This window comes from Crinia signifera, chromosome 1, assembly GCF_055691185.1.
Source record: "Crinia signifera chromosome 1, ASM5569118v1, whole genome shotgun sequence".
Taxonomy (NCBI): Eukaryota; Metazoa; Chordata; class Amphibia; order Anura; family Myobatrachidae; genus Crinia; species Crinia signifera.
In genome coordinates, this window is record NC_139217.1 from 43,469,653 (window position 1) to 44,439,652 (window position 970,000).

The 970,000-nt window shown below is 46.7% G+C and overlaps 3 protein-coding genes, 4 long non-coding RNA genes and 1 gene segment (V, D, J or C); 6 read left to right on the forward strand and 2 right to left on the reverse strand.

The window, feature by feature from the left end:
- Positions 1-171,763: 171,763 nt before the first annotated feature.
- Positions 171,764-172,468, forward strand: LOC146025764 (uncharacterized). The gene is made up of 3 exons (XR_014454288.1): positions 171,764-171,804; positions 171,930-172,007; positions 172,401-172,468. It is a non-coding gene; the product is annotated as an uncharacterized LOC146025764 (long non-coding RNA).
- Positions 172,469-179,298: 6,830 nt separating this feature from the next.
- On the forward strand, positions 179,299-181,169 carry LOC146025766 (uncharacterized). Of its 2 annotated transcripts, XR_014454289.1 has the most exons (4): positions 179,299-179,339; positions 179,465-179,542; positions 179,936-180,022; positions 181,092-181,159. It is a non-coding gene; the product is annotated as an uncharacterized LOC146025766 (long non-coding RNA). The 2 variants fall into 2 exon arrangements; XR_014454290.1 differs by lacking the exons at positions 179,299-179,339; positions 179,465-179,542; positions 179,936-180,022 and adding exons at positions 180,420-180,495; positions 180,621-180,698 and having other exon boundaries at positions 181,092-181,169.
- Positions 181,170-182,157: 988 nt separating this feature from the next.
- LOC146025776 (uncharacterized) lies at positions 182,158-183,373 on the forward strand. Its single transcript, XR_014454293.1, has 3 exons — positions 182,158-182,242; positions 182,624-182,701; positions 183,293-183,373. It is a non-coding gene; the product is annotated as an uncharacterized LOC146025776 (long non-coding RNA).
- Positions 183,374-255,678: 72,305 nt separating this feature from the next.
- Positions 255,679-762,319, forward strand: LOC146005641 (Ig kappa chain V region Mem5-like). The segment is given in 3 exon segments: positions 255,679-255,970; positions 757,203-757,238; positions 761,783-762,319. Coding segments are annotated over 3 exon segments (642 nt in total).
- On the forward strand, positions 602,009-603,296 carry LOC146025788 (uncharacterized). The gene is made up of 2 exons (XR_014454297.1): positions 602,009-602,144; positions 603,119-603,296. It is a non-coding gene; the product is annotated as an uncharacterized LOC146025788 (long non-coding RNA).
- Positions 762,320-799,100: 36,781 nt separating the features above from the next.
- RPIA (ribose 5-phosphate isomerase A) lies at positions 799,101-836,848 on the reverse strand. 2 transcript variants are annotated; one of them, XM_083145167.1, is made up of 10 exons: positions 836,742-836,848; positions 832,119-832,230; positions 828,919-828,979; positions 826,647-826,702; positions 824,047-824,106; positions 820,671-820,735; positions 819,548-819,616; positions 811,899-812,040; positions 810,293-810,392; positions 799,101-799,225 (listed from the first exon to the last, which is right to left on the reverse strand). In XM_083145167.1, the coding sequence occupies exons 2-10, from the start codon at positions 832,209-832,211 to the stop codon at positions 799,155-799,157; spliced, it is 717 nt and encodes a 238-aa protein (XP_083001293.1). In that variant the 5' UTR covers positions 832,212-832,230; positions 836,742-836,848; the 3' UTR covers positions 799,101-799,154. The 2 variants fall into 2 exon arrangements, with proteins under 2 accessions (XP_083001293.1, XP_083001266.1); XM_083145140.1 differs by lacking the exon at positions 799,101-799,225 and adding an exon at positions 802,303-804,180.
- Positions 836,849-872,467: 35,619 nt separating this feature from the next.
- EIF2AK3 (eukaryotic translation initiation factor 2 alpha kinase 3) lies at positions 872,468-911,868 on the forward strand. 2 transcript variants are annotated; one of them, XM_083145218.1, is made up of 18 exons: positions 872,468-872,853; positions 880,271-880,400; positions 885,599-885,793; positions 888,401-888,531; positions 889,431-889,665; positions 889,829-889,991; positions 892,979-893,119; positions 895,461-895,583; positions 895,862-895,960; positions 898,091-898,314; positions 899,313-899,422; positions 900,002-900,124; positions 900,256-900,405; positions 901,257-902,037; positions 906,092-906,259; positions 906,375-906,476; positions 909,306-909,368; positions 910,136-911,868. In XM_083145218.1, the coding sequence occupies exons 1-18, from the start codon at positions 872,579-872,581 to the stop codon at positions 910,310-910,312; spliced, it is 3,390 nt and encodes a 1,129-aa protein (XP_083001344.1). In that variant the 5' UTR covers positions 872,468-872,578; the 3' UTR covers positions 910,313-911,868. The 2 variants fall into 2 exon arrangements, with proteins under 2 accessions (XP_083001344.1, XP_083001373.1); XM_083145247.1 differs by lacking the exon at positions 895,862-895,960 and having other exon boundaries at positions 872,469-872,853.
- Positions 911,869-937,930: 26,062 nt separating this feature from the next.
- The window catches only part of LOC146005899 (histamine H2 receptor-like), a 112,893-nt gene continuing 80,823 nt past the window's right edge, over positions 937,931-970,000 (reverse strand). For both annotated transcript variants that reach the window (XM_083145274.1, XM_083145281.1), the window contains exons 3-4: positions 967,313-967,489; positions 937,931-940,647 (exon numbers count right to left, since the gene is read on the reverse strand). In XM_083145274.1, coding sequence (XP_083001400.1) covers positions 939,942-940,647; positions 967,313-967,489 — 883 coding nt within the window. In that variant the 3' untranslated portion in view covers positions 937,931-939,941. The remainder of the gene's footprint in view (positions 940,648-967,312; positions 967,490-970,000) is intronic.

The window sequence follows — 970,000 nt, forward strand, 5'->3', positions numbered from 1 at the left end:
AGATGCTATGATGGGCCAGTGGCGCCTTAGGCTGTTCTGGATCCTGTGTGAGGTATGGTCATATGTATTAAAAAAAGATCATCCAATCCTTCTACTGTTTATCAGGGTTCTCGTGGTGCCATCATCAATGTTACTTTTCCTTATGTTGGTCCTTGCCTTGTGGAGGCAGCGATCTATTGTATCAATGTCATATCCTCGTTGTTGGAATTTTAAGGACATTGCCTTAAGTTGTATCTCCATTTTCATCGGGTCCGTGTTGTTACGTATGAGCCTCATAAATTGGGAGACCGGGAGGTTTTCCTTAAGGGTGGGTGGGTGTTGGCTGGAGTTTAATAGCAATGTGTTGCGATCAGTCTTAATGTGGAATAGGCATGTTTGTAATTTCCCATCAGCAATGTTGATGTTTATGTAAAAAAAAATTGATGGACACAGCATCAACTTGGTAAGTGAACCTCACTGGGTGCCCCATTTGGTTGAGATGATTTACCATTGATTCGAATTCCATCCCGGATTAATTCCAGAGCACAAAGACCTCGTCAATATAACAATTATATAGCAAGAGATGATGTTGATATGCAGGGTAAATGTGCGTTGTCTCGTAGTCTGTCATATATAGGCACGCATAGGACGGGGCCAAGTTTGACCCCATTGTGGTACCAATTTATTTTTAATCCTACTTTCATTTCTTGATTGTACTTCTATGTACACCTATATTTTTTCATGATTTATTGAGTAAATTGTACACTTTAACATGGCAAATCTTTATCTCAGTCTTATTCTTCAACTTCTTACACTCCAAACCTTATCAATGCACCCATTGATGATTGTGATGGCTGGATCGGTGAATTGGCCCGGCGGTGTAGGGAAAAATTTAGCCCATTGCACCTGTTCCCAGTGGTGCATTACAGTGGTGCGGGTAGCATGCGTCTCGTCATGACATCATGTGGCCAGGCCAGTGGACCTGCTCCCACACTCAGGGGCTGCCCCACTTTTTGGTAGAGATGCCCGGTGCATGTGATTTACAGATCTCCAGACCTCAGAGACTGCTGCAGGCAGGATCGGTGAGGGTAGCGGCAGTGGCAGGGAGCTGTGAATTTTTAATTAATTATGGCACGGTAAGCAATGCCCACCCCGCTCTCCACGCACTCAGCGCCTGTAATTACACACCCTAGAAACTGTACCATTGAAAGTATAAAAATGAAGGTGTGGCCACGTCCCTTTCTGATTTTGTACCGATTTCTGACCCTCAGATGTTGGAGGGTATGTCATAGGTGCTAAATCTCAGGAGTGGATGTGGAATTCATCAACACATACAAGTTATCAACTAAGGAGCATTGTGCTCCAAACAACAACACCACACCTGATTTCATTGCCGTCATTGAGTATTAATGCAAACACATTCTAACATTATGGTGGAATCTTTAACAAATTATAATCTTAGGTCTTTGGCACAGCATACTGTAAGATGATATTTTTCAGCAATTTTGGAAATAATAAAACCCCAAGGTTTTCCCGGGCAAAGCCGGGCGGGTCAGCTATATATATATATATATATGTGCTGAGGGAAATTACCCGTGGGTCAACATTTTTCCCCAGTTTCACTGGGCCCAAAGCCACGCCTGCATTTCAGACTTCAGGGATAAGATCAGCCATTACAGTCAGCTATCTTGTGGATTTTTTTATCACCACGCACCTTGACAAAGGGGGACCACCCCCGAAACATTGGTTGCTTTTGTTGCCACTTAATACAGCACATTTTATTGAAGACCCCGGAGTGCCAGCCTTTTCTTTTTGATCATATATATATATATATATATATATATATATATATATATATATATATATATATATATATATATATATATATATATATATATATATATAAAACAATAAAATTATAGGTGCGCTGACACTTTTTCTGTCCTTATAGAAACACTTTAAAAGTGATCCTTATCCACACTCAGTCAGATGGGTTAACTTGTTTAGGGCAGCAGCTCCCCTCTGGTGAACCCGATTCCCACGGGAACTTCAGAACATTTCCACCTAAAACAAATAGAGGGGGCGCTTCATAGTGTAATACAGTTTATTTAAAACAGGTGGACAATGCTAACAGCAAATCTCCTATTATGAAGGTAGAACCCGTACCGAGGTGTTCCTCCGGTGTGGGCTGGCTACCACAAGATATATATCAAATAACCACTGACACAAACTGCAGGCACTTGTAGCTCACTCACGGGACCTCTCACTGCTCCAGGAGCACAATGTCAATTCCGGAACCCGGCGCCTCAGCGTCTTTGAGCAAGAGCAGCCACACAGCTCGATCTCCAGTGGCACACAGTGCGTCACACAGGCCACGGCCCTACGCGTTTCGTCATAGGACTTCGTCATTGGGGAATTATAATTAATTGTATTATTATTATTATAGATTATTTATTATTATTTATTGTCTGACATTTCTTTTTTCATATTAGGTGATGTGGGTTACCCCAACATGTCTTGGCTCTTGACCGAATTGTCTAATCACCTAGGTGAAGCCCAAGAACTGTACCAAGAGACAAATATTACATCAAGGAGAGTAATTGATCATGCTATTGGTGTACTTAAAAGCCGGTTTAAAAGTTTCGATTTCTACGGTGGTGCTTTTTTAAACTTTTTTTTGGTGCTTTTTTGTACTCTCCAGCAAAGGTTTGCAGCATATTTAATGCATGTTGTATCCTATACAATGGAAGTTATTCTGATTGAGTCGGTCCCCCATGCAATGTTTTGTGGATGCTGGGTGCAAGCATTTGCACATAGCAGTGCAGGAGGGGGAGGTTCCCATGAAAATGCTGGGTGTTCCCATGGTAATTTGGTAATGACTATGGTTTGGGGGGGCGGGCAGCTGATATCAGCAGATGTCAGCTGCCCGCCTGCTTCCCGCACAGGTAGCTCATAGATGTGAGACGCCAGAGAGGTGTCATACATCTCCAAGTGCTGAAAAATCATTCAATGTTCAGCGACAATCAAATGGTTTCCTCCCCGCATGCAAGCTGCAAATTAATGTTGGGGAACTCACCGTGCAGGGGGGCAGGCGGCCATGTGGACGACTCACAAGGCTGCGAAGTCCACGAGTTTACCAGAATAAGGTCCAATATTTGTGTTACAAACCGTTTGCTGGTGAGACTTCGGCACAGTGCTTTATGAGCCAGGAACCATTCTTCTGCTCCACCTGTTGGTATGGGTAAAGGAGATGATGAAGCGAGAAGGTAGCTAATCCAGGCGCTATTTTCGTTCTTTGAGTATAAATATAAAGTTTGTGTTTCTAATTTGTTTACATCATCATTTAAAAAATCTATATATTTATTTTTTTATTTTTCCAGAGTTCCGCCATGTTGACAAGTTTCCACCTGTTGGGTGTGTTTACCCCTAAGAAGCCTGATCTGTTTAACGCTATGAAATGTACATTTCAAGGGGAGTCTTGATGTACATATACATCAAGACTGCCCCCTCTAACTGGGCGGCCTACTTCTGATGTGTCCTAACCCTCCACTGTCATGTTGTAAAGAGGCCTTCAGGTAAGATGGTGAACCCCTACCTGTGTAATGTATGTGACTTCAACCATGCTAATGTTTGTGTTACCTGTCCCACTTCTTTTTTTTTTTGTAAATCTTTTTCCGGCCTATCATGTGTGGAAAATATCACTAACAGTCCACCTTTACCTGGACGGCCTACTTCTGAGGGTGACCTCCCCCACTAAAATGTACCAAATACATCCATCTGCTAGATCTACAGTACCTCCATAAATTAGAACCCCTCTGAAGTTGAAATTTTTGCTAACACCACTACCTCTACCTGGATGGCCTACTTCAGAGGAGGAACTTCCCCACTGCAATGTTACTAATAATAAGTGTATCAACTGAAAAACACTTCTACAGTGAACATTGGTTCTAAAACCCTACCCCCTCTACCTGGCCGGCCTGCCTTGAAAACAAGAATGCCCCACATTCTTTAAATAACTTACAATTATATTTAACTTAACTATTAAAGTAATACAGACAATCTCATTGAAAAATGTTATAAAAAGTAACAAAGTTTAATTTTTATTGTTTTAAAAATGAAAATATTGTTAATATTATTTAAATTAAATTAAATTCTTGCTCTTCTGGATAATTCCTTGTTCTGTTGTGTAAATCTGAATTATACTGCTTTCAGATCGCAAATGCAGGGTTGCACCAGGACTTTAAAAAGGATTAGTCCCTGCATGTGTGACCCTGCATGTGAGGTCTGTTCAGATCACCTCTGCAACCAAGCAATATTGCAGGTTCACTGATGTCATGTGGGGGCGTGGTGGAGCATCAAAGCATCATTAGGGGTGGGGGAGGAGGCAGCGCTTAGAGCTGGCACTGCTCCAAGCACTGCCTCTTCCATAGTGTGAATGGGAAATGGTTTTTATTCAGTTTAGATTGCCGTGTTGCTACCGGTTAGCTGTAACTGGTAAGCCTTTTCACGTTGCACTAATTACCAGGTCGAACCGGCAAGAAACCGGCTTGTACCCGATAATTAGGTACAATGTGAAAGGGGTATTACCTTGTTGTTTTGAATCTGAAACAAATAAAAAAAAATTAGTAAAGGACAGTAATGATGTCATTGTTTCATATCCAATGAACACTTGTGGAACCAAAAAGTCTTGCAATGGCGATTGCTGGGCTGTGTGGTTGCCCAAGAGAGGGTGACCCAAGTTGGTAAAGTATTACAAGGGCATAACTTCAGGCACCTGTGTGGTTGCATAAGAAAAGGTGGATCGAGGTTTGTAAAAGTGTGTGTAGCGTGAAACATGTAAATACTAACCATTATAAGCACTTCTGATACAACGCTGTCCATGATTCTTTAACGACCATTCCTATGAAAAATCCAAAAATGACACATGATTGGTCAGGTTACAAACCACATTTATAAACGCCCAAGCATGTATACCTATATGATCGGGTAGTACCCGATCATGGCAAAGGGTTGGGAAGGGTATAAATAACAATTAAAAACAATGTAAAGAGAATAACCAGACAAAAACATTAACAAATGAAAAATTACAACCGGGCGCTGTCATGTGTGTTGGCTGTCCTTATTCTTCCTCTGGCTGCGGAGATGGTGTCCTTGGCATCTGCTGTCTTCTCCTTAGGGGCCTTGGTGCTCTGGCTGCATCGGTAGTGGAGGCATCTGATAGGTGGGGTACATCCCTGTATACGATTGGTACTGCTGTGACTGACCGTACCAGGGTCCTGGTGCAGCAATGACAGTTAGCGCCTGTAAGGCTGATGGAGGCGGATGCGGTGGTTGGGTTTGGGCATTTTGTCGACCTGTCCCTTGGAGTTTTTTACAGATCAACTGCAGAGCACTTGCTATGAGACATGAGCTAGCAACAAACTGTTGCTGGCTCTCTGAAATGTTCTGGAAGTTTTGAGACTGACATGCCAAAATATCCACTAGCCTGTTCATGGATGTCGCCATAATATTGAGTACTTCCAGAATTACCATTTTGTCTTGGCTTTTTCATCTTCAATGCTTTTTGCATTTCTACCAGAGTGTTGGCCATCTTCTCCAATGTCTTGTCCATGGCATGCAATCTGGTGTTGACAACATCATAGAAGGAGTCCTGGCGCTGTTGAATCTGAGCTGCTAGGTTGACCACCCTTTGAATTATTCAGGGTTCCCGTCCTTCCTGGACTTGTCACAACAATTGCACTTATGCAGCTGGAAAAAAGTAAGAAAGTTTGCACATGTGTGGCGGAGGAGCAATGGGTGATTAGTGCAGCAATGCAATAGCTGCAAAGGGATGGAACCTTCTGACCACAGGCAACAACCAGCCGAGGATCAGTGGGTGATTGCTGCAGCACTGAGTTGGTCTGTGAGTGTGCTGTGCTGTGTATCTGTTTTTAGCAGTTTAATATCTAATAAGACCACTATCTGGCTATATCGTGTTGTTTACCACCAGCCGAGGAGCAGCCTTCTGCAGGCAGTGGCAGAAACGCTCCTGTCACTTAGGCCATCTTCCAACGGCATCTGGTTGTGTGATGCAGGATGAGAGTGGCAGCGACAGACTCCTGGAATAATGCAGGGTGAGAGCGGAAGCGACGGACAACCATAATAATGCATGGTGAGAGCGGCATCGTCAGACTCTTGGAATAATACAAGGTGAGAGCAGCAGCGACAGACTCCTGGAATAATGCAGGGTGAGAGTGGCAGCGACTGACTCCCGGAATAATATAGGGAATACCATCTGCATTACATGTTTCAGTTATCTGTGATTAAGGTACAGTGCCCACATTGATGACACTGCAGAATGGCTTCCTGGAGACACCTGTAACACCCTATCTGACCACAGGCGGCGACCAGCCGAGGAGCAGTGGGCGATTGGTGCAGCAATCAATTACTCTCATTAGTGGAATGCAAACAGTTGTTCCTCGCAGGCACAGGTTTGGGAGAAAATGCATATATTTAATGCATGTTGTATCCTATACAATGGAAGTTATTCTGATCGAGTCGGTCTCCCATGCGATGTTTTGCGGATGCTGGGTGCGAGCATTCGCACATAGCAGTGCAGGAGGGGGAGGTTCCCATGAAAATGCTGGGTGTTCCCATGGTAATTTGGTAATGACTATGGTTTGGGGGGGGGGGGGGCGGGCAGCTGATATCAGCAGATGTCAGCTGCCCGCCTGCTTCCCGCACAGGTAGCTCATAGATGTGAGACGCCAGAGAGGTGTCATACATCTCCAAGTGCTGAAAAATCATTCAATGTTCAGCGACAATCAAATGGTTTCCTCCCCGCATGCAAGCTGCAAATTAATGTTGGGGAACTCACTGTGCAGGGGGGCAGGCGGCCATGTGGACGACTCACAAGGCTGCGAAGTCCATGAGTTTACCAGAATAAGGTCCAATATTTGTGTTACAAACCGTTTGCTGGTGAGACTTCGGCACAGTGCTTTTTGAGCCAGGAACCATTCTTCTGCTCAACCTGTTGATATGGATGAAGGAGATGATGAAGCGAGAAGGTAGCTAATCCAGGCGCTATTTTTGTTCTGTGAGTATAAATATAAAGTTTGTGTTTCTAATTTGTTTACATCATCATTTAAAAAAAATATATATTTATTTTTTATTTTTCCAGAGTTCCGCCATGTTGACAAGTTTCCACCTGTTGGGTGTGTTTACCTCTAAGAAGCCTGATCTGTTTAACGCTATGAAATGTACATTTCAAAGGGAGTCTTGATGTACATATACATCAAGACTGCCCCCTCTAACTGGGCGGCCTACTTCTGATGTGTCCTAACCCTCCACTGTCATGTTGTAAAGAGGCCTTCAGGTAAGATGGTGAACCCCTACCTGTGTAATGTATGTGACTCCAACCATGCTAATGTTTGTGTTACCTGTCCCACTTCTTTTTTTTTTCCGGCCTATCATGTGTGGAAAATATCACTAACAGTCCACCTTTATCTGGACGGCCTACTTCTGAAGGTGACCTCCCCCACTAAAATGTACCAAATACATCCATCTGCTGCATCTACAGTACCTCCATAAACTAGAACCCCTCTGAAGTTGAAATTTTTGCTAACACCACTACCTCTACCTGGATGGCCTACTTCAGAGGAGGAACTTCCCCACTGCAATGTTACTAATAATAAGTGTATCAACTGAAAAACACTTCTAAAGTGAACATTGGTTCTAAGACCCTACCCCCTCTACCTGGCCGGCCTGCCTTGAAAACAAGAATGCCCCACATTCTTTAAATAACTTACAATTATATTTAACTTAACTATTAAAGTAATACAGACAATCTCATTGAAAAATGTTATAAAAAGTAACAAAGTTTAATTTTTATTGTTTTAAAAATGAAAATATTGTTAATATTATTTAAATTAAATTAAATTCTTGCTCTTCTGGATAATTCCTTGTTCTGTTGTGTAAATCTGAATTATACTGCTTTCAGATCGCAAATGCAGGGTTGCACCAGGACTTTTAAAAAAGGTTTAGTCCCTGCATGTGTGACCCTGCATGTGAGGTCTGTTCAGATCACCTCTGCAACCCGGCAATATTGCAGGTTCACTGATGTCATGTGGGGGCGTGGTGGAGCATCAAAGCATCATTAGGGGTGGGGGAGGAGGCAGCGCTTAAAGCTGGCACTGCTCCAAGCACTGCCTCTTCCATAGTGTGAATGGGAAACGGGAAATGGTTTTTATTCAGTTTAGATTGCCGTGTTGCTACCGGTTAGCTGTAACCGGTAAGCCTTTTCACATTGCACTAATTACCAGGTCGAACTGGCAAGAAACCGGCTTGTACCCGATAATTAGGTACAATGTGAAAGGGGTATTACCTTGTTGTTTTGAATCTGAAACAAATAAAAAAAATATATATATATTAAAGGACAGTAATGATGTCATTGTTTCATATCCAATGAACACTTGTGGAACCAAAAAGTCTTGCAATGGCGATTGCTGGGCTGTGTGGTTGCCCAAGAGAGGGTGACCCAAGTTGGTAAAGTATTACAAGGGCATAACTTCAGGCATCTGTGTGGTTGCATAAGAAAAGGTGGATCGAGGTTTGTAAAAGTGTGTGTAGCGTGAAACATGTAAATACTAACCATTATAAGCACTTCTGATACAACGCTGTCCATGATTCTTTAACGACCATTCCTATGAAAAATCCAAAAATGACACATGATTGGTCAGGTTACAAACCACATTTATAAACGCCCATGCATGTATACCTATATGATCGGGTAGTACCCGATCATGGCAAAGGGTTGGGAAGGGTATAAATAATAATTAAAAACAATGTAAAGAGAATAACCAGAAAAAAAAATTAACAAATGAAAAATTACAAACCGGGCGCTGTCATGTGTGTTGGCTGTCCTTATCTTCCTCTGGCTGCGGTGATGGTGTCCTTGGCATCTGCTGTCTTCTCCTTAGGGGCCTTAGTGCTCTGGCTGCATCGGTAGTGGAGGCATCTGATAGGTGGGGTACATCCCTGTATACGCTTGGTACTGCTGTGACTGACCGTACCAGGGTCCTGGTGCAGCAATGACAGTTAGCGCCTGTAAGGCTGGTGGAGGCGGATGCGGTGGTTGGGTTTGGGCATTTTGTCGACCTGTCCCTTGGAGTTTTTTACAGATCAACTGGAGAGCACTTGCTATGAGACATGAGCTAGCAACAATCTGTTGCTGGCTCTCTGACATGTTCTGGAAGTTTTAAAACTGACATGCCAAAATATCCACTAGCCTGTTCATGGATGTCGCCATAATGTTGAGTACTTCCAGAATTACCATTTTGTCTTGGCTTTTTCATCTTCAATGCAGGCTTTTTGCATTTCTACCAGAGTGTTGGCCATCTTCTCCAATGTCTTGTCCATGGCATGCAATCTGGTGTTGACAACATCATAGAAGGAGTCCTGGCGCTGTTGAATCTGAGCTGCTAGGTTGACCACCCTTTGAATTCTTCAGGGTTCCCGTCCTTCCTGGACTTGTCTCAACAATTGCACTTATGCAGCTGGAAAAAAGTAAGAAAATTAGCAAGTTTGCACATGTGTGGCGGAGGAGCAATGGGTGATTAGTGCAGCAATGCAATAGCTGCAAAGGGATGGAACCTTCTGACCACAGGAAACAACCAGCCGAGGATCAGTGGGTGATTGCTGCAGCACTGAGTTGGTCTGTGAGTGTGCTGTGCTGTGTATCTGTTTTTAGCAGTTTAATATCTAATAAGACCACTATCTGGCTATATCGTGTTGTTTACCACCAGCCGAGGAGCAGCCTTCTGCAGGCAGTGGCAGAAACGCTCCTGTCACTTAGGCCATCTTCCAACGGCATCTGGTTGTGTGATGCAGGGTGAGAGCGGCAGCGACAGACTCCTGGAATAATGCAGGGTGAGAGCGGAAGCGACGGACTCCCATAATAATGCATGGTGAGAGCGGCATCGACAGACTCTTGGAATAATACAAGGTGAGAGCAGCAGCGACAGACTCCCGGAATAATGCAGGGTGAGAGCGGCAGCGACGGACTCCCGGAATAATATAGGGAATACCATCTGCATTACATGTTTCAGTTATTTGTGATTAAGGTACAGTGCCCACATTAATGACACTGCAGAATGGCTTCCTGGAGACACCTGTAACACCCTATCTGACCACAGGCGGCGACCAGCCAAGGAGCAGTGGGCGATTGGTGCAGCAATCAATTACTCTCATTAGTGGAATGCAAACAGTTGTTCCTCGCAGGCACAGGTTTGGGAGAAAATGAAGGAGGAGCTGGGGCTGTGTCACAATCCCCTTCAGATAACAATCTCCTGACCATCAGGTCGTTGCACCTTTGTAGACTTGTGTCCGCCGGAAACAGAGACACAACATACGCTTTAAACCGAGGATCGAGCACGTTGGCCAGAATGTATTCCTTTGACTTTAACAGACTGACCACCCTCGTATCCTGGCAAAGCGTATGGAGGGCTTCATTCACAAGAGCGACATGCTTTGCGGAATTGCAATGCTTTAACTCCTCCTTAACTTGCTCCAGCTGCTTCTGCAACAGCCTGATCAGGGGAATCACCTGACTAATGCTGGCAGTGTCAGAACTGACTTCACGTGTGGCTAGTTCAAATGGCTGGAGAACCTTGCAGAACACGGAAATCAGCCTCCACTGCGCTTGAGTCAGGTGCAGCCCCGCTCCTTCCATTGTCGTAGGTGGCCGTGTAGGCTTGAATGGCCTTTTAGCTGCTTCTCCAGCATGGTGATGGCAGGGCAGGTTGAGGAGATTTTGCTGCAGCTCCAGCCTTTGGCAGGCAGTGTCAGAATGCCGAAAGTGTCTGCAAATTTTGTGGGCCACCGCAAGCATCTCCTGCACGCTCCTGTCACTTCTGATGAAATGCTACACCACCAAATTTTTTGTGTGGGCAAAACATGGCACGTGCTGGAAATTGCCCATATTTAATGCCCCCACAATGTTTCTGGCATTATCTGACACCACAAATTCCCAGGAGAGTCTAAGGGGGGTAAGCAACTGGGAGATAATTTCTGTCAGTTTCTCTAAGAGTTTGACAGCATTGTGCCTCTTCCTGAAACCAGTGATACACAGTGTAGCCTGTCTTGGAAGGAACTGGCGTGCAGGAGATGCTGCTGCTGCAGACGGCGATGCATCTACCCAGTGGGCTGTCACAGTCATATAGTCCTTAGTTTGCCCTGATCCACTTGTCCACATGTCCATAGTTAAGTGGACAGTGAGTACAGCCGCATTTTTCACAGCACTGAGGACACTTTTTCTGACGTCCCTGTACATTGTCGGTATCACCTTCCTAGTGAAGTGGAATCTAGACAGGATTTGGTACCGGGGACACAATACCTCCATCAACCATCTAAATCCCATTACACTGATGATGGACACCGGACGCATGTCTAACACCAACATAGCTGTCAAGGCCGCAGTTATCGACTTTGCCATAGGATGACATATTTCATCCTCATGGCAAATGACTGTTGGATGGTCAATTGCTTAGTGAAAGACGTAGTGGTCTTTCGACTTCCCCTCTGGGATGATGACCGACTCCCCGCAGAAGCAACAGTAGCAGCGGCAGTAGTAGGCGTAGCGCTGCAGTATCCTCTGGAGGAATATCGGATAGAAGAGGAGTCAGTCATGCTGGTGACATGGCCTGCAGGACTCCCCCCAATCTGGATCAAGGAGGACATTGATGAGGAGGGAGTTGGTGGTGTGCTTTTAAGGCACTTGGCTGCAACAGGAGGACCAAGGGATTTAGGTGTCCCTGGACTGCTAGCCACAGTTCCCGAACTAAACACTGAAGGGTCTTCAGGTGATGTATAAGGGTGGATAGCCCTAGGTTGGCAAGATCCTTACCCCTGCTTATTGGAGCTTTGCATAAGCTACATATGGCAATACATTTGTTGTCCAGATTCGGATAAAAAAAAAATCCAGACCGTAGAGGGTGGTTTATTGGTCCTCTGCCCAGGCATGACGATGGGCTTTTTCATCCCATGGACAACAACTGTTGGTGCCTCATTTAAGCAGACCACCTCAGCATCCTCATGTTGACTTCCTCCTCAGGGCCAGCTACATCAATATCCTCCTTTTGGTCTACAACATTGACACCTTCATTATCTAAATCAGGAACTGCACTGAGGGTGATCCTTCCAGCATATGCAGAGGGAGTGCTAAAAATGGTGGAAGCATCCACCTCTTCCCGTACAGCGATGGGAAGGTCAGGCATCGCAACCACCAACATCCTTGGACTCTCCTTGGGGGTTTGTGATAACATGTCTTCTTTAGTAGGCAGAGATGTTTGCTGTGTTTTTGATGATAGCTGAAATCTCTTCAAATTTCTAAAGGGGGGAGTAGGAGGGCTTGCATCGTCATGTGTAGTTGAACCACCAGTCATGACTACAGGCCAGGGCTTTAACTGTTCCTTGCCACTCCGTGTCATAAATGGCACATTGCAAATTTTACGTTTCTCTTCCAATAATTTTAATTAATTTTTTTGGGTCCTCCTTTTGATCAACTTTGGCTTTTTGGATTTTACGTGCCCCGTACTTTGACACTAGATATCGGCCTTGGCAGACGACATTGATGGCATATCATCTTGTATGTCATCATTACTACTTGCAGTTGCAGCAGATTCTGAAGTAGGAGGAAGCGGAACTTAATCTGTCCCTAATTGATTCTCCGTATTTTGCATCTCCATTATTTTTGTGGAGTTATGCAATATAATATTACACCACATGACAGCACCACTGGATTGCAATTTCTCTTTCTTTGTTCTATATTTTAAAGAGTTTGACTAGCCCTTCTTGCAGCAGCTCATATTGAGTAAACAGCCCTGATTAAGCGCTCTATACAGTTTACTGTAAATCCACCTCTTCAGTCTGGAGTTTTTTTTTTCCAAAGCCATACAACAAATATATTTTACAATATGTAGCTTATGTAAAGCTACAATAGGCAGGGGTAAAGATCTTGCCCACCTAAGTACATCCTCCATGACACTGTACATCACCTGAAGACCCTTCATAATTCTGTGTTTAGTTCAGGAATTGTAAATAGGACCGTCAGCAGTCCATGGACACCTAAATCCCTTGGTCCTCCTATTGTATCCAAGATCCTGAAATGCACACCAGCAACTCATTCCTCATGAAGTTCCTCCTCAATCTTGATCAGTGGGAGTCCTGCAGGCTATCTCACCAGCATGACTGACTCCACTTCCATCCGGGATGCCTCCAGAGGATCCTGCATCGATACACCTACTACTGCCACTGCTGCTGTTGCGAGTCGGTCTTCATCCCACAGTGGAAGTCGTAAGACCACTACGTCTTTCACTAAGCAAATGACCATCCAACAGTTGTTTCCCATGAGGACAATGTACGACAGCAGTCACTCTATGGCAAACTAGATAACTGCGGCCTTGACAGCTATGTTGGTGTTAGATGTGTGTCTGGTGTCCACCATCAGTGGAGTGGGATTTAGACAGTTGATGGAGGTATTGTGTCCACGTTACCATATCCCATCTAGATTCCACTTCACTAGGCAGGCAATACCCGGGATGTACAGAGACATACGAATAGTGTCCTCCGTGCCCTGAAATTGCGACCATTCCCACTGTCCACTTAACCACGGACATGTGGATCAGGGCAAATTAAGGACTATATGACTGTGACAGCCCACTGAGTAGATGCATCGTCTTCTGCAGCAGCAGCATTTCCGAAACGCCAGCTCCTTCCAAGGCAGGCTATGCTGTGTATCAACAGTTTCAGTGAGAGCCACAATGCCGGCAAACTCTTAGAGAAACTGAGGGAAATGATCACGCAGTGGCTTACCCCCTTAGATTCTCCAGGGAATTTGTGGTGTCGGATAACGTTAGTAACATTGTGCGGGCATTACACATGGGCAATTTCCATCATTTGCCATGTTTTGACCACACAATAAATTTGGTGGTGCAGCATTTGCTCAGAAGCGACAGGAGCATGCAAGAGATGCTTGTGATGGCCCAGAAAATTGCCTGACACTTTCGCCATTCTGCCACTGCCTGCCAAAGGTTGGAGCGGCATCAAAAAATCCTCAACCTGCACTGCCATTACCTCAAACAAGAGGATGTGACACGCTGGAACTCCACACTCTATATGCTGCAGAGGATGGAGAAGCAGCAAAAGGCCATTCAAGCCTACACAGCCACCTTTGACATAGGCAGAGGAGCGGGGCTGCACCTGACTCAAGCACAGTGGAGGCTGATTTCGGTGTTATGCAAGGTTCTCCAGCCGTTTAAACTTGCCACATGTGAAGTCAGTTCCAACACTGCCAGCTTGAGTCAGGTGATTCCCCTGATCAGGTTGTTCCAGAAGCAGCTGAAGAAAGTGGAGGAGGAGCTAAAATGTGATTACACCAAGCATGTAGCTCTTGTGGATGAAGCACTACATACGCTCTCCAGGATACAAGGGTGGTCAGTCTGTTATAGTCAGAGAAATACATTCTGGCCACTGTGCTCGATCCTCAAATTAAAGATTATCCTGTGTCTCTGTTTCCAGCGGACACTAGTCTACAAAGGTGCATAGACCTGCTGGTCAGGAGATTTTCATCTGAAGTGGACCATGACATGGCCACAGCTCCTCCTTAATTTTCTCCCACGCCTGTGGCTACGAGGAAACAGCTGAACTTTCCACATAGCCAGTGGCAGGTGCTCAATTAGTTTAGTAATACCATTCAGGTGCATGGGAGGAAGGGTAATACTGAGTTATACCCCTTTCAGACATACTACCTGGGATTTTAGACCCATTTCAAACCCGAGTTTTTAAAAATCCCGGGTCCATTGCAGGTGCGCAGGACCTGGGATTTTTGAGGACTAAAATCCCGGGTAGAGCCTTTCAGACATACCCTAGTCCTGGGATTGTGCGCGTGCATGTGAAAATTCCCAGGATTTTGCAGTATGTCTGAAAGGGGTATAAGTAACAATACATGGTTTCTCCCAGCTCACTGATTGGCATTAGTAACCAGTCTAGAACACTACATGATAATAGAATTCAGAGATATTGGTTACATATATTTGCGCCAATTTATGTGTAAACCCCCAAGCTGTCGTCAAGGCTTCTCTGTATATTGGGGGTCCCTAGCGCTATATCTAGGCGCAGAGTGCGGCACCCCAAAAACTAGCACAAGCCAAAATGCCCAGAGCAGCACACCAGTGAAAATACTATAGTGTTAATAAGGATTAGTGATAAGAACCGAAGCTATATATAGATAGTGAGAGAGGGAGAAAAAAAAATGAAATGTAATTAAAATATTAAAGAAAGGGTACTCTTTACCTAGCACGGCGCCCACGATTTTGATCGTGGGCATCGCAGGTAAAAAAATCGCGGGCATCGCGGGCATTGAATGCACTAAAAATCGGGTGCGACGCGACCGACGCGATGCCCGCGATTTCCCATAGGGAACAATGTTAAATGTCTCAATTGACCCGATTTTCATGTTCAATGCCTCAATTGACCCGATTTTTCCATAGGAAACAATGTTAAATGGCCCACAGAGGCCAAATAGCCACCCTGAAGTGTGAAATGGCCCCCACAATTGTTAACGCCACCCCACGATCAACGTCAACCCGAAGCGTGGCGAGCGCAGCGGTACGCGTCCTACGACCTTTTCATACCCCCACTATCCACGTCGGCGTGGAGTTGAGAATAGAATAGTGTGGCGAGCGCAGCGAGCCACCGAGCCCGAAGCGTGGCGAGCGCAGCGAGCCCCGCGTGGGGACGCGGATACCTTCACAGGTAAACGCGTCCCTTCGCGGGCTTCACAGGTATCCGCGTCCCCTCGCGGAGCTCGCTGCGCTCGCCTCGCTGCGCTCGCCACACTATTTTATTCTCAACTCCACGCCGACGTGGATAGTGGGGGTATGAAAAGGTCGTAGGACGCGTACCGCCGCCCCTCGCGGGCTCGCTGTGCTCGCCACGCTTCGGGTTCACGTTGATCGTGGGGTGGCGTTAACAATTGTGGGGGCCATTTCACACTTCAGGGTGCCTATTTGGCCTCTGTGGGCCATTTAACATTGTTTCCTATGGAAAAATCTGGTCAATTGAGGCATTGAACAAGAAAATCGGGTCAATTGAGACATTTAACATTGTTCCCTATGGGAAATCGCGGGCATCGCATCGGTCGCGTCGCACCCGATTTTTTAGTGCATTCAATGCCCGCGATGGCCGCGATGGGCGCCGTGATAAGTAAAGAGTACCAAAGAAAGTGTTAGTGAGAAAAAAAATAGTGCAGAGTGTTAATAGAATGTAAAGGTGTGCCACACTAGAGCCACAAAGCCAAACCAGTCCAGGGGCACCGCACCCCACTGTGCTTGTTTTTGGGGTGCTGCATCCTGCACCTACATATAGCGCTAGGCAGGGGCGTAAGGAGGGTGGAGACGGAGGAGCACAAGCTCTGTGTGCCATCACATCAGGATCCGTGCAGCCCGCACCCCCATTCCCCAGTCCCTGCTCTGCCCAGCGTCTTGGGGGCGCAGAGTGGTGATGCAACCTCACTGCACGTGATCTGTGAAAGCCAGAAGTAGCCTGTGGCTGCTCTTACTACAGTATGTTGCCGCTCTGCTCCAGAGTCCCTCCTGCACAGGCAGCCGAGTGTCAGCAGTACAGACAAGGCTAGGGTTGCCACCTCTTCCGGATTTCCGGTATTCTCCCGGATCTGGTGGCAACCCACAAGGAGGCTTTTTCAGTTTCCCGGATTCCGGGATTCTCCCGGAATTCGGGTGTTTAAAAAAGCCTCCTACTGCCCGTGCCTTTGTGCTGCCGCCGCGTACAGACGGTTTCTGCGGGGAAGCAGTGCGGTCGGAGTGTGAGGGGCTCCTTTACCATTGATGGTCAGCAGGGCATACGATTGACTAGTGCCACTGCTACAGGTGGCTCTGCTCCTACATTTCTGAGCTAAGCCGCCCGCCAGTCTGCATGCCTGCAGGGCTAGCGCTGGATCGGGAACCCGGGAACAGATGCGGTGCGTGCTGCTGGTGGGGCTGTATATTAACGTCCCATCTGCCCCTAAGGAAAATGGCCGCTGGTCAAGGAGGAGGGCTGCTGCAGCAGCTCCTCCTCCCAAGGTCCTTAGCGGAATCGTTCTGACTCCAGGCGATACCACCCTCTTTCTTCCAAAGTCCCACTGGTACTGACTCACTGACTGAGAGAGACATAAACAAAGTTTGGGGGTGGACCGAGGCCCAGCCCAGCACTAGCTCTGTATAACCAGTAGTAAGTAGCACATGCATACCTGTACAACATATTTGTAACACATACAGTACATCAGTGCATACTGTACATGCATGGTTGTATATATATATATATATATATATATATATATATATATATATATATATATATATATATATATAGCAAGAGAATAAAGCAGTGTCACTCCAGGGGTCTTTTCAATGAATTTTAGTAGAGCATATCAAAGCATAGAAACGATGTGACAGGTTACACGAAAAACATCAACGTTTCGATGCCCGCAGCATCGTTGTCAAGACGACATGCAGCCTGTCGATATACATACAGTGCTCCACTGAGCATAAATCCTTTAAATAGCCACTTACCCCGCCATGCGAGACATCCCAGCAGCCGGGTGCCGCACGCGTCCCAGCGTCAGAGACGGGACAGGGCGCATGCTGCTGACGTCAGACCACTACCGCTGCTAGGCAACGCAGCTGTGTTGAATGCCGTCCCCGGCCGCTGTGATGTCGAGCCTGCAACAGGGAGACAAGAACGAGCTTCATATTACCACATATCAATGCTTGCAAAAAAATGACTTATAATAAAGCTGAAGCTGTTTGTCTACAATGATTAAGCACCATATTATGCCAAGGGTTTTCACTTTTAAATGCTTCCTTCATACACATATGCAGACTTCCATATGCAGTGATCAAGGGATGATAATGGGGGACCACCATACTAGAAATAAAAAATAAAGATAAAAATAAAAATAAAAGATAAAAAAGCTGTGTGAAAAGAAAAAAATAAGAAAAAAATAAGAAAAAAATAAAAATAACAAATAAATATAAAATTATAATATTGTGTGTGTGTATATATATATATATATATATATATATATATATATTAGTGCTGGGCACGTTAACGCGTTAATATCGCGTTAACGAGCCGGCACATTAACTGTGATTAAAATATTTAACGCAGTTAACGCGGGGAGGGGGGTGCGCGGGTGCACGGGGGGGGGGGGCGATGTGGCAGCAGGGAACAGGAAAACGGGGCTGGCGGGCACGGGAAACGAATGGTCGATGGGGCTGCACCGCAGGGGTGCAGAGCGCCCCTCCAAATATGGCCACCGCTGTGTAGTAGAGAGACGCTAGAGGTGCTCCTTTACCTCTAGCGTCTGTCAGGGAAGTTCAGAGTGCACACACAGCGCTACCCAGAAGTGCGGATTCCGGGAGCGCTGTGGACCTGCAACCCCTGGCATGGAGCAAGTTAACCCCACTGGCATGGAGCAAGAAAACACCCCCTGGCAACGAGCAAGAAACCCCTTACCTGGCAACGAGCAAGAAACCCCCCTGGCAACGAGCAAGTAAACCTCCCTGGCAACAAGCAAGTAACCCTCCCCTGGCAACAAGCAGGGAACCCACTTTGGCAACATGCATGCAATCCCCCTTAGCAACACGCATGTAATCCCACCTGGCAACGAGCACGGAACCTCTGGCAACAAGATTTTAGGTAAGCAGCGCGTATGTGCCTATCAGTGCTATTAATCGCAGTTAATCGCAAAAATTTAATGCGATTAATCGCGATTAAAATTTTAATCGTTGCCCACCACTAATATATATATATATATATATATATATATATATATATATATATATATATATATATATATAGTGTGTGCATATATATATATATATATATATATATATATATATATATATATATATATATAGTTTGGATATCTGGTCCAGACTAAAGGACCTGCCAATGATTACAGACGTGTTTACTGTCGCTGCATTGGATGCTGTCACCACAGAAAATATGGCAGAGGATTACTTTGCTGACAGCATCCAAGTAGACATGTCAGATAGTCCATACCTGTACTGGCAGGGGAAAAAAAGGAAGTTTGGAAGCCCCTGTCCAAACTGGCTCTATTTTACCTGAGTTGTTCCCACTCCAGTGTGTACTCCGAAAGAGATTGATTTTAGTGCAGCGGGGAACCTGGTCAGTGAGCAGTCATAAAAATGAATTATCAATTCTTCAATGAAGACCAGCAATTGACTCCAGAAACTACAGAGGGTCCCGTGATTGGGCACAAAAGTGGGGACGAATTAATAATCTGTGAGGATGAGGAAGTACACACTGAAGGGGGCGAGGAATCAGAGAAGGAGGAGGACGATGAATAGCTTTTTTTGGTGTAGGGGCCCAAACAAACCAATAATTTCAGCCACAGTAGTTTGGTAGTCCCTGTAGCTGAAATAATTGGTTTGTTAAAGTGTGCATGTCCTATTTACGCAAAATAGGGTTTGTGGGAGACAATTCCATCTTGCGCCTCTTTTTTGGCACTAAGGGCCTTATTCTAGTTCACTCTTTCTGACAAAATCCTTCTTAGATGGACAAAACCATGTGCACTGCAGGGGGGCAGATGTAAAATGTGCAGAGAGAATTAGATTTGGGTGAGTTATTTTATTTCTGTGCAGGGAAAATACTGCTTGCTTTATATTTACACTGCAATATAGATCTCACTTTGAAGTAAAACCCCACCCAAATCTAATTCTCTCTGCACAAGTAACATCTGCCCCACCTGCAGTGCACATGGTTTTGTCCATCTAAGAAGGATTTTGTCAGAAAGAGTGAACTAGAATAAGGCCCTAAGTGCTCTTTGGGGCCTAGTTTTTCAAACTGCCATCCTGTCTGCCGCTGCAGTGCCACTCCAAGATGAGCCACGTTATTGTGCCGCACACTTGTGTGGCTTAGCATAATTATCCATCTACCTCGGTGCAACCTTTTGACCTAAAAACAATATTTTGAGGTGTGAGGTGTTCAGAATAGACTGCGATTTTTACAGTTTTTATGCCTTTAAAAAAAAAATCATCCAAAAACCCAAAACGTTGAGGCAGACGTTATTCTAGAAAGTAAGAGACACTTTTGAACCAGTGACGTGCGGTGAGATCAGTGGTTGGTGAGGCACTGGCAGCAGCATGACTTGGTGCAGGGGAGTGGCGGGTCCTACAAACATCAATGGTGCCATAGCAGCTGAATCCCCTGCACCTGTGGTAGTAATGCCACTGCACTCAACCTCCACAGTGGTACCCTTATACGCAGTACATAACAGTAATACACCTTATACACAGAATGCCTCACACTAGTAATGTCCTTATACACATATTGCCAAACAATAAAGCCCTTACACATATGGCACACCTTATTAATGCATTTTTTCACATTATGTCACACTTTATTAATCCCCTAATACAAATAATTCCCCCATACACAAACTGTTTGCTACACATTATTAATGCTCTTTCTCACATAATGCACCTTACAGATATGCCCCACATTATTTATGCCCTTATACACATAATGGGCGGGATGTATTAATATACATCGCCACCCTTCGCTTGACAGCCGCCGCGATGCTGCCGCATATGTACTAACATATGTGGCTAGCATCGGGTTGCGGTGACGGAGACCCCGCGATACCTGTGATGTGGTCTGCGGGGGTCTCCGTCACATCCCGGCGGCTGCCAGTGTCCCCCTGCGTCTCCTCCTCCCCCCTGCAGCCAGATGTCCTGCCGGCTGTGACACCTGCTGGGGGAGGAGGAGATCAAAGGTGGATGGGAGGGGGGGGGGGCACGCGGACGGCGGGCGGTGATAAAAGCCCACAGGCTTCTGGCAAAAACGGGGCGGACGGGTATTGGTACATAGGAAAATGCGGTAAAACCCCCGTTTTACCGCATTTTCCCTTTAGTACATCCCGCCCAATGCCTGTTAAACCTAATGTATGCCCCACATTTTTAATAGCCTGTACACAAAATTGCCCTGTACACATATGCCCCACATTATTATTACCCTTATACACATGACACATAATGCCCCATACACATATGCCCCACATTATTAATGCCCTTATGCACATGACACATAATGCCCCATACACATATGCCCCACATTATTAATGCCCTTATGCACATGACACATAATGCCCCATACACATATGCCCCACATTATTAATGCCCTTATGCACATGACACATAATGCACTGCCTCCCCTGCCTCCCCTGACTGCACGTCCCTGTTTTGAACCTTATTGAGTGACATTAGCTTTACTAATTATAACCAATTTCCCCTTCTATAAGGGTTAAATAAAAAAAAAAAAAGTTTTAATACTTTATGCACATATATGCAGGGTTGCCTACCCTTCCAAGATGAGAGGGAGAGTCCTGGAAATCAGGCCCCCTTCCCAGCCCACTGGAAAGAGGGGCAAGCCTCCTGGATTGGGGAGGTCTCCTGCAACCCTCCTTAGCAGGGTGGGGGTGGGGATCCGTGGAAGCAGATGGCGCAAATCACATAATTGAAGGGCCCCCCACTGTGCAATGCCTAAAATACCTCCATTGCACAGCAAGGGGATTGGCCATGCCCCCACACATGATGATCCACTGGCCACCCCTTCCGTGGCCCATCAGCAGCCCTGCCCCCTGCCTTTGAAAAAGTCATCTGTGGATGACGAAACGCATCAGGCCTACACACCCTATTGGACCCTTGTGAATTAAAAAAATTTGTATCCCACTTGGACCAGCTCTCCAATCCAACTGTAATACTGGACTTTGAAAAGGGAAACCACCACCTGCTGAACATTTGGAGCCCTCCATTCCGTGAGACGTGATCCATCTTTCCTCATGACGGGAGATACTAACATCAGGCTTCCAGTCAGGTATATGGACACCCGCTATCAATTAACATCTGATACCTCCTAACTGAGAGAGCAGTACTAGGAACAAGTGAGACTTCATACATCCACAATCCCACACTTTGGTCCATCTATATAGGGGTGATTATTGCCCAATATATACTATATATACAGATGTATCGGGATTCATCTTTGCAGGTGATGGCGATGGCGTCGCCATCGCCATCACCTGCATCCCCGCCATCTGTATGCCGACGGTGCTGCCCTCGGTCGCCCGGTGCCCACACCGGGCGGCCGCACCCCCCAGCAGCCTCCTCGGGTCCCCCCCAGCACTATCGAGCGGGCGGCGGACAGTATTGCGTCTGCCTCACCACCCCGCCGCCCGGATACTGAGACGCGCGTGCGTGGGGGACGCACGCGCGTCTCAGTCAGATGGAGCGCCGAGTTGCTGGCGGATCTGTACCATATATTAGTATGTTTTTTATTGTGTATATTATATACGGTCTTATATAAAAATTGAGTTTTTATGGCATTTAAGTGCTAATGATATATTAAAATTGTTTATTTGTAATACCCAATTGGTCAGAAACACTAATTTTTTGAAAATTGACAGCGCTCCCCCATCCATTTTTATTTTTCTCTACTTTTAGTATATATAGGGGTCTAACCACCCCCTAGGTGTGAGCAGCTCGGCAAACATACACTCACCTCACCAAGCGCCTTCTATATCCCCTGCCATCTAGGTGGCAGAGTATATATCTCCCCTTTTTTTCTGCCCCCTGCCTCACTGATCTGGCTGCCTGCTCCCAGAGAGGGCAGCCAGAAAGTAGGAAACTATGCATATATGTCAGTCTCACTGATTACACCCATCAGTGATTGCAAGCAAACCCATTAGCAAGCTGCTCACCATCGGATGATCCTATCACTGTGCACAGTCTGAGCATAGCCAGGACTTACTCGGCAGGTGCGATAGAAGCCGTCAGATCAGGGCCGGAACTGGCATCACAAAACTTCCCTTTATACACCTCAAATGCGTTTTCCATGATCGTCACAGAAAACTGCCGTTATCCCCCCAAATGCCAGCTTTATGTTTGAGTTAGGCCAGCGATTAATGATGAGCAAGATTTTATAACAGAACAGTCTATTAATAATTGCCCTCTCTGTGAATTTGGGGGGGGGGGACACAACAAATGACTGCCTTGCCCCTGGCGCCTGAGGCTGAGCGGACCCTGCGCCCACATACCGTTGTGCAGCGGGGTCCCGGGATGGGCAGCGGGGTCCGGGGACAGGCAGCGGGGGTTCCGGTCCAGGCAGCAGGGGGACAGGCAGCGGGGTCCAGGGACGGGCAGCGCCGCGGTGGCTTTATTCCATGTAGTGAGCTACGCTACTTGCCTGGCGGCAGGAAGCGCTGCTGATTTTGACTTGCCGGACGCTGATTGGCTGAGAGAATTCAGCCAATCAGCGTCCGGAAAGTCTTTTCAAAATCTGCTTCCCGCCGGGCAAATAGCGTAGCTTGCTTTCAGCTGCCACTACGCCCGTCACCCGGATGCCCGCTACCCACTCTCGGACTTCCACTGCCTGTCCCAGGTCCCCCGCTGCCCGTCCCCGGACCCCCCGCTGCCCGGCTCGCCCCCCACATGCAGCGCCCGGTGCGTATGACCCCCCCATAGTTACGGCCCTGTCATGTGTACTTCTATCCTACTGCAAATATCTCATAAGATGCACAAAGCTAATCACAGAATGGCTGCAGACTTCAGTGCTTATTATTAGTAAGGGGGACTGTGAGCTGACTCCTGTGTATCAAACTCCAAACCCCACAGCTCCATGCAAGTTACATTTAGTACATTGCAGGCATATGGACTGATTATTTCACTGCCACCATTATTAATACATATGCCCTTTCTTATTTTGTACTAGATGATTTCATATTTCTGTGTAATGTACAACATCTGGGGCGAAATATAATACGGTGCGATATTTGGACATGTGCGATTTTCTTTGGTCAAAAATGTCCGAAATCGCACATTTACCACAAATTTTATATATAGTAGCGTGCAATTTGCAGTAAAAATCACACCTTCAAAAATCAAAATCGCATCCAGATATTTTCTCATAGAAAACATTAAAATCACAACTGTAGTAGGGTGTGATTCCTAAAATAGCACTATAAACATTACCAAAAAATTGGAAAGGGTTGGAATTGTTTAGTCAACCATAACTCGGTCGACAAGCATTGGGTCGACACCACTAGGTCGACATGTGACAAGGTCGACATGGGTCTAGGTCGACGTGACATTAGGTCGGCACTAGCGTTAGGTTGACATGGGCTAGGTCGACATGGTTTTTTTTACAGTTTTTTTACCCGAATGTCGACACAGTCAACATGGACACAGTTTGAAGTGCACCACATCCCCTCGCATCCATCGCTTAGCTCACAATGCTTCGGGCACGGTGCCTCGCTACCCTCAGCACACTATTTTATTCTCCCACCACGCCCTAGTGGATGGTAGGGCATGAAATACATGTCGACTCAAAAAACAGTGAAAAACCCGTCAACCTTTTGACTGTCGACCTAGCCCATGTCGACCTAACGCTAGTGTCGACCTAACGTCATGTCGACCTAGATCTAGGTCAACCTAGATCTATGTCGACCTTGACCCATGTCGACCTTAACCCATGTCGACCTTGCTGCATGTCAACCTAGTGGTGTCGACCCAATCTTGTCGACCTAGTTACAGGAGACCTAATGACCGTATCCCATAGGAAATATAATCTTTTTTTTACACATTTTTTATTTGTATTTATTTAACAAATGTGAGTGACGCCAGCATTTTTTTTGTGGATATTTTGCATATCTCTCAAAGAGATGTTGGCACTTACAGGGTTAAATTCGGGGGGGCACCATCACTTCCCACCTATTTTGTAAACCTAGACTTTACAGAGTAGCTTAATGAGCCTGACCTGCTTATGCTCAGTGCATACCTCCCAACTTTGGCACTTCAGTAGGCGGGACAGTGCTGCTGCGCGCCTGAGGCGCGCCAAAATTTTGGGGGGAGTGGCCTAATTTGGGGGCGTGGCATATACTTGCGGCTCTTTCGCGAGGCCACGCCCCCATTTTGCAGCTATGGGGGCATGACCCAGAGGCTCTGTGAGCCTCTAGCCATGCCCCCTGGCTGCGGGAATAGACGCTGTGCGCATGCGCACAGCGTTTATTCCCCGCTGCTTAGCAGCTGACAGGGGGGGACTCCCAACAGCCCGGGACTGTTGTAAAATCGGGACTGTTGGGAGGTATGTCAGTGTAAGGGGACCCTATGCCATTTTTCTTACATTTTAAAATAGGCAGCACACTCCTGTTACTAAAAATTGCACATTCCCTTTACTACGTTTCTGAGTTTTTGCACCCTATTATATGTGCGATTTTCGGCTGAAAATGGCACATGTGACATGTGCGATATGGTGCGATTCTTGAGTTGTCTAATAAATTGCAATCTATTACATCTCGCACCTGATGTTCCCTCCCTGACATTGCTGTAATTTAGCTTAGATCTTGTGACTGCAGATCCTCAGAACAGATCCCTAGGACTTATCCTTCTGTACACTGAGCATGGAAAGGGAACTCTGCATAATGGGAATATGCTTCTGTCATCTAATAACATTCTGCAGATCGTCAGATCAGATCAGTGTGAGATGTCTGGGACTAATCCTTCTGTACGCTGAGCATGGAAAGGGAACACTGTATATACTGTATGCTTCTATCATCCCCTAATAATAACATTCTGCAGATCACTAGATCAGAGTGAAATGTCTGGGACTAATCCTTCTGTACGCTGAGCATGGAAAGGGAACACTGTACATTGGGAATATGCTATTGTCATCCCCTAATAATAACATTCTGCAGATCCCTAGATCAGATCAGTGTGAGATATCTGGGACTAATCCTTCTGTACGCTGAGCATGGAAAGGGAACACTGTATATACTGTATGCTTCTGTTATCCCCTAATAATAACATTCTGCAGATCCCTAGATCAGATCAGTGTGAGATGTGTGGGACTAATCCTTCTGTACGCTGAGCATGAAAAGGGAACACTGTATATACTGTATGCTTCTGTCATCTCCTAATAATAACATTCTGCAGATCCCTAGATCAGATCAGTGTGAGATGTCTGGGACTAATCCTTCTGTACGCTGAGCATGGAAAGGGAACACTGTATATACTGTATGCTTCTGTAATTCCCTAATAATAACATTCTGCAGATCCCTAGAACAGATCAGAGTGAGATGTCTGGGACTAATCTTTCTGTACGCTGAGCATGGAAAGGGAACACTGTATATACTGTATGCTTCTGTCATCTCCTAATAATAACATTCTGCAGATCCCTAGAACAGATCAGAGTGAGATGTCTGGGACTAATCCTTCTGTACGCTGAGCATGGAAATGGAACACTGTATATACTGTATGCTTCTGTCATCCCCTAATAATAACATTCTGCAGATCCCTAGATCAGATCAGTGTGAGATGTCTGGGACTAATCCTTCTGTACGCTGAGCATGGAAAGGGAACACTGTATACACTGTATACTTCTATCATCCCCTAATAATAACATTCTGCAGATCACTAGAACAGATCAGTGTGAGATGTCTGGGACTAATCCTTCTGTACGCTGAGCATGGAAAGGGAACACTGTATATACTGTATGCTTCTGTCATCCCCTAATAATAACATTCTGCAGATCACTAGAACAGATCAGTGTGAGATGTGTGTGACTAATCCTTCTGTACGCTGAGCATGGAAAGGGAACACTGTATATACTGTATGCTTCTATCATCCCCTAATAATAACATTCTGCAGATCCCTAGAACAGATCAGTGTAAGATGTGTGTGACTAATCCTTCTGTACGCTGAGCATGGAAAGGGAACACTGTATACACTGTATGCTTCTGTCATCTCCTAATAATAACATTCTGCAGATCCCTAGAACAGATCAGTGTAAGATGTGTGTGACTAATCCTTTTGTACGCTGAGCATGGAAAGGGAACACTGTATACACTGTATGCTTCTGTCATATCCTAATAATAACATTCTGCAGATCCCTAGAACAGATCAGTGTGAGATGTCTGGGACTAATCCTTCTGTACGCTGAGCATGGAAAGGGAACACTGTATACACTGTATGCTTCTATCATTCCCTAATAATAACATTCTGCAGATCCCTAGAACAGATCAGAGTGAGATGTCTGGGACTAATCCTTCTGTACGCTGAGCATGGAAATGGAACACTGTATATACTGTATGCTTCTGTCATCCCCTAATAATAACATTCTGCAGATCCCTAGATCAGATCAGTGTGAGATGTCTGGGACTAATCCTTCTGTACGCTGAGCATGGAAAGGGAACACTGTATATACTGTATGCTTCTGTCATCCCCTAATAATAACATTCTGCAGATCACTAGAACAGATCAGTGTGAGATGTCTGGGACTAATCCTTCTGTACGCTGAGCATGGAAATGGAACACTGTATACACTGTATGCTTCTATCATCCCCTAATAATAACATTCTGCAGATCCCTAGATCAGATCAGTGTGAGATGTCTGGGACTAATCCTTCTGTACGCTGAGCATGGAAAGGGAACACTGTATATACTGTATGCTTCTATCATCCCCTAATAATAACATTCTGCAGATCACTAGAACAGATCAGTGTGAGATGTCTGGGACTAATCCTTCTGTACGCTGAGCATGGAAAGGGAACACTGTATACACTGTATGCTTCTATCATCCCCTAATAATAACATTCTGCAGATCACTAGAACAGATCAGTGTGAGATGTCTGGGACTAATCCTTCTGTACGCTGAGCATGGAAAGGGAACACTGTATATACTGTATGCTTCTGTCATCCCCTAATAATAACATTCTGCAGATCCCTAGATCAGATCAGTGTAAGATGTGTGTGACTAATCCTTCTGTACGCTGAGCATGGAAAGGGAACACTGTATATACTGTATGCTTCTATCATCCCCTAATAATAACATTCTGCAGATCACTAGAACAGATCAGTGTGAGATGTCTGGGACTAATCCTTCTGTACGCTGAGCATGGAAAGGGAACACTGTATATACTGTATGCTTCTGTCATCCCCTAATAATAACATTCTGCAGATCACTAGAACAGATCAGTGTGAGATGTGTGTGACTAATCCTTCTGTACGCTGAGCATGGAAAGGGAACACTGTATATACTGTATGCTTCTATCATCCCCTAATAATAACATTCTGCAGATCCCTAGAACAGATCAGTGTAAGATGTGTGTGACTAATCCTTCTGTACGCTGAGCATGGAAAGGGAACACTGTATACACTGTATGCTTCTGTCATCTCCTAATAATAACATTCTGCAGATCCCTAGAACAGATCAGTGTAAGATGTGTGTGACTAATCCTTCTGTACGCTGAGCATGGAAAGGGAACACTGTATACACTGTATGCTTCTGTCATCTCCTAATAATAACATTCTGCAGATCCCTAGAACAGATCAGTGTGAGATGTCTGGGACTAATCCTTCTGTACGCTGAGCATGGAAAGGGAACACTGTATACACTGTATGCTTCTATCATTTCCTAATAATAACATTCTGCAGATCCCTAGAACAGATCAGAGTGAGATGTCTGGGACTAATCCTTCTGTACGCTGAGCATGGAAATGGAACACTGTATATACTGTATGCTTCTGTCATCCCCTAATAATAACATTCTGCAGATCACTAGAACAGATCAGTGTGAGATGTCTGGGACTAATCCTTCTGTACGCTGAGCATGGAAATGGAACACTGTATATACTGTATGCTTCTATCATCCCCTAATAATAACATTCTGCAGATCCCTAGATCAGATCAGTGTGAGATGTCTGGGACTAATCCTTCTGTACGCTGAGCATGGAAAGGGAACACTGTATATACTGTATGCTTCTGTCATCCCCTAATAATAACATTCTGCAGATCACTAGAACAGATCAGTGTGAGATGTCTGGGACTGATCTTTCTGTACGCTGCGCATGGAAAGGGAACACTGTATATACTGTATGCTTCTATCATCCCCTAATAATAACATTCTGCAGATCCCAGTCCTACAGAAAACATGATGGACCCAATACATTATATGGATGTATGTAATCAGCGAGTTGCCTGAGATCACCTGTAAGGGTTATGTAGCATCTACTGTACTTACATTATACAGATGACATTAAAGACAATGTTCCCTCCACACCTCCCTGGATACGTCCCTGAAGTCTGTGTGAATATCCTGTCACTGCTGATACCTTCAGGGTGACTGCGAGGTGCAGAGTTCTTTGTGTCAGAGCTGCAGGGTGTCACACATAGGACCAGCAACAGAAACAGTGTAAGTAAGAGATCAGATACAGTGTAACAGATCCTCCGGGGCATTCTAAGGAGTTCTCTTTTCCCAGCCTGATCACTGACAGGCTCAGCTGCACCAATGTGTAATAGAACATTCAGTGAGCAGGTAAAAGAGGAGATACTGGGAGCCTTATATTCCTTCTAAACCATTCTCTTACCACAGGCCAATAAAAATAGAGGAATGTTAATAGAATGATGTATTTTTAAAGTCTATAAGAAAAGAAAAGAAAAAAGACAAATGCAAGACATGGGATCACTATACATAGAACTTGGCTTCTCAAAGAACAAAGATAATAATAATAATTTTATTTATATAGCGCTCTTGCTCCAATAGGTCTCACAGTGCTTAACAGATCGAATAAATGTAATACATTACAGAAACAATGAAGTATAGAAAAGCTTTTCATAAACAATATTTAAAGGACTGAACTGAAGTAAATGCTTGAGTAAACAGGAAAGTCTTAAGTCTGTTTTTGAAGCATTTCAGAGTGGGGGCCTCTCGCACTGTGCATGCAAGTGAGTTTCGTAAAGTTGGAGCTGAATGGCTAAAAGCTCAACCCCAAGATGAATTACGGGAGATCCTATGTACTGCTAAAAGTCCTTCATCTACAGATCGCAGTAATTGGGTGGGACAGTATGGAATCAAAGCTGCTTCAGGTACCTTGGGCAGGGCCGTAACTAGGGGGGCTGGGGGGTCACGCGCACCGGGTGCTGGAGGGGGGGGCGCTGTTAGGTCCGGGGACAGCCAGCGGAGGTCCCGTGACAGGCAGCGGGGTTCCGGGTAGCCGCTGTAGCGGCAGCTTGACTCCGAGTCCGTCCGTCTCTACTCTCTCCTACTAGCGCGGCGGCGGGAAGCGCTGGTGATGACTTTGAAAAGACTTGCCGGATGCTGATTGGATCACCAGCGCTTCCCGCCGCCACGCTAGACGGACGGAGTCAAGCTGCCGCTACAGCGGCTACCCGGAACCCCGCTGCCTGTCACCGGACCCCCGCTGGCTGCACACAGGAGACAGGAGGTACATACCTTCCAACATTTAATACATCAAAATCGGTACAAATTGGGGGGAGAGGGCGTGGTCAGGTGTACAGGGTGTGTGGCTATTGTACAGTTGGAGGCTTTTCTGGTGCGGCATACTGTATGAGTATGATCCATTTTCACATTAGTGTGAACAGGAGACTGTGGTGTATATTATACACACTAAGTGCCCCCCACCGGCTGTTACTGTCAGTAGCTTGGGTCACTGAGAAACCGCAATAGCCGACGCAGAAACTCTCGGTGAGCAGCCTATCAGCGATAGCACTGAGGTTCTGCGACAGCTCAGTCCAGTCCTAGATTTGGCATCCCGACCTGCTCCCTATCAGGGCCCCCAAGCCTGGTCACACGCCGCTGGTACCTTATGGCTCGCTCCCGGGCCTCCGCGTACTGACACTGACAGTATGCATAGATATCTGTCCCATGCATCCAGCAGCCAATCACTGCGCACCCCCCCCCCCTAAGCACCTCCATTGGCCGAGGCTGCCCTCCGCTCCCACCCTCTCCCCAGCCGAGCCCCTCTGTTACCGTCGCCGACCGTATGCAATCCTCCAGTCCCTGTGTGTGCCGTCACAAATATGCATGTCCCTTGCTGGGAGGCTGCTGATGGGAGACCTGTACTGCGGCTAAAAACCGGTACAACCGGTGCATGGGCTTTTTGCTGGTACAGACCTATAAAAAACGGTACTGTACCGGCTAAATCGGTATAGTTGGAGGCTATGGAGGTATGTATGTTGTCAGCGGGGAGGGGGGGGTCTCCGACGCCAGGGCCAAGGCGGTCATTTGGTCGTCCCCCCCCCCCGTCAGGGGAGGAGGGGGGGTGCACCAAATGACTGCCTTGGCCCGGGCGCTGGGGGGAAACCCAAGTTTCGGCCCTGCCTTGGGCTTTGGTCATGTAGGGCTTTGAAACTCAGTAAGTTGATCTTGAAAATTATTTGCCATTTTATGGGGCAGCCATTGAAGGAAGTAGAGAATGGGAGTTATGTGGCTAGAACAGGACTGGTTGGTTAACAGCCTGGCAGCTGTGTTTTGTACCAGCTGTAATCGGTGCAGTTCTTTTGCTGGGTGACCAAGGTAAAGGGCATGACATAGTTACATAGTTACATAGTAGGTAAGGCTGAATAAAGACTTGCGTCCATCTAGTTCAACCTACGTTTTAATAGCTTATCCCTTGTAAAAGACAGAATATGGTTCTTATTAGTACCCCTGGATATTTTTATCCAATAAATGCTTGTCCAACCTTATTATGAACGTGTTTATTGTATCTGCCGACACCACCACTCCAGGAAGAGAGTTCCAAAGTTTGACTGCTCTGACCGTAAAGAATTTTTTTTGAGGGAACGAAATTTTCTTTCCTCTAATCTAAATTCGTGCCCTCGCGTCCTAGATTCCTTTCTTGCAGTAAAAAGGGTGCTTGAGAGTTCCTTATATTTGCCCCTGATATATTTGTACATGTTGAGCATGTCCCCCCTTAAACATCTCTTCTCTAGTGTAAATAGTCCCAGCTATAGGCATTGGCATTGCAGTAATCCAAACAAGATAATACAAATGCATGTATGGCTTTTGGCAGATCTTCGGAGGGATTAAGTGTTTGATTCTAGCTATGTTCCTCAGATGAAAGAATGAGGATTTGATTGTGGATGATAATTGATGCTTATGTGTCAATCCAGTTCTGCACATGATCAGAGATTTGAAATTCTGTACCCCAAGTGTCAGTCCAGTTGGGTGGCTGTGCTGCAGTCTTGTCCTTTGATGCTGAGGTCCTATCATAAGGACCTCTGTTTTATCAGGATTTAGTGTCAGCCAACTGGCACTCATCCACTCCTGGAGCTCAACGAGGCAGCCATTTAGGGTTGCTATTAGGTTTTCGGTGCCTGGAGAACAGTGCCCACAGGTTTTCAGTGCCCAAAGGACAAGTACAGTTGCAAGCAGTTGTGTATCATCTGCAGAGCAGTGGTAGACAAGGCCATGGCACCTAATTATTTCACCCAGTGGCAGCATGTACACTGCAAAAAGCATGGGGGATAATATAGAACCTTGTGGGACACCGCATGGCAATGTCATGGATGAAGATAAGTATACTCCCGATGACACTCTCTGTAACCTGGGAGCAAGAAATTATTTGAACCAGCTTAGTACTGTGCCATCCAGTCCACAGAAATTTTTCAGGTGCTCAATCAGAAGCCCATGGACCACAGTATGAAATGCTGCAGAGAGATTCAGAAGAATTAATATTGAACAATCATCTCTGTCTCTAGCCATCAGACAGTCAATTAGCACATACAGTATGTGGCACCCGGCAGCGGGTACCACTGGGGGAGACAGTGAGGATTGACACACCAGCGGAGAGGGGGTTAAGTCCTCTCACAATGCGCTGGACTGTGCCGGTCAGAGGTAGCGGGGGCGGAGGAGAGGCCAGAAGCTGCAGGGGTCAGAGGTCCCGCAAGCATGTAGAGCAGGGAGGAAGGAGCCGATGTGAAGGCAGGAAGAGGGGGACATCAGCGGCTGAAGAAACGGCCTGCGTCCTGTCAGAGTGGGCGACGTGGGAGCAGCAGCATGCTGTGCAGAGGGGGCAGAAGCCGCCGGGCGTTGGAAGGAGATGGCAGCAGCAGCCGCAGTGTCTGGAGAGGCCAGCGCGTCTCTCTTCTCCTGAAGTGACTTGCGGGTCCCCCTCCACTTGCGTGGTGGTGTGACAGCGGGAGCATCAAGGCAGCACAAGTCCCGGCGGCATATGACAGAGGCTGCAGCAGCCCAACCAATTTACCAGACCCACAGAGGAACGGCTCTCCTGCCCAGTTGCACCAAAACGTGAGTCCGGCCCTAGTGGCCATATATGAAGAGGGGGCAGCCATTTTATGACAAGTCCCCGGGAGCTAGTGGGGCTCTGTAAGGATCGGGCCAAGTGAAGAGGGGGCAAACATAGCTAAGTCCTGAGGGTTGTAAGAGGGTACTGACACCCCCCTCCATTGTCACCAGCCGAGGACCAGCGTTCACCAGCCATAGTGCCAATCCAGTTAGAACCTCCTGGCCCTTATAGTCTAACGTCGCCAACGGGTCAAAGACAGATCAGGCCCAATGCCAAAATTGTCACTCAGGCTACTTATCTGAAGGAAGGCCAGATACCAATGGTGACCCTCAGGCTATTTATCCGTAGGAAGGCCTACTACAGTAAATGCGAGACCCTTACTATTGATCCATAGGAAGGTCGGGTCGTTTCATTAGTGACACGTGCCCTGGGGGTCATATATAAATTCCTGTGCACAGGCCGAGTACTAGATTCGGGTCCAGGACAGTAAAGTGTATTGCTAATGCTGTTTGAAGGTAAAGTGTATTGCTAATGCTGTTTGAAAGTAAAGTGTATTGCTAATGCTGTTTGAAAGTAAAGTGTATTGCTAATACCGTTTAAAAGTAAAGTGCACGGTTATTACCGTTTTGAAGAAGATCGTAAAATTGACATTGCGGTAACAGCACAGTCACCGGTATCAAGCTATTACCATTGTTTGGAAGGTTGTGTGAAATAAATCTAAACCCGTTGAATTTAACCCGCTTCGCTAAATCTGTGTCTAACTATTGTCTTCCCATACCCTGGAATGAACGAACCCAATCGTCCCGAGAGTTCCACACATACACCAGGGCTGTTTTAGTGCTATGTCTTCTCTTGAATCCTGATTGGAATGGATCATACATATCATAAGTTACCAGGTTGGTTACCAGTCGATTTTCAACTACTTTTTCAATGACTTTTCCTAGAAAAATTCCTGTCTGCAAAGAGCATTGAACAATCTTTGCAAAGACAGGGCCAATTATATCCATATGCCGTATTAGAAGCTTGGTTTGAGACGTTGTATATGCATTGGGGCTATAATATCAATTGCAGCCATTATATTCCTATTATACAGTTATTACAGACTAGGGAACAGGGAGCTTCACAAGCTCCCAGTAATGCAGAGAGATCCAGATTTGCTGCAAGAGCCTGTGGAGTCATACCCCTCCTTGGACAATACCTGGTCAGCTCCATTGGCAAATATATATTTTGAGGGGTTGCAATTGAGAACCAAACGGAGTGATGGTCTGATTACATGACTGGGTTTATTTTTAGGTCAGTGCAGCGGCGTAGCTACGGTGGAGCCGGAGGAGCACAAGGCGCAGAGATATCACATGGTGCCAGAGCCAAGCACTCTGCCCTGCTCGCCCGCTTGTCCGCTCCCCCAGCTCACCCCGCCGGCGCCGCAGTATTGTTGGTCTCTAACTGCCTGCAGTGGCCACTCCAAAGATGGCCACCGCCTTGCAGGAGACAGAAAATAGAGGTGAACATGACCTCTAGTGTCTGTCAGAGGAGCTCAGCGCGTCCAGAGCCATCGCTGCTCAGCTGGAGCACTGATTAAAGTGTCTGTATCAATAGTTCCCTCGCACTATTTTAAGCATGGCAGCGCTGTGGCACAGAGACAGATCCCCTGGCACCCTGCAACTCCCCCACAGATTGGTGAGTACCCAAGGATCGCTGTACCAACCAACCCCTCTTATGTGTGTGTGACCCCCCCTTCCTTTTTATGTGACCTTCTGTACACTATCTGTTTGTGTTTGTGTGTGACCCTCTCTAGCCCAACTCATCCCTGGTGTTTGACCCCCCTGTACCCCCTTCCTCTGTGACCCCATCTACCCCAACTTTACTAGTGTCTGATCACCTCTTACCCCCCTCCTCTATGTGTGTGACTCTGCTCAACCCCCTATCCATGTGTGTGTGAGACACCGTTCCCATATCCTCGCCCCTCTACCCCCCTTATCCCTAGGGTATGACCCCTGTACCCCCACCCCAATGTCTGCGGCATTACAGTGTTTGGTATAATGTGTAATGAGCATTACGGTTTGTTATGTGTTCATGTGTGGCCTTACGTGTAATTGGCATTACGGCATGTGGCTTTATGTATAATGGGTATTACAAAGTTTTCAGAAATGTACAATGGGCATTACAGTGTGTGGTATAATGTTAGGCCGTGCCCCCTTTTCGCTGCGCAAGAGCCCCACCTACTACAAATCAGGGGGGGGGGCGCAAAACATGCCCTTGCTCCGGGCACCGTGGGACTTGGTTACACCACTGGGTCAGTGACTTGTAATCCAACTTGAAAGACAAGATCTAGCGTGTGATCACTTTTATGTGTGGCAGAAAGAAGGATTTGTGTGAAGCCCATGCTTCACAGAAGCATGTCCATTGTGCACAGAAGGTCTTGGCCAAGGTGTGAGAGCTCGTCATCAAACCATGCATTGAAATCCCAGAGGATGAGCTATCTTTGGTCCTCCAGAACTAGACCAGCAACAGTGTCTGCAAGTTCTTGTAGAAACAAGTTTCCATCTCCAGGGGGGGCGATTATTGAGGCGTAGTCTGAAACCTAATCCTGTCAAAATCTGGGCAGAGTGCTTTCCCTAGGGTGGAGCCTAAATTTGAGTGTTTTTTTTTTAAGCAGAAAGCCACCTTGCCTCTGTCACACGCAGCCGCGACGATGCGCGGTGGGCATATTACTCACCCGTTCATGCCCGCCGTTGGCTAGCGTGTAGTGGTCTCCGGGTCAGCGGCAGCAGGCAGCGGCAGTCTGGTGGGCAGCAGGCAGTGTGGGATGCCGGCAGGTGTAGCAGTGTGTGCTGTAGTGGTGCCGGAAGGCCGGCGCCGCCATCTTGGTTATGGGCAAATAGCAGATTGGCCCAGGTCTGCGGTTTCCACCCATACTGACGTGACAGCCAATGACAGCCGCCCTCTATGGATATAGGGGATCTGCCTAGGGCTGTTCAGTGTCAGTACAAAGAGTCTCCAGAGGCGTTCACAGCTCCCAGCTGACTCCGGCTCTCTGACTCACCTCTCCTGACTTTTTTGCCTTGCTTCCTGTGCTCTGTGGCTGGTCTAGGCTACTGCTTAACCCCATCGCTGCCAGTCCTGTCCGCAGTCTGGTCTCTGCCCTGGGCCTTATTCTGATCGGAGCGGCCAAACGTGCGTACGTTCGCTATTAACGTACGCTAGCCGTACGCGGCCGTTAGGGTTAAGTCCACCCACAAATCAGCCGCTTACGTACGGGCAGAAATACCGTGGAAGGGGAGTGGCGTACAAATGAGCGTACGGCAACGTACGCGGACGGCCCAGCCCTTGCACTCCGACAACTGGCGTACAACTGAGCGTACGGCGCCGTTTACGGACGTCTTTCGTCCGTCTTCCCACCGACTTCTTGCGGAGATCTGAGCGTACGCCAGCTTGCACGGACGGGTCCCTATTGTTTTCAATGGAAAACTCAGCTTATGTCACCGCTCGTGAGAGTGAGCGTACGTCCGTGCACGCTGGCATACCCTTCACATATATGGACCTGCAAATCTTGCCACTCAACTACTAATCTGACAATTGATTAATTAATCTATTTGTTATTCAATTATTGTTTTCTATTAACTCAATTGTCTACCTTAATAAAGACCTAATAAAACTACATTTGAACCCTCATTACATGTATATTTGTTATGTTCTAATGTGGCATTTTAATCACTATCTATGTGTCCCCATATTGCTGTTACTTTTACATCAAGTTATGTTGGTGTTTCTGTATATGTACTAAATTATGTCCATAATTACTTTGTCCACAATGTGTAACATGTATACCTACCCTGATGTTATGTGTGATGTTTTAATCTAACAACATTAAACATGCATGCATTTTCACTATGTGTTATTTTACTCAAAAACACACACATTCACACATCAATCATTACCCCTCACCTCAAATTACAAGTATAACGTACAGTACACATCTGTATGTACCTACCCTTACAAGCCCTCTAACATATTTATTAGTAAAAACACAGGCAATTTCGAACTGTACATAAACGTTTATTTTGGGCAAAAATAATAAGGGGGGGGGGGGGGATAAAAAAAAATTAAATGAGGTCGTCCAGTTGGGCAAAAAGAATAAATAAATATAGCAGGGTCAGGAATATTTCCCTCCGGATCCGTGCCACCTCCTCCTGCTGCTGTTCAGTGTCTGTAGTGAAGGGATAAAAAAATAAAAATTAATATATAACATACACAAAAGTTTGTTGTATTTGTACACTAGCTGACCCGCCCGGCGTTGCCCGGGAAAACCTTGGGGTTTCTTTATTTCCAAAATTGCTGAAAAATGTCATCTTATAGTATGCTGTGACAAAGACCTAAGATTGTAATTTGTTATAGATTCCACCATAATGTTAGAATGTGTTTGCATTGATACTCAATGATGGCAATGAAATCAGGTGTGGTGTTGTTGTTTGAAACACAATGCTCCTGAGTTGAAAACTTGTATGTGTTGAGGAATTCCACATCCACTCCTGAGATTTAGCACCTACTGTATGACATATCCTCCAACATCTGAGGGTCAGAAATCGGTACAAAATCAGAAAGGGACATGTCCACATCTCAATTTCTATACTTTCATTGGTACAGTTTCTAGGGTGTGTAATTACAGGCGTGGAGTGCTTGGGGTCCAGGGTGGGCGTTACTTACCGTGCCATAATTAATTAAAAATTCACTGCTCCCTGCCACTCCCCTCACCGAACCTGCCTGCAGCAGTCTCTGAGGTCTGGGGATCTGTAAAGCACATGCACCGAGCATCTCTACCAAACAGTGGGGCAGCCCCTGAGTGTGGGAGCAGGTCCGCGGGCCTGGCCACATGATGTCATGACGCGACGCACACTATCCGCACCACTGTAATGCACCACTGGGAATGGGTGCAATGGGCCAAATTCTTCCCTACACCCGCTGGGCCAATCCACTGATCCAGCCATCACAATCATCAATGGATGCATTGATAAGGTTTGGAGTTTAAGAAGTTGAAGAATAAGACTGAGAAAAAGAATTGCCATGTTACAAAGTGTACAATTTACTCAATAAATCGTGAAAAAAATAGAAGTACAAACAAGAAATGAAAGTAGGATTAAAAAATAATTTAATCTATAGGTGGGGGTATGGATATTGTGGGCATAATTGGTGTTTGTTACACCTACAGGGGGCCCTCAATTGATGGGATTTTCACTACAGTGTCACGGTCACAGTGTCACCATAGGGGGATTCCCAATTGGGGTCCAGGTGGTCTTTTAGGGACCCTTTACAATCCTGTAGGTCTCTTCTCCTTGAGCTTACAGTCTCCCTTAATGATATTCAATCACTGAGGGAGACCGTAGGCTCCAGGAGAAGAGACCAACACGCTTGTAAAGGGGTCCCTAAAAGACCACCTGAACCCCAATTGAAAATCCCCCTACGGTGACACTGTAGTGAGAATTTCTCATCAACTGGGGACCCCCTGTAGGTGTACCAAACACCAATTATGCCCACAATATCCATACCCCATCCACCTATAGATTGTTTTGCAACCCACCACCATTCAAACAATTATCAGTTTGAATGAGAATTTATTTTTTAATCCTACTTTCATTTCTTGATTGTACTGTACTTCTATGTACGCATATTTTTTTCACGATGTATTGAGTAAATTGTACACTATAACGTGACAAATCTTCATCTCAGTCTTATTCTTCAACTTCTTACACTCATAACATTCAAACAAATGCATGCAGCGCTCATGCCTATCGACCAAACATTATCTATGAACCAAAAGAGTCTGGGAAACCCTTAAGGCAGAGCAGTGCCTGATATCCAACTGACTAACAGGGTGAGTGCAGTGTACCCACTTTGTATTGATCAATGGGTGCATTGGCCAGGACAAAGATTTCTCAGTGCAACTGGCCGGGGAGCGCAGTGACAGGCTCGAGGACTGGAGAGACGGATATGGGGAACAAAGTAGAAACGGTACATTAGGTACAGTTTTTATTTGCCGGTACAGAGGGTTAAATAAACGGCAAATTATTTTTTCTATGTTTTTGTGTGTTTGTGTGTGTTGTACTGTTTTTGTGTGTGTGTTGTAGTGTATGTGGTTGTGTGTGTTGTAGTGTATGTATCTGTCCAATGTGTAAGTGTGTGAAGTGTGCTACGTATATACAGTATGTGTGTGTGTTGTGTCTTTGTGTATCTGTGCAATGTTTAAGTGTGTGTTTTGTGTGTGTCGTACTGTTTTTTGGGTGTGTGTGGTGAATGTGGGTTTGTGTTGTGCTGTTAGAGGTATGTTATGTGTGTGTTGTGTGTATTTGCCCTATGTGTAAGTGCGTAAGGTGTGCTATGTATAAATCTGTGTGTGTGTGTAGTGTGCTGTGTGTATCTGTGCAATGTTTAAGTGTGTGTTTTGTGTATTGTACTGTTTTTGGGTGTGTGTTGTAGTGAATGTGGGTGTGTGTTGTACTGTGAGTGTTGTGTTGTGTGTATCTGCCGAATGTGTAAGTTTGTGATGTGTGCTACGTATATATGTGTGTGTAGTGTGCTTTGCGTATCTTGGCAATGTTTAAGTGTGTGTGTTCTGTGTGTTTGTTGTACTGTTTTTGGGTGTGTGTTGTAGTGTGTATGGATTTGTATTGTACTGCATGTGGTGTGTATTGTGTGTGTGTATCTGTCCAATGTGTAAGTGTGTGAGGTGCTCTACGTATAAATGTGTGTGTTGTGTGCTATGTGTGCGTATGTGGTGTTGTGTGTGTGTGCGTGTGTGCAATGTGTATGTGTATGTGTGTGTGTGTGTGTGTTGTGTGGTCTATGTATATCCTCAATTCTTTCCTAATTGTTTAAAGCCTTCACCATAATGTTAGAATGTGTCATTCATACTCAATGACAGCAATGAAATCAGGTGTGGAGTTGTTTCTTCGCAAACGGTTTCCCAGATCATCAAGCTTTTCCCCAGAACATCAATGAAGGAAAATTACAACTTGGTTTTTTTTAAATTTCTAAGTGAAATTTCCCAAAAATGGCTTCGAGGTGCACACCACCGGGTCCAGAGGTATCTTGTTGCTGAATTTGGTGTCTCTGAGTGCCACGGTGTGTCCGCAATGCGACGGACACGCACACACACACGCACGCACACACACACGCACGCACACAGACTCTTCAACTTATTATATAGATAATAAAAAGTTCAGAGTTATGTGTGAAGGCCACATACATTTGTAAACTACATTGAAGATGGGTCTGCTGTAAACACAGTACTAAAAAATAATATGTTAACACACACATACTGTACATAGTAAATAACATTAATTCAATTACTCCTTCATCAATGAATGTATGCTGTATCCCAATTGGTACTTTGGTTTTGGGGGACTGTCCTCTAACCTCACAATTAGCCTGTGCTATTTAAGGGTTATGACATTGTTGTGGCTTAAGCACTCCTTAGTATTTTAAATTTAGGACATTGCTGTACAAATTATAGGCCTACAGCTATGTTTGTAAAGCATGCATCCGCATGGCCTCACACACTATTACCAAAACAATCTCTACATTTAAGTTGCACCAGTGGCAGATTAAGCCTTTGGGGGGCCCGGGGTACTTTAGAGCGGGGGGCCCCCTTGCACTTGTCATTACTGGCCGCACACTGCATGGGCGAATATTATACTGTCAAAACACAGAGTAAAGGCAGAATAAACTTGGTCAATGGTTACCTGCAGGGGATATATATATATATATATATATATATATATATATATATATACACACACCACATGAAAAGCCTGTGTTTGTCCCTCTGCCCCTTACTCTGGAGGAGACCTCACAGTCCTAGTGCTGCCTCTGATTAAAAACCCTCCTATGACTAAGCTGCTGCTGCTGCTGTTCTCCATGGACCTGAGAAGCATGTAATGAGCTCCACCAATCAGAGCTCAGCACAAACTTCTCAGCCTCTGTCCTCTGGTGCAAAGTGTCATGGGACTTAGTCAACTCCCAGAAATGCACTGCACACTTGTGCAATCAGTGTGCCTTGGCTCCCGATGCTCAGCACCATAAATCATTGTCACATTGGCAGATAGGTGAAGCTGCAGCACTACCCCACCCATGCACAAAACATTTAGCTAAAAAAAAAAAACATAACTTAAACATTTTATTTTAAAAAAATACATGACAACCACAGGGGGCCCCTAGCTAGAGGGGGGCCCAGGGGCACTGACCCCTTGCGCCTCCATTATAATCCGGCCCTGTGTTGCACATCATGCTGGGAACTGGAGTTACCCAACACCTGGAGCCACATAACTACCACACCACTAATGTCGGATATCTCATTGGATGTACTGTTATGTCAATTATTCAAGGGGTGAGGCATGGCCACACTCAAAAAAACCACCAAGGGGAGCCTTGTTCCTGGAGAAGGACAGGACACACCTCATGGTCGGCCTGCAGTGATATGTTGCAACTAATGTTGATGTTGGATACACATATGTGGTTGTTGTGATTGTTTATGTGTAGAAATGTGTAGGTCAACATTAGACACATTATTTACTTACGGCTACTTGAGCCATCCTGGTCGCCGCTGGTTGGCTGTGCAGTGGTTGGGGGGGTCAGGAGCAAGGGGGATGGTCCTGGAGTTTGGACCGAGGTAGTGGGTGTGAGTGGGGAGTGGAGAGGTTTGGGGGTGGGTGGTGGAGAGGTGTAGGGGGGTTGGAAATGGGGTGGGGAGGGGGGGGTGGGGGTTGGGGAGGGGGGGTTGTGGAGGGGGTGGGGGTTGTGGAGGTGGTGGGGGTTGTGGAGGGGGAAGGGGATGGGGAAATTGTGTGGGTCCAAGCTGCACCCAGTGTCTCCAGTGTTGGGGAGGGGGAGGGGGTGTGGGTTGGGGAGGGGGTTGTGGAGGGGGTGGGGGTTGTGGAGGGGGTGGGGGTTGTGGAGGGGGTGGGGGTTGTGGAGGGGGAAGGGGATGGGGAAATTGTGTGGGTCCAAGCTGCACCCAGTGTCTCCTCTTCTTCCTCCTCCTCTTCTTCCTCCTCCTCTTCTTCCTCCTCCTCCTCTTCCTCCTCCTCTTTCTTCTCCTCCTCCTCTTCCTCCTCCTCCTCTTCCTCCTCCTCCTCTTCCTCTTCCTCCTCTTCCTCCTCCTCCTCTTCCGGCTGCTCCTGGGCTGCCTGGTCCCGGCGTGCCTGCTCCCGGGCTTCTCTGGCGGCTCTTGCCCGTGCTGAAATGTTCATGTTGATGGCATAGAAATCGAAGATTGGGTTTCATAAAAAAGGGGGAAAGAAAAATTCACATTAGTCATGCTCATAACCTTCAAAATTATCATTGCTGTGATATTTCAGACATTTATCATGCAAACTAATTGATATCCTACACCCAAAAACTGAGCAACTACTTAAACCCCCCCCTATACACCCCCTATACACCCATATACACCCCATATACCCCCCATATACACCCCATATACCCCCCATATACACCCCATATACCCCCCATATACACCCCATATACCCCCCATATACACCCCATATACACCCCATATACCCCCCATATACACCCATATACACCCCCATATACCCCCATATACACCCCATATACCCCCCATATACACCCATATACACCCCCATATACCCCCATATACACCCCATATACCCCCCATATACACCCCATATACACCCCCATATACACCCCCATACTCAGGAACATATTTATAAAAAGTACACAAAACATTGCTAAAAAACGCTGACATACTAGTAATCAAAACTTACAATATGGCGGCGAAGGCTGCTGAGTAACACTGGCTGCCGCCTGCGCAGGTCTGACCAGCGCCGCTCAACCTGCCCCAGGCTTCTGCGGACGCCGGTCGTCGAGAAGATCAGGCGGCGGGCAGCAGTATACGCCCGCCGCTTGTCCGCATTACTGACATATGGGCCCCTGGGCCCCAGGTGACGGTCCATAACTTCGACCAGGGCCAAAAGCTCAGAGGTGGAAAAGGGCCTAGCTCGAGGACAAGTCATAGTGGCAATGGCGCAGTTATTAATTGCAGGTACATATATCACTTTTGGTGCTTGCTGATTGGTCGAAAAAATTGTTTGTTTGGTATTAACTTTATTAATCCCTCTTACATTAACAAACTGGATGCGAATAGAAACTTACGCGGACCGTTCCGATATACACACACCACAACCAACAGCATGCATTCAATGAAGAGAGAAGTACTGTATTTACAGTGTGCGGAAAATAATACACGCAACCCTCTACTTATAACTACGCTGCTTAAAGGGGGCACGATACACCGATATGCATGGAGAGGAGTACTGTATTTACAGTGTGCGGAAAATAATACACGCAACCCTCTAGTCATAACTACGCTGCTTAAAGGGCCACAATGCGACATGTTGCTGTATGACAATTTCATACACATTACATATGTAATGAAAGCATTGTAACGTGATGTTTTGAAATGTGACTCACAAGGCATACACGAACTCCAACAGATACCAGCTGACAACACTCATCATTGGAATGACAGGTGCACACATTTCACGATGTAGCCCACAATGCTCCACAACCTGTGTATGTGCATATACAGGTGATTGATCAGGTGCGTTGAGACCTGCGTAATTTAAGCGGGAATTATCGGCGGGAAATATCGGCGTAAATTTGCATCTACATTGCGGGAAAAAATATACGCCCCCTTGTTCATGGCGGGAGATTAACATATAAATATTCAGTCAGATGCAGCCCACAATTGCTGCAAACATGTCTGACTCAGACGATTCCGCAGCTGAGGACGCTCTGCAGAGAGCTACAGCACAATCCCTGCTTGATGCACTGAACAAGAGGGAACAGGAGCGGAGAAGGAGGGCCCAAGAGAGGAGTAGCCTGCAAGATCAAGCGGGCCCCTCAGTAACAGTCCCTGGTGAACCTCCACCAGCTCCACAAGGGCCAAGCAACCAGCCAGAACAAGAGGTTGCATCTCTCCAAACAGGTGTGACCCAGCAGGTGCATGGTGAGAGAACTGGGGCCACCAGAAAACGAGCTGCAACATCTAGGGTGAGGACTGAGCAGGATACCACCACCAGAAAGAGAAACCCTGCATTTGTAGAGGCCGAAATGCGAATTCTAGTGCCCAGGGCACGCGAATGGATTGAATTGGCAACCAGGAAGCCGGGTGCCAGTCCCTTTGGGAGAAGATCACAGAGGAAGTGAACCAGGTGTCACCAGTGGTCAGAAATTGGGACGCGGTGAAGAAAAGGTTAGTGTGTTTGTCAGGGCAATTTTTCAGCAGTCTCCAGCAGGAACTGAGGCCCTTATTCTAGTTCACTCTTTCTGGCCAAATATTTCTTAGATGGACAAAACCATGTGCACTGCAGGTGAGGCAGGTGTTACTTGTGCAGAGATAATCAGATTTGGGTGGGGTTTTACACCTGCCTCACCTGCAGTGCACATGGTTTTGTCCATCAAAGAAATATTTGGCCAGAAAGAGTGAACTAGAATAAGGGCCTCAGTTCCTGCTGGAGACTGCTGAAAAATTGCCCTGGTCTTTGTCCCCCTGATGTCATATGTGTGTACATATGTTACATGTATGTTTTGAGACTAATAGAAAGGTGTGTTTGTAGATAGTGCTACACTTCAATGTCACATGTGAACACAACCATGTCTAATAACCCACATTGATATATGAAACATGCACCATTGGTGTGATGTGAGGTTATGGGCACAGTTCTGCTCATGTGAAGTATGTGATGGGACAAGAGAAAGTGTGTTTTTGAAAGAGTTGTTGTAACATGTTCCATATGATGCTACTGAAACAAGAATGAGCAAACTGTGCACATGTAGCTGGTGAGAAACTACACATCCCAGTATGCCATTCCATAGTTAAATTACTCCATAATAACCACATTGTCAAGCTATGGTGGAATGTGTAGTTTCACACCAGGTGGAGGTGCCTAATTTGGCCATGGATGATGTCATTTCTGCATAGTGATGTATGTATGTGCATTTAGTGGCCTAATGAATGAGATGAGACACTGAAATGCCTCCTAATTTAGACATGAATGTGTGTGTGGGACACATATGGCAAAAAAACATAAGAGCACCCACACTAGGAAATGTCACGTAGCTAGGGGTACCACATAGTCCCTTTAATTCCGGACACATATTAATTACACAGGTTCTGTGGCTGGCTGACTTCAAGACTCCACTTCACCTAATTTTAAACTGCCACAGAACCTGTGTAATTAACATGTGTCCGGAATTGAAGGGACTAGGTGGTAACCCTACACGTAGCACAGTGGTGCACATATCTCATGGTGATATTTGTATTTTTAAACTTGTAGGTGGACTGACTTCAAAAGTACACTGAAGAGGAAGATGACTGACCGGTACAACCACAGCATGTCCACCGGGAGCGGTCCTATGCCTGACCATTTGGAGTATACCCCCCTGGAGCAGGACTCCGTGGACGTGATTGATGTGGGGGAGATCAGGGGGATCTCCAATATGGACAGTGAGCTCCCGGCGGAGGTCTTTGATGCTCCTTTTGATGGTAAGTCACAGTAATGCATTGTATTTAGAAAGATATTTTTTATTGCGTATGTGATGGTGACATTGTTTTCAATTCTTATCCTAGCAGAAGCAGAAAGCCAGGATGTACCGGCAGCATCTTCCTCTGCAGAGCCACAGGTGGAGCAAGTGGTCCAGCCTCCACCAAGACGTCGCCCCCAGCCCCAGCCACAGGAGACATGGGATGAGAGCCTGTTGGTGATGCTGGAGAGGATCGAGCAGCAAGGGGTGGATGCTGCGATCCGTCAGCAGCAGGTGGCGGATTTTCTGGCGGAGTGGAAGGCCACAAACAACCTGCAGGTTGAGGCCTTGAACCGCATTAATGAAACTCTGGCGGCTGGCATAGTAAGCATTGGCCAACACCTCAGCCGCCAGAATGAACTTCTTGCGGAGCAGCTGTCCACCGCCAGGTCCCTAAGGGACAATCCCCCATCTGCTGCCCCACCCCAAGCTGCTCCCCAACCTTCCACCTCGGCTGACCCTCCTGTGTCGACTAGGGGAAGACGCCGAAAGCCAGCTGAGCCAAAGGCCCCTGTCCCCAAGGCCCCATCTAAAAGGGGCAAAAAAGGGCCCAAATGAGACCTGGTTCACTTCCTCTGTGGTTGGAGCCCAAAGGTTTAAATTGCACTGGACATCCGCTTCCTGAGTTGGCCATCGATCCATTTGCGTGCCATGGGCATGAAAGTTCGTATTTTGACCTCTACAAATGCAGGATATTTTTTTTTGGTGGTGTGTATCTTGCTTAGTATTCACCCTGGTTGTTGCAGTACGTAATCTGGTGTCCCCATTTCTTTCACCATTGCATTTGCAGGGTAACACATGTATGGAGATATGCAACCTCTTGTTCTGGCTGTTTTATTATTTGTGTGTCTATTTTATTTGTTTATTTGATTTCTCACATTAAAGTGTCAAGCTGTGATGCTGAACAGCAAATAAATTTATTTTACAAATTAAATCTAAATTGTGGTATGTGTCATTTCTTGTGTGAAACAAATACTAGATTTATGTGTACTTACTGACCAGGGTATTTTTGAACATTTGTTGAAGTGTGGTCGAAGTTTCCCATGTGTAACCCTCTCCATGGCCATTCCCATGTTCCTATCCAACTTTTCCCTGCTAATTAGTTTGTGTCAGCACATGTGCAGAGCAACTTAATAGGTGAGAAAGCAGTTTGTGTGCAGGTGAGGTAGCTCCTACAGTAGTAGGTAAAAGCAGGTCCAGAACAATGCTTTCCTCATGGAGTGGGTGAGGCAGACAAACAAGGGTGAAAAGGTACATTTGTGTAGGAATGCATATGTGTCCTCCCTAAAAAAAGATGTGTGAATGGGCCAAACATGATAAATTAGCTTGTGAACAAACATGCATAACTTTTTAAATATATATGATTTTACAGTGTCATAAGCAGATGTAGGAATCCTTTGTTAGAGAGATGAGAGTGCAATAATGTGATTAGTAGCATCTTACATCCAGAGTGTAGTCAAATCCAAATCATAGCAGATGAGATAGTGGTACAGGTCATTATTTTGGGTACTATACAAAGATTGTGTGGAAAATAGTGGTCATGGGCTTCAAACATTGCTGAAACATCCTTTGTAGGTGTTAGATGTGGTTTATGTTATTCTATCCTAAATACAAAACCTATGTTAGTATTAGAGTGAACACAATGACACATGTCGACTTGTGTAGATTGAGTGTGCTACTGCGTAAAGTCTATGAAAGCACGTAGTGAATGTGTCTAACTGTTTAGCAAATACCTAGCGTATAAAAAGATTCTTACCTTAAATTAAACAAACCTTTAAATGTGGAGAAGTATAGAAACATAAGCTTCCAATGTGTTTGCGTGCTGTGTGTGTGGCTTGCAGGCAGTGAAATCATGGTTTGGACTTAATAGACTGCAGCATTGCTTATTACATTCAGGTGTATGTGTTTGAGTAGTAATCAGCGTTAATTAGCCAACTCAGCCGCACGCTGGCATGCGGTATCTGTAGGGGTGGTTTGAGATGGCGGCTGGTAGCCGCCTGTTTTGTGTCCGAAATGAACGGTGCCTTAGTCGATCGTGCGGTAGTAGCACCGCTCATTTTTGGTGCACACCCCCGTGTACGCCCATATTTACGCCCATTTTCCCTCATTATTTCGGCTGCTCCCATCAGCACGCCCCTATGCCGCCCCATTACCCGTACACTCGCGTACAGGTTTTTTCGCACGTTGAGACCCCGGCCGTAAGCGTTGTGGAGTGTTCGCGCCGGCGCATTAGCGTATCTGCACATGCGCAGATCATGAAAAACCCCGGGACGTACGCGTACGGCCCGGCCGCTCCAACCAGAATAAGGCCCTCTATCCCTGAGCTTCCTGGTCTAGCTCTTCAAGTCTCCTGCTCCAAAGCGATTCTTCATTCATCATTCATCTTCTTCCAGTCTTCAAGGATCCTTCATTTACCATCAAGTACATTCTCTTTCCGGATCCTTTTATTCTTCAAGAACCCAGCCTATCGTCCTCAGTATGGCAAATATAATTTGTGATAGACCCAATAGCGCTATCCCAGTGCGGACACCACAATGATATGGTCAGATAATACTTCCCTTCCTTTAATATAGGGCTTCTTTGTTCTTCTCGGACTGTGGTTACTTGGGTTGGTATAGTTTTTCTCCCGGTGAGATCATATAAGAAAAAGACAGGAACAAACGTTGTCTTATATACTTATTACCTCCTTTTCAATATTATGTAGTGAGGCTTAAGTGGATGCATACCTCACTTACATAATTATAGGCAGAATCACACATATAAAGGTATCTTTCTTAAAGGTGGGTAGCGTACCCGTACTCACGGTGTGGTGGTGTATTCAACTCGTATAAAGGTATCTTTTCCAGCCTTGATTTCCAAAAGGTTTTATTGATAAAAAACAATGTATAAAATAAGGTGCAGGAGAGTGGCAGGTAACTGAGGTGGCTGATCAAATAACAAAACAGTACCCCGATCCGGACGAGATACAGCTGTTCCAAAAATCAGGCACTCTGCAATTCCTACCTTTAATCCTCACCTACAGGGTATAAAAATCAATAACAGGCTCTCAGACCAACATGTTTCGGGACGATATGTCCCTTTTTCAAGGTGAGAGCTTGTGTTTGTGCTTGCTGTATAAATACCCTATCCTAATATGACTTCCGGTTTCGGAAGGTCCTACTTCCGGTGGGCTGCGTCTTGGATAATTCAGGGATTGTACATATAATACACAATACATTAATGTCATATGGTTTTATAGTTAACAAGATGCTTTTAGGGATTAATAGAGGGTTTAGTAATGTAGATAGCGCGTCCGTATGATCTCTATCTTTCTCCCGGAAGTGCGGCTGCGATATAACCGGAAGTCTTCTTACGTGTGGAACGCATCGCTTGCGTTCCATATCTCCTTCACTGTGTCCGGAAGTGAGGCTATTGCATCATCCGGAAGTCTTCACGCGTATGGAGCGCATCGCTTGCGTTCCATATCCCGGATGTGATGCCTCTCAGCGTGTAGTCTGATTATCTTCTGTGCGTCGTATTGAACGGCAGCTGAAGTTGTCATGGGAACCATGATGTCTCCTTCAAGAGTCGTAACACATCGCCTGTATCATTCAAATAGGCTGAATTCTTAATTACCAGAGGCTGTAACAATGTGTCTACAATTTCAGATAGATTGGATGTCATGGAATTGGTGCCCGTGATGATTGGTCTTCCCGGTGGTTTTGAGGAGTTCTTATGAACTTTAGGAAGTGCATAACAAGTGCTGAATCTAAAACAACTTCTATATGCATTAATGGGACGGAAGTAAAGATACAAGAATTCATTACCTGCCAAACCTCAAACGTAATATATGCCATAGAGTGCTCATGTGGCCTCTATTACATAGGACGCACGACAAGAGCTTTGAAAATTCGCATAGGAGAGCATCTAAGGAATATTAGACGGGGCCTTCAAGTTCACCACCTTTCTAATCACTTCAAAGAAACTCACTCATGTTCTACGAAACATATAAAACGATTTATAGGAATCAAAAAAATAGTAGTCACATGGAAAGATCGCAATGTAGAGACCAATCTGGCAAAATCTGAGATGAAATTGATCCACACATTAAAAACTCTACATCCAGGTGGACTGAACCAAGATTTCGAGCTAAAGTGGTTCCTATGAAATCTCCCCGTACCACCAAAACACTCATCCCCATTCTTATATGTGTATAATGCAATTAATTGTATATCAGGCACCAGTCACTTTCAAATGTCCAATTTTTATCATACAATTTTTATTATAAATTTTATTTTTTATATTTTTTATTTATTATTCTATTTTCTATAACAAAAATCATTTTTATCGTTTTTTTCACTAAGGAATAAAATGAAAATGAAAATGGAGAAATTTCCTAATCAACCATAACCTTTTAAAAACCAAAGACATGTCCCTATTAACAAACTGAGAACATCCATCATACCTGTTTAATAACAGGATGGATGGACATAAACATTACGGTTCCCATGACAACTTCAGCTGCCGTTCAATACGACGCACAGAAGATAATCAGACTACACGCTGAGAGGCATCACATCCGGGATATGGAATGCAAGCGATGCGCTCCATACGCGTGAAGACTTCCGGATGATGCAATAGCCTCACTTCTGGACACAGTGAAGGAGATATGGAATGCAAGCGATGCGTTCCACACGTAAGAAGACTTCCGGTTATATCGCAGCCGCACTTCCGGGAGAAAGATAGAGATCATACGGACGCGCTATCTACATTACTAAACCCTCTATTAATCCCTAAAAGCATCTTGTTAACTATGAAACCATATGACATTAATGTATTGTGTATTATATGTACAATCCCTGAATTATCCAAGACGCAGCCCACCGGAAGTAGGACCTTCCGAAACCGGAAGTCATATTAGGATAGGGTATTTATACAGCAAGCACAAACACAAGCTCTCACCTTGAAAAAGGGACAAATTGTCCCGAAACATGTTGGTCTGAGAGCCTGTTATTGATTTTTATACCCTGTAGGTGAGGATTAAAGGTAGGAATTGCAGAGTGCCTGATTTTTGGAACAGCTGTATCTCGTCCGGATCGGGGTACTGTTTTGTTATTTGATCAGCCACCTCAGTTACCTGCCACTCTCCTGCACCTTATTTTATACATTGTTTTTTATCAATAAAACCTTTTGGAAATCAAGGCTGGAAAAGATACCTTTATACGAGTTGAATACACCACCACACCGTGAGTACGGGTACGCTACCCACCTTTAATAAAGATACCTTTATATGTGTGATTCTGCCTATAATTATGTAAGTGAGGTATGCATCCACTTAAGCCTCACTACATAATATTGAAAAGGAGGTAATAAGTATATAAGACAATGTTTGTTCCTGTCTTTTTCTTATATGATCTCACCGGGAGAAAAACTATACCAACCCAAGTAACCACAGTCCGAGAAGAACAAAGAAGCCCTATATTAAAGGAAGGGAAGTATTATCTGACCATATCATTGTGGTGTCCGCACTGGGATAGCGCTATTGGGTCTATCACAAATTATATTTGTCACATACAGTCTTTTCAGGTCCTAAAGGTTTGACCTATTGATATACCCCAGCTGCCATCCCCTAAGAGCGCCTGAGATAGAGCCCAAATCCTCTTTTATCATCCTCAGTGCTTTTGAACTGTCATTATTTAAATGAACTTTCTTCTTCCAAAGTGCCATGCTGGCTCAAGTATTATTTACCACTAACTGTCACTTAAAGAAAGTATTCAAGTGTGTATTGTTTTCCATTTATGAATTCTATTATTAAACCTGCACGATTTAATCCTTCCTCCTCTGGTCCGCCTCCAGTTGCTACACACCACACGACTTCATCCAGCCCTTCAGTTGTGACAGTTTGTACTGACCCGATGGAGTCGGGTGAAGAGCAGGCTTCCATGGCGGACGTATTTCAAGGCATCGTGGCTCGTCTTGAACAAGTGGAGACTACCCAACGCCAAGTGGCTCAATTTCTTCAGGCCTTGTCCCCGCCTCAGGCGGCTCCCTCAGTTTCTGTGGCTACAGCACCAAAGGTTCCAGTCCCTGTTCCTACACCAGGACCCGTAGTTCCTCATCACATGCAATTACCAACCCCGAGCAAGTATGATGGTTCGCCAAAGGGATGCCGTGGGTTCCTGAACCAATGCGATGTTCATTTCACCTTGCAGTCGTCTCACTTCCCAACCTCCAAGGCAAAGGTGGCATATATTGTGTCTCTCCTGGCAGGGCCAGCTCTGGACTGGGTGTCCCCTCTCTGGGAACGCTCTGACCCCCTGCTCAATGACTATGAAGCTTTCATTACCTCTTTCCGTCGCATCTTCGACGAACCTGGCAGAGTGTCTTCCGCAGCCACTGAGATCTTGAGGATTCGCCAGGGTAGCCGATCAGTGGGACAATATGTTGTGCAGTTCCAGACCCTGGCCTCAGAATTAAAATGGAACGAAGAGGCTCTTGTCTCCGCCTTCTGGAATGGGCTGGCGGGTCGTATCAAGGACGAATTAGCTACTCGTGACTCTCCTGCTACTTTGGTCGAGCTCATCTCTTTGTGCAATAAAGTAGATCTACGGATGCAGGAGCGCCAACTAGAGAGAAATCGCTCCGATCGCCTCCGCCCTCGTTTCACCACCAATGCTGTTTCTGTTCCTAGACCAGGCCCTTCCACATCTACACCACCAGATGAACCCATGCAGATCAACCGCTCTCGGCTCTCCTTGGAAGAAAAATCCCGTAGACGACGAGAGAATCTTTGCATGTACTCCGGTTCTTCCGCCCATTTGCTGTCCTCCTGTAAATTGCGTCTGGGAAACGACCGCTCCTAACCTCCCCGAGGGAGGCCCGGTTAGAAGTCCTGCTTTCATCTCCCTCCTCAACTGTTTCCACCATTCCCGTTACCCTTGTGTGCCCTCAGGGGAAAATCAAGATCCAGGCCCTATTGGATTCTGGAGCGGCAGGAAACTTTCTTTCATCTTCTTTCGTCTTTCAACATTCCTTGGCAGTACAAACTTTGGCCCATCCCTTGGTTCTCACAGCAGTTGATGGGAGTCGCATCTGTAGTGGGCAAATCACCCTTCAAACCAATCCAGTGACAGTGCTTGTGGGTGCTTTACATCAAGAGGCTCTAGAGTTTTGGTCCTTCCTCAGTCGTCACACCAGATGGTCCTGGACCTACCATGGCTCGCTAAACACAATCCTCATATTGATTGGACCAGTATGGAGATCAAAGCCTGGGGTACGAACTGTCTAACCACTTGCATGCCTCATATCATTACACTCCATCAAACTAATCCTCAAGAAGAAGGAGGTTCCAGTCTTCCGTCTTCACCAGCTTCACCCTTGTCTATACCCACACCATATCATTCTTTTTCTGACGTCTTCAGCAAGGGAGGTGCCGATACCCTGCCTCCTCATCGACCTTGGGACTGTCCGATTGAGTTGATGCCTGGGAAATTTCCACCTCTGGGCTGCATCTACCCCTTGTCTCTACCTGAGACCAAGGCTATGTCTGACTACATTTGTGAGAACTTGAATAAAGGGTTCATTCGTCCATCAACTTCGCCAGCCGGAGCGGGGTTTTTCTTCGTAAAAAAAAAAGATGGAACTCTCCGGCCATGTATCAACTATAGGGGCCTGAACGATATCACTATTAAGAACCGCTATCCATTACCCCACATCACCGAACTATTCGATAAGATCAGAGGGGCTTCTATTTTTACTAAACTGGACCTGAGAGGGGCGTACAACTTGATCCGAATCCGTTCCGGAGACGAGTGGAAGACGGCTTTCAACACCCGAGACGGCCACTACGAATACCTGGTGATGCCATTTGGCCTTTGCAATGCCCCGGCCGTCTTCCAACAATTTGTAAACGACATATTTCGGGATTTACTGTATCATGCCATCGTGGTGTATCTCGATGATATCCTCATTTTCTCCTCTAACCTCCATCTCCATCGTCAAACAGTATCTGAAGCCTTCGCCAAAATCAATTGTTCTGCAAGCTACACAAGTGCGTCTTCAAGGCCACTTCCATTCCATTCCTTGGTCACATCCTCTCCAGCACTGGGATAGAGATGGACCCAGAAAAAGTAAGAGCCATCCTAGACTGGACAGCGCCCACCACGCTCAAAGGCATCCAGAGGTTCTTGGGCTTCTCAAATTATTATCGTTGCTTCATCCGGAACTTCTCTACCCTTGCTGCACCCCTTACTGCTCTAACCCGTAAGGGAGCAGACCCAAGTCAGTGGTCATCCGAGGCCTCTCTAGCTTTCCAACAACTAAAGAATGCTTTTGTCTCCGCTCCAATCCTTCTTCAGCCAAACCTCGACAAACCCTTCATTCTCGAGGTGGACGCATCCTCAGAGGGAGTAGGGGCAATCTTGTCACAGAGAGGGGAGGACCAGGAACTTCACCCATGTGCCTTCTTCTCCAAGAAGTTTCTTTCAGCGGAGAAGAATTACCCCATTGGGGAGCAGGAGTTACTGGCGGTCAAGTCAGCGTTGGAGGAGTGGCGGTACCTCCTGGAGGGGGCACGACATAAGATCACTGTGTACTCTGACCATCAGAATCTCTCAATCCTCAAGTACGCCCAATGTCTTACTGCTCGTCAAGCCCGCTGGGCCATGTTCTTCGAACGTTTTGATTTTCAAATCAGATTCAGACCCGGGACGATGAATGCCAAGGCCGATGCTCTTTCACGCTCTTTTGAGACTCCGGCAGACCTTGAGACTCCTCCTCGACCAATCCTCGATCCCCTGGTCTTTGCTCAAGTAATGGTCCAGTCTTCACCCCCACCTGGCAAGACCTTCGTTCCCCTCAATCTCCGCAAGAGAGTGCTGTCCTGGGCACACACTTCCCGTTTCGCAGGACATACTGGTGCACAGAAGACCCTAATGTTCTTGTTACTTTCATACTGGTGGCCCACCATTCGTCGTGATGTAACCAGCTTTGTCGCCTCCTGTGTAAAGTGCGCCCAGCATAAGTCTTCCAGAACATCTCCCGCCTGTCCTCTTCTGCCTCTAGCCATACCAACGGAACCATGGTCCCACTTGTCTATGGACTTTATTTGCGAACTTCCTTCCTCCAAAGGGCATACAGTAATCTGGGTGGTAGTTGACCGGTTCTCAAAAATGGTGCACTTCTTTCCATTGAAAGGCCTCCCATCCGCTCCAGTTTTGGCTCAGCTCTTCATTTCCACAATCTTCAAACTCCATGTGTTGCCCAAAGAGATTATTTCTGACCGTGGAGTGCAGTTCGTTGCAAAGTTTTGGAGGGCTCTCTGTTCCGCTGTACAAGTCAAGCTCAAGTTCTCCACTGCTTTCCACCCACAAACCAACGGGCAGATGGAACGTGTCAACCAGGACTTGGAAGCCTTCATTCATTTATTCATCTCTTCTTCTCAAGATGACTGGGTGGACCTTCTGCCTTGGGCGGAATTTGCACACAATAACTCCTATCATTCATCCTCCGGCACCACTCCCTTTTTTACTATTTTTGGCAAACAACCCCGATCTCCAGAGTTCTCAGACTTATCTCCGTCCGATGTCCCTGCAGCTGCTTCTTCCTTACAACGGTTTGCAAAAATCTGGTCAGACGTTCATACCGCTCTCCTCAAAGCATCCGCTCGATACAAAAGGATGGTGGACAGGAAAAGAAGAGCGGCTCCTAAATTAAAGGTTGGGGATCGAGTGTGGCTGTCTACCCGCCATATACGCCTTCGGTTACCGTCTATGAAGCTGGCTCCCCGGTTCATCGGGCCGTTCCCAATTACTCAAGTTATTAACCCGGTTGCCTACAGACTACAACTTCCTTCTTCCTGAAGATCTCAAATTCTTTCCATGTGTCTCTTCTAAAACCCTTGAGATTGAAATTATATCAGAAGAGGGTTCCCAAACCACCCAAAATTGGCTCAGAGAGAGAGACAGAGTTCGAGGTGAGGCGCATCATCGACTCACATTGTCGTAATACCCATCTTCAGTATCTGGTAGAGTGGCTTGGATTCGGTCCTGAAGAGAATTCCTGTGTTGATGCTGCAGATCTCCGACTGGTGAGACAATTCATCCAAAGGAACCCACACAAGGTGCGTAGGTGCCCTTGGGTCACCCAGAAAGGGGGGGTACTGTCACACGCAGCCGCGGCGGTGCGCAGCGGGCATATTACTCACCCGTTCGCGCCCGCCGTCGGCTAGCGTGTAGTGGTCTCTGGGTCAGCGGCAGCAGGCAGCGGCAGTCTGGTGGGCAGCAGGCAGCGTGGGATGCCGGCAGGTGTAGCAGTGTGTGCTGTAGTGGCGCTGGGAGGCCGGCGCCGCCATCTTGGTTAAGGGCAAATAGCAGATTGGCCCAGGTCTGAGGTTTCCGCCCATACTGATCTAACAGCCAATGGCAGCCGCCCTCTAGGGATATAGGGGATCTGCCTAGGGCTGTTCAGTGTCAGTACAAAGAGTCTCCAGAGGCGTTCACAGCTCCCAGCTGACTCCGGCTCTCTGACTCACCTCTCCTGACTTTGGTGCCTTGCTTCCTGTGCTCTGTGGCTGGTCTAGGTTACTGCTTAACCCCATTGCTGCCAGTCCTGTCCACAGTCTGGTCTCTGCCTGTATCCCTGAGCTTCCTGGTCTAGCTCTTCAAGTCTCCTGCTCCAAAGCGATTCTTCATTCTTTATTCATCATTCATCTTCTTCCAGTCTTTAAGGATCCTTCATTTACCATCAAGTACATTCTCTTTCCGGATCCTTTTATTCTTCAAGAACCCAGCCTATCGTCCTCAGTGCTTTTGAACTGTCATTATTTAAATGAACTTTCTTCTTCCAAAGTGCCGTGCTGGCTCAAGTATTATTTACCACTAACTGCCACTTAAAGAAAGTATTCAAGTGTGTATTGTTTTCCATTTATGAATTCTATTATTAAACCTGCACGATTTAATCCTTCCTCCTCTGGTCCGCCTCCGGTTGCTACACACCACACGACTTCATCCAGCCCTTCAGTTGTGACAGCCTCCCCTGTGTTCCAGTCTTGGGTTGTGTATGACAGAAAAGTTTGTTGGGACTGCCACTTCCAAGATAGGCCCTGCATTTTCGTCTAGCCAAGTCACTATAATACAGGCTAGATCTGAAGCTTCAATAAGGTCAGCAATTGCTCCAGTCTTGTTTCTTATAGATTTGACATTACAAAGGACAGATCTAATTGGGCATACCAGAGGGTCTGCAGTTTTCTTTATGTTAAGCACAGGGGCTCTAGGTATGGGAGTCACAAAGTGAGGATTGACAGTTCTGTCCTTCCAAGTGCAGGACCATCTGTTGGGTACCACTTCTATTTGTTTTCTCTTTGGAACTACGGGTGCACAGGTGCGTAAGGGACCTTGGTGATTACAAGAAGAAAAACATTTCCGGCCTGCTCGCTTCCCACAACTGCGTCTGTGTTCTTTTTTTTTTAAATGCCAAGGTCTTGGAGAAAAGAAGCCTGTGCTGGAGTAATAGGAACTGCAGCACATTGTGGGCGGAGTGAAACAATGAAGCTGGAGGTATACTTATACATTGGTTCATCAGTGATGGGCTTACAATAAGTATGGAATCAGGGGCTGGCTGGCAACTTTTAGCCTGGGGGGCAAGTCCAGAGCACTGGCCCATAAGTAACAGCGCATCGTTAAATGGAGGTTTTTAGTTTAAAAAATATGGATTTTCTGTGATCCACTCTGTTTAAACCCCACGCTGCGGCATTGAATACATGCCATAGTTGCAACTCCAAGATGGAACAAGCTGTAAACAGCGCCCTAGACATTGGCCATCATAGTTAAAAGAAATACCACAACCTTACTTATTGCAAGCACAGGAGTAGTACAGTAGACCACAATATATAGGAAACACTTTCCACAACAAATGAAGAGGCCACCATATATTACAAGTTTATAGAGTCCTGGGCTGTACTGGACATTTCTCACTGCTCAATAAAGGTGGTTCCAAAATCACATCTCTCATACCGCTTTCAGACCGCACTCCGAACACGGCTTATTGCCGTGTTCGCGGGGCCTAAACACAGGTCACGGTGCGGTCTGAAAAGGCCACCACGGGTCGAGCAACACGGGTGTTCAACCCTGGTAATGACCAGGGTTGAACACGGCTATGACCCGTGTCAAGTGCAGTGTGAACGGGTGCCTGGGTCGAGCGACCCGCGTCCCGTTCACAGTATGGAGGAGGCAGCACTGTCAGCTCCAAGTACTGCCTCCTCCCGAGCCCCCGATGACGCGCCGCCGCCCAGCACCGCCCCATGTGACGTCACCGACTCGGCAATATGCCGTGTCGGAACTTTCAGACCACATTGCCGTGTTGCTCTGGGGATGGGACCCGTGTCCTAATCCCGTGTGCAACACGGCATTTGCGGTCTGAAAGTAGTATCACTCAGAGACACACACACCTCTCACTCACATGCACGCACACACACACACCTCTCACTCACATGCATGCACACACACACACACCTCTTTCACATGCATGCACACACACCTCACACACACCTCTCACTCACATGCATGCACACACACACACCTCTCACTCACATGCATGCACACACCTCTCACTCACATGCATGCACACACCTCACACACACACACCTCTCACTCAGACACACACACACCTCTCACTCAGTGACACACACACACACACCTCTCACTCAGAGACACACACACCTCTCACTCACATGCATGCACACACACACACCTCACTCACATGCATGCGCACACACACACACACACACCTCTCACATGCATGCACACACACCTCACACACACACCTCTCACTCAGAGACACACACCCACCTCTCACTCAGATGCACACACCTGTTTTATTAAACACACACTCCTATTTCAACTAAATAAACAAAACTTCCCCTAAGAAAACAAACACACACACTGTAACATGAACCAGATGGCTGTCAGTGCCCCTACCTGGCTATATTCCCCACACGGTGCAGGAGAGCACTCCAGCAAGCCAGCTAATGCAGCATTGGAGCCCGAAGGAGCTGTGCGCAGCAGCTCCCCCTAGTGTCAGTCGGCTGCCAGCTCATTCTCTATGTGAGAAAAGAAGGCGTCACCTGCACTGAGGCTATGTCCTCAGAGCAGGGGGCTGGCGGCCATGTTTGTGTAGCCGCGGCTAGGAGGATGAATAAAGGAAGAGGAGGACAATGCACGGATCACCAGGCTGGCGGCCCGCATTAGTAACTGGTAAAGCGGCCCGGGGGGCACATGGCACCCTGCCCCCCGGCCCAGCCCGCCCCTGTATGGAATGCATTTCATGATGAAATAGGGAGAGAAAGCAGTTATGAGGCGAAATGTAATAGGGTGCGATTTTTTAGACAAAAAAAAATCGCACCAAATCGCACCTTTAAAAATCGCATTTTTGCCGCAAATTCGCATATGTAATGAGATGCGAATTTGTGGCAAAAAAGTGCGATATGGTGCGATTTCGGGCGATTTTTAAGTCCTGAAAATGTGCGATTTTCAGTCATGAAAATCGGCACATTTTCAGTACAGTGCGCTGTGTTGAAAAAATAAAAAAAGAAAAAAACGGCGTGCGGTCCCCCTCCTAAGCATAACCAGCCCCGGGCTCAAAAGGCGGTGCAGGTATCATAAAATCTGAGGGACAAACAAATAGGGGTTCCCTTGATTTAATGAAACCAGCACCAGGCTCAAGGTCCAGTGCTGGTTCCCAAAATACGGGGGACAAAATGACTAGGGTTCCCCCGTATTTTAAGAACCAGCACCAGACCCAACCAGCCAGCAGGGTAATGCCACAGCCGGGGGACACTTATTATATAAGGTCCCGCAGCCAAAGCATTATCCCCGTGGCTGGTCAGCATGGGCAGGGGTCCTGGGGAAGTGGGGACCCCCCCAATGAAGGGGTCCCCCCCTCCAGGATTTCCTTCCTTAGGTACCCCTTTTGGACTACTTCGGATCCTGGACCCCGGAGACACCAGCCCTGGAGCCCAGGACCCCGGACCAGCCCCGGAACCAGGACCAAGGCCCCGGAACCGGACTCTTCTGCCCTGGAGCCCCGGACCAGCCCCGGAACCAGGACCAAGGCCCCGGAACCGGACTCTTCTGCCCTGGAGCCCCGGACCCCGGACCCAGGATCCAGAGACCGACCTACGGGTTCAAGGTAGGTAAGTATCAGTATGTGTGTGTTATGTACAGTATGTATTAAACTTTTATTTTTCAGGGTGTCAGTGTGTTTTATTTAACTATTTTTGTACTGTAGAACTACAAGTGCCAGCGGGCCCTTTAATGCCCCGCATGCTGGGACTTGTGGTTCTCCAAGTCCCAGCATGCGGGGTAGGCTTGCTGGAACTCATAGTTCTACAGTAGAAGACAATAGTTTTTATTCTTTTTTTTACACTTTGCATCAGCCCGATGCCCACCGCCCAGGGGCATCGGGGACAGCCCCGGACTTTCAGCATGGGCTGGTAAGTACTGGAGGGGGGGACCCCTTCATTGGGGGGGTCCCCACTTCCCCAGGACCCCTGCCCATGCTGACCAGCCACGGGGATAATGCTTTGGCCGCGGGACCTTATATAATAAGTGTCCCCCGGCTGTGGCATTACCCTGCTGGCTGGTTGGGTCTGGTACTGGTTCTTAAAATACGGGGGACCCCTAGTCATTTTGTCCCCAGTATTTTGGGAACCAGCGCTGGACCTTGAGCCTGGTGCTGGTTTCATTAAATCAAGGGAACCCCTATTTGTTTGATACCAGCAATGGCTTTTTGAGCCCGGGGCTGATTATGCTTAGAAGGGGGACCGCACGCCGTTTTTTTTCTTTTTTTTTTTTTTTTTACTATTTTTTTACAACAGAACCATGCACAGATCTCAATGATCTGTGCATGTTTCTGATAAAATCGCCAGGCAGAACCTGGTCTATTTTCTTTGCGATTTTTAGTAACCTTTACTAAAAATCGCAACCCATTAAATATGCGAGTTCTATCCTTTTTAATGGGAAAACATCTGGATGCGATTTTTAGTCTAACTAAAAATCGCACCTTTAAAAAATGCGATTTTTGCCGCAAACCGCCCCTATAAAATATGCGATTTTCGGGAAATGCCCGAAAACTGCATATTTTGCTGAAAAAATCGCAAAAAAAGCCTCCCATTTAGAGATGTGTGGGCTCGGATTCCTCAGATCCGAGCCAGCACGGACGTCAGCAATCCGGGCCCAGATACGAGCAGCGCTCGACGCTTCCAGCCTTACTCGAATCCGGGCGCACGGGCAAAACGTCATCGCCCGGCGTCGGATTCTCGCGAGATCACGGAACCCTTAAATTCCGCAACATTGCGCCGCCATCTTCACTCCAATCTCGGAGTAGGGTAGGGAAGGGTGTGCTGCTGCTGTGTGTGGTCTCTGCTGGGGCCTGTGCTGCTGTGTACTGTGTCTCTGCTCAGTGATCAAGACATCACCATTGCAAGGATGACTGGTGCTGTGTTCTGTCTCTCCTTTGTGCTGGGGTCTGCCTCTGCTGAGTCTGCTCCTGTATAGTCAGTCACAGTGTGATAGTCCACTGGTGCTGCTAGTGCCACTGCCTGCCCTGCACTGCCTAGTGTCTGCTGCAGTCTGCTCTCTGCTGTTGCCACTGGCTAGTGCCTACCAGTACCTATTGCAGTATATAATTCCAGTGTGCTGTTGCCCCTGGCTATCAGTACCTATCACAGTATATAATTCCAGTTTGCTGTTGCCACTGGCAGTGGCTACCAGTATTTTATTTATTGCAGTATATAATTCTAGTCTGCTGTTGCCACTGGCTACCAGTATTTATCGCAGTATATAATTCCAGTCTGCTGTTGCCGCTGGCTACCAGTATTATTTATCACAGTATATAAATCCAGTCTGCTGTTTCCACTGGCTACCAGTATTTATCGCAGTATATAATTCCAGTCTGCTGTTGCCGCTGGCTACCAGTATTATTTATCACAGTATATAAAAATCCAGTCTGCTGTTTCCACTGGCTACCAGTATTTATCGCAGTATATAATTCCAGTCTGTTGCCACTGGCTACCAGTATTTTATTGCAGTATATAATTCCAATCTGCTGTTTCCACTGGCTACCAGTACTATCAGTCCAGGGGTGCCCACATGTGTGCTATATCCATCCAGGGGTGCCCACATGTGTGCTGTATTTGTCCAGGGGTGCCCCCATGTGTCCTGTATCAGTCCTAGGGTGCCCGCATGTGTGCCGTATAATTCCAGGGGTGCCCCATGTGTCCCATATCAGACCAGGGGAGCTGCCCTTTTTTTTAATGAAAATAAAATTAAGGTGTTTTTTTTGTTTTTTTTTTTTACTGCAAGGGCTGTTAAATGCACTGTAGTCCAGAGGTGAGCCAAGAGTGCTGTATAATTCATGGGGTGTTGCTAAGTAAGGTGTGCTGCTCTTTTTTATAATTAAAAGAATACACATTTTTATTTTTACTGCAGGAATTTGTCTGCCATATAATTCCATGCCTGCCGCCATGTGTGCCGTAACAGTCCAGGGGTGCCGCCATCTGTGCCGTATAATTCCATGTGTGCTGTATCAGGTCAGGGGTGCCACCATCTGTGCTGTATAATTCCTGGGGTAAGCCAAGTCTGCCGTATAATTCATGGGGTGCTGCCAAGTGTGCTGTATTAGTCCAGGGGTGATGCTAAGCGTGCCATATCAGTCCAGGGGTGATGCTAGGTGTGCCGTATCAGACTAGGGGAGATGCTAAGTGTGCCATATCAGTCCAGGGGTGATGCTAAATGTGCCGTATCAGTCCAGGAGTGATGCTACCTGTGCCATATCAGTCCAGGGGTGATGCTAGGTGTGCCGTATCAGACTAGGGGGGATGCTAAGTGTGCCATATCAGTCCAGGGGAGATGCTAAATGTGCCGTATCAGTCCAGGGGTGATGCTACCTGTGCCATATCAGTCCAGGGGTAATTCTAGGTGTGCAGTATCAGCCTAGAGGGTATGCTAAGTGTGCCATATCAGTCTAGTGTTTGTGCCGCACACTTGTGTGGCTTATCATAGTTATCCAGCTACCTCGGTGCAACCTTTTGCCCTAAAAACAATATTGTAAGGTGTGAGCTGTTCAGAATAGACTGTAAATGAGTGGAAATGAATGTTATTGAGGTTAATATAGCGTAGGAGCAAAACAAATAAAAAATTCTGCGATTTTAGCAGTTTTTATGCTTTTTTAACAAAAAAATCAGAACCCAAAACCCAAGAAATCCAAACACAAAACACTTAGGAGGTGTTTTGGCAAAACCCATTAGAACCCAAAACCTCAAGGTAATCAGAACCCAAAACCCAAAACCCGAAAAGTGGCCGGTGCACATCTCTACTCCCATTACATTTCGCCCCATGGTGTTTTTTCTAATTCAGTGTGTGATCCAGAGATTATTATGGGTTCTTGAACAGAGCCTAAATTGTCTCAGTCATTGATATAACCTATAGCTACTCTTTAATCCCATGGATATATTAAACTCTGCTGCTGAATTAGTCAGTTTTTCCAGGACAAAGCAGGCTTGTCAAAAATTGTTACAGTCAAATTCCTAATTCTGTAGGTGTGAAAATCTCAGTGAGAGGCCTTAGAGGTAGACTCCTTGTGCTGATAGAGATAACATGTACAGTATCCTGGCTGGGGGATGGTTGGGGGTCTGCTAATTGAAATGAACAGTGATCCTTAAGCAATTAAGTAATTGAGCTTATTAATGCAAAAAATGATGGAGTTATCTGTTGCTCAAAGCATAGAGGTGAATGAAGTCTAAGGAAGGTCCTGGATGGGACTAAATATATATTGTAGTTCACAGTACCTTATTTGGGGTACCCAATGCAGAGTACAGGAGATGCCAAACAGGTGTGGTATAGCATACCAACAGTCGGGATTACAACAGTCATTAGCCCAATATCAGAATCCCGACTGGCCGGACTCAGACAGCAGGGGGAGTGCAAAGAAGCCCCTTGCAGGATCGCTGCACTCAACACGCTGCGGTCACAGTGGCTTGCTGCGCTCGCCACCTATTCTATTCTCCCTTATGGGGGTTGTGGACCCCCACAAGGGAGAATAGCCGATGTCCATCGGGATCCCGAGTGTCTGGGTTTTAACAATCAGGATTCCGACGTCAGTGTAATGACTGTCGGAATACCGACTGTGTGTCAGTCATCCGGCATCCATACCAAACTGGAGGAGTTCTCAGTGGAGAGATGCAGAGGTTTCAATCCAGTGTTTATCTTAAGGTCCCCGTGCACTATGCGATTTGGGCCCGATTTCACCCAATTCGGATGGATCGGGCAGTGAAATTGGGCCAAATCGCATGTCTAGACACCTCGTCCGATCCAATGCGCGGTCCTGTGCGCATCGGATTGGAGTTGGGAGGTCGGACCGGCTGCACATAAGATTTGTTAAATCTTATGTGCAGCCTCTGGGAGGGGGACACTGCAAGGTGGGTGGGGGAAGTTGGGAGGCAGGCAGGGGCAGCGGGCAGGGGATGCTGTGTGGCAGGCTGGGGACACAGAGGCGGTGGACGCCGGTGAGAAGTACAGAGAGCCGGACAGGAGGAGCAGCAAGAAAAAAAATGCACTACAAATGGGTAGCCAGTGATTGGCTGATTGGCTCTGAGAGCGTTCAGCGAATCACTGGCTGCCCATTAATTTGTATGGGCTTTTTTTCTTGCAGCACTGTGACTAACAGCTTCCACTCCCCCTGCCTATCTCAGCTGCCACCCCCCCCCCCCTGCTCCCCGGGAGTTGCATAGGATAAATTGAAACTCAAATGCCACACATGTGTCCACCCCCCCGAGGAGCTGCCAGGGGAAATCAGGTCCAATTTGTCCTTTGGACAAGTCATACTAATGTATGAGGGCCTTTACTGTAGGAATGCAATCTGTTGATTTTGATGAGATGTCCACAGAGAGAAGTACAAGTTGGAGGTAAGTTCTTGGATATTCATGACTAGCTGACCGGCTCCGTCGTTGCCCAGGAAAACCTTGGGGTTTCTTTATTTCCAAAATTGCTGAAAAATGTCATCTTACAGTATGCTGTGCCAAAGACCTAAGATTGTAATTTGTTATCGATTCCAACATAATGTTAGAATGTGTTTGCATTGATACTCAATGACGGCAATGAAATCAGGTGTGGTGTTGTTGTTTGAAACACAACGCTCCTGAGTTGATAACTTGTATGTGTTGATGAATTCCACATCCACTCCTGATATTTAGCACCTACTGTATGACATATCCTCCAACATCTGAGGGTCAGAAATCGGTACAAAATCAGAAAGGGACGTGGCCACACCTCCATTTCTATATTTTCAATGGTACAGTTTCTCGGGTGTGTAATTACAGGCGCTGAGTGCGTGGGGACCGGGGTGGGCGTTACTTACCGTGCCATAATTAATTAAAAATTCACTGCTCCCTGCCACTGCCACTCTCCTCACCGATCCTGCCTGCAGCAGTCTCTGAGGTCTGGGGATCTGTAAAGCACATGCACCGGTCATCTCTACCAAATAGAGGGGCAGCCCCTGAGTGTGGGAGCAGGTCCATGGGCCTGGCCACATGATGTCATGACGCGACGCACGCTACCCGCACCACTGTAATGCCCCACTGGGAATGGGTGCAATGGGCCAAATTCTTCCCTACACCCGCCGGGCCAATCCACTGATCCAGCCATCACAATCATCAATGGGTGCATTGATAAGGTTTGAGTGTAAAAAGTTGAAGAATAAGACTGAGAAAAAGAATTACCATGTTACAAAGTGTACAATTTACTCAATGAATCATGAAAAAAATGTATGTGTACATAGAAGTACAATCAAGAAATGAAAGTAGGATTAAAAAATAAGTTCTGATTCAAACTGATAATTGTTTGGATGGGGTGGGTTGTTAAACAAATCTATAGGTGGGGGGGTATGGATATTGTGGGCATAATTGGTGTTTGTTACACCTACAGGGGGCCCTCAATTGATGGGATTTTCACTACAGTGTCACGGTCACAGTGTCACCATAGGGGGATTCCCAATTGGGGTCCAGGTGGTCTTTTAGGGACCCTTTACAATCCTGTAGGTCTCTTCTCCTTGAGCTTATGGTCTCCCTTAATGATAGTCAATCACTGAGGGAGACCGTAGGCTCCAGGAGAAGAGACCAACGGGATTGTAAAGGGGTCCCTAAAAGACCACCTGAACCCCAATTGGAAATCCCCCTACGGTGACACTGTAGTGAAAATTTCTCATCAACTGGGGACCCTCTGTAGGTGTACCAAACACTAATTATGCCCACAATATCCATACCCCCTCCACCTATAGATTTGTTTCGCAACTCACCCCCATCTAAACAATTATCAGTTTGAATCAGAATTTATTTTTTAATCCTACTTTCATTTCTTGATTGTACTTCTATGTACACATATTTTTTTCACAATTTATTGAGTAAATTGTACACTATAACGTGACAAATCTTCATCTCAGTCTTATTCTTCAACTTTTTACACTCATAACATTCAAACAAATGCATGCAGCGCTCATGTCCATCGACCAAACATTATCTATGAACCAAAAGAGTCTGGGAAACCCTTAAGGCAGAGCAGCGCCTAACATCCAACTGACTAACAGGGTGAGTGCAGTGTACCCACTTTGTATTGATCAATGGGTGCATTGGCCAGGACAAAGATTTCTCAGTGCAACCGGCCGTGGAGCGCAGTGACAGGCTGGGGGACTGGAGAGACGGATATGGGGGACAAAGTAGAAACAGTACATTAGGTACAGTTTTTATTTGCCGGTACAGACTGTTAAATAAACGGCAGATTATTTGTTCTGTGTGTTTGTGTGTGTTGTACTGTTTTTGTGTGTGTGTTGTAGTGTATGTGGTTGTGTGTGTTGTATTGTACCTAATGACCTAATGTATTGTGCGTAAGTGTGTGAGGTGTGCTATGTATATACAGTATGTGTGTGTTGAGTCTCTGTGTCTTGGTGTATCTGTGCAATGTTTAAGTGTGTGTTTTGTGTGTGTTGTACTGTTTTTTTGGGTGTGTGTGGTGAATGTGGGTGTGTTGTGCTGTTAGAGGTATGATATGTGTGTGTGTGTATCTGCCCTATGTGTAAGTGCGTAAGGTGTGCTATGTATAAATCTGTGTGTGTGAAGTGTGCTGTGTGTGTTCTGTGTATTGTACTGTTTTTGGGTGTGTGTTGTAGTGAATGTGGGTGTGTGTTGTACTGTGAGTGGTGTGTTATGTGTGTGTGTGTTTTGTGTATCTACCGAATGTGTAAGTTTGTGAGGTGTGCTACGTCTATATGTGTGTGTGATGTTCTGTGCGTATCCTGGCAATGTTTAAGTGTGTGTGTTCTGTGTGTTTGTTGTACTGTTTTTGGGTGTGTGTTGTAGTGTGTATGGATTTGTATTGTACTGCATGTGGTGTGTTGTGTGTGTGTGTATCTGTTCAATGTGTAAGTGTGTGAGGTGCTCTACGTATAAATGTGTGTGTTGTGTACTATGTGTGCGAATGTGGTGTACTGTGTGTGTGTGCGTGCGTGTACAATGTGTACGTGTGTGTGTGTGTGTGTGTGTGTGATATGTAGTCTATGTATATCCTCAATTATTCCTAATTGTTTAAAGCCTTCACCATAATGTTAGAATGTGTCATTCATACTCAATGACAGCAATGAAATCAGGTGTGAAGTTGTTTCTTCGTCCACGGTTTCCCAGATCGTCGATTTTTCCCCCAGAACATCAATGAAGGAAAATTAAAACTTGGTATTTTTAAATTTCTAAGTGAAATTTCCCAAAAACGGCTTCGAGGTGCACACCACCGGGTCCAGAGGTATCTTGTTGCTGAATTTGGTGTCTCTGAGTGCCACGGTGTGTCCGCAATGCGACGGACACGCACACACACACACGCACACAGACTCTTCAACTTATTATATAGACTAGCTGACCCGCCCGGCGTTGCCCGGGAAAACCTTGGGGTTTCTTTATTTCCAAAATTGCTGAAAAATGTCATCTTATAGTATGCTGTGACAAAGACCTAAGATTGTAATTTGTTATAGATTCCACCATAATGTTAGAATGTGTTTGCATTGATACTCAATGATGGCAATGAAATCAGGTGTGGTGTTGTTGTTTGAAACACAATGCTCCTGAGTTGAAAACTTGTATGTGTTGAGGAATTCCACATCCACTCCTGAGATTTAGCACCTACTGTATGACATATCCTCCAACATCTGAGGGTCAGAAATCGGTACAAAATCAGAAAGGGACATGTCCACATCTCAATTTCTATACTTTCATTGGTACAGTTTCTAGGGTGTGTAATTACAGGCGTGGAGTGCTTGGGGTCCAGGGTGGGCGTTACTTACCGTGCCATAATTAATTAAAAATTCACTGCTCCCTGCCACTCCCCTCACCGAACCTGCCTGCAGCAGTCTCTGAGGTCTGGGGATCTGTAAAGCACATGCACCGAGCATCTCTACCAAACAGTGGGGCAGCCCCTGAGTGTGGGAGCAGGTCCGCGGGCCTGGCCACATGATGTCATGACGCGACGCACACTATCCGCACCACTGTAATGCACCACTGGGAATGGGTGCAATGGGCCAAATTCTTCCCTACACCCGCTGGGCCAATCCACTGATCCAGCCATCACAATCATCAATGGATGCATTGATAAGGTTTGGAGTTTAAGAAGTTGAAGAATAAGACTGAGAAAAAGAATTGCCATGTTACAAAGTGTACAATTTACTCAATAAATCGTGAAAAAAATAGAAGTACAATCAAGAAATGAAAGTAGGATTAAAAAATAATTTAATCTATAGGTGGGGGTATGGATATTGTGGGCATAATTGGTGTTTGTTACACCTACAGGGGGCCCTCAATTGATGGGATTTTCACTACAGTGTCATGGTCACAGTGTCACCATAGGGGGATTCCCAATTGGGGTCCAGGTGGTCTTTTAGGGACCCTTTACAATCCTGTAGGTCTCTTCTCCTTGAGCTTACAGTCTCCCTTAATGATATTCAATCACTGAGGGAGACCGTAGGCTCCAGGAGAAGAGACCAACACGCTTGTAAAGGGGTCCCTAAAAGACCACCTGAACCCCAATTGAAAATCCCCCTACGGTGACACTGTAGTGAGAATTTCTCATCAACTGGGGACCCCCTGTAGGTGTACCAAACACCAATTATGCCCACAATATCCATACCCCATCCACCTATAGATTGTTTTGCAACCCACCACCATTCAAACAATTATCAGTTTGAATGAGAATTTATTTTTTAATCCTACTTTCATTTCTTGATTGTACTGTACTTCTATGTACGCATATTTTTTTCACGATGTATTGAGTAAATTGTACACTATAACGTGACAAATCTTCATCTCAGTCTTATTCTTCAACTTCTTACACTCATAACATTCAAACAAATGCATGCAGCGCTCATGCCTATCGACCAAACATTATCTATGAACCAAAAGAGTCTGGGAAACCCTTAAGGCAGAGCAGTGCCTGATATCCAACTGACTAACAGGGTGAGTGCAGTGTACCCACTTTGTATTGATCAATGGGTGCATTGGCCAGGACAAAGATTTCTCAGTGCAACTGGCCGGGGAGCGCAGTGACAGGCTCGAGGACTGGAGAGACGGATATGGGGAACAAAGTAGAAACGGTACATTAGGTACAGTTTTTATTTGCCGGTACAGAGGGTTAAATAAACGGCAAATTATTTTTTCTATGTTTTTGTGTGTTTGTGTGTGTTGTACTGTTTTTGTGTGTGTGTTGTAGTGTATGTGGTTGTGTGTGTTGTAGTGTATGTATCTGTCCAATGTGTTAGTGTGTGAAGTGTGCTACGTATATACAGTATGTGTGTGTGTTGTGTCTTTGTGTATCTGTGCAATGTTTAAGTGTGTGTTTTGTGTGTGTCGTACTGTTTTTTGGGTGTGTGTGGTGAATGTGGGTTTGTGTTGTGCTGTTAGAGGTATGTTATGTGTGTGTTGTGTGTATTTGCCCTATGTGTAAGTGCGTAAGGTGTGCTATGTATAAATCTGTGTGTGTGTAGTGTGCTGTGTGTATCTGTGCAATGTTTAAGTGTGTGTTTTGTGTATTGTACTGTTTTTGGGTGTGTGTTGTAGTGAATGTGGGTGTGTGTTGTACTGTGAGTGTTGTGTTGTGTGTATCTGCCGAATGTGTAAGTTTGTGATGTGTGCTACGTATATATGTGTGTGTAGTGTGCTTTGCGTATCTTGGCAATGTTTAAGTGTGTGTGTTCTGTGTGTTTGTTGTACTGTTTTTGGGTGTGTGTTGTAGTGTGTATGGATTTGTATTGTACTGCATGTGGTGTGTATTGTGTGTGTGTATCTGTCCAATGTGTAAGTGTGTGAGGTGCTCTACGTATAAATGTGTGTGTTGTGTGCTATGTGTGCGTATGTGGTGTTGTGTGTGTGTGCGTGTGTGCAATGTGTATGTGTATGTGTGTGTGTGTGTGTGTTGTGTGGTCTATGTATATCCTCAATTCTTTCCTAATTGTTTAAAGCCTTCACCATAATGTTAGAATGTGTCATTCATACTCAATGACAGCAATGAAATCAGGTGTGGAGTTGTTTCTTCGCAAACGGTTTCCCAGATCATCAAGCTTTTCCCCAGAACATCAATGAAGGAAAATTACAACTTGGTTTTTTTTAAATTTCTAAGTGAAATTTCCCAAAAATGGCTTCGAGGTGCACACCACCGGGTCCAGAGGTATCTTGTTGCTGAATTTGGTGTCTCTGAGTGCCACGGTGTGTCCGCAATGCGACGGACACGCACACACACACGCACGCACACACACACGCACGCACACAGACTCTTCAACTTATTATATAGATGATTTAGAGGTTGGTTATGTTGAATTTAAGCTGAGTTAAGTTCAGTAGTTCAGTAGCATGCTAAAGGTGAGGCAGCCATTTTGGGTGCCAGACAGATACCCTGATGGTGGCAAGGTTTAGCAGTGTCTTATGTACGGTATATTTTGGATATGTTTTTTAAGACGTATTCAATATGATTTTGAGAAAGATTTAATGTGGGGAACAAAGGGCAATTCAGAGTCAAGGGTGACACCTAGGCAGTGAGCCTGTGCGTAGGTTTAACACCTTAGAAGTATGAAACCTGGGAGCACCTCATAACTGCCCACACACACACCATCTTTGTAACATGATGGAATATGGGCCCTTATATTAAGGCTGAAGCTAAGGCAATTCTTAGGTTACAGCAATGCAGCTCTCAGGTTAGAGCAATGGCAGATATTACCCCCCCCCCCAGCCTATGGCCCCAACACTAAAAGGGTACGAATCAAAGTGAAAAACTTGATTTAACTTACAAATGTCATTGCATGGTAAGCTCACTGCCATAGTTCACTAGTGCCCAGATTTCCCGACCTTCAAACTGTACCAGAACATGGAACAGGGTGGACTTTGTTTTTTATATAATTCAATCAGCCATGCTGATCAGTGACCGAGCTGTTTTCCCCACACTGCAATCCATCAGCTCTTCCATTCAAAGCACATAGTGGGAGGTGGGACATTTAGCTTAACCACTGGAACCCTGTGTTCTGGGGTTTGTTACTGGCACAAATCCTGCCCTTGTTTAATTTAATTTGCTCAATTTACTACAGGTCAGGCACCACACAATTACCACTGCTAACTCCTCAAAAGTCTGGGGATCAGCCGAAAGGACCTACTTCTGTACTGTGCAGTCTAACACCCACATAGCCTGGTTGTGTGCGACTATTTTCACAATTTGCAGTGCATCATTTTTATCCGGATGCAACCAGGCCCTAGAGTCACATCCCTTCAGGTTACTTACCTGGTCTGGAGACATTGGGGGCTTCGGGCAGTGGTAGCAGGGTCTCGGGCTGGCATCATTGCAAAGACCCCGGGCAGCAGTGATAGCCAAGCAGGCAGGCAACCTGCAGCCCTGTGGTATCGTACAGCAGCAGAAGAGATGTGCAATGTGTTGGTGAGCACAGGGGCATGCGCGCTTCCTAGGGGCGTGCCTGCCAAAGGAAAGGCTTTCTTAAAGGGCCAGTGTGCGAGTAATTTAAATTGATCCCTCCAAATATAAGTAACTTCATGGCATGTATTCCCTGCCAAAGTAAAGGTTCTCACACCTGCTCCGGCATCCTAGTGTTTTCTGTTACCCCTGATTATTTGAGACTGATCCCATATTTGACTTCTCTCCTGCCTTATCTCTGTGTACTGCATAAAGTGATCTACTGTGTATGACCCAGCCTGAACTTGAACCTGTCTCCATTTACTCCTTTGATACTTGCATTGACCATTAGATTTTGACCTGGCGTGATCCCACGACTACGAGTATTCCAGAGCCCATTCTGTTACTGTCAGAGTTTACAAGCTCCTTGAGGGGGAAACTGAAGAGGGGACCACGACCAGCATGTCAGTGTTAAGGATGCCAAAGGTGGTATACAGTAGGTGCCTCTGTTGCACTTACCCAGGAATCCTTAAAGCCTCCTGCAAGCTAAGGCTTTCCATATAGCAGCCACTTTTTCCCGGCACAAAAATGCAGTATAACCAGCTCAGAGGTTAGGGCAGGCATGGTAATATAGGGACCAATATCCAATCAGAACAGGTGGAAAGGACAAGCCCCCTAAATGAGGAAGTGCAGGTGAGCAGCCTGACACAAAAGGCAGAGTGCTAATTACCTCATTTTGTGACAGGTGAACTGCACACAAAACAAATTCATGAGTCAGGATGCATTTACACAGACCCACCAGTGGCAGCTTGGAACATTCAGTTACAGCAAAGCCCAAATCCCACTCGGAGGAGTAACTGGCGAAAACCGCCAACATGGTAAGGTTTCACACCCATGTGCCAGGCTTCGGCAACCCCTGGTCTGGTAGACTAATATGAGTCTGAATTTCTGACAGAATACTCTGGCCCAAGAATGGGCAGGATCAAGCCCAGATCATGCGTTGTTTTCATACCCTGATTGATGTAGCTCCACCGGCAGCAGTGACACCAGTCCATCAGGCAGCAGCTCCGCTCCATATCCCAAACCATTCAAAATTTGATGGAAATCCCGAGGAGTGTTGCGGGTTCCTGAAACAATGTTTGATACAGTTCAAAATACAGACAGCAAACTTCACAACAGAAGGGTAGAAGGTGGCCTATATTATCTCCCTTCTGACTGGATGTCTCCTCTCCGGACGAAGAATGATCCCTTGGTGAATCATTGTGATAACTTCCTGAGCACCTTCAGGAAGGTTTTTGATGAACCCGGTGGAGTCTCCTTGTCATGCTTCAGTGATCCTTCAGTTAAAACAGGGGATGCAGAAAATGGTGCAGTACACAGTACAGTTCAGAACCTTGGCATTTGAGGTCAGATGGAATTATGAGGCTCTGATAGCAGCCTTCACTCAAGAGCTCTCAGAGCATATCAAGCATGAGCTGGTGTCTCAGGATCCTTGGATAGTTTGATCTCCCATGTTCACCTGAGTTGACCTGCCTCATAGGGAGCGGTTACAAGAGCTCCCCATTTCACAGCTCCAGATCATTTCCTGGAAGAGCCTATGCTAATTGGTAAGTCTAGATTCCCTGCTGAAGAGGGAGAAAGGAGATTTAAGAATTGCTTATGTCTCTACTGTGGAAAATCCATAAATCTTCTTTACTCCTGTCCTAAGCATCTGGGATAGGGAAAGTTTTACTGATTGAGGAGTGGTCAGTTTAGGTGTATCACTACACATCACAAACAGAGTCTCTGCAGTGGCATTCACCATTGAAGTACAGTTACTAGATCAGCAGCCACCAGTCATTCTCAGGGCCTTGTTGGAATCTGGGAGCTTATGGCAATTTGATTATGGCAGAAGTCATACTATTTTGGGGAATCCAGTGTGAAAATCTCTCAACTCTATTGCATGTCATTGGTTTGGTTGAAAACAGGTTGCCTTTAACCATTATACAGTTTTGTACAGCTGATGTTCCCATTTGGGTAGGCACACTTTTTTTTGCCTTGGCTACGGCTGACTGCACCATCAATGGACTGATATAAGCCAAAAATTCTCTCCTGGGGCTCACACTGCCATGGCAGGTGTCCATCAGAGATTAAACTACCTACCCATGTTGTCCCTATGGCTAATTTATCCTCTAGTGTAATTGTGCCAGCACCCTACAGTACTATGCCTTCACTGGTATGTTCAGTAAAAAGGAAGCATAGAAATGTCCTGCCCATAGGGACTGAGACTGTGCTATTGATTTAGTACCATGGAAAATACCTCCTCATGAAAGCGTATTTCCTTTATCCTTAAATGAGTCTCCAGCTATTTCCAATTACAGTATATCAAGGATAATTTGGAATGGGGATACATCAGATAATCTAAATCTCCAGCTGGTGTCTGTTTCTCTTTAAAAAGGCTGGAGGACTTAGGTCATGTGTAGACTACCAGGCTTCGAATGCCATTACTATTAATGATAGGTTCCTACTTCCTATAATCTCTAAGGGCCTTATTCTGATCGGTGCGGATATTCCCGCATGCGGACGGACCGCCGATGTTGATCGTCTGCGCATGTGCAGAGGTCACTCTGCGCATGTGCAGGCGAATTCGCCGCACGGATTCTTTATACGCCGCACAGGGGGCGTAGAGGGGCGTGAGGGGCTACTTAGCCTCATTACCCTATGCATACGCCCCGCGTTTCATGGGCGTTCCCATGCAAACGCGGGGCGTATGCATGGTAATGAGGCCGTGACGCGTGGGTACGGGGCGGGCATCTGACATCGCCGGATGTCAGCTGCCCGCCCCCATACATGATTTCACACGGACAAGTGTCCGTGTGGTCTTGTGTTGCGGGACCTGGTGGAGCGTGCGGCCCTGCATTCGATGTTCGGCGACCATCGAATGCAGGGGCTGCTCCCAAGACGGAGGAGGCGTATCCCCGTCCTATTTCATGCGGATCGCCACATATCCGCGTACGGACGGCAGGTGGCGATCCGTATGGAAGGCGGGGATTCGCCTGCACGGTTGCGCACCGATCAGAATAAGGCCCTGAGTTATTTGATGGGATCAAAGAGGCACATATACTTACTAAGCTGGATCTGCTTGTTTAATACTCGAGACAGGCATTTTGAGAATTTTGTTATGTCCTTTGGCCTGAGTAATGCACCTGCTGTGTTCCAGAGATACTGTATATGAATCATTTTTTGTGCTTTATTAAACAAATTCATAGTAGTCTATTTGCATGACCTTTTGGTCTTCTCCAAAGACATCAAGACCCACCCAGTGCTGTCTCGTCTTCTCATTTGCGTATGGACCAAGAAAAGCTTTCTGCCATAACCAACTGTCCGCAGCCAATGGGTCTCTAGTCTATTCAGAGGTTCTTGGGGACCTGCAACTTGTAATTATTACATATTACTCTTGGGTTGTAGCTCCTATAAACTAAACTTACTCAGAAAGGGGAAGATACTAAGAACTGACCACCAGAAGCGAAACAAGTCTTTTCTCAGTTAAAACAACTTTTTGTTTCTGCTCCCATTCTCAGACATCCTGATCCTGCTGTTCTTTCTTGAAGTGGCTTCTTCTGTCAGGCATGCGTCCCAGCTGTTGTCTAGCAACAGGCAGACCAGGAAGGATTAGGGCTGCTGCAGCTGCACTCAGCTGTAATCAGTTGCTCATTAGCTGCCTGGCCTTTTCAGTCTCTGGCTGCCACTCCCAAAATTGCTGGTGATAGTTCCAGTTTCTGTGAACCTGTCAGTTCTGGTGTCCCTGCATGTCTGAGGACCTTGCCTTGTGCTCCAGTTTGTACCAGCTACCCTTCAGCCTAGATCCTGTGAAGCTACTATTCAGGCCGGTTCTAACCTTTCTCTCTGGTTTAGCATTATTGCACCTTTGTTTGCAAATACTCTCCAGCTTTAGCTATTATAACATGTTATGCATTGCTGTACCTGTCTTTGCAAACAATCTATTGCCTATGTTATTTTTAACACCGTATGCATTGTTGCATCTGTTCTTACAAACAGTATATATTATTAGTTGCTTATAACATCATATGCATTGTTGTTTATGTAATTTCATTGCTTATAACATCATATGCAATGTTGCTTCTGTTTAGTTGCTTACAACATCATAAGCATTGTTGCTTCTGCCATTACAAACAGTATTCTATTTGGTTGCTTATTATAGATTTTGCATTGTTGCACTCTGCCTTGTGATTACTTTACTAACACACCTGGTGCACCATGGCACCACTGCCCAGCCTCTAATAGTCACTTTGTCTTTGTGTAAGACCTGGGGTCATCTGAGTACGGGGTGGACCTAATTCACCCTGGAAAGGAGGCTGCTAAAGGGGAAGTTTTTGGGTGCAGGAGACTAGAGGATTGATGGGCAGGGTGGAAATGGCATTGTCAGAGGCTGTTCAGTCATTTCAGCCCTGTGTACTGGTGTGACAGCTTCTTTAGTTGGAGTCAGGGCAGTCCTCTCTCAAAGTGATGCATCTGAAAAGTGGTATTCTTGCAGATTATTTTTGAAGAAATTCCAGCCACCTGAACAAAACTATGCAGCTATCATGGTCCGCAGTAGAGCACCAGTGTACTCACCTGTTTGCCGTCTTTGATCACTGCACTGTATCGGCGTGTGGCTGAAGTACTCAGTTGGGTAGGTATAGATGCTGAGGCTCTGTGGGTCCGGACTGTCCATCACCAGCTCCAGGTATGGGTGCCACCATCTTACTTCTGACAAGGGGCGCTGACATCCTCCTCTCTTCTGACCTCTGCTGGAGGCCAGAGGTCAGTCATTCTGGAGGGATATAGGTCTGCTCACTGCAGTTCCTGATGCTGCTAGAGCTGCATGCTGTTATCCCCAGACCCTATCTCTTTAGGATTTGCCATGCTTCCAGTCGCTGGATCTGTGTTTTCGTGGTACCATCTTTGGAAATCCTATGACATCAAGAGGGCTATCTTCAGTTTCGTTACTACACCAAGTGGACTATCTTCAGTTTTGTTATTATGCCAAGAGGGCAATCTTCAGTTTTGTTATTATGCCAAGTGGGCTATTTTCAGTTTTGTTATTACTTCAAGTGGGCTATCTTCAGTTGCAGGATTGGCACACATAGTCTATTAGACTTTCTCCTGGTAAAACAGCCAGTAAGCAGTATCTTCACCATTAACCTACGGTGCCTGCTACTTCCACAACCACCAATATACTTCCTTTGGAGGGCCGTGACCTGTCGTGCGGATGCCATGAAGTCTAAACCTCCTTGCAGGGGTCCCTGGTGAAAGTTATCAATCGCTTAGACTCCGTGCCTTCGTTTGGAAGTTAAGCTAACCTTTATGGTTCTGTCTATGCAAAGGCAGTACATCTGACCAGCTAAATACACATCAGCCATTTTACCTGTGTCAGAACAACCGCCTGGAGCAGTTCCACAACCTCAGTCCATGACAGTTTATTCCAGCCACATGGAGTTCGCTCCAGATGCTGACTGGTTCAGAGATGTTACAGAGAATTGTTTCCAGACTCAAAGACTTGAAGTGTCTCAAAGACAATTAGCACTTGCATCTTTTATTACCTAGCAATTTGATGGAACCCTGAAACTGTGCCATGGGTTTCTCAACCAGTGCGATCTTAATTTTTCCCTACTAGCTAATAGATTTTCTGTCAGATACAGTAAGTTCAGAATGGCGTATAAAGGGCCTTATTCTGGTCTGTGCGTCCTAAACCCCGCCTTTCGTACGGATCGCTCACTCCGTCCGAATGCGGTAAGAAGCAGTCCGAACGGACCGCAAGTGTAATTCTCATGAATACACCTCCTCCATCTCAGGGAACCTCCCCCATCATTCGATGGTCTTAGACCATCGAATGCAGGACCGAGTGGTCCGGCAGCTCCCGCAACCTCAGACCACATGGGCATTTCTCCGTGCAAAAGCAGGGATCTGGGTGGGCAGCTGATCCGGCAATGTCATATGTCCGCCCCCTACACGTGTGTCACGACCACATTACCATACGTACGCCCAGCGTTTTCATGGGAACACCCATGAAACGCGGTGTGTAAACATATGGTAATGAGCCCAAACAGCCCTTTATGCCCCTCTCCACCCCCTGTTCGTAGTGTACACATTTCATGCTGAATTTGGATGTGCGTCCCGTTCGCACATGCGCAGAGACGCCTCTGCACATGCGCAGACACAAAACATCGGTGGACCAACCGCACTCGGACATTACCGCACCAACCAGAATAAAGGCCATAGTCTCACTTCTATCTGGTCCTTTTTTCGATTGGGTATCGCCCCTTTGGAAAATAAATGATCCCCTTTTGTCCAGTTACGACAATTTCATAACTCAGGTCAAGAGAAAATTTGACAAACCCGAGCACTCATCCTCTGCAGCACAAGAGATTATGCAAATCAAACAATGGAACCGTTCAGTAGCACAATACGTGGTTCATTTTCAGACATTCACTTTGGAAGTTTGTGGGAATGAGGAGGCATTACTCACTGCCTTCTGGAGTGGCCTGTCTGATAAACTAAAGGATGGAGAAAAGAAACCTAAAGGATGATCTGGTCACTCGCAATCTTCCTTCTAAATTGGACAAATTGATTACTTTATGTAACAAAGTTGACTTAAAACACAGAGAAAGGTAATTAGAAAGGGCAAACAGTGACCAGCCCCGAAGCTTTGTTCCATCAGTCCCCGGGTTCTGTCTCCACCAGAAGCAGAGGAGCCCATGCAAATAAACCAGGCGAAACTCACTTCGCAAGAGCAACAATGTCACTATCAAGAGAAGCTTTGTATGTACTATGGAGAGCCGGGTCCTCAAGTTGCTCAATGCCCTTTATTGTCTGGGAAATGGTCGGTCCTAGTAGGAGCTGAGTTGGTAAGAATAGGACAGTTTCCTCATCTCCCACAGTGTCTGACTCAGTGATTCAAGTACAGTTTCTGGTTACAGGCAGGGCCGGTGTAAGGCTTCTCAGCACCCTAGGCAAAACTTCAGCCTACTGCGCAGGCACCCAAAAAATGGGTGGTCTACCCAGCAACAAGTGGGCAAGTCCCCTGGAGGTCCCCTTTGCCATCCACAATAGAATACAAGAATACTTCCGGGGTTCCCTTCATTAGTATGACGCACTTCCTGTCCTTGGAGCGCACGCGGTTTCCGGCTATCGGACCGCACTCCTCCCGGAACGCAAGTTCTTCCGGTCTTTTTGTTTGGACTCATATTGTGTGTTTACAGGCTGTGGAACGCAGGCGGCTTCCGGTCATCGGACCGCACTGCTTCCGATAGCTGGAGTCACCTGTATATCAATAATGTATATAATGGAGTCACCTGTATATCAATAATGTAGACAACATTCTGAGATACCATGGAGATACCATGGATACCGTGCGCAGACGCTGCTATCAGGTTTTGGACCATTTTAAATCTCTCGTTACAGTTTGTGAGTTCTGGTTAGTCAAAAAATGAAATTTTCTATAACCCATATAAAGGATTGGCTTTTTTAATATTATTGAATTTTTTTTTTTTATATAAAAAAAATTAAAAAAAATCAATATTGCAGCTAATGGGCAGGTATCCTGGTCTCTCTCCAACATTTATAATTGGATTTTATTGCTGGAATAGTTATATTTTATACAAATCAACAGAGAAAATATATATAGATGATACAAATATATAAATATATAATAGGGATTTCTTTATCAATTATAAGTTTCCATGCCATTTATGACCATTGATGATATTATGTCACAATTCTATAATCTGTTAGTGTATCATAAGCATTAACATACATTTAGATTACCACCAATTTAACTTCTATATATATGATTTGATAACTATTTTTATATACAATAATTATGTGTAAAATTACAGCGGTTAAGCTTAATCTAAATATATTCTACAGGAATAGAGGCAGTTTAGAATAATATTTTAGTTACTGGACTAAGATGTGTACCGTATTTCATAGTCTAAAAAGTTTTCATAGTGATATTCACAGTATTATTGTACATTTACACGATGTTATTTAATTCTACTGCTTCGTTCAGACCCTCTGGGTATATTGAGTTCATTTTGAACATCCACAGGGCCTCCTGTTTGCATAGTTTCAGATATCTATCACCCCCTTGTTTTGTGTGAGGAATGTGTTCAAGACCAGTTATGTTAATTTCTTTAGGGTTACCATTATGGTGAAGTGAGAAGTGTCGAGAGACACTGTGGGTTTGTAATCGATTTATTATGTTTCTTCGATGTTCTAGGAACCTCTGCTTTAAGGGTCTTGTCGTTCACCCTACATATTTTAAGTTGCAGCTGCATGAAAGTAAATATACAACGTAGGGGATGTCACAGTTTATAAAGCTTCTTATTTTGTATGGAGTTTCGTTTTGTTCGGCTTTAATTATGGTCACTCTATTATTTATGTATTCACAAGTAATGCATCTACTTTTCCCACATTTATAGCATCCTGTTGTTTTCATATCATCTAACCAGTTATTTTCCTTCTTTTCCCCAGATTTTTCAGTTTTCAGGCAACTCGGTGCCAGAAGATTTTTCAAAGATTTGTTTTTCTTGAATATAAATTTTGGTTCGGGAGGAATAACAGTATTTAATATAGTGTCCTGTTTCAAGATACCATAGTTCTTATTAATAATTGTTTTAATTTCAGTAGAATAATCATTGTATGTAGAAATAAAGGATATATATCTTCTCTAATTGTGTTGTGTTTTTTCTGAGGTTCCTTCAGAAGTAGGTCTCTATCTCAGTTTTTGGATATCTCACATGCTTCAGTTACTAATGAGGATGGATATCCTCTATCGAAAAATGCAGTTTTCATAAAAAATGTTGAAGAGAGACCAGGATACCTGCCCATTAGTTGCAATATTGATTTTTTATTTTTATTTGTATTTTATATATATATATATATATATATATATATATATATATATATATATATATATATATATAAAATTCAATAATATTTAAAGAGCCAATCCTTTATATGGGTTATAGAAAATTTCAAACTTTATTATATATAACTTCTCTGACTAACCAGAACTCACAAACTGTAACGAGAGATTTAAAATGGTCCAAAACAAGATAGCAGCTTCTGCGCACGGTATCTATGGTAACTCAGAATGTTGTCTATATTATTGATAGATACAGGTGACTCCAGCTATCGGAAGCAGTGCAGTCCGATGACCGGAAGCCGCCTGCATTCCACAGCCTGTAAACACACAATATGAGTCCAATCAAAAAGACTGGAAGAACTTGAGTTCCGCGAGGAGTGCGGTCCGATAGCTGGAAACCGCATGCGCTCCAAGGACAGGAAGTGCGTCATACTAATGACGCAAACCCCGGAAGTAAAGCGGAAGTACTGCTCTTTCCGGACTTACCAGTTTTTAAGGAAATCTATTCATTTACACTGCCCGTTTCTAATAAATATTTGGAGAAATAATTTAAGGTCGGTCTTCTGTTTCTAATTTTATATTCGAATATGTGTTTTGTTCAATTTATATGCTAAACAATGGGATTATCGGCACAGCTGATTACCATCACTTATCAGATATGAGTATATATACCCCAAGCAATGAGACAACAACATCACCTTGAAAAAGCTGATGTAATTCAGCGAAACGCGTTGGGGTTGAGCTCCTAATTACCCTTCACTCGTCACTCATACTTGGCACGATTCCTGGCAACCTCCTTTCTAAGGAAAAAACCTCCAAAAAAGGCTACCATTCACGGACAATTGAAAAAGTTTCCCTTGGATTCAAATACACCCAAGGACACCGCCTACAATCTCGGTAAATCCTACAAGGTCCTGGCATTCCTACAGCTGCGATTTACTACCAGTGCACACCCGCAACATAGAGAGGACAATTGGACATATTTGGACATATTTGGAAACCCGGTCATTCATCTGTGGTGAGATATTATCAACCATACAAACTATGCCCAAAATACAGCCCTTATAAGAGGACTTCCAGCCAGCCAAGCCATAATAGCAAGAGTGAGGGTATTTTATAAGTCAACATTTATGCTAAATTGCCTATGATTTTAGCTGTTCATTTTAATGTTTTTTAATAAATGTGTTACATTTTCCGATTTAATCCATTGTAATTAGAGTTTATATACAAGCGCTGCTTCTCTGTTTGTTTTTTCTTGTTGTACCCAATTCTAGTGGTCCACTATAACCACTAATAAGCAGCTGCTACTAGGAAATTGAGAAGCGACCTATATCACGCGCCTAGTTCACCACAAAATTGGTAACACCTCTCTCCGCTTCCACACATAGCTCAACTGGGCTGCAGATATGAGTTGCTTCTCCAATTTTAACGATCGTCAGAACAGAAGTCAGACCTATTTCTCCAAATGGGAAAAACCCATAAATAATGGAATAGATCCAGAAAATAATTTGAGAGAGGACTTTCTGAAATTAGAAAAACTGATGAAAACCGAACTCAAACACTGGCTAGACAGTGCTAATCTACAAAAATATATTAATAAACAAATGATTCCAAGAGGGTTGAGGATCTTTAAACCCTTAACCTTCCAAGAAAACTCAGAATTCCAAAAGAGATGGGAGAAGCTTTTAGATAAATGCTCTCTCTCTCTCTCTCTCTCTCTCTCTCTCTCTCTCTCTCTCATGGAATGGGTGATAGAGTATAGAAAAAATAGAGTCACAAAAAATAGAAAAATAAATAGATATCATCAAAAATAAACTAGATCCCATGAGTACTATAAAGGAATTCAAAGAAAGAGACAAGGATCTGACAGAGAAAATAATGAATTTTGAAAAATTTGTAATAGACAACAAAGGGAAAAAGTTCCAATGAGATCTCTCTGACTACCAACAAGGGCATGTGAGGACATATAAAAATATCAATAGGGGGGAGCACAACCTAGACATATACAGCAGCCCAGCTGCCTCACCTGCCCCTTCCGAACGGAGGTTGAGTGTGCTGCGGAGCCGGGGGAAGGAGACATCCGACCCTGCAGGTTGCGGCCCTCTCCTCACTGAAAGCCGCGGCCTCAATTAGACACCGGAGCCCGGAAGCTGAGCTCCACAGCCGCATCGCGCCGGAATTCGGCACCCGGAGGCGGCATTTCAGGCAGCCCTTCAAGCGGGAGGTAAGCGGTGAGAGCCCCTACCCCTCCTGGTGTTTCTGCCCTGCTCCCCTGGCTGTAATCGGGAGAAGGGAGCCAGGCATCTATATTCAATCCCAGATGCGGCGGCCATTTTGGATTCGGCAGCAGTGCGTATACACTGATCTCCCTGCTTGCACCCGCTGCGGAGGGGGAGAGTGCACCCCACACCTGCCCCCCAGCCTGTCTGTCCCACAGATATCTCCACAACCTGCCACATACCAGAATAAGGGCAGACAAGGGAGGGACGACTGGTCCCCTTCTCGCGGATTGCGACACGTGGCACTGCCTGTAGCCGCATCCGCCATCTTGCGGCCTTCATCTGAACGAAGAGGAGAGGCTCTCCGCTCAGTGTTCCCCAGCTCCCTCCCACACGAACAGCAAGCCACCCGGAGCCGCCGCACATCAATCACCACCCGCCGAGTCAGAGTTCCGACGAGCGGCGAGCCCCGCCGTCGCTTAACCCGCACCCCGCCGACGGACAGACACAGTCCTACACCGCTCCCAAGAACCAGGAACCAAATTGGCCCAGTCGGGATCTTCTACCTGACTCCTCGAGAGTATACTTACTGTCTAGCCTAAATCTGCTATACCCCTGACTCCAGCATAGCTATGCAACATGAGTGAAGCGGGGGAGACTGGGAGGGTGCAATCATACAAAGAGATGCGCACTAACATGTAGTGAACACCCACCGAGAGCTACCACTACCGACCCCTGCTACCCAAGGGACACCTGACCCCCGCTTCCTTCCTCCCAATTTACTATCCTTACTAAGATATCACTGAGACCTGAAAACCCTGAAGCAGTAATATGTCACAGAAAAGCCGTAAAGGCTCAAACAGCGCAAAACCAAACATCTTAAAAGCCTGGGAAAAATCTGCTGCTCTTTCAAAGCAATCGCCCAGACCTGAACCAACATCCGATACAGAAAAGTCCCCACCATCCGAGATGGCCCTCACTCCAAAAGACATTGTGGAGATTGTCACTAAGACAATCCAAGCAGAAATGAGAACAGTCCTCGCTGAATTCAGAACGGACATTGCAAATCTTGGTACCCGCACCGACACCCTTGAACAAAAACTTGATGAGGTATGCACCTACCAAACTGTTGTGAAACAGGAGATCTCCGAGATCAAATCTGAATTTGAATCCTTCAAAGACCACCTGGAGGATCTCGAAAACAGGAATAGAAGAAATAATATTCGGATCCGCAACATTCCTGAAACAATCTCCAACGAGGACCTACACCCTTATCTGGAGGCTCTTTTCCTACACCTGGTTCCAGGTATCCCCAAGTCTGAGCTCTTACTAGATCGCGCTCACCGAGCCCTGAGAGCAAAACCCCAACCTTCTCAACCACCCAGAGACATAATCCTGAGATTCCACTACTACACCACTAAAGAGAGAATAATGACGGCAGTGCGTGGAACACCCTCGATCACTTATGCAGAATCCCAACTGCTAATTTTTCAAGATCTGTCCCCTGTCACCCTGAAGAAAAGAAGAGACCTGATTAACGTCACTAAGGCCCTCAGGAACCACTCAATCAGATACAGATGGGGATTCCCATTCCAACTGATAGTCACGAAAGACGGAAATACCTATTCAATCAAGACTCCCCAACAAGGCTTTGAACTGCTGCACAAATTTGGTATCATTGAAAACATGCCAAACTCCACTCATCCTCCAGCTCCACCAGACCGTCTCACCGCTCAAGCCCCCTCCCCAGAGTGGACGAAGAAATGACCACCTTCACTATATCATACCCACCTTCTCCTACGAGCACTGCCTTAAGCCACTCCCACTATACGATAAGTATCACATGCTATCTTTAAAACAAGCTGTACTATGTATGTTTTTTGAATCTAAAATAATTCTATACTGTACTGTTTCAGCACCAATATGCTTAGTTTATAGTTAGTTTAATAAGTTTGGATATATGCTTTCATACTTTGCCGCTACAAGCACCTCGTTCAGGAGAAGATGCTTCAATAATGGACACTAACCACAGACTTTCCAATAGTCTTAATTTTTCTGTTAGTTATAATGTTTTAATGATGCCTATACAAGCTCTGTAAGACCTTATGGACTGGTATCCACTCTCTCACTTTTCCTTCAATGACCCATTCGCACCCCATTTATCCTTCCATCCCTTGGGTGTCCCACCCCCCCCCCTAACTGCTCTCCCTTCTTAGCTCCACATGAAATACATCTATCTCATTCTTCATTTCACAACCAAGAATAGCACCCCCCCATTCAGTCTCCTGACTGTTCTCCCCGATGCAACTTATACAATCCCAACTCCTATCCACCCGACGCCATGCCCCCCCTCACGGACACAGCCTAGTTGGCATTGTCCCTCTAAACCCTGAGTCTTCCCCAACCCTTGAGGGAGCTCGACCTCCCCGCTTTCCCATTTCCTCTCTCCTTCACTCCCACTTCCCCTCCATCTTCCTTTCACTGGGACGGGGGGGGAGACCGGCACCCTCTCTAACAACTACAGTAGCTCTACTCAATTCGATCCACCATGAATCTTAAAATCATCTCCCTTAATGTCAACGGCCTCAACTCACCCACGAAGAGGGCCATGGCCATACAATTTCTAAATAGACGTAACCCAGACATTGTAATGTTGCAGGAAACCCATTTAAAACCGCCACATCCATCAATTTCTTCCAGAAAATACCCCCATACATTCTACTCTTCAATGTCCGCTAAACGTAGAGGTACTGCTATCCTCATCCACCGAGATCTCCCATTTGACATTGAAAAGGTCATATCAGACGATAAAGGTAGATTCATAATCTTAGCGGGTAAACTCAACCAATCACCTATTCTTCTTGCTTCTGTCTATGCCCCCAACACGCAACAGAACTCCCTCTATTCCATCTTTTTCTCCAAGCTAGCGCAATTCTCTCCATGCCTCACAATTATTGGAGGAGATTTTAACGCCACCCTACAGCCCTCCATAGATAGAACCCACTCTAACCGAACATTTCCCAACCACGCCAAACTTTCTAAACGCCTCCTCACTCACCTAATAAGACACAACCTCTACGACACCTGGAGAGTCCTTTATCCTTCAGCGACTGGCTTCACCCATTTTCCCCCCCACACAATCTGCATACCCGAATCGATTACATATTTGCAGACACTACGTCCGCTCAAAATTTGATAGACGCACAAACGATCCCAATTACCTGGTCAGACCACCTGGCCATAGAACTAAACATCCGGGCCTCGCTACAACCCCCTGCAAGACACTGGCGTATTAATGACTCCCTTCTTCTAAAACCGGATATCCTGCTAGACCTCACCTCGTTCATCTCAGAATTTTACTCCCTAAACAACACCCCTGACATCTCCCCGTCCATTCTATGGGAGGCCCACAAAGCCACAATTAGAGGCAAATTAATCAGTTTATCTAGTGCACAAAATATAGCCAAGCGTAAAAAAATTCAAGAGCTGGAGGCTTCTCTCACTTCTCTCACACAAGAACATCAGCAGCACCCGAATCAACAAACATACTTGAGAATCATTACACTTAAAGGCCAATTAAACCAACTCCTTTCATCTAGGGCAGCCCAAGCCTTACTATGGGCAAAGCAGAGATTTTATGAAAAATCTAATAAAGCTGACTCACTATTAGCTAACCAACTTAGGTCCAAACGAACAAAAAACAGAATTATGTCCTTAAAATGTATGGATGGATCCATTACCTATAACTCCGATACAATGGCGGCCCAATTCCGCTCTTTCTACGAGAAGCTATACAATATGGACCCCCCTGACTCCTCTACGTCCTCCAGCCGAGAGGATTTGGACGAGTACTTGACCTCATGCCAGCTCCCCAAACTCACCACATCTCAGGCAGAGTCATTGAACACTCCCATCACCACTGACGAGATCCTTGAAGCTATCAAATCTCTTCGTCGCTCGGCCGCTCCCGGCCCCGACGGTTTCACTAACCTTTATTACAAAAAACTGGCCCTTCCTCTCGCCCCTATGCTTACTGCCTTATTTAACTCCCTACTGCAGGGACATCCGATCGATGCAGCCACCACCAGGGCTAACATAATAGTTATCCCCAAACCCGATAAAGACCCGACAGACATGGGCAACTATCGCCCTATATCCTTACTAAATGCAGATCTAAAACTATATGCTAAAGTTTTAGCTAACCGCTTGGCCCCACTGCTACCTGCACTGGTCCATCCAGACCAGGTAGGTTTCATCCCCAACCGTCAAGCCTCAGATAACACCAGACGTCTAATTGATCTTATTCACGTCGCTAAAGAAAAAACAACGGGGGCCCTGGTGGTGGCTCTCGATGCGGAAAAGGCCTTCGATAGGGTGGCTTGGCCTTTCATCCGTGGCACCCTGTCTCACATGGGTTTCGGAGGTCCATTTCTAGAGGGCATACTGGCCCTCTACAACAACCCCTCGGCCTCTGTTCTAGTAAATGGACTTAAATCAGCTCAATTTAACATCAAAAATGGCACACGCCAAGGGTGTCCACTCTCACCCCTCCTATTTGCGCTAATCATGGAACCACTCGCCTCCCGGATCCGCAACAACCCAAACATCCACGGTATAAAAATAGGTCCTGCACATCACAAGATAGCTCTCTATGCCGACAATGTCATCCTAACTCTGACCAACCCTCTGACCTCGCTGCCCTCCATTTTTCTCGAAACCAAAGCATATAACAGTTTCTCCAATTACAAATTAAATACTTCTAAATCAGAAGCCTTAGCTATTAATATCGCTCCATCCGACCTTTCCACCATCCAAGCAAAATTCCCTCTCCATTGGCAGCCTGATAAAATCAAATATCTTGGGATTTATCTGTCCAGCTCATACAAGGACCTCTACTCGATTAACTTCCCAAGATTATTTACTTCTATTAGATCAGATATGTCTGCCTGGAAATCGCAATTTATCTCATGGACTGGTCGGATGGCGGCGATTAAAATGATGATTCTACCCCGTTTACTCTATCTCTGGCAAACCCTCCCCGTGCATATCCCAGTCAAGATACTTAAACACCTCCAAAGAGACATCAGCGCTTTCGTTTGGGCGGGGAAAAAACCTAGAGTTAAACTGCGCCTCCTACAGAAACCATGCGGGACAGGTGGCCTCGGCCTCCCAGATATCCTTAAATACTATAGGGCGGTGCACATGGCCTCCTCAATTCTATGGCACGCTCCCCCCTCTCATAGAGTTTGGACACATATTGAAACCTCCTTCATCGCCCATTTCTCACTATCCTCCCTTCTATGGATACCTCCTACCTCCCGCCCCACCCCTATCAGCCTTATGCTTTCTACTCACCACACACTAAGGGTCTGGGATCTTTCCACCAAACTCTACAAATTACGCTCTCATCACCCATCGTTAACCCCACTTTGGAATAACCCGGCCTTCCCCCCAGGGATGTCTATTAATGCGTACAAATACTGGACGAAACATAACATCCTTTTCCCCGCGGATATAGCCCCTACACTGCTCTTTCCGGATTTTGAATCCCTCCGGTCTAAATTTTCGTTCCCACATTCTATTTTTTATCAATATTTACAGCTACGCCACTTTTATAATTCTCTCCCCCGGGCACAGTCATCCTTGAAAAAAACGCCCCTCGAAACCCTGTGCAGACAAACTCAAAACACAAAAAAACTCATTTCAACTATCTATCAAATACTAGTATCTGTCAACCAACCCCAGAAAGAAAAACACGAGTCTGACTGGGAAGCCGACCTGGGAGAAGAGCTAAACCTAAACACGTGGTCCAATATCAGAATGGCGATCGCAAAATGTTCTATTTCAACTCGTATTAAAGAAAACGCTTATAAGATCTACTATCGGTGGTATATGGTGCCTACCAAATTACACTCTATATATCCTGCCTCCTCTTCCCAATGCTGGAGATCATGTGGCCAAGAAGGCTCTTTCATTCATATTTGGTGGAGTTGCCCAATCATTCAACCCTTCTGGGTAGAGACCCATGAACTAATTAATTTGATTCTGAATATACAAATGCCCTCCTCTCCCTCATTCTCCCTTTTACTAAGACCAATCCCACGCTCCCAACCTGCAACTCAAAAATTGATTAACCACATTCTTAATACAACCAAATGTTTGATAGCTAAAAATTGGAAAAGCCCTACACCCCCGTCCAAAACCGCCTTAATTAATGCCATTTGGTCCACTTACAAAGTGGAGAAGATCTCCGCATTTCTACACGACTCTATGCCCACTTTTATCAAAACCTGGTCTCCATGGACAACCCACTTCCAAACTGAGGCTCCGTTGACATTTGTGTAATATTCTGATTTATCTTCCCTAGATGCTTTGCTTGAGTCTGCCGGCCCCTCCCCCCCCTCCCCTCCCCCCCTCCCCTCTTCCTCTCCGCCGAGATTTGATCGCTTTCTGTCCCTTCTTGCTCACAGCCCCCCCTCACTACTTCTATTTCTACCCCACCTTTTTCCCTCCTCCTGCTTCCTCTCCCATCTCACTCTCCATCTTGGCTTATTCCCTTTCCCCTCCCTCTCCTGTATATCCTTTTGGTTTTCAGTCACGACGAGGTCTATGTCGCTTATTAGAGAATTGTATTCCCTCAGACCTCTGTCAAATAACAAACCGCACGCAGAATCATTCAATCAACATGTCTATTTTAATGGTTTGTACTGTCTTTTTGGATTTTTGAAAATGTACCTTGAAAAACTTAATAAAAATTTTTCTCAAAAAAAAAAAAAAAATATCAATAGGGGACAAAGAGGGAGACTTTACTCTAAAAGAGACTATATAAAGAATCAGGAAACAGAGATAAATGGCGATCGCCCCTTTAGAACATATAGAAATAGGAATACCAGCTATAGAGGAAGATCTAGAGCAGGCATGTCCAAAGTCAGGCCTGGGGGCCAATTGCGGCCCGTGCTATCATTTCAAGTGGCTCACAGCCTCCAGCTGTAAGCAGGCAGAGCATCAGATATGGGAAGCACAGCACAGGACACTAAAGGTGGGGCCCCGGCGAGCACGCCTTTACCTTGCTGTCTGCTGCAGTGAGGAGGTGCCGGCCAGCACAGTCAGATGTGTTTGGCGTCCTACCCCTGCTGCTGCAATCATATATCACCCTACTCCACAATCACAGTGACAGCAGAGGGGGGCAGCAAGGGGGAAGCTTTCTCCCATAACATGAAGAGCGGAGGAGGACAGCAGCGGGAGCCCAAGCATCTCCTGTCCTTACAATGCCTGCTTTGCCTCTCCTTACTCTAGCTCACACAAGGGGCTGGGAAATATACAGAGAAGGAAGGGGGCAGAGTGGGGGACATACAGTGAAGGAGGGTCAGGCTGGGGGACATACAGTGAATGGAGGCAGTGATGGCCATTCAGAGAAGGGGGGGGGCAGGCTGCGGGACATACAGTGAATGGGGGCAGAGTGGGGTACATAGTGAGTTTGGGTCATACAGTGAATGGGAGTCATACAGTGAAGGAGGGTCAGGCTTGGGAACATACAATGAATGGAGGCACTGATGGACATTAAGAGAACGGGGGACAGGCTGGGGGACAGAGTGATTGAGTGCAGAATGGGGAACATACAGTGAATGGGGGACATACAGTGAAGGAGGGGCAGGCTGGGGGACATACAGTGAATGGGGGCAGGCTGGGGGAAATACAGTAAAGGGGCAGGCTGAGGGACATAGAGTGAATGTGGGCAGAGTGGGGGACCATTCTGATGTGATTAATGATTCAAAGAATGTCAGGCCGAATGGTCGGCCCCCACACATTTACACTTCACCAAATCTGGCCCTCGTCGCAAAAAGTTTGGACACCCCTGATCTAAAGGATATTCTAATACGGATAGATATCAAGATCACAAAAATTATAACAGAATGCCCTCCCCAGCAAGGGACCAAACACTAGGAGCCCAACCCAAAGATAGGACTACAATTAAAACCTCTGAAAACCATACAGAGGTTTTTTTAGAACCTCGCATAAGAACTCAAAAGTCCCCAACACAACAATCAGAGTGGCAACTAGGGACCAAAAGAAGAAGAAACATCAGCTCAGAGGAAAGAGAGAGGGAAAAAAGGAGAGACAAAAGGAACTAAAATTGGAGAAAGGTAAACATTCAAAAAAGTATATTTTTTAACCTCTCTTCATGAAAATTAAGCGAAAGCGAAATAAGTGTTCTGAATAGAGGTTTAAAGTTCTCTCCATCGTCTAAACCCAACATATATGATCTATTTGTGGAAGTAAATCGATTTATACTGACTTTATGTAGGAAAAAATACTTTGCAAAACAGACACTTATAAAAAGAAACGATGAATCAACCCCTATTCTGTTAGACATAGGTGATCAACCAGCCATAGATATCCTGGAAACACTCTGGGAAGAAATTCAAGTAATTTATAATCTGGAAAAAAGAAGAGGGAGATTTAAAGAAAAATCAGAATTCTTCCCCATTAAGTCCAAAGGCTCCAGTATCAAATCCTTCTACAAGGTAACCTTAGAGGACCTAAAAAAACTATGCAAAGACATTAAACCCCCACAAGATTCAACCGTAATGTTAGATAAGGACAAAAATAAAAGCAAAAACAATAATAACAAAAAAAGAAATAATATAAAAAAATGGGAAATGAGAGCACTTAATAAACTATCTAAGGATCATAATATAATAATAAGAGAAGCCGACAAGGGGGGGTCTCATTATTCAGGATCGTAGAGACTATATACAGGAAGCAAAAAGACAATTAAAAGACACAAATTTTTACAGTACACTCACGAAGGATCCCACTACACTCTACATGAGAGATTTAAAACTACTATTAGATGAAGCACTTACATTAGGCACACTCACTAAAGAAGAATTCAAATTCCTTTTCCCTTCACATCCCACAGTTCCTGTATACTATCACCTCCCCAAAATACATTAATCACTCACATCACCTCCTGGTCGTCCCATTTTATCCGGTATTGGGTCCCTCACTTCCAACCTTTCCCTTTACGTTGACACCTTCTTACAAACCCTAGTTTCTTTATTAAAATCTCACATAAAAGACACAACACACTTTTTACGTTTAATCAGCCAGATTAACTGGCGACCATCTTACTCGTTCATCACACTTGATGTCCAAAGTCTTTATTCTAACATACCACATCAATTAGGGACACAGGTAATAGAAGAGAAGCTAAAATCAGATAATGATTTATCAGAAATACAACAAAATTTCCTTGAAAAAGCTATACAGTTTATATTAACTCACAATTATTTTATGTTTCTGGACCAATATTATTTGCAAACGCTATGGGGACCAGATTCGCGCCCAGTTACGCGAACCTCTACATGGGGGAGGTCGAAGACCACCTCGTGTGGGGGGACGGGGACATGAGGTGTGAATCTGGTCCTCTACGGTCGGTACATAGACAACCTTTTTATAATTTGGGAGGGAGACTCATCATCCGTAAATGATTTTGTTTCACATCTCAATAATAATAATTTTAATTTAAAATTCACACATCACCATCTCTCTACTACAATTATTTTTTGGGATATCACACTGGAAATTCAGGACAATAAAATAACAACCGGAAATTGTACCAAAGAAACCAGTACAAACAATTATCTAAATTTTTCAAGTTCCCATTACCGCCCATGGGTAAAAAATGTTCCAAAGGGGCAGTTCCTCAGATTAAGGAGGAACTGTTTAGATTAACACTCTTTTGACAATCAGGTGGATTTAATGAAAACTGCATTTATTGATAGAGGATATCCATCCTCATTAGTAACTGAAGCATGTGAGATATCCAAAAACAGAGATAGAGACCAACTTCTAAAGGAACCACAGAAAAAAACACGACACAATTAGAGAAGAAAATATATCCTTTATTTCTACATACAATTATTATTCTACTGAAATTAAAACAATTATTAATAAGAACTATGGTATCTTGAAACAGGACACTGTATTAAATACTTTTATTCCTCCCGAACCAAAATTTATATTCAAGAAAAACAAATCTTTGAAAAATTTGCTGGCATGGAGTTGCCTGAAAACTGAAAAATCTGGGGAAAAGAAGGAAAATAACTGGTTAGATGATATGAAAATAACAGGATGCTATAAATGTGGGAAAAGTAGATGCATTACTTGTGAATACATAAATAATAAAGTGACCATAATTAAAACCAAACAAAACGAAACTCCATACAAAATAAGAATCTTTATAAACTGTGACTTCCCCTACGTTGTATATTTACTTTCATGTAGCTGCAACTTAAAATATGTAGGGTGAACGACAAGACCCTTAAAGCAGAAGTTCCTAGAACATCGAAGAAACATAATAAATCGATTACAAACCCACAGTGTCTCTCGACACTTCTCACTTCACCATAATGGTAACCCTAAAGAAATTAACATAACTGGTCTTGAACACATTCCTCACACAAAACAAGGGGGTGATAGATATCTTAAACTATGCAAACAGGAGACCCTGTGGATGTTCAAAATGAACTCAATATACCCAGAGGTTCTGAACGAAGCAGTAGAATTAAATAACATTGTGTAAATGTACAATAATACTGTGAATATCACTATGAAAACCTTTTAGACTATGAAATACACATCTTAGTCCAGTTTACTGAAATATTATTCTAAACTGCCTCTATTCCTGTAGAATATATTTAGATTAAGCTTAACCGCGGTAATTTTACACATAATTATTGTATATAAAAATAGTTATCAAATCATACAGTATATATAGAAGTTAAATTGGTGGTAATCTAAATGTATGTTAATGCTTATGATACACTAACAGATTATAGAATTGTGACATAATATCATCAATGGTCATAAATGGCATGGAAACTGTTATATTGATATAGAAATCCCTATTATATATTTATATATTTGTATCATCTATATATATTTTTTATCTCATGATTTGTATAAAATATAACTTTTCCAGCAATAAAATCAAATTATAAATGTTGAAGAGAGACCAGGATACCTGCCCATTAGCTGCAATATTGATTTTTTATTTTTATTTTTAATATATATATTTTTTTTTATTTATACAAAAAAAAAATTCAATAATAGTAAAAAAGCCAATCCTTTATATGGGTTATAGAAAATGTCATATATGTCTTTATAAAATATAACTTCTCTGACTAACCAGAACTCACAAACTGTAACGAGAGATTTAAAATGGTCCAAAACAAGATAGCAGCTTCTGCGCACGGTTTCCATGGTAACTCAGAATGTTGTCTATATTATTGATAGATACAGGTGACTCCAGCTATCGGAAGCAGTGCAGTCCGATGACTGGAAGCCGCCTGCGTTCCACAGCCTGTGAACCCACAATATGAGTCCAATCAAAAAGACCGGAAGAACTTAAGTTCTGGGAGGAGTGCGGTCCGATAGCCGGAAACCGCGTGCGCTCCAATGACAGGAAGTGCGTCATACTAATGACGCGAACCCCGGAAGTAAAGTGGAAGTACCGCTCTTTCCGGACTTACCAGTTTTTAAGGAAATCTATCCATTTACAATGCCCGTTTCTAATAAATGAGACAACAACATCACCTTGAAAAAGCTGATGTAATTCAGCGAAACGCGTCGGTGTTGAGCTCCTAATTACCCTCCACTCGTCACTCATACTTGGCACGATTCCTGGCAACCTTCTTTCTAAGGAAAAAACCTCCAAAAAAAGGCTACCATTCACGGGCAATTGAAAAAGCTTCCCTTGGATCCAAATACACCCAAGGACACCACCTACAATCTCTGGAAATCCTACATGGTCCTGGCATTCCTCCAGTGGCGATTTACCACCAGTGCACACCCGCAACATAGAGAGCACAATTGGACATATTTGGAAACCCAGTCATCTGTGGTGAGATATTATCAACCATACAAACTATGCCCAAAATACAGCCCTTATAAGAGGACTTCCAGCCAGCCAAGCCATAATAGCAAGAGTGAGGGTATTTTATTTTAAGTCAACATTTATGCTAAATTGCCTATGATATTTGTTCATTTTAATGTTTTTTAATAAATGTGTTACATTTTCTGATTTAATCCATTGTAATTAGTGTTTATATACAAGCGCTGCTTCTCTGTTTGTTTTTTCTTGTTGTACCCAATTCTAGTGGTCCGCTATAACCACTAATAAGCAGCAGCTACTAGGAAATTGAGAAGCGACCTATATCACGCGCCTAGTTCACCACAATATTGGTAACACCTCTCTCAGATCATGGAATTGACAAGGTTGTCAACAATCCAAGTATTTTAAATGTGACAGGTTGCATTTTGTTGCAAAACAGGCCATTCAGAGACTCCCTGCATTTGTTATAATCCCTGGTGTCTTCCTCTGTCAAAGTAACATACAGTTCGTTAACCTTGGGGCCAGCACTGATAAGAAGCATGCTTTTCTTTTAGCCCACAGTAGTTATCCCCATAGCTTCAATAACGTGATCAAACTGGGCAAGCCATTTTCTCCATAATTCTGCTGCATTGGGGGCATCTACTGTATATGCAGAAACTGAGGGATTAATGCTAGAATGTCAGCCATGATTACTAAGAATAATGTATACAGTAGTAGCTGAATATAAGTAATAAAAATGTAGTCATCATCGCCAATTGTCGTATCTTGACATACGCATACAGTACCTCCAAACAATTCAGTTTTTTGCGGGACCGTCCCAATTTTTTGGGATGGTCCCACATACTGCCTGGGGCCGCCAGTGTCCTGTGCCGGGGGGGGGGGGGGGCAGTTGGGAGTCCCCACAGCCTGAATGAAGTAGATGCTGTGTGCTTGTGCACAGCCTCTATTAAGCGACACAGAGGGTGAAAATGGGGGTGTGGTCCTGTGACACCCTCATTTGCATAGACCATACCTCCATTTGCATAGGCTATTCCCCCTTTTCAGCCGCGCACGAGTGTCCCTCTTCAGTGGAGGGAGATGTTGGGAGGTATGCATACCTTTCATTATTTCAATAAGTCTTGTAATTTGAAGAAGGTCCTGGCATCGAGCATGAAGCCCATAGAAATTTACATGTAGGTAAGCGGCTCTTATGTAGCATAATATGTAATAGCCATTATGGTGTATGGTATATTATGTAATGGGCATCAAGGTTTATGGCATAATGTGTAATGGGCATTACGGTGTGTGGCAAAACATGTAATGGGCATTACATTGTGTGATGTAACATGTAATGGACATTATGTTGTGTGATGTAACATATAATGGGCATTTTGGTGTGCAAAATCAAGAATAAAACTGAAGCAAAGTTATAAAAAAAAAACATGAAAAGGTGGGTCAAGGGGCGGGCTGGGGGGCAGATGTATGGGTGGGTTGGGGGGGGGCAGGTCAAGGGCGTGTCACTGCCCAGGAATCTCTCAATACAATGGTGGTAACCCTAACCCACAGTGGACATCACACTGACATCCTGTCTCTAGCACGCACCGGTCCCTGTCACACTGACACCACAGAGGACATCACACTGACATCCTGTCTCTAGCACACACCAGTCACTGTCACACTGACACCACAGAGGACATCACACTGACATCCTATCTCTAGCACACACCAGTCACTGTCACACTGACACCACAGAGGACATAACACTGAGATCCTGTCTCTAGCACACACTGGTCACTGTCACACTGACACCACAGAGGACATCACACTGATAGCCTGTCTCTAGCACACACCGGTCACTGTCACACAGACACCACAGAGGGCATCACACTGACATCCTGTCTCTAGCACACACTGGTCACTGTCACACTGATACCACAGAGGACATCACACTGACATCCTGTCTCTATTACACACTGGTCACTGTCACACTGACACCACAGAGGACATCACACTGACATCCTGTCTCTAGTACACACTGGTCACTGTCACACTGACACCACAGAGGGCATCACACTGACATCCTGTCTCTAGCACACATCAGTCACTGTCACACTGACACCACAGAGGACATCACACTGACATCCTGGCTCTAGCACACACCAGTCACTCTCACACTGACACCACAGAGGGCATCACACTGACATCCTGTCTCTAGCACACACTGGTCACTGTCACACTGATACCACAGAGGACATCACACTGACATCCTGTCTCTAGTAAACACTGGTCACTGTCACACTGACAGCACAGAGGGCATCACACTGACATCCTGTCTCTAGCACACATCAGTCACTGTCACACTGACACCACAGAGGACATCACACTGACATCCTGTCTCTAGCACACACCGGTCACTGTCACACTGACACCACAGAGGACATCACACTGACATCCTGTCTCTAGCACACACTGGTCACTGTCACACTGATACCACAGAGGACATCACATAGACATCCTGTCTCTAGCACACACCGGTCACTGTCACACTGACACCACAGAGGACATCACACTGATAACCTGTCTCTAGCACACACCGGTCACTGTCACACTGACACCACAGAGGACATCACACTGATATCCTGTCTCTAGCACACACCGGTCATTGTCACACTGACACCACAGAGGGCATCACACTGACATCCTGTCTCTAGCACACACCGGTCACTGTTACACTGACACCACAGAGGACATCACACTGACATCCTGTCTCTAGCACACACCGGTCATTGTCACACTGACACCACAGAGGGCATCACACTGACATCCTGTCTCTAGCACACACTGGTCACTGTCACACTGATACCACAGAGGACAACACACTGATATCCTGTCTCTAGCACACACCGGTCATTGTCACACTGACACCACAGAGGGCATCACACTGACATCCTGTCTCTAGCACACATCTGTCACACTGACACCACAGAGGACATCACACTGACATCCTGTCTCTAGCACACACTGGTCACTGTCACACTGACACCACAGAGGACATCACACTGACATCCTGTCTCTAGTACACACTGGTCACTGTCACACTGACACCACAGAGGGCATCACACTGACATCCTTTTTCTAGCACACACTGGTCACTGTCACACTGATACCACAGAGGACATCACACAGACATCCTGCCTCTAGCACACACCAATCACTGTCACACTGACACCACAGAGGACATCACACTGATAGCCTGTCTCTAGCACACACCGGTCACTGTCACACTGACACCACAGGGGACATCACACTGATATCCTGTCTCTAGCACACACCAGTCATTGTCACACTGACACCACAGAGGAAATCACACTGACATCCTGTCTCTAGCACACATCAATAACAAATATGAGAGAACAACAACCGGCGCTGATTATAAATGGTGACTCGTGAAGAGGTTTCCTCTTTAGTTTCCACAAATCCTACTGGGATCCCAGTGAATATCACTATTGGACCACACTGACCTGAGTGTGGGTCCCTATGTACACATAGCGTTTTCTTTGTCCAAATATCTTTATTCACCAATCCACATGTCACAAATGATTCCACGAACTGACCTGGGAAATGGTCCCTATATTCACATAAAGGTATCTTTGGACAAAGTATGTTCTCCAAAATCACTCCAGAATCAACCAGCAACGCACATCATAGGCATAAGGAGACAAACTGACCTGTGTTTAGGTCCCTATATTCACGTAGCGTGTTCTTTAGTCACTCACTCCTTTTCAATGGACCAAAGTATACGCGGTCACCGGATTTTCTCCAAGACAAATTTTAATTTCCAAATGGATAAAAAACATACAATAAAATGTAGTAAAACAGTGGGAGCTTTGCACAGGCAGAGACCAATAACACTGTATTATTCCTCCTCACCCGGAATGAGTTGGAACAATCTGTGATGCCCTGATGGTAGGGTAGATATCAGCCTTTCCTGTGTCCAGCGTCCCTGTACACCAACGCGTTTCTGACGTCACCGTCCTTCCCCAGGGTGTACTAGACACATGTCCCTTTGGGATATATATACCCAAGGGGATTGATTCAAGAGGAGGGATCAACCCTCCCCTCACCGTGGTCATACAAAAAACCCGGAAGCACCAACATTCACATAGCATATTACTATTAAGCTAAATACACATAAAATCAATATATAAACCTATCTCCATAATAACACAACAACTGGTTATATAATGTGTGCCCATATTGGGCTTTTCGCTAATTAGTGCAGGATATCTATAGCACATAGCGTTCCTGGTATTAGAATTAACCAATTTACAAATCCCGCTCCCCATTGTCCAATACATGAGTCCGTACGCGTCATTTCACCCCTTTGACACGCATAGTACCCAGTTCATACAGCTGAAAAGTCTGTTCGCGTCACTTCCCCTCTGTGACACGCATAGCCGCTGGTTCACACGTAGACGGATCAATTCTAACTTGGACTCACGACTTCCGTTAGCGTATATCCGCTCTGACTTCTCCACATAGTATCGGAGCTATGTCCGGTGTCTGGACCGCGTGCAGCTGGAACGCAAGCGACTTGGGAGCGTACTTCCTGCTTTGGTAATAGGCGGAAGTTGGATTTTGTATGGAACCCGGTATTTGACACGCATACCGGAGTGTATGGTGGCCCGCACATCCCCTCTCTCAGAGATTCATTTTTTCACATAAAACATTAAGAGAAAAAAGAAAAATTAATCATAAAGATTATACACCATTACCATATTACCATATATATTAGGATATTTCTATTAAAAAACTCACATATATTAATAACAATAGGGGACAATTACACATATAATACATATATTGTTAAAATGGAATTACCATATAAAAATACAAAATTCATATAGGGGGATAGATATAAAAAAATACAAAATTCATATAAGGGTACAGAGTTCATATAATGATAAAAACAGGCGACCCATTGATGTATAAAGTACAGAAGAATAGAGCCAGCCACCAAAGGATTCATTGTAAGCTTTGATGGTATTAAAAGCTCAGGGAGTTTTTAAGAACAGTAGGTGGGGCTTCAATACACTTTATAGGAACCATTTGAGTTCGAAGTCTGCATTGAGTCCTCGTGGGACCAAGGTCCTCAATGCATGTATCGTCCTCATCTCAGTCCTGGCCAAAGTGGTGTCCCGATCTCCATTCCTCCATTGTGTAGGAACGGTCTTTATGCCACAAAAGGAGACCAAATGTTTAGGGTCTTGGCCGTGCATTGTTTTAAAATGCATCGATACATTATGTGTCTCTAGACCCAACTTAATGTTTCTAGCATGCTCCGCAAGTCTCACCTTAAGCATGCGGGTAGTCTTACCCACATACTGGAAACCACAAGTACACTCCAGTAAGTAAATACAGTATTTGGAACTACAGGTTATAAAATCCCTGATTTCATATTTTTTGCCAGTTCGATTGGATTTATAATGCGTTATTTTTGTAGTTTCACTTTTACATAATTTACACAGACTGCAGGAGCCGCATCTGTAAAAGCCCTTAGATTTTATGTTCCCTTTGGTTTTTGGGACGTCAATAGCACTCCGTACCACTGCATCCTTAATATTATTGGCTTTTCTAAATATAAACCTAGGTTTGGCCTCTATTTGTTCTTTTAAAAGTGGATCTTTGGTCAGCAATCCCCAATGCCTTTTAATAATGGCCTCAATCTGTTTATGGTCACTATTAAATTGCGTTACAAAAGGAATGTCATGTGTAGAATCCGTGGTAGGTATCCCCCCACTGCATATCATGGTCATTCGGTCTTTATTTCTGCTTTGTATCCTGGCTTTCTCCACCACTTTTTTGTCATATCCTTTTGTATGCAATTTTTTCTCTAGGATATCAGCTTGTTCCTCATATGTTTTTATCTCCGAACAATTACGCCTAATGCGTTGGAACTGGCTACTGGGGATACTTTTAAGCCAGTTGTAGTGATGATTACTGGTAGATTCAATATATGAATTGCAATCTGTTTTTTTAATGTAATTACTCGTTTTGATGGTATTATCTTCAATATACACAGTAAGATCCAGGAAATTAACTGAGACCTGGCTAATGTCAAAGGTGAGTATAATGCCCAATTCATTGGCATTGAGATGATCACAAAAAAGTTTAAGGGACTCCTCATCGCCGTCCCAGATGAATACCACATCATCAATATAACGCCGCCATGTCACCAGGTTTGCCCCGAAGCTATGCCCACTCCATACATGGTTGGTTTCCCACCATGCCATGAAGAGATTGGCATAGCTCGGGGCCACCCTGGTGCCCATGGCGGTGCCCCTAATTTGCATGTAAAAAGTATCACTGAACCAAAAATAGTTGTTCTTGAGTATAATCTCAAGACCTTCTAGAACAAAATTAACAAGATCTTCTGACATCTCCTCTTTTTCCATATGGTATTTGGTGGCCCATATACCCAATTCGTGCTGTATAATAGTATACAGGGAGGTCACATCTGCTGTGACCAACCTGTATGTGGGTTTCCATATTATACCCATTAATAACTTAATGACCGATATAGTGTCCTTTAAGTAGGACGCAGTTTTATGTACCACTGGCTGAAGGATGGAATCCAGATAATGGGAGAGATTGGATAATGCCGACCCGGTGCCAGCCACTATAGGTCGGCCCGGTGGTTTCTCCTGATTTTTGTGGATTTTAGGGAGTACATACATGACCGGTATGGAGGGGTATTTGATCCGTATGTACTCCCTAACCTCCTCCGTTAGAATACCTTTCGACAGGTATAGTTCAAGAAGGACATCAAGTTTTTTTAGGATGCTACTGGTGGGGTTACCTCTCATCTTCTTATAGGTTAGACTATCTGCCAATTGCCGCATTATTTCGGCATTATAGTCGTCCTTATTAAGGACGACTATGCTGCCGCCCTTATCTGACGGCTTTATCATTATACTTTCATTTTCCCTTAAATCCTTTATAGCCTGTCTCTCTTCTTTACTGAGATTGTTATTTCTAAGGGGTTTAAGGGTGATATTTTCTAAGTCATCCTTGACCAACTTCTCAAACATCTCTACATAACAGCCTTTCGGATAAAAGGTAGATTTGCGTTTAAAGACACTAATTGGTCCTATCAAATCATTAGCATCATCCTTCTCCCCCGGGGTCTCCTTTTCTTTAAAGAACCTTTTAAGGGTAAGGCGTCTGATAAATTTTTGTAGGTCTATATAGACTTCGAAATCATTAAGTCTACTAGAGGGAGCAAATTTTAGACTCCGTTCTAAGACGCTGGTTTCTTGTTTTGTGAGGGTATGATCACTAAGGTTGTATATTTTGGTCTTACTTGTGATGTCATCTAAATCCTTCTTAATGTCCTCCTTCCCCGTTATATTCTTGAGTTCCTTTAGTTTTAATCTAGACCTCAACTTTCTCTTTTTATTTTTGTTCGCACTGTTACCCCCTCTTTTACCCCTAATGGTCTTTTTGCTGGATTTTACGGTCTTTGTTTTAGACCTCGACGCCTCTCCAAAAAAGGCGGAGGTGAGGACTCTTTTTCTTTTAATTGGGAGTATCTATTAGGATTATTTCTCCAAGTCCTATGTTGATCCTCTCCCTTCCACTGTTTATATCTAGGTTCATGTCTCTCTCTTGGGTAGGAATTTCCCATCCCTCTCTGTGGCATCTCATTTTTATAGTCATCACCCCTGGAGTGTAAGCGTCTCCTGGGGTTTCTGACAATGTACCCCTGTTCATCCTTCTCCTTGTCGTTAGAATAATCATTGGTGAACCCTTACTCTAAACAAAAGGAATATAAAGAGATAGAAGAAGATATAGCAGTAAAAATTGAAAAAAATGAGAGAGAGTTGAAGATAAAGAAACGTAGGAAATATTGGAGGGATAAAGAGGATTATAGTGCGGGACAGGAACACCTCATAACTAAAAAAGAAAAAACCTATGCAGAAAGAAATACATCCTATAACACTAAAAGCTATACCCATAAAGAGAAATCTATCATTACCTTGAGGAAAAATAACGATCACTTGGGAGATAGAAAACAAAGGAGGTTGTATTCTAACGACAAGGAGAAGGATGAACAGGGGTACATTGTCAGAAACCCCAGGAGACGCTTACACTCCAGGGGTGATGACTATAAAAATGAGATGCCACAGAGAGGGATGGGAAATTCCTACCCAAGAGAGAGACATGAACCTAGATATAAACAGTGGAAGGGAGAGGATCAACATAGGACTTGGAGAAATAATCCTAATAGATACTCCCAATTAAAAGAAAAAGAGTCCTCACCTCCGCCTTTTTTGGAGAGGCGTCGAGGTCTAAAACAAAGACCGTAAAATCCAGCAAAAAGACCATTAGGGGTAAAAGAGGGGGTAACAGTGCGAACAAAAATAAAAAGAGAAAGTTGAGGTCTAGATTAAAACTAGAGGAACTCAAGAATATAACGGGGAAGGAGGACATTAAGAAGGATTTAGATGACATCACAAGTAAGACCAAAATATACAACCTTAGTGATCATACCCTCACAAAACAAGAAACCAGCGTCTTAGAACGGAGTCTAAAATTTGCTCCCTCTAGTAGACTTAATGATTTCGAAGTCTATATAGACCTACAAAAATTTATCAGACGCCTTACCCTTAAAAGGTTCTTTAAAGAAAAGGAGACCCCGGGGGAGAAGGATGATGCTAATGATTTGATAGGACCAATTAGTGTCTTTAAACGCAAATCTACCTTTTATCCGAAACATAAGAAAGGCTGTTATGTAGAGATGTTTGAGAAGTTGGTCAAGGATGACTTAGAAAATATCACCCTTAAACCCCTTAGAAATAACAATCTCAGTAAAGAAGAGAGACAGGCTATAAAGGATTTAAGGGAAAATGAAAGTATAGTGATAAAGCCGTCAGATAAGGGCGGCAGCATAGTCGTCCTTAATAAGGACGACTATAATGCCGAAATAATGCGGCAATTGGCAGATAGTCTAACCTATAAGAAGATGAGAGGTAACCCCACCAGTAGCATCCTTAAAAAACTTGATGTCCTTCTTGAACTATACCTGTCGAAAGGTATTCTAACGGAGGAGGTTAGGGAGTACATACGGATCAAATACCCCTCCATACCGGTCATGTATGTACTCCCTAAAATCCACAAAAATCAGGAGAAACCACCGGGCCGACCTATAGTGGCTGGCACCGGGTCGGCATTATCCAATCTCTCCCATTATCTGGATTCCATCCTTCAGCCAGTGGTACATAAAACTGCGTCCTACTTAAAGGACACTATATCGGTCATTAAGTTATTAATGGGTATAATATGGAAACCCACATACAGGTTGGTCACAGCAGATGTGACCTCCCTGTATACTATTATACAGCACGAATCGGGTATACGGGCCACCAAATACCATATGGAAAAAGAGGAGATGTCAGAAGATCTTGTTAATTTTGTTCTAGAAGGTCTTGAGATTATACTCAAGAACAACTATTTTTGGTTCAGTGATACTTTTTACATGCAAATTAGGGGCACCGCCATGGGCACCAGGGTGGCCCCGAGCTATGCCAATCTCTTCATGGCATGGTGGGAAACCAACCATGTATGGAGTGGGCATAGCTTCGGGGCAAACCTGGTGACATGGCGGCGTTATATTGATGATGTGGTATTCATCTGGGACGGCGATGAGGAGTCCCTTAAACTTTTTTGTGATCATCTCAATGCCAATGAATTGGGCATTATACTCACCTTTGACATTAGCCAGGTCTCAGTTAATTTCCTGGATCTTACTGTGTATATTGAAGATAATACCATCAAAACGAGTAATTACATTAAAAAAACAGATTGCAATTCATATATTGAATCTACCAGTAATCATCACTACAACTGGCTTAAAAGTATCCCCAGTAGCCAGTTTCAACGCATTAGGCGTAATTGTTCGGAGATAAAAACATATGAGGAACAAGCTGATATCCTAGAGAAAAAATTGCATACAAAAGGATATGACAAAAAAGTGGTGGAGAAAGCCAGGATACAAAGCAGAAATAAAGACCGAATGACCATGATATGCAGTGGGGGGATACCTACCACGGATTCTACACATGACATTCCTTTTGTAACGCAATTTAATAGTGACCATAAACAGATTGAGGCCATTATTAAAAGGCATTGGGGATTGCTGACCAAAGATCCACTTTTAAAAGAACAAATAGAGGCCAAACCTAGGTTTATATTTAGAAAAGCCAATAATATTAAGGATGCAGTGGTACGGAGTGCTATTGACGTCCCAAAAACCAAAGGGAACATAAAATCTAAGGGCTTTTACAGATGCGGCTCCTGCAGTCTGTGTAAATTATGTAAAAGTGAAACTACAAAAATAACGCATTATAAATCCAATCGAACTGGCAAAAAATATGAAATCAGGGATTTTATAACCTGTAGTTCCAAATACTGTATTTACTTACTGGAGTGTACTTGTGGTTTCCAGTATGTGGGTAAGACTACCCGCATGCTTAAGGTGAGACTTGCGGAGCATGCTAGAAACATTAAGTTGGGTCTAGAGACACATAATGTATCGATGCATTTTAAAACAATGCACGGCCAAGACCCTAAACATTTGGTCTCCTTTTGTGGCATAAAGACCGTTCCTACACAATGGAGGAATGGAGATCGGGACACCACTTTGGCCAGGACTGAGATGAGGACGATACATGCATTGAGGACCTTGGTCCCACGAGGACTCAATGCAGACTTCGAACTCAAATGGTTCCTATAAAGTGTATTGAAGCCCCACCTACTGCTCTTAAAAACTCCCTGAGCTTTTAATACCATCAAAGCTTACAATGAATCCTTTGGTGGCTGGCTCTATTCTTCTGTACTTTATACATCAATGGGTCGCCTGTTTTTATCATTATATGAACTCTGTACCCTTATATGAATTTTGTATTTTTTTATATCTATCCCCCTATATGAATTTTGTATTTTTATATGGTAATTCCATTTTAACAATATATGTATTATATGTGTAATTGTCCCCTATTGTTATTAATATATGTGAGTTTTTTAATAGAAATATCCTAATATATATGGTAATATGGTAATGGTGTATAATCTTTATGATTAATTTTTCTTTTTTCTCTTAATGTTTTATGTGAAAAAATGAATCTCTGAGAGAGGGGATGTGCGGGCCACCATACACTCCGGTATGCGTGTCAAATACCGGGTTCCATACAAAATCCAACTTCCGCCTATTACCAAAGCAGGAAGTACGCTCCCAAGCCGCTTGCGTTCCAGCTGCATGCAGTCCAGACACCGGACATAGCTCCGATACTATGTGGAGAAGTCAGAGCGGATATACGCTAACGGAAGTCGTGAGTCCAAGTTAGAATTGATCCGTCTACGTGTGAACCAGCGGCTATGCGTGTCACAGAGGGGAAGTGACGCGAACGGACTTTTCAGCTGTATGAACTGGGTACTATGCGTGTCAAAGGGGTGAAATGACGCGTACGGACTCATGTATTGGACAATGGGGAGCGGGATTTGTAAATTGGTTAATTCTAATACCAGGAACGCTATGTGCTATAGATATCCTGCACTAATTAGCGAAAAGCCCAATATGGGCACACATTATATAACCAGTTGTTGTGTTATTATGGAGATAGGTTTATATATTGATTTTATGTGTATTTAGCTTAATAGTAATATGCTATGTGAATGTTGGTGCTTCCGGGTTTTTTGTATGACCACAGTGTGGGGAGGGTTGATCCCTCCTCTTGAATCAATCCCCTTGGGTATATATATCCCAAAGGGACATGTGTCTAGTACACCCTGAGGAAGGACGGTGACGTCAGAAACGCGTTGGTGTACAGGGACGCTGGACACAGGAAAGGCTGATATCTACCCTACCATCAGGGCATCACAGATTGTTCCAACTCATTCCGGGTGAGGAGGAATAATACAGTGTTATTGGTCTCTGCCTGTGCAAAGCTCCCACTGTTTTACTACATTTTATTGTATGTTTTTTATCCATTTGGAAATTAAAATTTGTCTTGGAGAAAATCCGGTGACCACGTATACTTTGGTCCATTGAAAAGGAGTGAGTGACTAAAGAACACGCTACGTGAATATAGGGACCTAAACACAGGTCAGTTTGTCTCCTTATGCCTATGATGTGCGTTGCTGGTTGATTCTGGAGTGATTTTGGAGAACATACTTTGTCCAAAGATACCTTTATGTGAATATAGGGACCATTTCCCAGGTCAGTTCGTGGAATCATTTGTGACATGTGGATTGGTGAATAAAGATATTTGGACAAAGAAAACGCTATGTGTACATAGGGACCCACACTCAGGTCAGTGTGGTCCAATAGTGATATTCACTGGGATCCCAGTAGGATTTGTGGAAACTAAAGAGGAAACCTCTTCACGAGTCACCATTTATAATCAGCGCCGGTTGTTGTTCTCTCATATTTGTTATTGCGTATCTTAAGGAGTGGTGCTCCTGGAACAAATAACCAGGCTGCGATTATTGAGAGCGCTGTGTAGCTGAAAAAGATTTCGTTCATATTGCTCTAGCACACACCGGTCACTGTTACACTGACACCACAGATGACATCACACTGACATCCCGTCTCTAGCACACACCGGTCACTGTTACACTGACACCACAGATGACATCACACTGACATCCCGTCTCTAGTACACACTGGTCACTGTCACACAGACCACACAGAGGACATCACACTGACATCCTGTCTCTAGCACACACCGGTCACTGTTACACTGACACCACAGATGACATCACACTGACATCCCGTCTCTAGCACACACCGGTCACGGTCACACTGACACCACAGAGGACATCACACTGACATCCTGTCTCTAGCACACACCGCCACTGTCACACTGACACCACAGAGGACATCACTCTGACATCCTGTCTCTAGCACACACCGGTCACTGTAATTCCGTGTACCTGATGGCTGCCGAGACCCGGCGAGTTGCCAACATCGCCTAGGAGGGAGCAAAGCATAAAGACGGTGTGCGAGGGGGGGGGGGGGTTATTCTGCATTGAGCAGCATGGAACAGCTGTCGATCTGGCAGCTTGCCTGCCAAGTCTATTTCTACTTTTGATCCCGATGCAGCGGTGCCACGCATCTGGATTGAATCTGCAACAAATGCAGCTGACATTGTTCAATTCAGTGTCATTTTCGAATTAATTTGGACTACAGTATATATTTCAAATCGAATTGAAAATGACACTGAATCAAACTGTGTGCACATAGCATAACACTGACACCACAGAATTTCCATCTTATTTCCATACACAGTCTCTGGGGGATTTCCTGTCACATCTCACCTGTCACTCACCTGTCACTCTCATTGTACAGGAGACATCTTATAGCTTCTGTCTGACAGCCCAGATACAGCTAGATGGTGTCTCCCAGTTACCTGCTGGCTGTGATACTCATTTATATTCAGGGTGAGAGATTGGGGGCATTACATGGTGCTGTGTAGGGGAATCTATACATGTAACATAAGTAATCAGAGCAGGATGTATATGACTATATACAGACATGTATCAGTAATGACTGTGTCTCCTCTAATCCTCAGGGTCCTGTGGGGAGATTGTGATGACTCAGACCCCAGGTTATATCTCTGTGTCACCAGGAGGAGCAGCCACCATCTCATGTACAGCCAGTACTGGTATAAGCAATGCAATAGCCTGGTACCAGCAGAAATCAGGACAACCTCCAAATCTTCTTATCTCCGGTGCCTTCTACCAATATACCGGAGTCCCAGACAGGTTCAGTGGATCTGGATCTGGTTCTGCATACAAGGATTACACACTGACAATTAGTGGAGTGACAGCAGAGGATGAGGGAGAGTATGTCTGTATGCAGGCTGCTCAGCTCCCATTCACACAGTGATACAGAGCTGTACAAAAACCTCCTTCCTCTTTATACGAAACTGTATGGACTTTAATTAGAGCGCTCCAGGGAGGCAGCTGTACGGTCTACCCTTAAAGACTCATGAAGATACTATGTAAAAAAGATAAAGTAGCTTTACCAAAATGATTGCTTCCCTTGTGTCTACCAGGACAAATAAATGATAGTGTAGAAAGGTAGAGTAGAGGGGGTGATAAACATAAATACTCCCTTTTTTAAGTTTTTTCTTCTTATAACCAGATATAGATGGGGAAACACTCTTCTTTGGCGATGATAGTATTGCCCTCGGGATGTTATTTTGCATATAGGAAAAAATCAAAGGGGAGAACAATGTGTATATCTGTGGTTGCTGTACTTGATAGCTGGGTACGTTTACAAACAAAACATACATAACTCACATAAATATACAAAGATAAATCATATAATGCTTTTTTTGTGGTATAAATGTGGGTAGCGTACCCGTACTCACAATGTTAGATGCTGTTTTAATCCTATAATGGTTTCTTTATCCGTCATAGAATGGTCCAATATAATAAAAAATGTATGTTTATTGTAAAAAAAAGAGCAATAAAAAATGTATATGGGTAGAGGCATGCCTCCCAACTGTCCCGCTTACCGCAGTAACATCCCGGTATTTGTGGATGTTCCCGCATCCCACCCGGGACTGCCATTATCCGCATTGGGGGGGCAGTTGGGAGTCCCTCCCAGCCTGAAGAAAGTAGAAAACACAGCACAGCGTCTATTCAGCAGCGCAGATCGGCACGGCCTTAGGACGCTTCATCTGTGAGGCCACGCCCCCTTTCCATAGGCCAAACCCCCTTTTGTGTGCCTGTCCCTACCCAGCACAAATGACAAAGCAGAAGTGATGCTTCGGGGGACACTCGTGTTCTGGGAAAAATGTCCCACACATCTATTCTGCGTTCCATTAGAGTCCTTTTCTGATAGACATTTCCGAATCTGGTCCATGGAATACGCCGTGGAGCGCATGTCCATTTTGAAAGTCCATTTTGTAACTTCATAATAATAAAGTCCATAAAATACAAAACAAAAACGATAGAAGAAGGTATTAATACTTAAAAATACTTAAAAGGATAAAACATGGGTATATATATATATTTGGTATCAATGGAACAAATACATATATATAAATGGTCCTGAAAAGAGGCCTAAAATATTGTCTCACAAGTAAATTAGACAACTTTGACTTTTATACAGACCTTCAAAAATAGATAAGAAAGTTGACAGTTAAAAAAATATTTTTTTAGAAAAGAAGGAGAAGAGCCACCAGTACCCTCACATTCCGAATTTCACCCCAAATCTAAATTCTATCCATCATATACAGTATGAAGGGGTATTTTGTTGATTGTTTCAAAATGGTACTTGAGGAAGTGGAGGATGCCCTAAAAAAAAAAAAAAAAAAAAACTGCAACCTCACTAAATGTGAATAGTTTGCTTTAAAATCTCTAAAAAAAATTAAAAGAGGTTATCATAAAAAACAGCAGATAAAGGTGGAGGGGTGCTCCTTATGGATTTAGAGGATTATGTTGTTGAAATTGATAAACAGTTAAAAGAAGGGGACACATATTTAAAGTTAAAAACAAACCCTTTGAAGAAGATCACCAAAGTTTGGATATCTTAACATCTAAAGCATTGCAAAGCAATGTTATTTCAAAATCAGATTTTGATGTTATCAATATACAGTATCCACAAACACCTACCATATATGTCCTCCCTAATGTCCATAAGGACCCCTCCAACCCCTAAGAAGGCCTATAATCTCTGGAACAAATAGTATCACATCAAACTTGTCTGCAATAATTGATTCTTATCTCCTACCTTTAGTAAAAAAAAGACAAATGCCTATCTCAGGGATTCCACTAATATTTTACAATTGTTAGATTCAATTGTTTGGAAGGATGAATTCACTATGGTAAGTGCTGACGTGTCGACGCTCTACACTATTATCCATGAGGATAAAGGAGTGGAGGCAGTTATGCACTTTTTAAATGAAACAGATTATTCAGATGATTTAAAGGAGTTTTTAGTTGAAGGTATAAGATTTATTTTACGGAACAATTATTTCTATTTTACCGGTCATTATTGTTTACAACGTATTGCAACCACCATGGGCTCCAGGTTTGCCCCCAGCTATGCCAACCTCTTCATGTAATACTGGATATTACAAACCGTATGGCATGGAGGAGAGCTGGGGGTAGGTCTGGTGCTCTGGAGACGTTCTTTGATGACATCATTTTTATTTGGGAGGGAAACTCTGAGGACCTCTATTTATTTTGTAACTCTCTCAATGTCAATGACAGAAACATTAAGCTCACCTTCTCAAAGAGTAAAGATGAACTCTTCTTTTTGGATCTTTGTCTATACATTAAGGAAGGCAACCTTAATAGGAAAGTCTATAGGAAAAAAAACAGACTCCAATAGCTTCATAGACATGACAAGTCAGCATCATCCTGACAAAATGAATGTACATGTCTTGGAAAAGGGTTGTTCCAAAAGAACCTTAGAAGAAGCCAAGATAAAGGTTGGTGCCACCACTAGAGCGGAACTCTTGTATAAAGAAAAAAACAATAGAAAAAAATGATGATTTAGAGTGTAGAACGTTGTGAAATTCTGGATGTAGGCGCTCTCTATACAGACATAATTGAAGGTAGGGAAAAAATATATGACTTCCCTTATCTGGTCGGGAGCGAAGTTTTCTTCAAGATACTTTTTTCTTTTTTTCTCTTTCTTTCTTCTTCTGTTTAGGCTGGAGTCTCTCTTCTCCTTGGAGGTTTCCCCGAATACATAGAAGAAAATGTATGCAATAGGTTATATTCTATTATTCTTGAAAAAATGAAGATTTTTCAAGTTCCTGAGGTATAATGATCGGGCGTACCCAACTCACTTTTAGGACAGGATAGATGCACATATAAAGGTATCTTTTCTGCTGGATAACGCACCAGTACTCACGATGTTAATAGCTGTGTGAAACATAAAAAGGTATCTTTCTTGTCTTTTTCTTTTTTCTAACAAAAATATTTATTTCAAATACACAGCAAACAATTTCAATAAAAGATCCAGAATAAAAAAGTCCAAAAGGTAAAATATGCTGTTTAAACCACAATTAGGTTTACCGGTGGTGATAATGTGAGGTCAACAACTTAAACCTGTGTTCCGGATCCCGGAAAAAGAGGACCAACGCATATACACTCACCTGATCTAAACCGTAGTCCTTTAGCTCATGCACATTCAGTTTGAGTCGACATGTTTCAAGACAGAAGTCTCTTCATCAGGGCTCAACTGACTTTGTGCAATGAATGGGGTTTTATATCCATTCCCCCTCCCACTTCCGGTTTCCCAAAACCGGAAGTATGGTCGTCCTCTGGTGGGGAAATACATGTAAAATACGAATGGTCTAGAAATAATCACAGTGTTATATATATGTCCGCTCAAGTGACCATCCATGGGGCGTTATAGTGCGGCTATGTCCCGCTGTATCTATAGAGCGGAGTTCGGCCGCGTGTGCCGCGGCTAACCAGTACTTCCGGTCGCGTGTTCCACGGCGGGTGACGCGGCTTCCGGTCACTTCCAGTGACGTGTTCGGCGGCAAAGTAGCACCGCATGTTTCACAGCTTCCAGACTTCCGGTCGGATCTATCGGTCCGCGTGATTAAGGTCCCCTTAGCAACTGGTGCCCGGAAGATGGTTCCTTCTTTAATCAACTTGTATCGGAATCTTGGTTGTAATCGCTGTCATTCATGTTTACTATGAAAAATATAAATATTCAAGCATGATTCTTTAGTGGGATATAAATATAAAAATGCATATATATATATATATATATATATATATATATAAAAAATGAATAAAATTTTTTTTGTATATATAAAATATGGAGAAAAATATGGAAATACATTTGATGAAATTTTAAAAAAGGGGGATCTTCTCTATAAAATGGATTCTGTAAGGTAGATTCTTATATAAAAAGGGATAGTAATATGGAGTATTTTATATCTATCTAAAACCATCATTGGCAGCATGGTTGGAGAAAGGGAAACATAGTAAAAAATCTAAAACATCCAAAAAAGTTTATAAGAACCATTTAAGTTCGAAGTCATGGTTTAAACCTAGAGGGGTGAGAGTTTTAAATTTGTAGATAAGTTTCATCTCGTTCTTTGCCAATCGTTTTTCCACATTACGATCTTTCCAATTGGCCATAACTTTTTGTATTCCCAACACCCTCTTGATGGAATTGATAGAGCAGTTGTGTTTATCTTTAAAATGGTTAGCCAGATGGTGTGTAGTAAGTCCTTTTTTTATGTTCCTTAGATGTTCGGAAATTCTTGTTTTAAGTGGGCGGGTGGTCCTTCCCACGTAGAACAAGCCACAACTGCATTCTATCACATATATGACATTGGAAGTGTCACATGTAATAAAATCTTTGATTTTAAATACAGTGTTGTTAATGGTGACTTCGGAGATTTTTTAGGTTTCCGACTTTACGTTCCTACATCCAATGCATGTTCCACATCTATGGAATCCCTTGGTACAGATCAAGGATCTTTTGTTTTCAGGTAGATTGCTTCTGACTAATGAATTTTTCAAGTTTGCTGACTTCCTATATATAAACTTGGGACGTTCAGGTAGGACATTCTTCAGTACCGGGTCACATTGCAATAAATGCCAATGTTTCTTTAAAGATTTCTCCAGATCTTTATGGCATTGATCAAATTGCGTAAAAAAGGCAAACTGTAACTTCTCCAAGTTGTTGTCTGGAGGTTTGTTAATGTTTTTCTTCTGAAAGAATGTTTTCCTTTCTCTTTGGTTTACCTCTTCTATTACTTTGTCGATGTCCGACTCCTTGTAACCTTTTTCAAGAAATTCATGTTTTAATTTTAGGTTTTGTATGAGTAAAACCTCAGGGTCACTACAATTCCTTTTGAGGCGAATGATTTGGCTTTTAGGTACGCCTTTTAACCATGGAAAATAATGTTGACTGTCAATGGGAATGAAGCCGCGTCACCCGCCGTGGAACACGCGACCGGAAGTACTGGTTAGCCGCGGCACACGCGGCCGAACTCCGCTCTATAGATACAGCGGGACATAGCCGCACTATAACGCCCCATGGATGGTCACTTGAGCGGACATATATATAACACTGTGATTATTTCTAGACCATTCGTATTTTACATGTATTTCCCCACCAGAGGACGACCATACTTCCGGTTTTGGGAAACCGGAAGTGGGAGGGGGAATGGATATAAAACCCCATTCATTGCACACAGTCAGTTGAGCCCTGATGAAGAGACTTCTGTCTTGAAACATGTCGACTCAAACTGAATGTGCATGAGCTGAAGGACTACGGTTTAGATCAGGTGAGTGTATATGCGTTGGTCCTCTTTTTCCGGGATCCGGAACACAGGTTTAAGTTGTTGACCTCACATTATCACCACCTGTAAACCTAATTGTGGTTCAAACAGCATATTTTACCTTTTGGACTTTTTTATTCTGGATCTTTTATTGAAATTGTTTGCTGTGTATTTGAAATAAATATTCAGAAAAAAGAAAAGACAAGAAAGATACCTTTTTATGTTTCACACAGCTATTAACATCGTGAGTACTGGTGCGTTATCCAGCAGAAAAGATACCTTTATATGTGCATCTATCCTGTCGTAATAGTGAGTTGGGTACGCCCGATCATTATACCTCAGGAACTTGAAAAATCTTCATTTTTTCAAGAATAATAGAATATAACCTATTGCATACATTTTCTTCTATGTATTCTGGGAAACCTCCAAGGAGAAGAGAGACTCCAGCCTAAACAGAAGAAGAAAGAAAGAGAAAAAAAGAAAAAAGTATCTTGAAGAAAACTTCGCTCCCGACCAGATAAGGGAAGTCATATATTTTTTCCCTACCTTCATTTATGTCTGTATAGAGAGCGCCTACATCCAGAATTTCACAATGTTCTAGACCATATACTTATATTGGGAGTCAATAGGGTAAGACTCCAGGAAATTCTGAAGGGCGAACTTGAAACCGTCTAGCGCCACGCTAACCTCCATATCTATTCCTGTTTTGAATGATTTAGAGTGGTCTTTTATTAGCCATTTCCATTACCAACAAAAGGAAATTGAGAATATTTTCTACAAAAATTGGAAGATCCTTAGAAAGGACCCTATCTTAGGACCTCATTTGCCTGCAAAACCTGGGTTTATTTACAGGAGATACACTATTATTAAAGGCACTTTAGTGAAGAGTGCCTGTGGTCTCCCTAAAAGGAATAGTATCCGCAGTCAAGGTTTCCACCATTGTGGACTACAGTATGCCTTATGTGCAGGTCCACCAAAGGTTCTAGTAAAATTAAGGAATTTGTAGTGAAGGGTTGTAAATACCCCATAAAAGAATTCTTGACGTGTAACTCAAAAAATGTTATATATGCTCTTGAGTGCACGTGTGGTCTGATCTATATAGAGAAAACCACTAGGTGTTTCAAAATTAGAATTGCCGAACACATATACTGTATAACAGAAGCAAGAATCTTGAAGGACATACAGTACCTGCTCATTTTTAGAAAGTTCACCATTCTAACCTGTGTCACATCAAATTCTTTTGGGGTATTCAACAAATTAACTCCAATTGGAGATGTAGCAATGTTGATATCCGGTTAGCAAAGATGTAAAGGTTGTGGTATACCTGCGCACCAAGTGTTACTGTTGTGGACTAGCTGCAAAACACTAGAAGGTCTGACTGTGCCTTCCTGTTAAATGGTACATAGAAAAAGGATTTTTTTGTGTTGAGCTTGGTCCCTATGCGTATTCAAATGGATCACAAAGTTATAGTTGGGTAATTTTACTTGGTGATAACGTATATATACAGTGCAAAGTAAGACATCATGATGCCAAACAGATATACATTATGAAAAGAATGCAAAAAATAATAAAAAACAAAGAATAAAACAATCCAGAGTGATACAGTAGCGAGTGCTAGTGTATGTTCATAAACAGTACCAGAATCTCCAAATTTGATCGACGGGCTTGTAGCCAGTCCTGTCAAACCTGGGAGATCAGTCTCCTGGTTAAGCTGGATTGTGGGGGTATGCTCGTCCTCCTTAATTCAGGGGGATGAGGTTTGTCCAGAGTAAGTGTCTTTATCTGATTGCGGCGTCCCGCAGATCAGATGGTGGATGGTTGATTGCAATTTATTCGGGTACCCCTTTTAGACGTCAATATGGGTGTCTCGAGTTTTCGGGAGGGGGATGGGAGGTGCAGTATAGGGGTGCCAGTACGTTGGGAATGTCCAGTATGGTGCGGCACACTGTATTGTATCACACGTGTGCAGCACCGCACCATACTGGACATTCCCAACGTACTGGCACCCCTATACTGCACCTCCCATCCCCCTCCCGAAAACTCGAGACACCCATATTGACGTCTAAAAGGGGTACCCGAATAAATTGCAATCAACCATCCACCATCTGATCTGCGGGACGCCGCAATCAGATAAAGACACTTACTCTGGACAAACCTCATCCCCCTGAATTAAGGAGGACGAGCATACCCCCACAATCCAGCTTAACCAGGAGACTGATCTCCCAGGTTTGACAGGACTGGCTACAAGCCCGTCGATCAAATTTGGAGATTCTGGTACTGTTTATGAACATACACTAGCACTCGCTACTGTATCACTCTGGATTGTTTTATTCTTTGTTTTTTATTATTTTTTGCATTCTTTTCATAATGTATATCTGTTTGGCATCATGATGTCTTACTTTGCACTGTATATATACGTTATCACCAAGTAAAATTACCCAACTATAACTTTGTGATCCATTTAAATACGCATAGGGACCAAGCTCAACACAAAAAAATCCTTTTTCTATCCGGTTAGCAAAGGCAGAAATGTCTTGGATATACAAATTAAAACCATTGGTACCTGATGGACTCAGTGGTGAATTTGAAATCAACTGGTATAGGTATAACCTATTACTAAATGTGGTTTCTGTATTCATCAGCATCTTTCTTTATGTTTTTTTCTTCTATCTATATGTATTTGTTACATTGATACCAAATATATATATATATATATATATATATATATATATATATATATATATATATATATATATATATATATATATTGTCACGACCCTAGTCTGGTATCTGGTGAAATGTATTCACTTAAGTTATCCAAATAAAAAACAAAAATTGCTTTTTGAAATATCCCCACCGCTGGCCACCAGTTTGTCACGACCCAAGTCGGCGATTCCCCAGATACGACAATCTGAGAATCGCGGCCACGTGACACTTCTACTGAGTATCCCAAGCGTGTGCGTATTTAACCACGATTCCGCTTGCCACCAATCAAAGTAAGCTTTTTGGACTTAGTCCGCGACAGCTTTGATTCTGCCAACACACCAAATTATGAGTTACAGGGTAGCGCTCTGGCGAATTCGTCAGAGGCTTGGGCTGGAAAACAGCAGATACCAGAACTAATTATGATTTTTAATTAAGTGAAAACACTACAAGGCTTACAGTATATTACAGAAACATAAGTTACAAGATATATGATTAATAGGTAAGTCAAACGTAAAAACAATTTCAAAATAAAACAAAATGGGAATAAAGAAACAAACCACTTCAAGGACACACAGCATGAAGCGGGGTTTGGAGTGAAAATCTCTCTGGATATTGGATCATTTCAGAGACAGGTATCGGACCCATCCCATTCCCAAGAAAATGAACAACATGTCTTGTGAGACACACACTTTTAAGATTTGCAAAACACACACAATCACAGCCCCCACCTCAGGAATCTCCCTGTCCTTAGGATATACCCAGGGGCTGGCTAATTGACTTCCCTTTTGAAGATGAGCAATTTAGCCATTCAATCACCCCCCTGGGGCCTCTTAATTCTTATCTCAAATAAGGTGTCATTCTAGAGTTATATGGGAATTGCTTTCCTGACATCTCTCTGGTCTGGGAAGACCTTTGCCAGAGACCCTGGACTTCAGTACAAGTTTTATAGATGCAGGGGGGAAGGAGATAACCTCTGCTTTCCTGTTGAGTTTTCAAACAGATGGAATAACCTTTTTACCCACAATTTCTTCATAAAAATACAGGATGAGTAGATAGCACACCATATCAGAAACCGTATTGTAAACAGAGCATGGACTTCAAAGGAAAGAGATCCCATCTGCCTTCCTGCTTCACCCCCCAGTCCTCCCAACCATCCAGGGCAAAGGCAGGTCACTTTCTCCATTACGTTTACAATTAGGGCAGAATGGCGTGGTACAATTACGCTCCTTCTGGCGTAAAAATGGCGGTCGCTCATGACAAGATGGCATCCATTCATGACACCTCCCCCTTTAAAGATCAGCATGGGAGCAGTGGCCAAACCAGCCACAGTATCCCATGCTGAGCCCTGACACTTGTCAGTGCCCTGCCCGACAGACTGCTTGCAGTTTCCAAGTTAGGACCAGCGCTATGGGCGGGGTCTCCGAACTACCGGATTCTTGCTCCTCTTCCAGGAGACAGCAAGCTGCGGGCAAACAGGTGTCCCTGCCCAAGCCATCTGTGGGCACACAGTGGAAGCTGTGTCCGCTTGTGCCATCCTTGCTGGCAAGGACACAGCCCACCCCAGCTGTGCGTTGGACTCCAGGGCATAGATTGTCACCTGCCGCCGGCAGTTCCGTTTTCCATCCTGGGGTCAGAACCAACCTCTTCTGCCACACCCCACACGGGCATTCCCCTGAGGTGTAGGCATTCCAGAGCCTCTGCTTGGCTTGGACAGCCTTAAGAGGACTGTGGGACAATGCTATCAGGTGTTGTAAAGTACCTTTACACGACATGAGGTTAACAACAATAAATATGATACCAATCATATTGGCTAGTGCCTTTCCTGTGTTTACCTTAGCACTACATACCATGGGACAGGTAATCCTGTCACCTTCCAAGAATCTTTTGTCCTGCTCTCTTGCCTGAGCTGATTGACCCCCCCTCCCTTTCACTGGGGGGAAGGTACACTCCCTCAAAGCCTTTGTGTATGTGAAATGTGAAGGGGGGCAGGTTTCTGCAGGGGGGAAAACCAACAGGTCATTGTCCCCTGTGTTGGAAACATCCAATTCCAGCCTTTCAGAGGTTAATGGAGCTGAGTTTATCTGTGCTCCGTGGGCCCTCAGACCCTTCTGGTTACACACAGCAGCTTCACGACCTGCCACTGGCTCTATTACTGAAGCAACCCTCTCACTATACCCATGTGTATCTTTCACACTTCCCAGGTACGGGGCAGCCGCAGTGGGAGGTGGCTCACCTGGCATTTGCAGGCTTGCAGCCTCCATGGCTGTGGTTTGGTCACAGAATCTCTCCGTGTTTGGAGGGGACCCCTGCTGGGTTCCTGTGTTTGTCAGTATCTCCTTGGGGAACCATACCCGGGAGAATATGGGGACAAGGACATCGGCCACTTTGTCGGCCCTAATGGATAAAAGGGCTACAGCTTCTGGGTAACGGGTGACGTAATTTACCCCTATTGAAATGTACTCTGTTCTGGAGCTACTGGGCACTGCAAGGGGCCCTACAATATCTACAGCCACCCGCTCAAAGGGTTCTGATACCACAGGGAAGAAAATGAGGGGGGCCTTGCCCACATCCCCAGGCTTCCCCACTATCTGAAAGATATGGCAGGTCCGACAGTACCGGTCCACCTCTTTTATCATACCCGGCCAGTGGAACTTAGGCAGGCGAGCCCTGGTCTTTTTAACCGTAAGGTGTCCAAAGAGGGGAATTTCATGAGCTACCTTAAGCAGACCCTCCCTATACCTTTGGGGTATGACCAGCTGATGTTCCGTAACTTGCCCTGGTGGGGTGTTGTGGACTCCATACTCTCTATACAAACCACCATTCTCCAAGTACAGCCTGGGAGTACCCTGGGAGCCATCTTACTCCTCAGCTGCTGCTGCAGCCCTGAGACTCGCCAGAGAGGGATCCGTTATCAATTCGGCTTTGAAGGATTCACTTTCTATTGAGCCCTCCGGGTGTGCAGGGGCCTCCTGCTGGGTGTCTGTGTCCTGAGAAGAAGAAGGGGGGTCTGTGGGGGAAGCTGCAGTAAGGGACACTCTCTCCCTATCTGACAGTTCTGCAGTGCACACAGGACCCACCGGGTCACTGGTTATACCTGGTACCACATTTCCCACAGTAGCACAAGACCTCACAGTATCAACAGTAACATCAATATCATAACCTGGGGAGACATCCTGCAATACCTGCAAATTAGCCTGTGCATCTTCCACAATACATGGGGCCCATCCTGCTGGCTTACAATTGCACCATGGCAAAACCACTATATCTGGATCCCATTGTCTCTGAGCAGGAATGGGGTTATCTGAGCATGTTGTCACCATTAACTTATTGGCAGGTACATGCGCTGCCTGCAACCAACTCAGATCTGTCCCATTTGTGCAGTTAGCATCCCCTGGCCCCATGTCACAAAACGACATCACTGGAAGAACAGGGTTAACTTCTAGCGCAGCAACCTTAATGACATCACCAGCAGCACTCCTACCATTGGTGAGTGAGGGTGTCTCATTCCCAACTAGATTAGGGCATTCGTTTAACCCCACAAACTGGCAAGGATTACCCACTATACCTGTCTCTAACTCACCCTCCCCTACCTCTACAGAAGGTACGGCACTATCACAGACCATCCCAGGAGTTTCACAAGAAATCACAACATTGCAATGTTCAGCATGGTTACATACTACCTGAGATGCATCATATGGTTCAGAAGGGTTAGCAACAGTGGGGACAACACTGACAGATATGTGTGGAGTGAATAAAAGTCCCACATCAGTAGTCCCACACACATTTGTGTGCATACAGTGAGAAAGTCCCATTCCTCTTTCCGACATTGTCTCTTCCCTGCATACTTTCACTATGCAGTCAGCCTCTTCCGGCAACAAATCTGGAGCAACGGATGGGAACATGCTGCTCACATCTTCCAGCAGTTTAAACTGGGCCTTGTGATGTGAGGTCTCCTGAGCAGGTTCCATGACGACTGTAGTAGGCAGAGTTACCTTGTCCTGGTAGGGCATTCCTGGTGAGAGCAAGCTGCTGACATCCTCAGCTTCTGCTTCTCCCAGCAGTTTAAACTGGGACTTTGCTTCCAGAGCTGGTAACAGCAGCTGTTCTAGGCGATGCCACTCCGCATCTACCCGGCGGCACTGATCTCTCCAAAATGGGGTATCCAGCTTTCTCCAAGCATCGGCCTCCTGCTGCGCGAATTGGTAACATTCTCCCAGCTCTCTCAGCAGCACCCCAGGAGATGCAGATGGACCCCAGACACGAAATGCTGCACGATACTGGCTGAAGGCATTGCACTCATCGTCCCTTGCCTTGGTGAGCTGCGTGATCATCTCCCCACGAGTATGGTTGTGGCAGGAGATACCTTGCAGCTGGCATTCTTCCGTTAGTTCCTCTGTGCTCATTAGGGTAAACACATCATCATCCTCCACTGGGTCAATATACCCACTGGACTCCTCCGGTACCGTAGGGGATTGGTACTCCGCAGCCTCCGTGACTGCCATGCAACCCACAGTCTCCCTGGTACTAGCAGAAATGCCAGTCTCCTGAGTAAAGTCCAGGTCCAGCTGGTTATCCACAACCAAGCCGGCATTTACTTTGCTCTCCCTGTGTGTTTCAAAGACAGGGAAATCATTGTGATGCAGTCCATTGAAATTTGCATCCACTGACACAGGCTGCCAGCTGAGCTTAGCTAGTTCCAGCTGAAGCTTGCGATCTGCTGCTTCCTTTGCAGCAGTGGACTCCCTTTTATTAAACTGCATTATCAGTTTCAGCACCACGGCATTATCTGGCTCTTTCACATACTTCAGAGCCTCTTGCATATACAGATCCAAGGCAGAGCAGTAATTGGAGGCATCCAATCCACGGTGTGTGGGGCCTGCAATCTTCATTGTCCGCTTCTCCTCTTCCTCTGTTCTGGAACCAGAATGATTCCCAACCTCAGACCTGGAATCCGCTTGATTCCCCCCAGCTACCTGCTGGTCCGCATCTCTGAGGACATGGATCATCTGTTCCCTGGTCTGCCCCTTGGCAGGCTCCACTTGGTTGATACGAGAGACCACATCACGATCCAACTTCACACTATTAATTTCCGCAGAAAGTAAAAGTTCAGTACGAAGTCCACCTCTTGCTACCTCAGTAGCCCTGGCTGGTGAACTCTCACGCACAAGTCCTCCATCGTGATGCTCTGTATCTTCTTCCATAGAGTCACAGGTCAATCTCCACTTAATCTGTGCCTCCTTATAAGTAGCTGCCATTCTGCTGCAGTTACTTCTCCAAAATAATAAAACAGGGATGGGGAACAGAAAATGCTTTTACAGTGACTTACTCTACTACATAAGCCTTGAGTTTTGGTATCTGGTGAAATGTATTCACTTAAGTTATCCAAATAAAAAACAAAAATTGCTTTTTGAAATATCCCCACCGCTGGCCACCAGTTTGTCACGACCCAAGTCGGCGATTCCCCAGATACGACAATCTGAGAATCACGGCCACGTGACACTTCTACTGAGTATCCCAAGCGTGTGCTTATTTCACCACGATTCCGCTTGCCACCAATCAAAGTAAGCTTTTTGGACTTAGTCCGTGACAGCTTTGATTCTGCCGACACACCAAATTATGAGTTACAGGGTAGCGCTCTGGCGAATTCGTCAGAGGCTTGGGCTAGAAAACAGCAGATACCAGAACTAATTATGATTTTTAATTAAGTGAAAACACTACAAGGCTTACAGTATATTACAGAAACATAAGTTACAAGATATATGATTAATAGGTAAGTCAAACGTAAAAACAATTTCAAAGTAAAACAAAATGGGAATAAAGAAACAAACCACTTCAAGGACACACAGCATGAAGCGGGGTTTGGAGTGGAAATCTCTCTGGATATTGGATCATTTCAGAGACAGGTATCGGACCCATCCCATTCCCAAGAAAATGAACAACATGTCTTGTGAGACACACACTTTTAAGATTTGCAAAACACACACAATCACAGCCCCCACCTCAGGAATCTCCCTGTCCTTAGGATATACCCAGGGGCTGGCTAATTGACTTCCCTTTTGAAGATGAGCAATTTAGCCATTCAATCACCCCCCTGGGGCCTCTTAATTCTTATCTCAAATAAGGTGTCATTCTAGAGTTATATGGGAATTGCTTTCCTGACATCTCTCTGGTCTGGGAAGACCTTTGCCAGAGACCCTGGACTTCAGTACAAGTTTTATAGATGCAGGGGGGAAGGAGATAACCTCTGCTTTCCTGTTGAGTTTTCAAACAGATGGAATAACCTTTTTACCCACAATTTCTTCATAAAAATACAGGATGAGTAGATAGCACACCATATCAGAAACCGTATTGTAAACAGAGCATGGAACTTCAAAGGAAAGAGATCCCATCTGCCTTCCTGCTACACCCCCCAGTCCTCCCAACCATCCAGGGCAAAGGCAGGTCACTTTCTCCATTACGTTTACAATTAGGGCAGAATGGCGTGGTACAATTACGCTCCTTCTGGCGTAAAAATGGCGGTGGCTCATGACAAGATGGCATCCATTCATGACATATATACTTATGTTTTTTCCTTTAAAGTATTAACCCCTTCCTGACAGAGCCAGTTTTTGCGTTCCTGACAGAGCCCTTTTTTTCAAATCTGACATGTCTCACTTAAGTGGGGATAACTTTTTTTTGCTTTTACTTATCCCAGTGATTTTGAGATTGTTTTTTCGTGACACATTGTACTTCAAATTAGTGGTAAATTTGGGTCGATACAGTCTGTGTTTTTTTGTGAAAAATACCAAAATATCGTGAAAAAATTGAAAATTTAGCGATTTGCAAAATGTTAAATTTTCTGCTTGTGAGACAAATAATCTTACCACTCAAAATAGTGAATAACTAACATAGACCATATGTCTACTTTATGTTGACATCATTATTTCAACTTCCTTTTAATTTTTTGGGACACTAGGAGGCTTACAATATGAATAGCAAATTCTCAAATTTTCAAGAAAATTTCAAACACTGATTTTTTTAGGGACCAGTTCAGTTCTGATGTGACTTTGAGGGACTTGTATGTGAGACACCCCCATAAATGATGCCATTTCAAAAACTGCACCCCTCACAGTATTCAAAACAGCATTTTGGAAGTTTGTTAACCCTTTAGGTGTTTCACAGGAATTAAAACAAAGTGTAGGTGAAATTTCAAAATTTCTTTTTTTTTTGCAGATTTGCAATTTTAATACATTTTTCTAAGGAACACAGTACATTTTACTAGAGAAATGTGACTAAAAATTGATTCCCCCAATTCTTTTGTTTTCATAAATATCCTATATGTGGCCCTAGTGTGCATGGTGACCAAACCACAGGCTTCATAATAGAAGGAGCACCTACTTGATTTTGGAGCCTCCTTTTTATGAGATTATTTTTTAGGCACCATGTAGGTTTCTAGGCACCATAAGATGCTAAAAGTTAGGAACCCCCCCCACAAGTGACCCCATTTTGCAAACTACACCCCTCAGGGAATTCATCTAGGGGTATAGTGTACATTTCAAACCCCCAGGGGTTTCACCAATTGTGGTACAACTGGGCAGTGAAAATGAAAAATTATTTTTTTTACACAAAAATACAGTTCTGGCTCCAAATTTGTCATTTTCAGAAGGTATGAAGGAGACAAAGCACCCCAAAATCTGTGCCCCAATTTCTCCCGAGTACGGCAATGCCTCACATGTGACCAAAAAATACCAGTTGGGTGCATGGCAGGACTCAGAAGGGAAGGAGTGATTTTTGGATTTTGCAGCTCAGATTCTGGTGGAATTTTGGTGGGTGCTATGTCGCATTAGCAAGACCCCCAAAGCACCAATACAGTGGAACCCCCCCACAAGTGACCCCATTTTGCAAACTACACCCCTCAGGGAATTCATCTAGGGGTATAGTGTACATTTCAAACCCCCAGGGGTTTCACCAATTTTGATACAAGTGGGCAGTGAAAATGAAAAATTACATTTTTTTACACAAAAATGCAGTTCTGGCTCAAAATTTTTCATTTTCAGAAGGTATGAAGGAGAAAAAGCACCCCAAAATCTGTGCCCCAATTTCTCCCGAGTACGGCAATGCCTCACATGTGACCAAAAAATACCAGTTGGGTGCATGGCAGGACTCAGAAGGGAAGGAGTGATTTTTGGATTTTGCAGCACAGATTCTGGTGGAATGAATGGTGGGTGCTATGTTGCACCAATACAGTGGAACCCCCCCACAAGTCACCCCATTTTGCAAAGTACACCCCTCAGGGAATTCATCTAGGGGTATAGTGTACATTTCAAACCCCCAGGGGTTTCACCAATTTTGATACAAGTGGGCAGTGAAAATGAAAAATTACATTTTTTTACACAAAAATGCAGTTCTGGCTCAAAATTTTTCATTTTCAGAAGGTATGAAGGAGAAAAAGCACCCCAAAATATGTGCCCCAATTTCTCCCGAGTACGGAAATGCCTCACATGTGACCAAAAAATACCAGTTGGGTGCATGGCAGGACTCAGAACGGAAGGAGTGATTTTTGGATTTTGCGGCTCAGATTCTGGTGGAATTTTGGTGGGTGCTATGTCGCATTAGCAAGACCCCCCAAGCACCAATACAGTGGAACCCCCCCACAAGTCACCCCATTTTGAAAACTACACCCCTCAGGGAATTCATCTAGGGGTATAGTGTACATTTCAAACCCCCAGGGGTTTCACCAATTTTGATACAAGTGGGCAGTGAAAATGAAAAATTACATTTTTTACACAAAAATGCAGTTCTGGCTCGAAATTTTTCATTTTCAGAAGGTATGAAGGAGAAAAAGCACCCCAAAATCTGTGCCCCAATTTCTCCCGAGTACGGCAATGCCTCACATGTGACCAAAAAATACCAGTTGGGTGCATGGCAGGACTCAGAACGGAAGGAGTGATTTTTGGATTTTGCAGCTCAGATTCTGGTGGAATTTTGGTGGGTGCTATGTCGCATTAGCAAGACCCCCCAAGCACCAATACAGTGGAACCCCCCCACAAGTCACCCCATTTTGAAAACTACACCCCTCAGGGAATTCATCTAGGGGTATAGTGTACATTTCAAACCCCCAGGGGTTTCACCAATTTTGATACAAGTGGGCAGTGAAAATGAAAAATTACATTTTTTTACACAAAAATGCAGTTCTGGCTCAAAATTTTTCATTTTCAGAAGGTATGAAGGAGAAAAAGCACCCCAAAATCTGTGCCCCAATTTCTCCCGAGTACGGCAATGCCTCACATGTGACCAAAAAATACCAGTTGGGTGCATGGCAGGACTCAGAAGGGAAGGAGTGATTTTTGGATTTTGCAGCACAGATTCTGGTGGAATGAATGGTGGGTGCTATGTTGCACCAATACAGTGGAACCCCCCCACAAGTCACCCCATTTTGCAAAGTACACCCCTCAGGGAATTCATCTAGGGGTATAGTGTACATTTCAAACCCCCAGGGGTTTCACCAATTTTGATACAAGTGGGCAGTGAAAATGAAAAATTACATTTTTTTACACAAAAATGCAGTTCTGGCTCAAAATTTTTCATTTTCAGAAGGTATGAAGGAGAAAAAGCACCCCAAAATATGTGCCCCAATTTCTCCCGAGTACGGAAATGCCTCACATGTGACCAAAAAATACCAGTTGGGTGCATGGCAGGACTCAGAACGGAAGGAGTGATTTTTGGATTTTGCGGCTCAGATTCTGGTGGAATTTTGGTGGGTGCTATGTCGCATTAGCAAGACCCCCCAAGCACCAATACAGTGGAACCCCCCCACAAGTCACCCCATTTTGAAAACTACACCCCTCAGGGAATTCATCTAGGGGTATAGTGTACATTTCAAACCCCCAGGGGTTTCACCAATTTTGATACAAGTGGGCAGTGAAAATGAAAAATTACATTTTTTACACAAAAATGCAGTTCTGGCTCGAAATTTTTCATTTTCAGAAGGTATGAAGGAGAAAAAGCACCCCAAAATCTGTGCCCCAATTTCTCCCGAGTACGGCAATGCCTCACATGTGACCAAAAAATACCAGTTGGGTGCATGGCAGGACTCAGAACGGAAGGAGTGATTTTTGGATTTTGCAGCTCAGATTCTGGTGGAATTTTGGTGGGTGCTATGTCGCATTAGCAAGACCCCCCAAGCACCAATACAGTGGAACCCCCCCACAAGTCACCCCATTTTGAAAACTACACCCCTCAGGGAATTCATCTAGGGGTATAGTGTACATTTCAAACCCCCAGGGGTTTCACCAATTTTGATACAAGTGGGCAGTGAAAATGAAAAATTACATTTTTTTACACAAAAATGCAGTTCTGGCTCAAAATTTTTCATTTTCAGAAGGTATGAAGGAGAAAAAGCACCCCAAAATCTGTGCCCCAATTTCTCCCGAGTACGGCAATGCCTCACATGTGACCAAAAAATACCATTTGGGTGCATGGCAGGACTCAGAAGGGAAGGAGTGATTTTTGGATTTTGCAGCTCAGATTCTGGTGGAATTTTGGTGGGTGCTATGTCGCATTAGCAAGACCCCCCAAGCACCAATACAGTGGAACCCCCCCACAAGTGACCCCATTTTGCAAACTACACCCCTCAGGGAATTCATCTAGGGGTATAGTGTACATTTCAAACCCCCAGGGGTTTCACCAATTTTGATACAAGTGGGCAGTGAACATGAAAAATTACATTTTTTACACAAAAATGCAGTTCTGGCTCAAAATTTTTCATTTTCAGAAGGTATGAAGGAGAAAAAGCACCCCAAAATCTGTGCCCCAATTTCTCCCGAGTACGGCAATGCCTCACATGTGACCAAAAAATACCAGTTGGGTGCATGGCAGGACTCAAAAGGGAAGGAGTGATTTTTGGATTTTGCAGCTCAGATTCTGGTGGAATTTTGGTGGGTGCTATGTCGCATTAGCAAGACCCCCCAAGCACCAATACAGTGGAACCCCCCACAAGTGACCCCATTTTGCAAACTACACCCCTCAGGGAATTCATCTAGGGGTATAGTGTACATTTAAAACCCCCAGGGGTTTCACCAATTTTGATACAAGTGGGCAGTGAAAATGAAAAATTACATTTTTTACACAAAAATGCAGTTCTGGCTCAAAATTTTTTCATTTTCAGAAGGTATGAAGGAGAAAAAGCACCCCAAAATCTGTGCCCCAATTTCTCCCGAGTACGGCAATGCCTCACATGTGACCAAAAAATACCAGTTGGGTGCATGGCAGGACTCAGAAGGGAAGGAGTGATTTTTGGATTTTGCAGCACAGATTCTGGTGGAATGAATGGTGGGTGCTATGTTGCACCAATACAGTGGAACCCCCCCACAAGTCACCCCATTTTGCAAACTACACCCCTCAGGGAATTCATCTAGGGGTATAGTGTACATTTCAAACCCCCAGGGGTTTCACCAATTTTGATACAAGTGGGCAGTGAAAATGAAAAATTACATTTTTTTACACAAAAATGCAGTTCTGGCTCAAAATTTTTCATTTTCAGAAGGAATGAAGGAGACAAAGCACCCCAAAATCTGTGCCCCAATTTCTCCCGAGTACGGCAATGCCTCATGTGTGACCAAAAAGTGGCAGGACTCAGAAGGGAAGGAGTGATATTTGGATTTTGCAGCACAAATTCTGGTGGAATGATGGTGGGTGCTATGTCGCATTAGCAAGACCCCCAAAGCACCAATACAGTGGAACCCCCCCACAAGTGACCCCATTTTGCAAACTACACCCCTCAGGGAATTCATCTAGGGGTATAGTGTACATTTCAAACCCCCAGGGGTTTCACCAATTTTGATAAAACTGGGCAGTGAACATGAAAAATTACATTTTTTTACACAAAAATGCAGTTCTGGCTCAAAATTTTTCATTTTCACAAGGAATGAAGGAGACAAAGCACCCCAAAATCTGTGCCCCAATTTCTCCCGAGTACGGCAATGCCTCACATGTGACCAAAAAATACCAGTTGGGTGCATGGCAGGACTCAGAAGGGAAGGAGTGATTTTTGGATTTTGCGGCTCAGATTCTGGTGGAATGAATGGTGGGTGCTATGTGGCATTAGCAAGACCCCCGAAGCACGGTGAAATTATGAACCTAATATTCCATAGATGTGTGGTATATTTTAAAACACTCCTTTATACATAGGCCGGGTTTGTCGGGGCAAGTGTCACACTGGAAAATAGTTTGCTTTCTTATTCCCTTTTTATAGCAAACTTTGCACCTTTTTTGTGTCCTGCCCTTTTTTCCAGTGGAGGGGATTTCATCAGGAAAATGCTGCCCTGGTACAATACGGGGGCCAGTACTAGAAGTACTGGGGCCCTCTGCCTGCTGGTTCCCAAATATTAGGCCCTTTATGACTTCCTCTTGAAAGTGCATAAATGTCCCCCTCTGGCCGGTAGAACGGAATAGCACGTAAGCGTTATACAGTGCCATCTGGATGATATACACGGCCACCTTCTTGTACCAGATTTTTGTTTTCCGCAGGGCACTGTACGGCTTCAGTACCTGATCTGAAAGATCCACTCCGCCCATGTACCTATTGTAATCCAGGATACAATTAGGTTTTGAGGTGTGGGTACTGGTACCTCGTACAGGGACGGAGGTGGTACTGTCTCCGTGAATTGTTGTCAGTATAAGGACATCCCTCTTGTCCTTATATTTGACCAACAACATATTTTCGTTGCATATTCCCCTGCTTTCACCCCTTCTCATTACTTGGGCAATGTGCGTTTTTGGGAGGCCTCTTTGGTTCTTGCGCACAGTACCGCAAGCTGCTGTACCTCTTGAACCAAGGGCCTTAAACAGGGGGATGCTAGTGTAAAAGTTATCCACATAGAGGTGATAACCTTTATCCAGGAAGGGGTGCACTAAATCCCAGACAATTTTCCCACTAACACCTACGAGGGAGGGGGGGCATTCTGGCGGTTCAATTCTTGAATCCTTCCCTTCATAAACCCTAAACCTGTGGGTGTACCCTGAGGTGCTTTCACACAGTTTATACATTTTTATGCCATACCTTGCCCTCTTACTGGGAAGGTACTGGCGGAATTTAACCCTTCCTTTAAAATGTATAAGGGACTCGTCGATACAAATAAATTTGTCAGGGATGTACACCTCTTCAAATTTGGCACTGAAATGATCAATGACCGGCCTGACTTTGAATAGCCGGTCAAAGGTGGGATCATCTCTGGGTGGGCACTGTGCATTATCGGTGTAATGTATAAATTTAAGAATTGTCTCAAATCGAGTCCGGGTCATGGCCATACGGTAAAATGGAGTACTGTACAGAACATCTGTACTCCAATATTGCCTAATTTCTGGCTTTTTTACTATGCCCATATGAAACACCAGACCCCAAAACGTCATCATCTCTACTGCATCTACAGGGGTCCACCTAGCAAATGATGACGTGGGGTTTTGAGCAATAAACTGCTGGGCATATAAATTAGTTTGGTCCACCATTAAATTTACAAAATCATCAGAGAAAAATAATTTGAAAAAGTCAATTTCTCTGAGACCTGTGGAATCAAATTGGATTCCTGGCATGGCCAAAAACTCAGGAACCTGGGGCTCAAAATTGTCTGGTGGTGGGGTCCATACGAGATCAATTGTTGGGGGGGGGTCTCAGCTGCTCTACGGGGGCGTCTTTGAGGGGGTCCCTCATCATCAGAGGAGGAAGAGGAGCTTAAGGCGAATCCTTCAAATTCCCCGCTTGCATCACTGGCTGTGTCAGAGTCAGAAGCAAGCAGGGCATATGCCTCCTCCGCTGAATACATTCTTCTGGATGACTGTGATGACATTTGGGAGGACATTTGGGAGGACATTTGGGATGCCATTTTTATTTTTGTGTTACTGGTAGTGAAATGTTTCAACACGTGTATAGTGTAGGGGGGGGGTACAAACTTTATTTCAACCCGGGGGATATGTAGTGTGTATGTAGTGCAGAAAAAAAAAAAATACTTTATACCAATAAAAAAAAAAAAAAATGAAGGGGTTAAAAATAAAAAATTGAAGGGGTTAAAAAAAAAAAAAAAAAAGGTCCTGCGCCAAAAATTGAGCACAGATGTTGGTCAGTAACGTCTGTCACTGAACAGCGCTCAAAGGCAACAGGAATTTGATCAAAAAAAAAAAAAAAATAGATCAACCCTGTGCCGAAAAAGCTGATCAGTGATGTACGTCACTGATCAGCGCACAGTGGCCACAGGACACCCACAAAATCACAGTGTGTGTAAAAAAAAAATTAAAAAAAGACCCCACAGCACTCACAAAAAAAAAAAAAGGTGATCAGTGATGCGACACTGATTACCAGTGAGGTGCAGCAGGTGCACAACCTTTGGTGCAACTGACAGGTATATATATATAAAAAAAAAAACCTCTGCACCCCCAAAAAAGTTGCTGATCACCTCAGATATAGTGATCAGCACAAAAGGCGGGGGCAGCAGACACAAAATTTAGCACTCTCTGTCACTCTCTATCACTCTCTGTCACTATCTCTCACTATCTATCACTCTAGGACACTAAAAAACCTGCACCCCCAAAAAGGGGGGGTAGCAGACACAAAATATACACTCTCTATCACTCTCTGTCACTATCTCTCTCTATCTCTCTCTATCTCTCACTATCTATCACTATCTATCACTATCTATCACTCTATGACACTACAGCAGCAGCACTGACAGGTATATCTATATATAAAAAAAAACCTGCGCCCCCAAAAAGTTGCTGATCAGTTAATTTATACTGATCAGCACAAAAGGAGGGGGCAGCAGTCAGTTATATAAAAAATATATAGCACAATCTGTCACTATCTCTCTCTATCTCTCTCTCTCTATCTCTCTCTATCTCTCTATAACTATCACACTGCAGCAGCACAAAATATAGCACTCTGTCACTAGGCCTCTCTATCTATCTCTCTCTCTCTATCTCTCTATCTCTCTCTCTCTATCTATAACTATATCACACTGCAGCAGCACAAAATATAGCACTCTCTGACACTATCTCTCTCTCTATCTCTCTCTATCTCTCTCTATCTCTCTATCTCTCTCTATCTATCTCTCTATCTAGCTATTACACTGCAGCAGCACAATTTCACAGCACAGGAAGGCACAAGTAGCAACAGGATCCAGGAAGCATCCAGCACACTACTAGGCACAGATCAAGCAGTGATCAAGCAGCGATGAAGCAGTGATCAGGTAAGTATGGAGCAAGGTTCTGGTCAGTATATGGCGGCAGGTGGCACGGTGACCGCACTGCACGCTATTCCAGACCGGAATGGCGTCTGCAGTGCAGTCACCGTTAGTTTAAACCCCCCTCCATGGCTGTGATTGGTCCGTCGGTCCGACGAACCAATCACGGCCTTTGGGGGCGGGCGGGGTGAGGTGGGGTGACACCAGTGTCACCCTTACACCCCGCGGTGATTGGTGCTGTACTTTACAGCACCAATCACCTCCGATCCCGTGTCACCGGCGAACGTTATTCGCCGGTGACACAGGAAAACGCTGTAATTGGCTGTTCACACTGAACAGCCAATCACAGCGATCGCCGACGGGGGGGCGGCATCGCAGCCCCCCCTGGGCATGCACGGACATGTCTGCTGTCAGGGACAGCAGACATGTTGAAACTGTCACCGCGTCTATAGACGCGGTGACAGTTTAAATCCATGACGTACATTTACGCCATGTGTCGGGAAGTGCTTCCCGACCATGACGTAAATGTACGTCAAATGTCGGGAAGGGGTTAATACCTTCTTCTATCTTTTTTGTTTTGTATCTTATGGACTTTATGATTATGAAATTACGGAGCTCTAATTCTAAATGGATTTTCAAAATGGACGTGCGCTCCACAGAGCATTCCACGGACGGGATGCGGAAATGTCTATCAGAAAAGGACTCTAATGGAACGCAGAATAGATGTGTGGGACATCTTTCCCAGAACACAGAGTGTCCTCCGAAGTGTCACTTCCACTTTGTCATTTCCAAAGCTGCGAACACCGAGAGTAACAACTGCTTTGATTTTATCAATTATGTACGGGGTTAAAAAGGGCCCCGCTCAGCATCAGCGGCTATGCTTCTGATGAAGGGCTTCATTGCCCGAAAGCGCGCTCAAGCTTTGCCACTGCCGTTGCACCGGACCCCTCCTGGAGTAAGTCGCGCACAAGGTCTCACATTCAGGAAGTAGCCAGATGGAACGCACAGCGGCGAGCGTGCGTTCCACAGTAAACATCAGCATTATTAGCCCATTGGGGACACTTATATTGGGACCTTGCACACTAGGCATCATCAGGTATTAGAGATCACTCAGCCCATATATTACAAAAGTATATGTGAAGTCTAAAATACCGTATTCTTTATAATTAGAAACCGGAAGTCAGTCTGGTTACAGTTCCCTATATAAAGGCTCCACAGTTCACTAGGCAGTTATCGTCAGCCAGTGAAGGAGCTTGGAATTTTGCTACACTGTGGTGATTGCATACCTATGGAGTTTATGTTGTTACTTTGTATAGAAACTCTATGTGACAAAATTACACTTTGTATTACACTGTATAACTTCTCCCATTTAAAATCTATATTGAAAATCTGTATTGCCTTGTACAAATACCTCTCTTTTAAAACTTGCATTGGAATATTAAAGGTACAAGTCATAGCTTAAAACTAATTGACCTATATGTGTCATTAGAGGTTAACATAAGATAAAGATGATTATTGTTTTAAATGAAAAGTTTATGAAAAATATATATATATATATATGTACAAATTTGATAATATTTGAAGGCACTGTAGATGCCACTTAATGAGATCGATACTTATTAGTAAAGAGCACTTATATTACCCTCCTTATAAACAGAATTGTGATGATGGGGATCCCCACGATTATTATACCTGTAAATCCATCCTTTTAGGTGACTATTTGAGAGGCGATACTCTCTTCTGGATCTCTCTATTTCTTTCGTGATCTGTAAAGTATATCCGTAGCAATACGGTAGGTGTAGAATATTTCAATACCATCTCCCAACATATTGACCTCCCACCCCCACAATTTATTTGGATGCTAATATGGTGATAACACTTTATAGGCTCGGTGAGCCCTGTATTTGAGGATCGCATCCTTACGGGAATTTCTAATATACCAGGCCGGTGTGGCCTTCTCCTTTTCTTTCACCATATTGGTAGGTAAATCCTCCTTTTGCATATGATTGGTTGGAATTTAATTATAATTTGATTTACAATTTTAAGGTGATTAAATATTTTTAGGCATGGTGAACCCTATATCCTAGGATCTCATCCTAACCGTTCAAATATACCTAGCTAGACGGGTTTTCCCCAATAAATCATCACCCTAGCGGTATGTAATGAGACATCTGTTACGCTTAATAATTGTGAACGCCATTGTATTTGGATCAGAAGATCATTGTTTATTTCATGTTTCCAGACCCTATGAGCTCAATTGTCTAGGATCTGCCCCTCACTGGAGTTATCCAACACACTGAGCCAAATTGGCGTCCCCTAGATTGATCATTTTAGGGGTATGTAATTTTCACATAAAGACTCCTAATTGAATGAATTACATTTGTATTTTGGTCATAATATAGCCGTTAATTAACACTTTCAGGTTCTGTGAGCCCTACTCTCAAGGACCTCATCCCCACAGAAAAAGCTCTAAAAATACCCAATATACTAAGCCAGCCTGGCTTCCTCCAAATTTTCACCTTACTGGTATGTAGTCTGGACATGTGCCAGTCTTTATATCATCTTCCTTGCTCTTCCACTCACGTTTATGCTTCATTATTGTAATCATTGAATTTTTAATACCTTTTAGATTTTACCATTGTCCTGAATGAATTATTAGTTGCTGAACAAGCCTATCTATTAAAAAATTATTTTGGTATGTATACTATACAAATGTATATGCTTGTTGTATTGCAATGGACACAATGTACTGTAATACTGAAAGTACGCCCCTTGTATTCTTTCTGTACCACTTTTAGTCATGCCCCTGAAGAAGTCGTTCTGACGAAAAGCGTTGGGTTTCAATAAAGAACTTTTATCTTGAACGGATTCCACGTATTATTCGGGAAAGGGACAAAGAACTGTCAATATAAATGTGATTGTTGCTTTATTCAGTAAATTATTACAAGAGTGACTAGGTGGTACTTAGTCAAGCGCTCTCCAAAAAATTCTTTTTCTTGTACTTGTTGCCAGACTCTCACTAACAGGGGAGCCTTATCGGAGTAGCAGCTAATATTAAAACTCTTTAGCGCAAGACAAGGTCCATATTGTTTTTTGTGTTTTTATATATATATATATATATATATATATATATATATATATATATATACTTATGTTTTTACACCGAGAGTAACAACTGCTTTGAATTTATCAATTATGTACGGGGTTAAAAAGGGCCCCGCTCAGCATCAGCGGCTATGCTTCTGATGAAGGGCTTCATTGCCCGAAAGCGCGCTCAAGCTTTGCCACTGCCGTTGCACCGGACCCCTCCTGGACGTGGGAACCGACTGCCAAGATCTGTCACTTCTACTGCTGGTGCAGACACCGGGCTATTTGGCATCCATATCCTATTGTGGAGGACTTCACCCACCGGATTGAGGGTTACATGCCTTTTATTCATGCTATCATGTGAGTTTGTCCTATAAATGTTTTGCTCACTTTAAACAAACAGTGTTGCACTAGATCCAGGGTTCTCAAGTCCCCAGGTCTAAGCGAAAACTTTACAAAGCTTCAAGAAAAGACCATTTGTTACATGCTTGTGAAAACTACTCCCATGTAAGGGCATTGTGGAAAATAAATCAATTCTCTGTGCAATAACAATATTTGCGCTATGGTCTTTTCTTTTTCGGTACTTGTGTATTTTGGCGGCGCCCCCGATGTCCATCGCGCGATGTGTACATCGCGTCGCATCGCATGCCATGCACCCGATGGCATGCGATGCGACGCGATTTTTACCCTCTATGCGATGAAAGATTGTATAAGCACCCTAAAGGGTGCTTTTAAGCACCCTAATGGGTGCTTACAATGTTAAATGCACCCCCACGCCACCCCCCCACTATAAACGTGAACCCGAAGCGTGGCGAGCGCAGTGAGCCCGCGATGGGCGGCGGTACGCGTCCTCTGACCTTTTCATACCCCCACTATCCACGTCGGCATGGAGTTGAGAATAGAAAGTGTGGCGAGCGAAGCGAGCCACCGAGCCCGAAGCATGGCGAGCGGACGCGGATACCTTCACAGGTATCCGCGTCCCCTCGCGGGCTTCACAGGTGTCCGCGTCCGCTCGCCACGCTTCGGGCTCGGTGGCTCGCTGCGCTCGCCACACTTTCTATTCTCAACTCCACGCCAACGTGGATAGTGGGGGTATGAAAAGGTCGGAGAACGCGTACCGCCGCCACTCGCGGGCTTGCTGCGCTCGCCACGCTTCGGGTTCACGTTTATAGTGGGGGGGGTGGAGTGGGGGTGCATTTAACATTGTAAGCACCCATTAGGGTGCTTATACAATGATTAATCGCATCGCATCGCATTGTATGCCATTGTACAAAATCGCGCGATATCGCGTCGCATCGCATACCATCGTATGCCTTATGGTATGCGATGCGATGGGCGCCGCCAAAATACACAAGTACCTGTTTTTCCAAGGTCCATCTTATAGGGATTTTTCACATCTACTGTTAAGTAGTGCGTGTAAGTGTATTTGCATTTAGGTGAAATATCGCCATGGGTGCACAGTCTGTTTTTTCAGTTGCTGTCTATTTCAGGCATGTCCAAACTGTGGCCCTCCAGCTGTTGTGAAACTACACATCCCAGCATGCTTTGCCACAGTTGCCTCCTGGTTACCGCCGCTTCCACCCTCCTGTCTCCTCCTGCCACTGCTGCCACCAAGGAGCAGCAGCCCTGAGAAAGACCACAGGTGACTGTGAGCACTCAGCCCCCCCGCCAGTACTGGGCACAAGTCTGCATCAGACCGTCTTTACAGTAGCTGCCTGCAGCCCAACCACTGTCCCTCCCGGCACCATATACAAAGTTACAAACCACCAATGGTGAGTCCCACTGGGCCCTGGCATCCACTGTGAAGCCTGGGTCTACAGTTGTTCAGAGTTAAACGTATATACACTGTACATGTATATATAGTGATCACGCTATGATGTAGGCAGGGCAGGGTGCAGCTGTACAGAAATATACAAATAGGATTTTCCAAACTGTATGAGGCGCAAAAAACTGTCCAGATGTTATCCTAACAGTCAAATTTCCATCCAATCTTCCTGACCGTTATACAATGGGTCTCGGAGCGAATCAGAAAAAAGAAGAGAAAAGACCACCAATTAGATGTAAACTAAATCAGAAGACTTTTACTAATGAAGTCAAGAAAGTTGAAGAGCACAAGTGGGCGTACCCAACTCACAGTATGGATAGCACTGTATGTGCACGTAGCGGGTACTTGTTCCGTTATTTGCGAATCTCCTATATTCTCCCTCTCGGCTCTCAGTGTTGTATGCACCATAAAAGAAATTTAAACAAAAATGTGTGACTCTGAATAAATCAATACTGTGTATATTATCGTGACAGGAGAAGAGCTTTGTAGGCGCACGTCACTCACTTATAACAGGAGGGAGGCACACATACAGTATGTTACTGTCTACATCCTTGCTGGCGGGTCGCCAGAACGTACGCGCTGGCGACCCGCCAGCAGCCTTGCCAGCGAGGAGATTGAGACGCACGTGCGTCTCACGCGCACGCGCGTCTCAGTCTCCGTCGCTAGCGCGACGGAAACCCTGTCCGTCTCCGCCTCAGGGAGACGGACAGGGTTAGGGGGGGTTAGGGGGGGTGCGGGCAGGCGGCGGGGACCCCGGGTTACTGCCGGCAAGCCGGCGGGGACCCGGGGGAACGGATCGAAGCGCCGTCGGAAGGGGACGCGCACGCCGCTCGTGCGCGCGCGTCCCCTTCTTACCATCGCCATGGCGCTGGCGGGGGATGGCGGCTGGCGACGCCAGCACCATCCCCTGCAAAGATGGGACCTGACCCATCTGTATAAAGGTTTCTTTTCCAGTATTAGTGCATCAGGTATATGCACAAGTGAAGTGAGGAATAGTAGGCGTACCCTACTCACGGTAAAAGTAGGATGGTCTAAGCCCGTAGCAGGTTCTTTGCCTTTCTGTTCAGAAAAAATTTTGTGACTTGTTCCACTAGTTGTGAGTCTTCTATATTTCCCCTCTTTGCTCCCGGTTTTTCGTGTACCGTAGAGACAAAATTAAACAACAGTGTGTGACTCCAAATAAATCAATACTGTGTATGTGTTTTATAACGGGAAATAGGCTTTGTAGGCGCACCTCACTCACTTATGACAAGAGGGAGGCACACATATAAAGGTTTCTTTCTCGATATAGTTGCATCAGGTGTGTGCACAAGTGAATTTAAGAATGGTAGGCGTACCCTACTCACGGTTTAAGGTAAGATGGTATAGGCCCGTAGCAGGTTCTTTGCCTTCCTCTTTCAGAAATTCGTGACAATTATAATTATCTCCGTCCCATGCGTGTGGGTATTAAAAAGACAAAAAAAGGTGCAATGTGTAGTCTTGTCATTAAATTTCTATGTCTCAATAGATAATTTATAAGATTGTGAAATATTTCTAATACCAATGATTATGGTGAAATACTGTGTATATCCGTACCAGAACTCACACAAAAAGGTGTTCTCAGATCGTGCATAAAGGTATCTTTTGGTGCTCTTAATTTGTGAGTAGATATCCTCCACCAGATCACAAAGAAGTTTCTATACCCCATGTGAATGGAACATTTTGAATGTAGATCGTATCGGCATACCCCGACTTACGATTAGATAGATGTTTGTACTCCCGTAGCGTTTTCTTTATGCCCTGGGTTGTTGGTATTGTACTGGAATATTCTCATCCAGACATATACACGAAACGTGGAGGGCAAAAAAGAAAAAATACTGTTTCAGAGTTTGTACCCAAGGAGCAGGAATTCTCCCTTTTGGCAGTCTAATGCCCCAACAAATGCTCAATGTTTCCTCCGTAAAAAAACTTTTATTTTCCACTTAAAAATCCTTCATCCCCACAATGATAGGATGTTACAAATCCCAACAAATAAGACCCACAGTGGTCATACATAAAATAAGGTTCAAGATAAAATGTCCAGAAAAATATACAAAAAAATAAAAAAACTAAAAAAAAAACTTTTTAAAAAAGATTTTTTTTCAAGTTTTATACATACATCCAATGTCGGATAGGATAGATGTGATGGCTGCTCACTCTCCACACAGGCTGCCGACGCGTTTCGGTGTAAGACACCTTTATCAAGACATGCTGGTGGAGGGTGAGAGGCCATGCTTTTATACCCTGAGCAGCCAATCATCTCTGGGCAGGAAGTGATGCAATAATCACTTAAATACCTTAACATCTGTTTAAAACATTCATTAGGTGTTATAACATAATTAGTAATAATTCCAAAATACACCTCTTATACATAGAACAAAGTTTTGAACATTAAATAACACGCTGGCTATTGCATTCCGGACGGTCGCCATGACAACCGGACGTATACTTCCGGTCAGGGGATCTGTGCCTGGCGGACCATCGCCTTGTATAGGGAATCCGTGCCTGCTAAATATATATTTGCAGGGTATTCGGGAAGGCGCGTCTTATGCTGTGCTTTGATCGTCTTATAAGCCTGTAGGTTTTCTAAAGGTATGCATAGCGGGGAATCCTCTATCCGGAAGACAACATCCTGTCTGGCCGTACGCCTCTTCCGGTTGCTGGACCGCAACTACGGAAGCCTGGCGGGGTCATGCACGGAACTGTGTCTTCCGGCTTCCAGCTCAGTGAGCCGCAAAAATGCGGAAGTGCTGTAGTGCTTGTCCCGTTGCCATGGCAGCGCGTCCCTACGGAATACAAAAAAGCAAGTTATACACTGTGCACATAATCAGACAATTGGCACCGCATGTCCCTGTTTTTAAAGGGCAACAATCTACAAATATATCTCTTAAAGGGGTCTATATATATTTTCCCAAACAGTCCGATTTTTTATATGTGGGTGTTCCCACCTGGGGCATATGGCAACGCAGCTTAAAGCGATGCTATGCCTATGTTCCCTGGGATCTATCACGAAAAGTGGTATCACCACATTATCCAGTCAGGCAGGTTACACGTTTATATATAGTGCACATATAGTCAACAAATCATTTATAACATATATCCCCGATTCTTTTGGTGAATGGGGGTGCTACGGGAATGTTTCCCTTAAAGGGATCTATTATTCCCCAAAAATTCAAAATGTGGCACAAAGCTAAGCCAGGGGAGCCCCTCTTATGCAGTAACCCGAAGTGGACCCGATATTTACAGGAACCACTTTAATTCGAAGTCACTGTTGAGGCCTCCCGGAATAAGTGTGCCACAATTGAATATGAGATTCATCTCTAGTTTGGCTAAAGGAGTGATCTCATCTTTTTGTCTAATGTTTCCTCTAGCGATCTTAAGGCCACAGAAAGATACAATATCACTTGTTGAACATTTATGTACACTCTTAAAATGAGAAGACAGGGAGTGCGTCTCCATACCATTTTTCACAGGGCAGGGTGCAGCTGTGCAGGGGCAGCATGTGCACTTTGAGGGGGCTCAGCCGACTGGGGGTTGTGACGGTATGGCTCAGCGGGCATGTTTTAGCAGGAAACTGCTAATGGGGCAGGGCGCATTTTACCCTTCAAACATCGATGCCCTGCTAAGGCCAGAGTAAACAATATACACACACACATATCTATATATATATATATATATATAGATATGTGTGTGTGTGTATTGTTCACACTTTCCTTAGCATGGCATCAATGGGGGGGTGTTGGCCTGACAGTTTGCCTAGGGTGCCGAGATACCTTTCACTGGACCTGCATACTGCAAACCCAGGGTATCGCACCCATCACCACTGACATCACCGTTAACCCCAGTGTGCAGTTTGGCGGGATGCCGCCAGAGGACACTCTTAAAAGATCAAAGAGACACAGCAGAAATTGCTTACTGGACATAAACCCCACCCCAATACTGCAGCAATGTGTAATGGGCATAAGGATTGTGTCATAGGGGGTATGCAATCTGCTGCCACTATTTCCGACATGGGAAATAGCGATAACGGCCGTGGATTGTCGTTATCTGGGCCGCAGATCGACAATCCACGGCTGTTTTCGTGGCCACGCCCCCTTTGCGCCCATCGGCAGGCGGGACATTGAATCCCGACTGTCGTTATGCGGTCAATCTGACCGCAAATGGGCCTGGATCACAGCTGTCGGCGGGTATCGACAACCGTGATCCCACATTGATTACCCCGCATAATTTGTAATGGGCAGCGCTGGGTTTCACTGAAAGAATCACAACTGTCAAATTTAACAATTTATTATATAAACACATACATGCATAAAATGATATAAAATAAAACAATAAAACATATAGCTAAAAAGGTCAAGGTTGCAACCAATTATTCCTGCATAATAGAGGGAAAAGGAGAATTTCTTCACAATATATCTGGTCTCCGAAAAGGCCTTTAGGGTCTCCAATTGTTTAGTGGTGGAGATAGTTTATCACATAAATTTGGAATATGAATGATTATCACAATGGACTTGGGATGTAGATGGTAAAAGAGTTCCGGAATATTACCCAGCTTGGTGAGTCAGTTACCCTGGTAAATCAATGAGCAGTCCGTCTGAAATGGTCCACAGTAGGTGAATAGCATTTTGCTTGGCAAAAGGTGGAGACAGCAGGGTCCTGTGCTATAGATGAAATGCTGGTCCGGAGCTCAGATGAAGAGCAGTGTGTTCAAGGTTTTTTGGTAGTCTGCGCACTGTCCTCTCTTGTGCAGTGTGTGTTGGTAGGTCTCACTAGGCCAGAATTTATAACCTATTTGATTGGGTAGGTAGTAGCAGGTGAGCAGGAAGTGACCTCATCGTATATCAGAAAGCACAAATAAGTCACCCATATGTTTTAATACTCAGAATTTTGACGCAACTAGAAATAATTGACTCGGACACAAATAACTGGACTCGTAGACAATAAATAAAGACTCAGACAACTGTATAAATTGAAAAATTAAGGTCACAGCCAAAATGTATTCAATAGCATTGCTGGAATGAATTAAATTAATCAAAAGTGGCCAAGAAGCATGGCCCCTCGCTAATAGCCAATGCGTAACTAAACAAATGGGCGTGGCCATAACCACGCCCTGCGTGACCTTACCGAGTAGCTCCATTTTCCCTAAATTGGCAGAGCACTGGTCCCTTCCTAAGATGGTGACCTGGTCCTCGTCTAAGGTAGTGACCGGCTCGCAGCTCTCAAAGGGGAAATGCTAGTCAATTTCTGTCACGCTAATCTCTTTCCAACCGAGGAGCCATGCTCTCCGCCAAAACAAGGCCGCCAAAGCAGGCCGAAGTCCGCCACTTATACCCTCACCCCTCTTTTCCCAGCGCCTCCAACAAGGCTGTGACAAACAGCTTCATACCCTCCTTGTTTAAATGAACTCCATCCGCTCTATAGAGCTCCACTGCCTCATACTTAATCTCTGGGTGCTTGATTACCACACCTCCAATGCTCCACACAAACTTGGACACTGCTGCTTCTTCCTGACCCTATCCAAAGCAGCACCTCCTTGTGTCCCTCTCCATACCCTCCTCGGAATCACCTCCGACCAACATAACTTTACCTCAGACCATCTTTCTTTTATCCATTGGAGAACATTCTTCACCGCCATAATTAACTCAATGCCCTTGCATGACCCTAAGTCATTGCAACCGGCGTGAATAATCAACGCGTCTGGAGCACCCCACTTTGCTTCTGAGGCCATCAACAAATCCCATTGCCTAAACCAGGAAATACCCCTAATTCCGATCCATCTAACCCTACGAGCCTCTGCTGACCTAACCTCATGCTTTCCTGCCCAATAGACATAAGAGTGTCTCACAATCCACACCCTACCCACCACATCAGCCGGACCTATAACAGAATTATATAAAACACATTAGAAACTTATTTTTAAAATTCTATGCAATAGCAACTAGCCAGGGTAAGGTGAACTCAGTTGTTTAGGCTACCCAGATGGATGTGAACAACACAAAACCTCAGATTTTAAGAGGAAAAAAGTGAAACGCCATCCAATCCCCCTTGATAAAAGGCAGGCGGCTTATGGCCCTGGGTTACATAGAAACATAGAAACATAGAATTTGACGGCAGATAAGAACCACTTGGCCCATCTAGTCTGCCCCTTTTGTAAACATGTTACCTCAAACCATATTTGATCCTTATTTTTTTGTAAGGATATCAATATGCCTATCCCAAGCATGTTTAAATTGTACTACTGTATTTGCCTCTACCACCTCTGATGGGAGGCTATTCCACTTATCTACTACTCTTTCTGTGAAGTAATTCTTCCTCAAATTTCCCCTGAATCTTCCTCCTTCTAGTTTCAGTGCATGTCCTCGTGTTCTGCTGCTCCTCTTCCTGTGAAGAATGTCTCCCACCTGTACCTTGTTAAAACCCTTGATATATTTGAAAGTTTCTATCATGTCCCCCCTTTCCCTTCTCTGCTCTAAAGTATACATATTAAGATCTTTTAGTCTTTCCTGGTACGTTTTGTGATGTAGGCCATGCACCATTTTAGTTGCCCTTCTTTGTACAGTCTCTAATGTATTTATATCCTTCTGGAGATATGGCCTCCAGAACTGAACACAATACTCTAGATAAGGTCGTACCAATGACCTATACAGTGGCATTATTACTTCTTTCTTTCTACTGCTGATACCTCTCCCTATGCAACCAAGCATCTGACTTGCCTTCTTCATTGCTTTGTTACATTGCCTACCTGCCTTTAAGTCCCCTGAAATAGTGACACCTAGATCCCTCTCTTCCTCAGTAGTTTCCATTATAGTGCCATTTATACTATATTTAGTCTTTGGATTTTTGCAACCCAAGTGCATGATTTTGCATTTTTTTGCATTAAACTGTAGTTGCCATGCTCTTGACCATTCCTCTAATCTACCTAGATCATCAATCATTTGTTTTACCCCTCCTGGTGTGTCTACAGATCCCTGGGGTACTCCACTTGTAACCTTTCCCTCCTTTGACTGTAGTCCGTTTACTACAACTCTCTGTTTTCTGTCCTGCAACCATGCTCTTATCCATTCAACTATCTTAGAATCCAATCCCAAGCTTTCAAGTTTATTTAACAGTCTGCGATGTGGGACAGTGTCAAAAGCCTGACTAAAGTCTAGATAAGCTACATCTACAGCCCCACCTTGATCTATTACTTTAGTCACCCAGTCAAAAAAGTCAATAAGATTTGTTTGACATGATCTTCCCCCAGTAAACCCATGCTGTTTTGGATCCTGTAAATTGCTGGTTTTGAGATATTCTACAACTCTTTCTTTTAAGAGTGTTTCCATCAATTTCCCTACTACTGATGTAAGGCTCACTGGTCGATAGTTGCTTACCTCTTCTTTGCTTCCACTTTTGTGCAGTGGGACTACATTCGCTGTTTTCCAGTCCTCTGGGATTACTCCAGTAGCTAGTGACTTGTTGAATATTTCTGTTATTGGTTTTACCAGCTCCCCTTTGAGCTCTTTTAGTATCCTTGGATGTATCCCATCTGGCCCCATTGATTTATCCACTTTCAGTTTTGAGAGTTCTGTGAGGACTTTCTCCTCACAGAACTTTAGGTTACCTAAAAAACAAACTCGCCAGGAGCGCGCTCCCTATAATCTATCCCCCCTTAGGTACGACTTATAAGCAGAAGATTTCCAATGCCCTAAACGCTTTATTGACTCTTCTGACCCTCCCGATGCTGCAGCGCAAGTAGCCGCTCCTATCCTGAAGGAATGGGTGCCGTACTCCTGCTCTGGAAGACCTAACGCCACTAGGCATATATTGAACACGCTGGAGAACTGAAATTTAGTTAGGGGGATTTGTCCCTATGTATTAACCACTGAGCCCCCCCCCCCCCCCTGCGGCCTAATTGCCGCAAATTTATTTGCTATTTCAACAGGGCAAATCTCCTTATTCCCCACCGCCTTTATGGATATCCAATGCCCCCTACCCAACTGATCCGTCTTTGACCTCTGTATCCTTATTAAAATAATGTCCTTCTTTATCAAAAAATTCTCCGTCAATACCCCGGTTGTCAAGCACATCTTATTCTTTGCTACCAACTCCCCCACCCTGAATGCCCCAAAAAACGCTAATACAAATGCCAAACTGAAAAGTATCGCCTCAAACTCATCCACTGCCACGCCCAATACCGCTGTAACTAGCTCCTGAAGCAAACCCAAGTCAATGGGCCTTCTCAGATCCCCCTCCCCATTTTGCTCTTTGGCCCATCCTTTCAACGCTTTTGATAGCAGAAATGACTTGGTTGGGTCCCTAAGACCCTTCAATTTTGAAAAATAAGCAATCCCGGCCAAAACCCCTGACATCGCAGCCCTAGACCTACCCTCCTGGTGGCATGCCCAAACAAACTCCAAAATGCCCTCTTCTTGACACTTACCCTCACCCAACCTTGCTGAAAAAAACCGACCACTCGTTCCAAGCCGCTGAATAAGTCCTAAGCGTACTTGGAGCCAACGCCTTCAGAGCTAAGCCTTCAATGCCGGCTCAATGATCTGCCACAAATTAATAGGACATATCAACCCAACGGGATCCGCCTCTGGGGCTAACCTCCTAAACCTATCCCACTGAAACCTGAACAAAGCATCTGCTATCTCATTATCCACCCCTGGAACATGCTTTGCCGAAAAAGAAATATTCCCTTGCAGACAATGAAGAACTAGATGCCTAAGCAGCCGCATGGACCTAGGGCAATCTGACCTCTGGTTGTTAATTGAATGGACCACCCCCAAGTTATCACACCAAAAAACAATATTGCTATCTGCAATCTGGGGCCCCCAAAGTTCTACCGCAACTATTATCGGGAACAATTCCAACAGTAACATGCTACTTGTGAACCCCCTCAATCTCCATGACTCTGGCCAAGCCTCCGCACACCATGGCCCTTTAAAATAAGCCCCGAAACCAATAGCCCCCGATGCATCAGTAAATAACTGCAATTCCGCATTCTTTACTGACTTCTGCCAGATTCTAACCCCATTGAAATCCCGTATGAAACAAAGCCAGATTTTTAAATCCTCCTTTAATTCTTGTGAAACCCTCACCAAATGATGAGGCTTCTTAACCCCCGCTGTTGCCCTTTCTAATCTGCGGCAAAAAACCCTGCCCATTGGAATAACCCTACAAGCAAAATTTAATAAACCTAGTAAGGACTGCAACTGCTTCAATGTAACTTTTTTAGCAGCTAAAAATGCTTCCAACTGCTCCTCCAAACGTTTTACTTTCTCCTCCGGAAGCCTGCAAATACCAATTCTGTATCCACCTCAATCCCCAAATATGATAATCTATTAACAGGGCCTTCTGTTTTCTCCTCAGCAATGGGAACGCATAATACCCTAAATAACGCCCTGACTGAGAAAAGCAAATCACCACACACCCCACTATCTGCCGGACCTATTAACAAAAAATCATCAAGATAGTGTGTTACCCCTTGCTGCCTACAACCCGCCTTAATGCACCATTGTAAAAAACTACTAAAACATTAAAAAAATGAACAGGAAACCAAACAACCCATCGGCAAACATTTGTCAACATAAAATCCATCCCCCAACTTAAATCCCATACAGATGGAGCAGGGCTTGTTATTGCTGGCGGAGCGCCAGGACCGTGTCCCTGGCGATCCGCCAGCAATCTGGCGCTCTGGCTGAATGAGACGCTCGTGCGTCTCCCACGCACGAGCGTCTCAATAGCCGGGCGGCGAGGCGGCGCGGCGGGTGCAGTCCTGCCCGTCTCCAGCTTCAGGGAGACGGGCAGGGCTGCGGGGGGCTGCGGGGGGGCGGTGTGGACCGGCGGGGACCCGGGGAAGCCGGCGGGGACCCGGGCAAAAGCTCCGTCGGAACGGGACGCGCGTGCACCTCGTGCACGCGCGTCCCCTTCCGACATACAGATGGCGCGGGGCGGGGGATGGCGGGTGGCGAGTCCTCCGCCATCCCCAGCAAAGACAAGCCCTGCGCTATCTGTATATTTGAATGATTCCGGATGCAACGGTAAAATTCTGAACGCTGACTCGATATCTACTTTGGCCATCAGCGCCCCTTTACCATAACCCTGCACTAAAACCAACGCCTGTTCAAACAATTCGTAGCTAACACTACAAAATTTCTGATCTAGCGCATCATTCACAGACCCCCCTTCTGGATATGACAAATGCTGTATCAGCCTGTATTTCCCAGGCTCCCTCTTAGGCACCACCCCCAGCGGAGAAATGCATAGGTCCGCAATTGGGGGCTCCTTAAAAGGCCCTATCATCCTACCCAAACTCACCTCACTCTCAACCTTTTTCTTTACCACCTCTGGGAAATCTCTAGCTGACCTTAAGTTCCTGCCCGCCGATGCAATCACCCTATCAACTATTGGTAGACGAAAGCCCACTGAAAACCCTTCCAACAAAAAGGCAGCCTCCTCCCTAAGAGGATAGAGCCTCAACCATCTTTTTAACTCATCAATCTTAACTGGGGACTCCGCCTTGCCTAATGCTGGGCCTAGCCTCCCCCCTCCCAACTGTTTGGCCCCCTGACCTTGCACACTCCTTTGTGGTGTGGCTTCCACTGCAGAGAATGCACACATGCCTATATTTGCACCCCGCCCCTCTTGCACACTGCCCATTGTTAAAGGCGTAGCACCTTCCTCTCCCAGACCCACTATACCCTGATCTACCAAGAAATGTCTGCTTACGAACTAAGCCCGCCTCACTTACACCCCTTGCCTGCTGGGTAACTTCTAACCAGACTTCCACGTCTTTGAACCCAAAACTGTAAACCATTTGACCATCCTGCTTTTTTCTGAAAAGTTCATCGTACTGCCTCCATGCGTTTAACCTCCCTGACAAGTACATACTATGTATCAAATGAAAGTACTTGAACATGTTCATATGTTCTGACGGCCTTGTTTCTATATAACAGGCCGCAAACACATAAGCCCCCGCCAGCCAATTAGAATATGACCGCCTAGCCTCCTCAGCTGCAGGGCCCTTTGCCTTCGCAGCGTCCAATGCAGTTTTTGCCTCATGTGTTATGGCAGACATATCCACAAATCGGCCCTTTTTTATCTTATCCCTGATCTTAGATCTTAAACCCCTCAATATTGCCGTATTAGAGCAATGCACAGCATCACCTGACGCATCCGGCCCAACCTTAGCTGCACTGCTGGCTACACTCTTTGAACTTCCTGCTCCCTTCTTTTTTCCCCTAATTTTCTGCGCAAAGTATCTCATGAGCTTACACGGCCTACCATCCATGCTGGATGAATCTGAGGAACTGTCTGAATAAGTCCCTTCTGCTTCCCGCTGCGCCGCTTACGGTATCTCACCTGCTCCAGCCGATGATGGCCCCGCCTGCTCCTCTGTTCGCACGACATGTCCCTCGCTGCGCAGTGCGCCCACCGTGACTTGACTCGATGATTCTAAGACATCAGACACGCTCCCTGGCCCAGCGCTCGTTGAAACTGCCTGCAAAGGAATGCTTACAGAAGCTGTGTTTATAACATTCTCTGCCACCACATTCGTCACTATGGTCTCCTCCACAGTGCCTGCCCCCCTTGAAAGGTCGCTGCCCTGTGCCACTTGCTGCCCTACCCCCTGGGTGCTAGGGGGCCTAGCGACCGGAGGTGGTGGGGGGGGGGGAAACTGCAAAATGTTTTGCTGCCCGGGATTAGATACCCGCTGGGGTATCCCCATGCTATAAAACCCTGTGGCTGGTTGCACGTAACCCGGGTTGAAAGCCCACAATTGGTGACCCTGGCCCACTCTCCCCCATAACTGGCCCGCGGTCTGGTACATGGGCTGCTGCGGGTTAACCCACTGCGGCCATGCAGCCAAATTTCCTTGTACACCCTGCTGACTGACTCCCGTGTTAAAATATGGTGACCAGCTGCCAAAATGGGCTGACTGAACCACAGCAGAACTATCAGTAACCCCTCTCAACTGCTGCAGAGCTGTGGGCGTAGCCACAAGGACCGGCCTAGACATAAACACTGGAGTGGATGGCGGGGGTGCAAACATGGCCAATGGTGATGCCCTTACCCTGACTACTGGAGTAAAAGCCCCCCTAACTGACTGGGGGGATTGCCAATCATCCACCCTGACCTCTGCCTGATCTCTCACAGGAGACAGGCTTCCTAAATGTGCATACTGGAGCGAATCCCCAGCCCCTGAGGCTGTGGGATTGCTCCCTGAAATTTGATCACCTGGATCCAAAATGGCCCCCGGAGATAATGAGGGGGTCTAGCAGCCATTTCAGAGCCCCCAGTCCCCGATATTAAATCCCCCGGGGCAGGGCTACCTCTCACACTTTGAGCTCCACTGCCCTGCGTCCCCCTAGACAACCAGGCCTGTTCCTATTATCGCGGCCGCCATGACACCTGTGTTCTGCACAGCAGGACGGGCAGCCACCCGCCCTGCTGAACTATTGCACCCACCCGCCCTTCCTCTGGCTCCCGCTGCCTTATCCGCGGGAGTAGGGACATTGCGCGACCCCCCATGGCTGCCGCAGCTGCGAGCCGCGCTCCCCGCCTGGACTCAGCCAGCCTCTGGGGCGGGGGAGCGCTGCAGCGCGGACGGGACATATACCTTACCTACAGAAAATTTCTACCCACTAAAGCTGCGGCTAAAACACCTGACAGACACAACTTTTATTTTACCCACTAAAGATTTAAAGAATGCAGATGTAAAAGATATAGACAATAGAGGGATAGAATAAGAAGGGAAAGGATAGGAAGAAACTACACAGAATGGTAGAAGAATAATAAGGAAAAGCACTTAGCCTAGTCAGACACTGAAGGACAGCAGTCTCCAGGGAATCCAAAAAATGGCAAGAGGAATACTTTACCTCAGCCAGCCCTTATATTAACTCCTAACTCCTCCCCCTCACTCTGCTCTCACTGGCTAGCTGAGCTAACTGCACCCAATGAACACCCCTGACTGAAACACCAATTAAAGAGAAGCTAACAATTTCTTCCTACAAAACAGGGTGCTTATCTCCTCTCAAGCTTAAGTAAGCTTTCGCTTCTATTAAAAATAACAATCAAAATAAGAATCAAATATATATATAATCATTGTATAATAATATAGGAGGCAATCCCACTTATGTATATCTAAAATATTCTTTTATACACATAGAACACAATGAAATAACATTGAGAGTATATATGTCATGTGATCCTATAAGGTCACATGATTCAGAAGTCAATTGGGCAAACAACATAAAAAGTAATTTAAACGTTTTATAAATATTTGTAAAGCACATTGTTCAGATGAAGAAGCTAGCGCTAATGTCACCATGAAAAAACAATATGTGTGTGAGTTCCGGATGGCTCGTAACATTCATAGAACCCCTTACAGCGCTATTGATGTATAAACCCGGAAGTGCGTCATTTGCACTTCCGTGGTTGGCATAATATAAAACCTGGATGGCGGAAGTCAGATGTAAAAATTGTGCCTGCCATATTGAGATTGGCCAGTGTTTATATGTAAAATGCTGCTGCCATATATAGAAGTAATGATTTAGCGTCCGCCATTTTGTAATTGGCAGACGTATTACCCAGCAATCTAAGGTTCATAGGGTTGGATTTAAAAATCTTGTGAGTGGCACTGTGAGCCTGTACCTTGTAACTACATATAAAGATACACATATATAAAGATAAAATCTCTTAACTGAATTTCACCTGTGAAGGTTAGTTATTAATAAAGAAAATATATCTCCCAAATACTTAAAGTTCATAGGGTTGAACTTAAGCAGCACCCGCCATGTGTGGCAATGTGAACCTATGGTTAGGGTTACCACCTCATCCCTTTAATTCTGGACACATATTAATTACACAGGTTCTGTGGCTGATTAAAAAAAAAAAAACAGTTGAAATGGAGTCTGGATGGCTATTTAAAAACAACAGTTGAAATGGAGTCTTGAAGTCAGCCAGCCACAGAACCTGTGTAATTAATATGTGTCCGGAATTAAAGGGATGAGGTGGTAACCCTACCTATGGTCTGTATCTGTACATATAGATATATATGTGAGGATACAATCTCTTAATAGAGTTATAGTTTATGGGAGTAATTTATTATGGTGATCATGTATCACTGATACTTTTTAAGTAAATAATATATGTTCCCCCCAAAAAATGATGAAAATAAAAATGAAAATATAGTAAAAATTAAAAAGAAAGATAAAAAATGTAAAATGAACAATAAAAAAATAATATATAATTATAGACATACTATCTTAATAATTGGTGTATCAGATATAGAATAAAGTTGTTGTCTGGTTTTGAAGAGTAATAATATAATGTTAACTATGACTGATTAGGGTGAGATACAAGTATATTTATATATGTCACATTACTACCTGGGTTTAAGAAGGGGGAAAAAGAAGGGGGAGAGAGGGATAGGTATTGTACATACGTTATTGTGTCACTGAGACCTAGATGTAGTTGAATGAAAAGAATTTGGCATCTTAATACAAGTGGGTATCAAAAATGCAGAGAAATACCTAAACCAAAGAATCAATAAAAACTAAAAAAACTTGATTTTTGTACATTAATTTATGTTATTGATCTCCATCAATTCATTTAGTACTATGGGTACAAGAGTGTCTAGTTTGAAAATCCAATAAACTTCCTGGTGACATAGTTGTTGGAATCTGTCCCCTCCCCTTTCTGTTAGTTGTATATGTTTTAAACCTATGATTTGTAGAATGGAGGGATTGCCATCATGGAACCTATCAAAATGCATGGGTACACTGTGGGTTTGAACTCTGTTGGTAACATTGCGGCGATGTTCCATAAATCTCCTTTTTAGGTGTCTTATTGTTCTTCCTACATATTTGAGGTTGCAGCCGCATGTAAGTAGGTAGATCATATAAGAAGTATCGCAGTTGGCAAATGTGGAGATTTTAATTGTTTTTTCAATTGATCGTAAATTAATATCCATGGTGCGTCTAGGGGTGTGTATGCACATTGTACACCGTGTCTTGCCACACCGGTAGAAGCCAGCGGGTCTGTTCGGAAGCCAAGTGATGTCCTTGTTGTCCGATGTGTCCTTGTTGTTCGATGGTGTTTTTCATTGACTGGGGGCCAGAATGGATTTCAATGACTTGTTTTTCCTATGAACAATGGAGGGAGGACCTAAAGGAAGTAGGGGTGAAAGAATCTTATCTTGTTTTAAGATTTCAAAGTTATTTTGAATTATTTGTTTTATTTGAAAGTGAGCCTGGTTATATTTGCAGACAAAGTAAATTCTCTGTCTTGAGAGCTGGTCTAAAAGGGTAACTAAAATGGTGCATGGCCTACATCACAAAACATACCAGGAAAGACTAAAAGATCTTATTATGTATTATTTCTAGCAGAGAAGGGAAAGGGGGGACATGATAGAAACTTTCAAATATATCAAGGGTTTTAACAAGGTGCAGGTGGGAGACATTCTTCACAGGAAGAGGAGCAGCAGAACACGAGGACATGCACTGACACTAGAGGGAGGAAGATTCAGGGGAAATGTTAGAAAAAATTACTTCACAGAAAGTGTAGTGGATAAGTGGAATAGCCTCCCATCAGAGGTGGTAGAGGCAAATACAGTAGTACAATTTAAACATGCTTGGGATAGGCATATTGATATCCTTACAAAAAATAAGGATCAAATATGGTTTGAGGTAACATGTTTAAAAAAGGGGCAGACTAGATGGGCCAAGTGGTTCTTATCTGCCGTCAAATTCTATGTTTCTATGTCTTTTTCTCTTTGGTCGGATTTTCCAAGAGAGTCTGTCTATCCATGGAGCAAACTTCTGAAAATGCTTTCTCGAGGATATGTTTTTATTGTTTTATTTTATATCATATTATGCATGTATGTGTTTATATAATAAATTGTTCAATTTTACAGTTGTGATTCTTTCAGTGAAACCCAGCGCTGCTCAAAACCTTTTCTTGTCCATTTTGCTTTTTCAGAGGGTACCCACAATTCCCTCCAGAGCAGCAACTAAAGACAGCGCTCTTAGATGCGTACCCCACATTTGTTAAGAATAGTCTGTAATGGGCATTACGGTGTGTGTGTCATAATGTATAATGGGCCTCACGGTGTGTGTTATACTGTGTAATGAGCATTACAGTGTGTATCATAGTCTGTAATGAGCATTACGGTGTGTGTCATAATATGTAATGGGCAATACAGTGTGCGGCAATGTGTAGTGTTCCATAATGTGTAATAGGCATAACGGTGTGTTCCATAATGTGTAATGGGCATAACGGTGGGTTCCATAATGTGTAATGGGCATAACAGTGGGTTCCATAATGTGTTATGGGCATAACGGTGTGTTCCATAATGTGTAATGGGCAAAATGGTGTGTTCCCTAATGTGTAATGAGCAAAATGGTGTGTTCCATAATGTGTAATGCCTTTTTTTGTGTAATGCCACACCTCCTTTCCATGTGACCACACCCCTTTGTGCTGCGCGGTTTTGCCATGCAAGTGTCCCACCTGATGCAAGTGGGCGTGTGTGCTTAAAATGCCAGGGGTGATTTCTGGTCCCAGTCCGGCTCTGCCACAGCTGGTGGGTTAGGTGCAAGCCTCCCCAGAGCTGAGCAGACAGATGGAAGGCATATCCAGCGCGCATTCTAAACCAAGCAGAGTCTAAAGTGAAAATTTTATTTGATGCCCACAATCCAGATAAATTACATATTAGAGACTAGGTGATTCATCGCGCCCTACGGGCGCTCTTCACACCGTCGTAAGGGGCTGCGCCCCCTTAATTTGTGAACGTTTGTATATGAGAAATATGGTTAGAATTGTATGAAAGATGCCCTGTATTGCAACTTAGGTGTCCACGAATCGCGGGAGGGGGGGTCGCGGAGGGTGCCGCGAATTGCAGGAGGGGGGGTCGCGGCGGGTGCCGCGAATTGCAGGAGGGGGGGGGGGTTGTGGGGGGGTGGATGCTGCGAATCGCAGGAGTGGAGGGATTGCAGAGAATCACGGGAGGGGGGTCGCGGGGTGGGTTGCCGCAAATCGCAGGAGGGGGGTTACGGGGGCGGGGGTTGCGGCGAATCATGGTAGGGGGGGTCGCGGGGGATGTGCCGTGAATCACGGGAGGGGGGGTCACGGGGTGGGGTGCCGAGAATCGCGGGGGGGTGTGTGTGTGCCGTGAGTCGCGGGAGTGGGGGTTGCGGGGGGTTGTGACGCGAATCGCCACAAGAAAAAATCAACACAGAAAGGTCAACACATGTAAATGTTGACATAAGTGTGGCACTTCATTGGTGTCCATGTCGACACGAGAATGAATATGAAAACATTCAAAAAATGAAAAAAAAAACTTCAAAAAGTCATGTCAACCTTTTTCATTGTCGACCATAGCCATGTCAGTGTTTTCCATGTGCAATTTAATTCTGGAGCTGCCGCGAATCACGGGGGGTGCCGCGAATTGCGAGAGGGGGGGGTCGCGGGGTTGGGTGGCGCGAATCGCGGGAGGGCGGGGTTCACAGGGGTTCCGGTGGGGGGTTGCCGCGAATTGCGGGAGGTGGGGGGTCACAATGACTTGTTTTTCCTATGAACAATGGAGGGAGGACCTAAAGGAAGTAGGGGTGAAAGAATCTTATCTTGTTTTAAGATTTCAAAGTTATTTTGAATTATTTGTTTTATTTGAAAGTGAGCCTGGTTATATTTGCAGACAAAGTAAATTCTCTGTCTTGAGAGCTGGTCTAAAAGGGTAACTAAAATGGTGCATGGCCTACATCACAAAACATACCAGGAAAGACTAAAAGATCTTATTATGTATTATTTCTAGCAGAGAAGGGAAAGGGGGGACATGATAGAAACTTTCAAATATATCAAGGGTTTTAACAAGGTGCAGGTGGGAGACATTCTTCACATGAAGAGGAGCAGCAGAACACGAGGACATGCACTGACACTAGAGGGAGGAAGATTCAGGGGAAATGTTAGAAAAAATTACTTCACAGAAAGTGTAGTGGATAAGTGGAATAGCCTCCCATCAGAGGTGGTAGAGGCAAATACAGTAGTACAATTTAAACATGCTTGGGCTAGGCATATTGATATCCTTACAAAAAATAAGGATCAAATATGGTTTGAGGTAACATGTTTAAAAAAGGGGCAGACTAGATGGGCCAAGTGGTTCTTATCTGCCGTCAAATTCTATGTTTCTATGTCTTTTTCTTTTTTGGTCGGATTTTCCAAGAGAGTCTGTCTATCCATGGGGCAAACTTCTGAAAATGCTTTCTCGAGGATATGTTTTTATTGTTTTATTTTATATCATATTATGCATGTATGTGTTTATATAATAAATTGTTCAATTTTACAGTTGTGATTCTTTCAGTGAAACCCAGCGCTGCTCAAAACCTTTTCTTGTCCATTTTGCTTTTTCAGAGGGTTCCCACAATTCCCTCCAGAGCAGCAACTAAAGACAGCGCTCTTAGATGCGTACCCCACATTTGTTAAGAATAGTCTGTAATGGGCATTACGGTGTGTGTGTCATAATGTATAATGGGCCTCACGGTGTGTGTTATACTGTGTAATGAGCATTACAGTGTGTATCATAGTCTGTAATGAGCATTACGGTGTGTGTCATAATATGTAATGGGCAATACAGTGTGCGGCAATGTGTAGTGTTCCATAATGTGTAATAGGCATAACGGTGTGTTCTATAATGTGTAATGGGCATAACGGTGGGTTCCATAATGTGTAATGGGCATAACGGTGGGTTCCATAATGTGTTATGGGCATAACGGTGTGTTCCATAATGTGTAATGGGCAAAATGGTGTGTTCCATAATGTGTAATGTTCATAATGGTGTGTTCCATAATGTGTAATGGGCATAACGGTGTGTTCCATAATGTGTAATGGGCATAATGGTGTGTTCCATAATGTACAGTATAATGGGCATAACGGTGTGTTCCAAAATGTGTAATGAGCAGAATGGTGTGTTCCATATTGTGTAATGGGCATAACGATGGGTTCCATAATGTGTAATGGGCATAACGGTGTGTTCCATAATGTGTAATGAGCATAACGGTGTGTTCCATAATGTGTAATGAGCATAACGGTGTGTTCCATAATGTGTAATGCCTTTTTTTGTGTAATGCCACACCTCCTTTCCATGTGACCACACCCCTTTGTGCTGCGCGGTTTTGCCATGCAAGTGTCCCACCTGACGCAAGTGGGCCTGTGTGCTTAAATTGCCAGGGGTGATTTCTGGTCCTAGTCCGGCTCTGCCACAGCTGGTGGGTTAGGTGCAAGCCTCCCCAGAGCTGAGCAGACAGATGGAAGGCATATCCAGCGCGCATTCTAAACCAAGCAGAGTCTAAAGTGAAAATTTTATTTGATGCCCACAATCCAGATAAATTACATATATGATGTGCCTAAATGAAAAGGAGATTACAGTTGTATGTGAAGAATATTTTAATGAAATAATATTTAATTACAGTTCATGTGTAAATTTCAACTAGGAAGGGAGTGGATGACTTCAGTGTAGAAAGTCTGGGGATTATTATTATTATAGATTTATTTATAAGGCGCCACAAGTGTTTCGCAGCGCCGTACAAAGGAACAATACAGGGAGACAAAACTTGGCATAACATTGAATAAATAACAAAAATAGAGTACAAATAAAGAGCGCCACAGTTCAATACACATTACAGCTTAACCCCTTCCCGACATTTGACGTACATGTACGTCATGGTCGGGAAGTACTTCCCGACATTTGACGTACATGTACGTCATGGCTTCTAACTGTCACTGCGTCTATAGACGCGGTGACAGTTAAGAGATGTCTGCTGTCCCTGACAGCAGACATCCCCCCTCGCCGCCCAGGGGGGGCAGGGGTGCCCCCCCCGGTCGGCGATCGCTGTGATTGGCTGTTCAAATCTGAACAGCCAATCACAGCGTTTCCTGTGTTACCGGCGGCTAAGCCGCTCGGTAACACAGAAAACGGTGGTGATCGGTGCAGCACCGATCACCACCGAGCGGCAGCACCCCCCTCCCACCCACCCGGCACTCACCCGGCAGCTCCGGGGCAGCAGGCTCACCCGGCTCCCCCAGCAGCAACAGCCTCAGCGCACGCAGCGCTTCCCCCCTCCCACCCCCCCCCCCGCAAGCTGCAGCAGCAGCAGTAAATAATAAAATGGGTTGTAATGAAATATATATATATATAAATATATATATATATATATATATATATATATGTGTGTATGTGTATATATATATATACACATATATGTATGTGTATATATGTATATATATATACACACATATATATGTATATATATATATATATACACATATATATATGTGTATATATATATATGTGTATATATATGTGTATATATATATGTATATATATATATATATATGTATGTATATGTATATATATATATATATATATATATATATATATATATATATGCTTCCAGACAGATATTCCCGACATATGACGTATATATACGTCATGGTCGGGAGGTACTTCCCGACCGAAGACGTATATATACGTCATGGTTTTATAAACTGTCACCGCGTCTATAGACGCGGTGACAGTTTGGAGATGTCTGCTGTCCCTGACAGCAGACATCCCCCCTCGCGGCGATCGCTGCGATTGGCTGTTCAAATGTGAACAGCCAATTGCAGCGTTTTCTGTGTTACCGGCGGCTAAGCCGCTCGGTAACACAGTGATCGGTGGTGACCGGTGCTGTTAAGTACAGCACCGATCACCACCGATCGCCAGCCCCCCCCCCCCCTCCCACCCGGCAGCCCCCCTCCCTCCCACCCACCCGGCTGCCGCAGCGCCAGCACCCCTCCCAACCCCCCACCAGCCGCAGCGCCAGCCCCCCTCCCAAAGCTGGTGACCAAAATGGGGTCACATGTGGGGGGGTTCCACTGTATTGGTGCTTCGGGGGTCTTGCTAATGCGACATAGCACCCACCATTCATTCCACCACCAAAAATCACTCCTTCCCTTCTGAGTCCTGCCATGCACCCAAATGGTATTTTTGGGTCACATATGAGGCATTGCCGTACTGGGGAGAAATTGGGGCACAGATTTTGGGGTGCTTTGTCTCCTTCATTCCTTGCCAAAAAAAAAAAATTTGAGCCAGAACTGCATTTTTGTGTAAAAAATTACATTTTTTTACACAAAAATGCAGATCTGGCTCAAAATTTTTCATTTTCACAAGGAATGAAGGAGACAAAGCACCCCAAAATCTGTGCCCCAATTTCTCCCGAGTATGGCAATGCCTCACATGTGACCAAAAAATACCAGTTGGGTGCATGGCAGGACTCAGAAGGGAAGGAGTGATTTTTGGATTTTGCAGCACAGATTCTGGTTGAATGACCCCTGAAGCACCCATACAGTGGAACCCCCCCACAAGTGACCCCATTTTGCAAACTACACCCTTCAGGGAATTCATCAGGGGGTATAGTGTACATTTCAAACCCCCAGGGGTTTCACCAATTTTGATACAACTGAGCTGTGAAAATGAAAAATTAAATTTTTTCATTTTCACAGCCCAGTTGTATCAAAATTGGTGAAACCCCTGGGGGTTTGAAATGTACACTATACCCCTAAATGAATTCCCTGAAGGGTGTAGTTTGCAAAATGGGGTGACTTGTGGGGGAGGTTCCTAACTTTTAGCACTTATGGTGCCTAGAACCCTACATGGTGCCTAAAAAAAAATCTCATAAAAAGGAGGCTCCAAAATCAAGTAGGTGCTCCTTCTATTATGAAGCCTGTGGTTTGGTCAACGTGCACACTAGGGCCACATATAGGATATTTATGAAAACAAAAGAATTGGGGAAATCAATTTTTAGTCACATTTCTCTAGTAAAATCTACTGTGTTCGTTAGAAAAATGTATTAAAATTGAAACTCTGCAAAAAAAAAGAAATTTTGAAATTTCACCTACACTTTGTTTTAATTCCTGTGAAACACCTAAAGGGTTAACAAACTTCCAAAATGCTGTTTTGAATACTGTGAGGGGTGCAGTTTTTGAAATGGCATCATTTATGGGGGTGTCTCACATACAAGTCCCTCAAAGTCACATCAGAACTGAACTGGTCCCTAAAAAAATCAGTGTTTGAAATTTTCTTGAAAATTTGAGAATTTGCTATTCATATTTGAAGCCTCCTAGTGTCCAAAAAAATGAAAAGGAGGTTGAAATAATGATTGCAACATAAAGTAGACATATGGTCTTTGTTAGTTATTAACTATTTTGAGTGGTATGTTTATTTGTCTCACAAGCAGAAAATGTGACATTTTGCAAATTGCTAAATTTTCCATTTTTTCACGACATTTTGGTATTTTTCACAAAAAAACACAGACTGTATCGACCCAAATTTACCACTAACTTGAAGTACAATGTGTCACGAGAAAACAATCTCAAAATCACTGGGATAAGTAAAAGCAAAAAAAGTTATCCCCACTTAAGTGAAACATGTCAGATTTGAAAAAAATGGCTCTGTCAGGAACGCAAAAACTGGCTCTGTCAGGAAGGGGTTAAATGTAAGTAGTGAGGACTCAATCAACATACAACTAGAGGCTTGAGGCCAATGATGGAGATGAGTATGCGGACAAATATGGTCACTGAGTTGGGATGCTGACGGATCCAGTTTTCCATTGTGTCCTGCACATCCTTGTCACAGGTGAACAACCATCTTTCAGCAAACACATTAACCCACTGTGATTAGATACAGTACATCACTGCAGCAAAGTCTTCTTTTCATTTGGGCACACCTTATATATCAATGTAAGCATATTGATATGTGGCGCAAGACATGCTGCTAGTCACTTACATCGCACCTCTGACTTTTACCCTTTTTAACTAGATTGCGTTCCTTTTCCTGTATTTTGCTTCTTCATTCAATAACAGTGGACTATGGGTCTGATTCAGACCTGTTTGCAGCCTCGCAAACAGGTAAATGCCACCCGCTTGACGACGGAACGCCAACGCCGTGTGAATCCCCGCAATTGCATGGGAGGGGATGTGTGCGCTTAAACATCCCCTTAAATGCGGCTGCATGGGTTAAAAATCATTCAGTTGTCACCAACCATCAAATAAAATTTTCCCATTTGCAGATAAAAATGACTCTAGACTGACTCTTATCTTGGGGTGGGCTCTGATTCGTGCTCTGACGTCATGTGATTCCATCTGCCCGCCCTGAGCAGGCCTCGACACACCTGCGTTTGCAAGGGAACACCCAGCATTTATGAGAATGCCCATAAAATTCTGGGCGTTCCTCTGCACCAGCACCTTGTCCGCCCCCTGCCCTCCCCTGACAGTGCAAACGCCTCAGTGCGTGTGATACTCGCCGTAGGCATTTGCACAGGGGGTTTGAACATAAATGGGAGTGCACAGATCTACAACATGGAAAATGGGGCCGAATTCAGACCCATCCGAATGAGTCTGAATCCAGCAATATATACATTGGATCACTATCTTACTGACCCCTCTATACCCACCACTACATCACTGAGCCCTCTATATGCTACACCACATTACTGACCCCTCTATACCCACCACTACATCACTGACCCCTCTACATGCTACACTACATCACTGACCCCTCTACATGCTACACCACATTACTGACCCCTCTATACCCACCACTACATCACTGACCCCTCTACATGCTACACTACATTACTGACCCCTCTATACCCACCACTACATCACTGAGCCCTCTATATGCTACACTACATTACTGACCCCTTTATACCCTACACTACATCACTGACCCCTATACATGCTACACTACATCACTGACCCCTCTATACCCTACACTACATCTCTGAGCCCTCTACATGCTACACTACATCACTGACCCCTCTACATGCTACACCACATTACTGACCCCTATACATGCTACACCACATTACTGACCCCTATACATGCTACACTACATCACTGACCCCTCTATATGCTACACCACATTACTGACCCCTCTATACCCACCACTACATCACTGACCCCTCTCAGGGCCGTCTTAACAGCAGTATGGGCCCCTGGGCAAAGCAATGCACTGGGGCCCTTACCCATTCTCCCCTCCTAGGGGTGGGGGTGCTATCAGCAGCAGGTTTATATGCAGGGGAGGGTTGGATAATGGAGTGGGCTTAATATTGGTAATTTTCCGGTGGAAGGGCAGCTTGTTTGACTGCAGTCATTATCTGGAAATAGATTTCTTAGCCTTCAATAGTATAAAAATCTAGAGTCCCAACTTTCAGGAGGTGCTGGGGACTTGGGGATCAGAGATCAGGAGCCAGAGCAATCCATTGACACAAATATAAAACTGTACACCAGACGTTTGCAGCTGGAGCAGGGACCGGCTGCTGATATCTCTGGTTCTGGGTATGATAGAGACAAGCTTCTAGTTTTGACAGAAAGGGCCTTATTCTAGTTCACTCTTTCTGACAAAATCTTTCTTAGATGGACAAAACCATTTGCACTGCAGGTGGGGCAGATGTAAAATGTGCAGAGAGAATTAGATTTGGGTAGGGATTTACGTCAAAATGAGATCTATATTGCAGTGTAAAAATAAAGCAGTCAGTATTTACCCTGCACAGAAACAAAATAACTCACCCAAATCTAATTCTCTCTGCACATGTTACATCTGCCCCCCTGCAGTGCACATGATTTTGTCCATTTAAGAAGGTTTTTTTTAAGAAAGAGTGAACTAGAATAAGGCCCTAAGTCAGAGAGAACCTTAGAAATATGACTGGGAAGTGCAATTAACAGATCGGATGTGGACTGCTGCTTTGAAGTTGGATATCTCCAGTTCCCCAGGGCCGATTTTCAAAATTCTGGTATCCCTGGAAAAATGGGATCCTCAGCTATCAATATAGGGCCCTTATACACCTGGGGCCCCTGGGCAAGTGCCCATTAAGCCCATACGAAAAGACGGCCCTGACCCCTCTACATGCTACACTACATCACTGGCCCCTCTACATGCTACACCACATTACTGACCCCTCTATACCCACCACTACATCACTGAGCCCTCTATATGCTACACTACACAGCTGTCGATCTGGCAGCTTGCCTGCCAAGTCTATTTCTACTTTCAATCCCGATGCAGCGGTGCCGCGCATCGGGATTGAATCTGCATCGAATGCAGCTGACAATGTTCAATTCAGTTTAATTTTCGAATCAATTTGGACTATATATTTCAAATCGAATTGAAAATGACACTGAATCGAACTGTGTGTACATAGCATAACACTGACACCACAGAATTTCCATCTTATTTCCATACACAGTCTCTGGGGGATACCCTGTCACATCTCACCTGTCACTCTCTATACAGATGGCGCGGGTCTTATTATTGCCGCCTATGGCGATGTTTCCGACACACGCCATGGCGCATACATGTAGCGAATCGCCGTGGCGCTTCACGACGAGTGCAATATCACAGACCAACCACCAGATGTCACTTTTAAAAACCTCATTTGCGCATGCGTAAGATTTGTGCTTCAGCGCGTGCATGATGCGCAGGAATTACATGCACTTTATTATACGATGAGCACCTCTCTAATGCCGCTGGCACGAGCGTGATCCAGTCTCTTCAGCCGAGAGTGCATCATGCTGATGCGGACAGAGCGGACAGAGAGGAACTGCAATTTATTTGACTGCTGTGAACGGGAAGAATAAAAATGAGTGAAGAAAAAAAAAAAAAACTAAAAAAATGAAACAGTGACTGAGTTTACCATTTGACGTACATGTACGTCATGGCCGGGAGGTACTTCCCGACACATGACGTACATGTACGTCATGGCTTCTAACTGTCACTGCGTCTATAGACGCAGTGACAGTTAGGAGATGTAGCCGCACAGACGCTAATGCGTAACAGCAAACACCGTACTGTAGTTCTAAAGGTTGTACGACACGGACGCTATGCGTCTCAGTATACAGTACAGTATTGTTCTAAAGGCGGCCACAATATTGGAAACTTGGTCACAATATGGTTTTGCAGCATTACATTCACAGTATTGTGCGGTAAGTTACTGATGGGTAGATTTACAGTATGAAGCGGTGATAAGGGAGGAGAAGTGGAAAATGCCGTCCAATCAGCTCCTGACTGTTAAGCTACAGGCTGGGTGTAAATACTGTAGAATCAGTCATGGTAGTATAGTAGTCATTACACTGTACAGTTCTTGGCTGTAGTGTAGTGGTTATCTGCATGGTGTTTCACGCCGGAGACCCGTGTTCGATTACGGCGTTAAACCTTTAATATTATAGTATCAAATTTTACAGTTTTAACTAAGATATAATTATTGACAATATACTGTGTGATTAAAATATAATTATTTATATTTACAGTATAGTATTACATTTTACAGTATATTGTATAAGTAATGTATTACAGTATATAAAAACTACTGATAAACTACTGATAAACTACTGTACCCACTACTCAGCGGCGGGCGCACAGAATGGGACGCTGTTCCGCACAGGACGCACGGCGCATAGGACGCACGGCGCATAGGACGCACGGCGCATAGGACGCACGGCGCACACGCTATTGCAGTATACTGTAGGCGCCATTATCAGTATCACTAGTACTGTACCTGGACCTGTTCAGTATGTCGGACACTGGCAGAGTCAGGAGGGCAAGGCCCTTTGGCAGAGGGGAGCTCCTCACCCTGGTGGCTTGGCGGGACAGGCTCCTGGTCTCTAATCGGGAGATTGTGGAGGCCTACCAGGGGGCCCGTCAAGCCATCAGGGTGAGGTTCCATAGAGACAGGCCAGTTAGGAGCCTCCAGAGGAGATGGTCCGACCTGGTCCGTCGGGACCCTCAACTGCTGGACTCCCTCAGGCAAAGTAAGTACTGTACATACCTGTACAATGTTGAGTGCTATTGTATACAGTATTTTTTACTTGTTGCCATGGGGGATTTTACAGTATACTGTACCTGTATTTTTTTTTAATGTGCTGATTGCTGTACAACTGTTCAGGTAGATTTTACAGAACTTGCTATTAGAATTAGAATTTAGAATTAGGGGGTGTGTCATTCTCCACCTGAAGGGTGTGTCTACAGTACTTCCATACAGTACACTACTGTACTGTACATGGAGATACTGTATTGTGTGTGTGGGGGGCGCTGACCTGGACAGAGAGGTTTTTTTGGACCGGGTCTGAGAGCGCCAGAGTCAGCTGTTCAGCAGTGGTATTGATACAGATTTGGGGGGAGCAGTATTAGACAGGTCCTTCTGAGCATTGTTCCGCTCTCCAACTCCAGGGCCTGGACCCCACTTCTTACATTCCCATTCCTGCAGCCACCAGACCTGGTTTCCAGCCCATGGTTGGGGTGATGTCAACATGTTAACCCCCGGAATCCATGGCAGATCATGTACTGTACAGTAAATTCTTTGCAATGAGCATGTTAATCCCTTCCAGAGTGTGCAACACCTGGAAGACCAGGTTCATCCCATGGCAACGAGCATGTTAACCCCCTAATATGCAATGAGCATTATAGTGTGTGTAGTAATGGGTAATGGACATTATGGAATGTGGTAAAATACTGTACATACTGTACTGTAATACAGTAGGTACAGTATTTTGGTGTACAGTATGGCATAATGTGTAGGACTAATGAGAGAGAGATGGAGATTGCTGCTACAGTACTGTGCAGTATTTCAGGGAGTCTCCTGCTGAAGAGGGAAGGCAACTACTGTATGCTGTACAGTACATGCTTGTTGCCATGGGTGATTTCCTACAGCATTGGTTTTCATGACATACTGTACAGTACTGTACAGTAAATTGTGGGCCCTTACAAACTTTTGATATGGGGCCTACAAATACTGTATCTGCAGTAATTACAGTATGCCTTACGCACTGTATTTCTTATTTTTCCAGGTATCAGCAGGATGACGCTGCAGGAGAGACATCACCGCCACTGTAAGTACAGTACAGTATACTGTATACAGTACAGAGCGGAACATTGCATATTGACTTTCAAACATGTGGGATACTGTACAGGACCACAGCATTTCATCCCTCCTGGAATGGGTCATTTTGGCAGGTACTGTACTGTACTGTTATGTACTGCACAGTACAGTATGTACTGTAGTGTTGATACAGTACCTTAACACATTGTACTTTATAGTACAGTATGTTCGTGTTAGAGAATATACAGTACTGTACAGCACAGTAGTTTTTTTGTGTGCTTTTCCGCAGTCCCAGTGGATGTCGCAGACGTGCCCCGTCGCAGGCGTGCCCCCCCTTCTCGCCGTCAACAGCGGCCAGCCGCCGTCGAGGAGTCTCCGAGCGTGGTTGGTAAGTACTGTTCTGTACAGTATAAACTTTCTATATGCATACTGTACCTGTGTTGTGTAACCAGTTGTACTGTACTTCCCTTTACCAAACCAATACAGTATGTACTGTAACTCTAATAACCTTAATAACCTTAACCCATGTGCACTGCAGGTGAGGCAGGTGTTACTGTACTTGCGCAGAGAGAATTACAGTATGTACTGTACAGTAGATTTGGGTGTGTCATTTTGCACTGCCTCGCCTGCTGTGCACATGGGTTTGTCCATCTACTGTGGGGAGGATTTTGTCAGAGAGTGAAGCAGAGTAAGGGCATCAGTTCCTGCTGGAGCCTGTTCAAAAATACCCCTGCTTGCACGATACAGCCTCTTTATTTTGTCCTTTTTTTTTTTTACATTTGCAGCTCCAGAAAGCCTCCCTGTCGCCACCGAAGAGGAGAGGGCCACCTCTGCCCCCACCCAGCTGGAGGAGGAGTCTCTGAGCGCGGTTGGTAAGTATTGTACAGTATAACACCAGGGCTCTCACCATCTGTACCGGAAAGTATTTTTGAACAGGCTCCAGCATGTACTGAGGCCCTTGTTCTTCTTCACTCTCTGACAAAATCCTTCTTGGATGGACAAACCCATGTGCACTGCAGGTGAGGCAGGTGTTACTGTACTTGCGCAGAGAGAATTACAGTATGTACTGTACAGTAGATTTGGGTGTGTCATTTTGCACTGCCTCGCCTGCTGTGCACATGGGTTTGTCCATCTACTGTGGGGAGGATTTTGTCAGAGAGTGAAGCAGAGTAAGGGCATCAGTTCCTGCTGGAGCCTGTTCAAAAATACCCCTGCTTGCACGATACAGCCTCTTTATTTTGTCCTTTTTTTTTTTACATTTGCAGCTCCAGAAAGCCTCCCTGTCGCCACCGAAGAGGAGAGGGCCACCTCTGCCCCCACCCAGCTGGAGGAGGAGTCTCTGAGCGCGGTTGGTAAGTATTGTGCACAGGGCCGGCGCCACCACTAGGCAAGGTTAGGCATTTGCCTAGGGCGCCGGCCACTGGAGGGCGGTAGTGAGCTGGCCTGGCCAGGCCAGGCCAGCAGCAGCAGCAGCAGGAGGAAGCTGCTACGCAGCGTCGTCGACGCTACCGCAGAGGAGAGAGCCGGAGGAGGAACAAGAAGGCAGCGGCTGGACAGGACTAGTCTCCACACAGGCTGAGGGCACAGCGGAGCTTGTTGTAAGTATAACGGTCGGACTACCCCCGTCCCCCCCGCCCGTGTACATGGCTGCCGCAGGCCTGTCGCCGCCAGCGCTGACAGACAGTAGTCAGTCAGTCGCTGACGCTGTCGCCCGGACGGTCATCAGGCCGCTGCCCCCACTGGCAACTTAGCCGCAGCTCCTGTCCACCCCACCCGGTGCCGTGCCCGTGCTGCGCCGTGACCGACACACAGGCTCAGCAGGCCTGCAAATCTCCGGCGGGTGGAGGAGCCGCCGCCCGCCCCCTCCTACCCACCCAGCTACTCAGTCACAGTCTCATCTGCCACCCACTGCCAGTCATCTGGATGGTGGCGTGGTGGCAGTCAATCATTATTTTACAAGGTGCGCAGCGCTTCATATATCTATGAGGGGGGGGGGGAGGGGGGTCATCTATAGGATGGTGCGTGGCAGTAATTTTTTTTTTTAACAAGGTGTCGCTTCCTCCCTCTATAGGGGGGGGGGTCATCTCCTATTATAGGAGATGACCCCCCCCCCATAGAGGGAGGAAGCAACACCTTGTAAAAAAAAAAATTACTGTCACCATCCTATAGGAGTCCTATAGGATGGTGGCACTCAGTAATTTTTTTTACAAGGTGATATGATGTAAAAAAAGGTGGCAAACAACAAATGAATGGCTGCACCTTAACCCCACAAACCTCCACCCTGCACTTGGAGCACATTTCATTGCATGGATGTGATCCATATTATCACCTAGCTAACTGGTGCTGCACTAATCCCAGCCTCACCAGAAGCCTGGTCTCCCTATCCACTGTACATTACAGAGCTGGCACCAGCAATCCCTCATGCTGCATTTGCCTACCCAGCTGCTGCTGCAGCAAACCTTTAGGATTGTGTTTGTTTGGTTACGGGGAGCTGCAGGGCGGTGAGGAGCAGTGGGGGCGGGCGGCGGCAGCTCTCAAATGAGTGGCCATCGGGGGTGCTGGTGAAGAAGCATGCCGGTAGTAAAATAGTGGGGAGGGCTATCACTGTATGCAGCGGGCGGGTAGCGGTGATCAGTGTCCGCAGCACCGCGGCGGGCAGCAGCGGCATTTACAAGTTTAAAAAAAAAGTGTCAAATGACTCTCTGGCTCTTGATTGGCTGAGATAGAGCGCTCTCTATTGGCTGCGGAAGGAGGCCGCTGATTGGCTGAGAGTGCTCTATCTCAGCCAATCAATAGCCAGGCAATCATTTGACACTTTATTTTAAAGTTGTAATTGACGCTGCTGCCCACCCGCTGCGGACACTGATCACCGCTGCCCGCCCGCTGCACACAGTGACAGCACGCTGATGATCCCTGCCGCGGCTGCACTGCTTCACAGGTACTTGGGGTGCCCCCTTCACTCTCAGAGAGCTCTCAGCCAATTACTGACTGTCCATACATTTCCTCAGCCTAGCCATCACCTTCCCCACCGCAGCCTAATGTTAACTTCATCTTGCCACATATTTTTTGCTTCTACTGTGCGGCGTAATGTGATTTTTGTCTCCTACTGTGTGCCATAATGTGATTTTTGGGCCCTACTGTGCGACTTAATGTGATTTTTGTCTCCTACTGTGAGCCATAATGTGATTTTTGGCCCCTACTGTGTGATGTAATGTGATTTTTGGCCCTTACTGTGTGATGTAATGTGATTTTTGGACCCTACTGTGTGATGTAATGTGATGTTTGGCCCCTACTGTGCGGCTTAATGTGATGTTTGGTTCATACTGTGTGGCTTAATGTGATATTTAGCCCCTACTTTGCGTCGTAATGTGATTTTTGTCTCCTGTGGGACTTAATGTGATTTTTAGCTCCTACTCTCCGGACACAGACAGCCTGTTCGGTAACATGTGCATGTGCAGCACCAGCACTGCGCATTCAGGGACTGGCTATATAATGCAGTGGCACGCAGTCACTCAGCCAGTGCTGCTTTCGGGTGGCATGGATGAGTGATGCAGCTGCTTTCCTCCTCACATGCTGCTCAACTCCATGCTGAAGTTGAGCTGCGACAAGTCTATTTACCTGCAGTGTGACATGTAGTGTAAGGGGCATTACAATATGCAACGTATATGTGGCGTAATGTCTAAGAGGCATTATGGGGGTGGGGGCGCCTGTAACTAATTTGGCTAATTCGTGTATGTATAATAATGTATTAAGAAGCATAGAGTAACCTTGAAAGGCTGAAACTGCCAAAACGCATTGGTTCAAACACCAAATAACACACACACTTTAACCCGGCTTCCTACTAACAGCACAAGAAGCAAGTCCCCGCTGGAGAAAAAAGAGTCTTGGTCAGACGTTACAGCTGGAAGCAGAGTGACCGGCAAAATCAGCGTAGACCCGCTCTACAGTACCCGGCAAGTGAGAGACGCTGCAAAGAGTGGTCAGCACAGGAAGGCGAGCTCCAGACCGGACGTCAGACCGCAGTGAGGGACTACAAAACGTGAGTGTTAACCAGACAGCCTACAAACACTATATATTTTTTATATATATATAGGGGGGGGGGGGGGCGGTATCCTGTAGGTTTGCCTAGGGCGCCTAGATGCCTTGCACCGGCCCTGATTGTGCAGTATAACACCAGGGCTCTCACCATCTGTACCGGAAAGTATTTTTGAACAGGCTCCAGCATGTACTGAGGCCCTTGTTCTTCTTCACTCTCTGACAAAATCCTTCTTGGATGGACAAACCCATGTGCACTGCAGGTGAGGCAGGTGTTACTGTACTTGCGCAGAGAGAATTACAGTATGTACTGTACAGTAGATTTGGGTGTGTCATTTTGCACTGCCTCGCCTGCTGTGCACATGGGTTTGTCCATCTACTGTGGGGAGGATTTTGTCAGAGAGTGAAGCAGAGTAAGGGCATCAGTTCCTGCTGGAGCCTGTTCAAAAATACCCCTGCTTGCACGATACAGCCTCTTTATTTTGTCCTTCTTTTTTTTTTTTACATTTGCAGCTCCAGAAAGCCTCCCTGCCGCCACCGAAGAGGAGAGGGCCACCTCTGCCCCCACCCAGCTGGAGGAGGAGTCTCTGAGCGCGGTTGGTAAGTATTGTACAGTATAACACCAGGGCTCTCACCATCTGTACCGGAAAGTATTTTTGAACAGGCTCCAGCATGTACTGAGGCCCTTGTTCTTCTTCACTCTCTGACAAAATCCTTCTTGGATGGACAAACCCATGTGCACTGCAGGTGAGGCAGGTGTTACTGTACTTGCGCAGAGAGAATTACAGTATGTACTGTACAGTAGATTTGGGTGTGTCATTTTGCACTGCCTCGCCTGCTGTGCACATGGGTTTGTCCATCTACTGTGGGGAGGATTTTGTCAGAGAGTGAAGCAGAGTAAGGGCATCAGTTCCTGCTGGAGCCTGTTCAAAAATACCCCTGCTTGCACGATACAGCCTCTTTATTTTGTCCTTCTTTTTTTTTTTTACATTTGCAGCTCCAGAAAGCCTCCCTGCCGCCACCGAAGAGGAGAGGGACACCTCTGCTCCCACCCAGCTGGGGGAGGAGTCTCTGAGCGCGGTTGGTAAGTATTGTACAGTATAACACCAGGGCTCTCACCATCTGTACCGGAAAGTATTTTTGAACAGGCTCCAGCATGTACTGTACTGAGGCCCTTGTTCTTCTTCACTCTCTGACAAAATCCTTCTTGGATGGACAAACCCATGTGCACTGCAGGTGAGGCAGGTGTTACTGTACTTGCGCAGAGAGAATTACAGTATGTACTGTACAGTAGATTTGGGTGTGTCATTTTGCACTGCCTCGCCTGCTGTGCACATGGGTTTGTCCATCTACTGTGGGGAGGATTTTGTCAGAGAGTGAAGCAGAGTAAGGGCATCAGTTCCTGCTGGAGCCTGTTCAAAAATACCCCTGCTTGCACGATACAGCCTCTTTATTTTGTCCTTCTTTTTTTTTTTTACATTTGCAGCTCCAGAAAGCCTCCCTGCCGCCACCGAAGAGGAGAGGGCCACCTCTGCTCCCACCCAGCTGGAGGAGGAGTCTCTGAGCGCGGTTGGTAAGTATTGTACAGTATAACACCAGGGCTCTCACCATCTGTACCGGAAAGTATTTTTGAACAGGCTCCAGCATGTACTGAGGCCCTTGTTCTTCTTCACTCTCTGACAAAATCCTTCTTGGATGGACAAACCCATGGGCACTGCAGGTGAGGCAGGTGTTACTGTACTTGCGCAGAGAGAATTACAGTATGTACTGTACAGTAGATTTGGGTGTGTCATTTTGCACTGCCTCGCCTGCTGTGCACATGGGTTTGTCCATCTACTGTGGGGAGGATTTTGTCAGAGAGTGAAGCAGAGTAAGGGCATCAGTTCCTGCTGGAGCCTGTTCAAAAATACCCCTGCTTGCACGATACAGCCTCTTTATTTTGTCCTTCTTTTTTTTTTTTACATTTGCAGCTCCAGAAAGCCTCCCTGCCGCCACCGAAGAGGAGAGGGCCACCTCTGCTCCCACCCAGCTGGAGGAGGAGTCTCTGAGCGCGGTTGGTAAGTATTGTACAGTATAACACCAGGGCTCTCACCATCTGTACCGGAAAGTATTTTTGAACAGGCTCCAGCATGTACTGAGGCCCTTGTTCTTCTTCACTCTCTGACAAAATCCTTCTTGGATGGACAAACCCATGTGCACTGCAGGTGAGGCAGGTGTTACTGTACTTGCGCAGAGAGAATTACAGTATGTACTGTACAGTAGATTTGGGTGTGTCATTTTGCACTGCCTCGCCTGCTGTGCACATGGGTTTGTCCATCTACTGTGGGGAGGATTTTGTCAGAGAGTGAAGCAGAGTAAGGGCATCAGTTCCTGCTGGAGCCTGTTCAAAAATACCCCTGCTTGCACGATACAGCCTCTTTATTTTGTCCTTTTTTTTTTTACATTTGCAGCTCCAGAAAGCCTCCCTGCCGCCACCGAAGAGGAGAGGGCCACCTCTGCCCCCACCCAGCTGGAGGAGGAGTCTCTGAGCGCGGTTGGTAAGTATTGTGCAGTATAACACCAGGGCTCTCACCATCTGTACCGGAAAGTATTTTTGAACAGGCTCCAGCATGTACTGTACTGAGGCCCTTGTTCTTCTTCACTCTCTGACAAAATCCTTCTTGGATGGACAAACCCATGTGCACTGCAGGTGAGGCAGGTGTTACTGTACTTGCGCAGAGAGAACTACAGTATGTACTGTACAGTAGATTTGGGTGTGTCATTTTGCACTGCCTCGCCTGCTGTGCACATGGGTTTGTCCATCTACTGTGGGGAGGATTTTGTCAGAGAGTGAAGCAGAGTAAGGGCATCAGTTCCTGCTGGAGCCTGTTCAAAAATACCCCTGCTTGCACGATACAGCCTCTTTATTTTGTCCTTTTTTTTTTTACATTTGCAGCTCCAGAAAGCCTCCCCGCTGAAATGCAGCAGCAGGAGGGTGACCCCGAAGGGGGCAGCCAGAGCTCTGGCAGCGGTAATCATTCTTACTGTATTGTTACAGTTACTATTATCTGGCAGTACAGTATACTGTACTGTGCTACTGTACATTACTTTACTGTATTAATGTTATTTTTTTTTTTACACTTTTTTTCTACACAGGACGTCTGGTCATAGACACGGACGTGGGGGAGGAGGAGGAAGAGCAGGCGGAGGAGGGGCAGGTCCCCAGCACAAATGGTAAGTATTGTACAGTATAACACCAGGGCTCTCACCATCTGTACCGGAAAGTATTTTTGAACAGGCTCCAGCATGTACTGAGGCCCTTGTTCTTCTTCACTCTCTGACAAAATCCTTCTTGGATGGACAAACCCATGTGCACTGCAGGTGAGGCAGGTGTTACTGTACTTGCGCAGAGAGAATTACAGTATGTACTGTACAGTAGATTTGGGTGTGTCATTTTGCACTGCCTCGCCTGCTGTGCACATGGGTTTGTCCATCTACTGTGGGGAGGATTTTGTCAGAGAGTGAAGCAGAGTAAGGGCATCAGTTCCTGCTGGAGCCTGTTCAAAAATACCCCTGCTTGCACGATACAGCCTCTTTATTTTGTCCTTTTTTTTTTTACATTTGCAGCTCCAGAAAGCCTCCCTGCCGCCACCCAGGAGGAGAGGGCCACCTCTGCCCCCACCCAGCTGGAGGAGGAGTCTCTGAGCGCGGTTGGTAAGTATTGTGCAGTATAACACCAGGGCTCTCACCATCTGTACCGGAAAGTATTTTTGAACAGGCTCCAGCATGTACTGTACTGAGGCCCTTGTTCTTCTTCACTCTCTGACAAAATCCTTCTTGGATGGACAAACCCATGTGCACTGCAGGTGAGGCAGGTGTTACTGTACTTGCGCAGAGAGAACTACAGTATGTACTGTACAGTAGATTTGGGTGTGTCATTTTGCACTGCCTCGCCTGCTGTGCACATGGGTTTGTCCATCTACTGTGGGGAGGATTTTGTCAGAGAGTGAAGCAGGGTAAGGGCATCAGTTCCTGCTGGAGCCTGTTCAAAAATACCCCTGCTGGCACGATACAGCCTCTTTATTTTGTCCTTTTTTTTTTTACATTTGCAGCTCCAGAAAGCCTCCCCGCCGAAATGCAGCAGGAGGAGGGTGACCCCGAAGGGGGCAGCCAGAGCTCTGGCAGCGGTAATCCTTCTTACTGTATTGTTACAGTTACTATTATCTGGCAGTACAGTATACTGTACTGTGCTACTGTACATTACTTTACTGTATTAATGTTATTTTTTTTTTTACACTTTTTTTCTACACAGGACGTCTGGTCATAGACACGGACGTGGGGGAGGAGGAGGAAGAGCAGGCGGAGGAGGGGCAGGTCCCCAGCACAAATGGTAAGTATTGTACAGTATAACACCAGGGCTCTCACCATCTGTACCGGAAAGTATTTTTGAACAGGCTCCAGCATGTACTGAGGCCCTTGTTCTTCTTCACTCTCTGACAAAATCCTTCTTGGATGGACAAACCCATGTGCACTGCAGGTGAGGCAGGTGTTACTGTACTTGCGCAGAGAGAATTACAGTATGTACTGTACAGTAGATTTGGGTGTGTCATTTTGCACTGCCTCGCCTGCTGTGCACATGGGTTTGTCCATCTACTGTGGGGAGGATTTTGTCAGAGAGTGAAGCAGAGTAAGGGCATCAGTTCCTGCTGGAGCCTGTTCAAAAATACCCCTGCTTGCACGATACAGCCTCTTTATTTTGTCCTTTTTTTTTTTACATTTGCAGCTCCAGAAAGCCTCCCTGTCGCCACCGAAGAGGAGAGGGCCACCTCTGCCCCCACCCAGCTGGAGGAGGAGTCTCTGAGCGCGGTTGGTAAGTATTGTGCACAGGGCCGGCGCCACCACTAGGCAAGGTTAGGCATTTGCCTAGGGCGCCGGCCACTGGAGGGCGGTAGTGAGCTGGCCTGGCCAGGCCAGGCCAGCAGCAGCAGCAGCAGGAGGAAGCTGCTACGCAGCGTCGTCGACGCTACCGCAGAGGAGAGAGCCGGAGGAGGAACAAGAAGGCAGCGGCTGGACAGGACTAGTCTCCACACAGGCTGAGGGCACAGCGGAGCTTGTTGTAAGTATAACGGTCGGACTACCCCCGTCCCCCCCGCCCGTGTACATGGCTGCCGCAGGCCTGTCGCCGCCAGCGCTGACAGACAGTAGTCAGTCAGTCGCTGACGCTGTCGCCCGGACGGTCATCAGGCCGCTGCCCCCACTGGCAACTTAGCCGCAGCTCCTGTCCACCCCACCCGGTGCCGTGCCCGTGCTGCGCCGTGACCGACACACAGGCTCAGCAGGCCTGCAAATCTCCGGCGGGTGGAGGAGCCGCCGCCCGCCCCCTCCTACCCACCCAGCTACTCAGTCACAGTCTCATCTGCCACCCACTGCCAGTCATCTGGATGGTGGCGTGGTGGCAGTCAATCATTATTTTACAAGGTGCGCAGCGCTTCATATATCTATGAGGGGGGGGGGGGGAGGGGGGTCATCTATAGGATGGTGCGTGGCAGTAATTTTTTTTTTTAACAAGGTGTCGCTTCCTCCCTCTATAGGGGGGGGGGGGTCATCTCCTATTATAGGAGATGACCCCCCCCCCCATAGAGGGAGGAAGCAACACCTTGTAAAAAAAAAAATTACTGTCACCATCCTATAGGAGTCCTATAGGATGGTGGCACTCAGTAATTTTTTTTACAAGGTGATATGATGTAAAAAAAGGTGGCAAACAACAAATGAATGGCTGCACCTTAACCCCACAAACCTCCACCCTGCACTTGGAGCACATTTCATTGCATGGATGTGATCCATATTATCACCTAGCTAACTGGTGCTGCACTAATCCCAGCCTCACCAGAAGCCTGGTCTCCCTATCCACTGTACATTACAGAGCTGGCACCAGCAATCCCTCATGCTGCATTTGCCTACCCAGCTGCTGCTGCAGCAAACCTTTAGGATTGTGTTTGTTTGGTTACGGGGAGCTGCAGGGCGGTGAGGAGCAGTGGGGGCGGGCGGCGGCAGCTCTCAAATGAGTGGCCATCGGGGGTGCTGGTGAAGAAGCATGCCGGTAGTAAAATAGTGGGGAGGGCTATCACTGTATGCAGCGGGCGGGTAGCGGTGATCAGTGTCCGCAGCACCGCGGCGGGCAGCAGCGGCATTTACAAGTTTAAAAAAAAAGTGTCAAATGACTCTCTGGCTCTTGATTGGCTGAGATAGAGCGCTCTCTATTGGCTGCGGAAGGAGGCCGCTGATTGGCTGAGAGTGCTCTATCTCAGCCAATCAATAGCCAGGCAATCATTTGACACTTTATTTTAAAGTTGTAATTGACGCTGCTGCCCACCCGCTGCGGACACTGATCACCGCTGCCCGCCCGCTGCACACAGTGACAGCACGCTGATGATCCCTGCCGCGGCTGCACTGCTTCACAGGTACTTGGGGTGCCCCCTTCACTCTCAGAGAGCTCTCAGCCAATTACTGACTGTCCATACATTTCCTCAGCCTAGCCATCACCTTCCCCACCGCAGCCTAATGTTAACTTCATCTTGCCACATATTTTTTGCTTCTACTGTGCGGCGTAATGTGATTTTTGTCTCCTACTGTGTGCCATAATGTGATTTTTGGGCCCTACTGTGCGACTTAATGTGATTTTTGTCTCCTACTGTGAGCCATAATGTGATTTTTGGCCCCTACTGTGTGATGTAATGTGATTTTTGGCCCTTACTGTGTGATGTAATGTGATTTTTGGACCCTACTGTGTGATGTAATGTGATGTTTGGCCCCTACTGTGCGGCTTAATGTGATGTTTGGTTCATACTGTGTGGCTTAATGTGATATTTAGCCCCTACTTTGCGTCGTAATGTGATTTTTGTCTCCTGTGGGACTTAATGTGATTTTTAGCTCCTACTCTCCGGACACAGACAGCCTGTTCGGTAACATGTGCATGTGCAGCACCAGCACTGCGCATTCAGGGACTGGCTATATAATGCAGTGGCACGCAGTCACTCAGCCAGTGCTGCTTTCGGGTGGCATGGATGAGTGATGCAGCTGCTTTCCTCCTCACATGCTGCTCAACTCCATGCTGAAGTTGAGCTGCGACAAGTCTATTTACCTGCAGTGTGACATGTAGTGTAAGGGGCATTACAATATGCAACGTATATGTGGCGTAATGTCTAAGAGGCATTATGGGGGTGGGGGCGCCTGTAACTAATTTGGCTAATTCGTGTATGTATAATAATGTATTAAGAAGCATAGAGTAACCTTGAAAGGCTGAAACTGCCAAAACGCATTGGTTCAAACACCAAATAACACACACACTTTAACCCGGCTTCCTACTAACAGCACAAGAAGCAAGTCCCCGCTGGAGAAAAAAGAGTCTTGGTCAGACGTTACAGCTGGAAGCAGAGTGACCGGCAAAATCAGCGTAGACCCGCTCTACAGTACCCGGCAAGTGAGAGACGCTGCAAAGAGTGGTCAGCACAGGAAGGCGAGCTCCAGACCGGACGTCAGACCGCAGTGAGGGACTACAAAACGTGAGTGTTAACCAGACAGCCTACAAACACTATATATTTTTTATATATATATAGGGGGGGGGGGGCGGTATCCTGTAGGTTTGCCTAGGGCGCCTAGATGCCTTGCACCGGCCCTGATTGTGCAGTATAACACCAGGGCTCTCACCATCTGTACCGGAAAGTATTTTTGAACAGGCTCCAGCATGTACTGAGGCCCTTGTTCTTCTTCACTCTCTGACAAAATCCTTCTTGGATGGACAAACCCATGTGCACTGCAGGTGAGGCAGGTGTTACTGTACTTGCGCAGAGAGAATTACAGTATGTACTGTACAGTAGATTTGGGTGTGTCATTTTGCACTGCCTCGCCTGCTGTGCACATGGGTTTGTCCATCTACTGTGGGGAGGATTTTGTCAGAGAGTGAAGCAGAGTAAGGGCATCAGTTCCTGCTGGAGCCTGTTCAAAAATACCCCTGCTTGCACGATACAGCCTCTTTATTTTGTCCTTCTTTTTTTTTTTTACATTTGCAGCTCCAGAAAGCCTCCCTGCCGCCACCGAAGAGGAGAGGGCCACCTCTGCCCCCACCCAGCTGGAGGAGGAGTCTCTGAGCGCGGTTGGTAAGTATTGTACAGTATAACACCAGGGCTCTCACCATCTGTACCGGAAAGTATTTTTGAACAGGCTCCAGCATGTACTGAGGCCCTTGTTCTTCTTCACTCTCTGACAAAATCCTTCTTGGATGGACAAACCCATGTGCACTGCAGGTGAGGCAGGTGTTACTGTACTTGCGCAGAGAGAATTACAGTATGTACTGTACAGTAGATTTGGGTGTGTCATTTTGCACTGCCTCGCCTGCTGTGCACATGGGTTTGTCCATCTACTGTGGGGAGGATTTTGTCAGAGAGTGAAGCAGAGTAAGGGCATCAGTTCCTGCTGGAGCCTGTTCAAAAATACCCCTGCTTGCACGATACAGCCTCTTTATTTTGTCCTTCTTTTTTTTTTTTACATTTGCAGCTCCAGAAAGCCTCCCTGCCGCCACCGAAGAGGAGAGGGACACCTCTGCTCCCACCCAGCTGGGGGAGGAGTCTCTGAGCGCGGTTGGTAAGTATTGTACAGTATAACACCAGGGCTCTCACCATCTGTACCGGAAAGTATTTTTGAACAGGCTCCAGCATGTACTGTACTGAGGCCCTTGTTCTTCTTCACTCTCTGACAAAATCCTTCTTGGATGGACAAACCCATGTGCACTGCAGGTGAGGCAGGTGTTACTGTACTTGCGCAGAGAGAATTACAGTATGTACTGTACAGTAGATTTGGGTGTGTCATTTTGCACTGCCTCGCCTGCTGTGCACATGGGTTTGTCCATCTACTGTGGGGAGGATTTTGTCAGAGAGTGAAGCAGAGTAAGGGCATCAGTTCCTGCTGGAGCCTGTTCAAAAATACCCCTGCTTGCACGATACAGCCTCTTTATTTTGTCCTTCTTTTTTTTTTTTACATTTGCAGCTCCAGAAAGCCTCCCTGCCGCCACCGAAGAGGAGAGGGCCACCTCTGCTCCCACCCAGCTGGAGGAGGAGTCTCTGAGCGCGGTTGGTAAGTATTGTACAGTATAACACCAGGGCTCTCACCATCTGTACCGGAAAGTATTTTTGAACAGGCTCCAGCATGTACTGAGGCCCTTGTTCTTCTTCACTCTCTGACAAAATCCTTCTTGGATGGACAAACCCATGGGCACTGCAGGTGAGGCAGGTGTTACTGTACTTGCGCAGAGAGAATTACAGTATGTACTGTACAGTAGATTTGGGTGTGTCATTTTGCACTGCCTCGCCTGCTGTGCACATGGGTTTGTCCATCTACTGTGGGGAGGATTTTGTCAGAGAGTGAAGCAGAGTAAGGGCATCAGTTCCTGCTGGAGCCTGTTCAAAAATACCCCTGCTTGCACGATACAGCCTCTTTATTTTGTCCTTCTTTTTTTTTTTTACATTTGCAGCTCCAGAAAGCCTCCCTGCCGCCACCGAAGAGGAGAGGGCCACCTCTGCTCCCACCCAGCTGGAGGAGGAGTCTCTGAGCGCGGTTGGTAAGTATTGTACAGTATAACACCAGGGCTCTCACCATCTGTACCGGAAAGTATTTTTGAACAGGCTCCAGCATGTACTGAGGCCCTTGTTCTTCTTCACTCTCTGACAAAATCCTTCTTGGATGGACAAACCCATGTGCACTGCAGGTGAGGCAGGTGTTACTGTACTTGCGCAGAGAGAATTACAGTATGTACTGTACAGTAGATTTGGGTGTGTCATTTTGCACTGCCTCGCCTGCTGTGCACATGGGTTTGTCCATCTACTGTGGGGAGGATTTTGTCAGAGAGTGAAGCAGAGTAAGGGCATCAGTTCCTGCTGGAGCCTGTTCAAAAATACCCCTGCTTGCACGATACAGCCTCTTTATTTTGTCCTTTTTTTTTTTACATTTGCAGCTCCAGAAAGCCTCCCTGCCGCCACCGAAGAGGAGAGGGCCACCTCTGCCCCCACCCAGCTGGAGGAGGAGTCTCTGAGCGCGGTTGGTAAGTATTGTGCAGTATAACACCAGGGCTCTCACCATCTGTACCGGAAAGTATTTTTGAACAGGCTCCAGCATGTACTGTACTGAGGCCCTTGTTCTTCTTCACTCTCTGACAAAATCCTTCTTGGATGGACAAACCCATGTGCACTGCAGGTGAGGCAGGTGTTACTGTACTTGCGCAGAGAGAACTACAGTATGTACTGTACAGTAGATTTGGGTGTGTCATTTTGCACTGCCTCGCCTGCTGTGCACATGGGTTTGTCCATCTACTGTGGGGAGGATTTTGTCAGAGAGTGAAGCAGAGTAAGGGCATCAGTTCCTGCTGGAGCCTGTTCAAAAATACCCCTGCTTGCACGATACAGCCTCTTTATTTTGTCCTTTTTTTTTTTACATTTGCAGCTCCAGAAAGCCTCCCCGCTGAAATGCAGCAGCAGGAGGGTGACCCCGAAGGGGGCAGCCAGAGCTCTGGCAGCGGTAATCATTCTTACTGTATTGTTACAGTTACTATTATCTGGCAGTACAGTATACTGTACTGTGCTACTGTACATTACTTTACTGTATTAATGTTATTTTTTTTTTTACACTTTTTTTCTACACAGGACGTCTGGTCATAGACACGGACGTGGGGGAGGAGGAGGAAGAGCAGGCGGAGGAGGGGCAGGTCCCCAGCACAAATGGTAAGTATTGTACAGTATAACACCAGGGCTCTCACCATCTGTACCGGAAAGTATTTTTGAACAGGCTCCAGCATGTACTGAGGCCCTTGTTCTTCTTCACTCTCTGACAAAATCCTTCTTGGATGGACAAACCCATGTGCACTGCAGGTGAGGCAGGTGTTACTGTACTTGCGCAGAGAGAATTACAGTATGTACTGTACAGTAGATTTGGGTGTGTCATTTTGCACTGCCTCGCCTGCTGTGCACATGGGTTTGTCCATCTACTGTGGGGAGGATTTTGTCAGAGAGTGAAGCAGAGTAAGGGCATCAGTTCCTGCTGGAGCCTGTTCAAAAATACCCCTGCTTGCACGATACAGCCTCTTTATTTTGTCCTTTTTTTTTTTACATTTGCAGCTCCAGAAAGCCTCCCTGCCGCCACCCAGGAGGAGAGGGCCACCTCTGCCCCCACCCAGCTGGAGGAGGAGTCTCTGAGCGCGGTTGGTAAGTATTGTGCAGTATAACACCAGGGCTCTCACCATCTGTACCGGAAAGTATTTTTGAACAGGCTCCAGCATGTACTGTACTGAGGCCCTTGTTCTTCTTCACTCTCTGACAAAATCCTTCTTGGATGGACAAACCCATGTGCACTGCAGGTGAGGCAGGTGTTACTGTACTTGCGCAGAGAGAACTACAGTATGTACTGTACAGTAGATTTGGGTGTGTCATTTTGCACTGCCTCGCCTGCTGTGCACATGGGTTTGTCCATCTACTGTGGGGAGGATTTTGTCAGAGAGTGAAGCAGGGTAAGGGCATCAGTTCCTGCTGGAGCCTGTTCAAAAATACCCCTGCTGGCACGATACAGCCTCTTTATTTTGTCCTTTTTTTTTTTACATTTGCAGCTCCAGAAAGCCTCCCCGCCGAAATGCAGCAGGAGGAGGGTGACCCCGAAGGGGGCAGCCAGAGCTCTGGCAGCGGTAATCCTTCTTACTGTATTGTTACAGTTACTATTATCTGGCAGTACAGTATACTGTACTGTGCTACTGTACATTACTTTACTGTATTAATGTTATTTTTTTTTTTACACTTTTTTTCTACACAGGACGTCTGGTCATAGACACGGACGTGGGGGAGGAGGAGGAAGAGCAGGCGGAGGAGGGGCAGGTCCCCAGCACAAATGGTAAGTATTGTACAGTATAACACCAGGGCTCTCACCATCTGTACCGGAAAGTATTTTTGAACAGGCTCCAGCATGTACTGAGGCCCTTGTTCTTCTTCACTCTCTGACAAAATCCTTCTTGGATGGACAAACCCATGTGCAGTGCAGGTGAGGCAGGTGTTACTGTACTTGCGCAGAGAGAATTACAGTATGTACTGTACAGTAGATTTGGGTGTGTCATTTTGCACTGCCTCGCCTGCTGTGCACATGGGTTTGTCCATCTACTGTGGGGAGGATTTTGTCAGAGAGTGAAGCAGAGTAAGGGCATCAGTTCCTGCTGGAGCCTGTTCAAAAATACCCCTGCTTGCACGATACAGCCTCTTTATTTTGTCCTTTTTTTTTTTACATTTGCAGCTCCAGAAAGCCTCCCTGCCGCCACCCAGGAGGAGAGGGCCACCTCTGCCCCCACCCAGCTGGAGGAGTCGCAGCAGAGCCAAGACAGCTCTGATAGTGGTAATCATTGTTATGGTCACTATTTTCTACTATTATTTAACTGTATACTGTATGACGATACTTGATACGTACTCCATCTTTTACACACAGGACGCCTGGTAATTGATACCAGTGAGGAGGAGGAGGAGCAGGAGTTGCCCAGTGCAGATGGTAAGTACAGTATTGTACTGTACAACAGCACACCGCATGTACCGGATATTACAGTAATTGTGGGCCCAACATGTGTACTTAATCACATCTGTGGGCCCACCATGTGAACCCTCTAATACTGTACAGTACTGTACATACTGTACAGCAGGGGTGGCCAAACCTTTCCTCAAGATCTACAGTACCAACAGTTCATGTTTTTCAGGCAACCCGTGGATCTGTATAGTAGGAATGAATGCAGCAGGTTTGAAAATGTGACAGTTACTGTACTGTAGTAATGACTGCAGCTGTGCTCCAGCTTGGTGATATGGAAAACCTGGACCGTTGGTAGATCTTGAGGACCGGTTTGTCCGCCCCTGCTGTACAGTACAGTACTTGTGGTGCCCACATGTGTGCCATATACTGCACAGTACTGTACAGTAACTGTGGGTCCACCTTGTGTAACGGAAAATACTGTATAGTACAGTACAGTATCTGTGGGACCGACATGTGTACTGTGTAACACCTGCTTCACTCTCTGGCAAAATCCTTCTTACTGTAGATGGACAAACCCATGTGCTCATCAGGGGCCAGATTCTATAAGCTTCAAAAGAGATAAGTTTCACAGTGATAAACAGCCAGCCAATCAGCTCCTGCCTGTTATTTTTCAAACACAGTCTGTGACATGGCAGGTAGGAGCTGATTGGCTGGTGCACATGGGTTTGTCCATCTACTGTAGGAAGCAGAATAAGGGCATCAGTTCCTGCTGGAGCCTGTTGAAAAACACCCCTGCTTGAGATTATACTGTACAGTGTCTTTATTTCGTCTTTTTTGTACATTTGCAGCATCTGAAAGCTTCCCCCCCCACCTCGAGGAGAGGGCCACCCTCGCCGCCACCCTGCCGGAGCCTAGTCCAAGCGCGGTCGGTAAGTACAGTATTGTAGGTACTGTACAGTACTGGTGTAATGCTGTATCTGCACGTCCGATATTATTGTAGGATTGTACTGTATGCCTTAATTTAAGGCATACAGTACAATCCGATTCAATGTGATTATCGCATCGCATCACATGCGCCCAAATTGTATGCGATGCGATTTTCCATACGATTCAACATACAGTAGAATTGTATGGGAAAAAGGGTCCATGTCATTGTGTGTACCTTATACGGTACCTACTGTACTGTATCTGGGGTCCAACCATGTGGCACATCTGGATGCCTCAGCCAAAATAGATTTTGGTGACCATAACACTGTACAGTAAATTACAATATGTTGCAAACTAACCTCTTTTTCTGTTCTTTTCTGCAGTCCCACCCATCCACATGACCCTCCGCCCCCGCCCCCGCAGACCAACCGAACCATCCCACCCCAGGCCAGTGGCAGCTGGTAAGTACTGTACAGTACTGTACATTACTCTGATTTCATCTGGGACAGAGACAGCATGGAGTCACTGAAAAAGGGGCTACTGTACATGGATTATACTGTCCATACGACTTCCCCTCTCCTCCCAGCATGGCGACTAGGGTGGCCAATCCCGGGGCATTTTTTCAATCCCATGATTCGGGATTGAAAAATGCCAGATCCCGGGATTCCCGGGATCCCGGGATTGGCTCCCCATTAAAAAAAAAAAAAAACTCCCCGGCCGCACCGCATATCTACTGTACTTACTTTTTCAAACACAGTCTGTGACATGGCAGGTAGGAGCTGATTGGCTGGCTGTTTATCACTGTGAAACTTATCACTTTTAAAGCTTATAGAATTGGGCCCCTGGTGAGGCAGTGTTACTATACAGTACTTGTGCAGTTAGATTTGGGTGTGTCATTTTGCACTGCCTCCCCTGCAGTGCACATGGGTTTGTCCATCTACTGTAGGAAGCAGAATAAGGGCATCAGTTCCTGCTGGAGCCTGTTGAAAAACACCCCTGCTTGAGATTATACTGTACAGTGTCTTTATTTCGTCTTTTTTGTACATTTGCAGCATCTGAAAGCTTCCCCCCCCACCTCGAGGAGAGGGCCACCCTCGCCGCCACCCTGCCGGAGCCTAGTCCAAGCGCGGTCGGTAAGTACAGTATTGTAGTTACTGTACAGTACTGGTGTAATGCTGTATCTGCACGCCCGATATTATTGTAGGATTGTACTGTATGCCTTAATTTAAGGCATACAGTACAATCCGATTCAATGTGATTATCGCATCGCATCACATGCGCCCAAATTGTATGCGATGCGATTTTCCATACGATTCAACATACAGTAGAATTGTATGGGAAAAAGGGTCCATGTCATTGTGTGTACCTTATACGGTACCTACTGTACTGTATCTGGGGTCCAACCATGTGGCACATCTGGATGCCTCAGCCAAAATAGATTTTGGTGACCATAACACTGTACAGTAAATTACAATATGTTGCAAACTAACCTCTTTTTCTGTTCTTTCCTGCAGTCCCACCCATCCACATGACCCTCCCCCCCCGCCCCCGCAGACCAACCGAACCATCCCACCCCAGGCCAGTGGCAGCTGGTAAGTACTGTACAGTACTGTACATTACTCTGATTTCATCTGGGACAGAGACAGCATGGAGTCACTGAAAAAGGGGCTACTGTACATGGATTATACTGTCCATACGACTTCCCCTCTCCTCCCAGCATGGCGACTAGGGTGGCCAATCCCGGGGCATTTTTTCAATCCCATGATTCGGGATTGAAAAATGCCAGATCCCGGGATTCCCGGGATCCCGGGATTGGCTCCCCATTAAAAAAAAAAAAAAAACTCCCCGGCCGCCCCGCATATCTACTGTACTTACTGTACTGTACATTGCGGTGCGGCCGGGGAGCCTGTCGGGGGGGGCGGGCGGGCTGTGGCGGTGAGCGGTGGGCGTCGGGAGGGATGTCCGGCGTCCTGCGGGGGGCGGGGGCGGCGTCCTTGGCTCTGCGCAGCGTGACCTCTGCAAACAAACCTACAGTTTTTCACTGTACTGTACTTTGCATTTTCACAGACAACCGTGAGAGGCTGCGGCTTCTCTGGCCACTTTTCCATCGGATGATTCGGTTTGTCTGCAGAGCTGTGGCAAACAGCCATCCTCTCCCCGAGGACCCAGTATCCAGAGGTAAATCATATTGCACTGTACTGTAGGTACAGTAGTAACTGGAATGCTGATTTTTGTGACCTCTAGATTTTTGTGACCTTAAATTTAGGCAGACACGATAATCTCGTCGATCACATCACATCCGACCAAATCGCATGTGATGCAACCAACGCGATCGTCCCTATTTTTCCATAGGATGCAATGTTAAAATGGACTGAGTCCATTTTAACATACAGTACGTAGAATTTTATCGGAAAAAAGGGACCTGTTCATTTCCCTACTATCGAACTACGCACGGAGTTGGATATACTGTACTGTAAACCTGGCCAAGCCCGAAGCGTGGCGCCCCACGATAGAGCGTGGAATACTGTACTTTTTAACGAATCCGCGTGTGCTCGCCACGCTTCGGGTTTACAGTACAGTATATCCAACTCCATGTGTACTGTAATTGGATAGTAGGGAAATGAAAAGGTCCCTTTTTCCCCTATGTTTCTATACTGTACTGTAGTTACAGTACAGTACTGTACTGTATGTTTCTTAAAGTACAGTAGTTTTTTGCTTACTGTATCGTACAGTAATACTACAGTATCCTTTTTATTCCCCAACAGAAAACTTCCATCGCACCATGGCCAACGTAGAAGCCATCATGCACCAGCTCGTGGACCATGCTTTTACGGTGACCTTCCAACGGCTGTAATTTTTTATTTTTAATTTATGCTGTACATAAAAGGGTTTACTGTATGTTCACTACTGTAGTATTGTCTCTTTATTGACAGCACATGTGCGACAAGGGATATACTGTACAGTACAGTAGTCCAATCAGTGGGGAAAAGGTTACAAGGTGAGGAAGACACAAATTTTTTTTTTGGGAATTTTTTATTTTTTTGGGTTGGAGGGATGGAGGGGGTTACCATTACTTTGGAACACTGACACACACAGAGGTACTGTACAGTAAGCCTGCTGAAGGAAAATATTGGATGCAGTGGGGAAAAAGGTAACCACGACACAGAACAAGAAAAACCATGTTAACAAAACACACAACTTTTTTTTTGCTTTTTGGAATTTTGTATTTTTTGGGGTTTTTTTCCCTTTTTTGGAGGGATGGAGGGGGTTACCATTACTTTGGAACACTGACACACACCGAGGTAAGCCTGCTGAAGGAAAATATTGGATGCAGTGGGGAAAAAGGTAACCACGACACAGAACAAGAAAAACCATGTTAACAAAACACACAACTTTTTTTTTGCTTTTTGGAATTTTGTATTTTTTGGGTTTTTTTTCCCTTTTTTGGAGGGATGGAGGGGGTTACCATTACTTTGGAACACTGACACACACCGAGGTAAGCCTGCTGAAGGAAAATATTGGATGCAGTGGGGAAAAAGGTAACCACGACACAGAACAAGAAAAACCATGTTAACAAAACACACAACTTTTTTTTTGCTTTTTGGAATTTTGTATTTTTTGGTTTTTTTTTCCCTTTTTTGGAGGGATGGAGGGGGTTACCATTACTTTGGAACACTGACACACACCGAGGTACTATACAGTAAGCCTGCTGAAGGAAAATATCGGACGCAGTGGGGAAAAAGGTAACCACGACACAGAACGATGAAAACCATGATAACAAAACACACAACTTTTTTTTTTTTTTTTTTGCTTTTTGGAATTTTGTATTTTTTGGGGGTTTTTTTTCCCTTTTTTTTGGAGGGATGGAGGGGGTTACCATTACTTTGGAACACTGACACACACAGAGGTACTGTACAGTAAGCCTGCTGAAGGAAAATATTGGATGCAGTGGGGAAAAAGGTAACCACGACACAGAACAAGAAAAACCATGTTAACAAAACACACAACTTTTTTTTTGCTTTTTGGAATTTTGTATTTTTTGGGGTTTTTTTCCCTTTTTTGGAGGGATGGAGGGGGTTACCATTACTTTGGAACACTGACACACACCGAGGTAAGCCTGCTGAAGGAAAATATTGGATGCAGTGGGGAAAAAGGTAACCACGACACAGAACAAGAAAAACCATGTTAACAAAACACACAACTTTTTTTTTTGCTTTTTGGAATTTTGTATTTTTTGGGTTTTTTTTCCCTTTTTTGGAGGGATGGAGGGGGTTACCATTACTTTGGAACACTGACACACACCGAGGTAAGCCTGCTGAAGGAAAATATTGGATGCAGTGGGGAAAAAGGTAACCACGACACAGAACAAGAAAAACCATGTTAACAAAACACACAACTTTTTTTTTGCTTTTTGGAATTTTGTATTTTTTGGTTTTTTTTTCCCTTTTTTGGAGGGATGGAGGGGGTTACCATTACTTTGGAACACTGACACACACCGAGGTACTATACAGTAAGCCTGCTGAAGGAAAATATCGGACGCAGTGGGGAAAAAGGTAACCACGACACAGAACGATGAAAACCATGATAACAAAACACACAACTTTTTTTTTTTTTTTTTTGCTTTTTGGAATTTTGTATTTTTTGGGGGTTTTTTTTCCTTTTTTTTGGAGGGATGGAGGGGGTTACCATTACTTTGGAACACTGACACACACAGAGGTACTGTACAGTAAGCCTGCTGAAGGAAAATATTGGATGCAGTGGGGAAAAAGGTAACCACGACACAGAACAAGAAAAACCATGTTAACAAAACACACAACTTTTTTTTTGCTTTTTGGAATTTTGTATTTTTTGTTTTTTTTTTCCCTTTTTTGGAGGGATGGAGGGGGTTACCATTACTTTGGAACACTGACACACACCGAGGTAAGCCTGCTGAAGGAAAATATTGGATGCAGTGGGGAAAAAGGTAACCACGACACAGAACAAGAAAAACCATGTTAACAAAACACACAACTTTTTTTTTTTTTTTTTGGAATTTTGTACAGGTATTTTTTTTTTATTTTTTTATTATTATTATTAATTTTTGTTTTGGGTAATTTTTTTTTTTAGATTTACTGTCTTTGGGGTGGGGTGTAGGAACAGCAGCACACACACTCGGAAAACCGACCGGTGAAGAGAAACACTTTGCAACTTTTTTATTATTATTATTATTATTATTATTATTATTATTATTATTTTTTTAATGATATCATGTTTTGTTGTTATTCCTGTATACAGTAGTAATGTATATTTGTACTGTACAGTATGTTTTGTTTTACTGTAGGTTTACTTTTGAAGGAACTGAGACAAACTCACGGAAAATTCAGTATTCGGTTAAAAGTACAGTACAGTAACACCACTGCTTCATCACCGAGTTGTGCACAAGGGAGGGCAAACTGTTGGCAACGGTGGTAACGGTTGCCTTACACTATCGAGGCGTCTCCATGCTGTTCTCCTCTTCATTCGTAGTAGTCCGTTGATGGTATTGATGATGGAAGTTCTATGGTGCTTCTGAAGTACAATCCGTTTGCCACATCTTCTCATGATGTCTTTTCTTACATTTTTTGGCAGTGCAGATTTCCCATTCTTCCCATTGTAATTCACATGGTTTGCCCATGACAAATAAAGGTCATGTGGCACATGTTCTTGAAAAATAAATTGTGCATATCTGTTCAGTTGTTCATGTGCCTTTCCATAAAGCAGGTCGTCCGTTGCATCTGTGATGTCGCACAGTGGAATATTGGGCAGAACAGGTCCACAGTCTGTCTCGTTGTCTGGCTCTGCAGGGGTGCTGCACTGAGTGGGTGCTCGAGGAAGCTGCAGAGTCACTTCACCAAAGTCCAGCACTTGGTGTGCTGTAGAAGGCAGTTCTACGTGTCTATTCACGACTATTGTGGTGTCCACTTCACTGGGTGCATTCACTTCGCCGCCAAAATCCACTTCACAGAGTGCACCCAGTTCGCTGAATGTAGACACTTTGCCCGGGCCATCCAATCCACCGAGTGCACCCAGTTCGCCAAATGAATTCACTTCACCCGGTTCATCCAATTCGCAGAGTGCATCTATTCTGCCAGGTCCATCTTCAATTCGACACATCTGCACAGCTACTTCATGGGTTTGTGGTGTTGCTTTTTTCACTGTGTTAACGATGATGTCTTCCATTGCGCAGATGATCCGGTCATTCACTGATGTTGTGATGGTGTGAGTCGCTGATTCGATGAGGGTATTGACTGATGTCATGATGGTATTACTTACCGATTTGATGAGGTCTTCTTTCACTGATTCAATGAGGACCTCCTTCATTGATTCAACGGTGTTCTTCAATGTATCTTTTAATACAGCATTTTCGATCTCCAGCCGATGTACCTTTTCTTGAAGCTCCTGTGCACCATGGTCGTCTTGCAGGTTGTCCATCAATTCTTTTGTTCCTGAAAGATTTCCAAAATCCAGCTTTCTTCTTGGTGAAGAATGTCCTTGTTGACCTGGGGTCGAAACAAAATCCAAAACAACAAACTCCTCATTTGGATCAATACTTACTGCCTGTACCAGTGTTTGATCAATGCTGACCACTGGTACAGGTACATCTTTAGCCAACACAGTCTCCTTGTATGAAGGACCAGCTTCAATATCTGTAATAGAGAAAGGGACTTTGTTATCGTTACCTACAATCTGCTCTAAAACACCATTCTTTGCCTTGGCATTTTTCCTTGGCTTTACTGTGACTGGAATGTTCTCTTTTTTGGCAGTAGTCTTCTTTGCCTTTTTGGGTGCATACTGTGGAACCAATGCAGCCAAGGCCAATTGTCTCTTGTTGGAACGTGCACTGCGTTTTCCATAGAATGTTGCACTTGATACATTCATTGTTGTTTGTCTACAAAAAAATAATTACACATGAAATTGTGTTCCACTATCCAGTAAAGCAGTTTTACAGTAGCACAATAATGTCCAGTAGATTACAGTACAGTACATGACTGTACAGTACTGTATGTACTGTACTGTCATGGCCGTAACTACTGTACCATACAGTAGGTGCAAGGGGTGCAGTCTCATTAGCTCGAGCGTCTCATTAGCTCGAGCGTCTCATTAGCTCGAGCGTCTCATTAGCTCGAGCGTCCCAGGCTCGGGGGAGGAGGGGTCGGTGTGCTATACGGGCAGGCGTCGGTCGCTCGATATACCGCCAAACGCCTAGGGGCCTCGTGGAAGCGGGGGGGAGGGAACACTGGGAGAGGTTTGGGAAAGGTTGGAAGCACAGAGAAAGGACGGGGAAACCAGGGCCGTGCGACGGGGAGCGGGCATACAGTAGCCCCGGGGAGGAGGGGCAGCGTCGCTCGAGAGCGCTCGAGGCAGTTTCGCTCGGAGGCAGGGTTACACAAAATGGCCGCCAAAATGGCCGCCAAATGTCTACGGGCCTCGTGGAAGCGGGGGGAGGGAACACTGGGAGAGGTTGGAAGCACGGCTGCACGGAGAAAAGACGGGGAAAGCAGGGCCGAGCGACGGGGAGCGGATACCGTCATTGCTGCTCGAGCGTCTCATTAGCTCGAGCGTCTCATTAGCTCGAGCGTCTCATTAGCTCGAGCGTCCCAGGCTCGGGGGAGGAGGGGTCGGTGTGCTATACGGGCAGGCGTCGGTCGCTCGATATACCGCCAAACGCCTAGGGGCCTCGTGGAAGCGGGGGGGAGGGAACACTGGGAGAGGTTTGGGAAAGGTTGGAAGCACAGAGAAAGGACGGGGAAACCAGGGCCGTGCGACGGGGAGCGGGCATACAGTAGCCCCGGGGAGGAGGGGCAGCGTCGCTCGAGAGCGCTCGAGGCAGTTTCGCTCGGAGGCAGGGTTACACAAAATGGCCGCCAAAATGGCCGCCAAATGTCTACGGGCCTCGTGGAAGCGGGGGGAGGGAACACTGGGAGAGGTTGGAAGCACGGCTGCACGGAGAAAAGACGGGGAAAGCAGGGCCGAGCGACGGGGAGCGGATACCGTCATTGCTGCTCGAGCGTCTCATTAGCTCGAGCGTCTCATTAGCTCGAGCATCTCATTAGCTCGAGCGTCCCAGGCTCGGGGGAGGAGGGGTCGGTGTGCTATACGGGCAGGCGTTGGTCGCTCGATATACCGCCAAACGCCTAGGGGCCTCGTGGAAGCGGGGGGGAGGGAACACTGGGAGAGGTTTGGGAAAGGTTGGAAGCACAGAGAAAGGACGGGGAAACCAGGGCCGTGCGACGGGGAGCGGGCATACAGTAGCCCCGGGGAGGAGGGGCAGCGTCGCTCGAGAGCGCTCGAGGCAGTTTCGCTCGGAGGCAGGGTTACACAAAATGGCCGCCAAAATGGCCGCCAAATGTCTACGGGCCTCGTGGAAGCGGGGGGAGGGAACACTGGGAGAGGTTGGAAGCACGGCTGCACGGAGAAAAGACGGGGAAAGCAGGGCCGAGCGACGGGGAGCGGATACCGTCATTGCTGCTCGAGCGTCTCATTAGCTCGAGCGTCTCATTAGCTCGAGCGTCTCATTAGCTCGAGCGTCCCAGGCTCGGGGGAGGAGGGGTCGGTGTGCTATACGGGCAGGCGTCGGTCGCTCGATATACCGCCAAACGCCTAGGGGCCTCGTGGAAGCGGGGGGGAGGGAACACTGGGAGAGGTTTGGGAAAGGTTGGAAGCACAGAGAAAGGACGGGGAAACCAGGGCCGTGCGACGGGGAGCGGGCATACAGTAGCCCCGGGGAGGAGGGGCAGCGTCGCTCGAGAGCGCTCGAGGCAGTTTCGCTCGGAGGCAGGGTTACACAAAATGGCCGCCAAAATGGCCGCCAAATGTCTACGGGCCTCGTGGAAGCGGGGGGAGGGAACACTGGGAGAGGTTGGAAGCACGGCTGCACGGAGAAAAGACGGGGAAAGCAGGGCCGAGCGACGGGGAGCGGATACCGTCATTGCTGCTCGAGCGTCTCATTAGCTCGAGCGTCTCATTAGCTCGAGCGTCTCATTAGCTCGAGCGTCCCAGGCTCGGGGGAGGAGGGGTCGGTGTGCTATACGGGCAGGCGTCGGTCGCTCGATATACCGCCAAACGCCTAGGGGCCTCGTGGAAGCGGGGGGGAGGGAACACTGGGAGAGGTTTGGGAAAGGTTGGAAGCACAGAGAAAGGACGGGGAAACCAGGGCCGTGCGACGGGGAGCGGGCATACAGTAGCCCCGGGGAGGAGGGGCAGCGTCGCTCGAGAGCGCTCGAGGCAGTTTCGCTCGGAGGCAGGGTTACACAAAATGGCCGCCAAAATGGCCGCCAAAATGTCTACGGGCCTCGTGGAAGCGGGGGGAGGGAACACTGGGAGAGGTTGGAAGCACGGCTGCACGGAGAAAAGACGGGGAAAGCAGGACCGAGCAACGGGGAGCGGATACCGTCGTTGCTGCTCGAGCGTCTCATTAGCTCGAGCGTGTCATTAGCTCGAGCGTCCCAGGCTACGTGGAGGAGGGGTCGGTGTGCTATACGGGCAAGCGTCGGTCGCTCGATATACCGCCAAACGCCTAGGGGCCTCGTGGAAGCGGGGGGGAGGGAACACTGGGAGAGGTTTGGGAAAGGTTGGAAGCACAGAGAAAGGACGGGGAAACCAGGGCCGTGCGACGGGGAGCGGGCATACAGTAGCCCCGGGGAGGAGGGGCAGCGTCGCTCGAGAGCGCTCGAGGCAGTTTCGCTCGGAGGCAGGGTTACACAAAATGGCCGCCAAAATGGCCGCCAAAATGTCTACGGGCCTCGTGGAAGCGGGGGGAGGGAACACTGGGAGAGGTTGGAAGCACGGCTGCACGGAGAAAAGACGGGGAAAGCAGGACCGAGCAACGGGGAGCGGATACCGTCGTTGCTGCTCGAGCGTCTCATTAGCTCGAGCGTGTCATTAGCTTGAGCGTCCCAGGCTACGGGGAGGAGGGGTCGGTGTGCTATACGGGCAAGCGTCGGTCGCTCGATATACCGCCAAACGCCTAGGGGCCTCGTGGAAGCGGGGGGGAGGGAACACTGGGAGAGGTTTGGGAAAGGTTGGAAGCACAGAGAAAGGACGGGGAAACCAGGGCCGTGCGACGGGGAGCGGGCATACAGTAGCCCCGGGGAGGAGGGGCAGCGTCGCTCGAGAGCGCTCGAGGCAGTTTCGCTCGGAGGCAGGGTTACACAAAATGGCCGCCAAATGTCTAGGAGCCTCGTGGAAGCGGGGGGGAGGGAACACTGGGAGAGGTTGGAAGCACGGCTGCACGGAGAAAAGACGGGGAAAGCAGTGCCGAGCGACGGGGAGCGGATACCGTCGTTGCTGCTCGAGCGTCTCATTAGCTCGAGCGTGTCATTAGCTCGAGCGTCCCAGGCTCCGGGGAGGAGGGGTCGGTGTGCTATACGGGCAAGCGTCGGTCGCTCGATATACCGCCAAACGCCTAGGGGCCTCGTGGAAGCGGGGGGGAGGGAACACTGGGAGAGGTTTGGGAAAGGTTGGAAGCACAGAGAAAGGACGGGGAAACCAGGGCCGTGCGACGGGGAGCGGGCATACAGTAGCCCCGGGGAGGAGGGGCAGCGTCGCTCGAGAGCGCTCGAGGCAGTTTCGCTCGGAGGCAGGGTTACACAAAATGGCCGCCAAATGTCTAGGAGCCTCGTGGAAGCGGGGGGAGGGAACACTGGGAGAGGTTGGAAGCACGGCTGCACGGAGAAAAGACGGGGAAAGCAGTGCCGAGCGACGGGGAGCGGATACCGTCGTTGCTGCTCGAGCGTCTTATTAGCTCGAGCGTCCCAGGCTCCGGGGAGGAGGGGTCGGTGTGCTATACGGGCAAGCGTCGGTCGCTCGATATACCGCCAAACGCCTAGGGGCCTCGTGGAAGCGGGGGGGGGAGGGAACACTGGGTGCAATGAGCGTTTACATACAGATAGAAAAAGATTTACCGTTCAGGAACTTTTGCTAGTAGCACTTGAAACCAGCCGAGTTCCGTGAGGCCAGCAAAGATTTCAAATGCAAGCAGAAGTACAGGAACGGTATTCGGAAGTACAGGAACGGTATCAGGAAACTTCAAGAAGTCTTGAGAGGAGAGGAGCCGAACAGCAAGTCTGCTTACGAAGAAACAGGTTTGCCGAGTGGTAGCTGGAGTGCCTGGGGACGCCCTTTTTATGTGAAACAAACAAAAGGTTCTTCCCGCCCAAGATCCAGACCCTGAGATTGGTCTCTGCAGATATGTTTGGGGCGTGAACAATTTCCATAATCCAATCACAGGACCTGCTTTGGGCGTGGAAAAAACCTTTTGTTTGTTTCACATAAAAAGGGCGTCCCCAGGCACTCCAGCTACCACTCGGCAAACCTGTTTCCTCGTAAGCAGACTTGCTGTTCGGCTCCTCTCCTCTCAAGACTTCTTGAAGTTTCCTGATACCGTTCCTGTACTTCTGCTTGCATTTGAAATCTTTGCTGGCCTCACGGAACTCGGCTGGTTTCAAGTGCTACTAGCAAAAGTTCCTGAACGGTAAATCTTTTTCTATCAGTATGTAAACGCTCATTGCACCCAGTGTTCCCTCCCCCCCCGCTTCCACGAGGCCCCTAGGCGTTTGGCAGTATATCGAGCGACCGACGCTTGCCCGTATAGCACACCGACCCCTCCTCCCCGGAGCCTGGGACGCTCGAGCTAATGAGACGCTCGAGCTAATGAGACGCTCGAGCAGCAACGACGGTATCCGCTCCCCGTCGCTCGGCCCTGCTTTCCCCGTCTTTTCTCCGTGCAGCCATGCTTCCAACCTCTCCCAGTGTTCCCTCCCCCCCGCTTCCACGAGGCTCCTAGACATTTGGCGGCCATTTTGTGTAACCCTGCCTCCGAGCGAAACTGCCTCGAGCGCTCTCGAGCGACGCTGCCCCTCCTCCCCGGGGCTACTGTATGCCCGCTCCCCGTCGCACGGCCCTGGTTTCCCCGTCCTTTCTCTGTGCTTCCAACCTTTCCCAAACCTCTCCCAGTGTTCCCTCCCCCCGCATCCACGAGGCCCCTAGGCGTTTGGCGGTATATCGAGCGACCGACGCTTGCCCGTATAGCACACCGACCCCTCCTCCCCGGAGCCTGGGACGCTCGAGCTAATGACACGCTCGAGCTAATGAGACGCTCGAGCAGCAACGACGGTATCCGCTCCCCGTCGCTCGGCCCTGCTTTCCCCGTCTTTTCTCCGTGCAGCCATGCTTCCAACCTCTCCCAGTGTTCCCTCCCCCCCGCTTCCACGAGGCCCCTAGACATTTGGCGGCCATTTTGTGTAACCCTGCCTCCGAGCGAAACTGCCTCGAGCGCTCTCGAGCGACGCTGCCCCTCCTCCCCGGGGCTACTGTATGCCTCCCCGGGGCTACTGTATGCCCGCTCCCCGTCGCACGGCCCTGGTTTCCCCGTCCTTTCTCTGTGCTTCCAACCTTTCCCAAACCTCTCCCAGTGTTCCCTCCCCCCCGCTTCCACGAGGCTCCTAGACATTTGGCGGCCATTTTGTGTAACCCTGCCTCCGAGCGAAACTGCCTCGAGCGCTCTCGAGCGACGCTGCCCCTCCTCCCCGGGGCTACTGTATGCCCGCTCCCCGTCGCACGGCCCTGGTTTCCCCAGCCTTTCTCTGTGCTTCCAACCTTTCCCAAACCTCTCCCAGTGTTCCCTCCCCCCCGCTTCCACGAGGCCCCTAGGCGTTTGGCGGTATATCGAGCGACCGACGCTTGCCCGTATAGCACACCGACCCCTCCTCCCCGGAGCCTGGGACGCTCGAGCTAATGACACGCTCGAGCTAATGAGACGCTCAAGCAGCAACGACGGTATCCGCTCCCCGTCGCTCGGCCCTGCTTTCCCCGTCTTTTCTCCGTGCAGCCATGCTTCCAACCTCTCCCAGTGTTCCCTCCCCCCCGCTTCCACGAGGCCCCTAGACATTTGGCAGCCATTTTGTGTAACCCTGCCTCCGAGCGAAACTGCCTCGAGTGCTCTCGAGCGACGCTGCCCCTCCTCCCCGGGGCTACTGTATGCCCGCTCCCCGTCGCACGGCCCTGGTTTCCCCGTCCTTTCTCTGTGCTTCCAACCTTTCCCAAACCTCTCCCAGTGTTCCCTCCCCCCGCTTCCACGAGGCCCCTAGGCGTTTGGCGGTATATCGAGCGACCGACGCTTGCCCGTATAGCACACCGACCCCTCCTCCCCGGAGCCTGGGACGCTCGAGCTAATGACACGCTCGAGCTAATGAGACGCTCGAGCAGCAACGACGGTATCCGCTCCCCGTCGCTCGGCCCTGCTTTCCCCGTCTTTTCTCCATGCAGCCATGCTTCCAACCTCTCCCAGTGTTCCCTCCCCCCCGCTTCCACGAGGCCCCTAGACATTTGGCGGCCATTTTGTGTAACCCTGCCTCCGAGCGAAACTGCCTCGAGCGCTCTCGAGCGACGCTGCCCCTCCTCCCCGGGGCTACTGTATGCCCGCTCCCCGTCGCACGGCCCTGGTTTCCCCGTCCTTTCTCTGTGCTTCCAACCTTTCCCAAACCTCTCCCAGTGTTCCCTCCCCCCCGCTTCCACGAGGCCCCTAGGCGTTTGGCGGTATATCGAGCGACCGACGCTTGCCCGTATAGCACACCGACCCCTCCTCCCCGGAGCCTGGGACGCTCGAGCTAATGACACGCTCGAGCTAATGAGACGCTCGAGCAGCAACGACGGTATCCGCTCCCCGTCGCTCGGCCCTGCTTTCCCCGTCTTTTCTCCGTGCAGCCATGCTTCCAACCTCTCCCAGTGTTCCCTCCCCCCCGCTTCCACGAGGCTCCTAGACATTTGGCGGCCATTTTGTGTAACCCTGCCTCCGAGCGAAACTGCCTCGAGCGCTCTCGAGCGACGCTGCCCCTCCTCCCCGGGGCTACTGTATGCCCGCTCCCCGTCGCACGGCCCTGGTTTCCCCGTCCTTTCTCTGTGCTTCCAACCTTTCCCAAACCTCTCCCAGTGTTCCCTCCCCCCCGCTTCCACGAGGCCCCTAGGCGTTTGGCGGTATATCGAGCGACCGACGCTTGCCCGTATAGCACACCGACCCCTCCTCCCCGGAGCCTGGGACGCTCGAGCTAATGACACGCTCGAGCTAATGAGACGCTTGAGCAGCAACGACGGTATCCGCTCCCCGTCGCTCGGCCCTGCTTTCCCCGTCTTTTCTCCGTGCAGCCATGCTTCCAACCTCTCCCAGTGTTCCCTCCCCCCCGCTTCCACGAGGCTCCTAGACATTTGGCGGCCATTTTGTGTAACCCTGCCTCCGAGCGAAACTGCCTCGAGCGCTCTCGAGCGACGCTGCCCCTCCTCCCCGGGGCTACTGTATGCCCGCTCCCCGTCGCACGGCCCTGGTTTCCCCGTCCTTTCTCTGTGCTTCCAACCTTTCCCAAACCTCTCCCAGTGTTCCCTTCCCCCCGCTTCCACGAGGCCCCTAGGCGTTTGGCGGTATATCGAGCGACCGACGCTTGCCCGTATAGCACACCGACCCCTCCTGCCCGGAGCCTGGGACGCTCGAGCTAATGACACGCTCGAGCTAATGAGACGCTCGAGCAGCAACGACGGTATCCGCTCCCCGTCGCTCGGCCCTGCTTTCCCCGTCTTTTCTCCGTGCAACCGTGCTTCCAACCTCTCCCAGTGTTCCCTCCCCCCGCTTCCACGAGGCCAGTAGACATTTGGCGGCCATTTTGGCGGCCATTTTGTGTAACCCTGCCTCCGAGCGAAACTGCCTCGAGCGCTCTCGAGCGACGCTGCCCCTCCTCCCCGGGGCTACTGTATGCCCGCTCCCTGTCGCACGGCCCTGGTTTCCCCGTCCTTTCTCTGTGCTTCCAACCTTTCCCAAACCTCTCCCAGTGTTCCCTCCCCCCCGCTTCCACGAGGCCCCTAGGCGTTTGGCGGTATATCGAGCGACCGACGCTTGCCCGTATAGCACACCGACCCCTCCTCCCCGGAGCCTGGGACGCTCGAGCTAATGACACGCTCGAGCTAATGAGACGCTCGAGCAGCAACGACGGTATCCGCTCCCCGTCGCTCGGCCCTGCTTTCCCCCTCTTTTCTCCGTGCAGCCATGCTTCCAACCTCTCCCAGTGTTCCCTCCCCCCCGCTTCCACGAGGCTCCTAGACATTTGGCGGCCATTTTGTGTAACCCTGCCTCCGAGCGAAACTGCCTCGAGCGCTCTCGAGCGACGCTGCCCCTCCTCCCCGGGGCTACTGTATGCCCGCTCCCCGTCGCACGGCCCTGGTTTCCCCGTCCTTTCTCTGTGCTTCCAACCTTTCCCAAACCTCTCCCAGTGTTCCCTCCCCCCCGCTTCCACGAGGCCCCTAGGCGTTTGGCGGTATATCGAGCGACCGACGCTTGCCCGTATAGCACACCGACCCCTCCTCCCCGGAGCCTGGGACGCTCGAGCTAATGACACGCTCGAGCTAATGAGACGCTCGAGCAGCAACGACGGTATCCGCTCCCCGTCGCTCGGCCCTGCTTTCCCCGTCTTTTCTCCGTGCAGCCATGCTTCCAACCTCTCCCAGTGTTCCCTCCCCCCCGCTTCCACGAGGCTCCTAGACATTTGGCGGCCATTTTGTGTAACCCTGCCTCCGAGCGAAACTGCCTCGAGCGCTCTCGAGCGACGCTGCCCCTCCTCCCCGGGGCTACTGTATGCCCGCTCCCCGTCGCACGGCCCTGGTTTCCCCGTCCTTTCTCTGTGCTTCCAACCTTTCCAAAACCTCTCCCAGTGTTCCCTCCCCCCGCTTCCACGAGGCCCCTAGGCGTTTGGCGGTATATCGAGCGACCGACGCTTGCCCGTATAGCACACCGACCCCTCCTCCCCGGAGCCTGGGACGCTCGAGCTAATGACACGCTCGAGCTAATGAGACGCTCGAGCAGCAACGACGGTATCCGCTCCCCGTCGCTCGGCCCTGCTTTCCCCGTCTTTTCTCCGTGCAGCCATGCTTCCAACCTCTCCCAGTGTTCCCTCCCCCCCGCTTCCACGAGGCCCCTAGACATTTGGCGGCCATTTTGTGTAACCCTGCCTCCGAGCGAAACTGCCTCGAGCGCTCTCGAGCGACGCTGCCCCTCCTCCCCGGGGCTACTGTATGCCCGCTCCCCGTCGCACGGCCCTGGTTTCCCCGTCCTTTCTCTGTGCTTCCAACCTTTCCCAAACCTCTCCCAGTGTTCCCTCCCCCCCGCTTCCACGAGGCCCCTAGGCGTTTGGCGGTATATCGAGCGACCGACGCTTGCCCGTATAGCACACCGACCCCTCCTCCCCGGAGCCTGGGACGCTCGAGCTAATGACACGCTCGAGCTAATGAGACGCTCGAGCAGCAACGACGGTATCCGCTCCCCGTCGCTCGGCCCTGCTTTCCCCGTCTTTTCTCCGTGCAGCCATGCTTCCAACCTCTCCCAGTGTTCCCTCCCCCCCGCTTCCACGAGGCTCCTAGACATTTGGCGGCCATTTTGTGTAACCCTGCCTCCGAGCGAAACTGCCTCGAGCGCTCTCGAGCGACGCTGCCCCTCCTCCCCGGGGCTACTGTATGCCCGCTCCCCGTCGCACGGCCCTGGTTTCCCCGTCCTTTCTCTGTGCTTCCAACCTTTCCCAAACCTCTCCCAGTGTTCCCTCCCCCCCGCTTCCACGAGGCCCCTAGGCGTTTGGCGGTATATCGAGCGACCGACGCTTGCCCGTATAGCACACCGACCCCTCCTCCCCGGAGCCTGGGACGCTCGAGCTAATGACACGCTCGAGCTAATGAGACGCTCGAGCAGCAACGACGGTATCCGCTCCCCGTCGCTCGGCCCTGCTTTCCCCGTCTTTTCTCCGTGCAGCCATGCTTCCAACCTCTCCCAGTGTTCCCTCCCCCCCCGCTTCCACGAGGCTCCTAGACATTTGGCGGCCATTTTGTGTAACCCTGCCTCCGAGCGAAACTGCCTCGAGCGCTCTCGAGCGACGCTGCCCCTCCTCCCCGGGGCTACTGTATGCCCGCTCCCCGTCGCACGGCCCTGGTTTCCCCGTCCTTTCTCTGTGCTTCCAACCTTTCCCAAACCTCTCCCAGTGTTCCCTCCCCCCCGCTTCCACGAGGCCCCTAGGCCGTTTGGCGGTATATCGAGCGACCGACGCTTGCCCGTATAGCACACCGACCCCTCCTCCCCGGAGCCTGGGACGCTCGAGCTAATGACACGCTCGAGCTAATGAGACGCTCGAGCAGCAACGACGGTATCCGCTCCCCGTCGCTCGGCCCTGCTTTCCCCGTCTTTTCTCCATGCAGCCGTGCTTCCAACCTCTCCCAGTGTTCCCTCCCCCCGCTTCCACGAGGCCCGTAGACATTTGGCGGCCATTTTGGCGGCCATTTTGTGTAACCCTGCCTCCGAGCGAAACTGCCTCGAGCGCTCTCGAGCGACGCTGCCCCTCCTCCCCGGGGCTACTGTATGCCCGCTCCCCGTCGCACGGCCCTGGTTTCCCCGTCCTTTCTCTGTGCTTCCAACCTTTCCCAAACCTCTCCCAGTGTTCCCTCCCCCCCGCTTCCACGAGGCCCCTAGGCGTTTGGCGGTATATAGAGCGACCGACGCTTGCCCGTATAGCACACCGACCCCTCCTCCCCGGAGCCTGGGACGCTCGAGCTAATGACACGCTCGAGCTAATGAGACGCTCCAGCAGCAACGACGGTATCCGCTCCCCGTCGCTCGGCCCTGCTTTCCCCGTCTTTTCTCCGTGCAGCCATGCTTCCAACCTCTCCCAGTGTTCCCTCCCCCCCCGCTTCCACGAGGCCCCTAGACATTTGGCGGCCATTTTGTGTAACCCTGCCTCCGAGCGAAACTGCCTCGAGCGCTCTCGAGCGACACTGCCCCTCCTCCCCGGGGCTACTGTATGCCCACTCCCCGTCGCACGGCCCTGGTTTCCCCGTCCTTTCTCTGTGCTTCCAACCTTTCCCAAACCTCTCCCAGTGTTCCCTCCCCCCCGCTTCCACGAGGCCCCTAGGCGTTTGGCGGTATATCGAGCGACCGACGCTTGCCCGTATAGCACACCGACCCCTCCTCCCCGGAGCCTGGGACGCTCGAGCTAATGACACGCTCGAGCTAATGAGACGCTCGAGCAGCAACGACGGTATCCGCTCCCCGTCGCTCGGCCCTGCTTTCCCCGTCTTTTCTCCGTGCAGCCGTGCTTCCAACCTCTCCCAGTGTTCCCTCCCCCCACTTCCACGAGGCCCGTAGACATTTGGCGGCCATTTTGTGTAACCCTGCCTCCGAGCGAAACTGCCTCGAGCGCTCTCGAGCGACGCTGCCCCTCCTCCCCGGGGCTACTGTATGCCCGCTCCCCGTCGCACGGCCCTGGTTTCCCCGTCCTTACTCTGTGCTTCCAACCTTTCCCAAACCTCTCCCAGTGTTCCCTCCCCCCCGCTTCCACGAGGCCCCTAGGCGTTTGGCGGTATATCGAGCGACCGACGCTTGCCCGTATAGCACACCGACCCCTCCTCCACGGAGCCTGGGACGCTTGAGCTAATGACACGCTCGAGCTAATGAGACGCTCGAGCAGCAACGACGGTATCCGCTCCCCGTCGCTCGGCCCTGCTTTCCCCGTCTTTTCTCCGTGCAGCCATGCTTCCAACTTCTCCCAGTGTTCCCTCCCCCCCGCTTCCACGAGGCTCCTAGACATTTGGCGGCCATTTTGTGTAACCCTGCCTCCGAGCGAAACTGCCTCGAGCGCTCTCGAGCGACACTGCCCCTCCTCCCCGGGGCTACTGTATGCCCACTCCCCGTCGCACGGCCCTGGTTTCCCCGTCCTTTCTCTGTGCTTCCAACCTTTCCCAAACCTCTCCCAGTGTTCCCTCCCCCCCGCTTCCACGAGGCCCCTAGGCGTTTGGCGGTATATCGAGCGACCGACGCTTGCCCGTATAGCACACCGACCCCTCCTCCCCGGAGCCTGGGACGCTCGAGCTAATGACACGCTCGAGCTAATGAGACGCTCGAGCAGCAACGACGGTATCCGCTCCCCGTCGCTCGGCCCTGCTTTCCCCGTCTTTTCTCCGTGCAGCCATGCTTCCAACCTCTCCCAGTGTTCCCTCCCCCCCGCTTCCACGAGGCCCGTAGACATTTGGCGGCCATTTTGGCGGCCATTTTGTGTAACCCTGCCTCCGAGCGAAACTGCCTCGAGCGCTCTCGAGCGACGCTGCCCCTCCTCCCCGGGGCTACTGTATGCCCGCTCCCCGTCGCTCGGCCCTGGTTTCCCCGTCCTTTCTCTGTGCTTCCAACCTTTCCCAAACCTCTCCCAGTGTTCCCTCCCCCCCCCCTTCCACGAGGCCCCTAGGCGTTTGGCGGTATATCGAGCGACCGACGCTTGCCCGTATAGCACACCGACCCCTCCTCCACGGAGCCTGGGACGCTCGAGCTAATGAGACGCTCGAGCTAGCGAGAAGTTGACGCATTAGCAACTGAGTGCTGTACAGTACATCATTGTCAATTATTACCACCAACGTTGTTTTTTTTTTGGGGGGGGGGGGGAGGGGGGGGGTAAAGGTACTGTAACATTTTTAAAAAAAAATGTTTAAAGTACTATAGTAATTTGTATTGCGAAAAAGTCCATGTACTGTATTTCTAAATGTACTGTCTTCTCTTCATACAGGGAAGTCTCTAGTACAGCTGTCCAAAATGCCAGTTAAGATCAACAAGGCGATGAGCAAAATAATTGCGAACATGAAAAAAGAAAATAAAACTACCAAAGAGATCCAGGCTTGGCTGAGGGAAAGTGGGATTGTAGTCACTTTACAAACAGTGCGCTATCATGCTTTCGAGAGAACAACGGCCAGAAAGGAAATATTTGCTCCAAAGTGCTCTTGGTAAGATCAGTGTTGTGTAGTAAATTACCTGTAATGTACTGTACTGTATTGTTTGTTAAACTGGTACTGTATAAACTACTGTACTGTACAGTATGTCCAGTAGTATTAACCTTTGCTGTACTACAGTAATATAGAACATGAAACGTTTCAGTCATTGCCTTGTACTGTACTTGTACTGTACTGTACTGTACATTAACTCTTATTTACTGTGTGCACTGTAGGAGAGCTGAAAAAATTGTGGAGAAATTAACTCGTGAGAATGATGAAATCTCTGCTCGACAAATTAAAAACATCTTCAAAACAGAGTATGATTTTGACATATCACTCACCAGCATTCGAAAAATGTGTCGGAAAATGGGATGGAAATATTGTGCTACAAGGTACAGTAAGAGTTTTGTATAGAGCAGTAATGCGCACCATTTCACATTAACCCCTTGAGTGGTGGGTTTTGCTGGGACAGTACAAACCTACAGTACCAGGGCAGCGGCGGCAGAGCTTGATGCTACTGTTCCTCATAGTGACAATGGCGTCATGATGAGGGATTTTCGTGGCAGCTCTGGAGGACTCGGCCTGAGCACTCGCCAGCCCCCACAAGCCGCACCAACCATACCCGGCAGTGGGGGAGGGGTGGGGGAATTGACTGGAGGTGCTGCACCAGTGGTGCACACAAGGACACCACTGGCGTACACCTACTGTATAGTGGCATGCCTTGAGATTTTCCGGGACAGCCCACTGCACCAGCACAGCTGAATCCGGAAAATCTCCAGGCATTCAGTACAGTACCACTCAAGTGGTTAATACCTACATTATTTGCATACAGTACTGCACGGTTGTTTAATGATGTCTATAATACAGTACTGTATTAAATTACCTGTATATTTTTGTGCTGTTGACAGGATAACTCCCATGGTTAGAGATGTCAACAAAGAGAAGAGAGTGGAACAGGCACGTCGTTGGATTGAGAGCGGTGAAACTTTTCAGGATGTCCTTTTCACCGATGAATCCTCAATTGCACTCGAGAGGTTCTCGCGAATGTCATTCCGTAAGAAGGACCATATCTCATTGAAGCCACGGCCAAAGCATCCACTGAAAGTCCACGTATGGGGAGCCATATCACGATTGGGAGCTGGCCCATTGTTAATGTTCGAAGGTACAGTATAGTACAGTACTACTGTGTACAGTATACAGTACCATGCGTTGTCTGTGTTTGTAAGAAATAATGTACTATACTGTACACTACAATAATTAAAATTGAATGCGGTGGTTATTAATAAACAATACTGCTTTTTTCTCTAGGGATCATGGATAAACAATTCTTTCAAGAAAGAATAGTAGAGGGATGTATGGTGCCATATGTGCGGAAACGTTTCCCATCGCATCATAGACTATTCCAGGACAATGATCCTAAACACTCTGCCTCTGCAAAATTCATGGAAGAGAAAGGCATCAATTGGGAACGCACACCACCAGAGTGAGTATTGCTTTAATATTGTACTGTACTTTTATGGTTTTATCAAGATTGTATGCTTTTCTGTTCTAAAAGAAACATTATTGAAATACCTTTATTGTATCATACTGTTTACTTTAGATCCCCGGACATGAATCCAATTGAATTGGTATGGGCTCAAATGAAGTATTACATCAGGAACACTGCGAAGCCAACAACAAAACAGCAGCTGTTGGATGGGATCCGTAAATTTTGGCAAGAAGTGCTGACACCGGACATTTGTAATAATTGCATAAATCATCTATATAAAGTATTGCCTGTTATAGTCAAAATAAATGGACAACCCAGTGGTACTGTATGTAGTACTGTATTAAAATAGTATAGAAGTACTTAATCAGTCTGTTTTCTGTGTGTTTCTCTATGAACCCCCACCCCAAAATACTGTATAATAAAAATAAAAGTTGTGTGTGTGATGTTACAGTACTGTACAGCAGTGTTGCAAGTAAGGGGGTACGGTGTGGTACAGAGTACTGTACCTGTAAGAAATACAGTATGTTGCAGGTACGCAGTACCACTTACTCCCTGACCCACTGTCAATTCTATTTTTAATTTAAGTCTAAATATAATGCATCCGCAGCCCGCCCACTCAGCGTTATGATTGGCGTAGCTACCGCTACTGCTGATTTAGCCTGTCACACTGACAGGCATCTGCAGTGGCGATAGCATGAAGAGCAGGCTCCACAATTGTAAGCACAATCTGCCCAGCTCTCCGCCAAGCAAGAGCCAACCGACGCCCAGTCATTTCCTGCTTCTCATTCCCTGTCTCCTGATGCCACGCCACTATTGTCATTTAGGGCCTTATTCGCATTCACTCTTTCTGTCACAATTCTTCTTAGATGGACAAAACTGCAGGTAGGGCAGATGTACAGTATAATGAGCAGAGAGAATTAGATTTGGGTGAGTTACAGTATTTTGTTTCTGTGCAGGAAAAATACTGACTGCTTTATTGTTACACTGCAATATAGAGCTTACTGTACTGTACTTTGAAGTACAGTACAGTAAAAACCCCACCCAAATCTAATTCTCTCTGCAATAGTAAAATCTACCCCACCTGCAGTGCACATGGTTTTGTCCATCTAAGAAGAATTTTGTCAGAAAGAGTGAATGCGAATAAGGCCCTTAGTCACTCTTCTAGCTTTGTGTGACCACGAACACTCATGACACATGGCCACACCCATACAGTATTTGGTAGAGCCCATGAGTACTGTACCACCAAGAAAAAAATTCTACCTGCACCACTGCTGTACAGTACCTTTTGTTTATTATTTTGTCCTGTAATGCACCTTGCTACTGAACTGTACCTTGTCCCCTCTGATTGTACTGTATGCCATATTATCCATCTGTTGTCAATAAAAGTATTTTACTGTACATGTGGATAACAAGTAGAAAAATGTTGATTCGGTGCGATGTACTGTACTGTAGACAGTCTGTTTTACTGTATTTGTGTGTCTTGCTGAACCCCCACCCCAAACAAATAAAAAAAAAAAAAATCTGTGTGTGATTTTTTTTTTTCTATTCTGTACTGTACTGTACCTTGCTACCTTTTCCCCACTGATTGTACTGTATGCCATATCATCCATCTGCTGTCAATAAAAGTGTTTACTACAGTATTCAGTATTTGCAGTAGCATACAATAAGTTACTGTACAGTATCGTCTCACGCTGGAAAAAAGACAAGGATACATTGGAGTAACAATAAAATATTTATAAATACAGTATGAAAAAAAAATAAACAACGCCAGAATAACAATTAAATTAAACGAACTAAAAATTGGAAAATGAAATCAATGAACTGGTGCATCAGCACCCGCGCCGCCTCAAGCGCCCTGAGCCGCTGAGCCCTCTGTTGTTGTTCTGTGGTGGGGAAGTAAAATGTTAACGTTACTATAGTGTACTGTACGGTAAGTACTGTACTGTACAGTATTATTATTCTACAAAAGCAATCCCAACCACTGACATACTGTACTGTAACTGTACCTCTATAATTGGGGCCGGTACCCGGGCCAGGCCCCTGCGAGTCTGATCCTGGCCTGTGCTGGCTTATCCACAGTTGGTGTCTTGGGCCCCCATGGACGATTGGCACTGTAGTGGGAGAAAAAGTGAGCATTACAATACAGCATGTACAGAACCTGTTCCACTTAGTGGCCCTTCTTCACTTCAACGGTGGTGGTCGTACTGTACTGTATGCCATCAAATAAAGCATGCCATGCCAAAAGAAGAAGCTGGTGGGTGGGACAGGCTTTTCTATTGGAATTACTGTTCAGGACTGTGTCAGAGGCGGAACTCAGTTCCCTCTACCATTGGAAACCAGTTGCCCATCACTTTTACACCTCTGGTTACAGTGCAGTACTACAGTAATTCTTACCACTTTCATCGTCCTCCTCCTCATCTTCCTCCAGCTCCATGGCCTCCACCTCAATGATGTCTGAGTGGAGAAAGGAAAATACAGTAGTACAGGAAAAAAAACATCATTTGCCTACTTACAGGTACTGTACTGTACATGTACTGTACAGTACAACTCCATAGAAGAAGGTCCTAATGGTGTAGATTGAAATGTCTACACACCATCTCCAAGCGGGCACCACCCACCTACAGTAGTGTACTGTACAAACAGGCAAGGCCCAAAGTCTGCGTGACACCCAGCGCAGAGCCCCCCCAAAGTGAAGTCCTACACCAAAGGCATTGTCAGTTCCTCCAGAACCACCTGCACTTCCACCCACTTCAACAGCCAACCCCCACCTCCGCATCCCACAAAGCACCCCCTCCACCGGACCACTGTACTCACTGCCTGGCTCCTGGTCCTCCTGCTGCTCCACCTCCTCCTCCTCCTGGGTGTCGAGGGGAACCGCCTCTTCTTCCCGGGTGTGGCCTAGTGATGCTGCATTAAAAAAAAAAAAAAAAAAAAACATTGTAAACGTACTGTACTGTACAGTAAATTCCCTTCTACTTTTAGAACTCCATAGAACGGTTGTGTCAAAGTCATGGCCCTCCAATTGTTGTGGAAGTACTGTACACATCCCACCCAGCATGCCATGCCACAGTTTTAACAATCCATCATACTGTACTGTATACAAAAAGTGGCATGCTGGGATGTGTACATATGTACTGTACAACCAGCAAAGGCCCAAAGGCTGCGTGACACTCAATGCAGTGCACCCCAAAGTGAATGCCTTCGCTAAACGGCATCTTCAGTTCCTCCAGAACCACCTGCACTTCCAACCACTTCAACAGCCAACCCCCACCTCCGCATCCCACAAAGCACCCCCTCCACCGGACCACTGTACTCACTGCCTGGCTCCTGGTCCTCCTGCTGCTCCACCTCCTCCTCCTCTTCCTCCTGGGTGTCGAGGGGAACCGCCTCTTCTTCCCGGGTGTGGCCTAGTGATGCTGCATTAAAAAAAAAAAAAAAAAAAAAAAAATTGTAAACGTACTGTACTGTACAGTAAATTCCCTTCTACTTTTAGAACTCCATAGAACGGTTGTGTCAAAGTCATGGCCCTCCAATTGTTGTGGAAGTACTGTACACATCCCACCCAGCATGCCATGCCACAGTTTTAACAATCCATCATACTGTACTGTATACAAAAAGTGGCATGCTGGGATGTGTACATACAGTATGTACTGTACAACCAGCAAAGGCCCAAAGGCTGCGTGACACTCAATGCAGTGCACCCCAAAGTGAATGCCTTCGCTGAACGGCATCTTCAGTTCCTCCAGAACCACCTGCACTTCCACCCACTTCAACAGCCAACCCCCACCTCCGCATCCCACAAAGCACCCCCTCCACCGGACCACTGTACTCACTGCCTGGCTCCTGGTCCTCCTGCTGCTCCACCTCCTCCTCCTCTTCCTCCTGGGTGTCGAGGGGAACCGCCTCTTCTTCCCGGGTGTGGCCTAGTGATGCTGCATTAAAAAAAAAAAAAAAAAACATTGTAAACGTACTGTACTGTACAGTAAATTCCCTTCTACTTTTAGAACTCCATAGAACGGTTGTGTCAAAGTCATGGCCCTCCAATTGTTGTGGAAGTACTGTACACATCCCACCCAGCATGCCATGCCACAGTTTTAACAATCCATCATACTGTACTGTATACAAAAAGTGGCATGCTGGGATGTGTACATACAGTATGTACTGTACAACCAGCAAAGGCCCAAAGGCTGCGTGACACTCAATGCAGTGCACCCCAAAGTGAATGCCTTCGCTGAACGGCATCTTCAGTTCCTCCAGAACCACCTGCACTTCCAACCACTTCAACAGCCAACCCCCACCTCCGCATCCCACAAAGCACCCCCTCCACCGGACCACTGTACTCACTGCCTGGCTCCTGGTCCTCCTGCTGCTCCACCTCCTCCTCCTCTTCCTCCTGGGTGTCGAGGGGAACCGCCTCTTCTTCCCGGGTGTGGCCTAGTGATGCTGCATTAAAAAAAAAAAAAAACATTGTAAACGTACTGTACTGTACAGTAAATTCCCTTCTACTTTTAGAACTCCATAGAACGGTTGTGTCAAAGTCATGGCCCTCCAATTGTTGTGGAAGTACTGTACACATCCCACCCAGCATGCCATGCCACAGTTTTAACAATCCATCATACTGTACTGTATACAAAAAGTGGCATGCTGGGATGTGTACATACAGTATGTACTGTACAACCAGCAAAGGCCCAAAGGCTGCGTGACACTCAATGCAGTGCACCCCAAAGTGAATGCCTTCGCTGAACGGCATCTTCAGTTCCTCCAGAACCACCTGCACTTCCAACCACTTCAACAGCCAACCCCCACCTCCGCATCCCACAAAGCACCCCCTCCACCGGACCACTGTACTCACTGCCTGGCTCCTGGTCCTCCTGCTGCTCCACCTCCTCCTCCTCTTCCTTCCTACAGTACACCGCATTGTTGATCCCTATTCACACACTGGGGTTATGTCGAATTGCTCTTTTGGGGTTTTTTTGGCCCGAAATGTCAACAGTGTCGACATGGACACTGTTGACATAGTGAATCGGACCCTCGCATCGCTCGCTTCGCTCGCGATGCTTAGGGCACGGTGGCTCGCTTCGCTCGCCACAGCTTTAATAACCTCCTCCACGCCCTAGTGGATGGTACTGTAGGGCATGAACCACCGCCTGTCGGCACATGTCGGCACCAAAAAAACCCCAAAAGAGCAATTCGACATAACCCCAGTCGACATTATGACAGTCGACATTTTTGAAATGTCGACATTAACCCATGTCGACATTTTTACACATTTGACATTGTGGTGTCGACATTTTGACATTCGACATTATGTCATTCGACATTATGACCGCATCCCGTACTGTACCACTGTACTCACTGCCTGGCTCCTGCTCCTCCTCCTCTGTCTCCTCAGTGCCAAGGGGGTGGCTCCGCCTCTCCTCCCTCCGACGTTGGCGGGACAGGTCTGTATATTAAAAAAAAACATTGTGACAAATATTGTAACCCCGGGTACAGTGTTATTGCAGTATACAGTGCAGTATGATACTGTACACATGGAGGGCCGCACTGGTCATACTGTACATGGCACCCCAAATACTGTATTATTATAGGATACACATGGCGGAACCACACTGGTATTACAGTGCGTGGGACAGTGGAGGATTAAAGTAGGGGCGGACGCCCCGGGCTCCCACACATCAGGGGGCCCCCACATACCCTCCTGCTGTACTGATTTAGCCAGTACAGTACCGTTTTTCATGATCTGTACCAGCTACAGTAAATAAATGCGGAATAAATCCGCGAGCGGGGGGGGGGGGGGCATGAAAGTGCGCCGTTGATATGGTCTGCTGCCCAGGGCCCACACAGACCATATCGACGGTGCTCTCTAGAGCCGCCAACCCCCCCTCCCTGTACCCCCCTCGGTACAGACCATGAAAAACTGTACTGTGCCCCTACTGTATTTACAGTAGGTGTGTCCCTATTTGTGTAAAAACTAATTTTAAATTTCATGTCATACTGTAATTATCAAGTCCCACATTATTCGTTGCAGCTTTGCGCTACAGTACAGTATCTCCAGTTACCAGGGGGATACACGTACTGTAGAAACGTGGGACCAGTCTCCTACAAAATACTGTACAGTACTGTGCTTACAGCGCCTGATGGCCTGAAGTCTCTCAGGATCCCTCCTGACCAGGTCACTCCAGCGCCGCTCTAAGGAGCGGATAGACCGCTGACGGCCAGTGTCCCTAAGGATAGCCCTGCGAGCCTTTCTGTAGGCCTTCATTTTCTCCTTGTTGCTGGAGAGAGTCCTGTCTCTCCAGCGCACAAGGTGCCTCAGCTCCCGGGTGCTGTACGGGCCCTCTCTGCGCTCCGCCATTGTACTGTACAATGCAGTGGTGCACAGCATACAGTACAATAAAGCACAGGTGACGCAAAATTTCGGCGCGGGGGTCCTAGACACATGACTTTCATCATGCGCCCAAAACTTTATTTAAAAGAGTTTGGAGATACTAAATCGCTAGGACATACTGTACTGTATAGTTTTATTAAATATCATTCTACAAAATACTGTACACACTGTATTCCAATAGAAAAAACCCTGAGGATGGCCCGCCAGCTCTGGAAGCACGTCTGGCACGGCCCGCCCCTTCGTGGATTCTTTGCTCTGCAGGAGATGTTGAAGTGTAATGACCTGTATTAGCCGACCCCCTCCACCCCTGGGGGGAGGGGAGGAGGCGCTTGACTTCATTACTCCTTGCAAGAGACAATACAGTATTGCAGCGTGTGAAACAGGGCTTTCTTAAACCAGTCACCCCCGGCAAACCTCGCACTGGACGCTTCAACTCATACTGTAACTCTTGGTCCTCGCGGAGGTTCAGTCGCATTAGCGGCTAAATCTCCCGAGTGTACTATCTAGATTCGGCCGCAGATGCGCCTGAACCTCCGTGAAGTCTGGTCTGTCAGGACTCGGCTTGTGAATCCTTCAGTACACATTTAGTGGTCTACGCTAGTTTTATTGATTACTGTGCATTTAAATAAATAAATAAATAAATAAATGAATGAATGAATGAATACATAAATAAACATCAAAATTATCTTACAACCCCCTCCCCTCCGTAATCGAACTCGGGCCTCCTGCTTGGATTGCCGCGCAGCTAACCACTAGACTACTGCACGGTCATGTAACCCGTGGCAGGAGGAGGAGGAGCAGCAGTTGTGATGGCAAAACCAGTACCCCTGCAGCCTCTGAGACGCCCCCCTGGCGAGAACCCCGAGGACGGCACGGCCCGCCCCTTCGTGGATTCTTTGCTCTGCAGGAGATGTTGAAGTGTAATGACCTGTATTAGCCGACCCCCTCCACCCCTGGGGGGAGGGGAGGAGGCGCTTGACTTCATTACTCCTTGCAAGAGACAATACAGTATTGCAGCGTGTGAAACAGGGCTTTCTTAAACCAGTCACCCCCGGCAAACCTCGCACTGGACGCTTCAACTCATACTGTAACTCTTGGTCCTCGCGGAGGTTCAGTCGCATTAGCGGCTAAATCTCCCGAGTGTACTATCTAGATTCGGCCGCAGATGCGCCTGAACCTCCGTGAAGTCTGGTCTGTCAGGACTCGGCTTGTGAATCCTTCAGTACACATTTAGTGGTCTACGCTAGTTTTATTGATTACTGTGCATTTAAATAAATAAATAAATAAATGAATGAATGAATGAATACATAAATAAACATCAAAATTATCTTACAACCCCCTCCCCTCCGTAATCGAACTCGGGCCTCCTGCTTGGATTGCCGCGCAGCTAACCACTAGACTACTGCACGGTCATGTAACCCGTGGCAGGAGGAGGAGGAGGAGCAGCAGTTGTGATGGCAAAACCAGTACCCCTGCAGCCTCTGAGACGCCCCCCTGGCGAGAACCCCGAGGACGGCACGGCCCGCCCCTTCGTGGATTCTTTGCTCTGCAGGAGATGTTGAAGTGTAATGACCTGTATTAGCCGACCCCCTCCACCCCTGGGGGGAGGGGAGGAGGCGCTTGACTTCATTACTCCTTGCAAGAGACAATACAGTATTGCAGCGTGTGAAACAGGGCTTTCTTAAACCAGTCACCCCCGGCAAACCTCGCACTGGACGCTTCAACTCATACTGTAACTCTTGGTCCTCGCGGAGGTTCAGTCGCATTAGCGGCTAAATCTCCCGAGTGTACTATCTAGATTCGGCCGCAGATGCGCCTGAACCTCCGTGAAGTCTGGTCTGTCAGGACTCGGCTTGTGAATCCTTCAGTACACATTTAGTGGTCTACGCTAGTTTTATTGATTACTGTGCATTTAAATAAATAAATAAATAAATAAATGAATGAATGAATGAATACATAAATAAACATCAAAATTATCTTACAACCCCCTCCCCTCCGTAATCGAACTCGGGCCTCCTGCTTGGATTGCCGCGCAGCTAACCACTAGACTACTGCACGGTCATGTAACCCGTGGCAGGAGGAGGAGGAGCAGCAGTTGTGATGGCAAAACCAGTACCCCTGCAGCCTCTGAGACGCCCCCCTGGCGAGAACCCCGAGGACGGCACGGCCCGCCCCTTCGTGGATTCTTTGCTCTGCAGGAGATGTTGAAGTGTAATGACCTGTATTAGCCGACCCCCTCCACCCCTGGGGGGAGGGGAGGAGGCGCTTGACTTCATTACTCCTTGCAAGAGACAATACAGTATTGCAGCGTGTGAAACAGGGCTTTCTTAAACCAGTCACCCCCGGCAAACCTCGCACTGGACGCTTCAACTCATACTGTAACTCTTGGTCCTCGCGGAGGTTCAGTCGCATTAGCGGCTAAATCTCCCGAGTGTACTATCTAGATTCGGCCGCAGATGCGCCTGAACCTCCGTGAAGTCTGGTCTGTCAGGACTCGGCTTGTGAATCCTTCAGTACACATTTAGTGGTCTACGCTAGTTTTATTGATTACTGTGCATTTAAATAAATAAATAAATAAATGAATGAATGAATGAATACATAAATAAACATCAAAATTATCTTACAACCCCCTCCCCTCCGTAATCGAACTCGGGCCTCCTGCTTGGATTGCCGCGCAGCTAACCACTAGACTACTGCACGGTCATGTAACCCGTGGCAGGAGGAGGAGGAGCAGCAGTTGTGATGGCAAAACCAGTACCCCTGCAGCCTCTGAGACGCCCCCCTGGCGAGAACCCCGAGGACGGCACGGCCCGCCCCTTCGTGGATTCTTTGCTCTGCAGGAGATGTTGAAGTGTAATGACCTGTATTAGCCGACCCCCTCCACCCCTGGGGGGAGGGGAGGAGGCGCTTGACTTCATTACTCCTTGCAAGAGACAATACAGTATTGCAGCGTGTGAAACAGGGCTTTCTTAAACCAGTCACCCCCGGCAAACCTCGCACTGGACGCTTCAACTCATACTGTAACTCTTGGTCCTCGCGGAGGTTCAGTCGCATTAGCGGCTAAATCTCCCGAGTGTACTATCTAGATTCGGCCGCAGATGCGCCTGAACCTCCGTGAAGTCTGGTCTGTCAATAAATAAATAAATGAATGAATGAATGAATAAATAAATAAACATCAAAATTATCTTACAACCCCCTCCCCTCCGTAATCGAACTCGGGCCTCCTGCTTGGATTGCCGCGCAGCTAACCACTAGACTACTGTACGGTCATGTAACCCGTGGCAGGATGTGATGGCAAAACCAGTACCCCTGCAGCCTCTGAGACGCCCCCCTGGCGAGAACCCCGAGGACGGCCCGCCAGCGTCTGATACCTGTAGTTCTTTCATGGATTGTCTGAGTTTGTCCTTTCATAGATTAGTGCTGTCATGTACTGTAGTACTGTACTTTATTTTAGTGCAAGTCGATACCGTCCAACTCTGGAAAGGCAGGAGGCACTTTGACTTCAGCGCCTCCTCCATTTGCTCACTTGTACTGTACTGTACGTTCACTAGTGTCTCATTTTAATTTACTTTACTGTACTGTACTGTACTTTATCATTTCCCACGAGCACCTCATCGCGCATGAGCGTCTAATCGCGCACGAGCTTCTCATACAGTATAGTAAGCGCGCTCCATACGGCGAATGGAGGAATCACTCCGACTGTATCTTGATGGAGCATTAGCCACCCAGTGGTGGCAGATTGTATTACATGGCGAGCAACCATGTCGCTTGGCGGACGCCAGCGCCATAAAAATATCGATGCGCCAGAACCTCCGCCATGGCGTCCAGGCGGCAATAATAAGGCCGGCGCTATCTGTATATATCTCATTGTACAGGAGACGTCTTATAGCTTCTGTCTGACAGCCCAGATACAGCAAGATGGTGTCTCCCAGTTACTTGCTGGCTGTGATACTCATTTATATTCAGGGTGAGAGATTGGGGGCATTACATGGTGCTGTGTAGGGGAATCTATACATGTAACATAAGTAATCAGAGCAGGATGTATATGACTATATACAGACATGTATCAGTAATCACTGTGTCTCTTCTAATCCTCAGGGTCCTGTGGGCAGATTGTGATGACTCAGACCCCAGGTTATATCTCTGTGTCATCAGGAGGAGCAGCCACCATCTCATGTACAGCCAGTGCTGGTATAAGCCAGTACTTAGGCTGGTACCAACAGAAACCAGGACAACCTCCAAAGCTTATTATCTCTGATGCAATAAATCGACCCACAGGAGTCCCAACCCGGTTCAGTGGATCTGGATCTGGAACTACATTCACACTGACAATTAGTGCAGTGACAGCAGAGGATGAGGCAGTGTGGTAAACCGGAATGACCAAGCCAGAAACCCCTTTACCTTGCACTCTGTGATTCTTTTCTTCGTCTCTTCTCGTTGGACACGGGGCAAGAACCAGACCAAAGAAACGGTGCAACGGAATTTATTTAAGATGAAATACTTGAGGTCGGGTAGCAGGCAGGGCTACCTAAGGGGTAGACAACATTGAAAGGGGTGCACCGTAATACAATAAAGCACAGTTACATACATATATATATACCGTCTGAATCTATAACCGACTATAACCACTGTTGGGCCTAAGTAATTCTAATATCGATACAATCAATCCCGGTTATCACTTTGTAACAACATAAGGTAATTAGCAATCACACTAATACTTTACTTTAAACCATTCTATGCTACTGGGTACCCAGTTCCTATGACCACCTACTGTCTCCAAGACAGACCTGTGCACAGGATTTGGCAAAGGGGATACGTGGAGGGCCTCGATCCCGCTACTGCGCAGTACTTTATAATGTAAAAGAACAGTCCTCCTTAGTCGAGTATGGACAACACTGACGGTAACAAGGTCCTGAATCAAGGAATTGCCGAAATCTCCTTTGGGGAGCTGACAGGGGAAGTTCCTACTTTAACCCACGAGGTGGCGCTGTAGGATCGCTGTTTGCAAAAGTTAGGCTGTGTCCACTTCCAGGAGTTTTATCTCCCTCGCAGCGCAGGTGCAGTGGGTTTGCCGGCTGTGAATACAGCTACTAGACTTCAGTGACCCACGCTGCGTAGTCTGAGGGTCAGTGGCATGACGCAGGGGCTCCTCAGGGCTTACAAATAAAGGTGTTCCTGCAAGAGGGCAACCGAGGAGGGTATCTGTGTGACAGTGGCCTCTGCTGTGTATGGGGCCACGTGGTGGTCAAGGCTGCTGTGCAGCACTTACATTTGTTTCTGATGCGGCGCCTGCCGTCCGGGTCCCCTGCTGGGCTCACGTGGCGACCTGTCAATCACCACTCTCCACGCGGCTGGGTCCGGGCGCTGCTGAGCTCTGCTGGGCACTTGGTGGATCTGGCGGGGGGACTGCGGCGCTGCTGTAACCGCGTCACTCCTCTCGGCGGCACCCTCCACCCGCGCCGGGTCCTCTTCTTCAGACTGTCAATCACCGCCGGGTGTATCGGCAGTAGCCGGGTCTCTGTAGCTGGCTGTCAGGTGCTTGGGGGTGAGTGCGCGCCTCTGCTGCTGGATGCCGGGTCTCTGACACTGGACGCCGGGCTGCTGCTGCACTCTCTCTCTCCCTATCGAGCCGCTCGCGTCCCGGCTCCTGGGTGTCAATCACCGGCCGACTCTCCTCACGTGCTGCGGCAGTTAGATCGCGGCTGTGGACGCTCTGCCCGCGGCTGCTGAAGGTAGGCACCCGGTGCTTCTTAAGGCGCCACTATCTCACACGGAGGCTGGCGCTACTTCAGCTCTCCTCCTCCTCACTTTCGCGCCCCTCAGCCTCCAATCAGGGGAAGGGGCACCCCTTTGTCTCACGTTGGTTACTGCTGCAGGGCGGTTGCCTAGCAACCCCCTGTGGTTAAGTGCAATTAGGGCTACACCGGCCACAAAAGTGACTTCGGGGTATAGAAAAGGGAGACCCCCAAATCTGGGGTGTCACATGTCCCCTTACTCGAAGGATGCCTGTCCCCGGGCATCAATGGGGTTCAAAGTTCTGAATAAAGTCCCGAACATAAACGTAAGGTCCTGAATGTCCTTTCAGAAATGGATCATATGCAGCATCACATATTTACACATCCTAATACTGTACTCAGATTTACATACATACAAGTTGAGAAGAATTTACATTCTATCGAGGAATGGTAACACCCCTTTCGTGTATCGCTCAGATCTTCGAACTTTCGGAGCAGTCATTTCGGCTGCACCTTAGATCACAGCATGCGGTCTGCAATGAGCACGTGGTGTCCCTTTTCCACTCTTTCTGGACCTGTTGATGGCCTGTTGTATCATGCACACGAATTCTTCTCCTGTAATTGTCGTGTACTCCTGGTCTGTACCAGTTTTCTCTTCCATGGGGCGGGTTTCGGCCTTTTCAGCTGTGTTGGTGATTTCCGTATTGACCTTTGGTTTGGGCGGTGGCACAGTTGCCTTTGGGCTTTCAGGTTTCAATGGCTCTATTTTCTTTGCCATGGTCATGTGGGCCACCACTTCGAGGCATCTCTTCCGTTCGGCAGTACTGGTACTTGTCTGCTGTAGAGCTGCGGTCTGGTCACCCGTATCTACCATTCTTGAGGGGTACCTGTGTTCGGTTCCTGACCTCACTTCTTTCAACTGGGCTTTGGCCTTCTCCGCTTCTTTTGGGGTCTCCACAGGGAAATTAGGTTGAGGCGGTGGCCTAATGGGTTCTGGTGATCGTGGCATCTGGTCAGGCCGGGGGTGATTACAGATGGGCCGGTCAATCTCGCCACAAACATTCTGCGACCTTCTCCTCTTCAGGTGGTGCTGACCATATGGCTGGTGCATGAAGCGTCGATGTTGACTGTGGCTTGTTGCATATCTGCTGCCTCTTACTGCAGCACCACCGGGGCCTGTGACGTTAATTGCCTTGACGCCTCTCCTTCCATTGGTCACTTCGAATTCGACCCATTCTCCTTTTTCTAGGCTTCGGAAGTATTTGTTCCTAGGGGTCTTCTGGATACCGGTGTAGTGCACGTATACGGTCTTCCTGTTATCTGCCCTTATGAAGCCATAGCCACGTGCCACACTGAACCACGATACCTGGCCGGTCACTCTTCTTGCTCTGACTCGTCGATCCTCCGTGTCACGTGGTCTTTTCGCCGTGGTCTGACTTTGCATGAGCTCTGGCGGACTGATCGATGGATCTTGTATGGAGCGGGGACACCAGTTTTGTTTCTGCGGACCTAGTAGTGGGTCTTTTCCCGAGGATCGGTCCTCAACCTCGGGGACTCCTCGTTTAAAGTATTCTGATGACAATTTCTTTCGATATGTCCGCTCTGCTGACATCTTCGGCATATCGGCCTACCCTCTTCATCGAACCAATCGATTGGGCCTCTTCCCGATTCTCTGGGCGTGCTCCACCGCGGTCGGCTTCCTCTCTCCCTTTGCGGGCGCCACTCACTTTGTCTGGCTTCGTTCTGCTCCAGCCTTTGTCCCATTCTGGCGACGTTTAGAGCCAATTCCGTGAGCTTGCTGTTAATGGCGGACAATGGGTCTGTTGGCGATTGTGCCTCTTGGAGTATCATTCCTCTCCTTGCACCAGAGCCCTGGTGTCTGGCTTCACAGTGACTCTCCGTCTCCTCTTCTTCCGCCGTAGCTCCTTCCTCCGGCTCTTCATTCTGGACTTTTTCCAACACCTGTAGTGCTGATTCCTTAAGTTCCTCAAATGTGCAGCCTTGTTCTTGCCGCTTTATCATTCGGAGCTGGGCGTGGGTGGTTTCTTCTCTTACCCCTTCTACGAAGAGGTCTATCAGCATTTCATCTGCTAGTGGTACTTCTCTTGGGTCTGCGGCTTGTACTGCCTTCATGGCCTCATGTAATGCCAGTGCGAAATCACGCAGTGATTCTCCCTGCTTCTGCTTCCTGGCGTATAACCTGCTCTTCAGCATTGGCACGGTTTTGGCATCAAAGATCTTCGCCAGTTTTTTCAGTATCTTGTCCGCTGTCTCCTTGTCGCCTTCTGACCATGATTTGACTTCTCTCAGGGCGGACCCTCTCAGTTGCGCCAGCAATATTTCTTTGCTTTGTTCTTCGTTCAGTTGGTATAGGGTGAACGTCGAATTCATGCGGTCCTTGAATGCCTTAAAAGTGCTTGTGCCTTTCGTCCGCGTATCTCCCGAGAATGTGAGTAGCCACGTGGCTCCGAAGTAGTAGGGCATCGTGATCTGTGCCGCCGCTGTCTTCGGCGGTTCTCTGTCCTCTGGTAATAGCGGAAGACGTCTGCGGGGGGACGGTGGTGGAGTGCTGGTTTCTGACATGTTTCCGATCCTGTTCGCGGACGCCAAGATTAGATGTGGTAAACCGGAATGACCAAGCCAGAAACCCCTTTACCTTGCACTCTGTGATTCTTTTCTTCGTCTCTTCTCGTTGGACACGGGGCAAGAACCAGACCAAAGAAACGGTGCAACGGAATTTATTTAAGATGAAATACTTGAGGTCGGGTAGCAGGCAGGGCTACCTAAGGCGTAGACAACATTGAAAGGGGTGCACCGTAATACAATAAAGCACAGTTACATACATATATATATACCGTCTGAATCTATAACCGACTATAACCACTGTTGGGCCTAAGTAATTCTAATATCGATACAATCAATCCCGGTTATCACTTTGTAACAACATAAGGTAATTAGCAATCACACTAATACTTTACTTTAAACCATTCTATGCTACTGGGTACCCAGTTCCTATGACCACCTACTGTCTCCAAGACAGACCTGTGCACAGGATTTGGCAAAGGGGATACGTGGAGGGCCTCGATCCCGCTACTGCGCAGTACTTTATAATGTAAAAGAACAGTCCTCCTTAGTCGAGTATGGACAACACTGACGGTAACAAGGTCCTGAATCAAGGAATTGCCGAAATCTCCTTTGGCGAGCTGACAGGGGAAGTTCCTACTTTAACCCACGAGGTGGCGCTGTAGGATCGCTGTTTGCAAAAGTTAGGCTGTGTCCACTTCCAGGAGTTTTATCTCCCTCGCAGCGCAGGGGCAGTGGGTTTGCCGGCTGTGAATACAGCTACTAGACTTCAGTGACCCACGCTGCGTAGTCTGAGGGTCAGTGGCATGACGCAGGGGCTCCTCAGGGCTTACAAATAAAGGTGTTCCTGCAAGAGGGCAACCGAGGAGGGTATCTGTGTGACAGTGGCCTCTGCTGTGTATGGGGCCACGTGGTGGTCAAGGCTGCTGTGCAGCACTTACATTTGTTTCTGATGCGGCGCCTGCCGTCCGGGTCCCCTGCTGGGCTCACGTGGCGACCTGTCAATCACCACTCTCCACGCGGCTGGGTCCGGGCGCTGCTGAGCTCTGCTGGGCACTTGGTGGATCTGGCGGGGGGACTGCGGCGCTGCTGTAACCGCGTCACTCCTCTCGGCGGCACCCTCCACCCGCGCCGGGTCCTCTTCTTCAGACTGTCAATCACCGCCGGGTGTATCGGCAGTAGCCGGGTCTCTGTAGCTGGCTGTCAGGTGCTTGGGGGTGAGTGCGCGCCTCTGCTGCTGGATGCCGGGTCTCTGACACTGGACGCCGGGCTGCTGCTGCACTCTCTCTCTCCCTATCGAGCCGCTCGCGTCCCGGCTCCTGGGTGTCAATCACCGGCCGACTCTCCTCACGTGCTGCGGCAGTTAGATCGCGGCTGTGGACGCTCTGCCCGCGGCTGCTGAAGGTAGGCACCCGGTGCTTCTTAAGGCGCCACTATCTCACACGGAGGCTGGCGCTACTTCAGCTCTCCTCCTCCTCACTTTCGCGCCCCTCAGCCTCCAATCAGGGGAAGGGGCACCCCTTTGTCTCACGTTGGTTACTGCTGCAGGGCGGTTGCCTAGCAACCCCCTGTGGTTAAGTGCAATTAGGGCTACACCGGCCACAAAAGTGACTTCGGGGTATAGAAAAGGGAGACCCCCAAATCTGGGGTGTCACAGCAGACTATCACTGTCAGCAGCGTCAGAGTTTCCCTCTCACACAGTGATACAGAGCCGTACAATAACCTCCTTCCTCTTTCTGTAAGAGATTTGTCTCAGACATCAAGATGAATCTGTCTCCTACTGACAATCTAATGCCACTATATCTATTGGTGTTTGATGTGAGACACTTTTACCTCACACCTTTTTATAGGGACCCAAATGTTGAGCAGTTAATGGAGAAATAAGGTTATTGGAGGGAGCAATGATAAGTAATAGAGGGTTTAGGTAAGATACAGCTATCTGAGGGAGACATGGTAAGTTGAATAGGGAAATTAAGTTTGTCTGAGGGAGCAACGGTCAGGGATGTGCTGAATATGGAAGATATAGGAAACTACACATGGGGCGACACTGCTGAGCGTTCTGAGCAATGTACAGTAGATTGCTCAGCACAGAGCGCTGCACAGGAATGTGACAGCGCTGTGTGCTGAGCGATATATACTAGATTTATCCAGCATGCTGGATATTAATTCGCCGGGTGATAGTGATGCCCGGGGCTGCACATCGCTATGTCCCACTACACACAGAGCGACGTAGGGGCATTTTCTAAGCAATCTAGTGAGATCGCTTACTAATGGTCCCGTGTACCCATTAGAATGTCAGAGGGAGCGACGGTCAGGGAGGAGTTGAATAAGGAAGATAAGGTTGTCTGAGGGAGCGACGATCAGAGATGAGGTGAATAAGGAAGATAAGGTTGTCGGAGGGAGCGATGGTCAGAGATGAGGTAAACAGGGAAGATAAGGTTGTTGGAGGGAGGGGTAGTCAGGGATGAGATAAATAGGGAAGATAAGGTTGTTGGAGGGAGGGATGTCAGGGATGAGATAAATAGGGAAGATAAGGTTGTTGGAGGGAGGGATGGTCAGGGATGAGATAAATAAGGAAGATAAGGTTGTCGGAGGGAGCGATGGTCAGGGATGAGATAAATAGGGAAGATAAGGTTGTTGGAGGGAGGGGTAGTCAGAGATGAGATAAATAAGGAAGATAAGGTTGTTGGAGGGAGGGATGGTCAGGGATGAGATAAATAAGGAAGATAAGGTTGTCGGAGGGAGCGATGGTCAGGGATGAGATAAATAGGGAAGATAAGGTTGTTGGAGGGAGCGATGGTCAGGGATGAGATAAATAGGGAAGATAAGGTTGTTGGAGGGAGGGATGGTCAGGGATGAGATAAATAGGGAAGATAAGGTTGTTGGAGGGAGGGATGGTCAGGGATGAGATAAATAGGGAAGATAAGGTTGTTGGAGGGAGGGATGGTCAGGGATGAGATAAATAGGGAAGATAAGGTTGTTGGAGGGAGGGATGGTCAGGGATGAGATAAATAGGGAAGATAAGGTTGTTGGAGGGAGGGATGGTCAGAGATGAGATAAATAGGGAAGATAAGGTTGTTGGAGGGAGGAATGGTCAGGGATGAGATAAATAGGGAAGATAAGGTTGTTGGAGGGAGGGATGGTCAGGGATGAGGTTAATTTGAAAGATAATGTCAAAGGGAGCAACTGTTAGGAATAAGATGAGATGAATAGGGAAGAAAAGGTTATTGGAGGGAGCAATGGTCAGGGATGAGGTGAATAAAAAATGTAATGTTGTCCGATAGAGTGATCGTCAGGAATGAGGTGAATATGGAAGATAAAGTTGTCAGAAGGATCGGTGGTCAAGAATGGGGTGAGGAGTGAAGATAAAGTTGTCAGAGGAAGTGATGGTCCGGGATATAGGGATGAGTGGATAGTGTTGGAGGCAGCCATGATGGCAAGCAGATCTCCTACTGTGGGATTACATACCCCTACTGTGCACTTTCAGACAGACAGCTCCCTATTCCCTCTAATCAGCATGTCTACTTCTCATCCTCATAACAAGGTTAGCTCGATTGGCCTATCTGTCTTCCCCCCCCACCCCCACCACTATAATTCACACAATAGTTCGACAGGGTCTTAAGGTTAACGGTCAAAAGGCCGACATCAGAAATGTCGACATGAAAAAGACATGCATTTTCTTTTCATGCCCTACCATCAACTAGGGCATGGAGGGAGAACAAAATAGTGTGCCGAGCGTAGCGAGGTACCGTGCCCGAAGCATGGCGTGTGCAGTGAGGGGATGCGGTACACTTAGACAGTGTCCATGTCGACCTATGTCAACATAGACACCTTAAAAACAATAAAAAAGCATGTCAACCTTTTGTCTGTCGACCTTTTGACAATGTCGACCTGTTTCATGTCAACCTTTTAACCATGTCGACATTTAGACCATGTCGACCTTTAGACACTGTCGACCTTTTGACCCTGTCGACCTTGTGACTGTCGACCATTAGTGGTCAACCATATGACTGTCTATCATGAGTCAGTCTATGTTTTATACCATAACCGCTTAGTCACCCGCGGGGACACATAATATACAGTAGGTCAGCATGTCGCCCAATCGGTGGCCGCTGCGCTGCTAAACCAGAGTCCCGCCACAGCTCTGAGTGTGCGCACAGTGCTCAGTGCTCCCATCATGTCAATTCCCTCACCACGCTCCCTCACAGGACTCCACGCTCCCTCACTGTTTCATCGGGGCTGAACACGCAGGCAGGTGCTGCTGCTGGCCTGCTGCCAATGACTAGCGGCCAGCAGCAGCCCTAACGCCCTTAAGGTGCCCACACACTAGAAAGATCTGCGATCGTAAGATGTGCGCATAAATTAGCCTTAAAATCTTTTTTCCATCCTGGACAAAAGATTTCAGGCAAGCGCACATCTTTACTAAAGATTTTTCTTAAGATCCCGTGTGCGTTCCTATGGATCTTTTGTTAAATCTTATGATCTTTTGTGCAGCACGTAAGATCAGAAGATTCAGCTAAAGATCCACGGGAGCGCGCATCGGCCCCAAATCAGCCGATTTTCGACCGATTATCAGTAAACATCAGACGATATATCTGCTGATTTATCAGAAAATTTGCCAATCGGCCCAAAAATCATTCTAGTGTGTGGGCACCTTAACAGACATTGTGGAGCCTGACACAACAGGAGAGTGACAGCTGAAGGAGGGGGAAAGAAGAGGCCAGATACCTGAACCCACCAAATAGGAAACTGGGCAACTCCCCCTGATGGTGCTAGTACCGTGGGAATTTGCAAGGTCTTAAAAATCATTTGCACAGGCCAGCTCCTCATGTTAGTCACTGTCCTGGGCTAAGAGGTAATACTCTGCCTAGGTATCTTGTGGAATGCATCATCTGCCCTGGGTACGCTCCTGTATGGAGCATTTGCTATCACTGCTGTGTGGATAAGCAATAGTTTTGATCTGTGGAATTGGTTTGGAACTGTGACACTACAAGGACTGCCTGTTTGGACTGCTACCTGGATATCGTTTCTATGCTACATTTGCCTCTTGTTCCTGTTTTTATATATTTGTGTGTGCTGTGGAAAATAAACTGTTATTTTGGTTTCGTCTGCTCGGTGTCTGAGTGATTGAGGAACCCGGTATCCTCACATTTGGCGGCAGCGACAGTGGGATCATTCAGACACCAACCATTGAGCACAGAAAGTGTGAAGTCACAATGGAAAACAGGATCAGGCCATATGTAAGGAAATGGAAACTGCAGTAAGGTGCGCCCAGCAAGTGAGCAGATGTTAGTCCTGTGAAAAATTTAAATGTTTCCAAAGCAAGAAAATCAATGCCTCAAGACCCCTAGAGCAGTGGAGCTTGGGGATGGAGGTACTTCAGTGTATCGGCAGGCTGGGATGCCAGATCTGTTATTTATTGTCAGAAAGATGCAGAACATCTGGGAGTACTGGAAAGAAGCTTAGCAGATGATCAGCAGGTGGAGAGTATCCAGCATACAGAACCAATTGAGTTACCAGATGCATCCCTGCACTGTAAAGGTGAGGCCACCTCGTGGAATCTGCTGGGGGAGCTATAGTGACCCAAATGCTACAAAGAGACCAATATTCTGAGGCTGAAGGGCAAGTCCAGAATAAATTGATGTCCCAGATAGAGCCAAAGGAAAGGTCCAGAATAGGGCTACTGCAATCCAGGCAGACAACAGAGGGGTCCGCCACAGAATTATCTGTTACCACGAGAGAAGGGTCATTGTCAGGGGGGGCCCTAACTGCCCTTGAAGAAATTAGTATGGAGGATTTGATAGCAGAATGTCAGCTGCGAGGTATACCCGTCCAATCCTGCACAAAAGCATTTACCGATTATCGGACATGGATCCTCAATTTTGGTGCATGGCTGAGTGTGTGGGAACAACTGGAGTGTCTGGAGGAGTGCTTCATGGTGGCAGAGGAAGACGCAATTGATCACGGGCTGCTGGATACCCCAGCATGGCGCGACCAGTGTCGCAGGGTGGCTGATGAAAGGCACCGCCTGCAACAGCTTCTCCCACAGCCTAGAGAAGAAGCTGCTCAGTGTTCTATACTGGGGAAGGCTAGCCCCAAAGTGAAGGAAGTGGGGCCCATTAGCCAGGCACCCCAGGAGGAGCTGCAATACAGCTTCCCTTTTGCTGAGGTGGAAGATGAAGAACTATTAACCTGCTGCCAGGGGATTTATGAGGACTGTTTCCAAGAGGAGATCATCATGGTTAGAGGAGTATTCGCCAATATCCAGGCCACAAGCATACCAGTCATAGATGACATCTTGTTCCAGGCTGCCCAGCATACTCGGCTGGGGAAGGAGGTTATCCAGGAGGAGCTGCAATACAGCTTCCCTTTTGCTGAGGTGGCAGATGAACTATTATCCTGCTGCCAGGGGATCTATGAGGATTGCGTGCAAGAGGAGATCACCATGGTTGGAGGAGTATTACAATACCAATTACAGGCCACAAGCATATCAGTCAGAGATGATGTCTTACTCCAGGCTGCCCAGATTATTTGGCTGGGGAAGAAGGTTATCCAGGAGGAGGAGGAGTGTGCAGAAGGAGCTGCAGGTGAGATACTGACTTTTGAGGGGGGAGTGCTGGCACAGGAACAGCCTGTGCTGATGACTCCCCTGCAGCCACCAGCTGAATTGTTCCTGATGGAGGGTCCCTCCTCAGCCCTGAGCAATGAGACCACATGCTGTACTGAAATTTCCATTCCCCTAATCTGGTTTTGAGGGAGGAAGGACTGGACAGAGTGGCAGAAGTGCCAGGGCCGTTGCCCCAACATTGGCCTGCCATTTGGCAGCTGTTCCTTGTGCAAGAGTGGGAGGTGGAAAGTACTCCCTGCCGCATCTATACCAGGTTGAACTAGATGGACGCAAGTCTTTTTTCAGACTTACCTACTATGTAACTATGTAACTATGCATTGTGCCAGAGGCAAAGGTATTATAACACCCAATAGATGTGCCCGGTGTAAAAGTTTACAATGTTGTAGAGTGGAGATACCCAACATCTGATGTAGGGAGATTGCTAAATTCCCTGTTAGTTAAAATAGATCACATATTGTAATATTGCCCTTGCTGGTTCTCTAAACCAGCCACCTTTTACGAGATGGGTTTGGTATGATGTCACACTGTGGGACTCAGGTGGTACATCCATACCCAAGATTCGCTGCTCTGCATCCCACGGCTCCAGGTTGTTAATGGTTCCTGAACACCTGGGTACAGGGACTAAAAGGTAGGGGAAGGAATGTTGGGATATCAGACTTAGAGTAAAACTGTAATTATGGTATTTTATTATGTGTAGTGATTAATATACTTTTTAGTCCATCTGTACCCTATGTCCATCTTGTGTATGTCTCTATTTCCCATGTGTGTGTGTGTGTGTATTCCCAGGACTCCAACTATAGTATTAGATTGTAGATCATATGCTGTTACCCTTATATGGTCACACAGGAAGTATCCAGGGGGAAAGAATATCAGCTCACCAAAAGGTGCAATCTTCACAGGGGATGATCCAATTACCCTTTATTATTCCTTCTATTTACGGGGGTAGGGGGGGCGGTGGGTGCATTTGGTTTGCTTGCCTAGGGTGCCTACAATTCTTGCACCGGCCCTGGCTGCGGGTGAAAAGAGGGCCCAGCTGGGTAAGAAGAGGGGTGGAGGTGCTGCTGTTTGAGAAAGTGGGGTGCTGCCAGGTAAGAAAAAGGGGTGCTGCCAGGTGATAAGCGAGGGGGGATGGACGAGTTGGGTGATCTTAAGGGTGAAAAGTGTAGGGAAAGGATCACAGGGTGATGAGAAGGGGGCGGGTGTGTGCCACAGGCGAGAAGCCGGGGGGTGGTCGCCGGATGAGGTGGGCGCCACTGGGAGAGAGTGGGGGTGATGGTGCCATGAGGAGGGGGAGTTGTGAGATGGGGGAGCGGTGTGTGGCACGGGTGAGAACGGGGATCCACCAAGTGAGAAGCAGAGGGGTAGGGGTGAAATAAAATGTGAAATAAAAATTTCATGAAATAAAATGTAAAATAAAAATTTGAAAGTTTGAAATAAAATGTGAAAGAAAATGTTAAATATAAATTTGAAATGTGAAATAAAAATTTTAAAATGTGAAATAAAATGTGAAATAAAAATTTCATGAAATAAAATGTGAAATAAAATGTGAAATAAAAATTTGAAAATGTGAAATAAAATGTGAAACAAAAAATTCATGAAATAAAATGTGAAATAAAAAGTCATTAAATAAAATGTGAAATAAAATGTGAAATAAACATTTCATGAAATAAAATATGAAATAAAAAGTGAAATAAAAATTAGAAAATGTGAAATAAAATGTGAAATAAACTGTGAAATAAAATATAAAAAAAATGTAAAATAAAAATTTCATGAAATAAAATTTCCATGAAATAAAATGTGAAATAAAATGAGAAATAAAAATGTCATGAAATAAAATGTGAAATAAAAATTTCATGAAATAAATTGTGAAATAAAATGTGAAATAAAAATCGAAAATGTGAAATAAAAATGTCATGAAATAAAAATTTGAAAATGTGAAATAAAATGTGAAATAAAAATGTCATGAAAAAAAAATTTAATTGGTACTTGTTTCCTAGCACGGCCACAATCGCGGACATCGTGTGCCTTAACTTTAAGGCACACGATGCCCGCGATGCCCGCGATTTCCTTTGAAAAAAGCACAACTCGGGTACATTGCGTCGGTCGTGTGCCTTAAGAAGGAACACGACGCGACCGACGTGATGCCCATGATTTCCCCATAGGCTTCAATGTTAAAATATTTTAACATTGAAGCCTATGCGCGCCCGACGCGATGCCCCCGATTTCTCCATAGGCTTCAATGTTAAAATATTTAACATTGAAGCGTATGCGATGGACCCGATTTGTCCATAGGCTTCAATGTTAAATTATTTTAACATTGAAACTAGTGATGAGCGGGTCCGGATCTCCGAGATCCGGATCCGCACGGACGTCCTGAATCCGAATCCGGATCCAGGACGTCCGCGGACTCCCGCGCAGGCCCGGAGCCGAAATCGCGAGATCCGGATTACATAAAAGCCGGGACCCGCCGCCGCCATCTTCATTCTGTGGGGCGACGCAGAGCAGGCAGCAGTGCTGCCAGAGAGGGGGGTTTTATTTATTGCTCCGTGAGGGGGGTTTGCTGGAGCGTTGTGTGTGTCACTGTGCTGCTTGCTGCTAAAGAGCTGCAAGTACAGAGGGGGTTTAATCATTTTTATTGTGCTGCTGGAGAGTGATTTTTTTTTCTATATTGCTGTAGCCTGCTCATCTGTAATTTGTGTCACTGCTGCTGCTACAGAATACTACAGACAGAGGGGGGTTTATTGTACTGCCGCAGAGGGGGTTTTCTTTCTATATTGCTATAGCCTGCTCATCTCTAATTGTGTCACTGCTGCTGCTAGCCTGCTACAGAATACTACAGACAGAGGGGGGTTTAATAATTTTTATTGTGCTGCCAGAGAGGGTTTTTGTGCTGCCTGGCTACCTGTTATATGGTTGTAAACACCTACCAGGCAGTCACCTCTGTTGTTGCCAGTGCCACTACCTTGTACCTACCTCTCAGAGTATATAAAAAAAAATAAAAAAAAAATTAAAAATATATAAAAATATAAAAAAAAATAATTAAGTTGTTGTTGTTGCTGACACCACTGGCTGCCGTTAGATATCGCAGACTCAGTAATTAAATTTTTAACTGTGGTTTGCTGACGCCACTTGTTGTGTTACCTACCAGTGTATCCACTTTTGTATCTTGCTGCTGTTGTCACTGGCTAGTGACAACAACCAGCTGATATCTGGGTATCCAGTTTGCTGCCACCGCTGCCGTTACATATATCGCAGTAAATAACTCCGGTTTGCTGACGCCACTTGTTGTGTTACCTACCAGTGTATCCACAAAATAAATATTGTATCTTGCTGCTGTTGTCACTGGCTAGTGACAACCAGCTGATATCTGGGTATCCAGTTTGCTGCCACCGCTGCCGTTACATATATCGCAGTAAATAACTCCGGTTTGCTGACGCCACTTGTTGTGTTACCTACCAGTGTAACTATCCACAAAATAAATATTGTATCTTGCTGCTGTTGTCACTGGCTAGTGACAACCAGCTGATATCTGGGTATCCAGTTTGCTGCCACCGCTGCCGTTACATATATCGCAGTAAATAACTCCGGTTTGCTGACGCCACTTGTTGTGTTACCTACCAGTGTAACTATCCACAAAATAAATATTGTATCTTGCTGCTGTTGTCACTGGCTAGTGACAACCAGCTGATATCTGGGTATCCAGTTTGCTGCCACTGCTGCCGTTACATATATCGCAGTAAATAACTCCGGTTTGCTGACGCCACTTGTTGTGTTACCTACCAGTGTAACTATCCACAAAATAAATATTGTATCTTGCTGCTGTTGTCACTGGCTAGTGACAACAACCAGCTGATATCTGGGTATCCAGTTTGCTGCCACTGCTGCTGTTACATATATCGCAGTAAATAACTGCGGTTTGCTGACGCCACTTGTTGTGTTACCTACCAGTGTAACTATCCACAAAATAAATATTGTATCTTGCTGCTGTTGTCACTGGCTAGTGACAACCAGCTGATATCTGGGTATCCAGTTTGCTGCCACCGCTGCCGTTACATATATCGCAGTAAATAACTCCGGTTTGCTGAAGCCACCTGTTGTGTTACCTACCAGTGTAACTATCCACAAAATAAATATTGTATCTTGCTGCTGTTGTCACTGGCTAGTGACAACAACCAGCTGATATCTGGGTATCCAGTTTGCTGCCACTGCTGCCGTTACATATATCGCAGTAAATAACTCCGGTTTGCTGACGCCACTTGTTGTGTTACCTACCAGTGTAACTATCCACAAAATAAATATTGTATCTTGCTGCTGTTGTCACTGGCTAGTGACAACAACCAGCTGATATCTGGGTATCCAGTTTGCTGCCACTGCTGCCGTTACATATATCGCAGTAAATAACTCCGGTTTGCTGACGCCACTTGTTGTGTTACCTACCAGTGTAACTATCCACAAAATAAATATTGTATCTTGCTGCTGTTGTCACTGGCTAGTGACAACAACCAGCTGATATCTGGGTATCCAGTTTGCTGCCACTGCTGCCGTTACATATATCGCAGTAAATAACTCCGGTTTGCTGACGCCACTTGTTGTGTTACCTACCAGTGTAACTATCCACAAAATAAATATTGTATCTTGCTGCTGTTGTCACTGGCTAGTGACAACCAGCTGATATCTGGGTATCCAGTTTGCTGCCACCGCTGCCGTTACATATATCGCAGTAAATAACTCCGGTTTGCTGACGCCACTTGTTGTGTTACCTACCAGTGTAACTATCCACAAAATAAATATTGTATCTTGCTGCTGTTGTCACTGGCTAGTGACAACAACCAGCTGATATCTGGGTATCCAGTTTGCTGCCACTGCTGCCGTTACATATATCGCAGTAAATAACTCCGGTTTGCTGACGCCACTTGTTGTGTTACCTACCAGTGTAACTATCCACAAAATAAATATTGTATCTTGCTGCTGTTGTCACTGGCTAGTGACAACAACCAGCTGATATCTGGGTATCCAGTTTGCTGCCACTGCTGCCGTTACATATATCGCAGTAAATAACTCCGGTTTGCTGACGCCACTTGTTGTGTTACCTACCAGTGTAACTATCCACAAAATAAATATTGTATCTTGCTGCTGTTGTCACTGGCTAGTGACAACCAGCTGATATCTGGGTATCCAGTTTGCTGCCACTGCTGCCGTTACATATATCGCAGTAAATAACTCCGGTTTGCTGACGCCACTTGTTGTGTTACCTACCAGTGTAACTATCCACAAAATAAATATTGTATCTTGCTGCTGTTGTCACTGGCTAGTGACAACCAGCTGATATCTGGGTATCCAGTTTGCTGCCACTGCTGCCGTTACATATATCGCAGTAAATAACTCCGGTTTGCTGACGCCACTTGTTGTGTTACCTACCAGTGTAACTATCCACAAAATAAATATTGTATCTTGCTGCTGTTGTCACTGGCTAGTGACAACAACCAGCTGATATCTGGGTATCCAGTTTGCTGCCACTGCTGCCGTTACATATATCGCAGTAAATAACTCCGGTTTGCTGACGCCACTTGTTGTGTTACCTACCAGTGTAACTATCCACAAAATAAATATTGTATCTTGCTGCTGTTGTCACTGGCTAGTGACAACCAGCTGATATCTGGGTATCCAGTTTGCTGCCACCGCTGCCGTTACATATATCGCAGTAAATAACTCCGGTTTGCTGACGCCACTTGTTGTGTTACCTACCAGTGTAACTATCCACAAAATAAATATTGTATCTTGCTGCTGTTGTCACTGGCTAGTGACAACCAGCTGATATCTGGGTATCCAGTTTGCTGCCACTGCTGCCGTTACATATATCGCAGTAAATAACTCCGGTTTGCTGACGCCACTTGTTGTGTTACCTACCAGTGTAACTATCCACAAAATAAATATTGTATCTTGCTACTGTTGTCACTGGCTAGTGACAACCAGCTGATATCTGGGTATCCAGTTTGCTGCCACTGCTGCCGTTACATATATCGCAGTAAATAACTCCGGTTTGCTGACGCCACTTGTTGTGTTACCTACCAGTGTAACTATCCACAAAATAAATATTGTATCTTGCTGCTGTTGTCACTGGCTAGTGACAACAACCAGCTGATATCTGGGTATCCAGTTTGCTGCCACTGCTGCCGTTACATATATCGCAGTAAATAACTCCGGTTTGCTGACGCCACTTGTTGTGTTACCTACCAGTGTAACTATCCACAAAATAAATATTGTATCTTGCTGCTGTTGTCACTGGCTAGTGACAACCAGCTGATATCTGGGTATCCAGTTTGCTGCCACCGCTGCCGTTACATATATCGCAGTAAATAACTCCGGTTTGCTGACGCCACCTGTTGTGTTACCTACCAGTGTAACTATCCACAAAATAAATATTGTATCTTGCTGCTGTTGTCACTGGCTAGTGACAACAACCAGCTGATATCTGGGTATCCAGTTTGCTGCCACCGCTGCCGTTACATATATCGCAGTAAATAACTCTGGTTTGCTGACGCCACTTGTTGTGTTACTGATATATATCCACTTTTGTATCTTGCTGCTGTTGTCACTGGATAGTGACAACAACCAGCTGATATCTCGGTATCCAGTTTGCTGACACCGCTGCCTACCGTTAGATATCCAAAATATGGAGGATAAAAAAAAAGGAAAAGATGAGGAGCCACTTCGTCGTGCTTCTGAAGCTGATGCCACTAGTCATCATGACATAGGCGATGAAATGCCATCGACGTCGTCTGCCAAGGCCGATGCCCAGTGTCAAAGTAGAGGGCATGTAAAATCCAAAAAGCCAAAGTTGAGTAAAAGGCCCTTAAAAAGAAAAAGCAAATCATTGGAGGAGAAACTTAAAGTTGCCAGTGTGCCATTTACAACGCGGAGTGGCAAGGAACGGCTACGGCCATGGCCTATGTTCATGACTAGTGGCTCAGCTTCACAAGATGATCAAAGTCCTCCTCCTCCTCCTCCTCCTCCTTCTCCCACTTTAAAATTTAAGAGATTTAATGTGTCACCAACAAAAATCCAGCAAACAACTCTGCCTTCCAAAGAAGACATGGTATCACAAATCCCAGTGGAGAGTCCAAGGGTGTTGGTGGTTGCGATGCCTGACCTTCCCATCACTGTACGGGAAGAGGATGCTCCTTTCAGCATTCGCAGCACACCCTCTGCATGTGCTGGAAGGATCACAGACAGTGCAGTTGCAGATGTCGATAATGAAGGTGTCAGTGTTGTACACCAGGAGGAGGATATTGATGAAGCTGGTGCTGAGGGAGAAATTGACGAGGAGGACGATGCTGATGCGGTTTGCTTAAATGAGGCACCGGGCAAGACAGTTGTTGTCCGTGAGATCCCAAAGGGCATCACCATGCCTGGACAGAAGACCAATAAATCCACCTCTTCGGTCTGGAATTATTTTTATCCCAAACCGTCCAACAATTGTTTTGCCATATGTAGCTTATGCAAAGCTCAAATAAGCAGGGGTAAGGACGTTTCCCACCTAGGGACATCCTCCCTTCTACGTCACTTGAAGAGCGTTCATAAGTTGCTGTTTAGTTCAGAAACTGTGGCTAAGAATGTACACAGTCCAGGGACAACTAAATCCCTTTGTCCTGTTGTGTCCACGTGCCCAACTACACCGCAAAGTCCCTCCTCGTCAATTTCTTCCTCAATGAGGATTGGGAGTAGTCCTATAGGCCATGTTACTTGCCTGACTGACTCCTCTCCTATCCGGGATTCTTCTGGAGGATCCTGCATTGCTACGCCTCCTACTGCTGCCGCTGCTGCTGTTGCTGCTGGGAGTCATTCATCATCCCGGAGGGGAAGTCGGAACACTTATTTCACTAAGCAATTGACTGTCCAACAGTCCTTTGCCATGAAGATGAAGTATGACAGCAGTCATCCAATGGCAAAGCGGGTAACTGAGGCCTTAGCAGATCTGATTGTATTAGATGTCCATAACTGCTGGAGTAGGATTTAGACGATTGATGGACTTAGTGTGTCCCCGTTACAAAATACCGTCAAGATTCCACTTCGCTAGACAGGCGATACCGAAGCTGTACAGTAAAGTGCATAAAAGTGTTCTCAGTGCCCTGAAAAATGCGGTCATACCCACTGTCCACTTAACAACGGACATGTGGACAAGTGGAAAAGGGCAGACTAGGGATTACATGACCGTGACAGCCCACTGGGTAGATGAATCACCTTGTCCAGCAGCAACAACAGCAGCAGCACCAGTAGTAGGACCTGGGAAATGCCAGCTCCTTCCTAGGCAGGCTACGTTGTGTGTAACCGCTTTCCGTAAGAGGCACACCGCCGATAACCTCTTACAGAAACTGAGGGTAATCATTGGGCAATGGCTTACCCCTCTTAGACTCTCCTGGGGATTTGTGGTGTCAGACAATGCCTGCAATATCGTGCGGGCATTAAAGCAGGGCAAATTCCAGCATGTGCCCTGTTTTGCTCACACGATAAATTTGGTGGTCCAGAGTTTTCTAAGAGACAACAGAGCTGTGCAGGGGACTCTTTCGGTGGCCCGAAAAATTTGTGGCCACTTTCGTCATTCGGCGGCTGCATGCCAAAGACTGGAGCGGCAGCAAACACTGTTGAACCTGCCCCTCCATCAGCTGAAGCAAGAGGTCGTAACGCGGTGGAACTCAACCCTCTATATGCTTCAGAGGATGGAGGAGCAGCAAAGGGCCATTCAAGCCTATACATCCACCTATGACATAGGCAAAGGAGGGGGTATGCACCTGACTCAAGCACAGTGGAGAATGATTTCAGTGTTGTGCAAGATTCTCCAACCCTTCGAACTTGCCACACGTGAAGTCAGTTCAGACACTGCCAGCTTGAGTCAGGTCATTCCCCTCATCAGGCTTTTGCAGAAACAGTTGGAGAAAGTGAAGGAGGAGCTGAGACGGAGCGAGTCCTCTAAGCATGTGGGACTTGTGGATGAAGTCCTTCATACGCTTTGCCAGGATTCGAGGGTGGTACAAATTTTGAAATCAGAGGAGTACATTTTGGCCACCGTGCTCGATCCTCGGTTTAAAGCCTACGTGGTGTCACTCTTTCCGGCGGACACAAGCCTGCAGAAGTGCAAAGAACTGCTGGTTAGAAAACTGTCATCTTCTGAAGTGGAAAGTGACTCAGCAGCACCTTCTCCTTCATTTTCTCCAGCAACTGGTTCTGCAAGGAAACAACTGCGATTTCCTAAACCCCCCGCTGGTGGTGATAAAGGACCAAGTTTGGACATTTGGTCTGGGCTGATGGACCTTCCAACAAATTTCTGACATGTCTACTTCCACTGCCTATGATGCTATCACCATTGACAGAATGGTGGAGGATTATATGGGTGACAGCACCCAAGTAGGCATGTCAGAGAGTCCTTACCAGTACTGGCAGAAAAAAAAGGAAATTTGGAAGCCCCTGTACAAACTGGCTCTATATTACCTCAGTTGCCCTTCCTCCAGTGTGTACTCCGAAAGAGTTTTTAGTGCAGCTGGGAACCTTGTCAGCAATAAGCGTAGGAGGTTGCTTCCAAAAAATGTGGAGAAGATGATGTTCATAAAAATGAATTATCAATTCTACGAGAAAGACCAGCGTCCACAAAGTACACAGGAACCTGTGGTGGTGGATTCCAGCGGGGACGAATTAATACTCTGTGAGGGTGAGGAAGAACAAGATACTGATGGTGGTGAGGAATCGCTGGATGAGGATGAGGACGACCTTTTGCCTCTGTAGAGCCAGTTTGTGCAGGGACATATTAAATGGCAGCTTGTGATGTGGGGGCCCAAACGAACCAATCATTTCAGCCACAGTCGTGTGGCAGACCCTGTGGCTGAAATGATTGGTTTGTTAAAGTGTGCGTGTCCTGTTTATACAACATAAGGGTGGGTGGGAGGGCCCAAGGACAATTCCATCTTGCACCTCTTTTTTGTCTTTTGAATAATGTGCTCTTTGGGGCCTAGTTTGGGTGGGAGTGCCGTAGGACAATTCCATCTTGCACCTCTTTTTTGTCTTTTGAATAATGTGCTCTTTGGGGCCTAGTTTGGGTGGGAGTGCCCTTGGACACTTCCATCTTGCACCTCTTTTTTGTCTTTTGAATAATGTGCTCTTTGGGGCCTAGTTTGGGTGGGAGTGCCGTAGGACAATTCCATCTTGCACCTCTTTTTTGTCTTTTGAATAATGTGCTCTTTGGGGCCTAGTTTGGGTGGGAGTGCCGTAGGACAATTCCATCTTGCACCTCTTTTTTGTCTTTTGAATAATGTGCTCTTTGGGGCCTAGTTTGGGTGGGAGTGCCCTTGGACACTTCCATCTTGCACCTCTTTTTTATCTTTTGAATAATGTGCTCTTTGGGGCCTAGTTTGGGTGGGAGTGCCGTAGGACAATTCCATCTTGCACCTCTTTTTTGTCTTTTGAATAATGTGCTCTTTGGGGCCTAGTTTGGGTGGGAGTGCCCTTGGACACTTCCATCTTGCACCTCTTTTTTGTCTTTTGAATAATGTGCTCTTTGGGGCCTAGTTTGGGTGGGAGTGCCCTTGGACACTTCCATCTTGCACCTCTTTTTTGTCTTTTGAATAATGTGCTCTTTGGGGCCTAGTTTGGGTGGGAGTGCCGTAGGACAATTCCATCTTGCACCTCTTTTTTGTCTTTTGAATGATGTGCTCTTTGGGGCCTAGTTTGGGTGGGAGGGCCCTTGGACAATTCCATCTTGCACCTCTTTTTTTCTTTTGAATAATGTGCTCTTTGGGGCCTAGTTTTTCTATCTGCCACTGCAGTGCCACTCCTAGATGGGCCACGTGTTTGTGCCGCCCATTTGTCTTGCTTATCATAGTCATCCAGCTACCTCGGTGCAACATTTTGGCCTAAAAACAATATTGTGAGGTGTGAGGTCTTCAGAATAGACTGTAAATGAGTGGAGAAGAAAGCTGATGGGGTTAATAATAGCATAGGAGCAAAAAAACACCTAAATTATGCAATGTTAACCATTTTTATGCTTTTTTCAAAAAAATCAGAACCCAAAACCCAAAACCCAAAACCCAAAACCTTTAGGGGGTGTTTTGGCAAAACCCATTAGAACCCAAAACCTGAAGGTAATCAGAACCCAAAACCCAAAACCCAAAACGCGAAAAAGTGTCCGGTGCACATCTCTAATTGAAACTGATTCCATTTAACATAGGAAAAAATGGGAAAAGGCCGAATATGGGCCATTTTTCATTGGGTATGGCCCCGTCATGTGTGTAAAAAATAATGGCCCCCCATTGTGGCCACCACCCCCACGATTGACGCGAACCCGAAGCGTGGCGAGCGCAGCGAGCCCGCGAGGGGCGGCGGTGTGCGTCCTACGACCTTTTTATTCCCCTACTATCCACGTCGGCGTGGAGTTGAGAATAGCCTGAAGAGTGGCGAGCGCAGCGAGCCCCGCGAGGGGACGCTGATACCTGTGAAGCCCGCGAGGGGACGCAGGGATCTGTGAAGGTATCAGCGTCCCCTCGCAGGGCTCGCTGCGCTCGCCACGCTTCGGGCTCAGTGGCTCGCTGCGCTCACCACACTAATCTATTCTCAACTCCACGCCGACGTGGATAGTAGGGGAATGAAAATGTCGGGCGCACCGCCGCCCCTCGCGGGCTTGCTGCGCTCGCCACTCTTCGGGTTCGCGTCAATCGTGGGGGTGGCGGCCACAATGCGGGGCCATTATTTTTTACACACATGACGGGGCCATACCCAATGAGAAATGGCCCATATTGGCCCTTTTACCATTTTTTACTATGTTAAATGGACTCAGTTTCAATGTTAAAATAATTTAACATTGAAGCCTATGGACACGATGGACCAGATTTCTCCGTAGGCTTCAATGTTAAAATAATTTAACATTGAAGCCTATGGACACGATGTACCCGATTTCTCCATAGGCTTCAATGTTAAATTATTTTAACATTGAAGCCTTTGGAGAAATCGGGTACATCGCGTCGGTCGCGTTTTGGTATGCACCCGACGCGACCGACATGATTTTTTCCGGCACGACCACCACGATAGAAATCGTGGTGGCCGTGCTAGGAAACAAGTACCATTTAATTAAATAAAATGTGAAATAAAATGAGAAATAAAATGTGAAATAAAAATTTGAAAATGTGAAATAAAATTTGAAATAAAATTTGAAATAAAATGTAAAATAAAATGTGAAATAAAATGTGAAATAAAAATTTAAAAATTTGAAATAAAATATGAAATAAAATATAAAATAAAAATTTTAAAATGTGAAATAAAATTTGAAATAAAAATTTGAAAATGTGAAATAAAATGTGAAATAAAAAGGTCATGAAATAAAATGTGAAATAAAAATTTGAAAATGTGAAATAAAAATGTCATGAAATAAAAATTTAATTAAATAAAATGTGAAATAAAATGAGAAATAAAATGTGAAATAAAATGTTAAATAAAAATTTCATGAACTAAAATGTGAAATAAAATGTGAAATAAAATGTGAAATAAAAATTGCATGAAAAAAATGAAATAAAATGAGAAATATAATGTGAAATAAAAATTTGAAAATGTGAAATAAAATGTGTAATAAAAATTTCATGAAATAAAATGTGAAATAAAAATTTCATGAAATAAAATGTGAAAAAAAAATTTCATGAAATAAAATGTGAAATAAAATGTGAAATAAAAATTTGAAAATGTGAAATAAAATGTGAAATAAAAATTTCATGAAAAAAAATGAAATAAAAATTTGAAAATGTGAAATAAAAATTTCATGAAATAATATGTGAAATAAAATGTGAAATAAAATTTTCATAAATAAAATTTGAAATAAAATGTGAAATGAAATGTGAAATAAAAATTTCATAAAGAAAATTTGAAATAAAATGTGAAATAAAAAATTCATAAAATAAAATGTAAAATAAAATGTGAAATAAAAATTTGAAAATGTGAAATAAAAAAAATCATGAAATATTATGTAAAATAAAATGTGAAATAAAATTTTCATAAATAAAATTTTAAATAAAATGTAAAATAAAATGTGAAATAAAATGTGAAATAAAAATGTAAAAATGTGAAAATGTAAAATAAAATGTGAGGTACTCTTTACCTAGCACGGCGCCCACGATCTTGATCGTGGGCATCGTGAGGTAAAAAATCGCGTCGGTCGCGTCGTATGCGGGCTAAAGATGCCCGGACGCGACGCGACCGACGCGATGTCCACGATTTCCCATTGAAAACCATGTTAAACATGGACATCGCGTCGGTCGCGTCGCGGCCGGCCATAAATGTGCACACGATGGCCGCGACGCGATGCCCACGATTTGCCATAGGAATCAATGTTAAAAGGCCCGATGGACATGATTTTCATGTTAAATGGCTGAATGGACCCGATTTTACCATAGGAAGCAATGTTAAATGGGCCTTAGAGCCCAAATACTTACCCTGAACTCTGAAATGGCCCCCCCAATTGTTTACGCCACCCCACTATCAACGTCAACCCGAAGCGTGGCGAGCGCAGCGAGCCCGCGAGGGGCGGCGGTACGCGTCCTCCGACCTTTTCATACCCCCACTATCCACGTCGGCGTGGAGTTGAGAATAGAAAAGTGTGGCGAGCGCAGCGAGCCACCGAGCCCGAAGCGTGGCGAGCGCAGCGAGCCCCGCGAGGGGACGCGGATACCTGTGAAGCCCGCGAGGGGACGCGTATAGCTGTGAAGGTATCCGCGTCCCCTCGCGGGGCTCGCTGCGCTCGCCACGCTTTGGGCTCGGTGGCTCGCTGCGCTCGCAACACTATTCTATTCTCAACTCCACGCCGACGTGGATAGTGGGGGTATGAAAAGGTCGGAGGACGCGTACCGCTGCGCTCGCCACGCTTCGGGTTGACGTTGATCGTGGGGTGGCGGTAACAATTGGGGGGGCCATTTCCCAGTCAAGGTTGCCTATTTGGCCTCTGTGGCCCATTTAACATTATTTCCTATGGCCACATCCGGTCCATTGAGGCATTTAACAGTAAAATTGCGTCGGTCGGGCCATTTAACATTGATTGCTATGGGAAATCGGGTGCATCGCGTCGCGGGCATCGCGGGTACATTTATGGCCGGCCGCGACGCGACCGACGCGATTTCCATGTTTAACATGGGTTTCAATGGGAAATCGCGGGCGTCGCGTCGGTCGCGTCGCGGCCAGACATAAATGTACCCGCGATGCCCGCGATGGGCGCCGTGATAGGTAAAGAGTACCAAATGTGAAAAAAAAATTCATGAAATAAAATGTGAAATAAAATGTGAAATAAAAATTTCGTAAAGAAAATAAAAAAAAATGAAAAATACAAATTTGAAAATTTGAAATATAATGTGAAATAAAATGTGAAATAAAAATTTCATAAAAAAAAGTGAAATAAAAATTTCATGAAATAAATTGTGAAATAAAATGTGAAATAAAAACTTGAAAATTTGAAATAAAATGTGAAATAAATATTTGACAATTTGAAATAAAATGTTAAATAAAAATGTGAAAATTTGAAATAAAATGTGAAATAAAAATTTGAAAATGTGAAATAAAATGTGAAATAAAAATATCATGAAATAAAATGTGAAATAAAAAATTGAAAATGTGAAATAAAATGTGAAATAAAAAATTCATTAAATAAAATGTGAAATAAAATGAGAAATAAAATGTAAAATAAAAAATTGAAAATGTGAAATAAAATGTGAAATAAAATTTGAAATAAAAATTTGAAAATGTAAAATAAAATGTGAAATAAAATGTAAAATATAAATTTGAAAATGTGAAATAAAAACTTAAAAATGTGAAAAAAAATGTGAAATAAAAATTTCATGAAATAAAATGTGAAATTAAATGTGAAATAAAAATTCAATGAAATAAAATGTGAAATAAAATGTGAAATAAAAATTTCATGAAATAAAATGTGAAATAAAAATGTCAAAATTTGAAATAAAATGTAAAATATAAATTTAAATCTCCTATATATTTGGCTACATCTGTCACTCAAAGTGGGTGTCTGTGTCTATAACGCTCTGTTCCTGGACTTTCCTCTTAATGTGTGATTGCCTTCATCTGTGCTGAACACCTTTCTGAGAAATTAACCTGTTTAAAACAGGTGATGGCAATCATAAATTAAGGGGAAGTCTAGAAACAGAGCATCGTGTCCCTCCTAGAGAGGGTCATGTTGGGAGGTATGTGACAGAGAACCAGCCCAGTGAGCCCACAGACAGTGCCAGACACCCACTGCCTTCCCATGTTGCCCAGCACTGCTACTCCACAGCCACCAGGTGAGCGCCCCCCTCCCGCGATTTGCAGCAAAACCTCCCCCCCGCGCGCCCCTCCCGCGATTTGCGGCAAAAATACCCGCTCCCCCGCGACCCCCCCACCGCAATTCACAGCAAAAACACCCCCGCGACCCCCCCTCCCGCGATTCGCTGCAAAAAGAACCCCCCCACGACCCCTTCCGCAATTCGTGGCATAACCACCACCCCGCGACCCCCCCCTCCCGTGAATCGCGGCAAACCCTCCCCCGTGACCCCCCCCTGATTCGCGGAAAAAACACCCCCCCGCGACCCCCCTCCCGCGATTCGCGGCACCCCCCCTGCCCCCCGCAATTCGCAGCAGCCCCAGGATTAAATGGCACATGCAAAACACTGACATGGCTATGGTCGACAATGAAAAAGGTTGACATGAGTTTTTGAAGATTTATTTTTAATTTTTTCATATTCATTGTCATGTGTCGACATGGACACCAATGAAGTGGCACACTTATGTCAACATTTACATGTGTTGACCTTTCTGTGTTGATTTTTTCTTGTGGCGATTCGCGTCACACCCCCCGCAACCCCCCCTCCCGCGATTCGCGGCACCCCCCGTGACCCCCCACCTCCCGCAATTCGCGGCAACCCCCCACCGGAACCCCTGTGAACCCCGCCCTCCCGCGATTCGCGGCACCCACCCCCGCGACACCCCCTCCCGCAATTCGCGGCACCCCCCCGTGATTCGCGGCAGCTCCAGAATTAAATTGCACATGGAAAACACTGACATGGCTATGGTCGACAATGAAAAAGGTTGACATGAGTTTTTGAAGTTTTTTTTGTCATTTTTTGAATATTTTCATATTCATTCTCATGTGTCGACATGGACACCAATGAAGTGCCACACTTTTGTCAACATTTACATGTGTTGACCTTTCTGTGTTGATTTTTTTTCTTGTGGCGATTCGCGTCACACCCCCCGCAACCCCCCCCTCTGGCGATTTGCGGCACCCCGGCACCCCCCCGCGACCCCACCCCTCCCGCAATTCGCGGCAACCCCCCACCGGAACCCCCATGAACCCCGCTCTCCCGCGATTCGCGGCACCCACCCCCCGCAACCCCCCCTCCCGCAAATCGCGGCACCCACCGCGATTCGCGGCAGACCCAGGATTAAATGGCACATGCAAAACACTGGCACGGCTATGGTCGACAATGAAAAAGGTTGACATGAGTTTTTGAAGATTTATTTCATTTTTTGAATGTTTTCATATTCATTGTCATGTGTCAACATGGACACCAATGAAGTGGCACAGTTATGTCAACATTTACATGTGTTGACCTTTCTGTGTTGAGTTTTTCTTGTGGCGATTCGCGTCACACCCCCCCGCAAACCCCCCTCCCGCGATTCGCGGCACCCCCCGTGACCCCCCACCTCCCGCAATTCGCGGCAACCCCCCACCGGAACCCCTGTGAACCCCGCCCTCCCGCGATTCGCGGCACCCAACCCCGCGACCCCCCCTCCCGCAATTCACGGCACCCCCCGTAATTCGCGGCAGCTCCAGAATTAAATTGCACATGGAAAACACTGACATGGCTATGGTCGACAATGAAAAAGGTTGACATGAGTTTTTGAAGTTTTTTTTTTCATTTTTTGAATGTTTTCATATTCATTCTCATGTGTCGACATGGACACCAATGAAGTGCCACACTTATGTCAACATTTACATGTGTTGACCTTTCTGTGTTGATTTTTTCTTGTGGCGATTCGCGTCACACCCCCCCACCCACCCGCAACCCCCACTCCCGCGATTCACGGCACACACACACCCCCCCGCGATTTTCGGCACCCCACCCCGTGACCCCCCCTCCCGTGATTCACGGCACATCCCCCGCGACCCCCCCTACCATGATTCGCCGCAACCCCCGCCCCCGTAACCCCCCTCCCGCGATTTGCGGCAACCCACCCCGCGACCCCCCTCCCGCGATTCTCTGCAATCCCTCCCCTCCCGCGATTCGCAGCATCCACCCCCCCACAACCCCCCCCCCTCCTGCAATTCGCGGCACCCCCCGCGACCCCCCCTCCTGCAATTCACGGCACCCTCCGCGACCCCCCCTCCCGCGATTCGCGGACACCTAAGTTGCAATACAGGGCATCTTTCATACAATTCTAACCATATTTCTCATATACAAACGTTCACAAATTAAGGGGGCGCAGCCCCTTACGACGGTGTGAAGAGCGCCCGTAGGGCGCGATGAATCACCTAGTATGTGAAATAAACATTAATTAAACAAATAAATATTTTGCGGACACAGCACTGAGATGTGAGCAGTTTTCTACACAGTGAAATGTTTGCGCAGAATCGGCTGCACCCTGGCTGCGCAGCCTAGCTGTGAAGCCAGATGCAGGCCTGCCATATGTTGGGTTGTGTGTGTTGTCACCCAGAAGCCGAAACCCTCCCCCTGACATGCCTGCATTGTCTCGACCATTCGCATGAAATGCTGAAGAGATGCCCCCACAACAGGCCATTGGCAGCGGGGAGGGTGGGTGGTGACGGGGGCTTGCATGAAATGCAGAAGTGATACCCTGGCAACAGGCCATAGGCAGCGGCAACGGTGGAAGGCAACAGGGCCCAATGGCCTGTTGCGGGGGCATCGCTTCAAGATTTCATGCAAACGGTCGAGACAACGCATGCATTTCTGGGGAGGGTTTTCGACGGCTGGGTGACATCACACATAACCCAAAACATGGCTGGCCTGCATCTGGCTTCACAGCTAGACTGTGCAGCCAGGGTGCAGCTGATACTGTGCAAACATTTCACTGTGTAGCAAACCGGTCGCATCTCAGTAATGTGTCCGCAAAATGTTGTGGGCACATCACGGGGTGGGACCAGGCGACCGGAACAGCCTTGCCCTGTGCTGGGTATGGTATTATATATGTGTGCATAGTATTTTGATCAATGATAATTTTGAATGCATAGATTCCTTATAATATAAACTTTTTGGTATGGTGTAGATATTGTCACATATTGATGACCTCTCAGTGTCTGAATGCATTCAAGTGATTATAAGGTAAGCTTAGGGTTATTTTTTATTTTATGTTAATATTTGTTTTCCCATTAATCCTGTTTTCCACTGCCTATCATTCTCTGCCCATTCACTCCCACTGCCTCTAACTGGCCGTCACCCTCTCCCTGTCACCACTCTTCTTTTATTCTCTCCCTGTCACCACTGCCTTTTCCAAGCTTTACCCTCTGCCTGTCATCTTCCACTGCATCTCCCCAGGCATCACCCATTTCACCCTCTGCCCGAGGTCTCCCACAGCTTCTCTCTGGTCCTCACACTCTCCCTATTACCTCTCTCCTGTCACCCACTGACTGTCACTCACTGCCTCTCTTCAGTGTCACCCTCTGTAACGATCAGATCAGGTGATCGATCAAATTAACGTATGCCTCCTGTTATGATTATCTGTGCAATCAATGTATGTCTGGTATGTTTGGTAAAATCATGCCGCCTGTGATTATTATGTGGGAGATCAGAACATGTCATGTATTATGTGTGTGGACTATTGGTGACCCAGGGAGTGTAGCCATCTGTGGACTCCTCTGGAGTTAGGATGTAAGATAAGATCTGAGACCCCTCATAAACCAGATTGGGGGGGAGAGCAATAGTGTCCAGCCAACCGGCCAAAGTGGCTCTGGCCCTGCACTAAATGACCTCTTATCACTTGAGGAATGTATAAGATCTACTTCAAAGCAGGGACAAATTCTTTATGGGAAAGATCTAGGGACCTTCACTAGGCTCAGCAAGGGAATGGTTAAAAATCCCAAGGGTGGGAGGGATGAGGGAGGCTGCAGATAAAACCTCTGTACCTTGGGATAGTCAGTGTCACTACCTGGGGGTCTAGCAAAACAGGCTGTAGGCGACGAGAGATTTCTTGTGGAGGATCCCCCCACGTCAGGATCTGTATTTAAGTGTAAGATAGGTTCTGTCTTTTTTCCCTTTTTATTTTTGAAATTGCATTTAAAACTTGTGTGTACTTTTAAAATCACTGTAAAACCTTGTAACTATTTTCTAAAGCTCTGTAGTTTTCTAGGAATAAATAATACATATTCTCAGTCCTGGTTCTGCGTTCTTAAGACTCATTAGCCTCAGAAGAGAAAGGCTGGAAAGCGTTACCATTGTTATCTTGTATTGTGTGGTCAGGGGCGAGCCAAGCCGCCCCTTGCGCAGTTTCAGGCGCTAAAATCAGGTTTTGGCTGGTGGCAGTGTACCTCAAGGAAAGGACCCGAGTGTCCTGAGTGAACCCCAGTCACGGCCGGCGCTGCTCAGATTGACGTATCGGAGCAGGCGACCGGTGGGTCCGTGACATTTGGTGGCAAGCGGTGGGGTGGAGAATTCATTTTTCTCTTTAAGAACTTAAGTGAGTGTGGGTAGAATTTTGTGAGAAATACCCACATCACCAGAATCAGAACTCAGAGCTTTACTATAGTTTTAAAAAGTCACACAGTGAGTGCAATTTCTGTTCCCTCCCTTCTCTTGTTTTTCTTTCCTATCATTTTATTTGACAAGTGTGAGACTCAGGATGGCTGATTACCAGCAGATGAGGAGAGATGACCTGGCGGTCGTGTGTGTGCAGAGGAATATCCCTTGGTCTGGCCAGAGTAGAAAACGTATGATTCAGGCACTAGTGGATGCCGATCGGACTCTAGCTGCTGGAGGAAACCAGTCCATGGACAATCCTACCCCAGGGGCTCAGTCAGCACTGGACAGTACAAACGATGCCGTGCCAGGGTCAGACACTTCTGCTGGACCCAGCAAGTCTACACTGCAGAGCGACCTTCTAGCTGCTAGCAGGCAATTGAAGAATGTGAACCCCGTATTCGCTTTGCAGCTGGTGCAGTTCTGCCAAGGCATTGTCGACAGAGAGGCTGCGGAGCGCAAAGCCACTGTGGATAGAGAGGCTGCGGAGCGCAAAGCCGTACGGGAGGCTGCAGAGCGTCAGGCCCAGCGTGAGTACCAGTTGGAACTGGTGAGGCTCAGGGGGCTGATCGCTGTTGGTGAACCAGTGGAGGATGATACAGGGCATCATGATGGCGAACCTTTACGTGAGACTTTATCTGCCGTGGCTACTGAGTTAGCAGGAGATGGGCTTCGTACTGAACTTTTACTGTCTGCAGAAGTAAATAATGTGTTGGATCATGGTGTGGACTCTGTTATCAATCATGGGGAGCCTAACAAGGGACAGAGGTCCCAAATGACCGCTGACGCGAATTTCACCGGACCGCGTCATGCACAGTTCCCTGTCTTGGAAGCAGACAGAGGAAGCCAAGTGAGTGTCAGCTTGGTTGTGAGTAATGAGCTGGCCCTGGACACTACCACCGATGCTCAGAGAGGTGACATCTCTGCTAGCACCAGGGAGACTGTAGGATGTGTGGCAGTCAGGGAGACTGCAGAGTACCAATCCCCTACAGCACCAGAAGAGCCCAGTGGGTATATTGACCCAGTGGAGGATGATGATATGTTTACCCTACTGAGCACAGAGGAACTAACGGAAGAATGCCAGCTGCAAGGTATCTCCTGCCACAACCATACTCGTGGGGAGATGATCACGCAGCTCACCCAGGCCAGTTACGATGGGTGCAATGCCTTCAGCCAGTATCGTGCAGCATTTCGTTTCTGGGGTCCATCCGCGTCTCCTTGGGTGCTTTTGAGAGAACTGGGACAATGTTACAAATTTGCGCAGCAGGAGGTCGATGCTTGGAGAAAGCTGGATACCCCATTTTGGGGAGATCAGTGCCGCCGGATAGGTGTGGAGTGGCGTCGCCTAGAACAGCTGCTGTTACCAGCTCTGGAAGCAAAGTTCCAGTTTAAACGGTTGGGAGAAGCAGAATCTGAGGATGTCAGCAGCTTGCTCTCACCAGGGATGCCCCACCAGGACAAGGTAACTCTGCCTACTACAGTCGTCATGGAGCCTGCTCAGGAGACCTCACATCACAAGGTCCAGTTTAAACTGCTGGAAGATGTGAGCAGCCTGTTCCCACCCGTTGCTCCAGATTTGTTGCCGGAAGCGGCTGGCTGCATAGTGAAAGTATGCAGGGGAGAGACTATGTCGGAAATAGGAATGGGACTTTCTGACTGTATGCACACAAGTATGTGTGGGACTACTGATGTGGGACTTTTATTAACTCCACACATATCTGTCGCTAACCCTTCTGAACCATATGATGCATCTCAGGTAGTATGTAACCATGCTGAACATTGCAATGTTGTTATTTTGTGTGAAGCCCCTGGGATGATCTGCGATAGTGCCGTACCTTCGGTACAGGTGGAGGGTGAGTTAGAGACAGGTATAGTGGGTAATCCTTGCCAGTTTGTGGGGTTAAATGAATGCCCTAATCTAGTTGGGAATGAGACACCCTCACTCACCAGTGGTAGGAGTGCTGATGGTGATGTCATTAAGGTTGCTGTGCTAGAAGTTAACCCTGTTCTTCCAGTGATGTCTGGTTGTGACATGGTGCCAGGGGTCGCTAACTGCAGAAATGGGACAGATCTGAGTTGGTTGCAGGCAGCGCATGTACCTGCCAATAAGTTACTGGTGACAACATGCTCAGATAACCCCATTCCTGCTCAGAGACAATGGGACCCAGATATAGCGTTTTTGCCATGGTGCAATTGTAAGCCAGCAGGATGGGCCCCATGTGTTGTGGAAGATGCACAGGCTAATTTGCAGGTATTGCAGGATGTCTCCCCAGGTTATGATATTGATGTTACTGTTGATAATGTGATGTCTTGCGCTACTGTGGGAAATGTGGTACCAGGTATAATAAGTGACCCGGTGGGTCCTGCGTGCACTGTAGACCTGTCAGATAGGGAGAGAGTGTCCCTTACTGCAGCTTTCCCCTCAAACCCCCCTCCTTCCTGTAGACACACAAACACATATACAGGAACACAGCAGGGGTTCCCTCCAGACACTGAGAATCCTCCAGAGAGTGCATTTTTCCAGCATCACTGGATAACGGATGCCTCTCCTGAGAACCTCAGTGGCACCACCCCAGCCACAGAACCTGCGGGTCTGGGAGGGAAGGTCAGGCTCAGGAAGGTGTCCTGGACTGCCATGGAAAGCTTGGCTTTCCACGCAGAACTGAGAATCAACCCTGCACAGGCTGCCCCATACCTGGGAAGTGGGAAAGATACACCTGGGTGCAGTGAGAGGGTTGTTTCAGGAATAGAGCCAGTGGCTAGTAGGGAAGCTGCTGTGTGTAACCAGAAGGGTGGGAGGGCCCGTGAAGAACAGGTAAACTCAGCTCCATTAACCTCAGAAAAGCTGAGCTGGGATGTTCCCAAGACAGGGGACAATGACCTGCTGGTATTCCCCCTTGCAGAAACGTGCCCCCCTTCGCAATTCACACACACAGACAAAGAGGGAGAATCTCCTCACAAAAGGATGAGGTGTGAGGTGTTGAGTGAGTGGACCTTCCCCCCAGTGAAGGGGAGGGGGGGTCAGTCAGCTCAGGAGAGGTGCTGGGAAGACATGTTTAAGTCTGTATATAGTGCTGGGAGAATGCCCCACACCTGTGGTATAGTTAAACGTGCCGAGTTACGAGTCCCAGGGGGATGGCCATTTGGGGTGTGGCGGAATGGTCTGGTACTGATCTCAGTGAGTAAGGCCAAACTGCCAGCTGCAGGGGAGAATCCATGCCCAGGAGTTCGACGCACAGCTGTGGTGGGCTGTGTCAATGCCAGCCAGGATGGAAAAGGGGGACACAGCTTCCACTATATCAGTGTGCTCACAGACTATGGGTCAGGTGGTTTCAAGTATAGGGAAATGTTAGTACAGATCCCGCAGAATCAGTGGCAGTCTGTCTCAGCACAGAGACCACTGCTACCTGTCCAGGTGATGTAGTTAATAGCGCACCGATGAGACGGTGACGTGGGTCACCGCCTCTGTGCGCCATTTTAAAAGGGGGAGGTGTAACGATCAGATCAGGTGATCGATCAAATTAACGTATGCCTCCTGTTATGATTATCTGTGCAATCAATGTATGTCTGGTATGTTTGGTAAAATCATGCCGCCTGTGATTATTATGTGGGAGATCAGAACATGTCATGTATTATGTGTGTGGACTATTGGTGACCCAGGGAGTGTAGCCATCTGTGGACTCCTCTGGAGTTAGGATGTAAGATAAGATCTGAGACCCCTCATAAACCAGATTGGGGGGGAGAGCAATAGTGTCCAGCCAACCGGCCAAAGTGGCTCTGGCCCTGCACTAAATGACCTCTTATCACTTGAGGAATGTATAAGATCTACTTCAAAGCAGGGACAAATTCTTTATGGGAAAGATCTAGGGACCTTCACTAGGCTCAGCAAGGGAATGGTTAAAAATCCCAAGGGTGGGAGGGATGAGGGAGGCTGCAGATAAAACCTCTGTACCTTGGGATAGTCAGTGTCACTACCTGGGGGTCTAGCAAAACAGGCTGTAGGCGACGAGAGATTTCTTGTGGAGGATCCCCCCACGTCAGGATCTGTATTTAAGTGTAAGATAGGTTCTGTCTTTTTTCCCTTTTTATTTTTGAAATTGCATTTAAAACTTGTGTGTACTTTTAAAATCACTGTAAAACCTTGTAACTATTTTCTAAAGCTCTGTAGTTTTCTAGGAATAAATAATACATATTCTCAGTCCTGGTTCTGCGTTCTTAAGACTCATTAGCCTCAGAAGAGAAAGGCTGGAAAGCGTTACCATTGTTATCTTGTATTGTGTGGTCAGGGGCGAGCCAAGCCGCCCCTTGCGCAGTTTCAGGCGCTAAAATCAGGTTTTGGCTGGTGGCAGTGTACCTCAAGGAAAGGACCCGAGTGTCCTGAGTGAACCCCAGTCACGGCCGGCGCTGCTCAGATTGACGTATCGGAGCAGGCGACCGGTGGGTCCGTGACACTGTCCATCTTCTACTGCCTCCTCTCTGCCTTCAACCTCTCCCCATCAACTCTCACCTGCCACCCTCGGCCTTGTCCACCTTATCCTTTCACTGTGGGACAGATGTATCAAGCTTCCAATCAGCTCCCATCTGTCCTTCCTCAAACCCAGCCTGTAACATGACAGGTAGGAGATGATTGGCTGGCTGTTTCTCTCCATTTTATCACTTTTTAAAGCTTGATACATCTGGCCCTGTAACCTTTCACTGTCACCCCCTGCCTCTTCCCAGCGTTGCCCTCTGCCCATCCACCTCTGGCTCTCTCTGATTGTCACACTCTACTTCTCCCCACTGTCACTCACTGGCTTTCTCCCTATCACTCATTGAAGTCACTGTCTCCCACTGCCTATCCCATCATAAATATATTATTTTGTGCATTGTAGGTATGCCGCACGGTTATTACCTTCTCTGAGTCCTGCTGCTAACTGATTCAAGTCAAGTTATTGTGTGGTAAGCTTAAATTTATTTTTTGTTATGTTACTATTTTTTTATGACTACTGCAGTGTCCCACTGCCCCTTCCTAGAATCACCCCCTGCCCATCTTCCACTTCTACTGCCTGCTTCTATCTCCTCATCACCCCTCTCCCTGTCAGCCACTGACTCTCACCCTCTCCCAGTCAGCCACTGACTCTCACCCTCTCACCCGCTGACTCACCCTCTCACCCATTGACTCTCACCCTTCCCTGTCAGCAACTGACTCTCACCCTCTCCTAGTCACTTTTTTCTACTGTCACGCACTTATTCACTCTTACTCTTCCTGTCACCATATCTCCTCTTTCACTCTCTCCTTATCACCCTTTACTTCTCAGTTTCACACTCAGCTTTTTACTGCACCCGCTTTCTCTCCCCAGCATTGCCTCCTGTCTGTCCACCATACTTTATCACTCCCCAGTGTCACCCACAGCCTGTCACCCCAGAGCCGGCCTTAGGCATAGGCAAACTAGGCAATTGCCTAGGGCATTTGGAATGCCTAGGGGCACCAGCAGCTTCAGTTGATTAAAATGATATGCAGCATGCATATATTCTGTGTGTGAGTGAGGCTGTATCTGCATATGAAATAGTGTATTCATGGAAATCACTGTAACATAGCATTCCGTATGCAGGTACAGCCACAGTCACACACAGAATATAGGCATGCCACATATCATTTTTATAATTCGAAGCTCCTTGTGTGTGCTGTTCATAACAATGCAAATAAGATGAATTTTCAGCAAAAATGGCACCCAACGTTAGCAGAACTGGCCAGGAGCTGCATGGCCTATTGAGGCAAGATGTATGAGGAAACATCTGTATCCAAGCAGAAGCAGAGGTCACAGTGTTAGCGGCTGTGCGAGTGCTGTCTGCGGGTGGGTTGGTTGTGCAATCGGCATATGTGTAAGGGACATTATGTGTGTCATGTATAAATGCATTAATACTATGCGACATGTGTAACAGGCATTATGTGTGTCATGTCTATAAGGGCATTAATAATGTGAAACATGTGTAATGTGCATTATGTGTGTCATGTGTATAAGGGCATTAATAATGGGCAACATATGTGTAATGGGCATTATGTGTGTCATTATGTGTGGCATTAATAAAGGTTGGCATAATGTGTAAGGGGCATTATGGTTATAAGGACATTAATAATGTGTGTCATGTGTAAGGGGCATTACTGTGTGGTATTATCAGGGGTGCCGAGAGAAAGGGGTAGGGGGTACAAATTACCCAGGCCAAAGTCTGATGGAAGGGCCCAGTGGGGGCCCGAGTCCCCTCCCCTTAAGTGACAGCAGCAGCTGCAGCTCTTCTCCTCTGCCCAGCACACACTGCTTTGTGCTGGGTTGCAGTGTGGCCATGAAGGTGCTTAAAATACAATATTTTCTCAGGATTTTTTTCTAAGGGTATAATGTGAATAATGTGAGGAGTAATGTCTATAAGGTAAAGTGGTACTACTGTGTGATGTAACGTGAATTAGGGACACCATCGCATGATATAATGTGAATAAAGTTGCACTACTGTTTGGCATCATTTGAATTGGGGGTACTATTGTGTGGCCATGCCCCTTCCCAGCAAGTGTTTGATGTTTTGGGCATCGATAGTGGATGGTCAAATAGTTATATGCCAACGATGGATGGCTTCCAATGGTAAAAGTTGGGGGTGCATGCACACTGCGTGCGCAGCATCATTGCGTCCAGCGGCGTCGCTGCGGGCGGCCCACTCCGCCGTATGCGCAAAAGAAACTTAAACTGGATTGTTGGCTAAAGTTTCTTCTGCACATGCGCACGGATCCCGGCCAGGCAGGCTGCCCGCAGCGACCCATCCCGTTGCTCTGCACATGCGCGGCTAAGTGATGGCAGGAACCATCGTTGGTGTGAGGTTGAATGGTTTATAGCCATCGATGGTTCCTGCTCTAGAAGCCATCGATTGCAACCATCGATTGGGGATGTGCCGATGGCCATCCCTACTTACACCCTCAACTTAGTTGTTAATGATGCTGCAAAAGTCAATCATGAAACAATGAGCTTTTTTGGATTAGTTCAAGAGATATATAAGTTTTTCTTAGCATCTGTGAACCTTTGGGCAGTTCTTAAGAAGCATATTTCTTCCTTGACACTAAAGCCTGTTTCTGCAACAAGGTGGGAAAGTCGTATTGATGCTCTGCGGCCCCTCAGATATCATTCTGGAGAAAATATATGACTCCTTCTACGAAATCTTTTCTCTCGAAAAATTTTTTGAAAAAGAATCCAGCATCCAGCCTGGAATTTCTGCCCCAGTTTAAAATCCTGCTAAATCATATCAATCCTGTTAGCAAGATGCTTCTAAATACTAGGGGAAATATTTCCATTGCTTTAACTTCCATTGCCCATTTAAGAGGTTTTGTTTCTAACTACCAAACAGATGCAAGTGATAAGGCCTTGATTGAAACTGCCAGACAGCTATGCCAAGATCTTGATAGAGAACCTCAATTTAAACCTGCAGAAAAAGTATGTCAAAGAAAAAAGACTTTACAATTTGATTACGAACAAAGCACCTGAAGATGTTTTCAGAGTTAATTTTTTCTACACTGTTTTAGATGTAGTAACATCATCTCTCAAGGAAAGATTTGAACAGATGCAGCAGCATACTAATAACTTCAAGTTTTTGTTTGAGTTAAACAATGTTTCTGGACAAGACAAAGAAGATTTGAAACAGCCGTGCATTAACTTGGAAAACCACTTATCGGATGAGAGACATCAATGGAGTAGAATTATTTGATGAACTGTGCGCCTTCAGAGATCTGTTTTCATCTGAACTGGAAAAGTTAGCAAATCCATTTGAAGCAATTAAGTTGATCCATTGGAATGTACTGTCTTTCCCACATTTGAAAATTGCTCTCCGAATATTACTAACTCTTCCGGTTAGCGTAGCAAGTGGAGAAAGATCTTTTCCCTGGTTAAGTTTAATTAAAAACTATTTGCGGTCAAACATTTCCCAGGAGAGGCTTGTAAACCTCTCAATGGTTGCGACTGAGACTGACATTTGTGCCGAGTTGCAAATTGAAAAACTGGTTTCTACATTTGCAAGCATGAAAGAACACAAGGCTAAATGGCTGTAACCTGTTTAATAAATTCTGGAAATGCCTCATCATCTAAAGCAGTGTCTTTCAACCACTGTGCCGTGGCACACTAGTGTGTCTTGAGCTGGTCTCAAGTGCCCCCAGATCTAGAGATGCTCAAACCAGTTTACAGCCACCACCAGTTTAACTGTAATTTACTGGTCTCTTCTTTTCATGTAAAGGGCCAATATATTTTATTTTTGTTACCTGTGGGGACCAGTGTGATTGTTTTTTTATATGGGGGCCAATAGGTTTGTTATTTTTCCTGTGGGGACCAATGTGTTTTGTCCTGTAGAGATCTCATGGTGTGCCTCGGCAATTTTAAAATCTTATTTAGTGTGCCACAAGGTAAAAAAGGTTGAAAATCAATGATCTAAAGGGTAAAACTTCATATAAAACTTCTTCACTAGTTGAATACCCAAAGTATAAGCCTAGATTATGTAAATAAAGGTTGTGTAGACACTTTAGCACCTTTTTTTGCTAGTTTATGTTCAGTTATAAATGTTGATAAGGCCACTATCCCCAACTTCTTATATAGGATATATACCTCATTATATATTTTTCTTCTGTACTCTCTACCAAATTTTTTGTATTTATAAATAATTTGGTACTTGTGAGTTAACTGGGCGCCCGATTTCTAAATCGGGTCGGATCGGGCACATCGCATCGCATGCGACCATCGGATGCGATGCGATGCGATGCGATGACCCGATTTTTCCATAGGAATCAATGTTAAAATGGACTGAGTCCATTTTAACATGGAATTCAATGGGAAAAGGGGTCCTTTTCATACCCCTACTATCCAAGTGGGCATGGAGTTGGATATAAACCTGTGGCGAGCGTAGCGAGCCACCGAGCCCGAAGCGTGGCGAGCGTAGCGAGCCCCGCGAGGGGACACAGAATACCGTCCCCTCGCGGGCCTCGCTTCTCTCGCAACGCTTCGGGCTCGGTGGCTCGCTACGCTCGCCACAGGTTTATATCCAACTCCATGCCCACTTGGATAGTAGGGGTATGAAAAGGACCCCTTTTCCCATTGAATTCCATGTTAAAATGGACTCAGTCCATTTTAACATTGATTCCTATGGAAAAATCGGGTCATCGCATCCGATGGTCGCATGCGATGCGATGCGATATCGCATCGCATCTGATTGTATGCCTTAACTTAAGGCATACAATCAAAAAATCGGGCGCCCAGATAACTCATAAGTACCAATAATTTATTTGAAAATAATTTATCATTTAATAAATATTTGCGGTTTGCAATACATCTCTTTGTTGTACTTTATTACATCAGTTGCATACATACACATTTAAAGTATAATGAATGGTAAAATGTCACAGGAGGGGCAAAGATTTTTTTTAAATATCTTTTTATTGGAGCCATAAAGTGAGTATACTGTAAATACAAGAGTGAAATCACTTATTTCACAAGATACTGTAGTGCACATTACATTACAACTATGAATCATTGCAAAGAGACATGTTAACAGAATAAACATATGTGTCCCTTCTTCAACTTAAAGACTTATTGTGGCAAACTTATAATTAGTGTGCAAGCAGGTGTATGCATAAATGTACATGCACCGGAGATCCTCCATAGGATCGCATGGTGCATATGCTCCCACAAACGGACTGCAGCTTGTTGCAATGGCAATGTGAAAGGGCACAAAATGTATGGTTTGCAGGAGGGTGCCAGACACCCTAGCACCGGCCCTGCTCGCACCTCCCCAGGGGTGCGAGAATTTTATTTGAATCCGGCCCAGCAAAGGGTGTAAGATAGGCTTAATTTGGGTGCCATTTTCAGCATTAAAATGGCACCCAAACAGCAACTCGCACCCTTCAGCGATAATAGGATCAATCCCTTTGAGTGCAAGAATATTAATAAAATAACAAACAACAAATAATAATAATTTCATGGATTTATTTAGAAAACATAATAACTTTATTGCTATGAAATAGTGATGATGTCAGAACATTCTCATTCATGTGTGACCCAAACGAAGAGTCTTCTTTTCTTTCCAATAAAATGCTGCACAGCTGCAGGAAATCGTTCAATTACGCAAATGCCGGCATTGTGTCCCCTCTGTATCAGGGTCCCTCACCCGGCACTGTATCCTCCATCCCTGCCTCCATTGTCTCTTAGTATAACTGTTACCCAGGAATTATGGCGATATGTAAACCCTGCACAATTATCTGTGTCACTATTAATGCTAAGTTATGTTAGTGTTGCCTACCGTCCCGGAATGGCCAGGAGGGTCCTGAAAATTGCGTCCCCCTCCTGGCCCCCCGGAAAGTGTGGCAACCCTCCCGGAATGTGGGCAATCTCCCGCATTCCCCCTTGGACGAAGGGTCTGTGGGAGCAAATGATGCAAATCGCATCACTGTAGCTCTGCCCCCACTGTGCAATGCCTAAAATATCAGCATTGCATGGTCTGGGGGGGCTTGGCCATGAGGACACAATCGTGCTGGCCATTCCCCCACACTGGGTGATGACCCGGCTGCCCCACCCTCATCCTGCCCCTTTCCACCCCATCAGCGGCCCCGCCCCCTGCCTCACTGAACTGGCTGCCATCTCCCGAATAAAGTAGCCAGAAAGTAGGTAACTACAAGTTATGTTTATTATGTAGTGTGGTTATATATGATGGTAGTAATATATGTGGTGACAGCTGACGTGTGCATGACTGGTTTATTTCCATCTTATTTCCATACACAGTCTCTGGGGGATTTCCTGTCACACCTCACCTGTCACTCTCTATATATTTCTCATTGTACAGGAGACGTCTTATAGCTTCTGTCTGACAGCCCAGATACAGCAAGATGGTGTCTCCCAGTTACCTGCTGGCTGTGATACTCATTTATATTCAGGGTGAGAGATTGGGGGCATTACATGGTGCTGTGTAGTGGAATCTATACATGTAACATAAGTAATCAGAGCAGGATGTATATGACTATATACAGACATGTATCAGTAATGACTGTGTCTCCTCTAATCCTCAGGGTCCTGTGGGCAGATTGTGATGACTCAGACCCCAGGTTATATCTCTGTGTCACCAGGAGGAGCAGCCACCATCTCATGTACAGCCAGTACTGGTATAAGCCAGTACTTACTCTGGTACCAACAGAAATCAGGACAACCTCCAAAGCCTCTTATCTATGATGCAATCAATCGACCCACAGGAGTACCAACCCGGTTCAGTGGATCTGGATCTGGAACTGCATTCACACTGACAATTAGTGGAGTGACAGCAGAGGATGAGGCAGTATATTACTGTCAGCAGCGTCAGAGTTTCCCTCTCACACAGTGATACAGACCCGTACAATAACCTCCTTCCTCTTTCTGTAAGAGATATGTCTCAGACAACGAGATAAATCTGTCTCCTACTGCCACTATATATATGGGTGTTTGATCTGAGACACTTTTACCTCCCACCTTTTGGGTCTTGGATAGGGACCCAAATTTTGAGGCATGGACTCTGTTGGAAGGGGCGTGGCCTGCCATCTAGGTGGAATGGATTTGTGAGTAGAGCCACACCCATATTTCATCACTATGGGGGTATGCTCAATGCTTTGTGAGCTGCTGGTATGCTCTAGCCAATCTGGTAACCTAGGCAGGATTTTGGCTGGTGCCCCCTAGTATACATTCTTACTAACAAGCTTAGGGATCAATCCAATTATGCATGTGCAAGTGAAACTATGTGTTGCACTTATGAACCAATGACTCGTGTAATTTTGTAAACAGCCCCATAGGGAAGTGAGCAGAAATCTGTGTGTCAGGCATTAACATTTGCACTCCATGACAGCGGCATCCTTCATAGGCAGATATACATTTACTCCACACAGCAGAGCACCCCAGGCTCTCCCATTACAGCATCCCTCTCCCCTCACAGCACAGCACCCATCACCCCTCTCCCAAAGGTGACAGCTGTGGTAGCTCATCCACACCTGTGTGTGCAGGGCTGGCCCTATGTTTACTAGCACCATTTTAAAGAAATATTGGAGCGCCTACCTCCAATTGAACAACATACATAGTTAATATTAAACATAAAAATAAATTTAAAAACACACAGGGGCTGATACCAAGGCCCTTATTCTGATCTGTGCGGATATTCCCGCATTCTTACGGAGCGGTCCGCACGCCACGGTGTTTTGCCGCATGCGGCCATCGTCCGTAGAAACGCCCACGTGTCCTCCGCATTCGGACGGACTCACTCTTTAAGAACAGGGCGTGTTTACGGACGACATACAAACCATGCGTGTGCGGGAGAAACACTCCGATTCGGCACGGTATTACAGAGTATTACAGAGTATGCTCGGGAATACCGCATCCGAACGGGAGCCAAGCGGTGCTACCGCACGTAAGCGGAGGATTTACGCCAAACAACCCACTATGAAGTATCTTCTGCAAGACATCACATGACCCACTTATTCAATTACCTATCCTCATAAAAAACTGCTTATTTGGAATTGGAATCAATTAGATTCCAATATATCCTTACAAGCATGCCTAACACATGCATAGCACACATTAACCCTTACAGCAATGTAAGTGCAATGCTTTGTATTACACCCTGTGTAAAAGATTATAAACAATCTACACATATACTATTTAAAGTGCAAATAAAACCAACAACTGTGAACTTGCATAAACAATTTTATTAATGCCACAATTAACATAATTTAAAAAATATAAAAATCAAAATTAAAGAAGCTGGTCCTTGAGGTCCTGCAGGTCGGCTTGCGCCAGCCGCAGATGGTGCTCAAGTCGCCGGAGGGCCCCATGCACACCCTCATCTGCCGGTGTGGTGTCATCTGTGGGCATGTCAAAGGGGCAACAATTAGTCATGTTATTCTTGCATACATTTCACATACTGCGACATAAATTGCACAAATGCTAGGTGACATGTGTGTATATATATATATATATATATATATATCTATGTAGAGCATGGGTCCTCAAACTGCGGCCCTCCAGATGTTGGGAAACTACAAAGCCCAGCATGCCTTGCCACAGTTTTGCTATAAGGAAGTGTTAAAACTGTGGCAAGGCATGGCGGGATTTGTAGTTTCACAACATCTGGAGGGCCGCACTTTGAGGACCCATGATGTAGAGAGATAGAGACACACATAGATAAATAGATATGACACATATATACATACATGCTAAGTTATTTACTACATACTGTATTTTGTGGCCTATACACTTTACTCTGCAGAAGACATAACAGTCATATTGTTTCTTCTCAGTCACAACCCACCCATGACTAACCAATGACAAGCAGGTCATGGGCTCCGTCAATAAGAACTTGTCACAATCTGCTCAGTCTATAAGTTCAGTGATGGTTCGTGGCATGGGAGTTATGCAAATGTAAGGAATGCACAGTACACATCCTCAAAATCATAATTCTGTCTAAACCAACCTACAATTCTGTGACGGGCAAAAAAAAAACTGAAGTACAGGGGGTGTTTAGGTAGAGGAGGCTCCTGGGACACTGGCAACTTCTGACTCCATTCCAAGGTAGGCCGGGCCATACTCCATTTATAGCATACATCCTAGAGTTTATAAATAACATTCACCAACAATATAGATTCCACTATTTGATGGGTCATAATCCACGCTTGCAGCAGGTGAATTTAAGCCACAAATGATCCACTCATCCCTTTACTCCAGGATCCTGTTTAACTACAACGGTTATGTGGCAGTCAAAATGGACCTCCAACCCATCCCACAAACCTGTGTAATTCAGAGGTGTCCTGGATGAAAGGGATGCCTTGGACACCCCATCTAACCCGTACCTGTATCTGTAGCTACCCACTTTGGGGTCTATATGATTAGTATGGGCCCAAAATTTGTAATCAACAGTGCTAAAAAACAAATACCAGTACAACTACTTCATGAATTATGCATTATGTCAACATACCGATCTGCGCCGACTCCGGTGCCTGGCACGCCTCCTCCCCCTCTGAATTGGAGGTGTCCGGGGCAACTGTGGCATCCTCAGCCCCCTCCTCCGCCATCTCCTCGGGCACAACATCCTCCTCCTGCAACTCCTCCTCCACCTCCTCCTCCACCTCCTCCTCCACCTCCTCCTCCACCTCCTCCTCCAACTCCTCCTCCAACTCCTCCTCCAACTCCTCCTCCAACTCCTCCTCCACCACCACCACCACCACCTCCTCCTCCTCCTCCTCCTCCTCCGCCACCAACACCTCCTCCTCCGCCACAAACTCCTCCTCCACCTCCTCCTCCACCATTTGCTCCTGCCCAACTTCCTCCTCCTCCACCCTTGCCGGCACCTCCTCCTCGGGGTGTTGGCCCTCGTCCTGGGCCAGGCCTGCCTCCGCCTGTTCACGGGCCTGTCGGGCTCGGGCTCGTGCTGTGTGGTAGAAAAAAACATCATGGTCAATGTTGGCTCATTGGGGCACATTTATTAATCCAAAACAAGACATACATGGAAGGGTGATAATGATGGCAAACGATGCAGGAAAGTAGCTCCTTACTGTTAATGGACTCCAAAGTGTGTCATTCAAATTATTATGTGATGGTTAGTAATTTGTTCCCACATTACAACCCAGGCATTTATCAATGTGTAACACATATTAGATCGGGCACATTGTATGCATCAGAATCCTCAATGCTATGGCATTACATATAAAAGCCTCATGACTGCATGTTAACCAGGAAGAAGCACACATAACAGTCTATGGACTTTTAAACCCATGGACACCCACTTATCATGAGACACATTTTATTGCTTATATATGCTATGTTGTAAGTGCGAAATTTCATAGCTAAAATACTCACATTCCGCAATTTCGCCCCTTAGTTGTGTGAGCAGCTGGGGCTGGCGCCTGCGGAGGTCGGACCACCGCCTCTCCAGCTGCCCGAGGGACCTACGCACCCGAGTGCGGGCGTAAATCCGGCGCCCTGCCGCAGCGTAGGCCCTCCGCTTATGGCGGTTGGTTATGAAGGGCCCCGCACGGCCCAGCCTTGTCTCCATGACGGAGACAAGAACTCGCAGCTCCTCATGCGTGAAGGGTTCTGCCCTCCGTGTCTCCGCCATGTTGACAATGGCATCTATCAACCAATCAGGTGGTGGCATTGGTTGATCACAGTTATTTGTGTTAATAACTTTATTGTTCATTTTTACATTAACAGCGTCTCTGCGCCAACACAAATGGTGACAAATTCGCATGCCTTCAAAACCGTAGTGTTGATGTATGGCAATGAACAAATCTGATATATATAAAACACAGTGTGTATGCACTTAGCAAATCCAATGAGCCCGCGCTCCGCCAAGCAACGCGTGCTATAGCTTAGCAACGCATAGCTGTAGTTAGCATTACTTACTCTATGCATATATGTGTATGCGTACATTTATGTGTAAAAGACACATACACACACTTGCAGGTATCCGGAAACCAGCATTATACAGCAGCCCTGCCTGCCTGCCTGCCTGCCTGCCTGCCTGCCTGCCTGCCTGCCTGGCTGCATGCTCCTTGAAATGTTGAAACATGTGCATAAATTCCAACATCATATATATATATATATATATATATATATGCAAACAAATCATACATCAACACAGGAAATAATCCCCTACACATTATAGAATAAATCAATGTACTCACCAGTCATCAGGGATAGTATCAACTACAATAATGAAGATATAACAAACACATTAGATGCCTTGTCCAAGGTATAATAATTCCCACCTATATTGAACTTCCCCCAAAACCAAACACATATGCTAAATATCTCCTATTTCTTTGGCATTAGGAGGGCAGGCTGGCTAATGGTCGGTTTGTAACACTGACAACTAACACACTGGACTTATTTGAAGGGGTGATTGTGACTAAAATGGGTGTGTTATGTCAACTCAATAACATGTACCTGAAATATCTTTGCGCCACAGAGTCCCGCAGCTGGTATCCCCTCCGGCATTCAGGGGCGCGGGATGGGCGCATGGGCGGATCTTGCGGCTCAGATGGTACCTCCCACTCCTCAAAGGGTATCTCACGCCGCACAGCAATGTTATGCAAAAATACACACAGGCCCACGATCCTCGACACCATTTCAGGCGCATATTGCAAGTCACCACCAGTGCGGTGGAGCACTCTAAATCGACCTTTTAAAAGGCCAATTGAGCGCTCCACCACTTGCCTGGTGGCAACATGCGCCACATTGAATGCCTCCTGTGGGCCCGGTGCTGGGTAGCTGTACGGCGTAAGTAGCCAGGGCGTACATGGGTAACCGGAGTCACCCAGAACCCACGCATCACGGCCTTCCAGCTCTTGTAGTCTTTGCCATATCCCGGTTTGTCGGATGACATGCGAGTCATGGGCACTTCCGGGAAACTTCGAGTTGAAGGCGAGAATTTCCATGGATGGGCCACATACCACCATCACGTTCAGTGAGTGGAACAATTTGCGGTTCCTATATATCTTCTCACTTCGAGATGGAGGCACAAATGGTACATGGGTGCCATCCACAGCCCCTATCACATTAGGGAAGCCAGCAATTTGTTGGAAGGCGTGCTGGCTTCTGCGCAGGGTCTCGGGGGAAAATGTCATGGCCATGAAGTGCCCCTTGCGCCTGAACATGGCCGACGTCACACGCCTCAGGATTCGGCAGAAGGCCGGCTGAGATATTCCAGCAAGTACTGCCACTACTTGTTGGAACGATCCTGAGGCGCAGAAATGCAACACCGCCAGCAGCTGTGTGTGAGGCGGAATTGCTGTCGTGATCCCGTGTAGAGGTTCCAAATCGCTCTGAATTAGGTTGAGCAGATCCAGAATTACATTTGGGGGTAACCGGTACCTAGTAAGTACCTCATCATCGGGCATAGCAAACAGAGTCACCCGTGTGCGATAGATTCTAGCACGTCCTGGCCTCCTTGGGCGACGAGTGGGGAGAGCCGCAAGTGCCCTTAGCCTCCTCTCCATGTAGCGCAGAATAGCTTCTGCAACCTATAAAGAAATGAACATAAATACTGATGCACCTATGCACATAATGGCCATATCCCACTACAAACTGATTTGTAGCCTTCTATACGTACAATTGATGGCCGCCCCGTGTAATCACGCAGATCCATTTGACTCTATAATGATGACACAATAATATGAACTCAATACCCACCGTCCAAAACACACAGATAAAGGTGTCAGCATTTTTTGCCAACTTCATGTACTATGAGACATTTCATCTATTGCTGGGACATGTTGTCCTGCAATAGATGAACCCACACAGGTTTAAGACCTGTGAGTGAAATAGTGAACATGTGACATGTTGCAATAATGATACACACACTTTGCTGGCCCAACAATCTGTAGGCAGTGAGGCAATGGTGCATACCTTCATACACTTACATAGTGAATGGATATCATATCTACAAGGAGCATGGAAGAGCTTACCTTAGACCCTGACAAGTCGTGATCTGGAGACAACTGATTCTACCAGCAACTCACTATTTATAGGGCTCTCACATGTGTTGTCTATAACAGTAGAGATGAGTATTGCCTGACTTGTGGCGTGGATTCTCTAAGGGAATGGGCTACTTTTAGCTTGCAATCAAACGCCATCATACGCCAGTAGTCATGAATCAAATGTCATGTAATGCTAGCAAATAGCATGTGTATTGTGCAATAGTCCCAGGTGTATCCGAAGATTCTATGCAATGTTATAATTGGTGACCAGTATTTCATTTAGAACTTTCGCCAGGTTTTCCACAATGGAATTTCCGCCACCGTATGCGGCGCGAAAGAACAGCGACGTACGCTCACGCACGGAACGCAGCTGCCGCTGATGTCCGCCAAACAGGATACTCAAACAGTATAAAAAGGTGTATTACAGGGTGACAATGTTGTTGCTAACATGTCTGGCTCCCAACCAGAGTTAGACCCAGAGCTCCAGCAACTTTTTGCCCAGCTGGACTCCAGCACCACCTATGTGCCACTGCACATGCAGGCAGTGGGTAATGAGGAGGCTGCTGGCCCTTCTACAGCAGGCCAAGCTGCACATGACCATTCGACAGCAGAGCAACCAACACCTGGCCCTTCTGCAGCAGCCCAACCTGCAGCTGGCTCATCTGCACCATCAGCAGATTTGTTTGGAACACAACAGGGGACTTCACAAGGTAGTACCATGGCCAGCACTTCAAGTGCAGCGACTGGTGCCAGGGGGCGTGGCCAGGGACGTAGCAAGGGGCGAGCCAGTGCAACAGCCGAACCACCAAAAAAAAACAAGGCATATGAAGCACAGGAGCTGGCCATCCTGGTTCCCCGAGCACGTGATTGGATAGAGTGCCCATCCGAGAAGCTGACACACACACGCCGATGGAAGATTTGGGAACAGATAACGGCAGAGATTAATGCAGTTGCGCCACAAGTTCGTGAGACGGACCATGTGAAGAAGAGGCAAGTTGTTTTGTCATACATGTGCCCAGTAATAGCCAAGTAATGATTTAATTGATGCTTATATGCATTTTGCAAATGGCACATGAGGTTGTTACGATACACATACATTATTGCCATGTTATTTCCTTGAGAGTCAGAGTAGGGTGATTGTGAATGTGTATTGTAACGGTTGATATCATAGTTGCATGTAATATTATATATGGGACATTAATCACATGTTGTAATATGTAGCACATAGCAATGGCTGCAACAGCTAACATTGGGAGTGACATGTATTAATATGTCAACTTACATTGCAGGTGGCAGGACTTCAAAACCAACCTGAAGAGGAAGATGACCAAGCGGTGGGACCACAGCCAGACATCTGGGGCCGGCCCCATGCCATCAGGGCTAGAGCTCACCCCCCTGGAGGAGATGGCGGAGAGCTGTATCTCAGTTGAGGAGATCAGGGGGGTGAGCACGATGGATAGCGAGGCCCCAGCTGAAGTGTTTGCGTCTTTTCTGGAAGGTAAATATTGGTCATGCCATAAACTTGTGCAAGTAATTATCGTAGAATGTCTCCTAATTGTGTTTATCTTTTCCCACAGACACCCCACCGCTTGGTGAGGACTCTGCTCAGGAGGTGGAGGAGTCCGTGCCACCTGGCCCCAGAGGTAGGCCTGTGCAGCAGCAGGCATCGGGCCAAGCCGATTTGGCCGCCTTGGCCCAGGTGCTTGTGGACATCAACCAGCAGGGAGATTTCGCATCAGAACGGATGCGTAGGACCGAGGAGATCCTGGCGAGCTTGGTCAGCACCCAGCAGTCCATCGCTGGGAGCATGCAGGCCATGGCTGAGTCACATCAGGCCATGGCTGCAAGTGCTCAGGTGCTGGCCGAGCAAGCCACCCGCCAAAATGATCTCCTCCTCCACCATAATGAGCTTATGGTGGAGCTGGTTACCAGCAACAGGGTCCTAATGTCATCCGTTTCTGGTGCATTACCAGCGGAAACACTCCCTGCTGGCAGGAGGGGTAGACCAGCCAACCCCTCCACATCATCTGCTCCACCTGCCCCAGCATCTGGGCGTCCCCGAAGAGCTGCTGCACAGGCCAAGGAGCCTACCAAGGCCAAACGTGGTCGGAAATGAACTTGTGGCCGCATTAATCTCTACCGTTATGTGTTCCCAAATCTTCCATTGTGCTGTGTGTGTCAGCTTCTTGTGTCCAATCACGTGCTGAGGGGAACCAGAACCCTTGCTTCATATGTCCTTTGTGGTTCCCCTGTTGCCCTCTTGTGCCTGGCATTACTGTCAGCTGTACTTGAAGTGATGGCCATGGTACTATCTGGTGAAGTCCCCGGTTGTGTTCCAAATGAGTCTGCTGATGGTGCATATGAGCCAGCTGCAGGTTGGCCTGCTGCAGAAGGGCCAGGTGTAGGGTGCCCTGCTGGAGAATGGTCAGGTGCAGCTTGCCCTGCTGTAGAAGGGCCAGCAGCCTCCTCATTTCCCACTGGCTACATGTGCAGTGGCACATAGGAGGTGCTGGAGTCCATCTGTGTGCTATTATATTTGTGTTTTATTATTATTTATTTTGCTGCATTCCTGGCATGTTGTTTATAGTTTTGATGTTTAATTTTATGGTCATTGCATGACAGTGGCATTGAGTGTGACATGAATATAAATAAATGTGTTTACTTTACCCAAAATGTGTGGTTTCATGAGTACATGTCGAATACACATGTGTATTGCTAGTATTAATATTCTGTCATGTCAATTGTTAGCAGTTTTTAAGTGTGGGACAAGTACAGCATATGTGGGGGATTACTAAGGTTTCCTTGAAGCAGCAATGGTTTCAATTAAAGCACTGACAAGCGTCCTATTAGTGAGTAATGAGTAAAGGAGTAGATTGTATTGGGTTCAGGTGTTAATGGTTGTAGTCATTAGGCGTACGTTCGCCTACCGCATGAACGAGTGGTGTCCGCAAAGCAATAGTACACTTGTGGACACCGCACATTTCAGCCCTTTTTGCTCGCGTGCATTCGGAGTGGTTTCCGAATGTACGCCCCCCAACATAAGTGTACTCCCCCGTGTCCGCCCATGTTTCCGCCCCGTTTTGCCCACTTTGAAACTACGCCCATGTGTCATTCCGCATGACGCCCATAATACGCCCCTATTTCCCGACTGATTGCGGTGACCAGTTTTGGACGGGCTTTGTCCGAACTGGTACCGAGTCAAGGCGTGGCACATGCGCGTAGCGTTCTCCACGCATGCGCAGACGCCGTAAAGACGCGATCCGTAAGAACGCGGTAAAGTCCGCATCAATCAGAATAAGGGCCCAAGTGAGACACACTGTTGATGTCAGACGCAGTGTAGCGTCACTGAGGTTATTGCGTCCAGAGTGATGCACCTTGCTCAACCTCAACCTTTTGTCAGGGCCCAACAAAAGTTTTGCTAAATAAAACTGAAACATTGACTGATGTAGGTGCTAGTCGCCTGTCTTTCTTTGATCTAGAACTAAATCCTGCTCATTCCCGCCCCTTACCCATATCTCTATGTTGGCCGTGCCATCTGCCCGAGGAGGCATTATGCATCAATTGGGATTGAGTGCCAGCTCACTTCTTTGTGTGTATGAATCTGGGACGTGCAGTGAGGTAAATGGCTCAAGAGTCCCTGGAAAGTACCAGAGCCAGATTTGTACACAATATATGAGCCATGGGGTACATACCAGCATTATACACATGTGCAGCAGTATACAATGCTGGAGATTCGATGAGTTTTTAGAAGAGGTGTGCAGAAAAGGTAGCCAGGTGAGGCACTGCCTCACCTGCCATATACTTTTTTACTCCAGAGTTTTGACTATAAAAAGGATTTGCATAATAAAAATAAGATTTTTTTGATATATATTCTTTGTATTTTTGACATACGTTATAAATTCAAACCGCCGGCATATACGCTAGTATGACAGGAAAAGCTGTGCCTCACCTGCCTCACCCCACCGCATGCCACTGGTATGTATGTGTAATGCTCCCCAGAGGGGGAAAGAAATAGCACTCACCAGACTTTGTGGAGAAGGTTCAAAATAATGTTGCTGCTGTTGGTGACGTTTCGGTTTCGTATGGACCTTTCTCAAGGCTGGCAATCTCCTATATATTTGGCTACATCTGTCACTCAAAGTGGGTGTCTGTGTCTATAACGCTCTGTTCCTGGACTTTCCTCTTAATGTTTGATTGCCTTCATCTGTGCTGAACACCTTTCTGAGAAATTAACCTGTTTAAAACAGGTGATGGCAATCATACATTAAGGGGAAGTCTAGAAACAGAGCATTGTGTCCCTCCTGGAGAGGGTCATGTTGGGAGGTATGTGACAGAGAACCAGCCCAGTGAGCCCACAGACAGTGCCAGACACCCACTGCCTTCCCATGTTGCCCAGCACTGCTACTCCACGGCCACCAGGTGAGCGCCCCCCTCCCGCGATTTGCGGCAAAACCTCCCCCCCCCGCGCCCCCCCCCTCCCGCGATTTGCGGCAAAAATACCCGCTCCCCCGCGACCCCCCCTACCGCGATTCGCAGCAAAAACACCCCCGCGCCCCCCCTCCCGCGATTCGCTGCAAAAAGAACCCCCCCACGACCCCTCCCGCAATTCGCGGCATAACCACCACCCCGCGACCCCCCCCTCCCGCGAATCGCTGTAAACCCTCCCCCCTGACCCCCCCCCGATTCGCGGAAAAAACACCCCCCCGCGACCTCCCTCCCGCGATTCGCGGCAAAAAGGACCCCCCGCGACCCCCCCTTGCACGATTGGCGGCACCCCCCCTGCGACCCCCCTCCCGCGATTCGCGGCACCCCCCGCCTCCCACAATTCGCAGCAGCCCCAGGATTAAATGGCACATGCAAAACACTGACATGGCTATGGTCGACAATGAAAAAGGTTGACATGAGTTTTTGAAGATTTATTTTTAATTTTTTTAATTTTTTCATATTCATTGTCATGTGTCGACATGGACACCAATGAAGTGGCACACTTATGTCAACATTTACATGTGTTGACCTTTCTGTGTTGATTTTTTCTTGTGGCGATTCGCGTCACACCCCCCGCAACCCCCCCTCCCGCGATTCGCGGCACCCCCCGTGACCCCCCACCTCCCCCAATTCGCGGCAACCCCCCACCGGAACCCCTGTGAACCCCGCCCTCCCGCGATTCGCGGCACCCACCCCCGCGACCCCCCCTCCCGCAATTCGCGGCACCCCCCCGTGATTCGCGGCAGCTCCAGAATTAAATTGCACATGGAAAACACTGACATGGCTATGGTCGACAATGAAAAAGGTTGACATGAGTTTTTGAAGTTTTTTTGTTATTTTTTGAATATTTTCATATTCATTCTCATGTGTCGACATGGACACCAATGAAGTGCCACACTTATGTCAACATTTACATGTGTTGACCTTTCTGTGTTGATTTTTTTCTTGTGGCGATTTGCGTCACACCCCCCGCAACCCCCCCTCCGGCGATTCGCGGCACCCCCCCCGCGACCCCCCCCCTCCCGCAATTCGCGGCAACCCCACACCGGAACCCCCATGAACCCCGCTCTCCCGCGATTCGCGGCACCCACCCCCCGCAACCCCCCCCCTCCCGCAAATCGCGGCACCCCCCGCGATTCGCGGCAGCCCCAGGATTAAATGGCACATGCAAAACACTGGCACGGCTATGGTCGACAATGAAAAAGGTTGACATGAGTTTTTGAAGATTTATTTAATTTTTTGAATGTTTTCATATTCATTGTCATGTGTCAACATGGACACCAATGAAGTGGCACAGTTATGTCAACATTTACATGTGTTGACCTTTCTGTGTTGAGTTTTTCTTGTGGCGATTCGCGTCACACCCCCCCCCGCAAACCCCCCTCCCGCGATTCGCGGACACCTAAGTTGCAATACAGGGCATCTTTCATACAATTCTAACCATATTTCTCATATACAAACGTTCACAAATTAAGGGGGCGCAGCCCCTTACGACGGTGTGAAGAGCGCCCGTAGGGCGCGATGAATCACCTAGTACAGTAAATAACAGGATACAGGAGCCACAGTAGAAAACTATGCTGTCCCCACCCCCTAAACTGGAACATAAACAGAAAGCGCCCCGTGGGATGGAAACTAGCCCAAGAAATTTCTGGGAGAAGCCTTATTTCTGCAGCCTACGCGCTATCAAATCTTGTGCTAGATCACACTGACGCGCTTCCTCACCCTGCGAACTACATTCTATAATGCTGATGTCCTCCCTCAAACCCCAGCCTGTGCTCTATCACCCTGATGCAATCTCTCACCATGCAGCCTGCGCTCTATCGCACTGACGCAATCCCTCACCCCACGGCCTGCACTGTACAACAGTGGTTCTTAAACTCGGTCCTCAGGACCCCATACAGTTCACGTTTTCCAGGTCACCCGGCAGGTACACAGGTGCACTCATTACTTACTGACACATTTTAAAAGATCCACAGGTGGACACCTGCAAAACATGCACTGTGTGGTGTCCTGAGGACCGACTTTGAGAACCTGTGGTGTATAACACTGACAAAATCCCTCACCGTGCGACCTAAGCTTTATCACACTGATGCCCTCCCTCACCCCACTATATGTGTTATATCACCCTGACGCGCTCCCTCACCCTGCAACCTGCACTCCCTCACCGTGTGACCTGTGCTCTATCAAAGTGACGTGCTCCCCCCATGGCCTGCATTCTATCACCCTGATGCAATCCCTCACCGTGCACCCTGCGCTCTATCACAGCTCCCTCATCATGCTGCCTGCGTTCAATAACAGTGACATGCTCCCTCGCCATGTGGCCTGCGTTCTATCACCGTGACATGCTCCCTCATCATGCTGCCTGCGCTCTATCACAGTGACATGCTCCCTCAGCATGCAGCCTGCACCCTATCACAGTGACACGCTCCCTCATCATGCTGCCTGCACTCTATCACAGTGACATGTTCCCTCACCATGCAGCCTGCACCCTATCACAGTGACATGCTCCCTCGCCATGCAGCCTGCGCCCTATCACAGTGACATTCTCCCTCATCATGCTGCCTGAGCTCTATCACAGTGACATGCTCGCTCGCCATGCTGCCTGCGCTCTATCACAGTGATGTGCTCCCTATCCCTGCAGCCTTTGCTCTATCACACTGACATGCTCCCTTACCCTGCAGCCTGCTCTCCATAACACTGATGCCCTTCTTCACTTAGCGGCATTTTCTCTATCACACTGACACGCTCCCTCACCCTGCAGCCTGCGCTCCATAACATTGATGCCCTTCTTCACCTAGCGGCATTTTCTCTATCACACTGACACACTCCCTCACCCTGCAGCCTGTGCTCCATAACACTGATGCCCTTCTTCACCCTGTGGCATTTGCTCTATCACACTGACATGCTCCCTCAATATGCGACCTGTGCTCTATGACACTGATGTGCTTCCTAAACCCCCTACAGCTTAATCCTGACCCTTCATGCTAGTGCCTAACGCTCTCCATATATTTACTTAATATTTTAGAGTCGATTGTATAATTATGCTTGGTATAAAAATATTGAGGTTGATGATCTATATCTGGGGTAGCTAACTCTAGTCCTTGAGAGCTACCAACAGTGCATGTTTTCCAGATCTCCTCATAAAATCACCTAACACGATGTTGACAATATCGTCAACATCGGGAGGCATATTGTACCGTGTGTACTACCAAGCAGATGAATAGGCACAGAGGGTAGATGGCGCCAAGGATTCCCATGCTAATGCCATCATACCTGCTCTATAATCTGCCATACAGAAGGGGGCATGTCAGACCAAGGGAGGAGGCCCCTGGGGCCAACTCACGAAACCTAAAAAAAACAAAAACAGGAAAGCGCATCTGCAATGCCGTTGTCAATACAAGAGACATGCTTAGCCGTAAAATCAATGTTGAAATGCAGGCCCTTCAAAACCAGATACCCCAGAAGCTGCAACGTTTGTGGAAGAGAAGAATGCTGGTTATTAATTGCCTGAACAACCCCTAAATTGTCATACCAAAAAACAACCTATCCGCCCACAATTCAACCGCAACAATAATGGTGAACAATTCCAAAAGAAGAACAGTATTAGTAAACCCCGAGAGACCCAAGACGGGGGCCAAGACCTAACATACTGTACCAATCACCTTGAAAGATTACAGTAGGAAGATAGACAGGAGCGCTTGCATTGGTTGTATCTGTGGCAAACCCAGTGCCGAGTATTGGGTATGTCCAACAATACCCTGTGAGTAGCCAGTAATTTTTTTTTTTTTATTATTAACATTAAAATTACACATACAATAACATTTCACATATTATTTTCCACAGTTCTCCTAATTCACGCATTATTTTCCTATTTTTCTCCTTAAAGCATACATCAGTTATTAATCATCTTAAAGATAACAAGATAGGTCAAGCTCAACTGGATTGGGCAAAGGTTAATTCCATCCTATTGTTCCATATAGTGGGCATTATTCTGGTCGGAGCGGCCAAACGTGCGTACGTTCGCCATTACCGCACGCTAGCCGTACGCGGCCGTTAGGGTTAAGTCCACCCACAAATCAGCCGCTTACGTACGGGCAGAAATACCGTAGAAGGGGAGTGGCGTACAAATGAGCGTACGGCAACGTACGCGGACGGGCCAGCCCTTGCACTCCGACAACAGGCGTACAACTGAGCGTACGGCGCCGTATACGGCCGTCTTTCCTCCGTCTCCCCACCGACTTCTTGCGGAGATCTGAGCGTACGCCAGTTTGCACGGACGGGTCCCTATTGTTTTCAATGGAAAACTCAGCTTATGTCACCACTCGTGAGAGTGAGCGTACGTCCGTATACGCTGACATACCCTTCACATATATGGACCTGCAAATCTTGCCTCTCAACTACTAATCTGACAAATGATTAATTAATCTATTTGTTATTCAATTATTGTTTTCTATTAACTCAATTGTCTACCTTAATAAAGACCTAATAAAACAACATTTAGTGGTCATGGGCTTCAAACATTGCTGAAACATCCTTTGTAGGTGTTAGATGTGGTTTATGTTATTGTATCCTAAATACAAAACCTATGTTAGTATTAGAGTGAACACGTTGACACATGTCGACTTGTGTAGATTGAGTGTGCTACTGCGTAAAGTCTATGAAAGCACGTAGTGAATGTGTCTGTTTAGCAAATACCTACCTTAGCGTATAAAAAGATTCTTACCTTAAATTAAACAAACCTTTAAATGTGGCGAAGTAAAAAAAACATAAGCTTCCAATGTGTTTGCGTGCTGTATGTGTGGCTTGCAGGCAGTGAAATCATGGTTTGGAGTTAATAGACTGCAGCATTGCTTATTACATTCAGGTGTATGTGTTTGAGTAGTAATCAGCGTTAATTAGCCAACTCAGGCGCACGCTGGCATGCGGTATCTGTAGGGGTGGTTTGAGCTGGCGGTTGGCGGCCGCCTGTTTGGTGTCCGAAATGAACGGTGCCTTAGTCGATCGTGCGGTAGTAGCACCGCTCATTTTTGGTGCACACCCCCGTGTACGCCCATATTTACGCCCATTTTCCCTCATTATTTCGGCCGCTCCCATCGACACGCCCCTATGCCGCCCCATTACCCGTACACTCGCGTACAGGTTTTTTCGCACGTTGAGACACCGGCCGTAAGCGTTGTGGAGTGTTCGCGCCGGCGCATTAGCGTATCTGCACATGCGCAGATCGTTAAAAACCCCGGGACGTACGCGTACGGCCCGGACGCTCCAACCAGAATAAGGCCCTGTGTGTTGGGAAGCTTTGCTGTAAAATTTGGTTAGTTTCTAATGATAAGGTTGATATATATGGCGACCAGATGTCAAAAAACTTAGTGGCTCATTTTTCTTTTTGCAAAGAAACCTCTGACCAATCCATTGTAAATAAATAAAATACCCTAGGGTATAAAAGGGTTAATGATACCGGTGTCGGGTTTATCCATTGGGATAATATTGTTTTTTTAGCTGTTGCTGCTAATCTATTAAGTAGTTCTAAGTTACCTTTGGTTAACCCCTGTCTAGATTCAGTTGATGTTATACCCCACATGGCCCACTTATTGTTGATTGTAAAGGGTAACTGTAAGTCCTGGTTTATGTAATTTTGTAAGGCGGTCCATAGTGTCTGAACCATGGGGCATGTCCATAGACAATGCATAATATCTGCCTCCAATGCACCACACTTGAAGCATGCTGATGTCTCTGCTTTTCCTATTATATATTTGAGCTTGGGTGTAAAATATGCTCTGTGTAAGATTATTTGGTTCATCTCTATGTATGACATTGATGTTAGTTGTTTATTTAATATTTGATAGGCAGATAAGATTGTTTTCATTGAAAGATCAGGAAAATCTTGTTTCCATTTTGATAGCCCCGTCATCTTTTCCTCATATTTTAGTGTTGTACGAGTCTGATCATATATATTTGATGTACGGAATATGGTGTTATCAAGGTCGCTAGGTGTTTCTTTGGTTCTTAGTATGGCCATTATGGAGTTGGTGTAGCTGCAGGCTTGTAAAAAGGGGAAGAGCGGTATCGATAGGGTTGGAAATTTTTCTTGAATTTGTGTAAGTGTTAAGAGATTGGTCGACTCTGATTGTAGAAATTGAAATATATGACGGAGTCCTCCTTCATACCAGTCTCTAAAGATTGAGGATGTAAAATGGGGGTGGAAGTCATGATTTCCCCATAATGTCAAAAAAATAGTTTGATAGCATGGAAGCTGTAGTCTCGATCGTATATTACGCCAAGCATTACAAGTAGATTCAATCAGACAATTATTTCTGATGGTTGTTGGCAAACTTTGTGGAGGGGTGTGCAATATTGAAATCAAATTATGTCCTGGTATAAAGGCTTGTTCAAGATCACTATTGGAATAAGTTTGAGTACCTTTTATCCAGTCAAGTGCTATTCTGTAATTTGCTGCTAGGGAGTATAGTTCTATACATGGTAAATTAAGTCCTCCCATTTCTCATTTCTGCTTAAGTTTTTCTAGAGATATTCTTGGGTGTTTATTTGCCCAAATAAATTTAGAGAGTGCTTTATTTAATGTTGTTATTAATCCTTTGGATAGATATACAGGTAAAGTTTGCACAACATATAAAAGTCTAGGAAAAGTGATCATTTTGTATAGGTGACAGCGCCCAATATATGTTAGTGGCATATGTGCCTATTTGGAAAAATCTAGTAAAGTTTTCTGGATAAGTGGCTTATAATTAAAATTGTGTAATAAAGATGGGTGGTGAGGTATTTGAATACCAAGATATGTTAGGCAATTATTTTTGGCCCATTGGAAAGGAAAGGAACTTCGCCAACCCCGTTGTCCTTCTTGAAAGAAGGCCAATGCTTCAGTCTTATTATAATTAATCTTGAATCCCGATACTGTTTCGAATTTGGTCAATAGGGTAAGAACTTTAGGGATTGCAAGTTTTGGGTTGGAGAAGTAAAGGAGTACATCATCGGCAAATGCAGAGAACCTTACCTCCTCTTCTCCAATTTTTATTCCTTGCCAATAAGGTTCTTTAGCAAAGTGTCTAAAAAGGGGATCTATAGCGAGGTTAAATAATAGCGGGGATAGGGGACATCCCTGTCTCGTTCCTCTGGCCAGAATAAAATTACGCGTGTTATTAGAATTCACAGTCAGGAATTCTGTGGGGTTACTATAAAGAGTGGTGAATACATGTAGAAGAGGGGTCCCAAACTCTTGTGCTCAAAGTGTACGTGAGAGATGGGCCCATGACACTCTATCGAAAGCTTTATCAGCATCACAACTTACTATTAGATTATCCACTTGTCTAGATTGATGTGTCTCTATCATTGCTGCTATGAGCGTTCTAATATTGCACACTGAATGACGATTACGCACAAACCCTGTTTGGGCTGGGTAGATTAATTTAGGTAGGATCAACTGTAATCTGGTGGCTATTATTTTTGTAAATATCTTGTAATCCTGATTGAGCAAGGATATTGGTCTATATGAAGAGGGAATTGTGGGGTTTTTGTTTGGCTTGGGTATCAGTATAATTCTGGCTGTATTAAATTCTAAGGGAGCCTGATCCCGTAATAAAATCTAATTAAATAATTGAGTGAGGAGTGGAGAAATTTGTTGTGTTAGTGATTTATAGTAAACTGATGACAGACCATCTGGTCCGGGTGATTTACCTGTGGGAAGTGACTTAATTATTTGTTCTACTTCTTTTACGGTTATGGGGGACATTAGTGTTTCTCTATCTTCTATAGTGAGAGTGGGTAAGTGTGCTTGAGTGAGAAATTCTGCTCCTTCAGATGGGTCATCTGTTGGAGCACTATAAAGTGATCCAAAATAAGCTAATAAGGATGCGTGTATCGTGTTTTGAGAAGTGGAACATGTGCCATTGGGTAATTGGATTGAAAGTATAGGAGATGCTACTGTTGATATGCGTGCCATATTGGCCAATAATTTGCCTGGTCTATTTCCCCAGCGGAAGTATCTGTTTCTCTGGTAGTTAAGATTCATCTGAGCCCTTTCTGAGCATAGGGTGTCAAGGAGATCTTTTGCTTGTTTGTAAGATAGTCGTGTAAGGTCAGAAGGATTGGCCAATAAAGCAGAGTAAGCTTTGGAAACGGCAGTAGTTGCTTGTGAAAATCTTTGTGTCAGCTTTTTCTTTCTTGCTGCTATATAGGTTATTATATGGCCTCTCATGACTGGTTTTGAGGCTGACCATAAAAGATTAATATCTGAAGCATGAATTTTATTATCAATCAGATAATTTGATAGTGCTCAAGTAGATCTTAAAGTCGTTCATTGATATTAAATAATCAGGAAATTTCCAATTATAGGAAAAGGTTTTTGGTTTAAATAAATTAATAGTCAACTTAATAGGGGCATGGTCAGATATTAAAATAGTTTTTATGGATACCTGTTCTATTTTGTGTATGATTGAGTTTGATATTAACCAGTAGTCTGGTCGGGAAAAAGACTTATGGGGTGAGAAAAAAATGTGTATTCCCGAGCTAGGGGATTAAAGAACCTCCATGGGTCTATGAGTGCCAGGGAGTCTGTAAGGAGAGAGATTGTAGAAGGAGGGGATCTATTATTAAAATTACGGGGGCCTCCTGACACATCTACTTCTGGGTCCAGAACTACATTAAGATCTCCACCCAAAATTATGTCCCCTTCTGTCCATGTTTGTAGTTTCAAAAATATGTCTGAAAAGAAGGAAGCATTCGGACCATTGGGGGCATATAGATTAACTAGGGTATACAGTTCACCCTCCAATTCAACTTTCAAAAAGATAAAGCGTCCTTCTGGGTCATACCACTCATCACGGATTGTATACTGAATGAATTTACTAAAAAGTATCAGCACCCCCCTGGTTTTGTTATGTAGGGAGCTGAATAGATTCCCTGAATCCAAGAGTCACGTAAAGTATTGGTGTCTGATATCCTCCAGTGTGTCTCTTGGAGGAAGACCACATCTGGATGAATTTTTTTTAAATGGCTTAATACTTTCTTCCTCTTAATAGGTGTATTTATCCCTTCTACATTCCAAGACATACATGTAAAAGATTTTTTAGTCAGTGAAGAATTATTCGATAAAGATGACATCATACTATTAGCCTATTCCTTTTTTGGGGGGTATAGAAAAGCAGTTTAGACATTTTGACATATTTGTCAGCCTGTTCCAGCGACCAGGCCAGCAAAGACCCTCAAACAGTATGCCTAAGAGAAAAACAAAACATATACATCGATTGTGTGGAAAATAATTTGACAAAAATACATATAGCAGTCTAGTCCAGTCAGAATTTTTTAACTTTGTAGGGTCCCAATGTTGGGACTTGAGAAACCATTTTTGTCTAACATAAAAAGAAAAAATTAAAAGTAGACAAAAAAAAAAAAAGAGTGAAAAATTGAAAAAATATATAGGGCATTGATCTCTACCCCTTTCATGTGGGAGATTAATTTTATAGTTTACTTGCAATAAATGCAAGATCCCCTGACATTACAAAAATAGATTAGATTAATTTCGTCAACCATTTAGTAATTTTAGAATGCATACTTATCGGAATAATACGTTTGGTCAATCCCTCTTGTCTTGGGTAGGCTGTGCCGATTTAGAGCTTAATGAAGTAAGAAAGTTCTTGGCTTCCTGTGGGGTTTCAAAACTGGTGGTGGTTCCATTATGGTTAACCAGTAGCTTGGCTGGGTAGAGTAACGAAAAACGGATGCCTTTATTGAATAGCTCTGTGCATGTTGTGGAGAATTCTCTACGTTTGGTGGAGACTTGGGGGGAAAAATCCTGAAACAGTAGGATTCGAACATCTTCGTATCTAAGATTTTTCATTTCTCTGTATGCTTCCATAATTAATGCTTTATCAAGATAATTCAAAAATCGGAATATGACCGGTCGTGGGCGTTGTGATTGATTATCTCGTCTATCCAGTCCGATACGATGGGCTCTCTCTATCTGGATGGGTCTAGTTACAGATAATCCTAAGGCTTTGGGTAGCCATGAGGATACGATATTTTTCAGCTCTTTAGGTTTTACTGTTTCCGGTAATCCTATAAGGCGAAGATTATTCCGGCAATTCCGGTTTTCCAGTTCTTCTAATTTCTCCTGGAATGCCATCATATTGGTGTCTTGTGTATCCACTAGTTTTTTTTACCTCTGTCAGTTCTGTCTCTAAGGCCAGGATTCTTTCCTCAGCTTGCATTAGGCATGCAGTATGTTGTTTCAGGAGTGTTGATGCTGAAGAGATAGCTTCGGTGAGCGGGGCAAGTTTGGCATCTAGTAATGGAGATAAGATGTCTGTTATTTCCTTGGCTCTCTTTGCTGCATCCAAACTGACTCGCGTTGGATCAGAGAGGTCCATAGAGTCCTCTCTGAGTAGCGAGTTCCATGGAGAAGATGTTTTAGAGTCAGAGGATTTTTCTTTCTGTTTTGGAGTCTGAGAATTCTTGGTGTTTCTGGCTGTTTTGGCCACATATTTTTCCATTTTGCTCCAAGAGCTTGTTCCCTTTTCTTCTATTCACTTTGTTAATTGATTGTTTTGCAAAGGTGAGAATGTCAGGGGGAATAAGAGATCAGTGCTCCTACATGGGAAAAAAAATTGAATAAATAAGTGGTCCTGAAACTCAAGTACTTGTTGTCCCTCCACGTGGTTCTATAATAATAGTTTTATGGCAGTCCACCGTGTGTTTAAAGGAGCACAGTTAATTCCCATTTTGAGGTGATGGGTAATATGTATCTTATATGAGAAATGAGAAATAAGAGGCTTTTAAAATAAGAGATGGAGTAAAGTCTCAGAGCATGCCTCTAAGATGATATATTCATGACAGTCCTCCCATATAATGGTTGAGTTTGGTATAACTCTCCTGGTTTAATTGGAGATTGGGGTTAACCCTTTATAGAGAAATTCACCTGGTCTCTTGGCGTCAGGTAAAGTGTCTTTTTCCTGCTTTAATTAAATATAAGGTTAGTATAGGGTTAACCCTTTAAAGGAGGGTCTGTTTAATCTCTAATATTCTTGTTATTAAGAGTATAGAGAAATAAATCCTATGTTCCTCTTTAGAAATTACAAGGGTATTGCTTGTGTCAGGATTTTGTCCTTATCCAGAGGGGATTGTATATGTGCAGGGTCGTTAGATATATACCGGTTCTATCCTGTGTTCTAGCTGTTCATACAGCAGATGTGTGAGGAAGGGAGCCTGGCTGCGTTAGTGTGCTAGCAGCCATGTCTCATGCTTCTGACCTGCAGAGTTGGTTTCCAGCGTCTGTGATGTTTCCTGGGTTCCTGGCCTTTCGCTGCCTTCTCACAGAAGTGCACTGGTGTAGAAGAGGGTGGCCGGGGAAAGCGCAGCAAATGTAGCACTTGCCTCAGGTCCCTCTGAGAGCTGCAAGCCGTGTGCCGGGAGCTCCTGCTGAGACGCGTCCTCCGTGAAGCCGCGCCCACCAGAAAACCGCCACCTTCCGCAGTAGCCAGTAATTTAAATAGAATACTTGGCGCTCACCTTAATGATGTGGTGTGAGTGGTATATCAATAAAGAGATGAAACGAATTATCAGTAAAATAAGATGGAATTTAATTAAATTGGATAAGTGTAAAACAAGTCCTGGGTATCTCACAGGAATGGGCCAGCGAGGTATCACTCTGCGTGGCCTTAGGGCAGGGCTTAAGGGTGTCCTTTATGGGGACCCCTTTAAATAATAGTTCCCTCACCTGGGACCTATGTCCACTCGCAGGTGACAGCAGCGGTCTCAGGTTGGGCAGGGAATGGGGTGGAGTGCATGTGTAGCACTTAGGGATATGAAAGGTTATTCGTTGCTGGGGAAACCGGGGAATCGTTGCAGCCAGAGAAATAGTCAAAGTAATTGTACAATAGTCAATAAACCATTGATGGTGGTATAATGGTTTTTGACAGCGCAGATTCCGCTATTAAATGGCAGTTGGCTGTATATACTGAGCTAGGATGTATTGAGGTAATGTGAATGGAGGGCAGTGACCGGCGTCCCGCTGACTGCGCTTACCGGTTGATGCCAAAGTCCCTCCACTGGAGTCTGTATGATGTGATGTTTTCACCGCTGCAGGCGTCCGCACCGCTAAGCGTTAGCGCCCAGCTCCGCAGACTACATCTGGTGAGACTCCTGGGTAGCCGCTTCTCGCGAGAGTTTGGCTACTGGAGTCAGCGCCTCAAGTAGGCTTTTTTCCCACAGGTCCCCAAATGGATATCTACGGATCCTGGAGCCCCCGACCCTGGAGCCCTAAACCCCGGAGCCAGGGCTACCTACGGGCTCAAGAAAGGTAAGTATCACTATGTATGTGTTATGTATGTATTAAACTTTTATTTTTCATGGGTGTCAGTGTGGTTATTTAACTATTTATTTTACTGTGGAACTACAATTGCCAGCGGGCCCTTTAATGCCCTGCATGTTGGTACTTGTGGTTCTCCAAGTCCCAGCATGCAGGGGAGGCTTGCTGGGACTCATAGTTCCACAGTAGCAGACAATAGTTTTTAATTCTATTTTTTATACCATTTCATCAGCTCGATGCCCACCGCCCAGGGGCATCAAGGAAAGCACCAGATATCAGCCTTGCCAGGTAAGTCCTGGAGGGGGGGGCCTTTATTGGGAGGGTCCCCACTGACCCCTGGACAGGCTGACCGGTCAGAGGGCTGAATGCTTTGGCCAGGGGGACTTGTATAAAAAGTCTCCCCCTGGCTGGCTGGCTGGCTGGGCCTGGTTCTTAAAATACGGGGGACCTTTATGCTGGGTACACACTAGATCCAATTCTGACCGAATGGATGTAGATTGTATGGTGATCGGGCCCTTTTCGGGTCAGTCGGTCGTTCCTCAGATCCCACCTGCTGCAGGTAGGATCTGACGGACGACCATACTCCCGGGTGCAGGTCGCCATCGTATCGGACCCACTCACGGTGCACATCATGAGCGGATCATGCCCCCCTTGTCATCGTGAGCGGGTTGGAAGAAAATGCTGACGACCCGCTCATGATGTACATTGTGAGCGGGTCGTCCTTGTGTGTACCCCACATTAGTCATTTTGTCCCCCATATTTTGGGAACCAGCCCCGGCCCTGGATCTGGTTTTAAAAAATACATCAGAGCCCTATTTGGCTGGTTTCCTGATTTTTTAGAACCAGCCCTAGCTATTTCAGCCTGGTGCTGGTTATGCCAGTGGGGGTGGACCCCACACCATTTTTTAAATTTATTTATTTTTCTATTTTTTTTTACACACTGCAGCCTGCACGGATCTGACTGATCCGTGCAGGCTGAGCCAAATATGCGTGGAAAATGAAGTGTATTTTCCAGATGTATTTGGCCAGCAATTAGCGGTCGTATCCCACTAATTACCAATAATTACCGGCCATATTGAATGGTGAGTCTTTCGATGGTGTAATTATTCATATTTGGAAATACAAATACGAATGTGCCATCAATACAAATACGAATTGCCGTATTTTCGTGTAATGTGTAAAAAATAGGTGTATTTCTGGATACGAATACACTTATTTTTTACGAATTTGGCTTAGTAAATTTCCCACTCACAACACACTGACATCCTGTCTCTAGCACACACCGGTCACTGTCACACTGACATCACTGAGGGCATCACACTGACATCCTGTCTCTAGCACACACCGGTCACTGTCACACTGACACCACAGAGGACATCACACTGACATCCTGTCTCTAGCACACACTTGTCACTGTCACACTGACACCACAGATGACATCACACTGACATCCTGTCTCTAGCACACATCAGTCACCATCACACTGACACCACAGAGGACATCACACTGACATCCTGTCTCTAGCACACACCAGTCACTGTCACACTGACACCACAGAGGACATCACACTGACATCCTGTCTCTTGCACACACCGGTGACTGTCACACTGACACCACAGAGCACATCACACTGACATCCTGTCTCTTGCACACACCAGTCACTGTCACACTGACACCACAGAGGACATCACACTGACATCCTGTCTCTAGCACACACCGGTCACTGTCACACTGACACCACAGAGGACATCACACTGACATCCTGTCTCTTGCACACACCGGTGACTGTCACACTGACACCACAGAGGACATCACACTGACATCCTGTCTCAAGCACACACCGGTAATGCTGGGTACACACCAGGACGACTAGGGCCCGATCCCCTCAATCTAGATCCAATTCCGACCAATTGGATGTAGATTGTGTGCTGATTGGGTCCTTTTCTGTCCTGGTGTGGACCGATACGGATCCGATGCGCGGTCCCGCGGGTCGGTCGGTCGTTATTGAGATCCTACCTGCTGCAGGTAGGATCTCAATGACGACCATACAGCCGGGTGCGGGTCGCCATCGGATCGGACCCGCTCACGGTGCACATCGTGAGCGGGTCGTGCCCCCCCCGCGTCACCGTGAGCGGGTCGGACGAGCCACTGACGACCCGCTCACGATGTGCATCGTGAGCGGGTCGTCCTGGTGTGTACCCTACATAACTGTCACACTGACACCACAGAGGACATCACACTGACATCCTGTCTCTAGCACACACCGGTCACTGTCACACTGACACCACAGAGGACATCACACTGACATCCTGTCTCTAGCACACACCGGTCACTGTTACACTGACACTGCAGAGGACATCACACTGACATCCTGACTCTAGCACACACCACCAGTCACTGTCACACTGACACCACAGAGGACATCACAATGACATCCTGTCTCTAGCACACACCGGTCACTGTCACACTGACACCACAGAGGACATCACACTGACATCCTGTCTCTAGCACACACCAGTCACCAGAGGCAGAACTCTGGGAGACAATGGAGTCATCTGCTGCCGGGCTCCTGCTCCCAAGGGGGCACCTCTCCTCCCCTGGAAGCTTAAATCAGTTTTTAAAAAGCCAAGGATATTGCTTCTGTGGCTGAGTTCTGAAATATATATGTGTTCTCTATCTATTTTTCTGAACAGAAAAATATATTTTATATAAGGTTATATAGGGTTGTGTGTGTGGGTGTGTGTGTGTGTGGGGGGGGGGGGGGACCAATATATATTTTGCCTCCGGGCATCAGGAAAGAACTTACGCCACTGCCAGTCACTGTCACACTGACACCACAGAGGACATCACACTGACATCCTGTCTCTAGCATACACCGGTCACTGTCACAGTGACATCACAGAGGACATCACACTGACATCCTGTCTCTAGCACACACTGGTCACTGTCACACTGACACCACAGAGGACATCACACTGACATCCTGTCTCTAGCACTCACTGGTCACTGTCACACTGACACCACAGAGGACATCACACTGACATCCTGTCTATAGCACACACTTGTCACTGTCACACTGACACCACAGATGACATCACACTGACATCCTGTCTCTAGCACACATCAGTCACCATCACACTGACACCACAGAGGACATCACACTGACATCCTGTCTCTAGCACACATCGGTCACTGTCACACTGACACCACAGAGGACATCACACTGACATCCTGTCTCTAGCACACACCAGTCCCTGTCACACTGACACCACAGAGGACATCACACTGACATCCTGTCTCTTGCACACACCGGTGACTGTCACACTGACACCACAGAGGACATCACACTGACATCCTGTCTCTTGCACACACCAGTCACTGTCACACTGACACCACAGAGGACATCACACTGACATCCTGTCTCTAGCACACACCGGTCACTGTCACACTGACACCGCAGAGGACATCACACTGACATCCTGACTCTAGCACACACCACCAGTCACTGTCACACTGACACCACAGAGGACATCACAATGACATCCTGTCTCTAGCACACACCGGTCACTGTCACCACAGAGGACATCACACTGACATCCTGTCTCTAGCACACACCAGTCACCAGAGGCAGAACTCTGGGAGACAATGGAGTCATCTGCTGCCGTGCTCCTGCTCCCAAGGGGGCACCTCTCCTCCCCTGGAAGCTTAAATCAGTTTTTAAAAAGCCAAGGATATTGCTTCTGTGGCTGAGTTCTGAAATATATATGTGTTCTCTATCTATTTTTCTGAACAGAAAAATATATTTTATATAAGGTTATATAGGGTTGTGTGTGTGTGTGTGTGTGTGTGTGGGGGGGGGGGGGGGGGCAATATATATCTTGCCTCCGGGCATCAGGAAAGAACTTACGCCACTGCCAGTCACTGTCACACTGACACCACAGAGGACATCACACTGACATCCTGTCTCTAGCATACACCGGTCACTGTCACAGTGACACCACAAAATTTCCATCTTATTTCCTGTCACATCTCACCTGTCACTCACTATATATATCTCATTGTACAGGAGACGTCTTATAGCTTCTGTCTGACAGCCCAGATACAGCAAGATGGTGTCTCCCAGTTACCTGCTGGCTGTGATACTCATTTATATTCAGGGTGAGAGATTGGGGACATTACATGGTGCTGTGTAGGGAAATCTATACATGTAACATAAGTAATCAGAGCAGGATGTATATGACTATATACAGACATGTATCAGTAATGACTGTGTCTCCTCTAATCCTCAGAGTCCTGTGGGCAGACTGTGATGACTCAGACCCCAGGTTATATCTCTGTGTCACCAGGAGGAGCAGCCACCATCTCATGTACAGCCAGTACTGGTATATACAGCAACTTAGCCTGGTATCAACAGAAACCAGGACAACCTCCAAAGCCTCTTATCTATGGTGCCAGAACCCGACTTACCGGAGTTCCAGACAGGATCAGTGGATCTGGATCTGGTACTGCGTACACACTGACAATTAGTGCAGTGACAGCAGAGGATGTCTGTCAGCAGGGTTATATCCCTGTCACACAGTGATACAGAGCCGTACAATAACCTCCTTCCTCTTTTTAGAGAAATTATGATTAATCCGGCTCTGAGTAACAATTACTTATATACAGACTCTGTGTCAGCACAGCCGCAGATACATGTCTATACGGCCACAGCAGGTAACTTACTTCCTTATGCTAATACTAGAATTTGCTAATGATACTTAGAATCTGCATGTGGATGTCTATGCTGCCCTCATAATAATTATTTTGATTTGTACTGAGTGACCATCTTTGTAATGCTAAGTTTTGTCTCCCTATACTGTTTATTTGTACGGCACTGCGAAACACTTGTGCCACTTATAAATAAAATGATAATAATTGTAAATTAGCAATGAAGGTTAGTAAGAAAACAACCATTAGTATAAGGACCCAAGTGAAGTTGAAAAAATAAAATAAAAAATCACATGGGCCTTTATAGTAAGTCAATTGTAAATCGGCCCTGACGGAGGGAAATATTTAAAAAAATTCCTTCATACCCCCAATTCCAGAGTGCTAGACATTCCAAAACTGGTGGTTAAACAACATTTTTGGTTAGTGCAACAGGCACAACATTAAACCTTACCCAACCTACTGTATTATAAGCCTTAAACCTTAAACATGGCGGACTTCCATCATCCTATCTCCTGAATGGCAGATGCAGGAAGAACGATAGCTACAGTGCAAGTAGCTGCACCTATGTGAAAAGAGTGCATCCTGTATTCCTCCTCTCTAAGCCTTTAATGACTCAAGCAATTGTAAGCACCTGAAGAGGGGTTACCTTATGGATGCGGTGGGGGTCGTGCTTCCCGGAACTCACAGAATTCAGTCTGGAGTCTTCTCGTGATGCAGGAATGGACACAGAACACTTGACAACAGGAATGGTTTGACCTTTTATTCTAAAACGGTCAGTTAAAGCATCAACCTCTTTTACGGAATAAGGCAACAGTAATTTCACGATATAACATACAATAAATGCAATACAACTTGTACAAGGCATAAACAGCAGTATCGCATTCGATACTATACAAGGCCTATGGAGCTACCGGTAACTCTAAGTCACTCCGTACCCGGCCTATCACTGTGGCTCGGGGAGCCAGTACTAACCTCCACTGAACTGCGAGTGGGTACACTACTTACGTTTGACTGCAGTGATAGGGCCGAATGCGAGTGAACCTTACGACACAATGTATATTCACGAATTATGTCGGCAAATCACCATCGAATAAATACACAATTTAACCTGAGTACCCGGGTGCACCCTCTGTTACCTAAGACCGGTCAGTCCCATTGTAGGGCCTATGCATAGGGCTTGAGATACTTGATTACTTTTCTTGCGGCTCCTATAGGGATCGCAATTCGAGTCTTGGACCACTGGGTGGCAGTATTATTCCAGGAAAGGTCTTTCTCTTTCGCTGCTAAGATTAGCAAACAAGGTGGCAAGGAGGCCCTTTTTGGCCCTTATAGTATCTTACGTTTCCTTACCAGGGGTGGCGGATAGAGGGGGTATTAGTAAGGGTACTTTCCTAGCTCCAGACAGAGGCTACCTCAGCCGGGGTCACAACGGGGCAGCTCCTACTTGGTATGGCCGAGGAGTTGGGAAGCCTGACAGGCTACACAGTCAATACTACTGGGAGCGGTCTGTTTACGCTGACTCTCCCTTTACTAACACAGGAGCCTCAGCATTCAATCCCCCACGGGCAGACTCACGGTTTGTGGCAGATCCCGATGGACCCTCCTGGGGCCCGGCATGCGATCGGCGGCGTCTGCTGCTGGCACCGTCAGGCTGGCACCATGACTTCAGTTGCGGCTGGGGGCAGCTGTCTGAGGGCTGCTGTCTCTCTCTCTCTTATGGGGTTCCGGTGGTGGGCAGGATCACTCTGGCTGTCTGGGAAGTGAGGGTGGGTCACACTGACCAGTGACCAGCCTCTGAGGGCTGTTATGTCCAGCTGGCTACGGTGGTGGGGTCAGCGGGGTCACGGCTCTTGCCGCGTTGTCTGTGCGGCTGATGGATGGGGGAGGTCAGCGGGGTCACGGCTCTTGCCGCGTTGTCTGTGTGGCTGATGGATGGGGGAGGTCAGTGGGGTCACGGCTCTTGCCGCGTTGTCTGTGCGGCTGATGGATGGGGAAGGTCAGCGGGGGTCACGGCTCTTGCCGCGTTGTCTGTGCGGCTGATGGATGGGGAAGGTCAGCGGGGGTCGCCGCTCTTGCAGCGCTGAATGAGCCCGGCTGCCTGCGGCACTCTATCCACCCGCGTCTCCCGCTCTCTCTCTCTAGGGGTCGGCGGGGGTCACCCTGACGTCACCCGTCTCTCTGCTGCGACTTCACCGGCGGGTGGTGGGCGGCGAGCGCTTCCTCTGACTTCGCGCTGGTGCCCGCTCCCTTCTCCCCGCGCCAGCCTCTGCTCAGCACGTGAGTTCTCTCCTCCTCTTCCTCCCTGCATGCTGCTCTTCTCTTTCCGCCCCTTCCTCCTCCTCTCCACCAACCAAATCCGTTCTCACTCCTGTCAGTCACGCAGCGCCGACCAGGGAATTAACCCCACACGCGCTGGAGGGGGGGCAGCTGGGTCTCTTGTTAACCCCTTGCTCCTCTGGGGCTTACACAATGTTTAACTACTGCAGTGAACTGAAACCTCGTAGGCGGAAGGGCGTCCCTGTGCAACAGGAGTTGAGGCTTGACAGGCAGCCTAGTGGGTGAAAAAATGGCAGCCACAGGGCACACATTGGCCTACCCCGACTATAGTGACCCCATACAAATGACTTAAAGCAATCTTCCTCAGACTTACCCTCACCACCAAATTTAAGACCGTGAGCCTCCCAATCCTGCCAAGCAGCTGAATAGGCCCAGAGGGTAGATGCCACCAAGGATTCCCATGCTAACACCATCAAACCTGCTCTATAATAAGCCAGACAGAAGGCAGGCATGTCAGACCAAGGGAGGAGGCCCTGGGGCCATCTCACGAAACCTAATAAAAACAAAACAGGAAAGTGCATCTGCAATGCCATTATCATTACAAGGGACATGCTTAGCCATAAAATCAATGTTGAAATGCAGGCACTTCAAAACCAAATGCCTCAGAAGCTGCGAGGCTTGTGGCAAAGAAGAACGCTGGTTATTATTTGCCTTAACAACCCCTAAATTGTTGCACTAAAAAACAATTGTCTGAAAAAAATTCTTAGTAAACCCATGAGAGACCCAAGAAGGGGACCAAGACCCAACATACTATACCAATTGTAGTACATCTGGACTGCTGTGGAACTACATGTGCCAGCCTGTCTCTGCATTGCCAGTTGCTGAGGCATGCAGCCCACAGCCTGATGCGCCTCTCTTGTTTGACACCCAAAAGGTATAGTAAATCTTCCCAAGAGACTGCAGGGATCAACTCCCTTTTACTGTACTGTGAACAGCAGGAGTCTGCAATGAGCTCTGAAATGAGGAGGACTTTAGGACCCAGAGATGACTGTAGGCAGGGGAAGAACACATGTGAGCAGGCTGCTGGGACAGGAAGTAAAAAGGAGACTGCACTTGAAGCATGCTGTGAGAGCTAGGAGCTGGGGGAGCTCTAAAGGGAGAGTCAGCAGTGTGCTGAGAAAATGAGTGAGCATGTTACAGCCATGAGTAGCAGTGTGCTGAGATACAGAGCAGGCGTGTTACAGCTGGGAGCAGCAGTGTGCACAGTGATGCAGGACAGACCATAAGGAGCAGTGTTTGGCACCATACCAGCACAGAGTGTGAAGCACAGAGTGTTACCGGCGCTGACGCTCGGCGGCCGGGGGCGGGTGCACAGGAGGTGCACACCGCACTTCCGCCCGACTCAGCCGAGCGTCCAGCGGGTTCTTCCGCCAGGCGGGTGCGCCGCTGCAGGGGCTCTCCTGCCGTTCCTGACGCTCGGCGGCCGGGGGCGGGTGCACAGGAGGTGCACACAGCGCTTCCGCCCGGCTCAGCCGAGCGTCCGATGATCACGTCCGCCCGGCGGAGTGACATCACTTCCGCCCAGCGTGGGCGTCTGTGTACTAGCTCTCGGCGTTCCCCTGCAGCCGCCCAGCGGTTGCCTAGCAACAGGGGACGCCGGGAGTCGCGCGCTCGGCCACCTGATACTACTAAGTAGCGGGGGGCTGGATCATGCAGGGACATCCCCATTGGCTGTAGTATCCCTTTTAAGGGATACTCACAGGCAAGATGGCGCCGGTTATAGCTTGTTCTCTCAGCTATCCTGGTCGCCTTGCCTGGTCCCAGACCCTGCTCCCAAGTGTCTTCTGGTGTCAGTCCTGGTTCTTCCCTGCCTTGGTTCACCCTGCTCCCCCTCCTGGGGTCACGTGAGTGCTCCTTTAGGAGCGTTACTCTTTATCCCCTGTTTTTGGGGCTTATTACCTTTTGTGTTCCTTATGTTACACCTTGGCCACCTCGCCATTTATTTGTTTGAGAATTGGTCCCTGTGTTCTCGGACCTACCCTGTTGGTCTCTGTTAGCAACAGGATTTATTCTGTACTTTTCGTTATTTCTTTTTGGTAGGCAGGGCATATCTCCTGTTACGTTCCTCTGTCGCTTTGGGGAATTCTTTTGGTTTCATTTTGTATCGCATGGTGGTAATTCCCCGTGTATCCTCTTTGTGTTTGCGACTGGGTCGCATCCCCGTCCTTGGCTTGGTGCCGGCAGTCAGGGTGTGTTATTTCAGTTAGGCCCTGTAGTTAGAGTCGCCTCTTGTGTTACCTCTGACGATCGCTGGTCACTTGTCCCAACATAAGACCTGGCTGCATCGGGGCTGGAGCGGGCATAACTCGCTCCTTCGGACGCGGCGGCCACAGGTGAACACTAGCTTTCGCAGTGGCCAGTCATCTGCCAGAGGAACCCAACAGAGAGAGTGTAGGGTTCGCTGTGGCCGTCCTGACCGGCGGTCCCGGCTACGGGCTCACGCCTGACGTTCTACCCTCCACCCAGCGTAACATTATAACCGGCCATACAGGTTATATAAATTTTTCTTTTATATAGCAACCATTCAGGCAGACTTAGAAATGAATCCCACTCCTCAGACCTTTTCAGACCAGGTACAGGGTTTAACTCAGATGGTGCGAGATTTATCTTTGAAAGTTGCTACTCAGGAGCAGAGGGTCCGATCTCCAGATCCAGGGGTTCTGGAACCCAAAGTTAATTTGCCTGACCGTTTTTCCGGGGATCGTAGGGCCTTTTTCAACTTCCGTGAGAGTTGTAAGTTGTATTTCCGACTAAGACCTCGGTCCTCTGGTTCAGAAACCCAGCGAGTGGGCTTAGTAATGTCACTCCTGCAAGGAGATCCGCAAACCTGGGCCTTTGGTCTCCCGGCCGATAGTCCAATCTTGGCGACGGTGGAGAGTTTCTTTTTGTCCCTAGGCTTACTCTACGATGATCCTGACAGAGAGGCTTCCGCGGAAACCCATCTCCGGGCCCTTAAACAGGGAAGAGACCCAGCGGAGGCTTACTGTACCGAATTCCGCCGTTGGTCCAATGACTGCGGCTGGAATGACGCTGCTTTACGTAGTCAATTCCGCTGTGGGCTTTCTGATGCCATCAAGGATAGCCTAATCCAGTATCCAGTACCAACCTCTCTAGATAAATTAATGGAGTTGGCTATTCGCATTGACCGCCGCCTACGCGAGCGAAGGTCCGAGCGAGGGGCTCAAGTACGTCCACTTCCATTTGTTCCCTTGGTTCCCGAGGACAGCGAAGAACCCATGCAAATAGGGGCGACTCGCATCTCCCCGGAAGAAAGAGCCCGCCGGTTCAGTACCGGCCTTTGCCTATATTGTGGAGGCAAAGGGCATCTTCTCCGCAATTGTCCAGTTAGGCCAGTAAAAGCTCAGGCCAAGTGAACGTGGAGAGGGTTCACTTAGGCCTTCAGCTTTTTTCCTCTCAAGATTCTTTACTAGCTCCTTGTTGCATCTCTTTTCAAGAGAATAATTTTTCTGGGACTGCCTTTATTGACAGTGGTGCTGCAGGAAACTTCTTAGACATTTCTTTAGCCCGTAGTCTGGGTATTCCCCTTCTCAGACTCAATGGTTTTATCACCCTGCGGGGTTTAGACGGGAATGTGCTTTCCAACGGGGATATTTCCTTTCAAACTCCTTTAGTGCGGCTTACCGTAGGTTTGTGTCATTCTGAAGAAATTACATTTTTATTGACCTCTTGTCCGGGTGTCCCCATCGTCTTGGGTCATCCTTGGTTAGTTAAACATAACCCAGTCATTGATTGGAGTTCTGGAGAGATTGCTCGTTGGAGTCCTTTCTGCTCCGAACAATGTGTGCACATCCCGTTGGTCCAGGCTTCTGTGTCTCTGTCCGAGATTCCTTCTTTTTATATGGATTTTTCAGATGTCTTCTCGAAGGGAAAAGCAGACAATCTCCCTCCACATCGGTCCTACGACTGTGCCATCAAGTTAATTCCCCATGCTCCTCTGCCGAAAGGGAGGTTGTATGCCTTGTCTATCCCCGAGACCAAGGCTATGGAAGAATACGTCCAGGAAAGCCTTAAAAAGGGCTTCATCCGACCCTCAAAATCACCCCTTAGTGCCGGCTTCTTTTTTGTAGAAAAGAAAGATGGCTCTCTCAGGCCTTGTATTGATTTCCGTGCGCTTAACAAGATCACGGTAAAAAACACATATCCTCTTCCCTTGATTTCGGTAATCTTTGATCAATTAAGATCTGCCACTGTCTTCACTAAGATTGATCTCAGAGGTGCGTACAATCTTATTCGAATCAAGGAAGGGGACGAATGGAAGACGGCATTTAGTACTCAATCTGGGCATTATGAGTACTTAGTAATGCCTTTCGGTCTTTCCAACGCCCCTGCCGTCTTTCAAGATCTTATAAATGACGTCCTCCGTGATTTTTTGGGTCAATTCGTGGTCGTGTACTTGGACGACATTTTGATTTTTTCCCGAGATATGAACTTACATAGGAGCCAAGTAAGACAAGTTCTACAAAAATTAAGGGAGAATCAGCTGTTCGCAAAACTGGAGAAATGCGAGTTTGAGGTGTCCCAAGTATCATTTCTGGGATACATAATTTCCTCTGAGGGATTTCGGATGGATCCCAAGAAACTACAAGCCATTGTGGATTGGTCCCGACCCACCAACTTGAAGGCTGTCCAACGATTTCTTGGATTTGCCAACTATTATAGGCGCTTTATCCATTCTTTTTCTTCTATAGTAGCGCCCTTGGTTGCCCTAACCAAGAAAGGGGCCGATCCATCCAAATGGTCTCCACAAGTGGAGCGGGCCTTCCAGGCTCTTAAACAGGCCTTCGTCTCAGCTCCCGTATTGAGACATCCGGACCCAGATCTCCCCTTCATAGTAGAGGTGGATGCCTCCGAAGTAGGGGCCGGAGCTGTTCTGTCCCAAAGAGATCCGGAGTCTCAGGAAGTACATCCCTGTGCGTTCATGTCCAGAAAATTCTCTTCGGCTGAGACTAATTATGACGTAGGGAATAGAGAATTGCTTGCGGTCAAATGGGCCTTTGACGAATGGCGTCACTGGTTGGAAGGAGCTATTCACCAAATATTGGTTCTTACTGACCACAAGAACTTACAATACATTGAAACAGCCAAAAGGCTCAATGCTCGGCAAGCCCGCTGGGCACTGTTCTTTATGCGGTTTAACTTCATTATCTCCTACGTGCCTGGTTCTAAGAACAGTAGAGCTGACGCCCTCTCTCGCTGTTTTCTTCCCCAACACGAGATCAAGACGAGCAAAATTCCTATTTTGCCAGCAACTTGTATACATGCAGGGATCAATCAGACGTTGGAGGGGTTAATTCGTCAAGCTCAAGATCAGGCTCCTGCCCAAACCCCAGCTTCTCGATTATTTGTACCCGAATCTCTTCGACGTAGGGTCTTGTCGGAACTGCATGATTCCAAAATTGCTGGTCATCCTGGGATTGTTAAAACCTTAGATCTTTTATCCCGGGTGGTTTGGTGGCCAGGGATGGCACGGGATGCCAGGGAATTTGTGTTGTCCTGTCCAGTATGTGCCCAACATAAAGTTCCTAGGTCCCGGCCCCTTGGGGTTCTTATCCCCTTATCCGTTCCTTCCAGGCCATGGTCTCATCTGGCCATGGATTTCATAGTTGGGTTACCTGTGTCATCTCAGTGTCAAGTTATCTGGGTCATCATTGACAGATTTTCTAAAATGGCACACTTTGTGGCGCTGAAACAACTACCGTCCGCCAAGGAGTTGGTCGGGTTGTTTTTACAACATGTGTTCAGGCTTCATGGTTTACCCTCCGATATTGTTTCAGATCGAGGTCCACAGTTTGTCGCAAAATTCTGGAGACTTTTTTGCTCCTCTCTCAAAATAAAGATCAGTCTAACCTCAGCGTTTCATCCGCAATCGAACGGACAGACGGAGCGTCTGAATCAATCCCTCAAGCAGTACATAAGATGTTTTGTGTCCAAGCTACAAAATGATTGGGTGAACTTTTTGCCATTAGCAGAATTCGCGTATAACAATGCCTACCACTCTGCATCTAAAGCCTCCCCCTTTTTTGTGGTGTTTGGTTTTCATCCACGGGCCAATGCTTTTGGACCAGAAGTCCCCAAGTCGTCTTTTCCTTCTGTTTCTCACCTCAGAGTTATCTGGAAAAGAACCCATGAGGCTCTCAAGGAAGCTGCCTTGAAGGAGAAAGTGTTCGCTGACAAGTCCAGACGTCCTTGCCAATTCAAAGTTGGTGACTGGGTGTGGTTATCCACCCGTAATATCAAACTCCACCAACAGTCGGCGAGATTAGGGCCAAGGTATATTGGTCCCTTTCGTATTGTTAAAAGGGTTAATCCGGTGGCCTTTCGCCTTTTGCTTCCCAAGTCCCTCAAGATTGCCAGCACTTTCCACGCCTCTCTCCTGAAACCGGTGTTCTTCTCACCAAGGTTTCCCCGCAGGATTTCCCCTGGGTCCTCTCCGGTGGTGGTGCGGGGACAGCAGGAGTTTCAGGTGGAGAAGATACTGGATTCTAAGTTCTGTAGAGGTTCTCTGCAGTTTTTAGTGCATTGGAAAGGCTTCGGTCCCGAAGAAAGGTCGTGGGTTCCCGAGAAGGATTTGCATGCCCCCAATCTTAAGAGGCTATTCTTTCGGGAATTTCCATACAAACCCGGTGGTAGGGGTTTGTTGACCCCTCCTCAAGGGGGGGGTACTGTTACCGGCGCTGACGCTCGGCGGCCGGGGGCGGGTGCACAGGAGGTGCACACCGCACTTCCGCCCGACTCAGCCGAGCGTCCAGCGGGTTCTTCCGCCAGGCGGGTGCGCCGCTGCAGGGGCTCTCCTGCCGTTCCTGACGCTCGGCGGCCGGGGGCGGGTGCACAGGAGGTGCACACAGCGCTTCCGCCCGGCTCAGCCGAGCGTCCGATGATCACGTCCGCCCGGCGGAGTGACATCACTTCCGCCCAGCGTGGGCGTCTGTGTACTAGCTCTCGGCGTTCCCCTGCAGCCGCCCAGCGGTTGCCTAGCAACAGGGGACGCCGGGAGTCGCGCGCTCGGCCACCTGATACTACTAAGTAGCGGGGGGCTGGATCATGCAGGGACATCCCCATTGGCTGTAGTATCCCTTTTAAGGGATACTCACAGGCAAGATGGCGCCGGTTATAGCTTGTTCTCTCAGCTATCCTGGTCGCCTTGCCTGGTCCCAGACCCTGCTCCCAAGTGTCTTCTGGTGTCAGTCCTGGTTCTTCCCTGCCTTGGTTCACCCTGCTCCCCCTCCTGGGGTCACGTGAGTGCTCCTTTAGGAGCGTTACTCTTTATCCCCTGTTTTTGGGGCTTATTACCTTTTGTGTTCCTTATGTTACACCTTGGCCACCTCGCCATTTATTTGTTTGAGAATTGGTCCCTGTGTTCTCGGACCTACCCTGTTGGTCTCTGTTAGCAACAGGATTTATTCTGTACTTTTCGTTATTTCTTTTTGGTAGGCAGGGCATATCTCCTGTTACGTTCCTCTGTCGCTTTGGGGAATTCTTTTGGTTTCATTTTGTATCGCATGGTGGTAATTCCCCGTGTATCCTCTTTGTGTTTGCGACTGGGTCGCATCCCCGTCCTTGGCTTGGTGCCGGCAGTCAGGGTGTGTTATTTCAGTTAGGCCCTGTAGTTAGAGTCGCCTCTTGTGTTACCTCTGACGATCGCTGGTCACTTGTCCCAACATAAGACCTGGCTGCATCGGGGCTGGAGCGGGCATAACTCGCTCCTTCGGACGCGGCGGCCACAGGTGAACACTAGCTTTCGCAGTGGCCAGTCATCTGCCAGAGGAACCCAACAGAGAGAGTGTAGGGTTCGCTGTGGCCGTCCTGACCGGCGGTCCCGGCTACGGGCTCACGCCTGACGTTCTACCCTCCACCCAGCGTAACACAGAGAGAAGAGTGGGAGCAGCAGCTGCAGTGGAATCCCTGCTGTATAGATTTCAGTAACAAGGGCTCAGCATTCGGGTGCCTTTTGACCCATGACATTGTGAGTATGTGTTGCCCTGTACCATACCTCCCAACTTTGGAGGAGAGGGATGCGGGACTCAGCTGCTGTGCGCCATATAATTTGGGGGTGTGGCCTATACTCGAGACTCTCCCGTGAGGCCACGCCCCCATTTTGCCGCTATGGGGGCATGACCCAGAGGCCCAGCGTTTATTCCCCGATGCTTAGCAGCCGACAGGGGGACTCCCAACAGCCCCCCTCACCGCGGGACACTGCCGGCCACGGGAGGGACAGTGGGACAGGCCCTGATAATCGGGACTGTCCCGTTGAAATCGGGACTGTTGAGAGGTATGCTGTACACTCACATTGAACACTACTCCAGACTTTCTATTATACATGGAACATTTGCCTTAAGGGTAACACTCCAGACAAGAAGAGAGGAGAAAGGAGCCTTATATTAGTAGGTATCCTAGGGATGTGCTGATCCCTGTGACTCAGTGACATTTCAGCTACACCAACTCAATATAACAGGCCATGTGGGGAAAGAGAGTACCTGGTCCCCATCCCACATGTTAACAGGACCTATGCAAAGGAGGACTCTAATGACAGTAGGCCGTCTGGCTGCAGTACAAGACCCAGGTAGCCCCATCTTCAGGACAGTGTCTGTATTACAGTGCCTGGGAATAGCCCCATCTAGTGCATGGACTTGGATATACAGCTCTCATTGCTTTGTTTAATGTAAACCATTGGAGTATAGGTAATTCTTTCTTGTTGAGCTACAAGGACAGTTCATTTGCCTTCTACAGTATTACACGACAAGGATTATTTCACCACTACCTCGGCCAGGAATTCCTTCCATTGTTCACGGAACTAAACCTAATTAAATGTGGGTTATATATATATGCATATATATCCCAATTCAATTACCCATGAATAAACCATTGGGATTTGTTGCTAAACCTGGGCCCAGGCAAGACTGGGACAATTCAGTAATATGTTTGCCTTCTTGTGATGTTAGTTGTTATTATATAGAATATAAATCGTTAATCTTTGTTTTACTGTGTCTAACTTTGCTGGGTTACAGTATCTGGTGTATTGAATATGCATCACAGTATATATGAAACTTATAACTTGCTTTATCTGTGCACAATTGATTGACATTTATGAGTATCCACATTGTGGGTAGTGTCCCTTCCCCTTGTTAATAGTTCAATAAAATGGCTTCAAGTTGAGGTCTTTAACCAGCAATATAATAACGACCGGTTAGTACATTTCTATACACTTACCCCATACCGTAGTCTGGCGGGTATTACACAATCACCTTGAAAAAAAGCTCTAAAACCAGCCAAGCCAGCCGCATCAGTGTGTAGCTGCAAAAGAGTTCTAGAAATGGGCCGCAAAGGCCACAACAATTCCAGGTTAAAGTCCTCTAAGAACAAGGACCAAACATGCAGATCATCCTTGATAAGAGAATGGTGTGATGTAGCCTGGATATTGCTGCTGTGGTCCTCTCCAGCTTAAAGCAAAACAGCCTCCCCATCGGGATAACACAACAGGCACTGCACCTGAGGTAGCCTAACTCTGCTGTAACCCAAACATTCCCCTATCTAACCTAATGGCAGGATGTACTAAGCTTAAAAATGCAGTAAAACCCCCGTTTTCTGGGGTTTTACCGCATTTCCTAATGTATTTCCTAATGTATGAATGTCCGGCCGGCACATGACTGCATACCAGTTATATTGCCACCTTATACCCAATAGGAGCTTATGGGCTTCTTTTCGCCGCCTTCGCCGCAAACCCGCCGCCTCTGCCGACCCCCTCTCCCCCTCCCTCTGGCTTACCTTGCTACAGGTTCTCCTGGACCCGGAAGGTAAACCCCTCCTCTCCCTAGCAAGGCAGCCGGGCGTCCTTTCGGCTGCAGGGGGGAGGCACTGGGGACAGCAACACTAAGCTGTCCCAGCATGAGGGGAGGAGGAGGTGCCAGGGAGGTGAAAGAGAACCTCCGTCACCGCAGTGCGATGCTAATCGCATATGTTAATACATATGCGCTAGCATCGTGGCGGCCGGGTAGCGAGGGGTGGTGATGTATATTAATACATCCCGCCCTAAGAGCGTACCAACCTTAGGTAGATATACAGATATTGGAATTCCACACAAGGTTGTCACCTCAGCATCAGATTCAGTTACAGAGTGAACTGAACCTATGTGTGGAGGGTATGGCCTGAGTAACCTTAACCAACAAAACAAATGTTTACGCCCTATTCCAGGATCTGGTAATTGGATGTTGGTGCTCCAGTCCAGAATTATATTCAAAAAGGCAAAGAAGAAAAGAAGACTCTTTTTCTGGGCCACTCTTTATTAAATATAACTTTTAATATGTCATAGTAAAAATAGGTAATATTGGGTGGTGATCTATATATACAGTGGGGGCGCCCTTCCGCTCACCTGCTTACGGGGGGGGGGCTGATGCGGAGTCTGTCTCTGAACCCAGGAGGGGTGAAGCGGCCGCGGTCGCGGCCATTGCCGAGTGGTGGGGGGAACTTGAAGCGGCCGCCGCTAAGTCTGGGGGGAAAGGGAATGCGGCCACTGCTGGCGAGTCCAGGGTGGTTTGAAGTGGCCGCGGGTGTTGCTGAGTGGTGGGGGGAGGGGGATGGGGCACTCTTAGAAATATGTGTATGTGTATATGCTATTAAATATAACTTTTAATATGTCATGGTAAAAATAGGTAATATCAGGTGGTGATCTATATATACAGTGGACAGGGCCGCAGGCGGGGGGGGGGGGGCTGATGCGTGTCTGTCTCTGAGTCCAGGGGGGGTGAAGCGGCCGTTGCTGAGTGGTGGGGCGAACTTGAAGTGAATGCCGCTAAGACTGGGGGGGAATGCGGCTACTGCTGGCGAGTCCAGGGGGGTTTTGAAGTGGCTGCGGGCATTGCCGAGTGGTGGGGGGAGGGGGGATGCGGCGGCGGCCGCCGAGTCCAGGGGGTGGGAGGGGGGCTTTTTGGTGTGGGGCACCACTCACCAGTCTCCAAGTGGAGGGGAGCTGTTCCCATGCCACCCTCCAGTGGCCAGCGCCCCAGGCAAATGCCTAAAGCTACCTAGTGGTGATACCGGCCCTGACAGTGGATAATCTTTTTAAAAAAACAAATGAATATTAACACGATGTGTTGAAATTCCTGCTTTCATATGGGGGTGATCTTTATATAAATATACTGAACTTTTTACAGGTGGACTACAAGTCCCAGTGGGCCAAAAATGCCCTGCATGCAGGGACTTGTGGTTTGCCAAGTCCGAGCATGCGGGGGAGGCCTGCTGGCACTTGTAGTTCACCTGTATAAAGCAATGAGTACTCGTGCACTTTCACGGCACCAGCATGAAACACCGTGTGTCTGAGTCCCCTTGCGGGGCTCCCTGCGCTCGCACACGCTGCGGGCTCGGTGGCTCGCTACGCTCGCCACGCTATCTAAAATCAACTTTATGCCAACGTGGATAGTGGGGGTACGAACTATACACGTTGGCATGGAGTTTTCAGCCCCGCAGCTGGACACAGATGCACGGCGCCATGATGGCGCCGTGAAATTACACAAGTACCAAGCAATGTTATGTATGATTGTTTTAACCCTATCAGTTCGGCGTCCAGTGACAGCCCCGGGCTTCAGTCCTGGATGGGTGAAGCCTGGGGGGGACCCCTTTATTTGGGGGGACCCACTCCCCCAGGCACCCCGTCAAAGGCTGACCAGCCACAGTGCTCATGGTACGCCCGGGGGACCTTATGTAAAAAGTGTCTGTGGCTGTGGCATGACACTGCGGACTGTTGGAGCCCGGTGATATGTTTCAAAATACGGGGGGACACCCAGATTTGTTGTCCTCCAGATTTTTGGGACCAGGACCGGTCCAAGAGTCTGGGGCTGGTTTCAGAAATATGGGGGACCCCTACGCTTTTTGTCCCCCTTATTTTTGGAACCAGGTTCAGCTCAATGAACCCGGGGCTGGTTATGCTCAGGAGGGGGGACCTAACATTTTTTAAGACAGGATCATGCACAGATCTCAATGATCTGTGCATGGTTCTGGCATTTTCGCCTGTCAGAGCCTGGTCTGCATGTGTGGCGAAGTTTAGTTACATTTTTCAGTTTTCTCATTAAATATGCGATTTTTCTACTGTACAATGCGAAAACATCTGTATTCGAGTTCCGGCGATACTAAAAACCGCACCTTCAGAATGTGCAATTTCACTGCAAATTCTGTATTTTTTTGCTGTTTTCGCATCTCATTAAATATGTGATTTCGGAAAAACTTGCGATTTCGGACGTTTTTTGCCTAAAAATCGCATAAATCACATTTTTGCATCTCATTAAATGTCACCCTGTATTTCAATAAATTGTATGGTCTGGATGGTCTGTCAGACCAGTTGCAGAGACTAATTCTGATTTGACACAATCCATCTCTTCTATTAAATAGTGTACAGTGAGTGAATGGATTGGTGCAGTACCTCTACTTTATTCTACCTCTTTTAATCTGTAATGTACAATGAGTAGTCAGGTTGAAACAGGTAAATGAGTGAACCCTTCAACCAGCGCTTGTGGAATTAAAGAAGGTTTACTTCCCTTCAGTTGTAACAGGGGAATCCCTCCTCATTTGTAAGATGTGTCAATGCCTTAGATCGATATACCATGTAAAAACAAGGTTAGAGGATCATCGCATAAAACAGTATTTCATTGACAAATATAAAATCATACATACTGTAGGTAAAAATCCAAACATAAGAAATGAGCATACAATAAAGTGACTTAGAACATGAAATCAGTGAGGTGTAATTACCAGATGGTAATGAACTGTGATGTTAGTACAGTTCAAATAGGCATGGCATTATGCCAATATGGATCCCGGGTCACACACAGCAAAGGCCAGTCCGTAGGTAAGTGCCTCAAAGATGACAGCCAGTCACTTCCACCGACACGTTTCGGACCCTTAGCTGGGTCCTTTTTCAAGGTGTGTGCTCAACAGGTATTCCCCCATCATATTTAAAAGGTACAATGTCCAATCACAAAACGTCTCTGACCCGCAAAATCGCGAGTGCACTTAAAGCTTCTTCCGGGTGTACTCAGCATGGAAAAGACATCCGGCGTCACTTCCGGTCACGTGAGCGTCGCGGCATAGGTCCGGATTGTTGAAGATGTCCCATCTGTGTGCAGCGCGGGAGGTCACGTGATCGCGGTCAAACCCATGTGACGTCAAGAGTCACATGAGCGCAAGTCCTCAGTGGGTATGCGATTGCGGAAGTCTTTGGCTTACTGGCAAATCTTTGTCCTTAGTTCTAAATGCAAGCATAATGCACTATTATAAATATATAAAAAACAGAGAAATATGTTAAAACATAGTAGCAGCAATATGGAGTTTTACATCACAATTTAAAAGTTGATAAAAGTTATTACAAAAACCACTTCAACTCGAAGTCAGCGTTTATCCCATTGGGTTTAAGAGTGTTGTAATTGTAAATCATCTGCATCTCAGCTTTTGCTAGCTGAGTGCTGAGGTCTCTTCTGCGACAATTACCTTCTACAAATTTGAGTCCCATAAAAGAGGTAATATGTTTAATGGAACACGCATGGTGGGTTTTAAAATGTTGGAATAAGGAGTGTGTTTCCACCCCCTTTTCGATGTTTATAATATGTTCCCCCATGCGTGTTTTTAAAGGACGAGATGTTCTCCCGATATAAAACTTATTGCAGGAACACCCAATGAGATAAATAACATTCTTCACATTACAGGTGATGAATTCACAAATTTTATGTTCAATACCATTGATGGTCACAACTTCTACTTTTTTATCTCCTTTTATATTAATGCATGCTTTGCAGGAACCACATCTGTGGAAGCCTCTAGTTCTAATGCCTCTCCTTAGGTTGGTTCCTGGATGCATACTTTCTGTTAATTTATTTCCCAGGTTAGGTGCTTTCCTGTATATAAAGGATGGAACCATCGGTAATTCATTTACAATAATTTCATTATTGACCTTAATGATATTGTTAGCTACATCTTCTTTGGCATTGCCACTTGCCACAAATTTATCGGCCATAGCATTGGCTTGTTCGATGTACACATTCTCATCTGTCACACTCAGCCGCGGCGGTGCGCGGCGGGCTTACTTCTCACCCGTTCGCGCCCGCCGTCGGCTAGCGTGTAGTGGTCTCCAGTTCAGCGGCAGCAGGCAGCGGCAGTCTAGTGGGTAGCAGGCAGCGTGGGACGCCGGCAAGTGTAGCGGTATGTGCTGTAGGGGCGCCGGGAGGCCGGCGCCGCCATCTTGGTTAAGGGCAAATAGCAGATTGGTCCTTGTCTGAGGTTTCCGCCCATACTGACCTGACAGCCAATGGCAGCCGCCCTCTAGGGATATAGGGGATCTGCCTAGGCCTGTTCAGTGTCAGTACAAAGAGTCTCCAGAGGCGTTCACAGCTCCCAGCTGACTCCGGCTCTCTGACTCACCTCTCCTGACTTGGTGCCTTGCTTCAGTGCTCTGTGTTGGACTCGATTCAGCTTAACCCCATCGCTGCCAGTTCTCTCCACAGTCTGGTCTCTGCCTGCATCCCTGAGCTTCCTGGCCTAAGCCCTTCAAGCCGTCTGCTTCCAAGCAACTTCCCATTCTTCTGTCATCATCCAGCTTCTTTCAGTCTTCAAGGATCCCTCATTACCATCAAGTAGATTCTCTTTCCGGATTTCTTCATTTCTCAAGACCCCAGCCTGCTGTCTGCAGTACGTGAACTGTCATTGTTTCAATGAACTTTTTTTCTTTCAAAGTGCCATGCTGGCTCAATTCTTATTACCACTAACTGCCACTTTAAGAAAGTATTCAAGTGTGTATTATTTCATTTATGAATTCTATTATTAAACCTGCACGATTTAATCCTTCCTCCTCTGGTCCGTCTCCGGTTGCTACACACCACACGACTTCATCCAGCCCTTCAGTTGTGACATCATCTGTGCAGTTACGTTTTAGACGTTTGAATTGTCCCTGCGGTATACAACTTACCCAATTTCTATGGTGGCAACTGTCTAAATGAATATAGCTTAATGAGTCAGTGGGTTTGTAAAAAGTTTTTGTTTTTAGACATCCTTGATCTTCATATATAGTGACATCCAAAAAATTAACTGACTTCTCATTGATTGTAAAAGTAAACTCTATATTAAAATCATTGTTATTTAAAAAGATACAGAATTCATCTAAAAGAGAACGGCCACCTTTCCATAAAAACAACACATTGGGGGATATTCAAACTCCGGCGAGCACCTCCCATCGGGGATAAGCCCGCCGGGCCCTATTCAATGCTGTCTTTCCCGACAGCATTGAGCAGGGTATCTCGGCAGAACGAGCCCGACATCACTAGCTGTCGGGCTCGTTCTGCAGAGAACAGCCGGGAAGTGACGAGCGGGCCGATGCAGCTCGCCTCTTCCCGGCCGCAACTCGCGGCCATGCCCCCTTTTAGCTCCCCGGCAGGCGGGACATTGAATCCCGCCTGCGTGTTCTCGGTCGAGCTGACCGAGAACGGGACTGGGTCACGGCGGTCGAGCAAGCTCGACTGCCATGACCCTGACATTGAATACCCCCCATTGTCAATGTAACGGGTCCAGGACACCAGGTTCGCTCCAAATGGGGTATCTGCCCATATGTAATCTAGTTCCCATTGCCCCATGAATAAGTTTGCGTAACTTGGAGTGAACCTGGTGCCCATTGCAGTCCCGACCCGCTGTATAAAATAATCGCCTTTGAACATAAAATAATTGTTATTGAGTATAAAACTGACACCTTGTATTAAAAATTGTTGTAGATTAAAATCTAAAGTGCTTCTTTGAAGGGCATTTGTGATAGCAGCTATCCCTTGTTGGTGATTAATTATTGTATATAGGGATTTGACGTCTGCTGTAACCAGCAGGTAACCCTCTTCCCATTTATATTGGGGTAGTTTTTGCAACAGATCTTTGGTGTCCTTTAAGTGCGATTTATTTAATAAAACAAGCGGCTGTAAAAAATAGTCGATGAACTCAGATTTAATTGGCTGCTACTGATTCAATACCTGATACAATCGGACGCCCCGGAGGTACCAGGGGGTCCTTATGTACCTTTGGTAGTACATAAATGACTGGTGTCATTGGTTCCATCACATATAAAAAGCTTGCCTCTTTTTCCGTAAGGGTGCCATTCTTTTGATGAATATCAAGGAGGATTTTTAAGTTCTCCATGATCTTTTTAGTGGGATCAGATCTTAGTTTCTGGTAAATCTCCCTATCTTCGAGTTGCCGATAAACCTCTGCTTCATATTTATCAGTATCCATCACTACCACCCCTCCGCCTTTATCGGCGGGTTTGATAGTGATGGATTGGTTCTCCTTAAGTGCTTTAAGTGCTTTACGTTCCTTTAGGCTAAAATTATATTGCATCCCTTCCATGTTTATTTTTCTTATATCTTCTTGTACTGAAACGCTGAATGTTTCCACCCAGCTTCCCTTTAGATAGTTGGGGAAAAAAAATAGATTTTGGTTTATAATTGGGTAGAATGTTCAGCGATATTTTCTTCGCTGGTATTACTCTCCTGTCCTGAAAAAAAAAAAAAGATTTTAAACAAATTTTTCGTATGAACTTATTTATATCTACAAATGTCTGGAATTTGTTAATATTGGACGTGGGGGCATACTTAAGTCCTTTTTCTAGGATATTTGTCTCCTCTTTTGATAGTATATGAGAACTTAGTTTGAAAATTTTAACCTTACTTCTAGTAGGAAAGTGGTTTCTGAGTTTTGGTTATTGTCAGATTTCTTTTTACGTTTCTGGGTTCTCCTATTCTTTTTTATTTTTCCCCCTCTTTTACCTCTATGTGTGGTCCTCCCTATCTTAGGTGATAAGTATTCTGTTCTTCTAAAAAATGTGAGGGCTCTGCAAACCTTGACAGTGGAGAGTATCTATTTTCATTATACCAGTTCTTTAAAGAAGGCGGGGAGCATGTTGAACTCCTAGATGAAAATCTGGAGAGTATAATGAAAAAATTGGAACAAGTTCTTTTAAAAGAGAATGGAGTGTGGTGGGAGACCGTCACACTTGAACAATATAAAGCCCACCAATTATTACCGAAACGTCTTAAAATAAATAAAGAATCGTCCTTTAACTCAACATCCCAAAATTTTAAAAATTAATTGGCTAAGATTACCCAAAATTGTTCTTTTCAACTAATGTCACTCATCTTAGAAGAACGTAGACAGGATCTAATTAAACTTGATGAGGAAATCAAAGTTTATAAGAACCTTATTTCACCATTTGAAAATATGGCTGAATACAAGGCTTTAGAAACCCGCATTGAACAGAGCATAAAGAAAAATGAAAAGATGCTTATAGAAAAGAAAGTAAGAAAATTTGTGAGGGCAAAAAAAGAGGCACAGGAAGTAACTTCGGAAACTGAAGATGATTTATCTTCCTCCCACATAGAACATGAGGAAACATGCCCCCATAGTACGCCCAAACGGACAGAAGAACCCCCTAGAAAAGAAAGAAGGGGGGAAGACCGCACACCTAGCAGAAATTTCCATGATAGGAAAAGAACTTATAGGGGTAATTCTCCCCCAAAAGTACATTTTGGGAGGGATCCCCCTAGGGAGGGAAGAGTTCCTGAGAGGAGACCTAATTTCAGATCAGACTATAAACAATTTGATAATTACGAACATTTCCCAAAAAAATGATTACTTCAGAAGGAATAACAATTATAATCGCAACCAATATACAAGGAGACAGCCATATTACAGGTAGAGACAGGAAAACTACCATGCAAATAGGTATAATGAAAATAGATACTCTCCACTGTCAAGGTTTGCAGAGCCCTCACATTTTTTAGAAGAACGGAATACTTATCACCTAAGATAGGGAGGACCACACATAGAGGTAAAAGAGGGGGCAAAATAAAAAAGAATTGGAGAACCCAGAAACGTAAAAAGAAATCTGACAATAACCAAAACTCAGAAACCACTCTTCCTACTAGAAGTAAGGTTAAAATTTTCAACCTAAGTTCTCATATACTCTCAAAAGAGGAGACCAATATCCTAGAAAAAGGACTTAAGTATGCCCCCAGGTCCAATATTAACAAACTCCAGACATTTGTAGATATAAATAAGTTCATACGAAAAATGTATTTAAATTTTTTTTTTTTCAGGACAGGAGAGTAATACCGGCGAACAAAAAATCGCTGAACATTCTACCCAATTTAAACCGAAATCTATTTTTTCCCCCAACTATCTAAAGGGAAGCTGGGTGGAAACATTAGGCATTTTCAGTACAAGAAGATATAAGAAAAATAAACATGGAAGGGACGCAATATAATTTTAGCCTAAAGGAACGTAAAGCACTTAAAGCACTTAAGGAGAACCAATCCATCACTATCAAACCCGCCGATAAAGGCGGAGGGGTGGTAGTGATGGATACTGATAAATATGAAGCAGAGGTTTATCGGCAACTCGAAGATAGGGAGACTTACCAGAAACTAAGATCTGATCCCACTAAAAAGATCATGGAGACCTTACAAATCCTCCTTGATATTTATCAAAAGAATGACACCCTTACGGAAAAAGAGGCAAGCTTTTTATATGTGATGGAACCAATGACACCAGTCATTTATGAACTACCAAAGGTACATAAGGACCCCCTGGTACCTCCGGAGCGTCCGATTGTATTAGGTATTGAATCAGTAGCAGCCAATTTATCGGAGTTCATCGACTATTTTTTACAGCCGCTTGTTTTATTAAATAAATCGCACTTAAAGGACACCAAAGATCTGTTGCAAAAACTACCCCAATATAAATGGGAAGAGGATTACCTGCTGGTTTCAGCAGACGTTAAATCCCTATATACAATAATTAATCACCAACAAGGGATAGCTGCTATCACAAATGTCCTTCAAAGAAGCACTTTAGATTTTAATCTACAACAATTTTTAATACAATGTGTCAGTTTTATACTCAATAACAATTATTTTATGTTCAAAGGCGATTATTTTATACAGCGGGTCGGGACGGCAATGGGCACCAGGTTCGCTCCAAGTTACGCAAACTTATTCATGGGGCAATGGGAACTAGATTACATATGGGCAGATACCCCATTTGGAGCGAACCTGGTGTCCTTGACCCGTTACATTGACGATGTGTTGTTTTTATGGAAAGGTGGCCGTTCTCTTTTAGATGAATTCTGTATCTTTTTAAATAACAATGATTTTAATATAGAGTTTACTTTTACAATCAGTGAGAAGTCAGTTAATTTTTTGGATGTCACTATATATGAAGATCAAGGATGTCTAAAAACAAAAACTTTTTACAAACCCACTGACTCATTAAGCTATATTCATTTACACAGTTGCCACCATAGAAATTGGTTAAGTTGTATACCGCAGGGACAATTCAAACGTCTAAAACGTAACTGCACAGATGAGAATGTGTACATCGAACAAGCCAATGCTATGGCCGATAAATTTGTGGCAAGTGGCAATGCCAAAGAAGATGTAGCTAACAATATCATTAAGGTCAATAATATAAACAGAGTCGATTTACTGAGGGAAAAAAAGATTGAAACTAAAAACCAATCTAAGGATACGAAAAAGTGGGCGTTTATCACTAATTATAACGCCCAACATAAGAAAATCGAACACTCTGTAAAGAAACACTGGCATCTGTTGAAAAAAGATCCGATCATCGGAAATGAATTACCGATGGTTCCATCCTTTATATACAGGAAAGCACCTAACCTGGGAAATAAATTAACAGAAAGTATGCATCCAGGAACCAACCTAAGGAGAGGCATTAGAACTAGAGGCTTCCACAGATGTGGTTCCTGCAAAGCATGCATTAATATAAAAGGAGATTAAAAAGTAGAAGTTGTGACCATCAATGGTATTGAACATAAAATTTGTGAATTCATCACCTGTAATGTGAAGAATGTTATTTATCTCATTCGGTGTTCCTGCAATAAGTTTTTAATCGGGAGAACATCTCATCCTTTTAAAACACGCATGGGGGAACATATTATAAACATCGAAAAGGGGGTGGAAACACACTCCTTATACCAACATTTTAAAACCCACCATGCGTGTTCCATTAAACATATTACCTCTTTTATGGGACTCAAATTTGTAGAAGGTAATTGTCGCAGAAGAGACCTCAGCACTCAGCTAGCAAAAGCTGAGATGCAGATGATTTACAATTACAACACTCTTAAACCCAATGGGATAAACGCTGACTTCGAGTTGAAGTGGTTTTTGTAATAACTTTTATCAACTTTTAAATTGTGATGTAAAACTCCATATTGCTGCTACTATGTTTTAACATATTTCTCTGTTTTTTATATATTTATAATAGTGCATTATGCTTGCATTTAGAACTAAGGGCAAAGATTTGCCAGTAAGCCAAAGACTTCCGCAATCGCATACCCACTGAGGACTTGCGCTCATGTGACTCTTTAATTCACATGGGTTTGACAGCGCGATCACGTGACCTCCCGCGCTGCACACAGATGGGACATCTTCAACAATCCGGACCTATGACGCAGCGCTCACGTGACCGGAAGTGACGCCGGATGTATTTTCCATGCTGAGTACACCCGGAAGAAGCTTCAAGTACACTCGCGATTTTGCGGGTCAGAGACGTTTTGTGATTGGACATTGTACCTTTTAAATATGATGGGGGAATACCTGTTGAGCATACACCTTGAAAAAGGACCCAGCTAAGGGTCCGAAACGTGTCAGTGGAAGTGACGTGCTGTCATCTGTGAGGCACTTACCTACGGACTGGCCTTTGCTGTTGTTATGACCCCTGCAGTCAGCTCCAGCGCTGACGCAGGGGGTTCTCCGCGCGGTGTCCTGGCTGTGACGACGCAGCCAGGACGTCGCCGCGTCAGGGGACGTCATCGCGTCAGGGGACGTGGTCGCGTCAGCGACGCACGCCCCCCGTCCGACGTCACGGGCGGCCGGGAGTCTCGCGCCCGGCCACTTCCTCAGCGCCCGCCCCGGTTGCCTAGGCGACGGGGGACGCCAGGCGGCCGGGCGGAAGAGGAAGCGCGCAACACAGCCTCATCCTCCCAGGGAGGATGTACTATTTAAACGCTGGCGCCGGGACACTCAGACGCCGGTTATAGTTCAGACCCAGCGTCCTGAGTGTTCCCGGTCCCTGGAGCTCCTGTTGGTCCTTGTGGGATTCCTTCTCCAGCGTGGTGCATCCCTTCGGCTGGTTCCCTGCCTTGTCCGCAGCAGCTCAGCTCTAAGCTAAGTTTATATCCCCATCTTTTGTATCATCATTGCGTGGGTGATCTTTTGTGTATCATTACATTCCTGCTTATTGAGTCATCTTGGTGTATTGTTACAGTCCTGCTTATTGAGTCATCTTGGTGTATTGTTACAGTCCTGCTTATTGAGTCATCTTTTGTGTATTGTTACATTCCAGCGTATTGAGTCATCTTTGGTGTATTGTTACATGTTTGCTTAGTGAGTCATCTTATGTGTATTGTTACACCTGTGGTGTGGTCTTATCAGTACACTGTTTCACACCAGGCCCCCCAGGGTCACTGTTTCAGGAGCTCAGTTGGTACCCTCGCCAGTAGGTGTCAGTTAGAGGTTCCCCTTGTTCATCACTGGCCTTGGCGTGTGTGTTGTCCTTAACATAAGACCAGGTGGCATCGAGGTGGGAGCCTGACTAACGGGCTCCCACGAACGCGGCTATTATTGGTGAAGCCTAGCACCCTGCACACACACGTCAACTCCATTTGAGTACAACGGAGGTAGGGCAGGCGAGGTTACCCCACTCCTAACATTATAACCGGCCTCAAATAAGTACTCAGCCTCGGGTCATAGTCGGTCATGGATCCTTCCCAGCAGGCCACGGGACAGGTTCTGGCGGGCCAGATTCACACCCTCACGCAGGAGCTCCAAAAGCTCACCCTCCGGGTCAATACACAGGAGGAACAGGTACATGGAGTCCTATCTGCGTCTAGACGCCCAGAGCCCAAACTCGATCTCCCAGATCGTTTTTCTGGAAACCGTTCCCTTTTCTATAATTTTAGAGAAGCCTGTAAACTATATTTCAAACTACGTCCCATGTCCTCAGGTTCAGAGATTCAGCGGGTAGGGATAATTATTTCTCTCCTTCAGGGGGATCCCCAGACCTGGGCATTCGGACTCCCGGCAGGGGATGAGGCCCTCTCCTCTGTCAATTCTTTTTTTTCGGCCATGGGTTTGATATACGATGATCCCGATAGGTCTGCCTCAGCAGAGGCCAATCTCCGAGCCCTTCGTCAGGGGCAAGGCACGGCAGAGGGATATTGTACACAGTTCAGGAGGTGGGCCATCGATTCTGGGTGGAATGACCCAGCCTTGCGCAGTCAATTTAGAATTGGCTTGTCCGATGGTCTCAAAGATGCTCTGGTACACTATCCATCTCCCACATCCTTAGACGAGATAATGCAGTTAGCCATCAAGGTGGATCGACGTTTTCGGGAACGTCAGAGAGAAAGAGACTCTGGGGTCTTGCCCTCATCCCCTCCGGTTGATTCTTCTGACCACTCAGGGGAGGAACCCATGCAGCTAGGGGCCACTCGCCTTTCCGCTTCCGAAAAGAATCGGAGAAGACTGAAGGGATTGTGTCTTTATTGTGGTGGGTCCGGTCACCGCGCATTGGTCTGTCCGCTTAAGGCGGGAAAAGACAGGGCCTAGGTAACCTCGGGGGGGTTCACTTAGGCCTTACCTGTTTTTCCCCCATTGAGTCCATCTATATCAAGACCATCATCTCCTTTGGGAAGCAGTCCCTGGAGGTGTCTGCCTTTTTGGATTGTGGCGCAGCTGGCAATTTTATGGACGCCACATTGGTCGAATCCTTAGGGTTCAAACCTATTCCCCTGTCTATAGGGGCCTTGCATTCCGAGGAGATCTCTTTTTTTGTTTTTCATTGTCTATTTGCACCACTTGTCTTGGGCCTACCTTGGCTAAGGAAGCACAATCCTAATGTTAATTGGGTCACGGGAGAGATCACCCGATGGGGATCAGCATGTTCTGACAGTTGTCTCTCTCTCCCTCTTCGGGCGGTGTCTCCTGTTTTGTCTTCTTTACCCTCACCGTATCATAGTTTTTTTGACGTTTTTTCTAAGAAAGAAGCAGAAACACTGCCTCCTCATCGGCCGTTTGATTGTACCATTGATCTCGTCCCCAATGCCAGATTACCCAAAGGGCGTTTGTATGCTCTCTCCGCTCCGGAGTCCCGTGCTATGGAGAATTATATCCAAGAAAGCCTAGAAAAAGGCTTCATCCGTCCGTCTAAATCCCCTGTAGGGGCAGGGGTTTTTTTTGTTGAAAAGAAGGATGGTTCCTTACGCCCCTGTATCGATTATCGTGCCTTGAATCAGATCACGATAAATAATTCTTATCCTTTACCCCTCATTTCTGTGTTATTCGATCAGATTCGGGAGGCCGTTGTTTTTTCAAAGATCGATTTGAGAGGAGCATACAACCTCATAAGAATCAGGCAGGGGGACGATTGGAAGACGGCCTTCAACACACACACTGGCCACTACGAATATCTGGTGATGCCTTTCGGACTGGCCAATGCTCCTGCCGTCTTCCAAGATTTCATTAACGAGGTACTCCGGCCGTTTTTAGGAGTTTTTGCTGTTGTCTATCTGGACGATATCTTGATTTTTTCCAAAACCCTGACCGAACATAGACAGCATGTCTGCATGGTCCTCCAGAAACTTCGCGAAAACCATCTTTACGCCAAGTTAGAGAAATGTGAGTTCGAAGTTTCCTTCCTGGGCTATATTATTACTCCCAGAGGTTTTTCCATGGAGCCTAAGAAGGTTCAAACCATCCTGTCATGGGCTCGCCCCACTAACCTCAAGGCTGTTCAGAGGTTCCTTGGTTTCTCTAACTACTATCGCAAATTTATTCGTTCCTTTTCAGATATCGTGGCTCCTATTGTGGAACTCACTCGCAAAGGAGCAGATCCACAAGACTGGTCCCCACAGGCCATCGAGTCCTTTGAACGGTTGAAGAAAGCTTTTTGTTCTGCCCCCATTCTTCACCATCCTGACCCCAGGGCGCCATTCTTAGTGGAGGTTGACGCCTCCGATGTCGGGGCTGGAGCCGTGCTGTCCCAGACTCACAGTCCGGATAATAAACTGCATCCCTGTGCCTATTTTTCACGTACATTTCCCCCCGCTGAAAAGAATTATGATGTAGGTAATAGAGAGCTTCTTGCCATAAAATGGGCCTTTGAGGAATGGCGCCAATGGCTTGAGGGAGCAGAACACGTGATCACCGTTATTACTGATCACAAAAATTTGGCTTATATCCAATCGGCCAAACGACTCAACCCACGTCAAGCTAGATGGGCTCTTTTCTTTACCAGATTTCGATTTAATATCACCTTTAGACCCGGTCCTAAGAACACCAAGGCCGATGCGCTTTCCCGGAGTTTCCAGTCTTCTCAGGACTCGGAATTGATGGATGAAACCATTGTCCCATCTGCCATTATCTTGGCTGGGGTAACCCAAGATTTGGCTACCCGTGTCCTTGCTTCCCAGTCCTCTGCACCTCGGTCGACTCCTCAGGATCGACTCTTTGTCCCCAAGACTCTTCGAGGTTTAGTCCTCAAAGATTTCCATTCCACTAAACTGGCTGGGCATCCTGGCATCACCAAAACTCTCGAAAGTCTGTCCACAGTGGTCTGGTGGCCCACCATGAAACAGGACGTCACCCGTTTCGTCTCTGCCTGTCCTGTATGCGCTCGACAGAAATCACCCAGAGTAGCACCCATGGGCCAACTTCTACCTTTATCCATTCCAGAAAGACCCTGGTCCCATATTTCTATGGATTTCATTGTCGACCTTCCTTTGTCTTCTCATTTTTCCACCATTTGGGTTACGGTCGATCGTTTTAGTAAAATGGCTCATTTTATACCTTTGCGCAAACTTCCCTCGGCCCAAGAATTAGCTCAACTTTTCATTACTCATATTTTCAGACTTCATGGTCTTCCCAGAGATATTGTCTCGGACAGGGGACCCCAGTTTGTCGCCAGCTTTTGGAGGTCGTTTTGCTCCAACCTGGGTATTCAGCTCAGCTTGTCCTCCGGATACCACCCTCAGTCGAATGGACAAACCGAAAGGGTTAATCAGGCCTTGGAACAATATTTACGCTGCTTTGTTGCGAAATGTCAGACCGATTGGGCAGACTTGGTTCCATTAGCTGAATTTTCTTATAATAATGCCTATCACGTGTCAACCAAGACTTCACCGTTTTTCTGTAACGTTGGTTTTCATCCCAAATGCAATTATTTTGACGTTCCCGTTAAGTCCACGCACTCAATCTCCTCGGCAGTTTCTCTCCTTAGAGACTCTTGGAAGAAGGTGCGTCTTGCCTTGAATCTTTCCTCTGCCCGTTCCAAAATTTTTTATGATAGGAACAGGAGACCCTGCTCATTCAGGGTTGGCCAGAAAGTCTTTCTCTCAACCCGATTTATCAAATTACGCCAGAAAAGTCATAAATTGGGTCCCAGATTTATTGGACCTTTTCTCATCACCAAACAGGTTAACCCGGTAGCCTTTCAGTTGCAATTACCCCGATCATTGAAGATCAATAATGTTTTCCATTGTTCACTTTTTAAGCCAGTTCCCACTCTTTTTCAACAGAAACAGTCCAGGAGACCTGTGATTATCAGGGGCCACAAGGAATTCTTGGTAGAACAGATTCTTGATTCCAAATTCGTCCGGGGTCATCTTAAATTTCTTGTTCATTGGCAAGGATTTGGGGATGAAGAGAGATCCTGGGTCCCTGATAGACTTCTACATGCTCCCAGACTAAGGGCAGATTTCTTTAAAAGATGCCCTTTTAAACCTGGGGGTAAGGGTTTGGTGACCCCTCCTCAAGGGGCGGGTACTGTTATGACCCCTGCAGTCATCTCCAGCGCTGACGCAGGGGGTTCTCCGCGCGGTGTCCTGGCTGTGACGACGCAGCCAGGACGTCGCCGCGCCAGGGGACGTCATCGCGTCAGGGGACGTGGTCGCGTCAGCGACGCACGCCCCCCGTCCGACGTCACGGGCGGCCGGGAGTCTCGCGCCCGGCCACTTCCTCAGCGCCCGCCCCGGTTGCCTAGGCGACGGGGGACGCCAGGCGGCCGGGCGGAAGAGGAAGCGCGCAACACAGCCTCATCCTCCCAGGGAGGATGTACTATTTAAACGCTGGCGCCGGGACACTCAGACGCCGGTTATAGTTCAGACCCAGCGTCCTGAGTGTTCCCGGTCCCTGGAGCTCCTGTTGGTCCTTGTGGGATTCCTTCTCCAGCGTGGTGCATCCCTTCGGCTGGTTCCCTGCCTTGTCCGCAGCAGCTCAGCTCTAAGCTAAGTTTATATCCCCATCTTTTGTATCATCATTGCGTGGGTGATCTTTTGTGTATCATTACATTCCTGCTTATTGAGTCATCTTGGTGTATTGTTACAGTCCTGCTTATTGAGTCATCTTGGTGTATTGTTACAGTCCTGCTTATTGAGTCATCTTTTGTGTATTGTTACATTCCAGCGTATTGAGTCATCTTTGGTGTATTGTTACATGCTTGCTTAGTGAGTCATCTTATGTGTATTGTTACACCTGTGGTGTGGTCTCATCAGTACACTGTTTCACACCAGGCCCCCCAGGGTCACTGTTTCAGGAGCTCAGTTAATACCCTCGCCAGTAGGTGTCAGTTAGAGGTTCCCCTTGTTCATCACTGGCCTTGGCGTGTGTGTTGTCCTTAACATAAGACCAGGTGGCATCGAGGTGGGAGCCTGACTAACGGGCTCCCACGAACGCGGCTATTATTGGTGAAGCCTAGCACCCTGCACACACACGTCAACTCCATTTGAGTACAACGGAGGTAGGGCAGGCGAGGTTACCCCACTCCTAACAGCTGTGTGTGACCCGGGATCCATATTGGAATAATGCCATGCCTGTTTGAACTGTACTAACATCACAGTTCATTACCATCTGGTAATTACACCTCACTGATTTCATGTACTAAGTCACTTTATTGTATGCTCATTTCTTATGTTTGGATTTTTACCTACAGTATGTATGATTTTGTATTTGTCAATGAAATACTGTTTTATGCGATGATCCTCTAACCTTGTTTTTACATGGTATATCGATCTGAGGCTGTGACACATCTTACAAATGAGGAGGGATTACCCTGTTACAACTGAAGGGAAGTAAACCTTCTTTAATTCCACAAGCGCTGGTTGAAGGGTTCACTCATTTACCTGTTTCAATTGTCTTTATTGTGGGGGACTGGAGAAACACCCCAGAGTGTTCCCATCCTAGCAGTTTGTTCTTGCGCACTGTGGTGAATACCAATTGTATCTGAGTAGTCAGGTTAGTATGCAAGGGAATACACACTGCGCTGTCAATCCGGTCTATAATTGAAAAAGATAATAAGGATATATGGCACACCAAGCACAATGAAACAAAACACAATAAAATAAAATAAAATAAAAGATTTTTATTAATATCTCTCTCTACATTTATAATTGTACTATATGCTACTGACTATTTTCTATCTTATCTAAAGACATATGACCTCTGTCTCTTTCCGCTAAATATACTTCAATTGTACCAATTATATTCGTCTGAATTAATGTCATATTACCTAATTAATTAATTAATTATTTTCAAAAAAATTGATGCAACTATTATTATTCCCCGTTCCCCCTGCTTATTAACCACTTATGTGCTGTTTCTATATATTAATGAGTTCAGAGGACAAGCTGAATGTTATAGTTTTATATTTAACTGTTTTAAATATCTAAGTGGACGATTAACCAATTATCCTATTAACATAGACCTATAAATAGGAAGTACTAGCAATGGCTAATCACAGCTTGAAAAAGTCTCCAGTTGTTTGGGCGACGAAACGCGTTGCCCCTCTTCTGCCCCACATCCGCCAGTGTCTACAGCAGACTCGTGACAGACTTCCGCCCTTACTCTCAGTCCCAGGGATCTCTGCTGTTGCTGCTCCCGGCCGGACGCCCGCCGCTACCTTCAAACACGCTGCTGAGCGTTCAACACTATACAGGACTTTGCCGCCAGCATGTACTTCTGTGGCACGCCATCTCCTAAGTAGCAAGACGCAGTGAGTGTTTCTATACCTGCAATTTCAAACGTGTACCTGTGTCTCCTGCAGTCTGGGCTTACTATAACTGTGCCTGCTTTACTAACACGCAGACGCCCGCTACCTGCCAACACCTGCATGAACTTTATGCGTGTCAGCTCACCCGCTAATTCAGGTTTACTTGGTTTACTAACCTTGCTTCTGCCATAAGGCTCTAAACTGTCTGTATGCTCAACGGCAATCCCCTGAAGGGACTATCACCGATTCTTTTACTACTGCTGGGACGCCAGCTAATTGTGTTACAAATAGTCACGAAGTCTGCTATTTTTTGAAACACTGGCTCAGTGAATAGGATTTTTATTCATGTATTATACATACAATTGTACTAATTAATTCCAATTTTAGTTTATAACCCACCTAATTCTTACTATATTATTTGTACTTTTGTATTTTTGTAAATGTATATGTATTTGTGATCATTATACTCCAATTTTAGTTTATTACCCACCTCATTCTTAAATTGATTTTTCTGTGTCTATATATAAAAATGTTTTGCACTTAATACAGCGTGTCCTCCTTCATTGTGCTTGGTGTGCCATATATCCTTATTATCTTTTTCAATTATAGACCGGATTGACAGCGCAGTGTGTATTCCCTTGCATACCATTTTTTGTGTGAAGAGAACTTGTTTCCTTCCTCATTTGAAGTCTGGCCGACTTTTCACTCTTGCAGCAGTCAATCAGTCACTTTTTATACCATTTATTTAATTTATTCAAATTTTTTATACAGACCATAATACTTTTGTTAATTAGCGCCGGGGCTCTTAGGAGACTGGGTCATCCCCTTTCTCCTGAGAACAAAAATCTCCAGGTTAGTATACTATCGATATGAAGATAAATTGGTGGATTATCAGAAAATTTGTAAACTACTGTAAGTACTATCAACCTACATTATACATAAAAAAAGCATAAATTAAGATAAATGGCTATTTGCCACATACTGTAAGTAAAGCCTGTGAAATATGTAAATTTGATCAATGGTCCTTCAGATGAAAATTGGATGGATATATTCCAATACCTTCATTTATCATCCTACAATCTGGAAATGGATCCATCAATTTGCTAGAGCAGTGGTGTCAAACTCATGGCCCTCTAGCTGTTGTGGAACTACGCATCCCAGTATGCCCTCCCACAGATTTTATATAATGCATTGCAAAAACTGTGGCAGGGCATGCTGGGATGTGTAGTTCCACAACAGCTGGAGGGCCATGAGTTTGACACCACTGCCCTAGAGAGTCCGATGCAGCCAACCTCGAACTTCATAACAGTGTTATATATCATTATAGTTGTGGGGGAGGGAGACCCGCACCAGGACTAATTTTCTGTATGATTTTTCTGTATGACTTTTTAGGTAAGCCCCTAGTTTATTGTTTTCTGTTATAATTTATATTATTTTTACAGGAGGTGCAGCCTCAGACTATTAGGTTAAGCTTAGAAGAGGAGAGAACAAAGAAAGAGCTTGTTTCTGGTGCACTGGAAATAATAATGAGTATTGAAAATGTAACTTTTATTAGTTAGTACTAAAATTGTGTTCTGTTGCCACAGCAAAATTTTAAAAACTGTTCGTAGATAAAGTGTGAAGAAAGAATAATTTAAAATAAACTGTGTCCAAAAAACGGCTGGGTATGTGTGTTTTTAGGATTTCCTTTCTTATTTAACAGACTGCAATGCAGACTGCAATTTTAGTACTAACTAATAAAAGTTACATTTTAAATACTCATTATTTCCAGTGCGCCAGAAACAGACTTTCTTTGTTCTCTCCTATTCTACGCTTATATATCATTATACCATTATATCATTGTGACACACTGACACCACAGTATTTCCATCTTATTTGCATACACAGTCTCTGGGGGATACCCTGTCACATCTCACTTGTTACTCTCTATATATATCTCATTGTACAGGAGACGTCTTATAGCTTCTGTCTGACAGCCCAGATACAGAAAGATGGTGTCTCCCAGTTACCTGCTGGCTGTGATACTCATTTATATTCAGGGTGAGAGATTGGGGGCATTACATGGTGCTGTGTAGGGGAATCTATACATGTAACATAAGTAATCAGAGCAGGATATATATGACTATATACAGACATGTATCAGTAATGACTCTGTCTTCTCTAATCCTCAGGGTCCTGTGGGCAGACTGTGATGATTCAGACCCCAGGTTATATCTCTGTGTCACCAGGAGGAGTCGCCACCATCTCATGTACAGCCAGTGGTTATATAGGCAGCAGCTTACACTGGTACCAACAGAAACCAGGACACCCTCCAAAGCTTCTTATCTCTTATGCCAGCACCCGAGCTTCAGGAGTCCCAGCCAGGTTCAGTGGATCTGGATCTGGAACTGCATTCACACTGACAATTAGTGGAGTGACAGCAGAGGATGAAGCAGACTATCACTGTCAGCAGAGTTATAATTGGCCTCACACAGTGATACAGAGCCGTACAAAAACCTCCTTCCTCTTTTTAGAGAAATTATGATTAATCCGGCTCTTAGTAACAATCACTGTTATACAGACTCTGTGTCAGCACATCCACAGATACATGTCTATACGGCCACAGCAGGAAACTTACTTCCTTATGCTAATACTAGAATCCGCTCATGTATACTAAGTATCTGCACATCTACATGTGGATGTCTATATTGCTATCATAATAATTATATGGATTTGTACTGAGTCCAAAAGATCCAGCTGAAACAAGTCCAATTTAATTTCCATCCACATTCTGTGATCAAGCACGGCAGCTGGCAGTAGGGCCATCTTGACAGCAGTGGAGGCCCTTGGGCAAAGCAATGCACTGGAGCCCCATCCACAACTGTATGCTTGGCTACTGCTGTTCCCTACCCTGGCACCCCACAGCAGCTGTCTGCTTGGCTGATGTTCAACCCCCCGCTAACCCTACTCTACCCTCAACTGTTTTATGGCTGTTGCACTTCCTCCCCCACTCCCACTGCATGGAGACTGCTGTGTCAGGACCACCAAGGCTTCTACCCTAATTCCCTATGCTGTGCCTAGCTCTGGGCTCTGCAGCAGCGTGTCTCATATCCCAGCGCTCACCTCCGGTGCCCTGTGCTGGTGGGGTACAGATGTCCGCGCTGTCATAGCGTGGTGACAGTGGTACGCTGTGCTCCAGTGCCACGCAGGACATGGGTGGTGTGTGTGAGATGCCATGTGTGTCCGTTCCTGGCTAGGTCCTGGCTGGAAACGCCGGCAGACTGCGCAGCTGCGCACACTCAGGGCCGGCTGGAATCTGTCGCCTCCGCTGGCGGACACCATCTTTTTGGTTTCCCCATCCAGTACTGTGTGGCTCCACCCCCGCCTGTTAAGTGGCTGTCCAATAGCCGCACAGCTCACCTCTTAAGAACTGACTGGCCGGACAGACCGGCAGTCAGTACAATGATGTCCATGCCTTAACATCATTGCTCACCCCTGGTTGTCTGTGGTAATACTGCAGTTCTTGTGCCTCCGGTGAAAGTTTTTCCTTCTCCTGCCGATCGTCTACTGCCCCAAAGGGGTATTATCTTTATCCTAATTCCTGACGGTTAATCTCCCCGGTTACTTCTGGTTCAGCAGCCACGATCAAACTCAGCAAGGACTCCCAGACTTTATCACCCAATCTTCATCCAATCATCCAATCTTCATCCAATCATCCACTCTTCATTCAATCCTCCAATCTTCATTCAATTCTCCAATCTTCATTCAGTCATCCAATCCTTCATTCAATCATCCAATCCTTCATTCAATCATCCAATCCTCATTCAATCATTCAACCTATTCTTCAATCATTCAATTCCTCATCCAATCCTTCAACCTGGAAACCAATCATCCAATTCTTCAACCAATCCTGCAATACCTCTTACAATTGTTCAGCATCTTCATCTTTTTCAATAGAGACTTATATTATTGACTTTTATAATTTCACAAACTTTCAGTATATTATTGTGCCATCATTTACAACCTGTATTACAGTACCTTAATAAATAAGGTTTATTTTACATCATTGTTTTCATCACTTCTGTCGTTAATGCAACATCCCTATAATAAAGCACCTAGCCTTCGTTATACTTCATCTGGTGCTTCACGAAACGTGACAGTTTGTACTGACTCCATGGATCCAGCATCAGGTCAGGAACGAGGCACTTCTCCAGTACAACAACTGGCAGTTCGCCAGGATCAACAGGAAGCTGCTCAGGAGCAAGTTATTCATGCCCTCCAGGACCTGCCAAAAAGACTGGATACACTTCAAACAACTTTGCAAAAAGGCCAAGGGTCAATACCTACATCGGCGCCCTCACCTAGACCCATGGCTTCAATGGCGGGAGTCACTGCTCACCTTCAACTTCCTACTCCAGCCAAATTTGATGGAAACCCCAAAAACTGCAGAGGGTTTATCAATCAATGCGAAATTCATTTTGAACTACAGTCTTCTTACTTCCCTACTGAGCAAACTAAAGTAGCTTACGTTATGTCCCTCCTTACCGGCTCTGCTCTCAATTGGGCATCTCCCCTGTGGGGAAAAAGCGGATCCTATTTTATATCTGACTATACTCATTTTATCTCTACCTTCAAAATCATCTTTGATGAACCAGGCCACCTCAGTTCTGCAGCAACAGAAATTCTTTGTCTGCGTCAAGGATCGAGAACTTTAGGACAATATCTAGTTCAGTTTAAAATCCTAGCAGCTGAATTGGCCTGGAATGAGGAGGCTTTCCTCACAGCATTTATGAATGGACTCTCAGATAAAATTAAAGATGAGCTAGCGGCTCGAGATTTGCCACCCAGATTAGAAGATCTGATCTCCCTCTGTACCAAAATTGATTTAAGGCTCAGAGAGAGAAATCAGGAGAGGAGTCGAGCCAATCTCAATCCAATTCCGCTTGCCTCTAAAAATCCTTCTCTACCAGCGGAAGAACATATGCAGGTCAACCGCTCCAAGCTAACCCCAGCTGAGCGTAAACGTTATGATGAGCGCCTTTGTCTTTACTGTGCTGATCCGCAGCATGCCGTCGATTCTTGTCCTAAGATGCCAGGAAACGCCAGAACCTAACCTGTAAGAGAGAGGGCAGGTTAGGGGTTCTTATCACCTCTCCAAATAACCAAGACTGTATTTTGCAAGTTTCTCTACAAGTTAAACATCAGCTCAGACAGTTGCCAGCTCTTCTCGACTCAGGAGCAGCAGAGAGTTTCATCACCACTGATGTTGTGAAGCGTTGGCGTCTGCCTACCATTCCCCTTCAGTGCCAAGTGTACCTTACCACTGTAGATGGGAGTCGTATATTAGGAGAGACTGTCACACTAAAGACTCAATCCTTAACCTTGCAAATTGGTTCACACGTGGAAAAGATACAGCTCTTTGTCATTCCCAAGTCATCCTACCCAATTGTTTTGGGTCTTCCCTGGCTGCGTACGCATAATCCCAGTGTCAATTGGGTAACGTCCCAGGTTCAAAGTTAGGGTGCCACCTGTACTAAATCATGTCTCAAATCCATGGCACCTACTCGTCCAGTCTCCCTTCAGATTCCAGAGGGACTGCCTACTCAGTATCAAGACTTTTCCGATGTCTTTTCTAAAAAAGCCACCGATAAACTACCTCCCCACCGTCCATGGGACTGCTCTATTGAGTTATTACCAGGAAAGAACCCTCCTCGAGGTCGCACTTACCCTCTGTCTTTGCCCGAAACTCAAGCCATGTCAGAGTATAAAGAGGAAAATCTTGCTAAAGGATTTATCCGCCCATCATCTTCACCTGCTGGGGCTGGCTTCTTTTTTGTTAAAAAGAAAGATGGAGGATTTCAACCCTGTATCGATTATAGGGGTTTAAATGAAATCACCATTAAAAATCGTTACCCACTACCACTCATCACGGAACTATTTGATAGGATTAAAGGAGCAATCATCTTCTCAAAATTTGATCTTCGCGGAGCTTACAAACTTATCCGCATCCGTGAGGGAGATGAATGGTAAACCGCTTTTAATACCAGAGATGGACAATATGAATACCTTGTCATGCCTTTTGGTCTAAGTAATGCTCCAGCAGTCTTTCAGTCTTATATGAATGAATTGTTTTGTGATCTCCTGTACACATATGTGGTGGTTTATCTTGATGATATTTTGATATTTGCCAACAGCCTTCAAAAACATCTGGAAATTGTCAGAGAGGTGCTCTCTCGTCTCAGAAAAAACTCTCTTTTCTGTAAACGGGAAAAATTTATTTTTTAAGTTTCTTCCATACCTTTTTTAGGTTATATTGTCTCTGGCTCCGGTCTGAAGATGGATCCTGCGAAAGTGGAAGCCATCCAGTCGTGGCCTTGCCCTAATACCCTCCGAGGGGTCCAAAGGTTCCTCGGATTTGCAAATTATTATAGGAAATTCATCAAAGGGTTTTCTACCGTTGTTGCTCCAATAACTGCTCTTACTCGCAATAATGCCAAACCTTCCAAATGGGATACCGAGGCAACTAATGCCTTCCTGCTACTTAAAAAGAAATTCACCTCAGCACCAGTTCTGATTCAACCAGATGTCAGTCTGCCATTCACTCTCAAGGTTGACGCCTCTGCCATCGGCGTGGGAGCAGTGCTTTCACAGACCAAAGCTGATGGTCAGCTGCATCCATGTGGTTTTTTCTCTAAAAAATTCTCCCCGGCTAAGCAGAACTACGCCATAGGAGACCAAGAACTCTTAGCTATCAGAATGGCCTTGGAGGAGTGGCGGTATTTACTTGAGGGAGCAGTTCATGTTATTAATATTATAACTGATCACAAAAATTTGATTTACTTGAAAAATGCTCAATGTCTTAACCCCCGTCAAGCCAGATGGGCATTGTTCTTTTGCAGATTCAACTTAAATTGACTTTTTCTCCTGGAGCAAAGAATCGTAAAGCCGACGCCTTGTCTAGGTCATGGGAGACTGAGGAGGAAGTCCTACAAAGGAAGTCCAATCATTGATCCTCTCACGATTTGCTGCAATAACTATGCAAGTACCAGTTCCTCCAGGTAAACCTTTGTTAAACCTAGTTCAAGAAAGCAGATTCTGCATTGGGCACATAATTCCAAGTTCTCCGGTCACCCGGGGATTCATAAGACCTATGAATTCCTGTCACGTCGATATTGGTGGCCTGCCCTGAAAAGGGATGTTCAGGAGTACATTGGTTCCTGTCCTCATTGTGCTCGACATAAGTCTTCCAATTTAGCTCCAGTAGGTCCATTAAGGCCACTCTCCATCCCAAAGGGGCTTTGGACTCATTTGTCGATGGAATTTATTACGGATCTTCCGTCATCTGATGGTTATACCACCATATGGGTCGTCATAGACAGATTCTCCAGGATGGCTCACTTCATACCACTACAGGAGTTACCTTCAGCCCTGAAATTGGCTAACTTATTCATCAAGTAAATCTTCAGAACCCATGGGCTACCTGAAGAAATTGTGTCAGATCGAGGTGTACAATTTGTTGCAAAATTCTGGCGAGCTTTATGTAAAATTCTTAAAATTAAGCTTAATTTTAGTAGCGCCTACCATCCGCAATCTAACGGCCAGACGGAGAGGATCAACCAAGATGTTGAGACTTTTCTTCGTTTACATGTTTCCTCTTCCCAGTATGATTGGGTCGAGGTGTTGCCATGGGCCGAATTTGGGCATAACAATAAATACCATTCGTCTTCTTCTTCTACTCCTTTCTTTGTTTATTATGGCTTCCATCCTAGGGTTCCTGATTTCCAACGGCTGCCTTCGACATCTGTGCCAGCGGTAACTTTGACCATCCAGCAGCTTCAACAACACTGGAGGAAAGTCAGGAAATCCTTAACTAAAGCCTCACAAAGGTATAAAAGGTTTGCTGATAGAAGAAGAAGAGCTGCTTCCACCTGGAGAGTGGGAGAGAAGGTATGGCTGTCTACTCGTAACCTTCACCTTCAGGTTCCTTCGATGAAATTTGCTCCCCGTTTCATTGGTCCATTCTCGATAACACAAGTCATCAACCCAGTTGCCTACAAGTTAAAATTGCCAAATTACTTGAGAATTCCCAACTTATTTCACGTATCATTATTGAAACCATTAATTCTAAACAAATTTCACGCTGCTCTACCTGTCTCCTAAAGTCTTTACCCACAGAGGCATCAAATACGAAGTGACTCATATTCTGGACTCCCGCATCCAATATGAACGTTTGCAGTACTTAATTGACTAGAAAGGCTACGGGCCAGAAGAGAGGTCCTGGACCAACGCTTCTGAGGTACATGTTTCAACATTGATTAAAAACTTCCATAGGAGATTCCCAACTAAGCCTAAAGAGCGTCCTGGGGCCACTCGTAAAAGGGGGGGTGCTGTCACGACCACCATGGCTTCTACCCTAATCCCCTATGCTGTGCCTAGCTCTGGGCTCTGCAGCAGCGTGTCTCATATCCCAGCGCTCACCTCCGCTCCGGTGCCCTGTGCTGGTGGGGTACAGATGTCTGCGCTGTCACTGCATGTTGACAGTGGTACGCTGTGCTCCAGTGCCACGCAGGACATGGGTGGTGTGTGTGAGATGCCATGTGTGTTTGTTCCTGGTTAGGTCCTGGCTGGAAACACCGGCAGACTGCGCAGCTGCGCACACTCAGGGCCGGCTGGATTCTGTCGTCTCCGCTGGCGGCCGCCATCTTTTTTGTTTACCCATGCAGTACTGTGCGGCTCCACCCCCGCCTGTTAAGTGGCTGTCCAATAGCCACACAGCTCACCTCTTAAGTATTGACTGGCCGGACAGACCGGCAGTCAGTACAATGATGTCCATGCCTTAACATCATTGCTCACTCCTGGCTGTCTGTGGTAATACTGCAGTTCTTGTGCCTCCGGTGAAAGTCTTTCCTTCTCCTGCCGATCGTCTACTGCCGACCTGATTACCAAGGAACCTTCTGCCGCCAATACGGACTGGACAAGGTTAGCCCCCCAAAAGGGTATTATCATTATCCTAATTCCTGGCGGTTAATCTCCCCGGTTACTTCTGGTTCAGCAGCCACGATCATACTCAGCAAGGACTCCCAGACTTTATCAACCAATCTTCGTCCAATCATCCAATCTTCATCCAATCATCCAATCTTCATCCAATCCTCCAATCTTCATTCAATCATCCAATCCTTAATTCAGTCATCCAATCCTTCATTCAATCATCCAATCCTTCATTCAATCATCCAATCCTCATTCAATCATTCAACCTACAGTATTCTTCAATCATTCAATTCCTCATCCAATCCTTCAACCTGGAAACCAATCATCCAATTCTTCAACCAATCATGCAATACCTCTTCCAATTGTTCAGCATCTTCATCTTCTTCAATAGAGACTTATATTATTGACTTTTATCATTTCACAAACTTTCAGTATATTATTGTGCCATCATTTACAACCTGTATTACAGTACCTTAATAAATAAGGTTTATTTTACATCATTGTTTTCATCACTTCTGTCGTTAATGCAACATCCCTATATTAAAGCACCTAGCCTCCGTTATACTACAGCTGGTGCTTCATGAAACGTGACATGCTGTTCTTAATCCCCTCCAGTGCAGGATTTTCTACTAGGCCCGTAAAGTATGGACCTACATGGACCTACAAGTGGCACAACAGCTCCTGGTGGACAATGGCCTTTAAGATCTCTTGCATGGTCACTGCCCTTACAGTACTCCTAGGCATTTTCTTCATTCTTCACCCAGTGGGAAGTGGCCTTCAAGCTTTTTTTATATGGCCTCCACCCATCCAAGACTTCCAGGTATCATCCAGAAGTTTTGCTTGGCAGTTGCAATGCAAAATAATTTAAAGGCGACCACCCATTGGGTGAAGAAAGAAGATGATGCCTGGAAACACAGAATGTTCGGTGGACATGCAATAGTGCTCAAAGGCCACTACCCACTGGATGAAGAAAGAAGATGGCATCTCTCTCTCTCTCAGGGGACAGCCAATAATGGAGTGCATAGGGGAGGCCAAATCCTGAAATCCGTCCCTTCTCTGACTGTTACATAGGTGCTCCTGCTGAGTGTTTACTGGCTTTTCACACCTCACACAACCTCCCCCCCCCCCCCCCCCATACCCTTATGCCTACCTGCAGTACTTCACCCAGGGCTGGATTAATAATGGGGCAGGTGAAGCTGCAGCGCAAGGCTCACATTCAAAATAGGCCCACAGGTTTGCTATGCGGCTTGAGTCCGTAACATTTCTTTTTATCAGCAGCAAAGCAATCGGCCATCCAAAGCCTTGCTGACTTAACCCCTGCCAAGACCTCAGCACAAACACATTCATGGACCCCATTCAAATATTAAAAAGAATATATACCTTGCACTCTCTGTATATTAGCCTAAATTATTAAAAATTGAGTGTAACAATGAATTAGTAATAAAGAAGTCTGTAAATATGTCATAGATTTTTATTTGTTAGCATTAAAAAGTTAAACAAAAGACTAGTTCCTTATGTACAAGTAAATGTCATATTGCATGGTTAAAAATATATAATGTGGCACATGGTGTCTAAAAAATAGTCTACTTGTTTAAAATAACATAACAAGTTAGGGTAAATTAAATTAAACTGGCCTCAGGAAATTCTTAATGAGGGATTTTGGGTAAAAGACAGTATCCTTCGGTATCCTCCAGATGTACATAAGCAACTAGTCTTTTGTTTAACTTTTTAATGCTAAAAAAAATAAAAATCTATGAAATATTTACAGATAGACTTCTTTATTACTAATTCATTGTTACACTCCATTTTTAATCATTAAGGCTAATATACAGAGAGCTCAATGTATATATTCTTGTTAATATTTGTATATTCTCAGGAGAGTGAGCACCCTCTATACCTTTGCTGCACTTAAAGTACAAAGGTTCTGAGCGCAGGCACTATATCTCTTCTGCACTATGTAACCCTACTTTAGGTTATATATATATATATATATATATATATATATATATATATATATATATATATATGAAATTGTAGTGTTAATATATTTATTGAAGTGATGTATATGTATATAGAATATATTTAATGGTGTACATGTATTATATGTATTGTATATTATATGTATGGTATATTGGCATGCTGGCTTAAAGACTTGTAGAGCAATGAGCACAGCACTGGAAATTTCCAGAGCCCCATGAGACTCCTTAGGCTGTCAATCAGTGAGAACAAGGACTGTCCTAGAGCCAGTCAGTTGACCAAGCAGTTGACCAGTTGGTTGACCCGCTGAAGGGCTGCCAGAAATGCTGCAGGCCTTAGACTGACAGTGTCCCTTATCCAGCGCTTACCTTCTCTGATGCTGCATAGCTGTAAACATTGAGAGCTGTAGATATTTAGACACTATACTATGTGGCTGGGGAAGTGAGCCAGGAAGGGGTTACTACTTAGCGGAGCACCCCGCCCCCTGTCAACTAAAACGCAAGCTGCACCATCTATCATCCAGTGCGGTAGGAGGATGTGGCCTAGTGCTACAAGTTGGGGAAGACAGAGGAGGTGGAGCGGTGACTGACAGTATTTCTCTGCCAAAGCCCGGAGGGAGTGTCAGGTCACCGAGCCTCTGCTGAGTCACTAATGCAGGAGGTACTCACATCATCAAAGTGGCGGCGCCGCCCAGCCAGCAAAGGAGGAGCCGCTGAGCCGCAAATATAAAATATCATCATATCCCACTCAAGTGTAGCAGAGAAAGAGTTAAGGCCCCCATACACTATGCGATATGGGAACGATTTCACCTGATTCGGATGAATCAGGCAGTGAAATCGGCCCAAATCGCACTTGTAGACATCCCCTCCGATCCGATGCGCGGTCCCGTGCGCATCGGATCGGGGTCGCGAGGTCGGACGGGCTGCACATAAGATTTGCCAAATCTTATGTACAGCCCAGCCAGGGAGCCGTGCAGGGGGACAGCAGTGGGCGGGGGATGCCGGCTATATAGAGCCAAGCAGGGGGAGGCTGCATATGGCGCCGGGCAAGAGGAAGCTGTGTTGAGGTGGGGTGACAGCGGGAGGCGAGCAGGGAGAACTTGATGACATGACACTGGCTGCCGGGCAGCGGCGGGAGCCGGGAGAAACAGATAACTTAAAAAAAATAAACGCCTATAGAGATGACTAGCAAGCCATTGATTGGCTGAGACCTCTCCGCTAAGAATTATGTTTTTTAATACATTTGTGCTTATTTAACTCTGGTATCTGAATGAATAATTGTTTTTTTGGCTAAGCAGCGCCACCTAGGGGTACCAGCATATAGCTGGATACCAAACGTATATATTTTTTAAACCAGATCTGGTCCATATGGGTTAATTGGTTCCAGAGATATTGCAGGTAAACCGATTTTTTCATTTCTGAAATGTACTTTCATGGCTGTTCATGTTTTTTGATGGTAGATTTCTCTGGAACCAAACTGCCCAGTTTCACGGGACAATATCATTTGAAGCCCACTCAAAAGTTCTCCAATAAGATACTAGTCTCATGTAAATGGGTCAGTTGGTTCCGAAGCTATAGCCGGTTGGTTAAAGGGGGGGGTTCTCTCCCCCTCACACCAGAAATTGCAGGGACTAGGCTGGTGTAAAAGGGGCCCTGCATGATCCTGGGACAATATTCCCAGGTAAGTCCCTACATTTTCTGGTGTGAAAGGGGTATTATTTCAAATAGCTGGGACCTGCAGTGCTCTGAATACTGCCGGGCAGTCCCCTGCTCTCTGCCCGGCTGTCAATGGCTGTCAATTCTGCCCGGCGGCGGCTGTGCCCCAGTTACCGCAAGCATGTATTCTCCCTTGGCAATGAGTATGTAATCCCACATGGCAACAAGCATGGAACCCCTGGCAATGAGCATGGAACCCTTGGCAATGAGCATTTAGGTAAGCAGAAATTATGTAGCATAATTATTAATAGGCATTATGGTGTTTGGCATAATACATAATGAACATTATGGTGTGTGGCTTAACATGTAATTATTATTATTATTATTATTATAATTTTATTTATAAGGCGCCACAAGTGTTTCGCAGCGCCGTACAAAGGAACAATACAGGGAGACAAAACTTGGCATAACATTGAATAAATAACAAAAATACAGTACAAATAAAGAGCACCACAGTTCAATACACATTACAGCTTAAATGTAAGTAGTGAGGACTCAATCAACATACAACTAGAGGCTTGAGGCCAATGATGGAAATGAGTATGCAGACGAAGATGGTCACTGAGTGTTGGAGTAAAGGAGAGCTGTGAGTGAAATGTGAAGAGAAGTGGGCTTTGACAACAGGAGGGAAGAGGGCCCTACTCGGAGGAGCTTACAATCTAGTAGGAAGGGGAGACAGACAGATTACAAGAGGTGCAAGCGAGGGGGTGGTGGTTAGATAGCAGGATGTAAACAGGCAAGGGGTCGGAGAACCAGCTGGTTTATGCAGTGGAAGGGTATGCTTTGATGAATAGGTGAGTTTTCAGTGCCCGTTTGAAGCTTTGCAAGGTCGGGGAGAGTCTAATGGAGTGAGGGAGTGCGTTCCACTGAAGGGGTGCAGCACGGGCAAAGTCCTGTACTCTAGCATGGGAAGCAGTGATCAGGGTGGAGGAGAGACGACAGTCGTCAGCTGACCGTAGAGGGCGGGAGGGTGTATGAATGGAGATGAGGTTAGAGATATATGGAGCAATGGAATTAGAGATGGCCCTGTATGTGAGTGTGAGGTGTTTGAAGAGGATTCTGTAGGGGAATGGAAGCCAGTGCAGATTTTGTTGAAGGGGAGTAGCAGAATTAGAGCGGCGGGAAAGGAAGATCAGCCTGGCTGCAGCATTGAGGACAGATTGGAGAGGAGCTAGTTGGGATTGAGCGAGGCCGGTGAGAAGAGCATTACAGTAGTCAAGCCGTGAGATGACCAATGAGTGGATGATCAGCTTAGTTGCACTCTGTGAGAGAAAGGGCCTGATGCGAGCAATGTTGCGTAACTGGAACCGGCAAGAATGGGCCAGGGCTTGGATGTGGGGTGCAAAGGAGAGGGAGGAGTCAAGAGTGACACCCAGGCAGCGGAGTTGGGGAACAGGGGAGATGATGGTGTTGTTAACAGTGATAGAGATATTAGTAGGGGGCATAGCTCTGGGTGGGGGAAAGATAATAAGTTCGGTTTTGTCCATATTCAGCTTCAGAAATCGCTCAGACATCCAGGTAGAGATGGCAGAGAGGCAGTTGGAAACAGTGGGGGACAGATCAGGAGAGGAGAGGTAGATTTGGGTGTCATCTGCATAGAGGTGATATTGGAAGCCAAAGGAGTTAATGAGTGCACCCAGAGAGGAGGTGTACAGAGAGAACAGAATGGGGCCAAGGACGGAACCCTGAGGGCCCCCGACAGGAAGGATAGAAGGTGGTGAGGTAGAGCCAGAGGCAGAGACTGAGAAGGAACGGTTGAAGAGGTAAGAGGAAAACCAGTTGAAGACTGTGCCAGAGAGGCCAATGTTTTGGAGTGTGTGGAGGAGGAGAGGGTGATCCACAGTGTCAAAGGCAGCAGATAGGTCCAAAAGGATAAGCAGGGAGAAGTGACCCTTGGATTTGGCTGACAGCAGGTCATTGGTGACTTTCACTAGGGCAGTCTCAGTGGAATGAAGTGGGCGAAAGCCAGATTGAAGGGGATCTAGGATGGAGTGGTCAGACAGGTAGCTGGTGAGACGCCTGTAAACCAGCCGTTCTAGTATTTTAGAGGCAAATGGGAGAAGAGAGATAGGGCGGTAGCTTGTGGGAGATAAAGGGTCCAGGTTTGTTTTTTTAAGAATAGGCGAGACCAGAGCGTGTTTGAAGGGTGAGGGAAAGATGCCAGTAGAAAGAGATAGGTTAAAGAGGTGAGCAAGGTGGGAGCAGCCAGTGGGGGAGAGGGAACTGAGGAGACGGGAGGGGAGAGGGTCCAAGGGACAGGTAGAGGGGGGAGAGGATGAGATGAGGGAGTGGACTTCCTCAGCTGTAGTAGGGCAGAAGGATGACAGAGTGGGGTAGTTGGGAGGGGAGGATGATTGGGGTGGGTGGGCAGCAGAGGGGGTATGGGAGGAGATATCATGTTGGATTACCTCAATTTTAGAGAGGAAGAAGGAGGCAAAGTCAGTGGCAGTGAGGGATGAAGGGAGGAGGGGTGGTGCAGGGCGAAGTAGAGTGTTGAAAGTTTCAAAGAGACGTCGGGGATTGGAGGAATGGGAAGAGATGAGAGATTTGAAGAAAGATTGTTTGGTATAGGAGAGAGCAGCGCTGTAGGAGGAGAGAATAAACTTGAAATGGAGGAAGTCTTCCAGAGAGTGAGATTTCCTCCAGAGGCGTTCAGCAGAGCGTGCACATTTTTGCAAGAATCGTGTTATTTTGTTGTGCCAGGGTTGTGGTTTAGAGCGTCGAAGGGGGACAGTGTGGAGGGGGGCTACAGAGTCGAGAGCAGAGGTGAGAGAAGAGTAATAGAAAGAGGCAGCCTGGTTGTGGCAAGTCATGGTTGAGAGAGGAGAGAGGAAAGTCTCCAGGGAATGGGCATTATGGTGTAATGGGCATTATGGTGTAATTTTTTATTTTTTTTATTCATTTTTATTAGATACTTTTTAAAAAAAACATAAGACATTACATACACAATTAACATCAAGTAATGTACAAACATTACCATCCACAAACATTACACTGCTTACAACCAATACAGAATATCATATTAATACACAACCTAGTTTTACCGCCCTTAGATGTACCTTTTATCCTCCTTCTTCCCTATCCTCTACTATCTTGTTACCTTTCTATACCTTATCCAACCGTCCCATCTATTTTCCAGCTTTCTATATGTATATACAGTATATACAGTATATATATATATATCGAGATGTATGGACCGGCACTCCTATCGTCCAAATGCAGCTGCCTGGGTGCTTGCTCCAAAAGAGTAATGTATGGGCAAGGTTGAGAAAGCACTCCCCCGGACTCCTCAGGTAAAAAAACAGCCAAACACACTAGATGGTGCTAACGTTTCGGGGTGTGACCCCCTTTATCAAAGCAAAAATACGTGCATATATATATATATATATATATATATATATATATATATATATATATATATTTTTTTTTTTTTTTTTTATATATATATATTTTTTTTTTATTTAAGATATATGTATTTCTTAGAGTAGCATTAATTATTTTGTTTTTATTTTAATTTTTTTGGCCCTACTTTACTAATTCTACCTCCACTTGTCCTCTGGATCCTGGATGTACCACTATTGCTATTCTTTTAATCTATTTTTAAAGTATGTGTCTTAAACTTATTTTTAATTTCTAGTGAATTTTTACATGTGTTCCTTATACATGATTCTTTTGGTTATTTATTTATTTATTTTCCCCCTTATCTATCTATATTAATAATAACCCTTATATTAACTATCTCATGTGTTCATTGGTGCTATTATTATCCATCTGTCTCTACTTCCCACACACACCAGAGGACAGAGGACACCAGAGGACAAAAATTTATGGTGTAAATTTTTAATGCACTCTTGGAGGGAGTGTACATATATATCGTCGATGCTCTCAGTACTGGCGATACATGGTCTGTACTGCAAGGTAAGTATATCTGCAGCTTCTTTTTTTCCCTCTTTTCTGTGTCAGTCACTTGCATATGCCAACCTCTTTGCCATTTTCCAACCTATACTAAACCCTTTGCATTTTTCCTATGCCAGCCCCCTGCCTTTTCCAGGCATATATAATTAGTTGAAAGTATTTACACAAATAGAGACACACCCATGCCCACCCAACCAGAACACTGGTCACGCCCCCCATATTATTAGGTGGTGGCCACAACCCCTATTATTGCGCATAATAGGCCCTTGATAATTTTCAGCTCCAGGTCCATTTAGACCTTAATCTGGCATTGCCACTAGATAGGTGTTGATTCTGTGTAAATTGGAGGCTGACATACCTCCATCTTAGTGGCTGCTGACACACAAATATTTGTGTGCTTCTTCACTTAAGCGCTGTGACTTAGAGGTGGGCCCAATTGTATCCCAATTGTGGCACTACACGCCCACTGTCTTTCAAGAGGTAGTGCTTTCCAACTGCTGGCCAGTGGTGCCATACCACCACCGCTAGGTTCTAAGAAACTACCCTGCCAAGTTCTAAGAACCACAGCTTGCCACCCAAAAGAAATAATGAATTCTAAAAATGCACTAACTAGTCCAAACAAGAGAAAATGCTACATAAGAAAACACCTAACCCCAAATTAGATAGGTGAACCCCATCATATCTAAAATATTGTGGGATCCCTAGTAACAGTAACAGATGTCTAATAGCATTGCCTCTTTTCACAATACAAATTTTGACACTGCAACATTCACCTTATTCCTAGACTGATCAATCTCAGTGGCATCTCGCGATCAACTCCAAAAAAATATGGAACAATAACCGACCATACCCACATGAACTGAGGACCAATGACTAAGAACCTTCTGCAGGCAATCATCTATGAACAACCAATCGGCAGCTACTTCTTATTTATTTACCACCCTCTAGACCAGTGGTTCCCAACCTGGGATACTAGTACCCCTGGGGGTACTCTGCAGACCAGTTGGGGGTACTTGAAATTAATATTGGTAATGGCGGAAGATGAAAAAAAGTATTTTGATGGCAGAAGAAGAAGGCCCATTGCTATGGAGAAGAACCATGTTGTGTCACTTATGGTTCTGTCTTCAGCGTCATCAGCGTCTTTGTGCTTTTGCCTGACCAGCAATCCAATGGGAGCTACCCATGCTGCCCTCAGACATCATCAATGCACAACCAGCGGCCAGACACGGAAGGGCAAGATTCCTGTCCGCTACTTCTTAATATAAGGACATGCATAAGGATACGCATACCGCTCACTTCCACTCCACTCATAAGTACTGTCTATATTTTAAATTGAGAGGAGGGGGTACTCATCAATGAAAAGCCTAATCAAGGGGTACAGGAGAGAAAAAAGGTTGGGAACCACTGCTCTAGACGATAGTAGACAGGATGTGATTGGTTGCCCATAGCAACATGACCTGTGAAGTGTATTTCACATCTTTAGTAAATTTCACACACAGTGTCAACTCAATCCCTTTAATGTGACAAATATTGTTCTCACCTAGGTGAAGTATCAAAATGTCAGGGCTTCTGCCGAAAACACAGTTCCCATAATCCTGACCACCTAAGGCCTTGAACTCCAAGCCACCTCACTGTACGACCATCACATAACTCAGATATCTGCCTGGCCAAGGAATTCTGCTCTGCCCAAAAAACATGAGTGCCCCAAAAGCCAGATCTGTGCAATAGAATGGGAGGGAGCTGAAAAGAAAAAAAGGGGAAATTATCTGTCAGACATTGTAAATTATTATTATATGGATCAGTGGTGCAGCAATGTTTTGGGCGCCCCCCCCCCCCCGCCATACACCATACAGCAGACCGTTTCAGAGAACTATGTGCTATATGGGGGCGGCCATTTTGTGGTGGTCCTCAGCAGAAGAACGGAGCCGCCGGGACCAGCGAAATAGGTAAGTCTGCGGGGGATTGGGGGGAGGTGTAACTATAGCACCTGCGCCCCCGGCGCCCCCATATGCACAGTGCCCCCCCGCGGTGGCGGGGGCTGCGGTGCTATAGTTATGCCGCTGATATGGATGCAAGTGAAGGTGAAAACTTAAAAAAAATAATTCACTCAGGCTTTTATAGTAAGCCAATTATAATTAGGCTCTGACGGAGGAAAATATATAAAACATTCTTTCATACAGAGCCATATTAAGCCATCGGGGGGCCCGGGGCACTTTAGAAAGGGGGGCCCCCTCCTACTTGTGATTACTGACCGCAAACTGCACAGGAGAAATATTACACTGTCAAAACACAGAGTAATGGCAGTATAAACTTGGTCAATGGGTACCTGCAGGGGGGATTAATAAAAACATCTATAAAATACCACATGAAAAGCCTGTGTTTGTTCCTCTCTAACTTACTCTGTAGGAGCCCTGACAGGCTCAGTGCTGCCTCTGATTAAAAACCCTCCCATGACAAGGCAGCTGCTGCTGCTGTCCTCCATGGGCCTCCAAAACATATGATGAGCTCCACCAAGCAGAGCTCAGCACAAGTCTCTCAGCCTCTGACCTCTTGTGCAAAGTCTTATGGGACTCCCAGTAATGCACTGCACACTTGTGCATCAGGGTGTGCCTTGACTCCTGATGCCCAGCACCATTAATCATTGTCACATTGGCAGATAGGTGAAGCTGCAGCACTACACCACTCCCATGCACAAAACCATTAGCTTATTTTTTTTAAAATACATGCCAACCACAGGGGGGCCCCTAGATGGAGGGGGGGGGCAGGGGTACTGACCCCTTGTGCCCCCATTATAATCCAGCCCTGCTTTCATACACCCAATTCCAGAATGCTAGTCATTCCAGAACTGGTGGATTAACACATCTGGTGGGGTTAGGGCAACAGACACAATATTAAACCTTATCCAACCTAATATAAGACTTTACTGCTGCCAACATCCCATCTCATAGCAGATAAAGAAAGCCTACTAGCCACAGAGCATGTACCCGTGCCTGTGCAAAAAGAGTGTGTCCTGTATTCCTCCTCTCTAAGCCCTAAATGGCACAAACTAAGTCTAAATACAAGAAGGGTTTTGAGGTCAGCGCAAGACACTGTATATGTGGTTGTTGCTAAGTATATAGGTATACTACAGGATACCTTGTGGAGTTCTAGTGTGTGAAAAGGAAGGGTATATTCTGCACAAAACCCAGTGCTGGAAATGGGCTGGTATACTCCGGTATAGCATACCGAACTTCCTTCTAGCATTACTTTTTTTTTTTTTTTTGTACTGCTCACCCACAAGGAGAAGCTGTCACTAGCGGCCAATCACAGTGGGGGAAATTTACTAAGAATACTAATACGATTTTTCGTATTTGTATTCTCAAATTCGTGTTCTGGAGGGTAATTTACAAAGCAGTCAAATACAAAAGAAGAAAGAAAAAATATTCCTAGTTGGGGCACTCTCTGGACTGATATTGAATTCTCATCATATACACCGACAAAAAGATTTTATTAAAATGTAACTTTTATTAGTTATGCCTATAAAATCTGCTGAAAGCCAGCGAAGTATAAATGAAAAAATGTGCAAAAATACAGAAAAGTGAATAGAAGAGATTAAAAGGATTGTGCACTGTGTGATGTTAATTGATTCTACTCTATCATCAATAATTTACTGGTATCACCACAATGGGTCTACCTATTAACCAATTATTGAGTCTATTATCGCTAGGACAGAATACAGTCAGCAACATCAAAATTAATGGCAGTTGTGAGTCACTTGCATAAAGTTAAATGTGTTCCAAAATAGGACAGTATTTCAGTTCAGCTCCCAATATTCGTATTGAGTAGCTCAGATGTCACAGTGTATGGTTATAATTAGAGATGTGCGGCGGCCACTTTTTCGGGTTTTGGTTTTGGATCTGGATTGGTTTTGGCAAAACCACCCTTGTGGGTTTTGGTTTTGGATCTGGATTTTTATGAAAAAATGCTAAAAATGGCTAAAATAACAGAATTTGGGCCTGTTTTTGCCCCTAAAGTATTATTGACCTCAATAACATTAGTTTCCACTCATTTCTAGTCAATTTTGATCGCTTCACAGCTTACAAAATTATTTTAATTTACTGTAGTTGGGCCAAAAGGGTATACCGAGGTAGCTGGATGACTAAGCTAAGCGACAGCAGTGGGCATCACATACATGTGGACCTTACACTTCCAATCTGGCACATCTTGGAAGCAGAGCGGCACTGCAGGGGCAGACAGGGTGGCAGTTTAATAAATTATCCCCAAAAAAGAGAAATGCTCCAAAGAGCAAAAAATACAAAGAGGTATCGGCCTTGTCATGACTGGTGGTAGCAGCTTCAGCACTTCTATCAGGTTGCTGATCACCCACTATTTCCTCCTCCATCATCCTCCAAAAATGTGTTTTTATTTTATTTATTACTTTTATTTATTTTTCTTACTTTACACTGGACACAGCCTGTCACACTGGACACAGCCCCTTGGACATTGGACACTGTCCCTTGACACAGCCCCTGGACACTGCCCCTGGACTCTGGACACAGCCCGTCACCCTGGACACAGCCCCTGGACAATGGACACAGCTCCTGTACACTGGACACAGCCGTCACACTGGACACAGTCTCTGGGCACCGCCCCTGGACACAGCTCCTGTACACTGGACACAGCCATCACACTGGACACTGCCCCTGGACACTGCCCCTGGACACTGGACACAGCCCGTCACCCTGGACACAGCCCCTGGACAATGGACACAGCCCGTCACCCTGGACGCAGCCCCTGGACACAGCCTCTGGACGCCACCCCTGGACACAGCTCCTGTACACTGGACATAGCCATCACACTGGACACTGCCCCTGGACACTGGACACAGCTCCTGTACACAGCTCCTGTACACTGGACACAACCCCTGTACACTGGACACAACCCCTGTACACAGCCCCTGTACACTGGACACAGCCCCTGGCCTGTACACTGGACACAACCCATGTACACAGCCCCTGTACACTGGACACAGCCCCTGTACACTGGACACAGCCCCTGTCACACTGGACACAGGCCCTGTCACACTGGACACAACCCCTGTACACAGCCCCTGTACAATGGACACTGCCCCTGGACACAGCCCCTGTACACTGGACACAGCCCCTGTACACAGCCCCTGTACACTGGACACAGCCCCTGTACACTGGACACAACCCCTGTACACTGGACACAAACCCTGTACACTGGACAAAGACCCTGTCACACTGTACACAGGCCCTGTCACACTGAACACAGCCCCTGTACAGCCCCTTGTACACTGGCCACTGCAGCCCCTGTACACTGGACTTGTGTACAGCAGCCCCTGCAGACCCTAATCGAGTGAGCAGCAGCAAAATAATTTATTATTATAGCACAGCACACAGCACAGAGCACAACCACCCTCTTCCCTCTCCTATGCTGGAGTAAAGATGGCGGGGCGCGAGTGCGTCTTATATAGAATCCAGATCCCGCGAGAATCCGACAGCGCGATGTTGACGTTTTGCCTCGTTTTCGGTCCGGAATTTAGGCGGGAACTCCCGAGCCGGCTCGGATCCAGACTCGGATCACCATATTCGGATCTGGCGGATCCCGGAGATCCGGACCCGCTCATCTCTAGTTATAATATGTATATTTTGGGAGATTTGCACAATGCAACATTTGTTTCAAGTTCAGATTAGGACGTTAGGTTACATTGTATCTATAACCCAAAGATGTTTGCAATTATTAGTATGATGTCAGTTTGATTTCAATTTAAGAAAGCAGATGCCCTTTGCTTGATTTACTAGGAATATTTTTTTCTTTCGTCTTTTGAATTGGCATTTGCAATAATATTCCTGGGAGCACCTCCTAATATACTAATACATATATTCTCACAGTCTACAAGAAATATCCCAAACAAGAATATATAGGAATGGACTGTTAAAACATTTATACACAATTGAAGGTCTGTGCGGATGTTCTCAATCTCCAAAAAGCAGTCAAATACGACTGCTTTGTAAACCCCAATGGCGTATTCATTCCTATTAATTTGTATTAATAATTTGTATTATATACGCCCGCTAATACGAACTAGTATAGGCAGTCTGCATGGATCAGTCAGATCCGTGCAGGCAGAGGCGTAGCTAGCGTGGAGCCGGCGGAGCACCAGCTCCGGGCGCCGACATGTCACCTGGCGCCGGAGCTCTGCCGCCGGCTCCCCCGCCCTGCTAGTGACGCGGCCCCAGGCATCATTGTTGGTATTGCAAGACCTGATACCCGGAAGCCGCGATCCGGTCACTACTGGTGGAGCCGGGCAGACCGCGCATAGCAGGACATGGGACGCTGCGGCTGCAGCGCCTCCCGGCACACAGCACATGGGATCCGGCGCTGATGTGCTGGAGGCACAGGTACCCGGTGCCTATGTGCGGTAAGCACAGGGACCCGGCGCTGATGTGCTGGAGGCCCAGGTACCCGGTGCCTATGTGCGGTAAGCACAGGGACCCGGCGCCAATGTGCAGGAGGAACAGATACTTCAATGCGCACATGTGGGAGACCCAGCACTGCTGCAGGACTGCAGGTACAATCAAAGAACTGCTTGGCTTGCCCTAAAGGGTGAGGGGACAGGGTACCTAATGGGGGTACATTAGGTATACATAGGGATAGATTTTAAAAGATTATGTCTGATTAAACAATTGCAAACTCCTGCTCCCCCACATCTCTTCTCACCTCCTGCCCCCTCCCTGTCTCACTTCTCTCCCCTTTCTTTCTAACCATGCCCTTTCAACCCTTTCTCTCTCACTTCTCCACCATCTCTCTGCCCCTAATGTTTCTTTGGTTGATTAAATATGGCGTGCAGTGAATAGCAAGGGGGGAGGGAGCTGAAGCTATTTTAGTCAGCATGCTGCTAAATTAGAGAATGCTGGTAGTCACAAGTATCTGATTTTTTTTTACTTAAGTGCCCCACGGCTATAATGTTTGCACCACTTTAGGGCTAAGAAAGGAATCGCCATCCTAGTTTTGCTGGTTTCCTACTCGCACCCTAGAAGTGGTGCGAGCAGAAATACAATAGTTGGAGCTAGCGGTGTGCTGATTAGAATAGCTGTGTAAGCTCCCTCCTTGTGCTGCTCACTGTGCACCATATTGAATCAACCCTTTATCTCTCTCACTCTGGGCCTTATTCTAGTTCACTCTTTCTGACAAAATCCTTCTTAGATGGACAAAACCATGTGCATTGCAGGTGGGGCAGATGTTACTTTTGCAGAGAGAATTAGATTTGGGTGGGGTTTTACTTCAAAGTGAGATCTATATTGCAGTGTAAAAATAAAGCAGTCAGTATTTTCCCTGCACAGAAACAAAATAATTCACCCAAATCTAATTCTCTCTGCACATGTTACATCTGCCCCACCTGCAGTGCACATGGTTTTGTCCATCTTAAAAGGATTTTGTCAGAAAGAGTGAACTAGAATAAGGCCCTATGTCTCCAGTCTCTCTCTTGATCTCTCTGACCCTGTTATTTCTCTCCTTATCTTTCACCTTTTTCCCTCACTTTACCCTCTCTCTTTCCTCCGTTTTCCAACTCTTTCTCTTCCCTTTCTCTCTGTCTTCCTACCTGGCGCTGTCTCTCTCTTTCTCTCGCTCTCTCTCCAACACCTTCTATCTCATTATCTCTCCCTGTCGCTCTTTCACTCCATGACACACTACCTCCCTCCCTGACACGTTTGTGTGTGTGTGTGTGGGGGGGGGGGGGGCCCTTGCAACATTTTGCTATGGGGTCCACAGGGTTCTAGCTACGCCCCTGCCCCTTGCATTTACTTCATCCACCTCTCACTCATTCTTGCATATATAGAAAACCACAATCACGATACTTAGCTTACACCACCATCCTGCATTTATTTCTAGTACAGCAGATCCATTACAGAGGCAGCGCTTGAGCCCACCCTTCTCTTTCACCTTATGACCAACAGGGGGTCGGGACACCCCAGTGGCTAAGCAGCGCCTAAAAACACACCCTCTAGGTGAGCGCAGTATATCTACCTCCTTTAACCCCCCCCCCCCCCCCGCTATGCCCGGCATCAAGTCAGTGGGGAAAGTTATAACCCGTCGAGCACTCACATCACGTATGCATGCGCCTGTTTGGGACGCCGGAGGCAGGGATGCGGCACCATGACGTCACAATTTCATCAACGTTATGGCGCCGCATCCCTGCCTCCGGCGTCCCAAACCGGCGCATACGTTATGTGAGTGCTCGCCGGGTTTTAACTTTCCCCACTGACTGATGCCGGGCACAGCGGGCATCAATGTCATGGCGCAGCATCCGTCGCACCGGAGTCTCTATTCAGGGGTCAAGGGGTGAGCGGCTGGAGGTTGGACAGTGTGTGGAGGGTAGGATAGTGGGCTGGGGCTTCTTCCTTTGCTCCCAGCTCACTATTGGAGCAGCCGGCTGTGGGGTTCTATTATTATTATACAGGGGAGCAGCCTGTGGTTTCCTTTTATTATACAGGGGGAGGGGGAGCGAAACATGCCCTTGCTCCGGGCACCATGGAACCTAGCTACACCACCGCGTGCAGGCTGCAGTGTAAAAAAATAAAATAAAAAAAAATAATAAATTTAAAAAACGGCATGTGGTCCCCCCACGGCCGTAACCAGCACCAGGCTCAAAGTGCCGGGGCTGGTTTTAAAAAATCAGGAAACCACCGTAATAGGGCTCCGCTGGATTTTTAAAACCAGCCCCAGGCTCCAAGGCCGGGGCTGGTTCCCAAAATATGGGGGAACAAAATGAATAGGGGTCCCCCGTATTTTAAGAACCAACCCCAGGCCCAACCAGCCAGCAGGGTACTGCCACAGCCAGCGGGAAACTTTTTATACAAGTCACTCGGCCAAAGCATTCATCCCTACTGACCAGTCAGCCTGGGCAGGTGGTTCTGGGGGAGTGGGGACCTCACCAAAGAAGGGTTCTCCCCCCTCCAGAACTTACCTGCCCAGGCTGAAGCCTGGTGCTGTCCCAGGTGGCCCTGGGCTGTGGGTACCGGGCTGATCTTTGTGTAAAAAAATATAATGATAAACCATTGTCTAATACTGTGGAACTATGAGTCCCAGCAAGCCTCCCCACATGCTGGGACTTGGAGAATAACAAGTCCCAGCATGCGGGACATTAAAGGGCCCGCTGGCACTTGTAGTTCCACAGTAATAGAAATAGTAAAAAATACACACACTGACACCCATGAAAAATAAAACTATATTACATCCAAAGCCCACACATACTGATGCTTACCTATCTTGAGCCCGTAGGTAGGTCCCTGGGTCCGAGTCGGTGTCCTGAGGGTCCGGCTCCATTGTCCGACGAAATCCATAGGGGTAGCTGTGGAAGCAAATTATACTTACAAGTATCCTCTGACGTTGATCAGGTCCTCCTTGATCCATGTAGGCTCCAGAGGGACTTGGCAAAAAACAAACCGAGTACGTGATCCAAGCCGGACTGAGCAGGAGCCTCACAATGTTTGTTTACATCGTGAGGCCCCATCCCCCGAATAGCGGTGTTGGCCGGCTTGTGGCTTAGCATCTCCTGATTGGCTACTAGGCGCCGCAAGCTGGCCAATAGCGCTATTGCTAGTGCAGTGTCCCTTCTCTCCCCCTCCTCATGTACCCATTTCTGTGGCCCTCCTCTCTCCCTCCCCTCTCAGCTCATGTCCCCAGGTGCCACCCACCTCTCCCCCCAGGTATTGTGTCCCTTCTCCCCCTGTCTACCCCCTCTCATGTGCAAATTACCTGTGTCACCCCCCCCCCTCTAATGTCCCCATGTCATGTGTCCCCCCCTCATTTACCCAGGTATTATGTCCCTCCTCTCCCGCTCCTCATGTCCACATTCCTGTGTCCCTCCTCTCCCACCCCCACACCTCATGTCCCCAGGTGCCATCCCTCCTCTCCCTTTGCCCCCCTCTTCATATCCCCATTCCTGTGACCCTTCACGTCAAGGTCTAGAGTATATCTTTGTCACTGTGCCTCCTAAATAAACATCTGGACATGTTGTGTGCTACACTGCACTTAAAGACACACCCCCTTTTGAGTGACCATGCCCTCTTTTGAGTGGCCACGTCCCCTTCAGCTCACTTAACTGCTTCCATTGTTTTTCCATACCCCCACTTTGCAATTTCCACTTCGAGCACTGGCAAAACCATATAGTATATCCTCTCTGGAAGCCACCGAGCGTTATTAGGCAGAGAAACGCGTAAGTAAAGGACCTGGTACCATTGTTTCTGTTTTTTGACGGTCACCCACCCACCATCAGCAACCCCCAAATGATTGAATTGGAAGTGTTGAAGCAGCTTGGGACTGAATTGGCTTACTGGTGATAGAGGTGGCCCCCTGTTTATTATTCAGCAAAAAGCATTACTGCTGCATAAAGGAGTGGTAAATACAGTATAACAAATCTAAAACTCAGATATTCCATGGAAATGACTGTTGTTTCATTACTAGAGACAGGATTATATGCAACATAAAAAGCTTGAAATATGCATGCAAATATGCATGACAAATACTTAAAATATGCATAAAAAGTGTTAAAATATGCTACATTAAATAATTAAAAAAGTAATTTTTAACTTATTTATTTAAAAATCAGCATACAATGTTGCAAATAAAGCTCAAAAATAGGCCCACAGCATCTGCAGATGTCTAGTGCTGTACACAGGATTTTTGTTCTTCCAGGCTGCTACAGCAGACTGCAGCGTCCTAGGCTCTTCTTGCATCAACTACATGGACCCTCATCTCCAGCGCCGATGGATCAAATGTCAGCATAGCGTGTGAGGGTGGCACAGTGGAAGGCTTCCTCCCTGCGCTACATACTCCCTGTGAGACGGCATTTCCTCTGTGCCGCATGTTGTCACAACCCTTCCGCCCGCCTCATCTGCTGCAGAAGTCTGTCTTTTGGTGTAAAGTCCCAGGCCAAGGGCAGGCAAAGGTTCAGGAACTTCGTAATGGCATCCGCCCGACTGACTTTTATCAACATGGATTGGAAGCCTAGAGCTGTGTCAGACATATCGTACATCCAAGGTTCCCAACACTGTGGACATATTGCCCCAGCCTGCACACCCTACCACTACCTGGCCAGCAGCGGGTGCCGGACGCATTCCCGACAGTCGGGATCCCGACAGTCATTTACCCGATGTCGGAATCCCGACTGTCAAAATGCCAACAGCCGGGTGCCCGATGGCCACCCGCTATTTTCCCTCGTGGGGGTCCACGACCCCCATAGAGGGAGAATAGAATAGGTGGCTCGCAAGGCGCTTTTTTGCGCTCGCCATGCTGTCTGAGTATGGGCAGTCGGGATAATGACTGACGGGATCCCGACTGTCGGAGCCCCATACCACACCCGCCAGCAGCAGCAGGGCAAAGGAGTGCTGTAACTCGCGGATGGGAAGAGGACGGGGCCTAAAATATGCACCATCACTAGATTTTAGGTAAAATATGCAATAACCAGTGAGAATGGGCAAAATATGTATTCTGTGTCACTCTGCTTTACTAACAAGAAACAATAATTGCTGCTTTTTACTATACAGTGACTTTGCTGCATCGTGCTTTCTCACATAACTAATAATTGAGCATTGGGGCAGCACGGATGGTGTAATGGTTAGCATTACTGCCTCACAGTGCATGGGTTCGATCCCCACCATGGCCCTAACTGTGCGGAGTTTGTATATTCTCCCCGTGCTTGCATGGGTTTACTCCGGGCACTCCGGTTTCCTCCCACAATCCAAAAATATACTGGTAGGCTAATTGGATTCCAACAAAATTAACCCTAGAATGTCTCTGTGGTAGGGAATATAGATTGTAAGCTCTACTGGGGCAAGGACTGATGCAAATCTCCTATATATTTGGCTACATCTGTCACTCAAAGTGGCTGTCTGTGTCTATAACGCTCTGTTCCTGGACTTTCCTCTTAATGTGTGATTGCCTTCATCTGTGCTGAACACCTTTCTGAGAAATTAACCTGTTTAAAACAGGTGATGGCAATCATACATTAAGGGGAAGTCTAGAAACAGAGCATTGTGTCCCTCCTGGAGAGGGTCATGTTCAGAGCCGAATTTCCCATTAGGCACGTGAGGCACGTGCCTAGGGGCGGCACATGTTTGGGGGCGGCACTTGGATGCCTGTGATAGTACTGTCAGCCCAAAATGTACCAATAACTGCAAAATATCCACTGTACTGTACTATATTCCATCTTAAATAGAGTGTAAATGGATAGGACATGCAGATACTGCCCCTATAAACTGTCCTACTTAGTAAACATTATTGTTGTGCCTAGGGGCGCCCTCCTCCCTAAATCCGCCCCTGGTCATGTTGGGAGGTATGTGACAGAGAACCAGCCCAGTGAGCCCACAGACAGTGCCAGACACCCACTGCCTTCCCATGTTGCCCAGCACTGCTACTCCACAGCCACCAGGTGAGCGCCCCCCTCCCGCGATTTGCGGCAAAACCTCCCCCCCCCCCCCCCCGCGCGCCCCCCTCCCTCGGCCTGATTTGCGGCAAAAATACCCGCTCCCCCGCGACCGCGATTCGCAGCAAAAACACCCCCGCGACCCCCCCTCCCGCGATTCGCTGCAAAAAGAACCCCCCCCACGACCCCTCCCGCAATTCGCGGCATAACCACCACCCCGCGACCCCCCCCTCCCGCGAATCGCTGTAAACCCTCCCCCCTGACCCCCCCCCCCCCCCGATTCGCGGAAAAAACACCCCCGCGACCTCCCTCCAGCGATTCGCGGCAAAAAGGACCCCCCGCGACCCCCCCTTGCACGATTGGCGGCACCCCCCCTGCGACCCCCCTCCCGCGATTCGCGGCACACCCCCCCCGTCCCCCCCCCGCAATTCGCAGCAGCCCCAGGATTAAATGGCACATGCAAAACACTGACATGGCTATGGTCGACAATGAAAAAGGTTGACATGAGTTTTTGAAATTTTTTTGTCATTTTTTGAATATTTTCATATTCATTCTCATGTGTCGACATGGACACCAATGAAGTGCCACACTTATGTCAACATTTACATGTGTTGACCTTTCTGTGTTGATTTTTTTCTTGTGGCGATTCGCGTCACACCCCCCGCAACCCCCCCCTCCGGCGATTCGCGGCACCCCGGCACCCCCCCGCGACCCCCCCCCTCCCGCAATTCGCGGCAACCCCCCACCGGAACCCCCATGAACCCCGCTCTCCCGCGATTCGCGGCACCCACCCCCCGCAACCCCCCCCCCTCACGCAAATCGCGGCACCCCCCGCGATTCGCGGCAGCCCCAGGATTAAATGGCACATGCAAAACACTGGCACGGCTATGGTCGACAATGAAAAAGGTTGACATGAGTTTTTGAAGATTTATTTCATTTTTTGAATGTTTTCATATTCATTGTCATGTGTCAACATGGACACCAATGAAGTGGCACAGTTATGTCAACATTTACATGTGTTGACCTTTCTGTGTTGAGTTTTTCTTGTGGCGATTCGCGTCACACCCCCCGCAACCCCCCCTCCCGCGATTCGCGGCACCACCCGTGACCCCCCACCTCCCGCAATTCGCGGCAACCCCCCACCGGAACCCCCATGAACCCCGCTCTCCCGCGATTCGCGGCACCCACCCCCCGCAACCCCCCCCCCCTCACGCAAATCGCGGCACCCCCCGCGATTCGCGGCAGCCCCAGGATTAAATGGCACATGCAAAACACTGGCACGGCTATGGTCGACAATGAAAAAGGTTGACATGAGTTTTTGAAGATTTATTTCATTTTTTGAATGTTTTCATATTCATTGTCATGTGTCAACATGGACACCAATGAAGTGGCACAGTTATGTCAACATTTACATGTGTTGACCTTTCTGTGTTGAGTTTTTCTTGTGGCGATTCGCGTCACACCCCCCCGCAAACCCCCCTCCCGCGATTCACGGCACCCCCCGTGACCCCCCACCTCCCGCAATTCGCGGCAACCCCCCACCGGAACCCCTGTGAACCCCGCTCTCCCGCGATTCGCGGCACCCAACCCCGCGACCCCCCCCTCCCGCAATTCGCGGCACCCCCCGTGATTCGCGGCAGCTCCAGAATTAAATTGCACATGGAAAACACTGACATGGCTATGGTCGACAATCAAAAAGGTTGACATGAGTTTTTGAAGTTTTTTTTTTCATTTTTTGAATGTTTTCATATTCATTCTCATGTGTCGACATGGACACCAATGAAGTGCCACACTTATGTCAACATTTACATGTGTTGACCTTTCTGTGTTGATTTTTTCTTGTGGCGATTCGCGTCACACCCCCCCACCCCCCCCCGCAACCCCCACTCCCGCGATTCACGGCACACACACACCCCCCCGCGATTCTCTGTACCCCACCCCGTGACCCCCCCTCCCGTGATTCACGGCACATCCCCCGCGACCCCCCCTACCACGATTCGCCGCAACCCCCGCCCCCGTAACCCCCCTCACGCGATTTGCGGCAACCCACCCCGCGACCCCCCTCCCGCGATTCTCTGCAATCCCTCCCCTCCCGCGATTCGCAGCATCCACCCCCCCACAACCCCCCCTCCTGCAATTCGCGGCACCCCCCGCGACCCCCCTCCTGCAATTCGCGGCACCCTCCGCGACCCCCCCTCCCGCGATTCGCGGACACCTAAGTTGCAATACAGGGCATCTTTCATAAAATTCTAACCATATTTCTCATATACAAACGTTCACAAATGAAGGGGGCGCAGCCCCTTACGACGGTGTGAAGAGCGCCCGTAGGGCGCGATGAATCACCTAGTCTCCTATATATTTGGCTACATCTGTCACTCAAAGTGGGTGTCTGTGTCTATAACGCTCTGTTCCTGGACTTTCCTCTTAATGTGTGATTGCCTTCATCTGTGCTGAACACCTTTCTGAGAAATTAACCTGTTTAAAACAGGTGATGGCAATCATACATTAAGGGGAAGTCTAGAAACAGAGCATTGTGTCCCTCCTGGAGAGGGTCATGTTGGGAGGTATGTGACAGAGAACCAGCCCAGTGAGCCCACAGACAGTGCCAGACACCCACTGCCTTCCCATGTTGCCCAGCACTGCTACTCCACAGCCACCAGGTGAGCGCCCCCTTCCGCGATTTGCGGCAAAACCTCCCCCCCCCCGCGCGCCCCCCCCTCCCGCGATTCGCGGCAAAAACACCCGCTCCCCCGATTCGCAGCAAAAACACCCCCGCGACCCCCCCTCCCGCGATTCGCTGCAAAAAGAACCCCCCCACGACCCCTCCCGCAATTCGCGGCATAACCACCACCCCGCGACCCCCCCCTCCCGCGAATCGCGGCAAACTCTCCCCCGTGACACACCCCCCCCCGGTTCGCAGAAAAAACACCCCCCCCCCCCGCAACCTCCCTCCCGCGATTCGCGGCAAAAAGAGCCCCCCCGCGACCCCCCCTTGCACGATTGGCGGCACCCCCCCTGCGACCCCCCTCCCGCGATTCGCGGCACCCCCCCCCCCGCAATTCGCAGCAGCCCCAGGATTAAATGGCACATGCAAAACACTGACATGGCTATGGTCGACAATGAAAAAGGTTGACATGAGTTTTTGAAGATTTATTTTTAATTTTTTCATATTCATTGTCATGTGTCGACATGGACACCAATGAAGTGGCACACTTATGTCAACATTTACATGTGTTGACCTTTCTGTGTTGATTTTTTCTTGTGGCGATTCGCGTCACACCCCCCCGCAACCCCCCCTCCTGCGATTCGCGGCACCCCCCGTGACCCCCCACCTCCCGCAAATCGCGGCAACCCCCCACCGGAACCCCTGTGAACCCCGCCCTCCCGCGATTCGCAGCACCCACCCCCGCGACCCCCCCTCCCGCAATTCGCGGCACCCCCCCCCCCCCCGTGATTCGCGGCAGCTCCAGAATTAAATTGCACATGGAAAACACTAACATGGCTATGGTCGACAATGAAAAAGGTTGACATGAGTTTTTGAAGTTTTTTTGTCATTTTTTGAATATTTTCATATTCATTCTCATGTGTCGACATGGACACCAATGAAGTGCCACACTTATGTCAACATTAACATGTGTTGACCTTTCTGTGTTGATTTTTTTCTTGTGGCGATTTGCGTCACACCCCCCCCCCCACTCCCGCGATTCACGGCACACACACACACACACCTCCCCCGCGATTCTCGGCACCCCACCCCGTGACCCCCCCTCCCGTGATTCACGGCACACCCCCGCGACCCCCACTCCCATGATTCGCCGCAACCACCGCCCCGTAACCCCCCTCCCGCAATTCGCGGCACCCACCCCCGCGACCCCCCCCCCCCCGCGATTCGCGGCACCCCCCCCCGCGATTCGCGGCAGCTCCAGAATTAAATTGCACATGGAAAACACTGACATGGCTATGGTCGACAATGAAAAAGGTTGACATGAGTTTTTGAAGTTTTTTTTTTTCATTTTTTGAATGTTTTCATATTCATTCTCATGTGTCGACATGGACACCAATGCAATGAAGTGCCACACTTATGTCAACATTTACATGTGTTGACCTTTCTGTGTTGATTTTTTCTTGTGGCGATTCGCGTCACACCCCCCCACCCCCCCGCAACCCCCACTCCCATTGATTCACGGCACACACACACCCCCCCCGCGATTCTCGGCACCCCACCCCGTGACCCCCCTCCCGTGATTCACACACACCCCCCGCGACCCCCCTACCATGATTCGCCGCAACCCCCGCCCCCGTAACCCCCCTCCCGCGATTTGCGGCAACCCACCCCGCGACCCCCCTCCCGCGATTCTCTGCAATCCCTCCCCTCCCGCGATTTGCAGCATCCACCCCCCCACAACCCCCCTCCTGCAATTCGCGGCACCCCCCGCGACCCCCCCTCCTGCAATTCGCGGCACCCTCCGCGACCCCCCCTCCCGCGATTCGCGGACACCTAAGTTGCAATACAGGGCATCTTTCATACAATTCTAACCATATTTCTCATATACAAACGTTCACAAATTAAGGGGGCGCAGCCCCTTACGACGGTGTGAAGAGCGCCCGTAGGGCGCGATGAATCACCTAGTGTTCAAATATTCTCTGTAAAGCGCTGCGGAATCTGTATGCGCTATATAAGAAACTGTAAATAAATAAATAATAAATATTAATATCGACTGCACTGGGATATCGCTGCTAGAACACCCCATATCTGCATCCACAGCCTATTAGTGTCCTTTAATATCATTTGTTGTCTAATTGTGTTGTATATTTTGTTTTATTTGTTCTATGTTTGCTTTATTCACTTTTTATGAGTGAAACAATTGTTTTTCTTTTATATTTTGCATACTTCCAATTTAATGATTAAGTGACCCCTAGTGGTAAAAGGGAAATTATTAGAGTGGTTAATATATGAGAAGAATCACAGATCTTAGTGCAGTATTCTTTCTTTCTCTGTTTTTTTTTTTTATTTCTATATGAGGTAAAGTACCCACATTTCTACTGCAGCTTATATCTGTGATTTGTCCATTTTTCTACTAACGTTTTGTAATAATTTGGACACATTTATACAGTACACCAATGAGCGCACAGCCACACCACATTCTTTTGCATACTTGCCTACTTGAAAACTAGTTTCAGGGAGATTATAGTTGGTAATATAATTTTGCAAAGGGCCCCATTGAGGGTGTGTGTCATGCTCCACCCAAAAGGCGTGTCTAGTTCCATACATGGAGAGATTGTGAAAATAAATTGTGAACGTGGCACCTAGAAGCGTGGTGTGTATGGCTACATCTGAGAGGAATCTTGTAAAATGAGGGACACAGTGCGCACAGCGTCTATTCCCGCAGCCAGGGGGCTGAGGGTATGGCTAGAGGCTCATAGAGCGTCTGGGTCATGCCCCCATAGCATCAAAACGGGGGCATGGCCTCGCGGGAGAGCTGCGAGTATAGACTACGCCCCCTTTAATTAGGACACGCCCCTACGCATCACTGTGTCCCTCCTTCCTCTCCCTACAAGTTGGGAGGTATGTATTTTTCCACAAATCAATCCAGTGTCCCTCAACCCTGGACAAGGGAAACACCCTTTAATAGGGGGTCCTGAATCAACCTCGGAACTCATCCAGGGCTGACCAACTGCAGTGGACTTGGTATGGCCGGGGAACCTTGTATAAATAGTGTCTCCCATCTGTGGTATGACAAAGCTTGCTGTTGGAGCCCTGAGCTGGTTTCAAAATACAGGGGACCCCCATTTTTTTTATCTCTCATATATTTGGAACCAAGACCTGGGCAGGACACACCCACCATCTTTAAAGGGGTAATGCTTTCCAACTGCTGGCCAGTGGCGCTGTACCACCACGTCTAAGAAACTATCTTGCCAAGTTCTAAGAACCCAAATGAAGAATGACCTCTAAAAATGCACTAACTAGTCCAAAGAAGAGAAAATGCTACATAAGAAAACACCTAACCCCAGATTAGGTAGGTGAACCCCATAATCTCTAAAAAAAATTGCGGGCTCCCAGAAACAGTAATGGGTGTCTAAAGGCAGAGCCGCATTTGGACAACACATATTTTGGCACTGCAGAATTCGGTACTTGTTTATTATCACGGCGCCCACGATGTTCATCGTACTGCATCTGATCGCACTGCATCTGATCACACCGCATCGTATGCAATATAGCGGCATGCGATGCGATGTGATGCGATTTTTAATTGTACAAGCACTCTGATTGTTCGCTTACAATGTTAAATGCACCCCCATTGTCAACGCCACCCCGACTATCAACACCAATGCGATCCCAGTGCTTTATATGCATATAGTTGTGATGTATGTCTATAAATTACCATAACTATGGTTACGGTAACAAAGTTACTATGGTAACTATGAATACACTTAAGTTAAGTAAATAGTGAATGTGTTCTAAAACCACACCACTATCCACGCCAACCCGAAGTGTGGCGAATGGCGGCGGAACGTGTCCTCCCGACCTTTTCATACCCCCACTATCCAAGTCGATGTGGAGTTGACTTTATATAGTGTGGTGAGCGCACGCAGATTACTTTACATGTTTTCCACGGCCCCTCGTGGGGCTCGCTACACTCGTCACGCTTCGGGCTTGGTGGCTCGTTACGCTCGCCACACTATGTAAAGTCAACTCCACGCCGACGTGGATAGTGGGGGTATGAAAAGGTCAGGAGGACGCATTCCGCCACCATGCTTCGGGGTGGCGTGGATAGTGGGGCAACGCTGAGGTTCCAACGCTATGGAATGGTTACTATGGGGTGGTGTGGATAATAGGGGGGTACCTACAATTGTCACTATCACATCGCATTGCATCGTGAGGTACAATGCAATGTGATAATGCCTTAAAAATATAGCAGTATTTAGTAATATCGCATTGCATCACATCGCATCGCACGCATAGACATGCGATGCAGTGGCGTAAGTTCGTCCCAGAGGCCCGGAGGCAAGATGAATGATGGTGCCCCCAAAACCGGCGGCACTCAGGGTCTTGATAAGAAATGTGAAATTGAAGTGTTTATTGTCAACAACATTTCTGGCCTGCGCCCATCTTCAGGCACACTACATGTGGATACCCGACAGTAGAGTAGAAATTTATCTTAGTGGTACTTTTAGCATGCACCACCAAAAGTGGCCATGGTCATGTGTCATGATGGGGGGTGGTCATATGAAACTAGGGGAGTGGCTACATGACAACAGGGGCATATCCACATTATGCCACACATTGTAATAAACGGTACTTGTGTAGTTTCACCGGGCCAGCATGGCACCGTGCTACTTCCGGGTTCTACGCTCGCCACAAACTGCCAACATGGATAGTTCATACCGCCACTATCCATGTTGGCATGGAGCTGATTTTAAATAGCATGGCGAGCGTAGCGAGCCACCGAGCCCGCAGCCTGGGCGAGCGAAGCGAGCCCTGCAAGAGGACTCAGATGCACGGCGCCATACTGGCACCGTGAAACTACGCAAGTACCTAATAAACATTAGATATTATGCCACACATGTAATGCCCATTACACATTATACCACACACCATTAAGTCCAAGAAAGGATGGAATGTCACTATTTCTGTTTCTGTATGTCTGTGTGTGTACATGTGGTAGGGAATATAGATTTTTAGGAAAAAAGAAGGGAAAGACTCTCTTTTTGTTGGGGCACTCTTATAATGAAAATTTATATTTCAATGGTTCAAAAAAGTATTAGAATATAGGGAAAGGACACACACAAAGGCCCCCCCAAAAAAGCAGTAAGTATTGATTAGAATAGTTAGTGCGACACTCGCTTAGCGTATGTGTATGAAAGGATTTTAAAATTCTCTTTAATAGTATATTTATTAAAACTAAGCACTAAACACAAACGGACAAAAATACATATAACATAAAACACTAATGAGCTTCTGTTGGAAATGGTAATCAAATTAAACGGACCTGTGGAGAAAAAATGTTATCTCTAGGAGAGGAACTCTCCTCAAGGCTCAGGATTAACTTTACACTGAGGTCACAGCCCCCAATTTTAGATACTTTCCAAAATAAGCTCTAATATTGACAATTCTCGTTCTAATAGGGATCAATTAAATCACAAAGATAAAGAAGTAGTACTATCTTGTGTGGCTCATTAAAGCTGAGGTGACAGAGAAGATATGTCTCTCTCAGATGATGGGCTTTTTGTTAGCCCCGGTGTCCAAAATGGCGACGCGCTATTATAAAACATAAACTGAGTTTGTCACATCCTTCACAGCACCCAACTGAGCACCTTCATCAAAAGCGTTATTTTTGTGACACGCTGTCTAATCTACGTCCCTATTTGACAGTCAAAATATGTGTATGAATTTATACAATAAAATAATCGTCACACATCAATCAAAAGATAGCGAAAATATGAATTTTTTCAGTATATTCTTTCAATAAGTACAAGGAAAACACTGTCTCCTCTCCCCAAGAGGGTAAAGATAGTAGTATGGTTGGGAAGGAGTGAAAAAGGGAAAAGAGAGCAACAGCAAAAGCAAAGTAATAGGGGATAGAGATTTGGAAGAAAGTAGAAAGAAAGTGTTGCCTCAAAGGATGACAATTCACCGACTATATATACCTGTAGTGTGCTGGGAAAGATGGATTCTCACAATGAGGTCTCCCTCAAATGTTACTCGTCACCACCCGGCACACCAGCTGCCATCTGTAATAGATGGGCCTTTTAGGTATTGTGGGAAGTCAGACCTGTACTCCCTGATTTAACCCCATAGGGCTGCTGCTGCCCAGCTATATATACCTATGACCAACAAGGGGTACAACGGTTTCCTTAGCAGGGTCTCCCCCCTCTGTGTACTCGGTTGTATCTCAAATTGGTCAGCTTCCTTAAGCAGGTAATGCAAAAAGGGCTTTGAGGTATTGCGGGTTAGCGAGTCCTAATGGTCGGGGTTACAAGGAGAGAGGATAGCACACAGAAAAAGACAAGGAAACAGAGAAAGAAACAAAGTATAGAGAGAAAATTGGGAGGGGGCAGGAGTGCCGGAAAGGACAAGAGAAAAGAAAAGAAAAAAGAAAAAAGAAAAGAGAAAAGAAGAAAAGAAAAATGTTACCTCAAAGGTGACAGATCACCAACTTTATATACCTATAGTAGGCTGGGGAAGGTGCGTTATCGCAGTGAGGTCTCCCCCAACTGTTACTCGTCACCCCCCGGCATACCAGCTGCCATCTGTAGTAGATGGGCCTTTTAGGTATTGTGGGCAGTCAAACCTATGCTCCCTGATTTGACTCCAAAGGGCTGCTGCTGCCCAGCTATATATACCTATGACCAAAAAAGGGGGTATAACGGTTTCCTTAGTGGGGTCTCCCCCCTCTCAGTACTCAGTTATGTCTCAGTTTGGTCAGCTTCCTTCAGCAAATGATGCAAAAAAGGGCTTTGAAGGTATTGCGGGTGAGCGAGTCCTAGTAGTGGGAGTTACAGGGAGAGAGGATAACATAAGAAAAAGAAAAATATCCCAAGACACTAATGGCCTGGGGGTGGGGTAGATTCCCCTGGTTTGAGGAGATGTAGTTACAGGGTAAATCCCTCAGCTCCCAAGTGGAGAAATGCCTGAGAAAGGTGTATCAGGCGGTATTACTCCTTTACTTAGGGATTAAATGTGCGTTAGGTTCCCCCGTGGGTTATATCAGTGGGGGGTGGGCGAAATGTGGCCCCAGGTAATTTATAGATGACTGGTGAGAGCAAAATGCCGGGAATCAGAGGAGAGAGAGGAGAAAGAAGTATAGGGCAAAATGAGGAAAGACTGGGTAAGGGAAAGAGTGGGGGGAGAGGCACAGTGGATACCTATGGTTTCACCCCGGGGATCTGGTCCTAGATCTCCACCGGGTCTGCCGCTGTGGCTAGAGATACGTGATCCCTGCTATCTCTGCATGTACAGGTCTCTGAAGCGCTCAGTCTCTGGGTGTCCGAGGGATCCACGGGTATGAGATGCTGTAAGTCAGCGTCTCTGTTGCAAACAGGATGCGCGACTATCAGAGTCAGGAGGCACTGGATAGGTAAGCCAAAGTCCCCTCTGTGCTGTAAGTCAGCGTCTGGGTGTCCGCGGGATACACGAGTATAAGATGCTGTAAGTCAGCGTTTCTGTCGCACACAAGATGTGCGGATGTCAATCAGGGGGCACTGGATAGGTAAGCCAGCGTCCCCTCTGTGCTGTAAGTCAGCGTCTGGGTGTCCGCGGAATACACAGGTATGAGATGCTGTAAGTCAGCGTTTCTGTCGCAAGCAGGATGCGCAGGTATCAGAGTCAGGAGGCACTGGATAGGTAAACCAGCGTCCCCTCTGTGCTGTAAGTCAGCGTTTCTGTCCGCAGCACAGGTATGAAGTGCTGTAAACCAGCGTATTAGTCACAAGCGGGATACGTGGGTATCGAAGTCAGGAGGCACTGGATAAGTGAACCGGTGTCCCCTCTTTGCTGTAAATCAGCGTTTCTGTCCACAGACGATCGTTTCGCCACGGAGGCTTTCTCAATGTGTAACAGTGGATAGATGTGACGCCCTTAAGTAGCGTCAGAGTCTGTAATTAGTGCTGAATGATCTGCAGCCTTGGAGGAAGTAAGTTCACTGAAAAAAACTGTAGATCCTCTATCGCAACGTCAGTTGCGCTATGCATGTTTATCAAGTGATTGTATGTTCGTTTTAGAAATGTCATAATAACATGAGCTATCTGTAATAACTGATAACTTACATATGGTATAATATAAGAGTGTCATAAAAAATGAAGAAAAGAAAAGAAAAAGTCAGATGTCAAACGGCCACGGGTTTGCGGCGATTCTATATTGTGCAGTTGGCAATGCTGGAGGAAAAAAAAAATAAAAAAAACTGGTGATGAATGGTAACTGACAAAGAATGAGTGAGAGGAGGCGTCATATTAGGAAGAAATAGCCAATATTAGTTATTTGGACTACGTTTCGTTATACTTCGCGGGATGTAAGAGAAAGATCGACACAAAAAGGAACGACACCAGCCTATTGATTGTATTTATGAAGGCTGTAGGCAATAGATATGCCGTTACAAGCTTTTTCTCTAGGTAGTCTAGATAGTCTACATAAAATAACAGTTTTAATTAGGGAATGCAAAAAGGATTTTTATGTTATTAAGGTGTTACTGCTGGTGGGGCAGGAAAGCTGATGGTACTGTTTGGTGGTGATCGCAGGTATTTGGATTTATCTGTTAAGATTGAATGTGTGTGTCGACTGTGTCGTTTACTATTTTGTGAGTGAGACTTTTTTTCCTAAAATACTACATATACTCTCTAGGGAGCACCTCCACAACTTCCATTCTTTGCAAGGAAGCTAGAAAACTAGCCCAAAAATTTTTTTCTTTCAGTATTGTGGATCGTATACACTGTTTCGTCGCTATGTATAATATATGCTAACCTGTGCACTGGTCTACTCCCACATACCCTTTTCCCCTCAAAGTAAAGGGAATATAGATTGTAAGCTCCATTGGGGCAGGGACTGATGTGAACAGGCAACTATACTTTGTAAAGCGCTGCAGAATATGTATGCGCTATATAAGAAACTGTTAATAAATAAATAAATAATACCACACACAATTGCACCTTTTGCCACACACCTTAATGCCTAGAACATATTATACATAACATAAGTGCCATGCTAGTTGTCCGGGGGGTTTACATGCTGGCTTTTTATGGTGCTTCTGTGCACTGCGAGGAGCAGGCCTGCCTGGGAGATGCTGTCGCAGACACAATCGTAGCGGCGGCCAAAGAACTGGGTATCCTATCCCCATGCCATGAGAGGTGGATCAATTAAGCATGACCTGAGGGGATTATCTGAGAAGAACCTTTGTTGGTTGGCACAATCCATAGTTGAAGCAGCCCCATGGCATTGAAAATTCCCTAGGCATTTGCCTATGCCTAGCTCTGTCAGGTGTAGTTTTATTAAGCTTGGTGAAGTGATTAAGTGTCTGTTTTTTATCACCGGCCAATCAGCTCCTACCTGTCATTTTTCAAACCAAGCCTATTACTTCACAAGTAGGAGCTGATTGGCAGGTGATAAAAAAAACAGACAGTTTATCACTTCATGGAGATTAATAAATCTGCCCCACAGTGAAGAGAACAACCCCCCACCAACACCACCCCCACACACCCACCCGTGATCCTGGATCCTGGCGTCATACTAGTGTAGTGAGTGATCTCTCTCAGTCTCAGCTTCCAACAGTGACAAACGTCGGTTCCCTGTTTGCCATCCCTGGGGCACTCACCCTGCACAGCCATAGCACCTCCATGGAGCGGGACAGCGAGTTCGGCGTCAGGGAGAAGAGTGCGCAATGCGCACGCCCACGCACGGCCCCATTCATTGGTGTCCCGCTGCTGTTTAGCTTCTGCACATTAGGTGGGCGGGCCTCAGGTGGGCGGGCCTCAGGTGGGCGGGCCTCAGGTGGGCGGGCCGCGGTGCGGTGGGGACTACAGTACGCGCGGTTGCAGCAGCAGCTTTATCTTTTTACTTTACAGGTCGACTCTGGGGACGCGGGGACGGCACACTGACGCCCGGCGAGAATTAGACAGCAAGAGGGAGAGATGACGCCCGGTGGGGACCCGGCGGTAACGGGAGAGGACAATCAGTCAGTGCCCCCTTTAGGCCAGGCGCCCGGCGGCAAATGACTCCAATGCCTCCCGGAGTTCCGCCACTGATGCGATGCAATGCGATTTTCTTACGCAGAATAGCCCACTAAGCAAATAAGTACCCTTAAATCTTCTGTATTATGGGCCAAATTATAAAGAGTTTTAGTTTAGCAAGAATTTGCAAAAACAACTCCTTCCACTAGTATACGAGGGGCATCCAGCACAGGGCACTGCCGCCCTGCATGTCGGGTCCCTTCCTGTTATGTGAAAAATCTTGCAATCACATTGCAGAGATGCAAAGCTTCTGTAACACCCCAATAAGGGTTAATGTTTATACATAAACTAAAATGTTATATGGTTGTGATACAGTAAATCTAGCAGATATCAAAAGTAATATTAGTAGTTAATTAATTATTTAGGAAAAGTATTAATGTGTTAATACCCCTTATTAATAGAATATTGTGAACTGAACACTGTTTACCCCTTTCCTGAACTGACAATGGACTTGTCCTCCTAGCCCATTAGGGTGGACTATACCATATACCCTGCTTTAAAGGGGAGAACTGTGAGGAACATTCCAGAAAGGAAAATATACTCTAACAGTTGGCAGAGCCCCTGCTCATCAGGAAACCCCAGAGCAGAGACTATAAATAGAGCTGCTGAGTAGAAAGTACAGTTGGTGTGCTATAGAGAGGGGCTGAGGAAAGCTGAAGTGCAGCACAAAGACGCTGTGTAGCAGAACCTGTGGAGGGAGACACAGCAGCAGCTTCCCCTGAAGGCAGGCAGTAAGGTGGAGAATAGGCAGAGGCCTATAATATGAGAAGAGAGGAGTGGTGAGTGCACTCAACCCCTAGGACTCCGTATATGACCAAAGGGACTGTAACAGGCCCAGCCAGCGTAGAGTGACAGTCAGATAGGATGCTCAGATACACCAAAAGGAACTTCTTTAATAGTATATAACATCTCCAGGATAAGTCTTGCACAGTGAAAAAAGGTACCAATTTCAGCAGCAGTGTTACTACAGAAAGAGCCGATTGAAGGGATACAATGTTTCTGTTTTAAATACTTTATACAGTGACTACAGAGTTTCCATAGTGGATTACAAATACTTAGGGAAATAGACACCTCAACGTGGGACCTAAAAATCCTGTAAAAGAAGGGACAGTTAATCTAAAATAAGTGCTTATACAAAAGGTGACTGCAGTCGCACAAGGGTAAACCCAAGACTATTATAGTCCTCAATAATTATTGCGCAATAATTAACCTAATTGAGTAATTAGAGGCCTCATAGAGTAGGAAAAGTGTTGTGGAAATGTTTAACATTGTAATTGCTATTGATACATTGTAAGTGCATAGGCAGCAACCGTTTTGCCCTGTTGCAAAATAGTAGCATTAGTTAAGGAATTGATATTGATGTTAATATACTTTACCACTGTTAGAAGGAAAGTGATTTTATTGCTTATATCTATATATTGTTACATTGGTGCCGGATTAACCTTGAATTTCCTCATACTCAAGGGAAGCTGAGTTCCAGTGAAATAAAACCGTTATATTGTTGTATTGGTGTAACTTATTGTGGTGAACTGTTAAAGTCTGTTAATAACAAAATACCTGTGAAGAAGACAAAATACTTACCCGTAAAGCAAAGGATACTTACCTGTGAGGGTATCACATTTGGCGTCCGCGAACAGGATAGGAACAAGATGTTGGATATCCAGACTCCTGTGTTAACTTTGAGACGGAGATTGTTACCCATGTCACCCAGGCAAAGAACAATGGCATCACCAATCACAATGCCTTACTACCCTGGAGCCCCATGGCTGCCAACTTATTCTGGGAAAGCATGTACTCCAGGTAACAGTATATTTAAGGACTTTAAGTCAAAACTGCTGTCACTATTTTGCATAGGTTCCCTTAATGAGCCACAGAAGGTGGAAATATTGATCGGACAGTTAAGAGGCCTAGCCCTTCGGGAAGTAAACTCTTGGTCTACTGAACAGAAGAAGAACGTAGAAGACATTTTTAAAAAATTGTCCACTATTTTTGATTTGCAAACTTTATCTAAACTTAAAATTAACTTCTATGGAAGAAAGCAACAGCCCCATGAATCCTTAAGAGAATTTGCTCTCAGTTTGCAGGAATCACTCAAAGAACTACAGAACTTTGACCCCCGTGAAAAACAACAAGAGGATGAAACATTGACCAGTCAATTTATAGAAGGAGCTCTCGGGGATGCAGTGCGTACTACATTATGCATGGTGAGATCACAGAATCCAACTTGCCCTTTCCCTGAATTTAAGGAGACTGTTATCAAAATTCTGGGACTGAATACATCTTCTGAAACTACCTCCTCCTTATCAGTGGAAAATTCTGAGGCCAGAAGTCCCTCTAAAATCAGCTATAATGAAAGAAAAAAACCCATGGCACCCAAAGAGGCAGTCATACAGCATGCTCAGTTATCCTCCTGCCCTGACCAAAGTGAAGTATTAAAAAGCAAGATTGAAGAATCTATCCAGGGTTTTACAGAACTGTGCAGGGAGGTGGAAAACCCAACGAAAGAGCAATTGCTTCCTCAAGAACAACAGAAAGGTTATATCGAAAAGAGAGCCAGGAATTTGAGAATAAAACGGACCTACCAGTTTGACGCACAGGGATTGCCAGTATGTCAATGCCGTAGACAAAAGGAACATGTTCAGTTCAACTGCAGGCAACATGAGAATTTAAACTCAAACCCTGAGGCAGAGGATCAGTGCTCAGGAAGCACAGCAAGAATTGATCAACCTGTGGATGACAGACAAGATATAGGTTCAGAAACAGTATTGCAAAACCAGGCTAAAAATGTTGGTGTACCTAATGCCGGCAGTGTTCTGCCAGCCAGCACAAGGAACATTTTGGGTCGAGTATTATGGTTTAATGTCCAACGGGGTTATGGCTTTATAAACCGTATTGACACCAAGGAAGATGTATTTGTGCACTATACTGCCATTAAGAAGAACAACCCCAGGAACTTCTTCTGCAGTTTGGAAGAAGGAGAGTTGGTGGAGTTCAATGTGGTGATTGGAGAGAAGGCCACCAAAGCTACTAATGTAACTGGTCCTAATGGTGTTTCAGTACAAGGCAGCAAATATGCAGCAGGTCGCAGTCCATATGCCAATGTCCCAGTGCAGAGAAAATCAATTGGGAGGACAGTTGAACAAAATGTAGAGCAACAGAGTGAAGTGGTGCAGCAGAACCTACAGGATACTAACAAACCACAATCTCTTCCAAAGCCAGAATACCAGATTAAACCTAGAATGGATGACACACATGCTGGTAAAGTTCACTACAACCAGCCAGATTTAAAAATTGTTGAATATAAGGAAGACATTGAAAGAGTTGCCCACTCAACCACAGCAGAGAGGTTGGGTTCCCATGAACTCAATTGCCTTGGTTCTTTTATGCTAAAGTCTGAATCTATTTTATGTGAAGAACCATATATTTCAGTTAAAGAGCCCTTAACTTCTGTTCCATCAGAGTACAAACTTCCAAATAGTAAATATATTGAGATAAGTTCCAGTGAAACAGCATTAATTATGCACCAGATTTTGAGAAAATATGGAATGAGAAACAGAAGTGCCCCATTTATACAGTATAGGCATTAGATTGAACATAAATGTCAGAATAAGTACTGCTTTTGTCAATATTAATTGTAAAAAGTGTTTTTTTTTTGAGTGCGTGTGTGTGTCCACAAATATTAGACTGTTCTTTATTGGATGTTGTCTGTTGTGTGAGGACACACAACGTTCCAGCGGGGAAGTAATGTAACACCCCAATAAGGGTTAATGTTTATACATAAACTAAAATGTTATATGGTTGTGATACAGTAAATCTAGCAGATATCAAAAGTAATATTAGTAGTTAATTAATTATTTAGGAAAAGTATTAATGTGTTAATACCCCTTATTAATAGAATATTGTGAACTGAACACTGTTTACCCCTTTCCTGAACTGACAATGGACTTGTCCTCCTAGCCCATTAGGGTGGACTATACCATATACCCTGCTTTAAAGGGGAGAACTGTGAGGAACATTCCAGAAAGGAAAATATACTCTAACAGTTGGCAGAGCCCCTGCTCATCAGGAAACCCCAGAGCAGAGACTATAAATAGAGCTGCTGAGTAGAAAGTACAGTTGGTGTGCTATAGAGAGGGGCTGAGGAAAGCTGAAGTGCGGCACAAAGACGCTGTGTAGCAGAACCTGTGGAGGGAGACACAGCAGCAGCTTCCCCTGAAGGCAGGCAGTAAGGTGGAGAATAGGCAGAGGCCTATAATATGAGAAGAGAGGAGTGGTGAGTGCACTCAACCCCTAGGACTCCGTATATGACCAAAGGGACTGTAACAGGCCCAGCCAGCGTAGAGTGACAGTCAGATAGGATGCTCAGATACACCAAAAGGAACTTCTTTAATAGTATATAACATCTCCAGGATAAGTCTTGCACAGTGAAAAAAGGTACCAATTTCAGCAGCAGTGTTACTACAGAAAGAGCCGATTGAAGGGATACAATGTTTCTGTTTTAAATACTTTATACAGTGACTACAGAGTTTCCATAGTGGATTACAAATACTTAGGGAAATAGACACCTCAACGTGGGACCTAAAAATCCTGTAAAAGAAGGGACAGTTAATCTAAAATAAGTGCTTATACAAAAGGTGACTGCAGTCGCACAAGGGTTAACCCAAGACTATTATAGTCCTCAATAATTATTGCGCAATAATTAACCTAATTGAGTAATTAGAGGCCTCATAGAGTAGGAAAAGTGTTGTGGAAATGTTTAACATTGTAATTGCTATTGATACATTGTAAGTGCATAGGCAGCAACCGTTTTGCCCTGTTGCAAAATAGTAGCATCTCCTATATATTTGGCTACATCTGTCACTCAAAGTGGGTGTCTGTGTCTATAACGCTCTGTTCCTGGACTTTCCTCTTAATGTGTAATTGCCTTCATCTGTGCTGAACACCTTTCTGAGAAATTAACCTGTTTAAAACAGGTGATGGCAATCATACATTAAGGAGAAGTCTAGAAACAGAGCATTGTGTCCCTCCTGGAGAGGGTCATGTTGGGAGGTATGTGACAGAGAACCAGCCCAGTGAGCCCACAGACAGTGCCAGACACCCACTGCCTTCCCATGTTGCCCAGCACTGCTACTCCACAGCCACCAGGTGAGCGCCCCCCTCCCACGATTTGCGGCAAAACCCCCCCCCCCGCCCCCCCCCCTCCCGCGATTTGCGGCAAAAATACCCGCTCCCCCGCGACCCCCCCTACCGCGATTCGCAGCAAAAACACCCCCGCGACCCCCCCTCCCGCGATTCGCTGCAAAAAGAACCCCCCCACGACCCCTCCCGCAATTCGCGGCATAACCACCACCCCGCGACCCCCCCTCCCGCGAATCGCTGTAAACCCTCCCCCCTGACCCCCCCCCCCCGATTCGCGGAAAAAACACCCCCCGCGACCTCCCTCCCGCGATTCGCGGCAAAAAGGACCCCACCGCGACCCCCCCTTGCACGATTGGCGGCACCCCCCCTGCGACCCCCCTCCCGCGATTCGCAGCACCCCCCCCCGCAATTCGCAGCAGCCCCAGGATTAAATGGCACATGCAAAACACTGACATGGCTATGGTCGACAATGAAAAAGGTTGACATGAGTTTTTGATGATTTATTTTTAATTTTTTTAATTTTTTCATATTCATTGTCATGTGTCGACATGGACACCAATGAAGTGGCACACTTATGTCAACATTTACATGTGTTGACCTTTCTGTGTTGATTTTTTCTTGTGGCGATTCGCGTCACACCCCCCGCAACCCCCCCTCCCGCGATTCGCGGCACCCCCCGTGACCCCCCACCTCCCGCAATTCGCGGCAACCCCCCACCAGAACCCCTATGAACCCCGCCCTCCCGCGATTCGCGGCACCCACCCCGCGACCCCCCCTCCCGCAATTCGCGGCACCCCCCCGTGATTTGCGGCAGCTCCAGAATTAAATTGCACATGGAAAACACTGACATGGCTATGGTCGACAATGAAAAAGGTTGACATGAGTTTTTGAAGTTTTTTTGTCATTTTTTGAATATTTTCATATTCATTCTCATGTGTCGACATGGACACCAATGAAGTGCCACACTTATGTCAACATTTACATGTGTTGACCTTTCTGTGTTGATTTTTTTCTTGTGGCGATTCGCGTCACACCCCCCGCAACCCCCCCTCCGGCGATTCGCGGCACCCCGGCACCCCCCCGCGACCCCCCCCTCCCGCAATTCGCGGCAACCCCCCACCGGAACCCCCATGAACCCCGCTCTCCCGTGATTCGCGGCACCCACCCCCCGCAACCCCCCCCCCTCCCGCAAATCGCGGCACCCCCCGCGATTCGCGGCAGCCCCAGAATTAAATGGCACATGCAAAACACTGGCACGGCTATGGTCGACAATGAAAAAGGTTGACATGAGTTTTTGAAGATTTATTTCATTTTTTGAATGTTTTCATATTCATTGTCATGTGTCAACATGGACACCAATGAAGTGGCACAGTTATGTCAACATTTACATGTGTTGACCTTTCTGTGTTGAGTTTTTCTTGTGGCGATTCGCGTCACACCTCCCCGCAAACCCCCCTCCCGCGATTCGCGGCACCCCCCGTGACCCCCCACCTCCCGCAATTCGTGGCAACCCCCCACCGGAACCCCTGTGAACCCCGCCCTCCCGCGATTCGTGGCACCCAACCCCGCGACCCCCCCCTCCCGCAATTCGCGGCACCCCCCGTGATTCGCGGCAGCTCCAGAATTAAATTGCACATGGAAAACACTGACATGGCTATGGTCGACAATGAAAAAGGTTGACATGAGTTTTTGAAGTTTTTTTTTTCATTTTTTGAATGTTTTCATATTCATTCTCATGTGTCGACATGGACACCAATGAAGTGGCACACTTATGTCAACATTTACATGTGTTGACCTTTCTGTGTTGATTTTTTCTTGTGGCGATTCGCGTCACACCCCCCGCAACCCCCCCTCCCGCGATTCGCGGCACCCCCCGTGACCCCCCACCTCCCGCAATTCGCGGCAACCCCCCACCGGAACCCCTGTGAACCCCGCCCTCCCGCGATTCGCGGCACCCACCCCCGCGACCCCCCCTCCCGCAATTCGCGGCACCCCCCCGTGATTTGCGGCAGCTCCAGAATTAAATTGCACATGGAAAACACTGACATTTACATGTGTTGACCTTTCTGTGTTGATTTTTTCTTGTGGCGATTCGCGTCACACCCCCCCACCCCCCCGCAACCCCCACTCCCGCGATTCACGGCACACACACACCCCCCGCGATTCTCGGCACCCCACCCCGTGACCCCCCCTCCCGTGATTCACGGCACATCCCCCGCGACCCCCCCTACCATGATTCGCCGCAATCCCCGCCGCCGTAACCCCCCTCCCGCGATTTGCAGCAACCCACCCCGCGACCCCCCTCCCGCGATTCTCTGCAATCCCTCCCCTCCCGCGATTCGCAGCATCCACCCCCCCACAACCCCCCCTCCTGCAATTCGCGGCACCCCCCGCGACCCCCCCCTCCTGCAATTCGCGGCACCCTCCGCGACCCCCCCTCCCGCGATTCGCGGACACCTAAGTTGCAATACAGGGCATCTTTCATACAATTCTAACCATATTTCTCATATACAAACGTTCACAAATTAAGGGTGCGCAGCCCCTTACGACGGTGTGAAGAGCGCCCGTAGGGCGCGATGAATCACCTAGTTAGTTAAGGAATTGATATTGATGTTAATATACTTTACCACTGTTAGAAGGAAAGTGATTTTATTGCTTATATCTATATATTGTTACATTGGTGCCGGATTAACCTTGAATTTCCTCATACTCAAGGGAAGCTGAGTTCCAGTGAAATAAAACCGTTATATTGTTGTATTGGTGTAACTTATTGTGGTGAACTGTTAAAGTCTGTTAATAACAAAATACCTGTGAAGAAGACAAAATACTTACCCGTAAAGCAAAGGATACTTACCTGTGAGGGTATCACACTTCGCTGTACAGCAAAGCGCTTGCATCTTTAGTGTGACCCCCTGCCTGCAATTTCCAATTGGTGATATCTGCACTTACCGTTCCATTCTTAATTAGCCCCATGTGCATTGTTTTTGATGTCTTTAAAGCACCTTGAGTCCTGTCAGAGAAAGAGCGCTATATAAATAGTATTCTTATTAAACAATCTCAATATGAGATACTGCGCTTGTTATCAGGGCTGCCACTAGAAGTGTTGGGGCCCAGGACTGACCTACAGTCCGTCCCCCAGCTGCACAGCGCCATATTTCTTAGTAAATTTCCCACACCATGTCAGTGGACCCTAACAGCACAGATTACTATACACCGTGCTGATCTCTTGTTAATAGAGAAAGACTGAACTTCAGTCTCCAGGGACAGGGAGGAGAGTATTAATGAGGCAGGCATGGATTACCTTACCTTACGCCTGTCAGCCTTGTGCTTCAGTGCCTAGCTTTATTACTCAGGATGAGTGCTGTCGTCAGTTCCAGACAGAGGGTGGCTGCTGGCATACCGCTGTGGATTAATTCATCTTTCCAGGGACATATCCATGCCATGGTAAGCGCACACACCTGCCGTATGGAATAAGGGCCTGATTCTGGTTCACTTGCAAAAGCAAATTCTCTCTATAATGGACAAAACCATGTGCACTGCAGGTGGGGCTGATGTAACATGTGCAGAGAGAGTTAGATTTACAAACCCCACCCAAATCTAACTCTCTCTGCACACTGTTACATCTGCCCCACCTGCAGTGCACATGGTTTTGCATTTTTTGACTTTTGCTTTTGCAAGTAAACCAGAATCAGGCCCTAAGTCTCTGGCCATCAAAATTCAGATTACAGCAATTGTGCATATCAATACTGATACATGGGGTGACATTTAATGGGATGTGAATTTGTGTTTTTTGTGATTTAACGGGATGCGAATTGCAGTACAAATCGCACTTTTTGAAGCGAATTCGCACATTCTGATTTTTCAAAACGCATCCAGGTGTTTTCCCATTAAAAAGTATACAAATCGCAAATTTAATGGGATGCAAATTTGGGAAAATATTACAAAAAATCGCCACACAAACAGACCAGGTTGTGGTGGGCGATTTGGACAGAACCATGCACAGATCAGTGAGATTTGTGCAAGGTTCTCTCCCCAAAAAATGTGTAAAAAAAAAAAAAAAAAACGGCGGAGGGTTCCCCCTCCTGAGCATAACCAGCCCCAGAGCTGGTCATGGTTTCATAAAATCACGGGACAAACTGAATAGGGGTCCCCCGGATTTGGTAAAACCAGCACCATGTTCAAGGCTGGTCCTGGTTCCCAAAATATGGGGGACAAAATGAGTAGGGGTCCCCCGTATTTCAAGAACCAGCACCGGGATCAATCAGCCAGCAGGGTAATGCCACAGCCGGGGAGAGACTATTTATACAAGTCCACCAGGCCAAAGCATTAACCCCATGACTAGTCGGCATGGGCAGGGATCCTGGGGAATTGGGGACCCCCCAATGAAGGAGTCCCCCTCTCCAGAATTTACCTGCCCATAAGGAAGCCCGGGGCTGTCCCTGATGGCCCTGAGCGGTGGCCACCGGGCTGATAAATGTGTAAAAATAGAACAAACTATTGTGTATTGTTGTGGAACTTCAAATCCCAGCAAGCCTGCACCGCATGCAGGGACTTGGAGAACCACAAATCCCAGCATGTGAGCATTAAAGGGCCATTTTTTTTTTTTTTTTTTTTACAAAAAATCGCACATGACTAAAAATTGCACCATATTGAATTTTTTGCCGAGAATTCGCATCTCATTAAATAGACAAATTAAGGCTAAAAAAATGCGATTTGAAAAAATGTGAAAAGGTGCGATTTCGGAATCTTCCTAAAACTCGCATCCTATTAAATGTCACCCAACGTTGCTTGTTGGGTTGCGTTTTATTACAAAGGTGCAATTCAATATCTAAACCGCGGATCAACAAAAGTACTGCACAATTGATATTAAGATAAACGCTATTCCGGAACTTTGAATAATGGATGTCCACTTTTTACATTGAAAAATTGAAACATTACATATGAATTGTTCTTTTACAATGCAGGTGGCCACTTGCTTTATATATTGTGTGATATTTTTTAACAGTATTAACAAATAATTGTAATATTTTTAAACATTTGTTTGCTAAATTTATCCAGCCAAATGACATGGTCTTGTCTTTGCTAACTAGCGCAGAACCTCACATTGGCCCTTATTCTGATCTGTGCGGCCGGATCCGAATATGCGGCCAGCACGTGCGTTCTAAACCCCGCCTTCCATACGGATCGCCAACTCCGTCCGTACGCGGTAAGAAGCTGTACGAATGGACCGCACGTGTATTTCTCATGAATACACCTCCTCCCTCTCAGGAAACCTCCCCCATCATTCGATTCTACACGTGCGTCACGGCCGCATTACCATACGTACGCCCAGCGTTTGCATGGGAACGCCCATGAAACGCGGGGTGTAAACATATGGTAATGAGCCCAAACAGCCCTTCACGCCCCTCTCCACCCCCTGTTCGGAGTGTTCACATTTCATGCGGGATTTGGCCGTACGCCCCGCTCGCACATGCGCAGAGACGCCTCTGCACATGCGCAGACACAAAACATCGGCGGCACGAACGCACGCGGATATTACCGCACCAACCAGAATAAGGGCCATTGAGATTTATAATTATTGGATCTTCATAGCCCTAATATCTGAGGTCTGCGGCTGTGGAATTAGAGAGCTATTTGGCAACACAGTTTTCTAACAGCGCACAGCCTTTTTTTGTGTGTTTTAGAATTATTATTATTATTGTTGCAGGTTGTGTATCCCTTATCCAAAAAATCCGTTATCCAAATTGTTCCGAAAACAATAGTTTCCAAAATGTACTTTTATTTTTTATTCTTTGATAAAAACCTTCTGGGTACATCTGTAACTGGCACTACTGTAAAAAAATAACATGTAACTGGCACTACTGGGGAAATAACATGTAACTGGCACTAGATATGTGCAAGGACATGATTGCTTAGCATTCACATTCAGGGTCTGAGATTGTGCACAAAGTTTTGTTTCATGTTTTAAAACCTTGGGTGACATTTTAGGGGAAATTTACGAATACAAAAAAAATTGTATTTGTATTCTTGCTACGAATGAATACGACTGCATACGTCGTATGCAAAGTCGTGTTCCGGAGGGGGATTTACAAAGCAGTCATATACGACTGCTTTGTAACCCTCCGATGTCGTATTAATTCGTATTAGCTGGCCGTATATACAGCCGCTAATATGAATTAGTGTAGGCAGTCTGCACGGATCAGTCAGATCCGTGCAGGCTGCAAGGAGTAAAAAAAAATTGTAAAATAAATAAATAAATAAAAAAACAGCGTGGGGTCCCCCCCAGAGCTGTAACCAGCACCAGGCTGACAGAGCCGGGGCCGGTAATATAAAATCAGGGAACCCGACAAATAGGGGTTCCCCGATTTTTTAAAACAAGCCCCATGCTCCAGGTCCGGGGCTGGTTCCCAAAATACGGGGGACAAAATGAGAAGGGGTCCCCCGTATTTTAAGAACCAGCCCCAGGCCAAACTAGCCAGCAGGGTAATGCCACACCCGGGGGGAGACTTTTTATACAAGTCCCCCCGGCCAAAGCATTAAACCCCTGACCGGTCAGCCTGGCCAGGGGCCCTGGGGGAGTGGGGACCCCCCCCACCCAATAAAGGGGTTTCCCCCCTCCAGGACTTACCTGACCAGGCTGAAGCCTGGTGCTGTCCTCGATGCCCCTGAGCGGTGGGCATCGAGCTGATTTGAGAATGATTCTATTGGCCGCTTAGCGGACAATCAGAGGCCGCGCTAAGCGGCCAATAGAATCATTCTGATGAGAGGCGCAGAGGATGAAGGATCTCTGCACCTCTCTGACAGTCTGATGCGGGAAGCCGATGGAGTTGCCGGCGTGTCACAGAAGGTGACAGAAGTCCAGGACTACGGCGGATCAAGACTTCAGAGCTTCCATGGAGAACCTGGGTGAGTAGGATTTCCTTCCACAGGTCCCCCATGGATTTCTTCGGACCCGGATGGATGCCGCCGACACAGACGCCACCAACACAGATGGAGCCGACTGGCGACATGGAGGGGAGACCCAGGGACCTAGCTACGGGCTCAAGATAGGTAAGTATCAGTATGTATGGGCTTTGGATGTATTAAAGTTTTATTGTGTGTCAGTGTGTATTTATTTAACTATTTTTTTTACTGTGGAACTACAAGTGCCAGCAGGCCCTTTAATGCCCCGCAGGCTGGGACTTGTGGTTCTCCAAGTCCCAGCTTGCGGGGACTCATAGTTCCACAGTAAAAAACAATAGTTTTTTATTCTATTTTTTACACTCAAATCAGCTCGATGCCCACCGCCCAGGGGCATCGAGGACAGCACCAGGCTTCAGCCTGGTCAGGTAAGTCCTGGAGGGGGGGGACCCCTTTATTGGGGGGGGGTCCCCACTCCCCCAGGGCCCCTGGCCAGGCTGACCGGTCAGGGGGTTAATGCTTTGGGTGGGGGGACTTGTATAAAAAGTCTCCCTCCGGCTGTGGCATTACCCTGCTGACTGGTTTGGCCTGGGGCTTGTTCTTAAAATACGGGGGACCCCTACTTATTTTGTCCCCCGTATTTTGGGAACCAGCCCCGGACCTGGAGCTTGGGGCTGGTTTTAAAAAATCGGGGAACCCCTATTTGTCGGGTTCCCTGATTTTTATTACCGGCCCTGGCTCTGTCAGCCTGGTGCTGGTTACAGCTCTAGGGGGGACCCCACGCTGTTTTTTTATTTTTTATTTTACCATTTTTTAATCACTAAAGCCTGCACGGATCTGACTGATCCGTGCAGGCTTCTGCCAAATACGACAGGAAAATAAAGTGTATTTTCCTGCCGTATATTCGTGGCAGTTTCACGCCAATTAGCAGCCGTATTATCAATACGGCTGCTTAGTAAATCAGGAACCACCATTCTTTTGAATGGTTATTTCTGCCGTATTCTTTCGATGGTGTACTCATTCGTATTTGTAAATACAAATACGAAATTGTCATCATTAAGAATACGAAAATACGTTTTTTTGGCATAGTAAATGCCAAAAATACGTATACACCAAAAAAAATTGTATTTTCGTATGAAAATACGATTTTTTTCCACAAAGTTTTTTAGTAAATTTCCCCCTTAATAGGTAACGATTTTTGTTTTTTGACGATTTTTTTTACAAGAAAATGGCGAATTCGCACATTTTCCGGAAATCGACCATTTAACATGTTGCGATTTGCAGAGTTTTTCAGATTTTTTTCTCCGCAATTCACACAAGTTTACTTGTCGATTTCAATTCGCACTTTTTTCGCATCCAGATGGTTTCCCATTATAAAGTGTACAATTTGCCGATTTAATGGTATGCTAATTTGCAAAAGTGTCAAAAAATCACCAAAAAAATAGACCAGGTTCTGATGGGCGATTTTGGCCCAAAACCTCATTTACAAAAATGGGAAATGGTTAATTCCCTCACAGGTGACCCATAATGTAATCATAAACACCTACATATACCCCAACATGATTATGGCTACCTGTGAGGGTTTGAAAGATCTAGATTTTTCACAGTGAAGTGGAGCTACTTGATTTTTGGCTGGTGACCCCCCCCCCCCAATGACCCTGGGCCAACCAAATTCTATTCCATAGTTGCCGACTTTTTCTGTCTCCTCTCCAGGAGAAGCCCAGAGAGGAGACTTCCAGCTGCAGTTTGGCGGGTGGGGCTTGAGCTTTACGTCATTAAGCCCCGCCCCCAGGATGTAAAAAAAAAAAAAAATTCACGGATCTCCGTGGAGGGGGCGGGGCTAAAATGATGCAATTGTGGACATTTTAGCTCCGCCCCCTCCTCTGAGACCCGCGGATTACCGCATTTACATCCTAAGGTATTTGGAAAGACGCTGCAATTGGGGGGTGGCGTGGGGGTCCCCCGGAATCCGGGAGGGTTGCCCACCTTTCCGGGGGGCCGGGATGAGGACCCGATTTTCGGGATCCTCCCGGCCATTCCAGGAGGGTTCGGCAACCCTGTTCTATTCATGATATCATTGCAGCACTAAGGAATAAGTGTAGGGGGGATGTGTTTTGTGCAAAGATCATACGGCTGAATTTCTCAGGTAATTTGTTTTGGAATACTGGTAACGTGCAAGCAATGTCCATATCACCTTGAAGTTGGCCTGGCTGAAACATGAATCCCTGTATTCACTACATTGTTCATTAATTAAGGGGTAAAATGGGCAACCCCCAAAGAAGTACTGGCATACCTGCTGTGTGCTGTGATGCTAACATGCTGGTAAGTCTGGTAATATCATGTAATATAGATCCTGCAATAATGTTTACAGATCACCAACCCCTGGTTAGTAGTAAGGGACATTGCTATGAAATGTTTTGTCCTCCCAGCCTGCAACATTTGAATGTGGGGCAAATGAAATAAAAAGCCGACACACATGATTAAGTGACTGAAAGTACTGACAATTGTGCAACACACAATAATAAGAAACAAAACTGGCAATTATTTTGCTATGAAAAATGAATGCTTCTTGCCCTGCCCAAGGGACTTAGCACCCTTTTCAGCAGCAGCAATCCCACAACCGGTGTGCACACTCGTGCGCGGAGAAGAAGTTGGGGAACTACTTATTGGAGTGCTGGAGATGCTGCTTGCTTGAAGTGGGGGTAGCAGGTGGGGGTAGCAGGTGGGGGTTGCTTTGGGATAATTTAGTGTGTAGGGATACTAAGGCAGACATTCGTGCAATGATTGCTTGTGTCTGGGGCGATATATTGACATTAAGCTGCCCTAGTGTAGTATTTTGGGACATTATGGCCCAGATGTGTGTTGAGTGTGGCAGCCATCCAGATTTGGGAGCTCATGCTGACCCGCACACTGTGTGCAACTTTTTTGATTTCATGGCGTTTGTTACGCACAAAGGCCCTTGTTCTGGTTCACTCGCAAAGGCAAATTCCTTCTCAAATGGACAAAACCATGTGCACTGCAGGTGGGGCAGATGTAACTTGTGCAGAGAGAGTTAGATTTGTGTGGGGATTTACTTCAAAGTGAGATCCATATTGCAGAGTAAAAATAAAACTGCCAGTATTTTCCTTGCACAGAAAAAAATTAACAACCCAAACTCTCTCTGCATAGGTTACATCTGCCCCCCTGCAGTGCACATGGTTTTGTCCATTTGAGAAGGAATTTGCATTTGAGAGTAAACCAGAATAAGGGCCATAGCCCTGGACATGTTCCATTTGGATGCTTTGGGTCTCCATAAATTCTATTTGCTTCTGTTTGAAGCATTCTAGGGAGTGGGTCAAATCATCTGCAGTTTCTGGGATGGGTGTTTGGGGCAGTGGGGTGTGGTGTGCTGCTTGCTGGGGAGCCAGCCTATGTGTGATGGGTGGCTGCACGATTTGTTCTGCAGCCTCAAATGAGTTGACAAGCTCCAGGATGATCTGCGTCTCCTCCTCAAGTTGAATTTGATCAGCCTTGTCATGATGCTGCAGCTGGTGTGATGGGCCTGTGATTAATGTTACATTAGTAAGTTTTGGATCTTGCATGTGGCGTTTGTGTGAGTGCGGTTTTTACAAGAATGCAGATGCGTGCTACATTACATTGGCAAATATGTAGGATGTATTTACAACCACCATATTACTTTGGAAGGTGTTTTGTGCCTTTTCAATGATGGCGATCCTTCATTGTAAACATCAGACCAGGGCCGGATTATAATGGGGGCACAAGGGGTCAATGCCCCTGGGACCCCCTCTAGCTAGGGGCCCCCTGTGGTTGGCATGTATTTTTTTTCTGTAGCTAAAGGTTTTGTGCATGGGAGTGTGGTAGTGCATTACTGGGAGTTTATTAAGTCCCATGACACTTTGAACCAGAGGTCAAAGGCTGAGAGGCTTGTGCTGATCTCTGATTAGTGGAGCCCATGGAGAACAGCAGCAGCCTAGTCATGGGAGGGTTTTTAATCAGAGGCAGCACTGAGACTGTGAGGTCGCCTACGGAGTAAGGTGCAGAGGGACAAACAGGCTTTTCATGTGGTATGTATTTATGTGTATGTGTGTGTATATATATATATATATATATATATATATATATAATAGTTTGGAAAAAGGTCTAAGCGACTACAAATATCTGCACCAGAAATGTTTAACTTTTAAAACATATAAAAGTTTTATTTGTAAAAAATATCTCCTATATATTTGGCTACATCTGTCACTCAAAGTGGGTGTCTGTGTCTATAACGCTCTGTTCCTGGACTTTCCTCTTAATGTGTGATTGCCTTCATCTGTGCTGAACACCTTTCTGAGAAATTAACCTGTTTAAAACAGGTGATGGCAATCATACATTAAGGGGAAGTCTAGAAACAGAGCATTGTGTCCCTCCTGGAGAGGGTCATGTTGGGAGGTATGTGACAGAGAACCAGCCCAGTGAGCCCACAGACAGTGCCAGACACCCACTGCCTTCCCATGTTGCCCAGCACTGCTACTCCACAGCCACCAGGTGAGCGCCCCCTCCCGCGATTTGCGTCAAAACCTCGTCCCCCCCCCCCCTCCCGCGATTTGCGGCAAAAATACCCGCGACCCCCCCTACCGCGATTCGCAGCAAAAACACCCGCGCGACCCCCCCTCCGGCGATTCGCTGCAAAAAGAACCCCCCCCACGACCCCTCCCGCAATTCGCGGCATAACCACCACCCCGCGACCCCCCCTCCCGCGAATCGCGGCAAACCCTCCCCCGTGACCCCCCCGATTCGCGGAAAAAACACACCCCCCGCGACCTCCCTCCCGCGATTCGCGGCAACAAAAAGAACCCCCCCGCGACCCCCCCTTGCACGATTGGCGGCACCCCCCCTGCGACCCCCCTCCCGCGATTCGCGGCACCTTCCCCCCCCCCCCCCGCAATTCGCAGCAGCCCCAGGATTAAATGGCACATGCAAAACACTGACATGGCTATGGTCGACAATGAAAAAGGTTGACATGAGTTTTTGAAGATTTATTTTTAATTTTTTTAATTTTTTCATATTCATTGTCATGTGTCGAGATGGACTCCAATGAAGTGGCACACTTATGTCAACATTTACATGTGTTGACCTTTCTGTGTTGATTTTTTCTTGTGGCGATTTGCGTCACACCCCCCGCAACCCCCCCTCCCGCGATTCGCGGCACCCCCCGTGACCCCCCACCTCCCGCAATTCGCGGCAACCCCCCACCGGAACCCCTGTGAACCCCGCCCTCCCGCGATTCGCAGCACCCACCCCCGCGACCCCCCCTCCCGCAATTCGCAGAACCCCCCGTGATTCGCGGCAGCTCCAGAATTAAATTGCACATGGAAAACACTGACATGGCTATGGTCGACAATGAAAAAGGTTGACATGAGTTTTTGAAGTTTTTTTGACATTTTTTGAATATTTTCATATTCATTCTCATGTGTCGACATGGACACCAATGAAGTGCCACACTTATGTCAACATTTACATGTGTTGACCTTTCTGTGTTGATTTTTTTCTTGTGGCGATTCGCGTCACACCCCCCGCAACCCCCCCTCTGGCGATTCGCGGCACCCCGGCACCCCCCCGCGACCCCCTCCCGCAATTCGCGGCAACCCCCCACCGGAACCCCCATGAACCCCGCTCTCCCGCGATTCGCGGCACCCACCCCCGCAACCCCCCCCCTCCCGCAAATCGCGGCACCCCCCGCGATTCGCGGCAGCCCCAGGATTAAATGGCACATGCAAAACACTGGCACGGCTATGGTCGACAATGAAAAAGGTTGACATGAGTTTTTGAAGATTTATTTCATTTTTTGAATGTTTTCATATTCATTGTCATGTGTCAACATGGACACCAATGAAGTGGCACACTTATGTCAACATTTACATGTGTTGACCTTTCTGTGTTGAGTTTTTCTTGTGGCGATTCGCGTCACACCCCCCCGCAAACCCCCCTCCCGCGATTCGCGGCACCCCCCGTGACCCCCCACCTCCCGCAATTCACGGCAACCCCCCACCGGAACCCCTGTGAACCCCGCCCTCCCGCGATTCGCGGCACCCAACCCGCGACCCCCCCCCTCCCGCAATTCGCAGCACCCCCCGTGATTCGCGGCAGCTCCAGAATTAAATTGCACTTGGAAAACACTGACATAGCTATGGTCGACAATGAAAAAGGTTGACATGAGTTTTTGAAGTTTTTTTTTCATTTTTTGAATGTTTTCATATTCATTCTCATGTGTCGACATGGACACCAATGAAGTGCCACACTTATGTCAACATTTACATGTGTTGACCTTTCTGTGTTGATTTTTTCTTGTGGCGATTCTTGTCACACCCCCCCACCCTCCCGCAACCCCCACTCCCGCGATTCACGGCACACACACACCCCCGCGATTCTCGGCACCCCACCCCGTGACCCCCCCTCCCGTGATTCACGGCACATCCCCCGCGACCCCCCCTACCATGATTCGCCGCAACCCCCGCCCCCGTAACCCCCCTCCCGCGATTTGCGGCAACCCACTCCGCGACCCCCCTCCCGCGATTCTCTGCAATCCCTCCCCTCCCGCGATTCGCAGCATCCACCCCCCCCACAACCCCCCCTCCTGCAATTCGCGGCACCCCCCGCGACCCCCCCTCCTGCAATTCGCGGCACCCTCCGCAACCCCCCCTCCCGCGATTCGCGGACACCTAAGTTGCAATACAGGGCATCTTTCATACAATTCTAACCATATTTCTCATATACAAACGTTCACAAATTAAGGGGGCGCAGCCCCTTACGACGGTGTGAAGAGCGCCCGTAGGGCGCGATGAATCACCTAGTGTATATATAAAAGTTCCCATTTTTACCAATTTTTTTAAAGGCATTTTTACTTAGTTTTACTACTGTTTTTTCTATGATATTTCTTGTACTGTTTGTTCTTATATAAATTGCCCCTGTGCACTTTTATATATACATATTTTTTACAAATAAAACTTTTTTATGTTTTAAAAGTTAAACATTTCTGGTGCAGATATTTGTAGTCGCTTAGACCTTTTTCCAAACTATTGTATCTTTTATGTTACACCCCTTACCAAGGTGTTTTTCTTAAAGGTCAGCTGACACCCTTTTTCTTTAAAAGGTATATCTGTTTTTTATACAAATAAGCTCAGTTGTTCAGGACACAGGTGGCGCCCTACAATACCCCTTTTTTCCCCATATATATATATATATATATATATATATACTAGGTGATTCATCGGGCGCTCTTCACACCGTCGTAAGGGGCTGCGCCCCCTTAATTTGTGAACGTTTGTATATGAGAAATATGGTTAGAATTGTATGAAAGATGCCCTGTATTGCAACTTAGGTGTCCGCGAATCGCGGGAGGGGGGGTTGCGGAGGGTGCCGCGAATTGCAGGAGGGGGGGTCGCGGGGGGTGCCGCGAATTGCAGGAGGGGGGGTTGTGGGGGGGTGGATGCTGCGAATCGCGGGAAGGGAGGGATTGCAGAGAATCGCGGGAGGGGGGTCGCGGAGTGGGTTGCCGCAAATCGCGGGAGGGGGGTTACGGGGGCGGGGGTTGCGGCGAATCATGGTAGGGGGGGTCGCGGGGGATGTGCCGTGAATCACGGGAGGGGGGGTCATGGGGTGGGGTGCCGAGAATCGCGGGGGGTGTGTGTGTGCCGTGAATCGCGGGAGTGGGGGTTGCGGGAGGGTGGGGGGGTGTGACAAGAATCGCCACAAGAAAAAATCAACACAGAAAGGTCAACACATGTAAATGTTGACATAAGTGTGGCACTTCATTGGTGTCCATGTCGACACATGAGAATGAATATGAAAACATTCAAAAAATGAAAAAAAAACTTCAAAAACTCATGTCAACCTTTTTCATTGTCGACCATAGCCATGTCAGTGTTTTCCATGTGCAATTTAATTCTGGAGCTGCCGCGAATCACGGGGGTGCCGCGAATTGCGGGAGGGGGGGGTCGCGGGTTGGGTGCCGCGAATCGCGGGAGGGCGGGGTTCACAGGGGTTCCGGTGGGGGGTTGCCGTGAATTGCGGGAGGTGGGGGGTCACGGGGGGTGCCGCGAATCGCGGGAGGGGGGTTTGCGGGGGGGTGTGACGCGAATCGCCACAAGAAAAACTCAACACAGAAAGGTCAACACATGTAAATGTTGACATAAGTGTGCCACTTCATTGGTGTCCATGTTGACACATGACAATGAATATGAAAACATTCAAAAAATGAAATAAATCTTCAAAAACTCATGTCAACCTTTTTCATTGTCGACCATAGCCGTGCCAGTGTTTTGCATGTGCCATTTAATCCTGGGGCTGCCACGAATCGCGGGGGGTGCCGCGATTTGCGGGAGGGGGGGTTGCGGGGGGTGGGTGCCGCGAATCGCGGGAGAGCGGGGTTCATGGGGGTTCCGGTGGGGGGTTGCCGCGAATTGCGGGAGGGGGTCGCGGGGGGGTGCCGGGGTGCCGCGAATCGCCAGAGGGGGGGTTGCGGGGGGTGTGACGCGAATCGCCACAAGAAAAAAATCAACACAGAAAGGTCAACACATGTAAATGTTGACATAAGTGTGGCACTTCATTGGTGTCCATGTCGACACATGAGAATGAATATGAAAATATTCAAAAAATGTCAAAAAAACTTCAAAAACTCATGTCAACCTTTTTCATTGTCGACCATAGCCATGTCAGTGTTTTCCATGTGCAATTTAATTCTGGAGCTGCCGCGAATCACGGGGGGGTTCCGCGAATTGCGGGAGGGGGGTCGCGGGGGGGGGTGCTGCGAATCGCGGGAGGGCGGGGTTCACAGGGGTTCCGGCGGGGGGGTTGCCGCGAATTGCGGGAGGTGGGGGGTCACGGGGGGTGCCGCGAATCGCGGGAGGGGGGGTTGCGGGGGGTGTGACGCGAATCGCCACAAGAAAAAATCAACACAGAAAGGTCAACACATGTAAATGTTAACATAAGTGTGCCACTTCATTGGAGTCCATGTCGACACATGACAATGAATATGAAAAAATTAAAAAAATTAAAAATAAATCTTCAAAAACTCATGTCAACCTTTTTCATTGTCGACCATAGCCATGTCAGTGTTTTGCATGTGCCATTTAATCCTGGGGCTGCTGCGAATTGCGGGGGGGGGTGCCGCGAATCGCGGGAGGGGGGTCGTAGGGGGGGTGCCGCCAATCGTGCAAGGGGGGGTCGCGGGGGGGTTCTTTTTGTTGCCGCGAATCGCGGGAGGGAGGTCGCGGGGGGTGTTTTTCCGCGAATCGGGGGGGGGGGTCACGGGGGAGGGTTTGCCGCGATTCGCGGGAGGGGGGGTCGCGGGGTGGTGGTTATGCCGCGAATTGCGGGAGGGGTCGTTGGGGGGTTCTTTTTGCAGCGAATCGCGGGAGGGGGGGTCGCGCGGGTGTTTTTGCTGCGAATCGCGGTAGGGGGGGTCGCGGGGGAGCAGGTATTTTTGCCGCAAATCGCGGGAGGGGGGGGGGGAGGTTTTGACGCATATCGCGGGAGGGGGCGCTCACCTGGTGGCTGTGGAGTAGCAGTGCTGGACAACATGGGAAGGCAGTGGGTGTCTGGCACTGTCTGTGGGCTCACTGGGCTGGTTCTCTGTCACATACCTCCCAACATGACCCTCTCCAGGAGGGACACAATGCTCTGTTTCTAGACTTCCCCTTAATGTATGATTGCCATCACCTGTTTTAAACAGGTTAATTTCTTAGAAAGGTGTTCAGCACAGATGAAGGCAATCACACATTAAGAGGAAAGTCCAGGAACAGAGCGTTATAGACACAGACACCCACTTTGAGTGACAGATGTAGCCAAATATATAGGAGATACATACATGTTGCAGATATAGCACTCTCCACTCTTTATGCCAACAGCCAGGGTGCCAATGCCAGAAAGCTACCACACTCCAGGGGCTTCCATATCCACAAGAAAAAAATGCAGACACTCACCGGACTTGCTTGTAGCTTTTTTACTTAGTCACCTTATTTAGTGCATAACAGTGGGTACAGGTCGACGTTTCGGTCCTATGCTGGACCTTCTTCAAGACCCCCTTCCTGCCTTCTCCAGTGTGTATATATATATATATATCCCCTGCAGTTACCCATTGACCAGTTTGCGGCCAGTAATGACAAGTGCAAGGGGGCCCCCCTGTCTAAAGTGCCCCGGGCCCCCCGAAGGCTTAATCTGGCACTGGTGCTGAGTGTATTTCACTATAGCCTGGATGGATTCTTTGTATCCACATGTGTGTGGGCTTTCAAGGGACGCAGGTGACTGTAGACCTGTGTTAGGCTATGCGTGAGTATGAATGGATCCCAGCATTTGTGTTTAATCAATTGTGTGTTTAGGGCCTAGAATGGATTAGCTTTGAACTGTTTCCACCTAAGTGTGTGAAAGCTTTGTGTAATACCCAGTGAGAATATCTAGATAAACTGGCGGATAAAACCTATATGAATGTAGTAATGTATTTTGTATGTGTTCACTTTTATCGTATATATATGAGCACTGTTTGGATGGCGAGTGTACTTTACATGTGTTGTGATTTTGGTATAGCAAGGCCTTGGATTGTATAGTGCCATTTGGGTGCACTATTTAGCGAATACATTGTAGCTTAATAATATTCAAATTGTGTATGCCGCAGGTTTAGTGTGTTTGCTGAATGTGAAAGTTATATTCCGGATTGTGAGTATTGCATGATGCTGTTTAGTGGTAATGTTGGAGTTATGGTGTGGATAGATGAGTGAATGTACAGACATTTTATGTTTGGTTGCCATGCGGCATCTTGAGGCCCAGTGTGTTGTGGTACACCTTTGTGTGACATGAGGCTGAATACAAAAATGGACTACAACATGTGGTCATCATTGTCTACCCTAAAATGGCCGATCCCATGCGGCCTTCTCTAGTGTGATCTGGCCACAAGATGGCCGACAATCAGGTTCATTCATGCTACTGTATAGCCACGCCTCCAGCACTGTACCCACATACACACATATAACACTTAGTTACCTATACACAGGATGCTGGTGTTATAAACGTATTAATTGTAATATCTGTATTATTATATTGTACAATCATTGATACAGTTTCATTCGCTTGCATTCATAAAATAATATTCATTGATTATATTTCTGGACATTCGCTTATTGATCGCGTGCGACATGAATAAATTAAGTATACTTTGCATATATAAATAAATGGATTTTCATAAAGTGATACAATGTCTGTTTTTTATCAGTGGTCAATCAGCTGTTACTGTATACTGTAGTACAGTACATTACTGTGCTGTACAGTACCTGTCATTTTTTCAAGCCAAGCATGTACAGTACAGTAAATTCCCAGTTACTGTAGGAGCTGATTGGCCAGTGATAAACTACTGTACTCACTACTCAGTGGCGTGCGACGCTTGTTCCGCACAGGACGCACTTGAGGTCACCATCTTTATTGCTGAGATACTGCAGAAGACATACAATAACTATGGCAGAACGCTCAGCAAGAAGAGCAAGGCCCTTCAGAAGAGGAGAGCTCCACATCCTGGTGGCTTGGCGGGACAGGCCCCTGGTCACCAACCAAGAGGTTGTGGAGGCCTACCAGGAGGCAAGCCAAGCCATCAGGGTGCGCTTCCTGAGAGACAGGACAGTGAGGGCCCTCCAGTGCCGATGGAGCGACCTGGTCCATCGGGACCCCCAACTGCTGGACTCCCTAAGGGAATGTAAGTACTGTACAGTATTGGGTGCTGTATTTTCTACTTGTTGCCATGGGGGATTTCCTATTTGTTTTTAATGTGCTGATTACTGTACGGCATACTTGCCTACTTTTGAAAATGAGTTTCAGGGAGATTATAGTTGGTAGTAGAATTTTGCACAGGTTGAGAGGGCCTGTCTAGTTCCATACTGTATATGGAGATATTGTGAAAAGAGATTGTGAACATGGCACCTACAGTAGAAGCGTGGGTGTGTACTGAGAGGAATCTTTTAAAATAGTCATTTTATAATGTACAGTATATTATATCCAAATGTAGATGAGCCCCAAAGCAGTTAGTAAGAGCTACTATGCAGTACATGGTAAAGTGCAGGGAAATGGCGCTGATGATTCAATGTAAATGTACAGTATCTTTCTCTCATTCCTTTTTACCCCAAAACATTTAACAATGTAATCTGGGTTAGGGGAAATGAGGGAGATTGCTAGACTAATGAGGGAGAGAGGGAGATTGCTGCTACAGTATTTCAGGGAGTCTCCTGCAGAATGCAGGAGGGTAGGCAACTATGCTGTACAGTACATGCTTATTGCCATGGGTGATTTCCTACAGCATTTGTTTTCAATGTGGTCCAGAGCTGGCCCTAGCCTAAATGACGCCCTACTGTAGGCAAGATTTTGGCTGGTGCCCCCCATAGGCGTGCGCACAGGGGGTGCCAGGGGTGCACAGGCACCTCCTAATGATGGGCACCCCCCTCACAATTGCAGCCAGAGCCGACATCGGGGAGCAAGCTCGGGCCGGCTGCAGTGTGTGACAGACGTGGCCGAGGCTGCTGCAGCAGGATACTACAGGACTATCTGTATCTAGTGACGCCCCTGGCTGCCTCTAGTCGGAGCTGACGTGCACAGCTTCGCTGCCTGGGTGAGGACTAGGGACAGAGGAGTGAGGACTTCCTGCCTGCTGATTGAAATTTGCTGCAGGTGTGCTCAACTTATCGGAACTCGGGAGGTGCTGTAACAGGGGGATTTGTATATTATCTGGGCAGTCTATGGCTTTGTTTTAGGGGGGGGGGGGGGGTATTTTTATTGCCTGCTTTTTATTATGTCAAAAAGGTGTGTGTGTATGTATCAGCATTTTGTATGTATACTGCATGTGTGTCTACATAGAGGGGCTGTGTATACTGTATGTATGCTGTGTGGGTGTGTGGGAGGGGGCTCTGTGTATACTACAATACATCTGTGTGTGTGTGTGTGTGTGTGTGTGTGTGTGTGTGTGTGTGTGTGTGTGTGTGTGTGTGCATGCTGTGCCTGTATGTATAATGTGTGTGTGTGTGTGCTGTGCTTGTATGTATAATGTGTGTGTGTGTGTGTGTGTGTGTGTGTGTGTGTGTGTGTGTGTGTGTGTGCATGCTGTGCCTGTATGTATAATGTGTGTGTGTGTGCATGTGCATGCATAGAGGGGGTGTATGTGTGAGCATACTGTAGGGGGCTGTGTATATGTATACTATGTGTGTGGGGGCTCTGTATGTATATACCTGTGTGTGCATAGGGGGCATGTGTGATGGGCATTATTGTGTGTGGCATTATGTCTAATGGGCATTACAGTGTGTGGCATTATGTTTAATAATAGGCAATGATGAACATGCCCAGTAGGCGGTGATGGACACGCCCCTCCAATGGTGCACCCCCTAAGAAAATGGGCTGCGCACGCCTATGGTGCCCCCTAGCACCGCCACTAGTTCTACCTCTGACCCTGCTCCCCTTTCCCAGCACCCCTCCTACTGTATGCCGAACACTATTGCACAACCAGCCCACCTGCAGACAGCACTTGCACAGCCGCTAACACTGTGACTTCTGCCTCTGATCACTGTGACCTCTGCCTCTGCTTGGATACAGATGTTTCCTCATACTGTACTGTACATCTTGTCTCAATAGGCCACGCAGCTCCTGGCCAGTTCTGCTAACATTGGGTGCCTTTTTAGCTGAAAATTCATCTTATTTGCATTGTTATGTGACCGGGACACACAAGGAGTTTTTGATGATTACAATAATATGCGGCATGCCTATATTCTGTGTACGACTGTGGCTGTACCTGCATAGGGAATGCTACAGTACAGTATGTTACAGTGATTTCCATGAGTACACTATTTCATATGCAGATACAGCCTCACTCACACACAGAATATAGGCATGCTGCATATCATTTTATGCCTAGCTGCTGGTGCCCCATGGCATTCCAAACGCCCTAGAAATTTGCCTATGCCTAGGGCCGACATTTGTTTTCAATGTGGTCGTTACATGCCTGTTGCCACATGCTAGTTTCCTACAGCATTTGTTTTCAATGTGTTCATTACATGCCTGTTGCCATGGGGTGATTACATGCTAGTTGGCACAAGGGAATTCCTACAGCATTTGTTTTCAATGTGGTCATTACATGCCTGTTGCCATGGGGTGATTACATACTAGTTGGCACGAGGGATTTCCTACAGCATTTGTTTTCAATGTGGTTGTTACATGCCTGTTGCCACATGCTAGTTGGCACGAGGGATTTCCTACAGCATTTGTTTTGTTGTAATAGACACTAGAAATGGAAGCAACAAATTGTTATGGAAACAAGTTATTTTATGTACTGTACTGTATGTCTTAAGTTTTATTAAAATATCACTTTCCAAAATATTCGAATAAAAGAAAAAAAAAATTGACACCGCGCAGCTTTCCACTACACTATGCAACAAAGTGATGTGTACGGTCTGTAGAGTGCTGATATAATCAGTGGCATCCGCAGCCCTATTGGCGAAACCTGAGTCGCGGCAGCGTCTGAGACGGCTCGCCCCTTCGTGGATTAGCGCTGCAGGAGATGTTGTAGTGTAATGTCCTGTATTTCAGGTCAGTTCAACCCCCTCCACCCCTGAGGGGAGGGGGGGAGGGGAGGAGGCGGTTGACTTCAGCTGCATACACATTACTCCCTGGAAGAGACAATAGTGCAATGGTACTGTACTGTAGCCAAATCAAGTCCTCTTACTCTACAGTACCAACACTTCATGAACACCTACAGTAGCTGGGGCACAGGTGTACTCGTTACTGACTGACACATTATAAATGATCCACAGGTGGAGCTAATTACCTCACTTACAGTATGAGTCTGTGAGGAGACCTGTAAAACATTAACTGTTTTATTTGTCTAGTTTTGTTAAAACTGTTACGTTTCATGGTCTAGTTTTATTAAATATCACTCTACAAAATATTCGAATAAAATAAAAAATAAAAAATTTGACACCGTAATCAAACACGGGTCTCCAGCATCAAGAGCCGTGCAGCTACCCACTACACTACGCAACACAGTGATGTGTATGGATTGCAGAGTGCTGATATAATAATCTGTGGCATCCGCAGCCCCAGTGGCGAAACCCGAGTCCCGGCAGCGTCTGATACGGTCCTTTAATGAATTAGTGCTGTAATGTGATGTAATGTACTGTACTGTATTTCAGGTCAAGTCTACCCCCTCCACCCCTGGAAAGGGAGGAGGCAGTTGACTTCAGCTACATACACATTATGCACAGTACCAACAGTTCAAAATATTCAGCATCGGCTACGTGAATGTGAAGGTATATGTTTGTATAGGATCATGACACTACACAGCTCTTTTGCTCGCTCCGATGTTCACGAGCGACTCATTGGCACGAGCGTCTCATTTCCTATGAGCGTCTCAACGCGCACGAGCGTCTCATATGGCGAATGGTGGGATTCCATTGGCACATTACAGTATATCACTCCGACTCTAGCTTGATGGAGCATTAGCCACCCAGTGGTGGCGGATTGTATTGCATTGTGTGCACCCACGCCTCTTGGCAGGCACCGGCGCAAGAAGAATATCGGAGCGCCAGAACCTCCGCCATGGCGGCCTGGCGGCAAGGATGAGACCCGCTCCATCTGTATATCGCCAACATCGGAAGCCATATCTCACTGTCTGTACACACCATTATTATACTGTTAAAGCAGACTGCAGTTTTATGGTACTGTCAATAATGTGGTATTTTTTTTTTTTTTTTTTAAATTAGCCAGGCTGCAAGATTTTCATTGTATTTTAAAAGCATGGGTTGCTGTGTCATGTCCTTATTATTTTACTGGTGTAGCATACTCTGTTGTCATGGTGTTATTGCTGATTGATGTGCATGTTTTTAATAATGTAATGCCACGGATCAGACGACGGTCTAATGTTTTTAAAATGTAATGCCACTACAGATTGCTGTTGATTTTTATTTTACTGGTGGAGTAGCATGTGGTGCAATTTAATTAATATTTGTACTAGATTTTCAAAATTGTACTAGCATATTAATATTTCTTGTTTTGTTTTTAACTTTCTTTTTTCTTTTTGTTTTTCTTTACATTTGTTGTCCAAGTGTTGTTTAAAGAAGAAATATACGGTAATATTTTTGGAGTTATTTTTACACTTGTATTTGTAATATTAACCATTGCAGTTCATTGTATTTGACATAAACCATAGCCTTCAATGTTTTTGTTTTCTTTCTATTTTTTAGACATGCCACGTACAATGGACAACAGATTCTGGGGTCATTTTATTGACCTATACAAAGAGAACAGCTGCCTGTGGAAGACAAGACACGGTGATTACCGTAACCAGGATAAAAGGAATCGGGCATACCAGCGATTGGTTGACTACAGTAGAGGCCATTTCCGTGCTGTAGACTATCATTGGGTTTGGAAGAAGCTTTCAAATCTGAGAACAGTGCTGGTGAAGGAGCACAAACGGGTCTTGGAATCAGAATGTTCAGGAGCCGAGACTGATGACCAGTACAAGCCAAAATTGTGGTACTATGAGCGGATGAAGTTTATCGTTGAACAAGACTCAGGGAGAAGAACAGAGGGAAGTTCTATGGAGGAAGGCTCTCAGTCCAATGAATCTGAGAGTGCTGACGTAGTAAGTTTTGGATATGACATGTCTTGTATGTAACCAACTTTAAAATAGAATGACATTATAATAAAAAAAAAATTCTAGGGATTTTCCCCTGAGCCGGAAGAAGAAGCTGGTCATCAGGCGGAAGCAGAGGCTCGTCCGGAGGTACCATCAACTGCTGCTGCTCCGCCAAGGAGGCTGAGGAGGAGACCTATCTCCCAGCCAACCAGCTCTCTACGGAGTGGCCAGGAGCATTGTTGTCAGTACGCGGCGGAAGCTCTCAGGAATCCACTTTATTACTTTCAAAATTTTGGAAACCACATTGCCGGTGAGATGCTGAACATGGATCCCGACCAGTTCCGCATCTTCAAGCGTTTGGTGCATTACGGTTTGGTAAGCGCATCAGAAAAAAAATTGACTAATGCGTGTACCATAGTGCCACCACCTTCAGCCCCCAGCCAATTTCCCCCACCGCCCAACTACCCACATCACCCCCCTATGCACTTTGTGCCGGTTAACCTATATATATATATATATATATATATATATATATATATATATATATATAATTGTCAAAATGCTTATAATATTTGTTTTGTAAATAATTAATGATGTCTCTAATTTTAACAATTCTTCCCTCAGGTGCTGTGGCTGAGAGAAGGGGGCAGAACGGGTCCTCCAATGTTTTCATACCCCCACTGTGCACCTTGGCGTGGAGTTTAGATAGTGTAGTGAGTCAACGAGCCAGAAGCATGTCAAACAAAGCAATTCCCGTGACTGGACGCGGATTACCTTACATGTATTCTGCGCCCCCTCGTGGGGCATGCTGTGCTCGCCACGCCTTGGGTTCGGTGTATCGCTGCCCTATATAAAATCACATAGAAACTGGGTGGATGAAAAAAGTGGGGCGGACACATTCTGCCATGACCGTGCAGTGCTCCCCACAACTTTGGGCCAGATGCTGGGGTCTCGCTGGAGTCTCATTGTACAAGCACCCATCACAGCAAATGTGATGGGTGCTTGTACAATTTTTCATCTTATCGCATCGCATCGAATGCAGTGTACAATGCTGTACAATGCTGTACAATGGGATGCGATTTTTCATTGCATCGCATTGTACACATTGTACAGTATAGTACACGGCATTCGATGCGATGCGACGCGATTTCACTATGCAGAATAGCCCTGTACGCAAATAGAGTAGTGGGTGCCGTGATAATACACAAGTACCCTTAAATCAATAGGCCTGCACGAATCAGCTGGAGCGGGATGTACCTTAGCCAAGCCCTAGATAGAACAAATTACCTGCTGGGATCGCTCACCCCTGTAAACAATAGTTAAACAAAATACCTGCCAAAGCCACCCCCATGGCCTCCTTGAATCTACCCCGGCTGTAGTGACCCCATCCAAATGCCTGCAAGCAATCTTCCTCAGACTTACCTCACCACCAAATCTGAGAAGGTGCACCTCCCAATCCTATCAAGCAGCTGAATAGGCCCAGAGGGAAGATAGCGCCAAGGATTCCCATGCTAACACCATCATACCTGCTCTATAATCTTATATATATATCTATATAAACCTTTTTCTTTTGAGCCGACAGACGGTATTTCATGCCCTACCATTCACTAGGCATGGTGGTAGAATAAAATAGTGTGCTGAGCGTAGCGAGACACCGCACCCAAAGCATGGCAAGAGCAGTGAGCCCTACGAGGGGACGCGGTGCTAAGTTTCCGTGCCCATGTCGACTGTGTCGAAATTCGGGACAAAAAAAGGTGAGAAACCCCATGTCAACCTTTTGACTGCCAACCTTCCCTATGTTTAGCTAATGCTTGTATCGACCTAATGACATGTCGACCTGACCCACGTTGACCTTCAGTCATGTCAACATTCCTGCATGTCGACCTTCAGTCATGTCGACCTAGTGGTGTCGACCTAATGCTTGTAGATCTACTTGCTGTCTATCCAATGATCCCAACCCAATACAATTTACATGGTTTCCGGCTTTTTCAATGCATTTACTATGTTTCCGGCTTTTCTAATGCACTTTACATAGTTTCCGGCTTTTTCAATGCATTTACTATGTTTCCGGCTTTTATTCACCCCCGTCTCTGTGTTACCCTGCATTAGGGTGTTAGCGTTTTTTAACCTTCCTGGGATAGTACATCTTTCAATATATACATTTGGGGTATTACAGCCTTTGTGAGGTAAATGTCTCTTTTCTGTCTGTGGCTGTGCATAAATATAGCTGACTTTAGTTCTATGAGGTAAAATGTCCTTTTCTGAGGTACAATGTTTTTAAACTGTATACAGCTGTGTAGGTAATTATAAGAACACCTCTTTACCGGGCTGGTACAGGTATGTATGTATTTTGGGGCTGGACGACACCACACCTCTCCTTTTATCATTTACAGTCCAACAGGTGACAGAAATAACTTGAGAGGGATTCCTAGCATCTGATGAGCCGTCTCCGCATACCCCCAGTAAGTAAAAGCGTCCTCCATGCTCCCACTGTCTGCTTCACTCTCTCTGCCTGGACCTCTCTGAACCAACTGCCCTGTCTAGAGATGGGTCGTTCGCGAACGAACCGGATCTTTTGAACGGATCCCATTCAAGAACGAATGAGCCACCGATCCCAAAAAGTTGATCCGTTTCAGTTTACAATGCATTTTTCTGATCTCAGTGCTGCCACCTGTGGCAGCTGAGATGTACTACCTCTGTAGACTGAGTACAGTGCTGTGACTACAAGTGATAGAAAGATTAGCTGCTGCTGCCAGGGATGGCCATCGGTGCAGACACCATCGATGGTTGCCATCGATGGCGATTCTGCACCCCAGTGGCAAACGCAGGATTTTCAGAAGGGGGTTTCCAGAGGGGCGGAGCAAAGCACGGAGATGGACACTTAGGTGACCCAGTATATGTCAGGTCAGTTAAAGTAGTATAGATAGCGTTTACCTCGCTGCAATCCCAATTTAACCTCCCAGATAGGGAACTTTTCTCTTACAACCGAATTGTCCATTGGATCAAGAGTGCTATAAGAACGTCAGGTTCAATATTGCTCCCCCCCACAAACGTTTTGACAAAATTAGGCATGGGTAACTCTAAGGGTTCAATAAGTTTTTGGTACTCTGGTTTGCAAGCTGACACCACAGAGGTGAGATCCCCTATACAAACAAAATGGGAGGAGAGTTTGGCATGCTCTCTCTCCCAACAACAGTGGGAAAAAATCTATAATACATCACACAAGATATCGAAATGCAGCAACCACATAGAAATGCATTTCAAACTCCTGCATAACTTGTACTTTACCCCTGCTAAATTGCACAGAATCTGGCCCTCAGTCTCCAACCTATGTTGGAGGGAATGTAACGAGATAGGAGACAGCTTCCACATTTTCTGGGCCTGCCCGAAAATAAGACCATTATGAAGAAAAGTCTTCGCCCTTGCATCAAAGATCCTGGGAGTCCCTGTCCAAGAGTCCCCTATGCCAGCGTTACTCCATGTCTACCCATCAGATATCCCCCACCCCAAATGTTACGTATTAGGCCACATCTTCATAGCCGCACGAGCCGCAATAGCTCAGGATTGGAAAAAACCCTCTCCCCCCCCCCCCCCACTCAGTAAAATCATTAGGAAAATCCATCACTCATTCCAAATGGAAACAATGGACCTACCCTCTTCCATTAATCCATCCCACTCAAGAACGTCCTGGTCTTGCTGGCAGGATTATATTACCTCACCCGAAGGGGCGAACCTATTATTTAACATTGCCTAAATAACTGGAGAACTCTCCCGGTATAGTACCACATATCATTCACCATGCTTTATTGTTGACACCATTTCATTTTATTATTTTATTTTATGTTTCTTTTTTTTTTTTTATCAGTCTCGCTCTCTGTGCCAAGTGTGACAGTGTTAATACCTATTACACCAATTGCTGTTTCTCATGTGTATCATGTATGTTGACTTGTTCCCATTCCCCCCCTCCTCCCCCTCCCCATCTTTGTTCTGTATCCCCCTCCCCTTCCGTGTTAACGGAACAAAACCTTTAATAAAAATCTTGGAAAAAAAAAGTAGTATAGATAGACCAAGTGTATATAAATAAAAATAATAATAATAATAATATATATATATATATATATATACATACAGGGGCATCAACAGCAGTGTAGACCCCTGGGCATAGCAATGTATTGGGGCACTTACTGATCCTCCAGCGGTAGGGGTGGGGGAAGCTTTGCCCCGGGTGGTAGGGGGTATTATATCAACTGCTCAGCATGTAGGGCCTGGATCAGTAATTTCCACTAATTACCCCTTTACTGCACAGATGGTGGGAGATGGGGTGGGAGAAGGGGGCATTGGGCTGAATGAAAGGGCCCTGATACATAACTTCCAGGGTGGTAGAGGATGTTTAATATACAGAGGAGGGGTGTATAGTGGAGTGGGCTTATTATTCATAATTTTCTGGTGGGAGGACAGCTTGCTTGACTGCAGATATCTCCAGTTCCCAGAAATAGATTTCTTAGATTTTAACGGAATTAAAAACTAGAGAATCCCACCTACCAAATTGTATTGGGGAGTAGAGGATGAGAGTTCAGGAGGCAGAGCAATCTGCCAACGAGAATATAAAACTACATACCAGGTGTGTGGAGCTGGAGCAGTAACCAGCTGCTGGAAGGCTGATATCTCTGATTTTGGGAACAGTAGAGACAAGCTACTAGTGTCCATCAAAGGGGGAGAGTCCCAGCTTTTGGAATATACCCTCAAAAAAACTCTACGTCAGACAGAACCTGAAATATCTGACTGAGAAGAGCAATTAATAGGCTTGAATGGGGACCACTGTTTTGAAGTCAGATATCTCCGGTTCCCAAGGGCAGATTTTTAAAATTCTTATACCCATGGAAATAGGGGACCCTCAGCTTTCAGCCTAGGGTCCTTAGACTCCTGGTGGGGTTCTGGGTACTCAGAAACCCCCCTGCGTGCGCTACTGCACCCAGCCATCGATCAGTGTTTTTACTCGGTCATGTATATTCCCCCTGTTTTTTAAAGTGAGCCGAGGATCCGTCTAAAAGATATGTATCTTTTCACGGAGAGATCCGTCGGATCCCGGCTCAGCTTAATGATCCGTTTTGGCCATCTCGAGCCCTGTCCAACTGCTCACCCTCCTTCTTACACAGGTCATGTGACATGCTACAGACTTTCTGTGCAGCTGCCGAGGCTGCTGGGAATTATTCACCACTGTAAACAAATTCACCATAGTGTGCTTCATCATGACTTGTACTTTGTACTGCTTCTGCACACACATATTACACACACTGACACCACAGAGGACAACACACCATACCTCCCAACAGCCCCGATTTCAGTGGGACAGTCCCGATTATCAGGGCCTGTCCCGCTGTCCCTCCCGCGGCCGGCAGTGTCCTGCGGTGAGGGGGGCTGTTGGGAGTCCCCCCTGTCGGCAGCTAAGCAGCGGGGAATAGACGCTGTGCGCATGCACACTGACACCACAGAGGCATACCCTCCAACATCTGAGGAGAAGAATTCAGTACACAATAGGAAAGGGGGCGTTACCACTGTGAAAGGGGGCGTGACCACTGGGAAAGGGGGCGTGGTAAAGCCTCTTTTCCTATAATTACATTAGTAAAGTTTGTGTGCAGCCTGGCTGAGCACCCTGCCCAGCATTGGCGCACGTCACGGGCCTGCGCATTATACTCTTGGGAATGGGGTGAGCAGGGGGAGGAGAGGGGATAGCTCAGCCGGCGCAGTCTGTTGGTCCAGGCAGCCCACGGAGCCGGGGAAAGGATGAAGGTTAGCTACATTATGCGGCGAATGTGACCGCTGAAAAAGCGGTACATTCGGTACAACTGCAATTTGCCGGTACAGACTGTTAAAAAAACGGTACTGTACCGGCAAATTCGGTACAGTTGGAGGGTATGCAGATGACATCACACTGACATGTCTCTAGCACACCCCGTTCACTGTCATACTGACACCACAGAGGACATCACACCATACCTCCCAACTGTCCCGCTTACCGCGGGAACGTCCCAATATTCGGGGACATTCCCGCGTCCCGCCCGGGGCCGCCATTGTCCCGCGGTGGGGGGCAGTTGGGAGCATGCGCACAGCGTCTATTCAGCGCCGACGAGCAGCGAAAACGGGGCGTGGTTGGAGGATGTGTCATCCCGCGAGGCCACGCCCCCTTTTCGAGAGACCGCGCCCTCTTTTTGGGAGCACGCGTGGCTTCAACGTGCGAGAGTCCTGACCTCCCAACTATAGAAGTTGGGAGGTATGTCACACTGACATCCTGTCTCTAGCACATACCAGTCACTGTCACACTGACACCACAGACGACTTCACACTGACATCTTGTCTCTAGCACACACCAGTCACTGTCACACTGACACCACAGAGGACATCACACTGACATCCTGTCTGTAGCACACACCAGTCACTGTCACACTGACACCACAGAGGACATCACACTGACATCTTGTCTCTAGCACACACCGGTCACTGTCATACTGACACCACAGAGGACATCACACTGATATCCTGTCTCTAGCACACACCATTCACTGTCACACTGACACCACAGAGGACATCACACTGACATCTTGTCTCTAGCACACACCAGTCACTGTCACACTGACACCACAGAGGACATCACACTGACATCTTGTCTCTAGCACACACCAGTCACTGACACACTGACACCACAGAGGACATCACACTGACATCTTGTCTCTAGCACACACCAGTCACTGACACACTGACATCACAGAGGACATCACACTGACATCCTGTCTCTAGCACACACCGGTCACTGTCACACTGTCACCACAGAATTTCCATCTTATTTCCATACACAGTCTCTGGGGGATTTCCTGTCACATCTCACCTGTCACTCTCTATATATATCTCATTGTACAGGAGACGTCTTATAGCTTCTGACTGACAGCCCAGATACAGCAAGATGGTGTCTCCCAGTTACCTGCTGGCTGTGATACTCATTTATATTCAGGGTGAGTGATTGGGGGCATTACATGGTGCTGTGTAGGGGAATCTATACATGTAACATAAGTAATCAGAGCAGGGTGTATATGACTATATACAGACATGTATCAGTAATGACTGTGTCTCCTCTAATCCTCAGGGTCCTGTGGGCAGTATGTGATGACTCAGACCCCAGGTTATATCTCTGTGTCACCAGGAGAAGTAGCCACCATCTCATGTACAGCCAGTGCTGGCATATATGGCAGGTTAGCCTGGTACCAACAGAAACCAGGAAAACCTCCAAAGCTTCTTTTCAATGGTGCCAGAAGAAGAGAAACAGGAGTCCCATACAGGATCAGTGAGTCTGGATCTTATTATGACCCTGCATACACACTAACAATTAGTGGAGTGACAGCAGAGGATGAGGCAGTATATTACTGTATGCAGTATTGGAGTTCCCCTCTCACACAGTGATACAGAGCCGTACAATAACCTCCTTCCTCTTTTAGAGAAATTATGATTAATCCGGCTCATAGTCACAATGTAGTCTTTATTCAGATCTATATTTTAGTCAGCACATCCGCAGATACAGGTTTATACTGGCACAGCAGGTAGCTTACTTAAGTTTCCTTTATGGAGAAGCAATTTACAACCTATGTTTAGAACTTGTACCTAACATTTCTACAGGTATCAACTATACATTTAAGGCCCATACACACTTGACGATTTTCAGCTGAAAATCGGTCAAAACAGCCGTTTTGAGCGATTTTCGGCTCAAATTCGCCCAGTGTGTTTGCCCATGAGATTGCCCACTAGCGATGATGCGCGCTCCCGCATTATCGTTAGAAAACTGGTTCATCTGCTGGTTTTACCAGCAGATGTGGCGATGATGGATGGTCTTTCATCCATCATCGCCGTGTGTGTAATCTGCTGGGCTGAAAGATTAACCACTTTCAGCCCTGTGGACCTTCCCGCTGCCCCCTCCCCTCCCCCCTCTCGCCTGTCATACTCACCCTGTGCTGGTCCGCGCCGCCCAGCACATCAACAGGCTCCGTCTGGCCGGCTGCTGCTGCTCCCCGGCCAGGCTAAACACCCGGCTCGCCCCGCCTCCTGCCCTGTTTAACACGGAGCAGACAGCAGTGCTGTCTGCCCAGTGCCCAGCTAAACACACTGGCCACCAATGCTTATATATTTCAGCCCACTGCCACCAATGAATTCATTTAAGTGCAACAATATATTATTATTAATACATGTTTTTATATATATATATATATATATATATATATATATATATTACAATAAATATATATATATATATATTAATATATATCCACAAATATATTATAATATATATATATATATATATATATACATACATACATCTGATTCCATGGGGGATGGGCAGGTATGGTGCAATGGAGCACGCCGGGGGGGGGGGGGGGGGCGCTCTGGCGCTTACTCGCTCCACTGGGGAAGGGGGTGTGATGCGTCCACCACATTGCTCCACTGGAGGGAAGGGGCTGGCAGGTGATGCGGCCAGCGCTGCATGGCTCCACGGGGTGGGGGGAGGCCGGCCGGTGATGCGGTGAGGGCTGCCGCGATGCTCCTCGAGGGTGGCGGGTGATGTGATGACGGGCGCCGAGTGCCGGGGGTGCAGGGGGGAGTTGCACCCCCATCTTGTATGCGCATTCCATTTAAATAAATACATAGGTGGGCAGTTTGCATTTAAATAAATATCCATTGGTGGCAGTGGGCATATAAATATATAAACATTGGTGGGCAGTGTTGGCGGTAACATATACATTGCTGGTCTGTGCCAGAAATGCATAATTTAGCGCCAACACTGCCCACATTATTGCGCAGGCCAGCAATGTATCCATTACCGCCAACACTGGCCACAAATGTTTGTATATTTATATGCCCACTGCCACCAATGTACGGTGTACTGTATATGGAACCCTTGGAATTCAAACCCAGCCCATTTATAATGAAAGATTTTCAGCAAAGTCTTTCGCCTCCTCAAAATCTCTCGCTCTTTGGGGAAAATAGCTCAGTGTGTATGCACTACTTTGGTGAAAGATATCTCTATCAAATATTTTGGCAAAGTCTTTTGAGATGAAAATCTTCAAGTGTGTAAGGGCCTTAAGAGTAAGACAGGAAGGGGAAGGGGTGTGGGGGGGGGATTTGTAAAAGATCTGAGGGCTAGATAGGTATAATAATCCCCTTATGTTCTTGGGGACCAATGCATGTAAATTGGGTCACACATTTTTTTTGTTACTATTATGGATAGGGCAGGGTCGGAGCTCCCTCTTTTTTATTTTATTTTATATTTGTAGCACAATTTTCCATTTCTAATTGTTTATGTTTAATAGAGATGTACTATGATTAAGATTTTGAGGTATCGGTTTTAATATAATTGGTTATCGTAGTAGAATATACAGTATTATGTATTAATATCTATTAAGTCTGTATTAAGTCTATTATTGGAGTTCCTACTCTACCCTCCCCACTCACACTTCCTCCAATTGATGGGTTTATTTTACTCCAATGTCGACTATCAAAAAATTGAAGAATATGTTGTCTAGAGGTGTCATCAAGTGAGCTTATATAACTCTCTCATTTGTTGTGAAAAGAGGTAGAAGTCTCTGATTCCGTCATCATAAGTGTCTTTATGTCAAAGTATAGTAGTTGCATAATTTTTTGTTTTAATTCTTGTATTGATGGAGCCATTTTCTTGGTCCAGTGCCTTAATATGAGTTTCTTGGCCATAGTGAAGATGACGACCAGTATAGGAATATGTTTATTTCCATTTTGGCCTAGGTTTTACTCGTTGAATATTAATAAAAGGCAGGTTTCCAGAGTTGGCGTTATAGAGATTTTAAAGATATTTTTCAGATATTTTTGTTGTTTTGTTCCAAAATCTTTGGATTTTTGTACAGTTCCAAAAATAATGAATATATTTTGCATTAGCCGTTGAGCACTTATAGCAGTGTCCTGTTTCTTCCACAGGTAATTTTAAAAAAGCACAGTCTTTAAAAACAAGACTGGCACCCAGTTTCCTCCCAGTAACTAATGGTGAAAGCACATGGTTGGCAGTGGCGTAACTACTGTAAGGCAGCCCCAGCTACCGCTTGGGTGAGCAAGCCACAGTGGGGTCTATGTGGGCACCAGCACCCACTAGATGCACTGACATGCTGATGCCTGCCACTGCCCACTGGCTGAGCACCGGAGGTGAGTCAGCCGCAGCGCGGGTGCGGCCATGGCAGAGAGGACAAATCCCCCCCACTGATTCAATTGACTGTACACAGAGTCGGCTATTGGCTACTGTGTACAGGATGGGCAGGCAGATGGGCGTGCTGGGGCGGCCTAGGATACGTCGGAGCCAAGGGAATCAGCAGTGTCTGCTGGTTTCTCTTCCTCTATCATGCTTCAGCTTCTCCGTTATGCATGTGACGTCATCACCCCACACTGGGGAAACATGCTGTAGAGGAGTCGGGGGGGGGGGGGCACAAACTTTTTGGCAGGGGGGAGCTAAATTTATAGTTACGCCACAGATGGTTGGGATCATCTAAAGGATTATTTCTGTGTTCAAAGTGTTCAGTCTGCCAATTTGTACAACATTTAAGAATTTTAATAATGAGAAGGTCCATCGATTTAAAAGCCTGATGAATTGTCAAACATGTAGTATAATATATATATGATAGAGTGCCAATGTGGAGCAAAATATGTTGGTAAAACCAAGAGAAATATAAAGTTATGTATTTTAGAACAGGAGAGGAGTATACTAAATAAAGATCTCCATTCCAGTGTAGCAATACATTTTTTGAAATGCCAAAAATCAAGTCTAAAGAATTTCTCGTTCAAAGGTACCGAACATGTAACACTGGATAAAAGGTTGGGGAATCTTCAGGTGAAATTGGCAAAACGGGAAACATGGTGGATACACCAACTGTATACAATGGTACCCGGAGGTTTAAAGATATGTGATATCGTGATGGATACTTTTGTGAATAATGTTGTCCATATCTTGAGTGAAAGGGGTGAGGGTCTGGGGCCTCGTCTGTAGTGGCGGAACCCTGATCCGGATAGGAGTGGTAGTTGTTGGATGGAAACATCCCTACCGGTTCTGTTTAGTCCGGTTCTTGGTGAAGCCACAGGGAGGAGCCAGAGCCGTTCACAACCCACTGAAGTTAATAATAATAATGTTAATAATAATAATTATAACCAAAATTAAAAACTAAGAAACAATACTAAAAATGCTAAATTTCAGAAGTGTAATTATTGAGTATAAACCCCTTATTTCTGAAATTCATCAATGATCAATATTTAAAAAGAAAAAAACTGCTTATTTTTTTAAAAGCATTTTATTTTTTATAAATTCATTTCTATAAATTATCGATACTGTAGGCATGTATTTTATATAGCTACTTATAGCTTATAATAATAATTTTCTGTGTATTTGTATGCATAAGTAGGAAATATATATGTGTATTGTGAAGTGCTGCTTTCACGGAAATGCAGGTGATTTAATTATCTTATTATATTACATAGGTCCGCTAATAAACTAGCTATATAAAAAGATGGCCGCCGTGTGGATTGGAGACCATATATTCATGTAAATGGCTGCCATACTCAATGCATTATAATGGAAATATATAACTAAACCAGAGAGAATGTGCTGATGATTGATTAATGAAGTACCTATTAGGAGGGCTATATATACACACACTCGGTCCGTGAAGGGACACACCCACTGACGAAGTCCGACAGGACAAAACGCGTTTGGGCGGAGCTAAAGGACAGGAGTCGTGACGCAGTAACGCGGTGAAGCGTGGTGACACGGCTAAGCCCAGAAGTAAGGCTGATGTACAGCGTGTCTGATCCGAAGAGCCATGATCGGTGACAAATGTTTTAAACTATGCGCATGTTGTGTTAATGTGATTATAACACATGTACCTTTGTAAGTGTTACCTTTTTTCAGTAAAGATTAATTATTTTTAACTTTAAAATACTACACTATTGTGCGCCTGTTCTTTTCATATATATATATATATATATAGAGAGAGAGAGAGAGAGAGAGAGAGAGAGAGAGAGAGAGAGAGAGAGAGAGAGAGAGAGCAATACTTTCCCTCACTGAGACCAATGTTGGCTTCTGTTATAGAAAAGAAATAGGCAGCACTCCACGGACTTGTCAAACAAATTCAAGGTGTATTTAAATCATAAAGCAGGTAGGACAAAGTTTCAAAACCCGAGGGTTTTTTCCTCAGGTCCACTTAAATCATAATGCATATAAAGCAGGTTGACAAAACATTTTCTTACCTCCCGTGGGAGACTTTTATGGATGCAGTGACTAGCGTGTAGCCCGGCTCCGGTCCCGGACACCCGAACTTCCGGCGCATGCGTCATTCGGCACACCCCCAAAGGAGGAGTGGTATCTGGCGTCATACAGTGTACGTGTGCCGTAGCCGGGATACGCTGTAAACAGTGAAAACATAAGTGTTGGCAACATACTGTGAAAATCATATCATAACAGCAATCAGTGAGCAAGCGTGATAAGACTATAATGCAAGCGATAAATATAGTATCGGACTTGAAAAAAAGTATTCAAGATAGTGACGCTACAGATAAACTAATAAACCACATAAAGTGACAGTAGAATATGTATATGTAGAAATCGATGTTTAAGGCTATGTGTATCAATCGTGTACACTAGCAAATGTGGATATAAAAAGTAGCAAATGCTAGACTAAAATTACGAGGGGTCCCCACCGTGGGAACTTATGAGGTTACACTTCAATATTGTGTGTCAATCAAAACGAGCACTAATATCATGCTGCACAAATTGTCTTAAATTAAATAATGAAGACATTATGGTCCATTACGGTGGTGTTACCCTAAGTAAGGTTAAAAAAGAATATGAATACTCTTACAAGGAGGGGCTTATTGTTACCGGGAGAATTATGTATTCTATAGCTCGCCTTTTAGCGAGACTGTCTTCTATGCAGCTGTAAGGGTGATATCCTACATAATGCACAGGTAGGTATATAACAAGTCAAGCCAAAGAAGCCATCAGTGTATCATGCAGTATATGCAGCCTGTAGTTAAGCCGGATTATGAATGAAGCCGTGCCGTGAACTAACGTCATGTGGATTTTACAAAAAAATGTTCCATGAGAACTTCTCATTCAGTCCATTGGGGAACAAAGTGTTCAATGTGTGAATCCACCGTGATTCACATTGGGATAGTTTACGTTGACGGTCCCCGCCTCTATATATATACGCAAAGAAGTTCTGCACTCTCACCATCACATGTCCAGTAGTGGGGTGCTTCCTCTAAGGTGACAGCGGGCTGTACCATAAATAAACGTTTTGTATGGCCAATGTTGGTCCAATCAAGGGCACTCACCAAATATAAAGTAAATGAAAAAAGTTTATTACCAATCCATCTGTTAAATCACAGAGATTCAGTCAGGGGTCGACGTTTCGGGCCACGAATGGCCTTTTTCAAGACAATACAGCAATTGGCAACTGTTCAGCTCCAGAGACCAGGGTACACTGACACTGTCTCCCAAACTGTAATATATACCAAACACCTCATTAGCACCAGTCACTACATCTGTGTTGTGTGCAAACGGTGTCCAGTGTGGGACATATCCATAATCACATGACGTCCCAGCACTATCTGATTGGATCCACAATGTGTGTTATATGCCACACACAATATGGCCGTGCATTCCATTGGAAATCCCAGTGTAAACTGCCAGATGTATTTGATCAGCGCCACCCCTCATGAAACATAGCTGAGGAGCGCGGCGTATACTAGTGAATCAATGTGTCAATAGCACTGTAATACCTTCCTGCGCTTGCGGCAGTCTAGTATCAGCACGCTGCCTATATACAAAACATGGCCGTGCGTTTCACCCGGGGATCGCGGCCAATATGGCCGTGTGTTCCACCTGCTGTTTGCGGCCAAAATGGCCGTGCGTGTCAACTGCATGACGCTGGAGGTACATCCATTTAGGTTACAGAAAGCATGTCACACTGTTGTGATATTTCTGTGCACACTTATCTGACTCATAGTGCTATGATAATCTGTGTGAGGCATACATATATCATTTGGGAGCAGTGTACAGTCTGCCTCCATGTTATGGTATATTTTACTTTTATACATTATACATCATGTTACACTTCTAAAAAACACATACAAACATATACACACGTAATATACAAATAGTGGGGTAATATATCCCCATCATATCATCTATCCATATTTATATTTTTATATTTTTTCAGTTTTTATGTTTTTTTGTTTTTCACTTTTATCTAAAATACACAAAGAAACACACAACAAACAGAAATATTCTAACCAATTTTTTGAATAATCAATGATCAATAGAACTAAATTGCTTAATACCTGTTCAGGGGTATGGGGTCTACATGCATTCCACTAGGTCATTTCCACCAATCAGCAAGCCTTATCATCATGTCCAAAAAATAATGGTATTCATCCCAAAAAAATATTCAAAGGGATTATTTTCATTACGGCCTTTAGGCGTTAGTGTGTCCAAATCATAAGTCCATCTTGCCTCACATCTTCGAAGGGCCAAGACTCTGTCTCCTCCCCGCGGTGCCTTTTGTATATGATCGATCAACATGCTTTTTATTGTAGCCACTTGGTGACCTTTTTCTAGACAATGTCTGGCCACAGGTTTGTCGGTTTCACCTGATTCTAGGGCCAATCTGATCATACTCCTGTGATTGGCCATTCGATCCCGAAACGGCCTTTTGGTCATCCCGACATAGTACATGCCACACGGGCACACCAAAACATAGATCACGAAAGCTGTTGTGCAGGTCATGCGGTGTCTTATTTTCAACCGACGTCCTGTGTATGGATGAGCTATTGTGTCTCCCACAAGCATTCCATTGCAGGTAGTGCATCCTTTACAACGTATACACCCCATCTTTAGGGACCTGAGCCAGTGTAAACCAACTTTTTTCAGGTTGTAGCATTGGTCTCAGCAGTTTTCCTTGATATTTCTGTTTTTGCGGTATGCGGTCATCGGGGGTCTCATTTTTGTCATCTTCAGAGTGTTGTCACTTTGGATCATCTGCCACTGTGTTTCATAGATTTTTTTGGTCGTGTCAGATGTATGGTCATAGGTGTCAACCCTAATCATCCTCTGGTCATTTACCCTTTTCTTGGGTGGAGCCGGATGTACGTGCCTATGTCTTGCTTTCGCCATACATCTTTCGACCACTTTTGGTGAGTACCCTCTCTGTAGAAATCTCTCACTCATCTCGTGTAGCTGTTGATTTGCCCGCTCTTCAGTGGAGTTCGTTCTCAGCACTCTCAAGAATTGAGATATAGGGAGGCTCTCTTTTAAGTTTTCCGGGTGCTGGCTAGTAGCCTGAAGCAACGTGTTTCGGTCAGTAGATTTTCTATCCAGAGTATAGCCTAACCGGTCACCATCTCTAAACAGGAGAACGTCAAGAAATGTGATGGATTTCTGATCAGTGGTATGTGTGAAGCGGATCGGTTCCTGCATGGAGTTAAGGCCCCTCACCATACCCTCAAAATATCCTTTGCTCCCGACCATATCATAAAAACATCGTCTATGAATCTTGCATAGGTGATCAGACATTGACCAAATCGTTGCAATATATATTTTTGTTCATAGTCGGCCATATACAAATTGGCGTACGCCGGAGCCAGGTTAGAGCCCATGGCCGTACCGTTAATTTGCATATAATATTCACTGCCGTACATAAAGTGGAATGCACGGCCATATTGTGTGTGGCATATAACACACGTTGTGGATCCAATCAGATAGTGCTGGGACGTCATGTGATTATGGATATGTCCCACACTGGACACCGTTTGCACACAACACAGATGTAGTGACTGGTGCTAATAAGGTGTTTGGTATATATTGCAGTTTGGGAGACAGTGTCAGTGTACCCTGGTCTCTGGAGCTGAACAGTTGCCAATTGCTGTATTGTCTTGAAAAAGGCCATTCGTGGCCGAAACGTCGACCCCTGACTGAATCTCTGTGATTTAACAGATGGATTGGTAACTTCCTTTCTTCTTCTTTCGTCCTTCAACATTCCTTGACGGTGCAACCTTTGGGCCATCCGTTGGTTCTCACTGCAGTAGATGGGAGTCGCATCAGCAGTGGGCAAATCACCCTTCAAACCAATCCAGTGACAGTTCTCGTGGGTGCTTTACATCAAGAGACTCTAGAATTTTTTGTCCTTCCTCAGTCTTCACACCAGGTAGTCCTGGGCCTACCATGGCTTACTAAACACAACCCTCATATTGATTGGACCAGTATGGAGATCAAAGCCTGGGGTACGAACTGCCTAACTACTTGCATGCCTCGTGTTGTTCCACTCCATCAAACTAATCCTCAAGAAGTAGGAGGTTCCAGTCTTTCGTCTTCACCAGCTCCACCCTTGTCATTACCCACACCATATCTTTCTTTTTCTGACGTCTTCAGCAAGGGAGGTGCCGATACCCTGCCGCCTCATTGTCCCTGGGACTGTCCGATAGAGTTGATACCTGGGAAGTTCCCACCGCGGGGCCGCATCTACCCCTTGTCTCTGCCTGAGACCAAAGTCATGTCTGATTACATTCGTGAGAACTTGAATAAGGGGTTCATTCGCCCATCCACTTCGCCAGCCGGAGCGGGGTTTTTCTTTGTGAAAAAGAAAGATGGAACCCTCCGGCCGTGTATCGATTACTGGGGCCTGAACGATATCACGATCAAGAACCGCTATCCTTTACCCCTTATCACCGAATTATTCGACAAAATCCGAGGGGCTTCCATCTTTACTAAATTGGATCTAAGAGGGGCGTACAACTTGATCCAAATCCGATCTGGAGATGAGTGGAAGACGGCTTTCAACACTCGAGACGGCCACTACGAATACCTGGTGATGCCATTTGGTCTTTGCAACGCTCCAGCCGTCTTCCAACAATTTGTAAATGACATATTTCGAGATTTACTGTATCATTCCGTTGTGGTGTATCTCGATGACATCCTCATCTTCTCGTCTAACCTCCATCTCCATCGGCAAACAGTAGCTGAGGTCTTGCGGCGCCTTCGCCAAAATTAATTGTTCTGCAAGCTAGACAAGTGCGTCTTTGAGGTCACTTCCATTCCATTCCTTGGCGACATCCTCTCCAGCACTGGGATAGAGATGGATCCAGAAAAAGTAAGAGCCATCTTAGACTGGACAGCGCCCACCACGCTCAAAGGCATCCAGAGGTTTCTGGGCTTTTCAAATTATTATCGTTGTTTCATCCGGAACTTCTCCATCTTTGCTGCACCCCTTACTGCTCTAACCCGTAAGGGTTCTGGTCCAAGTCAATGGTCACCTGAGGCCTTCCAAGCCTTCCAACAACTAAAGGATGCTTTTGTCTCCGCTCCAATCCTTCTCCAGCCAAACCTTGACAAACCCTTTATTCTTAAAGTGGACGCATCCTCAGAGGGGGTAGGGGCAATCTTGTCGCAGAGAGGGGAGGACCAGGTGCTTCACCCCGGTGCCTTCTTCTCCAAGAAGTTTCTTCCAGCAGAGAAGAATTACCCCATTGGGGAGCAGGAGTTACTGGCAGTCAAATCTGGCGGTACCTCCTGGAGGGGGCATGACATAAAATGACTGTGTATTCCGACCATAAGAATCTTTCATTCCTCAAGCACGCCCAATGTCTTACAGCTCGTCAAGCCCGCTGGGCCATGTTCTTCGAACGCTTCGATTTTCAAATCAGATTCAGACCCGGGACGATGAATGCCAAGGCCGATGCTCTTTCTCGCTCTTTTGAAACTTCAGCTGACCTTGAGACTCCTCCTCGACCCATCCTCAACCCTCTGGTCTTTGCTCAAGTGACAGTCCAGCCTTCACCTCCACCAGGCAAGACCTTTGTTCCCCTCAGTCTCCGCAAGAAAGTGCTGTCCTGGGCCCACGCTTCCCGTTTCGCAGGGCATACTGGGGCACAGAAGACCTTAATGTTCCTGTTGCGGTCATACTGGTGGCCTACCATTCGTCGCGATGTAACCAGCTTTGTCGCCTGCTGTGTAAAATGCGCCCAGCATAAGTCCTCCAGAACGTCTCCTGCCGGTCCTCTTCTACCTCTAGCCATACCAACAGAACCATGGTCCCACCTGTCTATGGACTTTATCTGCGAACTTCCTCCTTCCAAAGGGCATACAGTAATTTGGGTGGTGGTTGACCGGTTCTCAAAAATGGTGCACTTCTTCCCATTGAAAGGCCTCCCATCTGCTACAGTGTTGGCTCAGCTCTTCATTTCCACCATCTTCAAACTCCATGGTTTGCCCAGAGATTATTTCTGACCGTGGCGTGCAGTTCGTCGCAAAGTTTTGGAGGGCCCTCTGTTCCGCTGTACAAGTCAAGCTCAAGTTCTCCACTGCTTTCCACCCACAAACCAACGGACAGACAGAACGTGTCAAACAGGACTTGGAAGCCTTCATTCGTTTGTTCCTCTCTTCCTCTCAAGACGACTGGGTAGACCTTCTGCCTTGGGCGGAATTTGCGCACAACAATTCCTATCATTCTTCCTCCGGCACCACTACCTTTTTTACTGTCTTTGGCAAGCATCCCCGATCTCCAGAGTTCTCAGATCTATCGTTGTCCGAAGTCCCTGCAGCTGCTTCTTCCCTACAACGGTTTGCAAAGATCTGGTCAGACGTTCATACCGCTCTCCTCAAAGCATCCGCTCGATATAAAAGGATGGCGGACAGGAAAAGAAGAGCGGCTCCTAAGTTGAAGGTTGGAGATCGAGTATGGCTGTCTACCCGCCATATACGCCTTCGGTTACCATCCATGAAGCTGGCTCCCCGGTTCATCGGGCCGTACCCAATCACTCAGGTGATTAATCCGGTGGCCTACAGACTACAGCTCCCTTCTTCCTTGAAGATATCAAATTATTTCCATGTGTCTCTTCTGAAGCCTTTGAGATTGAACTTATATCAGAAAAAGGTGCCTAAGCCGCCCAAGATTGGATCAGAGAGAGAGACAGAGTTCGAGGTGAGGCGCATTATCGACTCACGTTGCCGCAATTCCCATCTTCAGTATCTGGTAGAGTGGCTTGGATTTGGTCCTGAAGAGAATTCCTGGGTTGATGCTGCAGATCTCCATGCTCCCCGTCTGGTGAGACAATTCTTTCAGAGGAATCCACACAAGGTGCGTAGGTGCCCTGGGGTCACCCAGAAAGGGGGGGTACTGTAACACGCAGCCGCGGCGGTGCGCGGCGGGCATACTACTCACCCGTCGGCTAGCGTGTAGTGGTCTCCAGGTCAGCGGCAGTCTGGTGGGCAGCAGGCAGCATGGGACGCCGGCAAGTGTAGCGGTATGTGCTGTAGGGGCGCCGGGAGGCCGGCGCTGCCATCTTGGTTAAGGACAAATAGCAGATTGGTCCTTGTCTGAGGTTTCCGCCCATACTGACCTGACAGCCAATGGCAGCCGCCCTCTAGGGATATAGGCGATCTGCCTAGGCCTGTTCAGTGTCAGTACAAAGAGTCTCCAGAGGCGTTCACAGCTCCCAGCTGACTCCGGCTCTCTGACTCACCTCTCCTGACTTGGTGCCTTGCTTCAGTGCTCTGTGTTTAATCTCGTTTCAGCTTAACCCCATCGCTGCTAGTTCTCTCCACAGTCTGGTCTCTGCCTGCATCCCTGAGCTTCCTGGCCTAAGCTCTTCAAGCCGTCTGCTTCCAAGCAACTTCCCATTCTTCAGTCATCATCCATCTTCTTTCAGTCTTCAAGGATCCCTCATTACCATCAAGCACATTCTCTTTCCGGATTCCCTCATTCTTCAAAGACCCCAGCCTGCCGTCCTCAGTGCCTTGAACCGTCATTGTTTAAATGAACTAACTTTTTCTTCTTTCAAGTGCCTTGCTGGCCCAATCATTATTACCACTAACTGCCACTTAAAGAAAGTATTCAAGTGTGTATTGTTCCATTTATGAATTCTATTATTAAACCTGCACGATTTAATCCTTCCTCCTCTGGTCCGTCTCCGGTTGCTACACACCACACGACTTCATCCAGCCCTTCAGTTGTGAAAGCCAAGACTGCTAGTTTGAGCCAGGTGGATCCCTTACTTAAGCTGGGTACACATATATACAATCGTCGGGCCGTTCTTCCAATCTGGGGGCAAACGGCCGTTCGATTGTATAGGTGTGTACGCTGTCCCAATTGCTGCTGTGCGACCGATAAACGGCCAAAAACGGTCTTGGCCGTCCACGGTCGGTCGGTCGAAGGTTCTTTGCTGCTTAATATTTCATCCGACAGGACGGCTCCATATCGGAACAAAAGTGAAGTGTGTACGCACCTTCGATCGATATGCTTGACAGTTTGACAAAGCACGGTGGTATGCTGCATTATGAGAGACCCTGTAACCCTTTGCCTGCTGTTTTAACTAGTGTGTGTTTAATGCCTCACTGCTCAACACTTTAGACGCATCACTTTAAGACATTAATCAATGTTGAAGTTTTAATAGTGTGTTATGGTGCCCTGAAAAGAGCTTCCAGCCCACTCTATTAAAACTTCAACATTGATTAATGTCTTAAAGTGATGCGTCTAAAGTGTTGAGCAGTGAGGCATTAAACAGACATTAGTTAAAACAGCAGGCAAAGGGTTACAGGGTCTCTCATATACTTCTTCTTGCGATTGTTTGGACGGGAGTACATCGGACGTCGCAAGTAAAATTGTACATATGTGTACGCGCAGAACGGTCGTATGTTTTGGACGGCCGAACGTGTATTCGGTCGATCGAACGGTCGCAAGAAAAAGGAAATTGTACATATGTGTACCCAGCTTTAGGCTTTTGGAGAATCAACTTGAGAAATTGAAGAAGGAGATCAAACAAGGCCCATGCGTAAAATATGCTGGACATGTAGATCAAGTCCTTTTTTTTATTTGACAGGCTACACAGGTTGACAATATGTTTAGGGTGGAACACTACATTTTGGCAACCGCGCTTGATCCAAGTTTCAAGTGCAATGCTGTGTCTTTCTTTCCAACTCACACAGATTCTAAGACATGCAAAGAGAGCAAGTGAGCAAGTTGGCAGCTGAAGTGACGCCTCCTCCTTCAATTTCGTAAGAATCTGCCCGTAAAAAACTGAATTTTCTAACTACATCTAGTGGGGTTGAAAAGCAGTCCACAAAAACACCTTATTTGGATATCTGGGGTGACATTTAATAGGATGCGCCAGTTGAATTTGTGCGATATTTTGGCGAATCCGCTTAGTTAATAGGGTGCGCTAAGTCATGTAAATCGCACATTTTGTGCGATAAATCGCACTTTTCACTTGTTAGTTTTAATTCCCATTTTTATCGCATCAAGATGTTTTTGCATTGAAAAGTATACAAATCGCTTATTGAATGGAATGTGCTAAGTGTCTAAAATTCGCCAATGATGTAGACCAGGTCCTGATGAGCGAATTGACCCAAAAACAACTTTGTACAAATGCAGAAATGGTTAATTTTCACCCAGGTGTCCACAATTTTATTCATCAACTCCCTACATATACCACAACCTCATTAAAGACACCTGTGAGGGTTTGAGAGATGGAGATTGTGCAGAGTGATGTGGAGCTGGCTGTTTGTGACTTTGTTCATTTGAAAGAGCTGTGCAGGAGGAGGGAGGCTGCTGAGCACCAGATCCAGGTACCCTGATTACTGCGTGCTTCACATAGGTATCGTGCTAGGCTGTACCTTGACTCCCTCTCTGATCAACAGGTTGTGGGGATGTTTCGGCTGAACCACACTAACCTTTTGAACTTGTATGAGAAGGTGAGAGATGATTTGGACCTTTACGGGGATGCCAAATATGAAGTGTCTGGGCTGCAGAAATGAATGTGTGCCCTCTACTTCTTGGCCACAGGCTCCACTCAGGCTGTGACCTCATGGTCATTGGTGGTCTCACAAGCCACTTTCTCTAAGCATTTAAATCAAGTGTTACTTGCTTTCAAGAAGTTGTGGCACATATATCAGATTTCCACATTGTGAGTCCGAGTGGCAGGAACTTAAGGTGGCTTTCTATTGGCTCTCAGCATTTCCTAATGTGCTGGGAGCCATAGATTGCAGCCACATTGGGCTTCAGGCACCGTGCGTGAGGGGACACATCTACGTCAATCAGCGTGGGTGTCACTCTCTGAACGTGCAGGTGGTGTGTGATGCCAACCTAAAAATACTCAGTGTGGTTGCAGGCTACCCAGGGTACTGCCATGATGCCTATATTCTGCTTCACTCAGCCCTCTGGGACCGATTCCAGGACCACCAAATGCCGGAGGGCTGGCTACTTGGTAAGTAAATTTTAATTTATGTAAATGATTGGTATGCTTGTTTATGACACCACTAATTAATAACAGCAAGTGTACCCTGTACTATAGTGCATGTTTTTTTTTTTTTAACTCAGAAGTGACACTTTAGTGTGTTGTGTCTTCTGAAATGTCCAATATATAGGTGTCATCAGTCCCTCGCTTTTACCATACTTCTTTAAATATCAGTATTTTTCCCCTTACTCATTTAAACCAAATGGACAAATGTTACCATATACTGTACTGACCTTATTTTTTCTTTCAATGTAACCCCTGTGGCCAGGGGCGGATTGGGGACTAAATGTGGCCCTGGAAAATGTCTGAAAGTGGCCTCATGTGGGTGGCAACAAAGCAATAAAGGGCGGAGTCAACATTACAGTAGGCGGGATTATTACATCACTATACTTAGATACATTGTTGACAGGCAAAACGATGCCACATTTTCATAAGATAGGATTAAATCCACACCGTAACGCCTATTATGTGTCACACACCCATTACATAGTATACCACATGCAACAATGGCCTGCCAGGCTTGCTGGTGCCGGGCCCCCCCAACTAACGACTACACTACAGCACTATGGCTAGTGCCGTACAAGAACCGTTGTTAGGGTTACCTATGATTTTAATGCTAGTCCACAAAGTAACTTACTGCTTTGTGGGAGATCCTGTAGAGAGGCAAGGAGAGCGCAGAGAGAGAGACAAGGAGAGCACAGAGAGAGAGACAAGGAGAGTGCAGAGAGAGAGACAAGGAGAGTGCAGAGAGAGAGAGACAAGGAGAGCGCAGAGAAAGAGACAAGGAGAGCGCAGAGAAAGAGACAAGGAGAGCACAGAGAGAGAGAGACAAGGAGAGCACAGAGAGAGAGACAAGGAGAGCACAGAGAGAGAGGGACAAGGAGAGCACAGAGAGAGAAAGAGGGAGGAGAGCTCAGAGAGAGAGACAAGGAGAGCGCAGAGACAGAAAGAGAGACAAGGAGAGCGCAGAGAAAGAGAGGAGAGCGCAGAGAGAGAGAGACAAGGAGAGCGCATAGAGTGAGAGAAGGAGAGCGCAGAGAGAGAGAGACAAGGAGAGCGCAGAGAGAGAGAGACAAGGAGAGCGCAGAGAGAGAGACAAGGAGAGCGCAGAGAGAGAGAGACAAGGAGAGCGCAGAGAGAGAGAGACAAGGAGAGCGCAGAGAGAGACAAGGAGGGAGCAGAGAGAGAGAGAGACAAGGAAGGGGCAAAGAGAGAGAGAGACGAGAGCGCAGAGAGAGAGAGACGAGGAGCGCGCAGAGAGAGAGACGAGGAGAGCGCAGAGAGAGAGACGAGGAGAGCGCAGAGAGAGAGACGGGGAGAGAGCAGAGAGAGACGAGGAGAGCGCAGAGAGAGAGACAAGGAGAGCGCAGAGAGAGAGACGAGGAGAGCGCAGAGAGAGAGAGACGAGGAAAGTGCCGTGAGAGAGACGAGGAAAGCGCCGTGAGAGATACGAGGAAAGCATCGTAAGAGAGACGAGGAGAGCGCCGTGAGAGAGACGAGGAGAGTGCCGTGAGAAAGACGAGGAGAGCGCAGAGAGAAAGAAAGAGACGAGGAGAGCGCAGAGAGAGAGAGAGACGAGGAGAGTGCAGAGAGAGAAACGAGGAGAGCGCAGAGAGAGAGCACAGAGAGGGACAAGGAGAGCGCAGAGAGAGACAAGGATAGGAGAGAGGAGTGCAAAGTGAGAAAAAGAGGAGGGGAGGAGATAGAGCAGAGAGGGAGAGAAAGAAAGAGAGGGAAGAGTGGGGGAAAGGGAGAGGAGAGAGTTGAAAATGGTATGTGTCTCCCCCCCCCTTCCTTCTTCACTTTCAATATACAAGGCAAATAGTGTACCTGGTCAGAGGGGCAACAGCAGATACCATAAAGGAGGCTGAGGTGGCGGGTCCATTGGTGGAGGCAGAGGCGGCAGGTCCCGTGGAAGAGGCAGGCAGAGGCGGCAGGTCCCGTGGAAGAGGCAGGCAGAGGCGGCAGGTCCCGTGGAAGAGGCAGGCAGAGGCGGCAGTTCCCGTGGAAGACGCAGGCAGAGGCGGCAGGTCCCGTGGGAGAGGTGGCGGGTTCTGTGTGGAGGGAGATCGGGCAGCAGTGGGTCACGTGGACAAGACCATGGAATATGAGGCCGCCAATCCGGCGGCAGGACCTGCAGGCAGTAGCAGGTCACATGGAGGATGTGCCTGCCAGGCAGCATCATGATAACACCAGCTCTTCCTTCCTCTCTGCTGTTTCTTGCGCCGGGGCTGTCACATGACGTGAAGTCCCAGCAGCAGCATTAGGAGAGGCTCAGACAGAACAGCGGGTGGGAGGAGGCGGGCCACTAGCTCTGACTGCAGCCACCCACCTCCAGTGACGCTGCCTGCCACTGTGTGGCTGAGCAGCCCCTCAGCCCGTCAATATAGTTGTGTCAGTTCATGCGCATGCTCAACCGCGACGGCGGCCTCACTAGTGTCGGTCCCCGGGAAAGTTCCTGGCAGATATAATAGCCAATCCGCCCCTGTGTAACGCCGACGCCAGCTGCCGACAGTAGTAGCGCTGCCTATATGTAACGCCCACTCCAGCTGCCGACAGTAGCGCTGCCTATATGTAACATCCACATCAGTTTCCGACAGTAGCGCTGCCTATATGTAACGCCCTCACCAGCTGCCGACAGTACTACGCTGCCTATATGTAACGCCCACGCCAGCTGCTGACAGTAGCGCTGCCTATATGTAACGCTCTCACCAGCTGCCGACAGTACTACGCTGCCTATATGTAATGCCCACGCCAGCTGCTGACAGTAGCGCTGCCTATATGTAACGCCCTCACCAGCTGCCGACAGTACTACGCTGCCTATATGTAACGCCCACGCCAGCTGCTGACAGTAGCGCTGCCTATATGTAACGCCCACGCCAGCTGCTGACAGTAGCGCTGCCTATCTCTGACGTCCACATCAGTTGCCGACAATAGCGCTGCCTATATGTAACGCCCACACCAGCTGCCGACAGTACTACGCTGCTTTTACAGATGGAACCAGCCTCATTGTTGTCGCTGGTGCACCAGATGCTCCGATATGGCGAGCAGCCCGCCAGCATAAATGGACACGCAAGCGTCTCGGACGCTCGCATGTCCATTGCTGGGAATGGGGCGGGCAAGCATCAGAGACGCACACATGCCAGAATCCCCAGCGCACCGCGGTGAATGGCGCTTCGGGGACAGGTACAATGAGGATGGCTCCATCTGGACATAGTTTGGTAACAGTATTACTTGCTCTCACACACATTTATTTTTACCTTAAACTCTGTGGCAGCTCATCCTCTCCTGTCAGCCCTGCTGTGCTCCGATGTAGCTCTGCCCCCTTGTCCCGTGTGGCTCCGCCCATCCGTCCAGTGTAGCTCCGCCCCTTTTCAGTGTCTGCTAGCTGACGCTGAAGTAGTTAAAGTGGGGTTGGGACATGGGAGCTGGGATGGGAAGGAGCCTCAGGATGCTGGCGCTGCTGTGCTGCCTGTAGTGTGACAGGCAGCAGCAGCCACGCACTGAAAGTAGCAGCAGCAGCAACAGGGGGGCAGCGGGGGCTCTCTGCTCCTCCGCTCCTGGCTCCCCCCTGGGCTCCTTTTATGTTGTGCCCGATCCTCGTGCGGCACCCCCGCTGTCTTTGTAGCCGCAGCTCCACCACCTGAGCTGCTGCTCGGCTGGCCTCATCTCCCTGTAATGCGGGGAGCATGAAGAGGGGCAGTTATGCTGGAGCTGGGGAACTGCTTCCGGGCACGGCCACTGCTACCCATAACTCCGCAGTGGCCGGCCCCTTCGGTCATCACATGCAGATTTCAGCCTCAGGGTCGGCCGGCCTCCCGGGAAACTTCCCGGTGCCTTTAATGGCCAATCCGCCCCTGCCTGTGGCTCATGACACCTCTGCTGAAAAATCATTTCAGGTATTTGAACAGATCATCACGTATACTGCTTTACCACCCAGCCAAAGTAGTGATGATAGTCCAGGCTTGCTGCTTTTTACATAACATTGCCCTTTCCCAACCATGTTATGTGGAGGATGGCAATGCAGCAGTCATGCAGGAAGCTGAAACTACCCAACCTACGGTAGTTAGGGGTACGCGAAGGGGGAATCTGATGCGTAGGGAGATCATAAGGCGGTATTTCTCAGGTAATTGCATTTCTAAACTATCAGGGCCAGAGGCGGAACTAGTGACGGTGCTAGGGGGCACCACCCAAAATCTTGCCTAGGGCGTCATTTAGGCTAGGGCCGGGTCTGACTATCCTACCATGTACCTTGGGTATAAGTGTTTTTGCATACCATAAACCATTTGCCATACATTATCACCAATATTTAGGGGAGTAGTCAGAGCCCAATGAAAAAAACATGCTTAACCTGAGGTATCCCTTGGTGATGACATGCTGGTAAATCCATTTTTACAATAGTGTTTGGCAATTTAAAAATGACCTAAAACACCAATATTTTTTAACACCCTCACTGCACAGTACCATAGTGGATTACACCATTTTAGTTTTATTACACAAATCATTACGATGGAAAAAACCAAAGTCACATTACTGTAAATGAACGTCTTTACTAATGTTAGCAATGCTTGGTTTGTGCAATTACTGCTCCATAAATTGTCAAGAACACATTATGCATTCCAAAACCATACTATAACAAAAATAGACATTTGCAACTTTCAAAATCATTTTTTTTTTGGAACCTGTGTATGCGCACAGCCCCCCTTTGCCCCTGACCCCAGGCCACCCCTGGTTCGCACACTCCTACATGGAGGTGAAGTTGGTGAGTCACTCAGTGGTGTACTTGACACACTGCTAATTGTTGATGTAGCTGCACCTAATAAATATAGCTCTTGGGGCCTTATTTTGGTTCATTCTTTCTGACAAAATCCTTCTTAGATGGACAAAACCATGTGCACTGCAGGTGGGGCAGATGTAACATGTGCAGAGAGAATTAGATTTGGGTGAGTAATTTTATTTCTGTGCAGGGAAAATACTGACTGCTTTATTTTTACACTGCAATATAGATCTCACTTTGAAGTAAAACCCCACCCAAATCTAATTCTCTCTGCACATGTTACATCTGCCCCACCTGCAGTGCACATGGTTTTGCCCATCTAAGAAGGATTTTGTCAGAAAGAATGAACCAAAATAAGGCCCTTGGTTATTTAAGTGTGTCTGCAGGGCAACCAATGCAGTAGTTTGTGCTGATATAGCTTGTGTTTGACCATGTACACTCTAATTTATGATGGCTACATTATTGTTTTGGACCCATAGGGCCTGGCTGATCTCACCCAGACGTGTGTTCAGGGTGGTAGCCATTCTTACTTGTGTGCCCACACTTACACGGACACTGGTGGCCATTTTATTTAGTTGCTGAAAGATATTTCTAAGGTGCCTTGCATATTGCCCATTTGATGGCTTTGCATCTCCATGCACTGTATTTGTTTGTGTTTAAATGTATGTAATGAGCGTGCTAACTCATCTGCTGTAGATGGTGTGTGGGGTGGTTGGGTGGGTGTGGTTTGCTGTGGTGTCACCACAGTTGATGGCCTTTGAGTGACAGTTGTCGGTGTGTTTTCATCCTCAGGTGAGAAGGCTTCGACTGGTTGAAGAATAATTTTTGTATCTTCTTCCATCATTTGTGTTGTGTCTGATGGTTGCAGCAGTAGTTGTGGAAAATGAGAAATGGGTAAGTATTTCAGCATAATTGTGTAGTACAGTATTTGTCATATTGCATTTAAGGTGTCTTGTGGGTTATGCCACATAACAATGGGTACTGTTCAGTAACACATGTACCCCTGCAAAAAATGTAATGCTATGATTTTTGATTTGTCTGATGGGTGTTTTACATTAAATTATAATCTGTTGGTATGTAGTGGGTCTCACTGAGTCCATGGCATGGCCAACATATCTGGCAGCACTGTAATGTGCTATTTTGTCCGCCATTACCCGATATTACATTTGATCAATGAGCATGTATTAATATTTAAAGATGCTGCATAAAGTTCTTTAAACAATGTAGTTGACATTGAATCTATATTTGGTTTACAGTAGGGTGCTGGAGTAGATTGTGGTGTAGCCTATTGTGAATGGTACATGGGTGTGTGTACTGTGTGTGTAATGGTTTTACATTCATTTTGCTTACCTGCAGCCTCTGCATCCAGACATATGCGTCGGCCTGTGCGTGGTGCGTGGGCACTTCGGGAATGATGATCTGCAAACAAAATGGTGGACAGCCGTTACAAATATTGCATGGACAGCATTTCTTACCAGCATGCATCATAACATGATTTTTTTTTTTTCTGGGGCACACATGGGTCATGTTGACCAATTATTTGTGGGCAATATCTTGTGGTTTTAGAAAAGATTTAAAAAAATTACAAAAACATGTAAAATAAAAAGAAATGCATGAAATAATGCTGTATGGAGGCATTTTTGCTATTACAGAATTAAAACTATGTGTTGGGCCTGACCAATTTAAACCTGTAACATAATTTGGTAGGCATTTGACCAATACCAGCAGGTGTGGAACTACATGACTCAGCATCACCAACAATTGCAATTTATGACCATTACATCTGCATAAGTTGACCTTGCTGGGATATGTAGTTCCACAGCAGCACTATTGTTATGCAAACATTACAAGAGAGCATTACAGTTATATAACATTGCAATGGTTGATGTACATGAAAATGTGTGAAAACTTACCAGCTTGGGATGACGTTGGTGGCCTATCTGTGTCCGCCACATGGTGCCCAGGAAGGACCTCTGGTGGGAGTATTCTTTTGAGTTGCTTCTTATATGACGTATGGTCACCGGTTGGGTGGTGCCTCCTCCAGTGTGGCTGATCTCTTTAATTTCGGTGGCCATAATGGCTTTGAGTAGCCTTTTGATGTCATTAAACCTCTTTTTAGCATTTCTGACACTTCTTTTGTGGCTGCTAATGGCATTGACTGCACCAGTGATGGAATCCTACATGGCCCTCTTCCGCTGCACAGTGGTCCTGCTATTGTGCTTCCCCAGCAGCCTGTCAAATATGGGCACTATAGCGCAGACAAGGGCCACATTTTCCTCATAAGAGAAATGTACCTTACGGCCACTTTGGGTGCAGACACTTTCTGTCTCCTCCTCAAAATCCTCTGCAGCCATGTCCACCTCCTCCTCCAGGGCAGCATCAAACCTCCTCAACTCCATCTTCCTCCACCTCAGGCCAATCAACCTCAGAGATGTGGCCCTCTTGCAGCTACTCCTCGGACTATGTGCTGAACAGGTCCTCCTGTGTGAGTGGGTTAGATGGGGAGGCAAGAGGGTCCTCCACCTCCTCCTGCTGTGCCTGCTTCTCTGGGGTCTGCCCTGGCCCAGGCCTTGTTGTGGCCATGCTGGCTGCCAAAGTGCTGCCTCTCCCTCTCACACTGCAGGCTCTTAGTGTGCCTCCGCTGCCTCTCCCCCTGGCGCCTCTGGCATTGCTGCTGGCTGTAACTGGCCCACTGCTGCCTCTGCCACCTGCACTCACTATCACTGCTCCTCTCCTGTCCTTTCTCCTCACCTTACTACCTTTCAAAGGTCAAAATGGCATCTGTGCCCCTTAATATAGGGGGTGTGATGAATATTGTAGGGGACTTAGGTGGGCCAATAGGTTTACGGGGTTGTTTGGCATGCGGAGGCAGTGTTGTAATTCGCATTCCGGTTGGTCAGAAAATCGCACAAGACCTGTGCCGGAAATCGCACATTACTGTGTCATAAATCCACACTACATCACACCACATCGCATCTCTTCACACCTCACCGCACTTTTTGGGCACATTAGCGCATCCCATTGAATAATCGGTTATGGGGGAAAAATGTGATTTAAAAAAGTGCGATACGGTGCGATAAGGTGCGATTTTGAAATGATGCTAAAACTTGCATCCTATTAAATGTCACCCCTGGTCTGATCTAAGTGAATTGCACAGTATCAGTGACACCTCTAGCGTGACTACTATATCAGAGACAGTCACCATGCAGAGGTTAGGGGAGGACTATTTTCAGGACAGCGTCATTGTAGGCATGTCAGAGAGTCCTTTCACATACTGGAAATAAAAAAAGACAATATGGAGGCCCTTGCACAGGCTGGCTTTGTATTAATTAAGTTGCCCACCCTAAAGGGGGAAATCGGAGAGCGTGTTCAGCACTGCTGGGAACCTTGTGAGTGATCGGCGTCGGAGGCTATTTCCTCAAAATGTTGAAAAAATTATGTTCATAAAAATGAACTACAAATTTCATGAGGAAAACCTTTCCCACCAATTCCATCGCAAAACACAGACGTCATCATGGAGGATTCCAGCAGTGATGAACGGATATTATGTGATGATGAGGACTCCAAGGATGTACACACTGATGAGAGTGAAGATTAGGCTGGCGAATGATGACATCAGTCAGTCTGTACCTTATTGTAGGGGCCCAAACAAACCAGCAATTTCAGTGACAGGTTTGGCAGTCCCTCTGGCTGAAATGACTGGTTTGTGTTCAAGTGTGCAATGTACATGTCCTTTTTTACAAACTCAGGGTGGGTGACAATTCCATATTGCATTACCATTAATTAATCCCAGTACTTGTTTAGTTTCACGGTGGCAGCTCTATGCAAAGTTTGAATTGAACCGGCATCAGCGCTACACTAAGTTTGTTTAAAGCTACGTTATCAACATAGTCCAATGGCTGCCTTACTTCCTTGTATAGTTTTACGGCGCCAGCTTGAACTACGTTGTCAGCGTAGGCACTGCATGGCGCCCAGCGCTGACAGGTCCTTGTGGCTCTTGTAGTTCCACAGAGAAATAGACAGCCCGGCACACCGCTAACAAAGGGGTGTTTGAAGGATGCGTCTAGTACTAAGACGCTATAGCGTCTATGTACAGCGCCGGTAAAGCTACGCTATCAGTGTAGCTGCCTTACTTGTGTAGTTTCACGGCGCCAGCTTGAACTATTTCTCTGTGGAACTACAAGTGCCACAATGACCTGTCAGCGTAGTGACTCCACGGCAGCAAAGCGCTGACAGGTTGCTATGTTATCAGCTTATCTACCTTTACTTGTGTAGTTTCACGGCGCCAGCTTGAACTACGTTGTCAGCGTAGTGACTCAGCGGCAGCCCAGCACTGACAGGTCATTGTGGCACTTGTAGTTCCACAGAGAAGTAGACAGCCCGGTACACCGCTAACAAAGGGGGCGTCTAAAGTAGACACCCCAGCAAACCGCTAACAAAGGAGACGTCTGAATTTTGCATCTACGACTTAGACGCTATAGCGTCTAAGTACAGCACCGGCAAACTGCTCATTTAGACGCTTTACCATCTAAATTTAGATGCTCCGCAATCCGCTAACAAGGTGCATCTAAATTTAGACCCTTACAGCGTCTAAATTTTAGTCGGGTATAGGGGTGCAGCATTATCCCAAAAAATACACAGACCAAAAAATGTGAAAAACACTAGTAAACCTGTTGACAATGACATTTTTCGATGTAACAGCTGTCGACCTTGTTTATTGCACTATCCACGCCGGCCTGAAGCGTGGCGAGCACAGCGAGCCCCGCGAGGGGAGGCATTACGCGTTCTACCAACCTTCACATACCCCCACTATCCACGTCGGCATGGAGTTGATTCTATAAAGTGTGGCGAGCCACCGAGCCCAAAGCGTGATGAGCGCAGCGAGCCCCGTGAGGGGATGCGGTAACTTCACATGTATTCTGCACTCGCCACGCTTCAGGCTCGATGGTTCGCTGCGCTCGCCACACTTTATAAAATCAACTCCACGCCGATGTGGATAGTGGGGGTATGAAAAGGTCGGTAGGACTCGTAACGCATCCCCTCGCCACGCTTTGGGCTGGCGTGGATAGTGGGGTTGTTTCAGGAACACATTCACACCTGCCATATCATGTGAGACAGTAATGACGACATGTGTTAACTGTTAGCTTGATTTTAGTAAAGATTAATAAAAAGAATCAAAAAAAATATGATTAAATAACAAGACTATTAATAACAAGAAGGAAAAATACACACAAAAAAAGAAAAGTAATTCCTCTGAAAGTGTACTGTCAGAAACAGCAGATGAAGTCGACAGAGCAGCCGAAGTCGACACAGTTGCCTCTGCCTCTGCGGCGTCACCTTTCTCTGCCTGGGGGAGCAGGGTCAGCGTGTACAGAATGCGCTTTAAGGGGTCTTCAGCGCCAAGTGTCTTCCTCCAGATGAACTCCTGCAGGTAGGAGTCCAGCTGATGGCGCGCAGTCCCCCATTGGCGCTTATTGCACCACTTGCAGGATCCCCACAGCCTTTGTATATTCTGGGTGTGAACCCCGCTCTCCGGATCCACGAAGTGGTACCGGTGGTTCACCCTGGCGTGGTGGTACCCAGCCTGCTCCAGCTGGTCCGTCCTGTAGGCCCTCCAGCAGTCTGAATAAATCATCATCCTCAGTCGCACGTGCCTCTCGAAGGCAGCCATGAGGGTGCTGGCATCACGCCTCTCGGCTGCCGTCAAAAAGCACTCCCTGGAGATGCCCCCAAAGATCCACTGCTGGGGCAGCATGTGTCCAACATTGGCCTTGCGCTTGACGAACAGGCTTTCGTCCATCTCAACAATGGTGCCTGGACCGCTAATTTGCCGCTAAGGCTGCGACAGGAGGTTGACGGTGCAGGCCTCCTGCTTTAAGTTGCTGTACTGCACAGTGGTTGCCTGGGAGATGGAGAGATGTCCTCTGCCCAGCAGAACACAAAGTGGATGTGGGTGACAAATGTCAAATGACACCCTCTGAACCACTGCGCAGCCCTGAGACTGACCTTTTTTCCACAGCTGCGGATAAGGCATAGTGTGCCCATTGGGGCAGGTCTGTGTATCAGGCAGGAACTTGTGGCTCTGAGAAATTCCACTGCCTCCTCCTCAGTCTGGGGCAGAATAAATAGTGTCAGCTTCTCAGCAGCCATGACTCCAATACGTGTGCTTCTTAGAGAATATAACAGCTGACTGACTACGTTAACTGCGTACCGCTCAATCTACCAGCTGGCTGACTACGCAACAGCTGACTGACTATGCTAACTGTGTACCGCTCAATCTACCAGCTGACTGACTTAGGTGCTAAAACAACACGCTGTTTCTGACAGGGATGCTACTTCTGACTACTATGACTACGCTAGAACTAGATGCTGTTTATGACTACTTTAGAACTACAGTAGATGCTGTTTCTGACTACACTAGTCGCGGGCAGCGGTGTAGCTAGGTGCCACGGTGCCCGGAGCAAGGTCATATTTCGTGCCCCCCCCCCCCGGTAATGAATTGGGGGCGTGGCTAACATGTGTTGGCATGTTACATTTGAAATATATGAGGCTGTGGCAGAATCTGCTGCGCTATATAAGACGCTGTGGCAGAATCTGCTGCGCTATATAAGATGCTGTAACGGAATCTGCTGCTCTATATAAGACGCTGTAACGGAATCTGCTGCGCTATATAAGACGCTGTTACGGAATCTGCTGCGCTATGTAAGACGATGTAATGGAATCTGCTGCGCTATGTAAGACGCTGTAATGGAATCTGCTGCGCTATGTAAGACGCTGTAACGGAATCTGCTGCACTATATAAGACGCTGTAATGGAATCTGCTGCGCTATATAAGACACTGTAACGGAATCTGCTGTGCTATATAAGACACTGTAACGGAATCTGCTGCTCTATATAAGACACTGTAACGGAATCTGCTGCGCTATATAAGACACTGTAACGGAATGTGCTGCGATATATAAGACCCTGTAACATAATCTGCTGCGCTATATAAGACACTGTAACAGAATGTGCTGCGCTATATAAGACCCTGTAACGGAATCTGCTGCGCTATATAAGAGACTGTAACGGAATCTGCTGCGCTATATAAGAGACTTTAACGGAATCTGCTGCGCTGTATAAGACACTGTAACGGAATCTGCTGCGCTATATAAGACACTGTAACGGAATCTGCTGCGCTATATAAGACACTGTAACGGAATCTGCTGCGCTGTATAAGACACTGTAACGGAATCTGCTGCGCTATATAACACACTGTAACGGAATCTGCTGCGCTGTATAAGACACTGTAACGGAATCTGCTGCGCTATATAAGACACTGTAACGGAATCTGCTGCGCTATATAAGACACTGTAACGGAATCTGCTGCGCTGTATAAGACACTGTAACGGAATCTGCTGCGCTGTATAAGACACTGTAACGGAATCTGCTGCGCTGTATAAGACACTGTAACGGAATCTGCTGCGCTATATAAGACGCTGTAACGGAATCTGCTGCGCTATATAAGAAACTGTAACGGAATCTGCTGCGCTATATAAGAAACTGTAACGGAATCTGCTGCGCTATATAAGACACTGTAATAGAATCTGCTGCAAAGGTCCATTTGGGTCCCTTCTCTGTACCTTACTCCTCCCCCTCTCCTCCCCTGTCACAATACAGGTCTTTTAGCCCACTTGGTTTTAGACCAAAACCTACATCCACCCCATAATACAGCCAGTGCATGCATGATTACATTACAGTCCCCCACCCCATATTACATCCAGTACAAACACCATTATATTACATTATGTGCACATTAGCTCTCCCCCCCCCCCCCCCCCTTCCCTTCCCTTATTACAGACAGTACACACACTTCACTGTAATACATTATACACAGCCCCTTTCCCCCATTAAATCCTCACCTGGCAGTGTTGATGCTCCTTCCAGGGAGGCAGACACCTGGCAGTGCGGTGGAGGGGGCAGCTGACCGCAGGCAGAGGAACACGGAGAGCTGGCCTGATGCACACAGACTGAGCCTGCTGCTCTGTGTGTGGGGGCGGGGCCAGCCTCCGGGAAGCAGAGAGAGCTGCCAGCTCTGGTCTCTGCTCCTCCACACAGAGTGACTACTTCCTCTCAGCGCCGCACAGCAGCTCGGCCAGCGCGGTGGCCGGCTGCAATGTTCACTCTGCCCACGCTGGCGCAGGCTGCCCTGCGTGTGTAGGGCAGCAGGACTCTCATTTACGGAGGGGGGGGGCGGCGCCCTGCGCCCCAACTGCGCCCGGAGCGTGTGCTCCGGTGGCTCCGCCCTCCCTACGCCTCTGGTCGCGGGTACACACACTACGTCGATTTAGACATGGACGCTTACACTCACTACGTACTGTCTACACTTACTACACTACGCTACTTCTAACTGACTATGCTGGTCGTGCGGAACACACTACGCTGCCGTGCTGACACGGGAACACAAGGCCTATTCTGAAAGGGGCACTACGCTAAGTATGTAACTGCTGCCGTGAAACTAAACAAGTACCTTAATCCCACTGAGGCAGATATGTAACAAACTACCATCTGTTTGTGCCAAGGTTCTGTCGCCTAGTATAATTATTAATAACCAGCCAGCTTGCTGCAGACCTTAGCCTAAATTGAATGAAAACCACATTGTGAGCTTTAAAGTGGTCAAAATTGTCTGGAAAGGGCTGGAAATTAGTGTTATTGAGGTTAACATTACTCTATGGACAAAAAATGCAAAAATTACACGATTTGGGCATTTTTTGACCATTTAAAAAAAAAAATCCAAATCCAAAGCCTTTCACTGCCACTTGACAAAGCCAAATCCAAATCCCGGCGACGAATCCAAATCCAAATCTTCGGCCCCGACGCTCATCTCTAACACTGACATCCTGGGGGAAATTTTTTAAAGGAAATTTGTAAAAAAATAGGTGTATTTGTATCCAGAAATACACTTATTTTTGACATTTACTATCCCAAGAATACGGTAATTCGTATTCGTATTGATGTGCTATTGAATTGCCGTATTTTCGGGATAGTAAATGTCAAAAATAAGTGTATTTCTGGATACAAATACACCTATTTTTTTACTAATTTCCTTTAGTAAATTTACCCCACTGTCACACTGACACCACAGAATTTCCATCTTATTTCCATACACAGTCTCTGGGGGATTTCCTGTCACATCTCACCTGTCACTCTCTATATATATCTCATTGTACAGGAGACATCTTATAGCTTCTGTCTGACAGCCCAGATACAGCAAGATGGTGTCTCCCAGTTACCTGCTGGCTGTGATACTCATTTATATTCAGGGTGAGAGATTGGGGCATTACATGGTGCTGTGTAGGGAAATCTAAGTACCATATATACTCGAGTATAAGCCTACTTTTTCAGAACATTTTTTATGATGAAAAAGCCCCCCTCGGCTTATACTCGAGTGAGGGCCCCACTTGAGTCAATAAGTTTTCCCAGGTTTTTGTTGTATAATTAGGTGCCTCGGATTATATTTGGGTCGACTTATACTCAAGTATATACGGTAATCAGAGCAGGATATATATGACTATATACAGACATGTATCAGTAATGACTGTGTCTCCTCTAATCCTCAGGGTCCTGTGGGCAGATTGTGATGACTCAGACCCCAGGTTATATCTCTGTGTCACCAGGAGGAGCAGCCACCATCTCATGTACAGCCAGTACTGGTATAAGCTACTGGTTAGCCTGGTACCAACAGAAACCAGGACAACCTCCAAAGCCTCTTATCTATAGAGCAAGCAACCGAGAAACAGGAGTCCCAGACAGGTTCAGTGGATCTGGATCTGGTACTGCATACACACTGACAATTAGTGCAGTGACAGCAGAGGATGAGGCAGTATATTACTGTCTGCAGTATGATAAGTTCCCTCATACACAGTGATACAGAGCCGTACAATAACCTCCTTCCTCTTTAGAGAAAGTATGATTTATCCGGTTCTTACAATCTCTTTTATTCAGCTTCTTAGTCAGCACATCCGCAGATACATGATACAGCCTACGTAGATAACTTACTTCCTTATACTGATGGTAGAATCCACTCATGTATACTAAGGTGGGGGGGGGGGGGTATACTAAGGTGGGTGGGGCGCTTTGCTGCCTGTTGATTTATCAAAAACCTATATAGATGTCACCACATCTAAATAAAACATCAACAAAAATTTGGAAATTGACGTGATCAGGTGGCGCACAATCAAATGACAGTGAATAGTGCACAAAATTATGGTGAAAAATAGTGTACAATTTAATAATGTGTAATTTAATTACACAAATAAATGTGAAATACACGTCCCTTATATTCCAAATATTAGGGTGATGGTTCTGCAGGGGCAGATCGGGTTGGAAAACCAGCCTGGGAAATTTTTGGAAGCAGCCCTAATAGGGGGCGGGTTCTGTTGACAGGGAAGGATGCTCTCTTCTTAGAGCTTTATTAAAAGGGAAACTTTGTTTTCCTGAAATTTTACAGTGTATAATCAGTGCTTACATAAATACCACCTCCATCACAGCTGTCAGAGGCCCTTTCGGTCACTGAACTTCCCACTCTCAGCAGGCGCGTTCATTCGGTGATGTCATCAGACCACACCAAAAGTGGACAGCATCGCAGACTCTGTTGTTTGGTACACGGGCATGACAGAATAAACAGCTACATTGCACTAATACAGTGGTCTCCAACCTTAATTGAGGGTGTGCTACTCGAGACCCGGAGAGCTACTAAAATTTGTCCAATTCCCTTGATATTATGCCGCACAGAAAAAGAACACAAGAGAAAAAGGCAGTTGTGAGCGGATGCACTCCTATCTAGGAACTTGGGATTGTATTGTATGTGCCTTTTTCTCTTGTGTTCTTTTTTTGAATATTGACTCCCAGTTGAATAGGATAGCACCCCCGCTATACAAACACCAGCAAATAGCGGCACACGGCCCAACAAATTAAGGGCATAATCAACCTTGAGTGTGCAGAATCCAAAACCCTTGTCCCCATTACTATGCCGCACACCATAATGCCCCTGCATAATTTGCTGCACACCGTAATGCCCCTGCACGATATGCTGCACACCGTAATGCCCCTGCACAATATGCTGCACACTGTAATGCCCCTGCACAATATGCTGCACACTGTAATGCCCCTGCACAATATGCTGCACACTGTAATGCCCCTGCACAATATACTGCACACTGTAATTCCCCTGCACAATATGCTGCACACTGTAATGCCCCTGCACAATATGCTGCACACTGTAATGCCCCTGCACAATATGCTGCACACTGTAATGCCCCTGCACAATATGCTGCACACTGTAATGCCTGACACATTATGCCACAGACTGCAATTCCTCTGACACATAGGCCCTTATTCTAGTTGACTCTTTCGGATGTGCGTTCGTTCAGAAATGACCGAACGCAACGCACGTTGGACCTTCAAAGAACACACGCCTACATGTCATCCGCATCCGTTCGGACGGACTTTCAAAGAAGAGGGAGTGTCTTCGGACTGCATCCACAAGTCCGTGTGCGGTCGGAACTCTAAGATTGTGCACGGTCCAACTGCGTCCGAACGGACGGGAAGCTGACCATACGCACTGAGTTGGCGTTTTTGCGCCCACCTCACAGATTTGCAAATAGATTTGGGTAACACAGTTATGTCCATTGAATGCAGTGTAAATGTGGGCCAGATACCAACAATAAAGTAAATGTGTTTGCACCATATATTCAACTATTTTGTATTGCCCCATTTAGCCAGCAATGACTTAGTGGTTCCAATTGAACCTGTGGAATGTGTTTAATTAATCACTAATGACCAGAGGACTGGATTGTATTGTGCTCAGCTGCGAGTATTTAAGGTGCGGCCGTACTAGATGGGCGATCCGAATGCCTAGCGCATGAACCATTGCCTTCCGAGAAGTGAAAGCTGCTTGTTTTCACCGAAGATTTCTGCCGTGTTGGTTCGCTTGCACTCCGTGTCTGGTCCGAATGCATGCCTACCACTGTTCGTGCACTCCCACATTAACGCCCAGTTTCGCCCACTTTGAAACCGCGCCCTTATACACGCCCATATTACGCCCATATTCCCCGAGAGTATTCGGTGGACATTTATAGACTGTATTGTTGAGAACAAGTGCGGAGACACAGCGTTGCACATGCGCATTGTGTTGCTTACGCATGCGCAGTTAGCTAAAAGTCGCCTTCTGAAATATTGCGGAACGGACCGACTCAACCAGAATAAGGCCCATAATGCCAAACACCACAATGCCTATTATACTGATACTATGCTGATGATATGATACTATGCTGCTGCACACTGTAATGCCCCTGACACATTATGGCACACATTGCAATGCCCCTCACACCTAATGCATACCTCACAACTTTAGCAGCAGAGAAAGGAATATATGTGGGCACCATTTTTGTCAGTGTGAGGGCATGGCCTTAAATGTTTCAGGGAAATCCTCTATCTATATAAATATATTTATATAAATATCTATATCAATATATAGATATCTATATTTATATATACACAATCCAGTCCGGTGGCACTCCACAAATAGATGGTCAACACGCAGGTAATTACAATGTTTCAAAGGTTTTATTCCCTCGTCTTCAGGTAATATATATATATATATATATATATATATATATATATATATATATATATATTAGTCCAAGGGATCCGGCACTCCCAACGTAGTTGAATACTGCAGCTGGTGCCTTCACAGAAATAAATTGTTATCTGGCGAAGGTGCGGCACTCGAAGCTTTTTCAAAGAATTCAAACTGAGACGTATCTTTTATCCACGTTTCAATTTCTTTATCGAAATTTTCATCAGGACAATAGTAATAGTTGCCAAATCACTTTTTTTTTCTAGGGGTCCAAACAAACCAATCATTTCAGCCACAGTCGAGTAGCAGACCCTATCGCTGAAATGATTGGTTTGTTAAAGACAGTGTGCATGTCCTATTTACGCAACATAAGGGTGGGTTGGAGGGCCCAAGAACAATTCCATCTTGCACCTCTTTTTTGGGGCATTATGTGCTCTTTCCGGCCTAGTTTTTCAAACTGCCATCCTGTCTGCCACTGCAGTGTCACTCCTAGATGGGCCACGTTTTTGTGCCGCCCACTTGTGTAACATAGCATAGTCATCCAGCTTCCCTGGTGCAACCTTTTGGCCTAAAAACAATATTGGCCCTTATTCTGATTGATGCATACTTTTCCGCATACTTTCGGATAGCGTCTTTACGGCGTCTGCGCATGCGTGGAGAACGCAACGCGCATGTGCCACGCATTGACTCCGTACCTGTTCGTGCAAATCCCGTACAAAACTGTGCACCGCAATCAGTCTGGAAATATGGGCGTATTATGGGCGTCATGCGGAATGACACATGGGCGTAGTTTCAAAGTGGGCAAAACTGGGAGGAAACATGGGCGGACACGGGGGAGTACACTTATGTTGGGGGGCGTGCATTCGGATAGCACTCCGAATGCACGCGAACAAAACCGATAGAAATGTGCGGTGTCCAAAAGGCTAGTATTGCTTTGCGGAAACCACTCGGTCCTGCGGTAGGCGAACGGAACGCCTAATGACTACAAGCATTAACACCTGAACCCAATACAATCGACTCCTTTACTCATTACTCACTAATGGCACGCTTGTCAGTGCTTTAATTGAAACCATTGCTGCTTCAAGGAACCTTTACTAAACACACACATATGCTGTACTTGTCACACACTTTTAAACTGCTAAGAATGGACATCACTGAATATTAATACTATCAATACACATGTGTATTCTACATGTACTAATTAAACCACACAGTTTTGGTTAACTACAGAAATTTATTTAAATACATTTCACAGACAATGACACTGTGAAGCACTAAAAAAAAAAAAAAAAAAAATACCAAAAACCATGGCAGGAATGTACCGAAATAAATTATAATACAAAATAAATATTATTGCACACATTCATAGCCACAGCAGAATCATTTGGAACACAAAGGGACTTAGCAACATCACTTCAAGTACAGCTGACAGTAATGGCAGGCAAAAGAGGGCAACAGGGGAACCAAAAATGACATATGAAGCAAGGGCTCATCTGGTTACCCTCAGCACGTGATTGGACACAAGAAGCTGACACACACAGCACAATGAAAGAGTTGGGATCACATAACGGTGGAGATTAATGCAGCCACAAGTTCATTTGCGAGCACGTTTGCCCTTGGTAGGCTCCTTGGCCTGTGCAGCAGCTCTTCGGCCACGGCCAGATGCTGGGGCAGGTGGAGCAGATGCTGGTGAGGGGGTGGATGGTCTACCCCTCCTGCCAGCAGGGAGTGTTGCTGGTGGTAATGCACCAGAAACGGATGACATTAGGACCCTATTGCTGTTAACTAGCTCCACCATAAGCTCATTATGGTGGAGGAGGAGATCATTTTGACGCGTGGCTTGCTCGGCCAGCACCTGAACACTTGCAGCCATGGCCTGATGCGCCTCAGCCATGGCCTGCATGCTCCCAGCGATGGACTGCTGGGTGCTGACCAAGCTCGCCATGACCTCCTCGGTCCTACGCATCCGTTCTGATGCCAACTCTCCCTGCTGGTTAATGTCCCCAAGCATCTGGGCCAAGTTGGCATAATCGGCTTGGACCGATGCCTGCTGCTGCACACGCCTACCACTGGGGCCAGGTGGCACGGACTCCTCCACCTCCTGAGAAGAGTCTTCACCAAGCAGTGGGGTGTCTGTTGAAAATGATAAACACAATTAGGACACATTCTAAGATAATTACTTGCACAAGCTTATGGCATGACAAATATTTACCTTCCAGAAAAGACGCAAACACTTCAGCTGGGGCCTCGCTATCCATCGTGCTCACCCCCCTGACCTCCTCAACTGCTACACAGCACTCGGCCATCAACTCCAGGGGGGTGAACTCTAGCCCTGATGGCATGGGCCCGGCCCCAGATCTCTGGCTGTGTTCCCACCGCTTGGTCATCTTCCTCTTCAGGTTGGTTTTGAAGTCGTGCCACCTGCAATGTAAGTTGACATATTAATACAAGTCACTCCAGATGTTTGCTGTTGCAGCCATTGCTCTGTGCTACATATTACGACATGTGCTTAATGTCAAAAAGATAACATTACATTCAACTATGATATCAACCGTTACAATACACATTCACACTCACCCTACTCTAACTCTCAACTAAATAACATGGCAATAATGTCTGTGTATCGTACCAACCTCACCGGCCATTTGCCAAATCCATCTAAGCATGAATTCAAACATTACTTGTCTATTACTGGGCACATGTATCACAAAACAACTTGCCTCTTCTTGACGTGCTCCGTCTCACGAACTTGTGGCGCCACTTCATTAATCTCTGCCGTTATGTCTTCCCAAATCTTCCATCTGCGTGTGTGTGTCAGCCTCTCCGGTGGACACTCAATCCAATCACGTGCTCGCGGAACCAGGATGGCAAGCTCCTGTGCTTCATATGCCTTATTTCTGGAACTTGGTTCCTCTGTTGGCCTCTTTTTCCCCTTGCCACGTCCATGCCCACGCCCACTGGCACGTGTCGCTGTACTTGAAGTGCTGGCCATGGTAGTATCTTGTGAAGTCCCCGGTTGTGTTCCAAATGATTCTGCTGAGGCTGCATATGAGGCAGCTGCAGGTTGCCCTGCTGTAGAAGGGCCAGGTGCAGGTTGCCCTGCTGTAGAAGGGCCAGGTGCAGGTTGCCCTGCTGTAGAAGGGCCAGGTGCAGGTTGCCCTGCTGTAGAAGGGCCAGCAGCCTCATCATTTCCCACTGGCTGCCTGTGCAGTGGCACATAGGAGGTGCTGGAGTCCATCCTGTCAAACAGTAGCTGCAACTCCTGGTCCACCTCTGATTGCGATCCAGACATGTTAGCAGCAACTTTGTCACATTCTAATACACCTTTATATACTGTTTGTGTATCCTGTTTGGCGTCCATCAGCGGCAGCTGCGTTCCGTGCGCGAGCGTAACGGCCGCCTGCGTACAGCGCGTTTTTTTCGCGCCCATAGTTGCGGAAATGCCATTGTGTAAAACCTGGCGAAACTTCTACATGAAATATTGGTCACCAATTCTAACATTGCATAGGATCTTCTGATACACCTGTGACTATCGCACAATATACATGCTATTTGGTAGCATGACATGACATTTGGTTCATGACTACTGTGGTATTGTTGAGTTTGATTGCAATCTAAAAGTAGCCCAATCCCTTAGAAAATCCAGGCCACAAGTCATGCAATACTCATCACTACTGTTATAGACAACACATGTGAGAGGCCTATAAATAGTGAATTGCTGCTAGAATCATTTGTCTCCAGATCTGTAGTTGTCAGGGTCTAAGGTAAGCTCTTCCATGGTCCTTGTAGATATGATATACATTAACAATTTAAGTGTATGAATGTATGCACCATTGCCTCACTGACTACAGATTGTTGGGCCAGCAAAGGCTTTGTAGCATTATTGCAACATGTCACATGTTCACTATTTCACTCACAGGTCTTAAACCTGTGTGTGTCCCTCTATTGCAGGACAACATGTCCCATCAATAGGTGAAATGTCTCATATAGTACATGATGTTGGCAACAAATGCAGACACCTTTGATACTCAAGTAGTGTTTAGTAGTTAGATGTTGTAAGCATCTGTGTGTTTAGGACGGTGTGTATTGAGTTCATATTATTGTTACATCATTATAGAGTCAAATGGATATTCGTGATTTCACGGGGCGGCCATCTATTGTACGTATTGAAGCCTACAAATCTATTTGTTGTCGGATATGGCCATTATGTGCATAGGTGCATCATTATTTATGTTCATTTATTTATAGGTTGCTGAAGCAATGATGGCATTCATGGCAAGGAGGCTAAGGGCACTTGCGGCTCTCCCCACTCGTCGCCCAAGGAGGCCAGGACGTGCTAGAATCTATCGCACACGGGTGACTCTGTTTGGTATGCCCGATGATGAGGTACTTACTAGGTACCGGTTACCGCCACATGTCATTCTGGATCTGCTCTCGTTAATTGAGAGTGATCTGGAACCTCTTCACGGGATCACGACAGCAATTCCGCCTCACACACAGCTGCTGGCGGTGTTGCATTTCTGCGCCTCAGGATCATTCCAACAAGTAGTGGCAGTACTTGCTGGAATATCTCAGCCGGCCTTCTGCCGAATCCTGAGGCGTGTGACGTCGGCCATGTTTAGGCGCAAGGGGCACTTCATGGCCATGACATTTGCCACCGAGACCCTGCGCAGAAGCCAGCAGGCCTTCCATCAAATTGCTGGCTTCCCTAATGTGATAGGGGCTGTGGATGGCACCCATGTACCATTTGTGCCTCCATCTCGAAGTGAGAAGATATATAGGAACCGCAAATTGTTCCACTCACTGAACGTGATGGTGGTATGTGGCCCATCCATGGAAATTCTCTCCTTCAACTCGAAGTTTCCCGGAAGTGCCCATGACTCTCATGTTATCCGACAAACCGGGATTTGGCAAAGACTACAAGAGCTGGAAGGCCGTGATGCGTGGGTTCTGGGTGACTCCGGTTACCCATGTACGCCCTGGCTACTTACGCCGTACAGCTCCCCAGCACCGGGCCCACAGGAGGCATTCAATCGGGCGCATGTTGCCACCAGGCAAGTGGTGGAGCGCTCAATTGGCCTTTTAAAGGGTCGATTTAGAGTGCTCCACCGCACTGGTGGTGACTTACAGTATGCGCCTGAAATGGTGTCGAGGATCGTGGGCCTGTGTGTATTTTTCCATAACATTGCTGTGCGGCGTGAGATACCCTTTGATGAGTGGGAGCTTCCATCTGAGCCGCAAGATCCGCCCATGCGCCCATCCCGCGCCCCTGAATGCCGGAGGGGATACCAGCTGCGGGACTCTGTGGTGCAAAGATTCTTCAGGTACATTTTATATAGTTGACCAGAACACACCAATTGTTGTAAAAATCACCCCTTCAAATAAGTACAGTGTGTTAGTTGTCAGTCTTACAAAAAGACAATTAGCCAGCCTGCCCTCCTAATGGCAAAGAAATAGGAGATATTTATCATATGTGCTTAGTTTTGGTGGAAGTACAATATAGGTGGGCATTATTATACCTTGTGCAAGGGATCTTATGTGTTTGTTATATCTTCATTATTGTAGTTGATACTATCACTGATGTCTGGTGAGTACATTGATTTATTCTCTAATGTGGTGGTGACTTTTTTCTGTGTTGATGTATGATTTGTTTGCATATATATATATATATATATATATATATATATATATATATATATATGATATTTGAATTTATTAACATGTTTAGCAATTTCAAGAAGCAGCCAGGCAGGCAGGCAGGCAGGCAGGCAGGCAGCGCTGGTGTATAATGGTGGACTCAGGATACCTGCAAGTATGTGTATGTGTCTTTTAAACATAAATGTACACATACACATAGATGCATAGAGTAAGTAATGCGAAGTCAAGCTATGCGTTGCCAAGCTATAGCACGCGTTGCTTGGCGGTGCGATGCGTTATTCGATTTGCAAAGTGCATACACACTGTGTTTTATATATATCAGATTTGTTCATTGCCATACATCAGCACTACCGTTTTTAAGGCATGCGAATTTTTCGCCATTTGTGTTGGCGCAGAGACGCTGTTCATGTAAAGATGAACAATAAAGTTATTAACACAAATAACTGTGATAAACCAATGACAGCACATGATTGGTTGATTGATGCCAGTGCTAACATGGCGGAGACACGCAGAGCACAGCCATTTTCACCTGCGGAACTTAGGGCTCTGGTCTCCGTCATGGAGACAAGGCTGGGCCGTGCAGGGCCCTTTATTACAAATGGCCAGAAGCGGCGGGCCTATGCTGCGGCAGGGCGCCGTATTTACGCCCGCACCCGGGTGCGGAGGAGCATCGGCCAGTTAGAGAGGCGCTGGTCAGACCTCCGCAGGCGCCAGCCCCAGCTACTCCAAGAGATTAGGAGGGAGATAGCTGTTTGTGAGTATTTTAGCTATGAAATTTCGCACTTACATCATAGCATATATAAACAATAAAAATTGTCTAATGATAACTGGGTGTCCATGGCTTTAAAAGTCCATAAACTGTTGTGTGCTTCTTCCTGGTTAACATGCAGTCATGTGGCTTTTATATGTAATTACATAGCATTCTTGATTCTGATGCATACAATGTGCCAGATCTAATATGTGTTAAACATTGATAAATGCAAGGGTTGTCATGATTGAACAAATTACTAACAATCACATAATAACTTATATGTCACATTTTGGAGTCCATTAACAGTAAGGAGCAACTTTCAAGCATCGTTTTCGATCATTATCACCCTTCCATGTATCTCGGTACTTATGTATTATCTGGGCTCCCATGTTAATTGCACCCCATTTTTTCATACCCCTATTATCCAACTACGCATGGAGTTGATTTTATATAGTGTGGCGAGCGCAGCGAGCCACCGTGCCCGAAGCGCGGCGAGCACAGCGAGCCCCGCGAGGGGACACGGTCTCATAAGAAAAACAGGAGCCCAGATATTACATAAGTACCTGTATCTCTTGTTATGGATTAATACATGTGCCCCAATGACCCTACATTGACAATGATGTTTGTTTTCTACCACACAGCACGAGCCCGAGCACGACAGGCACGGGAAGAGGCCGAGGCAGCCCAGGCCGAGGAGGAGGTGCCTGAGGAGAGGGAACAGCCTGATGAGGAGGTGCCGGCGGTGGTCGAGGAGGAGGATGTGCTTGTGGAGGAGGAGGAGGAGCAAGTGGAGGAGGAGGAGCAAGTGGTGGAGGAGGTGGAGGAGGAGGAGCAAGTGGTGGAGGAGATGGTGGAGGAGGAGGAGCAAGTGGTGGAGGAGATGGTGGAGGAGGAGGAGCAAGTGGTGGAGGAGATGGTGGAGGAGGAGTATGTGGTGGAGGAGGTGGTGGAGGAGGAGGAGGTGCCTGAGGAGGTGGTGGTGGAGGATGTGGAGGAGGTGGAGGTGGTGGTGGAGGATGTGGAGGAGGTGTTGGTGGCGGAGGAGGATGTGGAGGAGGTGTTGGTGGCGGAGGAGGATGTGGAGGAGGTGTTGGTGGCGGAGGAGGATGTGGAGGTGTTGGTGGTGGAGGAGGTGGCTGAGGAGCCCAGGATTGTCCCAGAGTCGGCCGAATCAGAGGGGGAGGAGGCGTGTGAGGCGGTGGAGGCCGAACAGATCGGTATGTATACATAATGCATCATTCATGAATTATTTGTACTGGTATTTGTTATGTAACACTGGTGAGGATAAATTTTGTTACAATACTATTAATACATAACCCAAAGTGGGTAGCTACAGATACAGGTACGGGTTAGATGGGGTGTCCAAGGCATCCCTTTCATCCAGGACACCTCTTAATTACACAGGTTTGTGGGATGGCTTGGAGCTCCATTTTGACTGCCACATAACCGTTGTAGTTAAACAGGATCCTGGAGTAAAGGGATGAGTGTATCATTTGTGGATTAAATTCACCTGCTGCAAGCGTAGATTCTGTCCCATCATATAGCGGAATATATGTTTTAGGTGAATGTTATTTATAAACTATATGATGTATGCTATAAATGGAGTATGGGCCGGCCTACCTTGGAATGGAGTCACAAGTTGACAGTGTCCCTGGAGCCTCCTCTACCTAAACACCCCCTGTAGTTCAGATTGTTTTTTTCCCCTCACAGAATTGTAGGTTGGTTTAGACTGAATTATGATTTTGAGGATGTGTACTGTGCATTCCTGACATTTGCATAACTCCCATGCCACGAACCATCACTGAACTTATACTGAGGAGATTGTGACAAGTTGTTATTGACGGAGGACATGACATGCTTGTCATTGGTTAGTCATGGGTGGGTTGTGAATCAGAAGAAACACTATGACTGTTATGTCTTGTGCAGAGTAAAGGGTAGAGGGACAAAAACACAGTATTTATTAAATAAGTTTGCATGTATGTAGATATGTATGTGTCATATCTATTTATCTATGTGTGTCTCTATCTCTCTACACATATATATATATATATATATATATATATACGTCACCTAGCATTTCTGCGATTTATGTAGCAGTATGTGAAATGTATGCATGAATATCATGACTAATTTTTGCCCCTTTGACATGCCCACAGATGCCACAACACCAGCAGATGAGGGTGTCCGTGGGGCCCTCATGCGGATGGGCCACCATTTGCGGCTCCTAATTGCTGACCTGCAGGACCTCCGGGACTTGCTCCTTTAATTTTACTTTTTTGGTCCTTTATATTTAAATGTTTAATTGTTAAAAAAATAAATATTTTATGCAAGTTCGAAGTTGTTGGTTTTCTTTGCACATTAAACAGTATATGTGTAGATTGTTTATAATATTTTACACAGGGACAAATACAAACCATTGCACTTCAATTGCTGTAAGGGTTAATGTGTGCAATGCATGTGTTAGGCATGGTTGTAAGGATATATTGGCATGTAATTGATTCCAATTCCAAATAAACATTTTTTTAGGAGGATAGGTAATTGAATAAGTGGGTCATGTGATGTATTGCAGAATAGACATAATAGTGGGTAGTTTTGCGTAAATACACCGCTTCCGTGCGGGTGCACCGCTTGCCATCCATTCGGATGCGGTATCACCGTGCATACTCTGTAATACCGTGCAGAATCTGAGTGTTTCCCCCGCACACGCATGGTTTGTATGTCATCCGTAAACACGCCCTGTTCTTAAAGAGTGAGACCGTCCGTATGCGGAGGACACGTGGGCGTTTCTACGGACGATGGCCGCACGCGGCCGCACTGACTGGCGTGCGGACCGCACCGTAAGAATTCGGGAATATCCGCACCGATCAGAATAAGGGCCATTGTGATGTGTGAGGCATTCAGAAAAAACTGGAAATTCGTGGAAATGAATGTTATTGAGGTTAAAAATAGCAATAGGAGCAAAACAAAAACCGAAATTCTTCGATTTTAGTGTTTTTTTATGGGTTTTTTTTAAAAACAAAAAACAGATCCAAAACATAAACACAGAAGGGTGGAGTTTTGGAACAGATTGAGACCCAAAACACAGCTGGAGATACAGACCCAAAACACAAAAGTATTACTTTATTATCACAGGGCTCACTGTGGTATTTTGTGTTTTGGTTTTTTTTATTATTATTATTATTATTATATAAAGATCGCATTACCTATTAAATAAGTATGGAAAATGCAATATGTATATTTTAAAAAATTACAAATTAAAAGGTTTGGAGTGATTTTTACCAAAAATGCTCCAAAAGCTGTTTAATACATTCCAGTGATACTAAAATATGTGAAAAAATTATTTTAGTAAAAATATTGTTAATAAATAAACATTTAACTCACCTGTTGCTGTGTTACTATACCATAATATACATGTAGATTCAGCCAGGAACAGCTGTGTTGTAACTGCACATTTTGAATACTCTTAAGGTGCCCATGCACTACAGGAAATTTATGGCCGAATGGGCAATTTTACAGCAAATCGTTCGCAATTGCAAACAATTGCGATCGGACGTCCACTCCTGCTGATAATTAGCTGGATCTTATGATCTTACATGTTGAAGGGACGATAAGAAGATGCAGCTACAAATCTGTGGGGCTTGGTTATTCAGGTCTTCATGCATTCGGGTATTTGGGATGCCCAGGTGTTCGGGCGCTTGGGTGTGTTCGGGCATGTCTGACTGCATTCGGGTGTTCGTGCCAGTTCGGGCACATTCGGATGCTCAGATATTTGGGCACTTGGATGCATTCACGCAGTAGCGTATTTTGGAGTTAATGTGTTCGGGCGTGCTCGTGCGCTCAGGTGCATTTGTATGTGTCCGGCTGCTTCCCGGTGTTTAGGCGAGTTTGGGCGCATTTGGATCCTTGGGTATTCAGCATTCATCTAGTCGGGTTTGTATGAGTTCAGGTGCTCGGGCCAGTTCGGCCACATTTGCATGCTTGGGTGGGTATTTGGGCACTTGGGCGCATTCATGAAGACAGGTATTTTGGAGTTCGTTCATGTTTGAGTTATGCTCAGGTGTGCTTGGGTGTTGGGGCACCAGAGTATTCAATTATTTGAGTGCATTCGGGCGCATTTGAATGGCCAACATTCTCACACCCACCCATATTGCCCCCATGAGGTCAGGACATTTATCATTTTAACAAAGTAATATTATTTCAATTTTCCTACTTCCTTTGGTTACCTGCAAATGTGTTCTTACACAGTGCACCCCTGTTGGCTGCCTAGGATGGTTCCTCCACAGGGAGGATGTACTTCAGGTGGATCTTTCCATGCAGGGTATACCATACTACTGCACAAGTGCCAGTTTTCCAATATGTGCATTAGGTCCTTCTGTGACTCACCTCCCACATTGTAACCTGTGTAGTGTGCCCAACATTGCTACCTCATCTGGAATGCTTGTGGATGTGCTGAAAAATATGTGGACCTGACAGATTGGTTGGGACTCTTCTCTGAGCATTAGGACACTGCAATCTTCCTATTGTTATCATCTTTTCTAGGGGTGGACCATACCAACCAGAGAATAAACACCAACTCCTAAAAGTTATCAAATAAATGGAATAATATGAAAGATAGGTGCTGAGGTGATACACAATGTTCACAATAAGTTTAATTTTTACACATAAGATTTCACATAAAAATTCACAAGAAAATTCAAAATACTTTACATAACATATAACGATTCCACACTTTTGAAAGCTTTTGGCGCACTCAATTCAGAATAAATTCTGGCACATTTAAATACAAAGGGACCCACCTCATCCAATATTGGTGCTACGGTGGACTTATGCCGCAAGGCAAAGAATGCAGGTGCCGAGCAGTGTTGCCCGGCGCCACCACAGGTGCCGAGCATCACTGCTCGGCACCTGCATTCTATGCCTTGCAGCATAAGTCCACCGCAGCAACAATATTGGGTGAGGTCCCTTTGTATTTAAAATTTGGTTGAATAAATACACCATGTCAGAAGAATCAGCACGGATTACTATATGCCGTGACGATCTCTTGTTAATAGAGACAGACTGCAATTTCAGTCTCCAGGGACAGGGAGGGGTGTGGTATGGAGCTCCCCCGACAGTCAGTATCCCGACAACGGGATCCTGACTGCCGGTGCTCCAACTGGGGGGGGCGGGGGGGGGGCAAAGAAGCACCTTGTGGTCCTGGTGGCTTGCTACACTCGCCACAGGTTATATTCTCCTTCTATGCGGGTCGAGGATCCCCACAAGGGAGAATAGCCCCTGTCAGAGCACCGGCAGTTGGGATCCCGATGTTTGGATACTGACTGTTGGGATTCCCACTGTTGGAGCATCATCCGGCACCCACAGGGAGGAGAGGCTGAACGTATTAGTGAACTGACTATTAGCATAGCAGCAGAGGCAGGCACGGACAGGGCCGGATTAACAATGAGCCTGATGGAGCTACAGCTCCAGGCCCACTCTCCAAATAGGCCCATTTTGTAGCTGAGGGCCAGGACTTTCCAATGAGCCCAGCTCCGTGTCGCTAGCCCCCCGGGAACCGGAGATACGGTCAGGCAAACCTGGAACGTTTTCCCCATAGGAAAACAGCTGCCAGTTCCCCCTCCGGCATCACAGAAGCTTGAGGTTGATCTCAGTCAAGCTCAAATCGCTGGGCCTTCAATCTGATACCTGGTCCATATGAGTTCATTAATTCTAGAGATATTGCGGGTAAACCAATTTTTTTCAGTTCTGAAATGTAATTTCATGGCTGTTCATGTTGTTTAAGGACAGATTTCTCTGGAACCAAACGGCCCAGTTTCACGGTACCGAAATCATTCGAAGCCCACATGTAAATGGGTCAGTTGGTTCCGAATGTCCCTGCATGATCCTGGGGCCACAGTTTTGCTATTAGGGAATGCTAAAACTATGTCAAGGCATGCTGGGATGTGTAGTTTCACAACAGCTGGAGGGCCACTGTTTGGACATGCCTGGTGTAGTGTGTATTTTGGCTCAATCCATGTGGCACAATGTGAGTTTTGCCTTAATCTGTGTGGCATAATGTGAATTGTGGCTCAATCTGTGTGCCATAGTGTGAATTTTGGCTCACTCTGTGTGAATTTTGGCTCATTCCATGTGGCATAATGTGTAAGAGGCAAGTACAGTATAAGGGGGTTACTATTGTGTTGCATGATTTGTATAAGGGGTATATGGTGTGGTAAACTTAGGTGACCACATAAAAGGTGCTGAAATGTTGTCTACCAAGTTTCGGCTTTCAGTATTTTTTTAATGACTGGAGTGCCGCCTCACCCCGCAAGTATCTTAGGACATTGACGTCCTGCGGGTGCACCTTTGGAGTGCACCCGCCAATATATCTCCCTGCAGTTTTTTTATGCCAGCCCCCTGCCTTTTCCAGGCATATATAATTAGTTGAAAGTATATACACAAATACAGACACACCCATGAGCAGACCACCCAAACAGAACACTGGTCATGCCACCCACATTATTCGGTGCTGGCCACAACCCCTATTATTGCACATAATAGTTACATAGTTACATAGTAGGTAAGACTGAAAAAAGACTTGCGTCCATCTAGTTCAACCTGGTATAGATATCCATTGCTGATTTGGTAGGTTCTGGTATTTTACAGACAATTTATATTTCTTATTTGTACCCATGGATGTTTTTCTCCAGTAAATGTTTGTCCAACTTTGCCTTGAACGTATTTAATGAGCCAGCCGTTACCACCTCTCTGGGAAGAGAGTTCCAGAGTTTGACTGTTCTGACCGTAAAGAAATTCTTTCTACTAGCTGAATGAAATCTTTTTTCTTCTAATCTATACTCATGCCCTCGCGTCCTAGATTCCTTTCTAGTAGAAAAGAGGGTGTGTGACAGTTCCTTATATTGGCCCTTGATATACTTGTACATGTTGAGCATGCCCCCCCTTAAACGTCTCTTTTCTAATGTAAATAGTCCCAAATTGCTTAATCTCTCCTCGTAGCTTAAATTCTCCATTCCCCTAATAAGCTTTGTTGCTCGCCTTTGGACTTTTTCTAATTCTATGATGTCCTTTTTATAGTGTAGGGCCCAGAACTGTACTCCGTACTCTAGGTGAGGTCTCACCAATGCTTTATATAGTGGCATAATTACCCTTGAGTCCCTAGTTTCCATTACCCTCTTAATACATGCCAGAATTTTGTTGGCTTTTTTTGTAGCTACATTACAATGGGCACTACATCCTAGTTTGCTGTCTATTTGGACTCCTAGATCCTTTTCAAGTATGGAATTACCCAGTTCCTCTCCACTAAGGTTGTAACTTGCACACTGGTTGTGTCTCCCAAGGTGCATAACCTTACATTTATCTACATTGAACCTCATCTTCCATTTTTTTGCCCACTCATCTAGAATTGCAAGATCATTTTGAAGCATGGTGACATCTTCTGATGATTTGATGACTTTGATAAGTTTTGTATCGTCCGCAAAGATGGATACATTGCTGAGTAACCCTATGCCAATATCGTTAATAAAAATGTTAAACAAAATGGGCCCCAAAACCGAACCCTGGGGCACTCCACTAAGTACCGGTATCATATCTGATACGGCACCATTCACAACCACTCTTTGTTTTCTATTACATAGCCAATTCCCTACCCATCTGCAAATATTTTCACCCAATCATTCATCTCCAGGCCCATTTAGACCTTAATCTGGCTCTGGGCACGGATCACCTTACTTTATTCCTGTCAGCTGTGTGCTTCAGTACCTAGCTTTAGATCTGGCAGCTGCACACTCAGGATGAGCACTGTCCTCACTTTCAGTCAGATGGCAGCTGCCGGCATACCGATGTGGATTAATTCATCTATCCAGGGAGATATCCCTGCCGTATTGAATAAGGGCCTGATTCTGGTTCACTTTCAAAAGCAACTTCTCTCTATAATGGACAAAACCATGTGCACTGCAGGGGGGGCAGATGCAACAACCCAGTGCAACCCTGCATTTGTGGTCTGAAAGCAGAATCACTCTCTCTGCACATGTTGCATCTGCCCCACCTGCAGTGCACATGGTTTTGTCCATTAGAGAGAGAATTTACTTTTGCAAGTGAACCAGAATCAGGCCCTATGTCTCTTGCCATCAAAATTCATATTACAGCAATTGTGTGTATCATTGCAGACTGATACAAAGGTACTTGTTGGATTGCATTTTATTACAAAGGAGCAATTCAATATCTACCGTAGATCAATGTATTGCCGCGGATCAGCAAAAGTACTGCACAATTTATATCATAAGATAAACGCTATTCGTGAACCTTTGAATAATGGATGTCCACTTTTTACATTGAGAATTTGAAACATTACAAATATTTTTTTTTTTTTTTACAATGCAGGTGGCTACTTGCTTTATATATTGTGTGACTTTTTTAACAGTATTAACAAATAATTGTACTGTTTTTGAACATTTTTGTGGTAAATTTATTCAGCCAAATTGCATGATCTTTTCTTTGATAACTAGTGCAGAACCTCACACTGAGATTGTATCTATCGTTTCTCTGGAGATTTATAATTAGTGGATCTTAATAGTCCCTACAGGTGTGTGTATATAGACACATCTGAGGTCTGTGGCTGTCGAATTAGTGAGCTACTGTTTTTCGCAACACAGTTTTTTAACACAGCGCACAACCTTTTTTTGTTTGTTTTAGAACTAATATTATTAGTCTCATAACTTTACTTCTCATCTTCACAATCTTAATATTTTATAAGAAGGTTGCTGCCCTCGTTTGGATAAAATCTAAAATTTCTGTCAGAATCGGGTGAAATTGGGCACAAATCGGACAAGTGTATGGGCACCTTTTACTTCTCATCTTCTCTAGCATACTATTTTGTAGAGATGAGCGGGTTCGGATCCTAGAGATCCAAACCCCCACAAACTTACCTGATCTGAGGCCGGATCCGAGGAGTTCGCCGGTTCCCGCCATCTTTCCGAGTCCAAATCGAGGCTAAAACGTCATCATCCCGCGTCGGATTCTCGCGAGACCTGGGGATATATAGTTCCCGCCGGTCGGCGCCATTATCAAACAGGCTGGTGATTTCAGACAGCACGGGTGTGTCAGTGCTGTCTGTTGAGGGGTGTGAGGGGGGAAACCTGGGGGGGGGTGATTATTGCATAGAGGGGGCTGCTAGTGCTTCAGAGGGGGCTGCATTATTTTTATCTAAAAAAAAATTTCAAAGCAAAAAAAAAAGTTGTTTTTTTTAAAATCACTTCTGCCAGTGCCCAGGGTGCCCGCATGTGTGCTGCATCAGTTCAGGGATGCCCACATGTGTACTGTATCCATCCAGGGGTGCCCACATGTGTACTGTATCCATCCAGGGGTGCCCACTTGTGTGCTGTATTTGTCCAGGGGTACCCACATGTGTGCTGTCTCAGTCCAGGGGTACCCACATGTGTACTGTATCCATCCAGGGGTGCCCGCATGTGTACTGTATCCATCCAGGGGTGCCCACATGTGTGCTGTATCCATCCAGGGGTGCCCATATGTGTACTGTATACATCCAGGGGTGCCCACTTGTGTGCTGTATCAGTCCAGGGGTGCCTGCATGTGTGCCGTATAATTCTATGGGTGCCCCCAGAGCCGGCCCTAGCCTAAATGATGCCCTAGGCAAGATTTTGGCTGGTGCCCCCTAGCACCGCCACTAGTTCCGCCTCTGACCCTGCTCCCCTTACCCAGCACCATCAACCCTCATCATAGCAGTCATCATTTTGGTGCTCCTACCCGCAATATTTTAAATAGAAACAGTGCACACATTCGGTCCGCGGCCCAAACAGAGGTTAGTTCTTGCTGGGAAGGGGCATGGCCACACAATACTACCCCCAAATCAAATTATGCCACACAGTAGTGCAACTTTATTCACATTATATCATGCGATGGTGTCCCTTATTCACGTTACATCACACAGTAGTACCACTTTACCTTATGTACATTACTCCTCACATTATTCACATTATACCCTTAGAAAAAAATCCTGAGAAAATATTGTATTTTAAGCACCTCCATGGCCACACTGCAACCCAGCACAAAGCAGTGTGTGCTGGGCAGAGGAGAAGAGCTGCAGCTGCTGCTGTCACTTAAGGGGAGGGGGCCCAGGGAGGGGGACTTTGGCCTGGGTAATTTGTACCCCCTACCCCTTTCTCTCGGCACCCCTGATAATACACAGTAATTCCCCTTACACATGACACACATTATTAATGTCCTTATAACCATAATGCCCCTTACACATTATGCCAACCTTTATTAATGCCCTTCACACACATGACACACATAATGCCCCTTATACATATGTTGCACATTATTAATGCCCTTGCACATTATTAATGCCCTTATACACATGACACACATAATGCCCATCACACATATGTTGCACATTATTAATGCCCTTATACACATGACACACATAATGCCTGTTACACATATGTCACACATTATTAATGCATTTATACATGACACACATAATGCCCCTTACACATATGCCGAACACTATTGCACAACCAACCCACCCACAGACAGCACTCGCACAGCCGCTAACACTGTGACCTCTGTCCCAGCTTGGATACAGATGTTTCCTCATACATCTTGCCTCAATAGGCCATGCAGCTCCTGGCCAGTTTTGCTAAAGTTGGGTGCCTTTTTTGCTGAAAATTCGTCTTATTGGCATTGTTATGACCAGCACACACAAGGAGCTTCCGATGATTAAAATGATATGTGGCATGCCTATATTCTGTTTGCGACTGTGGCTGTACCTGAATACGGAATGCTATGTTACAGTGATTTCCATGAATACACTATTTCATATGCAGATACAGCCTCACTCACACACAGAATATAGGCATGCTGCATATCATTTTAATCAGCAGAAGCTTCTGATGCCCCTAGGCATTCCAAATGCCCTAGGCAATTGTCTAGTTTGCCTATGCCTAAGGCCGGCTCTGGGTGCCCCCATGTGTCCCGTATCAGTCCAGGGGTGCCCGCATGTGTGCCATATAATTCCATGGGCGCCCTCATGTGTCCTGTATCAGTCCTGGGGTGCCCGCATGTGTGCCGTATAATTCCAGGGGTGCCCCCATGTGTCCTGTATCAGTCCTGGGGTGCCCGCATGTGTGCCGTATAATTCCAGGGGTGCCCCCATGTGTCCCGTATCAGACCAGGGGAGCTGCCCTTTTTTTTAATGAAAATAAAAATAAGGTGTTTTTTTTTTTTTTTTTTTTACTGCAAAGGCTGTTAAATGCGCTGTATCAGTCCAGGGGTGAGCCAAGAGTGCTGTATAATTCATGGGGTGTTGCAAAGTCTGCCGTATAATTCCAGGTGTGCTGCTATTTTTTATAATTAAAAGAATACAATTTTTTTCTTTTTACTGCAGGAATTTGTCTGCTGTATAATTCCATGCCTGCCGCCATGTGTGCCGTATCAGTCCAGGGGTGCCGCCATCTGTGCCATATAATTCCATGTGTGCTGTATCAGGTCAGGGATGCCCACATGTGTTATGCATAATTCCTGGGGTGAGCCAAGTGTGTCATATAATTCATGGGTTGCTGCAAAGTCTGCTGTATAATTCATGGGGTGCTGCTAAGTGTGCCGTCACAGTCCAAGGGTGATGCTAAGCATGCCGTATCAGTCCAGGGGTGAGCCAAGTGTGCTGTATAATGTATGGGGTGCTGCTAAGTCTGCTGTATCAATCCAGGGGTGCTGCCATTTTTTTATTAAAAGAATAACTCTTTTTACTGCACAAGTGTCACTATGGAGGTTATTCTGGTTGGTGCGGCCAAACGTGCCTACGTTACATATCAACGTACGCTCTCTGTACGCGGCCGTTGAGGTTAAGTCCACCCACAGATCAGCCGTATACGTACGGGCAGAAACAACGTCAAAGGGGAGTGGCGTATAATTGAGCGTACACCAACGTACACGGACGGATCAGCCCTTAGACTCCGACAACTGGCGTACAACAGAGCGTACGCCACCGTTTACGGACGTCTCTCGTCCGTCTTCCTACCGACTTCTTGCGGCAATCTGAGCGTACGCCAGCTTGCATGGATGGGTCGCTATTGTTTTCAATGGAAAACTCAGCATATGTCACCGCTCGTGAGAGTGAGCGTACGTCCGTGCACGCTGCCATACCCTTCACATATATGGACCTGCAAATCTTGCCTTTCATCTATAATTAAGAAAATTAATTAATTATTCTAATTGTTATTCAATTATTGTTTTCTATTAACTCAATTGTCTACCTTAATAAAGACCCTAATAACACAACATTTTAACCCTCATTACATGTATATTTGTTATGTTCTAATGTGGCATTTTAATCACTATCTATGTGTCCCCACATTGCTTTTACTTGTAAATAAATTTATGTTGGTGTTTGTGTGTATGTACTAAATTATGTCCATAATTAGTTTGATCTGATTTTTTTAACATGTATACCTACCCTGATGTTATGTGTGATGTTTTCATCTAACAACAATAAAAAATCATGCCTTTTCACTATGTGTTATTTCACCCCAAAACACACACATTCACACATCATTCATTACCCCTCACCTCAAATTACCAATATAACTTACATGACACATCTGTATGTACCTGCCCTTACAAACCCTCTAACATTTTTCTAATTAAAAACACAGGCAACTTCTAACTGAATATAAACTTGTATTTTTTTACAAACATAAAAACAAAAATAATCAAAAAATTAAAGGAGGGCCTCCAGGCGCAAAAAAAGAATGTTCAAATAAAGCAGGGTTAAAAATATTTCCTGCAAAATAGGCCCACATCTTCCTGGTGCTGTTCAGTGTCTGTAGTGAAGGAAAAAAAAAACATTATATTGAATATATAATATACACAAATGTTTGTTGTATTTGTACATAATAAGAAGTTGTGAGTTAAGTGTGAAGGCCACATACATTTTTAAACTACATTGAAGATGGGTATGCTGTAAACATGTTCCTAAATACTATTCTGTTAACACACACATACTGTACATATTACATAAAATTATAAAAATTACTCCTTCTTGGATGAATGTATGCTGTATCTCAATTGGTAGTTTGGTTTTGGGGGACTCACCTCTAACCTCACAATTAGGCTGTGCTATTTAAGGGTTATGACATTGTTGCGGCTTAAGCACTCCTTACTTAGTAAAATGTTGACCATTGCTGTACTAATTATAGGCCTAAAGCTATGTTTGTAAAGCATGCATCCGCATGGCCTCACACACTATTAACAAAACAATCTATAAATTAATGTTGCACATCATGCTGGGAAGTGGAGTTACACAACACCTGGACCCACATAACCTCCACACCACTAATGTTGGATATGTCATTGGATGTACTGTTATGTCAATTATTCAAGGGGTGAGGCATGGCCACACTCCAAAAAACCACCAAGGGGACCCTTGTTCCTGGAGAAGGACAGGCCACACCTCATGGTCGCCCTGCAGTGATATGTTGCAACTAATGTTGATGTTGGATACACATATGTGGTTGTTGTGATTGTTTATGTGTAGAAATGTGTATGTAAACATTAGACACATTAAATACTTACGGCTAGTTGAGCCATCCTGCTCGCCGCTGGTTGGGTGTCCGGTGGTTGGGGGGGTCAGGAGCAAGGGGGATGGGATAGGACTTGGGATACAGGTAGTGGGTTGGAGTGGGGATTGGAGAGGGTTGGGGGTGGGTGGTGGGGAGGTGTAGGGGGGTTGGAAATGGGGTGGGGAGGGGGTGGGGGTAGGGGTGTGGGTGGGGGTAGGGGTGGGGGTGGGGGGAGGGGGTGGGGGTAGGGGAGTGGCTGGTGGAAGGGGATGTGGAAATGTGGTGGTCACCAGCAGGACCCATAGTCTCCTCCTCCTCTTCCTCCTCTTCCTCCTCCTCTTCCTCCTCCTCTTCCTCCTCTTCCTCCTCCTCTTCCTCCTCCTCCTCCTCCTCCTGGGCTGCCTGCTCCCGGGCTGCCTGCTCCCGGGCTGCCTGCTCCCGGGCTGCCTCCTCCCGGGCTTCCATGCGTGCCCTTGCTCGTGCTGAAATGTTCATGTTGATGGCATAGAAATCGAAGGTTGGGTTTCATAAAAATGGGGGAAAGAAAAATTCACATTAGTCATGCTCATAACCTTACAAATGATCATTTCTGTTATATTTCAGACATTTATCATGCTAACTAATTGATATGCTACACCCAAAAACAGAGCGACTACTTATACCCCCCTATACACCCCATATACACCCCATATACCCCCATATACCCCCATATACACCCCATATACCCCCATATACACCCCATATACCCCATATACCCCCATATACACCCCATATACACCCCATATACACCCCATATACAACCCATATACCCCCATGTACACCCCATATACCCCCATGTACACCCCATATACACCCCATATACCCCCATATACACCCCATATACCCCCATATACCCCCATATACACTCCATATACACCCACATACTCATGAACATATTTATAAAAAGTACAGAAATCATTGCAAAAAAACGCAGACATACTAGTTAATAAAAACTTATATCGGGCAATATGGCGGCGAATCGAACACAGCATCACTGGCTGGCGCAGGCGCAGGTCAGACCAGCGCCGCTCTACTTGTGCCAGGCTTCTCTGGACGCCGGTCCGGGCGTATATTAGCCGGCGGGCAGCATTATATGCCCGCCGCTTGTCCATGTTGGACACATATGGGCCCCTGGGCCCCAGGCGCCGGTCCATGACCTCAACCAAGGCCACCAGCTCCTGGGTAGAAAACGCGTTAGCCCTGGTTGAAGTCATATTGGCAATGGCGCAGTTATTAATTGCAGGTACATATATCACTTTTGGTGCTTGCTGATTGGTCTAAAAACTTGTTTGTTTAGTATTAACTTTATTAATCCTTCTTACATTAACAAACTGGATGCGAATAGAAACTTACGCGGACCGTTCTGATATACACACACCATAACCAACAGTATGCTTTCAATGTATAGAGAGACGTACTGTATATACAGTGTGCTGAAAATAATACACGCAACCGTCTACTAATAAATACGCTGCTAAAAAAGGCACAATGCAACATGTTGGTATATGACAATTTCATACTCATTACATATGTAAGGAAAGCATTATAACGTGATGTTTTGAAATGTGATTCAGAAAGCATACACGAACTCCAACAGATACCAGCTGACAACACTCATCATTGGAATGACAGGTGCACACATTTCACCATGTAGCACACAATGCTCCACAACCTGTGTATGTGCATGTACAGGTGAATGTTCAGGTGCGTTGAGACCTGCGTAATTTAAGCGGGAATTATCAGCGGGAATTATCGGCGTAAATTAGCTACTACATTGCGGGGAAAAATATACGCCCCCTTGTTCATGGCGGGAGATTACCATATAAATATTCAGTCAGATGCAGGCCAGAATTGCTGCAAACATGTCTAGCTCAGATGATTCCGCAGCTGAGGACGCTCTACAGAGAGCTACAGCAGAATCCCTGCTTGAAGCTTTGAACAAGAGGGAACAGGAGCGGAGAAGGAGGGCCCAAGAGAGGAGTAGCCTGCAAGACCAAGCGGGCCCCTCACTAACAGGCCCTGTTCAAACTCCACCAGCTCCACAAGGGCCAAGCAACCAGCCAGAACAAGAGGTTGCATCTCTCCAAACAGGTGTGACCCAGCAGGTGCATGGTGAGAGAACTGGGGCCACCAGAAAACGAGCTGCAACATCTAGGGTGAGGACTGAGCAGGATGCCACCACCAAAAAGAGAAACTCTGCATTTGTAGAGGCAGAATTGAGAATTTTAGTGCCCAGGGCACGCGAATGGATCGAATTGCCAACCAGGAAGCCGGGTGCCAGTGCAAGGAGAAACCTTTGGGACAAGATCACAGAGGAAGTGAACCAGGTGTCACCAGTGGTCAGAGATTGGCTAGCGGTGAAGAAAAGGCAAGTGTGTTTCTCCCCCTGATAATGTCATATGTGTGTACATATGTTACATGTATGTTTTGAGAATAATAGAAAGGTGTGTTTGTAGATAGTGCTACACTTCAATGTCACATGTGAACACAACCATGTCTAATAACCCACATTTATATATGAAACATGCACCATTGGTGTGATGTGAGGTTATGGGCACAGTTCTGCTCATGTGAAGTATGTGATGGGACAACACAAAGTGTGTTTTTGAAAAAGAGTTGTTGTAACATGTTCCATATGATGCTACTGAAACAAAAATGACCAAACTGTGCACATGTAGCTTGTGAGAAACTACACATCCCAGTATGCCTTCCCATAGTTAAATTACTCCATAATAACCACACTGTCAAGCTATGGTGGAATGTGTAGTTTCACAACAGGTGGAGGTGCATAATTTGGCCATGGATGATGTCATTTCTGCATAGTGATCTATGTATGTGCATTTAGTGGCCTAATGAATGAGATGAGACACTGAAACGCCTCATAATGGAGACATTAATGTGTGTGTGGGACACATATGGCTAAAAAACATAAGATCACCCACACTAGGAAATGTAACGTAGTCATGATGTTCACTAGCACAGTGGTGCACATATCTCATGGTGATATTTGTATTTTTAAACTTGTAGGTGGACAGACTTCAAAACGACACCGAAGAGGAAGATGACTGACCGGTACAACCACAGCATGTCCACCGGGAGGGGGCCTATGCCAGAGAGCTTGGAATATACCCCCCTGGAGCAGGAGGCCTTGAATGTAATTGATGTGGCCGAGGTCAGGGGGATATCCAATGTGGATAGTGAGCTCCCGGTGGAGGTCTTTGCTGCTGATTTTGATGGTAAGTCACAGTAATGCATTGTATTTGGAAAGATATTTTTTAGTGCGTATGTGATGGTGACATTGTTTTCAATTATTATCCTAGAACAAGCAGAAACACTGGATGAACCGGCAGCATCTTCCTCTGCAGAGCCACATGTGGAGCAAGTGGTCCAGCCTCCACCAACCCGACACCCCCAGCCACAGGACACATGGGATGCCAGCGTGATTGTGATGCTGGAGAGGATCGAGAAGCAAGGGGTGGATGCTGCGGTCCGTCAGCAGCAGGTTGGGGAATTTCTGGCGGATTGGAAGGCCACAAACAGGCAGCAGTGTGAGGCCATAAACCGCACGAATGACACTCTGGCGGCTGGCATGCAAAGCATTGCCCAACAACTCAGCCGCCAGAATGAAATTCTTGCGGAGCTGCTGACCACCGCCAGGTCCCTAAGGGACAATCCCCCATCTGCTGGCCCACCCCAAGCTGCTCCCCAACCTTCCACCTCTGCTGACCCTCCTGTGTCCACTAGGGGAAGACGGCGCAAGCCATCTGAGCCAAAGGCCCCTGTCCCCAAGGCCCCATCTAAAAAGGGGAAAAAAGGGCCCAAATAATGAGACCTGGTTCACTTCCTCTGTGGTTGGACCCCAAATGTTTAAATTGCACTGGACATCCACTTTCTGAGTTGGCCATCGATCCATTTTCGTGCCATGGGCATTAAAGTTCTTATTTTGACCTCTACAAATGCAGGATAAATTTTTGGTGGTGTGTATCTTGCTTAGTATTCACCCTGGTTGTTGCGGGCGCCCAAAGCGTTCTGCCCCCCCGCTGGCTGGCGGATTCGTCCCGCCCGCTCTCTACTGTAGCGGGCCGCGGCGGCGGGAGGCCACCGGTGGGCGCCCAGTATGCGGTGTCCCCGGGCTCACCTGCTTCGGCAAGGCGCCGCAGCTCCACTCCAGTCCCGGGTACCTCCGCGAGCAGCGCCGGAGCGTCCACACGTCCTCCGGCGGCTGCGCTCTGTGATCTCACAGCCCCGTCTAGCGGAGCTGTGGGTGACCGCGGTGTAGAGGCGGAGAGGGGAGAGCCAAGCGCCGCGGATGGGGCTGCGGGGAGTGTTCGCCAGGCCCCACCGCCGGACGCTGTAGCCACGTCCGGGTCCTTCATCCGGGCACAGGGTACCCCGGTAGCCGGCCGGCAACGGGGGGTGCGGCCCGGATCCCCTGGTGTGTCCACGCCACCAGGCAGCCCCATGCAGCGCATCACAGGGGGCCCCGCTGGGGGTGCCATCCCCCTGCTAGCCCTTCAGAGCGTGGGGGGGCGCACATGGCCCAGGGTTTAGCCATTTTGCCAAGCAGGCACACGCCTGCTGGGCAATTTTACCAGGTCCCTCATGTGCCAGCAGGTCCTGCACAGGGCCAGGCGCCAGCGCACATGCCAGCACCCATTTTTGCACAGCAGCAGCCCTGGTTCCCTGGTACTGCAGGGGGTCCCGGCCCAGGCGCCGGTTATAGCGGGGCAGGTCACCACACACAGGCCCCCCAGGCATTTGGGGCGTCGGGAGTTCAGGCCGGGTATTACCCGTTCCCCCTGCCCTCAGCCCCTCCTCAGGTCCCACAGCAGTGGCCGTTTCCGTCTCCTCTGAATGCTGCGCCCCAGGGCTACATGCCCGCCCCGCAGCAGTTCGGGCCTCAACCCCCCTGGACGCAGTCCCCGGGTTTCCCCTACTTCCCCACCGGCAGTGGAGTGGCTGGGGGGTCCTATGGTTCCCCCGGGCACGGTTACCCGGCTCAGCCCGTGCCGTACTGGCCACCCGGCCTGCAGCAGGCTCATGCGGGAGGGGCGTACGCGCAGCAACACGCTCACCAGCAGTCGCTAGTGCCACCTCACCCTCAGGCTTCCTCCTCGGGGGTAGGGTGCGGGGGGCAGGTACACGGGGGTGACCTGGGGGACTCGTCCCTTTCATGCTCAGCCACTAATGTGTTGCCCTTGTCTTCCGAGATTGTCGCAGGCGCTGGTCGTGATTATGAGGCTGGCAGATCTTCCCGCAGTGGCGACAGAGCAGCCTCAAGGAGCGCAGAGCCTACAGCTAGGCAGACAACGCCGACCGCATCAGCAACAGTCAGCCGGAGGGGCTCACCGTGTTCTACAGCGGGTGATCGGCCCGGCTCCCCATTGAGGGTACCACTATTGGCATCCACCTCCAGGGCCGAAGATCCTGCTCCTGTAGTACCTTCTCCAGCCGATCAAGGGGAGACATCCATGGGTGGTGAGCATACTGAGTCTTCTGGTTGTGAATCCTCATCAGGTCACTCATCGGTTAGCAGCGACGAGTCAGGGTCCCCCACGCGCCCGCGCAAGCTTGCCAAATTAGTGGCCCGAGCTGTGGCCAAGAAGGTTGGGGGTAGAAAGCGCACCAAGAAGCAGAGCACCCAGGGCGATGTTCCCTACTCCGGGGACATGGTGCACTGCTCCAACACGGCAGTGTCGCGCGGTTTGCGCAGGGGGATAAGGGATAAAATAAAGAGGGGGAAGTTTGTAGACCTTTTCTCTCTCACCACTGACATGAAAAAGGACCTGGACAAAGCCAGGAAGGCCGCAGGCAATGGGGAACTCGCATTTAAGAGTTTCCACAATTGGCTGAAAGGTTTCCTGGTTTTCGCCTCGTGTTACCTCAGCACTAGGCCAGATGAACATTTAAATGTCCTTCGTCACCTATTTCTGGTAAACGAGACATTTATTTCTTACAAAGGCACCGCTTGGCGTGACTACGACGAAAAATTTTGTCTTAGCCACGACGGGTCCAAAACCATGCCTATGGGATGTAAACATGTCGAGATCTGGCTAGAGGTTATAGGCAAGGGCCAGCCCTCCACAGATCCCGCCCCTAAAAAGTCCTTTCCAGGGGGCAAACCCGGGGCCAAGCCCGGCGGCAAAGGGAAGTGCTTTGCGTTTAATGACGGCAAATGTGACCGAGGCGCAAAATGCCATTTCCGTCATGAGTGCCGTTATTGCGGGGCGGGCCACCCGGGAAAGTCCTGCAGGGCTCCAGGCCGCCACGCTGAGCAGGGCGAGCCCAGCACTAGCAGCAAGTAAGGCCCCATCCCCCATAGTTGTCCCCGAGTTGGCGCGGTTTCCGTGGTTTCCGGCTGCCCATTCCCCAATCCGTCTCGGTGACGTCTTACAGGAACCTCAAGTCTGCGAGGGACTTCCCCGAGGTGGTAAGAAGCAAAGTGCAAGCTGAAATCCGGCTCGGCCGGTTGGCAGGGCCTTTTGGAGCAGACCGGCTGCCCGGGATGTGCTTCTCCCCCCTTGGGGTGGTTCCGAAGAAGAACCCGGGCAAATATAGACTGATTCAGCACTTGTCTTACCCCCACGGGGCGTCCATCAATGACGCTATCCCCGAACAATATTGTAGCGTCCATTACCAATTGTTTGATGAGGTTCTCTGCATGGTCCGAGGTTTTGGGAGCGGGGCTCTTATGGCCAAATTGGACATAGAGTCAGCTTTCCGGCTCCTCCCCTTACACCCTGAATCTTTCAGGTTCATGGGTTTTCATCTAGACGGGGGAGTATTTATTGACAAATGTTTGCCCATGGGATGCTCGGTCTCCTGCTCCTACTTTGAGAAATTCAGTTCCTTTTTACACTGGTGCATTCAAGACGTCACAGGCTGTAGTGGCGTGGCGCACTATTTGGACGATTTTCTCTTTGTAGGGCCAGGGGGGCAGGACACATGCGCACACATACTGGCCTCCGCCATCGAGGTCTTGACGTCATTAGGGGTCCCCATTGCCGCGGATAAGACGGAGGGCCCCGCTACGGTGCTGTCTTATCTAGGCATCAAGATAGACACGGCCGCAGGTTGCTGCCGGCTCCCGGAGGACAAGGTATGCAAGCTGCAGGCTCTCATTAGGGAATGTAGGCACAAGAAGAGGGTCAGGTTGCGGCTCGTACAATCCTTGCTGGGATCCTTTAATTTTGCCTGTCGCATTATACCTATGGGCAGGGTGTTTTGCCGTAAGCTAGAGAGGTCCACGGCGGGTGTTAGACACCCCCATCACACAATCAGGCTATGCCGGGAGATGCGTGATGACCGCTTAGTTTGGTCAGTTTTTCTAGAGCGTTTTAATAGGGAGCTCATATGGCCTTCTGACCCCGCCTCTAATGTGGAGCTGCAGCTGTTCACAGATGCGGCGGGATCAACGGGTTTTGGGGCGTACTTCCACGGGGAATGGTGCGCCTCCAAGTGGCCTCAGTCGTGGGTTGATCGTGGTTTCACGGTCAACCTGCTACTTCTGGAACTTTTTCCTATTATTGTGTCCGCGGAGCTGTGGTGCTCCCGCTTAGCTAACCGGAACATAGTGTTCTGGTGTGATAACCTGGGGGTGGTGCATGCTATTAACAATCAGAGGGCGGCCTCCCCAGAGGCTCTGCGTCTGCTACGGCACTTACTGTAGTTTTGCTCTGCTTACGGCAAAATATTCAGTTTAGGGCCAAGCATGTCCCGGGGGTGGATAACAACATAGCAGATGCCCTTTCGAGGTTTCAGTTCGCGAGGTTTCGCGAGTTGGCCCCCGAGGCTTCGCCACTAGGGCTTACTTGTCCCCCTTTTGTGTGGCAGATCATAGAGCCGGCATGACGGACCTGGCTCTACTGTCCTTGGCCCCTTCCACTCGTAGAACTTATGGGGCCGCATGGAGGGACTGGGTGGAATTTCAGGGCTCCCCCGAGGCCTGCGGTAAGTCGGTCGAGGACCGGTTACTCGCTTTTGTTTGGGGTCACCATAGGCGGGGCAGGTCAAAGTCGGATATGGCGGCGGCATTGGCAGGCATCGCTTTCTATTCGCGCTTACGCGGCGATCCCGACCCCACAAAGTCGTTTGTACTGTCCAAAGCCATGAAGGGGTGGGCCCGGACGTGTCCGGTTCCCCCTGATTCGTGCAAACCCATAGACTTGAGCATGCTAGGTGACCTGGTGTTTTGTTTAGCTAAAGTCGCAGAGAGCCCTTACGAAGTTACTCTTTTTAGGGTCGCGTTTACGTTTGCATTTCATGGCGCATTTCGCATTAGCGAGCTGGTGGCAGCCAGCAAACTCTCCCGCACGGGCATTCTAGGGGAGGACGTAGTATGCCGGGATGGACAAGTGCTATGTAAGATCAAGCGGTCCAAAACGGATCAGAAGGGTAGGGGCCAATGGGTTACCCTTAATGCACAGGCTGACGCGGCTGTATGTCCAGTTTCCTGGGCTAAGGAATACTGCTCCCGCAGACCGGAGGCCGCCTTGCAGTTCTTGGCGCATGTTGACGGGCTACCGCTGACCCGATTCCAGTTTTCGGCTGTGTTTCGGCGATGTCTGGTAGAGTTGGGTCTGCGGGAGCAAGATTTTGGAACGCATTCGTTCCGAATTGGGGCTGCTACTTGCGCAGCAGCGGCAGGACTTTCACCTTCTGCCATCCAGGCAGTTGGCAGGTGGAAGTCCTCTGCTTATAAGAGTTATGTAAGATTAGATAAGTTAGATAAGTTGTAGTTCAAGCGCCTGTTGCGCCGGCTCAAAAACGATTGTTTACAATCGGTTCTGGAATGACTAGCGTTCTGGAATCGACGGAGTGAAGGGAATTTTTTACTTTTTCCTTCATTGTGGACTAATTCAATTGGCCGTCCCCTAAAGTTCACAGAAGGTTTTTTAAGTTTTTCACCTTCACTTGGGCCGTAGTTATGCATTTTGTTGTGTTTACAGTTTATCATGATGTTAACCACTAGGTTTTTTCTTTTTCAGCCCCTCCCCTTTCCGACATGACTCTGGGTAGGGTTTGGTTTGTAGGGCACTCTTTCCTTTTTTGGGCTGCTAGGCACCCACTAGCCTCCAGTGCTCCCGTTCTGGAGAGGGCACTCGCTGTTCATTGGTTTGGAGTTAGGGGTCTACTCTGGGATAGCCTATGGGAGCTTTTATCTGCCAAAGCCCATAAGTGGGGCCGCCCTGATATTTTGGTCATTCACTTAGGCGGCAATGACCTGGTTAAGAGGACAGGCATTGACCTTACCGTCCGTATTAAGACGGACTTAGTGCGTATAGCGGAACGCTGGCCCGGTGTGAGGATTGTGTGGTCCAACATAGTTCCCCGCATTAACTGGCGGGGTTGTCGGAAGGTGAAAGCAATCGAGAGGGCCAGGAGGAAGTTGAACCATGCGGTGACTAGGCATGTTGTGGCTCAGGGCGGCACAGCGGTTAGACATCCGGCCATCATTAAGGAATCTGTAGGTTTGTACAGGTCGGATGGTGTACATCTTTCTGACTCAGGCATGGCAGTGTTTTTGCAGGACATTTTTTCCAGTTTAGTTTAGTCTAGCGTAGGTTGTTATTTGTTTAGGATGGCGGGGCCTGGTTACGCGTGGTGACCCCGCGGGGTCTTTGTAACACAGGCTGTGGCGAGAAGGCGCTCTCGACCAGCAAGCAGGTGGGGTGTCAGGTGGTCTCTGTGCGGGATTGCCCCCCCTTTGCCAAGAAGGCGGGCGAGTCCCCAGCTCCGGCTGGGGGCGTTGGTCCTCATAGAAGGCCCACGTCATGCAATAGAAGGGGGCGGTATGTCCGTCACAGCGCAGGCTGTACCCACAAGAGGGGGTGTGGCCATTGGCGGGCGCTAGGTCGTTACCATGGCAACACCCGGTTTTTTGTATGCTGGTCTCAAGCGCTTTCTTAGCCATCCCTTATACAAATAGGGGTCATACCACTTAAATAAACAACTATGACCTTTTTAACCTTACGCAGTTGGTGTCAGTGTCGTTATTTTTAGATAAGGTGTTTGTGTCATTTTATTTCTAGGCATAAGTGTTAAGTAATGGTACTGAGTTAACAGCAGCATAATTCAATAGGCGCCTTATGTTATTGTATCATAAATACGAAACCTATGTTTGTATTAGAGTGAACACGTTGACACATGTCGACTTGTGTAGATTGAGTGTGCTACTGTGTAAAGTCAATGAAAGCACGTAGTGAATGTGTATAACTGTTTAACAAATACCTACCTTAGCATATATAAGCAGGTCTTAAAAATATTCTTACCTTAAATTAAACAAACCTTTAAATGTAGAGAAGTATAGAAAGACTAGGTGATTCATCGCGCCCTACGGGCGCTCTTCACACCGTCGTAAGGGGCTGCGCCCCCTTAATTTGTGAACGTTTGTATATGAGAAATATGGTTAGAATTGTATGAAAGATGCCCTGTATTGCAACTTAGGTGTCCGCGAATCGCGAGAGGGGGGGTCGCGGAGGGTGCCGCGAATTGCAGGAGGGGGGGTCACGGGGGGTGCCGCGAATTGCAGGAGGGGGGGGTTGTGGGGGGGTGGATGCTGCGAATCGTGGGAGGGGAGGGATTGCAGAGAATCGCGGGAGGGGGGTCGCGGGGTGGGTTGCCGCAAATTGCGGGAGGGGGGTTACGGGGGTGGGGGTTGCGGCGAATCATGGTAGGGGGGGTTGCGGGGGATGTGCCGTGAATCACGGGAGGGGGGGTCACGGGGTGGGGTGCCGAGAATCGCGGGGGGTGTGTGTGTGCCGTGAATCGCGGGAGTGGGGGTTGCGGGGGGGTGGGGGGGTGTGACGCGAATCGCCACAAGAAAAAATCAACACAGAAAGGTCACCACATGTAAATGTTGACATAAGTGTGGCACTTCATTGGTGTCCATGTCGACACATGAGAATGAATATGAAAACATTCAAAAAATGAAAAAAAAAACTTCAAAAACTCATGTCAACCTTTTTCATTGTCGACCATAGCCATGTCAGTGTTTTCCATGTGCAATTTAATTCTGGAGCTGCCGCGAATCACGGGGGGTGCCGCGAATTGCGGGAGGGGGGGGTCGCGGGGTTGGGTGCCGCGAATCGCGGGAGGGCGGGGTTCACAGGGGTTCTGGTGGGGGGTTGCCGCGAATTGCGGGAGGTGGGGGGTCACGGGGGGTGCCGCGAATCGCCGGAGGGGGGTTTGCGGGGGGTGTGACGCGAATTGCCACAAGAAAAACTCAACACAGAAAGGTCAACACATGTAAATGTTGACATAACTGTGCCACTTCATTGGTGTCCATGTTGACACATGACAATGAATATGAAAACATTCAAAAAATGAAATAAATCTTCAAAAACTCATGTCAACCTTTTTCATTGTCGACCATAGCCGTGCCAGTGTTTTGCATGTGCCATTTAATCCTGGGGCTGCCGCGAATCGCAGGGGGTGCCGCGATTTGCGGGAGGGGGGGGGGTTTGCGGGGGGTGGGTGCCGCGAATCGCGGGAGAGCGGGGTTCATGGGGGTTCCGGTGGGGGGTTGCCGCGAATTGCGGGAGGGGAGGGGGGTCGCGGGGGGGTGCCGCAAATCGCCGGAGGGGGGGTTGCGGGGGGTGTGACGCGAATCGCCACAAGAAAAAAATCAACACAGAAAGGTCAACACATGTAAATGTTGACATAAGTGTGGCACTTCATTGGTGTCCATGTCGACACATGAGAATGAATATGAAAATATTCAAAAAATGACAAAAAAACTTCAAAAACTCATGTCAACCTTTTTTATTGTCGACCATAGCCATGTCAGTGTTTTCCATGTGCAATTTAATTCTGGAGCTGCCGCGAATCACGGGGGGGGGGGTGCCGCGAATTGCGGAAGGGGGGGTCGCGGGGGTGGGTGCCGCGAATCGCGGGAGGGCGGGGTTCACAGGGGTTCCGGTGGGGGGTTGCCGCGAATTGCGGGAGGTGGGGGGTCACGGGGGGTGCCGCGAATCGCGGGAGGGGGGGTTGCGGGGGGTGTGACGCGAATCGCCACAAGAAAAAATCAACACAGAAAGGTCAACACATGTAAATGTTGACATAAGTGTGCCACTTCATTGGTGTCCATGTCGACACATGACAATGAATATGAAAAAATTAAAAAAATTAAAAATAAATCTTCAAAAACTCATGTCAACCTTTTTCATTGTCGACCATAGTCATGTCAGTGTTTTGCATGTGCCATTTAATCCTGGGGCTGCTGCGAATTGCGGGGGGGGGGTCGCAGGGGGGGTGCCGCCAATCGTGCAAGGGGGGGTCGCGGGGGGGTCCTTTTTGCCGCGAATCGCGGGAGGGAGGTCGCGGGGAGTGTTTTTTCCGCGAATCGGGGGGGGGGGTCACGGGGGAGGGTTTGCCGCGATTCGCGGGAGGGGGGGGTCGCGGGGTGGTGGTTATGCCGCGAATTGCGGGAGGGGTCGTGGGGGGGTTCTTTTTGCAGCGAATCGCGGGAGGGGGGGTCGCGTAGGTGTTTTTGCTGCGAATCGCGGTAGGGGGGGTCGCGGGGGAGCGGGTATTTTTGCCGCAAATCGCGGGAGGGGGGGGGGGCGCGGGGGGGGGGAGGTTTTGCCGCAAATCGCGGGAGGGGGGCGCTCACCTGGTGGCTGTGGAGTAGCAGTGCTGGGCAACATGGGAAGGCAGTGGGTGTCTGGCACTGTCTGTGGGCTCACTGGGCTGGTTCTCTGTCACATACCTCCCAACATGACCCTCTCCAGGAGGGACACAATGCTCTGTTTCTAGACTTCCCCTTAATGTATGATTGCCATCACCTGTTTTAAACAGGTTAATTTCTCAGAAAGGTGTTGAGCACAGATGAAGGCAATCACACATTAAGAGGAAAGTCCAGGAACAGAGCGTTATAGACACAGACACCCACTTTGAGTGACAGATGTAGCCAAATATATAGGAGATAAGCTTCCAATGTGTTTGAGTGCTGTGTGTGGCTTGCAGGTAGTGAAATCATGGTTTGAACCTAATAGACTGCAGCATTGCTTATTATATTCAGGTGTATGTGTTTGAGTTGTAATCAGCGTAAATTTGCAAACCCAGTCGCACGCTGGCATGCGGTATCTGTAGGGGTGGTCTGAGGTGGCGGTTGGCGGCTGCCTGTTTTGTGTCCGAAATGAACGGTGCTTTAGCCGATCGTGCGGTAGTAGCACCGTTCATTTTTGGTGCACACCCCCGTGTACGCCCATATTTACGCCCATTTTCCCTCATTATTTCGGCCGCTCCCCTCAACACGCCCCTATGCCGCCCCCAATGCCCGTACTCTCGCGTACAGGTTTTTTCGCACGGAGAGACCCGTCCGTAAGCATTGTGGAGTGTTCGCGCCTGCGCATTGGAGATGGTACGCATGCGCAGATCATTAAAAACCCCGGAACGTACGCGTACGGGCCGGCCGCACCAACCAGAATAAGGCCCTATGTGTGCCGTATAATTCCATGTGTGCTGTGTAGAGATGTGCAGACTCGGATTCCGGAGATCCGAGCCCCCACGGACGTCATCATTACAAGCCCGGTTCGGAGCAGCGCTCGCAGTGGCATAACTATAGCACCGCAGCCCCCGCCACCGCGGGGGGGCGCTGTGCATGTGGGAGCGCCGGGGGCTGCGGTGCTATAGTTACACCCCCCCCCCCCAATCCCCCGCAGACTTACCTATCTCGCTGGTCCCGGCGGCTCGGTTCTTCTGCTGAGGACCACCACAAAATGGCCGCCCCCATATAGCACACAGTTCTCTGAAACTGCCTGCTGTATGGGGGCGGCCATTTTGTGGTGGTCCTCAGCAGAAGAAGAACGGAGCCGCCGGGACCAGCGCGATAGGTAAGACTGCAGGGGATTGGGGGGGGGGGGTTGCATGGGCGGCAGGGCAGTGGGGGATTGGGGGTGCTTGGCGGGGCAGCGGGGGGGGGTGGCCTCCCCCCCCTAACGGCGGGGGGGAGCCCAAAACTTAGTTACACCACTGAGAGCTAGGATATTCCCGCCTGACTCGGGTCCGTCCGCGTGGTCAGAGCGTCTTTAAAAGCGGCTGCTGCGCCCGCCATCTTCACTCCAGTCTAGTAGTGGGTTGGGAGAGGGTGTGTTGGTGCTGCTGCTGGGGCTTAAACTTGAGCTTGACCTTGACCTTGAACGCAATATTTTTTAATCGCTGGGGCTGTCTCTCAGTGCTGCTGTGTAGTCTAACTGTGTACTTGTAGTACTACTGTCTCCTCTGTGCGGTCTACCCATGGTGTGCTGTGCTGTAATTAATTATTTTATTCGCTGGGGCTGTCTCCCTCAGTGCTGCTGTGTACTCTGTTCTCCTCTCTGCTTAGGAGAACAGTCTAACTGTGTACCTGTAGTACTACTGTCTCCTCTGTGCTGGGGCCTACCTCTGGTGCTGTGCCTGTAATATTATATTATATATTAATAATTAATTAATTATATTATATATATAGTCCACTGGTGCTGCCTGCACTGAATCTGCCAGTATTATTTAGTTACTCAGTCCACTGTTGCCACTGGCAGTGCTACTGCCTACGTAGTGTACCTACCTAGTACATACTAGGCTGCTATATCTAATTTAATTAAAAAATAATACTTGTGCTGTGTGCCAAGCAGTACCTAATATAAAATTAATTATTATATAAATTCTGCTGGTGCACTGCATAAAGCTACTGGTGGTGTGTATTATAATAACTACCTTTTGTGGTGACCACTGGCAGTGCTACTGCCTGCCTACCTACCTAGTACCTAGTAGTTTATTTTCTCTGCCTACTAGGCTGCTATATTATTAATAATTAATTGAATTATATATAGTCCACTGGTGCTGCCTGCCTGCACTGAATACTGTGAATAGAGGATGCCAGTATTATTTACTCAGTCCACTGTTGCCACTGGCAGTGTTACTGCCTAAGTGTACCTACCTAGTAGTACAAGTACATACTAGGCTGCTATCAGGGACATGCAGTCAGGGGAGGCAGGGGAGGCAGTGCCTCCCCTGTCATTAATGATTAAAATAATACACAGAAGTTACGTATGACACAAAATCTGTGCCATAAGTATGTTCTTTATATTAATTTGATCCTTATCATTGTTGCATACTGTGTAAACTCATTTTGGAGGCACCAACAGCGGTGCCTCCAGCGGCCCCTTATTAAAAGCTGGAAGCCGGGGGAGGGCAGGAGGTGGGGACTAGCAGAGGGCTGTAAAAGCCCATTTGAAAAAGTAGTAGAAGCGGCACCTTCCCAAGTGCCTTAGTGACAGGGATGCACTTTCAGCCAATATGAAGGCATGCCCCTGTCACTGTAGCCTTCGGAAAGCCACCCCCCCCCCCGTCCCCGTCCCCTCTGCCGTCAGTGCCTGCCCTTCACTGCACCCTCACCCATCTCTAGCAGACAGCGGCAGCAGCAGATGCCGTGTCCCATGCTAGAAGGGGGAGCGGGCCAGGTCGGGGCGTAGGAGTGGCTGTGCCCGGCGGAGCCTGCTAATCAATCTGGGCGCTACCTTAGACCTGGCCTGTTGTGGGGATCACCGGGCTTCTGAGTGCCGGGAAGGTGCGGCTGCTGCGGGAGATGTGTCCTCTCCTTCCCGACAAGCTCCGTTACTGGGGCTTTGAGGAGTCCTGGCTGGAGCACTGCTGCTGCGGGGAGGAGAGTAGTCCTTGGCTGGGAGCAGCGTTGTCCTGAAGCCCTCCACCCGCCTGGTTTGCTTGCATGGCTGCCTTGCAGGACATGGTGGAGAGGCTGCAGTCCAGGCTGCCGAGGAGGAATGTCTTCGCCTGTCAACAAATCAAACTGTGTCAGCAACATGCTGGAGCTGCGGGGGACAGGGTGAGTATACACTCATGTCCCTTGTCATCAATCATACTCAGTGCCAGCCAGCCATAACCCCCATGACAGTGAGCATGTAAATCCCATGGCAATGAACTTTCAAACCTATAGCAGTGAGCATGTAATCCCCATGACATTGAGCATGTAACCCCCATGGCATTGAGCATGTAACCCCCATGGCATTGAGCATGTAACCCCCAGTAAGTAAGGACATAAGTATTATTCAACTACACCGCACTGCAGGGGGTCTTATATGTATATGCCACACTGCAGGGGGCCTTATATGTCTACATCACACTGCAGGGGGCATTAGGCATCTGTGCCACACTGCAAGGGGCATTAGAAGTCTATGCCGCACCATAGGGTGCAGTATGCATTGATGCTGCACTGCAGGGGGCATTATGCATTTAAGCGACACTAATATTCCAAGGGTATGGGACATAAAAAGGTGTCAGCCGCATATATGTGTGAGGCATAATGTACAAATGGGTATCATGGTGTGTGGCATAATGTTTAATAAGCATTACGGTTCATGGCATAATGTGACATTGGAAGTACTGTTTGCAGAATAATATGTAATGGGCATTGTGGTGTCTGGCATAATATGTAATGGCCATTATGTTGCATTGTATAATATGCAATGGTCATTACAGTGTGGTGTAATATGTAATGGGCATTACATAGTATGGTATATGTAATTGGCATTACTATTTGTGGCACAATGTGTCATGGGTATTATGTTATGGGCTATACAGTGTGTGGCATAATGTGTCATGGGCATTACGGTGTGTGCTATAATGTTTAAGGGGCATTACGGTGTGTGACCATGTCTCTGTTATGTTGCCTCTCCCTCAGTTGCGTGTGACCACACCCCCTCATCACACTTGACTGCGACCATTTTTGGTACCATGTAAAAAAAAATTACTGCTTGCACCACTGCTTACAAACCAGTGCCTCACTAGCCACGGATCTCACCGCACGTCACTGGCTGCTATATCTAATTTAATAAAAAAATAATACTTGTGCTGTGTGGGACTGTAAAAAATAATTCCATGCTGCTTGTGCACTGACGTGTGCCACTGAGTGCCACTGCCAAGCAGTACCTAATAATAAAATTAATTATTATAAATTCTGCTGGTGCACAATTCTAGTATTGCTGACGTATCTACCTGTCTTGTGCCTAGTACTGTCTTATCTACCTGTCTGGTGCCTAGTACTGCCATATCTACCGTCTGGTCTGGGGCTCACTGCCTAATACTGGCGTATCTACCTGTCTGTTCTGGGGCTCACTGCCTAATACTGCCGTAACTACCGTCTGGTCTGGGGCTCACCGACTAATACTGCCGTAGCTACCGTCTGGTCTGTGGCCCACTGCCTTATACTGCCATATCTACCTGTCTGGTCTGGGGCTCACTGCCTAATACTGCCGTATCTACCTGTCTGGTCTGAGGCCCACTGCCTAATACTGCAGTATCTACGGTCTGTTTTGGGGCTCACTGCCTAATACTGCCGTATCTACCGTCTGGTCTGGGGATCACTGCCTAATACTGCCGTACCTGTGTGGTCTGGGGCTCACTGCCTAATACTGCCTTATCTACCTGTCTGGTCTGGGGCTCACTGCCTAATACTGCCGTATCTACCTGTCTGGTCTGAGGCCCACTGCCTAATACTGCCATATCTACCTGTCTGGTCTGGGGCCCACTGCCTAATACTGCCATATCTACCTGTCTGGTCTGGGGCTCACTGCCTAATACTGCCGTATCTACCTGTCTGGTCTGGGGCTCACTGCCTAATACTGCCTCATCTACCTGTCTGGTCTGGTGCCCACTGCTGAGAGTCATTCGTATGAGGGACTTGTCTTTTCAATGCATACAACTGATTGCATTCCACTAATGAGAGTAATTGATTGCTGCACCAATCGCCCACTGCTCCTTGGCTGCACTGCTCCTCAGTGCACAATCAAGCCAGATAGGGGTCTTGTTGGATGTGAAACTGATCGAAACAGTTATACACGTGCAGACAAACTCTGTGCTGCACGAAATGCTCACTGCTCCTTGGCTGCACATGGTAAACAGTGCACGATCAAGCCAGATAGGGGTCTTTTTGGGGCCTAGTTTTTTAAACTGCCATCCTGTCTGCCGCTGCAGTGCCACTCTTACATGAGCCACGTGTTTGTGCCGCACACTTGTGTGGCTTAGCATAGTTATCCAGCTACCTCGGTGCAACCTTTTGCCCTAAAAACAATATTGTGAGGTGTTCAGAATAGACTGGAAATGAGTGGAAATGAATGTTATTGAGGTTAATATAGCGTACGAGCAAAAAAAAAAAACAGTTTTTATGCGTTTTTAACAAAAAAAATCAGAACCCAAAACCCAAAAAATCCATACAAAACACTTAGGAGGTGTTTTGCCAAAACCCATTAGAACCCAAAACCTCAAGGTAATCAGAACCCAAAACCCAAAATCCGAAAAGTGGCCAGTGCACATCCCTAGTGCTGTGTCAGTCCAGGGGTTCCGCCATCTGTGCCGTATAATACCATGTGTGCCATCATGTGTGCTGTATCAGGTCAGGGGTGCCACCATCTGTGCCGTATAATTCCTGGGGTAAGCCAAGTCTGCAGTATAATTCATGGGGTGCTGCCAAGTGTGCTGTATTAGTCCAGGAGTGATGCTAAGTGTGCCATATCAGTCCAGGGGTGATTCTAAGTGTGCCATATCAGTCCAGGGGTGAGTCAAGTCTGCCAAATAATTCCTGGGGTGAGCCGTCTGCCGTATAATTCATGAGGGGCTGCCAAGTGTGCTGTATTAGCCCTGGGGTGATGCTAAGTGTGCCATATCAGTCCAGGGGTGAACCAAGTCTGCCAAATAATTCCTGGGGTGAGCCAAGTCTGCCGTATAATTCATGGGGTGCTGCCAAATGTGCTGTATTAGTCCAGGGGTGATGCTAAGTGTGCCATATCAGTCCAGGGGTGATGCTAAGTGTGCCATATCAGTCCAGGGGTGATGCTAAGTGTGCCGTATCAGTCCAGGGGTGATGCTAAGTGTGCCATATCAGTCCAGGGGTGCTATTAAGTGTGCCGTATCAGTCTAGTGTTTGTGCCGCCCGCTTATCATAGTTATTCAACTACTTCTGTGCAACCTTTTGGCCTAAAAACAATATTGTGAGGTGTTCAGAATAGACTGGAAATGAGTGGAGATGAATGCTATTGAGGTTAATAATAGCGTAGGAACAAAAAAAAAAACCCAAATTCTGCGATTTTAGCATTTCTTATGCTTTTTAAAAAAAAAAAATCAGAACACAAAACCCAAAAATCCAAACACTCTGGGTGACATTCTATGGGATGTGATAAATGCGCATGTTATTTTAGCGCATCACATCGCCGCTATTCGCCCTTTTTCAAATTGCATTTTTTAGTAATAATTCGCATATTTAATGTGATGCGCTTTGGAGGCTGAAAAGTGCGAAGAGGTGCGAGTTGCGGCGAAGTGGTGCGATTTTAAGTAACAAAAAAGTGCGAATTCTTCCGCTGGTCATGTGCGAGTTTTGGACCAACCGGAGTGCGATTTACAAAACTGTCTCTGCATGACTAAGAACCCCCCAACCTATTGGCCCACCTCTGTCCCCTCCATTATGCATCACACCCCCTATATAAAGGGGCATTGGCGCCATTTCACTCTTTGATAGGAAGTAAGGAGCATGGAGAGGAGCAGTGGCAGTGTGAGTAGAGGAAGAGGTGTTGGAGGCAGAGTGAGGAGTGGCAGAGGGAGCAGTGGCAGAGTGAGGAGTGGTAGAGAAAGCAGTGGCAGAGGGAGCAGTGGCAGAGGGAGCAGTGGCAGAGGGAGCAGTGGCAGCAGCCAGCCAAGTGGGAGAGCCAGCAGTGTGGCAGGCAGCATGGCCACAGCAAGGCCAGCCCCAGACCAGGCCCTGGGCATCCAGCCCCAGCAGGAGGAGGTGGAGGATCCGCTGGCATCCCCATCCTATAGCCAAGACCTTGACCATACCCCACAGCAGCTGCAGGAGGGCCACATGTCAGAGGTGGAGGAAGATGGAGGTGAGGAGGAGGAAGACACTGGCATGGAGGAGGAGGGGTACATGGCTGGAGTAGAAAATGAGGAGGAGGAGGAGGAGGTGGAAGCTGGCCGCACCAAAAGTGGCCGAAAGGTCCGATTCTCATATGAGGAAAATGCTGCGCTTGTCCGGGCTATCATGCCTGTGTTTGACCGTTTACTTGGCAAATCTCACCACAAGACCACTGCACAGCGCAAAAGGGCTATGTGGAAGGACATCACCCAGGCGGTGAACGCTGTAAGTCAGCACAAGCGCCTGGTCCGCAATGTAAAAAAGAGATTCAACAACATCAAAAGGCAGTTGAAAAGTAAAATGGCCATGGAGTTGGAGGAGGCCACCAAGACTGGCGGAGGAAGCCCCACCACTGTCTGCTACACATCGTATGAGATGAAGTTGAAGCGCATCATACCCCCAAGGCCCATGAGGTCACAGACTGAGTGGAGCCTGTGGCCAAATAGTAGAGGGCACACATTAATTTGTGCAGGCCAGACACTGCATAGTTCGCTCCCCCAAAAGGGTCCAAATCATCTCTCACCTGCTCATATAAGTCCAACAGGTTAATGCGGTTCAGCCTAAACATCCCCACAACCTGTTGATCCGAGAGGGAGTCCAGGTACAGCCGAGCACGATACATACGTGGGGTATGCAGTAGTCAGGGGGCTACCTGGATCTGGCGCGCAGCTTCCTCCCTCCTGCGCAGCTCCTCCAAATGGGCCACATCACAGATAAGCAACTCCAAACCACTCTGCAAAATCTCCATGTCTCAAACCCTCACAGGCAGTGCTATTTTTGTAGGAAAATAGGTTCAGGAACTGTGGGCGGGGCAGAAAGTGGGCGGTGATGTGGGAGGAGCTACAAAAGGGGCGGGGCATTACATGTAAAAAGGGAAAAAAAGAAAAACATAATTCCTCACTCCGTCACGCTTATTATACATATGCCACACACAGAGATGCCCGTTATACATATGCCACACACCGTGATGGCCATTATACATATGCCACACACAGAGATGCCCGTTATACATATGCCACACACCGTGATGGCCATTATACATATGCCACACACAGAGATGCCCGTTATACATATGCCACACACCGTGATGGCCATTATACATATGCCACACACAGAGATGCCCGTTATACATATGACACACACAGAGATGCCCGTTATACATATTTCACACACCGTGATGGCCATTATACATATGCCACACACAGAGATGCCCGTTATACATATGCCACACACAGAGATGCCCATTATACATATGCCACACACTGTGATGGCCATTATACATATGCCACACACAGAGATGCCGGTTATACATATGCCACATACAGAGATGCCCATTATACATATGCCACACACCGTGATGGCCATTATACATATGCCACACACAGAGATGCCCATTATACATAAGGCCCACTCCCACTGTCCCTCCGAGCAGAGTGATTAGTCCTGTGAGTACTCAAAAGGGTGCACAAATTTTGAGTAGACTGTACGGATATGCTCCTTCAGCCCCTACAGCAGCCCCCCCCCCCCCCCCACACACACACACACACACACACACACCCCTAATAACCCTTATAGCACCTGAATTTATGGATTTAACTACCTAGGAGTTTGTACTTCTTTTGCTCCTGTCTAATATTGGTAACAACAACAGAGGATTATAAATTGTAAAAATGATACTGGTATAATGAGAATGAATGAGTGTTTTAAATAAAGTAAATTTAGTTAACTTTGGATTAGGCAGAGCTCGGATGCTTGCTGCCTGCCTCCTGATCGTTCCTGTCTGCTGTCTGCTCCTCTCCAGTAGTTGAGCCGCCCACATTTCTGACTGTACAACTCAGTATCCACAGCTCAGCTTCCTTTTATTTCAAGATGCACAGGTCGGCGTCCCACATGCCCACCACTCGCCTGACAGCTGCCGCTCACTCACTTACCAAATGGCCGGTGTCTGCACTGCAAAGCTCCCGCACTGCGCCTCACGCGATACGGCGTCCCCCACCTGCCAGCTGCCGATCACATACTCCCGCACTGCGCCTCACACGATACGGCGTCCCCCACCTGCCAGCTTCCGCTCACACACTCCCACTCACCAGCCTGGAGTCTGCACGGCGTCGCACACAGCTCTCACTTCCTTCTCTCACTTCCTGTCCCGGCATTCACCCGGCCGCCGCGGAGACAGATAGATTTCTGCTGCGCTAAATGGAACTTCCGGAATGCCGTTCCTGGTGAGGTCATTTTTCACCAGAACTGCAGGAACGGCGTTCCGGAGCGTTCCGCCCGAAAAATAGCGCTGCTCACAGGTGTCCTTAATGATGTCGGGTTTTATGTAGGGGTGTTTGTGAGTGAAAATGAGGGCACCTGTGGTGAAATTAACCATGTGTGCACTTGACCAAAACGAGTTCTGGGCCAAATCGCCAAACAGAACCTGGTCTGAAATAAGTGCGATTATTAGACACCTAAAAAGTGCGATTTGAGAAAACGCATTGCATTAAATAAGCGAATTGTATACTTTTCTGTACGAAAACATCTGGATGCGATATAAATGCGAATTAATCTCGCACTTTTGGTCCGCATGCCTTAACGCACATAATATGCGATTTCAGTCCCTTAGCGCATCCCATTAAATTGGCGATTTGACGGAAAAATGCGATAGCGCCATTTTGTTTACTAATTAACGCAAAAAAACGCAACTCTCATCCCATAGAGGGGGACATTTACCAATATGAAAAACCTAGTTTTTCGTATTGGTATTTCCCCTACGGCTGCATACGACTGTTTTAGTCGTATGCAAAGTCGTGTTCCGGAGGGGAAATTACAAAGCAGTCATATACGACTGCTTTGTAACCCTCCGATGGTGTAACCATTCGTATTAGCTGGCCATATATACGGCCGCTAATACGAATGTTTCTGGCAGTCTGCACGGATCAGTCAGATCCGTGCAGGCTGCAAGGTGTCAAAAAAATTGAAAAATTAAATAAATAAAAAAAAAAACCAGCGTGGGGTCCCCCCCACAGCTGTAACCAGCACCAGGCTGAAGGAGCAGGGGCCGGTAATTAAAAATCAGGGAACCCGACAAATAGGGGTTCCCCGATTTTTAACAACCAGCCCCAGGCTCCAGGTCCGGGGCTGGTTCCCAAAATACGGGGGACAAAATGACTAGGGGTCCCCCATATTTTAAGAACCAGCCCCAGGCACAACCAGCCAGCAGGGTAATGTCACAGCCGGGGGACACTTATGATATAAGGTCCCGCGGCCAAAACATTAACCCCCTGACCGGTCAGCCTGGCCAGGGGCCCTGGGGGAGTGGGGACCCCCCCAATGAAGGGGTCCCCCCCCTCCAGGACTTACCTGACCAGGCTGAAGCCTGGTACTGTCCCCGATGCCCCTGGGCGGTGGGCATCGGGCTGATTCAATTTAAAAAATAGATGAAACTATTGTTTTTTACTGTGGCACTACAAGTGCCAGCAAGCCTCCCCAGCAAGCTGGGACTTGGAAAACCACAAGTCCCAGCCTGCTGGGCATTAAAAGGCCTGCTGGCACTTGTAGTTCCACAGTTAAAAAAATAGTACACAAAACACACTGACACACATTTTAAATAAAACTTTAATACATACAAAGCCCACACATACTAATATTTACCTATCTTCTTTCCGTAGGTAGCCCTGGTCCTGATGTCCGGTCTGTGTCGGCGTTCTTCTTCATGTCGACGTCCTTCTTCATGTCGACGTCGCTGTCGGCGATGGCGTCCGGAGTCCGGGTCCGACGAAATCCATGTGGGAAGCTGTGGAAGGAAACCATACTCACCTGTCCCAGCGCGACGTAGTCCAGGTAAGTGTCTTGGCAAAAAAACAAACCGAACACCCGAAACCAGTCCGGACAGAGGGAGCCGCACGGTGTTTGTGTACATCGTGCGGCTCCGCCCCCGAATTCCGCCTTTGGCCACCTTGCGGCCTAGCGGCTCCTGATTGGCCGCTAGGCCGCAAGGCGGCCAATAGCGGCATTCGGGAGGCTGCACGAAATGCTCACTGCTCCTTGGCTGCACATGGTAAACAGTGCACGATCAAGCCAGATAGGGGTCTTTTTGGGGCCTAGTTTTTTAAACTGCCATCCTGTCTGCCGCTGCAGTGCCACTCTTACATGAGCCACGTGTTTGTGCCGCACACTTGTGTGGCTTAGCATAGTTATCCAGCTACCTCGGTGCAACCTTTTGCCCTAAAAACAATATTGTGAGGTGTTCAGAATAGACTGGAAATGAGTGGAAATGAATGTTATTGAGGTTAATATAGCGTACGAGCAAAAAAAAAAAACAGTTTTTATGCGTTTTTAACAAAAAAAATCAGAACCCAAAACCCAAAAAATCCATACAAAACACTTAGGAGGTGTTTTGCCAAAACCCATTAGAACCCAAAACCTCAAGGTAATCAGAACCCAAAACCCAAAATCCGAAAAGTGGCCAGTGCACATCCCTAGTGCTGTGTCAGTCCAGGGGTTCCGCCATCTGTGCCGTATAATACCATGTGTGCCATCATGTGTGCTGTATCAGGTCAGGGGTGCCACCATCTGTGCCGTATAATTCCTGGGGTAAGCCAAGTCTGCAGTATAATTCATGGGGTGCTGCCAAGTGTGCTGTATTAGTCCAGGAGTGATGCTAAGTGTGCCATATCAGTCCAGGGGTGATTCTAAGTGTGCCATATCAGTCCAGGGGTGAGTCAAGTCTGCCAAATAATTCCTGGGGTGAGCCGTCTGCCGTATAATTCATGAGGGGCTGCCAAGTGTGCTGTATTAGCCCTGGGGTGATGCTAAGTGTGCCATATCAGTCCAGGGGTGAACCAAGTCTGCCAAATAATTCCTGGGGTGAGCCAAGTCTGCCGTATAATTCATGGGGTGCTGCCAAATGTGCTGTATTAGTCCAGGGGTGATGCTAAGTGTGCCATATCAGTCCAGGGGTGATGCTAAGTGTGCCATATCAGTCCAGGGGTGATGCTAAGTGTGCCGTATCAGTCCAGGGGTGATGCTAAGTGTGCCATATCAGTCCAGGGGTGCTATTAAGTGTGCCGTATCAGTCTAGTGTTTGTGCCGCCCGCTTATCATAGTTATTCAACTACTTCTGTGCAACCTTTTGGCCTAAAAACAATATTGTGAGGTGTTCAGAATAGACTGGAAATGAGTGGAGATGAATGCTATTGAGGTTAATAATAGCGTAGGAACAAAAAAAAAAAACCAAATTCTGCGATTTTAGCATTTCTTATGCTTTTTAAAAAAAAAAAATCAGAACACAAAACCCAAAAATCCAAACACTCTGGGTGACATTCTATGGGATGTGATAAATGCGCATGTTATTTTAGCGCATCACATCGCCGCTATTCGCCCTTTTTCAAATTGCATTTTTTAGTAATAATTCGCATATTTAATGTGATGCGCTTTGGAGGCTGAAAAGTGCGAAGAGGTGCGAGTTGCGGCGAAGTGGTGCGATTTTAAGTAACAAAAAAGTGCGAATTCTTCCGCTGGTCATGTGCGAGTTTTGGACCAACCGGAGTGCGATTTACAAAACTGTCTCTGCATGACTAAGAACCCCCCAACCTATTGGCCCACCTCTGTCCCCTCCATTATGCATCACACCCCCTATATAAAGGGGCATTGGCGCCATTTCACTCTTTGATAGGAAGTAAGGAGCATGGAGAGGAGCAGTGGCAGTGTGAGTAGAGGAAGAGGTGTTGGAGGCAGAGTGAGGAGTGGCAGAGGGAGCAGTGGCAGAGTGAGGAGTGGTAGAGAAAGCAGTGGCAGAGGGAGCAGTGGCAGAGGGAGCAGTGGCAGAGGGAGCAGTGGCAGCAGCCAGCCAAGTGGGAGAGCCAGCAGTGTGGCAGGCAGCATGGCCACAGCAAGGCCAGCCCCAGACCAGGCCCTGGGCATCCAGCCCCAGCAGGAGGAGGTGGAGGATCCGCTGGCATCCCCATCCTATAGCCAAGACCTTGACCATACCCCACAGCAGCTGCAGGAGGGCCACATGTCAGAGGTGGAGGAAGATGGAGGTGAGGAGGAGGAAGACACTGGCATGGAGGAGGAGGGGTACATGGCTGGAGTAGAAAATGAGGAGGAGGAGGAGGAGGTGGAAGCTGGCCGCACCAAAAGTGGCCGAAAGGTCCGATTCTCATATGAGGAAAATGCTGCGCTTGTCCGGGCTATCATGCCTGTGTTTGACCGTTTACTTGGCAAATCTCACCACAAGACCACTGCACAGCGCAAAAGGGCTATGTGGAAGGACATCACCCAGGCGGTGAACGCTGTAAGTCAGCACAAGCGCCTGGTCCGCAATGTAAAAAAGAGATTCAACAACATCAAAAGGCAGTTGAAAAGTAAAATGGCCATGGAGTTGGAGGAGGCCACCAAGACTGGCGGAGGAAGCCCCACCACTGTCTGCTACACATCGTATGAGATGAAGTTGAAGCGCATCATACCCCCAAGGCCCATGAGGTCACAGACTGAGTGGAGCCTGTGGCCAAATAGTAGAGGGCACACATTAATTTGTGCAGGCCAGACACTGCATAGTTCGCTCCCCCAAAAGGGTCCAAATCATCTCTCACCTGCTCATATAAGTCCAACAGGTTAATGCGGTTCAGCCTAAACATCCCCACAACCTGTTGATCCGAGAGGGAGTCCAGGTACAGCCGAGCACGATACATACGTGGGGTATGCAGTAGTCAGGGGGCTACCTGGATCTGGCGCGCAGCTTCCTCCCTCCTGCGCAGCTCCTCCAAATGGGCCACATCACAGATAAGCAACTCCAAACCACTCTGCAAAATCTCCATGTCTCAAACCCTCACAGGCAGTGCTATTTTTGTAGGAAAATAGGTTCAGGAACTGTGGGCGGGGCAGAAAGTGGGCGGTGATGTGGGAGGAGCTACAAAAGGGGCGGGGCATTACATGTAAAAAGGGAAAAAAAGAAAAACATAATTCCTCACTCCGTCACGCTTATTATACATATGCCACACACAGAGATGCCCGTTATACATATGCCACACACCGTGATGGCCATTATACATATGCCACACACAGAGATGCCCGTTATACATATGCCACACACCGTGATGGCCATTATACATATGCCACACACAGAGATGCCCGTTATACATATGACACACACAGAGATGCCCGTTATACATATTTCACACACCGTGATGGCCATTATACATATGCCACACACAGAGATGCCCGTTATACATATGCCACACACAGAGATGCCCATTATACATATGCCACACACTGTGATGGCCATTATACATATGCCACACACAGAGATGCCGGTTATACATATGCCACATACAGAGATGCCCATTATACATATGCCACACACCGTGATGGCCATTATACATATGCCACACACAGAGATGCCCATTATACATAAGGCCCACTCCCACTGTCCCTCCGAGCAGAGTGATTAGTCCTGTGAGTACTCAAAAGGGTGCACAAATTTTGAGTAGACTGTACGGATATGCTCCTTCAGCCCCTACAGCAGCCCCCCCCCCCCCCACACACACACACACACACCCCTAATAACCCTTATAGCACCTGAATTTATGGATTTAACTACCTAGGAGTTTGTACTTCTTTTGCTCCTGTCTAATATTGGTAACAACAACAGAGGATTATAAATTGTAAAAATGATACTGGTATAATGAGAATGAATGAGTGTTTTAAATAAAGTAAATTTAGTTAACTTTGGATTAGGCAGAGCTCGGATGCTTGCTGCCTGCCTCCTGATCGTTCCTGTCTGCTGTCTGCTCCTCTCCAGTAGTTGAGCCGCCCACATTTCTGACTGTACAACTCAGTATCCACAGCTCAGCTTCCTTTTATTTCAAGATGCACAGGTCGGCGTCCCACATGCCCACCACTCGCCTGACAGCTGCCGCTCACTCACTTACCAAATGGCCGGTGTCTGCACTGCAAAGCTCCCGCACTGCGCCTCACGCGATACGGCGTCCCCCACCTGCCAGCTGCCGATCACATACTCCCGCACTGCGCCTCACACGATACGGCGTCCCCCACCTGCCAGCTTCCGCTCACACACTCCCACTCACCAGCCTGGAGTCTGCACGGCGTCGCACACAGCTCTCACTTCCTTCTCTCACTTCCTGTCCCGGCATTCACCCGGCCGCCGCGGAGACAGATAGATTTCTGCTGCGCTAAATGGAACTTCCGGAATGCCGTTCCTGGTGAGGTCATTTTTCACCAGAACTGCAGGAACGGCGTTCCGGAGCGTTCCGCCCGAAAAATAGCGCTGCTCACAGGTGTCCTTAATGATGTCGGGTTTTATGTAGGGGTGTTTGTGAGTGAAAATGAGGGCACCTGTGGTGAAATTAACCATGTGTGCACTTGACCAAAACGAGTTCTGGGCCAAATCGCCAAACAGAACCTGGTCTGAAATAAGTGCGATTATTAGACACCTAAAAAGTGCGATTTGAGAAAACGCATTGCATTAAATAAGCGAATTGTATACTTTTCTGTACGAAAACATCTGGATGCGATATAAATGCGAATTAATCTCGCACTTTTGGTCCGCATGCCTTAACGCACATAATATGCGATTTCAGTCCCTTAGCGCATCCCATTAAATTGGCGATTTGACGGAAAAATGCGATAGCGCCATTTTGTTTACTAATTAACGCAAAAAAACGCAACTCTCATCCCATAGAGGGGGACATTTACCAATATGAAAAACCTAGTTTTTCGTATTGGTATTTCCCCTACGGCTGCATACGACTGTTTTAGTCGTATGCAAAGTCGTGTTCCGGAGGGGAAATTACAAAGCAGTCATATACGACTGCTTTGTAACCCTCCGATGGTGTAACCATTCGTATTAGCTGGCCATATATACGGCCGCTAATACGAATGTTTCTGGCAGTCTGCACGGATCAGTCAGATCCGTGCAGGCTGCAAGGTGTCAAAAAAATTGAAAAATTAAATAAATAAAAAAAAAAACCAGCGTGGGGTCCCCCCCACAGCTGTAACCAGCACCAGGCTGAAGGAGCAGGGGCCGGTAATTAAAAATCAGGGAACCCGACAAATAGGGGTTCCCCGATTTTTAACAACCAGCCCCAGGCTCCAGGTCCGGGGCTGGTTCCCAAAATACGGGGGACAAAATGACTAGGGGTCCCCCATATTTTAAGAACCAGCCCCAGGCACAACCAGCCAGCAGGGTAATGTCACAGCCGGGGGACACTTATGATATAAGGTCCCGCGGCCAAAACATTAACCCCCTGACCGGTCAGCCTGGCCAGGGGCCCTGGGGGAGTGGGGACCCCCCCAATGAAGGGGTCCCCCCCCTCCAGGACTTACCTGACCAGGCTGAAGCCTGGTAATGTCCCCGATGCCCCTGGGCGGTGGGCATCGGGCTGATTCAATTTAAAAAATAGATGAAACTATTGTTTTTTACTGTGGCACTACAAGTGCCAGCAAGCCTCCCCAGCAAGCTGGGACTTGGAAAACCACAAGTCCCAGCCTGCTGGGCATTAAAAGGCCTGCTGGCACTTGTAGTTCCACAGTTAAAAAAATAGTACACAAAACACACTGACACACATTTTAAATAAAACTTTAATACATACAAAGCCCACACATACTAATATTTACCTATCTTCTTTCCGTAGGTAGCCCTGGTCCTGATGTCCGGTCTGTGTCGGCGTTCTTCTTCATGTCGACGTCCTTCTTCATGTCGACGTCGCTGTCGGCGATGGCGTCCGGAGTCCGGGTCCGACGAAATCCATGTGGGAAGCTGTGGAAGGAAACCATACTCACCTGTCCCAGCGCGACGTAGTCCAGGTAAGTGTCTTGGCAAAAAAACAAACCGAACACCCGAAACCAGTCCGGACAGAGGGAGCCGCACGGTGTTTGTGTACATCGTGCGGCTCCGCCCCCGAATTCCGCCTTTGGCCACCTTGCGGCCTAGCGGCTCCTGATTGGCCGCTAGGCCGCAAGGCGGCCAATAGCGGCATTCGGGAGGCTGCACGAAATGCTCACTGCTCCTTGGCTGCACATGGTAAACAGTGCACGATCAAGCCAGATAGGGGTCTTTTTGGGGCCTAGTTTTTTAAACTGCCATCCTGTCTGCCGCTGCAGTGCCACTCTTACATGAGCCACGTGTTTGTGCCGCACACTTGTGTGGCTTAGCATAGTTATCCAGCTACCTCGGTGCAACCTTTTGCCCTAAAAACAATATTGTGAGGTGTTCAGAATAGACTGGGGGCCAGATGTACTAAGCTTCAAAAGTGATAAAATGGAGAGTGATAAACAGCCAGCCAATCAGCTCCTGCCTTCCATGCCACAGACTGTGTTTGAAAAATGTCAGGCAAGATCTGATTGGCTGGTTGTTTATCACTCTCCATTTTATCACTTTTGAAGCTTAGTACATCTGGCCCTAGAAATGAGTGGAAATGAATGTTATTGAGGTTAATATAGCATACGAGCAAAAAAAAAAAACAGTTTTTATGCGTTTTTAACAAAAAAAATCAGAACCCAAAACCCAAAAAATCCATACAAAACACTTAGGAGGTGTTTTGCCAAAACCCATTAGAACCCAAAACCTCAAGGTAATCAGAACCCAAAACCCAAAATCCGAAAAGTGGCCAGTGCACATCCCTAGTGCTGTGTCAGTCCAGGGGTTCCGCCATCTGTGCCGTATAATACCATGTGTGCCATCATGTGTGCTGTATCAGGTCAGGGGTGCCACCATCTGTGCCGTATAATTCCTGGGGTAAGCCAAGTCTGCAGTATAATTCATGGGGTGCTGCCAAGTGTGCTGTATTAGTCCAGGAGTGATGCTAAGTGTGCCATATCAGTCCAGGGGTGATTCTAAGTGTGCCATATCAGTCCAGGGGTGAGTCAAGTCTGCCAAATAATTCCTGGGGTGAGCCGTCTGCCGTATAATTCATGAGGGGCTGCCAAGTGTGCTGTATTAGCCCTGGGGTGATGCTAAGTGTGCCATATCAGTCCAGGGGTGAACCAAGTCTGCCAAATAATTCCTGGGGTGAGCCAAGTCTGCCGTATAATTCATGGGGTGCTGCCAAATGTGCTGTATTAGTCCAGGGGTGATGCTAAGTGTGCCATATCAGTCCAGGGGTGATGCTAAGTGTGCCATATCAGTCCAGGGGTGATGCTAAGTGTGCCGTATCAGTCCAGGGGTGATGCTAAGTGTGCCATATCAGTCCAGGGGTGCTATTAAGTGTGCCGTATCAGTCTAGTGTTTGTGCCGCCCGCTTATCATAGTTATTCAACTACTTCTGTGCAACCTTTTGGCCTAAAAACAATATTGTGAGGTGTTCAGAATAGACTGGAAATGAGTGGAGATGAATGCTATTGAGGTTAATAATAGCGTAGGAACAAAAAAAAAAAACCAAATTCTGCGATTTTAGCATTTCTTATGCTTTTTAAAAAAAAAAAATCAGAACACAAAACCCAAAAATCCAAACACTCTGGGTGACATTCTATGGGATGTGATAAATGCGCATGTTATTTTAGCGCATCACATCGCCGCTATTCGCCCTTTTTCAAATTGCATTTTTTAGTAATAATTCGCATATTTAATGTGATGCGCTTTGGAGGCTGAAAAGTGCGAAGAGGTGCGAGTTGCGGCGAAGTGGTGCGATTTTAAGTAACAAAAAAGTGCGAATTCTTCCGCTGGTCATGTGCGAGTTTTGGACCAACCGGAGTGCGATTTACAAAACTGTCTCTGCATGACTAAGAACCCCCCAACCTATTGGCCCACCTCTGTCCCCTCCATTATGCATCACACCCCCTATATAAAGGGGCATTGGCGCCATTTCACTCTTTGATAGGAAGTAAGGAGCATGGAGAGGAGCAGTGGCAGTGTGAGTAGAGGAAGAGGTGTTGGAGGCAGAGTGAGGAGTGGCAGAGGGAGCAGTGGCAGAGTGAGGAGTGGTAGAGAAAGCAGTGGCAGAGGGAGCAGTGGCAGAGGGAGCAGTGGCAGAGGGAGCAGTGGCAGCAGCCAGCCAAGTGGGAGAGCCAGCAGTGTGGCAGGCAGCATGGCCACAGCAAGGCCAGCCCCAGACCAGGCCCTGGGCATCCAGCCCCAGCAGGAGGAGGTGGAGGATCCGCTGGCATCCCCATCCTATAGCCAAGACCTTGACCATACCCCACAGCAGCTGCAGGAGGGCCACATGTCAGAGGTGGAGGAAGATGGAGGTGAGGAGGAGGAAGACACTGGCATGGAGGAGGAGGGGTACATGGCTGGAGTAGAAAATGAGGAGGAGGAGGAGGAGGTGGAAGCTGGCCGCACCAAAAGTGGCCGAAAGGTCCGATTCTCATATGAGGAAAATGCTGCGCTTGTCCGGGCTATCATGCCTGTGTTTGACCGTTTACTTGGCAAATCTCACCACAAGACCACTGCACAGCGCAAAAGGGCTATGTGGAAGGACATCACCCAGGCGGTGAACGCTGTAAGTCAGCACAAGCGCCTGGTCCGCAATGTAAAAAAGAGATTCAACAACATCAAAAGGCAGTTGAAAAGTAAAATGGCCATGGAGTTGGAGGAGGCCACCAAGACTGGCGGAGGAAGCCCCACCACTGTCTGCTACACATCGTATGAGATGAAGTTGAAGCGCATCATACCCCCAAGGCCCATGAGGTCACAGACTGAGTGGAGCCTGTGGCCAAATAGTAGAGGGCACACATTAATTTGTGCAGGCCAGACACTGCATAGTTCGCTCCCCCAAAAGGGTCCAAATCATCTCTCACCTGCTCATATAAGTCCAACAGGTTAATGCGGTTCAGCCTAAACATCCCCACAACCTGTTGATCCGAGAGGGAGTCCAGGTACAGCCGAGCACGATACATACGTGGGGTATGCAGTAGTCAGGGGGCTACCTGGATCTGGCGCGCAGCTTCCTCCCTCCTGCGCAGCTCCTCCAAATGGGCCACATCACAGATAAGCAACTCCAAACCACTCTGCAAAATCTCCATGTCTCAAACCCTCACAGGCAGTGCTATTTTTGTAGGAAAATAGGTTCAGGAACTGTGGGCGGGGCAGAAAGTGGGCGGTGATGTGGGAGGAGCTACAAAAGGGGCGGGGCATTACATGTAAAAAGGGAAAAAAAGAAAAACATAATTCCTCACTCCGTCACGCTTATTATACATATGCCACACACAGAGATGCCCGTTATACATATGCCACACACCGTGATGGCCATTATACATATGCCACACACAGAGATGCCCGTTATACATATGCCACACACCGTGATGGCCATTATACATATGCCACACACAGAGATGCCCGTTATACATATGCCACACACCGTGATGGCCATTATACATATGCCACACACAGAGATGCCCGTTATACATATGACACACACAGAGATGCCCGTTATACATATTTCACACACCGTGATGGCCATTATACATATGCCACACACAGAGATGCCCGTTATACATATGCCACACACAGAGATGCCCATTATACATATGCCACACACTGTGATGGCCATTATACATATGCCACACACAGAGATGCCGGTTATACATATGCCACATACAGAGATGCCCATTATACATATGCCACACACCGTGATGGCCATTATACATATGCCACACACAGAGATGCCCATTATACATAAGGCCCACTCCCACTGTCCCTCCGAGCAGAGTGATTAGTCCTGTGAGTACTCAAAAGGGTGCACAATTTTTGAGTAGACTGTACGGATATGCTCCTTCAGCCCCTACAGCAGCCCCCCCCCCCCCCCCCCCCCCCCACACACACACACACACACACCCCTAATAACCCTTATAGCACCTGAATTTATGGATTTAACTACCTAGGAGTTTGTACTTCTTTTGCTCCTGTCTAATATTGGTAACAACAACAGAGGATTATAAATTGTAAAAATGATACTGGTATAATGAGAATGAATGAGTGTTTTAAATAAAGTAAATTTAGTTAACTTTGGATTAGGCAGAGCTCGGATGCTTGCTGCCTGCCTCCTGATCGTTCCTGTCTGCTGTCTGCTCCTCTCCAGTAGTTGAGCCGCCCACATTTCTGACTGTACAACTCAGTATCCACAGCTCAGCTTCCTTTTATTTCAAGATGCACAGGTCGGCGTCCCACATGCCCACCACTCGCCTGACAGCTGCCGCTCACTCACTTACCAAATGGCCGGTGTCTGCACTGCAAAGCTCCCGCACTGCGCCTCACGCGATACGGCGTCCCCCACCTGCCAGCTGCCGATCACATACTCCCGCACTGCGCCTCACACGATACGGCGTCCCCCACCTGCCAGCTTCCGCTCACACACTCCCACTCACCAGCCTGGAGTCTGCACGGCGTCGCACACAGCTCTCACTTCCTTCTCTCACTTCCTGTCCCGGCATTCACCCGGCCGCCGCGGAGACAGATAGATTTCTGCTGCGCTAAATGGAACTTCCGGAATGCCGTTCCTGGTGAGGTCATTTTTCACCAGAACTGCAGGAACGGCGTTCCGGAGCGTTCCGCCCGAAAAATAGCGCTGCTCACAGGTGTCCTTAATGATGTCGGGTTTTATGTAGGGGTGTTTGTGAGTGAAAATGAGGGCACCTGTGGTGAAATTAACCATGTGTGCACTTGACCAAAACGAGTTCTGGGCCAAATCGCCAAACAGAACCTGGTCTGAAATAAGTGCGATTATTAGACACCTAAAAAGTGCGATTTGAGAAAACGCATTGCATTAAATAAGCGAATTGTATACTTTTCTGTACGAAAACATCTGGATGCGATATAAATGCGAATTAATCTCGCACTTTTGGTCCGCATGCCTTAACGCACATAATATGCGATTTCAGTCCCTTAGCGCATCCCATTAAATTGGCGATTTGACGGAAAAATGCGATAGCGCCATTTTGTTTACTAATTAACGCAAAAAAACGCAACTCTCATCCCATAGAGGGGGACATTTACCAATATGAAAAACCTAGTTTTTCGTATTGGTATTTCCCCTACGGCTGCATACGACTGTTTTAGTCGTATGCAAAGTCGTGTTCCGGAGGGGAAATTACAAAGCAGTCATATACGACTGCTTTGTAACCCTCCGATGGTGTAACCATTCGTATTAGCTGGCCATATATACGGCCGCTAATACGAATGTTTCTGGCAGTCTGCACGGATCAGTCAGATCCGTGCAGGCTGCAAGGTGTCAAAAAAATTGAAAAATTAAATAAATAAAAAAAAAAACCAGCGTGGGGTCCCCCCCACAGCTGTAACCAGCACCAGGCTGAAGGAGCAGGGGCCGGTAATTAAAAATCAGGGAACCCGACAAATAGGGGTTCCCCGATTTTTAACAACCAGCCCCAGGCTCCAGGTCCGGGGCTGGTTCCCAAAATACGGGGGACAAAATGACTAGGGGTCCCCCATATTTTAAGAACCAGCCCCAGGCACAACCAGCCAGCAGGGTAATGTCACAGCCGGGGGACACTTATGATATAAGGTCCCGCGGCCAAAACATTAACCCCCTGACCGGTCAGCCTGGCCAGGGGCCCTGGGGGAGTGGGGACCCCCCCAATGAAGGGGTCCCCCCCCTCCAGGACTTACCTGACCAGGCTGAAGCCTGGTACTGTCCCCGATGCCCCTGGGCGGTGGGCATCGGGCTGATTCAATTTAAAAAATAGATGAAACTATTGTTTTTTACTGTGGCACTACAAGTGCCAGCAAGCCTCCCCAGCAAGCTGGGACTTGGAAAACCACAAGTCCCAGCCTGCTGGGCATTAAAAGGCCTGCTGGCACTTGTAGTTCCACAGTTAAAAAAATAGTACACAAAACACACTGACACACATTTTAAATAAAACTTTAATACATACAAAGCCCACACATACTAATATTTACCTATCTTCTTTCCGTAGGTAGCCCTGGTCCTGATGTCCGGTCTGTGTCGGCGTTCTTCTTCATGTCGACGTCCTTCTTCATGTCGACGTCGCTGTCGGCGATGGCGTCCGGAGTCCGGGTCCGACGAAATCCATGTGGGAAGCTGTGGAAGGAAACCATACTCACCTGTCCCAGCGCGACGTAGTCCAGGTAAGTGTCTTGGCAAAAAAACAAACCGAACACCCGAAACCAGTCCGGACAGAGGGAGCCGCACGGTGTTTGTGTACATCGTGCGGCTCCGCCCCCGAATTCCGCCTTTGGCCACCTTGCGGCCTAGCGGCTCCTGATTGGCCGCTAGGCCGCAAGGCGGCCAATAGCGGCATTCGGGAGGCTGCACGAAATGCTCACTGCTCCTTGGCTGCACATGGTAAACAGTGCACGATCAAGCCAGATAGGGGTCTTTTTGGGGCCTAGTTTTTTAAACTGCCATCCTGTCTGCCGCTGCAGTGCCACTCTTACATGAGCCACGTGTTTGTGCCGCACACTTGTGTGGCTTAGCATAGTTATCCAGCTACCTCGGTGCAACCTTTTTCCCTAAAAACAATATTGTGAGGTGTTCAGAATAGACTGGAAATGAGTGGAAATGAATGTTATTGAGGTTAATATAGCGTACGAGCAAAAAAAAAAAACAGTTTTTATGCGTTTTTAACAAAAAAAATCAGAACCCAAAACCCAAAAAATCCATACAAAACACTTAGGAGGTGTTTTGCCAAAACCCATTAGAACCCAAAACCTCAAGGTAATCAGAACCCAAAACCCAAAATCCGAAAAGTGGCCAGTGCACATCCCTAGTGCTGTGTCAGTCCAGGGGTTCCGCCATCTGTGCCGTATAATACCATGTGTGCCATCATGTGTGCTGTATCAGGTCAGGGGTGCCACCATCTGTGCCGTATAATTCCTGGGGTAAGCCAAGTCTGCAGTATAATTCATGGGGTGCTGCCAAGTGTGCTGTATTAGTCCAGGAGTGATGCTAAGTGTGCCATATCAGTCCAGGGGTGATTCTAAGTGTGCCATATCAGTCCAGGGGTGAGTCAAGTCTGCCAAATAATTCCTGGGGTGAGCCGTCTGCCGTATAATTCATGAGGGGCTGCCAAGTGTGCTGTATTAGCCCTGGGGTGATGCTAAGTGTGCCATATCAGTCCAGGGGTGAACCAAGTCTGCCAAATAATTCCTGGGGTGAGCCAAGTCTGCCGTATAATTCATGGGGTGCTGCCAAATGTGCTGTATTAGTCCAGGGGTGATGCTAAGTGTGCCATATCAGTCCAGGGGTGATGCTAAGTGTGCCATATCAGTCCAGGGGTGATGCTAAGTGTGCCGTATCAGTCCAGGGGTGATGCTAAGTGTGCCATATCAGTCCAGGGGTGCTATTAAGTGTGCCGTATCAGTCTAGTGTTTGTGCCGCCCGCTTATCATAGTTATTCAACTACTTCTGTGCAACCTTTTGGCCTAAAAACAATATTGTGAGGTGTTCAGAATAGACTGGAAATGAGTGGAGATGAATGCTATTGAGGTTAATAATAGCGTAGGAACAAAAAAAAAAAACCAAATTCTGCGATTTTAGCATTTCTTATGCTTTTTAAAAAAAAAAAATCAGAACACAAAACCCAAAAATCCAAACACTCTGGGTGACATTCTATGGGATGTGATAAATGCGCATGTTATTTTAGCGCATCACATCGCCGCTATTCGCCCTTTTTCAAATTGCATTTTTTAGTAATAATTCGCATATTTAATGTGATGCGCTTTGGAGGCTGAAAAGTGCGAAGAGGTGCGAGTTGCGGCGAAGTGGTGCGATTTTAAGTAACAAAAAAGTGCGAATTCTTCCGCTGGTCATGTGCGAGTTTTGGACCAACCGGAGTGCGATTTACAAAACTGTCTCTGCATGACTAAGAACCCCCCAACCTATTGGCCCACCTCTGTCCCCTCCATTATGCATCACACCCCCTATATAAAGGGGCATTGGCGCCATTTCACTCTTTGATAGGAAGTAAGGAGCATGGAGAGGAGCAGTGGCAGTGTGAGTAGAGGAAGAGGTGTTGGAGGCAGAGTGAGGAGTGGCAGAGGGAGCAGTGGCAGAGTGAGGAGTGGTAGAGAAAGCAGTGGCAGAGGGAGCAGTGGCAGAGGGAGCAGTGGCAGAGGGAGCAGTGGCAGCAGCCAGCCAAGTGGGAGAGCCAGCAGTGTGGCAGGCAGCATGGCCACAGCAAGGCCAGCCCCAGACCAGGCCCTGGGCATCCAGCCCCAGCAGGAGGAGGTGGAGGATCCGCTGGCATCCCCATCCTATAGCCAAGACCTTGACCATACCCCACAGCAGCTGCAGGAGGGCCACATGTCAGAGGTGGAGGAAGATGGAGGTGAGGAGGAGGAAGACACTGGCATGGAGGAGGAGGGGTACATGGCTGGAGTAGAAAATGAGGAGGAGGAGGAGGAGGTGGAAGCTGGCCGCACCAAAAGTGGCCGAAAGGTCCGATTCTCATATGAGGAAAATGCTGCGCTTGTCCGGGCTATCATGCCTGTGTTTGACCGTTTACTTGGCAAATCTCACCACAAGACCACTGCACAGCGCAAAAGGGCTATGTGGAAGGACATCACCCAGGCGGTGAACGCTGTAAGTCAGCACAAGCGCCTGGTCCGCAATGTAAAAAAGAGATTCAACAACATCAAAAGGCAGTTGAAAAGTAAAATGGCCATGGAGTTGGAGGAGGCCACCAAGACTGGCGGAGGAAGCCCCACCACTGTCTGCTACACATCGTATGAGATGAAGTTGAAGCGCATCATACCCCCAAGGCCCATGAGGTCACAGACTGAGTGGAGCCTGTGGCCAAATAGTAGAGGGCACACATTAATTTGTGCAGGCCAGACACTGCATAGTTCGCTCCCCCAAAAGGGTCCAAATCATCTCTCACCTGCTCATATAAGTCCAACAGGTTAATGCGGTTCAGCCTAAACATCCCCACAACCTGTTGATCCGAGAGGGAGTCCAGGTACAGCCGAGCACGATACATACGTGGGGTATGCAGTAGTCAGGGGGCTACCTGGATCTGGCGCGCAGCTTCCTCCCTCCTGCGCAGCTCCTCCAAATGGGCCACATCACAGATAAGCAACTCCAAACCACTCTGCAAAATCTCCATGTCTCAAACCCTCACAGGCAGTGCTATTTTTGTAGGAAAATAGGTTCAGGAACTGTGGGCGGGGCAGAAAGTGGGCGGTGATGTGGGAGGAGCTACAAAAGGGGCGGGGCATTACATGTAAAAAGGGAAAAAAAGAAAAACATAATTCCTCACTCCGTCACGCTTATTATACATATGCCACACACAGAGATGCCCGTTATACATATGCCACACACCGTGATGGCCATTATACATATGCCACACACAGAGATGCCCGTTATACATATGCCACACACCGTGATGGCCATTATACATATGCCACACACAGAGATGCCCGTTATACATATGACACACACAGAGATGCCCGTTATACATATTTCACACACCGTGATGGCCATTATACATATGCCACACACAGAGATGCCCGTTATACATATGCCACACACAGAGATGCCCATTATACATATGCCACACACTGTGATGGCCATTATACATATGCCACACACAGAGATGCCGGTTATACATATGCCACATACAGAGATGCCCATTATACATATGCCACACACCGTGATGGCCATTATACATATGCCACACACAGAGATGCCCATTATACATAAGGCCCACTCCCACTGTCCCTCCGAGCAGAGTGATTAGTCCTGTGAGTACTCAAAAGGGTGCACAAATTTTGAGTAGACTGTACGGATATGCTCCTTCAGCCCCTACAGCAGCCCCCCCCCCCCCCCCCCCCCCACACACACACACACACACCCCTAATAACCCTTATAGCACCTGAATTTATGGATTTAACTACCTAGGAGTTTGTACTTCTTTTGCTCCTGTCTAATATTGGTAACAACAACAGAGGATTATAAATTGTAAAAATGATACTGGTATAATGAGAATGAATGAGTGTTTTAAATAAAGTAAATTTAGTTAACTTTGGATTAGGCAGAGCTCGGATGCTTGCTGCCTGCCTCCTGATCGTTCCTGTCTGCTGTCTGCTCCTCTCCAGTAGTTGAGCCGCCCACATTTCTGACTGTACAACTCAGTATCCACAGCTCAGCTTCCTTTTATTTCAAGATGCACAGGTCGGCGTCCCACATGCCCACCACTCGCCTGACAGCTGCCGCTCACTCACTTACCAAATGGCCGGTGTCTGCACTGCAAAGCTCCCGCACTGCGCCTCACGCGATACGGCGTCCCCCACCTGCCAGCTGCCGATCACATACTCCCGCACTGCGCCTCACACGATACGGCGTCCCCCACCTGCCAGCTTCCGCTCACACACTCCCACTCACCAGCCTGAAGTCTGCACGGCGTCGCACACAGCTCTCACTTCCTTCTCTCACTTCCTGTCCCAGCATTCACCCGGCCGCCGCGGAGACAGATAGATTTCTGCTGCGCTAAATGGAACTTCCGGAATGCCGTTCCTGGTGAGGTCATTTTTCACCAGAACTGCAGGAACGGCGTTCCGGAGCGTTCCGCCCGAAAAATAGCGCTGCTCACAGGTGTCCTTAATGATGTCGGGTTTTATGTAGGGGTGTTTGTGAGTGAAAATGAGGGCACCTGTGGTGAAATTAACCATGTGTGCACTTGACCAAAACGAGTTCTGGGCCAAATCGCCAAACAGAACCTGGTCTGAAATAAGTGCGATTATTAGACACCTAAAAAGTGCGATTTGAGAAAACGCATTGCATTAAATAAGCGAATTGTATACTTTTCTGTACGAAAACATCTGGATGCGATATAAATGCGAATTAATCTCGCACTTTTGGTCCGCATGCCTTAACGCACATAATATGCGATTTCAGTCCCTTAGCGCATCCCATTAAATTGGCGATTTGACGGAAAAATGCGATAGCGCCATTTTGTTTACTAATTAACGCAAAAAAACGCAACTCTCATCCCATAGAGGGGGACATTTACCAATATGAAAAACCTAGTTTTTCGTATTGGTATTTCCCCTACGGCTGCATACGACTGTTTTAGTCGTATGCAAAGTCGTGTTCCGGAGGGGAAATTACAAAGCAGTCATATACGACTGCTTTGTAACCCTCCGATGGTGTAACCATTCGTATTAGCTGGCCATATATACGGCCGCTAATACGAATGTTTCTGGCAGTCTGCACGGATCAGTCAGATCCGTGCAGGCTGCAAGGTGTCAAAAAAATTGAAAAATTAAATAAATAAAAAAAAAAACCAGCGTGGGGTCCCCCCCACAGCTGTAACCAGCACCAGGCTGAAGGAGCAGGGGCCGGTAATTAAAAATCAGGGAACCCGACAAATAGGGGTTCCCCGATTTTTAACAACCAGCCCCAGGCTCCAGGTCCGGGGCTGGTTCCCAAAATACGGGGGACAAAATGACTAGGGGTCCCCCATGACTAGGGGTCCCCCGCAAGGCGGCCAATAGCGGCATTCGGGAGGCGGAGCCGCACGATGTAAACAAACACCGTGCGGCTCCCTCTGTCCGGACTGGTTTCGGGTGTTTGGTTTGTTTTTTTGCCAAGACACTTACCTGGACTACGTCGCGCTGGGACAGGTGAGTATGGTTTCCTTCCACAGCTTCCCACATGGATTTCGTCGGACCCGGACTCCGGACGCCATCGCCGACAGCGACGTCGACATGAAGAAGGACGTCGACATGAAGAAGAACGCCGACACAGACCGGACATCAGGACCAGGGCTACCTACGGAAAGAAGATAGGTAAATATTAGTATGTGTGGGCTTTGTATGTATTAAAGTTTTATTTAAAATGTGTGTCAGTGTGTTTTGTGTACTATTTTTTTAACTGTGGAACTACAAGTGTCAGCGGGCCCTTTAATGCCCAGCAGGCTGGGACTTGTGGTTCTCCAAGTCCCAGCTTGCTGGCACTTGTAGTGCCACAGTAAAAAACAATAGTTTTATCTATTTTTTACACTTGAATCAGCCCGATGCCCACCGCCCAGGGGCATCGGGGACAGTACCAGGCTTCAGCCTGGCCAGGTAAGTCCTGGAGGGGGGGGACCCCTTCATTGGGGGGGTCCCCACTCCCCCAGGGCCCCTGGCCAGGCTGACCGGTCAGGGGGTTAATGTTTTGGCCGCGGGACCTTATATCATAAGTGTCCCCCGGCTGTGACATTACCCTGCTGGCTGGTTGTGCCTGGGGCTGGTTCTTAAAATACAGGGGACCCCTAGTCATTTTGTCCCCCGTATTTTGGGAACCAGCCCCGGAGCTGGAGCCTGGGGCTGGTTGTTAAAAATCGGGGAACCCCTATTTGTCGGGTTCCCTGATTTTTAATTACCGGCTCCAGGCTCCGTCAGCCTGGTGCTGGTTTCGGCTGTGGGGGGGACCCCACGCCGCTTTTTTTTTTCAAATTTATTTAATTTTTCAATTTTTTTACACTGAAGCCTGCACGGATCTGACTGATCCGTGCAGGCTTAAAGCAAATACGACAGGAAAATGGTGTTCTATTTTTCTGTCGTATTTGCGTGGGTGTTTCACACCACTTAACAGCCGTATTATCAGTACGGCTGCTTAGTACATCAGGAACCACCATTCTTTTGAATGGTGATTTCTGTCGTATCCTATCGATGGTGTAGACATTCGTATTTGTAAATACAAATACGAATGTTCCATCTTTAGGACTACGAATTGTTGTATTTTTGGGATTGTAAATCCCGAAAATACAAATTCGTAAAAAAAAGGTGTATTTCTCCCTACGAATACACCTTTTTTCTACAAATCCATTTTGGTAAATGTCCCCCAGAATGTCACCCAAAATGTTTAGGGGGTGTTTTGGCAAAACCCATTAGAGCCCAAAACCTGAAGATAATCAGAACCCAAAACACAAAACACGAAAAGTGGCCGATGCACATCCCTACTATTTTGTAAGGAGGTTGCTGCCCCCGTGTGGACAGTTTTTAATACTAGACACAAAGCCAAATATAATATTTCCAGGTACTCTTTACCTAGAACGGCGCCAGCGATTGAAATCGCGGTCGTCGGGGGTAAAAATCGCGGTCATCGCGGGCATCGCGGGTAAATCGGGATGGCCGCGATGCCCGCGATGACCGCGATCACCGCGATTTTCCCATAGGGAACAATGTTAAAACGGCAGATTGACCGCGATTTTACTGTTAAATGGCTCAATGGACCCGATTTGGGGACAAATAGGGCAAATTAACCCTTAAATGTCCCCCCCAATTTTTAACGCCACCCCACGATCCACGCGAACCCGAAGCGTGGCGAGCGCAGCGAGCCCGCGAGGGGCGGCGGTACGCGTCCTCCGACCTTTTCATGCCCTACTATCCACTAGGGCGTGGAGTGAGAATATAATAGTGTGGCGAGCGCAGCGAGCCACCGAGCCCGAAGCGTGGCGAGCGCAGCGAGCCCCGCGAGGGGACGCGGATACCTTCACAGGTAGACGCGTCCCCTCGCGGGCTTCACAGGTGTCCGCCTCGCCACGGACACCTGTGAAGCCCGCGAGGGGACGCGCATAACTGTGAAGGTATCCGCGTCCCCTCGCGGGGCTCGCTGCGCTCGCCACGCTTCGGGCTCGGTGGCTCGCTGCGCTCGCCACACTATTATATTCTCACACCACGCCCTAGTGGATAGTAGGGCATGAAAAGGTCGGAGGACGCGTACCGCCGCCCCTCGCGGGCTCGCTGCGCTCGCCACGCTTCGGGTTGGCGTGGATCGTGGGGTGGCGTTAAAAATTTGGGGGGACATTTAAGGGTTAATGGGCTCTGTGGCCCATTTAACATTGATTCCTATGGCCAAATCGGGTGGATTGAGCCATTTAACAGTAAAATCGGGTCCATCGCGGCTTTTAACATTGATTCCTATGGGAAATCGTGAGCATCGCGTCGCGGGCATCGCGGGTACATTTATGGCCGGCCGCGACGCGACCGACACGATTTCCATGTTTAACATTGGTTTCAATGGGAAATCGCGGGCATCGCGTCGGTCGCGTCGCGGCCATACATAAATGTACCCGCGATGCCCGCGACGGGCGCCCTTCTAGGTAAAGAGTACCTATTTCCATATTCTACTGAATTCCTGGAAGAAATGTAATAGGGTGCAATTTTCTCACTTGTGAAATTCGGTAAAAGAAAAATCTCAATTTGCACATTTTAGGTAAACATTAGCAAAAAATCGCAAAACAAATAGACCAGGCTCAGACTGGTGAATTTGACAGAACCATTCTGTCCAAAAAAAAGTGTTAAAGTAAAAATAATGGGGGGACAAAAAGCAAAGGGGTCCCCTATATTTCTGTGACCAGCCCCAGGCTCTTGGACCGGTCCCGGTTCTAAAAATAAGGGGGACAAGAAAACTGTAGGTCCCCATATTTTGAAACCAGCACCGGGGTTCAACAGCCAGTGGTGTCATGCCACACCTGGGGGGATTTTTTATACCCCGGCTGTGTCAGGCTTTTGTCAGCTTTTAATTAGAGATGAGCGGGTCCGAATCCCTGAGATCCGACAGATCCGAATATCGGGGATCCGGGCCAGATCCGAGCCGGCTCGGGAGTTCCCGCCTGAATTCCGGACCAACAACGAGGCCGAACGTCATCGACGCGCTGTCGGATTCTCGCGGGAGCGGGATCTTATAAAAGACGCACGCGCGCCCCGCCATCTTCACTCCAATCTTGGAGAGGGAAGAGGGTGGTTGGGAAGCTCTGTGTGCTCCGTGCTGTGCTCTGTGCCATGTGCTCCGTGACCTGACCTGTGCCCTCACTGCCCTGTGCTGTGCTCCGTGCCATGTGCTCCGCGCTGTGCTCCGTGACCTGCCCTCACTGCCCTGTGCTGTGCTCCGTGCCATGTGCTCCGTGCTGTGCTCCGTGACCTGCCCTCACTGACTTGAGAGTCAGTGACTGTTTATAGGCCTGAGCCCTGTAGTGTGATTTAACTAACTAGGTGCTGCAGTGCTCTCACGCAGGGGCTGCAGTGTCCACTGTCCAGGGGCTGTCCTGTGGCCCGTGCCCTGTTGTGATTTATTTAGCCCTAAGCCCTGTGTTGTGATTTATTTTATTTAGCCCTGAACCCTGTGTTTTTTTTTGTGATTTAACTAACTAACTCAGTGCTGCAGTGCTCACATGCAGGGGCTGCAGTGCTGCTGAGTAGTACACTGTGTACAGGGGCAGCATTAATACAAGGGGCTGTGTCCAGTGTGACGGCCTATATCTTATCCATTAGGAAAAGATTGGGTAGGTCTGTCAATGCGCCAGGCAGCCCACTGATGGGTACACTCAACAGTGGTACCCTTGTTCCACTTAAATACAGAATACAACAAGACAATGGATGTGAGTGTTCCCTCCACAGGCGCCAAATACAATATGGAATGGGAGAAAAGAGCAAAATACACCCCTTAATGATGGGTAACGGTCCTCTTCTCCCAATATCAGACAAAGCCAATGGTATTGAATCAAAACAATACCGTACGTCCCTCCTAGTGGGTAGCGTCTCCTCTTCTCCCAAATTTGGAATGCAATAGCTGATGCTAACAGAGTTTCACCGTGAAGGATGCCGGTGGACCGGGAGACTTGTCCCCAAGGGGTTCACTCCAGGGAATACCCAAAAATGAGGGAACAGATAATAGTGCAACTCCACTTTTATTTTTCAAAAAACACACAAAATAAACGATTTATTTTGTGTGTTTTTTGAAAAATAAAAGTGGAGTTGCACTATTATCTGTTCCCTCATTTTTGGGTATTCCCTGGAGTGAACCCCTTGGGGACAAGTCTCCCGGTCCACCGGCATCCTTCACGGTGAAACTCTGTTAGCATCAGCTATTGCATTCCAAATTTGGGAGAAGAGGAGACGCTACCCACTAGGAGGGACGTACGGTATTGTTTTGATTCAATACCATTGGCTTTGTCTGATATTGGGAGAAGAGGACCGTTACCCATCATTAAGGGGTGTATTTTGCTCTTTTCTCCCATTCCATATTGTATTTGGCGCCTGTGGAGGGAACACTCACATCCATTGTCTTGTTATATCTTATCCATTGTCCAGTGTCACGAGTCACTCACGACATAAATCCTGTGTCCTGTCCTGTGTGACGACTGACGACATATCCTGTGTCCAGTGTAACGACATATATCCTGTGTCCAGTGTGACGACATATATCCTGTGTCCAGCGTGACATATATCCATTGTCCAGTGTGACGACATATATCCTGTTTCCAGTGTGACGACATATATCCAGTGTCCAGTGTGACGACATATATCCAGTGTCCAGTGTGACGACATATATCCTGTGTCCAGTGTGATGACATATATCCTGTGTCCAGTGTGACGACATATATCCTGTGTCCAGTGTGACGACATATATCCTGTGTCCAGCGTGACATATATCCATTGTTCAGTGTGACGACATATATCCTGTGTCCAGTGTGACGACATATATCCAGTGGCCAGTGTGACGACAATATATCCTGTGTCCAGTGTCACAAGTCACAACATATATCCTGTGTCCAGTGTGACATGTAATGTGTGCCGGCATATATCCTGTGTCCAGCGTGACCTATATCCATTGTCCAGTGTGACGACATATATCCAGTGTCCAGTGTGACGACATATATCCTGTGTCCAGTGTGACGACATATATCCTGTGTCCAGTGTGATGACATATATCCTGTGTCCAGTGTGACGACATATATCCTGTGTCCAGTGTGACGACATATATCCTGTGTCCAGCGTGACATATATCCATTGTTCAGTGTGACGACATATATCCTGTGTCCAGTGTGACGACATATATCCAGTGGCCAGTGTGACGACAATATATCCTGTGTCCAGTGTCACAAGTCACAACATATATCCTGTGTCCAGTGTGACATGTAATGTGTGCCGGCATATATATTCTGTGTCCAGCGTGACCTATATCCATTGTCCAGTGTGACGACATATATCCTGTGTCCACTGTGACGACATATATCCTGTGTCCAGTGTGACGACATATATCCTGTGTCCAGTGTGACGACATATATCCTGTGTCCAGCGTGACATATATCCTCTGTCCAGTGTGACGACATATATCCTGTGTCCAGTGTGACGACATATATCCAGTGGCCAGTGTGACGACAATATATCCTGTGTCCAGTGTCACAAGTCACAACATATATTCTGTGTCCAGTGTGACATGTAATGTGTGCCGGCATATATCCTGTGTCCAGCGTGACCTATATCCATTGTCCAGTGTGACGACATATATCCTGTGTCCAGTGTGACGACATATATCCTGTGTCCAGTGTGACGACATATATCCTGTGTCCAGTGTGACGACATATATTCTGTGTCCAGTGTGACGACATATATCCATTGTCCAGTGTGACGATATATATCCTGTGTCCAGTGTGACGACATATATCCTGTGTCCAGTGTGACGACATATATCCAGTGGCCAGTGTGACGACAATATATCCTGTGTCCAGTGTCACATGTCACAACATATATCCTGTGTCCAGTGTGACGACATATATCCTGTGTCCAGTGTGACGACATATATCCTGTGTCCAGCGTGACATATATCCATTGTCCAGTGTGACGACATATATCCTGTGTCCAGTGTGACGACATATATCCTGTGTCCAGTGTGATGACATATATCCTGTGTCCAGTGTGACGACATATATCCAGTGTAACGGGCTGTGTTCAGGGGCAGTGTCCAGTGACCAGGGGCAGTGTCCAGTGTCACGGGCTGTGTCCAGTGTAAAAAATCAGAAAAATAAATAAAAGTACTAGAAAAAATTTTTTTGGTGAGGATGATGGAGGAGGAAATAGTGGGAGATCAGCAACCTGATAGAACTTCTGAAGCTGCTACCATGAGTCAGATGGCAAGGCCGATGGTCAAAGGCCTAGAGGCCATGTAAAAGCAAAGCAGAAATCTCATTTTACAATGGTCCATAAAAAAAAAAGGTACTCTTTACCTAGAAGGGCGCCAGCGATTGGAATCGCGGGCGTCGGGGGTAAAAATCGCGGTCATCGCGGGCATCGCGGGTAAATCGCGGGTACATAAAAATCTGCTACCCGCGATGACCGCGATTTTCCCATAGGGAACAATGTTAAAAAGGCTGATTGAGCGCGATTTTCATGTAAAATGCCTCAATGCCCGCGATTTGGCCATAGGAATCAATGTTAAATGGGCTACAGAGCCCAAATAGGCACAATTAACCCTTAAATGTCCCCCCAAATTTTTAACGCCACCCCACGATCCACGCCAACCCGAAGCGTGGCGAGCGCAGCGAGCCCGCGAGGGGCGGCGGTACGCGTCCTCCGACCTTTTCATGCCCTACTATCCACTAGGGCGTGGAGTGAGAATAGAATAGTGTGGCGAGCGCAGCGAGCCACCGAGCCCGAAGCGTGGCGAGCGCAGCGTGCCCCGCGAGGGGACGCGGATACCTTCACAGGTAAACGCGTCCCCTCACGGGCTTCACAGGTGTCCGCGTCGCCACGGACACCTGTGAAGCCCGCGAGGGGACGCGTATAACTGTGAAGGTATCCGGCTGCGCTCGCCACGCTATTCTATTCTCAACTCCACGCCGACGTGGATAGTAGGGCATGAAAAGGTCGGAGGAAGCGTACCGCCGCCCCTCGCGGGCTCGCTGCGCTCGCCACGCTTCGGGTTGGCGTGGATCGTGGGGTGGCGTTAAAAATTTGGGGGGACATTTAAGGGTTAATTGTGCCTATTTGGGCTCTGTAGCCCATTTAACATTGATTCCTATGGCCAAATCGGGTCCATTGAGGCATTTAACAGTAAAATCGCGTCGGTCGGGCCATTTAACATTGATTCCTATGGGAAATCGGGTGCATCGCGTCGCGGGCATCGCGGGTACATTTATGGACGGCCGCGACGCGACCGACGCGATTTCCATGTTTAACATGGGTTTCAATGGGAAATCGCGGGCATCGCGTCGGTCGCGTCGCGGCCATACATAAATGTACCCGCGATCACCACGACGGGCGCCCTTCTAGGTAAAGAGTACCAAAAAAAATTAAGTCACGTGCGGAGAAAAAAAAAATTGGCAATATGCCGTTCACCACACGCAGTGGGAAGGAAAGGCTACGGCCTTGGCCTTTGTTTCTGACTGATGGTACAGCGTCTCAGAAGAATGATGGTAGCCCTTCTGCTACTACAAAAAAAAGAAAGAAAGTTTTTAAGACAAAGGCGAGTTCACAAATGTCACAAATCCCAGAGGAGAGTCTAAGTGTGTCCGCGGATGCCATATGTGAGCCGGACCTTTCAAATACTGTTTGTGAAGAGGAGGTTCATTCCACCATTTGCATGCCCTCTGCAAGTGTGTGCAAGAACATCCCCAGTCAAGATTTTGACCTGGTTATTGAGGATGCTTCTGAGGAATTGGATGTGGATTCTGTTGGTGAAGCTGGCACACAGAGGAATGCGGATGATGACGATGTTGGGGATGATGTTGTTCGTTTTAAGGCACCGACGGAGACAGTTGTTGTCCGGGGTGTGGAAAAGCCCATTGACATGCCAGGGCAAAAGACCAAAAAATCCACCTCGTATGTATGGAATTATTTCTACCAAATCCGGACAACAAGGGGGAAATTTACTAAAGGAAATTTGTAAAAAATAGGTGTATTTGTATCCAGAAATACACTTATTTTTGACATTTACTATCCAGAAAATACGGCAATTCGTATTCGTATTGATAGCACATCAATACGAATATGAATTGCCGTATTTTCGGGATAGTAATTGTCAAAAATAAGTGTATTTCTAAATACAAATACACCTACTTTTTACAAATTTCCTTTAGTAAATTTCCCCCTATGATACTGTCAAGCCGTGTGTAGCGTTTGCAAAGCTATTGTAAGTAGAAGTAAGGACGTGCAGCACCTTGGGGCCTCCTCACTGTTACGTCATTTGCAGCGCATCCATCAGAAGTTTTTGTCAAAAGAAACTGTGAACAAACATGTAGCAGCCCGCCCAGCATCACCGTCCTGCTCCCCTTTCTCTGTTAAATCCAAGGTCCTGCAATCTCCTCAAACAACTGCATCATCCCCATCCTCAGAGATTATGGGATTGGGAAGTAGTCCTGCACCCAATGTCATGATCCTGACTGAATCCTCTCCTATCCTGGATTCCTCAGAAGCATCCTTATCAGGTACACCTGTTGCTTTTGCTGCTGCTGGTGCTGCTGCTGCTTCAAGGAAAGGGACCAGGAATGCTAGTCCTGATCACTTAGCCAAGCAACTGACTGTAAGTCAATCCTTTGAAAGGGGGATGAAGTATGCCAGCAGTCACCCCGTTGCACAGCGTATTACTGACGCCATAACAACTATGTTGGTAATAGACGTGTGTCCAGTATCCGCAATTAATTCTGTGGGTTTTACCCAGTTGCTAGAGATCCTTTGTCCCCGTTACCAAATTCCATCTAGGTTCCACTTCTCCAGGAAGGCAATACCCAGACTGTACACGGACATTAAAAAAAGCGTTGTTACTGTCCTTAAAAATGCCTCTGTACCCACTGTCCACTTAACCACGGATATGTGGACAAGCGGAACAGGGCAAACAAAAGACTACATGTCTGTGACTGCTCACTGGGTGGATGTATTGCCTTCAGCAGCAGCACCAACAGCAGCAGCAGCAACAGCAACATCATCTCCCATTGCTATTCAGAGGCAGGCTACACTGTGTATCACCGGTTTCAGTAAAAGGCACACAGCGGAAAACTTCCTAGAAAAACTACGGGAAGTCATTGCGCAATGGCTTACCCCACTTGGACTCTCCTCGGGATTTGTGGTATCCGACAATGCCAACAATATTGTGAGTGCATTACATGTGGGCGAATTCCAACATGTCCCATGTTTTGCTCACACAGTAAATTTGGTGGTGTACCATTTCTTGAAAAAGGACATGGGTGTTCAAAAGATGTTGTCCGTTGTTCGGAAAATTTGTGGACATTTTCGCCATTCTGCAAGTGCGTGCAGGAGATTGCAAGACTTGCAAGAAAAGCTAAATTTGCCCTGCCATCAGCTGAAGCAAGAGGTGGTCATGAGGTGGAATTCCACCCTCTATATGCTTCAGCGGATGGAGGAGCAGCAAAAGGCCATCCAAACCTACACCTCGACCTATGACATAGGGAGAGGAACGGGAATGCACCTGAGTCAAGCTCAGTGGAGAATAATTTCCGTGGTGTGCAAGATCCTGCAGCCCTTTGAGGCTGCTACACGCGAAGTTAGTTCTGACACTGCCAGCTTGAGCCAGGTCATTCCCTTGATAGGCCTTTTGCAAAACCAGTTGGCGAAATTGAAGGAGGAGTTGAAGCACAGTGAATCTGCAAAATATGTAGGACTAGTGGTTCACGCTATTAGTTCACTTAGCAAGGATCCAAGGGTCGTCGATCTCTTACAATTAGATCATTATATTTTGGCGACAATACTGGATCCTAGGTTTAAGTCTTACATTGTGTCTTTGTTACCAATGGGAACAAATCTGCAGAGGTGCAAAGACCTCTTGCTCCAAAATTTGTCAGCTGAAGCGGAAAGTGGCAGGCACACAAATTCTCCTTCAATTTCTACCACTGGGGTTGCGAGGAAAAAGCTAAATTTTCCTAGGAGACCCACTGCTATTCAGTCCGGAAATATATTTGACATCTGGTCCGGACTGAAGGAGCTTCCTAGCATAATGGACATGTCGACTGCTACTGACTATGATGCTATCACAATTGAAAGAATGGTGGATGACTACTTTGCCGATAGCATCGATATAGGTATGTCAGATTGTCCATTCCATTATTGGCAAGAAAAAAAGGCAATGTGGCGTCATTTGCACAAACTGGCTTTGCTTTACTTAAGTTGTCCACCCTCCAGTGTATATTCTGAGAGAGTCTTCAGTGCAGCTGGGAACCTTGTAAGCGATCGGCGTAGGAGGTTACTTCCACAAAACGTGGAGAAGATGATGTTCATAAAAATGAATTTCAAATTCCACGAACTTGACCTCCTTCACCAGCACTTACGTCCTCCTAATACACACAGTCCTCCTGTATTGGTTGATTCCAGCGACGACAAATTAATTGTGTGTGAAGAAGAGGATGAGGCTGAGGAATCTGATGCTGAGGATGACATCTTGTAAAGCCAGTTTGTGCAATGCCCATTGCCATTTATTTTTCGTGGGGGCCCAAACAAACCAATCATTTCAGCCACAGTTGACAGTCCCTGCCGCTGAAGTCTCTGTCGCTGAAATGATTGGTTTGTTAAACTGTGCATGTCCTGTATACTACATAAGGGTGGGTGGGAGGGCCCCAGCAAATCTTTTTCTTGCACCTCTTTCTGCTTCATTTGTTGGCTCTTTGTAGCGTCCTAATTTTTTTACCTCTTTGATGGATGAATGGTGGGGAGATGGGTGGTTTCTTTCTCCACATCATCCATTATGGATAAAAATATGTCCTCATGGACATCCATGGTCTTATCCCTTCCTATCGTACTTCTTTTTGGATGGGATGTCCCGGATGGATGGATGGCTGGCTGGGTGGCAGGGCCCCAGCACATCTTTTTCTTGCACCTCTTTCTGCGTCATTTGTTGGCTCTTTGTAGCGTCCTCATTTTTTTACCTCTTTGATGGATGAATGGTGGGGAGATGGGTGGTTTCTTTCTCCACATCATCCATTATGGATGAAAATATGTCCTCATGGACATCCATGGTCTTATCCCTTCCTATCGTACTTCTTTTTGGATGGGATGTCCCGGATGGATGGATGGCTGGCTGGGTGGCAGGGCCCCAGCACATCTTTTTCTTGCACCTCTTTCTGCGTCATTTGTTGGCTCTTTGTAGCGTCCTAATTTTTTTACCTCTTTGATGGATGAATGGTGGGGAGATGGGTGGTTTCTTTCTCCACATCATCCATTATGGATAAAAATATGTCCTCATGGACATCCATGGTCTTATCCCTTCCTATCGTACTTTTTGGATGGGATGTCCCGGATGGATGGATGGATGGATGGCAAGGCCCCAGCAAATCTTTTTCTTGCACCTCTTTCTGCGTCATTTGTTGGCTCTTTGTAGCGTCCTAATTTTTTTACCTCTTTGATGGATGAATGGTGGGGAGATGGGTGGTTTCTTTCTCCACATCATCCATTATGGATGAAAATATGTCCTCATGGACATCCATGGTCTTATCCCTTCCTATCATACTTTTTGGATGGGATGTCCCGGATGGATGGATGGCTGGGTGGCAGGACCCCAGCAAATCTTTTTCTTGCACCTCTTTCTGCGTCATTTGTTGGCTCTTTGTAGCGTCCTAATTTTTTTACCTCTTTGATGGATGAATGGTGGGGAGATGGGTGGTTTCTTTCTCCACATCATCCATTATGGATGAAAATATGTCCTCATGGACATCCATGGTCTTATCCCTTCCTATCGTACTTTTTGGATGGGATGTCCCGGATGGATGGATGGCTGGGTGGCAGGGCCCCAGCAAATCTTTTTCTTGCACCTCTTTCTGCGTCATTTGTTGGCTCTTTGTAGCGTCCTAATTTTTTTACCTCTTTGATGGATGAATGGTGGGGAGATGGGTGGTTTCTTTCTCCACATCATCCATTATGGATGAAAATATGTCCTCATGGACATCCATGGTCTTATCCCTTCCTATCGTACTTTTTGGATGGGATGTCCCGGATGGATGGATGGCTGGGTGGCAGGGCCCCAGCAAATCTTTTTCTTGCACCTCTTTCTGCGTCATTTGTTGGCTCTTTGTAGCGTCCTAATTTTTTTACCTCTTTGATGGATGGATGAATGGTGGGGAGATGGGTGGTTTCTTTCTCCACATCATCCATTATGGATGAAAATATGTCCTCATGGACATCCATGGTCTTATCCCTTCCTATCGTACTTTTTGGATGGGATGTCCCGGATGGATGGCTGGGTGGCAGGGCCCCAGCAAATCTTTTTCTTGCACCTCTTTCTGCGTCATTTGTTGGCTCTTTGTAGCGTCCTAATTTTTTTACCTCTTTGATGGATGAATGGTGGGGAGATGGGTGATTTCTTTCTCCACATCATCCATTATGGATGAAAAATATGTCCTCAGGGACATCCATGGTCTTATTCATTCCTAGACCGAGTGCGTGGCTTCGGGAGGAACACACGTGATTTGGTGAAGTGGTGAGGGAGGTAAGGGAAAACACACCTAGCCAGCCAGCTCGAACAAATTAACCTTAGCGGTGAATTGGGTGACAGATGTCGCAGACTAATTGACCCTACTACATAGATAGCGGTCTATAAGGGTAGACCTATATAAGGATCTCCTAACCTGGGGTCCTAGAGAGGTGGAGGCCACCAATTACCGCACCCCTGCCACCAATTACCCCACCCCCCTCCACCCATTAGGTCAGTGGTTCCCAAACTGTGTGCCGTGGCTCCCTGGGGTGCCTCGGGACACTTGCAGGGGTGCCACAGGTTGGTGATCCAGGACCGATTCAAATTATTTATGATCAATTATTTATGGACAAAACCAGTGCTGGTGGCTGCCAATCATAAAATATGTGTACAAACAGAAGCAAATCCTGCCCCTTACCACATAACTGAACCTAAAAAGCACATATAAACAACATTTACTTAATTTTATATATATTTTTTGGGCCTAGGGGTGCCGTGGAAAAATTCTGATACTTTAGGGTGCGGCGATTCAAAAAAGATTGGGAACCCCTGCATTAGGTGATGGATGAGGAGGCAACTGGTAATGCTCCCAGCGTTCAGAAACCACGTGACCTCACGCCAGATAGGGGTGAGGGAGGAAATGGAACGCACGCGTAGCCTGTCTGATCAAGTTTGATAAGGAGGTAACTTCACAAACCACGTGACCTCACGCCAGGGGTCTTGTTACTTTTTAAACTGATCTAATCAGAAACTACCTTGCAGACTAAATAAGTGCTGCACAAAATGCCCACTGCTCCTTGGCTGAACATGAGGAAGAGTGCACAATCAAGCCAAACAGGGGTTTTGGTACTTGATTGGATCTTCTACCAGAGGAGCGCAGCTACTAGTATAGCTTTGAACGAAGATCGGTCCTTCTCTATTGGGGAAGAATACTGTAGATGTCATCAGTGACATCCAGAGTATTTATCCTCCTTTTGGGATAGTATGGATGGATTGATAAATGTTTGGGAAGAAGTAGTCCCAACAACTGCTGATGGTCAGCGTACTAGACCAAGTGTGTGGCTTCGGGAGGAACACATGTAATGTGGTGAAGTGGTGAGGGAGGAAATGGAACGCCCGCCTAGCCTGTCTGATCAAGTTTGATAAGGAGGTGGTAACTTCACAAACCACATGACCTCACGCCAGATAGGGGTCTTGTTAGATATTAAACTGATCCAATCAGATACTACCTTGCAGACACAGTCAATGCTGCACCAAACACCCACTGCTCCTTGGCTGCACATGCCAAACTGCAAAATCAATCCACATTGGGCTCTTGGTACTTGTGTGGAGGTTCTAACAGAGGAGCGCAGCTACAAGGGGGGTTATTAAACTGCCACCCTGTCTGCCCCTGTAGTGCTGCTCTGCTTCCAACATGTGCCAGGTTGGAAGTGTAAGGTCCACATGTATGTGATGCCCACTGCTGTCGCCTAGCTTAGTCATCCAGCTACCTCGGGATAACCTTATGGCCCTACTACAGTATATGAAAACGATTTTGTGAGCTGTGAAGTGATCAAAATTGTCTAGAAATGAGTGGAAACTAATGTTATTAAGCTTAATAAAACTTTAGGGGCAAAAACAGGCCCGAAAACTATTATTTTAGCAATTTTTAGCATTTTTCCAAATAAATCCAGATCCAAAACCAAAACCAAAACCCGCAAGGGTGGTTTTGCCAAAACCAATCCAGATCCAAAACACAAAGGGAGATCCAGATCCAAAACCAAAACCAAAACCCGAAAAAGTGGCCGCCGCACATCTCTACTTTTAATATCTGCTCAGTCAGGTCTAATAATATCTTCAGCAACAGTTATCTGTGCATCATTTCTTATCCTGAGGCTCAGGATGAGAAATGATAAACAGATAACTGTTGCTAAAGATATTTTTGTTCCGTGGAATCTGACTTTATTAGTCGGGGGGAGCAGCTTGTGGGGTCCTGTTAATATTATTATACTGAGGGAGCAGCCTGTTGTGTGCTGTTATTATACAGGGGATCAGCCTGTGGGGTCCAGTTATTATTATAATACACGGGAAGCAACCTGTTGTGTCCTGTTATTATACAGTGGGAGCAGCCTGTGGGGTCCAGATTGTGTAATTTTCTGTAATGGGCATTACAGTGTGTTCCATAATGTGTAATGCCTTCTTTTTCTGATGCCACGCCTCCTTTCAATGAGACCATGACCACTTTTTGCCACGCGGCTTCGCCATGCATGAGGAGCTGCTCCAGGTGGGCCTGTGTGCGCAAAATGCCAGGGCCGATTTCAGGTCCCAGTCCAACCCTGGATGCCAGGCTGATGTGTGTACAAATAGAGAATAAAACACATTGCTTTATTCAGGTGAACTACAAGACCCAGCATGCGGGACATTAATTATGCCCTCTGGGTCTACTAGTTCACCTGTAAACAGAATTTGTAAATAACAAGATACACCCAGAAAAGTACAACTTTTATACTTAAAATTCAAGCACACATACTTGACAGGTCCAGTGTTGTCATCTCTGACACTGCTCACTTGGCATTGACAGGCTGCTGCTGTAGTAGAGACGGGGACCCTGTGGCTGTCTCTCTCCACTACAGTACCAACAGCCTGACAGCTGCAAAGTAAGCAGTGTGTTCTATAGGGGAGACGGGGACCTTGGTGGGCAATCCCAACTCCTCACTCCCTACTGTGGGACACTTCCGGCCCTGGGCGGGAAAAAGGACCGTCCTCAAAAAAAGAGACATCCCACAAAAAGCAGGACAGTTGGGAGGTATGCTGACACCACAGAGGACATCACACTGACATCCTAACTCTAGCACACACCAGTCACTATCACACTGACATCATAGAGGACATCACACTGACATTCTAACTCTAGCACACACCAGTCACTGTCACACTGACACCACAGAGGACATTACACCGACATCCTATCTCTAAAACACACCAGTCACTGTCACACTGACACCACAGAGGACATCACACTGACATCCTGTCTCTAGCACACACCGGTCACTGTCACACTGACACCACAGAGGGCATCACACTGACATCCTCTTTCTAGCACACACCGGTCACTGTCACACTGACACCACAGAGGACATCACACTGACATCCTGTCTCTAGCACACAACAGTCACTGTCACACTGACACCACAGAGGACATCACACTGACATCCTGTCTCTAGCACACACCAGTCACTGTCACACTGACACCACAGAGGACATCACACTGACATCCTGTCTCTAGCACACACACAGGTCACTGTCACATTGACACCACAGAGGACATCACACTGACATCCTGTCTCTAGCACACACCAGTCACTGTCACACTGACACCACAGCATATCTCCCAACATTGTAATTCTCAAAGTAGGGACACTCACGCGGAAAAGGGGGCATTGCCTAAGCAGATGAGGGTACGGCTTATGCAAATTAAGCTGCGCCACTATTTTTACCCCCAAATAGATGCTATTCGGTCATATGGGGGGACTCCCAATCCCCCCCCCCCCCCGCAGCGGGACACTGCCGGCCGTGGGAGGGACTCGGGAACGTCCCCAAAAACCGGGACTATTCCCGCGTTTCGCGGGACAGTTGGGATGTATGCCACAGAGAACATCACACTGACATCCTGTCTCTAGCACACACCAATCACTGTCACACTGACTCCACAGAGGACATCACACTGATATCCTGTCTCTAGCACACACCGGACACTGTAACACTGACTCCACAGAGGACAACACACTGACATCCTGTCTCTAGTACACACTGGTCACTGTCACACTGACCCCACAGAGGACATCACACTGACATCCTGTCTCTAGCACACACCAGTCACTGTCACACTGACACCACAGAGGACATCACATTCACATTCTGTCTCTAGCACACACAGGTCACTGTCACACTGACACCACAGTGGACATCACACTGACATCCTGTCTCTAGCACACACCAGTCACTGTCACACTGACACCACAGAGGACATCACATTCACATTCTGTCTCTAGCACACACAGGTCACTGTCACACTGACACCACAGAGGACATCACATTCACATTCTGTCTCTAGCACACACAGGTCACTGTCACACTGACACCACAGAGGACATCACACTGACATCCTGTCTCTAGCACACACCGGTTACTGTCACACTGACACCACAGAGGTCATCACATTGACATCCTGTCTCTAGCACACACAGGTCACTGTCACACTGACACCACAGAGGACATCACACTGACATCCTGTCTCTAGCACACACCAGTCACTGTCACACTGACACCACAGAGGACATCACACTGACATCCTGTCTCTAGCACACACTGGACACTGTCACTTTGACACCACAGCATATCTCCAAACATTGTAATTCTTAAAGTAGTGACACTCGCGCGGAAAAGGGGGCATTGCCTAAGCAAATGAGGGTGCGGCTTATGCAAATTAAGCTGCGCCCCCATTTTCACCCGCTAATAGACGCTATTCGGTCAGATGGGGGACTCCCAACTGCCCCCCCCCCCCACAGCGGGACACTGCTGGCCGTGGAAGGGATGCGGGAACGTCCCCAAAAACCGGGACATTCCCGCGTTTCGCGGGACAGTTGGGAGGTATGCCACAGAGAACATCACACTGACATCCTGTCTCTAGCACACACCGGTCACTGTAAAGGAGCCCATACACGCTCCGTTCTTCTCCGTCCGTTCTGTACTATGAGATGCGTGCTCCCGCGCATCTCATCGTACAGTACAAAAAGTATGTGCTGCACATATTTTTTGTACTAGCTTTACATCGTATCGCATCACATTGCATGCACAAGGCATACAATGCGATACGATGTGTACTTTAAAAGTACAGAACGGACGCCCAGAACGGAGCGAGTATGGGCTCCTTCACACTGACATCACAGAGGACATCACACTGACATCCTGTCTCTAGTACACACCGGTCACTGTCACACTGACACCACAGAATTTCCATCTTATTTCCATACACAGTCTCTGGGGGATTTCCTGTCACATCTCACCTGTCACTCTCTATATATATCTCATTGTACAGGAGACGTCTTATAGCTTCTGACTGACAGCCCAGATACAGCAAGATGGTGTCTCCCAGTTACCTGCTGGCTGTGATACTCATTTATATTCAGGGTGAGAGATTGGGGGCATTACATGGTGCTGTGTAGGGGAATCTATACATGTAACATAAGTAATCAGAGCAGGATGTATGTGACTATATACAGACATGTATCAGTAATGACTGTGTCTCCTCTAATCCTCAGGGTCCTGTGGGCAGATTGTGATGACTCAGACCCCAGGTTATATCTCTGTGTCACCAGGAGGAGCAGCCACCATCTCATGTACAGCCAGTGCTGACTTAGGCTACTACTTACACTGGTACCAACAGAAACCAGGACAACCTCCAAAGCCTCTTATCTATTATACCAGCAACCGATATACAGGAGTCCCAGACAGGTTCAGTGGATCTGGATCTGGTACTGCATTCACACTGACAATTAGTGCAGTGACAGCAGAGGATGAGGCAGTATATTACTGTCAGCAGGCTGCTCAGTACCCTCTCACACAGTGATACAGAGCCGTACAATAACCTCCTTCCTCTTTTAGAGAAATTATGATTAATCCGGCCCATAGTCACAATCTCTTTCATTCATACGAATACCTCTTTTTCCTTTTGCTACACGAAAGGTTTCTGTCCTCCCTGAGCTCGCCTTAGGACACCTGCCTTACTGTTTGCAGGTGTACCACCCAAGTCAATCTCCCCACATGCGACTGTCTTGCAGGGTTGCCGACCCTCCCGGAATTTGCGGGAGTCTCCCGAAAATCGGGTCCTTCCTCTCGGCCCCCGGAAGGGTGGGCAACCCTCCCGGAATCAGGGGGACCCCCACTGAGCCCCCCGATCGGGGCATTAATATGCCGCAATCCGCGGGTCTCAGGGGAGGGGGCGGAGCTAAAACGGCACAATCGTGACGTTTTAGCCCCGCCCCCTCTATGGATAACTGTTATTTCGACTTTTGCTGTAATGGGGGCGGGGCTTAATGACGCCACATTTAAGCCCCGCCCCCAAAACGCGTAATGCAATATTCCTCTCCGGGCTTCTCCCGGAGAGGATTTTTTAAAAGTCGGCAACCCTGCTGTCTTGTATACATCTTGTATGTGTTCGTATTCTGGATATGACTGTAAACAACTGGCATCAGTTGCGTATATTTGTGTTATGCATGTATACTTCTAACCCTAATTTACAAAGGTGTCGTGTTTTTCATTTTTGTATTTTTCGATGTCACATTAGGTCGTATGGAGTTGTATAGTTCCATGCATACAGTATTCATATTGTCTTTTCTGTGCATATTTTGGTTGCTTTTACACCTTGTATTTGTGAACATTTTATGTACGTATATGGATTTTACATGTGTGTAGTATGAGCAGAATTTCTCTGCTGAGGAGCCTGCTGGTGAGGTATCTGGGCCCAGTGGCAATAAGCCACGCATGATGAAATTCACCCACGCCCTGGTGAACGCCCTGGTGAAAGTTATCTTTCAATACTGCTAGAAGCTTTTGGCCCTGAGTCTTTGCCTCCCATAAATCAGAAGGCCATGTCTGCTGCGAATGTGGTGGTGAGTGTCAGGCAGTCGCTTGACAATTGCAAAAAGAGATTCTATGATGTCAAGTGGCGTGCCAATAAGAAGATGGCTGGGGCGGCTAAGCCAGGGCCAAAACTGCAAGGGGGGTCACACCACCCAGGCGCTGAAATACCCGGGCAGTGAAAGCCACTCAATCCCTCCTCCACTCTTTCTCTCATCTACCCCCATCTCCGTTGCTCCCTCTCTCCCATTTACCTTGTCTCTATCTCCTGGGTATCAGCGTCCAGCATTGTGCAAACATATTGACCGGAGCGTGGTGGAGACCAGGAGATGTAGTGCTCACACCAGCACCTGAGCTGGAAACAACTACAGTGTGAACTATGACTACCAGACTTCCCCACCATTGCGTTACTTTCTCTGCACATCCCTTCCCACCATCCTGTACTACAATTCACATGGTGTATCACAGCGATTTGGAAAGGAGGAAAGCTGTTGTTCTTATTTAATGGTAATGTTCTAATCAGACCTCCTAATAAAGCTCTATTAATAGTTATATATATATATATATATATATATATACTAGGTGATTCATCGCGCCCTACGGGCGCTCTTCACACCGTCGTAAGGGGCTGCGCCCCCTTAATTTGTGAACGTTTGTATATGAGAAATATGGTTAGAATTGTATGAAAGATGCCCTGTATTGCAACTTAGGTGTCCGCGAATCGCGAGAGGGGGGGTCGCGGAGGGTGCCGCGAATTGCAGGAGGGGGGGTCACGGGGGGTGCCGCGAATTGCAGGAGGGGGGGGTTGTGGGGGGGTGGATGCTGCGAATCGTGGGAGGGGAGGGATTGCAGAGAATCGCGGGAGGGGGGTCGCGGGGTGGATTGCCGCAAATTGCGGGAGGGGGGTTACGGGGGTGGGGGTTGCGGCGAATCATGGTAGGGGGGGTCGCGGGGGATGTGCCGTGAATCACGGGAGGGGGGGTCACGGGGTGGGGTGCCGAGAATCGCGGGGGGTGTGTGTGTGCCGTGAATCGCGGGAGTGGGGGTTGCGGGGGGGTGGGGGGGTGTGACGCGAATCGCCACAAGAAAAAATCAACACAGAAAGGTCACCACATGTAAATGTTGACATAAGTGTGGCACTTCATTGGTGTCCATGTCGACACATGAGAATGAATATGAAAACATTCAAAAAATGAAAAAAAAAAACTTCAAAAACTCATGTCAACCTTTTTCATTGTCGACCATAGCCATGTCAGTGTTTTCCATGTGCAATTTAATTCTGGAGCTGCCGCGAATCACGGGGGGTGCCGCGAATTGCAGGAGGGGGGGGTCGCGGGGTTGGGTGCCGCGAATCGCGGGAGGGCGGGGTTCACAGGGGTTCTGGTGGGGGGTTGCCGCGAATTGCGGGAGGTGGGGGGTCACGGGGGGTGCCGCGAATCGCGGGAGGGGGGTTTGCGGGGGGTGTGACGCGAATCGCCACAAGAAAAACTCAACACAGAAAGGTCAACACATGTAAATGTTGACATAACTGTGCCACTTCATTGGTGTCCATGTTGACACATGACAATGAATATGAAAACATTCAAAAAATGAAATAAATCTTCAAAAACTCATGTCAACCTTTTTCATTGTCGACCATAGCCGTGCCAGTGTTTTGCATGTGCCATTTAATCCTGGGGCTGCCGCGAATCGCGGGGGGTGCCGCGATTTGCGGGAGGGGGGGTTGCGGGGGGTGGGTGCCGCGAATCGTGGGAGAGTGGGGTTCATGGGGGTTCCGGTGGGGGGTTGCTGCGAATTGCGGGAGGGGGGTCGCGGGGGGGTGCCGGGGTGCCGCGAATCGCGGGAGGGGGGGTTGCGGGGGGGTGGGGGGGTGTGACGCGAATCGCCACAAGAAAAAATCAACACAGAAAGGTCACCACATGTAAATGTTGACATAAGTGTGGCACTTCATTGGTGTCCATGTCGACACATGAGAATGAATATGAAAACATTCAAAAAATGAAAAAAAAAAACTTCAAAAACTCATGTCAACCTTTTTCATTGTCGACCATAGCCATGTCAGTGTTTTCCATGTGCAATTTAATTCTGGAGCTGCCGCGAATCACGGGGGGTGCCGCGAATTGCGGGAGGGGGGGGTCGCGGGGTTGGGTGCCGCGAATCGCGGGAGGGCGGGGTTCACAGGGGTTCTGGTGGGGGGTTGCCGCGAATTGCGGGAGGTGGGGGGTCACGGGGGGTGCCGCGAATTGCGGGAGGGGGGTTTGCGGGGGGTGTGACGCGAATCGCCACAAGAAAAACTCAACACAGAAAGGTCAACACATGTAAATGTTGACATAACTGTGCCACTTCATTGGTGTCCATGTTGACACATGACAATGAATATGAAAACATTCAAAAAATGAAATAAATCTTCAAAAAGTCATGTCAACCTTTTTCATTGTCGACCATAGCCGTGCCAGTGTTTTGCATGTGCCATTTAATCCTGGGGCTGCCGCGAATCGCGGGGGGTGCCGCGATTTGCGGGAGGGGGGGTTGCGGGGGGTGGGTGCCGCGAATCGTGGGAGAGTGGGGTTCATGGGGGTTCCGGTGGGGGGTTGCCGCGAATTGCGGGAGGGGGGTCGCGGGGGGGTGCCGGGGTGCCGCGAATCGCGGGAGGGGGGGTTGCGGGGGGTGTGACGCGAATCGCCACAAGAAAAAATCAACACAGAAAGGTCAACACATGTAAATGTTGACATAACTGTGCCACTTCATTGGTGTCCATGTCGACACATGACAATGAATATGAAAAAAATAAAAAAATTTAAAATAAATCTTCAAAAACTCATGTCAACCTTTTTCATTGTCGACCATAGTCATGTCAGTGTTTTGCATGTGCCATTTAATCCTGGGGCTGCTGCGAATTGCGGGGGGGGGGTCGCAGGGGGGGTGCCGCCAATCGTGCAAGGGGGGGTCGCGGGGGGGTCCTTTTTGCCGCGAATCGCAGGAGGGAGGTCGCGGGGGGTGGTTTTTCCGCGAATCGGGGGGGGGGTCACGGGGGAGGGTTTGCAGCGATTCGCGGGAGGGGGGGTCGCGGGGTGGTGGTTATGCCGCGAATTGCGGGAGGGTCGTGGGGGGGTTCTTTTTGCAGCGAATCGCGGGAGGGGGGGTCGCGTAGGTGTTTTTGCTGCGAATCGCGGTAGGGGGGGTCGCGGGGGAGCGGGTATTTTTGCCGCAAATCGCGGGAGGGGGGGGACGCGGGGGGGGGGGGGTTTGCCGCAAATCGCGGGAGGGGGGCGCTCACCTGGTGGCTGTGGAGTAGCAGTGCTGGGCAACATGGGAAGGCAGTGGGTGTCTGTCACTGTCTGTGGGCTCACTGGGCTGGTTCTCTGTCACATACCTCCCAACATGACCCTCTCCAGGAGGGACACAATGCTCTGTTTCTAGACTTCCCCTTAATGTATGATTGCCATCACCTGTTTAAAACAGGTTAATTTCTCAGAAAGGTGTTCAGCACAGATGAAGGCAATCACACATTAAGAGGAAAGTCCAGGAACAGAGCGTTATAGACACAGACACCCACTTTGAGTGACAGATGTAGCCAAATATATAGGAGATATAAATATAATATATACACTAAACATCGGCACTCACCTTTCCTAGTTTTGGGGTGCCCTATGGCTTGTGACCACATTGTTTAAACAGACATTGGAGGGGCTCTGCACACACTAAATTAACAGATAATAAATAGTGGAGATTTGGTTCATGAATTGATCAATGCATTTAAGCCTGCAGCCCCCGTCAAGGGACCCCACCTTTCTGCAGGTCCTAGCACTATCGCTCAATATGGCTACAATACACATAGCTATCACATCAATGTTTGAATCCAGGCATGCTCTCTGGTCTAAAGCTCACAGCAGACTGTGCTTTTATAGGTGAGCAGTTACCAACACACCTGTCAATAATCATCTAGGGAACTGGTTAACATAAGCTATGCATTATGGGTTAAAACAGGGTGCATGAGAGAATGTGACCACAATAAGACTAAGCACCCCAAAACTAGGAAAGGTGAGTGCCGATGTTTAGTGTATATATTGTTTATTAGATTAATTATTTTAATTAGTCTTATTGTGGTCACATTCTCTCATGCACCCTGTTTTAACCCATAATGCATAGCTTATGTTAACCAGTTCCCTAGATGATTATTGACAGGTGTGTTGGTAACTGCTCACTTATAAAAGCACAGTCTGCTGTGAGCTTTAGACCAGAGAGCATGCCTGGATTCAAACATTGATGTGATAGCTATGTGAATTGTAGCCGTATTGAGCGATAGTGCTAGGACCTGCAGAAAGGTGGGGTCCCTTGACGGGGGCTGCAGGCTTAAATGCATTGATCAATTCATGAACCAAATCTCCACTATTTATTATCTGTTAATTTAGTGTGTGCAGAGCCCCTCCAATGTCTATATATATATATATATATATATATATATATATATATATATATATATATTATACAGTATCTCCAGAATTTGCGCTAAGCTGGGTCGGTCGCTTAATAACACTTGATCCCCTACTAGAGCGATCAAAAAGTCAATGTCCAAACCAAAAGTGTTATATAGCACCCTGTACACTTATAAGGATACTTCCTGTCTTTCCTTTATAATACCAGATAGACCATAACAATTTCAAAGTAGAAAACATTTATTTAAAACATTTAAAACAGAAACCTCATAACATCTTATGGAAGGTTTTTCTAATACAGGTGTGTTCTTTGGTTTATGGATCACAATGGTAGTCAATGGTTACCCAACGCGTTTCGTCTCTTTATGAGACTTCATCAGGGGTGAAATAGTTTTGTAGTGGATCTACAAAAAGTAGAACATAATTTTAAAATTCTAAAATAGCATAACATAGGAAAGACAAGTACAAGTATATACAGTTGTACATCAGATTCGGATTTAGAATCGAATTTAAAAGGAAAGGAGGAGAACAGAAGAAGACAAAGGATATAAATATATTTTGACATAAATATATTTTGACAGACCGTGTTTTGTCATATCATAGAGGAATAAGTGGGGAACAAGAAAAACTCTGCACCCAAAGTTGATAATTGGTGTGTAAAACACCGCTCTTTAACATGTAATTTGATTTAATATGATGGTACTGTACCTTATTAGGTCTTTAATCAACAATTTTGTAAATTTGCAGTGGTATAAGGTCCGGTTACAGGCTCAAACTGTTTACTAGAAATGGATATAAATACAAATGTAAATCCATGGGTCTACCTATAATCCCCAATTTAGTTTATTAGTAAATATTAATTGTCTATGGTACTATACCTTAATATGTCCTTTAATAACAATAAATTAGTTGATTCGTAGTAGTATAGGTTCAAGCTTTTGGCTAGAATAGATATAGATATACCTGTAATCTTATAGGTCTAATTACTATCTCATTGAGTGGTAATTAATAATTGAGTGGTACTTAATAATTACCTGTAGTGGAAGTAATCCCGAATCTCTCTATTTCATAAAAGATCTTTGGGCAATGGGCGGTGCCCGTAATGGGATTTGAAGAACTTCTGTTAGATTAATTCGGGTATTGAAGTACCTAGTAATGTATGATCGAAAATGGAATTTTTTTTTAAAAGACTCCCATAATGCAGCTTATAATTTAATTAAATTGGATGTGGCTTATATACATACCATTAATGAGAAAAAATGTTCTGAACTCGTAAAAAGTTTTTTATATATATAATCTTTGGAGTGTAGTCCCCTTATACAGTAATCTGGGGTATACTGTGAAATAAATTTAAATAAATTAAATAAATTCTAGTTAGTGTGAATTAATAGGATAGTGGTCATTATATACTAACATAGTGATCATTAATAGACTATCATACCTCCAATTTCCAATATGCGATCACCTTGAGGAACACAGGAGTAAAGATGTGGTCTAAATAAAAGGGATATAGACCTACCCGATAATATAGAAATTACTAAGTGCTTCCATAGAAGTGTTAAATTAAAATACTATAGTGAGTGACAATATATTACCTTTCTGGCTCCTAGAGATGTGTGCTCTCCTGTGTCCAAACACCAAGTGAACTATCAACTGTCCTGGCCAGGGTATATATAGGGAGTGATTGGTGACATCACTTCCTGTTAGATAAATTAAAGGTTTTTAATTTTATTTAATTAGAAAAAGATAGAATAGTGTTAGTTTTAGTCATATGTGTTAATTTTAAGATCAACTACTGTTTTTAATTTTTTTAAATATTTTTTAAAATATTTTTTAGAGTTATTTTGAGATTTTATATAATTAATAATCATTAAGTAGTGTTAATTAATAATGAACTACCTAAACCTAAGTGTATTAAGGCTTAACGCCTTAAAAACGGGGTAAAATTCCCTATAATTATACCTCAAAAGGGTACTCTTTACCTAGCACGGCGCCCACGATCTTGATCATGGGCATCGTGAGGTAAAAAATCGCGTCGGTCGCGTCGTATGCGGGCTAAAGATGCCCGGACGCGACGCGACCGACGCGATGTCCACGATTTCCCCATTGAAAACCATGTTAAACATGGACATCGCGTCGGTCGCGTCGCGGCCGGCCATAAATGTGCACACGATGGCCGCGACGCGATGCCCACGATTTGCCATAGGAATCAATGTTAAAAGGCCCGATGGACACGATTTTCATGTTAAATGGCTGAATGGACCCGATTTTACCATAGGAAACAATGTTAAATGGGCCTTAGAGCCCAAATAGTTACCCTGAACTCTGAAATGGCCCCCCCAATTGTTTACGCCACCCCACGATCAACGTCAACCCGAAGCGTGGCGAGCGCAGCGAGCCCGCGAGGGGCGGCGGTACGCGTCCTCCGACCTTTTCATACCCCCACTATCCACGTCGGCGTGGAGTTGAGAATAGAATAGTGTGGCGAGCGCAGCGAGCCACCGAGCCCGAAGCGTGGCGAGCGCAGCGAGCCCCGCGAGGGGACGCGGATACCTTCACAGGTAAACGCGTCCCTTCGCGGGCTTCACAGGTGTCCGCGTCGCCATGGACACCTGTGAAGCCCGCGAGGGGACGCGTATAGCTGTGAAGGTATCCGCGTCCCCTCGCGGGGCTCGCTGCGCTCGCCACGCTTCGGGCTCGGTGGCTCGCTGCGTTCGCCACACTATTCTATTCTCAACTCCACGCCGACGTGTATAGTGGGGGTATGAAAAGGTCGGAGGACGCGTACCGCCGCCCCTCGCGGGCTCGCTGCGCTCGCCACGCTTCGGGTTGACGTTGATCGTGGGGTGGCGTAAACAATTGGGGGGGCCATTTCAGAGTTCAGGGTAACTATTTGGGCTCTAAGGCCCATTTAACATTGTTTCCTATGGCCACATCGGGTCCATTGAGGCATTTAACAGTAAAATCGTGTCCATCGGGCCTTTTAACATTGATTCCTATGGCAAATCGGGAGCATCGCGTCGCGGGCATCGCGGGTACATTTATGGCCGGCCGCGACGCGACCGACGCGATTTCCATGTTTAACATGGGTTTCAATGGGAAATCGCGGGCATCGCATCGGTCGCGTCGCGGCCAGACATAAATGTACCCGCGATGCCCGCGATGGGCGCCGTACTAGGTAAAGAGTACCCTCAAAAGTCCTAATAATATGGTTTGCGCTCCACCGAGTAGGTGGAGCGCAAACCATATTATTAGGACTTTTGAGGTATAATTATAGGGAATTTTACCCCGTTTTTAAGGCGTTAAGCCTTAATACACTTAGGTTTAGGAAGTTCATTATTAATTAACACTACTTAATGATTATTAATTATATAAAATCTCAAAATAACTCTAAAAAATATTTTAAAAAATATTGAAAAAAATTAAAAACAGTAGTTGATCTTAAAATTAACACATATGACTAAAACTAACACTATTCTATCTTTTTCTAATTAAATAAAATTAAAAACCTTTAATTTATCTAACAGGAAGTGATGTCACCAGTCACTCCCTATATATACCCTGGCCAGGACAGTTGATAGTTCACTTGGTGTTTGGACACAGGAGAGCACACATCTCTAGGAGCCAGAAAGGTAATATATTGTCACTCACTATAGTATTTTAATTTAACACTTCTATGGAAGCACTTAGTAATTTCTATATTATCGGGTAGGTCTATAGCCCTTTTATTTAGACGACATCTTTACTCCTGTGTTCCTCAAGGTGATCGCATATTGGAAATTGGAGGTATGATAGTCTATTAATGATCACTATGTTAGTATATAATGACCACTATCCTATTAATTCACACTAACTAGAATTTATTTAATTTATTTAAATTTATTTCACAGTATACCCCGGATTACTGTATAAGGGGACTACACTCCAAAGATTATATATATAAAAAACTTTTTACGAGTTCAGAACATTTTTTCTCATTAATGGTATGTATATAAGCCACATCCAATTTAATTAAATTATAAGCTGCATTATGGGAGTCTTTTAAAAAAAAATTCCATTTTCGATCATACATTACTAGGTACTTCAATACCCGAATTAATCTAACAGAAGTTCTTCAAATCCCATTACGGGCACCGCCCATTGCCCAAAGATCTTTTATGAAATAGAGAGATTCGGGATTACTTCCACTACAGGTAATTATTAAGTACCACTCAATTATTAATTACCACTCAATGAGATAGTAATTAGACCTATAAGATTACAGGTATATCTATATCTATTCTAGCCAAAAGCTTGAACCTATACTACTACGAATCAACTAATTTATTGTTATTAAAGGACATATTAAGGTATAGTACCATAGACAATTAATATTTACTAATAAACTAAATTGGGGATTATAGGTAGACCCATGGATTTACATTTGTATTTATATCCATTTCTAGTAAACAGTTTGAGCCTGTAACCGGACCTTATACCACTGCAAATTTACAAAATTGTTGATTAAAGACCTAATAAGGTAAAGTACCATCATATTAAATCAAATTACATGTTAAAGAGCGGTGTTTTACACACCAATTATCAACTTTGGGTGCAGAGTTTTTCTTGTTCCCCACTTATTCCTCTATGATATGACAAAACACGGTCTGTCAAAATATATTTATGTCAAAATATATTTATATCCTTTGTCTTCTTCTGTTCTCCTCCTTTCCTTTTAAATTCGATTCTAAATCCGAATCTGATGTACAACTGTATATACTTGTACTTGTCTTTCCTATGTTATGCTATTTTAGAATTTTAAAATTATGTTCTACTTTTTGTAGATCCACTACAAAACTATTTCACCCCCGATGAAGTCTCATAAAGAGACGAAACGCGTTGGGTAACCATTGACTACCATTGTGATCCATAAACCAAAGAACACACCTGTATTAGAAAAACCTTCCATAAGATGTTATGAGGTTTCTGTTTTAAATGTTTTAAATAAATGTTTTCTACTTTGAAATTGTTTATGGTCTATCTGGTAATATAAAGGAAAGACAGGAAGTATCCTGATAAGTGTACAGGGCGCTATATAACACTTTTGGTTTGGATATATATATATATATATATATATATATATATATATATATATATATATATAAAAAATGTAGATCCAGACTGCGCACAGCCACAAGCTTCAGAAAATAGGAGTGCGTCCTTGGGTCAGGATGTAGTGCAGCTCTCTCCAAATAAAGCCAGACCTTAGCTTTAATTGTCCCAATCACATGTAGAAAGAAATTGGAGAAAAAGCGCAGATATGAGCAAAGTGTAAAACAAATTTTACTAAAAGTGCAGGCTCACATACATCATAGATAACAGCAAACAGCTTGCCACAGTGATATCCAACACGGTGCACCAACGACTCGATAGCCGGGACCAGCCTTTTCGCCGCCGCCAGGGCCTCCGTGGTCAGGAACTCCAAAAGCACAATGTTGTCAGTTTAGGCCACGCCCAACCGGTTTCGTCATCTGGGGACTTCGTCAGGGGGTGTAGCCATCCAAAGTACTGGTGTTATACTTATAGTAGGTCGCACAGCTGATATTGATGTGCTGACGAGCTGCTTTAGTCATGCTCCAAGCTCTCACTGATACCTATCAACATCGTTAAAGCTAATTGCCTAGCAGCAGTAATAAACCATTTATAAAGACACAAAGAAAGAAAAAATATATGTGCCTCTCACACACATAAGTAAAATACAATCAATACATAAAAATACAAATATAATACAATACAATTACAACTAAAGCAGCTCGTCAGCACATCAATATCAGCTGTGCGACCTACTATAAGTATAACACCAGTACTTTGGATGGCTACACCCCCTGACGAAGTCCCCAGATGACGAAACCGGTTGGGCGTGGCCTAAACTGACAACATTGTGCTTTTGGAGTTCCTGACCACGGAGGCCCTGGCGGCGGCGAAAAGGCTGGTCCCGGCTATTCAAGTCGTTGGTGCACCGTGTTGGATATTACTGTGGCAAGCTGTTTGCTGTTATCTATGATGTATGTGAGCCTGCACTTTTAGTAAAATTTGTTTTACACTTTGCTCATGTCTGCGCTTTTTCTCCAATTTCTTTCTACATATATATATATATATATATATATATATATATATATATATATATATATATATATATATATATAAAGCTGGCCTTCTCAGGGGCAAATCTCCAAGTGCAGTTAAGTAATTCTAGCAATGCAGTAGATATGTACAGAAGTTATTCCCGTCTAGATATTTTCTTTCCTAACATCATACGAAGAAGCATACCTCTGTGGGTGCATAATATATTATATACCGTAAATTGTTTATGAAGTGCTACTGGTAGTGTATGTTTTAATTGAATAGTTGGTATTTTTTTTATATTTCACATTTTAACAATCATTTAAAAAAAATAGTGTTTTTTTTGGTATGATAGTTACCTATGTAGACCTGTGTGCGTTTGGGTTGGGATCATTTGGTCTATTGCATTATGGTCGAAAGTCATTAGGTCGAATCCATTAGGTCGACATGCTAAAAGGTCGACATGACTCTAGGTCGACATGATTCTAGGTCGAAAGGTCATTAGTTCGACAGGTCATTAGTTCGACAAGGTCATTAGTTCGACATTGTATATGTCGACATTCACAAGGTCGACATGGGGTTTTTCACTGTGTTTTTACCTGAATGTCAACACAGTCGACATGGACACAGTTTAAAGTGCACTGCATCCCCTCGCATCGCTCGCTGCGCTCGCTATGCGTCAGGCACGGTGCCTCGCTACGCTCGGCACACTATTTTATTCTCCCACCACGCCCTAGTGGATGGTAGGGCATGAAATACCGCCTGTCGGCACATGTTGGCTCAAAAAACAGTGAAAAACTCCATGTCGACCTTGTGAATGTCGACATAGACAATGTCGAACTAATGACCTTGTCGAACTAATGACCTGTCGAACTAATGACCTTTCGAACTAGAATCATGTCGACCTTTTCCCATGTCGACCTAGAGTCATGTCGACCTTTTAGCATGTCGACCTAATGGATTCGACCTAATGACTGTCGACCATAATGCAGTAGACCAAATGACCGCATCCCGTGCGTTTGTTGTTTGAGATTGTGTTACTAATGACAAAATAACTGCTTGCAAAGTTTATACTATGACTGTGATGATTTTGAGCTTATACAAATATAGATATTTATCATGCCTTTAAACATAACTGATTTTCCCAGCTGCTTCTCGTCCATCTTCCACAGTCGCCATCCCACCGGTCAAAGACGGAGATTTGGAGGAGGTTACAGGTAATAATTATCGATGTCATTGTCAACAAGTGAACTGATCACTAACACCGCTGTCATCATGTAGGACCTTCTGCTCCTGTAACACCCCCCCCCCCCTCCCTTTGGGTCCCATGAGGATTCGACCACCGGTGGAGACTGTGACCACTCCCCCCATGTACACAAAGCCAAACCGCACTTGCGGAAGGCAACAGAATTGTGCAACTTCTGACAAATTGCAGATGACAGAAAACCACCTTTATCTAATTTAAATTGTTTCCGAATATTATAGATTTCAGTATCAACAGAGATTTTAGATTATACTTTTTCCTTTCAAAATAATACACTGTAATCCTTTATTTTTAAATTTTGCATTGAATAAGTCTAGATAGTTCCCATTGCAAAAAACGCATTTATTAAGGATAAATTTTTACCAACCAATGGTTTCTAATACAGTATGTTGCATGTGTTGGTGTCAATATGGCATTGTATAAATACTCAAAATGCACTTTGACACAATTCTAGCATATTTTTTTTTTTAAATAAAAAGTTTAATTAAAATATAATAGTAATAGCCAACCAAAAATTCAGGGTAAGGTAAATTAATTCATAACAAAAAAAAAAACACACACTATTAATACCTGTATAAACGTAAACACATTTGGATTATTGATAAAAGCAAGTGATTGGCATTGTCATGTTGTCCCAAATGTTTGATGTTGGTATGTAGACAATTCCAACAGAGTCACTAATGTGTACAAAAATTGTATTAACGAGGTTATTCCTAATTTAATGTTTAAAAGTAATGTTTTCATTTTGTTTAAAACATGCAAGCTACAGCTGGAGACACACTCATCTAGCCTGCCTGTGGCGGTTGGCGTGCCACATTGACATTTGGCAAATGGTGTTACCGGATGAGTGCAATACCAGTGATCATCCACCAGATGTCACTTTTTAAAATCAGCACTGCGCATGTGTCAGATGTATAATGCAAAGCTATAGCGAAAGAATTTGACTGCACAGTTCAGCCTGCAGAGCGCTGAGCCTAGGACACAGAGGGTGAGCACCGATCAGCTCCCCCTCTTTATCCTAGGCTTGGCACTCTGCAGGCTGGACTGTGCAGTGTCCCTGACTAAGGAGCCCGGAGCTGCCGTGTGAGAAACACTGAGTGTGCAGACAGGGGGGTGGCGCTGTGCCGCTGTCACTGCATGTGGAGGAGGGAGCGCAGCGGGTGCAGCAGTAGGTACCGTATTGAACCTGCAAAATAAAGGCCTGGTTAAACAGTGGCATTACATGCAGTGTAAGGTGAATAAGATTATGCTACTGTGTGCTGTAATTAAAAAAAAAACACAACCTGTGACATCATAAGCCTTTTTTTATGGTGCGTGCCTCAAGCATGCACTGTCTCTATTATAAGGTATGGGACGGACTCTTCCGGTGGGCGGACCTAGCTGATGGCCGCATCTTAAGGAGCTCTCCGGCCCCAGACACATACAACTGTCTAAAAGGGCGAGAAAAAACCAACGGAGGAGTCCCAGGGCTCTGTGGACCCCCGACTAGGAGATAGAGGTGGGCAAGAGGCAGGTACCCGGCTCCCCACCGCACAAAATACCCCGGAATCGGCGCCTGAACCGGCGCGCTACAGGAGAGCGGGCGCCATCTTGAAAACGCACCGTTCACCCCGCCAGCTACTCACCGCCAGAACACTGCCCGGGCAAATCCAGCTGGCTCGAACAGAGGACCACCGGGGACCCGAGCGGTGACCTCACCGTACAGGAGGGAAAAGGCAGAGCAGCGGAGACCCGGAGACTGTGCTCCACCAGATCGCGGACGCCATATTGGATGTGGCAGACGGCAGCAGAGGCATACGAAGCGGCAGGCAAGTGACTTGAGGAGGGGGAGAAGGGACACCTCAGCAGGCTGGGCGTCCCAAATACCCCTCACCAGACTCCACAACCGCCCTAGCCCTCCCAAACCAGTATAAGGCCCACGAAAGTAGCTCACAGAGAGCTGAATCAAAAGTGCACCAGACGCCATCTTGGTACAGGCACACTCGCAGACAGCGTCTGCCTGACAGGGAAAAAAACGCTGCAAAAGACTCTGCATAAACAATAAGAAGGCTCACCCCCAGCACCCTGCAGAAGCATAAAGCTTATACCAAATATAACAAACCCTGCAAAACTGGTGAACAGCAGTGCCTTATCAGACCAAACTGCAGCAATAAAAGATCTGACACACAGAGGACTGAGCACTAACCTTAGAGCAGCCCCTGAAGTAAACAACTTGGGAAAAGTGTACAGGCTTTCACATCACTTCTCATAACATAGCCCCAGAAGACAAGAAACAGCACTTTAGTGCTAAACTTGAAGTGAGCCACAAATCTTTAAAACAAGCCAACACTGCCTCCCTGTGGAAAGTGGTGAAATAACACATCTATCAGTTATCCCATCCACATTGATATTAAAGAAAGAGAGCTATCACAGCCTCTGAGACTAAGCACATATGTCAGCAATGGATAAATACGTTGGAAAAACGCCGAGGGGTGGAAGAAACGCACCTACGGTGAGAAATAAAGATAAAAGATCCTCGCCCACGCACGAGTCTACCCTTCCAGCATCACCGGCTGACAAAAGAGCGTCACGGGAAGTAGACCCCCCCACAGAGAGCACCTCCTCCACACTACATGCACAGGAAATTGCGGCCATACTCTCACCTCTACTTGACGAGAAACTATCTGGTATAAAGGATGCCATAGAGTCAGTGGTTTCGCAATTGGGTGATTACGGCTCAAGATTCGAAGAAGCGGAACAACGCATTTCTAATGTGGAAGATGACCTCATTGCTGCAAAAAATACGATAGCATCACAGGAAACCACCATACTAGCCATCCAGGAGAAATTGGAAGATATGGAAAACAGGAATCGCAGGAATAATCTACGCCTCATTGGCCTACCAGAATCAGTGAAACACCGTGAGCTGCTACAGTTAGTTTCAAAATGGCTACCGGAGGAACTCAAATGCCTGCCACCTGCGGGCGTAATACAAATCGAAAGAGCACACCGCATAGGCCCTGACAACCAAGACAAAAGGAGAAGACCGAGACCTGTCATCTTCAAATTCCTCAATTATCTGGACAAGATAACTGTGATGGAAGCATATCGTAAAATAGGAGACCTACAGTACCAAGGAGAACGTCTGCTACTATTCCAGGACTTCTCCTACCAGGTAGCGATGAAGAGAAGAGAATTTGCACCCATATGTACATCACTGTTCGAGGCAGGTATCAGGTTCGCATTGATGTACCCAGCAAAATTGCGCGTTCAGCGTGATGGAAAGCAACATTTTTTTGACACAGTTACCTCGGCACAGAACTTTCTGGACTCTATTGTGAATGATACTTCTCACATGTCGGACGCTGACTGATGATCGTTGACATATACTTGCAAGTATATACCCATTGAAATAGCGTAAAAATGTTGTTTTGGCTAAAGCATTATTGGATTCAAATGATGACACTTAGTCTAGTTGCCCCCCAGGGGTGCGTTATACAGTTGGTGTCAAACAGACACAAAGTTCCCTCCCCCCTAAACTGTTATCTAGTCAATTGTTATAGTACCGGTCACAACAGGCAAGGTTGGCCTGATCACTGGGTTCGTAAAAATATAAAAATTGTAAGAACTGTTAGATATCTTCAACAAATGCGTAGTGGGTCACACTATAGGACTAATCACAAAACTAGCTTCGTGGACAGGCCCCAGCTCACTGGGACTGGGGTCCCCGCGGGGCAGACGTTTACAATATTTGACACGATTCCCTTAACAGGCATTGGTTAAATGAGCACACAAACCGCTGATACGCTTGTCACGCGCACACATATACGATTCCTATCATGGAATATAGAGGGTCTAAATACTCCTCTCAAGAGGAAAAAGGTTCTGCAACACTTGAAACGTCTGAAACCGGATGTGGCAGTGTTGCAGGAAACACATTGGAGGGAGGGTGACCTTAATACCCTTAGGGACACTTGGTTCACGGAATTCCATGCAGCCTCCTATACGAGTAAGAGACGAGGAGTCCTTATCATTATTAACAAATCCCTGAGGCATGAAGTGATAGACACCCAGAAAGACCCTGAGGGACGCTATGTGTTTTTGAAACTAAAGATAGAAGGTGAGCTGTTCACCATAGCAACACTATATGCTCCTAACGGTCCCAATACTGTCTTCTACACAAACCTGTTTGTTCAATTACAGGGCTGGGCGGAGGGTCATGTGATCCTAGGCGGTGATTTTAACGCCACGCAAAAACAGTCACTAGATAGAAATAATAATGCAAGTGGTGATATGCCACCCCCTGCTCTGGGCTTATTGATGAGCTCTCTGGACATCACAGACCCTTGGCGCTACCTACACCCGGTTGAGAGAGATTACACATTCTACTCTCACCCTCATCACACCTCCTCGAGAATAGATTTTTGGTTACTACCCACACACATGCTAAACAGGGTTAAAAGTGCCCGCATTGAACCCATACTGATTTCAGACCATGCTCCTACATGGTTTGAATTGGCTTTAACCACACCTACACAACATTCCTACAACTGGAGGTTTCCTTCATATCTAGCAGATTCCCCCGACTTTCAATCAGAATTAAGACAGCACTTCCTAAATTATGTCGATGACAACATTCAACACATAGACGACATTAATCTATTCTGGGCAGCGTCCAAACCAGTGATACGTGGACATGTAATATCATACACCTCAACCAGGAAAAAAAAACTAAATGCTAGATTCCTAGAACTGAGTACAGCTGTTTCAGACTCATATGAAGCCATGTTAAGAGACGACTCCTTAACCAACAGACAATGCTACGCTGACACCAAAGCATTATACGACAGCCTATGTACTGAAAAAGCACAATGCACACTAGATTTTCAAAAACAGCGATATTTCAGGTGGGGAAACAAATCCGGCAAGTTGTTAGCTACCATTGCCCGTGGACAGCGCCCACAACACCATGTCAATAAGTTAACCGTAGACCAGAGACTACTCACTGAAACAACAGACATAGCGGACTCCTTTCTAAATTATTACACAAATCTATACTCCTCCCCTACAGACCATCCAGCACTAGGGATGGATTTTCTTAGGAGGGCGTCGCTCCCAATATTAACTCAAACTGAAAGAGAAACTTTAACAGCACCCATTACGGATTTGGAATTAGAATCGACCATAAAAGGTCTCCCAAAGGGGAAGTCGCCGGGCCCAGATGGCCTAGGAGCGGACTATTACAAAATTATACTACCACACCTCAAAACACACTTACTGTCACTCTATAACTCTATATTAGCTGGACATGCCGCACCCCCTGACTTTAACCAGGCAAGGATCATATTACTACCAAAACCAGGTAAAGATCCTACTCTGGTCGGCTCCTATCGCCCAATTTCCTTGTTAAATCAAGATTTAAAAACACTGACCACCATAATGGCCCGCAGATTGCAAGTGGTTTTACCGAAACTACTTCATCCATCCCAAACAGGCTTCGTTAAAGGTAGATCATCCGTACATAATATTAGACAAGTAGTGGCGGCCCTAACTAAATCCCAGTCAGCAAAACAGGGAGGTTCTCTGCTAGTGAGCTGCGACGCAGACAAAGCATTCGACAGGGTATCCTGGCCCCATCTCCTAAGGGTGCTCCACACCCAACAATTTGGGGTAAATTTTATATCTTTTTTCCGCAAACTTTACAATAGACCTACAGCAGTCCTTACTGTAAACGGCCTAAACACAGCAAGCTTCGTATTAGCCCGAGGCACCAGACAGGGATGCCCACTTTCCCCGCTGTTATTCAATCTGGCCATTGACCCCCTGATTAGGCTATTTCACCAACAAGATGATTGGCAGGGAATAAAATGCGGAGGAACGGAATTGAAGGTCTCGGCTTACGCCGATGACTTACTACTTTATTTTAATAACCCCCAAGAAGCGTTCCCAGGGTTCTTAAAAACATTAAAAGAATTTGAAGACATATCAGGCTTTGTAATAAATAAAACAAAAACTAAAGCACTGGCACTGCACAGAGGGGCTAAATCTAGATGGCATAATGAGTTCCCATTCATATGGGCAGACAGCTCGTTAACATACTTAGGACTTGAAATACCGGTAGACCCGACCCAATTATACACGGTAAATTACCCCCCACTCATAACAAAGTTGTTGGCAGACCTAAAATCCTGGAAGTCCTTGCCTTTGTCCTACTTGGGAAGATGCCACATGATCAAAATGATCTCCTTCCCAAGGATATTGTATACCATCCAAATGCTCCCTCTTTTGATATCTGAGGCTGATTTACGTACTATAAATTCGGCAATTAGCAAATTTATCTGGGATGGGAAGAAACCCAGAATCTCTATGTTTAAATTGTCACAACATGTGTCATTGGGAGGCATTAATTTACCGTGCATAAAAAGCTATATGTTGGCAGCTAATTTCAGATACGCAATTGACTGGATACATTCCACAAGCTACTATGCTGACACAGGGCTTGAGCAAGCAATGAGCCCACAGGTACCACTGCCGAGTCTCCTTCACATGAGACCAACGGACTATCCACCTGAAATTGCAGGAAATCTATTGTTCACCACGACGTGTAAAGCATGGAGAATGACACGCTCTAGACTCAAGCTATCCACGCATGACACGATATTCAACTCAGTCCTTTATAACACTAACACTAATGGGCAGATAATACAAAACACCAGACTGATTAAATGTTGTGAAGCAAAAGGTCTTAGACTACTGTACCAATTCACAGGAGATGGAGACGACCCCATCATGTCTTACCAACAAATCTGTGAAAAGTATCCAGAGGTGAACTTACCCATCTATGTATATTACCAACTGAGAAGTTATGTATCCAGCCAGGTTAAAAGAATCCCGGCAACTGACAAGACTGCTGGTATAGATATTATGATCAAACATGCTCATAATAGACCGTGCACCACCTCTTTACTATATTTACATATAAAAAGACGCATAGATATAGACACACTAGACTCAGGCATGGCAAAATGGACCGTAGACCTGCCCAACATAACACTACCCTCCCTTCTGTCTGCCTTTGTAAGGTTGAATAAAACATTGATATCGGCCTCATACATGGAAATGCAGTACAAGTTACTGCATAGAACGTATTATACTCCAAAGCGAATGTTACAGATGGGCGCTGCAGAGAACTCTTGTTGTTTTAAATGTAAAATGCCTGAAGCAGATATTCTGCATTGTATGTGGAGTTGTCCGGAGGTTCAGAATTTTTGGGGCAACGTATGTACATATATCAAATCTCAATATAATATTACGTTCACCGCCACCCCTGAATGGGCACTATGGGACATATACCCAACCCCCAATAACATCCGCCAAACAGCGGGGCAACGAATATTCCTATCTAAAATAGCCGCAGCAGTACGTAAAACCATTTTATCGCAATGGATACAATCTAACACTCTGTCTATATCCCTATTAGTGCCCCGGATATCCCACCTTTTCCAAATGGACTGGCTGGAGATGTCGTTAAATAAGGACGCAAAGGCAAAAAAATTCTTTGCAATTTGGTTGCCATATATAAAATCCTTACCAGAGTCTATAAAAATGACCCTTAGGAAGGCTGTCCAACTAACGTCATGGTATAATCTAATGTTACTACAGCATAATACACCCCCCTTTTGAGGAACCCTCACTTGTCATTGTAAACACCCTTAAGTGTGCATATCACAGCTTGTTGCCACAAAATGGTGCGAAAATGACCCACTATAATGTAAGATGTCTATACTACAACAGGAAACACATGACACATTGTTATTGTTGTAAAAGTAAAGTTATTTATTAGATGGTTTCATTTATTACTTGTGTAAAATTTATGCTAAAGATCCTGAAAAACAATGTATTACAAGAGCATGACAATTTTGTAATGTACAGTTCTTCAATAAAAAAAGTATAAAAAAAAAAAAAAAAAAAAAAAGGTATGGGACGGAGGGCACAAATTTATAGTTTGCAGGAGGGCGCCCAACCCCCTAGCACTGGCCCTGGGGGATCTCCGTATGCCTAATATAAGAGCATTGGATAAGTTGACTTTGATAAGCTACGATTTATAGCTGATTGGCTCTTACACACTAAATGTTGTTCCTATAGGGACTTGGAAAATGCACTTTTTCACCCACAAGCTCCAGCAGCTTTATTTTACACCCCCAAGTCACAACTTCCCCAAATATTATCTCCAACATTCTTTTATGGAATACATAAAGGGGGTCATTCTAACTGACTCTGTAAGCTGTGAAGCTCTCAGCTTACTGAGTCCCTGTGATGCGGCCCTGGCAAATCCCCGCCCCCCTACCAGGGCCGGTGCTAGGGTGTCCGGCGCCCTCCTGCAAACCATACATTTTGCGCCCTTTCACATTGCCATTGCAACAAGCTGCAGCCCGATTGTGGGAGCGTATGCAACATGCAATCCTATGGAGGATCTCGGGTGCATGTACATGTATGCATACACCATCTCAGTGCTGTGTCCGTAAAATGTTGCAGGCACTAAAGGTGCCCATACAGGCTGTGAGAATCGCATACGTTATGGTATAGATTGCATCGTACGGAATGCATGCAATGTGTGTGCAATCCGAAAGCAGTACAAAAAGTATGTGCAGCACATACTTTTTGTACTGTGCGATGCAATGCTTGCAGGAGCGCACATAGCATCGCACACTGCTATTGCAGCGTGTATGGCCACCTTTAGGCACATAACCCAGCCCATTATTTAAAAAGTGTCTAAATTAATATAAAAAATCTACAATTATTAAAAAAATGGTTATAAACATGTATAATAAAAGACTCTCTGTTATTTTGCTGTTTAACTCTTGTGCAGTCCCTCCTCTTCTATCTGCATAGGCAGGATGCTGAGGACGCCATTAAACCCCTCTCGTGACTGAGGGGGAAAGGAGGGGAGAAAAGGAGGAAATGGAAGAAGAGGAGAGGAGATAGAGGGGGCGGAGTGTTGAGGACTGGCAGTGGCACTGGCACAGCACACTGAGAAGAGGGAAGGAAGGGGAGGCGGCACTGCTGCCTGTTCGTCATTTCATTGACAGCTGATAGGCGCAGGGAGCAATGGGTAGGGGGTGGATCCGGACATGTCATCCAGGCATTCACAAACAGCCCTACATGCCTCAGCGCAAGTGTCCATGAGGAAGAGGGGGCAGGTCGCAGGAGGAGGACAGTGTGTGCACAGTGCAGGGAGCTGCTCAGCCTCTCCATACTGCCACCCGCTGTCAGACAGGCCCTGCGGGTGGCGTGCAGGCTGTGTGCACTCGCGGTGCAGGAAGCACCTCTTTATAATGCTGCCCGCCCACTGTCAGACAGGCGGCGTGCAGGAGGCAGTGACAGTGAGGCAGCTTTAGTAGAGCAGGGAGGGAGACAGCGCCTTTTCAGCATAGCGCCTCCCTGCTTTGCAGGAGCTGCTGAGTGGGTAGCGCCGGCCCTGCCCCCTACCACCGTTTACCCTAGCAACCATGCGAGGGGATCTGTTACGAAGACCCATCCCCTGGCATGTGCCCACAGCAGGAGAAATCATTCGATGGTCGGCGACCATCGAATGATTTATCCTGCCTTCACAAATATAAGTCAGTGGAGACTGACCTATATTTTCGGGCGCCCAGGACAAAGGCAGGCTGGGCGGCTGACGTCATATGACATCAGCCACCAGCCTCCGGCAGGCATTGGCCTGTCCACATACTCATGGGGACGCCCAGCATTTTCATGGGGATGCCCATGAAACGCTGGCCATTCCCAAGTCCCAGCGCCGCCACTGCCCCCTCCCTCCCCTTTGTGAACTGCCTGGTGATACTGTAAATCGAAGAGGCCATTCGCAATCGGAGTTTGCACATGCGCAGGAAGGTGCATGCGAAATCTGGACAGGGGATGAATGTACATGTATGCATACACCATCTCAGTGCTTTGTCCGCAAAATGTTGCAGGCACTAAAGGTGCCCATACAGGCTGCGAGAATTGCATATGTTATGGGCTAGATCGCATCGCACGGCATGCATGCAATGTGTGTGCAATCCGAAAGCAGTACAAAAAGTATGTGCAGCGGGAGCGCACATCGCATCGCATGCTGCTATTGCAGCGTGTATGGCCACCTTTAGGCACATAACCCAGCCCATTATTTAAAAAGTATCTAAATTAATATAAAAAAAATCTACAATTATTAAAAAAATTGTTATAAACATGTATTATAAAAGACTCACTGTTCTTTTGCTGTTGGGCAGTCCCTCCCCTTCTATCTGCCTAGGCAGGACGCTTAGGACGCCATTAAAACCCTCTCGTGACTGAGGGGGAAAGGAGGGGAGAGAAGGAGGAGATGGAAGAAGAGAGGAGGAGATAGAGGGGGCGGAGTGTTGAGGACTAGCAGCAGGGGCGGATTGGGCCACCGGGATACCGGGAGAAATCCCGCTGGGCCGGCCCAATCCACCCTCTGTCGGGCGGGCTGGTCATGACTGCCGGCCGGCCTGGTTACTGAGAGGTCGTCAGTGCGGCCGGCAGCAGTGCTTCCGGCCAGCTCACTAAGCTGCCAGCACTGCGCTGCCGCATCGCACACCCTTCACAGGCACAGCTGGATTCTGCTGTGCCGTGCGGACTGTCTGACAGAAGGCGCAGCGTTAATAGAGAGCCGCCGCGGGATAGGACTGTGGGCGTGGCTTCATTACCCACGCCAGTGACCCAAGAGATCACAGCAGGGAGCCGCCGAGCCATATATCTTGGAGGCGAACAGAATGTGAGACATGTGCGGGTATTATTTTTCAGGGGGAGGGAGGAGAAAGATGTTCATATGCAGTGTGTTTGTGTGTGTGTTGGGGGGGATGTGTGTGTGTGTGTGTGTAGGGGGGGGTTCATATACATTATGTGTGTGTGTAGGGGGGGTATATGTGTGCATATACAGTATATGTGTGTGTGGGGGGGGGGATGTGTACATATTTATACAGTGTGTGTGTGTAGGGGGGTTCATATACAGTATATGTGTGTGTGGGGGGGGTGTGTACATATTTATACAGTGTGTGTGTGTAGGGGGGTTCATATACAGTATATGTGTGTGGGGAGTATATGTGTGCATATACAGTATATGTGTGTGTGGGGTGTTCATATGCAGTGTGTGTGTGGGGGGATGTGTGCATATACAGTGTGTGTGTGTGTGTGTGTGTGTGTGTGTGTGTGCTCATATACAGTATATATGTGTGTATATAGTATGTGTGTGTGGGGGGATGTATGCATTTACAGTATGTGTGTGGGGGGGATGTGTGCATATACAGTGGTGTGTGTGTGTATGTGTTCATATACAGTATATATGTGTGTATATAGTATGTGTGTGTGGGGGATGTGTGCATTTACAGTATGTGTGTGTGGGGGGGGGGATGTGTGCGTATACAGCACTGGCACAGCTCACTGAGTAGAAGGAAGGAAGGAAGGAAGGGGAGGTGGTACTGCTGTCTGTTCGTCATTTGATTGACAGCTGACAGGCTCAGGGAGCAATGGGTAGGGGGCAGATTCGGACATGACATGTCATCCAGGCATTCACAGACAGGGCTACATGCCTCATCGCAAGTGTCTGTGACTAAGAGGGGGCAGGTCACAGGAGGACAGTGTGTGCACTGTGCAGGGAGCTGCTCAGCTTCTCCATACTGCCGCCCACTGTCAGACAGGCCTGCGGTCGGTGTGCAGGCTGTGTGCACTTGCGGTGCAGGAAGCAGCTTCTGTTTATACCATTGAGCAGAGAACAAACCACCATGGGATTCGAACTCTAGTCTCCACCACCATGACATACCAAGTACCTGCCGATATACTGACTGAGCCAAGGGAGATGCGGTGCAGGAAGCAGCTTTTTATACTGCCGCCCACCCGCTGTCAAACAGGCGCTGTGAGCGGCATGCAGGAGGCAGTGACAGTGAGGGCTGAGGCAGCTTTAGCAGAGCAGGGAGGGAGACTGCTCTTTTCAGCATGGCGCATCCCTGCTTTGCAGGAGCTGCTGAGTGGGTAGCGCTGGCCCAGTCTGAAGCCCAGGGAGGCGACAGCCATGCAAAAGGGCCGCCCACCCCAGATGAAGAGCACAGATGAAGATGAAGAGGCTGAAGTCCTGGGAGGCAGTGGCCATGCAAAATAGCTTGAAAGGCCGCCGCCCCCAGATGAAAAAAATGCAGAAGTAAAAAGATGCAGTTTAATAAAAATATTTTGAACCTGTTTTTTATATTTACTTTTACTATATTAACTAGAGGGGGCTATAGGTAGCAGTGGGCCTGTAATGCCCAACATGCTGGTACTGTGGTCCTACTGTAAAATACAATATTACAGCTTACTACAGTTTAAAACCAGCTGTCAACTCCTCACCCACTGCCCTGGGGTGCAAGGGATAGCCCGGGGCTTCAGACCAAGCATGGGGTGCCCTGGAAGGGGGCCCCCACCTCCCCAAAATCTCCCGGCCTGGGCTAACTACTTAGGGTGGTTAATGCTTTGGCCACGGGACCCTGCCAAGTGTGTCCCCTGGCTATGGCATCACACCCCCTGCTAGTGGAGCCTGGTGCTGGTCCCTAAATATCATTTTGTCCTCCATATTTTGGGAACCAGGGCCAGCTCCAAAAGACCGGTTCTGGATCTGAAAATACGGGGAATCCCATATCATTTTATCCCTGCCAAAAACTGCATTCTGCTAAACAAGATGTGTGTAGACACAAGAAGCTTTATCCCTCTAAACAGGATCCTGTTCAACTGCTTCCTGCTAAAAGGCAATGTGTAGATGCAGCCTAAGCAATCTGAGATAGACAATATTGACTAAGCAGGAGAAAAACTGGGAGATTTGGGCTAATCTTATAGGAGATTTTGACTATCTAGTCAAAGTCTCCTGCCAAAATCTCACACTATCAATTGGAATACCTCAGGGCATAGACTTGGGACCTATGCTTTTCCAAATCTATACCATATCTCATGGCAAACTAATCAGCTCTTTTAGATTTCAGTAGTATCTGTAAGCAGATGATCCTGCAATCTATCTATCCTCCCCAGACTTGTCACCGCCTGTATTCAGGGGCGTAACTAACTATTTAGCGCCCCCTGCCGCACGTGGGGGGTGCCCCCCCGCCGCACCTAACCTGCCCCACCTTCTTACCCGCGGTCTGCGTCTCGCCCGGCTCTCTGTCGGGACCTTCCTGATGTCACGGTCCCGGCCGGCTCCTGCTGCTACAATGAAAACGGACTCTTAGAAAATGGCTGCCCCCATACTGCAGACAGAAAACTGTCTGCAGTATGGGGGCAGCCATTTTCTAATAGTCAGTTTTCATTGCAGCAGGAGCCGGCCGGGACCGTGACGTCAGGAAGGTCCCGACAGAGAGCCGGGCGAGACGCAGACTGCGGGTAACTATAGCCCCGCAGCCCCCCCGGCGGCGCCCCCAATTTCTCTGCGCCCCCCCGCCACCGTGGGGGCTGCGGAGCTATAGTTACGCCACTGCCTGTATTGGTCCGTGTCACTGAATGCCTTTCTGATGTTTCATCTTGGATGTCATCTCGTCACCTAAAAGGTAATATTTCAAAAACAGAATCAAGTATGTTTCCACCAACCAATAGTAGTTACCAGCCTGATAACTCTATCAATGTTGAGAACACAACAATCAGTCCTAGCCAGCATGCTCGTGGCCTAGGTGTCCTCCTTGTCTCTGAACTGTCTTTTGTTCCCTACATTCAATCTGTCTCAAAATCATGTTACATATAGTACATATAAACTATATAGACAAAATAAGCCCATTCCTTACAGAAAACACTGCAAAAACTCTAATCCTGCACACCGGGGTTGCTAAAGGCCACACCTCCTTGCGGCAGTTCCTTGCATTAGACTCCGCACCCTCGTTTGGTCTAGTCAAGCCACTCTTACCCTGACTGATTCTATGCATAGGAATTGTATCCTTCCAGCACGGTTACAAGTTTCAAATCCAAAGGCCTCTCATCTTCAGGAGAATCTGCCAGATCCACAACAAATTCCAGGTTTTCAACTACCAGTTTAAATTGTAAAGTACAATATTCAATCTGCTGCACTATATAATAACCTGTTAATGAATAAATAAATAACAAATCTTTCAACAAAGGCTTGATATATCTGTCACTTACATACCTCCCAACTGTCCCGGTCCCATTTTTTTGGCGGACAGTCTGGCATCCCACCCAGGGCCAGCAGTCTCCTGCTGTGTGGGGGTTGGGAGTCTTCCCTGCTACCTGCTGCACTGTGCGCATCTTTTAAAAAAAGATTTCTTACCAGATCTCTCACTTTTTCAAACTCTCATCCTATTAAATCTCAACCACTGGGTGACTTTTAATGAAATGCGAAAATGTGATTATTGCGATTTTATTCGCCAAAACGGCCGAAATTGCATTTTTTCCCGAATTCGCATATTTAATGAGATTTTGCCGTGAAATCGCACTTTGCGCCAGAACTTGCATTCAGATGTTTTCCTATTGTAAAATATAGAAAATGCCAATTTAATGGGGTGCGATTTTGGAAATCGCCCAAAAAAAAAGTATAAAAATCGCAAAAAATAATAGACCAGGTTCTGATTGGCGAATTTGTCAGAAACATGCACAGATCATTGCGATCTATGCATGGTTCTGGTGTAAAAAAAACAGCGTGGGGTCCCCCCTCGTGAGCATAACAAGCCCCGGGCTCAAAGAGCCAGTCCTGGTTTCATAAAATAACGGGGCTGAACAAATAAGGGGCCCAGGATTTTATAAAACCAGCACCAGGTTTAAGGGCCGGTCCTGGTTCCCAAAATACGGGGGACAAAATGTAGGGGTACCCTATATTTCAAGAACCAGCACCGGGCCCAACCAGCCAGCAGGGTAATGCCACAGCCAGGGTAATGCCACAGCCGGCCAAAGCATTCACCCCTGACCGGTCAGCATGTGCAGGGATCCTGATTGGCTGAATTCAGCCAATCAGCGTCCGGCACGTCTTTTCAAAGTCATCACCAGCGCTTCCCGCCGCCGCGCTAGTAGGAGAGGGTAGAGACGGACGGAGTGAAGCTGCCGCTACAGCGGCTACCCGGAACCCCGCTGCCCGTCTTTTCAAAGTCATCACCAGCGCTTCCCACTGCCGTGCAAGTAGGAGAGGGTAGAGACGGATGGAGTCAAGCTGCCGCTACAGCGGCTACCCGGAACCCCGCTGCCTGTCACCAGACCCCCGCTAGCTGCACACAGGAGGTAATTTATGTTGTCAGCGGGGCGGTGAACTGGGGTGGGGTCTCTGGCGCCAGGGCCAAGGCGGTCATTTCGTCCGTCCCCCCCCCGTCCCGTCAGGGGGGGCACCAAATGACTGCCTTGGCCCGGGCGCCGGAAACCCTCGTTTCGGCCCTGACAGAGGACATCATCACACTGACATCCTGTCTCTAGCACACACCGGTCACCACAGAGGGCATTAAACTGACATCCTGTCTCAAGCACACAATGGTCACTGTCACACTGACACCACAGAGGATATCACACTGACATCCTGTCTCTATCACACACCGGTCACTGTCACACTGACACCACAGTGGACATCACAATGACATCCTGTCTCTAGCACACACCGGTCACTGTCACACTGACACCACAGAGGACATCACAATGACATCCTGTCTCTAGCACACACCGGTCACTGTCACACTGGCACCACAGAGGACAACACACTGACATCCTGTTTCTAGCACACCACCACTCACTGTCACACTGACCACACAGAGGACATCATCACACTGACATCCTGTCTCTAGCACACACCGGTCACTGGCCCACTGACACCACAGAGGACATCACACTGACATCCTGTCTCTAGCACACACCAGTCACTGTCACACTGACACCACAGAGGACATCACACTGACATCCTGTCTCTAGCACACACCGGTCACTGTCACACTGACACCACAGAGGACATCACACTGACATCCTGTCTCTAGCACACACTGGTCACTGTCACACTGACACCACAGAGGACATCATCACACTGACAGCCTGTCTCTAGCAAACACCATCACTGTCACACTGACACCACAGAGGGCATAACACTGACATCCTGTCTCTAGCACACACCAGTCACTGTCACACTGACACCACAGAGGACATCACACCGATATCCTGTCTCTAGTACACACCGGTCACTGTCACACTGACACCACAGAGGACATCACACTGACATCCTGTCTCTAGCACACACCAGTCACTGTCACATTGACACCGCATAGGACATCACATGGACATCCTGTCTCTAGCACACACCAGCCACTGTCACACTGACACCACAGAGGACATCACACTGACATTCTGTCTCTAGCACACACCAGTCACTGTCACACTGACACCACAGAGGACATCACACTGACATCCTGTCTATAGCACACAATGCTCACTGTCATGCTGACACCACAGAGAGCAACACACTGACATCTTGTCTCTAGCATATGTGGCACCCCACTCCAGGGGGTACCCCTTTTATTCCTGTGCCCCCAGGGTGTTAACATTGCAGCCAATGCTGCTTAAAGGACCTTCCTGTTATTGTGAGAGCTGCAGGGTAGTTAGGGGTTAAGAGACCCAGCAAGAACCCAGCTCCTATGCATGTGCAGGGATCATGGGACTCCTTTGCCTGATTGGCTACCCAGGACCTGTGAGGAAGAGATCAGATTTCAGCAGCAGTATGAGAAGCACGAAGAGAGAGACATGTGCTGAGAGAAAGCATGCAGGCTGAAGGAGAGACAGAGATGCTGTGTAGAGAGAAGCCCACATCTGAGACCCGGCGCCGGGAGCGAGGACCCAGTAGTGATAGACAGCCAGCACTGCCGACCAGAAGAAGGGGTGAGCAGCACGTGAAGTGAGATAGAGCCCTGTAGGAGTGACTGCAGAGACCTACAGCACAGAACTAGGCAGAGAGGGACACTGCAACCCATCTGGGAGTCACTCAGTGGACGGCCCCACGGAGCATCAGAGGCCAGAATTCATTACCAGCAGGAGCTGGCACCAGAACTAAGGTACCAGGAAGCCCTATACCCCAACCGCAAGCCCGCACCCCAGCAGGGATACCCCCTGAAGTCCTATACCCTCCTGACAGCCCACATCATGGAGGTCCACTTTAATGACTGACATCCTGTACCCTGTTTATTACTGCAGCACAGATAGTTCCAATAATTTACAAGAAGTCACCCTAAAACAGGGGGCTTGCTTGTCCCTATTGAGAGGACCGTTTTAGTGATATATCATAAAGTAGTGTGCACACTAGGATAGGCCATAGACTTGTTTGTCGTGGGACCTTCATCTGGGACTTGGAACTGAGCTTTGCATTACAGTTGGGAGCATATATTGAATGTGTAGCGCCACCTGCTGGACTTTTTAGTACCAAAGCATTACAGTTAGTGAAGTGGTTAAGTGTCTAATTTATTCTTATTGTCATTCTTCTTTAACGTCATTTAATATTGTCTTTTATGCGATCTCTTTTGATAGTCATTGTATCACACTGAGGTGGCCATTGAGCGTCAGACACATTACAGTAGATGTTTATATGCTGCACCTCTTTATTGGTAATGTTTTGCATATGTGTACAAATGCACTGCAGTGTCTAGAGCAGGTGTCTTTTTCAAATAAATGTTTTGTTGCTGCTAACTGTCTAGCTGTGTTTTCTGTGGGTCCTCCTTGGGTTGTGCCATCCCGTGTCACAGGATCTTCATAGGAAGAGGCCATGAAGATCTGAAGCCGGCAAGTCCAGAGTCCAGGTATGCATCACACCACACCGTGTCAGTGAGCCTGTCACACATACACCAATCACTGTGAGACTGACTCCACAGAGGACATCACACTGACATCATGGCTCTAGCAAACACCGTCACTGTCACACTGACACCACAGAGTACATCACACTAACATCTTGTCTCTAGCATACACCGTTCATTGTCACACTGACATCACAGAGTACATCACACTGACATCCTGTCTATAGCACACACTGGTCACTGTCACACTGACACCACAGAGGTCATCACCCTGACATCCTGTTTCTGGCACACACCAGTCACTGTCACACTGATACCACAGAGGGCATCTCACTGACATCTTTTCTCTAGCACACACCGGTCACTGTCACACTGACACCACAGAGGACATCACACTGATATCCTGTCTTTAGCACACACCGGTCACTGTCACACTGACACCACAGAGGGCATCACACTGACATCCTGTCTTTAGCACACACCGGTCACTGTCACACTGACACAGGGTTGCCGACTTTCAAAAAATCCTCTCCGGGAGAAGCCCGGAGAGGAATGTTTCATTGCGAATTTTGGGGGTGGGGCTTAACCGTGACGTCATTAGGCTCCGCCCCCATTACGATAAATAGCCTAAATAACTGATATCCATGGAGGGGCGGGGCTAAAACGACACAATTGTGCCGTTTTAGCTCCGCCCCCTCCCCTGAGACCCGCGGATTGCGGCATATAAATGCCGCGATCGGGGGGCTCAGCGGGGGTCCCCCTGATTCCGGGAGGGTTGCCCACCCTTCCGGGGGCCGGGAGGAAGGACCCAATTTTCGGGAGACTCCCGCAAATTCCGGGAGGGTCGGCAACCCTGAACTGACACCACAGAGGACATCACACATAGATCCTATATCTAGCACACACCGGTCTCTGTCACACTAACGCCACAGAGGACATCACACTGACATCCTGTCTCTAGCATACACCAGTCACTGTCACACTGACACCACAGAGGGCATCACACTGATATCCTGTCTCTAGCACACACCAGTCACTGTCACACTGACACCACAGTGGACATCACACTGACATTCTGTCTCTAGCACACAACAGTCACTGTCACACTGACACCACAGAGGACATCACACTGACATCCTGACTCTAGCACACACCAGTCACTGTCACACTGACACCGCAGAGGACATCACACTGACATCCTGTCTCTAGCACACACCAGTCACTGTCACACTGACACCACAGAGGAGATCACTCTGACATCCTGTCTATAGCACACACCGGTCACTGTCACACTGACACCAAAGGGGACATCACATTGACATCCTGTCTCTAGCACACACTGGACACTGTCACACTGAAACCACAGAGGACATCACACTGACATCCTGTCTCTAGCACACACCGGTCACTGTCACACTGACACCACCGAATTTCCATCTTATTTCCATACACAGTCTCTGGGGGATTTCCTGTCACATCTCACCTGTCACTCTCTATATATATCTCATTGTACAGGAGACGTCTTATAGCTTCTGTCTGACAGCCCAGATACAGCAAGATGGTGTCTCCCAGTTACCTGTTGGCTGTGATACTCATTTATATTCAGGGTGAGAGATTGGGGGCATTACATGGTGCTGTGTAGGGAAATCTATACATGTAACATAAGTAATCAGAGCAGGTTGTACAGAATATGACTATATACAGACATGTATCAGTAATGACTGTGTCTCCTCTAATCCTCAGGGTCCTGCGGGGAGATTGTGATGACTCAGACCCCAGGTTATATCTCTGTGTCACCAGGAGGAGCAGCCACCATCTCATGTACAGCCAGTGCTGATATAAAGGGCTGGTTAGACTGGTACCAACAGAAACCAGGACAACCTCCAAAGCTTCTTATCTATATAGCAAGCAACCAAGTCTCAGGAGTTCCAGACAGGTTCAGTGGATCTGGATCTGGTGCTGCATACACACTGACAATTAGTGGAGTGACAGTAGAGGATGAGGCAGTATATCACTGTCAGCAGTATAATGATTACCCTCTCACACAGTGATACAGAGCCATACAATAACCTCCTTCCTCTTTTAGATACAATTATGTTTAATCTGGCTCTAAGAACAATCTAATCTTTTTTCAGATCTTTATTTTAGTCAGCACATCCGCAGATACATGTCTGGTACTTGTTTCCTATCTGGGCGCCCGCTACGTTAATTGCGCACCATGCTATTCTCCGTATAAAAATCGGATCGCATCGCATCGGATACCACAAATGCACATACATGATATTGAACGATGCGATGCGATCCGATTTCGTTCCCGCTTTTATGGTTGGCCCATAGGATATATAGGAAACCCCCCCTGATGGTTTAAAATGCGCCTCCATTGTTAACGCCACCCCAGTATTGACGTCAACCCGAAGCGTGGCGAGCGCAGCGGTACGCGTCCTCCGACTTTTTCATACCCCCACTATCCACGTCGGCGTGGAGTTGAGAATAGAATAGTGTGGCGAGAGCAGTGAGCCACCCAGCCCGAAGCGTGGCGAGCGCAGCGAGCCCCGCGAGGGGACGCGGATACTTCACAGGTATCCGTGTCCCCTCGCGGGCTTCACAGGTATCCGCGTCCCCTCGCGGGCTTCACAGGTATCCGTGTCCCCTCGCGGGCTTCACAGGTATCCGTGTCCCCTCGCGGGCTTCACAGGTATCCGTGTCCCCTCGCGGGCTTCACAGGTATCCGTGTCCCCTCGCGGGCTTCACAGGTATCCGTGTCCCCTCGCGGGCTTCACAGGTATCCGCGTCCCCTCGCGGGGCTCGCTGCGCTCGCCACACTTCCGGCTCGGTGGCTCGCTGCGCTCGCCACACTATTCTATTCTCAACTCCACGCCGACGTGGATAGTGGGGGTATGAAAAAGTCGGAGGACACGTACCGCTGCGCTCGCCACGCTTCGGGTTGACGTCAATACTGGGGTGGCATTAACAATGGAGGCGCATTTTAAACCATCAGGGGGGGGGGTTCCTATACAAATCGTGGGTTTGCGGGGTTATTACATTAAAATCAATGTAAAATCGGGTCTCAGGGACCATTTAACATTGATTCCAATGTAAAAATCAGGTTGATCACGTCACCGCATGCGATACGATCCGATTTCAAATGAAATCGGATCGGATAGCATCGTATGCCATCGTACATCATCGAGTACCGAATCCGATGCGATGCGATCCGATTTCATTACGGTGCCGTACGTAGAAATCCTGGGCGCCCAGATAGGAAACAAGTACCACATGTCTTTATGGCCACAGCAGGTAACTTACTTCCTTATACTAATGCTAGAATCCACTCATGTATACTAAGAATCAGAAAACCGAAAGCTGTTTAAGCAAGGGACCAGGGGTACCTGCACCGTGGGTCCTCTGTGCAGTTTGTATCGCCAGGACCCAGCCCTGCTACCCGCGGGCAGGGCGGTCAGTGTTCGGCGGTGTCAGGGTTCCGGCGTGCTGGTCCATCCGGTGGTAACACAGCGGCTGCTTATGACGGGGTGCCGTGTGGCAGTGAGTAGCGGTCGGGTATGGCTGCACGCCCTGCCATTGGTAAACGTGGGGGCAGCCCGGGCAGGGGCGCTGCGAGTGGGGGGCCATGCTGCTAGCTCCAGAGGGCATATGCTGGCTAGGGTGGCCGGTACAAGGCCGGGAGCCACAACAGCTCATAATATAAATCCCCAAGATGGCTGCCAGATGTCTGCAGAGGTGGACACCACGCAGGCACCTACCTCCAGGGCCCCTCACCTGCCGAGCTGGTATGCGGACATTGTTTTGGCCATTGGGGGGTCATATGGGTACCACGTCCCTCAGGCATCCCCATATTAGCCAGAAGGGCCACTTTAGCACGCTTAGCTCCAACTGTGCTGCCCGTGCCGGCAGTGTGAATGCAGGCAACAGGTAGGAGTGCATTGCCTGTGACCCCATTGCGCACACCCGACACGCTCGGAATGATGGCAGTGGTTAAGCCGGGCTCGGCTGCTGCCGCAGCAGGTGTGTCAGAATATTGGCAAGGTAGCTCCCCCTCCCCAGCTTTAGCGCCAGTGGGGGCCCCTTCCCCAGTTCCAGTGTAGCAACCTGTGCAGTGGTTGTTCCAGCGGAGCAACCTGTGCAGTGGTTGGTGGCTATATTGTCAACATTGTTGGGCCAGACTCCTTTGCAAGGAGCTGGGGCGAGCTCAGCAGCGCAGGCATCTCCTTCTGGGACTGTGGATCTGGATGTAGTCTCCTCGCAGGTCTTGTCAGCTTTGGGTCTGCAGCCTTCAGCTGGCTCGTCAGCCAGGTTGCGAGTGGCAACACCTCCATCAGCAAGAGCTGTGGTGTCGCGGCTCCACCTCTACCTGTCTCCGCTGATGCCATTCCAGTGGCCATGTTGAGGGAAGTGGCCGGGCCCTCCGGAGTTGCAGGAGTTCCTCCAGCAGTTGCAGTTACAGGTAGGTCTCTGAATGTCTGTAAGAAGCGCAGGCACAGGTCTCGCACCTCATCCTCCGCGGGGTCGGAAGTGGTGACCTCCAGGGAGGACAGGGGGCACAGGTCTAGGCATAGGCACAGGCGCTCTAGGAGACACTGTCTGCACTCCCGGTCCACTAGTCTCACCTGACTCATACAACACCTGTCTCACCCTCCAGGATTGTTCGTGAATGATGCAATTCCGGCAGAGTTGTGTCATGTGTGGTACCAATCCTTCAAGGAGGCACTGGCGATCGTGCATAGTTTTGGTGAGGGGGCCCTGCTAGCTAAGATCGACATTGAGTCGGCCTTTCGGTTACTTCCCTTGCATCCCAATTCTTTCCGGTACATGACGCTTCAGGTTACCCACAGTGTTCTATGTAGACAAATGTTTGCCCATGGGATGTTCCATGTCCTGCGCATACTTTGAGTGCTTTAGTAGCTTCTTGCATTGGTGCGTCAAAAAGAGCTTGGGCAAAACAGGGGTCGCTCATTATTGGACGATTTCCTGTGTGTGGGCCCGGCAGACTCCCCATGGTGTGGGGCTCTTCTGTGTGCAATGAAACAGCTGTTTAGCCACTTCAGGGTGCTAATAGCGTTGGACAAGAAGGAGGGGTCAGTCACGTGCCTTTCCTTCTTGGGCACCGAGATTGATACGGTCACTGGATGCTGCCACTTGCCCATTGATAAGCTTGTATAGCTGCAAGGGGCAATCGCACAGTCTCTGGCCTTCGGCAAGCCAGCTGCAGTCCCTTTTGGGATTGTTTCATTTTGCTTGCAGGGTGATCCCCATGGGGTGAGTTTTCTGTCGAAAACTGGAGCAATCCATGGTGTGCAGCATTAGGCCACATTATTTTGTTCGTTTGACTGCAGAACTGAAGCGCGACTTGCGAGTGTGGGAGGTGTTCCTTATGCAGTTTAACAGGGTCTTGATATGACCAAGCCCCTCATGGAGCAGTGGTGAATTGCAATTGTTCACCGACGCTGCAGGGGGGGGTAGGTTTTGGGGCCTTCCTGTATGATTGTGGTATGCCGCTACCTGGCCAGTTAAATAAGTCGGGGAGGGCCTCACCAAAAACATGCTGCTGCTGGAACTATTCCCGATTGTTGTAGCTATGGAACTGTGGGGCGATAGACTGCGTGATGCTTGCATTGTCTTCTGGTGTGATAATCTGGGGGTGGCGCAGGCCATCAATCGGCAGAGCTCGTTGCCGGTGGTGCATTTGCTTGTGCGTTTAGTGTTGCATTGCCTGCAGATTAATTTGTAATGTGTGACCAGACATGCCCGGTGTAAACAACTCGATTGCAAATGCTCTGTCCAGAAGGGACTGGGCTAGGTTTTCCAGCATTTGGGAGCAGATGGTTCGTTGTCATATCCTCCAATATAATACCAAATTTTTGTTCCTACCAGACAGATTGGACAGTCTATACAAATACAAATCTATAGGTGTGTCCCCAGCTTTTAAAGCCCCCATCCACTAGTGCAATATGACCTGTTTTCATGCGATTGGGATGCTTTGATGCAATGCATCTCATGAAAACTGGCACATTGCAGGTGGTTTTTGTGCAATTGTGATTCCAGGCACGCTACCGTGCCCCTCTCAATCGCAGATCTCACTGGCTGCCATTAATATGACTCACAATTGCTCCTGCATAGGTGCACATCGCAGTGCATTTGTACACCTGTGATGCAATCGCATGTGTTTACTCTGAGGAAAGTCTGGAGTGGCAGCTCCAAGGCCACTCCCATACACACCCAGCAGCAGCAGATCTGGATCCAAATAGCAGCAGGCAGCGAGCACAAGTGGAGCACAATCAGCACCCATCCAATCTTATGGGCAATACAATCAAATTGCAAGTGAGTATACTGGCATCTGCACCATCACATACTACTTGCTGCTATTTATTGTCTGTAATTAATATGTGAAATGTTTAAATGACAACTCTGCACTCTTCCACCCATGTGAACATGTGCATCCTGTGTATGTGTCCCAGCTTATCCCACACTGTTTTTGAAACTTCTTGTCCTCATGTAATGTACCCCTATTTTCTGACATATTGACCTGTTGTACCATTCTATTGTTTTTTTTTTACTTCTTGTGGCTCATCGTCATCTAATGTACCCCTATTGTGTGTCACATGGCTGCATCTATACCATACTGTTATCAAATATTTTTGGGGCCTCATCCTTATTACGGTCAGTGTACCACTATTGTGTGTCACATGGCTGCTGCTGTCCCATACTGTTATTTAGTTATTTTTTATTGATGCCACTTTTTTTTATAACCAAATTTTATTTTTATAATATTAAAACATAATCCAAACAATTCAAAACAACCATATAACATTAAAAACAACTTTTAACATAAACATAGGGAAAACAGTAAACAAATGTGTTTAACATCATTTGTTTTGTCCTTTAGATATGTCCTTAGACAAAAACGTGGACTTTGTGACCAAATTTATACAATTGTTCGAGTCCAAGGAATTATTGTGGAAAATTAAATCCAAAGAATATTCCAACAAGACAAAATGTCAGGTGGCAAATGAGGAATTGGTTGAATTCAGCCAACCATTCTTCACCTCAGAAGATGTTGACTGGGTAAAAAAAAATGGCAGAACCTGCGGACAGTCTTTAAGAAAGAATACAAGAAGGTGGAGGATTCCAAGTGATTGGGGGCAGGCACAGATCAAATACAGATTTGGCCTCATACATCGCGGCTGCGTTGCACATAACGTGCGCTATGCAAATCGCGCATGAATCGCGCCTGCTCCTTGTGCTATAGTCCCGTTATAGATCGCGTTATAAATATAACATAATGTTGTAAATGTAACCTGCAATTACACTCATTGACCACCAGATGTCACTTTTCCCAAACAGTACAGCGCATGCATAAAAATCTCTTCTACAAAACAGTCAGGCTGCCACGACTTTAAACTACAGATTTTGTCCATCTGCGCCATGTAAACAGCACACTCAGACACAGACCGACACCTCAGACAATAAGATGTTGATTGCAGTCATACAAAATACAGTATGTTAATTGCAGTCTGCCTTCCTTTTGTTTCCCTGCGGTTAGGGTTAGGGTTAACCATAACCCTAACCCTAACCCTACACCACCTCTCTGGGCACCCTCATCAGCTCCTATTGTTTTCATTACCACCTTTATGCTGATGATACCCTAATCTATCTCTCTTTCCCCGACCTATCCCCATCACTCCTGTCCAAGGTCTCCGAATGCCTCACGGACATCTCAGCCTGGATGACCCAACGCTTCCTGAAGCTAAACATGGCTAAAACTGAACTTCTAATCTTCCATCCCCCGAACATCCCCTCTTCTCCCACTATCTCCATCAGTATTGGTGAAACCGAGATCACCTCCACCGACCAAACGCGCTGCCTCGGTGTCATCATTGACTCCTCCCTCTCTTTCACCCCCCACATTCGTGCTCTCTCACAGTCTTGCCGCTTTCACCTACGCAACATCTCACGCATCAGACCATTCCTCTCCACTGACGCGACCAAAATTCTCATTCACTCTCTTGTCATCTCCCGCCTTGACTACTGCAACATCCTTCTCTCTGGGCTACCTCTCACCCGCCTCGCACCTCTCCAATCCATTCTTAACGCTGCTGCTAGGCTCATCTTCCTCTCCCGCCGCTCTACCTCCGCCTCCCCCCCTCTGTCTATCTCTTCACTGGCTCCCCATTCCTTTCCGAGTTCTCTTTAAACTCCTCACCACCACCTACAAGGCTCTCTCCTCCTCCACCGCTCCTTACCTCTCTTCACTGATCTCTATCCACACTCCCTCCCGTCCTCTTCGCTCCATCACTGACCGCCGACTGACCTCTCACCTAATCACCTCCTCCCACTCCCGTGTCCAAGACTTCTCTCGCGCTGCCCCCCCTGCACTGGAACAACCTCCCGCCACCCATCAGGCTTTCTGATTCCCTTACCTCCTTCAAGCGCTCCCTTAAAACCCACTTTTTTCGACTAGCCTATCCCTCCTCCTAACCTCTTTTGATCCTCCTATCCTGCCTCCGTTCCCCTCCGTTCCTACTTATCCTATTGTTTTTCGTTCGTCCACCCACCTATTTTTAGTATGTTAACTCTTATGAGTAGGGCCCTCCTTCCTCACGTACTCACCCTACCTCTTTACCTCACCTGTGCTCCTGTCCTGTTCTTCCCTTCCTCTACTTCATCTTCAGTCTCCTCGACAATTTTGACACCTACTTTTGAACTGATGCTGATTTTAGTTCTACCAGCTATACCCCTATTTATACTGTATTTTTCAACACACCCTGTACGTTACCTTTTAATTTTTTTGTTTGCTATGTACGGCGCTGCGGACACTTTGCGGCGCCTTATAAATAAACGTACTACTATTGTACATAATTCAAATGCACCTATCAGCATTTAGCCGTGAAGGTTTTCCTTTGTCTCTGCCAGCATAAATTCAGCTACAGACGCCAAAATTATCAAACGATCCAGTTTGTAATTCTGCATCTAAACTGTTTAGAATTGCTACGGATCTCTTCATCTCTTGGCTGTATCATCATACAAGCATGAGATACCTGTACCTGTACCTGGACTATTCATTCTGCTGACTCCAAAGTCAAGTTGTTGCTGCGTTCCTGTGTCTACCAAGCTTTACCAGCATACTGCCTTCCGCAAGAACAGTACAGTATCTTCTCGCTGGAGCAGTAAGTACAGTACAGTCATGTGTACATTTTGACAGATTGCTGCATTACAGTATACAGTAAGCAGCCAGGCTCCTACGAGGACAAAAATGGTCCCTGAGCGGAAGCGCTCGGTTCCCACCTTGTCCCTGAATGAACCTGTTTCCCTTCTTTCCCTTCTGTTCAAATGCAACCGGTGCAGAAAACTGTATACAATCGCCTGCTGTGTATGGCCAGAGATTAGCGATGAGATTAGCGATAAGAATACTGTATTCAGATACTGCAGGCTGACGCTATGGGTATTGTCTGTAAATACTAGATTTGGGGTATTGTCCGTAATACTGTTGATGTAATACTGTAATTAACGGATTTGTTCGCAAAACTAGGTATTTATTAATGGACTGTTTCGCAGACTGAGTTACTGTATACAGTAGTGATATCGTGATTTTTGATGGCTTCCACGTACAGTACAGTGCAGCAGAGATAGCGCCAATTAGAATATTGTACAGTGTGTTTAAATTGCCTGGTGTGTATGGGCCAGAGATCCCTGACTAGCGATGACAATACTGTATTAGTGTAGGCTACTGCAGGCTGTAAGTACGCTGTTTTCATGGTGCAGTCCAGCGCCTCTAATAATGCTTTCTTTAGTCATCCAGCATTAGCAAAGGTTAGCATGACTTCAATGTTCACACAGTAGCAATCTGAACCAACGACATGTTTAACATTGAAAAGCTTGAGAAGCGAATTTAATCCCAAAACAAGGTCCTCAAAGCAAGGACTTTTACCTGAAGAGCGAAATCTATTGTTGCGAAAAAAAAACATTGTCTGTAGCACAGTATGTATGGGCAATAACTATCGTGTACATGGCAGCCTGTCATTGTGATTTTTTTTTGTGGAAAAGGCAGAAGGAATTTGCAAAGCACCAAATACTGTAACTATTGATTAAAAAAAAATAATAAGTTTAGAAAATAAAAAAATATTGTACCCAAGTGTGGATCGAACCACTGTTGCTGCTCACAGTGTAGCTGTGTCTCTACCCAGTAGGCCACTGTTACCTGGGATTTTATTCGCTTCATTGGTGTATGATATAACGTCCAATACGAGACATGCCCCGTAAAGTACAGTACATACTGTATGACATGCTCCGTATGATACTGTAGGTCCTCAAATAATGTTTTAAGTAGTCATCCAGCATTAGCAAAGGTTAGCATGGCTTCCATGTTCATACAGTAGCAATCTGTACCAATTACATAAATAACCATACGCAACTGCTGCTGCGAATAAAATACAAGCACCTAAAGTAAGGCCAAAATCTGTGGTGTGAAGTTGTGTGACTGCGTTTTGTAGAAGATACTGTACAGTACTGTAGATTTTTTTTCTTTTATAAAGGGAAGAACGTTGATTGGGCACTTTCTCATACTCTCAATGTCAGCTCCAACATCGCTGTATTCGGCACCGTAGTCTTAACGTGGAACATTAGTCACCCAGTGGTTAAACTATGTATTACATGGCGTGGTACATAACGCAGGACATAACGCAATCTACAACTCGCGACTCAGAGCCATCAAAAGCGCGTTGTAAACCACAATGTACTTGGCCACATCTGTATATACATCTAGTTTATGGTACTACAATATGAGGATCTTCCTGGTGGAACAAGATCCCACAAGATCTGGCTGCAGACACAGAAATGGCTGAAACTTCACAGGGGACATCTAAAGTGTATTGTGACTGTCAATATTTCTCAAAAAGGCCCATAGCACACAAGTTTCCGGGATCTGGGGGAGGGGGGTGTGTGTAACAATTAGTGCATGTTAACTGACTGTTTGGGTTTCTCACCCACAGATTGGCCATTTGGAGCCCAATATGACCAGCACCCAGACACAAGCTGTGGTACAGTACCTGATGACTCAGCACAAGATACAACCACCCAAGCACCACAACCCACATTTCCCAAGCCTTCACGCAAGAGAAGACAGAAGCGCAAAAAACCCAGGAGGATAAAGAGCGGGAGGAAGCTTGCTTCCAACAAATAAAGAGGGCATTGGCAAATCCACCTGCACACTTCTCTGAGTATGGAACATACTGTACCTCTCCACCTGCTTATGCAACGCTTCTCTTGACCAAGTGGAACATTATGATAGACTGTCCAATGAGATGGTATTCATGATGAGGAGAGGCCATCTAAGTGACGACACAGTTATTGGTCACTGTGCAAATGTTGTGTCACATTACTTGGCCTCACAATTCCATTTCTCCCACCCAGTCCATTCCTTTCGCTCAAACTCAGCTCACTCCTTCCACTCAAACCCAGGCCTTTCCTTCCACTCAAACCCAGCTCATTCCTTCCACTCAAACCCAGCTCACTCCTTCCACTCAAACCCAGCCCTTTCCTTCCACTCAAACAGGCTCATTCCTTCCACTCAACTGGAGCCCATTCCTCTAAACCAACTGTAGCATATTTAGCCCACAGAATCCCAGGGCAATCCTCCAACCCATTGCCAGCCTACACCTCCCACCAACTCTTTTTTTATCTCTCTGTTAGAGGATGACGATGTTGATTTGTGTCATTTTTTTAGCTTGTTTGATTATTTTATTATTCCAAATAAATATGGAGCGGTATGGTGCTATATGGTGATTTGCCAGTGGAGGATACACGCATGCTGCAAGTGCATACTGTCGGGCCGGGACCATTCATTATGCACTTTACAGCATGTGTATATTCTCCAGTGCAAGCCTGCAATCAAATCACCATATAGCACTTCCATTAAGATGCTGCACAATATTTATTGGGAAATTAGAGGGTTTGGCTAAAATCCAGGCAGCCTATGGGCTTTTACCGCAATCCACCGCCGCCCCGCATCGACCCCCCCTTCACCTGTGTCTGGGCAGCACAGTGCTGCCCGGACCTGTGACCTCCTCCTCCATGCACTATGATCCTCTTCAGGGTGCAGGGAGGAGGAGAGCCCGGCATAGCAGCAGCAGCACCGGGTAAGGGAGGGAAGGAGGGGGGGCACTGCTGCTGGGACCCGCTGTCTCTCACCGCAAAGGACAGCTCTTAATGCAAGAGCTGTCCTTTTCCATAATTGTCGCATATTTTAGAGCATATGCGATAATTATGTATGCGATCTGTGGCAATGTGCGACGGTAAGGGGGCACGGATGTTAGTGCATCCCCCCACAGTGAGTAAGATTCGCCAATCCCCAGACATGCCCGCCACATATGGGGACATAGTAGAGGCTATTAAAAGCACCATAGCCCCCTTGCTATCACAGGCAGTGTTGGAGACTCTCCCTCATGAGATGAAAAACTACTACCATATTTGGAGTAAGTTAGATGAGATAGAAAACTGTTCTTGCAGAAATAACATTAGGCTGGTTGGACTCTCTGAATCATTTAAAGGCACAGCGCTCTCTCAATAATGCAGAGACATGGTAATAGAGAGAGCCCACAGGGTCGCGCCCCCCACCCCCCCCCCCCACCCCCCCCCAATAAACCCAGGCCTAGGGTCACTTTGTTCAGATGCATAAACTATCTCCATTAGCAATTAATCTGGAATGCATCTAGACAAGTAAAAAACCGTCAATGGGAAGGTCATACCCTGCCAATCTTTCAGGATTACTCTGTGGAGCTGACTAAAGCTCGTAAGGCTTTTTCATCAATTTGCTCCCAATTAGAAACAGAGGGCCGCAAGTTTGGATTATTAGCTCACAACAGACCGTGATCAGGATATAAGTGACCGGGCCCCACCTCCACCCTCTTCAACTATGACCAGCCCCCATACGACCAGGAACCCACCAGCCTAATAAGTAGTCAGGTTTCTCCCGTACTCAAACCAAATCTGCCTCTCCTATTGGATCTGTTAGACGCCCACAGCAATAAAGCAAGTGCATGATATACTAATCTTTTATTCCCCCACTACCCTCACCCCCATTTCTTCCTCAACCTCTAAGCCTTAAAAATGCCCGGCACTCACAACTACAACCCTTCCTTGAAGCTAAATGACTGTTCCCCATCCGGAGCTACATATTATGCATCTCACACTTCACAATTGCTTGGATGAAGGACGTCAAATACTATGCGGTCTAAGACTGTTCCCTTGTCCTGAAGCTTATGGTTAAAGTGATCCGCATAACCTGTTTCAGTTCTGGACTACTAAAGCGGCGTGAAGTCAGATGCTTTACATTACCATCCCGAACAGGAGTTGAAGTAAAAGTTGTTACTTAAAATATGAGTCTAAAGGTGGCCATACACACGCAGATTAATCTTCAGATCTGGCTGGTTGGAACAAAAACAAGGTTATGGATGAGAGCAAATGACAGTTGACCATTTGCTTGGAAATGCTGGAAAACTGACAAACTGTCACTCATCCATAACCATGTTTTTGTTCCAACCAGCCAGATCTGAAGATAAATCTTACAAGTGTATGGGCACCTTAAGGGTCACTGCTCTCAACACACCCAAGGGAACTATATTACCCATAGGTATTTACAGAGTTCATCTTTTAAAAATTTGCAATTTGGGTATGCAATTTGCTGGTAAAAGTTTTGGTTAATAACATTGCTGTTTAACTCAATATGTCTTCCCCTCTCTCTTATGGAAATCCTCTACCTACCTTACAACTTCGGGGAATGAGCCCTCCCGCCTCAGCCTGTCTTCTTCCTTTCCCACACCCCTTTCCCCCCTATCCCCCATTCACTTTCTCTCCTCCCTCCCCCTCTCTACTCCCTCTCTTGTCCTACATTTGCCCTCCCACCCCCCTCCGACTAAACCCTCTTACCCTACTCGATAACCCAGGTTTAAATTTGAGGTTCGGTGTTGTTGGAGGCCTATGGGAAGGCATAGACCTCCCCCTCCATTACTTAATAATTGTTGGCAGGTGGGAATGGCGGCTGCGGTTCAGCTGCGCTGACTCCTCCGTGTTATGTTTAAGCTTTCTTCGGATATTGCACCTAGTGCAATACCCAATGTGTCTCCTATAGGAAGTTCGTCACCGATGATCAATAGGATCATATCCCATGTTAAACTCTACTTGATATTGGTGACAAATGTTTGTTGGTATCATTTGTTTTATAATGTATGTTTCTATGTCTATACAGTATGTTGTTTATGTCGCGTCTCCCCTTGTTTGTCTTTCCTCCCTATCAATTCTCATGTTTTTCCCGCATTGGGATTCATGAGCTCTTATTACCGACTTTATCAACCACTCGCCCCCCACCAGAGATGAAACGTCGGACCTCACTATCGGTTCATGGAACATAGGAGGCTTCAACTCACCTATGAAGAGACGTAAGATACTCATTACCTTAACAAACAAAAGATCCACCTAACATTTCTCCAGGAAACACATTTAACCCCCACTGAGACACTAAGTTAAACATGCTTGGCTGGAGGGTGGTCGGGTCTAGCCATTACAAATCTAAAGCCAGGGGAGTAGTAATATTAAAAAGAAGACAAATGTCCAGTGCTACTAGAGATTGTTATGAACCATGATCGGGGACCAGGGACATGGAAACTCAATCCATACTGGATGTTGTTACAGTTGTTACAACTGATCGCAACACCATGCTATCACCAACAAGTTGTCACCCCCGTAGTCTTGTCATGTCACTGCCATATTCTCAAATGTTGCGCTATTATCGCATCAATAGCGATCGCGCTAACTGTAATCTTCAGCTTGATGCCCTTATTGATAAATTTCTGGCTCGTGGCTTTAATCGTCAAGATCTACTGGCATGCAAAAATAAAGTCTTACAACTTAACCGTGAATCTTTATTACAATCTCGACCCAAAGACAAAACAATGTCTAAAATTATGCCCTGGGTCAACCGGTATAATGTTGTCTCCACTGATACGACCACCTTGGTCAAAAGTAATTGGCCCCTCATTAAAAGTGACACGACTCTGCCGCTTGGCGAGCATCGTATCATGCCCTGTTACTCTAAGGGACGAAGTTTAAAGGACATCTTGGTCAAAACCAATGTTTCCTTTGACCCTGCACCGCAAATTACGACATGGCTGGGTGCTAACAAAAAGAAAGGCTGTTTCAAATGTGCATGCACTACTTGCCAATTTCTTTTGACTGGTGACACCTTCAACCACCCCCACACTGGACAGGCCTTCAAAATCCGGCACTATCTTACCTGTAATTCTTCCTTTATTATTTACCAGTTGATTTGTCCGTGCAGTTTGTCTTACATAGGCAAAACTATCCGGAAATTCAAGGAGAGAATGACCATGCACAGGAGTACTATTCGCCAGGCACTGACCTCTGGTGCCAGCGAACACCCTGTGGCGAGACACTTCGTCGAGCATAAACATCCTTTACATAGCCTTAGATATAGGATGATTGATTGGGTGCCTCCTAATATCCGTGGTGGTGACCGTGGTACCCAATTGTTACGCTGCGTAGCGCGGTGGATACACCGCCTCAACACTATTGCGCCGAAAGGCATTAATGAGCAAATCTCGTTTGCTGTCTTTCGTTGATGCTGCTATGTTTTTACAGGTTTTTCTTATTTGATGCTGCTAATTATTGTGTTGTCTGTTTTTCTCTTTATCAGTACTACCTCTTTTGTATATACCGCAACAGTGTTTATTGCTTGTTATGAGTTATTATGATGTCGCTACATGTACTTTTTCTCTATTTTTATCTGTTCTGCGGTTGTTACATATTCTCTACACCCTATTGAGAAGTGAGCCTGAGATTGTGTGCAGACAGCGCTACCTGCATTTTTTGTTAAAGTATGTCTGAGATTGCGTGCAGACAGCGCTACTTGCACTTATATATTTTTCCAGCTTCCCCTTCCCACACTCTCTTGTAATTTTTGGTGTTTTTTTTCCCCACAGTGAAGGAGCTTTGTTTACCGTTTCTATGGTAACTCTATCCTCCGTTCACTGTTCACTGGCTGAACAAGTGACGTCATCATATGGCGTCCTGTGGGCGGTATTCCAATCCCCCGGCGTCTCAGCCTCACTCCTCTGGTGTAGTCTGCTATAAAGGTATGCTTTTATCTTTGTTTCTTTGTAACCTGACGAAAATTTGAAGTAATAAATTGAAACGTTGCTGCTATCTTCTGTTGGCTAGCTTTGTTCTGGATTATAACTGCCATGAGTGCCTCACCGCAAGTCTCATATATATATATATATATATATATATATATATATATACTAGGTGATTCATCGCGCCCTACGGGCGCTCTTCACACCGTCGTAAGGGGCTGCGCCCCCTTAATTTGTGAACGTTTGTATATGAGAAATATGGTTAGAATTGTATGAAAGATGTCCTGTATTGCAACTTAGGTGTCCGCGAATCGCGGGAGGGGGGGTCGCGGAGGGTGCCGCGAATTGCAGGAGGGGGGGTCGCGGGGGGTGCCGCGAATTGCAGGAGGGGGGGGTTGTGGGGGGGTGGATGCTGCGAATCGCGGGAGGGGAGGGATTGCAGAGAATCGCGGGAGGGGGGTCGCGGGGTGGGTTGCCGCAAATCGCGGGAGGGGGGTTACGGGGGCAGGGTTTGCGGCGAATCATGGTAGGGGGGGTCGCGGGGGATGTGCCGTGAATCACGGGAGGGGGGGTCACGGGGTGGGGTGCCGAGAATCGCGGGGGGTGTGTGTGTGTGTGTGCCATGAATCGTGGGAGTGGGGGTTGCAGGGGGGTGGGGGGGTGTGACGCGAATCGCCACAAGAAAAAATCAACACAGAAAGGTCAACACATGTAAATGTTGACAAAAGTGTGGCACTTCATTGGTGTCCATGTCGACACATGAGAATGAATATGAAAACATTCAAAAAATGAAAAAAAAAACTTCAAAAACTCATGTCAACATTTTTCATTGTCGACCATAGCCATGTCAGTGTTTTCCATGTGCAATTTAATTCTGGAGCTGCCGCGAATCACGGGGGGTGCCGCGAATTGCGGGAGGGGGGGGTCGCGGGGGTGGGTGCCGCGAATCGCGGGAGGGCGGGGTTCACAGGGGTTCCGGTAGGGGGGTTGCCGTGAATTGCGGGAGGGGGGTGACGCGGGGGGGGGGGTGACGCGAATCGCGGGAGGGGGGTTTGCGGGGGGTGTGACGCGAATTGCCACAAGAAAAACTCAACACAGAAAGGTCAACACATGTAAATGTTGACATAACTGTGCCACTTCATTGGTGTCCATGTTGACACATGACAATGAATATGAAAACATTCAAAAAATGAAATAAATCTTCAAAAACTCATGTCAACCTTTTTCATTGTCGACCATAGCCGTGCCAGTGTTTTGCATGTGCCATTTAATCCTGGGGCTGCCGCGATTCGCGGGGGGTGCCGCGATTTGCGGGAGGGGGGGGTTGCGGGGGGTGGGTGCCGCGAATCGCGGGAGAGCGGGGTTCATGGGGGTTCCGGTGTGGGGTTGCCGCGAATTGCGGGAGGGGGGGGGGGTCGCGGGGGGGTGCCGCGAATTGCGGGAGGGGGGGTCGCGGGGGTGGGTGCCGCGAATCGCAATTTAATTCTGGAGCTGCCGCGAATCACGGGGGGGTGCCGCGAATTGCGGGAGGGGGGGTCGCGGGGGTGGGTGCCGCGAATCGCGGGAGGGCGGGGTTCACAGGGGTTCCGGTGGGGGGTTGCCGCGAATTGCGGGAGGTGGGGGGTCACGGGGGGTGCCGCAAATCGCGGGAGGGGGGGTTGCGGGGGGTGTGACGCGAATCGCCACAAGAAAAAATCAACACAGAAAGGTCAACACATGTAAATGTTGACATAAGTGTGCCACTTCATTGGTGTCCATGTCGACACATGACAATGAATATGAAAAAATTAAAAAAATTAAAAATAAATCTTCAAAAACTCATGTCAACCTTTTTAATTGTCGACCATAGCCATGTCAGTGTTTTGCATGTGCCATTTAATCCTGGGGCTGCTGCGAATTGCGGGGGGGGGAGGGTGCCGCGAATCGCGGGAGGGGGGTCGCAGGGGGGTTGCCGCCAATCGTGCAAGGGGGGGTCGCGGAGGGGTCCTTTTTGCCGCGAATCGCGGGAGGGAGGTCGCGGGGGGGTGTTTTTTCCGCGAATCGGGGGGGGGGGGTCAGGGGGGAGGGTTTACAGCGATTCGCGGGGGGGGGGTCGCGGGGTGTTGGTTATGCCGCGAATTGTGGGAGGGGTCGTGGGGGGGTTCTTTTTGCAGCGAATCGCGGGAGGGGGGGGTCGCGGGGGTGTTTTTGCTGCGAATCGCGGTAGGGGGGGTCGCGGGGGAGCGGGTATTTTTGCCGCAAATCGTGGGAGGGGGGGGCGCGCGCGGGAGGGGGGGGTTTGCCACAAATCGCGGGAGGGGGGCGCTCACCTGGTGGCTGTGGAGTAGCAGTGCTGGGCAACATGGGAAGGCAGTGGGTGTCTGGCACTGTCTGTGGGCTCACTGGGCTGGTTCTCTGTCACATACCTCCCAACATGACCCTCTCCAGGAGGGACACAATGCTCTGTTTCTAGACTTCCCCTTAATGTATGATTGCCATCACCTGTTTTAAACAGGTTAATTTCTCAGAAAGGTGTTCAGCACAGATGAAGGCAATCACACATTAAGAGGAAAGTCCAGGAACAGAGCGTTATAGACACAGACACCCACTTTGAGTGACAGATGTAGCCAAATATATAGGAGATGGTATAGAAAATGACTCTCCCCTCTGGTATAATAATAACTTTCCATAACTGGCTAAAATATCACCAGATAATATATGGAAATATAAAGGAATAAACAACGTTGGACAGCTCTATATTAGCGGATATTTTAAATCATTTGCGCAGCTTCAGAAAGAATTTAATATCTCACAGAAGTGTTTCTTTAAATATCTACAATTGCGTCATGCTATTAACAAACAGTTTAAGGGTCTTACATTAGAAACCTACTCATCCCCTATTAAAATACTGCTAAAGAGAACAAATGGTAAAGGACAAGTATCCCGATTGTATACTAACATTAACAATAATTAACACCTAGACGTGCTGGATTGTCTTAAAGTAAAATGGGAAAAAGATTTAGGTCCAATTACAGGGGAACAATGGGAAAAAACACTGGGTTCAATAAAGTATGCCACATCATGCATTAGGTATCAACAAATATATTATTATATTTTGCACAGGGTATACCGAACACCAGAAATGCTATTTAAATGGGGCCTGAGAGCCAATGCACAATGTTCAAAGTGTGGGGAGGATGAGGCAGGATTTTGGCATTTGCTCTGGGAATGCCCAGGGGTGGTTCTATTTTGGAAGAGAGTTTGGAAGGATGTCATGTCCACAGTTCTGATTAATATACAATGTAGTCCCAGAGCCTGTATCTTTGGCCTGGAAGTGAAAGAACGCTGTTCTAAAGAGATATATCAATATATTATGTGCTTGTTTACATTGGCTAAGGTGATAATAGCCCATATATGGTTTTCACCAAAACAACCAGAAACAATAAAATGGAGAGACCTACTGTAGTAAATGAAGTACATAGACATGAGAAATATATGTCTCATGAACGAAATACAATCTCTGGGTACCATGCTAAATGGGATGGCTGGTGCCAATCAAAAATGTATAAACCTTAAAAAGTAGTTGATGTTATATGGTGGGCATATAGTAAATATTAAATAACGAGACTTAGTGTAACTAAAAAAAAAAAAAATCGGAAATGGTAGAAATAAGCTCGACAGTATATGGTGGCACAACATATGCCAGGCTGTGTATATTGATAAACAAATATTGGCCGTCCGCCCTTTCTAAAGTTGGTAATAGATAAAGTTTACTTTTAAAGAAGTCACTTGCTTATAGTCACACAATGGAGATTGTTATTTTAATTTTGCTCACTGTTTGTTTGCTTTTTCCTTCTACGCACCTAAATAGACTCTATAGAAATAGAGCAGACACTTGGTTAACACTGAAAGAGAGCACGCACAAAGAAACTGAATAGATTGTATAGATAATAGACACTGGCCCTTATTCAGATCTGATCGCAGTACAAATTTGTTCTCAAAATGGGCAAAACCATGTGCACTGCAGGTGGGGCTGATGTAACATGTGCAGAGAGAGTTACTTTTGGCTGGAGTGTGTTGAAATCTAAATTGCAGTGTAAAAATAATGCAGCCAGTATTTACCCTGCACAGAAACAAAATAACTCACACAAATCTAACTCTCTGCACATTTTACATCTGCCCCATCTGCACTGCACTACACATGGTTTTGCCCATTTTGAGAACAAATTTGTACTGCGATCAGATCTGAATAAGGGCCACTGTCCTCACTTTAGGGGAAGAAAAGAGGAAGGAATTTTTTTTTTTTCCCCTACATAAAATTTAGAAACTAGTGTAATGCACAAAGAATTTGAATAGTCTGTAACACTAACGATATGCACTAGACAGACACTGTTCTTACTTTGGGGAAGGAAAAAAAATTTTTGTTTTTTTAAAGAAATTAGTGTAATGTACAAAGAATTTGAATGACCATAACACCTAAGTTATTTCCCTTTAAGATAATACGGTACGATGATAACACAATAATACAATGGAATTGTCAGGTGTCCGAGAATACGCAAAATATAAGAAAATAATCTGATAATGTTGGAGGAAGGAGAGGGAAGGGATAGGGAGTCAATATGAGCTAAAGAAAAAAGGCGAGAAATTGGTAAGGGGAGAAGACTAATGCAAACAAGACAGTCAACTGCATTTGTGTTGCATATATGTAATGTTCTATGTATGTGGTTATGTATGCTATGTGTTTTTTTTTTTAAATGAAATAAAGAATATTGAACATAAAAAAAAGAAGACAAATGACAGAGCGCAAATCTATTTCTAAAATGACTCTATAATATTAAATTAATATTTTTAATATTAAAATAACGGGCCTTATTTTGGTTCATTCTTTCTGACAAAATCCTTCTTAGATGGGCAAAACCATGTGCACTGCAGGTAGGGCAGGTGTTACTTGTGCAGAGAGAATTAGATTTGGGTGGGGTTTTACTTCAAAGTGAGATCTATATTGCAGTGTAAAAATAAAGCAGTCAGTATTTTCCCTGCACAGAAACAAAATTACTCACCCAAATCTAATTCTCTCTGCATAAGTAACATCTGCCCCACCTGCAGTGCACATGGTTTTGTCCATCTAAGAAGGATTTTGTCAGAAAGAATGAATCAAAATAAGGCCCATAGTTATACACACATCACCGACCGGTAAATACACAATTAAAACTTAACAACGCTTTCACTGAAGACTGCTGCTTCCGGAAACGCTACACAAGCATATTCATTAGCATATTAAGCATAATTACTTAGTTCTCACAGCTCCTATTTGTTTTTAGTGCAGCTGTTAGTACCATGCACACTGCCGATGTTATGCAGAGAAATGCAGAATAAAACTCAGTCAGTCAGAAAGCATATAAGTTAGTAACTGAGCTCTTATGAGCTATAACTTGCCAGCTCCAAGCTCTATGTCTCCGTCCCTCTTTGTGGTGTCCCGGCTGCTGATTCCTTGCTGATGCAATGCGGCCTTTCAGGGTTCTCTCCACAGGGTAGTGAGCATGGTGGCAAAGAGGTCAGTGCCTGTGTGTGTCCTTTAATGCGTTTCTCCGCCTGTATGTCGGCGGCTTCCTCAGAAAGATATATGTAGTAATATTGATTCAATCAAATATCCCACATGAAATAGAAAAATTGGTTACTGAGCCGGAAGGCAGGTTTCTCATTGTCTCCCTCACTATATGTTCCAAACCATACACTCTTTGTAATGTTTATGCCCCTAATATTTACTCCAAATCATTCATGCAAAAATGACAGCTGCCATTGCTCCACTCACCCAAACCCCTCTTATTCTAGCCGGAGACTTCAACCTGATAACATCTAATATATTAGACCGCTCATCCCAGAGAAACCAACCACCAAAACCTCCTAAACTAGGTATCCCAGCCCTGACCGACTCCTTGCAAGTAATAGATGTATGGAGGGCCCTCCACCCAACTGAGAGGGAGTTCACATGCTTATCAGCAGCACATAACACTTTTTCGAGAATCGACTACATCCTAATCTCCCAATCCTTATTCCCCCTTGTACGCGACTCAGACATCAATGCCATTTCCTTGTCAGACCATGCACTCATCACAGTTTCACTAGGACTACCCTCCCCAGACCCTACGACTCACCTTTGGAAATTTCCTACATACCTAGAAGCCATATGGGAAAATATTTGCACTAATAACGCCTCTCGACTTCAAAATGACCCATCTTTATTTTGGATGGTTGCTAAGGCAGTCATTAGAGGAGAGAAACTCTCCTACATTGCAAATAACAATAGGAAATATACGGCTAAATATCGAGGACTCCAAACACAACTAACTTCTGCCTTTCAAAATTATAAATCACAGCCAGACACCTCTTCCAAATTAGCATACCTGACTACTAAAACAAACTTCGATGAGTTTTTACAAATACTTGGAGAAAGACACCTTTTCTCCACAAACTACAGGTTTCACAAATTCGGCAACAAGACCGGTAATCTCCTCTTGAATCTTCTAAATGGTACTAGACCTCCAATGTTGGTACAACCCCTTAGGAATGCTCGAGGTGACCTTACAAAATTTTCAATCAGTTAGAAAACCAGATTGATTGGGATTCCAACACTTGTCCTCAAATCTCCCCAATAGACGCACAATCCCTGCTGGCTCCAATCATGGAGGAAGAGGTACTTAAAGTGATTTCTGCACTGAAAGGCGATAAGGCCCCGGGGCCTGATGGTTTCAGAGGACATTTTTCTAAAATCCTATGCACAAGACCTTCTTTCCTCCAGTCTTTGTTTGCCTTTTTTAACCACATCCTGACAGCGGATACTCCCCCCCAACATTTTAATACTGCCATACTAAGGGTTCTCCCAAAACCGGGCCACGACCTCGCACTCCCTGGCTCCTACTGCCCAATTTCCCTACCAATTTAGACTATAAGTTATTCACCAAACTCATTGCGGACAGAATTAAACCCCTTCTCCCGTCCATCATTCATCCTGACCAGTTTGGCTTTATATGGAGACGACACTCTGAAACCAATGTCCACAAAGCACTCAGCACTATAATTGCCTCCACCTCCCCAAACAACACCAACCATGACAACCCGGTCCTGGTCTCATTGGATGCGGAGAAGGCCTTCGACCTTGTTGAGTGGGAACACCTTTATTGAACACTATTCAAATTTGGCTTCCCCGAGGGCCTTCTCTGGGTCCTGCGATGCATAAACTACCTACCCCATAAACATATAGCCTGTAATGGCATGTTGTCAGACCATTTCATTATTGAGAAGGGCACCAGACCGGGATGCCCCTTATCACCCCTTCTTTTCGCCAACATGTTGGAACCCTTGGCCATAGCCCTTAGGTCATCCTCAAGATTTCAAGGAATACAAATAGTTCCCATGGAGCTTAAACTGTCATTATTCGCAGATTACATGTTACTCTTTGTCACTAAACCCTCTGAGTCCATTCCAGAAATACTTAAAATTATACAGTCATTTGGCCTTCACTCAGGATACCGTATCAACCTATCGAAATCTGATATCTTACATTTTCCCATGATAGACCCAGAAATACAGACACACCTACAGACTCTTCCCTTCAACATAACCAATACTGATATTAAATACCTCGGAGTAAAAATCCCAGCAGATTTACATAAACTATATACATTTTACTTCTCCCCACTGATTTCTAGAGTCATTTCACTGATGGAAGGATGGCTTCTCCTCCCCCTTTGCCTACTAGGCAGAATTGCAGTAGCACAAAGTATAATCTTCCCCAAGAACTTTTATATGATGCAGATGCTCCCCACCAGAATACGCAAGCAGGACCTAATTAAATTGAACAAGGCGCTGTCTAAATTTATTTGGGGTGGCAAAAGACCCAGAACAGCTCTGGCTAAAATGATGGCACCAAAAATCTTAGGAGGCAGTGGAATACCAGACTTTAATGTATACAACATCACAACCCTATTTCGATACATATCGGACTGGATGAACAACACAAACCACTTCACAACAGTAGCGATAGGTAACGCAATTCTCCAATCATATTTCCCTGGTGTCACGCTAGCAGTAGCACCAGCTGGAGTGTAATGGAGGCTAGGTGCCTTGATGTAAGGTTTTTGCATAGACGACAGGAGGGAGGGATGCAATTGGATAAAAGTAAACCAGTTTTAACAAAGATACTGCGATACAGAAGATGAACTGTGGCACAAAGGTAATACTGAAGATATGAAATAACCAGAGTCAATGATATATAAAACTTATTGTAAAGTTCGTAGTGGATGGATAACGAGGTTGAAAACTGAAGATGAATTGAAGTGTAGATTTGAAGAATAAACGTAAACTTGAATAGTTGATGTGAAGGATTTACTTGAAGAGATGATTGAATTGAAGATTGAATGAAAGATTGGAAGATTGAATGGTTGAATGATTGGACAATTGGATGATTGTATAATTGGGTGATTGGACGATTGGGTGATTGGATGGTTGGATGATTGGAAGATTGGATGGTTGATAGGATGAATCCGGGAAGTATTGCAGCAGGCCTGAGTAGCTATGACCAGGGAGAGTTGCAGTGGAAGTAACCATCAGGTGAGGAAAGGGTGATCGCCTTTGGGGGCTAACCTTGTCCGGACTGTAGAGGCAGCAGCAGGGTTCTGCAGGTGGATGGTCTTCACAGCAGGCGAGCAGGAGTGGATTCAGTCTGGAGATAGCTGACAGGCAGTAGCGCTTTCAGCAGGAGTGGGAGTCAGATGCCTAGGGAAAGGACATCTTTGTACTGACTGCCTGTTTGGCCTAGCTGGTCAGTATTTAAACGGAGAGCTGCACTGTAATTGGCTGAAGGTAATTGGTAGTGCAGCCTGGTTGGAGAAACCAACAAGATGGCCACCGCCAGGGAAGGTGACAGGTTTCAGACCCAGGAAGTGTGTGCAGTACACTCCAGGCAGCGTGTCCAGCAAGGCCCAGGCAGAGTTCACAGCATCATGTCGCCTCAGTGTGGGAGGCATGGGTGGCAGACATGGTGGTCGTGACAGCACCCCCTCCTTTACGAGTGGCCCCAGGACACTTCTTTGGCTTAGCTGGACATTTCCTGTGAAAATCTTTGATTAGTTTGGGTGCGTGTACCTCTGTGGCATTAGTCCAAGATCTCTCTTCTGGGCCATATCCTTTCCAGTCGATCAGGTACTGGAGTCTCTTGTACCTTATACGAGAGTCCAGGATGCGAGCCACTTCATATTCCACGCCCCTGTGAATAAAGACTTTAGGAGATTTGGGGAGACTTGCATGATATTTGTTTAGCATCAATGGTTTGAGTAAGGAGACATGAAAAGAGTTGGGAACCCTTAAATAATGAGGTAATATTAATTTGTAGGCAACCGGGTTGATGATCTGCATGATTGGAAAAGGACCGATGAACCGCGGTGCAAACTTCATTGAGGGGACCCGAAGGCGAAGATTCCGTGTGGACAGCCATACCTTATCACCTACTTTTAAATTTGGAACTGCTCTTCTTCTTCTGTCGGCAAATTTTTTGTACCTTTGAGAGGCGCTGACCAAGGATTTCCTGACCTTTCTCCAATGGTGACGCAGTTGCTGGAGATTTGCTGGAGAAGGAAGCCGCTGGAAATCAGGAACCTTGGGATGGAAGCCATAGTTAATAAAGAAAGGAGTAGAAGAAGCAGACGAGTGATACTGATTGTTATGGCCAAACTCGGCCCATGGCAATACCTCAACCCAATCATCTTGAGAAGAGGACACATACAAACGTAAAAATGTTTCTACATCCTGATTGACTCTTTCCATTTGGCCATTAGATTGTGGATGATAAGCTGTACTAAAGTTGAGTTGAATCTTCAGGACTTTACACAATGCTCTCCAGAATTTGGCCACAAACTGAACCCCTTGATCGGACACAATCTCTTCGGGTAGTCCATGGACTCTGAAGATCTCTTTTATAAATAAATCAGCAAGCTTGGGAGCTGAAGGTAACCCCTTCAGAGGTATGAAATGCGCCATTTTCGAGAATCGATGATAACCACCCATATGGTACTATAACCATCTGAGGATGGTATATCTGTGATGAAGTCCATCGACAAATGAGTCCATGGTCCCCGTGGGATCGAGAGTGGCCTCAATGGACCTATTGGCGCTAGATTAGATGACTTATATTGGGCACAATGAGGACAGGATGCAATATACTCTTGCACATCCTTTTTTAAAGCAGGCCACCAATATTTTCTGGACAATAATTCATAGGTCTTTTGAACCCCTGGGTGCCCGGAGAATTTTAAATCGTGGGCCCACCGCAAGACTTGACTCCTTGAATTAGGTCTGACAAACGTTTTACCTGGAGGCACTGATACTTGCACTGTGGTAGCAGCAAAGGCACTTGGATTCAGAATTGGACTTCCTTCAAAGGATCTCGACTCCTCCTCTGTTTCCCATGACCTAGAAAGAGCATCTGCTTTGCGGTTGTTTACTCCTGTAGAGAAAGACAACTTATAATTAAATCTGGCAAAGAATAATGCCCATCTGGCCTGCCAAAGATTAAGACATTGTGCATTTTTTAGATAAAGCAAATTTTTATGATCGGTAACAACATTAATAATATGAACTGCCCCCTCCAAGAAATAACGCCATTCTTCTAGTGCCATCTTGATGGCCAATAATTCCTGATCCTCTATGGTATAATTTTGTTCAGCTGATGAGAATCTTTTTGAGAAAAACCCACAGGGGTGCAACTGTCCATCACTCTTTGCCTGGGAAAGTACAGCTCCTACACCGAGGCGTCAACCTCCAATGAAAAAGGCGAAGTGACGTCTGGTTGGGCCAGCACTGGTGCTGTGATAAATTTTCTCTTGAGAGTGATAAAAGCCTTGGAAGCTTCAGGATTCCATTTAGAGGGTTTGGCACCTTTACGAGTGAGCGCAGTGATAGGGGCAACAATTGTAGAAAATCCTTTGATAAATTTTTTATAATAGTTCGCAAATCCGAGGAACCTTTGGACCCCTCGGAGAGTATGAAGCTGAGGCCATGACTGAATTGCCTCTACTTTGGCTGGATCCATTTCTAGACCAGAGCCTGACACAATATATCCCAGGAAGGGTATAGAAGGCACCTCGAAAATGCATTTCTCCAACTTACAGAAGAGAAGATTTTTTCTATGGCGTGACAGTACCTCTCTGACGAGTTCTTGATGCTCCTGACGACTGTTGGAAAATATAAGAATATCGTCAAGATAAACCACAACATGTTTATACAGAAGGTCTCTAAATAGCTTATTCATATAGGACTGGAAAACTGCGGGAGCATTACTCAACCCAAAAGGCATAATGAGATACTCATATTGTCCATCTCTAGTATTGAAGGCAGTTTTCCATTCAACTCCTTTCCGGATGCGGATAAGATTGTAGGCTCCGTGTAGATCTAGCTTAGTAAAGATGGTGGCTCCCTTAATACGATCGAACAATTCTGTAATAAGTGGCAGTGGGTAACGATTCTTAATGGTGATTTCATTCAGGCCACGGTAATCGATACAAGGCCGCAACCCTCCATCCTTTTTCTTAACGAAGAAAAACCCAGCCCCAGCAGGAGAGGATGAAGGACGAATGAACCCTTTGGCGAGGTTTTCTTTTATGTACTCTGACATTGCTTGTGTCTCTGGCACGGACAATGGGTACGTACGGCCTCGTGGAGGATTTTTGCCTGGTAGAAATTCGATGGGACAGTCCCATGGGCGATGAGGAGGTAATTGGTCAGTAGCTTTCTTGCAGAATACGTCAGCGAAGTCTCTATATGAGGTAGGTAACCCTTCTGGAATTTGAGTGACTTGACGGGATGGTGTCACCAGTAGCGCACGCAGGGGGGTTTCTGAGTACCTAGAAACCCCCCAGGAGTCTAAGGGCACTAGTCTGAAAGCTGAGGGTCCCCTCTTTCCAATGGTACAATAATTTTAAAAATCGGCCCTTGGGAACCGGAGATATCTGACTTCAAAGCAGTGGTCCCCATCCAAGCCTGTTAATTGCTCTTCCCAGTCAGATATTTCAGGTTCTTTCTGACTTTTCTGAGGGTATATTCCAAAAGCTGGGACTCTCCCCCTTTGATGGACACTAGCAGCTTGTCTCTACTGTTCCTAGAACCAGAGATATCAGCCTTCCAGCAGCTGGTTACTGCTCCAGCTCCACACACCTGGTATGTAGTTTTATATACTCGTTGGCAGATTGCTCTGCCTCCTGAACTCTCATCTCCTAGTACCCAATACCATTTGGTAGGTGGTATTCTCTAGTTTTTAATTCCATTAAAATCTAAGAAATCTGGCGTAGCCACGGCGGCGTGTACGTGAGGGGAGGAGAGCGTCAGCTTCCCAGCGTCGGTACCCTTCCCGCTGCTCCCTGACCCCCGCCTCGCCGCATAGACTGAGAGCCGAATGCAACGCGGACAGGCTACAAGCCGATTCAGCGAGAGTACCTGTATGTGTCAGCCTCCCGATACCTTCCAGGCTGCAGACGGAAAGCAGCAAAACTTTCACAGCAGCAGCACCGCAGTACTCCTACACGCAGGTGCCGGTAGACGCGTGTTACAGAATAATATCCGGACCCCAGGTGACGCCCGGCAGCTAGAGGCCTGCGGCCGCTGTCCCATGTGAGAGGTGCAGCGATTGGATAGAGGAGATAACATCTACCTGCCTCACGCAGACTCCGGGTGCCGGGTGGACCGGAGCATTACCCCGATCCCCTGCGGTAAGACACAGAGCGGGAGAGGTCGCTGGAATAAGCTGCAAGCAAAAAGCTCAAGGGCCAACCGTGTGGTCCAGGCAGAGAAACCTGGGTTGAATCCTGCAGAGATAGGACCAAACAGACGGACGAAGGAAAGAATACAGAGAATAGATTCACTCCCTCTCCCTCAGCTGGAGGTAGTAGAGGTGCCGCTCCCCGAAAGAAGGTAGTAGCGGTTCGGAGGGCCCGACCATCTTGGGGTAAGACTGTTCTAAATTATCTCTTTGTTTGCTATATGAAAGTTGCAGCAGCAAAGAGTTGATATCTTGGAGCCTATATTGCTGTGAAAGATATTATATTGTTAAGAAGATTTGCTTCGATAAACTGCTTAGTAGTACCGCAACTAGTACCAGTGCCAGATATAACTGGCAAACCGGCAGTTAAGGAGCATGGGGAAAACAGGGGCAACAGCGGCAGCAAAGTTGGAAAAATTTGCCCGTACACAACCACAAAATGTAGGCAATTCAAATCCTAATACCCCACAAACTACCCCAGTAAAAGCAGGGGGAGCGTCTGTACAGAATGAAGTGACTTTACAGCAAGTACTGAATGCGGTCAGCTTATGTGAGACACGCTTATCCGGTCAAATTGACAAATTACAGTCGGACATTACCTTGTTAAGAGACGATGCCCAAAAAATACGTGACAGGGTACTGGAGGTAGAAAATCGTATCTCAAATCTAGAGGACACTTTGGTCCCTATGCAAAAACAGCTGCATAGTGCCTCGGGTCAAATCAGTGAGCTGCAAAATAAGGTCACTGATATGGAAGGGAGGCTACGCAGAAGTAATCTGCGAATTATAGGCCTTGAGGAACGAGCAGAAGGGAAAGAACCTGAAAAGTTTATTGAAGGCTGGCTTATTCAAGTGTTTGGAAAAGAGTCTCTCACTCCATTCTTTACTGTAGAGCGTGCTCATCGAGTTCCATCTAAACCCCCCATCCCGGGAGGCCCACCACGTACTATGTTGATTAAACTTCTTCATTATCAAGACCGGGACATTCTGTTAAAATTGGCAAGATACAGTGAGAAGCTGAGCTTCAATGGACAGAAAGTATCGTTCTTCCCTGATCTCCCGTACACAATTCAGAAGGAAAGGTCAAGGTTTAAGGAGGTCAAGGAGAGGCTAAGGGAACTGAATATAAAATATGCCATGATGTACCCAGTCAAGCTCCGGGTTCTTTATGAAAATGAGACTAAGGTTTTTTTTTCACCAGAAGATGCTGCGGACTGGTTGAACAGGGCCCATCCGGGTCGCACGCAGTTAACTGCTAGATGAGTAACAATGTCAAAATAGTCGAAAGAGAGTCTTGCTGTGCGGGGTGGGGGGGGGTGGGTGGGGGGGGATAAGAGGTAGATTCTTATTCTGTCAAGAAATAATACAGAATCGGCGACAAAAGTATGGGACAAAAAATTGACAGAATGTAGTCTATTATCCGTTAATATCAAGAGCTGGGGAGTTGAGCACGCCTTAAAAAAGGTTAATCTTAAGTGGTATAGGGTAAGGGCCCCAAGGTTGTGTAGGGAGATAAAGGGTTAAGTAGGGTAAGGGATAACTTAGGTATGCCTAAAGGGATAGGTTATACAGGGAGGGGGGAGGAGGGATGGGTCGATGTAGTAACTGTTTGTTATGTTATGTTAGTTGTATGTAAATACTGCAATGCTTGGCCTGCATGGATACTAAAAGAGGAGCTTGATCACTGCCATATGGAGGTAGGAAAGAGAGAAAACTGGTAATGGTTAATATACTGACTTGGAATGTGAGAGGAATAAATGAGAAAATAAAGAGGGCATTGGTGTTAAATCAATGTAGACATTTGGCTGCGGACATAATATGCCTGCAAGAAACTCATCTATATGGGGATAAGATTAGGGCGATTAAGAGGCCCTGGATTGAAAAATCCTACCATTCCCAGTTTTCTCCATCCTCCAGGGGGGTATCGATTATAATTAAGAAGGGTATTGGTTTCGAGTGTATCTCTTCAAAAATTGACTCCCAGGGGAGATTTGTATTCCTGGATGTGTATATAGCAACAAATAGATTTTGTATAATGGCAGTATATGTACCTCCTCCTTTTTCTTTTGAAGTTCTTAGAAAGGCTGTGGATTTCGCAGCAGAAAGGCCTACAGCGCATATTATATGTTTGGGGGATTTCAATGCAGTCATAGACCCTAGGCAAGATAGATTACAGATGAACCTAAGCAAGGGTAGACAGAGTGGGGGAATAGCGGAATTTGTGAAACAGATGGGTTGGTGTGACATCTGGAGAGAAAGACACCCTAATGTTCAGCAGTTTACCTGTTACTCGGCCCCTCATAACTCCTTTTCAAGGATCGACATGATCTTGATATCACCTGAAGTATCAAATCAGGTTAAAAAAATAGAACATGCTGCAAGGGGTATATCAGATCATTCTCCAGTACTTATGCAAATGGAGTCGGACCTTGAAAAGGGATTTACATATTGGAGGTTTGATCCAAGCTGGCTACCCAGATTTAAAAATAGTCAGGCAATGGGAGGGGAAATAGAAAGATTCTTTGCACAAAATAGTAATTCAGCTAGCGAAACCATAGTGTGGGAAACATTCAAAGCTTTTGTTAGGGGGATTCTTATGAAAGAGATTGCCGGGGAAAAAAAAGAATGTCGAGTAATAGCAAATGTACTGGAATCCGGAATGATTAGGGCTGAACAGAGGTATCTGAAGGATAGAGGGGAGACAGATAAAGAAATATGGTTAAAAGAACAGCAAAAATGGTTAGAGCATCTACAGATTATGGCCAGTTACAGAGTTTTAAAGAGCTCCCATCAGTTATATATGAATAGTGATAAATCAGGCAAATTTCTATCATATTTAGCCAAGGCGGATAATCCCTCTGGGATTGTTACTAGAATTTATACTGAGAATGGGCAAATAGTAACATCTAATGCTGATATAACTGAAACTTTTGTGAAACATTATAAGGAGGTATATAGATCTAAAATAGAAATAGAGACGCAGGCCCTAAAAATTTTTTTAAGCCAGCCCCAATTACCACAACTACCAGCTGAAAGTAGAGAACTGTTAGATGAATCTTTTACCCTGGAAGAAGTAGATGAGGCCCTTCGGAGCCTGCCCCAGGGTAAAGCTCCGGGGATTGATGGAATCCCAAGGGAAGTGTACACCTTCTTTGGGAAGGACATGGCTGGTCATATGCTTCGGTCATTTAGGGGGATGGAAATAGAAGGTAGGTTGGCCCACTCAATGTCTGAGGCAGTTATAAATGTCATTCCTAAGGAGGGAAAGGATCCCATGAAGGTCGACTCATATAGACCTATTTCTTTGATTTCAGTAGACGCCAAAGTATATGCCAAAGTATTGGCGAATAGGTTGAGTAAAGTAATACACCATGTTGTGCATCCGGACCAAACGGGTTTTATGGGGGGTAAATCTACGTCAATTAATATCCAAAGAGTTTCTGCATATTTACAATGGGCAGGAGTAGTTAAGAAAAACGTCGGAGTGGCAGCCTTTGATGCCAACAAGGCATTTGACTCAGTAGAGTGGCCATTCTTGAGGCAGTTGCTGGAAATGTTTGGATTTGGATCTAACTTCATTAAAAGAGTGTTTTTGTTATATCAGTCACCCACAGCAAGGATAAAAATAAATGGATATATATCTGAGCCCTTCAGTCTCTCCCGGGGAACCAGGCAGGGGTGCCCACTGTCACCGCAATTATTTGCGCTGGCAGTTGAGCCCCTTGCCTGTAAACTTAGGGAGATGTTGGCTCATGGGAGGAGACCAGAGGTGTTTAACCTTGTAGCTCTCTATGCAGACGATCTGCTGGTGGGGCTGTCAGAATATCAAAAAGATTTAGATATGGTTCTTAAAGTTATAGACACATATGGACAGTATTCTGGATTAACAACTAATCTTAATAAATCTCAACTTCTTGTTACTGGAGGAGAGGTTAACCTATTAAACGTGTCTCCCCAATATCCACCTAGGGTTGAGAAGTTTAAATACTTAGGTATATATGTAACAGAAGATCCAGGCAAATATGTGGATTATAACTTGGAACCAATAATAAAAGAGGTTAAAATGAAATGTAAAAACTGGTCAAGGCTGCCCCTAACAGTGATGGGAAGGGTTGGTCTGGTCAAGATGGTCATCCTGCCCAAGATACTGTATGTGCTCCGACATGCTCCATGCTATATCGAGCAGGGGGTATTTAATAAGATTCACAGTATCATATCAACATTTGTGTGGAATAATAGAAGGCCTCGGGTAAGGATGGCCACCTTGACCAGACCAAGAGAGAAAGGGGGAATGGCCCTGCCTGATTTTAGGATTTATTATGGTGCAGCACAACTAGCTCAACTAAAAGGATGGATAAATCAGCAAGAATGCTCTCCGGAACTCCTCAGACTCCTTGAATGTGTTGCCCCTGGGCATACACCTCTACAAGTTTTGCTGAGGAGGGATGGATCTAGAAGTCGGGTACCAATTGTGAAGCAGGCAAAAAAAATATGGCAATGGGCTAGTAAGGTAATGGGAGTAGAGGGTATAGATCCAGACACATATATATTCTCAGGTAATCAATGTGAAAATATCTAAAAGCACCAAGGGGTTCGACTTTGGACTCAATATGGTGTGAACTCAATTGGACAATTATATGTAAATAATCAACTTAAAACCTACGCACAGATTCAGGTAGAATTTAATCTTCAGAAAAACATGTTCTTTAGATTTCTTCAATTGAGGAGTGTACTCTCAGCTTATGAGAAAGAGCAGGGGTTTTACATAATAAATTCACGGGTTAAGATCTATTTGAAAGAACTAAAAAATGAAAAAGTGGCCTCAAGATGCTATAGGTACCTCTTAGAGGCAACACAAGAGGAGGGGTTGGAGGTACTTAGGAATAAATGGGAAAAGGAGGTACCAGGTATAGATCCAGAAACATGGAGAATTGCGTTGAAATCTCCGGTGGTGGCAACAAACTCAGTTAGAATACAACAAATTCAGTACAATATATTGCATAGAACATATATGACTCCTGAAAGAATTAGTAAATTTTCACCAAAAGATACAAGTATGTGTCCAAAATGTAAGGTTACTGTAGGAGGCTTTTTTCATTTAGTGTGGGATTGTGAACATATTCGTAAATATTGGCAAGCAGTCGAACAAATAATGGGGTGATGGCTTGTCTTTTGAGCCCCAGGAAAGTTTCAGTACTTGGAAATCACACGACACAGTTACGCTGACCGTCAGACAGATGATGGTGAAGGAGATGTGTTTTTAATATCAGCTGTTGCCTTTTTATACATAAAGACACCATTTCTTTACTCCCATAAAAGGAGTAACAATTAAATCTTTGGTACGACATGAAACGTAAGAATACGTAAGATAAATGGTATCTCTTATATCCATTAAAGGAGTGAAGCTCTATAGACGGGGAGTTATTTCTATATTATGCTGACTCTTGCAGATTATTTCCCATAAGTCTAAGCAGAACATATGATTTTTGTATATACATATGAGGCACCATACATTTCTGTACTACCTTAGTTTACATTGAAGGGGCCCATTTTCAGTAATGTTTAGTTTTTCCAATGGAAACTGGACTTAGATAGATATACGTTTAAATTTAACTGTTTCAGCAGTCTGAGAGAGAGATACAATAAGTTTCAGCAATACTTAATACTGGCTAGCAAGTCTAATATGATATAAGAAATATAATGTTAAGTACTATAACGTTATCATTCTCCCTCCTTTTTATAATAATTAAACATTACAAGTGAGATTACATTGTTTACATACAGTAGTAAACAAAACACACAAAAAAATTATTATAAATGTAAGAAAAACTCATAGTGGTTGGACATCTTACAATACAAACTGCCTAACTATGCTAAGGATTAGTCACATCAGATGGTTCTAGTGGGTTATCGCCCTGAGAACAAGGTAGCTTCTCCCCATTGTCAGAGGGCAACTGGCCGTTCGCTCACATCCATCGGAATAGACTGATCCTCTGCTTTCTGTGTCCGTCCAGATATGAGTTGTTTGAACTTGGTTGTAGTTATTGCAGACTGGCACTGTTTCAAACAGACAGAGAAAACACACATCAATATCTTGACAACAATATAAACCAGTATGCATAATCCTATAATTTTTAGGCTGAACATGAGAATTCCCATAAACCATCCACTGATTCCTGAAAACCATGTGGATGGATTCAAGAATGATAGCCAGCCCCAATTTCCTCCTAGAGTGTCAGGTGTATTATGCTCAGTGGCATAAATCCGTTTTTCCTCTTCTATCTCTTGTATATGTTTTTCTATTGTCTCTTGAGCATTGTCAGTCTCATTGGTAATAAATGTACAACACAATATTCCTGTCTGAGTATATAAGGTCATACAATAGCCTCCTGTCTGTGCCGTTAAGTGGTCCAACACTAATCTGTGTTGTAACTGTTCTTTTTTTACTTCTTGAATTTCTCTTCCTACATATCTGAAGGTGTTATCATATATTTCAGTAATGTTATCTAATAACATTGCAAGTGATTCAACTCTATAATATGATTTTGACCCAAATAGGTCCAAAAATCCCATTCTCTCATGCCAGGGTGTGTAGATTAGCTTTCTTGCCTTTTTCCCTGCTTCTTTTATTTCCCTTCTGTCCCTGTGTATGGGATTATACTTCCCTACCAGGCCTTCTTGGCCTTTGATTATGTTTTTTAGATCTTCATGCTTTATCACTTGCGCTGCAGGTACTATGCGTCCTAGTGTACAATTTCCATAGTCGCCATAAACAAGCCACTTGTAGGCGTATTTCCCACATAAAAAATACAAATTATTTGGAAGAATTGGAGGTATGCTATCCCACATTTGTTTTAGGTTAACCAATCCTTTTCCTGCTACTGTACCATTAACTACGAACTGGTCAGGATTGCTTCCTGTCTCATTCATCCAACTAGGGAATCCAGGCCCTGGCCACACTCCAATATTTAACATTTCCCTTAGTGCAGGTTTATCATCATATGGTGTTAAAAACATTTGGTATGGAGGTACTCCTAATTTGAAGGTGTCAGGGGCACTACCAACTCTAAAAGGGGCCTTTGAGCAAGGATGAAATGTTCCTAAGTAGGTGTTTGAGGGGGAAATCTTTTGTTTATTAAAGCCAAGTATGGTTTCACCCTTTTTCTTTTTTTTCAATTCAATGCAAAAAGATACATTTGGGGTAATTAGGTGTGCTAGCAGTTTAGGGGATTCCTTGCGTAAGTATTGGCTAACTGATGCTTTGAATGGTTCACTATCTGCACGGTTATCTTCAAATAGTGCCCATTCTTCATATGTGATGGGAATAAATGTCCACTCTCCTCCTCCTGAGGTAGGACCTTGAGAGCAGATCCAACAGTTTGTAGTGTTAAGGGCATTCCCTACCAAATTATGTAATTGCAACAACATATTTCGGTTTTCTCCAGTAGGGGCCTTACACCATTCTATACATGTCTCCTCAGGTGACTGTTTACAATACTCACAAATACACCTTGAGATGTGTGGTAAATTTCTACATTCATGATCAGGGTTTGCTACTTCCCTTTTTCTCACATAATGTGGTCTGGGATAGACAATGGAGGTGCTTTGTACTGTACTGTTGTTATTAGCATAATCTGGTACCTCTAGTACTGTACATAACCATATTATTGCCACTATTGTGGTTGCCAAACACATAATACATCCCCATAGACTTTTATCGGATTTGGGCCCCAATAACATTTCAGCAAACTGCATCTCCAAACTTAACTAGTAATTGTTTACAATGGGAGGCATGAACCCATGCGTCTCTTCCCTCTAGCTTCACGGATGTTGGTGTAGTCAGTAGAACCTGAAATGGACCATCATATCTGGGCTCAAGTGATTTCCGAACGTGTCTCTTGAGATATACCCAATCTCCTGGCTGGAGATGATGAGGATTGTTCTCTGCTGTAGAGTCTGGAAGTGAAGCATAAGCTGCAACATGAAGTTGGGTTAGTCTTTTAGTTAGTTCTTTTACATAACAGGTTAGATCTGCATGTTTATGCACAAGTTCTTGTGGGTAGTAACATCCTATCCTAGGTATGCTACCAAATAGGACCTCATATGGAGAGTATCCTGACTTTTTGTGAGGAATGGTCCTCATGCTAAAAAGTGCTAGAGGTAAACATTCTACCCATGTTCTACCTGTGTCCTTCATTGCCTTCATAATCTTGGATTTTAAAGTATAATTTGATCTCTCCACCAAACCAGAGGCCTCAGGCCTGTGTGCCGAGTGGAAAGCCTGTTGTATACCTAAATCCTGCATTATGTGTCTCATTACTTCCCCTGTAAAGTGTGTACCCCTATCTGACTCGATGACATCTGGGACACCATATCTACAGACAATTTCTGAGAGGATTTTCTTAGCTGTGTTCCTTGCTGTGGCCTTTGCCACGGGGAAAGCCTCAACCCATTTAGTCAGGATGTCGACTATTACAAGTGCATACTCATACACTCCACACTTAGGCATCTGAATATAGTCAATCTGCAGTCTCTGAAAAGGAGCTGTTGCTTTTGGTATTGCCCCTTGTGGAGTTTTTACTCTTATCCCTGGATTGCTTGTTCCACAGATCCAGCATGCTTGTGTGTGACGTGCTGCTGCCGATTGGAATCCTGGAGCAATCCATCTCTCTTTAGTAATGGCAGTCATTTGATCCTTCCCAAGGTGGGTCTGTCCATGAGTGACTTGGCACATGGCTGGGTACAGTACTCTGGGTAGACATAACAGTTCATCTTTTTTCCAGAGCTCTGTTTCTTCATCTTTTGCTGCTCCTTTCCTTTGCCACTCTGCTTTTTCCACTGGACCTGCTTGGTCTTGGAATTTCTTTAATTGTTGCATATCTGCCATGTGTTGTGGTTCTTCCGTTTCTGTCACAACCAAGTAGTGTATTTTTCCTACTGGCTGGGCTTTTGCTGCTCTCTTAGCTTCTGCATCTGCAAGATTGTTTCCTCTTGTTTCTTTCGTTTGATTCTTTGTGTGTGCTTGAATCTTGATGATGGCAACTTTGTGTGGCTTCATTAATGCTTGAAAAAGTTTTTTAATGAGGTCAGCATGTTGTATCTGTTTACCTGTAACTGTTTTGAAGTCTCTGCTTTTCCAAATTAAGCCATAGTCCATGGTCACTCCCCAGCTATATCTGGAATCTGTATAAATGTTCGCTGTTGTATGCTCTGCGTGCTCCAATGCTTTAGTAAGGGCCACAAGTTCAGCTGCTTGTGCTGATAAGTGTGCTGGTAGGGCTCCAGAAGTTACTACTTCAGTGTCGGTAGTGACGGCATATCCAGTGTAGGGTGTGCCGTTTTCATAGTATCTGGACCCATCAACATATAGTTCGTAATGAGCATTGGGTATCGGCATATCTTGGACGTGTGGCAATGTCTGGGTTTCTTGTTCCATCAAAGCAAGACAGTCATGAGAAAAATTTTGAGTACAAGTATTTTCATCTTTGTCCTCACCTTCACCTTCACCTTCTGGATCTACTTCCATTCTCTGAGCTGCTGTAGATATTCTCCCTCCTTGTGAACATTGATGTTCATACTCCTTCTGTTCTGGCAACAGGGCGGGGAGAAGCGTTGCTGGATTTAGAGTGAGACACCTCTTGATTGTCACATTGGTTGCACTCAATAGGGACACTTCGTACTTGGTGAGTCTCGCTGCTGAAAGATGTTTGGTTCTTGCTTGTTGTAGGATTTCTGTTACAGCATGCGGTACTTGTATGGTTAGTTCATGATTAAGAACAATGTCTATGCACTTATCCTTCAATACAGCAGCCGCTGCTACAGCTTTAATACATGTAGGTGATCCTTGAATGATATTGTCAAGCCTGCTGGAATAGTAAGCAAGAGGTCTTTGTCTTGTTCCATGGCTTTGTGTTAACACTCCCAAAGCATGTCCTTTTTCCTCATGGCAATACAAGGTAAAAGGTTTAGAATAGTCTGGTAGGCCTAGGGCAGGTGAAGAGGCAATGGCCAACTTTAATTGCTGAATCGCTTGAGCCATTTCTTCATCTGTTGGATGCGGACCTTCTGTTTTGATTGCATTGTATAATGTTTGCATGTAAACTGATGCAAGAGGTATCCAGTCCCTGCAGTAGCCCACCAGGCCTAGGAATGACCTGACTTGTTTAACAGTCTTTGGTATCTTGGCTTGCAGTATTAGCTTCTTTCTGTCTTCTGTCAGGTGTTTGATGCCTTGAGAGATACAATGTCCAAGGAAGACAACTTTTTGCTTACAGAGCTGTAGTTTTTCTTTTGAAGCCCTGCAGTCTTGTTCTCCCAGGAACTTGAGTAGGGATACTGTTTCTTGCTGGCATTTGTCTTGAGTTGTTGTAGTCAACAAGAGGTCATCAACATACTGGATAAGCTGAGTTTCTTCTGAGTAAAAGGGTCTCCAAGCCTGGAGAACCAGTGACATGGCTTCAGAGTAGTCACTGGGGCTAGTGGCGCCTCCTTGAGGCAATCTTGTCCAGCAGTACTGTTTGCCATCATGTGTAAAAGCTAACAGTTCTTGAGAGTCTTTAGTAATAGGTATCGAGAAATACGCATTCGCCAGATCGATCACCGTGAACCAGGCCCCTGATGGTGGGATCTGATTCAGCAAGGTGTGTGGATTAGGCACAATGGGACAATTAATTAACAGTCTCTTGTTGACCTCTCTTAGATCATGAATCATTCTGTATTGGGTCTCTTCAGAACTTGTGATACTTTTCTTCTTCACAGGAAATAAAGGAGTAGACCATGGAGATCTGCATTGTACGATGATGCCGGACTGTAGATAAGCTTGTAGTTGTTTGGTGATGGCGGCTCTTTGATCAGGATTCAGTGGATATTGCTTTACAGATACTGGTACTGTTCCTGGCTTTAATCGTAGTTGGACAGGTTGTACGTTCAGCTTGCCAGTGTCCATCTTTCCCTTAGACCACAGCTTGTCCGGTACTTGGGATGTGATCCAGTCTGGGAGGATAACTTCAGCAGAATCTGTAATAGATGACTGGGAAAGAAATACATACACAGCTGCATCTATTTGAGGTAGTAAGTCTTTGGATATATTGGATTTATATTTGATCCCAGTCTCTGTATATTCAATTGATGCTTGCATTAATTGCAAAATGTCAGCTCCCAACAAATTTACTGGACATGTAGATGAGGTAAGAAATTCAATCTGTATAGGCGTGCATTCATCATTAACAAGTAAAGAGGTTGGCTTACTTCTCCTAAGTGGAAGTGGCTGTCCACCCAACCCTGTACCTTGTATAGTGTTTCTGGACAGTAGCTCACTTGGAACTTCTTCTTCTCTCAGTACAGTGAGACTAGCACCTGTATCAATTAGACATTCAAGTGTGTGTCCTGTGGGAAGAGTGAGAGAGACAATACCTTTTGGAGAGTTCATCTTTTCTTCAAAATGAAATGCTGCTACGCCTTTTGGAGACTGAAATTGTCATGCCTGTTTTTTGTAAGGCAAGCCATCTGTCAAGTTCTTGCCTTGTAGCCATCGTTGATATTTGTGACAATTTTTTTTAATGTGCCCCAAATTTTTACAAAAATAACATCTGCCTGTAACATCGTTCCCCTCAGAATCACGTTGTACCGGTCTTACCACTGATGGTTTGGTACCTGCCATCTTTGGACCGCTAGTAGGGTCTTTTTTGTTCCAGGGTTGAACGACATTAACCTGAATAATTGGCGTCTTGTTGTTCTTCTTCTCTTTTTTCTCTCTCTCTGCATCTTCCAGGCCTTCCAGAATCTGTAAGATTGCACTTATATCCATAAAGTTAACTTCGGGTCGTATAACAAGCAATTGAGCTCTCATTTCAGGACGAAGCCCATACAGAAACTTAGTTTTAAACAGTCTTTCATTGGCTGGATTGTCAAGTGGGTAACCTTCATTCTCTTGCTTAGTAACAACCTTGTCATGGTATTCCTTTACTGTCATTTGCTTCTGTTGTATATCTGGCTGTGCTGGTGCCTGAGCAGCCAATCTATGACATCTGTGAGTTACCCTGTCCCCCAGCTGTACCCCACTTTCTGTTGTGTACTTATTCTGTGGTATATCCACTATGGCTGGTAACCCGGGGTGGAGGGGATCAACAGCAACATTTGGCATAGTCTGTATTACATTCCATTCCCCTGTACCTGCGGTTGCTCTTACAACCTGTTCTAAATCTACCCAACATGGTCTGTGTATGATAATAGCCTGTCTGATTTTTTTATCATACTCTAATGAATTCTTCCTTATATCAGGTAAATCATTTACAACTTTCATTTGGTCAGATGCGAACCATGGGACATAGTTCTGTCTCTCAACCAATTGCTGTCCCTGTGCATCTGTAATCATTTGAGGGTGGTAAGTTACTCTAACTGGGTACATAGACGGATCTGATTGTGATGCTGACATTCTACTTCGTGGAAGACTATATATTTTGACTGGGTGCTGTCCAGGCCTATCACTAGGAACTGGATTACCATAAAATTCTGTTTGTTTGCGTGTCCTAGCCTCAGATAACCCTTCTCTGGGTGGACTCTGATTGTAATCTTTTAACCTTGTTACAGATCTTACTTCTGGGTTACATGGTAAAGCCTCTGACCCTACCCAATTCCCACAATTTGAACATTTTGTGTCTCCCTCTGGTATACAAAACATACATATTGGACACTTCCTTTGTGGATAATAATTTCCAATTTTAAGGGATTGCAGATCTGAGGTTGGGTACAATTCCCCAATCCCCATGCCTGACCTGGCTATACCAGTAGTACTGCTACCTGATGTTGTAATTGTGGATGTGGTGCCCCCTGCTGTGAGCAAGTCTACTTCTGTTATGCCCTGTTCCCCAGCTGCCTGGGGTTGTTCAATTACCTGTGGGGGTTGGTGTACAAATGGTGCATTATCTACCTGATTATCTACTTGTGGTGGTGCATTAGGTAAATGATATGGTGGTGGACTTTCAAATGATAACTCCTGTTTCTGCTTTTTTTCATCTTCTAATTCCTGTGATACTGTAAGCCATATATTAACTGTATCATTATAACCCTTTTTCTGTAGCCAATGTGCGTTTGTCACTTGAAATCGTCTCCAAGCGTCAGGATCCAAAGTCCCATCCTTCGGGAAATTGGCCCTACGTAAGATTGAATCGATCGATTTGATCGCCTTCTTACCTTCTCTCATAGCAACAACCTGTAAAGGAGAGTACTCCATGAACCTTCCACTTTTTCCTCCCATCGGGGTAATTACTCCCTCTGGGTGTGGCCTTATCCACTTGCGGAAAGCAGTGTATAACGTTGTGCAGAGAGAAGCAACTGTGCACTATTGGTTTGGGGTCTAATGTGAATACGGCTTACAGTTCCCTGTTTTCAATCTAAACCAAAAAAAAAAAAAATCATAACCACCTATCAGGACAATAATAATAACACCACTGGCATACCCTGGGCAGACACCCTGTTCTGAGTATTTTTAAATATGAACTGGTGCGTGTTGTGTCCTTAATGCAAAGTACTCATGTCTGTTTTTCTTATCTAAGCACTTTCTCCACTGCTTATAACACTTGCTGACGTGTGGGTTTGTTTGGTCACTTAACAAAGTCTGCAAAATGTTATCTTGTGTGTTTGTCAACTCAGAATAACTATTTGGGCAAATTATTGGAAATATCCACTTCTCTATTGGTACTAATTCAAGGCAGCTTGGGTAATGTTCTCCATTTAACTGTTGCAGAGCCTCTTGCAATATGACACCCTACTGTTAAAGTAAACTCTGTCTCTCTAGACCAATACTTCCACGTATTACTTTAAAAGTACTTGCTGTATTACTGCAAGCACATGTGATTCTATATATTCAAAGTTGGGGACATGACACTTTATGCTGCATTTATATTCTAAAACATATTCTACGTGATACAGCAAGAGACATAAACACAAGACATCATAAGAGGCTAAAAAAAGGAAAAAACTAACAAAAATGTCTTAAGACAGGTCTGTCTTCAACTACACCTTACGCTTATTGATGTTTAAATGACACATAGACAGACAATCAGGCAACACTTAACATGTACGTAAAACACACTTAGTTTCATAAGGGCTGTATCCTAATTGGTTCAAACTGACTGCCAGGGTCAGTCTTTGATGAAAGCCAGGTCCTGCCTATTACAGCTTCTATCAAAGAAAGTCCTAACAGTCTTGTGAACACTGTTACACCTTATGACTTATATTGTGTTTACCAGACAAACAGACAAACAAACAAATACGCTTTAGATCTTTTCAACTGAGCGTTAACCAGAAGTAATACTCAGTGTTTATCGATCATCAGTCACGCCTCGTGAAGATGGCGTCCAGTCATCCAACATAAAACATACAGATACTGACACACAGTAGACACTGACAATACAGTAAACAATGACAATACAAACACAGTACAATCACAGTACAAACATATTACAGCTATACTTAATGTTGTGTGATATCGAAGTACCTCTGGTTCTATAACAATGAAGTCTACAAGGAAGAACTTAAATGTATATTTACACTCTGCTTACTACATAGGTAACTAACAGATCTGAGCGAGCAAAGCAGTCTTATAATTAAAAACAGATTGTACTCACTCAGATATGTAACGTAGCTTCAGCAGAGAACAATACACAGTTCTATTCCTTCAAATTTTCAATCCCGAACGAGATCCCCAAATGATGGCTTGTCTTTTGAGCCCCAGGAAAGTTTCAGTACTTGGAAATCACACGACACAGTTACGCTGACCGTCAGACAGATGATGGTGAAGGAGATGTGTTTTTAATATCAGCTGTTGCCTTTTTATACATAAAGACACCATTTCTTTACTCCCATAAAAGGAGTGCTTATTACAAAAACATAATCATATACAACACACCCCTAAAGTGGGGTTAACAATTAAATCTTTGGTACGACATGAAACGTAAGAATACGTAAGATAAATGGTATCTCTTATATCCATTAAAGGAGTGAAGCTCTATAGACTGGGAGTTATTTCTATATTATGCTGACTCTTGCAGATTATTTCCCATAAGTCTAAGCAGAACATATGATTTTTGTATATACATATGAGGCACCATACATTTCTGTACTACCTTAGTTTACATTGAAGGGGCCCATTTTCAGTAATGTTTAGTTTTTCCAATGGAAACTGGACTTAGATAGATATACATTTAAATTTAACTGTTTCAGCAGTCTGAGAGAGAGATACAATAAGTTTCAGCAATACTTAATACTGGCTAGCAAGTCTAATATGATATAAGAAATATAATGTTAAGTACTATAACGTTATCAGGGGGAAAGTGGGATTCCGGTCCAAAATGCATCACCACATGCATATCTACTGGGGGTATGGAATAATGACCAGATGACATATGGGCAAAGACAATTGGCAATTTATATGAGTTCAACTGCAAAAGTTATTATAGCACGCACATGGATGGCTAAGACAAGACCAGAAGTTAGGAATTGGATTAACTTAGTAAATCTCACTTATGAGCATGAAAGATACGTTAGTATCACACGGAAAAATACACAAAAGTTTTATGAAATATGGGAAGGGTGGTATAAAACAAAGTATTATAAAAAAGAAAAACATAACACATATTTAAATATATATTAATTGTTTAATTGATGAATATAACTTATATTATAATTAGATCACGTTTATTTTTATTTAATTAATGGGGGGGGGGGGGAAAAAAAAAAAAAAAAAATAAGAGAGGGGATATGAGTAAGTGTTGATAGAGGTGTATAACTACTGTTAAAAAGTAATCACGAAAAGTAAAAAGTAATTTTTGTATCAAGTATTGAAAGCACTCCGTTTCTAACTATGGTGTAACGATTGAAATAAGGATATTGGTAACTATGAATAGTAGCTATTGTTGAAAACCCATGCAATCTCCGTCTACCCCTGGTGATATGAATTAAGAACAGAAGTGGCTATGTAATAGTAGTAATGCATTAATACAGTAATATATCTCAGATAGGTCATATATTGTATTAAAATTTGAACTCGGAATGTTGTCGATTAAAAGGGTGGTGGTGATCGAGGATCCTAATGGTATAAGATGTGATAGAACATAACAATTAGAGGGGCCAAGTATTGCAGGTATTAATGTATGTATTTGTAAATGTATCTGTAATGTATAGTAATGTCTATGTTGTGAAATTTTGTTTTTATGAGGGGGGGGGGGAAATATTGAATAAAGATTATTTAAAAAAAAAAAAAATCTAAGAAATCTATTTCTGGGAACTGGAGATATCTGCAGTCAAGCAAGCTGTCCTCCCACCAGAAAATTATGAATAACAAGCCCACTCCACTATACACCCCTCCTCTGCATATTGAACATCCTCTACCCCCCTGGAAGTTATGTATCAGGGCCCCTTCATTCAGCCCAATGCCCCCTTCTCCCACCATCTGTGCAATAAACGGGTAATTAGTGGAAATTACTGATCCGTGTGTGTGTGTGTATATATATATATATATACTAGGTGATTCATCGCGCCCTACGGGCGCTCTTCACACCGGCGTAAGGGGCTACGCCCCTTAATTTGTGAACATTTGTATTGTGAGAAATATGGTTAGAATTGTATGAAAGATGCCCTGTATTGCAGCTTCTGGCAGTGGGTGAGGGTCCAGCGTGGCAGCACAGGAGTACCGGACGGTGGCCCTGAGTCAGTGTCTCCTCCTACTGGGTGGGAGTTAGGGTGCATGAGGAGGCTGGGATATGAGGCATGATAGGGGTATGTGGGCAACACAGCGTCAGCGATTACCCAGTGGTGGAAGTTACGGTTCAGGAGAGCAGGAAGCTGGGTAGTGATAGGGGTGTGTGGGCATACGGGGGACTAAAGAGGGTGGTGGACACTGTGCAGCTTCTGCCAGTGGGTGAGGGTCCAGCGTGGCAGCACAGAAATACAGGAGTAAGTGTCTCCTCCGACTGGGTGGGAGTTAGGGTGCATGAGAGCAGGAGGCTGGGCGGTAAAGCATGATAGGGGAATGTGGGCAACACAGGGTGAGCGGGTCTCCACTGGTGGAAGTTATGGGGCAGGAGAACAGGAGGCAGGGCAGTGTCCTCCCACATTGATGGCAAAAGTATTCAACATCGGCCATAAACCATCGATTATTTGAAAATCATTGATGGTCGATGGGCATCCCTAGAACTGGAGGAGGGTGGGGGACAGTATGCAGCTCCCGGCAGTGGGTGAGCGTCTCCTCCCACTGGGAGGGAGTGAGCGTGCATGAGAGCAGGAGGCTGTATAATAGTGGTATGTGGGCAAGACATTGATAAAAGTTGTGGCGCTGGTGCAGAGGGCAGTGGGGAAACCTGCAGTGCGGCAGCCAGGTCCGGATTTCCCACCTAGGGGCGGTACCTGCTTGTGGTGGTACAGGATCCCCCATTGTCACGGGGGTACGTGAAATGCGGGAGCGGGGGCCGCGGTGGTCCGCTGGGGGGTGGAATTGCCGGAAGGGGGTCTGCAAATTGCGGGAGGGGGGGTGGTGTGTGGGGATCCGCGGTTAGCGGGAGGGGGCGGGAGTCCGCAAATCGTGGGCGGGGGCGCTTGAATCGTGGGAAGGGGGGTCCGCAAATTGCGGGAGGGGGGTTGTCGGGGTTAGTGAATTGCGGAGGGGGGGTTGCCGAGGTCCGTGAATTGCGGGAGGGGCGCGTGGGGTGCCGTGAGTCAAGGGGGGGTGGTGCGGGGGTCCGTGAATCACGGGAGGGGTCATGAATCGCAGGAGGCGGGGGTCGTGGGGGGGCTGCGAATCGCAGGAGGGGGGGTGTGGGGGGTTGCCGTGAATTGCATGAGGGGGGCATGAATCAAGGGAGGGTGGGCGCAGGGGGGTGGTGCGGGGGTCCGTGAATCGCGGGAGGGGGCATGAATCGCGGGAGGGGGGGTCGTGGGGGGTTCCGAATCGCAGGAAGGGGGGTATGGGGGGTGCCGTGAATTGCGTGAGGGGGGCATGAATCGCGGGAGGGGGGGTCCCCGAATATGTGAATTACGGGGCGGTCGCAAATCGCGAGAGGTGCCGAGGGGGCCCGCATATCGCGGGAGGGGGGCGCTACGGGGGGTTTCGTGAATCGCGGGAGGGGGGGTCGTGGGGGGTTGCGAATCGCAGGAAGGGGGGTGTGGGGGGTGCCGTGAATTGCGTGAGGGGGGCATGAATCGCGGGAGGTGGGGTCCCCGAATGTGTGAATTAGGGGGCGGTCGCAAATCGCGAGAAGTGCCGAGGGGGCCCGCAAATCGCGGGAGGGGGGCGCTACGGGGGGTTCCGTGAATCGCGGGAGGGGGCGGCGCGAATTGCGGGAGGGGGGTCGCAAATCACAGTAGGGGGGGGGTGCCGTGAATCGCGGGAGGGGGGGTCGCGGGGGGCCCTTTTAATGCCGGGAGGGGGGGTCGCAGGGGTCCCGCGAATCGCGGGAGGGGAGGATGCAGGGGTCCTGCGAATCGCGGGAGGGGGCTCGCGGGAGGGAGGGGTCGCTGGGGTCCCGCGATTTGCGGGAGGGTCGCGGGGGTCCCGCGTTTCGCGGGAGAGGGTGGTCGCGGAGGTCCAGCGAATCGCAGGAGGAGGTGGTTGGGTCTGGGACGGATATTAGACAGCACTTACATCGACAGCCATTACATCGACACCATTAGTTTGACAGCTCAATAGGTCGACATGGTTTTAGGTCGACATACCATTAGGTCGACATGTCATTATGTCGACAGCTCATTAGGTCGTCAGCAGCACAGTCGACATGGACACAGTTTGAAGTGTACCGCAGCCGCTCGCTATGCTTCGGGCATAACTATTTTATTCTCCCACCGCGCCCTAGTGGATAGTAGGGCATGAAATACATGTCGGCTCAATAAACAGTGAAAAAAAACCATGTCGACCTTTTGACTGTCGACATAGACACTGTCGACCTAATGGCAGTGTCGACCTAAAAACATGTCGACCTAATGAGCTGTCGACCTAATGAGCAGTCGACCTAATGAGCTGTCGACATAATGACATGTCGACCTAATGGTATGTCGTGTCGAACTAATGGTGTCGATGTAATGGCTGTTGATGTAAGTGCTGTCTAACAATAGTCCGGATACCGGGGTGGTCGCGGGGGTCCCGCGAATCGCGGGAGGGGGGTCGCGGGGGTCCCGCGAATCGCGGGAGGGGGGGTTCGCGGGGGTCCCGCGAATCCCGGGAGGGGGGGTCGCGGGGGTCCCGCGACTTGCGGGAGGGTGGAAAGCGGGGGTCCCGCGAATCGCGGGAGGGGGGGTGCGGGGTCCTGCGAATGGCGGGAGGGGGGGTCACGGGGGTTCCGCAAATCGCGGGAGGGGGGGTCGCGGGGGGCCCGCGAATCGCGGGAGGGGGGGTCGCGGGGGTCCCGCGAATCGCGGGAGGGGGGTCGCGGGGGTCCCGCGATTCGCGGGAGGGGGGGGTCGCGGGGGTCCCGTGATTCGCGGGAGGGGGGGTCACGGGGGGTCCTGCGAATCGCGGGAGGGGGGGTCGCGGGGGGGTCCCTCAAATCGCGGGAGGGGGGGGTCGCGGGGGGTCCCGCGAATCGCGGGAGGGGGTCGCGGGGGTCCTGGCAGAGGGTAGGGATGTGCAGGACTAATGGTGGATGGTGGCTGTGGAGTAATGGTGGATGGTGGGCGTGTACTGTAGCCCTGGCTGGGCGGGGGGAGGTGATGTCAAGGGGGTGGAACGTCAGACACATGAAAGTGAAACTGTTTTACACAGGAACGTTCTCCACAGGGGTTGAGTGACAGATCTGGCTAAATATATGAGATATATATATATATACATTTGGTCTATCTATAATACTTTAACTGACCCGGCATATACTGGGTCACCTAAGCGCGGGAGCGCGCATCTCATAGCACACACCGCACACGGAAAATCTGTGCTTGTATGGGCACCTTTAGTACTATCTTGCATCGTATCTAGTACAAAAAGCACGGTGCTTTATCACATTGTATGCTATTTGTACTACTTTGTTCATCGCACCGTGTATGGGCTCCTTTAGATTATAATAGTGTGTCAAGGGCACACTAGATGGTGTCCATGTTGACTTATGTTGACATAGGCAAAAAAGTTAAACTTATTCCATGTCAACATTTTCCATGCCGACCTTTTGACCATGTCAACCTTCTGTCTGTTGATCATTAATGGTCGGTCTAGTGACTGCCAACCTACAGACTGTGGACCATTCATGCCATAACCCACGTAAATGCCCACTCCTGCCCTGTAGGCCTACACAGGGCAAACTGTGAATGTGCTGCATTGGCAATGCGCATGCAGATGTTCCATGGCTGATTTGGGAATGCATATCTTCTGCTGCTGTGGCCAGGCGGCATAGTCACAGACCAGCTCTTACTTCCATAATTGCATATACTCAGCTAATGTGGACACAGTTGCATGTCTGCGATGGCTCCTCTGGCCGTATCTTTACAATCCTGGCCGGCAGCTTCACCTGTAAATGTTAGCAGCTCCACGGCCTAGTTTGGGGTTTGGTTAATGCAACCCTGGGGGGACATAGTAACCCTATGTCCCCCCAGGGTTGCATTAACCAAACCCCAAACTAGGCTGTGGTGATGGGAAGGGTTAAGGTTATGCAGTGGGGAGTTAGGTTTAGGCATATACAATGGGTGGGTTAGGTGGTGGGGTGCGGGGGTTAGACACTAGTCGGTAGGGTTAGGAACAGGCTGTTTGGGGGTTAATTTTAGGCAGTGAGGGTTAGGCACTAGTGGTTAGGGTATGTCCTGGGCAGGGGGGGTTAGGGCTAGGCTGCAAGCTGTGAGGGTGAGGTGTAGGCAGTGGGGTGTTGGGCTAGGCACTAGTGGGTAGGGCTAGGATCAAGCTGCAGGGGTGGTTAGGGTTGGAGTTAGGTTGCATGATGCAGAGGATTTAGGCGTCATGGTGCGGGGGTTATGGTTAGGCAGTAGCTGGTAAGCTTAGGGTCTGAGTTAAGCTTTAGAAAGAAGGGTTACAGGGGTAGAGGAGCAGGTTAGGCTGTCATTGGAGCCCCTGTCAGGATGCAGGGACGGTATTATGACCTCTGGCATCCTGATCATTGGAATGCTGTATGTGTCCAAGCATGCACTATGCAGAAATTAAGAAAAATAATTATAGTAAAAAAAAAACCTGACACAAGATATATTACTTACACATACTCCTGCAGTTGCACTACAAGTACCAGCACAGTATGGTGGGACTTCTAGTTTAATTAATGCTGGACAGATATATATATATATATATATATATATATATATATCACACAGGACACCTAGACACCCCAGACATTTAGACCTCAAACTTCTCAGTCACAGCTCACCTCACCATTTCAGCTTCATGGATGGGTTGCACATGGCATGGATCTGTGTCAGGCCAGCCTCAACTTTGAGCCCTGGCCGCTGGGGTCTCTGACTGTCTGCTGCTGCAATCTGAAGATCCTCACATGATGATCATCATGCAGCTCCCCAGCTCAGACCAGCTCCATGTCTTACCCGGAGGCGGAGCTTCTCTGTGTCTGACTAAGGGTGAGAGGCAACAGTGCACTGAAACTGCATGTGCACTGACATCTCTGGCTGTGTGTGTGGTGACCACACTAGTCACTGGTGACTGTAGACAGAGGGTTGTTAAATCACATGGCCACCGAAGGATGTCTTTTTCAGAGACATCCTTCATTCTTGTGAAAAGCAAACTCAGCAGTGCCCCCTAGTGGCCAGCACTCATAAGCAGCTGCTAAACGTAGCTCCGACCCTGCAGACACTAGAAGTATGGCAATACCTCTGGTGTCTGTCTCCTCCAAGGCAGCGGCCATTTTGTGAGGGGCCGTCGCCTTACAGAAGGCTGTCTGCGCTGCGGCTGGACCCAGAGGAGGCGGCGGCTATGGCAAGATTCACACAGCCGGCCCAGCACCAGCCAGAAGATACCGGCCTGGGGGACATGTGGCACCCTGCCCCCCGGCCCAGCCTGCCCCTGGTTATCCCCTTTGGGGGGCTAACCTTGTCCGGACCGTAGAGGCGGCAGCAGGGTTCTGCAGGTGGATGGTCTTCACAGCAGGCGAGCAGGAGTGGATTCAGTCTGGAGATAGCTGACAGGCAGCAGCGCTTTCAGCAGGAGTGGGAGTCAGATGCCTAGGGAAAGGACATCATTGTACTGACTGCCCGTTTGGCCCAGCTGGTCAGTATTTAAAAGGAGAGCTGCACTGTAATTGGCTGAAGGTAATTGGTAGTGCAGCCTGGTTGGAGAAACCAACAAGATGGCCGCCGCCAGGGAAGGTGACAGGTTTCAAAACCATGAAGTGTGTGCAGTACACTCCAGGCAGCATGTCCAGCAAGGCCCAGGCAGAGTTCACAGCATCATGGTGCCTCAGTGTGGGAGGCATGGGTGGCAGACATGGTGGTCGTGACACTTGGAGCTCTACTGCACACTAAACACACTAACCTCCCCCACACAGTTAAAACTAATATCCTTTTTTATGACATCTACCTTGCATGGCAGCTGGTCAATAAAAGATTGCATAGAAATCCACTTGTATCCCCAAAAATCCCTCTCTGGGGCAACCCAGCTTTTCCCCCATCCTGTTTCAATAACCTCTTCCAGTCATGCAAAGAAAATGGTCTCTCAGATGCCTCCGTGGTTTTCGACCCTGGAGGACATATAAATTCTTTTGAACAGCTCAGACAAAAATATCAATTGCCTCAAACCAATTTCTTTATGAATCTGCAGGTTAGGCACTACCTGGCGACCCTCCAGCCAAAAACTATTTCAGGGATATCCATGCTATCCTCAGATCCTCTACAAAACATTCTTAATCAGGGAGCAAGGCATTCATTTAAACCACTGTATCTCCTTTTGCTTTCTGCATCCTAAGAAACAAGGTGAAATAAACTTAAACTACAATGGTCTGGGGATATTACACACCTTACCTCACATGACCCAGTAAATATTAAACTCTGACCATAAGAAATCTATCCTCCTCATATCTTCAGGAGGTTCACTTTAAAACAATTCAACGAGCATACATCTCTCCGGCTAGGCTGGCACACTTTGTCCCCTCTGTCACGGGGAATGCCCCAAATGCCATACTGAGCAAGCCCCATTTTTCCACTGTTTCTGGGAGCGCGGAAAAAGGGATTTTTGTAAGAACTTACCATTCGAATCCCTTTCTCTGATATGGTCCTGGTGATACAGCTCAACATTGGGATGTAGGAGGGTCCGTAGGAGCCAGGCACCTATCCTAAAGCTTTAGAGTGGTAGGCTCCTCCCTTCTGCATCCCAGACTCTTCAGTTCAATCTTTCAAAGCCACTGGAATACATTAACCCAGTACAAACGCCTGCACACATTATATGCACATTTTTCAAAAATAACTTTTAACCATATAACATGAAACATCATGAACCTGGCATACTTACTGAGCTAAAAAGGGATTTTTGTAAGAACTTACCATTCGAATCCCTTTCTCTTTCAATGGTCCTGGTGACACAGCTCAACATTGGGACGTTTCAGAGCCGGTCCTTTGGGTGGGTACGCTCAGGTCTGCAGCTCTCATCACTGCTCGCCCGAATGATGCGTCCTCCGACGCGAACTCATGGAACCTATAGAATTTGGCAAAGGTATGAACAGATGACCAAGTGGCAGCCCTGCAAACCTGCTCAGCTGTTGCCCCATGTCAAACCGCCCAAGAGGTGGCAACCGACCTGGTGGTATGCGCATTAATCCTGGCCGGCACAGGCCTACCAACTTTAGTATATGCAAACGCTATAACAGAGAGCAACCACCTAGCAATGGTCTGCTTAGAAGCAGGCCAACCAATTTTGTGTATGTCATACAAAACTAGCAAAGTATCAGTCTTTCTGACACTCTTAACTCTGTCCACATAAATGCGCAATGCGCGCACAACATCCAAATACCTCAATTTGTCCCTTTTCTTTGAACCCTCTGGGGGTTGAAACACAGGCAGAACTATCTCCTGATTTAGATGAAAAGCAGATACTACTTTTGGTAAAAATTGGGGTACTGTCCGAAGGACAGCCCTATCATCATGAAATATAAGGAAGGGAGACTTGCATGACAATGCTCCCAACTCCGATACTCTTTTTGCTAAAGCCACTGCCAACAAAAATACCAGTTTCCATGTAAGGAATTTAAGGTCAGCCGACCTTAATGGTTCAAAAGGTGCCTTTTGAAGACACTCCAAAATCAGAGATAAATCCCATGGTGCTACTGGTTGTTTGTAGGGAGGTTTCAATCGGGACACCCCCTGCAGGAAGGTCTGTACTTCCGGTAATAATGCAATCCTTCTTTGGAAATAAATTGACAAGGCCGAGATCTGCACTTTGAGTGACTGAAGGCTTAACCCGGAGGAAAAGCCATCCTGCAAACACTCCAACAATTTAGCCAATTTAAAGCGCGATGTGTGTGACTTCTGTCTTTCACTTTCTGGCTTTAATCATAGTGTTAACCACCGCCTCTGAGAACCCTTTATTCCTCAAAATGGCGGTTTCAACAGCCAGGCCATCAAAATTAATCGAGCTGAATCCAGATGGTTGAACGGTCCTTGTTTTAGAAGGTCTGACCTCAGAGGTAGACGACACGAGTCCACAGACAATCTCTGAAGCCTCGAGTACCAGGACCTCCTTGGCCAATCTGGGGCCACTAAAATCACTGGAATTGCCTGGGCCTGTATCTTTTTTAACACTCTTGCCAGCATTGGAACTGGCGGAAAAACATAAAGCAGCTTCCCCTCCCAGGGGATAGTCATGGCATCCACTGCTTCTGCCAGTGGATCCCTCGTCCTGGCATAAAACCTGGGTACCTGATGGTTGAACCTGGATGCCATCAGGTCCACATCCGGAGTACCCCACCTCAGTGTAATCTGGTGAAATACTTGTGGGTTCAGGATCCATTCCCCTTCCATCAGCTCCTCCCTGCTCAGGAAGTCGGCCTCTATATTCTCCACTCCTGGTATGAATATTGCTGATAATGCTGGAACATTCTGTTCCGCCCACAAGAAGATTCGGGACACCTCCCACATAGCCAGCTTGCTGCGTGTGCCTCCCTGGTGATTCAGATATGCCACAGCTGTGGCGTTGTCGGTCTGAATCCTTAAAGGGAGCCTCTGTAATCTTTCTCCCGCCAGAGAAATTACCTTCCACACAGCTCTCAGTTCCAAGATGTTGATCGGCAAGGCAGACTCCTCTGAGATCCACAAGCCTTGCAGACGCAGGTCCAAGACTACTGCCCCCCAGCCCCTGAGACTGGCGTCGGTAGTGACTACCAGCCAGCTCCAGGACTGCAGGGACCGACCCCACTGAAGGGAATCCACCTCCGTCCACCATTTCAGGGAGGATCGAGTTTCTGAAGACAACACTATTTGTTCTGACTTCATGGTCTGAGTATTTCCTGACCAAGTTGTCAGAATGTTCCACTGGAACACTCGAGAGTGGAACCTGGCGAACTGCAACGTCTCGAAAGATGCCACCATCTTCCCCAGCAGCTTGAGGCACCTCCATACTGATGTGCTCTGAGACCCGAGGATCTCCTGGACCAAGGCAGCCAGATCCCTGGCCTTTGCCTCTGGTAGAAATACCCGATGTAGGTGGGTATCCAGAACAACTCCCAGGAATTGGAGTCTCTGTGACGGCACCAACTGAGACTTTTGTAAATTTAAAAGCCAGCCGTGAGCCTGCAAAAACCCGATGGCTTCTGCCAAGTGACTCTTCAACATGTCTGCTGACTCTGCTTTGAACAGCAGGTCATCCAAATATGGAATCACCGTGATTCCCCTTAGTCGAAGCACAGCCACCATTACAGACATTATTTTGGTGAATACCCTTGGCGTTGTGGCCAGGCCGAAGGGCAACGCCTGGAATTGCAAGTGCAGGTCTCCTATCGCAAACCTCAATAGAGCCTGATGTTCTGGGTGAATAGGAACATGAAGGTACGCGTCCTGGACATCCGTGGACGCCAAAAATTCTCCCTGGTCCAGGCTTAGCAGCACTGACTGTAGAGACTCCATTTTGAAATGGTCTACCCACAAATGGATATTTAATGACTTTAAATTGAGAATCGGTCGGAAAGACCCGTCTGGTTTGGGCACCAGAAACAGAGTGGAATAAAAGCCTTTTTTCCACTCCGCTCTGGGGACCAAGATCACAACACCCTTCTCTAAAAGAGAGTGAGCCACTCCCAAGAGAGCTGTACGGAGCCGAGCCTCCTTTGGTATTGATGTGGGAATGAATATTCTTGGAAGAAGAGCTTTGAAGGGAATTCTGTAACCCTGGGTTATAATTTCTAACACCCAAGAATCCAGGTCTAACAATGCCCATGCGTCTCTGAACAGTGTCAGACGTCCCCCCACCTTGACCACCGCCGGGCAAAACCCTTGGCAGTCATGCGGAGGGTTTGTCCTCTCCTTTTGTGTTTGGTTTCTTATGAAAGGAACCAAATTTAGACTTTGGGGCCTTGCCCCTGGAGGACTGAAACTTTCCCCTAAAGGACTGCCCTCAAAAGGACGCACCTCCTCTAGGGGAGGGCCGAAAGGACGGCCTGAAAGCAGAAAACCTTGATGTCTGCTTGGCTGCAGGGGCTGGCAGGAAAGTACTTTTGCCACCTGTGGCCTGGTTAATAATCTCTTCCAGTTCAGAACCAAATAACAGCTTTCCTTTAAAAGCTAATGCCTCTAAGGCTTTCTTAGACTCATTGGGCAGTATTCAATGACAAATTTTCTCCGTGCATGGCGAGAGATTTTTTCTCTCGCCATGCACTCGCCGTGTTCCGGAGCCTCCTGCTCCCACTATTCAACGTATGTAAGACTCGCCGCCACTCACGGCGAGTCTTAACCCCTGCAGCGGACGAGCGTCCGCGGCAGGGAGCTGACAGGGAGCCGTGGGACGGTGGCATCCAGGGAGATTAAAGTCTCCCTGGATGCCCCAGAACATATGTGGAGGGTAGGGGGCCCCCCCTGGGACCCAGGCAGCACAGGCTGCCCCCCCCTATAGCCAGCGGGGGACCCAGTATTCACTGTACCCGAACGTGCATCGGGTGCAGTGAATATATGAATATCTAATGAGCGGCTCGAGCGCTCCGGCCCCCTGCTGGCTGCACTGTGTAAAAAAAAAAAAAAATATATATTTTTTTTTTATTAAATATATATTCATGTGCTATAAGCACATGAATAAAAATAACATGCCCCTTCACAGAAAAAAAAAAAACCTGATTTTTTTACACCAAAATTTAAAAAAAAACCCTTTTAGATTAAAAGTTCACATTCCAGCTCTCCATCAAAAGATGGAGAATTTCTACACGGAGAGAGACGGCGAAAATTACTTAAAAAGACGGCGAATATTTCACATTGAATAGGGTTGCTCGCTTTTGGAGAGCAAAAGTCTCCATCCAAGGCGAGAAAAGCACAAACTCTCCATAAAACACGGAGAATTTTTCTCATTGAATACTGCCCATTATCTGCCTCCCAAGCCTTAAGCCAGAGCACTCTCCTGGCATTTACAGACACTGTGCAAACTTTGGCAGCCATTTTGAGAGCTTCCTCCTCAGGCTCCAGTACATACTCTGCAGCTGCTTTAAGCTTCTCCAAGCAATAACACACAAGGGTCAGCGTGTAAAATAGTGCACAAATCACTGGCCCACACAATCATGGCCTTAGAGACCCAGGCTGAAGCAATCAGAGGGCGTAGGGTGTATCCCACCCCTTCAAATATTGCCTTGAGGTTACCCTCCAGCTTTTTGTCTACGGGGTCCTTAAACGCTGCTCCCCCTTGCACTGGTAGCACAGTAGCTTTTGACAAACGTGCCACAGAAGCATCTACCTCTGGAACTTTCTCCCAGAGATCTGCATGAGCCTCAGGCATGGGGTATAAACTGAGAAATCTCTTTGGCATTTGCAGCCTTTTACAGCAGTAATCAAATCCTCCACCCCTGCGGCTGAGGAATCCTCAGAATCATCACCCTGCTCCCAGGGGATGTCTGCATATGCTCCATCCTCTTCATCAACCATTAAAGGCACTGAATAAGACCTTTTAGGGGTCCCCACAGCATCAACATCAATCTTGTCTAGCAATTCACTAAACCTGTTAATCCCCTTAGCAGTATCCTGCATGACCTGAAGAAAACCAGGATCTGCCTGGGTCAGAGGCAAGGAGCCAGAGGACTGCTGAGATGATGACATAGGTCTCTGAGAATCTACCAAGACATCACTCTGTCTGTCCAGCAATTGCACTAAAGCATTCACAGACCTGCCCAGGGCACTGGCCCACGCAGGTTCCAATTGCTCTACCCTCTGAAGTTCACTCCACATGGGTTTCACAGCAGCGCAAGCATTACACAAGCCCCCCTTGGCCATCTGCTCAGGGACAAATTTCAGTGTACAAACACTGCAAGCGCTCAATGTATCTGGGGCTCCCTCCCCCAAAACCACAGACTGATGCACAGACATGATGTTCACAAATAACACAGTCACAGCGCAAAATGTACATGCGTTTACACAGAGCCAATGTACTCAGTCACTTAGCTGTCTGTAGTCTTCAGAATGGGGAAAACGATGCCCAGGAAATCCAATCACTCTGTCAGGATCTGTCAGCCAGCTCAGCTCCGATGCAAGCGTTCCGAATGGCGCCAAAACAGAGTGAGGGAAGAGACCAAGTCCCTGCTGCTGCGGGGTCCGTGACTTTTGGCGCCAAACACCCCCAGTCAGCCGCTCCCTTAGTAGGATCTTCTAGTTCCAGTATCTCCCCCTCAGCTGGGGACCACTTGGAACATGCCTGTAACACACTGCTGTCCTCTCATATAGGAGCTCAGTGTGTAAGCTCCGCAGAAAATGGCCGCCGCCATCACGGAGCGCCTGTCCCCCATGATCCCCACCTAGCGTGAAGCCGGTTTCAGAGCGCTCCGGAGCCCAGGTAGCTTCTTAAAAGAAGCTGTAAGCGCTGCACAGGGAGGCCAGACAGCGTCTCCCCTGTGCACAGCAAGCTGACAGGATGCGCTTCTGTCAGCTCCTGCTGCGCTAGCAGTGTGAGGATTCACTAATGAGAATCCTCACACTGTGCCTACCTACAGTAGCTAGAGTGAAAAGTTAATAAAATAATAAAAAACCCTAACTAACTCTAATCCTTCGGCTGCTCCCGCAGCCCTTTAGAATAGCACCCACTCCAGTGGGCACCTAACACGAACTGAAGAGTCTGGGATGCAGAAAGGAGGAGCCTACCACTCTAAAGCTTTAGGATAGGTGCCTGGCTCCTACGGACCCTCCTACATCCCAATGTTGAGCTGTGTCACCAGGACCATTGAAAGAGAAAAGTTAGGAGATTTTGGAACAAAATGATATATACCATTTCCAACCTGTCCAAAATTAAGATCACCCCAAACCCCCTGGCTTGTTTGTGTGCAAATTTCGATTTGTGGGACCTGGGAACAAATAAATGACGCCTTCTTCCCCTCCTCATGATCACATTAGGGAAAAAAGCTATCCTACAGATGTAGCGCCTCTCATTCAGCCTACCCATGGTGGTTCTACCACCAGCCCGCCATGGCGGGCCACGGCGCATGGCATTGCAACACATTTTAACAGCTTGGCAATTGCCGGATGAGTACAATACCAGTGATCATCCACCAGGTGTCACTTTTTGAAATCTTCACTGCGCATGCGTGAAATGTGTGCTGCAGCGTGTGCATGAAGTGACTACAGTATTAAAAAGCTCTGTAGCGCAGGAACTACTTTGCTACTACTGTACTGTCCAGTAAGCTACAGTACTGTAGATAGACAGCTCTTATCAGGTGTGTAGGCTGATAAGCGCGCCGCTCTGCATGTTGTACATTAAAGTACAGTATGCCTTAGTTTGATTATTAACGAATTTACAGTAGGTCAGTTACTGTATATTTAGCACACAAAAACTCCTGCCTCCCTATTAACCTTTCCGTGCGTCTGCATGGGCACAAACGCTAATGCGTCTCATTGTTTTGGTCAAAAGGCACTAGGATGCATCTGAGTGGAAAGTCTGGCAGCTCTTGTCAACTGTTGTAAAGTAGTGGATAAGCGTACAACTCTGCATGTTTTACAGAATGCCTGAGTTTGATTCATAAAGGGATCATTTTTTTTAAACACAGCTATAGTACAGTAGGTCAGTTAGAGTATACAGTATTTAATAAAAAAAAAAATCCTGCCTCCCTATAAAGATTTCCGTGCATCTGCACCGGCAGGAACAGCTTTATTTTGTACTCTGCTGTAACAGTTACAGCTATAAGTAATAGCAATATAAGTTTAATGGGGATAGATAAAAGCTCCTCTCTAAGTTCTTGGATGCAAAAACACTGTCTTTAGCCTCTCTATACAGGATCTCCTATTTGCGGTACTCAGTAGTAATGAGCTGCATTAGGTGGACAATTGGAGGGGACCCTAACTACGGATGCTTGCCGCTTCCCTTACTGATGTCATATAAACTACTACTTAGTCTACTCTCTAAGCCAAGAGTCTCCTCTTTCATATGATACCAGACTCAAGTCTCTAGGATACATAGAACCAGAGAGAAGGAAAAATGTGTCAGCGCTGGCTATGCCAATAATTGGATCAGACAGTTCTCAAAAAATATAACAAATTTAATAGTAATAAAACACAAATAAAATACAATATAACACTAATAGGATGTGAATCAATAGACTATAGGTCCAATCATAATCTTTTAAAATTATATATCACCGAGATATTATGGGCTTGGTGGCAGATCATATACTGACAATCAATGTTACCATCCTGAGGGGTCTGGTGCTTAATTGTATCCAGACAGGTGACGTATATGTCCTGGGTTGGCCTATGTTTTCAAGGACTCACGGTTCCTACTTGTATAGTCCTCCTCCTCTTATTTTGGTGGAATGAATTAGGGATCAAGTGTTTATCCCAGCAGAGATTGATCCAGATATGTATCGAGGGACGTCTGTGGGTAAGTTGGACAGGTCATCGTATCAGCAGAAGTGGTGTCAGCAAGCCAGTGTTAGTACAGCTCAACGTGTTTCCCCGGAAAGTTGTGCTTCCGGCTTCCTCAGTAGCAAGTGTCCAAATGAGAGCTCAAGGCTCATATATATACCAAGAGACTGATTGTCTAATTGATTCACCTGAGTGTAATTTACACACCAAAACAAGTTAAAAAGATGAGAACCATTTGAATTATATACATATTCAATAACTATAATACATGTAAGGCAATACATGGTGAAATGTATTTATTTCATTCATAATAGAGCAACATTTCAGCAGTTTGATCACAATGTATCATTTGCGCTTGGTCAGAGGGTCACGTGACCCGGAAGTAAATTTCATAAAATATATACTATAATGTGGATCTGCTCCGTTCCTAAAAAGAAATTGTAGCTGTGTGACAGGGTGGCTCTGGACACCGTAGGGGGCCCCGCCGCTGGGCTCCGATTGCCGGTATCGGACCCGATCAGCGGGACGTCCGCTAGCGTCCACAGCCGCGTCCTTAGCAACAGACCCGGTCACGTGCACATCACGTGACCCGGGTTGTCATTGGCGGCGCAGGATGACATCCCCCTTCAATCCAGTCACTGGGTATGGAGGGGGCGTATACGCCCTATTCACATGACAGTGCAGTGATCCTCCCAGATCAGGAACTGTCGGGGAAGCGCCCCCACGTCGCCCAGCAACACCCGGACTGTGATCCTAGGATCAACTGAAACACTGCTAGTTTTCATAGCAAACATATACGTATGTATTTAGCAAAAGGAAGGCACATTGAGGAACCATAAGCAATGTAATATAGAATTGGATGGCCACAAATAGAAAATTGTAATTAGCCATCATATAAGTATATATTTAGCAGAATAAAGACACATTGAGGAACCATAAGCAATATAATATAAAATTGGATAGCCACAAATAAAAAGCCATATCAATATAATGTTATAATAGACATATTCATATGTAGTTAGCAGAAAAAAAAATATATTTATATATGTTATTAAACACAATGAGGAACCAAAAACAGTATGATATTAGATTTGATGGCTCTGGCCCTTATTCTGATTGACGCGGACTTTACCGCATTCTTACGGATCGCGTCTTTTCGGCGTCTGCGCATGCGTGGAGAACGCAACGCGCATGTGCCACGCCTTGACTCCGTACCAGTTCGGCCAAATCCCGTACAAAACTGTTCCCCGCAATCAGTCGGGAAATATGGGCGTATTATGGGCGTCATGCGGAATGTCACATGGGCGTAGTTTCAAAGTGGGCAAAACGGGGCGGAAACATGGGCGGACACGGGGGAGTACACTTATGTTGGGGGGCGTACATTCGGATAGCACTCCGAATGCACGCGATCAAAAAGGGAAGAAATGTGCGGTGTCCACAAGTGTACTATTGCTTTGCGGACACCACTCGTTCATGCGGTAGGCGAACGTACGCCTAATGACTACAAGCATTAACACCTGAACCCAATAGAATCTACTCCTTTACTCATTACTCACTAATAGGCCGCTTGTCAGTGCTTTAATTGAAACCATTGCTGCTTCAAGGAACCCTTACTAAACACCCACATATCCTGTACTTGTCAGACACTTTAAAACTGCTAACAATGGACATGACAGAATATTAATACTAGCAATACACATGTGTATTCGACATGTACTCATGAAACCACACATTTTTGGGTAAAGTAAAAAAATTTATTTCTATACATGTCACAGTCAATGCCACTGTGATGCAATGACCAAAAAATACAAAATCCAAAAAATAAACAACATGGCAGGAATGTAGCAAAATAAATAATAATACAAAACAAATATAATTGCACACAGATGGACTCCAGCACCTCCTATGTGCCACTGCACATGCAGCCAGTGGGAAATGAGGATGCTGCTGGCCCTTCTACAGCAGGGCAACCTGCACCTGACCATTCTACAGCAGGGCAACCTACACCTGGCCCTTCTGCAGCAGGCCAACCTGCAGCTGGCTCATATGCACCATCAGCAGAATCATTTGGAACACAACCGGGGACTTCACAAGATAGTACCATGGCCATCACTTAAAGTACAGCTGACAGTAATGGCAGGCAAAAGAGGGCAACAGGGGAACCAAAAAGGACATATGAAGCAAGGGCTCATCTGGTTACCCTCAGCACGTGATTGGACACAAGAAGCTGACACACACAGCACAATGGAAGATTTGGGACCACATAACGGTGGAGATTAATGCAGCCACAAGTTCATTTGCGACCACGTTTGGCCTTGGTAGGCTCCTTGGCCTGTGCAGCAGCTCTTCGGGGACGGCCAGATGCTGGGGCAGGTGGAGCAGATGATGTTGAGGGGTTGGCTGGTCTACCCCTCCTGCCAGCAGGGAGTGTTGCCGGTGGTAATGCACCAGAAACGGATGACATTAGGACCCTGTTGCTGGTAACCAGCTCCACCATAAGCTCATTATGGTGGAGGAGGAGATCATTTTGGCGGGTGGCTTGCTCGGCCAGCACCTGAGCACTTGCAGCCATGGCCTGATGTGACTGAGCCATGGCCTGCATGCTCGCAGCGATGGCCTGCTGGGTGCTGACCAAGCTCGCCAGGATCTCCTCGGTCCTATGCATCCGTTCTGATGCCAAGTCTCCCTGCTGGTTGATGTCCCCAAGCATCTGGGCCAAGGCGGCCAAATCGGCTTGGGCCGATGGCTGCTGCTGCACAGGCCTACCACTGGGGCCAGGTGGCACGGACTCCTCCACCTCCTGAGCAGAGTCGTCACCAAGCGGTGGGGTGTCTGTGGAAAAAGATAAACACAATTAGGAGACATTCTAAGATAATTACTTGCACAAGTTTATGGCATGACCAATATTTACCTTCCAGCAAAGACGCAAACACTTCAGCTGGGGCCTCGCTATCCATCGTGCTCACCCCCCTGATCTCCTCAACTGATATACAGCTCTCGGCCATCAACTCCAGGGGGGTGAGCTCTAGCCCTGATGGCATGGGCCCGGCCCCAGATGTCTGGCTGTGTTCCCACCGCTTGGTCATCTTCCTCTTCAGGTTGGTTTTGAAGTCCTGCCACCTGCAATGTAAGTTGACATATTAATACATGTCACTCCAGATGTTAGCTGTTGCAGCCATTGCTCTGTGCTACATATTACGACATGTGATTAATGTCCAAAAGATAATATTATATGCAACTATGATATCCACCGTTACAATACACATTCACAATCACCCTACTCTAACTCTCACCGAAATAACATGGCAATAATGTATGTGTATCGTAACAACCTCACGGGCCATTTGCTAAATCCATCTAAGCATCAATTCAATCATTACTTGGCTATTACTGGGCACATGTATCACAAAACAACTTGCCTCTTCTTCACATGGTCCGTCTCACGAACTTGTGGCGCTACTTCATTAATCTCTGCCGTTATCTGTTCCCAAATCTTCCATCTGCGTGTGTGTGTCAGCTTCTCCGATGGACACTCAATCCAATCACGTGCTCGGGGAACCAGGATGGCAAGCTCCTGTGCTTCATATGCCTTATTTTTTTTGGGTGGTTCCTCTGTTGCCCTGGCTCTCCCCTTGCCACGTCCTTGGCCACGCCCCCTGTCACGTGTCGCTGCACTTGAAGTGCTGGCCATGGTACTACCTTGTGAAGTCCCCGGTTGTGTTCCAATCAATTCTGCTGATGGTGCATATGAGCCAGCTGCAGGTTGGCCTGCTGCAGAAGGGCCAGGTGTAGGTTGCCCTGCTGTAGAATGGTCAGGTGCAGGTTGCCCTGCTGTAGAAGGTCCAGCAGCCTCCTCATTACCCACTGGCCGCATGTGCAGTGGCACATAGGTGGTGCTGGAGTCCATCTGGTCAAATAGTTGCTGCAGATCTGGGTCCACCTCTGGTTGTGATCCAGACATGTTAGCAACAACATGGTCACCTTCTAATACACCTTTATATACTGTTTGTGTATCCTGTTTGGCGGACATCAGCGGCAGCTGCGTTCCGTGCGTGAGCGTACGTCGCTGTTTTTTCGCGCCGCATACGGTGGCGGAAATTCCATTGTGTAAAACCTGGCGAAAGTTCTACATGAAATACTGGGCACCAATGCTAACATTGCATAGAATCTTCTGATACACCTGTGACTATTGCACAATACACATGCTATGACTACTGTGGTATTGTGGCGTTTGATTGCAAGCTAAAAGTAGCCCAATCCCTTAGATAATCCAGGCCACAAGTCATGCAATACTCATCTCTACTGTTATAGACCACACATGTGAGAGCCCTATAAATAGTGACTTGCTGCTAGAATCATTTGTCTCCAGATCTGGACTTGTCAGGGTCTAAGGTAAGCTCTTCCATGCTCCTTGTAGATATGATATCCATTAACAATGTAAGTGTATGAATGTATGCACCATTGCCTCACTGACTACAGATTGTTGGGCCAGCAAAGTGCGTGTAGCATTATTGCAACATGTCACATGTTCACTATTTCACTCACAGGTCTTAAACCTGTGTGGGTTCATCTATTGCAGGACAACATGTCCCAGCAATAGATGAAATGTCTCATAGTACATGATGTCGGCAAAAAATGCTGACACCTTTATCTGAGTGTTTTGGACGGTGTGTATTGAGTTCATATTATTGTGTCATCATTATAGAGTCAAATGGATCTGAGGGATTTCACGGGGCGGCCATCTATTGTACGTATTGAAGGCTACAAATCTATTTGTAGTGGGATATGGCCATTATGTGCATAGGTGCATCAGTATTTATGTTCATTTCTTTATAGGTTGCTGAAGCAATGATGCGCTACATGGAGAGGAGGCTAAGGGCACTTGCGGCTCTCCCCACTCGTCGGCCAAGGAGGCCAGGACGTGCTAGAATCTATCGCACACGGGTGACTCTGTTTGCTATGCCCGATGATGAGGTACTTACTAGGTACCGGTTACCGCCACATGTCATTCTGGATCTGCTCACCTTAATTCAGAGCGATCTGGAACCTCTACACGGGATCACGACAGCAATTCCGCCTCACACACAGCTGCTGGCGGTGTTGCATTTCTGCGCCTCAGGATCATTCCAACAAGTAGTGGCAGTACTTGCTGGAATATCTCAGCCGGCCTTCTGCCGAATCCTGAGGCGTGTGACGTCGGCCATGTTCAGGCGCAAGGGGCACTTCATGGCCATGACATTTGCCACCGAGACCCTGCGCAGAAGCCAGCAGGCCTTCCATCAAATTGCTGGCTTCCCTAATGTGATAGGGGCTGTGGATGGCACCCATGTACCATTTGTGCCTCCATCTCGAAGTGAGAAGATATATAGGAACCGCAAATTGTTCCACTCACTGAACGTGATGGTGGTATGTGGCCCATCCATGGAAATTCTCGCCTTCAACTCGAAGTTTCCCGGAAGTGCCCATGACTCTCATGTCATCCGACAAACCGGGATATGGCAAAGACTCCAAGAGCTGGAAGGCCGTGATGCGTGGGTTCTGGGTGACTCCGGTTACCCATGTACGCCCTGGCTACTTACGCCGTACAGCTACCCAGCACCGGGCCCACAGGAGGCATTCAATCGGGCGCATGTTGCCACCAGGCAAGTGGTGGAGCGCTCAATTGGCCTTTTAAAAGGTCGATTTAGAGTGCTCCACCGCACTGGTGGTGACTTACAATATGCGCCTCAAATGGTGTCGAGGATCGTGGGCCTGTGTATATTTTTCCACAACATTGCTGTGCGGCGTGAGATACCCTTTGATGAGTGGGAGGTACCATCTGAGCCGCAAGATCCGCCCATGCGCCCATCCCGCGCCCCTGAATGCCGGAGGGGATACCAGCTGCGGGACTCTGTGGCGCAAAGATACTTCAGGTACATGTTATCGAGTTGACAGAACACACCAATTTTAGTCAAAATCAGCCCTTCAAATAAGTACAGTGTGTTAGTTGTCAGTGTTACAAAACTAAAATTAGCCAGCCTGCCCTCCTAATGGCAAAGAAATAGGAGATATTTATCATATGTGCTTAGTTTTGGGGGAAGTTCAATATAGGTGCTAATTATTATACCTTGTACAAGGGATCTTATGTGTTTGTTATATCTTCATTATTGTAGTTGATACTATCCCTGATGACTGGTGAGTACATTGCTTTATTCTCTAATGTGTTGGGGATTTTTTCCTGTGTTGATGTATGATTTGTTTGCAGATATATATATATATATATATATGATATTTGAATTTATTCACATGTTTCAACATTTCAAGGAGCAGGCACCCAGGCAGGCAGGCAGGCAGGCAGGCAGGCAGGCAGGGCTGGTGTATAATGCTGGTCTCAGGATACCTGCAAGTATGTGTATGTGTCTTTTACACATAAATGTACGCATACACATAGATGCATAGAGTAAGTAATGCTAACTACAGCTATGCGTTGCTAAGCTATAGCACGCGTTGCTTGGCGGAGCGAGGCGTCATTGGATTTGCTAAGTGCATACACACTGTGTTTTATATATATATATCAGATTTGTTCATTGCCATACATCAGCACTACTGTTTTGAAGGCATGCGAATTTGTCACCATTTGTGTTGGCGCAGAGACGCTGTTCATGTAAAGATGAACAATAAAGTTATTAACACAAATAACTGTGATCAACCAATGCCACCACCTGATTGGTTGATAGATGCCATTGTTAACATGGCGGAGACACGAAGGGCAGACCCCTTTACACATGCGGAGCTGAGGGTTCTGGTCTCCGTCATGGAGACAAGGCTGGGCCGTGCGGGGCCCTTTATCACTAACCGCCATAAGCGGAGGGCCTATGCTGCGGCAGGGCGCCGTATTTACGCCCGCACTCGGGTGCGGAGGTCCCTCGGGCAGCTCGAGAGGCGGTGGTCGGACCTCCGCAGGCGCCAGCCCCAGCTCTTGCAGCAAATCAGGGGCGAAATTGCTGATTGTGAGTATTTTAGCTATGAAATTTCGCACTTACAACATAGCATATATAAACAATAACATGTGTCTCATGATAAGTGGGTGTCCATGGGTTTAAAAGTCCATAGACTGTTATGTGTGCTTCTTCCTGGTTAACATGCAGTCATGTGGCTTTTATATGTAATGACATAGCATTGAGGATTCTGATGCATACAATGTGCCAGATCTAATATGTGTTACACATTGATAAATGCCAGGGTTGTAATGTTTGAACAAATTACTAACAATCACATAATAATTTAAATGTCACATTTTTGAGTCCATTAACAGTAAGGAGCTACTTGCCTGCATCGTTTGCCATCATTATCACCCTTCCATGTATGTCTTGTTATGGATTAATACATGTGCCCCAATGACCCGACATTGACCATGATTTTTTTTTCTACCACACAGCACGAGCCCGAGCCCGACAGGCCCGTGAAGAGGCCGAGGCAGACCTGGCCCAGGAGGAGGCCCAAGACCCTGAGGAGGAGGTGGCGGCAAGGGTGGAGGAGGAGGAGGAGGAAGTGGAGGAGGAGGAAATGTTGGAGGAGATGGTGGAGGAGGTGGTGGAGGAGGAGGAGGTGCCTGAGGAGGTGGTGGTGGAGGAGGTGGAAGAGGAGTTGGTGGCAGAGGAGGAGGTGTTGGTGGCGGAGGAGGAGGTGGAGGAGGAGGTGGTGGTGGTGGAGGAGGAGGTGGAGGAGGAGGAGGTGGAGGAGGAGGAGGAGGTGGAGGAGGAGGTGCTTGTGGCGGAGGAGGTGGACGTGGTCATGGTGGCAGAGGAGCTGGCGGAGGAGGGGGCTGAGGAGGCCACGGTTGCCCCAGAGGATTCCAATTCCGAGGGGGAGGAGGCGTGCCAAGCCCCGGAGTCCCAGCAGATCGGTATGTTTACATAATGCATCATTCATGAAGTAGTTGTACTGGTATTTGTTATGTAGCACTGGTGATTACAAATTTTGTTCCAATACTATTCATATAGACCCCAAAGTGGGTAGCTACAGATACAGGTACGGGTTAGATGGGGTGTCCAAGGCATCCCTTTCATCCAGGACACCTCTCAATTACACAGGTTTGTGGGATGGGTTGGAGCTCCATTTTGAATGCCACATAACCGTTGTAGTTAAACAGGATCCTGGAGTAAAGGGATGAGTGGATCATTTGTGGATTAAATTCACCTGCTGCAATCGTAGATTATGACCCATCAAATAGTGGAATCTATATTGTTGGTGAATGTTATTTATAAACTCTAGGATGTATGCTATAAATGGAGTATGGCCCGGCCTACCTTGGAATGGAGTCAGAAGTTGCCAGTGTCCCAGGAGCCTCCTCTACCTAAACACCCCCTGTAGTTCAGATTGTTTTTTTGCCCTCACAGAATTGTAGGTTGGTTTAGACAGAATTATGATTTTGAGGATGTGTACTGTGCATTCCTGACATTTGCATAACTCCCATGCCACGAACCATCACTGAACTTAGACTGAGCAGATTGTGACAAGTTCTTATTGACGGAGGCCATGACATGCTTGTCATTGGTTAGTCATGGGTGGGTTGTGACTGAGAAGAAACACTATGACTGTTATGTCTTCTGCAGAGTAAAGGGTAGAGGCAAAAAAAGACAGTATGTAGTAAATAAGTTTGCATGTATGTATTATGTATGTGTCATATCTATTTATCTATGTGTGTCTCTATCTCTCTACATAGATAGATATATATATATATATATATATATATATATATATATATATATATATATATACACACACATGTCACCTAGCATTTGTGCAATTTATGTCGCAGTATGTGAAATGTATGCATGAATAACATGACTAATTTTTGCCCCTTTGACATGCCCACAGATGACACCACACCGGCAGATGAGGGGGTGCGTGGGGCCCTCCTGCGGGCGGAGCACCACTTGAGGCTCCTGCTAGCCGACCTGCAGGACCTCAGAGATCTGCTGATTTAATTTATTATTTGATATTTTTTTATTTATATGTTCATTGTGTTTTCTAATAAATTGTTTATGCAAGTTCACAGTTGTTGGTTTTCTTTGCACATTAAACAGTATATGTGTAGATTGTTTATAATCTTTTACACAGGGTGTAATACAAACCATTGCACTTAAATTGCTGTAAGGGTTAATGTGTGCAATGCATGTGTTAGGCATGCTTGTAAGGATATATTGGCATTTAATTGATTCCAATTCCAAATAAGCAGTTTTTTATGAGGATAGGTAATTGAATAAGTGGGTCATGTGATGTCTTGCAGAAGATACTTAATAGTGGGTTGTTTGGCGTAAATACTCCGCTTACGTGCGGTAGCACCGCTTGGCTCCCGTTCGGATGCGGTATTCCCGAGCATACTCTGTAATACTCTGTAATACCGTGCATAATCGGAGTGTTTCTCCCGCACACGCATGGTTTGTATGTCGTCCGTAAACACGCCCTGTTCTTAAAGAGTGAGTCCGTCCGAATGCGGAGGACACGTGGGCGTTTCTACGGACGATGGCCGCATGCGGCAAAACACCGTAGCGTGCGGACCGCTCCGTAAGAATGCGGGAATATCCGCACCGATCAGAATAAGGGCCAATATATAGAAGATTATAATTAACCATATCAGTATGGTATATATTAGGGATGTGCATCGGACACTTTTCGGGTTTTGGGTTTTAATTTCTGATTACCTTGAGGTTTTGGGTTCTAATGGATTTTGGCAAAACACCTCCTAAGTGTTTTGTGTTTGGATTTTTTTGGGTTTTGGGTTCTTATTTTTTTGTTAAAAAAGCATAAAAACTGCTAAAATCGCTGAAGTTTTTTTTTTTTTTTTGCTCCTACGCTATATTGACCTCAATAACATTAATTTCCTCTCATTTCCAGTCTATTCTGAACACCTCACACCTCACAATATTGTTTTTAGGGCAAAAGGTTGCATCGAGCTGGATAACTATGCTAAGCCACACAAGTGTGCGGCACAAACACGTGGCTCATGTAAGAGTGGCACTGCAGCAGCAGACAGGTAGTATATATAGAGAATGAGATACGGCAGTGCTAGGCACCAGACAGGTAGATAAGACAGTACTAGGCACAAGACAGGTAGATACATCAGCAATACTAGTATGTGCACCAGCAGAATTTATAATAATTAATTTTATTATTAGGTACTGCTTGGCAGTGGCACTCAGTGGCACACGTCAGTGCACCAGCAGCATGGGATTATTTTTTACAGTCCCACGAAGCACAAGTATTATTTTTTAATTAAATTATATATAGCCGCCTATTATGTAGTTGTACTACTAGGTACAGTAGGTACACTTAGGCAGTAACACTGCCAGTGGCAACAGTGGACTGAGTAAATAATACTGGCAACCTCTATTCACAGTATTCAGTGCAGGCAGCACCAGTGGACTTTATATAATTAAATTAATTAAGTATTAATAATATAGCAGCCTAGTAGGTAGAGAAAATAAACTTCTAGGTAGGCAGTAGCACTGCCAGTGGTCACCACAAAAGTTAGTTACACACCACCTGTAGCTTTATGCAGTGCACCAGCAGAATTTATAATAATATAATTAATTTTATTATTAGGTACTGTTTGGCAGTGGCACTCAGTGGCACACGTCAGTGCACCAGCAGCATGGAATTATTTTTTACAGTCCCACGCAGCACAAGTATTATTTTTTAATTAAATTAGATATAGCAGCCTAGTATGTACTAGGTAGGTACACCAGGTAGGCAGTAGCACTGTCAGTGGCAACAGTGGACTGAGTAACTAAATAATACTGGCAGATTCAGTGCAGGCAGCACCAGTGGACCATATATATAATATAATTCATTATTCATATAATATATATTACAGCACAGCACCAGAGGTAGGCTCCAGCACAGAGGAGACAGTAGTACTACAGGTACACAGTTAGACTGTCCTCCTTGCTAGGGAGAGCCCACCCTAAGCAGAGAGGAGAACAGAGTACACAGCAGCACTGAGGGAGACAGCCCCAGCGAATAAAATAATTACAGCACAGCACACCAGAGGTAGACCGCACAGAGGAGACAGTAGTACTACAAGTACACAGTTAGACTACACAGCAGCACTGAGAGACCAGCGAATAAAAAATATTGCGTTCAAGGTCAAGCTCAAGTTTAAGCCCCAGCAGCAGCACCAACACACCCTCTCCCAACCCACTACTTGACTGGAGTGAAGATGGCGGGCACAGCAGCCGCTATTTAAAGCCTCGCGAAATCCGGCACCGGGCGATGACCACGCGGATGGACCCGAGTCAGGCGGGAATCTCCGAGCGCTGCTCGGAACAGGGCTCGGAATGATGACGTCCGTGGGGGCTCGGATCTCTGGAATCCGAGTCTGCACATCTCTAATATATATTTATTTATAAGAAGTCGAGGATATTGGTTATAGTGTTCACAATAAAAATCAATCATCAGAAGGGGTAATGTTTTTTCTGGTTACATAGTTCTATGGACTTCCAACCAAATAAATAGCCAAGGGGCACAGAACATAATCATTATAACACAGTATTTAATTTGATGGTTTCATTTAATCCATCCGGATATAATGAGTTGCATATTAGGGTCCAGTATATCTCCCTTTTGCATAACAAATTGTACCTATCACCTCCTCGTGGTGCATAGGCTATGTGTTCCAAACCAACTATAGACAAACAGGTGGGATCAGATTGGTGATGTGTTTTGTAGTGTCGAGAGACACTATGTTTCCTAAAGCTCTTTCGTATGTTTCTATGATGTTCCATGAACCTTGTTCTAAGAGATCTGGTTGTTCGCCCCACATATGGGAGGTTGCAACTACACCGTAAGAGGTAAATTATGTTTCTTCTACGATCCCCATGGCAGCCAAGACCTTGGGATTTCATCCCTCTCCTACTAGTTAGACAGGCTGTTTTTTCCCTTAGGACCTCCCCCTTCCAGTATAAATCCCAGCTCTTCCCTATCCACCTTGCCTTTTTTTCGTGTCTCCTTTTGAATAGTTAGAGAGGCAGAGCAGGTTTGTTTTTTTATACGGAGCTTACCTTAAGAATATGATAGTGACAGGCATTTAATTGTCTTGTAGTGTGCCTGCCAATCCAGTTGTACCTAAGAAGAAAATTGCAAAGAAGAAAAATATTGATAAAAGCTGCATGGTCTGTGATAAAGTCTTTTCTGGGCCTCAGACAAAATCATTATGTGACAAATGTGATGTTCAGCAAGTTCCTACTCCTGAGCAACCCAAAATCCTGATGGATTTAATGGAATGGATGAGAAAGTCTTTTGTATCCCAAGAGGAGTATTTGGGAGCACAGAGTAAGAGATATAGGGATCAGGCCGGATTCAATGATAATGACGATGATGATGATGCTTCATCAGGGGGAATTCCGGATCCAGATTATGTATCCTCTGAGGAATCTGGAGAGATTAAAGAGGAGGCTAGGAGCTTCAGTTTTGAGAAAGTAGAGAGTGTTCTGAAAGCTATCTACAAAACTATGAACTATAAAGAACCAGCTAGTACGGAAACAGGGGAGAACATTCTGTTTGAGGATAGATCCAAGAAAAAACAGACATTTTCCGATTCATAAAGTCATGAAAGATCTGATTACAAAGGAGTGGTCTAACTTAGAAAAAAGACAGGGTAAACTGTCTAGAATAGATAGAATGTATCCAGTCAAGGACAAGGTGTTTCTGAATTGGTGTTCTCTACCCAAAGTAGACGCGGCAGTAGCAGAGCTTACTTCTAGGACCACGCTACCGCTTGAGGATGGGGCCTCATTCAAGGACCCGATGGATAGGAGAATGGAGGGAGCTTTTAGGAAGCTTCATTTCTCATCTGCAGTATCTCTTAAGGCCTGATTATCGGTAGCATCTGTCTCCAGGGCATTGAGACTGTGGGGAACAGAGCTTCATTCAGACATTGAGGAGAGAATATTTCTAAGAAGGTTTCAGAATCACAGATAGTGCGCTCCCAGGTGGGCAGCAAGTCTGCTGGTGAGATAAATTGGAGGTATTTCCGCAATCCTCCCGAAATACAGTGAAATAGAAATATTATCTCCCAGCACCTTTGCGCCTCAACCCTTCCACATGTATATTACACACAAGAAAATACAGAAATTCTTATCTTTTAAACTCCAATTGATTGTGCAACGTTCCTTATTCAAATCTCTTCAGTTTGTATCATGCGAATGGGAGATATAAAAAAAATAAAAATAAAAAGAGATCCTCATACACAGGATTTTCCAATTACCATAAAAAATTGAGAACTATAATCAAAGAGTTCTCATAAGGAGAATTGGAAGGAACCCACCCCAGGTGCAGGAACAAGGAGAAGGTTACGCTAGCGGTGACCGGCTGCAGAGGTCCAGGACTAGCGCAGAGTCGCGCACGCTGCCCATTTGAGAATTCAGTGGCCCTCTGATTCTCCATACCATCTGGTAATTTGCGATTGACTTTTCCTTTCCTTTATGTGATCCATTTGAAGTGGATGTCTTTCCATTAACCTGCTTTTATGAGAACTCTTTGATTATAGTTCTCAATTTTTTATGGTAATTGGAAAATCCTGTGTATGAGGATCTCTTTTTAGTATATGTTATTGTGCATTGTATGTGAATAAATCTGTTTGCGCTATGATGGTTTTTTTTTTTTATATCTCCCATTCGCATGATACAAACTGGAGAGATTTGAATAAGGAACGTTGCACAATCAATTGGAGTTTAAAAGATAAGAATTTCTGTATTTTCTTGTGTGTAATATACATGTGGAAGGGTTGAGGCGCAAAGGTGCTGGGAGATAATATTTCTATTTCATTGAGGAGAGAATCTCCAAGCAATATTTATTAAAGAAATTAGAGACCATGCAGAAAGCGACTGAATTTATCTGTGAAGCTTCACTAGACATTTTATCTTTTGCAGCCAGGTCTATGGCGGCAGGCGTGACAGCAAGGAGAGCACTTTGGCTGAGATCATGGGCCGCGGATGTAAACTCAAAGAACAGAGTGGTAGCGCTTCCGTTCGAAGGCTCTCATTTGTTTGGAACAAAGTTAGATGCATTGATCCATAGGCTTACGGGAGGAAAATCGCTAAGATTACCTCAAGATAAGAGAAACAAATTCCCTTATCCAGCTTCGTCTAGACAGCAATATAAGGAGGCTAAGTCCTACAGACCGGGAAGACCATACAGGCAGAGGGCTCCTTCCCATTATCAAGACAGTCCTTTCGGCAGTCTACAAGAAGAGGAGGTTGGCAATGACAGTCACAGAGTACCACAGGTGGGGGCCAGGCTGCTATCCTTTGCCAACCTCTGGAAAGATCTGATACAGGACAAATGGGTAATAAACATTGTCGAAAGAGAATACTCGATAGAGTTTCTGAGACAACCTACAAGAAATATTTTTTGGGAATCAAGAAGACCCAAAATAGCGTTGGAAAGGATGGAACTAAAAAAATTGATAAAGCAGCTGAAAGAGATAAAAGCAATAGAATCAGTTCCAGTCCAGCAGGAAAAGAGAGGTTTTTATTCGAACATATTCTTGGTGAAGAAGAGTACGGGAAGCTATCGAATTATCTTAGATCTGAAAAGGTTAAACGGCTTTATAGATGTAAGAAGGTTCAGGATGGAGACTCTGAAGACTATCCTGGCTGGGATAGAGAAGGGAGACTTTATGGTCTCACTGGACCTAAAAGACGCATATTACCATGTACCAGTCAAGATCCAGGACAGAAGGTTTCTAAGATTCTTTGTGATGAAAGAACATCTCCAGTTCACATGCCTGCCTTTTGGCCTAGCCACGTCTTCCCGAGTCTTTACGAAGGTTCTAGTTACAATCATTGCCGTTCTGAGAAGCAAGAAGATCCGTATTTGGCCCTATCTAGACGACTTGTTAATAGCGGCATCCTCAAAGGAAAAGGTGCTGGAAGATTTGGAGCTGGTGATAAACATGCTTCAAGACCTTGGATGGGTAATAAAATTTGAAAAGTATCAATTGATACCAACAAGATCAATCCAGTTTATGGGATGAGATTTGTGTTTTTTGGCATTAATTAGTAAACAAAATGGCGATATCGCATTTTTCCGTCAAATCGCCTATTTAATAGGATGCGCTAAGGGACTGAAATCGCATATTATGTGCGTTAAGGCATGCGGACCAAAAGTGCGAGATAAATTCGCATTTATATCGCATCCAGATGTTTTCGTACAGAAAAGTATACAAATCGCTTATTTAATGCAATGCGTTTTCTCAAATCGCACTTTTTAGGTGTCTAATAATCGCACTTATTTCAGACCAGGTTCTGTTTGGCGATTTGGCCCAGAACTCATTTTGGTCAAGTGCACACATGGTTAATTTCAGCACAGGTGACCTCATTTTCACTCAGAAACACCCCTACATAAACCCCAACATCATTAAGGACACCTGTGAGGGTTTGAGACATGGAGATTTTGCAGAGTGGTTTGGAGTTGCTTATCTGTGATGTGGCCCATTTGGAGGAGCTGCGCAGGAGGGAGGAAGCTGCGCGCCAGATCCAGGTAGCCCCCCGACTACTGCATACCCCACGTATGTATCGTGCTCGGCTCGGATCAACAGGTTGTGGGGATGTTTAGGCTGAACCGCATTAACCTGTTGGACTTATATGAGCAGGTGAGAGATGATTTGGACCCTTTTGGGGGAGGCAACTATGCAGTGTCTGGGCTGCACAAATTAATGTGTGCCCTCTACTATTTGGCCACAGGCTCCACTCAGTCTGTGACCTCATGGTCCTTGGGGGTATCACAGGCCACTTTCTCTAAGCATTTTACTCAAGTGTTACTTGCTTTAAATAAGTTGTGGTGGACATACATCAGATTCCCCAGTTCTGAGTTGGAGTGGCAGGACCACAAGTTGGCTTTCTATAGACTCTCAGCATTCCCGCACGTGCTGGGAGCTATAGACTGCACACACATTGGGATTCAGGCACCACACGTGCGGGGCCACGTCTACGTCAATAGGCGTGGGCGGCACTCCCTGAACATGCAGGTTGTTTCCAATGCTCACCTCAAAATCCTGAGTGTTGTTGCAGGCTTTCCTGGGAACTGCCACGACACCTATATTCTGAGGCACTCAGCCCTCTGGAACCGATTTACCAACCACCAAATGCCAGAGGGCTGGCTACTAGGTAAGTACCTTTTTACAGATTACCCTGTCTGTCCTTATTTGTACCTGCTCTAATGTGTGTGTTTCCTGTTTCACAAGCATAATGTTCTTCTACCAGTGTCTCCTGTTTGAAAAAAACACATACCTTACCATATAAGGCAATCACTTCCTATCTGTGTTTTAGGTGACTCAGGATATGGGTGTGTTTCCTGGCTCATGACACCATTGCGCTCCCCAGAGGGCCCTGCACAGCACAGGTATAATGAAGCCCATATTGCAACCCGCAATGTGGTGGAGCGCACATTTGGCGTTTTGAAGAGTAGATTCCGGTGTTTGGACCGGTCATCGGGTACGCTGCTTTAGCACCCTGCCAAAGTAGTGATGATCATCCAGGCTTGCTGCATGTTGCACAACATAGCCCTGTCCCAACCTGCCTATGTGGAGGAGGAACATGCAGCAGTCGTGCAGGAAGCCCAACCTACCACACCTCGTGTAGTGAGGGGTATGCAGAGGGGGAATCTGGTGCGCACACACATCATCAGCCGTTACTTTTCTGGTAAGCACATGTGCCCTGTATTCCAAAATGTACCTTTGCTGTAATTGTACTCATAAACAAATTATTTACCATCTGTTTCCACCCACATTTAGCCTAATACACAGAGCCCAACGGATGCAGCTGGTGGTGCTGACCTATCCCTTGCCTGTATCAAGCTTGTAAGTACATTTGATACATGTATGAATAACGTTTGCTGAAAAACATGGCTCACTGGTGTTGTGGAACTACACGTGCCAGCATGCCCTGACACACTATAACCATTACAGTCCAAACCATGAGTGTCAGAGCTTGCTGGAATATGTAGTTCCACAACCTTTGATGGGCCAGGAGTTACCCCACACTACTTTACAGCAATCCCATTGTCATATACCATTACACTATGTCATAATTCACACATCAATTGGTTGATAAATAATACACTGACACAATGGTTTGCGGTTAGACATTTTTACTGCAGTATACTATGTCAGAAGCAATCTGCATTTTTGCAAGTAAAACATTACAACTGTCGGGGAAAGTAACAAAATGTATTGCATATTACAAAATTATCAAAAATATGAGCTATCTTCGCCCACCATCAGGCAACCCTACACCACTTCTAGAACCTGCACCCAGCCCACCACAGGTCCTAATACTCCGACGGGGTGGGGAAGTGGGGGAGCCACTTATTGGGGTGCTAGATACACTACTGAGAGTTGATGCTGCGCCACCTCCGACATTGGCTTCCAGCTGCTGTAGTTGGGCCTGCATATCTATTAAGGCATTGGTCTGCACTGTTCATGATTGGCTTAGTGCAGCTATACTTTGCGCAAGGCTGCCAATATGGCTATTCTGTTCCCTTACAGCAGAAGTTAGATCTGCAAAACGGGTGTCAATGCTATTAGCAATGCGCACATGAGTGCCTACACCTACCCGTACACTACGTGCAATTTTTCGTAATTGAAGAAACGTGTCACGCATGTACCCCTGGATGTTACCTATTTGCAGGCTTTGGGAGGCCATAAATTCGATTTGTTTGTCCTTGAAATTGACCAAGGAGTTAGCTACTTGGGAAGCAGAAGCTGCTGTATGGGGTGTGTTTGTCGGTGGGGGTGGGTTGGGAGACACCCCACTTGGGGGAGGATCACTCTGTGATGAGGTCTGTATTTCCTCCTCTGCCGCAAAGGTCTCCACCGGTTCAAGAGTGATGTCCATTTCGTCTAACACCATCATTAAAGAATCTGTTTGATCTGTCCCTAGTTGTATAGTACCTGTGGATACAGATGAAGAGGTAAGTACTGATGCATATATAGGCCAGACTCTCTTCAGTACTGTTTTAGAAAGGGCTGGAGATGCTGGACGCACATACCTAGGGGTGTTATGTACTTACACATGTACCCCGATACAGCATGTAACATTGACATTAATAATATGTCACATGCCTAGCTCAGATTACATTCATTTCCGTTGCAATGTAGCAGCAGGAGATGAATGTAGTGTGAGATATTGTTGATGTGACATGGGTGTGTGTACTGTATGTGTAATGGCGTGTTTTTTGTTCATTTACCTGCTTCCACAGATTCAGCAGCAACGGGCCTTCTTTTCTTGGATGCGTGAACACTTCGGGATGGACAATCTGTGAAAGGAAAGATGGGCAGCCATTATGTACTTTGCAATGGATAACCATTTTCGGCAAACATGCATTGAAATGACATTAATGGACAATACCCTATGGATAAGGACTACATTATTTATTCCCCACATTTTTTTTTCTTTTCACCAGATTATTTTGTTAGAGTATTATTAAACTATTGTGCACATGACAACTGGTGGATAATCTGTGGTATGTAGGCATGGCAGCTAAACCACCAGTACACCTCTGTGTTTTTGGCCACATACATGTTAGGCTGCTAGAAAGAATGTTACAGTGTTGATCAATATGAGCAGTTGTGGAACTACAAGGCCCAGCATTATGAGCAATTTTAAAGTAGGAGCAGGCAATTTCTTGTGCATGACCTTGCTGGGCTATGTAGTTCCACAGCAGCACTTTACTTAGCATAACAATTCAAGTGAACATTACAGTTAGAAAACATTGGCATGTATGTTTAAGATTGCATGTGGTCACACTTACCAGCTCTGGATGGCGTTTGCGGCCTATCGGTATCCGCCACGTGCATGCCAGGCAGGACCTCAGGGGGTATGATGCGCTTCAACTTCACCTCATACGATGTGTAGCACACAGTGGTGGGGCTTCCTCTGCCAGTTTTGGTGGTCTCCTCCAACTCCATGGCCATTTTACTTTTCAGCTGCCTTTTGATGTCATTGAATCTCTTCTTGACATTTCTGACCAGGCGCTTGTGCTGACTTACAGCGTTCACCGCCTGGGTGATGTCCTTCCTCATAGCCCTTTTGCACTGTGCAGTGGTCTTATGGTGAGTTTTGCCAAGTAAACGGTCAAACACAGGCATGATAGCCCGGACAAGTGCAGCATTTTCCTCGTAGGAGAATCTGACCTTTTGGGCACTTTTTGTGCGGCAAGCTTCTACCTCCTCCTCCTCCTCATTTTCTACTCCAGCCATGTACCCCTCCTCCTCCATGCCAGTGTCTTCCTCCTCCACACCTCCATCTTCCTCCACCTCTGACATGTGGCCCTCCTGTAGCTGCTGTGGGGTATGGTCAAGGTCTTGGCTATAGGATGGGGATGCCAGCGGATCCTCCACCTCCTCTTGCTGGTGCTGGACGGCCAGGGCCTGGTCTGGGGCTGGCCTTGCTGTGGCCATGCTGCCTGCCACACTGCTGGCTCTCCCACTTGGCTGGCTGCTGCCACTTCTCCCTCTGCCACTGCTCCCTCTGCCACTGCTCCCTCTGCCACTGCTTCCTCTGCCACTCCTCACTCTGCCACTGCTCCCTCTGCCACTCCTCACTCTGCCACCAACACCTCTTCCTCTACTCACACTGCCACTGCTCCTCTCCATGCTCCTTACTTCCTATCAAAGAGTGAACTGGCGCCAGTGCCCCTTTATATAGGGGGTGTGATGGAGGGGACCGAGGTGGGCCAATAGGTTGGGGGGGTTCTTAGTCATGCGGAGACATTTTTGTAAATCGCACTCCGGTTGGTCCAAAACTCGCACATGACCGGCGGATGAAATCGCACTTTTTTGTTACTTAAAATCGCACCACTTCGCCGCAAATCGCACCACTTTGCACTTTTCAGCCACCAAAGCGCATCACATTAAATATGCGAATTATTACCAAAAAATGCGATTTTAAAAAGGGCGAATAGCGGCGATGTGGTGCGAAAAAAAAACATGCGCATTTATCTCAAACCATAGAATGTCACCCAGTATCTCTAAAGGCCTGGAAATTGAGAGGAAGCTGCTGAGAGAAGAAGGTCTTTCAGAACAGGTTACTTCATTATTACTGCGGGCCAGGAAAGAAGTGTCATCGCTAGCGTATTACCGAGTATGGCAGGCGTTTATTCTTTGGAAAGGTTCAGAAGAGAGAATTGAACAATCTTCCAATCCTGAAGTACTGCAGTTTTTATTTAATGGCTATTCATCTGGTCTGGCCTTGTCAACATTAAAAGTAGATATAACTGTGGTGATTTCAAACTGGATCACTGCCTAGTGGTACAATGTACGTATTTTGAAATAAGTAGGCAGTGTGGACTACTATATCCTAATTGGTTAGCTTGTGAAGGCTAAGGAATACAATAGGGTAGGAGGTGCTCCCCTAAGTCAGAAATAACATAAAGATACACATAGAAAAAGAAGACTTGTGTTGGGGGCACTAGTAATGAAAAAAAGGATGTATTGGGTGTACTAAAACTTAACCTTTATTAGATAGATTAGAAAAATGCCCTATAATACCCCCTCAGCTGTAATTCTGAACCGGGTGTAGGAGCTAAGGAGGAAATATAATATTTCCACAGTTACATATAACATACAGACGAACTTACACATATAGAACACACACAGAGATAATATTGTTGTGCCCAATAATAACAATTTGAGGCAAAGAATTTCACAAGGAGATTCCTTTAAACTGTGCTCAATGGCTTACGATTAAAGAAAAAATTGGTCAATATCACTGAAAAAATCACAGAAAAACTTCCTTTTAAATTAGTTACTTTGCTGGGTTCCTATGATTTAGAAAACACAGTTAACATACAGACAAACTTACACATATAGAACACACACAGAGATAATATTGTTGTGCCCAATGGAGGGCTTGATCACTTCCTGTCGACAGCAAGTGATCAAGCCCTCCACGGGCGAAACGCGTCTTCCCACGCCACCACACAAAGAGTTACCCAGAGGCAATCTGCTCCTGTAACCAGAGCTTGTCTGACGCTGCCGCAGGTCATATACGGGACATTGGTTTGAGACCGGGCACACAGCGCAACAGACGATACAAGTCACCTCTACCTGTCAGCGGGATCTGTGTACCTATCTGATGTATAGGAACACAAGAGTCCTATCCAGAGATAGCCTGCTCCTGGAACCGAAGCCCGTCCAACGCTGCTCCAAATAGGACATTGAACGGAGACAAAGTGCTTATTGCATCACCCAATACATCCTTTTTTTCATTACTAGTGCCCCCAACACAAGTTTTATTTTTCTATGTGTATCTCAACATTAAAAGTACAAATATCTGCATTGAGTATCTTACTTGATAGAAAACTGGCAGAAGAAAGTCTCATAAAAAGATTCTGCAATGCGGTTAAAAGAATTAGATCCACAGTGAGATCGCTGGTTGCTCCATGGGATCTAAATTTGGTGTTGAATGCTCTTATGAGAGAACCATTTGAGCCATTAACAGAGACTTCTTTTAAATTTCTCACATGGAAGATAGTATTTCTAGTCGCAATCACCTCCACAAGGAGAGTAAGCGAACACCAGGCTCTGTACATAGAGGAACCTTACCTGAGAATATTTACTGATCGAGTGGTGTTAAGAACACATCCAGACTTTTTGCCAAAAGTAATCAGTTCATTTCACCTCAACCAAGAAATTACACTTCCAGCCTTTCATCCTAACCCAAAGGATAGGAAGGAGGAGGAATGGCACACGTTGGATTTGGTGAGAGGAATCACCATCTACCTAGACCGACTTAAAGATATAAGAAAGTCAAAGAATTTATTCATTATTCCAGAAGAAATAAGAAAGGGTTTATCACCTTCTAAACAGACGATGGCGAGATGGATCAGAGAACTGATCCTATTCATCTATGGACAGGAGGACAAAGAAGCTCCCAGTATCATAAAGGCAAACTCCACCAGGGCGATGGCGACCTCATGGGCTAGGAAGGCTCAAGCTTCAGTCAAGGATATCTGCAGTGCGGCAACTTGGTCATCCATTCATACATTTACAAAACATTATGCTCTTAATGTATCAAAATCTTATTTCGGAGATCAAGTGCTTCAAAGTTTCCTTGAAGATTAAAATATTTTTGCATGCATTTAGTTTCCCTCCCTCTTTCTTGCTTTGGTATTATTCCAAGGTCTTGGCTGCCATGGGGATCGTAGAAGAAAACTGCGGATTATACTTACCGATAATTCCTTTTCTTCCTAGAGATCCCATGGCAGTCATTAGTTTTTACCTCCCCTTGTGGTGTTTTTTCCAGGACCGAGGAAAGGAGACACAAAAAAAGACAAGGTGGATAGGGAGGAGCTGGGATTTATACTGGAAGGGGGAGGTCCTAAGGGAAAAAAAGCCTGTCTAACTAGTAGGAGAGGGATGAAATCCCAAGGTCTTGGCTGCCATGAGATCTCTAGGAAGAAAAGGAATTATCGGTAAGTATAATCCGCAGTTATGTGGAATCACAATTTATAAACGTTTTGTAGACATGAGGTGGGTCTAAGGGTGTTATTGTATTTGGTAATTTTAGTTTAGGAATATGTCTACACAAAGTACACTTATTTTTACCACATTTAAAGAATCCTTTCGGTTTGCTAGGTAACCATGTTAGGTGGTTATTTATTACTGTGGTTGTTTTTCCATCTATTGTATTCTTTTTTAGAAAACTAGGGGCAAGGATAGTCTTTAAGGTTTTATTCTTTTTGTATATGACTACAGGCTTTTTTGGAATGATATCAGACAATATTTTGTCTTGATGTAAGACCCTATAGTTGCGCATTATTATGGTTTTGATATCCTTAGCACAGACATTATATTTACTTATGGAAGCCAGATCTTTATTATTTCCCTTAGGTTCAGATGTTTGAACTCTGGGTTCCAATAGGTTCCCCCTATCTGTTCTAAGTGCCAGTATAAGGGCTTCATCTAACAGTTTTGCAGGGTACTCTCTTTCTTTGAAAGAATCCGACATGATGGATGCTTGTCTCATAAATTGATCTGTGTCAGTGCAGTTACGCCGGAGGCGTAAAAATTGGCCTTTAGGAATGTTGGTCTTCCAAGGCATATAATGTGCACTTTTAAAGTGAACATAAGAATTTGTGTTCACTGGTTTTACATAATTTGATGATATCATTTTATTATCTCTAACTTTGAGAGTCAGGTCCAAGAAATTGACAGAAATAGGACTGTATGTGTGAGTGAAGGTTAAATGATATATATTTTGATTAAGTGACTGTACAAAATGTGTGGCAGAAAGTGAGTCCCCATCCCAAATTATAATAAGGTCATCTATGTAACAGCTATAGAAGACCAGGTTCGCCACCCAGCTGCTCCCCCACACAAGGGTCTTCTCCAACTCCCCCATGTATAGGTTCGCATAGCTGGGCGCAAACCTGGTCCCCATGGCCGTCCCCATAGTCTGTAAATAAAAATTACCGTGAAAAACAAAATAATTGTGAGTGAGTATAAAGGAAATAATGTCTAGAATAAAATCCCTATGTTCCGACTTCAAACTTTCATCTTGGGATAAACGTCTCCTCACAACATCACAACCCAATTGGGATGGGGACTCACTTTCTGCCACACATTTTGTACAGTCACTTAATCAATATATATATCATTTAACCTTCACTCACACATACAGTCCTATTTCTGTCAATTTCTTGGACCTGACTCTCGAAGTTAGGGATAATAAAATGATATCATCAAATTATGTAAAACCAGTGAACACAAATTCTTATGTTTACTTTAAAAGTGCACATTATATGCCTTGGAAGACCAACATTCCTGAAGGCCAATTTTTACGCCTCCGGCGTAACTGCACTGACACAGATCAATTTATGAGACGAGCATCCATCATGTCGGATTCTTTTGAAGAAAGAGAGTACCCTGAAAAACTGTTAGATGAAGCCCTTATACTGGCACTTAGAACAGATAGGGAGAACCTATTGAAACCCAGAGTTCAAACATCTGAACCTAAGGAAAATAATAAAGATCTGGCGTTCATAAGTAAATATAATGTCTGTGCTAAGTATATCAAAACCATAATAATGCGCAACTATAGGGTCTTACATCAAGACAAAATATTGGCTGATATCATTCCAAAAAAAAGGAGGGAAGGACTCTCTCTTTTTTGGGGGCACTCTTTGGTTGTGATTACATACTGTAATCAGTTGAAAACATCTATCTGAATGTTTTAGGGGTCATAGGTTAGGTAGGGGTGGGATATAGATACACAAGCTCAAACAAGGATACTTATGGTTTCAAATGGCTCCTTCGTTGGGGCCCTTTTACGAGGGCAAGGTCCTTTTGATGGGGCTATATATGTATAGTGGGAAATGCTAGTCACACTTCAGAAGGTGAGATGGGATGATCCATCTCCGAGTAAGTGATATATGTTTAAAATTTAACTTTTATTCAAATTTGCGTAAAATAAGTACTAGAAAAACGTTTTCAGGCGTTAACACACAAACACAAAAACATATTAGACAAATGTTCTCAGGCGTTAACACACACACACACAAAAACATATATCAGGTCACACTTGTATATCTGTGCCCACCGGGCACTGTGTCCTCTTGTTCTGCCTCCTCAGAGGTTTCTTAAATACAGATATAAAGAATAAGGTCTCTCGACCCTGCCCCTGACACCTATGACTGACCCACTAGGTCAGATGTCACTTTTTTAGGGGATGGGGGTTAGAGGGTGTGCTGTTCTGACCTAAGCGTTCTTATGTTAGACAAACTAAATGCTTAAGGCCCCCATACACTAGCCGATTTTGGTCCGATTTCGGCCAGATCAGTCGGATCTGGCCTAAATCGGACCAAAATCTGCTAGTTTTGATGTCCCCTCAGATCCGTTGCGCGGTCCCGTGCGCATCGGATCTGCGTCGGGTGGTCGGACCTGCTGCACATCCGACCACCCGACTTGAGACCTAGTGGGGCGGTGCGGCGGTGGAGGGAGCAGGGGGGGCTGGGGACGCTGCGAGGGACACAGGCGGCATAGAGACGGGCGGGGGGAGCCGGGAGCTGTCAGCACTGAATTAAAAAACAAAAACCCATACAATGAATGGGCGGCTCAGCCAATCACAGGCTGCCCATTCATTGTATACAGTAGGCTTTTTTTTCTAGCACTGACAGCTCCCGGCTCCCTCTGACCGGCTCTATGCCGCCTGTGTCCCCCGCAGCGTCTGTGTCCCCCGCAGCATCTGTGTCCCCGCAGCGTCCCCAGCCCCCCTGCTCCCACCAGCAGCCCCCCCCCCCCCTGCTCCCCGGGTTTTTTACATGTGATAAATCGAGACGATTTATCACATGTAAAAAATGGCACATCAAGTGCCAATCTAATCAAGCTCCCCCGGGGAGCAGCCGGGGAAGCTCAGGGGGAAGTCGGGGGCGACTTTTCCTAAGGACAAGTCGCCCTAGTGTATGGGGGCCTTTAGGCTCTTAGTCATATATTGCATATTGTTACTGAGCTTTTTCAATAACAACCAGTGGGCAGGGTTCACCCTTTACACCTGGTCGTGCAATATATACACAGTTAGGGAATACGTGCTATTGTATATCAAGCAGAAATCACACAACCAGCATGATCATATAGACTGTACCAAAATATTTCCTTTATCAGGTAAGGAATGTACAATAAGAAAGGATATGTCCAAGGAAGGACATATAGCAGTCTCCCTGTGTGGGGCACAAGCCTTGTGAAAAGATATTTATTAAATAAAATATAGCTTTTAATAGATATGTATTAAAATTTCCTCTAAATCAATGAGGAATATGATACAATCAACATAGAACATGCAGATAGACAGACATAACGTAGACAACAGTAATTATTTACAGTATAGTAAGAAAGCGGTGAAATTATTGGGGCTTTCTGAATCTATGGTATACCAGGATATCCGAATATGGTAATAACAAGTGTTAAATATTATCCTGGTTAAGATACAATTCTAACAGTCTGGAATTAAAGTATAGAGTGAATTATGAATGCTACACCCCGATGAGTGCTCCCTGAGGGATAGAGTTTATCTGAGACGCGATATATAGTCAGTGCTGGGGTAGGTGTGCTGCTGTCCTCCACATGTATAGTTGTAGTGTGAATTTTGCTTAACATACAATAGCACATATTCCCTAACTGTATACATATGGTCTCTGGTAGGGAATTGAAACATTGTAGAGGTGATATGACCACGCTTGAGGTGTGAATTGTTATTGTCACATAATAATACGCACCTGTAAAACTGTATACACTGTAACAACTCTCTTTGAAGTGTTAACCTTGCTGGTTACAAACAGCACGAATTTAAGAATAACCAATACTGCCTGGCACATTACTTACCTGATAAAGGAAATATTTTGGTACAGTCTATATGATCATGCTGGTTGTGTGATTTCTGCTCGATATACAATAGCACGTATTCCCTAACTGTGTATATATTGCACGACCAGGTATAAAGGGTGAACCCTGCCCACTGGTTGTTATTGAAAAAGCTCAGTAACAATATGCAATATATGACTAAGAGCCTAAGCATTTAGTTTGTCTAACATAAGAACGCTTAGGTCAGAACAGCACACCCTCTGACCCCCATCCCCTAAAACAGTAACATCTGACCTAGTGGGTCAGTCATAGGTGTCAGTGGCAGGCTCGAGAGACCTTATTCTTTATATCTGTATTTAAGAAACCTGTGCGGAGGCAGAACAAGAGGACACAGTGCCCGGTGGGCACAGATATACAAGTGTGACCTGATATATGTTTTTGTGTGTGTGTGTTAACGCCTGAGAACATTTGTCTAATATGTTTTTGTGTTTGTGTTTGTGTGTTAACGCCTGAAAACGTTTTTCTAGTACTTATTTTACGCAAATTTGAATAAAAGTTAAATTTTAAACATATATCACTTACTCGGAGATGGATCATCAAATCTCACCTTCTGAAGTGTGACTAGCATTTCCCACTATACATATATAGCCCCATCAAAAGGACCTTGCCCTCGTAAAAGGGCCCCAACGAAGGAGCCATTTGGAACCATTAGTATCCTTGTTTGAGCTTGTGTATCTATATCCCACCACTACCTAACCTATGACCCCTAAAACATTCAGATAGATGTTTTCAACTGATTACAGTACTTAATCACAACCAAAGAGTGCCCCAAAAAAAGAGAGAGTCTTTCCCTCCTTTTCTTTCTACATACAATTACTCTCTAGGGTGCACCTCCACACCTTGATCTCTAAGGGAACCTCCTGTTCTCATACCATCAACTTATTGTGAACGCAAAGATTAAACTAAATCATATCTATTTTACTACACCTGTGCACTGGTCCATCTTCCCCTTCCCCTTTTCCCTCCAAGCTTATCATTCCAGAAAAGCCTGTAGTCATATACAAAAATAATAAAACCTTGCCGTGGATACGTGTGAAGCTGCGCTCGCCACGCTTCGGGCTCGGTGGCTCGCTGCGCTCGCCACACTTTCTATTCTCAACTCCACGCCGACGTGGATAGTGGGGGTATGAAAAGGTCGGAGGACGCGTACCGGCGCCCCTCGCGGGCACGCTGCGCTCGCCACGCTTCGGGTTGACGTTGATCGTGGGGTGGCGTTAACAATTGGGGGGGCCATTTCACACTTCAGGGTGGCTATTTGGGGTCTGTGGGCCATTTAACATTGTTCCCTATGTAAAATCGGGTCAATTGGGCCATTTAACATTGTTCCCTATGTACAATCGCGGTAATCGCGACGGTCGCATCGCATGCGATTTTTTGGCCGCATGCGATGCGACCTACGCAATTTTTTACCTTGCGATGCCCAAGATCAAAATCGTGGGTGCCGTTCTAGGTAAAGAGTACCAATTAAACCATTGAATTAAATACTGTGTTATAATGATTATGTTCTGTGCCCCTTGGCTATTTATTTGGTTGGAAGTCCATAGAACTATGTAACCAGAAAAAACATTACCCCTTCTGATGATTGATTTTTATTGTGAACACTATAACCAATATCCTCGACTTCTTATAAATAAATATATACCATACTGATATGGTTAATTATAATCTTCTATATATTGCTATCAAATCTAATATCATACTGTTTTTGGTTCCTCATTGTGTTTAATAACATATATAAATATATTTTTTTTTTCTGCTAACTACATATGAATATGTCTATTATAACATTATATTGATATGGCTAATTACATTTTTTTATTTGTGGCTATCCAATTTTATATTATATTGCTTATGGTTCCTCAATGTGTCTTTATTCTGCTAAATATATACTTATATGATGGCTAATTACAATTTTCTATTTGTGGCCATCCAATTCTATATTACATTGCTTATGGTTCCTCAATGTGCCTTCCTTTTGCTAAATACATACGTATATGTTTGCTATGAAAACTAGCAGTGTTTCAGTTGATCCTAGGATCACAGTCCGGGTGTTGCTGGGCGACGTGGGGGCGCTTCCCCGACAGTTCCTGATCTGGCAGGATCAATATACATCGCCTGTCTGGATACAATTATTTACCAGACCCCTCAGGATGGTAACATTGATTGAGTATATGATCTGCCACCAAGCCCATAATATCCCTGTGATATATAATTTTAAAAGATTATGATTGGACCTATAGTCTATTGATTCACATCCTATTAGTGTTAAATTGTATTTTATTTGTATTTTATTACTATTAAATTTGTTATATTTTTTGAGAACCGTCTGATCCAATTATTGGCATAGCCAGCGCTGACACATTTTTCCTTTTTTCTTCCTAAAATAAATTGGGGTCTGACAACCCCGTGTCAGCTGCTGTTTGGTTGCGCACCACGCACACACACTCTTTTTTCTCCAGTTTTTGAATAGTCAGTGTGGTGCGGCAACCATGAGCTATTCCAATTATTTGAACCGTAGTGACAGAAGGCAATCTTATATTTCACAACGGTCAGAATGTAATATTAATATATCTCAACCAGAAAAAAACAAATGGTTCAAAGATCTATATAAAACGGAAGATTTATTAAAAGCTGAGTCCAGAAATTGGCTTGATGCCACAAATCTAGAACAATATCTTGAGAAAAAAATGATCCCGAGAGGTCTGAGGATCTTTAAAAATTCAATTTTTCAGAATGACCTGATATTCAAATAGAATGGGACCAAATTCTGGACTCCTGCTCCTTTTCTTTAATTAAATTATTAGTTAAATATAGAATGAACAAGGTAAATAAACTTGAAAAAGACATTGAGGATCTGAAGAAATCTATTGATAAATTTAAACTAGAGGAAAACTTTATGGAAAAAGACAAAAAAATTAATGAAAGAGTCTTGAAATTCGAGAAAGATCTAGTGGTCACAAAACAAGAAATTTAAACGTGATCTTTTTGACTATCAGAATGATAGTGTAAGATCATTTAAAAAGCAGAGGGAAAACAGGAATAAAATAGGAGTAGATGAGAAAAAATATCACCAAGACTCCCCCCGTACTGTATCCAACTATCACAATAGAGGGAGAAACCAATATCGTTCACGAGATAGATCTAATCATCAAAATAGATATTATAATCACAATAACTATCATCAGAAGGAGAAAATTCCAAAAGAAAATGTCTACCCTAAAAAAGCATAAGATCCCCCACGTGCTGCCCTAAATGTACACCATGAGCCATCTTTTTTGGGAGCACGCCCCAAAACATCCAGGTGGGATTTGAGCAACTCAAAATACAACAGGGAGTCCCCCCAAAAGATGCAGAGAAGGAAGTGCAGGGGAACCAGAGGAGGCAAACGCCTCAAAAAGAAATCTAAGACACACACAAATCCTTTAAAAATTCCATGTGTATTCAATCTATCGGACTAAAAACTAGATGAGAATCATCTATCTGTCTTACAAAAAGGATTAAAATTCAGTCCAACAAGTCAACAAAATATCTTTGACTTATTTGACGAACTTAATCATTTTGTACGTACATTATTTCGCAAATGATATTTTGCACTAAACTTTATTGAAAAAAGAGATGACTCTAGACCCTATCCTTTTAGATAAGACAGACGAGATTGTTTTATCACATCTAGAAGATTTATGGGAACAAAATCATACGGAACCCCAACAAATTTATGATCTAGAAAGACTCACATCAACTTCCTTCCGAAATAAATCAGAGTTTTTTCCTATCAGCGCCAAAAGCTCAAGTATTGAATCTTTTTATAAAATAACACTTGAGGATTTCAAATAATTATGTATAAAGGAACAAACCAAAACATACAAACCATCTAATTTAATTAGAAAAGAAAAAGATGCTCTAAGAGACTTGCAACAGTATACTAGATTGATGATAAAGGAAGCAGATAAAAGGGGGGGGGGAGTTGTTATTATGAATAAAACCTATTATTTGGAAGAATCATACAGACAGTTACATGATAAAAACTTTTATAATTTATTGATGAAAGATCCGACTAAAGACTTTCTATGTGAACTAAAAACACTGTTGGATAAAGCATATCTCTCGGGAGTCACGTCCAAGGAAGAACACAAATTTCTGTTACCCTCACATCCCATCACACCCACTTTTTATTTTCTGCCCAAAATACACAAGTCACTTTCTTCACCCCCAGGCCGTCCAATAGTATGTGGTATAAGTTCCATTACAGCCAATTTATCCCATTATGTTGATTTCTTTCTCAAACCCTATGTTCCGACTTTAAAATCATACATTAAAGATACCACCAACCTATTAAACAAAATTCAGCATATAGTGTGGAAGGACAATTATGCCTTCCTCACTTTAGATGTTAACGCCCTCTACACACTCATACCCCATCAATTAGGTTGTGATGTTGTGAGGAGACGTTTATCCCAAGATGAAAGTTTGAAGTCGGAACATAGGGATTTTATTCTAGACAGTATTTCCTTTATACTCACTTACAATTATTTTGTTTTCACAGTGATTTTTATTTACAGACTATGGGGACGGACATGGGGACCAGGTTGGCGCCCAGCTATGCGAACCTATACATGGGGGAGTTGGAGGAGACCCTTGTGTGGGGGAGCAGCTGGGCGGCGAACCTGGTCTTCTATGGCTGTTACATAGATGACCTTATTATAATTTGGGATGGGGACTCACTTTCTGCCACACATTTTGTACAGTCACTTAATCAAAATATATATAATTTAACCTTCACTCACACATACCGTCCTATTTCTGTCAATTTCTTGGACCTGACTCTCAAAAATAGAGATAATAAAATGATATCCTCAAATTATGTAAAACCAGTGAACACAAATTCTTATGTTCACTTTAAAAGTGCACATTATATGCCTTGGAAGACCAACACTCCTAAAGGCCAATTTTTACACCTCCGGCGTAACTGCACTAACACAGATCAATTTATGAGACGAGCATCCATCATGTCGGATTCTTTCAAAGAAAGAGAGTACCCTGAAAAACTGTTAGATGAAGCCCTTATACTGGCACTTAGAACAGATAGGGAGAACCTATTGAAACCCAGAGTTCAAACATCTGAACCTAAGGAAAATAATAAAGATCTGGCTTTCATAAGTAAATATAATGTCTGTGCTAAGGATATCAAAACCATAATAATGCGCAACTATAGCGTCTTACTTTAAGACAAAATATTGTCTGATATTATTCCAAAAAAGCCTGTAGTCATATACAAAAAGAATAAAACCTTAAAGACTATCCTTGCCCCTAGTTTTCTAAAACAGAATACAATAGATGGAAAAACAACCACAGTAATAAATAACCACCTAACATGGTTACCTAGCAAACCGAAAGGATTCTTTAAATGTGGTAAAAATAAGTGTACTTTGTGTAGACATATTCCTAAACTAAAATTACCATATACAATAACACCCTTAGAACCACCTCATGTCTACAAAACGTTTATAAATTGTGATTCCACATACATAATTTACCTCTTATGGTGTAGTTGCAACCTCCCATATGTGGGGCGAACAACCAGATCTCTTAGAACAAGGTTCATGGAACATCATAGAAACATACGAAACGGCTTTATGAAACATAGTGTCTCTCGACACTACAAAACACATCACCAATCTGATCCCACCTGTTTGTCTATAGTTGGTTTGGAACACATAGCCTATACACCACGAGGAGGTAATAGGTACAATTTGTTTTGCAAAAAGGGAGATATACTGGACCCTTAAATGCAACTCATTATATCCGGATGGATTCAATGAAACCATCAAATTAAATACTGTGTTATAATTAGAGATGTGCACCGGACACTTTTTCGCGTTTTGGGTTTTGGGTTTTGGGTTCTGATTACCTTCAGGTTTTGGGTTCTAATGGGTTTTGCCAAAACACCCCCTAAAGGTTTTGGGTTTTGGGTTTTGGGTTTTGGGTTCTGATTTTTTTGAAAAAAGCATAAAAATGGTTAACATTGCATAATTTAGGTGTTTTTTTGCTCCTATGCTATTATTAACCCCATCAGCTTTCTTCTCCACTCATTTACAGTCTATTCTGAAGACCTCACACCTCACAATATTGTTTTTAGGCCAAAATGTTGCACCGAGGTAGCTGGATGACTATGATAAGCAAGACAAATGGGCGGCACAAACACGTGGCCCATCTAGGAGTGGCACTGCAGTGGCAGATAGAAAAACTAGGCCCCAAAGAGCACATTATTCAAAAGAAAAAAAGAGGTGCAAGATGGAATTGTCCAAGGGCCCTCCCACCCAAACTAGGCCCCAAAGAGCACATCATTCAAAAGACAAAAAAGAGGTGCAAGATGGAATTGTCCTACGGCACTCCCACCCAAACTAGGCCCCAAAGAGCACATTATTCAAAAGACAAAAAAGAGGTGCAAGATGGAAGTGTCCAAGGGCACTCCCACCCAAACTAGGCCCCAAAGAGCACATTATTATGCCCTTTGGGATCTCACGGACAACAACTGTCTTGCCCGGTGCCTCATTTAAGCAAACCGCATCAGCATCGTCCTCCTCGTCAATTTCTCCCTCAGCACCAGCTTCATCAATATCCTCCTCCTGGTGTACAACACTGACACCTTCATTATCGACATCTGCAACTGCACTGTCTGTGATCCTTCCAGCACATGCAGAGGGTGTGCTGCGAATGCTGAAAGGAGCATCCTCTTCCCGTACAGTGATGGGAAGGTCAGGCATCGCAACCACCAACACCCTTGGACTCTCCACTGGGATTTGTGATACCATGTCTTCTTTGGAAGGCAGAGTTGTTTGCTGGATTTTTGTTGGTGACACCTTAAATCTCTTAAATTTTAAAGTGGGAGAAGGAGGAGGAGGAGGAGGAGGAGGAGGAGGAGGAGGAGGACTTTGATCATCTTGTGAAGCTGAGCCACTAGTCATGAACATAGGCCATGGCCGTAGCCGTTCCTTGCCACTCCGCGTTGTAAATGGCACACTGGCAACTTTAAGTTTCTCCTCCAATGATTTGCTTTTTCTTTTTAAGGGCCTTTTACTCAACTTTGGCTTTTTGGATTTTACATGCCCTCTACTTTGACACTGGGCATCGGCCTTGGCAGACGACGTCGATGGCATTTCATCGCCTATGTCATGATGACTAGTGGCATCAGCTTCAGAAGCACGACGAAGTGGCTCCTCATCTTTTCCTTTTTTTTTATCCTCCATATTTTGGATATCTAACGGTAGGCAGCGGTGTCAGCAAACTGGATACCGAGATATCAGCTGGTTGTTGTCACTATCCAGTGACAACAGCAGCAAGATACAAAAGTGGATATATATCAGTAACACAACAAGTGGCGTCAGCAAACCAGAGTTATTTACTGCGATATATGTAACGGCAGCGGTGGCAGCAAACTGGATACCCAGATATCAGCTGGTTGTTGTCACTAGCCAGTGACAACAGCAGCAAGATACAATATTTATTTTGTGGATAGTTACACTGGTAGGTAACACAACAAGTGGCGTCAGCAAACCGGAGTTATTTACTGCGATATATGTAACGGCAGCAGTGGCAGCAAACTGGATACCCAGATATCAGCTGGTTGTCACTAGCCAGTGACAACAGCAGCAAGATACAATATTTATTTTGTGGATAGTTACACTGGTAGGTAACACAACAAGTGGCGTCAGCAAACCGGAGTTATTTACTGCGATATATGTAACGGCAGCGGTGGCAGCAAACTGGATACCCAGATATCAGCTGGTTGTCACTAGCCAGTGACAACAGCAGCAAGATACAATATTTATTTTGTGGATAGTTACACTGGTAGGTAACACAACAAGTGGCGTCAGCAAACCGGAGTTATTTACTGCGATATATGTAACGGCAGCGGTGGCAGCAAACTGGATACCCAGATATCAGCTGGTTGTCACTAGCCAGTGACAACAGCAGCAAGATACAATATTTATTTTGTGGATACACTGGTAGGTAACACAACAAGTGGCGTCAGCAAACCGGAGTTATTTACTGCGATATATGTAACGGCAGCGGTGGCAGCAAACTGGATACCCAGATATCAGCTGGTTGTTGTCACTAGCCAGTGACAACAGCAGCAAGATACAAAAGTGGATACACTGGTAGGTAACACAACAAGTGGCGTCAGCAAACCACAGTTAAAAATTTAATTACTGAGTCTGCGATATCTAACGGCAGCCAGTGGTGTCAGCAACAACAACAACTTAATTATTTTTTTTTATATTTTTATATATTTTTAATTTTTTTTTTATTTTTTTTTATATACTCTGAGAGGTAGGTACAAGGTAGTGGCACTGGCAACAACAGAGGTGACTGCCTGGTAGGTGTTTACAACCATATAACAGGTAGCCAGGCAGCACAAAAACCCTCTCTGGCAGCACAATAAAAATTATTAAACCCCCCTCTGTCTGTAGTATTCTGTAGCAGGCTAGCAGCAGCAGTGACACAATTAGAGATGAGCAGGCTATAGCAATATAGAAAGAAAACCCCCTCTGCGGCAGTACAATAAACCCCCCTCTGTCTGTAGTATTCTGTAGCAGCAGCAGTGACACAAATTACAGATGAGCAGGCTACAGCAATATAGAAAAAAAAATCACTCTCCAGCAGCACAATAAAAATGATTAAACCCCCTCTGTACTTGCAGCTCTTTAGCAGCAAGCAGCACAGTGACACACACAACGCTCCAGCAAACCCCCCTCACGGAGCAATAAATTAAACCCCCCTCTCTGGCAGCACTGCTGCCTGCTCTGCGTCGCCCCACAGAATGAAGATGGCGGCGGCGGGTCCCGGCTTTTATGTAATCCGGATCTCGCGAGAATCCGACGTCACCAATGTGACGTCGGGCCTCGATTTCGGCTCCGGGCCTGCGCGGGAGTCCGCGGACGTCCTGGATCCGGATTCGGATTCAGGACGTCCGTGCGGATCCGGATCTCGGAGATCCGGACCCGCTCATCACTAGTTATAATGATTATGTTCTGTGCCCCTTGGCTATTTATTTGTTTGGAAGTCCATAGAACTATGTAACCAGAAAAAACCATTACCCCTTCTGATGATTGATATTTATTGTGAACACTATAACCAATATCCTCGACTTCTTATAAATAAATATATACCATACTGATATGGTTAATTATAATCTTCTATATATTGCTATCAAATCTAATATCATACTGTTTTTGGTTCCTCATTGTGTTTAATAACATATATAAATATATATATTTTTTCTGCTAACTACATATGAATATGTCTATTATTACATTATATTGATATGGCTAATTACATTTTTTTATTTGTGGCTATCCAATTTTATATTATATTGCTTATGGTTCCTCAATGTGTCTTTATTCTGCTAAATATATACTTATATGATGGTTAATTACAATTTTCTATTTGTGGCCATCCAATTCTATATTACATTGCTTATGGTTCCTCAATGTGCCTTCCTTTTGCTAAATACATACGTATATGTTTGCTATGAAAACTAGCAGTGTTTCAGTTGATCCTAGGATCACAGTCCGGGTGTTGCTGGGCGACGTGGGGGCGCTACCCCAACAGTTCCTGATCTGGCAGGATCACTGCGCTGTCAAGTGAAAAGGGCGTATACCCAGTGACCGGATTGAAGGGGGACGTCATCCTGCGCCGCCAATGGCGACCCGGGTCACGTGACGCAGGGCCGTCTTAACAGCAGTGTGGGCCCCTGGGCAAAGCAATGCACTGGGGCCCTTACCCATTCTCTCCTCCTAGGGGTGGAGGGTGCTATCAGCAGCAGCTTTGATGTCCCACGAGTGGAAAGGGGTGCTCTATCTTCCATTCAACATTTAGGACCTGGAGCAGTAACTTCTGCTAATAACTCCTTTACTGCACAGGTGGTGGGAGGGAGAACACTAATGTGTGGAAGGGGGCACTGATCTGAATAAAGGGTCCCTTGTAAATGACTTCCAGGGAGGTAGGGGGTATTTTATACCCAGGGGAGTGTTGTATAATGGACTGGGCTTAATATTCGTCATTTTCCGGAGGAAGGGCAGCTTGTTTGACTGCAGATATCTCTATTATCTGGAAATAGATGTCTTAGCCTTCAATAGTATAAAACCTAGAGTCCCAACTTTCAGGAGGTGCTGGGAACTTGGGGATCAGAGATCAGGAGCCAGAGCAATCCATTGACAAAAATATAAAACTGTACACCAGATGTTTGGAGCTGGAGCAGGGACTGGCTGCTGGAAGGCTGATATCTCTGGTTTTGGGCATGATAGAGAAAAGCCGCTAGTGTCTCCAAAAAGGGAAGAGTCCCATGTTTTGGAATATACTCTCAGAAAACCTCTAAGTCAGAGAGAACCTGTGAAATATGACTGGGAATTGCAATTAACAGGTCGGATGTTGACTGCTGCTTTGAAGTTGGATATCTCCAGTTCCCCTGGGCCGATTTTCAAAATTCTGGTATCCCTGGAAAAAGGAGATCCTCAGCTATCAGCATAGGGCCCTTATACACCTGGGGCCCCTGGGCAAGTGCCCATTAAGCCCATACGAAAAGACGGCCCTGACGTGACGTTCCAGTGACCGGGTCTGTTGCTAAGCAACACCATGGACGCAGCTGTGGATGCTAGCGGGCATCCCACTGATCGGGTCCCGATACCGGCAATCGGAGCCCAGCGGCGGGGTCCCCTACGGCGTCCAGAGCCACCCTGTCACACAGCTACAATTTCTTTTTAGAAACGGAGCAGATCCACATTATAGTATATATTTTATGAAATTTACTTCCGGGTCACGTGACGCTCTGACCAAGCGCAAATGATACATTGTGATCAAACTGCTGAAATGTTGCTCTATTATGAATGAAATAAATACATTTCACCATGTATTGCCTTACATGTATTATAGTTTTTGAATATGTATATAATTCAGATGGTTCTCATCTTTTATTACTTGTTTTGGTGTGTAAATTACACTCAGGTGAATCAATTAGACAATCAGTCTCTTGGTATATATATGAGCCTTGAGCTCTCATTTGGACACTTGCTCCTGAGGAAGCCGGATGCACAACTTTCCGGGGAAACACATTCAGCTGTACTAACACTGGCTTGCTGACACCACTTCTGCTGATACGGTGACCTGTCCCACAGACGTCCCTCGATACATATCTGGATCAATCTCTGCTGGGATAATCGCTTGATCCCTAATTCATTCCAGCAAAAATAAGAGGAGGACTATACAAGTAGGAACCGTGAATCCTTGAAAACATAGGACAACCCAGGACATATACGTCACCTGTCTGGATACAATTAAGCACCAGACCCCTCAGGATGGTAACATTGATTGTCAGTATATGATCTGCCACCAAGCCCATAATATCCCGGTGATATATAATTTTAAAAGATTATGATTGGACCTATAGTCTATTGATTCACATCCTATTAGTGTTATATTGTATTTTATTTGTTTTTTATTACTATTAAATTTGCTATATTTTTTTCATCCAATTATTGGCATAGCCAGCACTGACACATTTTTCCTTTTTCCTTCCTAAAATAAATTGGGGTCTGACAACCCCTTGTCAGCTGCTGTTTGGTTGTGCACCACGCACACACACTCTTTTTTTCTCCAGTTTATAGAACCAGAGATATCAGGGTGCAAATTAGACACATTTTTCCCAATTGACTAGAATGGACCCGTTAATTCAGACATAAGTCGCTACAGCGTCTTATTAGTGTTGAAGGTATTGTATTCAGCCCTCCCCAACCCCTGCCTCCCTTTACAGAGAATGCAATGAAAAAGGCCGATTCGGTCAATCTTGCTGGGCACTATACAAACACTGTGCATTACACAGCATGCTTTATGGTTCTTGTGCATGCACTAAAAATGGCTGCCACAACTGCGTGCACGAGACAAGTGCTTTTGCAATTAAAGCTTGTGTGAGTAAACCAATGCCCTCTCCATTACATTTTGATTAATGTAAAGGTCAGTGAAGAAAAAAAATCTGCAATAAATACAAGATTTTCTACTCGGTTTATCAAACCATTACATCTTGTGAGGGGGTTAAACGGTGGGGATTGCCGGAAACAAGCAGCCCTCGCCGGCCGCTCACCCTATTCTACGTTCCGGGGGAATCTGACGGCGAGGATTCCCCCCAACAGCAAGGGTCACGGCTAATCTAGGGAGCCCACTGCATTCAGCCGCGAGCCTCACTGGTTTTAGCGACCGCCCAAAACTGCTTCCGGAGCCTGAGCGACGGTGAGGCTGTCGAATTTGAACTGGTGAATGGGAGGAGAGGCATCAAGGCCGCCAAAGTGACTGGGCCGAATGGAACACCGGTGCTGCACTACAGACACGCCCCAGAGCAACATTGGCGCCACCCGCCTCATAGTGAGCCTCCACAGCACCATCAGCAAGGCTACCAGCAAAACAGGAATGGAGAGCAAGCGAGGGAAGCCAACGGCCGTTTTAACGCCAACCCTCCTCGACCTGGACAGATGCCCCACCCACCGGAACCTGACATCATGAGGCAATGCGAACCGCCGAGAGAATGTGAACAACCAGTCGTGCGGAGTGAGGCAGTCCATCAGAACTGGCAAGAAGTGACCAGGCCTCAATGTTCTCCAGAGCCACCGCGGGAGTATGTACCAAGAATGGATGATGCTGATTATCGGGCGGCGAACCTAGGGCCAAGAAATGCCAGAATTGTAGAACAGCAGAGAAGCCCTGAGATTGTGGTCCACATGGCTGCGACAGAGACCGTGGAGCTCTCAAAAGCAGAGCCAGCTATGCCACCACATGAATCTAAAGCAGAGGAAGAAATGCCATTGGGAGATGAGAAGGCCGAGACCTGTCCCACTGGATTGAAGCCTATAACAAATGGTGAATACACAACAATATCAGGAGAGGAATTCGCCATCATGATTCAGCAGACGATACTGAGGTCTAAGAAGCTAGACCAAGAGGCAAGACGCAATTAGAACCGGTCGTACGCCGTGAGAGTGGGCGCCATCCATTTACAGCAGTGAAGCACCTGGACCGCAGAGGGATGGGAGTCCTGTGGCGGAGGGATGGTTGACCCAGGGAGCCCACATTGGATAATCAGGTGACAGAGAGGTAGCGATGTATATTTGTTGAATGTGTGTATGTTCACCGTTTTCTGTTGTCATTCAAATATTTTGTCATGGACATTGAAAGACTGTACTCAGGATTTAATGCCCCTGGTTGGTTGCCTGGGGACAGGCAAGTTTCTAGCATGGAGGTATGTGGCACCCCAGGGGGTACCCCTTTTATTCCTGTACCCCCAGGTTGTTAACATTGCAGCCAATGCTGCCAGAACAGGTCCTTTCCCCTGTCAGCAGGGCTGTGAGGGGTTAACAGAGTCAGCTAGTGTCCCAGCTCCCCTGCAGACAGGAAACTGGAAGGTGAGAGGTGATCCCAGCAGCAGTGTGAGAGGGAGTGTGGAGAGAGGAGAAAGCCCTGTGAACTCCCTGTGAAAAAGAGCAGTGTGCTGGATATGTGAAGAGCAGCCCAGAGAGTAATGGAAGAGGAGGACAGCTTGTAGCTTGAACCTGGAAGCAGGCAGAATAGTGACCCTGCAGAGAGAGAGAAGAGAACAGTGGAGAGGCACACATCGAGACCCATACCCCTGCACGTTATACAGAGAGCTGGGAGCCGCATGGTGGTGTACCTGGAGACACAAGAGCTGCACAGCTGGTGGTTAACTGGCAGGAGCCAGCAACATATAAGGTACTGGAGTGCTCTATACCCCACCCAGCCTGTACCCATATTGCCCCATCACAGATCCCCCAAGTCACCCCCAGCTACAGGAACATTGTGTTGTCCCATTGCTGTCCTGAAAGCCCTGCACCAGGCATCCAGTGAGACTCCTTGCTGATAGAGCTTTATAAAAGAGAGTGCCTGAAGCCTGTCTTTTTGCCTTTAAATACAAGCGGTTACCCTAGGTAACGGGAATCGGCTTGTCCCTCTGAATGAGGATCATTTTATTGATATCTCTAAAAGTAGTGTGCACACCAAGTTAGGGCCTAATTCGCTATTGAGGACTTGTTCTGCGTGGGACCTTTATTCACCCTCAGGGACTGTGTTGCACCCGGGACTACAGTTGAGCATGCATATGTGTCAGGTGTATTGTGACATTGTGTTATATATGTGCTGTAGTGTTCTAGTGAGGTAATATTATTCTTGCACTTTGCGATTGCTATGATGTCATTTATTGCATAATTGTTCTATCTTTAATCTGGCCATTGAGTATTTACTACTTTAATTATTGTCTGTTTTGCATGTTGCAACCTTTTCATTGCTATTCATATATGTGTAAATGCACTGCAGCAACTGGTACAGGTATCTTCTTTCTAAATAAATATTTGTTGCTGCTAAGCATATTAGTATTGTCTTCTGTGGGTCTCCTTGGGTTGTCCTATCCCCTGCTACAGGTCTTCCAGGAAGAAGCGGCGAACATCGGAAGCAGGCGGGTCCAGCTTAAGGTACGCCATCTTGCACCACACCGTGTCAGTGAGCCTGTCACACTAACACCAAAAGGCTTATATGAAAACAGTTTATTTATGTTTGTCTAGTTCTATTAAATATAAGGTTTGTAAACGTTTCAATTAAAAAAATAATTATAATAACAATCAAAAACATTGTTCCTAGCCTGTCCATAGAGTTTTTCCTGTTTGGGTAATAAGTAGTACTTGCGTCTCAATAGCAATTTGTGTACTCAGTAGCACGAACAGCTTTTTTTGTACTCTGCTGTAACAGTTACAGCTATAAGTGATAGCAATATAAGTTTAATGGGGATAGATAAAAGCTCCTCCCTAAGTTCTTGGATACAAAAACTCTGTCTTTAGCCTCTCTATACAGGATCTCCTGTTTGCGATACTCAGTAGTAATGAGCTGCATTAGGTGGACAATTGGAGGGGACCCTAACTACGGATGCTTGCCGCTTCCCTTCCTGATGTTATATAAACTACTAGTCTCTCCTGTAAGCCAAAAGTCTCCTCTTTCATATGATACCAGTCTTAAGTCTCTAGGATACATAGAACCGGAGATATCAGGGTGCAAAGTAGACACATTTTTCGAAATTGACTAGAATGGACCCGTTAATTCAGACCCACCATGGGTTCTGATGTTTGCAGATAAACGTCTACTCTTCCATACAAACCCAATTGGACCACCAAAACCAGAGAAATTAAGCTTTAAACTCATTTAATATAGATTGTAAGCTCCACTGGGGCAGGGACTGATGTGAATGATCAAATATTCTTTGTAAAGTGTTGCAGAATATGTGTGCGCTATACAATAAACTATTAATTAATAAATAAATACATTTTCATTTTTCCATATAGCACTAATATAGTCAGGTTCCCTTATCTGTATGCAAAATAGATTAAGTGCAATTTAGCTTTAATGCACTGTTCTCTTTAATGTCGCCTGATGTGTTAGGAGAGGGCTGATTTCATGAAAGCCTCTACTCTTTCTTTTTGCCGACACAGCACATAAGGTTAGCGCTGGGACACTTAAATGGTTAGATAGTATTCATTGACAAAATTAATTTTCACAGTACACACAACTATTATACTAGCACACAGCAGAAATACAGTTGTACAGTACAGTTGGAGCCACAGCGATGTTCACGGGGATGAGACACAGGAGCGTCTCATACTGTAGTATACTGTGTAAGCTTGTTCCACTCGGCGAATGTCGATACCGTTCCATCGGTACAGTATATCAATCCGCCGCTAGATTGGTGAAGCATTAGCCACCCAGAGGTGGCAACTTGTATTGCATGGTGAGCATCCATGCCCCTTGGCGGATGGGAGCGCAAGAAGAAGAGAGGATCGCCAAGACCTCTGCGATGGCGCGCTGGCGGCAAGAATGAGAGGCGCTACATCTGTAACTCACTGGACATCTCCTTCCTCCCCCACGGTAGTTGAGGTCAATAGTAAACTACTCCAACAGATGTATTTTGACAGAAAATCCGCCATGACCAATATTGAAACTGGGGTAATTTCCTTCTATAAAAAATGGGGCCTCTATATAGACATCTTACCCCGACAAACACAAGACAAGATATTCTGCATTTTCGATACAATGGAATGATATCTTCATAGACGTCTCCTAACGAACCACAAATAAGAAGCTGAGACCTGTGTTCACACACTCCCTCATACTATTATTCATTCTCCCACCCTTCTTACTTTACTTAGGATAAAGTCCCCGCTTGGATATTACAACTAAAAGAGACTCAAAGGTTAGGTTTATGAATCCCACCCCCTCAACCTCCCCATTACCCCTCATGTGTCTGTTGTCTAAGTGTCTTGTCTTTTCCTCAATCATTGTTCTCTTGAAGGTAATTAATGTTTATTATGCAGGGTTATGTCAAATGCAATGTAAATCCACTTTAAGTCGCCTGATAGGAGTTTAAGAAATTTCCTGATATGATGGACTCATTGGAATTCTTATGATCGATTGTTGCATATTTGAAATTTCTACTATTTTTTACTATTCTAATTGACAACCCTGTATGAACATCAACATTGATATCTAAATGCATGTATTACATTGTTTGTATGTATAACAAGCTATTTCCCCCCCACTTTTGTTAACCTCTAAAACTTTGCAATAAAAAGATTCCAGGAATACTTTTAGAGATAATAAAGCTGAGTCTGAAAATAAAATCCCAAACTTAGTACACAGAGTAAAGGAAAAATTACTAGATTACAGGAGACAATAGCAGAGGTGTAACTCTGGGAGGCAATGGAGTCATCTGCCGCCGGGCTCCTTCTCCCAAGGGGGCACCTCTACTTCCCTGCAAGTTTGAATAAGTTAATTGAAAACCATTGACATAGCTTCCGTGGCTGACTTCCCCTATGACCAGGCCCATAGACATCATACTCTCTTTAATTTAAACATAATATCCATAACACATACACAGACACACACACACACACATACATATATTTATATAACATTTTGTGTGTGGGGGGGGGGCACCAATATTTATCCTGACTCCAGGCAACTGGGACGAACTTACGCGACTGGTCAATAGCATGAATGGGCAGAGTGTGGCTGGGGGGGGGGGGGGGGTTTGCTTTGATAGGCATAGTAGGAGTGAGTGGTACAGTGGATTGCATGTTTCTTTCCATTTAATAAAAACAAAAATCATTTTAGAGATAACAAAGCTGATTTTGAACATAAAATCCCAACCTCAGTACACAGAGTAAATCAGAGAAAAAATCAAGGAAGGATCCATTGGCTATTAGAGGCATGCTCTCTACAGTTTAGGAGAAGCAACATCTGGTGCACAGAAAGTAGTATTGCACATGAAAATTATAACATTATGTTACATTTATAACAGGACTTATAACAAAAGGAACTACAGTGAGTTGCATGGTGCAAGCTATACAGTACGCAGCAACGATGTATGTGGACACATCTGTACAAGTCACTGTCACACTGACACCACAGAGGACATCACACTGACCTCCTGTCTCTAGCACACACCAGTCACTGTCACACTGACACCACAAAGGGCATCACACTGACATCCTGCCTCTAGCACACACCGGTCACTGTCACACTGACACCACAGAGGGCATCACACTGACATCCTGTCTCTAGCACACACCGGTCACTGTCACACTGACACCACAGAGGGGATCACACTGAGCTCCTGTCTCTAGCACACACCGGTCACTGTCACACTGACACCACAGAGGGCATCACACTGACATCCTGTCTCTAGCACACACCGGTCACTGTCACACTGACACCACAGAGGGCATCACACTGACATCCTGTCTCTAGCACACACCGGTCACTGTCACACTGACACCATAGAAGACATCACACTGACATCCTGTCTCTAGCACACACCGGTCACTGTCACACTGACACCACAGAGGACATCACACTGACATCCTGTCTCTAGCACACACCGGTCACTGTCACACTGACACCACAGAGGACATCACACTGACATCCTGTCTCTAGCACACACTGGTCACTGTCACACTGACACCACAGAGGACATCACACTGACATCCTGTATCTTGCACACACCAGTCACTGTCACACTGACACCACAGAGGACCTCACACTGACATCCTGTCTCTAGCACACACCGGTCACTGTCACACTGACACCACAGAGGACATCACACTGACATCCTGTCTCTAGCACACACCGGTCACTGTCACACTGACACCACAGAGGACCTCACACTGACATCCTGTCTCTAGCACACACCGTTCACTGTCACACTGACACCAAAGAGGACATCACACTGACAACCTGTCTCTAGCACACACCGGTCACACTGACACCACAGAGGACATCACACTGACATCCTCTCTTAGCGCACACTGGTCACTGTCACACTGACACCACAGAGGACATCACACACCGGTCACTGTCACATTGACACCACAGAGGTCATCACACTGACATCCTGTCTCTAGCACACACCGGTCACTGTCACACTGACACCACAGAGGTCATCACACTGACATCCTGTCTCTAGCACACAGCGGTTACTGTCAACTTGACACCACAGAGGACATCACACTGACATCCTGTCTCTAGCACACACCGGTCACTGTCACACTGACACCACAGAGGACTTCACACTGACATCCTGTCTCTAGCACACACTGGTCACTTTCACACTGACACCACAGAGGACATCACACTGACATCCTGTCTCTAGCACACACCGGTCACTGTCACACTGACACCACAGAGGACATCACACTGACATCCTGTCTCTAGCACACCGGTCACTTTCACACTGACACCACAGAGGACATCACACTGACATCCTATCTTAGCACACACGAGTCACTGTCACACTGACACCACAGAGGACCTCACACTGACATCCTGTCTCTAGCACACACCGGTCACTGTCACACTGACACCAAAGAGGACATCACACTGACAACCTGTCTCTAGCACACACCGGTCACACTGACACCACAGAGGACATCACACTGACATCCTCTCTTAGCACACACCGGTCACTGTCACACTGACACCACAGAGGACATCACACACCGGTCACTGTCACATTGACACCACAGAGGTCATCACACTGACATCCTGTCTCTAGCACACACCGGTCACTGTCACACTGACACCACAGAGGTCTTCACACTGACATCCTGTCTCTAGCACACACCGGTCACTGTCACACTGACACCACAGAGGACATCACACTGACATCCTGTCTCTAGCACACACCGGTCACTGTCACACTGACACCACAGAGGTCTGTCTCTAGCACACACCGGTCACTGTCACACTGACACCACAGAGGACATCACACTGACATCCTGTCTCTAGCACACACCGGTCACTGTCACACTGACACCACAGAGGACATCACACTGACATCCTGTCTCTAGCACACACCGGTGACTGTCACACTGACACCACAGAGGACATCACACTGACATCCTGTCTCTAGCACACACCAGTCACTGTCTCACTGACACCACAGAGGACATCACACTGACATCCTGCCTCTAGCACACACCAGTCACTGTCACACTGACACCACAGAGGACATCACACTGACATCCTGTCTGTAGCACACACCGGTCACTGTCACACTGACACCACAGAGGACATCACACTGACATCCTGTCTGTAGCACACACCAGTCACTGTCTCACTGACACCACAGAATTTCCATCAAATTTCCATACACAGTCTCTGGGGGATTTCCTGTCACATCTCACCTGTCACTCTCTATATATACCTCATTGTTCAGGAGATGTCTTATAGCTTCTGTCTGACAGCCCAGATACAGCAAGATGGTGTCTCCCAGTTACCTGTTGGCTGTGATACTCATTTATATTCCGGGTGAGAGATTGGGGGCATTACATGGTGCTGTGTAGGGGAATCTATACATGTAACATAAGTAATCAGAGCAGGGTGTATATGACTATATACAGACATGTATCAGTAATGACTGTGTCTCCTCTCATCCTCAGGGTCCTGTGGGCAGATTGTGATGACTCAGACCCCAGGTTATATATCTGTGTCACCGGGAGGAGTAGCCACCATCTCATGTACAGCCAGTACTGGTATAGGCTACAACTTACACTGGTACCAACAGAAACCAGGACAACCTCCAAAGCCTCTTATCTATAGTGCCAGCAACCGATATACAGGAGTCCCAGACAGGTTCAGTGGATCTGGATTTGGAACAGCATTCACACTGACAATTAGTGCAGTGACAGCAGAGGATGAGGCAGTATATTACTGTATGCAGGATAGTAGTTACCCTCTCACACAGTGATACAGAGCCGTACAATAACCTCCTTCCTTTTTTAGAGAAATTATAATTAATCTGCCTCTTACGATCTCTTTTATTCAGCACATCCGCAGATACATATCTATACGACAAAAGCAGATTACTTACTTCCTTATACTAATGCTAGAATCCAGTCATGTATGATAAGAATCTGCACATCTGTATGTGGAAGTCTATCCTGTTCATTGTTTATACATCCGCAGCTGCAAACATAAGCATCTGGATTTGTACCTATTCCATGCTGGGTACAAAAGATACGGCTCAAACATGTCACGTTTCCATCCACATTCTGTGGTCAGCATGTCTCCCAACATTGGACTGCTGTTAAGAGGGACACTTCGCAAGCTTCAAAAATTGGGGGGAAGGGGCGGCCTAGTGACAAGGGGTGTGGCCTATTTCCATGAGGCCACGCCTCATTTTTACCGCTGTGGTGGCATGGCTAGCTGCTCTGTGAGCTACTGGCTGTGTCCCGAGCCTCTTTTCATGGGTGAAAGGGGGGGAACTCCCAACCTCCCCCCCTCCCCACCACCACTACAAGACACTGCCAGTCCTGGGCAGTATGCAGGAATGTCCCAAAAAAGTGGGACGTTCATGCGAAAAGCCGAACTGTTGGGAGGTATGGATCAGGCATGGTATCTGGCAGTGGTGGCTACAGAGGTGCGGCTGCAGCACAGTCCACAATGCAAAACGGGACCACACCCACTGCCACCCCAAGCGCCGTCACACTTTACAGTACTCGCTGGCAGTTGGTGTAGCTCCCTTTTTGAATTTTATACTATGCTGCCACTGGACTAGCTGGTATTTACTCATTACATTCAAGCAAGAATTACACAAATGCACAGAAACTTTAAGTACATGGGTAATGTTCTCTGTTCAGTGGAGGAACTAGCGACTGATCATGGGCCCAGTAGTGCCAATACACTAAAATGGCATCTTTTTCTGAGTACAGCTAAAAAGGGGAATGGCCTAATCTTCATATACTAGACAGGATCACTGATCCCTATCTCCTACTGACAGCATCAGTGACTGCCATATACCACAGCCAGTATCAGTAACCCCATATACTACAGACAGCATCAATAACCCCCATATACCACAGCCAGTATCAGTAACCCCCATATACTACAGCTAGTATCAGTAACCCCCATATACTACAGACAGCATCAGTGACCCCCATATACTACAGACAGCATCAGTGACCTCCATATACTACAGACAGCATCAGTGACCTCCATATACTACAGACAGCATCAGTAACGCCCATATACTACAGACAGCATCAGTAACCCCCATATACTACAGACAGCATCAGTGACCTCCATATACTACAGACAGCATCAGTGACCTCCATATACTACAGACAGCATCAGTAACCCCCATATACTACAGACAGCATCAGTGACCTCCATATACTACAGACAGCATCAGTGACCTCCATATACTACAGACAGCATCAATAACCCCCATATACTACAGACAGCATCAGAAACCCCCATATACTACAGACAGCATCAGTGATTACCATATACTACAGAAAGCATCAGTGACCACCATATACTACAGACAGCATCAGTGACCCCCATATACTATAGACAGCATCAGTGACCCCCATATACTACAGACAGCATCAGTGACCACCATATACCACATACAGCATCAGTGACCACCATATACTACAGACAGCATCAGTGAACTCCATATACTACATACAGCATCAGTGACCCCCATATACTACACACAGCACCAGTATCCCCCATATACTACAGACAGCATCAGTAACCCCCATATACTACAGACAGCATCAGTGACCTCCCATATACTACAGACAGCATCAGTGACCACCATATACTACAGACAGCATCAGTGACCTCCCATTTACTACAGACAGCATCATTGACCTCCCATATACTACAGACAACATAAGTGATCATCATATACTACAGACAGCATCAGTGACCTCCCATATACTACAGACAGCATCAGTGACCTCCCATATACTACAGACAGAATCAGTGACCCCCATATCCTACACATAGCATCAGTGACACCATATACTACAGACAGCATCAGTGACCCCCATATACTACAGACAGTATCAGTGACCACCATATACTACAGACAGCATCACTGACCACCATATACTACAGACAGTATCAGTGACCACCATATCCTACAGACAGCATCGGTGACCTCCCATATACTACAGACAGCATCAGTGACCCCCATATACTACAGACAGTATCAGTGACCACCATATACTATAGACAGCATCGGTGACCTCCCATATACTACAGACAGCATCACTGACCCCCATATACTACATACAGCACCAGTGACCCGTATATACTGCAGACAGCATCAATAACCTCTATATACTACAGACATCATCAGTGACCTCCATATACTACAGACAGTATAAGTAACCCCCATATACTACAGACAGCATCAGTGACCCCCATATACTACAGACAGCATCAGTGAACACCATATACTACAGACAGTATCAGTGACCCCCATATACTATAGACAGTATCAGTAACCCCTATATACTACTGACAGCATCAGTGACCACCATATACCACATACAGCATCAGTGACCACCATATACTACTGACAGCATCAGTGACTACCATATACCACAGACAGCATCAGTGACCACCATATACTACAGACAGAATCAGTGACCTCGATATACTACACATAGCATCAGTGACACCATATACTACAGACAGCATCAATGACCCCCATATACTACAGACAGTATCAGTGACCCCATATACTACAGCCAGCATCACTGACCCCCATATACTACATACAGCATCAGTGACCCCCCATATACTACAGACAGCATCAATGACCCCCCCATATACTACAGACAACATCAGTGACCATCATATACTACAGACAGCATCAGTGACCCCCCCATATACTACAGACAGCATCAGTGACCCCCATATACTACAGACAGCATCAGTTACCCCCATATACTACAGACAGTATCAGTGACCCCCATATACTACAGACAGCATCACTGACCCCCATATACTACATACAGCACCAGTGACCCGTATATACTGCAGACAGCATCAGTGACCTCCATATACTACAGACAGCATCAGTAACCTCTATATACTACAGACAGCATCAGTGACCTCCATATACTACAGACAGTATATGTAACCCCCATATACTACAGACAGCATCAGTGACCCCCATATACTACAGACAGCATCAGTGACCCCCCCCCCCCCCATATACTACAGACAGCATCGGTGACCCCCATATACTACAAACAGCATCAATGACCACCAAATGTTACAGACAGCATCAGTGACCACCATATACTACAGACGGCATCAGTGACCCCCATATACTACAGACAGCATCAGTGACCACCATATACCACAGACAGCATCAGTGACCACCATATACTACAGACAGAATCAGTGACCTCCATATATTACACATAGCATCAGTGACACCAGGGACGTGCAGTCAGGGGAGGCAGGGGAGGCTCCCCTGTCATAATGATTAAAATAATAAAAAGAAGATATATTTATATATCTTCTTTTATTATTTTCATCATTTCTCCATCTCCGGCTGCCTCCCACCCTCTTACACTGCTGCATGTGAGGGTGGGAGGCAGCGAGAGAGGTGCCTCTCGCTGTTAACATTAAAACTACGGGCAGCGGGGGGTGGGTAGGGGAGGGCAGGGGGCAGGGTGCAGCAATGGGCTGTAAAAGGCCATTGAAAATGAATGGGGAAGCGGCATTCATACTGGTGCCGCAATGACAGGGGCACCAGTATGAATGCACGCCCCCAGATGTGCTGGATCCGCTGTCCTATCACACACATGCAGGGCAGAGGCTGCAGCAGCGCGGGCAGCGGGGACTGAGTCCGGCGCTGCTGGGAGAAAGCCACAGCCGAGAGGACAGGTGAGTCCGCCCGGGACGGGAGGGGAGAGGGGGGGGAAAGAGGCCTGTGCTGTGCCATGCCCGACCGTGGCAGTACGGGGAAGAGTAGGCTCCCGCATGTACCCCCTGCTGCCTGTGCCCGACCGCGGCAGTGCAGAGGGGGGAGTAGGCTCCCGCATGTCAGACAGCATCAGTGACCCCCATATACTACAGACAGTATCAGTGACCCCCATATACTACAGACAGCATCAGTGACCCCCCCATATACTACAGACAGCATCAGTAATCACCATATACTACAGACAGCATCACTGACCCCCATATACTACATACAGCATCAGTGACCCCCCCATATACTACAGACAACATCAGTGACCCCCCCATATACTACAGACAACATCAGTGACCATCATATACTACAGACAGCATCAGTAACCCCCATATACTACAGACAGAATCAGTGACCCCCATATACTACAGACACCATCAGTGACACCATATACTACAGACAGCATCAGTGACCTCCATATGCTACACACAGCATCAGTGACCCCCATATACTACAGACAGCATGAGTGACCCCCATATACTACAGACAGTATCAGTGACCCCCATATACTACAGACAGCATCACTGACCCCCATATACTACATACAGCACCAGTGACCTCTATATACTACAGACAGTATCAGTGACCCCCATATACTACAGACAGCATCACTGACCCCCATATACTACATACAGCACCAGTGACCCGTATATACTGCAGACAGCATCAGTGTCCTCCATATACTACAGACAGCATCAGTAACCTCTATATACTACAGACAGCATCAGTGACCTCCATATACTACAGACAGTATATGTAACCCCTATATACTACAGACAGCATCAGTGACCCCCCCATATACTACAGACAGCATCAGTGACCCCCCCCCCCCATATACTACAGACAGCATCGGTGACCCCCATATACTACAAACAGCATCAATGCCCACCAAATGTTACAGACAGCACCAGTGACCACCATATACTACAGACCACCATTGTAACCGGACACCTGCCCTTAAGCTTGGGCTATGTTGTGGCGGTTTCTGGTCTGACGGGACCGGGCCAATAGGGGATTCCCTGTTACCATCAGTATCCACCTGTTATTGACGCCACACACTACGCAGTGGGTGGGGATATCGCTGCCACCACCAGACTCCTACTACGTGGCATTTGGAACCACGGTTACCTCCTCAGGCCCAAACGCTGTCACCTGAGTGCTACCTGCTGGGGTGTATGCGTCGACACACTGCTGACACTCCCTCGATTGGCGTTGGTTGGTTCCCCACTGGTCACGGACCAGACCTCTGCTGTGGTTGCTGGCAGAGCTGAACTTGGAAATGCTGGATTACCCAGAACAGCCAGACAATGGAATTAGTGCAGTAATTCTGTTGGTCGCAAGATGAGAACTTGAGGCAAAATATGTTTATTTGCTCTTAGATCTGAAAAGATCTCTGCTCCAGTGGTGTAGCTAGGTGCCACGGCGCCCGGAGCAAAGGCATGTTTCGCGCCCCCCCTCCCCCCCAATTTGTAGTAGGTGAGGCTCCTGCACAGTGAAAAGTGGGCAGGGACCAACATTATACCACACACCGTAATGCCCATTGGACATTTTAGTGAACTCTGTAATTCCAATTACACATAAGCCCACACATGATGCCCATGACATACTATATAACACTCCGCAATGCCCACGACATACTATATAACACACCGCAATGCCCATGACATACTATATAACACTCAGCAATGCCCACGACATACTATATAACACACCGCAATGCCCATTACATACTATATCACACTCCGCAATGCCCATGACATACTATATAACACCGTAATCCCCATAACATACTATATAACACACCATAATGCCCATTACATACTATATAGCACACCATAATGCCCATTACATACTATATAACACACCGTAATGCCCATGACATACTATATAACACACCATAATGCCCATGACATACTATATAACACACCGTAATGCCCATGACATACTATATAACACACCGTAATGCCCATGACATACTATATAACACACCGTAATGCCCATGACATACTATATAACACACCGTAATGCCCATTACATACTATGTAACACACCGTAATGCCCATTACATACTATGTAACACCGTAATCCCCATAACATACTATATAACACACCGTAATGCCCATTACATACTATATAACACACCGTACTGCCCATGACATACTATATAACTCACCGTAATGCCCATGACATACTATATAACACCGTAATGCCCATTAAATACTATATAACACCGTAATGCCCATTACATACTATATAACACTCGGCAATGCCCATTACATACTATAAAACACTCCGCAATGCCCATTACATACAACACACCATAATGCCGATTACACATTTGACACATAAGTGCCACTTACCTCAATGCCAGGGGCTTCATGCTCAATGCCAAGGGGCTTCATGCTCGATGCCAAGGGGCTTCATGCTCGATGCCCTGGGGGGCAGTAGGGTGCAGCAGGGTGGGCGGGTACAGTAGGATGCAGCAGGGTGGGTGGGTGAGTGCAGTAGGATGCAGCAGGGTGGGTGGGTGAGTGCAGTAGGATGCAGCAGGGTGGGTGGGTGGCTGCAGTAGGGTGGGTTTGTGGGTGCAGCAGGGTGGGTGGGTGGCTGCAGTAGGATGTAGCAGGGTGGGTGGCTGCAGTAGGATGTAGCAGGGTGGGTGGGTGGGTGTCTGCAGTAGGATGCAGCAGGGTGGGTGGGTGGCTGCAGTAGGGTGGGTTTGTGGGTGCAGCAGGGTGGGTGGGTTATGTGGTTAGGAGGGTGAATGCAGCAGGGTGGGTGGAGGGTGGGAGGACACCATAGTTACAGCCAGGCGCCCCCCTGCCTGTGCTGACAGAGACAGTGTGTGTGTGCACCCCTCCCCTCTCCTCCCCCCTGCCAGTGTGCACACTGCCGCCCGCTCACGGCTCTCTGCGCTGTGTCCGGGAGAGATATGCGGCTACTTAAAATTCATATCTCCCGCTGGACCGCTAGCCAATAGGCGCTCGCGGTCCAGCAGCCATCAGTTGAATGGCTGCTGGACCGCAAGCGCCCATTGGCTAGCGGTCCAGCGGGACCCGTGAATTTTAAATAGCAGCAGCCAGCGAGCATGTCTCTGTCACCGGACGGAGTGGGGAAGCGGGCGGGGAGGGAAGCTAGCTAGCGGGCGGGCGGGCGGGGAAGCTGGCTGGCTGGCGGGTGGGGAGGGAAGCTAGCTAGCTGGCGGGCGGGGGAGCTGGCTGGCTGGCGAGCGAGCTGGCGGTGCCACAGCACAGCTCCGGCGCCATGCAATCATCCTGCGCCCGGAGCGTGTGCTCCGCCAGCACCGCCCTCGCTACGCCTCTGCTCTGCTCCTATCTCTAGGAGGGACAGCATACAGATGTTATTACAGCACTCAAGTCCGGCAGATGTACCAATACCAGGGCTCACAGGCCCTCTTTATATGTAGGCAGAAAACACACTGGCATGGTCAGATCCTCCCCCTATACCTTAAGGATTCGCATACAGTATCAATCAATCGTACTTGAAAAGCATAACTACATCAAGATTACATGCCAAAAGGATGAATCCAATTTCATTAGAATAATTAACCTCCAGGAAAGTTGGAGAACATTTCAATATATCCTGGACACGTTTACACAAAGAAACACTAAAGTCTCTGTTACCGACACCTTGTCCACAGGAACAGGTTCTTATGTTGATCAAAGCACCCAGCCCACTACCTGCTGGCCACACTCCCCCCCCCCCCATTGAAGAGTGCAACCAGAGAGGACCATGTCCCAATAATTTGGCTCCTGGTCCCGCAGTCCCTTGGGTCACAAGGGTGCTACCTGGGGGGCTTTGTCTCCAGCCTGGACAGTTCCTCTAGATTGCAGAGGGGCACTTCTGGTTGGTACTGCAACACCACATAATCACCATAATGTCCAAGGCTCCACCACAAAGGTAGTTTGCAAACCTTCATCAGGTGGGTGTTCCTTCACCACTGTGGGTTACCAGTTGCACCATCTGTGCCAAAGCTGGTCTGCTGCACACACAATTGCCACCCAGTGTGTCCAAATTGTGGCATAACTCACCTCCCACCATAGCAGTATCCTGCTCACACAAGCCACAGGGTGACCCTGCCCATATGGCTCCTCCTGGCTCAGTAATGCTCCCAGTACATACAGTGACACAATAGTTCGTACCGCAATATCCTGATAATAAATACGCGTCATCAGCACTGGATCCTTCCTAGCCACTACTGTGAGGGGCATCTCTACCAAACTAGAGTCAGGGACAACTGGTCTGTAGGGCCTTACAGTTTCTATGGTCAGTACCTGTCTGGGGGTTGTGCGCCGGGGATAGCCTCTGGTCGCTTCTACCTTCCCTGACCTGAACCTACCCCTCTATCCTCCCACACTATCCCCCAGGCACTGCACCTCTGTCACTCCTCCCAGGCACCCATCTGTCAGACCGGCACTCCTGTCCTCCTCAAAGGACCTAGGTCTTGGGGAACTTCCCCTGTCTGGTCTATCCCCTTCTACCTTCCTGACTACTCTGGGCAGGAACCGTTCCCACCAGGGCACACTCACTACCCCCACCCCATCAAGGCCGCTGCAAGCTTGGCACCTTATGCTTGCCAAGGATGAGTCAGAGAGTTGAGCCTCCCTAATCTCCTGCAGTGGCCCTCACTTTCTCCTAAAGGGGGACACTGTACAGAGGGATCTAGGTTGGGATTTCTAGGGTCATTCTGGTTGGGGTCAGTCATGAAAAGGTCAGTGTGGTCACTCATACTCACTGCCAGAGTTGGCAAACCACTAGGAACTGGATCATCGCTGGGTACCCCCACAGGATACAAGAAGCTGGCACACACATCCTCTGCATGGCTAGGGGACGTTGGCACACCAGAGGCAAAAGGCATGCTGGGTAGAGCCGCTGTTCTAGCTGCTGTGGTCTGTTCCTCTGGGCTGGGCTGGGCTGTGCTGGTGTTGATGGTAAAGACTGTAGTCTGGCAGCTTGTCTCCAGGCGATGTTGTTAGCAATATACCTTACAATATTACCAATGTTTAGGGGAGGAATGGACCCCACTAAGAAATGAAGCCAAACCTGAGGTGTCCTTTGGTGTCAACATGCCGGTCAGTAACTGAATACAATAGTGCATGACATTAAATAATCAACCTACCACTATATTTAAAAACCTAAAATGCACAGTAACATGACACCAATATTGAATTATGATGGAAAAAACATGTTAACGTATCAGTCAGATCAGTCAGATCCGTGCAGGCTGCAGTGTGTTAAAAAAGAAAAGAAAAATAAATAAATTTAAAAAACTGCGTGGGGTTTCCCCCATAGCGGTAATCAGCACCAGGCTCAAAAAGCCGGGGCTGGTTTTAAAAATCAGAAAAGCAATGAAATAGGGCTCTGCTGAATTTGTAAAACCAGCCCTAGGCTCCAGGGCTGGGGCTGGTTCCCAAAATACGGGGGACAAAATGATTAGGGGGTCCCCTGTATTTTAAAAACCAGCCCCAGGCCCAACCAGCCAGCAGGGTAATGCCACCACAGCTGGGGGGAGACTTTTTATACAACTCCCCCCTGGCCAAAGCATTCATCCCTACCAACCAGTCAGCCTGGGCAGGGGTGCTGGGGGAGTGGGGACCCTAAAACAAAGGGGTCCCCCCCTCCAGATCTTACCTGCCCAGGCTGAAGCCTGATGCTGTCCCCGGTACCCCTGGGCATTGGGTACCGGGCTGATAAATGGTGTAAAAAATAGAATTATAATCTATTGTCTAATACTGTGGAACTATGAGTTCCAGCAAGCCTCCCCGCATGTGGGGACTTGGAGAACAACAAGTCCCAGCATGTGGGGCATAAAAGGGCTCTCTGGAACTTGTAGTTCCACAGTAATAGAAATAGTTAAAAAAATCACACTGACACACATGAAAAAAAAAATTGAATACATACAAAGCCCACACATACTGATACTTACCTTTCTTGAGCCCGTAGGTAGCCCTGGGTCTAGTGATCCCGGTGATCCTGGGTCCGGGGCCTGCTGATCGTGGGTCCGGGGTCCGCTGATCCTAGGTCCGGGGTCCGCTGATCCGGGGTTCATAGAAATCCTTTGGGGGACCTGTGGAAGTAAATTCTTCTTATCCATGTCCTCCGGCGAAGATCGGTCCTCTTGGGTCCGCAGTAGTCCTGGGATCTTCTGAAAAATAACAAACCACAAGTGTTCCGTACCATCGCAATAACTGGAGAAGCACTGGTTTCATCTACAGTTCCTCTCCTCCGAATGATTCTATTGGCCACCTAGCGGCCAATCAGGAGCAGAGAAATTCGGCTCCTGATTCGTATTTTCCGATGGCGTATTGATTCGTATTTTTTCCGATACAAATTCATATTATAAGTACAAATTTGTATTTTAAAATACAAATTCGTATTGGCAGCCTGCGCGGATCAGTCAGATCCGTGCAGGCTGCAGTGTAAAAAAAATAGCAAAATAAATTGATAATAAAGAAAAACGGTGTGGGGTCCCCCCCATTGGCATAACCAGCCTCAGGCTCAAAGAGACGGTCCTGATTTTAAACAATCAGGGAACACACTGAATAGGGGTTCCCCATATTTTGTAAACCAGCACCAGGCCCAAGGGCTGAGTACTTATGGAAGTAAATTATACTGACAAGGCTCCTCCGGCATAGATTGGTCCTCTTGGTTCCAAAGTAGCATCCACGGGTCTTTGCAAAACAAAAAAACGCTAAACCCCAGCCACCGGACTGAGTAGAATCCGCACAATGACTTTGTTTACATTGTGCAGCTCCTCATCCCGAATGCTGCAATTGGCCACCTACCAGCAACAAATGACATCACACTGACATCCTGTCTCTAGCACACACCGGTCACTGTCACACTGACTCCACAGAGGACATCACACTGACATCCTGTCTTTAGCACACACCAGTCACTGTCACACTGACACCACAGAGGACATCCCACTGACATCCTGTCTCTAGCACACACCGGTCACTGTCACACTGACAACACAGAGTACATCACACTGACATCCTGTCTCTAGCACACACCGGTCACTGTCACACTGACACCACAGAGTACATCACACTGACATCCTGTCTCTAGCACACACCGGTCACTGTCACACTGACACCACAGAGTACATCACACTGACATCCTGTCTCTAGCACACACCAGTCACTGTCACACTGACACCACAGAGTACATCACACTGACATCCCGTCTCTAGCACACACGGTCACTGTCACACTGACACCACAGAGGACATCACAATGACATCCTATCTCTAGCACACACCAGTCACTGTCACACTGACATCACAGAGGACATCCCACTGACATCCTGTCTCTAGCACACACCAGTCACTGTCACACTGACACCACAGAGTACATCACACTGACATCCCGTCTCTAGCACACATGGTCACTGTCACACTGACACCACAGAGGACATCACACTGACATCCTGTCTCTAGCACACATTGGTCACTGTCGCATTGATACCACAGAGGATATCACACTGGCATGTTGTCTGTAGCACACACCGGTCACTGTCACACTGACACCACAGAGGAAATTACACTGACATCCTGTCTCTAGCACACACAGTCACGGTCACACTGACACCACAGAGGACCTCACACTGACATCCTGTCTCTAGCACACACCGGTCACTGTCACACTGACACCACAGAGTACATCACACTGACATCCTGTCTCTAGCACACACCAGTCACTGACACCACAGATGACATCACACTGACATCCTGTCTCTAGCACACACCGGTCACTGTCACACTGACACCACAGAGGACATCACACTGACATCCTGTCTCTAGCACACACCAGTCACTGTCACACTGACATCACAGAGGACATCCCACTGACATCCTGTCTCTAGCACACACCAGTCACTGTCACACTGACACCACAGAGGACATCACACTGACATCCTGTCTCTAGCACACATTGGTCACTGTCACACTGATACCACAGAGGATATCACACTGACATGTTGTCTGTAGCACACACCGGTCACTGTCACACTGACACCACATAGGACATCACACTGACATCCTGTCTGTAGCACAAATCGGTCACTGTCACACTGATGTGGTGGCCGGTGCATGAAGGGGACAGTTTCCCCTTACCTTGTATCTTCAGGAGCGGCTCAGGTTCGTCTGCCTTTCTGCTATTCGGTGGACAGGAGGTATATACTTCAATGAAAGGGACTCTGTTTTGCAGGATAACTCAGGTGTATTGAGGGTTTGACGCAGCTTCTAACCAATGACCCCCTCGGCTGAACAGTAAGTGAAAGATAAGGCACGTTGGTGAAACAATAACCAACCACAGAGAATTACACTAGCAATTCGTAACTATCACACACAACGATAAGGAAAGGATAATACTCTCAAAGGTCACGTAATTGCCTGTCTAGCTAAATAGTGTTAATAATAGTCAAAACATGTACGTTACACATAAGTCCACTAGGACCTGGGGACTTCTAGTGTTCAAGGTACCGTAACATCCACTCTGGGTCAAACACCCCCGCTTTTATATTACTACTGGATCAACGGGAACAACAACGATACCACTAACATTGAAGGTCACTTTCTAAATATTCACAGATCAAATCTTACATAGACATGTCACACTAAACATTTGTAACAATAGACAACAAATTAAGCAGCTGGTGCACCAATACTGGCCCCTAACGGACTACCTGAGGTGACGTCACCTTATATGCAACTCAGTCCCGAACAACCTGTGCACAGGGGTCTGAAGGAATGTCAATCCTTAGTTTGGCCACAAGATGGCGATGTCTCCTTACAAACTGAGAAATTTCTGTTAACACGTGTATCTTTCAACAGGATGCAGGCTATGATACGGGCAGTAAGCCCAGACGGGGTGTTCTGAGGCCCTTGATCTCTCTCCCTTGTGGGGGGTGGCGTCCAATTAGTACTGGCACCCAGGTGAGGCTTGGTAATTGGGACCGCTAGGGAGATTAACAATGGGAGCCCTGGTACAGGCACCAGTGGACAGGGGGAATGGCTGCATGTGGGGCAAGGCAAGGAGTCAATACCTGGCAGCTGGTCACAGTTGCAGGCTCCTGCCCGTCACGAACTTTAGCTCCTGGTGTCCGGTCCTCGGCCTGGGAGCTCCTACTGGTCCTCTTCTTCTTGCCGGGGGCACACTAATGTGGGCACCGAGGCGTTGCCGCACTCCGTGGCCTCTCCGACTCTCTTGACTGGTGCCTCTGGACGAGTCTGTGTCCCCGGGACTCGCTGCCGCATCCTCCTCCCACTGGCGGGTGTGTGTGGCACATGGCTCGGCGCACCCTCTCTCCTCCTGCTGCTTGCGGCCATTGTCTGCGTCACTCTGGGCCGCTTCCTCTGTTGCCTGGTCACTGCTCCTGCTGCAGTGCGATGCTAAGGGAGGACACCCACCGTTGCATGTGAGTCTCACACTTCTCTTCCGCTCAGCCCACGCTATGGACTCTGCTTCCTCCTTACTCAGGGACCTCCTCTTCCCCTCTGTCTCCCGGCCCATTCCCAGTCAATCCACTCCTGTCTAAGCCTGTCAGTCATCTTTGGGTGCAAAGCCCCGGGAGCAATATTAACCCCTGGTGTCCTGCATTTGGGAGTGCGGGTTTTACGTGGTGTTCCCGCGCATCACAATACAGCGGATAATTGTCCATTTTCACTCAAATCACATATTTACAACATTTATAATGACAATATTTTCAGTGTACAATATATACACTAGGTTATAGAAGGATATCTAATCCTGATACTGCCATGGAAGTGTACCCCGAGTACTTACGGAGCAACTCAGTTCAGGCTCGGGGGCCACCTCCACAGGCGTGTGAGGTAGGGATAATTCGACTGGTGATCTAGGCTGGGTTTGCAGTGGCATAGTGGACCAGCCTACCGCCATCAGTAGCTCAAGAGGGTCAGTGGGTAGCTGAGGCAAGAGGACTGCCTCACCATCTGGCTCTTCGTCTCAATCATCCTTTGATGCGTTTTCTGACTCTTGATCTGATCTTGGGCGGAGCTTGAGCTGGTTCCGGTGGATCCATTGTGGATGGGTGCCATCTGGCCTCGAGATTTGGTACACAGCCATGGTCGACATGGGTTTGGCTATAACCACATATGGTTTCGACTCCCACTTGGGGTCCAGCTTACTCCGGGGCCGGTTATTCTTTTTGAAGATGATAGTCCCTACCAGCAGCTGACAGGCCTGAGCATCTCGGTCATAGTCTTTCTTCTGGCATTCATGTATGTCTTCTTGACGTTGCTGAACAATTTGCCTAGCCTCCCGCATTCGGTCTTGATGCTCGCATACCCATGAGGTCTGCGGTGACAATAGGGGTTCTGTGCCTGGGAGGTCAAGTTGCAGGCCAGCTGGTAACTTTCCAGCCCTTCCAAACAGCAAGTAAAAGGGCATGTACCCCGTCGAGGTGTGGCACGTGGTGTTATAGAGGAAGGTCAATTCAGCCAACAACCTAGGCCACTCGGGTCTTTGATTCAGGGTCAGTGCTCATAGCATATGGATGAGTATATGGTTCATACGCTCACAGATGCCATTCCCCTGGGGGTGATACTGGGTAGTGCGCAGTTTGCTGCATTCGTAGAAAGCGCAAAGTTCCTTGAATAGTTGAGATTCAAAAGCCGGGCCTTGGTCGGACAGAACTTCCCGCGGGAACCCATAGGGCCAGACAAATGCCCTCCAAAAGATCTCAGCCATGGTGCGGGCCATCAGGTCTCTTACTGGCACTGCCACCGCAAACTTTGTATAGTGATCCACTATAGTGAGAACATGGGTATATCCCATTGGACTGGGTTCCATTTCACGTGGTCGAGTGACACCAACTCCAGGGGGCTGCAGGTACAGATCGGATGGAGTGGTGCCTTTTCCGTGGTGGTGGCTGGCCTCTGGGCTGCGCAGACCAGACAGGCCTTGCACCATCTTTCCGTGTCTTGACGTAGGTTGTGCCAGTAAAACCGACTTCGCAGGGTAGCTTCTGTCTTTTTACTCCCAAAGTGCCCTGATTCATCATGATAGGCCTGTAAGACGGTGTCAATTGCGGCTCTAGGTAGGAGGAGCTGTTTTCTGGCCAGGTGGGTCTTCGGGTTGATACATCTGCAATACACCAGTCCTTCTCGCACCACCAGCCGATCCCGTTGTCACCATAACTGCAGGAATTCGGTGGGAGCCTCTTACCTTTCCATCGGAGATAGTTCGTACCAAGCCACAAAGTGACTCATTGGATGTGCGGGAATTCCTGTTGCCACCTAGCCCATTCTTCATAGCCCCTGGATCTGGCCTCGTCAGATCCCTGGCATCCATCACATTCTGCAAGGGGGCCTGTGCTGTTTTCCGGAAGACCGGGATTTTGTCTTGTTCTCGGACATCGCCCTCTAGCTCCTCCTCTTTGGGTAGCAGCAATCTGGATAACGCATCCACATTGACATTGCTACGGCCACTTCTATATTCAACTGTGTGGCTGTAGTTGGCGAGCCTAGAGGCCCAGCGGTGCTCCAATGCTCCTAGTTGAGCAGTGTCTTGGTGGGCCATAGGGTTATAGTCTATCACTGAGACGAAGGGGGTAGCTGCCAGATAGTCCCAGAACTTCTCGGTGACTGCCCACACCAGGGCCAGGAACTCGAGCTTAAATGCGCTGTAGCTGGCATCTTTCCTCTCGGTCTTTCTCAGGCTGCGTCTGGCATAGGCAATCACGCGCTCTTGGCCCCCTTGCAACTGGGCACAAAAGAGGAGGTATGGATCCGCACAGACTTAATACATATTAGATTTTTTATATAAGAACCATTAGGAGAACCAATATGCTGGACTACTCAATTGTATAGTGGTAGTCTTGGATTGATGGTGCGCCCAACACATCAGTATTTGTAACTGTGTAAAGGGGAGGTTGTATGCAAAAGGCATACAGAAAAGGACAAATGTGCCTTTTTGGGCGCACTCTTTGTTCAATAATTTGATATGATTAATTTATTAAAACATAGCTTTTATTGGCTTCTTATTCTAAAAAGTTAGGAGCATTCATTGTTTGTTGGCCATTTAATGCATGGTCATTGACCTTCAATACGACAAAGGTCACATACAACAATTGGACAAGACATCAACAAACATTTAAAGACATGCTAGGCTTCTAGCTTGTCCTCATACGTAACCATCTAATTCGTGTGACCTTACACAATAATCAGGTTATTAATTTTTGGTTATTTAAAGTTTATTTTTTGAAAAAAATATATTTTTTTATTTTTATAGAACAATTTTGTTATTTTATATTATTTCAAATTGCCTCAGCAAAAAATATAGTAGCGGTTCGCTCAGCCACACACGCTCAGTCAATCTCTTGTGCTCTTCAGTCGTAATATCATTGGGTTGTTGTCACTATTATTTAGAAGAGGAAGGTAACCCAGCCCAGTGGGTGGACCTGAAGAAGGTATGTATAATCACCCGTGAAAAGTACTCCAACAACCGGTTGCTCCTAAGCATCTGCTGTTCAATCACCCGTCTAAGTTACCACCCAGTTTGTTCGCCAGGAGTCTCCTCTATGGCTACTAGACCGGCCCCTTGTGGGTGCTTCTGATATCAGGCCTATGGTGGGGTATATAGGTAACCTCTTAGACTTAGTGTCGAATGAGAGTGCCTGGTTGGTTGTACCGTGGGAGTTATGATAGGATACACTTCTGCTTTCCAATCCAGCTCGGTGGGTCACCCTGGTGCTTTTCAGTATTGCAGGGAGACACACTGGGCTGAATGGATGAGAGAGTGTTATGAAATTGGTGGGTAAGTGACAGTTTGTCAGTTTTACCATGGGTTGGCACTTCTGCTTTCAGAGATCTGCAAGCATCGAATCTCTAATGAGAGAGTCCCAATTACATGGACATCCTACCGACATGAATAGAGAGCTTTAAGAAAGGTAGAAAAAGAGAGACGGAAGATGAATGGGTGACACATACAGCCAGCATGGAAATGCTGAACTTTAATTAAGCTTGGATATTAAGTGGAATATGAAATCACATCCCCTGGACATCCAGATGTACGCCTGTTCACGTCCAAACCTCTATGCAAGTAGACCTCACCCCAAATCGCCTCACATGGGTTAAATCTTATATAGGAAATAATGGCGGATTATCTCATAATCTATTGCAGCTCCTGGATTTTATCTAAAATGGGTACAGTGAATCTCTATGCACATATACTCTGTTGCAGAGATATTGAAATGCAGAGTAGTGAGAGTAGTGCTGGCCACTCCCACTAAGGCCTGCAGGTACCCCTGTGGTCGTGTCCAGTGATTATACCCCCGTGTATCTCATGCACTGGTATCCACTGTAACCACACAAACCAAATCTTTTAGAGAGCTAATTGCTCTAATTATCTGCAAATGATTACATTAAGTCTACATATAAATATCCTGCATTAATGTCCACTGTAACCACACAATTGAAGCTTTTGGAGAGCTACATTGTAACGGCAGGTGGATTTAAAGATACAGTGACCTAGACTCCGTTGAAAGTTTCACTGCAATCATCTGTGGATAAAAGGAGTAATTAGCTCTCCAAAAGCTTCAATTGTGTGGTTACAGTGGACATTAATGCAGGATATTTATATGTAGACTTAATGTAATCATTTGCAGATAATTAGAGCAATTAGCTCTCTAAAAGATTTGGTTTGTGTGGTTACAGTGGATACCAGTGCATGAGATACACGGGGGTATAATCACTGGACACGACCACAGGGGTACCTGCAGGCCTTAGTGGGAGTGGCCAGCACTACTCTCACTACTCTGCATTTCAATATCTCTGCAACAGAGTATATGTGCATAGAGATTCACTGTACCCATTTTAGATAAAATCCAGGAGCTGCAATAGATTATGAGATAATCCGCCATTATTTCCTATATAAGATTTAACCCATGTGAGGCGATTTGGGGTGAGGTCTACTTGCATAGAGGTTTGGACGTGAACAGGCGTACATCTGGATGTCCAGGGGATGTGATTTCATATTCCACTTAATATCCAAGCTTAATTAAAGTTCAGCATTTCCATGCTGGCTGTATGTGTCACCCATTCATCTTCCGTCTCTCTTTTTCTACCTTTCTTAAAGCTCTCTATTCATGTCGGTAGGATGTCCATGTAATTGGGACTCTCTCATTAGAGATTCGATGCTTGCAGATCTCTGAAAGCAGAAGTGCCAACCCATGGTAAAACTGACAAACTGTCACTTACCCACCAATTTCATAACACTCTCTCATCCATCCAGCCCAGTGTGTCTCCCTGCAATACTGAAAAGCACCAGGGTGACCCACCGAGCTGGATTGGAAAGCAGAAGTGTATCCTATCATAACTCCCACGGTACAACCAACCAGGCACTCTCATTCGACACTAAGTCTAAGAGGTTACCTATATACCCCACCATAGGCCTGATATCAGCAGCACCCACAAGGGGCCGGTCTAGTAGCCATAGAGGAGACTCCTGGCGAACAAACTGGGTGGTAACTTAGACGGGTGATTGAACAGCAGATGCTTAGGAGCAACCGCTTGTTGGAGTACTTTTCACGGGTGATTATACATACCTTCTTCAGGTCCACCCACTGGGCTGGGTTACCTTCCTCTTCTAAATAATAGTGACAACAATCCAATGATATTACGACTGAAGAGCACAAGAGATTGACTGAGCGTGTGTGGCTGAGCGAACCGCTACTATATTTTTTGCTGAGGCAATTTGAAATAATATAAAATAACAAAATTGTTCTATAAAAATAAAAAAATATATTTTTTTCAAAAAATAAACTTTAAATAACCAAAAATTAATAACCTGATTATTGTGTAAGGTCACACGAATTAGATGGTTACGTATGAGGACAAGCTAGAAGCCTAGCATGTCTTTAAATGTTTGTTGATGTCTTGTCCAATTGTTGTATGTGACCTTTGTCGTATTGAAGGTCAATGACCATGCATTAAATGGCCAACAAACAATGAATGCTCCTAACTTTTTAGAATAAGAAGCCAATAAAAGCTATGTTTTAATAAATTAATCATATCAAATTATTGAACAAAGAGTGCGCCCAAAAAGGCACATTTGTCCTTTTCTGTATGCCTTTTGCATACAACCTCCCCCCTTGCAACTGGGCCAGCACTGCCCCTAGTCCCTGCTTACTGGCGTCTGTATACACCTTAAGGGGGATGCTGTAATCCGGATATGCCAAGAGTGGGGCCTCTGTGAGTACTCTCTTCAGATGGTCGAATGAGGTTTGCCGGTCATCATTCCACTCAATCAGGATCTTATGGTTGTACCCCTCCTTGGGGATCCCAAGGAGGAGCTCTGTCAATGGGGAGGCCACCTTTGCAAAGTGATGGACGAATCTTCGGTAATAGCCGACGAATCTGAGGAACCGCCGGACATCTTTAACGGTCCTCGGCACAGGCCATTCCAGGACTGCTCGTACTTTTTCCGGGTCAGGGGAAATGCCTCCAGCGTTCATAATATGCCCTAAATACTGTACTTCATGTTTCAGTAAATGGCACTTACTCGGTTTTAGCTTCAGCCCATACTTTGTTAGTTGCTGGAAGACTTCCCACAGGTGTTGGAGATGTTCGGAATAGGTTTTGGAGAAAACAATAATATCGTCTAGGTACAGAAGTACAGTCTCAAAGTTCTTGTGCCCCAGACAATGTTCCATCACCCGTTGGAACGTGGCTGGGGCATTGCACAGGCCAAAAGGCATCCGGTTAAACTCAGAGCCCCATAGGCATCACAAACGCCGTCTTCTCCTTATCCTCTTCAGCCATCTGGACTTGCCAGTAGCCACTGGTTAAGTCGAGGGTGGAGAAGTATTTGGCTGTCTTGAGGGCCATCAATGACTCCTCGATACGGGGCAGTGGGTATGCGTCTCTGTGCGTTACACTGTTAAGCTTCCTGTAATCTACACAGAAGCATAATTGGCTGTCCTTTTTCTTGACCAGCACCATTGGCGCCGCCCAAGGGCTGTGGCTCTCCCTGAATGTCTTCCAACATCAGGTGCACTGGTTGGTATAGCCCCGGGGCTATCGGCTGGTGTCGCTCTTTGATAGGGCGGGCGTCCCCCGTGGGGATCTGGTGTCTGATCTGCTCCACCACCCCGATTTCGGTGGGGTCCCTACTAAAGGCCTGATGATTCTCCCGGACGACCTGTAGGACTCCCTGCTTGTGATCTTCGCAAGTCGCCTCATCCCCGATGTGTACTTCGCCCCACCATGGATTGCCTTGGTTTCTTTGGTGGCCTTCTTCAGCCGTCGTGTGGCCCTGCTGGGCAGGCCAGGTGGGATGGAGCACATCTTGGAACGTGGTCCACAGCAAGGTGGCCAGTGGTTGGTGTCGATACAGTTTGACCACGTGGTTGTGCGGATTTAGCACTCTCACCGGAACCCTCCCATTTTCTATGGCGACTAGGGCGCTGGCCACTACGACTTCTTGCTTGGTTTGGAGCAAACACGCCTCAATCAGGGATTCATATCTACAGCCGCTGGGTCCACAGCGGGCTTTACCCCACAGGATCGTTTCTGAATTGGGCTGGAGTTTTACAGGTTTTCCGTCTGTCAACCGGACTTTGCCGACTTCTCCTGTTCTCTGGATGAAACTCTGGTGTCCTTGCAAGATCTTAATAGTCTTCTGTATTGCCTGATGACTGTGGGAGGTGGCTTGGGTTAGTTTCCCTTTCAGGGTCGCCACCAGTTCATCTGGACATCTCTGCAGTACATTCATCCTGAGAATAATGGGGGCTACTTTTCCCTCGCAGGGGGCGGTGATTAGACAGCCCTGTCTCTTCAGCAAGGTTGTTCCGATCTGGATGTCTGCCTCCCAGTAGCCTTCACATACAGTCTCGAGGTGGTTGCTGGCGATCAATTGCAGCCAAGTTGGGGGTCTGACAACAGTTGTTCTTTGCCCCAATGCTGGTGGAGTGTGGGGAGTTGAATGGTCGTGATCTGTGATCCTGTGTCGAGCATGGCCTGGACTTCCACCCCATTGATGATGATGGGCAGCGTGGGACATTGTCTGACAAATTGGGGCCTCCATGTCTCTGGGTCCGGGTCTACTCCCTGTGTTCGCCCCGAGGTTCGGCCCTCGACCTCGGGGTGTTGGAGTTTAAAGGTTTGTCACGGTCACAATTTCTCTCTATATGTCTGACCTCCTGGCATCGATGGCATATGAGGCATCTTTGCCTGTCAAACTGGTCGGAAGACCACCGTCCATACTCTCGGGGTGGTTCCCACCTACTTCGGACTGGTCTTTGTCTCTCAGCCCTCCACCTTGGTTCCGCATAGTTGGGTGCTGGTGATCTTGCCATCTGGCGCATCCCTCTTTGGATCTCTGCCATCCCCACGGCCAGTTCTTACATTTATCTTTTGAGCATTTGCATTGAGTCTCCGGTGGGCTGTTGACCACTCTGTACTGCCAAGTCTTGGGTCCATCACAGCAACTCAGTCTACGCATGCGCAGAGACTGAGAAACTCTTGGCATAATTCTGCCTGAGGGCTGAGAGGGGTGCTGTGGCCAGCGCCGGCGCGCGTGACACTGACTGGGAATCATCTTCGCATCGGAGGAGCCTGGCCCGGCCTGCCACTTCAGCACACACTGACTGTAAGTGCAGTAGGTGGCTTAGGCTGTACTAAATCCACAGTGACTTGACTCTTCTTAAAATATAATCCATGTGACGCACCTGCTCTGGCTGCAGCTCATGTGACATGGTGGCTTGGTGGGCTGCTGGTATATTAAATAAGTATATTTAATGTACTTATTTATTAAAAAATATTTTAATATGCCAGCAGCCCACCAAGCCACCATGTGACATGAGCTGCATCAGGTGCTAGGCGGGGGGGGGGGGGGGGGGTTGGATGCCATATGTCTCACAGGGCCACTATTTACATACACAGGGGCACAATATACTGTGGCTATTATATACAGAGGTTCATTGTACTGGGGGTATTATATACAGGTGTACTGCGGATATTATATACCCGTGATCACTTCACCAGTGACCATGCCCACTTTACCCATGGTCACGCCCCCTTCCTAAATGTGTACCGATTTCTGCCCCTCAAATGTTGGAGGGTATGCCACAGTCACTGTCACACTGACACCACAGTGGTCATCACACTGACATCCTGTCTCTAGCACACATTGGTCACTGTCACACTGACACCACAGAGGACATCACACTGACATCCTGTCACTAGCACACACCAGTCACTGTCACACTGACACCACAGAGGACATCACACTGACATCCTGTCTCTAGCACACAACAGTCACTGTCACACTGACACCACAGAGGACATCACACTGACATCCTGTCACTAGCACACACCGGTCACTGTCACACTGACACCACAGAGGACATCACACTGACATCCTGTCTCTAGCAAACACTGGTCACTGTCACACTGACACCACAGAATTTCCATCTTATTTCCATATACAGTCTCTGGGGGATTTCCTGTCACATCTCACCTGTCACTCTCTATATATATCTCATTGTACAGGAGACGTCTTATAGCTTCTGTCTGACAGCCCAGATACAGCAAGATGGTGTCTCCCAGTTACCTGCTGGCTGTGATACTCATTTATATTCAGGGTGAGAGATTGGGGGCATTACATGGTGCTGTGTAGGGGAATCTATACCTGTAACATAAGTAATCAGAGCAGGATGTATATGACTATATACAGACATGTATCAGTAATGACTGTGTCTCCTCTAATCCTCAGGGTCCTGTGGGGAGACTGTGATGACTCAGACTCCAGGTTATATCTCTGTGTCACCAGGAGGAGTAGCCACCATCTCATGTACAGCCAGTGCTGATATAGATGATGACTTAGCCTTGTACCAACAGAAACCAGGGCAACCTCCAAAGCTTCTTATCTATGGTGTCAGCACTCGAGCTTCAGGAGTCCCAGCCAGGTTCAGTGGATCTGGATATGGAACTGCATTCACACTGACAATTAGTGGAGTGACAGTAGAGGATGAGGCAGTATATTACTGTCAGCAGCATGATAGTTACCCTCTCACACAGTGATACAGAGCCGTACAATAACCTCCTTCCTCTTTTTAGAGAAATCATAATTAATCTGTCTCTTATAGGGCCTACACACATCCCGATTTTGGCCAGAGATATAGCATGCCAGATTTAGCATAGCAGATTTCCTTTGAGCACAAAATCATCTATATAGCTTAGAATGTGCAAAATGTGTCAACGATATGCCTCAGCGATTCTGCTAAGTGATTTAAGCATGCCAGATTCTTCTCAAGAATGGGAAAAAGTAAAAAAAAATCATTTAAATAAAAATGGGCAGTTCAAAGGGCTGGGGGAGTTCTTGGGGAGTTTTAAGGGGAGAAAAGTCAGGAGAAGTGTTGCAAAGAGTACCTGTACATAATAGCACCTTACCAGAGTGTTTGCAGTACTTTCTCTTCACTCCTCACCCCTTGAAAAAGATTATTTTTCAAGGGGAGAGAAGTCAGGAGAAGTGTTGCAAAGAGGAACCATACCTGTACATAATTGAACTTAAAATTAACAATAAATAACATTTTGAAATGAAATGACACCATAGCGTGTTTTTTAAAATTTATTGAAAATACTATTTTAAATATATTAAAAGTATAAAAGTGAACACCACTGGGTTCATCAACAATATCAGGCCGAGAAATGCCTCTGGCCCAAAGACTTTTCAAACAAACAAAGGGATCAGGCCAACAAACTCACAACAGTATACTAGAGCCAACAGAAGTGATGACTCACAAAATGTGCAAAGAAGAGATAGCAAAGGTAAGGACAGTCTTCAGTGAAGGACACACAACAGTGACTGATAACGCATCATTCTGGAGTCAGGGCCAAATGACGTATACAAGCAGACATTATAGTCTACACGGAATCGAAAACGCATGGAAGAGCAATTTTTTAAACTTTTAAAATTTGGAATGTTTTTGGTTTTGAAAATTATAATGGATAATAAACAGCATCGTCCTGTCCTTGTGTACTCGAGAACGCTGAGTACATTCCACTGGACAGACTGCTGGTGGTGGCTGATGTGGGCGGGTTGGGTGAAGGGGCTCCCGTCGTGTTAGCTGGGGCAAGCTGCGGAGGATTTGCCGCCGGATTAATATAGGGTTGGTGGTAGGGATACTGTGGTGAGGGTCCGCCAGATGCGTAATGCATCGGGTCGCGCATTAATTTGAGGTCATCAGGAATGTTTTTATCCTGTGCCCGAATTATTGCGTCGTACACGATGCATTTGAATTTCCGACGGGTGTCGTCATCCATAGAACGCATTTCCGAGTCTACAGTGTTTGAAAATTGCCTAATTGAATCAATTGGCTTATTAAGCCTTGCCTCCGCAAATTGAAAAAATTGCTCAGAGCTGCCGGCTACAGATCTTTTGGCTGTCTTCTTCCTCTGCCTGGGTGGTGGCGTTGGCAGGGGGGTAGAGGTCGAGGGTTCCACTTCCTCACACTCTAGATCTGTAGCCGCTGTAGTCTCGGACGTCTCCGCAAACAGCTCCGGAGTAGCATCCTGTAAAATAAAATACTTTAGGACCATGAATAATGATGACATGTCGCATATCTATATGTGTTCAAACTTACCAGATCCTGGGTCTCCTCCTCTTGCCTAATTGGAGGCACAGGATCCATGCTATTCTGTCCATGCGTCTTCGATTCTTTCTCCAGCAGGAAGTGCATCTGGTCGTAGTACCATAACGTTGGCTTGTATACGTCATCGGCACCGGCTCCAGAACTCTGCGACTCAGTCACTTTTGCGTGCTCCTTCACAAAGACGGTCCTCAAATTCGCAACATCACTTCTGTTGGCTTTAGCATAGGCCAGCAAAGCATTGTAGGCCTGATCCCTTTTCTGTTTGTTTGAAAAGTCTTTGCTTGTAATTTGCCACAGGCATTCATGGGCCCGATATATGTCGATGAACCCAGTGGTGAATTTCTTGGAACTATTCTGTTTTGCCATTTCTGTGTGAATAATATGGTATAAAATGTAAATACATAATTAACAAATATGCATCCACCATTATGTACATAAACAGTCCAAACTAGGTCCCTACCACATGTACATGCGCACACATTCACTGTTTTTTTAGGGGGTCTGTTAAGACAATTTACCCCATCATAGACATGCAAGTAAACAACACATGACTAGCTTTTACAATGTGCCATCACCCCAGAGCATGCATGTTAAAACCACATGACTAGCTTTTACAATGTGCCATCACCCCAGAGCATGCAAGCAAACACCACATGACTAGCTTTTACAATGTGCCAACACCCCAGAGCATGCAAGCAAAAACCACATGGCTAGCTTAGCAATGTGCCATCACCCCTCTCCAAACTTGCGCTGGGGGCAGCGGGCATCACATGACACCCTCACCCAGAAGCATGCTTTATTTTATAACATTGGTGGCACAGTGGGCGCCTCACATCCCCCCAAACATCATTGTGCCCATATTCTTGCGCTGGGGGGGCAGCGCGCGGCGGGTGCAGCGCGCATCACGTGACACCCTCACCCATGCTTTAATTTATAACATTGGTGGCACAGTGGGCGCCTCTCATCCCCCCAAACATCATTGTGCCCATATTCTTGCGCTGGGGGGGCAGCGCGCAGCGGGTGCAGCGCGCATCACGTGACACCCTCACCCATGAAGTTTACATTGGTGGCACAGTGGACCCCTCTCATTACCACCCCACCCCACCTGTGATCAGTGCATTTGTGGTGCATAGTGGAGAGCAAAGTACTTACCAGCTCCAGAGGGTTCACAGCGCGTGGTGTCTGACAGCAGCAGCATGTGCAGAATGGAGAGGAGGGCTTCAGGGAGTGTCCAGATGAGCAAAATCGGTGGTCACTTGAGCACAAAAAAAAAGACACCACACAGAAGGCGCCCGATATGCAGGGTCTTGCTAAACGATTTTGCTAGATTGATGGGACATGCTCATTCTTCATCTTAATGCGATTTAGATGCGCGGGGCCGCGCATCTATATCGGTTTAGCCCCCACACACACACCGATGTATGCTTAGTTTCTAAGCGACCTTGCTAAATCGCTTAGAAAATGGCACAAAATCGGCATGTGTGTAGGCCCCATTACAATTTCTTTTATTCATTGTCTGAGTCAGCAAATCCACATATACATGTCTATATGACAACAGCAGATAACTTACTTCTAAGTCTATCCTGTCCACTGTTTATACATCTGCAGCCGCAAACATAAGCATCTGGATGTGTACCTATTCCATGCTGGGTACAAAAGATCCGGCTCAAACATGTCACATTTCCAGCCGCATTCATTGATCAGCATCTCACAATGCGCTTTTTAGGCCTCCAAGTCACGAGTTGTAGATTACATTATGGCCTGCGTTACGTCCCACGTCATGTAATACATAGTTTAAACACTGAGTGACGAATGTTCCACATTAAGACTAAGGTGCTGAATACAATAATGTTGGAGTTGACATTGATTTGTGAGAAACTGGCCAATCAACGTTCTTCCCTTTATAAAAGAAAAAAAAACTATCTTCTACAAAACGCAATGTCAGGCTGCCACACAACTTCACACTACAGATTTTTTCCTTACTTTAGGGACAGTGTACTTGAATAGAATTTGCAGCAGCAGATGTGTGCGGTTATACATGTCGTTGGTACAGATTGCTACTGTATGAACATGGAATCCATGCTAACCTTTACTAATGCTGGATAACTTTCACATGGTACATTATCTAAGGAGCTATCTATCATTACGCTATACTGCGCCATGAAAACAGCGCACTCTACAGGGCATGTCTCATATTGGGCTGTATATTATACACCAATGGAACAATTAAAATCACAGGTTACTGTGGCCTAGTGGGTAGAGAGACAGCTATACTGTTAGCACCAATACTGGTTCGATCCACAGTGGAGTACATTTTTTTTTAAACGGACTACTTTTTTTTAATCAATAAAGTTATTTGGTGCTTTGCAAAAAATTAACAATGGCAGGCTGCCATGTACACGATACAGTTATTGTCCTTACAATACTGCAAGTTACAAAGAATGGTTTTTTTCCGCACAAGTAGATAAAGGAATAATTTTCAGGAAAAGCAGTGTTTATTCAATGAAGTTATTTAGTATGACACTACTCCCTTACAGTATATAAAGAAACAATTTCAATAAAGTGAAAAGTCATTCACAACATTTAATGGAATGGTACAGTATGCTGATGCGCTACAGTGTACATTGTTTACAATCTACAGCAGGCACATACAGACCTTACTGTACATTGCAGTATACAATACTAGAGTTTGAAAGTCAATGCAGAGTTCTGTACCTTCCCCCACGATCACTCATTTGTATTCATTAACACTGAGCGCACTATTTACTGTAAACAGTATGTCTCTAGCAAAACACCTCCCCCAGCCAATACCTCCCCCAGCCAATTTGGTCACATTACTCTTAAGCTGGGTACACATCTATACAATCCCTGTTTTCTTGGGACTATTCGTCCGACCATAGACACGATGGACTGTCCACAAACAACAGCCGATACGCGCGTACACCATACCTCCCAACTTGTGTCCGGATGAAATAGGGACACTCGCGCGGCTTCGCCGCACGAGCGTCCGAAAAAGGGGGTGGGGCGTATGCAAATGAGGGCGCGGCTTATGCTAATTAGCCGCGACCTCATTTTCATACGAGAATAGACGCTGTGCGCATGCGCACAGCGTCTATTCTACTAGATTGGGGGGTCTCCCAACTGCCACCCCCCGCAGCGGGACAATGCCTGCCGCGGGTGGGACGTCGGGACAGGACCCGAAAATCGGGACTGTCCCGACGGAATCGTGACAGTTGGGAGGTATGGTACACACCTGTACAATTTTACTTGCAACGTAAGATGTACTCCCGTCCAAACACTTGCAAGAAAAAGATTGTACCACCGTACACACTCTCTCGATTTGGGCTATTGACACGTCATATATAAACAAAATTATCATAATGGGCTGGGTTAAGGGCATACAAAAACAAAATAAAAATGTATTCACATATGTATGTATATATATATATATATATATATATATATATATATATATATATATATATATATATACCGTATATATATAGGAAAACAGACAGGCTGCGCTAGTCCTTAGAGATGTTTTCAAATCACAATAGTAGTACGGTGCAGCTTCTCCAATAAACCGATCCCACGGATAGAGTTTTGTATGCAAAAGAATAAGAGATAGCGCACAATGAGCAGTATATTCAGGTAAAATTTATAAAGAAATAGCAGCTCACGTACATATTAGGTAAAAGATAAACAGCTTGCCAGCATGTATACACAAGGAGCAGCAGGTGGATGTCTCTTCACAAACAGCGCTGAAGCCACAAAGCCTCCGACGTCCCATCAAACAGACTCCAAGCTCCAAGTATGTCACAGCAGAAACACGCCCTACCGGTTTCGTCTCGTCTGGACTTCATCATCCACCTGCTGCTCCTTGTGTATACATGCTGGCAAGCTGTTTATCTTTTACCTAATATGTACGTGAGCTGCTATTTCTTTATAAATTTTACCTGAATATACTGCTCATTGTGCGCTATCTCTTATTCTTTTGCATATATATATATATATATATATATATATATATATATATATATATATAATGTCGCTTTTGTACTCCTAAGTTGTCCCTCTATTCTTTCCCTGCTTGTACGGTGTCTCCGTTAAGCACTGTAATTAGGTACTGTGATTAGCGGTTATATCTCTATTAATAACCCCACTCGTATATTATCATTATCCTTTTATATGTTTAGGCATTAGCTAGTATATTCAATCACTCCCAGTGCTGGCGTCCGTGTCCGTTATATGTCAGGGTTGCCGACCCTCCCGCATTTAGCGGGAGTTTACCACTTTTTGGTCCTTTGTCCTGGTCTCCCGATAATATATAGGATCCTCCCGTTTTTTCCCCTGCCTGGGGAAAACCAGTGACTGCGCATGCGCAAGTCACAAAGTGTAGAGGATGGCTGACATCGCGCAGCTGTCCTAGTAATGCCGGTGTGAGTTCTGTGGGACATAGAGGGGTATCGCTGGCTGCAGCAGCAACACAGCACGGGGCAGCCTTGGGAGCGGGAGCAGTGGAGAGAGAGCAGACGAGCAGCAGAAGGCAGCGCCGCAGAAGAGATGGTAAGTAAGCTAGAGGGTGGCTGCTGCGGTGCTTGCCTTCTGCTTCTCTCTCTCAGCTGCCCAGCGTCCCCGGTGTTTTCTTTACTAGCGTTCCTCAGGCTCTGTCTCCCTCCCCCTTCAGACCTCCACACTGCTGCAGCAGCGCAGCTTCATCATAATTGTTCCTCTCCCCCTCCCCACTGCTTTATATAATACTTATATCATATTTTAAGCAATAGGGAGGGGGGAGAGGAACAATAATGAGGGTGCAGGAGGAAAGGAAACAATTATTTTTATAAAGCTGCAGCAGCGCGGAGGGAGTAAGCTAAGAGAAGGATTTAAAATTTGAATCGAAAAAATTTAATTTGGTTAGCTCCGCCCATGGCCCCACCCCATTTACGTCATGATCGATGTCCACGCCCCCTACTTTTTGTAACTTGCTGCCCTCTCCCGGAAAAGGCACATGAGAAGTTGGCAAGTATGTTATATGTTTAGGCATTAGCTAGTATAGCATGCAGGCTTTCACGGCTCCATCAGCAGTATTCCCCTAATATGTGCAGCTTTGTATGGCCACAACATTGCAGTCTATAAAAAAAAAGAGGAGCAAGAATCGCAACATCTGAGGGTCAGAAATCGGTACAAAATCAGAAAGGGGCGTGGCCACACCTCCATTTCTATACTTTCAATGGTACAGTTTCTAGGATGTGTAATTACAGGCGCTGAGTGCGTGGAGACCGGGGTGGAAGTTACTTTCGGTGCCATTATTAATAAAAAATTCACCGCACCCTGCCACTGCCGCTCCCCTCACCGATCCTGCCTGCAGCAGTCTCTGAGGTCTGGGGATCTGTAAAGCACATGCACCGGGCGTCTCTACCAAACAGTGGGGCAGCCCTGAGTGTGGGAGCAGGTCCACGGGTCTGGCCACATGACGTCATAACGCGACGCTGGCTACCCGCACCACTGCAATGCACCACTGGGAACGGGTGCAATGGGCCAAATTCTTCCCTACACCCGCTGGGCCAATCCACCGATCCAGCCATCGCAATCATCAATGGGTGCATTGTTAAGGTTTGGAGTGTAAGAAGTTGAAGAATAAGACTGAGATAAAGATTTTCCATGTTAAATTGTATAATAAATCGTGAAAAAATGTAAGTGTACATAGAAGTATAATTAAGAAATTAAAGTAGGATTAAAAAATAAGTTCTGATTCAAACTGATAATTGTTTGGATGGGGGTGGGTTGTGAAACAAATCTATAGGTGGAGGGGGTATGGATATTGTGGGCATAATTGGTGTTTGGTACACCTACAGGGGGTCCTCAATTGATGGGATTTTCACTACAATGTCATGGTCACAGTGTCACCATAAGGGGATTCCCAATTGGGGTCCAGGTGGTCTTTCAGGAACCCTTTACAATCCCGTAGGTCTCTTCTCCTTGAGCCTACGGTCTCCCTTAATGATAGTCAATCACTGAGGGAGACCATAGGCTCCAGGAGAAGAGACCAACGGGATTGTAAAGGGGTCCCTAAAAGACCACCTGAACCCCAATTGGATATCCCCCTACGGTGACACTGTAGTGAAAATTTCTCATCCACTGTGGACCCCCTATATGTTTGTGTGTGTTGTACTGTTTTTGTGTGTGTTGTATGTATCTGTCCAATGCGTAAGTGTGTGAGGTGTGCTATGTATATACAGTATGTGTATGTGTGTGTTGTGTCATTGTGTATCTGTGCAATGTTTAAGTGTGTGTTTTGTGTATGTTGTACTGTTTTTTGGGTGAGTATGGTGAATGTAGGTGTGTGTTGTGCTGTTAGAGGTATGTTATGTGTGTGTGTGTGTGCTGTGTGTATCTGCCCTATGTGTAAGTGCGTAAGGTGTGCTACGTATTAATGTGTGTGTGTGTGTGTGTGTGTGTGTGTGTAGTGTGCTGTGTGTATCTGTGCAATGTTTAAGTGTGTGTGATCTGTGCATACCTCCCAACATGACCCTCTCCAGGAGGGACACATTGCTCTGCACCTGCACTTCCCTGGTAATGTATGATTGCCATCACCTGTGTTGTAGCACCTTTCTTATTAATTAACCTGTTCAACACAGATGAATGTAATCATGCATTAAGAGGGAATTGCAGGAGCAGAGCATTGTGTCCCTCCTGGAGGGTGTCATGTTGGGAGGTATGTCTGTGTATTGTACTGTTTTTGGGTGTGTGTTGTAGTGAATGTGGGTGTGTGTTGTACTGTGAGTGGTGTGTTATGTGTGTGTGTTGTGTTGTGTGTATCTGCCGAATGTGTACGTTTGTGAGGTGCGCTACGTATACATGTGTGTGTGTAGTGTGCTGTGCCTATCCTGGCAATGTTTGTGTGTGTTCTGTGTGTTTCTGTATCTGCACAATGTTTAGGTGTGTGTGTTCTGTGTGTTTGTTGTACTGTTTTTGGGTGTGTGTTGTAGTGTATATGGGTTTGTGATGTACTGCATGTGGTGTGTTATGTGTGTGTTTTGTTGTGTGTATCTGTCCAATGTGTAAGTGTGTGAGGTTCGCTACGTATATATGTGTGTGTTGTGTACTATGTGTACTATGTGTGGGTATTTCTGTCGGTTGCTTTATGGAAGACAGATGTTGACAGGTTGTAACTAATGGTTGATGCACTGTGTGTTGAAGTGAACTTTATGTGTGGGTCTGCTGTATTGGCATGCAGCAGCACTTCTTCCAATGATGCTTCAGGGCCAGTCCAGATAAGCAAGATGTCGTCAATGTAACGAACGTACAGGGCAGTATGGGCTACTGCTGCTGGATGCGACAAGATTAATTTCTTCTCCATGGTGAACATGTAGGCATTGGCATACGTCAGAGCTACGCAAGACCCCATTGCGCAGCCCCGACGCTGCAAGTAATGGGCACCATCGAAATAGAAATAATTTCTTGTGAGCGTCAGCTCTAACAAGTGCATGTAGAAATCCACCTCCGGACCTTTGAATGCTGGATTGTTGCTGATCAACTCCTTGGTAGCCTCGAGACCCTCACGATGTGGGATGTTTGTGTATAGACTTACCACGTCTATTGTACACAGGATAGTGGCCTCAGGTAGATTGGTCAATTGGTTCAGTCTTACAATCAGATCCGTGGTGTCCTTCAAGAAGGTGCTTTGTGCTTGCACTACCGGCTGCAGATAGGCATCAAGGTATTGTGATATGCCATAATAAAATGATCCTCTCGCCGATATGATGGAGCGACCTGGCGGCTGCTGTGGATCTTTGTGGATCTTTGGTAGCGTGTATAGCAAAGCTGTCAAGGGGTGGTGTGTAGTTAGTGCCTCCATGCACTTTTTGGATATGATTTTATTCTCCATTGCTGTTTTGAGTAGGCAGTCAATCTCCAATTTGAATTTTGGAGTGGGGTCCCTGGTCAAACGTTCATATACCACATCATTGGACAGCTGTTGATAAATGTCCTTTTTGTAGAAGTCAATGTCGAGAATTACCACAGCACCCCCGTATCCGCCATTCTTATGACTATGTCGTCATAGTTCTGTAGCTGCTTGAGTGCTGCACTTTGTCGTTTGGATAAATTGTTGCGAACATGTTCTGTATTACACTGTTTGGTAGTGCCTACTTGATCCAGCATACGCGACAGGTATTTGATGCTTGCATTGCTGGAACTGGGGTCAAAGTTGGATGCGGCTTTTACTGGTAATATTTCCAGCTGTTCTTGTGCCCTGCTGGTGCCAAAATATTCTTTGAGCCGTAATGATCGGGCAAATCTGTAATGTTCCACCTTCCCTTTGAAGGCGTCAAAGTGGGTTGTCGGTACGAAGGATAATCCCAGATTAAGGACTGATAGTTCATCTGGGGATAAAGATCTTTTGGAAAGGTTGAATGTTACTTGTTCCCTTTCCTCCCGCGCCTTCTTTCGTTGCCACTGATGCCCTCTCCGGGTGCGATGCCTAGCTGCGCCCTGGTATGTACCCCTAAAGGGGGCCTCTGTGATTGAGATGATGAGTCTGCGCCTTGCTCCAAATCGCTTGCTGACGAATTGCCAGTACTGGATGCGTCTCGGTACGCTCGATCTCTGCCTCTGGTTTGGAATCTCCTGCGGCCACATGCATTCTGTGTTCGACCCGTGGGATTGTTGGCCCATTCATATACTCTGTTTTCTGAGTAATCACGATTTACTGTTACCACTTTGTCGTGCTTGAACTTGATCAGTTCCTTTCTATATTTCTCTACTTGCGTCAACAGTTTGCTGGGCCAATCCTCCGATTTATCTGCTGCGATGGTCGGCATGTGTGTAGCCTGGAATGCCGAGATTTTTTTCTTTGCCTAGTTCCATTTCTCTAGTGGCCTCTTGTATGACTAACAGCATCAGGTCGAAATACGCTTTGTTGAGTATGGCTGCCCACTTATGGCAAAATTCCACATTATGCCGTCCTATTGTGGGGGCATTCTTGATGCGAAATCCTTGCGGAATTTTCTTATCTCTATAGTAATCCGATAAGGAAATACTATGAAGGAGAAAGTCAATTTCTCTTTTTTTAGACGTAAAAGCTGGGCATAAAGACGTTCTACTGATTCGTCGCCACCTGCTATTGCCATACTCTGCTGAACCAAGATTTGCTCAGCCTCAGAGAAAGAGTGCATTCTGCCACTCTGAAATACAATTCTCCCCAGGCCATCTGCTTCTTGCTGCTCCATGCTGCAAAGTGGTGAGTAATGGTGAATAACACCCGGGAGTGGATCAGTGGGGTAAAGTGCAGGGAATGTGGTCCTTTCCTATTTACAATGGAGCCAGTGCCTTGACAGGAGAATGGTAGCTGGGTTGTGGTTCGGGGATTGGGTCCGGCACTCAAATGAAACGTCCTGAACAGCAACCGGGGTGCCCTCCCAGATAAATGTATACAAGTGAGTGTCTAGAGACACAGAGTGGGCGGCACTCAAACGGATTAAAAAAATAAATGAAACACAGAACCACAATGGGCGGTATTCAATGAGGCTGATTCGCCATGTTTTTATGGCGATTTTGTGCTGTAAGGCGAATTTTTGACAAAAACGGTGAATCACCCTATTCAATGACCAGATGGCGAATACATTTCAAGGTTTTTTTCGCCATGATTCACCGAGTAGCAATCGATATCTTTTTATGGTGAAGTGGAAGGTGAACTTTTAAAATAAAGTGTTTTGTTTTTTACATTTGGTTTCAAAAACTCAGGAATTTTATTCTGAGGAGGGGCATGCTATTTGTATTCATGTGCTCTAAGCACATGAATATATATTTAATTTAAAAAAATTTTTATTATTATTATTTTTTTTACACTGACCAGCCAGCAGGGGGCGCCGGAGCCGAGCCGCTCATTAGATATTCATATATTCACTGCACCCGATCGTTACATATGCATGATCGGGTGTAGTGAATATACCCGGTCCCCTGCTGGCACCCCCGGGGGGCAGCCGATGCTGCCTGGCACCCGGGGAGCCCGCCTCCCCCCCACATACGCTCTGGGGCAGGCAGAGAGACTTCCATCTCCCTGCCTGCCACCATCCTCAGGCTCCCTGCGGCGTTCGCCGCAGGAGCTCATATTCGCCGGTCAGGGGCAGCGAGCCCCTGACTCGTTGAATACCGGAGCCGGCGAGGCTCCGGAACGTGGCGAATGTGCAGCGAATCCTAAACAGGATTCGCTGCACCTCGCCGGTATTCACATTGAATACCGCCCATAGTAGTGATCTAACATTTCGGCAACCAAATGCCTTTATCAAAGACACAGACTGACAAACAAAGACACTTACTTATAGGAGGTGACATCCATGCTGATTCCGGTGCTCCCACACTCGCAGCCCTGCTGGCGCATAAGACTGATGTCATCAGCGGTGTAGCTAGGTGCCATGGTGCCCGGAGCAAGGACATATTTTGTGCCCCCCCGGTAATGAATTGGGGGTGTGGCTAACATGTGTTGGCATGTTACATTTGAAAACAAAAAACTTAAAAAATAAGACACTATATAAGACACTGTAACGGAATCTGCTGCTCTATATAAGACACTGTAACGGAATCTGCCACGCTATATAAGACGCTGTAACGGAATCTGCTGCGCTATACAAGACACTGTAACGGAATCTGCTGCGCTATATAAGACACTGTAACGGAATCTGCTGTGCTATATAAGGCGCTGTAACGGGATCTGCTGCGCTATATAAGACGCTGTAACGGGATCTGCTGCGCTATATAAGACACTGTAACGGGATCTGCTGCGCTATATAAGACACTGTAACGGAATCTGCTGCGCTATATAAGAAACTGTAACGGAATCTGCTGCGCTATATAAGACACTGTAAAGGAATCTGCTGCACTATATAAGACACTGACGGAATCTGCTGCGCTATATAAGACACTGTAACGGGATCTGCTGCGCTATATAAGACGCTGTAACGGGATCTGCTGCGCTATATAAGACGTTGTAACGGGATCTTCTGCGCTATATAAGACACTGTAACGGAATCTGATGCGCTATATAAGACACTGTAACGGAATCTGCTGCGCTATATAAGACACTGTAAAGGAATCTGCTGCGCTATATAAGAAACTGTAACGGAATCTGCTGCGCTATATAAGACACTGTAACGGAATCTGCTGCACTATATAAGACACTGACGGAATCTGCTGTGCTATATATGATGCTGACAGCTGTAAATATATATATATATATATATATATATATATATACAGATAAAGAATAAAGATAAATACAGCACACAGCATGGCCGGGGTGGCACCAGAAGCCAGAGTTCACTCTCTCACCCCCCCCCCCCCCACTCCCCCCACGAATCCCAAACCCCAAGTTTATTATGTTTATTTCTATTTTTAAGAACATTAATTAGCAGTATATGTATAAAAAAAAATCCACCTTTAATAAGGAGTAACAGGGCGGCAGCAGCAAACCTTCTCCTCCTCCAGAGCTAGTACAGTCAGCTCTTGGGAAGGCTGAAGGCTGATGACGCTGCTCAGCTGCTGTAGCCAGGGAGGAGGGGGTGAGTCTGGGAGGAGTCAGTCTTTAGTGCTGCTACGCTGCGCTGCCCGGAAGCCGGACCGGGCAGCAGCAGCAATTTAGAGCAGAGGATTCAGCCCGCCGCCCGGCCTCACCGTCCGTGACGCTTGGCGGCAGGGGCCGGGCGAGCAGGGCAGGACGGAGGCAGGCGCCGGGTAGGGCAGGGCAGCCGCATACTTGAATGTGTACAGTCAGATATCATTTGCGGAGGGGGGGCGGGCCGGCGGCGCCATTCCACCAATCAGCGCCCGGAGCATGAGCTCCGGTGGCTCCGCCCTCCCTACGCCTCTGGATGTCATCGGGTTTCCTCTGTGCAGTCAGCCGCTCTGCTTGGCGCGTTGCTATGGGAACCCTCCGGAGCCTGCAATAACAAAGTGACAAGTGTACAATAATAAACAAAACATAATGGCATGAAATGAGCAGTCTCTGAAATGAAAGCAATATATGGTCGACATAAACAGGCTGACGACATGAGACCAAGTCAACAGTAAGCAAAGCCGAAGCATAGAAAGAAGTCCAGGATGGCATTATAATACATGGGCAAAATAGACTGAATATACTGAAAAAGAAAATACAAAATAAAAAACAATAATACTTTAAAGGTCAGTAGAAGAAATAAGAGAGATATAGAGAAGAGATTGAGAAAAAAATGCATGTATTTACAGGAAGCAATTAACCCCTTCCTGACGCAGCATGTTTTTGCCTTCCTGACAGAGCCCTTTTTTTCAAATCTGACATGTATCACTTAAGTGAGGATAACTTTTTTTTGCTTTTACTTATCCCAGTGATTTTGAGACTGTTTTCTCGTGACACATTGTACTTCAAGTTAGTGGTAAATTTGGGTCGATACAGTTTGTGTTTTTTTGTGAAAAATACCAAAATGTTGTAAAAAAAATGGAAAATTTAGCAATTTTCAAAATGTTAAATTTTCTGCTTGTGAGACAAATAATCATACCACTCAAAATAGTTAATAACTAACATAGACCATATGTCCACTTTATGTTTCCATCATTATTTCAGCCTCCTTTTCATTTTTTTGGACACTAGGAGGCTTAAAATATGAATAGCAAATTCTCAAATTTTCAAGAAAATTTCAAACACTGATTTTTTTAGGGACCAGTTCAGTTCTGATGTGACTTTGAGGGACTTGTATGTGAGACACCCCCATAAATGATGCCATTTCAAAAACTGCACCCCTCACAGTATTCAAAACAGCATTTTGGAAGTTTGTTAACCCTTTAGGTGTTTCACAGGAATTAAAACAAAGTGTAGGTGAAATTTCAAAATGTCATTTTTTTTGCAGATTTGCAATTTTAATACATTTTTCTAAGGAACACAGTAGATTTTACTAGAGAAATGTGACTAAAAATTGATTCCCCCAATTCTTTTGTTTTCATAAATATCCTATATGTGGCCCTAGTGTGCACGTTGACCAAACCACAGGCTTCATAATAGAAGGAGCACCTACTTGATTTTGGAGCCTCCTTTTTATGAGATTATTTTTTAGGCACCATGTAGGTTTCTAGGCACCATAAGATGCTAAAAGTTAGGAACCCCCCCCCCACAAGTGACCCCATTTTGCAAACTACACCCCTCAGGGAATTCATCTAGGGGTATAGTGTACATTTCAAACCCCCAGGGGTTTCACCAATTGTGGTACAACTGGGCAGTGAAAATGAAAAAATAATTTTTTTACACAAAAATGCAGTTCTGGCTCCAAGTTTTTCATTTTCACAAGGAATGAAGGAGACAAAGCACCCCAAAATCTGTGCCCCAATTTCTCCCGAGTACGGCAATGCCTCACATGTGACCAAAAAATACCAGTTGGGTGCATGGCAGGACTCAGAAGGGAAGGAGCGATTTTTGGATTTTGCAGCTCAGATTCTGGTGGAATGTTGGTGGGTGCTATGTGGCATTAGCAAGACCCCCTAAGCACCAATACAGTGGAACCCCCCCACAAGTGACCCCATTTTGAAAACTACACCCCTCAAATAATTCATCTAGGGGTATAGTGTACATTTCAAACCCCCGGGGGTTTCACCAATTTTGATACAACTGGGCTGTGCAAATGAAAAATTACATTTTTTACACAAAAATGCAGTTCTGGCTCAAAATTTTTCATTTTCACAAGGAAGGAAGGAGACAAAGCACCCTAAAATCTGTGCCCCAATTTCTCCCGAGTACGGCAATGCCTCATGTGTGACCAAAAAATGGCAGGACTCAGAAGGGAAGGAGTGATATTTGAATTTTGCAGCACAGATTCTGGTGGAATGTTGGTGGGTGCTATGTCGCATTAGCAAGACCCCCAAAGCACCAATACAGTGGAACCCCCCCACAAGTGACTCCATTTTGCAAACTACACCCCTCAGGGAATTCATCTAGGGGTATAGTGTACATTTCAAACCCCCAGGGGTTTCACCAATTTTGATACAACTGGGCTGTGCAAATGAAAAATTACATTTTTTACACAAAAATGCAGTTCTGGCTCAAAATTTTTCATTTTCACAAGGAATGAAGGAGACAAAGCACCCCAAAATCTGTGCCCCAATTTCTCCCGAGTACGGCAATGCCTCACATGTGACCAAAAAATACCATTTGGGTGCATGGCAGGACTCAGAAGGGAAGGAGTGATTTTTGGATTTTGCAGCTCAGATTCTGGTGGAATGTTGGTGGGTGCTATGTGGCATTAGCAAGACCCCCTAAGCACCAATACAGTGGAACCCCCCCACAAGTGACCCCATTTTGCAAACTACACCCCTCAAATAATTCATCTAGGGGTATAGTGTACATTTCAAACCCCCAGGGGTTTCACCAATTTTGATACAACTGGGCTGTGCAAATGAAAAATTACATTTTTTACACAAAAATGCAGTTCTGGCTCAAAATTTTTCATTTTCACAAGGAAGGAAGGAGACAAAGCACCCTAAAATCTGTGCCCCAATTTCTCCCGAGTACGGCAATGCCTCATGTGTGACCAAAAAATGGCAGGACTCAGAAGGGAAGGAGTGATATTTGAATTTTGCAGCACAGATTCTGGTGGAATGTTGGTGGGTGCTATGTCGCATTAGCAAGACCCCCAAAGCACCAATACAGTGGAACCCCCCCAGAAGTGACTCCATTTTGCAAACTACACCCCTCAGGGAATTCATCTAGGGGTATAGTGTACATTTCAAACCCCCAGGGGTTTCACCAATTTTGATACAACTGGGCTGTGCAAATGAAAAATTTCATTTTTTACACAAAAATGCAGTTCTGGCTCAAAATTTTTCATTTTCACAAGGAATGAAGGAGACAAAGCACCCCAAAATCTGTGCCCCAATTTCTCCCGAGTATGGCAATGCCTCATATGTGACCAAAAAATACCAGTTGGGTGCATGGCAGGACTCAGAAGGGAAGGAGTGATTTTTGGATTTTGCAGCTCAGATTCTGGTGGAATGAATTGTGGGTGCTATGTGGCATTAGCAAGACCCCCGAAGCACGGTGAAATGATGAACCTAATAATCCATAGATGTGTGGTATATTTTAAAACACTCCTTTATACATAGGCCGGGTTTGTCGGGGCAAGTTTCACAGTGGAAAATAGTATCCTTCCTTATTCCCTTTTTATAGCAAACTTTGCACCTTTTTGTGTCCTGCCCTTTCTTGCAGTGGAGGGGATTTCGTTAGGAAAATGCTGCCCTGGTACAATACGGGGGCCAGTACTAGAAGTACTGGGGCCCTCTGCCTGCTGGTTCCCAAATATTAGGCCCTTTATGACTTCCTCTTGGAAGTGCATAAATGTCCCCCTCTGGCTGGTAGAACGGAATAGCACGTAAGCGTTATACAGTGCCATCTGGATGATATACATGGCCAGCTTCTTGTACCAGATTTTTGTTTTCCGCAGGGGACTGTACGGCTTCAGTACCTGATCTGAAAGATCCACTCCGCCCATGTACTTATTGTAATCTAGGATACAATTAGGTTTTGAGGTGTGGGTACTGGTACCTCGTACAGGGACGGAGGTGGTACTGTCTCCGTGAATTGTTGTCAGTATAAGGACATCCCTCTTGTCCTTATATTTGACCAACAACATATTTTCGGTGCATATTCCCCTGCTTTCACCCCTTCTCAGTACTTGGGCAATGTGCGTTTTTGGGAGGCCTCTTTGGTTCTTGCGCACAGTACCGCAAGCTGCTGTACCTCTTGAACCAAGGGCCTTAAACAGGGGGATGCTAGTGTAAAAGTTATCCACATAGAGGTGATAACCTTTATCCAGGAAGGGGTGCACTAAATCCCAGACAATTTTTCCACTAACACCTACGAGGGAGGGGGGGCATTCTGGCGGTTCAATTCTTGAATCCTTCCCTTCATATACCCTAAACCTGTGGGTGTACCCTGAGGTGCTTTCACACAGCTTATACATTTTTATGCCATACCTTGCCCTCTTATTGGGAAGGTACTGGCGGAATTTAACCCTTCCTTTAAAATGTATAAGGGACTCGTCGATACAAATACATTTTTCAGGGATGTACATCTCTGCAAATTTGGCACTGAAATGATCAATGACCGGCCTGACTTTGAATAGCCGGTCAAAGGTGGGATCATCTCTGGGTGGGCACTGTGCATTATCGGTGTAATGTAAAAATTTAAGGATTGTCTCAAAACGAGTCCGAGTCATGGCCATACGGTAAAATGGGGTGCTGTACAGAACATCTGTACTCCAATATTGCCTAATTTCTGACTTTTTTACTATGCCCATATGTAACACCAGACCCCAAAACGTCATCATCTCTACTGCATCTACAGGGGTCCACCTAGCAAACGATGACGTGGGGTTTTGAGCAATAAACTGCTGGGCATATAAATTACTTTGGTCCACCATTAAATTTATAAAATCATCAGAGAAAAATAATTTGAAAAAGTCAATTTCTCTGAGACCTGTTGAATCAAATTGGATTTGGGATGGCCAAAAACTCAGGAACCTGGGGCTCAAAATTGTCTGGTGGTGGGGTCCATACGGGATCAATCATTTGGGGGGGGTCTCAGCTGCTCTACGGGGGCGTCTTTGAGGGGGTCCCTCATCACTAGAGGAGGAAGACGAATCCTTCAAATTCCGCGCTTGCATCACTGGCTGTGTCAGAGTCAGAGGCAAGCATGGCATATGCCTCCTCCGCTGAATACATTCTTCTGGATGACTGGGATGACATTTGGGATGACATTTGGGATGCCATTTTTATTTTTGTGTTTCTGTAAGTGTAATGTTTCAACACGTGTATAGTGTAGGGGGGGTACAAACTTTATTTCAACACGGTATGTAGTGTGTAGTGTGTATGTAGTGCAGAAAAAAAAATACTTTATACAGGAATTTGATCCCAATAAAAAAAAAAAAATTGAAGGGTTTAAAAAAATAAAAAAAAAAGGTCCTGCGCCAAAAATTGAGCACAGATGTTGGTCAGTAACGTCCGTCACTGAACAGCGCTCAAAGGCAACAGGACACCCACAAAAGCAACGTGGGTGTAAAAACAATTTAAAAAAAAAAATACCACAGCACTCTGCAAAAAAAAAACAATTTAAAAAAACTGCAGAAAAAAAATTATATCAACCCTGTGCCAAAAATGCTGTTCATTGATGTACGTCACTGATCAGCGGCCACAGGACACCCACAAAAGCAACGTGGGTGTAATAAACCACAGCACTCTCCAAAAAAAAAAAACAATTTAAAAAAACTGCAGAAAAAAAATTATATCAACCCTGTGCCAAAAATGCTGTTCAGTGATGTACGTCACTGATCAGCGGCCACAGGACACCCACAAAAGCACCCACAAAAGCAACGTGGGTGTAAAAACAAAACCCCACTGCACTCTCCAAAAAAAAAAAAAAACTGCAGATCAGTGATGCAGTGATGCAACACTGATTAGCAGTGAGGGGCAGCAGGCACACAACTGTGTGCAACCTGACAGGGTATATATAAAAAAAAAACCCTGGACCCCCAAAAAGTTGCTGATCAGTTCATTTAAACTGATCAGCACAAAAGGGGGGGCAGCAGGGGGGGGCAGCAGTCAGTTGCACAGGCAGCACAACCTTTGGTGCAACTGACAGGTATATATATAAAAAAAAAAACCCAAAAAGTTGCTGATCAGCACAGATATACTGATCAGCACAAAAGGGGTGCAGCAGACACAAAATATAGCACTCTCTATCACTCTCTATCACTCTCTGTCACTCTCTGTCACTATCTGTCACTATCTGTCACTATCTGTGACTCTATGACACTGCAGCAGCAGCACACAGGAAGTCACAAGATCCAGGAAGCATCCAGCTGCTGGCAGCACGCTACCAGCGGTGATCAGCGGTGATCAGGTAAGTATCAGGCAAGGTTCAGGTATGTATAGCACGACAGAGTGGCCGGTGACCGCTCTGCACGCAATTCCAGACCGGAATGGCGTCTGCAGCGCAGTCACCGTTAGTTTAAATGACGCGCCTTGGCTGTGATTGGTCTGTCGGTCCGACGGACCAATCACAGCCTTGGGGGCAGGTGGGGTGAGGTGGGGTGAGGTGTGGTCACCACCGGTGACCCCCTCATGCCCCCTCACACCCCGCGGTGATTGACACCTGTGTTACCGAGCATCTGATTCGCCGGTAACACAGGAAAACGCTGCGACTGGCTGTTCACATTGAACAGCCAATCACAGCGATCGCCGACGGGGGGGAGGCATCGCCACCCCCCCTGGGCATGCAGGGACATGTCTGCTGTCAGGGACAGCAGACATGTTTAAACTGTCACCGCGTCTATAGACGCGGGGACAGTTTAAAGTCATGACGTATATATACGTCATGTGTCGGGAAGTACATCCCGGCCATGACGTATATATACGTCAAATGTCGGGAAGGGGTTAAGAGAGGAATACTCATTGAGACCTGCTGGCGCAATAACGTTCAATTTGAAAATCCATTTTGCCTCTAATTGAACGTTATTGCGCCAGCAGGTCTCAATGAGTATTCCTCTCTTAATTCCTCTCTTAATCCAGTCTATATAGAAGTTTAGTCACCCTGCCGGCTGACTAATTTAGACGCATACCCCGTCTTTATAGTGGTTTGCTATAAGCGTTTTCAAACACAGGGTCAAAAGCCAGTTTTGCGATCTGAAAGCAGTACATGGCCTCTTGTAGTCACGTTGTTTGTTCAACTGAACACGTGCATGGGCCGGAGATTCGAGCACTATAAACCAATCACACGGTTTTCTCTGCACCCGTGCAACACGTTTTCTATGCGTGTGACACAAAAGAGTCTTCATTCGGCAGAAATATGTGAACGTAAACAGCAGAATACACACTCTTTCCCTTGGTGAGTACTCAACCACAGTTTATTGTTTTTATGACAAAGGCTTTATTGATGTATTTGTTGTGAGTATCATGAAAGTAATGTCCATTATGTATTATTTTTGAACAGATATTTCGAAAATGGCTGAGAAGAATGTCAAATTTATGAAGGAGTTCATTGAGGCCTACAGAGACCAGAATTGTCTCTGGAATAGTAAATCCAGAGATTATTCCAATAGGCAGAAGAGAGCTGTAGCGCTGGACGAGCTGGTTAAGGTCAGCCTCCCTTACTACCCACAGCAAACATTGAATGGGTGCGGGCAAGGATTGCCAACATGAGGACAGTGTTCAAAAAGTAGCTGAACAAGAGTGTAGCATCAAAGAAATCAGGGGCCGGTACCCCATATACTACAGACAGAATCAGTGACCCCATATACTACAGACAGAATCAGTTACCCCAAAAACTACAGACAGCATCATTAACCACCATATACTACAGACAGAATCAGTTACCCCAAAAACTACAGACAGCATCATTAACCACCATATACTACAGACAGCATCAGTAACCCCCATATACTACAGACAGCATCAGTAATCACCATATACTATAGACATCATCAGTGACCTCCATATACTACAGACAGCATCAGTGACCCCCATATACTACTGACAACATGAGTGACCCCCATATACTACAGACAGCATCAATGACCCCATATACTACAGACAGCATCAGTTACCCCCATATACGACAGACAGCATCAGTGACCCCCATATACTACAGACAGCATCAATGACCCCATATACTACAGACAGCTTCAGTGAACCCATATACTACAGACAGCATCAGTGACCCCCATATATTACAGACAGCATCAGTGACCTCTATATACTACAGACAGTATCAGTAACCCCCATATACTACAGACAGCATCAGTATTCCCCATATACTACAGACAGCATCACTATTCCCCATATACTACAGACAGCATCAGCGAACCCCATATACTACAGACAGCATCGGTAACCACCATATACTACAGACAGCATTGGTAACCCCTATATACTACATCATATACTACAGACAGCATAAGTAACCCCCATATACTACTGACAACATCAGTAACCCCCATATACTACAGACGGCATCAGTAATCTCCATATTCTACAGACAGCATCAGTGACCCCCATATACTACAGACAGCATCAGTGACCCCCATATACTACAAACAGCATCAGTGACCCCCACATACTACAGACAGCATCAGTGACCCCCATATACTACAGACAGCATCAGTGACCCCAACATACTACAGACAGCATCAATAACCCCCAAATACTACAGACAGCATCAGTGACCACATATACTACATACAGCATCAGTGACCCCCCCATATACTACAGACACCATCAGTGACCTCCATATACTACAGACACCATCAGTGACCTCCACATACCATACCTCCCAACTGTCCCGCTTACCGCGGGAACGTCCCGATATTCTGGGACGTTCCCGCGTCCCACCCGGGGCCGCCATTGTCCCGAGGTGGGGGGGGGACAGTTGGGAGCTCCCCCAGCCTTCCAAGAAAAGACGCTGTGCGCATGCACACAGCGTCTTATTCAGCGTCGACAAGCGGCGAAAACGGGAGTGCGCGCGGAAGACCCGACCTCCCAACTACAGAAGTTGGGAGGTATGATATACTACATGTCACAATATGCAAGTATTTCAGTGTTACCTGCTGGTGAAATCCTCCTGGCTTGTCTCATGCTGCTGACAGCTCTGTATAGTTGAACATTGCATGCTGATTACAGCTTCTGGTACACTCCATGCTGCAGGAAAGTTCTGTGTGATCTGAGCTCTGCTAAGATTAAGCGAGGGCTGCATAGGCATGAGGGCATATAAGAGCCTTGCAATTTTGTGATTGGTATAATAAAGTTAGTTAAATGTTTCTTACCCCATAGAGTCCAGTGTTGTAGGTGTAGCCAATCAGGTGTAGGATGGGTGGTAGCTTATGCAGGGGTATTTAAGGAGTAGTCAGGGTTTCCTTCTTCCTCTTTGAGTCTGGATTTAACCGGAGGACATAGAGCTAAGTTGCACTATACACCATACCTTTCATCCTGTTCTATCCCTCTCTCACTTCCCTTAACCTTTTTTCACTGTGCCCTTTACCTCTTTGCTCTCCAGCATGTCCCGCTGAAGCTATCTGCCCCTCCGCCGCACTGGCTGTCTGGCTGACGCCCAGAGCCGGCCTTAGGCATAGGCAAACTAGGCAATTGCCTAGGGCATTTGGAATACCTAGGGGCATCAGCAGCTTCTGCTGATTAAAATGATATGCAGCATGCCTATATTCTGTGTGTGAGTGAGGCTGCATCTGCATATGAAATAGTGTATTCATGGAAATCACTGTAACATAGCATTCCGTATGCAGGTACAGCCACAGTCACACACAGAATATAGGCATGCCGCATATCATTTTAATCATTGGAAGCTCCTTGTGTGTGCTGGTCATAACAATGCAAATAAGACGAATATTCAGCAAAAAAGGCTCCCAACGTAGAACTGGCCAGGAGCTGCATGGCTTATAGAGTCAAGATGTATGAGGAAACATCTGTATCCAAGCAGAGTGTAAGGGGCATTACTGTGTGGTATTATCAGTGGTGCCGATAGAAAGGGGTATTTTCTCAGGATTTTTTTCTAAGGGTATAATGTGAATAATGTGAGGAGTAATGTATATAAGGTAAAGTGGTACTACTGTGTGATTTAACGTGAATAAGGAACACCATCGCATTATATAATGTGAATAAAGTTGCACTACTGTGTGGCATAATGTGAATTGGGGGTACTATTGTGTGGCCATGCCCCTTCCCAGCAAGAACACTCGCCTGTTTGGGCTGCGCACCGAATGTGTGCTGTTTCTATTTAAAATATTGCGGGTAGGAGCACCAAAATGATGACTGCTATGATGAGGGTTGGTGGTGCTGGGAAAGGGGAGCAGGGTCAGAGGCGGAACTAGTGGCGGTGCTAGGGGGCACCAGCCAAAATCTTGCCTAGTACGTCATTTAGGCTAGGGCCGGCTCTGCTGACGCCGCACACTCCCTCTCCCACTACACGTTGGGGCGGGCAGCAAGTTAATAGCGCGGTATCTGAGGCTGCTGCCATCACGCTTCCCGCAGCCCCCATCCTTCAGCCCGGGGGCTCCAGCAGCGCTGGATCCCCTCCGCGCGTGCCCCCAGGTGCTCAGGTCCCGGCGGCGGCAGGTAGTGCTCAGGTCCCGGCCCGGCTCCCCCTACAGGTGCCTATCACCCTCGGCGCTCCTGCCCAGCGGCTACTGCAACATTGGGTTACCAGGGCCACGTCCACCCCAGTCCTGCTCTGGCCGGAAGTGCTCTGGTCCCGGCAGCGGGGGCTGGTTAACACAAGCGTCACCTCAGCAACGGGTAGCGCTGCTGGGGGTTTTAACACCCCACCACTCAGGGTGTCCACTCCTGTGGCACCCGATTATAGGGCATGATCGTGACTGCAGGCAGGTCATGTGCACACAGGCACCTGGGCTCAGGCAACCCTGTCAGCAGCATATTCACCAGCAGCAGCGGTGCAATAGCTACCTCTGCAGGTGTATGGTTGCCCACTGCATTGCAGCAGGCTGCGGGGGGTTTTCCCCTGTGCAGCCTGATTGGGGGGCAGGGGCCCTCCGTGGGTGGGATGCATGGGTCATTTCAGCTACTGCAGCCGCAGAGCCCTATGCACCCAGCTGTGGGACATTCTACCCAGCCCCCACCATTTGCCGCCATGGGACCCCCAAACGCTGGCACACAGCCGCAGGTCGGCTCCTTTCCTCACGTTAGATATTCAACATATCCCGGAGCAATACGGGCCTCCCTCACAGTTTCCCTCCCTGCGGGGGACACCAGGGGCCCACAGCGTGGTCTTTCCCTAACATAGCCAGCCTCTAGCCAGCCCGCATTCTACCCTGGTCGGCAGCATTTTGGGTTCCACCCCTTACCTGGGCTCGCGCAGGCATACCAGCAGCATGCAGCTCCCGTCACCCAGCACTCTGGCCCATACGGTCAGGACTGGATGGGCGCACCTGCTCACCATGCCGCATACTGGCAGCCAGGCAATTCAGGCTCCGTCTACACTTTTAACCCCAGCACCGCTAGCGCCCAGGGGTTCCCTTCCCCGCCTCCTCCGCTGGCTAGCGCAGTTGCCACCGAGCCGGGTCGGCAGGGGCTTCATTGATCAGAAATGATGCTTGTCTAACCCCTGTCTCTGTTTTCCCTGAGGTCTCATCGGATGCTCACCGGGCTGCCCAGCACCCAAGGGAGAACGCTATGGCAAGCGCACAGGACACTAATGCAACTTTGGCCGCACACCTTCACTCCTCGGTCGCAGTCTCTGCCAAAACGGATCCGGCCACACCAGGGACAGCACATGGAGCCGGAACTCTGGAGGTGGTCGACCCGCCTGGTACTGCTCTCTTCAGGTGCAGTTTCCAGAGCATCATTGCAAGGAGACGATAGCATATCAGCTCGTGAGGCAGAGTCGGGTCGAATGCAGACGCCGCTTGCCACGTCGGTGGCCGGCAGGAGGTATACTCCGGCCCCTGCAGAACACGGATGCGACATCGACAGGGGCGAAGTCGCCCGCACCTCTCGGGTGAACGCCCCGGCTGGAGCACAGGCGCCGAGGCATCATCGGCAAGGCCCGCTATAGCCGCACCTCTCCATTCTTCATTCGGCCCGTCTGTAGCGCTGGTGGTCCAAGCATAACGTCCAGATGGGTCCTCCCGCGGAGAAGACCGAGAGCGTTGTCTGGAGACAACAGAGTCAGTGGGACCTCGTAGGCCAATCGGTGTCAGCTAAGCCACAGACGCCTCCTGCAGCAAGCGAACTTCATGGCCATACCCCGCTCTGAACAGGGGCTACAGGCAGTCGTCGCAGACACAGCAACACCGGCTCCAACAACGGCCGGGCAAGTGAGGCAGCTATCCGCCTGTCCATACTTCGGTCAAAGTCGCCCCAGGAGCGGACCCTGTCGGGGCGGGGACATCCCATGGAAGCGGGTGGCCTATATGGCACTGGTGAGCATGATGGCAATCTCCTATTTCTCCCTCTTGCTATTCCTCTGCTAGCAGCGGAAAATTGGGTACCATTAGGCGCCTGCGCAAGTTTGCTAGGCTAAGGGGCACGCTCTGTAGCGAAGCAAATGGGAGAGGGCGGGCACGCTGGGAAGGATAGAGCCAGCGTTGGGCCCCACCATCATCAGCCATGGTTCACTGCAGTCCTTTCTCAGTCGCCAGGGGTCTCCGTAAAGGGATGAAGGGCAAGATTGTGAAGGGGAAGCACGTTGACGGGCCTATGTTGACCGGTGACATTAGAATAGAGTGCCAACGGGCCTTAAGCACATGGAGATATGGCTGAAGGTCATCGGCTAGTGCCATACCCTGGCTCAGGTCCACCCCGAAAGCCATTTCCAGTGGGAAAGAAGGGTGCACAGCCTGCCTCCAAAGGCAAGCGTTTTGTTGTCAAAAGTGCGACAGGGGCGCACAGTGTCGTTTAGGCCACTAATGTTGGGTTGGTCGAGCGGGTCACCCCACCAAAACAAGCAAGCTTTCACCCTGGAGAAGCCAGCACTGGCACTAAGTAAGGCCCCCTCACCCATTGTAGATTTCGAGTTGGTGCGTCGTCGGTGCAGTTGCCCAAACGGGGAGGACCCAATTTTCTGGTTGCAGGATTTACAGTTGCGTGCTTAGTTTACCCATAACTGAGTCTGTCAAGGGCTTTCCCTCGGGGATTGGAAGTCAGCTGAGTATTTCCCCGAGAGGGTGCGATAGAAGGGGCAGGCCGAGGTTGACTTTAGCAGGATGTCTGGCCCTTTCCCTCCGAGCCCTTGCCCAATAGGTGCTTACCCTTTTTGGGAGGGGTGCCAGAGAAGGCTCAGGGTAATGCTTCGGGGCCCTGGGGTACTGTTTGCCACGGACAAAGACTTAGGGCCCCACGTGCGTCCGCTCATACCCGGGCATAGAAATCAACGCGGCCGTCGGCTGCTGTCGCCTGGTGGTGGACAAGGTTATATGCTCTTAAGCCTCATTTGGGAATGCTTTCGAGGGAAGAGAGCCGGGCTGCATCAGGTCCAGCCCCTGCCAGGTTTCCATAAGTTTGCGTGCTGAGTATCCCCATAGGGTGGGAGTGGGTTACGACTGGCGTAAAGTACCCCATCGCACCGTTACCCTGTCCCGTGAGGCCCGTGACGACCTGGTCATCTAGTACACGTTAACCGTGAGCTACTGTGGCCCTCGATGCCATCCTCTAATGCTAGGCTGCAGCTGGTTGCAGATGCCGCTGCATACATGGGTTTCGGGCTATATTCCGGGCGAATAGTACTTGGCCCCACGGCCCTAGTCACGGGTTTACCGGGGTTCACCGCCAACCCGCTACTGTTGAGTTTACCCCATAATCGTGGCATAGGAATTGTGGGCCACCTGGCTGGCAAACCAGATAATAGGGGTTTTTGGGGAGATAATCTGGACGTGGTGCATGCCATTAGCGGGTGCTGGACGGGTTCCCGACAGTCGGGATCCCGACAGTCATTTACCCGATGTCGGGATCCCAACTGTCAAAATGCCGACAGCCGGGTGCCCGACGGACACCCGCTATTTTCCCTCGTGGGGGTCCACGACCCCCATAGAGGGAGAATAGAATAGGTGGCTCGCGTAGCGAGCCACCGTGCCCGCAGCGTGGCGAGTGCATCGAGCCCGCAAGGGGCTTTTTTGTGCTCGCCATGCTGTCTGACTCCGGGCAGTCGGGATCCCGACATCGGGATAATGACTGTCGGGATCCCCACCCGCCATTAGCAACCATCACACCTCATCCCCTCAGGCTTTTATGTTTGCTTAGGCACCTTGTATTGCATTGTTGGCGCAGCAACATAAACTCCATGGCTCGGCATGTCCCCAGAGCGGACAAGGGCATTGCAGATACCTGGTCACGGTTCAACTTTGCAAAATTTCACAAGTTGACACCGGGTGCCTTGCCCCTGGGGGCTCACTTGTCCATGTTTCTGTGTGGCAGACCGTAGTGCAGACAGGAGTGAGTTAGCCTTTGGGATCCCTGGCTCCTTCCACCCATATGCGGCCGCCCGGCGGGATTGGGTGGGTTTTCCGAAGTCCACGGAGAACAGCAGTAAGTCGGTCAATGACCGTTGCTGGCTTTCTTGTGGGGGCACTATAGCCCTGGCCAGTATGAATCTGCCATGGCTGTAACATTAGCCGGGATATAGTTCCATGCTAGGTTACGGGGAGAAGGGACCCCACCAAATTCTTTGTGCTAACGAAGGCATTGCTGGGTTTGGCGAGAGAGCAGCCAATGGCAGCGAAGTCTCGCAGGCGCATCAATCTGCAGATGCTGCAGAAATGGATAGCCTGAGTTCAGGGTATAGCGGAGAGCGCAGAAGAGACGTCACTCCTTTGGGTGGCATTCTCTTTCGCGTTCTTTGGGGCTTTTAGGGTCAGCGAGCTGGTAGCGGCCAGCAAGAGTGCCACTGATTCAGGTGCGGTTCGAAGACATGGTCTTCCAGGATGGGTCGTCCTTTGTAAGCTCCGCCTATCTGAGACCGATCAGTTAGGCAAGAAGCCGCTGGGTATCCCTAAAGTTCCAGCCGGAAGGGGATATAGGCCCCGTGCGGTTGGCCACGGCGTATCTGCCTCAGAGGCCTGCCTCTCTGGCACAGTTCCTTGCGCATGCTGATGCATCGCCGTTAACACGTTTCCAGTTCATTGCTGGGTTGAAGCGTTGTGTGGCTGCGTTGGGTTTGGAGGTCACCGATTGCGGGAAGCATTCGTTCTGTATTGGTGCTACCACCAGCGCACCTGCGGCAGGACTTCCGGTGAATGCCATACAATAGCTTGGCCGCTGGAGGTCCTCCGCTTCTAAATCTTACATATGTTTAGATAAGGTTTAGCATGCGCCTGTGGTGCGGATCCAAAAAACATTGTTTACACTCGGTTTTGGAACGGCAGCGTTCCGGAATCGAGGGTGTGAAGGGAATTTTTTACTTTTTCCTCTGATAGTGGGCTGATTACAATTGGCTTCCCCCCTCAAGTCCACCGGAGGTTTTTTAAGGTTTTCACCTTCACGTGGGTCCTAGTGTACTAATTCATGTTGTGTATCATACATGTCCTAACCTTAAGTTGTGTCATTTTACAGTTTAAGTTTTTGATGCTAACCGGTTAGGTTTTCCTTTTCAGCCCCTTCCCCTCCCTCAACGACTCCCTTCTCCAGGACCTGTTTAGTTGTTTTGGTTAGGGGTTTATCCCTTTTATGGTTTAGCATAGGGCTATTGTTAGGGTTGGCGGGCAGCGGTTCTGCAGTAATTACCTTTAGTGGCAATTTTTGAACCTTACTGTGGCGGGAGGGCGCACTCGATCAGCGGTCAAGTTTGAGGTACAGGAGGTCACTGTGCGGTATTGCCACCCTCTGCCAGGACGGCTGGTGAGTCCTGCCCCCGAGGGGGGACGATGGCCACTTCCTTGAACTGTCCTCACCATGCAATAGGAGGGGCGGTAAGACCATCACAGTGCGGGCTGTGCCTTGAATTCAATGGGGGGCGGTCCATCGCCCTGGTTACAAGTTGGGACGTTGTAGTCGCCGCCATTGTTAACGTTTGTGACTTAGCTGGTCTCCAAGCGCTCTCCTGGCCATCCCTTTCAATAGGGTCATACCAACAATAAATACCGTCCGTGTGGATATTTCAGGTCATGTGTCTGTGTGGTTATTTCAGGTCATGTGTCCGTGTGATTTATTTCACGTCATGTGTCCGAGTGAGTTATTTCTAGGGGTAACAAATGTTAATGTTAAGGTAAAGGTCAATCACAATAATTCAAAAGGCGCCTTATTAGTTACAACGCCTAGTGAATCTCTCCTGCAAGGAAGTTATGTGTAAACTGACCATGCTCAGCCCTCGTTGATGGCACCTGCGAGTATCCAGCCAATTGTGCTTCCTATAAAAAGGCAGTCTCTGGCAGACAGAGGCTGCCAGAGTATAGGTTCACACCAGCTCCAGCGTTCCTGTGTCTTGTCCTTTACTAGACTCCTGATTGTTATATTTGACCTCGGCTTGTTCCTGACTATTCTCCTGCCTTATCCCTCGGTACCTAACCTGTGTTATCCGGTGTTGATCTCAGCTTGTCCAGTGACCATTCTGCAGCCTCATCCCAGTGTAATGTGAGCTGTGCCTTCTTGTGTATGACCCGGCCTGGCTCTGACCATTCATTGCTGCATCCCTTGGTACCGTATCTGCTCACCTGTTATCGACCCGACTTGATCTCGACTACCCGCTTGCTTCAGTTCCTGACACCGCTTCTGTCCGACTGTCACCGACCCAGCTTGACGACCACGCTCCATATTCCACAAGCTACTACCACTCATACAGGGAACCTGACCAGGGGGCGGCGACCGAAGTGTCAGGAGCCGCAGAAGCCCAAATCCCGCTTGGAGGGGTCACTGGCAGAAAACCCCCGGCACGGTTAGACTCCGCGCCCCTGTGTCAGGTCTAGCCAATCCCCGAGTGGTAGTGCACCCAAGTTTGTGACACTACAGACAGCATCAGTGACCTCCATTTACTACAGACAGCACTAGTAACCCCCATATAATACAGACAGCATCAGTGACTTCCGTATACTACAGACAGCATCAGTGACCCCCATATAATACAGACAGCACTAGTAACCCCCATATAATACAGACAGCATCAGTGACTTCCGTATACTACAGACAGCATCAGTGACCCCCCATATCCTACAAACAGCATCAGTGACCTCAATATACTGCAGACAGCATCAGTGATCTCCATATACTACAGACAGATCAGTAACCACCATATACGACAGACAGCATCAGTGACCTCCATATACTACAGACAGCATCAGTAACCACCATATACTACAGACAGCATCAGTGACCCCCATATACTACAGACAGCATCAGTGACCTCCATATACTACAGACAGCATCAGTGACCCCCATATACTACAGACAGCATCAGTGACCACCATATACTACAGACAGCATCAGTGACCCCCCATATACTACAGATAGCATCAGTGACCTCCCATATGCTACACACAGCACCAGTATCCCCCATATACTCCAGACAGCATCAGTGACCCCCATATACTACAGACAGCATCAGTATCCCCCATATACTACACACAGCACCAGTATCCCCCATATACTACACACAGCACCAGTATCCCCCATATACTACACACAGCACCAGTATCCCCCATATACTCCAGACAGCATCAGTGACCCCCATATACTACAGACAGCATCATTGACCACCACAAGCTACAGACAGCATCAGTGACCCCCATGTACTTCAGACAGCATCAGTGACCCCATATACTACAGACAGCATCAGTGACCCCCATATACTACAGACAGCATCAGTAACCCCCATATACTACAGACAGTATCAGTAACCCTCATATACTACAGACAGCATCAATAACCCCCATATACTACAGACAGCATCAGTGACCCCCATATACTACAGACAGCATCAGTGACCCCCATATACTACAGACAGCATCAGCGAACCCCATATACTACAGACAGCATCGGTAACCACCATATACTACAGACAGCATCAGTAACCCCCATATACTACATACAGCATCAGTGACCTCCATATACTACAGACAGCATCAGTGACCCCCATATATTCCAGACAGCATCAGTGACCCCTATATACTACAGACAGTATCAGTAACCCCCATATACTACAGACAGCATCAGTAACCCCCATATACTACAGACAGCATCAGTAACCCCCATATACTACAGCCAGCATCAGTAACCCCCATATACTACAGACAGCATCAGCGAACCCCATATACTACAGACAGCATCGGTAACCACCATATACTATAGACAGCATCAGTGACCCCCATATACTACAGACAGCATCAGTGACCCCCATATACTACAGACAGCATCATCTTCATACTTCGTTACATACTGGAGCTCCTAACTCCTAAGTGGGACCAATTCATTTTTTGGGGATGGTCCCATGTTCCACCTAGAGCTGGCAGTGTCCCGATGAGGGGTGTGGTGTCAGGAGTCCTCTATGCTACCTGCTGCTCTGCTCAGCAAGCACACAGTGCCTATTCATGGGAGGTAGAGTGACGGGGCATGGCCAGCAGCTCACACATCGCTGGCCATGTCCCCCACAGTGGGAAAATGGGGTATTGTTTTCACAATCTCGGGCATAAACACCTCTTTCGGGTCCGTGCAAGGCGGGCCATGCGTCAGTAACGTCAGGGTAAATATACATTTTGGGAGGTATGCCCTTACAGCCTATCAAAATAGGTACTGTGTCAACAGAATCAATACATTTGTCAGACTCACATATTTGCTCTGACAGCTGTCAATCTGTGTTACTAAGGGCCTTATTCTGGTTGAATCGGACGGATGCTTATTTCGGACGGGCACTGAGTGTTCTTGTCCCTGCCTATCGTACGGATCCCTCACGCCGTCCGAATGCGGTAAGACGCCAAGTGAATGGACCGCGAGAGGATGTTTCATGTGAACAACTCCTCATCTATGGGAACCTCCCGCATTCTCCAATGGTCGCCGACCATCGAATGATGGACCGAGCGGTCAGGCAGCCCCGAGTGCTCCAGACCACTCTGACATTTTTCCATGTGAAAGCAGGGATATGGGCGGGAAGCTGGAATCCGGCTATGACGTGAAAAGCAGCCACATGTAATGATTAGTCCTCCTTCCCTGCAATCAGACAAACAAGTAGCCTTATTCTGGTTCACTCCTTCTGGCAAATTCCTTCTTAGATGGACAAAACCATGTTCACTGCAGGTGGGGCAGATGTTACTTGTGCAGAGAGAATTAGATTTGGGTGGGGTTTTACTAAAAAGTGAGATCTATATTGCAGTGTAAAAATAAAGCAGTCAGTATTTACCCTGCACAGAAACAAAATAACTCACCCAAATCTAATTCTCTCTGCTCATGTTACATCTGCCCCCCTGCAGTGCACATGGTTTTGTCCATCTAAGAAGGAATTTGCCAGGAGTGAACCAGAATAAGGCCCCAGAACTTAATAGTTCCCACATTTAAAATAATAGTCCCCTAACTAACCCTAACATTAAATTAAAAACTTTCACATTCAATAAATATATCTATTGCTGTTTCTTAAAATGTGTGAGGTTACAAGAACTAGCACCGGGCTCCAGAAATATGGGTGATAAAGACCCAGGGGTCCCCTGTATTTTTTGAAACCAACAATGCCACAGCTGGGAGGACAGGTAATGCCATAACTGGGGGACAGGTAATGCCACAGCTGGGGGGACAGGTAATGCCACAGCTGGGGGGACAGGTAATGCCACAGCTGGGGGGACAGGTAATGCCACAGCTTGGGGACACATTTATAGTGGTCCCTTTGGCCATGGTCCCACCAATCAGTGGCATAGATAGTGTAAGGCAGCCCCGCTGCTGCTTGAGGGAGCGGGGTCTGCGTGGGCGCCAGGTGCTACCTGTGTGCTGGGAGGCAGAGCAGAACAGGAGCTTCAGACTCCGCTTTTCAGGCTGCTCCGCAGGTTTCACTTCCTTCCGGCGCGCTGTGATGTGCTGCCTGTCACATCGTGCTGCCTTCTGCCATATGATGGCCGGGGGGAGCTGAGTAAGTGCTGACTGCTGTCAGAGCTAGTAGTAGCAGCCAGTGCTGCTGCCGAAGCGCTGATATACTGTAGCAGCCAGTGTCACACACAGCAGGAGATAACACTGACAGTGCTGTGAGACTACAGCATTTGAAGCCCCAGCTGGAAGGATGACCTTGGATCTCTTGTTCCTTGCTTCTGTTTAGTAAGTAATGTGATATACCCATCTGCATAGCTCACATTGTTAGCAAGGGGCTGTCTGCCAACTACCTGCACCTTTACAAGTGTATTCAAACATTGTTGAATACACTTCTATAATAGAGAGTAGTTTGCAAACTGTCCCTTTCTCCCTGCATGAGTAAGGCAGGGGCAACACGTCAGGGGGGCGGGAGCAAGTCTGAAATTACTTGGCCCCACCCCCTATGCTGGAGAACTCCGTGATTCGCGGGCAGGGGGCGGGGCTCAAATGCAGCAAAATGCCGCGATCGCATCATTTTAGCCCCGACCCCTCTCCGCGGACCCGCAATTTCAGGTAATTACACCAGCGAGCAAGGGGGGGATCGGGTCAATTAGCAGAATGCGGGAGACTTGCCCACCTTCCCAGGGGGCTGGGAGAAGGACCCGATTTCACTGGAAATCAACTTTAGTAAATTACATCATAAAGGGCCGGCAAAAATACTAAACTTCAGAAAATCGAACTTTGGATCATTTCGAAAAATGCAAAATGCAGATGAAATGTGGAATACTCTAAAAAATTTACTTGATAAGGGTAAATTTAATTAAAAAAAAACAAAACACCATGGTTGGACAAAAAAGCAAGGTCAGATATCAACAAAAAAAAAAGAGCATTTAAAATATATAAAACTAATTTAAATAAGGAGGCGTTCGACAAATATAAAGAATCAAACAAAACTTGTAAAGGGGTAATGAAGACAGCTAAAAGATCATATGAAGAGTGCATAGCCACTGAAAGCAGAACCAATCCCAAAAAGTTTTTCAAATATATAAATAGCAAACGTATAATTAAGGAAACCATAGGCCCATTAACGGACATCAATGGAAAAACTATTACAGATTTTAAGGGAAAAGCAAAACTATTAAATTATTTCTTCTCATCTGTATTCACTTAGGGAGAGCAGACTATGGAACGAACTTCTACCACTAATGGGACATGTAAACCAGATCTCATTGTTGATTTCACACCCAATGAAATAATACTGAGGCTCAGCAAAATCAAAACAAATAAATCAACGGGGCCAGATGGGATACATCCCAGGGTACTAATGGAATTAAGGGAGGAACTAGAAACCCCACTGCACTATATCTTTAGCAATTCACTATCGTCAGGTATAGTACCAAAAGAATGGAGAATAGCAGCGGTAGCGCCAATATTCAAAAAAAGGAAAAAAAGGAAGATCCCGCTAATTACAGACCTGTTAGTTTAACATCAATAGTGGGTAAACTATTTGAAGGATTTTTAAGAGATGGTATCCAGGAATATTTAGACCAACACCGTTTACTCAGTACTAACCAGCATGGGTTCGTGAAAAATCGTTCATGTCAAACTAATCTACTACGTTTTTATGAGGAGGTTAGCAAAATCTTGACAACGGAAACGCTGTGGATGTGATCTTCCTAGATTTTGCCAAAGTATTTGATACGGTGCCACATAAGAGGTTGATAAATAAAATGGAGGACCTAGGATTGGGTGACAATACAGTATGTGCAGATTGGTAGGGAACTGGCTATGTAACAGGGAACAAAGAGTAGTTGTGAACAGTGTCGTATCAGACACGATACCAGTACTAAGTGGAGTGCCGCAGGGTTTGGTTTTAGGGCGATATTGGGACGGGGTTACTCAGCAATGTATCCATCTTTGCGGATGCCAGAGCCAGTATGGGACAAATGCTGGCTACAGTGAAGTTGTGTGTAGTGATGGCCACCTAATAGTGCACATTGGGAGGGGCACCCCACACAACTCCCAGATTCTGCACAGGGCCTCACAGCGGGAGCCTCATCAGTCAGAGATGCTCCACTATACTGTCTCAGATGCCGCTGAGCCACCTGCATTGTCCCTGAGCTTGGGGCACTACTACTGTCCAAGTGCAGCATCACATCACACTTTCCTATCTACCTCTAAACTGTAAGTGCTTTGAAATTAGCAGCATCTTGTATTATTACATATAATAACCGTACAACCCACCTACCCATACAGCAGACAGAAACTGTTTGCTGTATGGGGGCGGCCATTTTGTGGTGGTCCTCAGCAGAAGAACGGAGCCGCCAGGACCAGCGCGAAAGGTAAGGCTGCGGGGGATTGGGGGGGTTTGCATGGGCGGCGGGGGGCACCCCCCCTGACGGCGGGGGGGCACCCAAAACGTAGTTACGCCGCTGGAGCAATGACTGCAGGAGGGGAGGTTAAGGTTAGGCTAAGCCTGTGGGAGGGGAAGGTTAGGGTCTACGGGAGGGGAGGGTGATTTTTAACTTCCTCCACTCTCTACTGTCCTAGATCCATCACCGGTGCAGCGCGAGTCTCCCCCGCCCTCTGCCGCATTATCTCCCTCCTCTCTCCACTATCACATCACTGTGCAGCGCAAGTCTCGTCCATCCTCTGCTGTCCACACCCCTTCCTCCTCCTCCCTTCACCATCCGCAAGGCCCATACTCCCTCTGCCGTCCTCCATCCACCGTCTGACCTGCTGTGTACTGCGTAGAGATGCAGGGGCGGAGAGGACCGGTAACTCTGCTGGAAAATGGATGGTTAATGAAAAAAGATGATAAACGGTGCTGTCACGGCCTGGACTTGCTGTGTTCCGGGCAATGACCTGGGTGAGCCGGTGGAGGCCGACCAGGTCGCGGCCCTTTGCCCAGGTTCCTCTGTGACTAGCAGGGGTGATACTCTGGAAATGAGTAGAGCAGTGATGGTAATGGGGTACTTAAACCATCGATGGTGGATCGATGGCACTGAATGCTGGGTAGCAACACAGAGGGCACAGAGGAATGATTGTAGCAGGGGGTACTCAGTAGAGGGGACTGGGTACCAGTGATGTGGCCTGGGAGCCGGTCGATGGTATTCGGTGGTGCGGCCTGGAAGCCGGTCGATGGTATTCGATGGTGCAGCCTGAGAGCCGGTCGATGGTACTTGATGGTACCCGATGGGAATCAATGGGGATCGATGGTACTCGAGAATCGCTGGGGCGGCCTGGAAGCCGAGAGGTAACAGATATGATAACCCACTGGTATCCGGAGACTGTACTGGTAACTGGGCTGCACACAGAGAGCTGAATCACACCGAAGATAAAACTAGTGGAAACTTCAGGCAGGAATGGAATGACCAGGTAAGCAGCAGATGATAGCCGGTAACAGCGGAACACAGGTAGCCGGATCTCTGGAGCAAGTGGGGAGTCTTGAAAAGCTTGACGCTGGAGAACTTGCAGGGAAACTGACAAGTTGTTCAAGACAAGGAGGACTCTGGGAAGCTGGTCCTTATTCCTCCAGGTAATTGCTAATTAGCCGCAGGCTGTGGCATCAGCCGCAGCAGCAGTACACAGAACCAGGAAGTGAGCTTTGAGCTACCTGGATCATGTGACCCGCAATCAGGACAGGGAATGCACCTGGAGTCCTCTATCCTATGTGACACAGGGAATGGCTTGTGAGACAGAGACATCACGCCAGGGACTGCAGAGTGTGCCAACAGCTGATCTGCGGCATAGATTACACCAGTGTGCCGGTAAGGGGCGCATGCGAGCGGCACGAGAACCGGGGTTCCTGACAGGTGCATTCAGGCAGAGCAGCACTGCCTGTCTGTATGTGTTCAAAAAGTTTAAAGATACAGTATGTGTGTATGTCTCTATCTATCTATCTATCTATCTATCTATCTATATATATATATATATATATATATATATATATATATATACACACATGTATGTATGTGCACCCTAACATCCCCCTCCACAGCCTAACCCTATGTTCCCCCCACTGGTGCCTAATCCTAACTACCCTCCCTCTTAACCATCTTGACCCTAACCTGGCATACTTACATTCTGGATATCGGCTGTTGGTATTCCGGCATCGGCATCAGTGTTCTGACAGCAGTTAGGATGCTGGTGTCGGTATACTGAACACCAACATCTTGACTACTACAGGCATTACGATTTGTGGCATAATGTATAAGGGGCATTACAGTGTGCGGCACATTGCGTAATGGCCCTTGTGGTGTGCGGCATAATGTGTAATGGGCATTACGGTGATTTGCATATTGTGTAATGGGTATTATGGTATAGCATAATGTGTTATGGGCATTACGGTGTGTAGCATACTGTGTAATGGGCATGACAGTGTTTAGCATTATTTGTAATGACCAGTACGGTGTGTGGCATAATGTGTAATGGGCATTACACCTTAAACCGAGGCCACACACCCTTTTTTGTAATGTGCACATTATTTTTTTATATCTATTGGAGGTGCACATTTTTAATGGGGGGGGGGGGGGTGCCAGAATTTATTTTGGCTTGGGGGAGCAAAATTTATAGTTACACCACTGCCTGCAATAAAGAGGTCCCTCTATCCAGGGCACCCAAGGACCAGGGCTGAAGCCTGGGAACATCTACATCACCCCTGGGCAGTGGGAGCTTAACTGACAGTATAAAAATAATATGTAATATTGTTTTATCTGTAGAACTACCGGTACTTGGAGAACCATAAGAACCAGCATACAGGGTATTAAAGAGACCACTGATATATGTAGTTTCACCAGCAAATAAAATATCGCAGTGACCACAGTACACACACCACATGACAGTAAAGTTTTATTGAACATGCATGCACACTTACAGTGCGCACTCCCTTAACTATGTACCACTTAGCCTTCAGTCCTCTTGTCCATGGGGTACAGGTACCTGTAAAGAAAAATTACATACTCACCCAATCCAGTTTAGATCGCATTATCTTTCATGTAGGCATCCAGCCAGAGGCGTACCTACATATTTGTAGGCCCCATAGCAAAAGTTTGTAAGGGCCCCCTATTTAGCAACAGATGGTGACAAATGTATGTAAAACATATTAGTTAGGCAACAAAGAAGGGCCCCCTTCAGCTCTGGGCCCCATTGCAGCTGCACCCCTTACGCCCTTGCATCCAGCCAACTAACTGAAGAGAATCGATGTACAAACATCTCTTTCCCCGACTGCTGGAAAAAATTCAAATGGAAGAGTATCTGTGGGAATCTTGTTGTTTCTGGTAAACCACAAGGTCAATTAGGTCAGACCACAAAGTTAATTAGCTTGTGGTCTGACCTAGATGCAGAAACAAATAATGGTAAATTCCTGTGTTGTTATGGTGCCTATTGAAAGTCCTGGTGAGTTTGGTCAATGGTCTTTTGACCAACATGTGTGTTCTGTCATGATATTCATTGGTGTTTGAGCAAACTGTGCCGGGTGTTGTGTTTAGCAAATTAGTGAGATGCAGTCTTTGAAAAATATCTGCAATCTCAAGTAAACACGAATGACAGTAAATGAACGTCCTAGTTTCCTGCACAGAGCGCCACCTGGTGACCCAACACTAGTCTATATCGCATGCGGTCCCAGCCAAGCTCACAAGCAATTCTAGAAATTTGCAGGCTCTGGTGTGATGTGCACAGGACCATGTATCGCATCGGACCTGCTGCCATCCACATGCAATTTGGGCTCTTTTCCTGCAATAAATTGCCGCAATCGAAGGAAAAGAGCCCAAATTGCAGGTAAATTGCCTATTGTATGGGGGCCTTAAGAGACTGTTATTGAGACTCCTAAACAAATGGACATTTAAATATTAACCCTTTGAGTGCTAACATCTCTGTGAGAAATGTGCAAAATATCCTCTAGAAATTCCAGTGTTGCTCACATTTGTTATATAAATTCAAATAGAATCTTTTTTTACACAACATGTTTTTTATTTCCTGTATTAGGTAACATTACAGGTCATTATAATGAATAACAATGTTTGCATGCCAATTTTCACACCTATTTTTACAAAATCACTGTATTCAAGGGGTTAACATACTGTAGTTTGTAATCTGTATCACCCTATTGTTCTCATATTAAAGTTACGCACTGAAAGAATTCAGATTGGAGCAATCAAATATGGCGGCTTAAACAGAAATCCGGTATTGAGTTATTGTAAAATTACTTATTGTATAGATTAATAAATTATTTTTCAATCATCATTATTTTGTATGGATATTCATTAACACTAATGATGAACATGGTCAGTTTGGTGATTTTTTTATAATACTGGAAAAACTTTTCACATTTTATAACAATAAAGGATTTTTAGACACACATAGATAAAGCAAGCAGAGCAAATAACATAGCTGGGAGGGCAAAACAATTACATGAAGAAGGGTGGTACAGTTGGGGCATTACAATGGGCATGTGGAAACTCCTGGGCCTGGGTTGCTGTATAATGGCTTGGTTTTGTTGTTACAAAGTTAAGTCCTTCATCATGTTAAAAGCTGGCTACACAACTGTATAAATCACCAGTTTAGCAAATGTACTTTGCCATAACTCCCAACTGTCCCTCTTTCCGTGGGAACGTCACAGTTTTCGGGGAAGTTCCCTCGTCTTGCCTGGGGCCGCCAGTGTCCTACAGTGTGGAGGAGGGGGCAGTTGGGAGTCCCCCCAGCCTGAAAAGAATAGACGCTGTGCACATGCGCACAGCATCTATTCAGCGCTGCTGAGGGATGGAAAATGAGGGTGTGGCCTTGGGTAGAAGCATCCCATGATGCCACGCCCCTTTTTCGCTGAGTGACTGTCCCGTTTTTCAGAGGCCACAAGTTGGGTGTCACAATCACCATGGCAGTTACCTTCGCTATCAGTGCTGTTTCTGACCTGCAGTGCCCTGGCGCTATGTCCTCCACCTTGGTGCTCACCTCCGCTCCTGGTTCCGGTCCCAGCCTGCAGTGCCCTGCCGCTGTGTCACCCACCATGGTGCCTGTTCCTTCTCCGAGTGTCAGTTCTGGTCTGCAGTGTTCTGGCGTCCTGGCTCCGGGCGGGGTGTCGCGGGATCCGCCATGATGGCGTCCGCGTCCTCCTAGGCCTCAGGTTAGGAAGCGCCGGCTGCAGCGCCTCTGCGTAGTATTCCTTGCCGGCTGAATAGTGTCGCCCTACAGACCATCTTGTTGGTTCCTTGATCCTATGCCTCGCAGCACTAGCCATGATGTCATCCTCCCGGCCAATCACTTCACAGCTCAGCACATAAATACTGACTAGCCGGGCCAGACCGGCAGTCAGTACAATGATGTCCTACAGATAGCAGCTCGCTGTGCATCGTCTGACAATTCCTGCAGCTACTCCCAGCTACAGCCTGACTCCCAGTTGTTCGTGTGAAGCCGCTCTACCTTCCTACTCTTGCTGGTCGTCCAATGCATTCTCCAAGTACTACCACGGAATCTCCATTGCCGCCTATAGGGATCAGTATGGACATTAAGGCTATCACCCCAAAGGTGTGATCCTCTTTTCATCACTTCCCGACGGTTATCATCCGTGGCCCAGTATCCCTGGTCCTCCGCAGCCACGACCTCACTCAGTAATATATCCATTCTCATTGGCTTCATCATCTTCAGTTCCTTCATCCTTATCTTTAGTCATATCATCATTGTCTTCAGTTCCTTCATCTTTACTCACAGTCATATTATCATTGTATCATTACCATCGTTACTGTATATTAGACTTTTTCCATTAAAAGTTTTAACTTTACTCATTGGCCTCATTCCGCTCTGTTGTCCATACACTCCGGCTGGTGCTTCACCAGATTCACGGAACGTGACAGTTTGTACTGACTCCATGGATCCAGCATCAGTACAGGAGCGAGGGTCTGCTCCGGTTCAACAACTAGCGGCCCGATTGGATCAACAGGAGATCGCCCAGGAGCAAGTCACCCGTGCCCTGCAAGAACTGTCAAAACGGCTGGATACAATTCAAACCACTCTACAGAAGGGCCAAGCATCAGCAGTCGCATCAGTGCAGCCAGCAAGGCCAGTGTCTCCAACGACAGCTCATCTTCAACTCCCCACTCCAGCTAAATTCGATGGCAATCCAAAAAATTGGATAGGTTTCATTAATCAGTGCGAAATTCACTTTGAACTCCAATCCGCATACTTCCCTACTGATCGCACGAAAGTGGCATACGTGATATACCTTCTTTCCGGTCCCGCTCTAAATTGGGCATCTCCGTTGTGGGAAAAAACGGATCCACTCTTGACTGATTATCAACGCTTCATTTCCACTTTCAAAATCATTTTCGATGAACCCGGCCGGGTCAGCTCGGCTGCAACTGAAATCCTTCGCCTGCGTCAAGGAAGTAGAACGGTGGGACAGTATTTAGTTCAATTCATGATTCTGGCAGCCGAACTAGCTTGGAATGAGGAAGCCTTCCTCGCGGCCTTTATGAACGGGCTCTCTGATAAAATCAAAGACTAGCTTGCGGCTAGAGATCTTCCCTCTAGACTAAAAGACTTGATATCCCTCTGTACTAAAATTGACTTACGGCTCCAAGAGAGGGCTCAGGAGAAGGGTCGAGCTACTACCAGTTCATCTTTGAGTACTCCCAAATCATCACCTCCGCCTTCGGAGGAACCCATTCAAGTTAACCGTTTCAAGTTGACTCCCGATGAACACAAGCATCGACGTACTGAGCATCTCTGCCTCTACTGTGCCGATCCTAACCATAGTGTCGGTTCCTGTCCCAAGAAACCGGGAAACGCCAGAACCTAACCTGTAATGGAGAGGGCAGGTTAGGGGTTGTAGTCACCTCTTCAAACAATAAAGACTGTATCCTCCAGGTGTCTCTGCAAGTCAAACATCAGTTCAGACAACTGCCTGCTCTTCTAGATTTGGGGGCGGCAGCAAGCTTCATCACTACCGATGTTGTCAAGCGTTGCCTCTCCATCACCCTGTCTACCTCACAGCTGTTCATGGTAGCCGTATTCTGGGAGAGACAGTTACCTTTCAGACTCAGCCATTGACCCTTCAGATTGGACTTCTGCATTCTGAAAAAATTCAGTTCTTCGTTATTCCTAAATCTTCCTACCCAATAGTACTGGGTCTCCCCTGGTTACGAGCCCATAATCCCAGAATCGATTGGGTAACTTTCCAGATCCAAGCCTGGGGTGCAACGTGCACCAAGTCATGCCTCAAGTCAGTGGCACCGACACGCCAGCTTTCCTTTGAAGTTCCTGAGGGACTACCCCCTCAGTATGAAGAATTCTCCGATGTCTTCTGCAAAAAAACTACAGAAAAGCTGCCTCCACGTCGTCCTTGGGATTGTCCTATTGACTTAATTCCTGGAAAAACTCCCCCTCGGAGACGTACCTACCCATTGTCTTTACCTGAAACACAGGCCATGTCCGAATATATACAAGAAAACTTAGCCAAGGGATTAATTTGCCCCTCTTCTTCTCCTGCTGGAGCCGGCTTCTTTTTTGTTAAAAAGAAGGATGGAGGGTTACGGCCCTGCATTGATTATCGAGGACTGAATGAGATCACTGTCAAAAATCGTTACCCGCTGCCTCTCATCACAGAACTTTTTGACCGAATCAAGGGGGCAACCATTTTTTCCAAACTAGACCTCCGAGGCGCCTATAACCTCATTCGTATTCGTAAAGGGGATGAGTGGAAGACCGCTTTTAATACCAGAGATGGACATTACGAATATCTCGTCATGCCATTTGGCCTGAGTAATGCGCCAGTGGTGTTCCAGTCGTAAATTAACGAACTCTTTCGTGATCTCCTATATCAACATGTCGTTGTTTACCTCGATGATATCCTGATCTATGTCTACAGAAACATCGAGAGATCGTCAAAGAGGTACTCACTCGTCTCAGGGAAAATCTTCTCTTCTGCAAATTGGAAAAGTGCATCTTTGAAGTCACATCTATACCCTTTCTGGGTTATATTGTATCAGGCTCCGGTCTTGAGATGGATCCAGCCAAAGTTGAAACAATCCAGACTTGGCCTCTTCCACACACTCTCTGAGGGGTCCAAAGATTCCTCAGATTCGCTAATTACTATTGAAAATTTATCAAGGGATTCTCTGCTATTGTGGCGCCCATAACTGCTCTCACTCGCAAGGGTGCCAAACCCTCTAACTGGCCTCCAGTGGCCCTCGAAGCTTTTATCTTCTCAAGAAAAAATTAACCTCAGCGCCAGTCTTAGCCCAGCCTGATGTCACTCTACCCTTCACCTTGGAAGTCGACGCCTCCACTATTGGCATGGGGGCAGTTCTCTTCCAGAGGAGCTCCGACGGACACCCACATCCATGCAGGTTCTTTTCTAAAAGATTTTCCCTAGCTGAACAAAATTACGCCATCGGGGATCAGGAGCTGTTAGCAATCAAGATGGCTCTGGAAGAGTGGCGTTATCTACTCGAGGGGGCAGTCCACGTTATAAACGTCATCACTGATCATAAAAATTTGCTATATTTAAAGAACGCTCAGTGTCTCAATCCTCGACAGGCCAGATGGGTCTTGTTCTTTTCAAGGTTCAATTTCAAATTGTCTTTTTGTCCAGGAGCAAAGAACCGCAAAGCAGATGCCCTATACAGATCATGGGAGACGGAGGAGGAATCCAAATCATGCCAGGGAAGTCCTATTATCAATCATCTCGCTTTTGCTACAACAGCTCTGCAAGCCTCAATTCCTCCGGGTAAAACCTTTGTCAAACCAGGTTTGAGAAGAGGAATATTACATTGGGCCCATGACTCCAAATTCTCCGGCCATCCAGGGATCCAAAAGACCTACGAATTCCTTTCCAGAACGTATTGGTGGCCTTCTTTGAAGAAATATGTTCAAGAGTATATTTCCTCCTGTCCTTGTTGTGCACAAGTCCTCCCATTTAGCTCCGGTTCGTTCATTGATGCCACTCTCCATTCCTCAGGGTCCTTGGACCCATATATCCATGGACTTCATCACCGATCTCCCACCATCAGATGGCCACAACACCATTTGGGTGGTTGTGGACCGACACTTCATACCACTCCATGGATTACCATCAGCTCCCAAACTGGCAACTCTATTCATCAAAGAGATCTTCAGAACCCACGGGCTTCCTAAAGAGATAGTCTCAGATCAGGGGGTGCAGTTTGTCGCGAAATTCTGGCGAACCCTATACAAGGTTTTGAAAATCCAACTTAACTTCAGCACAGACTACTATCCTCAATCTAATGGGCAAACAGAGAGGGTCAACCAGGATGTAGAGACTTTCCTGCGTATACATGTTTCCTCCTCTCAGGATGATTGGGTCGAGTTCAGTGGCGCCGGAACGGGGGGGGCGAGGGGGCAGCTTGCCCCCCCCCCCAAAATTACTGAGGCGCTATGTACCGATTTTTTTTAAGAATTGACAGCCGGGCAGAGAGCGCTGTCTGTGCGCTGCCCGGCTGGATCTACTTTCTGACTTTCTGCCGAATAGTCATGTGAAAGCAGCGGCAGCAGCCTGGTCCGACGTTGTTATCAATTCTCCCTAGTCTGACTCTGGACGGCCGCGAGCCAATAGGAGCTCGCGGTCCGGCAGCCGCTCATGATTGGCTGCCGGACCGCTAGCTCCTATTGGCTCGCGGCCGTCCAGTGGGATAATTGAAAATAGACCAGGCTGCTGCCGCTACTCAGCCATCTTACTGCACCCCCCCTGCAGCGACCGCACTCCGATCTCCTCCGAGTCCCTTGGGATCCCGGCGCCGACATCAGCCTGGGTGCACTGGGCGCATGTGTACACATGTCACTGCAAGGTAACGGCCGGCTATGCGGGAGACCACCACGGGTGTCTTCCGTTTCGGAGAACTTGGAGTATAAAGATGGCGGGTTTACAGTGTAAGGAGGGCACAGTGGGGAGAGAGCACGCAGGAGACCATACCCATCCAGCCGGGCAGCGCACAGACAGCTCTCTCTGCCCAGCTGTCAATTCTGTGGCTCAGGCTGCACTGACTGAATAATAAAATCTCCTCACTTGACTCTGTTATACTGTACTCTGTCCATCCTGTGACATGTGCACCTGCTGCAGCTCATGTCACATGGTGGCTTGGTGGACTGCTAGCATATTAAATAGGTATATTTAATATACTTATCTATTAATTATTTATTAAATATACTTATTTAATATGCTAGCAGTCCACCAAGCCACCATGTGACATGAGCTGCAGCAATTGCTGGGTCGGGGGGCAGGGTGCCTGTGTATAATGCCCATGCATATATGCCGTTGCCCTGTGTATAATGCCCATGCATATATGCCGCTGCCCTGTGTATAATGCCCACGTGTATATGCCGCTGCCAGTGTGTATAGTGCCCGGGGGTAACATAGCAATTTAGGGGGCGCCAAAATGAGATTATATCTTGCCCCCCCCAACCTAAAAACGTTCCAGCGCCCCTGGTCGAGTTGTTACCATGGGCTGAATTTGGCCACAATAATCAGTACCACTCGTCTTCCTCTTCTACACCATTCTTAATCAATTAGTGGTTCCACCCTAGAGTTTCTGACTTCCAACAACTACCTTCGACATCTGTCCCAGAGGTAGCATTTACTCTTCTCCAACTTCGTCAGCATTGGAAGAAAGTCAGGAGCTCACTACTGAAAGCTTCACAGAGGTATAAAAAGTTTGCTGATAGAAGAAGAAGATCGATTCCAACACTGAGAGTGGGTGATAAAGTATGGTTATCTAACCGCAACATCCGTCTAAGAGTGCCATCAATGAAGTTTGCTCCTCGTTTCATTGGTCCTTTCCCGATCTTGCAGATTATCAATCCGGTGGACTACAAATTAAAATTACCTCATTATTTAAGAATTCCAAATTCCTTTCATATTTCTTTGCTTAAACCATTAGTCTTGAATAAATTTCATGCTGCACTTCCTAAATCTCCTAAAGTCTTTATGCATAGGGGCATTGAATATGAGGTGGCTCGGATTCTGGACTCTTGCGTCAGATACAAGCGTCTACAATATTTAATTGATTGGAAGGGCTATGGGCCTGAAGAAAGATCTTGGAACAATGCCTCTGAAGTACACGCCTCCAGAATTATTCGTGACTTCCATAAAAAGTTTCCATCTAAACCCAAAGAGTGTCCTGGGGCCACTCATAAAGGAGTCACAACCACCATGGCAGTTACCTTCGCTCCCAGTGCTGTTTCTGACATGCAGTGCCCTGGCGCTATGTCCTCCACCTTGGCGCTCACCTCCGCTCCTGGTTCCGGTCCCGGCCTGCAGTGCCCTGCCGCTCTGTCACCCACCATGGAGCCTGTTCCTTCTCCGGGTGTCAGTTCTGGTCTGCAGTGTTCTGGTGTCCTGGCTCCGGGCGGCGTGTGGCGGGATCCGCATTATGGTGTCCGCGTCCTCCTAGGCCTCAGGTTAGGAAGCGCCGGCTGCAGAGCCTCCGCATAGTATTCCTCGCCGGCTAAATAGTGTCGCCCTACAGGCGGCAGCCATCTTGTTGGTTCATGGAGCCTATGCCTCGCAGCACTAGCCGTGATGTCATCCTCCCGGCCAATCACTTCACAGCTCAGCACATAAATACTGACTAGCCGGGCCAGACCGGCAGTCAGTACAATGTTGTCCTACAGATAGCAGCTCGCTGTGCATCATCTGACAATTCCTGCAGCTACTCCCAGCTACAGCCTGACTCCCAGTTCTTTATGTGAAGCCGCTCTACCTTCCTACTCTTACTGGTCGTCCACTGCATTCTCCAAGTACTACCACAGAATCTCCATTGCCGCCTATAGGGATCAGTATGGATATTAAGGCTATCACCCCAAAGGTGTGATCCTCTTTTCATCACATCCCGACGGTTATCATACGTGGCCCAGTATCCCTGGTCCTCTACAGCCACGACCTCACTAAGCAATATCTCCATTCTCATCGGCTTTATCATCTTCAGTTCCTTCATCCTTATCTTCAGTCATATCATCATTGTCTTCAGTTCCTTCATCTTTACTCACAGTCATATTATCATTGTATCATTACCATCGTTACTGTATATAAGACTTTTTCCATTAAAAGTTTTAACTTTACTCATTGGCCTTATTCCGCTCTGTTGTCCATGCAACAGCCCTACATCAAAGCACCCAGCCTCCGCTACACTTCGGCTGGTGCTTCACCAGATTCACGGAACGTGACATTGGGAAGTAGGCTTTGCACCTAGCAAATCATGTATGGCTAGATAGGATAGATGATTGTATTCATGCCCAGAGACTCTGTAGTTAGTGTATATGGTTTTGGGAGGGGGTTAATCAGACCTGATCGCATGGCTGCAAATTTTCTGGCTGGCTGATTATAGACTGCACATGCATAGTATACGCGAGGCACATGCATATTATACGCGAGGCTGCACATGCATAGTATACGCGAGGCCGTTCTCCGATAAAAACATGCTACTTTTTTATTGCTTGGATTTTGCAAGTTGATTGACAGAAACCCGGTATTTGGGGGTGTTAACCAAACATTTTCTTGGAGTGTCATGGATAATGCAGACATAGATCCTGTCTCTAGCACACACCATTCACTATCACACTGACATACCTCCCAACATGACCCTCTCCAGTAGGGACACAATGCTCTGTTTCTGCACTTCACTCTTCGGGTGAAATTTACTAAGATGAATTTGTGAAAAAAATTCGTATTTTCATAGGAAAATACAATTTTCTTTTGGCGTATTCGTATTTTCGGCATTTACTATGCCAAAAATAAGATTTTTTGTATTCGTATTGATGGGACATTCGTATTTTTATTTACAAATACGAATGAATACACCATCGATAGAATACGACAGGAATCACCATTCAAAGACTGGTGATTCCTGATTTACTAAGTGGCCATATGCTAATTGGCGTAAAAGAGCCGCTAATTGCCAGCCAAATACAGAGCAATACAGTGCGCCAAACAGCACTAAACCTTATCTCTATCACTGAATAGAAGTTCTGTTATCTACCAGGTCTGTTCAGTGAGAACCAAAAGCTACAATGTATGTGTAACACAAATAGTTACAATAGCAAAATCATCTCATGTGTATGAAAGCCTGGGCTCTGAGCCAGGAAATAAAGTGATACATTCATAACAGGATTCTCTTAATAAACCCAGTGCTTTCAAAACTAGAGAAATACACACGGCTCAACAAAGGCCCTGCATCTTTTTAAAGCTATTTTCTTGCACTGATATTTTCTAAACTTTCTCTTTGTCACATATTCTCAGGGCAGCCGAGAGGAATGCCGGGCCCCGGTAAAATTTTAGGGGTGTGGCCTAAGTGTGGGTGGTGTGGGCACCTCCCACACTTAGGCCACACCCCCAAAATGTTTAGAGGTGGGTAAAAGAAAACTCTAAAAACTGTAATCTCAGACCCAGCACACACCTACAGCATGTGCTGTGCTGACAGCAGGCTCAGCATGACCTCTCACGCTGTCAGTGAGACACTCATGCTGAGCCTGCTGTCAGCACAGCACATGCTGTAGAAGTGTGTGCTACTGGTGATACCCGGGAGGGATGGAGGGGGAAGGGAGGGGTTGAACCAGGGCCGCTGCGGGGCCCCTTCAGCAAGCCTGGGCCCGGGTAATTAGTACCTGCTCCCCCCCTCTCTCGGCTCTACTGCATATTCTATGTTGGTTTGTCAAAAGTTTGTGATTTTTAACCCCTTATTTCGTCTTGTCTAATTGCATGTAAACGTGACCCAGAGTTTCAGTGAAATAAAAGAAAAACAGACGGGTCATTTTTAATAAAAATGTAATTCATAAACCACACAGAAACAGTATCCAGGTGTGCGTCCAAAACTTGCAACCGCTTTTTTCTTCTCTTTTTCGCCTGCACGGATCAGTCAGATCCGTGCAGGCTTCAGTGTAAGAAAAATAGAAAAATAAATAAATAATAAAGACGGCGTGGGTCCCCCCCACGGCCTTAACCAGCACCAGGCTGAAAGAGCCAGGGCTGGTAATAAAAAAATCAGGAAACCCGGCAAATAGGGGTTCCCGATTTTTTAAAACCAGCCCCAGGCTCCAGGGCCGGGGCTGGTTCCCAAAATACAGGGGACAAAAAATGACTAGGGGTACCCCGTATTTTAAGAACCAGCCCCAGGCCCAACCAGCCAGCAGGGTAATGTCACAACCGGGGGACACTAACTATATAAGGTCACGCGGCCAAAACATTCACCCTACCGACCAGTCAGCCTGGCCAGGGGTCCTGGGGAAGTGGGGACCCCCCAATAAAGGGGTCCCCACCCTACAGGACTTACCTGACCAGGTTGTAGCCTGGTGCTGCCCCCGGTGACCCTGGGCTATGGGCATCGAGCTGATTTTTGTGTAAAAAAATAGATTAAAAACTATTGTCTTATACCGCGGAACTATGAGTCCCAGCAAGCCTCCCCCGCATGCTGGGACTTGGAGAACCACAAGTCCCAGCATGCAGGGCATTAAAGGGCCCGCTGGCACTTGTAGTTCCACAGTACAAGAAATAGTTAAATGAACACACTGACAAGCCAGAAAAATAAAAGTTTAATACATACATTACACAAACACACTGATACTTACCTATCTTGAGCCCGGAGGTAGGTCCCTGGATCCTGGGTCCGGGGCTCCAGGGCTGAAGAGTCTGGGGTCCAGGATCCGTAGTAATCCAAAGGGGTACCTTTGGAAGGAAATCCTACTCACCTGGTCCTCTGGCGACGATCCCTGCATCTTCTCTTCATGTCGCGCTTCTCCCGGCTGCAGTGGTACCCGCTCCGCTCGGACACTGGAGAGACGCAGAGATCCTTCATCTTCTGCGCCTCTCCTCAGAATAATTCTATTGGCCGCCTAGCGGCCAATCAGGAGCCGACTTTCTCGGCCCTGGAGCCCCGGACCCAGGATCCAGGGACCTACCTACGGGCTCAAGATAGGTAAGTATCAGTGTGTTTGTGTAATGTATGAAACTTTTATTTTTCTGGCTTGTCAGTGTGTTTATTTAACTATTTCTTGTACTGTGGAACTACAAGTGCCAGCGGGCCCTTTAATGCCCCGCATGCTGGGACTTGTGGTTCTCCAAGTCCCAGCATGCGGGGGAGGCTTGCTGGGATTTATAGTTCCACAGTATAAAGACAATAGTTTTTAATCTATTTTTTTACACAAAGATCAGCTCGATGCCCACCGCCCAGGGGCATCGAGGACAGCACCAGGCTTCAGCCTGGTCAGGTAAGTCCTGGAGGGGGGGGACCCCTTTATTGGGGGGGTCCCCACTCCCCCAGGACCCCTGGCCAGGCTGACTGGTCGGTAGGGTTAATGCTTTGGCCGCAGGACCTTATATAATAAGTGTCCCCCGGCTGTGGCATTACCCTGCTGGCTGGTTGTGCCTGGGGCTGGTTCGTAAAATATGGCGGACCCCTACTCATTTTGTGCCCCGTATTTTGGGAACCAGCCCCGGCCCTTGAGCCTGGGGCTGGTTTAAAAAATTAGCAAAGCCCTATTTGTCGTGTTTCCTGATTTTTTAATACCAGCCCCGGCTCTTCAGCCTGGTGCTGGTTACGGCAGTGGGGGGGACCCCACGCCATTATTTTTTTTAACCCCCCCCCCTCATATTTTTTTATGGGTTAAACGGGTTTTTAAACGGCAGTGTGAATGTGCCAAAAACGGCTTCTAAACGGTAATTTACCGTTTAAAAGCTGCAGTGGGAAAGGGTCTTTATGGCTCTTGCCGCTTAAAAACCTGTTTAAAAATAACGGGTAATGACCCGTTTCAGCAGTGGGAAAGCAGCACTACACTCCATTTAAGATGGAATATGGTACAGTACAGTGGATATTTTGCAGTTATTGGTATATTTTGGGCTGACAGTACTATCACAGGCATCCAAGTACCGCTTCCAAACATGTGCCACCCGTGCCTAATGGGAAATTCGGCTCTGACCCAACCATCAGATGTACATAGAACCCCAAAAGTGCTAAGCCAGAAGACACATTTGTTGCTCCTACAATAAGCCTCTGAGCAAGGAGGTAAGAAACAAGGAGCTGAGAAAGGGGTCTGGGTGGTGTCTGGGATGAAGCGCTGTCTGCCAACAAGTCACTGGCAAATGCCCACATTATGCATGGCAGCATGTGTATAAAGTTATAGGTGGGAAACAATAGAGAACCCCTAGAGTCCACACAGGCCTTTGCAACAGGCTGAAGTGTGCATTATAGAACCTGAGAACAGGTTGTAAAAATACACAATGTACCCATCCTTTTAATGGAAACAAGTGATCTTCACCCAGTTGCCCAGGGTCAGAGATATGAATTTGCACTTGTTTGAATACAGACAAATCATCCCACTGGATGGAAAAATGCCTTTACAAGTCAGCAAACACTGAGGCTGCAGTAAAAACGTATTCAAAGGTTATTTGATGACAGAAGAGATTAAGAGAAATAGGTGAAATATTAGTTAATATCATATAAGGCATAATCTGAATATTTGAAGTTATAATACGTACATGGTGACAACTAAATGTGTGATTAATTGAAGTCTATTGTCAAGTTTTTTTGTCTATCCAAGATACTAATGTAGATATAAGTTACAAGCTGCAACATGAAGACTGTGGGGCGATGCTCTAACACCCCCTTGCTGCCGCACTTCGCCGCAGATCGCCTACATAATTATCGCATATGCTCTAACATATGCGATAATTATGGCAAAGGAGAGCCCTTGCGTTAAGAGCTGACCTTTGCGGTGAGAGACAGCGGGTCCCATCGGGACCCAGCAGCTCCCAGCGGCTCCCCCTCCCTCCCTTACCCGGCACTGCTGCTGCTGCTGTGGCGGGGGGGCTGCCTCTCCTCCTCCCTGCACCCGGAAGAGGATCATAGTGCAGGGAGGAGGAGGTCACAGGACCAGGCAGCACAGCACTGTGCTGCCTGGACACAGGTGAGGGGGGTGTAATAAGTCCCAAGTAAGCTGTTAACTTACATCTCTTATTAGGAAGGAGATTGCAGCGCCCTAGGATCACCATTTGTTTCTTGCTATTTGGTCTAGGATTTTCTGGAGTCTTAAGGTGCATACACACGGGGGCGATTTTGTACACTATCGCGGGAAATTAGGGGTGACATTCTATGGGATGCGATTATCGTTTTTTTGCGGTAATTAGACCACAAAATGGCGATATCGCATTTTCCCATTAAGTCGTTTATTTAATGGGATGCGCACAGGGGCTGAAATCGCATATTATGTGCGTTAAGGTCTGGTGAATAAAAATGCGAGACTAATTCGCATTTTTTATCGCATCCAGATGTTTTCGCACAGAAAAGTATACAAGTCGCTTATTTAATGCTATGCGCATTTGCACATCGCATTTTTTAAGTGACTAATTATCGCACTAATTTCAGACCTGGGTCTGTTAGGCGAATTAGCCAGAACCCTGCACAGATCGCAATGTTCCGTGCAGGGTTCTGCTGTAAAAAATAATAGAAATGGTTAAAAAATAAAAAAAAAACGAGCGCGGGGTCCCCCGCCCGAGTATAACCAGCCCCGGGCTCACTGAGCCGGTGCTGGTGACATAAAATCAGGGTCCCCGACAAATAGGGGTCCCCTTGATTTTATGAAACCAGCACCAGACTCAAGGTCCGGCGCTGGTTCCCAAAATACGGGGGACAAAGTGACTAGGGGTCCCCCGTATTTTAAGAACCAGCACCGGACACAACCAGCCAGCAGGGTAATGCCACAGCCGGGGGGAGACTTTTTATACAAGTCCCCCCGGCCAAAGCATTAACCCCCTGGCTGGTCAGCATGGGCAGGGGTCCTGGGGAAGTGGGGACCCCCCCAATGAAGGGGTCCCCCCCCTCCAGGACTTACCAGCCCATGCTGATAGTCCGGGGCTGTCCTCCATGCCCCTGGGCTGTGGGCATGGAGCTGATGATTTGTGTAAAAAAAAGAATGAAAACTATTGTTTTACACTGGCGAACTATGAGTCCCAGCAAGCCTACCCCGCATGCTGGGACTTGGGGAACCACAAGTCCCAGCATGCGGGGCATTAAAGGGCCCGCTGGCACTTGTAGTTCTGCAGTGAAAAAAATAGTGCACAAAATCACACTGACACCCTGTAAAATAAAACTTTAATACACACAAAACACACACACACTGATACTTACCTACCTTGAGCCCATAGGTCGGTCCCTGGATCCTGGGTCCGGGCTCCGGGGCTCCAGGGCAGAAGAGTCCGGTTCCGGGGCCTTGGTCCTGGATTCGGGGCTGGTCCTGGGGTTCCGGGGCTCCTGGCGTGAAGAATCCGGGGTCCGGGATCCGTGGTAGTCCCCAGGGGTACCTAAGGAGGCAAATCCTACTCACCTGCTCCCCGGCGGCGACCTCCGGTGACAGCGCTGCTCCAGACTGGTACCCGGCTTGCAGGACTTTGCCCGGCGCTGAGATGTTTCCTCCTCGCCGTCTCTGAACAGAATGATTTATCGGCCAATCAGGAGCCGAGAAAGTCGGCTCCTGATTGGCCAGAAATCATTCTGAATACAGACGCCGACGTAGTAACATCTCAGCGCATCCAGAGCAGCACCGGAGGGAGACTTTTGGTTCCCCAAGTCCCAGCATGCGGGGTAGGCTTGCTGGGACTCATAGTTCGCCAGTGTAAAACAATAGTTTTCATTCTTTTTTTTACACAAATCATCAGCTCCATGCCCACAGCCCAGGGGCATGGAGGACAGCCCCGGACTATCAGCATGGGCTGGTAAGTCCTGGAGGGGGGGGACCCCTTCATTGGGGGGGTCCCCACTTCCCCAGGACCCCTGCCCATGCTGACCAGCCAGGGGGTTAATGCTTTGGCCGGGGGGACTTGTATAAAAAGTCTCCCCCCGGCTGTGGCATTACCCTGCTGGCTGGTTGTGTCCGGTGCTGGTTCTTAAAATACGGGGGACCCCTAGTCACTTTGTCCCCCGTATTTTGGGAACCAGCGCCGGACCTTGAGTCTGGTGCTGGTTTCATAAAATCAAGGGGACCCCTATTTGTCGGGGACCCTGATTTTATGTCACCAGCACCGGTTCAGTGAGCCCGGGGCTGGTTATGCTCGGGCGGGGGACCCCGCGCTCATTTTTTTTTTTACACTTTGCGCTGTCCTGCAAATGTGCGATTTTCAGACATGAAAATCGCACATTTTCAGGACTAAATACAGCGCACCACTTCGCTGCAAATCGCCCCTCTTCGCACTTTTCAGCCTCCAATGCGCATCACATTAAATATGCGCATTTTGACTGAAAAATGCGAATTTAAAATTGGCGATTTGCGGCGATGTGGTGCGCAAATAAAACATGCGCATTTAGCGCATAGCATAGAATCTCGCCCATGGTCTCTAAGCGACCATATTGCCCACGATGGGAGTGTGCACCGGCGATATATCGCTGGGTGCACGCTCCCCTTTTTACCCCTGAAGTGATCGCTGATTACAGCTGATTACCACTGCCGGGCTCACCCGGCAGTTTCTTTTTCATCAGCGACCATCTCTGGTCGCTGATGAAAAGGAGAAACTGAGCAATATACAGTATCTCCCCCATGTGTACGGGGCTTTAGGGTGATCTCGGGCAGCAGCAATCCAGGCACTATTCTCGGTACTTGTGTATTTTGGTGGCGCCCATCGCATCGCATACCATAAGGCATGCGATGGTATGCGATGCGATGCGATGCGACATCGCGCGATATTGTACAATGTCATACAATTTAAAAATTGTATGACATTGTATATGGCATACAATGCCATACAATGCGATATGATGCGATTAAACATTGTATAAGTACCCTAATGAGTGCTTACAATGTTATATGCACCCCGACGCCACCCCCCACTATAAACGTGAACCCGAAGCGTGATGTGTGGTACGCGTCCTCCGACCTTTTCATACCCCCACTATCCACGTCAGCGTGGAGTTGAGAATAGAAAGTGTGGCGAGCGCAGCGAGCCACCGAGCCCAAAGCGTGGCGAGCGCAGCGTGCCCCGCGAGGGGACGCGGATACCTGTGAAGCCCGCGAGGGAGCGCCGATACCTGTGAAGGTATTGGCGTCCCCTCGCCACGCTTCGGGCTCGGTGGCTCGCTGCGCTCGCCACACTTTCTATTCTCAACTCCACGCCGACGTGAATAGTGGGGGTATGAAAAGGTCGGAGGACGCGTACCGCCACCCCTCGTGGGCTCGCTGCGCTCGCCACGCTTTGGGTTCACGTTTATAGTGGGGGGTGGCGTGGGGGTGCATTTAACATTGTAAACAATGTTTCATCGCATAGGGGGCAAAAATCGCGTTGCATCGCATCACATGCCATCGGGTGCATGGCATGCGATGCGATAAAAATAACGCGCGATGGACATCGGGGGCGCCGCCAAAATACACAAGTACCCTATTCTCTCATTTTTGTTCTACAGGTGAGGGGGGGTCGATGCGGGGCGGCGGGGGGCCGTGCGGCGCAGCGGTGGGTCTCGGTAAAATCCCATAGGCTTCTATGGTGCATTGCCAGATTTTTCTGGCGATGCCCCCCGTCGCGATAACCCAGCGGGGGATGCTTAGAGCATCCCAAAATGCGGTAAAAACCCTGATAACAGGGTTTTTACCGCATTTTTAGTTAAAAGAATCCCCCCTGAGTGATTATAAAGGAAATACTTCAGAAAAGTTCTTGAACTCTGTATTTGAAAGTCCATGCTAAGGTCTACTGACTGCACTGTGTCACGATCCAGGCTCTCCAAACTGTCACTGTGCTCCTAAGCCTGGATATCCTCAGGATGGTTTGTGTGCAGATCACAGCACATAAGGTGCCCATAGACGGTCCGTTCCCGGACCGTCCATTCTGTACTATGAGATGCGCGCTCCCGCGCATCTCATCGCACGCAGGGGTGCCGAGAGAGGGGGGAGCAGGTACAATTTACCCGGGCCCGGGCCTGTCAGGGGGGCCCTGGTCTGGACACACAGGTTTTTTTTTATTTGGTGGCAAGTACCCCTAACATGACCCATTCCATTAGGTACAAAATGCTCTGTTCCTGGACTTCCCTGTCAGTGGTAATTACAGAGGTTGGACTCCAGCACAGTCCAAAATTCAAAGAGGGGCAGTCACATCAACTGCCAGTGAGTCCAGGACAGTGATGCTTGGGGTGGCAGTATATGTGACCCCCCCTTTTGAATATTGGACTGTGCTGCAGGCTCACATCTGTAATTGCCACTGGCAGGGAAGTCCAGGAACAGAGCATTTTGGACCTAATGAAATGTGCCATGTTGGAGGGTATGTGTAAATCCTTTGCAAAGAGCATGTAACCCCTGGCAGAGCATGTTAACCCCTGGTAGAGCATGTAAATCAGGGCAGACAGGTTAATCCCTGGCACAGAATGTTAACCCCTGGCAGAGCATGTTAACCCCTGGTAGAGCATGTTAACTTCTTAATATGCAATGAGCATTACGGTGTGTGGCATAACGTGTAATGAGCATTATGGCATGTGGTATAATATGTAATGGATGTGTGACATGTGTAATAGACATTACAGTGTAAATTTTTGTACGTGTATCCACCTTGGAAACAGTGGCGTAACACAAGGTCCGCAGAGTGTGCGGGGATCTCCACCCGTGGGGGCCCCAGGAAGTTGTTGTACCGGGGCCCAGAATTTCTCTTGGCGGCCCTGATCGCACGGTACAAAAAGTATGTGCATTGCATTGCATGCACAGTGCATGCACAAGCAATGCGAAGCGATGCGATGTGTACTAGAAAAGTACAAAATGGACCGTCAAAACGGACCGTGTATGGGGGGCTATATTCCTCAGTCTCTCCAGTGATTACCTGGTGCTGCAGCTGTGAAGCAATCTTGCCTAATGCCTCAGCTCACTACAGCTGCTCTTGTTATAGGCCTCAGCCATGCAGCAAGCAAACAGACTTTCCCAGCCAATCCACTGCAGTTTCCCTCCTGGGTATTGGCCAGCCTATTCTCATCCCACCTGCAGGTATAAAAGTGCTTGGAGGACTCCTGCACTTTGTCAGAGCTTCCATAAGGCGTCTATACATTTATTTGGCTTGAACCTTAGCATACACTTTAAGCTAGCTTAACTAAAGAATAACTCACACTGACACAATAAAGACACGGACACCAAAGCAATTAGATTTAAAGGGCATAGTATATTTATTATGTGGTATGACCCTTCTTCGTAAAGGGCTGGCAATAAGGCGTCACGGCGCCCAGCTCTAGTCACATCAAAAATGGCGGCGACTTAAACGCCCCAACTGACTGATATTAACATGGGGACGACTGAGACGGCCCCATCCGACTAAGGCACAACCTAACGCTGGGAAGTCTCACCACCCCTTCTCTGGCTGGTGTGGACACTCCGCTGACGAAGTGCCCACAGCGCCCCCCCGCAAAGGCAGGACACCCCGCCGTCTTTCCCGGGGGTAGTGCCTCCCAGCGCCCTCTCATGCCACAAGTGACCGCTGGACCGTGACGCCCTACCGCCCCAGTTCTGATAATGGTAAATGTACCAATGAATTGACTATAAATTTGAAATGCCAAAGGCAAGGGAGGGTGGGTGGGGCTGAAGAACTTTTCCAAGAGGAAGCATTTCCTGTAAGGACCTGCCTATATACCCCTCTCCTAAGCTCACGCCCCTAAGCTCTCCCATAGTCTAACCACAAAACTGAAACTAACTTTAGGCAACTAGCAGTCATTAACTCTTTACTGACCACCCAAAAAATGTAAGCCTCTTAAGTACGCTCTGGCTTAGGCAGCCCTCGCTTTATCTAAGGCGTCTATACATTTATTTGGCTTGAACCTTAGCATACACTTTAAGCTAGCTTAACTAAAGAATAACTCACACTGACACAATAAAGACACGGACACCAAAGCAATTAGATTTAAAGGGCATAGTATATTTATTATGTGGTATGACCCTTCTTCGTAAAGGGCTGGCAATAAGGCGTCACGGCGCCCAGCTCTAGTCACATCAAAAATGGCGGCGACTTAAACGCCCCAACTGACTGATATTAACATGGGGACGACTGAGACGGCCCCATCCGACTAAGGCACAACCTAACGCTGGGAAGTCTCACCACCCCTTCTCTGGCTGGTGTGGACACTCCGCTGACGAAGTGCCCACAGCGCCCCCCCGCAAAGGCAGGACACCCCGCCGTCTTTCCCGGGGGTAGTGCCTCCCAGCGCCCTCTCATGCCACAAGTGACCGCTGGACCGTGACGCCCTACCGCCACCGCCAGGCTCTTAAGAGATTAACTAGATGAGCTCTAAGAGCCGCCGCATGCCACCCGCGAAGACCTACCTAAGTGTCCGTTATCCTAAACTAAAACTGAACTATACCTCAACAAAACCCCCTATCCTTATTGAAGGGGAGCCTGAAAGAAAAAGTTCCTAACCGTTAGAAATATACATTGCATTCATTAGTATGACAAGGTAAGTTAGTACAATGGACCCAAGTGAAGTCGAAAACTTGATAAAAACCTCTCGTGTGTCCCGGAAGGGGGAGGTGGGCCAAATTGAAATTAATAAGGACCCACGGAGGTAAAAATTGCAAGAAAGTCCTTCACACCCCTGATTCCGGAACACTAGCTGTTCCAAAACCAGCGGGTAAACAGCGTTTTTGGGTCAGCGCCACAGGCGCACTACATCCAAATCTTATCTACCTTAAATAAATCCTAATTGCAGCGGACTTCCATCGTCCCCATTGCCTGAACGGAAGAGTCAGGAAGCCTGCTGGCCGCTGCGCAGGTAGCTGCCCGCACAGGCAGTTTCAGCACTAAATATTGCAGCCGCCGCAATGCTTGCGGCGGCAACGCCAAAAGTGGATCAGCACCAAAAACCCAGGATAATATCCAGGGCCTTTTTTGAAGAGCTGGCACTGTCTGAATACCTAGAGGAGGAATTCCGCTTCCCCCTGGCCGATGCGTGAGTGAAGCCTGCACGGAAACCAGTTTCTCTCTTGACAGCACGTGGTGGGGGGGCGTCGGGACTGCATCCAACCCGGCTGACGGCAGGGATCCAGAAGACTCCACCGGATCCTGGGTAACACCTCGGAGGAAACAAAAGAAAATGTTAAACCCTGCTAAAGTAACGAACAAGGTTCCCACAAACGGGGGATGCGCGCGACTAATGAAGGGGGGGGGTGTTGCCACAGTAATGTATGCGTGGCACAGCTGGCCAACAACACTATACACTGACAACGAGGGGAGGAACCCCCTGGCCATGAGGACCAACCCATACCAATATTGAAAATGCAAGCGCCGGCCCCGCTACCCCCTCATGCTAAGCTAACGCGCCCTCGATCTGAGCTATTTCCAGGAGAGAGGTATAGGCCGGCCGATGGGGCTGTCACCAATATTTTGGGCGTTGCCAAGGCCTGGTGGGGCCCCACATGGATGGTCTTTGAAGTTTGGAAAAACATAGATGGTTTATGGCCGATGTCAACTAGTTTGGACACGATGTGGAAGAGCCGGATGGCTTCCCCCCCATCGATGTCAAGCATAAAATAGTTTTTTGTACCGGCCTTTGCCTTGGCTGCGGAGGGAAGCTCCGAGCAGGCACCTGTGAAGCCCGCACTGCATTCCGTCTACGTGGCAATGGCCGACCATCGATATGTAACACCCATCGGCTGTCATCCACCATCGATGGTCGGTTGCCATTTTCCCAATGGTGGCAAGGGCGACGGTGGCCTACCCTGCCCTTTTATAGCATGGTCACAGGTGGGAATTGAATGTCCATGTGGGCTGGGGAGGGGGAGGGGGGTGGGAGTGGGGAAGCGCGGGAAATTGGACGGGCGAAATAGGTGTCCTGGCCACCGGGAGCGTATGCTGCTGGGAGGGGTAAGGCCGCCAGGAGGACGGGCTGGATTGGGACCAGTCCCCCTGCCCGTATCCCTGGGCCGGGTATGGCCCAGGGGTGTGGCAAAATTGGCAAGCACTGGGACTGGGCGGACACCAGCCTGAGCAATCCGGGAGCCAGAGCCGCAGGGGCCCCGGCCCAGGTATCCCGCACCAAGCCCGCTGGGGCCTGGCGTGGAGCGGGGGCTGGCACCACGGTTGCCCGGCAGGGGGCCAGGGCGCGAGGTAGGGGGCCGCAAAGTCCGCCACCCCCTGGACCCCGCGGGCAGTGGTGGAGCGGTCACCGGTGCTCGCAGGCACCGGTGAGATAAGCGGTCCCCTTTGTGGGAAGGACGGGTGGGGATACCCGACCCCAGGCCCGGGAGGGGCCTGTACCACAGGGAATTCGCTGCTGGGGTGAAAGGGGGTGCTGGATGGCTGACCCGGCAGGCCCGGCACGGCCCCAACCAGGGCTGAATGAGGCCCCTTATTTTATGGCGGCAGATGGGGGTGGGGGCGGGCCTGGAACGGGGGTACCTGCGGGTGACCGTGCACCCGGGAGCCGCCATCTTGCGTGGCGGCATTAAACGCTGCACCCCCCCTGACCTGGCACCGGGTGGGAGATTTGCGGAGTGCAGTGGGATGGGGTTGGATCGCCCGCCCGGAGGTGCCGGGGTCGGGCATAGACGCGCGGGCGGAAATGCCGCCCATCGCGTCATAGCCCAGTGCTGACCGGCTGTACAGGGGCGCTAGCCACACGTGGATGCCGGCGCCCCGGCGGGGACGCAGTAGGGGGACGGAGGAAAGTGGCGGGCGGTAAGAGAGGGCCCGCGGGAGGCACAAGGGAAGGGGCGGGGGGATGGCGCCGCCGCGAGGCAGCAGTGGCTGTGCCGGATCCGGGTGCCCGGATCAGGCCCTGGTAGTATCCGGCAGGGGGGGGGGGGACGACAGCATGCTGTGGGCTACGGAAAGGGTGCGGATTTGGGGGGAGACGGGACATGCTATAATGAGGTGGGGGGGGGGAAGAGGAGGCACACTATCCCTGGAAGGGAAGGTGGTATCCAGAAAACAGGCAGGGAGGGGGGCCTGAGTGCTGGGGATGGGACACGCTGGATAACAGCACTGCTTGGCCACGGGGATAAATATCAGCTGCACAGGCAGGCACTTAGCTTTGAGGAGAAGCTGCTGGGCTGTGACTGCATGCTGCTGGGCTGTGCTGCATGCTGCTGGGCTGTGCTGCATGCTGCTGGGCTGTGACTGCATGCTGCTGGGCTGTGACTGCATGCTGCTGGGCTGTGACTGCATGCTGCTGGGCTGTGACTGCATGCATGCTGCTGGGCTGAAGAACTTTTCCAAGAGGAAGCATTTCCTGTAAGGACCTGCCTATATACCCCTCTCCTAAGCTCACGCCCCTAAGCTCTCCCATAGTCTAACCACAAAACTGAAACTAACTTTAGGCAACTAGCAGTCATTAACTCTTTACTGACCACCCAAAAAATGTAAGCCTCTTAAGTACGCTCTGGCTTAGGCAGCCCTCGCTTTATCTTGTCAACCCTCCGGTTAGATATTCCTGTGTTCCAGTGCTATACCAGCTCCTGCACAGCCTGACTCCCGAGTCCCTACAGTGCTCTGGCCCTGTCTCCTGCTACTTCCAGGCAGTCTCCAAGCCAGCTGTTCCCGTCAGTTACCATTCCTATTGTGTTCTACCAGCGTTCCTACACCTGTGTGTCACAGTGATTATTGTGACCCTTGTTTGGTCATTAATAATTGATCCAATGAAGTATTACAATTGCCAGAAGTGTACATAATAAGTGGGAATGTGTATTAGTGTAAAAGAAGCTGGTTTTAATTACTTTAATGACACATATAAAGTTGTTGAAGCCATTGAGAACCACCTATCCCAAGTTAAAGAGTAAAAAGTCAAGTTGTCAAAGTTTATAGTGAAAAAAAATGGCTAAACTCATGGAAAAATCCAGTAACCTGGCTTAAAGTTTTTATTTATAGTTACCTATTGTGGCTGGAGACCTCGGCACACATGTGTAATGGCGGCCACGGCACTGAAGGGGTAAACCCTCCGTGCTGTAGCGCCATTTTGGACAAGGGTACTTGACATGTTTTAAACTGTATGAGTAGCACTGAACTGAGACAGGTCCCCTGCTGCAGCGCTGCTGTGAGTTGAAGCTTGCTGCTGGGCAGTGGCGGATTCAGGGGGGGGGCACCCGGGCACGTTCATTTTCATTTTGAAGCTGAGGACCAGGGCTTTCCAACAAGCCCAGCCCCATGTCTCTAACCCCCCGGGAACCGGAGATATCGCCTGGCAAAGCTGTAACGTTTTTTCTCCATAGGATAATATGGGACCCGTCAAATCCGACCCCCACCTGGTTCCGATGGCTGCCAGTTCCCCCCCTGGCATCACAGAAGCTTGAGGTTGAATTCCAAATCGCTGGGCCTTCAATAGGATACCAGGCTGGTCCATATCGGTCAATCGGTTCCAGAGATATTGCGTGTAAACCGTTTTTTTTATTTTTGAAATGTAATTTAATGGCTGTTCATGTAGGAGCCGGACTGGAGGCAAAGCCTGGGGGTAGGCTCCCCTGACAGGGTTTGTAGGGAGCTGACTAGCAGTTAGTCATAGGAGGAGTGCTTAAGGAGAGGGTCATAGGGGGAGGGGCTTAACGGGGTGTTGGAGGGGTTTATAAGCAGGGTTCAGGCAGGAAATAGGGGTCACTGGGAGATTTTCTCAACAGCTAAGCAGCGTGACATCTCCCATGGCTTCCCCAGGCAACGCTGATGCAGAGGTATCCGCTGCGCTTGCTGCCCTCAGGGAGGCAGCTGGCACCAGAGGGACTGAGTGGCTGCAGCAGCAGATGTCAGGTCTGCTGGGGGGACTGGGAGCAGCAACGCAAGAGGCTGCTCCAGCGGGTGCACGGCCTCGGAGGTCCAGGCCTCCGGAGCGCTTTAGCCCATCTGTGTCCCCCAGGGTTCAGCGCCGTTCACGGAGCCCCGTTAGGGACCCTCCAGGCCAGGCTGTGGGCCGGGCACCTTCCGCCCGCAGGACCAGGTCTGGGAGGAATCCAACCAGCAGGCGGAACCCTCCGCGCGGGGGGGATCCCCCCCACGTGCAAGAAGATCCGGCGTTGCGTGGTACTGGACCTGGTGCGGTGGGGCATGCGGGGCATGCTGCTGCCCAGCGCGGGGTGAGTCGTGCCAGGGGGGCAGAAGTACAGGCTGAGGACCGCAGGCCTGGTACACGGAGCGAGAGGCGCACAGCTGGCTCCGCCTCCAACGAGGTCACGCCGGCTGGTGCTGTACCTGAGGGTCGGGATGTCAGGAGAAGAGTGATGGCAGCGTCAGCAGATGATGGAGAAATACCTGGTCCTTCCTCATTGGCTGGAGTTCGTCAGGACACTGGACCTGCGGCTGCTGGGTTCACAGCCCCCAGGCAGCCTGGTGAGTCTGTCTCTATGTCTGTTAATGCTTTAGCGCAGAGTCAGGGGGGGGGAGGGTTAGCCCTCCAAGGGGAAATGAGTAGAGGTTTTACTGAATTATTGAGTGGTTTTGCAGATTGGTTGGTGGGTTTGCGGCAGGGGGCGGGGCCGTCCCCGGCGGCAGCATGGGTGCCGCAGAATGCGGGCACACCAGCTAGCATTAGTGTGCCAGTCAGTAATAGTGTGCCGGTTAGCAGTGGGGTGCCGGTTAGCAGTGGGGTGCCGGTGAGCAGCGGGGTGCCGGTATCCGGCGGTGAGCAAAATAGCAGTAGTGCAGGGGCAGAAGGGGGCAGTGTTGGGACGCAGGAGGAGAGTGGAAGGCTCAGTGACACTGCAAAAGGGGAGGTGTATGTATGCTTTGAGGGGCCATTGGGGGCCCACCTGAAGCAGGAGGTGAGGGAGAAGATTTGGAAAGGGGAATACGTTGATATATTTTCATTGCTCCCTTTAGAGCGTTTTAATCTGGATAGGCCCCGTAAGGAGGAGAAGAAGGAGGAGGAGGAACGGCGGCGATACCGGCTGATACCGCGGTCATTCACGAACTGGCTCCAAGCATTTGCTATTTTAGCTAGTGTGATTGGGGAGAAGGCGCCTGACAATTGTTCAGGCTTGTTTTGTTACATGGATGCGATAGGAGAGGCATACCGTGTGTATGGGGGCTTGGCTTGGCTCAGGTACGATGAGCAGTTTAGGCAGAGGAAGGCTGTTCGCCCTAACATACGTTGGGACCATAAGGATATTGCTTTATGGTTAAAGGTGACGGCTCCCACAAAAAGTGGGCAGCCCTTTCGTGGGGACGGGGGGGGGGCCGAGGGAGGCCACAAATGGGACGGCCATGCAGAAGGGACTCTGCTTTGCCTTTAATGACGGGTCATGTCGTTTTGGGGCAAAATGCTAATTTAAACATGAATGTTCCTCGTGTGGAGGGACCCATGGTGCAAATAAATGCTTCAGAGGGAAGTCACGGGACGGTAATTCAAAAGGGGGAGACACCGGTTCGGCTGGAAAGGATGCTGGGGTATCTGCGTAGGTATCCTGACCAGCAGACAGCCGTGTTGTTGGAGGAGGGGTTTAGGGAAGGTTTTAAGATACCTTCCGACGTGCAGGTTTCAGGGGGCTTGAGGAGGAATTTGAAGTCTGCAAGGGAGCATCCAGAGGTGGTGCAGGATAAACTGCGTAAGGAGGTGCAGCTGGGTCGTATGGCTGGACCTTTTAGGTCGGCACCATGGCCAGATTTGATAGTCTCTCCATTGGGGGTGGTGCCAAAAAAGGAGGCGAACAAGTTTCGTCTTATACACCATTTATCTTTTCCAAAAAAGGGCGTCGGTCAATGATGGCATTGACCCTGACATCTGCTCGGTGGTTTATACATCGTTTGACGCGGCTGTTCAGTGGGTGAAGCGGTTTGGGAAAGGGGCCAGATTGGCAAAGACTGATATTGAATCGGCATTCCGTTTGCTGCCGGTTCACCCAACCAGTTTGCGTTTGTTGGGTTGTTGTTGGGACGGGGAATTTTTTGTTGATCGTTGTTTACCGATGGGTTGTTCTTTGTCATGTGCTTATTTTGAGGCCTTTAGTTCTTTTTTGGAGTGGGTGGTTAAGGATGTCTCTGGGTGTAGTTCAGTTATTCATTACCTAGATGACTTCTTATGTATTGGTCCTGGGGGGGACCGGAGTATGTGACTTATTGTTGAGGACTGTTGAAAGGGTGTCGGCAGACTTTGGGGTCCCGCTTGCTCCAGGTAAGACGGAGGGCCCTGCGACTGTGATCAGTTTTTTGGGTATTGTCATTGATACCGAGAATATGGAGTGCCGCTTGCCCGAGGAGAAATTGCTGGGTTTGAAGGCCGAGGTAGGGAGGGCATTGCTGTTGAAGAAGATTAGATTGCGGGAATTGCAATCCTTGCTGGGCAAATTGAATTTTGCGTGTCGCATTATGCCTATGGGCCACATTTTCAGTAGGAGGCTGGCAGCAGCGACAGCAGGGGTGGTTCTTCCTCATCATTTTGTCAGATTAGGTAGCGAGTTGAAAGGGGACTTGCGGGTGTGGGCAACTTTTTTGGAAGTTTTTAACGGCAGAGCTTTGTGGATGTCAGACACATGCGTCGCTACTGAGCTAGACCTTTTCACAGACGCGGCCGGGAGTGGTGGGTTCGGGGCATATTGCCAGGGACATTGGTGTGTAGGCCGGTGGCCGGAGTCTTGGGTGCAGAGAGGCATGGTTAAAAACTTGGCATTGTTGGAGTTGTTTCCTATCTTGGTAGCAGTAATTGTTTGGGGGGAGCTATTCCGCAATAGGAAGATTTGTTTTCACTGCGATAATTTGGGGGTTGTCATGGCTATTAACCAATTGTCGGCATCTTCACCGTCAGTGGTCACTGTTTTGCAGCAGTTAGTATTGGAATGTCTGGCTTTGAATTTGTGGGTTGTGGCTAGGCACGTTCCTGGTGTCTCTAACGGCATTGCGGATGCTTTATCTCGTTCACAGTGGGAGCGTTTTCGGGAGTTGGCACCAGAGGCGGACATGGAGGGGACCGGGTTCCCGAGTCGGCTCTGGGCTCTGCTGGACGGGTAGTCGATCAGCTCATCAGGGAATCCTTGGCCCCGAATACATGGTCGGCATACAATCAGGAATGGCGGAGCTGGTTAGAATGGCGTGAGGTAGTAGGTCTGAAGGAGGATGATGACGAGTTGGCTGTCTTGCTATATATAGGCCATTGTAAGGAGATTGGTTGGTCAGTGGCAAAAATCACGCGCTGCATGGCGAGCTTGGCTTTTGGGTTTCGTGCAGGCGGCAGGCCTGACGTCACTAAGAATTTCCTGATTGCGCAGGCTTTGAAAGGTTGGAGGAGAGGTCATGTCGTACAGGATCAGAGAAGGCCGGTGTCTTTCCAGTTGTTACAGAATATGGGCATGAAGTTAGGGGAGGTCTGTAGTTCCAATTTCGAGGAAAGGTTGTTTGGGGTAGCTTTTTCGCTTGCCTTCTTCGGGGCACTGCGGATTGGGGAGCTCGTGAGTCTAAGCGTGTCCAGGCCGGGAGGTTTGTTAGGAGAGGAGGTGGATTTATACTCGGATAGGGTGGAGCTAGTGGTGAGGAGGTCTAAGACGGATCAGTTAGGGAGGGGGAAGAAGGTAGTTCTCTTCTCTGTACCAGGGTCGGATATGTGCCCGGTGGCACGGCTGAGGATATTTAAGGAGGTCAGAGTGGGCAGGGAAAGGGATCCTTTGCTGATGCATGCGAATGGATCCTTTTTATCACGGTTTCAGTTCACAAGTGTGTTTAGAGCAGTCCTGCGGACGTTGGGCCTCAAGGGGGAGGAATACGCGGGTCACTCTTTCCGCATTGGGGCCGCAACTGAGGCTGCTAGAATGGGATTTGGGGATGAGTTGATTAAGCGTATTGGGCGGTGGGAATCGTCTCGCTTTCGGTCTTATGTTCGTTTAGGGGATTGTTGAGGTTGACCGTGTTTTTTCTGTTTTGGGCAGCCTCCGGGCCTGATTTGGATTTTAGGACATTCATATGTCTTTTGGGGAGCTTTACGGGCGGATGTCAGACCGAACGGCCGCCAGCTGGGTTTGGATAGAGAGGAGGCAGTGGTTCGCTGGCTGGGAAAACGCGGTATGGTATGGAGTGGAGTGCTGCAGGAATTTCACCGTTTTGTTCGGCTCGATAGGGTTCCCGACATATTAGTTCTGCATGTAGGCGGGAATGACCTTGGGAGCAGACCATTTAGGGAGTTGATACGGGATATCAAGTTTGATCTCCTACGGTTATGGGGAATGTTTCCGGAATTAATCGCGGTTTGGTCAGACATCGTGTCACGCCATTATTGGAGGGATGCGAGGTCGGCTGACAAGCTCAATAAGGCACGGATTAAAGTTAACAGGGCGATTGGGCGTTTTATGGCCAGGAACGGGGCTGTTGTGGTGAGGCACAGGGAACTTGAGTCTGGTGCCGGGGCATTTTGGAGAGGTGACGGTGTGCACCTGAATGCTGTGGGGATAGATGTTTGGTCTTTGGGACTACAAGAGGGAATAGAAACAGCGTTCCGGATGTGGGGGGGGGCGCACGGGGTTAAGGGTTTAACCTCATGCTTTGTGGCGGAGGGGGGTCCTCGAGGTTGGTGGCATTGAGGCTTAATTATGCGGCGGGGAGGGCCCCATGAGGGGGCTGGACTCCCCTGGGTGAGGTTAATTAATGAGCACTGGGTGTGTACAATTGGTGCCCTCGAGCCAATCGCTATCGGCTGGGGGTAAGAGCTCCTGGAAGTGCTTAGAGGTGTGGATATATATTTATTGAGGGCCTCGGGGACCACCTTCCGTGGGAATGTTTTTGGATTATTGTTTAAAATTGTATTGTTCAATAAAGATGGCTGCTGTGGCCAATTTTATCCAACAAGAGAGTTATGTCATTTGTGGGGGGATAGTTGGGCACAGCGATTAGACAATACCCTGTCATGTAGGAGCCGGACTGGAGGCAAAGCCTGGGGGTAGGCTCCCCTGACAGGGTTTGTAGGGAGCTGACTAGCAGTTAGTCATAGGAGGAGTGCTTAAGGAGAGGGTCATAGGGGGAGGGGCTTAACGGGGTGTTGGAGGGGTTTATAAGCAGGGTTCAGGCAGGAAATAGGGGTCACTGGGAGATTTTCTCAACAGCTCCCACCCACCCTTCCCTATTTTTTATAGTTTAGGTAGAATATTTGCTAGGATGTCTTTTTGTCACAGTGGCCTGCGCGGAGGGGGGTCCTCGAGGTTGGTGGCATTGAGGCTTAATTATGCGGCGGGGAGGGCCCCATGAGGGGGCTGGACTCCCCTGGGTGAGGTTAATTAATGAGCACTGGGTGTGTACAATTGGTGCCCTCGAGCCAATCGCTATCGGCTGGGGGTAAGAGCTCCTGGAAGTGCTTAGAGGTGTGGATATATATTTATTGAGGGCCTCGGGGACCACCTTCCGTGGGAATGTTTTTGGATTATTGTTTAAAATTGTATTGTTCAATAAAGATGGCTGCTGTGGCCAATTTTATCCAACAAGAGAGTTATGTCATTTGTGGGGGGATAGTTGGGCACAGCGATTAGACAATACCCTGTCATGTTCTTTGAGGGCAGATTACTCTGGAACCAAACGTTCCAGTTTCACTGGACACTGCGCACCTTTGGCAGACAATGTCCCTGTTTATGAAGCGTCTTGTGAATTTTGGCTTAATCTGTGTGGCATTATGTGAATTCTGGCTCAATTCATGTGGCATTATGTGAATTCTGGCTCAATCTGTGTGGTATTATGTGAATTTTGGCTCAATCCATGTGGCATTATGTGAATGTTGTCTCAATCCATTTGGCATTTTATGAATTCTGGCTCAATCCATGTGTTATTATGTAAATTTTGGCTCAATCCATGTGGCATTATGTGAATTTTGGCTCAATCCGAGTGGCATTATATGAATTTTGGCTCATTCCATTTGGCATCATGTGTAAGGGGCAAGTATAATGGGGTCTAGTATTTTGTTGCATAATGTGTCAAAGTTGTTGTACACTACACTCAAGGACACGCCCCCTGTTGAGTGGCCACACCCCCTTTTCCAGAGCGCGCCTTGGGCGCGCGCACAACTACATCCTTCACTATTGTTGCCATGGTGGGCCTGCACACTTTAAATGCCAGGGCCTATTTTTAATCCCATTCCCACCCTCTCTCTGCCACTCTCTTAGCATGTACACTGGCACCACTAACACTGCCCCTCCCCCAACTAAACCCTCTTTTATCATGGTGCCCCCCCTGTCATTTTATCCTGGATCCGCCCCTGCTGCTGGGCACAAGGCACAAAGTATACTGTATGTATTTATGAAATGTATGTTTAGCACTGAGCTGGGACTGCACCATATATTTTCACATATATATATATATATATATATATATATATATATATATATATATTTGAGAGTATTGAGGAATGTATTCTAAATGTAAAATGCATTTTGTAAATGAATGTAGGCAGGAATCCAGCAGCCTTTGGCCCTTATTCTAATCGGATCGGTACGGCCCGCGTGCGGCCGTACCGCCGATGTTTTTACTCTGCACATGCGCAGAGGTGAATCTGCGCATGTGCAGCCCCCTTCGCCGCAGACGTATTTCGTCCGCCGCAAAGGGGGCGTATAGGGGCGTGAGAGGCTTCATGCCCTCATTTCCCTATGTGTACGCCCCGCGTTTCATGGGCGTTCCCATGCAAACGCGGGGCGTATGCATGGTAATGAGGCCATGACGCAACTCATGGGGGCGGAAAGCTGACGTCGCCGGATGTCAGCTTTCAGCCCCCATACAAGCTACCACACGGACGATTGTCCGTGTGGTCTCAGCTTGCGGGAGCTGCCGCGGCGTGCGGACCTGCCTTCGATGGTCGACGACCATCGAATGCAGGGGGCAGCTCCCACCATGGTGGAGGCGTAGCCTCCACCATTTTTATGCGGATCGCCAGCCGTCCGTGTACGGACGGCCGTGGCGATCTGTAGGGTGGGCGGGGATTGGTTTGTGCGGCCGGAGCCCCGTGTGCGGCTCTGGCCGCACCAACCAGAATAAGGGCCTTTGTGAGGAGGAAATTAGATGTTAATTGTTGTTTCCTCCTGAATGTCTGTGAGTGACCATTGCACAGCATGTAGTGGGCTGGGTGTTTGCCATCCTATGCAAGGTATTGGTAATGCACAGACATTTGTGTTTCTTTATGTAAAAAAACATGTCCAGGAGATAATCAAATGATCTCCACCTTTCCTGGAAGTTAAAATATTCCAAGAAAATTGTATTTATACTTTTGGTATGTAATCTTGATTTCATTATGCTTTTCAATTACAATGGTCTGATTGATATGAGGATCTGACCATGCAGTGTGTTTTCTGCCTATATAAAGAGGGCCTGTGAGCCCTGGTATTTGCACATCTGCCTCACTTCAATGCTGTAACATCACCTGTATGCTGTCCCTCCTAGCGATAGGAGCAGAGATCTTTTCAGATCTATGAGCAAATAAACATCTTTTTGCCTAAAATGACCGTTTTCATTTTGCGACCAACAGAATTACTGCACTAATTCCGTACACCGGCTGTTCTGGGTAACAGGATCCAGGGTCCTCCAAGTTCCGCTTTGCCAGCTACCGAAGCAAAGGTCTGGTCCATGACCAGTGGGGAACCAACCGATGCCAATGTATATACGGCTGCTAATACGAATTCCTACAGGCAGTCTGCACGGGCAGATCCGTGCAGGCTGTAAGGTGTAAAAAAATAAAAATAAAATAAAAAAAACGGCGTGGGGTCCCCCCCACAGCCGTAACCAGCACCAGGCTGAAAGAGCCGGGGCCGGTAATACAAAATCAGGAAACCCGACAAATAGAGGTTCCCCGATTTTTTTTTATTTATTTTTTTTAAACCAGCCCCAGGCTCCAGGTCCGGGGCTGGTTCCCAAAATACGGGGGACAAAATGATTAGGGGTCCCCCGTATTTTAAGAACCAGGCCAAACCAGACAGCAGGGTAATGTCACAGCCGGGGGACACTTATTAGATAAGGTCCCGCGGCCAAAACATTAACCCTACTGACCAGTCAGCCTGGCCAGGGGCCCTGGGGGAGTGGGGACCCCCCCAATAAAGGGGTGTCCCCCCTCCAGGACTTACCTAACCAGGCTGAAGCTTGGTGCTGTCCTTGATGCCCCTGGGCGGTGGGCATCGAGCTGATTTCAGTGTAAAAAAATAGAATAAAAACTATTGTCTTTTACTGTGGAACTATGAGTCCCAGCAAGCCTCCCCCGCGAGCTGGGACTTGGAGAACCACAAGTCCCAGCATGCGGGGCATTAAAGGGCCTGCTGGCACTTGTAGTTCCACAGTAAAAAAAATAGTCAAACACACACTGACACAGAATAAAAATAAAACTTTAATACATCCAAAGCCCATACATACTGATACTTACCTATCTTGAGCCTGTAGGTAGGTCCCTGGGTCTTGGTCCGGTGTCCTGGTCCATGTCGGCATTCAGCTCCATGTTGCCGGCGTCGGTGTCCGGCCCAGGTCCGAAGAAATCCATGGGGGACCTGTGGAAGGAAATCCAACTCACCCAGGTCCTCCTGCGAAGATCTGTCCTCTTGATCTGCCATAGTCCTGGTCTTCTGGCACATGCCGGCGCATCCAGCAGCTCCCCGCATCGGACTGTGGAGAGGTGCAGAGATCTTTCATCTTCCGCGCCTCTCCTCTGAATAGGTGGCCAATCAGGAGCGGAGAAAGTCTGCCCATCATTAAGAATACGAATAGTACATGCCAAAAATACGTATACACCCAAAAAAAAAAATCGTATTTTCGTATGAAAATACGATATTTTTTTTTACAAATTTTTGATAGTAAATTCCCCCCCCCCCTGTCTCTTGCATCCATCAGTCACACTGACACCACAGAGGACATCACACTGACATCCTGTCTCTAGCACACACCAATCACACTATTTTATTCTCCCACCACGCCCTAGTGGTTGGTAGGGCATGAAATACCGCCTGTCGGCAAATATCGGCTCAAAAAAACAGTCAAAAAACCCATTTCAACCTTTTGACCTGTCGACCTAACCCATGTTGACCTAGTTTCATGTCGACTTAGACTCCTGTCGACCTTCATCCATGTTAACATTCCTATTGACATCAATAATGCTGCCTCCTCTAACCTTCTTGACCTTACCACCTCCTTTGGACTTTCTCAATGGACCTCTACCCCCACTCATAATCTCGGACACTCCCTTGACCTAGTCTTCACCCACCATTGTAATCTCTCTGATTTCTCTAATTCTTCCTTCCCACTCTCTGACCACAATCTGCTCTCTTTCACCCTCTCATCCTCCCCTCTCCCCTCATTGCCCAGACCCACAGTCACCAGACATAACCTCGGATCTCTTGACCCCACTGTCCTGTCTTCCCTGGAGACTTTCCTCTCTCCTCTCTCAACCATGACTTGCCCCAACCAGGCTGCCTCTTTCTATTACTCTTCTCTCACCTCTGCTCTCGACTCTGTAGCCCCCCTCCACACTGTTCCCCTTCGACGCTCTAAACCACAACCCTGGCACAACAAAATAACTAGATTCTTGCAAAAATGTGCACGCTCTGCTGAACGCCTCTGGAGGAAATCTCACTCTCTGGAAGACCTTATTCTCTCCTCCTACAGCGCTGCTCTCTCCTATACCAAACAATCTTTCTTCAAATCTCTCATCTCTTCTCATTCCTCCAATCCCCGACGTCTCTTTGATACTTTCAACACTCTACTTCGCCCTGCACCACCCCTCCTCCCTTCATCCCTCACTGCCACTGACTTTGCCTCCTTCTTCCTCTCTAAAATTGAGGTAATCCGACATGATATCTCCTTCCATACCCCCTCTGCTGCCCACCCACCCCAATCATCCTCCCCTACCAACTACCCCACTCTGTCATCCTTCTGCCCTACTAAAGCTGAGGAAGTCCGCTCCCTCATCTCATCCTCTCCCCCCTCTACCTGTCCCTTGGACCCTCTCCCCTCCTGTCTCCTCAGTTCCCTCTCCCCCACTGGCTGCTCCCACCTTGCTCACCTCTTTAACCTATCTCTTTCTACTGGCATCTTTCCCTCACCCTTCAAACACGCTCTGGTCTCGCCTATTCTTAAAAAACCTAACCTGGACCCTTTATCTCCCACAAGCTACCGCCCTATCTCTCTTCTCCCATTTGCCTCTAAAATACTAGAATGGCTAGTTTACAGGCGTCTCACCAGCTACCTGTCTGACCACTCCATCCTAGATCCCCTTCAATCTGGCTTTCGCCCACTTCACTCCACTGAGACTGCCCTAGTGAAAGTCACTAATGACCTGCTGTCAGCCAAATCCAAGGGTCACTTCTCCCTGCTTATCCTTTTGGACCTATCAGCTGCCTTTGACACTGTGGATCACCCTCTCCTCCTCCACACACTCCAAAACATTGGCCTCTCTGGCACAGTCTTCAACTGGTTTTCCTCTTACCTCTTCAACCGTTCCTTCTCAGTCTCTGCCTCTGGCTCTACCTCACCACCTTCTATCCTTCCTGTCGGGGTCCCTCAGGGTTCCGTCCTTGGCCCCATTCTGTTCTCTCTGTACACCTCCTCTCTGGGTGCACTCATTAACTCCTTTGGCTTCCAATATCACCTCTATGCAGATGACACCCAAATCTACCTCTCCTGATCTGTCCCCCACTGTTTTCTCTCAAGTTTCCAACTGCCTCGCTGCCATCTCTACCTGGATGTCTGAGCGATTTCTGAAGCTGAATATGGACAAAACCGAACTTATTATCTTTCCCCCACCCAGAGCTATGCCCCCTACTAATATCTCTATCACTGTTAACAACACCATCATCTCCCCTGTTCCCCAACTCCGCTGCCTGGGTGTAACTCTTGACTCCTCCCTCTCCTTTGCACCCCACATCCAAGCCCTGGCCCATTCTTGCCGGTTCCAGTTACGCAACATTGCTCGCATCAGGCCCTTTCTCTCACAGAGTGCAACTAAGCTGATCATCCACTCATTTGTCATCTCACGGCTTGACTACTGTAATGCTCTCCTCACCGGCCTCGCTCAATCCCAACTAGCTCCTCTCCAATCTGTCCTCAATGCTGCAGCCAGGCTTATCTTCCTCTCCCGCCACTCTAATTCTGCTACTCCCCTTCAACAAAATCTGCACTGGCTTCCATTCCCCTACAGAATCCTCTTCAAACACCTCACACTCACATACAGGGCCATCTCTAATTCCATTGCTCCATATATCTCTAACCTCATCTCCATTCATACACCCTCCCGCCCTCTACGGTCAGCTGACGACTGTCGTCTCTCCTCCACCCTGATCACTGCTTCCCATGCTAGAGTACAGGACTTTGCCCGTGCTGCACCCCTTCAGTGGAACGCACTCCCTCGCTCCATTAGACTCTCCCCGAACTTGCAAAGCTTCAAACGGGCACTGAAAACTCACCTATTCATCAAAGCGTACCCTTCCACTGCATAATCCAGCTGGTTCTCCGACCCCTTGCCTGTTTACATCCTGCTATCTAACCACCACCCCCTCGCTTGCACCTCTTGTAATCTGTCTGTCTCCCCTTCCTACTAGATTGTAAGCTCCTCCGAGTAGGGCCCTCTTCCCTCCTGTTGTCAAAGCCCACTTCTCTTCACATTTCACTCACAGCTCTCCTTTACTCCAACACTCAGTGACCATCTTCATACTCATCTCCATCATTGGCCTCAAGCCTCTAGTTGTATGTTGATTGGGTCCTCACTACTTACATTTAAGCTGTAATGTGTATTGAACTGTGGTGCTCTTTATTTGTACTGTATTTTTGTTATTTATTCAATGTTATGCCAAGTTTTGTCTCCCTGTATTGTTCCTTTGTACGGCGCTGCGAAACACTTGTGGCGCCTTATAAATAAAATTATAATAATAATAATAATGTTGACCTAGAACCCTGTTGACCTAGTTGCCTGTTGACCTAGTGGTGTCAACCTAATGACTGTCAACCTAAGTGGGGTCGACAATTCAACCGTTTCCCCAGAGGACATCACACTGACATCCTGTCTCTAGCACACACCGGTCACTGTCACACTGACACCACAGAGGGCATCACACTGACTCACCGGTCGCTATCACACTGACATCCTGTCTCTAGCACACACCAGTCACTGTCACACTGACACCACAGAGAACATCACACTGACATCCTGTCTCTAGCACACACCGGTCACTGTCACACTGACCCCACAGAGAACATGACACTGACATCCTGTCTCCAGCACACACCAGTCACTGTCACACTGACACCATCGAGGACATCACACTGAGGTCCTGTCTCTAGCACACACCTGTAATTGTCACAATGACACCACAGAGCAGGGCCGGCGCCACCACTAGGCAGCATAAGGCATTTGCCTTGGGCGCCGGCCACTGGAGGGCGGTAGTCGGGAGCAGGGACCCCCCTGGATGGAGGTATGGAGGTGAATGGCTGCTGTCACTCCCCCCAGCAACCTCAGTGGCCACCACTGCATCGCCCCCCTCTTCCTCCCCCCTGTGGAATGACTTGGCGGCATCCCGGCCGCCCACCCGCCACTCCAGCCCTGCTGTCGGGAGCACGGACCCCCCCCTGGATGAAGGTGAGTGGCTGCTGTCACTACCCCCCAGCAACCTCGTCGGCCGCCACCATATCGCTCCCCCTCCTCCCGTCGAATGACTTGGTGGCATCCCGGCCGCCCACCCGCCACCCCAACCCCGCCGTGGAGCGATGCAGCAGCAGCGGCCGCATCACACCCGGTAACCCAAGCCACCACTCCCCCAGTGGAGCGACCGCGTCACCCACACCCCTGTACCGGCGCGGTGGCCGCATTGCAAAGCCCCCCCCCCTCCAGTGGAGCGGGTGGGCGCCGGGGCGCCCCCCTGCCTGGGGCGCTCCGGTGCCTAGCACCGGCCCTGCCACAGAGGGCATCACACTGTCATCCTGTCTCTAGCACACACTGATCAGTGTCACACTGACACCACCGAGGACATCACACTGACATCCTATCTCTAGCACACACCGGTCACTGTCACACTGACACCACCGAGGACATCACACTGACATCCTGTCTCTAGCATGCACCAGTCACTGTCACACTGACACCATGGGTGTTGGGGGGGCGGAGCTATGCTCCATGTCCCGGCACCTTAAAAAAATTCCGCTAATCGCGGGAGGGGGGGCATAGGGGAGGGTCATGAATCGTGGGCGGGGGTGTAGAAAATCGTGGGAGGGAGGTGGGGGGTGCCGTGAATCACGGGAGTGGGGGGCGTGAATTGTGGGAGGGGGGGGTCCGCGAATTGCGGGAGGGGGGCACGGGAGGTGCCGTGGGGGTCCGTGAATTGCAAGAGGGGGTCCGCAAATCGCGGGGGTGCCGTGAATCGTGGGGGGGCGCGAATCGCAGAAGGGGGGATCACGGGGGCCGCAAATCGTGGAAAGGGGTCCACGGGGGGTGCCGTGAATCGCGGGAGGGGGGGTGCGGGGTGCCGTGAATCGTAGGAGGGGGGAAGCGTGAATCGTGGGAGGGGGGTCCGCGAATAACGGGAGGGGGTCTGCAAATTGCAGGAGGGGGTGCGGGAGGGGGTGTGCGAGGTGCCGTGGGGGTCCGTGAATCACGGGAGGGGGTCCGCAAACCACGGGAGGGGGCACAGGGGGTGCCGCGGGGGGTGTCGTGAAATGCGGGAGGGGGCAGAGGTCCACAAATTGCGGGGGGGGCTTGAATCGCGTGAGGGGGGGTGCAAATCGTGATAGGGGGGGTCGCGGGGGCCGCAAATCGCAGGAGGGGGGGTGCCGTGATTCGCAGGAGGGGGCTGGGGTTCGCAAATCGTGGGAGGGAGGCGCGGTGAATCGTGGGAGGGGGTGTGTTGAATCGCGGGAGGGGTGCACGGGGGCCCGCAAATCGCGGGAGGGGGGGTCGCAGGTATTGTGGGGGTCCCGCGAATCGCGGGAGGGGGTAGTCACAGTGGTGGCGCGATTCGCGGGAGGGGGGAGTTGTGGGGGGCGCGAATCGCGGGAGGTCGCGGTGGTCCCGCGATTCGCGGGAGCGGGGGTCGCGGGGTCCCGCGAAGTTTGGGAGGGGGGTCGCTGGTGTCTGGGGGGGGGGTGCTGGAAGAGGGGGGGTGCGGGAGTAATGGTGGATGGTGACTGTGGAGAAATGGTGGATGGTGGGCGTGCACTGTAGCCCTGGCTGGGCAGGGGGAGGTGATGTCAAGGGGATGGGGTGAGTAGAACACTGGTCTTTTCCTTAGGGGGGGCGGGTTTGTGTATAATGCTGGGCAGGAACGTTATACACATAGAACACTGGTCTTTTCCCTAGGGGGGCGGGTTTGTGTATCTCGCTTGGAGGGAACATTATATACACAGGGGATGAGTGACAGATCTGGCTAAATATATAAGAGATACTAATGCTGGAATCTGCTAATGTATACTCAGGGGCAGATCCAGGAGAAAATGACAGGGGGGCACCATGTTTGGTGGGGGGGGGGGGGTTGGTGACAGCGGTGCCAGTGTGCCCGCTCAGAGAGTGGGGAGATAGAGATAGAGGAGTAGAGGAGGAGAGCAGAGAGAGGGCAGGAGTGGGATTATAAATAGGCCCTGGCCTTTAAAGTGCACAGGCGTCAAACATGAAGGATGCAGTTGTGTGCATGCCGAAGGCACGTGCAGTTTGGAAAAGGGGGTGTGGTCATGTGTAAGGGGGCGTATCCTTGAGTGTAGTGTACCACACCATATACCACTTCTACACATTATGCAACAAAATAGTAGACCCAATTATAGGGAATGAGCCCAAATTCAAATTCACATAATGCCACACGGACTGAGACAAAATTCACATAATGCCACACAGATTGAGACAAAATGCACAATAAATTCCACTAACAGGTACTGTATATTGCGCTCCGAAGGCGCCCGTCAAAAATTTACACCGTAATGCCCATTACACATTAAGGGGGTTATTTTGTTCGGTACTGTGAAACGTACGTAAGGTCCGTCACACCGTGCGTTTTGCATACGCTCGCGGTGAGCGTAAGTCCGCCCACAGAACAGCCACACGCAGACGGTCCCTAACACCGACAATGGGGAGTGGCATTCACTTGAGCGTACGCCACCGTGTACGGACAGATCTCCCTCTTAGCCACCGATACCTGGCGTACATCAGAGCGTACGCCACAGTGCACGGACGGATCTCGTCTGTTTTCCCACCGACACCTTCAGTATATCTGAGCGTACGCCACAGTGCACATAGCAGATATGAAAGTGCATAATGTATGTTCTTGGGAAAAAATATACAGATTGTGTGCAAAATAGTGGCCATGGCCTTAGGACATTGCTCCACCATTGCAAGTAGAAATTGAGTCCAAAAACATCATTGTTGCTCTTAGATGTGGTTTACATGTGTCTTTTTAATAATAAAAAAACTGTATGTTTGTGTTACAGTGAAAAAGTTGACAGATGTCGACTCCTGTGAATTGAGTGTCCTGCTTTTTAAAGTAGAAAAAAACACTTTCTGAATGGGTGTAGATGGTTATAAAATAACTACCTGGACATATATAACCAGGTATTAGAATGAATATTACCTAAAATTAAACCAACCTTTACATGTTGAGAAGTGTAGTAAGATATGCTTCCAATGTGTTTGAGGGCTGTGTGGCTTGCAGGTAGTGAAATCATGGTTTTCACTTAATAGCCTGCAGCATTGTTTATTACATTCACGTGTATGTGTGTGACTAGTAATCTGCGTTAATTAGCAGACCCAGGCGTCCGCTCTCATGCGGTATCTCTAGGGGTGGTCTGGAGCAATCTTTGGCGTCCGCCTGCTTTTGGGCCAAAATGCACGGTGCGTCCTCGATCGAGGCGGTTGTGGCACCGTGCATTTTGTGTGCACACCCCCGTGTACGCCCATGTTTACTCCCAGTTTTCCTCATTATTCCGGCAGCTCCCCTAAAAATGCCCACATGCCGCCCACAATGACCGTGTTCTTGCGGACAGGTTTTTTTGCACGGAGAGACCCGTCCGTGAGCGGTGTGAGGTCGCCGTACATGCGCATTGCGAAAGATACACATGCGCAGATGAAAAAATCCTGATCCGCCCGTATACGGTCCCACCGTACCAAACAGAATAACCCCCATAGTGTCAACACGCCTCCCAACTTTTGTCACGACGAAGGAGGGATAGCCCTGTGGCTTCATGGCAAGGGGGCGTGGCCTAAAAAAATCACGTCATTCTCATGAGGCTACACCCCATTTTCGCTGCTCTGGGGGCCTGACCAGCCTTTCTGCTGTGGGAATAGACGCTGTGTGCGGGACACTGCCCGCCCCGTGAGGGATGCGGGAATGTCCCCAAAAACCGTGACATTCCCGCGGTATGCAGGACAGTTGGGAGGTATGCAGGGGTAGAGGTACACAGGAATACCAATCCTGTGGCATTTTTTCAATCCTGGGAATCGGGATTGAAAAATGCTCAATCCCGGGATTCCCGGGATTGGCATCCCTAAAAGAGATCCGCCCCCTGTCCCCCACATTGACTTATTTGGGGGAGAGGTGGAGCTGAGCAGTCAGGAGCGTTTCGGCAGTGGAGTTGAGGAAGGCTGCGGGTGTGACGCCGGAGACTCTTGTGTGCGGCCGGGAAAAGTCATATTGCGTAGGGTTCCAGCAGCGGCCAAGCAGTGTGACTTGGTCATAGGTGATGCTGCGCAGGATGCATGGCGAGTCAGAAACAGCCGGGCAGCATCTAAGCTGGTGATCAGACGCTGCCCGGCATAAGACTGCGCATGGCCAGTCTCATCCCGAAATCCTGGGATTGGACACTCCTAATCACAGTGAGCACTGTGTTTATCAAAGGGGTCACTGTGGTAATTTTATCATTTCTTTATATAAATCTGGCTACATCGCATTTCCCATTATAAGTATGGGAAATGTGATCGAATTCCTTCATTGCTCTTAAATTGCGAATAAAAAAGTTAATTAATGCATTAATGTGATATTAAAATAATATGCAAAAATTCCCCTTTTCACATTATTTTATCGAAAAAAATTGTTGATAAATATTCCCGATCACCTGTCATTCCTCCCAGCATGCCATGCACAGCCAGCAGCAGCAACGATGCCTACTGAAGGTAGCTGCCTATTGCCGGGCCCCTGCTCCTCTTCTACAACATCTTTGATCTTCTTTGTGGCCCGCAGTACAGATGGAGGGAGGGGCAGTGGGCCCTTTAATTGTGGCAACCCCTGGTGCTTTGCACCGGCTGCACCACCAGCTGTTCTTCCACTGGCTCTGTTGCCTAATGCCTAATCCGTATGCACTAGTGGACTCCATTCATGTGGGTATATCTGAGCCAGCATGGTACGCACAGAATGCTGAAAGCCAGGAGATCTGTGCATACTGTGACTTGCATGTGACTCAGATTGGAGCTGCAGTTGGGACAAAGGACATTCTTATCTGTTCTCACTTGCATAGCTACAGGTCCCTTTGCATGGAGCAGTGCAGGCGGGGGGGTGGGGGTGGTATGGGCGGACACAAGTCGTGCCCATAGGAATGCCCAGCACTTCATGGGCATCCCCATGAAAATGATGGGGATTCCCCTGGTAATTCACTCATGACGCAGGTGCCAGGGGTGCACAGCTGATGTCACTGGATGTCAGCTGCCAGCCCCCTTCTGCACAAGGGCACTGTAGAAATCATTCGATAGTCAGCGACAATTGAATGATTTTGGCCTGCATGCAAGCTGCGAATGGGTGTTTATGAAAAACATCCATTTGCATGAGTGCGGCGGTTGAGTGTGTGGGCGGCATTTAGTTGACTCGCAAAGCTGCGATGTGGCATAATGTGTAAGGAGCATTTCTGTGTGGCATAATGTGTGTAAGGCACTACTAGGGGCACTACTACTGTGTAGCATAATGTCTAAGGGTCATTACTCTGTAGAATTATATGTAAGGGGCATTATTGTGTAACATAGTGTGTGTGAGGGGCATTACTGTGTGTGGCAAATATGTGTAAGGGGCAGATATGTGTGTGTGCTTTAATGCATAAGGAGCACTGCTATGTAGCTTAATGTGCAGGCAGGGCCGGCGCCACCACTAGGCAGCTTTAGGCATTTGCCTAGGGTGCCGGCCACTGGAGGGCGGTGCTGAGCCGTCAATGAGAGCAGGTGCTGTGGAAAGCTGCAGAAGCTGCCAAGTACGGTAGCAGCACCAATCCAGGAACTCATCCCAGCAGGGTGCAGGGAGCAGGTTAGTCAGTGAGTGTGGTATAATTTGAATGGGGAGTACTATTGTGAGGAAACACCTTCCTAGATAGTCCACGCCCCTTTTTTAGCCACACACCTTTGGTGTGCACTGTTTCTGTTCAAAGTATGGAACGGGGTGCCAGTGCATAGATAAAGAAATAGGAGGAGACTATGCCAGGACCAAGATGCTGATTTTGAAATGGTCCCTTGTGCTTTAAATGTCTGTGCTTATTGTATTTTTAGTCCTAGTTTGACCCTGTATATGGGACACAGTAGTAGTTTGGGTTTAGGGGTAGGTACTAGATATAGGCACAGAGGGGACCCTACCTATTTTATTAGACCTGGCTCCCACAATATCTTAGTTGCATTAAGTTGAAAAGATCTTCTGGGTTATAGCTTACTTGTGCAAGTAATCTTTCCAGTTTAAGATAAGCGGATTACAATGGGAAGTGTTGGAGACTTGCTGGTGCCTTTACAAATGTTCACTCATGACTGTTATGTGCTGAGAACCCGTGTAGGACAGCGGCGTTCACCCCTCTGCTACAACAAACTCCTCTGTGTCAGGACCATGGACAACTCTTTGTCATGACCAGCCCCTTCTGTCTCCGTCAGCCAGTGAGAAGCTCTTCCCACTGCTGACTATCAGGCCTCTGTGAGTGACAGCTCCGCCCACTGCTGCTGACTCAGAGAATCCCTTCCTGCTGACTCCCCGCACAGCTTCCATACACTTCTAAATAGATGAAGCTGTTACAGTCGTTTAATGTCCAGCATCAGCCCCTATTTCCCTGGGCCACAATAAAAGTCCATGTACTGTATGTCCACCAATAGCCCCACAGTAAACCAATTACAATTTTGACATATTATATATAGTACAGTGGATTTATATTGAAATATAGTGATTATAACTTTGTTTATTTCTCCATACATACATTGTTTTATACTCTGACCTCCATTCATGGAATATAGTAATGCCCCTTTCAGACCACACAAATTAAACGGTATATTGACGTTTCTTTACCGTTTCAAAACGGTAATATGTGCGGTCTGAAAGGTCCAGAGTGAATTTACCATTTTAAAATAACCGCTATTTTAAAACGGTAAAAAAGCAAAAGCAGGGTCCTACCCGTTTCAGACCTGGTTTTTTTGCAGGTCTGAAACGGTACCCAGGCAGCAGTTTACAAACCATGTTACAATACTAATATGCATGACAGCAATAAACACGGGGATAAAATCAAATAACCAAAAGATTCAGTAACTCATTTATTTTATAGGCGGGTGAGTTTACAAACGTAGTTGAAGGGGAGATAAATCGATAGTTGCGAACCACCAAATTATTTCTCTCTCCTTCGGGAATAAAAGTCAGTCTAAACTTATTTTTATTTCCTTCTGAGTCTGCCGGAGAGGGGGCGGGCACTGATGTCATGTGACATAAGCCACCCGCCCCTAACAAGAACCGGCCCACCTGCATTCCCAGGGGAATACCCAGTGTTTTTATGGGGAATGCCGATAAAACCCTAGGCGTTTCCCCTGCTGCCGCCCCCTACATGCCGTCAGCCCTCCCTCCCCACAGCGAACAGCCCAGCGAGTGTGTAACTCACCGAGGCCGTTCACTGCCGGGGTTTGCACATGCACAGAAATGCGCATGCGCAAATCCCGACCATTTGGGCTGCGACCGAATTCGAATCACAATGAATGTTCCTGAATTGGCCCCTGAGTTAGGGCAGAGACAGACAGGGGAGAAAGAGACAGACAGAGGGTGTGAGAGAGCAGGGGGAAAAGAGAGACAGGACAAAGACAGTGTCATGTCTGAGGAGCAGCGGTGTAGCTAGGTGCCATGGTGCCCGGAGCAAGGGCATATTTCGCGCCCCCCCCCGGTAATGAATTGGGGGCGTGGCTAACATGTGTTGGCATGTTACATTTGAAAAGAAAAAACTTAAAAAAATCTAAATGGATAAAAGGGTCCATTCTTTACTGTAACGGAATCTGCTGCGCTATATAAGACGCTGTAATGGAATCTGCTGCGCTATATAAGACACTGTAACGGAATCTGCTGCGCTATATAAGACACTGTAACGGAATCTGCTGCACTATATAAGACACTGTAACTGAATCTGCTGCGCTATATACGACGCTGTAACAGAATCTGCTGCGCTATATAAGACACTGTAACGGAATCTGCTGCGCTATATAAGACACTGTAATGGAATCTGCTGCGCTATATAAGACACTGTAATGGAATCTGCTGCGCTATATAAGTAACTGTAACGGAATCTGCTGCGCTATATAAGACACTGTAATGGAATCTGCTGCGCTATATAAGACACTGTAATGGAATCTGCTGCGCTATATAAGACGCTGTAATGGAATCTGCTGCGCTATATAAGACACTGTAACGGAATCTGCTGCGCTATATAAGACACTGTAATGGAATCTGCTGCGCTATATAAGACGCTGTAATGGAATCTGCTGCGCTATATAAGACGCTGTAATGGAATCTGCTGCGCTATATAAGACACTGTAACGGAATCTGCTGCGCTATATAAGACGCTGTAATGGAATCTGCTGCGCTATATAAGACACTGTAACGGAATCTGCTGCGCTATATAAGACACTGTAACGGAATCTGCTGCACTATATAAGACACTGTAACTGAATCTGCTGCGCTATATACGACGCTGTAACAGAATCTGCTGCGCTATATAAGACACTGTAACGGAATCTGCTGCGCTATATAAGACACTGTAATGGAATCTGCTGCGCTATATAAGACACTGTAATGGAATCTGCTGCGCTATATAAGTAACTGTAACGGAATCTGCTGCGCTATATAAGACACTGTAATGGAATCTGCTGCGCTATATAAGACACTGTAATGGAATCTGCTGCGCTATATAAGACGCTGTAATGGAATCTGCTGCGCTATATAAGACACTGTAACGGAATCTGCTGCGCTATATAAGACACTGTAATGGAATCTGCTGCGCTATATAAGACGCTGTAATGGAATCTGCTGCGCTATATAAGACGCTGTAATGGAATCTGCTGCGCTATATAAGACACTGTAACGGAATCTGCTGCGCTATATAAGACACTGTAACGGAATCTGCTGCGCTATATACGACGCTGTAACGGAATCTGCTGCGCTATATAAGACGCTGTAACGGAATCTGCTGCGCTATATAAGACGCTGTAACGGAATCTGCTGCGCTATATAAGACGCTGTAACGGAATCTGCTGCGCTATATAAGACGCTGTAATGGAATCTGCTGCGATATATAAGACGCTGTAACGGAATCTGCTGCGCTATATAAGACACTGTAACGGAATCTGCTGTGCTATATAAGACAATGTAACGGAATCGGCTGCGCTATATAAGACAATGTAATGCAATCTGCTGCGCTATATAAGACGCTGTAACGGAATCTGCTGCGCTATATAAGACGCTGTAACGGAATCTGCTGCGATATATAAGACGCTGTAACGGAATCTGCTGCGCTATATAAGACACTGTAACGGAATCTGCTGTGCTATATAAGACAATGTAACGGAATCGGCTGCGCTATATAAGACAATGTAATGCAATCTGCTGCGCTATATAAGATGCTGTAACTGAATCTGCTATGATCCGGCCCAGGGGGGGTTACATTGGGCACTGAGCAGGGCTTACAGCGGGCACTGAGCAGGGGTTACATCGGGTACTGAGCAGGGCTTACAGCGGGCACTGAGCAGGGCTTACAGCGGGCACTGAGCAGGGCTTACAGCGGGCACTGAGCAGATGTTACAGCGGGCACTGAGCAGGGGTTACACTGGGCACTGAGCAGGGCTTACAGGGGGCACTGAGCAGGGCTTACAGCGGACACTGAGCAGATGTTACAGCGGGCACTGAGCAGGGCTTACACGGGGCACTGAGCAGGGCTTACAGGGGGCACTGAGCAGGGCTTACAGGGGGCACTGAGCAGGGCTTACAGGGGGCACTGAGCAGGGCTTACAGGGGGCACTGAGCAGGCTTTACAGGGGGCACTGAGCAGGCTTTACAGGGGGCACTGAGCAGGGCTTACAGGGGGCACTGAGCAGGGGTTACAGTGGGCACTGAGCAGGTGTTACAGGAGGGGGGGGGTGTTGTGCTGCCGGTGACACTCACCAGCTGGAGCTCCGTGCAGATCTCTCAGCGCTTTGCGCTGTTACAGCCCGGGACCCAGAAGCACATGAAAACTACCCAGACGCTGCCTTCTCCCTCCTGATCAGTGCTGCGGCGTCCGTCTGAGCTCACTGAAGGGGTCTTTAGGCGACGGCGCCGCTGTTCTCCTCGGGAGCTTCCTCCAGCACTGTCGGTGGCGTGCGGAAGCTGCTGGAGGGCGCAGCGTGTATACATGGTGTGCCGCAGGCTGCCGTGTCATTCCGCGGGCGGACGGGCATTGGGGGGGCTGCAAACCGGGTGAGCTGAGCAGGGCAGGAGGCACGCGCCGGCGAACGCTTTGCGGAGGGGGGGGCGGGCCAGCGGCGCCATTCGGCCAATCGGCGCCCGGAGCCTGAGCTCCAGTGGCTCCGCCCTCCCTACGCCTCTGCTGAGGAGGCACACCTGTGGTAGCAGAGGTCGAAGTTGACACATCAGTGGTAGCAGAGGTCTATGTTGGCACACCGATGGTAACAGGAGTCGATAGTGGAACACCAATGGTAACAGGAGTCGATGCTGGAACACCAATGGTAACAGGTGTTGGTGCTGGAACACCGATGGTAACAGAAGTCTATGTATAAACACTGATGGTAACAGGAGTCAATGCTAGGACATCGATGGAATCAGGCAGCACAGCTGGATGAAAACTGGTGCAGGTCTTTCTAAGTGGTGCGGCGTCTCAGGCGCAGGAACCTAAAAAAACACAGAACCAACAACAAGAGTAGAGGCATCCAACTCTGGGTTAGACAACTGAAGCACAGACAGGAACTTATACCTGCTGGGAAGAAGGAATTGGCTAGACCAGTGGTTCTCAATCTCAAGTACCCCCAACAGTGAATGTTTTGCAGGTCTCCACACAGAATCACAGGTGAAATGATTAGCTCCACCTGTGATCTTTTAAAATTTGTTAGTAAATAATGAGTGCACCTGTGCACCTGCCAGGTGACCTGGAAAATGTGCACTGTTGGGGGTACTTGAGGACTGAGGTTGAGAACCACTGGTCCAAACAATAAAAAGGATACTGTGTGCAGTGGATTGGCTGTGGGAAACAATGGAATTAACCCAAACATGGCTGCACCCATGTTTGGGTCTGGTGGGAAATGCTGTTCGAAAACAGCACGCTGAGGCCTACAGCAATTGCGGTGGCTCTGATGGCCAGGGAGGACAGGGCACACCATACTGTACAACAGAACAGAGGGGATATCCTGAGAAGCCCCTATGCTAGTAGCACTGGAGTGACTGTGGAAAGTCAATGTAGGTGCTGTTCGGCGAATAGCACACAAACAGCACATATGGAATCCATGCTTGGAGTGCAGGGACAGTCTGAGCATGCACTTGGATGGTAAGTAAGTGTTCTCAGTTACCAGGATCATGATGGACAGAGTGAGATAGCACAGAGACAAACATTGGAGAAAGAGATATAGACAGAGGGTGAGAGAGTACATAAAGAGACAGAGGCAAAGCTGCCATCAGAAATTGTGCGGCCCGGGACTGACAAATAGGCAGGCTCCCCCTAACCTTTCTTAAACACCTGGAATGCCTGGTGGGACCTGTGTCTGCAGCACAGACCATACTATTCAAATTCTAGATTGCTTCAAGGGAAAACTTTGTTTATGACAAATTATAATTGATAGACACCAGTCCTGGGCCCCCTTTTTGTCTCCCATCCTCACTCTCCTCTCTTGACTTTGCCACTTACTTTACATCCAAAATTTACTCCACATATCAGTACATTACATCCCACAAGACCATCAGCTACCAACCACGTCCTCTCCATCACAATCCCTCCTCCTCCCCCTTACCAACTTATTCATCCTTCTCCCATGTATCTGGTGAGGAAGGCATGACCCTCATCCATTCATCCCCCCTCACCACCTCCCCATCTGACCCTATCCCCTCCCACCTCCTCAATCTTTCCTTCTCATCAGGCATTGCCCCCTCTGCCTTCAAGGATGTTCTTGTCTCTTCTATACTTAAAAAAACATATCCTTGATCCAAACTCTCTCTCTCCAACTACTGGCCCATTTCTCTCCTCCCTTTTGCTTCCAAACTCCTTGAGCGTATTGTCTACAGCCGCCTTGCTGCCTTTCTTTCCTCCCACTCCCTGCTTGAACCACTCCAGTCTGGCTTCTGTCCTCTCCACTCCTCTGAAACTGCTCTCACAAAAGTCTGCAGTGATCTTCATGCTGACAAATCCTAAAGGCCACTACTCTCTGCTTATTTGTTTTTACCTTTCTGCTTTTGACACAATAGACCACCCATTCCTTTTTCAAAACCTTCACTCCCTTGGGCTGCGTGATACTGCTCTCTTCTTTCTACCTCACTGACCGCTCCTTCTCTGTGTCCTGTCATGACTCCACCTCCCCTGCACTTCCACTGACAGTAGGTATCCCCCAAGGCTCTGTTCTTGGTCCTCTCCTTCTCTCTCTCTATACATCCTCTCAAGGAGAGCTCATTCGCTCATTCAACTTCCAATATCAGCTCTAAATTGATGACACTCAAATCTACCTCTCCTCTCCTGACCTCTCCTCTGGTTTCCTCACTTATATTTCCAACTGTCTCTTTGCTATCTACTCTTGGTTGTCCCAGCTTTTTTTTAAATGTAACATGTCTAAAACTGAGCTGTCATCTTTCCACCCTCCCTACATCACCTCCCACTATTTCATTATCTATTGACAGAACAACTATCTCCTCTTGCCACCAAGTACGCTGCCTTGACATTATGCTTGACTCCTCCCTCTCCTTTAAACCACACACCCCCAAAGAGCACTGGCCCTAACAGATCGTTCAGCACACAGCCCTGGCACATTGCTGTACAGCGCTGTGTGCTGAGCAATCTTTGGCTTTGAAAAATCTCCCCATGTGTAGGCCCCTTTAGCAAACAATCTGAAAGCGAGTGCAAGGGATTCACCAGCCCCCGTGCTGGCACAGAAAAGAAGAGGGATTACGTGATGAAGAATTATTGTGGTACCCCTTACACATCTCTTATATATTTGGCTACATCTGTCACTCAAAGTGGGTGTCTGTGTCTATAACGCTCTGTTCCTGGACTTTCCTCTTAATGTGTGATTGCCTTCATCTGTGCTGAACACCTTTATGAGAAATTAACCTGTTTAAAACAGGTGATGGCAATCATACATTAAGGGGAAGTCTAGAAACAGAGCATTGTGTCCCTCCTGGAGAGGGTCATGTTGGGAGGTATGTGACAGAGAACCAGCCCAGTGAGCCCACAGACAGTGCCAGACACCCACTGCCTTCCCATGTTGCCCAGCACTGCTACTCCACAGCCACCAGGTGAGCGCCCCCCTCCCGCGATTTGCGGCAAACCCCCCCCCTCCCGCGATTTGCGGCAAAAATACCCGCTCCCCCGCGACCCCCCCTACTGCGATTCTCAGCAAAAACACCCCCGCGACCCCCCCTCCCGCGATTCGCTGCAAAAAGAACCCCCCCACGACCCCTCCCACAATTCGCGGCATAATCACCACCCCGTGACCCCCCCCTCCCGCGAATCGCGGCAAACCCTCCCCCGTGACACCCCCCCCCCCCCGATTTGCGGAAAAAACACCCCCCCCCCCCCCGCGACCTCCCTCCCGCGATTCGCGGCAAAAAGGACCCCCCGCGACCCCCCCTTGCACGATTGGCGGCACCCCCCCTGCGACCCCCCCCCCCCGCGATTCGCGGCACCCCCCCACCCGCAATTCGCAGCAGCCCCAGGATTAAATGGCACATGCAAAACACTGACATGGCTATGGTCGACAATGAAAAAGGTTGACATGAGTTTTTGAATTTTTATTTTAAATTTTTTTTATTTTTTCATATTCATTGTCATGTGTCGACATGGACACCAATGAAGTGGCACACTTATGTCAACATTTACATGTGTTGACCTTTCTGTGTTGATTTTTTCTTGTGGCGATTCGCGTCACACCCCCCGCAACCCCCCGTCCCGCGATTCGCGGCACCCCCGTGACCCCCCACCTCCCGCAATTCGCGCATCCCCCCACCGGAACCCCTGTGAACCCCGCCCTCCCGCGATTCGCGGCACCGACCCCCCCTCCCGCAATTCGCGGCACCCCCCCCCCCCCCGTGATTCGCGGCAGCTCCAGAATTAAATTGCACATGGAAAACACTGACATGGCTATGGTCGACAATGAAAAAGGTTGACATGAGTTTTTGAAGTTTTTTTGTCATTTTTTGAATATTTTCATATTCATTCTCATGTGTCGACATGGACACCAATGAAGTGCCACACTTATGTCAACATTTACATGTGTTGACCTTTCTGTGTTGATTTTTTTCTTGTGGCGATTCGCGTCACACCCCCCGCAACCCCCCCTCCGGCGATTCGCGGCACCCCGGCACCCCCCCACGACCCCCCCCCTCCCGCAATTCGCGGCAACCCCCCACCGGAACCCCCATGAACCCCGCTCTCCCGCGATTCGCGGCACCCACCCCCCGCAACCCCCCCCCTCCCGCAAATCGCGGCACCCCCCGCGATTCGCGGCAGCCCCAGGATTAAATGGCACATGCAAAACACTGGCACGGCTATGGTCGACAATGAAAAAGGTTGACATGAGTTTTTGAAGATTTATTTCATTTTTTGAATGTTTTCATATTCATTGTCATGTGTCAACATGGACACCAATGAAGTGGCAAAGTTATGTCAACATTTACATGTGTTGACCTTTCTGTGTTGATTTTTTTCTTGTGGCGATTCGCGTCACACCCCCCGCAACCCCCCCCTCCGGCGATTCGCGGCACCCCGGCACCCCCCCACGACCCCCCCCCTCCCGCAATTCGTGGCAACCCCCCACCGGAACCCCCATGAACCCCGCTCTCCCGCGATTCGCGGCACCCACCCCCCGCAACCCCCCCCCCCCTCCCGCAAATCGCGGCACCCCCCGCGATTCGCGGCAGCCCCAGGATTAAATGGCACATGCAAAACACTGGCACGGCTATGGTCGACAATGAAAAAGGTTGACATGAGTTTTTGAAGTTTTTTTTTTCATTTTTTGAATGTTTTCATATTCATTCTCATGTGTCGACATGGACACCAATGAAGTGCCACACTTATGTCAACATTTACATGTGTTGACCTTTCTGTGTTGATTTTTTCTTGTGGCGATTCGCGTCACACCCCCCCACCCCCCCGCAACCCCCACTCCCGCGATTCACGGCACACACACACCCCCCCCCGCGATTCTCGGCACCCCACCCCGTGACCCCCCCTCCCGTGATTCACGGCACATCCCCCGCGACCCCCCCTACCATGATTCGCCGCAACCCCCGCCCCCGTAACCCCCCTCCCGCGATTTGCGGCAACCCACCCCGCGACCCCCCTCCCGCGATTCTCTGCAATCCCTCCCCTCCCGCGATTCGCAGCATCCACCCCTCCACAACCCCCCCTCCTGCAATTCGCGGCACCCCCGCGACCCCCCCTCCTGCAATTCGCGGCACCCTCCGCGACCCCCCCTCCCGCGATTCGCGGACACCTAAGTTGCAATACAGGGCATCTTTCATACAATTCTAACCATATTTCTCATATACAAACGTTCACAAATTAAGGGGGCGCAGCCCCTTACGACGGTGTGAAGAGCGCCCGTAGGGCGCGATGAATCACCTAGTAAGTAAATATTGCTATGGCTTCCAGGAACTGAGCTCTACATCCATGTACAGTATGTGATATTTGCCATAGAAGTAGAACCCTAATTTTTGGTTTTAGATTAAGAACAGCACTAAAAAGTCAGAATACATTGTATTATAAACATTTTATGTGTCTGTTATACAGTAAGTACATGTTTGTTGTATGCAATATTTAATGAATTGTCTTCATGTTCAAAACAGAATCCCATGTGAAACCCTAAATCTATTTCACGGAACATTAAGTCACTGAAAAGTAATTTGCATGTTCTTCTCTTCAAGTGACTGATTTTGAAACATGCTGGTTTTACCTAGAAATGGAAACACTACAGTTACACACCACGTACCTGATCTTCCCCCTGTACAGATGTTTTTGTACGACAATAGATAGCAGATTCATCACCGTGGTGGACTTTCGGTGGTGGAACCAAAGTAGAAATTAAACGTAAGTAAATGTTTTCATGTACGTTTTCAGTGCCCTGACATGTTAATTCACCTGTGATTGTTTGTGTCAAGTGTGTATGTTTTATTGTTGGATTTTGTATTATTTCTATACAGACAAAAATGTGTGCCTTGCATAAAAGAAACTCACAGTATCTGAATGTGTATACTTTGTTTTAGATGATATTTCGATTCTGATGGATTTCCATTCATTGCTCATTTTAAATTTGTCTTCAAAAACTCAATACACATATATATGTAATAAAGAAGAAAAAAAGAAAAAAACACAGGGTTAAATTTAACAGGATTAGAGATTCAGAAAATGAGAGATTTGGTAAGAAATCTCCAGGGTTTTTTTAAAGCGGCAATCATTTACACTGCAAAATTAGTGCAGTGTAAATGATTGCTGCTTTAAAATTTCACCCACAGTGTTTCAAGAAAATAAAGAATATATCTGGCATTATAGGGTTATTTTAGTTTGCCTTGCATTTGTTTAGATATTTTGTAAGAAGTCGCACTATACCACTTTTTATTTTATTTTAAAAGTTAATTTAAAATTAATCGTAGTTAGGAAAACATTGACTAATAATGACTAATAATAATAAAATGTAAGAACATTATTATTATTATTATTAATAATTTATAATAATAATAATAATAATAATAATAACAATAATGATAATCTGTCCAAGTTTATTAAAAGAGAACATGACAAGTATGGTATATTACAAATAACTCTATAAGGCATAAGGAAAATACATCTACAGTAGGAGCCAGTTTCATCTTTGTTCCTTTGGCCATGGCTCACCATGGCTAGCCATGGCTATTCTATTGTTCTCAGCCGCAATACAATACATAGAACAATAGAGTAGGGGATTAGCAGAGTAATCTAATTACATAGATGGCAGTGGCTCCCACTGTATCTTTGCTTTTTTTATAAATACTGCAAGGTACAATGCTTTATTCAAATAGTATTTTGTCTAGTGCTTACAGGCAAGTAGGTATTATGGGCAATTTGTTTAGAAATAGAAACTCTCAGAACATGGTTTTCTTATTTCATGCACTTTACATGCTGCTTAGAACATCCCATTTACTGTTTATTTTTATATTAGCATTTAAAACATCTTAAATTGTTAATTAAAGGATTGTAGAGTAGCAAGAGACCATGGTACTTAGCTTACCTCAGTATAGGTTTTTGTACGGCGAGTATAGGGGAAGTAGGTACTGTGGTACACTTTCGGGCAGAAAACCACCTTAGAGATTAAAAGTAAGTACATCTTAATTCATATTCGTCTCTTTTATGTTATAATAATAATAATTTTATTTTATAGAACTTTTTCTCAATAGGACTCAAGGCGCTAATGTACATTACATGTGTACATGGCACTATAGCGACACGATACCATTACACAGATGTCCACCTTATGTTTGTTTTTTTCCATGTATAATTAATGCTTAGGAATCTACATACTAAGCCCTGGAGAGAGATTAAGTGGATGGAAAAAAGGTTAAAAAAAAAAAAAACAGCTCATAACTGTCATTTTTAAAACACTGCATGTAGCATGGCAGTTAGGAGCCAATTGGCAGGTATTGGTATTAGAAAAAAAACTATGGTAATTGTTGGTGAAAGGATTGTAGAGAAGTAAGAGACCATGGTACTTAGCTTACCTCAGTATAGGTTTTTGTACGGAGAGTGTAGGGGAAGTAGGTACTGTGGTTCACTTTTGGGCAGAAAACCACCTTAGAGATTAAAAGTAAGTACATTTTAATTCATATTCGTCTCTTTTATGTTATAATAATAATAATAATTAATTTTTATAGCACTCTTTCTCCAATAAGACTCAAGGCGCTAATGTGCATTACATGTGTACATGGCACTATAGCGATACGATACCATTACACAGTTGTCCATCTTATGTTTTTTTTTCAACATGCATAATTAATACTTAGGAATCTATGTGCTAAGCCCTGGGGAGGGAGATAAGGTAAAAAAAAACACAACTGTCATTTTTAAAACAATACATGTAACATGACATTTAGGAGCCATTAAAAATATGGTCAATTGTTGATGAAAGGATTGTAGAGTAGTAAGAGACCATGGTACTTAGCTTACCTCAGTATAGGTTTTTGTACGGCAAGTACAGGGGAAGTAGATACGGTGGTACACTTTCGGTCAGAAAACCACCTTAGAGATTAAAAGTAAGTACATATTCATTCATATTCGTCTCTTTTATGTTATAATAGTAATTTTATGTCCATCTTATGTTTGTTTTTCTCCATGTATAATTAATACTTAGGAATCTATGTACTAATCCTTGAAGAGAGATAAAGTCAACAGAGATAAAGTATAAAAAATCAAGCAACTCCTCACTGTAATTTTTCAAACAGCCAGTAACATGTTAGTTAGGAGCTGATTGGCTGGTACTTTGTCTCTCTCCACTTTATCTCTCTCTCCAAGACTTAGTGCATAGACCCTTTAGCAACATTTCGTTCAGATTTTATTTTACCATGGTACTTAGCTTACCTCGGTATAGGTTATTGTACGGCGAGTATAGGGGAAGTAGGTACGGTGGTACACTTTTGGAGAGAAAACCACCGTACAGATTAAACGTAAGTACATATTAATTCATAAGTGTCCCTTTTTGTTATAATAATAATTTTCCAATAGGGCTCTAGGCGTTTATGTACATTACATGCAGTGACATGATATCATTACACAGTTGTCTATGTTATCATATGGTCTTTCCATGTATAATTGATACTTAGGGATCTATGTACTAAGCCTGGGAGAGAGAGAGATACAGTAAAGTGGACGGAGACAGAGGACCAGCCAACCAGCTCCTAATTGACATTTTTGCAAACCTGGTCTGAACCTGGCAATTAGGAACCCATTGACTGGTACTTTATCTCTATGCACTTGATTTCTCTCCAAGCCTTAATACATTAACTCATTAGCAACATTTTAGATTTTATTTACTTCGGTATAGGTTATTGTACTGCCAGTATAGGGGAAGTACACTTTTGGAGAGAAAACCACTTTAGTGATTAAACGTAAGTACATATTAATTCATAATTGTTTCTTTTATGTTATATACATGCTATGCGACTATAGCGACATGATACCATTACCCGAATGTACATCTTGTTTTATGTTCTTTCCATGTATACTCGATAGTATTTGTTTTTAAGGTGGTACTTATGTAATACAAGTAAATCTATAAAAAAGAATATAAATATATTTTTTTCAATACTTCTGTCAAAGACTGTAGGGCGCAATGTTTTAGTTCATGATAGGTTTTTGTACAGCAATTATAAGAGAAGTGGTTTGGCCACAAAACCACCGTAGACATTAAACGTAAGTACATACTACTGTATTTCGGGAAAGTTTTTCTCAGTGTTTGCATTCTTTATGTGTACAGTTTTTTATATCAAGTACAAGATTTCATTCCAGATTTATCATAAATTGGCATTTGAGAAAGTTCTTTAAAATTCATTTATTGTAAGTTGCACCTCATACTGTTCTGATCTTAAAAATGAGTCGAAGAGACAATAGAAATATATATATATATTTTTTTATGATATTTACAATTTTACACGGTATTGTGTTAATATAAGTTAATACTGCGTTTAACTTAAAAATAAATGTAAGTATAACTGTCATGTTTATCATTTATATTTATAGTGCAAATTAACATTTTTATGTTGTAATAATACCATTAATTTTAAAACGTTTTAATGCCTAAATAGTTGTTTGCTTTCAGTTGTATTTATCCATTACATGAGTATTACATTAGCTGCCTTTATCATGTGTATGTATATATATATATATATATATAAATATATATATATATATATATATATATATATATATATATATATATATATCTGCAATACATTTTGCCAAATTAAAGAAAATAATAATACTTTGGTCAATAATATATTGTATTCACCAAGTAATGGGTTAGTATTTGTAAAGGGAAGTAACTGAGAAAAGGTACTGTGGTCCGGTTTGGGATATAATATAAATTGGACTTAAAGTAAGTAGGCATTATATTTATAATAAAAAAAATATTTTTTTTTAACAAACAACAAATATAGAACATGCAATAAATATGTATTTATTTGCTTAATGAAATTTCATTTTTTTTTTAAATCAACAGATCTAGCACAAACAATAAACTTGTTAATTACTGAATATTTGAAAATAAAAGATTATTGATTAAAAGCTTTGATCAAGTTAACTTTATTGTTTAGGATTGTAGGTTTCATAAAAAAAAATATATATATATATATATATATATATGTATATATAATGTACAATATGGAGTAGAACTCCTTAAGTAGATTAAGCTTGGTGCCCACCGATAACTCCCACGCAGGGGCCAAATAGACAGTCCTTAATGGTGGCACTCGATCAACATATTACTAAGACACCTGAGTATTATGTTGATTGAGTGCCACCATTAAGAACTTTATGTGTGTGTGTATATGTATATATATATATATAGGATAGTGAAGAAACAACAGCGGCACTCTGGGGATTTTTAGAAAAAATATATTTTCAGCAAATAAAGCTTCCTTGCTGAAAATATATTTTTTCTAAAAATCCCCAGAGTGCCGCTGTTGTTTCTTCACTATCCTGTACTTCTGTTCCTGAAGGCACCTGGGTTACCTGTACTGCTGGAGGAGTGCCAGGCCTACACCTCTACCTATATATATATATATATATATATATATATATATATATATATATATATACATATATATATCCATTTATGATAAAACAAACATATTTTTTAATTTATATTAATGATATTAATAAATAATTGTTAATTGTATAATTGTTTTTTTCTGCAAGAGATATCTTATATATATATTATAAATATGAACATTACTGAGATGAACTACACCATAAATTGCGGCTGAGACGTATTCATGAGGTGAATTGACATGCGTCATTGAAAAAGTGGAATCTTTTTAGAATATATTCCAACAGATAAGGGGATGAGCATAGTGTAAAGGATTCTTAAAATATTTATATGGCTACTATTAATAAATTAAAGGAAACTTAAGCATGTACTGTATATAGAGTACAAGTTGGTTTTTATGATCACACATAGTTTTATACACAAGGCAATGTACAGTAGCAAATCCCAGTCAAAGTCAAGAAAAGGCCAAATAGATTACCTTAGGTACAACTAGTCAAAACATTAGTTATACATAGGTATATTATAAAAAAAAAAAATTGTATCTATATTGATAGATAGATAGATAGATAGATAGATAGATAGATAGATAGATAGATAGATAGATAGATAGATAGATAGATAGATAGAGATTTACTATATATATATTTTTTTACATTTACTAAAATGTAAAAAAAAAATGAGCCTCATTCTAGTTCACTCCTTTTGGCAAATTCCTTCTTAGATGGACAAAACCATGTGCACTGCAGGTGGGGCACATAAACATGTGCAGATAGAATTAGATTTAGGTGGGGTTTTATTTCAAAGTGAGATCTATATTGCAGTGTAAAAATAAAGCAGTCAGTATTTTCCCTGCACAGAAAAAAAAAAAACTCACCCAAATGGAATTCTCTATGCACATTTTTACATCTGCCCCCCCCCCCCCCTGCATTGTACATGGTTTTGTCCACCTAAGAAGGAATTTGCCAGAAGGAGTGAACCAGAATAAGGCCCTAAGAGAGAGAGATAGATAGATAGATAGATAGATAGATAGATAGATAGATAGAGAGAGAGAGAGAGAGAGAGAGAGAGAGAGAGAAAGTGGACATAGATAAAGTACCAACCAGGCAGCCCCTAACTGTCATTTTTCAAACATAGCAGTAACATAGCACTTAGAAGCTCACTGGCTGGTACTTTATCACCTTCCGCTTTATCTTTCTGCCAGGCCTAGAACATAGACCCCCAAACCTAAAATGTGTGTTTTGGTCACTGGTAAAAAAAAAAATCCTTTAAATATATCCCTAGGAGTAATGTAAGGGTTGGAAGGATGGGGGGTGGGCGCAGCTCCAAAATATGCTTTTTTGCCATACCTGTTTTAAAATGAGGAAAACTAACCAGAACAACAACACCCTTAAAACAATTGATCTTGTAATTGAATTAATACTGCATTGGCAGTTTCCCTAATTTCCTTAATTCACAAAGGAAATTCATTTGTAATTATGGGTAATTAAAGTACATTATTTACGGATGGTTTAGAAATCTCATATGCCCCCAGATGACAAAACATTGAATTTGTATGTCTGTACTCAATCTCTTCCACCCTTTCTTTGCAGGAGGTGAACCCTCAAAACCTCATCCAACAATCTTCCCTCCGTCTGAAGAGGAGTTGAAAACAGGTACTGCAAGTATTACCTGCGTGGTTAATAACTACAACCCAGGAGGTGCCACGGTGGAATTTAAGGTGGACAACGTTGCCATAACCAGTGGGATAACAAAGAGCGAGGAGACCCGGGACAGTGCTGGCAACTACAGCAATAGTGTTACGCTGACGTTGACCGCTCAGGATTATGCGAAAAAAGAGTTGTATGAGTGTGTGGTCACACATTCTTCGCAATCAACACCGATAATAGCGTCTTTCAAGCGGTCGGAATGTTCTGCATAAGAAAGGGTCCAGCAAGTTCTAAAGACTTGTTTTTTTTCCCCCTTTATTTAAGTCTTTCTGTGCTTTATGATGATTTACAACTTACCACGTGTGTGGTGAACCCAACATTCTTGTTTTGTAAAGCTTCTTAGCACTTCAAATGGAAAAAAAGAAATACTTTATGCTTTTATCTATATGTCAGGAAAATAAATAAAAAAAATCTGCTTCACATATGTCTTTGTTTTTAATGAAAGGAGGGTTGATGGTAAAATGGAAGGGTTATTAATTTTGGGAAAATGTCAAGTTGGTAACACCAACATAAAAACAACATCACTATAAAAACACATTTGTTTTATAATTGGTAACATCTTATAAACAAGTAAAGTAAAGACGGGATCAGACCTTTGGTAATCCATTTTGTCCCTCTCTCACAAATGCTAACGTGGCACAGGCAATTTGTTTCTAAACCACATTAATACCGATGAATAGGGATGGCCATTGAACCATCGATGATTTAAAACATTGATGGTTTATGTCGAATACTTTTGCCATCAATGGTGGAAAACCAGATGGTTTCCCTCTAGCGATGGCACAGCAAAGCCAATGTTTTGTTTTTGTTGTTTTCTAGGTGCTGGGACACCGCATAGCTCTGCCCTAGACAACCCTGAAGCCCCACCCCCATGTTCTGATTGGCCCACAGGCCAATCGGTCAAAGAAAAAGGATGACCATCGATAGGTAAAACTATTGATGGTCATTCATCACTTAGTTTGTTACTGTCAATGGCTTTTGGCAATCATAAATGACGACTGCTCCGATGGCCATCCCTACTGTTGAAACTGTTGGGTGTCCCCCCTTAGAAGATAAAGAAAGACACAGTCCATTTTTTAGTTCAAAATGTATATGCAAGTTATTATTATCATTAGCCTTCATTTATATGGTGCCGTAAGGGTTCAGCAACGCCCAATTGCAGAGTACATAAACACATATAAAATCAATTATAGTACAACTGTGTGAAACATAAGGATATTTTTTTTAAAGGAACATGTTTAATGGGTATTAAATCAGAGAATAATATTTAATGGTGATATTTATTGATTTTATTCAGAAATAGCCTACAGCGTAACATTCTGTGGGGTAAATCTTATAGGGCATGAGATGCCAGAGGTGCAGGGGTTTGCACAAGAACAGCCATATATTACCCCAAATATTGCACAAGGAGAGCATCTTCTGGTTATTGCAGTACTTAGAGGTCTATGTACTAAGCCTTGCAGAGACTTAAAGTGGGCGGAGAATAAGTACCAGCCAATCAGCTTTTAATTGTTATTTTTCAAAACCAGCCTATAGCATGACATGTTAGCAGCTGGGTGGTTGGTACTTTATCTCCGTACACTCTATTTCTCTCGAAGGCTTTGTACATAGACCCAATAGTCATACTGTATCATGAACATTTGTTATTTATTTGTAGTCCTCCAAAAAATAAAATAGTAGATACTGTAGTAAATCCCGTGGTAGAGGCCATGGGCTCGATCGAGCAGTGTGGGCACACATTTTGCCAAGAGTGCCTGTATATTGGGTCTAGCCGATAACATTAGGTACAGAACCAATCTTACATACTGATAATAAAAACATTTGCTGTCTTTCCCATTGGATACGGTCATTAGGTCTACAGCATGACGGTCGACAAGCATTAGCTTGACACCCTTAGGTCCACATGCTGAAAGGTCGACATGGGTCTAGGTAGACAAGGTCATTAGGTCGACATGGCTTTAGGTTAACAGGTTATTAGGTCGACAAGGTCGACAGGTCATTAGCTCGACATGGCTTTAGGTAGACAGGTCATTAGGTCGACATGGCTTTAGGTTAACAGGTTATTAGGTCGACAGTCAAAAGGTCAACATGGGGTTTTTGACTATTTTTGGAGCCGACAAGTTCCGACAGGCAGTATTTCATGCCCTACCATCCACTAGGGCATGGAGGGAGAACAAAATAGTGTGCCAAGCGTAGCGAGGCCCAGTGCCTGAAGCATGGCGAGCACAGCGAGGGGACGCAGTGCTACGTTTCAGTGTCCATGTCAACTGTGTCGAAATTCTGGTAAAAAAAAATTAAAACCCCATGTTGACCTTTTGACTGTTGACCTAAACTCATGTTGAGTAAAGGGGAGTTTGTATGCAAGAGGCATACAGGAAAGACAAATGTGCCTTTTTGGGCGCACTCTTTATTCAATAATTTGATATGATTATTGCATTAGAACATAACTTTTATTGGCTTCTTATCTAAAAGATTTTGGAGCATTACTCATTTCTTTGTTAATCGATAAATTATCTTTGACCATCAATCAAAGAAAAAAATCATCATCACATACATTTCTTTATTTACTCGATAAATTATCATTGACCATCAATCGAAGCAAAAGATCACATACAACATTTAAACAGGACATATACATATTTTTTATTATGAAATTTATATGAAAATTTTTTTAATAAATTTTATGTTTTTTATTAATAAACAAATTGCCTCAGCGGAATTGCATCAGATTTTAAATTTAAGTTGCCTCGGCAAAGTGGCAGCGGTTCGCTCAGCCACACACGCTCTGTCAACCTCTTGTGCTCGTAAGTTGTAATGTATCAAGACTAATGTGTCTCTTATTAGAAAGAATAGGGTAACCCAGTCCAATGAGTAGACCTGAAAAAGATATAGGTATAGTCACCCGTGAAAAATACTCCAACAACCGGCGGTTCCTAGGCGTCTGCTGTTCAATCACCCGTCTGAGTTACCACCCAGTTTGTTCACCAGGAGTCTCCTCTCTGGTTACTAGACCGGCCCCTTGTGGGTGCTACTGCTATCAGGCCTCTGATGGGGTACAGCGGTAACCTATTGGACTTAGTGTTGAACGAGAGTGCCTGGTTGGTTGTAACACGGGAGTTATGGTAAAGTGCACTTCTGCTTTCCAATACAGCTACAAGAGTCACCCTGGTGCTTTTCAGTATTGCAGGGAGACACTGCGGGCTGGATGGATGAGAGAGTGTTATGAAATAGGTGAATCAGTGACAGTTAGTCAGTTAAACCATAAATTGGCACTTCTGCTTTCAGAGATCTGCACGCATCGAATCCCTGATGAGAGAGTCCCAATTATATGGACATCCTACCAACATGAGTAAAGGTTTTAGAGTAGGATGGAAAAAGAGACAGGAGATAACAAAAATGGCTCATGTAGCCCACGTGGGGTGTCTGAGCTGTAATTTTGCTTGGAACTGAGTAAATTTTGTTACAATCTCACATCTCATAAATATCCAGTTGTATGTGCACTCACATCCAAAACTCTCAAAGGCCTACATACAGAGAGAGTCCACCCTAATAAGCATGGGAGGGTTAAATCTTGAGTGGGCAAAAAAGCAGGGTAGCTGTACTGACTGTCAATTGGTGACTCCTAGGTTTTATCTAAAATGGGTATAGTGAATCTATATGCATATACACTGTAACCACACAAACTGAGCATAAATTGCTCTGATTATCTGCAAAAAAGTATAATAAATATTTGTACCCAATTGCAATGACTGATGTATTTCTACTATGACCTGTGAATACACCCTATGATCTTGTCACGTGATTTATCACTCCTGCGCTAGTGTCCACTAATGCCACACATATAAAACAAAATTGTGAATAGACACGGTTTTAAAGCACTAATATCTATAAGTTTTCAATACTGTGGAACAAACAATTATTCATGCAGAGACCACTGTTGCAATACCTAAAGTTATACATGCATATGATTTATATTCTGAGCTCAGCTGTGTCCGCAGACAGTAAGCCTGTATGGAGCTGATTGCTCTTGAACAAATGTATCCAAACTCTGCAACACTTTGACACTCATGCACTAGTGTCCACTATTGCCACACTTATTAAACAAAATTGTCAATGGACACGGTTCTAAAACACTGATATCTATAAGTTTTCAATACTGTGGAACAAACAATTATTCATGCAGAGATCACTGTTGAAATACCCAAATTTATACATGCATGTGATCTATGCTCTGAGCTCAGCTGTATCCGCAGATAATAGGCCTGTGTGGAGCTGATAGTACTTTGAACAAATGTATCCAAACTCTGCAACACAGTGACTAGAGACAATGTATTATAGCCATTAAATAAAGAGGCTCCATTAAGCCCAGTGATGTCAGTGGATTCTAGAATCTTTTAAATGGATCAGGGCTGTATTAAAAGAAGATAAATACACATGGTCTAAATAGAAGGGATCTGCCAAAAACATCAGAGCACTAAATAGGTAGTCATTGACAGTGTACCTAATATAAACTGTGTTAGTGACATGGAGCCACGAGAGGAGCTGTAAGCTCCCACAGTATGTGACTTAGTGGAGTCAGGCGCCCGCACGCTCAGCTGAGCTGCGGCAGAAACATTACTAGATGAAAGAAAAATTATGGTGGGGGGGGTTGAAACACACCCTTGCCCCTTGTTCCGGGCACCATTTCACCTAGCTACACCTCTGCGTCACACGACTTCCCTTGATACTCCTGGGCTGCATTTTCCCTGACACTCCCAGAGACTGCCCTGTTACCACCTCCAAATTCCGTCTTCCTGTCAATTAACTTGCGAAGGGCAAGTTAAAAAAAAAAGTAGCAGTACACATGCTCAGTCTATCGATTATCGTCCGGCCTGCGAATTCACAAGCCGCGCGATCAGGTGTGAATCAGGCCCATTGTCCGTGAGCCATCCGGATAGCCCAGCACAGAAACCTTTCTACGCGGTTGACAATGAAATCTCCTGCTCGCGATAACGTTGCTCCCGGCAATTACCGTCCCCATACTCCGCTCTGTAATCAAAGCGTTTACATATTTTGTGGATGTTAAGAACACGAGCTTCTCTCCGGCATGAGGTTAACAAGAACTCAGTAAAGGGGAGTTTGTATGCAAGAGGCATACAGGAAAGACAAATGTGCCTTTTTGGGCGCACTCTTTATTCAATAATTTGATATGATTATTGCATTAGAACATAACTTTTATTGGCTTCTTATCTAAAAGATTTTGGAGCATTACTCATTTCTTTGTTAATCGATAAATTATCTTTGACCATCAATCAAAGAAAAAAATCATCATCACATACATTTCTTTATTTACTCGATAAATTATCATTGACCATCAATCGAAGCAAAAGATCACATACAACATTTAAACAGGACATATACATATTTTTTATTATGAAATTTATATGAAAATTTTTTTAATAAATTTTATGTTTTTTATTAATAAACAAATTGCCTCAGCGGAATTGCATCAGATTTTAAATTTAAGTTGCCTCGGCAAAGTGGCAGCGGTTCGCTCAGCCACACACGCTCTGTCAACCTCTTGTGCTCGTAAGTTGTAATGTATCAAGACTAATGTGTCTCTTATTAGAAAGAATAGGGTAACCCAGTCCAATGAGTAGACCTGAAAAAGATATAGGTATAGTCACCCTCTCTTTGACTCCTGGTGAACAAACTGGGTGGTAACTCAGACGGGTGATTGAACAGCAGACGCCTAGGAACCGCCGGTTGTTGGAGTATTTTTCACGGGTGACTATACCTATATCTTTTTCAGGTCTACTCATTGGACTGGGTTACCCTATTCTTTCTAATAAGAGACACATTAGTCTTGATACATTACAACTTACGAGCACAAGAGGTTGACAGAGCGTGTGTGGCTGAGCGAACCGCTGCCACTTTGCCGAGGCAACTTAAATTTAAAATCTGATGCAATTCCGCTGAGGCAATTTGTTTATTAATAAAAAACATAAAATTTATTAAAAAAATTTTCATATAAATTTCATAATAAAAAATATGTATATGTCCTGTTTAAATGTTGTATGTGATCTTTTGCTTCGATTGATGGTCAATGATAATTTATCGAGTAAATAAAGAAATGTATGTGATGATGATTTTTTTCTTTGATTGATGGTCAAAGATAATTTATCGATTAACAAAGAAATGAGTAATGCTCCAAAATCTTTTAGATAAGAAGCCAATAAAAGTTATGTTCTAATGCAATAATCATATCAAATTATTGAATAAAGAGTGCGCCCAAAAAGGCACATTTGTCTTTCCTGTATGCCTCTTGCATACAAACTCCCCTTTACTGAGTTCTTGTTAACCTCATGCCGGAGAGAAGCTCGTGTTCTTAACATCCACAAAATATGTAAACGCTTTGATTACAGAGCGGAGTATGGGGACGGTAATTGCCGGGAGCAACGTTATCGCGAGCAGGAGATTTCATTGTCAACCGCGTAGAAAGGTTTCTGTGCTGGGCTATCCGGATGGCTCACGGACAATGGGCCTGATTCACACCTGATCGCGCGGCTTGTGAATTCGCAGGCCGGACGATAATCGATAGACTGAGCATGTGTACTGCTACTTTTTTTTTTAACTTGCCCTTCGCAAGTTAATTGACAGGAAGACGGAATTTGGAGGTGGTAACAGGGCAGTCTCTGGGAGTGTCAGGGAAAATGCAGCCCAGGAGTATCAAGGGAAGTCGTGTGACGCAGAGGTGTAGCTAGGTGAAATGGTGCCCGGAACAAGGGGCAAGGGTGTGTTTCAACCCCCCCCACCATAATTTTTCTTTCATCTAGTAATGTTTCTGCCGCAGCTCAGCTGAGCGTGCGGGCGCCTGACTCCACTAAGTCACATACTGTGGGAGCTTACAGCTCCTCTCGTGGCTCCATGTCACTAACACAGTTTATATTAGGTACACTGTCAATGACTACCTATTTAGTGCTCTGATGTTTTTGGCAGATCCCTTCTATTTAGACCATGTGTATTTATCTTCTTTTAATACAGCCCTGATCCATTTAAAAGATTCTAGAATCCACTGACATCACTGGGCTTAATGGAGCCTCTTTATTTAATGGCTATAATACATTGTCTCTAGTCACTGTGTTGCAGAGTTTGGATACATTTGTTCAAAGTACTATCAGCTCCACACAGGCCTATTATCTGCGGATACAGCTGAGCTCAGAGCATAGATCACATGCATGTATAAATTTGGGTATTTCAACAGTGATCTCTGCATGAATAATTGTTTGTTCCACAGTATTGAAAACTTATAGATATCAGTGTTTTAGAACCGTGTCCATTGACAATTTTGTTTAATAAGTGTGGCAATAGTGGACACTAGTGCATGAGTGTCAAAGTGTTGCAGAGTTTGGATACATTTGTTCAAGAGCAATCAGCTCCATACAGGCTTACTGTCTGCGGACACAGCTGAGCTCAGAATATAAATCATATGCATGTATAACTTTAGGTATTGCAACAGTGGTCTCTGCATGAATAATTGTTTGTTCCACAGTATTGAAAACTTATAGATATTAGTGCTTTAAAACCGTGTCTATTCACAATTTTGTTTTATATGTGTGGCATTAGTGGACACTAGCGCAGGAGTGATAAATCACGTGACAAGATCATAGGGTGTATTCACAGGTCATAGTAGAAATACATCAGTCATTGCAATTGGGTACAAATATTTATTATACTTTTTTGCAGATAATCAGAGCAATTTATGCTCAGTTTGTGTGGTTACAGTGTATATGCATATAGATTCACTATACCCATTTTAGATAAAACCTAGGAGTCACCAATTGACAGTCAGTACAGCTACCCTGCTTTTTTGCCCACTCAAGATTTAACCCTCCCATGCTTATTAGGGTGGACTCTCTCTGTATGTAGGCCTTTGAGAGTTTTGGATGTGAGTGCACATACAACTGGATATTTATGAGATGTGAGATTGTAACAAAATTTACTCAGTTCCAAGCAAAATTACAGCTCAGACACCCCACGTGGGCTACATGAGCCATTTTTGTTATCTCCTGTCTCTTTTTCCATCCTACTCTAAAACCTTTACTCATGTTGGTAGGATGTCCATATAATTGGGACTCTCTCATCAGGGATTCGATGCGTGCAGATCTCTGAAAGCAGAAGTGCCAATTTATGGTTTAACTGACTAACTGTCACTGATTCACCTATTTCATAACACTCTCTCATCCATCCAGCCCGCAGTGTCTCCCTGCAATACTGAAAAGCACCAGGGTGACTCTTGTAGCTGTATTGGAAAGCAGAAGTGCACTTTACCATAACTCCCGTGTTACAACCAACCAGGCACTCTCGTTCAACACTAAGTCCAATAGGTTACCGCTGTACCCCATCAGAGGCCTGATAGCAGTAGCACCCACAAGGGGCCGGTCTAGTAACCAGAGAGGAGACTCCTGGTGAACAAACTGGGTGGTAACTCAGACGGGTGATTGAACAGCAGACGCCTAGGAACCGCCGGTTGTTGGAGTATTTTTCACGGGTGACTATACCTATATCTTTTTCAGGTCTACTCATTGGACTGGGTTACCCTATTCTTTCTAATAAGAGACACATTAGTCTTGATACATTACAACTTACGAGCACAAGAGGTTGACAGAGCGTGTGTGGCTGAGCGAACCGCTGCCACTTTGCCGAGGCAACTTAAATTTAAAATCTGATGCAATTCCGCTGAGGCAATTTGTTTATTAATAAAAAACATAAAATTTATTAAAAAAATTTTCATATAAATTTCATAATAAAAAATATGTATATGTCCTGTTTAAATGTTGTATGTGATCTTTTGCTTCGATTGATGGTCAATGATAATTTATCGAGTAAATAAAGAAATGTATGTGATGATGATTTTTTTCTTTGATTGATGGTCAAAGATAATTTATCGATTAACAAAGAAATGAGTAATGCTCCAAAATCTTTTAGATAAGAAGCCAATAAAAGTTATGTTCTAATGCAATAATCATATCAAATTATTGAATAAAGAGTGCGCCCAAAAAGGCACATTTGTCTTTCCTGTATGCCTCTTGCATACAAACTCCCCTTTACTCAGTTACAAATACTGAATGTGTTGGGCGCACCACCAATCCCAGACTACCATAATACAATTGAGTAGTCCAGAATATTGGTCAAACCTATGGTTCTATTAAATACTAAATATGTCTTAAGTCTGTGCGGATCCATACCCCCCCTTCTTTTTGCACTAAACTCATGTTGACCTAGATCCATGTTGACCTTGTCCCATGTCAACCTATACCCATGTCGACCATTCAGCATGTCAATCTAATGGTGTCGCCCTAATGCTTGTTGACCATCATTGTGTAGACCTAATAATCCAAATGCATTTTCCCATATATTAGAACAAAATGACAAATGCCCAAAGGCAAAAAATGGAACCAAAATTGGCAATTAAAATGAAGCATAAAATAATAAAAGTTACAAAGAACTAGTTAGCACAGCATCCATATTTATATATGGCCAACACTTGGGGTTTAGGGCCAACGGGCCTGATTCAGACCTGATTGCTGGGCTGCAAGATTTCAGATCCCAGCGATTAGGTAAACGCCGCCCCTGTGCCTGCGATCGTAGCCGTACACATGAGGGTAAACCATTCAAAATAAACCATAATTAGCATTGAATGGATTTCCCCTCTTGTCACAGCGCCCGGTAAGCCTAGACTCAGTGCTGCAATGACTGCCGGGAGAAGGAGGCCGCTGATGACGTCAGAGGCCCCCCTTCCAACAAACAGGGAGTGCCTCCCGAAAAATGCTGCATTTCCACCCCCAAATGACTGCAGGGTGTTAATCACCCTGCGGGTAGTCTGTGGTGTCTATCCATCACAGGCTGCCATCACACGGAAGGCTCATATATACGTACATGTGCGGTCCTCCGATAATCGCAGCCTTCATCCAAACCTGAATCGGGCCCAAAGTCAGAGCTGAACCCTTTGATGCAGTGGCTACGATGGGCTGTCTAGTGAGATGCCCATAAGATGCCACTCTAAAACATTGCGGTGCATAAATTAATGCACCATCACAAGGACCATGGCTGGACCATCAGACATTATAGCAACCCTGTAGTTGCTCAGAATGTACAACATTACATGGATGCCAATGGAACGGCTTCTTCCAATGCAGTCCCTGACACCAGCACCCCCCCCCCCAACACATGGGTATGGATAATTGGATAGACAGCAACTAGGTCGACACCACTAGGTTGCATGAAGGTCGACATGACTGGAGTTTGACATGGGTCATTAGGTCGACATGAGGAAGGTCAACAGTCAAAAGATTGACAACAGTGGGGTTTTTGTCCTGAATGTTAACACAGTCTACATGCACCGCCGCGTCCCAGGGCACGGTGCCTCACTGCGCTCGGCACACTATTTTATTCTCCCTCCGTGCCCTAGTGGATGGTAGGGAATGAAATACCACCTGTCCGCACATGTCGGCTCAAAAGAAAGTGAAAAACCCCATGTTGACCTTTTGACTGTCAACCTAATGACCCTGTCGACCTAATGACCCTGTCGATCTAACCCCATGTCGACATTCAGTAATTTCAACTTTCATGCATGTCGACCTAGTTGTTGTAGACCTAGTGACCGTATTCCCAACACGCATGAAAGCCACCCCCAATCACCATCCAGAAATGCACACTGGAATTTCATGAATCTCCAAGTAATTGTGATGGGCATCCCCTGGCGGTAACCTCCAGATGCATTTGCAGCACCTCTCAGGTGCATGGGCAGATTTTAAAGATTGGGCACTTGAGCCCAATGTTCAAACTGCTTCCATCTCTGAATCCGGCCCTTAGGGAGGTAAGTAAACCAGTGAATGCTGGGTAATAGCATGTAGCACTATATGGACCAATGGCGAGTGACAGATTAAGGTGTGTAGCACCCAAGAAAATAATTTAATGCAATCATTCCAATCATGTCCCCACCCCCGGCAAGTGGCACCCCTTAGCATATTCCTCATGTGCCCAGTGGGAAATCCACCGCCCTCAACGATTTGGCCTCAAAACACCCAATTTAGATACAATCTCGACCGATTGTATGTAAATTGGGCATGTTTTGGGCCATTTCTGATCCGATTCCGATCCGATGCACGGCCCCAGGGGTCGTTTGGTCATTTCACAGAACCTACCTGCAGCAGGTAGGATCTGGAAATGACCAAACGACCGGCAGCGGATCGGAATCGGATCAGAAAGGGTCCAAAACATGCCCAATTTACATACAATCGGTCGAGATTGTATTGGGTGTTTTGAGGCCAAATTGTTGAGATTTACCTGGGTTCAGGTCGAGATCGGATCGGACTCAGATCGTGGCCAGGTCGTGAGCAGATCGTGTGCTCCAGCAGATCGCGAGCCGATCGTACGATCGTCTTACCACCCGCTCTGTTCTGGCGTGTTCCAGGCCGCTGTGTCGCTGTGATTGTTGAGCTGTAGCAGTCATTTATCCCACTGAATCTCTACATACAAAGCAGGAGCTAACTCAGGACAGTCATCACTGTCAAATATAACATTTGATCACATTTGCATATCGACCTCTTCCGGTGATATTATGATGTCATGGCATGGACTCTGTATGGATTTATTTGTCTTTTTCTGGGGGTGGACAGGGAGCTGGAGCAGCAGCATTTTATGGGCGTCCCCATGACAATTCTGGGCGATCCCCTGAGAATGCCGGCGCCACCACTAGGCAGCCTTAGGCATTTGCCTAGGGCGCCGGCCACTGGAGGGCAGAAGTTGGAGCAGCTGTCCCCCCCTCCACCCCTGTCGCCGCCGCATCGCCCATCACCGCCCCCGTGGAGTGACACGCCAGGCTGGCGTGAGTCCGCAAGAGCATGCCCAACCCCCCCTCCTCTGGCTACTAGCCGGGTCCGACGCATGCCCGGCACCCCCCCTCCTCCCCCTCCGTGTAGCGTCCGCCTGACACCCCCCCTCTCCCGGCTACTGTGCCGGGTTTGACGCACGCCCGGCACCCGTCCCCTCCCCCCCCTCCGTGTAGCAGCCGCCTGACACCTCTCTTCCCCTGGCTACTGTGTAGCACAGTAGCCGGGCAACTGCACACTCTCACCCCCCTCCTCCTCCTCGGTGGACCGGGTGAGCGCCGGGGCGCCACCCCACCCCCGCCTGGGGCGCTCCAGTGCCTTGCACCGGCCCTGCAGGTGGGCCAATGCCTGCTCGGGCGGCTGGTGACAAATGACATCAGCACCCGCCCACTTTCGGGCCATCTCCATCTGAAATAAAAGTCAGTTCAGACGGACTTTTATTTCCGAATGGGAGAAAAATCATTCGATGATTGGTGACCATCGAGTGATTTCTCTCCCCTTCGGCCGCATGCGAGGGGGTGTGTTCTCTTACACATCTCCATGCATGCGGGCGGCGGCCGTTCTGCGGGGTGGCACTGACCTGTTTCCTAGGCTCCGAGTATACGCAGCCTATCCTATATTCCTGATTGGCAGGAAGCCGGCATTTGGGGGTGGTAACCGTTCATCTTCTGGGAGTGTCAGGGAAACCACAGACGCACCCAGGTGTTTTAGGGAAGGCGTGTGCTGTCAGCTCCGCCCCCGATCCGGCTGTTTCTATGGCAGCCGCCGAGTTAGTCCTGGGCTACGCACAGACTGCGCACACTGGTGGGATTTCATTTTAGCGGGCGGGGCATACCTGATCGCAGGGCTTTGCAAACAAGCAGTCATGTGATCAGGTCTGAATCAGGCCCAAAGTACCAGCTCCTAACTGCCATGGTTAACATAGTTAAAACTCATGTATACAGTAAATGGGCGCCTTTACCTCTCTCCACTTTATCTTTCTCCAAGGCTTAGTACACAGACCTCGATGTGTGAGACGAATGATACTGTGCTATTATAGGTACAGGCATGAATCAGTGTTTGTCATATTTGTTACGAATCTGCCGGGAGCATTTGCTGGGAAAATGTCCTAATCCTCTTGCACGCAAAGAACTCAGCATAAAGGGGAAGGGTTTACGTGCCTTGATAAATAGAACCGCTGTGTATGTCCAGCCATGGTGCTCTTATATTGGTATAATTTGAGCCTTCTATGTTGGACTAAAGCAGCCCATACACGTCCCGATGCGGGTGTGCGTTGTGGGCTGCAATAGCAGGGATCACATTGCATTGCATTGCATGTGCATGCGTTGTGCATGCAATGCGATGCAATTTGATGAAACCTAAAGCACATATCGGCTCAGCACGCTTAGCAGCGTGTATGGGCAGCATAAGGGCATGTGATCGCTCATGCAATTGGATAATTATTATGTGCAGCACATATTATCTATCGACGCGACATTCGACTGGCAGTCCCACATGTCGTTTTGGCTGACACATACAATCCTTTGATTTATCGCACAGATGCGGTCGAAATCGAAGGATTATGGCCCTTATTCTGGTTTATTCGCAGCAGCTGCTCGTTCGCATGGGGACCAGCGGTGGGTGGAGAGGGGCATGGGCTGCTGGGCTGGGGCATTAGCATATGTGTACGGCCAGCGTTTCATGGGCGTTCCCATTGAAACGCTAATGCTGTCGAGACGCACGTGCAGGGGGTGGACAGCCAGGGCCGGTGCAAGTCACCAGAGCACCCCAGGCGCCGCTTCGCTTCATGGCAGCGAGGGAGGGGGGGTTTGCCGGTGATGCGGCTGGGGGGAGAGAAAGAGCTGGAGCAGCATCTCACTCCACGGGGGTTGCTGGCGGCGGCGGGAGATGCGTCGCTCCACGGGTGGGGAAGTAAGAGAGGGAGCAGCGTTGCTCCAGAGGGGGGGGGGGGGTTGTTTGAGATGGCCGCATAGTCGCTCCACGTGGGGTGCGGGGCTGGGGCTGGGGAGAGTGAAGGAGCCGCTCACCTGATCGGGGGGGGGGGCTGCTCCAAGTGGCCGCCCTCCAGTGGCCAGCATCCCAGGCAAATGCCTAGTGGTGGTGCCGGCCCTGCGGACTGCAGACATAGCTGGATGTCAGCTGCCCACACAATTCCCTGCATTTCTTCGCTCATATGTATGAGTGGTCTGAGCCACCCTTACATATGTGTGCGCCTTTGCCATCATTCGATGGTTGGGCAACCATCGAAAGATGGGGAAGGTTCCCAATGGCATTCAAATCGATGTTCATGTAAAATATCCATTCGCAAGCCTTGCGATCGAATTCAGCGTGCGAATGGGTGGTGTGGGCGGGGTTTGGGTAATTTGCAAGAGTGCGTGCACGCGTCCGAGCGAATGAACCAGAATAAGGGAACTTATAGGACAGTTACCTGAGCACCAGTCGCAGATAAGTATTATATATCCACCAACCATTCCTGCTTCTAAGTGTGATGTGACCATGATGGTCTATGTCGGAGGTTCCCAAACTCAGTTTTCAACTCAAACTCAAACCTCAAGTCCAGGTTTTAGGCATATCCATGGCTCAACCAGGTTGGCCAGGCCTCGGTAAAAGGGGTGTGGCCACAGGGTGGGGCCTCTGTGAGGGTGTGTGGCCACACCCCTGTGAAAAAATAAATAAACGAGAGAGCGAAAGAGGACAGGCTGCTGCTATCTCTCTCCCCAACTCAGTACACAGAACTGGGCAGCGTGTGCTGAGTTGGGGAGAGAGGCTGTGCTGAAGTGGAGCCTGTCATCTCTTTTCCCACTGCCCGGCTAGCTGCAAAGGGGGAGGGGGAGCAGACCCAGGCCCAGCTATAAATTACCTGCCCTCCACCTCAGATGGTTACCATTCCCAATAAATGTTCACATTTTGTGGATAAATTGTAGACATGTTGCTTGCTGCCCCATAGCTCTCTGAACACTGGACTCAGAACTGATCGCTAATCTGCAAAGCTGCAGATGACTGCGAGTAGATAGCCGCTGCCCAGACAGAAAGAAAACCCGCCCTGTGCAAGTCTGCGCGTTAATTGCAAGATCCTCACTATCCTTACTCGCCATGAAATGATTTCCCCCATCTGTACAAATGAGTAATTCTGACCCTCCCACAGTTCTGCGACAGAAACAGGGTGATCGAGGCTGCTGCTGACATCACAGACCCTCCCTGAAAACTGCTGCATTATTCCTGAGGGCTATTTCACATGCTCCAACTGGCGCCAGGCGACAAAACTCCGCACAGCCAAAAGCTGCGCAATACACAGTAGTTAACAATGGACAGCACTGGGGACAAGGGACAGTCACGGACTACCCGCCGGGTGTCTGCCGGATGTCACCACTGGAAAGGACAGCTGCCGGGCTGTGGCCGACCCGTCCATTGTAAAACTTCTGTGTACGGCATGGCTTTTGGCTGTGCAAAGTTTCTCCGCCCGGCATCGGTCGCAGCGAGTGAGATAGTCCTGACACTCCCAGAAAACGGCCGTTTACCACACACAAACCCCAGCTTCCTGTCAGACCAATTGCGAGGAGATTGCTATTAGATCCATATATTATTTTTGTTCGCTATTTGGCCTCGCACACGCACACTACAATCTGTATGTACGCGCAGTAGTTTGATAAATAGTAGAATTTAGAATTCGCACATGCGAGAGGAACTCTGAATTTGGGCTGATTTTAACACTTAAAGGGTGTAAGTATGAGTGCTGTTGCTGGTGTTAAAATGCAGCAGTCCCAGGCCCTGCTCTCCCCTCCCCCATTGCAGGGAGTCAGGTGGTGGGGAGAGAGATGACAGCACAGCCTCTCTCCCCAGCTCAGCACACGCTGCTCAGTGCCATGTGCTGAGCAGGGGAGAGAGACAGCTGCAGCGGCAGCCTGTCCTGTTTCTCCCTCTCATTTATTTTTTTCACAGGGAGTGACCCTGCCCCCTCCATTTTTTTCAGGGCCCGGCCAACCTGTCGGCACCCCTGCCTGTAACTAGTTATATGAAAGAAAAAATCGATTTAATAAAGCCATGGTACCCTGAGTACCCCTACATAAAAAGCACTACTATTCTAGAAGAAAATCATTTTCAATAGATGCAACAAAAACTAATAATAATTTTGTCATACAGGCAGTAAAGAGAGGTAACTAAGAAAATGTGATTACTGTTTACTCTGGTTTGGGATGTAAAATGAGATGGAAATGAGAAGTACTGTAAGTAAGTCAGTGGCAGCACCAGGATCATTGACTTGCGGCCAAGAAATGCCTAAAAATGGGGCGTGGCATCCTGGAAAGGGGTGTGGTACCACAGAATCCCCTATTACATCACTATGGGGGGCTTGGCTTGAAAGTCCCTGATAACCTCACTCACCCCGGATACTGGCGGCTGCTTCTCAGTGACGGGAGCAGGATGCTGCAGGATAATGTCACTCTGCAGCACCCAGCCTCTGTCACTGTGGAGGAGTCGGCATCTGGTGTCACCACGTGGAATGTTGGCACCTGGTTGTGGCCTGCACCCCCTTATGACACCACTGAAGCAGACATTACGTATAGTTTCTTTTTGTGTTTCTTTTTCTTTAAATGTATTTTTCTTAATATTCAACAGATCTAGAACATACAATAAATCAAGTATTTTATGACTAATTATTTAAAAATAAATTGTAACATTAAAGTTACTCTACCAATATGTAAGGCGAGATTTATTTTGTAGGATTGCAGTTTCATGTAGTTACTGTATATCTGTGTTTTTTCTCATGTATCCTGTCACACAGCAGTCTTCTGTAATAAAACAGGACCAAAATCCACATCTATACCAAAAAGATACATATTAATACATATTTATTATTATTATTATTATTATTATTATTATTATTATTTTTCTATTATATTTATTAAGATGGAAGTTCTACTGAAGATGGGAAGTTGCCCAAAGCAACCAATCAGGTTCTTATTATTTATTTAGCTGCCTCTATAAGACAATAAAGGACCAGGTGTACTAAGTTTCGAAAGTGATAAAATGGAGAGTGACAAACATCTAGCCAACCAGCTCCTAACTTCTATGTCACAGGCTGTTTTTGAAAACTGTCAGACAGGAGCTGATTGGTTGGTCGTTTACAGTGGCGGCCCGTACCTTTTCGGGGGAGGGGGGCTGCCTCTGGCCGCAACACCTCACACCCCCCCCCCGTCGCCGCCGCTGCTGGTCCCTACAGAGTGCCCGGAGCCTGTGCTATGATGACAGGCGCCGGGACTGGCGCATGCGCAGTACAAACCTCTGTACTGCGCATGTGGCGAGCTTCTATGGGCTGCTTCAGCAATAGCCCATAGAAGGAATCATGGTCCCAGTGTCTGTACAATACAAATGACAGGCACTGGGACCAGCGCGTGCGCAGTACCAAGGTAGGTACTGCGCATGTGCAATCGCCAATTTTGCCCGGCAGCCCACAGAAAGGCGTCCTGGAGGGAGGGAACACCCACCAATGGGACGGCCTTGGTGACTGGCAGGTTGTACTTCGAATAGGAAGTCACTGCCAGTCACAGTGAAGCCAGTGCAGGGTCACAGACTGCATCTGGCTTCACTACAGTGGCGGATTTTACCTGGGGGGCTGCAGCCCATAGGTAAAAACCGCCATTGGTTGTTTATAACTTCCATCTTCAACAGAACTCCCATCTTAGTAAATTTTAACCCGATGTGTCAACATTCTAACATGTCAACAGTCAGTGCCGGCAGATGAGTGCACTGAATAGAGCAACCCTTCACTGGCACGCACAACACTTGAATTCCCCCCATTGGGATGAGGAGCAATGTTAGCCTTTTATTATATAGGATGTAGTGGATGAAACAATACTGAAGCCACTAAGAAATTCTATTAACTATATTAGCGTATATTGTGCTGGATGAAAAGCTTTTTCGTGCTATCATGAAACCTTAGGCCAGGCATGTACAAACTGTGGCCTTCCAGCTGTTGTGAAACTGCACATCCCAGCATGCCTTGCCATAGTTTTAGCATTCCCTAATAGCAAAACTGTGGCAAGGCATGATGGGACTTGTAGTTCCACGACAGATGGCGGGCCATAGTTTGGACATGCCTGAGGTGCCCACACACAGAAAGATTTTTGAAACAATATTGCAGTTTCCAACCAATCAGAATGACCAAACATTTCAAAACTTTCCATGTGTGGACATGATCACGATCCAATGCGGGAGCCCGACGATCGGTCACCGAGCTTGCTGATCCCTTCAGTAGAGGGAATGATGAATGACCCAGCCTGGCACAGCTTGGCCACATCATTCAGCATGTAGGCACGGTGACAATGATGTCCTTAAATGACCCATCTTTACCCTCTGATCATTTACTAAATCGTTCTGTGTGTGGACTTTCTAGGGAATTGGATAGACATTGGCTTTTACATTATATCTATCTGTGTGTGGGCACCTCTAGTCCTTACATTGCGTATCAGGGGGGTATATTATTTTTTGTAATACATAAATATAATTGTGTTATTCACTTGTGGGCAGTAGCAGAAGCGTTCTGTACATGTGGATTCTTATTACATGTCTGTGTTAGTCAAAGCCATTATGAGAATTACGTTGGGCAGAACTCTGTTGGTCAAAGTTTCAGATTCACATTTTAAAAAAAAAGATAAAGTTTCCACGTTTCACGTTTCGCTCAGATAGTGAGATTTCTGCAGCGTCTTCGGTTCTCTGTTTCAGAGGAACTGAAACCCGGAGAGGCCGCAGGTGGGGGAAGCGAAGCACGAACAGGCTCAATCTCTAGCTAAACCTGGGCATTATTTTATAAAGCAATAATCCGATTTATGAAATGTCTTATTAATGGGTCTGTGTGGGCTGTCCAGCTGTTGGCCAGTGGGCAGAATGTGCCCCTGTAACTGCTTTCTGCAGCTTGTAAATGACAATGTGCCAAGACTTTTATATGCCCGTAATAGGCATGACACAAAGGATATTTAAAGTAAGTCTTTATGAAATACATTTAATATATTTGAGATCTTATATTACTAAAGGGGTAATTCAGACCTGCTTGCTAGGCGGTGTATATTTGCAGCTTAGCGAGCAAGCGAACGCCGCCCTGCAAGCATTGGGTCGACACCACTAGGTCAACATGCAAAAAGGTCAACATGGGTCAAGGTTGACATGGGTCAAGGTCGACAGGACATTAGGTTGACACAAGCATTAGGTCGACATGGCCAAGGTTGACTGTCAAAAGGTTGACATGGGGTTTTTCACTGTTTTTTGACCCGAATGTTTACACAGTCGACATGGACACAGTTTACAGTCAACTGTGGACACAAGTATTAGGTCGGCATGAAAAAGTTTTTCATATTTTTTGTTGCCTATGTCGACATGGACACCGTATATGTTTACTGCATCCCCTCGCATGGCTCCCTGCACTCCCTACTGTTATATTCCCCCTCGATGACCGCTTGGATTGTAAAGCATGAAAAACCACCTTTAAAAAAACAAAACTCTTTAAAAGCTCATGTCGACCTTTTCCATGTCAATCTGATGACCTTTGACCTAATGCTTGTAGACCTAGTGACGGCATCCCCTACCATCCTACAAAATAATATTAGCTTGATCAAAGCCTTCGATACTGGTAGAGAAACTTAATGTAACAATTTATTTTCAAATCCCATCTTCAGTCGCACTCTCATCTTAGTAAGTTGACCCCTAAGAGGTAAATTCACTAAGCTGTTGTACTGGTCAGTCAAGAGTCTATTTAAAAAAAAATGTTTAAAAAAAGATCCCGTGATCTCCGGATTGGTGTTTTCCGATGATGGAGTCAGCCAGACACTGCTGAACATGAAGCACGGACGGATCAGAGAGGTCCATGTGATTATACAGAGACCGTGCGATTATACTGTGTGTAACATGTACAATAAAGAGTTAAAATAAATAAAAAGGTGGTAGGTTCCCCTATCTAAGCATAACCAGCTGTGGGCTCTTTGAGTCAGTTCTGGGTCTAAAAATACATTGGAAAAAAGATGTCATGTGCCAGTGCCAGGCTCTTAGATCGGTCCTGGTTCCAAAAATACAGGGCGAAAAAACATGGTCAGAGTCCGCTGTATTTTTGCAACCAGCAGCGGCCCCACGAGTCAGTAAGCTAATGCCACTAGAAATGTGTCATTGTAGCGATGGCATTACCCCCAACTATTCAGCCCTGCCTGGGGTCTCTCCAACCAGGGCGCCTAGTTCAGGAGCCTCAAACTTTAAAACTTGCAGGCTATTACATTGGCTGAGATTTGGGACAAACTTGTACCCTTTAATGTGTGATTTGCCCCTGGCAGAAACCTTCATACATTCTCTTGCATCTTTGCTGATACTGGTCTCATCAACTACGATTTACCAAATACTTTCTCCAGCTGTAACTGTTTGGCTTTATTAACTTACAGTATATTGCATTTAATTGGATAAGCTAATTACTCACATCAATATACCTACACAGTACCGATGAAGTTGTGTAGAACACAGGTTGGACTGGCGTATGGGGGTTTTGGGAAATTCCTGATGGGCCCCACTACCGGAGGGGCCCAATTCTATGGGTCAGGTTCCAGACTGTGCACTTCAATTATACATTATGCTCAGTGGTGGGATTCAGCCGGTTCGCACCGGTTCTGCAGAACCGTTTCCTAATATATGATCGGTTCTGCAGAACCGGTGGCTAAGAAGCGCTGCGGAGGCTCACAAGTTACTTGAAGCAGCTGTGACAGCCGGGCAGAGAGCTGCATGCTGCCCGGCTATATACTGGAAGCAGGTACGCGCCACCGTCCGCGGCTATTCTTAATGCTACTGCTGGACTGCGAGCCAATAGGAGCTCGCAATCTGGCAGCCAATAAGGAGCGGCAATGGGGGCTTCTTATTGGCTGCCGGCCGCAAGCTCCTACTGTCTCTCGGTCCAGCGGGAGAATTCAAAATAGCCGCGCAGACCTGCTTTCAGTATACAGCCGGGCAGCACGCACCTCTCTGCCCGGCTGTCACAGCTGCTTATGTGGCACCCCGTCTCTGGCCCACCAGTTACCTGCCCACCACGAGCAGCCATCAACTACCGGCCGACCAGATGCCCACACGTGCCCGATGCACCCGCACTGTGGGCACCCTGCCACTGATTTCCACCCCTTCTACACTAAGGGACTTATAACCTTCTTCCTTCAGGGCTCACAGAGACCAAGTCACCTGGCCTAGTTAAGCCCCCTGAGTTAAGGACCCTGGTTGCGGCCCTCGGGAAGCCCCTTGGTATCCAGCATGAAGCCCCTTGGTATCCAGCATGAAGCCCCTTGGTATACAGCATGAAGCCCCTTGGTATACAGCATGAAGCCCCTGTCATCGAGCAACACCCCCCTAGCAATGAGCATGTAGGTAAGTGGCACATGTTTCAAATATGTAATGGGCATCATGGTGTGCTGCAAAATGTGTAACTGGCATCACGGCGTGTAGCACAATGTGTAATGGGCATTACGGTGTGTGGCCTTATGTGTTATTGGCATTATGGTGTGCGGCTTTATGTGCAATGGGCATTAGGACATAGAACCTGTTGTTCATTTATTTGAATCCCACCACTGATTATGCCCTATCAGAGGGTTTGATACCTGGTAGAGCAGGGGCATTGATAATTAGTTCACTTATTTAAAAACTCCACCAAGATACCACACCAAGAGTCGCCTGTAGTCTGTGGTTTCTGGCCACACCCCATATGGTGGCTGACCACACCACCGTGTTACTGCATTCTCCTGATGGGCCCTTCTTGCCCAATTCCGACATTGAATGTTCATGAGTATGTCTGCAGAACGTGTGTTTTTGTGTATAAGTGTCTACCCCACCCAATCACCTATAGTTAAAACTGTCTATGTGTGCCCACTTTTGCAGGATTGTTGGTGAGGACTGTGCATTCTCCCATAAAATAAGCAGCTATGGTAGATGTGTACGAGCCTCAAATATAGGATTAGTATAACCTTTTGAGTACCCTTAAAATTAAAGTCTTGTATGGAATAAAAGTCTCAATGGCTACTTCAAGATGTATCTACACTGATTGTTCTTGTTTAATATTGTCTTGCAATATATAGTTTTGTTTTCTGCAGCAATATAATACTCAGCGGCGTAACTATAGCACCGCAGCCCCTGCCACCGCGGGGGGGGGGGTCTCTGTGCATGTGGGGGCGCTGGGGGCTGCGGTGCTATAGTTAAACCCCCCCCCTCAATCCCCCGCAGACTTACCTATCGCGCTGGTCCCGGCGGCTCCGTTCTTCTGCTGAGGACCACAAAATGGCCGCCCCCATATAGCACACAGTTCTCTGAAACTGTCTGCTGTATGGGGGCGGCCATTTTCTGGTGGTCCTCAGCAGAAGAACGGAGCCGCCGGGACCAGCGCGATAGGTAAGGCTGTGGGGGATTGAGGGGGGGTTTGCATGGGCGGCGGGGTAGGGGTGCTCAGCGGGGCGGCGGGGTAGGGGTGCTCGGCGGGGCGGCGACGGGGGGGGGGGCGCCCCCCCCTAACGGCGGGGGGGCACCCAAAACGTAGCTACGCCACTGATAATACTGTACTGTTATTATTTTACTATTTATTTTACAAGGGGATACAGGTTCCCCCTTTAATGTCCTGCATGCTGGTACTTGTGCATCTCTAAGCACCAGCATGCGGGGAAAAAATAAAAAAAAAACTCGGTACTTGTTTCCTAGAACGGCCACAATCGTGAGGGATCGTGGCTCTTAATTAAGGGACACGATCCTCCCGATGTGGCCGATTTTTTACTAATTTTTCACTTTGATTGACAGAAATCGGGTCAATCGGTCGGTCGCGACCAATTAAAATCGGCCGCGATGCGACCGACCGATTCACCCGATTTTTCCATAGACTTCAATGTTAAAAAATCTTTTAACATTGAAATCGGTCGGTCTTGTGCCATTATAATGGCACAAGATGAGATGGACTTGATTAAGTCCATCTCACATAGGGAAAAATGATAAAAAAGGTGAAATGGGTCAATATGACCCATTTCACCTTTTTATGTGCCCGCCATGACCCCACGATAGACGTGAACCCGAAGCGTGGCGAGCGCAGCGAGCCCGCGAGGGGCGGCGGTACGCGTCCTCCGACCTTTTCATTCCCCTACTATCCACTAGGGCGTGGAGTGAGAATATAATAGTGTGGCGAGCGCAGCGAGCCACCGAGCCCGAAGCGTGGCGAGCGCAGCGAGCCCCGCGAGGGGACGCGTATACCTGTGAAGTTAGACGCGTCCCCTCGCGGGGCTCGCTGCGCTCGCCACGCTTCGGGCTCGGTGGCTCGCTGTGCTCGCCACACTATTATATTCTCACTCCACGCCCTAGTGGATAGTAGGGGAATGAAAAGGTCGGAGGACGCGTACCGCCGCCCCTCGCGGGCTCGCTGCGCTCGCCACGCTTCGGGTTCACGTCTATCGTGGGGTCTAGCCCACTTACTAACATTTGGGGGGGCTATTACAAAAAATCGGGTGACAAAAAATAAAAAATCGGGTGAAAAATCGGTCGATCGCATCGCATGCGACCAAATCGCATGCGATGCGACCGACCGATTTTTTATCTTCCGACCACAACGATCTAAATCGTTGTGGCCGTTCTAGGAAACAAGTACCAAAAACTCTATAAATACCTGTCAATTCCTACAAAAAACAAGGATGGAAACAGCGGCGTAACTATAGGACCGCAGACCCCACAATGGCAGGGAGGCACTGAATAAGTGTGGGTGCCCGTCGCCTGGAGTCTGCGGGAGCTATTGCTACGCTGCCGCCGTATCTGCTGTGGCTGGGAGTCGGAGTGGACCCGCAGATTTACTAGACCACAGACCATCGCGGTGGGTTAAGTCATCTCAATTGGGGCGCCGAAATTTTCCCGGCGGGGGGGGGGGGGTGCATAATTTAATGTTACGCCACTGGATGGAAACTTTGATTTAGATAACAATGTTTAAAACAATAAAGATTTAAAAGTCGTCTTATACCAACAGATAACACTCTTTTGGTAGGGAGGGGAGGGAGGGGGAGTGAATGCAAACAATTAATAAAGAGCTGATTATTTAGCAAACTTTCGAGCACCTGCTTTCTATTCTATTCTTAGTCGTCAGATCCAGTAACTGCCACACGTGTGCCAACAGCCAAAAGTACTGTAATCGCTCAGGAGGTGCAGGGGGGTTCCCGGATCATTACTAGAGCACGTCTCTGATTTTGATGAAAAACAAAATAAGTGTTATAGTATATGTATAAAGGTAAACCAAACATAAAATAAACTGAATATAAAACATTCTAAAAACATGAAACACTATATTGTTAAACTTATTTGCTTGTTTGCAATCACATTTGTAAAATCATTTTTATAGAAAAAAACTAAAGCTGGCCATACACCAGGACGACCTGCATATGACCTGATTAAAAAGCACATAGGATCTGCTTACGACCGAAATAAGAGCTGACAGATCATACGGGCAGCGTGTCTGATCTAAGAGCCGACCTCTTAACCCGCGGGACCGTGCATCGCAATGACATTGCGCATGATAGGCACATGATCCGATGCGCAACCCGTTGACATTGTGCAGATAGGCCAGGCATCGTTCTGGCCAGATTAAGCATTAAAGGGAATACACAGAGATAGCGGTTCACAGTAGCGCACATTGCCCCAGGTCTTGCACCGGCTTTTCCTAGATCACTGGGCTTTGCCTATTAAAAATAGGCAAAGCGGTACTTGTTTCCTAGCACGGCCACAATGATCATGATCGTGGGCATCGTGAGGAAAAATCGGGGGCATCGCATGCACTAAAAAATCGGGTGCGATGGTCGCGACGCGATGCCCGCGATTTCCCCATAGGGAACAATGTTAAATGCCTCAATTTAGCCGCGATGCCCCCGATTTCCCATAGGAAACAATGGTAAATGGTCCAGAAACCCCCCAAAACACCCCTGAACAGTAAAATGTCCCCCCCAAAGTATTTTCCGCCACCCCACGATCAACGCGAACCCGAAGCGTGGCGAGCGCAGCGAGCCCGCGAGGGGCGGCGGTACGCGTCCTCCGACCTTTTCATAACCCCACTATCCACGTCGGCGCGGAGTTGAGAATAGAATAGTGTGGCGAGCGCAGCGAGCACCGCGCCCGAAGGGGCCGCGGATACCTGTGAAGCCCGCGAAGGGACGCGTTTACCTGTGAAGGTATCCGCGTGTGCTCGCCACGCTTCGGGCTCGGTGGCTCGCTGCGCTCGCCACACTATTCTATTCTTAACTCCACACCGACGTGGATAGTGGGGATATGAAAAAGTCGGAGGACGCGTACCGCCGCCCCTCGTGGGCTCGCTGCGCTCGCCACGCTTCGGGTTCGCGTTGATCGTGGGGTGGCGTAAACTACTTTTGGGGGGACATTTCACTGTTCTGGGGTGTTTTGGGGGCTTTCTGGCCCATTTACCATTGTTCCCTATGATGATTTGGTGAAATTGAGGCATTTAACATTGTTCCCTATGGGAAATCGGGGGCATCGCGGGTACATTGAGCCATTTAACATTGTTTCCTATGGGGAAATCGTGGGCATCGCGTCTGCACCATTTAAGCCTTTTTTAGCCGCATACGACGCGACCGACCCGATTTTGACTGTTTTCAATGCATTTCAATGGGAAAATCGGGGGCATTGCGTCGGTCGCGTCGTATACCACTAAAAATGACACCCGATGCCCGCGATTGTGGCCGTGCTAGGAAACAAGTACCGGCAAAGCTCCTCTCAGCACGATAGCTCAGCACACAGCATCGCGGGTGTGGAGCACGTCAACTGGTCACCCCATATGTATGGGGCCGTAGATTTAAAATTCAAATGTGTTTATTTTTACTTCTAACCTTAAGCCGTGTATAATTGGAAAGTACAATAGGGATTGTGGGTTCTGTAAACAAGGACAGTATCTAATGTGCATTTGAAAAGTTATTTGTTTTACTTCTTAAAAGCTAAGAATGAAGATAGCTCATACAAGATACGGTAAAAAAAACGGAATGAGAACCACTTCTTGTGCATCAGGGGACGTTATCCTTATCTTGTCTATCTGATATTTTAGGAAATTATAATTGTTGTACAAAAAAGGTCCCATTCATAGTTTTATGGATGGATTGTTAAAACCAAGATTATGTAACTTTGAGCAGCTATGGGTTCACAGCGCACTCAGCCGCAGCCAGGGGCTGGCTGGCAACTTTTAGCCTAGGGGGCAAGTCCAGAGCACTGGCCCATAATCAGCCAAGTCACCGTCGGAAGGAATGCTTTTGGGAAAAATTAGGGGCGTGGCCTATCATAAGGGGCGTTGCCTGTACCATGATTGTATTGTGTACCTGCAGATTGCACATTTTAGCGAACCTTGTAATACCCATTACACATAAAGCCACATGCCGTAATGCCAATTACACATTATGCTGAACACCATGATGCCAGTTACACATTACGCCCAACACTGCGATGCTAATTACTCAATACACCGCACACTGTGATGCTAATTACACATTATGCTGCACACCTTGATGCCCATTACACCCCATACTGTGATGGCAATTACCCAATGCTCCCCACACCGTAATGTCCATTACGCCCCATACCATGATGCCCATTACACCGCACAATGTGATGTCCACAGTGCCAGATATGCCCCCACAGTGCAAGATATTCCGCCACATATGCCCCCACAGTGCCAGACACAAATGCCGCCACAGTGCCAGATATTCTGCCACAGTGCCAAATACGCATATTCCTCCACAGTGCCAGATATGCCCCCAGAGTGCCAGAGACACATATGCCCCCACAGTGCCAGAGACACATATGCCCCCACAGTGCCAGAGACACATATTCCCCCACAGTGCCAAAGACACATATGCCCCCACAGTGCCAGATATGCCCCCACAGTGCCAGAGACACATATGCCCCCACAGTGCCAGAGACACATATGCCCCCTCAGTGCCAGAGACACATATTCCCCCACAGTGCCAAAGACACAGATGCCCCCACAGTGCCAGATATGCCCCCACAGTGCCAGAGACACATATGCCCCCACAGTGCCAGAGACACATATGCCCCCACAGTGCCAAATACACATATGCCCCCACAGTGCCAGACACATATGCCCCCACAGTGCCAGATACACATATGCCCCCACAGTGCCAGATACACATATGCCCCCACAGTGCCAGATACACATATGCCCCCACAGTGCCAGATACACATATGCCCCCACAGTGCCAAATACACATATGCCCCCACAGTGCCAAATACACATATGCCCCCACAGTGCCAAATACACATATGCCCCCACAGTGCCAGATACACATATGCCCCCACAGTGCCAAATACACATATGCCCCACTGTGCCAGATACACATATGCCCCCACAGTGCCAAATACATATATGCCCCCACACAGTGCCAGATATGCCCCCACACAGTGCCAGATATGCCCCCACACAGTGCCAGATATGCCCCCACACAGTGCCAGATATGCCCCCACAGTGACAGAAACACATATGCTGGGGTGAGGGAGGGGGGGGGGAGAGCGCTTACCCACTCGCTAGCTGCGGCTGCGGCTGGATCAGGTTCTCCAGCCCTCCTGCGCTGGCCGCGGCTTCCAGAACACGGCCGCGGCTACAGGAAAATGGCCGCCGGCCTCCTGCACTGAGAACATGTCCTCAGTGCAGGGGGCCGGCGGCCATTTTCCTGTAGCCGCGGCCGTGTTCTGTAAGCCGCGGCCAGTGCAGGAGGGCTGGAGAAGCTGATCCAGCCGCAGCACGGCCCGCAGCCAGTGGGTGGGTAAGCGGCCCGGGGGGCATATGGCACTCTGCCCCCCGGCCCAGCCCGCCCCTGGCCGCAGCTGGGATAAATATCATTTTGTGTCACCTAGCACAAAATTCAATAAGATGCAATCAATAAAGGTGATATTCCTCCCTGTGGTGCTGTAATGTACTAAACAATAGGAGCTTCTATTCCATACACAGAACAGATAGTCCTCATAAAGACATCTCTCCATAGTCTCTCTCCAAATTGTACTTTTTCATTTCTTAACGCCCTTGTCATAGATTGTGTTGTGTTGGAGGAAAAACCGAAAGAACCAATACAGCGTGGTACTTTCAATACCAGAATTTTTTTCTGGGCTATGCCAAAGGTTCCCCTATGATTATGGTCATGGATCGTAACCTCTACGTATCACCCAGTAGATCCCAAAGGGTTATGCTTACTTTGAAGCTTACATTAAATAAGTACCGTATATTCCCATAAAGGTATCTTTCCAATTAGTTCACCATCTTTGGAAGGCACGTAGTGTAGAAATAGTTTACATGAAGGCTTACTTGTACAAATTGTAACTCCTCATATCAAGGTTTCTTTGGTGTGGTAGTGAATAGGTACAGTGATGTGGAACCACACAGCAGAAAAAAAATTAAAACTCTTTAATGTAATTCAAAAGACATACATATTTTTTTATATCTTTTTATTGAACATTTTCAATATAACAGAGACAATAACAATAGTCACATTTATGATTTAGCGTAATATACATCAGATTGGGCCATCGTAGTCATGGTATTGTAGCTTAAATAACCATTTGCGATGCTTTCCGAGTATAATAAAATAAAGAATTCAAAAGACATACATAAAACGTGGTGGTGACAGTACTAGCACAATATTAGAGTACCTCTTATTCTACCCTGGGAGGAAGATGAAAAAAAAAGCCCAGGTACGCTCATCAGAGGTAGGGGAGGGAAGTACTCAATATGGAAAATGTCCTGTTGAGGTGACACACTCAAATAATGCACCAGGCAGGGGTTGGGACAGGTGGTAACTCTGCCACAAGGCTAGTTGTCCACCAGCCAGAACGTCACTGAGCATGTCAGCTGGAGTTCCCATTACCAGGCAACCGGGACACCAGATCACTACCAAGTCCTGGTTGCCTAATTCCACACTCTCTGCTTAATGATCCGTTTCGTCCATCTCTAGTCCACAGGTCCAGCGCACACACTGCACAGTGCAGCCTGCAGAGCCCCGAGAACACTGTGTCCTAGGCTCGGCGCTCTGCAGGCTGCACTGTGTATTGTGCGTGCCTGACCGCCGGGTGAGGGTGGCTGGGTGCGGGGGTCTGTGGGCAGCTGCCCGGGCCCCTCCAGAGCCCGGGGCCTGGGACAGCTGTACTCAGGGCACCCCCCTGTCGGCGGCCCTGATTCTGAGTATGTGTGTATGTCCATGCTGATTTATAAACTATTTCTGTATACTGTAGGAACAACTTAGGCATTTATTTCGCCCCAATATACTGCAACTGAAAGAAACAGATTTATTTTTATGATTTTACTGTGTATTTAACATTATATTACTAGGAGTCTGATGCTGAATTTGACGTTTTGTTCTTCAATAGTATAACGGAGAGTAAACGGCAAAAAGTGCTGATCAATGAAATTCTTTCTGGCCCAGAGCATCTCCTCCTGTACGTGTCACTGCTCAGTGGAGTGAGATAGAAGGTGCAGCTCGTGTAGGGGCTGCTGAGCTGGCTAATAACGAGTTAGTGCAGGTGTGTACAGGTCTGATAACCCTCAGGGGTGATGCAGGGAGATCCCAGGTGGAAGGAGGCAACAGCTGCACAGTACAGTTTCATTTCTGCACATTTACCCCTAGGTAGGTGACTGCAGATCAGTGTGTGACATATGGTACAGTCATGTTATAGTATGATTAGGGACAGGACTCTAGCCAAGGTAAATAGCCAATGAAATCTAAAATACATAAATAAACCAGACTGAAATGCTACAGTCCCTTACATCGAGGGTATTCAGCATGCAGCTGTGGAACTACACATCCCAGCATTCTCTGCCATAGTTTGTAGCATGCCTCAGCAGGAAAACCATAACAGGGCACTGGTGGCTACTGTACCATGGAGACCACAGGTACTGGGGGCTACTATACACTAAGCATGGTGTGCAGTCTCTGGGTCGACAATGTCTAGGTTGACAGTCACTATGTAGACACCTGGAAATGGTGAACATGCCATAGGTCACATTGACAGAAGGTTGACAAGATTTCCACACCTGCCCAGTTACATCACAGTCAATGGCTTATTCCCTTTATTTGCCAAATTCTCCCACTTTCATTTTATAAAGTTTGGGGCAATGCAAAAAGCTATTCACTATTAAAGTTGACATCAGTGATACTGGTTTATACAGTATATGCCCTTAGCAGGTCACCTCCTCTTATTGTCAAATTAAGAGAGTCCAAGAGTCCTGCTTCTTAATTCATGGAGCCACTTGTGGAAGACGTTTCTAAACCTATAAGCACAGAGCTATATTGAACTCAAGTCTCTGCTCCAGCTGAATGAGAACAGATTTGGCAGGTCCCTGGACTCTAATTTACTGTTCTCAGTATCATACAATAAAATGCTCTCCTATTTCTGGAGAACATGTATCAAACCTTCTGAAGAGGACAGATGGGAGCTGTTGGCCATAGCACCCAATCAGCTTAAAGCTATCATTCTATAGGATGTAATAAATGATTGGTTACAGTGGTAACGTCAATTGTCCTCTATAGAAGGTTAGATATATCTTCCCCTTAGTTCCCAACACACCACTGCTATAATGGGAAAAGATTAAGGGAAACAGGAAACGGTTATTTTGACTGAATGACACTTTTAGAAACAAAAGAAAAATAAAATAAAATCGTAAGAAAAATATGTAACACGATGTAATAACATGATCTGACCTTTTACTAATGAATATAATTCATGAGCAAATAATAGAGACATGGGTGATTTTAAGCCATTGAGTTCTGACTAAACAAAGGTCACCCTGACCTTATCAAGAACACAGGAGATGTAACGGTAGGAAGTCAGGGATTGCTAGCATGTAAGATGTAGCGGTGAGAAGACGGTGATTTTTAGGACGTGAGATATAGAGGTGGGAAGTCAGGGATTGTTAGGACGTGAGACGTAGCGTTGGGAAGTCGGGGATTGTTAGGACGTGAGATGTAGCGTTGGGAAGTCGGGGATTGTTAGGACGTGAGATGTAGCGTTGGGAAGTCGGGGATTGTTAGGACGTGAGATGTAGCAGTGGGAAGTCAGGGATTGTTAGGACGTGAGATGTAGCGTTGGGAAGTCAGGGATTGTTAGGATGTGAGATGTAGCGTTGGGAAGTCAGGGATCGTTAGGACGTGAGATGTAGCGGTGGGAAGTCAGGGATTGTTAGGACGTGAGATGTAGCGGTGGGAAGTCAGGGATTGTTAGGATGTGAGATGCAGTAGTGGGAAGTCAGGGATTGTTAGGACGTGAGATGTAGCAGTGGGAAGTCAGGGATTGTTAGGACGTGAGATGTAGCAGTGGGAAGTCAGGGATTGTTAGGACGTGAGATGTAGCGTTGGGAAGTCAGGGATTGTTAGGATGTGAGATGCAGTAGTGGGAAGTCAGGGATTGTTAGGACGTGAGATGTAGCAGTGGGAAGTCGGGGATTGTTAGGACGTGAGATGTAGCAGTGGGAAGTCGGAGAATGTTAGGACGGGAGAAATAGCAGTGGGAAGTCAGGGATTGTTAGGACGTGAGATGTAGCGATGGGAAGTCGGGGATTGTTAGGAAGTGAGATGTAGCAGTGGGAAGTCAGGGATTGTTAGGACGTGAGATATAGAGGTGGGAAGTCAGGGATTGTTAGGACGTGAGATGTAGCAGTGGGAAGTCGGGGATAGTTAGGACGTGAGATGTAGCAGTGGGAAGTCAGGGATTGTTAGGACGTGAGATGTAGCGGTGGGAAGTCGGTGATTGTTATCACGGGAGATGTAGCGGTGGGAAGTCGGTGATTGTTAGGACGTGAGATGTAGCGTTGGGAAGTCGGGGATTGTTAGGACGTGAGATGTAGCGTTGGGAAGTCGGGGATTGTAAGGACGTGAGATGTAGCGTTGGGAAGTCGGGGATTGTTAGGACGTGAGATGTAGCAGTGGGAAGTCAGGGATTGTTAGGACGTGAGATGTAGCGGTGGGAAGTCAGGGATTGTTAGGATGTGAGATGCAGTAGTGGGAAGTCAGGGATTGTTAGGACGTGAGATGTAGCAGTGGGAAGTCGGGGATTGTTAGGACGTGAGATGTAGCAGTGGGAAGTCGGAGAATGTTAGGACAGGAGAAATAGCAGTGGGAAGTCAGGGATTGTTAGGACGTGAGATGTAGCAGTGGGAAGTCGGGGATTGTTAGGACGTGAGATGTAGCAGTGGGAAGTCGGAGAATGTTAGGACGGGAGAAATAGCAGTGGGAAGTCAGGGATTGTTAGGACGTGAGATATAGCAGTGGGAAGTCGTGGATTGTTAGGACGTGAGATGTAGCGGTGGGCAGTCGGTGATTGTTAGGACGTGAGATGTTGCAGTGGGCAGTCGGGGATTGTTAGGACGCGAGATGTAGTGGTGGGAAGTTGTGGATTGTTAGGACGTGAGATGTAGCGATGGGAAGTCGGGGATTGTTAGGAAGTGAGATGTAGCAGTGGGAAGTCAGGGATTGTTAGGACGTGAGATGTAGCGGTGGGAAGTCGGTGATTGTTAGGACGTGAGATGTTGCAGTGGGCAGTCGGGGATTGTTAGGACGCGAGATGTAGTGGTGGGAAGTTGTGGATTGTTAGGACGCAAGATGTAGTGGTGGGAAGTTGTGGATTGTTAGGACGTGAGATGTAGCGATGGGAAGTCGGGGATTGTTAGGAAGTGAGATGTAGCAGTGGGAAGTCAGGGATTGTTAGGACGTGAGATGTAGCGGTGGGCAGTCGGTGATTGTTAGGACGTGAGATGTTGCAGTGGGCAGTCGGGAATTGTTAGGACGCGAGATGTAGTGGTGGGAAGTTGTGGATTGTTAGGACGTGAGATATAGCTGTGGGAAGTCGTGGATTGTTAGGACGTGAGATACAGTGGTGGGAAGTCGGGATAGTTAGGACATGAGATGTAGCAATGGGAGGTCAGGGATTGTGAGGACGAAAGATGTAGCGGTGGGAAGTCAGGGATAGTTAGGACATGAGATGTAGCGGTGGGAAGTCGGAGAATGTTAGGACGTGAGATGTAGCAGGTGTAAATCGGGGTTTGATAGGATGGGAGATGTACCGGTGGGAAGCCAGGGATTGTTAGGACATGAGATGTAGCAATGGGAGGTCAGGGATTGTGAGGACAAAAGATGTAGCGGTGGGAAGTCGGCGATTGTTAGGACGTAAGATGTAGCGGTGGAAAATCAGGAATTGTTAGAACATGAGATATAGAGGTGGGAAGTCAGGGATTGATAGGATGTGAGATGTAGCGGTGGAAAGTCAGGGATTGTTAGGACGTGAGATGTAGAGGTGGAAAATCAGGAATTGTTAGAACATGAGATGTAGCGGTGGGAAGTCAGGGATTGTTAGGACGTGAGATGTAGCGATGGGAAGTTGGGGATTGTTAGGAAGTGAGATGTAGCAGTGGGAAGTCAGGTATTGTTAGGACGTGAGATGTAGCGATGGGAAGTCGGGATTATTAGGAAGTGAGATGTAGCAGTGGGAAGTCAGGGATTGTTAGGACGTGAGATGTAGCGGTGGGCAGTCGGTGATTGTTAGGACGTGAGATGTAGCAGTGGGCAGTCGGGGATTGTTAGGACGCGAGATGTAGTGGTGGGAAGTTGTGGATTGTTAGGACGTGAGATATAGCAGTGGGAAGTCGTGGATTGTTAGGACGTGAGATACAGTGGTGGGAAGTCAGGGATAGTTAGGACATGAGATGTAGCAATGGGAGGTCAGGGATTGTGAGGACGAAAGATGTAGCGGTGGGAAGTCGGAGAATGTTAGGAAGTGAGATGTAGCGGTGGGAAGTCGGAGAATGTTAGGACGTGAGATGTAGCAGGCGTAAATCGGGGTTTGTTAGGACGGGAGATGTACCGGTGGGAAGCCAGGGATTGTTAGGACATGAGATGTAGCAATGGGAGGTCAGGGATTGTGAGGACAAAAGATGTAGCGGTGGGAAGTCGGCGATTGTTAGGACATGAGATGTAGCGGTGGAAAATCAGGAATTGTTAGAACATGAGATATAGAGGTGGGAAGTCAGGGATTGATAGGATGTGAGATGTAGCGGTGGAAAGTCAGGGATTGTTAGGACGTGAGATGTAGAGGTGGAAAATCAGGAATTGTTAGAACATGAGATGTAGCGGTGGGAAGTCAGGGATTGTTAGGACGTGAGATGTAGCGATGGGAAGTTGGGGATTGTTAGGAAGTGAGATGTAGCAGTGGGAAGTCAGGTATTGTTAGGACGTGAGATGTAGCGATGGGAAGTCGGGATTATTAGGAAGTGAGATGTAGCAGTGGGAAGTCAGGGATTGTTAGGACGTGAGATGTAGCGGTGGGCAGTCGGTGATTGTTAGGACGTGAGATGTAGCAGTGGGCAGTCGGGGATTGTTAGGACGCGAGATGTAGTGGTGGGAAGTTGTGGATTGTTAGGACGTGAGATATAGCAGTGGGAAGTCGTGGATTGTTAGGACGTGAGATACAGTGGTGGGAAGTCAGGGATAGTTAGGACATGAGATGTAGCAATGGGAGGTCAGGGATTGTGAGGACGAAAGATGTAGCGGTGGGAAGTCGGAGAATGTTAGGAAGTGAGATGTAGCGGTGGGAAGTCGGAGAATGTTAGGACGTGAGATGTAGCAGGCGTAAATCGGGGTTTGTTAGGACGGGAGATGTACCGGTGGGAAGCCAGGGATTGTTAGGACATGAGATGTAGCAATGGGAGGTCAGGGATTGTGAGGACAAAAGATGTAGCGGTGGGAAGTCGGCGATTGTTAGGACATGAGATGTAGCGGTGGAAAATCAGGAATTGTTAGAACATGAGATATAGAGGTGGGAAGTCAGGGATTGTTAGGACGTGAGATGCAGTAGTGGGAAGTTGGGGATTTTTTAGGATGTGAGATGTAGCGGTGGGAAATCAGGGATTTTTAGGACGTGAGATGTAGCGGGGGTAAGTCGGGTTTGTTAGCATGGGAGATGTACCGGTGGGAAGTCAGGGATTGTTAGGACGGGAGATGTAGTACTAGGAAGTTAGGCAGAAGTAGTGTGAGGATATGAGGCTGGTTACACATCAGGACAATATTGCATGATTTGATATATCGAACTAATTGCGTATATCGTTTAGTGTGTATGGGCAGTCTGTGATGGTCAGGACAAAGGGAAATTGACCTGACCATTGACACGAATGCTCATCATGCAGGTATGTATCAGGCATAAGAAGTAGTAGGAAGCCAAGGACTGAGGATATAACTTCTAGAACTATAGTATGAATGGGTGCCGGATGGGTTCCCGACAGTCATTTACCGACGTCGGCATCCAGATTGTCAAAACGCCGGCAGCCGGGTGACCGACGGACACCCGCTATTTTCCCTCGTGGGGGTCCACGACCCCCATAGAGGGAGAATAGAATAGGTGGCTCGCGTAGCGAGCCACCGTGCCCGCAGCGTGGTGAGCGCAGCGAGCCCGCAAGGGGCTTTTTTGCACTCGCCATGCTGTCTGACTCCGGGCAGTCGGGATCCCAACGTCGGGATAATGACTGTCGGGATCCCGACTGTCGGAGTCCCATACCACACCCGTATGGATAAGGTGACCCAACCTTAATCTGCAGCTGTGACCGTTATTGCCCAAGTATGAAGGTCACACATGGTACAGTAGTGGCTATTTTTTTTTTTTTTTAAGCCCATGATGCCCATTTTCTATAGAACATAACTGTACACAACTGAGGAGAGATCACACTTGGGTCCCTGCCTATGCAGGATTTGCATAAGAGAAGTGAAAGCTGCAGGTGTGTACAGGATGGTTGGCTGGGCACAGAGAACGCTCCCTTACAGCATGCAAGACGACTATTGGGAACCTTTATTCTACTTGTGATACCAAAATGTAGAATTAAATGCTCATTTAAAAACAAAGTTGATTTGAAGGATTCTCGGAAGGCTTTACATAGGAATTTTGGAGCGTTTCTGTTGCCGTTTGTGCCCATTCATTGTGTACAACAGGGGTTCTCAAACTCTGTCCTCAGGTTCCAGGTCACCCGGCTGGTGCACAGACGCCAGGGTGCCTAGGCACACAGTTTGGGAACCACTTCTATATAGTCAAAATCGAATCGGTATCGCATAGACATCGAATGGAGATAGAACATGTTTTTAAGCTTTCTATCCCGATGTGCGCTCCCATTCAGATGAAATCGAAAAGCCATATAGACAGTGCAGCAATGACTATATAGTGCAGATTGAATGTAGATAGTATGAATTGTATGTAAATAGCACAGGAGTTAGCAAAGATTGCATAGCAATCGAATCTTAAGTCAAATAACAAAGGAATCTCACCATGTGTACACAGCAATAGAATTTTGGTTATTTTATTTTGAATGTTTTTGTTTACAAACCTGTCATTTTTTATGGTATACACTCAACGAAACACAGCAAAAAAAAATAAAAAGAAGAAAACATGTTACTGCACATTGCGCTAGCCTGCTGGGTTACAGCCATACCGGTAATTTATATTGTTTTCTAGATCCATACTATAGACGCGCATTGTACTCCTATCTCACAATGCACATCTATAGCATGACGTGCAATGTTAGATAATAATACCGGGGCTGCTATGTCTACTTACTGCTCACTAAACAAGCAGCGACTGACAATGGAGTATTGGAGATGCATTATTTTAAAATGTCCATTTTTATTTTTGAAATGATCTAATCAAATACAGGTTGAGTATCCCCTATCCGAAATGCTCGGGACCACGAGCATTCCGTATAGGGGAATTTTCCGGTTTTTGGAATATATTTTTGTAGCCATACTTACCTGTCCCCTGATGGTGTCCGGTGGTCCCTCGGCGTCCGCGCAGTCCCCGGGCGTCCACAGCAGGCCTCCGGCATCTTCTCCTGGTCTCCAGCGGTCCCAGGAATGCATTGCGCGAGTGTGCGCGCGCACCGGTGATGTCACCCTGGAGAAGATGCCGGAGGCCTGCTGTGGACGCCCGGGGACCTGGTAAGTATGAAAAGAGGGTTAGGGGGTTAAAAAAAAAAAAATTCGAATGATTCCAAAAACCACGGTTTTTGGAATAATTCGGATAAGGGATGTCCGGATACCGGATACTCAACCTGTATTAAAATCATGACTGGGTAATCAGATCAAATGGAATCAAATTAGTTGAGATGATTAGAAAAAAAATAATACAATGATTTCAAATGTGAACAAAGTAGTTTATGAGATCTGAAATTGATAGATCTTAACTCTTTATGTTTCTTGTAAATAGATCAGTGGTTTTCAAACTTGGTCCTCAGGACCCCACACCGTTCATGTTTTCCAGGTCACCCGCCAGGTGCACTCATTACGCAATGACATATTTTAAAAGAGCCACAGGTGGAGCTAATTACTTCACTTGCGATTGTGTGAGGAGATCTGGAAAACATGCACTGTGTGGGGTCCTGAGGACCGAGTTTGAGAACCTGTAAAATAAATACACATATACTGTAAATAGACAGGGTTAAAATAAGACAACATTTGCCCTTAGGGTTACTCATACTTGCCTACCTGACCCTCTCCTTCTGGGAGACAATGCTCCTTTCCTGGACTTCCCTGGTAATGTATGTTTGCCATCACTTGTGTATGATTGTCATCACCTGTGGTGAAACACCTTTGCCTAGCTCTTCACAGGTGATGGCAATCATACATTACCAGGGAAGTCCAGGAACGGAGAGGGTCAGGTAGACAAGTATGTGATTACTGTATGTTGTTCCTATGGCAGACAATTAACAGGTGAGACCTTTATTTCAGGACATTAATACTCCCTAGCAAGCCCCGTACAGCGCAGAAAGCGCAATATTAATGTTTATTTCAGTAGTGTGATAAATACATGATATACCCAATCAATATCCAATCACCACCAAACACATGCACACTTTAATCTGAATGGTGTAATCTGTTATATCATACATTGTAATCCAGATAGGATTAATGCACATGCTAATCAAACAACGATCAATCATTTAGGATACCAGCATTAAAAGCAGATTACATGATGATCAGTATTTTCTAATAAGAAAAATGTATAATGTTTTAGTAATAAGCCCCAGTGTTCCCAGCCTCCTAACATATACAGTAGCATATCACACCTGAACAATTCCAGCGTCATCCTTATACTATGACACTATACCTACTGAAACAGGGGAGACACATTACTCTATTATCATACTATAAAATATATCATCTATTTTAATTTGCCACAGACACAGAAACATGGACAAAAAATTAGAATACATTTCACCTAGATTAATAAAATAAATGTGATCAGAGATATTAAACATTTAAATCTCCTGGTATCAATTACCGTGACATACTCAAACGTATAGGAGGGTAGGGGTGTGTGTAACTTTTCAGAATGACATTACCAATTCCAGAGGTGATCTCATACAACCAGCCTCAATACCCCATGTGGTGAGACACCCCTTGCACTAGCAATCTGCACAAAGTGGGGTAGCGCAGGAACTCAGTCTGTACCAGAGACAATGGGCTGTGGCATAAATCACACATGGATTAGTTCTAAACATGTACAAAGTGTATAACACACCATCGATGGTGGTAGTCCAATGTTGAAGTAAATTGGCGGACTGATGTCTGAGGCCAGGTCTGGCGCAGCACTCAGACATAAATGGTTTTCTGCTGTTGGTAAAAACCATCCTATTTCAATGGTACAGCCATCAATGGTCACCATTACCGTGCAGGCCTCAATGGTGGGTGTGTACTGAACAACAAACTTGATTGGATATCGGTGACATCTGGCCAATCAGGTTCCACTCTTGGTGCATGGACCCTGTGCAACTCTTTATCTACCCATAATAATGTATGTGTAACTACTGCCCAAGGACACCAGGACATCATTGGCGCCGAAACCGTGGGTGCTCCACGGCACAGGCCACGGCAATTGGGTCCCAGCAGCGGATATGCTGTCATCAGCGGGGGTCCATGCGACGGATGGGAACTAGTAGCGGTATTAATACCGCTGCTAGATCCCATCTTCCGCAGGGACCCTGCTGCTGATGGCATATCCGCTGCTGGGACACCGCTGGATCCAGGATCCCAACGGCGGCGAGCAGCGGGTGAGTTGGGGGGTGGGGGGGGTGGTAGTGTGTGTTTGTAGTCTGTGGGGGGTGGGGGTGGTAGCACCCACCGGAAAAAAAAGGAAATTGGCGCCCCTGCATGACATCAGCGGTTATGTGGAGGGAACACTGGGGTAATAAATTCGGTACAATTTTAGGCAGTGTGCTTCCAAATTACAAATGACACAAAGTCACGCTGATAGCAGACCGGTATAGGGTGGATGATATCGGCTTTAACACAATCATGGCTGAGGCTTTGCAATTCTTTGTGCTGAAGTGAACATTAATATCGGTAATATTTTATGCAGCACCCACACAAATCAGACCTTGTTTTTCAATCTGATGGCAAAAAATAATGAATAATAATAAAAACCTGAGAGCTAAAAAATTTTATTTTTTTTTATAATTAGAACTCCAACAACTTCAACTAAAATAAAATGTTTTTTTTTTTCTATCCACCACATTTTTTTTTTATTTAACTTTTCATTAATTTTCGAGTCAGTTATCCATCAAGAAATGATGTACAATTACAACTGTTCCATGTCAAAGTTCCAAACAGACGAGGTACAAATTGACCCCAGGAAACATCTCAAGGTTTCTAACAAAAGCAATTCGATCTCTATTGCATATATAACAATCAGTAAAAGTACTAATCTCAGCTTAAATTGCTACTAAGTCCTAAACCTATCCACCACATTTTTATATGTGGCTCTTGTATGAAATGGTCTGGTTATAACAAGAAATCACCAGGTAATAGTCTTTAAAATTGATAGCTGGGATAGATCTCATTCAACTGAGGGTGATTGTGTGTTTATTGAAGCCAAGTAGAATGTTCCCCACCCCTGGGCTTCATAAATAATTTTTTAAGGTGTTATCCAGTGATCACATTGAACATAAAACTACTATATGGACTCCCTTCTTTCCAATACGGTCACCCCTATGTCTGTAGATGATGGGATGTGGGAGATCCCCAACCCCCAATTTCCAGGCTTCCTACAATAATGGGTAAACTGTGTTGCAGGACTATAGTATTCATTCTAGAACCCTACACCTGCTAAAACCATTGCAGTTCTTTCTTGCCAGGCCTGTCACTCCCTGATCTGGCGCTTCCTACACATTCTGGTCTGTATCTTTAGTTCTGAGATACAAACCAGAGATTGCTAGAAGCATCAGATCAGAGAGCGACACCCCAGGCAGGAAAAGTATACTGCACCGGTCGTTCGCGCAACCTGGGCTGACCCAGGATTAACCCTTCTTTTAACCCGGGACCAGAAACATAAGAAAAGGCCCCTTCACATCAAACAAAGACCCGTGTTGATTCGGAAACAACCCGGGACGACCCAGGGTGAAAGGGGTATATGGGAACAAGTCCTTAGCCCTCTAGGGGTAAATACACACATATCCTCACAGACAATGCACATGGGATGGAAGATTTAAGAAGTAAGGCTTTTATTGTACAATATATTTCATTACATCTTGAACTGCATTGATAGAAAATGTCACAGTAGAACAACAAGGGACACGATGGGGAGTTCCTGAGGCTAGGCCACATAGGAAGCCTGATTTGCAGTACCGCATGGCAATATATAGATATAGCAGCAACATATACTGAATGCATTACATTGTACACAGGAGAAGTGACGTCACCAATATACCATAGCAACATTTGCTACATACTATACATAAAACAGTCTAGTTACAGTGGTTCTGGTCAAACATGTCCAATACACAAGAAACTTTGGGAAAGGGTGTCATGAGTCATCTATAGGTGTTATAGAACGCTAACATAAAACGGATCCAATGTATGTTGTGAAATCAAGAATGGTAGAGGTGAAACTACTCTAAGGGCCAGATGTACTAAGCTTGAAAAGTACTAAAACGGAGACTGATAAACCACCAACCAATCAGCTTCTGTCATGTCACAGACTGGGTTTGAAAAATGACAGGTAGGAGCTGATTGGTTGGTGGTTTATCACTCTCCAAGCTTAGTACATCTGGCCCTTACAGAGAGAACAAGGCCAGAATTACACCTGTGATTATCTGGGGCAGCCATAATAGGCAAAGGATGGGTAATTCCTTTATATATTCTTTTTGTTAGATCGGATTATGTAAATAGGTGAATTTAATGCGAGAGTAGAGACGTGTTTCTCAGACCCTGCCCTCATAGAATCCTTACAGTGCATGTTTTCAAGAAATCCTCAATAGCTATATTATGCAAGTCAATTAACACACCTGTGCTCCTGCTAGATGATCTGGAAAACATGCACTGTTACGGTTCCAGAAGGACCAGGTTTGAGAAAGAGATTGACGCTCCTCGCACAATCGCATACCATTGTATCACAATACCCCTGGCATAAAAGATGAGCAACTGTTAAGGTGGGGTCAACCATTTTGTGCCCGATAATATTGACAATGTATTCTATTACTACTGCCAGTGATATTTTACTATGGAGCTGTGACATCACACTGTGCACAGTTCAGTCCACTAGGGACCAGTACACTTGCATCAGTGCCGTCACTGGTTCATAGGTCATTGATAAGCCAGATTCTCTGGAAAATTAATTAGACCCACAAAATGGCTGCCTCCACTGTTTGACTGTGCATATAACCATGCTATTTTTACTAATGCAAAGTTATCTGCCGAATAGTAGTAACAAAATATGGCACACAAGAAAGTAATTGGGCATCTGCAAATGGTGAACCATTGAGGTATAATAATATGGAAAGGAAATTAGGGCCACTTAGACGTACAGCATTAACACATCAACCATTTTACTGTCCATGGGAATTCCTGGTGATTAAAGCGGACCCGTCCGATACAGATGTAGGTTTAAAACAGTATACAATAGAATGCAGCCTACCAATACACAGTGTCCTGCTGCCTCCAGAATATCAGGGATGCGATTGGCAACCTCATAAAAATAATTTTACCCCACAAAATGGCTGCCACTCCTCAGGTGATTTTCAATATACAGTAACTACCACAGGTAACAAGCCAGTATGGAGACCTATAAAACCCTTATTTATAGTAACGTTTTAAATACGCCACAAAGTCTACCATATACTAAAAAAAATGGCAACTGTGCAATATAAAACAAAAATGTTCAAAAACATGAAAAATTAATGGCAAAATCAGTACGGCGTACAGACATGTGATTGGCACAGATATGATTGGCTAGCACTGGGCACATCCGTGCTGTTCTGGGACTAATGCACAGGTTTGTCACGCACGGACACGGTCCCGTCCTCCATGCCGAAGTAGACTCTCTCGGCCATGTCAATAAAGAGTCCGGTGTCCACCACACCTGTAAGAGTCACCAGATAGGATTAGCGTCTTACTATGTTATGAACTTCATTAAAAATGGAACACATTGGAAATGACAGCCATGGCTAATATGACAAACATACAACATGCTAGCTGACATGTACAGTGCCACTTTACCACGACGTGTAACTCTACAGGCCCAGAGCAACCAATCAGATTCAATTTCTCATTTATCTAACACCTTCTAGGAGATATAAGCTAAAATCTGGTTGGTTTCCATGGGCAACAGCTTCACATCTATAAACCGGAACCTTATTAAATATTCCCCCCAAGTGTGCAACTTTGCTTTTTGAACACAGGTTCTCAAACTCGGTCCTCAGGACCCCACACAGTGCATGTTTTGCAGGTCTCACAGAATCAAGTGAAATAATTAGCTCCACCTGTGGATCTTTTAAAATGTGTCAATGAGTAATGAATGCACCTGTGGGGTCACCTGGAAAATGTGAACTGTGGGGGATCCTGAGGACAGAGTTTGAGAACCCCTGCTATAGAATATTGAAGAAATATATTGTCCAAAATTCTCCTCAGGGGGAGATGTATGAAGACGTGGAGAGAGAAAGTGCAGCTGCTTTTTGACTCTGGGCCCGGGTGTACTTCGCCTTGAAAAGTGATAAAGTGCAGATATAAAGTAGCATCAACCCAGCTCTTAACTGGCATTTAAAAAAAAGTGTGGGGGGGGTTATTAATCCTGGTGAAGTGATAAAAGTGCCCAGCGATAAAACAGCAGCCAATCGGCTCCTGTCACATTACAGACTGGGTTTAAAAAAAAAAAAAAAATCACAGTTTGGCAGCCAATTGGCTGCTGCATTATAATTTAGCCATTTCATCACGTCACCAGGCTTATTAAATCTGCCCCAGAGCCTGCTACACGGTAACAAGGAGTGGATTGTTTGCTACCTTACCACTCACACTTTAAGGATTGGTACATCTACCCCTCAATCTTTAAAACTTCGCAGGTTCAAATACAAAACAGCGCTGCGTCAGATTAGAACACAAGTGCCGACTGGACAAAGCCGTGCCACTATACTGCCATCGCCTGTGTTGTCAAAGTTTGCCCAAGAACCATTACAATACTGGCAGGGAGAAGTTTCTTGGGGTCTGTACTATACATAAACTATTAAGGCATTATCCAGCTCCTAAAACCTACTGAAGTTTAGAACAACCAATGAGCACACAGGGTAAACCGGCCAATCAGCACAACCGCAGGGAGGCTAGATATCGGTCACGTGTCCAATATGTGACCAAACACTATTCCCAGGAACTATATAGATACACTTCATGAATTTGCCCCAATACCTCCATCCACATAGAATAACAGTATTCTTAGGTTAGAGCCAGGTTTTATTCAAGTGGCATTTTACCATTAATCTAAATCAGGCATGTCCGAACCTGTGGCCCTCCAGATGTTTTGAAACTACACATCCCAGCATGCCTTGCCATAGTATTGCTATTGGGGAATGCTAAAACTATTGCAAGGCAAGCTGGGATGTGTAGTTTCACAACATCTGGAGGGCCGCAGGTTGGACATGCCTGATCTAAATCATCCTGCAACATTCACAAACATGAAGTAAAATCAAAGTTCTCTGGACACTTATGTCCTGTGTCCTAAGGGACATTCATGAGGTAGCACTACACACTACATATTACGGCTGTATTTTCCCTTTATTCACCACCCAGCATGGACTTGGTTGTAACCAGAAAGATACAGATTCCTGTTTGAAGCTTTCACAACTGTTTCCATGAGCTGCACATGTAACGGTGCTATGTGAATTAGTCAGAGAAACTAGAGAGGCAGTTTCAGGAGGGCGGAGGACACAGCGGAATCGGCCATCTTGTGAGCTGCACCTGGTCTAGTGACACGTAACCCGACAACACATTATCTCCTGAGAATGAGTGCGGCATGTACCAAGCCTGGACCGAGGACACTGTACACACACATATAGTACTGCAAATGAGAAGTATAGTAGTATATAGGAATAAATAAAGAAGAGAATACTCCAAGAGCTTGTGGTCTTATTGGAATATCTCATACATAGGGGGAGAGGGTTCAAGCCTTGGTAGAGAGAAAGTGAACAGATGCCCATAATAACCAAGGGGGAGAGGTTTCAAACCTTGGGGAGAGATGAAGTACTACCCAATCAGCTTATAACTGTCATGTTACGGGCTCTAATGGTACTTTATACCTAGCTCCCAACATGACCCATTCCAGAAGGGACAAAATACTCTGTTCCTGGACTTCCCTGCCAGTGGCAGTTGCAGAGATGAGGCTGCGGAACAGTCCAAAATTACAATAGGGGAGCCTCACCAACCGCCAGAAAGTCCCCAGCCAGTGACGTGTGCCAGTGCTTGTGGTGGCAGTTGGTGTATTTGAATTTGGGAGCCTCACCTCTACAACGGGCACTGGCAAAGAAGTCCAGTAACAGACCTATGTGTCCCTCCTGGAAAGCGTCATGTTGGGAGGTATGCTTGACCTCTCTCCAGTGTTTGCTATAGTACATCTCCCCCTGATAAGCTTCTTATGGTCATTCTAAAGGACTGTTCTAGACAGGTGACCATTAGAAGCTGGGGCACAATGATAGGCACTGTACACCGGTAAGCCCAAGTCTGGAGAACCAGCTGACCATGTGCATCAGAAGCAGCAGCATGTCACATGACCCATATTGCTGCAGTCTTGGCAATGACTAGTATTTCCAGGAGATTAACTTGGTATGTGACACTTGTATATGTGTGCGACTGAGGCTGTATAGCAGCGGCGGGAAACCTCCGGCCCACGGGCCGTATATGGCCCCCGGAGCCGGTCTCTGTGGCCCGCGCCCACCCGCCCGGCGGCTGTACAGGGTAAATCTCGTGAGAGCTACCGACCTCTTGTGAGATTTCCCCTGTATCAGACTCCCTGCACAGCCGCCGGTCCACACAGACCGGCGACTCCTAAACTGTGGCAGCCGCCAGAATGTGGGGCGGCTACCGCAGGGTGATTTGTAATGTTTTATTTTTTTTTTTTTTAAATGGCCTCCAAGGCATTATGACACAATGCAAAGGGCCCTTGGACCCCAAAAGGTTCCCCACCCCTGCTGTATAGGAAGCACAATGGAATATTGCATGGAAAAATTGCTGCACTGTAGCCCTTCCTATACAGAGTCATACTCCAATGCCCACAGATATACAAGTGTCACATATCAAATTACTCCGCACAATCTGGTGACATCTCATGAGACCAAGATGGATTTTGGGGTTAAACATCCCAGGGTTAGTAAAGTTGCACAAGACCGGACACGCAGGGAGCGGCCTTTTGCCGTGACTGCATCAATAATACATGAGGACACATCTGTAGGTTGATCAGGAAGTAGATCTAAGGAGGAAGTGCTACCGCTTACACAGCTGGTCTCAGCCAATCATTACGCAGGTTGCAAATAACCATGCGCTAAGCCAGTTTTGGAATATTCCTGGACACAATAGTCGACCAGAGTTTGGCGGTGGTATGGGATGCCGAACAAACTTGCATGATTTGCTTACAAGTATTGCCGCATGTGGTCACGTTCCAAACCCTCAAATAGCAGGTTTGTTCTGCCCCAGAAATACTCATTTCAAGGGCTCCCGCCTCCCCCTGGGCTTCTCCTGATAATCAAGGCCCTTTGTGCACTTCATGCGCTTGGACATCGGTGATGGGGAGGGGTGGGGTGGCGGTGTGGGTGGTGCTGCCAGATGGCGCACACCTACCAGTCAGGGGCATGCCTAAAAAAAAAAAATTCTGGGATTGTCAGCCCCAGCAGCTCAGCCCTGAACATTTCCAGACATACCACCAAAGGGGTTAAATATATTTTCTACGACCGCATGTTTTACAATAGAACTAGCCGCATCTGCATTAGTTCTTAGCAGACATATTGTAATCCATACACTTTACCTTGCTCATCACCCATTGGCTAAAGGTGTTTTTTTTATTAAACCAATGGGAAAGATGTATTTAAGGCCCCATACACACTGGATGACTGAGTTCAGTTTTGATGTTTGAGCTGCTTTCAGCTCAAAAGCCGCGCAGTGTGTACGGGGCGGTAGTGAGCGTTGATGCGCGGTCCCGCATCATCGCCGGCCCGGCCGCTCATCTGCTGAGATTACCGGATGAACGAAATGATGGACGGCTTTCCATAGCGACCTGCTATAGAAAGTTGTCCACTCCCGGGAAAATCGCTCATTCTGTATGGACCATAAGGATAACAAGATAGCACGTAAACTAGTTGTTAGTAGTTTATACGGGGTTTATTGTCAGCTGCTATGATTTTTCCCACATTAGTGGTGGCATCTGTATGATAATTAGAGTTTGATCACTGTAAACAGAAGACTCCACTAATGGTGGCATTGCCCATATAATGACACCACCCATGTGGGGGACACTGCCATAATGTGAGCTGGGGGTAATGTTTCCTAATATGAACAAGAGGTACTGCAGTGCGTTCAACTGAATAACTTTACTAGTTATGGGCCAGATGTACTAAGTCTTAACAAGAGATAAAGTGGAGGGTGATAAAGGAAAGACAATCAGCTCCTAGCTGTCATTTCTCAAACCTCAAAAATTATATTAGTAGGGGCCGTCAAATGTTAGTTGCCGTGGACCCTTAGCAACATTAATCCAGCCATGGGAGGCGGCCTGGTGCACTGATGGAAGCATTGATGCCTCAAAAGGACCAATGCCTCCACTCTGATGAAGGTACTACTATTCAGTTTGCTGGGTACACACTAATAGATATATTATATCAGATGATCTGCAGATATATCTACAGATAGACCGGGCAGCATGTTCACCATATTTGCTACTTTATCTCTCTCCATTGTATCTCTCTCCATGCATTGATGCACATGCCTCCACGGTGACCATATCAAATGGGTTTCTGCTAGTCCGATAAATGTATGACCGTGTATGCCCAGCAGGAGTGGCACAGGGGTAGGGATTGATGCAAGTAATTAACACATTCATCACGAAGCACCATGTAATAATTTGTTTTCTTATAAATAAAGTTTAGTGATACAAAATAGGTCCTGCAATACATAGGAGCAAACCACCAAACGCGGAACCTTATCGATCTGCCATCTAAGAGTAAAAAAAACAAAACTGAATTCGGACTATTTAAGTTTGTAGGAGAGGAAAGAAAAAAAAACAAAAAAACAATGGACACATAAGGAGCTGAGGTGACTGTAAAATAACTTTATATATTAAAAAACCCAAAGGATATTTTAGCCAGTTTTCTGTTTTAAGTAAATAAGTGTTATCTTAAAATAAATTAAATCATTTTATTAATCTTCCTAAATCGTTGCATTATCTGATATCGTCATTTAGCGCAACTATCTTTGTTTATCCTTCGTACGAGAGGTGCAGTGGGATCATGCAACCACAACAGCGCACTTGTTGCCCAAATAATACAATAATCCCTACTCTCTCTGGGCCGGTTTCACAGGTGGAAGCACACAGCACCGTGTGTAGGTGACAAACTCCTCCCCCTGTGTACATCAGAGCGGCTGGATATGTAAGGACTGAGATGACCACTTTCAGCCCCTGTGGTGTATTTAGTGGTGAATAAGGACACACCATCGGATCTTGCACCAGCCAGGTGCGGTTTCTCAGTCAGAGTATGGGCTCCTATGAGCTGGCGAGCATCTGTATAGAAAACCATTTCAACAGACGCTCTTGCATCACTCCCATACCACCCTGACTGCGCGGACTGTTTTTTTGTGCATGCCTAGAACCATAGCCTTTAAACAACATTTCTATTTCTAGCACTTATCTTGATCACAACAGCGCCATCCTGCATACACTCTGTAACACACTCCTCGTACATGTTTTTAGAAATTAAAGTTCAACTTTGCAGGACATCAGCATTGTGTAAGGTTCTGAACCAGGCCTTTTGTAGGTTCAATTTCAGATCGTGGAAGATAATGAGACAGAAGTAAGCACTGCACAGAAGTCACTCTGCAAACAGACCTTTTGTAGCAGCTTTTAAAAAACCATTCTCTCCACAAAACCATCAATGGTGCATCGCTGCCACCTGCTGGGCATAGACGGGACATACAAAAGACAGAGACTGCTTATAGACCTGCATTACCTGGGATCATTTTGATGGCTGTATTAATGTCTTTCCAGTCATAAACTTTCTCAAACTTCCAGTCAAGTAAAAAATTCCCATTATCGGTCACCACCGGGCCCTGCAATATTAGGGAAAATAAATGAAACGTTGGATCAACTAGTAAAAGCGACATAATATTAGAGTAACATACCTCCCAACTTTTGGATTAGCTGGGCCGGGACAGGGTGCGCGCCGGAGCCTGCACGGCGATTTTTCAGGGCGTGGCCTATCAGAAAGGGGCGTGGCCTACAATCGCAGCACTGTCGCGAGGCCACGCCCCGTTTTTCGCCGCTGTGGGGCATGCCCAGCAGCTCTATGAGCCAGCCCCCAGCCTGCAAGAATAGATGCTGTGCGCATTCGCACAGCGTCTATTCACGGACCACAGGGGGGGACTGCCAACTGCCCCCCCCCCCCCGCCGCGGGACACTGCCGGCGGCGGGAGGGACGCGGGAATGTCCCAAAATATTGGGACGTTCCCGCGATAAGCGGGACAGTTGGGAGGTATGGAGTAATGAGAGGGAAAAAAAGTGGAGAAGATACCAACAGTATCTAGGAGCAGCGGAACGGTGGACTTCCACTGAATAAGCAAGCCACAGTAAGGATATAATGACCTGAGGAGAACGAAGGCTGCTGAACTATATCATCCTGCTTACCTGGTAAAGCAGGGCACTGAGTGGTGTCTATCTGGTAAACTAAAAATGAATCTGATCCTCATAGGTGGCAAGTGGTGATCCGAGATAACCTCTACATATATGTCCTCTTACATCTAGCCTCCTTGCATGTTATACAGCCCTCCTAGTCATGCCCTGTCGTGGCGTGACTCAGTAGTGCTCGGCATCTTATCGTGCAACTTTTCCCATTCAAATGCACCTTGTTTGCAAAACTATGTGAATAAGACGCACAAGCAGCGTATGCTGATTAAAATTATATGTGGCATGTCTTTATATGGTGTGCATTAGTGGCTGTACCTGCATACGAAATGCTTTATTATTACAGTCACAACCAGATTGTAGGCATGTCACATATCATTTTAATCAGCAGAGTCAGCTTGTGCATTGTATTCACATAACGATGTACAGATGTAGCACCACTCATCCTTGGCCGGCGCTCATCAGATCCCATTCACTGGCGAGCGCTGGTGATAGAGACTGGGACGCCCGTGCGTCTTAACACGCACGTGCGGCCCAGTATTGCGGCGGCTGGGCAGCGTCTCCCTGCCCGTCTCCGCTTCAGGGGGGTTTGGGGGGACCCCCGCCAAGCTCGGTTGTCACGGGGTGCGCGAGCGTCCCTGGCGGTAGCTGGCCACTGGCGGGGGATGGCGGTAGAATTGCCATCCCCTGCAAAGATGTGGCCGGCTACATGTGTATATAGGATGCATTTTCGGCAAAAATAAATAAATAAATACACAAATGCTTCGGAGGTTGCATGGCGTGGAACCTATCGGCTCACACCTGCCAGGCATTTCCCACTGCTTGGTGCATTGAGGCTACATGTACGAGGACACATCTGTACTTTTACAAATCTAAAGTTTATCATTTTATTCATCCCATTCATTAAGTACTCTTTATTATGCGCGTTAACTTACAGCTTTACTGACAGCCATCCTCAGATCAGCATCCCCGCCAAACCGTTGCTGTATCGCCCTGGTTACCGGAACATAGGCCATTGGTAAGACTTCTATTGGAATTCCCTTTTTCCATTGGTCACCAAAATTCTTGGAATCCTTCCTGTATAGATTACATACATGAACACTGGTAAAGACCTGTGACTAAGACCTACACAGAAAAAGGTAAACAGGGATAAAGCCATCTCTGTCTATGCTAGACTCAGTAAGAGACCCACACCAACCAATCACACTGTCCAATACTGAAACCAGTATTGGGAGTTTTACTGAAGGTGGGATGTTGCCCATAACAACCAATCAGAAGCTATTTCTTATTTATTTAGCACCTTCTAGAAGATAATAGAGAGAATCTGATTGCTTACCCATAGCAACATCCAACCTTCAATGGAACTCCCATCTTAGTAAATAAACCCCTCAGTAACATTTCCACTTAGGACTGAAGAGTATCTGGGGGTCCTCACGTAGGCACATATAGTCAGGAAATGCTGACAGAACTGCAGGCTATACAGAGATGGAGGTAAACACGCCTAGGTACTTGGGTAGTTTCACGGCGCCACTTCCGTAGTCAGTGTAGTGTCCCTGTCAGCATCAGCGTCGTGTCCCACAGCCAGCGTAGTCAGCTTGTGTCTGCAACTGCGTACGTTCACGGCTAACCGGAGCTTACACAGTTAGCGTAGTCAGTAAGCGTTACGCAATTAGCATAGTCAGTAAGCGTTACGCAGTTAGCATAGTCAGTAAGCGTTACGCAGTTAGCATAGTCACTAAGCGTTACGCAGTTAGCATAGTCACTAAGCGTTACGCAGTTAGCATAGTCACTAAGCGTTACGCAGTTAGCATAGTCACTAAGCGTTACGCAGTTAGCATAGTCACTAAGCGTTACGCAGTTAGCATAGTCACTAAGCGTTACGCAGTTAGCATAGTCACTAAGCGTTACGCAGTTAGCATAGTCACTAAGCCTTACACAGTTAGCACAGTCACTAAGCGTTACGCAGTTAGCATAGTCAGTCAGCGTTGTGTCACCGTTAGCAGGGTAGTCAGTAAAATCCATTTGACAGTTAACACGTGTCATCATTATTGTTTCAGATGAATGACATTACAGGTTGGCGAGTGCAGCGAGCCCGCTACACATCCCCTGTACGCATCCTCCCGACCTGTTCATACCCCCACTATCCACGTTGGAGTGGAGTTGATCTTATAAAGTGTGGCGAATGGAGCCTGAAGCGTGGCGAGCGGCCGCAGAAAACGAGCCAAAAGCGTGGCAAGAGCAGCGAGCCCAGCGTGGGGACGCGGATTACTTTACGTGTGTTGCGCTGCGCTCCCCATACTTCGGGCTCGTTTTGCGCGTCCCCTCGCAAGGCTCGCTGTGTTCATCACACTTTATAAAATCAACGCCACGCCGACTTGGATATTGTGGGGGTATGAACAGGTAGGGAGGACGCGTACCGCGTGTGCACACCACGCCACGGGCTGACGTGGATAGTGGGAGTTTGAAATGGAGGCATTTGCCAGTAAATAACATTGAGCACTGGCAAATGGGTCCTTTATTGTGCATGAGGCCGCACCACCCCTTTGTGCATGAGACGCACATGCTGCCGAACCCCTAACCCCATCTACCTGAAGCGGACACGGGCAGGGCTGCCGTACCCTGCCACTTGAATTACTGAGACGCACTTGCATATGAGACGCAGGCAAAAAAGAGGTTGGTGTGGAAATACTAGATTCCCACCAGATGGCGCTGTCACACTCAAACCAATTTTTCTAATAAGACACTTTAGAGATGTACTTGCACTTGTGATTTTTTAATAATAAACCATGGTATGCATAATAAAATAAGAAATGCGCATTTTACATATCAATATTACACTCAAATAGGACATACAGGACAAACGACATTTAACATATAATAGGCTTGACACGGGCTGGCTATGAGGCTTTTAGGCTGCATATGTTGCTTTATGAGACAATATGTGCTATGAGCAAATAGTTACCAGTCCACAGTGTATGGTCCCACTTGTGTCTCAGGGTACATGGTCCAGATCCTATATCCGAGCAAAAACTGCCAAATGTATTGCAGTGGATGTCCACTCCCTTGTTGGAGGGGTTCAGCTCCAGGTACTGGTACCGTCCCTTTTTAGACTGTCCAATCCCAATTGGGATATTTGTAATCCACAGTGGTACTGACTGGCAATGGTCTGGGCAGAGCAGGCTCCAGAACGCGTTTCTCCGCCTCTATTACGTTCAGCGGCTTCCTCAGCTGGATGCTCTGCCTCCCTCTCTGCCAATTTATATACAGTGTACTTTCGCGGAAGCCCGTGTCAAGCCTATTATATGTTAAATGTCGTTTGTCCTGTATGTCCTATTTGAGTGTAATATTGATATGTAAAATGCGCATTTCTTATTTTATTATGCATACCATGGTTTATTATTAAAAAATCACAAGTGCAAGTACATCTCTAAAGTGTCTTATTAGAAAAATTGGTTTGAGTGTGACAGCGCCATCTGGTGGGAATCTAGTATTTCCACACCAACCTCTTTTTTGTCTGCTATCCAGAGAAAACACGTACTCTCTGTTAAGGTGGCAGCAGCCACACTCAAAGAATTATAGTATAAATTATAAATCACATTGTTGTTGTTTTTTAAAAAAGGAATATAGAAGTGTTCATGTTAGCAAGTCCACCAGTGCAAATCAGCCAGCGCTACTGAGTGAGCATTCACTCTTTCTCCCTTCCCCCAACTTGAGACGCAGGCAGATGGAGCGCCTCTCCGCCAGCGCAGAGGATCTGGCGGTTACCGGCACTGTGTGAGAGGCGTGCACTAGGCTTGCCAGGGACACTGGGGACAGTACGGTGACTACGCTGCCTGACGGGGACACTACGCCGACTACGCTGGGCTGCCATTGGCCTACACTTACAACGTAGCGTGGTGCCGTAAAACTACACAAGAACCCACGCCTATTTTCAGACATGTCTTACTTGACAAGCTTAGGCTGGTGCAACTGAGGACAAACAATAAGGACACAAGTAGTGGGCAACACAGGCGGTGTAGTGGTTAGCATTACTGCCTCACAGCGCTGAGGTCATGGGTTCCATTCCCACCATGGCCCTAACTGTGCGGAGTTTGTATATTCTCCCCGTACTTGCGTGGGTTTCCTCAGGGTACTCCGGTTTCCTCACAGTCCAAAAAAAATATACTGGTAGGTGAATTGGTTCCCAACAAAATTAACCCTAAAAAAATGAATGCGTGCGCGTGTACATGTGGTAGGGAATGTAGATTGTAAGCTCCACTGGGGCAGGGACTGATGTGAATGTTTAATATTCTCAAATATTCTCTGTTAAGTGCTGAGGAATATGTGTGCGCTATATAAAATAACTGGTAATAAATAAAATAAAAAAGTATAGGGGGAAGGCTTGTCGCAACATGCAGACATGGAAATAAATGCATATATTCACCTATAAGCGATGCAGGAACACATACAGCATGCCTGAATTAGTATTGATGTGTTGTCCTTCCCCTTAACAGAAGGGTGTCCCATAAATGACATGCAAGTGTTAAATGTGACTCTAGTGCCATCTGGTGGCTACAATCATACTGGTGTAAAATTTCATTTTATGCTGTGCCAAACACCTAAGATTGTGATTTGTTAAAGCCTCCACCATAATATTAGAATGTGTTTGTATTGATACTCAATGACAGCAATGAAATCAGGGGTGTTGTTGTTTGAAACACACCGCTCCTGACTTTATAGCTTGTGTGTGTTGATGAATTCCACATCCACTCCTGAGATTTAGCACTTATGACATACCCTCCAACATCTGAGGGTCAGAAATTGGTACAAAATCATAAAAGGGCGTGGCCATGGGAAAGGGGGTATGGCCACACCTCCATTTCTATACTTTCAATGGTATAGTTTCTAGTAGATGTAAACAAAACAAATGATGCCTACTCCAGTTCTGCGCTAGGCCGCCACAGAAATTACAATGAAGGGTATCCAAAAACTCCTTCCACAGAACAAAATGGGTAAACTACAACAATTCTGCAACCCCAGATGGCGCCAGTGAGTTAAAGACAATACAATAGTGGGTTCATACAATAAGGGAAAATACAGAAAACATGTATACTTCCTTTTGCACGGTGATCAATATCCCACAATCGGAGTATCCCTGTCTGGTGGTGTACTCCAGTATATGTAAAAGAGAAAGGCTTAAGATGGTGAAGCCAGTTTTTTAATATACATATACATTTATAGACAAAAAACAAATAATCAAACAAAGATGAATCCAGCGATAAAAAGTCCAGCAATCAAGTAACACAAGGTGCAATTACCAATAGAAGTATCAGAACTGGGTGTTAATCAGTTCGTAAGCAAGGTATGATAGTCACCAGTCTGGTCCCGGGTAGCAGTCCTGGGTGTATTATACCGATGGCTGTCAGCCTTGAAAAAGACCCATTGAACGCAGGGTCGAAACGCGTTGGAAGGAGTGAAGTGGCAACTTTTTGGACCAGCTCAGAGAAACACCAGGATCTTACCATTGGTATAATACACCCAGGACTGCTACCCGGGACCAGACTGGTGACTATCATACCTTGCTTACGAACTGATTAACACCCAGTTCTGATACTTCTATTGGTAATTGCACCTTGTGTTACTTGATTGCTGGACTTTTTATCGCTGGATTCATCTTTGTTTGATTATTTGTTTTTTGTCTATAAATGTATATGTATATTAAAAAACTGGCTTCACCATCTTAAGCCTTTCTCTTTTACATATACTGGAGTACACCACCAGACAGGGATACTCCGATTGTGGGATATTGATCACCGTGCAAAAGGAAGTATACATGTTTTCTGTATTTTCCCTTATTGTATGAACCCACTATTGTATTGTCTTTAACTCACTGGCGCCATCTGGGGTTGCAAAATTGTTGTAGTTTACCCATTTTGTTCTAGTAGATGTAATTACAGGTGCTGAGTGCGTGGAGACCGGAGTGGGAGTTACTTACTGCGCCAGGCATCTCTACCAAACCGTGAGGCAGCCCCTGAGTGCGGGAGCAGGCCCGTGGGCCTGGCCACGTGACGTCATGACGCGGCGCACGCTGCCCGCACCGCAATGCACCACTGGGAACGGGTGCAATGGGCAAAATTCTTCCCTACACCCACTGGGCCAATCCACCAATCCAGCCATCGCAAGCATCAACGGGTGCATAGATAAGTTTGGTCGATGGGCATGAGTGCTGCCTGTATTTGTTTGAATGTTATGAGTGTAAGAAGTTGAAGAATAAGACTGAGATGAAGATTTGTCACGTTAAAGTGTACAATTTACTCAATAAATCGTGTGCTGTGCGTATCCTGGCAATATTTAAGTGTGTGTGTTCTGTGTGTTTGTTGTACTGTTTTTGGTGTGTGTTGTAGTGTATGTGGGCTTGTGTTGTACTGCATTTAGTGTGTGCGTGTGTTCTGTTGTGTGTATCTGTCCAATGTGTAAGTGTGTGAAGTGCGCTATGCAGGGCCGGTGCTAGGGTGTTTAGCGCCTACCTGCAAACTATAAATTTGCGCCCCCTCTACCATAATTAATAAAAGGACAGAACGACAAACAGACAGCTGCTGACACACACACACAAATGGTGATATGCAGACAGCTGCTTACAAACTCACGTATGCTGACAGATGTTTTCTGACACACAAACGATGACTCACACATGTAGACAGCCAATGACACACACGAATGCCGACAGCTGGACTCTGACACAGACATGCAGACATATGCTGACACTAACTTGTATATGTTGTCACACAGATGCTGACAAGAAGACACTAAGACAGATGCTGAGAAACGTTAACCTGCTGATACACAGATATGCTGACAAGCTGTCACACAGATGCTGACAAGCTGACACACAGACAATGACACACATACTGATGCCACAGACAGTGACACACCGACGCTGACAAACTGACACACACACACACAGATGCTAACACAATTATGCTGACACTGACAGATCCTTATACAATGATGTTGACACAGAGACATGGACGCTGACACGCAGACATATGCTGACATTAACATGTTGGAGCTGTCACACATAAGCTGTCACACATGCACTGACAGATGCTTACACACAGATGCAAAGATTAAGCTGACACACAGACGTTGATACATGGATGCTGAGACACTGAGAAACGCACACTGACACACACCGGTACACAGAGGTTGACACAGATACACAGCCGCTGCTGTGTATGTAGCACCCAGGTAGTGGGATAGCAGAAGGAGGGGAGTGAGACACTGCAGTTGGGCTGAAAACAATGGGGTGGCGACAACGGTGGCAGTGTGGGTAAGATGTAGAGACCACGGGGTGGGTGACAGCGGCAACTAGGTGGGAGAGAGGTAGAGACCACGGGGGTGACAGTGGTGGGTGGTGGGAGAGAGGTAGAGACCACGGGGGCGACAGTGGTGGGTGGTGGGAGAGAGGTAGAGACCACAGGGGTGACCATTTACGAGAGAGGTAGAGACCACGGGGGGGGGGGCAACAGCAGCGGTTGGGTGGGAGAGCAATGGGGGATTGGAAAGTTTGGGTGCAACAAATAGCTAAAGTATACAATATATACAGTGCATAAGTGTGTGTGTGTGTGTGTGTGTGTGTGTGTGTGTGTGAGTGTGAGTGAGAGAGAGAATAAATATAACTACACACACCATGTAGCTCTGTAAAAATTAAAAACACACACACACTTGTAGCTTACTAGGTTGTGAAAGGGTTAAAGCTGTTTTCATTCTTGGCTCTCTGTGCAGCAGCAGCATGTAGAATGTAGAGGGGGAGGGCTAGTAACCGGAGTACAAGGGGGAAGAGTTCCGTGCTTAATACCAGGAACATAAAGCAGCAGGGAGATGCTGCTGAGACAACTGCCAGCCTGTGCGGACGCCGGCCGGACATGGGAGGAGGAGGCGTTATTAGGAGGGACAGAGATCAGCTTCTGGGTGGGAGGTCATGCTTCCGGCGCTGCCTGTCATACACACACTGACAAGTGCAGCAGCCGAGCCAGCAGTAAAAGCAGGACAGCAGAGGGATGCAGAGCGGGCAGTGCGCCTCTCCTGCCCAGCGCCTACCTGCTTTGCATCCACTGCTGAGTGGGTAGCGCCGGCCCTGGCGCAATGTATATATGTGTGTGTTGTGTGCTATATGTGCGTATGTGGTGTACTATGTGTTTGTGTGTGTATACAATGTGTACATGTGTGTGATATATGTCCTCAATAATCCTCAATTATTTCTAATTGTTAAAAGCCTTCACCATAATGTTAGAATCTGTCCTTCATACTCAATGACAGCAATGAAATCAGGTGTGGAGTTGTTCCTTCGTCATCTGTTTCCCAGATTGTCAATCTTTTTTAAACGTCATCAATCAAGGCAAAATGGTGTTTTTTAAATCTGTAAGTGAAATTTCCCAAAAACCGCTTTGAGGCGCACACCACCGGGTCCAGAGGTACCTTGTTGCTGAATTTGAGGACTCTGAGTGCCATGGTGTGTCCGCAATGTGACAGACACGCGCACACATACACACACACACACTCTTCAACTTATTATATAGAACCCCTTTCCCAGTGATCCGCTTACCTGTAATCTGCAATTACAATAAAGGACTTTGCACAACCAGCAACAATTTTTTCCTGGGCCAAACATCCCCTGTAAAAAGAATGAAACCATTAGTTCAAATGGATAATAATATAAAACACAGATCTAAGAACTTGTCCACACAAGAAAACAGCTTTTGTATCAAAATGAGGGACAATCGACAGTGGCAAAATATCCGACCCGGTCCAAACACAGAGCAGAAAACATCCTGCACCGAGCCAAAACAACTCATTGCTATAGATTTATTCCTTTACATACTGGCTCATTTGTATTTGCTTTATGTGGGGACAACACTGCTGAACCTTAAGATCCAAACAACACTGGTGCAATTAGTGTAGTCTCTGTGTGGACAGACTGTTCTGTATAACCTGTATACTGTATATCTGTGGGAAGAGAGGAAAAGTCTGTGATTCAGGTGATTACACTGTGGGATCACTACATAGAGCTGCACTTACTATAGAAAACTGAATCGCATGCCATCAAGTTTATAGTTTATAGACTGGCTAGATACAAACCTGTCCAAATGATGGATCATCATAAGGGTTATGTCAGGTCCAGCAGCTGTATGCACCCAAATGGTGCAACACTTGAATTACTCAGTTGGGCGCCATCTGGTGGCGCACACAAATATTACTAGCAAATTATCATCACGTAATATACTGTATGCAGTAAAATAATTTTTGAATGGCTCTAGTCTATATATAGTATTTATTTTTACAGAATTAAATTACATTTAAGTACATATCTTAGGAGGAGCTCAAGAATAAAACAGTCAATGTATAATTTTTTCAATTTGATTTTTACAGCATTTTTCTACCCCTAGTGCAGCATAAATATATATGAATTCACTATGGGCACAATTTAGTGGAGGACACTTCTGTGACATTGGCGTAGGAGATGTAATATGCCCATGCTAGTGTCAACCTCCCCCTTGTGTGCCAGCCTCAACGTGCAAGCCCAGGGAACCGCACTTTTTGTGTCTCTGTATGCTAAAAATACAGTGGTTCTTGACACTCCACCATCAGTGTACCAATGACAACGCAGATATGTGAGAGAGGCCAGCCGCACAGGAAATATTTATGTATATGGAGAATCGATACCTTACCCGCCACCTTTGATAAGGTTGAGGTCCGAATCCACTTCATCTGCACCATCAATGGCGACATCGAGCTGCGTGCACAGAAAGGGGGTATATATAACAATGTAGGGGCATCAATATACAGATAATTACCAGAATTAATTTATGGTCACCATAGCATACGTCTCTGCAGTAGGATCGGTCTGCTGATCTAAACCACAGGTTCTTAAAGGTTGATGGAAATGTAAGAGTGTGCGACATGCAGGAACCGGTGCGATTCCGTTGGGACGGACACATTCAGTTTAAAAAGTTAAAACCAACCAGGTTTTACCTGAACATTTTAGAACAGTAATTTTCATCCTTTTTAAACTCGTGGCACACTGACAAGACTTTAAAATTGCCAGGGCACACCATCAGGGCCCCACGGGAAAAAAATACACAAAAAGTGGTCCCCACGGGAAAAAAAAAAATTACACAAAAAGTGGTCCCCACAGTGATTAAAACAAACACAGTGGCCCCACAATAGTACAAATACACTGCAAGTAATGAATCAAACACTAAAAAAGGTCAGTATTTTTAGCGTGTGGAGGATAAGAGGTGGACCTGGAGGAGCAGTGGTGGGTGGCGGAGACGAGGCAGACACAGAGGAGCAGCAGCAGTGTGTGGGTGGGCAGGCAGCCACTCCCTTCAGGCAGGAAGGCGGCATGGCAAGGCGTGCATGGCCTATGAGTCACCACATGTCATGTGCCGTCCTGTGGAAGCAACCAGTGGGCAGCAGCCGCTGGTATCCAAATACCCATGGGCAGCAGCAACTGAAACTGATAGCGGAGGCAGCCATCTATCATTTAACGGCCGCGGCACACCCCATTTAAAAAGGCGCTGTTCTAGAAGGTTAGACACCAGTCAGCTGGGCTGTGTTTCACAAACTGTCACATTTTAAAAATCTACAGGTGATCTAGGAAACAAACTGGGAGGGGTCCTGAGGACCAAGGTTTGAGAACCTGTGTTATACAATATTCCCCATCCGCATATAAGCGATCACTCACTGTCAGGTGACAGGATCATGTGGTCTACTGTGTGAGCTAAACTAACAAATATCTACATTGTTTCCTATCAGACCTTGGTCCTATGGACACATAGTCCGAGAAATTTCCCTCCTGTATCCACCTCATGGAGACTTATTTTTCCTTTACTGGTATATACTACTTACCCCTGACCTACCCATGCCCATCTTCTTCCATCATTTGAGGTGATCTGACTGCAGTACAAATTTGTTCTCAAAATGGGCAAAACCAAGGGCCTTATTCTAGTTCACTCTTTCTGACAAAATCCTTCTTAGATGGACAAAACCATGTGCACTGCAGGTGGGGCAGATGTAACTTGTGCAGAGAGAATTAGATTTGGGTGAGTTATTTTGTTTCTGTGCAGGGTAAATACTGACTGCTTTATTTTTACACTGCAATATAGATCTCACTTTGAAGTAAAACCCCACCCAAATCTAATTCTCTCTGCACAAGTTACATCTGCCCCACCTGCAGTGCACATGGTTTTTTGGAGGAATTTGTCAGAAAGAGTGAACCAAAATAACCCCCCATGTGCACTGCAGGTGGGGCAGATGTAACATGTGCAGAGAGAGTTAGATTTGGGTGGGTGTGTTGAAACTGAAATCAAAATTGCAGTGTAAAAAATAATGCAGCCAGTATTTACCCTGCACAGAAACAAAATAACTCACACAAATCTAACTCTCTCTGCACATGTTACATCTGCCCCACCTGCAGTGCACATGGTTTTGCCCATTTTGAGAACAAATTTGTCCTGCTATCAGATCTGAATAAGGGCCCTTGTCACGTGACAGGGGAGGAGAGGGGCCTGAGAGAGGAGGAGCAAGGTGGGAACAAGGGACCCAAATGGACCCTCATGGGCTTGCTTCGGGCGTGGTGGAACGCTCCGCTTGCCACCTGGTTACTACAGGCGGTACTCTTTACCTAGCACGGCGCCCACGATTTTGATCGTGGGCATCGCAGGTAAAAAAATCGCGGGCATTGAATGCACTAAAAATCGGGTGCGACGCGACCGACGCGATGCCCGCGATTTCCCATAGGGAACAATGTTAAATTTCTCAATTGACCCGATTTTACTGTTCAATGCCTCAATTGACCCGATTTTTCCATAGGAAACAATGTTAAATGGCCCACAGAGGCCAAATAGCCACCCTGAAGTGTGAAATTGCCCCCACAATTGTTAACGCCACCCCACGATGAACGTCAACCCGAAGCGTGGCGAGCGCAGCGAGCCCCGCGAAGGGACGCGGATACCTTCACAGGTAAACGCGTCCCTTCGCGGGCTTCACAGGTATCCGCGTCCGCTCGCCACGCTTCGGGCTCGGTGGCTCGCCACACTATTCTGTTCTCAACTCCACGCCGACGTGGATAGTGGGGGTATGAAAAGGTCGTAGGACGCATACCGCTGCGATCACCACGCTTCGGGTTCACGTTGATCGTGGGGTGGCGTTAACAATTGTGGGGGCCATTTCACACTTTAGGGTGCCTATTTGGCCTCTGTGGCCCATTTAACATTGTTTCCTATGGAAAAATCGGGTCAATTGAGGCATTGAACAGAATAATCGGGTCAATTGAGACATTTAACATTGTTCCCTATGGGAATTCGCGGGCATCGCGTCGGTCGCGTCACACCCGATTTTTTAGTGCATTCAATGCCCGCGATGGCCGCCGTGCTAGGTAAAGAGTACCCTACAGGCAACCAGTGGTGGCATGAATAGTGAAGGAGCAAGCCCCCTGGCCTGCCTTGCTCTTCCCCCTGGGTGTGGAAGGTCCTTAAGCCCACTAGAATTTAGCAACTACCCAGTTTAAACAGACCAAAGTCCCGGATCCGCCCTGGCGTGGAACTGTGTTCCAAATACTGGGTCGGATCTTGGTGTAAAATGGGTATAAGAGGGAATTGTGTGTATTTTACAATGTGAAGCATTGATTTACTTTTGCCTTCTTGATTTTTTCTTCAGTTTTTCTGAACGGTCAGACTTCTCTTCAATAAAAAGAATAATTGCTTATTACCATGACCACCAATGTTGAGGAAGTGGGTGGAGCCCCTTTGCCCCATCTATACCAACACGGTATATAACATGCAAAAGTCTGATTGTTACAGCTTTTATTTATTTAAGGTCACAAGCATGGGGTCTGAGACGTCCCACCTGAGATTCATCCATTTTAAGAGACAAAACAAAAGTTGAACCAGACACAAAGAAGAAAAACAAAAACCTGTCAGGCAGGAACCATAAAATGTCCCCAGGTCTCAGAAAACAACAAGAAAGGGCACAGATTTTCCTGACAAATGAGCAGAGGTGCCATAGGAAATATCCCATTTATACCAGGAGCATCATCCTTACCACCGGGTGGCGCTCTAAGTCAGTCAGAGTGAGTCCGTTCCGCAGGATCAGCTGACGAGCCTGTGGGGGAGAGAGAGTTTTAATCACTTGTCAGAAACAGCCGCACAGTTTATATTTATTTAAAAAAAAAAATTTCAGTAATGGTCATGTAAGGTGAGAGATAAAGCCTATATTTGTAAAGTCAAACCTAAAAAGCAGCAGATAAACTGCAACTGTACCCATAAGGAATAAAGGATACGGCCATAAAGTACAGTATACAATCAAAATTAAACACGTATAAACATATTCTGGATTTACATTTTTTTTATAGGCATTTCCTGGAATATAAACAGGTACAGGTCGAGTATCCCGTATCCGAATTATTCCGAAAACCATACATTCCAGAAAGTAAAAAAAATTATTTTTTTTGCTAAAAACTCACTGGGGACATTTGTAACAGCACTACTGAGGACATGATATGTAACTGGCACTATATATGTGCAAGACAATGATTGCTTGGCATTCAAATTCAGTGCTGAGATATTACACACATTTTGTTTCACGTTTTGAAACCTTGTTTTTTGAACAAATAAAATATATTTGTGTGTATTTTATGTGGTAATAAAATATATTTGTGTGTATATTATGTGTTTATACAGCATACATGCAAGATACTTCAAAATACATCATTGAAATATTAAAATATTCCGAAATACGGAATAATCCGTTATCCAAAATTCTCCTGGTCCCGAGCATTTTGGATACGGGATACTCAACCTGTACTAGTAAGGAATATACTGTAAAATTACCTTTATAGCTTATTCTGTAAAACGTAATGAATGCCCATCACCTCAGGTACAGTAGTGCCCCCTACTGCTGGTAGGCATGTAATGGCAGGTGACCATATAATAATATCTGACTACTAAGAGCGGTCTTCCCTGCTGTAGGGAGTTATATATGTTGTAAGCCACACAGTACACATCTGTCCAATACCCAGGAGTTACAATGAACACAGGGAGGCCGGGCCAGGTTACACTGAGCACCAGTCTAGAACCAATAACTGGCACAAGCTAGTATGTATTCGCCACAGCCAGTTCCACAAACGGCCAAGGGCGCATCAGACTCAGTGACAATATCTGACCAGAGTCAAAAATAGAATTACATAAAACATTTGCCCCCTCTGCTGTCTGCCAGATGCACAATAATCTCTTTATTCCATCATTTACATCAGATTTTATTATGGGATCTGCATAGTCTGAAGAATCCCAGGGAATGTATAAACTTCTCAAGGACAAACACTGCGTCCTGTCCTTGGGTCGCACAGAACACCTGCTGGTTCCTAGACAGCCTGGTTCTCCCGAACAACATCGCACTCATGAGTACAAACTGGTGGATAAACCTAAACTCAAAATATAACCTACATCCTCTGTCCAGGATTGGTTCATTAGATCTACAGAAATCTTCCAGACAGCCAATAGATCGGCCCCAAAAGGTGAACAGGATCAATCTGTTCACAGTAAAAAGGCAGACATGTACAAAAATGGTTGACACATTAAAAAAAAAAAAATAAAATGTGCATTATTGGGTGTCATCTTGCATGTATAACCACGTGACCCCAATTAGTGTACGGCTTCATTTGTCACTCTGGACACAGGTAACTAGGGTCATCCTTTTGAACCTATCGACCTTAAGCATGGTCTACCTTGTACATTGACCTTTGAACTTGTTGGCCGTATAGTGTTGACCTACTGACGTCTATCACTTTACCCCTCTGTCCTCCATTGGGTAAACATAGTATATGAAAATGGAGCTCTTTAGAGCAAGTAAATCAACAATAGGGCTGGGCCCAAGTCTGCAGAACTGCGCTCAGTAGTATATTCCTGTGCTGACCAATGGCAGCTCCAGAGGAGGGGCTGCAGCACAGTTCAAAATTCAAATACAGGAGCCACCCCAACTACCAGTGAGGCAGTTGGCATGGCTCCTCTATTTGTAATATATATGAACTACTGCTGTTTATACTAGTTGTCTGCCAGGCTACGTAACCCTCCTGTAGCTTCTTTAGCTAAAAGAGGTGACTTCTCCAAGACTTTAACTGCAGAAATGAACTTTCTGGATTAACATATTCAGGCCCAGTGATGTCACAGCAGCTCAAAGGAATGCATGCTCAGCTTCTGTGCATGCATAGTACCCTATCAGGACACGGCCCTCAGGATGTGGGAGGAGCTTAATCTGTCTGCAGAGTAATGGTGAGATCAGACTCCACAAGCCAGTGTCGGAAACCTGGATCCATGCCGATAGCAGCAGCAATAATGTCAGGGGCACTCACCCCACCTTAATACATGGTGAAGCAGTATCGGTGTACATAATCTTTGTCGATACCACTCCCCACCCCCCATAACGCTTATTAATACATCTCCCCCTTAGTGCTCCAAGCTAATAAGCTTTGAACTGTCATTTTCAAACAAATGACAGTTGGGAGCCGACGGGCTGGAGCACCGTTTATGAAAAAGTTTTAAAACTTGTTGCGCATGAGAACACTCAAGAAATAAATCAGTCCCAGTAATATTTACATTGGAGAAAATAGCAATACAATCCAATTACTGGAGAATTGTGGTGCTTACCTGGAAAGAGGTGGGGACACAGAGCACGCTGAGATTCTCGTTCTTCACCCTTTCAGCTAAGGGACGAAAAATAAACATATCTACAGTTATGAATAACTAACAGGGTCCCAGCAACAAGCGGAGGATCTACTACTGCACAATTGCAGCAATGCTTTTTATATAACTGCAGCTATCACCCCTAAGCACCGATTCTACCACCCTGTGAGAAGGGTCCCCAGAGAGACCCCAGCACCACAAGGAGCCCAGGCTACCACACAAACCAAGGAACATAAAGGACTAAAGGTTCCCACAGACGCATCGATCCCGGTGTGCGTTCTGTGCTTAACTAGCACACATAGCATCGCATCATATGCCTTGTGCATGCGATGCGATGCTATGCGATAAAAAGCTAGTACAAAAAGTATGTGCAGCACAAACTTTTTGTACTGTGCGATGAGGTGCCGCGGGAGCGCGCACCCCATCGCATAGCATCGCACCGCCAGGATCGGTGCGTGTGTGGGCACCATAAGTCACAAAAACTCTGGAACACGGTGCGTGAGATCGCAGAACTAGGAAGAACCATTATTATGCTGCACTCAGTGGTTTCAGAAGTTGGGCTTAAAACCTAGTGTAACCTTTAATAATCGCAAAAAAATTTGGTACACTGTACTTGGTGGCACCTATCCTTTCTAACATTGGGAAATATGGGAAGAGAGGAGGTAAAATTGTTCTCTATTTTAGTTTACTGGAACATGTGGTAGATGCACAAGGGAAGCTACCGGATGAGATAAAGGTTCCAAAACATTTCGGGGTTGATTCGATTACCTGCGAAGGGTGCAAGTTATTCTTGCAATGGCACTTTCGCATTGTTACCGGTACTGCAGTTCATGCCCCAGACTTGCACATTTTTAACTTGCAGCCCCACCATCATGGAGGTAGGGTGCATGTGGCATATAACCACACTTACTATGGGCCATGAGTAATACGTGGCTAACTCATTTGATGGATAAGGCTCATTCATGAATGGCCTACTGAGTGGATATTAAGGTTCAGATCTTTGAAAAAATACCCCTGTAAATTGGGAGCGGGAGGGTGGGTGAGAAACACGCCAGTACCAGCAGACAATGAATAGAAGTCCAACCTACACCCGCTTTAAGGTCACAATGAGTTGACCGAAAGTTTTTTTTTTAGATCTCATTTTATATTTTTACATTAACCATAAGAGGGAAGGGATATTGGGACATTTTTCATTACTTTTACTTTTGATTGTTTGAATAGACTTTCATTACATTGTTCTGTAGTGCACATAGAAGTGTGCGCTGCTGGGAAAGGAACACAAGTCCTTTAGTGGGCAGGGAAAGGCAGGGCACCTACTGTACCTTAAAAATAAAAAAGGGACGCATCCCTAAATGTGCATTGGCTACACATTCAGGTGCCTTAATAATCCTTTCCTGCAAAAAGGGCTTTTTTTTTTAATTATTAAAAGGTTCAAAATAGTATTCACACTTTCATTAATAGGCCAAGTTTGCAGCACCGCCATAGAGAATACGTAAAGTCCCAGAATATTGGATAATGCACACATTACAGTAAATTAAATGGGGCCATAGCGGTCACAGAGGGGACCTGTGACCATATAGACCAAGAAATACAAAAAAACAAAAAAAAGGTACTTGTGTATTATCACGGCGCCCATCGCATACCACTAATTAAGGTATGCGATGGGACCCGATTTTCGGGTCGAAAGACCCGCACTGTATAATAAAATATCGCATTAAAATGGCATGCGATGCAATTTTTTATTGTACAAGCACTTTGGTGGGTGATTACTATGTTAAATGCACCCCCATTGTTAACGCCACCCCCACTATCAACCCCCACCCGAAGCGTGGCGAGCGCAGCGAGCCCACGAGGGGCGGCGGCACGCGTCCTCCGAGCTTTTCATACCCCCACTATCCACGTCGGCGTGGAGTTGACGAGCGGAATACAAGTGAAGTAATCCGCGTCCGCTCGCCACACTATCTAAAATCAACTCCACGCCAACATGGATAGTGGGGGTATGAAAAGGTTGGAGTACGCGGGCTCGCTGCGCTCGCCATGCTTTGGGTTGGCGTTGATAGTGGGGGTGGAGTTAACAATGGGGGTGCATTTAACATAGTAATCACCCATCAGGGTGCCTGTACAATTAAATACGATGCCCTACGATGGAAATCTTGGGCACCGTGATAATACACAAGTACTAAAAAAAAAAGAGAAAAATGTACATGAAGAGATACGGTGAAAATACAATATGTACCTAATCGATGCACAGCGTGGACAATGGTGGATCCGCTTCCAATGCCGAGCACCTGATTATCCTGCAGAGAGAGACACGGATCATTAAGCATCAGTCACACGGGCAGCACAGCCGGCACAAGGCTCTGTCCATGTAACTTGATTAGGAGAGGACACATGGATCAGCATTTTATTGTCATGGCTGGAATAATGATAACTCTGTAAACCTCACAGGGAAACTACTAATCCACATCAGAATTTCAATTTCCTCCCTTCCTCATGGTACGAGTCAGGCATAAGAGGGGGAGAGGGACATGTAAAACTTGTAGCATGTGTATGGCGGTGGGCAAGAACCCTCTCCATGATTTTCCAAGAGATTACTCATATAGGGCCAGATGCACTAAGCTTCAATAGTGATAAAATGGAGAGTGATAAACAGCCAGCCAATCAGCTCCTGCCTGCCATGTCACAGACTGTGTTTGAAAAATGTCAGGCATGAGCTGATTGGCTGGCTGTTTATCACTCTCCATTTTATCACGTTTGAAGCTTAGTGCATCTGCCCCGTAGTGTTAAGGACCATACGCACTAGAGGAGGTGTTCAGTGAGCGATATTGATGAACAACTTCCCATAAACTTTTCCTAGACAAATGATTTTGGGCCTGATTCAGACGTTTTAGCAAGGCTGCAATTTTTGGGGATGGCCAAAACCATGCTGAGCTGCAGGTGTGGCAGATGCAACATGTGCAGAGAGAGTTAGATTTAGGTAAATTTGAGCTGCTTGTACGGACTACACACTCTTGTTAATGACCCGTGGGAGTGCACATCGCAAATTTGCGAATAAACCAGAATAACCCCCTATAGTACACAGGGGAAGCTGTGCAGTAACAGTAGTGAACGGTACACAGATAATAACCTGCCCTCAGCCAGGTAACATTCCAGTGGCGTTGGCAGCTTTAGTGTAGGAACGTTAAACAATCGCAGTCCCTCCCTTGGTACACTCTGCATGTCACAGCTCCGAGCCTGGCTCCTTCTATATACAGTACATTCTGTATATATACTGCCAGCCTGGGATCCAGAAGCTTGTGGGGCAGACCGTTTTGCACTGTCCAGATTCTCGTGTATGGGAGTGAAGGACCCTTCTGAAAGAATAAAACTAACTTTGATTGGCCGGCTTAAGCTGGTACCCAACTATCACTCTGCTGATCAGGTAAATGCACCCAATCAGCTGAGGCCATAATTCAGGTGTGCACACAATGCCAATGTTCATGCAACTGACCTATTAATCGGCAGACTGCCCACGCGCCAATGTACCATTGTGATAACTCGCAGTAACGAAATAAATGCATAGAGACTGACAGGAAGGAACTGTCTGGGGGTAATGTGGAGTGGTAAAAATAATGCAGATGTCTTTTTGGCCTTCAGCTGCGATCATGCACATAGAGAAACATGGGGCCATTGTCACTACTGCTGCGTCCAGTCTGTGTGATCATAGACACTCGGGAAGTTGATGCTCCGGGGTACATGTGAGCAGTTCCTGTGGACTTTGCAGCGGCTACGGTGGGCATCTGTATTCTTTATCTGGGCAGCAGCTTCACTTGCGAAGATTAGCACCTCCATAGCCAAATAAGTCGCAGATGCGCTGCTATGTGCGTGCAAACAGGAATTAGGCCCAGAGTACTGTGTAACCGATTGACCCTTTATGGCTCACAATGTGTATGGGCTTCTATGGGACCAGGCAGTAACAAGTGAAGGGCCTCTACCCCTCCAAAATACTTCTCTGTTATACTCTAGAACGCATCCGCCTCCTCAGCCAGGGGCTGATTAACCAACAGGCTGATTAGGATGGCAGTGCTTCCTGTTGCTGTCCCCTGGGAACTCTGGGAGCAGTAGTGCATGCTGGAAAGAGGCGATCGTGTGAGCTCCGACTGGCTCCGCTGCCAAGGCAGTGACTGATGCCACTGCCGCCATTGCAATATAAATGGAGCCGAGGTCTGAGCAAGTTACAGATTTTTTGCAAAAAAAATTTGATGGTGGGGGATGTGGGGGGGGCACTTCTGTATTTGTCTGGGGCAGCTGGGAACGTTAATCAGGCCTTAACCTCAGCTCTCTCCTCAGACTTCCATCTCACTCACTCCAGGCTTGTTCACCATTCATGGGGGGGTATTCAATCCGCGATTACGACTGTTGGAACATCCCGACAGTCAGAATTCCAGGCCGTTTTAATTTCTTCCGTCAGTAACTCGACAGCCGGAATTCAACGTTCTGGCTGTCGAGTGGCAAAAAGTCTGAGGATCGGCAAAAACGACCGCGGATTGACGAAAAATGTCCGTGAACTTGACCATCCGAGGTCGTTTCTGACCACACAGATCCGACTTATTAAAATGTCGGATCTGACACCTTTCAATGCCTTCCCCTCCCCCCCCTTCCCCTCCACATGCCTCTTGATGTTTTAATATGATCAAAGCCACAATAATCAGCAGCTTAGATAAATAGCTCCTTAGTAAATATTCCTCAAGGTATTTCTGCTCTCCGCTGTGGTTATCTACTGACAATCGATAGTGTGAAACCATCGATGGTGTGTGCCTGATGCTGATGGTTTCATCAATTAATGGTGTAAATTCCAGTACATTTTTGGTATTTGCATCTGCATGGATCCTTTCACCCGCAAACTATGCAATGTCATCATCGATTTCCCTTGAACTGCATGGAACGCCAACCTGTGCGTCCTCAGATGTTGTGAAACTACTAATCCCATCATGCCTTGCCACAGTTCTAACATCCGCTTATAACAAAACTGTGGCCAGGCATGCTGAGACTTGTAGTTTCACAACAGCTAGAGAGGCACAGGTTGGCCAGGCCTGCACTAGACAATATGAATGACAGGGTCGTTAACAATATTGTTATTGTGCACTTAAAATCTTGTCAAAAATATACACAGCATTTAAATCGACAGGTGACATCCCTGGGAAGAAATACTGATTTATGGGGAAGAGAAGGCAAACAATACAACTGTACAGTCTTTTTTATATCGACATCCCTTAATATTTAGAGTCAGCAAATGCAATAAAGGAAAAATAATTATCCCTGTAAGAGGTTGTGAATATGGCTCACAGGTTAATCCTGAGTATAACATTGGTATTCACCATTAGCTATGGTACAACTGCTAACACACAGAGGTAAATGCTATCAGAGTTGGGATGAGACCACGGATACTCCTCGTACCTTGACATGATTGTCCACAGCCGCGCAGCCTGCCAGTCTCTTAGCCTCTTCCGTCATCCTGCTGATTGTAGTGAGCAGCCTGCGCTGTATCATACAGAGTCCTCACTGTGATCTGCCCAGGAAACAGAACATAGCAATGGGTGCCAGCAGTCAGTTACTGAGACGTGCCCTGTATTGTGTGCAGGAGACTGGCCGGTGACCATGCACGGTGTGTACCAGGCTTATTTACAGTGTGTGGCATCTACACAACAGCCCAATCCCAGCAGGCACAGCTCATGTTTCAGCACAGAGCTGCATTCATTACAAGAAATCTGTATGCCAGCTGCATCCTATGGTCTGTACCCACCCAACAGGTTTGCAGAGATAGGCAGAGCATTACATCTGCATTATTTTATACCAACATTTTCAACAACAATTATTTCAAATGGATTAAAGAACAATTAAAGCCACTCTATACATGTCAGATGCTGCATACCACTGATCTGTATACTATCCATGAAATAATAATAGTGATTAAACTGAAATTAATATTTTCCCCTGCTGTACAGCGGGATGCAGTTAAAATCCCGGCGTTCAGAATCCCGACCGCCGAAATCCCGACACATTCTCCCTCCGTGGGTGTCCACGACATCCCTGGAGGGAGAATAAATTAGTGTGCCGAGCGTAGCGAGGCACCGGGCCCGCTGCGTGGCGAGCGCAGCGAGGCACCGGGCCCGCTGCGTGGCGAGCCCTCAAGGGGGGGCGATCCACGTCCCCCCCCTTGTCGGGAGTTTGGCTGTCGGGATTCCGGCGTCGGGATTCTGAACGCCGGGATCCCGACCGCCGGGATTCAGTACTGAATCCTGTACAGCAGGCTGACATATTAGGAGGGAGGGGCTTCACCAGCCTAGTGACTGACAGCTTGGCAGCCTTGAATTGCAGAAATGCACATGGTAGATTCCAAAACAGGGGCGGGGCTAATGATGTCACAGCATCTCAGGTGTCTCACCTGTAACAGATCTGTATTAAACACATGGGGAGAAGCTGCAGCCATCTAGTGGTGGGGGCTGGTAATACAAAAATACTTTGTAACGGAGCTGCAGGAGAATGTCAGGGTGGTATATGGACACTAGATCTACAAGGGGAAGGTCGACATACGTTGGGTCAACCGCTGAAGGTTGACATGGGGTTATGTCGACAGGTCTTTAGGTTGACAGTCAAAAGGTCAACATGGGGTTTTTCACTGGGTTTTTTTGAGCCAACAGGTGGTATTTCATGGGCCTAATTCAGACCTGATCACTGGGCTGCTATATTCTGGAGCCCTGCGATCAAGTATATGCCACCCCACCGGAGTGAAATCCCGCCCCGTGTAAGCCTGCCAATAAGTGTGCAAATGGCTTGTGAAACTTTGCTGAATGAGCGAATGACTGCGAATCCATTTACAAGACGCTCACCATCTAATTCGTTTTGCCACTGTGTGCAGTCTGTGCGTAGCCCAGGACTTACTGGGCGGCTATGATACAAACAGTCGGATCGGGTACGGAGCAGACATCACACGCCTTCCCCTCTCCTGGCCACGCCTACGGTTTCCCTGACACTCCCAGAAAACACCGACTTCCTGTCAGACAACTTGTGTATGGCCAGCGATCACCAAAGTAGCAGATATGATCTTGCGAACGTGCAGTCTTTCAATTATCGCCCGGCCTGCAAATTCACCGCTGTGTGATCAGGAAGAAGGGGAAGGGTTTGGAAGTGACCTTTCCATATATTTGTGCTGCTAGCCAGCAGGGGATACCCTGAAAATGTTCCCTCTTCACCCCGTTATCTGATTTCAGTAATCTTTCTCTATCCACATCTTACTGCATTAAAGGAAGGAGACTCAGGCTCCTTTTGGTGTACATCTGCCAAGAACGTCCCACTGACCTCAGCAATAATACCCCAGAAAACAAATCGCCATCCAGGTTGTGACCATCTCTATACTTCCGCAACACAGACAAATGGCCATCTCTATACTTCCGCAACACAGACAAATGGCCAAGTTTTATATGATATACAACGAAGACACAGAACACAGGGGTAAATTAACTAAAGGTTCTAAAAATGAAGAGAGGCGATGTTCCCCATACCAACCATATTCTGTCTATCATTGTCAAGGGCAACATCACCTCTTTTCACTTTTAGAACCTGTAGTAAATTTACCCCTTATACATCCCAAACCCAGGTCCGACCCTGTCTGGCGCTTAGGATATAAGACGTGGTGTGTTCACACCGCAACTCAACCTGGGTCAGTGACGCAATAACCCGGGTCGAGGATGTGATGTGAAAGGTTATGAGTGTCTGAGGCTCAACAATACACAAATGTATTATCCAGTATGAACAAACGGACACTCAAAGCACTATATATAACATAGGAGACGTCTGTAAGTTCTATATATTGCCGTATCCCCAAACCTTACCCAATATCATGTAACTGTAAAAGAGGATGTGGTCAGTCATTGCCCAAAATTAGTTACAGCTATGGTCAATAGATAAAATGAAATAGGAACTACACACGGAAAACAAAAACTACATCTCAGATCTACGTCAGCTGCAACACAGCTCCTGGCTTTCCCCGGGTCTGATATATATATAATATAAGGAATAGGTGATGCCATGCTCATGTGCCCAGACTTCCGCCACAAGGAGCTGAGCGATTACCAAAATGAGCTGGCTAAGCAAACATCTAACTTTTTCACTTTAATAGGACCCATTCTACGCCTTCCAGTCGCATATGTTCATTTCTACTCATTGGGGTGAATTTACTAATACCCCTTTCACATCGCTATCCCGGGTCCGACCCGGCCCATTCACATTAACCCCTTCAGTGGCACTCCCGAGAATTTTTGGGGTTTTACTCCAGTGCGCAGACTGGCAAACCCAGAAAATTCTCAGGAGTACCATTGCCTGCGTTCCCTCCTTCTGAGCAGTGTCACTGTCAGCTTCAGCAACTGCCCGGCCCTGCCTCCCTCTCCCGGCTGTGTGCAGCATGACCTTGTAACGTCATGCCGCACACACAACCCCCCCCCCCCCCCCCCCCAAAAAAAAAAACCCTGGTCACCCATTATACAGAGGGAGACCTAGGTTTGACCCTTCTTATAACACGGGTTGAATAGCCAGGGTTATAAGGTTTGGCACGGTCACACCGTATCGTTACTTCAGCAACCTGGCAAAATCCCAGGTCTGAAGTACTGTGTGAAAGAGGCTTAAGATGGGAGTTCTATTAAAGATGTGATGTGTCCCCATAACACCCAGATTCTACTTCTTATTTAGCACCTTCTAGTAGAGAATAGATAGAATCTGATTGGTTGCTATGGGCACCATTCCATCTTCAATAGAACTCCAATCTTAGTAAATTTACCCTATTGGAGCAATTAATCCCTGTGCCCTGTTGTGTATTTTAGGGGGATCATGGCGCATAAAACATTGCTAAGCCCTATGCCCTATGCAACCATGTACGGAATTGAATAAGGTCCAATATTTAAAAAGGAAAAACACAAAGGGCTGATGTACAAATGTACTAAGCCCACATGAAGTAATTTTTAAGGTTTTGATGCAAATTAATTAATGATTCATTTAAGCCCACATGAAGTAATTTTTAAGGTTAATTAATGATTTAACATCTACAAATGATCATGCAACTACCATGACAACCACAGTCGTATGACATGAGGAGACAGAATCTGAACAGTCACACGGATGCCGAGACATCATCACTCCAAAGAAATCTGGACTCTTAGGGTTGTGCAGCTAAACCTAATCGCTCCTCCAGGAAAAAGTGTTCTGAGAGAGAAAGGTGGTTATTATGTACAGACACTGTTAGACAATAGGGAGGGAGACAAAAGTGACATGTCTGTAAATGTACAGTCCTTGAGGCTGAGGTCATCATAGATCAGATATTGAATTTCATCACAAGGAGAATGATTGTGAGAACAGGATTGTACTCCCAGTGCAGCTACCGTAACCGTATCAGAGCAGCAATCCGTAACACTAGATGCAGAGTTTTCAGACTAGTGGTATAGAAAGGCCACTGAATAACATACATAATTTGCTTACTAACTTTTTTTTAAATAGCGCAGACAAATTCCGCCATGCAGCTTACAATCTATATTCCCTATAACATGGACAAAACATGCACTCGTCTCAAGGGTTCGTTTTTTTTTTTTTTTACAGCACCCAATTGTCCCAGCAGCATGTAACTAGGAGAGTGGGAGAAAACTGAAGTAACTGGAGATATCTGACTCAAAAGCAGGGAACACGTGCAAAACCCACACAGATAGCATCATGACAGATAACTGAACTCAGCACCCCTAACCACTGCCACATTATTTGCTCATTCGAATGAATGCATTTATTTTGTAATCCCTCTGTTCTACAGCATTTAGGAATACTAAAGCAATGCACAGAGAATAATATTCTGCAAGGGAGAAAGCTCTGCAACACGTGTCTGTGCAATGCTTCAACAGGATACATGTAATCTGAGGTTACACAGAGAGCAGACACGCAGCACAGTCAGATACATCATCTGTTGCTCGTTCTAACACCCGCCTAAGAGGATAAAAATGCAGAGAAAGTCAGTGTACACAGAGACATCCCCGCCAGACTCACTGTGATGGATCCGGGATGAGAGACTATTCCAATGTGATCACAGTCACAGATACACTGCACACAACATGGTCCCTTCCCAGCAATGCATCGGGGCACCTGACGTCACGAATGGGCGGGGCTTTATTAAAGAGGCAGATACCCAGTTGCTGCTGCTGATAATCATTGTAAGCAAGAGCAGACAGCAGGTATTGCATTGTTTGTCTCTTTACCTGATGTAGGACTACAAGTCCCAGCATGCACAGAATGGTTGCCCTGTTATACAGTATTACATGTAGGCTCTGAAAAATTTCCAATAATATTTTATAATGTATCCAACTATTTGTAGCAGTGTCCATATACCATGTACTTGTCCTGCATGGTCTTCTACTGTAGTGTGTATGTACTCTGGGGCCACAGTGCAAACCACAGGAGCAGACGTCTTCAGCGAGTTTCACACACACGCTGGGCCGTTCGCTCCAGAGCGGGTGAGCCGGGGCAGGAAGGAGGCTGAAGCAGAGGTACACCTAGCATTTTATGGGTGTCCCCATGGGAACACAGGCGTGTCAATGTCAGCGCCCGCCCTCAATTCGGCGATCTGCGGTCAACTAAAAAGTAAGTATTGACTTTTCAGACTGAAGGCTGCAGAAATCATTCGATGGTCACCTTTCTACAGGCCATAAAAAACGGTACTGTTGTACCATAGAAAGGTACACATGGAGGGTACGGAACCCTTGTGGCGCCATATAAATAAAGCATAATAATAATATGGGCAACTTTTGCTCTTTAGATAGCTTTATACATCGCCCCCTAAACATTTCTGCTGACTTAAGCTGGGTACACATATGTACAATTTCCTTTTTCTTGCGACCGTTCGATCGACCGAATACACGTTCGGCCGTCCAAAACATACGACCGTTCTGCGCGTACACATATACACAATTTTACTTGCGACGTCCGATGTACTCCCGTCCAAACAATCGCAAGAAGAAGTATATGAGAGACCCTGTAACCCTTTGCCTGCTGTTTTAACTAATGTCTGTTTAATGCCTCACTGCTCAACACTTTAGACGCATCACTTTAAGACATTAATCAATGTTGAAGTTTTAATAGTGTGTATGGTGCCCTGAAAAGAGCTTCCAGCCCACTCTATTAAAACTTCAACATTGATTAATGTCTTAAAGTGATGCCTCTAAAGTGTTGAGCAGTGAGGCATTAAACACACATTAGTTAAAACAGCAGGCAAAGGGTTACAGGGTCTCTCATAATGCAGCATACCACCGTGCTTTGTCAAACTGTCAAGCATATCGATCGAACATGCGTACACACTTCACTTTTGTTCCGATATGGAGCCGTCCTGTCGGATGAAATATTAAGCAGCAAAGAACCTTCGACCGACCGACCGTGGACGGCCAAGAGCGTTTTTGGCCGTTTATCGGTCGCACAGCAGCAATTGGGACAGCGTACACACCTATACAATCGAACGGCCGTTTGCCCCCAGATTGGAAGAACGGCCCGACGATTGTATATATGTGTACCCAGCTTAACTGAAAGGATTTAGGGCCTTATTCTAATTCACTCTTTCTGACAAAATCCTTCTTAGATGGACAAAACCATGTGCAGTGCAGGTGGGGCAGATGTAACCTGTGCAGAGAGAATTAGATTTGGGTGGGGTTTTTCTTCAAAGTGAGATATAAATTGCAGTGTAAAAATAATGCAGCCAGTATTTACCCTGCACAGAAACAAAATAACTCCCCATAATCTAATTCTTTCTGCACATTTTACATCTGCTCCCTGCAGTGCACATGGTTTTGTCCATCTAAGAAGGATTTTGTCAGAAAGAGTGAACTAGAATAAGGCCCATAGTTACCAGCTTTCACACCCATGCCCAACATCTCCTCCCCCCACCCCCACCCCCGCCCTGCTTAGGGCAGGGATGTCCTTATTTGGAGGCTTTAAGACCTGATGGGGCCCTAGGCAAGATAACTGTTTGGGGCACTCCTCACTCCAAAAATCCATATCTCTATATATTCTGCTGATTGCAACCTACACTGATAGAGAACCTCGGCACGTGCACAGACTATCGATAAATGCTCAGCTGGATGAACCTCAGCATTGCGCACAAATCTGTAAAGGCTCTAGGTCTTTCGGAAGAAGGCTTAATACCTGCCTGGAAGAAGGCTTCATACATAGCCGGATGTCAGCTGGCCACCCATATCCCTTTGAGAGTGAACTAGAATAACCCCCAAAGTGCATACTGCAGAACCCAGCCCTTCTGTTTTGTCATCCCACTGTCATTGGGCAGTATTCAATCAGGCTGATTCGCCATGTTCTATGGCGAATGTGTGCTATTTTCGTGCTCTAAGGTGAATCTTTTTACTGAAAAACTGATTCGCCCTACTCAACATGCACTATTCGCCGACGGCGAACAGTGAATGATGGACAATTCGCCGTCTGATAGTCTCCGCAATTCGCTGTGGCTTTTCAATGGGTTTTTCAATGTGAATCGCCGTGAGTGTATTCAATGAGAAGATGGCGAATTGCTTTCTCAGTGATTTTCGCCGTGTGTCACCGTGTAGCAATCGCCATCTTTTTATGGTGATCTGGAATGTGATCTTTTATAATAAAGGTTTTTTTTTATTAATTGGTGTCAAAAAATCATTATTTTTTTTCTGAGAAGGGGCATGCTATTTTTATTCATGTGCTTACAGCACATGAATATATATTTAATTTTTAATATATATATATTTTTTTACACCAGGGACGTGCAGTCAGGGGAGGCAGGGGAGGCAGAGCCTCCCCTGTCATAATGATGAAAATAATAAAAAGAAGATATTTATATATCTTCTTTTATTATTTTCATCATTTCTCCCTCTCCGGCTGCCTCCCACCCTCTTACACTGCTGCATGTGAGGGTGGGAGGCAGCGGGAGAGGTGCCTCCCGGTGTTAACATTGAGATTCCGGGCAGCGTGGGGCGGGAAGGGGTGGGCAGGGGGCAGGGTGCAGCAATGGGCTGTAAAAGCCCATTGAATATGAATGGGGAAGCGGCATTCATACTGGTGCCGCAATGACAGCGGCACCAGTATAAACGCACGCCCCCAGATGTGATTGGACAGTGGATCCAGCACTGGATCTGCTGGCCCAATCACACATGCAGGAACGTGAGAGGATGCAGCAGCAGCAGCGCGGAGTCCGGCGCCTGCTGGGAGACTGCCGTTGTCACTCACCCGGACCGGCCGCCGTCACCGCCGAGAAGATGACAGGTGAGTCCGCCGGGTGGTGGGAGGGCAGGTGGGGCGCGCATGTACCGGCGGCGGGCGGCCGCTGCATACCTGTCAGAAACTGGAAAGTGTCAAGACGGGGCGAGAGGTGGAAGACGAATGGCTTTCAATCTACCAATTGGATTGTCAGCGTCTCATAGGGGGGCCAGCAGAATGCCGGGGGGCATGCTTGTGTAGAGGAGGAGCGCTGTTGATCTGGGGACTTGTAACAACGTGTGTTATAGCTATCATTCAGAAAGCATCCGAGAGATGTGTGCAGGGGGAAATGACAGTGTGCAGGGGGAATCAGAGGCTGATCTAATTTAGAGTGAGATAGGAAGTGGGAAGAATGGAGAGAAAGCCAAGAACACGGTGGGGAGGAGGGGGAATAATAGATGGAATAAACATGACAACACAGGCTGACAAAGAAGAAGCGTGATAGGCTCCTATGTGTGATAATAGGCATAGCGAGAAGGGACAACAGCTCAGTGACGTGTGGTGAGGTCAGTGCCTCCCCAGGCAATGACCTCACCGCACGTCACTGTTTTACACATAACAGCCAGCATGGGGCCAAGAGCCGCTCATTAGATATTTATATATTCACAGCTCCCGCTCATTACATATGCCGATCGGGAGCAGTGCAGCGGCTCCCTACCCCAGTCCCCTGCCAGCTCTCCCAGGGGAGCAGCTTTTGCTGCCTGTGTCCCCGGGAGCCCTGCTTCTGCCCAACAGTGCACAGGCAGGGAGGCTTCCATCTCCCTGCCTGCCGCCGCCCCCCAGCTCCCTGCGGGGTTCACCGCAGGGGTTAAAATTAGCCGGCGGGGCACCAAGCTCCTGCGGCATTGAATACTGTGACAGCGAGGGCTGTCAGCGAATGCTCCAGCCCTCCGGAACGCGGCGGCTGTGCAGCGAATCCTAAACAGGATTCGCTGCACATCGCCATTAATCACATTGAATACTGCCCATTGTGCGTGACACACAGGACCTTATTCTGGTGCGCTTGCATCGGCAACTTTGTTCGCACGGGGCCTATGTTTTTGATGATTTCTGCGCATGTGCAGATGCATGGTGCATGCGAGTTCCAGGGCACCCACCCATGGGAACGCCCAACGTTGGTGTGAATTCGCAGCCTTGTGAATCGACCAGAATAACCTCCACAGTCTGAGAAGTGCTGGTGTTTAGCAGAGGTGAATGGGTACCGAGCGGAGGAATTCAAACAAGGTTTTCAGGGAAGGAGAATGTGTGTGACCTGGGGCAGTCCAGTTTGTCTGAAGCCCCTCCAGGAAATCAGGGGAGAGAAACGACAATAATAATACGTATACAAACTGCAGAAACATTACATGGAAAACATGCATAAGGAATTAAAGCGTGTGCTACATAACTTGCCCACTAGAGAGCAGTAAAGACTCTATAGCTGCGAGGTACAAGGGAATATGCGACCATGAATGCCTAGCAGCAGGTGGGAGCACATTGGTAGGAATGTACAGCCTCTCGCTCACACAGTTGTTGCCCTTAGGTTTATGTGCGGGGACTGTTCCGTGTCCAGCGCAGGCTCAGATGCTGGGAATGCCGCAGATGTTTGGTCTTATATTTAGGATTAGGACAAAGTAGTTCATTTGGCCTTTTACCAATATAGCAAAGTAGCTCTGGGATATAGTGTTAATAAAACTAAATGGAAAACCTGAACAGTACATGTCATATATGTGTACAGAAATTCACTAGATAGTCAGGGACAGTAAATTACTATATACAATATTGCATGTGTTCCAGTGTATAACATGCTGTATAGCTGGCAATATACGCCCTGATTCTAGTTGGCACGGTAATCTGCAAAATGGCAGCATCCGAGATGCCGCCCCTGGAGCGTCAACCCCCCCCCCCCCCCCATGCCGCCAATTCCCCCTTGTTTACATGCGATGGGATGTGTAACAAAGACACCTTCAAATGATATCTCCTGGCTTTGCAAATAGAAAGCAAGTGCCGGGACGAAGGGTGTCCCGTCCGTGTGCCCATGGGAACGCCGTAAAACGCTGGGCATTCCCGTGGGCGACCCCTGTCTTCGCTGCCACCTGCCCTACCCCGATCCTATGAACGGCTCGGCGATTATGCAAATTGCCCAAGCCATTTGCAAGGGGGAGCTGCACATGCGCATAATATACCAGGTGCAGAGCCCCAAACATCGGAACGGGGCTGAATTTGGCCCCGTCCGAATGAATTAGAATCATCCCCATATTCCACTGGTGCTGATTCTGAGCCAGAATTAGTGCTAATGTCCACGTAAATTAGTGATTGTCTTGCGATTGCACGCAGTAATGCCCCACAGTCTACACAGCACCTGGTACAGTCTACACAACACCGGGTACAGCCTACACAACACTGGGTACAGCCTACACAACACTGGATACAGTCTACACAACACCGGGTACAGTCTACACAACACTGGATACAGTCTACACAACACCTGGTACAGTCTACACAACACTGGATACAGTCTACACAACACCTGGTACAGTCTACACAGCATCGGATACAGTCTACACAACACCTGGTACAGTCTACACAACACTGGATACAGCCTACACAACACCGGGTACAGTCTACACAACACCGGGTACAGTCTACACAGCACCGGGTACAGTCTACACAACACCGGGTACAGTCTACACAAGACCGGGTACAGTCTACACCACACCAGATACAGTCTACACACCACACCGGATACAGTCTACACACCACACCGGATACAGTCTACACACAACACCGGATACAGTCTACACACAACACCGGATACAGTCTACACAACACCGGATACAGTCTACACACCACACCGGATACAGTCTACACAACACCGGATACAGTCTACACACAACACCGGATACAGTCTACACAACACCGGATACAGTCTACACACCACACCGGATACAGTCTACACAACACCGGATACAGTCTACACACCACACCGGATACAGTCTACACAACACCGGATACAGTCTACACACAACACCGGATACAGTCTACACACAACAGCGGATACAGTCTACACACAACACCGGATACAGTCTACACAACACCGGATACAGTCTACACACCACACCGGATACAGTCTACACACCACACCGTATACAGTCTACACACCACACCGGATACAGTCTACACAACACCGGGTACAGTCTACACAATATGGGCTGTGGCCGATACAGTTAATAATATCGTCCGTGTCCGCAGGTCCCGATTTTGAGCATATGCACTGAGCGACATCGGTAAACTATATAATTTAGTGACCTTAGCGGGACCCGTAGGTCGTTGGCTATAAAGTTTATATTAATTCTGGGGTGGGGTTTTGGTGCGGGGGATAGCTGCAGCAGCACACCAAAAACCAGTGTGTGTGTGTGTGTGTGTGAAAGGCTCCGTTTACCTGTGTGAAACAAGGTCATGTTAGGGCTATTTCACACACACCAGTTTTAACCGGACAGCAAAAACCCGCACAAACTTTGTCTGGCTTTTTGCTGGACAGTTGTTCATCTCATATGCACCGGCTCAGTGAGCCGGTGCAGTGTAAATTTGGGAGTAGGGATTATAGTGACATCCGTATGGGGGTGGGGGATAGTAAAAACTGCACACCAAAGAACCGGTGTATATGTGAATAGCCCCCATCGGCCTCTGAACACACTGACTTATTAGGATGGGACTACCATGGCCCAGCAGGCGTCCTTTCCAGTGGATAGATCCGATTGCTACATGGTGTGACCGGCCCGTGTGAAAGGACACATCAGCTGTCCATTGTGATTTATATGTCTGTTGCCTGTCTGGTGTTTTGCCGAACAGGGGAAACTGCAGCATGTGAAATAGCCCTTAGGATGGACCGACAGCCGTCCTTTTTCAGTGGAAATATCCAGCTGCTACCCGACGGCCGGCCCATGGCAAGGCTGTGTAAAAGGACCCTATACCCAGGGCTATTTTTGTGCAGGCTCCAGCAGGAACTGTGGCCCTTATTCTAGTTCACTCTTTCTGACAAAATATTTCTTAGATGGACAAAACCATGTGCACTGCAGGTGAGGCAGGTGTAAAACCCCACCCAAATCTAATTATCTCTGCACAAGTAACACCTGCCTCACCTGCAGTGCACATGGTTTTGTCCATCTGAGGAATATTTTGTCAGAAAGAGTGAACTAGAATAAGGGCCACAGTTCCTGCTGGAGCCTGCACAAAAATAGCCCTGCCTATACCCCATATTATACATTAAAAGCCCAGCACGGCTTTTGTGCTGTCTGGCTTTTTACCTTCTGGTCAAAACCAGATAGTGTGAAATGCCCTGAAATATGGCCAGCCTGGGCCTGACATCACAGCTATGCTGCACAGCCAGGGAAGTGCGAGCGCTTCGCTGTGTAGCTGGCACGTCATGGGGAGGGACCCGTCAAGCATGGTGGCACTTCGCCTTTAACAGCCCCCCCCCAGACTACTGCCGCTGCTTGCAGTTTTGCTAAATATCATAAAACTGCAACTGAGTCTGAATTAGGCCCGTTACGTAGTAAAGCATCAGTAGGCAATGGTGAGAGCTGCACCATTCCGCTTATTTGTCATATTGCTGTTGTGCTTCTTCTGCATTCATCAACATTAAACCTATAGAAACTACCATTGCTGGGTTTATGTGATTACAGTTAATGTGATGATTACAATCAGTGCTCTGGGAAATACTGTAATAGTGAATGCCACAGGTCCCCTGTCCTTGAGATGTACTGTATGTACCATGTCTTGCAGCTGGGCAAACAGTTTTTTTCCCCCGCAGATAAGAGTGTTTGTGCTACATGTGGTTAATAAATAGCTGTCGGTAAGTAGCTGCTGATTCCTTCCCTTTGTTTGCACATGAAGTAGTGATGTGTCAACAAGAACTGACTGGCACATTCTAGAAACATGAATGAGTAAAGGACCAATACACCTGCCCTGGGCAACCTACGGCTCTTCCACAATACTACAACGGCCAGTCTAGGAATTCTGGGACTTGTAGTTTGACAGCACCTGGAGACTGCTGTGCATTCCAATATATAAATATGACTAAGGGACTGATTTATCACCATCCGCATCCTCAGATACGCAATGCGATAATTGATGAAGATTTGTCATCATTATCGCAGGGCTCACTGCATTGTTGTTTATTTACTTTCTTTGTAAATTTGGCCAGATCACATTTCTTATGATAAGTATTGGAAATGCAATCTGGTTACTTAAAAAAGTGCAAAAACTGCCCCAAAATCCCTTTAATACATTCAGGTGATACTAAAGTAATGATAAACAGGGTATAAAAACACCTCTTTTCATGTTAGTTTAGTTAAAATCGTCCCATAAATCCCTTTCTGTCGCCTATGAATGGAGCACAGTTTAGTCTATATGAAACTTATTATCAACCCGTCAAAATGACAGAACAAGACTACAGTAATGTCAGCGACGGCAGCTGTCAGTGCCTGAATGAAGAAACACTTAAATTGTTCCGTTGGGCACCATCAAGTACAACAAAACATGAATCCCCCCCCTAGAGGTGAGGAGCAGCATTAGCTTTGTATTATATAGGATTATGAGTATTGTTTCATAAATACTGAGTGCTATTGCCCGATGTGTACTGTAAAATGCCAGGGATTGCACCAGTCAGATGACCTCTTCTCCCCCTGCTGTTAGCCTGTGCTCTGGGTCATCATCAATACAGTAATAGCACTTGTTATAGAAGAATGGAAGGAGTAAATGAACACTGCATTTTGCCGGTACATTGTAACCACGGACACAGCTGATTATCCTGTATAAGACACTGACGTCTGACGTCCATAGATGTGATGATGGAGATTGATGTGAGTCTAGTCTTCTTATTATCCTACATAACAAGCAATGTTCGATTCCCACCTCATTCACCCCCCTGTAACGCTTGGTGGAAATGATCCAAGCACTTATAGCCTATTCACCTCCGGAAATGAATGATCCAGTGATTGGGGTATTGATTGTCTCTGGGGCTTGTGAAAAGCCAATACGTCAGCTTCACAAAGAATAGTATTACATATGAATGTATTCCTGGATCCGTAGACAAAAAGTTACTTTTCCTATCTCATTATAATCCTTCCTGATTAATGATAAGTATATACACTATATACTGTACTCGCGGCCTGTATGTGGTGCTCAGCTCCAAACTCACAATCTTAGAAAGTAACAATCCATGGTTTCCCCCAGATCACTGATTGGTATTAGTAACCAGTCTAGAACACTACATGATAATAGAATTCAGAGATATTGGTTACATATATATGCGCATGTGTAAGCCTCCAAGCCGTCGTCAAGGCTTCTCTGTATATTGAGGATCCTTAGCGCTATATCTAAGTGCAGGATGCGGCACCCCAAAAAAAAACAGCACAAGCCAGAATGCCCAGAGCAGCACACCAGTGAAAATACTATAGTGTTAATAGGTATTAGTGATGGGATGCCAAAGCAATATATAGATACTGTAGTGAGATAGAAAAATAAATAAATAAAATTAGTACTTGTGTACTATCATGGCAACCATCGCATCGCAGACCATAAGGCATGCGATGGTATGTGACGCGATGTCCCCCGATGTCATACAATGTTAAAATTGTATAGCATTGTATATGGCATACAATGCCATACAATGCGATGCGATTTTAAATTGTATAAGCACCCTAATGGGGGCTTACAATGTTAAATGCAACCCCCACTATGACGTGAACCCGAAGCGTGGCGAGCGCAGCGAGGCCGCGAGGGGCGGCGGTACTTGTCCTACGACCATTTCATACCCTCACTATCCATGTCGGCGTGGAGTTGATTTTATATAGTGTGGCGAGCGCAGCGAGCCCGAAGCGTGGCGAGCGCAGTGAGCCCGAAGCGTGGCGGCGGTATGCGTCCTACAACCTTTTCATACCCCCACTATCCACGTCGGCGTGGAGTTGATTTTATATAGTGTGGCGAGCGGACACGGAATACATGTAAAGTAATACGCGTGCGCTTGCCACGCTTCGGGCTCGGTGCGCTCGCTACACTATATAAAATCAACTCCACGCCGACGTGGATAGTGGGGGTATGAAAAGGTCGGAAGACGCGTACCGCCGCCCCTTGCGTGCTCGCTGCGCTCGCCACGCTTCGGTTTCACGTTCATACTGGGGGTGGCGTGGGGGTGCATTTAACATTGTAAGCCCCCATTAGGGTGCTTATACAATTAAACATTGTATAGAGGGCTTATACATTATAATTAAATGTAATTAAAATATTAAAGAAATAGTGTTAGTGAGAAAAAAAAATGTGCTAAGTGTTAATAGGATGTAAAGGTGTGCCACACTAGAGCTACCCAGCCAAACCAGTCCAGGGGCACTGAACCCCACACCACCAGGCACTACCCTAAAGTGGGTCTACAATTAACCAGCAAATATATGTAACCAATATCTCTGAATTCTATTATCCTGTAGTGTTCTAGACTGGTTACTAATACCAGTCAGTGATCTGGGAGAAGTCATGGATTGTTACTTACTCAGTCTTACCCCTCCTCCCATGCACCTGCATGGTATTACTAAGCTAATTGAGCGCCTGCCACTAGATACAAATTTGTTCTTAAAATGGGCAAAACCAAGTGCACTGCAGGTGGGGCAGATGTAACATGTGCAGAGAGAGTTAAATGTGGGTGGGGTGTGTAAAAATAATGCAGACAGTACTTACACTGCACAGAAACAAAATAACCCACCCAAATCTAACTCTCTCTCTGCACATGTTACATCTGCCCCACCTGCAGTGCACATGATTTTGCCCATTTTGAGAACAGTTTTGTACTGCGATCAGATCTGAATAAGGGCCAATATGTACAGTTGATGATTCCTGAGTGGGTGAACAGTATATTATCTAGTGCATTGTTTGAATCAATGGGGGTAACAAGAGAATTGAGCTAGAACATTACACCACATAGGGGGTAATTCAGACCTGATTGGTGCTGGGCGATTTAACAGAGACCATGGCTTGTGAAACTCTCGCCGATCATTGGCCATCCATTCGCAACTCACTCCCCATCAAAAGAATTCCCCATTGTGTGCAGTCTGTGCGTAACCCAGGACCTATTCAGCAATGCGATAGAAACAAGCTGTTTGGGACTGGAGCTGACGCCACAGACTCTCCCTGAAAACCCTTGACCTGGCCTGCATTTTACCTGACTCTGACAGAAACGGTCTGGTGACGCCCACAAATGGTGGCATCCTGTCTATTAACTTGAGAAAGGCTTGCAATCAGAAAGGACACTGTATTTTTTCAATGAATGGCTTTGCACATGCTCGCTATGATCCGTACCCATGCTCAATAATCGGCCGCCTTGCAAAAGATGCGCTATGTCAACATAGAGTTCTAGTTCTTCTATACAAAGTTTCATGGGTAAGGCTGTTTGTGGACCCGGACGAGGCCGGACTATGGGGCCCTGACTAGAGGCGGCAACAACAAATGTAGCAGGTATAATAATAGGTTTATTCATGCAACAGATCAGTAATAAATATAGGTAGAACAGTAAATCAGACCACTTGGATAATGCCATAACAATCTACTTCTGAGCTGCAGGAGTGCTGGGAGGATGCAGGGCAGACACCAAGCGCACTTTAACAATGGTGGTGGTGGACTGAGAGGATGCAGGTCAGCCACTTAATACACTGTAACAATGGGGGTGGACTGAGAGGACGCAGGTCAGTCACTTAATACACTGTAAGGCCTGGTACACACCAGAACGATTAGGGCACGATTAGGGCAAATTTCGACGGTTGTAACGACGGTTGTGCCTGAATTGGTGCACAATCGTTTGTATTTTACTCACGATCCTGGTCGTTTGCGATTGGATGCGCGCTCCCGGCACGTCGTATGTCGCATTGGAGATTTTGCCTCCTGCAGCAGAATCAGCCGATCCGACCGCTGATTGTGTGCTGATTTTATGCACATCGTTAGCACATTATGTGTGCTTACGTCGTCGCGACCATCCATCCGATCCGGGTTGTTTACGCCAGAGATCCAGGACACTCCCACCGCAGCCATATTGGAGCCTCGTGGATGCAGCAGAGATCACACGACGTCTGCTCCAGCGTGCACCGGACTGCAGGTATGTTTCTGTCAGCCCACCGCAGTCCACCTCACCCCCCCCCCCCCCGTGTACCCGCTGCCTACCAATGTGTATTGCTATCAGGCCACTGCAGTCCACCCCACCCCCCCGTGTACCCGCTGCCCACCAATGTGTATTGCTATCAGGCCACTGCAGTCCACCCTACCCCCCCTGTGTACCCGCTGCCCACCAATGTGTATTGCTATCAGGCCACTGCAGTCCACCCTACCCCCCCTGTGTACCCGCTGCCCACCAATGTGTATTGCTATCAGGCCACTGCAGTCCACCCCACCCCCCCGTGTACCCGCTGCCCACCAATGTGTATTGCTATCAGGCCACTGCAGTCCACCCTACCCCCCCTGTGTACCCGCTGCCCACCAATGTGTATTGCTATCAGGCCACTGCAGTCCACCCTACCCCCCCTGTGTACCCGCTGCCCACCAATGTGTATTGCTATCAGGCCACTGCAGTCCACCCCACCCCCCCGTGTACCCGCTGCCCACCAATGTGTATTGCTATCAGGCCACTGCAGTCCACCCTAACCCCCTGTGTACCCACTGCCCACCAATGTGTATTGCTATCAGGCCACTGCAGTCCACCCCACCCCCCTGTGTACCCGCTGCCCACCAATGTGTTTTGCTATCAGGCCACTGCAGTCCACCCCACCCCCCCGTGTACCCGCTGCCCACTAATGTGTATTGCTATCAGGCCACTGCAGTCCACCCTACCCCCCCTGTGTACCCGCTGCCCACCAATGTGTATTGCTATCAGGCCACTGCAGTCCACCCCACCCCCCCGTGTACCCGCTGCCCACCAATGGCAAAGGCCCCAGGTGCATTATGCCACCACAGCCCACTATGCTCCCCTGCGGCCTACCCACTACACAGTATGCCACCACAGGCCACCCCACCCCCCTGCGGCCTACCCACTACCCAAAGCATAATGTTACCATCCAGCTGCCCTTTTGCAGGGGATGTTCTCCCACCCCAGGATTTAAAAAAGTTTTGTAAACAAAATATTATAATAATATTTATTAAAATGTGTTTAATAATTTTAAAACCAAACATGTATTCTTAATAATAATATACAGTGTATTGAAACATATTTACATATACTGTTTATATGAAGACAACTTGTTTTGTCAAAAAGTATGTACATAGGTTTTTTCAAAATCTATTCATTTTTTACAGAAATGGCCCAGGCGATTGCCAAGGAACACGAATTTATCGAGGCGTTCATAGAGAAATATAGGGAGCTGGACTGCCTTTGGAAAACTAAATCAAAGGAGTACAGCAATAAAATTAAAAGAGCTCAAGCGCTTCAGGAGCTGGCCCAATTCAGCAAGAGCTACAATCCCGAGGCTGATGCGGACTGGGTCCGTAAAAAAATACAGAACTTGAGGACTGTGTTCCTTAAAGAATACAAGAAAATGCAATCGTCCAAAAGGTCCGGTGCAGGAACTGCAGATGTATACGAGACGTCGTTATGGTACTACAACCTGCTGACCTTCACGTTGAGCCAGGAGGTGCCAAGGTCGGGACTCTACCTAATGGTGGAGAGTGAGGCAGACGATGTGTTTGTGGGCCTGGATGAAAGTTCCCAGCCGTTGTCGGTAAGTACTGGTCCAATGTGTATACACCCCTTCCTCCTTTGTTTGTTTTAGGCTCCTATAGAGCATTCCTTTGCAGTCCCATCATTTTTTAAATGTGGTCTTCCTGCCAGGGGACAGCACCAATGCCATTAAAGTACTCCTTATATTGGTCCCTGACCTGTTTGGCTCTTGCTGTCCCCCGGTACTGCTGGGCCGGCGTCTCCAGGGACACGATTGGGGCAACCTCCCTAGGCTCGTCTGGGTCCTCCTGTGGTGCTGGTCCTGCCGGCCGATGGGCCCTTTCTTTGCGCCGAAGTAGATTGTGCAGAACACAGCACGCCATGACGGCCCAGTCGATTTTATCCAGCCGCAGGTTGATGGCTGTGTGGAAAATGCGGAATCTACTAGCCATAATTCCAAATGCACTTTCCACAAGCCGCCGTGCCCTGGAGAGCCTGTAATTGAAGACCCGTTTGTCGTGGTCAAGACCACGTTTGGCATAGGGCTTCGTGATGTGTTCATGAAGCCCAAATGCCTCGTCCGCCACGAAAACAAAGTTCAGTCCATGCTTCGTTTCTTTGACTGTGGGCAAGTGCAGGGTGTTGGAGGCGAGCCTCTGGTAGAACTTTGTGTCCTTCAAAGTTCCACCATCTGAAGCACGCCCATTCCTGCCGACATCCACAAAGATGAATTCATAGTTCGCATTAACCACAGCCATCAGCACAATACTGAAGTACCCCTTGTAGTTGAAGTAGTAGGAACCACTGTGGGGTGGCTGATTGATGCGGACGTGTTTCCCATCAATGGCTCCTCCACAATTAGGGAAGTTCCACGCCTCGTCGAATTCAGCAGAGATGTTTTGCCACTCCTGCACGGTGTTGGGGAACTGGAACAAAAAAGAAAAGGAGATGTTAACTAATTGTTGTTATTTTCTTTTCAACAGACAACAAGCACAGAGAAAGAGGTTGGCCACACCTCAACCCCTACCCCAACCCCATCGCCAACCCCTGAGCCACCTGCAATTGACTCATCTGGAACAATCTGTGGAGTGCCAGAAACCCCCACCCCGCCACAACTATTCACAAAAAAGAAAAAACGCAGGACCAAGACAGTCCCTGACCCAGACCCGGATGATGATATACTTATACGAGCAGAGCAGGTGCTGCGTAGGCCCCCTGACCAGTATGACACCTTCGGCAAATACGTGGCTGAGGGCTTGCGGAAGTTGAATCCGGAACAACAGATGGCGTTCGAACGTCTCACTAGCGAACTCCTGTTTAGGGGCCGTCTTGGCCTTCTGACAATTCAAACCAAATTAGTTGGACTTCTCCCATGGCAGGAGACGCCATCTACTAGTAGTGCCGTACCCTCACCAGCACTTGCCTCATTGCCTGAAACCACCCCACCGAGTGCGCAATCCTGTACCCAACCGGCTACACCTCCTCGCTACAGTCACCTGTATACATCATTGTTGAGTGACAGCACGGACCAAGACGAAACACCGGTTTTACAAGATTTATAAGCACATTCCATACAATTATTTCAAAGTTGGCATGGAGTAGTATGGCACACGGTGCTTGTCGTGGAGATAATGGCTATGGTGACCTGTTGCATACTGCAGAACAATGGGGCCGGGACCATTGCATCTGCGGTATGCAACAGGTAATCGTGATGGCCCTTTCATTATCTGCGCTACAAGCACCGTCTGTCATACTGCTCCATACCACAAGGCAATGAGGCATTGGTTTGGTTTTATGTTAATACTTGTTAGGGCACTTTGCCTAGGTTTTATATATTATGTGTGTTTTTGCTATAGGTCCATGCATGGAGCAGTATGGCACATGGTGCATGTTGCGCAGACAAAGAAAGGACCTTCATGCTACTGTGGCGCACAGTGCAGAGCAATGGGGCCGGGACCAATGCTTCTGTACTATGTGCCATGCATGCATGAGGGTGCTTTCATTGTCTGCGCTACATGTGCCGTCTGCCATACTGCCCCTTACCGCATTGCAAACTTCATTAACATTTTATAGCAATATTTAAAAAAACACAAAGCACTTTTTTAAATTATGTGTACTCAATGTGCAGTATGGCACATGGTACATGTGGTGCAGACAAAGGACAGGGCCACGTGGCGCATAGTGCATATCAATGGGGCCGGGACTATTGCATCTGCACTATGCGCCACGTGAGGTGGAGGGGACATGCATTATCTGCGCTACAAGCACCATGTGGCATACTGATCTCTACCTCATGGCAGACCAGAGCCATTACAATTGTTTTTTTTTTGGGGGGTATTTGCATTACTGTTTTTGCACTTTTTATATTTATACTTGAAAAAATACATTTATAAGTATTTGTGAATCTGACGGTTAAATTATTTAAATAAAAAAAATAATGTTTTCACTACAATTGTGTGCTGCATTTTTCCTTACCTTGCAATACTGATGCTGCAGGACCTTCACAATCGCTTTACAGGTCTCCGGTATAATCAGGCCCAAAGCTTGCGGGGAGATGATGGCTCCAAACTTGAGGTCCGCCAGCGATCGTCCTGTTGCCAGAAACCTGAGGGTCACCACCAGCCGGTCCTCAGCAGGGATAGCCATGCGGTACTTGGTATCCTGCTTCTGGATGAGGGGGGTGACAAGACGCAGCAGCTCCTGGAAGGTCTCATCGTCCATGCGAAGAAAATTCCGATAATCCTGGGGATTATTCTCGCGAATCTCCATCAACAGGGGCATATGAGACCGCGCCTGTCGGCCTAGGAGCCACTGCTTGGTCCAGCAGGACCGAGCCTTCCTACGCTGGGCCCTCATCCTCCTCACCCTGAGGACAGCGTAGGAAAGCAGGAATTCTTGCTGGAAAGAATCCATAATGCAAAAAGCAGAATGGGAAAAATAAAAGCACACTTTGTAATGCCAGGCAAAAACAAAGCAGACCAAAATAGCAATGTGTAGCGTTCAGCAGGTATACACCAAGCCTCACTAGTCACAAAGCAGAAATGAGGTCCTTTAAAATGGCTACTGGTCTTTGTCCCCCCTCTGCTAGCCCAGCCCCTTAATTACATGTCATAAACGACCATGGCCAGTGTACACACGATGCACTCACGATCCGCACATCCGATGGTCGTACGACCGTCGGGAGCGACGTCGTATCGTATCTACATCGTAAGTACATCGTTTGCAAAAGAAACACGATCGTTAGCACATCGTGAGTAGGCCGCGGGAGAGCGCTCCAGGGAAGTGCACGTAAAATCGTTAGCCGATCGTTAGACGATCCTGATCTTTCTGGTGTGTATGGGGCCTTACAATGGTGGTGGACTGAGAGGATGCAGGTCAGCCACTTCATACACTGTAACAATGGCGGGGGACTGGAAGGATGCAGGTCAGCCACTTCATACACTGTAACAATGGTGGTGGACTGGAAGGATGCAGGTCAGCCACTAAATACACTGTAACAACGGTGGTGGACTGAAAGGATTCGGGTCAACCACTAAATACCCTGTAACAACGGTGGTGGACTGAGAGGATGCGGGTCAGACACTTAATACACTGTAACAACGGTGGTGGACAGAGATGATGCGGGTCAGTCACTTAATACACTGTAACAACGGTGGTGGACTGAGAAGATGCAGGTCAGTCACTTAATACACTGTAATAATGGTGGTGGACTGAGCGGATGCAGGTCAGTCACTTAATACACTGTAACAACGGTGGTGGACTGAGAGGATGCGGGTCAGTCACTTAATACACTGTAACAACGGTGGTGGACTGAGAGGATGCAGGTAAGGATCTTAATATACTAGATCAACGGTGGTGGACTGAGAGGATGCAGGTCAGTCACTTAATACACTGTAACAATGGTGGTGGACTGAGAGGACGCAGGTCAGCCACTTAATACACTGTAACAATGGGGGTGGACTGAGAGGACGCAGGTCAGTCACTTAATACACTGTAAAAATGGTGGTGGACTGAAAGGATGCAGGTCAGCCACTTCATACACTGTAACAATGGTGGTGGACTGAAAGGATGCAGGTCAGCCACTAAATACACTGTAACAACGGTGGTGGACTGAAAAAATTCGGGTCAGCCACTAAATACACTGTAACAACGGTGGTGGACTGAGAGGATGTGGGTCAGACACTTAATACACTGTAACAACGGTGTTGGACAGAGATGATGCGGGTCAGTCACTTAATACACTGTAACAACGGTGTTGGACAGAGATGATGCGGGTCAGTCACTTAATACACTGTAACAACGGTGGTGGACTGAAAGGATGCAGGTCAGTCACTTAATACACTGTAACAATGGTGGTTTACTGAGAGAATGCAGGTCAGTCACTTAATACACTGTAACAATGGTGGCGGACTGAGAGGACGCAGGTCAGCCACTTAAGACACTGTAAGGTGGACTGAGAGGACGCAGGTCAGCCACTTAATACACTGTAAGGTGGACTGAGAGGACGCAGGTCAGCCACTTAATACACTGTAAGGTGGACTGAGAGGATGCAGGTCAGCCACTTAATACACTGTAACAACGGTGGTGGACTAAGAGAATGTAGGTCAGCCAATTGACCTACATTCGACACCGGGATTGACCAATGAGCAGAGCTGGAGACAGCAGGACACTGAGATTGATAGATGAGCAGAGTTGGAGACTGCAGGACACCGAGATTGACAGATGAGCAGAGCTGGAGACTACAGGACACCGGGATTAACAGATGAGCAGAGCTGGAGACAGCAGGACACTCGGATTGACCAATGAGCAGAGCTGGAGACAGCAGGACACTGGGATTGACCAATGAGCAGAGCTGGAGACAGCCACTGGGATTGACCAATGAGCAGAGCTGGAGACAGCCACTGGGATTGACCAATGAGCAGAGCTGGAGACAGCAGGACACTGAGATTGATAGATGAGCAGAGTTGGAGACTGCAGGACACCGAGATTGACAGATGAGCAGAGCTGGAGACTACAGGACACCGGGATTAACAGATGAGCAGAGCTGGAGACAGCAGGACACTCGGATTGACCAATGAGCAGAGCTGGAGACAGCAGGACACTGGGATTGACCAATGAGCAGAGCTGGAGACAGCCACTGGGATTGACCAATGAGCAGAGCTGGAGACAGCCACTGGGATTGACCAATGAGCAGAGCTGGAGACAGAAGGGCACTGGGATTGACCAATGAGCAGAGCTGGGGACAACAGGACACAGGGATTGAACAATAAGCAGAAAGCACTAGTGATTCCATACTGCTTGGAGACTGAACTTATACCCCTGGCTGTGAGATGATTGGCTGCGGTGATTGGCTAACAGTGGACTGGGTTTGGATTAGTTCCAATGCAGTCAGCTGATCCAAACTTACATGGCTGCGCCCAGTGCTGGAAATGGAGGGAAACACCAGAGTTTGTAAACCTGAGGAAGCTGTAATGGCCACTTAACTGGCAGAAAACTAAGAACTTGCAGCAAGGCACACCTGCTGCTGATGAGAAGACACTGGAGACACAGGAAAGGATGACATGTGCCGCTGCACCCAGCGCAGACAGGTGAGAGCCGGCAGGACAGTGCTGCTAATCCCCGTTTCGTGACATAGAGATTGGGAGTTAAAGTTACTTGTACACAGACTCTAAGGGCTCAGTCCTATTAGCTGTAGGTCTACTCGAGGCAATAAGGAATCTTTGTTTACCATATCTATGCCCCATACACACTAGACGAGAAAGTAAAAGATATCTCTCAGAAGGGCCCTTCTGATGGACCTCTCTTACTAAGGGCCAGATTCTCTAACAACCACCTCCCTCATCTACTCAGCTGTCGCTGCCCCCCCCACACTTGAGTCCCCATCATCAACAATATCGCCTGGAAAACACATTGTATAGTAAGTCGCCACAAGTGAGAGTCTGAGTTATAACATATGGGATCACTTTTCTTCCTGCTTTCCCATAGGGGTGGCCGCCATGACACCTGGATTCAGCTGACAAGACCCAATCCAAATCCTGCTCTGAAGGTCATGTGACCCGAGCAATTCACAACAGTTCAGTTCCCCTTGTCCAATCCCAAACCCTGCTTCAGTGATGTGAACATGAGTTCCTGAGTCCTGTGACTGTTGTACATTACCTCAATCACCAGTGCTGCCAGAATCTCTCCTGCTGTTCCATCTCCAGTGCTCTGCTGAGGCTTCTATGCTTCCAAGGATCACCAGTGTATTCCACTGACCAGGACTTTGGCTCTCAGGCTGGTTACCCTGTATTGGCTCCCAGGCAGCGTACCCTATTTCGGCTCCCAGGCCGGCTACCCTGAATTGGCTCCTAGGCCGGCTACCCTGTATTGGCTTCCAGGCTGCACCTTCAGTATCGTCTTCCAGGACGCACCTCCAGTATCTGCTTCTAGGCCACACCTCCAGTATCGGCTTTCAGGCCATTTCCGCAGTATCTGTTCCCAGGCTGCCTCCCCTGTATCTTCTCCCAAACCGCCTCACCAGTGTCGGCTCCCAGGCTGCCTCTCATGTATTGGCTCCCAGGCTGCCTCCCCAGTGTCCGCTACACAATGTCAGCTTCCAGATCGCCTCCTCAGTGTTGGCTTTCAAGTCACCTCTCCTGTATTGGCCTCCAGATCTCACCCTCTGTGCCATCATCCAGGTTGTCTCACCAACTCCTAGTTCCTGATTCCATTGGCTCTTAGGCCAAGTATACATCTACCTCAAATACCAGTCTCCAGATAATCTCGTTATTACCCGGTTGATGTATTAATTTCCAGATACATAATATTTTCCAGTTACCATTGTTGGGACTCGGGACCAGGACAGAGGGCCGAGGCCTGCCTGGTAAGCTGAGCTAAGACCACAGTTCCTTGTGGGACGCCCTGGTGAAGACCACCATTGGGTTGGACCCTGCGCCTCTGCTCCTGGTATCTGCTAATACCCTGTCACCGAGGCCTCTCAGCTCCCAAGCATCACTCATGCATGTACCCAGCTTTATTAACTTACCTACTTTAGTTTTCTGCTTCCTCCACTGGCAGACCTAGGTCACTGCTGGGCCCACAAAAGATCCCAGCACTGACAAACCTCCTACACTGAAGGCCAGACTCTGTGCCTAGCATGGGGCCTGAGCTAATTTCCATGGTGAGTCCAATGGTAGCGATTAAAGACTGACTGCATTCTGCGGGATAAAAAAGGCTAACGCGGTCTCAGCAGAGTGAGACTCAGAATAAGTCCCTTCATAATTTTTTGGCTGTTCCATTTATTTTCAACTTGCAGCAACTTGGGCTGAATTATATAACAGCGCTTATAAGCAATCTAATTAATTATCCAATCAATCTAAGCGTATATTAGTATAATTATAAAATAAAGGAGATTATACAGGGTTGTCTACCATCCTGGAAAGGCCGAGAGGCTCCCGAAAATTGCATCCCCCTCCCGGACCCCTTTGGAAATGTGGGCAACCCTCCCAGATAGCGCTGCAACCCCCTGAATCTCTCGACTTTTGGGGGGAAAGAGACAGGGCTAAATATGCAATTTGCATTATTTAGCCCTGTCCCCTCCTTAAAGACCCGCAAATTGCAGGATTTGAAGTACTGGGGGAGGGGCTTGATGAGGTCTACATCAGGCCCCGCCCCCGAAGTGCTGCTGACAGTCTCCTCTACGGGCTTCTCCCGTAGAGGAGACTTTGAAAGTAGGCAACCCTGAGATTATATAAATACATGGGGATAGCAGAATGAAGATGTCAGTAAAACCATTTTAACAAAAACCTTTGGCCTGAAAAATATATGATATAACTTGGTTGTTAATTACGTACATTATTGCATTATATTGTTTTATTGCATGTTGTTTTTTCATACCTGAGATTACTATTATGTTCGGAAGTAATTTGCACATATATGACATTGCCTTGCACCAGGCCAGCCACAAAGCAGATGAAAAATGATTCTGAGAAGCCGGAGGAAGCCAGTCATTTTACTTTGGCGCCAATAGTGATTGCTCTAAGGTATTTTTTTATGAATGAAAACCCCCGGTAGTGAAATGACATCACTGATAACTGAAAGCTATAAAGATGTTTAAATATAAATCATCCCCAGAGAATGTGCAGGATGAGATCATCGGATATCTCTGCACGTGACGGGATGGTTTCAGAAGCCGCTCAGACACCACAGAGACAGGAGAATCTGACCCCCCCTTGATCTTTTGTGAATTGGAGCATTACCTCATGCTCAGCCAATCAGAGGCAGCTTCCGAGTTCTATCAAAGACTTGCGTTAGCATGCAAATGATTCCAGAATCAATACGTAGTAACCTGAATGGTATCGATTTTCCCATTATATATAATTGCAGCCTTACGATTATAGTAAAGAGTTTCTGCATTTGCTTAATAAATGACAATGACATAGAAAATACTAAATATGTGCAAGGTTTGTTTTTTATAATTATTTGGTGTTCATTGTTTTAAAATTTAAATAATAATAATAAACTATTATAATAATAATAATTATTATTATGCTTTTTTCATAAAGGACTCTAGGAGCTTTTCATTACATAAAACTAGAGTTGAACATTATAAACTGAACGATGGTTAATTGTTAAAAAATAAAAAATAATGTTATTTTGACTTTTTACATGAGAACAGTTATTTGTAGCATTTCCACCCTTCCTATACCCCTTACACATCGCTATGCCGGGTCCGACCGACTCGGGTCCGGCATTTTCACATTAACCCCCGGTTGCCCATTATACAGAGGGCAACCTGCGCTGAATTGCTGGGTTGGTCAACTCAGGTTATAAGCTTTGTGGCACGACCACCATCTCGGCTACCCTGTGCTGTTCCAGTCCCACAGACCTCTGACGTTATGCCCGCTGTCCTGGCGCTCACCTCCGCTGCTGATGCCAATGCCGACTGTCTACATTCTGTCACCCAGGCTCCGTGTCCATCTGCCGGGTGACAGCTGTGGTGTACAGTCTGCTGGCTCCGGGTGGCGTGAGGCACGATCCGCCATGATGGTGTCCGCGTCATGTTAGGCCTCAGGCTGGGAAGCGCCAGCTGCAGCGCCTCCGCGTATGTTCACCGCCGGCTGGTTTCTGTCGCCACAACAGGCGGCTGCCATCTTTCTGGTTTCCATAGCCTATGCTGCGCGGTTCCAAACATGATGTCACGCACGCAGCCAATCACCTCTCAGCTCAACCCTGAAATACTGACTAGCCGGGCCAGACCGGTTGTCAGTACAATGATGTCCACCTGTTAGCATCATTGTACATTCCTGTCTATTCCTGTAGCATCTACTACAGGCATCTATCGTCTTCTGGGTGAAAGTCTATCCTGATCTTCCTGCTGATCATCTACTGCTCCACCATATCCACGGAAATCCTCTGCCGCCTATTAGGACAAGGACAAGGTTAACCCCCCAAAGGGTGTCATCTTCATCCTAGTTTCCTGACGGTCATTATCCGTGGCCAGCATCCCTGGTTCTGGCAGCTACGATCTCACTCAGCACAAGATTCCAACTGGACTTCATCTTATTCTCATTCCCTTCTTCATCATCATCCAACCATCCAATCTTTCATTCAATCATCCAATCCTCCAATCATCCAACTTCTCAATCATCTTCAAGCTCTTCCAATAAGTATTATTTATTATTGTCTTCTTTTATTCTACCAATATCTACAGTATTTCATTGTGCCATCATTCATATCTTGTACCGCAGTATCTTCATTAAAAAAGGTTTAATTTTATTCAATTGCTTCACTCCAGTCTGTCGTTCATGCAACAGCCCTACATTAAAGCACCCAGCCTCCGTTACACTCCGGCTGGTGCTTTACCAAGTTCACGAAACGTGACACTTTGTTGCTTGCACACCACATCTTGTTAGGTTAGGACCAGAAGAATTTTGGATAACCGATTATTCCGTATTTCAGAATATTTTAATATTTGAATGATGTATCTTGAGGTATTTTGCATTTATGTTGTTCAAACACATGAAATACACACAAATATATTTTATAGTGCCACTTACAGATGTCCCCATTAGTGCCAGTTACATATCATGTCCCCAGTAGTGCCAGTTACTTATCATGTCCTCAGTAGTGTCAGTTACATATCAGAAATCAGAATCAACTTTATTGGCCATGTATACTCGCGCATACTAGGAATTTGACTTGGATTAGTAACAATTAAACAGTGACAGATATGCGAACACATACAGGTATACGCTAGAAGTACCCTGGGGGATATAGATGCATGGAACACATACCCGCTGAGCTGCACAGCACCTAAGCAGCCATCAGCGATGCCACTGGTCATTGCAGGAGCCAGGTAGGTAACAACAATGGGTGCCGGACGCATTCCCGACAGTCGGGATCCCGACAGTCATTTACCCAACGTCGGGATCCCGACTGTCAAAACGCGACAGCCGGGTGTCCGACGGCCACCCGCTATTTTCCCTTGTGTAGCTTAGTGAGCCACCGCGCCCGCCGTGTGGCGAGCGCAGCGAGCCCACAAGGGGCTTTTTTGCGCTCGCCATGCTGTCTGAGTACGGGCAAGCGGAATCCCGACGTCGGGCTAATGACTGTCAGGATCCCGACTGTCGGAGCCCCATACCACACCCGGAAACAATATAAGCAGAGACAGTACAGTTATCACACAGAGAACATATACCTGCCAAACTGCACAGCGCCTAGGCAGCCATATGTAACTGTCCCCAGTAGTGTCAGTTACATATCATGTCCCCAGTAGTGTCAGTTACATATAATGTCCCCAGTAGTGCCAGTTACAGATGTCCCCAGTAGTGCCAGTTACATATCATGTCCCCAGTAGTGCCAGTTACATATCATGTCCTCAGTAGTGCCAGTTACATATCATGTCCCCAGTAGTGTCAGTTACATTTAATGTCCCCAGTAGTGCCAGATACAGATGTCCCCAGTAGTGCCAGTTACATATCATGTCCCCAGTAGTGCCAGTTACATATCATGTCCCCAGTAGTGCCAGTTACAGATGTCCCCAGTAGTGCCAGTTACATATCATGTCCCCAGTATTGTCAGTTACATATCATGTCCCCAGTAGTGCCAGTTACAGATCATGTCCCCAGTAGTGCCAGATACAGATGTCCCCAGTAGTGCCAGTTACATATCATGTCCCCAGTAGTGCCAGATACAGATGTCCCCAGTAGTGCCAGTTACATACCATGTCCCCAGTAGTGCCAGTTACATTTCATGTCCCTAGTAGTGCCAGTTACAGATGTCCCCAGTAGTGCTTTTAGCAAGAATAAAAATTATTTTAACTTTCTGGAAACTACGGTTTTTGGAATAATTTGGATAACGGATATTTGGATAAGGGATACTCAACCAGTGGTCCATCCCATCTACGGCATGCGCAGTGAGAGTCTCATCTGCAACTTCTACTGCAGCGGCAGAGACGGGACAGACCAAAGAAGAGAAGAAGACCATTGGGAGGTGGGTATAGCGGGGCGGACATGCCACCTATGCCAGGTCCATTTTACTAGTACATATTATAAATATATTTATTATTACAATGGTCCTGATTCTGGTTTTCCTTATACGCATGTGCATTTCCGTGCATACGCATTTCTTTGCATGTGCATATGCTGGGTGCGAATGGGCATGACGAACTGCTAGTTCGCCGTCCCATTTGCACCTACCAGTGCGGGTGGGGGTAGGGTGTGGCCGCGGTGGGTGCAGTGTTCCCATGAAAACATTTGGCATTCCCATGAAAATGAGGCTTCCAGGGGATGGCAGCTGACATCACCGGATATCAGCTGGCCGTCATCTTCCCGTACAGGGAGCACACAAAGCTAAGACACCTGAGAATGTCTTAGTTTTGTGTACTCCTTCCAAATCATTATTTGGCCCCCGCACCCAAGACTGTGAATGGATGTTTATGCAAAACATCCATCCGTAGCCGTGCGGGTAACTCGGTGAGCGAGGGGGAGCAGGCATTAAATCCATCTGCAACGGTGCAAATTTCGCAGTTTAGGGGAATCCTCGTCGCGAGGGGGTTGGACAGCGAGGAGAGCTTGTTTTCGGCGATCCTGGACATCCTAACCCCCTCGCTGGCCGCATTGAATATACCCCTAAGAATTGTCCACTTTCATATAAGGGAATCATTCTTTACTGACGACTTGATTGGCGATTCAATAGTTCCTTGGCTCACCTGTTATATTGTGCTATTAAAGTCCATAATTATGTATGTTTTGTATGGTTAGGAAATTCTGCATTCTCTCTCAGATTGTCAGTGCAAGTTTTGGTACTTGTTTCCTAGCACGGCCACAATCTGGAGTAATCGTGTCCCTTACTTAAGGGACACGATTACCCCCGATGGACCCGATTTCTTTTGAAATCAGGTCCATTTTGCCGGCTAGGATACAATATCGGGGGCATCGCGTCGGTCGGGACCATTAACATTGGTCCCGACGCGACCGACGCGATGCCCCCGATATTTCCATAGGCTTCAATGTTAAAAAATATTTTAACATTGAAATCTTGTCGGGAAAGTTAAAATATCGGGGGCATCGCGTCGGTCGGGACCATTAACATTGGTCCCGACGCGATGCGACGCGATGCCCCCGATTTTTGCATAGGCTTCAATGTTAAAATATTTTTTAACATTGAAATGGTAAAAAATTGTGAAAAAATGTGAAATGGGCCAATATGACCCATTTCACATTATAGATGTCCCCGTCGTCACCCCACGATAGACGCCAACCCGAAGCGTGGCGAGCGCAGCGAGCCCGCGAGGGGCGGCGGTACGCGTCCTCCGACCTTTTCATGCCCTACTATCCACTAGGGCGTGGAGTGAGAATATAATAGTGTGGCGAGCGCAGCGAGCCACCGAGCCCGAAGCGGGGCGAGCGCAGCGAGCCCCGCGAGGGGACGCGGATACCTTCACAGTTATACGCGTCCCCTTGCGGGCTTCACAGGTGTCCGTGGCGACGCGGACACCTGTGAAGCCCGCGAAGGGACGCGTTTACCTGTGAAGGTATCCGCGTCCCCTCGCGGGGCTCGCTGCGCTCGCCACGCTTCGGGCTCGGTGGCTCGCTGCGCTCGCCACACTATTCTATTCTCACTCCACGCCCTAGTGGATAGTAGGGCATGAAAAGGTCGGAGGACGCGTACCGCCGCCCCTCGCGGGCTCGCTGCGCTCGCCACGCTTCGGGTTGTCGTCTATCGTGGGCTGGAGTTTACGCGCTTACATTTGGGGGGGTTTGGAATTTTTTTCATTTAATCCAATGTAAAATTGGGTCCCAGGGACCCAATTTACATTGGATTCAATGAAAAAAATCGGGTCCAAAATCGGTCGGTCGCGTCGATCGCATCGCATGCGACCAAATCGCATGCGATGCGATCGACCCGATTTTTCCGACACGACCACCCCGATCTAAATCGGTGTGGCCGTGCTAGGAAACAAGGGTACTTATGTAATATCTGGACTCCCGTTTTTCTTATGAGACCGCGTCCCCTCGCGGGGCTCGCTGCGCTCACCACGCTTCGGGCGCGGTGGCTCGCTGCGCTCGCCACACTATATAAAATCAACTCCATGCGTAGTTGGATAGTAGGGGTATGAAAAAATGGGGTACATTTAACATGGGAGTCCAGATAATACATAAGTACCGAAACAAGTACCCAAGTTTTTGTTTTGTTGTATCATTTTTTTTATTGAGAAAATATATTTTTTGCATTACAATACACAAAAGGCACAGATACATATAAAGCAGTGGCGTAACTACAAAAGATATGCCCCCCGCCAGAAGATTTTGGCAGCGCCCACCTAGTATAGTTAAGGCCCCCAACCCTCACTCACCCCTCTGTTTGCCGCTGCCTCCAGGCCTGTAGCCGGGACCCGCAGATCTACTTGCCCCTAACAGCAGACTGTTTTAAGAATGCCAAAGGAGACTTGATGCACTGGCCCCTTTGGACCTCATTTTAAATCAGGCGTAAGTGCAGTTTTGCACTTTGGCAAGTCCATGTTGTGTAGTTGACATACAAAAAAAGGAACTTGTGTAATAGCTGGGTGCCAGTTACGTAGTTAGCGTAGCGTCCCTGTGTGAATCAGCATAGTGTTCGCGCGGCCAGCGTAGTTAGTGTAGTCAGTCAGAAGAATCGTAGTGTTCCCACTAGCGTAGTAAGCGTCCCTGTTAGAAGTATCGTAGTGTTCCCGCTAGTGTAGTAAGTGTAGTCGGCGTCCCTGTCAGAAGAAGCATAGTGTTCCTGCTAGCATAGTAAGCGTAGTCGGCGTCCCTGTCAGAAGTATCGTAGTGTTCCTGCTAGCATAGTAAGCGTAGTCGGCGTCCCTGTCAGAAGTATCGTAGTGTTCCTGCTAGCATAGTAAGCATAGTCGGCGTCCCTGTCAGAAGTATCGTAGTGTTCCCACTAGCGTAGTAAGCGTAGTCGGCGTCCCTGTCAGAAGTAGCATAGTGTTCCCGCTAGCGTAGTAAGCGTAGTCGGCGTCCCTGTCAGAAGTAGTATAGTGTTCCCGCTAGCATAGTAAGCGTAGTCGGCGTCCCTGTCAGAAGTAGCATAGTGTTCCCGCTAGCATAGTAAGCGTAGTCGGCGTCCCTGTCAGAAGTAGCATAGTGTTCCCGCTAGCATAGTAAGCGTAGTCGGCGTCCCTGTCAGAAGTATCGTAGTGTTCCCACTAGCGTAGTAAGCGTAGTCGGCGTCCCTGTCAGAAGTAGCATAGTGTTCCCGCTAGCGTAGTAAGCATAGTCGGCGTCCCTGTCAGAAGTAGCATAGTGTTCCCGCTAGCGTAGTAAGCATAGTCAGTGTCCCTGTCAGAAGTATCGTAGTGTTCCCGCTAGCGTAGTAAGCATAGTCGGCGTCCCTGTCAGAAGTAGCATAGTGTTCCCGCTAGCGTAGTAAGCATAGTCGGCGTCCCTGTCAGAAGTAGCATAGTGTTCCCGCTAGCGTAGTAAGCGTAGTCGGCGTCCCTGTCAGAAGTAGCATAGTGTTCCCGCTAGCGTAGTAAGCATAGTCGGCGTCCCTGTCAGAAGTAGCATAGTGTTCCCGCTAGCGTAGTAAGCATAGTCGGCGTCCCTGTCAGAAGTATCGTAGTGTTCCCACTAGCGTAGTAAGCGTAGTCGGCGTCCCTGTCGGAAGTAGCATAGTGTTCCCGCTAGCGTAGTAAGCATAGTCAGTGTCCCTGTCAGAAGTATCGTAGTGTTCCCGCTAGCGTAGTAAGCAGAGTCGGCGTCCTTGTCAGAAGTAGCATAGTGTTCCCGCTAGCGTAGTAAGCGTAGTCGGCGTCCCTGTCAGAAGTAGCATAGTGTTCCCGCTAGCATAGTAAGCGTAGTCGGCGTCCCTGTCAGAAGTAGCATAGTGTTCCCGCTAGCATAGTAAGCGTAGTCGGCATCCCTGTCAGAAGTATCGTAGTGTTCCCACTAGCGTAGTAAGCGTAGTCGGCGTCCCTGTCAGAAGTAGCATAGTGTTCCCGCTAGCGTAGTAAGCGTAGTCGGCGTCCCTGTCAGAAGTAGCATAGTGTTCCCGCTAGCGTAGTAAGCATAGTCAGTGTCCCTGTCAGAAGTATCGTAGTGTTCCCGCTAGCGTAGTAAGCATAGTCGGCGTCCCTGTCAGAAGTAGCATAGTGTTCCCGCTAGCGTAGTAAGCATAGTCGGCGTCCCTGTCAGAAGCAGCATAGTGTTCCCGCTAGCGTAGTAAGCGTAGTCGGTGTCCCTGTCAGAAGTAGCATAGTGTTCCCGCTAGCGTAGTAAGCATAGTCGGCGTCCCTGTCAGAAGTATCGTAGTGTTCCCACTAGCGTAGTAAGCGTAGTCGGCGTCCCTGTCAGAAGTAGCATAGTGTTCCCGCTAGCGTAGTAAGCATAGTCAGTGTCCCTGTCAGAAGTATCGTAGTGTTCCCGCTAGCGTAGTAAGCATAGTCGGCGTCCCTGTCAGAAGTAGCGTAGTGTTCCCGCTAGCGTAGTAAGCGTAGTCGGTGTCCCTGTCAGAAGTAGCATAGTGTTCCCGCTAGCGTAGTAAGCATAGTCGGCGTCCCTGTCAGAAGTAGCATAGTGTTCCCGCTAGCGTAGTAAGCGTAGTCGGCGTCCCTGTCAGAAGTAGCATAGTGTTCCCGCTAGCATAGTAAGCGTAGTCGGCGTCCCTGTCAGAAGTATCGTAGTGTTCCTGCTAGCATAGTAAGCATAGTCAGCGTCCCTGTCAGAAGTAGCATAGTGTTCCCGCTAGCGTAGTAAGCGTAGTCGGCGTCCCTGTCAGAAGTAGCATAGTGTTCCCGCTAGCATAGTAAGCGTAGTCGGCGTCCCTGTCAGAAGTAGCATAGTGTTCCCGCTAGCATAGTAAGCGTAGTCGGCGTCCCTGTCAGAAGTATCGTAGTGTTCCCACTAGCGTAGTAAGCGTAGTCGGCGTTCCTGTCAGAAGTAGCATAGTGTTCCCGCTAGCGTAGTAAGCGTAGTCGGCGTCCCTGTCAGAAGTAGCATAGTGTTCCCGCTAGCGTAGTAAGCATAGTCGGCGTCCCTGTCAGAAGTAGCATAGTGTTCCCGCTAGCGTAGTAAGCATAGTCGGCGTCCCTGTCAGAAGTAGCATAGTGTTCCCGCTAGCGTAGTAAGCGTAGTCGGTGTCCCTGTCAGAAGTAGCATAGTGTTCCCGCTAGCGTAGTAAGCATAGTCGGCGTCCCTGTCAGAAGTAGCATAGTGTTCCCGCTAGCGTAGTAAGCATAGTCGGCGTCCCTGTCAGAAGTAGCATAGTGTTCCCGCTAGCGTAGTAAGCGTAGTCGGTGTCCCTGTCAGAAGTAGCATAGTGTTCCCGCTAGCGTAGTAAGCGTAGTCGGTGTCCCTGTCAGAAGTAGCATAGTGTTCCCGCTAGCGTAGTAAGCGTAGTCGGCGTCCCTGTCAGAAGTAGCATAGTGTTCCCGCTAGCGTAGTAAGCATAGTCGGCGTCCCTGTCAGAAGTAGCATAGTGTTCCCGCTAGCGTAGTAAGCATAGTCGGCGTCCCTGTCAGAAGTAGCATAGTGTTCCTGCTAGCGTAGTAAGCGTAGTCGGTGTCCCTGTCAGAAGTAGCATAGTGTTCCCGCTAGCGTAGTAAGCATAGTCAGCGTCCCTGTCAGAAGTATCGTAGTGTTCCCACTAGCGTAGTAAGCGTAGTCGGCGTCCCTGTCAGAAGAAGCATAGTGTTCCCGCTAGCGTAGTAAGCATAGTCGGCGTCCCTGTCAGAAGTATCGTAGTGTTCCCACTAGCGTAGTAAGCGTAGTCGGCGTCCCTGTCAGAAGAAGCATAGTGTTCCCGCTAGCGTAGTAAGCATAGTCGGCGTCCCTGTCAGAAGTAGCATAGTGTTCCCGCTAGCGTAGTAAGCATAGTCGGCGTCCCTGTCAGAAGTAGCATAGTGTTCCCGCTAGCATAGTAAGCATAGTCGGCGTCCCTTTCAGAAGAAGCATAGTGTTCCCGCTAGCGTAGTAAGCGTAGTCGGCGTCCCTGTCAGAAGAAGCATAGTGTTCCCGCTAGCGTAGTAAGCGTAGTCGGCGTCCCTGTCAGAAGAAGCATAGTGTTCCCGCTAGCGTAGTAAGCGTAGTCGGCGTCCCTGTCAGAAGTAGCATAGTGTTCCCGCTAGCGTAGTAAGCATAGTCGGCGTCCCTTTCAGAAGAAGCATAGTGTTCCCGCTAGCGTAGTAAGCATAGTCGGCGTCCCTTTCAGAAGTAGCATAGTGTTCCCGCTAGCGTAGTAAGCATAGTCGGCGTCCCTGTCAGAAGTAGCATAGTGTTCCCGCTAGCGTAGTAAGCGTAGTCGGCGTCCCTGTCAGAAGTAGCATAGTGTTCCCGCTAGCGTAGTAAGCGTAGTCGGCGTCCCTGTCAGAAGAAGCATAGTGTTCCCGCTAGCGTAGTAAGCTTAGTCGGCGTCCCTGTCAGAAGTAGCATAGTGTTCCCGCTAGCGTAGTAAGCATAGTCGGCGTCCCTGTCAGAAGTAGCATAGTGTTCCTGCTAGCGTAGTAAGCATAGTCGGCGTCCCTGTCAGAAGTAGCATAGTGTTCCCGCTAGCATAGTAAGCATAGTCGGCGTCCCTTTCAGAAGAAGCATAGTGTTCCCGCTAGCGTAGTAAGCGTAGTCGGCGTCCCTGTCAGAAGAAGCATAGTGTTCCCGCTAGCGTAGTAAGCATAGTCGGCGTCCCTGTCAGAAGAAGCATAGTGTTCCCGCTAGCGTAGTAAGCGTAGTCAGTGTCCCTGTCAGAAGTAGCATAGTGTTCCCGCTAGCGTAGTAAGCATAGTCAGTGTCCCTGTCAGAAGTAGCGTAGTGTTCCCGTGGCCAGAGTAGTCAGCATCCCTGTCAGATTTGTGTTCCTGAAACGCCCCGCACACGCACATCTAAGGTTGCTCTGAGGTAACCTTAGATGTGCGTGGGCATTCTGAAGGAAGTGGGCAGGCAGCTGACATCCGGTGATGCCCACGTCACCGGGCGATTTCCATCGGAATGCCCAGCGTTTTCATGGCGAGTCCCCCGGCTCACCACCCCTCTCCCCCCGTCCACAATGTTTTTTCGCCGTGGCCCCACGCACCCTGCATCTGCATATGTGCAGAAATGCGTCTGTAAGTGAGCAGGCGCAAAACCCGTGCGAAGGAAGGGGCGGATGTGAACGGACCAGAATAAGGTCCATTGTCTAGTGTGTACGTACACTCAATATTGTTAATGATCCTGTGTACTCCATCATCTGTACATGCAGCTCAGTTTTGACTATTTTGTCAGGGACTGCATGTTTGAAGCAGGGGACCGGTGACGTGTTGATGCACTAAGGGCCTGATTCTGAGTTTAAAAAGCTAATTCTTTCTCAAATGGGCAAAGCCACATTCACTGCAGGTGGGGCAGATGTACCATGTGCAGAGAGAATTCGATTTGGGTGACCTGTGTTCAAACTGAAATCTAAATTGCAGTGTAAAAATAAAAGAGCCAGTATTTACCCTGCACAGAAACAAAATAGCTCACACAAATCTAACTCTCTCTGCACATGTTACATCTGCCCCACCTGCAGTACAGCATGATTCAGACCTGATCGCAAGTAGGGTGGCTAATCCCGGGATCCTGTGATTTAGCCTCAAAAAGTCTGGGATTTCAGGATTAGACTGCGCATGCGCAGTCTAATGCCGGGCAGCGTCTGAGCACCCGCTCAGACGCTGCCCGGCTGTTCCCATATCCCGACCCCAGCGTGCGGCCTGCGTAGTGTGACAGTAGAGGTCACGCTGCACAGGCCACACCGTCATCACTCGCCGCCCACTCTTCTCCGCCCGCCCGCCTGCCTCTTCTCCGTCCGCCCGCCCGCCTGCCTCTTCTCCGTCCGCCCGCCTGCCTCCGCCTGCTGTCTGCTGAGGAGGTGCACTTGCCGGGAGGCAACGTGCACCTCCAAACCCACTCCTGGCCGCCCACCCGCTCGATAATTTAAGTAAATGTGCGGGTCGGCCGGTGTGGGGATGTCTATGGGATTTAGGGATGCCAATCCCGGGATTGAGCATTTTTCAATCCCGGAACCCGGGATTGAAAAAATGCCCTGGGATTGGCATCCCTAATCGCAAGGCAGCAGCATCTTGAAATCAGATTTCAGCCATTCAGCCAGAATGAGAACCCGCCCTGTGCAAGCCTGTAAATGCCTTGCAAAATCTTCGCAGCCGTACGAATACAGTACCTGCAGATTCATTCGCCGACCGCTCACCATCAAATGATTTTTCCACTGTGTACAGTCTGTGCATAGCCCAAGACTTGGTGGCTGCGATGTAAACAGGCTGGCAGGGGCATCACATGATTCCCCTTCAAACACTTGGGCCTGCCTACCCAACACTCCCAGGAAATGTCCGGTTATCACCACAAACAGGATTCCTGTCAATCTGCTTTAAGAAAAGATGCTGGATTTTATCATGGGACGGCCTTGCACATGTGCGCTATGAACCATATGCATGAGTAGTCTATAGATTACTAGGCCGAGCTGCAAATTCCCAGCCCAGAGATCAAGTCTGAATAACCCCCTATATCGTTTGCCCAGGAATTCCGCGAAAATGCAGTGGTTCTCAAACTTGGTACTCTTAACCCCACGCAGGTCATGTCTATCAGCTTTTATCTTTTACCTAGTACGGTCTATAAAATGATAGGAAGAAGCTGATTGGTTGGTGATGAGCATTTTGTCCACTTTAAACGGTTTGCTACAATTTCCCCATAGTATCAGATAAATAGTTGCAAATTAGGAAGCTGGTGCCTCTGACAAACTTCAAGCAAGGCATGCTGAAACCTGTAGTCCCACAACAGCAGGCAAATCGCCATGTACAATATGTGAATTGCAAACGCCTTTGCTTATTATGAGGGAAACGTATCAAATCTGCTAAAGTGAAGTGGAACTTATGTAAAACATCATTTAGCAGCCAGTGCGAACGTTCGCACCTTGTGAATTGTGGGCTGGCGTACCACCATTTTCAAGGCGGGGTTCGGTTGACTCGCAAGGATGTGAAATTGCATCCGAGTGAATCAACCAGAATAACCCCCATAGAGTGCAGTAGGTAAGCCATAGTGAGACTATGGGGAACATTTACTAAGCTTGGCCATAATGGGCGAGCCGCAATACGAATGGTTCCAAATGTGATCGACCGTGTTTTCGGCCTGAAAACTCAGCAAGTTTACAGCTTCTGAGTTTTTAAGGATATGTATTTCCGGATGGTGAACAAATTTGTTTTTTGCTGCTGAGTTTAGCGGCAACCAAATGGGGCCCAACCCTGCAGCATCGCATGGATCAGTTAGATTTGTGCCATCCTTCTCTGTGTAAAAATTAGAACCGGTCCTGGTTTCCAATATACAGGGGACAAAATAACTGGACTCTTGGACCGGTCCTATTTACAAAAATACGGGTAACAAAAAGAGTAGGGGTTCCCCAAATTTCTGTAACAGCGCTAGGCTTCAACAGCCATCAGGGTAATGCCACATTCAGGGGACACTTTTATTATATAAGGTCCTGCAGCCATAGCATTAAACTGGGACCACAAGTCCCTGCATGCAGGGGCATTAAAGGGCCTGCTGGGACTTGTAGTTCCACAGCTGGACCAATGCTCAAATTAAGAGACCCACACCATGTAAAGTACAACTTTAATAACATGCACCTATAGTACCATGTGGTTCTGGTTATACTCCTGGGGCAGAAGTTGAACCCTATTCTGTGATTGAGATCAAATTGGTGCATTCATTTTGTACCCATTAGATCTTAGTAACTTTCCACCTATGATTGGTTGCTATGGGCAACTTCTCCAGTTTATTGTATGTTATTGTAATAATGACGTGCTGTTTATTTTGGTCACACTGTAGCTCCATGTGACCCTGGCTTAGATCTCCTCCTCCCCTTGCCTGAGACTTCCACATCAGAGAAAGCGGCACTGGGACACTCAAAACCGGCCACGTATCTACTGCTACCATTATCCAATCACATCCCTCGCCCCGCATCGCAGTCCCGCCCTCAGAAGTGTTGACGTTATCACTAACCAATAGATCGCGAACTACTCGTTAACCTCGACATCCAATAGGCTTAAATAAAGGCGATAACGGAGCCCATTGGCTGACAAGTGACTGAGGAGAAAAAAACCGTGGTAAACAGAGCAGCAGAGGGAGCGATGTGATTGGCTAAAGAGCCGCAGCCCACTGCTGGCGGAAGTTTGAGTCGCACGATGTATCCCGACAGGCTGTGCGTCCTGCTGACAGCTCTTAGTTCACTGTCCAATAGCAACAGACGGGGTTTGTTAGTAGGTGGGGCAGTCGGGAAGTGATTGGCATCGACGGGTAACCAATAGCCGTGCGAGATACCAACTTTGCGCCCTGTGATTGGCGCAGCATGTGGGCACACTCCGGGGCAGCGGCTGTCCGTATAATAGTGTCATGGCGGCGCTGGGTGAAGTGTGATGAGGTAGAGACTTTCGGCGCTTGGCTCAGATGTTCGCTTGACTATGGGGGGCCCGGGCCTGTGCTGGTGGCGGCTCGGCCTCTCCCTGGCAGCTGTGCTGCTGATAAAGGCGGCGGCGTCCGGGCTGGTGGAGCAGGGATCCCCAGGGACGGAGGATGATTACCCCTGGGAGGAGCAGGACGAGCGCAGCAATAGCCTCAGCTCGTTGGCCCCTGGACCCGTTGCGGCTGCGCCCTTTCCTGCTGGGGATGTAATTGTGGAGGACGATGAGTCCGGGGCTGAGCAAGAGGAGAGTGGCCGTGAGGAGCCGAGACCCAGGTGACTTAGCTGCCCGGATACCGCGCACCGCCGCAATGTGCTGCATCTGTAACAGCTGTTCACCACTCCGCACACCCCCTGCAGTGCCAGGCTGTGTACCCCCCCCCCTGCAGTGCCAGACTGTTTACCTCCCCCCCCCTGCAGTGCCAGGCTGTGTACCTCCCCCCCCCTGCAGTGCCAGACTGTGTACCTCCCCCCCCCTGCAGTGCCAGGCTGTGTACCCCCCCCCCTCTGCAGTGCCAGGCTGTGTACCCCTCCCCCCCTGCAGTGCCAGGCTGTGTACCTCCCCCCCCTGCAGTGCCAGGCTGTGTACCTCCCCCCCCCTGCAGTGCCAGGCTGTGTTTCTCCCCCCCCCCCCTGCAGTGCCAGGCTGTGTTTCTCCCCCCCCCCCTGCAGTGCCAGGCTGTGTAACCCCCCCCCCCTGCAGTGCCAGGCTGTGCAACCCCCCCCCTGCAGTGCCAGGCTGTGTACCCCTCTCCCCCCCCTGCAGTGCCAGGCTGTGTACCAACCCCCCCCCCCCCAGGCTGTGTACCCCCCCCCCCCTGCAGTGCCAGGCTGTGTACCCTCCCCCCTGCAGTGCCAGGCTATGTACCCCCTCCCCCTGCAGTGCCAGGCTGTGTACCCCCTCCCCCTGGAATGCCAGTCCGTGGACCCCCCCCCCATGCAGTGCCAGGCTGTGCGCTACTCACTACTCTGTAATGCCAGGCCGTGCACCAGTCATTAACCTACTGATTCTAGGTTGTGTACAAGTCAAACTTCTGTGATGCCGTGTACCAACCCTCCCCCCACCTCCACAATGCCAGGCTGTGCACCACGCAACTCACCCCTGTGATGCCAGGCTGTGAACTATTTCAGACTCTACATTTTGCTTTGGATGCCAGGCTGTTCAACCTTTCACCTATCCCCCTTTCCTCTGATGCCAGGCTGTGCATCAATCTCCACGTAACCCCTCCACTCTGGGATACCATTGCCCCCTTTTTGCACCATTAGGTGTTTTTCACTATTCACAGGCTCCCCTTTCTATTTCTCTACTCTACCTCCTCTATGTCATTCTGGATATTAAGAGCTCTCAGAACACAGTTTGACTTGCAATAGTTGTTATTTTATACAACATAATTCTTTATTTAGTACTTTCAGTATTAATAGGTTCTGTATGTTGCTGCTACATTTTTGCTGTTTGGCCATGCTAAAACTGTTGCAGGGCATGCTGGGATGTCTAGTTCAGCAACACCTGGAGGGCCGAAGGTTCACCATCCCTGATCTAAAGTGTGAGCTATATGCAGCTGATGTATTCCACCCATCCACAAGTATTAGTAATTAGAAGCCTGTTTTACTTACAGTATATCCAATTAGGGATAGCCATCATTGCCATCGATGGTTGCCATTGATAATTTCAAATCTATGGTCGATGGCCACCCTTATCCCCAATATGCCAGTCACTGCCAGATGTTTACAGATGTTATAGCTTTCGCAATGACCTGTGCCCCAGTCTGCTATTGAATACACCTGTACATTTATATGAAGCAGACCAAAATACATGCACAATATATATACTATGCGCCGTACAGTGTTGTTCCTTGTAGCACCCTGATCCAGCTCCTTTTGTCTCCTGCAGGACTTTAGCAAAAGGCGTCAGTTATATATTTATGCATTGCAAATATTTGTTTACGCCGCTAGCTTTGGCAGGTAGGTTTTGCTGTGTCGTTCAAAGTGTCAGATGCGCCCATTCCGAAAGATGCCCTGGCTTCGGATATTAAGCGTTCATGTACACACAGACCAGCCCCATCGGTAAACAGAGACATGCTTTATGGCCGCAGCATGTGACGCTGCGCTTCTGCCAAATTACACAGCGCCTGCATGTACCTTGTGTGGTTATTAAAATGCAGTGTATTCACGTTTTATTTATTGTGTTCACTGTGTTGTTGCCGGCTGTTTTCTGCCTGCCCTCCTTCAGGCTATCAATAGATTAGGTTATGAGTGTCAGCCGGTTGGTTTTGGATGCTGTTGCGCGTTCCTGGTTGTTTCTGCTCCTGTCTCCGACCTGTGGGAGCAATTAGAGCGGAGCGTCGGCGAGGAAGCTTCAGTGGGGAATTGTCAAGTCTTTGCCGGTTCTCCATCTCTTGGCTCTTGTGCTAGCAACAGCTTGAGGAAAGCGCAGGGTTTCAGTCATACTGAGGCAGGCATGTTCAAACTGTGGCCCTCCAGCTGTTGTGAAACTACACATCCCAGCATGCCTTGCCATAGTTTTAGCATTCCCTAATAGCAAAACTGTGGCAAGGCATGATGGGACTTTTAGTTTCACAGCAGCTGGAGGGCCATAGTTTGGACATACCTGTACTAAGGTGTCCTGAGCTGTAGCAGAATAATATTCATGGGTATGCAGCGCCTGGGCGCTGTTACCACACTTTGGGGTTCTATTGTATATTCTGCATAATGAATCCTCTATTGCACAGGCTCTCAAACTCAGTCCTCTGGACCCCACACAGTGCAGGTCTCCTCACAGAATCACAGGTAAAATAATTAGCACCACCTGTGGATCTTTTAAAATGTGTCGGTCAGTAATGAGCGCGCCTGCCGGGTGACCTGGAAACGTGAACTGTGTGGGGTCCTGAGCACCGCGTTTGAGAACCCCCCCCCCCCCCTTCTCTATTCATAGTAATGCAGCCTTAAGACACTGTTTGGAAATGTTGGCAGTTTTTCCGTCCTTTTAGTAACTGTTAATGTAAATAGTGACTAATGTGTGCTTCTGATCTGTGAACCTATGGGTGAGGCAACGGCGCTGTGGTCAGACGAGTTCTGCACAGGCCTGAATTCAGACATTGGTGAAACTGTAGTAGGGATATTGACTTCCACGTTGTAGATGGCACTGTAGCCGTCCCGTTACTGGTGGGACTATTGTGTTGTGTGAAAGTAAAAGTTGATCAAATCCTATTTTAATATGGTGCTGGTATGGGTCATTGGGTTGACCAAATGAACCCCTTCACTAATAATCCCTGAAAATTTCTGTGCTATGTTCCTTGGCGCCAGGCAGCGCCTCTGTGCTGAGCTAGCGATGAGCTCCGCTTCATCCACTGCCCGGCTCCTTCCTCCTGGCTGTGTGCGGCGTAATCTTGCTAACGTCTCGCGGCACACCGCCGGGTTTTGGTGTTTTTTTTTTTTTTATGGAGCGCTCTCTGAAAAAACTGCCCTGTGGGGAGCAATCCCTAAAAAAACAACCAAAAAAAAACCAACCACTGAAGGGTTTAAGGTCGACATGCATTGTTTTCACCACTTACGGTCAGGGCTTAGGTCGAAACATGAAAAGGTTGACTTGGCTAAGATCGACCCAAGTATTAGGTTGACAGTCAGTCAACACGAGTTTCACTTTTTTTTTTTTCTCCCAAATGTTGACATGGACACCATATTGGTGCTGCGCTCGCCATGCTTTAGGCGGGAAGCGGTCATCTATTAGCATGAACTTAGGTCTACAGTCATTAGGTCGACCCCACTAGGTCGACTGGCAGGAAGGTCGACCTGACTTAAGGTCGACATGGGCCAAGGTCGACATGACTTAAGGTCGAATTTGCATAAAGGTCGACATGAGGAAGGTCGACTGGTCATAAGGTCGACATGGGTTTTTCACTGTTTTTTGAGCCGACATGTGCCGACAGGCGGTATTTCATGCCCTACCATCCACCAGGGCGTGGTGGGAGAATAAAATAGTGTGCCGAGCGCAGCGAGGCACCGTGCCCGAAGCATTGCGAGCGAAGCGAGGGTCCGATTCTCATTGCCAACTGTGTCCATGTCGACTGTGTCGACATTCGGATAAAAAAACAGTGAAAAACCCATGTCAACCTTATGACCAGTCGACCTTCCTCATGTCGACCTTTATGCAAATTCGACCTTAAGCCATGTAGACCTTGGCTCAGGTCGACCTTCCTGCCAGTCGACCTAGTGGGGTCGACCTAATGACTGTAGACCTAAGTTCATTCTGACAGATGTACCGATTCCCTTCAGGCACGGTGCCTCATTACGCTTGACACACTATCATATTCTCTCTTCGCACCCTAGTGGATGGCAGGGCATGAAAAACCACCTGTCGACTCAAAAAAAGGTGAAAACCTCATGTCGACCTTTTAGCCCTGTCGACGTTAGTCATGTCGACCTTTTTTCATGCATCAACCTAATCCCTGTCAACCTTTAGTGGTTAACCTTAATCGTATCGACCTAATGACTGTATACCACTGGTAAAGTATTATTGCCATAGTCTGAAGGGCTACCTTGGAAAGTGACGGATGGCTTATTGACTTGCGGTGTCTTCCCACTGACATCACTCTCTACTGTCCTGCTGGCTGATTTCATGATGGTGCAATTTGCATAATGCTCCTGTCAGTGACTTGCATAGGATGAGGCTTCTTGGAGCGATATGGGAACATACAGGTAGGAGGGAAGGAGAAGACTGCGCTAACGGAGCTTCCGTGGTGATGAGAGGGGAAGTGGAGTTTAGCCTGTATTATGAGGCTTTAGTCCTATTTCACGGGTATTGTATTGTGGCTGTAAGACCCTTGGCTGGATGGACGTTTTTGGTATTTGGAGGCTTTGGTTCTAAAACTTAATTTATTGGATGAAGCGAACGGTCTTGTTTCATTAATATATTTTACACTTTTATTTATGCAATGTATTCAACAAAGCAGTTTATTTTCACAGACTTCAACCCTAATTTGTCAAAATAGGTGTGAAAATTGCCAGGCAAATATTTTTATTCAACATAATGACCTGTAATGTTTTTTTTTTTTTTTTTTTTTACACTTTTATTTTTTTAAATTTATATTACAAATGTGGGCGATGCGGATATTTTGAACCGCTCAGAGATGTTAGCACTCAAATGGTTAAGAACATAGTCTATTAATATGCGAATCTTCTAATAATCAGTCTACTTCTGTTCCTGACGTTGCATTGGACAGTCAGTAGGATATATTTGGCATACTACAACACCTCTGTCTGCTGCTAGAGAGAGCAGAGGATGGGTAAAGGGAACGCTAGAGGAATACCGACCTTCACATATGTAACTTGCTGGACGAGAGGAGCGTTCAGACCCCTGAGGCGATTGCAGCACGGTTCATATGAACTGTTTGGTGCTGCTGAAAACTGTATTTTAAGAACAAACCTTGTGTGGGTGCAGATGGGATTCTCCCTGCAGTGGGGATTTCCAGAGTTGCCGATGTCTCCACGACACTCCCGGCTTCTGTGCTCTGTCTGTAAATGCTGACATTAGGAGACAGTGGGAGAATTCCTAATTGTTGAGCATTTGTCCAGTGTTTTCAGTGTGTGCTTTATACTGGCAATGTGTGGCAGTCCAGCTTTATTGGAACTTTAAGTGCTAGCTATCCCTGCCTGAGTTACAGAGCATGCTGGGACTTATAGTTCTACAACAGCTGAAGCACCACCCACGCTGTTTCAGGAGGCTAATCTGGATTATAGTCATATCCTTATCACACGGTTACCTTGACGTGATCTAGGAATAATCTGTTTACCGTCTAGCTTAGGAAACACCTAAATACTGTATGGTATAGATAGAGCACATGCTGCTTGTGATTCAGACCAGCCAGGACCTCAGTGTTGACATGCTACACCTATATCACAGCTTGGGTTCCTGGTCAGTGTACGCCTGATGCTGGCTTGCTGCTAATATGCCGTGGTCCATGCTGAGCATCTGTCTTGCACATAACTGGCATCCAAGGGACCGTGTCTCAGCAGAAACTCCTACTAGAACCTGCAGGTCCATCTAACTGTGTGATTTATATTATTATTGTTTTAAACCTTTTTTTATAGAATGTTCAGTGTTTTTCCTGTGCTCCCTTAAATTCTTATACATTAGTTTGCTGCATCAGTTTTCCTGTAATGAGTGTCCCCCCTGTGTATTGTGGGAATGGGATCATTCGTCAGACTGCATTTAGGTCTACAGTCATTAGGTCGACCCCACTAGGTCGACTGGCAGGAAGGTCGACCTGACTTAAGGTCGACATGGGCCAAGGTCGACATGACTTAAGGTCGAATTTGCATAAAGGTCGACATGAGGAAGGTCGACATGGGTTTTTCACTGTTTTTTATCCGAATGTCGACACAGTCGACATGGACACAGTTGGCAATGAGAATCGGACGCTCGCAATGCTTCGGGCACGGTGCCTCGCTGCGCTCGGCACACTATTTTATTCTCCCACCACGCCCTAGTGGATGGTAGGGCATGAAATACCGCCTGTCGGCACAAAAAACTGTGAAAAAACCCATGTCGACCTTATGACCAGTCGACCTTCCTCATGTCGACCTTTATGCAAATTCGACCTTAAGTCATGTCGACCTTGGCCCATGTCGACCTTAAGTCAGGTCGACCTTCCTGCCAGTCGACCTAGTGGGGTCGACCTAATGACTGTAGACCTAAATGCAGTCTGACGAATGACCGCATCCCGTATTGTGTGTATTACCTCCATCCTGCACTTTATTAATACTTAGGGTCAGATGTATCAAGCATCAAGAAGTGATAAACAACAAGCCAATCTGCTCCTTGTTACAGGCTGGGTTTAAGAAATGGCAGGTAGGAGCTGGTTGTTTATCACTCTCCATTTTATCACTTTTTGAAGCCTGATTCATCTGCCTTCTGTAGATGTAAGATTTTCCTGGTACATATTTTTTGCAGCCCATGCACCAGTCTAATGGCCCTTCCCCACGACTTTTGTATGTTAATTGTTTTTTTGGGGGTATGGCCTCCATAACAGTCAGCGTAAGGGTGTAACTACCATAGGTCATACTTGCCTACTTTCTGGCTGCCCTTTCCAGGAGAGTGCTGCGGGGAGTGAAAAGGGGTGTGGCAGAGGCGTGGGGAGTGTACCGAGTGATCGTGCCATTTTAGCCACGCCCCCGACGTGCAATGCCATTTTTAATGCATTGTACACGGTGGGCGGGGCTAAAATGGCGCGATTCGCGTAATTTGACCCGGCGGATCCCCCTGCCGAGGGGGGTCGCAGGTGCGGGCGAGGGGGATCGAGGGAGCCGGGCGGCTTTGCGGGAGGGTTGCCCCTCTTCCTGGGGGGGCAGGGAGGGGGACCCAATTTCCGGGTCCATCCCGGCCATTCCGAGAGGGTAGGCAACCCTGCCATAGGTGCAGGGAGTGCAGCTGCTATGGGGCCCAGAACTTAGAGGGGCCACCTCCCCTGTCACAGTTACATGTGTTATATACAGGGGTGTAACTACCATAGGTGCAGGGAGTGCAGCGGCTATGGGGTCCAGAGCAGAGAGGAGCCACACTCCCTATACCTCACGTATGCCTGTCCCTGATGTGTGTTTTTTTTTTTTTTGTTTCTGTATTGTCTTTGTTTATTCTCAGTCTGCGAAAAGACCCTGGTAGATGTCGGTGATAACTCCTTGTTTCCCTTCTTACCAGGTCGCTGGTGATCATCAGTACATTGGACGGACGCATTGCGGCCCTGGATGCTGAGAACCATGGCAGAAAGCAGTGGGATCTCGACGTGGGCTCGGGCTCTCTTGTTTCATCCAGCCTTAGCAAACCAGAGGTGTGTACACGCTCCCAGTGTTTCTGTGCCCTTGTGTCAGCACGGAACACTTCCCTCTACTCTCCTTATCTGCCACTGTGATGGATGCATTGTTCATGGTCTGACATCTATTTAGGATTGCATCATGTATATATGTATATGCCAGGCTTCAGTGAACATAAGTTGGTTTTATAACAATGTTTTTTTTTTTTTTTTTTATTATGATTATATATATATAATGCTGTGTGCACGGGACAGTGTTTCAGATTTTCACCTGATGACGATGGGAATCGGGTGAAAAGTGCCCAATTCATGTGTCTGGCCAGCTTAAAGGTGGCCATAAACTACTATGAATTTCTCGCCGCATCTGACCCCCCATGATCCAGGATCGCATGTGATATATATATATATATATATAGCATGCAGTCCTTTCACAAGTGATGTATCTGCTCCTCTGTGAGAAGACCTTGAAAGCATGAACTGTTTGGGGTCCTGAGAACCGAGTTTCTGAACTTATGCTGTCTGCTTAACAATGATTGGACTAAGAAATAAAATGCTGTCTATATCCAGTAATGAGTGTGGTGTGACTTGGGGCCTTATTTTGGTTCATTCTTTCTGACAAAATCCTTCTTAGATGGGCAAAACCATGTGCACTGCAGGTGGGGCAGGTGTTACTTGTGCAGATAGAATTAGATTTGGGTGGGGTTTTACTTCAAAGTGAGATCTATATTGCAGTGTAAAAATAAAGCAGTCAGTATTTTCCCTGCACAGAAACAAAATTACTCACCCAAATCTAATTCTCTCTGCACATGTTACATCTGCCCCCCCTGCAGTGCACATGGTTTTGCCCATCTAAGAAGGATTTTGTCAGAAAGAATGAACCAAAATAAGGCCCTTGGAGAGATTGGGAGAACGCGGCCCAATGTCTTAATGAGTGGGGAAAATGCAATGGTTTTGGGTGCCATTTACACAAATGGTGCCTGAAAGAGCAGTCCAGTCAGCGAGCAGATGTTTGGGACAAGTCTGTGGGTTGGGCGCTCGAACCGGGACTTTATACGGGACTAGCCATTTTATGTGGCTAAAGCGGGGACTTGGGGTTGTGGAACGAGCAATAATTGAACCAAAATAATTGGGAATGTGATCTTTAGATCGACAGGTAAAAGGTTGACGTGAAAAAAGGTTGATTTGTAAAAGTTTTTTTTTTGTAATAAAGGAATTGTACATACATTACCATCCCAGTGGACATGGAGGGTGTATGTAATAGTGTGCTGAGTGTGCAAGGCACCGAGCCAGAAGCGTGGCGAGCGCAGCGGTACACTTATACGGTGTCCATGACGATCTATGTTGACATCAAAAAGTTAAAAACTGATGTCCACCTTTTGCCTGTCAACCAATAGTGGTCGTTTTTTTTTTGTTTTTGTTTTTTTTTACATGGACTGTCTTCCTTTGTGTAGACCCCATGACCAATGCTCAACAACTGAATTCCCCCATCTATTTTGGTGCAAGATAAGTTTTTATACCAGTGTAACTTATACATAGCACTTTGCTTTGATCTGATTACCTTTGTGCCATCTACAATAGATGGAAGCTGTACACATGTTCAGTAAGCTGATGAGGGAACGGCTGTAAAACACCAGCAGAATATTTGTGCTTTATCCATATTAGACATATGTGGCTGTGACAGGCAGTCAGCTGTCGTGTTCCAAGCACACCTCGTTGGTAGTCCACAGCATCATCGCGGATATGGGCCCTTACTCAGATCTGATTGCAGTACAAATTTGTTCTCAAAATGGAGCACTGTGCACTGCAGGTGGGGTAGATGTAACATGTGCAGAGAGAGTTAGATTTGTGTGAGTTATTTTGTTTCTGTGCAGGGTAAATACTGGCTGCTTTATTTTTACACTGCAATTTAGATTTTGGTTTCAACACACCCCACCCAAATGTAACTCACTCTGCACATGTTACATCTGCCCTCCTACCTCCATGTCTGCCTGTTGTTACCCAGTTTGTATTATTTTTGTTTACATTTTTAAAGTGCAAGGGAATCTGCTGCGATATATAAGAAACTGTAAATACAGATGTAGAGCCACTCATCCAGCGCCGGGGTTCTCCACACCACTGCCACTGTTGAGCGGCACTACATCTAACTGGGACGCGCGAGCATCCCAGTTTCCCATCGGCAGGGGTACAGAAACCCTGCCCATCTCCACTTCAGGGAGACGGGCAGAGTTAGGGGGGGGGGGGGGAGCGCGGAGGTGGGGGACTGTGGCGGGGACCCAGGGGGAGCCCCGTTGTGAGGGGACGCATACACGTCTCCTTCTGGCAGGTGGAGGCAGCCCCTGCAAAGATGAAAGACGCTTTAATCTTTGCAGGGGTTGGCGCAACCTGGCAGTTGGTTACAGCGGGAATTGTCCTGTGAGGCTTGTGGTCATTCTGAATATTTTTCTGTTTGGGTTATTGTTAAAGGGTGATATTAGGGGGCCCATGCTTGTATGCAATCAAGACACTGGTTGTGTAGTGCGCAGGTTCTCCAACTGTGGGGTCTTCAGGACCCCACACAGTGCATGTTTTTCAAGTGTCCTTCTAGAATCACAAGTGAAATAATTAGCTCCACCTGTGGCTCTTTTCAAATGTATCAGTAAGTATTGACTACACCTGTGTACCTGCCGAGTGACCTGGAAAACGAGAACTGTGTGGGGTTCTGTGGACAGAGTTTGAGTACCACTGGTGTAATGTGCAGGTATAGATAGACTGTATAGTGTTTTCGCAAACATTACTTTGTATGTAATGACAGAAGTTTTGCCGTCTCCGTGAGACCTCTTGTCCAGGCCTTATAGTACCAGCCAGATGTACTGCTGCGCTTGTGGCAGCATCAGGCCCTATGGCACGTACTTACCCCTGTCCGTTTATTTGGATCTGTAGAATGCTGACACCACTGGTGATATGTAATAGGATGAGAGAATAAGAAAGTGAGATCTCCTGTTTTTTTTTTTTTTTAAACGGCAATCATTTACACTGCAAAAGCAAACTGGTTTTGCAGTGTAAATGATTGCCGCTTTAAAAACAACTGGAGATTTCTTACCAATTCTCTCACTTTCTGATTCTCCTATCCTATTCCAAATCCCCCCTCGTCTTCTAACCTATGTATAATGACTACACCTGTGCCCCAGCTAGGCGGTCTGTAAATTGTAAACACGATCAGCAATCCCTGGCCCTATGGGAAGTCACTCCACATTCTGAGCGCATGTGGATCTGAGATTGCATTGGTTCATGCTTAGTCACCCGATTGATGGAACAGATTAGGATTAGCAATATCTATCCCCTGTATCCTTGCTGTCTGTTTATTTATGAGAACATGCCTCATCTCTATTACCCCTGCCCGCCAGGCAGCTTAATTATCCCCGTATAGCAGCGTGACCCTGAGGCAGCAGTGGTGTGTTTACAGTCCTGCCTCGGAGCTGGTAATCTGCTGCCTGACCCACATTGTGTGACTCACAGATTAGGTGGTGAGGTAATGCTGCTGCAGAGGGGGCTGATGTCATCCTTTACCTGCAGCGTCTCCATCCCCCCCCCGCGTCCTTCACTGTGCTGTTCCCCCCACCACCACATACACACAGAGAATCATGGTGCCTCAGCGGTCCCATTCATAAATATTCATACATGTGTGATGGCATCTGGGAATGATTCTTACAATGAATGACAAATGTAGTTTCTGTTCTGTCCTGTTCACCTAATGCTACAACCTCTGAAATATAATTTTTTATTTCATTTTTTTCCAGTCATCCCTTGCATATATAACCCTAACTTAGATTTGCCGCGGCAGCTGTGTTTAGCAATCAGTGTGGCCTCTATATGAGTGATTCAGCTCCCTGGACCATTCTCTCGTAGCTTTTATTAGGTCACATCCGCAGACGTTTCCTTTCTTTGCTGCCCATAGAGCGTAATAAATGATGTACACCTCATTATAACGCTGCAGTATGCGGCTTCCTTAGGTCAAAACTCTTGAGGTAAAAATATTCCAGAGTGCAGCCTTAAGGGTTAATCGGATGAATCGACAGGTCAGGATAGACTGGGGCTTGTTTATATGTGCATGGTTTTTGTTACAACACGCATGTCCAAAGCAATGATGTATGAATCGCATACGCCCCCTTTATTGTGGCAAAGCATGGTGGATGCGCAGTTCCACTGCAGCTGGAATGTAGCCTGCCCCTAGACTAGACCAATTAGATAATTATACTGAAGCTCAGAAGAAACCTGACTGCTTGGCCTGTCAAATTCTCATTTGGCCACCAATGTGAGGGCGCAAGATGGCCACCCAGCCTATTTCTAGCTTTTGACTTGCCCGCTTGTGGCTTTTTTCCCAGTGGAACTATTGTATCGGAAGTATAGTGAGAATCTGGGACACCCCAATACAGTTTAACAATTATTTATTTACAAAATCATTAACAAACAAGAAATTATACTTCTACCACGTTCCTCAACGGCAGTTACAAGAGATAGCCAGTCCAAACAAGAGAGTCCAAACGTAGGGTGTATTTCCAGGGAGCCTCCTCTCACTGTGTAGTCCTGGATCTGTGGTCAGTCACAAGCACCCTGTCCTCAATCTTAGGTCCAATGGAAGCTCAAAATCAGTCTGTAGTGACCCTGTATTTAAACTAAATCCTGGGTGGTTGTCAAGGGATCATATCCACATATACATTAACTTGGAGACCTTGATTAATGAATGCCTATTGACAATCCCATTGTTGTATAGAATTCTAATTTAGGTCAAATATTCCTTCATGTCTGTGTACTTAGAATTGTGGTGAATCTTGTCAAATGCTTAGTACAGTATATTTGAACTTGGACAAGATTCTACAGTACTTGAGCTCTGTAAACCTGTATATGTTTACATCAAATAACGGTATTGTCTGGCTTCTCCTGTAACACAATGGTGGTCTAAATTCTGATTAACACACTATAGCTACTAGTCTATGTATGAACAATGGTCCCTACAAAGATCAGCTGCTCTGTACAATGTTATAGTATGCAAATTATATATGTTACCTCAGTGCTGATTGGTTGCCATGGGCCACATCTCCTCTGGCTCACTTCTCCTGCCTTATCACTGCTTCATACATCTGCCACTGTGTGAGTGGTATAAGAATGTAGACCGTAAGATTGATTCCAGAACACAGTACAGAGATATAGTCTATAAGCTTTGCCTTTTCTCTCCTTAGGTATTTGGCAATAAAATGATCATTCCCTCCTTGGACGGAGATCTCTTCCAATGGGATCGGGACAGAGAAAGCATGGAGGCTGTGCCTTTTACAGTGGAGTCTCTCCTGGAGTCGTCGTATAAATTTGGCGATGACGTCGTATTGGTTGGAGGAAAGTCTCTTACAACCTATGGTCTCAGCGCCAACACTGGCAAGGTGAGCTTACTCAGGCCATACAGGATTCCTGGGCAGATCCGCTTTTTACATGAACTGTAGCCAACAGCCGGGTCCATACTAGACCATTGTGTATATGAGTTTGCCGATATCGACACGTCCTTTCGACAAATTCTTTAAAATCGTCCCGTGTGTACTCACCACATCACTAGCGATACACACTCCCATGAGTCCATAGCGACATCCCCCTCCATCGTCTGTACATGCAGCTCAACCAGGGGGATGTCGCTAGCATTGCCATGCTGCTGAATGCGTCATGGCGTCATTCTTGCCCATTCCACGTCAAGGTCCCTAACATCTTGCAGTGTGTACCCAGCATATAAATCTTTTCATGCTATATTGCTCTGAAAGCAAGTTAAGTGTTGCTATTATGTCCACTCTGAGCCCCGGTGATGTCACACACCATTTGTCACTGGGTCTGTCTTTCAAGCTATTGTGGGGAAAGTCATTACTCAGGTCAGTGCCGCCAGGCAGGGCGGTGCACCTATCAGCCAATTACAGCAGTGCTGGCACATTGCAGGTTTTCTCCACACATTCCATACAAATATCTTCCTGCATAAGATTCAAAATAAGTCTCTTAGAGACCGTAAAGCAGGGATGGGAACCTTTTTTGTGCCAAGGGCCGTATGTATGGGGAAAAAATCCTCTGGGGGCCATATGTAAAAATTTCTCTAACAAATTGTCCTGCTGCAGTCATTCCACGCTCAGACGGCTGCTGCTGAATAGGACTGTCAGTCTCCGGCTGCTGTTGATTAAGAGGAATCTCGCAAGAACTACCGACCTCTTGCAAAAATTTCCCATGTACTTGACTCCCGGCAAAGCCGCCAGGCGGGTGGGCAGGCCACTCAGACCGGCTACGGGGGCCGCATACTGTCCCCGGGCCTGAGGTTCCCCACCCCTGCCGTAAAGGAACATCCGCAGCCAGAAATAGTGGCCATCTATTCAATGCTCAAGAGCATGGCAACTACAGTTTATTGCCAAAAAATGCAAAATCATGCATTTGGGTCTCAGAAATCCAAATACTCAATATAGTATAAATGGCACTATAATGGAAACTACTGAGGAAGAGAGGGATCTAGGTGTCACTATTTCAGGGGACTTAAAAGCAGGTAGGCAATGTAACAAAGCAATGAAGAAGGCAAGTCAGATGCTTGGTTGCATAGGGAGAGGTATCAGCAGTAGAAAGATAGAAGTAATAATGCCACTGTATAGGTCATTGGTACGACCTCATCTAGAGTATTGTGTTCAGTTCTGGAGGCCATATCTCCAGAAGGATATAAATACATTAGAGACTGTACAAAGAAGGGCAACTAAAATGGTGCATGGCCTACATCACAAAACGTACCAGGAAAGACTAAAAGATCTTAATATGTATACTTTAGAGCAGAGAAGGGAAAGGGGGGACATGATAGAAACATTCAAATATATCAAGGGTTTTAACAAGGTACAGGTGGGAGACATTCTTCACAGGAAGAGGAGCAGCAGAACACGAGGACATGCACTGAAACTAGAGGGAGGAAGATTCAGGGGAAATGTGAGGAAGAATTACTTCACAGAAAGAGTAGTAGATAAGTGGAATAGCCTCCCATCAGAGGTGGTAGAGGCAAATACAGTAGTACAATTTAAACATGCTTGGGATAGGCATATTGATATCATTACAAAGAAATAAGGATCAAATATGGTTTGAGGTAACATGTTTAAAAAAGGGGCAGAATAGATGGGCCAAGTGGTTCTTATCTGCTGTCAAATTCTATGTTTAATGCTGTCGTTTCCAACAGCATTGAAGGCAGTTTTTCGACAAAACAGATCTGACTGTAAAAAAAGTCGTATCTGTTGTGTCGGAAAAGGCCAGGGATTGTCGAATTCTCTGACCTCTTTCGACAATCCCTGGCATTTTTTTTGCCAAACCTTGGACTTTCCGAAAGTCGGAACATTGAATTCGGACTGTCGAGTTCCTGTCAAACGGATGGAAATTGGCCAGAGATTCCGACTGTCGACATGTTCCGACAGTCGGAATCCCAGAATGAATATCTCCCTATAGCTCTTGGAGAAAGTGAAGGGATTATGGCGAAGTGAAGACAAAAATAGTAACTAATAAGTGGTAAAATTTGCAAACAGACTTGATAGCACTTTTTAAAGAACCAAGTGTAATCCTGCAGCAGTGTACGATGGGGTTCCCAAAAGAAACAGGAATTGTATTCTAGAGGACAGAGTATTTGTGGAACCCTTCTGTCTGAATGTAAACCGTAAGGTCATTAAATCCGATTCCCAAGAAGGCTCATTTATTGTACTCGGAATGTAACTTTACTACAACTACTGCGCGGAAAACAATGTCATGTGTATAATCGCAGCCTGCGTTTGGCTTTCATGTCAAAGAATTATTTTTTATTTTCTATACATTTTAAATTGTTTTCCCTAACCCGCATAGTTGGGGGGGTCCTTTTCTGGGGGAACATTAGCTGACGTATATATTTTGTTGTGCTTACAAATCTAGGTTGTGCAGTTTACTAGTTTAAAACCCTTGACTCCTATTTTTAGTTGTAAAGATAAATGGTAATATGTAACGATGCGATGTGCCCGTGAATATAGGTAAAATACGTTTGCTCTGCTATGGGTTGCCGACGGTGGAGTGAAGAAGAGGGGGAGCAGGAGGACGTTCTCCTATTGCATCGAAAGCAGAAAACTGTGCGCGCCGTGGGTCCTCGCAGTGGCAGCGAGAAGTAAGTGTCTGACATAACTTATTGATGTTCCTTCAGTTGGAAACCGACGGCAAAGCTCCCAGAACAGTGCTTCATAGGGCAGTATGATCTGTACAGGCTTCATTAGGGTAAAGAGAAAAGAAAGTGAGCAGGATCCCTGTGATATTACCAATAACTAGCATCGTGCTGAACCAGCTGGGGGGGGGGGGTGGTCTTACTGTACACCCAGCACGGGATCCCCCTGCCATCCAGTAAACCAGCCCAAAACTGTTTATCCGGGGCTGGAAATCCTTGTAATGTTAGGATCCCCTAAGTTAAAAAAGGGGTCCCTCTCCAGAGGATCGATCAACCCCAGACTAAAAGAACTGACAGATTCCCCCCATACCAGGTAGCAGTGAGTGTGTGTGTGGTTAATGTTGTAAAAATAGACCATAATGTTCTTTGCGGGTTGACTACTAGTACCAGCAAGCCTGTCCTGGCACTTGTGGAACAACAACAACTGCCAGCATGCTTGATCACTTGTAGAAAGAAAGTATTACTATAAACTCTAGACTTGCACGCTAAAGGAAATCCTTTATTTAAAAAAAAAAATGGTACTCCCCAATACTGGTACTCCACAATAGGTCCTGAAGGACAAGCACTGTGCACGAGTAATGTGTAATGATCTGACACTGTCATGCAAATGAATGGGAGCATGACCTCAACCAATCGGAGCTTCCCCATTCAGTCCTATGAAAGTGAATGGCCGTCACCTGTCCTTACACACTAAGGTCTCACGACCCCATCTGAGAAGCGCTGATCTGTAATAGAGCTATGGGTAGACATTGTGGGTTATTTAGTGGGTACTTGATGATGATTTAAAAAAAATCATTATATAATACTGTGGTATGTGAGCTTATGTGACGTCTCCTGTGCCTCAGGTGGAACTTCAGCGTTGGGCACTTTGAGCTGCGCTACATCCCAGACGTTGAGCCTCGCGTGGGTTTCATTGAAGGTCAGATTGAATCCAGTGCTGGCGCGGACGAGTCTAAAATAATCTCTGACGTCGATGAGCAGGAAGCCGGGACGAAGGACGTGTTTATTAAGGTTTCTGTGGCAGACTGGAAGGTCATGGCCTTTGACCGGCAGCTTGGACACCTGGAGTGGGAGCACCAGGTAAGACGTGTCTCTGGCTGTATGCAGGAACTTCCATCTAACTCTTTGTATCCATACGTTGTGGCTTTCTGTTTGACAGTGGTCATTACCGCCATAGTGTTAGGCTTGCGTTCCTTTATCCGCATTATGTCACATGTGTGCTATCCCCATTGCTCCCTTCTAGTTCTGCACTCCGATAGCCTCAGCCTGGTTAGTCCGAGATGGGAAAGTCATTCCTATCAGTCTCTTCGATGACACAAGTTACTCGTCAAACGATGAGATGATGGAGGACGATGAGGACATTGTGGAGGCTGCTAGAGGAGCTACGGAGTCTAGTTTCTACCTGGGTAAGTGTTATATAAAGACCTGACTGTATGGGGGCCCCTGGAATCATACGTTATGGGTTTGTGAAAGAAGGACCTCAGCACGTGAACATTAGTATTCAGTATGTGTCAGTCTTCAGGGTAAGTACAGTAGCAGGTTAATGTTATCTGTACTGTATAAGTTCTCATGAAGTAGTCGCTAGGGATGTATCTGTACTGTATAAGCTCTCATGAAGTAGTCGCTAGGGATGTATCTGTACTGTATAAGCTCTCATGAAGTAGTCGCTAGGGATGTATCTGTACTGTATAAGCTCTAATGAAGTAGTCGCTAGGGATGTATCTGTACTGTATAAGCTCTCATGAAGTAGTCGCTAGGGATGTATCTGTACTGTATGAAGTAGTCGCTAGGGATGTATCTGTACTGTATAAGCTCTCATGAAGTAGTCGCTAGGGATGTATCTGTACTGTATGAAGTAGTCGCTAGGGATGTATCTGTACTGTATAAGCTCTCATGAAGTAGTCGCTAGGGATGTATCTGTACTGTATGAAGTAGTCGCTAGGGATGTATCTGTACTGTATGAAGTAGTCGCTAGGGATGTATCTGTACTGTATAAGCTCTCATGAAGTAGTCGCTAGGGATGTATCTGTACTGTATGAAGTAGTCGCTAGGGATGTATCTGTACTGTATAAGCTCTCATGAAGTAGTCGCTAGGGATGTATCTGTACTGTATAAGCTCTCATGAAGTAGTCGCTAGGGATGTATCTGTACTGTATAAGCTCTCATGAAGTAGTCGCTAGGGATGTATCTGTACTGTATGAAGTAGTCGCTAGGGATGTATCTGTACTGTATAAGCTCTCATGAAGTAGTCGCTAGGGATGTATCTGTACTGTATGAAGTAGTCGCTAGGGATGTATCTGTACTGTATAAGCTCTCATGAAGTAGTCGCTAGGGATGTATCTGTACTGTATGAAGTAGTGGCTAGGGATGTATCTGTACTGTATAAGCTCTCATGAAGTAGTCGCTAGGGATGTATCTGTACTGTATAAGCTCTCATGAAGTAGTCGCTAGGGATGTATCTGTACTGTATGAAGTAGTCGCTAGGGATGTATCTGTACTGTATAAGCTCTCATGAAGTAGTCGCTAGGGATGTATCTGTACTGTATGAAGTAGTCGCTAGGGATGTATCTGTACTGTATAAGCTCTCATGAAGTAGTCGCTAGGGATGTATCTGTACTGTATGAAGTAGTGGCTAGGGATGTATCTGTACTGTATAAGCTCTCATGAAGTAATCGCTAGGGATGTATCTGTACTGTATAAGCTCTCATGAAGTAGTCGCTAGGGATGTATCTGTACTGTATAAGCTCTCATGAAGTAGTCGCTAGGGATGTATCTGTACTGTATAAGCTCTCATGAAGTAGTCGCTAGGGATGTATCTGTACTGTATGAAGTAGTCGCTAGGGATGTATCTGTACTGTATAAGCTCTCATGAAGTAGTCGCTAGGGATGTATCTGTACTGTATGAAGTAGTCGCTAGGGATGTATCTGTACTGTATGAAGTAGTCGCTAGTGATGTATCTGTACTGTATGAAGTAGTCGCTAGGGATGTATCTGTACTGTATGAAGTAGTCGCTAGGGATGTATCTGTACTGTATGAAGTAGTCGCTAGTGATGTATCTGTACTGTATGAAGTAGTCGCTAGGGATGTATCTGTACTGTATGAAGTAGTTACTAGGGATGTATCTGTAGGCAGTTGTCTGAATGTTCTTTTTTGAAATTCTGTTTGCTAAACTCCAACTCTTTCCAGTTATTAAAAAACCTAGCAAACTGGTAAACTCTGCCCTGTAGAACGGACGCTCCTCCTCGCCAAGCCAATTCCCGCTGTACCATGCAAGCGGATGTTACACATTTATTTATGGGACTAGGAGGTTCCAGGGAAACCAGTGAGTTAGAATTACAGTAATATATCTGGGGTTAAATAAGGGAGGCTGGGTTCATGGCTCAAATCTAAGGTGGCCATAAACTAGGACAGGCATGGGGAACCTTCTGCCCTCCAGCTGTTGTTGAACTACGCATCCCAGCATGCCCTGCAACAGTTTTACTATTTGGCCATGCTAAAACTGTTACAGGGCATGCTGGGATGTGTAGTTCAACAACAGCTGGCAGGCTAAAGGTTCCCCATCCCTGCACTAGGGCAACATATCTGATGCTTCAGATTTCCCTCGAACTCCCCAGCATGTTCCAGGGAAGTACAGCAGGCTGGAATTTGTACAGACTGTAAGTGCTTGTTTCACCTACAACCTATTGCATGCGATTTATCTTACTGCATACACATGTACCATAGGATTTATCTGATGGGCTGTAATTCCAGTCATGTGACAAATCGCATGCCATATATCGGAGGTGCTAAAAACACTGCACCGTATTGCCTGCGATTCCAATAATGCTATAGTGCAGCCCATGCGATCTTCACGCTCCAGTGTGATGCTCAGCGGACCACGAATCGTATCGGACCTGATGTCAAACACAAATGCGATTTTGACAGTTTTCATCCAATTTTTTGCTGGAATGAGATGTAAAGTGACCAAATCACAATGGAATCGCCCTAGTGTATAGTGTATGCAGCCGGTTATAGTGAGGCAAAGATCACTAGTGTAGCTCCGCCCCTCTGCATCTGAAATATAAGTGGGTGGAGTTGCATGAGCCTGTTGCTTAGAAATGGATGTTACTACTATATATATATGTGTGTGTGTGTATGTGTGTGTATATGTGTATGTGTATATATATATATATATATATATATATATATATATATATATATATATATATATATATATATATATATATATATATATATACTTTATTTTTAATATAATATTAATAACTTTTGGTTTAGTTCATTATTATCTAGTCGATTTCCACTATTGTCTTCCGTGTCCCTTGAGGATAAGCAGTCGCCTGTTCCAGAATGATTTGTGAGATTGACGCCTTGTTTTTTTTATTTACATGCTAGGAATGTACCGGGGACAGCTCTATCTGCAGGCATCTGTTCGACCATCCGAGAAATTCCCAATTAATCCAACTGCATTGGACACCATGAAAGACGGCCAAGGCATTATTTCCCTGCCAAGGATCAAATGGAAGCCTTTAATTCGTAAGCACCTGCTTCACTAATCGGTGTACATCCAAATCTGGTGGTATGCGCAGAAGCATGTCAGATGGGATTGTCATTTAGCCACGCCCTCTTACCAATACACACTGCAGTGGGCTTGTTATTTAGCCACACCCTCTTACCAATACACGCCGCATTTAGCCACACCCTCTCTAACAACACACATCATGTTTGGCTTGCTCATAATAGATACATTCCTTGTGGTCTTTTGTGCTATTTGTCTGGCAATCACAAACAAAAGTTGTTGGTTTCTTTTTTTGTGTGTGTGCTCAGTTTTAAAAGCTGTTCCTTTTTATTTTTGGTAATGGAAAAACCATTATTGTAACATTTTGAATTCCACTTCCTGTGTTCCCTCATATGCTTTGTACACACTGGATGACATGTGTACCCAGCGACATCATGCGTGACGGGACCCGGCGTGATTCCCGGCATTCGCAAGTGCATGCACACTTGCTGATACCTGCGCGGTGATAAGCCAAGGGCGGAGGGGATAAAGGGCCTTGCTGCATTCTGTAGCATGGCTATTGCTATCCTCTATTGTCCTGCATGTACAGACCACAGATGCTGCTGTGCATCCACACTTGACGACATTTAGATTTTGTCGTTCGGACCCATCGGAATAGGCAAATTCATGTACAATGTTGTCCAGTGTGTGCCCAGCATAACTCCTTTCTTTCACCATTCAAATGATTTGATTTGTGTTAAAAAATCTCCATATATAAATACCAACAGGCTAATGTAAGTGCTTTCTATGCTGGGTTTCCGGTTGATGATCAAATTAGTAAAAAGATGGACAGTCCATAGGTCAACAGATAAAAAGTAGGCGGTGCTTAAGGTTCAAAAAGCCGACACGTATGATCAACACAGGTTCTTTTTTTAAAAAGAGGTGATGCACCGTGCATGCAGCAAGCACACTACGATACACATTTCCACTTATTTGGCTTGTGTATGCTGAACGCACAACAGGGTATTTGTTTCCTAGCACGGCGCCACCGATATAGATTGTATGGTATCGGGTCGACCAAATCGCATGCGATGCAACAGATTCGACACGATTTTTAATTGTACAGCCACCCTAAAGGCTGATTACAATAGTAAATGGGCCCCCTCCCCCCAGACCCGATATTTAATTGTATTCCCACCCTGATGGGTAATTACTATGCGAAATGCCCCCCCATTGTTAACGCCACGATCAACGCCAACCCGAAGCGTGGCGTATCATACCCCCACTATCCACATCAGCGTGGAGTTGATTTTATATAGTGTGGCGAGCGCAGCGAGCCACCGAGCCCAAAGCGTGGCGAGGGGACGCGCATGACTTCACAAAGTATTTTGCGTCCCCTCGCGAGGCTCGCTGCGCTCGCCAGGCTTCGAGCTGGGTGCCTCGCTGCGCTCACCACACTATATAAAGTCAACTCCATGCCGACGTGGATAGTGGGGGTATGAAAAGGTCGTAGGACGCGTACCGCTGCCCCTCACGGGCTCGCTGCGCTTCGGGTTGGGGTGGCGTTAAATATGGGGAGGGGGGGCATTTTACATAATAATTGCCCATCAGGGTGGGTATCCAATTAAAAATCGGGTCTGGGGGGCATTTTACATTGGATTTATTATACGTTATACTGGCATGCGATGCGACCGATTTTAAAATTGTACGGGATAGTCCTTAAAACACGAAAATCTGGTCAGTCGGGTCCCATCGCATACCTTAAGTTAAGGTATGCGATGGGACCCGATGGGCGCCGTGCTAGGAAACAAGTACCCACAAAAGGACACCAAAACTAAAACAAAAGTACTTGTTTATCTATCTATCTATCTATCTATCTATCTCCTGCCCAAAACAGGACGTACAGACTAGAAAAAACCTATTCTACATGTTTTTTATATTGTAACATTAAAAAAGGTGATTTCCAGCACTATATGCTCAGAGTCCCCTATAGTTCATACAACTTTGGTTTCACACCTACTTGTCTGTTGAGCTACAGCTTCCTTCCAAACGGTCTGCTCTGTCTCTGTGTGTCCTTCAGTCTAAACTAACTTTTTTCCTGGCCGAAGGTTGCCAGATTTGGGGCGGGCGCTAGCGTCATGTGGCGGGCCGAATTTGGCTCCCCCGGCCGACGGTGGGGGTCTGTGCATGGGCGTTACACTGCTTCCACCACCTGCCCTCCATACTGGAGCGAAGGCTGTGGCGAGTGAGAAACTCGCCAGAGGCGTTTTCTCAGGGGGCTAGCACATGCGCATGCTGCAGACCCCCACCATCGGCCGGGGGACAGAATTCTATATGGTGCACAGTGCACAGCAACCTAACTCTGTTCTCCGCCCTCAGACTCCCCGTCCAGGACTCCGGTGTTGGTTGGTTCAGACGAGTTTGATAAATGTCTCAGCAACGACAAGTTCTCCCATGAGGAATACAGCAATGGCGCGCTGTCTGTGCTGCAGTATCCATATGGTGAGTGAATGGCTCACACACAGGAGACCTTTTGCATTGGTAGCACTGTATTACCACTGCATAGACCAGCATTATCTTCTAAAATGTGCTAAATAAATTAGTAGATTCTGATTGGTTGCCCATAGCAAAATCCTATGTGAAACAGAACTCCCATCTTATTAAATATCCCCATTGGGTTGAATTTACTAAGATGGGAGTAATGGCGCTGACCCTTTCAGCTATAGCAATGGAACCGTGATTGAGCGCACGTTTCTCCTGATGTTCTACCTTGTTTCTAGCCAAGGCAGGATGCGACCCTCGACTCGGGAAGCGAAGATCGCCCCAGCGCATTGTTGCAGCTGCCAGTCCTGCCCAGCAGCTGCCTGCTCTGACTATGGGTACATACCTTGCTGTGTGACACCCTGTACACTGACCATTGTCCTTGTAAACCTTCCATGCCATATTGTCTGTTGGTGTAACTCTCCGTGGAGAATGTAATCCAATCCGCAGTATTCAGTGTTGTGTTGTGTTATTATTATTCTTATTATTATTATAATTTTATTTATAAGGCGCCACAAGTGTTTCGCAGCGCCGTACAAAGGAACAATACAGGGAAACAAAACTTGGCATAACATTGAATAAATAACAAAAATACAGTACAAATAAAGAGCGCCACAGATCAATACACATTACAGCTTGGATATAAGTAGTGAGGACTCAATCAACATACAACTAGAGGCTTGAGGCCAATGATGGAGAGGAGTATGCAGATGAAGATGGTCACTGAGTGTTGGAGTAAAGGAGAGCTGTGAGTGAAATGTGAAGAGAAGTGGGCTTTGACAACAGGAGGGAAGATGGCCCTACTCGGAGGAGCTTACAATCTAGTAGGAAGGGGAGACAGACAGATTACAAGAGGTGCAAGCGAGGGGGTGGTGGTTAGATAGCAGGATGTAAACAGGAAACAGGCAAGGGGTCGGAGAACCAGCTGGTTTATGCAGTGGAAGGGTACGCTTTGATGAATAGGTGAGTTTTCAGTGCCCGTTTGAAGCTTTGCAAGGTCGGGGAGAGTCTAATGGAGCGAGGGAGTGCGTTCCACTGAAGGGGTGCAGCACGGGCAAAGTCCTGTACTCTAGCATGGGAAGCGGTGATCAGGGTGGAGGAGAGACGACAGTCGTCAGCTGACCGTAGAGGGCGGGAGGGTGTATGAATGGAGATGAGGTTAGAGATATATGGAGCAATGGAATTAGAGATGGCCCTGTATGTGAGTGTGAGGTGTTTGAAGAGGATTCTGTAGGGGAATGGAAGCCAGTGCAGATTTTGTTGAAGGGGAGTAGCAGAATTAGAGCGGCGGGAGAGGAAGATAAGCCTGGCTGCAGCATTGAGGACAGATTGGAGAGGAGCTAGTTGGGATTGAGCAAGGCCAGTGAGAAGAGCATTACAGTAGTCAAGCCGTGAGATGACCAATGAGTGGATGATCAGCTTAGTTGCACTCTGTGAGAAGCATGTTGCATTGAATTGGAAAGATGTTGACTCCTCCTCTTCTCTGTAACTCCTCCCAGTCCCCCCAATGCAGTTGGGTTTTGTATTCTGCATGTGACAATTGGAAGAGATCATGGCACCTCCCCTCTCCTTTTCTTAACTCCTCCCATTCCCATCAGGTACTGTTCAGTTGTGGGTTTTCAGAAGTCATGTACTGGAAGAGATAATCGCTCCTAATCCCTTTCTCTAGCTCCACCCTGCCCATACATTAGGTCGACCACCGAGCGTCGACAGGCCTTAGGTCAGAAGGTTGACGCATGCACTAGGTCAACATGAATTTTTCTAATTTTTTTTTTGTGGTGCCGAATGTCGACATGGACACCGCATCCCCCTTGCATGACTCACTGCACTCTCCATGCTTCAGGCACGGTGCCTCACTACAATGAAATACCGCCTGTGAGCTAAAAAAAGTAAAAAAAACATGTCGACCTTTGACTGTCAACCTTTCCCAATGTTGACCATTTGACCCTGTTGACCTTTTGTCTGTGTTGACCTTCAGTGGTGACCCCAATGTATGTCGGCCTTTAATTGTGTCGACCAAATGACCATATCCCCTCAAGGAACCCTAGAGTCGAGAATAGAATGCAAGGAGCTCCTTTTGTAAGATGTTCTATTTGGACCCCTTATCCTTCTATAGGATGGTCACAACCAAAGGTGGTCTCAGGGCTCTAACCTGGAGGTGGATGTGTCCTCCTTGTGCCACCCTTCTAGAAAGGCAAGAGGTGGTGGTGCACATACTGGGGAGGTTAGTGCAGGGTTTATAGCAACAGATGTTTGCTCTGTGTGTCAGGTTAACTCAAGAACCCATAATATATTGTAGGGTTTCGCGTTTTTGTAGGCCTAATGCTTCTATACCATTTTGAAATCCATCCATTGACCTGATGAGTCTCCGACATGGGTGGGTACCAGATAATCCCTCCCTTAGAGTTCTGTTAGGAGAAGCCAGAACCACACCCTGTATATCTCTGATATAGTCTCTTCCTCTCCAGACAATGGCTATTACCTGCCGTACTACAAGAGAGAGCGCAACACGCGCGGAACTCAGATCACCATAGGAATATTGGAGAACCCCAACTACAAGAACCCTCGTAAGAAAGATCCTGTTGTGCTCCTGCCCTGGTGGAAGGAGATTGTGGGCACCATCCTGCTGTGTATCACCGCCACCACCTATGTTGTACGCAGACTGTTCCAGCCTAATCCGCACTTGGCCAGGGTATGTAATCCGTGGCTAGTCCTAGAATCTGTATGTCTATTATAGTGGCAGCAATTTCAGTTGCACTTTAAATTAATAAGTCCAATAACTGGTTTGGAATATCGTCTATGATCACTGTGTATAGGTAGATCCTAGCACATACACTGCTTTCATTTAGTAGATACTGATAAGTTATTAGCCAGCTGTAAACTGGAAAACCTGCCTTGTCAGCACGGATGGTGTAATGGTTAGCATTACTGCCTCACAGCACTGATGTCATGGTTCCATGCCCACCATGGCCCTAACTGTGCGGAGTTTGTATATTCTCCCCGTGCTTGCGTGGGTTTCCTCCGTGTACTCCGTTTTTCTCCCACAATGCAAAAATATACTGGTAGGTTATGTGGCTCCTAACAAATTTAACCCTAAAATGTCTATGTACGTGTGGTAGGGAATATAGATTGTAAGCTCCACTGGTGCTAGGACTGTAAAGCGCTGAGGAATATGTGTGCGCCATACAAATACTTGGTGATAAATAAATGATGGTACGCATGTTTTATCTTATGGAAGCATGCAGCGTTATTCAGTGGCACTTATTTCCGGGGTTTGCTCCAGTGCGCAGCCTGGCAAACACAGAAAATTCTCGGGAGTGCCACTGCCTGCGCTCCCTCTTACCGGGCAGCGCCGCTGAGCACGGAGATCAGCACCGCACTTATCTTCGGCACCTGCCCGGCTACTGCTGCCCGGCCCTGCCTCCTTCCCCCCTGCTGTGTGCGGCGTGACTTTGTAACGTCACGCCGTACACAGCTTTGTTGCAGGAGGCAGGGCCGGGGGGTGTAGTGGTGTTTTTTTTTTCCTTAATAAAAAAAAAAAACACCACTGAAGGGATTAATACAAACAGCAGTGTTTCCAGCACGGTATAAAATCTTTGCTTCCGAAACTGTTTGTAAAGCATGATAAGGTGGTCAGTATTATTACTAATCATTTTTTCATTATTATGTTTATTTTCTATTTACTTGTAGAAGAGAAAAGAGTCTGAGACCCAGTGTCAGACGGACCATAAATACGAGCTGACCAGCGCAGAAATGAGCGAGAACAGGATGGACTACAACAGCTGTGGATATGTGTCACGGTAGGAATGGTTCCAAGTGAAACGTGACTGCAGTTTTCCTGGGCGTGGGAATATCGGGACATTTGCGCATCTGGCAAATGAGATCAGAGTTTAGTTATTCTGCACAAATGCCGTTGTGGCTGTCGTCAGGTCGCTAGTTGCTTGTATTGTATAATTAGTGTTCCCGCTAGGCTGTTTTAGCGGGGTTCTGCGCCCTGCCCGATTTTTTTTTATTTTTTATTTTTTTATTAAAGGGCAAAATGCGCCCTGCCCTGCTAAAACAGCCTCGCGGGGAAGCCCAGCGTCGCCGTAGACGGCGATGCCCGGCGCTTCCCCGGCAGCTTAGTAGCTTCGGAGGGGCTGGGCATGCCCCTTTCATGACGCCGGCGGCCCGGGCACGCTCCTTTCATGACGCCGGCGGCCTGGGACCGCCCCCAGCTGTGGCCCGGTCCGCCCCTCAGCGCCCTGCCCGGTGTCCATCCTAGAGTGAACACTATATAATACACAGTAACTAGTTATAAGAACTGTAGAAATATTTTGAAGTCCCATTCTAATGCCCCAATCAACCAGTGCGCCAATCTACCCCTCTTCCCGTTACAGGTATCTCACAGACTTTGAACCTATCCGCTGTTTAGGACGCGGGGGCTTCGGAGTGGTGTTCGAAGCAAGAAATAAAGTAGATGACTGCAATTACGCAATCAAGAGAATCCGCCTTCCAAACAGGTACCAGAATGCATTGCTCTCAGGGTGGTCAGCACCCTGGCCTAAAAAAAAATCTTAGAGTGAACACTATTCTTGTATACTGTGCCCTTCTCAGAACTCATTACATGTGTCCTATTCCTAACTGTTTCCAGGAAACTGGCCAGAGAGAAGGTGATGAGGGAAGTGAAGGCGCTCGCCAAACTGGAGCACCCCGGCATCGTGCGCTATTTCAATGCGTGGCGAGAAGAACCTCCCGAGTTATGGCAAGAACAGATGGATGCGGTGTGGCTAAAAGATGGAAGGTAAGGGCTCACCTATCTCCTGTACCCACTTGGTTTCTAATACATAAATCCTTAGATCCTTATATTTTTGAAACTGATCAAATGTCCTATAGATGGGTTACAAACACAGAAGCCGATTCAGGATCGCTTGCGGCGATCCGAGTTCGGGCCCAGCTCCGATGGGCGGGGTTTGCGCATCTCAGCGCATGTGCAAACCCCGGCATCAAACGGCTTTGGGCGTTCGTTGCGGGGATGGAGGTTGGGGCGGAAATGGGTTTGAGGGTCCCCAGGGAACCGCTAAGCTGTTCCCTGGGGACATGGGCGCACCGATGCCTGGGCGGGTGGCTGACTTCACACGATGTCAGTGCCCGCCCCCTCTTCGGTAGACTGACGGAAATAAGTCAGTTCAGACTGACCTCTATATCCAAAGGGGGGGGGGGGGAATCATTCGATGGTCGGCTGGTGGGGGGGCGTTAAGCTGCTCACTAAGCAGCGTACGACCGCTGCTTTGTGAGGGGTACTGAATTAAGCCCACAATTCCCTGCATCCTGCTGTCTGCATGAAAGAGAACATTTTTTACGGAACATTATGAGGACCGTTCTTATTTGTTTGACCTATAGGGGGAAATTTACTAAAGGAAATTTGTAAAAAATAGGTGTATTTGTATCCAGAAATACACTTATTTTTGACATTTACCATCCCGAAAATACGGCAATTCATATTCGTATTGATAGCACATCAATACGAATACGAATTGCCGTATTTTCGGGATAGTAAATGTCAAAAATAAGTGTATTTCTGGATACAAATACACCTATTTTTTTTACAAATTTCCTTTAGTAAATTTCCCTTATATTTCTTCTTTGTTCCAGTACCGATTGGCCATTTAGCTCCCCAACCCCTGCGGATGGGTTCTCTGTGAAGGTTCACACCCGAATGAGTGCAGACCCGTACTCCATGAAAGAGCAGGTAGAGGTCATCACACCTTCATCAGAAAGCCGGAGCTCTCTGTCCTTTGTTGCGGTGGATTCTGGAAGACCCCGTAGGCACTCCTCTTCCTTCTACTTTCCTACCGAAGGGGACTACAACCAATCAGAAGATGCCATTGTGAACCTGCAGGACAGTTGGCTTACAGACTGTGATTTGGAGCACAGCATGATGGGTGACGAGGATGTGGGGGCACGCTATGGACGTTGTGGTCACCGACAAAGGGAAATTGTTCTACATGAGAGAACCTCCTCATCCATCATCTTTGAGGACTCTGGTTGCGACAATGCATCAAATGTGGACAACAGAACAGACGTTTCCGTTGTCGTCACAACAAGTGAGTTTTCTCAAAGAGACTCTGGGACCAAGGACTCCAGTGACAGTAAACCCACGTCTGCAAGTACTTTGTCCATTTCTCCTCCAAGACCAAAGACCTTGAACTTGGATCTAACCAAAAATACTCCCGAGAAGCTGAATCCCTGCTCTCCTAAGGTGTACCTCTATATCCAGATGCAACTGTGCCGCAAGGAGAACCTGAAAGACTGGATGGAGGCGCGTTACACTCTGGAGGACAGGCCGCGCACGGAAAGCCTCCATATATTTCTGCAGATTGCGGAAGCTGTTCAGTTTTTACACAGTAAAGGGCTGATGCACAGAGATCTGAAGGTGAGTACACGTGGTTTCCGTGGGCTGGATTGGTCACTGGCACACTGTTAGATGGATCTGTATGTTGTCTTGTCACAGTGAGGACCATCATACATCCTATCAGGAGTACCAACTCTTAGTTAATGCCTGTAGAACAGGCATGTCCAAACTACGGCCCTCCAGCTGTTGTGAAACTACAAGTCCCATCATGCCTTGCCACAGGTTTGCTATTAGGGAATGCAAAAACTATGGCAAGGCATGCTGGGATGTGTAGTTTCACAACAGCTGGAGGGCCACAGTTTGGACATGCCTGCTGTAGAGAGATTGAATGCAGCCAAACTTAGTGGCCGCCAAACCCACTGTGCTCTTAAGCTGTGTACACACGGGGGAGATATGGGCTGTAATCGCTGGGAATATGGTCGCAGGCGACCATATTGCCAGTGATTGGGAGTGTGCCCCGGCGATAAATCGCCGGGTGCGCGCTCCCGTTTTCTGCCCTATTGTAATCGCTGGTCGCAGGAGCTTGCTCCTGCGACCAGCTAATTACCCCTGCGGCACCCCCAGCAGAGGTTCGTTTTCAACAGCGACCATCTCTGGTCGCTTGTTGAAAAAGAGACTCTGAGCAATATATTGCTCAGCAATATATTGCAAGCAATATATCTCCCCCCGTGTGTACGCACCATTAGAAACATAAATCCCCTTATTTTACCCAGCAACGGTCATTGAATGGGCAGACTATCTTTTTGCCCGGACAGATGCGTCTTATGGTAACATAATTAAAATAACCCTTGCCATAGTTAAAATAACCCTTGCCACTGAGCTGCACCATGCAACTTTTTCTTAAATCTGCTTCTTGATGTGCTATGCTAATCCTAAGTATCTAGGGTCTGATACGGGTCAGTATGTAAATCTGATGGTGTACATACTGATCGAAGGGAGGAGGAGCTGCACATGCTCATGACCAATTCAGTGCGAGTATGGTCTGATCCCTTAGGTGCAGCGTGATTAACCTACAGCGTTTGGGTCAGGGGGATGGGCACCATTGTACAAAACTGGGAGCGTGAGGAACCCAGAGGCTGCATCCTTGGATGCAGGCTTCGTGGCCCCGGCTGAGGAGTTCTGGCGGCCAGTCTCAACAAGCTTGGGCTTACTCCGATTAATGGTTGCGATGGTCAGCCAACGGTCCCTCCTTGGATGCATTGCTCAGATTGCAGTTGCGTGCAGGAAGTGTATTTTGAATACAGACGTTTCCTGCTTTATGACCACAGTAGTTACCCTGCAGCTGAGCTATACCGCACCTATCTGAAGCAGACCCTTAGAACCATACTGTACTTGGGATGAGTATATTTTGCTGTAAAGGAATTGTTCTGAAATAGACTATAAAGCATAATAATGCACGGCGAGCATTGCTTTTATATAATACCTGGGACTCTCGCCATGTACTGTTCTGCATAATAGTCCATTTTATACCAGTTTCTTGGCTAATTCCACTTGGTACACTGTTGGTGAATGAAGACTCCTAATTGGTAAAAAAAAAAATGGCTACCGGTCTTGCACCAAATGGTTCCAAAAGTGTACAGATGTGTCCTCATACTCCCTTCTTGGCCTATCGGGGGTTCCAGTGCGAGACTGCTTGCACCGAGCATCTTTTCTGCCCAAATATGTGTCCTAATCCTAACGCCATGCACCAAAACCGCTACATGAGACTGCATGGTTTAATGTGATATTTAAGACTTGTATAGCTGGCCTACTGGGCACATCTACATACTTCCCAGCATGCTCTATTTCTGGTCTCCATATTTAATTGTATCATTGCCCTCCCCTATGCTGAAACGGGATGCAGTTAAAATCCCGGCGTTCAGAATCCCGACGCTGGAATCCCGACCGCCGAAATCCCGACACTTTCTCCCTCCGTGGGTGTCCACGACACCCCTGGAGGGAGAATAAATTAGCTTGCCGAGCGCAGCGAGCCCACAAGGGGAGGAGATCCACGTCCCCCCCCCCCCCCTTATTGGGATTTCGGCGGTCGGGATTCCGGCGTCGGGATTTTGAACGCCGGGGTTTCATACTGAATCCGCTGAAACACCTTTGTTATCAATTAACCAGTTTTAAACCGGTAGCTATTCCAAATTAAGAGAAGTCCAGGAACAGGGCGTTGGTCCTTCCTGGAATAGGCCGTGTTGGAAGCTATATATCTGTAGCCCCTCCCAAGATAAGTCACATGACCAGTACAGGAGCTATCGGTCTACTGACAGAACCTACTGGGAAACTTGTTACATTGTTTAATTATATTGTCCAAATATATTTATAGAAAAGTCCTTGGCCAGTGTCCAGTGCCGCTTATTACAATATACAGTCTTTGTTTAAACTGTGCGGATACTTTGTACCTACAAATCTGACCCGCTTGTAATTTGAGATCACATATACGAGATGGACGTGATCAATTAAGGTCCATACACACTGGGCGTTATTGCCCAGCGTGTATGGATAACGATTATGGGGGAAATCGCTGAGCTGAAAAACGCTCAGTGCATACATCCCCATTGCCTATACACCACCGCTGCTGCTGATGAGGATGAGCATTACTGCTGGCCTCTATAGGATGCCCTCAGATACAAATAATTATGATGCTACAAGGTTTTTGGAACTGTTCTAGATTAAAAAAGTATAATGAAGCATTTGAGGGAATCCATCCTGGGTTTGGTAGTCCTGTAATCCAGTTGGATGAGCATGAGTGTGAGGGTACGGTACTGTGAGAGTGTACGGTACTGTGAACCAGTTATGTCGCCTTATTAGTAATATGTAATAATAACCCTGCCATACAAGTCACACAGTGCAATCCAATGCAAGCAGTATGTTAGCCTACACAGATCACATTGATGCAATGGAAATTGCCCAGATCTGCTGTATCCGGTGCATACAGACGCATCGATTTGCTTTCGATTCCATTTCCCCTCTCCACCACCTTTCGATTTCGCCTTAGATTTTCCACTCGTTTTCACATTCGATCTGCACTTTTGCATTCGATTCAATTTCGATATAGAATCCGATTTTACATTCAAGGTGCAGTGTACACATTCGATTTACTGGATCGAATTCGATATTTCCTTGCCTACACAGTCTGTTTTTTCTTTTCGATATAGAGAAAATGGGAGCATGCGTCGAATCGAATGCCAGTCGAAAGTGTCCTAAAAACCATTAGATTTCGTATAGGTTTGGATTCGATTTTGCTTCTATAAGCAAAATTGAATCGAAAACAGGGAAAAATCAAAACGTGTGTGTGTGTGTGTGTGTGTGTGTGTGTGTGTGTGTGTGTACACAGCTTTACTACCCAGTCTCCTGATGTACCCAATGTCCCTCTACACCAGGATGGGAGACCTTTGGCCCTCCAGCTATTGAACTACACATCCCAGCATGGCCAATGAGGAAAACTGTAGCAGGGCATGCTGGGATGTGTAGTTCAACAGCGCAGGGAGTTATCAGAATCTACTTATTTATTTAGCACCTTCTAGAAGATAATAGTTAGTATCTGATTGGTTGCCTATAGCAACATCCAATGTGAAATGGAACTTCCATCTTTGTAAATGTACCCCCTGGAGTACCACAGGTACCCCATCTCTGATCTACACCAACATCTTGCAACCCACACAGAATATTATTGTTCTACATTGATGTGCAGGTTTAAAAAACAATATATACATGACAATTTTTATTTTTTTATTTTTTGTGGGGTGGGGGTTTGGGATTTTTGTTTCCTTTACCATCCATGTGTATCTTAACTTGGCCAAAGCGATCCTCACTAGAGTACAAGGTACACTAATTGGGGTCACGTGATGAAACTTACAAAATGAAACCCCAAAAACGTAAAAAAACTTTTGCCGGTCTACCTTTTTGCCACTGTCAACACTGGACACGTTGAACCGCTCCCGTTTGGGTCTGCCATCACTTCTAGATATGGTATTTCCCTTAAATCGCTGAGACACAGATATAGAACCTACAGATTTGTTAGAGCTAGCGTACAGTATGTAACCATAGAGCCTGTCATGTTTTAACTTCTCTTTTTTCCTGTTTTTAGCCTTCCAATATATTTTTTACAATAGATGATATAGTGAAAGTGGGAGACTTCGGATTGGTTACGGAGATGGACCAAGAAGAAGACGAAGAGGCGGCTTTGACACCAATGCCAGCGTATGCCCGACATACCGGGCAAGTGGGAACAAAGCTGTACATGAGCCCAGAACAGGTGTGTGGGGTCGGTGTATGTAGGAAAGGGCTGGTGTATATGTAGTTGGATATAAGCGCAAGCAATGTGTGACTGCACCGTGATATGGATTAATGGAACGTCTGTCTATTCCTAGATGTATGGCCAAAGCTACTCGCACAAAGTGGACATCTTCTCACTGGGGCTGATTTTATTCGAGCTGCTGTATCCGTTCAGTACCAATATGGAGAGAGTACGCGTAAGTGCTGGGTCTATAGTAATACTCTGCAATCTAGAGTAGTGGCTATAGGAGTATTCCTTCCGTGCCATAGGGTGATCGAATTCCCGCACATATTGGAAATACCGCCCCTCATAGTAAGGTTTTCTCCTATGAGTGCTTGAGGTTGAGTTGAGATAGGGTGGATTGTATGGTGGTGGCGCAGATGAGGCTGGGTGGAGATAGGGTGGACTGGATAGTGGTGGGAGAGAATGGGTGGCGTGAATGGTGGTGAGGCAGGGTGGATATAGGGTGGCCTGAATGGTGGTGGCGCAGATGAGGTAGGGTGGACTGGATAGTGGTGGGGGAGAATGGGTGGTCTGAATGGTGGTGAGGCAGGGTGGATATAGGGTGGCCTGAATGGTGGTGGCGCAGATGAGGCAGGGTGGAGATAGGGTGAACTGTATGGTGGTGGCGCAGATGAGGCAGGGTGGAGATAGGGTGGACTGAATGGTGGTGGTGCAGATGAGGCAGGGTGGAGATAGGGTGAACTGTATGGTGGTGGCGCAGATGAGGCAGGGTGGAGATAGGGTGGACTGAATGGTGGTGGTGCAGATGAGGCAGGGTGGAGATAGGGTGGACTGGATAGTGGTGGGGGAGAATGGGTGGTCTGAATGGTGGTGAGGCAGGGTGGATATAGGGTGGCCTGAATGGTGGTGGCGCAGATAGGGTAGGGTGGAGATAGGGTGGCCTGTATGGTGGTGGTGCAGATGAGACCAGGTAGAGGAGAATCTGTACATGAGAGCGTAATTCAGTCATACTGTGTACCTTCAGAAAGTCAGCCGCCAATAGCTCCTTATTTTTAAGCTACAGGTTGGTGGTTAGGAGCTGATTGGCCGCTGAGTTATTACCATCCACATTATCACTACTCCAATCTTAATCTGCCCCTATGAACTTGGCCTTGGAAATAAATAAAGTGGATGGAGATCTAGTACAAGACAGCCAGCTGTGATTTTTTTCAAACACCACTGCGTGTAAAATGACAGTTGGGCGCTGATTGGCTGGTACTAGAACTTTGTTCATGTTTTCTCTCTCCCCAAAGCTTAATACATAGCATTCTACCAGGCAGCCTTCAGCCAGCTCACATAGCACGAGAGCTGTAAGATCTACATGAGCACCCTGGAGTGAGGTGAAGAGCAGTCTGAGCCCAGATTATCGGCAGCTAGTCCCAGCTATATATAACCATATACAAAAACCATTAAAATTTCCACAATTTTTTTTCAGACCTTGCATGATGCACACAGTTGTATAATTGATGCTCACATGGAAATATATATATTTTTTTAATTAAAATAATCTGTAACGGTCATTGAATCAGAATTCCTAGAATAAGGTTTGGGATTGGTATAGTGGCCATCAGTACTGGTTGTCAGATCCCCTGTAGATGGCGCTATTTCCTCATAAAGACGGTTCCTTTGCTAAGCCAATACCGGGCACTGCTATGAATAACAGAAGGGTTAATCTTCATATAGTGGGCACACAAGGAACTGCAAATAAGTGCTGGCTTCAGAACAAATGGTTTGTATGTTCCAGCTGACAGTGTAGTAGGGAGAAGGCAGAGAGGAGCGTGTGCAGAGAGGGGCAGCAGCCTACAGTAGTATCTGCCCCCAGTGTGTGCAGGTAGAACCAGATTTACTAAATATATATTTGCAGAGTACATTTAAAATTTGGAGGCCAGGAGGGAAGGATTATCTGGGGTAGGGAAATCCAGGAGTGGGCAGTGATGGGAGAGCTCTCATAGGCACTTGTGAGATGTGGTCATCAGGGAGGGCGTTCTAAATGAGAGATAGAAGGTGCATGCTTGAAGATCATGTATGAAGGGTGTTCATGGACAAATTCTGTCTGGTATGGGGATTTTAGTGTGTGGGGATTTGTAAGTTCATGCGCTAAATGCTGTGTTTGAAAAATGACAGTTAATGCACCAGCCAATCAGCTCTTGTCACCTTCCACTCTATCTCCTCTTCATCACTTCACCATGATTAATACTTCTTCCCCATTGTACCATCCAATCAGCTCCTAACTGCAGTTACAGGCTTTGGGGCAGATGTATGAAGAGTCGATATGGGGGAGAAGGGATATCCGCGCCCGTTATGTGCACTGATACCGCTTCTCCCCCATGCATGAAGAAGCTGGTAAGCGACGAAGGACAGGGGCAATGATAGCAGGCCAATATGTATGAATGGTCAGCAGCGCTGACCATTCCGCCCACTGGTGCTGTCGGCTTCACCAGCTGCAGGGTGGCGAAGCCCTATCTCCACAGCAAGGACATTGCTGACCCTGCTGCTGGCTCTGGGCTGCGATAGAAATCTCGTGTGAGTAGCGAGATCCCACGCATGCCCAGTCCAGCCAACCAGGGGGAAGTAGACCGTCTCCGGGGGGGGGGGGGGGGTAGTTTGTGATCCACTGCTTCGGCAGACAAGATGTTAATGCATCTTGTCGATGTTCCTTCCTGCTTCGCCTCGTTAATGAGGCGAAGCAGGAAGTATTATAACAGCGCTATAATACATCTGTCCCTTTGTTTGAAAAAAAAAATGGTGCTTAGGAGCTGGTTGGCTGTTACTGTATCTCTCGCCAAACCTTAGCATATATGCCCGGAAGTCCTGCGGTCTGGGCAGGGTGAATATCCTTGTAAGCTGACCAATCCTGCACCATAGCAAGATGATGGCGAACAGCGTTACCATACTGCGTGGGGATGGCTTTTCTCTGCTAGTGTGTACAACTTTTTGAGCAGGAATTTATCTTGTTGGAAGTTTTGTATATACTGAATTACTTGGCTGTTCTTATTTTTATTTTTTTTCCCTCTCCCCTTAGATTTTAACAGATTTGCGCGACCTGAAGTTCCCAGCCCTGTTTACGCAGCAATATCCTCAAGAGGTAAGCATCACACAGACACGGCAAGGAAATGGTTGTATATTATCAGGTGATTTCCTGTATATGGCGGAGGCACCATTAGAACGTACTAGTAACACTACTGAAGCATCCGGATGCCAGTTGTATTAGTAATGTGATCTTGACCATTCGGTACCTGCTTTAGATCATGTTGTGAATGGGAATATAATTATATTCCCTAACGTATGTGGTACTAATAAGGTGAACAGGGGTGTACGTTTCTTTACACAGACCTCTGCCACATATTCTGCTGGAAGGTTCTGGCAAGGGTGAGAATTGGGCCCCCTACACAGACTATGGGCAAGGGAGGTGGTGTGATTTTGTTCTTACACAGCGGTCAGTGGAAGGCCCACCCATGTAACCAAGGCTCGGCAAGGGCAGTGATGTGGAACGGCAGCACAGAACTTGGACCTACAGATAAGGGACGGCTTTCTGTCCATGGTCACGGTGCTGATGATCCCTCCTTAGACAGCGCTACTCTGGATTTTTCCAAGACCTCTCTGGCCATGCATGTGTGTGACTGATTAACCCATGGGTTCTACTACCTGGAGCAGATCTTCAGAACATGCATGGTCAAGTTTTATGGGATCTGATCTGGGCTGGCAGCAGCTCATCAGTTCATTGCTTTGGGTCTTTTATATATAATATTCAAAGTGGAACTATCATAGGTAGCATCCATTGTGTTGGTTTGTTCTTAAGTTTAAGTAATTCTGTCCCGATGCCTTAACTGCATTTCCGTCTTCTCGTTACAGCAAAACATGGTCCGGCATATGCTTTCCCATAACCCGAGTGAGAGACCGGAGGCTGAAGAAATCATCGACAGTCCTTTGTTTGAGAGCATTGAACTTCCTGGCAAGCTTACTCTGAGGCAAAGGTCTCGGACAATGAGCACCTCCGGCCTGAAGAGTGTGAGGCGCCCCAGTATGTGACCACTACTCTTGCACCACTCACATTTCTCTTGAGCGTGACCATGAAGACTGTCTGCCCTCACACTGGGACTGGTTACGGAGCCCTGACTAATCTCCGTTCAAAATAGGATCAGATTTTTACTTACGCCAACACTTGGCCAAGTGTCCTTGTTGGCCATGGCTTATAACTGACGGAGAGCACATTGTTCCTGGCGGCATTATGAAGACCTATAGGATTATTAAACCGTTGTAAATTGCGGCTGTCGAGTAATCTGGACTATCCCGATGCTTTAAGACCACACCTAATAATGTTCTACAGATGTTTTATAGAAGATGACCTGTAGGTTTGAGAGCTGGACTTTTTAATAAATTTTTACATGATGTAAAGCACAGATTTTGTTACTCTGGAGAGAACAATGGCTGTCAATGTTGTATAGGAAGTATATTTTCTAGGTTTGGAGGAGGAACTTATGAAATATTACAGGGGGGTTGTCGGGTCCTCTTAAGTAAATAATGTTCATTCCGTGAAAACTTGTCATTTAAGGCACTTTAAATAATACAAAACCTTCATCTGCTGTCTGTACGATTTGGAGGCGGCCATTTTGTTGGACTCTTCACATGTCTTTAAAAACGTAGCCAGTCCAGAATTTGGGGTGCTGCGGGAGAGGTATGAAGGTCTGACAAATGGGTGCAGTTATCCCAATTCGGAACAATGCGGCCGAACCTCACGTCAATCCATGGCCCTGCGTTTCTCATTGTACTCGTCTGTACCTCATCTTTCAGCCATACCCCTAGTTCTAAGTGAATTGATATACAAAACAAAATGGCGCCCCCAATATGTATGCAGCAGGTACTTTTTTAACCTCTTTTTGTAGTTGTTTAATACGTCGTTAAGTACAGGTTTATGCTGCTCCATTGGAACTATTGGTAGTTTTCAGCTTAGAGCGGACATGCAAACGGTTTCCTGTCGTTGAGACCATTCTTGTTGTTTTGTTTGTGTCGTTATGAATAACCTGTTGTCTTCCATTATTTTAAATGGTCATTTGTGACAGACCGGCGAGTTAATATGAAATGTAATGATTTCACAGCAAGCTGGCGACTCCTCTTCCTATTCGTACACGTTTACCCCGAGAGGTATGTTGGCAGCGGTCACGGATATTTGGAAGCGATTAGGCACCTTCACTAGATTTGCACAGGAAATGTCATCCAGTTATTGCCTTACTTGCAATCATGCCGACTTGATCTACATTAAGTCTTAATTGCACTAGAACACTAGTTATTGCCACAGTTATGTTGAAAATTGAATGTAAGGTTGTGAACCATTTATTTTAATGTTTTACTACTTTATGACTGGCTCCGTAATGTCTTACATGCTGAAAGTTTTGTAACAAACGGGATTGGGAATCAATTAATGAGTTCAATTGTAATTTTTTTTTTTTTTGTAAATATGATTTATTTATATAGGTTGGTCAATCCAGTGGGTTGGTGCTGTACAGAGCACTTATTGCATTATGAGACCAGTTAAGTGCATTACATTTTGTGACTTTTTTCGAGTCGAAGTGATTTAATAAAAAAATAAAAAAATAATTTAGTTATCTGTCTGTATTTACTGCATGTGTCTGGTACTGTACGGTAAAACTAAATGTCAAATATGTTCTCTTTTTTGGGAAAAAAAGGACGGTCAGAGAAATGATTATTCCTTCACCACTAGTTCCAAGTTTTAAGCCAAATTCATTTCACTAGGATGGTAGCAACAGATGACAGCACATCAGGCCGGGCTTTCTTTGACAGTCACATCTCATGCGACAGTTCAGAAATGTCCACTGATAATCTTCCAGCAGCTGCCCCTCTGCTCCCTCCCACAGTGCCTGCCATTTGGCCAATCACTTTTGATCGAGTAGTAACACCCCCTTGCTGGGGATATATGCAACAATATCAACCCTTAAGTTCCCCCAGATGTCAGCTGCCCGCCCACTTCCTCTCAAGGTTGCACGTAATTCGAAGTGACCTGAGAGTCATTTAGATATGTGTGCACAGCACATTTGGTACTTGTGTATTATATGGGCGCCCGATATTTTTATCGTAGAGCAATGTACAACCAAAAATCGGTCTCATTGCATGCGATCATATCGCATGTGATGCGACGCGATTGCACCCAATTTGTAATTGTACAGGCACCCAGATGCCTGATTCCTATGTTAAATGCCCCCCCAGACCCGATTTTTTTTTTTTTTTTTTTTTTTATTGTACACCCACCCTGATGGGTAATTACTATGTTAAATGGCCCCCCATTGTTAACGCCACCCCAGTATCAAAGCCAACCCGAAGCGTGGCAAGCGCAGCGGTACGTGTCCTCTGACTTTTTCATACCCCCACTATCCACGTCGGCGTGAAGTTGAATTTAGATAGTGTGGCGAGCGCACGCGGATTACTTCACATTTATTCTGCGTCCCCTCGCGGGGCTCTCTGCGCTCGCCACGCTTCGGGCTCGGTGGCTCGCTGCACTCGCCACGCTATCTAAAATCAACTCCACGCAGACGTGGATAGTGGGCATTATGAAAAGGTCTGAGGACACGTACCGCCGCCGCTCGCCATGCTTCGGGTTGGCGTTGATACTGGGGTGGTGTTAACAATGGGGGGGGGCATTTCACATAGTAATCACCCATCAGGGTGGGTGTACAATTATAAATGGGGTCTGGGGGGGCATTTAACATAGGAATCAGGGTGCCTGTACAATGTGAAATTGCATCGCCATTATAATAGCATGCGATGCGACGCAATATTAAAATTGTATACCCGGGAAAGGCTGAAATTGGGTCCCATCGCATAGCTTAATTAGTGGTATGCGATGCATCGGGCGCCCAAATAATACACAAGTACCGCACATTCTATCTGCACCTGTTACATCTGCCCCCCTGCAGTGCACATGGTTTTGTCCATCTGAACTAGAATAAGGCCCTATGTGAGGAGACATGAAAAACGCTAACTGTTGGTAGCTCTCGAGGACTGGGTTTGGCTGCACCTGGTCTAGTACAAGTAACAATGCAAAACACAAATAATTGATTGTTGGCGCTTCCTTTAATGGAATACCATTCTAAAGAGCAAAAGTCTTTGATAAAAGGTGTAGCTGGTATTGCTAGTGACAGGGAGTTCTTTATAAGCATGTGCACCGCATTAGAGGGTGCCTGTGTGCACGTTCCACATATAGGCCCTTATTCTGATCGGTGCGGCCGGATCCGAATATGCGGCCAGCACCGTGCGTCCTAAACCCCGCCTTCCATACGGATCGCCAACTCCGTCCGTACGCGGTAAGAAGCTGTCCGAACGGACCGCACGTGTATTTCTCAAGAATACACCTCCTCCATCTCAGGGAACCTCCCCCATCATTCGATGGTCGCAGACCATCGAATGCAGGGCCGAGTGGTCCGCCAGCTCCCGCAACCTCAGACCACACGGGCATTTCTCCGTGCAAAAGCAGGGATCTGGGCGGGCAGCTGACATCCGGCGATGTCATATGTCCGCCCCCTACACGTGCGTCACGGCCGCATTACCATACATACACCCAGCATTTGCATGGGAACGCCCATGAAACGCGGGGTGTAAACATATGGTAATGAGCCCAAACAGCACTTCACACACCTCTCCACCCCCTGTTCGTAGTGTACACATTTCATGCGGAATGTGGCCGAGCGTCCCGCTCGCACATGCGCAGAGACAAAACATCGGCGGCACGAACGCACGCGGATATTACCGCACCAACCAGAATAAGGGCCATAGTCTGCATGATGACCGCTGCTGTTAATCGTGCAGGTAGTGTCATACCTAAGAAACTCTTAAGAAGGGCAAAAATACACCCGCAAGCAATGCTATTATGAACATTGACGAATCACTGACACGATGTTGCAGTCACCGCTGGAAAGGTAGAACACAACAAACAATGAATGCTTTGTAAATACAAGGAGACATTCTTATCTATACAAGTCATTTATCACCACCTACAATGGAGTCTAATATTAACAGCCTGCATTCCTTATCTGGCATGTAGTCACGCAGTGCAGAATGAAATGTCTCTTTATAATATAATAATGGTTGCATGTAGGCCCTTCAGAGATATAAATAAGATTACGCTCTCCACTGCTGGGTTAATGTCGGAAGCCGCGTCCCGTGTCGCATACTTGTAATACCGCCTTTATGGGGTCCCACAATGCAGAGCAGCTTGGCCGGGGCTTCTAAATGATGGTGAATGTGTGGAGGGCGGGGCCAAAGGTCCTATAAATGCCGTTGTTGTGCGACGTGTGGAAGGGGCCAATCAGCTGATGCGTTGGCTTACAGCAGTGAAAGCTTTGTACAGCTGACCGGTATGTTTGTACTCAGCCACATCCTCCTTCATATGTTGCCATTGACAAAAGAAGGTTTATATGTGAGCTAATTCTAGGTAGCAGAGCTGTTACCATTCATATGTCCAGGAGACCACCGGGTGCAGTTACCTAAACTTCCAGGGTGGGGATATCAAGGGGGATGGGTTATTGGGTCGACCCAATTGAGGTCGACATGCATCGGGATGACCACTAAAGGTCAACAGGCTAAGGTGGACGCCTGAAATAGGTCGACATGGCTAATGCCCACAGGGTTGGAAGATTGTCACAAGCATCAGGTCAACATGAGTTTATTTCCACAAAAAATGTCGACATGGATACGGTCTATGTGTACCACGTCCCCTCGCATGTGTCGATCTCTAAGGCTTGTCGACACAATGCATGTCAACCTTAATAGGGTCAACCCAATGACCCTATCCCATATCAAGGGCCTTGTCTAACCTAATATCTAGGGACCAAGGCCCTTATTCTGGTCTACTCGCAAAAGGCAAATTCCTTCTCAAATGGACCAAACTATACTGCACTGCAGGTGGGGCACATGTAAATTGTGCAGAGAAAACATATAAAAAAAAATAAACGGGGTCCCCGTCCTGAGCATAACCAGCCCTGGGCTCAAAGAGTTATTTCAAGAACCAGCACCAGGCCCAACCAGCCAGCAGGGTATTGCCACAGCCGGGGGGGGGGGACTTTTTATACAAGTCGCCCCGGCCAAAGCGGTCCCCAATGCCCCTAGAGCGGTGGGCATCAGGCTGATAAGTGGTGAAAAATAGAACAAACTATTGTGTATTGTTGTGGAACTACAAGTCCCATCAAGCCTGCACTGCCCTTTGAAAAAGCTGTGGATACCCAGTGAAACGCGTTAGTTGACAGCACCCCACCCTCATCAACCAGTGTATATAGTGGATCCATAAAAAAGGACATTGGATACTTGAACCAGGCCCATAAGTGGACATTGCTACTCTGGGGGACACCAAGGACAGAGCCACATCTTCACGGGGACCACCTCAACTGCAGCCTGCGGGAGGTGGCAGCTATCCCAGATACGTGATTGTCCAAGGACCACTGCAACTGCAGTCCGCAGTAGTGGCAGATATCCCAGATACGTGAGTTTCCCAGGACAGTGTACCATCTCCACAGGGGGATTCAGTATGAAATCCCGGCGGTCGGGACCCCGGCGTTCAAAATCCCGACCGCCGAAATCCCGACAAGGGGGGGACGTGGATTGCCCCCCCCTTGCGGGCGGGATTTCGGCCGTCGGGATTCTGAACGCCGGGATCCTGACCGCCGGGATTTTAACTGCATCCCCCACAGGGACCCCTACTACTGCAGTGCGCAATAGTGGTTTCACCCCCTTCATGTGAGTGTCCATTAACTGTCCCCCCTTTCAAAACCACTTTAAAAACAGAGCCTATTAGGAACAGAATCCACTGACAAGGGGGGTGCAATTGCATTTGACTTCCACCTATACCAATGGTAGTGGAGGCATACCTATTCATTTTTTTCATTGAGGCCATCACCTAGCATAATATGCCAATTTTATAATGTTTTAACATTTTTACTATGTATCATGTTTTTTATGATCTATTTGTGAATTTGTTAATCAAGTAAATAAAAATATATCAATTTAATGTGGTATTAATTTCCTCAGCAAGCGCAGTTTAAATCCCCTTTTTCTCTGTTTTAAGCCTGCACTGCATGCAGGGAATTTGGAGAATCACAAGTCCCAGCATGCGGGGCATTAAAGGGCCCGTTGGGATTTGTAGATTTCTTTCCACAGGAAGCCCACATCAATTCTACATAGACAAGGGGACAGATAAAATGCGCAATTTTTTGGGCATGCGACTTAGTGCGATTTTAAAACATGACTAAGAATTGCACCTGATTACATTTCGTCCCAGGTGTTCATTAAGGACATCTTCTACCATTCTCGTTCCTTAAAGATACAGTACAGTTCCATCTGAAGCTTCACCTGGCTAGGCATATCCAGCTGTCCTGACCTGCTTGCGCTCCCAGCTTCAAGCAAGCCTGCTCCTCCCAGCATAGGTGCCGATTCTGTGGGTGCTCAAGGGCCCGAGCACCCACGGAAATTGATGAGCACCCACGGGCCCGAGTCCCGCTGCTGGGCCGCCATATAAACTTGTTAATTTGCGGCTGCAACACCCACATCGCCGGACCCACCACCTGGCAAACAGTATGCCGGGAAGAGTGTATTCTGTCTGCGGAGTACCTGCACTGTGGGGGAATTTTATGTACCTGCCCTGTGGGGGCATTTATGTATGTGGAACTCTGTTGCCGTAATTTGAATATTGGAGACTACTGTGCTCCATAATATAAATTGGTATTATTTTGTGGCCACACCCCTTCCCCATGTAGCCACTCCTCTATATTTTTGGCTTGAGCACCCACCAGCAAAAACATAAATCGGCACCTATGCTTCCCAGTATTGCTGGAACCCCCATCTCCAAAAAACTTTCACCGTTGACTTCATCTCATTAATGCTGCTTTCAGACCGCATATCTGGCTTTGACCCTGTATTTGGAAACGTTTCCAAAAACGGGTCTGCCAGATAAAACCCCTTTCACACCGCAGCACTTAAACGGTATATTACCGTTTAAGTGCCGATTTTTTGACACTGGCAGACCCGTTTTTGGAAACTTTCCAAATACAGGGTCAAAGCCAGTGCAGCCTTCAGCCCTCCCCTCCGTGCAGCTCCCCCCCCTCGCGTGTGTCGACCGAGAGCGTGTCGACGCCCCCCGCGCATGTCGACGCCCCCCGCGCGTGTCGGCGCCCCCCCCTGTCGACTTACCCCGTGCCGGTACCTCCGTTGTGGATCCCAGCACTGCAGCTCAGTATGCTCGGAAAGCACTTATGAAAAAAGTGTCTTCCAGAAAATGGCTGCCCCATAGGAAACCCAGTTTAAAAAAACTGTCTTTCGTATGGGGGCAGCCATTTTCTGAAAGACACTTTTTTCATAAGTGCTTTCCGAGCATACTGAGCTGCAGTGCCGGGAACCACAACGGAGATACCGGCACGGGGTAAGTCGACACGGGGGGGCGCCGACACGCGCGGGGGGCGTCGACACGCGCGCGGGGGGTGTCGACACGCGCGCGGGGGGGGCTAAAGTGCTGTGAATACTTAATGATACTGAATTTAGGACCCAGCTCATTGGCTGGGTCCTAAATACCGTTTCAGAACCGATTTTGAGCCTAAAATACCGGTTCTGAAACGGGTAGAACCCTGCATTTTAACCGGTTAGAAAAAACGTTTTTTTCTAACCGGTTAAGTGGTCCTGCACCTTTCAGACCGCACACATTACCGTTTTAAAACGGTAAAAAAACGGCAATATACCGTTTTTAAAGTGCGGTCTGAAAGGGGCATCAGTTATTGACTTTGGTCATTCAGTCATTTATTCCTTCACTCAACCATAGACACTTACCTGTAACCATATGCAGCCAACTGGTCCCCAGCTCTTGTCCGGGAAACACAGCCCTGACAGGTCATTTGTAGATGTTAATTAGTCGTTTCACATAAAGATTTCTGTTTCAAAGGCTTGCAACAAAACTCCAGACTTCTTCCTTTAAACTCCATAATAATGTTGTCTGGCTGCTGCTTTATGTTGGAGCTGCGCAGATGGGTTCTAGAGCAAAATAAATCAATTTGAGCTTGTAACAGACCTCATTCTTCACTGTCGGAAGCCTGGAATGCATTGGATTGATCTGTGTCATGTGTCCAGTTGCTCTGGGTGGAAGAAGGACGTATTTTATACCTTCTAAGTTTATCTCCATAGATAGAAACTTAATTGCAAGTGATAACGGTTTTCATCCAATATGTTACTGTACAATAAGCTGAGTCAATGTCACCCAACTGACAATCACAACCTACAATACTGCTTATTCATTTAGCTCCTTCTAGAAGATAACAGAGATAATCTTATTGGTTGCTCATAGCAACAACCCATCTTCAATAGATCTCTCATCTTAAAGCTCTATGTCTCTAAAATGGCTTTAAATGTAAAATATTGGACGTGACCCAAAATGTGATCACACTCTAGAATCTTTTGTCGTTCTTATGTAGGCAGTGGCGTTTTAAGAGAGGAGTCCCTTGTGCAGTGCCTCCTCCATTTGCCCCACACACCCCTCTGCTGTCCGCAGCTCCGTGCTGCCAAGCGCAACAGAGTCTGCAGGGGCATAGCGAGGGAGCACCCGCTCCCGGCTGTGCGCTGTGTCCGGGAGACGTGCTGCTATTTCCAATGCACGTTTCCCTCTGGACCGCTAGCAAATAGGCACTTGCGGTCCAGCAGCCAATCAACTGGTGGCTGCTGGACCACGAGCGCCTATTGACTAGCGGTCCAGCGGGAGATGACTTCTAAACCATAAAAGCTGACCGACCTCCTAGATAGCAGAATCAGGCCTGAGACATCCGTGTTTGAGAATATGTGCTGAATCTAGGGATGGCCATTGATGATTCGAAATCATTGATGGTTCATGGCCGATGTCGAATACTTTTGCCATCGATGGGGGAGAACCAGATGGTTTGTCTCCATCGATGGAACAGCAAAACGATGTTTCTCCCTCGGATAGCAGGGGACACTGCAGTCATCACGTGTGGGATAGCATGGTGTACTGGAGGAGTCGGCACTTTAAGAAAATTTAAATGTGGCTGGCTCCTCCCCCCTCTATCCCCACCCAGACCTCAGTCTTAAAAAAGTGCCCTGAGGAGTCGGACTCCTGGGCAAGGGTCTCCTTAGGGAGATTAGGTTTTTATTTCTGTTTGGTTATTTTTTGAACTTTATGTTAGTGGACAGGCAGACAGGACGGGTCTGCCTGCGAAGAGGAATCCTAGAGGGGTACAGTCGACACTGCACGCAGTGCTCCTCTGTTACCCAAGCCACCAGAGCACCCGCTCCGGGGACCCGCCACAGCTGCACGCAGCGTGCGTTCCGGGTCCAAGGCTATGCTTCCCATGCCTCCTCCAGGAACACAGAACCAGAGGGGCCAGCGAAGTGAGCGCACTGGCTGGGGAGAGGGTGTCAGCCTGCCGCATCCATCTTGGGTCGCGGCCAGCGCTGACACGGCTGTGCTTAAAGTTCCCGCCCACAGATCGGCGAGGGAAGCGTCCGCGTCAGGGAGGCGGAGCTTACATCGGCGTCTCTCACAGCACGGCCGCCATTGTCCGGAATGCAGCTTCTCTCCACTGCTCCAGCAGTCTCAGACTCTGCTGACCCGGTATACCGGCTCCTGTGTGGTTTACAGCGCTTCCCCTGGGACCTCAGCAGTACTGTGAGTCAGCGGGGGTTATCCCCATACACAATACACATCGGGGGGGAGGATTGGCTCCTCTCTCCCTATTGACACTCAGGCCTCTGGCTTGCCCCTTTCTTAATCGGTGCTGGGAGTGCCTGTGTCTGTGATTGTGTGTGTTGTTTAAGAGAGTTTTGTGTGACATATATCAGTATGGCAGGAAGAGCTACTTCAAAAGCAGCACAAAAGGTGTACTCCTGCAAGGAGTGTAAGGAGCAGTACACGCTGCATATCAAGGGTGTTTCCCTGTGCGGCCCTTGCTATACTAGAATTCAGACTTCTGCAAGGGTGCAGGTTGCTGTTACTCCCAGGTCCCCTGGGTCCCAGCCTAACCCCCCCCCCCCCCGAGTCCCGGGGAGGTTTTACAGACCCTTCTCTCCAGCTTTACTGCTGAGATGGAAGCTTCTAGAAAAGACAGGGAAGTTTTTCACTCCCATCTGTCTCAGTTAGCTGACTCCCTAAAACAGTCTGTGTCGTCTTACTCCCAGACTAGACCTTCTTCACCTCCGGTAAAGAGAAGGGCGGTTCCGGCCATAGTCCTGGCGGACGACGCAGATGATTGTATTCCCTTAGAAGAGGGGGAATTTCCTCCAGATCTAGCTCAGGATCCCGCAGGGGATGACCTTCCAGAGGATGAGGTCCAGGGAGTGGAAGGTCTGATCAGGGAGATCCGTGATACTTTCCACATTGCTGATACCTCGGCACCCCCTCAGGTGTCCATTTTTGTCCAAAAACAGCCCCTAACTTTCCCAGACTCAGAGGAGTTAGACAACCCTCTTTTAATAGTCTGGAAGTCTCCGGATAAAAAGTTTCAGATGTCCAGGAGATTGAAGGTCCTTTACCCCTTCTCAGACATATCCAGGGAAAAATGGAAGACACCTCCCACTCCAGATGTGTCCCTTTCCCGCCTATCTAAGAAAACCACACTCCCTATTCCGGGAGCTGTGTCCCTAAAAGAGTCACAGGATAGGCATTTGGATAGTTCTCTTAAAAACATTTATACAAACGTACAGTAGGAGTTCTGTTGCGCCCTGCTCTGGCGTCTGCTTGGGTTGCGAGAGCAATGGAGAAATGGGCTTCTGATCTTGTTACTGGTTAAGAACAGAATACTCCTCGAGATGAGCTACTCTCTTTGGCATCAGGGTTACGTCTACCTACATAGGTGAGGTGGCCTCTGATATTTCTATCTTAGGAGCCAAGGCTTCAGCCTCTGCGGTGGTGGCCAGATGCTCAGTCTGTCTGCGTTCATGGCAAGCAGAACCAGAAATCAAAAAAGCTGTGGAAGGCCTTCCCTTCGGGGGCGACATGCTCTTTGGGCCTGATTTAGACAGGCTTATCTCTCAGGCAACGGGGGGAAAGTCTGCGTTTCTCCCTTCATCTGCTCCACCACCAAAAAGGTCTTTTGTGTCTCCTACTTTTCGTTCCTTTCGAGGGAACGCGGGATTTAGAGGAGGTCCAGTGGGGTTTTCTCCTCCTATAGAGGCCGCCGAGGTCGTGGGGCCAGAACAGCCCAGCCCTCAGCCTCCACCACTCTTAGAGATCCCAAGTCCACCGAGAAATCGGTGGCATGACGGTCTCCCGGCTCACCTAGGGGATCCCGAGGTGGGCGCCAGGCTGTTATTGTTTGCAGACATTTGGAAGTCCCACTGCAAAGATGCCTAGGCACTTCAGATTGTAACTCAGGGTTACAAGCTGGAGTTCACTGCCCCTCCTCCAAATTTGTTCTTCCCAATAGGACTTCCATCTTCAGAGGAAACAGCTTCAGCCCTTTGCGGGTCCATTCAGTCCCTCCTCCTTTCAAAGGTGATTGTCCCGGTTCCAGCACATCAAAAGGGCACCGGGTACTATTCAAGCATTTTTGTAGTACCAAAGCCAGGCGGCTCTGTCCGGCCGATTCTCAATTTAAAAAATCAGAACGAATTTGTGTTCTATCACAAGTTCAAAATGGAGTCAATTCGTTTGGTAGTGGTGTCCTTGGAGAAGGGAGAATTTCTTTTTTCCCTAGATATCAAGGACGCATACCTACACATACCCATCTGGGAACTGCATCAGAGATTTCTCAGGTTCGCCATACAAGACAATCATTACCAGTTCAGAAGGCTACCGTTTGGCCTCTCCTCCGCTCCGAGGGTGTTTACCAAGGTACTGTCTTGTATGATAACGGCTCTTCATCTACAGGGGGTGACCATCATACCGTACTTAGACGACCTCCTTTTAAAGTCACTATGTCAGGAGAAATTAGCAGCAGACGCCCTTCTGACCTGCAATTTTCTGGTTCAAAACGGATGGATAGTGAACTTCAAAAAGTCACAACTAAATCCGTCTCAGAGACTTCAGTTCTTAGGCCTGATCTTGGACACAGTTCAAGAAAGGGTATTTCTGTCGTTGGACAAAATCAGGACTCTTCAGTTAAGAGTACGTCAGATTCTGCAACTACGCACAGTTTCTGCACACCTTTGTACCCGTCTGTTGGGGTTAATGGTGGCCTCATTCGAGGCCCTCCCATATGGGCGTTTCCACTCCCAAACCTTTCAGGAGAATCTGTTATCCCAGTGGTCGGGATCACACCTGCAGATCCACAAGAGAATCTCTCTGTCACAAAAAGCGCGCACCTCACTTCGATGGTGGCTCCATACCCCGCATCTGTTACAGGGCCGCAGCTTCAGGCCGTGCACATGGACAATGGTGACGACAGATGCCAGCCTCCGAGGCTGGGGAGCAGTCGCTCTGAACCAGAGATTCCAGGGAAGATGGTCACTGCAGGAGTCCAAGCTTCCCATAAATATTCTGGAGTTACGGGCCATCAGGCTGACCCTGTCACAAGGTCACGATCTACTCAGGGGACGTTCCATAAGAATCCAGTCCGACAACATGACAGCAGTAGCTTACATAAATCGGCAGGGGGGCACAAGGAGCCGTGCCGCCATGAGGGAGGTCCGACCCATTTTGGAATGGGCAGAAGCTCATGCAACAGACTTCTCGGCAGTTTTTATCCCAGGGGTGGAGAACTGGCAGGCGGATTATCTCAGTCGCCAGGATTTCCACCCAGGGGAGTGGGCCCTTCACCCGGAGGTGTTTCGACAGATCACCCTCAGGTGGGGAACTCCACAGATAGATCTGATTGTCTCCAGATTGAACCATCAGCTACCTCTCTATTGTGCCAGGTCACTGGATCCAGCGGCGGTGGCGGTGGACGCGTTGTCCATTCCGTGGCCGTACAGACTAGTCTACGTCTTTCCTCCTTTTCCTCTTCTTCCAAGAGTCCTCAAGAAGATAAAGAGGGAGGCCGCAACTGTCATACTGGTGGCACCAAACTGCCCGAGGAGGTCGTGGTACTCCGACCTCAAGCAAATGTTAGTAGACGAACCTTGGCGTTTTCCAATGCGGCCAGATCTACTTCAACAGGGACCATTCGCTTACCAAAGCTTACAGCATCTACATTTGACGGCCTGGCTGTTGAGGCCGACCTGCTAAAAAGAAGGGGAATTCCAACATCAGATATTCCAACCATGCTTAAGGCCAGAAAGGGGGTTACATCGGCCCACTACCATAGGATATGGAGATCCTATGTCCGTTGGTGTGAGTCCATGAAGTTTCCCAGGGCGGTTTTTCATTTGTCCAGACTACTACAATTCCTACAGGTGGGATTGAACTCTGGTCTACGGTTGGGTTCCTTAAAGGTGCAAATTTCTGCTCTTTCTATCTTTTTCCACCGCAGATTAGCCCTCATCCCGGAGGTGCAGACATTTCTCAAAGGAGTACTGAGAATACAACCTCCTTTTGTATCTCCGACTGAACCCTGGGAACTGCCGTTGGTCCTAAACTTCCTTAAGTCAGACCTGTTTGAACCCCTTATCTCGGTTGACCAAAAATATCTCACGTGGAAGACGGTCATGTTATTGGCCTTAGCCTCTGCGCGTCGGGTGTCAGAGTTGGGGGCTCTATCTTGCCGGGAACCCTTCTTGATCTTCCATAAAGATAGAGCTGAACTGAGGACCTGCAAGGACTTTTTGCCAAAGGTGGTTTCGGCCTTTCATGTGAATGAGCCTATTGTGATTCCAGTTCTCTCTGGAGAATCTAAGTTGCAGGATGTAGTCCATGCTCTACGGATTTATCTGAAATGTACGGCTGCTCTACGAAAATCAGATAATCTTTTTGTTCTTTATGGAGCTGAAAAAAGAGGGTGGCCAGCCTCTAAACAGACGCTGGCCCGTTGGCTTTGCCTGACCATTAAGTAAGCTTATGTACAGGCACAAAGACAAGCTCCGCCTGGCATATCTGCTCATTCCACAAGGTCAGTCAGCACGTCCTGGGCCCTAGCTAGGGGCGTCTCCCTAGCTCAGGTGTGTAGGGCGGCCACCTGGGCCGGTGCAAATACTTTTGCTCGCTTTTATAGGTTCGATACCTTCGCCTCCTCTGAGGCTTCATTTGGAAGGGCAGTGTTGCAGGAATCCCAGTGCTCTCCCACCCGGGAGTAGTGCTTGGGTATTATTCCCACACGTGATGACTGCAGTGTCCCCTGCTATCCGAGGGAGAAATAAGGAATTTGGTACTCACCGATAATTCCCTTTCTCCAAGGTAGCAGGGGACACTGCACGCCCTCCCAGCGCTAGTCTTCCTGCCATAAAAATACTATCTCCCGGTTCCTTGGGTTTTTTAACTAGGAGAGTGAACATGCCTGTTGTATGTTTTGTTAGTAGTTCATCCTACTTCTATTGTTCTATATGTATTAATGTGTCTGTTGATACCTATTTACTGTTTAATGTGTGTTGGATTCTAATCTCTATATTCTCTATGAATGAATGTATCCTCCTCCTGTCGGGTGCTTGCCCTATCATCTTCCTCTCGGACACAGTTTTTTAAGACTGAGGTCTGGGTGGGGATAGAGGGGGGAGGAGCCAGCCACATTTAAATTTTCTTAAAGTGCCGACTCCTCCAGTACACCATGCTATCCCACACGTGATGACTGCAGTGTCCCCTGCTACCTTGGAGAAAGGGAATTATCGGTGAGTACCAATTTCCTTATTTTGCTTTTATTTTTCTTTCAAAGTGCCGGGACACGGAGCATAGCTCCGCCCCCTGACACCCACGAAGCCCCGCCCCCGTGGTCATCCATTGCATGGTTTAGCACTATCGATGGCCTGTTGCAGAATTGCCATCGATGGCAACCATCGATGGCAATGGCAACGATGGCCATCCCTAGCTGAATCGTGTCACCTAAGCCACGCCCCCCTTTATACACCGCCTGTTTTACAGCACTGTATAGTGGGGGCGGAGTCATAATGCTGTAATAATGGGCTATGAACTGATTCGCCAACCTTGCCACCAGCTATGCCCTTAATACAGCAACCAAGAAAAGGGCCTGATTCAGAGGGGATTGTAGTTTTTTAATTCTTCGTAAAACTGCAACTCCTGGCAGCAGGCTGAGGGGGGCCGGACAGTACAGGCAATGCCATACCCATGCCATATCTCACACCGCAATGTGCCCACAATATTTTACGGGTACATCGGTAAAGTGCGAGCACCTTGCTGCACGGCGAAGCACTCGCATAGTACCGGCTGTCCCTTTGCGGCGTTACCTAGCTGCGAAGTGCATCCTGGATGTAGTTTGGCGAAAGAGCTGCCAAATATTACATTTCTACAGAATTGTGACCTTGGTGGAAATATGAAATTGCTGTGTACTGCTTGTTACATTGCATACGATGTATATTCTGCATAATAATAAGTGTTTATTATTAATCTCACCATGGAGATGGAAGGCATGCAGTTTCCTACACCCACCACTATGCTGGAGGCTGAACTACATACGCCAGCCTTATTAAGTGCTTAGCTGGAGACTGGGGACAGCAGTGGAGAAGAATAGCAGAACAGACCTATAATTATGTTTGGCTCTACAGCGGGGGGGAAAGCGAAGCGTTCTGTTCCCTGTAATCATGGTCCCAGCTATTGTTTTGTTTTCCATCGTTTTTAATCAGTGAATTATAATCCAGCGCAAAATGTAGCATGGCAGTTAGAACGTAATGGTTATTTAATGTGATCGCAGGATGTAGCAGAAAGCTCTGAGGACAGGTTATGTTTTCTGAGTGATCTGTCACTGCCTATGTTTTCTACTGACAGAACACTGGTGATGACTAGATTTATATCATACTGTACCTCCCAACTGTCCTGCTAATTGCAGAAACTTCCTGTTTTTTTGGGGCGTTCCCGCACCCCACCCGGGACCGGCAGTGTCCAGAGGCAGGGGGGCAGTTGGGCGTACCCCCTATCACACGTGTCCATTCCTGCAGCCAGAGGGGCTAGGGGTGGGGCCAGCAGCTCACAGAGCCACTGGCAAGGCCCCCACAGTGGCAAAAACAGGGCGTGGCCTCTCTGGAACATCGCTAGTATAGGCCACGCCCCCACGATTTTGTCTTTGGCATGTGTAGTGCCCCTCTTCACAATTGGCCAATGTTGGGAGGTATGTTTATACTGCATGCAGTAAAAATCTAGTCCGGCCATAGCAATGCATGGGACCAAACATAGCCGTCACTAGGCGTCGTATACACTGAGCTATCTGCGCTTAATTTTAAGTCATCTAAACCTGGGGTAGCCAACTCCAGTCCTCGAGAGCTACCAACAGTGCGTGTTTTCCAGGTTTCCTCATTGAACCATAAATTAAGTAATTGGCTCCACCTGTGGATCTTTTAAAATAGCTCTTGAGGACTGGAGTTGGCTACACCTGATCTAAACAGAAATGGGGCTGTAATTGACCCGTGTATATGCCCCATACTACTCTTAAAGCACAAATTCTTAAAGTTAAAATAATTCCTTCTTCTCCGCCCCGCCTCCAGTCTGAGGACACGCCCTCCGGTAGTGCAGCTCCGCCGCCTCTGGCCGCTGCTATTTCACTCAGCAGCGATCAGGTCTGAATCGAGCCCTTAGTGTTATCCTCCACCAGGACGAGGCACTAGCCAACACAGCTCTCCCTGTGAAACAGTTTTTGGAAGAAAAACTATTTGCGGTGCTAGAACACCCTCCATACTCTCAGGCCAACACTGTGACTTTCTTTTTTTTTCCTGAACCTTTTTGAAGGGAACCTATTTTTGCATCAGTAACTGAGGTAAAGATGAATATGATAGAGCTGTTGTGGCAGCTGACAGATCAATGAGCTTCAGCATGGCGATGACCAATAAAAAACAAGAATGCAGCGGTGTGTGGATGCAGAAGACTTATACATACAGATGTAGCAGCCCTCATTCAATGCTGGCACCCACCAGATCCTCTCCTCTGGCGAGTGCCGGCTATAGGGACTGGGACGCGTGTGCGTCTCAGTATCACAGCGGCTGGCCAGCGTCTCCCTGCCCATCTCCTCTTCGGGCAGGGTTCGGTCGGGGGCGGCGAGGGGGACCAGCTGCGACGGCGGGGGATGCGGCAGGGACCCAGGGCAAGCTTTGTGGCCATGGGGCACGTGGGCGTCTGGCCGGCTCCATCTGTAGAAGGGGAACTACTGGGTGGTGGGAGAATAAATGCCTGAAGCATGGCGAGCAGAAGTGGTACACTTAGAGGGTGTCATGCCGACTATGTCGACATTCTGGACAAAAAAACCTGAAAAACATACAGTATGTCAACCTTTTGACTGTTGACCTTCCCACTGCCAACCTAATGCTTTTGTCGTCCCTTTGACCCTGTTGACCTTCAGTGGTCGGACCAATGCATGTTGACCTAATTTGGATAGACCCAATGACCCATACCCGTACAATGGTTTTGGAGGTCCAACATTTTGTATGTACACTTAGGGGGTTATTCTTATTAATTCCGTCTGCACGGAGGACCAATGCTGCGCGTCTGTGCATGTGCAGATGAAGGGTGCGTGCACCCATGGCAAACTTTCGGTTCGCAAGGTGCACGCACACTAGACAGCATGCGGGTGGCGCAGGGCTGCATCATTACCATATGGGAACTCCCAGCGTTCCATGGGCGTTCCCGGTGACGCGGGTGTGGGGGGCTGGCAGCTGACATTACCGGATGTCAGCTACCCGCCCATATCCGACCCAGCATGCACGCATATCACTTTTATATGCGTGTACCTTCCGTCGGCGACCATCGTAAGATGTAGGAGGATACCCGCGGCATAGGAATCGATGTTTATGCTAAACATTCATACGTAGCCTGTGCAGGTGAACCCGCGCTGCGAAGGGGGGGTGGGTGGGCAGTCATTCGGCGAGTGGGGCTTGGTTGATTTGCAAGGCTGCGAATTCGCAGCCTTGAGAATCAACCAGAATAACCCCCTTAATGTAATATTCCTTACAAAGTAAGAAATTTATTTCCCCTAAATTTGGAAATGTCTCCAGTTGTGTCTCGTGGTCTCTTCTTAGTTGTTTTTTCCACAACTTTAGATGACTGTAGGCCCGCAATTTATGGTACATAGGGCCTTATTCTAGTCACTCTTTCTGACAAAATCCTTCTTAGATGGACAAAACCATGTGCACTGCAGGTGGGGCAGGTGTAACTTGTGCAGAGAGAATTAGATTTGGGTGGGGTTTTACTTCAAAGTGAGATCTATATTGCAGTGTAAAAATAAAGCAGTCAGTATTTACCCTGCACAGAAACAAAATAACTCACCCAAATCGAATTCTCTTTGCACATTTTACATCTACCCCCCTGCAGTGCACATGGTTTTGTCCATCTAAGAAGGATTTTGTCAGAAAGAGTGAACTAGAATAACCCCCATAGTCAGAGCCGAATTTCCCATTAGGCACGTGAGGCACCGGCCTAGGGGCGGCACATGTTTGGGGGCGGCACTTGGATGCCTGTAATAGTACTGTCAGCCCAAAATGTACCAATAACTGCAAAATATCCACTGTACTGTACCACATTCCATCTTAAATAGAGTGTAAATGGATAGGGCATGCAGATACTGCCCCTATAAACTGTCCTACTTAGTAAACATTATTGTTGTGCCTAGGGGCACCCTCTTCCCTAAATCCGCCCCTGCCCATAGTCTGTTACTATTGCTTTCATAGCAACCTGCTTTCTATGGAAATATCTAGTAGTCTGTTCCATTAGTGTTATGTTATTGGGTAATTTGTGCTAACACATCATTTTCTGTATATTCACTGCACACAACCATCATAGTCCTCACCCTTAGGTCAGTCAGCAATTTGTGGCATATAAAGGAAATTATTGCGTTGGCTAACAGCTGTAACATGATATCAGAGTGTAATCGCCATGATCACCATGGCTACAGTACAAGCTATCAGCCAATCGATGCTGCTTCCCGATGGGCTCCAGGGCTGATTCCTAACAGCACATTATACGGGTGCCGGACGGGTTCCCGACAGTCGGGATCCCGACAATCATTTACCCGATGTCGGGATCCCGACTGTCAAAACGCCAACAGCCGGGTGCCCGACGGCCACCCGCTATTTTCCCTCGTGGGGGTCCACGACCCCCATAGAGGGAGAATAGAATAGGTGGCTCGCGTAGCGAGCCACCGTGCCCGCAACGTGGCGAGCGCAGCGAGCAGCAAGGGGCTTTTTTGCACTCGCCATGCTGTCTGACTCTGGCCAGTCGGGATCCCGACGTCGGAGTCCCATACCACACCCCATTATACATCTGTGGGAAAGTCTTACATATTGTTTATCTCAATGATGAGTAGTGATAGGGAACACAGCTCCCTATGTGGAATACATACTGGTGACCGGCATTTGAGATGCCAGCGTTCAGAATACCGATGCCATCATCCCGAAGGAGGAAATTCCTATGCAGCCTAACCCTCCCTCCCCATAGCCTGACCCTAACCCTCCCTCCCTGCAGCCTGACCATAACCCTCCCTCCCTGCAGCCTGACCCTAACCCTCCCTCCCCATAGCCTGACCCTAACCCTCCCTCCCCATATCCTGACCCTAACCCTCCCTCCCCGCAGCCTGACCATAACCCTCCCTCCCCATAGCCTGACCCTAACCCTCCCTCCCCATATCCTGACCCTAACCCTCCCTCCCCGCAGCCTGACCATAACTCTCCCTCCCCATAGCCTGACCATAACCCTCCCTCCCCATATCCTGACCCTAACCCTCCCTCCCCGCAGCCTGACCATAACCCTCCCTCCCCATATCCTGACCTTAACCCTCCCTCCCTCCTTAACGTAACCCTCCCTCCCTGCAGCCTGACCATAACCCTCCCTCCCTGCAGCCTGACCATAACCCTCCCTCCCCATATCCTGACCTTAACCCTCCCTCCCTTCAGCCTTAACGTAACCCTCCCTCCCCATAGCCTGACCCTAACCCTCCCTCCCTGCAGCCTGACCATAACCCTCCCTCCCTGCAGCCTGACCATAACCCTCCCTCCCCATAGCCTGACCATAACCCTCCCTCCCTGCAGCCTGACCATAACCTTCCCTCCCCGCAGCCTGACCCTAACCCTCCCTCCCCATATCCTGACCCTAACCCTCCCTCCCCGCAGCCTGACCATAACCCTCCCTCCCCATAGCCTGACCCTAACCCTCCCTCCCCCTAGCCTGACCCTAACCCTCCCTCCCCATAGCCTGACCATAACCCTCCCTCCCCGCAGCCTGACCCTAACCCTCCCTCCCTGCAGCCTAACCATAACCCTCCCTCCCCCTAGCCTGACCCTAACCCTCCCGCCCCATGGCCTGACCCTAACCCCCCCTCCCCATAGCCTGACCCTAACCCTCCCTCCCCATAGCCTGACCCTAACCATCTCTCCCCATATCCTGACCCTAACCCTCCTTCCCCGCAGCCTGACCCTAACTCTCCCTTCCCATAGCCTGACCCTAACCCCCCCTCCCCATAGCCTTACCCTAACCCTCCCTCCCCATGGCCTGACCCTAACCCCCCTCCCCATAGCCTGACCCTAACTCTCCCTCCCCATAACCTGACCCTAACCCTCCCTCGCCACAACCTGACCCTAACCTTCCCTTCCCACTATTGCCTAACCTAACCCCCATGCCCACAGCCTAATTCTAACCCCCTGCCCTGCAGCCTAACCCTAACCCTGCCTTCTGTACCTAAACCTAACCATCCCTCCCACACAGCTTTTCCCTAACCTTCCCTGCCTGAAGCCTAACCTTAAGCCCCCCTCCATGGCCTAAACCTAACATCCCTTTCCTTGGTGTTACCCTACTCCGCCCCAGCAGTTGGGATACTGACACTGGCATCCTCATTGATGTCAGGATTCCAGTGCCGGTCTCCTGGTGGTAGTGAATCAGAATCACTTTATTGGCCATGTATACTCTCGTATACTGTGGATACAATACAGCTTCAAGCATGGTACAAGAGGGATGACAGGACATTGCATCAGTTGCGCATACAAATGACAATTCACATGTTATGATTTGCAAGGTTAGACAGAGCAGTCAGGTGTTAGATTAGCCGTATCTTACAGTACATTGTTCAATAGCTGAATAGCTGTCGGGAAGAAGCTTTTTGCGGTTCTTGAAGACTTGGCAGGAATGGACCTGAAGCGTCTACCTGATGGGAGAATATCAAACAAGTAATGGCCAGGGTGGAGTTTGTCCACCATGATCTTCCCATCGCGTTGGGCATTTTTGACAATGGAAGTTATGTTGGGCTCCAATCTGAGGTTGCGGGACATTTTCGTCGGAAGGAATTTGAAGGTCTCTACCCATGACACCACTCTGTTGGAAATTACCAGTGGGACCTTGACATTTGGTTTTCTCCTGACGTCTACGACCATCTCGACTGTTTTAATGAGGTTTAGGTCCAGGTTGTTTCTGCCGCACCACTATGAAAGCCTGTCCACTTCTCGTCTGTATGCAGACTCATCTGCCTCCTGGATTAGGCCGATGATGGTGGTGTCATCAGCAAATTTTATGATTTTTACTGACAGGTCACTCGAGATGCAGTCATTACTGTAGAGGGAAAAGAGCAGGGGGGGGGGGGGGGGCACCTGAATATTGCCATCCTGAATATTGGCATCCTGACTGCCAGGATGCTAAACACATTCCCCTATGTAGTGTGCATATATTTTTAAATCACTGGTCACTTATCAACACAACTCAGAGCAATTAGAAAGTAAGATTCACCCAAATGTAACAATATACTGCACACACGCACACACACACACATACACACACACACACACACACACACACACACACATCATTTCATGTACTCATTCTGCATAACTAGTTGTATTCAGATATACAGGACCTGAAGGGACAGTGTTAAGCTGGCTACAGACTACAATAATAGAAAGATCTCCAAAATTGAGCAACAAATTTAGACAATAACAAGAGGCAGGCCGTGTATTCTATATAGGTGTTGAATTATTATATGAGGTCAAGAACACTGGGTAGTCTGCTTTCTTACTGGATTGGTCAATGACAACCCAAATGGTATTATGACCCAAAGAGACAGGTAGCTAAACATTTAAGTCCTTTAGATATAGGTCCAGAATTTTAGAAAAGGGTAGAGGCAAGAATTAGTAGAAAAAGCGCTTCTTATATATTTGTCCTGGCATATGCTTTACATGCTAGAACATACTGTCTAACATCTTCTGTAACAGTAGGCCACCATACTGTACAAACCTGTTAGGCGTTCTTGAGTCTGGTCTATTCTGGGATATCGTGGCACCTCACTAGATTTGAACTCAGAGAACACAGACACCCTTAGGAATGAACAGTTGTGTGGGAGGAGCCTGAAGTTGATTGAGCTGAGAAGATGCATCCAATGCGAGACCAGCATACATGGAGGTAGCAGGAATGATAGGCAGGACCACTGAGGGGAGAGCATGATTTGGAAGAAAGCTGCGAGACAGGGCATCGACTTTGAGATTCTTAGAGCTAGGTCTGTAAGTGATGATGAAAGAAAACGGTACTTGTGCTACTTCCGGGTTGTACGCTTGCCACAAACTATCTAAAATAAACTAACGTAACTCCATGCCAACATGGATAGTTTGTACCCCCACTATCCATGTTGGCATGGAGTTGATTTTAGATAGCGTGGCGAGCCCCGCAAGGCGCCGTGAAACTACACAAGCACCAAGAAAACAATGCCCCAATGGCCACTGGAGGGCGGTAATGAGCTGCAGGAAAGATCCCGAGGAGAGCAGGAGGAGGAAAGCTGCACGCACCTGCCAAATTATTCAGGTGAGTGAGCCAAACTCCTCCGCCCCCAGCCCCCCCTGACTGGAGCCCACCCATGTGTGTGTTACCCCCCCCCCCAAAGTCAGTGTCAATCATCGGTGGGTGGTGGCCGTGGCCACACCCCCCATGCAGCAGGTGGACGCGCGCCCCCCCCCCCCCCCCCAGTCAGCGGCAATCTTCGGCGGGTGACGGCCGCAGCCCCCCCTGTGCCGTGGAGCAGACAGGCGGCCGTGGGCGCGCCCCCCCTGGAGCAGGTGAACGGCGGCTGCATCCCCCCCAGACTAGGGGGGGGTCGCCTGTCACGCTGAAAGGGCTTGCACCGGCCCTGCCCACATTTCCTATCTAAAGTAGAGTCCCTTGGCTGACTCCTTGTCCAGATAATTTTGATGTATGATGGTATGCACAGCTACTTCCAACCACTGACTCCAATTCACCACTTAATGGCAACAGCTCCCAGATTGTTACACCATAGTTGGTGACTACAGAATAACATTTTTGACAGAGAAATGCACAGCGGTACAATGGGGGAAATTTACTCAAATACGTCCGATGCGGGTACAAATTCAGTCGTAATTTTGGGAAAATCCAATTTGTAAATAGATAATATACAATTTGTAAATAGGGCACATTTACTAATCTGCTGTATTTATGAATTCGTATTCTCCCAATGTCAAAGGCAGCAGTATGCTGCCCTATTCACTCCTCCTCCCCGAAGTGTGCGATGCGACCAATCAGGAGCTGAGTTATCAGAAAATCAGCTCCTGATTGGCTGCTATACCCAAAAGTTCATTCACACTAATGCCATCAGCCTGGTGCCCACCACACTGGGGCTCCGGGGACAACACCCGGGTTTCAGCCGAGGCAGGGTTAATCCTAGAGGGGGGACCCCTTCATTGGGGGGTCCCCAATCCCCCAGGGTCCCTGTCTGGGCTGACTGGTCAAGGGGATAATGCTTCGGCTGGGGGAACTTGTAGAAAAAGTTTTCCCCGGCTGTGGCATTACCCTGCTGGCTGGTTGGGCCCGGTGCTGGTTCTCAAAATACGGGAAACCCTTACTCCTTTTGTCCCTCATATTTTGGGAACCAGGACTGCCCCTTGAGTCTGGTTTTAAAAATACTTAAATTGTTCCGTGAATTTTTAAAACCAGGACCGGCTTTTTAAACTTAGGGCTGGTTACAGCCATGGGGGCCACCGGATTCTGCACGGATCTGACTGAACTTTGCAGGCTTCTGCCAAATACGCCTGGAAAATGAGTTGTATTCCCCAGGCGTAGTTTCGTGGCAATTAGCGGCCATATATTACATACGGGCGCTTAGTAAATTAGGAATCAGCATTAGACTGAATGTTGATTCCTACCCATATTCTGTCGATGGCGTATACATTCATAGTTCAGAGATCTCTTTACTGCCACAAAAGTGCCTGATTTTCCTTGTTTATATGGTCGACAACAATAATATTTAAGGAAAAACATTCACAAAATCACAAGATTGTTGTGTTTTTTTCCATTGGAACACCCATTTTTTCATCACTTTTGGTCCACCGCGAGTGAGTTACAAACAAAACCCTGTAAGTTTAGAGATCCATAGTAACAAGTAAGTGATTTACAGTTCCTCGTCACAAATGTCTGGGCACACCGGGTTTTGCAGACACACCCAGAAAATGGCAGGTTTCCGCCCCCAAACACCGACCTCCTGTCAGTCAAATTGACGCATTTTCAGTTGGTAGTATCCCTCGAGCATTAACAATCCAAAGGCTAAACATGCAAATTCGTTCAATAATCGCTCGATTTGCGAATTCCCTGATTAACAATCCATGCTGAATTAGGCTCTTCATTAGTACCTCAGGGCCTAATTCCTGTGTGTATGCACATGATGCGATTACGTTATTGCTAATCTCCGCAAGTGAAGTTGTTTATCAGAAAATAATAGAGGTGCCCGGGGTTTGTACATGCGCATATTCGTGCCCGCACAAACCCCAACCATCGGGGACAGGGCTCAATTCGGCCCACTGCGTGCGTATCTGAATCGTCCCCTGAGTCTGTTCTGTCGCCAAAATTAGTAGTCAATACAAGGCGGTAGTTGTAGAATACTTTATTCTGTCCTATTACTGTCACACAGCAGCCGGTATAAAAAAAAAAAAACAACAACAATGAAACCTACAAACAAGGAATAAAGGCCCTTATTCTGAATCGTGCGGTACGGCCCGCGTGCGGCCGTACCGCCGATGTTTTCAGTCTGCACATGCGCAGAGGTCAATCTGCGCATGTGCAGCCCAATTCGCCGCAGACGTAGTTCGTCCGCCGCAAAGGGGGCGTATAGGGGCGTGAGGGGCTTCATACCCTCATTTCCCTATGCATACGCCCCGCGTTTCATGGGCGTTCCCATGCAAACGCGGGGCGTATGCATGCTAATGAGGGTATGACGCCAGTGATGGGGGCGGAAAGCTGACGTCGCCGGATGTCAGCTCTCAGCCCCCATACAAGCTATCACACGGACGATTGTCCGTGTGGTCTCAGCTTGCGGGACCTGGTGGGGCGTGCGGCCCTGCCTTCGATGGTCGCCGACCATCGAATGCAGGGGGCAGCTCCCACCATGGTGGAGGCGTACGCCCCACCATTTTCTTGCGGATCGCTAGCCGTCCGTGTACGGACGGCCGTGGCGATCCGTATCGTGGGCGGGGATTGGTTTGTGCGGCCGGAGCACCGTGTGCGGCTCCGGCCGCACAGATCTGAATAAGGGCCAATATGAGATGTGATTTATTGATCTGTCATTATGCACATGGAAGACAATTCTGCTCAGATGTACGTAAGTGAGAACACACCAAGCCGTTTAATTCCCTGCCGCCGCCGGCCCTTCACGCTGGAAATGCGCTCTCGCTGTTTTGTGTTCACTTGTTATTTCTCTGAAATGAAGTGAGCGGCCTCCGCCTGTCACAGTGATTGGTAGATAAATAATCGTCTTTGTTTGATAGAACCGGTAAATTGCAGTCAGTACAACAAACCGGTTTGCAAAGACTACGGCGTACCAATAATTTGTTCCAAAATTATTGGATCAATTGCTATAATGCGTTATATTTTGTCCCCTTTATTACGAATGAGTAAAAACACATAACACTTGGTTTTACTTTTGTCTTCAACATCCGATAATCAATTGGAGATTATGTAATGAAGTTTGAATTCAGCGTCCGTGTGGGATTCAGGCTGAGCTTGGAAATTTTTTAAAGGGGAAATCAATTTACTCCTTTAAAAAAAGGCCCGGAATTCATTACATCCCACCCTATGGGCTAAATGAAATAGGGTGTGCGAATCAGAAAGTGCAACATTTTGGGAGAGTTTTACAATTTTTTAAAGCGGCAATCATTTACAGTACACTGAAAAACCAGATTGATTTTGGGCTAAATGAAATACAGTAGGGTGTGAGAATCTGAAAGTGGGACATTTTGGGGGAGTTTTAAAATTTTTTAAAGCGGCAATCATTTACAGTACACTGAAAAACCAGATTGATTTTGTCATGTAATTGATTGCCGCTTTAAATAAATAAATAAAAACTCTCCAAAAGGGGCCAGATGATCGAATCTTACAAAGTGATAAAATGGAGAGTGATAAACAGTCAGCCAATTGGCTCCTATCTGCCATGTCACAGACTGTGTTTGAAAAATGCCAGACAGGAGCTGATTGGTTGGTTGTTTATCATTCTCCTTTTTTTTCAATTTGGAAGCTGAGTGCATCTGGCCCAAAATCTCTCACATCAGATTACATTTGTCCCAATGTCTTTGAAAATGAGAGCTTGTGCTCTCATTTGTGCATGCATTAATAGTTTAATGAGACAATGAGAATTCTATACACACAGCAGACAGCCAGGAATGGTCCTGATTGGTCATTTATGCGTTATCTCCTCCCCTTACCTTCTAGGGATGCCATCGGTGGATTATCCACCAATGTTTTCATGCACTGCTTTTTTATTCGCTGGTCTGTGGACTAATCAGAGCCAGAGGGCGGGGCTTTGTGAGTGCATCAAGGGCGGAGCTAGGCTCAGTGTCCTGGCACCTTGTAGTGAAAAAGAAACAAACAAAAGATCAAGTGGTAAATTTAATTAATGTAATTCTACCTACAGATGGAGCAGCTCCCATTGGAGCTGCTCCTGGCAATAGAATTGGCATTCACCCTAGGGAGGAGCCGCACGCGTAAATGAGACACTTGTGTGCCCCAGCAGCTCCACCCCCCCCCCCCCCACCCCCAGCAGAGCCGGGCAGGGAAAACACTCCCCGCGGCAGTGCTGACGGGGACTAGCTCACGCATCGCCATCAGATGGAGCGCCTGTCCGCCAGCCTGTGCCAGCTCAGGAGATCTGGCGGTTCCTCAGGCTGGCTGGGAGGTGCTCCATCTGTACAACAGGGATGCTAAGTGCTAAAGAAAGACCCAGCATATTTTATACTTAGGCCACATTGAGGGGCAGATGTACTAAGCCTTTTAAAGCAATAAAGTAATCAGTTCAGTCTCCAAGGCTCCAAACCGGGGTATTTCCCAGTGGGCCGGACCAGATTTCCCTCTGCCTGGGCCGCCTTCCTTGTTTCCAAGCGACCACAGCCCAGCCTGGTCACAAACACAAGCAATGCCCGAAACAAATATGGCCGCCGCATATATGCACATATGCAGCGGCCATATTTGTTTTGGGCTATGCTGCACTTTGTGATCAAAGTCTCAGCAACCGCAGCACCCCCCCCCCACCCCCGGGCTGTAGTGTCAGCACCCGCAGAACCCCCCCCGGCTGTAGTGTCAGCACCAGCAACACCCCCCCGGCTGTAGTGTCAGCACCCGCCCCCCCGGGCTGTAGAGTCAGCACCCGCACCCCCCTCCCCTTCCCGGGCCGGATTTCAATCCCAATCCGCCCCTGGCTTAATACATATTCTCAACATGTTAAGATGCAACAACACCACCTTGATACCACCTCCAATGTGATCGATTAAGTGCCTGAGTTCCTACCAGTTCAGCCACACGCCTGTGACACTGCCATAATTAGACCATAAGTCCGTACATCTCCGCATGTCTAAATGGCCACCACCTAGGTGCGCAAAATACATTTCATCTTTGTCAGAGATTTCCTGGCCTCTGCACCATGGGTGCTGCAAGCTGCCTGATGGTGGGTACATTTATCCAACGCTGCGCCATAAGATGCCAGTCATATTACTGCTGCAGCGGGAGGCGTCTGCATGTAATAGAAGCCTCCTGCTGCATTACAGTATATAGCGCTATCACTTCCAAGGAAGTGACAGCAACTCGTACCGCACCTAAATGACACCCTGGGCCAAATGTAATAGGTGAGAGTTTCAGAAAGGAGAATTTTCCCATTTTTTTGAAGTGGCAATCATTGACAATGCAAAACCAGGTTGATTTTGCCATGTAATTTATTGCTGCTTTAAAAAAAAAAGGGAAAACTCTCCCAAAATCTCTCACTTTCTGAAACTCTCACCCTATTACATTTGGCCTCCTGTGTGCTTCAATTGGTACTGCATCAGTGTGTGCACAGAATGAAGGACACACGCACCGTAAGAGATTTTCGAAATTTTTTGGGCATGCACATTAGCAAGAAATTGCTCAACTCCTGAGACATGGTCATTACGTGTGACTCAGATCGGCATGCGGTCATTTGGTCTGCGGCATTATGGTCGACAGTCATTAGGTCTACACCATTAGGTCGACATGGGAAAAGGTCATTAGTTTGACATTGTCTAGGTCGACAATCAAAAGGTCGACATGGAGTTTTTCACAGTTTTTTTAGCCAACATGTGCCGACAGGCGGTATTTCATGCCCTACCATCCACTAGGGCGTGGTGGGAGCGCAGCGAGCGTTGCGAGTGGATGCGGTATACTTTAAACTGTGTCCATGTCGACTGTGTTGACATTCAGGTAAAAAACCTGTGAAAAACTCGATGTCGACCTTTTGACTGTCGACCTAGACAATGTCGAACTAATGACCTGTCAAACTAACGACCGGTCAAACTAATGACCTTTCAACCTAGAACCATGTCGACCTTTTCCCATGTAGACCTAGATCCATGTCGACCTTTTATCATGTCGACCTTTTATCATGTCGACCATAATGCTGTAGACCAAATGATCCCAACCCCTCAGATCCAGACTGTGTACAAACCCATACATTTCTGTATAACACCATTAGATTCGTCACTTGACAACGTTTTATCAAAATCTGTCAGCATGTAAAAGTGCCGCCAGTACGATGCCTTAATGGGCATTATGTTGGAATATAAATAATCTAAAAAAGGGTACATTACAAACTGTACAAATAAAATCTGCATGTAACATGCATCATATATGTGTAAACAGAGAGGGCGCAACATTTGCGTATTGCACATTATCTTCCTGTGTTTGTTTATGTCTTGTTTTTAAAAAGCGAGAACCACATTCTCGCAGGATTCCGATAGAATGTCTTTGAACAAAACACGAGTGGCCAAAAGCCTTTCATGTGCTGAGATTCAACATTCCAAGTGCTTGAAGTTTATTGTGGAAGAATACGAAGATTGCAAATGTGGCTTCAAAGTGAAAACGTGAAGTCTGAGTTCTGCTCTGTGACTGATTAGGGTGTTTTTGTTTGTTTGTATTCCAGAGAATTCCATTAAGAAAAAAGTTGCCATGTATTTCTGAATACTTTCCCAAATATGGCTTTGGCGCTAGATGTTCGTGATTTGCTGACCAATTGCACCCATTTGGAAGATTAATGAATTAAAGATATCGAGTCGATACATCCCCACGACCACCCACTGCAAATCATAGACTGCATCCATTTTTTGCCCTTTTGCCAGGCACCTACCATAGCCCGTAAGTAGGTCAACGCAACATTCAATAAACCGTTGGCTAGTAGTGTAATGTATTTGGACATTTTAGAGCTTGTTTGCTCTTCATCCCACCATTAGACATTGGCAGTTTAATGCTGTACTCTGCATCTTGAGCTGTCTTTGAGAAGGTGACTATAGACACCATGTCATCTCCGATGTCCACCTGGGACCTCCAGCGTCTACAAATAAATATCTTTTTGAGAGCTCTCTGGAAGTCCCGGTTCAGGAAAGCATACAGCATGGGGTTGATGGTGGAATTACAGTACCCCAACCATGTAATAAACTTAAAAGTGTTCACCAGAACGGCGCTGGTGGAGGTTGTGCCCTTGGCTGCTATCCAAACATTCAGGACGAAGTACGGGAGCCAGCACATGACAAATACTGAGATGATTATACTCATGGTCCTGGTGGCCTTATTCTCTAGTTGCAGGTTGTTCTGGCGCTTGCTGTTTGGGTGGTAATGAAGATCCAGAGTCTGGGACACGATGCGGGTGGCCTTTAGTCGGGAGGCTCTGTAGATGAAGAAATACATACTGCACATGATCATGAATGGGATATAGAAGGCCAGGGAGGAAGCGACAATGGCAAAGGTCCAGTTGGTCACAAAGATGCATTCTTTCCCATTATCAAAGTCCATCCCAGGTATTTCATTCCAGCCTTGCATGACCGGTAGGAAGGAGATGAGAGAGGAGTAGACCCATATCGTCACCGTCATGATGATACATCTGCCAATAAAACAGCAATCAGATTATGTAGAACTGGTAAATATTCAAATATACAGATCACAAAAAAGCTTAAAACCAAAATATGAAGTGCACAATTTTTTTTGTGGTACATAACGAAAGTGTGTGTTGTGTAGATCATCATTAACAAACTAGTCGAAGCACCGTCGAGTCAATTGTGAAGATCTGGGATTAAATTTACTAAAGCTTCTAAAAATGAAAAGATGGGATGTTGCCCTTAGCAACCAATCAGATGTCTATTATTTCTCTATTGCATACTAGAAAATGATTGGTTGCTACATTTGGAGCCGCTGTCATCTGAGTGGCTTTTGGCGTGCCCCATTCGCAGCAATGGGCACACGAGCGTGTGAGATGCATGTCTCAGTCCCGGTAAGTGGTGCACCAAGACTGTTTGTCTCGGTGCGCCGGTGCTACGGATGAGGGAAGCTTTATCTGTACAGGCAACATCACCTCTTTTCATTTTTAGAAGTTTTAGGAAATATTGGGGCAGATGTATTAAGCCTTAACAAGAGATAAATGCAATGAGATAAACGTACAGCCAATCGCCTGCTAACTGCCATGTTACAGGTTGTGTTTGGAAAAAGTCAGTAAGGAGCTGATTGGCTGGATGTTTATCTCTCTTTATCGCCCTTGCATTTATCTCTTGTTAAGGCTTAATACATCTGCCCCATTGACACTGCAATGTCGACAGTCATGATGTCATTGATCATGTTTGCACCCGACGACTATCAATGTAAAAAAGTCCAAGATCTGCATGGATAAGCAGCGGAGGGGTGGTTAGGATTAGGCACTAGGTGAAGGGATAGGGGCTACATCTAGTAATACAGCCAGAAATTGCACAGGATTCAGCAGAAGTCATAAGTACTACATAGTATTTAGGACTGCCATATCATTTATACTAGATAGAATTTAGGACTGCCATCTCAGTTACAATACATAGTATTTAGGACTGCATTTTCAGTTACAATACATAGTATTTAGGACTGCAATCTCAATTACAATACATAGTATTTAGGACTGCATTCTCAGTTACAATACATAGTATTTAGGACTGCACTCTCAGTTACAATACATAGTATTTAGGACTGCACTCTCAGTTACAATACATAGTATTTAGGACTGCATTCTCTGTTACAATACATAGTATTTAGGACTGCCATCTCAGTTACAATACATAGTATTTAGGACTGCATTCTCAGTTACAATACATAGTATTTAGGACTGCACTCTCAGTTACAATACATAGTATTTAGGACTGCATTCTCAGTTACAATACATAGTATTTAGGACTGCACTCTCAGTTACAATACATATTATTTAGGACTGCACTCTCAGTTACAATACATAGTATTTAGGACTGCACTATCAGTTACACTACATAGTATTTAGGACTGCATTCTCAGTTACAATACATAGTATTTAGGACTGCATTCTCAGTTACAATATAGTATTTAGGACTGCACTCTCAGTTAGAATACATAGTATTTAGGACTGCATTCTCAGTTACAATACATAGTATCTTGGACTACAATCTCAGTTACAATACATAGTATTTAGGACTGCCATCTCAGGTACAATACATAGTATTTAGGAGTGCATTCTCAGTTACAATACATAGTATTTAGGACTGCATTCTCAGTTACAATACATAGTATTTAGGACTGCATTCTCAGTTACAATACATAGTATTTAGGACTGCACTCTCAGTTACAATACATAGTATTTAGGACTGCATTCTCTGTTACAATACATAGTATTTAGGACTGCCATCTCAGTTACAATACATAGTATTTAGGACTGCATTCTCAGTTACAATACATAGTATTTAGGACTGCACTCTCAGTTACAATACATAGTATTTAGGACTGCATTCTCAGTTACAATACATAGTATTTAGGACTGCACTCTCAGTTACAATACATATTATTTAGGACTGCACTCTCAGTTACAATACATAGTATTTAGGACTGCACTATCAGTTACACTACATAGTATTTAGGACTGCATTCTCAGTTACAATACATAGTATTTAGGACTGCATTCTCAGTTATAATATAGTATTTAGGACTGCACTCTCAGTTAGAATACATAGTATTTAGGACTGCATTCTCAGTTACAATACATAGTATCTTGGACTACAATCTCAGTTACAATACATAGTATTTAGGAGTGCATTCTCAGTTACAATACATAGTATTTAGGACTGCCATCTCAGTTACAATACATAGTATTTAGGACTGCCATCTCAGGTACAATACATAGTATTTAGGACTGCATTCTCAGTTACAATACATAGTATTTAGGACTGCCATCTCAGTTATACTACATAGTATTTAGGACTGCCATCTCAGTTACAATACATAGTATTTAGGACTGACATCTCAGTTACAATACATAGTATTTAGGACTGCCATCTCAGTTACAATACATAGTATTTAGGACTGCCATCTCAGTTACAATACATAGTATTTAGGAGTGCATTCTCAGTTACAATACATAGTATTTAGGACTGCCATCCCAGTTACAATACATAGTATTTAGGACTGCACTCTCAGATACAATACATAGTATTTAGGACTTCACTCTCAGTTACAATACATAGTATTTAGGACTGCACTTTCAGTTACAATACATAGTATTTAGCACTGCATTCTAAGTTACAATACATAGTATTTAGGAATGCACTCTCAGTTACAATACATAGTATTTAGGACTACATTCTCAGTTACAATACATAGTATCTTGGACTACAATCTCAGTTACAATACATAGTATTTAGGACTGCATTCTCAGTTACAATACATAGTATTTAGGACTGCATTCTCAGTTACAATACATAGTATTTAGGACTGCCATCTCAGTTACAATACATAGTATTTAGGACTGCATTCTCAGTTACAATACATAGTATTTAGGACTGCACTCTCAGTTACAATACATAGTATTTAGGACTGCATTCTCAGTTACAATACATAGTATTTAGGACTGCACTCTCAGTTACAATACATATTATTTAGGACTGCACTCTCAGTTACAATACATAGTATTTAGGACTGCACTATCAGTTACACTACATAGTATTTAGGACTGCATTCTCAGTTACAATACATAGTATTTAGGACTGCATTCTCAGTTACAATATAGTATTTAGGACTGCACTCTCAGTTAGAATACATAGTATTTAGGACTGCATTCTCAGTTACAATACATAGTATCTTGGACTACAATCTCAGTTACAATACATAGTATTTAGGACTGCCATCTCAGGTACAATACATAGTATTTAGGAGTGCATTCTCAGTTACAATACATAGTATTTAGGACTGCCATCTCAGTTACAATACATAGTATTTAGGACTGCCATCTCAGGTACAATACATAGTATTTAGGACTGCATTCTCAGTTACAATACATAGTATTTAGGACTGCCATCTCAGTTATACTACATAGTATTTAGGACTGCCATCTCAGTTACAATACATAGTATTTAGGACTGACATCTCAGTTACAATACATAGTATTTAGGACTGCCATCTCAGTTACAATACATAGTATTTAGGACTGCCATCTCAGTTACAATACATAGTATTTAGGAGTGCATTCTCAGTTACAATACATAGTATTTAGGACTGCCATCCCAGTTACAATACATAGTATTTAGGACTGCACTCTCAGATACAATACATAGTATTTAGGACTTCACTCTCAGTTACAATACATAGTATTTAGGACTGCACTTTCAGTTACAATACATAGTATTTAGCACTGCATTCTAAGTTACAATACATAGTATTTAGGAATGCACTCTCAGTTACAATACATAGTATTTAGGACTACATTCTCAGTTACAATACATAGTATCTTGGACTACAATCTCAGTTACAATACATAGTATTTAGGACTGCCATCTCAGGTACAATACATAGTATTTAGGAGTGCATTCTCAGTTACAATACATAGTATTTAGGACTGCCATCTCAGTTACAATACATAGTATTTAGGACTGCCATCTCAGTTACAATACATAGTATTTAGGACTGCATTCTCAGTTACAATACATAGTATTTAGGACTGCCATCTCAGTTATACTACATAGTATTTAGGACTGCCATCTCAGTTACAATACATAGTATTTAGGACTGACATCTCAGTTACAATACATAGTATTTAGGACTGCCATCTCAGTTACAATACATAGTATTTAGGACTGCCATCTCAGTTACAATACATAGTATTTAGGAGTGCATTCTCAGTTACAATACATAGTATTTAGGACTGCCATCTCAGTTACAATACATAGTATTTAGGACTGCACTCTCAGATACAATACATAGTATTTAGGACTTCACTCTCAGTTACAATACATAGTATTTAGGACTGCACTTTCAGTTACAATACATAGTATTTAGCACTGCATTCTAAGTTACAATACATAGTATTTAGGACTGCACTCTCAGTTACAATACATAGTATTCAGTGACTGCCATATAATTTATACTCGATAGAAGTTAGGACTGCCATCTCAGTTACAATACATAGTATTTAGGACTGCCATCTCAGTTACAATACATATAATTTAAAACTGCTATCTCAGTTACAATACATAGAATTTAGGAGGGCCATATCATTTATACAACAGAATTTAGGACTGCCATCTCAGTTACAATACATAGTATTTAGGACTGCACTCTCAGTTATAATACATAATATTCAGGACTGAACTCTCAGTTACAATACATAGTATTTAGGACTGCCATCTCAGTTACAATACATAGTATTTAGGACTGCCATCTCAGTTACAATACATAGTATTTAGGACTGCCATCTCAGTTACAATACATAGTATTTAGGACTGACATCTCAGTTACAATACATAGTATTTAGGACTGCCATCTCAGTTACAATACATAGTATTTAGGACTGCCATCTCAGTTACAATACATAGTATTTAGGACTGCCATCTCAGTTACAATACATAGTATTTAGGAGTGCATTCTCAGTTACAATACATAGTATTTAGGACTGCCATCCCAGTTACAATACATAGTATTTAGGACTTCACTCTCAGTTACAATACATAGTATTTAGGACTGCACTTTCAGTTACAATACATAGTATTTAGCACTGCATTCTAAGTTACAATACATAGTATTTAGGACTGCCATCTCAGTTATACTACATAGTATTTAGGACTGCCATCTCAGTTACAATACATAGTATTTAGGACTGACATCTCAGTTACAATACATAGTATTTAGGACTGCCATCTCAGTTACAATACATAGTATTTAGGACTGCCATCTCAGTTACAATACATAGTATTTAGGAGTGCATTCTCAGTTACAATACATAGTATTTAGGACTGCCATCTCAGTTACAATACATAGTATTTAGGACTGCACTCTCAGATACAATACATAGTATTTAGGACTTCACTCTCAGTTACAATACATAGTATTTAGGTCTGCACTTTCAGTTACAATACATAGTATTTAGCACTGCATTCTAAGTTACAATACATAGTATTTAGGACTGCACTCTCAGTTACAATACATAGTATTCAGTGACTGCCATATAATTTATACTCGATAGAAGTTAGGACTGCCATCTCAGTTACAATACATAGTATTTAGGACTGCCATCTCAGTTACAATACATATAATTTAAAACTGCTATCTCAGTTACAATACATAGAATTTAGGAGGGCCATATCATTTATACAACAGAATTTAGGACTGCCATCTCAGTTACAATACATAGTATTTAGGACTGCACTCTCAGTTATAATACATAATATTCAGGACTGAACTCTCAGTTACAATACATAGTATTTAGGACTGCCATCTCAGTTACAATACATAGTATTTAGGACTGCCATCTCAGTTACAATACATAGTATTTAGGACTGCCATCTCAGTTACAATACATAGTATTTAGGACTGACATCTCAGTTACAATACATAGTATTTAGGACTGCCATCTCAGTTACAATACATAGTATTTAGGACTGCCATCTCAGTTACAATACATAGTATTTAGGAGTGCATTCTCAGTTACAATACATAGTATTTAGGACTGCCATCCCAGTTACAATACATAGTATTTAGGACTGCACTCTCAGATACAATACATAGTATTTAGGACTTCACTCTCAGTTACAATACATAGTATTTAGGACTGCACTTTCAGTTACAATACATAATATTTAGCACTGCATTCTAAGTTACAATACATAGTATTTAGGACTGCACTCTCAGTTACAATACATAGTATTTAGGACTGCATTCTCAGTTACAATATAGTATTTAGGACTGCACTCTCAGTTAGAATACATAGTATTTAGGACTGCATTCTCAGTTACAATACATAGTATTTAGGACTGCCATCTCAGGTACAATACATAGTATTTAGGAGTGCATTCTCAGTTACAATACATAGTATTTAGGACTGCCATCTCAGTTACAATACATAGTATTTAGGACTGCATTCTCAGTTACAATACATAGTATTTAGGACTGCCATCTCAGTTATACTACATAGTATTTAGGACTGCCATCTCAGTTACAATACATAGTATTTAGGACTGACTTCTCAGTTACAATACATAGTATTTAGGACTGCCATCTCAGTTACAATACATAGTATTTAGGACTGCCATCTCAGTTACAATACATAGTATTTAGGAGTGCATTCTCAGTTACAATACATAGTATTTAGGACTGCCATCTCAGTTACAATACATAGTATTTAGGACTGCACTCTCAGATACAATACATAGTATTTAGGACTTCACTCTCTGTTACAATACATAGTATTTAGGACTGCACTTTCAGTTACAATACATAGTATTTAGCACTGTATTCTAAGTTACAATACATAGTATTTAGGACTGCACTCTCAGTTACAATACATAGTATTCAGTGACTGCCATATAATTTATACTCGATAGAAGTTAGGACTGCCATCTCAGTTACAATACATAGTATTTAGGACTGCCATCTCAGTTACAATACATATAATTTAAAACTGCTATCTCAGTTACAATACATAGAATTTAGGAGGGCCATATCATTTATACAACAGAATTTAGGACTGCCGGGGCGTGGCCTGGCCGTGTAGACAGCAGGACACGTTTTACAGGAGCTCCTGTAGTTTTACATTAAAACTTCACTGCAGAGATCTGCCTACAAAAAAAACAGCTCACACTAAGGAAACCTCACCCTGCCACCATCCTCCGGAGCAAAGTTGAAGGCACTGCAGAGCCGGGTGGGGGAGAAATCCCACTCTGCAGGCTGCGGCCCTCTCCTCTCCTGAAGCAGCGTCGTGGAGTCCATCTGCCCGCCAGCCTAACTACATTGACGGGCTGCGGAGGCGTCCGGCAGACTACGCGGCGAGATTGGCGGTAGGACTGGCGCACCCCAGACCTCCCTTGTCGGTCCAGACATATATAAGCGGCGCCGGAGCTGGGGGGAGAACGAAGAGGCTCCCGTTTGAAGCCGCGGCGGCCATCTTGGATGCTGGCGAGCGGTGATCTCCGGCACAGCCTTTTATATTAACAAGGGGAGCATCGCTAGAGGGGAGCGGGGGGCTCCACCGATCACCCAGTGAGGCACAGCAGTACCCAGGGGACCTGGGGTGCAGGGGGCAGCTGCGGGCTCCCTCCCTCCCATATAAAATAGAGGCGGCCGCCATCTTGGACTGGGGATCATAGGCACACTGCAGACAGTGCATCACAGCTACGGCTGCTGCTGCTGGCACCCAAACCTCCCCCTGAGACCTGTGGAGATCACTTAGAGGACCTTCCAATAGAGATTGCCAAATAAAACTGGCTTTATATAACTACTTGCTCTACATAACCTGCTGACAAATAAAGCTTGCTATACATAATTATCAACTTGACACTTATAGAGGTGTTTATTGGAAGCAATACCTGCATATAAGCCCTGAAACAGCTGCTTATTAAATCATACTGCGGGACCTATGGTACCCCTTCGGAATTGAATTTCATCTACTGCAGGTCACGGCTTGGACTGACTTGCGGGGGGGACCTCCGGCGGCTCCTTGCCCTGTCTATCCCTTTACCACATACAGACGGTGATTAGAGCCACCACACAAAGCCTCAGGGGGCTGGGAGTAGATACTGAGCTTCCGAATAGCATATCACCTAACCCCAGCAGTTTGAGTACCTTTTGAATATGTTTCTCTCCCATCACACCCGACATCAGGGAGGTGATAAAATGATCGACTGATGACGACCACGTAGGCCACGGGGGAGCCTTGACACAACAATGGCCCGCGGTTACTTCTAACATAAGACCTGAAGAGCTGAGCTTGTTTTTACCATCTGATCCTAAAGTCACACACTTTTAAGTCGGTGCTCATGGTGAAAAACGCTAAGAAAAAATCTAAGACCAAACCGGAGGGAACACCTAAATCCGCTGACTGCCACACATCAGATCTACGCCAGTTTCTATTACCCTCCAACACAAATTCCCCGAATACAACAGAAACCCCTTCCTCGTCGACCTCCCCCTCTCAGTTGGACGAGATGTCTCTACCCGAAGGCACCCAATCCCAAGATACTCCTTCATTGACCACAGAGGTTAGGGAGATCCTGGCACATGTCAAAACCCTACCTACAAAGCAAGACTTTTCAAACCTGGAGTCCAGCCTACTTGCCACTATCAAACACGAAGTATCTGCCCTTCGGAAAGACATGTCTTCACTTGAGTCAAGAGTTGATACACTAGAGAGACACGAATCACCAACTACAGCTATCTTGGCCAAATTCAAGGAAGTGATCTCCCATCAAACATCTGATATCACCTTCCTTAAAGCCCGCATAGAGGATATGGACAATCGAGGTAGAAGAAATAACATCAGGGTCAGAGGTTTATCAGAAGATATACACCAGTCTAATCTCACAAATGTCCTTACAAAAATCTTTGGGGAAATCCTGGGCCTAGATCCGGACACAGCCATTATCTTCGATAGAGCTCACCGAGCCCTAAGGCCTAGGGGCCTCCCATCGGACCGGCCTCGAGATGTTATCTGTAGACTGCATTACTACACCCAAAAAGAAGAAATACTACAAAAAACACGCCTATTAGAAGGGATCGAATTTCAAGGAGACAAGATCCAAATATTTCCTGACCTAGCATGGTCGACCTTACAGCAGAGAAGAACCTTAAAGCCGCTTACAGATACCCTACGAAAATTAGGCCTGAAATATCGATGGGGATTTCCATTTTCTCTGCAGGTGACCCACAATGGTAAATCTACCTCTATATCCAAACCATCTGATCTTCCAACCTTCTTCACTACACTCGGCATCCAACCTGTGCCACTTCCAGATTGGGACTCTTTCCACCAATACCCTGATCTCCCTACTATCGATACGCACGATGACGCTTGGCAACAAGCACACTCAACACGACGCAGGAAGTCCCCTACGACCACCTCTCGTACAACTGAACCACCATGAACATCTGCTCTCTCAAGACCAACCTTTTTCTTAGCCATTACCCTTTGGGTCATGAAAAGTGGTAATATGCCTTTTTCTCCTCTTAAAACCTTATGGGTTCTGTTGACTCAATGTTTAGTATACTAATAGCTACTGTTAATTTTACATTTATCGCTATATTCTTTCTGCTCATATAGCAGCGACAGATAGATGGCTGATTTTCTATACTTGTGTTGATACTCAGCTCTTTAATGGCAGTTCTAATTAGAATTACTTCATATGTTATTTTTATATGTGATTAGATAGATGATTGTAAATACTGGCGGTGGGTGGTTGTTGTTCTTGGCCCCCCGCTAATCCCTCATCGAGCTGCACCTTTCTTCTCCATGGGACGGGAGGATGCAGGCATTCTCCCTCGTCCCATATGCAGCTGTTCTTCTTCTACACGTTCACACTTACGTTATATATTATCAATGTACTAGGCTACATATCTTATTATGTGGCATCTTCTTCTTCCTTTTTTCCATCTATTCCCTCACTTCCACTCTTTTCCCTATCTATGTGACCTTGAGTTTTGTAAGAGTTGCCTCGTTCCAAATTAGCAATGGGTACTAAGGACCTACATATAACCACTCTTAACGTTAAGGGCTTAAACATCCCAGAGAAACGCTCTGGGTTACTTAAGTGGCTCAGAGATGAGAAAGTAGATATCGCACTCATTCAGGAAACACATTTTAAAAAGGGGAATGTTCCCTCTCTCAAATGTCACTACTACCCCCACGTCTTTACAGCAAATAATCCAACAGGAAAATCACTGGGAGTGGGAATTTTGATAGCTAGGCATATACCTATCCTGAATGTGTCTTCCCATATTATCCTAGAGGGCAGAGCACTACTAGTCAAGTGCGACATTAACTCTCAACGTTTCTCTTTCCTGAACATTTATGCCCCAAATACGAAACAACCACAATTTATTTCATCAGCCTTAGATAAAGCAGATGCTCTTCTCGAGGGAGTGACAGTAATGGGAGGAGACTTAAACTGGACTCTTGATCCCTTTCTCGACTCCTCCAAAAAAGTGCCCTATAGACCGGAACGGAAGTATAGGAGGGTGAGACGCACCTTGCTGGACCACCAGCTGATTGACTCTTGGAGACTGACCCACCCCTCAGACTCAGACTACTCATACTTCTCTCATCCCCATCAATCCTACTCTAGGTTAGATTATCTATTCCTAGGCCATCGACATTTACACCTGATTGCAAACACCTCGATAGGTCAAATCACATGGTCCGACCATGCCCCGGTCCATTTAACTCTGCTTTTTCCTGCACAGACCACACGCTCGTGGAACTGGCGTTTCAATGACACTCTCTTGCAGGATGTAACGTGCAAAGCCCAGCTAGATAAAGCCATTGATTCCTATATTTCGGATAACGACAACACGGATGCCTCCAGAATTTCTATTTGGGAGGCACATAAATGCGTGTTACGTGGAGTGTGTATTCAGTTGGGCACTATGCGGAAAAAACAAAGATGCAAACAAAGGGACGATCTCCTAACCCAGATTAAAAGGCTAGAAACTCTCCATAAGAAATTACAATCCCCCCAACATTATGTAGATCTTGAATTGGCTCGGGCCTCTCTAAATAAACTGCTTAATGACAACATAAAACTCTCATATCGCAAATGTCGTAGCCGATATTATCAATGGGGCAACAAACCTGGCAAACTACTAGCCAAAGCCCTTAGAGAACAACGAGCCCTCACCTTTATACACGCTATAAAAGATGATGGAGGCCACACACACCACGACACCTCACAGATAGCCAAAACATTCCAAACGTACTACGCAAATTTATATAATCTCTCAGGGTCTGAGGGAAGAACAGACATAATAGCTCATAGTTCAGCGGTGGCTGAATACTTAAAAACGATAAACTTTCCCACACTACCCAAAGATGAAGCAGATGCCTTAGATGCTCCCTTTGCCCTTGAGGAGGTAGAGAAAGCCATAGATTCCTCTGCCAATGGGAAAAGCCCGGGCCCTGACGGGTTCACTATAGCCTACTATAAAGCCTATAAAAACAAATTGGCTTCCCTCCTTACACGAGCCTTTAATGAGATCTCAGCTGAGTCACACTTTTCCCCGCACTCACTGGAGGCACATATCACGGTACTGCCTAAAGAAGGCAAAGATCCTAGCCTATGCCCAAGTTATAGACCAATCTCCTTATTAAATATAGACATAAAAATTTTCGCCAAACTGATTGCAAACCGCCTAAAAATGTTATTACCTAACTTAATCCATGGCGACCAGGTTGGCTTTGTTATAGGCCGAGAGGCTAGAGACAACACTGTCAAAGTGATTAATATGATTCACCACGCCTCTCTGTCTACACAACCATCAGTCGTCATCACGACAGACGCCGAAAAGGCGTTTGATAGAGCAGATTGGGGATTTATGACAGGGGTACTAAAACACCTAGGACTAGGCAAGACTTGTCTACATAGAATACTATCCTTATATACCTCACCATATGCCCGCATTAAAATTAATGGGTCTCTATCTGACCCCTTCACAATTACTAATGGTACGAGACAAGGTTGTCCCTTATCACCCCTTCTATTTGTTCTATGTATAGAAGCATTAGCCAGGAGTATCAGAGCAAACCCAAACATCGCAGGCCTTACGGTAAAAGGTAAAGAATACAAGCTAGCTATGTTTGCTGACGACCTACTTGCCCTCATCTCCAATCCATCAACCTCCCTCCCAAGCCTGATATCTGAATTTAACAAATTTGGAGCCCTGTCTAATTTTAAAATAAATTATTCTAAATCCATCGCAATGAATTTAAATACACCCTCCAACATACTTCTAAACCTGAAAAATAGTTTCCCATTCACTTGGCAGGATCACAAAATAAAATATTTAGGTGTAATGATCCCAAATGACTTATCTAAATTATTTACATTAAATTTCATCCCTTTGCTGAACACACTGCGCTTAGACTTTCAGAAGTGGCGAAAATCACATCTGTCATGGTTTGGCAGAATAAATGTAATTAAAATGAATGCCCTACCAAGAATCCTGTTTTTCTTGCAAACATTGCCGATACACATTCCAGCTACATGGTTTCGTTCAATCCAAAATCTAATTAAAGCATTTGTCTGGGATCGCTCCACCCCTCGCTTTAAACATGATATCTTATTCATGAGAAAACATCAAGGAGGCCAACAACTCCCACATATCCCAAATTACTACGATGCAATAATCCTACATAGAATAATAGACTGGACACGGGCCAAGAGTGATAAACAATGGGTTCTTCTAGAGGAAGCTAGCTTCCAACAGTATATAGAGGTTACACCCTGGCTACCCTCATTGCCGAAAATTTCCCATCCAACGGTCACCCCTACACTCAAAAGATGGGATAGGCTACGAGATAATACACTTATAACCTCCAAAATCTCCCCCCTTACCCCCTTCCTGTATAACCCAGAATTTACCCCTGGGCTTGACAGATTAGCTTTTGACCGATGGACAGAGTGTGGGCTCTTCAGATTGGGCCAGCTGGTGAGCGCTGGTGAGGTGCGGTCATTCTCTGACATCCAGTCACTATGGAACATCCCGAACTCAGATTTTTGGAAGTATCTCCAGGTACGCCACTTTCTTGTCTCTTCTAGAAAGTCCTCTAGTATCAAAAGAGAACTCACTCCCTTCGAGAAGTTATGCATTTCACCCCAGACTCCTACGCATACTGTCTCCCAAGTATACACGATCATTATAGACAACTTTGCTGCTAAACCACCCTCTTTTACAATCTCCTGGGAGAAAGACATGCAAACACTAGATATACAAACAAATTGGGATACAATTTTTCGTAATACACAGTGCAGTTCTCTATGCCTGCACACACTAGAAAACCTTTATAAACTCATATATAGATGGTACAGAACCCCATATATCCTCAATAAAATGTTTCCTGCGGTGTCCAACCTGTGTTGGAGATGTAAGTCGGCACCCGGCACTTTTGTACACATCTGGTGGGAGTGCTCCCACATTTCTGCTTTTTGGACTGAGGTATTTAAGTGCTCGGAACTAATACTGGGGGATACAGTACCCAAAGACCCGGGATTTTGGCTACTAAACCTTATCCAAATAGACACATACATTTATAAGCACTCATTACTTAGACACTTTAATAATGCTGCCAAAGCCATTATCCCTACCCTATGGAAGTCTTCTACACCTCCCTCGATGAAGCAATGGTTAAAGAAAATTGACTACTTCTTGGATATGGAAGATCTGATCTCCTTCTCCTCAGGCCAACCCATTGTCCCACTGGAGACAAATCAACTATGGCATAATTTCAAACTTACACCCACTTACAGGTCATATATGTCCACATAACCTTTTCTCCTTACTCTTCTTTACTTCTTTTCTCCTTTTCCTTTCTTTCCCCCACTCTTGTAACTTACCTACTGACTTAATTGTAATGTAGATATATTATCGATTTCAACTTGTAGATCGAATGTTAAGACCAATGTTGTTATCTACTACTTCAATAAAAACAGTTTACACAAAAAAAAGAATTTAGGACTGCCATCTCAGTTACAATACATAGTATTTAGGACTGCACCCTCAGTTATAATACATAATATTCAGGACTGAACTCTCAGTTACAATACATAGTATTTAGGACTGCCATCTCAGTTACAATACATAGTATTTAGGACTGCCATCTCAGTTACAATACATAGTATTTAGGACTGCCATCTCAGGTACAATACATAGTATTTAGGACTGCCATCTCAGGTACAATACATAGTATTTAGGACTGCATTCTCAGTTACAATACATATTATCTAGGACTACAATCTCAGTTACAATACATAGTATTTAGGACTGCCATCTCAGTTACAATGCATAGTATTTAGGACTGCCATCTCAGTTACAATACATAGTATTTAGGACTGCCATCTAAGTTACAATACATAGTATTTAGGACTGCCATCTCAGTTACACTACATAGTATTTAGGACTGCCATCTCAGGTACAATACATAGTATTTAGGAGTGCATTCTCAGTTACAATACATAGTATTTAGGACTGCCATCTCAGTTACAATACATAGTATTTAGGACTGCATTCTCAGTTATAATACATAGTATTTAGGAGGGCACTCTCAGTTACAATACATAGTATTTAGGACTGCCATCTCAGTTACAATACATAGTATTTAGGACTGCCATCTCAGTTACAATACATAGTATTTAGGACTGCCATCTCAGTTACAATACATAGTATTTAGGACTGCCATCTCAGGTACAATACATAGTATTTAGGACTGCCATCTCAGTTACAATACATAGTATTTAGGACTGCATTCTCAGTTACAATACATATTATCTAGGACTACAATCTCAGTTACAATACATAGTATTTAGGACTGCCATCTCAGTTACAATGCATAGTATTTAGGACTGCCATCTCAGTTACAATACATAGTATTTAGGACTGCCATCTCAGTTACAATACATAGTATTTAGGACTGCCATCTCAGTTACACTACATAGTATTTAGGACTGCCATCTCAGGTACAATACATAGTATTTAGGAGTGCATTCTCAGTTACAATACATAGTATTTAGGACTGCATTCTCAGTTACAATACATAGTATTTAGGACTGCATTCTCAGTTATAATACATAGTATTTAGGAGGGCACTCTCAGTTACAATACATAGTATTTAGGACTGCATTCTCAGTTACAATACATAGTATTTAGGACTGCCATCTCAGTTACAATACATAGTATTTAGGACTGCCATCTCAGTTACAATACATAGTATTTAGGACTGCCATCTCTGTTACAATACATAGTATTTAGGACTGCCTTCTCAGTTACAATACATAGTATTTAGGACTGCCATCTCAGTTACAATACATAGTATTTAGGACTGCCATCTCAGTTACAATACATAGTATTTAGGACTGCCATCTCAGTTACAATACATAGTATTTAGGACTGCATTCTCAGTTACAATACATAGTATTTAGGACTGCCATCTCAGTTACAATACATAGTATTTAGGACTGCCATCTCAGTTACAATACATAGTAATTAGGACTGCCATCTCAGTTACAGTACATAGTATTTAGGACGGCACTCTCAGTTACAATACATAGTATTTAGGACGGCACTCTCAGTTACAATACATAGTATTTAGGACTGCCATCTCAGTTACAATACATAGTATTTAGGACTGCCATCTCAGTTACAATACATAGTATTTAGGACTGCACTTTCAGTTACAATACATAGTATTTAGGACGGCAATCTCAGGTTTAATAATACAAATACTGCAGATTCAGCAGCAATATAGAAGAAAATGATAAATAGTTACTATAATATCTCCAATTAAATTTACATCATTTTATATCCAACTAGTTTTAATTGTCTATTTATTCTCATCGATCTGCCTCTGATATTTGCATGCGTACAAGTTCCTTTGCAGGTGACCTCCGCTCTTGGTCTTCAATAGTGGCAGTTGCAATTTGTCACCTGATTGATGTATGTGGGTGAGTTCCATCTATACGGTGCCAGAACGAGTGTGTGACTGAGATTAGGAACGTTTCCCTCCCCATTAATGTGCGCATCACTCCAGCTAGAAGACTGGATGCTTGATGAATGGATAATCAAACCTCTGTACAGCTTCTCTGGCTCGATGCTTCAACATGAATTTATAACGTACTCTGTCCATTCAAGCAATACCTTTGAGTGCTATTAAAGGCATACATGCCAACTCTCTGAGAGATGATGTACAAATGAAGTGTATGACAGCGTGGCAGTGTTCTATGTGCATCATGCACCGGACATGTAGTACAATAGCCTCACTTACAGAATGATATACAGTAGTGTTGGTTTACCAGTGAACTGTGTGTATGTGCTAGGCTCCTGTCCATACGTGTACTTTAGCTTAGTGCTGATTGCTGAGAGCAGTGATGTCTTCACTCAAAGCTGGGGATCAGTGATGTCACTCCAGGGAAATAGATAACGTACTTACATTCAGCACAAGAGTCACATGACTCATCAGGAAAATGTCCTGTGCGGCTCTGCAAAATGGCCTGTAATGTTAAATGCTTGGGGTGCATGCCACCATACACTCCAAGCATGGCACTATATAGCCTTACCCTGCCACCATACACCCTTCAAAATGAGCCTTATGGGTGTGGATGATTAGATAGTGTCTAGATCAGGGATGGGTAACCTTCGGAAGTTGACATGAAAAAGGTAGACACGAAAAGGTCGTTTTTTTACTTTTTTTTTTGTCAATGTTAACAACTGTTGACATGGACCCCCAATTAGTGTAAGGTGTACCCTCGCTACACTCGCCATGCTTTGGGCTCAGTGCCTCATAAAAAAAAAAAAAACATGAACATGTTATCCGGGCAGTGACATGATGGCCCTTATTCTGATCTGTGCGGAAATTCCCGCATTCTTACGGAGCGGTCCGCACGCCACGGTGTTTTGCCGCATGCGGCCATCGTCCGTAGAAACGCCCACGTGTCCTCCGCATTCGGACGGACTCACTCTTTAAGAACAGGGCGTGTTTACGGACGACATACAAATCATGCGTGTGCGGGAGAAACACTCCGATTCGGCACGGTATTACAGAGTATTACAGAGTATGCTCGGGAATACCGCATCCGAACGGGAGCCAAGCGGTGCTACCGCACGTAAGCGGAGGATTTACGCCAAACAACCCACTATGAAGTATCTTCTGCAATACATCACATGACCCACTTATTCAATTACCTATCCTCATAAAAAACTGCTTATTTGGAATTGGAATCAATTAGATTCCAATATATCCTTACAAGCATGCCTAACACATGCATTGCACACATTAACCCTTACAGCAATGTAAGTGCAATGCTTTGTATTACACCCTGTGTAAAAGATTATAAACAATCTACACATATACTATTTAAAGTGCAAATAAAACCAACAACTGTGAACTTGCATAAAGAATTTTATTAACGACACAATAAACATAAATAAAAAAATATAAAATTAGAAATTAAAGAAGAAGGACTTTCAGGTCCTGCAGGTCTGCTTGCGCCAGGCGCAGATGGTGCTCCAGTCGCCGGAGGGCCCCATGCACACCCTCATCTGCCGGTGTGGTGTCATCTGTGGGCATGTCAAAGGGGCAACAATTAGTCATGTTATTCTTGCATACATTTCACATACTGCGACATAAATTGCACAAATGCTAGGTGACATGTGTGTATATATATATATATATATATATCTATGTAGAGCATGGCTCCTCAAACTGCGGCCCTCCAGATGTTGGGAAACTACAAATCCCAGCATGCCTTGCCACAGTTTTGCTATAAGGAAGTGTTAAAACTGTGGCAAGGCATGGCGGGATTTGTAGTTTCACAACATCTGGAGGGCCGCACTTTGAGGACCCATGATGTAGAGAGATAGAGACACACATAGATAAATAGATATGACACATATATACATACATGCTAAGTTATTTACTACATACTGTATTTTTTGGCCTATACACTTTACTCTGCAGAAGACATAACAGTCATATTGTTTCTTCTCAGTCACAACCCACCCATGACTAACCAATGACAAGCAGGTCATGGGCTCCGTCAATAAGAACTTGTCACAATCTGCTCAGTCTAAGTTCAGTGATGGTTCGTGGCATGGGAGTTATGCAAATGTCAGGAATGCACAGTACACATCCTCAAAATCCTAATTCTGTCTAAACCAACCTACAATTCTGTGACGGCCAAAAAAAAAACTGAAGTACAGGGGGTGTTTAGGTAGAGGAGGCTCCTGGGACACTGGCAACTTCTGACTCCATTCCAAGGTAGGCCGGGCCATACTCCATTTATAGCATACATCCTAGAGTTTATAAATAACATTCACCAACAATATAGATTCCACTATTTGATGGGTCATAATCCACGCTTGCAGCAGGTGAATTTAAGCCACAAATGATCCACTCATCCCTTTACTCCAGGATCCTGTTTAACTACAACGGTTATGTGGCAGTCAAAATGGACCTCCAACCCATCCCACAAACCGGTGTAATTCAGAGGTGTCCTGGATGAAAGGGATGCCTTGGACACCCCATCTAACCCGTACCTGTATCTGTAGCTACCCACTTTGGGGTCTATATGAATAGTATGGCAAAAATTTTTTTAACCAACAGTGCTACATAACAAATACCAGTACAACTACTTCATGAATGATGCATTATGTTAACATACCGATCTGCTCATATTCCGGGGCCTGGCACGCCTCCTCCCCATCGTCATCTGACTCCTCCGGGGCAACCGTGGCCTCCTCCGACCCCTCCTCCGCAAGCTCCTCTCCACCAACAACCTCCTCCTCCAACTCCTCCTCCTCCAACTCCTCCAACTCCTCCTCCTCCTCCTCCTCCTCCTCCTCCTCCTCCACCACCACCACCTCCTCCACCTCCTCCTCCGCCACCAACACCTCCTCCTCCGCAACCAACTCCTCCTCCTCCACTTCCTCCTCCTCCACCATCTCCTCCTCCTCCACTTCCTCCTCCTCCACCATCTCCTCCTCCTCCACTTCCTCCTCCTCCACCATTTCCGACACCTCCTCCTCCGGCTCTTGGGCCTCCTCATGTGCCAGGGCTGCCTCCGCCTCTTCCCGGGCCTGTTGTGCTTGGGCTCGTGCTGTGTGTTAGAAAAAAACATCATGGTCAATGTGGGGTCATTGGGGCACATGTATTAATCCATAACAAGACATACATGGAAGGGTGATAATGATGGCAAACGATGCAGGAAAGTAGCTCCTTACTGTTAATGGATTCCAAATAGTGACATTTAAATTAGTATGTGATTGGTAGTAATTTGTTCACACATTACAACCCAGGCATTTATCAATGTGTAACACATATTAGATCTGGCACATTGTATGCATCAGAATCCTCAATGCTATGCCATTACATATAAAAGCCACATGACTGCATGTTAACCAGGAAGAAGCACACATAACAGTCTATGGACTTTTAAACCCATGGACACCCACTTATCATGAGACACATTTTATTGTTTATATATGCTATGTTGTAAGTGCGAAATTTCATAGCTAAAATACTCACACTCAGCTATTTCGCCCCTGAGTTGGTGAAGCAGCTGGGGCTGGCGCCTGCGGAGGTCCGACCACCGCCTCTCCAGCTGCCCGAGGGACCTCCGCACCCGAGTGCGGGCGTAAATTCGGCGCCCTGCCGCAGCATAGGCCCTCCGCTTGTGCCTGTTGGTTATAAAGGGCCCTGCACGGCCCAGCCTTGTCTCCATGACGGAGACAAGAACTCGCAGCTCCTCATGCGTGAAGGGTTCTGCCCTTCGTGTCTCCGCCATGTTGACAATGGCATCTATCAACCAATCAGGTGGTGGCATTGGTTGATCACAGTTATTTGTGATAATAACTTTATTGTTCATTTTTACATTAACAGCGTCTCTGCGCCAACACAAATGGTGACAAATTCGCATGCCTTCAAAACCGTAGTGTTGATGTATGGCAATGAACAAATCTGATATATATAAAACACAGTGTGTATGCCCTTAGCAAATCCAATAAGGCCGCGCTCCGCCAAGCAACGCGTGCTATAGCTTAGCAACGCATAGCTGTAGTTAGCATTAATTACTCTATGCATCTATGTGTATGCGTACATTTATGTGTAAAAGACACATACACACACTTGCAGGTATCCTGAAACCAGCATTATACACCAGCCCTGCCTGCCTGCCTGCCTGCCTGCCTGCCTGCATGCTCCTTGAAATGTTGAAACATGTGAATAAATTCCAACATCATATATAGATATATATCTATATATGCAAACAAATCATACATCAACACAGGAAATAATCCCCAACACATGATAGAATAAATCAATGTACTCACCAGTCATCAGGGATAGTATCAACTACAATAATGAAGATATAACAAACACATAAGATCCCTTGTCCAAGGTATAATAATTAGCACCTATATTGAACTTCCCCCCAAACTAAGCACATATGATAAATATCTCCTATTTCTTTGCCATTAGGAGGGCAGGCTGGCTAATTTTCGTGTTGTAACACTGACAACTAACACACTGTACTTATTTGAAGGGGTGATTTGTACAATAATTGGTGTGTTCTGTCAACTCAATAACATGTACCTGAAGTATCTTTGCGCCACAGAGTCCCGCAGCTGGTATCCCCTCCGGCATTCAGGGGCGCGGGATGGGCGCATGGGCGGATCTTGCGGCTCAGATGGTACCTCCCACTCATCAAAGGGTATCTCACGCCGCACAGCAATGTTGTGGAAAAATATACACAGGCCCACGATCCTCGACACCATTTCAGGCGCATATTGTAAGTCACCACCAGTGCGGTGGAGCACTCTAAATCGACCTTTTAAAAGCCCAATTGAGCGCTCCACCACTTGCCTGGTGGCAACATGCGCCCGATTGAATGCCTCCTGTGGGCCCGGTGCTGGGTAGCTGTACGGCGTAAGTAGCCAGGGCGTACATGGGTAACCGGAGTCACCCAGAACCCACGCATCACGGCCTTCCAGCTCTTGGAGTCTATGCCATATCCCGGTTTGTCGGATGACATGAGAGTCATGGGCACTTCCGGGAAACTTCGAGTTGAAGGCGAGAATCTCCATGGATGGGCCACATACCACCATCACGTTCAGTGAGTGGAACAATTTGCGGTTCCTATATATCTTCTCACTTCGAGATGGAGGCACAAATGGTACATGGGTGCCATCCACAGCCCCTATCACATTAGGGAAGCCAGCAATTTGATGGAAGGCCTGCTGGCTTCTGCGCAGGGTCTCGGTGGCAAATGTCATGGCCATGAAGTGCCCCTTGCGCCTGAACATGGCCGACGTCACACGCCTCAGGATTCGGCAGAAGGCCGGCTGAGATATTCCAGCAAGTACTGCCACTACTTGTTGGAATGATCCTGAGGCGCAGAAATGCAACACCGCCAGCAGCTGTGTGTGAGGCGGAATTGCTGTCGTGATCCCGTGTAGAGGTTCCAGATCGCTCTGAATTAAGGTGAGCAGATCCAGAATGACATGTGGCGGTAACCGGTACCTAGTAAGTACCTCATCATCGGGCATAGCAAACAGAGTCACCCGTGTGCGATAGATTCTAGCACGTCCTGGCCTCCTTGGCCGACGAGTGGGGAGAGCCGCAAGTGCCCTTAGCCTCCTCTCCATGTAGCGCATAATAGCTTCTGCAACCTATAAAGAAATGAACATAAATACTGATGCACCTATGCACATAATGGCCATATCCCACTACAAATAGATTTGTAGCCTTCAATACGTACAATAGATGGCCGCCCCATGAAATCCCGCAGATCCATTTGACTCTCTAATGATGACACAATAATATGAACTCAATACACACCGTCCAAAACACACAGATAAAGGTGTCAGCATTTTTTGCAGACATCATGTACTATGACACATTTCATCTATTGCTGGGACATGTTGTCCTGCAATAGATGAACCCACACAGGTTTAAGCCCTGTGAGTGAAATAGTGAACATGTGACATGTTGCAATAATAATACACCACTTTGCTGGCCCAACAATCTGTAGTCAGTGAGGCAATAGTGCATACATTCATACACTTACATTGTTAATGGATATCATATCTACAAGGAGCATGGAAGAGCTTACCTTAGACCCTGACAAGTCCAGATCTGAAGACAAATGATTCTAGCAGGAAGACATTATTTATAGGGCTCTCACATGTGTGGTCTATAACAGTAGAGATGAGTATTGCATGACTTGTGGCCTGGATTCTCTAAGGGAATGGGCTACTTTTAGCTTGCACTAAAACGCCACAATACCACAGTAGTCATGAATGAAATGTCATGTCATGCTAGCAAATAGCATGTGTATTGAGCAATAGTCACAGGTGTATCAGAAGATTCGATGCAATGTTAGCATTGGTGACCAGTATTTCATGTCGAACTTTCGCCAGGTTTTACACAATGGAATTTCCGCCACCGTATGCGGCGCGAAAAACCAGCGACGTACGCTCACGCACGGAACGCAGCTGCCGCTGATGTCCGCCAAACAGATTACACAAACAGTATATAAAGGTGTATTAGAAGGTGACAATGTTGTTGCTAACATGTCTGGAACCCAACCAGAGGTGGACCCAGTGCTGCAGCAACTATTTGACCAGATGGACTCCAGCACCACCTATGTGCCACTGCACATGCGGACAGTGGGTAATGAGGAGGCTGCTGGCCCTTCTCCAGCAGGGGAACCTGCACCTGACCATTCTACAGCAGGGCAACCTACACCTGGCCCTTCTGCAGCAGGCCAACCTGCAGCTGGCTCATATCCACCATCAGCAGAATTGTTTGGAACACAACAGGGGACTTCACAAGGTAGTACCATGGCCAGCACTTCAAGTGCAGCGACTGGTGCCAGGGGGCGTGGCCAGGGACGTGGCAAGGGGCGAGCCAGTGCAACAGCGGAACCACCCAAAAAAAATAAGGCATATGAAGCACAGGAGCTGGCCATCCTGGTTCCCCGAGCACGTGATTGGATAGAGTGTCCATCCGAGAGGCTGACACACACACGCAGATGGAAGATTTGGGAACAGATAACGGCAGAGATTAATGAAGTAGCGCCACAAGTTCGTGAGACGGACCATGTGAAGAAGAGGCAAGTTGTTTTGTGATACATGTGGCCAGTAATAGCCAAGTAATGATTGAATTGATGCTTAGATGCATTTAGCAAATGGCCCGTGAGGTTGTTACAATACACATACATTATTGCCATGTAATTTCATTGTGAGTTAGAGTACGGTGATTGTGAATGTGTATTGTAACGGTTGATATCATAGTTGCATGTAAAATTATATATGGGACAATAATCACATGTTGTAATATGTAGCACAGAGCAATGGCTGCAACAGCTAACATTGGGAGTGACATGTATTAATATGTCAACTTACATTGCAGGTGGCAGGACTTCAAAACCAACCTGAAGAGGAAGCTGACCAAGCGGTGGGACCACAGCCAGACATCTGGGGCCGGCCCCATGCCATCAGGGCTAGAGCTCACCCCCCTGGAGGTGATGGCCGAGAGCTGCATATCAGTTGAGGAGATCCGGGGGGTGAGCACTATGGATAGCGAGGCCCCAGCTGAAGTGTTTGCGTCTTTTCTGGAAGGTAAATATTGGTCATGCCATAAACTTGTGCAAGTAATTATCGTAGAATGTCTCCTAATTGTGTTTATCTTTGCCCACAGACACCCCACCGCTTGGTGACGACTCTGTTCAGGAGGTGGAGGAGTCCGTGCCACCTGGCCCCAGAGGTAGGCCTGTGCAGCAGCAGGCATCGGGCCAAGCCGATTTGGCCGCCTTGGCCGAGGTGCTTGGGGACATCAACCAGCAGGGAGACTTGGCATCAGAACGGGTGCGTAGGACCGAGGAGATCCTGGCGAGCTTGGTCAGCACCCAGCAGTCCATGGCTGCGAGCATGCAGGCCATGGCTGCAAGTGCTCAGGTGCTGGCCGAGCAAGCCACCCGCCAAAATGATCTCCTCCTCCACCATAATGAGCTTATGGTGGAGCTGGTTACCAGCAACAGGGTCCTAATGGCATCCGTTTCTGGTGCATTACCAGCGGCAACACTCCCTGCTGGCAGGAGGGGTAGACCAGCCAACCCCTCCACATCATCTGCTCCACCTGCCCCAGCATCTGGCCGTCCCCGAAGAGCTGCTGCACAGGCCAAGGAGCCTACCAAGGCCAAACGTGGTCGGAAATGAACTTGTGGCTGCATTAATCTCTGCCGTTATGTGTTCCCAAATCTTCCATTGTGCTGTGTGTGTCAGCTTCTTGTGTCCAATCACGTGCTGAGGGGAACCAGCTGAGGCCTTGCTTCATATGTCCTTTGTGGTTCCCCTGTTGCCCTCTTTTGCCTGGCATTACTGTCAGCTGTACTTGAAGTGATGGCCATGGTACTATCTTGTGAAGTCCCCGGTTGTGTTCCAAATGATTCTGCTGATGGTGCATATGAGCCAGCTGCAGGTTGGCCTGCTGCAGAAGGGCCAGGTGTAGGGTGCCCTGCTGTTGAATGGTCAGGTGCAGCTTGCCCTGCTGTAGAAGGGCCAGCAGCCTCATCATTTCCCACTGGCTGCATGTGCAGTGGCACATAGGAGGTGCTGGAGTCCATCTGTGTGCAATTATATTTGTTTTGTATTATTATTTATTTTGCGGCATTCCTGCCATGTTGTTTATTGTTTGTATGTATTATTTTATGGTCATTGCATCACACTGCCATTGACTGTGACATGAATATAAATAAATGTGTTTACTTTACCCAAAATGTGTGGTTTCATGAGTACATGTCAAATACACATGTGTATTGCTAGTATTAATATTCTGTCATGTCCATTGTTAGCAGTTTGAAAGTGTCTGACAAGTACAGCATATGTGGGTGTTTAGTACGGGTTCCTTGAAGCAGCAATGGTTTCAATTAAAGCACTGACAAGCGGCCTATTAGTGAGTAATGAGTAAAGGAGTAGATTCTATTGGGTTCAGGTGTTAATGGTTGTAGTCATTAGGCGTACGTTCGCCTACCGCATGAACGAGTGGTGTCCGCAAAGCAATAGTACACTTGTGGACACCGCACATTTCTGCCCTTTTTTCATCGCGTGCATTCGGAGTGGTTTCCGAATGTACGCCCCCCAACATAAGTGTACTCCCCCGTGTCCGCCCATGTTTCCGCCCCGTTTTGCCCACTTTGAAACTACGCCCATGTGTCATTCCGCATGACGCCCATAATACGCCCCTATTTCCCGACTGATAGCGGTGAACAGTTTTGGACGGGATTTGGCCGAACTGGTACCGAGTCAAGGCGTGGCACATGCGCGTAGCGTTCTCCACGCATGCGCAGACGTCATAAAGACGCGATCCGTAAGTACGCGGTAAAGTCCGCATCAATCAGAATAAGGGCCCATGTGAGGAGGAGAAAAGAGACAGCAGGAAGCCACAGACTGAGAGTTATATAGTGGTACTAGCAGGTTCCCAGCAGCACAGAGTATATCAGGAGATGAGTGATGTGTCAGTGAGGACAGGGCTGCATGTGACGGGGCAGTGATATGATGTGAGGAGGGAAATTGAGTCAGCAGGAAGCCACAGTCTGAGAGTTATATAGTGGGAGGAGCAGGGTCCCCAGCAGCACAGAGTATATCAGGAGATGAGTGATGTGTCAGTGAGGACAGGGCTGCATGTGACAGGGGCAGTGATATGATGTGAGGAGGGGAATGGAGGCAGCAGGAAGCCACAGACTGAGAGTTATATAGTGGGAGGAGCAGGGTCCCCAGCAGCACAGAGTATATCAGGAGATGAGTGATGTGTCAGTGAGGACAGGGCTGCATGTGACAGGGGCAGTGATATGATGTGAGGAGGGGAATGGAGGCAGCAGGAAGCCACAGACTGAGAGTTATATAGTGGGAAGAGCAGGGTCCCCAGCAGCACAAAGCATTGATGTGAAGCTCCTGCATTACCGATACAAACCAATTGGGATGTAAATGCAAATCTTGATGAAATTCATACATGACATTATTTACTTATGTAAAGCATAGTTTGGATAATATAATGGGCTAATACAGGTTGAGTATCCCTTATACGCAATGCTCCGGCCCACGAGCATTTTGGATAAGGGATTTTTCTGGATTTTGGAATATATATTTTTTCCCATAATTAGCTGGTCCCCCGGCGGTGCCTCGATGGTCCCCTGGCATCCACGGTGTCCCCTGGTGTCCACGGCGGCCTTCAGGATCCTCTTCAGTGGCATCTCCGGGAACCAAGGGTGCATTGCTCAGGCGCACCGGTGATGTCAACGGTGCGCCGGCACACTTGTGCAATGCACCCCTGGGAACGGAGATGTCACTGAAGAGGATCCTGAAGGCCGCCGTGGACATCGGGGATGTGGTAAGTATGAAAAAAATGGGAAGAGGGGTACCCCCCCCCCCCAAAAAAAAAGTACATGGAGTACACAGATAAGGGAGACCCAACATGTATTATAATATTATAAAGCTATCTGTCATTGCTCTACATTTCTTTTATAGAACTGATTGTGGCTGACACTCACCGGTGACGTGACATCCTCTTAGAGTAATGGTAGGGAGTGACCACCGAGCAGTATCTGTCCAGGCTGATAAAGCACAGGGTGACAATAGAAGCCGTGCAGAACATGACATCAAAGGAGATCCACACCTTGCAGAACTGTTTCCCAAACAGCCACATCCCGGTGACTTCATAGATTATACTGCAAAACAAAACATCCAATCCTATGCATGGTAATAATAATATCCTTATCATACATCACCGACTGGCGTAGCCTTTAGGTGATCAACAGCATAAATACAAAAAGAACGTTTCACAGTGACACATCAGCTGAGATTTATAACCATATCCCGAGTGTTATTAAATTAGGGACCTGGATTTTCATGGTGACAAGAGAAAAAAGCTGCAAACCCTGCACAAAAAAGGGGGTGATTCTTATCTACTCGCTATATAGCGAGTTCAGCCCCTCCCGATGTTTTGGGGACTGCGCATGGTCTATTATGTGCATGGGCAGATCCCCTTCGCAGAGTCGTACGCAACCATCGGGGTACACCAGGGGCGGGCGGCAGTGGGAAGGGGGCATACATCGTTTTTTACCGGCACTCTCCCAAAAGATCCCCAAATGTCACTCACTTAAATAAATCCTCTCTGCAACAGCAGTTGTATATAGCAGTGTAAATATAAAGTTGGCTAATGTTTGTGGGCTACATGCAGAAGCCGCCAATATTTGCCCTGCATTGAAAAGATAAAAATGCATTTACTCCCCCTGCATCGCAACATGGCTTGTTCCAGACACAAAGGGGTACATTTACTAAGATGGGAGTTGAAGACAGGATGTTGCCCGTAGAAACCAATCAGATTCTAATTTATTTTTATTTAGGACCTTCTAGAAAAGCGTATTTCAACCACTGTGCCATGGCCTATTTGCATGTGTGCCCCGATCAGGGCCGGTGCTAGGGGTCCGGCGCCCTCCTGCAAACCATAAATTTTGCGCACTTTCACACTGCCATTGCAACAAGCTGCAGCCCGATTGTTGGAGTGTATGCAACATGCGATTCTATGGAGGATCTCGGGTGCATGTACATGTATGCATACACCATCTCAGTGCTGTGTCCGCAAAATGTTGAATGCACTTAAGGTGCCCATACACGCTGCAAGAATCGCATTCGTTAAGGGGTAGATCGCATTGCACGGCATGCATGCAATGTGTGTGCGATGCGATCCGAAACCAGTACAAAAAGTATGTGCAGCACATACATTTTGTACTGTACGATGCCCGCAGGAGCGCACATCGCATCGCACGCTGCTATTGCAGCGTGTATGGCCACCTCTCTCATGACTGAGGGGGAAAGGAGGGGATAGATGGAAGAAGAGGGGAGGAGATAGAGGAGGCGGAGTGTTGCTGACTGGCGGTGGCACTGGCATTGCACACTGAGAAGAGGGAAGGGGAGGCGGTGCTGCTGCTGCCTGTTCGTCATTTGATTGACAGCTGACAGGCCCTGCGCCTGTCAGCTGTCAATCAAATGACGAACAGGCAGCAGCAGCGAGCAATGGGTAGGGGGCGGATCCGGACAAGACATGTCATCCAGGCATTCACAGACAGCGCTACATGTAGGGTTGCCACCTCATCCCTTTAAAACTGGAGACATATTAATTACACAGGTTCTGTGGCTGGCTCACTTCAAGACTCAATTTCAACTGTTTTTTTTTTTTTTAAACAGCCATCAGACTTCATTCCAACTGTATTTTTTTAATCAGCCACAGAACCTGTGTAATTAGTATGTCTCCAGTTTTAAAGGGATGAGTTGGCAACCCTAGCTACATGCCTCAGCGCAAGTGTCCGTGAGGAAGAGGGGGCAGGTCGAAGGAGGACAGTGTGTGCGTGGAGCTGCTCAGCCTCTCCAAACTGCCGCCCGCTGTCAGACAGGCACTGTGGGCGGCGTGCACGCTGTGTGCACTCGTGGTGCAGGGAGCAGCTCTTTATACTGCCGCCTGCCCACAGTCAGACAGGCGCTACAGGAGGCAGTGACAGTGAGGGCTGAGGCAGCTTTAGCAGAGCAGGGAGGGAGACAGCGCCTTTTCAGCATGGTGCCTCCCTGCTTTGCAGGCAGTGGCGTAGAATGCGCGAGGCAGCCCCCGCCACCGCTTGGGGGAGCGGGGGCTGCGTGGGCGCCTGCTCCCGCCCGGCGATGACTCAGACAGAGACTGCGAGTGCGACATTAAGAAGTGCTGCTGCTGTCGTGCCGCCTGCCGCTACCGCACAGGCGAGTCGCCGCGGCACGGGGGCAGCCACGACAGTCTGACAGACTGTCAGACTGTCACATTGGTAGTTGATGGGCGTGCGGCTGGCTGTCCACTGGGAGGTTAGGCAAGCGGGCTGCCGACGAATGAGAGGGCGGCGGGGGCGTGGCCTGGCACTGAGTGACAGAGTAAGCAGCAGTGACTGCTGGTTACTCTGCCTCAGCGTCTCCTATGCGTGTGACGTCATTACGTCACACGCTGGAGACTGAGGACACGATGGAGAGGAGCCGGGAAGCTGAGCAGTGTGAGCAGGCATAGTTGAAAAAAGGTAGTTACACTGCACTCACTCCTGGCTTCACTCATATAGTTACTTTCCAAGTCAGCTTATAACAAGCGGATTTGTGCTATGTTATGTGTGTGAGTTTTTTTTTTTTTTTTAGGGTTGCTTGTTTTTGGGCTTATTAAAATATTT

What these genes read in the sequence shown, in the direction of transcription:
- EIF2AK3 (XM_083145218.1), top strand. Translation starts at nt 872,579, where the DNA reads ATGGGGGGCCCGGGCCTGTGCTGGTGGCGGCTCGGCCTCTCCCTGGCA. An exon ending in CCTCGCAGTGGCAGCGAGAA is followed by an intron (nt 888,532 to 889,430) that starts GTAAGTGTCTGA and finishes CCTGTGCCTCAG; the next exon opens with GTGGAACTTCAGCGTTGGGC. An exon ending in GCTGCCTGCTCTGACTATGG is followed by an intron (nt 895,961 to 898,090) that starts GTACATACCTTG and finishes CTTCCTCTCCAG; the next exon opens with ACAATGGCTATTACCTGCCG.
- RPIA (XM_083145140.1), bottom strand. Translation starts at nt 832,211, where the DNA reads ATGATACAGCGCAGGCTGCTCACTACAATCAGCAGGATGACGGAAGAG. An exon ending in GTGTCCCCACCTCTTTCCAG is followed by an intron (nt 824,107 to 826,646) that starts GTAAGCACCACA and finishes TCTCCCCCACAG; the next exon opens with GCTCGTCAGCTGATCCTGCG. An exon ending in AACCTTATCAAAGGTGGCGG is followed by an intron (nt 819,617 to 820,670) that starts GTAAGGTATCGA and finishes TTCTTTTTACAG; the next exon opens with GGGATGTTTGGCCCAGGAAA.